Source organism: Tursiops truncatus, chromosome 12 (assembly GCF_011762595.2).
Source record: "Tursiops truncatus isolate mTurTru1 chromosome 12, mTurTru1.mat.Y, whole genome shotgun sequence".
Taxonomy (NCBI): domain Eukaryota; kingdom Metazoa; phylum Chordata; class Mammalia; order Artiodactyla; family Delphinidae; genus Tursiops; species Tursiops truncatus.
In genome coordinates, this window is record NC_047045.1 from 51,855,795 (window position 1) to 52,888,420 (window position 1,032,626).

The 1,032,626-nt window shown below is 36.9% G+C and overlaps 2 protein-coding genes and 1 pseudogene across 3 annotated transcripts; all 3 read left to right on the forward strand.

Annotated features, from left to right (window-relative positions):
* The first annotated feature begins 392,170 nt into the window (after positions 1–392,170).
* NKAIN2 (sodium/potassium transporting ATPase interacting 2) lies at positions 392,171–913,852 on the forward strand. 2 transcript variants are annotated; one of them, XM_019951453.3, is made up of 6 exons: positions 392,171–392,213; positions 460,344–460,424; positions 761,914–762,114; positions 887,954–888,014; positions 907,066–907,147; positions 911,326–913,852. In XM_019951453.3, the coding sequence occupies exons 3-6, from the start codon at positions 761,947–761,949 to the stop codon at positions 911,333–911,335; spliced, it is 321 nt and encodes a 106-aa protein (XP_019807012.2). In that variant the 5' UTR covers positions 392,171–392,213; positions 460,344–460,424; positions 761,914–761,946; the 3' UTR covers positions 911,336–913,852. The 2 variants fall into 2 exon arrangements, with proteins under 2 accessions (XP_019807012.2, XP_073645659.1); XM_073789558.1 differs by lacking the exon at positions 911,326–913,852 and having other exon boundaries at positions 907,066–907,151.
* Positions 913,853–934,199: 20,347 nt separating this feature from the next.
* On the forward strand, positions 934,200–934,801 carry LOC101330708 (protein lin-28 homolog A-like; annotated as a pseudogene).
* An 11,680-nt stretch (positions 934,802–946,481) lies between these two features.
* LOC101334872 (inositol-3-phosphate synthase 1) lies at positions 946,482–948,138 on the forward strand. The gene is given in 9 exon segments (XM_019951507.2): positions 946,482–946,515; positions 946,518–946,691; positions 946,694–946,783; positions 946,786–946,898; positions 946,900–947,019; positions 947,021–947,116; positions 947,119–947,847; positions 947,850–948,043; positions 948,045–948,138. Coding segments are annotated over 9 exon segments (1,644 nt in total).
* Positions 948,139–1,032,626: the final 84,488 nt, after the last annotated feature.

Below are 1,032,626 nucleotides of genomic sequence, written 5' to 3' on the forward strand. Positions count from 1 at the left end.
AAATGTCTCTGATAAGGTGACATTTGAGCAAATTCTGAATTGAAATGAAAGAGGGAACCACGTGGGTATCTGGTGAAAGGACATTCTGGGCAGAGGGAACAGTAAATGCAGAGGCCCTGAGGTGGGACTGTGGATAGATAAGTTACATATTTAAAAATATAACAATAATAAAGAGTAGATAAATTGAACACATTCACTGTTCAAATTTCTGTATTTGGCCCTGAAACTAAAAAAAAAAAAAAACAGTTCTAGCTGCATCTCAGTTAACTTCCTAAAAATTAATTGGTTTTATAGAACAATTGGTAAAAGCGTTATATCAATCTTTAATAATTGAACTTTTACACAGCAGTATGCTGGTTAATGATCTTTGCTTTTGTTGAGGCTTTATTGAATTTTTTATGGTCATCTGTGCTCTAAGAATTACTTTCACATTTTTCTCTGTTCCTTTTAATTAAGTTAAATGAACTGTCCAAGAAAAGACCAAATATTCTTAGGACTCTTTTAGTCAAAAAAAGAAAAATATTGTTAGGACCGTCTTAAAATTGTCAATAGGTTTAAAACAGTTTCCTTTCATGTGAGCAATGCATGACTATTGACAAATTAATATATGAAATGTCTATTGTATCATTTATGAAATCAGTCTCTTGGAAATTTTGATAATTTAATCCTGATGCTTGAATTTTTTTTCAGAGCAATAAATATTGCAAAAGTTTGCAGAAAGTCATTAAATGTTAATAAAAAGCTGTATCTGATACTATATCAGGGTAAAATGCCTTTAATTTTGGCTCATTCTGGAAGTGTCGATTTAAAGACAACTATATAATGGCATCTATTCCGGTAATAAACATTTTTACACTGTTTATTAAGCTGTATGGAAATCTCTACGTCTAGTTCTTTTAACCTTTTCTTATAACCATGCTTTAATTTTTAGGGTTGATTCAAAACAAAAGTTAGAGATATATACATTTCATTTTACTTATTTTTGTTATATATTTTATTCTGTATATAGAATAAAACATTTCCAAATCTTAACTTTAATGCAACAAATGTAGTTTGCTTTTAAAAATAATGATAATACCAGTACTCAGAAGAATAAACTTCAAAATTTCAAGTGGCTTAATATGTATCAGTTAGGTAGCCTCCCAGGGGTCATGTGGTTCCGCGATTCTATGTCAAGCCATTGCCATAGTGCCAAGGTCAACAGTGGTGGAGACAATCAAACAAAGAGAGGAATGGCTTTGTTGAATATTGAGAAAATGAAAATGCATGAACAAGTTATAGTGAGGGAAGATTTAAAGAGTGCAAATCATTTGAAAAACATAATTATGCAAGGCAAGATTTTTGAAACTTTTAATTGTACAATGTACCAAAGTGTTTTTTCTCCCACTTATGTGTTTTTTTTTGTTTGTTGTTGTTTTTTTGCGGTACGCGGGCCTCTCACTGTTGTGGCCTCTCCCGTTGGGGAGCACAGGCTCCGGACGCGCAGGCTCAGTGGCCATGGCTCACGGCCCCAGCCGCTCTGCGGCATATGGGATCTTCCCGGACTGGGACACGAACCCGCGTCCCCTGCATCAGCAGGCGGACTCTCAACCACTGTGCCACCAGGGAAGTCCCCACTTATGTTTTATTAGACAAATAATCTAGCTCTCTTTGCAAAATGGTAGAAAATGAATTGTTCCCAAGGGTACCTAAGAAGGATCCGGTAGGTAGTTTTGAAGTATTATCTCCGTAGAATAAGCCAACAGTATGATTTATTACTTCGGGAAAGCTGACATTCCCTATGGCAGATGTAGCTAGAGGTAAATGTCCCTCATGCATTTCACTCAAGGACTTTGCACATTCAGCTTCCCTTCTCTCCTGTACCCTCAATTTCTCCCTCATACTAACTCTTTCCTCTTGCCTTTCAACCTGCGTTCTCATTTATTAGTCTGTGTAATAAAAGTATAGTTTATACTCATTGTTCTACTTCTTCAAGTCCCTTTCCTTCTTCAACCTTCAACCTTCTGCCAAGAAGGAGACACTCCAGAGAAAGGTTCTAAGGAAACAAACCAGGGTCTTAATGAGCAAACATGGTACATGCACTTTTAGCACTTGGCTCTTGTCTGGGCAGCATTTGACTGTGGACTGCTCATGTTAAAAGTTGCTCTTCTCCCTTAGTTATTATAGCATTATTTTCTTTCTCTTGTTTGCTCCAGCCTCTCTGGATTGCTTTCTTTCAGCTTTCTTTTTAAAGTTAATTCCTCGTCAACTTCATAAATCTGTTATATTGTTGGGTTCCACTTCTACCATCCCACCTTCCCTATTTATAAAATTCTCATGCTTTTCCGTGGTGAGTTTTTCATAACTATACCTTCTGTAATACTGTAGACATAAATGACTCCCCCGTTCCTCTCTAGACCTTTCATCTAAACATCTACCTGTTTGTTGCCCAATCCAGAATCCAGGGAGACAGCTCAGCTGTCTCTCTCACCATCCCCATCTAATCAGCTCTGAAGTCTTCTTGATCCTCCCTCCTAAAGATCTCTTGACTTGAGGTATCTTTCATCTTTCATCTCCACTGTTACCCTTGGATCTATTTACTCTGGCTTGGAATATTACTGTAAGTTTTCTAACACATATATAATTCCCCATCTTAAAATCTTTTAATGGCTACCTATACTGTTAGGAACAAGTCCCTGCTCCTTAGCAGAGCATTATATCATATTCGGCTATGTCTAGATTCTTTTCTTTAGTCTCTTTTCTTGTATTAACCTTAAGAAAATTCAGTGTATTGGTTGATCAGTTAAGAGCAAAACTTGCGAAATCAGATCACTTGACTTGAAGTTTAAATTTTATGTGAATTGCACAAGTTATGTAGCTCTTCTAAGCCTTTGCTTCCTTAGGAAAAATATGCAAATAAAAGTATTTGCTTCAAAATATTGTTGTTAAATTAATGTTTAGTAGTGTGCCTGGTACAAAAATAGGTACTCAAAAAGCTGTAGCTATTGTTAATTATTTGTGTTTTTCAGGTTGTTTCATACTATTTCAAAATTTGTGCCTTTGCATAAACCATTCCACAGTCAAGAATGCACTTTCTCATCTTCACTTTATTATCCAAGATTTGGCTCAAATATTTTCTCTTCTCTGATGCTTTCCCCAAGCTCACTCCATCGCAGCTCCTTTTCCGTACCCCGCAATGTATTGTCGTTCAGATGAAAACTTTTGTGGTATTTGAGCATCCTTCTACTATTCATTGTTATATGGGGTTCTAATTGTGGGCTTATTCCAGCTTTCATTGATGTTGTGAGCTCCTTGGGGCAGGGTTATGTCACATGCATCTCTTACTTTCCAACACTATTGCCCAGAGTCTGCTGGTACTGAGTAGATTCTCAATAAAAATTCTAAGAAAAAATGACTGATGGAATAAATTAATGAAAGGTTGGGAAAGAGACGTGTAGATGTGTGTTATATATGTATATATATAAGTTTAGCAAGAACATCTTTTCCTTGGTTTTCCATTGCAAGTGCTGCTTTGGTACATATTAAATGATTTTTTTATTTTCAAACTGCTTATGATATTTTTCTGAACGCTGAAAATGAAAGTAAATCCATTCTTCCTGACTATAAATAAGATGTAATCCTAAGTTGCAACTTTCCAGTAAAACATGCGTAAGAAGGTTTGCTAGTAATATCACTGATTTGATTAATGTGCACAGACAAGTAAAATGGTTTAGAGATTAATCAGTTTCAAAATTATTTATAAATCTTTACCTTTAATTTGTATTACATGAATATAAGTAAATAGAGAAAACTTGATTATAAACCAAATTACCTCAATGGGTTCTTCATTTAAGACCTTTCACATTTTAGTAGAAATAGTTACTCCACCACTTGTCCCACTATACCTTGTACTTGGAACTCTGAGTAATATTAGGAATTAATAATAATGATAGGATAAATGGTAGAAAACATCTGGTCAGTTCTTGTTTGTGTTTTGAAGATGGTGAATAGTTTAAAAAAAGAAAAAAGGAAGAATATAAAGAAAAGAAAGAAAACTACCTACTAATCAAATATAACAGTTTATCAGGAGACATTTTCCTGTCTCAAATAAAGTGTGTTATTGTTTGGTCTTTAAATCCTAAATGTCCAAAGAACTAAAAGATGCTGAAGAGTTAGTTCATTTAATCCTAAATCTGAAGCATTTTAAAGACAAATCAAGAGCCAGGGATATGTGCTTTCAACCAAGGGGAAACAAAACACTGTGGAAAAAGAAATTTGCTTTCAGTGGCTTTGTCATTAAACTCAGTGACTATATCTATCGAATATGCCTAAACTTGCCCTTTCCTAGCCTTTTTTTTTTTTTTTTTTTTTGAGGTATGCGGGCCTCTCACTGCTGTGGCCACTCCCTCTCCGGGGCACAGGCTCCGGACGTGCAGGCCCAGCTGCCATGGTTCAGGGGCCATGGCTCAGGGGCCCAGCCGCTCCGCAGCATGTGGGATCCTCCCGGACTTGGGCACGAACCCGTGTCCCCTGCATCGGCAGGCGGACTCCCAACCACTGCGCCACCAGGGAAGCCCCCTTCCTAGCCTTTTAATTGACTTTTGTCATAACGCGCTCAGTATGTTCAAGTATGAAAAGGTAAATCTTCTACTGAGGTTATTGCATTGGCCATTAGCTATGTACAGCTTTAAAATCTGGAAAAGACTATAGATTTTTCATCTTTTAATCTAACCAACAACAGAATGAGTGGGTTCCCTTCTTCAATCCTTATATTCCCTTCCAGAATGCTAAATTCATGCAGTTGTGAATTGATTTGAAAGGTAAATTATTACCTTGTTACATTTGCATCAATCCTGGGTTACAGTTTGTACATAAAGAAATAGGAAGAACATAATGATTCTCCATCATTAAGTGGAAGCTAAATAAGCTGCATAGTTCAGCATCTATGGGGACAGGTTTTAAGTCAGTCTGTTCGATTCATGACTGTGCAATTTCAAGTGCTTTCTGCTGTAGGACTTTGGAGGAACATATGCTTTTCTAGTTTATCTGCAAAAAACTTCCTACACAAGGGCCTTGTTCTCTACCAATGACACTCACTTACCATAAGGCATTTAGTTATAATTGGTTATCAGGAAAAGTCAATACTTTGAGAGTTAATCCTGGGGAAGGCAAAAGTAAGTCCATTGCTGCAATCCACTCTGTTACATGGAAAGAAGAGGTGCTGTCTTTAAGAATTAGTAGTAGGGCTTGATTTTCCATAAAAGTGTTTTCATCTGTGTTGTCTTTTTGTGGTAAGTTGAAAGTGTTTTGACAAGACTTGATAATCTCTACAACATTTTACAATGAATAAACTAGAGTTGACAACGTAGTATGCTGGTGGTAAAGAGCTCTGATTCTACATTCATGAATTTTCAGTGAATTCAACATTATTTTTTGACTCTCTTATGTGCCAGATGCTCATCTGAATACTGAGGATATGACAGATAAGAAAAGAGACACCAATCCTTCTTCTTATGGAACTTACATTTAATTGATCAGACAGGCAATAAACAATATAAACAAATGAACTATGTGGTATTTCAGATGGAGAAGTGCAATGAAAAAATAAAGAACCCAGGGGTCAGGGAATGCTGGTGTGAGTGTCGGGGAGAGAATTGGTTTCCATTTTCAATAGGGTGGTCAGGGAAATCCTCTTAAGACACTGAGATTTGTACAAAGACCTGAAGAAGGTAGGACAGTGAGCCATGTCCATTTCTGGGGAACAAGCATTCCCATCAGAGAGAACAGAAATCTCATCACTGTAACTTTCTGGGTGTGAAACTTGGCGCAAAGATTGGCATTTTCTAAACCTTAGTTTCCTCCCCTTTAATGTGGGGGCAACTGTAGTATGTACCTACCTCAAGGGATACTGTGAGAATTAAATAAACTATGCATTACAGATATACAATAAACACTGTATATTGTTAGGTATTATTATGCTGTTACTTGGAAATCTAGAGTTTCTCTTTCAGATCACATTATTTAAAGTCTCTACCTTTTGATTAGTGCCCTGTAGGATTCCTTGAATTAATCAGCTATAGTAGAAAACAGTCTGCTCTTTACAGTGGATGTAAATAAATGTTAAATGCTCAAATATTAGATGAGAGAGAAATTGCCCAAAGTTCTCTTTTTCCCTTTTTTAAGGTTTCATTTTACCAGTTACATATATACATAAATGCCAGACTTTTTTTCTCACCCCTATAGTCCCAGTTTCTCAGTCCTTAGAAACAACTACTCTTAATTGGCTAAAATACCCTTAAATGGCTAAAATACTCTTTTAGCCATTTCTTTTGATATTTCCTTCCATATAGTTAAGGAACATGCTTATGTTGCCACTTCTTGATTTTTCAATTTCAGACATTATCTATTAATTTCCCACTGTGATTAATGAGAACTGGGCTCCTTTATGCCATCATATATGTACACTTTTGATCCCTCCCATCTTACCAGTATCGTTACATCATACTTTTGGTCAGATAAGTATTCAGTGGTTGTATTATTGTGACTGTAAGGTGCTATTAACAGCTGCATAATGAATATCTTTCCTTTTTTGGTGTCTTTTCCCTTTAATTCATAATTGTCTTTTTTTTTGTTATCAATTTGCTTCATTTGTATACCACTTCACCCCCAGATACTCCCTTAGAAACATAGATTTCCTTGTGGTATGTTTCAACAATTCCTGTGTCCTCTCAGTTTCTTCTTGGAGATACTTCACTGGAACATTCCAACTAGCCAGTGTTTGGCCTGGCTGCTCTCTAAGTCAGCTTCAAAGCCAACCCCTGTCACCATCACCCCTGCAGAGACCCTCTTTGCTTCCACTCTTCAGCTGGATCCTGTTTCTGGAATCTCATATATTCCTTCTCCTTGTTTTATCTTCTTGTTTTAGTGCAGTAGACATCCAAGAGCTTCCTGGGAAAAGGTGCATGAGACATAGGCTTTGACACTTTTCATGTCTGAATGTCTGTTCCACTCACAATTAATAGTTGCCTGAGTATAGAATTATAGTATGGAAATTTTTTTTTAGGATTTTGGAGATATTTCTTTTTCATCTTCTAGTTTCTAGTATTGTTGTTCAAACATCTGATGCCATTCTGATTTTTTAAGAATTAAACATTTCAGGGACTTCTCTGGCAGTCCAGTGGTTAAGACTCCACATTTCCTTTGCAGGTGGCATGGGTTCAATCCCTGGTGGGGGAACCAAGATCCCACATGCCACGCAGTGCAGCCAAAAAAAAAAAAAAAGGAATTAAACATTTCATTTAATTTGAAACATTTGTGGTATTTATCCATTCATTTGCCAGTAGTTTTATTAATGGGGCAAGATCTTTTCTTTGAATATGAATCCCTGATTGAATTTCCTTGTCAGTCTCATATGAAATAAACACTCCCATAACACATCATCTATAATTTATGTCTCCTTTTTTTTTTTTTTAAGTGGAGTGAATCCTAGATTTTTCATGTTTCCTACGATCTTCTACCATTGAAGTGTCCATTCCCAATTTTTAACGTCTTTTTAAGCTACTCATAGGACTCTATAATATTTTTAGCTCTTCAGGAAGTAAATTTTTCTTTCTTCTATCATATATGTTTTCAGAGATACCTTATTAATTCTTTCAAGCAATTTTTGAGGACTTACCTTGTGCTAGGCACTATTTTGGGGGCTGGGGTTAACACTCTGAGCGAGAAGGATAAGGCCTCTTAGGGTGCATACATTCTAGTAGTGAGGGACAATGAATAAATAATGAGTAAGATGAAAATATCAGGTGATAAGAACTGTTAGGAAAATAAAATGGAGTGAAGTGATAAGCGAGTACCAGAGGGCTAATTGGATGTTCAAGAAAGACCTCTCTGAAGAGGTAATATTTAAGCTAAGGCATGAATGACAAGAACAGACCAAGTGTGGGACATTCTGGGGAGCACTTACTCCGGGAAGAGGGAACTCAGGTACAGAGAGAGGGGTGAGCTTGGTGTGTTACAGGACCTGAGAGAAGGCAGTGTGTGTGGAGTGTTGGAATAAACAGAAGACTTGAGGTTCAGAGTTATGCAGGGCCAAATGGAAGCCATGGGATTGGATTTTGTGTTTTACCACCTTGTTTTAAGAGCCTTGGGAAGTCATTGATGGATTTTGTGCTTTACTACCTTGTTTGAAGAGTAGTGGAAAGTCACTGGAGAGTCTTAAGTGGCACAGTGACATGGTCTGCTTTATAGTTTTGCAGATTCCTTTAAAATTTTTATGGAAAATGGTGGCAAGAGTAGAGAGCAGGATAATGTGTGTAGGGGAGCACCTCTTTCTTCTAGACTGAGAGGTGATGTTGGAGTTGGAGAGAAACAGGCAGATTCTGAACATTTTTCTGGAGCAAGGTTGACAAGCATATTGATGGGAAGAAGATGAGGGGCTGAGGAAGGGGTGAAGCCAGTAACGACTCCTAGGTGTTTGGCAGGAGACACTGAGTGGATGGTGGGCCCAGTTTCTGACCTTTCCTTATGTCTGTGCTTATCAAGTACAAGTGGTTCTAAACAGCGTTGCTTTACTCTTCATCATGTGCAGAGTTTAACGCTAGATAAATGTACACTGTTTACCCAGATCCTCTTTGTATTTCATGACTGATGATTTTTGCCTTTTTCCTGGTTTTAAATATTGTTTGGTTAAAATAATTTTTTGACATACAAGAGGAGGAAGAAAAAAATTGCCGCTATTATGCCTCCTGCTCCTTTTTAAATCCTTTCAAGAAAATTCTCCAAGGGAGTACATTGCTTTATTGATGCCAATTTCATTGTCAGAGAGACTGTTACATCCCAGGTTTTAGCACTGACCTGTTACGTGGCAGTCAGTACCGACTTGCTGGATACTGCCTTTTCCACCATGGAGACTGTCTAGCTGTGTATCTTGCTCAGCCTTGAGGAAAGCGATGCTTTTCTTCCCTCTTCTGATGTGGCTAACGCTTGGGCTGAATTCCTAAATCCTAGCTTATGACATGATTTTACTGTATTGTATCTTTATCTTAGAAGACTCATAAACTATTTCTAACTTTAATGATTACACTACAAACATTCCAGATAATCTGATTTATCTAAGTAATCTCTTGTCTTTGAATGCCGCACCCTGATTTCCGAAGCATGTCCACCTGTTAACAGTCCTGTCTGGGAAAGGGCATGATTAGGGGTAAATGGAGATTGTACATCATCATTACTGAATGCATTTAGCAGCCGTGTGAATTAGCAGAGTTCCTAATACAGGGCCTGAAAACGCTTATTTTGGCATGAAATGAAATAATTTATTAGAAACAAAAATATTAATGCAATTTAAAAATGTATTGCTCTAGAGACGTATTTTTTCATAAGTATTGGTTCTCATTACAATGAGATACAGCAACATTACATTGAAAAAGGTTCATAAAACTTGAGTGGGTGTATAAAAACATTTTTATTATTTCTTTTGATTTAAAAAATATGTCTACTGTGGAAAATTTTAAAAATATACAGTTTGAAGAAGAAATTAAAAACAGCTTGTAATCTCACTGCCAAAAGACAACTATTACCATTCTTGGGTAATTCTTTGATCTTTTTTTCTATACATGTATATGTGTGTATACACATTTATATAACAAATATGAAAAAAATTATGACTACACAGAGTGTTTAAGAATTTGACATCATAGTGTTTACACTTTTATATCCCACTTTTCCATATAATTATAGGTACATTGGAAAATTTGATGACTGCATTATATTTAATATACCATAATAATTTTACCTATTCCCCTATTTAGGGACATTTAGGTTGTTTCCATTATTTTTAGAAACTTGACTTGTTCTGCTATAATAAATGATGGTGAAATGAATAGTTTTATAAATATATACTTAACAGCATTTCTGATTTTTCCTTATCATAAATTCTTAAAATGAAATTATTTGGTTAAAATGTATGAACATGTTAAAGGTTCTTTTATATATTGTCAAATAACTTTCTATATGCATAAAATATAATATATTTTGTTAATTTTTGCTAATTTGGTATGTTTTAAAAATACTTATTTCAATTTGCCTTCCTTTGGTTATTGGTGAGGTTGAATATTTTATCATATACATATAAACATATGTATTTCTTCTATGAATTGCATCCATGTTTTTATCTGTGTTTCTTATTAGTGTTTTTAATTGGGATATTAATATTTAATTAATTAATTTGTAAAGTAAGTACTTACCTTTCTCAAATTTGTTTAAAAAATATTTTTTTCTAATTGAACTCTGCTTTAAAGTTTTTTTTTTTGTGCTTTTTTTAAAAAAAATATTTATTTATTTTGGCTGTGTTGGGTCTTCGTTGCTGCCTGCGGACTTTTTCTAGTTGCAGCGAGCGGGAGCTACTCTTCGTTGCAGTGCGCAGACTTCTCATTGCAGTGGCTTCTCTTGTTGCAGAGCACAGGCTCTAAGCACACAGGCTTCAGTAGTTGTGGCTCGCGGGCTCTAGAGCACAGGCTCAGTAGTTGCGGCGCACGGGCCTAGTTGCTCCGTGGCATGTGGTTCCTCCCGGACCAGGGCTCGAACCCGTGTCCCCTGCATTGGCAGGCGGATTCTTAACCACTGTGCCACCAGGGAAGCCCCTGCTTTAAATTTTGTCCAAAACATTCTTGATATAAGACATTTTAAGCTATGTATAATTAAACTTCTTTGCCTTTTTCTTTATAATTTTAACCCATATTTGAATGCTTAGGAGATTTTAAGGTGTGAACAGTATTACTTGTCTGCTATAGCTTAATTTAAAATTTTAATTCAGTTAGAATATATTTGACATAATTTGGAGATTCTAAGATAGGATTTTATTTTTTTTAATTAGCAAACTTTTCCAGCATCATTCATTGAATAATCTGACCCTTTGTGAAATTGTTGTTGTTTTTATTATTACTATCATTATTATTACCATTATTACATACCAAGGTTATATATATCCCCAGGAAATTTCAGGGCAATCTCATTAGTTATTCTGCTATTCTTTTAATTCTTTTGTATGACCACATTGTTTTAATTGTCAGTGTATACACCTACACTCTCTAGTCAGTTTTCTGATATGTTTAGCTATTCTTTGTGAATTTAGTCTACTAGATAAATGCTAAGATCGCTAATTATTTTTCTCACTGGAATTTCATTAAATTCTACTGGAAATTATTGCTGTACTCCTAGAAGTCTGCTGGCTCATATATATCTTCCACCCCAAGATATGGGATAATTCTCCATTCTTGCAAAATTATTTTTAGATTCCTCTATAAAATCATATTTTACCCATATATGTATCCCATTATTTTTTGCTAGAAAATTTTAGGTCACTTATGATATATAGCTATTTGTATTAGGACTTATCTGATTTCTCCTTTAACTAATTTTGCGTATTTATAGGAAAAACACTAATTTTTATAATTTTAATTTGGTCTAGTTTCTTATTGATTTAAATATATATATAGTTTTCATTTCTTTTTCTTGTAGTTCCAGGCATAAAAATTATCTGAAAATATCAGTAATGTTATTTTCTCATTTCCAATACTTCCTATTTCTGTTTCATGTCTGATAGCATTGGTTAAAATTTCTAGAAAGTTATCAAATAACAATGTGAAAAATATTTTTGTTTTGTTTCTGATTTTATCAAAAGTACATATTTTTTATTCTCTTTAAGTATGTTATAGGCTTAGTATTTTTAAAATACCATAATTTTTTCTTCTGTGTCTATTTTCCTAAAAAGTGTGCTTAAAATCAAGAATGCATATTAAGATTTGTTAAATGACTTTTTAGGTCCCGTTGAATTTGTCACTTTATCTTTGATCTGTTACTGTGTTATATTTGATTAGCAGATTTCTAAATATTAAATCATTCTTGCATTACTGGGATATTTCTTACCAGGTCATGGTAGCTGTTGCTTTTAATGTATTGTTGAATTTAGATTACTTGTATTTTATAAGACACGTATTCATCTATGATCAGAATTTAAATGGGCATATAGAATATATGAGAAATAGATTCCAGACCAACTGCAATACATTTTTAGTGGCAACAAGCATTCTGTGTTGAGAAATAGTATGAGGTTGCAAGTTTGGTCTGAGAGGGATAGAATGGTGGTAGGCTGTAACAGAGAATACTCTGTAGACTGAAGACTGTATTTGGCTTCTTTTTCTCCTTCATGTCTTGCCCCTCTTCTTTCTCCTCCTTTCACTCATCCTCTTCCTCCTTGTGGACCCATAATGTCCCTCTTCTATCCTTCTCCCTCACGCCTTCCCTTCCTCCCTCCAGTACACGTACATTTCCTTGCCAACCTAACAAACCATTATTCCAGATTTTATTCCAAAACAGCTTCTCTGTGGAAGCTTTTCTTGGCCTCACTAGCAGAGATAACGCTTTCTATACATTCTCCTATTGTTCCGCAACCCCCACCCTTTTATTCCCTCGCGCGGCTGAAATGGTTTGATTGGCTTATTTATTTTTCTAGAAGGCGTTGTTCTTCTCACCTTTTAACTTCAAAAGCTTTGAAAAGTGGTAGTGTATGCTATTACATGTAATTTTATTGAGAATTTATATTGAATGTATCCCCCTTCTGGGCATTGGCTTGCTTCTTGGGAACTGAGTTGAACTGTTGGTACTAGAAAGTCATTAGAGTTATGCCATCAATTCAAGATCAATGGAACTCCATATGAATAATCCAAACATTTTTTCTGAATATGTTTCATGTCTGTTGCTCAGATAGGTGCGTTGTCTGTTTATGAAACATGGTTATCTTTTAACAAGTACATAAAATCAGAGGACATAGGTAATCCAAAGTGCAGAATTTCATACTGTATCTTTCATGCTTTGTCCTGCCCCCATCTCATATTAGGGTGCAGGCTAAGTTCCTATAACGAAGAAACCCTGAGATACAGTGCTTTAAGAACATAGAAATTCTTAGTGCTCATGTAGTATTCTCTAAGGGAGTGGCCCAGGTCATTGGCACAGCTCTACTCCTTGTGGTCATTCAGAAACTTAGGTTCCTTTTGCCTTATCTCTCCACCATCACCTGATGGCAGAGTTACAGTTGGAGCATGAACACCTCAGTATTCTGAGAGTATAGGAAAAGACTGAAAAGGGGGCACATCTAGGCCCAGAAATGGCACACATCACTTCTGCTTACATTCACTTGAGGAGACCTTAGTAACTAACAAGGGAGTGCCTGCCAGGGAGACTTGACAATATAGTTGGGCAGCTGTAGCGCCCCTACTGGTGAAGGACAGTATTTGATGGTGCTCTAACAACCCCCATAGCACATATCTACCCAAAGACTGCATATTTGACAAGGACAGTTTGAGCCTCAGTCTATTTAAAGAAACCTGTAAAGATAGAAGCATGGAAAGTTTATCATTGCCTTTATTTTAGAACTACCAATTAGTTGGAACTTGCAGGAATTAAAATTAATGCTAATATACTGTATCTTGATATGCTTTTGTTGAATCACTTGGGTACAGTCAAAGGTTGAATACTGGTTTTCAGCAAGTGTAACTTGGACTATAAAGATATTTACATTAAAGTTTTTCACCTCATTTTGCATCTTCAATCCCTCTTTTAATGTAGTAAAAAGTTATCTTGGACGAATGGGATTTCCCTAAAAGCATCTAATTTAAAGTGGTATTTTTAGTTAACTTTAGTGTGAATGAAAAGAATTACCAGATATGATTCTGCAGATTTCCATCAAAGTCACATTAAGAGATAGCAGGGCTGCGAGCAAGGAAAAGGCCCAACAGGGACCTCTAATAGGCTGGGGCTGGGGATTTCATTCTAAAGAATGAGTCATAAAAATAGAAGCAAGTTTGTGTACATGAAGAATGGTTTCATCTTTTCTGACCACTGAATGGGAACCCAAGGAGGGCAGGAGAAGCAATATAGTGAGTGCAATGAAATGAGGCTGTTTACAGTGAAACCTGATGTAGTGTATCTAGTTTCATAATTTGGATTGCTCAGGAGGGAACTAGCTTGGCTTTAACTCTGTGAAGAGATATTAGGCATAGAAAATGCATTATCTTTCTTTCTTAAGGAACTGTCCTGGAGTCTGTTTTGTGTTTTTTATGCCCATTTAAAAATGTTTCCTATTTGTACATTTCATTTATAATGCTTCATGTGGTAATAAAAAAATATTGCAGTTCAAAACATGAAATCATATTAGGATAGTTCTCTAGTGACTAATGTGACAGAAATATGACACGTTTTATTCTATAAATCAGTATCATGATATACAAAAACATAGACATATTAGATTGTACATAGACTTTCTGTCATACACAAGGGAGCTGGAGTGACCAGGATACTTTTAGATATATTCTGTAGATCTTTCATAAGGTTTTGTGCTTAAATGCAATATTACTATTACTGTTATTATGATTATTCATAATATTGTTATTAAGATTTAATGTACCATATTACTAAAATAGAAGTGACCATATTTAAATTTTAGATTAGCTTTTATTTCATGAATTATATTTGAATTCATGTACAGAATGGACTAAATATGAATGCAATTTTTTTAGAACTTAAAGAGATTGTTAAAACTTTTCATGTTGCTAACATACATAATTGGTGATTTCCACCATCTGTAAGAAGTAATCTCTTCATGTTATTTAATGTTAACTCTTGGTTTGTTTTTGCATAGTAAAATATATCATTCATATGTATTTTAAAAATAAGATCATTATATATAATTATTTGGGTAAACTATGGTACAAGGCCTTCTGGGGCTTAGGCCATTAATTACAGAAGAAATCACTGCTTTGTATACAGTGTTGAAATAGATAATGTGTGTGTCATTTCCATCCTGAAAAAAGTGTTCTCTCACACTACTTTAAAATAAGGGCAATAAATTCAGTTTGGTTTTCAGGGACAATTTGTGAGTCTTTATGTAAAATGAATAGAAGTAAGTAAGTTACAGGTGCTGTCAATGAATTTGAATGCAAAATATTTTGTATATTATGCAAACTGACTTTAATAATAACACAGTGAACCTTATCTTTTAGTCAATATTCAGACCAGGTGTATGTATATGTGTATATGTTTGGGGGAACTTTTTTTTTTTTAATCGAAGTATAGCTGATTTACAATGTTGTGTTAGTTTCTGGTGTACAGCAAAGTGATTCAGTTATACGTGTGTGTGTATATATATATATATCCTTTTTTTATATATTCTTTCTCAGTATGGTTTATCATAGGATATTGAATATAGTTCTCTGTGCTATACAGTAGGAGGACCTTGTTGTTTATCCATAGCATATATAATAGCTTACATCTACTCACCCCAACCTCCCACTCTACCCCTCCCCCAACCCCCTCCCCCTTGGCAACCACCAGTCTGTTCTCCTTGTCCATGATTCTGTTTCTGTTTCATAGATAGGTTCATTTGTGTCATATTTTAGATTCCACATATAAGTGATATTGTATGGTATTTGTCTTTCACTTTCTGACTTACTTCACTTAGTATGATAATCTCTAGTTGCATCCATGTTGTTGCTAGTGGCATTATTTCATTCTTTTTTATGGCTGAGTAGTATTCCATTGTGTATGTATATATGCACCACATTTCTTTAGCCATCATCTGTTGATGGACTTTTAGATTGCTTCCATGTCTTGGCTATTGTGAACAGTGCCGCTACGAACATGGGGTGCGTGTATCTTTTTGGATTAGAGTTTTGTCTACATGTATGGGGGGATATCTTTAGAAGCTGACTTTTATGTTAACAAAAATGCAAAACACATTCCCCCAATAAAAAAGTAAGTTTCCTGTCATGTCATTGGAGTAAGTGTGTAAATAAAGGTTTGATAGCTAAAATCTTATAGCACAAACTCGTTGCTCATTAATCAGGGTGATTTGTTTAATGGTATTTAAAAAGAGCAACCCGGGCTTCCCTGGTGGTACAGTGGTTGAGAGTCTGCCTGCCGATGCAGGGGACATGGGTTCATGCCCCAGTCCAGGAAGATCCCACATGCCGCGGAGCGGCTAGGGCCGTGAGCCATGGCCGCTGAGCCTGCGCGTCCGGAGCCTGTGCTCCGCAACGGGAGAGGCCACAACAGTGAGAGGCCCGTGTACCGCAAAAACAAACAAACAAATAAATAAATAAATAAAAAGAGCAACCCAAAGCCTTGTAAAGGTTAAAATGAAAGAGCCATTGTTTAAGGAAGAAGAAAATCAAAACAAAACAAAATACGTAGGTGTAGCTGCACTGTACATGAATGTGTCCCATCATGCTCAGTAAATTTAAAACATACCTAAATCAGTCAGAAACTAAGCTGATGAGACTTTGAGGCTTTTTGTTTTGTCTGGACTGTGTGTGTGTGCGTGTGTGTAGGTGTGTGTATAAACATGAGAATTAAGGAAACAAACATGAGAATTAAGAAGTGATTGGCAAAACTGAATGTAAATAGTGAAAAGATTTTCAAATCAGTGTGTGAGTGTGTGTGTGTTTGTGTGTGTGTGTGTGGTCTATATGCTACGGGCTAACCACTTTCCTAAAGGAATCCCTTACACTTTTGATTTTAGTTCAATTAATACCCCATTGCTTTGTCTTAAATACGAGAAATTTAGAAATGAACAGGTAATGACAAAATTGGTTGCTGTTCCTGCATTCTTGTTATGCTGATGATCTGTCCAGATACTTTCTAGAGTAACAATTAACAGACAGTAAAAGTAATTCATTACAAAAATTTCATACCCATTGATAATAATATAAGATAAAGCATTCATTTACTCAGTGTAGAGGCTGATGGCTAAGTTGGTGATAACATGGTACCCTGTTGTACCTTAGATTACTATTACAGCTGAGCAGCTGACAGTGTCTCAGTTATACCCTGATCATTTCAGTTGTTTTATCAGTGTTGATATTTCTGTATAATTGATTGTATTAAAAATACAGCTCATTTTGTTGATTATGTATCCCTCTTCTTTATGCCTATTAGATTTCTCATTATCTCAGATACAAGTAGGAACAGTTTTAACCTATCATACTCACAAAGTTTGGTCCAGTTTTAAGTGTCAGAAAGAAGTGATGATGTACTTACAGATCATATTTTTAAAATACCTTATTTGATTTTGTGCCTTTTTATGGATTTACTCACATAGCAATGTGTTAGCATCTTTTAATGCATATTTATCCCCAGGCCCTGTATTCTGGATGCCTTTCTTTCTGAACGATGTCAAGAGGTTCCAGTGTGATTTCACTTTTTAATCAGGCTGCAAGGACAGTTGGCCTCTGATAGGATTACAGGGTAGCTTTGTATCAGATATACTTCTGATTAGCAGCTACAAAACTTGGCTTCCTAGAGCTTTGGTGTTTATCTCTTATTACTTAGTCTAATAGTCCCTCTACGATAACTATATTTTAATCATTTCTGACATTGGTATTGAAAAGGGAAAAAAGATGTTTAGATTGAAATTTTTGTTGTTGATCAGATTTTGTATGTTTTAGTTTTCTCAGAAAGTGTTAGCTTGGAAATAGTTAATATTTAGCTTCAAAATATTCAAGTATAAATAATTCATGTGATAGAAAAATGACCGTGGCTATTGAGTTTTAAGAGCAGTTAACAATGAACCTCTAAATGCTACATGTAAGGCAAATATATTTTCTGTGATGCAAGAACAGCCACTGTTCTAAGGAAGTACAAGAAAGAGATGCTTGGATTGTTGAGCTATAGAATATCATCTTTGTATTAGTTTAGTAGACTAAGTTGGCCTGCCAGTTACAGGTCCTATTAGTTCATCATTGCCTTGTATCTTTAATGAATGTTGCATTTTGCACACAAAGGCAGGAAAAGCAACCAGAATGCTGGCACTTTCTTTTAGTTTGTCTAGCGTACTTTCCTTAACTTGTACTTTATGGTGCTGTAGCCACATCAGTCAATGAAGCGTGAAAAATTCAGCTGAGATGGAGTAACGATCAAAAGAAGGAAGTCATATCCTTTTATCCTTGCCAGAAACAAATGGCAAGGATATAGGCAGTTCAAAGAAGACACAGTACAAATGGTTAATAAACCGATGAAACATTTTAAAGTCACTCGTAATAAGACAGGCAGATTAAATCATTTTTATCTACAAAATTAACTAGGACAAAAACATACTCCTCAGTGGTGGTGAAGAATATATATATTAGCTGATGAAAGAAAATATCCACACAACCTTCAAGTGGACAGTTTGGCAGAAATTAATGTAATCTTTAAAATGTTCGTACTTTTTGATAAAGGTATTTTTTTTAGAAATCTTCTCTAAAGGAAAAATATAGTTGATGATTTGTTCATAAACCTATATTAATAGACTACTATGTTACTCCCACATGATAGCACGTTTTTCAGTCATTAAAATATTTTGGAATAATAAAGAATTGACGTATGCTCAGTATATAATGCTAAACAAGAAACAAAGACATCAAATATACATACCTTACTATCTAACTCCGGTGAAAAATATATGTACCTAGGAAAAAGTGTGGAGGAAAAGTAGAGAATGCTGCCAGGCTTCTATTTGTGTTTTGGATTATGAATTTCCTCCCGCAACTGTGTGTTAACTTTTTGGTATACTAATGAAAATTGCATGTAAAAAGAAAAGTGAAAACTAAACTGAAACAAATAAATAGCTGTTTTTCCACCAAGAATATGTTGAATAGAAAAAAGAAGGAAGTAAACTTAATTTTTGATGCAATTGTCCACAAAAATAGCTCATCAATTTAATAAAAAGGAAAATCAATCAGTTGGTCAGTTCTTTCAGAACGGTAAAACATTGTGTCAGTTGCCCCAGTGAAAGTATTCCTCAATTGACTATATTGACTAGCTGTTTTGCAGTTGTATAGACGTGTTTTTGGAGAAAAAAAATATTGCTGAAAAATACTTAGTTGGTGAAACTTAATAACAGGACACAGTGGGAGATCCTTAAAAATGAATCCTCTTGCCTCATGGAGATTGCATATTGTGATGCAGATCGTATTGATTTACTGTAAATATCTGTGTGAAATTGTTGTTCTCTTCAAGTGAGCATATGTATTACAATCTGTATATTATAAAAGTCAGAGTGCACGTTTGCAAAATAGCGTTTTAATGAACAACCAAGCTAGTTAGACTATCATGTAGTTATTGGATCATTTTTAGATTTCCTTCTAGCATTACACAGAAATTCATTAACTAATTACATTCTCTCTATTTTCTGTCCCAAGTGGGCATTTAAAAAATGTCTGGGCAGTTCAATATTTCTCCTCTAAGCTGCTTGTAATGACGGTTCTGTGTTTGTGACATTTAGTGGAAATATATTATCCAGGTCTACGCTCAGATATGACATGTGTAGTCCCCATGGTTAAGAAGAAGCGCAGTCTTGTCTGCTCTAGCTTAAAGTGTTTCGCTTATTCACGTAGTTTCTTTACAGTAACATTGACACTTATCTTTATGTGGAACAACCATTTTCAACATTAAAACAAGATGGAAAAATCAGGAATAATTAGTGGAAAGCTGTAACAAAGGGCGTCAATTCTAAAGCAGGTCGTGCTGTATCGTTGTCTGTGTACCTTCAGCTCTTGGTGCCTTCAGGCTTTACAGGCCCTGGTCGTTGGCACTGTGTTGCCATGCTCTTATCCATTGTAAATATGTTGAAGGTCAAGAGCTCCAAATAATAGAATTTTAGAGGAAAAAGAGATTTTAATAAAGACCTTTCATTTCCTTAATGAGGAATGAGAGGTACAAAGAATTTATGGAAATTGCCAAGGTCAGATGTACTTAGTGACAAAAGCAGAATTAGACCTTTGTTCTGTTGCCCTATTATCCATCATTTTCTTCTTCTTTGAGAGGCTGAAAATGAAGCCTCTCAATAGCATGGTGATTAAGACCATGGAATATGGAGCCGTACTTTCTTGATTTAAATTCTGGCCCTATTCCTTACTAGCTCTGTGACTTTGGGAAGATTACTTAACCTTGCTCAGTCCATCAGTTTCCTTATTTGTACGACAAGGGGGTAATTGTGAAGATTAAATGAGCGAATATACGTAAGGTGTTTAAAATAGTACCTGGGAGAACTTAAGTGCTCTGTAAGTATATCTTAGTGTAAGTACCAAGAGGAAAAGCAATCTAGACAAAGAGGACACATTATCCCTTATGTATATATGTCATTTTTAATAATATTATATACAGTGTTTGTTTTACTGGTGCCAATTTAATATAAAGGAAATATAGACAACATATCACGAGTTACAAAGATTAACGAAGTTCATGTATGGTAACTTAGTATCTTCAGCCTATATATTTTTTCACACATACTTTCTATTTTTTTTATTGCTTAGAAATACTTTTCAGTTGGGACTTTTTTGAATTAATAGTTTTTAATATGCAGTTTTTTATAACAAAGAGAAAATGTTAAGTCTTACCAGAAAATGTACAGAGAGACCATAAGGAAAAAAAAATATTGAGCTATGTATAAAACTTGATAGTGCTTGGTTTTTTTTCCTTTATAAATAAACTTGACAATATTGTACTTTTAGTCTTTTGTCTTTCCCTTCAATATCCCTGAGAGATATTAGGTTTGAAGACTATCTTTGTGCCTAATTAGAGGCCAAATGATCCCTCTATATTGACTCCTTTTTTAATGACCTCTATTTGCAGAGAATATTTTGGGGGGAAGTTTTAACTGTTTCTCTTAGGGACTGTCCACACTTGAGAAAGATAGCCTCCAGCTTAACATTTTCTGTGCATGTTTGAAACGGTGTCCGCACCATCACGCAGGCTTCACATTCTTGAGCTATTTTCAGCTCTGGCTGCTTTTAAAACAGAACGGAGAGTGAAACAGCAGCTACAGAAGGATGAGCTGGATCGTGCACTTTCAAGTGTAGACCTGGCCTTAAAGAACAATTTGCTGAATGGCATTGAAAGGATAAGACCCAGAAGAGATTATTTTCTCTATTTTAATGGTTTCTGAGTGCCTTGAAAGTGATACTTGACCTGTATATCATAAATCCAAACCAGAACATTTTAGAAGAGTCATTTATATCTCAGCTTCTCATGCTTCCATCGCATCCCCTAGTGCATATCATCGTATGATTAGTTGGACTAAGTGCTTCCTAGGGGGCATTGTGAGTTGACATATGTGGAGCTAGTTGATCTGAATGGCATATTCTAAATGAGGTGTCCTGCTTAATTGACTAAGAGTGGTTTCAGGGTGACCATTATATTTTGCCCTTTTCTACCCCAGAATGACTTGGAGACAACTGGGTTCATTCTGTGGAGAGTGAATTTCTTGCTCTGCCCAAATATAGGTTTCTTGGCATTTTTTCCAAGTACCAGAGAGAAGAAAGAAGAATCAACTGTACAACTCATTTGCTAATGGTGACATGAACAGGCTGTCTCCATGGAAATAGAAGATTGAGTGAATGCAAGGAAGAAAAGGAAAAAAGAATTTTGGGATGGTGGAGAAATTTTCTTTTCCTACATCTTAAATGAATGTCCAATACATATACCTCGAGTAGAACTCAAAGGAAAGGCTTATGTCAGGCTTCTTTTTGAAATAATAGTTTGCACAGAGGAGAACGTGTTTTCTGTTTGTTTGTTGTTTTGTTTTGTTTTTTGCGTTACGCGGGCCTCTCACTGTCGTGGCCTCTCCCGTTGCGGAGCACAGGCTCCGGACGCGCAGGCTCAGCGGCCATGGCTCACGGGCCCAGCCGCTCCGCGGCATGTGGGATCTTCCCAGACCAGGGCACGAACCCGTGTCCCCTGCATCGGCAGGCGGACTCTCAACCACTGCGCCACCAGGGAAGCCCAGGAGAACATGTTTTTAATAAAAGCACTGAGTCATTAAGTTGAAAATAATATTAAGTCAACTCATGAAAGTTGGGAATGTATTAGAGGTTAGGAGGCATATGATTTATGCTGCCTCACCTCCATGTTTTTCATATTTTAAAACAAATTCTGTTTTATTCTGGAATTTTTAAAAAAACTCAAGACATAAAATTAACGTTATAGGTATTTCCATTTCGTCTGAATTTGGGAGTTGGTACCTGCTATTTTTCTTCTCACTTGTAAACCACAAAGATAGCATAATTTTATGTGATATATGTGTGGCTGGCATTCATCTGTATCTGTTCATTGATAAAAATCTGCCACTCTTCTATGGTTCAACCTATTTTCTGGTCCATATTAAAGCAATCAGTTTGGATGATTTTGAGCTCAGATGCCAGAAACTCCATCTCATACTGGCTTAAAAAATAGAACAATTATTACCTCACATAAAAAGACATCTATAGGTAGAGTGGGTTCTCTGGTTTGAGTGATTTTGGTTTGAATATATCATCGAAGATTCAGATTTTTTCCGTCTCTTTTTCTCTGTCATCTTTGCAGTGTTGGTCTTGTCATCAGGATAGTTGCTCTAAGACAACTCCAGCAAAAGCTAAGACAGTGTGTTTTCTACTTATGGTGTCTGTTTAGGGTGAGGGGGATGGGATAGAAAGAGAGAGAGAACATGGAGTATCTTTCAAGCCCTTAAAGGCCTTTCATTTTGTCTGATTGAATCCATCCTGGACCAAAATCAGTAATGGGGAATACCACGAGCTAAGTGGCTGGTGAATCAGCATCAGCATCTAGAGCTGGGGATGCAGTTGATACCTGAGCAAAATGGAATTCTGTAGAAAAGAAGAAAGAAGAATTGGATGTTGGATAAGTAATAATCAGGGTCCACCTTAGTCAGAAGTCTTATGTATAAAATGATATAGACCACTTCATAGCCATTAGGATGACTATTATCAAAAATGGAATATAGAAAATATTGGCAAAGATTTAGAGAAATTGCAACCCTTGTACATTACTGATGGGAATGTAAAATGGGGCAGCTACTGAGGAACGGCTTGGTAGTTTCTCAAAAAAGTTAAACATAGAGTTAACGTGTGATCCAGCAATTTCACTCCTAGCTATATACCTAAAAGAATTGAAAGCAAGGACTTAAAACGATACTTGCATACCCATGTTCATAGTAGCATTGCTCATAATAGCTAAAAGGTGGAAATAATGTAAGTGTCCATCAACAGATGAATGGATAAACAAAATGTGGTATATAATGCAATGGGATATTATACATCTATAAAAGGGATTGAAGTTCTGATACATGCTATATAACATGGATGAACTTTGAAAACATTATGCTAAGTGAAATATGCCTGACACAAAAGGACAAATGTTGTATGATTTGTTGTATAAATTATCTAGAATGGGCTAATTCATAGAACAGAAAGTAGAATAGAGGGTACCAGGAGCTGGGGAAAGGGGCAAATGGAGAGTTGTTGAATGGGTATAGGGTTTTTGTTTGGGATGATGAAAAATTTTGGAAGTAGTGGTGAGAGTTACACAACATTGTGAATGTGCTTATTAATGCCACCAACTTGTGCATGTATAAATGGTTAAAATGGTAAATTTTATGTTATGTATATTTGACCATGCAAAAGAGAAACGCAGAATGAACTTGAGATCATGTATTGGTCACTTTCAGAGCTTGTGAATAAGCTTCAAGAATCAAGAAATTAGTTTCTTCACTATTCTCCTTATCCCTGTACACCAAGATAAAGAGGAACCGAATCTGGAGTATTCATCTAATATCAGCCGCCAATACTTAGTACTAATTCCCAAAGACCAACCCTCAAACATTGGTGTTTATTCCCCATAGAAAACTTGGTTTCTTTAGCCATAGAAGGTTGATAAGCTGTCTGACTTCAGCCATTCCTATAAAGCAAACGTTACCACAGTGATAAGCTTCAGCAACAAACACAGGGCAAAAATAAGCTACATCTTTCTGGGAGTTTCTAGTCTTAGTATTTATTCACAAATTTTTTAGTCAACATACTGATAAGTTAGAAGTCCAGGTGTTGAGGGAAGTGACAAATCTCTCTTTCTTGCTTTATTTTCTGAATGAAATAAAGAATGGGTACAGATATAAAATAGAGATGAAAGTAACAGCCTTACTGTTGGTCTTCGTAAATATTTGGTTCCGCCGTAAAGTGGTACTCTGGGAAACTGTATGATACAGTGAGGCTTCTACCTAAAACCCAGGTGGCCTCTTACGACTTTGGAACAGATCTGTGGGCAAGGCCAACTTTTCAGGGCTTAACCAATCTCTAAAAGCCTAGAAGAGAGAGACAATTTTGTTCTTTCTTTTTTCAGGATGGGGAGATCTTACCCAGGTGTGCCTAAAAGGTGAAGAAAAATAATGAACTGCCTGTTACTTCTGAACACAGGCAGGTCAAACTGCTTTATGTCCTTGACCCTAGCGACACGTGAGCAATGGCCTTTAACACATGAATCCCATCTACTAACTGAGTATGGTTTAATGACTGCCAAGGCTTGCCCCAGTCAGATTAGCTGCTACTCCTTCCTTGGGGAGGAAAATATTCCTTTTTACACTCATGGAAAGGGCATGGAAAAAGTTCTTGATAGTCATCTAACAGATACAACTTGCACATTCGTAAGGTTGTACAGACCACCATGTGTAGATCTTCCAAGTTTATTTGGCTAACAGGGCTCTCCATGCCACTCTTAATTTTCATACAGTGCTATTCTAAGAGTGAGGGTTCCAGATATCGTTGACTTCGGTTTTATCTCCTTGACATTGTTTGAGCTCAGTCTCCTAGTATTTTTTTCTGAAATGACGTTGGGGAACAAGCAGAAGGCAAAAGGAACTGACATTCTGTGGTGCTAATAGGAAATAACTAAGTGAATTTTTATCCTTTATATTGGATACAGGACATCTTTACCTGCCTCTGTTTTCAAACAATTTGTATGCAAAAATTTCTAGCTCTTATAATGCTTTCACTGAAGTTTATTCATATAGGACAATAACTTCTCCTAAAAGATTCTCTCAGCTCAAACTTTTTTTTTTTTTTATTGCTTTGAAAACCAAATAAATGTATATTATAGGCTCTTAAAGCACTAAGGGAGGACAGATATCTGGTTGATCCACTCATTTGAAAGGATTAGACAGTTGATGCCGGTAGCTTGAAAGTGACTGTAACACGGCTGGTTAGTGGTAGAACAAAGCTGGGGGTGTGGTTTATTTGTCCCTTTTAGTTGGATTTAGTCAAATATTCAAATAAAAGGCTATGATGAAACCATTACAGTGTAGAGCTATAATATGATAAGATCATACCCAACTATTGGTTTTCATGCCAGTATCATTCTATAAGATTTCTGGCAGGAATTATCCCAGAGGGTGGATGCCCATTTGGCCAGGCCTCAATTCACAGAAGGCCTGGAATCTAAAATTTAGATGCTTTGCCTTAATGTCCTCTGGGTAGCATAAGGATATTGCCTAATATTTTTAGGTTAAAAGTATTAATATGTTAATATATAAAATATTTTTTAAAACCTCTGGGCATTTTTTTCAGTTTTTGATATATAAGGTATGTTATAAATGGACATTGCTGGAGTCTCTCCAGAGTCCTGAGTGGTCTTGTCCATGGCCGTGGGCCACACAGCCTGGAACATGCTGCTCCGTCTCTGTCATTTGATAGCTCTCACTGTCAGAAATTCCAGCTGTCTGGATCCCAGCCTCTGAATCATAACAGGCTTTCAGAATCACTCAGGACTCCAGAATAACTGAACAAATCTAGAAATCATTACCTTGTTGGTAAAACAGAAGAAATAGAAATGGCAGAGAAGAGCACAGGTTGTGAGGATGAGAGAAGATTCTCTGGATGGTGTGCAGATTGGCTGTCGATATTTTTAAAGGACCTGTGAAACCCGAGAAGCATTCAAGGACCGGGATGAGGCACAAGCTACCGAGAAAAGAAAAGCAGAGGAGAAAAAGGAAGAGAGTGGGCGAGAAGTGGAGAAAGAGAACCACAGAGAGGGATAACAGAGTGGGCTTTCTGAGGAGAGAAAACCCAGAACCCCAGAAAATTCATCATTTATACCCCAGAGTTCTGTGAAGGAATATCCTGTCCTTACATTGGGATTTGTGGATGGGGGAGGCGAGCAGGTACTGGAGGAGGAGTTCATCTGAACTTAAATCTCCAAGGTCAATCAAAAGCCATGGCAGGGGTTTCCCTGGTGGCGCAGTGGTTGGGAGTCCGCCTGCAGATGCAGGGGACACGGGTTCGTGCCCTGGTCCGGGAAGATTCCACATGCCGTGGAGCGGCTGGGCCCGTGAGCTTGCGCGTCCGGAGCCTGTGCTCCGCAACGGGAGAGCCACAACAGTGAGAGGCCCGCGTACAGCAAAACAAAAAACAAAAAACAAAAAAACATGGCAGCCATCCCAATTCAGCACTTTATACAAGATAAACTTGACTGAAGTGTTGTAAGTTGTGTTTTGATACCATTGTAATCTATCAGGCAGGCTAAATTGATTGAACGAAAAAAGATCCTCTTAAGTTACCTCAGAGAAAAAAAAGCCACGTATGTTAGAGAAAAATGCAGAGTGGAAGTGAGTCTTCATAGCCCATGAGGCTCAAGGCATCTTTAAAGATGAATGTGTTTCTCCTGCTCTGGCTCCTTTACCTCTCCACTTCCCCTCCTTTTCCCTTCCTCCCTCTCTCTCATCAACTCTAATTTACTCTCTGTTCACCACCAGGTGACTTCATTTTTCTCTTCTCTGTATCATTTCTGGTCCCTCCAAACTTTGGATTACACGTGGCATTATGTCACCATTAACTCACTACTGACTGGCATCATTTCTTGTTGTTTCCCTTTATACATTTTGAAAACGAAGAATCCAAATGGCTTAGCTCACCCTTTCAGAGCTACATAGGCTGTGTCATACGCTAGACTGTGAGTCAGCTGGCCATTCACCTTGGGGCTGAGTTTTGGGCTACTCACCTGGGGGGCAGGGTGAGTATGAATAGGGTCACAGTGGTATGAAATGTAGATGCTTAGGCAAAGGAGACTGTGATTGCGATAAGGAATTATCCAGGAGAGATCCTTTGGCATCTCTGGTGTGGGTTTAAACTCCACAGTATCTTAAGATAGTGGGCACAAATGGAGTAGAACAGAGCTGAGTTGTAGTGCTGTGGGATATAGCGGGTACAGCATAGACTCCAGACTTCATTTATAAAAGGCAAGGCCAGGCACATAAGAAAGTCGCGTTAGCTGTAAAAGAACAAACAAACGTTTGAAAGGTTGATGAATCACTACAACATTCGTTCATCTCCCTTATACGACATCAAATCTTAGAAAGGCAGCTGTTCACATTTTTGGGTGCCTGGTAAATCATCTCAAGCTGCTGCGGATTCAGTATCACGCATACGACAAAATTAGGCAAGTCAACTGTGTGTTACATGAGTGGCTCATTACGCCTGATGTTCTATTGCATTTGCAGCTGCATCTGCATCTCAGACATGTAACATTCACTGATGTTCATAATGATAACACTGAGTCATTAAGGAAATCTTGTATTATGTCTGGTACAGTAGACTTGAGATGTAAAGAGGTGCAGTGGAGAAGGAACTAAGACTTCTGTGTACCTGCTGAATTGCAGGAGCAGAGCGAGGTGAGCTGCTTATGCTTCTGCCCTTAAGCAACAGAATTCCTGTGTATGCATTTTACAACTGAGAAAACATGTTTAGAGAGGTAAAGTAAATTGTCCAAAGTCGCATCAGGAATCCAAATTCATTTCATTCCAGAACTTGCGCTCTCCCTTCACGCTACAAATTTGTTCAATTTTTTTTTAATAAGAAATTTTCAAGTTGCTATTTAAATAAATTACTCTTAGCTAGTCAACATTAGCCAGTCGGTGACTCAGACTCAAAATATGCACAAAAGAAAGAAGAGATCTAACATTTGGGAGTGTGACCATGCATGCTGGTTTATTATCTTGAGTGCAGGGTATTATTATCTCCAAGTTATAAGTTGAGGAAATTGAAGTTCTTTGAGGCAAAGTGACTTGCCCAAGGCTATATATTTAGAAAGCTGTGGCTGTAGTCTCTTTTGCAGGCTTCTCTTGCTCAACCCACTACTTAAATGTTAGTTTTCTTAAGTTTAATTCTGACCTCAGCTCTTTCTCCTTTTTCTCCTGTATACTTTTGCAGTGTAGTTTCAGATGTAGTAAGTCGGAAATTTATAACTTTAGATCCCGTCTCTCTCAAATTCCCTACCTAACTTAGGTACTTCCTCCTTCATATCCTATGGGCTGCTCAGACTCAAAACATGTAATTTGTTATTTTCCATAGTCTCCTATAGGTGCCTCCCACCCTATGTTCTTGTCTCAGTGAATGACCCCAATTTACTAAGCAAGAAATCTTTGTGTCATCCTGCTTGAGTCAGTTACTGCTGACTGCTGACCTCCTGGTATCTCGATATTCATCTCCTTCATCCTTTTCTTTTTTTAATTTGAATTATAGTTAATTTACAATATTATTATTAGTTTCAGATGTGCAACAGTGATTCAGTATTTCCTCCTTCCGCTTCTTATGCCATTTCCTTAGTTTATGCCAGTTCTAAATGGTTGCAGTAGCCTTATTAGTCAGTCTTTCTCAGTGCCCTTAGAGCGGTATTTCATTTGAATAATTTCGATCATGTTGCTTTCTTGCTCAGTAGTTCTTCAGTGGCTCCCCATTGCCCAAAGGATAGCCTATATACTTCTTTGCATAGCACACATAAACCCTTCATGACCTGGCCTCTGTATGCCTTTCTAATCTTACCACTGGCCACTCGCTCCCACCTTCATGCTGATATAGTAAATTTGAAATACTTATGGTTCTCCAGACATGGCTGATATTGTTGCAGTTTTCTGACTTTTCCTTTGATGTTCCCTTGACCTGCTGGTTCACCTAACTATTCATCAAGCTCCCTCTCAAATGCTATTTGAATTTTAAGTTTTTCCTTTTTCTTTTCAGGACTGCAACTACTCTTCATTCACACTTCCAGTACAGCAGGTGTCTTCGTGTGCTATCATTACACATGGACCTTTGCGCCTTCCACTGATAATCTTGAACTGAGATGTGGGCATTCTGCTCTTTGCCATTGGCATCCTTTCTGATGGATCAGCCATCTGTTCTGACTGGTCAGTGCTCATGCCATACAGTTGTTAAATGTTTTTAATATCAACTTCAGCTTACTACCAAGCAGTGTGTGGCAGAGAGAAGGTGCTCAAAATTACCTGTTGATTCTCAAATTAGGAAAGACTGAACGCCTGAATTACAGCTGGCTTCACAGCTGCATCTCACCCTCTTATTCTCACTGTGTCTGGTCTCACTGCACTGAGCCAGATGGGTCCCTCCAACATTTCCAGCTGGGCTGGTTCTGTACTTTAGCAAAACAAAGAACAAATATATCTCAGAACAAACTCTCACATACTTGAAGAAAGCTTGCCTGTCTCACTGAGGCTTCATTCTTAACAAACCAATATCCACACAATATTTATTTCTCAAATAGCTTTAAGACCTCATACTGCCCAGAGGTTGTCCTCTAATCATCTAAATTTCCACTGACAGCACAGGAATGAGAACTAAGAATAGTAAATCACTGGAGGATGGAGTAAGATGGTTGGCTCCTGTGAATTTGGAAGGGCATTGGCTGACATTGATGCAGGCTTGATGTCACTGGCTCCCTTCACAACCATATCACATTGAGTTTGTGATCACTTACACTACTGAGTTAGATAATTCTACTCCACTAATTTTTGTGTGTGTGTGTGTGTGTTACACGGGCCTCTCACTGTGTGGCCTCTCCCATTGCGGAGCACAGGCTCCGGACGCACAGGCTTAGTGGCCATGGCTCATGGGCCCAGCCGCTCCACGGCATGTGGAATCTTCTCGGACCGGGGCACGAACCCGTGTCCCCTGCATCTGCAGGCAGACTCTCAACCACTGTGCCACCAGGGAAGCCCTACTCCACTGATTTTTAAAATGTAACTGAGGGGCTTTAGTTATGGCCCTGCCCATCATAAAAAAATTTATGTTCTCATGATCTCATCCTGCATACACCTTTGTTCTCCATCCTGGTTTGGGATTGTCTGCAGTTTGACAAGTGTGCCTTCTCTATCTTTCTTACAAATCACTGATGAAAATACATAAACAGCAGAGTAAGTCACAGAACCTATTTTATACCACTTTCCCTCCAACTTCAGATAGATTCATTAATCATTGTTTGCGTGCAAAATGTTTGGGTATAGATTCCTGACTCATGGGGTGTTTTTTACTTCCCCCATCTCATTCCTCTGCCTTGTCCACAAGATATAATTGGAGACTTAATTAAATGCCTTGCTAAAATTAATGAGTACCACGTCTGCAAGTTTACTTGATCTATAATTACCTGCTCTTATTAGATATTCATCATCATTGTCCTATTGTCATCATCTGTCTTTTGAAGTTAACTTACATATGTAAACCTCAATGTTAGTTGTTAGCTGGGCCCCCATCCTACATCTCAGTTATCTTTAACTTTGATTAACCTCTAATTCTGTGGCCTGGAACATCAGTTTCTCTCCAGGCTTTCTCCTGAGGCCCAGAAGGGCTCACTCGTATGACCTTTGCCTCTGTCTGTCTCAGCTGCCTTCATAAACTCAGATGCAGATTGAAGACCTGATTTCATATATAGTCCACTCAGACTGAACCTTCTGAAAGTGTTCAGGCCCCGTAAAGATCTTTGTGCACAGAGGTGGGTCACATTACTTATTGTGTTTCTTCTGGCACAGTGTTGGTGTTGGCACTTGCTTCCCACCTTCTTTCTCATAATTGCCCGGGGCTTCAATTTCTTCTGCTGCCACTCTGCCTGGCAATTCATCTCTCTCTGGTTACCACCCTTAATGTGGATTGCCAAATATTCTGAAGTCTTTAGTGAACAAAAACCTTGCTATTTACACTCTCTATGGAGAATGGGTGTTTGATGTGTGTGTATATATATATAAATAAAATCTTTGTTGCATATATATTAATTCATTTAATTTGTGAAGAAAATCTGTGAGATAGGTATTGGTCACATTTTGCATGACTAGATTCATGACTACATAAGTTGGCTTTTCTCTTGATCCATGAGGCTGAAATTTGAGTCTGGGCTTGCGACTCAGAGGCACTTATGTAAGCTGTTGAATTAGCCCATCTCTTATCTTGAGTGCAGATTTCTTTTCTTCGTTTATCCTTCCTCCCTTCTTTCCTTCCCTCTTTTCTTCATCTTTTACCCTTTCCTTTTTCACTCTGACTTTCTCCTCTCTCCCCTTTCTCTTCTTCCCTCTCCTCAGTTCCAGGTTGGATATCCAGGAAAGAGGCCCTGGCCTGGGTTTAACCATTACAGGTCAAACCCCCAAATTGGAAATCAGAACATATGTTCTCTCACTTTTATTTCATATACCTTCCAACAAATTTTGCATGATGGAAAAGTGTTCTTAGTCTCCCCAGATCAGTTTCTCCTTAAAAAAAAATTCAGCCAAGTATTAGTGTTGAGGAAAAGAATCTCCTCTATAGTCGGTTAATCCTCTGAATCTCTCACTCCTTCAGGTTTAGTTTTTGACATGAAAAAATGAGGAAATGAAGCAATTTGGAGAATACTTACTCTAGAAAGTTTGCTGCTTTTAAAGACTTTGGCTTCTTGCCTAATCATGTTTTCATGTCAGAAACTGACCATTCCGTAGTTTCTCTCTTTGCAATACATCTAAAACAAATCTTAGCCCCTAGGCAAATGGATGCCTTAGACTAGTAGGGAACAGCAAAAGGAAAAACATTAGTAATATTTAAAATGGTCCACTCAAGTAAAAGATTGAATATATTTATAATTTTTAGTTTTACATTTGATTTGAGAATTTCTTTGAGAAGATGGAGGAAAATAGCAGCTGAGGGGTCAAAGTTTTGATCTAACAAGTGTTAATATTATATTTTCATCTGGTCCATCACCTCCTTGATTGTGTTCTTTTTAAAATCATGTCTTTTATGTTAATATTATTATCCTTAGTAGTTTTCATAAGTCTCAGTTCATTTTGAGCTGTAATCTAAAATTCTTATAAAGTTTCTGATTTTATTTATGTTCCTTCTTTTGTGCTCCTACCTCTTTGTAGTCATATTTTCATAGTGAATTTATTAGAAAGCAGCCAGTGAAATAGGATTATTTTTTTTTTAGTTATTTCACTTTTTTTCTCATTAGGATTGTTTTCAATTAAACATCTGTATTTGCAGTTTTAGAAACACTTTATTTATTTTAGAACCTCACATGGTGGGATTCAATTTAATATTTCTTGATGTTTTTTGAAATATTTCATAAATTCAAAAATAAGTGGTTCAGTGTACCAGGCATTCCTTTGTTTTAGTTTGTTTTTTCCCAATTTCAATAGGAGATATTTTTCTGAGATTTCTTTCATTGCCACAAAAATATTTCCTTATGGGTCAGAAGTAAATTTATAGTAGACATTTCCCTTCCTGCTGCCTGTACATATCAGTCATTTTTCTGTAAAGTGAAAATTCATTGAATGTGAAACTTTGAAACATCACACAATTCTCTTTGTGTGTTGCGGGCATATTTCATGTCTTAGAATGGAGACTTTTGTTCATTCCCGTATTATAAACAATGAAGTATGATTATAACTGGTCTAAAGTAAGAGTTTCCAAGAGACAACTGATTAATAATTTTAGAGAATTGAGAAAAAGGGAGGTTAAATTGATCTTTACTGGGACACAATCCTTTCTTTACCCTGAGAAATGAAGACTTTAGGTAAGGAGGCTGATACTAGTTTTCTTGATATAGTCTTAGTTATGTTAAATGAAATTTTGTTTTAGTTGGCTGTTAGACAAATTTTAGGAAGATTAAAAACTGTATAGAATTATTGGTGCCTCTGTAGAAGAACGGCCTCACATTTATGGTCTGGAAATGTAAAAGGGTGGTGAGTAATTTAAATACTGACGGACGCAATTTATCAAATGGTAAGTCAGGTGCAAAATGGCCTTGTAAAAAGATGACTCTGATAAAGGAGGAAGTAAGCCATTTAGTGAAGCCACTATAGGTGCACTCGTGTGCAAGTAGATAATACTACACAAAACAGCCTTACTTGGGTTTAGATGGATTTGTTAGTGGACATGAGTGGACCCTTAGGAATGGAAGTTTTTGTGTTTATACTGCCTCTGTACATGAGAAGTTGGTACTACCCAATATAACCAAAGTAAAACAGGCCACACACACACAAAAATCTTTCATTTTATTTTGCTTTAAAAGAGGAATTCCTGCATCTAGAAGGAGATAGGCGGTTCAATTACTTCAATATATACATTGTTGATATTACTATGTTGCATTACTATTTTCATATAAATGTCATTCTGAAAAGTTTGACCTCCCTAATATTGATATTGAAATGGCACTATTTCCAGCCATGAAATTAATTCTAATTAAACATTAGTACAAAATCTGGAAGATGAGGAAGTTTTTAGTGCCACGTTGAATCTTATGATTGCAGAATTAACTCAACAGCCCTGTTTGGGGATAATACATTCCAAAATGAGATTTAAAGAAGTATCACTTTATTCAGAGGGGTTATATCTGCTTCATATGCATTCTTCAGCCGTATTCAGGAAACAGCTGTCAGATAAATTATAAAAATACATGATAAAAAAACCAACTCATCTTTTTAATTGATTTGAATCTAGCTTTATCTAGGCAGCATAATGCTCTTCACTGATAGTAGGGTGAGTAAACTCTGTGCAGTTACTTAGCAATTCACCACGACTTAAAAATATACAGAGCCTTCATCTATTACTAATAAAGTCTAATGTCCAAAGTGTCAAATTATTGGTAGGAGCTTTTGAAGATCAACTGATAATTAGTCATAATGCTTTGTTCAAATTTAATTTCAAGAAACAAAGGAGGAGACTTGATTACTGGTAGTAATAGCAGTGACTTATGGGAAATTGCAACTGAATAATTTATTGATTCATAGTGACAAAGTTATTATCCTCTGATGGCTGTTCGAACAGCTAATGTGAAACAATGCAACTGATGCCTCTTAGGAAACCCCTGCCATATTAGCTCTTTCTTAATTGTTGCTTTTATTCCTTGTAGCTGAAATTGGAACACAGATGGAAAAGTCATGACTCCAAACTCTCTTTTGCAGCTGGAGAAAGTGCTTTTCAGTTTTAAATGCCTTCCGAAATAAGAGGGTATAGATTAGTTACCTGAAGAAACAGTAAATAGTAAATGATGAAGAATATCAAGGTTCCTCAGTCTGATGATATGCTTTTGTAATATTCAGCGTCAAAGGTTAGCACAGCCTCTTCTCTATGGAATTACTTGAGAGTGGCCCATAGTATTTCTGTCTACCACAGAAAAAGAGAGAAAATTGACTCTGGCAGCAATCATTGTCATTTATTTATCTCTCTCTCAAACTTAGCCCTGTCTCTCACTTCATAGCAATTGGCTAGGATTCTCTTGAATTTTGTTCTGCATACCATGAACTGTCAGGAATACAGTAAGGTTTCAGGATAGGATTCATAAGGTACACCTAATTTTCTTGGTATATCAGATACTGGAAATATGCAGAGGATATAATCAAAGTGTCATAATGTCATTTACCTATTTAATTTTAAACATGGTTAATAAACACTAATTTAGTTGCATTCTGTCAGTGTGATAACTCATGCATTGAAAGTTGTCAACTGGTGATTTTCACATTAAACTGTACAAAGCTATTCCAATCCATTATATGGACTTTTCTCTAAAGACAACAAGAAACAATCAAATGTGTCTGATCTAGGAACTGAACATTGACAGCTTTTGTTTTCTCACAGATTTGGTCCATAATGGCAGTTTCTCAGAATGTCAGCAGGTTATCAGGGTGCAGTGGCAAGTTATCTTTGTATTCCTGTCATCTTCAAATTAATCAAGTGTTTATTATCTGCCCATTTTGTATACAGAACTTGACCATTGTCATAAGCATAGTGAAATAGACTTACTTAATAGGTCCAGTTGGTTGTTTCTCAGATTACCCTCCTCACACCCTTGCAGTGTTCAGCCTTGCTTTAATGATTTCTCACCATGCACAAGTACATCTTAAATGTGACACTGGATATTTTTCTCCAAAAGAGTTACATATGGGAGTGTATGGGGAAGAGTTTGTAATTAAGTAGTTAATAGGTTTTTCACTCAGTGAACATGTTCATAAATTTGATATGCATTTGTTTTGACATCTCAGAAATGACATGCTAAATGACTTCTCTTCGTTGTTAGTTAGCAAGACTCCATCTAAAATTTTCATTTCATTTTTTCTCCCCCTCACTTGGATGTAAGCTTAACTGACTGAACTGGAAACAAGAATGAGTGAACAGGTCGGTGGGGCAACCGGGTTTGACCCATTTTTGGGGTGTGTCCTGTAAATCTTAATCCATCTGGGCTCAAATAACAGATAGTTATATTGTTTCAGAAATCAATAGTCATGAAATTAATCATATTATTTATATATTTTTGAATAATAACTTAAGGGGCTAAATAATATTTTATAACCTCAAAAACCTAGAAATTGGGAAAATTGCCAGGAAAATGCATCCATTCCTTTTCTGAGAAATGTTTGGGTTCCTATCAGTAATGGGGAGAGTCCGAGATTTTATCCTACCTTCACGCCAACAAATTAGCCTGCAGGAGTTTCATGGCAGATGCTGGCAGGTGACACAGTACTCCTGGTTCAGAGACAAAGACTTTATTACTAGTAGCACAGCAAGCAGCATGAACTTCATTATCCCTCCAAATACTTTGTGGATAACATGGATGGACAAACCCAGGACACACAGTTGGTTTGTGTCACAGCTGAGGAATCTTGGGTTTAGGAAATCTGAATCTTTTATAATGAATACTAAGCAAATCTGCATGCACTTTGTTATGGAGAGTGCTATTATATTGATTATACTGGATGGTAGACAAACCTGCCTTCTCTTCCTGTGGGAGACACTAGCTCTACCTTCTCAAGCTGTTTACTATGGGGCAGCTAGTATCTCTGCTCTCAGTGTATACAGAAATGAGACCCATAGAGATCTAGCGCCTAATGTACCTCTCATGCGCTAGGGATTGTGCGTGTTTACGGTAAGAGGATGACCAGGACAGACAAGACTCTTGATGAGCTTGCATATCTGACTCAGATAAAATGAAGTGAGTAAAAAAAATAAATAAATAAAAAATAAAGTGAGTATATGGAAAACAACACCAGTGGAGATGAATGTGAGCCATTTTTACCAATAAAAATTTCTAAATAGTTTAACCAAGACAAGAATATCTTTAATCCCAGGTTGAATTAATAGGTGCTGTCATCCCATCAAGTTTGAGTGCCATTAATCTTTGACTACATGTTTGAATATATATTTTGATCTCATATTGTTAGTTTAGCATGTATATCATATATATACCAAAGTAAGATTGATTTTGGAATTGTTTTCTGCCTTTTCAAACAATATAATTTTTTTCTTGTCAACTTCCTGACATTCCTCGTTGTGATTTTCCTTTAACTGTCTATTTTAAAACTAAAAGTTTTGAAATTCACAACCCATTATGAGAAAGAATCAGTCTAAATTATTTCTTGAATTATATAGTAATAAATTTATCTGTGTAAAATTTCCCTTCATCTCATTTTTTCTAGATTACTTAAAAAATTTGTTTGGTCTTCCATACTTTTGCATAATTGTTCAATGACTTTGGTAAACTATATTCTAGTGAAATTATCCACCTTAATTATCACCACTTTCTAAACACAAGTTAGAAAGCTTAACTTTACCCAAAATATATTCATTACCACATTCTTTTAACCTCACTAGACTTGTCTCACTTCCCAGAGTGTCTATGTTAAATGAGGTTTTATATTCAAATTTGATATATGCCCTTTGGTGTATTACTACGGAAATTTTTATCTGATGGTAAGATTTTGCATCAAACTACTTTATAATAATTTCTCATTTACTCAGAATTATTGAATAGTAAAGTATTCAGGCTTAATAACTATTCTAGTGAAATGAAAATTATTGGCAGATAGCACAATACAACATTTACAATACATTCATAAATTCTCAAAGGACTCAAAGACAAGTATGTTTTAAACTAAAGTTATGATTTGATCTTTCTTTTTCATTGCATCTAGTCTCTTATTCTGAAGAATAGTGATTTCTAAATAGTTGTGAAGATGTAAAATATTTGAGCAAATCTTCACTAACTAGTATTTCATTTACTGTTTGCTTATTTCTACTATTAGTATGGTTACCATCATGTTTTACTTTTAAAAGCTTAAATACAATATTCTTAGGAAGAAATACTGGTTACTTCTATATTTATTAGCATTTCAAATGAATAAACATTTTAGTGGACCAGGTTTTCCTGTATATAAATATTTCAAATAGATCTAAAGTTAATAAAAATGTGTAATGTCATAGAACTAGAAGAGACCTTGGCAATGGTCTATCCCAACAACTTTATTTTACAGGTGAGAAAATGGGGGCCCACATAGGTTAACAAATGGACGAGTGGTTTCCCAGATTTTTAAAGTGCTGAGACTATAACCATCTGACAGTTCATTGCTCTTTCATAACCTTATTACACTGATTCTAATATGATGTTAATTGTAAGATGTATTATCATTTCACATATCACTAAGAAAAAAAAGAAAGCTTTCAATAAAACTATGGCAGTTTTATTAATGATAGTTCCACCCAACTCATGAATCCATCACATCTGTCCCTCGTTGCTTTGAAACATTTTTGTATCTATTCTGAAAGATTGGGCAAATTTGTCCTTCCTTCAGCTGCACAGAATGGCCTGTGAGGCAACCGTTTTGCACAACTGTCAGCAACAAACTATAACACGGCTTCATGTAACTGCAGATATCTTTCTTCCTTGTGTTACACAGAGCAAGGAAAATCAGTAATTGGGTCATCCTTCCAATGAAGAATATTTTGCTAAAACCAAATTTATTTCCTGTCCTTTGTTGCCATGCAACAGTGTAAACAATAAATTTTTGTTTCAGTGATGAATTGTACTGTAAACATTTTGAAGATATTTTAAACAGCAGTTAAACTCAACCCATATTTTACCAACAAGGCACATGGCTCAGTCAAGAAGACAGTTTGCTTAGCTATGATGAAGAGCAGGTGATTGCAACTATGTAATGTCCCTTGTGTTTGTCCTCCCCGCATTTAAAATATCATATCAATTTTAAGAGGCATCTTGATTTCAAAGACGTTAAATGTTAAAAAAAAATAGTAAAAATCTGAGTCTCAGAATTGATAAAATATGATACCTCTTTAAGATTTGCTAGAAGTATACTTTAGAAATTTTCCTCTTGAATAATATTTTTACAGAATTCTATGATTTTTATACTTTGTCAAATCTGATAGGTTGCTTAGTAAATGCTTCTTAACATAAAAAGTTTTAACTTTGTGTTTGGTAGGGTGCTCTGATCTTAGAAAATTTATTTGCATATGATGAATGTCATAAATGACTGAATTTTAAAAATTGAGTGTGGTTTATTCTTCATTATTTTTCAAAACTGAAATATATTTTAAAAGAACATGATTTCAGAATCATTAAACCACTCAAAGCGTTTCCCACTTTATATACTGTTTATCTGAATTATGTTATTGAATATTCAGTTATAAAGAGTTTGATTGGGTGCTTTTTTTGGGGGGGGGGAAATACCTTGGTTGGAATGTACTGAGTCTATATAGAGGACAGGAATTTAACTTCAAATAAGTTTTCAGAGTGTTTCTAGCTCACCAAGTCATAATTACTATTTTGACAGTTATGTCTCATAGACGTTTATTTTAATTGCAGATGTTGGCAATTCATTTTGGCATGACAGTCTCTGCCATTGTTATGTTGCCGAATTATGCTTACAGAAACTATGTCAGAAATTCAACATGTGGAGAACAGTAATTAACCTGAAACATCAATTAGCTTTTGTGAATACAGATGTCCTATGAATACACTCTAGTTGTTGTTTTTTTTTCTTTTTTAATTAAGTAAAATCTCACTAATCCTGACTCTATCTCCTCACCTCCTATTTCTACCCTGTCACTATGTCTTCTTGATTTCCTTCCTAAATATGTTTTGGACCTGTCCTGTTTAATTTCCACCATTACTACCCTCATATATCTTTCTACCCTACCTAGCTGTTCCTGGCCAGTTCCCTCAGCTAGCACAAGTGCCTTCAAACAATGCCTCAGTGACCACCCAGACCAGATTAGGTCTTCTTTATGTGTTGCAACAGAAACTTGAACTTGTTTTACATCATTCACTTCACTTCATATTTCAGAATGCAAACATATTTATCTTTATTTTAATAGGATGTCTGTGCTGGTCTACAGTGAACTTCACGAGGGTAGGGATTCTATTTACCACACTATTCTCAGGCAGTGGGACAGCAATTGGCAGAGAATAAGTGTGTGATAGTTACTTGTTAAAAAAATGAATAACTCTACTACAGTGAATGGGTGATTATTTAATCTGGACTAAAGTGAAGGTGACTTTTAAAAGAAAATTTCACCATGACCAATACAGTGGTTCTTTTAAATGGCCTTTGAGGAGTTTAACTACACATAGTTTGGAAATGCTTTTAATTAAAAATGTATCTTATCATTTGCGAGTCAGAAACCTTATATATTTGGTTGCGTACTGCCACTTCCTGGCTCTGTGAAGTTGAACAATTAATTAGCTTTCTGAGTCCGCTTCCTGCTCTCTCTGCTCTAAATATTTCTCTGCCTTGTTATAAAGAGAAAGCAGGTGGGGGTGGGATGTGAACAATAATGCATTGTTTATAAGGTTTAACTATTTAAGTATGCCAAGCAGATTCGCTGACAGCCATTGATTTGATTTTTACGATGTCCTTGTAACTTACAAAACGCCTTTAAAATGTTATGCACTTCCGATTTTCCACTAATTAAAACTGAACTCCTTAGGATATATATTTGTTTCATTAACCGTCATTTGTTTTGAGGACAATACATTCAATGTATGCTCTTAAATTTGTAAGTTTTAGCTCACCTGAAGAAGAGCTCATAATGAATATAAAATAACTTTTAAGTTGAGGCTATTTTCTGCTGTCATTTAAAATCCTTAATTAAACCTTTCTGCCCTTTCTTGCAGCTAAAGGGTAGTCAAGTAGATTACAGAGAACATTATTAAACTTAGTACAGTGACTATTTTAATAATATAGAAATGTATTCAGCCCAAATGTTGATTAGGCTTTTATCTAGATTGCTATGTTTGTATCTTATATACATAGGTACCACGTTATATGCATATTTTTATAAACATATGTTAAGTATAAGAGATAAGTATATAGTTTTCTCTTAGAACTTTAAACACTTTTGAAAACGTTTTGATTCTGTCCATGCCATGCTATGCCTTTATCTCATATGCAAATTTAGAGAAGAAGTGTGTGGAGTGCAATGGTTAAACCCCTACCTATTTGGTTAATTAATCTTTATCTTTATCATTCTATAATAATAGTTTACAGCAATAAGCACCGTCTTACATCCGTATTGCAGTGAAATAGTTACATATCTCCCTCCAAGAACATATTTTCCCAACAGAGCATCAAATGTTTGGCAGACATTTTTCAGTCAATTCATTCTGTGTTTTGGATTAAGTTTATAGTTTAAGTTAATTACATACTAAGTAAGCTTAACCATGCGTTTTACCTCCCGGAAGACCTAGAATCATTAGAGCTCAGTGACTCCCTTCCCCAAAAATATAGGGAATTATATTTTCTTGCTTAGTAAACCAACTCTCATATTTTACCTCTAATTATGATAACTAATTGAGGGCTTTTTGTTGCTGAAATGAATTATCTTTTTCCTGTGTCAGAGATATTCTTGAAAGAAATATAGGCCTAATGATTGGAATTCAGATATAACATGTACTTCGTAATACATATTAGTTTATATTTTTTGAGACTTGTATGTATGTAATAATATAATTTATGTCACATGTTAGTAAATCCTAGCATTTAATCCTGAATCCACTTCAGTTTGAGTTGAGTTACCAACCTGTTTCCAGCCAAAATTTTATGTTTGAACTGTATTTTCTTTACTCTGAACAGGATGCATTTTTGCTTTTTGTTAAGGTCTTGAGTTCAGCTTTGTCTCTTTTAACTTGTATTTGCTTTTGCACATCCTCTCTTGCAAATTTCTATTAAAGAATCCATTAACCACTGTGCTTTTAGATTAAGGCTACATATGAAAGAGGTTATGTGCTTATTTATTTGTATTATCCCTAAGTTGAAACCTGTAGGTTTATTAGACATTCCACTCAAGGCTTCGGAAACTACTGAATCCAATATTATAATACCTGCTAGTACAGGCCAGTATGCATAGTTTCATTCCCAATCATGATGGTTAACTTCATGAAAATCTTCATGAAAATATTGTTGCAGAAGCTAAGGTTTGGGGGAATCTCACATGTTCACCGGGATTAAATTGCTCTCCAGTTCATCCAACTTAACTTTCTAACATGCCAGGGGTAGCTGAAAATGGGGTGCATTATAGGAATTGCTTCAAACCAATAAAACATGATTAAACATGAAAACTGAAGTGCCTAAAATCAACCATTTAATTAAGAAATGGAGTGTTTTATTGACAATGCTGGAAATAATTCAGGGAACACTTTGTTATTTTCCAAGTGGTTAGAGTTACTGAAAGAGAAGAGAAAGTAGTGTTATTTCTCTCCTATGATTGAAATTTTTATGATTATAGATTGATCTTCATGAAATATAGTTAATGCCACAATTCTTCCCATGTCCAAAATGAAGATTTTGTAAGATATAGTATGAATCAACACAATAATTACTACATACCCGAGGCCATTCTAAATGAATTATTTCATTTCACCTTTATAATAACCCTCTATTAGTCTGCTCTGGCTGCCATAACAAACTACCACAGACAGGGTGGCTTAAACAACTAAGATTTATTTTCTCACAGTTCTGGAGGCTGCAAGTCTGAGATCAGACTACCAGCATGGTTGGTTCCTGATGGGCTCTCTTCCTGGCTTTCAGATGGCTGCCTCTTGCTGTGTCTTTCCATGGCCTCTTCTTTATGTGCACATGAAGAGAGGCAGTGAGCTCTGTGCTGTCTCTTCTTATAAGGACACTAATCTTCTTTGGCCAGAGCCCTGCACCTATGACCTCATTTACCCTTAATTTCTTCTTAGAGGCCCCTTCTTTAAATACAGCCACACTGAGGGTAGGGCTTCAACATACAGATTTTGAGGGGATATAAACATTCATTCTGTAACATCCTCCAAAGTAGGTTCTGTTATAATCATCCCCAGTTTACAGAAGAGGCAATTGAGACCAGAGAGTTCGGTGATCTACCAAGTACCACACAAGTGTTAGAGCTAGGATTCAAACCCAGGCTATCTCACTCAAGTGTCATGCCCTTAATCATAGCTGTATCCTCTGCATTAGCCTGAGATTACATAGAAAAGGTACAAAGAAAAGGTGAAAAAGTAGAGATATTCTGTGATATGAAGAAGACATGAAAAAGGGGGACTTAGAGGGTTCAGATGTCTTATTTAAAACAGACTGATAGGACTTGTAAAATTGCTCTAATGTAGAATGAAATTAATCCTGTTTCTAAGTATTCTATGTGGTCTGTCTTTGTTTCTTTTGCTTAGTTTTAAATCAGCCTTCCTCAGAGTAAAGCCTGTAACAGATTTTCAAGCTCACCTTATACTTATTGAATCAGAATCCCTGGGGGAGTGGAATCCTGAGACTACACTTTGAAAGATTTCTCCAAATGCTTCATATGGACTCTAAGGTTTGAGACTCACTGGTCTTCAGAGGGACAGACGATTCAGGTTAGAAGACATATGTTGGAAAGTGACCCATGTTTGAGTGAGGTACTGGCCATGTTTAAGTTCTTGCTCAACACAAAAAGGTTGACATGCACCAAGCTCTTTAAAGACAGCTCTCCAAGGAAAATGTATTTAACTTTTAGGTAATCTATTCATACTACCAGTATTTGCTCTTCATGTTTCTCACTGTTTGCCTTGGGTATTTTCCCAGCCCCATGATTTGGCTCCATTTCTTGGTTGCCACTTTGCTAAGTCTTTTATCTACCGCTCGCAAGAAAAGGTGTTAGATGCAGAATGTCATGTACTGCTTCACTCAGGACAGACTCCCTTTCCTCTTTTCTCTAACTTTGCTATTCCTTATGACCTAGAGGGTGGTAAGTCATCCACATGGCTTAATTTGAGGAATACTGACAGTCTCATCTGACTCAACATTATCTGAGAATTTAATTCCTACCATGGACTACTTACATTGCATGGAGCATTTATCCCAAGATAGACTCCAATCAAAGTTCCACAATCAGTTTTGATTGGGAAACGCTTCAGTTTGGTCTCCATCTTGGAAATAAACAGTGCACGTTTAGCATAGTAAACATTCTAAAAACAAAAGGACTAAGTCAATATAGTTAACCCACGAATATTCAAACTTATTTGATCCCACACCCATATTTTCTGCACAGATGTGCTGACGTTCCAAGGAACTAATGTTCTGTGGACACATTTCAGGACTACTACACTGCATTGGTATATGCTGATTCACTGGTTGAGGCTTCATTTCTCAAACATCTTTTTTATTTTATTATTTATTTATTTATTTATTTATTTATTTATTTTTTTTGCGGTACACAGGCCTCTCACTGTTGTGGCTTCTCCCATTGCGGAGCACAGGCTCCGGATGCGCAGGCTCAGCGGCCATGGCTCACGGGCCCAGCCGCTCCGCGGCATGTGGGATCTTCCCAGATCAGGGCACGAACCCAGGCCCCCTGCATCGGCAGGCGGACTCTCAACAACTGCGCCACCAGGGAAGCCCCTCAAACATCTTTTTTTAAATATGAAGAACTTACCTAGGGCAGGGGAAGGGAGTGCTCTATAAATACCTCTGCAAATTTTTACCGCAGAGAGTTTAAAGGATAAGCTAGCAGAGAGTACAGGACAAGGAGAACTTCACTTGTTCTCCTTGTCCAGGGCATATATATTTTGAGACAAGAAGGAAAGCATGAAAGAACTAGCACTGAAATTTTGGGTGTAACCAGAGTGATCGTGGATGTTCTGAGTTAACTCCAGTATACTTGGAAAGTAGGATTCAAAGGATGGAGAAGATGAAAGGAAAGATGGATGTGAAGATGGGGGATTTGAAGAAAGATTTGTGTCCTTCACATTTTTTTTTTGAGCTGCTAATCCTGTCAGGAGGGTAGAAAATTGAGATGCAGGTATAGGGATGTGTGTGTGTGTGTGTGTGTGTGTGTGTGTGTGTGCATGCTTACACACTCTTCTGCCTATTTATCTTTAAATTATTAAAGTTAATCATCTCAGAGCTCTAAACTTATGATACCAATGTCATAGTCAGTCCTTTCTAAAACTTTCTAAAATTGTGAAGTTGTTGGACAAGAGAAGACCTAATATCCTGATGTGTGTGAAGACAAGAGTATGGTCATAAATTAGAACCCGTGGAACTTTTATTTTTATTTTGTTAGAACCTCTTTTTCTGAAGAAAGTCTTTGAAACTTTCTGTAAATTTTTTAAGAAGCAAATTTTTTAATCAATTGAATAAAAGCAAGTGAGGTAGGATTTCATCTCTTTTTCATTTTCCCATTAGCACAAAGATACTGGCAAAATGCATGTTTGTCTTAGGTTGTGACCATATTGCTGGCATCCTCTATAGGCTAATATCATTTTGTGAAGTAGATATAAAAGTATATATTCTAAGAACACTTATTGAATTTTAGCTTGAAATCACAAACCATCCATAGAATATGTGCTTTTAGGCAAAAACTCTAAAAAGAAATTTGAATTCTTTCTAAAAGTTTACAGTAAAACTGAGCATTTGAAGCTTCTCAATATTTGCATTTATGTCCTGGCAATGTACAACCACATAGGAAAGGCCAATCCTAATCTACAGTTTTTCAACTTGGCACATTTTGCTTCTGTGGGAGCCTCCTTTTGGGGCTGTTTCCTTTTCTACTTGTATTCCTTTTCCATATCCCTCTCATGTCTCCACACTGTCACTCTGTTCATCAAAGCCTGCCCTCAGGAAAGGAGCTGATAGGCGACTTCATAATAAGTATTAATAACTGATAAGGCTGAATACATTACAGGAGGAGTTTATTATATTTTATTAATGTTAATCCTTGAGTCCAAGTGAATTAAGTTCTCTTTGTAAAATTTCATCCACCAGCAATGTTTAGGAAAAGTAAGCCTGCAGTGGTTTGCTGGAGCCAGCTGGTACTGATTCTCAAGAGCTGACTGTTAAATGTTTATGAATGGTTGTGAGCTGGTTGTTAAACATAGCCATTATTAAAAATTAAATTATATAAATGTATAATTAATTAAATCATATTAAAAACAAAGATTTTACTCCAAACTTATCATGTCCTAATTATGTTAATTATTGTTATTATTATTATTAATTATTTCAATACTACCTGTGCTTTTGAGGACATTTCTGTCTGTTGTAGCGGGGGTTGTATAACCGCACATCTTGTCCCAACTTCGCTCAAGTGACATTATATTGTTAGCTTGAAATTGGCCATGATTGATGTATTTACACCTCGGAAATCAGCAAATACTCCAAATCACAGTTTCGTTTATTGTTTTGCTGTTTGTCTGAACTTAAGAAAGTCCTGTAGAAAATGTTAACTTGCTGATTAAACTTAAAGGTGTGGTATAGCTATAGATTTTACATTGCTTAGTAGCACAAAACTTGAGGAAATATTCTCTTAGTATTTGTATACTGTTATTCAGCTCAGCGAAGAAGTCACTCATATCATTATGACACAAATTTTCTTCATTTCACTTTCTCAGTATTCATTAAAGTAAGAGAAAATATCAACAACATTCATAATGGGAATCTCCTTTCGTTGATTGCAACCATAGATTAGCTACTGTGACGGTTAATGACATGTGTCAAATAGGCTAGGCCATGGTACCCAGATGTTTGGTCAAACATTCTTCTAGATGTTTCTCTGAAGTTATTTTTAAAATTTATTTATTTTTTAATTTTTAAATTTTCATTTAAAAACTTTTTGGCTGCACCGTGTAGCATGCGGGATCTTAGTTTTGCGACCAGGGATCGAACCTGTGTCCCCTGCATTGGGAGTGTGGAGTCTTAACCACTGAACCGTCAGGGTGGTCCCTGAAATTATTTTTTAGATGAGATTTAAACCAACAGACTTTGAGTAAAGCAGCTTGCCCTCCCTATGTGGGTGGACCTCATCCAATCAAGTGAAGGTCTTAACAGAAATGGCTGATGTTTCTCAAAGAAGAGGGAATTCTGTCAGCAGACTGACTTCAAAATGCAGCTCTTCAACTCTTTCTGGGATCTCTACCCTACTGGCCTACCCTGCAGATTTTGCATTTGGCAGTCTGCACAATCTTAATGAGCCAATTTCTTGAAATAAATCTCTCTGTCTCTCATACACCCATATATGGGTATATGAGCCAATTTCTTGAAATAAATCTCTCTGTCTCTCATATACCCATATAAATCTCTCTCATCTCTCATATACATGTACATACATGTGTGTGTATATATATTATATATATATATATATATTTTATATATATATATATATATATAAAACGTACACACACACACACCCCATTCCATTTCTCTGGAGAACCCTGACTAATACAGCTACTGACTCAAGAGTTTGACAAAACAAAGAATGTGTGTGAAACAATTGGCTATTTGGAATTTGCAATAAATAGTATTGCATATTTAAAAATTATCTGTGATTTATGTGCCACGCATTCTGAATATGTCTGACATTTATTGAAAACTTATGTATGCGTGTATATGCAAACATTTCTTTTTCTCAGAGATTCACATGTTAAATATTTAGCAGCAAACCAGTGATGAAAGTGTGCATGAGTTCTCTCAATCAGATTGTCCCTGTGTATGTGAGATATGCTAAAAGTTTAGAGCTGCTTGATTTTCATGTTTCCTCAAATGTTTTTCAAAATATTTTTAATATGGGGAAATAAAAACCACCCTTATCCAATATTGTTAACGTTAATTGAAAGACAAATTTTTTGTTTCATGAGTATGGAACAGCTAATATTAACTGCATTGTGTCTTTTAATGCAAAATTCCAAACATAATTAACTATAGTTTAATTAATATAATATTTTCAGGAAAAATGCTGTTGGAATACTAATACTGCAAAGGCAAAGTTCATGTGTGAGTAACTGCAGGTGTTCAGTTTTGTTTTTTTTTCGGTACGCGGGCCTCTCAGTGTTGTGGCCTCTCTCGTTGCGGAGCACAGGCTCCGGACGCGCAGGCTCAGTGGCCATGGCTCACAGGCCCAGCAGCTCCGCGGCATGTGGGATCTTCCCGGACCGGGGCACGAACCCGCGTCCCCTGCATCGGCAGACGGACTCTCAACCACTGCGCCACCAGGGAAGCCCCAGGTGTTCAGTTTTCAAAGCCTCTGAAAACACTTGAACACTGAAACCTATATGGCATTTCATCTCCTGAAGAGAGATATAGTTTGAGTGGATTCTATAGTTGTTTGAAGTATGTAGTTTCATAATGCCCCAGCATTTCAAATTCAAGATTTAATAATCTCTCACCTGCTAAATCATCAAATGCCCTTTCATAACAGGATGCTGTAGTGCCTTTCATTTCAGTGGCAGCCATGGGACAATATGGTCTTAAGTCATTGATATTGATAAAGAACCTGCAGAGCACCAGGGAGGGGAAAAAAAGGAAAGAAAGATCCTGCCTGGACTTAATATATGTTTGCTCCTTCAAAAGGCAGGAGAATATTAACTTTAATTTATTCAGTAAGGCATTTTTTCAACCTGCAGCGTTACAGAATGTGGAAAAGAAAAAGAATAGATATGCAAAATAGTAGGAAGCCCTTTGTATGAATAGTGCTCTCTTAATGTTCAGTTATTGATTTTCTTTGTGTGACTTGACTTTGCAATGAATATGATGGAAAGACAAAATCAATATGAAATAAAATTTACCAAAGGGCTGTTTTCTGTGTAATACACGTTTTATAAATTTCTGAAGTATTTAGGTTTGTCTTTGCAAGCAGCTTAAAAAGTACACGAAGTCAGTGGCAATAACAGAGTGGCAAAATAAGTACTTAATTTCTAGGCTGGTGATAATAGAGTCCTACTCTATAATGGCTACTTTATAGCACTGACCGGTTTTAAATTGATCTGATTTTGGGTGCCTCCTTTTCTTTCTTTTTCTTTTTTTTTTTTTTTGCGGTACACGGGCCTCTCACTGTTGTGGTCTCTCCCGTTGCGGAGCACAGGCTCCGGACGCGCAGGCTCAGTGGCCATGGCTCACGGGCCCAGCCGCTCCGCGGCAGGTGGGATCTTCCCAGACTGGGGCACGAACCTGTGTCCCCTGCATCGGCAGGCGGACTCTCAACCACTGCGCCACCAGGGAAGCCCTGGGTGCCTCCTTTTAAACTAGTCATGGACCTTAAACCCATACCTAGAGTCAGTGCTACCTGATGCTTGTATATAGCACTGTGAACAGAATGTTTCCCTTGCTATTATTTTATTTTAGAGGCACAAAAACCTGGGATGCAGGAGAGGATAAATAGCTGCCACGGTTCCCTATTTTACACGTAAGAAAGCTGGCTTAGAGTGATGTGGTGCCAGATCTGAACCTAAGGTTTCTTAATTCTCAACCTGATTCCAACCACCCAGAGTCCACATCATCATTGCTTTCCCAACCAAGAATAAGGAAGAATAACGCCGATTGCTTAAATCTTCATATAATACCCACAGGCCCATTTTGGCTACTTCTGTTCAACTGCAGCAGTTTCAGATGGGACTGAATTATTTAGCTTCGTTACCCACCCCGCCACACTGTTTATCAAATGACTGTAGTAAACAAAAGCAGGAAATTAACCACATCTGTATCATTACTCAAATCATCATCTTTAAAAGTTGTAAAAAAAAATGTGCTAACATCACTGCAAAATAAACCAGCAAGGAAAAAATACCAGTACGTAGGGGTGGTGTTTGTAGTCAAAGAGCACTTGGATTCTTCTTGACTTCTCGCCAGGACTTGGAATTTGACTGTGGTGGAGTGGTAAGAACAGGCGGGTGTCAGCTGAAGATTTGTTCTGGTTTATCAGTGTGTGCTGCTCTGTGAGGATGGAAATAAGAATGGATTTTCAGGGCAGAGAGTAAACAGAAATTCTTAGCTTAAATGAAAAATGAGAGCACACAACAGAGACACTCCAAAAGGAAAGGAGATCACAGCATCAGAGGGACTCTTAAAAGTCACCAGTCTGAATGCCCATCTGCAGAGCACTCCCTTCTGTAACAGCCAAGGGAAATGCGCATAGCTTTGGGACACACTTTTCCTTGAGAGACAGCCCTTTCCATTGTTGGACAGCTAAAATTTACATATTTTTTCATACAGTAAAGAAAAATTCTGTCTTCCTATAATGTGTACCGAATTCTGTGATTCTAGAGTAATGTTCTGGCTCTGGAAACAATGGACAAATGGTTTGTGTATTGATTCATCTTCTCAGTAATAGAGTCAGTATTTACTGAGCAACTGTAATGTGTTAGGAATTATGCCAGGTGTGGAGTGTATCTAGCTCTTTTTCTGCAGGAAAATCCTTCAAATATTTGAAGTCCTGTAGCCCTGAAAACATTTATTTTATTTCTCAGATGACATAATTCCATGTCTTTCACTGTTCTGGTTTCTCTCTTCTGCTTGCATCTAGTTTGTGAGATGGACAGGGGAAGATGATTACTGGACGTATTGATGATTACTGGACATATCTAATAAGACAGGAAAATTTCTTATTTCATGGACTACAGCATACTTTCTTACTGCAAGAGGTCACATAGTGTGTATCACATATGAGAAACTCTAATTCTGGTATCATTTTTCAGTCATTATTCCATTTTATTTTTAAAATTGCCTACTCTTGATGAATTTTAGTAATTTATAAATTATTGAGTGCTTTTGTTTCAAGGTGTATGCCTCTTATGCAATGCCCGCTAATTTATCTTAGGGTTTCTGAATTTCAATCTTCGTTAAAGAGACACTGTCTAAATGTTTCCTTTTTTTTTTTTTTAAATCAGAATGAACGTACCCAGCAACTTAATTCTCTTTCATTTCTTAAGAGATTGCCTATTTGAAACATGTTAATATTTTCAGTTGATAAGCAACTTACGTAAGTAGCTCAATGAGTTTTCAAATTCCTCAGCTGTTGAATATTATTTTAAATGTATGCTACGTAGATTTTAAAAAGAAATACCTATGGAAATGAGAAACAGAGAGTTTATGGTCAGTCTATGAAAATAAATCCTTACCTGGATTAAGTCTCATCTGTATGTGTTGTAAATTGTTGGGGAATGAACTGATTTTACACATGACAAGTTTGTTGGGCTTTAATAACTCTGGCGCTTATGGATTTTTGTAGCCCTCTGTCCAAACTTGAAAGTCCCATGTATAATAAACTTTTAGGTTGATATTGTAAACTCCTTGTAGCTTTTTTAGGCTTCACCTTACTAGGTACCTAGTTCTAGCAGTTCTCTGTATACAGCTTTTGGTCAGTTTGGAGGCAGGGAAAGAGCAACACGGATTTTGGAATAATGTGCTACTGTCATAATAAATAGTGTCTATTTATAGACTTGGTAGAGCTCACTTTTCTCAATGTATATGAATTATAGTGCATAGGAGTTCAGTCTATGTTGTTTGCTAAGTAATATTTTTCAATTATCTCTTGTTCTGAGAGAATGTATTGGATAGAAATGATAGGAGGTAATTAGAAAACTAATACTTTACTGAATTGGCCTCTTTTTACTTTATTGAAATATAAAGCATAATTTACTTCTAATTATTTTGTTTTAATATTTATTTATTTATTTAGCTAAAGAGTTTTCACCAGCATTATTGAAGGTGGCAGTTTTCTTATAACACTTTTTTTAAAATGTTGTATTTCTTTTTAATTTATAATTTATTCTTTTTATTTTTATCCAGGTACAGTTGATTTATAATATTACATTAGTTTCAGGTGTATAACATAGTGAGACAAAATTTTTACAGATTAGACTCCATTTAAAATTATTATAAAATATTGGCTATGTTTTTTGTGTTCTACCATATATTGTATAGCTTATTTATTTCATACATAGTACTTTGTACCTCTTAATCCCCTACTCTTATCATGTCCCTCCCCTCCCCTTCTCCCTACTGATAACCACTAGTTTGTTCTCTATATCTGTGAGTCACAGATACTTTGTTTTTAATATTGAAGAAATTTAGACAATTACTCTTACACCTCCTTCAGGGCTACTTAGAACCACCATAACACAAAGACAACATCATGGCTGGATCCACGACTTGAGAAAAAGGCTAAACCTCCAGAAGGATGCAAAGAAAATGAGCTCCCATATGGCTGGGAAAAAACTGATGATCCCATATATGGCACTAATTATGTTGACCGGGACGAGTGACTTACAGGGTCTTGGTTCCTCGACTGGAAGACGGGCCTGAGGCTCTGGGGTGGGAGCACTGAGTCCAGGATGCTGGACCACTAGAGAATTCCCAGCCCCAGGGAAGATTAATCGTCGAGAACTCTCACAGGGGCCTCTATCTGAATCCAAGACCCTGCTCCACCCAACTGCCAGCAGCTCCCAGCACTGGATGCCTCACGCCAAGCAACAAACAAGACAGGAACACAAACCCACCCATCAGCACACTGACTACCTAAAGTCATATTAAGTTTACAGACACCCCAAACCACACCACCTGACATGGCCCTGCTCACTAGAGGGAAAAGACTCAGCTCCACCCACCAGTGGCACGCACCAGTCCCTCCCATCAGGAAGCCTACACAAGCCACTGGACCAACCTCACTACTGGGGGCAGAGAACAGAAGCAAGAGGAACTACGGCCCTGCAGCCTGGGGAAAGGAGACCTCAAATACTGTAAATTAGACAAAATGAGAAGACAGAGAAATATCTTGCAGGCAAAGGAGCAAGATAAAAGCCCACAAGACCAAATAAATGAAGAGTAAATAGGCAAACTACCTGAAAAAGAATTCAGAGTAATTACAGTAAAGATGATCCAAAATCTTGGAAATAGAATAGAGAAAATACAAGAAACTTTTAACAAGGACCTAGAAGAACTAAAGAGCAAAGAAATGGTAATGAACAACACAATAATTGAAATTAAAAATACTCTAGAAGGAATCAATAGCAGAATAACTGAGGCAGAAGAACGGATAGTGAGCTGGAAGATAGAATGGTGGAAATAACTGCTGCAGAGCAGAATAAGGAAAAAAGAATGAAAAGAATGGAGGGCAGTCTCAGAGGCCTCTGGGACAACATTAAGCACACCACCATTTGAATTATAGGTGTCCCAGAAGAAGAAAAAAAGAAAGGGACTGAGAAAATATTTGAAGAGATTATAGTGAAAACTTCCCCCAAATGGGAAAGGAAATAGTCAGTCAAGTCCAGGAAGCACAGAGAGTCCCATACAGGATAAACCCAAGGAGAGACATGCCAAGACACATATTAATCAAACCAACAAAAATTAAACACACACACAAAAAATTAAAAGCAGCAAGGGAAAAGCAACGAATAACATACAAAGGAATCCCCATAAGGTTAACAGCTGATCTTTCAGCAGAAACTCTACAGCCCAGAAAGGAGTGGCAAGATATATTTAAAGTGATGAAAGGGAAAAACCTACAACCAAGATTACTCTACCCAGCAAGGATCTCATTCAGATTCGATGGAGAAATCAAAATCCTTACAGACAAGCAAAAGTTAAGAGAATTCAGCACCACCAAACCAGCTTTACAACAAATGCTAAAGGAAGTTCCCTAGGCAGGAAACAAGAGAATGAAAAGAGCTACAAAAACAAACCCAAAACAATTAAGAAAATGGTAATAGGAACATACATATCAATAATTACCTTAAACGTGAATGGATTAAATGCTCCAACCAAAAGACACAGGCTCCCTGAATGGATACAAAAACAAGAGACCCACTTCAGACCTAGGGACACATATAGACTGAAAGTGAGAGTATGGAAAAAGATATTCCATGCAAATGGAAATCAAAAGAAAGCTGGAGTAACAATTCTCATATCAGACAAAATAGACTTCAAAATAAAGACTATTAAAAGAGACAGGAAGGGACACTACATAGTGATCAAGGGATCAATCCAAGAAGAAGATAGAACAGTTGTAAATATTTACCATAAGGCAAACCATAAGGCAAATGCTAACAGCCATAAAAGGGGAAATCGACAGTAACACAATAACAGTAGGCTACTTTAACACCCCACTTACACCAATAGATAGATCATCCAAAATGAAAATAAATAAGGAAACACAAGCTTTAAATGACCCATTAGACCAGATGGACTTAATTGATATTTATAGGACATTCCATCCAAAAACAACAGAATACACTTTCTTCTCAAGTGTACATGGAACATTCTGCAGGATAGATTCTTGGTTTACAAATCAAGCCTCAGTAAATTTAACAAAGTCATAATCATTTCAAGCATATTTTCTGACCTTTTCTGACCTATGAGACTAGATGTTAATTACAGGAAAAAAAAACTCTAAAAAATACAAACACATGGAAGCTAAACGATATGCTGCTAAACAAATGAGATCGCTGAAGAAATCAAAGAGGAAATAAAAAAAAAATTGAAGAAATTTACTGTGCCATGGTTAGAACTCAACTAACTTGTCGTTAATTCCGGATCAACTGTTTTGTAATTATTATTATTATTTTTTATTACACTGGGCTTATTCTTGGAACATGCTTAGCTTCCTTCAGTAGATAGTGTCTAACTAGAAAGGAAGTATTGCATTATGGCTAAATATGTGGGCACTGGAGTCAGACAACATCAGGATCTTTCCTGCTCTGTGATCCAGTCAAATTTAATCCCTTTGCATTTCATTTTCCTTGTCTGCTAATGGGTCTGTAACAATAACTACTTCATAGAGTTATTGAAAGGATTACTAAAATAATATATATACATAGTCATATTAATGTTAGCTACCATTATTTCTTTGAGGAAGCAACTTACTGAAATCACCCGTTTAATTTTGATTATGGGAAAAATAAAACAAAGTAGATAATTCTGACAATTAAATAAAGCCTGTGGATGTTTTGTTTTTTGTTAGAGTCGACATCTGTTACTTTTCAATATGAGTTTTTTTTTTTTTTTTTCTAAATGATTGTGAGGTTGCTGCTTGCTTGCTTTGTAGGAAATGAACTTTGGTTTTGTTTTGGTTTTGATAGTCATCATATTTCTGTCTCTAAAGAAAGCCTTTGAGATATTGAACACATAGATCAGATTTTTAATATCCATTCATGATGGGCAGACATATCCATATAAATCTGATCATAATATGAGAGAAATAATTTGGTAAAGCAGACAACACGTTGACTTTTAATATCAAGAATCTTTTAAAATGTGAACAGTGTTAACGTTTTAAATATACAAATGCTTAAGGTTAATTGTAACTTTGACATTTAAAAATTTTCTTGTCAAGCACCTTTTTATTTGTTTGTGATTAAGTTTGAAAAATGCATTTGATAATTATTTAGGCCATTGGATAGTCTCTTCAGCAGTATTGCCTAAATTCTTCCCCTTGTCTTTATTTTCAAGGTCATTGCTTTGCTCTAGACTACATAAATGCTTTCCTTATATAACTTAGTGGCTTCCCAAAAGCTCTCCTTACCACCAGTTCATCTCCAGTCAACCTTGGAACATGCAGTCAGATCAGTTATAAACCTTGTTGTTTAAAAATTTGTTTTGTCACCAAGTCTTTAAGGTCCTTCATAATCTGACTCAAATCCAATTTTTTTTTTTTTTTTTGGAATATAACTCTCCAGTTTACATGTATTCTTTTTTTTTAACCTTACAATTTTAAGTACAATTTTCCCAGGCAATTTTTTTAAAATTATGTATAATTGACTTACAATATCATGTTAGTTTCAGGTGTACAGTAAAGTGATTTGCTTTAACATATATACATATATATATATATTTTTTTTTTTTACATTCTCTTCCATTATACGTTATTACAAAATATCGAGTAGAGTTCCCTGTGCTATACAGTAGGTCCTTGGTTGGTTATCTATTTTATATATAGTAGTGTGTATGTGTCAATCCCAATCTCCTAATTTATCCCTCCCCCACCCCCACTTTGGTAACCATAAGTTTGTTTTTTATGTCTGTGATTCTCTTTCTGTTTTGTTATCATTTTTTGAGATTCTACATATAAGTGATATCATATGATATTTGTCTTTGTCTGGCTTATTTCACTTAGTATGATAATCACTAGGTCCATCCATGTTGCTGTAAATGGCATTATTTCATTCTTTTTTATGGCTGAGTAATATTCCATTGTATACATATATACCACATCTTTATCCATTCCTCTGTTGATAGACATTTAGGTTGCTCCCATGTCTTGGCTATTGTATATAGTGCTGCAGTGAACATAGGGGTGCATGTATCTTTTTGAATTATGGTTTTATCCGAATATATGCCCAGGAATGGGACTGCAGGATCATATGGTAGCTCTATTTTTAGTTTTTTTAAGGAACCTCCATACCATTCTCCATAGTGGCTGTAACAATTTACATTCCAGCCAACAGTGTAGGAGGGTTCCCTCTTCTCCACACCTTCTCCAGCATTTATTATTTGTAAAATTTTTGATGATGGCCATTCTGACTGGTGTGAGGTGATACCTCATTGTAGTTTTGATTTGCATTTCTCTAATAATTAGCAATGTTGAACATCTTTTCGTGTGCCTTTTGGCCATCTGTATGTCTTCTTTGGAGAAGTGTCTATTTAGATCTTCTGCCCATTTTGTTCCTCCCAATTATCCTAATGTGGAAGAAGCTGCTAGTGGTCTACCAAAACCTATACTATTCTTCCTGGGCACAAGACAAGACTCTTAGAATTCTTTAAGATGTGGCAATACGATTTAGTTCCTGGCAATGAAATGAGAATAAAAGTGACACGTGATATGTCTGGGTTTACACTCTAAAGCATTGGGTGCATTCTCTTTTTCCTCTTTCCCTTCCTATTGGCTAGAATCTGAGTCAGCCATTTTTGACCATGGAGAAGATAACAATGCAAGGGACCTAACTGCATTAATGATTTCTTAGGACTGAGTTGCCTCCACTAACCTTGACTCTTTGCCTTGGTATGATTCTATGGAAGTGAAATAAACTTTAAAAAAAAATGTATTTTTGGGGTATAATTGATTTACAATGTTGTGTTAGTTTCAGGTGTACAACAAAGTGAATCTGTATACAAATACATATATCCACTGTTTTTTAGATTATTTTCCCATATCGGCCATTACGGAGTATTGAGTAGAGTTCTCTGTGCTATACAGTAGGTCCTTATTAGTTATCTATTTTGTATATAGTATTGGTATGTGTCAATCCCAATCTTTCAATTTATCCCTCCCCCACCTTACCCCCACTAACGATAAGTTAAAATAAGCTATTTTTTAAGCTACTAAGTTTTTGCAGTTTAAGACCTCTAAAAATCATTTCTTAATTTTTCATATAAACATTCTGTTTAGTACCTGGAAATTCCGTATCTTTGCAGAATGGAGATAGTCAAAAAGCCTCATATTAGTCAGTGAAACTCTCATCAAGAATAGGAAATATGGGGCTTCCCTGGTGGCGCAGTGGTTGAGAGTTAGCCTGCTGATGCAGGGGACATGGGTTTGTGCCCCGGTCCGGGAAGATCCCACATGCCGCGGAGCAGCTGGGCCTGTGATCCTTGGCCACTGAGCCTGCGCGTCCGGAGCCTGTGCTCCGCAACGGGAGAGGCCACAACAGTGAGAGGCCCGCGTACCGCAAAAAAAAAAAAAAAAAAAAAAGAATAGGAAATATGTTTTTGTAAATATGCTTATCCTATATACCCACATAAGGTGTTGCCTCTGTTTTCATGGTGGGAGGCTTGGAATTATAATCTGGCCCCTAGATCACTGAACTATGTCAGACACCTCCATCTTTAGCGTCCATGTGTTAGGATATCATTTACATTGTTTTAAGTTGTTTTAATAGACCAAAACAGAATGTAGTTTAAGTGAGAAGGATGCTTATTTCTTGAGTAAAAGTCTAAAATAATATACAGGAGGATAGAGCAACTCTGCTTTACAAGGTGCTTCTTCAGTCTTGTGGTTCTGCTATTCTTGAGTGTATTTTTCTAATACAAAAATGTGTCTTTATCACTACATTCTCTTTTCAGTTAATGAGATGGGAGGAGGAAGTGGAAGGGCTCAACCATTCTTCCCATGACCTGCAATTTACAGAATAACTTCTGTCCAGATCCCATTGTCAGACCTTAATCACATGACCACACCTACCTGCAAGGAAGGCTGAGAAATGTAGTCTTAACTGCGAGGCCATGAGCCTAGTTAAAGTTTAGTTCATTTCCATAATTACAGGGTATTGTGGGAAAACCAGTGATAGCTGCCACACTGTGTGGCTGTATAAAATCTGTAAAATTACTCGCCAGATTTCTCCAAAAGGAAATCATTTATTTTCTTCTAAATATTCCTCTCCTTTAGTCTACTTGATCTTGGCAAGCAGCACCAACACCCAGCTAGTCAACACAATAAACAAACCGAAATACCTCCTTATTCCTCATACCCACATCTAATCCGTGGCACATTCTGTTGATTCTATCTCATTAACACCGTGTTCACTCTTTTCCTTTCCTCCCATCTGCAAAGATTGTAGTATAAGCCATCATCATCATCTTTCTCTTCAACTGTTACAATGACAATGGATATTTAAATGGTATTGGGTTTTAAATAGTGTGTCCCTCTAATCCATCTTCCAAAACAATAATGATCTTTCTGAAATTCAAGTATGTTCATTTTACTCCTCTGTTAAAAGCCCTTTGATGGTTCCTCATGTCTATGCAATAAAGTCCCCAATCCTTAGCTGAACACTTAAAGCTCTCCATGTTCTTACCCCTTCTTTTGGAGTATTTTCCTCCGTATTACTTGTAATCTATACTTCAGCCCTCCTGTTCCAGTTTTCTAACTGTGGCATGCTGATAAAATCTTGGGTGAGTCTGCTCACAAACTTTTCTCTTCCTGGAAAGTCCTTTCCTCCTTGAAGTAAAGCATCTTTAAGGTCAGTCTTAACATTGTCACTCTTAGGAAGAGTTTCCTGACTCCTGTGTGACTCCAGGTTTGACGCACTCATTAATGCCTACACTGTCTCCTATATAGTCATTTACAACCAGGATAGTGTTGATCACATTTATGTCATGGAGGCAGAAACAAGGTTAAGACTGTACAGGTATTTGTATTATAATATCTTTATATTGTATAGATATTAATGTAAATATTGGAATTTTTTTGTATGTTTGTTTATATGTCAGTCACCCCTATTTGACTGAGAAGTCCTCAAGAAAAGATTCTGTCCTTTAGTCATAACTGAAGGCTCAGAAATTAACACAGTTTCTGGAATATAGTAGGCATGCAATAAATGCTTCTTTAAAGATCTAAAGATATACTGGCCAATACTAATGGTGGGAAAGCAAATTGGTACAACCACTTTGTATAAGTCTGGCAATGTTTATTACTAAAAGAGAAAGTAGTCTACTGTATAACCCACTAATTTCATTTCTAGTAATATATACAACGTAAATGCTTGAACATGTTTGCCAAGAGACATGGACAAAAATGTCCATAGAAACATTTGTTTCTAATAGTTCGAGAATGGGGAATAAAGTCCAAGTGTCTATCACTATCATAATGCATAAAGAAATTGTGGGGTATTAATACAGTAGAATTGTATACAGGAAAAGAAATGAATAAACCATAGCTACTTGTAGTAACTTGGGTGACTTTCTGAAACAGAAACAAGCAGAAACAATAAAATCCCCACTGTATGATCCTATTTGTATAAAATTATAAAGCAGAAAATATAGTGACAGAATCAGGGTAGTAGTTTCTTTGGGAGGTGGAGGAGATGGTAGTGACCAGGAAGGAACAAAAAGTCGGGGCTCTGGTTTACTATGTTATGTATCCTGACCTGGTAGTTGGTTGCATGTCTACTTTGTGGTAATTCATTGAACTGTGTATTTTATACTTCAGCAAAAAAGTTTAAAAATGAATGACTGAATGACTGATAGGCTAGAGTAAACAGGATTTAGAGTGGGCCAATTTTTAATTTGTTGCCATGGCTTTCTGAATGGGTGTCCTGGGACGGACCCTGTGAACTTCACCGTCTCTCGAAGACGTTGAAGAAGATTGATCTACGGTCTGCAAAATTCATTCTAGCTCTGACATTCTGAGCAGAAATTAAAAAGAAGTGAAAGGACTCTATTTCATGTCTTTTTAGAGATGGCCTTATGCATTAGCTCAGGTGAAATTAAAAGGAAAAACCTCCAACTTTTTGCTATGTTCATGCTTAAAACAAGTCAAAGTTCTGAGACACTTTGACGATAGGTAGACTAAACCATAAATCCATTATGAAGTATTTATACTGCTATTACTTTGATTATCCTACAGATTAATAACTTTCCCAGTTGGTATAGTGGAAGATGTGCACCTCCCTCCCTACAGAATATAGAACACATACTGTGTATGTCTTTATTGCTTATAATCTACAAGTGATTGTCCACGGGACTTTGTAGTGAGGATCCACTATAAATAGGAATGAGCAACCTTTATAGTTTCAGTCTTTACAACATTTAAAACTAGGACCAACCACAAACTCCTCCAAATTTGAATAAAAGTGAAATAATTATCCTGTGAATCTGGGTGATGATGACAGTCAACACAGTTAAATCATTTCCAACTATCAGCTCATACTTTCAAATAAAATTCAAATTGAGATAATTTTACTAATTGGAAAGGAATTCTCAATTATTGGGTATTTTAGAAAAATCAATTTTTGGCCGGAATTATTTGTATAATTATTTTATTCATTACATTTTAATTGTTTAACATTTTAAGATTTAGCCAGTGTATATTTGGATTTGAATTATCTAGATTACATTGTTATTTTTTTCTTTTTGAATTTTATTTTATTTATTTTTTATACAGCAGGTTCTTATTAGTTATCTATTTTATACATATTAGTGTGTATATGTCAATCTCAATCTCCCAATTCACCCCCCCCCAACTTTCACCCCGTTGGTGTCCATACGTTTGTTCTCTATATCTGTGTCTCTATTTCTGCCCTGCAAACTGGTTCATCTGTACCATTTTTCTAGGTTCCACATATATGCGTTAATATACGATGTTTGTTTTTCTCTTTCTGACTTACTTCACTCTGTATGACAGTCTCTAGATCCATCCACGCTTCTACAAATGACCCAATTTCATTCCTTTTTATGACTGAGTGATGTTCCACTGTATATATGTACCACATCTTTATCCATTCATCTGTCGGTGGACATTTAGGTTGCTTCCATGACCTGGCTATTGTAAATAGTGCTGCAATGAACATTGGGGTGCATGTGTCTTTTTGAATTATGGTTTTCTCTGGGTATATGCCCAGTAGTGGGATTGCTGGGTCATATGGTAATTCTAGTTTTAGTTTTTTAAATAAACTCCATACTGTTCTCCATAGTGGCTGTATCAGTTTACATTCCCACCAACAGTGCAAGAGGGTTCCCATTTCTCCACACCCTCTCCAGCATTTATTGTTTGTAGATTTTCTGATGATGCCCATTCTAACTGGTGTGAGGTGATACCTCATTGTAGTTTTTATTTGCATTTCTCTAACAATTAGTGATGTTGAGCACCTTTTCATGTGCTTCTTGGCCATCTGTATGTTTTCTCTGGAGAAATGTCTATTTGGGTCTTCTTCCCATTTTTGGATTGGGTTTTTTTTTTTTTTTTTGATATTGAGCTGCATGAGCTGTTTATATATTTTGGAGATTAATCCTTTGTCTGTTGATTCATTTGCAAATATTTTCTCCCATTCTGAGGGTTGTCTTTTCATCTTATTTGTAGTTTCCTTTGCTTTGCAAAAGGTTTTAAGTTTAGTTAGGTCCCGTTTGTTTACTTTTGTTTTTATTTCCATTACCCTAGGAGGTGTATCAAAAAAAATCTTGCTGTGATTTATGTCAAAGAGTGTTCTTCTTATGTTTTCCTCTAAGAGTTTTATAGTGTCTGGTCTTACATTTAGGTCTCTAATCCATTTTGAGTTTATTTTTGTGTGTGGTGTTAGGGAGTGTTCTAATTTCATTCTTTTACATGTAGCTGTCAAATTTTCCCAGCATCACTTATTGAAGAGACTGTCTTTTCTCCATTGTATATCCTTGCCTCCTTTGTCATAGATTAGTTGACAATAGGTGTGTGGGTTTACCTCTGGGCTTTCTATCCTGTTCCATTGATCTGTATTTCTGTTTTTGTGCCAGTACCATATTGTCTTGATTACTGTAGCTTTGTAGTATAGTCTGAAGTCAGGTTGTTATTTAATCTAATTTTTTCAGCTGTCCTTCATCCTCATAGTAGAATTAGGGATAGAATATGTAACAATCCTGCTCTTTTTTATTATTATACTGTATACTCAGTAATTAGATGTCTCTGCTCCTGTAATCTGACTCTGCTCCTATAATCTACAATATATCTTAAAGGAAAATGTTCTTTAAAATTCTTGAAAGCTAGTGAGATGAAAAATTACTTTTAACTATGAAACCTCTAATTTGAATTCTACAAACATCGCTTCTGTGGTATACTGCTTTGTACAAATCACGTATTAATACATAATTTAGTATTATAAATCTCCTAGAGTAGAGCAGAGAGGAATCTTCCCATTTAATATGTTTGTAATACTTCACCTCTCCTCTTTCAGCCAATCAGGAAATATTAATTGAAAGACTACTCTGCAGACACTTGGAAGGACACAGATTAAGAATAAGGCATGTCTCCCTGTCGTCTCTCAGCAACCTCTAGTCAGACGTGGATAAGACTCAGAATTAAAAATACGTGGAGAGCAGAGCAGAAGAGTATAGAGTAATGTGCAGAACAAAGTATAAGGATAATAGAAATACAGGAAGGAGGGTGATTATTGTGTATGGTTACAACCTTAGGTGATTTCAAGAGGAAGATCAGCTCTTAAAAATAACTAGGTGTATTCTGCCTGAGAGGCAGAACGGTCAGAAGTCCTATCGATCTTTCTCTGTCGAGGCTCTCATATCTGTTCTTACCTTCCCTCTCAGCAGGTGAAGTTACCTCTTAACTCACTGAGACCATGAAAGCTTTCTGGCCTGTGTTCCCTCCTCTAAAACAGTTCAATATAGCATCTTCTTCTTATTTACATCGCCCTGTAGTTTCACATGTTCTTCTCTCTTTCCTGCTTCTCTTTGAGGAGGAAGTAGTAATATTTTAATTCTTGGTCCCTTTTCTTCCCATTCTAACACCATCCCAGAGTAACCTTTTTAGATTCTTTCATTTCTCACCACTGAAATATTTACATGCCACTTTGGGATTTTCAAAAATAATTTGGCTTATTTATATGCTCATTTCATTATGACCTTTACTAGACTCTGCTTGATATTTAGTTAACAGTGGAACTGTAAATATATTCCCAACTATAAGCTCCCTGAAGGCAGCACATATATTTTCATTCTTGTTTTCCCTCATGGTACCTTAGGATATGTATTGTTGGATCAGTAAGAGACTGCACATTTGCTCATGTATCATCGTTTCTTTTTTCTACTGTCTTTCTTTTTATTCATTCATCTTTCTGTCCCTTGATTATTCCAAGGATTGCAGGTGGTCTGTAAAAATAATAAAACATTAATATAATGGTAAAAACATAAATATATGGTGAAAATGATCACTCATATATCTTGAAAAAGATTTTCACTTGATTCTACTAACCTAGCTCACCTCGCCTCTCTTCTATTTAACTTTCTACTTTCCAAGCACACCTTCAAAGTGAGCGGTACGATTGCAACCTCCATTTTATCACTGCCCACTCAGTCTTTAAACTCTGTCCAATCTGACAGTTTCTGAAAAGCTACACTCCTGAAATTGCTTCCTCCAAGGTCACTTATGAATATGCACTTAAAAATTCAAAACACTTTTATCATATCACATTCTCTTTGCTCTAAGGCATCCAACACTATTCTGCACAATTCTTCTTAAATAAATCAGTTTCTAGCTTGGTGTCACTGAGAGTTGCTGTCCTATCTCTGCTCATTTCTTTAGTTGCTCCATCTCTGTCTCAAGTCCTGGCTGCTCTTCTTTCTCTTGCTTCCTAAGCAGTGGTATCATGTAAGGCTTAGGCATTTGTGACTTGCCTTCTCCCTCTACTATCTTTCTTTATGATTTTATTTAATTCCATAGAGAAACTTTACGTCCATGATGGTAGCCAGATTTCTCTTAAGTTCAAGAGCACTATCCAGCAGGACACCGAACAATATTCTTCAGTGTCTGTCTTCCATTCAAAAGTCAGCATGTATAAAGTGGAGACCTTTGACTTCCTCTTTAATTTGATAGCATCATTGTTAGACAGTCACCAAGGTTTCAACATTTGGAGACTTTTTTGTGTGTGTCTCCCTTTCCATTTCCTGCCATTTTGAGTCCCATGCTTTCTTTAGATTCCCTTTTCCTTTAATTTCTTCCTTTTCTTCTTTCTTCCCTTTGTACTCACATTAGTGAAGGTCTTTATTCCTTACCTTTCTGTTATAAACATTTCCAATGGGTCTTCCTACATTTTTCTTACTTACTTCAGTCAGGCTTCTATAGATGAAACTTCATGAAATACATCCTTCTTCAAAATTCTTTACTCTCTTACCTACACCAGCAGTTCTCAGTCCTGATTGTCACAATTATCTAGGCAGGGCCATCTACATAATTTGCAAGACCCTGTGCAAAGTGAAATGTGGAGCCCCTTGTTCAAAGGCAGAAAAAAAAGTTCCATTAAAGGAATTAGAATATAAAATTTTTTCTGCTCGCCCATGGTTTCTCAACTTGTCATGGTGTTTCTAAAATTTCTTTTTAATGTTGTGCTAAGTAAAGAAAAATTAAAATTTTAAATCATTAGCATGGGTTTTACTAGTCATCTTTATATGGTACAGTGACAGTTTTAAATGCAAATATAAGACCATTTAACTCATATGCAGAAACACTGACATTACACAATTTGTATTTTATCGTTTGTATGTGCCTATATAATTCTTTCTTACCAGAATAAGGGAAATGCTGCACAAAACTAACTCAGATGCATTTATTTAACTTTTTGATACATTCACATTTTACTAACACTCTCATTTGGCTTGAGATGAATAAGGAAGAACTGAAAGGAAAAGAAACTATAGGTTGCCTTATTATTCTCTTTTCTTCTGTATCATTATTTTCAGTGTAAATGGTTGGCTAATACAGAGAAGTAGTGTGAATAAGAAGGGTATGACAGGGTCCCTTTATGGTTTCTGTTGCTTAGAATGCCATTGCTTTCTTTCTGCCCTGATGAAAATTCTGGTTCAAGCAGAAAACATGGCCTCTTGGGGGCTATCAGCACTCCCACTTATTCAGGCATAGATGTAGTAAACTTACCTTATGTTTCAGCCTTGCTGAACTTCCATACATTTTGGGTTCACTGGAATTCTGTATTCATGGGCCCTAGTGAACACTGTATATGAAAGGAGTGACAAAAATTGGCTGCAGATGAAAGATTAATGATAAAATTATTAAGAATTTCATGGTGGCTACAGCAGAGTGTTAAACTAAGGCTGGGGCCCCTACAAGCGTGGAGCCCCGTGAGACTGCATAGGTCTCATGCCTGTAAAGCTGGTGCTGTACGTGTGGATCGTTTTAAAAATAGTCTCCAATCCCAGCCTGTGGGAATCAGAATCTCTAGAGTGGGTCCTAGACACGTGTATTTGAAATTAACAACAACAACAACTTCACAAGTGATTTTGTGAGCTGATGTAAAAGTCCATATTCCCTCAGGCGAGCACTGAAAGATCTTTATAATCAATTCCTTAATTTTATCACACTACTCCCTACCTTGAGCCCTTGTCTGTGACCCAGTAGGACTATTTGATGTCTCTGGTTTATAGTTCCTCTTTTGGCTTACGCTGGATTACTCTCACCATTATCCCCAATTTTAATGCTCATTTTCTCCTCACTACTCATGAGAATTGTACCATTTTTTTTTCTCAAACACTTATCAAAGCCTAAGTTCTCTATAAAAATCTTCCTCCACTACTCCAATCCATGGTGAACCCTCCCTTTCCTCCGTTTTTATAGGTCTTATGTTCTAGCCCATTTATTTTATGTGCAATATTCTACAGAGGGCCATTACTTACCCTTTTATGTTCATGTTCTTTCTTCCTCACTCGATTCAATGTGTCTTGAGCACCTGGTCTTCTTTTGAGGTTTAAATTGGCCATGCTAGGGTCTAAGAATTACTATTGTTCCTAGAAAATCTTAAAGAATAGATAACTCTAACAAATAAGGTAGCTTCTGTTTCTAAATTTGATTGGACCAAAGTACTTTTGAGATAGGAATTTTTACTCACAATTCATTTTTTTCAGTCTCCATAACAGCACTTTTAAAATCCATTATTTTCTGAAATTTAAATAAAATCATTGAAACTCATCTGAAATGTGATGCCTTAGGGGTGCTGTCACAAGTCTCTACAAGAGTTGTTAAATCTATTTTCTACAATGTTTTCCCCCCCCTACAGATGACATTTGAGTAGTTTTCCTAAGACAAAATTTTCAAACAAACTTAAGAAGCTCTTTTCAATGAATTAAAAAGATAACTTCATCAGGCTTGTTTCTGTAAACTTGATTTGAAGCAAGGAGAAACAGATATAATTGGAATAGTTTTCTTTTATCTTTCTTGGTTTTTAGATGAAAACAAGTGGCAGGAACCTTATGGAACAATATAGAGGAAACTTAGGCAGTAATGTTTTTCCTGGGGAAGAAGTGAGAAGTTATGAAGATGTGTCCAAGTGGTTCTCTTACAATTTCTGTAATTACTATCACAGCCATTAGGTTATAAAGTGAATTTTAAAAGTAAGGAATGTTTCTCCCAAGCAAACACACACATGTGCATGCATGTGGTAGTCTTATGATAAATTAATTAAAACCATCTCATCTTTTGATAAATTGTCAGCATATCTAGGTAATGTCTAAGGCTTCCTTCCAGTTTAAAAAGTTATTTTATGATTCTATGATTGTGTAAGTGCAGGAGTAGATTTTTTAAAGCTTAGTCCTAAGGGAAATCTTATTATATGTTATTTAGAAGAAAGGTGTGTTGTTTTTTTTTTTTTTTTGAGACAACTATATTGTAATACTGTATCAAATTTAGAAGAATAAGCTATATTTTTATATATCAGTTATCTAATGTCATTTAATCATGTAAATAAAATATCTCTTGAGTTCTAGTAGAGTTAATACAGGATTCTCTTCTAATTCAAATATTAAATTTAATTGTCCAGCCATGTAGGTTGTGCTACATTTATAATCACCAAAAGAATCCTGGAGGTTCTTTTGTGCTTTTTCTCTTAGGCCATTTAGGGAGGAAGGTGGACAGTCATCCTAGCTACGGCTCTGCTTTTGTTCATCCTTTCTTTAGGGAGAAAAATAGACAAGAAAAAGAGTAAAAAGAAATGCATCCTTGCCGTGGCATTTTATGACATTTCCACATTTGAACATCTGGAAAGCCTAGTATGACAGTTACAACCAAATTGACAAAGCTGCTGACTGCATCGACTATCCCACAAAAATATATAGGCACTAAAAGCACCACTTTAATTCCGAAAAGCTCAATAGAGTTTCTCCCCACTTTGGCCTTGAAGATAGAAAGGGAAGCCACGTTTATTTTGAAGATGCATTCTGAATATTGTACATCACACGCATTGGAAAACAACAGTTCCAAAGAAAAGAACATGCATTATAGGAAAAGAGAAGAGAGCAGCTGTAGAACTGGCTCTAATTGCAGATCCTGGATGGATTTGGTAATCAAATGACTACTCTGCATATTTACTCAGAGTAAAATAGCAAAACATTAATTACTCCTATTATTGCTTTTATCTATGAAGATGTAGAACAAAATAACTGCATAAAAGATTTTAAGAACAGAGATCTAAAGGAAAATAAAATTTGTGTATGGAAATATCTGCAGTGGTGATAAAAAGATGTCACAGGAAGAAATGAGCCCTGAAATAAAATGCTGACATAAATAAAATAAAAGTTATCTACCTACAATGTGCTATTATTTAAAGAAGTTACAAAATGAGATAATACAATAAAGATAATATTTTCAGTGTTTAAAAGAAGACAACGTTTACAGTGTGCCTTAGTCTGTTAGGGCTGCTGTAACAAAATGCCACAGCCTCGGTGGCTTATAAGCAACAGAAATTTATTTCTCACAGTTCTGAAAAGCTCAAAATAGGATGCCAGCTTGGCCACCTTCTGGTGAGGTTCCTCTTCCTGGTTCATAGTCAGCACCTTTTTTGTGTATCTGCACATCGTGGAAAGGACTAGTTGACTCTGTGAAATCTCTTTTATAAAAGCACTAATCCCGTTCATGAATGCTCCACCCTCATCACTCCTAATCACTCCTAAAGGCCTAATCACCCTAATCACTCCTAAAGGCCTAATCACCCTAATCACTCCTAAAGGCCTTACCTTCTAACACCATTACATTGGGGATTAGGATTCCAACATGTGAAATTAGAGGGGCGCAAACATTCAGACTGTAGCACAGTGAAATAACTTGATTAATTGGCAGGAATTAAAGAAGACTTCTGGTGTTAAGGTTAATTATGCTAAAGTATTGTTATTTGTGTGGCAATAAATTTTATGATTTACATCTAATTGTGTCTAAAATTTAATGAGCTATGTTCCAGGAGCAATGATGGGAACAAAATGAATTCATTTTATAGAACATGGTCTTTAATACTATTATTCTAGAAGAAATAACTCTTTAATTCACCAGTTTTCTGAAATGAAAATCTGTTCATTAAAAATGGACATTCTTTTATCGTTGCTAGAATCTGGAGATTGGATCCCAGTTAAGTTCTAGAGAATCACAATTAGCTCAGTGACCACAATATACTACCACCACCACCAAAAAGTAGCCAATTCTTGATGTCAAGGAGCAACAGACCACCACCACCACCACCATTATCATTACCACAAAAGGCTTTGCTATTCTGACACTAGGTTCTTGGAGATGTGTGTTATATTGATGTTTCAATAAGAATGTTTTAGTATAATGGCTATGGACCTTGAGAAGCCCTGTGTCTAGTCCCTGCCCCATTCCTCAGAATCACCTTCACCTCCTAAACTATTCTAGAAATGATGCTTTGAGCTAGAGTAAATTTATCATTAAATCCAACTTAACTCTCATTGGAACTATTTTGATTTCCAGAAAAGGTTTTGACTTGTCCAGGATTTCCCTGTTGATAAGAGGCACAATTGGATCTTGAATCTAGGTATTCCCAAGCCAAATATTCATTTATTCTTCTAACTGAATTTGAACACTTTCTTTTAAAATTTGAGATTTAGACAACTCTTGGAGAATTAATTGCTCCAGTTGATTTAATAAACCCATTAAGAATACACCATTGCATATGAAAATAAGGATGCTGTTTCCTAAAAATTGGTCAGTCACCACCCAAGGACTAAGAAATGTTTGGTAGTACCTTATAGTTCACCTTATGAAGACTCAACTATTGATAAATATAGACAAAAAATATCTACATTCCTTTGACCCATTGACTCATAGCTGGAGGTGGCATTAGGTGGTAAACTCTGTTAATGGCTAATGTGATACTCATTTCCACTGTCTTCATTCTTACTTGAACCCAATTTGTTTTGGTGGTAATGTGCCCAACACAAGCAGTGGATTGTTATCTGCTTCAGTTAATCCTGACATTTTTTTTCCTAATTTGTACAGCCTTATTTGCATCCACCGGTGTCCATGTGACCCAGTGTGGCTGCTGGAAGGCTTTCTCAAGGAGTGCTTGTTTTCTAGAAGAAAGGGGTCAGATGTGGCCAACACTGTCATTTCTGATTGCCTGTCTAGTGCCTTAAGCGTGGGTCTGAGGCACAGAGCTTCTTGAGAATCCCAGAAAACTCAGACCTGATATTTTTGAGTTGCTGAACTAGTAACAGCCACCATCTATGTCCACCTAGTCTTCTTTTGTGAGAAAAATAAACCCTTACTTGTTTTAGCTACTGTTAGCTGGGTTTTCTGTTGCTTATAGCCAAAAGCATTCCTAACTAAAATCACACGGCTTAGAATTGAATAAGCTCATTTCCAACACTAGGGGAAGAGAAAAAGAGAAAGGATAAAGGCCATGAGGACATACTCCAAAGATAGTTTTGATTTTTGAGAAGTTTATTTGAGCACTTTGTGCTTCACTGTGATTGCACTTACAATTCCTCAGTCAAGTATCCAGAGATGAGACAGTCTGCAGATGCCATGAAACCAGAACTCATTTACAAGGGCAGCTGTTAAAGGATATGTAACTTCTTTTCTAAGGCAGACTCAGAGGATGACCTGCATTTACTGACTATTACAGACCTACCTGATACCAAGTAGCTGGGAGAAGGATTCCATCTACAGAATCATGGAAAATCATGAAAGTTGTCTAACTCAGACAGGCTCTGCTGGATATATTAGGACTAACATAGTAGAAGTTAGTGAAGGAAGAGTGAGCATTAGCTATGCAGAATTGACCCACATGGAAGGTTAGTTCTTAGAGGAGCCGTTGTTACCAAATCAAACTGAAGTCTGTGTCTCACAGCAAAACCAATTTACCAATGCCTGGTTGTGGTGAAAGAAAGTACAGCGTTTATTGCAGGGCCCAGCAAGGAATACTGTTACCCGAAAATTGGGTTCGCTCCTTGGTTGGTGTCAAGCCAAAAGACCCAACCAATCAAAAATTCGGGAGAAGGAAGGATTTATTACTTCCAGCAAGTAAGGAGGACACCAGAGATCTTTCCCGAAGCAGTGTCTCCCCAAACAGCAAAATGGGGGATGTTTTAAGCTAAGGGTACATGCATATTCATGAGGGGGGCTTGAGCAGAGGGGAATTCAGCATAGAATTGGGGCAAAGATCGACAGAGTCCAAGCTTTAGTTGCTTGAAGTTAAGAGGGTCAACATCATCATTGCGTCCTCCATGTGGGTGGGGGCCTTTGTTCCTGCAGACCTCAAAGACTGTCAGAGTGTTATGTGTATCCCTTGAGGAGGAGCTAGGATTCTGTTTTATTGACGAACTGTTGTTTCTTGGCTACTTTTCCTTTGTTCCTATATTCTCACACTGCCCTTAAGATCATTAGTTATTGAGACCTGATCAAGGGCAAGTATTGTGGCCAGGCCTAGATCACACAATGACTTAGACCAAAAATGGCTTGTCTTATGTCAAGAAAGCCAGGCCTAGTTCTCTTTCTCTGGAGACCCTCTACCTTATCTGCTTACAGTACAGGCAGCTCATGATCAAAAGACCCAGACTCCTCAGTGGTTTCCGGGTGAGTGTTTTTTAAAGGCAACATTTGGGGGGTACGGGCTGCAGGAATCATGACTTTCTTCTGATTGGTTGGTGGTGAGGTGACAGGGTGGTGATTCAGGAATCTCAGTCATCAACCTTCTGGTTCCAACCAGTCTGGGGTCTAGTGCTTGTGTTACGAATATAGTCACCATCCTCCACCTGGGTGGAAGGGAGTTGGTCTTAGTTCCTGAAGAACAGCTCAAGGCTATCCATCAGATTGTTACGTATATGCCTTGAGGAGCAACTAGAACTCTGTTTTATAGTGTAACTATTGTCATTACTTTTCTTGTTTAACTGCTTTTCCTTTGTTTCTGCATACTCTCACTTCTCTAATTAGTAACTGCTTGTGCCTGCTCTTTGGAACTCAGGGAACATCTAGGAGACTAAAACCTTTTGCTACAAGCAAGAAATGGGGGCACAGAGGAGCTTTTGTACGGAGAGGGCCCCACAGGATCCTGTTGGTTTCACAGCTGTCAATCTGCCTAGAATATCCAAAGAATATAGTAAAGTCCAGCCATGTATCAGGAAATAAAATTTTGGTGGCTAGGATAAAGCAGAAGTAGGTTCCAAGAAGTAGGCAGTGGTTCTAGGATGTCAGGTGAGGCTTGTAGCTATAGTTCATTTTCAGAGCAGATCACCAGGCAGACGGGAAATTTAAACAAGTGTCTGGGTATTGGGTTGAAGAGTCTGTGAGGATCTAGGCAGACTGTTAAGATTTGGACCAAGAGAGTTTGGAGTCTAGATAAGTCTCCTGTCTTGATGAAGTCATGGAGTGTCAATCAGGAAACTGAACCAGAGCCCAAAGATATAGTTATTTGAGGAGAGTGGTAGTGGTGGTTCTGGTGGGTCTTAGCACACAAGTACCTATTGTTCAACAAGGCATAGAAGATATTAATACACAGAGGCAAATGAACTCCTGCACACTCCTCAGGCTGAGATTTGTAACACCAGAGGGGCCATTTCTGTATCCTCATCACCTGTTTTCTGTGGGGAATGCATTCCATGAAATGGAGATGCTAACCCAGCACTACTTGTGGTAGTTTGTGCGTAGGTTATTGGCTTTCATACATTTTAAAATGTGACCCATGGGTAGACATTATATGGAATAACAAGACATAACTTAGAAATGAAGCAGGAATTGTATGGCCAATAAGTTACTGTGAATGAAGCACTATGATATTTTCATCTTATTCAATTTTATTATATTATTATATTGGGAAAAAAAGATCTTGATCAACAAAATTGATTTCATGACCCACAAATAGGTCAGGACCTACAGTTTGTAAAGTCTGGCTTAGTTCCTATGAAGATTCATTCTAGATGTCCAGTATCACTGTTCTCTCTTGGGTTTTCTTCAGTTCCTCAAATTAGGATTCCTCTAACCGCTGTTTCTTCCAGCAACTGTCCACACAAGTGTTGTCCTAGCCTTGTAGGTTCCAGTATGTCCTTGGTGCCTTTCATAATGCCAGGAGGCTTTCACCAGTCCTGAACTTCCTGAAGATCTTTACCTAATAGGTCCTCAGCCATTTTCTGGAAGGAACCTCGAGCCATCATAACACAGGCATGTTGACAACCAGTGCTACTGATTTCTGCTAGCAGGTCTAGCCTCCATTTGTCTGTCATTATGGGCCCAAACCACTTACCAGAACAGGAAATAAGTGGCAAAAAAGACCAGAATAGCAAGAGAAATATACACTGCGGAAAACGTTCCCCCAGGATAAAGTTGCAGAGCCCTATTGGCTGAGAGTGTCAGTAGCCTGGTGCTCATGGGCTGAAAGTTAGTTTCATCTGCTAGGCTAGCCACCATTGGCTGAAATTATGCAAAAGCACTTAACACATACAAAAAGCATTCACATAAGCTGGGCACTACATGGATTACATTTATACATACATATGTAGTTTTTTAGGAAGGTATTTCAGAGTCTAATGTTAAAATTAGTCAACGCAGCAGTTTTAAGCAGAATGTTTATTTGATCTGCCCTGCTGTTTCATAACTTCTGGGATCAACATCTCCAGGCATTGTTTTACTCTGCTTCAGAGTTCAGAAAGGAGTGTGGATAAGGAATTGAGAAATTCGCTTGTGATTTTCGTTTTTGCTACCAAATTTTAGACAAGGACCCATGAAGTGTTGCGGGGTGCTTCTCTTCCCAAGCACTTCTTTGGGAGGAGTTCTTAGAAGAGCTGTCTCCCCAGTGGCTTCATAGTCTGAAATATGTTACTGATTAGCACATGAGAAATTATTTTTTAATTTTTAAAAAAATTTTTTAAAAAAGTTTTTAATTTTATTTTTCAATTCCTAAAATTGTTTAGGAATTGAAACAAAAACTGAGCACATTGGAACAGAATGTTCATTTACCTTCTAAATCAGTGCAGTAGGAATAACTAAAATAATGACTAATGTTAATGGAAAAGGATATAATATCAAAGAGATTTAATAACTAATTGAAAAACAAGTGATGATTGGTTTCCTGCGTATAATTTTAGAGAGTGAAGAATTTCTTTAAGAGCAAGATAAAATAAGGTTAAAAAAACTATTGTAAAAGTATGTGTCCCTGGAGTAAAGTTCTGAATTATACTAATCAGATACTGTTTAGGGATTTCATAGTCTAAGTTATATTCTTTGAGTTTTCACTGTGACAGAAGACTGAATTTTGCCCTGGAGCTCAGTATTATTTTCTGCCATGTGTTAATTTCTTGCATGAATGCCTTATTTACCTTCATTTAGACTATGCTGCAGGTGGATTACAAGCAGTACTTATTGCTGGTACTTTTGTTGGCCGAAGCTAAAGGACAGCTCAGGGATTTGCCTGGCTTGAGGGTTTTATGACTGTGAAGGCGATTTTGAGGTGTGATTTGTCATTGTAGAAGAAGACTGGCTTCTTAAATATTATCCTATGGGCAATGGTTTAAATTCATAAACTTTCTCAGTAGCTTCAGAACAGTTGATGTGTATTTTAAAGGCCCTACTTTTTATTTAAGACTTCACTGTAACCACAACTGCATTCATTCCTGCAGGTATGCTTATTTATATAATAACTGAGTCAAGTACTCTTACAAAGCCATTGTTAGGTTTTAGCTGCTATGTTGATACTTTTTTTCTTTCTCTCTTAAAGCAGCCAAGTCATTTCATGTTATTCAATCCCATGTGCCTTACAGAATTTATGGCCATAAAGTTTACAGTGTGGTTTGCTTTAATTCAAATGCATTTACTTTGGTAGTTTCAGTAATTAGATGTTTCCATCAGGGATAGTTGGAAAGGAATACAGTTGACAAACTATTATAAAAGGGTGACAGCCACTGGGCTTATAAAAGAGCCCAGAGTTACCTCTGAGCTATAATTAGTAAGTGTGCACGACACATCTAGATTTTTCTAGGGTGTTTATCACCTATTGAATGTGCCTATTATTCTTTCCTCAAATACTTGTGAATTGGGATAGATAACTACAGCTTGCTTTCACCTTAAATAGTAAAAGCGTGCTTTAAAAGATATTTCTTTTTTTTTTTTTTTTTTTTTTTTTTTTGCGGTATGCGGGCCTCTCACTGTTGTGGCCTCTCCCGTTGCGGAGCACAGGCTCCGGACGCGCAGGCTCAGCGGCCATGGCTCACGTGCCTAGCTACTCCGCGGCATGTGGGATCTTCCCGGACCGGGGCACGAACCCATGTCCCCTGCATCGGCAGGCGGACTCTCAACCACTGCGCCACCAGGGAAGCCCTAAAAGATATTTCTTATGACTTGCGTGATTGTTTGAGTCCTTCAAGAAAAATGTTGATGCAGAGATATGGTAAAACTATCTTTAAGAATCCTAGTATTCTTCTGGAGGTGATTCTTATTTCTGGAGGTGAATTTTTATGTCCCCTTGTAGAAAGGGGACATGCTTTGGAGTAAGTAGTTTGGGCTCAATTCTTTTTCCCCCAGTTTTACTGAGATATAATTGACATATAACATTATGTAAGGTTAAGGTGTTGATTTCATACATTTATATATGGAAAAATGATTACCACCATGGCACTAGGTCATACTTCCATCCTGTCACATAGTTACCATTTCTTTTTTTGTGGTGAAGACGTTTAAGATATACTCTCTTACAGTATTATTAGCTCTAGCTATAATCACTGTGCTGTACCTTAGAGTCCCAGCATTTGTTAATCTCATAACTGGAAGTTTGTACCCTTTGACCAGGATCTCCCTATTTCCCCACGCCACCCCTACACCACCCGCCCCTGTTAACCGCTATTCAGCTCTTTGTTTCTCTGAGTTTGGGTTTTTCAGATTCCACATATCAATGAGATCATACAGTATTTAAGTGTCTTTCTCTGTCTGGCTTATCTCACTTATCATAATGCCCTCAAGGCCCATCGTTGTCACAAACAGAAGGATTTTCGTCTTTCTCATGGTTGAGTAATGTTTCATTGTATGAAATTACAATGAAATACTACAGTGAAATACTATAATGAAACATATAATGAAATGTATATATATGTATATATATATATATAATATATATATATATATATACACTCTGCCTCTAAACTCAGCCTCAGTGTTCTAATTTGTAAAATGGAAATAATGCCCACCTCACTGGTTTGTTGGGAAGGTTTCAGTAGAAAATATATGGAGTGGGTATGACTCAAAGTGGGTATGCTATAACTATTAGTCTTTCCCCATGAAAAGAGTCAATGTGATTTTAATAATTATCTCTACCTCATTGAAAATTAGACTTTCATATAACTTAGCTTCATTGGTTATCCCACTGTTCTAGGTATGCACATAAACTGAATAGCTGGAAGAGTAATCTGGAGATGCTTCAGGGAGGTCATAATATTTCAGCTTGATAAGACCATTTTCATACATTTATCAAATGCTTAATGTTGTAATAGCATTAAAAAAAAAACCCAAACACAGACAAACACTCTTTTCACAGGGCTGTGTTATTGGACATCATTGAATTTAAGTATTAATATTTACCTGTCAAATATCTTTGAGTAACTTCTTAGATAAATATTTGTAGGCACTAATTGATTCCAAAGGGATTCTTTGGAGTTCGCTCTAAAGTCCTATGGGATAACTCAAGTTCTTTCAAAATTTCCTGGGCCTGAAGCAAAAAAAACAAAAAGCAAGTGTCAGTCCTTTCTTCTTTTCCCATACTCGTGTGTTCTCGCTTTTCACTTATGAAGTTCCTTTTTCCCAATTTCTGATGCAAGCAGCCTTATTATCATCCCACCTCTGTCCCAGTTCATTCTTATCATGGTAGGATTCTGAATTCAATCACTTCCAGAATGGTAGACTCTCTGGCTTAGACTGTGATTGAATTTCAAATTAAATCACTTCCAGCATGGCACTCTGGCTTAGACTGTGAGAATTATGAGATTCCCACTTTAACCCCTAATTAGACTTTAGACCTTGTCCTTCTCCCTCAAAAGATAACCCCCAGCCTTCTCCCTAAGTCCGAACTCTGTCCTTGTGGCACCTTGCCCCCTCCAATAGCCTTATGTTTTTGTCTCTTATTCCTCAGCGAGGTTGCCTACAATCATATCTTCATAGTCACAAAGCCTTACCAAGCCTCCTTGGAGCTACTGCTGTAGCCTTATCCCATGTCCTAATCTTATAGATGCCTAATAAAGAAGCATATGCCTACCCCAGATCCACTCAGTCTCAGTAGCAAATACTTTGATGAGGAAAAACATAAAACCTGAGAAATTAGTCTCTTGTTTAATAAGGTACATACTTTTGGATGAAGAGAAACTATGAAACAATCACTTTGATTTGCTGTTTATGCAGATACAGTGCAGTAAATAGCAACTTGTCTGGGTTATTTGCCATACCTTGTATCTTCAAAACTTTTTCACTGAACTCTTAAATTTAGGTCATAGTTCAAGATTTGGACAGAACTTTGCTTCACCTTGTTGGGGTTTTTTATGTGTATATTTCTGCCACCCTGAAATTTAAGGGATAAGAGCAGTGTCACATATATTTTAGAAACTGTCACATCACACATGCACACAAATGTATGTATAAATTTTGTATGTGGAAACCTCAAGATTTATGAACCATATTTTCAATATTTGCGCAAAGTTATAAAGAATGGGTGAAATAGTGGTGTTTCATTAATTGAAGATATTGTTAATGCTTAAGATGATAAAGTACTCACATTGAACTCTAGTTTCTTTCTTCCTCACTTATTTTATCCTGGGTCAGTATAACTGCTTCTATTTGAGAAAACAGTTACTTTGCTAAAACCCCCTGTTCTGATGGTCTACTATTAAACTTACTAATAATGGTATTGATGACCATATCCTAAAGCTAACACAGTGTAGAACTTTATCTTCAACATCTGCAGTTCTCCGTTTCTGGGTTGCCGGGGCATATTCGGGGTCAAGAGTGCTCTAGCTACTTGCACTGCTGAGACTTCTGGTGTATTGGAAAATAAAGAGAAGCCTACCATTCTTACGATAATTATGGTGTATTGAGTATTTTCATATGAACACCTCGGTTTATTCCATCGTTTCAGTGTATCTGTGACCATGTGGTAAAACTAAAATAGAGGTACCATGCAAGTCTAAATCTGAGGTCCTTTGAGAAGGTGAGGCCCAGGCTAAATGGCTCTCTCAGTCCCCTCAATGTTAGGCCTGGCACCCCAGCTTCTTGCACAGTGATTGTGTGACTGTGAATATGTAACCTTTGATTTCTGCTGTTTCCACAAATCTGCTTGTATCTCTGAGGTCAGCTTGGAAACTGCGTAACTGCCGCCCTATCTCGGCGCACGCTGTTTTAGTGTGTGCGACTCACTTCCCTTCCTTCTCTGCCTCCTTGTGTTCAGCAAGTAAACCTTCATGACTTGTGCTGCCATGAGCGATCCTTGCCAGTGAACTATTTCTACACAACAGTTGAATTTCGGAGATAATTAATCAATTGTGTCAAGCTGAAACTTTTAATCACATATAATTCAAGCAAGAGTAGACCGTTTGTAGAATGTTTAACTCTGATTCCTGTTGGGTAAGTCATAAAGAAATCCATTATGAATGACTGAGCCTTAAGCACAATTTCACCCTTAAATTATTAGACTGTAATTTATGATAACATCTGTTTTGGATACCATGTCATTTCTTTAAACTGCATATTTTCCTTATGTCAGTATCAAGTTCATTCACTTTTTATTGGCATTGGAGAATAATGTATAATTAGCAACAGTTATTTCAAAATCTGTAACCACCTGTATAGCCTTATTTGCATAATAAAAAGGTAGGGTTATCAGCTGCACAACAGTATTGCTGTGTTCTTGTAGGTTAATGAGGAATTTAGTTGGTGAGTAAAGAAAAATAAAGTATTTCTCTTGGAATTAAAAAGAACCTACACTTAAATAATGAGTTTAAGAATGAAGCCCTATAATTTCTGAGGCATGCATCACTAATTTCCCTGAAATTCTATTTGTTGTCTATGCTTTTCCCTTAAATGTTGACTGTATAAAGTACTGTTAAAATGTATTTCTTTGAAATACTTTAATGTGCACGATAAGGTAGATGTGCTTTAAATGAAATTAACACTTTAATTTTTAAATCTAATTTTACAGGGAGCTTCAAAACTCTCACTGTGTTAATAAAATTATCACTATGGAAATTTTACAATGTGTCTTCCTTAAGGAACTTGAAGTCTTTTCACCATTTTCAGATGATTTGCCCTAAAAAAATTAACTCTGATAAAGAACAAGCTAACTGTGATAGAGTAAAACCTGGAAATTCTGTAATAACCTGACAAATTGTTTAGATTACTAAGAAATCTCTATGTAGATTTATTTCCTTTTTTCCTCCCCTTTCTTGATGTTTGGGAGAAGTTCAAGCCAGCTGTGCTTGTGTTCTTGTATCAAAGAAAGAGTAGTGGCATCAATCAAAGCCATTGATTGGAGTCCCTCCCTACTGGGAAATGATCAGTCAAGGGCCAACCTTGGAGGTTATTATACCTAAGAAAGAAGACTTTTCATGCTGGAGTCTTTACTAAGTTCTTGTATATCTTGTCTCTCCAAGCTTGTTTTCTTACACTCAAGAACAGAATGGAATCTCAGACCTTGAGAGTAACCTTCACTTGGACCACAGTGCCTTTAGGGTTCAGTACCCTGATTGATGTGAAAAGGCGAAATGGCTGCATTATTCAGTTATTCCAACTCTCTGTCTTCAAGGTCAGAGCTCTAATCTAGGAAGCATGTTATAGCTAATATATATCAAGGTTTACACAGTACTTGGACTTTTTCTTGACCTGACTATGACCCCTTCCAGCTTAAACTGAACATATGTGTCCATGTTTATCCATGAAAAGCCAGGTTACATGAAAAGAAATTCACATGAGGAGAAAGATAATGGCATTTCAAATATTTTTGTGTAAAACTAACTTGTGTTGGTTCCTCTCAAATGCTCTTTCATGTTTCTTCTTCTTACTCTCTCTGTATACCACTAGAATACTATTTAGATCCTATGTTGCAGGAAGCTTTATTCCAAGACACTCTTAAGGACTTAAGAGCATATATCTGGCATCATCTACTTCTCTTAGTCATAGCGAGAAAACCACAGTCATGAGTTGGTAGGGCTTCAAGAGCTCTTTATTTGCCCCCATGCATACCCTTTCCATGTCCACCACAGCTCCCAGAGGCTAAGTCCAAATTCTCCCAGGTCTCTCTATGGCTTGTATTCTTTGTTGGGTATCACACTGCCTTGTCCTTTTCTGATCTTCCACCTCAGCATTTGAGCCCTTTGGTACCCAGGAGCTGAACTTTCTGACCAGGGAACAGGGAACAGGAGAATGCATTAAGAACTTTTCCAGTGAAGCAATCTGGAAGCAGAGAAGAAAATAGTGATTTAGGGGAAGTCTGATCAGAGATCTGTGATCTGTGATCTAGGAGCCATACTGGGTGGGGAAAGTGAGGAGGGAAGAGAGAGAGAAGGGGAAAGAAAAGAGAGAGTTGATGAAACATAGCAGTGTTAATTCAATCAACATATTAAACAAACATTCATTGTATGACACATTTGTGGTTTTAGAGTAGAATAGATATAGCTGAATCTTAAGGAGATATTAAAGAATTAAAAAAAAAGAAAAGTTAAAAACTTTGTATGGCTATGTAAATGTAGAACTGATCATATTAATTAATGAGAACTGTTTATCATTTGTAGCTAATTGTCATGCCGCCGACTAATGATTATGGATATCATGAATGCAGTTTATTTGATTGTTACATTAAACTCTGTTCATAACGTACTCAATCTGTTTCAACTTTCATGCTCGATTACTCAGAACTTAACTATGTAGAGCAGTTTGCCTGAGACGCCATTCATTCTTTCAAATTCTTCATTACTAAAATAACTAGGTAAAGAGTGCTGATGCAAGCTGCAGAACATCAACTGTGTAGTCATGTTATCCCTTTAAAATTACAGTTGAGTTAAATTTAAACTTTTGTATTTAAAAGTATTATTTCATTCATAAACTTGATTATAAGTAAATATAAATTGCGGATGTATTTCTTTAAATATATTTGGATGGTTCACTTGAAGGAGGCAAGGAAGGAAAGAAGGAAGGAAGAGGAAAACCAGTATTTGATTCTTGTTTCATGAGTAACAATAATTATTCTGGAAGATTGATGAGTTTGAACACAGGAATATCCCTTCCCTTGCCCACCAGCTCCTGCCCCAATGCCATCTCCAAGTTTTTACTCTGCTCCAGCAGGAAATAGAATACAAACAGAAAATCCAGTAATATATTACATTTCACAGATTTATTTGATGACAACTCTAAACTCCCTTCGTCCATCAATCAACATATCCTATTGGCTCTACGTTCAAAATATTTCCCAGAACCAACTGCTGCTTTCTGTATGCACAGCACTTGGTGCAAGCCACTCCCTTTGTTTTTCTCTCAGATTTCTGCAGAGAAAAGATTTCTGCCGCTGTTGCCAGACTTTCTTTCTACTGTCTGTCTTCCACAGTGTAGAAGAAGTGATCTTTTCGAAACACGATCAGATCATGCCATGCATTTGATGAGAACCCCCGGTGGCTTCTAATTATACATAACTCTTCTCTGTGGCCTACAAGATCCTACAAGACTTTGCCCCTGCATTCTGATCTCACCTCTTAACATTCCCTGTCATTCACTCCAGTCCAGCCAGGTGGTCTTGGCCCTTCTTGCCATGGGAACTTACCAATTGTTGTTCCTTTTGATTAGAATATTCTTACCCTAGACCTTTATTTTGACTCTATTCTCTATTCAAATATCTTCTCCTGAGAAGGCCTTTGGAAAGCACCCGATCTATCATAGCACGCTCTATTCCATCAGCCTGTATCACTTACCTTATTTTAGTTTTCTTTAAAGCACTTGCCACTGGCTGATATTATATATTTCCTCATCTATGCATTTGTCTTGAGTAAAAGCTTCTTGAAAGCAGGGGTGTAGGCTGAATTGTTTACCTTATCCTCAAAGCTGACAAGAATGCCTCTTGTGTAATCAGTGCATCAGTAAATATTTGTGGAGCAAGTGAATGAATGCTTATTCTTCATAACGCCGAAGAACAGAAACTGTTACAAATGAGAAAAGAAATTCCACATGGCCAGTAGCTTCCTTGGCGGTTGTTGGCCATTGTTCTTGAGTGTGTGGCTTATGTTAATGAGGCATTTTCTCTGAGACCTACCCCAGAAAAGCTTTCACTGCTAAACCACTGTACTCACTTTACAATGCTTATTTTCAGAAAGTGGTTGTTGGAAAGACAATTACTTATATGTCCTTGAACATGATACTCTTTTAGTTTCTATTGTGATTGCCAAATGGGTATATTTATACTCCTTTCCAAGTGAAGAAACAGATTCTCCAGTTCAAATTGGGTTTTGTGTTTCTTAAACCTGTTAGCATCATGCAGAGAGCAGAAATATATTAATAGAACTATGAAAATACTTGCTACCTCATTGTCTAACTCTGGTTTCAAGTGACTACAGTGGCCAGGGAGATGAGAATTATTTTTTCCAAAAGACATATTGTCTTAGCTCAGGTGGCTATAATAAGACACATGGAACTAGGTGGTATATAAACAACAGAATTTACTTCTTACAGTTCTGGAGGCTGGGACATTCAAGATTAAGGTGCTGGCTGATTTGGTGTCTTGTGAGGACTCACTTCCTGGCTCACAAATGGCCATCCTCTTGCTGTGGACACATGTCATATGGTGGAAGAGGCAAGGGAACTCCCTGTGGTCTCTTTTATAAGTGCACTAGCATCATTCATGAGGTCTCCACCTGCAGGACCCAATTACCTCCCAAAGGCTCCACCCCTAATACCATCACATTGCGGCGGGTGGTGGGGGGTAGGATTTCAACATATGAATTTTGGGGGCGGGCACACATTCAGTCTGTAGCATATATCTTTCTTGATCTATCTTTTGCCCCTTACTTTTTATATTATGGGGATGGATGAAACATAAAACACAGTTCATAGGAGTTGTGGAAATCCAGGAACTGAGAACATGTGCTTTTCTAAAGAGATAAACACTGCAGCTGTTTGTGCTAAATCTGTGATAAATCCCCCAGCTGATTATTGTCATGTGAGTTTGCTGTGTTGCAAGACTAAATTATTTAAAAAATAAACTGGAAATATTATGTAAAAATTCTTTATTTTAATGCAGGCATCTAATGCTACTTTTTAAGAAAACAATTGCAAGCCTATACCATGCAGCAGGTTAAGTTAAAGACACCTGTGAGCTACGATTGGCTTATGGCCGTCATTTCACAATCTCTGAATGAAATCTCCTGGATATGCATCCCCACCATCGCATATGTGCTTGATAAGCCCTTGCAGTTGTCACTTGCCTTGTGGCAGGACCACTCCTCTTCCAGATTTTCTCTATTCCTTTTCCCTGAAGCACACAGCAAGGTCTTCATTACTAGGTGGGCTTTTCTAAGAGGCTCTGACTTTCTATATTCAGAGTGCTTCGCTGGATCTGGTGGGCACAGATGGAGGTCCTGCCTCAAGTGTATACCTCCTTGAGCCATTCTTGAAATGGGGCTTTAGATGATGAAAACTCCAGGGTCCTCCTAAGGTGGCTATTTGAATAGCTCTTCTCCCACCCTGACGCCTTCATGTGCTCTCCCCTATTCCAGTGCTTGGGGCACAGGCAATTGCCATGTGTACTTGTTAGGTGGAAGCAGCATTCCAGCCTTGCTAGGTGAGAGTTTATATATCACTATACATGAGAGGCCCACACTAGGGGCTAGAACCTTTTACCGCATGGACATTCCTTAGATTTTCTTTCTAGATAAGTGAGCACCCTCACAGTGGACCTCTCTGATAAGTGATAGTGAGGATGGGTTATTCCAGCCCTCGTTTATTCTGTTTCAGGGATTGCCACCCTAGATAACAATGTCAAAATCTTTTGGAGTCACGCAGAGAGAAATATGTCTTGAACTCTAGTTTGTATTTCAAAAATGAAAAAAAAAAAGTTGTGACTAACATAACCTAGCTTGACTATCTTTTCCAAACACTGCACTGGTGTTATTAGAGGTACATGCTGTGGCCTATGCAAAGCCAGAAGTGTGTGTGTGTCTTTACCCTTGTACAGTTCTGTAGCCTGCAATTGTAGTCATTGCTCTTGGTGATTGGACATGCACGTTGGCAACTCTGGAAGTAACATTCTAATAAAGAAGACAAAGCAGAAGAAAAAAGACATAGTGCCATAAATGCACCGAGTTCCCTCCTGTGTCTCATTTTCTACAACAAGTCTTAAAACTGTACATAAAGCCTTCCTTGTCGTATACTACTATTATTCTTGATTCATTAAATACTTTTGTGGCTGTAAGCAAACTTGTTTAAAGCTCACATGCTCATAGACCAGAAAAGCACTTTAGAAGAAATGTGAGCGATCAAAGCACACTTGCCAGCATCTTATTGTCGGTATTTTTCAGCATAATGCAGTTTCTGTTCTAGTCTACTCCCCTTTCTGAACATTTTTATGTCTGTAGGCATATACAAATGAAATCACTAATAGAATTCTTATTATGTCAGCACTAGGGCTATATTTACTTGCTAGAATATTCATAATATTAGGTGCCCTGTGAAAACCATTTTAGTTTTATGACTGAGATTGTTTTGGAGAGATGATGGTTTGAATCAAGAATGACCACTGCTACTTACCATTTGTGGGATGATATAATCTCTTTTCTCTGTTTGACAGCAGTTAAGGATTCATTTAACTCATGTTTAGAGAGCTTTTCCCATTTTCTACACCTTCCTGTATTATTGTGTTAATATTGATAACTGTCGGTGTTGAGCTTCTGCAGTTAAAGACCGAAATGATACTTCACAAGCTTTACACCAATCCAGATATTAGGGAAAGTGAATGTGATTGCAAACCGTCCTCTTGCCCATCCTTACCACACAGTGTCCTATCCTGTCCTATCCTATCCCATTCCATTCTCTCTACACACATGCACGCACGCACACACGTATGAGAGAGTGAACCTTTGAAAGTACTGTTTGCACAATCTTGACACAAAATTTCTGCAAGAACAATTGTCCAAGAAGAAACTGGTTCTTGAACCTTTACACTAAGTTAGGAACCCCATTTGAGTACATATTTAAACTCTCCAACACCTGTTGGACCAGCAGGCTAACTTACGTTAAAGTTCTGCAGATCACAACTAGTCTATTAAATGGAAATAGAAATATAGATTCTTTAGAGAGATACAAAGGAAGAAAGGGTATAATGATAGTATGTGAGTTAATTTTAAATAGGTAGTCAATACAAAAAAATAATGGGAGTGCTCTTCCTGAAAGGATGATTAGATTTATAATCTTTGAAGTTACATAGAAGAAAATGGAAGGAACACATTAAAAGGCTCCTGGTCCTCATAATTGCATTCTGTCTCAGCAACAGGGTGTTTTAGACTATGCATTATTACACAGGAAACAAACAAACTGAAAAGAAAACTTTACCTTCAATTGGTTACCCCAGGAGCTATAAACTTTGTCTTTATTGAGTGATACATATATTGAAATCTTACTCTTGTATTAAAATGAGGGGTTTAGTTATCTTCCCAATAAATATAAGAACATGTTTATGCATATTTATTGTGTGTTTACATGTGTGTATATGAAATTGGCAATCAGATCCACTATAACTCTTTTTCTTGTTAATTAGAAATTAGACATGTTTCTCAGAAATTGGCTAACTAATATTATTTATGGTAATATTATTGCCCAGCATTCAATCGCTATATTATATATTATCTATACATATAATATATATTTAATAATTATGTATAATCACAAAGCCGTATTACACCTAACATGTATGTATGTACATATGATATGTATATGTGTATATATATTTGAACACAACTCAAATGTCATTAGAATGCTTCTACTTATTACAGGGAAGTTTTGAGAGAAAAAGCCATTGTGTGGAGAGGTAGCATAGAGTAGTAATTTGGATCCTGGCTTTGAATCCTGGCTTTATCCCTTATCAGCTGTTTGACTTTGGACAAGTTGCCTCACCTCTCAGTTATCATATGAGTTTAATAATTGCACTGATGTTACAGTGTCGTTATGAGGATTAAATAAATTAGTACTTATAAAATGCTTAGAATAGAACCAGCTACATAGTAAATTTGATAGCTAGATAAGTAGATAGACAGGAACAGAAGGTAAAAAAAGAAAGCAGATATTCAAGGAACCTTCCATTATGCCAATTTTCAAGTTCCAATAATAGCTTTCCAAAATATTCCATCTGAATTCTAAGAAGGCACTCAATATTGTTGATTAAATATTTAAATTATGTTCGTTATAGCTAGTTGTGTATTCATTTTTAGATAGGTCAAATTTATGAGGCAGCAAAGTTGTAATATTATGTGTGGTGTGTACAGTTTTATAGTGCATTTGGACCCCTTGTATAATCAACATGTACGGTTCATTTATGTCCATTGTATAGGACTAGGAATATACTGATGATATTTTAAATTATTATACAGGCCTAACATTGTTCTGTCCTCGCCTTTATAGCATATTGTTGATCATATCTCTGATTTATTTGAAAAACAAATCTTTGTTCAGGAACACAATATCCAATTACAGAATTACTCCTAGGGGAAAATACAAGCTGTTTCATGGTGTGATTTCCAAGAATGCATTGTGGTGTGAAGTAGAAATTACCTACATCAATTTTGCTTTCTTTTATTTATTAGAAAACCATCTCTGCCTTCAAGTTTTACCTTCTTTGTTCTAGTAGCCTAGAATTTAGTACATAAGTCAGCATTTCATCATCCTTATACAGCTGTCCATTTATCCCTTGATCGTTCTTTTGCTTTTCTTGAACCTCCTCTAGTTTCATCAGATTTAATTAGTATCAATTTCCAGTGTCAGCAACATTGGATTGCTTTATAAGGCTGTATGAATGGCCTCTGATGGCTTTAATGTAAATCCTAGTCATCCCAGCTCAGATGTAGAAAAACTTTACTTAAAAGTGGTCTCTGGGGCCTCCCTGGTGGCGCAGTGGTTGAGAGTCCGCCTGCCGATGCAGGGGACGCGGGTTCGTGCCCCGGTCTGGGAAGATCCCACATGCCGCGGAGCGGCTGGGCCCGTGAGCCATGGCCGCTGAGCCTGCGCGTCCGGAGCCTGTGCTCCGCAACGGGAGAAGACACAACAGTGAGAGGCCCGCGTATCAAAAAAAAAAAAAAAAAAAAAAAAAAAAAAGTGGTCTCTGCTATAAAGACATAAGTTCCCTCTCACCTCTATATCATATCTCAATTTCCTCATTTCATTACAGAAAGGACATGGAGGTGTAGAAAGGGCATATATAAAAAGTTCCCAAAATGATTAAGGGTCGAAAAATAACTCTGAAGCGAAAATGTCAAATGGATTTGGAGTGTTGCCCAGCCATTTCCCTGCCTCCGCCTTCAGCCAGTATCCATCAGTTCCCCTTACCCCGTCTGGAAGCTCAGCTTCACTCCTGTTCCTGGAACGAGGCCAGCCCACATTGAAAACTCAATGAGCCCTGCAGCCGTTTCTTACCTAACAGATCGACACTAAACATGTTTCCTGGTCCTGTTATCTGGGCTCTTGTTTTATTCCCTCCCTCATGTTCTCACCTTGTACCTAACACCGGTCTCCTATCTTTTTGTCTAATTTTAAGTCCTTGCTTAAATTTATTGCCCAGGTAACCGCTTTTTCCCCCTGGATTTTATTGTTTATTTTTATTGCGTCCCTGTTTTCTGCTGCCAGTCTAGCTTTTATGCAGAATATCTGTGTGTCTTTAGCTTCCACTTCACTCAGTGTTTGGAGTATCTTGATGGTTTGTGTGGTCTTTTTTTGAGAGATCCATCCACCCCTTGCCCCTGGAACACGCTGATGTGAGATCCTTCTCTGTTCCATCCTCATCACCTAGGTAGTTATTGAATCTAGAAATGTCCTAAGATAATCCAAGATGCCAAAAAATCAAAGCTGGACCTGTAACTTGGACTTGGTTGTCAAGAAGTAGAGACAGTAAGTTTGTCAGTAATAGGGGACTTTTAGTTTACAGTGATATGCAAGATATGGTATCTTACAGCATTTGGAGATTAATTTGTTTAAGAGATCAGAGCTCAAAATTTAGGCTTGGGAATCATCACTTACCCTATCCTGCTAAGCCCCTTACTCCGTGGTCGAAACCCTCTGTGGTCTCCCAGTTCTACCATCATTTTGCTCACAGTTCTTATCAGAATATTCAAGACTGTCTGTAATCAGTATTCATTCCTTTAAACCCCCGCATGCTTCATTCCCCTACTTATATCCTGTGATCTAGTAAAACTACAGTACTGCTTTATTTCCAGAATCTCTCACAATAGCTACTTTGGTGCCTTTGTTCAGTTTGTTGCATATACTTGGAATTATGCCCTCATTTCTATCAGAATACTATCTAGCTTTTGAGGCAGATTTCAAGCGCCGCTTTGTCTATGATTCATTTCCTCTCTTCTCCAGTAAGATGTGAGCTCTTCCTCCTATGAGTTCACATAATAATTTGTTTTGGCATCTTTTATTGAATCTATTCTTAAATTTTGTCTTGTATTATTGGTATACAATAAAACTCAGTCTGATTAATTAGAGGGACTCAAAACATTCTTAAGTGCTAAAATGCTTAAAATGTTAGCACACATTTTGGGGAGATTAATACTGTAAGTATAGGCAAGCCCAAGTAAACTAATTGGCTTGTAGTTCTCAAGGAAGAGCTGGCTGCTAAAAACACCCCTTCCTGATCTTGGCTATGGTTTTGGTCCCTAAAAGTTTAAATATCAATGGGAATGATTCTGGGTCCTGTGGTTGGCTGGGATTTCCAGGACAGTGATGGCAATTTCAGGAGGCTTCTCTTTGGTTAATTCCCCCTTTGTCAGCCTGACCCAGGGAACTCTGGCTGGGAGAACCCTGGGAATGCAGGGGAACCCTCTGCTTTCTTATTATCTGAAACTCAGTTGCTTATCGTCTTCTGAGTAGTTTTCTTCCTCTCCACGTTTACTCAGTCACCACCCACCCCCCAAGAAGAGAAGAGCTTTAATTCTAACCAAGTTTTCCCCTACTAGCTTGAGGAAGGAGCCTAGGCAATGTGTAGGAGGCAATTGCAGTTATTTAACATGGTAGCTTTCTTTACTGTGAAGGTACCTTTTCATAGGATTTTACTACATGTGTATGGTATGCTTCACAGGGCCAGGGCATTATCTCTGTAATCCATCAACAGGTAGCACAATGCCTGGATACACTTTGTGGTCAATAGTTTGTTACTTGGATTGAAGCTGCGACTGACTGAGCTCTCCAAGCGGGAGAGTTTATAGATGGTGGGTGTTCTTAGGAAGAAGTATAGGAACAGTTAGTGATGTCAAAGAAGCAAGATACCACAGTTCACTGTTTCTGTAGCAAAACTACCAAACATAGTTGAGCACGTCACTTAACTTTGAGCCTCAAGATCTTCATCTTTTCAATGTTGATAGTAATGCCTACCCCAGAAGGCTGTTTCTCACTCCACAGATATTTATTGATCACCTGTCATGTTCCAAGTGCTGGGTCTTAGGAGTATTTCAGTGAAAATCACAGACATGGTTCTAGATCTTATGAAATTTTTCAGTGTGAAATAGGATTATTATTTTATGCTTTAACTATTAAAATATAAAGGACATGTTTTATATAAATATTACAAAAATCCCTCTAGTCCAAAAGAATTTTTTAAAAAATCCTCTTTCAGGAATGCTCATTATAGGGTGATCTGTATTATATTCCCTTTCACCAAGCCCCACAAAGTTATTTGTCCAGCTAGAAGTAAACACAGGGCTGCTCTTATGTGTGATGGGAATAGGCAGCACTTTGGCTGTATGTTTTGAGAAGCACTGGGGTACCTTCCTTATAATTTCCCTCAAATAACTGCCTTATCTACCTACTCTGCTCCACTATCAGAAGTACATTGTGTGTGTGAGTGTATATACGTGTGTATTTTAAGCCATTGTGACTCAGAGTTTTTTTTTTTTGAAATAGCAAATACTCTTCAAGGGGTAAAACACATTAAATTATTATCAGTTATGACTATAATTTGTTTCTCTGATTCTTATCTTTGTGGCACCTAGCTGAGACCACGGGGCAGCCAGATAGTAATCCGCTAAGCATTGGGATGGGGGGACAAACACCACTTCTGTACTTAAAAACTTAAAAGTTACACTCTTGGGCTTCCCTGGTGGCGCAGTGGTTGAGAGTCCACCTGCCGATGCAGGGGACACGGGTTCGTGCCCTGGTCCGGGAAGATCCCACGTGCCATGGAGCGGCTGGGCCCGTGAGCCATGGCCTCTGGGCCTGCGCGTCCGGAGCATGTGCTCCGCAGCGGGACAGGCCACAGCAGTAAGAGGCCCGTGTACTGCAAAAAAAAAAAAAAAAAGTTACCCTCTTTTTACTCTACTACTCTCTGTTTTGTTTTGTGTTGCCTTGTCTTATCAGCAGTTTCAGCTTTAATGTCCTCATTCATGTTTGAAGTACACTTGGTCAGAAATGGGGCTGGGAGAATCTTAACTGTGGCTTTTCACTTCCACCGAAAGGTCTATGTGGAGCACAGAAGTTTAACGTGGCCAGTGTATCATCAGCCATGTTACACACGATGACAATAAGTGTCTGTCTATATATATGAATATATGTATACATATATACATCAATATATATGTGGGAATTATATATATATGTATACATATACATATACATATGTATAAAATTAGTTCCTAGTACATACTTCCTACTTATAAGCAAAATATCAAAATATAGGATCTGGGCGCTTTTCTCTTTTTTATTGAGCCAACTCTCTGAATATGAACAAACCACCTTGAGCTACTGAAAGTTCTGTACCGGTTGTGCTTAATCTCCGTGGCATCACAGCACTTAACTAATTGTGCCTATAAAGTGACTCTCTGAGGGCTCACTTAAGAAGAGGACAAGAAGATTCAGGTGCCTCTCAGGTTGTAAAATGATGAATTCTGGATGCACATTTTCAGCAGATGGACGCGGCATTATGAAGGCAGCCACCAACGGCAGCAGGTGGAAGAGGCAGCAGGAAAGCAACGCCACTTGCAGGGACACTTGACATTAATTACACCTGTTGGAATTCTCGACCAACCCTTTGTTTTCAGATGTGTTCTGAATATAATTGCTGTGAGGCGAGAGGGAAAAAAAGATGCTGAGCAAAAAAGCAAGTGGGTGAAGCTTCTCTGTCTTACGCCCTCCAATTAATCACACGTGCAAAAAGGAGGCAGGGGCACAATTATAGTGATCCCGATGATTCCATCTGGGGGCGAGCAGGGCATTTATTTATTTTTTATTTTTTAAAATTTATTTTATTGAAGTATACTTGATTTACAATGTTGTGTTAATTTCTGCTGTACAGCAAAGTGATTCAGTTATACATATGTATATATATATACATTCTTTTTCATATTCTTTTCCATTATGGTTTACCACAGGATATGGTATATAGTTCCCTGTACTATACAGTTGGACCCTGTTTGCTTATCCATTATGTATATAATAGTTTGCATCTGCTAATCCCAAACTTCGAATCCATCCCTCCCCCCTGCCCCTCCTTGGAAACTACAAGTATGAGCTGGATGATTTGAAAATTGAATGTCTGAAGCTGCAGAATGTATTTAGTACATTAAATTAAATGTGTTCCTTGGTATCTGAAGAGATTAAATATATACATTTTTCTTTTTGTATTATCTGAACACATTTAAAAATACTTTGGGGGACCATTTGATGATATTTTTAATGCTTAAGATTCTTCATTTATTTGTGCTTATAGAATTGGATCCTAGCTTCCCCACTAGGCTGTGCCCTTGTCAGTCAGCACATCCTGCATCTTTGCTGCATTGTGGCTCACACTGAGGCTTCCTTCAAGATAAAATGATGACCCTTTGCCTAAAACTGCCCGGGTGCTTCTTGTCTTTACTCTCGCCTTTCTTTCTCTCTGGAATGCCCTTGTTAGCTTCTCAACTTTCGGCTCATCGTGAAATGTCAAATCAAGGGTTAAATCTGCAGGGAAGCATTCAGTGATTGAGGAGCCTTCCTCCTCCCAAAGTCATAGGACCTGCAAGTTCATCTGTATCATGTCTGGCACCTTGCAAGGTCCTGGGTCTGCCTCTCCCCCTCGCTCCTGGACTGAGGACTCCACAAGGAGAGCCCCATTTCTACTCTTCTGTAAGTCTCCTCCTTCTCTGCTAGCTCTTGGTCTCTCACTTAATAATGTCTGAATAGATGTAGTTTGAATAAAGATTGGACTGCCTTCATCTGTAGGTGAAATACCACTGCAAAGTAATTTTAAGGGTATCTAAATATCTTCTGAAAAAATAAGATATGGCTTTCAAAATTATCAGTTGTCTTCAGGTTTTGCTCACTTTTCAATAAGGCTTACCATGATTACTACTCTATTAAAAATAGCAGCCATTCCCATTCCCCCTTACTTTAAAGATCTATGCGTGGTGAAAATTTTGCTAGTTAGGTACGAAATGATGTGAAGTAGAACATACATTTTCTTTCTTTTTTTTTTAACATCTTTATTGGGGTATAATTGCTTTACAATGGTGTGTTAGTTTCTGCTTTATAACAAAGTGAATCAGTTATACATAGACATATGTTCCCGTATCTCTTCCCTCTTGTGTCTCCCTCCCTCCCACCCTCCCTATCCCACTCCTCCAGGCTGTCACAAAGCACCGAGCTGATCTCCCTGTGCTATGCGGCTGCTTCCCACTAGCTATCTACCTTACGTTTGTTAGTGTGTATATGTCCATGACTCTCTCTCGCCCTGTCACAGCTCACCCTTCCCCCTCCCCATATCCTCAAGTCCGTTCTCCAGTAGGTCTGTGTCTTTATTCCTGTCTTACCCCTAGGTTCTTCATGACATTTTTTTTTCTTAAATTCCATATATATGTGTTAGAATACGGTATCTGTCTTTTTCTTTCTGACTTACTTCACTCTGTATGACAGACTCTAGGTCTATCCACCTCATTACAAATAGCTCAATTTCGTTTCTTTTTATGGCTGAGTAATATTCCATTTTATATATGTGCCACATCTTCTTTATCCATTCATCCGATGATGGGCACTTAGGTTGTTTCCATCTCCGGGCTATTGTAAATAGAGCTGCAATGAACATTTTGGTACATGACTCTTTTTGAATTATGGTTTTCTCAGGGTATATGCCCAGTAGTGGGATTGCTGGGTCATATGGTAGTTCTATTTGTAGTTTTTTAAGGAACCTCCATACTGTTCTCCATAGTGGCTGAACCAATTCACATTCCCACCAGCAGTGCAAGAGTGTTCCTTTTCTCCACACCCTCTCCAACATTTATTGTTTCTAGATTTTTTGATGATGGCCATTCTGACTGGTGTGAGATGATATCTCACTGTAGTTTTGATTTGCATTTCTCTAATGATTAATGATGTTGAGCATTCTTTCATGTGTTTGTTGGCAGTCTGTATATCTTCTTTGGAGAAATGTCTATTTAGGTCTTCTACCCATTTTTGGATTGGGTTGTTTGTTTTTTTGTTATTGAGCTGCATGAGCTGCTTGTAAATTTTGGAGATTAATCCTTTGTCAGTTGCTTCATTTGCAAATATTTCTCCCATTCTGAGGGTTGTCTTTTGGTCTTGTTTATGGTTTCCTTTGCTGTGCAAAAGCTTTGAAGTTTCATTAGGTCCCATTTGTTTATTTTTGTTTTTATTTCCATTACTCTAGGAGGTGGGTCAGAAAGGATCTTGCTGTGATTTATGTCATAGAGTGTAGAACATATATTTTCATAAGTAGGAGGGGGCAGAGTTAAAAAGAGAGGTATGTTGAAATGAAGGAAAAAGATAATAAAATGGAAATGAATATAATGGTGAAGAAATGGGTATGGGTTAACAATGTATTCAGCTGCAAGTATACAGAAACATAACTAATGATAGAGGTTGAATTTTTTCACAAACAAGACCACTGGCACACATTTCTGCATGCATAAATGATGGTGTGGCATGGTTGCATCAGCTCAAAAAATGTCAAAGCCAGCATCTGTGCAGTTTTTTTTTGTTTTGTTTTGTTTTTCCCTCATGATTTCAATATACCTGCCAAAGTTCCAGATAGTAGGCCCATATTCAAAAGGTAATGGAGGAAAGAGAGTTGCACAAGGACCTTTACCCTGTTTCTCAGGAAGCCAAAGCTTTACCAAAGTCCACCTGTACATATTTGCCAATGTCTAGAGGGGTAGATTAGTGTCACATGGATGCAAAGGAAGCTAGAGAAAGGGAAGATTTTGCTTTTTCAGACTCTGTAGTGGAGGGAAGAAAAAGAAAAAGAGATTTGGAGTGGGTTTGGGGCTACCCAACCAGCAGTGTCTGCCACAAAGATAACAGGTAGATAAAATGAATTGACCAAAGGAAAAAAAAAATTGAAAGAAGACATTAACTTATGGAGGGATATGTGAGAAAAATGAAAAATTCCATCATATGATGAAATAATATGTATCCATAAAATGTCTTATATATCCACCTATATCTATCAAATATGTAATATCGCAAACAAAATGTCTAGTGATAAGAAATCAGGTATGTACATTACACTACTCATATAATTTAAAACACAAAACAATACTGATTCTTTTAATGGATCTGCTTAGGTATAAAAGTATAAATAGCAGACTGAAAGCTACACACCAAATTCTGCGTAGTTTTTGCCTTCCTTGGGAAAGAAGAGGTTAATGGATCTGGGGAGAGTTGAATGGGACTTAACCTTTATTTGCGAAGTTTCTCATCTATTATTTTTAAAAAATGTATGGCAGTTGTGTATACAGAGGTTTGTTGTATATGCTACCTTTTAATGCGTTGTTAAGAAAAACAAAAGAAACAAGAGTTGAAATTTAGTTATTTTACTGAAAATAAATTTAAAGGAACATAACCTGAAAATACCATTTTCATTTTATGGGGGACTCTCATTGCCACAAAGCCTAGGACACAGAAACATAATTTATCACAGGAAACAATACCGAATGAGTAGGAAGACCCCAAATCAGCCCTTACTTTTTTAACTTACTCTCTTTGAAATTCAGTTCTCTCCTTTGCGAGATGAGGATTATGTGTTAGGTTTACTTTTCTCTCCATTCTTTAGCAATATTGATCTTTTAAAGGATGTTAGTCATTTTGTAATAAGACATGGTTTAAAAAATATTTACTGTTTAGTAATAAGCTGTGGTTGTCATAGGTTTTATAAAGTATTAAATGATTCAGTTATTTGATTCATATTTATTAAGTATCTACTATATGCCGGAAGCTGTTTTAGCATTGGAAATTGGTACAAACAAAGAAAAACTCCTTGTTCTGATGAAGATAATTTTCTAGTTGGGGAGATAGATAATAAGCTCATACAGGGTATTTAAGTGGTGTTAAATCCAAAAAGCAAAAATGTATCAGGATTGGAGACCACTCAGGACAGGATGACAATAAAGCTAATGCTAAGATAGATGAGGTTTCTCTGACAAGGCAACATTTAGCACAGGAAGAATATAAAAGAATATTTTCCCGAATAATATTTGTCAGGGGTGATTTTAATCATATATATGTGTCATATATTATATATGTTAATGATACTGATTTTAATCAGTATCCCTGTATTTTAATACGGGATTGTATGCGCTTCATTGGAGTTCGCTCTTTCATATTGCACAGACAGTCCTTCTCTTACAAGTATTCCTGTCCAGTTGGGATGGACACACACTCTACTTTCTAGTCAATCTCTTTGTGTCTGTTTGGATGGAAACCTGTGGTTTGATCCTTACATATTTAACATTCGAGGCTGATATTCCTGAAGCACTATGGTGAATATATCTCTTTTAGGAAAGCTTGTTGCCCTCATCACGTCTACCTTAAGCAGTCATTGGATATATAGTGTTGGCTGGTAGGGTTTGGAGGGTTTTCTTACCAGTTGTCTCCTGCCTCCTGGATGAGTGAAATGTAATGAGATCCAGACAGATTATATGTCCCTTTTTTACTTGAAATTTTAGTTCTTGTATATATATGTAGATGAATATTGTTGGGAGTTGATATATTCCTAGAAAGGCCTTTAAAAGGTTAAAAAAGGGCTTTAAAAGTTAATTATATTCTGGAATGGTCTGGAAAACGAATAAAAATTATTATCCAGATTTGATCAATGTGAATTTTTAGTATGTCTTTGATTTTAGGTCATCACAGAACTCAAGGCATTCTTGTGACAAATAGCATAGTGGAAGGTTAATTGCAAAATGAAAAGGTCTTAATTTACTGTGAAAATTGGCAATAGGAACTAATGTTTAACATCTGAGTAACCGAGAATACTGCCACTTGGCCCAGTGTCTGGAACATGGATATTATTGAATGATTGAAAGAAAACATACGTAATTGAGCCTTGGGACTCTTTGGATGTTGTAGAAGTCTCCATAAGACGCAAGAGCATGACGTGAGCTTGGAGTAAGTCCCCCTTGACCTATTAAGATTGGCATAACTTTTTTCCTACTTAGAAAATATCCATCAGTGTTAAAAGCCACAGACCTTTTTATAGCCTACATCATTTACTTTTTAACTTCTAGATAGAAGTCCTTCTAGATAGAAGTCCCTGCTGTGCAGACAACAGGGCTGTAGATTTTTGCCTGTCATAGATAGACACATGGTTGTTGTGAGGTCTGCATAGATGATCAAATATGCATTCAGTGCTTAGAATAGTGCCTGATATATGGTAAGCACACAGTATCTATAAAATTTATATTATTAATCAAATAAAGCAGGGACTTAATACAATCAACATCAGAGATCAATATATCTTATAACTTTTATATTTGCTGCCAGATTTTCTTTGCCCCTCAGATACCAAAACAAATATTGTCTGTTTGAAAAATCTAACATTTAGAAAATTGACCCAGCAGAGTTCTGGCTTCACCTATAAGCTCTTCTCTTTGCTGAAGTGTAATTTGAGCAGAAGGCTATTCTCTCCCCAATACATCATTGCTGCTGGAAACCATGAAGTCTAACTTCACCATCAGAACCTACTGTTTTCTGTCTCTGCATACATGTAATTAAACCATACATACCCCTAAAAGCTAGTGACTATTATTGGTGGTTAAAGACAGCAAGTTACGTAATATACTGTATTCCTGAAAGAATGAGAGACAGGCTAGGATTTGACATACTAAGTGAATTTTGGGAGGAGAAGACCCCGAGAGAGGGAGGAGGAAACACTAAAAGAGCAGAAGAAAAAGCACTGAACCTTGTCTAGCCTACATCTTTCTTGTGTCTGGAGCAAGGCCTGGGCTGTCTCCATAGAAGAGAAGGTTACCAGTTACCAATGGATGATTCAAGTTGTAGATTTCTAGACTTTACATTCAAGAGTAAACATTAAAATTTATCACCGTAGCAGAACTACAGTTTGCTTCCTGGGTTCCTAGGTATTCATAAGTCCAGATTCACAGTTTTTCGTCACAAATACTGTGAGTTGTTTCATGAAATTTATATGTCCAGCTATTTTGTTAGATTCTTAGCCAGAAATATTTGAAGAATTATTAAAGGATAGGACTTTCCTTATATAACTCAACATTGTGATAGCTTCAGAGCCCTAAAACAAAAAAAAAAAACTATGTAAAACAAAGAAATCCCCCAAACCTATTTTTTTTTTAAAGAAAGGAGGCTTATCCTAAAAATCTAGGTAAGAAGACAATTTCATGGAAAATTTTGATATTATGGCTAAAAGCCACGAAACTTTAACATTGTAAGAAAAAAGAAAGAAAAGTGAAAGTAGAAGTGCTTTCATATAAATGATGAAAATGAATCTGTAATACCTATCCGTTCATCTATAGAGAATGTTATTAGATTAGAATGAGAACATCCTCATAAAGACAGGAAATTGAATAGGTACGTTATGAAGCATTACAAGATGCACACAAAATGGTTTGGATCCTCTACAGCTGCCTGAGGTGAATGCCATCATAACTTCGAAAATTAGCGAAACTGTAATTCTTCCCCAAAGGATATTTTCTCTTGAAGATGAGAAAAAGTCAAGAAATAAGGTCTTCTTTGGATGAAACTTTGCAGTAGGCTTGATTGATTCTTGCTGTGTTTCTTTTTCCTTTAGATTAAAACTATGTCTCTTCAGGGGGAAATGACTATATCTGTTAAAACAAAAATTAACATGGTTTTTCCAGGTGTCTTCTTTTAGTGGTTTCGATAGAGGCTATGAAGTTTTCAATGGAGACTGTAGACTGTATATATAAGTATCAGATTCTGTGAATAACAGGGGACAAAAACCCAAGGTCAAAATGTAAGCCTACTATATTGGCGCATTGGTTTGGGAGTTTTCTGCTTCTGTAAGCAAAAAGGTTGGCCACTGAACTGAAGAATGTGCTTTTCAGAGTAATCAGTTCTTGCCAGGGCAAGGTCAGCTGACTTAGAGGTAAGAGAATGCAGTTGAGGTGGAGTGCATCAGCGAGGACCCTTGAAAGGGAAGTGATATTAGGGTGGACATTATCTTCTATTTTCTAACAGAGAATTCTAATAGGACTTACAGAAGACTAAGTTTATTGCCTGCACACCTCTTATTAACATTTTGTCTTGATCCTCAGAGAGTATGTCCTGCAGAAGCTAAGGGAAGATGAAGCACTTGTAATGCTTATAATAATGAAATGTTAGTGTGCCTGACCTCTGCAGCTACCCATCATTAAAGAATTAATTTTCTGGACCCAAATCCATTTTATTTCCTCATTTTAGCTTAGGCTTAGTTATTAAGAAGAAGAGAGAGGAAAACTTTAAACATGGAGGCAGAAATAAAGTTATTCACCAGTCTTACCAACAACCCGTTCTACATAATGCAGAAAACATTGAACTCCTCCTTAGATATTCCTTCTATAAGGTTAAATAATAGATAAAATAGAGCAATGCACTTCTAAGAAGTAACAAATGGTGAATAAACTGAGTTTCGAAGAAATATTATAATACATTTTTTAAAAGAATAGAAATACACAGGGAATCCACTACTCAATTTATGTTTTCCTTTTTCACCTGAATGTGAAAAAGGAGTACCGAATTGTCTTATTTCCATGTGGATACGAAAGTGCATAAATGAACCACAACACAGCTAATAAAATATATTCTTATGTACAAGGAGAGCATTCTGAAGCACTAAAACTTAATAATGAATTAAAAATAATTTTATAGAAAGAATTTTTAGAAAGGTTACTGGTCTATGCCCTGTTTATTAGTCAGATTTCTCCAGAGAAACAGAACCAATAAGACATGTATATACAAATATATACATGTATATATATTTGAAAGGGATTCATTATAAGAATTGGCTTACGTGATTATGGGGGTTGGTGAGTTCAAAATCTGCAGTGTGGGCTGGCAGGCTGGAGACCCAGGATAGCCAATGGTGCAGTTATAATCCACCAGCAGTTTGCTGGAGAATTCCCTCTTACTGTAGAAGCCATTCTGTTTGTTCTGTTCAGGCCTTCACCTGATTGGATGAGGCTCACCCGCATATGGAGAACATTCTGCACTACCCAAATTCACTGATTTAAATGTTAATCTCATCCAAAACCACCCTCCAGTTAATGCCTGAAATTAACCATCATTACCATGTATTTGCAAATGATGAAGAATTAGGATGTACCACCTTGTTACACAACTGCATTGGAAGCAAAATTTTCTACAAGAGGAATGAGTTAAAAATCAAGGCATATAAAGTATATAAAGATGTGAGTTTTCCTCCTTTCCATCATTCAGTGTCATTTAGCTTCTAAGGATTTAGAAGAATAGTTAAGGAGGTGTCAAGGACTGTGATGGTGCTCCCTCCTCTCTATCTACTGGACCATTTTGGTCTGACTTTTTCTAGTTTAGAACAATCAAAAAACAGATATGGACCTGGGATATTAATATTTCATTCATAAATGTGTTTTGCTATGAACATTAATGTTGACTTAAAATCAGGACAGTCAGCTTTCTGTTAGTGATTTAAAAATTGAAAAGGGATAAAACTATCTCAAGCCTGGGAGGACTATATATGTAAGGGATACATTTTAATCAAATGATTCTCTTTATCAAGAGGAAGGCTATAACTCAGTAGTGGAGTTGTGAGGTATATCTCATTGAGAAAAAATATGCTAACTAACATGTAAGATGAATTTTCCTGCTAATTACCTGTATCTTATCCAAAACTCTTTCTCCAGCAGTTAATTAAATGAAAACCAGAGAGTCTTTTTTCTGTTATCCTGGTTATGTTTGTATTTCAGACATCCTTGGGTAGTTGGAGGAAGAATAATAATGGGTTACGCAGATATTTTTCCTAAATTCAGAATGTATGTCCCTTGCATAGAAAAGAAAAATAGTATCATTCATATTTCTCTGTCAGACACTTGATTCATTTGTTTTCCTTTTATCTTAACTCCTGTTGGATAAAAACATGCGTTTATATTTGAATTTATTTGAACAGATTCTCAAGTTTCACAAATGGACAGTATTTTGTAGGGAACTTTTACAGAGTGTAGCTAGCTCATGTACTTTGAGGAAGAACATGCAATGCTAAATGGAATGACAAGCAAATACAAAAATGTGTGTATCAATTTAAAATATAAAATGCTACTTTTCACTAATATTTATCGGGTTTTTTGGTATCATCATTAAGAAAAAACACTTCCTTTTACTTAAATCTCCACTATACATTCATTTAAAAAGCACAAGTTGTAGAAATTCTTTTTTTTGTTGGCTTATGTTGAATGCATACCAAATAAGATCTTGAATTTACTTGTTCTGTTGCAATTGGGCTATGTTGATTTTCTCATTTTATATTCAGATGAATAAAGTGAAGAGTCCCAGAAGCCTGCTGGACTCCAAATAATTTGTTTTTCAGTGGTGGTTAAAGTAGAAATTAAACGAATTACTGTTATGTATACCAATTTCCCTATTAAATTATGGGTCTGTAAAGCATTAGAATTTACACCTATACAGCACTCTAGGGTTGTCAATTAAACTTCATACTTTGGGGCAAAATGCAAATAAAGTGGTGTAGCCTGTTAACAATTATTAATATTATATCTATTCAAATCCAAGCATCAAAACAGTGAATGTTAGTCCTAACCACCCGTGTTGATACGTAGTGTCAAATATGTAACTTGACTTAATAGTAGTCTCCCAGAAAATGAATGCATTATTGAACAACTTAATTAAAACCAAAATGAAAAATGACATGAGGATTTTTTTTCCTGTTTGGTTTTTAATTTCTAAATTTCAAATATGCATGTGCCTGTGTATGAGTAAGGAAACACACATATTACACATACTCATATACATTTTTAAGGCTTGTTCTCAACTGAATGACTTGCTTCTGTAGGGCAGAGTTTGTTGTCAATAAATTCAAGAGTTCAAGATTTATCAGGCCAATTACCTTCATGGTTAAATAACTATGGACTGATTGCTTTCTCTATCAAAGATGACACATTTTTATTTTTTTAAACTTCATCACAAAGCATATGTATGTAACTGATTAGGACTTTATAGGTACAGCAAAACACTGCATTTTAGCAAAGATTTAAATATGGACTGAACCCTGCCCTCTCCTTTGAAAATATACTCAGATGAAACAAATATAATTATTTATTACTTCCAAACGTAAATTCTGAGCAATCATGTTTTTAACTGTTACCCAATATTACTATATAAGAAGTTATTTCATATTCTCCATCTCTCTGCCTTTTATTTTTTTAAAGAAGGATCAAACATGAATTCTGATAGGCGGCAAGCAATGCCAAACTTTCAGAAAAGCTTATATATTTTAAAAATATTATTTTAAATACAAATTTAAAACCTTGTCATTAGAAAACTATAATTTTAAAGTATATTTTGTAAGTTCTAGCAAGGTGATGGCATTTATCATCAAGTGATGGAGCTCCAATCTTTCAGGCCAGTGTGTGTGGGCAGTATGGGTGTACACGTGTGCACAATGTATTTCTGACCTAAATTATCTCCTGCTCTACCAGACAGGCTTTAAGATTTCTTGGGCTTCAGTGGTATTCTGAAGCATTTGAAAGTCTTTAGTTCTGTTAGACACTAAATGATGTCAGAACCCAAATTCTCTGTAAATGCATTAGTTTATGTCATCCAACATTCCAGAGACTTATCTCTTTAGCTGTCTCATTGGTTTCCATTTAAGAAGGTCAGCTTACCTAACTAGGACCAAATACAAATATTGTTAAAAAAAAAAATCCCATTGTACCATGTTGTTTTGTTCTTCATCTGTGCCCTGGGTCAAGTTTTGGTCCTCAGCGCCCCATGCCTTTTGGAAAGATCAGTTAATTCAAAGAGTTGCTTTATGGAATGAGGTTTTAGTTCTTGGTATCTCCTTCAAACGCTTCTGAGCTCACCCTGGTTAGAATTGGGTAATTGGGAAAAGACAATAAAACCTGAGCAGAGGAATAAGCTCTTGTTTGTGTGTATGTTTTTTTTTTTTTTTCTCTCCCTCTGTAAATTAAGTGTCATCCAATTATCTCTTACAGCTATCTACAGAATTGTTCGTTAGTCAACATTATGATACAGGTATTAGACACTGATTGGTCTAATTAGTTTTGTGAATATTTGCATATTCGGAGAGCAGTGAATAAATTGGGAATATTTTTGAATCTGATGTTCTTATAGACTGTTTGTATCCTTGGAGATGCTTTGATATTCGCTCTTAAGGTTTTTGTATGTTTCACTATAGAAGTCAGAATGCTTCTTGCTAATAATAACATTTATAATAATAAATGCTTTATTATTCTAGTAACACCACTAAAAGTAAAGCAGGTTTTCTAGGCATCTCCCAAAATACATGTTTTTTTTGAAGATTGGAGGCTGTGAAGCTGTTAATGAGATAAGGAAGGGGCATTTTCTAAAAGTGACAAGTTATTTTAATCAAAAAGGTCATGCATGTCAGGTAGCATTATTGTTTCCTGAAGTGTCTTGACTCTGCCTAAGTCAGTGAAAATTAAGATTTCAATTATACTTCACTAATGGCTAGGACAGAGGGTGAGTGAAGTAGAAGTTTAAAACCTAAGCATTACTGAAATGTCTTCTTGATTTACTGGTATCACTGCTAAGTACTCCGTAAATGCCAGCATTTTACACTGTGTCACTAATGCACAAGAATAATGCCATGTTAGAATTACAAAACAGAAGGCATTCTGCAGTCTGAGCAGCAGAGTTAACTTCCAAATGAGATTTGAATACTAAAGTGAATGTCATCTTTGAGAAGGAAAGGCTTTTGAATGATCAAGTCAGTTCTGTTTAATTATTTAAGTGATGCTTCAGGGATACTTATGCTGTGTAGAACATCTGACCCTTCAGTGGACTTTCATAATGCTGAATTGAGAGCTAAGAAGAATGGAATAAAAGAGAGATGCTGGATTAGGTTCTATGCTTCTTAAAGTTATCTTTTTTGTCTGCTTATCCTTCCCTCCCTTCATATCTCCTTTCATACAAGTGGTGGATGCCAAGTGAACAGGGGAGAGACTTTAATGGGGAAGAACCCTTTATTATATGAGTCCGATAATACGTATGCAAATGTTTTAATTTAAGTATATAGTTTAACCAGTGCTAAAGAAATGGTGTCATCTATTAGTGGGGGTTACACCTAGACTAGAATAGTCCTGATCATTTAGAGAGCGTTTCTGACCAGAAAAACAAGATGTTTTCTGGGTGAGGGGGGCATGTATTCTGCATGCCCCATGATGCTGAGTTCAGGCTTAACATAGGTAAAGGCAGACCTTCCTGTTGGCCACTCTCTGGTCCCAGTCACTTTGGCTCCATCAAATATGGAAATTCAGTGTAATGTCCTCAGGAGAGGGAGGACAAGTATACTCCTATACAGCCCATGGAGTTTTAGCTTATAATTTGTATCTCTTGTAGGACTTCACTGGTGCTTCATCCAATGGCAGAAGGACACAGGAAGGTGAAATATTGTCCAAACCTGCTTGTTGAAATTAATTAAGGAAAAGACAGCACTGGGTGTTGAGAGACGACTGAATCAAATGGAGAGGGTTAAGTCCAAAACACCGTAATTTTCCTGAGGGGCGCGTGTGTGTGCGTGTGTGTGTGTGTGTGTGTGTGAGAGAGAGAGAGAGAGAGAGAGAGAGAGAGAGAGAGAGAGAGAAGAAGGAGGAGGAGGGGGAGGGGGAGGAGGGGGAGGAGGAGGAGAAGAAGAAAAAGGGAAGGAGGAAGAGGATGAGGTAGGAGAAAAAGAAGAAAGGAAGAGCGAGGGAGCGAGAGAACAAAAGTGAGAGCTAGACCAAGCAGACGGAGGGAGCAGATGGTAGGGAGGGGATGTTTGTTTTGGGACATCCAGATCAGTGTGTCTTACTTGGTTCATATTTATTGAAGTTGGTCAGGATCAGAGTGGTCTGGGGGTGCTGATTACAAATGTGGGGAGCCCTGGAGCAATGCAATATATAAAGGGTCAAGTTAAAACTATATAACCCTCTTGAGAAGCAGAAACATTTTCTTTAGGATAGGTCTATCAAAAATGTAAATGCCATGTGACCTAACTTTTTTTTTTTTTTCTGGAAAAAAATCCCCAGGTTTCTGTCCACCATGTAGGCTGATGTTTGCAGAGCTGTTGTTGGCTCTGACTTGAGTGCTAGAGATACAAAGATGCAGAAATGGCCAGAGCCTGGTCAACCTTCAGAGGAGCTGACACCCTAGGGATTCCTGGACTATAAAATTATGTGCTTGTATTATTGTTGTATTTATCCCTTTCAGACTAAAATGAATACTGTGATAGACTTAACCAAATTTTGTAGACACACAAAGAGGGTGGGATTTCTTAATTCTGAGGGTGTTGAAGGATTTATAGATGTAACTTTCAGGTTGACTATTACGGAGAGATTAACTGTATAGGGTTTAGATGAGAAGGAATCAGGTTATGCTGTTTCAGGTTGTGAACACTGCATGAGGAGTGGCAAGGTTGCTGATTCCATTTCACTTGTGCCTTTGTATGATCTTCATGTAGATGGGAGTGGGAGGGGGAGTAGATGGGTTTGGGGCTGCCGGAGATGGAAATATAAAAGCATACTAAGAATTGGATTTAAGGGCCCAAATTAAGCTAAGGAACTTGAACATGATTTATAAATAGTGGGATCCATTAAATACATTTTAAACCAGAGGTAACCGTTACTGTTCTGATGGAACCGTTTTTAGAGATAAGAGAATTATGGACAGGTAGCAGGAGACAAGTTAGTAGGCTATTGCAGTAATCCAATTAAAAAACAGAAGTGCCTGACCAAGGGTTATCAATGTGGAAATGCAGTAGAAACAATGCAGTTGGGCCTCAATATATTCCCAAATTGAAAGAAACACCCTCCTTCCCATTCTCCCTTTTTCTCTCCCTCCCTTATTGTTTCCCTTCTTCCTTCCCTCCATTCCTCCTTTTTTCTTTTTCATTTACATGCTATTACTCAGTGTCTGTTTGCCAGGCCACGGGAGTAGGGAAGGGCATGGGTCAGAGAGAATGCCACAGGCCCTGGCGTGGCGCAGTAGTAGGGCTGTTAACTGTGACAGGGAACAATATTAGAAAAGAAACAGTTTTGCAGCAGGGAATAAAATGACTTTGAATTTGGGCAGATTGATTTGGAAATGCCTGTGGGACTTTTTAACAGAGATATCCAGTAAAGAGCTGAATAGCTCCCTGACATTACCGTGGCCCGTGGAATGAATGGTCTGCCTGATGAGCCCGTGAACTCCTATCACTAGGAAAGGACATGACTTGGCCAGATGGCCTTGGGTCAGATGTGTTAGGTGGAACTCTGATGAGAGATTATTAGCGATCTTGAACCAAATGGGATACAATGTCCTTCCAACCCTACAAATCTATAAGACTGTGGAGAGGCACGTGCGCGTGCATGTGTGTGTGTGTGTATGTGTGAGATTGGGAGAGAGAGAGGGAGAAAGACACACACACACCCCTTAGCTTCTTTTTCTTGTCTCTGACCATATCTGGTATCACAAGCATTATTACATTTGTTGATGTTTGCCATGTCACTTTTCTTCTTAACTTCTGCAGTGAATGATGACTGGACTATGAAGGATATTCTAATATTCCCTATTTTCCCACTAGCCACTTACTTCTTGTCTTACTTTCTGCAGCCTAAATATCATTTGCTACTTATATTCTTAACCAAATTAGGGTAAATAGTTGAGGATATATTTTCCATTGACAATATTAAGTGTTAGGATAGTCTATTATAAATTAAAACTCTGGATATGTAGTTATTCTTGATTTCTTCTTTGTAAATTTGCTATTAGTAAGAAACAAGGGTAAACCAACATTTTGGCAGAGATTCTCCATTCTCTCAAGTGAAGTCTCAGGTTTATTGTTGTTATTGTTGCTGCTGCTGCTGTTGTGGTTATTGTTACTGCTATTAATTCTTTAGTTCCTGCTTTTTAAATAGTCATTTTGTTAAAATTTATATATATATTTGTATGGACTTCCAAGGCTTTGGAAAATGTGTGAAATAGTATGCTATTCATAACTTCAACATATGTATAAATACAATTGACATCTTACATGAGTCTAAAATATGGCACTCACACGGTAATATCAAAAAAAGAAAAATGATACTGGGTCTGCTATCTTATTTTTAGTTTGTACATAGACTTCTGAAACTATCTCCTACACATGAAAATTAATTTTAAATCCTGTGAGATTTTACTGGATTAGGCTTGGGTTAAGCGATGTAAAAGCTTAGGTAAGCTGTTACTACCATTCACTTATCTTTTATGAATTCGATAGATGAGCTGAGATTTAAAATTTTGACCTAGAGGCTTGTGTTGCATTATTCAGTTCTCACAGTTTTGTGAAATGAATCACCTTGGTCATTACTGAATGATTTGTAGCAGTTGATACATGTATTGATTAATATAAATATAAATGGCTTTTTATAATAACAAAATGACAGTGAGTTAACACTTAACAAAATAAGACAAAAAAGATAAAAATTTAAAAGAATTAACACTATTGATGGAAGTATAAATTGGAAAGAAAACTTATGGAGAAAAATCTGGCAAAATGTGTCAAAATTAAATTTAAATGAGAAAATTTTTTGACTCAATGATCCGACCTGAAGGAATCTAAGCAAATTAATGTACAGGTGACCTAATACGTATGTACAAGGATTTTTTTGTTGTTTTTTTTTTTTTTGCGGTACGCGGGCCTCTCACTGTTGTGGCCTCTCCCGTTGTGGAGCACAGGCTCCAGACGCGCAGGTTCAGCGGCCATGGCTCACGGGCCTAGCCGCTCCGCGGCATGTGGGATCTTCCCGAACCGGGGCACGAACCTGTGTCCCCTGAATCGGCAGGCGGACTCTCAACCACTGCACCACCAGGGAAGCCCTGTACAAGAATCTTGATTGCACCATAAGTTCCACTGGTAAAACACTGGATCAAGATAATTGGTAAATAGGAGAGAATATAAACAAACAAAAAGTTGAAATTCTATAAAGTTGAACAATGAGTTAGATCTACATGTACTGACCTGGAAAATTTCATAACATTCTTTTGCATGAAAATAAACACAATATAAATGGAGTGATCCCATTTATAAATATATTTATATGCATTCAAAGTCTGGAAAGACCGGCTCCATCTGGGAAGACGTTCGTGAAAAAAAAAAAACGATGTTTAACCGAAACCAGAAAGGGAAGGAAGAATTAACCAGGGAAAATTATTTAAGGCTGAGGAAATAACATCGAAGAAAGCCTACAGGCCAGAGTGATTTAATGTATTCAAGGAAAAAATACATTAAAAAAGTTAGGTATGAATAAACTGTAGACTGTAAGAGAGATTTACCTTTGGGTTTGGTGTTATACATGCAAATATGCTTTCTATTTTATACATTTCTATTTTTGTTAATGAAGATGTTCCCATTAAAACACAAATAATTTAAAAATTAGCTTAAATTATCACAAACAGAAAAAGTTAATGAAACACTTTAAGTAGGATACAAAAAAAGAAGAAGACGAAGTTGGGAGCAATTAAGCTGAAGCATAAAACAAAAAAGATAACATTATATATATTAAGCTGAGTGGAAGAAGAGGAATGGGTGATTTTAGAAAATGAAGGTACTTCTTTTAAATAGGCTCATATGGAAACATTAAATAAAGCAACAGTGTAAATCTTTTAAAATTATACTGCTATTGTAGAAAGGCCCACAGGACTATTTGTATCAACATAGCTGTGAAACATTTAGCAGACCTTCTTTACAGTGAGACCGTAAGGCCTCAGCTGCCCAGGTGGGTATCTTGGGGCAGAAGCATTCCCCGTGGTCTATGTTAGTGTTTCCCTTTCCCCATTGCTCTCAGTCCAGATAATATTCCCTGTAAATTCCTTCCAAAATATGAGCCAACTCTACAGGGGTCTAGACCTTGACTCCATCTTAGAATCTCTAGGAGAGATTTAAAAACATTTCAAGCTCAGGCCCCACTTGATAAATGATAATATTAAACCATTATGTCTGGTGCTGGGACCCAGATAGCAGATGTTTTAATGCTCCTGGGTGATTCTCATGTGCAGCTGGGGCTGGAATATCACCGCTTTAGGAAAGTTTAGCCTATTGACACCTTCAGTGTATAAACAAAGTGGCCTGCCAGTAAACTCAGAGGACAGCATGTTCAAATGGGTTGTTTCAAAGAACTGAGTCAAGAACTAAGAATGAGAGGTCTCAAAATTCATTAACTGGTTTGGTGGTGAGGTTGTCTGGGATGTGGCTGTTTCAAAGGTGATATATGAAAACTGAAGATACAGAGACACTTTAGGTATAAAATATAGGAGAGATATAAGATTAAGAAAACATGAGGAGCTTCCCTGGTGGCGCAGTGGTTGAGAGTCTGCTTGCCGATGCAGGCGACACGGGTTCGTGCCCCGGTCCGGGACGATCCCACATGCCACGGAGTAGCTGGGCCCGTGAGCCATGGCCGCTGAGCCTGCGCGTCCGGAGCCTGTGCCCCGCAACGGGAGAGGCCACAGCAGTGAGAGGCCCGCGTACCGAAAAAAAAAAAAAAAAAAAAAAGAAAGAAAACATGAAATATATTAAAGATAAACTTCTAGGACTCTATTTTCTCATCTTTGAAATGAGGATATAAATACTTCATGGAGTTGGGACAGTTAAATGAGAATGTTTATATAAGCAAAGTGCAAAGTGTAGTTCACTCATAGTTCAGAGGCTTAATAAACAGAACGAGAAATAACGAAGTAGAAAATCCGTCTCTTTCATATTGTACTTTTCAAATATAGCTTCAACTCTTGGTATCCATCAAGCACGTTTATTTTCCCTTTGGTGGACACTGAAGGGCTTTTGTTCACAGTACAGAGCCCAAAACAGTAGGTAGACAGTGTCCGGATTATCTTGGACAGGTAGAGCAGTAATGCCCTTTCAGACTTTTGGAAGGTACTCGAATTTCCCTAACGGTATGTCTGTGGGATGCATGTATATTAGTCTCCTGTTGCTGTATAACAAGTTCCCACAAACTTAGTGCCAGTTGGAGGAGGTGATCAAGAAGACGTGACCTGAGTTGACCACAAGCTGGACTCGGGCAACCGGAGGCACCTCATCCCTTCCCCTGTCCTTGGAATGTATGCTCCGGCCACCATTCCCACACTAGGAACTGTTCCAAGGATGTAGCCTTGAGAGAGTAAAGTTTGTTGAGACCACGTAGACTTCGTAGGTAGTTGAACCCCGTTAAAGCCTCTATATAAACTTTTACGATTCTGGCAGGTGGGTGTGGAGATTTACTTGTCTTGCGGCCGCCCGAGACAACCTCCCATGTAAGTTCCTTTGCTTAGTAAATCTGCCACCTGCCAATCTGGAGTGACCTGCCTCTTTCTTCAGTTTCTCCTTACCCTCGCTGTATGGGGGATGGTTTACAAGCCCACAGTGCCTTAAAACACCTGTTTATTAGCTCACAGTCCTGTAGATGAGAAGACTGGGCTGATGAGGCTGGTTTCACAAGGCTAAAATCTCTGCTTAGGGTCTCACAAGGCTAAAATCGAGGTGTCAGCTGGGCTGCATTACCATCTGAACTCGGGGTCCTCTTCCAAGCTCACATGATTGTGGCGGAGTTTAGTTCCTGGCACTCACAGGGCTGAGATTTTTCTTTCCTTTCTGGCTGCTCTCAGCTTTTAGAGGCAATCTGCATTCCCTATCAGGTGGTCCCCTCCATCTTTGAAGCCAGTGACAGAGAATTTCCCTCTCATGCTTCGAATCTCTGACTTGATGTCTCCATGCAGATTTAAAGGGCTGATGTGATTGGATAAGGCCCACTGAAGAGAGGCATGCTTGCTTAAAGTCAGCTGAACCAAATAACCTCATCACAGGAGTGAGGCCCATCACATCACAGGTGTCTCTCATACCAGAGATGGAGATAATTTGACAAGGGTGTGGGTCATGGAGAATCATCTTAGAAAGCTGCCTACCCCCATGTATAAAAGGTGTGCGTGGACGGCGTCATTTGTTAACGTCGTGGTTTGAGGCAAGGAGTGAGGAGCGCTGTCAAGATTTTGCTTTTTCGGTGAGTGATATTTTTCTTTTGGTATTACTGTAGAGGGGAGATCTGCCTCAATGTAGCTCCTACAGGAAAAATAGGGGGAAAACATAGAGATTAATTCATAAATTAAAAATATAAACCTTTTGCTTATGATTTTAGTATCTCGCAAAGGCCATGGGCTCTCTTATTTTTTATTTTCTTCCTTTTCATTCTTAATAAGTAAAATTTCTCGTACAACTTCATCTCATGACAAATATATGATAAAAATACAAACCGAAAATAAACATTCCTAAAGCAACTACATTCTACAAATGAAACTTGACACACATTTGGTTTTTTGGAGGTTGTGCCTTGGTACTTTCAGCTGCATTGTGTGTATTTGTTTGTGCGAGTTCCAGGGATTTACCACCGAACAAGGAAAGCCTCGGCTTGCAGTCTCCTAAAGCTGTAAAACCGCTCAACGCTGCTTTAAGTACTTGGCTGCTTCCTTAATAATTCCCTGTAACTCTTTAAAAAATGTGTTTGTAACCAGGAAACACTGTTTAGGTTTGAGTCAATTTTCTATTTCTCAGAACCCAACTAAGGAAATACATCTTCTAGTTGTTTTCCAAAAATTATAGCTGAATGCGTGAATGGGTATTACTGATAATGCATTGCCTTGTTTGATTGATACAATCTTGCTGAGGAATATAAAAACAAATCCTGGCATTCTTTGGAAGATTTCTGCATAACTTGTCTTAAAACTGAATTAATTGTGATAGATATTTGAACCATTAATGTGTGTGTGTTTATTTGCTGATAATGGAAGGAAGATCCTTGGGAGATTTTTCATTTATTTGGTTCAAATCTGTGTGCTCTAGTTTTACTCACTAGTATACTTTTAGGAGAAGTGAACATATATAAAAGTAATATAAATTGTCATCATGCTGTTGTATAGTGGACTTTAAACTGCACTCCCTGGGGTTATATGAGTATTTCTCACTGGTATATAGACTCAGAGCTTTGAGGATACCCACCTCCCCCAATTCCCCATCTGCCCCACCCCCCAAAATTGTGAGAGAAAATTTGGTTGTATTGACAGGTGGAATGGCGCTAATGACTGGGTAATAAATCCATTTGCAAGTCAGGTGGTTTACAGTTCTCTGTTTAAGCTAAATTGCAGAAGGGCCTAATTGAATTGTCAGCCAGTATATGATTAAAATAATTTTTGATGTAAGATCACTGACTTTTGGCATGTAACTGAGAAGGAGTTCAAGGATTTGAGTGACATTGCTATAATAAATGAGTTTCTTCCATTTCCATCTATTCATGTGAACAAAGAATCTCCACAGTTATAGTAATAAAGATAAAACAAACTAAAAATATGGGAGAAAATTGATGCTGTCTCCTTTTAACAGTAAGTAATAGTCGCCCATGGCATACATGAAATAAATGGAAAAAAGCCAAACTATTCATCTCATTAAGAGATTAATTTCTAGTAATTGTGATCTTTGTTTAGTCCTTATTCATCGCAACTTTAGATACGTTTGTTTTGGTAATTGTGCTCTTCAAATAATTTTCATTATAACTCAATCCAGAAGAAAATTGTTTTACACTTAGTCATAGGGTCATGAGGAAATTTTTTAAAAAGTCATTTTTACATATTTTTATTACAGAGAAATATCAATACAAAGACTTTCAAGCATAAAACTTATTACATTAGGATAAAATTCAGTGGGGATAGAAATATGAGTTCAAAAGGAAATAGGAGTGAAATAAAACTTCCAGCTGTAAATAATACCTTGTTCATGTCGTTCTCTCTAGTATTTAGATAACTTTGGATTTACTACAAGAATTTTGTAAATTTTATTCCAAAACATTCATCTTTTTAGTGTGCCACAGCTTATATCTCTTGCTATTTAAACTTGCCACGAAAAAATTAAATGTCAAAGTCTGTGAGGGGTACATGGTTTTATAAAATTACCTGAAAAGGGTACATTAAGTTTGAAGACCATGGCTGTTGTGGAGAGGACTATCCCTGAAACGATCAGCTTTCTCAATGCTGTAATAAGGGATTTAGTGAAGGGACTAAGGCCCCAGCTGGCTCTGACATTGACATCAGCTGTCCTTTCTCTGAACTCCTGTGGCTCTCACTACTCATCCCAAACATCTGATGCTTGTTATGTGTCTGCTGTTGACTCAGAAAATTTTGATCGTATGTTAGACTGGATATTAGTTACACTTTGGACAAGCCCTCAATACACCGTCAAAACAACCCAATCCAAAAATAGGTAGAATACCTAAATAGACATTTCTCCAAAGAAGGTATACAGATTGCCAATAAAACACATGAAAGGATGCTCAACATCACTAAGCATTAGAGAAATGGAAATCAAAGCTACAGTGAGGTATCACCTCACACCGGTCAGCATGGCCATCATCAAAAAATCTACAAACAATAAATGCTGGAGGGGGTGTGGAGAAAAGGGGAACCCTCTTGCACTGTTGGTGGGAATGTAAACTGATACAGCCACTATGGAGAACAGTATGAGGTTGCTTTCAAAAACTAAAAATAGAATTACTATATGACCCAGCAATCCCACTACTGAGCATATACCCTGAGAAAACCATAATTCAGAAAGAGTCATGTACCACAATGTTCATTGCAGCTCTATTTACAATAGCCAGGATATGGAAGCAACCTAAGTGTCCATTGACAGATGAATGGATAAAGATGTGTCACATATATACAAGGAAATACTATTCAGCCATAAGAAGAAACAAAATTGAGTTATTTGTGACGACGTGGTTGGATCTAGAGTCTGTCATACAGAGTGAAATAAGTCAAAAAGAGAGAAACAAATACCATATGCTAAAACATGTATATGGAATCTGAAAAAAAGAATGGTTCTGAAGAACCTAAGGGCAAGACAGGAATGAAGACGCTGATGTAGAGAATGGACTTGAGGACACGGGGAGGGGGAAGGCTAAGCTGGGACAAAGTGAGAGAGTGGCATTGACATGTATACACTACCAAATGTAAGGTAGATAGCTAGTGGGAAGCAGCCGCATAGCACAGGGAGATGAGCTCTGTGCTTTGTGACCACCTAGAGGGCTGGGATAGGGAGGGTGGGAGAGAGATGTAAGAGGGAGGGGATATGGCTATATATGTATACGTATAGCTGCTTCACCTTGTTATGCAGTAGAAATTAACACAGCAATCTAAGGCAATTATACTCCAATAAAGACATTAAAAAAAGTAATAATATTGGTTGTGGACTAGGAGAGGCTTGGAAAGATCTTGAAGGATAGAGATAAAAACCTGGAGCTTGTGTGGATTTCAAAGGAACAGGAAGATACAGTGCCGTGTAATGCTTAGCAATTAAAATGGGGAATGAATGTGTCCACTGGAACTTTTTTAACTTAAAATATTTCCAAGGTCATAAAAAGAAAAAGGGTAAAGGGAGGAAAAAGCTTCACTTTCTGCAGGTTGGATAGATAAAAAAAAAAGATGTTGGGGGTGGTCTTTTGTGGTTAGTTCTGTCATTTTATACAGTGGCTGATGCCCAGTTCTGTAGCTTCCCAGCTTTGAGGATCCAGACAAATTGCATAAACTCTCTAAGCATTTTGTCCTTATCTGGTGAAACGGTGATAATAATACATCTATCCTAAGGGTATTTTGTAAGTATAAATAGAATAAATTACATAAACTTAGCATACTCTATGGCACATAAAAACTCACTTAACAGTTGTGACATGTTGTTATTAACTTTCTTAATAGGGTTCTTAAGGCACAAGGGAATTCCCCTATTTCTATCCACATCATCGTCTGTCATTGCTATACTGTGCTAATTAATCTAATTCATTTCATTATAATCAGTGATAATACAACTGGGATATGAAAAGCTCATTTTGATAGTTATAAGGGAATCAATATGGTAACAGCTATTCATTTCAGCAGTTTGACCAACATTAGATGAAGATCAACTGTAGTCTATAAGTTAAAACTTTTATAAAACATGTTGATATATTTAAATGTTTTGTTCTTTAATAACTGCAAAGGACAGTTTGTTTTCAGGCCTCAAGATATGTATGGGTATAACCCATAAAGTAGCTTTCATTGGCATCCAATTTGCTTACTTGCTATCCTTAAAAAATATTAAACATTGACTCTTACTGTTGATAATACTAATACCACAGATTAAATGAGAGCCTACCAGGTAGTTATTTTGACAGTCATTGCTTGTTGAGTAAGCCACATCTAGTGTGCATTATTCCCAGAGTTACATCGCTTGTAAACTTTATTTATGACTCATATAAGGTTTTATGTTCCAGTGTTTTTCCAAAGGACATCCTTTATGTCCACGTGCCTGCCCTCAGTTATACTGGTAACTGTCCATTTTGTATTAAGGATCACACTGGAAGTAGTTTTTATAATATTTCTGAATTATGAAAGAATTTCATTCCTTTTCCAGTAGAACGGTGCTGCAGCTGAGATATACTATGGCTGTGCTGTAAGCTAATTGTAGTAAAAATCATAATTTGGGTGACCTTTCATAGTATTAAAGTAGCTAATAAAACTCACTTTGTCTTTGGCCGTGTGGAGATTACAGGTATACGACCAGATTGACCGCAGTCATCTCTGCTTCTTCCCCAGAGAGGGTTCAAATTGTTGGGAAGTTTTCTGTTGAGACTAGAATGAGTTTGTCCTTGGGCAATAGTGGCTCTAAATTTGGTGTTTCTGCCTACAGGGCTCCCTGATATAAATTTCAGTTTGGAGAAGGGAGGGGGACAAAGAAACCAATCTTTTTCCTTCAGATTCTGAGACAGCATCCACCAACCTGCTCAGTGTACCTCTGGGGACCCTGAATAGTGCATAGAAAAGCTGTTTTGTTTTTGTTTGTTTTGGAAATCAATATTCTTCTTAAATTCCTCAAATATTTACTGCAGTGGAAGGAAAGAAAATCTTTTTCCTCTCAATTTTGCCTTAGGGAGGAAACATTTCTGTGCTCTCTAGCCCAAAAGAAAGGGTAGGTATTAGTGTGTCTGATCTAGACATAATTTACCGCTTTATTGTAGGTCATGCTTAGCTGCTCTGTAAGCGCATATTTTCCCCAGTGACATCTTCCCCAGGGGTCAGTCAGCTCTCCACTTACACCAGGGAGCCAAGCATAATCTAGTTACAACAAAACTGTCCTCTTACCACCTCCCTCACCCAGCCTCCAATGGACTTCACCCAAAAAAGCTCCAGAAGTCTTCATCTTGTCTGTAGCCTTAATTAAAAACAGCATGTTTTTTTTTAAAACATTAATTTTTGATTTACTGTTAATTGTGATTTCCCTCTATATACACTAAATATCTACACCTTTACAGAGATGTGTGTCATATGTGTGTACCTGTGTTACTTTTTGTAGAAATAATTTAAAACCGATGAGCTACATTAGTCTGCCTTGTTATCTTAACATGGTCCTGAGAAACTTTACATTTTCCATCACTCTGTGTTATGGCATATTTGTGACGGCTAAATGTTATGCCCACTTTTTAGGTGAAAGCCCAACATAATGAAGGACCAGCCTGATAAAGAGTTCAAATTCTGATTTTTTTTAAGTGTAAATTTAGTTTTTAGTTCTCTAAATAAAAAGCACAAGATGGGGAAGGGATCTTGGTTAGTTCTCTTCACATTTGGTGAATGTTTACCATGTGCCAGGCGCTGTTGGCAAGGCTGGGAACCCAAAGGAAAGAAAGGCAAGAACCCCATCCTCAAGGACGTCACAGTCTACTGGGGGAGACGAGTTAAAGAGAATGGCCCGAGAGAGGTAGGCATCACAGACACCAAGGATGAGGGGGAGCAAGCCAAGTGACTAAAGGTGACAAAATAGTGAACTCACTATTTTAAAGATGATGCAATTTAAATGTGATCAGAAATGCATGAGTAGTCAGATGAATTGGCCCTTTTCTGAAGCAGTGAACTCCATCAGATGGAAGTCCAAAGTAGCTGTGTTGTTTTTTTTTTAACATCTTTATTGGGGTATAATTGCTTTACAATGGTGTGTTAGTTTCTGCTTTATAACAAAGTGAATCAGTTATACATAGACATATGTTCCCATATCTCTTCCATCTTGCATCTGCCTCCCTCCCACCCTCCCTATCCCACCCCTCCAGGCGGTCACAAAGCACTGAGCTGATCTCCCTGTGCTATGTGGCTGCTTCCCACTAGCTATCTACCTTACATTTGGTAGTGTATATATGTCCATGCCTCTCTTTCGCTTTGTCACAGCTCATCCTTCCCCCTCCCCATATCCTCAAGTCTGTTCTCCAGTAGGTCTGTGTCTTTATTCCTGTCTTACCCCTAGGTTCTTCATGACATTTTTTTTTCTTAAATTCCATATATATGTGTTAGCATACGGTATTTGTCTTTCTCTTTTTGACTTCACTCTGTATGACAGACTCTAGGTCTATCCACCTCATTACAAATAGCTCAATTTCGTTTCTTTTTATGGCTGAGTAATATTCCATTTTATATATGTGCCACATCTTCTTTATCCATTCATCCGATGATGGGCACTTAGGTTGTTTCCATCTCCGGGCTATTGTAAATAGAGCTGCAATGAACATTTTGGTACATGACTCTTTTTGAATTATGTTTATAATTCAATTATGTTTATAATTATATGCCCAGTAGTGGGATTGCTGGGTCATGGTAGTTCTATTTGTAGTTTTTTAAGGAACCTCCATACTGTTCTCCATAGTGGCTGTACCAATTCACATTCCCACCAGCAGTGCAGGAGTGTTCCCTTTTCTCCACACCCTCTCCAGCATTTGTTTCTAGATTTTTTGATGATGGCCATTCTGACTGGTGTGAGATATCTCATTGTAGTTTTGATTTGCATTTCCCTAATGATTAGTGATGTTGAGCATTCTTTCATGTGTTTGTTGGCAGTCTGTATATCTTCTTTGGAGAAATGTCTATTTAGGTCTTCTGCCCATTTTTGGATTGGGTTGTTTGTTTTCTTGTTATTAAGCTGCATGAGCTGCTTATAATCTTTGGAGATTAATCCTTTGTCAGTTGCTTCATTTGCAAATATTTTCTCCCATTCTGAGGGTTGTCTTTTGGTCTTGTTTATGGTTTCCTTTGCTGTGCAAAAGCTTTGAAGTTTCATTAGGTCCCATTTGTTTATTTTTGTTTTTATTTCCATTCCTCTAGGACGTGGGTCAAAAGGATCTTGCTGTGATTTATGTCAGAGTGTTCAGCCTATGTTTTCCTCTAAGAGTTTGATAGTTTCTGGCCTTACATTTAGGTCTTTAATCCATTTTGAGCTTATTTTTGTGTATGGTGTTAGGGAGTGATCTAATCTCATACTTTTACATGTACCTGTGTAGCCGTGTTTTTTAAATTATAAGCCTCTCTTGAGGATTTTCTTGGTAGATGCTTTAATAGTTATTAAATCTCTCAAAGGTTGGTTACAAAAAAAACTGGAAGTCTCCAGTACAGGCACTTGGCTGAGTATACATTGTCTCTGCTATTCATTATTATTGTTGTCATTGTTATTTTAACAAAGCATTAATAAAGTTTATGGTTGGAGTCAAGTACCAAACATACTCAAATGAATTTGTTTTGATTCTTCAAATTAGTGTGTAATCTTGATAAATGGGAAGATTTTACTTTTAACTACAATCTTCATGAATCAGTGAGATCTAGGTGTAAAATCTAAAAGCTTGTATCTTAACAATATTTGAAGCAAAAGAGGGTGTATGAGAAGGGAAAACAATCAACATATATAATATAGATGTCTTTCATTAAATGTTCAGTTATTTGTAATCCTTCCTTTCTTCCTTTTTCCTCGCTCCCTCCATCTTCCTCTCTGTCTGTCTGTCTGTCCCTTTGTCTGTCTCTATCTCTCTGTCTTACCTGCATTGACTTGTATTCTTTTCTACTGAAAGAGAGAATAAATCTCAGGTCAATTAATAAGGGTAAATAGTAAACAAAACTTTTTTTCCTAGTAAGGCCCTCAGGCCTTTGTCATTAATGTTGACTCTAGCCCACTGTTCTCAAATTTCAAGTCAACACTTTGCCATTGTACTCTTAAATAATAGGTTATTTTCCAATCTAGAAAATGGTTTCCTTGGTAGTTGGAAATTAAAGTTAGCTAACAAGCTTGTAATATATTAGTATTAATGTGCAAAGAAGAACACACGATAGCAAATTTTGTGTTCTACTTTTAAATGCTTAAAATTCAAAAGTTACATTTTCTTAAAGAATTTCAAGTTATCAACTAGTAAAGTCTTAAATATAATCTTTCCCACATTTTGGTGATTAATACCTTTTCCTTATTTATGTCTGGGATATCTGAAAATACTTTGCACTTATTGACATTATGGATTGTTTCTCTAAACTTGATGATTTGAGATTAGCACATGTGAGACATTCCTTAAAATGTGTGTATTGTCAAATCTTTGAAACTTTTTTGTTTCATAAAAGAAAGATGTTCTGATTAAGAGATTCTTTGAACTTCATTTCAGCATATGGCTACTTAGTTTGACAGATAATTTTACCTTACTAAAATGCTAAAGTACCTTTGAATCTTTTTTGAATGGAAATGGAGCATTTTCATTGTGAATATGTTTTGGTAATGTCAGTTGAATGAGTTGTTTAGAAATACAGACTTGTGTTTTGTTCCAAATTTTATTTTTTTCTTGAAAGGATATTGGATATTTGATGTAATTGAGCTGTGCATCCCTGATGCATAGCAACTTTCAGCATGTGGCAACCATTTTGTCAACTGTATCAATAAATCCAATATGTGTGATCAGAAGATAGAGGTCTAATAAGGCATTTGAATAAATTCTGTTTTAGGCTGATGTGCTTTTAATAACTCTAGCTTTCATAGATAAAGTGCATGAAATACAAGCTATTTTAAGCATTTTCTCATGCAGTATTCCTGTGACTGTTCTCTATAAACATGGCCAAATGGAACTAGCCTATAAAACGTGTTTTATCTAACGCATTACTACCCATTTATGGCTGCAGCATGTGGTAGGAATCCAGAAACATCAGGTCTGCTGTTCTGATAACATTCAAGTGGACTCCAGGTGATAGACATGGCCAACTGTCTTGGCCCAGTGCCAATTCACAATGGTCCTATCAACCAGCACCCCTTAGCAGATTACTCTGAAGCAGTGAATGATCTTATGTGGAACAAGAAAGGATTCTGCAAAGTAGGCATTTTTAAGTAGTTCTCTCTGTGAACTAGAATGTGTCAGTAGCTGCAGTTCTTTGTTGAAAGAATAATTTGCTTTTTAGCCTCTTTGGTTTTTTTCAAATGGGATGTTGAAAACAGTTGTATACAGATACCCTAGTTCTTCATCCCACTCCCTTTGTACTCTATGCCTCAGTTAAGTTTCTTTTTCTCTTTTTGTTGTTTTTTTTTGATCAAGTGCAATTTTGTGTTAATTAAAAATATGGGTTTCCCTTCTTAAATAACTCACATTGGCTTGATTTTGATACTCTGCGGTAACAAAGACATACAGGGGGCAAAAAGGCAACTTACCAAAGAAGAAAATGTGTTGGTATAAACAGATTATTTAATACTGGATCTTTCAGTTATACATTCTCCTTTTACTTAGAAGAAATCCCCCAAAGAAAAGAATAGGTATCTATATATTCTTACTGAGAATCTTTATGTACCATATTAAATGATAAAGATTAATAAGCATATATAGGCAGTGTCATGTAAAACAATGAAAAATATGTCCTCTTTTTGTGCTGAACTGTGGCTCTTGCCAGTTTGGTTCTCTAAAGCAACTGGAACGGGAGAAAGAAAGCTATGCTGTATTGTATGTCTTAAAAATGAAAAACTTAAAAACAGAAACCACAACAGCCTCAAAATTAGGGGCAAATCTAGACCCTGAAATCAAGATGTTTTTGGTAAGATCAGCATTCAACAAAATAAGAATTAGCTGCAATTAAAGCTGCAATTAAAGCTGCATTGAAGGAGCAACATAGGTACGATTGGTAAATCCAGGATTAATTCTTATGTGGAGCAGACAGTGACATCAATTGGAAGGTATTTCAAAGAGACGTGGTCAGATTGAACACTTCTTGTTTTTTTGAGGAATTATTGTCAGAATATATAAAACATGTAAAACTGTTCATACTACAAGACAATTATACTCAGGGCTATAAAAACAGTAACAGTTATTGTCACTAACTGAAGGCAGTTTAAGAAGTGTGTTCATCTCCTGGCCCAAACCCCAGATCAGGAACTACCGTTGTTCCTGATTGGTTTGAATTAATACTAGATTGCCTCCTAAACTACATGGTGGTACCAGAATCGGACTTGCTCCACAGTTATTTCTTTTCATCTTAAATTTGCTTTTAGTTTACATTTTTCAAACTTAAATACCACCGATTTTAGACATTCTCTTCAGTATTCAAGACTTTATAGCTTTAATTTTATTTTAATAAGCTTAAGCATTTGCTTGATTTTTAGGAGCTAGGCATAGGCTCCTAAAGTAAATAGTTCATTAATTTTTATGTCAGCCTTGGTGCTATTTACACGCATACAAATGAAATGAAACTACCCTAGGGAACTTGTGAAGGGTCGGTTTCAAATCCATGAATTAATGCAAATGGTAAGGTTTCATCATTTGGGTATAAGCTATAAGCTTTGGAGAATGGAGAATAAGCAGTCAAGGTAAAATAGCCCTAGTGCCTGCATTATTTATGAAAATGAGATCCTGGCATTTATATTCTAAGGTCCTGTTACAGGAAATAGAGCTACCTATCTGTGCAGGTGTGCTCTAAAGGTCAATGTGTCTAGGATCAGCAGTACATGTGAGAGTAACTATTCTGCATCTTTATTCGGAGTGAATCCACAGGGTTTTTGTTTGACCTACTGTATTTCTAATGTTTATTGCTACCGTATCCGATAGCCCTACAGGTTGAGAGGAATCATATTTCATCCATTCTAAGGTGTCATCCATTCAAAGATGCATTATTATGTTCAGTATGCCACTAAGAAAGGAAAAGCACTTCCAATTAAAGTATGACTTTTCGTAACTGAAGATTCATCCCAATTTCAACAATGTGAAAATATGAAAGATAAAAAGTCACCTTAGAGTTGTTGAATTACAGTACTACTTTTATTTTGTCAAAAGTGCTTGCTGGTTTGGAGGTAAGGCTTACACATTACTTTCAGAGGGCTGTCTGTTAGATGTAGACATTCCCTTTGGGGAATGAGAGGCCAGAGACTGTCTCTCTCCCATTAGCACATTAGAGAGAAATGTGGGGCTATTAGAGCTTTATGTGGCAAGGTGCTTGGGATTTCTGCCTCTGTATCTATGTCTTATATTTGCTGCCACTGAGCTTTAGTAAGATACAAATAGGTATAAGAGTACTTCGGCAGTGTTTCACATACTATTATTTATTAATATAGTTCTTTAATTCTAAATTTCCTTAAACTAAAAAAAAAAAAAAGCAGTGCAGGCATTCTTAGTAGAATGCCATAATAAGATATATTTCTAGGAACCTGGTTAATGAACAAAACCAGCAAAAACCCTGCTCTGCTTAACATCTCATTCTATTCCAAAAAGCTACTTCCTTAGCAACGTCAAAGTGACAACTGATGGCTTGGTAAGGATATGGCAACAAGGAATAACTTCTCCATGTTTAAGAGACTCAGAATTTCAATTTTTGCCGCACATGCAACTACTTCGTTAATTAAAGCAAGAAGTCCACAGAAAAATGGAGTGTCCCAAACATGAATTTTAATAAATGCAAATGAGCCCAAAGTGAGAATAATCAGCTGAAGTTCCGGGATAGAATATTTGTCTACTGTTTACCTTGGAATTCATCAGCTTTTACTCAGCTATACCGGAAGCCTCGGGAGAAGATGGAAAAACAAAATTATTCCAGGAATTTGGCAACTAACAAATATACTCCATAGATACTTTCGATTTTAGTGTGGGGAACAATATAAATTCCATGAAGCCAGACAAAGAAAGGAAACGGCCTTGTCATCTCTTTTCCATTTTATTTCAACTCCATGGATACTGGCTTATTATTCCCCCATGTGTCTAGGAATCTGAGTTTTAAAATTATCTACTAAAAAATTCTCTGTAGGATTTTTTAGCCATTAAATATCAAGATAGCATGTTATTCTCACCAGGTAATGGGTTGCACGTTTCACCCAAACATGCCTGAATTGCCAGTAGATTTATTTCACATTGGTAGGCTAAATCCTGTTATCTATTTTTGTTGTTTATAAGGAAAGGAGTACAAAATTATACCAGAAAGACAAAACAATTGTTGCTAGTTAGTGGCATTGCTGTGAGGTGTCCCTTGTCTCAATATAGTGTGAGTCCTTGGTTAATTGTTTTTCTGCTCTAATAAACTGTAAACTCTGTAAAGATAAACTACTTGTTCGTCATTGAAGTAAATCACCAGCCCTTAGCACAAAGCCTGGCACATAATGGATGATCAAAATATTGAAACATCACATGGTTTGGTTTCAATAGCATTGATATGCGATAAAACATCTTTTCCAAATGATCTAGACCTGGTCAAATTGGAGATGCCATCTAGTGATGCTGAGAAACTCCCATTATAATCTGTTTTGTTGCTTTTGAAGTAACTTTGTTTTGTAAATTTTATTTTTCCTTCATTTTCATTCATTAAAGGGAATGGCTTTTGAGTGTAATATTAGAGATTAGACTATTTAACTAATTTTGAAAACTGTGACTAAAGCTATGTCTACATAGAGAAAGTGAAAAAGGAAATGGGCAACTTTGGAGTAGACCTGAGCTAGTAAGATCAATTAAATGAGAAATGCAGTTATCCAGAACTATTAAGATAATTGATCTAACTCATTTTCATATGAATACTTTTGACAGTCACAAACAGGACAAAGTAACATGCTGTTTCTTAAATTGACATCTGCCTACATAGCAGAGTCTTATACACTGTTTTTCACTTATAGACATCATGTTTTTTAAAAAAATGTATTTTCTAAAAATACTCCATTAATGTTCCAACTAAATCAATGCATGTGCACACATGGATAGGGGTGTCAACTCTTTAGGAAATGAATGAGAATTTAGGGGCCAGAGTGACAGATTTTAAAGACTGTTGCTTAGAAAGATGAACAATGACTCACGCCCTTAAAAGTCAAGTGAATTCTAAAAGGAATCAGTAGAAATACTGATTTATACCACTCATACCCCTTTCTAAGTAGAATGTTTAAGATGTTCTTTTAGGTGCTGATTATACTATATATGCAAGTATGAATGCATATTGCAAATAAGGGTTAGTCACTCAAAGGAAAAAACATTATTTACCATGTAGTAATTATGATCAGGTTGGTATTTCTACATTGAAACATAATTATTGTTGGTTTGAATACAATTGTATGCAATTTATTTATTCAGTGAATATTTATTGGACCCCAGGATTGCATTAGAGTGCTACACAATAGTGATACAAAGACAAATTCATGTCCTGAAAGATTCTAGCTAAAGGACATGTCTTTGTATTTAACTTCTCCCCAAAGTTAATACACAACAATAATAACCAAGTTCCATCCATCATTACTTCTATGTTCTGCTTCCAACAGTAACACACTTCGGGGCACCCTCTGAGTTAGGTGCTCCACCTGTTTATGATACCTGAATATTATGGACATTCCAAGATTGTAATATGTGATTGGGGACAGAGGATAAACACTAAAAAAGGTAATAATATAAGGTAGCATAATTTGAGTCAAATGAATAGTCTATGAAGAAATAGAACTTTGTGCTCGTGCTGGATCACTGAAGAAGTAACAACCACGTCTACCTCTTTGTTTTTAATTTACTCTCCTGTCTCTTTTTTTTTCTTACCACCCACTTAATTCACACTTTTAGTTTTTCCTGAATTATTTTTTAAAATGTTATCCCAGCCCATAATCCATCTTGCATATTATCACAAAATGAGTCTTTTATAGATATGCTTTGGCCCTAGAGTTTAAGTTCTACCTGTGTAACTATGGCATTTAAGGTAGTTCAGAACCTGGCCTGGCTGCAGTGCTCATTCTCATTTACCTTTGCTTCATCCAGAAGTGCTAAATTTCTTTTCTGCTTATTGCAAAAAAGAATTAGAGTTATCACGAAAACAACTTAGCGAGAGAATTGACAACCTTTGCAGTGTTATACTGTGTTTGAACTTGCAAATCCACTGAGAATGAGACAGGCCTTCGGATGGATTATAAATAGGCTTTGGCAGGCTTTGAACTGCCCACACTGTGCTCTAAGATTTGAGCAGCGCTCTGCTGGCATGCTGAACCAACTTAAGCTCTGATGTGAGTTATAAAGAACACAAGGATGAGTGGCTCTGTTTGGAGCACTGTGTTAGCCAAATAGGTAAAATAATTCATGGTTAGACTTTCTCCTCACATTCCTTTCAGAATTATCCTGATATCCTCTCTTGACCCAAAGCAGGTAAATTCCACTCTTCTTGATGGAAATGATCTCTTACTATTTAAAAGAACAACATGAGGTTCCAAGATTTATTTCATTGTCAGTCATCTATGAAAAGGTGAGAATATCACAGATATAAATAGAGATCCAGAATCACGCTTTCATACTTATTAATTGATGGCATAAGTTTGGACACTTACACGTGTTATGGTTTCTAAAAAGCACTCACAATAATGTGGAATGATCTTACATTTTCAAAATTAATATTCTTGCCATGGCTATATATACATAAATGTGATGTTAATATGTACTCAACATTAAAGAATCCAAATACCATCTTTGATAGTACCACCATCTCCTACCACTTGATGATCTCATCTTTGGTAATACCAGACTTGAACTTCTATTGAACTTTCTGATAGAATGCAATTGTTTACTGAACACTTTTCTGTGAATCACCTAATATGTGTCTGATACTGTTTTACTAATTGGGTGTCTTATCTCTATGGACATTGATAAGACATGTGACCAAGACCAGGCAGGTTTGGCAAAGTAGGTGGAAATGACCCAAAATATACTCTGTAGGGCCAAGCAGATGAGGTGTTGGGGGAAGATAAATGCCCACAGCCTAGGCCTGTGGACTTTTCAGTGGTGCAGAGAAGTGACCAAAAACAGTGTACAAAAGGCACAGCATCCTCAGAGCAGTGGTACAGCTTCAGGGGCTCTAAATGAGGCAGCAGGGATCCCAGTGGGTCTATGTCCTTCAGCAGTGGGACATACAGAGATGTCTAGATGTCAATGGGACAGGCGATCACTATCAGGCTTTGGCCAGAGCTCTAGACTTCAAAGACGGCATGCAGAACTAGACTGGAAATGGAGATAGGAAATTCTAATACTGACTAGAGCTGAAAGTTCATGGAGAAAATGTGGATGGACTTTTGTCAGCAAGTCCATAATTTGTGTGGAGTAAAACACTGAGCTAATTCCAGAGCATGTAATAACATCTGCTAATTATTTTCTTAGTCACTAACTTTATTAGGTAAATGATTTTCCAAACTGGTGACATGAGCCACTTTTAATATCTTGGAAGGGAATGTTTCGACGCTCTGCCCATGTCAAGTCTCCTGTGGGGGCCTGTTTTAGCCAGTCGGGTGGTTTAGCTGCGGTTCTGTTCAGATGCGTGAAGAACCAATTAGAATATGTCCTTTTATTCTAAGACATCTGGTTATATGATCTTCAGTGAAGAGAACTGAAGCCCAAAAACATTCAGATAGGTGTTTGAGAAAGAAAAGCACCTACTTCAGTAACTACTTGACAGCAATAAAAATCAAAGAAGGAGGGAAGTTCAAAAAGAGGAAAGAAAAGGAAAAAGGAAAGCAAGCAGAAAAGGGAGAGGGAACGAAAGAACTGAAATTGATCAACGATTCTGCGTCAAAAGTCAACAAAGATTGAAAGAATGTTCAGGAAAACAGAATAACATATTCCCACCTGTCTAATTTAGACAAATGAATTCTTCTGTAAATAGTCTTGCTCATAATTTTTGCAAAAAAATGTATGGAATGACTACAAATATTTGCAGACATCTAAAATATACTACTATAAATGTGTTTTTCTTAGAAACCAGTTAATGTTTAAGCTTTATTTAAATATATGTGTATTATATAGTGTTTTATAGTGCTTTATGTATGTATCTTCTTATATATGCCATATGCTATATCATAGTCATCTAATGTAATATGTCCCCTAGTATTAAGTATTGAAATACTTAATATCTGTGTTCGTCTCAAATATCATTGCCTTTTTTTTTTTTTTTTTTTAGCGGTACGCGGGCCTCTCACTGCTGTGGCCTCTCCCGTTGCGGAGCACAGGCTCCGGACGCGCAGGCTCAGCGGCCATGGCTCACGGGCCCAGCCGCTCTGCGGCATGTGGGATCTTCCCGGACCGGGGCACGAACCCATGTCCCCTGCATCGGCAGGCGGACTGTCAGCCACTGGGCCACCAGGGAAGCCCTCATTGCCTTTTTATCTATTATTTTTGCACCAAGTCTGGCAAAATGCTTACTTTATTTGGAGATATAATAGTCATTAAAATAACAAAAATAGGACTATAATCTTGTATATTTCTATTGTTAACTCCAACCATTTGTTTCCTTGCAGGGAATTCCTAATTGAGTCTATTAACATATGATAAATAATTCTAGTTCTTACAGTCTGGTATGGTTTTAACAGTGTGACAACAGGACAAGGTTCAGGAGATATGGTTTTTGGTACTATATATTTATGAAGCCATTTCAACCACTTGGACATTCTGTCACCAATCCCATCAATCCCTCCTGACTCTTATAACTGTTCCCTTTTCATTCCTGCTGTCACTCCTTGAGACAAGCCTTTGTCCTCTCATGGCGAAGACTCCTGTGATAGACTCTCCTATCAGTTCCCCAATTTCTTTCCCCGCTCATCCATGCTAACACTCCAACAAGGTCAGTCTGTTCCAAATGCTGCTCTTCTGTGTTGTTTGTGTAGAATTTACTTTAGATCCTGCTTCTGTCTATATGCTGTAAAAGCCTAACAGTGTTTAAGGAGGAAACTCTGAGATGCTCCCTAGAGGAGGGTTGGTTGAGATTTTTAAAAAGGAGGTGCACTTTTGCAGGGACTTTCAGAACAAGTAGAATTTACACAGGAACATATTCCAGGGAAGAATAATGTCTTAGGTTTTATTTATGTTCAGGCCACGTCTGAGAATGCTAACCACTCTGAGAATATAGATTAAAGTTAAAATACACACATCACGAATTGTGATTGGTTCATCATGATATCAATTCACTGAGTCATAACCACATTTTTCAAAATGAAACTGCAGAAAATATTAAAATAGAACAGAATAAGATATTTTAGAATAAAAGATTTAACAAGTGTAATGACTGTTTTGTGAAACTTTGGTTTCATGTTTTAAAAATCTTATTTGTTCTTCATAAAGTGTATTTTCGGTGGCCTATTGTTAAAAATGTGTGAAAGCTGCTAATTTAAAGCATGTGGGCATTTCCCCCCCTACTTGGTTACTGGCATAGCTGTTGGTTGGAGTTTAGTAAATACTTAGATTTTATCACAGTTATTTTGCAGTATGTGCTTTTTAAAGCAAGATTTGAATGTATTTCTATTGTATCTCTATATATTTTTACACAGAGTGCATCTCTGACTTTATCATAGAACAAGTGGGAAATTGAATTTGTTTTACAGATTTACATTTATAGGCAGTTTGGAAAGTACTTATTCTCTCTCCCACTGTACCTGTTCCCCTCCCCCCTTTTCTTTCCTGACTAATAATTACTGAAATGCTAAGCACTTTACTTATATGGTATCTGATTTAATCCTCTCCCCCTGAGGTGTTTATTATTATTCCCATTTTACAGATGGGGCTATTAAGGCTTTAGAGACTTGACAGTAGCTTTTCTAAGGTTACCCCATTAGTATGTGAACCAGCTGGAAGTTGAACCAGGCAGTTTGACTCTAGAGCCTGTCATCTTCACTGACTTTTTTTTTTTTTTTTCAGATTCAAAAGACCAGGTTGGGTCAGTATACCAACGCTTTTTGAATCTATTTGCCCCGAACACAGGGAACACAGGGAAGGAGGGCACTGGAGGGTCTCCATTCCACTGACTTGCACTCTACCCAGCCAACTCCATGTCCTCGTGTATCTGGGACTTTGAGTTTGGAGATTATAGGTTAAAAAGGGAAAGAAATGAATAGAGAAAAAAGATTGAAAGGGAGTTGTGCACCTGATAATTCAATAAAGAGCAAATAGACAATGGCACATAGAACCATATCCTGTTTAAAACCCTCGTCCACCATGTCCTGCTGGCCACGCTGACCCAGCGATGACCCATGAGTCAATCCAGGGCAGAAGGTACAGCTAGGGTGAAGAATACTGGGTTTTGTTGTTTTTTGAAACTCGAGCTCTCCAACGGCTTTGCTTTGGTCAGATGCTTTGAATGGTGTCAACTGGGAAATGTGATCTTTCATCTCACGCCTGCTCATCTTTCCTCCACACTCTGCATGGCCACTGTCTGCCTTCCCAGGGTATGTTTACAAGCTTCACTTCCTTTTTTTTTTAACAACTAAAGACCAGAACTGGTGCACAAGCCAGACAAAATGTAAACACTTTTGTTCAAAGGGAGCCAGGTAATCCTAGGTCATGACTTCTTTCAAAAATAGAACTCTATATTATGTACGTCTCTTTGTAAAATATTTGAGAATCACAGTGAATGCAAAAGGCATTGTCATATCTTTTATTCCCTAAAGAACTTAGTCTGCCCCAGGGCCCTTTGGGTAGGAGAGGAAATGGCCTGTGCGAAGCAGTTGCAGAGAATCAGCACAAATCCCATTATGAGGCCTTAGAGATGACCAGCCTTAAGCCAGTTATTTAGAAGTCGCAGGGACTGTGGCAAAGTGTATTTGCTGGGATGCGTGTTTATAAAAACTCATGCTGATCCTCTTGCTTCTAAAGGAGATGTTCAATGACTAGAAAGTGGGTCATGCTTTAAATCTCGCATTTGTCATCCTGAAAAGTGACCCTGCTAAAAGGCAGTCTTGGCAACATTAAAATTGACACTTGACCAGCCAGATCAGGTGAACTCATTAATGCAGGCCCACTGAACAATAACGGGCGATCCTCAGATGGACGCTTTGAGGGCCTAGCCTGTGTATGTAACTGCCAACGAATGGGCACGTTGGCACGTGGCCAGTCACTGTGGCTTTTCTTGGAGAAAAGGTGATAAGCTTGTCATGAGACTCGGGCATGTGCTTTGAGATGGTTTTCCATATTTCTGCACACGAAAGAAAAGTTTATATTAAAATTTAAAAGAATTAAAATACATTCCTGGACTGTACCAGATATGCCAAACTTAATACTCACGATCACAAACTTACTCTGAACACTTGTAATCCTGAAATGCAAAGCTTTCTTTCCCGTCTCTGGTTTAATTTGAGGCGCCTATTTCTCATATTCTCTCGCCTCTTGTCTATCGCCTCTTGTCTGTGTCTCTCTAAAGATTGCCCAATCTACTTATTTATCTAGCTGTCTAGCAGCCTTACATTTTCAGCTGATATTGAGAACTTATGTTTTGCATGCATATGTGGTAAGCAGTCATCAGAGCTGATTATTGCATTCTAAGGAAGATCTAAGTCTTGAGTAGTCTGCTTTATTTTTTACCCTATCACAAAAGGGGTGCGTCGTTCACAAATCCACAGCAGCAATGCTAGGCAGCAGCTTAAGAGGACCTGTCACTCCACACCTTGCAACGCCCTTCCCTCACCCTCTGTATTGAGACCTGCGGATTGTTCTTTTGCCAAATGGGTACTCCTGACTTTCACTCTGTTTCCACACTTCTTTATACCTCTGATAACAAAAATTAGCTTATGGTTAGGTGCAGTTGCTTTATGTGCAGACTTTCCTAATTCTAGTTAATTGCTTTGTTTTTTTAATAAAACAAATAGGAATGCTGTGAATAAATCCAGGCCATGCATGGTACTGAGTAGGCTTTCAAACCACTTTCCCAGTGCTTTTTGGAAAGGGTCCATTTTGTTGTCTGCAGTCTCTGTATGTCTGTCTCTCTCTCTCTCCCTCTTTCTCTCCCTGTGTCTCTCCCCGTCTCTTCCTCTCTCACACCCGCTTCCGCACACAAACTGCGAGCATTTGCCCACAAATCTTTCACTCTGTTTCACTAACAGTTAATGTGTCCTAACAAGTAGCATGTGTAATTTAAAGAGGATGGTGTGCTTTTTATATCCCTTCTCAATATTCAGTAATTTGAGATCAGAGTCATAATATAAGGTATTAGCAGTACTATATAAATGTATACTCATTTACTTGTTGTCTCATGGCAGTTTTAAAAGTATGATTTGTGGGGGGCTTCCCTGGTGGCGCAGTGGTTGAGAGTCCACCTGCCTATGCAGGGGAAATGGGTTCGTGTCCCGGTCCGGGAAGATCCCACATGCTGCGGAGCGGCTAGGCCTGTGAGCCATGGCTGCTGAGCCTGCGCGTACGGAGCCTGTGCTCCGCAACGGGAGAGGCCACAACAGTGAGAGGCCCGCGTTCCGCAAAAAAAAAAAAAAAAAAAAAAAAGTATGATTTGTGGATCTTTCAGGGAATCGGGAAGGTCAAACTCTTCCTAATAATACTGAGACATAATTTACCATTTTCACTTTGTTGACACTTGTACTGATGGTGCAAAAAGTAGTGATAATATGGTCACCTTAGCGTGAATCAAGGCAGTGGCACCAAACTGTACCAGGCACTGTGTTCTTTACCACTATGCATTCACAGTACTTGTAGTTTTTTTTTAAAAAGGTGTTTCACTTAAATCTTTGAAGCAGTAAAAATTATAAATTTTGTTAATCCTTAACCCTTGAGTAAACATCTTTTTAATATTATGTGTGACGAAATAGGAAGCATGCATAAAGCACTTTGTGTACTGAAGTATGATCGTTGTCTTGAAAAACACTTGTGCAGTTGTTTGAGTTGCAAACTGAACGAGATTTTTTTTTCCATGTCATCACTTATACTTGAAAAACAATTGACAAACTGATTATTTAGACTTGGGTATTTTCAAACATTTTCTTGGAAATGGACAAAGTGAGTTTGTCACTTCAAGGAAGACGACTGACAGTATTCGTTGTCAATGATAAACTTGAGTTTTCAGTTTTGGAAAATGAGTCTCTGCCATCAGTTTAGCACCTTCCCAGTATATGAAGGCTCTTCTGATGCGATGGATGATGACATTAATAAGTATGACTTTTAAATATTGTTTAATGAAATGAGTCATCTTTTAGAAAATCTGCATAATTCAGCAAACCATTATTTTCCAATTACTAGTACAGGATATTACAAAATTGTTCATGGACAAAAAAGTCCATTCAAAGTGTGAGATATGACAACTGATTGTAATGTTACAAAAATGTTATTTAATATAGTTTCAGATCCACGTTGCAACTTAACCTTTAAAGAACTACAACTTTTAATTTTTGGTGTAGTATCAAAGAATATTCAAAGGCTATTCTAATATTCCTCTTTTTCCAGCTACATGTCTGTGAAGCTAGATTTTCTACACATTCTTCAAACAAAATGGCATAGGGAATGGAGAACGAAATATGAGAATCAAACTTTCTTTATTAAAACCTGCCACTTTAAGATAGGCAAAATATAAAAATATAATACTTCTTGCCTATTTTAATTTAGGAAGACAGTTATTTTTCATAAATATATTAATATATAATAGGTTTATTTTATTAAATACATGTTTAAAATTTTCTAATTTCTGATATGGTAAATATCAATATATATATAATCTACATAAACCACTTCTGGATCCTCAGTGGTTTTTTTTGTTTTTTTTTTTTTTTTTTTTTTTTTTTTTTTTTTTTTTTTTTTACAGTGTAAAGGGGTTCTGAGACCACATAATTTTGAACACCTGGTGTAACATTTTCATATTGAAGTAACTGATTTATTTTCAACATAAAATTATAAAGCATGATAATGGAGATTACTCAGTCAGCAAAGAAATTAAGTTGATTTAACAGAAATATAGAATTTAACAGAAATATACAAAGTCAGGTAATCTTCTATGGAGGGTAATACCTTGCCATAGTCTAACTATACAAAATCTCTTGAAAAAAATGTCCTCATCCAATGTAGAGCACAAGCTACTTAATACGTTTCCCCTTTTCGTTCCCAAGTCAGGGTGCATCAAAGAAATAAGACCGGCATCTAAAGTATACCATGGTTTTAATTTTTAAGTGAACATCCCAAGTTTTGATTCAGCCTCTTACAGAGCCCAAACTACACAATCTGTTCCTTTAAAATTTCAAGGAAGTACAGTTTCTTTGGCGAGAGACAAGACATTTCCATCTGAACATCTGGGTGGACCACTCCCATTTCTCATTGAGAGCTTGCTGTCTGAAGAATTGAAGGAATCAAAGACTTCGTAAAATGACCTTACTCTCCCTGAGCACAGATCAAAGTAGCACCTGGGAACTTCTTAACTGACAACCGTCTAACCTACTCTCCTTACTGGTGGTCAAAGTAAAGTGTGAAATAGTAACTGAATGATCATCACTTCAGTAGTTCATAGCTATGGCCTTGGTGAATTTTTATATTTTTCTTCATATTTTAATGTTGTAGGTGACATAGCTATTTTGTATGCTTTCATTGTAGATTTAAGAGGATCCCAGGGACAAATCATTGAGAAAGTAGGTTGTGTCATACTAGAGCTCTTTAGAGTCATAATTACACCTTAGTGTTTTAGCTAAGAGTGTTACCTGGACTCAAACATTAGCTATGACACTTACCGGGGGCAAGTTGCTTATCCTTTCTTAGCCTCAATTCCCTCACCTGTAAAGTAGGAATAATAATAGTTTGTACATATAGGGGCTTTTTGAAGATTAAAGTTTGTGTGTGCTTATAGTAGTTACTGGAGCATAAGGGATTAGTCAAATTTAGTTAGCAGAGTTATTGCTATAGTGATACCATTTATTATGATGATTCTTTCTGTTCTTAGAAATTGTGTTTAAAAAATGGAAACTGGCTGCAACTGTGTTTTTTCTTTTTCAGTTTTGTGTCATACAGTTTTAATCATCGGGATGATTATCATAATTTCTTTTATTTGCATATAATTTTTATTGACCTACCTACTGATACATTTTTAAGGAGTAATCCCTAATCACTATCCCACTTTTTTTTTTTTTCTTTCTTTTTTCCTTAACTCTAATACATTGGTTACATTCTTTTTGATCAGATTCTGCTTATAAGGCTGTATGGCTACTGCTCTCACCAAGTTCTTAATGACTACCTGTTTGCTGAATCCCAAAATGACTTTGATTTTGATTCAGAACCTTTTGGCTTCCCTCTGCCCATTATTGATCATCTCTTCCTCCTTTGGTCCTTATGTCGGATGAAATCTTTCTCCACTCATACTCACCCAACCCTTGATGATATTTTCTGGAACCTCAACTGAAGTCACCTTTCATTACTGTTTTATACACTGTATTTCAGTGATACCATCGTCTGTGCTTTTATTTTGAATGATCATAAAGTATTTATTCCCCAATCTACATTTTCTGCCCCAACTTCTCCTATTTTTAACAGAAGGCTTAGTCTCCATCTGAGTATCATCCGTTCACCTCATAGTCAACATGTGTAAAACCTAAATCATTATCTCCCCCTTCCTCATCCTTGTTTTATACCTCAGTCTTGTGGCATCATCAGGTACTGAACCTCCCAAAATTAGTTCATCTTTGATCTAACACTCTATAAATGCCCTCAGGTTTCATGGGTCATCAATTTTTAGAGACTGAATTCTTATACTTCATGGCTATATCTCAAATCAGTCTCCCTCTCTTTTTCCATTGGCCCTGCTTTAGCTTAGCCTTTGTCATATTTTAATTAAAGAAGTGTACAGCCTTTCTAACTAGTATGTTCCTCTTACCAGACTCTTGCCATTCAAGTTCAAAATCGACACTACTTGCTTCAGGGTATAATTCTTGGTGGCCTGATCAGATCACTCCTGCTTTTTTTTGTTGTTTTGCTTTGTTTTTAAATCAGTCTCAGTTGGCTCCCCATTACAAACAGGACAGAATTCAAACCTGTGACAAATTCTTTGACCAGCTGAGCCCAGGCTTACCTGTCAGCTTCATAACCTACTTTTCCTTCTATTCATATAGGCAACCTATCTTTTTTATTTGTTTTTAAACAATTTATTGAAGTATATGTAATTCACATGACATAAAATGTACATAATTAAAGTATACTATCTGATACGTTTTGACATATATATGCAAAATTGGAACGATGACCACAATGAACATAGGGAACCTACCCATCACTTCCAAAAGTTTCCTTGTGTTCCTTTGCTCTCCTACCATCTCATCTCTCCAATCCCCACCCCTGGATAACAACTGATATCCTTTCTGCAACTATACAGAGTTTCCACTTCTAGAATTTTATACAAATGGAATCATATGGTATTACTTCTACTTTTTGTCTGGGTTCTTTCAACATAATGATATTATTGAGATCCATTGGTATGTTGTTGTGCATATTAACAGTTCATTCCTTTTCAAAGCTGAATAATATTCTATTTTATGGATATACCACAATTTGTCTATCCATTTACCTGTTGATGGACATTTGGGTTGTTTCCAGTTTGGGGATTTCAAAAACTAAGCTTCTGTGAGTATCTGTATACAATTATTTTTATGGATATATGCTTTCCTTTCTCTTTCTCTTGAATAAAGGAGTGGTGGGCTGGGCCATATAATAGTTATGTTTTACTTTTTATGAAATTGTCATACTGCTTTTTAAAATGTTTGCAGCATTTACATTCCCAGCATTTACATTCTCAGCATTTACATTCCTAGCATTTACATTCTCAGCAGTGCATGAGAGTTCTAGGTACCCTGACTCCTCACCAGCACTTGAAATGTTCAGTCTTCTTTTTAGCCATTTAAACAAGTGTATAGTGGTATCTTATTGCGGTTTCATTTGCATTTCCCTAATGACTAATGATGTTGAATATCTTTTATGTGTTACTTGCTGTATACCTTATTTGGTGAATTGCCTGTTCAAATCTTTTGTCCATTTTTAATTGGAAATTTTATTCTGAAACTGAGTGTTCATATATTCTGCATACAAGTCTTCTATGAAACGTGCCTTTGCACGATACTGAATCTTTTCATTCTCTGAATAGTGTTTGAAGAACAAGTATTTAACTTTATGAAGTATAATTGATCAATTTTTTTCTTATATAGACTGTTCTTTTGTTGACTATTCAAGAAACCTTTGCCTAGCCCAGAATCACAAAGATTTTATCCTGTGCTTTTGTCTAGAAGTCTTTTGGTTCTAAGATTTACATAGATATGCACATCTGTTTCATATAATTAAGATAGGAGAAATCTAAGATGAGGTAAGGTGAAGAGTTAGTGAATGAGTTGTTTACTTTGTAAATTCAAGTTTCATTAGTAACAACCATATTTAAAGCAGGCACCCCTGATAATTTGTGTAGTGGGCAGACTAATAGTCCCCCACAGGCTGTCCAATTTCTAATCTCCAGAACCTGTATATATGTTACCATATATGCCAAGGGAGAATTTACAGATGTGTTGAAGATTCTAGAACTTGAGACGGGAAAATTATTCTGTGGGCCCAGTCTAATCACATGAGTCCTTAAGGACAGAGAACCTTTCTCAGCTAAGGTCAGAGAGCGATGAAATCACAGAAAAAGGATTAGAGAGATGTGACCTTGCTGCCTTTTAAGATAGAAGGGCCTCAAATCAATGAATGCAGATGGCTTTTAGAAGCTGGAAAAGGCAAGGAAAGGGATTCTCCCCTGGTTTCCAAAAAGAATGCAGTCTGCTGACACCTTTATTATAGTCTATGAGATCTTTGTTGGTCTTCTGACCTATAGAACTACAAGGTAATAAATTCGTATTTTTTAAGCCACTAAATTTGTGGTAATTTGCTACAGCAGCTCTAGACAACTAATGTAATTTGTATATCCTCCTTTCTAATCTGTTCTTTCCATTAAGCAAAAATCCACTTATTTTTCTTAGTAAATTTTTCCTTTTTTAAATGAGTAATAGAGAACTATAAAATAAATACTCATTGTATGAAAATTAGAGAACAAGGATAAAAATTTAAACAAAACAGACCCATGGCTATCCTACCACCTAGAGATAATGTCTACCTACAAATATATATATAACAAAAATGGCAATGTACAAAGTATATGGTATTGTAACCTGCTCTTTTCATTCAGTAACATGTTATGATCATCTTTCTATGTCAGTAACATTTCTACAGGTTTTCCCAGCAAGTCTTCTAATGTTGGACATTGACATTGTTTACAATTTTCTGCTATTATAAAAACTATATACATTTGTTGCTTTTAATATTAGAAGTTTGTTTCTCTTCCTTCCTTCCTATAGTTTGTTAACTGATTAAAAATATATATTTATTAAAATACTCCAGAAAGTTTTTTAAAGTACAGATAAGAAAATAAGTTACCTCTGGCTTTTGTAATCATTTGGACGTCAGACATCTTAGGTTTTTATTTTAGAGCATATATTTACATTAAAAAGTTTTAGTGTTATTTAACAAATATTTGTATGTCATTATCTTCAAAGACTACATATTATTTAACAATATAAACATCCCATTATTTGTTTAACATACCTCCTTCTAATGGACACATTTTTCCATTATTTTTGATATTATAAGTATTCCTGAAATCAAGTCTTATGTACACATTTTTACACTTTATCTGATTATTTTCTTAAGATAAAAATTTTAGAGGTAAATTTCCTTTTCTAATGGAATGTGCAATTACAAGGAATTGGATTTGTATTACCAGATTGTCCTCAAGGAAATTTTAGTTTGGATCATGAATAGCAGAGTATGGAAGGCATATGCTGTCTGCTTGCTCAAATACCATTTCTCCCATTTTCTTTGCCTATAGAATGTGTATTGGCAGCTCAGGGAAAGGGACGCTTATCCTTTCTTGAGGGTAAATTCCGATTGGTATAAGCCAACCATGGTTACATGTTTGTAACCATGCAGATGCATTTGTCAGTGACTTTTAGAGATGGGACTGTAACCCAATTTTGGCCAAAATCTTCTTTAAACAAAAGTGTTTATTTTTTTCTCTTAAAAAGAGATACAGTGAACTCCTTCCCTCCCCAAGTACATTATATTAATGAATATTTCTGATAGTTTTTGTAGGGTTTTAAGTTTTAATCCCTCATTCTTTAAAATTTTTAAATTGAATCCTGGCTTCTTAAATTCTATCACCATGAAGTAACACAGCATGCCTCATGCTTGAGAGGATCTTATTGGATCATTTCATAGTTCATTAAAAGAACTGCATTTTAAATGGTTCAGCTGAGAATAAAAACCACCATGAGGTGCTGCAAAGCTTTTCTGTAAGTTTAGCAGAACTACCCAGGCCTCTGGTTAGCCGTAAAATCATTAGCTGTGACTGGGTCGTTAGTAATGATAACATCTCCTCTGATACATACATCAGTCCAAAGATGTTCAGTTTGTTTTACCCTGTGCATCTCATAGAAGAGGCAGTATTTATGAGGTCTTCTCTTGAGAGAGTACCACTCCAGGTATGCTTTTAATCATCCGCCTAAGTACACTGGGGGACGGTCTACCATCTATAGTGACCAGAACTATTGTGGATTGATGTGATTACTGAATTTCGTTCCTGGAATAAACCTCGCAGACATTCTGTCTGTCTGTCTGTCTGTCTGTCTGTCTGTCTGTCTCTCTCTCTCTCTCTCTCATCGCTACCCCCCCACCCGCAATGGACCCCGCCCCCCTCAGTGTGCAGTAACTCTATACTACTAAAGTTCTAGTCAACATTTTGTATCTTTCTGATTATTTGTAAATCTAAGATTTTTTTCTTTCCAGATATTTTCAACTTTGATCTGTTGATTCAGTGATCAATTTATAGAGCAAATTTACAAATCTACATAAAAACTGTTTAGATCTTTTCCAATTTTTACATTTTAAGTTTTATTTAAAATTTTATATCTTAAAATTTTAAGGCAATAGTTTAGGGAATATTACTTACTATTTAATAAATGGAGTAAAAACTGCCAACATCAGACCTCTCTTGACAGAATTTACATGTGCAAAAGAAACCAAATATTCCCTTGTAATTGTTAACGAAAGGCCAAGGAATCATGCATGGGCAGGTTTTGTTGAAAAAATTGCAAAATTAAAAGACTTGAGGAAATTTGTTAAAGCTTCAAGGCATTGTACTGTCAAGAACTAGTTAATTATAAACATAATTGGCTTGCTGAAATTAAAAAAATAAAAATCTATTTATATGCAGTGTTTGAACCTTGATTAACTTGGCAGTTTAGTGCATGCTTTCCCCCCAGAAGCAGTGATCAGTGTTTGGTCAAAATACTGTATAGATTGCTGTATGAATTCATGCCACAGTACACAATGTTAATCAGTTTTAAGAAGCTGAAATTATATTTTTAAGTTGGCATTGGAATAAATTGCTTTGCTCAGCTTTCTTCCTTTAGATAATATTGCTTTCTGAGGCTACTTCCCTGGACCACAGACCTCTTCTCTCTGCATACTAGGCACCTCAGCAACAGCCACAACCATCATTCAACCATAGAGACGACTTTTTCTTCTTTTAATTTTTATTGGGGTGTAGTCGACTTACAATGTTGTGTTAGTTTCAGGTGTACAGCCAAGTGAATCAGTTATACATATACATAAACATATATCCACTCTTATTTAGATTCTTTTCCCATAGAGGCCATTACAGAGTATTGAGTAGTGTTCCCTGTGCTATACAGCAGGTCCTTATTAGTTTTCTATTTTATATATAGTAGTGTGTATATGTCAATCCCAACCTCCCAATTTGTCCCTCCCTCCTTACCCGCTGGTAACCGTAAGTTTTCTACATCTGTAACTGTTTCTGTTTTGTGGATAAGTTCATTTGTACCCTTTTTTCAGATTCCACATAGAAGCAATATCATATGATATTTGTCCTTCTCTGTCTGCCTTACTTCACTCAGTATGACAATCTCTAGGTCCATCCATGTTGCTGCAAATGGCATTATTTTGTTCTTTTTTATGGCTGAGTAGTATTCCATTGTATATATGTACTACATCTTCTTTATCCATTCCTCTGTTGATGGACATTTAGTTTGCTTCCATGTCCTGTCTATTGGAAATAGTGCTGCAGTGAACATTGGGGTGCATGTATCTTTTCGAATTATGGTTTTCTCTGGATATATACCCAGGAGTGGGATTGCAGGATCACATGGTAGCTCTATTTTTAGTTTTCTGAGGAACCTCCATACTGTTTTCCGTAGTGCCTGCACCAATTTACATTCCCACCAACAGTGTAGGAGGGTTCCCTTTTCTCCGCACCCTCTCCAGCATTTATTCTTTGTAGATTTTTTGATGATGGCCATTCTGACTGGTGTGAGGTGATATCTCATTTGTAGTTTTGATTTGCATTTCACTATAGAGATAACTTAATCGCATGTTTTGTTCCAGGTATAGTTTAAAATTCTTCACATACCTTTTCTGTTATAGTCCCTACAGCATCTGTGTGAGGTTGGTTCTTTTATTATTTCTATTTTACAAATTAAATGACCAAAAATCAGAGGTCTTAATTAATTTGCCTGCCTAAGGTACACATTGGAGCCAGTATTTGAATCCAGGTCTGTACTGCTGCAGATGCCCAGTGCTTTTATCAGTTAAATGACACTGCTAGACTTTCAACATGCCTGTCAAAACATCATACCTACCCTCTCTGGTACAGTTTCTCATCATAAAATGTAACCAATTAGTGGCATGAGCTTTTGTCTTAACATTCCCACTTCAATGGGAATATTACAAATACTACAATGTGATATTTTACACTTTTATACTTTTACATTTTTATGCTTTTACAATGTGATATTAAAGTGAAATTGCCTTGATGTTTTCAGAGCGTAATTCCTGTCTCCCTCACTATGGAGGTGAAAAGAAAGCATATTGAGGTAAATATTTTTTGGCATTTGAATCATGAAAATCTCTGAATTTTTTTTTCGTCTTCTTCGTTTTTGATCTTGAAGGTCAGTTTACATTGTCAGGTTTGAAAATGGAAGGTTTTTTTCTAAGTCCTTATGAGTCTGTTTTCCAGAGTAATAAACTCGTCTTGGTCACCTTTTACCTAATGCCATCATTTTTGTAGGGGGAACAAAGGGTATTTTAGTAAAATGGGTCATCTTACAGGTGATCATGGATCATCTTATAGAAAGGATAAAGACTTTAGATCCATTTCAATATCAGGGTGTCTATTTGGAGGGAACTGTAATCTCATATTAGAGATACTATATCTAGAAAGTCACTCTGATGAAAAACAATGTTCAATGGAAGCTAATAAAATATGATTTATTAGTGCCTTTTTTATTAGTGAACTTGAATGGTCTAGCTGCTGTAGGAGATAGATATCTTATTGCTTATTCAGTCATTCTCTTTAATACTGTTATTCACTTCAGCTTGAAATAATATCAGTACTTTGAGTGATCTCTCTGTTCCTCTTCATGATATTCAAACAGAGAAGGCAGCAGGAAGCAGAGAGGATATTTCTTTCCCCTGAGATCCTATGAAGTATACATCTGTACCTAGGCTGTCTATACTTACTCTTTGTGTTTGCAAAAGCCAGTGTGAAAATGGGTCACTCACTCTTGGTGAAGGAGAAATATTCTTCCTGCCAAAATTAATGGATCTAATATCATTGCTCAGTGTCCTTTGCATATCAATATTAGAATAGAGTTTTGAAACTTTTATTGGATCCATTCTCTTAGCATCATTTCTCCCTGTGTAAGTTATCCAGAATTGGAGATCAGGGACAACTCTCCCTGGCGTCCTAACTTTTGTGTGTTTGCATCTTCAGAATAGGCTAAAGTAGAAGTAACATAAAAACTGAGTTTCCTGCCCCAACTTCTATATGTTTCAGGATAGGATTTGGTATATATTATATTGTTATGTAAAGTCAGTATTAAATCTTTTGAAGGAAAATAAGAACCAACATAAAAACATTTATCTTGTATTGACTATTAAATGAGTTAACGAATTAAATGTATTCATTCAGCCAGTATTTGTTGAGCACCTACTATATTCTGGATACAGTTTAAGTCCCGAAGATAAGGCATTAAAAAAAAAAAACCAAAAAACAATGTTTCCTCTCATAAGCTTAAAGTCTAGTCCAAATTATATATTTTATGTCATTTCAATTTGTTTAACATAAATTTCCCATATTACATTTCTTAATAAATCAATATTATATGCTGTGAGTATTATCCTCTCAAATCATCAGCAATTTTCTCTTCTAAAAGTGACCCAAAAAGAAATGCAATTTGTGTACTCACTTAGTTTACATTTCCTATGGAATTTTTTTTTTTTTTTTGCGGTACGCGGGCCTCTCACCGTTGTGGCTTTTCCCGCTGCGGAGCACAGGCTCTGGACGCGCAGGCCCAGCGGCCGTGGCTCACGGGCCCAGCCATTCTGCGGCATGCGGGATCCTCCTGGACGGGGGCACGAACCTCTGTCCCCTGCAGCGGCAGGCGGACTCTCAACCACTGCGCCACCAGGGAAGCCCTCTATGGAATTTTGAATTACATAAAGGTTTATTTTTTTTTAACTGAAGTATAATTGATATACAGCATATTAGTTTCAGGTGCACAACATAATGATTTGGCATTTGAATATGTGTTGAAATGATATGAAGATTTGTTTTAAAAAGAAAAAAAATTTTACATTTTTTTGCCTTATAGGTTTGCTATAAAGGCATATTTTGTATGCCTTTGCTGAGACATTAATTCAGGAATTCCCTCCCTCCCCCCATTTTTTACTGCCTTTAATTACATCATCTAGATTTACATGAGATTCTAAGTTAATTGAACACATGTAAAATCTAGTCATTTCATGATCATACTCCTTAACTGTGTAGATATTAAAAAAAATGAGTTCCAAATTCTAGTGGTTTTTGACATTTTTGACCATTTATTTATTTTCGAAATGAAGTAAAATAAGGATAAATGACAACTTATTCTCCTTTTCCAATTAAAAGCACGGGTTAGAAAAGCCAAGTTCAGTCAGCTAAAGATGAGTTATCTACAAATGAGCCTACTTGGAAACAGATTAGCAATTTAAATGACTAAGTTAATAAGATCCAATTATAGCTAATTTGCCCATCCTTTCTTTCCCTTGCCCTCCCACAGTCTTCAGAGGGCGAGTGCCTTGCATGAATTCCTGGAAGCAGTGGGGAGGTTTGTAGGGCAGGAAAGTTTGTAAGGGAAACACACAGTCACATTTATTACACCTGCTGCAGGTGTATGGGCTCTGCTGCCCATACATACAAACGTGTATATTTGTAATTTTTTAGGTAAAATATATGTGTATGTATACACACGCATGTATATATATATGTATGTGTATCATGTAAAGCGTGTATGTATTACGTGTGTGTAATGTATGTGTATAATGTACAGTACATATACATGTGTATTATATGATGTGTGTATATCATGTAACCTGTGTGTGTGTATACATGCATACGCACATACATAACTATATGCCAAATGATAGTATGGTCTCTTGCTTTCCTATCTCTCCTCTATGGCTCACATTTTCCTAAAGACTCCTTCAGTTCACACTTTTCCCAGTTTGTTGGCATCCTGCATATTCTACTTTATTGATTCGGTAATCCCCTTCTTCCTTGCAGCTGCTAAATCCTCTTACTCGGCGCCTTAACTTTTTTTTGAAAATGTACTTTGTTCATTTTTATGGCAACATACATATCTCTGAAATGTTAACTTACTGATGTTAATAACACATCATCGTTATGTTATTTAAGGTTGGTGTTATCAGTAAAAATATACTGAAAAAAATTTGAGATTCTAGAGATTTTCTCATTGTTGCAGGATAGATTAACTTTACATTTTCTTCATTACCTCTGCTAAAATACCATTTTGCCAAGCACTGTGTGGCTCAAAAAAGATACTTGTATGTTTAAATCACAGTTTTGAAAGTGAGAAGTTCCAGGATGTAAAGCCAAATAGTTAAGAGATTTGGGCTAGGCATTATTGAGAAAAATGAACAAATGTGGTTTCTAGAGTTTAGGAGCAAGCTCTATTAATAGAGTACCGCATGAGATAAGGAGAGGAAAGAATCGATACAGAAAAGCGATCTGAAATTAATGTTTAGGGAGGGGTGTAGTAGAACACATAGATATCGTTAAGAATTGCTAGGAAACAATTAAAATATGTTTCAAATTAAAAAATAAAAATGAGATTATGTAGCATAGTCTGAAGTCAGGGAGCCTGATTCCTCCAGCTCCGTCTTTGTTTCTCAAGATGACTTTGGCTCTTTGGGGTCTTTTGTGTTTCCCTACAAATTGTGAAATTTTTTGTTCTAGTTCTGTGAAAAATGCCATTGGTAGTTTGGTGGGGATTGCATTGAATCTGTAGATTGCTTTGGGTGGTATAGTCATTTTCACAATATTGATACTTCCAATCCAAGAACATGGTATATCTCTCCATCTGTGTGCATCATTTTAAATTTCTTTCATCAGGGTATTATAATTTTCTGCATACAGGTCTTTTGTCTCCTTAGGTAGGTTTATTCCTAGGTATTTTATTATTTTTTGTTGCAGTGGTAAATGAGAGTGTTTCCATAATTTCTGTTTCAGATTTTTCATCATTATTATATAGGAATGCAAGAGATTTCTGTGTATTAATTTTGTATCCTGCTGCTTTACCAAATTCATTGATTAGCTCTAGTAGTTTTCTGGTAGCATCTTCAGGATTCTCTATATATAGTATCATGTCATCTGCAAACAGTGAGAGTTTTACTTCTTCTTTTCTAATTTGGATTCCTTTTATTTCTTTTTCTTCTCTGATGGCTGTGGCTGAAACTTCCAAAACTATGTTGAATAATAGTGGTGAGAGTGGGCAACCTTGTCTTCTTCCTGATCTTAGTGGAAATGGTTTTAATTTTTCACCATTGAGATCGATGTTGGCTGTGGGTTTGTCATATATGGCCTTTATTATGTTGAGGTAAGTTCCCTCTATACCTACTTTCTGGAGGGTTTTTATTATAAATTGGTATTGAATTTGGTCAGAAGCTTTTTCTGCATCTATTGAGATGATCATATGATTTTTATCCTTCAATTTGTTAATACGGTGTATCACAATGATTGATTTGCATATATTGAAGAATCCTTGCATTCCTGGGATAAACCCCACTTGTTCATGGTTTTAATGTGCTGTTGGATTCTGCTTGTTAGTACTTTGAGGATTTTTGCATCTATGTTCATCAGAATCAGGCTCCCCGACTTCAAAATATACTACAAACCTACAATAATCAAGACAGTATGGTACTGGCATAAAAACAGAAATATACATAAATGGAACAGGATAGAAAGCTCAGAGATAAACCCACGCACCTGTGGTTACCTTATCTCTGATAAAGGAGGCAAGAATATACAATGGAGAAAAGACAGCCTCTTCAGTAAGTGGTGCTGGGAAAATTGGACAGCTACATGTAAGAGAATGAAATTAGAACACTCCCTAACACCATACACAAAAATAAACTCAAAATAGATTAAAGACCTAAATGTAAGGCCAGACACTATCAAACTCTTAGAGGAAAACATAGGCAGAACAGTCTATGACATAAATCACAGCAAGATCCTTTTTGACCCACCTCCTAGAGAAAGGGAAATAAAAAAAATAAACAAATGGGACCTAATGAAACTTAAAAGCTTTTGCACAGCAAAGGAAACCATAAACAAGATGAAAAGACAACCCTCAGAATGGGAGAAAATATTTGCAAACAAAGCAACTGACAAAGGATTAATCTCTAAAATATGCAAGCAGCTCATGCAGCTCAAAGTCCAAAAAACAAACAACCCAATCCAAAAATGGGCAGAAGACTTAAATAGACATTTCTCCAAAGAAAATATACAGATTGCCAACAAACACATGAAAGGATGCTCAACATCACTAATCATTAGAGAAATGCGAATCAAAATTACAATGAGGTATCACCTCACACCAGTCAGAATGGCCATCATCAAAAAAATCTACAAACAATAAATGCTGGAGAGGGTGTGGAGAAAAGGGAACCCTCTTGCACTGTTGGTGGGAATGTGAATTGGTACAGCCACTATGGAGAACAGTATGGAGGTTCCTTAAAAAACTACAAATAGAACTACCATATGACCCAGCAATCCCACTACTGGGCATATATCTTGAGAAAACCGTAATTCAAATAGAGTCATGTACCACAATGTTCACTGCAGCACTATTTACAGTAGCTAGGACATGAACGCAACCTAAGTGTCCATCGACAGATGAATGGATAAAGAAGATATGGCACATATATACAACAGAATATTACTCAGCCATAAAAGGAAACAAAATTGAGTTATTTGTAGTGAGGCGGATAGATCTAGAGTCTGTCATATAGAGTGAAGTAAGTCAGAAGGAGAAAAACAAATAGCATATGCTAACACATATATATGTAATCTAAAAAAAAAAAAATGTTTCTGAAGAAAAAGACACAGATGTAGAGAATGGACTTGAGGACATGGGGAGGGAATGGGTAAGCTAGGAGGAAGTTAGAGAGTAGCATGGACATATATACACTACCAAATGTAAAATAGCTGACTAGTGAGAAGCAGTTGCATAGCACAGGGAGATCAGCTCAGTGCTTTGTGTCCACCTAGAGGGATGGGATAGGGAGGGTGGGAGGGAGGCTCAAGAGGGAGGGTATATGGGGATATATGTATACGTATAGCTGTTTCACTTTGTTATACAGCAGAAACTAACACACCATTGTAAAGCAATTATACTCCAATAAAGATGTAAAAAAAATGAGATTATGGGATACAATTAGTTTTTAAAAATGGGATAGTGATGATTTGTTGATGAGAGAAACTATGTCCTGCACTCAGACACTGTCCAGGTTACTTTTGGTGTAAGAGATGAGTTTCCAGTTTTGATTTTTTTTTTTTTTTTTTTAGCATGATGTATCAATTGTTTCAGTCAGTAGGTTATATTCCCCTGATTCAGGAAGTAATAAATACATCATTTAATATGTATATTAAATCCAGCTTATCAGGTTAGCCCTCAAAAAGTTTACTAGATATGATAGTTTATACATGTAGATCCCTTACATTTTAACACTATCGTGTGGCTTTTATAAAATGATATGTAATGAATTAGAATGCACAGAGTGAACTGTAGAAAACCCACCTGCTCAACGTGGGCGTCTCCCACTACTGTGTTGCACAGTTGAAACAAGTCCTCTTGTGCTGGAGAGTGCATCTTTTAAAAATAAGGAAGAGGAAAAATTAAACATTTAACAAATTAATGCAAGGAGATATATGAATAACATGTGGACTTGTTTAATATACATCCATTGACTTATTTTTATACTCAAATGATCAATTTTAGAAAAAACAGGCTTTAAGATGATCAATTGTTTATATGATGTTATACATGATTATTAGACAATCACTATGAACATTTAAAAAAATCACAACTCTGCCATTTCAACATAGTGCTTTTCCTAATTACTCAAGTATATTTTATGATTCATTACTTGTATGTGTCCATTTTCTAAATGGCCCGTGTTCAGGATGAGCTGTCTTGAATCTGTGTATAGAAGATCTAGAGTACAGGAAATGGGTTTTGCTTTAACTAATCCAAGGCCAATTTTTTGGTAGGGATTTTGCTTCCAACTTACTAACACCCATTTTTCTCTGTTTGTTTGTTTCTGTTTGTTTTCTTCTGTTTGTTTCTGAGGTTAAGGATTTGAGGTAGCCATTATTTTTTCCTGTGCTTGCCTCACAGATCCTAAGAAGTATTGATTGGCTAGGGCAGGCAATAGATGCAATCGGACATTCAAATCTGTGATACCTGAAGATCTGTTCTTGTCTCAACCCAAAGTATTCACAACTCTGGGGAAATGGTGATGTCACACAGCAAAGAGAACCCTCTCCCCAGGTTCTTAGCCACAAAGTCAGGATGCGAAGCAACATATAAATGAGTGTCATCTTTTTTTCATTTTACCTTTTTTTTTAAGGTCAGTCCCTCAAATGTATCGTTAATTGGGAAAATAATGCCTTCATGTTTGTTTTCTCTAACATTCTCATAACCAATTTAGTGGATCCTAGGGAAGCTTATTTCTTTAGTAACTCAGTTGACTGTTCCCAGTAACTCCTTACAAAGACTACCTTTTTCTTCCCTTTCCCTTTATAATTAGAAAGCTGTAACATTTACCAATATGTACAAAGTGCGTCTCATCTGTGAATAACCCTAGTCATTTGGAGTAAGCTTGTAAAGGAAGGGCAAATCCAGGGCATCTGTGCCACTACCCCCCTCTCCTGCTTGTAGCAGGCACTCATCATTAGTCACTGCTTTCTTTCCCCTCTGAACCATACAGGTGTCACAGTTGTTCTTGACCTTGTGTTCAGGCAGTCACTACTGATCAGTGTTGCACTATTTATCAGAAAAGGCTGTTTCATGTCCCTTTTCTGTAAACATGTTAAACATTCTCTTCCCGAAACAAAACTAAACACTGAGCACCCTTGTACTTCGGATACTGTCCATTAATCTCTCCCTTCCTTAGCTCAGCTGCTTGAAGGAGCATCTACACTAGCTCTCCCAGCCTCCTCACTTCATACTCACTGCTTGGGCCAGTGTGGCCCACCTTCTGTGTCCAGTGCCCTAGTGCAACTGTGCTGCGGTTTCAGGTCAACCTGAGGCCATCCTGCCATTCAGCTCTTACCTTTCTGCCACTGCATTTGTCCATGAAACTCTCTTCCTCAGCTCCTTCCTACTGTCCTTTCTGTTTCTCTTCCTGCTTCTCTTCTGACGACTTATGAGCTGCCCACTCCTTAAAGTTGCTTCTCTGGGAAGCCTTTGACCCACTGTGGATCTCACTTTCTAGATGTCTGTCAATCTCTGTTTTCATTATTACTCAGAGTTTGAAGATTCTTAAGTCTATATACCCCCTACCTTAGCCTCCTCTGTGACATTTATTTAGTCTTGTATGTCAAAGTTCCTGGTGGCCATATCTTCTCAGATAACCCCCAGGAAACTCCTGTGACATTTATCCCTCCTCTAGTCTGCCTTTCAGAGAATCCCATCCTCAACCAGTCAAATCCTCCTGGTTTGCAGGAGACAGGTATTGGCCATCACTCTCACACATCTTCAGCTCAGCTGAATCAGCTGTCAATTTTCAGATGAGCTCCAGAGCTTCACTCTGTTCCCCCTTTCCATTTCTTGTCCCCACTGCCCTGTCAAGGTTTATAACCTCCTAACTAGTCTCTCAACTTCTCATTCTATTGCCCTTACACTTCTCACTTCAGGTAAACAAAAATATATCTGAAATGAAAATACAACCATGACATTCACCTAATCAAAATCTTTAAATGCCTCCCCAGTACCTGTAAAATAAAGGTCAATCTCCTTAGCATAGAACAAAGAGCCCTCATGATCCAATTCTCACCTAACTGTATCTTATCTAGAACGCCCTGTCCTATTTGGCCAATCTGACTTAATACATCTTCTATGATTCTATATATGCCTCATCAGCTCTATGAAACCTCCTCTGAGGTCTCAGTCTAACCTAATAAAATCATCTTCTCTGAACCTCTGAATCTGGCTTTTTTTTTTTTTTTCTCACAGTAGGTTGCATCATACATGTAAGTTAAGGTGCCAATTTTAGAATCTAACCCCCGGTGAGGGGTGAAATGCGACCTGACCTGTCTTATCCAGTCAGTGTTCAAGAGCCTGAGAGAGTGATGGTTAGTACATGGAGTCACAGTAAGTGATACCAGTTTGGAAAGACAGGGAAGCACATGGCCAGTTCTTCATATTTTTCAAAGTTGTAGATCAAATAAAGATTTAGTTCACAGCCAGCAAACATTTGTTGGTACATACTGTGTGCCAGATGTTAACTTAGGTGCTTTTAGGTATATTGTCATATTTGAAACCTCAGAAAAACAAAATCAACCTTTGTTTAAAGAAATGAGATTTTTATATTAAAGTAGAATTGATCAAACGTGCAGGCAAATAGGGATTCTTTAAAATCTTCTGTCTCCCCATTCATTTAATAATTTAATATTAAGAGACTGCTGACAATCCAGTTGTTTTCACAAAACTTGTTTTCGTTGCTTCCTGGTCTTACTCAGTGGTTCTCAAAATGTTGAATGCAAAATCATTAGGACAGTGATGGTGTGCAAGATGTTGTATACTGGATTTCGTGGATGATTTAAGGAATTTACAAGGATAATTTTGTCTTTGTGTACCAAGTGTGCGTTCTTTAGAAACTGATCTCAAGATGGGATGCCAACTAAAATATAACTGTTAGCTGTGAGAATTAGCTTTAGGGCAGAGAACTTCACAGATATTATACAGGATGTCCCTGGAGTGCATGGACGTACTCTCCTGTTGTTCTGTATCTTTAGAGCCAACTTAGTAAGTGTTCAGTAAATCTTTGTTCAACTGAACTGAAGTGGAGGTCAATGCTACTAGGACCCAAAATGGAGAAGAGCCCCCTGTTCCCTTTCCTTGATTGTTAACCACACAATGATTCTTGCACTGTTTCTAGTTGGGGGACTCTCATTCCTCAGGAGGAACCAGCCAGGTTCTCTAGTGTGTGTGGTGATAGAGCTGACAGAGGGAGGGCCAGAGTGAAAAGAACCAGCACTTCTACAGTCTTCTTCTGGAAGAAATGAAAACAAAAGATGAAGCTGCACTATGTCTGAGGGTTGTGGTGAGAGTGGAGGTGGTACGGAGGTAGCTGTGGATGGATTTACAGATAGTAACAAAGACTCATGAAGCACAAATATAATGCCAAATATTTAGGATTCTAGGTGACCCGTATGACTATACTGGTAGATATGTTTCAGTACAACAAGAGAGAGCCAGGAAGTAATCATTCCACTATGATCTTCACTAATCTGCCTAAATAGCGTGTTGATCCCATCTTTTTAAGGGTCTTTAGGAAGAGATTGATGATTATCTGCCTCGAGTTCTAAAATTTCATCTACTGAAAGTAGTATCTTCTTATATACCTTTAGTTTGTTGTTGTCATTTTTACTATTTGATAAAGTAGGTAGGTAGGTAAATAAATCATTCATTTTGGAGCCTTTATTAAAAGCCTAGGGTGAAAGGCACTATTTTTTAAATTTAAGGGTGGGGACTGCACAGCAATATAAAAATGATCAGTGTTGCCATATTGGTGTAATAGTGAAATAATAACATTTTTAACATCATTTGATTTTCCCAATTAAAAAATAATAAAATCTTATAATAGAACACTCAGAGGCAAGATTGATTTTTCTGAAACATGTCTGTTTAGCTATTCCTTCATTGTATTGTCATGGCTACAAACCAATGAAGGTTATGCAGCAATAGTATAAAAATACTTCCTTTCAGGTAATGACTGTTTGCCTAGTGCCCTATTTTTGTATATAATACTTTGTGTTAGTTTTTTCTCTAGAAAAAAAAAATCAATAAAATGTCATTGATTAACAACACACAGCCTACATGTTTTAGTAAACTGAACCACTTTGCCTATTGCTGGCATGATAGACACTCTTTAATATAAAATCCTGCGTCAAAGGAAAGCATGTTTCTCATTCTTTTATCAACAATGTAGAGAATAAAGAGGGAAGTGATTCACGATATAAAAAGTTAAAAAACATTGGAAATCACCTGCAGCATTAGCCATTTACAAGTATACAGGAGATAGCATAGTGTCTGGTTTCAGGGACTTGAAAAAGGATGAAGTTGAGTGTTCTATTATGTAGAGTTAAATGTGTCGCATCAATGCCTTAAGATAACTTCAATGATTATGTAAAAACCAGTTAAGTTTTGAAAAACCTGTTAGAATATATCTCGGTAAAGATCATTTTGCTCTTCTCATGTTAGTTATAACACTTAAAAGATATTTAAAATAAATTAGTGATATACAAGTAGGTGGAAGAAGGCCAACCATTGTGTTTTAAGCAGCTGCTTATTCAGAGCCCTTGGACGTCAATTGTATCACGGTTATAAATGTACTTCCTAACTAGCATCCAGTGTAAAATAATCTGAGAACTGGTTAACAAAGGTTAAATCACATTTGGGACATTGAAAGGAAAACTGATGAACAGATTGTTAACGGCTGATTCCATTTTCACTAGGAGAACATCATCCCATCAGAAGAAAGAAAGCCCTTTTGCATTATTAAAAGCCTGTTCTGTAACACTGTTGGGAATTTGGTTGGGTCATGAATGCTGGCAGGTTGTCAGGGAAACAGGAATAATGCAACTGTGAATGCATAGTCTTCTTGTAAAATGGCTTTAGCATTGCTATTTTTTTTTTTTTTTTTTTGCATTGAAAGTAACTTAATGTTACTCATAGTTGCCCTAGAAACAAGAGGTGCAGCTCCAAGCGTAGGGTCACAGGAGGAACATCAGGTTTTGGTCAGGAAGCAGAAACAGGATAAAGCAATAGGTTTAGGCTAGAGCCTTTATTAGAGTTTACGCAGGAAAGGTAAGACAGGGCAGGGTAACTGACTAAGGATTGGCTTGTTTGAATAATTTCAGTAGGCTATATAAGGGTGGTCCCTAGTTGCTTAGTGCCTGGCCCTGGGATGATTAAGACAAAGGAATGTTGCCTCCTACGGTGCAGGGAACAGAGGAGGTATGGTTCTCTGTTGGTTAGTTTGCATATCAAAGACACGTTTCCTGAGTCAAGCATTGCTACTTTTGATTGTCTAATGGCTGTTGTGGAATTTCTAAAAGTAATATTAACGGGGAAGAACATATTTTTCTAGTTTAATTACATATGGCTCTCTGTTGATATAGTAGTAATAAAAATATTTCTCAAGATAAAGAGTATTATGCTTACAATCCAAAAGGAAAATTTTTTTTCACAACTGAAGTTTGAAATTTGTGTTTTGATAATTAACAGCATGTATTATGTATTCTTTTTTGATAATGGTATTACCCATTATCATATGATGATTTGAGTTTTCTAGGAGTTGTTTGAGGGTTTGTGTTAAAGTCCGCCACAGTCACATTCTCAGGGCCCCTTTTTCTAATCACTGCTGTTCAGAGAGAGGCCTGGGAGAGTCTATATCCAATGTATTTTCTCTGAGAAAAGCTGACTTTCTGATAGCATGATTGGACTCTCAATAGTAATGGCAAATACGTAAAGATGAACATCTTGTGGTGCATTACCACAAATCTTTGTGATTCAAATCTACAGAAATGCAAGAAAAAGAGACAGTAATAAAACCTGAAGTGAGAGAGTGCTGTGAAATGGTTCACACATGAGGATTTGATCTTTCCCAAACCAAACCTGTAATCTGAGCATAAACAGTTAAATGTTTACATTATGGGTCTAAGAGCATTGCACATGAGCTCAGAAAGCCCTGATATTACATTATAGCATGTTTTGTAGTTATAGCAAATTGGTCTTCAGGAATACCTGTTTCCTCAGCTCGCTTAAGCAGACCTTCAATATCTCTAATACTTGTAGAATAAAAGTATATATGATCTTCATCTTCTTTTGGCATTTGGGCCCCTGCATCAACTCCCCTCAAAATAATTCCTAGCTCTCCTCCATTTTCCCTGTATCTTATTTCTTCAGATACGTGTGCTCCTCTTGTCTAGACACCCCACTTACTATGTGATTCTGTGCAAGGGGCTTCATCCATATGTCCTTTCGCTTTATCTGTGACTTGGTCTAAATAATAGTGGCAGATGCACAAAAGTGCTTAATAACTACTAGCTAGTGTTCTTATCATCATTCTCAATTACGCAGTTGATTCATGCTGCTTCTGCCCCAAATGTCCTATATCCCTTTTGCCACCATTCAAACCCTGCTGTACTTTTAAGTAATTAGTAGAAGATTTTTATCTAACATTGTGCACAAGAAATTCAAGACCATATCTTTGATGGTATTTATCAAGACTGGAAACACTGTATTTTAGTATTTCTTGTGAAGTGGAAATAATGTGTGGGGTTCCCCTTCTGATAGCAGAGAGGGACGGGCCAAGAATCCAAAAGCAATTTGTCGACCAAGAGTATGTCATGGCAATATTGGAGGGAAAATAACAAGGGTGCTGGAAATGCATTTTGAAATGCATGTCCTTGTGATGATGTAAAAACAGCTTAGAATTACTTGGTACTGAAAGAATAAATAATGGTTATTGTCTCTTAAGACTGATATTATGTGGATACTGTGTAATTAGGACTTCTCTATTATACCTCAGACCACATGTTATATCCTTATGTCATTGATCCGATAACCACAAAACCCACATTGTATCTGGCAGGCAGGAGTTTTCTTAAGGCCAGATCTTCAGGTAGGAAATCTCTTAGAGTATAGATGTTGCAAACATGATCTTGACTTTACCTGTTATCCTCCTGTTTACAGACTTGCATGGCCTTTGAGTTATGTACTTTGGTTTGAAACACATATTTTCCCATTAGACTCAGCTAACGGTATTTTCACTTGTTTTCCTCCCCTTTCCCCCTTGCTTAGGTTTAAGGGAGATTGATTGTAGATTCTCCTAGTTACCAGTCCCACTACAACTTCTCTACAGTCTAGTCTAAATATTTTTATAGTGTTTGTTTAAGAGTGAAAATATATGCCTTTACATCCAGCCTAAGGGAGCAGTTTCTTTAGAAAGAAGAGCCTTTTTCACTCTGAATACAACGGATACTTATCTTTTATTGCAGGAACTAAATGAGCAATTCATCAACTAATTTCTTATATATATATATATATATATATCTATTTTGGTTCCTTTACCAACAAAATATTTTACAAGCTCAACAGCAGTAAAAGAAATTCCTGACCTTGCCTGTTTTTGAAAGACTGGGAAGTTAAGCTATACCCCAGAGCAATCAGGCATCAAAATCGTTTCTTTTCTACTTCAAAAGTGTGTATGTGTTTTTTTTTAAATTGCTAATAAAAGCATTACAAAGATTAGCTTTTGAAGTAGTGAGCCCCTTTCATTTATTTTCCTTCTGGTATTCCCTCTGCCTCCAGCTAAAATTTAGAACCTTAAAAATGTTGCTCTTCAGTGCTAAATTCAGTTGATGTTCTATCAAAGTGCATTTGGATTATCAAAGCTTCGTTTTTATCTTGCAACTCAGTATTCCTGAGAGAACACTAGTCAGGTTAGAATTGACAAGCCTGTGTCTGGTCCTTTCAAGTTAGAATATGCTCCCTTCCCTACGGTGGACCTGTCTACCTGGGCTGGTTAACTCTCCTGCAGCCATGCAGGGACAGGTGCGCCCACATAGTGATGATAAGGGAGGCTGTGCTCACTTCCAAAAGGCAAAAGAGCAGTTTAGCCCTTGATACAATGGAAGAGAGAAATAATCAGCAGGGAGAGACACAGAATGATATAAGTAGAGTCCCAAAACTCAGGAAATTTGGAAACTTTTTGCTGTATTATTACCTAAAGAAGGAGGCTTAATTTTTAATTTTTTTTTTTGGTTCTTTTAATGACTTCTGACATGGAAAAATTTGGAGGTTAATCTTTCCAGTGACAATATAAGTCAATTGTTTTTCTCTTCTCAAATGTCATAAGTTAGCACCAATGAATTTTGCTTTCATAATATTTCATGGATGCCATTTTTTCTGAGTCCCAGTAGTTACTGGCTCCTGAAAACTTGTGTAATTTGGTATTTCTTAGAAGTTGTCTCCTTCTGAAAAAAAATTCTAACACATTAAATTTAATCATGGAATGAAATCAGATTAAACCAGTATTACCTCCTGAGTGCACCCGAAGAGCATCTTGAGGCAGATTTGGAAACTGTATGATCTTACTTAAAGGCTTTGTTGATCCTTGGATGTCACACTATAGTAACATTTATCCAAAGACTAGAATAGTCAACTGGATTTTGGAATTCTATAATTTTCTGGGATTATGATAAGATGAGTAAATACCTGTAGAGTGATGGGAGCAAAAGTAAACCTTAAAGGTCTAAGAACAGTGGTAGTACAACAAAGGGAAGCAACTGGCATGAACCCTGTGTTCAAGGAGCGTGGCAGTATATGAAAGGTCCCCTACTGAGTAGAAGTTAGAAGGATCATATGGAGGTACTTTAAAGTATTTTGTAAAAGTCAGGGTCATATGATTTCCCTGAGTTGTCTGGTGAGGCCTGATTCTTTGAGTGTGTCGCCTGAAGGAACAAGAATCATGTGCTTGCTTGAATTGAGAACAGTGAAAATGGGATTTTAAGAGATCTCTTTTCTTTTTGATCTTAATCAACCAAGCTTACCACAAATTTCACATTAATTTAGGTGAGGCTGAAATATGGTGGGTACTTTAGTGAAATAGATCACAATTCAGCTGATGGAGAAGTTTCATTTTTACTTGATTTTTGGTCATTATAGACTAACTTCCACTTGGAACTGACCAGGATACTTAAACTACATACTCTCAAAAGGAAATATGAGACCCAAGAATGATGGATCTAAGTATTGGCAAATTTAATAACTTTATATTTTATACTGTAAGATTTGAGGTAAAATCACTGGTGGACCCCAAATCCAGAACATATTAATAATGAATTTTCTACTCTCCCTCCTCCCTCTCCTCCTTCCCCACACTCTCCTCCTCTACACACACACACACACACACACACACACACACACACACACACACACACACACCCCTATGAATTTCGTTTATAGTTAGTTTCTATGCCATAACTGGCTTAGATGAGGAGAGATTCAGAGGCAATTTCTCTTGATATATATATAACTTAAATGCACCCAGGAAATTTCATGTTAATGGGTAGTACATAAGATCTTGGCACCTTTATTTAGGACTGTGTACACATTGATACTTTCTAGCTTCATCAAAATCAAATGAATAGAAGAGTTCAATACTTTATAGTTGTTGCACTTAGAATCCAGGGTGTTTAACCAGCACTGTCTTCCCTGCCTCAGATCTCTGACAAGTTGAAATCAAAGTCTCCTCTCAGACAAGCTTTCATGGTTATGAATAAGAGTTGAGAGCCTTTTATTCTCATTTATATTGTTTCTCATACAAAAAGGGCATTCATAAGTTGTTTTAAACATCTGTTAAAGTTTTTAAGTATTGATGCATGCTTATTTTAAAAATACAAACAAGGTTGCTAAATATAACCAATAAAATAAAAATATAATACTTAGAAATACCAGCACCTAGAGATATCTCTGTAGATAGGCCAACATGTAGGTTCTATTGCAGCATAGGATCATACTGTTTTAATTATTGTGGCTTTATAATATTACCTAATATGTGATAGGGCAAGTAGCCCTCAACAATCTTCTATTTCAAATATCAAGTCTGTTTCAAGTGTTTCTTGGAATTACAGAAAAAAACACCAAAAACAATTTCTTTTTGATTACTGGCACTGCATTATATGCTCATATGTTTGCATGTATGTATATATATTTATATGAAATATATCTATAATATTGGTCATTTATTCAGTTGTTCATATAGACTAGATGGATTTCTTAAGTTAATCCTAGGTATGTTCTGTTTGGGGTTGCTATCATTGACATACTTTTTGGTTTTGCTTATATTTAATTATTCATTTACTTATTCAATTAATATCTGTTGAGTGCCTTCCAGAAATTGAGCATGCAATTGTAGAGAAAAATCTTTCTCTTTAGTTAAGGAAAGTGATTGCTTTTCACATGTTAATTATAAAACCTGTGCTTTGCTGAAATTATATCTTTTTAAAAATAGGTTTTCAATTTTTTTCTCTTAGCCTTCATATTTACCTAACTCACTATCTGCCAAAAAAAAAAAGTTTGTCATTATTTTTTATCTTTTATTTCTTTCTGTTGCCTAGTTGCAGTGACCAATATTTCCTAAACAACTGTGATATTAGTGGACATCCTTACTGTAATAGGAAGGCTTCCTATTATTCACAAGGCATGACTCTGGCTTTTGTTTTGAGTATATAAAACACATATATATACATCTCCAGCCTTACCTTCCCCTCCAACACATATACATATAGCACACATCTGTTTATGATCTGGATTAAGTATGCATTTTTTCCTACATTAAAAGAGGTTTGTTTTTTTCTCTTTATCAGGACCTAGCTGAGGGCTAACCTCTAAATACATGTCATTTATTAACAAATTTCCTAGTGGGGGATCGTCCCTAAAATTCTTGAATCAGCTTCACTTGATCATGTTTTATTCTTTTAATATATTGTGTTGAGTATATTTGCTATTTTATTTTTGAATTTCATTAATACTCATAAAGGTGATGTTTTTATAGTTCTCTAATATCTTACTCTCTGCCTTTATATTTATTATATAGTCCTTCTGTTTTCCTGAAGTTCATTTCGTAGTTCTTCTCAAAATTCCGAAGTTGAATACATTATACAGTTATTTTAATTCTTATTTGTTTAAAAATGTGTTTAAGGCTATGAATTTTCTTCTGTATACTGCTTTAGTTACAGCTCATAGGTTTTGAATGTAGAGTTTTCTCTATTTCCTCTTTGCCAGAATTAGCTCAGACATAATTTTTGTATCGTAGATATTTTGATCTTTGTTGATTTCTGATTTATCATTACTTATTACTATTCTGATTTATAAATGTATGCTAATATAATATTTACCAATCATCAAATTCTGTGCTAAGCTTTGCTTCGTGACATCATTGACTGCTCCCCAGACATCTGTGATGCAGCTGTTTTCAGATAGAGACTGTGGGACTCCCTATATGGCATTTGTGGTTAAGCACATGGATGTATCAGGGCTAAGCTTCCTGGGTTTAAATCTATAAATCCATGTTACCAGGAACAAATTGATTAACATCACTAATCTCAGTGTGGTCATCTCTAAAAAGGGTATGAAAGTGGTACTTATTTTAATGAGATGAAAATCACATGATATAATGCAAGTAAGTAATTGCCATAGAAACTATTATTAATATTAACATTATTATTACATTTGTCCAAGGTCATAGAGGCAATTACTGGCAGCAAGGACCGGAGTCTGATTCTAATGTTCAAGGCCTTACACTCTATGTTGTACCACTACTACTGGATTCCATTTCCAGTTCTCTATTTTGTATACTTTGATTCATTTAGATAGTTCACAAATTGGGAGGTGAATTTGTAATTGTGCATTAACAGGCCACATTTCAGGAAGTCATGTGAATATATTTTTGATTGAGCTACTGTTATAAGAGCATACTCTAGTTTATTGTTATTTCAGTATCTATTGTGCCTTCATTAGCCTTTGATTCATAAGTGTAAGCACCACTCCTGTCAGTATTAACAACTGTGAATGGCTTATGCTTTTAATGGTAATTATCTGCATATCATCTCATACTATTGTTAGAGCATCGCTGCCTTGTGGGCATAGGAACTGAAACAATAAAGGAGACTTCTGCCTTTTAAAACTGTGTTGGATAAGCAGAAATTGTGAAAACTTGAGGCCAAATTGAGTTTGCTCAACCTAAATGCAAATACTTACATTTTGTTAATTTTATTCTATTGACATTTTTTGGATTTGTTATAATTCAACATTTTAGCACTGCTTTCTTGCTTTGAAATGCAAACATTATTTCAAGTAGATTAGTCTCATACCAGCTTAAATGAAGTAAGATGTTATTACAGTTCAAAGGTTGAAAATCCCTGTATTTGTGACTTGAGTTTGTTCATTTGACTGTTTTGCAAAAAAAATGTTTCCATTGGACAACATAAAATAACATTTTTGTGGCTATTAATAAGAAATGTTGGCTCTCAGATCTATGTGGAGAATGAATATAAAGGGAAAGAGAACAACATGAATACGTTCATCACTTTCACAATCTTTCAAATTGGGATAAAGATCAAGTCATTGAAGTATAATATATGAAGTATAAGTGTGTGTGTGTGTATATGTATATACATTTATTTTGTAAAACTAAGTTACCTTTTTATCTATCAGTAAGTATTCATTGATACGATTCCCCAAAGACTAATTTGTGTTCTGAATATTGGCTCTTTTTTTAGTTGGTTAAATCATCTGCAATAATAAGGTGTCCATGCTTTTTCTCACTTGGACAAACAGGAAAAAATATATTCTTGCTATTTCTCAATTCTAAATAAATTAGAATCAATGAAATTTTGTTTTCACCATGTGAATGCTATTTGGAAATTCCATGGTGGTAATGGAAGAGACTGCTTTGATTATATTGGGCTTACAACTAGAAAGGAAAGCTTGGATCCACTTGTGGCTTAATGAGAGTGGGCCAGTGTGTGTGTTAATTGAAACAGAAGAGCACTTCCCTTGTCCCCTAGTATATGCTTGTACCCTTACTTATGAGCTCGGGAACACAGTGAGCCCCTGCTCACCAAGTTGTTGGCCCCAGTGTTGGAAGTCAGAATAGAGATGAGCATATTCAGAGAAACTTACAAGGATGGCACTTGGCAGAGATAGTGATACCTCTACTGACTGGACATATGGTCCCTAAAGCTCTAAAGCATATGACAACAGAACCGAATTGGTGGGTGGCCCAGTTGCTTGCTGCCCTGGGCTCCAAAACATCACTGCAGTAGTTAGAAAATATAAGCTCAGTTAATTTATAATTCCTCATGTTACTCTTTACATAACTTGGGAAATGTAAATTAGTTTCAATATTCACTTCAGTCATGGTAGGGAAAAAAATCCCCAAACCCATTTCTGAAGAGTATATTTACTGCTTGTCTATCCCTGCTCATTTAGTGGTGCATCTATACGCCTTGCACTAATTCTGAGACCTTAAAACTCACAAGCAACTGAAATTGGCAGTCTTAGCCCACAGAAACCTTATGCATGGTATAGAGCTAGTTAACAGGAATAAATTGTATACTCAATTTTCTAAAGTTTTAAGCTTTTCAAAAACTGTTCAGCCACAATGAACTTCTAAAATGAACTGAAATACCTAGAGTGTCCAAGTGAAAGCTAGAAAAACTGTATTTTGAAAAAGGTTTTGTAATCATATCCATGCAAATTAGACTTCTCCTTTTGAGAGGAATTTTTCATTCAGTTTGGATGAATGGGAGAAAAGCCTGTGAAATGAAGTTAATTCCAAATAGAATAACTTGCTTTGATGTATTTAGCACATATAATAGTTCTCTTATTTTGATGAAGAATTAAACATTTTTAATAGAAAAATGTTTTTTACCCACCTCTACTAAAATATTAGGCAGATCGCTAAAGGAGACTTATTTGAAGGCATGCTAATTTAGAAGCCTTTCCAGCTGTCCACCATCTAAATTCTAGCCTATATGACAGCAACTAGTCTAAAATTTGTATTTTCTACAGATTTCAAAGCCCACTTAAAAAGGTGAAAAAAATCCAACTTTGCTTATAAACTCACAATGTACAGGTGTTCTAGAGCCTTTTGGCAGTCAAGGTCCATTTTGAGAATATTTAAAATAATACCTCTTAGAACATGCTACAACACTTGTCAGACCAAACAAGCAGAGGGTAGCTGAGATCATATGTCTTCAGAATTATGTCTTTTAAATATTATGGAGTTTAAAGAAGATTTCTAGCAGATTGTCTTATATTCTTTGAATGCTCAGCTCTCAGACAAATCTATTTTGAGTATCTAGGATGTACAGGACACTGTATCAGGCACTGATGATATAAGAAGGAACGAGGTGTCCTTCGCTTGAAGACAGTGCCTTTGGGGTGTTGTGCAACAGTGGATCATACACATCATTGAACTCTGACTTCCCTGGTAAATGGAAAATAAGACAGCCTATAGTTTACTGCAAAAGTCAGAAAATGTAACTAGTTCTCTGCTCATCATATAGATAAATATTCTAGACATAAAACTCTGATTTGCCATGGGATTGTAGAAAGAGACTTGGATTGGCAATCAACACCCTGCTTTCTGTCCTTTATCTGTCACCTGTAATCTTTAGCAGATCACTTATTTTTTAGTCTTAGCATCTTGAATTACAAAGGAAGAAGTTAATATCTCTAGGGCTCCTTGTAAAACGTTTAGATTCTGATTTTTTTCCACTTTATAATTAACCAGCAGAGTTACAGCTCATTTTTTACATAGTAGGCTTTCACAAGATGTCCAGGTATTTTAAATAGACACCATTTATGATGAAATTTACTTTAGAAGCAAAGCAAAAGTAGTCATTTCAACCATAGCAAAGTTCCAAGGCACCTGCAAGAGAAGGCAGTAAAATTCCTCAAATATAAAAAAAGTGGGTTCCCACAGACAAAGGACTGGGATATCCTGAGCTACATTCTCATTGCTCTCGCATCTCAGAAAATGTCCAGTTTACTTCAGGACCTGCCATTTGAAGTAGTTCTACCCTCAATAACTGCTACTGCTTGGATACAGATGCTTCTTTGATTATGAGAACTAAGTGACCAGCCCTCGAGACCAGAAGTTCCCCTTGGAACCCATTCATCTCACTGCTGTGTCGGATGCACATTTGCTGTGATTTCCGCACACTCCTGGGGCTCCGGGCTCTTATAAGGCTCTCTCAGTGCTCTTTCCTCATTCCTTGCGCATTAAGCAAGGTCATTTGCCTAGACAGAATTTAAATGGTAGTTTTTGATCTCCTACTTTGCAGGTCAGTTGCTTTGGCAGAGTACTAATGTTTCTCCTGAGTTCTGATCAGTGCTGATCAATGATACAGTGTGATCTGTGTTTTCTGCAACATCCTCCAGTTATCACTGAAAGATGTTAAGGGTGGAATTTTCTTACCTGCAGTAGAGAATGAAATCAGAAGAATACTTCCTTTTAATCAGTAGAGCTGAAGTTGAGTATAAACATCACTGTAAGGGAAAGAAGTAAGTCTTTCGCTCTTCACCCCACCTTGACTCCTTCAAGCAGCCTAAACTGGGTTTTCCAATTCTTTGGAAGAGTTAGAAGCTTTGCCTTTGTGCCTAGAATTATCCAGCTGAGTTAATTTTGTGGGCTTATCAAAAAATTGTTCTCTCCATTAATGAAGCTCTCTTCATGGCAGAGTCACATTTATATATTGTTATTTCTTTAAGTCAAAAACATCCTGCTAGAATATATATTATATATATATTCTTGTATGTTCTAGTATATTCTAATATAATATATATTCTAATAAGTTTCTGATTCATTTTTTTAAAATTCTCTGTTCTGGTATCATCCTTGCATATCATTGGAGCTCAATAAATGCAGTTTGAATGAATGAGTGAATGAATGAAAGAATGGCATGCCCTCTTGCCATGGAAATGTGGAAGGGTTTTATGGAATTTATGTAGTAACATATAGAGATAAGAACTTCTTGGTTTTATAATTGTAGTTTATATTAAACACATTCATGGGAGAGGAAATCTTTATAGATGTGGTTATGAAAACACAGTTTTTACTCTCTTGTTTAGAAAACAGTCTGTGTCTGCCCTTTTATAAGAGATCAGTGAAATCCTCAAAATTAATTTCTTAATGCTTATCAAATAGAAAACAAAGACTGTAGCCTAGTAACCTTTGTCTGCATCAGAGGATTAGAAATGAGGCTAAGTGGTGATTCATGGAGACAGTGATTATGTGTTTTCAGCTTATTCCAATGTATAAATGATATTTAAAGTGTGTTCTGTAATTTGAAATTGATACATTATGGTTTGAAAAGGTTACGAGCAGTAATCCTTATCAATCTCTGACCCTTACAGTAAATATCCAATGTTTAACTTAATGGCTTAATGATCTTTTGATATAGTATTACAGACTTGTGTGAGTTTAAATGGAAATAATTATGAAATCCACAAACTTGGGAACTTCTCTAGGCAGGAAACATAAGAGAAGGAAAAGATTTACAATAACAAACCCAAACAATTAAGAAAATGGTAATAGGAACATACATATTGATAACTACCTTAAATGTAAATGGATTAAATGCTCCAACCAAAAGACTTAGACTGGCTGAATGGATACAAAAACAAGACCCATATATGTGCTGTCTACAAAAGACCCACTTCAGTCCTAGGGACACATACAGACTGAAAGTGAGGGGATGGAAAAAGGTATTACATGCAAATGGAAATCAAAAGAAAGCTGGAGTAGAAGTTCTGATACGAGGCAAAATAGACTTTAAAATAAAGACTGTTACAAGAGAAAAGAAGCACACTACCTAAAGATCAACAGATCAATCCGAGAAGAAGATATAACAATTGTAAATATTTATGCACCCAACATAGCACCTCAATACATAAGGCAAATACTATCAGCCATAAAAGGGGTTATCAACAGTAACACAATCATAGTAGGGGACTTTAACACCCCACTTTCACCAATGGGCATCATCCAAAATGAAAATAAATAAGGAAACACGAACTTTAAATGATACATTAAACAAGATGGACTTAATTGATATTTATAGGACATTCCATCCAAAAACAACAGAATACACTTTCTTCTAAAGTGCTCACGGAACATTCTCCAGGACACATCATATCTTGGAGTACAAAGAAACCGTTGGTAAATTTAAGAAAATTGAAATCGTATCAAGTATCTATTCTGACCACAATGCTATGAGACTAGATATCAATTACAGGAAAAAATCTGTAAAAAATACAAACACATGGAGGCTGAATAATACACTAGTAAATAACCAAGAGATCACTGAAGAAGTCAAAGAGGAAATCAAAAAATACTTAGAAACAAATGACAATGAAAACATGACGACCCAAAACCTATGGGATTCAGCAAAAGCAGTTCTAAGACGGAAGTTGATAGCAATACAATCCTACCTTAAGAAACAAGAAACATCTCAAATAAACAACCTAACCCTACACCTAAAGCAATTAGAGAAATAAGAACAAAAAAACCCCTCAAAGTTAGCAGAAGGAAAGAAATCATAAAGATCAGATCAGAAATAAATGAAAAAGAAATGAAAGAAATGATAGCAAAGATCAATAAAACTAAAAGCTGGTTCTTTCAGAAAATAAACAAAGCTGATAAACCACTAGCCAGACTCATCAAGAAAAAAAGGGGGAAAACTCACATCAATAGAATTAGAAATGAAAAAGGAGAAGTAACAACTGACAACCGCAGAAATACAAAGGATCATGAGAGATTACTACAAGCAACGCTATGCCAATAAAATGGACAATCTGGAAGAAATGGACAAATCCTTAGAAAAGCACAACCTTCCAAGACTGAACCAGGAAGAAATAGAAAACATAAACAGACCAATCACAAGCACTGAAATTGAGACTGTGATTACAAATCTTCCAACAAACAAAAGCCCAGGACCGGGTGGCTTCACAGGCAAATTCTATCAAACGTTTAGAGAAGAGCTAACACCTATCCTTCTCAAACTCTTCCAAAATATAGCAGAGGGAGGAACACTCCCAAACTCATTCTGTGAGGCCACCATCACCCTGATACCAAAACCAGACAAAGATGTCACAAAGAAACAAAACAACAGGCCAATATCACTGGTGAACATAGATGCAAAAATCCTCAATAAAATACTAGCAAACAGCATTCAACAGCACATAAAAAGGATCATACACCATGATCAAGTGGGATTTATCCCAGGAATGCAAGGATTCCTCGATGTATGCAAATCAATCAATGTGATACACCATATTAACAAATTGAAGGAGAAAAACCATATGATCATCTCAATAGATGCAGAAAAAGCTTTCAACAAAATTCATCACATATTTATGATAAAAACCTCCAGAAAGTTGGCACAGAGGGAACTTACCTCAACATAATAAAGGCCATATATGACAAACCCACAGCCAACATCGTTCTCAGTGGTGAAAAACTGAAACGATTTCCTCTAAGATCAGAAACAAGACAAGGATGTCCACTCTCACCACTATTATTCAACATAGTTTTGGAAGTTTTAGCCACAGCAGTCAGAGAAGAAAAATAAATTTAAAAAATCCAAATTGGAAAAGAAGTAAAACTGTCACTGTTTGCAGATGACATGATACTATACATAGAGAATCCTAAAGATGCTACCAGAAAACTACTAGAGCTAATCAATGAATTTGGTAGTATAGCAGGATACAAAATTAATGCACAGAAATCTTTTGCATTCCTATACACTAATGATGAAAAATCTGAAAGAGAAATTAAGGAAACACTCCCATTTACCATTGCAACCAAAAGAGTAAAATACCTAGGAATAAATCTACCTAAGGAGACAGAAGACCTGTTTGCAGAAAACTGTAAGACACTGATGGAAGAAATTAAAGATGGTACACACAGATGGAGAGATATACCATGTTCTTGGACTGGGAGAATCAACATTGTGAAAATGACTATACTACCCAAAGCAATCTACAGATTCAATGCAATCTCCATCAAACTACCAATGGCATTTTTCACAGAATTAGAACAACAAATCTCACAATTTGTATGGAAACAGAAAAGATCCCGAATAGCCAAAGCAATCTTGAGAAAGAAAAACGGAGCTGGAGGAATCAGGCTCCTAGACTTCAGACTATACTACAAAGCTACAGTAATCAAGACTGTATGGTACTGGCAAAAGACAGAAATATAGATCAATGGAACAGGATAGAAAGCCCAGAGATAAACCCAAGCACATGTGGTCACCTTATTTTTGATAAAGGAGGCAAGAATATACAATGGAGAAAAGACAGCGTCTTCAATAAGTGGTTCTGGAAAAACTGGACAGCTACATGTAAGAGAATGAAATTAGAACACTCCCTAACACCATTTACAAAAATAAACTCAAAATGTATTAAAGACCTAAATGTAAGGCCCGACACTGTAAAACTCTTGAAGGAAAACATAGGCAGAACACTCTGACATAAATCACAGGAAGATCCTTTTTGACCCACTTCCTAGAGAAATGGAAATAAAAACAAAAATAAATGGGACCTAATGAAACTTAAAGGCTTTTGTACAGCAAAGGAAACCATAAACAAGACCAAAAGACAACCCTCAGAATGGGAGAAAATATTTGCAAATGAAGCAACTAACAAAGGATTAATCTCCAAAGTTTATAAGCAGCTCATGCAGCTTAATATCAAAAACAAACAAAAAAAACAAAACAAAAAAACAACCCAATCCAGCAATGGGCAGAAGACCTAAATAGACATTTCTCAAAAGAATATATACAGATTGCCAACAAACACATGAAAGGATGCTCCATATCACTAATCATTAGAGAAATGCAAATTAAAACTACAGTGAGGTATCACCTCACACCAGTCAGAATGGTCATCATCAAAAAATCTATAAACAATAAATGCTGGAGAGGGTGTGGAGAAAAGGGAACCCTCCTGCACTGTTGGTGGGAATGTAAATTGATACAGCCACTATGGAGAACAGTATGGAGGTTCCTTAAAAAACTACAAATAGAACTACCATATGACCCAGCAATCCCACTACTGGGCATATACCCTGAGAAAATCATAATTCAAAAAGAGTCATGTACCACAATGTTCATTGCAGCTCTATTTTCATTAACCAGGACATGGAAGCAACCTAAGTGCCCATCAACAGAAGAATGGATAAAGACAATGTGGCACATACATACAATGGAATATTACTCAGCCGTAAAAAGAAATGAAATTGAGTTATTGTAGTGAGGTGGATGGACGTAGAATCTGTCATACAGAGTGAAGTAGGTCAGAAAGGGAAGAACAAATACCGTATGCTAACACATATATATGGAATCTAAAAAAATATATAAAAAAGGTTCTGAAGAACCTAGGGGCAGGACAGGGATAAGGATGCATACGTAGAGAATGGACTTGAGGACATGGGGAGAGGGAAGGGTATGCTGGGATGAAGTGAGAGAGTGGCATGGACATATATACACTACCGCATGTGAAACAGGAGGTAGGTAGTGGGAAGCAGCCGCGTAGCACAGGGAGATCAGGTCAGTACCTTGTGACCACCTAGAGGGGTCATATAGGGAGGATGGGTGGGAGATGCAAGAGGGAGGAGATATGGGGATATATGTATATGTATAGCTGATTCACTTTGTTATAAAGCAGAAACTAACACACCATTGTAAAGCAATTATACTCCAATAAAGATGTTAAAAAAAAGTAAAAAAAAAAAGAATTGGGTCTGTCTGGAAATTGACACTTGTAAATTTTTTGTGAGTCTGTATTTTAGCCATCAAGTACAGAATAAATTAACTAATTAGCAAGTATTCTGATAGTAACTACTCAGCTCCAAAGAGTGAAAAGAAAGGTATTTCACATTTTTTTTCTGCAGGTTTTTAGGAATTTGTATTCAATAATAGGTCTAGTAAAACCTAATTTCAATTGTGAGCTGAAATCTATTACAGTGAAGTTATTATCTTACAATCAATCTTTTTACACACATGTACAGTGCCCTAATATACAAATAATATTTCTTTTTGAAGTGATTTAAAAGAAAAATGATCCTACTTAAGTCAGTCATTTATCTGAGTCCTTGGAGAAAATGATACTGTTTTACAAATTGTATTCCTAGAATGCGAACAAGTATTCATAATGAAACAAGTTCTGTAAATGTTTAAAAACTTCTCAGAGAGTCACAGTACACATTAACTCATTTAGCTCTCTGAAAAGTTCTCCAACAAAGAAACTTTCAGCTTCCTTAACCCAGAGTTTTCCAAACTCTCTTGACCACTTGACCCTCTTTGATTCTGCATAAGCCCTTTGAACATTTCTTATGATAGTAGTTTTCAGAGGAGGAGAATTTGAATTAAATGATAAAAAGTTTATCTTACACATTTTATTTGTTTAGTTTTTTTCCCTAATTGTTTGGTAGAGAAAAAAGTGCTCTTCGAATATAAGGAGAGTGTTTCTGTTTTTCTTTAAAGACTATTTTTCAGAGCACTTTTAGGTTTATAGCAAAATTGAGAGGCAGGTGCAGAGATTTCCCATACACTCCTTGCCCTCTCCCCACATGCAACCGGCTCCGTCATCGACATCCCTCATCAGAGTGGTTACAGCTGACTGAGGTACCGTAAATATCCATAATTATCTGTAGTTTACCTTAGGATTCACTCTTGGTGATGTACATTCCATGAGTTTGGACAAATATATGAGGTGTTCATTATTAGGGTATTATAGCATATTTTCACTGCACTAAAAATAGAAGGGTATTATTTTATTCAACTTTGTGCCATGAACACAGCTTCCAAATAAAAACACTTTATGGAGAGAGAGAGAGGAAAGGAGGGAGGAAGAAATGGAGATAAAGGTAATTTGTGGGTCAGATAGTCACTGAACCATTAAATATATTTCAAACCCTGGCTGTAGCAGTGCTTCTCAAGATACGATCCCTGGACCAGCAGCCTGAAAATCACCGGGGGTCTTGTTAAAAATGCAGAATTCCAGACCTATGGAATCAAACTCTGGGGATGGTCCCCAGTGAGCTGAGTTTCCATCAGTTGTTCAGGTGGTTCTGATGGGTGTTCATATTGGAGCTGGGAGAAGAGATTCTGCTCCCTGAGCAGGGGAGTGCAGACTTTGAGTTCTCAGGCTTCTCCTTGTGATGAATGGGCTCTACAACCTGATCTTTGAAGTGCTTGTTTGCTACAAAGCTGTCAAGGAGTAGAGTAGGGTAGTTCCGGGGCGTCTGTCATGATGATAAAGGGTGTATCAAGCTATTCAAAATGCCATCCCTGCTTTATAAAAAGCTCTGATGTCAGACGAGAGAGCTCATATGACCAATCTTAGGTTTAGAGCAAAAGGCCAATATCTGTCCTTCCACTTCCTCATGAGATACTTTCTGGTTAACCCTTTACAGTCTGGTTTCTGTCATGGAAGGCCTTCAGGTAAGTACAGTTTGTGACTTGGGAGGTCTTTGCATTTGTCTTCTGACATATTTTCCTTCTAGTAGGACTGTGAGTGCACCACTCCATAGTCAGATCCCTGCCCTAAAAACAGGCTGTATTTGCAACAGCTGGTGTGTATGTGTACGTTTACATATATATCATCTCCAAATCCCATGTATTTGATCTTTTGTTGAAAGTTCATCTAAGCTAGCTTTTCATGTATTGACAATAATCTGGGGAGAGTAAAATGTAGATTAGAATAAAGTGGGGAAAATCTAGACTACAAATGTATAGGTAGAAAGCAAGGGGCACAGTCTTAATAAGGTAAGTGTGTTGTCATGGGCCCCACAGTACCACACCTAGGAAAGCAATATAGGAAATAGAGCTTCTTTCCCAGCAATCAGGTGGTGCTTTAAGAGGCTCTGCTGTAAGTCCAGGCAACCCATTTGTCAACCCCTCTTAAAGACTCAGTGAGTGATATTAGCTCTGGCACCCAAGATATTTTGGTTAGTGACCAATTCCTTCCTTAAGCAGAGAGCAGGAGCAGTGTGTAAAATACCTGTCTGATTCTTGGCACCGGATTTAACAGAGGTAAAGAGAGAGTGAAGACCTTTGATCAGCCTGTCTCTTGGCACCCAGAAATATTTACCTTATTGCTATATAAACAATCAAAGCAGTGGCTTGCCTAGGAAGGGGTGTTACTTCTCATTTTGGTAGACCCCCAAAACACTTCTCCCAGATCTCAGGATCCCAGGCCTGTGAATCAAATAGGAAGTAGGTCCAGCTGCATTTGACTTTGTGCTGGATGATTAAGCACTTTCAGATTAAGGTGGCTGTGAATATCAGCTGTCAGTTATATTGCTTTAGTCTTGGGCATCCTTGATATCTTTGTAAGATGCACATCAGACTTTCTGACACACTTGTCTCAGTAGCTTCCAGTGTCATCTACTGCCCCTTCTGCCCAATCAGAGCGCTTCTACACCATCCGTCTCTAGTCTGTGGATGCTTTTTCCTGAAGGGGGATATTTCCCTTCATTTAAAAATATTAAATACTGGGCTTCCCTGGTGGCGCAGTGGTTGAGAGTCCGCCTGCCAACGCAGGGGACACGGGTTCGTGCCCCGGTCTGGGAAGATGCCACATGCCGCGGAGCGGCTGGGCCCGTGAGCCATGGCCGCTGAGCCTGCGTGTCCAGAGCCTGCGCTTTGCAATGGGAGAAGCCACAACAGTGAGAGGCCCGTGTACCGCAAAAAAAAAAAAAAAAAAAAAAATTAAATATTAAGAATATTAAGCCACACTCTAACTGTGGGAATCAAACTATTTTTATGGCCTATATTGTTCTTACTTTTACCTCTTTTATTTTCATAAACAAACCTGATGCTTGAATTGCTTCTTTTGTAGAGCTAAAGAAAATTTCTTTTATAGATTGTACTTCCATTGGCCAGATATTACCGTTTTTTGGACTGTTTTCCTACCTTGTTTTCCGTGTACACACTAACACCATTTACATGTTTTAATATGAAACTCAGTTGGGTATTCTAGTTTTGCCTAATAACTCTTCATTGTATGTTTTCTCATATATTGAAAAATCTCGGTGATTGAAAAATCTTCACTGTCTCTATCATCTCTACCATATGGATGCAGTTCAGTGTTAATTGATGTTCCTAATGATGTCTCTGAAATGCTGTGTGATCCGAAAGAGCCTGGTAAATTATCAAAGAATAGATTACATTTAGTAATATCTGTGTTTATAATCTCTTTGTAAGTCATATTAAATGTACTAAATAGCATATTTGGTAAGTAAATGATACAATTATATACAATTAGAGACTTGGCAGTGTCCTCAGTTCCTATTAGTGTTCAAGACCTTTGTGGATTTGTGCAGGTTTGATGACTACTTGGATTATAAATGTTTCAAAGATAATTAACAAACAATGAATTGTTTTTTTAAAAAAATAACATTAAGCACATTTTTGAAATCTTGAAATTCCAGATAATGAATTGATTTTTGCTAAAGAAAATATCTAAGATTGATAAGTTTCCTTGAATTATCTCTAATATTTGCACTGATTGATATAGACAAGAAAAAGAGACTGTCTGGAACTGTGTGGTACTTAATTCACTGTTACTTTGCAGGAAAAAAAAAAGCAACTAAGTAGGCGTATACAATTAAATATAGATGTCTACTAATTCTTCAACAAAAGTTATGAATTTTCATTCATTATGAAGACAAGAATACATAGGACGATATATTTATGTGGTAGGAAACAAATACAGGTGTCTAAAACTTAGGAAAACATTGGAAGAAGGGTCAGAAAAGACATGAGAAATATTCAGATTAGACTAATGTATCCTTCTGTAGCTGAAAAATACAAATTCTTTATGTTTCTAATCAACTTATGCCAAAGTGAGATTTCTAAATTCAGGAAAATATATTGGAATGGTCATTCAGGATATTACAAAAAGAGAAAATGACTTACAGTTTGAGGACTGAGTTTTGGGTCAAAAAATGGATTGACCCTTTCATCACTCCTTACACATTTTTAAAATTGTAATGGGCCCAACTTCCATTACAACTTCATCTTCGAGCTCTTTTACTTCATGGCATGATAACATTCACTGGGGAGTGTTGAAAGGATGTGAAAAAAGATAGGTGGGAAGGGAAAAATAGTGTAGCTAGTATGTATCTTCTGAGATGAAGGAAAATGAAAGTGAAGGAGAAAAGGAGGAGGGTATGTGATGAATGAAAACACTTGTATTACCTGGTATCTTGACAAAGAAATATAAAGAAAAATTTACTGTTTGAGTTACCAATTCTATCTTGATGTGCTCATGAGGAGACCCTCCTTAGAAGAGGAAGTGAATGTGTGGGTGCTAGTTGGATGGGGTGGGAGAAGACATTCCAGGAAGGGACAGTGCATGAGAAAAGTGGAGACATAGTAGCCTGTGATTTATGGGAACCAAAGCAGTTGGAATACCTCAAGTTGAGAAGGTAAAGTAGGCACAGAGGCCATGCCACAAAAGCGCCTGGGCTCAGGTTATAGACATGGTATGGAGTTTGGACTTTCCAGTATTCAGTGGGGAGCCAGTGTAGGATTTTGAATAGGGGAAACATGTGGTCAGATTTTTGTTTGGAGAAAATGTATTCTGATAGAATTATATTGGGAAGGGAAAGAGACCTGGGCTAGAATTACAGCATTGAAAGCAATCTTGTAGATGGGAGAAGAAGCTCTTAGGGTGACTGGGATGGTTCCATTAATGTACTGAATTAGAAGAGAGACAAGACAGAGCCTGGAGATCACCTACTTTGTGTGTACACAAACAGGTTTCTGTATAATTGATATAAAGAGAATGAGGAAGATTTAAATATTTCAGGAAGAATTTTCTGCCCTGACTACTGTTAAGACTGTATCAGTAAACATTCCTTTCTGAGTGATCAGTCTTTCCTTCTAGTAGTGGGGAAAAAAAATGCCAGCATCTACACAAGACTGACATTTACTTTTGAGAATGTGCAAGAGAATAAAATGCCTTCTGGGCTCTAAATTCTTGGGGATATTTCTGAGTCTCTGTGATGTTTATCAGTTAATTGAAAGCTATTTTCATTTTTGATATGAAGAAGAATTGGGAAGTTCAGCTGTCAATAGTAAAATAAACAAAGGGAAAGCAATGTGTTTTGGAGACATATGGCAAACTAGTTAATACTGTTATAGTAATTTCCCTAAGTGTATCTCTCAATCACATTAGGTCTCTATTCTGGACTTTACTGATCATTAAAAGCTGAAACACTTAGTGAATTGAGCATGATTTATAGTATAAATTTATCAAATGTTCTTGAAGAGAGTAAGTAGGACCTGTTTTTTTTTTTTTTTTTTTTTTTTTTTTTTTTTGCGGTACGCAGGCCTCTCACTGTTGTGGCCTCTCCCGTTGCAGAGCACAGGCTCCGGAAGCACAGGCTCAGCGGCCATGGCTCACGGGCCCAGCTGCTCCGCAGCATGTGGGATCTTCCCGGACCGGGGCACGAACCCGTGTCCCCTGCATCGGCAGGCGGACTCTCAACCACTGCGCCACCAGGGAAGCCCAGTAGGACCTGTTTGAAAGCATATTTTTATTGTGCTTATTGTTTAGACTCTAGTTCCATTCATAAGATGACACAATTTTTAAAGCACACTTAATTATATTCAATATTGACTTCTGAGTTGTCATGGCCTTGGCAGTTTTTGAGTCAATTCTCTGTATTTTATTTTCATAATTGTAGAATCCCAATATTTAAAATTAAAAAGAAGGACTTTTACATCACTCATTTGTGTCATATTCTAATTCACACATGGCCTAGCATAGTTTCTTGCATATAGCAGGTGTTACAAAATGAACATTAAATCATTCTGAAAAGTAGGGCCTTCTGCATTCTCAACTGAAAACAGTGTATGGAAATATTCCCCAGTATATACCCCAAAATGCAAGGGGGCTCAGGAGGTTCCAGATCTCTCCCAGCTATTTCAGAGCTCCACTGGGATTCAGAAGAGTACTGGGGGCATAGTCAGTAAATGTAGCTGCTTCAACTATCTACCCATCAAAGCCTCCATCCACCCCACAGTCAGAATGTGTTAAATAATATGCCAAACGAATTAGCACTAATTCAGGACTAATTAATTTGGGACTGAAGAATGAAGTGTTATCCTTGATTTCACTGAATGTGTACATTTTTGGACCATTCATGCATAGAAGCAGTAATTATAATGATGATGAGTCTTGCCAACGAAGAAGTTGATGGTGGTAGTTTACTAATGGAACATAGAAAAAGGGGATTTCACTTAGTGTAACTGATCAGGGCACTGGATGAGGTAGGTGTCTACAGAAGAAGGAAAATACATGATCTTGCCTTCAGTGAAGTTAAAGAGAAGACCTTGGGTCACATCTTCCAGTTGCATAATGAGCAGTATCTGCATCACCCTTCCCACATTTTAGCATACTCACTACATTATGGAGAAAGGTGGGTCAGCAGATACCCTTCATCCTGGCTTGGGGCTCGGTGGGTTTCCTTGGAAAACTCTACCAGACAGAGAGATTGGCAAATGAAGTTCATTTTGTGTTCTCTAACCTGACTTTCCCCAGTCAATGTAGTTAATTTATGTTCACTTTGTGCCCTGGCCCTTAGCACAAAGGAGACAAACTAAATTTATTTTCACAATCATTTGTATTCCTCAGCTTAGGTAGGGCTATTCATTCACTTAAATCCAATACTTAAATATAATTCATTCAAAAACATTGCAGTTTTTCCTATCATTCTAAAAGTTGAGTGTTTCAAATGACACAAAGTCTAAAAGTTAGGACCAGGATTGTGTAAAATCAATTGTACCTATTGAATCAGCAAAAGGCTTTAGGAATTTTGCAGATGATTCAGGTCTTAAAATACTTCTATCCTTTTTGTAGGGAGAAAGAGAAATAGGTGTGTGTCAAAAATAACTTAAGGATATGGCTTTGAAGTAATCTGTTTTAACAGGTTAAATTTATAGCACATAATAGTTGTCAATAGAAATTCATTTTATTTTACAGGCTATTTAAATTAAGTGAATTCCTATGGCTAAAGGCTTGTGTTTTGTACATGCATTTGAACAGATAATATTTTAATGATAGTCATGGTGAACTTTATAGACATTTTTTGTCTTTTGAAACACCCCCTTGGAGCCTCTCTGTGTGCATTAGGATTAATAAGATAATGTCTCCCAGGTGCTTAGAGCTTTTTGGAGAAAGGGAATGAAGCTTTGTGTTAAAATGATTATTACTGACTTCAAAGACAGCTATATGAGAGTTCAGAAAGAACATTTTTTTATTAATAGCAACTCATAAATGTCAGTGAGAAATAGCATTGCATGATGTTACAAATGGTCGTTTATTCATTAACAAGCCAGCCATCTTCTTTTCTTTCTCCATTTGCTCTCTTGGGGAAGAAACTAGGAGTTCGTGCTACCAAGACACAGGATGGGATGCCATGAAGGGGACCAAAATGATTTGGTCAAAATGGTTAAGTTCATTTAGGGGAAGGAAATGACTTTAGCCTTGGCCTCCCTGGAAGCATTGTTTTAATGGTACTCAGTAAAAGGCCAAAAGTAGATAAAGATTACAGAATTTAGCTTCTTACAGGTATAAGGGAAGTAGAAGTGGTGACACTAATGGAGAAACCTCAAAACAGTCAAAAGTGGCCCATGACAATGAGTCACTCCCAACTCCTACTGACTCCTTGGTGGGGGGGATTATAGTCTACATCTCTCTAAGGCATATTTAAAATGTGGCAGTAATAACCATTTCAGTAATTTTCTTTGTATAGTGCTTTGACCTTTACAGAGCTTTCACACCTAATTTTAATACCCAGAACATCTCTATGAGAGGGTACTGTTTGGTCCATTTTAAAGATGAAGAATCTGAGGCTCAAATAATTTAATTCTTTTTCCAGATATATGCAGTTTGTAAGAGACACAGGTGGGGTTGGAACCCAGATTTTCTAATTCCAGTGGGGCGCTCGTCCCAGTAAACAATTATAGGAGAGTCGCTCACACTGAAACAAGTAGTAATGTGAGGCTGTGGAACTATGTCATTGATCTAGCAACAGAGTCATGTTTATTCTGTTTATTTTCACCAACTTCTTCCTGATAGCAGTTCCTAAACCTTGAGTTTACAAGAAAGTCTTACTTTCCAAGTGTAATTCAGCTACCTTTGAGACACACTGACTCAATGGTACTCCATTGTTTTATTCTGAAGTCATTCATAGAAAAATGTTTTAAATTATTGTTATTTTATCTTGAAGATACTGTTGTGGGAAGTGTTGAATTACATTTTTCATGTGTTCTAAATGACTTACATACCTTCCCTAGACAGAAGATGCAATCAGGTTCTCTTTGAGGTGACTATTAGGTTTACAGTACCTTTTCAATGAGAAAAAAAAGATTTTTTCCCCCGCATGTATTTTCAGATCATAAATTCTTTAAACACCAGCTGTATGTTAATAATGGGTAACATTAAGGGGTGTATTCTCATTTTCACAGCTTAACTTGTTTGAATATTTTGCCCTTTAGAGCATGAAGTACTATAAAAAAAAATGACCCTTACAAATAAAAGGGTAAAACTAAATAAAATTTCACAAAGAAAACAATATACACAAACCTATGCCATGTGTGATCCCTTCAGTATTGTCTGTAGCAGTGAAATGTCCACCCTCCATGACCATCCACTGGTGAATGGAGTGGTAAAGCGTGGTAAAATCATATAATTGCAAGAGTGAAAAGGGATTCATGACAACCATATTTTATCAACATGCTTCAATGTCATGTAAGTTTTAGTAAAAATAGAAAATTTCACAAGAATACGTAAACTGCTAAACTCTGTAGTTTCAAAGATGTATACAAAACATACATATACAAAAAACACATATACAAAACAATAATGTATGCATTTTTATAGGTAAATATAAGTATACAAAGAAGGTGGTTTGGGTGAATAGATATTAAATACATAAAGTATCCATGGACTTGAAAATGCAGACATAAAGGGAACACAAAAAGAGAATCCTTTTTTTTAACGTATGATGATATTGTGTCATTAATTGAGGTTTATAGTTGACTGAATATACAGTCCTGTGTACATAATTTGTGGGCAATACCCAAGTCTAAACATGGATATTTGATTCATAAACAGTAAGGCTGGGTCTGTGTAACCATACTAATAGCAGGTTGCGTAAGTATTTTCATTATCATCTTTTAAAACAACAGGTCTTAACCAGAAAGTGACAAGCCATGGGTATATTGATTTCAGAAAAAAGGATTAGAATTACACGTTAATACTTCACGCCTAACCCCCAAACTACTTTGTATTTTGCAGTCAGATGATCCAGGCCCTTTTGCAAGTACTTCACAAATGTGAAAAAGCATCCCTACTAGGAAAACAATGTGGAAGAGCGTAGATTTTACACACACACACACACACACACACACACACACACACACACACACACGTATTTGTTTTGCTTGAATGCTTTTTTAATGTTAGAAAGCAAATGTTCCTGGAGAGTAGAAACTAAATTTATATAGAATGTTTATTAAACGATTAACCAAAAGAAACACAATTTTTGATAAAGGATAGCCTAATACAAAAGTTACAGAAGTTAATATAACATAACAATTAGTAAAACACTTTTGCTGAAAAGTACAAAAATATAAGCTAGACAAGCTGTACAAAAATAATAAGCTCTTTATACAAGAAACTGTTATAGATGGCAGAATATGGTAAATGCCAAAATGTATAGAGGCATCCAAAAATGGTAAAGACCATCTTCAGTTAACATGAGGATGAAGAAAGTCAGGAAAGAAGGCTTGTAATAGAGGACGTGTGTGAGATGGCCTTCCCACCTGGGGCTTAACTCCTTTGATTACTCTCGGACTCCAGAGGTCTGAATGTAGGAAAGAGAAGAGGATAAGCAAGGGAAGACTCAGAAATTAGAAGTGAGACAAATGGTAAAGGGATGAGGGCAAAGCGATGGAGGGAAGGTGGGGAGGGAGTGAGGGAGGAGGAGAGGGGAGAGAAAGAAGCAGAAGTTGAATGAATAATGTGGGGGAAGGAGTAATAATGATTAGCTTCTTAAATTTAACATCTGGGGTGCTGGCCAGCCTGTGTATGATATCCAATCGCAGGTAAAAACGCCAAAAACCAGGGGAAAAAGCTGGCAGCTTAAGATGTGAGGTGGAATAATGGTTGAAATCCAGAGACTGAATATTTTTATCATTACCTCTTTTTTTTTTGTCTCTGACGTCAGCATTTCATTGGTCACTAAACGTGCCTGTCCTAGACCAGAACTCTTGACAATGGGCCGTTTGCTACACCTGGATAGGTGTAGGCAGAATTGTTAAAGTATTAAGTTCCTGAAGTTCTTGTCAATGCCAATTTATGATCCTGGCGGTTCCGGAAGGAGAGGCAGCATTGTTATTTTTTTTTAAACAATGCTCACTGCTTGATCCTTTGTGTGCTCTTAATACACAGTGAAGAGAAAAACATAATTCAAAAACAGTCATGTACCGTAGTGTTCATTGCAGCTCTATTTACAATAGCCAGGACATGGAAGCAACCTAAGTGTCCATTGACAGACGAATGGATAAAGAAGATGTGGCACATATACACAATGGAATATTACTCAGCCATAGAAAGAAATGAAATTGAGTTATTTGTAGTGAGGTGGATGGACCTAGAGTCTGTCATACAGAGTGAAGTAAGTCAGAAAGAGAAAAACAAATACCATATGCTAACATATATATATGGAATCTAAAAAAATATATATATGGTTCTGAAGAACCTAGGGGCAGGACAGGAATAAAGATGCAGATGTAGAGAATGGACTTGAGGACATGGGGAGGGGGAAGGGTAAGCTGGGACAAAGTGAGAGAGTGACATGGACATATATACACTACCAAATGTAAAACAGATAGCTAGTGGGAAGCAGCGGCATAGCACAGGGAGATCGGGAGATCAGCTCGGTGCTTTGTGACCACCTAGAGGGGTGGGATAGGGAGGGCGGGAGGGAGGGAGATGCAGAGGGAAGAGATATGGTGATATATGTATATGTATATGTATAGCTGATTCATTTTGTTATAAAGCAGAAACTAACACACACCACTGTAAAGCAATTATACTGCAATAAAGATGTTAAAAAAAAAAAAAGGAGCTTAGGGGCAGCAACCTGATTAGAAATGGCGGCTAGAGAACTTGTTCGAAGCTTGATATATAAAGCCAGGACATGGCTTTTTATGGAGATGGCCTGTATAGACTTGGAGCAATAAATAGAGCCTTTCACCATGCTTAAAATATATATATATATATATATATATATATATATATATACACACACACATACACAGTGAAGAACAGTTTTCTAAGGAGTGGCTTGTTTTTCATTCTAGAAGATGGTCTCCTCTCTGTGGTAAGGTTTGAAATAGGTTCAGGGATGAGCTTATGAGAGTGTATCTAAAGGGCTTGAGGAGGAAAATATGTCCAAGAATCATAAATGTTAATCTGGATTAGTCTAGCAGTTATGGGATTCTAGAACAGTGAGTTTAGTGTTAGAACTGTTATCCTTCCAGATTTCAAAGTCTGTAAGGATGGAGAAAACAACCGTGAGACTGATGCTTACAAATGTAAGGTTACTGGAGAATGATACAGTGTTTAAAAGGAAGGAAAGAGTTATAATAAACTGATGGCATGAATAGAAATAAATATTTATATTTGGTAAGGTATTTTAGATATATTATCTCTGTTGTCTTCACAAGAGCACTCCAAAGAGAAGTTAAGCTTTGACAGCCACTGGGATTTGGACAGAATCACATCAAATACAGGTGGGGAGATAGGTATCAAGGCACTTCTGAGTCAAAGCTTGTTTTTCCCATAACTTCACCTTGCCTCTTAAGATAAAAGTTACAGAAAGAATACAGGTGGGTGATCAAGTAAGGAATTTCTGCTATGTCAGTGGACTGGTCACCTGTAGAGGAGGCCTGGGGGTGTCAGATAGGACAGAGCTTGATGAAAATGAGGATTTGTGTCTAAAGTTATGACAACAGCAACCTTAGGGAAACAGCACTGAGCGTTTGACCAAGGGGGGCTTTGCAGTAGAGGAGAAACATGTCCAGGAACACAAGTTTCAGTTTATAAACTTCACTCAAACAGTACTTATTAAAAATTGGTGAATATGGTACAAGAATACTACTGGGTTCTTCTAATCATGCTCATAATGTTATTGGGATAAATGATCCAGCTACCATAGTTAACCTAGACATAGGAGAAATCTAAAATACCAATATGGACTGTCTTTAGTCCATGGGTAACAATCAGCAAACATTTCAGGTATTCTCTGCCCAGAACTTCTGGCAATAGCAGTCTCTGAGTTTTGGACAGCTTCCTCCTTTCCCCCTCACCTAGCCACAGGGTCAGAATGCCTGACTTCCTCTGTAAGCAAACCTGATTCCCTGTGATGCAGATCCCTGGTCACAGAGGTCAAGGAGGGAATGGGCTGTTTACCTACAGCGGGCACCTCCTAGAAACACACACTCACCCACACAACACACCAGGCTTTCCTCTCAAGCTCTGAGAAGCAGGATGGGAGATGTGGGAAAGGGATCCTTGTTGCATTCAGGTCCTTGGATCAAATGAATGGCTCCATCATAGCCCTTCCCATGGCTTGATTATAGGAACCAGCAGTTTTCCCCTCTGTGCCGTTGAGTTTATGTCACTTTTTTTTTTTTTTTTTTTTTCCTGTACGTGGGTCTCTCACTGTTGTGGCCTCTCCCGTCGCGGAGCACAGGCTCCAGACGCACGGGCTCAGCGGCCATGGCTCACAGGCCCAGCCGCTCCGCAGCATGTGGGATCTTCCCAGACCGGGTCACGAACCCGTGTCCCCTGCATCGGCAGGCGGACTCTCAACCACTGCGCCACCAGGGAAGCCCTGGGTTTATGTCACTTTTGATTAAAAGTGTCCTAAGATAATGACCAAAGAATTTTCTTAATGGAATATTTCAATATAATTCAAAGGTAAATAGTCTTTATTAGTTTGTCATTGGATATTAGTTTTTAGCTAGCATGAATAATTTACAAATTTAAATTCAGGTGAAATATGTTTCAAATATGATTTCACCTAGATTGTCTTATATATTTGCCCATTTAAAAAAAATCCTGCCACCTGAACAGTTTTCTTTCTTCATAGGGAGGTAAGAGAAATAACTTGTCTAAATTTCACAAAGGTTTCAGTATGCCTTTCCCCCTAAAATACTGCTGCATTTAGTTGCTATCTTATGAAATTACAAAAAACAGCATAAAAAGAATGCATAATTTAGAAGGGAAAGCACTGTGTTGTCACTATTAAATGAGTAATATTTTCTTTTCAGATACTAGCACCCTGGGAATCTTTTAAATAAAAACAATAATTGTATCATAGACTGAAAAACCTATTGGTTTTACAGGATTGAAGTTCAAAATGGGCAGCTGATTTGCGAATTAGGTGGAGGATATTTAGTTGTTGCTTGTTTTTTCTAATTATCCACTGCCGTTTTACACCCAGCAAGACAATTTACCTTTGAGCGAACTCCTCTCTCTAGTCTGCAGAGACTAGACATTTAGGAAAACTGGGAACAAGGGTCTCCTTAGTTTAGTCATGGCAGCTCTGGGTGGAATCCCTGATTATTGGATAATCATGCAACTCTAGAATAGCGCAGCACAGTCACAGTTAAAACTATGACCTTCAAGCCCAGGAAGAATCTGAAAATGTTTGCAGTGTATAAGGCATGTTCTCTCATTTAGACTGACTAAAAAACTCACGTTTACTGTTCTGTAATTTATTGAAATTAACCAAAATGTGAGTCCTTTTCATCTATTTTAGAATATAAATGCCAGGAAATGAGATATTTTAAAAGGAAAGGCAAAGGGAATAGCCACAAGTACCTTAAAATGTGATCTAATATGGCAAGATTTGACCAGTATGGTTGAAATTGTCTTCCGTTTTTCTCTTAACTCCTTTCCTGGTTAATACATTTTCTGCTGTCTGCATAAAGCAGGATAACTAAGTATAGCATTTGCTGTGCTCTGATTTCGCATGTCTGCTCTACTGATTTCAGGTGAGCTGATCCATTGCCCGCATTTCTGCAAGTACAGGACAGATCCTATGCCTAAACACAACCTTGCAGTAGATTTGACTGAGCAATGCAGGGTAATAAAAGTAATGAGGCCATTGAAATCCCTTTAGCTTTGTGCTGATGCCTGGAAACTGTCATTTATTTTGTAGTGCCTTTAACTGAGAAGTTTTTTTTTTTTTAATTCTACACAGTAATTGGTACCCCATTTTTTTCTCATATTAAAGAATAATAAAGCTGTGTATCTTGTTTCCTGATTGTTAACAAGCATTGATAGTTTGTGATTTCATGTAAAATTTTATTTTCATTCATTTCTTTTATATTATTGTCACAAAAACCTTAAAGATCCTCTTTGGTACAGCCAAAGAAAGGATAAAGGCTAGTTCTTGTGACATTTGTATGTGTGGAAGATTGAAAACTCACCTCCTTCAACTCAGTGATGTTTCTTTCCTCCTTTGCAGTACATAATACAGACTATCTAAATATAGGTGAATAATAAATATGCATCATTAATAATTAATAGGATTGTAACAAAACACAGTATCAGCATAATCCTCTAAGACATTGATAGGTACAGTTGCCTGTTTAAATAACGGCGTGAAAGGCGTGGTGCTCTCACATATGGATTTGCCCTAGTAAATGAGTTTTTGTTACTGTAGATATTTTGTTCTACATACCCAGTTATCAATGACCGCCTCCATGCGTCTCAAAGGGCAGAAGAAGGAGGAAAAGAATAATTGCCACTCTTCATGGAGCCAGCTTATTGATGAGGTGGACACAAGTAATATTTTTAGCCTGCTGGCTGTCCATCTGTAAGCAGTTTCCTGGAGCTGTCACTTCTCCTTTCTCTGGAAACTGTTATGGCTTTGTCTGCCCAAGGAAAATAATGAGATCCATCTATCAAGAAAAAAATAAACAATAAACCCTATACCTTCCAATTAATTTGTTTTCACCTATGTTTACCCATGTGCATTCAGTAAACTATCCATCATGTTATATGCACATGGAGAAGCGCATTTTTCAAAAGGTTGAATCCATTAACCCTTTTTCTAACTAAATATATAGGCATCTCTTCCAGCTAAATCAGAGACTTGTAAAAATCAATCCTTTCAGAGAGCTCATAAACACTCGCTCTGTCTTTTCCATGCCTACCCAGCGCTGATAAATCTGCAAGCTTAATATGAACCAAACAGGTTGTTCTCATTCATCGCTCCAAACTAAGTGTATGTTTCTCCTGAAATGCATCTTTGATTTTAATGCCACTCTGTTTCAGAAATTGACATGGAATGAGCAACTTAAATCAGCAGCTTCAACTTGACTTTTTTTTTTGTTAACAACAATTTAGTGGAAAATGATAGTGTATCTCAAGAGTCAGATGGCATCTTTTTTCTCCTCCCTTAAACAGTATATGTTTTTTTCCAAATAAAAGACACTAAAGCAAAATGACTTGGGCAGTAATTTGTTCGTAGGCTTTTGGTGACATTTATAAACTATTTGAGCTTTACTGCTGCCTTGTTGCTGGCAAGATGCTTCAATAGTGAAAGTGGTCGTGGAATTAAGTAACCTCCTCTTTTTTTGTCCATCTGTGCCGTCAAAGTGGACAGCCACCATTAAAGAAACACTTGTAAAATGCTTTAAAATCGTGAAGGATTGTGGCAGCACGTACTGAAAGCCCCCAGTTTAAAAACAACCTGTGTTCCAAGAATTCATTTGTTAAGAGAGTTGTTTGAAATATAGAACCTCAAATCCTCAATATGGTGGTAAAATTCCTAGCTTAATGCACTAGGACGATGGCATATCATAGATTTAAGAATATGGAGTAACTTACCTGGATCTTCTTTAACCTGACACCATTTCCTTAGAGATACAAGGAAAGTGAGAGAATTAGGGATTTGCTCACAAGACAGTTGCAAAGAAAAACACTGTTATATAACTGGTTGTTAAAAGAGAAATACAATGAAATTAGATAATAGGTACATTTCTACCTAGAAAGCTGGTGCTTAGGAGGAAAACGGGTTTCTTTTGAGGAACATGAAGGGAATAATTATGTTTAGAAATTTTAAAGAAAACTAGAAATATTGGGTGACTATCAAGGTTGAAAGGACTGTTCTTTGTGCAGTCTAATTTTTGGTTTGTTTTTTCCTGGTCCTAGGCATAAAGCTAGGTTATAATTATAATTTTGATAGAATATGGGAAAAGAAGGCATGAACAAAGAAAGCGAAAGGGAGGAGTAGGTAAAGGGAGGCTAAAATATGCACAAACTAAAAAGTTGATGGAGAAGGAAGAATGCATCAGGAGGGGAGAAGGAAAGTGCATTGCGATATTATTTAGCAATTTGGTTAAGGATGTGGGCTCTACAGCTGGGCTTTATGCCACTTCCTAGCTTGGAGACCTTGGGTGATGAGTTTCTTAGACTTGCCTTTGTTTATGACTCTGTTTCTGCATTGTAAAACACATACTATTATGTACCTCATAGGCTTGTTGTGAGGATTGCCTGGCACATAGTACGTCCTCAATAAATTTTAGTTATTATAGGGGTCACCATCTAATTTATAATCTAAACAGGAGATCAGCAAACAACCCCTGGACCAAATCAAGCTACCTGTTTTTGTATGGCTCATGAGCTAAGAATGTTTTTTGTGTTTTTAAATAATTGGAAAAATCAAAAGAATATTTTGTGATACTAAAACTGAACTTCATATATAATTTTAATGTATCCATAAATAAAGTTTTATTGGAACATAGCCACCTCCTTTAGTTTATATATTGTCTGTGGCTACTTTTGTGCTGTAGTGGCAGAGTTTCATTGCCATCTGGCCTACATAGCCTAAAATACTTGCACACAGGCCCTTTACAGGAAATGTTTGGCAACCCTGGTCTAAACCTGGATGTATTTGAGAGTGAATGAGGGTACTATTAATATTAATTTGGGGCAACAGGCATGAACTGAGCCAACCAGTAAGTAAGGTCACATTCAATACATTTATTACGTGCAATAAGAAATAAACATGTGAGAATTGTGGGTGGGGATAAAACTGATGAAAAGAGAGCATATTTTATGCAAGTGATTTCAACTAGGGTAATTTATTAAAGTGTAAATCTTACTGTTTCTCTCCTATTAAATCCATCAACTGTTCCAAGTAGAATAGTATCCAAACTCAGTCTGTACAAGGACTTATGTAATCTGGTCCCTACTTACCTCTTGGACATGTTAACTAAAATTTCAGAAATGGATACCTGATTGAAATAAAAGGGTGCTTACTTGGGATTTAAGACTACAGCCTGGGAGACATAGGTTCGAGAAGCACTTGAATTGTGTTCCGCCAGACTACAAAATGGGGGAGACTTACAAAGGCAAAACCTTCAAGGTTACAGTTAGTTACATGAGTTGTTTATCAGGAATTATAATTGGAGATGGCAAGAAATATGGGTGCGTGTTAAATAAGGATTGGTTGGCGTCCGAAATGGTTGCATAGTTACAAGGGGGAACAACCTTATGTCTTCAACCTTATGAAGACATAAGATTGCAGCTTTGTTTTAAAAATGTCTGGAGTTAGGTGTGGTTCACAGAAAGCTCACGTTCTCAGTGGTGCAGGGGCATGTTTGAGACCAGGTCCTCAATTGCCTGACTTTATTTTTGTATGCTTGAACTATGATTGCTCCATTATAATTTCAATTTGTCATCAGACACCTTTTCCAACAGCTTTCCCCTTTGTTCACTGTGTGCCGTCACACTCACATTTCTTTTCCAGTAAAATAACAAGCTAGTCACTATCTTAGGGCCTTTGCAATGCTCTCTGCCTGAAATACTCTGTCCCAGACCTCTGCAAGTCTGGCCCTTCACCCTAGGTAGCGCCATCTAACCTGGCATCATCCTCCATTCCATTATTTCATTTTGGCTTTTCAGACTGTCACTATCAGAAACCTGCATCAGAAGCTCCATGATAGCAGGGATTTGTCCTGTCTTCCTGGCCTTTGTGGCTTGCTCCTGTGCCTGCCACAGCTCCTGGCATAGACTGGGGGCTCAGTCTCTGTGAATGCATCCTCCTGGCTCTGTTTGCATTGTTGTCACTCCTTCTGTGCTGACCATATAAGTGGTTCCACCCACCGCTTTTTCTCATCCTTTGGCTCTAGATGAGTAGTTTGGCATTCACACAAGGTTTAGTCGAAGTCACTAGCCTATAGGGACTCTCTGGGCACAGAGTATCTCTTTGGTTCCTTTGTTTTGGCCATTTTCATATTTTGCTGCCTTCTCTATGCTAATCTATGTATAGATCTCAGCAGTCCTTTTCTGTCATGGTGCTTCCAGAGACTGGCCTTATTTTTTCATGATTTACATCCCTCACAGAATAGAGAGGAGCAGAGCACCTTGTAAAAGAAGCAGCTTCCTTTGAACTTATGCTGCACTGTTTTCAATGTTTCCAAGAATAGGGTGTAAACTACTTGTAGGCAGAGGCCATAACTTTTCAACTGTATTTCTTTGTATCCATCACAACATTGGAGCAGGCAGGGACATGTGCTCAAGGAATATACATGAATGAATGAAGTACGGTTAACTCCTCATTACTTTCTGGGCTAATGGAATAAACATCAGGGAAAACAGTCATAATAGATGATAATATGAAAATAATTTGGCTTTCAGAGACATTCTTTGATCCTGCCAACCCAGCCTGTATGCCCATCACAAGTTTCTCTTATTTGCATTTTTGTTGGGTTGGTGTTCAATTTGTACTGTCAGAGTCATGGAAGCCAGCCTTACATCATAGGAGCCTCTGTGCAGTTGTTAGCAGTCGACTGTGGAACTTGAGAAAAGAGGGGAAAAACTGTCCCCCGTTTCTTGGTTTGCAAACTAGCCCCTGTACACAGAGGGTAAGGAGAGACCTAAGAAAGAGGCAGACTACTCCGGGTTAGCAGGTGGCAGTTTTAATAAACAAGGGATTTTACTTACGAGGCTTGTCTTGGGCGGCTGCAAGAGGAGTAGGTTTCTGATCCCGCCCCCCAGAATCTTAAAACTTTCCATAGAGGCCTTAACTGGGTTCCGTTCATATACCATCCAGGTAGTCTCTACAACACCTTATTCTCTCAAGGGTGTGTCCTTGAACAGTTCCTACTGTGGGAATGGTGGGTGGAGCATTTGTTCCAAGGGCAGGGTTGGGGGCGAAGAGCCTCTGATTACCTGGTGCTGCTCCCAGGTCAGCCAGAGGCCCTCTTGATGATTTCTACCAACCCTGCTCTCCCCATGCCCACCCCCATTGAGGCTATGTAGAAAAGAGGAAAAGCAGAAAGAAATGCAGTCGGAATAGTGAAGTCTCCTCCAACTCTGGCAGAGGCAAGAAGAAAGCCTGTGGTTCATTTTCTGAACATTTAGAAATGCACCAAACTTCAGAGCTTCCCAGGGAGAACTGGGTACCACTCACCAGAGTGTAAGTTGCCCAAGAGGAAGTATGTCTCCCTTATTTAACATATAATTTGCTATAAATCCAGTGCCTAGAACAATAGGGAGTTAACAACTACTTATTGCATGAAAGAATGGCTTTCTGATTACTCATCCAGTTAAGTTTAGTAGACTGTGTAGGTAAAAATTAAAATTTTATCTTCAGTGTTTAATTATAAAATTCTTCAAAGCAGAATGTTAAAGTTCTGAGGTTAAACAATGGAAGAAATAGACAATATGCCACACAGGGTTCTCTCTGGGATGTTCAAATGCTTTGGCATGAAAATATCCATCTGCTAAAACCAAAATGTCATCCAGCAATGGAAAAATGCCGCAATACAAGAAAAAACTTGCAAAAAAGAGCATTGCTACAGTGATTAATGAAAATATGGCTTTTTTATTGTAAGTACATGCAGTTTAGGAGAAAGCTTTCAGCATATAAAATATTTTGAAAATAAAAGTTCCTGTGATTTGATTAAAGAGCTCCAAACTTTGAAAGATAGTAAATAATGCAGTACTTAGAAAATTGCTTTAAATATTTATTTCCCTGATTGGCTAAGGTTGTTCACGAATGGCTACACATTTTAGGTGTTGATAAAACAAGTCTTAATAGCACATGCATCTTGAAGACAAGTAGAAATCCAACACTTTTTTTTTTAATGGGGGGGAATAGTCTCAATAGGTAATGCCATTTATAATGTTTATGTCAATGTCAATGTTTATAATGACTGGTTCTTAAACAGTTTAAAATGTTATTATATTTTCATTAACCTTCATAGCTATTTTATGGGTATGGTAGAAGCAAGACAGCCTTTCAAAACTTACTCAAAAAGTCTTTAATCTTTCTCTCTCCCTTTCTGTCAAAAAATTAGATAATGCGTGTAATTCTGTACTGGGGGGACTCCATTAACTGAGATGTAATTTAAATGAAGAAAACCTTTTTACACTATTATTGTCTTCTATGAAAAGGCAAGCACGCTTGGTGTTCAAAGAAAGTAAATGGAGAATTTTTCAAATATGCCTTCCCTTCCTACTCTTGGAATCCTTTCATGTTTTAATAGCCTTTTTTTAAGGTGATTTAAATATTAGGAGATGTACTATACCCAGACACTGTGTACAGACTATTCATACTGCTCATGCCACTTAGCAACCTTAGACAATAAGAGCTATTGCCAAAGAGATCTATTAGAAAAATCTCAGAAGTGAGTTCATAAATACACAGTATCAAAGATTATTTTCAGATCTTTTACGAATAATATGCATTCAGTTAAGAAAATTTAGAAATGTTGTCTGTAGTTAATCCAAGCCTTTTAAAAAAGTGCTCTTCATTGGTTAATCAGGATTAAACTGAGTGAAGTGGGGCTAGAAACAAGAGGGTGGAAAAAATAAAGTATCGCTGTGGACGTTTCAACATAAACAGTACAGAGATTGGAACACCTTTGGCAGTAGAACACAGTTACACTTATTCTACCGACCAAATAAAACTACCATTATAATTTAACAATGGTTCTTTCCAACCTGTTACCCCAAATAGCTTTGTCTATTATAGTGATATGTAAATAAAAATATAAGCATAAACATACATGCGAAATTTGCTAACCTATTTTTTTTTCATTTAAGTTTGTGACCTAAAATGTTTCCATATTGTACATAGTCTTTAAGATCAAGACTGTAAGATCAAGGTCCTGTTAGTTTTAGCATATCCTTCTAATAGGGAAAATACCATATATTGTTAGGTAATCCTCCTACTGTAGGGCATTTCCTTTTCCCTGCATTTTATTGCTATTATAAATATTGGGACAATGGATAGTTTTGTGTCTGTGTATGTGTGTATTTCTCCAAAATATCGTATATTTTCCTTAGGGTAGAATGAGTTTCAGGAGTAGCTTATTTTTAATGATCCCCCCCATGGCTTTTGATACATAATTCCAATTTATATTCTAAAAGAACTTGTAGTATAGGATAGTTAACACTGGGTTCTTATGTGCCAGGGACTCTTGTGAAAAAACGTTTACATTAATTAGCATACTTAATTCTCTCAACAGTCCTTAAGATATATGGTATTATTGTTCTCATTATACAAAAAGAAATTGAAGAATTGAATTTGAAGAAATTGTACCCCTGAGATGTTAATTAACTTGTCCAAGGATGCACCGTTAGTAAGTGGTAATAAGAGTACCAGTTTCTAGGCCTTCCTTGATATAGGACAAAATATATTACAATTTATTTTTAAAAAGGTAATGGGCAAAATAATAGCTGTATGTTGTTTAACTATCATTTATTTCCTTAGTGACAAGACAGCTATTTTTTTTTCTTTCATGTTTTTGTTTTTTTGTTTCTTTTTCCCTACTGGATTAGTTACTTATCTCATGGGGTTGTTGTGGGGAATAAAATCAATATATGTAAAGGACTAGCCAGTGTCAAGCATGGTCATAGCTCTATTCAATGAACAGTGGCTTTTAATGTCATTTTTAGCTAGCTACTGAGGAAAGTAAGGCAAAAATTCAAAACCATGTATCTAGTTCCCTATTTTTTTGTTATACAACTGGTTATCTTATTAAAAGGAAAACAGTCTTTAGTAGATTCATTTTATATGTAATTGCTCCTGAAATTAAACTCATGTATAGCTAAATGTAATTACTGGCATAGAATAGAGAATTGTAAACTTTTTTGATCTTTCATCACTGGCAATAAAATATATTTTAGCACACACTACAAATATAGTTGTAGTTATTTATACTGTACTAACATATTATGTATTTATAAACATATACAAGGGACTTATAAAAATAAACAGGTTGAATATGAAATACATAGAATTTTATATGTGAATTCATATTTTAAATCAGTTTATCTTTTCAAATGTCACAAAATATTTGTGTTTTTGCTAAAAATTATAAATATATTTCATAAGAGCCGTATCAGATATGGTTAGCTATTATCATTTTTACTTTGTATCCTGACAAGCAAGGAACTCCTACCAGATCAGTTTTTAAGAATTATTTGCTTTCACTTGCTTTACTTATATTGCTTTCAATCTGTGTTTCTTTGCAGAAATATTTTAGGCCATTTTTGCAGGTGGGGTTAGTTAAACTAAAGTGAAATATCCAAATCCAGCTCTCCCAGCACCAATGAAGGGAAAGACATCAAAATATTCTAGACTTTAAGAACTTCACTCTTCCCTCAAGATACCTCTAGGAGGTGACATTTGACATCCGTACCAGGGAAAATGCTAATTTAGATGTAAATATTTTAAATATACATACATTTAAATAAATAGTGGAGACCATGGGGGAAATGTGTAGTGTTTAAACACTTGCAATTTAATAAAATATCTGTATACCTTATTTCATACGTTTAAAAACATGAGCTTCAGTAGGTATTATATATGGTTGAGGTGGCAGAATCGTTGAGGTGTGGGAGCCCAGGTTTGGGCCAAAGGCTTTAAATGAGGTTAAGAAGATGTCAGTAGTTCATGTCAAACTGTAGAGGATGGATGCTGACGCAGATTCTGGAAGGTTCGGCCTTCTGTTGCCACGTGGCCCTTGAGCACATCACAGACCAAGGTTTCAGTCTAATCTCTGGCATTTAGAAGATGTATATTACCTTGGCAGGTTTTAAGCCTTAGTTTTCATATGTGCACAAATGGAGGTGTCTTCCTCATGGGGCTACAAGAAAATACTAAACTATATGAGTAGATTGTTTAGAGCAGATCCCAGCGCGTAGTAAGTGCTCAGCCATCATCGTTGTTGCTGCATCCACCATGGTGTGGAGTCACACTGCCTGGGTTCAGACCCCTACACTCCACAAGGAACACACATGAACCTGGAGGCCAGCACTTAACCTTTCTATGCTTCATTTTCCTCACCTGTAAAGTGGCAATAATCATGATACCTACTTTATAGGGTTGTTATGACAGTAAAATTCAACAATCACTTAGTAAAGGCTAAATACATGTTTGCTGTTGTATTATCACTGTTTTCATAACTTCCAGTGTTAACCGTCTGGGAAGAAAAACATTGTCTTACCTGGTTTATCATAGTCTCTCTTCTCACTCTCTGGTTACACATGATGGTATTCACGATATTACACCTGGAACTTGGTTCTTTGTATTCAGTTATCTGTCTGCTTATGACTAATTAGCAATCTCTGGGTATTAATATGGAGGTTTGTCCATATCCTCAATGCTTAGTAGCTCCTGGTCCTGAGTCGGCCGTCTTTTTCAGTGAACAGAAAAGTGAGACCGTTTTGGAAAGTAAACCATGTAAATCCAGCAGACTGACTTTTATGTGTTCTTATTTTCTCCCTTCCCTCCGGCACTTTCACTCACAATCTTATACAGCACACGGTCTTTCATTATTTCTGCAAAAGTGAAGATCTTCACAGTATTTCCTTTAACCTTCTAATCTTTCACCCCCTGCTCTTTCTTCATCTCTCCTCGTCATTCCTCTCAGGCAAACCCACACACCTGCACACACATGAACCCTCAAACTGAAAAGCTCAAGTGACTGCAACTGGCTGCCCCCTTGCAGCCTGTGTGCACACTAGCGCCTCCTTGCTCTGGTCTCTGCCACTGCTTATACGTTGTTTCTGTCTTACTCACATGTCATGTTACACGGAGTTCCACATTCTTTTCTTACTTGAAATCCATACTCTTAAGTTCTTAAATACCAAGTGCATAATTTAAAAAGCTTTTGTATTTTCTCTTAATACAATGAAGTGAATGTGTGTATGTATATATGTATGTATACCTAATTTACCTAAGCACACATCTGCCTATATGTAACTTCTCGAGCATATGTGAAAATGAGAGTATGGGTGAATGTCTAGAGGGGAGGAGTATAGCATAGGAAGCTAGGAAGAATGAACTTCAGTTACATATGACTTAGCTTTGGACCGTTCACACCCCGAACCATCTCCGCTCTTTGACCGCCTTCTCCAGGTCTCAGTACCCAGGGGTATGAAATGTTTGCCCCATCAAGAAGTATGTATAAGGGCGTGACCCCTTACTCTGTTGCTATCACTTTCTTAGAACGTTGTTTTTCTGAGTTATAGGTATATTGGGGACCTGCAGATAATGATTTTTATTTTCCTGTGTCCTGAGCCATGTTATCACCATGGCACCCTTTGGCTGTCCTCTGCCGTGGCCGCATCTCTTTTCCTGTTTGGCTGTGGCTCCTGATTGCTCTGGCAGGAATATGCGCAGCTTTAGCTAATTAATTGCTTCGACAGAGCAGTAAAATGTACTTACCTAGAGTGCACTTCCAGCAGGCACTATGGATTTATTAGAAAAGAGTTATGGGTCTTGATTCATAGTTCATATATTCATATGCACGTTTGAATTGGAATGTTTTATAAATAGTATGCTAATAACCCCTCAGCAACAACAGGTCCTAAGACCATTATAGACTTGAGAACTAGAAACAGCAGGGCTTAATTGTAAAAATGAAAGGATAACATATGATTTAGCCATATGTGTTTATATGTAAAAAGCTTGTTACTTAGAATGGGTTTCCTTTTGCTTCTGTAACCACTTTAATAAGCAAGAAAGCATATCATCCTCCGAGTGCAAAGTGCATTGTAAGGATCCTGTCTCAACACACAGTGATGCAGCCTGAAAGTGTATTTCCACTGTGCTGCGTTTTTGTTTGTGTTAAAAGCAGCAAATACTCAGACTCCAGCTTGAGGATATCTTGAATACAATATGGCCTTTATTTGTCAATATAAGCCAGCTTTCTTGGGCCAGAAGAGAAGATCCTCTCTTTGGCTGATTTGTGAAATGTGACAGAGGCATCTTGTAATGGACATTTTCCATGAGCATAATGTGGCCGGTTTCTCCCTATATTTTTAATCTGCTTTCTTGTCAGCTATGCAGCTCCTTTCAGCCTCTTCCAAGTTCTTCTCTCTGGAGTCTGAGGTGAACTGACAGAGCAGGTTGGACTTCAGTGCGATAGCTGGGCATTCTTCCTAAAACAGACCCAGCATGGGTACTATTATTTTTGAATCATATCTCTCTCCTGCTCCACCCTCTGTAAGGGAAACAGTGGTGGTATGGGTAGCATGATACCTAGCCACTTTGTGAAGACCGTTTTCCTAAGTCTCTCTGTTTCTGTCCCTTTTGTTCCTGCCCTTCCTCTCTAATCCACAGTCTTTCCTTTTTTCAACCACAGTCCATTATGGGAAACCTTGATTCTCACTGTACTTCACTTGGACGTACTCATTATAGCAACAGAACAGATGCTAGAAATAGAAGTCTGCGGGTGAGATACCTAATTATCAAATTACAATGTCTCTCTAAAATGAAACAGAACGTAAAAACACTTTGTACTGAGCTGTAATCGTTGGACATTTACCCAAGCGAAGCTTTCATGCAGTTGTTTTTTGTATAGCAAGGCCTTGCATTATACTCAATTTCTCTGTGTGGTACAGTGGGAAAGCGTGAATTCTTGATTTCAAATCTCTGTTCTGCTGCTGACTAGCTGCATTTCTTCTTCTTTTCTTTGAAATGTAACTTTGTATTTAAAGTGTACAATATGATTTGATATACGTATATATTGTGAAATGATTGCCACAATAGATTTAGTTAACATCCATCACCTTACATAGTTACGGACTATGTTTTTCTTGTGATGAGAACTATAAGATCTATTTTCTCAGCACTTTTCACATATAAAATACCATTGTTAGCTATAGTCACCATGCTGTATAGTAATCCTCAGAACTTACATATCTTGTACCTGGAAGTTTGTATCTTTTGACCACCTTCATTCACTTGCCCCACCTCTTACCCCCTGCCTCTGGCACTACCAATCTGTTCAGTTTCTATGAGGTTTTTTTCTTTTTTTCCTTTTTGATTCCACATGTAAGTGAGTTCATACAGCATTTGTCTTTGTCTGACTTATTTTACTTAGCATAATTCCCTCAAGGTCCATCCACGTTGCTGCAAATGGCAGAATTTCCTTTCCTATGGCTGCGTAATATTCCTCTGTGTGTGTGTGTGTGTGTGTGTGTGTGTGTGTGTGTGTGTGTGTGTTGGACACTTAGGTTGCTTTCATGTCTTAGCTATTGTAAATATTCTTCAATGAACTTTTTTTTTGAGATAGGGATTTTGGGTTTTTTGTTTGTTTCAGCTATATACCCAGAAATAGAATTGCTGGATCATATGGTAGTTCAGTTTTTTAATTTTTTGAGCAACCTCTGTAATGTTTTACACATGCGTTTCTTCTTGAAGATATCAGTTCCTCAGTTATAATCTTAAAATACTGATAGTGATATCTACCTCACAGAGCTAGTGCGTGGATTAAATTAAATCCATCCACTTATCCAAATATTTATTGGAAACTGTTTTCTGGCAGGCATACAAGTGCCAGATGTAACAATTAGGAACGAAAAATCTAGTTGGGGAATGGACACACAAAGAACAATAGCAGTGTGTACCACACACTGTTCTAAATCCTTGTGTCCCAACTCATGCAATCCAGAATAATCCAGAATCCAGAACTGCATGACGTAGGCATTATTATTCTCAATTTATAGGTGGTGACACTGAGGTATGTGGAGTTTTAGTGACTTACTCAAGTTTATATAGTAGGTGGAAGATTGAGAATACGAACCTAAGCCGTCTGGCTCTACCACTCAACCTCTTAAGCATTCTGTTAATAATAAAAATAATTAGAACGAAATGCATGAGAAAGTAAGAGAAAGGCAGTTTCTTACAGCAGCACTTGAGTTTGAGAGGATGATGTAATTTACAAGATACACAGTAGGTATTCAGTACATTTTAGTCTCTTTACTTGATTTTTGGTAGCTTGAGTTTGAGATTTCATGCAACATTTTGTATGTCAATGCAACTTAGACTTAAAATAACTTAGCCAATCCTGTCTCAGCCAGTTATTATAAGAGACCACTCCGTGAGCTTAGCTTTCATTCTTTCATCACATCAGGGCTTGAATTGCACATTTCAGTAATGTACTCCAGGCCCATGCGTGCTTCATCTTTGCTCATTGTGGGGAGCTCTCGGAGAGCCCACAGGGCTGGCAGGGCGATTAGGTGGTGGATGTGGGCAGTGCTGAAGAATATTTTTCAGTCTGAGGAAAAACATTTTCTGGCCCCCTGAGCTTTTGGACTTTTTCTGAAGGATAAGTTGATTTAACTATAAATTTGAAAGCAGCAAGTCACCTGTTGTTTTCTGAGGGACAGCTCAGCTGGCAATCCAGAAAGGAAGAAAGGTGGAAGCCTTCCCTAAGAAGGGGCCTTCTAGAGATGAGAAGTGGGTGGTGGGTGCTCTAACCCATGTCATCTGGTCCCCAGGGTCTGGGGGTGAAGTGACACAACTTGGAACATCACAGAGTAGAAACAGTGGTCGCTTAGTCATGCTTTGCTGTTGCAGTGACTCCTCAAATTTATTTTAGCTCCTGTCAACAGAGAGCACAACTTTTGTTTTTTCTGTTTCCTTTTAAAATTTGATTACATATGGAGAGCACTACATTTGGAAAACAATCTTGGCTGTGTGTTTCTTACATCTCAGGAATTCTGAGGAGCCATTCTGCAAATGCAGTCGACCACCACATCATCTGTCTCTATTTTAGAGCATATGGAATTTCATCTTTATCACTCAGGTTCTGTTACATTTTATTACCTCTTTTTAACATTGTATCTTAGAAATTGTTCACAGCTCAATTCCACAGCTCAGTTTTGCTAGTGACCTAGCAGAATTTTCACATATGAACATATGTTCTTTAGAATTGTTGGCTAAAAATTCCTGAGCTCTAGAAATTTGGGGGTGAGGCTGTGATACTGGTCCCTCGGTAATGAAGGTCATCTGCTTGGGGCAACGGGCCAGTTAGTCTGGCTGTTGCAGTCACTCCAGTCGAGAGCGTGTAAAATCAACCCGGATTCAAGTCATTCAGGAAAGCACCTCCGTTCCATTTTTATAACCGGGTGTGAATTTTCAATTGTGTAGTCCAGAGGAGCGCAGAAGGAAGACTGGCTCTAGCATGGAAGCGGCTCCTGGTGTCTGATTAGACAGGTGGCCTGCAGCACGTCCAGTTGGGTCTGCGGCTTGCTCAGTCCCAACTTTCCCGTGGAGAGATGGCTCAAGGGTGGGGGAATGGATGAGAGCCACGTGTAGAGGTGATATGGCTATTTTTACTGAGTCCTGCTAGCAGATGCCACCTGCCTTAAACAAGGGCATCACGGATGGCTGTGGTACCTCAGCAGCCCTCTAGGAGGCATCCTTCCCCTTCTGGCACTCATATCAGATTCCAGATGGTCTCTTGTGAAGCTGACCTCAGATTCCATGCCAGGCTAAGCTGTGACCAGTCATGGTTGTGTCTGTCATTTATAACATTTTCTGCATACTAACTGGTGTCAGTTCCCTCGTAAAAATGACATTGAGTCGTTTTTATTTTAATAAATCAGTTGCTACTTATATTTTACCTTCAGCTACACCACTGCGAGAACATGTCTTTCCTTTGAAGCTAAAAGCCTCTGTCTCATTTCTATCTTCTCACCTGTAGCGGCCACAACGCTCACTGCTTTCCTTCAGCTGGGCCACTTGTGAGCTTTTGTTGTATTGATTTGTACCGTCACGGAGGGGAAATTTTCCCCCTACGCCTTTCAAGTTCTTCTGGCTGGACTAATAATCAATTTGACACAAGACACATTAACAGGAGAAAAAAACAATTGAATTTGTATGCACAGAGGTCTCATAAAGATGGGGCCCCTGAAGTGACCAAAGCAGGCTGTTTATATATTATTTTTGGACAAAGAAACAATTATTTGTGAAGATTATCAAAGGGGCTTGTGCCTGAGGTAATAGACGAATGAAGGAGTGACTAAGGTTGTTTATACAGCTTTCTTAGCCTTGAATTCCCTAACTCTGGTGGTAAGGATGCTTTCTGTCCTCCAGATATAGGAAGGATATTTTCACATGAGAGATTTATTTCCCACTTTCAGGGGAAAACAGGATGGGGGCGGGGGTCAGAATGTTTTTCTGTAATTTCCCCCACCAGCTATTTCTCAAGTAACTTTAGTTCAAAATAATCAATATGCCATTGTGGCATATCTGGGAGCAGCCTTCTCTGAGCCCTAGCATTATATATAGTTTCGATAACTAATGAACTTGTTTTTGTCCAGAGTGTAACATCCAGGCCCTCGTTCCTTCCTAATTCTCCTAAGGCTGTCATCTTTACTCTGGCTTTTCTGGGCCTCTGACCGTGAGCCAGAGGCTGTGTATAATCCTGTGTGTAATGCGTTGACTTCTAACCTGTCCTAAACTCCTTGACCTCGTTTTCACTCCAGCTTTGTATTGCTCAGACCTGGATATGTTTCTTCATTCTGGATCTGAGTGGACTTTTTATAGAGACATCACCAACCAGTATGCATTGGTCTCCCTCCCGTGTCCTACCCTAGCCTGCCGTTAGCAGTACTAAGAATCCTTGGCATTTATCTCCTGGTCTCTTATCCTGAGTGGTGGTCCTGGAGTGGGATAGTACTGGAGAAGGCTCCAGAGCCGTACCGCTCGAGTTTGGCTTCCTGCGTTGTCCGTTCCTCCAAGCCCAATCTGGGTATATCACACGTGGGTTCAAACACTGTGAATGACCGTTAGAGATCTCATTTTCCCCTGGCACTCACAAGCCTCCCCAATTTGGTCATTACCTTCTTTCCCAGCCAAGCATACTATTTCTTTCCTTCATCCGCCCCCCATAGCAGACCTCTAGGCCATTCCCTTTATTCCCACTGTTTCTCCTGCCTGAATGGCAAACATTCACTCTATAAAAAATGCCAATAATTTATAGATTTTCAAGGACTATTTCAAAATATACCTATGAAGTATCTCTCCATTCACCCAGCCGAGTTTAACTTCTTCCTCATTTGACTTACGTACTACTGTTGTCACACTCACTGTAGGCTACTTTGTTATTCATTCATGTTGTCATCTATCCCTGCTTTTGTGGAGCAGATGCTCTTGCCCTACTTGGATTCCCATTTAATACGTAGGTTCCTTAAGGACTGAGACAATGTCAACATCATTTTTAGTCCATTTTCCCCAGTAAATGTAGCCTGAAATGGAGACTTGCTTGAGGTGGGTTATTGACGAGTCCTCTTGAAAACAACACTTGTGGGGGAGTGAGGGAAGCAGGATTGTGCAGAAGGAGAAGCTGAAAGCTTCAGCCAATCCCACAGGGAGCTCTGAAGCTTGGACACTATTTTGTTGGCCCCAAACTGAGGCAATGAGGCTGCACTTTTCTACCCCCATGCTGGCAGGTCATTTGGATGCAACAGGCATCCAGGAAGGAGATGTAACTTTGAAGAAAGCATATCCCTTTCACCCAGGTAGTTCTTAGAGGGACTCTACTCTTAGCTGTCAGCAGCCAACACTCCCAGCAGCAACTGGGGGAATGAGTGCTTTAGTCCTGAATAAGGGGCCTTTGTAGCAAACCGCGGCAACCACAGAACCTTGTACATACAGGGCCAAGGGTCAGTAAATATTTGCTAAACTGCACTTAAAGTGATTCATAAATGTCTCACATCTTCTAATAAAGTATAGTTAAATGTATAAACTATTGGAGATTTTATTAATGCACCTAATCAGTGTTAGGAACAATTTGCTGAGCTATGACTATATTTATTGGAGCGACTCTAGGTCAGAGTTCTACAGAGAGCCTCAGGCTTCTCTCCCAAGTTAGGAGTCACAGCCAGTGATCGTTTAGGCTTTAACCTTCCCATGATAGGTATTTGAACACCTATATTTGGTCAATGAAAGTCATTAATTTTACCTACTTCACTCGTATTCACAAGTTTCAGCCCTTCTAAGTTATTCTCAAGCTGGCTGATATAATGTTGATCAAAAAGAACAAAATTTGCCCCTGAACTTCATAGCTACAGAAGCTCTCAGAATTTATGAAGCAAACTTCATGTACACAAGTTTGGCCCTGATCTACAGAGGCTATAAAAGACCTCATGTTGCTCTGCCCTTCCCTCTCTCAAACAGCAGTTTTCCTATGGGAAGTATTCATTTTTAATGTAATAGCAACAGTTCCTTGATTTCTATCTTGTGTCCCAAATCATGTAGATATATTTACAGAAGAAAGTGATATTTATCTTCCTGCCATATGTTTTGATCTTTGCAATGGCTCCTGTTGCCTGATCTGATGTCTCATTACACACCCCACTAGCACTACTATCCCCACGCACCCAGAGGAGGATCCAGATTTTGTGAGGCTAAAAGGCTACACAATTTGGGGTCCCTCTTTAAGAAAAGGAATAAAAATCCATTTTACCTTTGACCATTTTATAAAACATATTGGGGGTCTCCAAGAACTGCCGGGTTTGATGATACGCTAGAAGGACTCATAGGACTCAGCATTTACTTGTCCTCAGAGCTTCGTGGCTGTGGTTTATTATGGTGAAAGGATCCAAGGCAAAAGCCAAGAAAGGAAAAGGTTCATGGGGCAAAGTCCGGGGGAAACCAGGTGCAAACTTGCAAGAGTTCTCTCCCAGTGGAGTCACATAGGACATGCTTAATTCTTCAAGGGATGGATTGTGTGACAAGTGGGAAATGTTGTCCACCAGGAAAGCTCCTTAGGGACTCAGTGCCCAGGCTTTCTATTGGTAGCTGGTCAGGTAGACATCCTCTGCCTAGCATGTACCCAAATTCCTAACTTGCAGAAGGAAAGCAAGTGTTCAGCGTAAACCATTTTCTTTCTACAAGCAATTTAGGTGCAGTGAGCTACTCTTATTTATGGGATGGCGGGAACCCTCCTGAAATCTAAGTTCCCAGATGCCAGCCAAAAGCCAGCCTTGCAGGCAGGTGTTTCCAAGGGAGGAGTGTCAGGCCTGCTAGGTTAACTCTTTCCTGAACACATAAAACATTTGAACCCATTGCTAGGGCTCCTTCTAGGGCCTTGGAAAGGGCTGGTGCAAGTGAGGAGCCCTTCAACCTGAAGCTTCAGTATCTTCAATGGTAAGTGCTTCTCTGGTTCCAGCTGTATTGAGACACTTCAGTACCTAAACTCACTGAGTTCTTGCTCAGCCGTGGCCTTTGCATGTGCTAGTGTCTCACCCTGAATCACTCCTGCCCCTTTCTTCGCCAAACTCTTATCCCTCTTTGAGCTTTCAACTTAGATGTTACATCCTCCTGGAAGTCTGTGGGCCCCGTGTTTCTGATTTACTGTGCCTTTCACTGTGATCCCATAGGGAACTGTCCTCTCCTTAGCATAGCCCTTTGCATAGAGTATTGCAGTTACGCGGTCCCTTCCCTCGATGCCTCATGAGTTTTGAGCTTCTTGAGAGCAATGCCTGTTTATTCTCTCCTTTTGTACTCCCATGCCTAGCACTATACCTGGTATATAGCAGCTTTTTATATCAGTACTTGTTGAATGATGTAGTTACTCACTAATATTGACCATAACACTGCAATTAGTCCTCCACTGGTTATTAATTGAAATATTTGGGTTAAACTGAGACGTGTGTTAAACAGCAGGATTAATAGTGCTGTGGTAATTTCTGCTAACTTCTGTCCTCGAGGCTCTAAACCTTTTGGAAAACCTCTAGGCAGTCTTCCTTAGCAGCAAATAATCAACTAGAAGAAAAACCTAACAGAGTCACAGGGGAGTTATGACCCATATAGACTTGCTAATGAAAAGCTTGGGTAGATATTCTTGCAACTAAGTATGCCATGAAAAGGAGCTGCTCGATGTTTTTCTCTTTTTTGGTAACATTATTTTTCATGTCTGAGCATGTAAGCATATCTTAATTGACATTAATCAGAGTTAGATTAATTTTATTAGATTTTCAGAAAGCTCTGAATCCTGTTACTAAAATAGGCATTATTAACTTTGTTGTCTTCATTTTAAGACACATTTCAAGATCTGCTATAACTCAAGCAGTCCTACTGAGAATTCAGTGACTCAAATATGTCAGGCATTGCTTCTATAAAACTTAAGTATGATACTTTGAAGCTGCCACCGTTGGCATATGGAGTATATACACATACTTGTGTGTTTCTCTATTCATTCATATATGCAAAAGATAGAGGTGGGAAGAGAGACTATCTATTTATCAGATGTCCCACAGGCAGACTCTATGAGGGATTGACAAGAAAGCTGCCGTGCATGCGTTTGCAAGTGGTGGTGTCTCTAACTCCCAGAATTTTCTGCCAGCAAACATTAGGATTGAAAGCAGATTTCTCGAATCTAGTGTTCATAGTTTCAGTTAGAAATAGTTCATTCTGAAAGAATTTATAACTGGAGGAGATGATAGGAGGATGGGGATTCAGCAGCAGCAACAAGAAAGTTTCCCAGGAGGAGGGGTGTTAAAAAAAAAAATTGCGACGGATGTCAAGCATCTGAGCTGGAAGCCGTGCCTCAATAAAGGGGGTGCTGGGGTGATAGCTGCTTGCCTGGAGAGGAACGGAAAAGAGAGTTGAGGCGATTGACATTCCTGAGGGCCCTTTTCATTTGTGTTTGTTTCAAAGGCTTTTTTTCTGGTGGCATAATTACTGGATTGAAGGTCTCTGTCTTGCTAGGCTGTTTATGAACAGATTACTAAACCAAAGAGAAGGTCAAGGGGAGGTGAAGGAAGGTAAATAAGTAAATCTACTCTATGCTGCTATCTGTGTAGTATATGCTTTGGACAGAACATGTGAAGGTGAAAAATGGATCATTTAATATAGTTGATGTTTATAATATGGAAATAACAGATTTTTTTCCTTTACAAACATTTCTTAAGTACATTAAGACCTTGCTAATGTGGAGTTGTTCTTACATGGGAGATGGTAGTCCAAAAAAGCGAGTGTTCTGCGTTAGGCTTAATCTTTGAAATCTCTGTAAATGTAAGGGTAAATCTGGAGTACAGGGATCTGGATTCACCCTCCTACTCGGCTCTACTGTCTAGCAGCTTTGCGATGTCACACAGGCTTTGCACCCTCTCTCCTTTAGTTAGCTTCTTCATAAATGGGCGATCATAAACCCTATCTCTGATATGGCCATGCAAAGATTCAGTGAGGATGTGCTTATTGGGCACCTTGTAATTATTTACTAATTGAATGTCTATAAAGCACTTAACCACACAAGGCACTTAGTAAGTACTAAATTAACAGTTAATTTGTCATCTGCCTTGTTAAATGGAGTATACTTGAGACCTCTTAAACCTTTCTTGATAACTCAGAGCCATCATTTTGAGCATCAGTTCCTGTTTCGGGCTGTAACACAGTCAGGAGCCTCCTGTGTTGCTAGAATACATGAGGACAACCTGTGTGTGAGCACAAGCATACATGCACGCCCACGCAGATCCAGTGGTGTTTTTTTTTTTTTTTTTAACATCTTTATTGGGGTATAATTGCTTTACAATGGTGTGTTAGTTTTCCAGTGGTGTTTTGAATCTTTAAATCTTTTCTGTGATTTTTCTTTCACACATGCATTTTACTTTTGTCAAGGTCTTTGTATCCATCTTCTTATTCTGCTCCTATATTGCTGCTTATATGCTGCTGTTGGATCAGAAACCATATAAGAGGCTTGAGAGAAACGTGGATAAGCTCCGAATGAGCAGTTTCACAGGAAGGGGGTGAGAGGTTCAGTTGTGACTCAGGCTGGATGATCCACAAGACATCTACTGGATCTTCTCTGTGGCCTTTTAAAATGACTGATTCCTGGGTTTAAAACAACTCATCAATGCAGGAGCTAAATGAAGTAAAATTACAGAGTTTGATTTTCTCATTGCTAGTGCAATGAACATCACATGCCAAATTAAAAAATTCATAATTCAGTTATATTTTATTATGAAAAAGTGAATTTAATTATGGAAAATACCTTAGCATTGAGGCTAATATTTCTTTTATTTTGCATTTTACTGTATATGACCACTAATTCCATTTTTGCCCAATCCTCTTAATTCCATTTTCATTTAGGATATGTATCGTGGGAATAGAATATAGTTCGTTAACTTTTTAAAAGGGGCTGTCGGGTCGACCTTGAAGATGTGAAGCAACCACGTATTCCCATAGAAAGCTAACCATTTTAGTATGATTTTTCTGCACGAATGGACTATTCTTTGCATTATTAGATTTTTACACTTACTGCTTTTGATCATGACTTGGCCTAGATGAAAATGATCTCTTAAGAATTCACTCTGCAGTAGTGGAAGTTAAATCTATTTTTAAATCAACAAGTACTTATTAAAATGTCAACTACCTGCCAGGAACTATTGTTAACCCTTTACAAATATTGACTCATTGAATCTTACAACAACGCTTTGGGGTAGATGCTATTATTGAGCCCATTTTACAGATGAGGAAATTGCAGTACAGAGAGGTTAAGTAATTTGATCAAGGTCACACAGCTAATAAATGGCAAAACCAGGTTTGAACACAGACAATGTAACACTAGGCACTTAACCAAATCCTAGAATTATCTGCAAGGAACAGCAAATTGAAGAGCTTCGTGATCTAGTCTAAAGAAGTTCTCTTAGTGTTTTTTTTTTAAATTCCCATGATGTTAAGTGTTTTCACCAGTTTCGAAAATAGTGTATTTATTTTAACTATGACACATTAAGTGAACAAACCAAAGATGACTACGTGGTATATGCCTGTGTGTGTGTGCAATGAAACCAAGTAAAATGGAGATTATAGGTTTAAATCTTGTGTTCCTAATATAATTATTTAATCATGTATTTTTAAAAATCACTTCTTAAATTAGTGAAAATGTTGAAGTTATTTGCATTGTCATTTTTAACAACAGTGTATCCTGGATTATTTTCCTTCTTCCTCTTACTATGTGTTAATTCCTCATTACTTGTCTTTACCACGAATTAGCAGTGGGGGGTAATCAAAATGGTTGAACTTCAAATTAGTCAGTATTGACAAAACTTAGTGGAGCTGGTGAAAGACTTTTCAGTATGAAGTAAACATCACTAGGAAATTTTTTTTAATTTAGAATTCTATTCTGTCTTCTATGTGAAAATATAAGTTAGAGTTTATTTTGTTCATCTTCTGTGTGTGTGTGTGTGAGAGAGAGAGAGGGCAGGAGGCATACATTTTAATTTTCAAAGTATTTATAACCTTAGTTAATAAAGTGATCACTTGAAAAAATTGCGTTCTAATTTTTCATATAGCTGAAGCAAGATATGGCTTACTGACTTGTAACCATCCCCATTTTTTTTCTGCTTAGCAATTCCACTAAGTTGGCATATAAATAAATAACAGGCTCTGTCAGTTTAAAACTTCTTGTTCTGGGCATGCCATTTATTTTGCTAAGCCTATAGCAATGGGAAATATTAATAAAAGCATAATTTACCGTAAAGTGACAGCCTCCTGAGACACAGGAAACCTGCCTTTCTCCTGTCACTGAGAGAAGAAAATACTCAAGGCAAAATTAAAGGCAGTGGACAGAGAGGAAATAAGTAATATTCAGGTGGAAAGCACTTGTGCGCACACGCGCGCACACACACACACACACACACACACACACACACACACACACACACTATTTTGTCCTCAGAAATGGCCGAAGGGATGAGATTACAGACCTAGAGGGGAAAGGAAGCTTGGGCATCAAAGCATTAAAGAAGTGTGAAATAGAGATTAACGCCCACAGGGAACCTGCCTGAAAGAGAAGCTGGGCCAGGAGGTGGGCTCAACAGTCTTCTGAGGAGTCAGGGCTCTGGGCATCTTATCTGAGTCAACCTAGGCTGACGTATTTTCCCGTCTCTCCTTGGAATTCTACATCTGCACATTGCAGATACTATAAGATTTGCCGCAGGTATTTGCTAAATTCTTCAAGACCTTTCATGAAAGGCTGTCTTGTTCCTAGAAGTTTAGAAATGGGTAGTGTGTCTCTTGCAATTTCTTCTAGATCGGTCGGTCTAAATCCACTCAACGTTACACTATTCACTATTATTTTATTTAGACATTTCTCATGGTCAGTGATATTTTTTAAAAATTTGAGTCTCACTTCCACTATGTTTATACTTAAATGATTCTGATGGTCAGTGATGTTTTAAATGAAATTGAATATCACTTTTTACATTTTACTAAATTCTTCTTGCGTATCTTAAGTATTTGTTTTGTCAATTTCCAGTTTATGTACTATATGCAGATAGGCTGTAGATGATGATTGTTATAATCTTGCAACAGCTATAAAATTACTTTCCTTGAATTTATATTGTACCAAAAATGATTATAACAACTAAATTCCTCAATAAGAAAAGAGAGGAAGAGGAAGAAAATAAACTGAAGATAATTCGCACTTTTACTTAATGGCCCTTGATTAAATCTAGCTTTGCACAGGAGCACCCAGACAACTACTAGCAAAAACATTTTTCCTAGCTCATTATAGCACACCTTTTATCTACTTTCTCTTCTTACCTGTATTTGTATAAATGAGAATTTTCTTTTTGAAATAAACATTCCGGGAATATAAATTCTTAACATTTTTTCTAATACCATATTGTGAGATGTATTATATTGCCAGAAACTTCAGAAAAATCAGGAGGCCTTGTAGACTAAATTTTTTTAATCATAAATTAACTTGCCTACATCAGTGTAAATACCACCATAGTATTAAAACTGGATTGCAGGGCAGTGGTTTCAAGGATTTATTTATTCATTGGCATATCATAGTATAGGTAGAATAAAATTTTCTAGTCTCAAGTTATTTAGTCTGATATCAAAAGATTTGTATTGCATATTGATGTTCCTGTGTGTCAATTTTACTTGGTACCTCTATTTCAAAGATTTTTATCTGCCAAGGAGCTCTTGATGACTGAGGAACTTATTTTATTTACCAACATAACTCCCGAAAATATAAGATATGATGTTTCTGTATAGTAATGAAATCAATTTTATGTGTGATTGGTGGAATCAGACAAGACATTTTGATATACTAGTTTACTAAAATGTTCATATTTCATTTATTTAGGTTTTATATAAGATTTGATTTGCTTTTATATAACACATTCTGTTTCTGCTTTTTACTAGAATTGAATGCTGTTATCTTTAGCGTGTCTAAATATAGTCCTTATGTATAGAATTTGGTAATTATTCATAAATCTGTTTTCTTTTGCAGATACATTTGCAAAAGGAACTTAAGGGAAGGAGAAAAATACTTATTACTTTTAGTAAAATATGCGATATTTTAGTAAACTTGAGTTGAATTTTCTAGTATAGTCATAGAGTAAATATTTAAATATACTATGAGGGTTATTGAATGCTGAGAATCAAAATTTTGACTCCTCAAGGCCAATTTGCAATGTGAAACCATAGGATCATAATTTACTTTAGAAAATCCAATTAAAACGTGTGCTGTTGTAAGACGAAAAAAATAAGATCTGAAAAGATTGGATGATTTTTTGTTGGATGACAATGCTAGTTGGATCAAATACAATTATTTTTGTGTTAAATATTAAGTTATCATTAAATCAAAAATCTGACCTCTTTCTTGTTGATTAGCTGTATGAGGATTGCAGCTAGGCAAATAGATCACACAGGTAGATATGATCCAGCCCCTGACCTCACGGGAGAGAAATAGCACTATTGTCAAGTGTGATTAAGGGTATGGAAAAGGAGTTTTAGGAACTTGGAGAAAGAGGCAAATAATCCAGCCTTAGAAATCAGGCCTTGAGTGGTGAGAGAGAGAGAAAGGGAAACCTGGGCTGGATTTTGGACTTTGAATTAGTGGCAAGGACTGGATCTGAATGAAGCGTTAATTCTCAAACTCTGACATTAGTGGTCTCTCCACTCTATTCCTATGCTTAATGTCAATGAAAATCAAAACATTATCACATGAGATATTTACTAGATCCTTTTTTTCCCAGTTACTTAACATTACAAGCTATTGATGCAAGTGTACAATTTAATTTCAGAATCATAAAAATGTAGATACGTCCTATTTCATCTGATAAATTTACATAAAGGATATAATTGGTTCCTAATGTGTATTTGTGTACAATTTAAATTGATAACTCTGTGAGATTTTGCTTGTTTGTTTTATTTTTCCCTTATGGACTCCTTTTTACTATTCATTTGTTGAGAAACAAAAATTTGGATAAAAAGCTATTTTATTAGAGTTTAAAACATTTAGAAAAATAAAACAAGTTATATACCTGCTCCAAATATTTGCTTTTAGCAAATGGCCAATATTAAAAAAAATATATCATGAGAATTCTTCCAAGTTTAGGGAGCCAGTGTCATGAGCTTTTAGAATCCAAATCTTACATGAATTCTTCTTATAAGCCAGCCTATCTATTAGATTTTCTATATGTTATTTGTATCTGAATAGGATCGTAACAAGATAGAAATCAATCTAATTTTGTTGAATTGAAAAATTTACACACACGCACCCACATACCCCGTATCTACAACTTATACAGTCCATATTAACAAGTAGTTATTTATACAAGTAAAATTAAGATGATTATTTTTCATTTATTATTATAATAACTAACTCATGCCTTTTGTATGTATTAACTATTTCATATATATGAAAGAAAAGATTTCTGAATGTGAAAAAAATATATTTGGAAGAAAGTTAGACTGCTTTTTGATTCCTAATAAATTCATACTGAAACATATACCTTTTTGATGAGCCCCTGTATCCAAAAATTGCTATATGATATATATATATATATATATCATATATTATATATGATATTAACTAAATCCATGCAAAATACCTAGTAGAGTGCTTGGCACACAGTTATACTCAATAAGTATTAACTAATCTTTTATTGTTATCATTTTCATCATTACCTTCTAAACATAAAAGTATCAGTAATACTATACTTGTAAGTATATATGTATATATTTTGGTGGAAGATGATAATGGCTGTTTTATTTTTCTCTATATCCCATATTTTCCTAAATTTTCATGACATAAAATTTATATTTAGCAATGGTTCTTTCATTAGTACGTACCCTTTAATTGATATTAATATGGACAGATTTAAAATCAATCTATTAATGTTTATCAATGTCTTTTACTCTTTCCTTCTTGAATGCCACATTCAAGTTGGGACCAATTCTCAATTATCTGTAGCAATGGACCAGGTCTCTACAATGAGAATATTTACAAGAAAGGCACAAATCCTTTCTTAACTGTGGTAATAGTCCTTAAATTTAAGGGAGACTGTGACAACAATTAGGACTTTCCAGTTGACATGAGTTTAATGGCATTTTTAAAGGCCCCAGAGTTATTGGGAGCTTGTTTTCACAGAATTGCAGATTCCAGCATGGCTGTATCCTAGTGTGAAAAGCAGGGCACTAAGGAGGGGCCAGATACAAAATGACCTTAGAAAACAGAGATTTTGAACATGATCCTTAGAGCAGCAGGGACCAACTGAAGGTTTTAAGTGACAAGCAATTTAGTAATTAAGTGTCACTTAAGCAATTAAGTGACAAGATTAGATTTTCCATTTAGGAAAGTTATTTTGGCTATCATGGCAAGGATCCCAGTAGGTAGATTATTATAGTCATTTGCAGGAAAAATGAGGAGGGCAGGGATTAAAGTGGTGACTGTAAAGATAGAATAGAAACATGCTAGCTGCTTAGAATAGTTATATCTGGAGTGAAGTAGATGCAGTGGGTTTAGGTGATCTCAGGTTTCTAGCTTGAGTAGTGTAGTGGGTATGTCCTATATGAGAGAGGAAAAAGGATATGGAACATATTGGAGCATATGGAAGAATTAAATGCCCTCAGTTTTGGATATCATGTTTCTCATATCTCAGAACAAGATTGCATATTCTCTTGCACAACTTTTGTAGATAGTATTATATTTCTACAGAGCCTGGTAGTTTCCAGAGTGCTTTCACATGTGCTAGCTCATCTCCTTCATGAGATTCTATGAGAAAAGGAGGAGAGAATGCTCCCTATCCACTTACTTGTAGACATCAAGGCTCAGAGATCAAAACACATACACATTGGCATGTCTAGAACTAAAGTCAAAGTAATTGTACTGTAATCAACAAGAATATTTTTGGGTCAAAAGAAAGCTTACTTGAAGAGAATGTAGCAAGATTTACAAGGATCTTCTCCAGTCTTCATAGAAAAATAAAAGAAAAAATATGCTTAAAATTTTGCTAATCTTGCTGAGAAACCCAAAGAGCACTTTCCACCAAAAAGCAGCGCACAGCAGGTAAGTGCTATGATGATATTTGCTCAAAGAGTTTAAAAGTTGTTAAAAGGAGGCTCACACCAGGATCTTACATGTCAATTTTCTGCATGCATTTTTATAAGTGAATTAGAAATGCTGTAAATAGTATATTTTGCAGTGAAAAATCTGACACAGGGTCATTCTCAATGATGTGAAAGCAACCTCAGGAAAAGGCTTTTTAAAAAAATAAGATTAGGATTACAGTTCAGTAAATTATTTTATGTTCATCAGCTGGAAATCATATTTATGTATCAATGGGGATTTTTAATGCAACTACTGAATTTAAAATCCATACATTTCCCAGTGGTTTATTTCTGAGAGAACTTTGAGAACTATAATTTAAGCTAAGGTGGAATGAAATAATCCTGAATTTGGCATTTAACAAAAATGCAACCTAAGTGTCCATCGACAGATGAATGGATAAAGAAGATGTGGCACATATATACAGTGGAATATTACTCAGCCATAAAAGAAATGAAATTGAGTTATTTGTAGTGAGGTGGATGGACCTAGAGTCTGTCATACAGAGTGAAGTAAGTCAGAAAGAGAAAAACAAATACCATATGCTAACACATATATATGGAATCTAAAAAAAAAAATGGTCATGAAGAACCTAGGGGCAGGACAGGAATAAAGACGCAGACCTACTAGAGAATGGACTTGAGGACATGGGGAGGGGGAAGGGTAAGCTGGGACAAAGTGAGAGAGTGGCATGGACATATATACACTACCAAATGTAAAACCGATAGCTAGTGAGAAGCAGCTGCATAGCACAGGGAGATGAGCTCTGTGCTTTGTGACCACCTAGAGGGGTGGGATAGGGAGGGTGGGAGGGAGGGAGACGCAAGAGGGAAGAGATATGGGAACATATGTATATGTATAACTGATTCACTTGGTTATAAAGCAGAAACTAACACACCATCGTAAAGCAATTATACTCCAATAAAGATGATAAAAGCATCAAATGACAAGTTAAAAAATCACTGTATCAAATGATATATACACTATACATACTTTCAGAGTATATCTCTATTGCAGAACTGGCTGGAGGAGTAGGCAAGTTTGAAGAATAGGCAATGGGTGGCCTTTTGCATCTGTCAGACGCAGACTTAGACTCCTGTCTCACATCTTCCCACGTCTGGCTTTGTATCCTTAGCGTGTGGTTCACTTTGTTGTAAAGTAGGAATAGTGTTCTTTACTTGTAAAGTAGGAATAGTGATATATACTTTATATGGTTTTAAGAGGATTACACATTGAGGGGCAAATACTAAAGTCAGGCACTACTTAGGTGCATATGAGGCTTTAGTGAATAAACAAGGATACCTGCCCTCCTGGAGATCTTGTACCTCAAGAGCTCCATAAAGTGTGTCTAGCATGAATGCTTAATACATTTTATTTGTGAATAAGGGGTTATAAAGATTTAGCCAATCTGTGTTTACTTTTATGGAGGGAAACAGTTATTTTCCCTCTTCCAATTAATCTGTATCTTCCAATTAATTTTTTTCTGGATGCAAGTACAAAACTAAAGACATCATATTTTTCCTTCTGGGTAGTCTGCTTTCATACTAAACACTGACAGTGTCCTTGTTTTTTAAGGGTAAAATTTCAAATCCCTCAGTTTGCAAATAGGATAAGGATTTTCATTATTATAGGTCAATAGTATTACATTGATCTAATCACCACTTCAGATTTAAAGAAATATTTCATGCTCAAAAGACCCAATCGATTTTAAATTACTTATTATCATAGGTATTTTCACATCTGTTCCAAGTGTTGCCTTACCCCTTTCTAGAACCCAGCTCATATAAAACTTTCATGATGATAATGACTGGACTTCTGCATTTGAAATATGTGGAGTCAATTGGAAAAATAGACTATATTAATTTCAGGTGATATTTTTGGATCTATATTCATGGGCTGCTCCCTGATTTTCTGGAGAAATCAGTGGTATTAGACATGACAGTAAGGAGCTGAATAGAGCTAAATAACTTCAAAATATACTGTAAGCTATATGCCGTTTTGGTATAAATATTTGTTCTTTTTGTTTTGCTTCATATGGATATTATAGACATTTTCCTTGTTTGCCTTTTGTTGACAACTATTACTAAGTGTGTGTAGCACAGATTAAGCTTTTTAAAGTAAACCCAAAGTATATAGATAAAATACATTTGCTGGACATCAGTACAGATCTCATGGACATTAAAAGCATAATGAAGGAATACTGTGAACAACTCTATACCCACAAATTTGATAACATAGATGAAATGGACCAATTCCTTAAAGACACAATTTGCCAAAACTCACACAAAGAGAAAATAGAAAACCTGAATGGGCCTATGTCTATAAGAGAAATTGAGTCAATAATCAATAATTGTCCTTTCAAAACAGAAAGCATCAGGGCCAGATGGGTTCACTGATGAATTCTACCACACATTTAAGGAAGATAGTAAACCGATTTTCTACAGTCTCTTTCAGAAGACAGAAGCAGAGACAATACTTCCAAATTCGTAATATGAGGCCAGCATCACTCTCCTACCAAAACCAAAGACACTATAAGAAAACTATAGACCGATATCTTTCATGAACGTAGATGTGAAAATCCTCAACAAAATATTAGGAAATCAAATCCTACAATGTGTAAAGAATTACATACCACGACCAAGTAGGATTTATCCCAGATATGCAAAATGCTTCAACATTTGAAAATCAGTTAAAGTAATCCATCAAATTAACAGGCTAAAGAAGAAACACATGATCATATCAATAGATGCAGTAAAAGCATTTAACAAATCCAACACCCATTCATGATTAAAAACTCTCAGCAAAGCTGGAATAGAGGGGAACTTCCTCAGCTTGATAAAGAACATCTACAAAATCCTACAGCTAACATCGTACTTGATGTTATAAATTCGGAACAAGACCAAGATGCCCCCCTCTCATCTTTTCTCAGCATCTTACTGGAAATTCTATCTAACGAAATGAGATAAGGGAAACAAAAAGTGTACAGACTGGGAAGGAAGAAATAAAACTGTCTTTGTTTGCAGATGACAGGATTGTCTATATAGAAAATCTAAAAGAAATGACCAAAAAAAAAACCCTCCTAGAACTAATAAGCAACTATAACAAGGTTGCAGGATATAAGGTTAATATACAAGCCTATACACCAACGATGAACAAATAGAATTTGAAATTAAAAACACAATACCATTTACCTTTGTACCCCTCAAAGTGAAATATTTAGGTGTAAATCTAACAATATGTACATCTATGTGAGGAAAACTATAAAACTGAAATAAATCAAAGAACCAAATAAATGGAGAAATATTGAATGTTCATGGCTAGAAAGACTCAATATTGTCAAAAAATGATTTCTTCCAAATCTGATTTATAGATTCAATGTAATCTCTATAAAAACCCAGCAAGTAATTTTTTGAACATCAACAAACTGCTTTTAAAGTTTATATAGAAAGACAAAAGACCCAGGATAGTCAACATAAGATTGAAAGAGAACAAAGTCAGAGGACTGATAGTTACTTTAAGATTACATTAGAGCTATAGTAACCATGACAGCAAGATATTAGTGAAAGAATAGAGAAATAGATCAATAGAACATAAGAGACAGCCCCAAAATAGACCCACATAAATACAGTAACTGGTCTTTAATAAGGGAGCAAAGGCAGCTCAATTGGGAAAAGATGTTTTTTTTTTTTTGCCGTACGCGGGCCTCTCACTGTTGTGGCCTCTCCCGTTGCAGAGCACAGGCTCCGGATGCGCAGGCTCAGCGGCCATGGCTCACGGGCCCAGCTGCTCCGCGGCATGTGGGATCCTCCCGGACCGGGGCACGAACCCGTGTCCTCTGCATTGGCAGTCGGACTCTCAACCACTGTGCAACCAGGGAAGCCCGATTTTTTTTTTTTTTTTAACAAATGGAACAACAGGACATCACATTCAAAACAAGTGAATCTAGATACAGACCTTACACTCTCCACAAAAAGTAACCTAAAATAGATCACAGACTCAAATGTATAACATAAAACTATTAAACTCCTAGAAGATAACATAAGAGGAAATCTAGACCTTGGAACAGTTAACTTTTTAGAAACAATATCTAAAGTAAGATCCATGAAAAAATTATTGAGAAGCAGGACATGATTAAAGTTAAAATTTTTTTTTTAAACTTTTGCTTTGTGAAAGATATTATGGACAAAATAAGACAGGCTACAGACTGGGAGAAAATATTTGTAAAAAACCTGCCTGATGGGGCTTCCCTGGTGGCGCAGTGGTTGAGAGTCCGCCTGCCGATGCAGGGGACACGGGTTCGTGCCCCGGCCAGGGAGGATCCCACATGCCGCGGAGCGGCTGGGCCCGTGAGCCATGGCCGCTGAGCCTGTGCGTCCGGAGCCTGTGCTCCGCAATGGGAGAGGCCACAACAGTGAGAGGCCCGCGTAATGCAAAAAAAAAAAAAAACAAAACACCTGCCTGATGAAGTACTGTTATCCAGCATATAAGAAGAACTCTTAAAACTCAACAATGAAATGAAAACCTTGATTAAAAAAAAACGGCCAAAGGTCTTAACAGACATTTCACTAAAGAAGAGTATACTCTTGGTAAATAAGCACATGCAAGATGCTCCACATCGTATGTCATCAGGGAAATGCAAATTAAAACAACAGCGAAGTACAGCTACACTTCTATTAGAATGCCCAAAATGTGGACCTCTGACACCACCAAATGCTGTTTGGGATGTGGAACAACAGGAACTCTAATTCATTGCTTCCGTGAATGCAAAATGGCATAACAACTTTGGAAGACAATTTGTCAGTTTCTTACAAAGCTAAATATACTTGAATCAATAAGATCCAGCAGTTGTGCCCCTTGGTATTTACCCAAAGAAGTTGAAAATGTGTGTACACACAGAAAACTGCACATGGATGTTTATAGCAGGTTTATTCATAATTGTCAAAACTTGGAAGCAACCAAGATGTGTTTCAGTAGGTGAATTGATAAATAAACTGTGGTACCTCCAGATAATTTATTATTCAGTGTTAATAGAAATGAGCTATCAAGCCATGAAAAGACAGGAAGAAACCTTAAATGTATATTACTAAGTGAAAGAAGCCTATCAGAAATACTGTGAACTGTATGACATTTCTGAAAATGGCAAAACCATGGAGACAGTAAAAAGATCAGTAGTTACCAGGGGTTGGGGGAAGGGAGGGATGAACAGGCAGAGCACAGAGGATTTTCAGGGCGGTGAAACTATTCTGTGTGATACTATAGTGGTGGAGACATGACATTATACGTTTGTCCAAATGGATAGAATGTCCAACACCAAGAGTGAACCCTAATGTAAACCATAGACTTTGGGTGATAATGATGTATAATTTATCAGTGTGGGTTCAGTGATTGTAACAAGTGTACCACTGTGGCTGGGGATGTTGATAATGGGGGAGGTGTGGGTGTGTGGGAGCAGGGAAGATATGGGAACTCTGTATTTTCAGTTCAGTTTGGCTGTGAATCTAAAACTGCTCTAAAAAATAATGTATTAAAAAAAGAAAGAAACACAACTGCTTCTGTAATAGTAGTGAAAGAGCTCCACATAAAAATCAGTATGCTGTATTTACCTCGAGTATTTTAACCAAATTAGCACACCTTATTAGTAGCAGTAGACAGGAATAGTTGGCATATAACTTCCTTTGGGGGAAAATGTTTTAGCTATACTCTGAGATCATACACAGCTGAGAATGTTAGTTAATACTCTTTGAAGATTTTATTACAGTGGAACCCACTTCATTCTCATATCCCAGTGGAATCCAAAACTGTGCAGCTTAAGTATTTACTGCAATTATTAGAGTGCTTATTATTATGTGCAGTCTAAGTTTTTCTTTCCGATTTCTTTCAGAGTAAGCAGTATACATTAGAGTCACACATCCTTAAAAGCAGTTACGGCAAACAGGCGAGTAACATAAAGTTGCCGGAGGTCTGTATGGCACAAAAATGTGTCCTGCAGAGAAATAAATTCAGTTATTTGCAGAAGACAGTCTTTCAGATGTCTCTGCTACAGACAGCAATTCGAAACATTGACAAGTAGCTCAACTTAAGGAAATGGAAAATTGACAATGATCTTAGAATTATATTTATCAGTCTAGTCACTTGTTAACTCACCTGCTACCAGTTTGGTAACTAAAAAGCTTTTTACTGTTCCTAAAAAAATGATTTAACGCACCTGCTCAATACAGTCATCTTCAGTACCATTGTTTTCTGTAGCAAATAAAGGAAGCTGATCAAAACAGAAATTCAGGAAATACACACTCGATTTAATGATTTAAGCAGAATCCATACGGAGAAAACGATATTGATGTGTTGATTGGCTGATGCGATAGTGAGCTGACTTACATTATTTATTACCATTTATTTGTGTTTAGCAAAAGCATATAGTAAGATTCCAATGCTAAAACCTTCTGAACTCACATGCATAATATTCTTTAGTTGATAAAATTTACAAATACTTATCTAATTACATTATTTGTCTATTTTGCTCCTTAGCATTAGAAAACTTCATTTTCACATGACTTCATTTTAGCGTAATGGTGGGAAATGTTGCTACAGATATTACCTGTAGGACTTTTGCAAATACAGGACTTTAATCTCTTGAAAAATATTCTCTACTTCCTCAAGAAATGTAAAATGATGGTGAAAATGGTTGGAGTTATCTATGATATAATAATTTTCATTGAGTATAAAACAAAGTCAATCACCATTGACTTCATTGATACATATAATCTATTTCAGGACCAATTTCTTTTGGCACTCAGGTTAGTTACTCTCAAGTTAACTGGTAACGTGCGCTATGCTTGATTAAATTAAATGTGGTGCGTAGTTGTAGCCTGCTTCTTCGAAATGGGCTATCTATAATGATATGAATTACCTTGAAGTCACCACTGATTCCCAATGCTAATACAGAGGGACAGAATTAATTTCAGGTAATTTTTATCATAAAATTAATGGTGTACTTTTTATGCCGAATTTTAGCAGAAATATAGGTTGTTTAACTATTTGGTTCGATAAGTAGAAATGAAAGATGTGATTGATAAGCTTTCATAAGAAATGTGTAAACTCCCATTTGAAATGGAGAGTGTTTTTTAAAATGCCCATGACATACTCTGTGTTGAGCTAATGAAATTATTAACTTACGTACTTATTGTACAATTGTTAAGTTAGTGACAAAATCAAATAAAGGTAGGGTGTTATCACTCAGTTGTCACTTACGGAAAGTATTCAGGGGGAGCTACGTAACAAGTTAGATCATTTGACGGTTGTCTTATCTTCCTTTATTCATCACTTCTACTCAAAAGGCGTTTACTGAGCGCTTAATCTGAATAAGCCACCGTTCCACCTAGCAAATTAGTGCTGGTACTGGGAGTGGACCTGAGAGTTGTAGTCTGCCCCATCGAGTTGTTTAGCATCTCTTAACTCAGTCAACATTCGAGGGTCCCTGCTGGCAGACATTGATCTCTCTTGCTTTTAGTTTGTTCTGTGTCTTTATAATCTGTTCTTAGCTCTTTTCATTACAGTTACTGTTTTAACCCTGCCGTTTTAACCCAGACCCCATGTTCCACTATATTGAAGCACTACTAGTTCACCAGTAGGTCATACATTTCTCTTTCTCTATGTTCTTGTTTAGGTGGTTCCCTCTCTCTAGAATATATTCCTGCTTCCTTCTCCATACACCCAAATCAAGGCACAGGACGATCAAGAAGAACTCTACAAGAATTCCCTAATACCAGCTGCCTGCTTTTCTCCCCTAGAAAAAAGAGAGTGGCCATTTATCTGGATTCCCGTATGACTTTATTCACACACATTTAGCACATTCCATGATCATAAGTAAAACATATTAGCTATGTACTAACTGTCAGCCACTAGAGTTATTTTGCCTAATTCTCAGTATCACCTTACGAAGTTAACACTCTTATCTCCTTTTTATGCATGAGAAATCTAAATTACACAAAAGTTGGTCTAAGTTTTCCAGTTTTACTCAGCTCTTAAAGTGGCTGCGTCATTATTCAAACACGAGTTTGCTTTCAGAATCGGCCTCCTTAACCAGTATTCTACTGTGCATCTACAAACTGTATTATAGGTAGTTACATATGTATACTCCTTTACACCTTTCTTTCCCCACTTCAATATTGATTTTCTTAAGTTCAGAGACTGTATTTATATCCCTGGTATTCAAAATATACTAACCAGTATTTAATAGATGCTTTGTAAATACTTGCAGAATGGTTGTCAAATAGGCAAGCTACAAGTGTGCCGTGTCTTAGAAGGTTGCTTTAGTAATCTTGTTCTCAGAAATTTATAGAAGTTTTGCTTTTGCCTTCAGCTCTTCTAAACAGAAAACTTAGCTGTTAAAGTTTTGGTATGAGCACAGAGGAGTCAGAGGATCTTTAATCTGAAAGAAAATGGCTTCAGGATAGTAAATACTCACGGCAAAAAATTAGCATGTGTGTGGTGGGGCATAAACTTTCTGACTGCGATAATTTTCATACAATGGGATAACAGTTATAAGAAGCTATAACACCTCTTGTGTAACTTAATAATGTAGCTTTGGCCTTGTCCCAGGTGGTCTGAAAATTGTCCATCAAGAAGCAGGAATCAGATTAAGTGACCATTGCTCTGGTGGTTGAGACCAGAGCTTCCAAATCAGCATCTTTTTAAATCTAAGCTCTATTGTGTATTCAGAAAGCCACTTAACTTCCGTGAGCCAGGACCTGCCACTTACTAACTATGCAAATTACTTAATTTTCTTCACCTCAGTGAAACCAGGATAAAGGTACAGCCTACTTCAGTATTTTTTGTTAAGATTAAGTCACAGGACACTTATAAAGTACTCAGCATATTGCCTGCACCTCTTACTTACTGAACTATAATACTTATTCAGTGTATTTACCTGTTAAAATATAAACAATAATATATACCTCATAGAGTTATTTGAAGAATTAAGTGAGACAATGAACATAAGGCATGTAAGACTATGCCTGGCACATAAGCTATAAGCAAATTATATTATCAGGTAAACATTCCTAAGTTCTTCCAATTGCACACTGCTTTAAATCTGAGTCATAACAATTTGATAGCCTATTACATTTTACATACACTTTTGAATTGAAAATTAGTATAGCACATTATTATGATTGTTGATATGGTCTTATGTGACCAAAACTCAAAGTAAAAAGGCAAACAAATTGGATGTGAAATGAACACTAAATTCATTTTAAGTGGAACCTAAGCAAAGCATTGTGAAGTCTAAGGAAGCTGTATGCTACATTAAAGTATGGAGACTGCATTATAATCCACCGGACCAAATGAGTAACCCAAGGCTGTGAATTGGGTAGATTATTAAAGCAGGGACCTAAACACTTGAGGTCCTATCTGGAAAATGTGAGATATGATGGCACAAATATTCCTAATAGGATAAATCTGGTTTATCCATATGTTTGCATCCATATGGTTATCTTAAAGAATGTGAATGTTTAAGTAAAAGAGATGAGATTTGAAAATATATATATATATATATATATATTAGTAGAACTACCTATCTAAATAATGGGAAAACTGAGTTATATATACATACATATCTGTGTGCGTGTATATATATATATATATATACACATATATATGTGTGTGTGTGTATATATATAGTGTCTGAACATTGGTTTTCCATCAAAGACATGGGGAATCTGAAAATATTTTTTTTCGACAAATTGGCTGAATGTTTAGAATAGAATGTCATCAAATTCTGAATCACTTAGTGTAAGCCAGTCCCCTGTTCTCTCACAGAAGGAGTGCCTGGCTGAAGCATTGTTTCCCCCGCTAAGTATTTTCCCGTACTCGAGCCTCACTTCAGTAATCCATTTACTATTAGGTTACTGCCTCTCACAAATAATGTTTACATCATGTCACTTATTTTCTGTGGTTTCCTTTTTCATGTACATTGAAGCCCATCTTTTCTGTCTTTTACACTTTCTCTCCCTTACTCTTTCCCATCTCACAGCCAACTCTTCCATTCCTTCTCACCTTACACCTTCTGCTTCAGTCAACAATTTCACATGCTATCTCCTTCAGGGCATCTTATTCCCTTCCACCTAACACTGTTCATATGTTTGCATTTTAATTTTCCTAGTGCTGTGTGCTTTGTTAATCTTAAAATCATCATCTTTTGGGGCTTCCCTGGTGGCGCAGTGGTTGAGAGTCCGCCTGCCGATGCAGGGGACACGGGTTCGTGCCCTGGTCCGGGAAGATCCCACATGCTGCGGAGTGGCTGGGCCCGTGAGCCATGGCTGCTGAGCCTGCGTGTCCGGAGCCTGTGCTCCGCAACGGGAGAGGCCACAACAGTGAGAGGCCCACGTACCGCAAAAAAAAAAAAAAAAAAAAAAATCATCTTTTGCTTTTTAAATAGTTGAGTGTTCTTCAGGTCTCCCTGCCGTATGCCCTTTCATCCCAAGTACTTTTTAAAGGAATCCAGATAGCATTTACAAACTTTAAATTTTGATTGCCCACATTTTATCTTTTATGTCTTGCCTAAGGTGTGAGAAATTGAGAAGAACATCTCTGTGGTTGGTTTCATCTCCAGACATAATGAGAACATGCAGAGATCATCAGAGGTTAGAAAATAAATAAGGAACAATTTTCTGTAAAATATTTTAATGATCATTATAATTTACCATCTTTTATAATCTCTTTGCTGCTGATTTTCAAAAGGATTTAAGGGCAATATTAAAAAGATTTTTTTCTGTGGTCCTTCCCTTTATGGAATACTATGTTAGATTTTTAAAAGAATTACATTACTATAGATTCTGCTACTACGTAACTGTCTTATTCAAGCTTACATTAATCAACTTTAGAGTGACCTTGAGTAAGCTTAATTAACCTCTTTTGGTCTCACTTTTTTCCTGATCGGGTTGGATGATATTTAAACTCCTTTCTAGCTCTCACATTTTGAGCCTATTTAAATAAAATTCTTTCTGCATGTGGAGTTCATCTCAGTTCCACCAGTCTACATATTCTTGGTGTACCAGAGTGAGTTATCAAGAACTAGAACTGAAAAAAACTCACCTGAATAGGGCTAATCTCAGTAGTAAAACTATTAACTATTTCCGCGTCATCAACCTCTATTGTCTTTAGCACTTTGGCTTGATTAAAGATTCCCCCCCTCACTGATTTTTCTGTCTCTTTAATCCACTTACATTTGCATCATTTTGTTTTCTTTTATCTTTACTGCTTTCGGCTTCTTGCCAGTATGAATTTTAAAGTCTTACAGTCCCTAATTCTCATCTGCTTAAATGTTATAAATGTTATGCAGATCTTAGCTGCATGATTCCCTCTGGGCATTTTTTAAAATTTTACTTAAAACCATGGAACTCCACTCCCTTCAAAGCTACAAATTCAAGGGTGATTTGGTGTAAATGCTGTGGAAACATGGATGGATATAAGACTAGAAAAATACACGTACTGTCCTAGGTCGAGAGAAATCTGATCTGTGTGCTCAGCTTCAGAAAAGCAGCTTATTGTTGTAATGATGCTGCCAAAAAAGTTGGGGCAAATATAATACTGTCAGTGTAGAGCTCTAAAGGCACACTATCTAGGTTCATGTCCAGTATTCACTGCTCACGAGCTTTGTGACCTTGAGCAAGATGCTTAACCTCTATCTCATAGGATTGTTAGGAGGGTTAAATAAAGTGACATACGGTAAAGCAACTGAAGTTGCAACTTTTTACATGGTATATATCAGCCTCTAACAAATGTTAGCTTATTATTATTATTAACATACTCAAAGATACTTTTAGAGTAATCCTTTATGTAGACAGTGAGGGGAAGATAGCATCCTTATTTCCCTGAGAGCCAGAAATAGGTATTCTTTGGCATACCTGTCTAATACATGAGTTTAAATAAATGAAGTTTCATGTACATATTTCTATCAAAATTTATAAAATGGGAATATTGATTATATTATTTCCCTTAGTATATAAGTACCCTAAAGAACAGTGAGATGCAAAACCATGTAAAGGAAACTACTGTAGCTAATAAGATGAGAACGCCGGCAGCCTCACTCCTGCTGTGTTGCATAAGGCACCTCATGGAACATATCACAAGGAAAGAACATGAAGGAAAACGGTTGGTTTTAGCATCATCTGTTTTCTTGAGATTTTCCTTGTCTAAAAGAAAGAAATTGAAATACAGAAATCGGTGTTCGTGTGATTTTAAGGGCCTGACTTTAACTGAGAAGCAAGTCATTTGATACATAGAACTGGGCTTTTGTCTTTCTCATGCTTCACTCTGTCTGGACAGACCTGTAGGTGATCTCAGCACATCTCATTAAAACCATGGTGCAGGTTTGTCATGTGGCACAATTTAACGACACAGCCTTAAGAAATGTTTACCTTCTCCTCTTGTGAATATTTACAGTACTGTACTTTTTATTTCTACTGACGTTCTACCACTTAACACTTTATTAGAGAGCTAGATATTTATTTTCTAGTTTTTTCATTTACTTGAGGTTGTTGTCTTCATATATATTAAAAAATATTTGAGGATCAGAGCCTTATATGTCCTTTAAACCTCTCTTATTTCTTATCCAAATCCTGGAACATTTTAGCTAACGTTTGATGTAAAAAAAATTGGTGTAGTAATTGTCTTTAACGTTTCTTACTCCCTGTATATTCTGTCTTCACATTGACTCCCAGGACAATCACGGTATAAAAAAAACCCAAAAACCTTCAGAACTCTACACATCAGATGTTTTTCTTTCTTTCTTTTTAATGAAAGTTAAGAATGATGTCATGTCAGCCCAGTAGTTCCATGAAAAACTGAGTCATGGTAAACAAAACATGTTAGCTAGATGATTTTGAACTTTTTAACTTGCTTAGATAATGTTCAGACTGACACAATCAGTTCATTTAATCTAATTTTGTAAATATTGGGTGTTTCCTTGTTTTAAGCATATACTTGTTAATAAAACCTACGCAGGTCACAGTTGAGCAAGAGACCTACGGTCTTGTAATGCATTTTGAATCCACATAGAGTTCTCATTAAAAAATTTGTACATGACTTACATGTAATTATTTTGAATTAAATGCTAGTAAATTATGCTATTATAAAAATCTATGTATACCACCTTTCAAAAGTATACATGAATAGAATCATATAAGCAGAACGTGGATTTTGTTCTTCTTTGCAGCCTAATTTTAATATGACATGTACTCAAGTTATACTCAAATGTATATTTCATGTTCTACATAATTTTGATGGATATACTAGGCCTAGAGTTTTTCTGATACTGTATTCCACTTACCTTAGTAAGTGTACAACCTCCTACTAGGTAAACTCTATGAATATACATTAAATATCTCCCTGGACCTCCTTTTTCATTTTATTGCTTTGTAACATTATATGAAGTGATCATATTTTTCAACAAGCTGCTTTACATTAAACATCAAGCTTACTCATTCCCCTGGGTCCTGTTAAATATACTGTTGTAACAGCTGGGCTAATGGTTGAATATCAGAATCTAAAGTGGCTTTATCTTTGTATCCATACATGCATGTGATAGTGTATATGTGGTATATCCCTGGGCACAGGGATATCTTTGCTGTGACTGATTTGGGAGAATATCTTATTAACCTAAGAAGAACAGACAAATTATTCTTCTTCTGTGAGCAAGGAGCGGAGAGTGGAAAGCAAAACCGTAGGAAAAACTTGGAACAAGAAAACATTGATCTAATGAAGTGAATAATAGTTTTCACATGAGTAAGTAATTGCTGCATCTACTTGCTACCCTGTTTGATTGCAAGAACTGAGGTGAAATTTTACAACTAAGGATTTTCATTGCGTTTCCTGTAATGTGATATTATGCAAAATACTGTACAGGACAGCCAAACATTATCAAACCAATGGGATTGTCAAAGAGTAATCATTCCCTTCTTTTTCTTTAGCTTGTTGAAATCTGGCTATTCTATGGCCTAATTGGAAAAGTTCTCTCTCAAAGGGATACACGTGTGGAAACAATGCTGCTTTGATGTTTTAATGAAGGAGGCCATGAAAGGCTCTAGACACCTCCCCGTTCTGGGACCTTGACTTCTCACACTTAGGTACTCCTAATTCTAAATTGTTTTCAGTTACAGTTAAACACCACGCTGTTCTACAGCTTTGATCATATTATTTCATATAATCCTTCTTATGAAAAAATTCTTAGTCACCTTTTAAGGCTTATTCTGTATTCATCTTCCCCAGTAATACTTCAATGAACTCCAGACTGGGCTGTAGATACCTTTTTTTTTTTTTTTTTACATTTCACTCATGTTATTAAAATGATTTGTCATGTGTTTTTTCTTTATTAGGTTTTTTAGCCCAGTACTTAGTAGAGCAGTTTCTTAATCATATTTAGACTTTCAAAAAATGTTTTTTGAACTGAATATGATTTCGGAAAATAGATGAAGTCCCTGACAAGACAACTAAATAAGAAAGCATGTTTTTGTTGCTGATAATTAATTACACTTGAGATTGTAGAAGCCTTCAAGATCAAGGACAACACAGAAGTTTCAATGAAGTTATGTTTAGTTTTTCTTCTAGACTATAAGTGATAGTTAAACACAAGCTGAAATAAATGTAAATTGTATTTTTTAGATATTAAGCAATTTTAGATATTAAGAATTTTTCAAATTAGATCTAGTAGATTAAAAAATAACCTGTCTTTTTTTCTATTTGCTGGAGTTTAAGTTTATTCATAAGTACCCGGATTGCTCAGTTGTTAGCCGTGTACGGTTGGCAAGTGAGTCTCCTTAAACCAGAGCTGTGGGCAGTAATATTACGTGATGCCAGCCACCTGGCTGAATTTCAGAAAAAATAAGGAGTTGATAATCCTCCACCTGGAAATGCTGACCCGTAAATTGGCCATAGCCTTATGCTTTAGACACTAGTGTTTAAATCACTGACATATTTTATTTGTGCAAAGTTCATACAGGACAACTGTAGACTGAAGGAAGCCTTACTGCAGAAGGAACTAACCTACTCTGGTTGGCAAAATCAGGGAAGTTGCCTGCAGAGCTGACATTTAAGCTGAGGTCTGACATCTGGGGTATTAGTTGGCACATTCTCAATCTGGCTGAGGGATGGACTCTACTATCATTTTTTTCCTGGGTTTGTCACCTGGAAATGAGGAATGATCTGACTGGGGAGTCACTGTGAGTGAGACCAGGGGGACTCTGGAGCATTTTAACCTGCTGAAAGGAGAAGGGAATGTTTAGCAAAGTGAAGAGAACGTGTATCCTGAAAAAGATGAATTGGTTGTCTGTATGGTTTCTATGGTAGTTAATTATTTCCTGACTATTGATATTCATTATTTGAATTTCATTGTTGTAATGCAAATTAAGAGTTACAAAGCATACTTTCCCACATTACTTAACATGTAGTAAGTGTAAGCTCCTTGAGGGCAGGGACCGTGCTTTATTTGAATTTCGGATGCATGAGGAATGCTGCGACGGATTCAACTGTTTACAAAATTGAGTGTGTCCTCTGTGATTCCTGTTGGAGTATAATACTGAGGAATATATCACACAATATATTTCTAGTCAGTCTCAATAATATGCATTTCACTGGTTTCAGATAACTGCCTAGGAGGAAGGGGTTTCAGGGTGGTCTTGTTAGAATTGGCAGTCCAGTTAATTCTTTAGTGAATTTAGAGAAGTTGTGTCAACAGAAAAAGAAATCTTTTCCCCCTTAATTATTATGTGTGGAATGAATACAGCCAGATTCTTTTTTTGTCAATTTTTATTTTATATTGGATCATAGTGGATTAACAATGCTGTGTTAGTTTCAGGTGTACAGCAAAGTGATTCAGTTATACATATACATGTATCTATTTTTTTCAAATTCTTTTCCTATTTAGGTTATTACAGAATATTGAGCAGCATTCCCTGTGCTGTATGGTAGGTCCTTGTGGGTTATCTATTTTAAATATAGCAGTGTGTACATGTCAATCCAAAGTCCCAGTCTATTTCTCCCCCCTCACCCTTCCCCCAGGTAACCATAAGTTTGCTCTCTGTGAGTCCATTTGTTTTGTAAGTAAGTTCATTTGTATCTTTTTTTTTTAGATTCTGCATATAAGGGACATCATATAATATTTGTCTTTATCTGACTCACTTCACTTAGTATGATAATCTTCAGGTCCATCCATGTTGCTGCAAATGGCATTATTTCATTCATTCTTATGGCTGAATAATATTCCATTGAATACGTATACCACATCTTCTTTATCCATTCATCTGTCGCTGGACATTTAGGTTGCTTCCATGTCTTGGCTATTGTAAACTTTGAATATTTAACAGTGGGGTGCATGTATCCTTTCAAGCCATGTTTTTCTCCGGATATATGCCCAGGAGTGGGATTGCTGGATCATATGGTAGCTCTATTTTTAGTTTCTTAAGGAACCTCCATACTGTACTCACATAGTGGCTGTGCCAATCCACATTCCCACCAACAGTGCAGGAGGGTTCCCTTTTCTCCACAACCTCTCCAGCATACAGATTCTTACAGATGAAAGATGAAACAACTGTCAAAGTTGTGCTTACCCTATTTCCTTGTCCTATCATAAGAGCAAACAGAAATAAATGTAATTTTCTGTTTTTAGAGAACTAGAGGATATTCCAAATAATGTAGTACTAGTTTATTAAAAAGCTAGAAGAAAAAGTATGCTGTTTTGAAGAAAAACACTCATATAACAAGTGATGTTTTATTCTTTAATGGTCATAAACATGAGATAATGGATTATCTAATATGTGGCATGCCCTTTAGAGACATTATCTCATTTAATTCTTACAATATGTGACGTAGAGATATTATTGTTTTCTGCCTTTCTAATATTTGAAGACTAGAGATGTTAGGAATTTAAGTAACTTAGCCATGATCACACAGCTTCTAAATGTTAAAAATGAAATTTGATTTTAGGTTGCCTAACCCCAAAGCATAGACATTCTTTTAATCACCAAATTACACTCTCTTTAGATGGGAAGAAACCGAAAAAAAATCCATGGGTTGGATTTGGCACATTCCTTAGTTATAGATACCAAATTAAAGACATTGCAGCTTTTTATTTTTGTAAACATTAAAAATCAAATCCTTTCTTGCTCAGTAAACAGCTGTATGAAAGAGATGCCATTGAGAAGCTAATTAGAAGGGGATGAGATTAAAACAGTGGTTCTAGGGTTGAGAGAGAGTAGGGCAGACTTTTGCCTCCCAGGAGACACTTGACAGTGTTTATTGACTGTCACAGCAGCGGAGGAGAGAGGGAGGGAAGGAGGGGGAAGAAAGGGAGGGGAGGTGATACTGGCATCTAGTGGGTAAAGCATCCTGTGATGCACAGGATAGGCCATAACAACAAAGAATTACTCAACTCAACATGTCAATAGTGCTGATGTTGAAAAACAGAGTTAAAGCCTTCGTATGGAACCTACACATTATTAGATTCTTTTTTGTCTTGTTTGCTTTGATTTGAATTTCTGTTTGGTGAAAAGATCAGTTACTACCAGTATAGCTGCCTTCCAGGGTACTGATCATACTCTAGAAGAGACATCTTAATTTTTAAAGACCTTCATTCTTATGATTGGATTTTAAGTTAAGTGCAAGTTAAATAAATGTTCTTTTACATGTTAAAATTGCACATGGTTTATTCCTTACTGCAGAAATTTCTTCCTCATTCACTATCTGACAAAGCCACTTACTGTTTCTCATAAGATTTCCTGATCCTTGAGACATAAAGGGATGCTTGAGTGCTTCCTTTGAATTAGCAGATTTTTGAGTGTATGCAGGACAAGTAATGAAGTTAGAAAGTTATTTAAATCTAAAAAGAACACTATTAATGAAGTTTATGTAGGAGGAAAATGGTCTGGAAGTTACTGTTCTCTAGAAAAAATTAGTTTTATCATGTTTGAAAAGTAGTTACAGATATATAAAATTTATTTTTGCCTTCCAAATATATGTAATTCCTCTCATTGATATATATCGAACGTAACATTTATTTAGTGCCTAGTGTTTATAGGGAGCCAACAGACACATATTTAACAACATCTGCTAATGGCAAAAGAGCAGCAAATAGAATACTTTATGTGAATGTTGATATAATCTGTAAATAGAGGAAAAGCTCTTTAAGATGTGATTGTATCAATGTTGAGGTAAAAGAAGAGGTTTTCTGTCATGCATTTACTTCATGTGCTGTTCCTAGAAAGTGACAATAAAAATCTCTTGCTGCTAGGTGGATGTTGATATCACAACATGACAATTTTAATTAGTTCCAGGAACCAGGAAACTCGCGGCAGGCTTTTGATAGTTCTGGTGTCAGAACTTCTGACCGCTTCCTTGTCTTATAGAATCTTCCCTCCCTGAGCTCACTAACACCATTCCCCCCACCACACACACACACACACACACACACACACACACACACACACACACTTCTCTGGCATATTGATTGCAACTTCAGTTTTCTGCCCAGTATCACAAAACTTCCCTGAGGCAAAGGAGCACAAAGAAGCTGGCTGCCTACTTGGAATTTGGGGGGTGGGGACAAACTATGGGAAGGAGATGACAAGGTTATATCATTATATTTCAGGAATGAAACATCCTGCCATAGGTGATGTATTTACTGGTACAATAGAATTGTTCATGTTTTATATCAGTTTTGTTTTTATAATAAGGTCTAATATGCCATCGAATTATTGTGTGGTACCCCCAGAATGCATAGTAAAACCGTATGTATGTATTTCAAAAAGCAATGAGGAGACATTGCCAAGGTGTTAGAGAATTGATCTAACAGACCTTAAGGTTGGCACTTTAGACCCCCTAAGATGGCCACCTAGTCATTAACGTATACAGGACTAATGCAGCCATCTAGAAATCTGAGGGAGAAAAAAAATGATTATTACCCCAGAAAGCTGGTGAGCTCTGAAGTTCTGCCAAATGCCTAAGGAAAAGTGCTGGGAGAAGCTGGCCTGAAACTTAGACCCAGCCAGGACGTGTTGGTCACCATTCCATTTTAAGCCCCAAGCTGGCAGGCGGAAAGGCTATCATTCAGGGATAATGGCTGCAAGAGCAAATCCTCCAGGAAATCACAAACATCCAGTTAGCTAGGTCTTTGCTGACACAGTATGTCAGGAGTCATCATTTCTGTTAATTTCTTGGTATGCTTCTTGACAAAGCATCTATTTTCTATCTATTTCTATCTTTCTATTTTACTCCATTGGGACTAGGAACCAACCGGCCTTTTAGTTTGTTGTGATAGAGCTAAAATGTGTGTGAGTGTCCTGAGATGAGGGCACTTGGGATGGAATGTGAGCTAAGATGTGAGTCAGTGTCCTGGGGCAGTAGCCTAGTGGTGTGGTCATAGGTGTTTGTATCAGAAAGTAAGTGACCGACTTACGGTGAGTCAAGCCGACCCGGGTGTCAAGCCTGCTGAGCTCTTGAGCACAGGTGCCAAATGTAAGTGGGGTGGAAAACTACTCACCAAGGCAGGGCAAGGACTGAAGAAAGACAACGTGGCTGCAGAGCCTGCAGCCACCAGGCAGTCTTGGCACAGGTTCTGTGAGGTGCAACTTCCTGAGTCCCGATTTCAGAAGTTGTCAGTACCAAGACATTGGAGCAGGTAGGGAGAGTATTCAGAGGCTGATTCAGCACTTGGGATGCAGTCAGGTGGCAAGACTTGTACCAAGAGAATTGAGAATTTTAGTGCAGGACGTAGCTTCCTGGCATGTGGCAGGCAGACTCTCCCCTCATAGGCGTTAGTGGGTCGAATGGAGAAGGAGGTGAGCTCTCAGAACGCAAGGAATGGAGCTGTTCAGGTGCAGGATCAGAGACCCAACCTGGCATTGGGGAGTGCTGCCACTTCAGTGGTACAGGCCATCTCGGTCACCTGGAGCATCAGCTTCCATGGTCCAGCTGGCCAGGAAGAAGCCTGGCTCCAAGCTTGGTGCCCATCATCGTGGATGAGAACTTAATGCCTGATTTTGGAAATCTAACTTGATTCCAGGCTCCAGCTCCCATCAGAAAAGAAGGGCCAGAAGTTTGGATGTGGAAGCTTTCAGGAGGTGTTAGCCATTACTAGAAACTGGATATGATACAATCTGAGAGGCAAATTAATGTGAGGTGCTAAGGAAGACAGAGTCTGGAGGTTGGGAGACTCTGGAGTGAGTGGTGGCAGAATGTCCCTAGAGGGAAGATCGTGATTACAACACAGGGCACTTCCTTATGTCAGTTGGTGGGTTTAAGTTTGTCTTAGATTCCTTTGTATTGAGCCATGGTGATGCTCGAATGAAGCGACTTGGTGCACTGGACAGTTCTCTGAATGCATGTCCTCTTTTGTGAATGTATGTGCCTCTTCAAAGAGCCTTTTATGACTCTTCCACATGACATCGATTTCTTCCTTTTAAAAAATCCTGTAATGCAGCTGGAAAAAAATGTACTTGAGCATTTAAACCATCATTGCTTAATAGTAATTGTTTCAAATATGTAACTCGGATCATTGGAAAGGAAGGCTATCCTGTTGCTCTTGTTTTTCTTATGAGAGACCTAACACAGTGCTAGTCTAAACATGGGATCAAAACACCCTTGTTTTGTTGGGTTTTTTGGGGGGGGGTGGGTTTGTCAGCTGATTATCTGTAGAATTCTGCATATTGCCTGGAAACAATGATTAAACATGTGACACTGTGCTCAGAAAATAGTAGTTTGGAAATTTGTGGACTAATATTTCTAATCCTAAAATTGTAAATGTGTACTACTTGAACAGTGATGATGAATATGTTATTTATCTGTAAAATAAAAACTCAAAAGTGTATGTTGCCCAAGTTGCTCATGCATGGTACAGAACTAATTCAGATACCTAGACAGACTGAAATGAGGGAAAACCAGTCATTGCTTCTGATGCCACTTTGAGTAACACTGTAGAATGTAATCTACACTGCAGTTTGATTACATGAAAAATATATTATGAATCAAAAAAGGATTTGCCTAAATATTACCAACACGTGGGATTTGTTTCGAAGAGTTTATACATGTTCACGTTCACTTTTCAAGAAAGCCGATGAAAGAGTGGGCTCTGGAGCAGTCCTGGGCAGTATGAAAAGCTGTATCTGCATTGTCTTCTAGGGTCTATTAATTTAATACTTCATAGTATTTTACTAGCAGTATCTTTAGTAATATAAGCTCTTTAGAACTATCTGGGGAGTGTTATTATTGAGCTAAGGAATATCTGACCCTGTAATTCTTGGAATTATTTTTCTAATAATGACAAATTATTTACAGGGAAACATTCCCCGTAAAGAATGAAGTCTGACTTAGTCAGCAGGGGGCCGAGCTATGTGTAGCCGTAGGTACAGTGACCCAGACGAGTATAAGTATGTAAGCAAGATAAAAAAAAAAAAAATCCTACACTTTCTGGGTATGAGTCCATGCAGGTGCGCTAAATGCTACCACAGTGACAGAACGCGTTTGCCCTTCAGAAGGGCTCTTGTGGCACAGGCTTGGTAGACAGCAGCGTTTGCCTGCTGATTCTGCGTCTAGTCAGTAGAGATCTGCACCTTAGTGGGAATACAGGTTCAAACAGAGCCATTGGGGCCAGTGAAGGGGTCCTGATTTGGCTAGAAGAGGATAACGGTAGCATCAGTGTTTTTTACGTTAACAGTGATGGAAGCTGGGCAGGGACGCAGGCCTGCTGTGATCCATGGTTCTCTGGCATTGTGGCTGGCAGACGATGATCACCAAGACACTAGTCAAGACTGTAGTCTACCCAAAGTGGTTGGGCAGAGAGAGGAGCGTGGAAGAGACTTGTCTCTGCTCTCTGGAGAGGCACGGGGACTTCTGTGTTACAAGGTAGACTGATGCTTTATGAAGAGAGGGATTTCATGTGCTCACGGTCGAACCTCTCCAGTGTCAAACTTGGCAATCAAATATTTAACACAAGTATAAACCCAATCACAGCAAGAGTTATTTAACTTATACATCACAGCATTCCTCACTGCTTTCTTATTTTAGCATTTCTTAAAGCCAAGTTATCAGATTGCAATGGAGAATTCGTAAGGATAGATAACAATTGTGCTATCCCCTCTACAATTACATGTAAATGATAGTAATAGCGAACACTATTGAGCACTTTATTCGCTGTCTCACTGTATGATCTCCACAACCTATGAGGAAGGTATTATTTTATCTATATTTTATAAACGAGGGAACTAAGGCAGAGGAAAGTTAAGTAACTCGCTCAAGATCCCACAGTTAAGAAGTGATAGAAAAGGGATTTGAATCCAGTTAGCATGTGTTTAACCACCACATTAAGCTCGCTACTGGGAGAAATATGTGACACTACAACCCATGTTATATGAGTATCAAATGGCATATGCCTTTGAGCTTTAGTAACAAATATACTGTCCTCCTTGAGTATTTTAAAGTGATTTATTTAAACCAAGATTCCAGCTTAAGGTCCCTGCTATCTAATGCTGGTGCAGGGTTACCTTGACACAAGTTAACATGATTGAGTAGTTGGTGGCTTCTGTTAGCAGTTGATTGATCATATGACACCCTGGAATAAGTGGAAGGGTTGGAACCCTGTTTGGAAAAAATCTTTATTCTTTAAGAATTTGTTGTTTTGTTGTTGTAGTTGATAGGGAAATTTCTGTACCTCTTATTGCAATATGCTTTCATTAAAGACCAAATGAGGCCACCTACAGTTTGTATCTAAGAGATCCTGAGATAAATTCACTTGATGATATCAACACAGCAATTGATAAATGCTTTGGTTTTGTATGTTGTGCTACAGTAAAAATTGGATTTTGATAAAAACTTTAGCACTGATTTTGTTATAATAGGAAAGGCAGAATGATTTAAGCTTGGCAAATCCAAAACCAATGTTGATTATTCTAATTAGGTAAAGCTTGAGGAATTTCTCTGGTGATCAGCTCTGTGACTGTCCTTTGCTCCATCTACGCCTTCCTCAACATTTTCTTAAATAACAGAGTGAGGACATTGGAGAGAGAGTGATCATATTTATAGATCCATCCATTCATTCACTTATGCATTAATTCATATTTACTGAGTACCTTCTATATGTCAGGCACTATTTTAGGCTATGAAATATAGCAGTGAGTGAACAAAATGCAAAAATGTCACCGCCTCGCCTACATAAATTTTTACATTAAAATGTGGGATGGGAGCTACAGAAAAACAAAAAATGAACAAATTATATAGTATATTAGTGATAGGTACTATGAAGAAACAATGTAGGAAGTGGAATAGGAAATGGTGAGGGCTTAGGTGTTGTGTATCGAGGTCAAGTAAGGTCTCCTGGAGTAATTGACATGTGGTGAAGATTTCACAGTTAAGGGAATATATTCTGATATGTGAGGGAAGAGAAGAAAGAATAGCAAGTGCAAAGGCAAGCAACATCAAGTGTGGCTAGAACTGAGTAATGGGGGATAGTCAGATGTGCGATCAGAGGAGGATACGATAGGATGGGACCAGAGTTTGCAGAACCTCGTCAGTCATTAAGGGATGTTGGCTTTACTTCTGAGTGGTAACATCAAAGGAGAATTTGGAGCACGGCTGCTACATGACTTTGCTTGTTTTATAAAGGGTAACATTCTGGTTCATAGGTAGAAAACAGTGCAGGAAAAATATGTTGTCGACCCACAGAGACCTACTGCAGTAATTCAGGCAATAGGTAATGGTAGCAGTAATTATGCTCAGTTTCTGGATATTTGTGGGTTTATCATTGAGGTACAATTTACACACAGTGTAGTGCATACATCTTAATTGCATAGTTTGGTGAGTTTTGGCAAGTGGATAACTCATGCAAACAACAACCCAATAAAGTTATAGAAGATTACCATGATTGCCATGCCTGCAGAGTCCCCTCATTCCCTTTTCCTGTCAATCTCCATATTGCCAAAGGCAACCACTGTTATGGTTTCTTTCCCCTTAGATTAGTTTTGCCCATTCTTTGTGTGTGTGTGTGTGTGTGTGTGTGTGTGTGTGTGTGTGTGTGTGTGTGTAGAATAATACACTGTATACTCTTTTATATCTGGCTGCTTCTTTCAGCGTCATGTTTGTGACATGTATCTATATCTTTGTGGCTACCGGTAGTTCTTTTTATTGCTGAGTGGTATTCCATTGCGTGGCTATACCACAATTTGTTTATTCATTCTCCTGTTGGTGGACATTATAGTGTGTTCATAGTTCGTGTTTACTGTGAATAAAGCTGCTAGAATCCTTCTTGTATGATTATTTTTGTGGGCATGTTTTTCTTTCTCATAGATAAATAGTGAGAATATAATTGCTGGTACACAGGGTAGGTATATATTTAACATTTTAAGAATCTTTGAGGTTTTCAAAATGTGTTAACATTTATACTCTTCTCAGCAATGTATTTCCAGTTGCTCTGTATCCTTGTAATACATTATCAGTCTTGATTTTAGTAATTGTAATATACGTATAGGAGAATTTCATTGGAGTTTTTTTTTTTTTTTTTTTTTTTTTTTTTGGCGGTACGCGGGCCTCTCACTGTTGTGGCCTCTCCCGTTGCGGAGCACAGACTCCGGACGCGCAGGCTCAGCGGCCATGGCTCACGGGCCCAGCCGCTCTGCGGCATGTGAGATCTTCCCAGACCGGGGCACGAACCCGTGTCCCCTGCATCGGCAGGCGGACTCTCAACCACTGCGCCACCAGGGAAGCCCTCACTGGAGTTTTAATTAGCATTTCAGAATATATTTTTTATGGAAGAATTAATAGAATTTCTTTTTCTTTTTAAAGACAGTATATCTTTTATTTCATGTGATTATATACATCATACTAGAATTTCTTGATTTGGATGAGGTTATGAGAGAAAGAGGGGAGTAAAAGAGGACTGTAAGAATTTTTGGCCTGATTAACGAAGTTGTGTTGTCCAGTAACTGAGGTGGGAGAGACTGAGCTAAGAGAAGATGGGAAGAGGGGAAAAAATGTCGAAAATCAAGTATGAGAACGTGTTACCCTATTAGATAAAGTGGAGATGTCAGGTAGGAAGTTGGCTATGCGGTCTAAGTTCAGGGGCGATGTCTTCTGGGGAGGCATGAAGATGCTTAAAGCCATGAGACTGGTGACATCACTAAGGGAGTAAGTGGACGTGGAAAAGAGATGAATTCAAAGCACTCAGCTGGGGTCCCCCAAAATTAGATTCATTTAAAAAAAAACCCAGCAAGACTTTGAGATGAACTAGCGAGAGAGGAAAGAGGAAATGTACCAGAGTGTGGCGCTCCTAAACCCAAGAAAGGAGAGTTTTCAATGGAGAGGGAGTGAGAAACTGTGCCCAGTGTTGCCTTAAGGAGTGATTATTGCAGATAAGATATTAGTGGGGACAGGATTTGGTGGTCAGAGAGCGAGGTGCTTGAAACTGATAGTGCTGTATAGAATTTCAGTTCTTAGTAATGGGGAACGATCATTGAGACAGTGGCTCTGTTAGGATGAAGGAGAGGATCACAGGAAGAAAGGAATTTAGGGGACAGAAAGGCCAGTGTGCTTGGAAAAAATGATACAAGTTTTGGAAAAGTTGTATGTATCAAGCTACAATAATAGGCTAAATCTATCAGCCTGTCAATTAACAAGAAAAAAGAGGAAGTTTTGAATTTAGATCTAATATTCTAACTGTACCAGGAAAGTCATGATTTAACATTAGACCGTATATACAGAACTTAATGGATTTAGTTGACTGCGTACTTAGTAAGGGTTTGCCAATTAGATTATCAATGATGTTTTCCAGTAAATTTTCTCAGAAACAATTTGCCAAAAACATTATTAATGTTAATCTGCAGTAAATAATAGCAACCAAAATAAGGAAGACTTTCCACTTTCTGTAAGCAACATTTAAATACCATGTTCTTTCACATATTCTGTATAGAACATATCAAAGGAAGAGAGCTCAGGATTATGAGAAAATTTCAAACCATGTCACATGATGACCATGTTCACAAACAGATATTTTCATGTATTTCCCTTAAAAAAAAAAAAGAAGTTAAGGAAAAATAAATGAGTGGCGTTTAATATTTTTCCTTGAAAATTAGTGATGAGAAAATGTAGAGATACCACTTTTTTTTTTTTTAATTTATTTATTTATTTTTGGCTGTGTTGGGTCTTCATTTCCGTGCGAGGGCTTTCTCTAGTTGTGGCAAGCGGGGGCCACTCTTCATGGCGGTGCGCAGGCCTCTCACTATCTCGGCCTCTCTCGTTGCGGAGCACAGGCTCCAGACGCGCAGGCTCAGCAGTTGTGGCTCACGGGCCTAGTTGCTCCGCGGCATGTGGGATCTTCCCAGACCAGGGCTCGAGCCCGTGTCCCCTGAATTAGCAGGCAGATTCTCAACCACTGCGCCACCAGGGAAGCCCGAGATACCACTTTTTTACAACAGTAAAAATTTTATATTTCAATGATTCATAGCATTGCTTCATTAGCAATGTGATTTGTGAACATTTTTGTAAATGAACAAGGTGGAGTTAACCTTACAGAAAAGGCTTATGTTTTATGGTTCTAAGACACCATCAATTATGTTATACCATTATTTTCATGGCAAGCTGCCATTGAAACTATGACATGACTTAACTTTTAAGACCCATCTTGATTTCAAAAGTGTTAGAATATGAAAAATGTTTAATTTATATTAATGATATGTAGCAATTAAAAGCTGCCATCGGGGCTTCCCTGGTGGCGCAGTGGTTGAGAGTCTGCCTGCCGATGCAAGTGACACGGGTGCGTGCCCCGGTCCGGGAAGATCCCACATGCCGCGGAGCGGCTTGGCCCGTGAGCCATGGCCGCTGAGCCTGCGCGTCCGGAGCCTGTGCTCCGCAACGGGAGAGGCCACAACAGTGAGAGGCCCACGTACCTCAAAAAAAAAAAAAGCTACCATCACTCAACTTCTTATTTTTTTTAATAATGTTGGTATTTTAATAATGTTGGTGTTTTAGTGTTCTATGTGTCTTTCAAATATCCCAAATTGACATAGAAATGTATTATGGAAAGCACAGACTTTCCTATAGAATATCAAAAATTTTATGCAAAAATTGTATTTTTATTATAATTAGAAGTTCTGTTTTCCCTAAATAATTTTTCAAGACATGTTTAGCTCTTTGAGATCAGTGACAAAATTCTTACTGGAATGATTCTAATTATCCAGTCAAAATGCTGTTCTTTACTTGTTGCATTAAGGCCATTTCTTCTGATGATTAGTAAGAAAATGGAGATTCTATAAAAGGTATACCATGTATCCTTAATACTCTCATCTGCAGTATCTTCAAGTTTGCACTAAGAAGTCCCTCTGGCTGAGTCATAAAGTGGTTCACGTACTTCTTGTTCCTTCTGGTTTGTGGCTGGTTTTTGTCAGCATGTTCCATCCTTATTAGATCTTCCTTGAGGTCATATTAAACTGTCATAGGAACAGCACTCTTCTGAGATGTTTGTGTAATGATTAATGTGACATTGTCTGGTAACTTATGTGGTAATAGCACATTATCATTTAAAAATAGCTGAATGAAGTTTTAACTTTAATTCAGGCTCTCTTCTGAAGAAATCTAAAATCTTAGCTGTAAAGATACAGTTGGATGAACACTGTTTTTGTGTGAACAGCTAGGAAAAAAAGCTGGATTTGAGCCTGAAGTAACTTCAGTGGAGAAAAAGGAAGTAGCACTTTAAGAAGGAGCTGTGAAGTAGATATTCCTCACCCCAAAACGTGTGGTAACTTGTAAGCTTGATGCTTTTCTTACTACTGAATGCCATCTACGTGTAACCACGGCAATTATACGTCCATGTTTAAAGATCAGACTAAAGGAAAATGATAAAGATCTAGGTATTATTTAATCTTATGAGTTACCACTTCTTATGAATGAAGTGGAAAAATAATTTTTCAAAAAAAAAGAAATACCAGGACTTAAAAACAGACTTCCATATGGCAGTATTCAGAAGTGATCGCACAGGAGACTGTGGGTGTGACACGAAACTCTGTTTCATTTCTTAAAGTGATTAGGTATATAAAATGCTTTTTTGGTTTGAACTATATATTTACTTTTCTAATTTCTTCACCTTTCCATTATATTGTTAGTGGGAGGTGGGGCTGCATGAGTCAGTTGCTTTTCTCCAATATTGAATTACAAGTGAATTCAGTTTTGCTTCAGGTAGAAAAACCTTTCATAGAAATATTCTCCAGGTAGGTATAGTGGAAAAATCTAATATCAATGTGTTTGCATACCATAGTAAGATTTACAGAATGAAGTTCAGATATACTGATTACTTATATCTCAGCAAAGTTGAAGACGTTTCTCCCAGGTGGTCTCTCTGAGGCATTTGATAGCATCTTTCTCAATGCTTTGGATTGCCCAGGAAGCAAGCAGCAGGGCAGAATGGTCAGTGCCAGCCTCATATTTTATTTGGCAATAAGACGAAGAGTTGACGTGAACATCTGCCCATGTCCTATTCTGTTCGGGTTTTAGTAACATCAGTATAATTCCGTATTGGTATCATTCCCCCCTCTTCCACTTTCTGTGACATTGCCATATAAAGCTGCCATTACAGAATGGATTCTGCCCTAAATCTCATTGGATCTCTGTATAAAAATCCTTGAAACAATGAGGATGAGAGAGCTATACTTTAGGAGATGTTCTGACTAACCAAGCAGATGTGGTTCTCTTTCTCCTCAAGACAGAGCTGCAGAATTTTTCATCTGAGGTCTTTGTGAGGTCAGAGTATTTTCTTTTCTTCTTTTCTAAAAACTTAAACTGAACCCTGGGATAGAGCATGATGGCAATCATAGGTTCATTCCCGTGACAGGGGCAAAAGGTGCCAGTGTCTTGTCTTTTCAGGTCTGTTTCTACATAACTGGTACTCTCATTTATTTATGCCCAATATTAATTTTAAAAAGATAAGGTATGGCTAAAATAATGATACATCCCAATGACATAAAGTGAATGGAAATTAAGAAAAAAAGGACACAACACTAGAGAGCTAAGATGAAGCCAAGGGTAGATTTAGAAAGTTGAAAGGTGTACTCAGCAATGTAAGTTGGAAGACTGCAGTTTTAGCTAATAAATTTCTATCTTCTAAAGGAAAGAGAAAACAAATTATTTGCAAGATTTGAAGTGGTCATGCTATTAATGCTAACTAATTTCGCAAGAGGAAAAAAAGACCTTTTCTTTTATTCCAACTATAGATGCATTGTTCTCACAGCTAGTGCTGTGATGAGGCAAACATCCTCAACAAAACCCTTCCAGTGACTATAGTAAAAAACTGATTGTAGGCATTTTTCTTATTATCTACATTTAATGTGAGCCTGTGAGTGATTGTAACATGGAACCTAGAAAAATGCAATTATATGAGGGTCTGTAAAAAGTGATCTCTGTGGACAAAGGGTTATGATAGTCTGATTTTGTTTCCAGTATAAAAAATTAGAAATCTAGAGCAGAAGTTGGCAGATTGGTCCCTTCAGACCAGAGTAAATATTTTTGGTCTTGTGTGTCATATGGGCTCTGTCACAACCGTTCAGCTCTGCTGTGGTAGCATGAAAGTAGCCACAGATAATGTGTAAATGAATGGGTGTAACTGTGTATCAATAAAACATGATTTACAAAATCAGGCAGTGAGCCAGATTTAGTTCTTGAATCAGTTTGCCAACTCCTCATCTGAAGAAATAAGGATTTTATCCACTTTGAAGTTTTCTTTGTATCTGTAATTCCTCAGAACAAAATTTTAATAAGCATTAGCAAGGATTAGAAACTCAAATATATTTTTCAATTTGAGGACCTGAGACAAAAATTCTATTACCATGTAAGGGTAATATATGATAAAGTCCCTCAACCTGAAGTCTGGTTTGACTTCTTCATATGAAAAGTAAATCATTTAACCAGAGCTTCCTCACCTCTGAATAAGTGAGGTTGAGTGAGTTGGAAGTAATCAGCATCATCATTTTTCGCCCCAAATTCCACATCCTACTGGAAAACAAATGAATGCTCGTAAATAATGTGCACCCAGGAATGGCCAGGTGTGGATCTTGGCTCTTCCACCTGCCAGATCTGTGAACCTGAGCAAGTCACCTCACCTGTCTATAACTTGATCTTCTTATCAGAGAACTGGGAATAATTCCTTCACAGGATTGCTATGAGGCAAACTAGCCATTAGCTGAATGATTCATATGCATTAGTAGATGATCGTTTGGACTCCTGAAGTCTATGCCAGAAGCCTCAAGTTGTTGGCCAGGGGGACTGTATAAAACATAGAACTATTTAATTGACCATGCAAAACTTGGGCTATATAAGCATCTGAGATGCAAATATGAGAAAATATGACATTACAGGAAAATATGGATTTTAGGGGAAAGAAAAAGAGGAAATCAAAGATCTGACCATGTTAGGCCTGCAGTGTTGAATGGAAGTGACTGGCTGTCTACGTTAGCAGGACATGTGGCTCCCACCTGCCTAGCCTGTCTCGCTGATGCTCAGCCTGGTCTCTGGTGACATTCATAATCTGGTTTGTCCTGATGCTTTTCTTTTGCAGTGCCCAGAAGAAATAGGAGCCCCTCTAGGTACTATGTCTGCAATTTTTTCTTTTTTCTACTTGGTCCACTTCACTTGTTACATTAGTTGCATGGTTCTTGTCAGGACCCCAAAAAGTAGTGGCTTAGACAGCATGTAAATCAAGAACTTAATAGGTGAGCTTGCATACTGGGAAGGTTGGTGCAGGGTGCCCAGGAAAGGTGGTTCGCACTGTTTTGACTTCATTGGAGTCAAGCCTCAACTGTGACTGTGGCTCCTTCTGCTCCCACCAGCTCTCCTTCAGCTTCTCCAGGCTCAGGAGAAAGAGGATATATGTTATCGTGCTTAGTTGTTGAGAGAGAAAGAAAGCAACAATAATGGCAGACTGATGCTGCAGCCGTGTGGCTGACAGCATCTTGGTGCTCCGGCCGGGTATCAGGCCTGAGCCTCTGAGGTGGGAGAGCTGAGTTCAGGACATTGGACCACCAAAGACCTTCTGGCCCCACGTAATATCAATCGGTGAGAGCTGTCCCAGAGATCTCCGTCTCAACACTGAGACCCAGCTCCACTCAACGGCCAGCAAGCTCCAGTGCTGGACACCCATGCCAAACAACTAGCAAGACAGGAACACAACTCCACCTATTAGCACAGAGGCTGCCTGAAATCATACTAAGTTCACAGACACGCCAAAACACACCACAGGATGTGCTCCTGCCCACCAGAAAGACAAGATCTAGCCACATCCACCAGAACACAGGCACCAGTCCCCTCCACCAGGAAGCTACACAAACCACAGAAGCAACCTTACCCACTGGGGGCAGACACCAAAAACAATGGGAACTACAAACATGCAGTCTCTGAAAAGGAGGCCTCAAACACAGTAAGGTAAGCAAAATGAGAAGACAGAGAAACACACAGCAGGTGAAGGACCAAGGTAAAAACCCACCAGACCAAACAAATGAAGAGGAAATAGGCAGTCAACCTGAAAAAGAATGCAGAGTAATGATAGTAAAGATGATCCAAAATCTTGGAAATAGAATGGAGAAAATACAAAAATGTTTAACAAGGACGTACAAGAACTAAAGAGCAAACAAACAATGATGAACAACACAATAAATGAAATTAAAAATTGTCTAGAAGGAATCAATAGCAGAATATTGAGGCAGAATAACAGATAAGTGACCTGGAAGATAAAATAGTAGAAACAAATACTGCAGAGCAGAATAAAGAAAAAAGAATGAAAAGAATTGAGGTCAGTCTCGGAGACTTCTGGGACAACATTAAACGCACCAACATCGAATTATAGACATCCCAGAAGAAGAAGAGAAAAACAAAGGGACGGAGAAAATATTTGAAGAGATTATAGTTGAAAACTTCCCCAAAATGGGAAAGGAAGCGCAATCAAGTCCAGGAAGTGCAGAGAGTACCATACAGGATAAAGCCCAGAAGAAACACGTCAAGACCCATATTAATCAGACTATCAAAAATTAAATACAAAGAGAAAATATTAATTGCAGTAAGAAAAAAGCAACAAATAACATACAAGGGAATCCCCATAAGGTTAACAGCTGATCTTTCAGCAAAAACTCTAAGCCAGAAGGGAGTGGCAAGACGTATTTTAAAAAGATGAAAGGGAAAAATCTACAACCACGATTACTCTACCCAGCAAGGATCTCATTCAGATTCAATGGAGAAATGAAAACCTTTACAGACAAGCAAAACCTAAGAGAACTCAGCACCACCAAACCAGCTTTACAACAAATGCTAAAGGAACTTCTCTAGGCAGGAAACACAAGAGAAGGAAAAGACCTACAATAACAAACCAAAAACAATTAAGAAAATGGTAATAGCAACATACATATCAATAACTACCTTAAATGTAAATGGATTAAATGCTCCAACCAAAAGACATAGACTGGATGAATGGATACAAAAACAAAACCCGTATATATGCTGTGTACAAGAGACCCAGTTCAGACCTAGGGACACATACAGACTGAAAGTGAGGGGATGGAAAAAGATATTCCATGCAAATGGAAATCAAAAGAAAGCTGGAGTAGCAATTCTCATATCAGACAAAATAGACTTTAAAATAAAGACTATTAAAAGAGACAAAGAAGGACACTACATAATGATCAAGGGATCAATCCAAGAAGAAGATATGACAGGTGTAAACATTTATGCACCCAACATAGGAAGGCAAATGCTAACAGCCATAAAAGGGGAAATTGATGGTAACACAGTCATAGTAGGGGACTTTAACACCCCACTTTCACCAATGGACAGATCATCCAAAATGAAAGTAAATAAGGAAACACAAGCTTTAAATGATACATTAAACAAGATGGACTTAATTGATATTTATAGGACATTCCATCCAAAACAACAGAATACACTTTCTTCTCAAGTTCTCGTGGAACATTCTCCAGGACAGATCATACCTTGGGTCACAAATCAAGCCTTGGTAAGTTTAAGAAAATTGAAATCATATCAGGTACCTTTTCTGACCACAATGTTATGAGACTAGATATCAATTACAGGAAAAAAAAAACTTTAAAAAATACAAACACATGAAGGGTAAACAATATGCTACTAAATAACCAAGAGATCACTGAAGACATCAAAGAGGAAACAAAAAAATACCTAGAAACAAATAACAATGAAAACACAATTGCCCGAAACTATGGGATACAGCAAAAGCAGTTCTAAGAGGGAAGTTTACAGCAATACAATCCTACCTCAAGAAACATGAAAAATCTCAAACAACCTAATCTTATGCCTAAAACAATTAGAGAAAGAAAAACAAAAAAACTCCAAAGTTAGCAGAAGGTGAGAATTCATAAATATCAGATCAGAAATAAATGAAAAAGGAATGAAGGAAATGATAGCAAAGATCAATAAAACTAAAAGTCAGTTCTCTGAGAAGATAAACAAAATTGATAAACAATTAGCCAGACTCATCAAGAAAAAGAGGGAGAAGACTCAAATCCATATAATTAGAAATGAAAAAGGAGAAGTAACAATTGACACTGCAGAAGTACAAAGGATGATGAGAGATTACTACAAGCAACCCTACGCCAATAAAATGGACAATCTGGAAGAAATGGACAAATTCTTAGAAAAGCACAAAGTGACGAGACTGAACCAGGAAGATGTAGAAAATATAAGCAGACCAATCACAAGCACTGAAATTGAGACTGTGATTAAAAATCTTCCAGCAAACAAAAGCCCAGGACCAGATGGCTTCACAGGCGAATTCTATCAAACATTTAGAGAAGAGCTAACACCTATCCTTCTCAAACGCTTCCAAAATATGCAGAGGGAGGAATGCGCCCAAACTCATCCTACAAGGCCACCATCACCCTGATACCAAAACCAGAAAAACGTGTCACAAAAAAAGAAAACTACAGGCCAATATCACTGATGAACATAGATGCAAAAATCCTCAACTAAATACTAGCAATCAGAATCCAGCAGCAAATTAAATGGGTCATACACCAAGATGAAGTGGGGTTTATCCTAGGAATGCAAGGATTCTTCTGTATATGCAAATCAATCAGTGTGATACACCATATTAACATATTGAAGGATAAAAACCATATGATCGTGTCAATAGATGCAGAAAAGCTTTCAACAGAATTTAACACCAGTTTATGGTAAATACCCTCCAGAAAGTAAACATAGAAGGAACTTACCTCAACATAATAAGGGCCATATAGGACAAACCCACAGCCAACATCATTCTCAATGGTGAAAAACTGAAACCATTTCCACTAACATCAGGAACAAGACAAGGTTGCCCTCTCTCACCACTATTATTCGACATAGTTTTGGAAGTTTTAGCCACAGCAATCAGAGAAGAAAAAGAAATCAAAGGAATCCAAATCAGAAAAGAAGTAAAACTGTCACTGTTTGCAGATGACATGATATTATACATAGAGAATCCTAAAGATTCTACCAGAAAACTACTAGAGCTAATCAATGAATTTGGTAAAGTAGCAGGATACAAAATTGATGCACGGAAATCTTTTGCATTCCTATAAACTAGTGATGAAAAATCTGAAAGAGAATTTAAGGAGACACTCCCATTTACCATTGCAACAAAAAGAATAAAATACCTAGGAATAAACCTACCTAAAGAGACAAAAGACCTGTATGCAGAAAACTATGACACACTGATGAAAGAAATTAAAGATGATACAAACCGATGGAGAGTTATACCATGTTCTTGGATTGGAAGAATCAATATTGTGAAAATGACTGTACTACACAAAGGAATCTACAGATTCAATGCAATCCCCATCAAACTACCAATGGCATTTTTCACAGAACTAGAACAAAAAATTTCACAATTTGTACGGAAATGAAAAGACCCTGAATAGCCAAAGCAATCTTGAGAAAGAAAAATGGAGCTGGAGGAATCAGGCTCCCTGACTTCAGACTATACTATAAAGCTACAGTAATCAAGACAGTATGGTACTGGCACAAAAACAGAAATATAGATCAATGGAACAGGATAGAAGCCCAGATATAAACCCACCCACATATGGTCACCTTATCTTTGATAAAGGAGGCAAGAGTATACAATGGAGAAAAGACAGCCTCTTCAATAAGTGGTGCTAGGAAAACTGGACAGCTATATGTAAAAGTATGTAATTAGAGCACTCCCTAACACCATATACAAAAATAAAATGGATTAAAGACCTAAATGTAAGGCCAGACACTATAAAACAGTTAGAGGAAAACATAGGCAGAACACTCTATGACATAATCACAGCAAGATCCTTTTTGGCCCACCTCCTAGAGAAATGGAAATAAAACCAAACATAAACAAATGGGACCTAATGAAACTTAAAAGCTTTTGCACAGCAAAGGAAACCGTAAACAAGATGAAAAGACAACCCCAGAATGGGAGAAAATATTTTCAAACAAAGCAACTGACAAAGGATTAATCTACACAATATACAAGCAGCTCATGCAGCTCAGTATCCAAAAAACAAACAGCCCAATCCAAAAATGGGCGAAAGACCTAAATAGACATTTCTCCAAAGAAGATATACAGATTGCCAACAAACACATGAAAGGATGCTCAACATCACTAACCATTAGAGAAATGTAAATTAAAACTACAATGTAGTATCACCTCACACCAGTCAGAATGACCAATATCAAAAAATCTACAAACAATAAATGCTGGAGAGGGTGTAGAGAAAAGGGAACCCTCTTCCACTGTTGGTGGGAATGTAAATTGATACAGCCACTATGGAGAACAGTATGGAGGTTCCTTAAAAGACTAAAAATAGAACTACCATATGACCCAACAATCCCACTACTGGGCCTATACCCTGAGAAAACTATAATTCAAAAACAGTCATGTACCACAGTGTTCATTGCGGCTCTATTTACAATAGCCAGGACATGGAAGCAACCTAAGTGTCCATCGACAGATGAATGGATAAAGAAGGTGTGGCACATATATACAACGGAATATTACTCAGCCATGAAAAGAAACGAAATTGAGTTATTTGTGGATAGGTGGATGGACATAGAGTCTGTCATACAGAGTGAAGTAAGTCAGAAAGAGAAAGACAAATACCATATGCGAAGACATATATATGGAATCTAAAAAAAAATTGGTTCTGAAGAACCTAGAGTCAGGACAGGAATAAAGATGCAGATGCAGAGAATGGACTTGGGGATATGGGGAGGTGGAAAGGTAAGTGAAGTGAGGGAGTGGCATTGACATATACACTACCAAATGTAAAATAGATAGCTAGTGTGAAGCAGCTGCATAGCACAGGGAGATCAGCTCGGCGTTTTGTGACCATCTAGAGTGGTGGGATACGGAGGGTGGGAGGGAGACACAAGAGGAAGGGAATATGGGGATATATGTATACATATAGGTGATTCTCTTTGTTATACAGCAGCAACTAACACAACAATGTAAAGCAATTATACTCCAGTAAAGACGTTAAAATTAAAAAGTTAAAGGCATTCTGTGATAAAAGAATTTCTGGTTAAATAAGCTGAGGGATGCTGAGAGAAGCAACGAAACCAGGTGTCTTTCCTTTGGGCCTCTCATTATCTTTTAATATATTAATACTACCCGGCTCCGAGATAGGAGTGCAGGCTACAGCTTTCTTGAATTGATTTAGCAAAGAGAACAATTTAAGCAATGATCCTTTAATCCTTCATGCATTTGTGGCCACTCAGCCATTGACCAAGTCTCTCATTGAACGTGATGTGGGAAGCACTGCCTCTACCATTCCAAAAGTCCCCTTAAAATTTGTAATTTTAAGACAAACATTCTAGATGTATCCGTTGCAAATAGTATCTACTGACACTATTTCAGGGGTTATTATCCACTGATTACCTGATGATTGAGCCTACTTTATAACATTGCTGTATAATAATAGTATCGATGGTATAATAGTCATATAGCAGAGATTGAGTGAATAGTTATAGGCAGTGATTAAGTACTTTGCTGGATTATCTCATGTAATCCTCACAAAAATGTTGTGAAGTGGTTTATCTTATCCCTCTCCTACAGAGGATGAAAATGAGGCACAGAGAGGCTAAATAAACTGTTGAGGTCACACAGCTACTAAGTAAGGCAACCAAGATCTTTAGCCCTCACTCTTAGCTGTTGGACTCCACTGTATTGGCTAGATGCAATGACAATTGGAAATCATCTGCTGCAAGTTATATCTAAATTAGTGTGAGCTTAGACCATGTTTCTTCTGCTCAGTAATTATGTATGAAGATAAACTGCTTATTGAGAATAACACTAGCTTTTAAGCATAAAACTTCAATAAAAATAGAAAAGTGTATGTTACCTTTCATTTCTTTTTTTCCAGGACATATATCTGGATAATTCAGTAGGTTCATAGAATTGTGGTGAAACTTAAAAAGAAGAGGTCATGAAACATAGCTGCTTAACAGCTTTAAAATATTATATGATCTAATGAGGTGGTTTCTAAAGACCCATAGCCTCTTAGCACAGATTTCTTATATCAGTTCCTGTAGGTCCTGATTAGCCCCAAACTGCTCCCAATCTGAAGCAATAAAGGCCAAGAAAGATCAGTAAATCTATACATAATTTGATATTCCTCTGTGAGGTGATAGAAGTTTAACAGTGCTTAATAAAGAAATAGATATGCCTAAATTCCCTTGCCCTCATGTCATCACCGTCCACCTTTTCCTGGAGTCTTGTGTATGATTTTGCCCCAAGAGGTACAAACTTCCACTTTATTAAAGGCAAAAATATGACAGTGTATTGGGAAGATGTTCAGTGAGGTCCAACAATAGTAAGTTAGAAGAAAACATTTTTTTATTCAGTAGATTGGCGGAGAACAAATACACAAAATAATTAATAAAATATTTGTTCTAAGTGTATAGATATATACACAAACATAAAAATATACATATATACATACTGCATTTCATGAATATCAAGATGCTATTAATTGTAATATACAACATTGTCATCAAAGCTTTTAACAGAAAATATAAACATTGTATAAACACACAACAGTATTTTTTGTAAGATACATTCAGATTTCAGGCATCATAAGAATTCACGTGTACCTTGTGATGGAGTCTGGCTGATATGGAATTGATGGATTGTTGACTGATCAGATATGCGGTTTGGTAGAATGAGAAAAGGAGAAGTTGAGGTTGTTCTGGTTGGCTGGCTAAGGGCAGGGCTGGTGGATCTGGGAAACAAATTGAAATTGTAGCACACTGTAAAGTTTATTTAAGAAGTTCTTAATACGTGTCAAATTGAAATTCTTGTTGAATTAGTTGGGGTTACCTTTAAATGGGTCACCCTCTAATCATGCCTTATTTGTCCCTCTGGTATATTTACAAGTACTGAGGATGGGTGGGCATCATTAGTTATCTCTTATTATATTTTACCACAGATACCTTAACTGTGAGTTTTTCAGAGTAATGTGTCCATTCATGTCTACGGGGTGGTAACTATTCGAAGATTTCATGACCATGCCTCAGTGTTCATGTTTCACTGATATTATTCCATTAAATCAAAACATGATTTTCTTCCAGAAAAAAAGGTTTTTTTCTTAAATAACATGTATTTTTCTAGCTGTGAAAAAAAGTTCATAGTTGAAGACAATTTGGAAAATGTTGGTTAAAAAAAAAGTTGACTTCAAATCATCTATAATTGCACATCTACCTACCTATAAATACTTAATTTGAAATGTTTCTAGACTGTTTTTGTTTACAGAATTCTTTCATATAAAATTGAGATCAGTTATAGTTTTAATTCTTCCCCATTTAAAATGGACACTGTGAACATGTCATTATTTTAAAAACAGTTGTTTAGTCTGGGTAGATAAGAAAGCACATATTCAATAGTTTGAGTGAATGAAGTAATTGTTTATTTCATACAACTGAGGGCCATGTTTATCCATGTTATTCAACTGACTTCAGAGAGAGGAGTTTTATAACAGTTCTAACGAAAATCTACTGCTATGTAAAAACTCAGCAAGAGGAAAGGAAACCTAATTATTATATCTCTAACCGTTTGTATTTTGTAAGGTTACATAATACAATGAATTCAGGTGGCTCCAGATATTTATAAATTTGAACAAATTATACAAGTTGCAGTTGGCAATAACACTCCAAAATGCAGTATTTCTGAAAAACTAGTGACTCCTTATAATTTCAAATAATTTTCAGAAATCTCCTTAAACTTAACATTTGCTAGACAGTCTCTGGACCTTAAAGATCAATGAGAATATTCCAAATTCATAAAACTCTTCAAGTCGCAAGTCTGCCCTGATTAAAGAAGTTTCTATAGCATCATAATTCATTATTCTCTTCCCAAAGTGTCTGATATCCACAGTGATGTTAAAAAAATAGAACTTTTAGAAATGAATTTAATTAAAGTGATTTATAGTACTTATCATTGGGCCTGTGATTTTAAGCTCCATTTTGATAAATATCGGGTACTGTATTTCAAAATAAGCTTTGTTTGAGCTTGGCCATTTAGAGTTATACCTAATATAAATGTAAACTGTTGTCCACTGGCTTGCTAGGGTGCCTTGAAATCTACTGCCTTCAACCATCAGATAAATGTGTTAAAGGTCACTTTAAAATTTCTGGTGCTGGGCAAGGAATAGCTGCCCGGTGAACACATGACTGGCTACCTTCTGGAAGGCTGCTCTGAGCGGCTTCTAAAGGGGTGGGGTTACATAGAGCATTGGTAGGGTAGAAATAGGGGAGGCACTGAGGGCAACATGAGTATGTTGGTGAGAGAGAAAGCAGCTAAAAAAGAACGAGGCAGGCTCAGAAAGGAGCCAGAAAGAAATTCCAGCACGTACAAATTAGTTACTTCTTGTTTTGATATCTTTAAAATACTCTTTTCTTGTAATTTTCCATTTGCTGATATATACCCTACATAGATTGTGGAAATCAAGAGTTTTTGTTTGTTTGTTTGTATGGATGTGTATTTGTTGCACATTTATAACAAAATCTGACTGTTATTTCAGAGGTTCTGTATCAGTCATCAGGCAGTTGATGAGAAAAACTATCTAGGATCCATTCCTGAAATTGGATGGTGGCATATTAGAGGGAATAGCTTCTTACTTTAGTTCTGATAATGACTTTGTAGTACTAGTTATGCTGTGAGTTGAAACTCATGGATTATATACTACCTAATAACAGGGACTGGATTCTTCAGGCTGTTATCCTTTCCTGCGTGTAGTTAGTAAGTCAAAAACACTCAAAACTGCAAGGAGATGCCATTGCACTTTAAGACAAAATTGATTGCCTAATCAATGTTAAGAGACATTGAGAGAGACATCTAAGACTTCATGTTGGTTAATTGGATAGTCTAGTTGTTCTCACAGTGCAGAATACTGATTCATCAATATCACTGACCACTTAGGATGAAGTATCACAGCCCTCCATGTGCTTTACTTTATCACTGCCTTTCACATTTTGAGGATGCAGTTATGAGGCTATGATACTTGCTTGGCCTGAAAATGTTGATGATTTATTGATTTCAAAAAATAATGGAATCTATCGTTCTCATTTTGACTTATTTCTAATTGCAAGAAGGATGGATTTAATTGAAATATTACACCGGAAAAAGTGCTTTATTTTTGGTTATACCTGGCAAAGAAAAGATTTTACAGCATCTCCATTTGTCTAGCAGTGTGTGCAGCTTCCTTGTCTTTTCTTTATTCCAGTAGTCACCTCAATAAATCACTTATTTTTAATGATATTTATAAATGTCTTTGCATTTTATAAATGTTATTGCATTTCCTGTTACAAAGCAGCATTAATGGGAAATTGTTAATGGAAACTTGAATCATCTAAATGATCAAGAATTTCAAAATGACAAATCTATTATTTATTATGAATAATAGTCCTGCAGTTTAATGTAGCTACAATTTTTTTTTTTTTTACAAATGATAATCATTCAGCCCTGAACAAATCTATTGTATTATATCGTCTATTGTATTTGAGGGCCAGGTAATAATTAATTGCTGAGTAGTGTCCTTGAAGAGGCAAGGTTGGTACTAGTAGAAATCTGGAGAAAAGCCTTCCATAAATGCATGGGCAATCAAGAATATTAGATAGACATTAATCACAGATAGGTGTTTAAATATGGTGACCAAATCTTTTGGAAGTTTGTGATAGATTCAGCCTTCTCAGGGAGGCAAGAACCAAGTTGGCCAGGTAAGAGGGTGAATAAAGGAAGAGATGGTAGAGGTTTGAAAAACATCAAGAAAACCTAAGTTTTTTTAAGAAGTAGGAAACAGAATGGGCTAGGGAACTATGGCATCTTTGCTGCAAAGTGAGGACAAGAGGAAGGTGAGAGAAGTGAAAAGTTGGTAGGATCAGACTCCTGGTGTGACTGAAGCATTCTGAAGACGGAATTCCAGAGGAAACAAGATGGAAAGAGAATATTGTGACTGGAGACGAGGCCATTCAGGATTGAGACTCTGGAGTGGCTGCATGAGTTAGAATAAAGTTAGAATAAAGACAGATTCTTGGAAGACAGTGGGTCAGTTAGAATAAAGACAAGATTCTTGGAAGACAGTGGGGCAGTGAGGCCTACCTGTGAAGCTAAATAATTGGGCACATCATCTACCTGAATGTTGAAATCACCAATAGTTACAACAAGAGTAGCATTGCAGAGGCTGACATTGAGCCCAAAGCTAAACTCTGCATAGTCTATGGAGGGGTGTGACCTGGGGGTGAAGAAGAAGGCTCATGGGTGCTTTAATATGATAATGTCACCTACAGCTGTACGCCTTTGTGGAGGAGGAAGGGAGAAATGTCTGGAAGAGCCAATGGCAATGAACAATATGGATTATACCAATCCTTATCTGAGGCCCACCACACGTATGAGAGGGGTGAGAGTAAAGAGCCACCACATGCAAATTCTCCTGAGAATGCAATATTGTTAGAGGAGAGCAGGAAGATGAAAGAATGCTCCCAGAAGATGCCGAAGATACAGATTTTTACTAATGATTATCTTTTGTGTGTTTGGCAAAAACCATATCTAATACTTTAAAAGCCTATGAAGTACAACTCTGCCCTTTCTGTAAAAGGTTCTAGAATTTAAAGATTCTCTCAAACTGTTAATGCCTGCTGAAGAGTGCTATAGATAACATGTGACTTACAAAGCAGAAGGGTACATGTGTCTATTACAAAATGCTATTAAAAGAAATGTTAAATAAAGCTTTTTATTGATAATAACTGGCTATTTTAAAAGAATGGCTCTGAAGGGGAATCATTTGTTCCCTATTTAATTTTTATCAGCCTATGCTTCTGCCCACCATCCCGTTAGTCTTCTTAATGGTGTTTGCCTTCTTAAAATATGGAGGGGATAAAAATTGATAGCTCATAAACACATATTAAAGAGTAATTTGAGATTTATAGAAGAGAATAAAGAGGAACAGAGGAATGGCCACTGTAGGCAATGCTAACATGCAAGCAAAATGAAAGAATCCATACACACAGTGTGAGCTTGGAAGCATTGTGAGTACACATGTACATACACACACAGAAAACTGAATTGTGACTCAATCATAGGAAGCTGTTGTAAAACTCTCCTGTAATAATCAAATATATTTTGTACCTAATTTGTCTCTTTATGGAAAGACCTTTTTCTATATCCTACATAGCCACCAATGTTTAAAAACATTTAGAATTGACATACACGCGTTAATGGAAGCAAATCTGAAAAAGAGGGGATATATGTATATATAGCCGAGTCACTTCGCTGTACAGCAGAAACTAACACAACATTGTGAAGCAACTATACCCCAATTAAAAAAAAAAAGGTACAGAGATAAAAAAAAGAATTGACAATCTAGCAGGTAGAACATTGTTACAGCTAAAGTTTGAAATGACTTAGCTACAGGTGATGTTCACTAAGTATAGACTCCTAGTCTCAAAGATCAATATAAACGAAAAAGAATGTTTTAGTAACACAATGGGATCAGTATAAGGTGCATATTATGTGAAATTTGAATAAATGCAGAAATCGATTCCATGATATTAGCTCTATTATTGATGGAAGTACAGAGAGGAAAAGGTGATAGCAGCAGACTGTAGAGAATGATGAAAAAAAGCCCAGACACATTAACCTCCACCTCCACGATACATCCAAAGCAAATACCACCTGCATATCTTGACTCAGGGGAACAATATTTACTAAATCATGCTCTGATACCTAAGGGAAAAGAAGAGAAAAAAAACGGATAAAGAGATACTAAACTAAAAATTATTTAATTCTATTTTCTGTTATGGTTCACAAGGCGAGAAACGAGCCTATATGCAGAACTGAGTAGAAGGCATCTTTGAAAATCTACATTTTCAAATGTAGATTTGAAATCATTTGTTCAAAATGATTGAACAAATAACCCCTGAATCATTTGTTCAGGGGTTATTTTTAAAAATCAAGATCATTTACCTACTACGGGGAATGCTGCAAGATCTACGTTTTTAAGTTAGAGGAATATATGTTATCTATAGGAGATAATATATGTGAATTTTTTTTATTTAGACAGGTTTTTTAGCATTAGTGATGTGAGAGCTATTCACAAATGGCTTCAAAGACGTAAGATTTGATCTGGATATTGATGGGTGGAGGGATTCGGATGTATGGAGCTGCCGTCAAAGCAGCCATTCCAGGCAGGAGATGCAGCATAAGCAAGTGTACAGAGGTGTGAGTGAGCATGGTGTAATCAAGGGTCAGAAAGGAAGTGTGACTAACTGGAATAAGAGCTCAGAAGGAGAGATGATAGGAAAGAAAGCGTGAATCCCACTTAATGATGGCCTTGAATTTCAGGATGAATACCGGATGATAAACGAGCAGCCACATGGAAATATCTACTAATGAATGTTGTGTATTTTGTACTGAGATTGGGTAATAGGGTACATTTAGATTCACATCTCCTCTGGTTTTCTGCTTAATACCTTCCAGCTGAGTTCATATGTCCTATTTTGGGATTGAGAAAATAGACACTGGTGGTGGTTTGGTGAACAGTGAGGAGAAGCCCGGGCTTCTCAAAGTTCTACTCACTCATTACGTGAGATGGATGAGGGACAGACCCAGTCGGCAAAGCAGGCTTTCCTAGTGAACAGGCTCAGAGCTCGAGTTCAGTTTACATTTCAGCCTACCTGGGCTTTCAGGGTCCCAGGAGGAGACAGCGGGCCCCAGAAGAAGGGAGTAGGCCCTTCAAGTAAGGAGGCGGATGATTGTTGTTTCATGTGATGGCAGCATGGAGACCTGACAGTCATTTTTCACCTAACCAACCATGTCCCCACCTCACCTCCTCTGACTCTGTCATTAGCATATAAATGTCACAGCCTAGAGCATAGGTGTCGGGTACAACTTCCTCTGAGGATGAAAACGTTCTGTAATATATATGGGTACTGAGCGCTTGAAATGTGGCTCGTGCAGCTGAGGAGCAAAACATTTTATTTTAATTGATTTAAATTTAAATCTAAATCGTCACTTGTAGCTATTGGTTACCGAATATGTTAGAGCAACAGGAGAGCTGAACTCTAGCTAACAACTTTAATGGGCACGTATCACGTGCCTGACCTAATCTAAGAACTTTCCGTGTACTGACTCGTTTAAGCCCCATCAGATTCATAAGGAGTAAGCATTATTATTTTCTCCATTAGAGAAATGAGAGAACTGAGCCAGAGAGAGGTTTAGCATAGGGAGGAAATGGCAAAGTCGGGGTTTAAACCCTAGGCAGGGTATCCACAGAGTTTAAACAGCTGTGTCTTCTCCTCTTTCAACCCTAAATTCATCTTGCTCTTCTTCATAGGTTGCTCACATTTATTCGTTTATGTGTGTATGTTATTACCATGTCTGTTTATCCATAAAATGGTAGTCATTCCTCTTGAGGCTTTATGTTCTTTCCATTTACCACCAGCTCTCTTAATGTGTGAGTCCCTGACTAGCTCCCGGGCCAGCATGTCACTCCTCCAAAGCAGTGCTTTTGAAACTTAAAGGTACCCCAGAATCGCATGGAATACAGCTGGTAGTTTTTGATTCAGGAGGCCTGGGTGGGGCCTGAGACTTTAAACAAGGCTCCAGGTGATGCTGGTGCTCCTCGTGGTTTGGTGGCCCCAGTGGGAGACCCACTGGTCTAAAGTAAGTCCGACTCTGCTGTCAGGTTAATTGACTTTAAAATAGAATTGTTAATACTTTAAAAATTCTTTTAGCGAAACTCATGATCTTCCAGCATTATTTTTTTGCCTTGTGTGTTGCACAGGTAGTATGTGTGTTCTCTTCTTGCCAAGAGATGAAAATCCAACGAAAAATAAGGAAGGGAAGGAAGAAAGGGAGTAAGGAGGGACAGGAGAGGGACAAAGGAAGGGAAGGAAACAAGAAAAGTAAAGGGAAAGAAGAAAAGTGATTATATAACTGAAAGGCCAGATGGAGGTCACAGCAAACCCTCTAAGATTCACACGGAGATTGCCACCTGGTACCCATCAGGACAAATCTGGCCACAAAGCTATTGTGATTGAAATAATATCTTTAAAAATCAAATTAAAATATTCATGGTTGGAGTACGTCTTTGTTTTTCTTCAGATCCCACCAATCCATTTTATTTTACAGGTAGTGCTTTACACATTTATAGCATCTCCCTGTCAGTTAAAGACTTAAGTTTGCTACTCCAGAGTCAGAGCAACAGAAAAAAATAGCATCAGGCCTTGACCACTCCCCACCTTTTAGTTTTTCCTTCCTCAAAGTAAGTTTTATTTTCACATAGGCTAGCTTGACACGGTGATGATGGTGATGATCTTTGTCAGCTCCAGGCTTACCTGAATTTTGGTGTCAGTAATCTCAGTCAAAAGAGTATTTCTTTTTCCCAATAGACCTAGTCAAGGTCCACGATTAGTTCCGACTGGCTCAGCTTTAGTCACATGCTTATTTCTCTAACTAGGATGGCTGGGGCTAGGGGAAAGTAGTAGAGCCTAGAGCAAGAGCGTGAGAAATCTGGCTACTCAAAGTAGAATTCGGTTGCTGTTACCTGTGCAATGGCTACAGGACTCTGGACAAACACATGTGCCAGGTATATCCATTCCGTAGGATATGAACCAAAGCCATGTTTTGAAGTGTAACATTGGTAATGTTGTTTTTTCCGCCTGAAATACAGTGACCATATACTTCATCAGATCAACCTGTCCATCATCCATGGTATATCTCAAAAGCCTCATCCGTAAAACCTGTTATAACCCCTGCCTGAAATTGTTTTTCCCTCCTTTAGTTACTGTGATGTTCTCTTCAAATATCTCTCATTTGTACCAGATATAAAAATAACTATATATTTGTTCCTCTTTTTCTCCTACTATATTTCCAGGTATTTGTAAATAGAAACAGTTTTAATGCATTACTACATACTGTAGGCATGATAAGTGAGTTAAGTGTTTGTATTCATTTTTCATTCAGTTTTGGTAGAATGCTGATCTCTAGTATGTAAATCTAGGACCAAATATCACTTTTCTTGCCCGTTTTCACTTTCTTTGAATTATTATTTGAGGCCAACAATCACCTATCTTTTCGAATGGTTTTTAAAAAGAGATTATGATTGCATATATTGAAATGTATAAAATAATTATCTGGAGGACAGAAAACAGTATAGTGTATGTGATTCAGGTAATGGCAGGTAGAAACTGATATAGGTGATCTTATCTGGGATGTAAAGCCAGGACGATTCCCATACCACTAAACCAAGCTGCTTGTTCACTTACTGGCAAGGGATACTTGCGTACCAAGACTTACCAGTGTCCTCTCTTGATCTGATATCTGTCCAGGTCTTATTACAGTTTGCTTAAGACCATCAGTACCAATAAAGGCCCGCTTAGAACTGTGCCAGTTACTACTTTCCATTATTTTTAAGAATACCTTAAAATTCTGAACCAGAATTCCATTAATTTTACCCTCTTCAAGAAACTCTTATCTGAGTTATATTTGAAAATTAGGTCCTCCACCAAATTGTAAGTTGGTAAAAGTCAGAACCACGTGAGATAAGTATTTCTTACCTAAAAGCTAGTTTATGTTACTCAGTATCCCTTGTGTAAGGATTCACGTGATTTTAGAAATCAGTAAGGCTGGAAAAAATGGTCTGTCTTGAGTAAACTGGTATAGATCTTTAATTCAAAAAATAAAAGTTTCCATTACAGTTGATAAAAAGTTCAAAATTGTAATTAATACATAAATAAAATTACTATATTACTCTGAGATTTATGTGTAAAGATCTTCCCTTTTATAATTTTGTATCAACTATTGAGAGTCCGATTATAATTTTTCTGAAAATTCCCTTGAATTGTTTTCACCTCATTCTTGCTTAAACAGACTGAAGAAAGCAGAGAGCAGAGAAGCAGGTGTTTCTATTCGCCTCCCTCCCTCTTGGAAAATATAAGTTGAGGCCCCAAGTAAAGTTTATTAAAATAAAAATTTTGCAGCCAAAAATGTGGTTTAATTTTAAGATCTGTGTTTCATAAGATGACAGTTTCAAAAGTTAAGATCTCATTAGTTTCCATTTTATTCACTGGAAAACAGGATCTGGGAGAATTATCAGCTGTGAGCTGCAGCCAACACTTCCTAGTGATATCCCAAGTAAAATTCTTTGAAATAAGAAGTGGGAACTTCAGAAGGAAACTGACAATACTGAAATTCTTCAAACTGAAACTAGTTATAATAGAACATTAGAATGATGAAACACAGCAAAGCATCACATGTTATTATTAGACATCAATCTTTACCCTCGAGATCTTCCTTTTGCATAGTCTAAAACGTTGCTATGGTTTCAAGTATAATTTCTTTATTTTGGCACCAAGATTAATGCAAAATACACAGTATGTAGGTTGCAAAGTTAATGGCAGTTTTCCTAATGACTGAAAAGCATGAAATCACGATACGCATCATATTTATTCATCATTTGTAAAGTTGTTGACAGTTCTCTTGGTGTGAGGCAATTTGCTGTCCATTATCAGATGCTGGTAAAAATATTAAAAAGTCATGATTTATGCAGTGGGTTTTATGAGCTGTATTATTGAGGTATTGCCTTCCTTTTCAAGAATGATCCAAACAGTGTGCCTCCTTTTTCACTCCACCAGTTCCTACCTAGAGTGGGTTGATGGACAGAACATTTGGGGATGACTGTCATCCTTTTCATTGACTAGCAGTGTGACCTAGGGCCAGAACACTCTCTGGACTTTAATTAACTGACCTCTAAAATGAAGCATTTGAGACAGTTGACTATTAAATTCCTATCCAGCTCTGAAGAAGGGTATTTATTTCTGTATCCTATTTTTATTACCCAAATAGTGTACATTCATTGTAGAAATTTTTTTTAATTACAGAAAGCAAAATTAAAGCGAGGAGTATCCATAGTTCCATGCTGCAATATAAAATGTTTTGATTCTATTAGTATCCTTCTAGCTTGACCCCAACCATCAAGCATTCCTGTAATGAATTCATTCCTGCAAACGAGAGACTCATCTCTAGTCATTAATAATATTTTTAATTGTATGACAGTAAGACTCTGGTAGTTTAACCTGAGACCCTCAGCTTTTACAATCTTTCCTACAGAGAATAATAATTCTTCAGTTAGGACAAATTTTGTAGTGACTACTGCTGTATGAGATTGCTCCCAGTGTTGCACTGTGTTGACTGAGCAAGGGATCTTGAACTTTCAGCCACTAGGGAAGCTGTCTCCAGCATTTATCATTCAGGGTTATCAGGAGGCATTCACCCTAATTGAATCAGAAATGGGAAAGAAAAATCAATATGTATGACCTTAGTTTCCTGGAAACAGTGAAGGTTGCCTATGCCTATTTCAGGGCGATTTACAATAAAAGAAAATATGTTTTGGGACTTCCCTGGTGGTGCAGCAGTTAAGAATCCATCTGACAATGCAGGGGACACGGGTTCGAGCCCTGGTCCGGGAAGATCCCACATGCCACAGGGTAACGAAACCCATGCGCCACAACTACTGAGCCTGTGCTCTAGAGCCCATGAGCCACAACTGCTGAGCCCGTGTGTCTAGAGCCCGTGCTCTGCAACAAGAGAAGCCACTGCAATGAGATGCCTGCGCACCTCAAGGAAGAGTAGCCCCTGCTTGCCGCAGCTAGAGAAAGCCTGCGCGCAGCAACAAAGACCCAACGAAGCCAAAAATAAATAATTTTTTTGAAAAAAGCATATGTTTTGCTCTAAATTTCTTGGACTGTTAGCTTAAAATGTTTGGCCAGTCAAACCCAAGCAAAACAATCTTCATAAAAGTTTATTTGTAGAGTGTATTTGAATTTTACACAGTTATAAAGAATTCAAGTAGGAAAAATCATAGTAAAATATTAACTGTCAGGAAGCTCAATTTAGCATATGAGTCCACTTTTCTACTCTATGAAGGAAATCTTAATGTTGCCATTGATAGTAACTTAGCTGCTTCTGGTTTAAAAGTCAATCAGGTTTGGATTAACATGAGCAGCTCATGTGCTGCTTTCTTGCCCATTCCTTCCCCTGCCTCCCTTGGGAGCTTCTGGGGTTTAGGAGAGTTTTACTAAATACTATAGTGTAGGTGTGGGAACTGGGTTTGCAATTGATAAATGGTTATCTTCTTTCATTGCTGGCTTCTGTTGAGATGTGGCATCCTATCAGATCAAGAATTGTTCGCTCTTCCTGTTACATCTGCTGCTGAGGTGCACTTCCTACCATGACACTCAGTTCTCTGGTCTATATGTACCATGTCTTCTTGGACCCTACTGCTGTGTCTCTTCAGATAATTTTGGTCTCTCAACCAGTTCTCAACTCTCCTGACATCTCAGAATTCTCAGCTTTTCTTCTCCCTATCATACTGTGGCTTGTACAGGATTTAGTGAGGCTATGTTCAGGCCCTAGCTAGGCACTTTTCTCAGACAGTGGTTTTCCACCACGCACGTGCCCTGTTAGTTGTAAATTCTCTGTAAGACTTGGAGTATCTTACACAGCATCCTGGACAACTCTTCTCTGAGATTACATCCAAACTTATTGAGATATGTACTGGAGTTCCAGTACTCTTGCCGAACCATCATATTGGATTTCTACAGTGGAAGGGGTCCTGGGACCCACCACCAGAAATCTTCCAGATCCCGTAACATCACTATTTATTGTTTTTTCCTACCCACCGGTGAAATTCTTATCACCTTTTGATGAGAAAACATGTCTTAGATACATAAATTCCTTTCCACTCTATGTTTTAAATGTTACTATTTTAAGTCTTGACTAGAAAAGAAAGAAAAGCAAAACTTTTCTTTCTCTCAAGTTGTTTTCTTATAATTGAAAACTGTGACATTCAAAAACATTTGTTGCTTCTAAGTCCTTTCCCAAGTCGTTAAAACAGTGGAAAAGCCCAGAGTGTGCTGATTGTTCTTGATCAACTCTTTTCTGAATGTAGTGTATCTATTGAAAGAAGATGAGGGAAGGCGAATATCAATGGAAAAAAACACACAGTTGTATATCAAAATGTTATGCCACTATAGTTAAATTTACATATTCAGTGTGTGAAATATCTTTGTTTTAATTTTATTTGCTTTCATAAAGAATTTAGATTTTGTGATTTTTCAAGAATGGAAACTCAATTTATTATGTTGTGCCTAGAGGAATACAAATAATAATTGGGTCATAAATTAGAGGATGCCTATATTCTAACTACAGAAAAGCTTATCACTTCTAGGGTGTTCGTTCTTTTCTCAATTACTATTTTTGCATTCTGTAAGCATTATCACAACAATTGTATAAAATACTTTTTTATTTTCTCACTGAAAAAATTTGGGGGCTTCCCTGGTGGCGCAGTGGTTGAGAGTCCGCCTGCCGATGCAGGGGACATGGGTTCGTGTCCCGGGCTGGGAAGATCCCACATGCTGTGGAGCGGCTGGGCCCGTGAGCCATGGCCGCTGAGCCTGCGCGTCCGGAGCCTGTGCTCTGCAATGGGAGAGGCCACAACAGTGAGAGGCTCGCGTACCGGGAAAAAAAAAAATTTGGTTCAAAGAGATGGAGTTAGCTAAGGTGAATCAACAAATAAATAAGAAAACAAGGATCCAAATCTACGTCTCTTTACTCCAAAATCCATTCACTTAACATCTATGCTGTATTCCAGGAAGATAACTCAACCTCCTTAATCTGATCTCATTACAAACTTCCCATGAATCTTAGGAGCAAGGACAACACCTTACATCTTTAAAATCTCCATAGCACTTATCAAAGTTCTAAACAGAAAAGTAAATACAAGTATTTGAGTGGTTCCAGAATGCACTGTATTTAAGTTAAAAAAATATTAACAACCATTCATGATTAAAATACATTCTTCAGTTAAATGAATATACTCAAATCTACATAGATGAATCTCACAAAAAGAATATTAATCTAAAATACAAATAAAATTACATTTCGATTCACCTCAAAATTTTCAGAACTGGCAAAATGAAATATATATTATGTAGGGATACATACATAATTTAAAAGAAAACTATTGAGGAAAGCAAGAGAAGGATGATAAAATTCAGGAAAATGCTCTGGAGAAAAGAAAAATATGATTGGGGAGGATTCAAAGGTATTGTTAATATTTCATCTCTTCAATTGGATGATGATTACAATAGTATTAGATTTATTTTTAGCTTTTAATTGTCAAATACATACTACATCTGTTCCTTTTTACTAATGATCTGTTTCACAATAAAAAGTACCATTGCCACCCAATTATATGTCTACTAGAGATACCTTTCAAGACTTTGTAGGATGGTCATAGCACTTGTGATGCTCTGGCTGTACTTTAAATTGGGATTTCTCAACTTCAGTACTGTTGGTATTTTGCTGGATGTTTTGTTGTTGTTGTTGTTGTGGGAACCTATGCTATACATTGCAGTATGGTTATCAGCACCTTTACCTACTAGATGACCATAGTACCCCCACTCCTGAGTCTTGAAAACCAATATGTCTTCCAACATTGCCATATGTGCCTTGGCGGGGGGGTGGGCATGGTGGGCAGAATTTCCCTGGTTGAGAAGCACTGTTTCAAAGTCCTGGCTTCCTGGTAATACTTATTTTATTCACCGACTTCAGTACGTTTGTACTTTACTTTCTCACTCTCTTCATTATGTGATAGTTACTTATTAGCACAGGATGGAGCATGCTGGGAATTTTTAGAAAACAGTCTTTCTAACTTTTTCCAGCACGTTGTGTATTCAGGATACACTGAAAAGTGTGACATTTGGATCCAGCATTATGAGTGTTCAGGTCATCGTCACTAACCTGAGAACAGTAAACAACAACAGTGTTTGCACCTATGGGTGGCTGCAGTTTTGACCCATGGTGTTGAAGGGTCACTTCTAGAGAACAAGCTCTACCATGCAAGAGCAAGTTGCAAATATGGAAGTGGAAGCCAAAAAAAGAAAAAAAAAAAACTACACAGATTAATGATAAGATTCAATTTCTGTTTAGAACAAAAGAGATAAAAAGACTAAAATAAATGCTTAGAGGAAAGGTTTACTTTTCCCATAGATTTGCAAAAGAACCTTGAGAGTTGATTACACAACCCTATGTATTTTGAGATTTAATTAGGTAATGTCTAGAGAAAAAAAAGAAAAGCTGAGCTCCTCAAAGAAAGATGCTGTCAAAGTGACTTTTTTATTAACTCTGGTAATTTTGAAACATCTTCAGCGCATACGTGTTTGCTATTGAAGCTTGTTCATTTTGCCTCCACAAGCTAGTTCTTCTAATCCTTCAGTTTAATTGGCCATTACTTGCCCTAGTAAATCTATCAGTAGGAAGATATTTTGAAGTAATAGAACACTTAAATTTCAGTTGTGTTTCTTTTTCATATAAAGGACCATGAATATTTATATGTATAAAATCCTCCTCCCACCTCAGAATAAAAGCACATAACCTCATAAAACCTACCTTGGACATAGCTTTTCTCCTCTCTGTAGTTTCTACTGCAGTTCCCCACAAATATTAGTTATGGTTACAATATTTGATATAGATATTCTATAATCATTCATTTTCAACTTTTAATTTTTGCTCTCTGAATAAGTGTCCTGCCTGTATATATTTGAGCAAATGCCTTCATTTGTTCATTCATTTAAGTCCTTTAAACATTCAGGGAACCCATTATTAGGCACCTACTTTCTACATGGAATTACGAAAATCATATTTTTATGATTTGTAGAGATACAGACAAATTACACTTGTGCAGTATTTCAAAATTTATACATTTCCTGCATCTTCATTAACACTATATTGTGGATTGTTGATAATGATAGTAGGTAAAAATAAATTTTCATTGTTATCTGAATATAGGTTTAATGGCATACGAGCCTGAGAATTTTAAATATATTTGTGTCATTTGTAATTATTTTTTTGGGAAATCACTATTCTTGTCCTCAATCCATATTTTTTTTTTTTGGGTTAATGGCATTATTGCACTGAAACTGTTTTTGTATACTGTTGAAATTAACCCTTTGTCAAGTGTATCTTTTGCTTGGGAATAATGGTAATTATTAATTTATTCCTCACAACAACTCTATCAAGAAAATATTATCCCTATCCTGTTAAAAATGAGGAACCTGAGTATTAACCTACATATGCTGCTATAAACAAAGGAAATCTACTTAGAACCTACCTTTTGACAAGATACTGAATTCCATAGTAATATATATGTCAGCTTTTACTTTCTCAACCGTGTTATCACCTTTAATTCTGAATTTGGAAAACAATATCAGGTTGTGAAACATAAATTTATTTTTGCGAGTCAAACTAAAGATGATTTGTATCTCAGAATATTTTTCTGGAAACTTTTCATATTTCGTTTTCTCCTCATGGCCTTTTTATTATGGAATAATCAAAGAATAATCTGGCTGTAATTTAAATAAAGAAGTGTATAGTGAGGACCAATCTGTTAGAAAATGAGGAATAAAATCTATCACTTAATCAGCATAATTTCTCTAATGGAAACTTCATATCACCTCTAACAGAAGATTGATTATCCATATACATTTGGCCAGGGTTGTAGCAGAAGGAAGGAGGGAGGAAAACTTTATGATCTATTATAGCTAGCCAAAAGTTACAAAATTCAGATATATTCTTTCAGTATTTACACAAATCAATTTTACCTGATTTTTAATTTTTTTGAGGTATAATTTACATAGAGTATTGAAAACAAATCAGAAGTTTACAACTGATCAATTTTTACATATGTGTATTCCCATATAGCAACTTCCCACATCAAAATTCACTACTTTTTCAGATCCCTCCTTGACCTTCCCATGTGTACTGCTATTGTACATTTGGATTATTTCCAATATGGGGCTATAATTTTGGGGCATATGCACTAATTTATGATGGGTTTCTATGTAATAGTGTAATTGCTGAGTCATGGGGATAAATATAGTTTGCTTTAGTAAATAATGCCAAAGAATTTCCCAAAGTACACTCCCACTAGTTAATATGAGATTTCCATTTGCACTGCATTCTTTTGATACTTACATTTGATATTGTATACCCTTTTCATTTTAGCCAGTCTAGTGTCATATTGTCACACTATATTTTTAATTTTCATTTCCTAAATTACTTATGATGTAATCACTTCTTAATTTGCTAGTTAGCATTCTAGATATTTCATATAGTATTTGATTAAGATTTGCTAACTTTTAAAAATATGGTTGACTGTCTACATATTGATTTGTAGTAATATACATTTATATATGTGAGATATGAGTCCTTTCTATATTGTTTTCTATACTGTTTGCCTTTTTACATGATACCTCTTAGATATGTTTAATTTTAATGAAATCCAATTAATCTATTTATGAAATTATTGTTTACCCAAGACCATGAAGATAGTTTCCAATAGTTTCTTCTAGAAATTTTATTATTTTATCTTTCACATTTAGGTTTATGAACTGTCTCACATTATTTGTGTATGTGTGTGGTTCAAGGTAGAGTTTATTTTTTCCCAGATACCCAATTGATCCAACAACTTATCTTGAAAAGACCCTTTTGTCACTGAATTGCTGTGACACTTTTGGCATAATTATAGGTGACTGTAAATGTAAAGGTCAACTTCTAGTCTCTCTGTTCTGCTCCAGTGATCTAATTGTTAATCCTTGCACCAAGAACACACTACATAATTAATGTAGCTTCTTGGTAAGTCTTGAAGTCTGGTAGTATAAGTCCTGCAGCTTTATGTCGCTCTAATGATTTCAGTGGAACTCTAGATACTTTGAATTTCCACATCAATTTTAGAAATAGATCTTCAATTATCACATTAACAAGAATTGCAGCTACAATATAAATAAAACAACTGATATTTTAATTGGGACTGCATTGAATTTATAGATCAATTAAGAGATAATTAATGTCCTTGATTATCCCGGTTTATGAACATGTTATATTACTCTGTTTTTAAGTCTTCTGTAATTTCATGCAGTAATCATTTTGTAATCGTCATTTTTATACTCTTATAATATTCCAGCACACTTATTTCCCAAGTGTTTGACACTTGGGGTATCTTTTATTTTGGTATTTTCCCTTAATTTTCTAACAATTTGTTTCTGAAATATAAATATGTTCATTATTTTTGTACTTTGACCTTGTTTCCAGTGAACTTGTTAAATTCATTTAGTTTAATTGTTCATAGATTCTTTTGCAAATAAAATTAGTTTTGCTTTTTGTTTCAAATCCTTGTGTTTTATATTTCTTATTACACTGGCTAGTACCTTCAGCATAATGTTAAGTAGATGTGGCAATATTGCATATTCTTGTCATGTTTCCAACCTCAGAGGGAAAGCATTCAATATTTCACCATTAAATATGGTATTATTTATACATGTTTTTGTAGATGTCCTGTATCATATTGAAGAAGTTCCCTTATATTCCTAGTATTTTAAAAGTTTTTAGCATGATTTAGGTATTGAATGTTACCGGGTGATTTTTCGGCACCTGTTGAAATAATCATATGATTCTTCCTTTTTATTCTATTAATGTGGTAAATTATCTTGATAATTTGTAAATCATATCCTTAACTGAAAAAATTATAAGATTATAATATACAAATAATATCTGTGGGATAATAATTATACAAAAACTAGAAATTTACTGTTGTAAATTCACATAAAAGTAAATATCCCCAATGATTGTGACAATGTTTTAGTCATACAAGTATTAATTGGGAGAGATTCATGGATATGTGATTTTTAATCAGAACCGTAAAGAATTTATGTACAATACCTTGTCCATGGCAGGCAAAAAGCAAAAAGTGGAAACTGCATGATGAGTTATGAGTTCTGGCATTTCAAAACTGCTGATTTTTTCTAGATTAGAAGCCATTTGAATTTAAGCTGCAAGGATGTGACATATTTTTGAAAATATGGACTTCGATTTTTGTTTTTGCTTTATTTGTCTTGGCTATCCCAACATCTAGCAGGGTGTCCGGAAGATTGCTCAAGAAATGTTCAGTGAATGACAGAGTGAACAAATTGATGAAGGTGGCCCTTGGAATTTATAATTGGGGAAATCAGGAAATAGCAGTAACATGAGTCTTATGTATCAATGATGAAAGCATAGACGTAATATATGCTGTCCTTTTTGCTTTGTTGTATCAGAGAGGCAATTTTGATATGATTTAGCAATTGCATGTTGGAGATAAATGGAAAAAAACAGTTTGAAGGAAAGTAAGAAGCAGATTATGTTACAGCTTCTGAATTTGGGGAACTGATATATGAGGATAATAGAGAAGCAAGTAATTAGTGGGTAGTGAATGGAAGATTATTAAATCTGATATTTTAAAGTGTACAAGGAAATGGGCATAAATGAAAAGATAAAATGGCATAAACTCATTTCATATTACCACATGTGCCTTTAGGTTTAAATTGCACCTTAAGGTCCTTTGAACAAGGCCCTAGCAACAATGAGAAGCCCAGAAATGCAAATATTGGGAAGGCAGGGAAAGAAAGAAAAAAATGATACTAGGTCCCACTTTTCTTAAACGTTACGTCAAATCTGATGGCCAGATGGAGTGAAGGGAGGTTGAGTTGATTTTGGGTAGAGGTAGAAGGCTGTTTTTGACAACAAGTGCATTGTGAGCTAGGGGTTTCTATTTGGGAGAAATACTTAATTTTAGAAATTTAGAGGGACTAAGATAGGGACCAGAGAAGAGGAAGTAGATCACTGGATCCTGATGGATGACTAAGGTATAAGGGAGAGCATTAAAGGGAATGGACTTCATGTTTGTTTGTTTGTTTTCTAATTTATACAGTTTTTCTCAGAGCAGAGATGGCAGGATCTAGGGTTGGGACCCATGATTCCTGAGTGCCTCAATATTTACTGAATACCTTCTCTGTACCAGAAACTGCTCTAGGTACCAGGATTTCAGCAGTGAGGAAGATATACAAGGTCTCTCATTCTTGAGAGAGGAGAGAAAATATGCAATTCAAGATAAATACATGAGCAAGATAATTTGAGTGAAAAATGCTATAACAAAATTAACAGGGTGGTGCCGGTCCTGACAGTTAACGACTACTTTATCTTGGGTACTCAAGGGACACTTTTCTGAAAATGTGACCTTTACGATGAAGCGTGAGTAGTCCACCATATAGTGATTTGGGAGAAAAGTGTGCCAGGCAAAGGAAATAGCAAGTTCGAGAACACTAAGGCATTGGTTTAGCGACCAAAAGAAATCCAGTGTATCTGGCAAAGCATGGGGTCAGCAAATCAGCATGGAATGAATTTGCAAGGTACAGGCAGATCCCATAGGACATTGTAGACCATTGGAAAGAGTTGGAATCCTACCTTAATCAAAGAGAAAATTATTGGAAGGCTCTAATCCAGAAAGTGAAAGAGTTCCAGTTTACATTTTAGAAGATGTCTTGACTGCGTTGTGGAGAATGCAGAAGTGGAAGTAGGGAACTTAGGCAATCATAGCAGTATACATGAGAAATAATGATGAATTGACTAAAGCAGTAACAAAACATGCAGGTATTCCTGGGATGTATACTGAACAGCAACTGGGAATTGGATTGTCTATGGGGAAGGGTAGGAGGTGTTTCCAAAAAGTAAAATATATTTTTTTATGGAGATGTGTGTGTGTGTGTGTGTGTGTATACATATGTGGGTATATACACATATATAGTGTATATATATATATATATATATATATCCCTGATGCAGATAGTTTGATTATCTATTAAGGGTTTTTAAAAGCCATTCAAAAAAGTTAAACTAGTTTTACTTTGCTTTTTCTTTTCTTGCATGTGTGATACATTTTTGTCTGACATTGTTCATAAATGAAATAAGTAATTTCATAAGAAGTATAACTGTTGTTTTCTTTTTGAGAGATTGGTGAAGTTGTTTATACACTGACCTAGGGAGCCATTGTTGAAATTAAAAACCTCATTTTCTCATAACTGACATCTCGGTGAAGGGCCAAGTGTTCCTGACATAAAATTGGATGAGTTTATTGAGTATTTTCCCTTAAGGGTCTTATTTACTCCGTTCTTGATTGTGTCTGTGCTTTTCAGACTTTCCCCATTAGTGACTCTATCATTCAGCCTCTTGCGATTATTTATTTATTTTATTTTTTATGTTCATCTCATTAATGTACATGGAAATTAAACTAATGGGTGTATGGGACATTGTTTCTTTTTAAGCTGTGGTTTCCTTCTGGTAGTTACTTTTTTTATGTGAATGCGTATGACCTGCCTACCACTGTAAAGTGGGATATGTATTGAGAACACATTTAGTTAGAGATGAAAGTGGTCCATTTGTGTTCACATGTACTCAACCTGCCTGCATTTGTAGTTTTGCGCAAAAGCTTGCATATCAAAATTCCTGCACAGAATCCAGTATGAATATCGAGCTCTTTTTTCTACTTGTATTAGTTTCCTAGGGCTTCCATAACAGAATCTAAGGACTGAGTGGCTTAAACTGCAGAGACTTACTGTCTAGCAATTCTGGAGGCTATAACTTTAAGGTGCCAGCAGGCTTGGTTTCCTCTGAAACCTCTCTCCTTGGCTTGCAGATGGCTACTGTTTTGCTGCCTCTTCACCTGGTCTTTTTTCTCTGTGCACAGGTATCCCTGGTGTCTGTGTGTCCTAATCTCTTCTTTTTGTAAAGACACCAATTAGATTGGATTAGGCCCCTCTCTAACAGCCTCATTTAATTTAATTACCTCTTTAAAGGCACAATATTTAAATACAGTCATACTCTGAGATACGCGGGTTAGAGCTTTAACAGATGAATTGGGGAGGGACACAAGGTAGTCCCAACCCCACTGAAAAATGGAATGAAACAAGTTGAAATTGTAAAATCTCTAAAGTTCTGACATGAGTAGGGTGAAGTTAGGCACTCAACTTTAACTGATAACATTCACTATTTTATTCTCTCCCTATCCACACATGCAGAGCATCTCTGGATTTAACCTCAAGACTAACCCATTTGACATTTAATTCTCTTTGACATACAAGAGCATGAAATACCAGTCTGGTTGGGCAAAACAAAACTTAATTTCATTGAGCATTTTTAGTCCAGAACTCTCTCATACTTGGCAAATCCTCACATTACATAGAACTAGCTCATCAGATACAACTTCACTAGCTATTATAGTAAGTACCCAACCCTGTGTTTGAAAGAAGCATACACTTTGGGGGTCATAGAGACATGAGCGTATATCCCGCTTACTTGACCGTAAGCATCAATTTGCTTATCTTTGAAATAGGGTTATTGGTATGTACCTCATAGGGTTTTGATGGGGATTAATTGAGATGAAATAGATGTCAATCTTGACACACATGTGTATGCTCCGTAGATTTTAGGGTAATTAGGATGCAAGGATATTGTAGATCATTATCTTTTACTCAATCACTCCTAATTCAGTTTCCCCTGTAGATATTTCCATAATTTGTTTATCCATTAAGCTTAATAATGTGGAAGAGCTTCACCTTTGCTAGAAGATATAGCAAGGTTCAGAGTAACAGAGACTTTCAGAAGTTTGTTTAATTTGTCTTAATTCCATTGTATACAGACAATGGTGGATGGACATCCTTATGTATTAATCATCCAGTGTCCTATCTGAAGGAAGCGTTTTTTGATTGTTACAGGATGTGGTAAAACCACTCAGGGACACTCAAACCCAAATCAATTAATATTTATCATAGCAGCTTATATTGTGCATTGTTTTTGCCAGTTCTTAGAAATGCCTGCAGTAGAGAGTTGCGTGTATTTGGCAATGAAATGGATGGAAGAAACTGAGTCATGTCCAGTTTGAATAGTGAACTCACCTGTTGGTCTCAGAACAGTGCAATCATCAAAATTGAGGACCTAAGAAACAGGGTTTGAAGTGACCTCAGAAACCCAAGAGCAAGAGGCTATATTTACCTCAAATTGTAGTTAGATATTTTCAATAGCAAATTGTGCCTATGCAAGAAAAATATAAACAAACCTGGCCACACAATATAGCTGACCAGACTCTGAAGCTGCAAATACTACACCAAGGCCTTGACAATGGTGGGAGAGTATTCAGTGTTCCTCAGCCAGCCAGTGTCTGTCCTCCTCCTTTTCTCTCTTACTACTTCATTTTGAAGTCATCATGGGAGTTGGGACTTGGCAGGGAGGAGGGGGGCGTAAACACTAGATTGCACATACCATCAGAATACAATCAGGAGAAGACTCTTCCTTCAAGATAATATACCTAGTGGGAAATCTATTCAGTTGGGCATGGTGATCTCCAGCGAAAAAGGGACGGAGCTGTAGGGTAGGAAAAATAACCCTTTGCTTTATCTAAATAGCAGTCTCTCATCTTCCACGCTAAGCGCTAAGAGCAGCCATCTATTCTCAACGCCACTCTCACACTGAAGCCAAGACCCAATGACTCCCAAGTGCACTTGCTGTACTGCAAACTATCAATAGGGTACAAGAGTAATTCTACCAGTAAAATATACTCAGGTTTCCTTTTAAAACACCTATATTTGGAAATGATGTTTTTTCTCACATGAAATATATGTGTCAATATATGTTATATACTGTATATATGCATATACATTAAACTGAGCCTCTGAATACATTTCTAATTTATGTACAAATTAAATGATCACTTATTTATTTATTTATTTAACATCTTTATTGGAGTATAATTGCTTTACATTATTGTGTTAGTTGCTGCTGTATAACAAAGTGAATCAGCTATACATGTACATATATTCCCATATCCCCTCCCTCTTGCATCTCTCTCCCACCCTCCCTATCCCACCCCTCTAGGTGATCACAGAGCACCAAGCTGATCTCCCTGTGCTATGCGGCTGCTTCCCACTAGCTAGCTATTTTACATTTGGTAGTGTATATATGTCAATGCCACTCCCTCACTTGGTCTCAACTTACCCTTCCCCCTCTCCATGTCCTCAAGTCCATTCTCTACGTCTGAGTCTTTATTCCTGTCCTGCCCCTAGGTACTTGAGAACCATTTTTTTTTCTTAGATTCCATATATATGTGTTAGCATATGGTATTTGCTTTTCTCTTTCTGACTTACTTCACTCTGTATGACAGACTCTAGGTCCATCCACCTATCCACAAATAACTCAATTTCATTTCCTTTTCTGGCTGAGTAATATTCCATTGTATATATGTGTCACATCTTCTTTATCCATTCTTCTGTCGGTGGACACTTAGATTGCTTCAATATCCTGGCTATTGTAAATAGAGCTGCAATGAACGTTGTGGTATATGACTCTTTTGGAAGTATGGTTTTCTCAGGATGTATGCCCAGTAGTGGAATGACTGGGTCATATGGTAGTTCTATTTTTAGTTTTTTAAGGAACCTCCATAGTGTTCTCCACAGTGGCTGTATCAATTAACATTCCCACCAACAGTGCAAGAGGGTTCCCTTTTCTCCACATCCTGTCCAGCATTTATTGTTTGTAGATTTTTTGATGATGGCCATTCTGACTGGTGTGAGGTGATACCTCATTGTAGTTTTTTATTTGTTTTTTTGGGTTTTTTTGTGGTACGCGGGCCTCTCACTGCTGTGGCCTCTCCCGTTGTGGAGCACAGGCTCCGGACGCGCAGGCTCAGCATCCATGGCTCATGGGCCCAGACGCTCCGCGGCATGTGGGATCTTCCCAGACCGGGTCACGAACCCGTGTCCCTTGAATCAGCAGGCGGACTGTCAACCACTGCACCACCAGGGAAGCCCCCTCATTGTAGTTTTGATTTGCATTTCTCTAATGATGAGTAATGTTGAGCATCCTTTCATGTGTTTGTTGTAAATCTGTATATCTTCTTTGGAGAAATGTCTATTTAGGTCTTGTGTCTACTTTTGGATTGGGTTGTTTGTTTTTTTGATATTGAGCTGCATGAGCTGCTTGTATATTTTGGAGATTAATCCTTTGTCAGTTGCTTCGTTTGCAAATATTTTCTCCCATTCTGAGGGCTGTCTTTTCGTCTTGTTTATGGTTTCCTTTGCTGTGTTAAAGCTCTTAAGTTTCATTAGGTCCCATTTGTTTATTTTTGTTTTTATTTCCATTTCTCTAGGAAGTGGGTCAAAAAGGATCTTGCTGGGATTTATGTCACAGAGTGTTCTGCCTATGTTTTCTTCTAAGAGTTTTAAAGTGTCTGGCCTTACATTTAGGTCTTTAATCCATTTTGAGTTTATTTTTGTGTAGGGTGTTAGGGAGTGTTCTAAGTTCATTCTTTTACATGTAGCTGTCCAGTTTTCCTAGCACCACTTATTGAAGAGGCTGTGTTTTCTCCACTGTATATTCTTGCCTCCTTTATCAAAGATAAGGTGACCATATGTGTGTGGGTTTATCTCTGGGCTTTCTATCCTGTTCCATTGATCTATATTTCTGTTTTTATGCCAGTACCATACTGTCTTGATTACTGTAGCTTTATAGTATAGTCTGAAGTCAAGGATCCTGATTCCTCCAGCTCTGTTTTTCTTTCTCAAGATTGCTTTGGCTATTTGGGATCTTTTGTGTTTCCATACAAATTGTGAAATTTTTTGTTCTAGTTTTGTGAAAAATGCCATTGGTAGTTTGATGGCAATTGCATTGAATTTGTAGATTGCCTTGGGTGGTATAGTCATTTTCACAATGTTGATTTTTCTGGTCCAAGAACATGGTATATCTCTCCATCTGTTTGTATCATCTTTAATATCTTTCATCAGTGTCTTATAGTTTTCTGCAAACAGGTCTTTTGTCTCCTTAGGTAGGTTTATTCCTAGATATTTTATTCTTTTGGTTGCAGTGGTAAATGGGAGTGTTTCCTTAACTTCTCTTACAGATTTTTCATCATTAGTGTATAGGAATGCAAGAGAATTCTGTGCATTAATTTTGTATCCTGCTACTCTACCAAATTCATTGATTAGCTCTAGTAGTTTTCTAGTAGCATCGCTAGGATTCTCTATGTATAGTATCATGTCATCTGCAAACAGTGACAGCATTACTTTTCCTTTTCCAATTTGGATTCCTTTTATTTCTTTTCCTTCTCTGATTGCTGTGGCTACGACTTCCAAAACTATGTTGAATAATAGTGGTGAGAGAGGGCAACCTTGTCTTGTTCCTGATGTTAGTGGAAATGGTTTCAGGTTTTCACCATTGAGAACGATGTTGGCTGTGGGTTTGTCACATATGGCCTTTATTATGTTGAGGTAAGTTCCCTCTATGCCTACCTTCTGGAGGGTTTTTATCATAAACAGGTGTTGGATTTTTTTGAAAGTTTTTTCTGCATCTGTTGAGATGATCATATGGTTTTTCTCCTTCAGTTTGTTAATATGCTTTACCACATTGATTGATTTGCATATATTGAGGAACACTTGCATTCCTGGGATAAACCATGATATATGGTTTATCCCAGGAGTGCATGGTGTATGATCCTTTTAATGTGCTGTTGGATTCTGTTTGCTAGTATTTTTTTTGAGGATTTTTGCATCTGTGTTCATCAGTGGTATTGGCCTCTAGTTTTCTTTTTTTGTGACATCATTGTCTGGTTTTGGTATCAGGGTGTTGGTGGCCTTTTAGAATGAGTGTGGGAGTGTTCCTCCCTCTGCTCTGTTTTGGAAGAATTTGAGAAAGATAGGTGTTAGCTCTTTTCTAAATGTTGGATAGAATTCGCCTGTGAAGCCATCTGATCCTGGGCTTTTGTTTGCTGGAAGATTTTTAATCACAGTCTCAATTTCAGTGCTCGTGATTGGTCTGTTTATATTTTCTACTTCTTCCTGTTTCAGTCTTGGAAGGTTCTGCTTTTCTAAGAATTTGTCCATTTCTTCCAGCTTGTCCATTTTATTGGCATAGGGTTGCTTGTAGTAATCTCTCATGATCCTTTGTATTTCGGCAGTGTTAGTTGTTACTTCTCCTTTTTCATTTCTAATTCTGTTGTTTGAGTCTTCTTCCTTTTTTTCTTGATGAGTCTGGCTAATGGCTTATCAATTTTGTTTATCTTCTCAAAGAATCAGCTGTTAGTTTTATTGATCTTTGCTATTGTTTCCTTCATTTCTTTTTCATTTATTACTGATCTGATCTTTATGATTTCTTTCCTTCTGCTAACTTTGGGGTTTTTTTGTTTTTCTTTCTCTAATTGCTTTAGGTGTAAGGTTAGGTTGTTTATTTGAGATTTTTCATGTTTCTTGAGGTAGGCTTGTGTTGCTAGACACCTCCCTCTTAGAACTGCTCTGCTGCACCCCACAGGTTTTGGGTCATTGGATTTTCACTGTCATTTGTTTCTAAGTATTTTTTGATTTCCTCTTTGATTTCTTCAGTGATCTCATGGTTATTTAGTTAGCGTATTTTTTGTCCTCCATGTGTTTGTATTTTTTACAGTTTTTTTCCTGTAATTGATATCTAGTCTCATAGCGTTGTGGTTGGAAAAGATACTTGATACAATTTCAGTTTTCTTAAATTTACCAAGGCTTGATTTGTGACCCAGGATATGATCTGTCCTGAAGAATGTTCAACTCCATCTTGTTTAATGTATCATTTAAAGCTTGTGTTTCCTTATTTATTACCATTTTAGGTGATCTGTCCATTAGTGAAAGCAGGGTGCTAAAGTCCCCTACTATTATTGTGTTACTGTCAATTTCCCCTTTTATGGCTGTTAGCATTTGCTTTATTTATTGAGGTGCTCCTATGTTGGGTGCATAAATATTTACAATTGTTTTATCTTCTTTTTGGATTGATCCCTTGATCATTATGTAGTGTCCTTCTTTGTCTCTTGTAATAGTTTTTATTTTAAAGTATATTTTGTCCGATATGAGAATGCTACTCCAGCTTTCTTTTGATTTCCATTTACATGTAATATCTTTTCCTTCCCCTCACTTTCAGTCTGTATGATCCTTAGGTCTGAAGTGAGTCTCTTGTAGACAGCATATATATGGGTCTTGTTTTTGTATCCATTCAGCCAGTCTATGTCTTTTGGTTGGAGCATTTAATCCATTTACATTTAAGGTAGTAATTGATATGTATGTTCATATTACCATTTTCTTAATTGTTTTGGGTTTGTTATTTTAGGTCTTTTCCTTCTGTTATGTTTCCTGACTAGAGAAGTTCCTTTAGCATTTGTTATAAAGCTGGTTTGGTGGTGCTGAATTCTCTTACCTTTTGCTTGTCTGTAAATGTTTTAATTTCTCTATCGAATCTGAATGAGAGCCTTGCTGGGTACAGTAATCTTGGTTGTAGATTTTTCCCTTTCATCTTTTTAAATATGTCTTGCCACTCCCTTCTGGCTTAGAGAGTTTTTGCTGAAAGATCAGCTGTTAACCTTATGGGGATTCCCTTGTGTATTATTTGTTGCTTTTCCCTTGCTGCTTTTAATATGTTTTTCTTTGTATTTAATTTTTGATAGTTTGATTAATATGGGTCTTGACGTGTTTCTCCTTGGCTTTATCCTGTATGGGACTCTCTGCGCTTCCTGGACTTGATTGACTCTTTCCTTTCCCATTTGGGGAAGTTTTCAACTATAATCTCTTCAGATATTTTCTCCGTCCCTTTGTTTTTCTCTTCTTCTTCTGGGATGTCTATAATTCGATGTTGGTGCATTTAATGTTGTCCCAGAGGTCTCCGAGACTGACCTCAATTCTTTTCATTCTTTTTTCTTTATTCTGCTCTGCAGTATTTATTTCTACTATTTTATCTTCCAGGTCACTTTTCCGTTACTCTGCCTCAGTATTCTGCTATTGATTCCTTCTAGACAATTTTTAATTTCAGTTATTGTGTTGTTCATCATTGTTTGTTTGCTCTTTAGTTCTTGTACGTCCTTGTTAAACATTTTTGTATTTTCTCCATTCTATTTCCAAGATTTTGGATCATGTTTACTGTCATTACTCTGAATTCTTTTTCAGGTAGACTGCCTATTTCCTCTTCATTTATTTGGTCTGGTGGGTTTTTACCTTGCTCTTTCATCTGCTCTGTGTTTCTCTGTCTTCTCATTTTGCTTACCTTACTGTGTTTGAGGTCTCCTTTTCAGAGACTGCATGTTTGTAGTTCCCATTGTTTTTGGTGTCTGCCCCCAGTGGGTAAGGTTGGTTCATTGGGTGTATAGGCTTCCTGGTGGAGGGGACTGGTGCCTGTGTTCTGGTGGTTGAGGCTGGATCTTGTCTTTCTGGTGGGCAGGACTGAGTCTGGTGGTGTTTTTTTTTTTGCTTTCTGTGAATTTAGTGTTATTTTAGGCAGCCTCTCTGCTGATGGTTGGGCTTGTTTTCCTGTCTTGATAGTTGTTTGACATGGGGTTTCCAGCACTGGATCTTGCTGGTTTTTGAGTGGAGCTGGGCCTTAGTGTTGAGACAGAGATCTCTGGGAGAGCTCTCACTGATTGACAGTATGTGGGGCCAGGAGATCTCTGGTTGTCCAATGTCCTGAACTGAGCTCTCCCACCTCAGAGGCTCTTGCCTGACACCTGATGGAGCATCAAGACCCTGTCAGCCACACGGCTTAGAAGAAAGGGAGAAAAAAAGAAAGAAAAAAAAAGAAGAGCGCAACGAAACCAATAAACAAATACATGAATGATAACCAGCGCTAAAAACTAAAGTAAGATAAACATATAAATCAGAAACTGGTCAGTTGCATACAGCAAACCCCAAGTCTACAGTTGCTTCCAGAGTCCACCGCCTCAATTTTGGGATAATTCGTTGTGTATTCAGGTATTCCACAGATGAAGGGTACATTAAGTTGATTGTGGAGATTTAATCCGCTGCTCCTGAGGCTGCATGGAGAGCTTTCCCTTTCTCTTTTTTGTTCGCACAGCTCCTGGGGTTCAGCTTTGGATTTGGCCCCGCCTCTGAAAGTAGGTCGCCTGAGGGCGTCCGTTCTTCACCCAGACAGGAGCAGGTTAAAGGAGTAGCTGATTAGGGGGCTCTGGCTCACTCAGGCCGGGGGGGAAGGAGGGGTACAGAATGAGGTGCGAGCCTGTGATGGCAGAGGCCGGCGTGACGTTGCAACAGCCTGAGGCGCTCTGTGTTTTCTCCCAGGGAAGTTGTCCCTGGATCACAGGACCCTGGCAGTGGCTGGCTGCACAGGCTCCCGGGAGAGGAGGTGTGGATAGTGACCTGTGTTTGCACACAGGCTTCTTGGTGGCTGCAGCAGCAGCCTTAGCGTTTCATGCCCATCTCTGGTGTGCGCGCTGATAGCTGTGATTTGCGCCCATCTGTGGAGCACGTTTAGGCGATGCTCTGAATCCCCTGTCCTTGCACACCCCAAAACAATAAATGTTCATTTAAAACCAGTGTTTCTGTATATACACTGCTCAGTAGGATGACTACATTTGATTAATTAAAACAAAGGATAGCAATTTTATTATGTTGATTCTAAACTACCAAATCTAGAATTTTCAGATTCAGGAGAAGGGAAATTTATGTAAGAATGTCTATTATGTATTATGAATATCTTTATAGGTGTTTTGGGAATATCTGAAATTTCAAATTTATAATCAAACTGCAGTGAAATTTTAGTTTTATCTATGAAGTATCTGCTTTCCCCTGGGATTTCACATGAACAAATAGAAACTCCTTTCTTTGAATTTAAAGTCCAATTGTTCTCTGTAAAACTCTCAATAAGACTTTAAGTATAAAATTTGTATATATTGATTATTAATTGAACTCTATTAACAGTTTTAGCTTACACTAAATGGGGCTGTCTTTGAAAGGCCTGCTGAAGTTTTTCCTATATTATTAAATTACAGACCACCACATTAAAAGAAAATGAATCCAAAAGCAAGCTGACTTTGTCTTTTAAAATGTCTGCTATTTTAATGATATTTTAAATGTATTTTAATGATAATACTCACGCTGTTGGGAATAACAATGACATGAAGGTTTCCACTTCATAAATTGAAACCTAAAGTTTAAAGTAGTTGAAATATTGAAAAATCAGCATGCACAGGACATGTTGTATACGAACACCAACTTTTGGAATGCGTCTCTGTGATTTAGATTTTAAAATTCTTTGAAGTTTAGCGGGGACTCCAAGTTTTGGGGGATAGCCTTAGAAAATAAAAATTATATTTTAAATTTATTCTTGGTGGAGGTCAGAGAGATCTGATGTTAAATACAAGTTGTACCACTTACTTGATTTCAAGCAGGTCACATATTTCTTTAGGCATCAGTGTCCTTGGTGATAGACTGATATTGGGATAAGGTTATGTGGGGATTAGTTGGAATGACACTTATATAGCACCGACACACATAGCAAGCACACCGTAGGAATAAGGACTATTAGAATGGGATGGTGGAGGACTGCTCTCTTTAATCTGATTTGTCATCCACTTATAATTCAATTTCCTTTGGATCGTTCTATTTTTGTGGCATCAAGAAGTAGATATTCATTGAGTGAGATAGCATTAAACATGAATGAATGAAGGATTTTTGTTGTTTTTACAGAAACAGGAAAAAATGGTACAGATAAGGTAAAACATAGAGGGGTTGAACTATGCATGTGTATTACATAAAAAGGAGTAGAAATTATTCTGGATGCCAGTTGTAAATGACATCTCACTTTTCCACAACTTTTCAGGCATTCCAGTTCCAGAATGTTTATGACACTTGGAAGCCTAGACTTCGTTTCAAAGTAGAGTAGGTGATGAATGTTGATCACAAACTCAAAAGTGCTGTGGGCCAGGCAGGTCACATAAAGGAATACTGCTGGAAAAAGCCATAAGAAGTGAAGGCCAAACTGAAGGCCAGCCGTTGTCTGTGGCCTGCCAGTTTGCAGCCTTTGGAGTAGCATTTAGGGATATTAGTCATGTGGTACTTTTTCTTAATAATCCTTTATGTTTAAACAGTCAATATGGTAGTACTTCCCCAGACATGAAATCCTTTTAAGCAGAGTTATAATGCATATGAAATTATTATTTAAATAGGAATATTCTTAATCTAGTAGAAATAATTTTTTTTGGCTGTACAGGCTGTGTTGCGGTGGTATACTGTGTAGCTTGCCATAGCCTGGTTTTCTGATTCAACCCTTGTTACACAGTTGCTTCCTAAAACGTTGATCACATTTATACATCAAACAAAGTATGCTGTCTTTGATTTTTACACACTTAACATTGGAACATTAGTTGATGCTTGAAAATCACATATGCGTTGATACAAAATATTCATTAATCTGTGTGAATTAGTGTAATAAGAATTTTGACTCCGAAGTATATTAACGAGAAAAAAAGAAAGCAGGTGATTCCCCCCTTTCCGCCCCCCCCCCACCCCAGGAAAGAAATGTACTGTGATTAAAAGGCAAGCTAAAATAAAAGTTTCTGGTAAACATACTTGAAATATAAGGAACAATGTTGCTTGATATTTGTTTGTGACTCTAAAAGGTGTCCATAAGCAATGTATTAAATAGTTAAGGTCAGCTTTGCAAAAGGCCAACAAGTATGTCTCATTGCTATTTTTCTTGTTTACTACTCTATATTTTTCACAGATATTTTAAAATGCAAGAATTTTCATAACGATACTCCTAACTAGGATAGGCCAAACATTTTCCATACGACTGTTTCTAAACAGCAAAATATTCTGACATAAGAACTTTTCATATTTATAACCCATGTAAATGGTAAGATACTTCATTGGCTTACGGAAGTTTTTCATAATCATTTTTTTCAGTCAATCTCATAGAGCTGCATTCTATAATTTTACTATTATATCTAGCGAATTCTCTTTGAGGATCCATTATGTTGAAGAAATTTGGTGATATTAAGGGTAATCTTAAAAGGAGAAACACGTAATTAAAGGAATGAGAAGTAGAACCTGTGAGTGAAGATTAAAGGGAAATAGGGTCATTTAGTTTGGAGAGTGGTAAAAATGATCTTTGGTTACAGGACAGCTTTAATACTGAAGAGAAAGAAGAGTTAGTCTCCATTTATACAGATGATGAATTAAGAGAAAATGAACTGGAAATTGAAGGGAGATAAATGGAATAATCAGGCTGTAAACAAACTCGAAGTCACTTAGCATGACTGGACTGAATCCTTAGTCCTACTTCTTTGACTCGGGTACCACCCGGTAGTACTTGGATTTTTTTTTTTCATTCCTTAAACCTGTACAAAGTAATGTATGTAAAAAGTTTTGTAGAGTGTGAAGGGGTTTTGTGAAAACTCCTCAATAGAGACAGAATTGTAGAAAAGATTTTAACAGATATTTCAGTGCATTTATTTCAGTACTTCAAATGAACTTTTCAAGTAAACTTTTAATATATGTTAATATTATGCTGTGGAAATCAGAAACCCTAGGATAAAACAGCATGCCTGTTGAGGCACCCAAGGACACCACAGGGAGCTCACAGGAACACCCTAGATTTTTGGACAAAATTTTCAAGGAAAATAGTGATGCTCAACGCCTATGAGATACCACACAAACTACCACCTCCAGGTAGTTCAGGTTTAACATGAGAACAGAGTAATTCCTTTTGACGATGTCATGGTTTTGAGAAGCTGGATTTTCAGTTGTTCCTGTGATAAAAAGCAAGTACCATGGGAAAATCGGTGTGGAATGTACTATAAGGCTGGTGGTGTCTAATCTGATTCTAAGGTTTAAGAAGCTGCATGGCGCCCAACTGGCACACATATATTATTAGTGAGTAACTGTGGTTATTTAAGAACAAAGTAAAACATATTATTTTTTCCTTCATTCATGTGTATTATTTTTTTCAAATGGTTGCTAAGGGTTAACCCATAATTATTTGTAATGTTAAGTTGTTGGGTACTTATTAAACAGTACTTCAGTACTTATTAAACTAAATTGTTAGATTTTTTTAAATTTATGAGGTGCAGTGAAAAAAATTATAAATCACAAAGGTCACTGTGAAACCAGAAAATTGAAAATATCTATTATTTAAATTTGTTTTTGTTTTAAAGGTACAGTGTACATCTCATATTCTTCATAATTTGCCTACATTGATAAAAGAATGGGTTGAACTCAACTATCATAAATTTGTGACAGAATGTTAGATTTAAGGCGATGACTTAATTACTCCTTTAAATGAGTTCCATGAGCAGAAGGTGCTCTTTCCCAGTCAACTTGTGGGGTTTTGAAGATGTTTCTTAGTAATTATCATTAATGCCTTGCAAACTCTAGATTTCCTTTATTACTTCTTTAAGGCTAAGAATCTCACAAATGAAGAATAATACTTTAGTTATAGCCTGTGTCCTATGTCCATATGGTGTTGGCATATCTTATCTTTATAATGTTGGCAAAAAGCATTTATTGGGGCCTTATACAATTTTTAAACACTTTGAAATAAAAAAGTAGGCTTTTAGATATATCAAGCTTTCTTTAATAATAGTGTTTTCTTTTGTCAAATTACAAACGTAATGTCCCTAGAGGAAAAACTAGAATCACTAATTATAGGTTTAATAAAATGTTGCTGATAGGCAGGAATATTCAATTCTGAATGAAAACTTCCAATAGGGAGAAAATATGAAAGGATGTAATTCTACAGTTTATTCAATTTGCTCTTTTGTTACACATTCCCAATATGTTGGGGCGTTTGAAAATAAGTTAGTAAAATGTAGCCTCCAGGGCTTCCCTGGTGGCGCAGTGGTTGAGAGTCCGCCTGCTGATGCAGGGGACACGGGTTCGTGCCCCGGTCCGGGAGGATCCCACATGCCGTGGAGCGGCTGGGCCTGTGGGCCATGGCCGCTGAGCCTGCGCGTCCGGAGCCTGTGCTCCACAACGGGAGAGGCCACAACAGTGAGAGGCCCGCGTACAGCAAAAAAAAAAAAAAGAAAAAAAAAAGTCATCAAAATGTAGCCTCCAGCTCTCAAAGTCAGTTCGTGTTTTGACTTCAGTGATGCATTGCAATTTATTCGGCCTCCTGAAACATTGCAGGGCAATATTTATCAGAGTACATGTGACCATAGAGTGCCTTCCTAACCATTTCCTTCTCTTCTGAGAATCACAGTCCTGTATGGTGCTCACAGAAAAATCAAGCATTTATTCTGCCTCAGTGCCACATTACCTGTCATTACATTTGAATCAGAGGTGAAGAGTTTGAAGTGAAATATAATTAGTATACGCTCTGTCTTATAATATTTATGCAAGTTGAATATTTAAAAATTTTAATAATAACACATAAGATTATATTACATCATTGTCAGTCTGAGTTACTGTTGCCATGTATGCTGGCCATAATTCTCTGTAAAACCCAATAGGGTAACTGGGAGACTAATTACCTGGAATAGGTCACATGTAGCTGGCTAGTACAGGTGCTGTCAGAGTAATCATATTTTAAATTTCTAAAAATGTTTCGACATTGTGGGTGCTGTGACTGCAATAGAATTATTTTGATTTTCGTTTATCCTAGCTTAAATCAAGGTTCAGAATTATGTAACAGTGTAGTTAGGAATACTGTTGTGTGTATACTGAATTTTAAACAGAACTTTTTTGGTTATATATGGAATATTAAAAACAGTTAAAATTACAATTACCAATGGGTTACAGATAATTTCTTATGTAAAAAATATTAAATAATACATATAACAGGATTAAAGTCTGTTAAGTTTGTTTTTATTTTTAATTTATTATTGCACGTTAAGAATTGCATAGCTATTTATCATAAACCATTCTTTGAATAATATGAATTTCATAGATATTGCCTGTTTGCTGACCAATTAGATTTATACATATTTAAGTGTCATGAAATTAGCCCTGATACCATTTTATCTTGAAAGCAGATTATAAAAAGTAGTAACAGCCTCTTATAAATTTTATCAAGTGTATTCAAAATAATTTCCTTTGTAGCCTGTCATTTAAGGGTTGAAAGGTGGAACGATTTCCTGGAAGAATGGGAACTCAGCCAAATTAGTTTCTAAGTTCAACCTCTTACGTTTTCCTCGCTTCCTGTAAATCCTCACCTCGTTTGTTTCCTTATTTCACTCAGATTTCAGCTCAAACATGGCCTTCTCCTGCTTTATCATATCATAGTTTCCACTCCCTTCTTTGCACTCCATCACTTTACACTGCTTTATTGATCCCTCACAGAATTATTTGGCATTATTTAGATTTGTTCTTGTTTCTTTTTCTATTGTGCGGCTCTGATTTCATGGGAACAGGAACTTTGTCTTGTTCAGTACACCTGGAGCAGTATACTTTCTAGAAATATTTGTTGAATGAATGAAGAAAAAAAAAGGATGCTGTGTCATTTCCGTATACAGCTCTCTTTACTTAGCCTAACTTGCGTTTATCTCCACTAAGTAGAAAGCATGCAGGGAGAAATATCTCTGGTGTGTGGCAAAAGATGTCTGACCAGACAAAACCATTAAATTTAATATCTAGAGTTGGACAATGAAAGCGTGCAGTAACTCATTATAGAACATTTTTCTGTATCACGTCCTGCTTACACAGTGAACTGATTTTATCTTAAATGAGATCTGTGGCTTCTTGGTTTCTATGAAATCCTTTGATAATTTCTGTAAATAGAGTGAATTTGGCCATAAAGAAGTGACGACTTATGAGCAATATATGCATTTAGACCACAAAAGTATAATTGCAAGAGAACAATAAGTGTTTTAGTTCCACGGGTATTCTTAATACACCTTTGGTGGTACCTAGAGTGTTTTTACCTAGCTAAACTAATTTAGTCACATATTTTGTCTTTTTCAATAAACTGATCATTTGCTGGATCATTTGCTGATAGAACTAATCACAGTCAACTCGTAAGTACTTCATAAACTTTTCCTAATTCAAAGCTGACCTTTGACCACGATGAAGGAAATTTGGTGGAATTTCTTTGGAAGCTTTGTCACTATCTTAAAGAAAAATATTATAATGTCAGGCTTCTTTTTTTTAAGGAAATTTGATTTATGTCAGAAAGATAAAAATAATAAAATAAAGACTACCACTAGATTAGCATTTTGCCATTAAATATAGGTTTTTCACATTTTCTACAGCCTTATCTGTATCATTCAATATTAAGCCTTTTTAAAGACATGTTGTCTAGGAACTTTATTTTTTATCATGAGAGCTAATTCTGTTGTCAGAAACCCACTGAGATTTTCCCCTGGATTCTGCTCTTTAGCATATCATTCCAATTTTAAAAGTTTAGGACCTAGAGATTTTCATCTCTTCCTTTTAGTCATAGTAATTTGAAGTGAAATGGCAGGGTTTGGCATAAGAATAAAATAAATGGATTAGAGAGTTTATTTCTATAGTTTATTGAGGTCTTTTCTAGAATAACTTTTTCCTAAAATGATCGATTTTTTCAGGCAATTATAAAACTAAGGTATTTGCCATAGTGCTACTAATAAAACAATGTTAACTTTTCCTGATAGAACCAATATTATTAGAGAAATGAAACATTTTTTTGTATTACAGAACACTGATTTTAATATTTTTGCTTTTGAATTCTTTAAATAATATGTATTAGGTTTTTAAAAACTGTGCTATGGAATCTATTACTGGATTTTGAAATTAATGTATCTAAACCTGTATTTTCTTAGGTGAAATAGAATGGAATGGAATAGGATAGGATAGAATAACATAGAGCAGAACACTGGAATAGGGTAAATAGAATAACCTGGTTGCAATCTAAACTGTGTTTCTTCTTGTGGGTGAAAGTCAAAAAAGTTCAAAAGCCTATGAGAATCTGCACAAGCTTGTGGAATCACTGCTTGGTTTCCTTTTGGTACATTAGATTTGCCTTGAATTCAGCCCATGTTTTTGCTATGAGATTTGAAATGTATGTGTGTACAGCAATCTGTTTTTCACTTACTTGCTAGAGTTCAAAGCACTTACAAAACATTATCTTGATTTTAACATTCGGAAGTCAGTTTCTGTTGTTTAATACCTAATAAAGGAATAATTTGAATACAGCAGAATTTGGCTGAAACTTTGACTCCTTATGTTACATCATGTGAGCAAGATTGCTTCTTCTAAATACACTCTTGGAATTACATCCAAATACTCTCAAAACTTTTCAGTTAAATGGCTAAGTGAAAATTATATTAGCTCAAACCATTAATTGATTTTATAACTAAAGTAGAATATGATTGGAATTTATATAATATCTCCTCTAAAACTCTCTCAGTTTAAATTGATGTCAGTCTAGCCCCAAATAATAACATATTTCCTATTATCTAATTGCATGAAATTGTAAAGCACATTTACAATTGGGAATCTCTTGCTTTCATAAAAGCATGATTAGCCTCTAAAATATAAATTAAAAGTGATTGGGTTGATTCTTAACATTACTTACCAACAGCCTTGTTCTTCTCATTCATTTTAACATACATCATCATAACGTACATTACATTCATTTAAGGTACATTTAGCGTGCCAATGTATATATTAGCATACACACGGCAATAAGTCCCCTACATCTGAACCTTCAAGTTGCAAACTTTCAAAGGTGTGAACGTGCGTTCCATCAACGTCAGGCATGAGTGAAATTGCAGCTTGCCCTCCATCTCTGATCGTCTGTTGCTGACGATCCTTCAGCTGTACCATCTCCCACCTCCTCTCCCTCCTCCAGCCAGTAACTCTTCTGCCGGTTCACTTGATGCCAGCCCCTGTATGCCAGCTGTTGTACTGTATTACTATACTTTTCAAGGTACTGTACTATAAGATTAAAAATGTTTTCTTTATTTTTTGTTTGTTTTTTATGTATTATTTGTGTGAAAAGTATTATAAATCTATTACAGTACAATACTATGTAACCGATGTGTTAGCTGGGTACCTAGGCTAACTTTGTCGGACTTAACGAACAAATTGAACTTAACGAATGCATTTTCGGAATGGAACTTGTTCATATGTAGGGGACTTACTGCATACGTTACGTATATTACATTTAACACATGACTGGGAGTTTTACTGGAAATGCTGTTGTGTTTCACTCTCTAGCAGCTTTAAGCTAATATTCTAATTGCAGATATAAAGTGAGGTAAGCTATTCCTACCTCAAAGGAACAAAAAACGTTATGCATGCAAAATATCAAGTAGATTCTTAGCAAAATACTTATAGACCTTTTGGGAAAATTCAAATAGAAAGCTGCAAAGAGGCAAGAAAGGAAGGTATATCTTTCTAACACTGCTAAAGAATCATATTCTTTCTAGAATTATACTTAAAACTGAATGTAAGTAAATATTGATTTTATTATAGTCATAGTATTATTTCGTCTTGTTTTCTCTGAAAGTATGAGGAAAGTGAAATAAGTTGAATATTTATGATATTTTTTAAAGTTTTTCAAGGTTAATGCAATAAAATAGAGCAAGCAATATTAACATTATAACTAATGGATGGTTCCCATTTTTCAGTTCTTTAAACTTCACCTCAGAGTGACATCTTGATAATTATCAATACTATGGTGATAGCTATTCCTATGAATATAAGCGACTAATAGTTTTAGGTTTAGTGATGCAAAGGGGTCACACAAGATAGAAATTGTACTTTTAGGTTTAAGAATTTGATCTTGTTTATATTTATTTCTAACATGCAATAGAGATTTGTTATCTGGTCATTTTAAGGCAAAAAAGGATATTATATTAAAGTATTTATCCCTATTTCTACATTCTAGTGTCATTGCAGCCTATTCTGTAATAATCAGAGGGAAATTGAGCATGGGCTTTATAGAATTTAAAGAAATATTTGATATGTGCAAAATGACATCTTTGCTGAATAAATAAACAAAGTAGGCTTTAAAAAGCTTCCACAAAAGAGCTCCCACACAGAAAGGTGCTAATTAGAATCCTCAATTCATGGAGTGTTAAAGAATCTTAGCTTTGGAAGGAAATTCAGGGGTTGTCCATCCCAACTTCATACTACAAGGAGATTTTAGCTGAAAGGATTAGTCAACATTTTAAATCAAACTTCATCAAGTACCTGCTTAAATCCAACACACACTTCTACATTCAAGGAAAACAGAGTAAAGAAGACACACCCTGTATCTTGCAGGAATATACGGCCAAAACAGGCTAACTACTGTAAAAGACATCCCCATAATTTCAGTGACTTAACACAGTACATGTTTATTTCTTGTTATACCAGAGCAGGTGTAGTACTCTTCTCTGTAGAATTGTTCTGGGATCCAGCATCCATTTTGATCAGGCAGTAACCTTATCTAATTCCAGTAAGTCCTGTCCATTCAATTATGGGATGGGCAAAGAGAGTGAGGACAGGATTGTATTGGGAAATGTGTATGGGCCAAGTCTAGACGTAAGTACCACTTTTGCCCACATTTGATTGGCCAGAATATAGCTATACGTCCACACCAACTAGAAAGGAAATCAGAGAAATGCAGGCAAGTTTGGCCACCAGGTGGAAGAAAAAATGAGTTTCGTGACGAATTAATCTCTCCTATAAAGCCTTCGCAGATTACTAATATTGCTAAAAGATTATCCCTCTACCTCCTTTATAACCACTTACATGTCATCACTTAAATAAGAGTGAAGAGCCACATATGTGTGATTCGCAATTAAATCTGAGTTTTTTTTTTTTTTTTTTTTTTTTTTTGTGGTACGCGGGCCTCTCACTGCTGTGGCCTCTCCCATTGTGGAGCACAGGCTCCAGACGCACAGGCTCAGCGGCCATGGCTCACGGGCCCAGCCACTCCACAGCATGTGGGATCTTCCCGGACCGGGGCACAAACCCGTGTCCCCTGCCTCGGCAGGCAGTCTCTCAACCACTGCGCCACCAGGGAAGCCCTAAATCTGAGGATTTTAATTCCAATGAGTAGAATGATTCTTCTCTTACCTTGTGAATATCTGTATCTGACTGAATGAAATAAGGACACTTTCAGTTGAAGCAATAAATAGAAAGTGTTTTCAAAGTGTCATTGTAACTTGGGTTATTAAAATATGTGCACCGGATTGTATTAACACAATTGATTTTCTTGGCACTTTGAATTCTATTAAGCAGCAGTTATTGTGTGGTTCTCATCTAATAAACAACTGTGCAGTGCTTGTATAAACCTGTAGTTCACCCTGGGTGACAGATAATACACTCACACATACTGGACAGCACATCTATAAAGAGGCATTACCATTTGTAGAAAAAACAAATAAAAACATTATGCTTCAGGCAGGGATTGTTATAATTGCCAAAGTCAATATTAAGACAGTTGAAATGATATTCCAAAACAGATTTGCTTAGTTTGTCATAAACTTAAATAGTTGAACTCCCCAAATATATTCAGAAGTTAAAACAAGCACTTAAAATACATGACAGGACCTGCATATCCTGTCTATACCAGACTATCTGTACCTAAAGGGAAAATGACAGTTGCATACATTTGGGGTCTGGTTGGTTCACATATTTCAGTGACCACCCACTTAGTATGTACGTGTACTTTTTACATATCTTTGCCTTTATACAATGGGAAGTTAATAATAGACTTATCCACAAGCCCCCAATTTTTCACTGTTTCCCTTCTGTTTATGGAATGAACTCCAAATTCTTTAAATTGTCATTCCAGATTTTCTTCATTCTGGCCTGACAGAGTTTTCAGCATTGTTTTCCAATCTGCTAAATAAACTTGTTAGTCTACAAAACCTGTTCTCCCTAGTGTGTATGTATATTCTCATTCTCACTCTTGTTTTTCTCTCTCTCTTGCTTTTCACATGCGTAAATTTATGTTACCATAATCTGCTTTTAAAAATTTCTCTTAGGTGCTAGGGCTGCTGCTTCGTGCTCCTTTCTCACCAGAAATTCTGCAGGTCATAGTTTGGATTTCAGGACCAGCCAATCTTTAACAACTAGCTCAGCTAGTTTTTTTTTGGATTCTTTAGGATTTACTATATATATGTATATAGGATTATGTCTTCTAAAAAAAGAGATTGTTTTTCCTCTTCCAGTTTAGATACCTTTCATTTCTTTTCTTGCTTCATTGTTTTAGCTACAACTTCCAGTAGAATATTGAATAGCAGTGGTGAGAACAGACATCCTTTTCTTGTTTCTGGTCTTAGGGGGAAACATGTAATGCTTTTAAATAGTGCTGTCACCTGAAGTGTTTTCCCTTCCTCATTCTAGATTTAGTAAAAATAATTAATAGCTTTATAGGAGATAGGATAAGCATGAAAATTTGGGGCATGTTAATACATAATCTTATAACAAAATAATATGTCTATGTTCTATGGTATGATAGGGGAAAAATGACGTTGCATTATAATTCAGCTAGAATTTGATTATCAGTGAGGTTGAATACCTTTCATTTGTTTTCTGTATGATTTCTTTGGTCAATTTATCATTCACATATCTGCCTGTTTTTCATTTTTGTGTTTGTCTTTTTTCATTAGTATGCAATGTTTATTAAGACAAACTTTGCCTGTCTTATATCATGGAAAAGTGTTTCCTAGTGTGATTTATAGTTAAGTTGTTTTTTTAAAATGCTTTTCTACATAGTTTTTAAACTCTGTGGCATAAAATTTCTTCCTTGTTTTATTGTTTTGACTTCACATTTTGCTTTAAGTGCTCTATCTTGGTAAAATAAAAAGCGAGTAATGTTAGGTAGATCTCCCAAGATATTTTTTGGAAATTTTACAAACCTTTGCAATCCAAATCCAGGAGAATTTTAGACCAATTACAATTTACTGCATAAATTCACAGTAATATAAAAAAAATCAGAACAAATTTGGTGATCTTTGGAGATACGTAAATTCAAGAAGCATAGATAGAAGCAACATGAATTTTATCTCACATATGAAACTTAGACATTTCCTAATAAGGGAAAAACAAGGTCTGGAGCATGAATTACACAACTGTGAGTTTAGAGTTTGGCAGCTCCTGACACAGTGTGATTTCCTTAAGACTGATTTCCTTACACTTCTGGTGTAATTCTGCCACAGTTCTGGAAGTGAGTACCATTGGCATCAGATAATGCGGCTCAGATACGGATTTTCAGAACTTCTCATTAAAACAAATAAGTATGCCATGAATATATTATCACATACACCACTGATATATCATACATTATTATGGGTATCTGGATTAAATGGGAAAAGCTAATCCTTGTTTAGAGATCATTGCATATCAAACATAATTTTAAGTGTGTCACATACATTAACTTTTTAATTGTCACATCATCCTTAGGAAGAAGGTACTGTGAAACAGCCCCATGTAATGGATGAGGAAACTAAGACATAGTGTGGTTGAGGTCACAGAGCTTTCTCAAGGTCACAGAGCTAGTCCTTTAGAAAGCCAGTATTCTTACCTAGGCAGTCTGGCTGTAGACTTTATACTCTACCTGACTGGCTAGTTTGGATTGGAAGAGTAATTTCGGAAATAATTTGAGCACAATGTACTCAAAGAGAAAAGACCCAATTCTGACTAGAGTACAAAGAAGGAATTCAGATTTTCCAATATAATACAAAACTAAGACCTTAAATGATCTATATCAGGCATAGTACTATGTTTGGGGAGGGAATGTGCATTTGCTTTAGATGTTGGTCATGGACCCAAGTTGCTGTACCATACAGCCACTACAACATGATCAAAATTAGCAAAGATAATAGGAGTGTTAACTTGAAAATAAAAATAAAATGATAAATTCCTAGATCAGGAATTCAAAATCATGGTGAGGAATTAATGTACTAAGCTCTCAGGCCATATATAAGATTTGTGGCAAATCATGATCAGATCTAAGCACAACTCAGTAAGACCAATGGATCACAGACGTGAATATATCAGAAGGCAAATGGGGAAAAGATCATTAATACAGGCTATGCAGACCTTGCTTGTCTTGTTTAAAACTGAACATTTTATCCCATGTGTAAGCAGTGAGGAATTTGGAATCAGAAGTGAACTCAAGTACAATGACATTAAGTTAGCTAATATCTTAACGTGTTATGGCACCTGTCTTTGTTGTAGGAGCGGATAACATAAAGGCATGCAAAAGCAATCGACAGAAATGTAAAGCTCTATGCGGTTTTAATTACTTTGGTAATTAGAGTTTAAATCGAGAACCAGAGAAGTTACAAGAGGGAAAAGGGGTGGGGATCAAGAAAGTAGAAAGGCAGTGAAGACAACCGGAGGGAGCCCAGGGAGAGTGGTTTGGTACTCAAGGCATGTTTTCTCCATTTTACCGATTTACCTGAGGGTAGGCCCTGGATACTGGGTCTTTTATCCACAGTATTACTTTCTGAGGAGAATTGTTACTGAGACTGTTATAGTGGTTTCTTTGCTTGTGAAGCAATGTGCAAACATCAAAGAAGTTTTCTCTTGGAATCAAAGTGCCCCTCAACTGGAATCCTTCTTAAATGATGGATGGCACTTGAAGATGTTAGTTGTCATTTTTAATAATTAACTATGCCTAATTTTGGCAATAACTGAACTTTTATTTTCTGTAAGAGCTTTAGAGGAGCAAGAGATTTAAATATTGCACAGTGCCTAGAGCCACAGATTCTGAATAAATTTCCTGCTGCCCTGTCTGATATTTTTTCAGATGGATTTTTTTTTCTTCTCATAGATAAATGGATAGATACGTGTAGGTAGGTAATGGTAGGTAGGTTGATAGACTGATTAATTGATAGATCAATCTAAATAAGATATAAATATATAATTAAGCTTTATAATAATGAATCACTTTATAATTGCAAATATTTTTTTAAAATCACTATTTTCTTATGAATTACAGAAAATAACCCATAATTGTTACTGTACTGTACCATAAAAAGGGACTTCATCTTATGCAACTGTGTATTCTTTGAAGTTAGCAGTAAAATATTTTGAACATAGCAGGTCCTCAATAAATATTTGCTGAATTGGGTTAATTTTTTTTTTTACTATTATTATCCAAGTGATTTTTATGAAAATAAATTTAATTATATTTTGCATTTGGGAAATTTCAGTTCTAGGTGGTTTTGCTTGATCAGAAGCCAATAAATTGCCCCAAACCTTGCCTCCTCTAAGATCAGAGAGACATATCTATATCCATATTTTAATATTTTGAACTTGAAACTTATAGACCTGATTGAGAAAATAACTCAGTTGGCAGATGGTTATTATATTTTATATAACACACATTTATAATGGACATCTATGCCAGGCACTGTTCTAAACACTTAAAAAATTATTAGGGAAGTATAGATCATGCAAATGCATGTATGGAAATGTTTAGTTTATGAGAAGTCTGAAGATATGCTCTATTATCTTAGTGTTTACTAAGATGCTAAGTCTATTAGTAGATTCCATGTTATTTATTACAACTATGAAATGTAGACATTACTGGAATCAACATGTTAAACATGTAAAAGAGATAATTTTGCAAGATGAGGACTTAATCGTTATTCGTTTTAGTGCCAGTCCAATGACCTTTATCTGCCTTTGGAAAATATAGATTGAGAGTTTTAACTGGCTGTGTTTTGACCTCCCTATGGGAAGTGTCAAGGTGAGAGTCTCCTAGGTAGATTTTCACATTGGAGTTAAGCAATCAAAGATCCTGTTCTTGCAGATCTTGGCATAAAAGAAGATGATATAATAAAGGAAGGAGAAAACAGACATCAGATGATATAATGGATGGAGAAAATAGACATCAGAACTTGCAATCATAAGCAAAGTGAGAATTTAGGAGTAAAGTAATGATTACACTTCCATGGTCTTATTCAAATACACACACACAAATATAAATCTTTTCTTTATATTTTTTCCTAATTTAGTGCTTATATATTTTGTTTATTCTATCCTTCTATTACTAATAAAAGTATAGCAACAAGTTGACATAATTTATGTTAACGAGCTTCAGAAATATCAGTTTAAGAGTAAGCTATTAGATGGAATATAGTCTCTGTATTGAGCATGGTAACTACACTTGAAAGCTTAATCCTTGAATATGTGTTTCTTGCATGGCATAATTAACAGTTATGTTCTACAAAATAGTCTTCTCGAGATATAAATTTATATTTAGTAATTGATGGATAATCATTAATTTTCAGATTAGTGTTTACTAGAATTTCCCCCTAAAGTTCCTTTTCTTAAACACTGTCTCTTTTTCTTTCGAAGCTGTGAATTATTGATGTAGCATCTTTTGATGGTTTTTAAGAGTTCATTTTAGCAGATGGAAGCCTTTTTTTTTGTTTTTGTTTTTTTGCGGTACGCCGGCCTCTCACTGGTGTGGCCTCTCCCGTTGCGGAGCACAGGCTCCGGACGCGCAGACTCAGCGGCCATGGCTCACAGGCCCAGCCGCCTCGCGGCATGTGGGACCTTCCCCGACTGGGACACGAACCCGTGTCCCCTTCATCAGCAGGCGGACTCTCAACCACTGCGCCACCAGGGAAGCCCTAAGAGTTCATTTTATGTCCTTCCTAATTAACTGAGATGCTGGGTTTCAGCTAGGAAATTTCATGTCCTACAAGTTTTTCCACGTAACTGTATAACATCAGAATGTGGTAGATTATTTCATTTGCAGATTCATGTGTCTCATTAGAAAACCCTGTTACTTTTTCGAGATTGAAATTTTACACTGTCACCTTCAGTATAGAAAATGTTTTTTAAAAATGCATGTTTGATTGTCACTTAAAACTGCAGAAGTAGTGATGAATACAGACATCTGCCACCACACATACAGATTGATAATGACTTTGTTTGTACTTTGGCCTAATGCATATCCTGTCAGATCATCAAAACAAGAGAAGAAAGAGCTCATCAGATAGTAAGAAATGGCCAGATGCTCACAGAATGACGAAAAGTCATTGTCTCTTATCTTTTAATGATCAAATTATGCAAAGAAGACACTATTTTATTATAAATTTTGAAAGGAATCTAACTTATCAAATTTAACTGCTACTTCAGGGGTATGTCAAGCATCCTGGTCTCAAACGTTTGCTGCTCTTCAGCTTCCATGTCCATTGTTTCCTCTTTACTGTCAAGGCTTCAACGAACTGGATGATATCTCTATCTTGGAATCTTTAGGATCTCAAATGTTCCCAAACCTTTTTTTTGTAGCCATTTGCCTACACTTCATTTTCCACTAATGCTTACAAAACTCTTAAATAAATGCCTGATTTTCAAACTCTTCCTTATGTCTTAGTCTATCAAATTCCTCCTAGCAACATTTTGTTTTATTTTGTTTTTACGTCCTAAATATGGGCCTCTTAATCAGCCATAATTAGCTTTATTCTTACCACCATCTGAAGGCTTCCTTGATCCACTGATCGTCCACCACTGGTGTCTTGGTAGAGAACTCTGAGTATCCTGTGCTGGCCATACTTTCCTTCTTAGAGGGACTAGCTCTCCTAGAGTGCTGAGGGAAGTAATAAGACTACACTAATGGATTCACCATAAGATCGCTTATTTTCATAATGAATTGATTTAATTCTGGAGGCAGAAACAACTTATACAGGTTTATACTTTAACAGCCAAGCCTAAAGAGATGTCCTTTTAATTTTGGGAAAAATAAATCTAAGCTCTAACAAAACATCTTTTCTCAGTAATAAAATTAAAGGGATTGGGCAAACCTAAAGTAAATTTTTGTTCGATACAGGCGTATGTAATTATATTTCAATAACTGTTAACCATGGATTTAAGTGGATGGAGCAATAGACTGGGGACAAGGGGATTAATTAGTAGAAAATTGAATTAATTATTACACAATGTACATCTATTCCTATCATTGGTTGGAAGAAAAAATGAAAGCATTTTCTTCATATTAAAATTTATGACATGCTAATCCCCCTATCTTGAAATACATCATTTACTCAGTGTTTGTGTGCATTAGTTTCCAGCATAACAATTTGAGTGTAAAACATATCTATGTTTGGGCTATTCCAGGGCCCTTTGACTTTGAAATGAAATTCATGGCAAAATGCTACTATATTTTAATATCTTAAACTTGAATTGAACTCTTTCACGTTATGAAACTCTCAGATATATCATTATCCTACAATAGTTTTATGCAAGTAAATCATTTCATTAGTGCTGTATGTAAAACAAAACATTTTCAATTTTCACATAATGCAGTTTAAAATGATGAGCTCTGGTTCTTTGGGGAATTCTTTGAATTGTAGAAGTCATAGAAGTACTCTGTGTCAGCTACAAAGCCCCGGGGATCTTAACAGAAAAAAAAAAATCTCCCTTCGAAACATAAAAAAATAAATGCTGATACAAAGACTATCCTTTGTGCTCAAAGAAAGATGGACTTTATATAATGAACAGTAAAAGATTGTAGCTAGTGTCTGTTTTATTTTTTCTGCACTAATTGTGCTGTAATGAATCTGAAAAGTCTAATCTGTGTGATTATTTCAGTGAGCAGTTTGCTTAGAAAATTATTCTAGAAGATTCAGGAATGTAGCAGTCCTTTTCTTTTAATATATTTCAAAAATAGGTATTTCATGTGTGTAAATGTACTTATTATTTATATACAATATATGAAAGCTCTTAATGATTGTCCAGAGTTGTACATCTTCTTCTTTATATGGTTAAAAGTAGCTGTTTGCTTATTGAGGCTCCTGTTCTTTGGAATTAAGTTTCATGAGTTCCTTGCATGACAGTATTAGATATATTATAGAAACAATAACAACATCAAATAATTTAGGGAAGACATATGGAAAATAATGGCAAACATTTCCCCTTGGATTATAATTCTCTGTTGAAAGACAAATAACACTTATACTATATCTTGGATATTTACCCCTTTGATCAGGCATATCATTTGGAAGTATATTCTCCCATTTGATAGGTAGCCTTTTTATTTTGTTGATGGTTTCCTTCAATGTGCAAAAGATTTTAAGTTTCATTAGGTCCCATTTGTTTGTTTATGCCTTTGTTTCCCTGGCCTGAAGAGACAGGTACAAAAAAATATATTGTTAAGATCAGTGTCAAAGAGTGTAGTGCCCATGTTTTCTTCTAGGAGTTTTATGGTTTCAGGTCTTACATTTAGGTCTTTAATCCATTTTGAGTTTATTTTTCTATATGGTGTGGGAAAAATTTCTAATTTAGCTGTCCAGTTTTCCCAGTAGCACTTATTTAAGAGACTCTCTTTTCCCTATTATATATTCTTGTTTCCTTTGTCATAGGTTAATTGACCATATGCATATGGATATATTTCTGGGCTCTCGATTCTGTTCCATTGATCCATGTGTCTGTTTCTCTACCAGTACCATCCTGTTTTGATTACTATAGTTTTGTAGTATAGTCTGAAGTCAGGGAGTGTGATAACCTCAAGCTTTGTTCTTTTTTCTCAAGATTGCTTTGGGTATTTTATGGTTCCATACAAATTTTAAAATTATTTGTTCTAGTTCTGTGAACAATGTCATGGTATTTTGATAGGGATTGCATTAAATCCAAAATATATAAAGAACTCTTACAACTCAATATAAATTTAAAAGAAAATGATTAAAAAATGAGCAGAGGACCTGTATAGGCATTTACCCAAAGACATACAAATGGACAACAGACACATGAAAAAAATGCTCAACATCACTAATCATCAGGGAAATGCAAATCAAAACCACAATGAGATATCATCTCACACCTGTCAGAATGGTTATAATCAAAAGACAGGAAATAACTACTGTTGGCAGTGATGTGGAGAAAAGGTAACTCTAGTAAACTGTTGGTAGGAATATATACTGTTTGAGCTAGTATGGAAAACAGTATGGAGATTGCTCAAAACATTAAAAACAGAGCTACTATATGATCCAGCAATTCCACTTCTGGGCATTTATCTGAAGAAAATGAAAACACCAGTTTGAAAAGATACATGCACCCCAATGGTCATAGCAATATTATTTACAATAGCCAAGATATGGAAGCAACCTAAGTGTCCATCAACAGATGGACAGTTGTATATATATAACAACAGCAACAGTTGTATATATATAAAGAAGATGTTGCACAGACACATAGACACACACATGCACACACACAGTGAAATGTACTAAGCCATAACAAATGTAATTTTTCTATTTGTGACAACATGGATGGACCTGGACAGTATTATTCTTAGTGAAATAAGTCAGACAAAGAAAAATATTGTATGTCTTCACTTATATGGGGAATCTAAAAAACAAAATGAATGAATATAACAAAACAAACAGACCCACAGATGCAAAGACTAAAATAGTGGTTACCAGAGGGGAGGAGCTTGGGAGAAGAAAGAAGTGGAGAAGGAGATTAAGAAGTACAAACTTCCAGTGCAAAATAAATGAGTCCTGGGTATGAAATGTACAGTGTGGGGAATGTAGTCAATAACTATGTAATGTCTTTTTATGGTGACACAATGTAACTAAACTTATCCTAGTGATCATTTTGAAATGTTTAGAAATATCCAATCCCTATGTTGTGTAGCAGGAACTGACATAGTGTTGTAGCTCAATTATACTTCAGTAACAAACAGACTCATAGAAAAAGATCAGATTTGTGGTTACCAGAAGTGAGGGGAGGAGTAATGGGTGAAGGCAGTCAAAAGATTTAAATTCCCAGTTGTAAGATAAATAAGTACTAGGGATGTAATGTACAATATGATAAATATAATTAACACTGCTATATGTTATATATGAAAGCTGTTAAGAGTAAATCTTAAGAGTTCTTATAAGAGAAAAATATTTTTCTCTTTAATTTTCTATCTGTATGAGATGATGGATGTTCACTAAACTTATATATATATTATAAGTATCATATTGATATACTTATGACTTATCGTAAGTCAAATAATTATTCTGTACACCTTAGATTTATACAGTGCTCTTTTTAGTTATATCTTGGTGAAACTGTAAGAAAAAAAGATGACTCAGAAAAACCAACATGATCTACAATCATTCTCTTTTTATTCTGCATCCTTAAATATTGTACTTTTTAAAATTTATGGCTAGGTAAAACCATTATGTTACTTCATAAACGGTTATTTCATTCTTTAGTTCTTTTGTTTGTTGAAATTGCCACAGTCCAAATAGGTAGATAGGGCAGTTTATGATGAGACCAAAACATATGTTTGTAGGAAAGTGAAGGAATGTGAAAATATCACCAAGAGTAATAATAATCCTATGAAAAACTATTAAAAATTAAGTGCAATCTGCGTGCTTTTCTTTGTAATACAGAAATAAAAGCAGAAGGTTTGAAGCTATGATTCTTCAAGTATAATCACTGCACCACTTGCATTAGAATCATTAATGGCATTTGCCTAAAAGCTGAGGATTTCTGGGCCCTACTACGTGCATGCTGAATAAGAATCTCTGAAGGCAGGGCATAGAAAACTGCATTTTTAACATCCTTTTCAAGGAAAGTTTGAGGACCACTTTTCAAAAAGTGTATTATTGCATACCAAACGGCTTAATTGACTTTGTTTCTCTATCAACCATCCCACTGCTTGCCCCTCATCCTTTTTAGCCTCAATCTGCCACTCATAGTACATGCTTGTGAAATCACTTATTACATCCCACACAACAGTTATTTTCAAGTTCAGTTTTCCTCTGCCCAAACCATTTAACTCCTCTTGATCCTCCTTCTAAGAATTTTCGCTGAGCCATTTTGAATTCTTTCTCGGTCTACATGTCCTTAACTATTTCCATGATTGTTTTATTTATTTTCGTTCCTTAACCAAGATCTTTATTCAATAAGAATGATACCATTTGATCTGAAACATGCTCAAAATGAAACTGCATATTATTACCTGTCTCTTATGTCATAGAACCAATAGATAATCATGGCTTTCTTTGTCTCCCCACCATAGATTCAATAACATTATTCTTTTACCATAATTCAGACAACATACTAATAGTGTAATCATTGAAGAAAATAAAAATGTCCCATGACTCTAGGTCTGAGAGCTAAAAGTATGTTAAAACTCACTGTTTCTACACTTGGCCTGAATTTAGTCCCATAGCCTTGTATTAGGTTCAACCAGAAAAGCAAAACCAGCAGACAATATGTTAAGAGATTCATTATAAAGAATTGGCTCACGCAATTGTGTCTGCTGGCTTGGTAAGTCCAAAATATATAGGGCTTGCTGTCAAGAAAGGCAGACTAGTACTTTCAGGCAGTAGCTGAAGATTCTGTCCACAGGGGGAATTTCTTTTCTCAGAGAATCTTCAGCTTTGCCTTTCAACTGATTATATCAAGCTAGCCCAGATTATCTAAAATAATCTCCCAACTCAAAGTCAACTGATCATGGACTTTAATCACATCTACACAGTACTTCCATGCAACATCTCAATTAGTATTTGGTTCAGTAACTGAGGACTATAGCCTAGTCAAGTTAACACATCAAAAAAACCATCATAAGTACCATGTAAATTTTTACTTGACAGAGTGCTTTCTGTCTTGGTGTTTGCAGTAAATTGTTTACTAAATCAAGGGTTTTATGCATTTGAGATACCTGCTTAAGTTTATCTGTTTTCTGGAAACTATTCCTCCAGAGAATACTGTAAGCCAATATGCTGCCTATTGGTCAATAGTTTGATAGAATTTATAGCTGTGTTTCCAGTCTTTTAATGGCTCACTCAGAGTCATCAAAATCCATACTTAAACGCCATGTTCAATATAATTAAATATTTAACAGTTATAGAAAAATCTCTTGAGCTTTGTCCTGATTCTTCCTATAACAGCTTGATTAGAGGAAACACAGCTACTTACAAAGAGCTCTGGACAAAATTTAAAAAGCATTATTCCTGACGTATTTATTCAGAGAAATGTTTTAACTAAACATCAGGTTTCCTAGCATATCACTGATTCATGTGACAGCCATGTCATCATTTTTTTGTCAGTGGCAAGTATTCACACTTAGGAATTCTTTTTCATTAAGGTGCTTACATGAAGGAGACAAAACAAATATTTCATGCTATCAGAAATCACACAAGTAACAAAACATGAGATTTTGAGAAAAATATAATAAATCGCTAATATATATAACATGATTTTGGTGTGAAAAATAGGAATGGTTTTTAAGGGGTTTGTCTCTGAACCAGCTGTGTCCTTTGACAATTTAAATAAATAGAAACCCATAGAAATGGAACGCCATATGGGACCAGATTCCTTTTGCTTGTTAATATTGCAAAAACAATTGCTAACTGTGCAAATGTGGTTATCCATGTTAAAAAAAGATTAGAAAGCACTTGACACAAAAGTGTCCTAAGACAAATTAATAATGGCAAAGTGCCAGAAACAAGGATGTCTTTCCTCTCTTGTAGTAATTACTGCCCTTTTGAATCTTGCACACGGAGAGAGGAAAGCTTTTCATCATTGTTCTTCCAACTCAGACATAGTAAAACAGAATGTCGGGAACACAATGAGCCTTCACATTATGGACACTTGGTACTTTGATGTCTATATTATCTTTTGGAGACACTCCTTTTACTAAAACAATGAGGATCGGAGAGCAGTTTTCCTAGAAGTGGTAATTATTCTAAATGTACTGGCTCTTGTTTCCTTGTTTCCAAACTCCCTGCACATCCTCACAGACACATGAAAGTGTGTCTTTACTATTTTAAGAAAGAGTAAGCAGTTGAGATCTTGGCTTGTAGGCCCACTGTTGGCTGTTCCTCTTGTGCCTTTTTCTTCAAGGAGACCATCTCCAGTTTATAAATTTAATGTTGAGTTAGTAGAACTCCCCTATTCATTCTAAGCTTCAGTTTCTTAGGAAGGAGGCATAATTATTACCTATTGCAGGGTTATTCTGAGGCTCAGTGAATTGAGGTGTGTAAAGCACTTGGTGAATTATAAAGCACAATCCAAATGTTAGTAATTGTGTTAGATGATTTTAATCATTCAGATGAAAAGTCAGGCATTCCGTCTTGTATGCAGATGTTTGGCATTTTGTAGACATACCATTTGAATGGCTGATTGAATTTCTCACCTTGTCTTTGGAAACTTGACATCACTTAACAGTTTTGAACATACCGGAACATTTTGTCAAGTAGTCTAGCAGGTTGTTTTGTGAAGACATTTGTTGGAAGAATAAGTTCCTTTTACAGTGGTCCTATAATTGACATTTTAAAATTTCCTCTTTCATTAAATATTTTTAGTATGGCATGTTTTTTTGGAACTGCAAATTGTTAATAAGCATATACCCGGATTGTTGATAAGCATATACAGTGTTAAGTGATTCATTGTAAAATTTAACCATATTTTATCGTTATTTTAACAATCTTCTCAGATGACAGGGTGAGAGACAAGAAAAATTACAAGTAAGATTAAGACATTAATAGAGAGTACTTCTGACACTGCCTATCCTGCCAATTCTAATCCACTGTTTGTTGGATATGTGGTCAATTTTTAAAATTCTCTTTTCAGAGTTTATTTTTTAGAGCAGTTTTAGGTATACAACAAAATTGAGCAGAAAATAGAGATTTCATATACCCTCTTTCCTCTCTGTGTGAACAGCCTCCCTAACCATCAACATTGTTATAATTGATGAACCAACACTGACACATCATCGTAACCCAAACCCCATAGTTTACATTAGGGTTCACCCTTGGTGCTGTGCATTCTCTGTATACTAATATTTATCCACCATTATAGTGTAAGACAGAATAATTTACACTGCCCTAAAAATTCTCTGTGCTCTACCTATTCATTCCTCTCTCCCCGCTATGCTGCTTGGAACCACTGGTCTTTTTACTGTCTCTGTAAATTTGCCTTTACCAGATCATCGTATAGTTGGAATCACACTAGGGTTTTGGAATTCCATTCCTTTTGAGATTGACTTCTTTCACTTAGTGATATACAGTTAAGTTTCTTCCATGTCTTTTCATGGTTTGATAGCTTATTTCTTTTTAATGCTAAATAATGTTTCATTGTCTGGATGTACCTTGCCCACTCAAGGACACCTTGTTTGTTTCCAAGTTTTGGCAGTTATAAATAAAGCTGGTATAAACATGTGCAGACTTTTGTGTGGATGTAAGTTTTCAATATCTCTGATAAATACCAAGGATTACAATTGCCAGATTATCTTGCAAGAGTATGTTTAATTTTGTAAGAATCTGCCAAACTGTCTTACAAAATGGCCATTACCATTTTGCCTTCCCACCAGCAGTGAATGAGACTTCCAGTGCCTCATCAGCATTTGGGGTTGTCAGTGTTCTAGATTTTGGTATTTTTAATAGGTATGTATTGATATCTCCCTGTTTTAATTTGCAATTTCCTGATGCTATATGATATGGAGCAACTTTTCATATGCTTATTTTCCATCTGTATGTCTTGTTTGCTGAGGTGTCTATTAGGATCTTTGACCCATTTTTTAAAAATTGGATTGTTTTTATTGAGTGTTAAGAATTCTTATATTTTCAATAACAGTCCTTTATCAGATATGCCTTTTGCAAATATTTTCTGCCAGTATGCGGCCTTTTATTCTCTTGACATAGTTTTTCACAGAGCAGAATTTTTTAATGTTTTCGATTCTTTCTTTCATGAATCATGCCTTTGGTGTTATATTTCAAAAGTCATCACCAAATCCAAAGTCATCTAAATTTTCTCCTATGTTATATTCTAGGAGTTGTGTAGTTTTGCATTTATATTTATATAAACAACCCATTTTGAGTTAATTTTTGTGAAAGTGGTGAGGTCTCTGTCTAGATTCTGTTTTTGCCTGTGGATGTCTTGCTGTTCTAGCACCATATGTTATGAAGACTATTTTTTTCTCTATTGCATTACCTGTGCTACTTTGTCAAAGATCAGTTGACTATGGTCTATTTCTGGGCCCTCTATTCTGTTCCATTGATCTATTTCTAAAGTTATGAAGTGTCAGTCCTCCAACTTTGTTCTTCTCCTCCAATACTGTGTTGGCTACTCTGAATCTTTTGCCTCTTAATATACTATGATCTGGATGTTTGTGTCTCCTTCAAATCTTTGTGTTGAAAGCTAACCCTCAAGGTGATGGTATTAGGAGGTGGGACATTTGAGAGGTGATTAAGTCAAGAGGATAGAGCCTTCATGAATGATTAGTGCCCTTATAAAAGAGGCCCTAGAGCTCTCTTGCCCCTTCCACTATGTGAGGATGTGAGAAGTCTGTAATCCTGAAGAGTGCACTCATCCAACCGTGATAATACCCTGGTCTTTGTCTAACAGCCTCCAGAACTGTGAGGAATAAATTTATATTATTTGTAAGCCACCCACACCATACAAACTTTATAATCATTTTGTCAATATCCACAAAATAACTTTCTGGGATTTTGATGGAGACTGTATTGAATCTATAGACCAAGTTGGGGAGAACTAAATCTTGACAGTATTGAGTCTTCCTATCCATGAACATGGAATACCTCTCCATTTTTTCAGTTATTTTTTATTTCTTTCATCAGAGTGTTATTATTTTTTTATAGGTCTTGTAGTTGTGTCCATTTTTAAAGTGTGTAAAAAATTTCAAAATAAAGTTGTCCCACCACCACCTGTTTGTTCTCTACGTCTGTGTCTCTATTTCTGCCTTGCAAACTGGTTCATCTGTACCATTTTTCTAGATTCCACATATATGCATTAATATACGATATTTTTCTCCTTCTGATTTCACTCTGTATGACAGTCTCTAGGTCCATCTACGTCTCTGCAAATGACCCAATTTTGTTCCTTTTTATAGCTGAGTAATATTCCATTGTATATATGTTCCACATCTTCCTTATCCATTTGTCTGTCGATGGGCATTTAGGTTGCTTCCATGACCTGGCTATTGTAAATAGCACTGCAATGAACATTGGGGTGCAATGAATTGGGAGATTGGGATTGACATATACACACTCATATGTATAAAATAGATAACTGATAAGAACCTGCTGTATAAAAAAATAAATTAAATTAAATTTTAAAAACAACAAAAATAAATAAACTTTGTCTAAGTTAATGCAAAAAGACTTGAAAATTAATTTTCTATATAATTAGAGTTATATAAATCAATTATTTCACAAATTCTGGAACAATATGTAATATTATACCTTTCCTTGAACATTCTGGTAAATATATGTAAAGTGAGTTTTTAAATCTCTTTTAGTCTGTGTGTATGTGTATGATTATGTTACGCCATATTTATTTGTTAGTTGTTTCTCAACTAGGTGGTTTCACCTTGTTTAATATATCATTTTCTTTCTTTTATAGTTAGTGTTTTTGGGTATCATTTCTAAAAACCTTTGCCTATCTCAAGGAGTCAAACATTCTCTTTAGGTCTGTGATATATTTCATATTTAGGATTAGAGGTTGAAATTTCTTTTTTTCCCCCTCCTATTGAATTATCCTGATATTTTTATTGAAAATTAATCAACTGTATATGTATAGGTCTATTCCTGTTTATTCTTTTCCACCATCTTATGTTTATCCATGTGCCAACACTAGTGTTACAGTAAATGTCAAAATCAGGAAGGATAAGTCCTCTAATTTTTTCTTTTTAATAATTATTTTGTCTGTTTAAGGCCGTTTGGATTTTAATATGAATTTTAGAATCCACTTCTTGATTTATTAAAAAAAAAAAAAAAAACCTGTGGAGATTCTAATTGGAATTGTATAGAATACATAGGCTTCCAGTCCATGAGCACAGTATGAATCTTGCAATATTTTGTAGTTTTCTGAGTTCAGATTTTGCACATCTTTTGTTAAATTTATCATATTTTAATGTTGTTATAAATTGTATTTCTATTAAATTTAAAATTTTTCTGTCATTAGTTATAGAAAGTCATTTTTTTTTTTTTACGTATTAGCTTTGCATTCTGCAACCTAGTAAACTTACTTATTAATTCTAGTTGTTAGTACTTCTTAGTACTTAGGCTCCTTTACAGAGAAGATTATGTCACTGGAGAATAAAGTGTTCTGCCTTCCTTTTCAAAATTTATGCTTTTATTCCCCTTGTCTTACTGCTCTGAATAGAACCTCCAGTATAATATTGAATAGACATTGTGAGAGCAGACACCATTGTTTTCATTCCAGAAATACATTCAGTCTTTTACCATTAAATTTGAATTTAGCCCTTGTTTTTTTTTTTTCTTTTTTTTGAAGTATAGTTGATTTACAGTGTGTGGCAATCTCTGCTGTACAGCAAAGTGACTCAGTTATACACACATAGACATTCTTTTTTTTAATATTCTTTTCCATTGTGGTTTATCTCAGTATAATGAATGTAGTTCCCTGTGCTATACAGTAGGACCTTGTTGTTTATCCAATCTATATATAATAGTTTATATTTGCTAATCCCAAACTCCTAGTCATTCCCTCCCCCACCCCCAAGCCCTTGGTCTTGCAAATGGCTTTTATGAAATTGAGGAACTTCACATCTATTCATTCCTAGTTTGCTGACATTTTTTCATGCATAGTTTTTAATTTTGCCAAATGCTTCCATCTATCAAAATGATTATATTATTTTTGTACTTCATTCAGCTTTTTTGGTAAATTGCATTTGGGGAGGGTTGAGTCAACATTGCATTCATAGGATAAACCACACGGGCATGATGTATTATCATTTTTGAATATTGCTGGACTGTATTTGACAGTATTTTGTTGAGGATATTTCTGTCTATTTTCATGAGGAATATTGTTTTATAATTTTCTTTCCTTGTAATGTCTTAACCGATATGGTATCAGAGTCAATATAGTGTGACCCTCCTCTGTTTTTTGTAAGGGTTTGTGTAAGAATGATATTTTCTTCTTAAGTGTTCCATAGAATTCACAAGAGATATTATCTGCACCTTGAGTTTTCTTTGTGTGAAGGGTTTTGATTAAAAATTAAATTTTGGTAATACGGAGAGCTAAAGAAATTTTTTATTGCTTCTTAGTTTTGTTAATTTGCTTCCCACCCCCACCCCCAGGTAACCTTTCATTATATCTAAGTTATCATATTTATTGGCCTAAGCTGTTCATAATATCCTTTTATTACCCTTTAGATATCTGTAAGATCTAAAGTGGATTCCCTCCTTATTTTTGATATTGGTAATTTTTGCTTTCACTCTTTTCTTGCTAGGGGTAATCAAATTTATTAATATTTTCAAAAGACTAACTTTTGCTATATTTTCTCTATTGTTTGCCTGTTTTCTATTTCATTTATTTTTGCTCTCAATCATTTCTTTCTGTTCATTTACTTTGGACTATGTTCTTCTTTTACTTTCTTCTTATAGTATTAAAATAGGTTATTGCTTAATATTTTTTTTCTTTTTCTACTTTAGGCATTTAAAGCTATAAGCTTCCCTCTAAGCATTATTTTCATAACATTGTGTATTGTTAATATGTTGTATTTTTATTATCATTCCATTGGAAGGATTTTCTAATATTTCATTGTGATTATTTCCTTGATTCATGGATTATTTGACACTATGTTATTTATAAATTATATGATAGTTTTCTACATATTTTATTGTTTGCGCGTTCTAATTAAAATCTGTTTTGATCAAGGAAAATATTCTGGGAGATATCAGTCTTTTGAAATTGTGAATTATTTTATGGCCAGGCATATGATCGATTTTGGTGAACATTTTCTTTATACTTGAAAAGAATATGTATACTGCTGTTGTTGCATGTAGTGGTCTATGAAGGTTAATTAGGTTAAGATGATTGATATTATTGTTTAGATGTGATATATCCTTACTGATTTTTTGTCTGTGTATTCTGTCAGTGGCAGGGAAAGGCATTTTAATATCTCCATTTGTAATCATGATTTTTTCTATTTTTCTCATTATTTCTGTCAGTTTTTGCTTAATGCATTTTGAAGCTCTGTTCTTACTTAAATACACATTTAGTATTATGTCTTCATGATTAATTGCCACTCTCTTCATTATTTCTTATTCTCTCATATTTGTCTTGATTTTACTTAAGTACTTTATTAATATAACCTGACCATTTTTTATGCTTACTCTTTGCATTCTATAGTATTTTCCCCTTTTCTTTCAACATATCTGTTTCTTTATATTTAATGTTCTTTCTTGTTGACAACATGGAATTTTATTTTCCTTTTTTATCTAAACTGGCAGTATTTGCCTTTTAATTAGTGTGTTGCTACCTATACATTTAATTTAATGGTTGGATTTAAATCTACCATCTTACTATTTGACTTTCATATATCCCCTGTTGTTTTGATTTAATTTTTGTTTTTATTCTGTTGCTCCCTTCCTGCCTTCTTTTGGGTTAATCAATATTTATTCATATTTCATTTTATGTTCTCTATGTCCTAGGTCAAAAGTGGCTTAAGTATTGATTGAGGTTTTCATAACACACCGTGTTATCTTCTGTCTTTTTATTTCTGTATGCACTAGTACTAGGTTAATTTACAAGATATTTCTAATAGGGTTTCCATTTTACTACATATAATGGGAAGGAAAGAGAGTTAAGAATTACTTTCAATTTTTGATAACCTCTCATGCCATTTACTGGAATAGGGCATGCTGGAGGATGAGAAACAAGAATTGTTAGATATAACTTTATACATATATAGTTTGAGATGCCTCTAAAATATTGAAAAGAATATGTCAAGGGGTACCCTACGTATAAGACTGTGGGGATTAGAAGTGAAAGTTTTATTTTATTTACCTTAAAATGTTATTGAACTTTTTAATTTTGAACCTTTATATGTAAAAATACAAATAGATGGAATACATTTTTATTATCCAGGTCCTATTCTTAAATAATGTTAAATATTTATAAAATTAATGTATAATTAATGCTAAATAATAATAAATATTTTCTATATTTATTACATTCTTTTGAATAGCCCTTTTGTCTTCCTTTGAAAACATTTTAAAGGTAAATCAGCCTCTACAAATAAAATGCTCCTGTTCCATAGAGATCATAGAGCAAATCAGTTCCATTTTAATTTTGGCTAATTTTGTGGGATCTCATTAAACCTAGATCACTTTTCATAGAATGCATCGATTCTAAAGATTACTTTGTCAGATTTAAACGTGACAACTTGTATTATTTTTATAAAACTAGTTAACTCAGTGAAGTGTATACAAGTTTGAATCTGTTTACAATGTGAAAGAAATTCAATGTTTTTCCCCCTCCTATTCAGTATCTTGCCTGAAAGATATAGCAAATGATCATTCAAACACTTCTTGCTCAGCGTTTGATTTAAGAATTCCTCATGCAAATATGTATTTCTTGGAAGGTATCCTGAAGACTTCTCATTTGCATTTGAGTAAACTGAATCCCAAAGAGCTGAGTGATTTTTCCAGTGAAGTCACTGATAGGGTGGGACTTGGGTCAAGCAAGGTTTTCTCACTTTTCCCCTTCTATTTTATTTTCCTAACAATTTATCAATGGAGGTTAATTTTTGCATGATCTCAAAAATCTGTAGTGGATTTATGAGCTATTGAGTCATACAGTTAATTTGTTCCTTCGTTAAATAACTTTAAACTGCTATTTTGTGTGTGTTTTATATTCATCTCCCTTTTCCTTCACTCTCACACTCTTTTCTCACCGAATTTGCTACTTCCTATTTACTTGAGAAACATTTATATTAACCATATTTTCTCCAATATATAATATTCCTTTAAATTTGTATCATAATGTGTTCAGTCCTTAGTGAACACATATACATATCTGTCACTAAAAATTATTATGAATTTAAGAAAAGCTGTTTCTTTCTAACAAACTGCTGATTAAACCTCGTTCCCTGATTTGAGATTCCAGTCTTGTTATAGTCAAATGTATTTTTGAAATACTAGCTTCTTCTCATTTATCAGTTGAACAGATAAGCAGTTGTCAAACAAGTAAATGTTACTTAACTACAACACTTGACTGTCATTCTATATGTTAGCAAAAGTATTAATCATAAATAACACAACAATTAACGTACATTGAATGTTTTCCAGGTTATTTATATTACACACATTATTCATCATAACAACTCTATAAACAAGAAAAGTACTATTATATTCCCCATTTTATAGATGTGGAAACTGATACTTGAAGAGATTGTAAAAAATGCAAGTGTAACTCAGTAATCCTTTAAACAGAGTTGGTTTTACCACTGAGTTTGAGCCTTCAACTACCATGTTTCTCCTGCCTGTTAATCCTGAAACAGGTTTCAGCTTGTTTGTTCATATACCCAACCTTTGCGTCTTCGTCAGACATACTTTTGTTTTTTGCTTCACACTAACATTCTCACACAGTCAATTTTACATTAACCTTTACTGAAGGTTTTTACTGTCTAACTTCACAAAGCATTTGAAATCATACGTTTTGATGTTAATTATTTTTGCAAAGTTTATCGAACTCTCTATTAGACAGTCAAACAGGGCCTGATATAAAATATATTTTATTATGGTGTTATTGAGTTTATATTTAAAAGCTTTCTTTATTAATAAGTTTTGGTCATTATCATAAATAACTGGGCTAAAATTTGTGGACTTTCTTTACTACACAAAGATAAATTAGAAAAAAATAGAAAAAAAAAAAAAAGATAAATTAGACCTGAACTCATTGCCATGAGATATAGGCCTACATAAGAAAAATATTCAAGAATTATTGATTTAAGTAAGTAAAAGTATTAAGGGTGTTATCTGTAACATAAGATGAAAAATAAAAGATGTCTTGACTATAGAATAGTAAACTTATTTGTGTCCTTGTCAATATTCTTTAGAACTTTCTTTAGCAATGTGTTTGTTTAAAAGGTAGAAATATTATTTGAGAATTATTTATTTTTACAACTCACATTCTATACCCAGCTTTTATTTTTAAATACCACATTTATTTTTTAATAAATGTTTTTTGTCTAAAATTCAGAAATGTTAATATATTTCCTTCCCCTCTTTCTTTCTTCCTTACTTCTATTGTCTCTTTCTCTCTCTTACCTTTTTATATGGCTTCATGTATACTACATTCTTTGTACTCATTTTTAAATTCAAATTCACTAAGATTTTCATAAAGTAAAATATCACCCTTTAGGATGTACTATTATATGAATTTTGACAATGTATACAGTCATGGAAACACCACCACAGTCAAGGTAAACAAATATATTACCATCTTTCCCCAAAGTTCCTTCATGTCCCTTTGTAATCAGTACCCCTTCCCTTACCATCCCAGGCAACCACTGGTCAATTTTTTGTACAGAGTTTTGTGTTTTTAGAATGACACATGTGGTCTTTTACCTCTGACTTTTTTCAGTTAGTACAATGCTTTTAAGATACAACGTATTGCTACATTTATCAGTACTTCATTTTAATTAATGATGGCTATTGCGTGACTGCTGATTCTATTGTATGGCTGTAGAAACTCAGTAGCTACTGATGCATATAGCATTTACATACGGGAATGGGCAGGTTTCAACATCTACCAGGCCACTATTTTGGGGGATTCAGTCACTCTGGTCAGGAATTGCTTGGGTTTGGGTTTTGACATTGCTGTGTTTCCTGGTAGTACACTACAGGTTTGAAATTCCTCTAGAGATGGGGCCATCTTTGTCTTGTGCTTAAGGTGAAAGCTGGGATGATGGAGGGTTTTTCTCAGTATTAATTCTCCACCCTCAACTTTCTGTCATCCCTGCAGGTCTGTACCGCAGAGGCTGGGCTCCCTTAATGTTCTTGCCTTTCCCCACCAGTAGACGGCTCTTGCTTGGTACTCCATGATAGACCCATGGAGAAATGGGGGTTCTCTATTGTTCTGCCTCAGCCAGAGTTTGGGGGAAGATATGCACCCTGGGTTCTGGGTAGGGAAGTCTCAGCATGCCTGCCATTCCTCCGCTTGGCAATCAAACTCTCCCTGCCTTGTATGTATCTGGTTTTGACCTTGACCTTGAATGGGTGTTTCTGTTCTTAGTGATAGGAGATCCAAGCTTTGAGTGGTTGTAGGATCTTAGGTCCAAGAGAGTTTCTTGTCCTTCCCCTAAGCCCCTTGGGCTTTGTTTTTCTACTCTTTCTCCAGCCACAGTGCATCTTTGCTGCCTCTTCCCTATGTCTTAAGGCTTTTTGCTTTGCATGAGAGAAGAGTCCAGAAAACTGTAAGGCATTTGTGCCTGTACTCACAGCTGCCAATCTCCTCTAGACTGCCTGCCTCACCTAGGGTATCTCTTTTCAGGCTCCTGTCCTTCCCCCAATCTTTCTTCTTAGCATCAGGTGAACACTGCTGCAGAGAGCATGCAAATGAATTTGAAGTCCCCTCGTGTGTAGGGTCTGCAGCTATTCCAAATGGATACACTTAGCCCAAACTTCTTGAGCATCTTGTTAAATTTGTAGCTAATTGTTTTTGAGTCTCACTTATGGAGGCCCTTGCTTCATCTTTCCATGTTCTTCGATAGGCAAGATGGTTTGTGAGTCCTGTATTTCCTTGGAGGGACTTGTCGCTCCTTGGAATTCAGATTTCTTGGTTGCACTATGACTACAGCTTCTTGATGGATTCAAGAAAAATTCTGTAGAATATCTGGCCTATTTTCATTGTTTGGGTGGGGCGGGTCACTTTTGCAGCTCTCTATATCCTAAGTAGAAATCTACATCCTCTAGCTTGTATTATTTTATAAGCTTCTTTTTACTTACAAATGTATTCTGCACAACACGTGAGGTGTCCTACAATTTATTTCATTAACATGCTATTTTTAGATTTATTTTTCAAAGCCTCCTACTAAAATTTTAGTTAGATGACAGGATTTTACTTTGCACAAGTCGTAGCAGTGACAGTACTTCTTCTAAAAAGTAGCTGTATATAATCCTTGTTAACTGAAAAGAAAAAAAAAAAACCAGGAAAACAAAAGGAAGGAAAAGAAAAATCCATCCCATTAGTAATAAGTTTCCTTCCAAACGAGTTGGTACAGTGCATTTTTTAAAGAATCATGAAAGAGGAGTGTAAGCTCTGGCTGTGGTCCCATGTCCTAGCCCTCTGCAGCAGATTTCTTATCTGGAACACACATTAAGTTTTCTGCTTCAAGGATGACCAGTGCTCAGGGCTCACATTCATTCTCACTCCTAAATTTTGTGATGCTGCTTTTCCTTGTTTGACATCTTCAAAGTGAAGAGTGTCATTGCCAGGGAAGCATGAAGATATAGTCAGTCTCAAAGGCTGTCTTGGAAAACCTACAGGAAGGTCTGGTCTTATTGCAGCAAAAAATGAAGGAAAAAGTATTAATATGCACTTCTACACAAAGATTTTCTTTCCTTAATTGTTTAAAGATCACATTTTGTAAAATTGTATAATATGGGATGAGACTGTACAATTTAGCATTTTGAATGCAATAACTAGAAAATAAATGATCTGAAAATTAACTTGGTGCTTGGAATATAATCAAGAAATAGGAGTGCTTTTAGATTTAATTGCTGAGACACTATTTTAGCATAGAGTACCAAAACGTATTTCATAGTACCAGTGATGGTTCAACCAAAACAAATATGTGTTCAAGGAGAAATAGTCTTGAAATAAATATTCCTTGCGTCAAATCTTGTATAAATATTATCGTTTAACATTCTGAAATCCTCTTTTAAGTGGTTTTAAAAATTTAACTAAAGATAGAAAATACAAGAAAAGTTAGTTTAAAAAAATCAATAAACAAGAGACCTTGTTCACAAATAGCCAGGATTTGAATGTTGCGTGTTTTATACAGGCTCTATCAAGTTTTGATTATCCACATCCAGATGACAGTTAAATAAAGTAAATTATGAATTAACTTGTCAATGAACACTTACCACCTGTTTGTTTATTTTTACTTGCCTAAGGCAGCCAATAGCTCAGAAGAAAGCTTCTGAAACTATACCTATAGTCATTTCCTTAAGCTCAGAAGTATTTTTTGTAAGAGCGTAAATATTTAAATTTTTCATAGCCATTCATCAGTTTGAGGGGAAATCTTATCTATCTCGGGTATGGAGTAAGGGACAAAAAATGTACTGCTTGAGGCAAGGGATCCTAACTCTGTTTTGTTCAGTGTCCCTCATTCCCAATGAAGCCTCCCTGTTTGAAGTCCTGTGTGTTTGCTATTTTCAGATTTTTACATTTGACCAAAACCCTCAAAATGCATCTCTAAAACAAGTATATATGGTATTTCTCCACTTTTCCTTTAAACCATGCTATATTTATGTTGCCAACCAATACAAGAGTATCTTAGGTAAATTTCATATGTACCTTTCCTTTTCCAAGAATTAAGAATTAAATTATAAGAAGAGCACAGTAAATTGTGCCTCGTCTTTTCTCAGTGAGGCTTGTCCAATTATTTGAGTGCACTGTACTTTGAAGTTCATAATCATTACCTTCTTCTTATTCTAACTTTCAAAAGTGAGGACCTGATTACTGCCATATGACTTGTGCAAATATTCCACTTTGCAATATGTGCTGCATATAAATGTGTGGTTTGTATAGTAGGGGGTAAAATGGACAGCCTCCCTGCCATCTGTGTGCTAATTAACCAGTGTCGAGCACAGCCTTGTCATAGGAAAAAGTCATCTTCGTTTCTACAGGGTGCAAATTATGTTGCCAAGAAGATCACAAGGACAGGGTCAAAGTTGGCTGTCAGCAGTGGTTCTTGGTTTAGTTTTTGCTTTGAAAAGTTACAGGAATTTTCAAATAAAACAGACTAAACTACACTTCTTTATTTTATATACCTACGTAATGAAGTTGTAAGCATAAATTAAAAAACATCCTTTTTCTATACTAGTACATATTTTTAACTGGATCCGTTTCTTTATTTACTCTAAGGATTACATATGTGGGGGAGGGATTAAAGTATTACATTACTTATACATAGAAACATAAAATAATCTGTATTAATGGTTCTTTTGCTTTCCAGTGCTGGAAAAAGAAACGAGCCAAATGCTCGATCAAATAGAGTATACCTTTAAAAAATACACAAGGTATTTGTAATTTTAAATATAATGACCCATGAATTAACTCTTTGGTAAGATAAATAATAAAACTTAAACACTTTAAGGCATATATTAGTGTTAAAATTCAGGGCAGCTCCAGTGACTCTAATTAGTAGGAATCCTAGCAGGAGAAGTACGTAAGGGAAATTAGTTACCTATTGTTGTTAACTATAATTTAAAAATTTAATAATGTTTGGCAATGTTTTGTTAGCAAACATGGATGTATGCGTATCTGTAATTTGTGCCCTAGTCTGCCAATGGTATTAAATAATTGAAAATGAAACATCACAATATTTTGTACATTATGTCAACATAATTACTCTCATAATTAAAACCTCAGAAAAGTTGGAAGGACAGCACTTCACTCCTGTGGGTGTACATAGAGCAACAATATTATTCCTCACATCTTTTCAAGCATGTGCTACAAAGATGGGGAAAATAAAAGAAGAATCATCAAATGGTGCCTAAGTGGTCTGCCTGTGTTGTTAGGTGATTTCTTTTAACCGAAATGTTCTCAATTTGGAACTAAAAGTATTGACTTGTTTTCTATGAACGTGAGAAAAGAGTTACTTCAAACAGAATAACATATTATTTACTTTCTGCATGCCAGTTGTCCTTTGGTACTTTTGTTGGAACAAATTTCCATTAACATTTGAGCTTTTAAAAGCCTATTTTATCAACAGATGTGGTTAGCTATAAATTTCATGCTACCTGTAAAAAACTATTCAAGGCTAGTTTTGCTCGTGGGCAAAGTGGCAGTGAATGGTATGACTGGGGAAACACTGAAATACGCTTCTCCGTAAGAATGTGTATTCCTGAAAAATATGAACCTTTTAACATGGAGGGTCATTATTTTGACTTAAGGGGCTCTAGAATGTCTCTGCAAAAAAGAAGAATGTGATTTTTCCTAATATTACACATTAATCCCTTAAGGTAAGCATCCATCAATACATTACATCATTCTAAAAAGCTCACTTGAGATACCAGTTCTTCTGTTAAGCTTTCTTCTTCCCAAGACCACCTTAGTTTCTCCTCTGTGTTCCCACAGCAATTGGCTTACAGTCCTTAGAGGGCAGGGACCAGGTCCAATTCTCTTTTGCATGCACTGGACCTAACAAAGACCATTAAGTATACAAAAACTTATTTAATGAATGAATAAAGGAACATGCATCCATTAACCTGTTAAACTGTCATTCTTCTTTTTTTTCCAGTTATACGTATACATATATTCTTTCTTTCTTAGATTCCTTTCTCATATAGACTATCACAGAATATTGATCAGAGTTCTCTGTGCTATACAGTAGGTCCCCGTCAGTCATCTATCTTATATTTGGTAGTGTGCGTGTGTTCATCCCAAGCTCCTGATTTATCCCTTCCCCCCACATAGTGCAAATCCTTGAGAGAATTGGATTTAAGACAATTTGGGTAAAAGGTCTTATCCTGAGGGGAAGGTGTCCAGACTTTGTAATTGGACAGGCCTGCACTGGAATTCTGGTTCCATCATTTATTGGCTGTGAAAACTTAAATTATTGAAGACCTCTGCACCTCAGTTGTGTCATTCTAAAGAATAGTGCCAAATATGGTGCCTTGCAAACTTGTTGGAAGAGCTGAACACCTTATTTCTACAATGCCTGACAGTGCCTTCTTGCATGCAATAGGTGCTCAACAAATGATAATAGCTCCTCTTTAATGAAGGAAAAAGATTTCCAGACCTAGCAAGGATCACAAGAGCTTCAGGAGAAACTTGTGAGATGGTTACATATAGTATTCTTGTAGGCTTTTTGTATATTTTCTTAGCTGAAGACATGGAAGGAAGTAAATGCTGGGCATATACACTGAGAAAACCACAATTCAAAAAGAGACATGTACCGCAATGTTCATTGCAGCACTATTTACAATAGCCAGGACATGGAAGCAACATAAATGTCCATCAACAAATGAATGGATAAAGAAGACTTGGCACATATATACAATGGAATATTACTCAGCCATAAAAAGAAACGAAATTGAGTTATTTGTAGTGAGGTGCATGGACCTAGAGTCTGTCACAGAAAGTGAAGTAAGTCAGAAAGAGAAAAACAAATACCATGTGCTAACGCATATATATGGGGTCTAAAAAAAAAAAAATGGTACTGATGAACCTAGTGGCAGGGCAGGAATGAAGACGTAGACATAGAGAATGGACTTGAGGACCTGGGGTGGGGGAGGGTGAAGCTGGAGTGAAGTGAGAGTAGCATCGACGTATATTCACTACCGAATGTAAAATAGCTAGCTAGTGGGAAGTAGCAGCATAGCACAGGGAGATCTCGGTGCTTTGCGATGACCTAGAGGGGTGGGGTATAGAGGGTGGGAGGGAGGCTCTAGAGGGAGGGGATATGGGGACATGTGTATGCATATGGCTGATTCACTTTGTTGTACAACAGAAACAAACACAGTATTGTGAAACAATTATACTCCAATAGAGATCTATTAAAAAATAAATGTATAAATAAAAAAATAACTGATGGTAGTGATTTTGGCATCTACAAGAGATATGAAGGGATAATGTGTCTTTGTATTGTTTTGGCCAAAAATTTTGCTCAGGTTTTTCCATAAAATGATATGGAAAAACCGAACGAACTTAATATCTAAAACAGCGTTATGGGCGTGTGACATATTCGTCGGAGTTTTAAGTAAGCTCTGTTATGTAGTGTGTCATGTCTGTTCAAATGTTAAAAGCAGAATAAGAAAGTAGAATTTTAGGTTTGATTTAAAATTTCCCTTCCAACTCCAATTGTCTGGTATCTTGAGAGATATTAAAATGCATATCCTATAGAATATGAATACTTAGAATTGTATAGATTGCTAATTTGATTTGTTGAGGGATCACATGGTGCTGGACCATTATTCCTTATTCTGGCCCTTCTACCCATGAGCTTATCAGTGGCATCCAGTGTCTGATTTCAGCACAGAGAATAGCTGAAGAGGGAAAAACCATGCATTGCCATAAAAGGCTGTTGTCATTGAGAGTGCCATGTTAAAACTGTTTTTATGCAATTTCATGGGAGTATCAGAGAGGTCATCGAAAGTTTCAAAGTGTACCCCCCTGTAGCTGTGCTCTCTGGGGGCTCTCAGGTGACATTCAAAATATTAATTAGTAAAATATTCTAATTTTCCCATTTTTTCTTCACAGAATTTTAAGGCAAATTCTGCCCGTCTCAACCCTGATAGGTAAATCTAAATAAGTTTGCACAAATAGAAAGGACATTAGAATATAAGGGTGATGTGGATTGGTTCCAAGGTTACATCTGGAAATTTCCTATTACAGAGAATATCCAAGTTATTCCTGCTAACAGCAGTGGGGCAAGCATTTTCTGAAAAGGCCATAGTGAGAATTAGAGGATACAGTATGAAATCTGGGCAAATTATAACCACTCACAACATTATACACTCTTTTCTTTCTTTATTGAAGCGCCAGTCTAGTAGGTCTGAGTACCATGAAAAATGAGATACCCAAAAAGTAACACATTGAGCCCACTTAAAAAAATAGTAATAAGATCATTTAATAGATTTGTAAAAGCACTAAATGATGTTGCAGAAGGATGGGCTCACTTCTGAGTGAATCATAAACTCATAAGCAAGCATTCAACAGGAGATCAGTACCATTTTGTGTTATGTATACTATGACAGTCTCAGCTCCAATACAAAAGTAAATCCGGTGCAAAACATGTATTTAACTTTTTGGCCTGGCATCAGTATTCTGCTGCTCTTATTGCACCTAAACTACAGAATTCAACAATCCTGTGTCTGATTAAGGAGCAATCAGTTGCCGATTTACACATTGTCTATATTTGTCTCAAGACAAATGAGGGCAGAAGACTAAAACACAAGTTCTAAAGTAAGAGACACTCGGCATCTTGTAAAAGATTACTGTAATAAATCATTGAAACTTAGTGTAGGAAAAATCAGGAAAAAAGGCAGGTAAATAAAAATAGCTTTATATTAATTTATGTTATGGTGGAGAAATGATTTTGATAGCAAAGGGAATAGATCACACACGTAATTGAATACTATTGAAGTTCTATCTAGCCTCAGTTTTTCCATATTGATAATTTGCCCTCACCTGAAAACACATATATCATTTAAAACTAAAAGTTACCTTCTGTAGAATTTATAACATCAGTTATACCTTCTAAGGCTATCAGAGACCAAAGCATAGAATAGGTAGGAAAGGACATAAAAGGCAAACAGATACATTAGTACTATTTATTAAGTGAATCCTGTTTGCCAGGAATTGTAAATATCAGCTTATTTAATCTTCACAATGGCCCAATAATATGGATATTGTTAAGAAACATAAAGGAAAAACATAAAAATAGAAAACAAGGTAAGGTGAACAAACATCTGGTTATACATTACATTTTTTGTTAAAAGTCAAAGACTTACAGATTGGGTCAAAAATATATATACTATTTATGCTATTTACAAGACATTAAAATGACAAATGTTATGTATAAGTGATGATATATGTATAGCAGATAATAACAAACACAAAATGAAAATTGGATATATTAGTATCAGGTAACATAGGATTCAAGAATAGCATTAAATGTAACAAAGAGGAGAATTTTGTATTGACCAAGGAACCAACTACATTGGAGAACTGTTAAGAATTCTTATACATTTTATGATACAGTATTGTAATATATATATACTTAAAAATGGGGTAGAAATTCTCAGAAGCATAATGGTAGGGGGAGTTAAATGCTCCATACTCAGTCTTTGAAAGATCAAGTTGACCAGAAGACAAAATAAATTCTTAAATAATTTTAATTATATAGTTAATAAGGTCGATTATATAAATATATGTTAAACTTTGTACTTTAACAATTATTCTTTTTTTAAAAGAATTGTCAATGGAAAAAATGCAAAGACATATCTGTTAGTAGAATATAAGAAAACCTGGAAAGTTTCTGCAAAACAGAAACTATATAATCACATTCACTGGCAACCATAAATTAAAACTAAACATGTAAAAAGTAGATTTAAAATAAAGATATCTAATAATTTTAAAATTTTAAAAACTTTGTTAATATTTATCTTTGAGAATTGTTAAAATTTAACAAAAAATCTCTGATGTATGCCAAAAATGGTGGTCAAACTGTCACAATTTTTTTAAGCTTTAACCTAATACAGTCTAACTCAGTCCAAATTGGATATTTAAATTTTTCAATATTAAATATTTTAAAACACTGAATAGTCCAAATAACAATATAACATTATCACAAACTCACCACTCAGATATCTGTAGTGATATTTAAATTTAGTTGCTTCAGGTAGCTTTATTGTTAAGAAAAATGAGTTTATAGATACATACAAAATCCCCTCGTTGGGCTTTCCTGGTGGTGCAGTGGTTAAGAATCCTCCTGCCAATGCAGGGGACACGGGTGCGAGCCCTGGTCCAGGAAAATCCCACATGATGCGGAGCAACTAAGCCTGTGCACCACAGCTACTGAGCCTTCGCTCTAGAGCCGGTAAGCCACAACTACTGAGCCCACGTGCCACAACTACTGAAGCATGCGCACTTAGATCCTGTGCTCCGCAACAAGAGAAGCCACAGTAGTGAGAAGCCCGCACACTGCAAGGAAGAGTAGCCCCCGCTCACCGCAACTAGAGAAAACCCACGTGCAGCAACGAAAACCCAACACAGCCAAAAATAAATAATAAATTTATTAAAAAATTAAAAAAACAAACCAAAATCCCCTCCTTAATCTCTTTCTCGTCTCTTACTCCTCTGTAGCTGAAGCAGAGTGGTGTTGGCACACAGTGCAACAAATAGGCCAATGGCAGCATAACATCTAGAAATACACCATTTATATATGGGGACCAGGAATATGGCAGATCTCTTAGGTTTAAATCAGACGGACACTTTTAATGACTCACTTTAAAGGCACAACTGACTAGAGAAAGGTGAAAAAACAAAACACAGTATTTCCATTTGAGACCCATAGGTCCAAAGAGATTATTGATTCTTTAGATTAGCCCATTAAGTGTGCATAATATTAAAAGTGTATAATAGTGGTCAATGTTAGTTACACATAAATGTTGCTAAAAGCAGACCTGATTCTTATCTTTTATTTTCCCTTCATTTGGGCTAAGTGATAAAATAAGAAATGGGATAACTATACTAATATGGTATGTGATGAAACTGTCAGAGTACAGTTATTAATCAGGAAGTATATTCTAATATCAGACTGGATGTCTAATGTGATCTTGAAATTGTTCATGATTAGATTGACAGCATATTTCAGTTATATTGATAAAAGTGAAATATCTCTTGGACAAGGATGATCTGGAAATCATGAAATTTAGATCCAGGTTATATCCAGGGCTTACCAATTGCAGCTAATGTGGAATGTTCCTTAATCTTCAGAGAGTAGAATTCCTTAGCATAACACTATAATAATACAGGCTCTTGCTAAATCGCTATAGGAAGTATTATAAAAGGGATTTTTAATATCATTACCTTTACTTATGTTAAGCCTATCAAGTGCCTATCCTCTATACCTAAAAAAAAAAACAAAAAGGAAAAAATGACTATATGCCAAATTTTATTATTATTATGACATTGATTCATTATAGGCAGCAAAAACAAAAAGAAACATCCTAGTCAACCATTTTACAATTATACACTGCATTGTATTAGCTTATTTGAAAATTTTCCAAAGGATATACTGAGAATAGACTATAGACCGGAAAACCATATTAATTGAAGTTAGTTGTTAAGATAAATAGGATATGGACAATATCATGAAAAAGGTCACAGTTTATCCTGATATGGTGTTTTGCTTTTATAGGAATTTTCAAAACTGTAGTAGTCATTTTTTTAAACGTTGGACAACAATTATAGGATACCCTGGATATTCTGCACTGTCCTGGGTGCTAAGAAACAAGGTCCCTTAATTGGCCTCTCATTGGCAAAGTCTTAAATATTCTTATGTAATGCTTTGACAGTTCTGTCTCATCCTTACTCTGTTGTCTTACTCATGCATTTCAGAATACTTACTCTGTTGGTATACATCCACTCACTTCCTGTTTATCTCTCTAAAAGGCATCCTTTTTTTTTTTTCATTTAAAGCAGAACGCATATTTAATAATAGGAATGCAGGTAAAAACTAAATTCAACACTTACTGAATGCCTACTGTATACCAGGCCTTGTGCCAGTTTCTAGTGATACAGAAACAAATACTGTCAGTTTAAAGCCATTGACACAAATTACTTTTTAGAGTTTGCTCTTTCACCTAAGGTTATGGGTTGGGTTTGCTACTATCTTGTTGAGATGTGTAACTAAAAATACAGGAGATATATGGGATATATAGGATATAAACAGTCCTTCATCTGATAGGAAGTCAAGAAAGAAAGGGTGCTTGCTTTAATTAAGAAAGAAATAGAAAAATAATTTTAAGTGATAACAACCAGTGGTAAGAGTTTGGGAAGACCTAGCTATTCTAGACAGAAATTGGCAATTAATAATTTTTTTTGAATTTTATTTTATTTATTTTTTTATACAGCAGGTTCTTATTAGTGTTTGATATATTTTTTTTTTTTTGCTAATTCATCCTTATCCTTTAACTCAATCATCAAAATAGACAGTTCCTCTCAATCTTAGAGTCTGTGTATAAAACCTATAAATTGAGCTGATCTTATTCATATTGAGTGGCTACTGGGTTAACTTGTGTTTCTTTTAAAGGTATTTACATTTAAAGAGGTTTCTTTGTGACATATCTTAACTCAAGGGCATGGATCTCACAATAAGAAAGTAAAGAGGGAAAGCTATTAGGAAGATATATTAGGGCTGAAGTCTGTGACAGTTTCTTCTGAACATAGCCCTTCTTGATATATGAATATATCTAAATTTGCTCTACATATTTGTTTATGTAATTATACATAACTGCTATGATTAACAAAAAAGTGCTTTTAACGTCCCATACTTTTTTTTAAAGAACAGACTTAATGTTATCTATTAGATACTTGAGTATGCATGTAAAAGTGTTCTACGAAGAAAACAAATGTTTGCTCTGGAACAAAATATGCATTGCTCCCCGAACTCTGATTTTCCTGGGGTAAATGGTCCTAAACGGTGATAGTCTAGAAACCCTTCTGGAAACACACACACGCGCGCGCACCCAAGTGTGAACCTAAAATTTTTTCCCAACTACAAAAACTAACAGTTCGTTTGGAAGTGTGTCTGAGCACCTCTGGCACTCCTGTCTCTGAGTTTAAAATGTAGCAATTAAGTGTCTTTTTTTTAAGTGTCGTTTTCTGTTTACTGCTCACACATCCTTAAGCACAAGCCCATGCCCAAAGGGTTAACCATATGCTGTGCTGTTAGTTTCATTGTATATTTGTTTCATTTTTTAGTACAGTGAACTTTGATCTCAATGGTGTAAAGAACAAAATATATAAAATAAAGATCTAGAGTATGAAACAAACTTGAAAGTAGTTTTTTACTGAGGAAACACAGCTTTTTATAAACCAGAAAGTTTTCCAGTTTCGAATACACCAAGTTTCGAGAATGCCAAATTTAAGAGATTGTTGTTGAATATAATAAACTCTGCCCATGTGTAGTATCGTTGTATTGTAGGCTTCCAATAGACCTAAAAATTTTTAAATGCTATTATAGCTTTTATTTTTAGTTTCTTTATTGTCATTCTTTTCTTTCCTGAAACTGAATCATCACAATATCAGAAAAATTTTGTTTCTATGGATTCATATCCCCCACATTTTTCTCCTGAGAGTCATGTTGCTACTTTTTCTCACGATTCATATTTTTCTAACTTTTGTGCCTTTTTAGTTCTTTTTCTAACATACCCTCTTACAGACAGTCTTAAAGGAGCTATGTCTAAATGATGGTAAATAATCCATAAAAATAGCATTAGCTCAGTGACTACAGTCAAATGGCACGACTAGCTTCTGCCCTCAAAAATGGTAGGATTGGATCTCTACGATATAATGGTAATATTTCCTTTATTACCATTAATAAGGTAGTAATAAGATGGAATTAACATCTAACGTCTTTTCTCACAGTTAAGAAAAATTGTGAATTTGAGACTATTACTCATGGATTGGTCAAATATATGTGGTCAAGGAACACATTTCCAATTAAATGAAACATATTATACATATAACCTAGCTCACACCAGTGCTCCCAGAATGTTCTTTGATTAAATGAATAAGCAAATATTACTCTAAAATAATAAGGAACTTTGTTATAAATCTGTTAAAGGGAATCTGTTAAGGAATTCTTAATCTCGTATTAATTTTAAAGAGACTTAAACTTTGTTTAAGGATCCTACGCTGTGTTTGTTCCTTGGAAACTGCTAACTATTTGGGGGAATAAATAAAGTATATGTTTCTAAACTATTTCACTCAGTTACACTAGATGTGGTTAATTAGATCCTTCTCTGTATTGCCACATAACTTTTATATTTTTACTTTATTTATTTCCTTAAAAGTACTTCCTAGGCAGGGGCTCCATTTTATTTAAATTTTCTTTTTCCTACCTGTACAGTGCTTGATACATAACTATGTCCAACAGATATTTGAAGAATGAATGAGTAAATGAATTAAAAAACATCGATTTTTCCTAATTGCATAATTTACCATTTTTCTTTTTTTTTGGAAGACAGTGGTAAAGGACTACTTGTTTTACACTAAGTAAAAGAAACCCTCTTTTTGTTTTGACTTCAATAAAGTCAATAAATATTTATTTCTTACCAGAACAATAGGGTAAGCAACATAACACAGTACAAATAATTTGCATGTTAGTTGCCCAGTTTCAGTTATAAGTAATAAAATATTACAATTGTGTTACGTGCATTCGAATTCCATACATTGTTTTCTATAGGATGACTCATTGGCTAATGAGCATTAGACTTGCCTTGGATGCTTGTTTTGGGGTAATTTACTTAATATATGGTTAAAACACCAGAAAAATGTTCATAAAGATTTCGTCTTGATGGGTGTTCCTGTGTTAAATGTGGCAAGTACAACATGGAAAACAGAAGCTCAAGCTTTAGAGTGCAATAGACTTGATTCAAATTCTCGCTCTATTACTAGGCTGCTTGCTGTGTGATCTTGGGTAGCTTTTTGAGCATGTCAGACTCAATTTCTTGGTCTGTAAAATCTGAATATTAATAACACTTGATTCATAACATAGTTGTGTGGGTTCAAGATTTTTAGTCCAGCCCCTGAGTTGTATTAAGCACCTAATATAACTTAGCTAGTAGTACAGTATTTGTTTTTGTTGTTGATGCATTAAGCTGTATGAGCAAATAACCCACATTCTTCAGTAGAAATTTAGATTATCCATGTAATGCCCACTGATATGGTGAGATCTGAACAGTAGAATACAAATTCTTATTTAGGGTGCCAGAAAAGTGAATTATCCATAACATAGTCTTCTTTTCATATATTGATAGGTTTGTTGTGGTTATTTTGAGATTTAAACAAACTTTTCAATGACTTAGAGACATGTATGTGTGCATTATATATGGAAAAGTGTTTATATAATTCCAGTTAATAGATAATTAAATTGCAACAACTCTAGAAATATTATGTAATATTGTTATGTTTGTGTTATACTATACATATTTTATCCTACACAATATTTAATTCAAATGTCTTTATTTCTATTATCTTTTTTGTGATTTCTGAAGAAACTGTATTTGAATGGAAATTCCAATATATATTATTCCCCTGCATGCAGGGGGAAATTATGTAGAATATGGTTAGAAGCTGACACCATGGTAAATATGACTATAATGGTAGAAATATTAGAGGCTGATCAACATTTATTGAATTTTCCTTGATTCTTCCAAAAAATCCCCAAATTTTGCTAATGAAATGACCTGGTTTCTCACAGGATAGCCTCTGTCATGGGAAATAAACTTTTAAATCTTTGCACATAGTAAGTATTCAGAAAATGTTACAGAATTGAAGTGGATTTGATCTTAAAGTCATTCAAATATATTCTTTAAAAAATTGCTGCTTTCCTGACTCTTTGTAGTCTCTTCTGGGGTAGGAGAAATCATCGACATTTCAGAGTACTTAATATTTGCTAGACACTGTCACACACACTGAGTTTGGCAGTGGGTAAGATAAGGGTTTATTCTAAATTAATTCACTTAAATTTTTTGGTGGTGCAGTCCTCCTAGGTCTTGGAAATGTCTAGGAGTTCTCTGCCCTCTTCACACATTGACTGAGGGCCTCTTTGTGGTCTTGATAGGATAATAGCCTGTTGCCAACAGGATGATTTGCCAGCAAAGAATTTAAAATTTGAATTTAGATAGAAAATCTGGTACTTTCAATCAGTGAAAAGAGGAGATTGTTATTCATATCTGAAGCTATGATTGATCTTTGGATTTTTGTCTGCACAGTGACAAAATATTTTAATGGAAAATATAAAAAGTCAATAAAATGTGAGCTTTTGCTTAAATAACGTTATGTGTACAAATGTTTCACCATTTCTGAAAATCAATTTGATGTGTTCACTATTCTTTGGATGGTTGGTATTGTTCAAATGCAGTGTTAGTCGTGCTTAAAACATGCTTAAGACGTAACGGGCTTTCTTCTGTCATGGAATATTTTGTATTCGTTTAACCCGGTTTTGTAGGCTTTACAGTTTATTGACTGAGAATAGAACATGACCATTTGTTTTTAATAAGGTATGAAAAATACACATGGGAGCACATTGCTTTTAAAAAGTAAATGTTAAAGCAAATTACATTTTAGACCTGGTGCAGTTCTCTAGGGACATTTGCAGTAACTTTTCTAAACCATTCATTGTAATTGTTTTGTCCTTATTTGTGGTTTTATTTTAAACACAGTTTTTAAAAAAATTAATCCCCCTTTCTAGTTTTGTTTAAAAAGTAATGTATGATTCTCTTTTAAATTACTTTTAATGATTTCAACTGAAACAATCAAATAAAGAGGGAAAAGTGGATGCCTTTGAAATGCAGTAATGCTGAGGCTTTCATAAACGGTAGTCGTTATATACGGTACTTAGTTGGTCAGTCTTGAGTCATGACTCAGTAATGTTAGTTAATGGAGCATTAGAGTGTTTTGCTTTATGACGCTCTCACAGGGGTGGGGGTGGGTGGGCGTGGGGGAGGTGGCTCCCTGTCAGCTACTGGGAGGACAGCCTCGCGGCGAGGCCCTGTGAAGGTCTCTTCAGTATCGGTGAACAGGGATGGTATCTGCAACAAGCCATTTGTGTACTTTCCTAGTCATCATTTTAGCTCTCCACAATTCTAAATCAGAATATCTTGTCTTGATGATTATTAAAGCTCAGAATTCAAATACATTATTTTAAAAAAGATCTAGTATGAATATTGATTCAAGTTTTAACATTAGTTTCTCTGCAGAAATATCTTTTTCACATAATGAGAGGCATTGGACCATGAATTTAAATGGTCCTCACAATGTTTAAAGTTTGATTTTCTGATTATTTTACTGCATATTTGTTTGATTTCCTAATTATACTCAAGATCGTGAAATTTAAACTTTAGCTTTTCTTTAGTGTAGTAAAGACTTTAGGAATGGCGTTCATGCAAAAAAGGGAGAGAACAAAAATCAGCTTATTAATAGCTCTGCTCTAGGCACATTCATGAAGAAAACTAAATTACTCAACATTTACACCACTGGATAACTGCATATTTCTGTGCCTTTGTTCACACTCCTTGAAGCCGTAATGCCTTCTGCCTATGGGTCTTCTCTCTCCATATCCAAGTCCTGCCTATCTTTTCAAATTCAGATCTTACATCACATCAACCTTAATGAGATGTTTAATGATCTCCCCAGCTGTTAATAATCACTTTCTTCGAGTTCTCACAGTATCTGCATCTCTTATGGCATGTATCACTTTTTACCTCTCATTACAGTAATTTACATACCTCTATCCTTTCTCTGTTTTAGAACTCTTGAGGGCAGATTCTCTGTTTTAGAAATCTACTTTGGGTACTCAGTATCTGTCAAGTAATTGAGTAAGTGAATGAATGAGCTATATTAAAATTAACTTGTTTACAGGACTCAGGTAACTATAGCTGTATACAAACACTTTAAATTTTATTCTCCCTCACAAAACTCCATTAAAATTGAGTAAAGAAGTAGAACCCTAACATTAACACCACACCCACCAGAACAAAGAGAATAGATAAGATATGAGAGATTTTAAAGCTTTACACATGGTACATCATTTTGTAACTTCAGAGTCACTAGATCTTAAAAGTGTCCATAGGGAAAAAGCAAAGATTATAACCAAAAACAGTGTTTTTGACTGGATATTAGAATAGCATTTAGTTTTTCTACTGAATGTTAGAAGTCAACAAAACAAAAATTTTAAACTAAAGAGAAATTATTTTTAATACAGGATTTTATACTCAACCATCATTAAGAGAGTGTAATAAAGATCTTCTCACATATCTAAGGTCTGAAAATGTTTACCTATAAAGTGTTCTCTCTTAGGAAGCCACTGGAGGATGTCTTCACAAAATCAGGCAAAAAGACTTGAGATCAAAGAACTAGATGATCACTCCCACACCCCCATTAGGTTGGTGAAATGCAGTCCCCAGGCCACACCACTGGTACCCAGTCTAGATTGGAGCATGATTAGGAGTTAGAGATGTTTAGAGATGTGTGTGAAAGTTTGAAAGGAATTAAGGATTGAAAACCAGTTAACTCTAGGGGAAAGTAAAGTCCCTCAGGAGGACTTGTAAGTACAGTCTGTCTTCATTATTCACTACTTCTGTATTTGCAGATTCGCCTAACACTACAGTTTATTTGTAACCCCCAAATCAATACTCATGGCACATTTGCAGTCATTCACAGACATGCACAGAGCAGCAAGTTTGAGTTGCTTGACATGCACAATCCCATCTGAGGCCAAACAAGTCGACACTCTGCCTTCCTGTTTCTGCTCCCATAATTTGCTATTTAGTGCCATGTTTTTTTTTTTAATTTTTATACTTTTTTGTTTGTGATTTCACTGTTTCAGATGACCTCCAAATATGCAATAGTATTGAAGTGCTGTCTAGTTGTTCCTAAGTGCAGGAAGGTTGGGCTGTGCTTTGTGGAGAAAATGCAGATGTTAGATAAGCTTCACTCAGGAGTAAGCTGTAGGGCTGTTGGATGTGACTTAAGTGTTCATATTTCAACAGTATTATTAAATAAGGTGTCTTTAAACAGAAACACATAAATAAGGTTCTAGATCGATTGATTGATTACTGTGTTGTGACAAAAGGCTTGTAAGAACCTAACCCTGTATTTCACATGGGAGCAATGGGTCAGTGTTCACTAATTCAGTGTTTGCAGCTACTTTATAGAATGGAACTATGGTCAATAAAAAGATTTGACTGTATATTATTCCATTTTGCCTGACAATGAATGACTTTTGTTAATAAATATAAAATTTATAAATTTGATGTCAATATGACCAAAATGTGTTATGTAACCATAGTGGGAAAATGGTAGCAGGAAAGGCAAAAGAGGAAATAAACAGGAAATAAATAGGCAATAAATAAATAGGAAATAAGTACCCAAAACTAGTATCGGAAAATATCAGCATATATAAGCATATTCTTTATAATCATTTAGTTAAATATCAGGAGAAACAAAGACTTGAAAATGGTGGTTTATAGAAGCAGTCAAGGAGATGGGAAGAGTGAGATAGGAGAATGTGGTTTGTAAACTACATTTTGATATTACATGTAGCTTTAAATCATGGATAAATATTTGCTTGAGAGAAATAGATTAATATTTAAAGGATAAAATGAAAACAGTTTTGATTATATAATTGAAATTTAAATACAACTACACAATGAAAACACTTTAGATTTTAAAGCAATTGATTTGTTTTTTTAATCCATGGTAGGAAAGAAAATTTTGTTCAGGTTTGTTTTTTGTTTTTTGGTGACACTAAAAACCAACTGTAAGATCCTATATGACTCCATTTTTAAAATTGAAGATTATTGTTAAATAATATATATTTGTGGATTTCTTGCATTTGCTTTGTTTAGCCAAAAGTATTTTAGACATTTGCTACTGTGAAAGTGTGACTAGTTAGATCACTTTCTTATCCTAGAATTCCAATTTACAGTCTCAACTGCACGAATAAATGATTCTACTGGACTTAGTCTTCCATTGTGTCACATATTACAAGACAATGTTGCATCTTGGCAAAAATTCTGCTGGCAAATGTAAAGCTTAAATTTACACAAAGATATTCCTGCCAATAGTTTCTGAGATATACATAAAACTAAATCAATTGAGCTTCACATAATACCATTAACACCATTTCTATGGAATAAGAGTAGAAAATAGCTTGGTTGAAAGTTTTGAAAGCTCCATTTTCAGAGGAACAAAAGGAAAAAGAGGAACTCTTCTAGTAAAAGATAATTGACAAAGTGATACGTAAAAAAAATGGAAAAGGCATTATTGACTTGTAGAATGTTCTAAAAATACCTCATTCAATAAGTACATCTTGCTAGTTGACACACAATTATGTTAATGTAGTAAGAGTTGAAGAGTAATTTAAATATAATTAGGGCTTAAAACATAAATGGCATAGAACATGGAACTTGTTTTCCTATTCGTGCAGGTTTTTTTACGCAAATGAAAAATAAAAAGTAAACTAAATGAAAATTTTTGCTGTATTTCCAATTTAGTTTGAATTTATTCTTGCATGGTTGATAAAGATGATGAAACAAATGAGTTTCATCATGAATTTATTCTCTAATAAATGATACTTTTCAACATCTTGTTTTGCAAAAAAGAATGAAAATCATTTCTTTATTCTTAATAAAACACCTGTTTTCTATGCACATTCATTTTCATACAGTGTCCGGAGCTGCATCCATAAAACAACAAAATAACTTATTAGAAAGGAGAAATTTAGTCCACCACCAACAAATAAGTAACTAATGATATAAAAATCACCTTGTTTGATATTTTTTTTCAATGGGTTTACTGACTGTTTTAGGGAGTTGACTTGCTTTGACATAACCTGTGATCAATTTTAATATGACATAGATTGAATTAGTAAGATCTGTGAAAAATCATCTAGACAGACTTTCTTTTTTGCTTGACACTACAAGTAGATCAAGTGTAACTCCTGGGGCTAGGCATAAATTGGGTAGGCAAAGTGACCTTTTCTAGATCTCTATTTCAGATTTTAAAAATAATGTAAGGCCAGTTTATTTATTAGCTCATTCAGCAAACTTGTATTGAATTTGCACTGTAATTCAAGAATCTGCTAGATGTAGAGGATATAAGCAGAAGATAAATTTAAAAAAAACATGAGAAATACAGTGTTAATCTTGCTATGAGGGGGGACTTTGGGAACCTACAGGAAGGAGATAATGCCTGAGTCCTAAAGGTTAGCTTTCAAGTAGAGTATATTTCGAAGTTTTAGAAACAATATCAGTGAAATGATTCAGGAGCAGGATGTTCCTACTTATTCCTACACCCGATTTACAACCTAAATTGAAAGACGAGATACCTGAACAAATTAAAGAACATAGTAAATGAGAGGAAATGTAGAGTAAATTGTAGATATGAAAGATAAAGGAATGCAAAAAAATAGTATGTGCTATTCTTTGTTTCATGTAACATTGTCTCATTAGCATCTTTCCATGACAGTAAGTATGTAGAGCACCAAGTTTAATGGCTTCCTCCTCTACCATCTTATTTTGGATGTGCCCTCATCTATTTTCCCATCCCCTTTTTGCTGGCCATGTAAGTTATTTATAAAATTGTACTAATATAAGTATTTTGTGATGATTAACACATTTATATGTATGCGTATGTATGATACAGGCATACTTCAGAGATACTGCAGATTCTGTTCCAGACCACTGCAATAAAGCAAATATTGCAGTAATGAGAGTCACACACATTTTTTTGGTTTTCCAGTGCATATAAAAGTTATGTTTACACTATATTCTAGTATATTAAGTGTGCAATACCATTACGTCTAGGAAAACATGTACATAACTAAATTAAAAAATACTTTATTGCTAAAAATTGCTAACCATCATCTGACAACATAGGATTACCACAAACCTTCAATTGGTTAAAAAAAAAAAAAAAACTATTTGAGAAGCACAATAAAACAAGGTATGCCAGTATATATCTTGTGTACATTCTTGATTTTTTCCTAAAATCATAGAATTTTAATTATGTCATCAAAGAATATGACATATTTAAGCCTCTTCATTTACATCGATGGATTGCTTCTAATAAGTTTGTCCCAAATTATATATAAAGAATTGTACCTATATATGTGTGTGTTGATTTGTTGATTGTCTCTCTCCCACTAGAATGGAAGCCTCCTAAGGATAGGAAGCTTTGGTTTTATTCAAACAGACCTAGAATAATTCCCAGGATATAATAGGAGGTCCATAAATATTTATTTGATTAAATGAATGAATTTTCTTCTTCTTTTTTTTTTTTTTTTTTTTTTTTTTGCGGTACGCGGGCCTCTCACTGTTGTGGCCTCTCCCGTTGCGGAGCAGAGGCTCCGAACGCGCAGGCTCAGCGGCCATGGCTCAAGGGCCCAGCCGCTCCGCGGCATGTGGGATCTTCCCGGACCGGGGCACGAACCCGTGTCCCCTGCATCGGCAGGCGGACTCTCAACCACTGTGCCACCAGGGAAGCCCTCTTCTTTTTTTTTTTTAATTGAAGTATAGTTGATTTACAATGTCTTAGTTTCAGGTGTACAGCACAGTGATTCAGTTTTATATACATATAAAGAATATATATATAAACATATATACATATATTCTTTTTCAGATTCTTTTCCCTTATAGATTATTACAAAATATTGGGTATAGTTCCTTGTGCTATACAGTGGGTACTTTTTGGTCATCTGTTTTATATATAGTAGTATATATATATGTTATATAGTATATATATGTTAATCCCAAACTCTTAATTTATATATGTTAATCCCAAACCTTAATTTATCCCCCCACCCCCTTTCCACTTTGCTGACTGTAAGTTTGTTTTCTATGTCTGTGGGTCTATTTCTGTTTTGTAAATAAGTTAATTTGTATTTTTTACAAATATTGCACATATAAGCAATATCATATAATATTTGTCTCTGTCTGGATTACTTCATTTATTATAATAATCTCTAAGTCCATCCATGTTGCTGCAGGTGGCATTATTTCATTCTTTTTTATGGCTGAGTAATACTCCATTGTATATAAAATAAATGAATTTTCAAAGGAAATAATTTTAAGCCGAACGATTTAGATTCAAAATCTGGCTGATCTATGTAAAACAAGTAATCTTTCTTAGGGAGAAACCAAAATAATTAACACAGATTTTCTTCAGAGAAATGTTTATGGGTATGACTACAACCAAGTGCTAAGAACAGAAACTGGGGGGGAGAAATTAGGTTTTAAATTAAAAAATAGATAATTAAGAGAGAGTTGTCAATAAGAGGTTTTGTTACCCAGCAAAACTGATTTGTATAGAGCACTCTGTATTAACATCACAGAGCAGGCTGTTGGGTGTAAAGGGTGAGAAATGATACTAGAAAGTGGATTATAGAATTCCATGCACCTCAATTTCATACATGTAGAGGCTATTACCACCTGGAAATGTGATGCCATCTTTATCTTCTTTGCTCTCTCTTCTGTTAAGGGTACTCATAGGAAGGATTCATTTTGAATAAGATGCATATTACAGAAATGCTACTATACCTGATTAGAATTAAATAGATTTTTATCATTAGGAAGAATATGAGCTCCTTTTTGTACTAGTTGACGAGGTTACTTTATTTGCTCGATGTTATATTTATATTACAAAATTGCCTTCTGTGAAAAATATACTCTTGGACAGGAATCAATGAGATATTTTGTGTACCTTTTCACTGAGAAATTAATATATCCTAGAGGAACATTTGTTCTCTTGCACCCTGTCTGATAAACCTGGGTAGGAGACAAGACCTTGGTTCCTGTTTTAGCGTTATATATTTCCATCAGAACAACTAACTTCTACCTGTCCCATAAAGAATTATATGGGTAGGCAGCTCGTGAGGGATGTTTAAGTCCAGGAGGTTTAAATAAACCTGTTAGAACATCTGCGTTATGATGCAAGAGGAACAAGCAAAGGCAAGTGCTTGATACGGGGTGAATACCTTGCTGACAAGTCAATACAGGTGCAGTCATGATAGCAATTTGCCATCCTGCCAAAGTGCAATTATCAGTTATGTCTTTGAAATAAGTAAAGATATTCTACCCTTATGAAATATGAAAAACATGCTAAGTGCAGAAGAATAGTTCTCCCTGATTGTTAAGGAACTTCTTTTCAATAAGGAAAAGACAAATATACTCTTATGGAATAAGTCACGCATGTTTTGTTTTATTTCCTTCTTTTGTTAAATTCAATTTTGCTCCATGTCAAAGGGGACAAGGACAAGATTTCTGTAGGGCCCAGGATGGGGTGGGTTTGCATTCATGATTTACCTATGTTATTATCTCATTTCATTTGGTATTAGTTGTATCAGTCAACCGAAAGATATATCAAGTATCGTCCTCATGGATATTACACTTTAGTTTGGGGAAAACAGACAATAAAGTAGCTAAATACTGAGTAAGTTATATAACTAAATACATACAAACATATATACATATGTATGTATCAACATATACACACATAATAAGAGAAAGTGGGTAAGATGGTATTTAGTGCTATGGAGAAAAGGGAAAGAGTCGGATGTATTGATGGGAGTGAATGCAAATTTAAATTGAATAGTCAGAGAATGCCTGACTGAGAAGGGGGCATTTGAGTAAAGATCTGACGTAGGAGAGGAATGAGGTGAGTGAACACCCAGTAAAAATATAAATAGGAAGACCACAGGTCCAGGCAGGAAGGAGGTGAGATCACCCAGAACTGAGCTCTGGTCACTCTCACATTAAGAGGTCAAGTTGATGAGGTAGAACCAGCAAAGGAGGCTGATGAGGAGAGGCCAGTGAGGTGGGAAGAGACCCGGAGGAGTGAAGTGTAGGGAAATCCAGGTGAAGAAGACGTGTCAAGGCAGAGTCGCTATGTCACTTGCTGCTAGGTCATGTAAAATATGGACTAAGAATTGACTATTTTGGTGTGTGACGATCACTGATGATGGCAAGAGCACTTTTTGTTCCATGGTGGGAGTGAAAGCCTGACTGATACATGTTCAAAAGAGAGTAGGAAGAAAGAAATTTGAGACAGAGAGTACAGACAGTTACTTCTATAGAGAAAGAGAGTAATGATGTTATAATTGGAAGGGAAAATGGGGACAAGAATGAGCTTTGCTGCTGTTGTTCCTTTTGGGAGGAGAAATTAGGGTATGTTTGTATGCTAATTGGAAAGATCTAGTAAAAAGTAAAACGATTGATGATGCGGGAGAAAGGGGAAGAATCACTAAAGCAAGGTCCCAGAATAAGTGAAATGAGTAGAATCTAGGGTGCATATCTGTCTTCCAGTTGGGTATCCTTTTCCCACCCTTCCTGAACTCTTTTGTCCTATCATTTACACAAGATATTGCTCTGTAAAGCCATGTACAAGAATTTCATTAAGTATTTTTCTGTGATTTAATTCTACTCAGGACTTGACATTTACAGATAAATAGACTTAAAACAAGTTTCTATATGGATCATTCTGAAGGTTCTATATAAAATACAAAGTTAACTTTAGTTTCTTTTGTTTCTTTTGGCAACTTGCATGGACAAATTGAACTCAATGTTGTTTTAATTTTGTGGTCCCATGTAGACCCTACTGAAATTTAGTTAGAACATTTGCTTCCGGTGAATCATCTGCTGACTTGGGATAGTTACCACCTATTAGTAGACGAAAAAGACACTGAAAATATTGAGGTCTGTAGCGTGATACAGGATGAGAGTATTTTCTGCCTGTGTATATTCATGTCCAGAAGAAAATGCAGAGGAAAATGCTTAAAATGAGATGGTACGTGGCGAGGACATAGTTTTGTTAGTCTGATTTGAATATAAAACAACAATTTTAGGGCTTCCCTGGTGGCGCAGTGGTTGAGAGTCCGCCTGCCAATGCAGGGGACGCGGGTTCGTGCCCTGGTCCGGGAAGATCCCACATGCCGCATAGTGGCTAGGCCCGTGAGCCATGGCCACTGAGCCTGCACGTCCGGAGCCTGTGCTCCACAACAGGTGAGGCCACAACAGTGAGAGGCCCGTGAACCGCAAGAAAAAAAAAACAAAAAAAACACAAAACAATTTTAGTAGTATGGGAATTTAGAGTTTGTTATTATTGATACTCCATTCTGTCATAGTCAAGAGTAAGACACTGTTGGAGGGCTAACGCTTCTTGGTGTGTGTATATGTACACAGGCATACACACTACATTTATGCACACATACGTATATGTGTGTACATTCACATGTGCACGTTTGTATCTATATTTTGAGTAAGGTTAAATTACTCTTTAGTCTTAATATTATTCTTTTAGTTAAACTGTGATCCTTTGATAACTTTCATTTCCAAAAATAAGCTGGTAGTATACCAAACATCACAATTGTACTAAAACATAGTCATACCTCGAATTATTTAACCCAAAGTCACTATGGGAATGGTTCTGCTAGCATACACGAGATATAAGTCATTTAAACATATATTGATTAATGAAGTCTGCTTTTGTGTCTTTTTGAAACATCAGTTTAGTCAGCCTAAGACAATAGAATCCTCTGAGAATTACATGTTTTCTCATTCTTGTGTTGTTTCTAAGTGCTAGTGAGCCATCTGTGACTCTGAAGAAACAGCTTAGAGACATCTACTTGGAAATATTGTTCTGGAAAAAAAAAAAAGTCATTGCAATTCTGATTGATGACCAGCGTAGCAAGCAGTCTTTCAGATACCTTCTCTTGAGCCCTGAACAAATATACCTAGAGAATGATTTTTGAATTCTTTTCTGTCCAAAGGTTTTAAGGAATTTTGTCTTTTCAAATTATATGAAAACGTTTCCCTAAGGCATGGATCACTGGCATTAATAGAAGTGGTATCTTTCCCACTTTTCTGAAATCTCTATAAGGCTTGAATCCTTTCTGGATATTTAGTTTTGCACAATACCTTTTCAGTGTTTGTGAATATTAGGTATAGTATTGTAGGATGTGGACACTCCTTGAACAAGAATAAAGTCTGACTTGGGAATATAAGCCATTTTTCTCATTATACTCAAATACTACAGTCAAGTACTACATTGGGTCCTGAGCTAATTAAGAAAGTAAAAACTTCCCCCAGGGCTAATATGCATATCCAGTAGTTAGAGCTACCTAATCATTCATCCATTCTTTCATTCTCTACATGTTTTTTGGCCATTCAATATGGACGCTTTGTGCTGAGCTGTCTATTTATAAACAGAGATGAAATCATAAGATATTCAACTAAGATGTTTCCAACTCTTTGTTGTGATAAATTTTCTCTTAATTTATAACTTATAACTTTCAAAACTTTTTATTCATTTTTAGGAGGCTAGACTTCTCCAAGAAAGAATTGCTAAATTTACCTTAATGGTACTTTATATTTTTTAAGGATGGTACAAAATGGCAGCAACATTTTAATTCCGTATCTATATAAGTTTTCTTTTCCTAGTCATTTATTATACGATTTCTGTATAAAAGTTTCATTTTGTTTTCTTCTTGATCATCTGAAATCATAAGAATGTTTCTATTCTACTTGATTACTAACTGCCCCCATTTTCTAAAATAATACATTTTAAACATTATTTTACCCCCTGCCCTTCAAAGAAAGTCTTTTAGAATTATCATTAATTTTAACTTGAGTTAAGGATTAGAAAGTAAATTACTTCTTTTTATAACTTGTAATTTGGAACCTTAGTATTACCAAGCATGTGTTATTATTGCATCATATAATATTTTTGCAAAGAAATTGAATATGGAAAAATATATACATATAAAATTTAAGATAAAGTTATTTTATTGGTTATTTTCAAGTATGTATAATATCCCTATAAAATATAAGCCATCTACTAGTTTGTAGAGATTTTTTTTTCCATTTCACTTGAATAATTTTTTGTCCAGATGCCCAAATACCTCTGAGGCATAGGAAGAATTATGTCACACCATCCAGAAAACCCTTATCAAAGCAAAGCTCTTTTCTCTGGTGGTGTGAGTATATGGTATGATGAGTGGTTCTATTTTGCTGTTTGTACACTGGTCATTCTAGCAGAGGCTATTTACTAAGGAAACAGATGGAGAAACATGTTATATTTTGTGTCTTCTGTTAGCTATAAAATGTTAGGAGACTTGGAAAGCAGAACTAAACTAACTGAAGGTGTCAAAGAATAAGTCAGGTATGATGGGAGAGAATGGATACTCGATTCCAGCAGAGGCGGGATTTTTTTTTTTTTTTCCTATTGAAAGCTTTGGAATAACCTTCAATTTGTATTTTTCCTATGTAAGCTGTTAGGTCAATGGATATTTTGTGAGTTTTTTCAAATTACTTTTATATGAACTTGACAGTCTTCCAGGAGCCACCTGTCTATTTGTTGAATATATTGATAGGTTATAAGAGAACCCCAAAACTAAGATGTCTTTTAGAAGTAAGTCAGTGGAATTTGGTATCCTTTTCGGTCAGTCTTTTTTGTTGTTGTTCATAACAATTTGTATAATACAAAAATTTCCAAGAAGTACTGTTTCTTCAAAACAGGTTTATTTCCTGCAAAAGTGCTTCAGTTTTGCAGTTGAACATGTGTTCTCTCAGATCGTCAAGACCTGGCTCACCTTCTAAGAATTCAATTGTTGAATCATTAACAACAGATAATGTGTCACTATTATCAAAGGCACAGTTTTTCCCAATGATTAGATCTAATTCCTGCTCATATTATTTTAAACCTCTGATGTTTTCTCTTCTTCCACTCCCTTCTCTTCTTTGTATTCTATTTTTATTTTATTATTTTTGACTTGATGTTTACCTGCATCCCTTATTTGACAAATAGCTGTATTGTGGTCTAGACTTTGGTACAGCAAAGGGCCAATCTCTTTACTTTGTTGACCACAAGAATATGTGGTGTCTTCTTTTAACAAATAAGAATTGTTTTCAGTAATGCTAATAAATCTGCCAGGTAAGATGTTAGGAGGTATTTGGGGAGGAATTTCAATTTTATTTATTGTGTTATTACTTATGATGAATTTAGCACTTACACACAAGAGTCTTTTTGTAAGAAGCACTTTACAAATATCTTTGAGTTCTCCCAATGACCCTGTAAGAAATAGAAATAGAGGATTTATAACCTCCATTTCACAGGTGAAGCTGCTGAAACCACACATTTTTATTCTTGTGTGTTTAACTCTTTGAGAGAAATGTCTCTTCAAGTTTGAAAGATTCACTATTACTATTCTCCTGAAAGTCAAAAAACAGAGGCAAATAATACTCTACATATGATGGCCTGAAAGGCAAACCTCACTGAGTGTATTTATGCCCCTTAGAGGGACCAATCACATATTTCTGTCTGTATCCTTTTCACGTTGATTGTGGACTGATTTTCTCTGCATTTTAGAGCCTGTGTAGCTGATGGTTTTCCTATGAGATGGTTCATGTATTTGATTTAAAGGAAAGTAGAACTATAACTTTGCTGTTTTGCAAAACTATTCTAATACTGAAGCTGACATTTACATTTACACACATTCCTCCAAGGATTTCAGTGCTTCTGTGTTTCTGTAAGCTTCAGACTCTTTTTTTCTTTTAATCTATTTTTTACTGTGAAACACTTAGTATATTTGCAGATTCAAACACCCATAAAAAAGTGGTATTAATACCAGTGTTATGATTTTAGATTTATAGAGCATTCTTACCTCTAATAAATAGTTATAAACCACCCAGTTTTCCAAAGATGCCACAGATTTCATTTGTTTCTGCTTTTCACTAATGACTTGCTGTTTTGGGTAGACTCAGTTTCCCATGCACCAGTCTATCCCTGTGGTGACCAACCTAGGCTCAATTATGACTTCTTATATCCTAGAAGATAATGCCTCATAGCTGAGGGAAGGTGAGCCTCTGGGCCAACATGAATATACAAGTAATCCTGTGATGGAAGGAAGCAAAGAAAATGGATATGAGACTAACCATGGTAGTAGCTAGTAACTTGGCTCCCACTTGCTGCAATCTTGCTGTAGTTCTTAATAAGCCTGTTATATACTCCTGTTGTTATATACTCCTGTTGAGTGAGAGCTCCTGCATTCTAGAAAACAACTCTCCTACCATTTACCTATGTGTTTAATATAGGTCCATTGCCCTTACTCTTTCACTGAAATCAGTCTTTAATATGCAACAAAATCATTTTACCATTAAGTGATATTTTCAAACTATTCACCAGTGCAAAGTAATTTACAATAGAAAAAAAGTATATATATATATATATATATATATATATATATATATATACACACACACACACATAGTCTGTTGTCTAATATGCCATTTATTCTACCGTGGGCAGCTTTTTATCACAAAAATATAGGGAAAGCCATTCTAATAAGCAAACCTTTATATTACAAGTTGAGAGACCACATAATACTATTAGTCAAGTAATAAATAGAGCACAATTGAAGGTATATTTATTATATCATAGGGGGCACAGAGTTAGGGAAAGGTATGTAGTGATAGAGCGGTATCCAGAATATTTCAACCTGTTTTCTGCTCTAGTCTAGCTCAGAGGAGAGAATTAAAGATAAACATCTTCTGACGGGCAGACAAGATGGAAGAAAAGTAACAAAAGGTAAAACAAATGGAGGAATGCAAGCATGTCACAAGTTACTAACTCATGACTAAAGATGAATGGATATGACTGTGGCAGGCAGCTACTCACTATCAAGGAAGTCCAATAAGTTGAAGATTCACTTTACCTAGTCTTCACAGTATATGGGCTACCTACTGGACAATCTCTGGTCTGGGGCCTTAATTCTAAATAGGTAATGAGAAGTTGTCTCATAATGTATAAAACAATACAATTAGTTTTCTAATAGTATATCGTGTTCACATGATTTCCAAGTATTTTCAAAGATCGATCTGTCTATCAAAAGATATATATATATAGATATATATAGATATAGATATAGATATATCCACACAAACATATACCTGGAAAGGATATTCAAAAATACATAAAAGGCATTTATTCATTTCTTTATTAGGTCCTACCTTCTCTGCCTTCCCTCTTTTAACCTCCATAACCAGTTACAATATAATTTTTTTTTTTTCTTTTTTTTGCGGTACACAGGCCTCTCACTGTTGTGGCCTCTCCCGCTGCGGAGCACAGGCTCCGGACGCGCAGGCTCAGCGGCCATGGCTCACGGGCCCAGCCGCTCTGTGGCATGTGGGATCTTCCCGGACTGGGGCACGAACCTGTGTCCCCTGCATCGGCAGGCGGACTCTCAACCACTGTGCCACCAGGGAAGCCCCAATATAATATTTTAGATATCAAAATTCCTTAGCTTCATTTTTGTAGGCAAATATGATTTAGACAAAAGCTCTCAAACGTGTTTAAATCTGTCGGCATGCAAGAATTTTCTTCCCTTCCTGCCCAATTTCTCGGAGTGGTGTTTAGAAATGCCAGTCTTGGAGTCTTCTGATTTCCCAACTCTTTCTCTGGATGCGATTGTCTAGACTTCAGTGGGCAAGTGGCTCAAAGATATTTCATCCATGGGTTACTCAGTGGCCTATAAGATGACCCGATCTGAAAATATTTGTTGAATGAACTAGAAAATACCAAGTGAATGAAATGGTTATTAGTAGGAGCTAAGTTAAGTTAAAAGGAAATAAAGAGAGAAGAGCTGTAATAGAGCATACACCATGAAAAATGATGACAAGCCTAAGTGCTAAGGAAGACAGAACTACACATTAGCAGAACCTTTGAGATAAAATATGTATACAAATTTAGCAGAAGGAATGGGCCAATTTGAATTAAGAGGAATGAACAGTTCCTTAGAAGCTGAAGCACAATGCAAAAGACACTGTATGACGATTAAAGGAAGAGACACTGATCCTTAACCCAAGTCCGTGTTTACCCTAACAGTACTTCCCCTTTTCCTAATTAAATCTATGCATTTTCCTCTGAAATTTGCTTACATAAAGTATTCTCCAGTAGCACTGCTTACAAATGTCATAATTCATAACATTGCATGAATGTCATAATTGTTGAGGAAAAGTAATCATGTTTTGAGGAGACTGGAACTACTATTTTCCAGTTATGTTATGATGCTCACAGGGGTACCCTCAGTCTCCTTATTGTACAAACTTAAGAATCCTTATAGAATCCTCCACCTTGTAACTAGTTTATGACAGTTTATGTTATATGGTAAAAATAGGGAGATTACATTTTCTCCATGCTGATTCTTTAGAGAAGGAAAACACAAGAAATAGACTAGGTGTTAGCTTTAAATAGAAGAGGGCAGAAGTCTGAGGAACTGGGGTGCTTTGTGGGCCAGTCTGGGTCTGAGAAAGAACTATTCGGTCTTAATAGTTGGAAGACTTATGAACTCTTGCGTTTCCCTCCCACCCTCCCTATCCTACCCCTCTAGGTGGTCACAAAGCACTGAGCTGATCTCCCTGAGTTAATTTTGAGAATTCTGTACAATCTAACGTTATGTGATATCATAACATTTTCTGCTCTAGTATTGAAACACAATTGGTTGGATCCATTGCCTCCTTGACAAGATCCATTGCCTCCTGGATACACAGGTGGTGTCCTAGCTCTGCAGTTGTGTTCCCTACAGTGAGTCCTGATGGTGACTAGGATGCTGCCAAAGCAAGAGGAGTGAAATCTTGCCTGTGACCCATCTTCCCATTCCAAGGGTTTGGAAGGAGCTAGGAATATGCTCGTTTACTTTTATTTGTCTTCCTTTCCTCAGACTTCCCACTTACATAGAAGAAAATAGTGAAAATGGGTCCAAACAAGCCATCTTTATCTCTTCAAATCTTAAGATCAAATCTTAAGATATGACATACTTTGATTCCGTATAGGTTTTACTCTCCATGTCCCCAGGACTTTTGTAATTTATGACCTTGTTTTTTTTTGTTTGTTTGCTTGATTTCATTTTTGCGGTACGCGGGCCTTTCACTGTTGTGGCCTCTCCCGTTGCGGAGCACAGGCTCCGGACGCGCAGGCTCAGCGGCCATGGCTCATGGGCCCAGCCGCTCCGCGGCATGTGGGATCCTCCCAGACCAGGGCACGAACCCGTGTCCCCTGCATCGGCAGGCGGACTCTCAACCACTGTGCCACCAGGGAAGCCCTGACCTTGTTATTTTTATGTGATGTCAACTCTAAATACCCAGCAAAAGTATACAGCGCTCCAAAAATTCTGAAATAACCTAAATGAGATTTTCTAAAGGCTCCCTATTTATTTGCTAAATTATTCTTGCTTGTTATACTATATTAACACCCACAAATCTTTGATAGCATAGCCATTTGTTTTTAAAGTGTTTTGTTTATTAATCAACACAAGTTTTGCCTTGAATTGTCAGTTCTTAATGTCATTTATCTTTTTTCTTTTTTTTAGATGTCTTAGGCTTTGCAGATCATTCCCTTCTTCAAAGTTACCCTGGAATTTAGATCATGTCTATATGTACCCAGAACTTCATCAGGCCAACCTAACTCTCGCACCTTCTCTGGCTCTTCTTCTTGTCTGGTTCTTTCCTCTAAGGAGTTGTTGCGTACTTACTTTTCAGCATCAGATTTGTCCAACCATTTCTGCCTCTAAAGCATCGTTGAATCAATGATACTCCAATGCTATTGTTCCCCACATCTTAGTTCTTCCTTCCTTCACGCAAATCTTTCCTAAAATGCTATTTCTTTCACAGTCTTTCTTCAGGCAAATAAGAATTTAATTCAACCTGAACTTTATTAATCATGTCTTTGGATATTTAGCACAATGCTAGCTGTGCCTTTAAAGTCACTGATATGCCCTTAATAACCAGAAGGTACAGTTGGGAAAAAAGAATGATTCCAAATAAAACAATGAGAGAGCTCAATTAGAGGTATATTATCAAGTGCTCGTTTCTACTATGTTTACTATATATTCCTTAGAAAGGTGAGTGCTATATCCTCCTACATCTCTTCCTATTTAACCAATTGCCCATTGTGACCCTAACCTTGGAGCCACCACACAATATGGGTATAATGCATGTCTCTGTATGTACTGATAAAATGTTAACCACTCACATACTTCATGTTCAATTTTGTTAAACATTCTTCTTCATCCTCCATCAATGTGGTCTGCCTGAGATAATAAGCATATGGGGGGTCTGTCCATGTAAGCTTTACTAATTGCATTTAGCTTAGTACTCTCCATAAATTCTAAAACATATTCTATAGCTAACACAAAAGTTATAAACATTTAAAATTTTATTGTTTGAATGAAGAATGTTGGATTGCCAAGTTTTGATTAGAAGTACAGTCTGTATTATACTTATTGCAAGCTTTTAAGTATCATTATCTTCTAGTAGAGTAGCTCCTCAGTAGTGCCAATCTTTCCATCATACGACTAAATAAGGTAGAGTTATAATGCTGGCTACCATTCAGATGGTGACAGGTGGCAGAGAAAGCACACAATGGAATTTTCCATCTGTTCTCTACTCTCTATCCAAGGCTTAAAGGACAGCGTGTGTTTTGTTATACACTGTTCAAACCATTTTCTCCACCTAAAACATCATTTAAAATTTTTTTTATACTTTAGCTTACCAGGAGACATAAATCTTGAAGGTCAAAATCACATGTTCATCTTTCCTCACCTTTTTTGAGAAAGCACACGGGTTTATTCCTTATGAAGAGATGAATTCTGGCTTGGGCTTTTATACTTTATCTGTAGAAAATATCTCAGCTTCCAACAGCTTTACAAAAAGCAGAATATATGTGTCCATAAAGAGTAATACATATAAAGAAGATTGGTATGCTTCATATTCACTGAATTGTTAAAGGCATTAAAGGTAGCCTCACTTTGTTATTAGTAATAGTTTTGTAAGTTTAGATTTTGATGATACTCATTATGGAAGCAAGATTATAATACTAATAAAGAATGTAACTTATGATAGATAGAGGGCTGCCAGTTTGCAATTTTGCATACAAGGGGAAATACTCTCTAGTTTGGATAGAAATTGTGAGTTTTTGAATTAAAATTTTACTTTTTTTCTATTTAATTTTCCATGGGACATTTTTTATATGGCCTCTTCTGTGCCATTATAATACAGTAAAGTTTAAGAACCATAAAAGAGGCAGAAAATACGTTGTTATAAAATTTTTGTATGGAAAATGCCCTTCTTTCCCTGAGCACTTGGGATATATTCCTGGATGGCAAATCGTAAAGACTGTATTTTAATATGTTTAATTGTAATGACTTTATGTGAGTGAATGGGTTAAATTTAGTAATTCCATTTTTCTTCAAGAATTAATAAATTCTCTCTCTCTCTCTCTCTCTCTCTCTCTCTCTATATATATATATATATATATATATGGCACTGTGCTATGTGCCATATAATGTACAAAGTTAAATATGTCCCTGTCTTTGAGGAGCTTGCAGAGTTTCTGGAATGGAGGCATGAATAAGGAAATAATGCACATAAAGCAGGGAAGATAAATTGGGGTTAAACTGTGTCCCATTGGTTCCCAAACCTGGATACCCAGAATGATCACCTAAGGCAGTTACTAAACTTACAGGTATTTTGGTTTTGTCAAAGGCAAGTCTGATTCTAAAAGTCAGGGTTGGATGGGGTTAACTTAAGAGGTGACCCAGAGGATGCTGAACAGAGGTCCACACAAAGGTTTTCAGAGATACTGAATCCTAGGGTGAGAAGTGAAAAAATCTGTCCTTGATTTGGCAAGCAATAGGAAGACACGAAAAGTTTTTGAAAAGATATATATTAACAGAAGAGTGCTTTTAGAAGTTTATTCTGGTATGAGGAAAAATATGTTGTAGCACTGAAGATGCAATGGATAGGAGGGATTTATGAAATAAACATTGGACATGTTGAATGCTTAGGGCTTAGCAAGAAGCGGGGTGCATGGGACCAAGGAAAATGGAGTATTTGTGACAACAGTTTCTACTGGAAAAATAGAGGTGTTGGAATTGGCAGTGGAATAATAGACATAGGCTAGTAACCAATAGTCAGTTGGCTACTGGGTTTAGCCTAGAATGTAAAATTGGTTTTGCATGTGTTGAGTTTAAGACAGAGGTGTCTGTTAGGTACCTGTGATCACACCTATGACAGTCAAAAATGAGAAAGATTTTTGGATGATACACATAAGTATTCTAGTTTAAAACTTAGAAACATGATATCTGAGAGATACTATAGAAAAACTATTCAAACAAAGGATTTTGACAACTTCTACATTATGAGCCAGGAGAGAGTGAGTAATCTATGTAGAGAGATATATTTACCTAGTAGGACCAGCTGAGAAATGCCTGTGGTAGAGGTCAGTCATGGAATTTAGGAAACTGTGAATAACTGGCAATGTGAAATACTGCAGAACAATTAAGGAAGGTGAGATATGGAAAATTCAGTCTTGCTGTGCTGGAAGTCAGTAATTACTAGAGGAAGGACATTTTTCATTTGCAATCCTGGAACAAAACAAATTACAATTGGTTAAGGAATGAGTGACTAGTTAGCAAGTGGAGGCAGAAAGCATTTATTTTTTTGTTTTATTTTCTTGTGGAAGGGAACAGTAGGACAAAAAGTTCATCAAGTGCTAGTGAGACAAAACATAACTGAAAGAACTAAACCCAAGAAAGCTGGATGTGTGGTTGTGTGTCTGTATGTGTGTGTATATAGACAGCTTTTCGGTGGAATATAGCATCTGCAGAAAAATCAGTGAGTGAAGAAAGGAAATAAAAACACTAGGAATGTGTGGCTAAAATACATTAAACCTTATGGGACTTTACTGACAGTATAACAATGTCCTGAATGTATGGGGCAAGAAAAGGATTCTTACATAACCCTGATATTTTTGAGCTCGATAAGTGACTAAAAGACGATGCTATTATAAGGGTAAGAAGAAAGAAGAGGGATTGCATTGAGGAGAAAGATGATGTGATTGCATTAGGTGGTGGGGTTTTTAGGTGCGATGAGGGCACCTGTAGGATATGTCCAGCAGACAATTGAATGTATATAGCTCAAGGGAACCAACATGTTCGCAGAGACTCATTGAACAGTGATTTGCAAGGAGGTGAGACTTGAACCTGGGGAATATGATAAAAAAAAAAAATGACAAAGTAGAGAAAAAGAGACAGTGAAAGGAGTTCAGTAGCACCTTGTCATTTTCTGACATCCAATGGGGAGATAGATGGTTAGGCAAGGAAGAAACTGGGAAGGAACAGGAATAAGGAAAAGAGGAAATCCTGGAGCTATACAAGACAGTTGAGAGAGGAGAGATTTCAAAGAGATGACAGTTTTTTTATTATAATAATTGAAGCCAAGATATTAAGAATAAAGGAAAAATTTTAAACATATATATATATATAATCTCATGGATTTTAATGTCATTGGGTGCCTTCATAAGAGCTATTTTAATTAAGTAGGGAAAACAGGGAACAAGACTAAAATAGGTTGAAGGGTGAATGTCAGGACAATAGCGAATGTGGAAGCCACTGAATATAGACTATTTTTTGAAATTTTGATTGTAGAAAAATACTGGGTAACATATCAAAGGAATGTTTTGAGACATAAAGAATATATGTTGAAATAAAGCTTAGAATATACAGAAAAATCTTTAGTAATCCTACCACTGCAATGATATGCTCCATCACTACTAAGTGCTACATTTCCTTGTATCTGTCATGTGCATTTTCACTTTTATTACGGTAGTGTTTTTTAAAAGATAGCATTAAATAGATTTTACAAAGGAAAGTATCTTACTGTGGAGGAATTTATAGTTAATTTTAACACGGAAAGATTTTTCAAGTACAGGAGACTTGAGAAGGAAAACTGAGAAGGAGGAATAGAAGACAAAAGTGAGGAAAGGGACAGAGTTCCCAGAAGAGATTTGATGAAAGAGTTGTTTTTTTTTTTTTTTTTTTTGCGGTACGCGGGCCTCTCACTGTTGTGGCCTCTCCCGTTGCGGAGCACAGGCTCCGGACGCGCAGGCTCAGCGGCCATGGCTCACGGGACCAGCCGCTCCGTGGCACGTGGGATCCTCCCGGACCAGGGCACGAACCCGCGCCCCCTGCACCGGCAAGCGGACTCCCAACCACTGCGCCACCAGGGAAGCCCCTGATGAAAGAGTTTTAAGGGCAGAAATGGGTTTGCAAACAAGTGGGATTTGTTCTGAAACACAAGGTAAAGAGGAGAAAATGGAGAGGAAGATGTTGGAGTTGAGAAATATGAGGCATTTGGCAGCCAGAATACTGGGAATGTCACCCGCATAGATCTTAAAATCAACAAGATTATTGGCACCGTGGCCTTCCATAAATGTTGTGATTGTTTTATAATAATTGTTTGTGCGTGAAGAACTGCATGAATCCTCCAATCAAACTCTCAGCATTTATTGAATTGGCTTTTCCTGTAATTACTCTGCTACAGAAGAACAGAATCCTAGGTTATTGAATAAGGTGAAGCTTTCAGCAATTCTAGCTTGACTGTTATTGTTTTTCTTATCTATCGTAGACTTTGTGCACAGAGTAACCAAGTTATATACAGGGAGTTTTACAATCACATGCCAGATTTTGGTTCCAAAGTATTATTCATTTCTCAAAATATTATTTCAAGTCTTTGTGAGAATCAACAGTATCTCGTTATTCACAGTAGTGAGAATATGAAAATAGCTTTAGTAGACCATAAACATATCCAACATCTCCAAAAGTTTTCTCCCATCCTCTTTATTATTCTTTTTGTATGTGTGTATGATAAGATCACTTAACATAAGATCTACCCTCTTAGCAAATGTCTAAGTATTTAATACAGTATTGTTAACCATAGGCTTTATGCCGTACAGCAGATCTCTAGGACTTATCTTTTATAACTGAAACTTTACAACCTTTGACGAATACTCCCCCATTTTCCTCTCTCCCCCCTACCCCCCAGCTCCTAACGAGTGCTATTCTACTCTCTGCTTGGATGAGACTGACCATGTTAGATTCCTCATATAAGTGGTGTCATGTAGTATTTGTCCTGCTATGTGTGGCTTATTTTACTTAGCATCATGTCTTCCAGCCTCATCCATGTCAAGTGTCAGAATTTTCTTCCCTTTTAAGGTTGAATAATATTCCATTTAGGTTGCTTCCATATCTTGACTCTTGTAAATAATGCTGCAACATACTTGGTAGTGCAGATGTCTCTTTGAGATCCTGATTTCAATTCCTTTGGTTATATACCCAGAAGTATCACATATAGACCAATGGTAGAGAATACAGGCCCCAGAAATTAACCCATGCGTTAGTGGGCGACTAATCTTCTATAAGGGTGTCAAGAACACACAGTGAAGAAAGGATAGTCTCGCCAATAAATGGTATTGGGAAAACTGTATATCCACATGCAAAAGAATGAAATTGAAAAATTTATTTTACACCATACATAAAAATCAATTCAAAATGGATGAAAGGCTTAAATGTGAGACCTGAAACTACAACTCCTAGAAGAAAACATAGGGAAAAACTCCTTGACGTTAGTCTTAGCAACGATTTTTTGGATTTGATGCCAAGAGCACGGGTAACAAAAGCAAAAATAGAAAAGCGGGACTGTATCAAACTAAAAAGCTTCTGCACAGCAAAGGAAACCATCAACAAAATGAAAAGTCAGCTTGTGAAAGAGAGAAAATAATTGCAAACCAAGTATGTGGTAAAGGGTTAATATCCAAAATATATAAGAAACTCCTACAACTTAACAAAAATAATTTAAAAAACAGGCAAAAACTGAATACACGTTTCTCCAAAGAAGACGTGTAAATGACCAACAGGTATATGAAAATGTGCTCAACATCCCTAATTATCAAAGGAATGAAAATCAAAACCACAGTGAAATATCACCTCACACCTGTTTTGATGGCTTTTATAAAAAAAAAAAATCCAAAAGATTACAAGTGTTGGCAAACGTGGAGAAAAGGGAACCCTTGTACACTGTTGATGGGGACATAAATTGATACGGTCGATATGGAAAATAGTACGGAGGTTCCTCAAAAAATTAAAAATAGAACTGCTCAGTATGTTTTAAATCTACACCTCAGTCATCCTCTCTTCATTCCTGCTGCATGTTTGCTCCATGCTCAAAGTGTATTTTAATTAAAGGTCTACTTCTTTGGTTCATTAATGAGAGATAATCTAGCACATTTTCACTGTGGAAACATGTCTCATGCTATTTCTCAGATATTGGCTTTTGGCCAATCCTAGTTACATTTTCTTATGTTCTTTATTTCATGTAAGTGCGTTCCCCTTAGCTTTTAAACCTGATAGTATGTTGAGAGACATTTAATCCATGTAGTTTATTACTTTAGCTCTTACGCATCCCATCTTATCACTTCAGTGTATAGTAAAAGTTCTTTCATTCAAAAGATACTAAGCAGCTTAGTGAGTATTTAAAGAGTCTTACTCTGGGAGACATAAAACTTGGCAGTTTAGGCCAATTCCACAATTTTAGCGTTTTGACTTAATTTAGCACAGAATTTAGAATCCACAGGAGTGGTATATATGTATTTATGGTTTCATTAGCTTCCGATCTTGCAGTTTAGCTATTATGAGTTGCTAGGCTATTTTCATTTGTTAAAAATGAAGGAATCTGTATTATCCTCCAGCTTGAATTGCTGTTTTCCCCCAGTTGGCAAATTAACCAGAGTAAAAAATATTTTTGATGCGTCAGTAACAGACATTCAGAAAAATAAAATTAACTTCCTCTGAAACCGGGGCTTTACCAAAGTGTAATACAACATTGGGTCAGGAATCAGAAGACTATATCTACAGTTTTATGGTTGGGACTTTCAACTCAGATAGCTCCGAGTTTGAGTCCAGTCTTTGTTATTTCCTGGTTTCGTGATCACGAGCGTGCTTTGTATCCTATCTACTCAGTATCAAGATGTATGAAAGGGGCATATTAAGAGTTCCTCTCTCATAAATTTGTTGTGAGGCAAATACAAGGTGATAATTTACTTAATGCAGAGCCCAAAGCATAGTGCTTAATGGAAGGTTAATTACTGATAGAATCTAAGCTGCTTAAAAGAGTACCTGACTAATACTCACACGATGATAGTTGGTAGAAGTCTCATATTAGGAAATGCCATTTCTCCCCTGCACCCTGCATTCAGCATTCCTCTTCAAACCAATTTTTTGTTTTTTATTCTTTCTTTCTTCCTTTATTTTTTTGGATCTCAAAACTGCCGTTTCCTCTACTTTAGTGATAGTCTCAGTTTTCATTGCAGTTCATTGGAGCTAATAAAATAGTGTTGCAATTGTTTGGGGGTTTCTTATTTTTAGTCAGTTCCTACTGCATTTCTTGCTCCACAGTGCCAGTAGGTCAGTCATTTTAATGCACACGTTTAAGGAGGCACATTCTTGTTCAAAAGCCACTGATGCCTCTCCGTTGTCTGTTGAATATAGCATGTATGTTCATCACGGCATTCAGTGTCGTCCAACCTGACTTGCATCAACATCACCCGCTCCACCCCTGTCCCCATTTCTCAAGGACCAGTGACACTGGATCTCCTCCAGGTTTTCCTCCAAAACAGGATGATTTTCCACACCTCTGAGACTGTGCCTTGCCTGCCTCTACTACCCATAATTCACTTGTCCCATACCTGTGTTTCACAGCCTCGTTGTCTTTGTGACCTGGTGTTTTGGGAGTAGTTTAGATTAGTCTTCATGGCCTCAACACTTCTTCCATAAAGGGATGCATCTGAGGGGCAGTGCGGTGGACCTGGATTTAGGGGGCAGGTCTTTGCATCCTTAACACCACTACGGTTTAGCAGCGGGGCCTTTGGGAAATTCTCTCAAGGATCTGAGCACTAGTTCTCTCAATTGTAAAAGAGATACCAACTATTTTCTCCCTCCTCACAAGGTTGTTCTGGGGAATCAGGTGCTGAATTTATTTTTCTATTGCTGCTGTAACAAATTATCAAAAGCGTAGCGACTTAAAACAACACAGATTTGTTATAGTACTGTAGGTCAGAAGTTCAGCAGGGGTTTCAATGGTCTAAAATCGAGGTGTTGGCAGGGCCATCTTCCTTTCTGGAGGATCAGCGAAACAGTCCATTTCTTTGCCTTTTTCAGCTTCTAAAGGCCTCTCTGAGGTCTTTGCACCTAGCCTTACATTTCAGAATCAACAAGAGTGGGTCATCATGCAGCGGACTTTCTCTGCCATCTTCTCATGCTGTCACCTCTCTCTGACCTCAACTGGGAAATGTTTTCCACTTTTAAAGACTCATGTGATTACATTGAGCCCACCAGAATCCAGAATAATCTCCCCATCTTGAGGTCCTTAATGTTAATTGTATCTGCAAATTTACTTTTGTGACGTAAGGCAGTATATTCACAGATTCCAAGGATTGGGGCATGGACATTTTGGGGAGCCATTATTCTAGCTACCCTAGACACAAAAAGATGCATCAGCATGAGCGGTTATCAGTGACATAGTGAAGAGCCCAAATGTACTTGAGAGGAATATTTGTTCATCCCTTAAAATGTTTGGTGTTTCTTGCTACCTCCCATGATTTCTTTTTTTGAGGAATATGGAAGTTCAGAATTTTGTTTGTGTGTGTATGATTGTGCTTAGGTATTAAAAAATTGGTTTTTCTCTGAAAACAATCCGAAAGATATTAACTAATAACAAGAAATGATAATGAATTGAAAAAGTGATTTGAGTTATTTTATTTCCTACAACTTCTATTCAACCTCATAAACTAGAGAGTTTTGTCTAGTTCTATTACTTTCAAATAATTTGAGTGAGCAAATGCTCAGATATATATGGTATTGCTAGATCATGATGTGAAAACACTTGTGGTTGTACTCATGTAAAAGGAGGATTCTCCTAAAGACGTGCGGGAGGTGAGTGGATGATGGCTGCTCTTTCTGTGAAAGCAACAAGAGTGGGCTGTTTCTCCTACTTTTAACAAGACTGCCTAAGGGTAGAATCTGAAATGTGTGCTTGTGTGATGCACTTGCTATTCCTTTTCCCTTCGTGGGTTAAATTATATATTAATGGGAAACTCACATAGCTATGTTTTGTATGTATTTAGTAGACTGAATTTTATCCCATCAGTTTTCCTTTGTTATAATGCAAGCATCTTTAAATTAAGGATTTACTATACTATTAACTTTATTGAATTAAGTAGGAAGACTCTTCTAAGGTAAATTCAAGAAGCATAGTGTTATCATTGAAATAATTAATGTGCAGAACATTTTAAAAAGATTGATTCTTTTTATGATACTGCTCTTTAAAATTGTAGCCTTTGCTTCATTAGAGTGATGAAGAATTTTCTGTGAACATATGTAAGAAGGAAAAAAGAGAAGAAATGAGCTCCAGAATACATTTTAGTTCATTGACTGTTATGTTAACAAAATTCTAATAAGGAGATTTTTTTCTTACTATTTTGGTGCTCAAATGATAGATTAAGCTTCAGGTTCTGTTTTTCCATTAATCTTCTCTTGGCCTCAGTTTCTTCATCTTTAAAATGGGGTGATGAGAAAAATGCTTTTTGAATTGCCTTCCGCTTAGTGGGAATGTCTTGGTACCTGGGCAGAGCTCACTCAGAGCAGTTCTTGTACATGAATGCCTACTGATAAGTAGTTAATTAGTACATCTGTGTTTTTTAAAATGAATCATGCTTTTTCTCCTTTTATCTCATAAGCATTTTGCTTACATAGTTATAGTTCAAAAGTGAGTTAAATAATTATGTTTATTACTTATAAGCACTGAGGATTTTTTTTAAGTTTTGTTTTAAGGCATGGCTTTATGCCTCAAACACCATCACAAATTCCTTAGTCCCTGTTGTACATTTATCATTAATTAAATATAAACTTTATGTTTAGCTATAATTTTATACATGTAAATGTAATTTGCCCATAGTAGATTGAGGGGCGAAACTATATTTTAGATATCCTATTGTAATGCCACTGAACAGTTAATAGGCACACCCTAAATCCTAACTTATAATGTACTGTTTGGCTCTTCAGAGCATGTTTCTTGTCATATAGGCTTGTGATCTAAGATCAGTGTGCTAACATTGCACAAGGAAAGGGCAAAATTATGGGGAAACTTCTCCTATGTGAAATATTATATAACCTCAGAGCATAACTCTCCTTGCAAAGCATCATATGCTATGTGCAGCTTTTAGAAAATAAAGTGTGAATAACAAGCAAATAGACTAAATGCTCTGATGAGAAGATGAGGTACAAACTCAGGTTCTAAATTTCAGCAAGTAGTGAAAGGATGGTGTTCTACTTCTTGAGGCAGGATATTGTGAAGTTTGTAAGGTAAAGGCAGAGCCTATTGATATTCAATTACTACTGTATTTGAGCATCTACTGTGTCGCTGTGACACCTCTATAAATGGATTAGTCTAATCTGAGAAAAGTGTTTAAAACATGAAGGGATAGTACCAGGATATGAAGTTTGCTTGACATCAAAGTACCTGCTCTTTCCTCTTTCAAAGTAAATGGATTTTGTAATACAGGGGTCATTACAAAGAATCAAAGGATGTTCTTGATACTCAGGATAGTAGAGGCTGCTGGTGGCACAAGACTCTTTTCAGGGAGAGGTGTGGGGGGTTAGTTATAGGACTGCCATTGCAATGGATCATTAAAGCAAATGTTTTATGCATTTCTATCCATAGTCTAGGTTCCCTCACTAAGGAGACAGGATGAGGCTTCCATTTTCCACTAGCATGATCCATTAGATATCCTGAATGACTCTTCTTATTGAAACAATAAGATGCTGGATAAAAATAGTTCTAAAAACTTATTCAAATGCACTGCTGGCACAACACACACAAATACACAAAAGAATCAAAGAGTGTTGAAGTAAGATGGAACTTAGAACTCCGGAGTTGCATAAGCACCAAGATTGCTTTCATCATGAGGGTTTATACTGCATTCTCATGACCTGGAATATCTCCTTTAAAGGCTGCCTGAGGCACAGAAGATAGGAGTTAAGACCTAGAGCTAGACAGACATAGGGGATCTAATATATCTCAACAAAAAGCTGGAAACCCAAAAGACTGCCTTCTTATATAACGATGAAGGAGAACTAAGACCCATTACATAGTAGGAGATAGCAAAGAGACTTCCCTGTCTCAGCCGTGATGCAGGAAAAGGGAAACAGATGCATTTTGAGAATCAAACCCACAAACTTTGTACGCCTGAGAGTTATGATCACACAAAGCTTTATGTCACTTTTTTAATACAAATAATGTTACCTATTTGAAGAGGGGGGTGAATCTCAGGGGAGAATTTAATTTAAAATTATCTTTGGTCAACAAGACCCAGTCAACAAGAATAAAACATACAGCTCCTTTTGTAGAGATTTGGCTTTACCTAAGTTTCAGAGAATTTCCATAGGTCCCGTTAGAGTAATAAGCAGCTTACAGAAAACATAAAGTCAAAAAAACCAACATAACTGAGAATGTACAGAAGCAGGAGAAGCAGATCAATAGAGACCGGATATTGGAAATAACAAAATATGAAATATATATGTTTGTTTTTTAACAAGGGGCAGGAGGCTATAAAGTACAACCAAGCAGACGAAAAGATTATCAAATGGAGTAAAATTCAAATATGACAATTGAGGTTAAAAGTATAATAATGAATTACAGCAGGTTAGACAAAGATAAAGGTATAAAATGGTTTCCAGGAATATTGATTCAGAGTAATAATGCAGAATGAAGTCTAGACACACAGATGAAAAACAGGAAAGGAAGATTAAAGGATAGGCAGAATCAAGTGAAAGGTTCTCATCTATGACTATTCAGAGTTTCAAAGGCACTAATAGAAAGGGGAAAAATGAGTAAATTTCTAACAATTTTGGAAAGACTCCAATCCTAAAATCCACTAATCCCAAAGAATTCCAAGGATAATCAATAGATATTTTCAACTAGATGTATCATAGTAAAACTGTAGAATCTAAATACAAAGAGAAGATCTTACAAACCTCCAGAAAAAAATTATATGGTGTACAAACATCAGTAACTTAATTGATGTTAGACTTTTCAACAGCAATAATGTAAACAAGAAGACGGTGAAATAGTGCCTTCAGTCTATTGAGAGAGAATCATTATGAACCTAGAATTCCATATCCAGGAAAACTGTCTTGCTAGCATTAGGTCAAAATGAAGATCTTTTAAACAACCAAGTGAGAGAATTTATACTCACTAGAGGAAAGTCTGAAGGAGGTACTTGAGATAGAAGGATTATAATCACAGTTATATGGTCTGAGATTTAAGGAGGCAGTGTGAGTAAAGATATGGGTAAATATTGAGTAAATTAAGCAAACATTGCATGGATAAAAACTAGTACTGGGGAAAAAAAAAAAAAAAAAAAAAAAAGGGCTTCCCTGGTGGCGCAGTGGTTGAGAGTCCACCTGCCGATGCAGGGGACACGGGTTCGTGCCCTGGTCCAGGAAGATCCCACATGCCGCAGAGTGGCTAGGCCCATAAGCCATGGCCGCTGAGCCAGCATGTCCGGAGCCTGTGCTCCGCAACGAGAGAGGCCACGACAGTGAAAGGCCCACATAACGCAAAATAAAAAAAAAAAAAAAAAAAAAAAAACTAGTACTGGGGCTTCCCTGGTGGCGCAGTGGTTGAGAGTCCGCCTGCCGATGCGGGGGACACGGGTTCGTGCCCCGGTCCGGGAAGATCCCACGTGCCACGGAGCGGCTGGGCCCGTGAGCCATGGCCGCTAAGCCTGCGCATCCGGAGCCTGTGCTCCGCAACGGGAGAGGCCACACAGTGAGAGGCCCGCCTACCACAAAAAAAAAAAAAAAAAAAAAAAAAAAAAAAAAAAAACTAGTACTAATTTCTAACTCATGAAGGGGAAAAATGTAGGATCATGACAAAAATAGCACATTTGTTGGAAAGAGGTGATAGGTCTTGGTATCTAAGGACTTGGTGTCGTCTGAAGGAAGGTAAAGATATTAATTAACTTTAAATTATGGCAAAAAAGTATGCATTCTAAACAGCAAAGGTAATTTTTAAAAGAATAAACACAGGGATAAACTTTCTAAACAAATAGAATAAAAAATGGAATGACGGAAATTCTATTGTTTAAAAATAGGGCAATAAACAAAAAGGGTAGAAATAGAAAACCTAAAATGAGTTTGTAGAAATAGTAGCAATGACAAGTTTTTAGATATAATAATATGCATAAATTGACTAAAACCTCTAGTTAATACAAAAGGATTGTTGGATTGCATTTTTAACAATTCAGTTATAGTCTGTCTCAACCTAAAATATAAGGAGGCAGAGATTGAAAGTCAAAGGACAGAAGAACACATATCATATAAATTATAAACAAAGGTAATATAACATATAGCTCTATTAGTCAAATGACATAAAGGTAAAAAAGGCATGTCAAATCTAGAAGAAGTTATTTCAACAATGTAACGACTGCCACAACAAAAAGATTAATTTCCCAAATACATAAACAAGTCTATGAAAATAGTAACCCTCAGCTGAAGAAATGAGCTAAAGAAATGAACAGTGGTAAATGGGAGTGTTTCCTTAATTTCTGTTTCAGATTTTTCATTATTAGTGTACAGGAATGCAAGAGATTTCTGTGCATTAATTTTGTATCCTGCTATTTTACCAAATTCATTGATTAGCTCTAGTAGTTTGCTGGTAGCATCTTCAGGATTCTCTGTGTATAGTATCATGTCATCTGCAAACAGTGACAGCTTTACTTCTTCTTTTCCAATTTGGATTCCTTTTATTTCTTTTTCTTCTCTGATTGCTGTGGCTAAAACTTCCAAACCTCTGTTGAATAATAGTGGTGAGAATGGACAACCTTGTCTTGTTCCTGATCTTAGAGGAAATGGTTTCAGTTTTTCATCACTGAGAACAATTTTGGCTATGGATTTGTCATATATGGCCTTTATTATGTTGAGGTAAGTTTGCAACAAAATGAATAAAATATATAGGAATAAACCTACATATGGAGGCAAAAGACCTGTATGCAGAAAACTGTAAGACACTGATGAAAGAAATTAAAGATGATACAAACAGATGGAGAGATACACCGTGTTCTTGGATTGGAAGAATCAACATTGTGAAAATGACTATACTACCCAAAGCAATCTACAGATTCAGTGCAATCCCTATCAAACTACCACTGGCATTTTTCACAGAACTAGAACAAAAAATTTCACAATTTGTATGGAAACACAAAAGACCCCGAATAGCCAAAGCAATCTTGAGAAAGAAAAACGGAGCTGGAGGAATCAGCCTCCTGGACTTCAGACTATACTACAAAGCTACAGTAATCAAGACTGTATGGTACTGGCACAAAAACAGAAAGATAGATCAATGGAACAGGATAGAAAGCCCAGAGATAAAACCATGCACATATGGTCACCTTATGTTCGATAAAGGAGGCAAGAATATACAATGGAGAAAAGATATCCTCTTCAATAAGTGGTGCTGGGAAAACTGGACAGCCACATGTAAAAGAATGAAATTAGAACACTCCCTAACACCATACACAGAAATAAACTCAAAATGGATTAAAGACATACATATATGGCCAGACACTATAAAACTCCTAGAGGAAAACATAGGCACAATCCCTATGACATAAATCACAGCAAGATCCTTTTTGACCCATCCCCTAGAGAAATGGAAATAGAAATGGAAATAAAAACAAAAATAAACAAATGGGACCTAATGAGACTTAAAAGTTTTTGCATAGCAAAGGAAACCATAAACAAGACGAAAAGATAACCCTTAGAATGGGAGAAAATATTTGCAAATGAAGCAGCTGACAAAGGATTAATCTCCAAAATTTACAAGCAGCTCATGCAGCTCAATATCAAAAAAACAAACAACCCAATCCAAAAATGGACACATATACAGGTATATGTGTAGAAGATATACAGATTGCCAACAAACATGTGAAAGGATGCTCAACATCACTAATCATTAGAGAAATGCAAATCAAAACTACAATGAGGAGAAGCAGGAGAAGCAGATGGCCACCAGTCAGAATGGCCATCATCAAGAAATCTACAAGCAATAAATGCTGGAGAGTGTGTGGAGAAAAGGGAACCCTCTTGCACTGGTAGTGGGAATGTTAATTGACATAGCCACTATGGAGGTTCCTTAAAAAACTAAAAATAGAATTACCATTTGACCCAGCAATCCCACCACTGGGCATATACCCTGAGAAAACCATAATTCAATGAGTCATGTACCACAATGTTCATTGCAGCTCTGTTTACAAAAGCCAGGACATGGAAGCAACCTAAGTGTCCATCGACAGATGAATGGATAAAGATGTGGCACATATATACAATGGAATATTACTCATCCAGAAAAGGAAACGAAATTGAGTTATTTGTAGTGAGGTGGATGGAACTAGAGTCTGTCATACAGAGTGAAGTAAGTCAGAAAGAGAAAAATAAATACCATATGCTAACACATACATATGAAATCTAAAAAAAAAAAAAAAAAAAGTTCTGACGAACATGGGGGCAGGACAGGAATAAAGACACAGACATAGAAAATGGACTTGAGGACATGGGGAGGAGGAAGGGTAAGCTGAGATGAAGTGAGAGAGTGGCATGGACATATATACACTACCAAATGTAAAATAGATAGCTAGTGGGTAGCAGCCGCATAGCACAGGGAGATCAGCTCCGTACTTTGTTACCACCTAGAGGGGTTGGATAGGGATGTTGGGAGGGAGACACAAGAAGAAGGAGATATGGGGAGATATATATATATATATATATATATATATAGCTGATTCACTTTGTTATAAAGCAGAAACTAACACACCATTGTAAAGCAATTATACTCCAATAAAGATGTTAAAGAAAAAAAAAAGAAATGAACAGGCATTTTACAAAAGAGGAACTTAAAATTGTTAATAATCACTTGCATGGATATTAAAGCTATTTAGCAATAAGGAAAATGATAATTAAGCCTACCCTGGGAACCCATTATAAAACCACCAGATTTTGGAATTTTAATAAGTGAGTCAAAACTGTTGATATTCTTTGTATGTACTGTTGGTGCCCCTCAAACTCCTTTGGTGGGAATTCAAGCTGATAGGACTCTTTGGGAAAATGTTTGTCATCCCCTAAAAAAATATTAGTTTGTAAGTCCTACTGCCTAACAATTCTAATCCTAAATTTGAAGTCTATAGAAATTCTTATAGATGTGAAGAAGATATATAAAGAATATTTATGACAGTAACATTTGTAACAGTGTGTGTGCATGTGTGTCCTTATGCATGGTTACTCACACACAAATATACACCCAAAACTGGAAACCATGCATTAATCTATTCATAGGAGAAAGGATAAATAAACGTCATATTCATTAGTGAAATGGATGAAAAAGCTACAACTAAATGCATTATAAGACCAATATCAAGATCATAATTTGGAGCAAAGTAACAAATCATAGATCATCTCAACTATAAATCATTTTATAATGTATAATATAACATAAACTAAAATATCGTTTAGTGATACAAACATAAGTGGTAAAAACTATTTTAAAAAGGGCAATAAAATCATTAACACCAATTTCAGGATAGTTGTTACCTGAAGAAGGAAGATGAGATAATAAAATGGGGGTACCACATGCGGGACTTCTGAGTTACTGGCTATAAACTATTTCTTAGTCTTAATAGATATTTTTATTATTTAAAATACATATGTGCATATATACTTTATATTCATGCATAGCATGAACTTTTATGTCTAATTTACAATTAAGCATGTACTAAAGGAAGTTAGATATGTAGTACTTTACAAATTTATCCTAGAATAGGATGGAAGAAGATTCAATTGCTTTTCTTCACTCTTTCACTGTTAGTGGTTAAAAGCAAAATCTCAGAAACTCTGGGTTCAGTTTACTACCTTTGTGACTTTTGGCAAGTTATTTAGCTTCTCTGTGCTTCAGTATCCTTATTTCTAAATTAGAGATAATATAGTACCTAATTCATGAGGTTGTTATGAGAATTATATCAATTCATATTTGTAAGCACTCAGAAAAATGCCTGCCACAGAGCAGCAACTATATACAAATTAGTTAAATAAAAATTATGAAAGTAAATTCATTTGTCTTCCTTCTTGCAGTTATGTATTTACTTCTCAAAATCTGTAGGATAATAAAGATAGTGAAAATATCAACAGACATTTTGATTGGTTATGCATTGAACTTATAATCAATTTGGGGACAAATTGACATTTTTCAATACTAGGTTTTGTAGTTCATGAACATGGTCTATCCCTGTATTTGTTTAGATTAGACATTTCTCTCAGACATGGTTAGGAATTTCTAAATTCATTGCTTTGAGAATATATTATCAATATGTCATTTTTAAATGTTTTTGTTGCTAAATATAAATACAGCAAATTTACTAATCTCACATTCTTTTTCTATTAATTATCAGTATATTTATTTTTATCTTCTGCATAGGAAATCATGTCTTCTGCAAATAGTGATAATGCTATTTTCCCCAAATTAAGGAATATGAAAAAATAATTTGGGAAAGGAGTTGTGTCTTTAGAGTATTCCCTGACAGAATACAGATTCAATGTCAGCACACCTAGGGTAGTTTGTTAGTTTGGAGGCTGCTTTAGCTCCTCCCTAATTCAATAGTATTCTACTTCTTATGGTGAGGAGAGAGAGAGAGAGTTCAAATCATTAGTATTATTTACTCCGAAAATCAGAAGTGAACCTTCTCTCCTCCCTAATAACATTTATTATAAAACTTCAATGATGAACCGTGGATACTGTTTGAAAGATTGCAGTGGCACACCAGTTTTCTTCTAGTATATGTTGATAACTCACTATCTGACTCTGGAATTTTCATTTTTTCCATATCATCTTTTCTATAATATTTGTTGTTCATGTGCAGCTGTTACTTTATTAAACGTTCTACTTTCAACTGAAGTAATTTCCCCAATCTAGCAAATTCTCCTGTTTTGTTATATATACCTCATGTTGGAGGCCAGCCCCATGAGACAAACATCTGCCAAACATTGTACTGTTTTATAAAGATATTGCTTTTAGGAAACGGTGAATGTCTTTCTTCATTTTAGGGGACTAGAGAGTATAGCAATGCTGTATATATTGATTTGTACTTCTTCCTTTTCTCCTGTGGTGGGTGTTTATTTGTTTCATTATAGAAGCCAAAACAATGGGAGTTTTTTTAAAAAAAATAAGAGGCTATCACAAATATAGCTATGGTGCAACCCAAGATAATGGTTTTGAATATGGAGAAGTCCTGCAGGAAGGACTTGCAAGCCTTTTTATATTACTTCATTGTTAAATGGACAGTACAATCAGATGCAGTTTCCTGTTAAGCACTGCTTCTCTCCATCCTTAAACATTGATATTAGAGAGATGAAAAGTAGATAGTAAGACGCTTTAACAAAAAAAAAAAAAGCATTACAAAACAATAGTACAACCTAACATATGCCTCGTCTCTTCATGAACATCTAATTATTACTCTAAGTAGCCACCTCTATTTATAGTCAGCTTTTGATTGTCCTCAGTAGGCTTTCTCCGTAAGTCCCCTCACTGCCTTAGCCTCAAGCTGAATGGAGTTCTCTAAAGTTGAAGCCAGGTGATGAATTAAACCCCTTGGCTCTGATAATGAACTAGTGGAGTCCGGTTGTCTAAACAGCTATTCCTGTTCACTTGCGTCATCGTGTCTCCCTCCAGGGTGATAATTGCTCAGACCACATTGTGGCTCATTTCTTTATAATGCCTATAACGGTGCTTTTTCAAGGGAGGGAACTGCATATTTTAGTGCCGTGATAAAATGCAGGAAGGCATGCTGCCATAACGTGGTTGGCCCCATCTTGTGTACAGCTATGAACATTTGTATTTATGACAGCCATTTCACACTTGTATATTTGGAAAATGGTGAAATGTTTATGTGCTCATATACTAGAATTTGTGAATTTTCCTTATTCTGCTAAGGATAAAGAACACTTGTCTAATTTCAAACATTTGTTTGAACAGTGTCAACCTTGGGGGAGAGCGGGGGAAGGAAGAGTGGTTGCCTGCATCCTCATAATATGCATGTTAATTCATACTGATATTTTGAACAAGGCACAGCTGCTGGGTAACCATGTGATCCTTCTATCTCACAGAGGATGATGCATTTTCATGCAGCCCGTCATGGAGCAATAGAAGGAAAGCTCCCATTTTAGAAATTTGTTACGAATGGAAAGTAAGAGAAAGTCGGGCTCACCTGTGAATACTAAACAGGAGAAAGCCCATCACAGTCAGTGATCAGAATGTCCAGAGCTCTCTGTGTTGATCATTGATACCCAGACAAACTGCATGAAACACTATTTGCTCAGACCATCAAATTGAAACCATCACTCCAGCCATAGTCAGTCATAGGACGCTTGCATTAAAATATACTCTTACTCGTCCTTTGCTTTAGAAATTCGTCTCCGTTCTGTTTTCCCTTTATCTACCCACGTCATAAACAGCCCATGGTGCTGGTGTTTTCTGGGCATCATTTCCTTGCTCAGTCTGCTGCTCCTCAAAGCTTTTAATAATTCTAAAGGAGCAACATCACCTTTCTTTGGAAGCTCTTCTTCATTGAACAAATGGATATGGAAAAAAAGTTCATTTCAGATATCTAATTAAATCATCCTTTACCAGGGTAGTTACCCCTTGGAATGTTGACATGCTACTCTATTCTCAGCAAGTCAGTTGGCAAGAAGGAGACTTTCTTTAATCCTTGGGCTCTGAGATCATCATTTGGGCAAAATACTTTGAAGATTAGGGAGATGTTGCTGCGGCAATAATCCGAAAGGTCTTCACCCACAGGTACAGGTCACAGATTTATCTTAGGAAAACTGCACCGGTTTCTGATGAAGGGTGATTTCCTTTCACATATTTCTGTGAAAAATGAGGTACTGCAGAGAGCCCTTGCATGTCTATGTATAATTCATAGCCTTGTTAAAGAATGTGAGGCAGTCTGATCAATCTTAAATGTAACCAGCCACCTTTGCTATCTCAGAGTCCATTGAAAGGTAACCCAGGAACCAGATGGAAACTGACAGTCCTTAATACTTTTATGTAACTTCAGCACCACTACCAGAGAAAGAGAAAAGGGAGGGGAAAAAAAACCCATACAATCCTAAATCTAACAGCCATATACCAGAAAAATTCTTCTCCCAATAGTTGAGCACGGGTATTGAGTCTTGGACTTCAGAAAATCTTGGTTTCAAATCCCTCCTCTAATGTTTGGTCTTGTGCAATTTACTTGAAATGTCTGTGCCTCAGTTTCTTCATCTAGGCAACAGCTTAATAGCCTACATTTCAGGATTCTTGAGGAGTAAAGCGAAGATAAGTATTCTAAATTCCTGATGCATTTTAAACACTAATAAGCATTGGCAAATAGAATTTATGTGTGAATGCGTCAAGAGGATAGAATTCATCTTCACATTATTTTTTCCATAATGTCTTTCCTCCTGGGATAAACAGTGTCTTATTAGCATTCTTCTCTTGATAAAAAGTTGCATGAGAAACAATACACAGCGGCATATAAAAGCAACAAATTCTAGTAGTGAACAATAAAATCTTGTGCCTGAGATTGCCCATGCTTTTCTCTTAGGCTGTAACTGAATGGATTTCTTTTCTAAAGGATTGCTTTCCACATCCCTGATCAGGTTGGTCATCCAAAAAATCCAGTTCATTGTCAAGATGGATGAAAGATGACCAATAAATTTTGAGCTAATGTTTTTTTATCACTTCTGTTATGCTCTAGTCAGCTAACCAAAGGGTAAAACACACTGTGAATCTCCGTCCTCTAGCCTGAGTTGCTCTTGTATACCCTTTTTGAAAATGTCATATTGACACAGACCCTTAACGAATGGAGGCAGGTTCCAGGTCTGAGGTTTACGATTTGCTTCAGAGATCAGATTGCCCAAACTTCCTATGGCTCTTATGGTCTCAGAATATGGAATCTGCCCTGCACATCACCTAGAACTAATTTATTCACCCAGTATTTTCAGAACAGTGAATTTTTTCTTGGATTATACCAAGTTTAATTGGGGTCTTCATGATTATAAAATTAGAAATTATTCGGGTAAATGAAAATTCCTTAATTTTCCTGGACCATTTATGGAAGTCTCTTTGAAATAAAGCAGGAGAAAATGTAATTTATGTAAGACCTAGAAAGTTCTAGTTTTATTTCCTGGTTATGAGAGAAAGTGGTTTGAAACATTGTCTGTGTTAAAACCTAGCACTCACTTTAAAGCCCTCACCTCTGTGCACCTGACATAGGTTTACTCATTTAATTCTCAGACTGTCTTATGAAGTAGGTGCCACTGTGGTAATCTTTTTAAAGATGATAAAAATCTGAGTATAGATAGAGGAATGAAGGTGGTCAGTCACACAGCTGCTAAACAGCAAAGGTGGCAACATGTTCCCACAGTCAGCCCACACACAATCCTGTACCTTTGTATATTTGTATTACTTGGTTGTTTCATCACACCCTACCTCAAAAGGAAATGAAGGATCAGAACGTGCATCATGGATTGGATCTTTATTCATTCTTTCATTTTTTGGTGTAAGCATTAGGTCAGTACAAAAATATCCAATGATTAAAGTCATGATTTTGTAAAAGGCTTTATTTTTTTAGCTTCTTGTTTCAGTGCAACCAGGGAACCATGGAAAGCAAAATAATAACTCGAAACTAATATCTAATAATATAAAATTAATAAGACTGGAAGCTCTATGTTGCAGAGATTAAGAACGTAACTTTGAACCAGTTAGACCTTCAGGCAAGTAACTTAACCTCTCTGGGCACCGATTTTTCTCAACTGTAAACTAGAAAAAAATAAGTTTCCTCTACATTGGATTGTTTTGAAGTGGAAATAAAGTAGTGCACATGTAGCAGGTGTGAATCCCAGGTGGATGTGGGATCTAGTCTTTGCTTTCTACAAAAGACAAACCCAACAAAAAGCTGAATTTCTGTTTCGAATTTTTATCCCTCTTAACGGGCAGAAAATTTCACCTTAGTCCTTTGAATAGCTCTCCCCTCCATGCATTCTGGTCAGGGCTGCAGTAAGTTTTGTGTATAGAATGAACGGATAGTTTACACTTTGTCAATTTTCTCTAAAGTACTTTGCAAACCCAGATGAACGCTGAGCCTTCCATCCAGGTTAGGGATCCTGAGCCCAACTATATATGTGGTAGAGCCGCCACTGCACTGGTGTGGGTGAGGCAGAGAGGGAGGTGTGGTCACCTCCAGTCAGTGAGTCATCTGTTCACCCAGTGTACCACTGAGGCATCCATCATCCCTGTCCAGCTGCCTCTTCGGGTCTGCTTGCTCTCTCTGACACTTCCTCATTGGGTCTTGTCGTATTTCCATTGTCATTGTGTAGCTTTCTCCCAGAGATCTCTCACATCCTGTGGCTTCCCCCATTCTGGATGAAAACACTTTCTAGTCTTTGGTGGTGGTGGCGTGTGTGTTGGTACGGGGAGGACAGGGAATCCATTCCTCGTGGATTCTCTGCCTTATAAGGATTTAATCTTTTGTAACTCACCGCCCAGTCCTAAACTTATCTCTTTCATACACCTCCCTGAGGCAATGGTGAAAGTACCCATTACCAAGGGAATGGTGGAGGGGGATGTTAAAAGAGGAAAGTAAAATAGAGGAAAGAAATACAAATAAGTACCTTAAAACATGATATTAGTCAATATCACTCAGAGGTTTAGCCTAAATAGATCAGGGTTCGATAAATGATTGCTGTGGTTACTGCTACTCTTGCTGTCATTGTCATTATTGATAATAGGTAAAGAACATTACGAAAAACAAAAGCATAGCCACTAGACCAGAAGACGAAGAACATGTGCCCTTAAAATGAAATCTAAAGCAGAATGGGTCTGCCCTAACTCTCCAAGGGTAACTGATGCCTGGAAGACTGTAACAGTGATTCTTGACTATCCACACCCATGCCTGAGGTGGGGTCTTCCTCTAGACGCCTCTGTCTTCTTCGCTTTCATAATTCCTCAAGCTATACGCCAAAATAGTTTTGTGGGTCTATTCTGTGGATAAGGCATCTTAATGCTGAGGGATTTCTGCTTTCTGGCAAAGTATAAGAGAGAGGAGATTAATGATTAATAGTCTTTATTGATTCTCACTGGTAATGATTTCGTTAAAGATAGCAAACCAAGTGATTAGTAATGATTATACAGCTAGTTAGAGTTAAAACAGCATCTATAAATCACTATAGTAGCGAGCAAGTACTCTTCCTGATTTTTAACACTTGTTATTTCACAAAAAGTTTTATTATCATTACTGAGATTCATTCAGTCCTTCAGGAATATGTATTGAACACCTGCAGTGTGTCAGGCACTGTTCTAGGCACAGAGGGTATGTTAGTAAACCAAAGAGGAAAATCCCAGCCCTCATGGAGCTTACATTCTGGTGAGGAAGACAGGAAATAAGATAAAAAGGTAACATATATAATATGTTACAGTGTGGTAAGTGCAAGGGAGAAATAATAGAAGTGGGAGGTTTGGAACACATGGTAGGGGTGAGACTGTAAATGTAGACAAAGTGATCTGGAAGTTTTGAATGAGAAGATGAATTGTGAGTAAATGACGGAAGGAAATAAGGGCGTGAGCCACACAGGTATCCGGGGAAAGAGTTTCCTAGGCTGAGAAGACAGAACGTTTGAAAGCATTGAGGCAGGAGAATATCTCCTGTGTTCAAGAATCAGCAAGGAGCCCAGTGTGCCTGTAGTGGAGTGAGTTCAGGGAGAGTTACAGGAAGTGAAGTCAAAGAGGTGAGAAGTGGGTGGGAAGTCTGATAATGGAGGGACTCAGGCCATTACATTTATTCTGAGATGGAAAGCTGTTGGAGAATTTTGAGCAGAGGGGTGGCATGACCTGAGTATATTTTAAGAGGATCATACTGGCTTTTGTCTTGAAAACAGACTGCAAGGGAACAAGGACATGTAGAACTTCTCTAATTTATGTGCTATTATAGAGAACATTTTAATGTAGTGGAGACCCATTGAATTCTAATTCTATAAATCGTCCTTTTATTTTACTGCAATCTGAGAATTTTGGGAAGTGAAATTCTTTTATATTTGTAACTGCTTCCACTTAATACTCAATGATTGTGCTGTGGGTAGTAAGCGTGAGATGCTTTTCTTGGCACTGAGAGTGATACACTGATGAACCCAAGAGGACTGCCCTCAAGAAATTCGTATTTCGGAAGCAGTGATAGAACACGTAAAGAGGCAGGCTTGTAGAGCATTGGCAGAGAAGAAAAATTACAGGGATTGGCTGCAGTGCTGTGGTTGTTTAGGACTCTGACAAAAACTCTCAGGACCAAAATGTCATCTCCAAATATTGTAGATACGAGAAATATCCAAATAAATCTGTGGCCCGATGTTCTTTCTGCATTTCTCTTTGTTTTCTTCCCCCCGCCCCGCTCCCCCCCCAACCCCGTCTCTCCCTCTCTCTCTCTTCATTGTGAGGGGAAACTAAGCATATTGACATCTATTGTTGAGAGCATTAATTGAGGAGCTTGCCAAATCACTAAATTTGCAAATGACTAGCCATTTTCCATTTGGAATGATCAGGGCAGGAACACTTCAACAGGGCTAGTTATAGTACAATGGCTTTACATCTTTGGATCTCTTAGACCATGATGGAATTACCTTAGTAACAACCTATCATACTTATCACGAAATAGATGGACTGCAGCTGTTAGATGGAAAGCATTCTACTTTATTAGTAATTGAGGTTTAAATGGCAATTTGAGGGGAGATAGCCTTAATATGCATGCTCTCTTTTTTCTTCCTCAGCCTGGGCGAAGTGTCCCTCTTCTGTGTCCGTCTAATACCCTGTGAACAACTGTGTTAGTAGAAAGTGTCAAAATTAACTGGGAAGGGGCCCATGCCATTCCACCACCTCTTTGAGGGCAGGGTTATGTGTGTTTCAGACCTGTGCATACCCACTGCAGTGCCTGACAGACATTAATGTTCCATAAATGTTTATTGAATTAAACTGTTGAATTGGGTGCTAATATGGTACTTAAATGAGTTTCATATGGAAAGCAAATTGTATTGGAATAAATGCTTTTGAGGGCCAGATATTTGCCAGCTATCAGGCACTTATCACCCAAGGCTGCATCAGATTCCACTGTCATCCTGAAGGAGCTCACAGTCCAATGAGGGAGAGAGACCTGAAAACTCATAACTGGGACACGGTGGGATGTGACCATGACAAGTTTAGTCCGAGAGATAGACAGCCCAGAGGAGGGCTACTCAACTCTCTTGAGACTGCCACAGGATTCACAAGAAAAGTTTGATCAGTATCTTGAAGAGTGGCTATAGCTTGTCTGGGAAGGAGTAGGAAGTTTGTTCCAGGAAATGTGCATGGGATATAGAGAGCTGTAGACGTATGAGATAAAATGGATTGTCAATCCCCAAGATAATGTTTAGGCTGTGTTTGTGAGTTTAGTGGGCGAGTGGAATGAAAACTTCAGCCAGAAGCCAAAGGGTATCATGTGACATGAGAATGAATTTGACTATATAGATTTAGTGAGAACAGATTGCAATTTATAAAGAAATAATGGGTTATGACTGTATTCTAGAGGCCATTCTGGTGGTATACAGAGGATGGATTAGAAAAGGAAAAGACCAAACACTGAGAGTCCTGTTCAGTTAATGACAAGCTATGACGGGTTATCACACAGTATGATGTTGTGGTTGGAAATGTAGACACTGGATGCAGACTATCTGGATTTGACTTATGGTCTCCATGACTTTGTGCAAGTTACTTAACTAGTCAGTGCTACAGTTTTCTTATCTACAAGATGGGCATACAATGAAACCTACATATAGGGATGTTATAGGTATTAAATTAAGTAATGCATATAAAATGCACAAAATATAGTTACCACTTAATAAGTTTTATTATCATTAATATCTCATTCACATACCATAAAAACCTTGTGAGGAAGATGCAGTGTTTGTACCCATTTACAGATATGAATACTAAGGCTTCTGGAATTTAAGTTACTATGATGGTTAATCACTGCATTTCAAATATTTATTAAATATGTATACAACGGGTCATATGACAATGGGTGAAATAAGGGTTTACTACTTATTAATATCTATTAATGGATTTTGCATTTGCTAGGCATATTAAAATCATGCAGCCTTGAAACTCCCATTCTCTTTAGGTTTGTTATGAATTCAGGAGGTTAGAATGGAACTGAAGTGACCTCAGGGCATATTTACAAAATAACATTTGGCACTATAGAGCTGAAAAGTATAGACTGTAAGATAGCATTTGTTCCTTGGCCTTGCTCTGCAGAGACAACCCGCATCTTCCTGACTTGGTACCTATATTACACCTGTCCGTTGAAGAGGCACTTTTTAGACTCTTAGTTTCACAATATGGTCATGTTCATACATTTTACAAAATTACATTTCTTGTCAAAAAGAAAATAAAATTCATCATGTGGTTAATTCCTAGCCTTCTATCAAACTAACAGCCCAGATAAGATCAACCTAATAACTGGTTTATAAATCATATCATCTATCCTGCAGTGTGTGTGTGTGATTTCTATTGTTTATAATAACAGGTGACAATAACATCTGCCGGCTTAACAAATGTTGTATATCCCCCGTGGTTCTTTTAAGACACGTAACTCTTTATCATACTCCTCTTCAGATCGGCACAATATCACTCGGTCAATAATGAAATTCAAATTTGAGAAGCATCTATGCTTTATCAAGTGGTTCATGGTGGGTAAGGTTTATTGTTTCTGAGATGCACACAACAGCAAATGGCAATTTTGAAGCAGCTATCAGTAGCATTTTCAGAAATGTTTAGTAGCTGATAACAACCTGTCATCTTTGTACAAGATGAAGGAAACAGATCACCTCATGGGTAGCACCTAACTACCTCTTGTATTTCTCTTAGCCTTTGAAGTTATAAGTTCAGTGTATTGCATTTCCCCAGATCATATGGGTTCAAGGCATCTGAGCTTCACAGAGTAAAAAATTTCTTTCAGTTTTCAGAATACCAGTGTGTATGTATAGCAGGGGTCAGTGGAATGAGAAGCTTTTCAAAATTGGAGAATTATATTAAAAGTATACATTCAACTTTTATTTAAAAGCAACTTATTTAAACTCTCCTTTAAGATCATAAGTTTCACAGTTTCTAGTATGCAGATGCTGCATCTCAGCAACCTCTTTTATATTCACTCATACCACGGCCTCTGTCAGGGCCAAGTCTGAGAGATCTCTTACTCAAGTCAAGCTCTAAAACATTAACTGGATACTGTGTATAATGATGAGCCATGATTGGAAAACATGCATCAAACTTTTTATATTGATTAAAGATTATTAACTCTTACCTTATATATTTCCAAATCCTAGTTTGATTTTTGTGTGCACTCGTATGTTAGTTTTCTAATTAAAGTCTAATTTAGAAAAAAAGCTATAGTTATTCCAACCAGCCATTTACTTCTAATGAAATTGCTCTGTAAAATAGATATAAAACCTCCTATATCACTAAATCTCAATTACATTGTGGAATGTGAAAACTGACACAAGGCAGTAACCTTCAAATGAGATTAAACTCCAGTGAGAATGGAGGCTGAAGAGCGAATTGGGATGACTTAATATTTTTGTACTTTTTGAATGCTGATAAACTGTTTTTATTTTTTTCAGCTTTATTGAGGTACTATTGACAAATAAAAAATTGTATAAGTTATTTTGATATAAGTATACCTTGTGTAATGATTACCACAGTCAATCTAATTAAACATGTCCGTGGCATCATGTAGTTAATGTTTGACCTCACATAGCATTCATTTGTTGAATTCTTGAATAGTTCCAGCATCAGAGTATAGCTTTCAATTTTTGATTGCTATTTTAAAATGTATATATAATGTTGCCTAATATTTAAAATCAATAATGTTTGGACTTTTGTGTGCTAGCTCTATAATTGAGGAATAAAACACTGTTCCAGCCCTTAATATATTTAGAGTCTACGTACATATTATGTCACAATTTATACCTTATAATTTGCATGATGTTTGTTGACAGAAGTCACTGCATAAATACCATTATTTTATACAGTCAGGTCCACATCCAAAATATGTGGACATATAAATTGCATGTATATTACATACATAGATATAGACATAGATTATATATATATGTAGATCACAGAAATGGAAATGAATCTGGATATATAAATATAAATTTCCAGAATTCATTGAAATCTATGGTGTTTGATGCTTTTTAGTAACTTCATTCAAGTATGCTAAAATTAACAGAAAGATATCTTATAGTTAAACTTTATATCATGTCTGTGTTTAGGTTCATGTTTTTTAATTCTCAAGAAATAACTTCAACCATGAATATTTTCAAAGCCACAAGCAACCTATGGACATTTTAAAATTTAAAAATTATTATTGTCTTAGATGTATTTGAATACAAGCACATTATTTTCTTATAGATTATTTCCAATACTGTTATATACCAAATTAGTTCAATGAGTTCCAGGCAGGATTTCTAGCAAATATCATTACTGTAAATATACCCATTTTTAGAGTATAATTCAAACTTAGAACTTTCAGAATGGATACAATGAAACAGATATTCTAAAATTGTCAACATATTTTGAAATAAGATAGCAGAGGAGAGTTCAGGCAATTTTGCTGCTTTTTATCAAAAGACCCATGATTATTTTCTTATAGAAAAACCATCAGTGCAAGTAATTAGTAGATTGTACTTTACTGTCCAGGCTGCTTTCTAATTCCCACCATGATACTGCGTATTTACAGAACTATAATTACACATGAGGGTTCAGACTTTGCTAGGCCATCAACCCTCTTGGAACAACTGGAAATGGGAAAGTGGCAGGAGAGGGCAGGAGAGGGCAGCACCTTGGTGATGTCATACCAGTAAAAGCTGCTCTATAAATTAGCTGTTGAGATTGTAACTAATGGTAGACTTGGCAGAGCTCAGCTGGACCCCAGGGGCTGAGGTCTGGGACTGACATTGCTTCCTTCACAGTGAAATGTAATTGTCAGTGAAGCAAATCAAACTAGAGAGAATTAAAAACCAAAGCAAACAAACAACAGCAACAAACCCTGAGATGAAAAGGGCAAGGTAGCAGGAAACAGCATTATTTTAAGAATTAGTTATGATTTTCATTTTGTCAACTTGATTGTCCACATGTGAGGTAAAATACTTTTTGCATTATTTAAGGTAATATATTTTTGGAAACCAAATCATAACATTTGACCCATAATACCCATAATTATACTTTATATAAAGGAACAGTTTAAAGATTTTTGTTGGCAAATAATTTCTTATAATTTTCTCAAACATTTTTAGTATGATCTATCAGGTAAAACTCTATGTATATGGCTGGGACATGGCTTCTCTCCCTTCCTCTCTCCCTCTCCCTCCCTCCCTCTCTCTCGCTCACTCTCTCTCTCTCTCTCTCTCTCACTCTCTCTCTCTCTAGCTCACACTCTCTCTCTCTCTCTCTCTCTCTCTAGATATATATATATATATATATATATATATATATATACACACACATATATGCACACACACACACACACACACATATATATATAATTTTTTTTACTTACTCTGATACTTTCTCCTAACTGTTAAATACGATAGATAGCTTTAAACTGTTTTTCAACTGTTTACAATAAACGACAAATTTAATTGAACTTTTTGCCCTTTTGCCAATAACATTTTACTACTTTGGGCAAACGTCTCCCCAAGACATGTAACTAGTTAAAACAGAGATAGAAGAAATCTTCAAGGTATTTGAAGGTACACAGATCAAAGTTTCTTAAACACTCTTTAACATAGTGAGGTAATATAGGGGAGAGAGTATGCACTCAGTTATTGGATGTAGCTTCACATTCCATATCTACTGCTTACTTTTCTTAAGCAAGATATTTAACCTTCAGTTTAGTCAGTTACTCATCCATCAAATGGGGATTTTAATATTTATCTTTCATGTTTAGACAATTAAATGAGATATAAACTAATAGTGTCTGATAGGTGATATGTGTGTGTATGTGTGTAAAAATATTTGTGTATGTAATATGTGTTTGTGTATGTATACACACATACAATTTCCAATTATTGCCCTTAATTACCATATCTTTAATGTACAAGACAAAGGGCTACTTAATCATCCTTTTCAAGCCTTTCTTTCTCTTCTATGGTTACCATACTTGACGAATTAAGAAACTTCTGCATACCCCACTTACATCAATGGGTAGATCATCAAGTGAAAAAAAAAAAAAAGAAGAAAGCAATTGCATTTAAAATTGCACCAAAAAAAGATAAAATACCTAGGGATAAATTTAAACAAGGAGATGAAAGAGTCGTACTCTGAAAACCATAAGACATTGTTGAAAGAAACTGAAGAAGACACAAATAAATAGATATTCCATATTCATGGATTAGAAGAATTAATTTTGTTAAAATTTCCATACAACCCAAGGCAATCTACAAATGCAGTGAAATCCATATCAAAACTCCAATGGCATATTTCACAGAACTAGAACAAATAATTCAAACATTTATATGGTACCACCAAAAATCTTGAATAGCCAAAACAATATTGGGAAAGAAGACAAAACTAGAGGTATTATGCTTCCTGATTTCAAGCTAAAGTAATTTAAGTGGTATGATACTGGCACGAAAACAGGCACACATCAATGGAACAGAATTAAAAACCCAGAAATAAAACCACACATATGGTCAATTAATTTATGACAAAGAAGCAAAGAACATATACTGGAGAAAGGGCAGTCTCTTCAATAAATGATGTTGGGAAAACTGAATAACCACATGCAAAAGAATATTTACAGTGAAAGACCATTGTCTTTCACTGTGAACAAAAATTAGCTCAAAATTGATTAAACACTTCAATATAAGACCTAAAATCATAAAATTCGTAGAAGAAAACATAGGTGGTATCTTCATTAACATCGGTCTTAGCAATGTTCTTTTGGATCTGACTCTAAAGGCAAGGAAAACAAAAGCAAAAATAAACAACTGGAATGACATCAAACTAAAAAGCTGGTGCCTAGTGAAGGGGGCCATCATCAGAAAGGAAAGGCAATCTAATGAATGGGAGAAGTTATTTGTGAATCCTTTGTCTGATAAGGTGTTAACATCCAAAATATATAAAGAACTCATACAACTCAACAACAACAAAAGCAAACAACCCCATTAAAAATGGACAGAGGATCTGAATAGACACTTTTCCAAAGAAGACATACAGATGGCACATAAGATACTCAGTGTCACTAATTATTAGGGAAATGGAAATCAAAACCACAAGGTATCACCTCACATCTGTTAGGATGACTATTATTGAAAAGATATGAAATAGCGATTGTTGGAAAGGATGTGGGGAAAAGGCAACCCTTGTGCACTGTTGCTGGGACTGTAAATTGGTGCAGCCACTATGGAGAACAGTATGGAAGTTCCTCAAAAAGTTAAGAAGAGAACTACCATTGACCTAGCTATTCATTCCATTTCTGGCTGTTTATCCTAAGAACATGAAAAGAGTAATTCAGAAAGATAGAGGCACCTCTATGTTCATTGCAGCATTATTTACAGTAACCAAGAAATGGAAACAACCTAAGTGTATACGTGTGTGTATGTGTGTGTATATATGTATATACATGTATTGTATACATATACAATGGAATACCACTCGGCCACAAGAAAGAATAAAATCCTGGCATTTGCGACAACATGGATGGACCTTAAGGGTATTATGCTAAGTGAGATAAGTTAGACAGAGTCAGACAAAGATTACATGATTTAACTCATATGTGGAATCTAAAAAAAAACTGATGATTAAATAAAAACAAATTCATAGATACAGAGAACAGATTAGTGGTTGCCAGAAGGGAAGGAGGCTGGGGGGTGAGCGAAGTGAGTGAAGGGAGAAATGGGTCATATGGTTATGGATGGTAACAGACTTGTGGTAGTGATCACTTTGTAATGTATATAGATGTCAAATTATAATGCTGTACACCTGAAATACATTATAGTAAAAAAAAAAAGTTTAACCTAATTATAAGGGAGTTATGTGAAGATAGCATGGATATTTCAGCATTCTTTGAAATTTCCAGCTCTAGGAAAAGAAAATCCTAAATCTCAGGAAGCCTTGCCAACAAACAAATCGTTATGATACATTTTGAAACGGTGAGAATTATTGTCAGAACTGAAAAACAATACAGCTCTAGCACCTGATATTTACTCCTGCTGAGATTGTCAAGCACTGAGCAAATGGATATAGAGTCTTGATTAATTAATTATGCATGGATCTGAGAAAAAGAATTGATAGCTTTTAAAAAGTTAAAACCATTTTCATGAAGGAAGTCAAGAATCCTTATTGTTCACCCTTCTGGCTTCCCTTTGCTCCAAAGTATGAAATGTTGGACCAAAGTTATCTTTACTAAACAATATCAGGAATTAGGCTCTAGAGAATCATTTAAATGTTCTAGATTATGGTGTAGTGCAGTAGATATGTTATTTATTTTACACAAAGAATTACAAGAAATATGTTGGATACCAGAATAGTGATACAATATAACCATCTCTGTAGACATTGGGTCAATTAATCTAAAGCATTTTTAAGACAGTGAATTATAAAAGTGATACATATATAACCGACCCATTTTATTTTAGGACTCTTCTTTGTGTGTGGAATCAGTAGCTGACATTTTCTTTTCACATTAAAAAATCCATAATTTGTTGTTTATGGATTTTTATGTGTTGGTTTCTTTACAGTGGAATAAGAACTTAAAGACTTGTAAAATCATTTGGGAAAAGATTCCTTTTAGATTTTATCATTGTTTTTCCAACTTTCCTTTAAAAATTACTTTAATGCCTTTATGTAGACTTTATGTAGTCTTTCTAATATGTTAAATTTAGTTTTTATTTTTTTAAATCTGTATTTTGTACTCAGTAGTTTTGTATATGTAATATTCAAATTACATAGTGATGCCCGTCACAAGTACAACTGACATAACCAGGTTTGAGTTTGTGTTTAAAACAGGCACTGTATAAACATATAATTCAAGTGATGGGAGCAGACACATGTAGGCACAACTTACAGCATACAATTCAACTAACCAGAACAAAAGCATATGTCTGAGAATCCTATTATTTATGACCAAGTTTGACTGAATTTCTACTGCTTGACATTGAACTCAAGACATCAGTAGAATATTCATATTTATAGGTAGTTCTTTGCTTTGGAAAACTCATAAATATATTGGACCACTTAAAGAGATTTAGCATCCTAAATTTCTGTCCATGTAATAGCATCATTCAGAGGTATTGTCTAATTTATTCCCCATTGTCAGTGGAATGAAACTGCATATCAGTGGGAGAGAGAAAACATAGCATTGCAGGAATATGGTACCATGCTGAGGGCTACATTATGTGGGAAAAACCGCTATTCCTTGAAAACTTGTATCGAGTGGTGTTTTGTGTGGTTTCCTCAACTTATTAGTGAACTCACTGAAAAGAAATGTTATGAGTACATTAAACAAAAAAAATAATTTAGAAGCAAAGTATAGCAAAGTATGTGTATATATACATTTGTATCTATAACAACATATATGAAACATATAGATACATACATATATTCTATATATGCATGTATTATATATACACATATAGTTTTAGTATCACATGGGAGGTGATATGATTGTGGTCCAAAGCTTGGACTCTGGACAAATCATCTTCACTGATAGCCATGTAAATTTGAGCAAATTAATCTCTCTGCCTCAGTGTTTTCTTCTTTAAAATGAAGCCAATAATATTGTCTACCTCATTAAATAAGCTACTGTGTGTAAAATGCTTGGAAAAGTGCCATGAGTAGTAACTGCAGTACATGAAATATGTGTGCATATGGACAGAGAAACCATGTGTATGATTTAGGAGTGTCTGTAATGCTTTGAATTTTTAAGTTTAATGTATGAAATGCATTTCATAGCTTAACAGAACTTGTCATTTTAAGCCTGTACCAGTTATCTATTCTACATTAATGGAGTCTATGATAGAACTCCTAAAGAGATAGAGAATATCATCTCTTATTATATTCAACCATGGACAGCCACAGACACCTCCTGTCAATTGGAAATCAAATATTATGACTGACTCTTTTTCAGAACAGCATCTCCACATCTGTGTTGAATTCAATAAGACGGTTATTTTAAAGGGCACACGAAGACATGGTATTTACCATGCCAGAAATAGCATACCTCATGACAAATTCTACAGTGTGCCTGTAGTGGTCTGCAGTGGTGTTCTCTTGTATTCCTACTTGCAGTTTCTGATGTAACCCACTGCCACAGTGACTGCCAGTACACGGGAGTGATCTTGATAACATTTCTGCCTTGATTGGCCTTTAGCAGTGAGAGTAAGTGAGACTGTCATTCCATCTCCCATCCTTATGAAATTGAATTTTATGAAAGAGACGTAACCTAGAGTTTGAGAGGTTTGATTGACATCTTCCATATGGCTGTCTCGCTGTAGTCAAAGAAACAGTGCCCTGAAGCATCGGCTGGTGCCTTTCTTAAAGTAGGGGAAGAGCAGATGGGAGGGAAAGAGACAGGGAAGACATCAGAATTCTGGGCGCTCTGATGTCCACTTCTGTTCCCTGTGACAAGTGTGCTTACACCACCGATTCTGTTAAATATACAACATCTGTTTAACAGGGAACACTGATGACAGTAATTACATTATTAATTCACTGCCTTAAATGAGGGCAGGCCAGGAGGATTGGAGTGGCATTTTACCTTGTTTTGAATTCACAAAATAAAAATCTTTACAAAGATGCACAAATATTTATTGGGGGACCAAGCCTGAAGGCTGCCTAGACATTGCTTCTCTGATAATGATATGTGAGGCATGTTTTTGGACTCTATCTGCTTTTCAGAAAAAAAAAAAATGTGTATCTGCATTTTTACCTAGTTGACAAATTTCAAATTCTCCAGATGGCAGCTTTAATACGTTTAATGTGATTGTGCTGTTAAAAAATAGCAATAGAGTTTTCTCTAGAGAAAGTCATTTGCTATGAGAAAGCAATACCATATGAAGCATGAAAATAAGAACATTGCAAGCTATTTTTGTTATTTGGCTTTCACTGATCTCTTGATGAATAAAAAATCCATAGTGAACAAATAAATGATACTGATGATGAACTTAGCAACTTATTCTATTCAATTCTAAAAGTCCCTTATTAAAATATAGTCAACCTATCCCTCATCTACTCTTTTGTGTATTGGTAATATTAGCCACATTTTGATTTTTTTTGTTTGTATGTACTTACTACATGAGCAATAGGAGATTTGGAAATGGATCAGAACCAGATGTATAGTTCCCCAGCAGGGGTGTCATTTGAAGAGCTACACCTGAGACCTCTTGAGAGTTTTGAGAATTTCTCCTTAATAACCATTTCAGATATTAGCATATCCCATAGTATAAGACTAATTTTGCCGGACAACATGAAAATTGTCTGGTTCACTTGCTCACCTATTCCCAGTCTCACACCTCACTTGTGCCTCAGACAGTGCTTTACATTTCTCAGTACCTGCAATACACCATCAGTGCTTGTAGAATACATGATTTAAAAGTCTATGGCCAAGGTCTTCTGGACATTGGACATTTTCTTCCTATGTTATGTATATTTAAACTCTTTGTGCATTAGTTTCACCTTGAATCAGTTAAGACTTTGTTGTGGAGATACTGGAAATTCAAGGTCAAATGGGTATATTAAACTTCCTAACTCCTACCTGTCATGTACTTTAAGTGAGCCATGAAAACTACCTAGAACAGCTGTCATTTTGATGTGTTCTGATTCTTCTGGGAAGTAAGGTTTCCACTGAGTAAAATTATAGACTCTGGAAAAATCAAAACAGTGATCCATCTACCCAGAGGACCTGGACTGTGACGTTTTTAGCTCATTTCATATGAGCATAGGGAGACTTTAAACTTAAATGAGAGTTTGGCTACTACGCTATGAAACCATTTCACAGCACAACTCCAGATAAATGTCATTTTGTGGTGACTTTGCCAGATTATTAGGCTATTAACTGTATCAGTAGAATAAAATTTGAACTTATTTTCAAAAAGGTTCTTTCTTAGCTGTAAACTTATCTGTAGAGCATTACATAATTTGTAGTTATAGAGTAATAGTAATGATGATGATCATTTTGTGGGGTTATCATAATGATTATGTGAGTTTTTAAACCATAGAGCTCTATATAAAAATATTTATTAGTGTATCTTTTTGATCTTTTATACCAAAAGCAAAAATCTCTTATGTTTACATGTCTAATTAGGGAAGTATTTGGTAGTAAAGCAGAATTGAGGCCCCTAAAGATTTTGAAATCAACACCGTAAGGTTCTAGTATGTTTAGTTGTAAATTGTTTGTGGTTAAAAACATGGACATTGTTGTTAGAATGACTAGGATTTGATCCCAGTTCTATAATCATGATCTTGAACAAGGGCTCTATTTCCTCTTCTATACAATAAAGGTAATGGTAGATAATCCTTGTAGAATGCATGATTTAAAAGTAAGCATTGGGGCTTCCCTTGTGGCGCAGTGGTTGAGAGTCTGCCTGCCGATGCAGGGGACACGGGTTGTTGTCCCGGTCCGGGAAGATCCCACGTGCCGCGGAGCAGCTGGGCCGGTGAGTCATGGCCGCTGAGCCTGCGCGTCCGGAGCCTGTGCTCCGCAACGGGAGAGGCCGCAACAGTGAGAGGCCCGCGTACCGCAAAAAAAAAAAAAAAAAAAAGGAAGCATTAACTTGCTACATTGAAGTATTGAAGTGCTTATCAGACTACTCAATGAATTTTGAATAATTATTATAAAAATATTGTTTATTTTTTTTAAATCCCTACTGCTGAAAATCAAGTAACATTTAGTGGTTACACACATGCACACAAATGCTTTAGCATATGAATACACAGATCAAGTGATCATTTGACTTGGTAAGTTCAGTTCAACAACCAAACAATATTTTTATTTGTGCTCTAGTGTTAACTTGTGTGCGACATCTTCAGAAGACTATTTTCTGGGTTTTTTTTTAAATCTAGTATAATATGATAGTCATCAACTTGTCCTTTGATAGCATGAGTGTTCACTATGAAATGGTTATAAATTGCTAGGCAGAATGAACAGCTGTGAGAAATAATAAATGATTTTGTTATCACAACAACTAGAATGTTAGCTGGCATATTTAAAATTATATAGAAGCGGCATTATTACACAAAATAGTGGAAAAGGTCCTAAAATACACTATTTGATTCCTATGTGGGTCAATTAAATAACCCTATTAATTCAACCTCAGAAATATGTGACTGACTCTGCAATTCAATAAAGATCTGTTAAGAAACACCATGTATTGTTTTTCAGTAGTGCAGCTTATAAGAAAATGTACTTTTGTAAGAAACATAGACCCTTGTTTTTATTTAGTTCCTTTGAGCTTATGCCAAATCTTCACCAGAATTTTCTTGAAAATCTTTACTGTGCTTAACTATATGGAGATAGAGTTTTTAAAATACATGTTGATGTTTTTCATATTTGAAAGATGGGGAGAATGATGGAAAATAACAGGAAATGATGTTTCAAATCTGGTTTTTAGCATAGTATACTACAAAAAGTACTACAATCAATACATGGGGTATTGAATTACTCAGGGAAGCATTCATTAAGAAAGATCACTTTGAATACTTAAGGTAATTCATGTCTGCCATGTTATTATTTGCATTTGTAACCAACAGAATGAGAAACATGTGATCATCTCTAACTGAAATATTCTGTCAGGAGTATTAGTCTAGAATGACGTTTGTACTAAAATCCAATACCCAAACTTGCTATGCAGTTGAAATATTAATAATAGCAGCCATTTTAGGAAGCAACCTAGGCATTTTAATAAGTATTCTGTGTGCGTTACTACTTTAATCTTCATGAAATTCTTAGGAGCTACAATATCCCTATTTTATAGATGAAGAAACTGAGATTCGTAGCAATTAGGTTACCTCTTGTGGTAATACAGCAAGTTAAGTGTTCAAATATGTTTTTCTAATTCTAAAACTTGAGTTCTGACCACTATGACATGTTGATTTCTCTTATAACCAGTCATTAGGGCCAGATGTCTTTTGGTGACGTTTTTGTTGTTTGTTGTTGTGGCTTATTTTTTTGTCTTGCTTTTAAAGAAGAGAAATTATGTGGAAGGAGACAGAAAATCCTTGGTTCAACTGAATTAATATAAATTGTTGGTATTTGTGGCCCATTTTTACCAAACACCTTACAATTTCATTTTGTACCCTTTAGTGAACAAACATGTACACACCAGTACATATATATATATATATATATATATATATATATATATACACATACATGCACATGCAAACACACATATACATACACATACACTTGAATAATTCCAGTTACTTAAGAGTAACTAAAACTCTTCAAGTAAATCTCTGTGCTTGGTTTTGTCTGTATCTTACATGTGTAATCACTGCAGACCCTACTTGGAGTTTGTTCTCTTCATTGCTTATATGAATGTGGTCACTTGGTAAAAGGAAAGAAACTTGTCTCTAGTATATCACCTGCATATAATATTTAAAAGATGACATATATGTTCTCACTTATCTTGTCCATTTTGAACAACACAAGAGAACCTTAAACGGGGGAATAATGAATCGTAATTATATAGAGTTTGGCTTCGTGATATTGATATTTTTAGACAATATCACAATGACTTCAGCACCTCAGCAATGTTATAAAGACCCAATACCTCTAGTCTTTACAGCTTTCCTGGGAATTGGCTTAAAATAAGAGAAACCAACTTGTCTGATTCTGGAGCAGCTAAGTACAGAATATGCTCAAGATTACAGTTCACTGTAGGAGACTTCAGGGGAGGGTAAGTAACCACATTGTGGATGAGATCTAGCATGACAAGAACCAGCAAAGGGACAGAATAAACACAGACAGAATTAGCAGCTTTACCAAAATAAGCAGACAGCAAAGACACAGCAGATGCTGCCCCAGGGAGCCAGACACAGGAGAAACATAAATCCAAGGCAAGATCTCAGGGCAGGAACATCTTGCTGAAGGGAACAGAGTCCTATATGGATCAAGGAGACAGTATCAGAACAGTTTCCTCATTTCCTTCTGGGTTGTTTTATGTTCTCTGTGGGGCAGGAAACAGGGGATACAACTGGGAACAATAAATTGGCCATACTCTACTGGAATGCAGGGAAAAGAATTAGCAGCAATTTCTGTTGACAAAATTCTGACAAACAGCTCTGCTCTATGTCTGCTTGGAAGTTTAAACCTTCATGGTCCTTTTGGATGAAATAAGAACTTTGCACCCATCCTAGGAACTGTTAAAGCCTGTTTCAATTTTCACCTTGATTTTCCCTCCCGTTTCCTTCCCGTTGTACCTATGCTAAAACAAAGGTAATTTTACAAGTTATCTTCTCCTGCAAACAACTAAAACACAAATCATTTTTTTATTGATTCCTGAAATTCCACAATTTATATGTTACTAACTTTTGACCAACTTTGTCATTTCTTTTTGTCTTTAACGCTGCAAATGAACTTTGAATGGGAGCATTCTACCTACGTAACATCTGAATCTGAGTCTACCTTGTTTATTTTCTGAGAGACTTGAGATTTGATCCGATCTGAAACCTCAGGTTCCTTAAGGGGAGTGGAGACACTGAAAGGGGGGAGGGTACAGAGAGGAGAAAAGGGTACCCATAGATAAGTGCAATTTCAATTTACAGTTTAGCAGTAGCAATTTAATTCGGTTGTTTCTAGCCTTTAACAACACTTTTTGAAAATCAAGGAACTCATGATCTACCATGATACAAAAAAGCCTATTTTTTTTCTCTCAGAGGTCATATATAAGTTTTATTTTGTTTTATTTGTATAACTCACATGTTAAATTTTAAGTACATAAGAAAATTATGCTAATATGAGGGAGACATTCATTAAGAAGTCTTTGAGGTTATTAACAAAATACAATATCTTAAGGAAACCAATTCCACACCCCATCAATCAAAAACAACTAGCTGTAAATGTACAATTTGGGTGTTTAAAAAAATATATTTTAGTGTATCCACATAAATGCAATTTCCTTGCTAAAAAATTAAATGGCAGTAGCTACCAAAGAAATATGAAGATTTCTATTTGCCATGCAAACATTCGAAACAAATTTCAGACTGAATATTCTCCTATTAAGAGGTCAAGGTTAGTTTAAAAAACTGTTAACTTAATGGGGCCCAGTTTTCTCAGGTGTAAATTGATGGGTGTGGAATGAGTCTCTTCCAGTTTGAAAAGTCAATTAATTTATTTATCATGAAGTCATTGCACCAGTACTTTTATGAACATTTGTTGTCATTCAAAGTAAGATAAATTTTACTTAATTGTAAGCATCAGAAAGGTTTTTGAAAACTTTTCAGCTTAAGCATACTTGACTGAACTAACAATTCTATTAGAATTCACATTTAAAATAATGCAAACAGAAAAGTAATTTTTCATGTCTTATCAGTACTACATATATACCAAAAAATAATTAATAACAGTTGTTGTAATATTTGAAATTTTACGACTAGAATTTGACCCAGCATTTCCAGTTTTAGAGATATAGCCTGTGGATATATCAACACACATATACAAGGTTGTTTAATGCACCTGTGTGTGTTAAAAGTCTATATCTATTAAAATAGAGTAAAATATCTATTAAAATGGAATGTTTAAGGGTATAATGAGATAGATCTATGAAAGCAGGGTGTGCTAATGTAGACAAACCTCCACGACACATTACTAAGTAAGAAGTGTAAGGTGAAAAGTCATATTTACATTGCAATCCCATTTATGTAGATAAAATGATGTGAAAAGGATGTATACACACATACACACACACACACACACACAAACACACACCAGATATATGCCTATATGCTGGCACCTACATAACAATATAGGAAAATCTATGCACCTAAATGTGTTTCCCTAAGTTGACACAGGTTGCTTTTGGGGAAAGAATAGAACTGTTTGTTCTTCAAAGGTTGTTAAGGGTCTAAACAAACATTGAGCCTTACTTAGGTTTAAAGGCCAGTGCAACCTTTAGAACAGAGTCAGAGAATGAAGGAAAAAGAAAATTGAATTATACATCAGTTTATAGTTACAAAACTCTGAAATAAAATTGTATTTGACCCAAACTGGAAATGTGATAAAAATAATATTCCATTTCAAGAAAAGATTTCCACAGGAAAAAAAATGATAATTGAACCTGACAAAAATTGTCAGTATAATCAAACACATTAATAGTCTAAAAGAAAATAGTCTAAAAGAGTCTAAAAGAAAAGAATAAAGTGATGATCTCAGATGCATAAATAACAGTTAAAATGGTTGATAAAAAGTAGCCACTATTTATGTTTTTAAAAAACCTCATAAAAAATAGTAGTGAAAGGGTACAGAATTCTTTGTGGAAAGCAAGAAGTTATGCATTTATAATGGCTACTGTGCAGAAGCCAAACAACCAAGAACCAAAATTTAGTAAAATTAGACACAAGAAGCAAGAAGAACTACAATCCTGCAGGCTGTGGAACAAAAACCACATTCACAGAAAGATAGACAAGATGAAAAGGCAGAGGGCTATGTACCAGATGAAGGACCAAGATAAAACCCCAGCAAAAAAACTAAATGAAATGGAGATAGGCAATCTTCCAGAAAAAGAATTCAGAATAATGATAGTGAAGGTGATCCAGGACCTCAGAAAAAGAATGGAGGCAAAGATCAAGAAGATGCAAGAAATGTTGAACAAATACCTAGAAGAATTAAAGAACAAACAAGAGAGAGATGAACAATACACTAACTGAAATGAAAACTACACCAGAAAAAGTCAATAGCAGAATAACTGAGGCAGAAGAACGGATAAGTGACCTGGAAGACAGAATGGTGGACTTCACTGCTGCGGAACAAAATAAAGAAAAAAGAATGAAAAGAAATGAAGACAGCCTAAGGGACCTCCCGGACAACATTAAATGCAAAAACCTTCGCATTATAGGAGTCCCAGAAGGAGGAGAGAGAGAGAAAGGACCTGAGAAAATATTGGAAGAGATTATAGTTGAAAATTTCCCTAACATGGGAAAGGAAATAGCCACCCAACTCCAGGAAGCCCAGAGCGTCCCATACAGGATAAACCCAAGGAGAAACATGCCAAGACACATAGTAATCACATTGGCAAAAATTAAAGGCAAAGAAAAATTATTGAAAGCAGCAAGGGAAAAACAACGAATAACATACAAGGGAACTCCCATAAGGTTAACAGCTGATTTCTCAGCAGAAACTCTACAAGCCAGAAGGGAGTGACATGATGAAGTGATGAAAGGGAAGAAACTACAACCAAGATTACTCTACCTGGCAAGGTTTTCATTCAGATTTGATGGAGAAATCAAAAGCTTTAGAGACAAGCAAAACCTAAGAGAACTCAGCACCACCAAACTAGCTCTATAACAAATGCTAAAGGAACTTCTCTAAGTGGGAAACAAGAGAAGAAAAGGACCTACAAAAACAAACCCAAAACAATTAAGAAAATGGTCATAGGTACATACATATCGATAACTACCTTAAATGTGAATGGATTAAATGCTCCAACCAAAGACACAGGCTTGTTGAATGGATACAAAAACAAGACCCATCTATATGTTTTCTACAAGAGACCCACTTCAGACTTAGGGCCCATACAGACTGAAAGTGAGGGGATGGAAAAAGATATTCCATGCAAATGGAAACCAAAAGAAAGCTGGAGTAGCAATAATCATATCAGATAAAATAGACTTTAAAATAAAGAATGTTACAAGAGACAAGGAAGGACACTACATAATGATCAAGGGATCAATTCAAGATGAAGATATAACAGTTATAAATATATATGCACCCAACATAGGAGCACCTCAATACATAAGGCAACTGCTAACAGCTCTAAAAGAGAAAATCGAGAGTAACACAATAATAGTGGGAGACTTTAACACCTCACTTACACCACTGGACAGATCATCCAAACAGAAAATTAATAAGGAAACACAAGCTTTAAATGACACAATAGACCAGATAGATTTAATTGATATTTATAGGACATTCCATCCAAAAACCTCAGATTATACTTTCTTCTCAAGTGTGCATGGAACATTCTCCAGGATAGATCACATCTTGAGTCACAAATCAAGCCTCAGTAAATTTAAGAAAATTGAAATCATATCAAGCATCTTTTCTGACCACAACGCTATGAGATTAGAAATCAATTACAGGGAAAAAACATAAAACACACAAATACAAGGAGGCTAAACAATACGTTACTAAATAACCAAGAGATCACTGAAGAAATCAAAGAGGAAATCAAAAAATACCTAGAGACAAATGACAATGAAAACGACGATCCAAAACCTATGGGATGTAGCAAAAACAGTCTATGAGGGAAGTTTATCGCTATACAAGTCTACCTCAAGAAACAAGAGAAATCTCAAATAAACAATCTAACGTTACACCTGAAGGAAGTAGAGGAAGAAGAACAAACAAAACCCAAGTTAGCAGAAGGAAAGAAATCGTAAAATCAGAGCAGAAATAAATGAAATAGAAACAAAGAAAACAATAGCAAAGATCAATAAAGCTAAAAGAAGGTTCTTTGAGAAGATAAACAAAATTGATAAACCTTTAGCCACACTCATCAAGGAAAAGAGGGAGAGGACTCAAATCAATAAAGTTAGAAATGAAAAAGGAGAAGTTACAACAGACACCACAGAAATACTAAGATCCTAAGAGACTACTACAAGCAACTGTATGCCAATAAAATGGACAACCTGGAAGAAATGGACAAATTCTTAGAAAGGTATAATCTTCCAAGACTGAACCAGGAAGAAATAGAAAATATGAACAGACCAATCACAAGTAATGAAATTGAAACTGTGATTAAAAATCTTCCACCAAACAAAAGTCCAGGACCAGATGGCTTCACAGGTGAATTCTATCAAACATTTAGAGAAGAGCTAACACCTATCCTTCTCAAACTCTTCCAAAAAATTGCAGAAGAAGGAAAACTCCGAAATTCATTCTATGAGGCCACCATCACCCTGATACCAAAACCAGACAAAGATACTACAAAAAAAGAAAATTACAGAACAATATTACTGTTGAATATAGATGCAAAAATCCTCAACAAAATACTAGCAAACAGAATCCAACAGCACATTAAAAGGATCATACAGCATGATCAAGTGGGATTTATCCCAGAGATGTAAGGATTTTTCAATATATGCAAATCAATCATTGTGATACACCATATTAACAAATTGAAGAAGAAAAACCATATGATCATCTCAATAAATGCAGAAAAAGCTTTTGACAAAATTCAACACCCATTTATTACAAAAACTCTCCAGAAAGTGGGCATAGAGGGAACCTACTTCAACATAATAAAGGCAATATACAACAAACCCACAGCAAATATCATTCTAAATGGTGAAAAAGTGACGCCATTTCCTCTAAGATCAGGAACAAAACAAGGATGTCCACTCTCACCACTATTATTCAACATAGTTTTGGAAGTCCTAGCCACAGCAATCAGAGAAGAAAAAGGAATACAAATTGGAAAAGAAGTAAAACTATCACTGTTTGCAGATGACATGATACTATACATAGAGAATCCTAAAGATGCCACCAGAAAACTACTAGAGCTAATTAATGAATTTGGTAAAGTTGCAGGATACAAAATTAATGCACAGAAATCTCTTGCATTCCTATACACTAATGATGAAAAATATGCAAGAGAAATTAAGGAAACACTCCCAGTTACCACTGCAATGAAAAGAATAAAATACCTAGGAATAAACCTACCTAGGTAGACAAAAGACCTGTATGCAGAAAACTGTAAGACACTGATGAAAGTAATTAAAGATGATACCAACAGGTGGAGAGATATACCATGTTCTTGGATTGGAAGAATCAATATTGTGAAAATGACTATACTACCCAAAGCAATCTACAGATTCATTGCAATCCCTATCAAATTACCAATGGCATTTTTTACAGAGCTAGAACAAAAAATGTTAAAATTTGTATGGAGACACAAAAGACCCCGAATAGCCAAAGCAGTCTTGAGGGAAAAAAACAGAGCTGGAGGAATCAGACTCCCAGACTTCAGACTATACTACAAAGCTACAAAGCTACAAAGTAATCTAGACAATATGGTACTGGCACAAAAACAGAACTATCGATCAACAGAACAAGATAGAAAGCCCAGAGATAAACCCACACACCTCTGGTCAACTAATCTATGACAAAGGAGGCAAGGATATACAATGGAGAAAAGACAGTCTCTTCAATAAGTGGTGCTGGGAAAACTGGACAGCTACATGTAAAAGAATGAAATTAGAACACTCCCTAACACCATACACAAAAATAAACTCAAAATGGATTAGAGACCTAAATGTAAGACTGAGCACTATCAAACTCTTAGAGGAAAACTTAGGAAGAACACTCTTTGACATAAATCACAGCAAGATATTTTTTGATCCACCTCCAAGAGTAATGGAAATAAAAACAAAAATAAACAAATGGCACCTAATGTAACTTCAAAGCTTTTGCACAGCAAAGGAAACCATAAACAAGACCAAAAGACAACCCTCAGAATGGGAGAAAATATTTGCAAATGAATCATTGGACAAAGGATTAATCTCCATAATATATAAACAGCTCATGCAGCTCAATATTAAAAAAACAAACAGCCCAATCCAAAATTGGGCAGAAGACCTAAATAGACATCTCTCCAAAGAGGACATACAGATGGCCAAGTAGCACATGAAAAGCTGCTCAACATCACTAATTATTAGAGAAATGCAAATCAAAACTACAGTGAGGTATCACGTCACACCAGTTAGAATGGGCATCATCGGAAAATGTACAAGCAATAAATGCTGGAGAGGGTGTTGTTGGGAGTGTAAATTGATACAGCCACTATGGAGAACAGTATGGAAGTTCCTTAAGGAACTAAAAATAGAATTACCATATGACCCAGCAATCCCACTACTGGGCATGTACCCAGAGAAAACCATTATTCAAAAAGACACATTCACCCCAATGTTCATTGCAGCACTATTTACAATAGCCAGGTCATGGAAGCAACCTAAATGCCCATCGACAGACGAATGGATAAAGAAGATGTGGTACATATGTACAAGGGAATATTACTCAGCCATAAAAAGTAACGAAATTGGGTCATTTGTAGAGACGTGGATGCTTGTAGAGACTGTCATACAGAGTGAAGTAAGTCAGAAAGAGAAAAACAAATATTGCATATTAACGCATATATGTGGAACCTAGATAATGGTACAGATTAACCGGTTTGCAGAGCAGAAATTGAGACACAGAAGTAGAGGAAAAACGTGTGGACACCAAGGGGGGAAAGCAGGTGGGGGTGGTGGTGGTGGTGTGATGAATTAGGCAATTGAGATTGACATGTATACACTGATATGTATAAAATGAATGACTAATAAGAAAATAAATAAATAAAAAACATTTAAAAAATTTATGTAAAATTAGCAAAATAGACAAGCATGAAAGAGATTTATTCCCTAAGACCTTTTATGTGAAAATGCCACACACACAAACAACAGCAGTAATGTTTTTCAAGGCTATATGCATCTATTTGTATGTCAGGTGTTTCAAAGGGCATAAAATAAGTATATTAGAGTCCAGTGGATGATAGGGGAATAACATTGAGAGCATGGGTTGTTGGAGTCAAATAAGAAAATAAACAAAACGAAAAGGAACTCTGCCTTGACCAGTGATGATATAATGTTATGAGGTGACAAGTATGATCAAAGAGATTCTCTATACTATTCTACAATAAATAAGGTAAAAATGTAGCATATATCCTGTACCCGGCCTATGCCTCCAGCAAAATCTGTGAAAGCTTTCTTTTTTTGGACTAGATGTGGCAAGAGTTCTAAAGCAAGGACACAGCACAGGGCATGCACATACGCCTACATTCCTGTTGGACCACTTACCACTTCTGAGACTGCAAGAAAATCACATAGCCATACTACATCTTAGATTTCTTAGTCTGAAAAATAAGACAATAATATTTACTTCTCTGGGTTTTGTGCAGATTCGATGACCAAGGAATAGTATGAAAGTCTGGCATGTAGTAAGTGTTTTAACAAATAGTACTCAGCCATAAAAAAGAATGAAATACTGCCATTTGAAATGAATACCAATTGAATGAAATACTGTCCAGCAACATGGATGGACATAGAGATTATCATACTAAGTGAAGTAAGCCAGACAGAGAAAGACAAATATTATATGATATCACTTACATGTGGAATCTAAAAAAAAAAAGGATACAGATGAACTTATTTACAAAACAGAAAGAGACTCACAGACATAGAAAAAAACTTATGGTTATCAAAGGGGAGGGAATAAATTAGGAGGTTGGGATTAACATAGACACACTACTATATATAAAATAGAGAGTCAACAAGGACCTACGGTATAGCCAGGGAATTATTCTCATTATTTTGTAATAACCTATAAGGGAAAAGAATCTGAAAAAGAATATATATGTATGTGTGTGTGTGTGTGCGTGTGTGTGTGTGTGTGTATAACTGAATCACCGTGCTGTATACCTGAAACTATCACAACATTGTAAATCAACTATACTTTAATTTTTAAAAATTCAATTAACTTAAAAAAGAAAATATTCTCTTTCCTCTAACTCCACAACCTCCTAGTGATTTCATAGTTAATATACATCCTGTTGGAAGGAGTTCTTAGGAAAGACTGTACCTACTCTGTAAATTGTTAATTCCCTTTATACTTACTGAAATCTTCCATTCTTCAGCCCTAGCTCTAAACAGTAAAACCTGTGATAAAGCTACTTAGGATGACTAAGGAGCCCATCAAAAAGAGGAGGAAAAAGCAGAAATACTATAAGTGAAGAACTGCACATTAGCTTGTTCAGTCTGCATAACCTCATAAGTAATGTTTGATGAAACCATTAGTTCTGTCATAAAAGAAGACTGATAAATGTTGATGCAACTTCATTTTAGCCTTGCAGACTTAGTGAGTATATTATTCTCTATATATTTGTTATAATTAACGATGGTACTTGCTCTTTTCTTCCATAATTGGAGCATTTATTGAGGGATTTCCCACTGTTTGACTGATGCACTTATCCTCTATACCTTTTCCCTGCTGTGTCCCCACAGTTATGATGCTCAAAATTTATAGAGTTTAAATTCTTCTTGCTGCTGTTTTACATTTGTACTTACTGTTTATTCATAGGATAAAGATAACAGAGTTCTGTGTTAGAGGGAGCTTTTATATAGACAATTAGCAATGCTGAGAACAACCACTTATCTTTTGGTAATGTTGATGAATTCCAACAAGGCATACGTAATATTGCTTAACATCACAAATGGGCCTCCTTTATAAGGAGTGTTGACTGCATGATAACAATTGAAGGAATGTTTCATCAGGAGACAGTTCAAAGTTTATGAGGCTTGGGTTATGTGCATATTCCATGACAGTCTGTTTGTTAATCAATCAGAATATTGAATTCCCCTGTTGGGACTCTGGTGGGTATTTTGGATTTAGAATGTGTAGCATAGAACAGACCTGGACCTAGATCCTCTCTTTTTTTTTTTTTTTTATTCACTGCCAGGACTAAGTGAAACTTAAGATTTGTTTAGGCTGGACTCTTACCGTTACAACGTAACATGGTACCTGGTGTGTCTTAGGAAATAGAGGTGTCATGCAAACAGTTGTCATGAGTTTATGTTCTCCTTCAATGCCTGATGAGAAAATGTGCTGTCAGTTAAAGAACTGCAGTGGGAATAATGGTCATTCAAGAAGTCTTCAAACCTAGGCTACAGGTATTTAATTTAAAAGCAAACCGTCTGTTTGAAGAGTTAGTGTGTCCTTCTGAAAAGAAATATCATTAAAGCAGAGTGATAAAGCATAGTTAGTGACTTAGGGGTTTTAAAATCATTTTCCTTTAAAAGTTAATTGAAAAACAATTGTTGAATCTCCGTGCTTAACATCAGGTCCTTTTACAATGTTTTACTAGGAACAGACAGTTTGTTATCATTCCACCTGAGGGCAGGCAGGAAAAATAAAGCTGCGTTTAATTCACACCATTCCCTTTTGCTTTGTTAGATCTGATGAGAGGCTTGTCAGCTATTCAGGTTTCACTTGTCAATATAAAGTGGCACTTCTGGACTACTGACCAATCTCAGGGTGTTGTTTGGTTGGTCGGTGAGTTGGTTGTTTGATTGGTTTTGCTTTTCTTCCCCCACTGTTTACCTATGACTTAATTGTAAACTTGTAAACACAGATGAAAATGGAAGAATTTCAAATGCCTTAAGTTTCTTGTTTTTATAACAGTGATGCTTTATTTTTATTTTTTAAAATAAAAAATTGTTTTAAGTTTCTTTCAGGGCCCTTCTTTTTCCTGGTTACTATAGGTAGCTGGATATGATTTTTTTTAAAGTCACATTTGATTTATAATCTAGTACTATTAAAGTTAGAAGGACCCTAGACATTAGTCAAAGTCTTACATTTTACAAATGAGTAATCAAATCAGACTCCCAGAGGAAGGAAATGACTTACCTGGGGCACTACAGCTGCCTAGTGGCAGGTCGACATCCAGAATCTGGTCTCTTGACTTGCCGAAGAATTCTTTTTCCTCTCCATCAACCCCCTTTGCTCTATTCCCAACTTATACAGTGACATTTGAGCAGATCCTAACAACAAGCCCTTGGTGTGGACGTCATTTCCCGAACTTGCTGGTTGATGACTTCAAGTGTTTGACAATGCATATGACAATATAATTTATCCTGTGACTGCACAGATGACATCCTGCGAATACTACTTGATGCCTCCATAAAATCATCCCTGAAAGGATTGTACCTGTCTCTGGATCCACGGCTTCCATAGTCTTCCTTTGAAATATACCTAAAAATGTCTTTCTCACTGTTAAAGACAAATGCCAGATATGGTAACACAGTTACAATTGCTAATTATAATGTCGGTGTGATCCTTTATTTTCTCTCTTCACTGTGCTTATCTATATATCCTGTTTTGCTCTTCTAGGTTTGTGTGCTGGAGAGGCAAATATTTGACTTCCTTGGATATCAGTGGGCACCTATCCTGGCAAATTTTGTACATATTATTATCGTCATTCTTGGTTTATTTGGAACTATTCAATATAGACCTCGTTACATAACAGGAGTAAGTACCCTCCCTGCTCTTCATTATTGAAATAGAGAAAAATATGCAAACTACAAATGTCTTGAAAATTTTTATGTATATCCTTTGCTTAAAGCACCATGTGTTTGTTTATATAGTTTCAGATTATATCTACAGTAATTAAAAATGTCAAGCTTAAAACACTTGGCAGTGAATGGAATCAGATTGTATTTTCATAGATTGTACTTTCAGCCAATATTCTCTTATAATTACAAGCAGGACAGTGCCCCTATATGTATGAATTGTAAAGTCATGGTTTCTGATTTAACAGATTTTAATGGGACTTCTTCCCATTTTAGATAATTATATTTTATAAATTGAATAAAGGTAGTTTAAAATCAATACAAATGAACATATAGTATTGATGGGAAAATGTTAATACATATTAGGGTTAATATTTGACATACTTGAAAGCCAGAATAGTCTGGAACATGGTCTCTGTGTTCTCCATAATTCTCTTTTTGGCTCAGAGGAAGTATTTTGCATTCCCACTCAAGTTAAACGTACTTAACATAAAAGTGAAATGCAACTGTGTTGCAGTTGCTATGGGAACCATAACAAGATCTTTTACTCTTGTATGTGCCTCAGATCTCAGCTATAGCTCTTCATTAATGTAGATTTTTTTAGTGTCATCATTTTTTTCTATTTCTTCTGTTTTTGACAAAGCAAAAATCTATAGGCATTTATTTTAAATTATAAAGCAAAAGTTTGGTAAAGGCATTTATATAAGACAGTGTAGCTAAATATCTGCCTTATTCAACACAAACCAGCAGGCCTTCTCGGGTTTCACGAAAGCCTCCTTAACATAAAAGATGCCCTCCTATGACCTGTTCACTCTCTGTCATCTGGGACCCAGATAAAGCTCATTGGCACTGAAACAGGCAATGTGGTGGCAGCTGGGATCAAGATATCCACTGTCTGGCTAAGGCTGAGTCAGAAGCCCATAGTCTTCTCCTCTGGGAACATACCCAGAAATGAGTGTATGTCACCTCTAAGGGTGTGTTTCCCTGTAAATCTTGTAATACTTTTCACAAGGTTACAAGTAGGATGTGTTCTGTTGCAGAGTGAAGTTTCTCAATGATAAGATATGATAGTAGTGTTTACCTTCTTTTATAAATTGTAATTTGATCCAATATAAGGAAGGTGGTACAGTGCTTGGGAGTGGGTTTTCTGAAGTCATAATTCCAGGGTTGAAATCTTTCATCTACCAATTTCTGTGTGACTTTGGACAGCATAACCTGACCAATCCTTAGATTTTTTACATTAAAAATGAAAGCAATAGTTATAGTGACTCATATGCTTCAATTGATATATTATAAGCCATCATGTGAAAGATTCTCAATTTAACTTTCCTCTTTCATTAGACTTTGAGGCTTCTCCATGATTTTATTCTAATAAATAGTGTTGCTCTGAGTATCACCATATAAATATGTCATCTCTTTTTTGTGATAAAGTTCCTGGAATGAAAATCTAGACGTGGATCAAAATGTTTGAACAGTTTAAAAGGTTTTTTGTGTTTGTTTTTGGTTTTTTGTTTTTTTTTTTTTTTGAGGAGTAAGTGGGATATTCTATAAATGATCTCGGCACAATGCTTGGTATTTAAAAAGTGCTCAGTAAATGTTAGCTATAATAATTTTATGCTTATTATCATTTGAAAATAATACTGAACTGTATATACTAGAAATAGCCTGATAGGCAATTTAAAATAGAGCATGGTGTTGTAAGCTATTGGTTGAACTCTTTCCGCCACTTTTATTTTAAGCTGCTACAACTCTTAAATTTTTTTGTGTGATATTTCTGTGTACCAAATTATAATTCCATCCCGAAACCACTAGGTGGCATTCTATGCGGGGCAGGGGGGCGGCTCTGTGGAGCTCTGGTTCTTTATGCCTCAGTGCAGAAAGAATTCAGCGAGAGGCAAATTGATAGATAAGAAGTGATTTATTAGAATGGGAGACTTGTGAAGCTTACAAGCAAGCGGGCGAGAGGGTGCCATGCCATGAACTTACTGGGCTACAGTTTTATAATCAAAGGAAAAGTGGGTAGGGAGAGAAGACCACCTTCTTCCTCATTCTTGAGTAGATGGCAAGCTTCTATCATCAGCACCTCCTCCATGTTGTGTGGGGGAGTTTTCTTGTCCCTACCTGGTCAAGCCAGGACTGTCGATGGTGCAATGGAAATGAGCAAAAAAGGTGGCAACATATGCTAAAAATGGTAAATCATCTCACGTTTTAGTATAATGTGACCTTTTCTTTATATTTTTGTTTTTAGTGTGTGCAGAGGAGTGTGTCCTAGGAATCATTAATCTACTAAGCTCCTTGAGCAGGATGTGGGTCTCATGCCATCATTGTTTATTGTTTGGGGGCATGTCTCATGCTTCTGTTGCATGGTTTTGTTGCTAAACAAGCCTCCATGGTTTTGTGGTTAAGCAAACCTGCTTTCTTGAATGATCATTAACTTATGGGGGTCTCCCATACTTTTTTTCTCTACTTTTCTCTACTTACAATCCCCTAGTGGGATTAACTGTTTAATCACCTACTTTGTCCCTTTATTCTGTCCCTATCAATCCTCTTCAATAAAATACATACCCACTAGAGACAGTGTCCTGTGTTTTCAAGACAGGACACTCTCTCTAGTGTTACATAAGAGTTAGGATACTGTGGGACACACTTAAGATGTAGAACTTTTATATAATTGAGAGGATCTCTGAAATCTTTCTGAGGTCTTAACACTGTGTCTTAGCGCTACATCTTTGATTTGATCTTGTCTTGCAGACAGAATCCTTAATCTGTTCTTTTTCTTGAAACAGTGTCTTAACTTGGAAAATCTTTTGCCAGCTGGAGATGCTGTAAATGTGAAACTTTTATTTTCCAACCCAGAAAGTCTTGAGTTAGCAATATAGCTTCTAAATTCTACTTGAAAACTGAATTGTTCTTTCTTTAGCTCATCTCTCTTATAATACCATGTTATGTATGGCTAAAAGATTACAAATAACACTGTCAACTGTTTGCTTGGATATCCCTTTAGCCAGATCCACAAGTTTATAGGTATATTTTCTATCTTCAAAATTATTTCAGGCAATAGTTAAGCTTATTGTTCCAATAATAATTATTGTGAGTCCTCTTTTCTCCAGTCCTCAAAAACAATTTCTTTACTGTTTTTCCTGTTTTCACTGATTCTTCTCACTGCCCTTCTGGTCTCCAGCTGCCACCTTGTCTCAAAATTAATGCTGTGTGTTTTAGGTTTGTGTTACAGTACCACTCAATTTCTGTTCTAGTTATCTATTTCTCTGTAATTTCTGTATAACAAACCATTTCTGTATACCAAATTCATGGAATCTAGTGGCATGATGTCATGTTGAAGGTCAAAAGTTGATTCAGGAAAATAGAGCATTTGCCATAAAAATGGAGTCAAAAATTTTGTTTGCCTAAAGATGATAAAAGAAATTTTTATTTTTTGGCTGCATTGGGTCTTCGTTGCTGCACGCGAGCTTTCTCTACTTGCGGCGAGTGGGGGCTCCTCTTCGTTGCAGTGCACAGGCTTCTCACTGTGGTGGCTTCTCTTGTTGTGGTTGTGGAGCATGGGCTCTAGGCACCTGGGCTTCCGCAGTTGTGGCGTGTGGGCTCAGTAGTTGTGGCACGCAGTCTCTAGAGTGCAGGCTCAGTAGTTGCAGCGCATGGGTTTCGTTGCTCCGTGGCATGTGGGATCTTCCTGGACCAGGGCTCGAACCCATGTCCCCTGCATTGGCAGGAGGATTCTTAACCACTGCATCACCAGGGAAGTCTGATAAAAGGAATTTTAATTAAAAGAAACTTGAATGGAATCATAGATGACAGAAATTCTGGTCAATGAAGGATCTGAGTTTAGCAGGAATCTTCCTGGTAACTGGAAGATCTTATAACTTCCTACAGTTATCAGACAAGCTGCAACTAACAACACTGTACTGCTGCAGTTAAGAAATTTCCATAGGCTCTCTGGAGACTTAAATATTAACAATGAAATTTCTTTTCCTCTCCCCTAAAAATGTAAGCCTTTATGATTTCTATATTTGTCATTTTATATTGAAATAGAAAACAATTTAGTATAAAAATAGAGATAAGCACTTTCATAATTTCACAAGTGAAACTTATTATTGATATTTTTGCACATTTCCTTCACGTATGTGCAACTGAAATGTATCAGATTATGCTACATCTCGTGTATTTTTTTTATGTAATGTGACATCAATTTTGGAATTCATATGGCTATTTCATTGTTCATTTAACCTTTTACACTATTATTGTATATTATACTATGAAACATAATATATGCTGTATCTTATGGTATATTATATATTATTATACATTATACTATTTTCATGTTTTTATGATACATATTTCCCTATAATCATCTCCATAAAAAAATACCCTCATCTTCATTTCTGATTTCAGTCCTTAGGAGAAATACCTAGATATAACTAAATAATATGAACAATTTTAAGTTTTTTGTTATATAATTGATAATTACTGATCCAAAATCATTTTATTGAATTATCCTCCCACCAGTGTACAGCAGAGTGTATTTCTCTGCACTCTTGCTAACCCTGAATATTATCTGTTCTCATATTTTTTAATCTACTAGGAGAAAAAGTGTCATTTTTTATTGCATTTCTTATTTTACTGAGTTGGGCTTTTTCATATATTCATTAACCATTTCTATTTCCTTTTCGAGGGACTGTCATTTTGTGTTTGTTCATTTTTTTTCCATAGAGGTGTTTATCATAACAATTTTTATATTTGGATCACATAGTAAAGGTATTTACCCTTTAAATATCAATTTCATTTTGATTTTTATTACTTTTCTCTTATTAAAATTAACTCCCTTTCCCTTCGTGATATCCTCTATTGCTTTAAATTTCATTTTGAAAAGTGTGATGATGTCTTCATTATCCTTAGGGCTAATTTTGCTAAAAGAAAAAGGCAGATGCCCTGAAATAGAATCTAAGGAAAAAGTATCCCTTTCCACATTTGCTATTTGTAAAGAGTTTCAGTTTATTGATGGGACATTTTATTGTTTAATTGAAAACTACCCCCCCTCAAAAGAAAGCATGTGGACATCCTCTGAAACACTGAGCACAGTAGCAACCAATAAAATTTAAATAGCACTGGTAATGAGTTTTTTTTCCTCTACTAGTCTTCTATTTCATAAGAGCAAAGAAGAAAATATTTTAAATTTAAAACAGTTAATTAGGACAAGAACTCGTTAATACCCTTTGTGGGCCTCTGTCATTTCAAAGAATATAATATGTTGAAGTAAAATTAAATAGCTGCTTTCAATTCCAAGCAAAGGAAATCTGAAGCAAGAATCCATAGAAATCGTCTGTACTGTATAATTCTCTATAGCATGGAGAGTCCCAAAGAAAAGGCCAGATTAATTCTGGTGGAATAATTCATACATAAATACATACAAATGGCTCCCATGAAAGAATTAGCTTATGTCATAAATGGAATTGCCAAATGCATCTTCATTTGGGCTAAAGACACTGGCAAGCAGAACGTGATTTAAGATATCCAGTGGTTATTAGTTAATGACCAAAAATGTTAACGAGTTCCACTGCTTTAAACTGTCTAAAATAATCTGAGGAGTGTGTAGGTTCCTACCTGGTGAAGGCATAGCAATTTGTTTGGAGATATTGCCACAAGACATGTTGCCATAACTCTCAATTTTTTTTCACCTCCCTCCATTCCTTCCTCCCTCCCTTCCTTCTTTCCTTCCTTTCTTCCTTCCTTCTTTCCTTTTTTTCCTTCTCCTTCCTTCCTTCCCTCCCTCCCTTGCTTTGTTTCTCTCTATTTAACCAAGTTATTTTTGAAAGAAAAAAGAATAATTTATAGAGCTTGGAACCACTGGCTTGGTCGATGAAACTCATCCCAAAACTAGAAATAGATTCAAAATAGCTAAAAATCCATTACTCAGATTTCATAAAAACAGAGAAGAGGACGGCATACCAAAATCACAGTAATATTTATAAGAATCATGTTTCTTTTTTTCTTACCACTTCCATTACTATGCACAGATTCTACTAGATACCTTCCTCTACAAATCCTACAGAACTCACATTAACTTTATAAAATTTTTGTTCAAACTGGTATGACTAGGAAATAGCGGAGTCAGGATGTGGACCCATGCTGTTAACCAAACCCCTTCTCTTAACCATTGTACTGAACTGTCTTTTAGGTGCACAGCTCAGAGGGCCACAATTTATCTGACAAATGAAAACAGGTTTTGTTAAGTTGTTGGCAAATCCAAAATCCATCATGGCATTTGCAGTTTGAAGATCATTTAGATTTTAAATTGTGCTCTGCCATCCCTATATCAAGGATTATGTTTTTAGCTCTGTATTTAGTGAGGAAATGACCTTATTTCTCAAGAATTAAGAACACAAAACCTTTAGCGATGGATATTTTTGCAGAAGAACAATATCATAGGGAATCCTTAAGTTCCAGAAATAGTGAATTAGAATGGTATTTAAAACAAATTTTATTATGGCAATCAGCATTTTAATAATGGTAATTCATATGTATGCATATGTACATATGCATATATAACATAATTTACATCTAATATATATTAAATTATATATTATATATTATATATAATTATATACAATATATATAATTATGTATAATATATTATATATATATTAATTAAGAACAAAAGTATCTCTTTCCACATTTATTTGCAAAGAGCTTCCAATAACTGATGGGAGAGTTTGTTTCTATGTAACCGAAAAAACACCCATATTATATACCAAAAATATGTATGTATGTATGTATATTATTGTACCTATTGAAGAGTTTTTCCATGAAAAACTACAATAGCTAATCCAAAATTAAATGAGTGGGAAAAATTGGGATTGGTTTCCTGTTTTGTTACCGAAAAATCAAGAGATTAAAATAACGTGATTAAAGCTAATTTCAGGAAGGAGGGCTGTGATGGTTAGAAAGAAAAGCCAGTGTTCATGAATCTTCATTCATTGGGTTTTAAAAATAATGAACTATTAGACTGTCATTAGACCCCTACTCATTCTTCCAAAATAATGAAGAATTGAATACTACTTTTAGTTTGCATATTAAGGTTTTAGATGGATGATTTCAGATTGTTGCTGAGCACTAAACTTTTGTTCCTCAATTTGGGCCGCGCTTTTTTGGTTTCTTGTTTGTTTTTTTCTACAGTTATTTTTTTAAAGTATTAATATGTGCTTGTCAGTGAGTATTGCTTTGTGAATTGACACACATCCTTCTCTCCATGGAGGGAGGGCACGGCATACAGAGACAGTAATGAGACAGCTTCAGACAAATCAACACCTGCATTGACTTCCTTGATTTTGCTTTTCCTTGAGCCAGTATACTAAAAGGAAAGGATCCCCATGTCATCCTGGGCAAGTCTTGAGGGCCACAAGGTGCCTGGAGCACCAGAAAAGAAAGCTGAGATCTATTTTGTAAAAACATTCTGTTACGGCGATTCGGGAAATGTATAGACTCTTCAGAGGGTCTGTAAAAGCAAATAGTCACAAACTCAATTTGTGTGACAAAAAAAAAAGACTCTACATTTTTGGAATTTACTATGTACTGATAATCAGCCATGATTTGAATTTTAAGTGTTCAAGGAGCTCAGGTCCCCATGGAGACTATAACCAACAGCAATAAATGAGGAGTAGGTTCTGGGCCCTATTTCCAGGTCATATGCTTCTTTCACTCTAGTAACGTTACCTCCCTAAAAATTTGTGTACTCTTTTCAGTCATGTCTAGGAAATTATTAATCTATGTTTAAGCAGTTGTTTTGAGTCTTTTATTCACTTTTTGCAGGAAAAAAACTACCCAAAAGAAAATGTATTGCAGCTAAAGCATTAAAAATGCACACTTTCTGTTCAGGACAGAAAATCAATGTAGATTAGAGATGAAAAGACTTGAGATAGTAGTAAATTAACATTGCTTCTAATGACTTAGAGTAATCGTGAAACTAACTCTTTTCCCATAAGCCTGGAAGGGGAAAAAAAAAAAAACATCATTACAAGTTTTTATGGATTTAGCCTGTAGTCCTAAAATAAATGTAATAATGCAACATGGTGAATGCAATTTATTCTCAAAAGGATGTGTTCCCTTAGGGAATTGTGGGCCATTTTTTCTACAAGAAGATAACTTTGTGCTCACATTCTGATGTTAGACTGTGACTAAAGATTTATAGAATGTGACAAATATAAGTAATTACATTTTAACAATCTAAGTTCCTATTTGTAAGTCATCTAATAATTTTTGGAAAAAAATTTTGAGAGGAGACGTGAGATATATATATATATATATATATATATATATATATACACACACACACACACACACACACATATGTGTGTATTATTTCTTTCCTAAAATAAAAAAAAATCAATTTATGCAGAATTTTAAAAATCAAAATGTAAAATTAGACTTAAAATAAAAGTCTCACCCTTCTCCAGCTGTTCCTAGTCTCTTTATAGTTCTTCTGTGGTCTATATATAGACATCTCAGAGGGTCTGTAAAAGCAAAATCATTTCACTCGAGTTTATTTTTGGATCACACTTTGTTTTGACAGCCCCTACCCCCCAAATCGCCCTCCCCCTATCCACTAGAGTTTGCCTTTCTTTTATTCTTGAACGTAAGAAAAAGGCTTTTTTAAGAAGTGTATCCTAAGTATATTTCCAATTCTTATTCTATTTGTATTTTGGAAACCCACTGCTTTCCTCTTTGAATTTAGACCATTTTCTTTAGATTTGACCATGATTTTAAATGTGGGTTTTTGTTTTTAGGCTAGGCTCTTCTTCCCTGGAGACTTCCCTCTCAGTACCCTATCCTCTCCTGTCTAAATTGGTGACTCTCCAGGCCTATTACACATCCATCTTCCCTGCTGTGCACCCCCCTGAGTTAGATTCAAACTTTGTTAGATCCTACGTATTTTCTTTATGATACTCTTCACCCAAATTCCTGAAAAATCATGTTCACGAGGTAAGCTTTCTGAGTTTATTCTATCTTTACACTTGAGTAATAGGTTTACTAGAGGACGAATTCATGGGTGAGAATTAATTTTCCTTCAAGCACTGAAGTAATTGTTCAATTGTATTCTAGGAAGCAGTGTTATTCATGGGAAGTCTGATATTGATCTGTTCTTCATTCGTAGATAACTTTTTAAAAATTCTTGAAATATTCATTTCATGCGTGTTGTCTTACCATTTCCAAATGAGGTGTTTAAGTGTGGACCTAACTGAAAATTTTGTAGGCCCTTTTGATTTGAAAGCACAAATACCTTCAACTCTGGACTTTGTATGTATCTATCATTTTGATGATTTTCTATGCTTTTGAACATCTGACTTTGTTATCCCCAGATAATTTCATTTAATAGTTATTATGTATTATAACTGTTTATTTACTTATTAAAAAAATCTCATTTTCTCTCTAGGGGATTAAATGGTTTTCTGGTTCTAAAGGTGGTGGAGGAACTATCTCTGTTTTCCAGCCCACTTTTACACACCCCTTTGTTTACATGTTCCTTCCTCCAGTCTCAGATTATAAAGAATTCTGCCTAGTAGTTTAGCTTCCTTTGTGTCTACTGCCCCTCCATACACATCCTGGACTGCCAGTTGCTCCACTCTGCTTATTAGTCAGCACTTAAATGTCTGGTCTTCCTCTTCCAGCAGTTGGCAGAAATAGCTCTGCTGCTGATGCTTTATTGCTAATAATTTTAGCAATACTGTACAGGCTGCATGCTCAGTTTGCCGTTTTGAATCAAAAGTGGAATGATAACTATTAAAGTGCATTAAACATATGTTACTTTGGAATCATTTCCTATTTTCAGTGAGAGCTGAGCAGGCGGCTTTGTTATGCAAAGGTGTGGAAAGCCAATGACTGTTAGAATCTCTTCACCCTTTAAAAAGCCATTAATTGATTGTCCATTATATGGTAAGCACTGTGCTATGCAAAAGGCATACCATGTAAACAAAGGCTCCAAATGTTTACATTTTAATAGAGGGGGAAAGAAACTTGTAACCATGTAAACACAATGCTTTTCATAAATACTATGAGAGAAATATGTAAAGGATATCACAAGATCCCCAGAACAGGTTGGGTAAGTCAACCTGGGGGCTGGAAAGGTTCAGGAGATGCTTCATAGACGAAATGACACATGAACTAAGACTTAAAGTATGAGTAGTATATCATGGAAAAGACAGGAAGAGGGGAGAATTTCAGGCAAAGGTAACAAAAGTGAAAACATGGAGGTGTTTAAATATATAATTGTATTTTTATTGATTTATATCAGGTACACATGGCTGCTACGCAGAGGCTGTACTGATTAAAAGTAAGGCTAAATATGTAGATAGGGACCAGGTTGTGAAGAAAATACTTGACCGTGCTAAATTGTTTATATAAGACATTCTGTAGACAATTAAAGGGTTTTATATAGGTAGTGGTCCTAAATGGCTAGCAACATGGTGGGGAAGGAGAAATGAAATGACAGATATGTTTGTAGATGTTTTCAAGAAGAGACTGGGAAATGGTGGAGTCATTTGACAAGGCAATGATTAAAGCAAGATGAATAATTTGGGGGAAAATTTTAAGAATTCAGTTCTAAACTTTCATTGTCTTATCAGTTACATGGGTGTGACCAGATAGGGATATGTCTCAGACCCTTTGTAAACTGTTCCCTAATAACTTGATACCACTTTTAGATAAAAATAGTAAATATTATCTAATATGTAGATGACATGATTTTATCATCCTAAACTAAGAGTGCCTTTACTGAGTGCCTTTATTAGACACCTGGTATGTTTAGAATTAGTACCAAAAATGTAGTGACAGTTCTATTTTTCTAAAATTACAGTCAGCATTTAGGGGAGAAACCTCCAAATATTTCACAAGCCTATATATAGTTACCTTATGCATAGAGTAATGTCATATAATTACTTATGTGTACATTTTATAACCAGTTTATTTTGCAAGGTTTACCAGCCAGTGCCTTGGCATTCTCGGGTGTTTTTTTGTTTGTTTATTTTTTGGTTTTTCTTTTTAATGACTGAAGAAGCAGTTTGAGTACATATACCCAAAACAGTTGTCTAGTTTACAACAAAATGCAGCAAATTTTTACGGTGTAGATTTTGTAGGACGTAAATTGTCCTTTTGTCTGTTAAGTGTAAACCTGATATTTTCTGTAGCGGAGAACCATGATTCTGCTGTTGAAATTCATTAGCCTACCTGTGTGCCTAGGTGTGTGGTTTAGTCAAGTACAAGTCTTGTCTACTTCTCACCTTCCTGGTATCATTCTAACCACCAGCGGACTGTCCATTAAAGTCCATGGGCCTCCAGTTAGCCAGTATTATAGATTATCTGCATGCCTAGTGCTTTTCAGGAAAACCTCAAAATCACTGCCATTCACAGGATATTTTTTACTCCTGAATTGCATTTTAGCAATATGTCAATTAACCTACATTAAGTGATTTTATGAGAAACAGACTTATGACCTTGATTCATTGTAAAGATTTTGTTGAAAGCATTGCTTTCAACAGACTCACAAGAAAAATCTCTCTTGTCTCTGTAGAGAAGGAAAACTTTTCCCTTCTAGGTTCTTTGGATGGTTTAATAATTAAATTATGGATTAACAGGAGAAAGATAAATTTAATTTTCTACCTGTAGGAATCCATTAAAAATATGAGACTCAAAGAAGTGACCAAAGCAGGCAGTTCTTATGCCTTTTAGAGAAAGAAACAATGCATTTTTGAAGAATTGATAAGACAAAGAAGTTTTGCATTGGGGTAGTAAATTAGTGAGGAAGTAACAAGGTTTGTTTATACAGCCTTCTTGGCCGTAAATTCCCTATCTCTGGTGATAAGAATGTCTCTCTTTGTCCTGGTATAGGGGGTACCCTTTACATGGGAGATTTCTTTCAACTAATTCAAAATAATCAATATGCCAAAGCGGCGTATTTTGGGGCGTCATATTCTGCTCTCCTTCATCCCAATCCTGGGAATAGTAATGCTTTCCTTATGCATTAGGTTGTTTAATCTTGAGTTCCTGATGAACTTAAATATTGGATGCACATAATTTTAAGACTAAACATGTGAACTGACAAAGTTTTCCAAAACAAACACACAAGAAAGCTTTCTAGATTTATTTTCTGACAAAACTAATAAAAGTAATTCTTTGTTCTTTCACTATACAAATATTGACTAGCACTTACTCTGTGCCAGACACTCTTCTAGACACTGTGGATTCAACACTGAAAAGACCAAATCCAAGCTCTTGTGGGGAAGACAGGCAGTATATAGGCAGTAAGTAATAGGTCACAGAAAGATGTTACAATATGAAAGTTCTCTCTCTCTCTCTCTCTCTCTCTCTATTAAAGATACATATATCTTTAATAGAACAAGAAATTTATTACTCCCATTCAGTAGTTCCTGGGGGCTTTGATGTTAAATCATACACAACCAGGAATCAGGAATCATCTTAATTTCAGTGACCACCTCTACAGGGATCTCATTGCCAGGTGTTACAGGTATCACAGTCAAGAAATCACTAGCAATAAAGGTTCAAATAACCACAGATCTCTGGCATGAAGGCTGCTTCTGAAATGGTCCCAATCAAAATGTAACACTGTCAAATGCATATGTATTTATACTTTATATATTTAGTAATATTTAGTAAATTCTCTACCAAGCTGACAATTATTCTACCTTTACACTTGAATAATAGCAACTGATGGAATGTAATGCCAGTTACTAACCTTGAGAAGACTAAAGACAAGGGTATTTGGGTACAGAAAAACAATTAAGAATGTATAAAAATGAAACCAAAACATATTCAAAATGCTGATAACCAGAGATAATTGCACTGTTATCATTTTTTAAAATCTATTTTCCAATTTTTCAATGTCCACACATTTTTTTAAAATCTAGTATATTGTTATACATTTTTTTCTTTTACTTACCATCAACATCTTCTATTTAATTATATAAGGCTGCATCGTTCTTTGAATATGTTGAATCAGTTTACAATGTGTAGAATGTCCAAATCTTTGCACATTTTTTGAGATATTTATCTTGTCCTTTTTAGTTTGTATTTATAGACATTAAGTTGTTTTGATATTATAGAAATTAACCCGTCATTTTTCAATGTGTATTGAAAATTTCCTCAAATCTGTCATATGCTATGTGTTTTTATATTGGTCTCTTTGGCCAAAATAATTTTTAAAAATTCTTATCTAGTAAAATATTTATAGATTCTGAGTCTCCTGTCTTGGTAATAAAGATATACCCACTCTCAGCTACACATTTAATCTCCTATATTTTCTTCTAAGATATTTATTGTTAATTTTTATAGTAAACTCTTAATTCATCTAGAACATATTTTAATATCAAATGGGGCACCAACACTATTTTCTTCCAATGGGTAACAATTTGTGCCACCATTTATTTCCCCAAATAATTGAAATATCTTATTTGTTTACATTAAATTATCATATATGCTGGATTTTTTTTCTCAGCTCTCTATTCTAGTCCACTGTTTCATTTGTGTACTCTGTCACTACCCAATTAGTGACTACAATGGGTTTATAATGTGTTCTGACATGGTAAAGCAAGTCTGCCATCTGTTCATATTTTCTTTTGCTATCCTCCAATATCTATTCTTTAATGTTAATTTTAAAATTATTATATTCAATTCAAAAAATTAAACCTATTAGAACTATAATTGAAATTACTTTTTTTAAAAATTAATTTTATGAAAGAGATACTTTGAGTTTTAGGTTCCCCATCCAACAAGTTGGTATGCCATTTCATTTATCTTGTATTATTTTGATTTTCAGTAAGACTTTGTAGGCTTTTTTCATGTAGATTTTATACTTTTCTTGTTAAGTTTATTTCTATATACTCTTATAGGTTTTATAACAACTGTGAATGGAATATTTTCCCCTTTCTAAGTGCTTATTATTAAAATGGAGAAAATATGTTGCTTTGGCATATTTATCATTTTCAAATTATCTTATTAATAAAGGCTTTCTAGCATCTCTTGAGTTTTTTGGGTGATAGCTTTAAAAAAATAAACTTTTTTCATTTATGTCTAATGTTAATAGTATTTATTTTATATCCTTATTGTATTCGTAAGACTCTCTAAGACAGTTAAATATAAGTGGCAACTGCAGGAATCTCAGTCAAGTTGCTGAATTTAAATGTAAAGATTTTAGTATTTTGCTATTTATTGTGTAATTGCTGTTGGTATTTATTAAATAGTCTTTACCATATTTAGTTTCCTTCAATTATCAAGAATGGTAATGCATTTTATTAAATGTTTTTGAACCTATATTAATATGGTAATATTACTTCTTAAAATTTTGGATACATTCAACTGGGTTGACAAATGTTCTAATATTAACCCAACCTTCCTTTACTAGGCTATACCATATGTGTTTGTAATATATTATTCTTTGCTTCAATTATTAAATTCTAATTCTAATATTTTTATTTCCATTTGTTACATCTTTATTCAAAAATGAGATTGATTCATAGCTTTTCACTTATAATATTTTGCAAGTTATGCAAGCTTCAAAAAATAAATCGGGGAGATTCCCTTCTGTGATCTGTAATAGTTCAAGTAGGATTGGAGCTATTTATGTTTCCTAGAACTCATCTATGAAATCATCTAGTTCTAGTACTTTCATGGATGGTAGCTGTTTAATCATCTTTCCAATCTATTCTACAGTAATTGGTCTTTTCAAGTTTTCCACTTCTTGCATGATTTTGGTAATATAAATTTTGACAGAGCATCTATTTTCTAGAGCCTTTGTTTTACGTTATTGTCTTGGAGTTCCAGTAATATTGATTTATTTCTTTTTAAAATCTCTTCTTTATTCCTGGGTTGGTCTCTTTTCTTATTCCCTTTTCTTTCTCACTCCATGCATTATTACCTCTGAATCAAGAAAACAGCTAAGGTCAGTGGCATCTCACTCCTGCTTTTGCCCTCCTCCTTTATTCCACAGTAATAAGAGGAGGCACGGTCTTGACGTAACATGGGTACCACCTCCAGGGTATTTGCTAAATTTTATGGTAATAATTGTGGCAAATTGAAAAGGTAGCTTTATGACTTTCTTGCTTTGGGTTTTCTTATGTTAGTTGGTGTGTCAAGTAACAATTGCAAAAAGCCTTTAAAAAGGAAAAAAAATGGTGTGACTGGACAAAGGATTTCAACTTCAATTTATTTAATTCTGAAATTCATTAATAATTGTCCTTTTATCATGTCAACCAAATTGAAACTAACTGAAGAAATCGTCTCTAAGAGTAGTAATTATTACAAAACCGCTTTTGTGTAATATTCTCTATACCGTTTATTTCAAAATAAACCTTTATTTGCAACAGTATCACAAAATGGTCTGAAGTTGACCCTTCAGCTACCTTGTGAACAATTTTAGCTGCAGGATGCTTTTTGATCGCCCAGCTGTCTCCTTAATGGAATAGTTGCCATTTTCCTGGTCATCTCTGGTGCTGTATTTGTAGACATCTTGTCAGTGGTTTTTGGAAGCATTGACTCATCTGGGAACTCCATGCACAGGAGCATGTTATCTAAACTCCACCGTTAAACCTCTGTCTGCCTAGACCTATCATTTTCTGAAATGCACTGGAGTCAATTTGTTTTTTTTGTTTTTGCGGTACGCGAGCCTCTCACTGTTGTGGCCTCTCCCATTGCGGAGCACAGGCTCCGGACGCGCCGGCTCAGCGGCCATGGCTCACGGGCCCAGCCGCTTCGCGGCATGTGGGATCCTCCCGGACCGGGGCACGAACCCGTGTCCCCTGCATCGGCAGGCGGACTCTCAACCACTGCGCCACCAGGGAAGCCCCTGAGGAATAATTTTTAAAAAGCACATCTTTTAAGCTCTTTTGTAGAGGTATGTAGGAATATAAGGATGCTATCCATCAAATATATTCGAGAATTTGGGAAATAATTATATTGATACTAAATTGGATACAAATTCACATATTTACATCTGTATATTTATATTTCTGATATCTGGACAAAACCATAGTAAATAAAGAAGAAAGATATGGAGATTGTTCTCAGCGGAATCAGGATAGATGACTGAGCTCTTATACATGTTACATATAATACATTTTTCTCCTTTCATCAATGGCTATGAATCTTTTCTCAAAAACTGTCTGTCTTTATGGTCCAGCAGCTTTTAAAATTATTATTATTTTTAATTTATTTATTTTTGGCTGCGTTGGGTCCTTGTTGCTGCGCGTGGGCTTTCTCTAGTTGTGGCGAGCGGGTGCTGCTCTTTGTTGCAGTGCACAGGCTTCTCATTGCAGTGGCTTCTCTTGTTGCAGAGCACAGGCTCTAGGTGCACCAGCCTCAGTAGTTGTGGTGCATGGGCTTAGTAGTTGTGGCTCACAGGCTCTAGAGCACAGGCTCAGTAGTTGTGGCACATGGGCTTAGTTGCTCCATGGCATGTGAGATCTTCCTGGACCAGGAATGGAACCCGTGTGCCCTGCCTTGGCAGGCGGATTCTTAACCACTGGGCCACCAGGGAAGCCCAGCTTTTTTAAATAAGTGAAATCAGATTAGGATTGCTGGGTTCTGAATTATTTTGGAAGTAGAAAAATTATTTCATTTCACTCATGTTAGTTAATAATCTTTCAGTTTTTAAAAAGTTTTGAAGAAAACCATTTTTATTAGATTATTTTTCACAGTGCAAAGTTTTATTTATGTGATATTGGTAACGATTTAATTATTAAGCATATGAAAGCATTCAAGCCCCCTGCTGCTTTTATTTTGTCTTTTTAATAATCAACAGTCATGGAAACCCTGACCTTTCTGTTATTATCCTTAGATTTTCATCTAGCTAGCCTCTTTTTTATATATCGCTGTTGTGATGTATAGCGAATATGAACTTTTATTTTTATTCAATCTCATATACCAGGAAATGGAAGTCAAGTCAAAATACACACTTTTGGGAAGAGATAGTCTGCCAAGTTATCACCATAAAAACAATAAAGCTTTAGTTCTTCCTATTTCTTGCTCCCCATTTTTTCTCTAAAGATACTCTAAAGGCTTTTCATTAATCATCATCATTTAATGGGTCCATTATAACCACGATACCAAAGTAAGTTCAGAGCAGGTATTCCCTAGCCAACGATGTTCCTCTTGTTTCAGAGTTACTTGTATTGCTTACTCTTTTGGCCTTCGAAGATATATGTCTGTATCTTTCTTAATTTCTTGGTAAAGCAAGAAGATGTTAAGTTTTTTGTGTGGAAGTTGACTGCAAATAAGTGAAAGAACACAATTTTTTTAATTAAGAAAAATTTAAGCTCCTTTCTAAGTAAGGTGATTTAGTAGTAAACCTTTTTTTTCCTGTCTTTGTAAGTTCATTTTATTCAGAGATTTTTTTTTGTCCTTTTAATTCCTTCCAATTCCAGCATTGTTTTTGGTATTTATCTATGTATGTATTTATAAATTGATGTACTTATATCCTTACTCTGTTCCAAAATTAATTAAGAGGACTTTCACAGAATAAACCAATCTTTTCAATTAACTTGTCCTCTGAATTCTTCTAAGGCTGTGAGTATGTGTAGACCATGAAAGACTGAGATTTTTTTTTTTAAGTGGCGCGCTCTCAGGCATCCTGCTAACAAATGATGAATCGTATGTTAAGTGTTTTTCTAACAAAGATTTTCCTAACTTTTAAAGTTGCTGGACAGAATGATCATCCCTCAGATGAAGGACTTAAGACTCCTTAAAGCAATGATTCTCAAAGGACTTAAGACTCCTTAAAGCAGTGATTCTCAAAGCATCCCCTGGCAACTGTTAGCAGTGAAAATTATCTCTAAGCCCCCTCCTGCTGAATTAGTCATTGTGAATGGGGGGAAGGGGGACAGCCTTCAGCTTTGAAACAAGTCCTCCAGGTAAATCTGAAATGTAAAGATTTACGACATCTTCTTTTGGGGTGGGTGAGGGGCTTACAAGAGGTTTTTTGTTTGTTTGCTTTGTTTTTCTGCAATGTATTTCAGGAAAATAGATTTTTTGAAAAATCTGTAAATTGATCAGTCATTTGGTTATTTTTATTTGCATTTATACTCGTTTAGGCATATTAGCTAAAAGCAAGGCTCTTGTGGGCTTTTTAAATTTTTTGAAGTTTAGTTAATATATTATGTAAACTACAGGTGTACAATATAGTGATTCACAATCTTACAGGTTATACTCCATTTATAGTTATTATAAAATATTGGCTATATTCCCCATATTATACAATATATCCTTGTAGCTTATTTTAAAATATACCTAATAGTTTGTACCTCTTAATCCCCTACCCCTGTATTGCCCCTCCTCCCTTCACTGTCCCTGCTGGTAACCACTAGCTTATTCTCTGTGAGTCTGCTTCTTTTTTGTTATATTCACTAATTTGTTGTATTTTTTTTGGTTCCACGTATAAGTGATATCATACAGTTTTCTTGTGTTTTTTGTTTTTTGTTTTTAGTTCTGGTATTTTTCTCTGTTTTCCTAAGGAGGGAAAGGGGGAGACCGTCTCACTGCTGTCCTGTAGGAACATCCTTAAAGGTCATAACCTTAGGTTATACCTAAAAACAACTAACTGGGATTTTATTTGATTTTGTTATTTAAAAATTTAGTGTCATCAGAGAAAGATGTTCAGTCCTGGAAGTACTTCAAAAATGAAGACAGCTCTTGGTAATTTTAAAGGACCAAAGGGAAAAGCCTTCAGATGAAGCATTCGGTACCACCCTACTAGGGCTCAAAGTCTTTTCACTCTCAGCCCAATAAGCTTGGGGCTGCCAGGGCACTGTTGATAATCTCTGGCTCCAGCATTTAGGATTTCAGCTACAATGTAGCAGACTTCGGTTGATCATGGTTACCCTGACTTCCATAATTTGCTTTCTACCTTTTTTTTTTTCAAGAGCAACACACTGCCATCTGCGACAAATTCTTTCACTAACTCCACAGTGAGAAAACATATTTTCAGTTTTAGGGAGAAAGGATATGTGAAATTGAAGTATTGTGATTATTAATATTCCCATGGCAATAAGCTGCTGTTTGTTTCATTATTTAAATTGATTCCTGTTGATATTCTAACTTACTCTTTTGTCTCTAGGATTTGTAATTTAAATCATAAACTGAATGTTCTGAAAAACAGACAGCTTACTGTCATATTGAATGGCAAGTCTCCATGACTTTCCACTTTACATTTGGCATAGGGACAATAATTTGTGACTGGCATTCTAGATAATTACTTTACTGAGATATGAACAGATCAGAAAAAAATAATTCATGTCAAAGTTTACGTAAAAATATTCAACGCATTTGGATATGTCCCAAAACTTGATCCAGGTTGTAGGGATATAACTAAACAGGATGGTAAATATCTGTTAATTCTGTCTAGTGATCTCCTAAAATGTTGGTTGAAAAGAATCTGAGGCACACCTCTAGTGATAGTATTTTCCGCTTGGTTTACCAAAAAAATCACTGTTACTTATTAACTTGCCCTCAAAGCAAATTATGCTGAACCAAGTCTTGCTGATATAACAATGCAGCTTGTAGGGTTAAATCATAATCCTTTAAATATGGAATGCTCATGGGACCTCTGCCACCTGCCAAAGAACAGAATTTTCATGATTTTACATTTACTTACTTTAAGTTGGAACTTAGATGTCCCGAGATCTCATCAGCTTGCAATAAAATAAAATTACAGGTCGTTTAATATCCAAATTATAAAGACTCCAAGTTCACATCTTCCTAGATTAGTAAGGTGCAGTTCTCACCTCCATCACCCCCTTGCATGTTATATTCCAGCATGCCCAATGCTTATCCATGTCCAAGAAATTAGTCCTGATTATTTTACCTTACTGACAAAATCAGTACTCAAATATACTACCACGTGGCTGAAGGACCACATAATCTGTACCAAGAATACTGGATGCTTCATAAAATGTCACCACCTGCTGCAGTATAATGACTACACCTAGACAGTTCAGTTCATTTGCCCTTTTCCATCTGTGCTGCTGCCGTAGCTACTAGGGGACAGATTTTATTACCCCCAATACATGCTGTCAGAGAATTACTCCAAGCCACCACAGCCACTAGTGTAGGTCTCTGCTGACTGGTTCAGGCTTTGATTGCAACCCATCCTCAAAGAGCCCCTTCCAGCTCTGTCATGCCCAGTCTGTACTGGACAGGTCACTTGCCTGTCCCAAGTATTAAAACTGTTACCATTCACTCAGCTCCCTAAAGCTCCTCTAGAGTGCTTGAGTTGGGTAGGGTTGAAACGAGGTCAATTATATCTTATTCTTAGACCCAGCACTTCCTTCTGATTTCCTAAGCCCTAGTATTACACTTGGGTCACAGGCCCACATTTCCCTTATTTTGAGGACAGCTGTTTTCCTTCCTGTCATTTAGTATTACCTGGGGATACCCTTGTACATCAGATGGATTCAAACAATATTGATTCTCAAATGGAAAGGAAGTGGATGGGGACTTTGAATCTCCATCCTCTCAGGAATTATTTTAGTCTATGTCAGTACAGAGACTCTTGTAGATTCCTGGGGGAGGTATATTGAATACTTTACATGCTCGCCAACGACATGTAAGCACTTGCCTTTGTTCAACCAAACTAGGTCTTGTTACAGTTGCACTTTCTCCACGGACTTTAAGTGAACTTAAGTGTCTGCTTGCCTTATATAACTAAAAGACAGTGTTCACAGAACTAATGGAGGGTGTGCACCAATGATACAGAGTCCTCCCCTCCATCCATTTAGCTATTTTCATTCTTTGACAGTTTTGGTGCCTAGCCTCTCCTGCACAGTCTTTCACACAGTGAAGTGATCCAGCAGAGCATCTGAACACTAACCACGTACCTACTGAATAGAGTTTTATTGGTCAGTAATTTTTAAAGCCGTGACTTTCTCCCCAGATGGGATAATATTGGACATTAATCTGGAAATAGCTAGTTGCTCATAACTTAATATATTTTTTCTGTAAAAATCATAAAATTTGGTAAGAGTCAAGGTTTCTGGAATATGAGGATAAAGATCTGGCTCCATCATTTCTGAAATGCGGTTGCTTGTCCCAAGTCAGATAAATGCTTTAAGCCTTGGTTTCTTCTTCACATCAGTTATCAGTTGTTGCAAGTATGGAATGAAATATTAATATTAAATGTTGAGCATGTGCCTGGCACAAGTAGGCTCTCAAATGATTATTTATCATGTTAAAGAATTTCACTCCTTTGTGTATTTCAACATCATCCTTGGCCATGCTTTACTGAGATTTAGGAAGCAGCAAAGATACATCATCTAGGAGTCAAAAAGGTTTTGAACTAAGAGATAATCAAAATTAAGTCCTCTTCAGAATAGGTTTCAGTACTCTTCTACCGGCACTTTTAAAAAAAATGTTCTTTATGTATCTCCTTGTCACGAATCTATAACAAAACTTTGAGTAGCAGTAGACCAGCTTTCCCACTCCTCTTTATCTCTTTCCATTTTTAATGTTTCCATTATGATTTCCAACTTCCAGGACTCAGCAGAAAAAGGGCCACTACTTTTTCAAACCTTGCTTGTTGTCATGAGTAGCATTACCAGGAATGAAACCTTTTCAATCTGACACTGAAAAGCAAGATAAATAACATGTATGGTTATAAACTGTGGCACTAAAGATGTTCCAAAATGTCCATTGCTCACTATTTCCATAATTTATTTATCTGTCAACAGCTCTATTTATTTGAGGATTATTTTTACTCGTTTACTGGTTTATTGTCTATACTCAGGCATAGATGATAAGGCTACACACATTCATCTGAGATGAACAGAACTATAAATAATATATAATTGTAAATGTAAAATGATAAAGATCCCAGAAAAGCAGCTTTTCCTTTTCTATGAACTCATCAGATAACGCATGAAATGGTAATGCTTAGAAGTATCGAAGACTATGCATGCTACAGTGTACCTGCTATCAGTAGAGATGCAGTTGTTAAATTATTTTATTTTATTTCTTAATAGATCTTTATTGGAGTATAATTGCTTCACAATACTCTGTTAGTTTCTGTTGCACAAAAAAGCGAATCAGCCATATGCATACACATGTCCCCATATCCCCTCCCTCTTGAACCTCCCTCCCATCCACCCTATCTCACCCCTCTAGGTCATTGCAAAGCACCAAGCCAGTTTCCCTGTGCTATGCTGCTGCTTCCCACCAGCTAACTATTTTACATTCCGAAGTGTATATATGTCGATGTTACTCTCACTTTGCCCCAGCTTCGCCCTCTAACCCCATGTCCTCAACTCCATTTTCTATGTCAATGTCTTTATTCCTGCCCTGCAACTAGGTTCATCAGTACCATTTTTTTTTTAGACTCCATATATATGCGTTAGCATACGATATTTGTTTTTCTCTTTCTGACTTACTTCACTCTGTATGAAAGACTCTAGGTCCATCCACCTCACTACAAATAACTCAATTTCATTTCTTTTTATGGCTGAGTAATATTCCATTGTATATATGTGCCACATCTTCTTTATGTGTAAATAGTGGCTATTTACACATAAAGTAAATAGCCTTGTAAATAGTGCTGCAGTGAACATTGTGGTACATGTCTCTTTTTGAATAATGGTTTTCTCAGGGTATATGCCCAGTAGTGGGATTGCTGGGTCATATGGTAGTTCTATTTTTAGTTTTTTAAGGAACCTCCATACTGTTTTCCATAGTGCTTGTATCAATTTACATTCTCACCAACAGTGCAAGAGGGTTCCCTTTTCACCACACCCTTTCCAGCATTTATTGTTTCTAGATTTTTTGATAATGGCCATTCTGACTGGCATGAGGTGTTACCTCATTGTAGTTTTGATTTGCATTTCTCTCATAATTAGTGATGTTGAGCATCTTTTCATGTGCCTCTTGGCCATCTGCATGTCTTCCTTGGTGAAATGTCTATTTAGGTCTTCTGACCATTCTTTAACTGGATTGTTTGTTTTTTTGATATTGAGCTCCATGAACTGTTTGTATATTTTGGAAGTTAATCCTTTGTCTGTTGTTTCATTTGCAAATATTTTCTCCCATTCTGAGAGTTGTCTTTTTGTCTTGTTTATGGTTTGGTTTGCTATGCAAAAGCTTTTAAGTTTAATTAAGTCCCATTTGTTTATTTTTGGTTTTATTTCCATTACTCTAGGAGGTGGGTCAAAAAGATCTTGATGTGGTTTATGTCAAAGAGTGTTTTTCCTATGTTTTCCTCTATGAGTTTTATACTGTCTGGTCTAACATTTAGGCCTCTAATCCATTTTGAGTTTATTTTTGTGTATGGTGTTAGGGAGTGTTCTAATTTCATTCCTTTACATGTAGCTGTCCAGTTTTCCCAGCACCACTTATTGAAGAAGCTGTCTTTTCTCCATTGTATGTTCTTGCCTCCTTTGTCATAAATTAGGTGCCCATATGTGTGTGGGTTTATCTCTGGGCATTCTATCTTGTACCATTGATCTATATTTCTCTTTTTGTGCCAGTACCATACTGTCTTGATTACCATAGATTTGTGGTATAGTTTGAAGTTGGGGAGCCTGATTCCTCCAACTCCTTTTTTCTTTCTCAAGATTGCTTTAGCTATTCAGGATCTTTTTTGTTTCCATACGAATTGTAAAATTTTTTTGTTCTAATTCTATGAAGAATGCTCTTGGTAGTTTGATAGGGATTGCATTGAACCTGTAGATTGCTTTGGGTAGTATAGTCATTTTCACAATATTGATTCTTCCAATTCAAGAACATGGTATATTCCTCCACCTCTTTATGTCATCTCTGATTTCTTTCATCAGTGTTTTAGCGTTTTCTGAGAAGTCTTTTTCCTCCTTAGGTAGGTTTATTCCTAGGTATTTTATTCTTTTTGTTGAAATGGTAAATGGGAGTGTTTCCTTAATTTCTCTTTCTGATATTTCGTTGCTGGTGTATAGGATTACCAGAGATTTCTGTGCATTAATTTTGTATCCTGCAATCTTACCAAATTCTTTGATTAGTTCTAGTAGTTTTCTGGTGACATCTTTAGGATTTTCTATGTATAGTATCATGTCATAAGCAAACAGTGACAGTTTTAGTTCTTTTCCAATTTGTATTCCTTTTATTTCTTTTTCTTCTCTGATTGCTGTGGCTTTGACTTCCAAACAACGTTGAAAAAGAGTGGTGAGAGTGGACATCCTTGTCTTGTTCCTGATTTTAGTGGAAATGCTTTCAGTTTTTCACCATTGAGTATGATGCTTGCTGTGGGTTTGTCATATATGGCCTTTCTTATGTTGAGGTAGATTCCCTCTATGCCATTTTCTGGACAGTTTTTATCATAAATGGTGTTGAATTTTGGCAAAAGCTTTTTCTGCATCTATTGAAATGATCGTATTGTTTTTATTCCTTAATTTGTTAATGTGGTGTATCACATTGATTGATTTGCATATATTGAAGAATCCTTGCATGCCTGGGTTAAATCCCACTTGATCATGGTGTATGATCCTTTTAATATGCTGTTGGATTCTGTTTGGTACTATTTTGTTCAGGATTTTTGTATCTATGTTCATGAGTGATGTTGGTCTATAATTTTTTTTGTGGTATCTTTTTCTGATTTTGGTATCAGGGTGATGGTAGCTTCATAGAATGAATTTGGGAGTGTTTCTGCCTCTGCAATTTTTTGGAAGAGTTTGAGAAGGATAGGTGTTAGCTCTTCTCTAAATGCTTGATAGAATTCATCTGTGAAGCCATCTGGTCCTGGGCTTTTATTTGTTGGAAGATTTTTAATCACAGTTTCAATTTCATTACTTGTGATAGGTCTGTTTATATTTTCTAATTCTTCCTGGTTCAGTCTTGGAAAGTTGTACCTTTCCAAGAACTTGTCCATTTCTTCATGGTTGTCTATTTTATTGGCATACAGTTGTTTGTAGTAGTCTCTTATAATCCTTCATATTTCTGCAGTGTCGGTTGTGATTTCTCCTTTTTCATTTCTAATTTTATTGATTTGAGTCCTCTCCCTTTTTTTCTTGATGAGTCTGGCTAAGGGTTTATCAATTTTGTTTATCTTCTCAAAGAACCGCTTTTGTTTTATTGATATTTGCTATTGTTTTCTTCATTTCTATTTCATTTATTACTGCTCTGATCTTTATGATTTCTCTCCTTCTTCTGACTTTGGGTTTTCTTTGTTCTTCTTTCTCTAGTTGTTTTAAGTGTAGGGTTAGATTGGTTATTTGAGATTTTTCTTATTTCTTGAGGTGAGATTGTATTGCTATAAACTTCCCTCTTAGAACTGCTTTTGCTGTGTCCCATAGGTTTGGGGTCATCTTGTTTTCACTGTCATTTGTTTCTATGTATTTTTTAATTTCTTCTTTGATTTCTTCAGTGATCTCTTGGTTATTTAATAGCACACTGTTTTGCCTCCATGTATTTGTGTTTTTTACAGTTTTGTTCCTGTAGTTGATTTCCAATCTCATAGCGTTATGGTCAGAAAAGATGCTTGATATGATTTCAATTTTCTTAAACTTACTGAGGCTTGATTTGTAACCCAAGATGTGATCTATCCTGGAGAATGTTCCATGTGCACTTGAGAAGAAGGTATATTCTGCCACTTTTGAGTGGAATGTTCTATAAATATCAATTGGAACTATCTGTCTGTTGTGTCATTTAAAGCTTGTGTTTCCATATTTATTTTCTGTTTGGATGATCTGTCCATTGGTGTAAGTGGAGTGTTAAAGTTTCCTACGAGCATTGTGTTACTGTCAGTTTCTCCTTTCATGGTTGTTAGCTTTTGCCTTATGTATTGAGCTGCTCCTATGTTGGGTGCATAAACATTTATAATTGTTATATCTTCTTCTTGGATTGATCCTTTGATCATTATGTAGTGTCCCTCCTTGTTTCTTGTAACAGTCTTTATTTTAAAGTCTTTTTTATCTGATACGAGTATTGCTACTCCAACTTTATTTTGATTTCCATTATCATGGAATATATTTTTCCATCCCTTCACTTTCAATCTGTATGTGTCCCTAGGTCAGAAGTGGGTCTCTTGTAGACAGCATATATGTGGGTCTTGTTTTTGTATCCATTCAGCCAGTCTTTGTCTTTTATTTGGGGTAGTTAATCCATTTACATTCAAGATTATTATCGATACGTATGTTCCTATTACCATTTTCTTAATTGTTTAAGGTTTGTTTTTGTGGGTCTTTTTCTTCTCCTGTGTTTCCTGCTTAGAGAAGTTTCTTCAGCATTTGTTGTAAAGCTGCTTGGTGATGCTGAATTCTCTTAGCTTTTTGCTTGTCTGAAAAGCTTTTGAATTCTCCATCGAATCTGAATGAGATCCTTTCTGGGTAAAGTAATCTTGGTTGTAGGTTTTGCTCTTTCATCACTTTAAGTATATCCTGCCACTGCCTTCTGGCCTGCAGAGTTTCTGCTGAAAACTCAGCTGATAACATTATGGGGCTTCCTTTGTATGTATGTTTTGTTTTTCTCTTGCTGCTTTTAATATTTTTCTTTGAATTTAATTTTTATTTGTTTGACTAATATGTGTCTTGGTGTGTTTTTCCTAGGGTTTGTCCTGTATGGGACTCTCTGTGCTTCTTGGAATTGAATGACTATTTCTTTTCCCATGTTAGGGAAGTTTTCAACTATAATCTTTTCAAATATTTTCTCAGACCCTTTCTTTTTCTCTTCTTCTTCTGGGACCCCTATCATGCAAACACTGGTGCATTTAGTGTTGTCCCTGAGGTCTCTGAGATTGTCTTCAATTCTTTTCATTTTTTTTCTTTATTCTGTTCCTCGACAGTTATTTCTACCATTTTGTCTTCCAGTTCAGTTATTCGTTCTTCTGCCTCAGTTATTCTGTTATTGGTTCCTCCTAGTGTATTTTTCATTTCAGTTATTGTGTTGTTCATCTCTGCTTGTTTGTTCTTTAGTTCTTCTAGATCTTTGTTAAAAATTTCTTGTATTTCCTAAATCCATGCCTCCATTCTATTTCTGAGATTCTGGATCATCTTTACTATCATTACTCTGAATTCTTTTTCAGGTAGATTACCTGTTTCTTTTTCATTTATTTGGTCTTGTAGGTTTTTACCTTGCGGCTTCATCTGTGACATATTTTTTTGCCGTCTCATTTTTTTTTTTTTTTTTTTATGAATGGTGTTGTGTTCCTGTCTTACTGGTTGTTTGGCCTGAGGCTTCCACCACTGGGGTTTGTAGGCTATTGAGTAGAGCTGGGTCTTGGTGCTGAGATGAGGAACTCCGTGAGACCTCACTCCAATGAATATTCCCTGGAGTCTGAGGTTCTCTGTTAGTCCAGTGATTTGGACTCTGATCTCCCACTGCAGGAGCTTCAGCGGGACCCTGGGCTCATGAACCAAGATCCCGCAAGCCACCTGAGGTGGAAAAAAAAAAATAACAAAGTAAAAAATAATATTAGACTAGGAAACTAACAGATATATTAGGAAGAATATAAAAATAAAAATATAGATGAATCAACAACTGGAAGGTACATCAGTACCACAGTAGTACAAAAGAGGAGGAGGGAAAAGAAAAAAAAAATTAAAAAGGGGGGAAAAACTCCTTGGCTGTGGAGGGTGGGGCCTAAGCAGGGGCGAGGTTTGGGTGGTGGGTGGGGCCAATGCTCAGGACCCACAGGGCTGTGGGGGGTGGGCCTTAGGCTCAAGGAACAGAAGGGGCCCAGACGTGTCCTCCACCCCTGGTCTCAGAGAGCAGGAGACCTCACCTGGGAGCCCAGCAGGCTTCCTGACCTCAAGTGGGTGAGGCAGATGCCCTCCTCTCCTCTCCTGCTCCTCCGTTCTGGGAGGGCCCCTTCTGCCTGCCTCTCCTGATCTCCCTGGCCTCCCTCCTATACCCCCAAGGACCCATGCAGCTTGGAGGGGGCCTTGGAGGTCAGGGAACAGGCCTGGGAGCTCAGCAGTCTCCCCTGCCTAAGTGGGCAGGGCAGTCACCCTCTACTCCTCACCCATTCCCCCTGGAAGCCCTCTCCCACCTGCCTCTCCTGTTCTCCCCAGCCTCAGGGGCGCAGATCCTGTCTAGCCTCCACTTCTCCTCCCCCTTCAGTCCCCCTATGTCCTACTTGTTCACTTTGGGGTTCCTTCCACCTCCTTGGGCATCAGAGTCCCCCACCAGCGGCCAGCAGGTGCCCAAGTTGTAGGGAGTGCTAACTCCAAGTCTTCCCACACCGCCATCTTAACTCTGCCTCTCTAAACCATTTTAGAATAACACAGCAAACAGTTTCATGGAATGCTGTGGTAAGGACCACAGGAATTTAGTGAAGTCCTCCAAGAGTAATGTGGTTTTCAAATGCCCAGGGCTAATGACGTATCAAGGGTCTCTCCAGAGTAATTATATATGGTAGCTTATGGATGGGCCTTGTCATCAGTAACGGAATTATCTTCCCAGTTGCTAAATTCAGTGAATAAGCATCTTAGTCCACTTAAATCTTTTTTGATCTAATTGATTCTAAATCATGGGAGTCCCTTTCCTTCCCAGGCACAAAGAGGTGTTGGTACTCTGTTAAGCTTGGAAAATGCCTACAGATAGCCTGCTACCACCTGGAGAGTACAAATCGTCTTTGGGAAGGACTTTGATTTCATTAATAGTAACATAATAATAAGCACAGAGAGCTCTGAAGACCCTAGAAGACATAAATGAGGAAATTAGGGAAACAAAATTGTAATGAATACAAAATTTCTAAAATTCCATTTGTGAATCACATAGATTTCTACGAACTGCTCATCACCTGTAATTTGAGTATTGAAACTGTTTGAGTCTTTTAAACTGTTACTAGATTCTAGAGTATTCTTTTTCCATATCGGTATATTTTCCTACATTTTTTCCAAATCAGATCTGTGCTCTGAAAAGAAAAATGGCATTTTTAAAAGGCTGATATTACTAAATGAGGCATTTCCAGGGATCATTCAGAATGTACTTTGTGTTTTGATATCAATAAAGACAAACAAATTTGTTTGAAATAGTCAGGAAAACATTGTTTTTATGTCATAAAAAATGAGATCATCATAGATATCAGTGTGCATATATTCAAAATTCCATGACCTTTCTTCAGCTTTACCCACAAGTGTATATTACAACTGTTGATCTGAAATAGATTGTCAGATATTTCTCCAGTAAAGATGAGTTTATTGGGGATCAGCAGAGAATTACAATTTGTGGTCCGTAACCGTGGTGAGTCATTTGTAAGTTCCTGCACAGCAAGGGAAGGAGGATGCTTTTATAAAGAGGAAAAGGAAGTTGGGAGGGCTAGAGTAAAACAGAGTCCATGGCTTTTTTTTTAATTTTAAATATTTATTTATTTATTCATTTATTTTTGGCTGTGTTTGGTCTTCGTTTCTGTGCGAGGGCTCTCTCTAGTTGCGGCAAGCGGGGGCCACTCTTCATCGCGGTGCACGGGCCTCTCACTATCACGGCCTCTCCTGTCGCGGAGCACAGGCTCCAGACACGCAGGCTCAGCAGTTGTGGCTCACGGGCCTAGTTGCTCCGTGGCATGTGGGATCTTCTCAGACCAGGGCTCAAACCCGTGTTCCCTGCATTGGCAGGCAGATTCTCAACCACTGCGCCACCAGGCAAGCCCCAAGTCCATGGCTTTTCATTGGCCGAGTCCTTACCAGGAAAGAAGAGGAGTCTTTATTCTTCCTTTTGACTCTGCTATTGTCAAAGGATGTGGAGCTCCCCCTTCTGGTCTCCGGATTCTATTATATTTAGCTGAGGATTCTGTTTGTAAAATTTTTATACCACTTTTTTTCTAGTTCTTCCTCTCTTTTCTATTATCCCTTATTTTTCTATTCTGAATAAGGACTGAAGTTAATTCAATTAAATTTAATTATGTGGTGAAAACTTTCTTAAAGTTATTTACTAAAATCTATACAAAATGCATAATTTAAAAGTGTAACTCACCAATTAAGAGTGTTGTACTTTGTTAAATGATTTGTTTCATTTTTATTTCATAGTATGTGTGATTTTCACATTATTTCACGTGAGAGGAAGAATTCAAAACCTGTTCTGATGTCGCTCTATGCATGACTGTGACATTTCTCAGATCATCCTTTAAGGGGACTAGCGGAGAGACCTAGCATTGCCTGGATGCTCACCTGGCAGAAATGTAGGAGAAAGGATTCACTTACTGGCAGGATGGTTGGAAGAAATGATATTTAGTATTTCTTCCAACCATAGATCCTCTGGTTCCTAGATTTCTGGACTTCATGGTGTTTTTTTACAAGTATTGAAAGTTTTCTTCAGTGACACAGACAGTAGATTGTAAATATTTTAATGAAGACTTGTCTGTTAATCATTCCTCATTGATAATATTGTTTTTATAATTTTTGAATGTGCTCGTATGTCAATATGGGTGATGCTTCAAGAAGTCATCTTATCTGTGGAATAACCATGTCATTCAAACTAAGAAACTCTGTGTTGCATTTTTGCTATTATCATCAGGTGAAGCAACACAAACAAATTATTATCATATTCAAAGCACACAGTTTACAAAATGTACAATATCTAAAGAATCATTTTCAATTTTAAGGGGCTTACACAACAAATAAACAGTAATGCTATGTACCATAATAGAGAAACATAAGAAGAGGAAACATCCATATTTGTCTCAGGGAGTTAATGAAGACTCTGTACAGAAGGTAAAATTTTGGCTGAAACTAGGAAAATGCATGGTATTTTGGCCAGGGAGAAAAGAATCTAAGAAGAGAATCAGAATATGCAGGGGCAAAGAGACAAGAAAGAACTTACCACATTCTGAACGTAAAAAGGGCTCCTGCCCAGGGCTTCTGAATGAAAATAGCAGGAGTTCTATGAGCACTTTTTTCTCTCTTCCTCCTTCCTCTCTTCTTATCATCCCTTCAGTAATCTTGGACCTCCATTGTATATTTAGTCCCTCCCAATTGTCCTTGCTCTTCAGGATACTAATAGATGATTTCTACCATACCTACCCCTACCACCAACATCACCACTAACAACTCCAGATTAGTTTACTTGATTTTCACAATCAAAATCCACAAGCATTTATTTATTGAGCAGAAGCATTTTGAAATAGAGTATTATATGTTTTCAGGAAGGTGGTCTCTTTAATTTTCTAACATGGTAAATTACTTCTTCTAACTAAAGGCTTGATAGGCAAGAAATTTAAGGAGGGGGGCCTTTGAAAAGTAAATTTCTGCTTTATGGTGGACTCCAATTTTCAGTTGGCACAGGTCCAGGAAAGATTAGGTGACTAGGTAACATCTCAATAGCCTTTATAACTGTAAACTGCAAATAGCCTTTAAAATATACTCCTATGTGTAGATGTGTATCTGATATATATAAGAGAAGCATTGTGGAAATGAAAACAAAAATCTTTTACCTTCTAAAAAACCAAGTATGGACCTTAACTCCTCATGCATAAATAGATGTTTTAGGAATTTTAATGTGATCAAGTGTTATTTCAATCCAAGCAACTGATGATTAAAGAAAAACAAATCTTCCATGACTCAGCACTTTTATCGATCAATGTAGTACCTGCCTTTGAATTTATATGCTGAGGGTTTAAATGACAATTGAAATAGGTACCAGATCACTCTAATAGCTTAGCCATTGAGCCATGGCATATGTATTCTTTATTATTATTGTATTATTGCAACTTTCATTTATTCCATATCTAACAAGTGTCAGGAGTTTTACATAGACCATGCTTATCCTTATAATATACTACATGAGTTCTGTTATCACAGTGAGGAAACAGATACACCCTAATCTTAAGTAACTAGCTCAAAGTCACAGAATTAGTAAGTACTGATTACGATGATAAATACTGGAACAAGTCATTGTTTTCTCAAGATATTTGTGAAAATGAAAGGCCCATGGTTCTGACATTTTCAAATAAAGTTTTGTCTAGTTCCAGGGGGCTTGATGGCCACATGAATCCTCTGATACCAGGAATAAATTCAGATCTCAACCCAAGGTCAAGTCCATGCCCTGATATATATATGAACCTTTATGAGAAGTACTTTTTTTATTCTTGTTCATCTTTGGATATCAGTTTGTATTTTAAATATATTAGTGAATATATTACATATGTTAATGTATGAATATGTCCAAAAAACCCAAAATTCAACCAAGTAAATTTGAGGATCTAATTGGCTCTGTAAGATAATTCATGAATCGGGCAGCACCCCATCTAGCAACTAGAAGGGTGCTCAGAGGAGCAAAATGGAAGGCTTTTGTAGAAAGGAGGGTGAGGTGAGGAAGTTATCTGAGCAAAAGAAAAGGAAGGGCTATTTTGGACCAGAACATCTTTTTTGGGGAGGGGAAATAAGAAGTGTGTTTTGTTTTGTTTTGTTTTTAATCATGCAGATTGCCTTTTCTTCCTCTGGGAGATGGAGAGGGTTCAAGTGACAGATTACTTCATTGGTGCTGACCAGAAAATTCCTACCTGGTTCAGATTTCATTTCTAGAGAAGGTAGAAACTGCAATTAGGTATTAAGTCTAGGTTTGATGTCATGGGCTTTAACACAAGTGAGACCATTTTGGGTTTTTCCCTTTAACAAGTATATGTATACACATAGTTCTGTACATATACATATGGGTATATATGGGTCAAACTTTCGCTGCTAAATTTAATCTAATATTATTAAATAGAAAATAAAATTCAATAATTCATGTTTTGTTGTAAAAGGTGTAACATAGGTAGGGCCTCTAGATGATTTTTGTTCCTGAGAAATTTAGTACTTAGCTTAGTTAATATGGATGTTTATTCCTCTGATAGCAAATTATATACTGAGTAAGAGAAAAGGCAAATGAGTTGGGTCTGCCCATGCTTATTTTAAGGCATCCAGCAGATATTTTAACAAGTCACTAATAAAAGTAAGCTGTAAAATGTTCTGGCTAAATAAAGGTAAAGAAAAATATAATTTCTTGAACAGCCCAGTTGTGTCAGAATATGTAAAGTAATTAATATGCTTTTGTTTACATTATTGTTCATTAGTTTATTTCTTATTCCACAAGGAGCTATTTCAAGAAACCTCAGGGGAAGAGTGGTAGGTGGGTGAATGGGATTGGGTGTTGTTCGTGGTTGTTTAACAGTTTGCAGTTTTGATGAGCTCAGTTTGAAATATTTATATTTTCGGGAGAAGGTACCATTAATCCATCCTGTACAAATAGCTTACAATCAATAGCCATGTGTGTCCTGTGGTCATCACTGATGGAAGTGGAAAGCTTTTAATATACATAAGGGTTGACAATTACAATTGAATTTCCTGCTCTTTATAACCATAATCCATAGGAAAATAACCTTTTAAAGCAATGTAAATTTCTGTATTTTGAAATTATTTACTAAAATATGCTACGTTTTTGTACCTTTAAAAATGAATGCATCAGATAACGTTATTTAAAATGAGCATTTCTCGGAAATTTTGTATTAATCTTTAACAAATTTAACAAGTTTTTTGAAATTAAATATAGATATTCTTTCTAAATATAATAATAAAGTGCCAGAATTTATCATTTCAACATATAAAATGTGAAGCATGGTAGAAAATTTATTTTTAACTTTAAATGAAAACTATAAACAACTGGTTCACCATAACTTTAGTTATACACCATTGTGTTACTTGATAGCGGATTCATCAGATCCCATAACCACAATTTTTATATGTGTAAGTACAGTATTTATCTGCTAAAGATAAGCCAAGTTTACATGAGATCTAAATATAATCAAATTTAATATTTAGTAAACAGATATAAAAGTTCAAAGCTAAAATGTCTTTTGAATAATTACTGACCTGAGTCTTTGTTATTCCTTACAACAGTAAACATTGGGATGAAAAACAAAGGCTTGTTTTACTTTAGAAAGAGGTTCAGATCCAATTATTTAACCTTAGCACTCTCTCTTGCCTACTTTAGCAAAATATATCTACATTCTTTGCTTAAATATTTTCACCCATGTAATGGTCATGGCTGAACATTAGAGTTATCTGTTACCTATTTTGTTTGCACATTTAAACTCATTTATGGTAGGACAGTGGACAGACGAATCCAGAGCCAAAACCTTACAACAAAGAAAGGACCATACTTGAGTTTTTCATTCAAATCACAAAGGATTTAACATCTGGTATAGTTGAACCCGTGATATCAACACACCCTTTTATTTGAAGAGTTGAAATATTATACAGACTACTACAAAATAGTAATACCTTTTGACTTGGAAAATGGATGAGATGAGAGAAACTGAGAAAAGGTACCCTTCATGTTATAGTTTAGCTTTGAAGTTTGACTTTTATCTGGAAAGAAGAAATGTATTAAATCTAGAAGAATCAGAAGTTAACTTATATATTAATTAATTTATAGAAACTAAGAGTGGAGAAGGAATTTAAGAGCCCACAAATCCAAGCCATTAATTTTAGATGAATTACTAGAAGCTGAGAAAGGGTAAATCATTTTGATGAAACTGTACAGATCTTGTTAAAGACTCAAGCCTAGAGTTTGTTCTCTGGTAATTTTTCAATCATACCAGGCTGTTTGAAGTTGTAAGTCATACCAAGAGCATTTCCTAAATTAAAAATCTGTTTTGTCTAACTTATTAATTTGCAATAATAGCAAGTCTATCTCTGAGATCAAGTTGTCATTCTAATGAATAATGAAATTATAACTTTATGTTATAGATGTTCTGTTATTGGGGTTTTTAATTTTCTATAGCTGCTAATTTTTTATTTTATTAAGACTTTCAACTATCATCTGACAGCTTACTTTAGCATATTTATTTAAATAATTCATTATTACTTGCAACTCCTCTCTTTATATTTCTTGGTTTTCAATCAAGAACCCTGAGCTAGACACCAGATGATTGTATGACCTCAGGCAAAAGAACACTTTTCAGGGTCTTTGTTGTTTTAGTTGTGAATTGATTGAGTTGAACAGTGTGATTCTATACACTCATTCTGGTCACAATAATTGACACAATATTCTATTATTCTTTGGCATTTTTATTAGACCCTTTTAATGATATGCTCCAGCCTTCCTTGATCCATATACTTTACCCCAGAATGTTGGTCAAATGACATTTCTTATTTCTGACTCTCTCTCTTTCATCCCTTGTAGTTCTTTCCTCTCTTCTCAACATTTACCTTTGATCCCTCTTCTCATTTTTATTCTCACTCTTGGGATTAACAACCTCAAACAATAGTGAAAGAGGTCAAACTACTTGGGTAACTTCTTTTCGATACATTTGTCAGATTTAAAATACCTGCGCTTCATAGAAACTTTTAAGTTCTTCCAGATTAATAGTGCTTGGTGAAAAGACATATTCCCAACGTGTTCATTAAGAAGCATGCAACCAGTTAAACACTGAAATGAGAACAAACCACTAAGCCAAATGGAGAAAAATGCATTGAAAGGCACATATCTGTTTCATTAGGTTAGCATGGCAATAGAAGGTGATTTTTCACTTATATAGATAATTTTTCTTTTGACTTTATTATTTGTGCAGCTGCATTGGAAGTGTCTTGAATTCCCACCTCTACTTATAATGATTTTGCTGACATGTCACTCATGCTAAGACTTTTAAATTACATAAGACAACTAATTTATACTCTTTCTGAAATTGTGATTATAAAGTCAATATTTGAAATACACTTAATGTTTTACCAAACAAAAGGAGGGCTATAGATTCTTTTATGTTATACCTACAGTTCACAAAAACACCAAATGTATCTCCCTAAGTTAAGTTTGTTAGAACTGATGACAAAGTATTATTGTCTCTTGGAAGACATTTGAACAAGATCTTAGACTAACACTCACAGACAGATAAAACTATATCCAGTTTGAAAAATATACAGAGAAGAAAATGCCACAAACTCCCTTTAGAAATTCGTTTTAGTAGAATTAAAGACCTGGCAAGAAGATGCCCCACTCATACACCCATGCTTCTGTCACTTTGTGCTCACATACATCCAACGTGGATACTCTTCTGGGCTGCTCTGGAAACATTTATATATCCACCGCCACCATGGAAAATTATAGAGTTGTTTTCATGATTTAAAAATAGGGAATCACAGATTAGCCAGTTTCCAAAGACCACATCTACTACATTAATGTATGTGAAACCAAATGTAAGCAGGAAGTAAGAAGCGAATAGGAAAGAACATGAACCACTATGGAGATGTCAGGCATGTTTTGTTATTGGATTTTCATTTGTATACCCAATAGAGCCCATTCTTTTTTTTTTTTTTTTGAGCCCATTCTTAATTAGCATCTCTAGTGATTAGAAAGTCATGACATGTTTGCCAATGTCTGAAGAGACCTGCATGCAGAAGAGAGACTACTGCCTGCCTGATGAATCTATGCATTTGAGTTTATATATATATTTTTAAGATGTTGGGGGTAGGAGTTTATTAATTAATTAATTAATTTTTGCTGTGTTGGGTCTTCGTTTCTGTGCGAGGGCTTTCTCTAGTTGTGGCAAGCGGGGGCCACTCACTATCGCGGCCTCTCTTGTTGCGGAGCACAGGCTCCAGACGCGCAGGCTCAGTAGTTGTGGCTCACGGGCCTACTTGCTCCGCGGCATGTGGGATCCTCCCAGATCAGGGTTCGAACCCGTGTCCCCTGCATTAGCAGGCAGATTCTAAACCACTGCGCCACCAGGGAAGCCCCTATATATATATTTTTTACTTTCAAAAGTTAAATGCGTTGTGAAAAATGGAAACAACACAAGTAAAAATTCAGTCTCCCCTCACCTCTAAGTAATCCTAATAACCACGGTAAACCACTGTTAACCTCTAGTTTCAAACTTCTGAGCGAGAGAGATATAAATATAGAAAATGTATACAAACATATCATCATGCATTTTTATTTACATAAATAGGATAATTTCTTTGTGGGTTTTTTTATTTTTCACTTATGACCATGCTTCCTACCAATTAAGTATATGAACATTTGGAAATAAAGATGCATAGCTGAAAATTCTTTAGTAAACAGAAATAATTGTCCTGCAGTTAGTGTATCTTCAGTTAGTGTATCAGACAGGACAGTAAATGTTTTTAATTTAATCATTCCTCTCCAATAAAATATAATCACTTGATCTTACTCCTAGTGGGTGGAAGCATCATTAGTTTTCTCCAGTCATTGCGTTTGACTGTGTGTGATCTCCGTTTCCCATTCTGTAAAAACTTCTCAGGCCGATCTCATAGATTTCCAAGCTCTTTCAGATATTAATATTCCAGTTCAATACAGATTAAAACTTTAATCACTTTTCCACTTTACTGATTATCCTCCGCATCAGCTTCCCTCCCTGATTCATCAACTTGCACTGGAAAGAGGCCATGACCTGCTTTTCCATGCTTTCTTTGTCTCTGATCTCTCCCCTTGTCTTCTGGGATTCTTTCTTCTCCAGTATATTGCTGACCAGAGGGGAGAAAGAGGTAAATATCTCTTACTTAATTGTTGGTGTGAAAGTTCTCCCATGTTGATTATTGAAATTTCTCCAATTATACCCTCTATGTGGCTGGCACCCCCATGCTTGCTCTTTGATAGAGTATGTGTCAGTTCCTCGAAGGATCCTTCAGCAATATCACCATGGCAAAATAAATCTTCACTGCAGAAAAATCCACTCTGACTCAACCTCTTTTAATCTCTCTTTTCTCCCAACCCAAAGTTCATGGCACTGAGGGCCCATTTAGCAAGTCTCCTATCAAAATGTCCTATTGAAAGAGATGCCAGTCTCTCTTTTTTGTGTTTAGCTCCTATCTCTACAAGGGAGTCTCTTGGACATCCCAGGGGAGGTGGAAGTTTGGGAAAAGCTCTGGCGTCTCTAACTAGACCAAGGTTTGCTTTTCAGACCTTCAAGCTTCTGCTTAAATAGGCTGGAGCGGTGGGACTGAAGTGAGGGAGCAGAGGTGGATTGGCTGCCAGGGATGTAGAAGCCCATTGCTTTTACCTTTTTTAGAACGTGAAGTACTTTCTCCATGTCTGTTTCCTAGCAATGCCAAGCAATTTAGACCATTGGAAAAGTCTTCCTCGACATCCATTGCATGAGCAGAAGTTAAAGAAAATCACAGAGTGATTTGTTTTGCCTTTTAAATCAGAACAGATCATTCATGGAAAATGAGTCAAATATTCAGGACTTTTGGACACTTTGGTGCTCTCTTTGAACTCATTTCCAGTAAATATTACTCCTATGAAGGAAAAGGTTTTGAAGCTTTGAGGTGTAGGGGCCTTGCTGGGACATGCTGTGGGAGACCCACCTACTAGGAAGGGAGGGAGGCAGAATAAGGCAGAGGGAGAAGCTGCAGTGCTTTTGCAAAGGAAGCCTCAGCTCATTCTCTGAGGACTATGGAGCAGGCATAGCCCTTCAGAGTTGGGCCAAATCGAGGCAATGCAAGGGCTGGGGTCTTTCACTCCCTGCATCAGCCTGTCGGTAGTTGCATCCTGTTCCTTGGGAAGGATGCAGCCTTGGACTATGCGGTTCCCTGAGGCCTCGGGCAATGCTCAGTGAGAAGCTCAGCTGTGAGTCCCCAGCAACCAGTATTCCCAGGAGCTGGGCTTGAGGGCCTTTACCTAAAGAGAGAATATAGAAGGGCACCACTTCAGTGCCCATTATAGAAAGCAGATGAATTCATTCTAACATTCCATTAGAATAAGTTGCTTCTGTTTGTACATACATTCATCTAATATCCTATCTCATGAGTGCCTAGCACCTGGTATGAATACTTCAATTTATATATAGAAGCCTTGCCTCAGTTTCTCTAAATATAAAATGAAAATTCTAATGTGAGATATTTAATATACTAATAGTATTAGTTCTTTATATAGAATATGATGAATATAGCCCTGAAGTGGTAATGTGCATAATATATTATTTTCAGTATATTAATGAAAATTCCTACAGTTTAAATTTAGGGAAGGACTACATTTCTCCTTTAGATGATGAGGTAGATGCATCTGCATTTGGAAGATCTTCAGCGCATCCAGAATCAGCATGTCTGGCATCTTGTGCTTGTAACTAATCAACAAAGCCATCCAGGCTTCCCAGGCATATGGCTACAAAGTGACAGGAATTCAGAGATAAAGCTATGGATTTTTTTTCTAATAGAATATTACAGAAAGCAAATGAGCAGATATCATTTATAGAAAGAAGTAGTTACAGTGTCAGAGAAGGTAGTGAAAGCACTAAAGACTGACTTCTCTCAGGATAGCAGCACAAAAAGAAAACCTCATAAAACTGAAGAAACGTGTACAATTTTGGAAGCCATTGACAGGTGTAAAATTATTCATGGATCAAAAGTTGCTAAGAGCCTAAAATCTTTTCTAGTTTCTAGAGAATCAACATATTGAAGACATGACTTCAATTGTAAGGGCTTAGCATATGAATAGAATTGGCAGAGGATTAATGTTCCAAAGTATTGAATCTCCAAATATAAATTATACTGCACTGACCCTTTGTTCTCTGAATGTAGTAGAGAAAAGATACTATCCTGCTGGATGTCCTTGCTTTTGTCTCTCAAAATACACATTTAGTGCAAGGTCCAGTCCTTTTCGTATTCCAGTAAGAAATGGACAAATCTGCAGCTATATTACCATAAATTTTTTTTTTCTTTTTGGTGGTGCGCGGGCCTCTCACTGCTGTAACCTCTCCCGTTGCGGAGCACAGGCTCCGGACGCGCAGGCTCAGCGGCCATGGCACACGGGCCCAGCCGCTCCGCGGCATGTGGGATCTGCCTGGACCAGGGCACGAACCCATGTCCCCTGCATCGGCAAGCGGACTCTCAACCACTGCGCCACCAGGGAAGCCCTTACCATAAACTCTTATTTGCTTATATCTCTTCTTCTTCAAAACAAATCTTATTTTCCTGTTAAAATAAAAACAGCTATCAGAAACTCAGAATTGATGGGGTCAACTTAAAATATTTCTGTCACAAGACGGGTGAACGTTTTCCTTAAACTTTGCATCTAGGAGGCTTAGTATCAGAGAAAAAAATCAACAGAGGTGAATTGTAATCAGACAGTCATTAAATTTCTTATTCACTCTCATAACTATATGTGTATCAGTGTGACAACATGTATATCAGAAGTGAACATCAACATATAGAAAGAGATGATTGGTGGATGGATAAAGTCAGTGTAATCAGTGTAAATTAAGCACATTGTATGATATACACACATCTGGTTCATTAATACAATAATCTTCATAGTTAATTTTTATGTACTGAGTCTCTAAAAGTCATAAGGTTAGAGAAGTAATCTTTTTGATATTCATGAAAACTATAAAGGTAAATGAAAGTGGAAAAGAGGGATATTGATCGTTTTCTAAAAATCACAAGAGAAAGTTAAGAAAAAGAAAAATAGGAAAAGTTAGGAATTTCAGGTAAAACTTCCCAGTGCAATTATAACATTCTGGAAAAGTCTCTAAATGTTAGTAGCAGATATGCTATTAGAGAGATAAATTAAAGTGCAGTAAGGTGACTTATTATCAAAGTACCTTGCAGAATTTAAAGATTCAGGTGGGCTGGGAAAGCACCATTGTATTTGACATGTGCTAGGTGGCTCCGTGTTTTTTTCTATTGGTGGTCATGGAAGGTAAAGAAAAACTATGGCTCATTAGCAGTGGGGCTCTAAAGAAGTACATTTAAGGAGACTTCTGCAGGGCTCCTGTGCTGGTAGAATTCAGGAGCGATGCGTGCAGCTAGGGAGGGCTGAGCCCTGATTAGCAGTATTTCGAAGCTTGTTGGAATAAGGCACTGTGGTCCTTTCTCAAGTTTTGATTCGATGTTTCATAACAATGCATCCAGTACCTCTTGAGGCTTACCTACATGTAAGCCTTTGGACTGAAGTCTTTATCCTGAACAGAATCTTATACAGCATAGGGAAGAATTTTCTCTCTCTCTCTCTTTTTTTTTTTAATTTCAGAGAGACCAGTTTAGACACTAGGTACTGATTCAGTATTTCTAAAGGACTCTTCGCATGTCTGCTACTTAAATTGTATTAATAACAGGACAAGAGAAATGGCTAGTGCTGTATGAAGCAGGCTGTTCTTGCTTTGGTTACATACTGTGGTCTGTGAGTTCATAACCATTTGCACTTCCTGTGATTTTTCCTGGAGTGACTGAGTTAGATTACAATAAACATAATTCTTTATCATCTCATTAGGTACTATTTTTACACAAACTAAAAAGGAGAGAAGAAAAATATTTGATTTTCTTAAGTACCAGGTTTCTAAAATATATGCATTCATGATCAGAGAAATAATAGAGCAAAATATTCCTTTAAAGATTTTGGTCACCAGTTTTCTAGGTTATTCACAATTTGTGGAACTTTATCCAACATTTTGCTCACAATGAGTCAATATATTTATAAGAACTTTTCCAAATATGTCTGATATGTAGATCCATTTCTTATAACACTAGCAAATAGTGCCTTTTACTTTTCCTGTAACTTTCTTGGCTAATGAAATTTGCTGGTTGGATTTCTTTTGATCATCCTTAAATCCTTTCATGCTAACAGTTTTAATTAAAAGAAAAAATTCCAATCATTTCTGCTAATGCCAGAGAAATGCTAAGTACCAATCATTTCTATTCAGAATTTCAATACCATCTCCTCTGTTAAAGCCTCATGAAATAGTTTTGGCATTTATAGAGTTTTTCATAGATTGCATAGTAAACATGAGCAATGCTACTTTACTTCTTGTAAGAAAAAAAATATATATCCAAGACCTAAAGAGATTACAAATATTGTAGAAAGTCGTACTGATATTCTGCTCTCTTATTCTTATTATGGGTTTAGACCCTGCCAATTTTGAAATTTTGTCAGATTTTCCCTGATTTCCCTCAGCAATTCAAATAATTGTTGGTTGAGGTTTATATCTGTTTCTGACATTTACTCAAAATCATCTTTGGAGACAGTGAAACAAATTATGGATTTTCATTTTAACAACGTTTTCCTCATATGCCAATGAATTTTTGTTGATAATTCTTAAGGAGAGCCCCCTGATAGACTTTTGAGTGTTTTTCACATTTAGATAATATCTTAGCATTATTATTTATGCTTCTCTGTTACTGATTTTCTTTTTAAGTTTTCCCCTGTCCCCTTCATATTTATTTTCTTCATTTCAATTTATTTTTCCTTGACTTTCAACTTTTCAGCTTCACAGAGAATTTGACTACCTAATAAAAAGAAATACATTTTCTGGACCAAAAAGAAGTTGTGCTGAGACAAAATGACAGAATCATAATGCTCAATGTAGAAACAGCATGTAGCCCAATTAGGGGAACAAGTAGTTTAGCTCTGAATGATCAAAGCCTGACCCTAACATAAAAAGTCAAATTATTGTTCTTCATACTCAGACCCCAAGAGAAAGAGATTCTAAAGCTCACGGAGTGAAAGAGATTCTAAAGCTCACGGAGTAAACCACTCTGGGGCTTACACTGAACCGAGAGGCATTAGTGAACATTTCCTTTCTTAAAGTTTCTTTTTTCATTTCTATAATTATTTAATACAGAATTATGATTAGAGGTGCTTTGCTTTTTACTTTGAGCAATGGTGGGTTATTGAGACTATTTCTGGCCTACAGGTCCTACTTAGGCCTATGTGCCCTGTTGAGTTAGCATATAAAGGTAAAACTGCAGTGTGTCTGCCCAGTCCCCAGAAGGAAGTAGTAAGTCTCAGTGAACCCATTTTACAAATAGGAAAACTATGGCCCAGAGAATTTGTGACTCTCTGAAAATTATAAAAATAGGGCATGGAAGAACATACATTTAAATCAAAATCTAACTTCAAGCCAGTATTTCAGCATGTTTTACTTTGGTATTCAACTGTTGATTCCAAACCCACTTTGCCCCCCAAAAACATAGGGACATATTTTATTGGCTAACAAGTCAGAGAGGTCTAGTTACTTCTTCACTGAAAGCAATAGAAAATTCTGAAGATTTCAAAGACATGTAGAGAACCCTTATTGCATTTAATTACTGACGGGGTGACTTTTGTTAGATGATTTATTTAATGCTCCCTGAAGTACAGCAATATAATTAATTATGCCATTATCTTTGCCATACATGTTTTCATTGCTTAGAAAATTATTCTATTCTTTTTGAATCCCAGGTATCTTTTATTTGTTTTCTATGACCTCTAGTAACTGAGAGTGCTCAAATGTTATTATACATGCTGGACAAATAACTATGTCCATTCATTTTAAGTATCTTGCCCTTTAATTTCATTGAGTTTGTCCCCTCGATCTCTTATTATGCGTCGGGGTACAAGGGCAGAACAAACTCATTTTCATTCTGCCCTTTGTTATTTTGAAAAAGCAAAGTCACTCTTTATTTTCCATTTTTCTGCACTGATAAATCTATATTTTTCACATTTCATTTTAAGTTTTTAATTAGTGACATCTGGATCGTCAGGTGGAGAAATTTGCAGCTATAAATTAAGCCACAGTTTTAAAAACGGGCTTTAAAAAATATGACCAGAACTTTAAAAAAAGACAAGGTGAGCAGATCTAATATGCTACATTTTCACTGTGGTGTTTGTGGAAGATCCATTTGGCTCATGATCGTACTGCCCTTGAATTGAAATCTGGGTTAATTGAGGCAAAGCTGAACTTGCTCTTTTGCAAAACGTGTAGAGTGCTACTGCTCTTTTAATTGCTAAAACCATCAATACTGTCTTGACATTTGGATATATTCCCATTTTATTTAAAGTGTCAGCTGTTTGCTCTCATATTTAGTTGCCTCTTGCGCTATCAGGGTTTTGATTTAAACTTTTATCCAAAATGGCATTTATCTCTAATGTTATAAGAAACATATTCTTGTAATTGCTGCCCAGTTCCACAAAACCAAGAGCCCAATTCAAATGACGGAATTTTTAAAATGTTCTTCTTTGGAAGGTCTTTGAAGTAAAATGAGACAAAAAGCAGTTGAGAAATGATACTCTGCAACCCTCCAAGCATTCCTAAGGATAAGATTTATTCTAAACCGAGAGAGCCGTTCCCTTTATTCCTCATAACATGTTTCCACATATGAAAATCATTCATTCCCCTGCCTACCTCCCCCAGTAGACTGAGATCTTTGAAGGCAAACTGCTTACTATTTATTGCTATATCTGCAGCTACCAGCCCAATTTACGGGCTCAATAAATGTTTGTTATGAGAATAAATATTTAGTCAGAATGGTGAGAATGTAGCAAAAGTAGGTGACTATTTTGATTTAAAACATTTCATCCATGATATTCAATGAATACCCTGCGGTACAATGACTGCCTTATCCGTTTTTTAAAGTGGTGAACTTGATCGAGCTGTGATACCTTTTAGGGTGCTTATGGGTTCTCAAACAGCTAATAGTTTCAACTATAAACCAGAACTGCTTTGTACAGAGGATGATAAATGAGGACGTTAAAGGCAGCTTTAGCTAGGAAATGGAAATTTGTTGTCTCGCTGATTTTCGAGGCGACCCGAGTGAGTCTTCACACTAACAGCAAGGCAAAGGTAGGCCCCTAAGTATTCCCAGTGCCCGCTGGGCTAACTTCCATCACACTAATCTAAATAACACACTAATTACTAAATAATCTGTAACTATCCAGTGTTTCCATGGCTGGTGTGGACTGTGAGCCACATGGGAGCAGGCAGCGTATGCGATTTTAACCAACGTTAGCACCTACCAGAGTGCCCAAAGCCAGTGTTCAATAATTCAATATTTTTTGGGCACTTAATGAAGTACAGGTGGTTGGAATACAGATTTTCACTGAAATCATCCAAACCATGTCAGTCTTGCCTTCCTTTTATCACGTTTTCGTCTCTTCTTTCACTGATAATTTCAAATTTTCCATGACCCTTTGACTCTTTTCCTAAGAAACTCATAAAAGACAGAATGTGTGGCCAAGATGACAGAGTAGGAAGACCCTGAGCTCACCGAAACTACAACTATTTACAGAGAAACTCTCAATGATGAGAATGACCTGAAGATTAGCAGAAAAGATTTTCCACAACGAAAGCTATAAAGAAGGACTGCAATGAGATGGATATTTGCAGGTTAGAGAGGTGATATGATAAAGACCCATACCCCCAGGTGGGCAACCCACAAACAGGAGGGTAATTACAATTGCAGAGGTTCTCCCCAAGGAGTGAGGGGTCTGAGCCCCACGCTGAGCCTCCCCAGCCCAGGACTCATGCAACAGGAAGATGAGCCCCTAGAACATCTGGCTTTGAAGATCAGTGGGGCTTCTGTATGGGAGAGCTGGAGTACTGTCTGAAGCAGAAACTTCTCTCTTAAATGGTGTGCGCAAAATCTCACACACTCTGAGTCCCAGTGCAGAGGCAGTAATTTGAAAGGAGCCTGGGTCAGACCCACTTACTGACCTTGGAGAGCCTACCAGAGAGGCAGGAGGCAACTGGGGCTCCCTTTGGGAACATAGATGCTGGCAGCAGACATTTCTGGGAGCTTATTCTACTATAAGGACACTGGCCCTGGCAACTTGCCATTTTAGAGTCTTCTCTCTAGCCTATTAGTGCCAGGGGATTACCTGCCCACCAGTGTACCAATACCAGTCCCGGGACCCCTCAGGCCATGAGGTCAGCCATGTAGGGATCCAGCCCCGCCCAACAGCAGGCTGTCAGCCACCACCCAAGGCAGGGCCTGGCAGCCAACTGGACTGGGGGCCAGTCCTGTCTACCTATGTGCCCACAGTAGTCAGCCCATCAATAACAGACGGTCCCATGAAGCCCACATAGGGGGTGCCACTAGAGCATATAGCTCTGGTGACTAGAGGTGAGTGTGCTCCTTGGTCCCCTAGGATGTCTCCTACATAAGGCTGTTTCTCTAAGATCAGGAAATGTAACCGACCTACCTAATACATAGAAATCAACACAGGGAATTAGACAAAATGAGGAAATGGGAATCTGTTCCAAATGAAGGAACAAGACAAAACCTTAGAAAAAGAACTAAACAGCGAGGATAAGCAGTCTACAGGATAAAGAGTTCAATGTAATGATCACGATCATAAAGATGGTCAAAGAAATCAGGAGAAGAGTGGATGAACACAGTGGAATTTTAACAAAGAGAAAGTATAAAGAGTTAACCAAGCTGAAGAATACAATAACTGAAATAAAAAATACACTAGAAGGAATCAATAGTACATTACATGATACAGAGGAATGGATCAGTGAATTAGAAGACAGAGTAGTGGAAATCAGTGACTTTATCTGAACTAGATATTTTGTTCTGTGAAAGACCCTGCTGAAGGGATGAAAAGACAATCTGCACAGTGGGAGAAAATACTTTCAAACCACAAGTCTGACAAAGAACTTATATTTAGGATATATAAAAAAAATAAAAATCCAATAGTATAAAAACAAGCAATACAGGGACTTCCCTGGTGGTCCAGTGGTTAAGACTCCACACTTCCACTGCAGGGGATGCAGATTCAATCCCCGGTTGGGAACTAAGATCCTGCCTGCCACGTGGCATGGCCAAAAAAAGAAAAAAAGTACAATTAGAAAATGGGCGAAAGACATGAGAGACATTTCACCGAAGAGGATACACAGATGACAAAAAAAGCACATGAAAAACATTCCCAACATCATTAGACATTAGGAAAGTGCAAATTAAGTACCTGATGAGATATTATTACATACCTATTGCAGCAGCTAAAATTAAAAAAAAAAAAAATGGCACACCAAAGCTGGTGAGGATGTGGAAAAACTGGATCTATCACACATTTCTGGTAGGTTATAAAATTGTACAGCCACTCTGAAAGTAGTTTGGCAGAGTCTTTCAAAGAACAAAATATCTAATTTGGATGAAGTCCAATTTATTCATTTTTTTTAGTTTTATGGATCATGCTTTTGGTGTCATCTAAGAACTTTTTACCAGGTCCTTGTTCCCAAAGATTTTTCTCCTATACTGTCTTCTAAAAGTTCTATAGTTTTATGTTTTATGTTTAAGTCTATGATCCATTTTGAATATATTCATGTAATGTGTAGGGTTTAGGTCCAGGTTTATTTTTTGCCTATGGATATTCAGTTGCTCTCATAACATTTCTTGAAAAGACTCTCCTTTCCCGACTTAATTGCTTTTGTACCTTTGTCAAAAATCAGTTGGACATATTTGTATGGCATTTTTTCTGAGTTCATTATTATGGTCCATTAATCTATGTGTTTCTCTCTCTGCCAATACTACACTGTCTTGATTACTGTAACTATTAAATCAATACAGTCATTCCTCTCACTTTATTCTTTTTCAAGGTTGCTTTGGTTACTTTAATTTCTTTACCTTTCCATATAAATTTTATAATAATCTTGTCTATATCTATGAAAAAAATCTTGCTAGGATTTGGATAGTGATTATTTTAACTGTACTTTAAGCCTGTAATGAGGATAGTTCGGCATCTTCACTATATTGAGTCTTCCAATTCATGAATGTGGTATGTCTCTCCATTCATTTGGATGATCTTTGATTTCTTTCTCAACATTTTATAGTTTTCATCATACAAATCTTGTACATGTTTTTCTAGATATATACCTGGATATTTTGGGTTTTTTGAGTGATTTTAAATGGTATTGTATTTTAAATTTCTGTGTTATTGCTAGTATATAGAAATACAGTATATTGCTCTTGTAACCTTTTACCTACCCTAACTCACTTATTAGTTCTAGGAGGATTTTTGTAGAGTCCTTTTGAGTTCAGCATACACAATCATGTCATCTATAAATAGGGACAACTATCTTCATTCATTTCTGACCATTATGCTTCTTATTTAATTTTCTTGTATTATTGTTCTGGCTAGAGCTTCCAAACTTTTAAAAGGAATGGTGGGGACAAACATTCTTGCCATATTGTTAATCTTAGAAGGAAAACATTCAGTATTTCAACATAAAGTGTGATTTTAGTTGTAAGCATTTTTTAGATGATCTTTATCACATTGAGGAAATTCACCTCTATTCCTGGTTTTTAAATCATGAATTAGTGTTGAATTCTGTCAAATGCTTTTCTGCATCAATCAATATAATCATGTGTTTCTTTTTTCTTTTTTAATCTATTAATACAATGGATTACATTGATCAATTTTTAAATATTGAATAAGCTTGCATCCCTTAAATAAATACTATTTGAATAGTTGATCATAGTTGATTAATATACTTTTTTAGTTTTAATAATATGGTTTAACCCAATATATCCAACTAATACAATTTCAGGATGTAATAAATATATACTGTTAATGAGATATTTTATATTCTTTTTTTGTACTGAGTCTTCAAAACCGTTATGTACAGATTTTACATAAAGCATATCCCAATTTAGACTAGTCATGAAGATTAATATATTTCTATATTGCTGAATTTCAAGGACTAACATTTTGTTAAGGATTTTTACATCTGTATTCATGAGGGACATTTGTATGTAATTTTCTTTTTTCTTTTTATTTTTTTGCACTGTTGTCTGGGGTTTTGTTATCAGGGTAATACTGACTTCATAATATGAATTAGAAAGTGTTCTCACATCTGTTTTCTTGAAGAAATTTTGTGGAATCAATGTTAAATCTTTAAATTTTAGAAGAATTTTCTCATGTAGTCATCTAGGCCTGGAAATTTTCTTTTGGGAGTTTTAAAATTATGAATGAAATTTCTTTAATAGTGATAGGGCTATTCAAATTATTTCATATTGGTTAAGTTGATAATATGTGCCTGTCAAGGAATTGTTCCACTCCATTTAATTTGTCGAATGTATTTGTCTAGAGTTGTTTTTAGCAGTATCTTATTATCCTTTTGATGTCTGCAGGTGTCTGAATATTGGACATTCTGTTCATTTCTGATATTGTATTTTTTATTTTTTCTTTGTCAGTCTTGATATCAATTTTATTATTGATTTTTTTCAAGAATTAGATTTTTGTTTCATTGATAATATCTGACCAATAAGCACATAAAAGTACATTCAACTTTAGGGAAATGCAAATTAAAACTCTCTAAGATTCTTCTTCACAAACTAGAATAACTAAAATAGAAAAGATTGGCAATACCAATTGCCGGAGAGACTTTGGAGCAAGTAGAATTCTCATGCATTGCTGATGGGAATATAAAATGGTTCAAACATTGTAGAAAACAGTTTGGCAATTGTTTTTAAATGACATACTCTATGATCCAGCAATCCTACTCCTCTAAGTATTTATCCAAAAGAAATAGAAAATTTATGTCTACAAAATGTCTTGTATATGAATATTGATAACAGCTTTATTCTTAATAGCTGAGAAGCAGGAAAAAAGACAAATATCCATCAACAGATTAATGGGTAAACACATTGGATGTATTCATAAAGTGTAACGCAATAAAAGAGAATAAGCTGCTGACACAAGCAATAACATTGATTCATCTCAGAAACGCTCGGTGCAATCAAAGAAGGCAGACATTGTATACCTTGTGTTTCCATTTACATGAAGTTCTACAAAAGGGAAAACTAATCTATGTTAATAAAATCAAAACAGTAGAATCTTATGTTGGGGGTGATTATTTGGGTTCTATAAATGCATATCTTAATTGGGGTTCTGCTTACATGGCTTTATACAATTGTCAAAACTAAAACAACTGCACACTTAAAATTTATGCATTTTATCATATATAAATTATACCTCAGTTTTTAAAAAATGATACTTTTACTGGCATATGTCTCCTTTATGTTTTAAGTTGATTTTGGTTTTTAATATGTGGAATGAGTGCTCTTTTATTTCAAGAAAATTTTATTGAGTTAAGGGTTTAAATATTTTTCTGTTCTTTTCTTTGATTTCATTCTTTGGTGACTCCTGTTTTCTGTGTGTGTGTGTGTGTGTATAATTTTCTTAATCTTTTCACTTTCCTTTTTTTTCTTTCTATTTTATCCTTTGCACCTTCCTATACTTCATTTATTTACCTTACAGTGTATTTTTCTTTGACTATGTACCTTTTAATTCCATCATCCTTTCTGAAGATTTTTTTTCTTACTCTTGCTTGAGAACTGTCAGTTCTTTTTTTTTTTTTTAAACTTATTGTATAACTATTCAGTTTCTGAGCTTTTCTATTTCTTTTTGTTGTTGTTATTTCAGTCTTCTGTGTTCTTAATTTTTTTTAGCTCATTTTGGGATATTAGAATTTAGTTTTCATCTTTTGTGGCTACACTTTTTGGTGGTGATTTTATTTTATTTTTCCCTAGTTTGAATAAAATAGAATTTCTATGACTTTTATGAAGAGGTTGCTGTGGAGAATGCAGAGATGGATCAAAATAGCTTTCACTGCTTCACTACTCTAGGGGTACCTCTTCTCAAATTATGGGTTTTTTTGTGTATCCATGTCTCCATCTCTGACCTAAGTCTAATTCAGGGAGGTTATCTTTTCCAGAAAACCTTGTGTTTCAAGATGGTGTTCAATCTGTAGATGACATGTTTTGCAGTTACAAGATTTGGGGGGATCTCCTATCTCTTGACCCATTCATTCCCTCTAGTATTTATCTCTTCTTTATCTCCAGTGTTCTTGCTCTGCTCATTTTTCTTTGACCTCCAGTAGTATTAATTCAGGGTGAGGTTCTATACTTCTAGATATTTCTGAAACCCTGGAGGTAGAGTTGCCAGATAAAATATAGATGCCTGGTATAATTTGATTTTCCAGTACACAACATTTTCTTTTTTAGTGTAAATATGTTCCATACAGTATTTTATTTGCTGAATCAAGTAATTTTACCTGGAGGACATATATGACCACAACTGTTCCCCATCTCCCTTCCCCCCACTTAATGACCTTAGCCACTCAGTTTTTGCACCCACAAGTGAGTCCCCAATTTTGGCAAACCCTTCGAAGAATCTGAAGCCAGGATTCTGTTCAATGTGAGGGCCTTAACTTCTAGAGGTAACTTTTATTTATGATCTAGAGGTTCTGTGGCTCATGGGACTCATCAGACATTCCTTTTCATTTCCTGTAACTTCTATTACTCAGATCTTGTAATGGTTTGGCCACATCCACCCGTATTTTGGGGTTTATATATGGCGATTCTTTGTCAACAAGTGTTGTTGAAGATACTATGTATTTTCTTTCCCTGCCCTTGTTGATATGTTTGGTTTCTAAAGAAAACTTTGAAAGAATAAAAAAAAAATTACCTATTACATCTCAAGTGTCCAGAAGCCAGAAGTCCAGAACCAATAACTTTTAAAATGATATTTTCTTGCTATTTTCATTGTTTATAGGAACACAATAGATTTTTTTTTGTATTGATCATCCTTCATTGTTCAACTCTTAATTAGCTCTAATAATTTTTCTGCCAATTCTCTTGTGAATAATCATATCATCTATGAATAATGAAAGTTTAATTTTTTCCTTCCTAACTTTTTATTGATTTCTTACATTCTCCTGTGCTGCCTAAGTTATATAGTATAATATTGAATAGGAGAGGTGAGTAGTCTTGTGTCTATTCATTCAATTTTATTGTGGAAATAATAATACCTACTTGATAGGATTATCTGAGGATCGAAAGAGGCAATGATGTAAACTTATTTTAGCAGTATTTAGAACATATTGAACTGGTAATAAATGATACTGTTATTATCTGTAAATGTCAATACAATCATTCCATATTATACTCATAAATGTATAAAGTGCCGGAAAAAAATGAAAGGGCTTAGGAAATAATAATTAGAATATGTATGTGGATGCCTTCACAAATAACCATATTATTTTGGGCTACTCTGCACTGACAGAGAGAATATGTTTGGAATTAAAAATAGATATATAGTGATTTATTTAATGAATTATGGTTTTCCATATCATTGTCTTCAAAAATAAAATATTTTCACATTAAAATATTTAAAATAATAACAAATTTGTAAAGTACAGGATATTGTCACTTTCCTTACAATATGGGGTAAGCATATGATTTTATAGGTGTGCATGGGAGGTGAAAGGACAAGAAAGGGAAAAATATCTAAGTGGAAAGGAAGACTCAGCTGAAGAGGCCAGAAGCAAATGACTGGGTATATTATTTAGGAACAGTCTATGTGTATTACACACTGGGGACAGCTTTGTTGAAATTATGGTTGACCTTATTGATATATTATTGTACATTTGGATGGTAAACCCTTTAAAATAGTCACAACCTGTGTGATTTTCTAAAAAATCTGTAATATATTTATAAAATAATAGAGTGTTTCAGATATTGATCCTGGCTTATAAATTTTCACATGGAATTGAGCCCCATTCTTGCTTATATCTTACAGTGTTTTTAGTATATCATTTACGCTTATGGTATTATCATCAAAGTGATTTGTGAAATCTCATTTTTTGCTGAAGAAATTCAGGGGACGTTTTCTTTTCTATAACTTGTAGTAACTTCAACATATAGGTCAGCATCTCCGGGATACCAACTCAGAGATAGAGATTTATATTCAGCAAGTTTATTGGAGTATGCTCTTAAGAACAAAGACAGGATTGGGTAGATGAAAAATTGGAACTGCGTTGCAGTTGCAATCCTTTTATGTTATGGGTCACTCTAAAGCCATTATGATCTTTCATATATGTCCAAATTTGGGAGAATGATGGGCAGGCCTTTGTATTCCCCCATGGACCTGTCATTGGCTGTATGCTGCCTGTAGGAGTGGGACATGACCTTGAGTTATGCAGCTCCCTTTGACCAGGGGGCAATTCCTTGAGAGGGACTTAGCTGTGAGACATTAATCAGCCATGCTGGAAGAATAAGCACTTAATGCTAAAGGGTAGATCTAGATGGTGCACCATGGATTCTCTTCAATCCGTACCTTGCACTACACAGATCCACCTGCTTCAGGTAGTACTGTCATCCAATTTGGAAACACCCCCTCTACTAGTTGATTTCTTTTCCTAAGTGAACTTACAAGATCAGTGGGACAAACTTCAGCTCCACCTCTGCAGTTGCTCTTGGAGTATGCTGCACTATCCATTTTATCTATATTCTCTGGACCTTCATCTTCCTGTCTAGGCAGCTTACCTACTGGGTTAATCCAGACCCTCAACCATGAGGAATGTAAGTCACTGTTCACTATGCTTGTCAAGCCATGGTTACTTCTGTGATGCATTGCCATTAAAACTGTGTAGGGGGTTAGCAAGAGATGCTCCACTGTTTCATATATTGCCCCTATCAAGAGGGTGATACTTTTCATCACTGCTGGTCTCTTAGATCAAAGAATCAAAAGTGACTGAGTGGCAGCCATAGCTTACGTTTAGTGGAAATTTTGCTTTATCCTCTAGTGGAAGTATTTCCCTCTAGAACCCAGGACGTAGATCCACAAAGGCTAATTTGTGGGGACAGAAAGGACAAATTCTCCAAATACATCACAGTGAGTGACAGTGAGCAGAGCTACTCCTGCTTTCGCTCCTCCGCTTCTAGATCTGTGTATTCTACCTATTGAAGACCCAACACCATATCATAGTCATTCGTGTAGGGCATTTACTGCATCCTGTAGGAAGACACCTAGCCTTGTACAGTATCATCTCCAACTTAGCACCCCATTTGCAAATTCAAAAGTCAGATGAGTCTGTCAGACTGACAATTTCTGGGTGCTATGACACCAATAGATCCCATAGGCATTTGTTAACTTCCATCCTTTCCTAACTATAAAGTGTGTCCTTTGTATCAATGCAGTGCTTTGGAGGACCCTGTGTTGGTGAGTCAAACATCCTTTAAGACCTCAGTTAGTGGTTCTTCCAAAACTTAGAAGCAGGAAAGACAATCTATACTTAGAATTTCAACTTCTGCCCAGATGAATCACTCTCACTTTTAGGATAGAAAGGATTCAATGTAATCATCTATTATAGACTGGCTGTTGGTCTTCTCAAGGAGTTGTCCCATGCTGGGGACTCAGCCTTGCTCTGTTGCTGGCAGGTTAGTTATTCATCTATAGCTAAATAAGTCATCCCAGTTCACCACCAGTACAAAAGTTAATAGTTTTAGTGCTACTGTATGCCAAGAGCTGTCATTATACCATCTATTCCTATCATGAGGTCCTCGTTGCCAGGCATCAGGAAGTGATCTAGGTCCAAAATTCCCCTTTAATATCTGCTTTCCAGGACCACTCCTATTTTCAATCATTGTTAGTCAAGTTTTTCTGTAGTAGATTCGGAGGTGGAAATTCACATGCACGTCATTTATAGGGGAGTGTTCCCAGGGACAACACCTGTAATAAAGTGAGGGAAGCAAGACTGGTCAGATGAAGTTTAACTTCAGTACAGCCAACAGAAGCCTCAGCTGATCCAATGTAGAGCTCTGAAACTGTGCTGATCTTTAATAAATGTCCAGAATTAAGACAAGGGTCTGGGAGTTTTGAACTTTAGTGTTAACCAGGCATGAGATGAGGGTTGCTCCTGGAGGTGAGCATAAATCATAAGCAAGACAGCTCACTTTGACCAAGGGTAACTCCTGATAAGGAGCTTGGCTGTGAGCTGTCAACAGGCAACACTTCTGGCAGCTGGATAATGATTAGTGCTTCAGTCCTAAAGGGGCACCTAGGCAGTGCCCACCCACCAGACAGCATCCACTACTATCTGAGTTCCAAAATGCTTTATTTGAATAATACTTCTTTCAAATACATGTTTGTAATCTTGAAATTTTACACAGAAATAAGTCTGTACTGAAATAAATAAAAGATTTTCAATTTTTATGTATGATCTATTAGAAAAAATATCATTTCCACATGAATATGAAACTATTAAGGAATCAACAATAAATAGGGCACATGATTTTACAAACAGTTTGGATGAATTTTCACCATTCCTCACACTCACTTACCTTAAAACACCTTGTAACCTTTCATTTGCAAGGCATGTGTCTCTGCTGAGATTTATGTTCTGTATATTACTTACATGTGGAGTCTAAAATATGACACAAATGACCATCTACGAAACAGAAACAGACTCACAGATATAGAGAACAGACTTATGGTTGCCAAGGGGGAGGGGATTGGGGAAGGGATGGAGCGGGAGGTTGGAGTTAGCAGATATAAGCTATTATATATAGAATGGATAAACAACAAGGTCCTTCTACTGTATAGCACAGGGAACTATATTCAATACCCTACAATAAACCATAATGGAAAAGAATATTCAAAAATAGAATATATATATATAACTGAATTGCTTTTCTGTACAGCAAAAATTAACACATTGTAAACCAACTATAATTCAATTTAAAAAATAAAGAGCAGAAATTTTAAGAAAAGATTTCTGTTCTATAGACAATGAGCAGGAAAAACTCTAAGGAGTCTATGTAGGCATCCAATCTAAGACCATAGCCTATTCTTAACACCTGGGCGAAATAGTCATAAATTTGATGAAGATATGATAGCTGTTTTAGAGCCAAATATAAAACTTGATTTCTTAGGCTGATTTGGACTAAATTCAATTTTACCCTTGAGTAGGAGAAACTATTTTTAAGAGGAAGATAGTTTTTAAAGGTTTTATACTTGAATACCATGTTTAAGCTGAGAATGTCATTTTAGCCTTTGGGTGACTAAAAACGCAAACAAAAGATTGGGGGAAACTCATATGTATAATGAAACATAAGTATCCATTTTGGGGACTTGTAGATCATCATTATTTGACCTTATTTTCATCTTCCTAGAAAGTTAATATCTATTAAGCCCTCATTCAAAGGTCATTTTAGTACTAAATGCACATTAAGACATACACATCTGGGGACATTATTTTTACATACTCTCCAAGTCCCTATCTACCAGCAGCAACACATTTGACCACATAATGTCAGTCTTGCAAAGAATGTATCTACTTGATGGCTGTTAAGAAGGCTGATGGTTTTTTCTTAAGATACATTCCTTAAGAAATTGTGAATACATCCTTTATAGAAGAGTTCTTGTATAATGATACAAAAAGTGATTGTCATTGCTAATACTTTTGGTTGATATCACTCTGCAATCATTGTATCCAATAAAAATGATTGACTGTGTTAAGTGGCTGACATAAGGAATGAAACATTATGTTTATTGCTATCACCATTGTTGAGCTAGCCCATGGGCACTGCAGCTAACACTTGTAATGTGAGAAAGGGTCTACTTCTCCAAAAAAATAATAGTAAATCACCTTGCATTCATCTAGGAATGTTAGTTTCAAAATTAGATAGAAATACCAATATTGTCCAAATTATAGAGGTAGATTCATTATGGAGATAGGGCTTGAACCCAGGTCTCCTAACTTCTAGATATACCTTTCTATGAAGTAACTAATTTAATAAATAATGATAACAATTTTATTTCTAGAAAAAAACATAGGCAAATTGATGTAGTATATCAAAATGTCTTAAAATTCAAAAGGAAGTACCTATACTAAAAGTCAGTCTGAAAGAGTCTGTTAGATCCAGTCTACTTAATATACACTGTATTTATAGCACTTAGCCCTTGTGGGAAATTAGTTGACAGTTAAAAATATTTTTTAAAAAATGAAAACCTCAATATTAATGTATTAGTTTCCTATTGCTGCATAACAAATTACCACAAACTTAGAGGCTTAAAGTAACACCCATTCATTTATTCTATCACAGTTCTGTAGGTCAGAAGTCCAGGCGGGCTTGGCTGAATATTATGCTTTGGATCTAAGGAGACAGAAATCAAGATAGTGACTGTCCTGGCCTCAGATCTGGAGCCCCTGGGGTACAGTCTTCATCCATCTCATTCAGGTTTTTGGCAGAATTCAATTCCATTTGATTGTAGGAATGAGGTCCTCATATCCTTGCTGACTATTCGCTGGGGATTGTTTGCAGCTTCACATGCTTTATATCTCTCCGACTTCCCCTTCTGCCACCAGCCAGAAAAAGCTATCTGCTTTACAAGACTCATGTGATTAGATTAAGCTCACCTGGATAATCTCCTTTATTTTAGGTCAACGCTGCCTATGGCATAACACAGTCACAGGAGTAATAATTCATCACAGTCACAGGTTCTGGGGATTAGGGTCGGATATATTTGAGGGGCCATCTTTCTGCCTACCACAGTTAAGAAATTAAAAAATAAATGAATTTAAGAAAATTGCTAAATCGATTTTTCAAAAACACACTGTTGATTTGTATTCCATTTATGAATCAAAGTTTGCACATGAAACCTAAAGCTTAATTAATCAGGTAAACCTATAACTTTACCTTTGTGTTCTTAAAAGCTAGAAATGAAATCAAAAAGACATTTTTATTGGATACCATTACTATTGTTTTCAGAGTATCCTTTACACAGCGAAAAGATGTGTAACTTAAAACTGAATTATGCTCTGCATTGGACCAAGTTCTTGTAAGAGACTTCCCCTTTTAAACCAACTAATAAAAAACATAGTTCTAATATATCATGATGATTCATTTTAGCTCTTCTGAGGGTAAGCTTTCTATATTCAATGCTTCTGTCTTATGCAGTATGCATTTCAATACAGATATTTAATTAATTAAAAATGTAGTGATTTTAAGTTTTCCACTCTAACATTTAGATTTGAATATATGGTTATCTCTTTAAGAGGCTTTATTTATGTGGGCTTCTTAGCTTCTTGAGCCCAACATACCAGTGTAGCAAGCAGTATTCACCAAATATGGTATGACTAAGCTTTTACTATTGACAGTATCCAATCAAGAAGACAGGTATTGAGAAGACATATCACATGAAATATTGGTAAATGTCTATCCTGTCACTTATGTAGGCAGAAAGAATATTCGCTCAGTAAAAATCTTGTTGCAAATCGTTTTATCCGAAAGCAAGTTAAGAAGCTGTATTGAAGTAATTTTAAATGTTTGGGAGAACTTTATACTCACCCCATACTTACAGTGTAATGTCATACAAAGCACCCAAGAGACATGAAGTTTCCTTAATGTTTCAGCCTAAAATAAGACCAAATATATATATATGCATACATATATAGATATATATACACATACATATATATAGAGAGAGAGAGAGAGAGAGAGAGAGAGACCTGTATCTGTACTTAGATGTTTTTAAACCAAGCACAGCAAGTAGACATTTTTAAAGGTTATATTAATAGATTTACCATACCCCAATTAGGATAATTTACATATTTTAGAAGGTTGTTTACCTCACTATAGTCTTGCTTTGAAGTTGAGATGAAGGCTAAGGGGATAGAAAAGCGAAGAAGAGATGAAAACCTTTCTGGTTGACAGAGACAAGATATTTTCTAATTTCAAAAGGAAAAAAGTGGTAGATTATGCTTACTCAATCAAAATTCTCAACCACCACACATCTACCACATCTCAGTGAAGCATATTTCTATAAATTTTGAAAATGCCATTGTTAACTTTCTACTTTTAACTCTTTAGAGGGCCCTGTTTTCCTTATTTGAATATTCTTAATATTTTCCATAATACTTTTCTTCCTTCTCAAGACATAGTTGTTTTACATTTCCAATGAGACCACTAGCACTCTATATTTTTCCTCTTCGTATGTTCCTTAAGTTGTATCTTGCAGATTGTTTGCAAAACACTACATCTGATTTGTGTGCTTCCTCCATGGATGGTCTGGAATCTTTATACTTACTTTGGGTGTAATACTACATTACTTCTCTGTTTAGTTGAATATGTATAGTCTTACTGAAGCAAAGGGTTGAGTATTTCTCTAGAAAACAAGACACACATAAGAAGCGTTAAATAGCAGTTATTCACTTTTGCATATTACAGGAAACAAAAATTTAGGATGTGCATAGGTTATAGTGGCAGACAGCTCTGCCTGCCAACCCCCATTCTCTGCTAACAGAATCCCAATATTGTTCAGATATTTGGATGGTCAGCAGAGCTCTCAGTGGGATCTGATCCTCTCTCAGGTCCAGGGGATGAATTACAATCGGTATAAAACAACCATGATAATCCCAGTCCTCTTTGTTAGTGATTGGGTTCAGGAAAGCAGGCATGTGACACAGTTTCACTTAACGAGATGTAAATCTGCTGAGTGCATTTGGGAACTTTTTTCTTTCCTGAAAGAACAAAGTGTTGCAGAAAGAAGGGATCTTTCCTTCCCAGCACGTTTCTGCTTGCAGGGTGTGTTAACTATGTGAGGATTTGGAAGGAAACCCCAAAGGTATAAATCTAGAGCCATGGCAACATTGAGCCGACAGCACCTCACTTCCAGACTTCATGTATGAAAAAAGATTTTAAAAACCCTAGTATTTAAACCACCTGTAGTTCAATATTTATTACTTACAACCAAAAGCATTCCTAACTAAATCTCTTTTTCGTTTTGTTTTGTTTTCATTTTATCCATCTTACCAAAGTGATCCTGAAGCTAGTAATTTCAGTCTTGCTTTTGAGATAATAAATGAAAAGGTGTTTGGCAAATTGAAAAACAAAGTGCTTCTAAGATGAGAAAAATATGTAGTTTTTCATTACTAACATGTACATACGTATTAGCAGCTATATATTTGGAACTACATTCTCCACATGAATATTGCAATCTAAAAAGTAGCCAAGCACCTAGTTATTCTAAATATATATTCATGTTTACATGTGGCTATTGAGTTGAACATTGCCTCATTGATTTGTCTCTATTTGCTACAACTGCTACACAATTAATTGGATCATCTGTGTGATATTCAGAAGTATCCTCTAGATGACTGTAAAGAATATAAAGACGTGGGGAACTAGCTACCCTGTTGAGCAGGTTGAGCAGGCAGACTTTATTTTTGATGCATTAGCAAGACTATCTTTTTGAAAAGAAATTGTGTACTATGTACGACTTTTCTGAGCAGAACTTCCCAATAGTGTCCCAGCTAATAGTTTACAGATGTGCTGGCATGCTGAGCTCTTCAGGAACCTGGGGTGGCCAGAGCCCCTGAGTCAGTCACATTCAGTTGCAAGCCAACTCCTTTGTTTGTATTATTGAGCCTTACAAACAGTACCTTTGTCTCTGTGTGCCATGAGTTCTTTCATAAAGCACGGCTGAAAGGTTATAAATCAATATATGGATAATGCGTCTTCTTAAATGAAGTATTTGTTATACAGAGAGGGGACTCAACATTTTTAGGTATCCTAGGATATATTAATCAACTGGAACCATACATGTATTCAGAGTGGTCATAATAGTCATAGAATATATGAATATAGCTAAAGATAATGCTTTCCACTCAATCTATGGGGTCTGATATGGCAGCATTCACTCAGAGTTTAATGCTAAAAATTGCTAAACTGCTAAAAAGTGATACTGAAGAATATTTGGATTGACACATAATAAACAATTGGTAGTTTAAGACCTTTCTAAATTTTCAAGGTAACCGCAACGGCTGATAAATTTAGGACTGCTATTTATTATAATTTTTAATATTTTAATGATATCATATAATTCATTTTTCCAACTAAATATTAGTCCATTATATTGATAATAACTATCACCTGCTTTCCCTCTTCCTTGCTTCTGAATAAAGAGTTTCTTGAATTGTATCTTTTCCTAGGTATTTAACTCATTTTGACAATCTTTTTTACAAGTCTGGAAATATTCAGGACTCTAAATGTATTGATTTCTGCATCCTAGAACTTTATGCAATAACTTCTGAAAACAATAAAACAGCCTTATATTGTTAGAATGCTGGAAATACCCTAAGAACAGGAATTCATAAAACAGGAATATTTTTATTTTCCAGCAAAGACTTTCACAGCACTTACATAAGGCATATAAGTAAAACAGGGTATGTATGTTTGCATGCCATTCAGAGGTTAGCAATGGACTGATTATGAAGCAATGATATAATTGCCCCAAAAAAGTGGATCTTAATTTTGAAGATAATTACATTTCTCCACAAGTATTTAGGTATTATACTCTTTAGGGTTACATTTCAAAGACAGGTCAATGGAAAACAGAAGAGAAGATTTGGGTGGTTGTATTAGTGTCCTAAGGCTGCTGTAAGAAATTTTCACAAACTTGGTGACTTAAAACAACAGAAATTCATTCTCTCACAGTTCTGGAGTTCAGAAATCTGAAATCAGTATCACTGAGCCCAACTCAAGGCTCATACTACCTCCAGAGGCTCTGGGGGAAATCTGATTCTTGCCTCTTTCAGAGTCTGGTAGCTACAGGATTCCTTGGCTTGTGACCACATTAATATAACCGTTAAATCTGTCTGCTCTGTTCATATTGTCTATTTATGTGTGTAAAATATCCATCTGCCTCCCACTTACAAGAGTACACCCAGAGAATCCGGGATAATCTCCCTATCTCAAAATCTTTATCAATCACATCTGCAAAGACTTTTTTAAATTAATTAATTAATTTATTTAGCTATATAAAGTAACAAGTAATATTCTCAAATTTCAGGTCTATGGGAAGTTTGGGACATCAAAATAATGGAGTTAAAAAAAACAGTATTAGATATACAAAAATTTTGAATTCACATGGTAATAGTTTTTTTTTTTTTTAATGCATTCTAATATCATCTTGACCGTGATCTTCAAATTCCTACATAACCAGAACCAGAGGCAATTTCATTTTCTTTAGTGTTGCTGGGCTAGTCCAAGAAACTTCAACACAGGAAGAACCATTCTTTTTTGTTGGTTTTTTTTGTGTGTGTTTTTTTTTTTTTTTGCGTTACGCAGGCCTCTCACTGCCGTGGCCTCTCCCGCTGCGGAGCATGGGCTCCGGACGTGCAGGCTCCGAACACGCAGGCTCAGCGGCCATGGCTCACCAGCCTAGCCGCTCCGTGGCATGTGGGATCCTCCCGGACCCGGGCACGAACCCACGTCCCCTGCATCGGCAGGCGGACTCTCAACCACTGTGCCACCAGGGAAGCCCTAGAAGAACTATTCTTATTAGAATTTTAAAACATGATTTCAAAAACCAGGAATATCAATAAATATCACTTTAAAATTGTTTGCTAACTGGAAAAAATGAATACTCTTTTTTTGATGTCACTTCTAGACACAAGGTGTGATGAATGTGACAATAAACACAAGTTGCCTTTTTAATAGATTGAAGATTTTTTTCTCTCACATATCACTTTCAGATCTATGTATTACACATCTACATCTTAAAACACTGCTATACAAACAAATATACATGGATAAATTACTATCTGATTGGGGTTTTAAGATTTTTTTTTTTGATGTGGACCATTTTTAAAGTCCTTATTGAATTTGTTACAGTATTGATTCTGTTTTATGTTTTGGTTTTTTGGCCCTGAGACATTTAGGGTCTTAGCTCCCCACCCAGGGATCAAACCTGCACCCCCTGCATTGGAAGGGGAAGTCGTAACCACTGGACCGCCAGGGAAGTCCCTACTATCTGATTCTTAATCTGTGCAGATTTCAGCTTTTAAAAGTGCAGATTGGTATTTTCTCACTAGTTCTTATGTTTTATTAGCCTTTCAAATCTCTTATTTGCATATGTCAATTAGGATGTTCCTATATAACTTGATTTATTATTATTTAGTACCAAAAGTTCTTTCAATGGAATCTTTCTAGCCTTAGGGCTGTGGGGCCGTAAATATCTTCGTCTGAAATATGTTGCATGAGTTAAAAGGAAAGAAATTAGTTCTATACAGTTGTCTTCATGCTGAATGAGTATCTTTTTTTTTTTTTTCAATCTAAGGGAATTATTTTCCACTTTTTGCTTCAAGAAGAATAGAATGCCTTTGGGGATTCAGTTTTTATTTGGAGTTGCATAAAATTTAATAGCCATGTTTATATGTTCATTAAAATAATGTCTGTTGGATATTCCAACATTTATAGTCTGTCTTAGAAATAGTCCATTTAAGCAAAATATTTTCAGTTATGATTTAATATGTCAAACTAAACTAAAAACTTTTAAGCAAAATCGAAATTTATAGTAATTGATCAAAATAGAACAATAGGAAAAGCACAAAATTAAATAGTAGAGAATTAGTTGAGTAACTCACTGCATTTTTGCATTGTAACATATGTTACAGAATATTCAATGAGACATTTTAATCAAGTGCAAAAAAATCAGGTAACAGAATATAGAGTAAGATTCCTATTTAAACATATATGTCTGAAACATATTCATAGAAAAAAAGTGTATATGGGAACATATACAATAAAATAATACCAGTGATTATATCTAAGTATGGTATTTTCTCAATTTCCTTTCTATGATGTTCAAAATTTTAAAGATTTTCTACAATAAGAAATTTCTGTAATTGAGGGAAAATATAATCTTATTATAAAATGGTTGTCATTAAAATGTGTGCATAAACATAGAATCACAAGGAAACTTGAACATATAATAGCAGCATTGGTAAAATAGTAAGGTAGAAACCTGCCTTTCTAAATGATCTGCCGTGTGATCTATGATTAGAATTGGATTTTTATCAGATTCTGGCTAATTATCAAACTAATTATTTTAATAGTAGTGTATTTTATTTAGCTATTTCTTTTAAGTGAAAGTTTATATAGCATGAAGTAGACGTAACAGGATTTATGAATTAGGAGACAGGATTTACATCATAAAGCAGACTGTCACTGGTCATAAGATGATCAAGAATTAGAAAATAAGCTGCTTTATTTGGGCCACTTTTGTTCTTTTTTATTATAACAATGGATGAGAAAGTGATGAGAATGCCTAAGCAGATTAAATGATGCTGCTGTTGAAAATGAGAAAATAAAGCTAAAATATAATTAACTTGGAGCAAAAGGTGACTATAGTCCAATCATTTTGACCAGGGATATTTGTTTTATGGGTATACATGTATATCTATTAAAATATTCTCACTGTCAGTATTAAAACACTTGATTGTTAATAATTCTAAAATATTGCTTAAAGGAGTTGTTTTTAAGACAGATTTGTTAATACAATGCTTCTTAGGAATGCTTCTATCATAGTTCATTAGAACCGATTACATTATTACTTTCATACTAGCAGCAAAATATCAGTGATATTGGTAAACTGATATGAGTGTTGCTTTCTAGTAAAAAATAATGATACCTGAAAACGTTCCTTTGGATTACACCAATTGCATATCAATGGTAAATATAAATCATTTTAGGGGAGTAAGCAACTCAGTTATATCTTGTAATGTTTCTCTACAGCATCTGTTATACTCACTTGCATCCAGCTGGTGCTTAATAAATATGAACTGATTCACTGCCTCAACTCTTTTTCTAATTAAGCACTTATGAGATGTGGCAGGTACTTGAATTGTACTAGGCTCTTTCGTCTTCTAAACATCGGCCCCCAACCTTTTTGACACCAGGGACTGGTTTCGTGGAAGACAATTTTTCCATGGACCGGGGGTCGGAGGGGTGGGAGAGATGCTTCAGGTGGTAATGCGAGCAATGGGGAGCGGCAGATGAAGTTTCACTCACTTGCCCACCGCTCACCTCCTGCTGGGTGGCCCTGGTCTGTGGCCCAGGGGTTGGGGACCCCTGTTCTAATAATTATGATATTATTGAATAATAGTTCTCTAAATTGTGGTAGTTTTAAAGAGAAAGTCACTAATATAATTTAAACCATTTATATATATTTGCATATGTGTTTATTAAAGGTGGCACACCACTAAAGGTGATAATTCTCTTTTGTAAATCTTTAACGAAGTAGAGTGCATTGTAGACTAACTGGTTTGTAATTAAATATGCAATAAAATGAAAATAATGCAAATAAATGCAAAGATATAGAAGGAACGTTTATTATGTTCCCTCTGGACATATTCTTTTGGATTACTCTAGGAGAAATGGGATAAAAAAGAACAAAATCATTACTAAAAATAACATGAAAGAGCAACTCATAAGGCATGATATAGAAAATGCTTTATAATTATATAGTATGGTCAACCATAAATAATAAATTGTTTTAATGAAACCAAATGAAAAAAGGTTTGCTTTATAAAATGTCATCCATCTATCAATATTGGCATTCATGTATCAAAGAAGAAACTTGGGCTTCCCTGGTGGCGCAGTGGTTGAGAGTCCGCCTGCCGATGCAGGGGACACGGGTTCGTGACCCGGTCCGGGAAGATCCCACATGCCGCGGAGCGGCTGGGCCCGTGCGCCATGGCCGCTGAGCCTGCGCGTCTGGAGCCTGTGCTCCGCAACGGGAGAGGCCACAACAGTGAGAGGCCTGCATACCACAAAAAAGAAAAAGAAAAAAAAAAGAAACTTATTCTAGGGAAGAACATGTTTCATTAAGGGATAAAGTCTAGATTGCAAGTTCAACTAGGTGGAAAAATATTTTGCAAAAGTTAATGTAAAAAGTATATTTTTTTAGTATTCTAAGGAGATTAAAATGTGGGGATTACTGCCGTATTACTGAAACAAGGAGAGGGGATGATATAACATAATCATCGTAATAAAAGGTGATTTTACATTTGAGGAAACTAAAGAGTAGTGAGACTTGCATGTAGCCACAGAGCTCCTAAGTGATGCAAACTTTAGGTCCCAAGTTCTTAATCTCTATATGCAATTTATTTGCATGTGACCCATTATCTTACCTGTCTTTCCCTAAAATTATTAATTTTGGGGACTAAAGCATAATTTTTTCAGCTTCATGTTTTTAACCAAACTAAGTATAATTTACATTTACACATACACATAAATGCATACCTTAGTATGAGTGATATCTAAATTTATCTGGATGAAAATTCCAAATTCTTATTATATATTCAACATCTAATGAAATAGTGATTATGCCATGTGTACCCCATAGATGCAGATAATATTTTTATCATCTGAAAATGTAATTTCAGTTGCAAAATAGAAAAGCTATAGCTTTTCTATTAACATTCTTTAATGCCTCGTCAGGAAACCTAACTACCAATGACAAACTTTCAGGAATATATAATATATGTTATACAGTGTGTTTCATCCACTCTTACCAAATATTTTACTTATCCTGCTACTTTGTTTTTTAGTAAATAGTGGTTACTTAGCTCTCCATTATAAATAAGGTGGGGAAAGTGTGTCACCAGGAACAAAGAACATGATCAAACACTTCAGTCGATCATGCTTTCATTCTTCCTTACACTCATATAAACCAAGTCACAGGAACTTCAAGCATTTTTTTCTCACCTACTTATTCTTAAAGTGGGACCCAGCACTTCATTATATTTCTAAAACTAATATCCAAATCTGCAAAACAACCCAATGTCTAGATTTTAATATTTAAAAAAATTGTGAACAAGTTTCTACTTTATAATACAGACCAAATTTAGACATCTCATTAGATCTCTGCTCTAAAACTTAAGTTCCATGCCCCAGCCTGCTTAGCTTCCTGACCCTATTTCCAGTACACAGCCTTCACTTCTCAAACCCCTTCTTTTGTGTTAGATCATATAGTTTTGCTCTTATTTTGTTCTCACTGAGCAGTGCACATATTCAACAGTTAGATGAATGCATCCCCCGGAAAACAGCTGAGTCAGTGTTTATTATATAAACTTATCATTTAGGGCTCTCAGTCCTCACACTACATGAATGATCATAGAATTCTCATAAGAACCAGATCTGGGATGGGTGGAAGGAGTTCTGCTTCTGAAAATAGTTAAGATTTTTTTCTGTCTTGTTCCTCATTCATTGATTGACTTATAAAATATTTACTGAGAACCTGTTTTGTACAGAGTACTAAGTTAGCAACTTAGAGATATAAGCATTAATTGAAAGAGTCTTTTCTCTCAAGGAGCTTATCATTGTGCACTGGGGAAAATATGCAAATAATTAGATATAAGACATTTGGAATGAAATTCGAGCAAGCAAGATCTTATTGGAGCACAAGGCAGGGATACACCATTTCTAATTGGATATCACTCAAGAGATGATATTTATATTGACTTCTGAAGAAAAATAAAAAATTGATAGATGGTAAGAGGAGTACTTAGGGAAAGTAAAATTATTAAAATGAAAATTATTAAAAGATAAAATTATTTAAATGGCACAGAGGTGAGAAATAGCTTTCCATGTACATGGAGCAACAAGTAATCCAATGTGTCCATAATCCATAATGACTTGAAAGATGAACTGAAACGTGTGTCTGAAAAGATAACATGGTACAAGATCATGGAGGTCCTTGAACTATAAAATAAAGATTTTGGAACTCACCATATGAAGAATGGGAGCCATTGGTATTCATTTAGCAGAGAAATGACATTGTAGCCTCTTGTTCCATTTTTTTTAAGTTCACACCTGCTGCTTTCTTTGTTTACTTCAACCTTCCACCATGGCCTTTCCAATCCCCCACACTGCTGTTTGGTAAAATCCATAAATTAGTTCGGTTCACCTCTTATGGAAGGTGTTTCACCTATTCTGTTAGATGTTGCAGGACTACCTTTTCTCATCATAGTTTGCACACGTTTCCCATCTTCTTTCCTTGAGCTCAGACTATATACACCCTTTTATGATTTTTGTGTAAGAATCTTCTCTTTTCTAATCTACCTCTTTCACTTGACTTGAATTCAGGGAGAATTTATCATTGATCTTTGTATCCTCAGTGTCTTTCTAGCATGTTTCCTTCTAAGGACTTAATAAATTTTGGTTAACTGAATGCTCAGAACTGTGTCTTGGTAAGAAAATTTTGTCATTGATGAATAAAGCACATTGCATAGACAACAGAATAAAATTAGAGATAATAACTAGATGGTCACTAAAGTGGGAGGTCATGAGAGGATAAAATAAGAAGGTGAAAGGATAAATGGAAAGAAGATGCCAAAGAGAGAAGCTGATTAGATGGGACAGAGGTATGAAAACTGATTTGAAGATGACCCTCGATAACTTGGGGAAAGGCTACATGTTATCAAACATTGGGTTGATCTTGCAAAGGAAGATAAGAGCTCTCTTTTAAATGGGTTGTAGTTGATATATCTACTGGGGCATCATTTTTTTCAGATATCTGGAAACCACAACCATTCCCTCTTAAAACAGAAATGTGGACTACTATTTCTTTTGTCTAAAAACTGAAAAAATTATCCCTAAGCAAGTTTGAGCTGTAATACTATAAGAGTCTATTACAGTGAGGAAAAAAATCCAACTAGAGATAAATGTACATCTCATCCTGTTTCTTAGAAAGAAAAAATATCTAGTATTTTCCACTAATCTTAAGATTTGGTGTTCAAAAGTTCAAGTTCTGTTTAAATCTTACTCAGTTGATTCAAAATTAATTATGTTATTTCTCTCTTGCTTTTCTACAGTATGCTGTCTGGCTAGTCCTCTGGGTTACGTGGAATGTGTTTGTTATCTGCTTCTATTTGGAGGCTGGGGACCTCTCAAAGGTAATTTGCCATCTGATTTGCCTGAGTCATCAGTTGTGTGTTAACAAGCCTCTTCCTAAGTAAGGCAGAGTCTCACCCTGCTCTTGTCACTTAGATGCACCTCGAATGAAGGTAAATTGAAAGATGTCCTCATCTATCTCTCTGCATTTCTACCATCAAAGAAACATTTCAGTGTGTCAGAAAAATGTCATTTTATTATTTTAAGCAAAACTAAATGAAATATTGATTATTACGGTGACCATACTGTGTACTTTTAAAACATTGACTTGTAAGAGATTTCTGAAGCAGAGTAGGAAGTTTTTCAGAGATAAAATCTTGAAGATTTTTGAAATCACTTAGTTGGCTTATTACTCTGCTAAAGACTTTCCTGATTGGACCCAAATAGCAATATAATAATTCAAATAATTAATGGGTTTTAGTTGAATAAAACTGTTACCAGAGGGATATAATTTATTACATAAATGAATAAAATAGACATTTTATTCTAAAATAATCTAGGAAGGACTTAAAATACTTACATTTTCATTTAGGTTTCTTTATTTTGTGCCGTCCTGTATGAGTTTCTGTATGTATGTGTGTTTGCGTATGTCTTGCTATTATATTTCTAACATAAATGCCTTACTATTGAAATAATGCAGTTTGTAGATCTCTAAAACCAACATCCTTCTTCTTTTGGAATGCAATTAACAGCAACTAAGTCAAATGAGATAATCCATTCAAAGTAGTAGTAAATCTTGCTTGAGACACTTGAGAGAGTTGTAAACTTGTACTTCTTCATATTAACTTTAAAAGATAGAGATTGTAAAATGTTCTTTTACCTCTCTATCCCTTAGATCAGAAAGACCCTGCAAAGATGTTGACATTTTTAAAACCCAGAGATGATAACCTGCTTTCAAAGGCTAAAAGAGCTAAAAAGTCTCCAGGAACTACTTTTGCAGGGCTATATATCTTGGTGGGCGGGGGATGGGGTGATGGTAATACACATTTATAATCTAGCATACAGGAGTTTCCCAAAGCACTCTGAGCATTTTCAAGTATGTTTATTTATTATTTAACTATGATATTGAGTATAAATAATCTTTTTTTCATTTTAACCATTTAATTTAATTTATTTATTTATTTTTTCATTTTAACCATTTTTTTTTAACATCTTTATTGGAGTATAATTGCTTTACAATGGTGTGTTAGTTTCTGCTTCACAACAAAATGAATCACTTATATATATACATATGTTCCCATATCTCTTCCCTCTTGCATCTCCCTCCCTCCCACCCTCCTATCCCACCCCTCCAGGCGGTCACAAAGCACCGAGCTGATCTCCCTGTGCTATGCGGCTGCTTTCCACTAGCTATCTACCTTACGTTTGGTAGTGTATATATGTCCATGCCTCTCTCTTGCTTTGTCACAGCTTACCCTTCCCCCTCCCCATATCCTCAAGTCCATTCTCTAGTAGGTCTGTGTCTTTATTCCTGTCTTACCCCTAGGTTCTTCATGACTTTTCTTCTTAAATTCCATATATATGTGTTAGCATACGATATTTGTCTCTCTCTTTCTGACTTACTTCACTCTGTATGACAGACTCTAGGTCTATCCACCTCATTACAAATAGCTCAATTTCGTTTCTTTTTATGGCTGAGTAATATTCCATTGTATATATGTGCCACATCTTCTTTATCTATTCATCCGATGATGGACACTTAGGTTGTTTCCATCTCTGGGCTATTGTAAATAGAGCTGCAATGAACATTTTGGTACATGACTCTTTTTGAATTATGGTTTTCTCAGGGTATATGCCCAGTAGTGGGATTGCTGGGTCATATGGTAGTTCTATTTGTAGTTTTTTGAGGAACCTCCATACTGTTCTCCACAGTGGCTGTATCAATTTACATTCCCACCAACAATGCAAGAGGGTTCCCTTTTCTCCACACCCTCTCCAGCATTTATTGTTTCTAGATTTTTTGATGATGGCCGTTCTGACTGGTGTGAGATGATATCTCATTGTAGTTTTGATTTGCATTTCTCTAATGATTAGTGATGTTGAGCATTCTTTCATGTGTTTGTTGGCAATCTGTGTATCTTCTTTGGAGAAATGTCTATTTAGGTCTTCTGCCCATTTTTGGATTGGGTTATTTGTTTTTTTGTTATTAAGCTGCATGAGCTGCTTATAAATTTTGGAGATTAATCCTTTGTCAGTTGCTTCATTTGCAAATATTTTCTCCCATTCTGAGGGTTGTCTTTTGGTCTTGTTTATGGTTTCCTTTGCTGTGCAAAAGCTTTTAAGTTTCATTAGGTCCCATTTGTTTATTTTTGTTTTTATTTCCATTTCTCTAGGAGGTGGGTAAAAAGGATCTCACTGTGATTTATGTCATAGAGTGTCCTGCCTATGTTTTCCTCTAAGAGTTTGATAGTTTCTGGCCTTACATTTAGGTCTTTAATCCATTTTGAGCTTATTTTTGTGTATGGTGTTAGGGAGTGATCGAATCTCATAGTTTTACATGTACCTGTCCAGTTTTCCCAGCACCACTTATTGAAGAGGCTGTCCTTTCTCCACTGTACATTCCTGCCTCCTTTATCAAAGATAAGGTGACCATATGTGCATGGGTTTAATCTCTGGGCTTTCTCTCCTGTTCCATTGATCCATCTTTCTGTTTTTGTGCCAGTACCATACAGTCTTGATTACTGTAGCTTTGTAGTATAGTCTGAAGTCTGGGAGCCTGATTCCTCCAGCTCCGTTTTTCTTTCTCAAGATTGCTTTGGCTATTCGGGGTCTTTTGTGTTTCCATACATATTGTGAAATTTTTTGTTCTAGTTCTGTGAAAAATGCCAGTGGTAGTTTGATAGGGATTGCATTGAATCTGTAGATTGCTTTGGGTAGTAGAGTCATTTCACAATGTTGATTCTTCCAATCCAAGAATATGGTATATCTCTCCATCTATTTGTATCATCTTTAATTTCTTTCATCAGTGTCTTATAATTTTCTGCATACAGGTCTTTTGTCTCCTTAGGTAGGTTTATTCCTAGATATTTTATTCTTTTTGTTGTAATGGTAAATGTGAGTGTTTTCTTGATTTCACTTCCAGATTTTTCATCATTGGTGTATAGGAATGCCAGAGATTTCTGTGCATTAATTTTGTATCCTGCTACTTGACCAAATTCATTGATTAGCTCTAGTAGTTTTCTGGTAGCATCTTTAGGATTCTCTATGTATAGTATCATGTCATCTGCAAACAGTGACAGCTTTACTTCTTCTTTTCCAATTTGGATTCCTTTTATTTCCTTTTCTTCTCTGATTGCTGTGGCTAAAACTTCCAAAACTATGTTGAATAAGAGCGATGAGAGTGAGCAACCTTGTCTTATTCCTGATCTTAGTGGTAGTGCTTGCAGTTTTTCACCATTCAGGATGGTTTGCTGTGGGTTTGTCATATATGGCCTTTATTATGTTGAGAAAAGTTCCCTCTATGCCTACTTTCTGCAGGGTTTTTATCATAAATGGGTGTTGAATTTTGTCGAAAGCTTTCTCTGCATCTATTGAGATGATCGTATGGAGTATAAATAATGTTGACTTTTTTTTTCAATTTCAAATGATGAAAGATAAAGTAAGAGGGTGACGTTATCATATGAAATAGACCCAAGGCTTCTGGAACCTGTAGTTTTATGAGCAGATTTTGGACAAGTCCTCATTGTGGCCCTCGGCAGTGTCTGCCCTGGTGGATGGCATTTCTGTATTCTTGCCGGTCATCATACTCCACACTCTCAGCAGCAGGCAGTCCTTTCCTGAACATGCCGTGACCAATGAAAAGGAATTGTTCAGGTGGCTCTAGGAAAGACACATCATTTTCTGCTTAAAGCTCACATTCCCAGGACTTGAATTCCTTACCCAATTTATATATCTCTGCTGTATAATCCACTTTGTTCAAAGAGATTCCTCACTAAAATGACTTTTAATGATATTTTCAATTTTAAATAATCACCTTAATAATTGGAGGACAGGTATTCAGTCATATTGGCTGAGTAAGATGATCGAGCAGATCAGAGTTTGTTTAATATTAAAAAAAAGAGGGAGAAATCTGAGCCAAGCTGGCTGCACAAATGTGTAATTTTTCTCACTGCTCCATGTGATGACTGCAGACACAAAATAAAGCTTGTGATCCCATGACCTTGGACATGGGCATTGAAACCATAACGAGGACACATCCTAAAACATTAGAGTTCAAGAGAGTTGCAACCCAAATGACTAAGAATTCTTCTAATGCACACAGGCAGGTAATGACTATCCCATGGCAGTGAAGCAGTTAATAATATTTCCTTTTCTTTTCATCTTACAAACAAAGGCTAGACTCTGCAGAGCACATGAAAATTTAATAATTTCCTTTTAACAAATAATCTAAAGGAAAACCATAAAGGGCAAAGTTATATTGTTATCTGTACTGGGATTTTCCTCCCTTTCCTGCTCAAAGGGTTTGAGAAAGGTATATTTATGCCATTTAATTCTTTAGCTTCTGCAACTGCCTCACATTCCTCAAGTATCAGAGTGCCAGAAATAAGCAATGGTGATTGAAAAATGTACAGATATATGAAAGCTCAAAAATGGGACTCTTGAAACTGCTGATAATACTTAGGTTACAGAATATAAACCACTTTTTTCCCTCACCTCACCCAAAAAAATAAACTAATTTGACCATAAGAATGGGTCAGTTTGTTTGAGGCTGAGGGACAAATATGGGAAACAGAATCAGGGAGGAAATTCTGTGGTCTTTATATACGTGAGAGAAGTAGGTTTGTTTCCATAAAACATTTTGTAAAGAATTGATTTCTTCATAATGAATATTGGCAAGAAATGATAAAAAGCAGTAAAATATTAAGGCAAACTTGAGTTACCCGTTAGAGTTTAGAATTTTTTGTTGTCCTTTTCCAGTGTCTTTTCTGCTTTTTCTGCTAAACTACCTGCCTGTACTTATGAGAGAAATAGATATTAGCATCATTAATGAAGCCAGTGTGTACCTTTGGGAATGAAACAGCTTAATTACAATAATATGGTACACAGGGCTGACCTGGTTGATATTCAGTTTTCTTTGTACCCATAATTGTATAGATAATATATTTTTTCATCAAAAATCCTGTGTAAATCCAGCATTATTATTACAATATTTATTAATATATTTTAATGATTATCCCCATGAGATTTAAGGAAAAATAAAACTAATCAACCAGAGAAATTTCTTTAAAATTTTATCTCAATGATATTAATAAAATATCGGGAATGTCATATAAATTAGCACATAATATGGTAGGAACAAATAAACGTATACATTGCATAATAACTATTTCCACACTATTTATATTAATGCTTTAGATATTAGTGTTTTAACTAAATATCCTGAAACATCCTGCAGATTCTTACTTTCTGAGGTGATATTTTAATAGATGTTCTGTTAATGAAACAGAGATAACATTAGTTTGTAACCCAGAGTGTTTGCTGACTTTGTAGGCAGCTGCCTTTGAGCCTTAAATGTGACCTTGACTATTGGATTAATAGTTTTGAGAATTCCTGATGTAAATAGTCTTACTGTGTTGTTGGATTATTCTGGTCAATTGTGATTTTCTTGCTCACATATCAAATAGAAATGCAAACTAATCCCAGGTATTAACTGAATTGAGTTATTTTGAAAAGAGAAGAGATCTGTTTGTTCTGTAATTAACTTCAAAGTGCACTGTTAGAAGGAAAACACATATAATATGGTAATTCACCTATTAGATTCATCACCTGGGAAAATAAAATTTATGAAATAGTTTTTGAATAGTTACACACAGGAAAAAAATTAGCGCTCTTCTGCTCTCTGCAAATAACTGTATTCTGTTGGGTGTGTTATAATTGTAATCTACTCTTAGCTGAAATTATATCCTAACACTTTTCTTTATATGACTATTTTGAGATCTCAATTTCTACTTTCATAATTTATGGGCACCATTAGTGAATGATGCACCACCTATATTTAGAAATAAAATAATTAACTTACAGATCATAAAAGAGTAACCAAGGGATTATTTTACACTTAAAACAACCCAATTTGTTTATATACTAGGGATGCAGGTATATAACCCTTGGGCTTCATTATATTATCAGAAACTTATATTGTTAAACATACCCTAGAGCAATTAATTATACCTAATGAATGCTTTTAATAGTAATGTCTAGAAAGCTGTCACATTTTAATAATTTTGATAGTTGCTTCTGAGATCTAGATATACATTTTCATTTAAGAATGTGGTATGTAGAGCTTCCCCAGTGGCACAGTGGTTGAGAGTCCGCCTGCCGATGCAGGGGACACGGTTCATGCCCCAGTCTGGGAAGATCCCACATGCAGCGGAGTGGCTGGGCCTGTGGGCCATGGCCACTGAGCGTCCGGAGCCTGTGCTCCGCAACGGGAGAGGCCACAACAGAGAGAGGCCCACGTACCACAAAAAAAAAAAAAAAAAAAGAACGTGGTATGTAAAAAAGCTATGTAAGAATGTGGCTTATTTATGAAGATGAAATAGGCAGTCTACCTGAAAAAGAATTCAGAGTAATGATAGTAAAGATGATGCAAAACCTTGGAAACAGAATGGAGAAAATACAAGAAATGTTTAACAAGGACTTAGGAGAACTAAAGAACAAACAAACAATGATGAACAACATAATAAATGAAATTGAAAATTCTCTAGAAGGAATCAATAGCAGAATAACTGATAAGTGACCTGGAAGATAAAATAGTGGAAATAAATACTACAGAGCAGAATAAAGAAAAAAGAATGAAAAGAATTGAGGACAGTCTCAGAGACCTCTGGGACAACATTAAATCCACCAATGTTCAAATTATAAGGGTCCCAGAAGAAGAAGAGAAAAAGAAAGGGACTAAGAAAATATTTGAAGAGATTATAGTCGAAAACTTCCCTAATATGGAAAAGGAAATAGTCAGATTCAGGAAGCACAGAGTCCCATACAGGATAAATCCAAGGAGAAACACACCAAGACACATATTAATCAAACTACCAAAAATTAAATACAGAGAAAAAATATTAAAAGCAGCAAGGGAAAAGCAACAAATAACATACAATGGAATCCCCATAAGATTAACAGGTGATCTTTCAGCAGAAACTATGCAAGCCAGAAAGGAGTGGCAAGACATATTTAAAGTGATGAAAGGGAGAACCTACAACCAAGATTAGTCTACCCAGCAAGGATCTCATTCAGATTCAATGGAGAAATTAAGACCTTTACAGACAAGCGAAAGTGAAAAGAATTCAGCACCACCAAACCAGCTTTACAACAAATGCTAAAGGAACTTCTCTAGGCAGGAAATATAACAGAAGGAAAAGACCTACAATAACAAACCAAAAACAATTAAGAAAATGGTAATAGGAACATACATATCAATAATTACCTTAAATGTAAATGGGTTAAATGCTCCCACCAAAAGACATAGACTGGCTGAATGGATACAAAAACAAAACCCATATATATGCTGTCTACGACCCACTTCAGACCTAGGGACACATACAGACTGAAAGTGAGGGGATGGAAAAAGATATTCCATGCAAATGGAAATCAAAAGAAAGCTAGAGTAGCAATTCTCATATCAGGAAAGATAGACTTTAAAATAAAGACTATTACAAGAGACAAAGAAGGACACTACATAATGATCAAGGGCTCAATCCAAGAAGATATAACAATTGTAAATATTTATGCACCCAACATAGGAGCACATCAATACATAAGGCAAATGCTAACAGCCATAAAAGGGGAAATCAACAGTAACACAATCGTAGTAGGGGACTTTAACACCCCACTTTCACCAATGGACAGATCATCCAAAATGAAAATAAGTAAGGAAACACAAACTTTAAATGATACATTAAATAAGATGGACTTAATTGATATTTATATGACATTCCATCCAAAAATGACAGAATAGACTTTCTTCTCAAGTGTTCATGGAACATTCTCCAGGATACATCATATCTTGGTCACAAATCAAGCCTTGGTAAATTTAAGAAAATTGAAATCATATCAAGTATCTTTTCCCACCACAATGCTGTGAGACTACATATCAATTACAGGAAAAAAATCTGTAAAAAACACAAATACATGGAGGCTAAACAGTACACTACTAAATAACCAAGAGGTCACTGAGGAAATCAAAGAGGAAATCAAGAAATACCTAGAAACAAATGACATGGAAAACATGATGACCCAAAACCTATGGGATGCAGCAAAAGCAGTTCTAAGAGGGAAGTTTATAGCAATACAATCCTACCTCAGGAAACAAGAAACATCTCAAATAAACTATCTAAACTTACACTTAAAGCAATTAGAGAAAGTAGAACAAAAAAAACCCCGAAGTTAGCAGAAGGAAAGAAATCAGAAAGATCAGATAAGAAATAAATGAAAAAGAAATGAAGGAAACAATAGCAAAGATCAATAAAACTAAAATCTGGTTCTTTGGGAAGATAAACAAAATTGATAAACCATTAGCCAGACTCATCAAGAAAAAAAGGAAGAAGACTCAAATCAATAGAATTAGAAATGAAAAAGGAGAAGTAACAACTGACACCACAGAAATACAAAGGATCATGAGAGATTACTACAAGCAACTATATACCAATAAAATGGACAACCTGGAAGAAATGGACAACTTCTTAGTAAAACAATACCTTCCAAAACTGAACCAGGAAGAAATAGAGAATATAAGCAGACCAATCACAAGCACTGAAATTAAGACTGATTAAAAATCTTCCAAAAAACAAAAGCCCAGGACCAGATGGCTTCACAGATGAATTCTAGCAAACATTTAGAGAAGAGCTAACACCTATCCTTCTCAAACTCTTCCAGAATATAGCAGAGGGAGGAACATTTTTCACAGAGCTAGAACAAAGAATTTCACAATTTGTGTGGAAATACAAAAGACCCCGAATAGCCAAAGCACTCTTGAGAAAGAAAGGTGGAGCTGGAGGAATCAGGATCCCTGACTTCAGACTATGCTACAAAGCTACAGTAATGAAGACAGTATGGTACTGGTGCAAAAATAGAAATATAGATCAATGGAACAGGATAGAAACCCCAGAGATTTACACATGCATATATGGTCACCTTGTCTTTGATAAAAGAGGCAAGAATACACAGTGGAGAAAAGACAACCTCTTCAATAAGTGGTGCTGGGAAAACTGGATAGCTATATTTAAAAGAATGAAATTAGAACACTCCCTAACACCATACACAAAAATAAGCTCACAATGGATTAAAGACCTAAATGTAAGGCCAGATACTATACAACTCTTAGAGGAAAACATAGGCAGGACACTCTATGACATAAATCACAGCAAGATCCTTTTTGACCCACCTCCTAGAGAAATGGAAATAAAAACAAAAATAAATGGGACCTAATGAAACTTAAGAGCTTTAACACAGCAAAGGAAACCATAAACAAGACGAAAAGATGACCCTCAGAATGGGAGAAAATATTTGCAAACGAAGCAACTGACAGAGGATTAATCTCCAAAATATACAAGCAGCTCATGCAGCTCAATATCCAAAAAACAACCCAATCTAAAAATGGGCAGAAGACCTAAATAGACATTTCTCCAAAGAAGATATACAGATTGCCAACAAACAAATGAAAGGATGCTCAACATCACTAATCATTAGAGCAGTGCAAATCAAAACTACAATGAGGTATCACCTCACACCAGTAAGAATGGCCATCATCAAGAAATCTACAAACAATAAATGCTGGAGAGACTGTGGAGAAAAGGGAACCTTCTTGCACAAATGCTAGGAATGTAAATTGATACCGCCACTATGGAGGTTCCTTAAAAATCTAAAAATAGAACTACCGTATGACCCAATAATCCCACTACTGGACATATACCCTGAGAAAACCATAATTCAAAAAGAGTCATGTACCACAATTATCATTGCAGGTCTATTTACAATAGCCAGGACATGGAAGCAACCTAAGTGTCCATCAACAGATGAATGGATGAAGAAGATATGGCGCATATATACGATGGGATATAAAAAGAAATGAAATTGAGTTATTTGTAATGAGGTGGATGGACCTAGAGTCTGTCATATAGAGTGAAGTAAGTCAGAAAGAGAAAAACAAATACCATATGCTAACACATATATATGAAATCTTAAAAAAAAAAAAAAAGGTCCTGAAAAACCTAGGGACAGGAATAAAGATGCAGACATAGATAATGGCCTTGAGGACACGTGGAGGGGGAAGGGTAAACTGAGATGAAGTGAGACAGTGACATGGACATATATACACCACCAAATGTAAAATAGATAGCTAATGGGAAGTAGCCACATAGCACAGGGAGATCAGCTCAGTGCTTTATGACCACCTAGAGGGATGGGATAAGGAGGATGGGGGGGAGATGCAAGAGGGAGGAGATATGGGGATATATGTATATGTATAGGTGATTCACTTTGTTTTAAAGCAGAAACTAACACACCATTGTAAAGCAATTATACTCCAGTAAACATGTTTAAAAAAATTTGGCTTATTTAAGCTTTGAGAAATAAAATTGCTCTTGTAAACAAAAGAGACAGGAAGAGGATAAAACCTGTCATACAATGTAGGCAAATGGGCAGAAATCCTTGAAACCATTGTCAAGTGCTGTGTGAAAAAATGTACTATTACAACAATCCCAGTTTTATTCCTTTAATTTAAAAAATGAATTATTCATTTAACAAGGTATCTGATATTTGGATATTTTCAGCTCAGCGAAATTAATGTTTGTATCAAAATTTTCTTTTATGATTTTATATGAAAAAAGGTGGTATGGAGAGACATCTCTTATAATCATTTTTAACTTGAATTAATGGTGCTCTTCAAAAAGTAAAGAAATCTGTACAATTATTAATAAACAAAGAATACCTCTGATAATAGATTTAAGACTAAATTTAACAAATAATCAAGAGGACAATTGATTGGATTCATATTTTTTTGTTTCTTATTGTAAAATGCATATAGTCTAAGAAAACTTCAATTAACTGTCATTAAATGAATTAGGGAAAAAAATTATTTCTCAAACCTTCAAAGATTTTGCTTTTGGATGTAGGATAAATGTCCTACATGTTATTAAGAATTAAATATAATGTAATTTTCCTCCAAAATAGAAATGAACCAACCTTTTGTAATTTGGTCAAACTGTAATTGCCTCTGTTCTCTTTTTTCCTTTAATAGTGCAGTGAATTAAACTGCTTATTTTCTTCTTCAGTTCTCTTTTGTTTGCTTACTTGTTCCACTTCGTTTTAAGGCCCCTAAAGTGATGAGTCGGATCTTTGGACCTTTCTACTTCTCTGTTTACATTCTTTCACTTGAAAATGCAGTTCACTGTCATAATTTAAGCTATCATCTCTACACATGTCTGCCAGATCTATATCTATATCTTCAGTCCTGACCTTGTTGCTAAGCTAAAATCCCACATCTCCAACTTTCTGCTTGTGTCATGTCAATTCCATTGACACCTTAAATGCAACATGTCCAAAAGGATTTATCATCCACAAAGAATCCAACTTCCTTAATTCACTTCTTACTCAGAAAAGGAAAAAAAAGGCAAAGTTTATTGCAAAATTTGAATAAAAGAGGAAAAGAATTGTTCTGTGTTGGGGGAGGCTACAGAAATCTTTATAGATTGACCATGAGATGAAGCAAGAAATGCATATTTTTTATTATTTATAGTTTGTGTGTGTATTGTAAACCTTGCACTCTAACAAATGAAAAATAGTAGAGAGTGATACTTTGGAAATGTAAATGCCCCAAAGAGATGAGCTGACCTTTAGAAGATGCTGTACTCTGGGGGCAATTGCTAATTCTGGTTAGGGAAGGAGGCTATGAATCCAGGTTTTAAACCCATAGAAGGCTATTTCTGGGCTTTGTATAAATCAGCGTAGTTTTAAGGGAGAGGGCCTCAGGCAGATGGACAAATTTCTTCTTAGGGCATTTGATGAATTCTTTATAAGGCTAAAGGAATAAATGGACAGACAGAAAAGCAGAGTTAAGTTGTTTGGCAGTCTTACAAAATGGAGACTGAAGATAGGAGAGGGGCTCTGCAGAATAAACTCAAGTTATAGTTGAGAAACATGGAGAACAAGCCAGGGTCAAGAGAGACACACTAAACATTATGGGGACTAAAATCCAGGCTCAGTTCAGCACAGTCCTTGATTGAAATAAGCTGATCAGCTACCACTTTATCTGTCTAGTTTAGGGAAAGGGAAAATATTTTATTAGAAAGATAGCATTATCTTATACCGTTTATTTATATGCATATCAGGCAATTGAAAATTCCTCCACATGCTAAAAGAGAGGACCTCATTGCTGAAAGTGAAGGAAAAAATAGACAATTGAAACAGACCAACAGATAATTCAGATATTGTAATTACCTGATAAGAGGACTTAAAATGTTAAAGAAAATAATGGGAAAAACTGGAGATAATAGACTGAAAGATGAAGAATTTACCCTAAAAGGGTTAGGATCTATATAAAGAATCAAATGGAAATTCTAGAACTGAAAATTATAACATTTAAAAGTAAGAACACATTAGGTGTGTTTGATAGTAGATTTAAAAGAGTAGAAGACAAGATTGGTGAACTGGAGGATGATGGGTCAATAGCAAATACCCAAAGTGAAGCACCAAGAGAGTTTGACAAAAACAAAAAGAAAAGAATACAAATATTAAAAGGATGTCAGAAACATATGGGGCTCAGCTAAGATGCAATATATAAATAATTGAATTGCCAGGAAAAAGATAGAATTGGACAGAAGCAATATCTGAAGTGATAGAGTATTTTCAAAACTGGTTAAATACATCAACCCACAGATTCAAGAAGACTTTCAGATCTCAACTGGAAAAAATACCAAGAACACCACATCCAAATATAGAATAGTAGCACTGTTGAAAATTAAAATCCAAGGGAAAAAAAAAAAGCCACCAAAGATAAAAGACTCATTACCTTCAAAGGAACAGATAAAAGACTGACAATTGACCTTTCAACAGGAGGAGTGACTCTAGAAGGCAATTGAATGGCACCTTTAATGTGCTTTAAAAGTGACAACCTAGAATTCCATAACTTGCAAAAATATTCTTCAACAATAAAGGCGAAATAAAACATTTTCACTCAACAAGAACTAAAATAATTCATTAGTAGCAAACATACACTAACAAATTCCTAACTGATGACATTTTTGTCTGTTCATCATCCATACTTTGCTTTTATGGATTAGATTACCCAGAACCTTTAAACAGAGCACAAAGAAGGTTCCTGGTTTCTGGCTTCCTTTTAGCAGGGATCCCATTGTAGATTGTGATATGTGTGCATATGAAGATTTATTACTTAACACTGACTCTAACCAAGGTATCAAGTAAAGCAAAAAATTGGATTACCCAGAGCTCTGGGGAGAATTTATGCTTAAATTCATATTTTAATACTCAAATCATATATATTCTTCATTTGTGTGACAAAATTCTTTCCAGAAACCTTCCCATACCTTTGTCCGTGGTGGAGTTTACTAGACCATGAATGGCCATGCCTCTAATTTTACTTTATTTGCATACATTTTAAAAATTAAGATTGAATTTCCAGAAGCCGAGGATCCTTATTCCCAGGGTAGCAAAATTCTTATATGCTCCATGAAGCTGTCATTGAGAGCCACAAAGATATCTGAGAATTCTCACTTGGATTTATGCCTTCTTTACTCTTGTGGCTAAAACAATGTAAACCATTTCACAATTTTGCTCTTTTCTCTAATATTTGAGTTGCTTTCTCTTTCTCTGCAAGAACTAGATGGCTCTAGTAAATTAGCTGCTCTAATTTGTACTCTCTTACTTTGATGATTTTCCCTCTTGCTGATTTCCCCCTTCAGATGCCCCTGTGGGTGTCAAGAATCCCATGCTTTAGTTTATGGGGCTTAAAAGTGTCTTGGGTATTGAAACGAGGACCTTCCACATAGTGGAATCTCCATGAGCATAAACAAAGTCTTGGGGCATGAGCAAACATTATTTCTGCTGGATGATTCACAGGCATCATGCATGTAAAATATTGGTAGAATGTCTTCCCACAGATCAATGAAAATAGTCAACCTGAGCTCCCTAGAAGAGCAGAATGGTCTCCAGGTATTGACTCCCCTGGGTCTCCATTGCTGCTGGCAGAGTTCACTGTGACATCCTCAGAATGCCGACTCAGGTGCTCTCCACATTGGCGAAGATCTGCTACTCATTCAAAGACACACACTGTTTTATGACTGCAGCATCTCCGACTCTATTTTCTCTAGCTTTGGGCTTATACAGTCTTATATGCTCTCTTTCTAATTTCTTATTAAGAAATACACTATGTGCAGTTTTCCTTACCCCGTGTTTGTTCAGTTAACCTTTTATTTTCTCATTAATCAAAAGCTTTGGTTTCAAAGCTATTATTTCTGATATGGAAGTCAAAAAAAAATTAAGCACTAACTACTTTTTTCTTTTTGCATTCCTATTAAAACAATGGTAATTCTCTTTGAAGCAAGAAAGATGTCCCTGACTCACTAGGTAAAGTCTGCAAAAGTTAAGTGTGAAAAATAAAAGCACAGAGATTAATATTTCAAGAGAGTATCCTGCTGGAAATAAAAGAAAGAAGATACAAACGCGGTCTAAGCCAGTGCCATCCTGTTTTCAGAGCCTAGTCAGAAATCATTCTAGAACAGCAATTTTTATTCTATGCCAAATTAAAGCAGCTATACTTTTTATAGGTTTATTATTCACAGAGCCATGTAAAGAATGAAAGACTATGTTTCCATTAAGAGTTCCATGGCTTTAAATTTAGAAATATTGGAATTTTTGATAAAAACAATGAAAACCACTATATATTTTTTAAAAACCTTGAAATAATTTGTCTAGATTACAGTGATTTCATATTAAGTGGGCTCTTAGATCCTGAAATATTGGCAAAATTTACTTGAGAATTATGTCCAATTCAGCATGGTACACCCCAGCCCCTCATGTATTCTCAGTCTGTGAGAACCTTATCAAAATCCCCCTCTTCACTGTGAACCATCATCCTAACATGACCCCTGGAACTCATTTGACACCTAAATTGGGATTGGCAGTTGCCAAATTAGCTTTGGAGGGCAGAATGTCAATCTCTTTGTCTGAGAATTCACTCAGAGATAATTGAGGCTTTGATGAACTGTGGGAAATTATATAAAGATACAACTCAGAGGATATTATATGGTGAAATAAATCAATTTTTTCTGCTTCTAGCATCCAGGGTTATTTGGCCAGAGAGAGCAAATAAGTGACTATATTCCATGCTTTTCATATGGTAACAAACCTCCTCTATTCTGTCCTATAGTTAAAATTTACATGGAAAATGCAGTTGAAGTAGTAGTTCAGTTCACTATAGGTAACCAGGGAGCAATGTTTAGTAAATACTGTTATTAAATGTAAAGCAATACAAAGAAAACTAGACTATTTAAATCTCTTTCCTGATTGAGAACTGCATGAAGAAATTTTGAAGTTGCTTTTCATTCCAACATAGCACTCAAAGTGCTACTTCCCCTCCTCCTCTTTAAAGATTTGTTTTCAACATTTAAAAAAGCAAAATGTGTACACAGCCTGATGCATCCAGAAAAGCAGCTTAGAAGGGTAAAAAGAAGAGGATGACTCACTAATAAACAGCCATTTATAGACTTATAATTACTTTTTTCTTCCCTTCATTAGCACATGTAACCTGCTAGAGGAATGAGTCTAATGGTAATTGTAGGACTCTAGGGTTTTCACACTCATAGTACTGTAATATATAAAACTGAAGTAATTAGGAGGTATTTCAAAAAATGTCATTTTCTTCATAGGCATTTTATAAAAACTAGGCATTTTGTCGTGAAGTAGCTGCATTGATACCATAGGGACACTCTGTCCCTTTTCCACTCTGCCAGAAAAATCTCTAGTGACAGGTCCTCAAATCTTTTATTTGAATCACAAGTGAGAATGAGTTTGGTGCTCTCAATTAGTCCCAAGAGCGGAACCAATATCACACAATTTGGCATACACTGCAATTGCTCCTGAAGAGAGCTGTAGCTAGCCAGCCACTCCGAGGGGCTGAGGCCCTCCTCGGGGTGTGCCTGGTACACCAGATTCATCAGGCAGCCTGCAAAATGGATGGACTTGAGCTGTTGCACTCCGATTTTATGAGCACTAAAATTAATCCATTAAGCATTTTGTACATCCAGACCCCCTACTACTCACCTTTTAACACATTTATATAGTACGTTAACTGTGGCATCATAGTGTGAGGCATAATGAGTCCAATTCTTGTTCTTTGCTTCCTGTTTCCTTCTTCTCAATAAAAAAAAAAGAGCTGCGTTTAATATTGCCAAATAACCAAATAATTAGTACTGCTGGGTATTTTTTTCTCTTGTTATTCTTCATAAAATGTAAAGCCAGAAGCACAGTTTCGAAAACAAAGATAGCTTAATTTTATCTAATAGACACAACGAATGTGAACAAACAGTGTTAAAACCATAAAGTATTAATTGCTTATGAAATAATAAGAAAAGAGTATTTCACTGCAGTCTTCTAACCCTAGAAAGATGGGTCCTCAGTCTGTGACTAATTCCATTGTTTATTAAGAATTCAAGTTGTAACAGTTTTATGGGTTTCTTTTAGAAAAGTGAGAAAGGAAAAAAACACGTCATAAATGTGATTTATCAGGGTTATAACATTTTCCAGGTTTAGATCACTTTCCTGGTTATAAGCATTTTATTTTCTGAATTATTCCATCCTCTTGAGTATTGCACAAGATCAAATTTCTCTACAGGGGCACAAGTGACATGATCCATTTGGAAAATGTTATCAAGTAGTCAAGCTAAAATACAAATGGAACACAAACCCTAGTATTTTCCGTGATAACTATGGAATTACTAAATCTGAAGACATATTGAAAAAAGAGGGGAAGAAAATAATTGCATATTCAGAAAAAAGGAGAAACTGGAATTTATTTGTACTGACAAAGTAATGTAAATGATTATATAAAGTATTATTAATGAAAGAAATTTGGAATTTCATATTCTCACAGTACTTTGTAATCTAAATCATTGTTTGACCATATTTCAACCAACTTTCAAGTTACATTCTCCCAGAATGTGTTAGAAGCAAAAACAACATGAAAAGACAAGACTTGGAGCAGCATATGCAAGCAGTCTGTCTGTGACATCTCTCACCCCTCAGATCTCCAGGGTCTGTTGGATCTGCGATTATTTTTCCTGCAGCTGTCCACTTACTGGAGAGGTACCCTTCCCAGAGAGAGGAAAGCCAGTCTTTCAAACTTTCTAGAATGGCTGTCCTCAGGATTTTTAATGATTTTTTTTTCGCTTCTCTAAATTGCTAAACTGCCTTAAAAGAGAGGAACCTCAAGTTTACTTCAAGCTGAAATGAGGAAAACACACATACACATTTTGGAAAATGTTAAAAAAAAATATGCTAATATGAATAAAAACAAATCCCCATATGTAGTGACTTTACATTAATTTTTTTCTCTATCTTCAGAGTATAACCTCAATTTATGTGTCAAAATTTCACACATCTAAATCACTGGCAAATATTATTATTTATCATTATTCTAATTTTTTTTCAGTTTTTAATTTCTATATCTTAAAATAATAGCGAGTACATGGAAGTAATCTAAGTGTCCATCAACAGATGAATGGATAAAGAAGATGTGACACATATATACAATGGAATATTACTCAGCCATAAAAAGAAACGAAATTGAGCTGTTTGTAGTGAGATGCATGAGCCTAGAGTCTGTCATACAGAGTGAAGTAAGTCAGAAAGAGAAAAACAAATACCATATGCTAGCACATATGTATGGAATAAAAAAAAATGGTTCTGAAGAACCTACGGGCAAGATTGGTTCAAGATGGTGGAGTAGAAGGACATGCTCTCACTCCTTCTTTCGAGAACACCGGAATCACAACTAACTGCTGAACAGTCATCGACAGGAAGACACTGGAACGCAACAAAAAATATACCCCACATGCAAAGGCAATGGAGAAGCTGCAATGAGACAGTAGGAGGGGCACAATCACAATAAAACCAAAGACTGTAACTGCTGGGTTGATGACTCACAAACAGGAAAACACTTATACCACAGAAATCCACCCACTGGAGTGAAGGTTCTGAGCCCCACATCAGGCTTCCAAACCTGGGGGTCCGGCAACGGGAGGAGGAATTCCTAGATAATCAGGCTTTGAAGCCTAGCAGGATTTGATAGCAGGATTTCGACAGGACTGGGGGAAACAGAGACTCCACTCTTGGAGGGCACACACAAAGTAGTGTGCACCTTGGGACCCAGGGAAAGGAGCAGTGACCCCATAGGAAACTGAACCAGACATACCTGCTAGTGTTAGAGGGTCTCCTGCAGAGGTGGGAGGTGGCTGTGCCTCATCGTGAGGACAAGGACACTGGCAGCAGAAGTTATGGGAAGTACTCCTTGTCATGAGCCCTCCCAAAGTCCACCATTAGCCCCAACAAAGAGCCCAGGTAGGATCCGGTGTTGGGTCGCCTCAGGCCAAACAACCAACAGGGAGGGAACCCAGCCCCACCCATCAGCAAACAAGCGGATTAAAGTTTTACTGAGCTCTGCCCACCAGAGCAACAGCCAGCTCTACCCACCACAAGTCCCTCCCATCAGAAAACTTCCACAAGGCTCTTAGATAGCCTCATCCACCAGAAGGCAGAGAGGAGAAGCAAGAATAACTACAATCCTGCAGCCTGTGGAACAAAAACCACATTCACAGAAAGATAGACAAGATGAAAAGGCAGAGGGCTATGTACCAGATGAAGGAACAAGATAAAAGGCCAGAAAAATAATTAATGAAATGGAGATAGGCAATCTTCCAGAAAAAGAATTCAGGATAATGAAATGAAGACAATCCAGGACCTCGGAAAAAGAAAGGAGGCAAAGATCGAGAAGATGCAAGAAATGTTTAACAAAGATCTAGAAGAATTAAAGAACAAACAAATAGAGATGAACAATACACTAACTGAAATGAAAAATACACTAGAAGGAATCAATAGCAGAATAACTGAGGCAGAAGAACAGGAAGACAGAATGGTAGAATTCACTGCTGTGGGACAGAATAAAGAAAAAAGAATGAAAGGAAATGAAGACAGCCTAAGAGACCTCCAGGACAACATTAAATGCAACAACATTCACATTATAGGGGTCTCAGAAGGAGAAGAGAGAGAGAAAGGACCAGAGAAAATATTTGAAGAGATTATAGTTGAAAACTTCCCTAACATGGGAAAGGAAATAGCCGCCCAAGTCCAGGAAGAGCAGAGAGTCCCATACAGGATAAACCCAAGGAGAAACACACCAAGACATATAGTAATCAAATTGGCAAAAATTAAAGACAAAGAAAAATTATTGAAAGCAGCAAGGGAAAAATAACATACAAGGGAACTCCCATAAGGTTAACAGCTGATTTCTCAGCAGAAACTCTGCAAGCCAGAAGGGAGTGGCATAATATACTTAAAGTGATGAAAGAGAATAACCTACAATCAATATTACTCTACCCAGCAAGGATCACATTCAGCTTCGGTGGAGAAATCAAAAGCTTTACAGACAAGCAAAAGCTAAGAGAATTCAGCACCACCAAACCAGCTCTACAACAAATGTTAAAGGAACTTCTCTAAGTGGGAAACAGAAGAGAAGAAAAGGAGAAAAACAAACTCAAAACAATTAAGAAAATGGTCATAGGAACATACATATCGATAACTACCTTAAACGTGAAAGGATTAAATGCTCCAACCAAAAGACACAGGCTTGCTGAATGGATACAAAAACAAGAACCATATATATACTGTCTACAAGAGACCCACTTCAGACCTAGGGACACATACAGACTGAAAGTGAGGCGATGAAAAGATATTCCATGTAAACGGAAATCAAAAGAAATCTGGAGTAGCAATACTCATATCAGATAATATAGACTTTAAAATAAAAACTGTTATAAGAGACAAGGACGGACACTACATAATGATCAAGGGATCAATCCAAGAAGAAGTTATAACAATTGTAAATATTTATGCACCCAACATAGGAGCACCTCAATACATAAGGCAACTGCTAAACAGCTCTAAAAGAGGAAATCGAGAGTAACACAATAATAGTGGGGGACTTTAACACCTCACTTACACCAATGGACAGATCATCCAAACAGAGAATTAATAAGGAAACACAAGCTTTAAATGACACAATAGACCAGATAGATTTAATTGATAATTATAGGACATTCCATCCTAAAACCACAGATTACACTTTCTTCTCAAGTGCGCACGGAACATTCTCCAGGATAGATCGCATCTTGGGTCACAAATCAAGCCTCAGTAAATTTAAGAAAATTGAAATCATATCAAGCATCTCTTCTGACTACAATGCTATGAGATTAGAAATGAATTACAGGGGAAAAAACGTAAAACACAAAAACACATGGAGGCTAAACAATACGTTACTAAATAACTAAGAGATCACTGAAGAAATGAAAGAGGAAATCAAAAAATACCTAGAGACAAATGACAATGGCAACACGACGACCCAAAACCTATGGGATGCAGCAAAAGCAGTTCTAACAGGGAAGTTTATAGCTATACAGGCCTACCTCAAGAAACAAGACAAATCTCAAATAAACAATCTAATGTTACACCTAAAGGAACTAGAGAAAGAAGAACGAACAAAACCCAAAGTTAGCAGAAGGAAAGAAATCATAAAATCAGAGCAGAAATAAATGAAATAGAAATAAAGATAACAATAGCAAAGATCAATAAAAGTAAAAGCTGATTCTTTGAGAAGATAAACAAAATTCATAAACTATTAGCCAGACTCATCACAAAAAATAGGGAGAGGACTCAAATCAATAAAATTAGAAATGAAAAAGGAGAAATCACAACTGACACTGTAGAAACACAAAGGATTATAAGAGATTACTACAAACAACTGTATGCCAATAAAATGGACAACCTGGAAGAAATGGACAAATTCTTAGAAAGGTATAACCTTCCAAGACTGAATCAGGAAGAAATAGAAAATATGAACAGATCAATCACAAGTAATGAAATTGAAACTGTGATTTAAAATCTTCAAAAAAACAAAAGTCCAGGACCAGATGGCTTCACAGGTGAATTCTATCAAACATTTAGAGAAGAGCTAGCACCCATCCTTCTGAAACTCTTCCAAAAAATTGCAGAGGAAGGAACAGTCCCAAACTCATTCTATGAGGCCACCATCACCCAGATACCAAAACCAAAGATACTACAAAATAGAAAATTACAGACCAATATCACTGATGAATATAGATGCAAAAATCCTCAACAAAATACTAGCAAACAGAATCCAACAACACATTAAAAGGATAATACACCATGATCAAGTGGGATTCATCCCAGAGATGCAAGTATTCTTCAATATACACAAATCCATCAATGTGGTACACCATATTAACAAATTGAAGAAGAAAAACCATATGATCATCTCAATAGATGCAGAAAAATCTTTTGACAAAATTCAACAACATTTATGATAAAAACTCTCCAGAAAGTGGGCATAGAGGGAACCTACCTCAAAATAATAAGGGCCATATAAAACAAACCCACAGCAAACATCATTCTCAGTGGTGAAAAACTGAAAGCATTTCCTCTAAGGTTAGGAATGAGACAAGGATGTCCACTCTCACCACTGTTATTCAACATAGTTGTGGAAGTCCTAGCCACGGCAATCAGAGATGAAAAAGAAATAAAAGGAATACAAATTGGAAAAGAAGAAGTAAAGCTGTCAGTGTTTGCAGATGACATGATACTATACATAAAGAATCCTAAAGATGCCACCAGAAAACTACTAGAGCTAATTAATGAATTTGGTAAAGTTGCTGGATACCAAATTAATGCACTGAAATCTCTTGCATTCGTATACACTAATGATGGTAAATCTGAAAGAGAAATTAAGGAAACACTCCCATGTACCACTGCAATATTAAGATAAAAATACCTAGGGATAAACCTACCTAGGGAGACAAAAGACCTGTATGCAGAAAATTATAAGACACTGATGAAAGAAATTAAAGATGATATCAACAGGTGGAGAGATATACCATGTTCCTGGATTGGAAGAATCAATATTGTGAAAATGACTATACTACCCAAAGCAATGTACAGATTCAATGCAATCCCTATCAAATTACCAATGGCATTATTTACAGAACTAGAACAAAAAATCTTAAAATTTGTATGGAGACAAAAAAGACCCCGAATAGCCAAAACAGTCTTGAGGGAAAAAAATGGAGCTGGAGGAATCAGACTCCCTGACTTCAGACTATACTACAAAGCTACAGTAATCAAGACAGTATGGTACTGGCACAAAAACAGAACTATCGATCAATGGAACAAGATAGAAAGCCCAGAGAGAAACCCATGCACCTATGGTCAACTTATCTATGACAAAGGAGAAAAGGATATACAATGGAGAAAAGATCATCTCTTTAATAAGTGGTGCTGAGAAAAATTTGACAGCTACATGTAAAAGAATGAAATTAGAACACTCCCTAACACATACACAAAAATAAACTCAAAATTGGCTTAGATACCTAAATGTAAGTCCAGACACTATAAAACTCTTAGAGGAAATCATAGGAAGAACACTCTTTGACATAAATCACAGCAAGATGTTTTTTGATCCACCTCCTATAGTAATGGAAATAAAAACAAAAATAAACAAATGTGACCTAATGAAACTTAAAAGCTTTTGCACAACAAAGGAAACCATAAACAAGTCGAAAAGACGACCCTCAGAATGGGAGAAGATATTTGCAAATGAATCATTGGACAAAGGATTAATCTCTAAAATATATAAACAGCTCATGCAGCTCAATATTAAAGAAACAAACTACCCAATCCAAAAATGGGCAGAAGACCTAAATACACATTTCTCCAAAGGAGACATACAGATGGCCAAGAAGCACCTGAAAAGCTGCTCAACATCACTAATTATTAGAGAAATGCAAATCAAAACTACAATGAGGTATCACCTCACACCAGTTAGAATGGGCATCATCAGAAAATCTACAAACAAATGCTGGAGAAAGTGTAGAGAAAAAGGAACCCTCTTGCACTGTTGGTGGGAATGTAAATTGATACAGCCACTATGGAGAACAGTATGGAGGTTCCTTAAAAAACTAAAAATAGAATTACCATATGACCCAGCAATCCCACTACTGGACATATACCCAGAGAAAACCATCATTCAAAAAGACACATACACCCCAGTGTTCACTGCAGCACTATTTACAATAGCCAGGTCATGGAAGCAACGTAAATGTCCATCAATAGACGAATGGATAAAGAAGATGTGGTACACATATACAATGGAATATTACTCAGCCATAAAAAGGAATGAAATTTGTTCATTTGTAGAGACATTATGCATCCAGAGACTGTCATACAGAGTGAAGTTAAGTCAGAAAGAGAAAAACAAATATCGTATGTTAAGGCATGTATGTGGAACATAGAAAATGGTACAGATGAACTGGTTTGCAGAGCAGAAATTGAGACACAGAAGTAGAGAAAATATATATGGACACCAAGGGGGGAAAGCGGCAGGGGGTGGTGGTGGTGGTGTGATAAATTGAGAGATTGGGATTGACATGTATACACTGATGTGTATAAAATGATGACTAATAAGAACCTGCTGTGTAAAAAATAAATTAAAAAAAGAGATAACTAAATTTTCCGTTGAAAGCAAAAGGGCCAGTTTTTGCATTATATGTGTACTATCATTCCACTTGTGTAAACATATAGACTTTTATAGATGTTTACAGTACAAAATATGTTAATGTATGGTTTTACATAAATATAATTTTATAAATATATATTCTAAATGTATGGTGTGTATATATATATATATATATATATATACATGTAAACAAATACATGCATTTGCTTATGCATAGAAAGTTCTTAAGGGGACGTTTTACATCTTTTTCAAGTTATGACTCACATAGCAAAAAATTGTCCTGCACTCTGAGACAAACTAGAGAGGATTTAGAAGCATCTATGTGGAAGTTGGGAAAAAAAAAAATCATGATGTCTTCTTTATAGTACAGAATTATTATAAAATCTATACAGTGTTTGGAATTATATTAAATACTAAATTTAAGCTTCAAAAATTATTTCCAAATATTTAATGTATTTCTAAGTTTTTTCTTGCTAATACAGTTTTTAATACATGACTTCATACTTGAAATGTCTACATGCAATCCCTGATCAAGACCTTTAAAAATGATTGAAGCTAATCCTTGATGACCACCATTGATAAAAACTTATTTGCACTAATATACAATAAAATTTTTATTGCTTTACAACTATGCACAAATTTTAACAAAAATGAAAGTCTGTTTTCAATTAAAAAAGAAAAGAACCTAGGGGCAGGGCAGGAATAGGGACACAGACGTAGAGAATGGATTTGAGGACACTGGGAGGGGGAAGGGTAAGCTGGGACGCAGTGAGAGTGACATGACTTATATGTAATACCAAATGTAAAATAGCTAGTGAGAAGCAGCCGCATAGCACAGGGAGATCAGCTCGGAGCTTTGTGACCACCTAGAGGGGTGGGATAGGGAGGGTGGGATAGGGAGGGTGGGAGGGAGACACAAGAAGGCGGAGATATGGGGATATATGTATATGTATAGTGGATTCACTTTGTTATAAAGCAGAAACTAACACACCATTGTAAAGCAATTATACTCCAATAAAGATATTTTAAAAAAATGAAAAAAAAAACTGGAAAAAAACCCCTAAATAATAGATCTTTGTTAAAATATTTGAACATTATAGGTTGATTTTCCTATAATGAACTTAAAACAGTATAAAATAACTCCTCATTTTTCTCAGCTTTTTGAAAATGTATGGAGTTGGGACATTATTTTAAGCATAAGGAGAACTTGAACGGGGTAAGAATGATGTGATCTAATTTCTGTTTGTGAAATATCACCATGACTGTTGTAGGTGGACAAGAGTAGCAAAATGAAAATCGGTTTGGATACTTTTACATCTAAGTTATAGGTGCTTTGGGCTTGGATGAGGAGATTGAAGTGGAGATAGTGAAAATATATATGTGGATGCCATTTAAGATTATATCTAGTTCTGCTCTTGGTATGATATGAGTTTAGGCTAGTAGGATTTGCTAATAACTGCTCTGCAGCCTGTAGGAAGAGAATGATCAGAATTGACTTTCAGGCTTATAGTCTGAGCCATTTTGAGGATTAGGTGTTTCCATTTCCTGAGCTGGGGACAGACAGGGGCAGATAGGAAAGGAGGAAGAATACGTGTGCAGAACCTGTTGCTCTATTTTGTCCCCATTATATCTGAACTTCCCATTAGACCTCCCAAGTAAACAATAAAATATGTGAGTCTTACATTCAAAAGAGGTACTGAATCGTAGACATAAATTTGAGTCATCAGTATATAGGTGGAACTTAAAGGCACATGAAAGAATGAGACGTCTTAAGAAAGACACATAGAGAAAGGAAGAGAGCTAAGGACTGTGCTTTGGGGCTCTAAACTTTGCAACTCTGGCAGAGGAGGATCCAGAAAAGGAGACCAAGGGGGAGTGGACTGTGAAGTAGGAAGAAAGTCAGGAGACTTTAGTGTCCTAGAGGTTAGGTTAAAAGAAATAAGATGTGTGGAAGATAAATTGTGAGAAGAATGAGGCTTGAAAGCTGAATATTAAATGTGGCAAAGTGGAAGTTACTCTTTGCATTCAGTGGTTTTGGTGGATAGTAAAGAAAGCTTTATTAAAGGAGCTGAGGTGAGGAAATGAAGATAGTAAGTAAAGCAGCTTGTTCAAGGACTGTTGCTATAAGAAGCATAGAAACAGAGCTGAAGCAAAAGAAACAGGACAGTCTAGGGAGGTTTGTGTTTATATGTTTTGTTGAATGCAGACATAGGAGCGTGTTTGTACGCTGATAGAAACAATGTACTGAGAGGGAGAAACTGATTGGTGTAAGAGCTAAGTTCTTGAGTAGCTTAGAGAAGACAGGATCCAGTGCTGAAGTGGAGGGTTTGACCTTAGATAGGAACAGGGATAGTGCATCTATTTCAAGGAGAGAATACAGAGCTTATGGGTATAGATGCAGGCAACCTCATAGATTTGGCGGTGAGACAATAAATTCTCTTTTAATTGCTTCAGTAAAATAAAAGGCATGAGTCATCAATTTGAGTGGTAAAAGGGTAAGGAGTCAGGGTTTTGGAAAAAAGGGGGAAGTGTATCTGAATGGAGTGACCCAGAAGAATGGACTGAACATTGATTTTCTAATAATAGTGATACAGATGTGCTGAGCCATCAGCATGGTTGACAAGTGTTACTTATGACCTGTGAAACTCATAGATGCCTGCTAGTTACGTTGAGCAGCAGTGCCGTAAGCCAACACCCATCCACCTTTAACTGTTACTGCATTAGCACCATGCTCTTTTGAACCAATTAAGCAAATTAGATTCAGAGAACTGACTAGTGAATAAGCTTTTTTTTTTTTTTTTTTTTTTTTTTTTTTTTTTTGTGGTACGCGGGCCTCTCACTGTTGTGGCCTCTCCCGCCGCGGAGCACAGTGAATAAGCTTTTTTAGCATCAATTTTCTGTATTTGTTCTTTGCATGCAAGGTTTTAAGTCATGGTTGTTTTTAAACAAGTTATTAGTAATTAAAAGGCAACTTTAAAGTGTCCTGTCATAGATACAATTAGAAATTGGGACAAGGTGTTGTGTTATGTGCAAAGATTTAAAAGTGTTTTATACACACACACACACACACATATATATATGGGAAAAAATATCTGGTAACTACCCAAATGTCCAAACGATAGAGAATATTTTAATAAATTATGAATTACCCATATGTAGCTTATTTTACAGTCTTTTTAAAATCAGAAAAACAATTCTAAAGCTATAATAATAAAGATACTTTGTAGGAAAGCATTTAATACAATGGTGTGCAAGGCACCTTCTGAAAAGATTTCTGCTGGGCTCCCCGGCCCCTTCCTACCTCTGTGCACCGTGCAGCCTCGTCTCCAGCCTACTCCCTTCTCCTGTTCCTTGACCCTCCAGGCATATTCTTATCTCAGTTCCTTATTATATGTTATTTCCTCTGCCCAGAGCCTTGTTCCTCAGACCTTCTCATGCCCAGGACTCCGTCTCTTCATTTAGGCCTCCAGTTAAGGGTTGCCGCTTCAAGAAGATCTTAGACTATTCTGCCTAAAATGGTTCCTCCAGCTCTCAATCCTGTTTCCTATCTTTAGTTCTAATCATAGCACTTAGCACAGTCTGGCATTATTTCTTACATTTATTTGTTGACTTGTGTAATGTCCATCTCTCCTGTGACAATAGAGGCTTTGCTTTTTCACCCAAGTATTCTAAGCACTGAGAACAGTGCCAGTAGGCGCTCCCTGTGTATTTGTTACATAAACAGGTTAACAAATTGATTAATTATATGGATTAATTAAATGAGTAGTTCATTGGCATGAATTAATGAAGTAATAGCATTTTAATAAACTCTATAAAGATATTACTGTGCTTTGAGATCTGCTTTTGCTCATCTGGCAAGATTTCATTTCATTTAGGTATCAGTAACTACCTGAAAAGAACCAGCACAGACTCTACATAGCAGACGAAGAATCAAACCAGAAAAAATACTGAGGGAGAACAGATGAAAATTGGAAAAGTTGCTCCTTCTTCAGCCAGGGTTATGTTATTCTTTTTTACCTTGTATCAGTTCATGAGAAGATGTGGTTGATACCATCATCTTCTCTAGGAAGTGAAAGGGATACAGAGTTTAGAAAGAAAGAGGAGAAGGACATTTTCTAAATGAAGAAGGAGAGAAATTTCCAGTCAGAGTAAACATCTCTTTTCACACAGTATGACTCCCAGACCTCCATCAAGAGCCTAATGGCTCAAAAACTCTAACCTAGGACTGCCTTGCATTTCTTCTAGAGCTTAAAATCTCTAGGTTAAGCTTTTGCTTTTGCTTCAAATATAGACCCCTGAAAGATATAACGTCTGAGGCTGCCTGTGCATAGCTTATACTGGAATATGAATATAGAATGTTCATAGAATGTAAGAGAAGATTTGATTGTAGGTAGCAGGAAAGGCCATAGGAACAATGAATAGTTTTGAGATTTGAAGTGTCTGTGTGGGGAGGAAGCAGCAGAGGAACTGAGATTTCAGAGCCCCCTATTTGGAGATGTAATGCTGCTTAAAAGAAAAAAGTTGCAAATTCACAGCTCTGACTAAAACTGGCGCTGTTAAATCACAAATTACATATCACGTCCACTTCCTTTTAGCCACATGCACACATGCAAAGACATACAAAATGATTTCTTTTTATCCAAGTGTGATTAAATAAGATTTGGAAAATGACTTCTTGGTGAGATTATTGTAATATACTTGAGTCAACAGCTTTTACAGTAAAGAACATAAGTTGTTTTTGAACTGTTGTTTATTTTCTGGTTTGAATAATGCAAAATGTTTTTATTTAAAAAATGGGCAAATGCTAAGCAGACAGAACCCCGTAGTGTGAAATACAGTAGTACATTTAAAGATTGCATTAAATATCTCCTTACAAGGAGAATTAGCCCCGAATGTATGCACTGTATATTTCCTCAAAGCAAATTTAATTTGATCCATATGTTCAAATTTATAAGTTTTCTCTCTTTATTAAATCAGAGAACATATGACAGGTATAAATGTTCCTATGTCAGTGCCTTTGTTTAAACCTATGGCACATGTAAAACCCCTCCTCACAACCAGCTCCGATCTTCCCAACACAAGACAAATAATGAGATGCTTCTTAGAACCATGTCTTTTTTTTTAATTATTTTTCTAATATTGTTAAGTATAATTTATCTTACTTTGATTTTTAGTCTTTCATGGGAAAATGACATAGAAATCTATGCTATTAAAGCTGTCTGTTTTTATCTAGAGGTGTCCTAATTTATAAAAGAAGACATGTTGCCCTTAAAATAGATCTATTGGTTAAATTTGACCATGCTTCCCTACAAATTAACTTCTTGATCGGCAAACTGTTCTCAGTGAAGGAACTTTGGTATTGTCAGCACTGTTGATGGATGCAAGGTAAACAGCATTATATTATGTCATTCACTTAATATGGGCTCTGGATTACAAATAAAGTTTACTTACTTTGTAGCCAGCAAAATATTGCTTTAGCAAGAAGCTTAGTGTCATGCCTTATAGATGGAAGAAATATAGTATCACTAAAAACAGGTGTCATTCAATGTCAGTGCAGTCTCTGACACTGGATACTTTGCAACCATATTTCAAAAATCTGAAGATCCTGTCTTTTACCAATATTCTATCATTGCAATCCTTCCATTCTTTCTTCTTTCTCTCCTTTCCTTTTTTTCAACAACTATTCGTAAGCATCAATTATATGCCTTGGGTCCAAGGTTCAGGGCAGTGAGCAAGCCAGACTCAGGTCTTCTGCTCATATTTTCAAAAGTCTAGCAGAGAAGACGGGTAATTAAAATGTAATTGCAATGATGTGTGATGAGTATAATTCATTATTAGTACAAGACGGAAATGACTTTAGGACCTCAGTGAAGTTCAGAGAAAGACTCTACAATCTCCTCCCATGAGACTCAAATCTCTTTTCTTTTACATATCTGTGGTCTCAGTGCTTTCTGGAATCACAAGAGAGAAGAGCCAGGCTTATCTGAACATGCCAAACATGTCAACTATGCCGGCAGGGATCTGAATTCCAGAAGCCAAGTGAAATTTCTAATCCTTTTGGACACTGTCAGTCACTATAAGTTATACTTTCTAAAGTCACCCAGCCACACTGGCCAGGCCCTTCAGAATAATTTTTTAGTTCATAACTGATCTTCTCACACCAGCACTGACATCTTCCTGGAAGTTGAAGATGGAAATGGTGAGGGAGATGAAATTTAGTTTGTGGTGCTGCAGAGCTGTGGGCTTTGACGTCCTGTTCAATTAAAGAATGAGACAGCCATGAGCCTGTCCAACCAGGGGTGGGTGGGGAAGTAAGGCCCACGTCATGAGGTGAGAGGGCTTAGGCAAGTCCTTCCCTGGGAAGTGTGAAACCCTTCATGAACCTACCTGTAGCTGAGTCACTCTGATTTTGCACAGGCTACAGGGAAGGAACGTGTTACCCAATCTAGCAGGGCTACCCCCTCAAGGTCAATTCTGGAGTGTAGTGGGAAGCCTGAAGCCTCTGGTCTAGCTGCCAGCATGGGCGCTGGAGTAGACACGCTGATTCTACAGGGAAAGCAGTAGCTCAGCTGTGCCTGGTGGAAATTTCTGATGCTCTAAATAGGCCCAAGACCCAAACAATATAACATCTATCAAACCTCTTTTTTGCTAGTGGAGGCTGAACTCAGGAGGTCTAGATCCCACCACCTTTGATACTTAGATCCACTTCTTCCCTTTTCCTTTTTTGTTTTTTTTCTTTTTCACTCTGTGTCCTCTCTTTCCAGCCTCATAGAGTTTTATGTCAACGGCCCTGTGCCCTTCACTGATCACTGAGCATTGGCTGAGCTCATGCTGGTCTATCCTGCCAGGTCTCCTGTCATTGTATCTCTGGGAGCTAGGAATAAGACCCTGGGATATTAGTGCTCTGCTGTAAATCTCAAGAGAGCTGACCCTTTCAGGCTCCATGGCATCTGTCTTCTAAGTTTAGCCAGTGGAACTCTTAACGTTGCTGGAATATTGGCAAAAAGAAATGAGAATCCAGGTATTTCTTTTTCTTTTCCTTTTCCTGAGTGCCAGAGACCCCAACCATGACCACCATGGTCTCCTCCATGTCCTGCTGGTTGTACTTGCTGTGGATCCAGATTCTAACAACGGCCTCCAGTCAGGGCTCCAACAGCACTGCCTCCGTTCTCTGTCTCTAGCCTAGGATTAGAAATAGCTTTCCGCCGCTGCTAGTTTTTGCTTTTCCTCAATATTCTCAGTTCAACTTCTCCATTCACTCATCGTGTATGTGATCGATTCCCTGCTTTACAAATTTAGTTTCCAAAAGTCTTAAAGTACTTTCTCTTTTTAGGATTGGACCCTAGCTGATGCAGGTTTTAAATACAGTAAAGATTGTAACACGGCTGTTCAGTGTAGGAAAAAGGCAGGATATTACTTGTACCTTTTAAGAAGCCTAGAAGTATAGAAGGTTAACTCTCTGATTGCAGAATCAGTACTGTACTTGATTATTATTTCTATGAGAAAAGACTTCTAACAAAAGAAAGTGTCTCAGGTATCCTTTTGCAAAAACCATCAAGAAATCCAGTGTTTGAACTACAATGTCACTTGTACATCAGGCAAGACATTATGAAAGGAACCTGGCTTACCCTTGTGAAATATTATTGTAGCTCCATTATCTTGTAAAATCCCAATGTCCCCTATCACAGTAATTTCTCTGTTAGCCTGACTTTTTAAGTTTTAAGGAAAAAACCAAAAATTCTAGGGGAAAAATGCCAGAATTTTCACTGAGCTTACCCAGGGGAAGAGTAGAGGATGAGTTACTAGAGGAGAGGGAAAATTTTACTTTTCATTTTATATATCCTTTGAAACGGTTTTTATACGTTTTTACTACATGCAATTATTACTTTTCTAACAAAATTGCAAGAAAAAAAACCCTGAGAAATCTGCTGCGTTTTTGGGTGATTAATGTAAGGATGAACAGAAACCAGGTGCAGCCACTGTGGCTACTTGTGCCCCAGTGGTTCAGTGATGCAGCAGATTTATGGCTGCATCTCATTTGTGCGGACCTACCTTCTCTTTGTTCACCCCCATTTAGAACTTCCTTAAGAAGTTACTCTGAACTTATCAAGCAGCTGAGGTTGAAAGAATTCCTCCTGTTGCCCAACATATATACAGCTATGATATGAGAGCATTTTAGCAACAAGATGACAAGGTATTTCCCAGGGGCTACATTTCCTGCCTCCCTCCCTTGCATCTACACGTGACTGTATAACTAGTTTACACTAATGGAATACACGCAGAAATAATGTGTGGCATTTCAGGGAAATGATTTTGTTTTAAGAATCAAGTGTGCTATCTAGCCTCTTTCTTCTTCTACTGGCTGGGCAGATGAAGTCTTAAGGAGAATAGGGAAGCCGCAAGCTAGGAGCCAAGGTCTCTGAATCATAGTATGGGGCGGTGGTGCATTAAATATCATTTGGGAACACCTAGGGGTTTCAGAGACCCTTTCAGGAAGTCTGTGAACTAAAAAGTATTTTTACCATAACACTGAAGAAAACATCAGTGATACTAGTAAATGTGACTTTTAATATTGTATAGTGATATAAGTTAACATTTGGGAGATCTGCATAACTCAGCAAACCAGTAATTTCCAAATGACCCATACATGATGTTATTCAACATGCAAGACATGCCAATGCATTTTAATATAAAAAAGGATGAATGTTCACTGATATGGTCCAGATTCCACATTGCAACTAACCTTTAAAAAACTGCCACTTGTCAAGTTTGGATATAGTATCAAAGAAGAATGTCCACTTTTATTTGAAATGTTCACAAGCATCTGAAAGGGCTGTGAAATTGCTCTCCCTTTGTTTAGTATATTTCATTGTGAGACTGTATTCTTTTAATATATTACAACCAAAACAACATATCACAAACGATTAAATGAAAAAGTACATATGAAGTCCAGCTGTCTTCTATTAAGCCAGACATTAAAGAGAGTCACAAAAATGTAAAACAATGTCACTCTTCTCACCAAATTTTTGTTTGGGAAAAGAGTCTAAACAAGTCTTGAGATAAAAAATTTTGAGAACCACCATTGAGGAAGAAACCCACCTGCAGATCAGGAACTGTTAAAGATAAAGGAAATAAACTCTTAAGTTTGAGGCATTATGTATTTTGGTATCTACGTGTTACATCACTTAACCGTATTCTAACTAATGCACACCCTTGGGATCCTTGCCTCATATCCAAGAGTGAGATATCATACACTGAACTTTTCTGTAGCAGCAGGTGGATGAAGGCTTGAATATCTTCATGTCTACCATTAAGGAGAATAGGTTGATGGTTACTGAATAATAAAAATCAGCCAAACAGAAAAGGTCTTGATAATTTTAAAAAAGGCTAAATGCTTTTGTTCTTTAGGCACAAAAAAATAATTTAATTTCCACGTAACACTGGTCAGGAATCTTCGTCCCTAAATGTTACTTTTAAGCCAGACATGAGTATTTGCATACATTATCATTTATATTATTCCATTCTAAACTTCTCAGTGCTTTAGTATGAACACACATATTTTGTTATCCCCTAACTGTAAGGTAATGAAAGTATGTCTTCACTTTGTTTTCAGACACATTAAATTAATCGATCAATTTATTTACAGTGGAACCAAAATGGTGTATTTGCATTTAGAGGTGTCTTAGACTGTAGATAGTTTTTAGGAACAACATTTCTTTTTTTCGCTCTGTCAGATTTATGATTGAGGTAATGCAGTTACCTAATTCTTTTTGCATTCATATAAAAGGTATAAGACAGATGCTTTACAGTAATCCTATATCCAATCAATATATTATTATTTTCTTTTAATTTATTTTTGGCTGCATTGGGTCTTTGTTGCTGTGCACGGGCTTTCTCTAGTTGCGGCGAGCGGGGGCTAGTCTTCATTGTGGTGGGCGGGCTGTCACTGCAACGGCTTCTCTCGTTGTGGAACACGGACTCTAGGTGCACGGGCTTCAGTAGTTGTTGCACGCAGGCTCAGTAGATGTGGCTCGCGGGCTCTAGAGCTCAGGCTCAGTAGTTGTGGCGCACGGGCTTAGTTGCTCCGCGGCATGTGGGATCTTCCTGGACCAGGGTCCCATGTTCCATGTCCCCTGCGTTGGCAGGCAGATTCTTAACCACTGCGTCACCAGAGAAGTCCAATCAATATATTATTTAAAAGACTACTGACTGTGGGGAGAAGAAAGTGCAGTTTATATTGTTTATATCCTTGATCGGTGCTTCCTCTCTAAGAGGAAAAAGGGGTAAAATTAATTCATGGGCAATCTATATTTTATTCATTTTCTAACTTTTCTCTTTCTATCAGTTGTAACTGAAATCATCAGCAGACAGGCACCTAGCCAAATTGAAATAAATATGGGCTAAAACTCTGCTCTGTCTGAAGGGCCCAGCCCCATTCTGGTACACTTCTGGATAAAGTGCTCATAGCTTGGAAGATTTATCTTGAGGATATGCCCTGATAGGTCTTTGCAAATCCGCGGAAGCTATACAATATTGAGGTAGTCCATGTCATAAGATTCTGTGTCAGAAGCTCATAGCTAATGGCAGAGAATATAAAGCAGGCAAGTTTCCTGGAGCTATGGGATTTCTCTATCCTCAACTATACCCCACATACAGAGTAAATAAGTAATGCTCTAATGTTACCAAAAGTGGCGGTCCGGCAGCTCGCTGCTCTAAAGCCAATAAAGAAGCAAGATCAGTGGAAAAGTTGTTGCTTTATTTCAGAGGCTGGCCAGCTGGGGGTGGGGGGCAGACTCCTGTCTGAAGGCCGACTCCCCTGTAACTGACACTGACAATCAGGGGGCAAGAGCTTTTATAGGTGAAGGGAGGGGGCTACATTGCAGAAAGAGCAGAGTCAGCTCTGACCATCATCTTGAAATTAGTCACGTGGTGGTCTGACCAGTGTCATCTTGATTGTTTTAAGTACAGTTAATCTTCAGTTCCAGGGTCAGTTTGTTCCCATTTCTTTGAGACCAGTTCTTGCAACTGTGACAGCTTATGTCATGGCTACAGACTGGCCATCATGTAGTTAACTTCTTCCTCCTGGTAGGGGTTTCAGTATCTATAAGACAGCTCCCGGGATATGGCTCAGAATATTATCTATAGCCCTTGAAGAGGAACTAAAGGTCCTTGACTTTGCTTAATGACTAAACTATTATTATTTAGTCTTATTGGACTGTTTTCCTTTGTTTCTGCATTTTCTTACTTCTCTGATTAAACTTATTCTTTGGCTAAAGTTTTTCCACGACAAAAGGCAGGCTGAGGACATGGGGGGGCCAGGACCACAGGGTCCTGCTCCGTTTCACTAATAGCCATTAAAGGGACTAAGACTTGCCATATAATGGGAGCAGCATTTATTTCCTGTTATAAATTTCACATTTCTTTGCTTAAATTTGTATTGCCAACTTCAGTTTATTTGGGGCAATAACTTTAACCTTTGTGAAAGAAAGAGAGCATGCAACAGAATTATGTAAAGTCTGTTGCTCATGGCACTGATGTAATTTATGGCTTTTTGGCATGTGCCCAGAATTATCCTAAATGGCTCAGATATTTTCCAGTTCATTAGTCTTCCCCATAATCAATGAGGTAAATATGATTTTTTCTCCTCATTTTGCAGATGAGGAAACTGAAGCCTAGCAGTTAGCAATTTGCCTCATCTGCTTCACCCGATTTTGTTGTTCCCCCAATAGTATCACCATTCAACCGACCCTCAAACCAGAAACTGGGGACTCCACCATGACTTCTCCCCCAAGCTCCCTTTCCCTTCGCAGTCACCGAGTCATATGACTTTTGCCTCCCTCACCTCATTACTAGAGATGACATCCATCCTCACAGTTGCTGGCTGACATAAATCATCAACTCTTGACTGCCCCACAGATAAACTGTCCCAAACCATTTTTTCTGGCTGCCTGCCTGACTCTCTCCAATCCACTTTGGACACTGGCAACAGGGTGATCTTTCTAAAAGGGCAAATCGTATAAGGTCATTTACCTGCTTGAAACACTTCAGTGGCTCCCTGTTAGCTACAGAATAAAATCAAACTCTCTAGCGTGGCACACAAGGCCCTCCGCAGTTTGACCTCTGCCTGTCTCTACTTTTATCCCTTGCCATCCTCCCCCACCTCCTGCAGCCTCCTGTACTTACGCTCCTGTCTCACTGGAGGGATGGGCGTGCTTTTGCCGCCACACACATGTTGTTCCCTCTGCCTGAAGGGCCCCTTCATCCTTACTTCTCTTGGCTAAACTCTATTTAACCACTCACTTGGCTCTGATGTCAGTTTCCAGGAAAGCTTTTCTGATTCTTACCTCTTATGTGTCCACCCCTCTCCACTTCTGTACTTATCATATATTTATCTCTCAGTTATTTCGTTGTCATCACTCTGTCTTCCATACATGGACTTGCATGAGAAGCTTGGACAAGCAGCTGACTTGGCTATAAATCTTGGCCCTTCCCCTTAATATCTGAATGACCTTAAGTTACTCTATTTCTCTGACTCTTAGTCCCCCAGTAGTAAAATAGGAATATTAATTATACTAACTTCAGAAAGTTTATGTAAATGTGAAATGATTTCATGGGAGTAACATTCTTAGCTATGGGCTCATACAATGAGAGTATTCAATAAACATGAAATATCAGTATTAGCTACTCTCTGAGAACGTAATAGTAATACTTTTATCCCAAAGAGTTTTCTTTGTAGTACTCATTCTCTGAAATTGTCTATATGTGTTAAATATCTGTCTCCCCAGACCTAGAAACTAAAATTCATAGAGCAGTGAACTTGGTATGTTTGTTCACTATTGTAATCTTATCACCTAGTATGTCATGGGCAATCAATATATGTCATCTGAATAAATGAAAAAAATAAGTATATCATGGCAGCAACCTAAAAAAGCTGACATGAGCAGGGAATTGAGAAGTATTCAAATTGGATTAAAGACATACAAATATTGCACAGAGTGATTCTGGATCATCTTCACCAAGAATAAATGGTGCTGTGTAAGACTTTATAAGATTATATTGATAATTTGATCTCACTTCATGATTAAATTAGGTGCCTCTCTATCAGGTACCATCAGTAGTCCATTTTAATCACAAAAATTACTGAGATGAACAAGGGCTAATGTGTGAGGGCAGTATTTGCTTGTGATACACAATTGTTTACAGTGGTTTGACTCTTTTACTCTCTTTTTTATTGTTAATTTTTATTGGAGTATAGTGGCTTTACAGTGGTGTGTTAGTTTCTGCTGTACAGCAAAGTGAATCAGCCATATGTATACATATATCCACTCTGTTTTAGATTCCCTTCCCATCTAGGTCACCATAGAGCATTGAGTAGAGTTCCCTGTGCTATACAGTAGGTTCTCATTAGTTATCTGTTTTATACATAGTAGTGTATATATGTCAATCCCAACCTCTCAATTCATCCCACTCCCCCGCTTCCCCCCTTGGTAACCATAAGTTTGTTTTCTACATCTGTGATTCTATTTCTGCTTTGCAAATAAGTTCATCTGTATACTTTTTCTAGATTCCACATATAAGTGATATTATATGATTTTTGTCTTTCTCTTTCTGACTTACTTCACTCTGAATGACAATCTCTAGGTCCATCCATGTCTCTGCAAATGGCATTATTTTGTTCCTTGTTATGGCTGAGTAATATTCCACTGTATATATGTACCACATGACTCTTTTACTCACTTTTTAAGTTCCTTTGAACTTGATTTCTAACTATAAGCCATTGATGTTACTGAATGACCAAGGTATTAATTTGACTTCTGCTGTTTAAAAAATAACATCCCTGAAATTGTAAAGACATCCAATGGAGACAATTGCTGCAGAAAATAAGATCATGGTGCCAAATATCTGGCCAAGTGAGACTTGTGTCAGAAGTGGAAAGGGCTCCACACCTGAATATATACTCTTGTAGCCAGCTACGAGGTGTAAAATGTTCCACTGGACATTTTTTAAAGTCTGGCTGTAGGGCAAAAGTCACCAGCAGGACTGGGCATGTCAGGGAGATGGACCAAGTGCTTTGAGAAGCTGTGAAAGGTGAAACAGGAGTCCCTTAACCACTGACAGCCCTCCCACAGTTCCTTGAGGCAGTTTAATGACCTGTTGGGAGGCTTCCTCCCTCTAATGTCACTCTGTATCCATGCAGCCAGGCTCTGTCTCCACGATGCACGATTATAACCACTCTTAGATCTTTTTGAATATGAAGGTTCCCAGAGTCCTGGCTGGACTCATTGAATCAGTATCTCCCGAAATTACAAAATTGAATTTCTAATTCTCTGTAGCTAAAATGATCATAAATCTTTGTTTGCCCAGGTCAGTCTTCATCTTCCTTTGTTATTCTACTATACTTCACTCCAAAAATGACCTGGTTTGGACAAGAAATTCTATGCTCACATCATCTACAGATCAAGACTTCCTCTCAACTACTGTTTTACATATTTATGCTCTATATTTATGGAGCTCTTGCTAAAAACTTCCTTTGAGATATATATAGATATATATATATATATATAGATATATATATATAGATATATATATATATAATACGTGTGTGTGCACATACCTGCATACACACATACATATAGACACAATTTTCAGACTCCAGTTTCACAGTAGAGGTACAATAATAAGCGAGCAGTGATGTCGTTTTGTGTCCTCACTATTCTATTCTATAAAATGAAGTTTTGGCCTAGTTAAGGTTTTCTTCAATCACTGTGATTCTTGCATGACTTCGGAATGTTTAGCACCGACCCCTAGTCAGTTAAACAAAGCATCAGACCCAAAGGCCAAGGAATAGTATGCCAGTGTCTGGCTGATTACCTCTTGTCCTATTTACCCATTGCTTTGTGTTCAGTGATGTCAAGCATTCAATGAAGCTTGAAATGACAAAGCAGACCCCACAAAAACCAAAGTGTATCAGTAACATAGTTCCAGTCTAGCGTTTGTGGACAGCTCTGTGGTTTCAAAATTGGATTTTTCTCATATCCAGAGTGCCAAAAACTAAATCTATAGGTTGATGGCTTAATCTATATAAAACTAGAATAAGAACACTTATTTCCCACCCTTTAAAGATGGGTTAATTCGTTTCTAAAATTTAAGACTTTAGAAAAAAGTCAAAATAAACTGTGCTTTGTTTATCTCTGCATCTGTACCCTAAGCCCAGTTTAAGGCCGAATTGGTGGTTAATAAATACTACCTGAATTAAATTGAATAAATTAATAAACAAATTAAAAAGAACTTCTCTAAGTCAGTAGTTCTCAACCAGGGGAAATTTTGCCTCCCAGGGGACACTTGGTAACATCGGGAGACATTTTGGGTTGTCATATGAAGGGGAGGTATTACTAACATCTAGTGGGTGGAGTCCTAGGGTGCTACTAAATACCCCACTATGCACAGAAATGTCCCTAACAACACAAAAATCTCCAACTCAAGATGTCAGTAGTGCCAATGTTGATAGGTCCTGCTTTAGGTCATTACTCTAGATTACTTCCAATTTTTTGTAACCTTAACTATCAATTTTACAAACTTATTTTGCTTCTGTAGAGCAAAACCAAAGACTGCTCACCCTCTTATTACTATTGGATAAAGCCCAGCTTTGTTGACTTGGCCATCAGAACACTGACAAATTTTATTATACCTCACCTACCTGCCCTTATTTCCTATTATGTGCTGATGCTTCTTGTCCAGGTACCACACTTTGAAAACTTTGATCTACAGCAAGATGATCCACTTCTTTACAGATTCCCAAAATAACTGTGTTCTTCTTCATCTCTCCAGTTATTTTTAATGAAGACTGTCTGCTTCCCTTTATAAATACAATCTTCATTATTAGTGGGTTCCAAATTTGCCCACCCACTAAAATTTCTTTATAAGCCCCAAATCAGTACTCATGGTGCTTTCATGTTTATTCATGGATGTGTGCAGAGCAGTGAAAATTTTGAGCCACCCAATGTACATGTTCTTAGCTGAGGCTGAACAAGACAATGCTCTGTCTTTTGCTTCTCATACAGTAAACAAGTGCCCTTTTCAGTCTATTTAGTGCCATGTTTTTCTGTATTTGGGTGCTTTTGTTGGTGATTTTGCTGGTTAAGATACCCCCCAAACATAGTGCTGAAGTGCTGACGAGTGTTCCTAGGTACATGAAAACTGTTCTGTGCCTTATGGAGAAAATGCGTGTGTTAGATAAGCTTCCTTCAGGCATGAATTATAGTGCTGTTGGCCATGAGTTCAATGTTAATGAATAAAAATAAATTATTAAATGAGGTGATTTTAAACAGAAACAAGATTATTGTATTGATGGTTAGTGAAAATGTTGTGAGTGGAGGCTCACAGGAACCTAACCCTGTTTTTCCCATAGGAGCAATGATTCAGTATTTATAACTTGGTGTTTGCAGTGACTTTATAGAACATAACCACTGCAAGTAACAAAAGTCAACCATAAATAAATCTCTCTCACCCACCTTCCCCACTACTTTTTCCAACTGTGCTGTATATCAATACAAAGAGCTTCCTTTCTTTACATTTAAAAAGTTCTCCCTATTTGTGGGACTTTTAAGCAAAAGAACTTCCCTGCAGCAATGCTGTTGTTATTTTGTGTTTTATATTCATTTGGTTTCTTCTTTGTTAAGCATAGTGCTAAGTGCTTAATGGGTGCTTACTAAATATTACTGAATACATTAATTCAAATGCAAATATGTTGTTTCTGTAGAGGGACATTACAGTATTAGCATGGATTAATTTGCTTATTCCCTGGAATCTAATAAAGCCCTGAGGAAAGAGGCCACCTCACAAGTCAGTGTTAAGAAAGGCTAAGTTATAGAATTTTCCCCCTTTGGCAAAAGGTCAAATCCATTAAATCCTATTTCTTTCTTCCATCTTTCTCTCTCCCTCTTCCCTCTATCCCTCTCTACCTCCCTCCCTTCCTTTCTCTCTCTCCCTTTCTCTTTATGGGTTTGAAACAATTATGATTCAAATGAATTAAGTGTTTTTGTACCAGTGAACCTTATTGGCATGTCGGAGAAAGGGGGTAAAAATCGACCTGACATTAATTGCCAAACAATGTATTCATTTTCCTTCCCTGTGCGTTTCTGGGTCTAGATTCTGTTGGAGCTGAACTTTTGGCCTCAGAGTAGAAAACTCCCATAGGTGGATTTTGCTTACAGAAGAGCTCATGGTACTGATTATTCCTGGACTGTGTGCGAGCTACATGTGGGTCCCCATCTTTTGCCCCCTGAAGATATTTGGAGGCTTAGGTTTTGTTGACAGTGTCAGCCTGACAGGATGGATGTAAGACCAACTTCAGTCTACCTGGTAGATATCCCAAGTGTCTAAAAATGTGAAATGCTTGTCTTTACCATCATTGCAAAGTTTTTTGCTCTCGTGATTTCCCTCAAGAGCTCTCATAACAAAACCTCAGAGGGGAATGGGTGGGGGATTATCTTTCATTAGCTTATTCTCACCTAAGACGGAAGCAGAGGATTTTAATGAATTTTTCTAACTTGAGATAAACAGAGTTCATATTCAAAAACGTAAATATGGATACTGCCTGAGCACAAACCAGTCAGAACTGATGCCAACCATAGCCCTATGTTGTGCTAAGAGTGAGACTGTAGTTGCTGGATCTTCAGGAGGATGGGGAGAGGACATCTTAGAGGGGAGCCAGGGCAGTGGCACAGCACTCAGGGAGCGTGGGACAGTGCCATTTACCATCAGATTTGGAAGTATTTCAATATTCTAACAATTAGACAGGCTGAACCAAACAGGCTGAAAATCAGCTATGAAGAAAGTCAGAACATTATTCTGTCTGGGAAGTGCTAACCAGAAGAAAATTGACTTTTATTTTCTAAGATGCTGTCTGAACACTAGATTTGGCTTCTGTCTTTTCCAATGGGAGAAATACCACCTGCCGATGAAAATTTTCTAATACAGACAGAAACCTGCTTCATATTTTCTAGCCCAATCCCGAGGTTAAATGAACAGAACTCTAAGAACAGAACTTTCAGAAATATTCACTACAGAATGGATTAGGAAAGGCCCAGTACTGTAGTTCGCAGGGAAGGTGAATATACGTATTAGAGTCACCAAAGGAGCTTTTCATTTTACCTTCCCCAGAAAATGGTGATGTGCTTCTCTATCTCAGAGCCCATCTGTGAACTGTTGGGAAAGGCCATATCCATGGGAATGAGGGAGTAGAAGAAAGCATGAGAGCTGCAAATCCAGAATTAAAGTCTATGGATTAAGGAAGGGGCTAGTCCAATCCTGGGTCTAATATTGTAGACTGTAGGAAAACAGGGTATGTGGTACAAGGCCACTGCAAGAGCTATAGGGAACTAGTAAAAAGAGAAACATAGATGCACCTGAAAAATATGTTAAAAAGTCAAACTTCTGGTACTGTTGGGTATTGTGATGGAAAATTCTTCATAGTTGGTATATTCGAAGGAAATTTTCACTTTCTGGCCCTGGTTTCCATGAGATGAATAGCTATATTGCGGTAACACAGCGTTGTGCTGTGCACAGGTGTAGATGTCAGTAAATACAGTGAGCGATTACAGCCTTGCTATCCAGGATAAAACAATGCAAACATGAATGGTTACTGAGTAGTATCAGTGAAAGCTCCAACTTAGATGCAGACTGCAATGAGGGTTGATGTTCTGAAGATTATTCTTGTCACAAACATACCTGTTGGCTGATGATGTGATGTTTATATGTGTGAGCAAAAGGGGTTAGCAGGTCTCTGTAAATCATTCTGTCCTTTTGGCCATTTGTTTTCTTAATCTGTCAATGGCAATTTGGCATGATATGACCTTTTAAAGTCCAGGACTCTGCCTGTCTTGTTCACCAGGGCCTGACACAGAGTACCTACTCAAGAAATATTTGTTCAGTGAATGAGGAGCCCTTTAACAATTGGGAGCATATACCTCTGCAGAGCAATAGACTCTGAACCCATTCTGAAATCACTTCTGCTTTCTTGCCTCTTCAAATCCAAGAGTCAGAACACAGAGAGGGAACTCTCCATCAGGTAATACGTCCCCCAGTGACTATGGAGTCTAAGGTTAAATATAATTTTTTCAAGTTGTCTTCTAGGATTCAGAGTTCTTAGTTTAGACTCAGTGGTCCCAGAGGAAGCTCGAAGAGCAGGAAAAAATGTGAAAGGACTGAGTCCATTTATAAATTACTTTTGGTGCTGCACAGAATATAGTCAAAACTTGAACTTGTGGTCTTTCAAGTCTCCCAACCGCCATGTTCTCGACCCTGCTCTCCTTCCACCTCCCTAAGTCAGTGAGAAGATTTAACAGATTCTGTAGATTACTAATCTCTGTTTAGCAATCCAGCACTTGTGGTTGTTTCTATGAAACTAGAATCTCCAGGTAAAAAGTGATCTATCTGGTTCCTTGATGCCAGACCACCAATTCAACTGATCCATCAAGTTCATTGACCTTCTATGAACCTTATAGTGTACTTCTATGTAGGCAGAACTCAGGGCAGTGTGTGTTATATGAATGGAATTTATGTCTCCTTTTCTAATATCACTATTATTTCTTTATTTGTTTTTCCTGTATTGAAACACTTTAAAAACTGGAAGGTACATTTTGATATATTTGAAATTTCTTATTACTCTTAAAATAATTCGACTTCATTAAGGGCAACTGAATTCTTAGAATAATAGTTCACACAGACTGTAATCTTTGTGAGGCCCCTATACTTTGCTTTACTACAGTATCTAGTACCTATTCTAACGCTGTGTACATAGTAGGCACTTGATAAATATTTGCTAAATTAAGAAATGAATGCCCTTTGTGATGCTTTTTGTTTCCTCCATTGCTTCTTAGCTATAGACACAGAAGAATAAATTGACCAGAAATGACTCTTAAGGCTTTGAAATCATAAGCAAAGCAGAGGTTGAATTTTCAGTCCTAGAAAGATCAGGTGAGAAGTTTTCCAGCAGAAGGCATAGTGAGAAAGACTTCTCTTGTCCTGAGCAGAAGAGTTTAGGACTGTGTTTTATTGTAGCAGTAACCATTAGAAGAGCCGTCAAAGCATGCTCACTATAGTTGGTTATTTCATGGCTTTGCCCCAATCACACAGAAAAAGTATATTTATTACAGAAGAGAACACAATTCTTCCTTCTGTTGAATTTTGAAGGGCAGAACAATTTAAAAGACGTTACATTTGACAGAAATGTCAGAAACCTAGCAGAGTTTTAAAATAATTAAATGAAAGCCTAGAGGTCTTACTTATCATATGAAGAATAGGTTCTCTGATCTATGGTTAGTCACTTAGCTAGGACACTAAGCTCCTAGTCTTTTGTTATGTCCTCCTTCTATAAAAAGTTTGATTTGTGTCCTTTTTCTTTTGAATTTTGCTCCCTGTCAGATTTTCAATAAGTAAATAAACCCCTGAATTTGGAAACAGCTGTGACTAAATAGAGCAATTGTTGGGGCTAAAAGTAATGAAATCCATGTTTAGTTTGACTCACTTGAGCAATAGGAAAAACTTAAGGCATGTAACATTAACATACCTATAAATTATCTTATAAAGCACTACACAGGTACTCATTAGCATTATTTTTACAAAAATGATCCAATACAGGGAATGTAACTGTCAATTGTTGGGAATAATTTTTTATGTCACTCACAGACTATGTTTTATTTCTTTATGGAAATATCTCATAAAATCTCCCTTAAATGGGCTTCCCTGGTGGCGCAGTGGTTGAGAGTCCGCCTGCCGATGCAGGGGACGTGGGTTCGTGCCCCGGTCTGGGAAGATCCCACATGCCGCGGAGCAGCTGGGCCTGTGAGCCATGGCCGCTGAGCCTGCGTGTCTGGAGCCTGTGCTCCCCAATGGGAGAGGCCACAACAGTGAGAGGCCCGTGTACCAAAAAAAAAAAAAAAAAAAAAATCTCCCTTAAATGATATTTATATATGAACAAGACTGTGGGTAATGGGAAGCATTAAAAACAGAAGATCTGGTTTCTAATCTTGTCTATAACACTCGCTAGGTCTATGATATGGACAAGTCATTTTCCTCTCTAAAGCTACAGTTCTCTTACAAAATTAAGACAAAAATAATACCAAGAGCACGGCTGAAATCTCAAATATGAAACTGAGTGATAGTTGAAAAGAATTCCATTACTACAAATAATTAAAGTAATGAATCATAATGAAATGTCAGGCACTGGTAGAGACTGGTGAGAAGTTAAGTCTCCAAACCTCACCCCACTGCGAACACTCCACCCCCAGCAAACAGCACCTGTACGTTCTACCTGGAGCCCAGTATTCTTCACACATACATAATGGCTCTAAAATATAGTTGTATAACAGCAGTAGGGACCATGTTTTATGTGACCTTTATATGCACACAGTGAGAATTTTGTGTAGTGTCTCATTTAATCCTCACTACACACCTAAAAAGTATATGTTATTTCCCCACTTCATAAATAAGGGAAGGAAGGCCAGAAGAGGTAAAGTAAGTTGCCTAAGGTTAGGCAATTTCTATGCATCAGAGAAACAGCTGAAGTCTACGCTTGTTAAGTCTAAAGTCTGAGATGTTTCCTAGTATACTCAGAGCCTAAGAACCTAACCATGCCTACAAAGACCTAGATATTATGTTCTGGGCGTAACACTTATATTGCCTAATATTTCAAGAGCCATATCTTTTGTTGTTGTTGTTGTTGTTGTTGTTGTTGTTGTACGCAGGCCTCTCACTGCTGTGGCCTCTCCCGTCGCGGAGCACAGGCTCCGGACGCGCAGGCTCAGCGGCCATGGCTCACGGGCCCAGCCGCTCCGCGGCATGTGGGATCTTCCCGAACCGGGGCACGAACCCGTGTCCCCTACATCAGCAGGCGGACTCTCAACCACTGCGCCACCAGGGAAGCCCAAGAGCCATATCTTTAATGTGTAGATTTCCTCTTTATTTTTGCTTTATTATAATGATTCATTACTCTGCACAGAAACTTTGGAAAATTATATGAAGAAATTGGGCTGAATGAGGTCATCTGTAAAATGACTTGGTTATGTCCTCTCCAGGTTTTATAGTTCTATAATTCTGCTAAGGGAATTTTATAAACATACTTTCTCAATCAATTTCTTCACTTTTTCTTGGCTTCCTTTAACAATATTATAGTGTCCAAAAATAAAACATGACCTCTTAATATAAATGCTCCTGTATTAGTCAGGGTTCTCCAGAGAAACAGAACCAATAGAAAACATATATATTTATGTAGTGTGTGTGTGTGTGTGTGTGTGTGTGTATAGCTATTTGTCAATATATCTAAAAGGATAGTTATTATAACTAATTGGCTTATGCAATTATGGAGACTGAAGTCCCAATATCTGCAGTTGGCAAGCTGGAGACCCAGGAGAGCTGATATGTAGTTTCATTTTGAGACCAGAGGTCTGAGAACCACGGGGGCTTATGGTGTATGTTCCAATCCAAATGCCAGCAGGCTTGAGACCCAGGAATAGCCAATGTTTCAATCCATGTCCAAATCTGAAAAGATCAATGTCCCAGCTCAACAGTCAGGCAGGAGGAGTTTCCTCTAATTCAGCCTTTTTCTTCAGTTCAGATCAATTGATTGGATGATGCCCAGTCACATTAAGGAGGGCAATCTGCTTTACTTGCTCTACTGGTCCAGATGTTACTTTCATCCAGAAACATTCTCACAGAAACACTCAGAATGATGTTTGACCAAATGTCTGGGTACCTCGTGGCTTAGTCAACTTGACACATGAAATTAACCATCACAGCCCCAAAACATGGTGCTAAATTGATCAGAGAATCTCTCTCTGTCCATGGCTTTGACAGCATCAGGACAAAGAGTGAAAATACGGGCTTGGACTTTCTGAACATCAGTTTGGATTTCTCCATCCTCTCTCCAGAGGGCCAGAATAAGAATGACCATTAAACACAATTTATAACACTTCTTTGGTATATAATTAAAAATTTTAAAATACTAAAACATAAAATAGATACAAAGAAATGGAAAGAAGTCTGATCGTCTCATTAAAATTATTTCAATGCTTAAAATTTGAGGGTACCCCCATTTTGCTGATACTCTCAGTATGATTAGTTTGTTCTTTTGTAGTCAACACTGTCCTCTGTTCCCACAGAACGACCACTCAGATCCAATTCGAGTCATAGGCAACTGAAGACAGAAATCTTGTGTCATTTGTTGGGTTTTGCATTTTTATATTTTTTGGAACAATCTTCTCTATTTTTATTTAACAAATAGTGTATGCTTTATTTATGGTTAACAACTGCTATATCTACAATTTGTTTATTTCTAATAAGTTACTAACAACATTAAAACCCACACATTCACCTGATGCAGTAGCAAACACATAATGTTGCATTCTAAGGTTCAAAAAAAAAAGGTTGATAGAAGTATGATGCTTGTTGATGTCTCTAATACTACCTGACTTTGAAAGATAAATATCTTGGTCACAACTCATACTTGGCATATGACTCACAGTAATGTAGAATTAAATCCCTCTCTCAAACTTTAAAATTTTCCTCATTCCATGTCTAGGCAAAGAGATATCAGTGATTTTTTTTTCATTTGATTATTCCCTTGATAACTGCTAATTTCGTATCTCTCCAAAATTCACATGTTGAAATTGAACCCCTAATGTATTTGGAGGTGGGGACTTTGGGAAATAGGTCATGAAGGCAGAACCCTTATGAATGGAATTAGTGCCCTTATAAAAGAGACCCCAGAGAACTCTTTGGCCCCTTGCACCATTTGAAGACACAGCAAAAAATCAGCTGTCTATGAACCAGAAAGCAGAACTTTAGTAGATACTGAACCTCCCAGAGCCTTCAATCTTGGACTTCCCACCCTCCAGAACTGTGAGAAATAAATTTCTGTTGGGTATAAGCTACTCAGTCTCTATGGTATTCTGTTAGAGCAGCCGAAGCAGACTAAGATAATTACTTTCATATTGAGAATGATATATGGCATGTATAAGTATTTGAATAAATAGTTGCTGACCTTGCATCATAGGCAAATAGGTATAGTTACATTTCATGCTGAGAATATTATTATATGTTCTATACAGTCTTTGCAGAGTAGGTATTGATCCATCTTGTGGGGATATACTTGATACTTGTTGATTCATTCACTCAGTGTACTCAACAAATATTTGAGTGACTACCATAGGCTAAGCTTCTAGGTTCTGGAACTATAGCAGTGAACAAAACTGACAAAACCCCAGCCTTCAGGAGCTTATATTCTAGTTTGATTTCATGGTATTCTGTATTTGCATATGCCTTCACATGCTCCCCATCCAGGCAGAAGGTACTACTGTGTTGCTCTCTACAACTTTACCTTTTTAGCATAGGAGGCTAGAGGTACTTTACAGTTCTAAAACAAATAATGCGTATCTCACATTTTTTTGTAATGTATGGCGTATACACCATGTAGGGGTAAGTGGAGTATTTAAAATAACTTGCAGGGCTTCCCTGGTGGTGCAGTGGTTGAGAGTCCACCTGCTGATGCAGGGGACACGGGTTCGCGACCCGGTCTGGGAAGATCCCACATGCCACGGAGCGGCTGGGCCCGTGCACCATGGCCGCTGAGCCTGCACGTCCGGAGCCTGTGCTCCCCAACGGGAGAGGCCACAACAGTGAGAGGCCCGCGTACCGCAAAAAAATAATAATTAAAAAAAATCAAAATAAAATAAATTGCAAATACTAGACGGGAACATTAGAAAGGGAAAGATAGTACCAAGATATGAAGAATATTTTTTTGGAGCAAAGAGAGTGGCTGAGGAAAGAGAAAGGAACTGGAGAAAAATGATGCGATGAAATGCACTGAGGTTTCAATAAGGTTTGTTACCCAAATTTGATAGAAGGCTATCAGCTGACTAGTGGAGAGATTTAAGGGGGGTAATTTTAATGAAATACAATAGTGAATCAGAAAAATGTGATTTTAGTCATGTCCTTTTGGCTTAATTAGAGGGGAGAAGGTTTAGAAGTAGAGCTGCTGATAGGGAGTATGTTTCAGCGATTCAGGCCAGAGATCATTAAGAATTTGTAGAGATGGAAAGGAAGAAGTAACTATTAAAGATGTTGTTAAATTAAAATTATATGTGGGAGAAGTATGAAGAATCAAAGGTAACTTAGAAAGTTGCTTGCCTTGGGGACAAAATAGATGGTGGCATCTCCCACAGTAATGGAAATGCTACATAGAAAAAAAAGGAATTTAATTTTTTTAAATTTATTTTTAACTCTACAACAGGCATCATTTAGATTTCTTTATGGAGAAGTGTTAGTTGTCATTAGAATATTAGAATTTTATGTTTTTTATAAGTTGTGAGAATACTGAAATACATTATAGAATAATTTCATTCCCTATCTAGAATAGGAGCAGTTGACATATTCTTAATAGGTCGATATTTCAATAGGTCTAGTAAAGTAAGTATGGCCCTTTGCTTTTTATCAATGTCTCTGGAATAATTATGTAACATACCCCCCAATATAATTCTAAATAATCGCAATAAAAGGAACTATGCTGATGATGTTAACTTTTACAGCATCATGTCCCTCCTTTGAAATTTTGTTCAAGGGAATTAACTTAGAAAAAGTTTGAATAAATTGCATTATAATTTAAATAATATAGATAAATATAATTTTAGCAACTAATGATAACTACTTTTTTCTAAAGCATTTTATGGTAGAAATCAATTCAAACATTACTCAGTGCTTACCAATAATAATGATCTCTAAGAGCAGCAGTGATAAGAATAGCTGTTAATAATAGCTTAACAACTGCTGAGAACTTATTGTGTACCTGCCACAGGGCTAAGTACACTGTCTCATTTAATAATAGATATTGTTATTGTCCTTGTTTTTTGGATTGAGACCCTGAGACATAGACAGGTTTTATTTTTGGTGACTAGGTTTCCGTTGGAGCCAGGTTTTGAACCCAGGGATTTGAACCAGTGGTGCCAAAAGGGGAGTGGGGTGGTGGGATGGAACAGAAAAACTTGAGTTGTATACATTTCAATTTTTTTTCTCATGGAAATTTTTTATTGATCCACATAACAAGCATGTCAGGTAGACAGGGGTTATTATCTCCCTTCAAACCTGAAAACTTGTCTCAGGAAGATTCATGAATTGTAAAGTCAACAGTTTTTAAGTGGTAGAGTCAGAATTTAAATGCACTTTGTTTTTGTTTTTTCATTTTAAAATTATATTAACCTTGTTGGAAGAAGAAAGGCCTGAACTTCTCGAAGTCAGCTTCTCAGAGTTTATTGTGCTTAAAAATTACCTGGGGAATTTCTTTAAAATAAAGATACCTGAGCCCAGCATCTCAAATCCCAGGTGATTCTGATGAAGGTGGGTCTCCATTTACCTTTCAACAAAATACCACCTTAGAGGTAGAACTCAAGTAGGCTGAGATGAGGGGAGGATTTGACCAAAGGCACCATTGGAAAACCTAAGGTAGAAATCAGACAAGTTGATGGACAGAGGGTGTGTAGAGGTGCGAATGAAAAGTAGGGTAGAAAATAAGCTGAGATGAGTTTATGCAGATCAAGATTGCAACCTTATATTCATATCTCAAGTACCTATACTTCACTCTTATGCTTGGGAAGGACTTAAAGAGTTTTGAGCATATAAATGTGTTATGATGATTAAAATTGGCAGTGGTGGGAAGAATGGCTTATGGGGCAATTTTAAATTGTACAGATTTAAGGGAGATGTTATGAACCTGAATTAGGGTATTACAAATTGTAATGGCTGGAGTGGAAAAGACATAACCAGTCTACTAGTTGACTAATCAGAAAAGAAGAACAGAAAAAGTAGAAATTCAAATATAATGGGCTTTTAAATCTGTGTCACTGAATGTATGCTCCGGAAGGGAAGAAGTTTAAAAATTATTCTGGCAGACTTTTCTTCAAATTTCAGAAAGTATCAACAGCTATTTTTTAAGTTATTAAAATGTTGTTTTAAGTTGCACATATCTTCACATTTATGATGTTTATGAGGGCTGGCGGATCTCCAACTTAGGATGGGTGGGCGTCCACCCAGTGTTTTTGGAATCTCTTTTAAGAGTTGAAGGTCAATTACTTGGGATTCTTGGATCTTCTGTAGTGAATTGTCTTCCTCTAGGGCAAAGTAACAGTATCCAACTCTACAGAATGCATTAGGGTCATAGAGTTTGCAGAGAATGCCATAGAAACCCATAGAACCTTTCTGTGTAATTAAACTTGGGTGAAACCATTTAGCTTTCAAATGGGTGAAAGCTCTCATGAAGCTTGCAGACAGGTATTCTGCAGGGTTTAGGTTGTGGGGAAGAATGGTCAGGGAAGCACAGCACTCCAAAAATACACAGCAAGTCTTGGCAAACTTTGCCTCTCATGGTATCTAAGTGCATCCAACAGATGGGGATTCCTTAGTGAAGCAGAGGGCGGAATTAAAGGAAAAACAGCTTTGGCCAAGTACTAGGTACAATTAATGGTTTCCTCTTTATAAAAACTGTTCCTGACAAATGCAGGTGAACGAGACCATTGAAAAGACTCAAAGAGCATGCTGGGACCATAGTAATAAGAAACTGCTAGCATGGATCAGTGAATTCTATTTTTATTTTATTACTATTTTTGTGGATGAATGCTAAATATTCAGAAGGAGAGAATTTATTTGTAAGCTTTAGAAAAATGCCTTCTCATATTTAATAAAAATAAACTAGCAGCTATGTGAGAAATATCCATCTTTACCAAAACCATTATTTTCTTCTTCCTGATTGACTGTACTGAGGCCAGTTGAACATTTCTGACTTAATTATGCATACTTCTGAGGGGGCCATCAGACAAGTCAGTGGTTCTCAAACCTGCTACACATTAGAATCTTTCTGGGGAACTTTAAAAACACTTGGGGCACACCCCAAGAGAGCCTGATTTAATTAGTCTGAGCTAGGTTTAGGCCATGGATTTTCTTTTTCTTAAGTTGCCAGCTGATTTTAATATGCAGCCAGGGCTGAGGACCAATGAGATGGATAAATGTCAGAATTTCAGTGCTAACTGGTACAAAACCACATTTTTCATGGGACCAGTGACTCCAAGTATTGAGCAAAATGCATAGTAAGGATGGAAAAATTGGGAAAATGAGCTACATTACAAATTCTTTATTTGTAAGATTCTGCTACTTGGCTTGATATAGTCACAAGGGAGGAGAAATACTTGACATGCTGTGAGTTTCACCCAGGCTGCTGCACTCAATATCCTTGTAGGGGAAGAAACTTCCTTATTTGAGTGTCTGCTGTCATGCAAGTTTGCCTTACATGGATATTCATATCGCTTTCTCTTTTTCCAAAAAAGACAAATCATAAAATTCCAGTAATTTATTTTTTAAAACTATTTTTGTTGTAAAATATAGCACTCAAACAACAATATGTGTTATGTGCATGAAACAAAGCAAATTCTGTGTAACATCATCCAGGTCAAGAAATAGAAAAAAATAGCATCTCAGAACACTTCCATGTGCCTTCTTCCAAACTTCTACCAATATCCTGACATTTATGGTACTATTTATTTCCTTTTGTTAATGCTTTTATATGGATTAAGCACTGCTAAACTCCATACTGTTACTAAACACATTTATATATATATCTTTTAAGTATAAAAGACAGGTTTTGGTAACACCTTATGAAAAATTAAAGAGTACAGTATGTACTTTTTTCTGTCTGGCTTCTTTCAAATATTATGCTTGTTTGACTTAACTCATTGGTTCATTCTTTTGTGTTGCCATAAAATATTTCATTTTTAATATATTGCAGTATATGTATCCCTTTTGTTTTCAATAGATGTGTGAGATATTTCTATTCCTTTTTATCACCAAAAATACTGCCAGTAACTTCTTGTACCTGTCTCTCAGTACATATTTGCTTACATTTCTGAGGAGTATATAACCTAAGAGTAAAATTGCTAAGAAGGTGTGGGTAATTTAGAAAGATATCTAATTTAGAAGATAATGACAAACAGTTTTCCAAATTTTTTGTACCAGTTTACACTCCCACAAGCAACATATGGACCACAAGAGCAGAGTTGAGTACTTTTTTTGGAAATATAGTTGATTTACAATGTTGTGTTAAGTTCAGGTGCACAGCAAACTGATTCAGTTATACATACATACATATATATGCATATATATGTATTCTTTTTCAGAATCTTTTCCATTATAGGTTTTAAAAGATATTGAATATAGTTCCCTGTGCTATACAGTAAGTCCTTGTTGTTTATCTGTTTTATACATAGTAATGTGTATCTGTTAATCTCAAACTCCTAATTTATCCCTCTTCCCTGTTTCCCCTTTGGTAACCATAAATTTATTTTCTATGTCTGTGAGTCTATTTCTGTTTTGTATCTTTTTTTTTTAAGATTCCACATATAAGTGATATCATATGATATTTGTCTTTTCTCCGTCTGACTTACTTTACTTAGCATGATACCATACAAGTCCATCCATGTTTTTGCAAATGGCATTATTTCATTCTTTTTTATGGCTGAGTAATATTCCATTGTCTATATGCACCACATCTTCTTATCCATTCATCTGTTGATGCACATTTAGGTTGCTTCCATGTCTTGGCTATTGTAAATAGTGCTGCTGTGAACATTGGTGTACATGTATGTTTTTGAATTAGAGTTTTTATCTTTTCTGGATATATGCCCAGGAGTGGGATTGCAGAATCATATGGTAACTCTATTTTTAATTTTTTAAGGACCCTCCATACTGTTCTCCATAGTGGCTGCACCAATTTACATTCCCACAAACAATGTAGGAGAGTTCCCTTTTCTTCACACCCTCTCCAGCATTTGTCATTTGTAGACTTTTTTTTTTTTTTTTTTTATTTGTAGACTTTTTGATGGTGGCCATTCTGACTGTTGTGAGGTGATATCTCAGTGAGTACTTTTGACAGAGACCATATAGCCTGCAATACCTAAAATACTTATTATCCATCCGTTGACAATTAAAGTGTGCTGACCCCCACTATACATCTTCAGTCACTCTTGGTGTTGTCAGGCTTTTCATGGTGCCATTTCTGATGGAGATGTAGAATTTTCTTTTGATTTACTTGCATTTTCCTCATTACTAGTGATTCTGAACACTTTTCCATATCTTTCTTGGTCATTTGGATACCTTCATTTTGTGAAGTCTCTTGATCATTTTTCTGTTATTTTTGTCATTTTCTCATTGAGTTCTTTATAAAATCTGGTTATGAGCCCCTTGCCAGTTAGACAGCTATTACTTTCTCCCTCTCTGTGGTTTGCCTAGTCATTCTCCTGATGATGTTTTCGATGAACAGAATTTCTTATATTTTAAAGAAGTCAAACTGAAAAGTTTTTACTTTCGGTTAGAGCATTTTGTGTCCTATTTAAGAAGTTGTTCTGTATCCCAAATAATAAGTATTCTTTGACATTATCTCCTAGAGTAGTAGTTCTTAACTGAAGGCAGTTTTGCACCAGGGGACGTTTGTCAACGTCTGGAGATATTTTTGGTTGTCACAACTGACGGTGTGCTACTGGCATTCAGTACATAGAGGCCAAGGATGCTTCTAGACATACCATAATGCACAGGACAGCTTCCCAAACAAAGAATTATCTGGCCCAAATGGCAATAGTGCTGCTGTTGAGAAACCCAATCCTAAATGATGCATTCATTTAACCTTTTATATTATCTATAATCTAATAAGGAATTTATTTCATGAAATATTGTGAAATAGGATTCAAGTTTCACTTTTTTCCATATGCGTTTCTGATCGTCCCAGAACCATTTACTAAAATGACTGTCCTTTCCTGTCACATCTGCTCTGTGATAAGTCAAGTGTTCGTGTATACAAAGTTCCCTGGGTTTCATATAACTATCCTATTGGTCTATCCTTGTCTATCCTCGTCTCAAAACACTCTCTCTTAAATATTACAGCTTTATCTAAAGTCCCAGTATAAGTAAGACATTTACTCCCAATACATTCTTCCTATTCAAGAATTTGTTTAATTTATTTCCATTTTAATGCTTTCCTGTTGGGTAGCCTATGCATTATATTTTCATATTTTTTGTAGGAGTTTCACATTTTGATGCTATTATAAGTGTTATATCTTTTAAAATTCCATTTCCTAATTATAGCATAGATATATGAATTTAGATTTTTGTGTGCATTGACCTTAAATCCAGCAACATTTCTAAATTTACTTACTAATTCTAATAACTTATATACAGACCGTGTTGGATATCATACATTCACAGTGATATTATGTTTGAATAACAACACCGGTCTCTCCTCACTTCCTCCCTGCCCAAAGCGAATACCTTTCATTTCCTCTTTCCCCCTTCCATCACTACCTAGGAATTATTCTACAAAATTTTTTCAGTATAGTCAACTGTATTTAATTAGCACACTCTCTGTCGAAAGTATTGCCTTGACAGTAATTATAGAAGTGAATTTTTCTAACCAAATATTTCTTTTATCAACAATTATTTAATGAATAACTACTATTGGGCTAAGAATTCCACTAGGCACCAGTGAAATCACAGTGAGCAAGACCTGATCCTGGGACTGAGGGAGTTTACATTATGGTAGGAGGAAGTAGACTAGGAACAAATAAATGGGAAAAAATAAGTTGCTTCATTCTGTATATATTCTTCTGCCTTAGCTTTTAGTTTACTAATTTTCATTTCTATTGTGTGTAATTTGCTGTTAAACATATCCTTTGAGTTCTTAATTTAGGTAACTGTAATTTTCAGTTCTAGAATTTGTTTGGTTCTTTTCCAATCTACTTTGTCCTTTCTTTTATAGTCCCTATTTCTTTGCCAAACTGCTTAATCTTGTATCTTATTTATTGAATTATTTTAAAGTATATATAACTTTAATATCTAGAGTACCTATGGGTGTGTTCTTTTCTACTGTTTGGGTGATTATGGTTCACTCTTGATGTTGTACATACTGTGGTTTGGGATACATGTATATTGACATGTATCCATCGTTATGACATCATATAAGGTTGTTTTTCAATATGTACCAGATATTGTATCTGAAAATATTTGTAGAAGCATGTGTAGGATGATTTTATCATCCTTTATAGAGGATTTATATTTGTTTCTATTAGTTGTCTGGGTACTAGCAATCCTGGATCACCTTTACCCATTTTCAGAAGTGGAGATGATTGGAAGGTAAGTTGCCATTCCTGGGAAGATTTCTCTACTTCTTGTTCTCTTTTATCCTTACAGGGGGTGGGGAGAGGAGGTTGTGAGATTCTTTGAGGTCTCAGTCTGAAGGATGGAGGGTTCACCAGGGAACCTTGGTGACCCCTGAACATCATCACTGTGCCCTAGCTAGGAGAGGCTGCCAACATTTCCTCTCAGCAACCCTCTCAGGAATCAGCAAATACCTGCAAATGAGTAGTGCCACCAAGTCCCTGACTCTTTCTTCTTTTCTAAATCCTGACTCAGCAATCCTTCCCTATCTATCTTACCAGATCTCAGATTTCTTCAGATGCTTTTATAATTTGTTCTATTTTTCTAGAAGTACTCAGTAGGAGAGTTGGTCAGAATTACCAAGTCCACTGTTACTGGAAGGGAAGTTTCCAAGAATTGTTTATGTAAAAGACTAAAGAGTGCTAGAATTAGATTTTCTCAAAAGCTTATTTTTTAAATATTTTCTGTATAATTTCAAGAGTGGTAAATTAACTATGCACATATGCATATTTTAACCTTATAAAATTTGCATTGATTAAATTAGAATTTAAGGCATGTTTATTTTTATACTATATAATCAAAATATAAATCCTGTATCTTTTATTTATCAAGAGAATCTTTTAATTTCATTCTCCAATGAAATATACTTAGTACAAAAATGTTTAGTCTCTATCCTCCCATTGCAATGTTAACACCATGAAGTCCAGGATCATGTCTTTCTTGTTGACCCTTATATCCCAGTACCTAGTGAAATGCCTAGTCTATGTTGGAAACTCAAATGAATATTTGTTGAATAAATGAATGCTCATGTTCAAACTATTTGTTTCTATAATCACGCCTAACTGTAACACTTTAGACAGGTTGCATGCTCAATAAAAATGGTTGATGATCATACTGGAAGAATTTTCTAATATAAATTATAGGCATAGTTGAGTGTGAGACCATTTTTCATGATTACTGGGTTCTAAATGTATGCAAATATATCTTTTTTTTAGCTTAAGTTTTACATAGTATGGTAAAAACCACAGATAATCTCAATGATACTTGGATTCTTGATAGAAAATAATAAAAATCTTGCTAGAAAATTTATGAATGCTTATCATGAGTCTAAGGAACCCATGGGAATAGTACACAGTTTTTGTGGGACAATCTTCAGACCTTAGAACTGATTATCTTCTTTATCCAGATTTATTTGGATAAAGAAAGAATATTTATTTTTAAAGCCTCAGTATAGAGGTTGTTTCACCAAGGTAAATATAGAAACTTTTTTATAATCCTAAAATATTAGGAAACCCATGTTAATTAACCCATTAGTGAAAAAGTATGGAATCTCCCTGAAAATATTATTTAACTCCAAACAACATAAAGGTTCATACATTTTGCAGTGCCAGGCCTGAGACTTCTAAGACAGAGAAATACAAAACAACAGGAAAGAATCAGGTAACATTACTTTATTATTAGGGCTTTTGAAAGAACTTCTAGCTATCTAAAATTAGAATTTTTCTTAAATTAAGTTTAAGATAGGCCAACCTCAACCTAGCTGGATTCATTGTAAGCCTGTTCCCTTCACCCCATTCATTCATTACTGTCAGGGCGTGTGTAATTCTCTATTTTAATTTTTTTAAAACCTTGAGGCATAATTAGCATGCAATAAATGGCCATATTTAAAATGTACAATTTGATAAGTTTTGACATATGTATAGACCTGAGAAGCCATCACCACAGTCAAGACACTAGATATATCCATCACCACTGAAAAGTTTCTCCATACTCCTTTGTAATCTTCACTCCTGTACCTCCCCACACCACCTGAGTTATCCAAAAGCAATCGTTAATCATATTTTGTTACTATAGTCTGCATTTTTCCATTCTAAGGATCGTGCCAAATCCATAGATAAAGTTTGTGAGAATTGACATTCTAATAATACTGAGTGTTATGAACTACAAAGGCAATATATCTCTCCATTTACTTAGGTCATTTTCAATTTCTCTCAGCAGTGTTTTGTACATTTAAGTGTGTAGGTCTTTCACATCATTTATCAAATTATACCCAAGTATTTTGTATTTTCATCATATTGTAAATGGTATTCTTATTTCAATATCTGATTGTTCATTGCTAATATATAGAAATTCTGTTGATTTTTAATATTTACTTTGTATTCTACAACCATACTAAACTCATATGTTAGCTCTAATATTTCTTTTTTGCAAATCCCAGGGGATTTTACTTCTTCCTCTCCAGTCTGCATGTGTTGTTGTTATTATTTGTGTGTTTTATTTCACTGCACTGGGTAGAACCTCAGTACAATGTTGAATGAAAGTGCTGAGAGTCGATATTCTTATCTTATTCCTGATCCTAGGGGAAATTATTCAGTCATTCACCATTAAATTTGATATTAGTTATAGGCTCTTGTTAAATGTTTTTTATCCAGTTGAGGAAGTTTTCATTTCTTCTATGCCAAGAGTTTTTATCAAAATGGATAGACTTTATCAAAGCTTTTTTTCGTTTCTTTAAATGATCAAATGACTTTTCACTTTTAGTCTGATAATGTCATAAATTACATTATTTTTATTTTAAATTTTCAACAAATGCTGCGTTCCTGGGAAATTATCCATTGTATCTAGTGTTGGATTCTATGTTCATGAGGGATAATGGTATGTAGCTTTCTTTTCTTGTATCGCCTTTTGTCCAGTTTTGATATATGAGCAATGCTGGCCTCATAGAATGAACTAATTCCTTCCTCTTAAATTTTCTGGAAGAGTTCTTATGAGATTTTTATTTTTTTTTTTACTAAATATTTGGTAGAAATCACCAGTAAACCATATAGTCTTGGAGATTTTGTGTATGTGTGTTGGAGGAAATTTTAAACTATAATTTCAATTTCTTTATAGATATAGGATTATTTGATCTTCTTTCTATTTCTTCTTGAGTAAGTTTTGGTATCTTTAAAGGAATCAATAAGTTTTATCTAAGTGTTTGAATATATTGGTGTAAAGCTCTTCGGAATATTCCCTTATTATCATTTTAATAGCTTTGGGTTCTATAGTGACAACACTTCTCTCATTTCTGATATTGGTAATTTGTGTCTTTTTTTATTATTTATGATTAGTCTGACTAAATGTTTACCAGTAGTATTGATTTTATCAAAGAACTAGTGCTAGGCTTCATTGATTTTTTCTATTGTTTTTCTCTTTTCTATTTCATTGATTTCCACTCTCATCTTTATTATTTCCTTTCTCTGTTCACTTACAGTTTAATTGGCTCTCATTTTACTAGTTTCTGATGGTAGAAAATAAAGTCTTATCTTCTCCTCTGGGACTCCAGTGACACAAATATTAGATCTTTGCTTATAGTCCCACACATCATTTTTTCAGTCTATTTGCACAGGACTTCTACTTCTGAAAAAGATAGAGTAGACACACTTTGTCCTATCCCTCCCACTAAGGACAGCTGAAAACTGGGTATAATATAAGCAAACATAAGAAAATTCTAAAAGATGGAGAGAAGAGGCAGACCACTTCAGATTTAAAAGAACAAAATGGCCAGGATAGCAGTGAGTATCCTGCGTTTTCTTTTTGACCAGTAAATCCCAAACTGGATAACAGTAACAGTTTACTGGACCATAGAAAGAGATAGGAATCTCTTCATCTGAATTGTATGTGCCTTTCCACCCAATGGAGCAGTGTCAGGGGAGGCCTGCTGAAACAGAAGACGAATAAGATCCAGAATTTTACAACATAATACAAATAGTACAGGTTTTGATTAAAAAAAAAATCACTTCTCATAAAAATAATTAGGAACATGTCAAACTGAATGAGAAAAGACCATTAACAGATGCCAATATGGAGATGACCACAGGTGTTAGAGTTATCTGACAAAGATTTTAAAGCAGCCACTGTAGAGAATGCTTCAGCAAGCACTTATGAGCACATGTGAAACAAAGGAAAAAATAGGAAGTCTCAGCAAAATTTGAAGGTCTCAGCAAAGATATAGATGATATCAAGAAAATTCAAATGGAAATTTTAGAACTAAAACATACATTAAAAATCTCAGTGGATGGACTTAAAAGCAGAATAGAGAAAGCAGATGGAAGAATCAATCAACTTAAAGAAAAAACAATAGAAATTACTATATCTGAACAAGAGAGAAGCAGTCTATCTGATACATTTTTACCAATGTACATATATGTCTCTTTTCTCCCAACCTAGTTTATACATTTATTTCTTAACATTAAAGCATATGATATTTTAATTTTGGCTATAGGTGCTCATTTCTCCTTAAAACATCTTAAGTGCTATACACCAGATGTCCTGATAGCATGATGAAGACTTTGTAACTATTTGAAAAATCTATGTTAGTATCACAGGTCTTCTATGCTGTGTTTTGTGACTTGGCCCTAAGGACACTCTAAGTAGAACTCATAAACATGCCCCATATTTGAAGGTAATGCAAGTGGACAAAGCTAGTTCCTCGGTCTCAGGATTACTTAGACCCAGAATCGTCAAGAGACGATTTCACATTCTTTATTTTACTCCCTCTTCAAATGCTGCTACGTCGTCTAATAGGTAGCAGGGAATTAAAAGACACTCAGATAGACAAGTACCAGATTCCCCTTCCTTTATGTCAGGTGCTTTTGGAGGAAGTCCAGAGTGGTAGTGAGGGGAATGAGATTCTGAATCAGACAGCCAGGGTTTAAATTCCACCACTCTTACTTCCTAAATGTGTGACATTGGACAAGGTACCTAACTACTTGCTTATGACCCAGTCTCCCATGTATAAAATTCTAGCACAGTGACTAGACTATTAAATTAGTCATTTAGTAAATGTCAACTTCATTTTCTGTTTTATGAAAAAATGAAAAAGAAAAATGTTACAAACTTGAAGAGCCAGAGGAACCTATAAAGCAAAACCAGTTTGAAACCAGGTTAAGACAAAATGCTATAAGGCAACTATTTGCCTAATTTGTCTTTCTTCAAACATGAAATAATACTTTATCATAAAAAATAGGTAGGGTCTTGGGCTTCCCTGGTGGCGCAGTGGTTGAGAGTCCGCCTGCCGATGCAGGGGACACGGGTTCGTGCCTCGGTCCGGGAGGATCCCACATGCCGCGGAGCGGCTGGGCCCAGGAGCCATGGCCGCTGAGCCTGCGCGTCCGGAGCCTGTGCTCCGCAACGGGAGAGGCCACAACAGTGAGAGGCCCGCGTACCGCAAAACAAAACAAAAAAATAGATAGGGTCTTCCAAGACTGTTTTTCCACACCAACACCATGGGACTTTCTTAGTATAACAGTGCATTTGGTTAGAGTAACTGAACCCATTAGGAGAGTTTTACCATTTCGTTAGAGTAACTTTCAAAGGGGAAATATACACATTACTATATTGTTAACGAGCATATGATATACAACAAACTAGAAATATTATGTAGTGCCTGCCAATATTAATGTGTACATTCTCCTCATTCAGAAACTGAAAAAAGCTTCTTATCCATGGAGTCCAAAATAACGAGGTATTTTGTTTCTGTGGGCTTCCAGAACGTGTGTTATCCCAGTACTGATCACTGCTGTGCCCTTAGCACTCTTATTCCATTTTGTCCTGGATGAGAATGGTGTATTATTTGATTTGGTTTTTCATCAGTGCTTAATCTTTTACATATGTGAATGATTTATGTTATACACAGTCTATATCAAACAGTTTCTGAAGGGGCTTTACATTTTTCCCATATGCATAGGAAAATTCTTCCTCTGTAATTTTGTTTAAGCAAGGAGTGATTCTCTCTGGATGAGAGTCCATTATTTCTGTGTCTGCTTTCCATTCTCCGATTAGCATTCGCTGTGCCCATTTAGCTGTTTTTTGGGACAAAATAAATTTCATGTTAGCTTTAAAAGCAGCCATGTCTCATGAAGGAATATAGCCAATCATCACTCAGTTTATCTCCTCCTTCTCAGCTTTACTCTGTGCTTCTACTTTATTCTTCGTCGTTTTGCATACCTCAACTTCAGAGCTCTGTGTTATATGTAAAGTTCCTCCATTAATCTATTAAAGTTACCTCTACTACAAGCACTATCTGTACATAAACAATGACTCTGAAGTCACATCTGGTCACCTGCCAGTAGTGTTTTATACCTCTAATACCAGATCAGTGTTGGGGAGGGAAAATTTTTTTCTACCCTCTTAGATTCTATTCCAGGGACCATGAAAATTAAACTAACAAAAGACAGATCAACAAGAGAAAGGGTACACAGTCTTTGTTAATACCTATGTGCATGGCATTTTAAAAGAAATGCAACTCAAAGAAGTGGTTAGATTCAGGGATTATATACCTTTTTAAAAAAGGAAAGAGAGGTTGAGTTTCAAAGGAGGATAAATTGTCAGGAAATGACTAGAAAGTATGGGGGGAGGTGTCTAATGGAAGATAGGGCTATTTTACTATGTTCTGTTTATGCAAACTCATCTTGGTGTTGATTCCCTGTCTCCCAAGATAAGAGTCACTCTTCTCTCCCTGGTACAAGGCAGGGTACCTTCTTCAAAAGGAAATTTGTGCCCTGCTTTTAGGCAGATAAGGGGAAGAGCAGAGACCTATTCCTACATCTTTTGATTTTAAATTGCCTTCAGCTCAAAATAATTTTTACGCCAAAGTGGCATATTTTGGGGTGGCATATTTCTGATCTCTTCATCAGTCATGAAAAATTCCCCAAAATTCCAGTGTGAAACGAAACTCAATAGCTAAGGAACATTGTTTCCTGTAGTTTGGTGGGACTGTTAATAACCAAGGCACTCCATCGCCGCTGAGGAATGGGAACTTTTTTTGATTCAGTTAAACATGCCTTAAACGCTGCAGACACAGTTACCTGAGACTGAAGCCTACTGAATTACAAATTTTATGCCAGGAATATGCACATGCACTTTGGTTAAGGAGATTCCTATCTCTTTCTATGATACAGGTTAACTGTTGTTATTCAGAAAGCAACAAGTTTGTAGTCCTGAAGTGACCTGAAGTTCATTCAGAAAGAGTAGAAGACACGAGATAATATTTCATTGCAAATAATACTCTACATTCACTGTTTGTTCCTGCCTGAATTACTTTCCAGGTCTAGCAGTGCTTTAACCTTTCTGTTGTACAAATTAGTTCTAAAAAGTCCCTCATCTTACTCTGGAGAGGAGTAAAAAATGACCTTAATTGTGATCTCCCTGTATTTATAATACCTTTAATTTCAAATACAAGATCCTGAAGTCTGCTGATAATGTGAAAAGGTTGCATACTGTCTTGTAAGCAAGATTTCTCCCTTTATGTCCTGATTATACTGGAATATGATCATTTGAACAGAGTGTTCTCATAAAGGGAAGATGAACTGATGAGGAAGAATTTAAAAAACACTACTATTAAATTAGCCAGGGTACATTAAAGATAATTAAACTGTAATATACTTTAAAAAAAGACAAATCAAACAATAACTTTAGAAAAATAGTTACTTGAAAAGACAGGTTTTTGATAACAGCTTATGAAAAATTAAATCAAATACTCCACCAGGACTGTGGGCATTAATGCATTATGAAGGAATCCCTTTTGTTCTGACAGTTGAAATAGGAACTATTTCTTTTGTCTTGCCCTCTGCACCGTTGCCTAGAAACCCAGTTTCCTAGAGGCATTTGCCCATCAAAGTGCAGTCAAGGTAATGTATTTTGTTTTCAGACGGAGATGGCTAGAAAGAAGTGGAGTGAGGGTAGGTTAAACAAAATGACTTTTTTGTTTGTGTGTAGGTAGAGCCTAAAATCCTCACAATACCTGAGTACAAATACAGAAAAATTGAGTGGAATTACAAAGAGAAGGATAAAGCTATAAGGTAATTTATTTTTCAAGGGAACAAAATTATAGGCTTTTCAATAGTTAAAATTATTAAAGAACTGTATGTAGAAGCTTATTATCTGCACAGGAAAACAATTAGCAATTGACTGTGTGCCAAATACTTTCCCTTTGAATGTTCCAAGATTGCCCCAGATTGGTTCAGATTGGCCAACTATATTGCTAATCCAATTGCTTTGTGGAGTCACAGCAAAGACACCCAAAGAGTCTGGACAAATGATGAGGTTGTGCTTCTATGTGGATTATCTTATATTGTTTTCTGCTGCATTTGGCTTTTATGTAGTTTTATCTTCTTTCCAATAATATAGAATTACTAATGAAGCACCGTGAAAATAAAATTATAACTATTATAACTATATAACTATAACTATATAATTATATAGTTTATAGTTAGTTTATATAGTTTATATAATTATATAAACTATATAACTATATTATATAGTTTATATAAACTATATAACTATAACTGTATAATTATATATAATTATACAATTATATAGTTAGTTTATAGTTAGTTTATATAGTTTATATAATTATATAAACTATATAATTATAACTATATAATTATATAAATAAAATTATAACTACGCTGCCTAGGATTTCCAAATAGATAAAAAAGTAAATGCCTACAATAATATTTTACCACATACATGCATAATATTATATTCACTTCCTGTATTCATCCCCCATCAGAGTTTTAGGCCATAAATAGCATTTCAAAAAAAATTTCGAGGATCAGACAATGGCTGCCACTGTCAAAACCCGGAAAGGTATATACTCTCTCATTGGGTCCCATTATGCTTGAAAAAAATATCGTGAGTGGTTAATCCATCTTGGTTTTCTCTTCAGAAAGCAGAAGTTGCCTACTTCTTCCAACTACTGCTTTACTCTTGAGGGCTCTTGCTATTACTGGCAACCAAAACCATAATGACCAAAAGAATATGGCATCTTGTAACTGCCCTCAAATTTTGGAGAAGGAGATGGTTTTTACTTCTAACAAATGGTATGTATTAAGATCCAAGTGGCCATTAGCAGTGACTGAACATCCAGATGACTTCTGAGAGTTACCTAAAGTCTCTCCCTGTGAAAGTGTTTCTATGGGACATTTCTCTGTATGCCACCCATGCACAGCAGAACTTCTAACTTCTCTTAAAATATTCCTTGTGTTGAATCCAACTGTATTTATCACAGTAACTCTGACATGACTTCACTGTAACATTTTTAATGAGTGCTGCAGTAAATGGGTTGCTACTGACTTGTGTTCATTGTTATGGACTAGTAGGGATAATCACTTGGGATTCGGTGCTGTGATTCATACCAGGGTTAAAGAACAATCGTGAACAGGCAAGATGAGTTCACTTTACGTGGACAATCATCTGTCATCCTTCACATAGAACTCTTTTATTTTGTAATATTAAGGCCGAGCTATTGTCCATTATTAGATATATTCATCAGTACCTACTGTATAAACACAGGCAACTCAGAAGACATTTCTCAGGTACAGAGATGGAATCGGTAGATCAAACGATAATATGCTAATAGTCAAACAGGATTTTTTTACTGCATAATGGGAACTGTTCATTATGATTAACACAGTGCCAGGCACTTAATTGTTAATTATTTTAAATAAATGAATGAACTGAATTTATGGGGAGAGTTTGAAGCAAGATACAAATGAAATAGCCTGTTGAGTGATAGTAAAATCAAAAGTATGATTTAATGTGGTAGGATTAAATAGTGTCTATCAAATATTAAATAATATTATTGTGATTTATTATCAGTTTCCTTCGGTTCCGCCATTTGGCCCAAAGCACACACTCAAATTGAACTTGCTCTATAATGGCAGCCGAATAGGACACAGATGATTGGCTTCTTTGGGAGCCGTCTTAATCTTATTTTACGAAGTTGAAAAGACAATAGTGAGTAATCACATTCTTGTAAGGGCCAAAATAGACGGACTATGAAAAATCGGGATGCATTTCTACTGATAGATGGAACATGTAAAGAAAGATGTCTATCTTTGCCCGCATGACCTAACCAGGGTTAGCTTGTTTAGCTATTAATTCCCTTGTTCAAGTTATTACTATGTGCTATCTCAGAAAGACAAATTTATTTATTTTTTTGGTCTTTGTTGTGAATGTATAAGTGAGATTATCACACTCAAGTTAAGTTTAATAGGTTATTCGTGCCTAACTAATGAATAAACTGAATTTTGTCTTTGGCCTTTGCCTGCAAAGAAAAACAAAACCCAAAACAAAACAACAACAAAAATAGCTCACTTGCACCCTGGATCAAATATCCTCTTTATTTTATTATTCTCAGCAGGTTGGGATTGCAGTGAGCCAAGACACAGCAGTGCTGTGTTGAAGTTGTTTGTCTTTTAAGGTTCAGTGAAAACCCTGTGAGGTTCTGACCTTTCCTACAGATAGGATGTGTGTGGGGCTGTTTCAGTATCTGCTTTGTGTTCCTCAGGATCCTATTATAAATGGTTGAGTAAATCCCCAAACCCTCAACTTCATGATATAAAAAGAAAATTATTTTCAAAATAATAATTCCCAAGGTAAATATGAGAACACACACACACACATTTTAGCAAACTAGTCAAGAAAAGTAGTTGGATTTAAATGCTTTTTTTTTTTTTAGCAGATCTAGAGTTTAAACATTTCTGTTGCCAATGCTAATGGTCAAGTACAATGTACACCTGTGTTCTTTTCTGTGTGCACTCAGTGAGGAAGCAGTACTAAGAACTGCATTTTCTACTTTTTTTTTCATTTTTTTAGTGACTAAACTTATTAAGTGTTTGGATGGACTATTACTATGAATATTAATTGATAAATAATAAAGAGAAAGAGAATTTTCAATCATTGATCATACAGCTGGTCAAGCATAGCAGGGAAAGTGGGGACTCCGGAGTCAGAAAGACCTAGACTTTGCAATGAGATCAGTTAGTAGATGTGTGAGTTTGGCCCATATATGTAACCTTTGTGAGATTCAGCCTCCTCGAATGTAAAATGTACATAATAATATCTCATAAAGTCTTCAAATAAGCACATATTTAAGTGCCTAGCACAAGATAAGAACTCAAAAAATGGTATTTATTTCAATATTAAAACAGACAAAATTAAACTCTATGATATATATAATTGTGTTGTAAACACTTTGACACTATTTACAATATTCTTCTCATGGCTTTATATTTTTCTGTTTTTGTGTAATTTATTTTTATTTACACACTTCTGTAACTATCCGGAGGTTATTGCTCAGACCAAATATACCAATGAATACCTAATGGCCAAATACAACTGTCAGTTTTCAATGCTCATCTAACCTAGGCTCTCTGTAGTAATTAGCACTTGTGACTTTTTCTCTTTTTCTTCTTAAACTTGTCTCCTCTCCTGGAGTATGTGGCAGGATGTATTTTCCAAAGATTGTTGCAACAATAGCTCCCATTCCTATGCCTTTTTTACACTATGACTTTATGTTTGTTCCATGGAGAGGTGGTATCTATATCCCTACCCTTGAAATGAGGAGGGCCGTTGTGATTCTTTTGACCAATAGAGTACAGCAACAGTATGCTATGTGATTTCTAAGGTGATATAGCTTCCACCTTGCTCTATGGAATAAGTAACCTTAAAGCTATCAGGCAAGAATTATGCCATCACTTATCCTGAACTGCCATGCCATGCAAAAGCTCAAACTAGCTCTTTGCAGAAGCTCTGCTGAAAGGACCTGAGAATAGTTGAAAAGAGAGACTCAACTAGTCCCAGTTACTTCAATTCCCAGCTGTGCTCGCTCCAGCTGCTCATGAGAGACTGCAACCTCATGAGAGATGCCAAACCAGAACTACACTGCTCATCCTTTCCTGAATTTCTGAATCACAAAAACTGTAAGAGATAGTAAAATAATTTTGTTGCTTTAAGCCACTGAGTTTGGGTTGGATGCAGAAATGTATAACCAGAACAGACTGTTTGCTATAAGAGCTCTTGGTCTTCCCCTGTGTCTCTGGCATTCCTTCTGCACCATCATCACAAGTTCCTGTTTCCTCCTGCTGCCCTTTAAATACTGACGCCCATTCTGGTTTTATTCACAGCCTTTATCTCTCTGCTTTCTACGTGTTCTTCTACAGATATTTCATTTGTTGTCATGACTGCAAGTATCACCTAAATTTTACTGAGTAACATACAAGGAGGAAAAAGAATAGATAGAAAAATTATTTGAATAAATCATAGCAGAAAAATTTTCAACTTTGATGAAATCTGTAAGGCTACAGATCCATGAATCTCAATAACATGAAACATGAAACAAAGAAACACAAATAAAAGTCTACCAAAGAACAACATAGTAAAATTTGGTAAAATCAGTGTTAAAAAGAAAATCTTCAAAGTAGCCACAGACAAAAAGACACCTTAGATACAGAGGAATAAAAGTAAGTGTGACAGCATATTTCTCATTGGAAACAATGCAACTGAGAGGCTAGCCCCAACTTGAAAGGATGGAAAGAAAATAACCTGTCAGCTTAGATTCTCCACCCAGTGAAAATGTCTTCCAAAATTGATGGCAAATTAAGGTTTTGTTTAAGAAATGTGAAAGCTAAAAGAGTTAATCACTTAGTATACCTGGACTGCAAAAAATGTTAAAGGAAGTCCTTCAGCCCAAATTAAAATTAGTACAGATTGAATCTGGATCTACACAAAGGTCTGAAAAAACACCAGAAGTGGTAACTATATGGCTACTTATGCTTTTCTTATTTTTCAAATCTCTTTAAAAGATTATTGACTATTTAAAGCATAAACGATAACAATATATTGTGGACTTTATAGCATATTTGAAGTAAAATGTATGACAACTATCATACAAAGCCTGGAAGTTTCCCCAGTAAAATGTACAGTTCTTATAGCATGTATGAATTATTGCAATATTACTTGAAGATAGAATGTGATAAGTTAAAGATGCATATGATAAACCCTAAAGCAAGCTGTAGTGTCTATTAATATCTGCCAAAGTATATTTTAGAGCAAAAAATAGTATTACCAGGGATAAAGAGGAATATTTTATATTAATCAGGGGAGGTCAATTCATTAAGAGAATCTAAAAATCATGAATGTTTATAGATCAATAGCAAAACTTAAAAATGTGTAAAGCAAAAACCAGTTGAACTGAAAGGAGAAAAATACAGATCCACAAATATAGTAAGAGATTTCATCACCTATCTCTCAATAAAATGAAAATCAGTAATGTTATAGAAGACTTGAAAAACCCTACCAAACTTTTCACCTAATTGATATTTTTGTAATATGCCAATCAGCAATAGGACGATACAAATTATTTCTAGGTACACATAGAGTGTTTATCAAGACAGACCACCTTAATAAATTTGAAAGCATTTAAATCATATAAAATGTATTCTCAGGATCCTATCATAAGGTTCCTGAATATAATGGAATTAAATTAGATAAAATATCAGAAAGGTATTTGGAAAAACTTCAAATATTTGAAACCAAGATTACATACTTCAGGAATAGATAAAGGTTATCTGTTAAAAAAACAAAAATACTACAGCTAACAGTACATTTATTGTGAAAGACTAATTGCTTGTCACTAAGATCAAGCACAAGGCACAGATAGCTGGTCTTACCACATCTAATCAATATGGTACTAGAAGTTCTGAACAATGCAGTCTGTATCTACATAAAGGATTGAAGAGCACCAGAAATGATAACTATTGTAGGCAAGATTTTTTAAAATCCAATTGGAGAGAAAGCAGTAAAACTATGTGTACTTGCACATAACATATCTTCTGTGTAGAAAATCTGTGGAATATACGAAAAGCTGATAGAACTAATAAGTGTGGTTAGCTAGGTTATAGAATATAAGAGTGATATATGTAATCAAGTCAAATGTATTTTGCATACTAGGAACAAACAACCAGGAAATGAAATTTTAAAAACAATATCATTTTAAAAACTGAAAATATGAAAAAGTATCACAAACATGTTAAATATTTGTACCCTGAAGAAACAAACTACTGCTGAGAGAAATTAAAGAGAACTAAGTAGATGGAGAGATATATAATGTTCATGATTCAAAAGACACAATATTTTTAAAATGTCAGTTCTCCCAGTTTTATCTATACATACAAGTCAACCCTGATCAAAAGCGCAGCAGGCTTTTTTTTTTTTTTTTAAGCTGAGAAACTGCTCCTAAAATGTATATGGAAATGCAAAGGACCTATAATAAACACAGCAATTTTGAGAATAATAAAGTTGGAAGACTTACACTACTAGAATTCAAGCCTCATTATGAAGCTACAGGAATCAAAAGGAGTGTGGTAGGCATCAAAATAGACAAACAGATCATTGAACAGAATAGAGGATCCAGAATAGACCCAAACATATATGGTCAAAATTTATTTAAACATGTATAGGCAATTCAGTGGAGAAGAGATTGCCTTTTCAGTAAATAGTTCTGGAGTAACTGATATTTATATACAAAAAATAAACCCACTTCAATCTATACCTCATGCTATACATAAGAAATTATTTTAAAATGGATCATAGACCTAATTATAAAATCTAAAACTATGAAACTTCTAGAGCAAAAAATGAGGCAAACGTCTTTGTGATGTTAAATTTGGAAAAATTTTTGATGATATTGAAAGCATAATTCACACACAAAAATTGATAAATCTGACCATATTGATATTAAAACTTAAGAAGATACTGTTAAGAGAATGGAAATATGGCTCACAGAATGGGAGAAAATATTTGCCAATCATATTTCTTATAAATGACTTGTATCCAGAGTAAATGAAGAACTCTCAAAATTCAAGAATTAAAAATAAAATTAAAAAAAAACATGGATAAGAGATTTGAACATACTGACTGCCAAAGAAGGTATACAGACGAAAAATAAGCACCCCAATTAGTCATTAGGAAAATGCAGCTTAAAACCACAATGAGATACCAATACACATGGCTGAAATGGAAAAAAAAAAAAAATGACCACACCAAGTGTTAACAAGGATGTAGAGGAACTGAGACTATCATACACTTCTGGTAAGACTATAGAATGTTACAATCATTTCAGAAAACAATTCATTAGCTTCTTTAAAAGTTAAGTATTCATCTGTTATAACACAGCTGTTCCACTCCTAGATATTTACCCAAATGATGTGAAGTCTATGTCAATGCAAATAATTGTACATGAATGTTCATAGAACTTTATTTGTAATAGCCAAATATGGAAAATGAACAAAAAGTCCATCAACAGATGAATGGATAAACAAATTGTGGTATATCCATACAATAGAATACTATTTAACAATAAAAAGAATAAATGATTGATATATACAACAATATGGATAAATCCTAAAATAATTATCCTGAGTGAAGTAAGCCAGGCAAAAATTGAGTGCACATTGCATGACTTCATTTGTACAATATTCTGGAAAGTTCAAACCAATCTATAACGACAGAAAGCAAACTAGTGGTTGCCTGGAGGCATGGATATTGAAGGATTCCAGAGGGGTTACAAAGGATTACAAGTAACCTTTTGGGGGTGATAGATATATTCATTATCTTGATGAGAGCGATGATTTCACACATGTACACGTATGCCAAAATTTATCAAATTTTCACTTTAAATATGAGCAGTATTGTATGTCAGTTGTGCCTAGGTAAATCTGTTTTAAAAACTAAAACCAAAACTTATAGGAGAATCACATTCTGTTACACTTTAACTAGGTGATTTTTCAGCAATTTATTTAATCTTTGCCCCTCTGTTTCCCTACCTGTAAATTTGGATAATTATAGTGTCAACTATGTAGCTTGTTGTTGTTGTATGCTTTAATGTTTGTTAAATGAGCTGGTCTCTGTAAACCTCTTAGGGTGGCTGGAGCACAATACGAGAATTAGTTATTAACTATGCTTATTTTGTAGGAAGACGCAGCAGGTTCCTTACAGCTCATGGACAACATCTTACCCTGATTTAATGGAAGTCTATTCCTTCCTCCATTCCCATGGAACAAAGCCTAGCTACATGCTTGCAGTTTAAGAATGTATTCAGAATCGCATTTTATTTAGGTTTTACTTCAAGAGAATTGAATGCTAAAGGCATATTTTTCTAACCCTTCCAAGGACATTTTCCATATTTTCTCATTTACTTTCTTCTAGATTCTATGCCAGTATAGTATGCTTTAGCTCAACAGAATTCCTCTGTTTCCCTATAAATAATGGATCCAGCAGTTTTCCCATTGCTTAGTTATTATTCAGCAATTTTATTATTTTTAAGAATCCTTCATTCTGGAATTCCTTCCACTCGTATCATTTCCTAAGTACCATAAACTAAGTTTGTAAACATAAATTTCCATGGTCAGTACATCTTACAAAACAGGAAATACCATCAAAGAGCTGAAGACATGTTTCAACCCAACCCCAGATTGCTGACAATAACAAGGATTCTTCCATACTATCTACAAGTTTTTATTAACAGTGTCACTGGACTGAGATGCCATATCTGAGAGACCGAACTAAGTATGCTTGGTTTTTTTATTTAGTTGAGCTGAAAGCAGCTGCATTTCTGTTTGAATTGCTCCCTGAGCTCTCCTGCAAATATATAAAACGATGTTATAAATAAGTTAGGAGCTGATGATTCTTATTTGTCAGCGAGGGCAGCCTCAGTGAAAGCAGCAGCAGGGAAGAAGAGAGGCAAAATATTAGGAAATCCTTCATAATTGTAGAGTGAGTTAATCATTCTGAGGACATTCTCAGGAAACCTGAGGAAATACTTAAGGCTAAGAGTAATATATTTTCTTTGGGAGAGATAGAAAGAAAGAGATACATCTTTTCCAAGATTAGGTACAGGATGTTATAACCTGAATCTCTGGTATTACTAAATCAATGTTAACACTAAACGACACTTCACATCTGTGAGTGTGCATGTGTGTGCCCATGTGCCGATGTGGGGTTGTACATTATACACCAGCAGTGGAGACTTTGCATAGCATGCAAGGCTTTTACTATCCAGCCCTTACCCACCTGTTCTCCCAGAATATGGCTCCAGCTTACCATGCTCCATACCCCTCAGAAGCCCTTCAGTACCAGCTACTTTTGTGTTTCCTAAACATGGACTTTTGACATCCATCTTGTTCTCCTGCATGTGAACTCATACTCTTTCTTTTTGAATTTCCATTCTTTCTTTAATCATCAGTTCCAGTGTTGCATTATCTGTGGTATCTTCTCCAGTCTCTCTAGGCTGACATGGGAACTCCCTCCTCTGTGCCCCCATAGCGCTTTGTGCATACTTCTGTTGTGGAAAGCTGCTCACCAGAATCAGTGGGGTTGGCTCTTTCCAGAAGGAAACTTTTGAAGACCTGGGTCACATCTTATTTTTCTTTTTATCACTGGGGCTAAGTCAGTATTTGGCACTGTTGTTGGTGTTCTTTATAGGCTTGTGGGATGAATAACTAAATAAATAAATGAACAACCCTGGGACCTCAAGAGGCAGAAAACAAGGGCAGTAGTACTCCAGGGGACTTTAATGAACTGGTGCCGACACTGGGGACACAGACGTCGGTTTACTATGTTGGTCTCTGGCAGCTACTACTGCCCTTGCTGCCAGGGCTCCTCATGTCCCTCAGCCAGTCCTGTATTACTGGGGAGTCTTTGCAATCATTTGAATAGGTTTTTCAAAAAGTACTTGATGTTAGAAAGAATCAGCGGCAGGAATTAAACTAAAATAAGATGATTTGCATGGTCAAAGAGACATTAAAATCAAGTAGATGAAAGCAGGAAATGAAAAATTCAAGGGTGTAATAACCTATAATGGAAAAGAATCTGAAAAAGAATGTACGTACGTATATATACATGTATATGTGTAACTGAATCACTTTGCTATACACCTGAAACTAACACAACATTGTAAATCAACTGTATTTCCATAAAAAACAAGTTATATAAATTCAAGGGGAAAATGTAAAAAAAAAGAAAAGACTGCAATGAAGACAAATATTTTAATATTTTGAAAATCTTTAGATAAAATATATAATGTAAGTTACCAAGTTCAATTATTTTTAAGGCAAATGAACTATTGGAATAATACTTTGATGAAATTTACAATATAGAGAATTGATCCATTCAGGTGGAAAAAAAAAACCAAACTTCTTTTATGCTATAATATTCCAGAAAATAGTCCAGGATATTTTGAAAAAAAAAAAAAAAGTTTCTCTGGAAATATATGAGTCATAGACTCATTCTCACTTGGTGTGTGTGATCACATGTTCACTGTATAACAAACTATCCCTAAATTCCATAATTTAGTGACTAAAAACAATCATTTTATCATTATCTCTTATGGAGGTTGACTGGGCTCAGGTAGGCTTTTCTCACTTGGATCTTTCATGTGGTTGCAGTCAGAGCGTGGTTCAGGTTGTAGTCTTGTAAGATACATTCAAACCCGGCACTTCAGAGCGGAAAAAACCTGGTCCTTCTGTATCTCTTTGTAATATCTCCATGTACATTATCCAACATGGCAGCCTCAGGTGATATTCTTACTTGGTGGCTCAGAGCTCCAAAGCTGTGTCCCAAAGAAAGGTGGAGGCCCATTTCCTTCATGACTTCAGAAGTGATGCAGTGTCACTTTCAACACATCTGTTGATCAAGACCATCACAAAAACTCTCTCAGGTTCAAGGGGAAGTGACAGACTCTTCCCCTTGATGGGCGGACATTTTAAACCATCATACACATTTTCAAGTACAGATCAAAACAGCCCCCACACACAATTCCTTTCAAGCTTTCAACTACTGGGTGTCATGAATTTTCAGTATGATTCAGACATGCTTTTGGAACTGCTCATGTCTCGCTAATATGCATGACCTCCATAGGTGTTTAAATGGAACTTTATCAAGTGAAAATGGCAATAAGTTAGAATGAGATAATAACTTCTTTATTGCCTATTTTTAGAAATACTAATTTGTAGAGAGATTTTATAAAGTGCAGATGATTACAGTAGGATTGAAATACTCACTCTGACACTCTATCACAGGCAAAGTTTGCTTGGGAAACAGAAACTGTCAATTGTTTTTCATCCAGGGGCTTGTCTGACAGGATAACTGATTTTTTCCGGTCCCTGCTCTCTATTTACTCACTGCAATATCTCTGACCAGATTCCCACATGTAGATTTTATATTTATGCCTTATTTTCAGCTCTCTTCAGAAACATGACTGGAGCTTCTATCACTCCACTGCAAATCAAAATAAAACCATGAAAGCCAAATCAGTCACCAGGATTACTTTATTTTAAAACATTAAAAAACCAATTACTTACTATTCATTGAGACCACTACAGATGCCCTATGGCAGTGTTGTCAATCTTTTTTCCCCCATGTTTTTCCCCTAAGGATTCCCTCTTCTACGAAGTTTAATACCACAAATATGTCTGTTTATATCATATTTATATCTATGCTTTATACATAAAAATCGTAAGAATTTTTTCATCCCCCAAGAACTAATTTTTCATCTTTGGGGGTGGGATCATCTCTAGTGAAATGCATGCCCTATAGGTATATATTTAATGTAATGATTTAATTAATTAAAACAACAAATTAGAGACACCATTGCAGTCTGGGAGGTGCACATTTACATATGGGCATTTCAAAGTATTTAAATCCAACACATCTATATAATTGAGTTCATGTATCTAAATATCTATGTGTAACAGCTAGAGAGAGTTTTACTGCCAACCAAAGAAAACTAGAGAAAAGAGTCAATTTAGATAGTTTAGACACTGATGTTTATCAGAGAAGGTCAGAATCAATGTTCAGAAAGTGGACTTTGAGAGATGTGAGAAAGAAAAGCCATTGTTTGGCCGTAGAAGACACAGACTCCTGTAAACTCCCTTCTTAATCTGAATAGTCATCTTTGAGAAGAGCAAATTTCAAAAGGAGATCTAATAGGCTTAACAACGTCGCACATGCTTTGAATGTTAAAATGGTGTATTTGTTGCCATGATTCAGATACAACCATGCTAGAGTCATGGGGAGCTATGTTCCAGGTTAGACGATCAGATAGTTTTCAAGTCAGAATGTTCATGACGTACCACTAGCAGTGAAGGAGAGTTTAATCTAAGCTTTCCCTCTCATGCAAGGAAGGTGAGTTCTGGCCTGTGATTGTCAAACCACTTGTGTAGTGTTTTCTGTCCCGTTACTAGGGCGTTCAGATGTGTGGTGTTACAGATCCTCACTGTATAAACACAAGCCTGTTCAGTCATAGGTTGTGTTGAGCATCTTTGGAGGGCTCTATTTAAAATTATAGAGTTTGAGTGAACCATTGACTAGAGAAAGGCTTGTGTTTAGATTAAAATGAAGGTGAAATAAACTGACTAGACTTCCAGCTTCTGTGGCCACCACTAGGAGAGTCACTGGTCCTTTTGGTGGAAACACGGCATTCTCTCTCCCGATTGGACTTACAATCGCTCCCTCTGTGAGGTCTCTCCTGACCCCTCCCTCCTTCATCCCAACAATTGACCACTCCCTCCTGTATCTCAAATATACCAGTGTGCCCTTTGCATGCGGCTACTGTAGGTACCAGCTTCCTTGTAGATTCGCCTTCCTGGCTCCCCAGTGAAACGGAACCCCCAAATAGTCAGGCATCTCAGTTGTTTTGTATCCCTCTTTGGCAGCAGAGTGATGCACTTGTAAAATCTTTTTGAAGAAAGGAAGGCACACTGGCAGGTTGTTCTAAATGAGTTTAACGGATTTTCTTCGCAGCAAACCTGGTAAGGCCTGTGTCAGCTCCTGACACTGAGCTTCTCACTCTGAAGACTCCGGCACTGGAATTAAGTGGTAGCAGCATTAAACTGGACTGGACCACTTTTCCCTGCTTGTTAGAACAAAGGCATAATTATGTTCCATAACTCTCCTCGTCTTTGTCACGCAGAAAACTCTGGAGGAGAAAAAGCTGATGGGGTGTCTGTCAAAAGAGAGAGAGTTTGTATTTAATTGAGTCGCGATTGTATTTTTATGGTTGAATTAATGCCTTTGGAGGGACAGTCCTCTTCAGCTACGGGATACAAGTTGTCTCATTTTCTCTTACCAGCCCCTATGACTTCATATAGAATTCCAGAATTCTGGTAGACTGTCATGTGGAAAAATGATAAAGTGATTTATGCTCAATTTTGCTGGAAGGGAAAAATGCAAGGGCTGTCAGTCTGGGTCTTGAGAACAAATGAGTTACAGTTCATGAGGCAGCTCATAAGGCTATCATTTCCCATCAGCTCCCATCACTGACAGCCAGGATTTAGTAGCTGGAGAATGGGAAGGGGGCTGAGATCTGGTGCCAGGTGAATCGGCACTATTCTATCAACCCGGCTCATACAGACATGAGGCTACCATGAATATTCGATGGTAGCGTCTTCCCAGAAATGCCTCTGAAACACAGCATTACTTTTCTTCCATATGCTAGGAGCCTCCCCACTCTATCCACATGCATCTTCTTGAAAAATGACCCCTTGTAAACTACAAAGGCACTTGGGATTGTTTGTTTTTGCTGCTCCAGCTGGTGGCGTTTTCCTCTTGGCAGTCTGTGCAGGCAGTACACTAATTTATTGTCTTCCGGCTTCCTAGGATGAAGTGAAAAATCCCTCATCTACCGAGATGCTATATACATTACGTCTGTCATTATCCATCTGACACAGTGGCAGTGAGCGGACAGCCTTCAAGTCCCCTATGTGCTCAGAGAAAACAGACTTTGATCTATGACATTTGCTGTGTTCTCCAGGAAAACAAAAGGTGGAGAGGTGGAGATGGGTTTAGATTAGGCCTAAAAATAGTTTCTGTTGATTTTCTTTGAAGTTGAAATACATAACTGTAAATTGTAAACTGTTAGAGGCCTCTTTTCCTGAGACATTTGGTTTCAGTGGGAGGCAGCCCTACCTCAGCATCTCATATGGGTCCAGTTATTTTTAAAAGAAAGCACATTAAACTTTGCTCTCTGGAGCTAGGAAAATGTATTTCTAAAATCTCTAGGGGGAAGTTTAGTGTTTATTTTGCTTTCAGAATCATCTCTAGATGATTTCAAATAAGCCTTATCTATTTCATCATTTCCCCAATTGTAATCTTTAGTATACTAGTTCAAAAAGATAATGATAGGTGTTTTGTGAACATATGGGAAATTTGGGCATACAGTAAGGGGGAAATTTTTGAGCTGCTAGATAGTTCGTTTGCTTTCTCCTGACACCACCTAGGCAGATTGCGTCATTGCATCATGAAACTTTAACTTCTTTTAAGAAATTAAACATTCAGTCTACTGAAATATCGAACAAAATACGTTCCTCTCTGTGAATATGATGCCAGCTGCTGACCACCAGTCATTTCTGCACTGTGAGTGCATTAGTCTATTAGCAGGATAGGTTTGAGGCTGCCAGAGCCAGGCACTTCCATGGGGCAATGTTGTGAGTCAGTGAGATGGCATATAGAGCAGAGGAAGGGCAGAAAGCTTGAAGCTAAGGAAATAAGAATTTTGAGTTTTAATTTGTGTGTTCATTCATTTGACAAATATTTATTCAGCAGCTATTATATATTACAGGGACTGTTCTTGCTACTCTGAATAGAGTTCTGAGTTTTATAGCTTGTAAGTTAATCAGGAGAGACAGAAATAAAACCAAATTATCAGGAAAAGTTTTAGAAACTCACAAATACTTTGAGACAACTAATCAGAGTGACTAGTTATTGATTTCAGTTTGGGAGTCAAGGACGTTTCTCTGAGGCAATGACTTTTATTTTTTGTTTTTGTTTTTGTTTTGTTTTTGCGGTACGCGGGCCTCTCACTGTTGTGGCCTCTCCCGTTGCGGAGCACAGGCTCCGGACGCGCAGGCTCAGCGGCCATGGCCCACAGGCCCAGCCGCTCCGCGGCATGTGGGATCTTCCCGGACCGGGGCACGAACCCGTGTCCCCTGCATCAGCAGGCAAACTCTCAACCACTGTGCCACCAGGGAAGCCCAAGGCAATGACTTTTAAACTGAAATCTGAAGGGCTAGAAGGAATATAGCATCCAGAAGTCTCCAGAAGGAGCATTCCCAGAGGAGGAAATAGCTAGTACAGTAGCCCTAGTATAGGAACTGATTAATATGTTTGAGAAATCAAAAGAAAGCCCGAGGTCAGACCATAGAGGTCTTGGTAAGCCATTAAGTTGGTCTTAATGAGCAGAAGACCTCAAGTTCTCTTTCTGACCCGAGAGCCAGATACATTTAATAAGGAAAAGGAATGTTTTGTTGATGAGTACTTTAAACAACAATGAAAGCTTATGTTAAATGAGGGTTTATTATGTATCAAATGTGGTTCTAAGTGCTTTATATATACATTAAATATTTTAATCCTCATAACAGCTCTATGATTGTCAGTATTTTTATTAACCCTCTTACGTAGGAGGAAACAGGATCATGGAGAGTTTAAATGTACTTTCCACAGGTTCACAGTAAGTAAACAGCTGAGTTGAGATTTGAACCCCAGTGGTTTGGCTCCAGAGCCTATGTCCTTATTGGAAGACTTGTCACAGACTTAAAGGAAGCCTTTCCTGGATGCTTTTTTCTGAACTCCATGTGATGTACAACTTTTGCCACTGAGATCAAACAGTAACAAAGGGTTATGTTTTTCTCAAATGCTTCTTTCCTAGGTTTAATGAATCTTTTATATTAAAAAGTTTCAAAGCCTAACATTCTTTAATCCAGAGAGGCCCAGTTGGAAATCTGATCTTCAGAAATACAAACTATAAAATAAAAACACTAGATTACATATGAGTAGTTTCTTTATAACTCTTGAATTTAAAATCCCCAATGTAAAGTTCTCAAGGAAGAAATGTTGGATTTTATCACTTTTTAAACTTAAGCGAACCATAATATCGAGTCAAATAATAGGTACTAAACTAGCAAATTTTAATTTTTAATCCGTGTAGTTTTATCTTTCTGCTTTATCAACAACTAAAATATGTTTTGCTTTAAGTGCTTCATTTGATACATTGATGAAGACGATATGCTGAGTCTTGTTGCATTTATAGTTTATATACTTTCATTTGATGACAGAGTTTCATTTCTTAAAAAAGACCCTCAATTGTTCCTTCCCATAAGATTATGTGAGACGCTTTTCTTAGCCCCTTCTTAGAAGAAGCTCAAATAAGAAACACCAGAAATGATGACTTTCCCAATTAAAGTCAGTCTTCCAAATACATAAGGTGCTTATTTTTCTACCATTACAATATCTTAAAACATAGTATGTTTTTTTTAATTCATTAAATTCAGTACGATCTAATTCATAATATTCGTTTGTGTCCATTCTTATAAGCAAATGACTGCTTTTGAGAAGCAGAAACACATTTGAATAAAACTTTCATCCTCAGTATTGGAATTTAGTAAGAGTGAGATTTCTCTTGGTGCCCCTTTCTCACACATCTTAACGCTAATCTACCTTCAGGGTATGTCCAGAATCCCACCACTTCCCTCACCTCCACTGCTGCCACCCTGGTCCAGGCCACCATTATCTCCTTCCTATCCTCTCACGGGTTCCCTGCTTCTATTCACAGAGCAGCAGCCACAGCGATCCTTCTAAAGTATAGACCCAATCGTGTCACTCCTGTGCTAAGCCCCCTCAAATGGCTTCCATCTCCCTAATGTAAAAGTCTGCAGTGGCTGTAAGGCTCTCCTGGATCTGCTGCATCTCCCCATCGGGGGGATCACCTTATCTCCTTATTGGCTCCCCTCTGCATCCACTTGAGTTACACTGGCCTCCAACCCTCCAGGCACACCCTGTCTCAGGACTTTTCCACTTACTGTTTTGTCTCCTTGGGATATGCTCCCTCTAGGAAATATGCATGACTGTCTTTCTAAATCAGATATCTTTCCAGGGAATCTCACCTGACCGCCCACTTTAAAATTTGCCTGCCCTGGGCTTCCCTGGTGGCGCAGTGGTTGAGAGTCCGCCTGCCGATGCAGGGAACACGGGTTCGTGCCCCGGTCCGGGAAGAAACCACGTGCCACGGAGCGGCTGGGCCCGTGAGCCATGGACGCTGAGCCTGCGCATCCGGAGCCTGCCCTGCCCAAAAAAAAATTTGCCTGCCCTCTCTGCTGCTTGCACTCTGGTCCACGTAGCTCTGTTCTACTTTTTTTTTTTTTCATAGCATTTAACACATACTGTCATACTATATGATAATATACTACACAGCATACTGTATACTATATAATAAATTAAGATCACTTGCCCTAGAATGTGAAATCCAAAAGGGCAGGGAATCTTTCTTTCTGTTAATGAGATAGCCTCCAGTGGTCTAGGCCTGATACCAAACAGGTGCTCAATGAATATCTGTTAAATGAATAAATCTTTGTCTTTTCTTTCAGAACATTTGTCAGTTTTATGAAATATATAATTACAAGGTTTTTTTGTTTTGTTTTGTTTTGCGGTATGCGGGCCTCTCACTGTTGTGGCCTCTCCCGTTGCGGAGCACAGGCTCCGGACGCGCAGACTCAGCGGCCATGGCTCACGGGCCCAGCCACTCCGCGGCATGTGGGATCTTCCCAGACCGGGACACGAACCCATGTCCCCTGCATTGGCAGGCGGACTCTCAACCACTGCGCCACCAGGGAAGCGCTATAATTACAAGTTTTAACCTTATACTGTTCGCCAGGTATTTGATCACAAATCATTCTATCCTCTGATAATGCTTAACAGGTTTTTCTTTCTATTCTTTCTCCCTCCCTTCCCTTCCTCCTCTTTCTCCTTTCTGTCCCCTCCCTTTCTTTCCTTTCTTTCTTTTCTTCTGCTCCCTTCCTTCCTTGCTTTCTTTTTTCCTTCCTTTTCTCCTTTTTCCCTCTCCTGTTCCTCTTTCTTCTCTGTCTTCTCCTTCTCCTTTTCTATCTCATTCAGTAACATGGAGCTGTTAAAGTGCTGTGACTGCAAAGAAGAATCAGAAGCTGTGCTTCCCCTCATAGAGCTCACAGTCTAATCTTAAAACTTAAAATAAAATTTTGCAGCACGTTGGGTTAAGTGCCCTGGAAGAGGTATGTGCCTTGTGCAGAGGCAGGGGTGGGGTTAGGGAAGAGATCTAGTGTGATGAGGTTGGAGCTGGGTTTTGGAGAATGCATAAGAATTTCCCATATAAATAGAATGTAGTGGCTGTATTATAAGGATTACTTGCTGATCCGTAGGTTTTCTTTCTTAACCATAGTTAACAGTCCAACGGAAAGTTGTTATGATTTTCTCATTAGCTCATCACCTCTGGAAATACAGGGGCATGTGGATGTGGCAAGATGATCGATTGGCATCACATTTAATGGGCACATTTAGGCCTGGCTTCATATATGATTCTCCAGTGAGTGAAAATGTTACATGAGTAGCTTTCCATACGGATAACTTGTCGTTATTTATATTAGTGTCGTAAAACTTGTTACAATCTGACGTCTTGGATAGGAAGAAAACAAAAATAGAACTTGGCTAATCCGCATCAAGCTACAATAATTGTCTGAAAATCTCCACAATCTTATTTTTAATTTCTTTCTGATTCTATAGTTGTTTTTTCCAAATAGTTCACTTTATAAGTACTACACCCACTCAGTTTTAGGAAAGAAAAACAAACTATTTGTACCAAGAACCATTTTCTACCATGTAGAAGATAAAAAGTCATTCTGGCTAATTCAGGATTCTTATATTATCAATTAATCTTTATTCTTCCTTTTTATATTCAATCTCTAGCTCTAAATTCAGTTCTCCCTATTGACTCTTAAATGTGCTTAATTCTCTTGAAAGAGAGACAGACAGACACAGAGAATATGTTATGGACTAAATGTTTGTGTCTCCCCACAGTTTATATGTTGAAGCCCCAGCCCCCAATATTAACGGTATTCAGAGGTGGGACCTTTGGGATGTAAATAGATTTAGGTGGTGTCATGAGGGTGGGGCCGCCATGATGAATTCTATGTCCTTGTGAGAAGAGCTCTCTTTCCCTTTGCTAGATGAGAACACAGCAATAGGGCAGTCATCTGCAAGCCAGGAAGAGGGTTCTCACCAGAAACGAATTGATTGGTACCTTGATTCTGGACTTCCCAGCCTCCAGAACTGTAAGAAATAAATTCCTGTTGTTTAAACCACTCATTCTGTGGTATTTTGTTACAGCAGCCTGAGCCGACTAAGACAGAATAGAAAGAAAGAAAGAAATGACAAAACAAAAAAAAATGCCAGATTCACTACCTCTCACTTATCATCTTCTCTCCTGCCTTTCGCAGATGAGCTTGTGGCCATTTCCTCACTCTTTAAACTGCTCTCGTGCAGCATCCAACCATCCCGAGAAACAACTCTTGAGGATGTCACCAATGGCTTCCCCATCACTGACTAAATAACATTTTTTTCAGTCCCTATCTTACTTGCTGTATCAACAATGTTCAACACCAATTTCCACTCTCTCCTTCTAGAATCATTTTCTTTGCTTGTCTTCTGGGGCACAACAGCCATCTGTTTTTCGTCTGTGAATGCTTCTTCAGCGTCTCCTTTTATAAATGTATTTCTGTTACACAGTTGCTAAATCCTGGAGTTAGTAGAGGCTTGGTCCTAGGCCGCCACCTTCTTTTTTTTTTTTCTCACACTCTCCTGTGTGATCTCATCCATATTTAGAGCTTCAATCACCACTTATTGATCTACTCAGATGATTTCCAAAACTGTATCACCAGCACATACTTCTTCTCTGAACCTTAGAATTACGTATAGAACATTTTACTTGACATTTCTTCTCAAATGCCTTCAGAGTTAAAGTGTTAAACAACTCCTGATTTTCATATACATTTCCCCTCTCAAGAAACCTGACATGATTTCCATCCAGTGTTCCTTATTTTATGAATGGTACCACCAGTCACCTGGTTGCTAATCTAACAGCAAGATTCGCTGCCTAACTCCTCATGTTTATCCTAAATCTTACTATATAGTTTTCACTTGCTAAATCTCTCGCAAAGTCATCTATCTATCCACTTGTATTTATCTCTAACAACACCACTCTCTTTTCTTTTTTTTTTGCATGGACTACTACATGAGGCCTGCTCATGAGTTTATCAGCCCTTATTTCCTCATGTGGTAGATCAAATTACTTTTTTCAGAAACACACCTTATAATGCTTATCTCCTTAAATAGCTTTGCGTTGCTCTTAGGATCTCTACTAAGCCCTTTAAAAGTTCTTCAGACTCCAGCAAGTCTAGATTCTAAACTCCTCTTCCTTTGCTTTATTTTGTTTTTAATCAAATCTACTATGTTTTGGATGTAAGACACATTATTCATTAATGTACTGTGTAGGGAAGGGAAGACTTCCTTTTACACTCTAAGTCCTTTGGCTGGACCTGAGAAACTGACCTAAAGCAGATTAACAGGAGAAAAGCATACACATTTTATTGAATATTTTCACATGCACATGGGATTCTTCGAAAGGAAAATGAAGATGAAGGAAGCAGTTAGGACCCAGAGCTTTTATAGTTTTTCAAAAAATGATAAATTTGTGGAGAAGTGACAAAGCAAAGGGGTTTGGGCTGGAGGCAGTAACTTGTGGGACAGTGACTGGGAAATATATGGGGAGAACTAATGGAAGATAAGGATTATTTTAATAGGTTGGTTTGTATAGGTCCATTTTGGCATGGCCTGTCAGTCTCAGTGATAAGAATGTTCTTCTCTTCCTGGTACAGGGAGGGCACCTTTCTCACAGGAAATTTTATGACCTGCTTCTAGATAGAATGGGGGAGGTCAGAGAGCCTTTCTTATGTCTGCTGGTTCTCAAGTGCCTTCAGCTGAAAATAATAATATGCCAAAGCAGCATATTTTGGGTGGTATGTTCTGAAGCTTTTCAATTACTACTACAATAAATATATAACACAATACTTGTTTATCATAGGGATTGTTAACTGCATTCCAACTTAAGTGATATGCAAAAAGATGTCCACCTTACAAATGATGAAATAATACGGTATTTCTTCAGATTCCCTGTGCTCTGTCTCTGGCTCTATCTTCTTGCTCTCTCTGCTAATCTCAGGTAGGGTCCCCCAGGAAGCATGCCAGGAAGAAGATTTGCATTGAGAAAGTTTACTGGAGTGTGCTCTCAGGATCAACATCTGGAGGGTATCAGAAAAAGCAAGTTTTGGCAGAGGGTAAAACCTAACTGTGTCACAACAAATGTCTCAGACAAACCTACATAGACCTTGGGGGCTGATCCAGGCAGTTATATAAGCAGTCCTGCCCCTAGGACCATAGACCTAATAGACCTTGTGATATCTGGAGATATCTATGGTGAGCAAGCCCAGTTGTAGCTTGGGGCAAACTCAAAAAAAAAAAAAAAAGAATCATAACATACATGCTTAGGGTCCTGGAGCAAAACTATGCCATTTGCAAGACCATGTCAAAATACAAGACCATGCCTCTGGCATGCTTCTGGGACCTGGTAGAGATGAAGTGCCTGAACGTGGGACATAAAGTGAGTATGCTGTCAAAAGTGCCTATCATGATCTGGGTTCTATCAGAGCTACTAAGTCATAAATTAGGTGGGCCCAGTAACAATCCATTGTAAGACAAAAGTAGTATTTCAGGGGCATGAGTAAGACTAGAGGTTAAAAGTAAGGTCCATGAGCAGGTATCCTGCACCCCAATGCCATCCACCATTATTGCACTAATGGATTGGCTCAGTATGTGAGTGCAATAATGGATTGGCTCAGTATGTGAGTACACCAGTATGTGAAGATTTCTAGTGTTTGACTCATTGACACAGAATCTTGCATAAAATCATATTGAATGAACAAATCCACTTTACAGAAAGGGAGGGCGAGTTATATGTCATGGACATATGGTAAATGGGTTTGAATAGTATTTCCAAGTATGAGATATGTGACTTTTAGAGGATGATGAGGGCCACAGGGTGTTGTTCTCGCTTCTGGGTAGTGACAGTTACAAGAGGCAATAACCTGCCCCTTACTTTCAGGGAATGTCCCATTAAGCCACAGACCAGTGGAACCCTACAAACTTCACTCGTGTGTTGGCCCCTCAGTCTTTGTAGGGCTTATTTCCTATCATACCACATGTGCCTTTCTAAGCTTCCACTGTATTTGCTACTTTTGCTCATCTGTTTTGGTTGGCATGACGTTATTGATAGGGTTCCATTAATACAGTGGATCAGTGTGATATTCTGAGGGATCTCCAGGCAATCCAATTCCCTTCAGACTATATTTTGACAAAAGGAGGAAGAATTCACATAGCTCTGGAGCAAGATTAGAAATACATACTATTTCTGATTCTCATTTCTGACTGGGTTAAAAAAGAGCATATATGACATTCCAGAGGCAGTGTTAATCTGCTCTAGCAAAGATACCATGTCTGGTATGGTGGCTGCAGCTGGGGCTACCACTTGTTTCAGTTTTGAATAATCTACTGTCATCCTTCAGCATCCATATGGCTTTCCTAGAGTCCAAACTCATGGATTATATGGAGGTATGATAGGCCCATCAGAAGGGTGGCTCTAATCTTTACTATTCTGTATGGGGGGAATTGTTCATTTACTCTCTTGATAGAGGCTTCCATTTGGACTTCCTCACTACAGTATTTCTTGCCCCACACACCAACGAGCATGTTGGGAATTTCCTAACTACAAAGTATGTCCATTCCAATTATATATTCAGGAACTCAGTTGATGACCATGGCTGTGAGCCCTCCCCTCACAAGGTCTTTGCAGATGTTGTTTCTTCTCCAGGGATGCTGTCCATTTCCCTCTTTGATTTTTTAACTCTTATTTGTACTTTAAATCTCAGTTCATAGAAACCTTCCTGAATAGGTAATTTCTCACATCATATACTCTTCTATGACCTGTAACTCTCCTTTTCAGTATATAGCAGAGTTTGGATTTTGTCATTATTTGCATGATTATTTAAGTAATATTTATTTTCCTGACTAAATTGTAGCTTCCCTGAAGTGCAGGGAAAATAATTGTATTTACAACTACCATAGTATCTGGCATGCAATCGGTATTTAACATCAGCATTTATATAGTTCATATAGAAGAAATACATGAACGCATTAATGTATACATGAACACAAAATGCACTAGAATTTTGATTAGAAACTTCAAATTCTATCTCACAAAAATTGATTCCTTGGATGCTCAAAATGAAAAAAGAAGTTAATTAGTGCCCAGGACATAGTAACAAATTGTGTAAATATTTTTGACCATTAATGAATGGTGTCCAGATTTGAAATATTCCACATATTTTTGCCAAACTTATGTTTAACTAGCTTGAATAGCTCAAAACCACTTTAAATACCTAACTGGATGGTTGTCCTGTAATGGTTAATGCGTTCAAACTATCTTTAACCATGAGACACACATATAGGATGATTTGAAGGAAATAGGAGTAACCATGTTATTTATGCTGTTAAATCATTTGATCAGTGTATTCAGTTTTGTTTTTTAGAGTGTTATCTAAAAATACTTTATATTTTATTTTATCAGGTCATTCAATATTTGATTTTCTGTGGAAGAGCAACTTTCTAAAAGAATCAATAAGACTCCACCATTGTTTCAATGTTATATATGCAAACAAATTTTTTTCACTTCTCATACCACTGTTGGATCAGATTTCAGAATTTCATGTGACAACACTGTATTTGTGATTAACACCTGTAATCTTTTTACCAGGGCAACAGTGATATAATAAATGCTGAAGGGAGCACTGATGAAAACCAAGTATTATTGCCAAGTGTTGGGACATTAAGAAAAAAACTAAAAAACAGAAACAAAAAGGCAGGAGCTACTACCCATATTTGGCATGCCATCGAAGGGTGCTATGGGGCCTCTTCACTGTCTTTGTAAAAGATATATTTAAGATTGCCAGTGGGTCATTCATTTGGCAAATTCTTGCTATTCACATTAGAACATCTTTTGCTTTGTAAGAGTTCATCAAAATCAAAGCAAAGAGGCATTATTTCCATTCGATTTTATATGCTTTCAAAATAAGGGGGGAAAGTCCTTATATCAGTACAATATATTTTGCTTACTTAAATGTGTAATAAGTGCACAGCTTTCGTCTTGTTGGGTGTCTTGCTCTGCCCAGGATGCTGCTCAGTAAGAAGGGGCAGGGTCCACATCTTGTTTATTATTTTACTACCATTGTCTTGAAAGTTATGTTATTTTGTTTCTGTGTTTGCTTCTATAAGAGGGTTGCATACATGAGGAGCATTCAGTAATTACAGACATTTCTAGTGATTAATGTTAGCTTAGGAATTTAGATCCCCTTTGAAAAGGGCAAAGTTCAAGCCTCCCTCTCCAGAACTGCATATATTCAAAATATACGTGTTTTGTAAAATTTTATAAAACGTCAAGTGGCATGTGAACTTGTACTGGAAAGGCAACAGCATCTCAATGACATCTTGTCACCTCATTTGCAATGTATGGGATCACAAATATACTCCTTTTCATGGCACATACGATGACTTTTGGTGATCTAGCTTCTACCAGTTGTCCAACTGTTTTCAACTAAGAAAGATTCTGTTCACCAGAGGACATATGGAAAGGTCTGAAGACATTTTATTCTCACGACTATGGTGGTGTGGGCGGGGAGGGGAATGTGTGCTACTGGCATCTAGTGGGTGGACCCCAGGATGTCTGCTAAAAGTGCACAGGACCATCTCAAAAACAAAATTATCAGGTCTAAAATGTCAATAGTGCCAAGGTTAAGCTATCCTGGACTACTTTTAACTCCTGCTACCTACTTCCCACATCTCATCAGTCCCCTATCCACACAAAACCACTTGCCATTCCCATGAAAATTCCCTCTGTCTACAATGTCCTTCCCCCTTGACCCATAGTCACTTATGTTTAAAGTATTTCGTTTTGGGTGACTCTTCATCAGTGTTTGCATAGAACCCTTCTGCAAATGCCTCAATTTAATATTGTAATATTTCCTGGCATATATTTTTTGCCTACCAGACCTTGAGCTCCTTCAGCGATATTGAAACGCTAGTGCCTGGTAGATGATAGCCACTCAATAACTATTTGTTGAACACTAATGGAATAAGGACAAAGTTTTTAAAATGCTTTAACCTTTGTTTTAAAACAAAAGTTAAAATATGTTTGAATTTTGTTTCATGTTTTCATGAAAGAAGGATGAAAATGGCTTCAACTAGTTATTCTTGTAATGGATCCGGGAGGTTGACTCATGAAACTGGGTAGCAGTGGGGGAGATGACCTATTATAAGAAATAAAATTCTAGTCACAACACAGAAGTACTCTATTTGCAAGTTAAGTCGGAACCTATGAAGTTGCAGGTGTTTTCATTATGCTGAAGGTGTAAAATACAGTGATGAAATGGCGCTTTGGTAGCCCAGAGCTGACACAAGAATAGGTCATAGAATCTTAATTGCCTTAAACTCTTTAAGCATTCTCCCATCCTGTAGTCATTACATCCTGACTTCTGCTTAATTGCCTCCCATCTCTGCAGGGCACAGTAACTCTGGCAGCTTCCCTAGGACTGAAAGTTTTTAAATTCCAGTGAGTTTATGGAGGTGTAACTGAAACTCATTCTCTCCATTCCTCACCCCCATGACACGCATTAACACTGCGGCCCTCTGTTTCCACATTGTTCTGTGAAGTGCCATCACCCCTTCAAGCCATTAGGTTGCCCTTTGCACTAGAGTAAATTCACTCATGTGGTGTGCGAAGTGATGCCATGCATCAGACTCTCCAGCTTCTCTAGTGCTGGGATCTATTTTCAGTTTCCACTGCAGTGCTGTGTACACCCCAGTTGTCAGAGTTCAGGGCTCTGCCGTTTGTCCACTGAATGATTCTTCGCATATTACTTGCTACCTTGGGCTTCAGATTCTTTATCCTTAAAATGAGACATTGGAATAAATGTTCTCTAACGTTACTCATAGGTCTAACCTCCTTTAATTCTATGATTAGTATAGATAAAGGAAATCTCAGCTCAAATTTTGTATGTACACATGAGGGTTTGATCATGGCTTGATTCTAAGCCTAGCTGATCTTCAAACAATTCATCATCAGAACTTTCTGAGAACCAGGCTAATTTAATGCCCACTTAAATGAATTTGCACTCAATTAGTGCCTCATACTAATAAAGACAGTCCCCTATAATAACCAATCAAAAATGCCTTTCCTCTATTTAGAAGGAATTTACTCCTTCTTACCCTGTATCTAGTCTTTTCAATCCACATTCAGGAAGAGTGGCTAACCAAAAGAGGGACACTGCCCTCTCTTACCTGGCTAGTTAATAAAGTCAACTTCCAGATAAGCCTGTTTTGGACTTTGGTTATACTTCCACAGCACAGGGCCAGGAAATATTAAGCTCAATGTATAGGAAGCTACACATTTCCTTTACTGGGATGTTTTTAATGGATCATTAACCATTTAGTCTCCTGACTTAAAAAAGTTAAAAAGGAGACTTACTAGCTCTCCTGACTTAAAAAAAAAGCAATGAACTCTGGGAGCAGAATTGGAGCTTCTAGGCATAGATCCTAATCTGAGATTAAATTTTTAAAAAAGCAGATGCCTGCTAATTGTCCCTGGGTACAATGAATAGAATTCATAATCAGAATTTAAAACATCAATACCTGTCCCCACGTGCTCTACTGACTTGTACAAAAAGGCTTTGGCCTCTTTAAATTTAAAGATTAATTGATGGTTTATGTCTCAACCCATGCCTGGTCGAGCTTTCCATATATATGGGAGAATTATATGTGTGTGTATATATATATATATATAAAATACTTTTGATGAAGAAGGGATTATTAATTAAATAACATCTTAAATAAGTGAAAATAGACACATAAGGCTACCTTACTGAATATGCTCCCTGATACTCAAAAGGCAGCCACATAAATATTTAGGGAACTGTCTTAAGGAATATTTTTACACTTAGGTTAGGCCTTTTAACTCACAAGAATTCAGATAAGAGACCTAGCTTTATTAGAAGAAGTATTGAAGTGTTTTTTCAGTGGTAATTTGTTTTCAATCCAGTATAGTCAAAGACTGAAGTGATTAAAATTGAATAAATTTGACTTTAAGTAGGTACAATCAGTAAATTACAATCTCCAGAATGAATCTTTAGCTTACAGTGCTAATTTTGGATTTTCTTATTGTAATCGAAGGGAAGAGTTGCATTTTCAAATGGGAAGAAACAAAAGATATTTTCCAGTATCAACTGTGTAGTCAGTTGTATTTGTTTCCTCCCTTTCATGTTTATCCACATTATCACCTTTCTCAAAATATAGCATTTAGTTTTTATGATCCACTACCAACCAGTTGGAAGACTACCAAATATTAATAGAATAAATTTTTACCTATTTTATTTTCTATATCATCTTATTTCACATGGAAAACTTTATAATGTGTGTACCTATATATAATTTTATATGTTTTCTAAATGTTAAGAGTAGACCATTTGCAATTCCTAAAACTTTGCTTATTTTAACATGAAAACTTCCTTCTTGTGTGTGTGCATGTGTGATAAATTTTTGATAACCAAGTTTTATATGATTAAAGGTATTAATCTAAACATTAATAATCCATATAACACTGCCATATAATAAGACATTCTTATTAATAATATAAGCCTACAGTTATCATTTTAACTCTCAATTCTGTAAGGATGAGGATTTTTTTTTCATAATGAAAATAAGTTCTTCACAATGGAGAGCAAAAGAAGAGACATTTTCATTTAATAGATTTTGCTTATCTTCACAGAAATATTAATTGATTCTGAGACTGGTCAAGCATTGAAATACAGTGGAATACCAAGCTGTCAATTTACTCCTCACATTTGAACCTGAGGTTAAGACAATTGAGTGATTTTTTACAAAACATAATTTTAAGTTAATTTTGACCAAAATAGCTTAACATTTCTACTCAAGGAATGATTTTTTCATTTGAATTCCATCAGTTGCTTACCTCCATGTGATTTAAAATTCTAAACATATATGATTCAAATTGCTTAAGGTTTGTAAATTTGCTACCTAGGAAGAGAACATAAAAGTCAGTAATGGTGCATGAGAAGTACTTAACCGAGCTATGCAGTAATACAAAAAAATGTGGCTGAAACATACATCAATGAAACCAGAAATGGAAAGAATCCGTTAAAATAATGGAACATTTTAGCCTAGGCACACTTACTATAAAGTAATTTTATCATGATTATTCTAGGTCCCTCCACATGAAATAGCGTATCTATATTTACTGAAAGAAAAGTCAACCGCATTATCTGAAGGGCCCTAGTGGATTCATGTTTATTTTTCCATTTTATTTTAGGTCCATTGATTTTTCTCCTTACAATTTTTTTTTAAATAACATACCACAGCAGATGTTTAATATGCAACATTATGATGTAATAAATTTGCTGTTTGCCTTTGAAACTCTTGAAGACAAATAATTATATTTCCAAAAAAGAACTATTCATTTAATTTAGCTATATGAAATAGGTTATTGATCAATGGAGGGTATATTCCTTCTCTAATTATGGAATGGTCAGACCTTATCTAGAGTGACGTTTGCATTTCTTGGTTTCCCATTTCCAGATAGATGTTCAGAAGCTACTGATGCTCAAAGAAAAATGGGGGAAAAAAAAAAAAGAAAAATGGGAAAGAAAGAGAGCAATGTGGCTTAGGAAACATACCTCATTAAGTTTAGGTGAAGCAAGTGGATATATTAAACTTGGAGACAGTATCAATAAGAGGAACCAAACTTACATAGGTTTCTTCAAATATGTGAAAGGCTACCATGAAAAAAGAATGACTAGGTTTGTTTATTCATAGATGACCAAACCTATGATTGCTAAATGGACAGTGTAAGTCCTAAATGGACACTAAATTCAAAAGTATAATAATGAACATTCTAACAGTGGTGTCCAACAAGAAGAGCACTACTGGGGAAGGGATGGACTTATTTTTGTTTGTTTGTTTATGTCTTTTCCCCCAGCTTTATTGAGATATAATTGATAAATAATAATTATTTATATTTATGGTGTACAATGTGATGTTTTGATATATGTATACATTGGGAAAAGATTAAACCATAAGTTAATTAACATATCCATCACCTCACATAGTTATCATTTGTGTGTATTTGTAGTGAGAACAGTTATGATCTCTTAGCAAATTTCAAGTATAAAATATAGTATTTCTTATACTGAATTTCCACCTGTCATGGATGTGGTAAAAGAGATTTACTGGTTGGATGAACCCTTAAAATCCCTTCCAACTCTTAATTTTATACATCTGAACTGTACTGAGATAGAAGAATCAGTGTGTGCTAAATTTCTCCTTTTGCAAACCTCAGTCTGTTGACCAGAGCATTGGTCTATAAAGAGAAGTCAGCCCACCCCATGGGGTGTGTAAGACAACCCACTGGGATGGAGCAAGAAAGCATTAGAATTCCTCTTGGGGTTTATTTTATCTACTTTTCTACTTCTGTATATTTTAATGATAATATTAGTCCAGAGATACATGATTAGGATTTATAAATGTCAAAACAAATATAAAATGTTTTTACTAATAGGGGTATGATATCAAAAATAAATCACTTGAGGATCACTGAAATAAAGATAAGAAGTAGAGGAAAGTTAGTGTAGAATAATTGTAATGGAATTTCATATATCTGTGACAGAAATAGAGTACAACCTTTAGATTTTTGTGGTTTTCAAGTTCATGCCAATGAAGCTATGCTAGGATTAAAAGCTGAGAGTATACTGGAAGGACAGGCCTTGTTAGCCATATTAATGTTAATAAGTTCATACACTGTCACAAAATTAATTGTATATATAAATTGGGATGCAGGAATAATGGCATCATAGGTGAAGCACTACCCTCTTTCATCTAGGGTCATCCTACTCCTAACACAAGGTTTTAAACACAATTAGTTTAGCGGTTTGGGGTTATTACCTGCTAGGCAGTAGTTCTCCATCAGAATGAATATAAAGCACATAATTTATCACAATTAGGCTTAATTGGCTATCTTAGTCTCTGGTCAGTAGATGCCAAGAACGGAGACAGCCTGGACAACATTCTCATCTCAGTATCCAGAAAGGACAGTTTTAGGTCATTTCCTGCCAAATTCACTGATGGATGTGGTCAAATTTCACTCTCAAGTACTCAAACAGAGGGCATCCATGTCTTACAATACCATATTTTATTTTGTCTTCCTGAGAGTTATTTATTTTTTTACCCCAGCTTCCCCTCTCCCTCATCCTCTCCACTTGTATTCTCTCCCTCTCTTCCCCTTTTCTCCCTTAACCCCCCTTCTCTCTCTCTCTCTCTCTCTCTCTCTCTCTCTCTCACTCTCTCTCACACACACACAGTTTCTGATGCCAATCAGGAGGCTCCAATCAAGCAATGAATATACAAGAAGGAATATGGCTGTAACAGTGTGATATACAATTTACACAAATAAATGTCACTCGCTTTTATATTGAATACTGAAAGAATTTCTACATGATGAGGACAAAAAAGTGAACATTTTTAGCTAAATGCTTCAAAAACATTATTTCCAATATTCAGCATTCTTCATCCAGAGACTATTAAAAGACAGAAAGAACAATCACTTTTTGTTTTTAATATTGAGAGCTCTTGGCAAAGTTGTTAGAAGCACTGTTATCTACAGGGCAAATGACACTGAAATTTTATATCATCTTTATGATCACCAAGTGTTTCTCAAGTACTTAAAGTCAAGAGAAATCAATGAAACAAATTATTCGATGAGGGCAGTGGATTTTCCTCATCCACAGGGAAACAGAGTTTTTAAAGTAGCACATTGATTCAGAGATCTAGCACCATCATAGTTGAAGAAAGTGTTGATTTCTCCTTCAGCTATATATAAGACAAAATGCTAACATTAGGTATATAAAAGTAAATTTATTGGGAATAAGCTAAAAAATAAAGGACAAAATAACTTCAAAGCCAGAAAATTAGGATCAACATTATCCAGTAAATACATTATCCAGTGGCTATGCCAAAGATTGTTCCTGAATAAACCAGAAAAGCCTAATTATGTCAATATACTTAACTCAGTGTTTCTTTCAGAATTACTGGTTTACGTGCTGACTTTCATGGGCACATGTAGACTAGACTGTTACTTAGATCTCGACTACATTGAGACCTGTGTATAGTGTTCATGGTGATTATATTAAAAAGATATTTGTGTCTAGTTTTCATCATAAAAATTTTTATTCACTTGTCTTAATTTAGACTTAAATTCTCTGAATATAAATATGACAGTAATATAAATAAAATTATGAGCATAAAGTGAATTGGGAAATGCAATGCTTTATACAGAGAATATTATTGCCAGTACTAAGTTGTCCTATGGTAGTACTATAAAATATAAACATGTAAGAGTCTTGACTTAATATGTGATATAAGCGATAATTTTTGTATTGCTTGAGGTGAATGACATTATGTAGGTAAACAACCCTGATTTCTGTTTGTAGCTTAAAAGCTGAAAATCTATTGATATAGGCTAAAATGAATGGTCTAATTTTTAAATCTGAAAAATCTTATGAATGACAATGCATTTTTCTGTTAGGTAAAAATTAGTGTAGTGAGGATCTTATTTTCTGAAAACATGCTCAGAGAATTATTGAATGACTTTTATTGTTGTTTTTCTAGTAGGACTCATGACATGAGTGGAAAGGTGGTGTCTTGTCATGTATTGGAATGTATATGAGCAACTCATAATTCTATTACCATTCAATGTCTTTCTGGACAATTTAATAGCACTCAAAATAAATGGTGTTCTCTTTAATTATTGGATGCTGCATTTAAGTATCTCCATAGATATAACCTCCCCACCTTGACAGCACACAAGTTACCAGAAGTAGAGAATGAAACACAGGCAATCCAATTTTATCTATTTATCAACCTATCTCTGTTCACCTGTATCTATTTAGATTGTTTTTATTATTAAAATTGAACACACACGGTCAACTTAGCACTATTGTGTATGTTGAAATGAGGTTTATGAAGTTTTGAACTTTACCTCTGCTGGTCACTTGGTCATGTTCTGATACACGTGCATATAATATTCATGACGGACCTCATTGAGAAACAATGAATATTTAATTGTTAATAAGTATGAATGTCCTTATTGTCTGGAAATAGTCCCTATGAAGATGCTGGGTGCCTGCGAATAGGCTGACCTTCAACATGGGTTGCCCAGCTCTCACAGATGTGTACAGACCCTTGTCAGTTAAGAAGGAATTTGAGATGAAACACTTGAAAACAAAGGTACTACCAGCTGAAGTGTAAACACATTTAGGAAATACAAATAAAGTTCTAGTTTTTTAAATAGTTTTGAGCACTTAGGGAAAATGAGTAAGTGGAAAATGAGTAGTTTATAATTCAGAGAAACACTGACACTTGTAAACAGTGTTCATCAGGATAACACATGGACAGAAAACCATTATGGTGACAGTAGAGAAAAGCCTGAGAGTTCCCTTTTGCATTTTTGGCTTTATGTCTTTTAGAAATTAGTAATATTTATTTTAATTATAATAGCAGTAAGTTTACTACAAAAAAAAAGGGAAAAGATACCCCATTTAGCCCAATCCTCAGAATTAATGTTAAGTTGGAATGCATCCTTGTAGACATTTGTATATATCTATATAAGTATATACACAAACATGTAATGTAACAGATATCCCTTCAGCCTGATTGGCCCCATGGCTAAAAGCTTTCTGAGATTGCTTAATAATCTAAAAATAAAATTAAAGCCCTATCTCCTTCAGTGCAGTCTGGACAGACCCTTCACTAGATTTTCTTTTCTTTTTGTTTGTTTGTTGGTTGGTTTTTTTTTACATCGTTATTGGAGTATAATTGCTTTACAATGGTGTGTTAGTTTCTGCTTTATAACAAAGTGAATCAGTTATACATATACATATGTTCCCATATCTCTTCTCTCTTGCGTCTCCCTCCCTCCCACCCTCCCTATCCCACCCCTCCAGGCGGTCACAATGCACCGAGCTAATCTCCCTGTGCTATGCAGCTGCTTCCCACTAGCTATCTACCTTACGTTTGGTAGTATATATATGTCCATGCCTCTGTCTCGCTTTGTCACAGCTTATCCTTCCCCCTCCCCATATCCTCAAGTCCATTCCCTAGTAGGTCTGTGTCTTTATTCCTGTCTTACCCCTAGGTTCTTCATGACATTTTTTTCCCTTAAATTCCATATATATGTGTTAGCATACGGTATTTGTCTTTCTCTTTCTGACTTACTTCACTCTGTATGACAGACTCTGGGTCTATCCACCTCATTACAAATAGCTCAATTTCGTTTCTTTTTATGGCTGAGTAATATACCATTGTATATATGTGCCACATCTTCTTTATCCATTCATCCGATCTTTTTGTTTTTTTAAGTGAGTTGCAGCATGGCAGAGTGGTAGAGGATGGTGAAGGGGTGGAGACACTGTAACAGAAGCAGCATCAGGCATTATATTTTAAGTGACAACGTTTTTCTGCTTTCAGGTATACCCACACATGTACATGCAAGTGTCATGAAGCGTACACACATGCACCTTTAAAATAATATTGTGTATCTATTTCTGCTTGTTGCTTCTCGCCCTCAATACATTTTGGGCAGTTTTAATGTCAATACATATAAAGCTCTTTCTCTCTGTGTCACCATAGTATTCCATTTGCCTTAATGTACCAAAATTTATTTTCATTTTCCCTTTTTGGTGATTGTTCCATTATTCTTGGTTTTTTGTTAATACAGCTCTGCAACAAAAAAACTCTTACCTATTTACATATGAATTTAGTTGACCCTTGAACAACTTGGAGGTTAGGGGTACCAATCCCCCACATAGTTAAAATCCATGTATAACTTTTTTGTTTGTTTTTTGTTTGTTTGTTTTTGTTTTTGCGGTACGGGGGCCTCTCACCGTTGCGGCCTCTCCCGCTGCGGAGCACAGGCTCCGGACGCGCAGGCTCAGCGGCCATGGCTCATGGGCCCAGCCGCTCCGCGGCACGTGGGATCCTCCCGGACCGGGGCACGAACCCACCTCCCCTGCATTGGCAGGCGGACTCCCAACCACTGCGCCACCAGGGCAGCCCCATGTATAACTTTTGACTCCCTCATACTTAACTACTGGTAGCCTACTCTTGACCAGAAACCTTACCAATAACATAAACAGTCAGTTAACATATATTTTGTATGTTGTACGTATTGTATACTGTATTATAACAATGAAGTAAGCCAGAAAAAATAGAATGTTATTAAGAAAATGTTAAGGAAAATAAATTTACAGTACTGTATTGTATTTTTACATATTATAAGTTTACATTGTTTACCAGATGAATCATCTGTCAGTACTGACATCAATATTGTCTTATATGATACAAAACACTGTAGATGTTATACATACTAACATACTATGTATAACATACTATGTAATACATATTAACAGTAGACAGCAAAAATGAAAAGATAATGTGAAAAATTCATATTTATTTACAGGTAAAACAATGTATGCATTGATAACAAAGAAGCAACAATGTGATTGCTTTATAGTAGCCTAGTGTAATCAATACTATTGCTTCACAGTAGCCTAGCCAATATATTAATGAATGAATCATTACAAAATTTTTATGGCATACAGTATTACAGTCATGTTCATAATACAGTATTGGAAACATTGTTACATTTTTAAAAAATGACAATTTGCCTGTGATGATCGGCTGATACACAGTTCCTCCAGTTAGAGAGAGAGAGAAGCGCACTGTATGGTAATGTAATTCTTTGAAAGCACACTTATAAAACAGTAAGAAAACTAATACATTATTAATTTTATATTAAATATCACTCACCTTATGCCTGTGTAAGGATAGGTTATCCACCTCAATAAAAGTCTTGTACATAGTGTTCCACACAATGAATACTTAGACGTTAATGATGATGTTAACACGAAAACATCTCATAGATTTCTTGCCATACAGTTACTAGAATTTCACACCAAGACACACACATATACAATAGATAAGTTTATTAACTGTACAGCATTTGCTTTAGTTTCAGTGCCCATATCATAGAAGGGTGCATGTCATAAAAGAAGTCAAAAGCAGTCTTGAATAATTGGAACCTTTCTGCCAGAGTGTCTAATGTCAGTCTGTTTTCTAGCATTGCTGTTTCTACATCTTCTTCCTCATTGTCTGGCACTGGTTTGGAAGCACCCATCTCCGTCAAGTTGTCTTCTGTTACATCCTCTGGTGTGATATTTTTTAGCTCTTGAATTTCTCCAAGATCCATATCTTAAAGCCCTTCACCCCCTACCTTTTTTGCCATATCTACAATTTCTTTCATGATACCCTTGATCAGCTCTGTGGTAAATCTTGTGAAGTCATGCATAACATCTGGACAGTTTTCTCCAGCAGGAATTGATCATTTTGAGCTGGATGGCCTCCACAGTTTTTTTCTGTAACAACAATGGCAACTTCAAGTGGTGTAATCCTTCCAGGCTGTCATGATGTTCTCTCTAAAGGGGTTCTCTTCCATAGCATTGACAGTCCTTTCCACACAGTATTGGTTGTAATGCTCCTTAAAGGTCCTTATGACCCCCAGATTCGAGTCTGAATTAGAGATATTGTGTTTGGAGGGAGGTAGACCACTTTGATGCCTTCAGTATTGAACTCAGGGGGTTTGGGGTAGCCAGGGGCATCGTCCAATACCAAAGAACTTAAAAAGGCAGTCTCATATTGTCAGGGTACTTCCTGACTTCATGGACAAAGCATGGATGGAACCAATCCAGAAAAAGAGTTCTCCTTGTCCAGGCCTTCTTGTACAACTGGAAGACTGGTAGCTGGTGTTTATTTTTCCCTTCAAGGCTCACGGATAGATAAGGGCAGCCCTGATCATAGGCCTGACTATATTTACACAAAGCTAGTAGAGTTAGCCTATCCCTTCTGGCCTTAAATCCTGGTGCTAGCTTCTCTTCCATACTAATAAATGTCCTTTGTAGCAGTGTTTTTCCAGAAAATACACTTTGATTTGCATTAAAAACCTGTTCAGGCAGATATCCTTTCTCCTAGGTGATTTTCTTAATGTCATGTGGGAACTCATCTGCTGCCTCTTGGTCTGCAGAAGCTGCTTCTCCTATTATCTTGACATTTTTAAGCCAAACCTCTTTCTAAAATTATCAAACCATCCTTTGTTGGCATTAAATTCTCCAGCTTTATCTCCTTCACCTTCCTTTTGCTTTAAGTTGTCATATAATGACTTTGCTTTTGCTAGAATCATATTAGTCTATAGGTAGGCCTTTCTTATAGCAATCCTGCACCCACATAAAAGCTGGATTTTTAATACAAGGTAAAAAAGGCATTTTGCAAAAAGTGCAAGGTTTTCTCATTTGCTGGTGTAGCTACAGTGATGGCTCTACAAATTTCCGTTTCTTTTTTTTACAATGGTTCTTACGCTGGATTCATTTACCTTGAAATGGCAAATGATAGGCAACCACAGCTACAGACCTCAATCTATGGTACTCATCAAGCAATTCAACTTTTATTTGTAATGTCATAACTTTTCTCTGCTTCGTGAGAGCACTTCCACATCACTAGTGGCACTTTCTATGGGCCCCACAGTGTTATTCAAGGTTTTCGGTGTTGCACTAAACACAATGAAAACTACATGAGAATCATGAGAGATCGCTTTTTACTTTGATACAAAAGTTACTGGAGAGATGAACTGTTCATAAGGAAATGACAAGCATCACAGGGTGCTTTAAGCAGACACTGGCAACATTGAAGCTCATCAAAACAGCAGCAAGAGGTGGCTATAAAATTGCTACACTAATACAGTCTTACTACAGTTAATTTTATGCAATTATTTTATACTGTATGTTTGCGTCTTTATGTTATTTATCTGGACTGCGATGGTGCCATGTATTGTAAAATCTGTAAGTCTTTTTGTGCCTAGGTTTTGATTACTTTTACCTTTTTTATTATAGATTTGCATGTATTTTATGGTAGTAAATGAAAAAAGAGACAAGAATTTACATATATTTTAAGCATTTGTGACATACCTAAATTTTAAGTTTTTTCAGTATTTCTAGACATTGTGGTTTGTCTGTGAGGTTTTTCAAATTGTTGCACATCTTGGAAAAATTTTCCAAGATGTTTATTGAAAAAAATCTGCTTATGAGCAAACCCATGCAGTGCAAACCCATGCTGCTTAAGGGTCAACTGTATAATGTTAGCTCTCGACCAGCTTACCCCCAGATCTCAGCAGAGTACATTCCTAACGTGCGGTTTGGCTGCCGTGGAGTATGCACAGTTTAAAATTAGTTAGGTATGAAGGGTGCCATTTGCACTTGCCCACAGTGGATTTTATCAATTTGGTTGATCCAATACATGGATATATTAGTTTCACTTTAGAATTTGCAGTGAATATCATTGCATATGATTATTGACCATTAGCCTGCTTATATGTGTTTTGCTCATTTGTCCTGTAAGTTGTCTGTTTTGTTGATTTGTAAAACTATTTTACACATTATGAACATTAGACCTTTATTTGAGTCTTAATTTTGTTGCTGTTTGATTTTAACCTCTGTTTTTACGATAGCTTTTGTGATATAATTTATAGTTAGAAATATCCTCTCCACTTAAATATTGTAGAAAGATTTCTCCTGTTTTTCTGGTACTTAACTGGTTTGTTGGTTAATTCTTGGGTCTCTAATCTCTCTTATTTATTGTAGAATGTGGTATAAAATAGAGATTTACTTGAGTCGATATATTTAAAACATTTAGATAGGTACCTGGGACTTTGGAAACTCTCAGTGAATTTATTTTAATTTATACTATTTATCTTTTGGATTAGGTTAACTTGCAACTCCTCATAGGACTACTCGGCATATACTGCCTCCATAGGAAGTAGGACTATATATTAGAATTAACACTGACTGAAACTAAGTGTCTAGACTCTATATCTTCCTCAGCCAGTGTCTAGTTAGTAACCATGCTAAAATAACTTGATATTCTAGGCCTCAGTTTCCTTCCCGAGAAGCCAAGAATCAATCTTCTTGTCATTTCTCAAATTGTCTTCTCCCAAGCCCTGATTGTGCAAGGTGTTAAAAAGTGAAAGTGAAGTAAGTTACAGAAGTGCTAGATTAGAGAAAGATAAACAAGTATGTGTGAGAGTCTTTTTAACTTTTAACCATAGGCCTCTCAAAGCCGTTACGATTATATGTGTGTGAATCTGCATGCATTGTACAATATTTTCTACACTTATCTAACTACACATCCTTTTTTTTTCCTCAGAGAATCTTACAAAAGAATAGTAATTTGTGACAGGCTGGGTTAGATGATCTCTGAATTCTCTTTCTTCTCTAATGTCCTAGAAATGTCATATTCTGAGGCTAAGCCATGCTATGATAAGGAGATCTTGATTTCTCAAGTTATTCCACAGGAGATATGTAATACTATTAACATCCACTTTCAACAATTACAGTATTACTTGCTGTGGCTCCAGATACACATGCATTCATAGTGTTAATAACTTTCATTGCCAGCTACCAAGCAAGGCGCTTCGCATACAGACACCTAAGACCTGGTGCCTTCCTTTAGAGTCCCTAGTATACCTCTGCAGTGTGTGGGGAGCACACTTCATTCTTCATTTTATAGCCAAATCCACTCTGTTGAATCAGTTACTCAGTAACCTCTGTGCCTGAAAGGTGCATAATTTTTTAATATTGCAAGATGCTAAAGAGATGAAATTTGTTTGTTTTTAGAAAATTACATTTTTTGCAGTATGAGAAGTATTTATGCTTCGTCTTTTGATAGGCTTTAAATTGGAACATAAGTTGCTTCCGTGTCACATTTGCTTAAAAGAATTCTATTTTCAGAGTTCTGTACTTAGTATAGCTTATGTCAATTTATTGCCTGCATTTCTATGGAACTTTATTGCAAAAATAAAGCATGCAATTTATTGAAATATTACAGTCATTTAAGAAGTAAATAAGCCATATGAGCAAGGAACCATTCTGTAGGGCTATTTTGTGACTTAATTATTTTAAAGTAGAATGTAAAATAACCAAAGCAAATCTAAATAAATTGGTACCAGGTTTAACATTCTTTTTTCATTGAAACTCTGGCAGGATATTTGACAGTAGTCAGAATTGAAAAGTGTGCCATTGTTTTGTGCATTCTCAAAGGAAATTGAAGAAGGGTATTGGATGAAGGGAACAGATGTAGGACTGCAGCTTTTAATATGCTGTGCGGTCCGTACATCATTCCTTGCAAACTAAATGACCCATTGAGAGAATACTGTACTTATCTGTTCATGTCTGTACCATACCCATTATCATTAATGGGGCACAATATGCTTACATTTAAAATAACCTACTCTGCAAGAAGAAAAATGAAAAAAGGTATAGAAAAAAAATACCATCTAGAATTCTGATATTGTCAGGTGGCATCAGAAAAACTGTAGGACTCTAATGTTTTGGGGATTCTCCTTTTACTTTTAACTTTTCTCAAGTATTTTTTTCCTGTTAATAACATTATTATAGTGAATATTGTTTTGAATTTGTATTTTGGAATATGTCTCTATTCACAGGGAAAATTTCTAGCTAGAGAGTTCCTGCATCAAACTACATGCTTATTAAAATGAATTAACAAATATACAATGGAAAAATCTCTGTCCCACCCCTTTCCCTAGCCATGCAGTTCTCTTCTCAGGTATCCAGTGTTATCCTTTCAGAGGTACTTAAGTAAACACGATCCTAATATGTATATTCATGGTCTTTACCCTCTTCTAGTTTTTTTTTTTTTAATGGAAATGATTACATATTTTACACATTGTTTTGTATCCTAAATTTTCTGTTTAAATTGTTACTTTAATAAATTGAATTATCACCTTTTAAAACTGTACCTAAGCAATATAGTATAGCCTATAAAACTGGAAATTTGCATGGGACCCAGTCATCCTACCCTCAAAGCTGAGGACCAGAAAGAAATGTGTAATCCTGACCCTCACAGCTGCCTGCTGCAAACATGTTTGGAAGTCTGAGCATAGTCTCAAGTGATCAAATGCAGAAAAGGGGCCAATGAGAGCTTTGATCCCTACCATAGAGTTCTAACCATTGCTGAGACTGAATGACTTCCTTCCATAAGTCCTCATGACTTCTGACTCAGACCTCTGGGTCAGGCTACCAGACTAATGGCCTATGCAATTTAATGATCTGTAGTGAATGTTGACTGCCTTTCTAGTTTTTGATCACCAAAGGCAAGTATAAAGTGGATACATTTGGGACTTCCCTGGTGGCACAGTGGTTAAGAATCCACCTGCCAATGCAGGGGACACGGGTTCGAGCCCTGCTCCAGGAAGATCCCACATGCCGCCGGAGAGCAACTAAGCCCGTGTGCCACAGCTACCGAAGCCCGTGTGCCTAGAGCCCATGCTCCACAACCACAACGAAAGAAGCCACCACAATGAGAAGCCCATGCACCGCAACGAAGAGTAGCCCCCCTCGCCGCAACTAGAGAAATCCTGCGGGCAGCAATGAAGACCCAATGCAGCCAAAAATAAGTAAATAAATACATATATTTTAAAAAAAGTGGATACATTAATATTCCTCTGATAATATATTTTAGAAAATTTATTCTAAACATTACTGCTTTCTCAGCCACTGAGATGAAGGGAGAAAGAGTCCCCAGAGACTAATAAAAGAAAAAATTAACCTAGATCTTGCGGGATCAGTCCTATGTTTGTGACTTCAGTGGCCTGAACAAAGTTCACAAAAAAGCCAGTGCCTGGCTCTGTGGCTCACTTGTGTCTTTGAACAAAGCAACTTGCTGGTGCATTGAAACATGAATCACATTAGCACATTTACATTAAAATATGACACGATATCAAAAGATAATAGGATTGCAAATCTTTGGCATACAATCTGGAAAAAAACTGTGGATAAGTGTCATGTTAAAAATCTTGTTCTGTCTTGATTATAAGTAGAGTAGTAATGGCAAATGACAGCTTAAAGAGAATAGAAAAAACCATCTTGACACCAAAGTGATGATATTATCTATATTCTGAATAATTTTACTTATAACAGATACTGTTCTGTAAGTTTGTCTTATGATTCATGTTTTCATTATGAAGAGAGAGCATTCTCTCTTCAATTTTATTTACCCTGCTGTTAATATTGTTTCATCAGCTTTCATTGAATCGGTATAATACAACTTATTTTCATCCCTTTCATGTAAAATTTCCTAGGTCATTTTGCTAAAGTGTGGCTTCTACAAATAATGTATAGCTGGATTTTATTTTATTGTTATTTTAAACAACTCCATCTTTCAAGAGGCGTTTAATGTTTATATTTATTAGAATTAATGATATAAATGATAATTTTATGTGAATCTACATGTAGATGTGTGTGTTTATACACTATGTTCTTTTTTATTTGCTTTTATCCCTTGTCCTACTTCATATTGGACTTGTGAAGTTTCTTAATTTCCCCTTTCCTCTTCCAATGATTTGGAAGCTGTGTATTCTATTTCTAGTTTTTCCAGGTTTACTCTTCACATGTTTACTTAGTTAACAGACCTATGGTTTTTCAGTATCACTTTGTTCTTTCCAAATAGTATGAGGAATGAAAATTCTCTAACCTTAACGTTCACACACCCCACCCTATATTATCATTACTTAGTTTTCTAGTTTCACTTTTTAAAAACTCTCCCGTATTAGCCATTTGCTTTTAACAAGGTATGTTTATTTACATTAATCAATAAGTTGAATGATTTAATTGCTCACAATTGCTTCTTCCATTCTATCCCTTCATTCTGAGTTCAGTTTTCTTCTTACTAAAGTACATCCTTTAAGGGCTTCCTTGGTGGCAGATAAGAATCTGCCTGCCAATGCAGGGGACACGGGTTCGATCACTGGTCCGGGAAGATCCCACATGCCGCGGAGCAACTAAGCCCGTGCACCACAACTACTAAGCCTGCTCTCCAGAGCCTGCGAGCCACAACTACTGAGCCCGCGTGCCACAACTACTGAATCCCATGTGCCTAGAGCCAGTGCTCTGCAATAAGAGAAGCCACTGCAGTGAGAAGCCCATGCACTGCAACGAAGAGTAGCCCCTCCTCGGCACAACTAGAGAAAGCCTGCATGCAGCAGTGAAGACCCAACACACCAAAAATAAATAAACAAAAGTAATAAATAAATAAAGTACATCCTTTAAAAGTTCCTTAAGTGAGGGTCTGTAAATGGTAATATATTTTTGTCTTTGAAAACGTCTTTAGTTAGCTCTCATTCTTTTCAGGGCTAGTTGTGCAGGGTATGGAATTCAAAGCTGATAGGTTAAAAATTCTTTTCACTCCGAACTATTAAGATATTTCATTATATTTATCCCTTATTTTTGCTGATGAGATACCTGCTGTCAGTCTGTTCATCATTACTATATAGATGACATGCTTTTTCTTTGCTTTTAAGGATTTTTTGTTTATGTTCTAAAATTTCACCATGATTCTCTAAAAGTGACATATTTTGTTATAATTCAAACTTGGCATGTTACTTCAACTTGAAGAAACATGTCTTTCTTTTTTTTTTTTTTTTTTTGTGGTACGCGGGCCTCTCACTCCTGCGGCCTCTCCCGTTGCAGAGCACAGGCTCCGGACGTGCAGGCTCAGCGGCCATGGCTCACGGGCCCAGCCGCTCCGCGGCATGTGGGATCTTCCCGGACCAGGGCACGAACCCGTGTCCCCTGCATCGGCAGGCGGACTCTCAACCACTGTGCCACCAGGGAAGCCCAACACATGTCTTTCTTCACCTCTAGAAAATGATTGACCATTTCTGAATGATTATTGCCTCCCTTTTATTCCATCTATTCTCACCATCTAGAGTTCCTATTAGATGTATGTTGGACCTATTTTTATAACTTCTATTTCACTTAACCACACTTTCTTATTTTCCCGCTATTTAATTTCTCTTGCAACATTCTGGTGGTTCCTTTGGGTTTCTAATACCTAAAACTTTCCCTTTATTTCTCAGCAGTGTGTTTTTAAATTTTTTAAAGTCAAATTTTATTCAACATTTCTAGGTACTGGTACTAGGAGGGAGGCCATATATATTACTTCAGTCTGTCATGATGCTGGATTTAGTTGGATTCTTTATACTACATATTTACACAAGATGTGATCTTGTGCTATGCAGAGACAATGTCTAATGCTTCTGAGAAATCACAGAACACTTCCAGTTTCTTGATCCACCAAAATCAACCTGACTTAGAAAAGTACTGAAAGTGTAAGGTGACCCTACAAAACTTCTGGGCACATACAGAATTTTGTCTTTAGTGTAGTGTAATTATAGTATAAGTCTTTGAAAAGTGTGTGTGTGTGTGTGTGTGTGTGTGTGTGTGTGTGTGTGTGTAGATACATGCATATATATGGAAAGATTCATTTCCTTCCAAATTCCTAATCAATTGAGGGGATGCAGATTATGCTTCTCAAGTTTGGAACATAATAAGAAATTGAGAGAAGGGTGGAAGGGAAGAGAAAGAAGTAAAGAGGGAGTGAGAGAACATGTGTGATGACAGACAGTATACTGTTTGAAGAGATTAAAAACATCATAATCCAACAGAAGTCTCAGTCTTTTAATCAGCTAAGCTTAACTTTAGAGAGTATCTTATTATGTTGTTAATTTGTTTGAGTTTTTTTTTAACCAGTAGATTCACTAATTTAAATATTAGTACTTAGCAAAAAATATTTAATAGGCTGTACACATTTACTTCAGGGTATGTACCTTTCATCCTTTTCCCCAAATACTAACCTCTCCCATAGGACAAAAAGCATCACATCCCCCATGTAAGATCCCTAATCTGTGTTTCATGTTCATAGCTTTATATTGGAGCTTCCAAAACTGAAAGTAGTTACAAATATTCGATAGGAAATACCACTTTTACATAACTCAGGTTGACTGACTCCACTAATCTAGGACAAGCATCCTGACAGTTCAGTATTATAATCTTCTTTCACATCAAAGTTTTGAAGTATTTCTTTTTGTAAACAAAATTCTTTTAATCAACAAACCTCCTAATACATCTTTATAGTACTTTTTGCCTACACTTTTTCTAGCCATTTTTAAAAATTGAAGTTTAATTTACAATGTTTTGTTAGTTTCAGGTGTACAGCAAAGTGATTCAGTTATATATATTCTTTTTCAGATTCTTTTCTGTTATAGGCTATTACAAGATATTGAATACAGCTCCCTGTACTATACAGTAGGTTCTTGTTGTTTATCTATTTTATATATAGTAGTGTGTATCTGTCAGTCCCAAACTCCTAATTTATCCCTCCCCCCACCTTTTCCTTTTGGTAACCATAAGTTTGTTTTCTATATTTGTGAGTCTATTTCTTCTTTGTATTGGGTTGGCTAAATAGTTCATTTGGGGTTTCCCATAAGATTACAGACAAACCTGAACGAACTTTTTGGCCAGCCCAATAAATAAACTCATTTATATCATTTTTTAGATTCCAAATATAAGTGATATCATATGATATTTGTCTTTCTCTGTATGACTTACTTCACTTAATATGATAATATCTAGGTCCATCCATGTTATTGCAAATGGCATTATTTCATTCTTTTTTATGGCTGAGTAATATTCTATTGTGTATATACACCACATCTTCTTTATCCATTCATCTGTCGGTAGACACTTAGGTTGCTTCCATGTCTTGGCTATTGTAGATAGTGCTGCTATGAACATTGGAGTGCGTGTATCTTTTTGATATGGAGATTTCTCTGGATATATGCCCAGGAGTGGGATTGCAGGATCATATGGTGACTCTATTTTTAGTTTTCTTAGGGAACCGCCATACTGTTCTCCACAGTAGCTGCACCAATTTACATTCCCGCCAACACTTTTTCTCCACACCCTCTCTAGCATTTGTTACTCATAGACTTTTTTTTTTTTTTTTTTTTTTTTTTATGGTACACGGGCCTCTCACTGTTGTGGCCTCTCCTGCTGCGGAGCACAGGCTCTGGACACACAGGCCCAGCGGCCATGGCTCATGGGCCCAGCCGCTCCGCGGCACGTGCGATCCTCCCGGACCAGGGCGCAAACCCACGTCCCCTGCATCAACAGGCGGACTCTCAACCACTGCGCCACCAGGGAAGCCCACTTGTAGACTTTTTAATGATGGCCATCCTGACTGGTATGAAGTGATACCTCATTGTAGTTTTGATTGCATTTCTCTAATAATTAGTGATATTGAGTATCTTTTCATGTGTCTGTTGGCCATCTGTATGTCTTCTTTGGAAAAATGTCTATTTAGGTCTTATGCCCATTTTTTGGTTGGATTGTTCATTTTTTGAAGTATTTCTTTTACTTTATCTTACTGTATGCTTATTTGGGACTCTAGGGAAGAGGACTTCATTGACAAATCATTTTTTTAAGAAATATTTGCCATATTTTAATATGTACATCTATGTACTTATTAAAGAACTGAGAACTACATTGGAGAAAATATAGAATATGAATATTATGACTTGCAGATATCAGAAAATATACTGACTTATGATTGAAATCTGCCCAATGGAAGTAAAGTGAATCTTAAGAAGAAAATCTTGAGCATATATTCCACAACTCTGCAAAACAGTTTTATGCTGAAACTCTGAGCCAGAAATGTGAGAAAGTAAAGTGATTGAAGCCTGTCAGCAAAGAAACTCAGCCAGCAGAGTGATGATTCCTATTACAAGAGAAAGACTTCTATGAAAACAGACTCACAGATATCAATATTTCCTGTACATTCTCTTTATTTATAAATCATAAATCATACTGCTTTAATAGGCTTGCTATCTTTATTGTTGGGATAAGTGTAATGTTTTACACATTTGGGGGACAGTAATTGGCAACTGCATTAAGAATCCCAACTCGTGCACAAATCCCTGGATGGTACCCAGGAACCTTGATCCTTGATCTAAGGCAAATAAATTCTCCAAGTTTTATAAAGTGAGGGTCACTTATAGCTAACTGTGATATTGAAACTCTCATGATATGGTGCTCAGTGAGAGAACAAGCTAGTCTAAGTGGCAAAGAGTTGAAAATTGAAGAGTTTTATATAAAATATAAGCTACTTTTAGTATGCAGTCACAACAAGCTTGAAAAATAAAGAAGCAACAGTAATTCAGCTTTAAAATTATAGTGCTCAGTTGTTAAAAGGTCACCTGCGCTTGGCCTCATTTCTGCTTAATTGGGACAGGTTAATCTTCTTTTCTGTTGTTCTTTCAATTTGGAAAGAAACTGGGATCTCTGCTAGTACTCCTCATCCATCAAATCCTGTGACCTTGAAAGCAAATTCCGGCTCTGCTTCTCAGGAGAGAGTCTGAAAATGAGAATTAAAATAGGTCTTCTCAGTGGAGACCCACAGCAACATGTAATAAGACATGTAAAAAAAGATCCTATCACTGCAGGCATACTGTAATCTTTCTCAAAGTAACATATGGAGTCAAAATGAGAATTCATTTAAGCTCAGAATTAAAAAAATCAGTGAGATGTTAAATCTTCTAAAAATCGACTAAAATTGTCTATGAAAAATTTTAATGGAAGTCAACGATTTTGTAATTTGTTTCCTTTCAACTCTTATGAAAAGCTCTGCATCTCAAAATATGAAATATTTTAAACTCTGATTCTCTAGAAAGAATCCCCCAAAAGAAGAATAGAAATGTTAACAAAAGGTATGAGTAATGATAGCATATTCATTATTACAATTTTTTAATTTAAAAAGGTACAAGGACATCTCTAAGTAACCACAGGCTGGTCTGCTTTGATGATAAGAAATGCAGAATTAGGATGAATATATAATGAGCACTGTCATAGCAGCAGTATTCAATATCTGAGAGTCAACTTTATTTTACTGTTTTAAGTGTATTAAGGAAAACTTCCATGATTCCAGAACACAATGGAAAGTTTATGAACATATCAGGTGTAATTCTTCCTTTTGATTTCACAGTAAGCAACCTGTATAAGAGTCTATAATATCACCAGGTAAATTCCTTTTCCTCTTCTAGAATTATCCAACAACAAAAAAACATCAGGACTAAGAATAAGTTTCATTAATTTAAGAAGGGTTTTTCATACAGTTGAGAACTACAGAGATTTTAGTCTGACTAAATTAAAAAAAAAATTTATTGTAATCTTATTTAATACCAACTTCATGCAAGACCATTATCTGTAAATAAAAGAAAAAAATCCTACCACAGGTATGTGTTTTCCAAGCTTCTTGTAACTAAAGCCATACATGCGCATCCCCACATCTCCAAATTCAGGGCTGTTTTCTATTTACAAGTTGCTCCATTTACAAGGAAAAGCCAGACAGTGCTCTCTAAAAATGACTCAGGGTCCAGGGAAATTTAATCATAATCCAACGCGAAATTATCTCTACATTAATATTTAGGATAACCAATCTCACATACACTGATTTATTATTAACTACAAAATTATATGGGAATAACAAGTATATTCTTAACATCTGGTACAAAAGGGTATAAAGCATCAAAAGGGTAGTATAACATTTCATGTTTTATTTATTTTAAAAGACAGTGTTTACTGTGATAATATTATTAGAAATTTAATTGAGCAAAGCTCAGGCTGAGTCAACTCAGAAAGAATCCATATTCCTTTTTCATTACTTACTGGATGGTGGCCTTAGGGAAATTATTTAATCTCTTTCCTCTTGTATAAAATTGGGAGATAATAGAACCTACTCATTATTGTGTTGTTGTAAGATTAAATGTGAAATACTCCTTGGTTAAAGTAACGAATATAGTGCTAGGTACATAGTAAGTGCTCAATAAATGTAATTCAAATTTTTTCTAATTTTATTTTGACACCTGCATTGAACAACATGAATATGTCTTATGAATCCAATATTCAGATTTTATATCTTCCAATATTGATAAAGGAAGCAACCTATTTTATACTACTTAAGCTTCAATAGACTTTTCAAGATAAGTTTGAGCAGGGTGATGTAGTAAATGCAATGTAATATGACTGCCGTTGTAGTGATAATTAGCACCTCTGTCCCATTACATAACCATCCCTTCTTTTTAGGTCAGAATAATTAAGTTTTAGTCTCTTAACAAGTTTGACGATTATAATACAATATGGTTGTCTATATTCACTATACTGTGAATTAGGTTTCTAGGTTTTATTTTAAATTTGGACCCTTAAACAATATCTGTTCTAGCCCCCCAACTCCTGCCCCAGCCCAGCCTCTGGTAACCTCCATTTTATTCTCTGTTCTTACAAATTTGGCTTTATTAGATTCCACATGTAAGTAATATCATACAGGTCTTGTCTTTCTCGGTATGATTTATCTCATTTAACATAATGTGCTCAAGGTCCATCCATGTTGCTGCAAATGGCAGGATGTCTTTCTTCCTTATGGATGAAAAATATTCCTTTGTACAAAAGTTTTTGTGCAGCAAAAGAAGCAGTTTGCAAAATTGAAAGGCAACATATAGAATGAGAAAAACATTTGGTAAAACATATATCAAATAAGGGGTTAATATCCAGAATATATAAAGAACTCATACAACTGAATAGCAACAACGAAACAATCCAATTAAAAAATGGGCAGAGGAGCTAAGTAGACGTTTGTCCAAAGAAGATATCTAAATGGCTAATAGGTACATGAAAAGATGCTCAACATCACTGATGACTGGGAAATGCAAATCAAAACCACAATGATCTATAACCTCACACCTGTTAGAATAGCTGTCACCAAGAGGACAAGAGATAACAAGGGTTGGCAAGGATGTAGAGAAAAGAGTCCTTGAATATTGTTGATGGAAATGTAAATTGGTTCAACCATTATGGAAAACAATATGGAGGTACCTCAAACAAAAATATAACTAGTGGGAAGCAGCCGCATAGCACAGGGAGATCAGCTCAGTGCTTTGTGACCACCTAGAGGGGTGGGAGGGAGACACAAGTGGGAGGGGATATGGAGATGTATGCATACGTATAGCTGATTCACTTTGTTATACAGCAGCAACTAACACAACAATTATACCTCCATAAAGATGTTAAATAAATAAATAAATAAATCTACCATATGATCCAGCAATTTCACTTATGGAAATATACACTCAAAACAATGAAAACAGGGTATCAAAGAGATATGTTGCACTCCCATGTTTATTACAGCATTATTTACAATAGCCAAGATATGAAAAGAATTCAAGGAGAATTCTTATGCTGATTAATTCAACAAATGTTTATCGAGAGCCTAATTGCCAGAAATCCAGTTAGATGTTAAAGTGAGTGGCACTAACTATCCAGCCCTCAATACTGAGGTGCATAACATTATGTCTATCTTAGCTAAAGTTTACAATTCAGACTCGTCTGATGGTTTGTTCACTTCTCTAAATTCATGGTGAAATATGATGGGAAAATGGAAATGTCTTTACTTAAATTGTTTTAGCTCAAATTGCGTAAAATTTCTATTACAGACAGTTATTATTCAACCCTCGTTATCTGTGTGTGTTTACAGGATACATGTATAGTTAAACTTCTGCTCCACTGACTTCATAATTTCAAAGAAAAATAAAAACATGATAGCTCTATTAATTATTTACGTTCTGCATTTAGTTCTAACAGATGCTGGAAAAGAGTATACAGGAAACACTGATCAGTGGAATTTGTGTGGGCAAAGTTGCCATTGGAGAGTGGTGCTTGCATTTTGAGGAAACGAGTACACTGGCATTTTGAACCAAACTAAATATGAGACTGGAAAGTTCATTTTAGTAAAGCTGAAAGATGGCTTTTTTTGATAATTTAATTTTTACCTTTTAATTATGTGCAAGCTCAAGATAAAGTTCTGTCTTACTTCACAACAATGATCTAACCTCTTTATAACAATTCTGCCCTTCAGGGCCAACACATAACTCCAGAGACCATATTCCCAGATTACAGTATTCCCCCCTTATCCGCAGGGGATACGGTCCAAGACCCCGAGTCTGAAACCACGGAGAGTGTTGAAATCCTATACAGTTGATCCTTGAACAACACTGGGGTTAGGGGCACCAACTCCTCACACAGTCAAAAATCGACTTATAACTTTTGATTCCCCCAAAACTTAACTACTAATAGCTTACTATTGACCAGGAGCCTTACCAATAACATAAACAGTCGATTAACACATATTTTGTATGTTGTATATATTATATACCGTATTCTTGCAATAAGGTAAGCTAGAGAAAAGAAAATGCTATTAAGGAAAATCATAAGAAAGAAAATACGTTTACAGTACTGTAGTTATCAATTCCGTAAGTTTACATCATCTGTTTACAAGGTGAATCACCTGTCAGTATTACATCAATATTATATGATACAAAACACTGTAGATATTATACATATTACCAACACTAGACATCAAAGATGAAAATATAATGTGAAAAAAAATTTATATTTATTTACAGGTATAACAATTTGTGCATCAAGAACGAAGAAGCAGCAATATGACTGCCTTATGGTAGCCTAGTATAACTGATACAGTTGCTCCATGGTAGCCTGGTCTACACACAAATGAATAAATCATTATAAAAATTTTATGGCATGTATTATTACAGTCATATTCATAATACGGTTTTGAAACATTGTTACATTTAACAAAACACACCTATGACGATAGCCTTCTCCAATTACAAGAGAGAGAGGCATACTGTATGCTAATGTAATTCTTTGAAAGCATAGTTATAAAACAGTAAGAAAACTAACACATTGTTAATTATTTATTAAATGTCACTCACTTTATGCCTACATAAGTGTAGACTAGTATCTATATATATTTTATACATGACGTACCTAACTTTTCCTTAAAAGTTTTTCCATATTTCTAGGTAATGGAGTTTGCCTGTGAACTTTTTCAAATTGTTGCAAATCTGCCAGAATTTTCCAATATATTTATTGGAAAACATCTGCATATATATAAGTGGACCCATGTAGTTCAAGCCCATGTTCTTCAAGGGTCAACTGTATATATCAATACTGTGTTTTTTCCTATACATACATACCTATCATAAAGTTCAGTTGATAAATTAGTCACAGTAAGAGAATATCCAAATTGCCAGCATCACTACTCTTGCACTTTGGGGCATTTTTAAGTAAAATAAGGGTTACTTGAACACAGGTACTCTGATACCGCAACAATCGGTCTGATAACTAGGAAAGGGATGATTCACGTCCAGGGCCTGGGCTGGAAGGAGTGGGAAGGCACAAATTTTCATCACGCTACTTAGAATGGTGAGCAGTTTAAAACTTATGAACTGTTTATTTCTGGAAATTTCCATGTAATCTTCTCAGACTGTAGTTGACTGCAGGTAACTGAAACTGCAGAAAGCTGAACTGTGGATGAGGGGAGACTACTGGATACCATGTCAGTGGTGTCTCTGGAATTCCTCAGTGCAACAGCCGTGCTTGTGTCCAGGTGCTCTGAATATTTGATTCCATTTTTTTCCATGATCTCAGTTGTTTCTCAGAGTAACTGTTGCTTACAAGTATTCCCTCAGGTGATCTTTCTTTCTTTTTCTCTTTCTTTTTTATGGAGCATTGTACAAAGTTATGGTGTTAAAAAGTTATAATATTTTGGCAATAAATTTTAGAACAAAAAGATAAAACAGCATGAAACTCAACTAGTCTATGAAAAATAATGCTGCTCAACAAGGTTTTTCTTTTTTAAGATTTCCAGGATTTTTTGATGGAATGGGTATATAGACCATGGTCAATATAATTATACGACCTTTTAAAGAAATCAAATCTGTTCCAAATAGTTCATTTTAATTGACCAATACATTTTTTCTCCTTGCGTGTTTGGACTCTTTGCTGCAAGACCAGATGGAGAACTTTGCAATTGTCGCCAAAATATATAACAGTATAAGATGTATGTATAGATGTATGTATGTGTGTGTATGTGTGTATGGGTGAATATATTCAATCTATACATATTCAGAAAATGAAAAATAATCTCTGTGGTTCTAAATCATGCCAGCTTTATTCAGTGTTACCATGATAATCATTGCACATAACAAAGACCTCTTCTGGTCCTTTTTTATATTTTTTGCTAATGTAAACCATAATATAATGCTATATGCCTGCTTAAAAATGTGTTTTAAATTGAGTAGTGTTTTATTTAATAATAGAAAAATCACACTCCATTACAGAGCCTTCCTTATAGATCTTATTTTGTCAGTTTTATAGGGACAGTTTTTTATAGTAAAGATCCCAGAGACCCCACAACAGAATATAAAATGTAGGTTTAAGATGAGAGAGGAATGATGCCTCTATCTCATTCCCTTATTGTGGAACCTGAATTGGCCTGGAATTACATGTGATTAGATGTTCTGCTCCCGATCACCTCTTCTTATCTCCCTAAAGACAGTAACCCCATACTGCCAAGGCCCTGACAGTGAGTGCATCCTAGTCCAGGCCCTAATGGTACAAAGAGACTCCAAATAGGAGAGGCTTGAGCTGGTCATTCAGGTCAGGTTAGGATTCACCAGGGAAGTGAAGCTTAGGATCAGCTCTGAAAGATGAGTAGAAATTAACTAGATAAGGGGATGGGGGGAGACTGTTCCAGGTAAAATAGCACATGCAAAGGTCCTTTGATGGCAAGACCTTTGCATATGACGAGTACCAGGAACTAAGAGCAAGCTACTGTGACCAAAGTCCAGAGCATGACAAGGTACAAATGAGAGGCAGGAAAGGACTGTAGGAACCTAGTCAGGCAGGGCTCTGGAAGCCTGATGAAGGATGTTACTTTTTATATTAATTAAAGGGAAAGAATTTAGGCAGAGTAGCTCTGCCTTTTGAAAGTAGTACTGTACTGAAGCTGGAGTGTCCAGGAAGCATGGGTGTTGGGTTCCAATCAGGGGTCTTTGCAGGAGTCTAGACAAAAGATGATGGAGTTGAAAACAGTAAGAGTTCTTTAGGAAGTAACTCAAGAGGAAGACTGGACTGCAGAAGAAGGGTGAAGGAGGTGGGAAGAATAACTTCCAGGTTTTACTGCCATTATAATTAGGAGACAAAATTAGGTCAATATACTGAACACACATACACACACACACACAGAGAATTAGAAAATCTTTTCTTTTGTTAGAGAATGGCCATCCTTCCATCATTATATTTGTCAGGAGAATAGAAACTCAACGAATCCCAAACTTTAAAGAAAGTGGAGGTGTTCTCCACACTGTATAGCAAATATTCTCATGATTTTAAATTATCAGGATAATATTAGTCTAAAGGATAAATAGGTGAATTCTATCATTGTAAATTCACAGTCCCTCAAGTCAATTTAAGCTCACTTAGCTTTACTAAAATATCAATAATATTATTTTGCCCTTTCTTCATTCTTTTTTATTTAAAACACAAATTGATGAAATACAGCCTAAGGGTTAAATCTGGCCCTCAGTCTCTTTGTGTAAACAAAGTTTTATTGGAACCCAGCCATATCCATTCATTGACCTCTTGTCCATGGCTTCTCATAGGCTACAGGGGCACAGTGGAATCGTTGCAACAGAAACTAGATGGCCCACGAAGTTTAAAACATTTGGCCTTCTGAATGGGGCCTCAAGACACTAAATTCTAAATATATAATAGCAAAGTGTATTTTTGAAAAACTATATCTTCTGCCTTAATATGAATTTCTTATTTCTTTAGAACAAACATAATTTTTTATGTAATTTTGGGGTCCTGGAATAAATATCCTTCTAGTCCATTCTTAAACTATGCTTTCTGTTGTTTTTCTCTTTTTCTAATATATATCTTATTAGTCAATCTCTGGCATATTCAAAGGCAGGCAGAGTCCCAAGACACTTACATGTATAACTCTCAATTTTTATTGCACATATTCCATATTAAAGCATCAGCTGCTTTGTTAAAATGTTTGGAAAGTATTTATACACTAAAATGTGTGCTGAGTCTAAATGCTTCACTGAGGAATAAATAAAAGTTGTCATCTCAAATGTAGTAATAAAGCATTGATACTGTTGAGAGCCTACTCTCTTACACAAAGTATTCTGACAGTCCGTGGATCCAGGGAACTCAATGAGAACTTCTGTTTAATAATTCAAGTAAAGATATTTAGACAGAGGTGGGAGCTGACCAGGAGGTGAGAAAGATGAGGTGGCCACAGATAAAACAGACAGAAGTAAGGGTCTTAGTAAGATTGGCTATGAAATAAATTGCTCCTTTGCTTTAGAATTTGAAAAGCATTGCACTATTTAATAAGATATGCGAATTGCAGTTCCTAAATTCAAGACCATTTATGGCTTTGAGATTTCATTCATTGTAGTAACCAGTGAATGTAGTAACCATTCATTGTTTTTTTTGTTTTTGTTGTTTTTGTTTTTTTGAGATCTATGTGGGCAAATTCTTAATTAATTTATTTATTTTATTTTTGGCTGCCTTGGGTCTTTGTTGCTACGCACGGGCTTTTCTCCAGTTGCGGCGAGCGGGGGCCACTCTCCGTTGCGGTGCGTGGGCCTCCCATTGGCCGGCCTCTCCCATTGCAGAGCACAGGCTTTAGGCGCACGGGCTTCCATAGTTGTGGCACATGGTCTCAGGAGTTGTGGCTTGCGGGCTCTAGAGCACAGGCTCAGTAGTTTTAGCGCACGGGCTTAGTTGCTCCGCGGCACGTGGGATCTTTCCCGACCAGGGCTCGAACCCACGTCCCCTGCATTGGTACGTGGGCAAATTCTTAAAGAGTAAATTCTCGTATTTGTTAATACTTTTTCTTATATTAATGCCTCACAAGTACACTAGACTAAATAAAACTTGCAAAATGCTGTTGGAAACGTCCTATGACAATTTCATGTTCTTCTGTATGCCTCACTGCTAAGGAATTAGGTGGCTTTTCTGAAAAGAGATTCTGTGTACCTTATGTCAAAGGCTGTGGGACTTGTGAGATGCCAGTCCACCATCATCCCTACATCCAACCTTTCATCTGGAACTCACTGAATGCACCATATCAGTTCTGCCAAATGATGTGTCAAAACCTAGGGAAAAAAAATTAACCAAAAAGTTCTTAAGACACAGTGTGCAAATAGTCATTAAAAGCAGTAATTATAGCCACAAATAAAAGGACAATCTTTAGATACTAACCAATAATAGCTCTTTTCAACTATAGGTACCTGTATGAGTAAACATCAAAGTCAGTGTTATCATCTACTAATACAAATCACTGCTGCCTATCAGTGAGAGCCAAAGTATATCAGTAAAAATGTATGCTTTAGATTTTCTTAGAGTTGTATTTAAGGGGGCAAATTTCCACTTGTTCAAGGTTGTACCTGCCAAGTTTCATTATTTTAGTGGTACCCTTTCCCCTTTGTAAGCCATTTTAAGTTCTTTATTACAAAGAAGGGAAAGTAAATAAACAAATTGGGCAAAATCAGCACAGACGATATTAAAACAAACACCCCCTGAGCTTGCTTCTGCTGGGTTTTGGCTCTATTTTCCATGAACATGCTATGTAAGCTGATTAATGCATCTCTTATCCCACTTGGGAGAACAAAGTGATTCTTCAAACAGAGATACCCACAGCATTCAAAACTGCCCGTGATATTTGCACTCAGGATGTTCCTTCTAGTGGTATATATGTGTTCGTGTGTGTGCATGTGTGTGCAAACCCTCTTTATATACGCATATTCTTTTTCGATTAAAAATATAAAACATAAATATTTTAAAGAAGGCAAAAAAGAACACCATGACTAATACATACCAGGTGTTAAATGTTTGAGAAATGTTGTAGGTGTCAAAGTAACTTTCTTTGACATAACTTGTGTCAATAATTATGCTTACAAATTATAAGCAAGTAGAACTATTTGGGGGCTTCTGTCATATTTATTTCCTATGCCTCTCAAGAGGAAGATTTTATTATCTTATACATATAGATACTTTGTTCAAGAGTAGATCCATGGTTCTTTTGATCCAATTGGACATCAAGAAATACATTCATCTAGACTAGAACATTCTAGAGCTATTCCAAAATAAGTTCTTTGAAAGTTTGTGGAAAAACTTCTCAAGCCATAAGAAGTGGGTATTAGACATGTAATTCAATTGATTTTGACGTAAGTGGAAATCACCAAAATTAAAAGCTGGATTTCAGTTAACATGTGCATCTCTGTTTTGTGGGCCTGAGCAGGGGGCCTCACTTTATATATCTCTTTCTAATTATGAGTTATTTTCCAAACCAGGCTTTTAGAGCACATATCTCTAGTTTCTGCTAAGAATCAGTCTAACAGTTGATACTTTGGTACTTATGCTACAGCATATTATCACTTTCCAAAACAACATAACAGTTTTTTTTTTAAGTCAAGCAAAATGGTTAAGCTTGCAAATTTAACAGAACCTAAAGATAGAAGATGTAAAAGACCTGTAGATTTTCTTCCATGGGTAGATGTAAATGCTAATGAAGTGTTCCTTGAAACAAATTTAAATTAAACCATGAGCTACCTTCAACAAATATATGAAAGTTCAAGAAGAATTGAAAATGTAACTGCCGTTAGGATCAGACAGTACCGACGTGCTGATGGGCCACATTCTCAGGTGGAAGGTAGTTTTCTTTCTCCTGCACATTAATAATGACAGGTGGTGCTGGAGATAATTTTAACCAGATTATGGTGAACTGTAGTTCTGATTCAAAGGTTTTTTTCACTGCTTTGTTTGAATAAAGTATGACTGAACACAGTTTAAAATTCATTTATTTCCCAAAAACATTTGAAGATTTTTGTGAGAGAACTGATGAGGTACTTGCTTTTTTTTTTTTCCAAAATAAATAAATAAATCTTTGAAAAACTTAAAGCACTGATTTTTAAAGGGCTTCACAGACTTTTATGTAAAGATAGCTTTCTCTAATTCCTGAATGTGAAGATGCCTGTTCACAGAGCTTCCAGACCTGAAGTGTGTATGCTTACGTGTGTGTGTGTTTATAAAGAATGCATAGAAAAATAATTTCTTATCCTTGGACTTTTAAAACAAAGCTTCTCCTGATTGGCAAGATATGGAAATCATTTCAGCCAAGAAGTGAAAACTTATATCTCTTTGGTGTTTACATCTTACAAGAAAAAGTGTTCTTTCTAAGTAAGCTAAGCTTTGACTAGCATCTGCCTCTTGGTCAAATTTGAGGCATCTGAATCTCATTCAAAAGCCTTGAAGGAAGCTTTAAATCAATCAAACCCATTTCTTTTATGAACTCGAGCACCTGCATGCGTGTATGTGTGTGTATGCATGTGTTTGAGAACGTAAGAATAAATGTATACTCTGCTGATTTTTGACAGGCATGTTTAAGGCATAGTCTCATTTGCTAAAGCAATCAAAAGCAGAAATATAATCAAAAGTCTCAGATACCAAGTTTTTAAACCAATTAAATATTAGTCAGTGTTAGGACTTTAAATTATTCAGACAAGGATTTCCTTTTTTAAAGCAATGCTATGTGCATTGTGCTAACAAAAGAAGTATATGTGAAGATAGCACCAAATCATTATAGCTCCAGTCATTTATCTTTATTTAACGATCACTTATATCTTGCTTACTATATTCCAACCTGTTTGCAAATATGAACTCACTCCTCTTAATATAATGAAGTGGGGACTTTTTGTACCCCTATTTTATTTCTTACATGTACATGACATTGAAACACAGACAAGCCGAGGTCCAAAAGCTCATGAAAATGGTGCACCCCCGATATGAATTTAGGCAGCCTTCTGTTCATGGCATCTATTTTGACAACATCAAAATCTGTGTTCTTAACCACATACCCAACCTCCTTAATCAGTGTCGCCCTTTGAACTGAAAGCACTTTATAAATTCTGAGTCTGGGACTTCCAACCAAAATTAAATAATCCTGAAAAAGGAAGGAGAAAGCTATCCCACTCTGCACTAATTCTTTCTGTCAAATATCCCAAGTACTTAAAAAGCATCCCTTATAAATCTCTTTCAAGGGGTAACAGATTTTCTCTAATCCTTAACCAAAGTAAGGAGAATATAAGAGCTACTGTGGGTATAAGTATTAGTCCACAAAGGCAAATAAGCTAGAAATATGCCTTAGTGCTTCAAAGCCCAACTTAGCTTTCTGACTCTGAGCCTCCTGTAAGGGTCCACACCAGGTGTCTGCTCTTTCCCTAGCATCTTCCATGGTGTCAGGATATTGAGGGGGAGGAGGAAGTTGGGTTATCTGCTCTTATAAGTGGTCCACGCAGGTTAGGAATGAGATACCTATTTTTCCAATTCTGGAGACCTGTTAGTTTTCTGCTACTTTGTACTACGTGTAAGAGCCAGGAATCTTGCCACGTTGCATGTGACCCTGCCTGCTTGGAACTACCTGTCGGGCACTTCCCCCGTAGTGCCACCCCTGCCTAATCCTCTAAAATAATTTCTCTCTCTCTTGTCTCTATCTCTCTCTTTCTCTTTGGATGTTTGGGAGAGAATTCCAGGGTTTTCTTCCATGATCTGGTCAAAACTCCCTGAAAATGCCAATAATTATCCTTTTGCAAAGACCTTCAGTACTTTGCACACAAACCCAGGGAGACTGGCAGGTTATTTTGGGTTTCTGCTCTGACACAGTTTCTCACTTGAGGTAATGAGAACAAAGCCAACTACCTGCTAACATGCGGAAAGGTGAGGAAGACAATTCTAACCCGAGCATCAAGTTTCCTCTTATAAATATTATTCTCATCTCAGAATGATTCCCCTTCTCTTAAAGAAAAAACAAAGAACTTTTTTCCTAAAGCCAAGCTTTGAGAGGTTGAGTATATTCTATATTAACAGGTATAAGGAAAGGGCTTTTAAAAGAAGAATATTTATCTTAATATTAGTTGCACTATTAGATCAGAAAACAATGTTGTTTGACAAACACTGCTGTATTTATCAAATAAAAACTAGATGGTACATTCAGCATACAGATCTTTTTTTAATGCCACTCTCAAATAAAAGGAGCCAAGCATTCTTTGAAGAAATGACTGATTCTAGGGCTACAGCAGAGAACATGGAGATGAGCCTGGAATATCTGGTAACACCAGAAAGGAAATGATAACACACATACACACACACACACACCCAATGAGGACATGTCAAAGGGGTATAGGAGCCAACAGAAAGAGCTCCAAATGGCCAAAGCTGGAACAAACTAGCAAAAAAATAAATAACAGTGTTGGATTATAACTCAAATATCTCTGAGTCTATACCAATATAAATAAATGATTAACTAGAGAATAGACAAGTCTCCTGTGCAGAAAATTTCAAATAACATTTGTAGATAGTATGCCCTCCAGAAGGTAGAGCATAACTAGCCATTTCTTAAGTGTAGGCTGCCCATAATGACTTCCTTCCAGAGAGTACAATATGGAAATGGGGGAAAAAAGTAACTTTACAGTGAAAAACCTGACAAATACCATCTCAGTCAGATGATCAAGGTTAATATCAATAGTAGTCATACATCATGTTGATAGCATGTAGTTTTTTTTTTTAATTGGGGTATAGTTGCTTCACAATGTTGTGCTAGTTTCTTCTGTACAGCCAACTCAATTAGCCATATATATACACATACCCCGTCCCTTTTGGATTTCCGTCCCATCTAGGTCACCACACAGCATCGAGTAGACTTCCCCAAACTATACAGCAGACTCTTACTAGTTATCTATTCCATCATAGCAGTGCATACATGTCAATCCCAATCTCCAGGTTCATCCCACCACCCCCCTTTCCCCCCTTGGTGTTCATGTGTTTGTTCTCTATGTCTGCGTCTCTATTTCTGCTTTGCAACTAGGTTCATCTGTACCGTTTTTCTAGATTCCACATATATGCATTAATATATGATGTTTGCTTTTCTCTTTCTGACTTAGTTCACTCTTTTTGACAGACTCTAGGTCCATCCACATCTCTACAAATCATTTCTTTTTATGGCTAAGTAATATTCCATTTTATATATATATATATATATACACTACATCTTCTTTATCCATTTGTCTGTCGATGGGCATTTAGGTTGCTTCCATGACCTGGCTGTTGTAAATAGTGTTGCAGTGAACATTGGGGTGCCTGTGTCTTTTTGAATTATGGTTTTCTCAGGGTATGTGCCCAGTAGTGGGATTGCTGGGTCATATGGTAATTCTATTTTTAGTTTTTTAAGGAACCTCCATACCGTTCTCCCATAGTGGCTGTATCAGTTTACATTCCTACCAACAGTGCAAGAGGGTTCCCTTTTCTCCACACCCTCTCCAGCATTTATTGTTTGTAGATTTTTTGATGATGGCCATTCTGACTGGTGTGAGGTGATAACTCATTGTAGTTTTGATTTGCATGTCTCTAATAATTAGTGATATTGAGCATCTCTTCATGTGCCTCTTGGCCGTCTGTATGTCTTCCTTGGAGAAGTGTCTATTTAGGTCTTCTGTCCATTTTTCGATTAGGTTGTAGTCTTGATAGGATGTGATGAGAATGGTGCTATCCCTTTGTGGTCCTTCTCCCAAAAAACACATTACCTCAGTCTAATCATAAGGATAAGAGACAAACAAAAATTGAGGGAAATGCTGCAAATTGTCTGACCAATATTCCTCAAAAATGTCAAGGTCATCAAAAGCAAGGAATGTATAAGAAACTGTCATAGTCTAGAGGAGTATAGGGCAATATGATGACTCCACATTAAATGTAATGTAGTCCCTTGGATAGGATCCTGTAACAGGAAAAGGCTATTACGTAAACACTAAGGATATCTGAATAAAGTATGGATATTGGTTAATAATAATGTATTGATATGTATTTAGTAGTTGTGACAAATGTACCATACTAATGTAAGATGTTAATAATAAGAGAACTGGTTGTGAAGCATACAGGAACTGTCTTTCTTCTATCTTCACAAACCTTTTGTAAATTTAAAACTGTTGTAAAATAAAAGGTTTATTTTAAGAATTCAAATGGTAACCTAACAATCTATGAGATGGACTGAGTCAGCTCATTGAGCTTGCCCGGCCATATTGTCTCAGCCAACGTACACCCCCAATGCCGCCCTTTACACAGTGATGTGGCAGAAAGAATTCTGTCAGTGACAAAAATTATGGCATGGGAGAGGGTTAAAAATTAAAAGCTTTACATTTTTAAGTTTATTATTGAATCACTTATTTGCTCAAAAATATATGGAAAGAAATTTAAGAAGAAAATCTCAAAGCAGCAAGTTTTCTTAAATGGTACTTTGCGTTCTTTTGGTTTGTTTGTTTGAGAGTCTGCAGTAGAATACAATTTGAGAGCTTTATGGAGAAATTATAACTACTGTTAATTTTTTTTTCCAATTCAGGCATGTAAAGGGATACTAATATGCAGTTTTGTGTGTTTTAAAGAAGGAAAAACAAACAAAAAGAAAAACCAGTAGCAGATTGAATTCAGATAAAGGTACTAAACCCAATTAGAAAGAACATTAAAAAATAAAATAACAAACAATGGGAAAAACATAAGAGCAAGCATTCCTCTCCTTAGATGGAATCACAGCTGTAAAATGCTGAGACACCAAATGCATTTTGCCTCAACCAGATTACAGAGGAAAAGACGCTCTTATTTTGGATGGGGTTCAGAATTTGACACCGTCTCTCACCTTTTGAGGTCACTTGCTTTTTTGTTCATTACAATGCATAAACTTTGCTCATACCTTGTTAAATGCCAGATCAGTGTAAGTGTAGTAATGAAGTTTGTTGTTTGTTTGTTTATTTGTTTGCTTTTTGAAAAGTCTGCACAGCATATTGAGAGGCTTTTCATTTCAGGGCTTAAAATATTTAATGAGCAGGTGGCTTACTGCCAGCTACAACTTACTACTCACCCGCTATAAAGAGAAAAAACTATAAAGTTCAACATCAGCTACTCTTACAGCCCGTTCAGGCCTAGGTTTGTAGGTTTGCAAGTACATTAGAAAAAGCTTACAGTGTGTGAAAAGAAAAGAGTATGTGAGACATAAAGGAGCAGATATTGTTAAGATATATGCCAGTGTCTGACTTGTCAGCTTATACATTTACTTTTCTTTATGATTATTAGAATTTGTAGTATTTTGTAACTAAAAATGCAACTTGCTTTACTTCCAAGATGTTGAGCTATCATCATCATCAACATTGTCATAGTTACCATCAGCTTTACTAGAAATAGGACCTTAAGCTCCTCCACTTGAATTTGCTTTGCAAAATTGTCTCTAGAGATATTTTTATTCTTAAAATTTCTTTGACATTACTCCACTTATTATTATTGACGTGTTAACAGAAAACTATAATTTCTGAAATGGCTTTATAGTGTGTGAAGTGGTTCTCAATAACAAATTTCTGAAATGTAGTAACTTTAGGGAATCTAACAAGAAGAAGGAAGCTTTAAATTCCCTTATAAATGATCAAGTAATATAAGACTTATACACGTCAAAGAAGAGACTGTGCAACCCAAAGAAGGTTCACAGATGCTTGTAAACTCTCATTGGATTTGACACTGGACACTTAGAAGAAACCTGTTTATTAGTGATTTATTTCCTGGAAAGTTAGAGATACCAAATTTTTGTGCAATGAGTCACTCCAAAGGAAAGACATTATCGTAAGAATTATGACAAGTACTCTGGCTTGTGAAGAAGAAAATCTTATTCCCAGCCTTGAGCTGGTGTAATATGACTCTGATAATACCCTTGGGTCTCAGACTCTACATCGTTGTAAAAGAATCAGGGAAGAATGGACTACGAGATCTTTTCCAGCTCTAAAATTGTTTCATTGTATAAACACAGATACTTTTATCCTCTACAAAATAACTAGTACTATATGTCATTTTGTAAAAGTCTGTTTAGGAGTAGTTCAATCACATCTGCCATTATCAAGTAAACATTGCAATTCACTTTAACCTGTGATAGTATTATCTTAATCAGCTGCTAATAAATCAGTTGTTCTAAATTCTATTTTCCAAATCTTTGATACAGACTTTTATCATTATTGAAATTTAGGGACAGAAGTGTTTCCTGTTTCAAAGATTTAATGAAGCATTCTTTTTAAAGGTTATTACCAGGTTATTTTATATCAAAGCAGATCATAACTGAACTTCATTCTTATATAATTTACTCTGACTTTGCGAAATTCCTTTACATATTCATTAATAGAGAAATCTTGAAATCTGTGGATCCCAAGAGACCTGTAATGTTTCTGTAGATCATGCATGTTCTCAGTGGTGGTGCAGTTTTCTCTCAAGAGAACGAAAATTGGTTTATTGAGGGAAGATTAAAAAATAAGTTAGCTATTTTGAGTGTTTGAGGCCTTCCAAAGGGCCTTAGTATGTATACAGATATAAGGATATCAGTGAGATTAAAATTTTATGGGGAATGTTTAGGAAAAAAATGTCTAAAAAGGTTTATTAGGAACCATGAAGAAAAGGTCGCATCACTGAAAAGCCAAAGCAATTTAAATATATATTTTTAAACCCTCAAAACTGTATCTGGGTGAGAAAGCAGAGTGCCAAGTTACTTCGCAAAGCAAATTAAACGGACTGAGTTATAAACCTTTCAAAAATTAGACTTATAATGAGCGTGCAGACAGATCTTTAACTGTAGCAATTCCTTCAAGGACTAAGCCACTCTAACATCCTTTGGGAGCCTAACTGAAACTGATTATGGTTGACATCTCATAATAGACTATAGTTTAAATGATTTCTTTTTGGATCTAAAAACAGTTTTGGTTCCATGTATTTCTAAAGTGTGCAATATACTTCCTTTATTTTTTAATAATGATATGATGTCTAAAATGTTAAAATTTTAAAAGTATGTCGAACTGCCTTTGAAAACACAAACATGAACTAAACCAAAGTGTAGGCCACACGAATCACATTCTTTGTCTTCACTTGGTGTTTGTGTGGACTACTGAACTCCTGGGAGCTTTACGTTTTGACAGGTGGAATCTTTAAGAGGATCGTTTTCTTTAACACTGTATTTAAGCAGAGCCTAGGGGAAAGTAACAGTTGCCGTCACAGAACTGATTTCATTTTGTAAGTGTGTTTAAGAAAATTAATCAGCTTCTGTGATTCATAGTTACCAAGGAAGATGCACAATTTTGATATAATATTTGATTCTGTTGAAAATATGTGTGGGAGGTATATGATCAAATAGTTTTGTATGGAAGCAATTTCCCTTTATATTATTTATGTTGAAAGATTTTTGCTAATAACAATAGTAATCAGCTACACTTTATAAGAAATGCAGTATACAAACTGTAATACCAATGACACTAACAAAGCATCAATTATAACTGCATTATTGTAAAATGCTTCTATTGCAGTGAATCTGTCAACTTCTGATCATGTGAATTTTATTTTTGCCAACATCACTTCATATGCCATAGCCATGAAAGAATAAAAGGAAAGAGAATATGTTTTGCATCTATGTGTCATACATTTCACTAAGAGATAATCACATCCAAGAAATGTGGGAGTTGAGTCACAAAACAGTAAGTACGTGTAATAGAGCAAATCAAGTCAGAAAATAGGGTGAGAATAGCACTACTGCTCACCTTTCCAACTCTGAGCATTAAGACTTATATCTCTTAGCACTCATATTTCCAATTTAAATGAAGGTAAATATATTTTCAACTTTTGACTTCCTAATTCAGACCTAGAAAAAAAAGGAACCTGTTTAGTCTACTCAGGACTAGAAAAAATGTCATGCAATAGAAAAAGGAGAATAAGTAAATATGAATAATAAGATAAACTATGAATAAGAATATACATTTTATAGTCCATCATAGTTCATAAAATTGGATTTTAAATCTATATAAGGACAGAAGTGGAAACCACATGAGAATCTTGATATCTTAGAATCTCCAAGGAAATGAAAATTGTGTACAGTAGCAAAACTATAACAAGCAGTATTATAAATGATTTTATTAAATATTTTAATATAAATCAACTAAAATTAGATAAGATGGCTTTTTAATATTTTATAATCAATAACCATATTTTAAAAAACCAAAATAGTGGAAACTTCATATAATTTCCCAGGATTTTGCTCTGAAATCTTAAACAGCCCAAGAGCTTAGCACAGGCTACAGCAATTTTAGATTGGAGGTCAACATAAGGTATGTCAAGAGCACTAGTCTAGAAACACTGGGCATAAGTGCACTTGCTAACTGAGTGACATCTCTGGGTACATTTCCTTTTCTTTTTTAAAAGAGGTAGTTGGACTGATGCATGTTTCTGAAATCATTAGATCATGGCCAACTCTGAGAAAATGATAGCAGCTGTGCAATAGCTATTCATAAAAATCCACATATTCAAAAATATTTTCATTTCAACAAGATTCTCTGTGTCCTTGAAGCCACTTTGTGGGACCCTTGGGACCCATTGGTTTCATGAACTCACAGTTCAGGAACGTTGAACTGAGATTATTTTAAGGACTTCTTTCACCTACGATATTTTTGTCTGTGTTTCTAAACCAAGTTTATTCTAAGTACCATGGATTGTATAAATTTATATTTTGAAGCAGAAATCAAATGGACTCTTTTTACTTAATTACATTTATGGAATACAGATAGGTCCAAGCTTACTCAAGGAGAAAAGTCAACCAGCCAAATTCAAGAGGGAACTTATATATGTAACTGGCTAAACCCTAAAACTCTTGAGTGATCCATGATCACAAGTCTGTTCCTAAATCATTCTCTACTATAATCAGAAGGCCAGTAACTAGTGTTTTTTATTATTGTTGTTTTTATCCTTCAATCAGAGTTGGGCTTCCAACTCCCTAGGAAACTCCCTAGGAAAGACAAATTATAAATATCTGGTAGCAACACCTTAGATGCTAGTAAGAAAAAAGATTTTGTGGCAGTCAAAGACTTGGGTCAGAATTCCATCGCTTTCTTTTACTGGCTGGACAACTATGACAATTTAATTTCTGACTCCAAACTTTCATTTCCTGTATTTGTAAAATAGAGTATAAAACCTCCAAAGCAGGTTTTTGTGAGATAACAGATTACAGGCATACCTTGTATTGTGCTTCACTTTATTGTGCTTCACAGATACCGCAGTTTTTACAAATTGAAAGTTTGTGACAACTCTGCACTGTCAGATGATGGTTAGCATTTTTTAGCAGTAGAGTATTTTCTAATTAAGTTATGTACCCCCTTTAAACTTAATGCTATTTTACACTTAATAGAATACAGTACATGTAAACATAGCTTTTTTTTTTTGACATATAGTTGATCTACAGTATTCTGTTGGTTTCAAGTGTACAGCACAGTGATGCAATATTTTTATAGAATATACTTCATTTAAAGTTATTATAAAATAATGTCTATGTTTCCCTGTGCTGTACAATATATCCTTGTAGCTTATTTATTTTTTATATACTAGTTTGTACCTCTTTTCTCCTATCCCTATCTTGCCCCTCTCCCTTCCCTGTGCCCACTGGTAACCACTAGTTTGTTCTCTATATCTGTGAGTCTGTTTCTGTTTTGTTATATTTGGGTTTTTTTAATTAGTTTTTTAATTACTTATATTTTAAATCAAAATATAAGTAATAACATACAGTATTGTCTTTCTCTGTCTGACTTATAATACCCTCTATGTTCATTCATGTTTTTGCAAATGTCAGAATTTCATTGTTTTTTATGGCTCAGTAGTATTCCATTGATATATACCACATCTTCTTTATCCATTCATCAGTTGATGGACACTTAGGTTGCTTCCATATCTTGGGTATTGTAAATAATGCTGCTATGAACATTGAGTGCATGTACTTTTTTGAATTAGTGTTTTTATTTTCTTTGTCTATATACCCAGGAGTGGGATTGCTGGATCATATATTTGTTCTGTTTTTAGTTTTCTGAGGAACATCCATACTGCTTTCCATAGTGGCTGCACCAATTTACATTCCCACCAACAGTATACTAGGGTTCCCTTTTCTTACATCCTCACCAACATTTGTTATTTGTGGTCTTTTGGACGATAGCCATTCTGACAGATATGAGGTGACATCTCATTGTGGTTTTGATTTGCATTTCTCTGGTGATTAGCAATGTTGAGCATCTTTTCATATACCTGTTGGCCATCTGTATGTCTTCTTTGGAAGAATATCAATTCAGGTCTTCCTATGTTTTTGTTTTTGGATATTAAGTTGTATGACCTGTTTATATATTATGGATATAAACGCCTTATTGGTCATATCATTTGCAAATATTTTCTTCCATTCAGTTGGTTGTCTTTTCATTTTGTCAATGGTTAAACATAACTTTTATATGCACTGGAAAATCAAAAAATGTGTGTGACTTACTTTATTGTGATATTCACTTTATTGCAATAGTCAGGAATTGAATTCTCAGTATCTTTGAGGTATGCCTATACATACATGCACACACACATATACGTATGTATAAAAATCCTCCAAGGCAGGGTTTTACAGAGATAAGAGTACACATACATAAATACATATGTGCATGCATACATATATGAATAAATATACATAGATGTGTCTATGAATACACAAGTATACATGAATATATACATACATGTGAACATGTGCTGTGTGTGTGTTCTAGCAAGGTGCCCAGCATATAAAAATTCCCTAAACAAGATAGCTTATATTGTCTTCAACAAGCTCCTGGCAGCATAGAAAGCACCTTGTGCACATTAAAAAAAAAAGGAGCTCCTTCTGAACAAGAACATTATCAAAAGATGCCTATTCCTCCTGGCTAATACAAGCCAGTCCCATGGCTCAGGACTAGATTTCACCTATTACTCATGCCTTGAGCTGGGCATCAAAAATGGCTCTGCTAGACATTAAGCTGTTCTCACTCTGGTTCTTGCTATGCCCTATACCAATAACTCTCAAAGGATGATCCCCAGACCAGCAGCAGCATCACTTGGAAACTCGTTAGAAATACACATTCTCAGGCTCCACTTCTGATCTAGTGAATCAGAAATCTATGTTTAATCAGCCCTCCAAGTGGTTCAGATGCTTTCTAAAGTTTGAGAACCACTGCCTCATACCAGGTTCCATTCTCCATTACACCAACAAGTCGTAAGTAGTGTGAGCAGACTCTGTCCTCCTCCTCCTGTTTCTCTTCCTCCTCTGTATACTTCTCAACCAAAGAGAATTTACCATACCATGCTGAAGGGATTTGAGGACACTTATGTATTATAAAGAATAAAAGCTTCTTTGGCTTGGTGTTATACATTTTATTTCTTCTAAGTGTTACATCTCCTACTGAGTACCTCAGAGTAATGACAGCTGGTTATGCTTTCTTGGGGTTCCCTCAGGTGACCTCCCCATCCTGTGATCTCTATTTGCTTCTGCCTGAGCCCTCCTCTAATAAAGCCCCGCCTGTGAGCAGGTCAGCAACTCAAATCACCATCTATAGAGTGAGGCATTTGGGCAAAACTATACGTTCAAGTCAATGTCAAAGCTCCTTCTTTATGATCCAGTATACTATGAGTTGTACAGGCAACTAGGTTGATGCTATGAAGATCCATAAGAGGTATAGTCACCTGGATGATAACTCTGACTCTAAGTATGAGACGTGTGGATTTCTTTCATAAAGCTGAGTGGAAGAGTTTTGTCTTAGTTATTGTGTCTGACCCACCTTCATCTTTAACAAGTTGACTCCAAAGATTGCTGAGTTTCCATTTTCACTCTTGATGTTAGCTCTTAACCCAGGGCTTTTCTCACTCATCCTTTACATGTTATAAGGAATAGAGAGTAATAAGACAGTAGGGACTTCAAACAAAATGAAATAGATTGAAACACAGGGAGTGCGCTGAATATTTCCCAAAACTCTTTTGCTAGTCAGCTGAAAGAAATATGAAGTTTGTCTCCTCAACATCGGAATGTCATAACAGCAGGATTTCATAGGGACTCATTTGTGAAATATTTGGTATAATATAAAGGATAGTTTATAAAGTAAAAATAGAAATGGGAAGTGGATAAATGCCTCAAATAGGGAAATACTGAAAAAAAAAACCTCTTACTCTTTTATTTTGAATGTGTGCAATGTATCTCATTTTGTTTGTTTTTAATTAGAACTTTTTCACATTTATTTGCTCTTCTCCTGTATATTTGGATATTGATCTTGACTTTACCAATTCTCTCTACTGCTTTATATTAAAATAACATTTTTAAAAGCTAGGCAATGGAATGATATGAGCCTCAAATCTATAGGTTGAGTGTGGTCCATTCTTAATATTGTCTAACATTCTAGGAATTTCTGATGCTTTTTATTACTATAATCAGTAAACATTTTTTGCAGGGATTTGAGGACCTGTCCTTTATAGAATTCGAAAAAAGAAAGTTTACTTCTAGTTTCATCACCTTTCCTATTTCCCCATGTACCCATCCTGTTCACACTATTTCTTAGTTCTTCAGAGAGCCAAGTGGGAGATCTCATTGGATGGATATGACCTTCAAGTCCGACTCTTGCTTTGCCCACCATCTGAATCTACAATTTTTTTATCCTATGTGTGTTTCTTCACAAATCTTAGTTCTGACTACTATGATAATCTATCAATAATTTAAGCTAAGATAGTGGTTTAAATGTATGTTTTCCCAAGGTTATAGATAAGTCTTTGGTAGGTTATGCATAAAGTCTGCTCAAGACTCGAATCAAAGGAACCACAAGGAGGTTTCCTGGGCCCCTCCAAGTAACTTTCAAGCAGTGTGTCTTATAACTTGTGAATTTAAGGAGTTTATGCTAAAGTATTTGGTGAAACAAATCATCATAGAAAATAAATATCCATTCCTATTCATAAACAGTATTATTTGCCCATGTGCCCAGAGGTGTCTAAATTTCTCACTTACATTCTTAATATATTTAGATGTTCTGCTTCCAATGATTCTGTTCATTCAAGGTCTCGTCTCTAGAAGCTGATAGTCTTCTTATTTACCAAGGTCCCTTCAATGTACAAAAAACAAAATACCACAGAAGAAGATGAGGTTCCAACCTTATTAGAGTAGCCTTTATCTGATTATGGAGACAGACATTTGGCACAAGAAAATCCTCCTTTTAGTTAATTTCTAAACTATGCAAATATGCCCACTCTTAAAATTCCACCAGTTTAATTTACTAAGAATTTTAATATATTAATCTTCCCAAATGATGTGACCTTTTAACAAGGGATTTCAACATAGTGACTAATATGAGAATTGCAGACCATGTGGCAAGTCCACAAGGAATATCTATTTGAACAGTTGGATTTGCTCACTTTCCAACACTCACAGCAGTAATTGTTAGAGATTTAACATACCTTCTTATAAAAAAGAAAAAACAGTATCCTTGCATATTGGAGATAAGGCTCTTCTTACCTTTATGTTTCTATTTCATGTTTAGAAGCAAACAGAAGGTTGCTTTTATAAGGTTTTTATAATGACTTCCTGGTGTTTTGGAGTGTTAAGACTAAGAGAGAGCTCAGAGAATATCTGCTCCGAAAGAATTTAGCCCCAGAAAGTGGACTTGCCCAAGGTTACAGAGGAAATTAAGAATGTGCCAACATAAGATCTCTTACTAAGTCCAGTTCTCTCTCCTTTGCACTGTAACACCTTTCACGTGATTTTGTTTTCCTATCTTCCTAGAGTTATTCAGAGTAATGTTTGTTTATGTTCTTGATGTTAATGACAATGGCAGCTAATACACTGGAAATTTCCTTAAGTAACTTGACAACCCTATATGTGACATTGTACATCACTTAAATTGAAAGAAAAGTATGACTGATGCAGCACGCCTCAAAATTAAGTCTGTCATAAACTGCTCTGTATGAGTCATAGAAGCCACAATACTGTATTTAGAATAATAATAAGACAAGGAATAATGGCATCTTAAAATTTAATGAGGTAGTTTAGTTTAAATGTACATTGTTAGTTTGTGTCAACCTACTGCCCATTGCAAGCAGCACATTTTTTAACAACCTTGTGCAATGGGGCTGTAAATTACTATAATTAAATTAAGCCATAACCTTATCCAGGCAATATGAGATATTTATACTTTGTTTCTGTAATCATATTATCTGCTCAGAACAGAAGCTACAGTAGAATAAAAAAAATCAAACAGCACCATCAACCATGTCACTTATAAATTTTCAAAGGGAAAATAAAGCTACTTGGGATTAGCTATCCACTTTCCAGGTATGTCCATCACAAATCTCTGATGTAAGCAATTACCATTTAATGCATCTTTGTTAACTGGTTGTTAAATTTGAAAGCAGAGCACAATGTGGGATAAAAGGTTTGCCTCAAATAAGCATACCTGCATGCCTTTTCGTTTCTTTCCAATCTCATTTTAAGATTATAGGCAGATGGAGAGAGATTACTAGTTTGATTTCATGGGATGGTACAGATTCTGAGAGACAACTCTGAACCCTGGAAGCAATATAATAAAATTAGCTCTTTTTTGATGATTCCTCCATTATGGTTTTCATAAAATTTGTATTGTGCTGGGACAATTTTTCATGGATTATTTTTAGGTATGTACTGTTTTCCTCTGGGCATGGTAATTGGAGTTGGAAGGAGATGCTTGTTAATAAAAAGATGGAGAGGGATTAATTATTTTCTCCTCTCTTTTATTTCAATTGTTTGTAACATCTGATAGCACTTGTCATATATTGTAATCAATATATAGATAATAAGTTCTTTGAAGTCGGTGCTTTAATTTATTCCAAGACTGTAAGTGCCTAGCATAGTACACAGTACAAAGTAGGGTCTCAATAAATATTTATTGAAAGAATAAAAAATTGAGGAAAGGAATGAGATTTGTTTTCTTCAGATATTATGATTTACAAACGCTAAACCTTATTTTTCACTTTTAAGTTCCTGGAAAACTTCCTTGTATGGGTTAAACATCTCAGTAGTGGGAATTGAACAGTCATATCATGTCATATCATTTATACCTTCCACAACCACTTTTAGTTTTAAGAAAATTAGGACCTCAAGTTATCATGTTCAAGTTCTAGTTTTTGACTTCACTACTGATGCCTTGTCTAAGTCACTCAAAGTACTGAAAAAAATATGGATGGAGAAGTCACCAAATATATTCACATTTTTTAATCATGATAAAGAATAATCATCACTGTGATAATTACCGTACTATGTTCCTCATCCTCTTTGTCTGTGAGAGATACCAAGTGGAGGACAGGTCAGATCTTGCATGACCTCATCGTCTTTGCATTTCACTTTTTAAAACTATATGTAGTGTTATAATCATACAAGAGCTGGATTTGACAGCATAACTCTTAAGGCCAAGGTTAGATTGTTACTTGGCCCTAGCTATACGTTGACCTTGTTCAGTAGAACTTCAAACACATAAGATTAGTTGTTAAAAAAAAAAAAATTCAGCTAGAGTGTTTGTGTGTCAGTCAAGTTTCTTGGAGCACCCTGGAAAATAGCAAAAGCAAAACAAAACAAGAAAGAAAACAAGTCAGTTCCCAGTAGACTATGAGTTGATATGTCAACATCATCAATGAAAAGAGTGAGGCCAAATGAGTAGTTTCTAAACGGAGTTACGTACATGTGGCAAGGGATTGTGGAATTTCTCTCAAAGGAAGAAGAATATATAGAGTCATAGATTTGTTATTTTAATAATCCTTGCCCTTGGGGCTTCCCTGGTGGCGCAGTGGTTGAGAGTCCGCCTGCCAATGCAGGGGACATGGGTTCGTGCCCCGGTCCGGGAAGATCCCACATGCCATGGAGCGGCTGGGCCCGTGAGCCATGGCTGCTGAGCCTGTGTGTCCGGAGCCTGTGCTCCGCAACGGGAGAGGCCACAACAGTGAGAGGCCCGTGTACCGCAAAAAAAATAATAATAATAATAATCCTTGCCCATGGTTCACTGTTTCCTTGTTATGACATTAATAGCTAGTAGTTTAAAATGTGAAAAAAAAATGTATTTAAATACAAATAACCAAATGTTCAGTAGTGGAACTATGTTGCTCTGTATGTTTTTCTCCTACGTGTTAAAATAGCAAACAGTAATATCATTAATTTCAGTCATGTGAGTTTAAATAAATTGTGATTTACTATTTTTTTTTTCTTGTCAGTGAATATGTCAGACAGGAGGCTAATTAGTTTGAAATCTCACTTAGAATATCTTCTACTTTATAATCTCTATGCATGGAAATTGACAGTATTTAGTAAAAGAGAATGCAGTTCAGTACCATTAGGAAAAAAATTGTTCTTATATTTATCTTCCTGTAAATGAGAACAAAGCGATAGAGACCATTTTGTCTAATTGCTGTATTATTCAAAATTGATGATATTTTCTAAGTCCTGAAGATCATATCTAATTTTTAACTGAAGCTCTAGGAGGGAAGATACTTTCTAGAAAGAGCTCATTTATTTTAGAATCAACTTACTTATTTTTCTCTTATTATCATGAGGTATATGCCAAGTTGCAATACATAATTTTCTATATTTAGAAATTTCTGACTGCAACATTTAGGTTAAAATTCCTTGAAATTAATATCTTCAGAGAAAGTAAATATCAGTTTTCAGAAAATGATGAGCCCTCATTAGTGAGGCAAGCACTAGCTAGATAAATGCTACACACGTGTTATCCATTCATTTCCAAAAATAACTTATAGTTACTGTTATGTCCATTTTACAGGTGAGGAGATCAGAGTCACACGCCAGTAAATGGTAGAGAAGGGATTAGAACTCATTAGCATGACTCAAGAACTTGAGCTGTGCTGTATTGTGCTGTACTTTAACCCTGAATTCTATGTTTTGTTTTCAAATCTTCTACTAATTTATTCATTGAACAATAGTTTAATCTTTATGAATTTCAGTTCTCTAATTAATAAGACAGACATCTTAGCACTTCAGAAAATAAATGCTATGAAATGTTGTTAAGAATGCAATGCGAAAGGTACTATCATGTACTACATTTGGAGTGCAGATGGGCACAATCTTTTTTTTTTATTCATTTATTTATTTTTTTATTGGAGTAAGTTGATTTACAATGTTGTGTGAGTTTCAGGATAAATTAGGAGACTGAGATTAACATATACACACTACTCTATATAAAATAGATAACTAATAATGACCTACTGTATAGCACAGGGCAGTTTTTTTTAAAGCAATTTGGAAATATAAATCAAGGGCCTTAAAAGTTTTTGTACCATTTTTAACCTTGTACTTCCATAGCTAGTTATGTATCCTGAAGGAATAATCACAGGTGTGGTGAATGATTTATGTCTAGCCTGTGACCATCTTTGAAGAGAATGTTCAACAATACTAATAAATTTAAAATTTGTAAATTACTAGATAAGTTGACATGACAGAGTATGTTCTCAATTCCAAAGCATGCAAGTAATAAAGTTTGTAACTGAGATGAGTGACAACATATGAAAATCAAAACGATTTGACTATTTCGATTGGTGGTAACCAGTAAACTTAAAATATTACCTTAAAGAACAGAAACAAAAGAGTAGCATCTGCATAAGGACATGCTCACATTTGTCTGAGAAAGGCCTCTAGAATTTAGATGAAATTTACAATAGAGAAGTACGGGCAACAGTCATGGTGTCTGGGGACCATGGAAGCCAATAACAATAAATGATTAAAAAAGAAAAAGATTCACATCAGTAAAAATATAAGAAAATAAAGTAAAAGGAAACCCTTTCGATTTGATTGTAATAGCTAACCTGTTACTGACATTTATAGGTTACAGAATACTTTAATATTTTTTTATGATTTTCACACAACTGTGCAGTAGGTATTACCTCTAAAAGAATAGGTTCATTAGAGTCATTAGATTTCTGAGGACTAGGTTGATAATTTTAATTGGTAAGTAATATGTTCATATGTCTTGGTACTATGTTTTTGTCTGTACCCTAGATTTTTAACTAATTTACTGTATATAATTCCTTTGATCTTTACAATAGGGTGTCCTTACATCCTATGTGGTATTTTAATGTAAAATAGCCTTATTTCATAGATGCCAGATTCAAATAATTTAAGAAATATTTTTTATTTTACACACATATGTCAAATATAACATGAAACTTCCAGCCAGATCAACTTGGATAAAAATGAACATACTGAAAATTTTTGCCTTTGGTTAATTTCTGAAATTTAGTCCTTCTGGTTTCTTGTCAACAGTACACCATGGTGGTCAACAGACAGACTTGCACACCAAGTAGATGAGTTCAGACAAGTCACTGACCTCTGTAAGCCCATTTCTTCATCAGTAAAATGGTGTTAATTATGGTACCTATTTATAGGGTTATTATAGTGATTAAATTAGAAAATAACTGTAATGGATTTAGTACTATGCCTACCATACAGTAAGCACATGCATAACATATTAGCTATTATTATTGAGAATATTTGAGGGAAAATTGAATCAATCACACATTTTATTACTGTGGGGCTTTGTTAAAGTATAATGAGCTAAATCAGAAACACACAGAAGCATATTTAGTAATAATGCTTGGCACGTATTAAGGCTTCAGATGAATTAAATAGGTCAGTGAATATGACAACTTTAACCTATAGAAATGTCATAGAGTTATTTCTGCGTTATAGAAATGATAAGAAGAAGAAATATACTTCAAGCATTATCTCATTTGAGAAATACTCCTGTGGATTCAGAGTAATATAAATTGAAATAGGTTTTGTCTTAAACATCGAAACTGTATAGACATGCTGTCCTATAATTGACTGATAATGATCAGGAAGTATGTCCTCTGGGTTTAGCCTGCTAACATTACATGAACTAACTTCTATAGTTAATAGCTAATTGTCAGTTGGAACAATCTTTTCCCTGTGCTTTTGGAAAATCCCTTGATCATTACATATAGGGACCATTATTTCGTATTTCTGCATCTTCACCTTATACTATCTCCTATGCTGATGTGTCTTCTTTTTTCCCCCCGATAAACTCCAACATTTCCAGTCCTGCCAATCCTCCTGGAGAGAACCTTGCCAGCACCTCCCACCTTCCCTAGTAGCCCACAACAAATGACTGGTTGACAGAACCCCTTGCTTCAGTGGGAACCAATGTGAGAGCCTCCTTTGAGACCAGGCTGCAACTTTTCTTCATATGAGACAACATTCATACTTAGCTATCCCCCTCCTATTCTCCTTTCTCCATTCCCCTTTCTCTGAGAACGTTCTCTCTAAAAATCACTTTCTCAAGAATATCTGTCACAGGCTTTGCTTCTAGAAAATGTAAACAAGACAACTTTTCTGATTTCTCTAGACCAATCCTTAGCAAACTCCATCATGGATATGCCTATTCCAATACCTCTGTCATAATGCAGAATGCATAGTATTGCATTGATTTAGCTGTCTTTCTTCCCTACAAAACTGAACTCCTTGAGAGAAGGAACACTCATACTGTCTTTGAATTCTTAAAGCTTTGCATAGTGCCTGGCACATGTCACTCGCTAAATAAATATGCTCCCTTTGTATTAGCACTAAGATTGGATCTTTTTTAGATACACTCATTCAAACACACAAGAATATTCACACACACACACACACACACACAAGAATATTCACAAACACCTTTAAATATAAGCAGCAATATTTCAAGTACAATAAGATTCTAATTTTTTTAAAAAACTCTTACACTGCATTTTAAAATCAAAATATTTGGCTTTTATGAAACCTGTGATCTTTTAATAAGGATTTCCTGAACTTAATATATTTAATGAGAGAATACCATACATGTAATTTGAAAAACTATAATGTGTAAGTATAATTTTATATTATATTTTATTATATATTGATATTATATATATATATATATATATATACCTAAAATAATGACAATATTGAAGTGAATAGTGAACTTCACTTAGGTTGAAATATAATTGAGGCCAAAATATATTTAATTTTGAACTGAACTCCAAACAGCACAGTGTGAGTACATAAAAGTCATTTGATTGTCATCAAAAAGTCTTTTGTATATTTTAAGTCGGTACATGTTTATGTTTATGAGTGTTGCTTTGATTGAGGAAAAACCTGATTTTGCAATCCGTTTTAAGCTTTCTTCAGAAAAAATAAAAACAGGTATTGGCATTGGTAAAATAGGAAAGTAGGGAACTCATTATATGGATACTTTTCTAAAGCCATGTTGTTCTTACTAATATGAAAAGTACTGTACTTAGGATTTTAAATATTTCTATATAATTATAATGGAATTAATATTCTGTATTCATTGGTTAATTCTCTGCTTTATGATGATGTATAATAAATGCCTACTAACTATAAATGACTATTAAGGACCAGGCAAGCAGCATGCATAATGACTAATTTGGGGTGTTCTGAGCAAGTACTTACATATTTTCAGTAATGCCGTATTCAGATGACAACATTTTGGAAAGGAAATGAAGTCCATTTATTATCACAAGCAATATCTTAGGTTAGGTGTTTATTTTCCCCTTCATTTCCATCTTAATAATACAGCTTTATTTTCTTTAGTTTTGAAGAGTATTATGTTAAAAATATCTTCATTATTTAAATTGAATGGGAAATTTTGCTTCTATGATTTAAAAATTTTTTATAATCACAATGAGGTACAAAAACTTTTGTTTTGTTTTTTCTTGGCCATCCCCTGCCTTAGAGCAGTGCCTCTCAAAGTCTAATTTGAGTATGAATCACCTAGGATCTTCCTAAAATGCAGACTCTTACTGAGTAAATGTGGATGGTGGCCTGGGTATCTGCATTGCTAAGTAGCCCCAGGATGATGCCAAGGTTGCTGGTCTGCAGACCACACTTGGAGGAGCAAGGCCTGAGTTGCTTATCCTTTGCAGTCCCAGACTTAGTCATTAATTCTTTCAATGACATTTTGAATGATCCCAAGAGTTGTTGCCTCTGCAGAGTTACTGTGACCTCTCCCTGATTTGGACCTCCAGCAGAGGCTCAGCAGCACTATTTCAGGATCCATCTCTGATTCCTTTGACTTTCCCCCAGGGATGGTGCCAAACCATGGACAAAGTCAGCCTAACATGTTGGCTCTCACACACTAACATGTTGGCTTGCAGGAGTGGCTTTATCAAACTTTGGTGAAATTTTGTAGCTACCAAGAAAGTGGAATTGGCACACAATCTATAGAAACTTTGCTATGACAAGAAGACAAGATAGTGGCAGTTTGAGAAGTCTTTCTGCATGAAAACAAATTAAGATGCCTTGACAGCTCTGAAAAAGCTGTTCTCCTTGGCATTTTACTTCTTCCAATGTTCTCCAGTCATGTTATCTCAATTTCTCGTAAAGCTATACTTATAGCCCAGGAATTTCTTCCGTAGCCAAGTCACACCTCAGAGTTCTGTCAGTTGTGAATAACCCTCAAGAATTTTTATTCCCTTGTCAAATGTGCCTGTATAGTATTCCAGCCATCATCCCTTTCATGTCAATAAAACTTTTACTTTCCCAAGGTTTTCACAACTCTGATCTTATATCTTCTTATCTTCCTACTGAATAAAATAGTAGAGATAACTTTTTAAAATATTCATTGACACTATAAACATTCATTAAATTCCTGCTACAGCCTAGGCTATTGATAGGTACCAAGGAGGATATAAAGATGAGTAAGTTTTGGTACTGCCCTCAAAGAACCTATAATGTAGCAGAGAGGTAAAAACATGTGCATGAATTGAAAGATAGAAAAGGATTGGTGCTTCAGTGAATTACATATCGCATACTGGGAGAATTTCGCAAAGCCTGTGATGATTTCCAGCCCAGTGCAGTATGTGGAGGATATAGAAGGCACCACAGCACAGTCGCTTCATAGCTGGACTTTGAAAAATGAGTAGAATTTAGAGGCGGGGTGGGGGCAGGAGTTATGGCAACATATTATGGAGCTGGAAACTAGGGATGCTGCTTGGGGAATAGGTAGTGTACCACCTTTTTGTTGTGGTTGTGGCCGTTGTATTTGAAATGTGGAGAAAATAGATTGACACTAGAATATGGGTGGGTTATACTGGAAAGATGAGGGTTTTGACTTGTACTCACATTCCTTAAAGTCTTCTTTTACAGCTGAATGCAGTGAGGTACAAGGAGATGAGAGGACTTGTATGAGGTCAGATAGCTTGCAAATGGCAGTATTGTATTTTCAACCCAGTACCTGAGCTCCCAGTTCTGCCCTCAAGGACAGTGACATGGTCCATCCAAATCCACCCCTTCCCAGGAGCCAGCAGGCCCCAGCCACTCCTGGGGGAGTCAGAGGGAGGGAGAGACAGTCACTTCACACCCTGGGGACAAGAGGGTAAAAGGCAACAGGTTCTTATCTGAAAAAAGATAAAGGGTATCATTGAACACTCATTTGGTTTTGCTTTAGGAGTTTTTTGTTCTGAAATTTCTAGATTTTGTGCAACGCTTTTTTTTTTTTTTAATTAATTTATTTATTTATATTTGGCTGCACTGTGTCTTCGTTGCTGCGTGTGTCTCTTAGTTGCGGCCAGCAGGGGCTACTCTTCGGCACGGTGCACAGCCTTTTCATTGCGGTGGCTTCTCTTGTTGTGGAGCACGGGCTCTAGGCACAAGGGCTTCAGAAGTTGTGGCGCACGGGCTTAGTTGCTCCGCGGCATGTGGGATCTTCCGGGACCAGGGCTTGAACCCGTGTCCCCTGCATTGATAGGCGGATTCTTAACCACTGTCCCACCAGGGAAGCCCTGTGCAACGCTTTTTAATATATTTTTGTTTCTGTAAAATTACAAACTTTTTTTTCTCTACTCATGCTTCAGGTGTATCCCTCTTTACAAGATATATGACTTGCCATCAAAAAAACACAAACGTGTAAATTGCATTTGGCTAGCCATCATATTTAATTTTTTTCTTAAACTGTGTTATTACCTCCTAGGCACTTTATGCAGCACATTTGTTCAAAATAGGTAATACATCATCATGGCTTTTCATAGTGAAGAAGGGGATTTTAATGAAAATGCCACTTTTAATAAGAAACCTCAATAATATGTGGTCTTGGTTGTTCCAGCTGAGATATTAATGTCTGGCACTTTTTTTCCAGAATTCAGTAAAAAAGAAAAAGTGAGGAGTATGATTTGAAACACAACACAAAAGATGTTGGGAAAATAATTGTCTTGAGATAGGACATGCAGTGTATGCAGAGTAAACTTTTCAGTATTTACTGCATGGTACATACTATTTCTTCTAGGTGTTTACTTTCTCTTATTGCTACCAAGCCTCAAAGTTAAAAATAAAATAAACAGATCAAACTAATAATTATGTCAGGCAAATTTTAATGAATAAATTTTTATGAAATTTTAATGGAAAAATTCAAATTTTATAGTTTTAGATTTGTTTCTAGAAAAAGAAGAAAAATAGACAAAAATTTAAAAATCCTCACTGTTCTACTTTAAAGAGGTGTCTCCCCACACTAAAGGAAACTGAGCATCTCAATTTTTACATATAAGAAGTCCTCAAAATGTGTATTTCCACGTATTATTTTCTCTCCAACCCAACCAAGTGGCCATATAAGCTGTTCAGGGAGACTATATATAGCTAAGAAGAACAGGATGGGTAATATACCTTCCTGTTTTCAAAAAGCCTAAATGAGGAATAAAGGCAAGAGAGTTTGAAGTAGGAGAAAGTTACCAAAAAATGTCATTTATTCACTCATGCAGTATTGAGTGTGCCAGGTGACAGAACTCTGTATCAGGTCATGTGCAGCAGAGGGACAATGTAGAAAGATTGGCAGGGGCCGTGCATGAAGGGCCTGAAAGCCAAGCAAACAGATTGAATTGTATTCTCAGCCTAGAGCCTTCAGAGTACAGAAATGCCCTTGACTATTTGTGAAGGAAAGGACCTGACAGGAAAGGATGGGCAGACGTAAGCAAGAACACGCTGTAAAAGCTAGCAAAACTGAGGTACAGGGTTTAGTGAGAGCTTAGCATGCTAACTGTGGGCCTGCACAGAGATTGTGAGTTTCACAAGGTAGGGTCTATGTCTGTTCTATTTACTGTTGCCTTATTCCCAGTTAAGCATATAGAGATCTGCATACAGTAGGTACTTCTTATATATTGACTGCCCTAACTCTCAACTTGATAGGCGAATAGTCATCCTGAAGCTTTTAAAAAACTTTTTACAAAAACATTTTGAATTCCTTGTTAAACATACTTTGTATTCTGTTTGATAGTAGTTATTACCAATTTTAAATGAGTTATACTAAATTACTACTGAATTATACCAATTAAAACAAAAAGCAGGCAAAAGAAGAAAGCAAGTAGGAAGTCTAAGGCTACTTCTGTTAAAGTCGCACATCACAAATTCTCAAAAACATGTTTCTCCTAGGAGAGCAGGAGTAGGATTGTTTTGAATGACAGAACTTATACGGCATCTCAACATATTGACCAAGAATAGGGAATAATTATATTGGCTGAAATATGATAGAAACCGGATATATACATTGTAAAACACATAGACCACAGTTATGTTAGTGCTGTGATAGTGAAAACATATTTTTCATCAAGATAAAAATCAAAGAAAATCTGAATGTCTTCTTGGGGAAAGATTTTTCTATCATGTCTGAGATTATCTTATCTATTCTTACTCTTTTTCACTGTATGTCAGTGATTCTCATTGTCAGAGAGCTTGGTATTTTACATGCTGTGAGTAGTACGTAGGACATTTTTGGTAATTAATATAGGTTTCGAAATAATTTCTGCATCAAAGTACTGCCAAAACAGACTGTTATTAGAAGGGTATTGGATAAGCAACAAGGGTAACAATATTTATACCTATCTTGTCTACTAACTCACCATGTCATTAAGTGAAATATTCACATAAAAAGAAAAAGGATTAGATGATTATTTCAAGTCCTTTTAAATGTAATATTTTTGTAATCCTAGTCATCAATAGACACTGTATTTCTGAACTCTTTTGGAACTCTTGGCTTTCTATTTTTACCGGTTTATATATGCCTCTAATACTTATAAACAGGTCTTATTGGAAATTGTGGATCTTGTAGTCCATGCAAAGAGAAAAGACAAAAAAAAAAAAAAAACCAAAACACAAGTTTAGAGAGCTCCATATCCTAAATAGTCTTTCTGGGTTTAAGAAAATTCAAAAGTTGACAAATTAGCGAATTACCAAGATATTAAAATTATCTTTTCCTCATTATTATCTCAGCTATCTGATTCCTCTTGTATTTCCGGCTGAAATGAAGACCATATTAACTTTTAGAGAATTCATCGCAGACCAACCTATTAGCACTGATAGTTTTGTCTGGAGGTGAAAAGGGGGCAACTCAGCTAAAGCCAGAAGAAAACCTTTGTGCCCCTTCACAAGGCTTTGAGATCCCAGAGGATAAAGAAGGTTAAAAAAATGGAAGGACCCTTGGTCTCAGCTAGATTTAAGAGTCTTTGTGATCATATCCAAAGCTCTGTGAAAGATTTATATAGCATTATATATATGGACGAAAGAAAGACTCTCTAAGCCAAGAATTCCCAATACTGCAATCCATTTAAAAATATACTCTGCTTTCAAGTTTGGGGGCATTAATGATTCTCCACATTCTACTTTCATTTTTGTTTTTTTTGTTTTTACTATAGTCATCATGTTGTACACTACGTCCCTAGTACTTATTTATCTTATGAACAGGAGTTTATAGCTTTGACCACCTTCCTCCAACTCTCCCTCCCGCCCCCAAATGTGAAAAAGAGATCACATTCTACTTTCTTGGACAGAAAAAGAGTATGCAAATAGAAATCATTACCTGAGTGACTTTATGAATATATCTGGATGAGCTTTTTCCAACTGTCTTTCTAAAAGTAGTAGTATTCCAAGAGACACAAACAGTACTGAATGAGATGATGAATGGCAATGGCTTAACATATTACCAGAAACATAGTCCATGCACAGTAAGTGTTACTAATCTTTATTGCTGTTGTTATATTGCGCTTTTAAAAAGGTGAGGGGGCTTTGTGGTGAAATCAAATACAATTTAGTCTACCTCCTACTTCATTATTAGCATATGAAAGTTTCTGAAAAATTTGTTTAAATATTTTAACTAATTTTTTTTAACAGACTTGTTTTCATGGAATGAGTTGAAAGCCAAATTTGGGAAACATCAATCTAGCAATAGCTGTTGAATGAAAACATTTCAGTTAACTGTGTATGTACTGACTTCCTGCTCCATGTCTGGACTGCAACAAATACAAAGAAATGAGACAGAGATGCTCATATTTTAAGAAAATCTAAAATGGGAAGATAGGACTAATGCTCGTAACATAAATCAAGATAACATACAATCATATGCTGGAGTGTTTAATACTGAATGCAGTAATTGGTGGGAGATGGGAGAAAGGATTTTAGACTAAAAGTCTAATTTTCATGATTTCATGAAAATGGGAGCCTTGTAGGAGATGCTGAATGTGAGTGTGCCTAAAAGACTAGGAGTCCCATTTTATGCAAAGATACAGACATAAGAAAGATGCTAAATAACTAAAGAAAACTTCAGTGACAAGCAGTATTGCTTTCTGCAATACAAAGCAGAAAAGGGAGGTGATGTAAGCAACGCTTGAGGCAGATACCTTTGGAAAGAGGCTGGTTGGCTGAGTTGAAACCGGAAGTCTGGGAGACAGGGAAGATATTCCAGTTGTCATCACAGAAGTCCTAGCCCATGGAGAACCACTACAGCCGAGTGGCGGAGTGCAGTGTTTCTGGACCCACATGCTGGTTCACACTCCACTTCTGCCACCTGTGTTAACCTGGGCATATTCGGGAACCTTCAGTGACAGTTTTCCATCCACTGAAAAGGGGATAGGAATGTTACCTATGCCATAAGGTTATTGCAAGGTGTAAGTGAAGTGCATGAAACAGTGTTAGAACCATGCCTGCCACATAATTAATGTACAGTAAATAAGTTAGCTCTGATTAATTGTGATGGAAGGGAAAGAAAGGAAAAACATTTCAAGATGTTAATTAAATAGAGCGTGTAACCTCTTGTAGTACGGGAGATAGTCCAGTCCACCATCCAGCAGCCCCTTACTGCCTCTGATGCTGCTACCTCCCCTACCTGCCCCGTACAATCAGTGTTCTACACTGCAGCCCGAGTTACCTTTCTAAAATGCAAATTGGATGACTGTACTTCCCATTTCAGTGGCTCTCTACAGCCCCCAGGATCAAGTCCAACCCCCTTGACATAGACTTCAGAGCCCTGTATGTCCTGACCCACCTCTCTCGTTCTTTCTCCCACTGCTCCCTTCCTCACAATCTGCATGCTGGAAAATGCCATGAACTCCTACGTAGAGGACAGCTTACATGGAGGGATATTCTCCTTCGCTTCTTTGTCTGGTCGTACAGATTAGCACAGGGCATATAATATAAATTTAGAGATGTGGAAACCTTTGTAGTTGTGTAAAATGACACCAAGAGGTGACTTGAAAGGTTGAAAGAGGGTGGTGCATAGCAGCATGCCAAGAAGAAAGCTTTTCTTTGAGACCTGGGTTGTCTTGGTTACACTGCAGATTAAAGGTGCGATCACTCCATGATATTTCAGAATTATATGTGCATTGTCCCTTATGCTACATTCTTCTTAAATAATAAGTGATATGTGTTCAGAGAATAAATGGATGTATGGTGAAAAGTCTCCCCGCCACCCATTGAGTGTCCTACAGCCGCTCACTATCAGTTTATTGTGAATTCCTGCAGATAAACTTTGTGCCTTTTGAGAGAACTATATGCATATGCAAATCCTCCACTTGAACAGAAATGTGTAACTTGTTATGCTATCAAATTTGTCAGTGTTTTTTGAGTTACGTTTCATAGTTGGACTTTAAGATTGCAGAAAAATATTCTTATTTCAGCTAGTGCATTTATGGGTTATTTTTATATTTAAAGTTTTCATACTTGGTGTATATGAGATGTTGATCTAACCTTACTTTTTCAGAAGTTTCTTCTATTTCTTTAATAAATCCATTATTTTGCTACTGATTTGAAATATTCCCTGAATCTCAAACTGTGGTCTTACATGGGCTTTATTTGTTGTTACATTGATCCGTTTATTTATTCACGTCCATCATCATTCTTGCTATGACTTATGCATTATAAAATGTTTTAATATCTGCTAAGGATAGTCATTTCTTATTGCAAGCCTTTTTTCAGAATTTTCCTGGCAATTCTTGCTTCTTATTTTGCTAAATGAATTTTAATATCATCTTGCCTGGATTAGAAAAATGTCATATGCAGTTATTACAATGGCATTAAATATATGGATTAATTTTTAGGTAGTTAACACCTTTATAATGTTAAGTCTTCTTATCCAAGAAAATAGTATATCTTCCTGTTTTTTCATTGTTCATATTGTTCACTTAAAGATTTCTACATGTGAATGTTGTACATTCCTAGTTTGTTTTGTTACTGATTTTAATGAAGCATTTAATCAATTATAACTTTTAACTGGTGTTTGTACATTAAATTGAGCTCTCCAGCCCTGCCCAAAATTCAACCAGTTAAGCCAAGTCTAAAAGGAAAATCATAGGGATTTATTCAAAGACTGCCACTCTCAGAAAGCACCGTGGAAAAAGATCCTCCAGATAACATTCATAGAGACCCTCAGGCTATGTTTCTGTTTGGTACACTCATATTTTCATATTGTAAATAAGAGTGATAAGGCTACTTGTGCTGATGTGAAAATAGCCCAAAATATTTTCTACTTACACTGTATTGGGTCAGGCAAGAATTTTCACAAAATAAGAACTAGATGAGTGAGTGAAGCAGTCTGTATAGATTAAAAAATAGTATTAGGTACGGAAAGGTTACACTAATACTCAAGTGTTCTCTTGTAGAGTTTTATGCCAATTAGAGGCCCCCTTCATTTCTGTAAGAATTAGTAGTTCTTCACTAAAAAAAAGTATCAAATGCCTACTCTGTGCCAGGCACTGTCCAAAGTGCTGAAGCTACAAAAATAAATCTGGTTCAGTTATTACCAATGAACATTTCATATTTTTAAGAACAGTAGTCTAAGTCTTAGAAATTAGGTTAAAATATTTCTGCATGCCCTTTCACTATCATAGCAGAACATTCTGAGGAAAATGTGACCTTCTAAATAGGAAGGTAATTTTTTTTGATATGCTATTTACTGTTGATCAGGGCACAGACTTTAATAAATTACACACGAATATGAGAAGATTGATAAATAGTAAGTGATTTTTTGTGCAGTAGAGATGTAAATTATTTCTAATAGAGAATCACAGGTGTTGTTTTATTGTTACTCTGTAGAACATTAACCTATTATATATATAGGTTATATATATTTTATATTTAGCTTAAACTTATTTCATCATTCTTTACTTTACACTGGCTCCTATCCTCCTTTGAGCCAGCTTTACCATTCTGCTGGTTCACTCATTAATACACTAAATAACCTTTGATGTATGCTCACTATATTTTTGCATGGGAATGATGTTTTTAACTTTATTAAAATTATACTTTAACATCGGTAAAGCTTCATTTATTTTTGTTTTTCATACTTGGGCTGATTTCCAATGCCCTTTTGAGAGAAACATGGCACATTATTTAAGAAAACTTGATGTTAACTTTTGCTTTTAATGATTATAAAATTCTTTCAGTGCTTTTTGAATACAAATAGATGGTAGAAGAATAACTCATCAACAGCGTACTCATTGTTTCTCAACACTGAATTCTACATTTTAAAATGAGAACATTTTAAATTATTTTGAGCACAAGCTAGTCATTTTTATATGATCAACTGTTTCTCATCACATTAGAATAAAAAACACAGAATTGAAGTGAATTGATTTAAAAGTATCAGCAGGCATTGTACACAGCAAGAATAAGGCTATATATCTACAGTATGTATTAGATCTTTTATACTGGGGTTACAATCAAAAAAGTTTGAGAGCCAGTGCTTTAAACATCCTTGGCTCCAGGCTATTACACGATAAGTGATTTTAGGCATATGGGTTTACTTTGGAAAGTCTAAACTAAATGATCATGCCCAGTTTAACATCAGAGGACTCGAAGGAACCAGGTAGTTGAAATAGCAGCTGAGGCAAGTGTGCTTTTGCCTACATACTTGCATGTCCTTCATGTGGACACATTTCCCTTTAGGCTGAGCATATTACTAAGGACTTTCTCATCACCTCTGCCTTCCACCTCTGGTAATTATGATGCATTGATCATGGAAATGGAAGGAAAGGCTTTATAAAGCCATCCCTAAACTGTATCATTACATCTCAGCATACAACTCATAAAGGTGACAATTAGATCTAAATTGAAAATGAAGCCTATGCCAAAGGGTTCTAAAATATGCATTAGAGAAATAAAAACTAAAATCCCGTTTCATGTTCAAGGTGGAAAAAAATGCTTGTGCTTATCTATATTTTATGTTATTTAAAAAATTTTATATTGAAATATAAGTGATTTACAATTTGTGTTAGTTTCAGGTGTATAGCAAAGTGATTCAGTTATACATATATATATATATAATTTTTTTAACATTCTCTTCCATTATAGGTTATTACAACATATTAAGTATAGTTCCCTGTGCTATACAGTAGGTCCTTTTTGGTTATCTATTTTATATATAGTGGTGTATATCTGTTAATCCCAAACTCCTGATTTATCCTTCCCCCTCCCCTTTCCCCTTTGGTAACAATAAGTTTGTTTTCTATGTCTGTGAATCTATTTCTGTTTTATAAATAAGTTCATTTGTATTCTATTTTTAAATTCTACATAATAAGTGATATCATATGATATTTGTCTTTCTCTGTCTGGCTTACTTCACTTAGTATGATAAACTCTAGGTCCATATGTGTTGCTGCAAATGGCAATATTTCATTATGTTTTATGGCTGAGTAATATTCCATTGTATGTATATATATCACATCTTCTTTATCCATTCATCTGTGGATGGATATTTAGGTTGCTTCCATGTCTTGGCTATTGTAAATAGTGCTGCTGTAAACATTGGGGTACATGTATCATTTTGATTTGATTTATTTTTTTTCCCGATAAATACCCAGCAGTGGGATTGCAGGATCATATCTATATTTTATATTCAGTGGAATACTCTACCTTCTTTCACTTTCCTAATGTATTCTTGAAGTTCAAGCGGCCTTTGACCCTCTTCAATAGAGAGAGCTCTTTATAGCTGGTCTAACAAATTCAATGTATTTAAACGAAAAGGTTATAAAGCACGCTAGGAAAAAGACGTCAAATGTATTTTAACATCAGAACTTCTTCCATCAAATTACCACTCATAATTGTGTCATAGACTTTTAGTTTTGTGTAAAAAGAAGGAGCTTTTGCTGAAATAATTCCATACGGAGACAGCTCTTTAATTGGGAACTTCTACTAGTCTAGAGATTGTGTTCAAAGGCCAGCACAAGATTCAGGATGGTAAATGAGCTGCCTTTTTGTAAGTGAATAAGTCCTATCACCATATTAAATCTTACAAACAGTTTTAAATCCAAAAAAAGAGAGGCAGAAGTTCAGATGCTCTTTTAACACAATATACTATTTTCATTCTGTCCTCACTCTTTGGGATAGTGACTCAGGACCCACAGGGAAACATTGTGGGTGCAGGTGGGTGGAGCACATGTCCAAATCACCGGAGATATTTTTCAAATTATTTTGGCCTTCCGCCCAAATTTCTGCAGGCTCTTCCTTTATTTAGCCAACTGCCTGCCCTGACACTCAACAACTCTAATGACAGCCTTAGTGAGCCTCTGTGAGGGCTGTTACCCCCTGGTGTTTAGGTATAAAACAGAACCTTTCATTTCTCTAGTACAGAAGGTGTTGTATTCAAAAGTGATTCTTGCTTTCTTCTGTTGCCTTATATCTGAACTACATCCTTGTCAAGTTCAAATTTGGAGATGGTCAAAGGAAGTGTTCTATGAAGCTTTGCTGTTCAGAGTGCAGAGCAGTCAGGGCTGATCAAGTGCACCTTAATGTGCAGTCTCTCCCCAGGAGTGAGAGTGGATTTGCCTCATCCCAAAAGGGTCAGTGCATTGAAGAGCTGTTAAACTTTCCAGAAAGGCCCCAACTGAGCTTTTCATACCTTTCTCCTCTCTCAGCCATTAGAATTTAACTCAATGGTGGAAGTCAGGTTTAAGGATGTTTTTAGGGCAGTCGCAAGTGGAAACTTTCCCAGGGCAAAGAAGTAATGAGCTCTAAAGCCCAGGAAATATTGTTTTAGTGGAACTATTTTCTCAGTAAACTACTGATATCAGTGTTTCATGTAGGAGGAAGAAAGAGGGAAAAGGTTGAGAAATAAATGTACTTCACTAGCTATTTAGACTTCATATGTATGGGTCTGAAGGTGTAACTGGGGCCTTTGCAGGGTATTTTTGGTCATGATCTAAAATGCACAGCTACTCAAGACGTGATCCCTCAGACCAGATGCATAGGCAGTCACCTGGGAGCTAGACAGAAAGGTGGAATCTTGGGCCCCTCCCCAGGGCTCCTGAATCAAAATCTGCAATATTACCAAGATCTCCAGGTGACTCATGTGCACATTGAAGCCTCCGAATCTATGAATGAAGTGACATTGCTATTAGAATACCTGCTAAAGTTAATAGCTCCACAGATATAATAACTGAAGAAGAAAGGATGAGTTCTTTGAACACATTACCAGATTGCATGTGATAGTGCAAAACCTGAGGGCCTTACCGCTATTTATTTGCACCAGCAGAGTATGAAAGGGTCTGTTTCAATTTCATTCTTATCAGTGTTGGGCATTATTATTTTTATTGTGAAATTTACATATTTAATCCATAGGATGTAGAATGAGGGTAAGGATCTAGCTTTCATAATTCTTCAGTAGTTAACTAGTTTTCCCAGCATCAGTAAACAAATAAATCTCCCTTCCTGTATTGAAATGAAATGCTACCTTTACCTTATATTTCTATTACAGAGCTTTTAAACTTTGTATTTTTTCCATGGGTATATCTTTCTATTTTGACATCAGTACCACATTTTAATTATGGTGGCTTTATGCTAGGTTTAAATATATGCTTTTGGTGGTTATCTTGTCCATCTTCAACTGTGTCCAAGCATTTCTCTATATCATATCCTCAGCTATAAGTCCCTACAGCATTCTATGTATATTTTCATAATGAATATAGATATAAAAGGTGTTCAGATTTCCATATCACTTATTTTATAGACATATAGTAAGGAAAGATGACCTTAACACTCAAAATATTAACATTTTTCTATTATTCTACCTTATCCTGATTTCTCTTTACCACATTTGTAATAAGATGTTCAGTAAGACAACAAGATCTACCTAATCCCTGCATTCAACATGATACCAAGGCGAGTGGCATGGTAAAAAGGGATTTGAAGTGAGGAAAACTTAAGGAAATTGAATCCATGGGATCTGCTCTTAGGGAATCCATGGGATCTGCTCTTAGGGAAGTTGCAGTATAAGTGAGAATTTAAGTTGGGTTTAAGACACAGACTCAGATACATGTTAAAAGTAGCCAATTAGAGAAAATTAAAGTTGTATTAGTTTTCTAAGGCTTCTGTAACAAAGGATTAGAAACTTAAACAACAAGAGATTAGGTTTATACAGTTCTAGAAACTAGAAGTCTGAAATCAAGGTGTCGGGAGAGCTGTGTTCCCTCTCCTTGGCTTCTGGGTATCACAGGCAACTCTTGGTGTTCCTTGGCTTGCAGCTGCACAATTCCAATCTCTGCCTTCGTCATCACATGACTGTCCTCTCCCTGTGCATCATCTGCCCATGGCATTCTCCTCTCTGCATCTCTTCTCTTTTTATAAGGACACCAGTCTTACTAGATGAAGGGCCCACCCTGCTCAAGTATGACCTTACCTTAATTAATTACATCTGCAATGACTGTTCTAAGTAAGGTCACATTCTCAGGTACTAGGGGTTAGTACTTCAACATATAATTTTAGGGGACACAATTCAACCCCAAACAGAGCTCTTTAATGCAAAAGTATGACTCAGATGAGATTGAAGTTGTTGGTCACTTCGAATTCCTTAACAGGGGAATCACACACTGGTAAATAACACCATGGAAACCAATGAAGAAGGATTTCCACATCCTTCCTCACCCCAGCAGATGACTACACATTCAATTTAATGATAGAGGGAGTATCTCTCACTGGGCAGTCAGCATGGAGACAGTTGCATTGGTGATTAAGATTCAGGAGAATATGCTATTATCAACAGGAGTTAGAAAGGGTGGAGGAAGGAAAGCGATCATGAATTGACCGCAAAGTTTATGACCCTGGAGAACTGAAAGAAGACAATGCCAACTCTGTGGATGAGTGGTAAAATTTACCCATGACTTTGCTGAATATACGTTTTATTTGTTCTTCTAACTGTAATTACAGACTGCCTTTTTATAGGTCATTGTGAGGCATTGTTAATTATTTTTCCTTTGGCTTATCTTGCTAGTTAAAACTCTATTTTGTTGCATTATAACACTTGCATTTCTGAACAGAAGTTTTTTCTAAGCCCATGACTTGTCTAACTCTCTGCCACTCACTCAGTAAATTACTGCATTTACAGGTATACCCACCCAGTAATTTGTGAGCAAGAAGCCAAGGTGCTTGATTAAAGTAATTAATTCTCTCACATCATCCTTAAAATGAGCAAGAAGCAGAGCCAGGTGGTTTGGCTGATGTCTTCTAAGTCTACCCTCAATGATTTTGTTGTTTTCATCATGTGATTGAATACAATTCTAGAAAGCAGCATATTAAAAGACTACCTCATAAAAATCTTGGACTTAAAGAGGCTATAGCCAAATAAATATAGACATTAATTTTATGCTCATTTCAAAATGAAGATCCAAGTAAGTGGAGATTTGGGATTTGATGTTCTTTAGAACAAATGTCGGAAGGAACATTACCTAACCACTGAGACATACACAAAGGGATGTTATTCTAAATCTATTCAAACCAAAGCTTCTTTAACACATGAACAATTCATGTAATCTCTGTCATTTTCCCATTATTCCCTAACTAGGACAATGTCCTCAGAGGAATAATTGCTGTGATTTTTGAAATTTGGTAAAATCCTTAGTGCTTTGGTGAAAGAAATGATAATATTTATCATTATATAGAATGCTGGATCCCATAGAACTTTAGAAATGACCAAGTCCAACACATTTTAAAATTATGGAACCAAGTTTCTTCAGTTTATCTTAAAAATAGAATTTTATTTGTTGTCTAAGGGCATTTGAATAAGACCTTATTTCCCATACTATTTTAAATTACTTTGAGAAGTCATTTGCATCTTTTCTTTAACCAGGACCTTTAACTTCATGGTAGAATCTGATGTATGCCTTTTCAACATGCATATAATTAATCAAGAGGGATCCAGTGTAGCGCTTAAATGCATGTGTCTTCATAAATGTTAGTGACTTAATTTTCCCAAAATGTTAGAGTCCACATGCCATCTTTATAAAGTTTAAAAGATTCATGCTGTCCATTATGCATTTGATATTTACCATTGAAAGGCCTGTATCATAAGCAATCTGGTTCACAGTTGGGCCTTTAACTTGACATTTTATAAAGCATGGACATTTGAGTCCTCAGTCCTTTCAGCTTGTTTCGAGATAATTGTGAATTAAATGGTGGGTGTAGAGGCTATGCATGATATTTTAATTAATAGCTCTTCTTGTCATAATTGTTTTTATCTGACTACTCAAAAACTGCATTTTATTGAAAAACATTTCGATATATACCCATAACCTGAAAATATTTCAGGTAATTCCTTTCCACAAAATATTGAGGGAGAATTCTATCTGCATTTTTTCAGCATTACCTATTAGTAAACATATATAAAACATGTTTTAAAAATATACATTTTAGTTTGATGACAAAACAATTACTTCATCTCATCATACATATAATGAGCTGTTGGAAAACCTGGAAGCAAGTTGATGCGTATATTCTGATAACTCTGTGCTGCCGAGGACAGAATTGACAGCACTAGTTTCAAATGAGTCGCACCAGCAGTGACAAGATTGCAGAAAACAGAGATCAATGATTTATCCTAAGTCCTCAGCAAGAAAAATATAGTTGACTTATAGGTTATTTCCCAACCAGAGATTGGTTTTTAAAATCTGCAAATTGATATCTATTACATATCTTGAGTATCTTAATTTAGAAATAAATATACCTCTATAAATGCTGCTTTAGATCAAACAGAGAGAAAAACAGGCTAAAGACGTTTTAACCTTAAGTCTGGTAAAAACATGATGAGTTCTACCCTTGGCAGTTCTGAGAGCTGGCTGTGCCCCGAGTTCAGGATGTTTTTCTTCAAATAGGACAGAAAATCACAGGTCACTTTGTACCTTCTTTGAGAGACTGCACACACATGAGAGCCCAAGACAATTAAAAATAGAAAAAAATGATTTCTTTCATCCGGTTTTTGTGAGGTTTACTCAGTTTCTCCTCTCTGCACATTTCAAAGCCTATCGCAGTGAAATCTTTCTTCATATTTTCTTTAGCTACCATTTTTCTAAAAAATGTTCTTAGAAAGTACCCGACAAAAATAATTCAATAATAATAATATTAATACCAACAACTAAGTAACTGAAAATAATTTGAACTAATATGTAAATGAGTCATCACTTTCCTATGTGTCCATCCTCTGGGCCTTGAGAGATTTCGGACATGAGCATGCCAACTGAGGAAATATTTGGGGTGATTAAGGGTTCATCTTTATACTCTCCAAATACCACTAAGTCAATTTACTTGTCAAAAATTTAAAAACAGCAAGCAAGGAATTGGTCACCAAATCTCACCTTGCTGAACCCCCTTCCCAGCTGCTGTCCCTTATAACCCGGCAGCCAAGTACAATTAAAGGAGAAGTAAAAAATCAATTCCTCAATTTGACAAATGCAGCATGTTAACACATGCACTCTTGCTGACCCTCAAAAGGGCTCACCACTTTTGAAATAATTCTTCAAATGTATTTATAAAATCATTCATGTATATGAAAGTGCAGGAGAGTTCAAAAATAATTTCCTTTTGCTCCCCCTACTGATTTTATTCTTGAATTAGCCCTAGAGATGATTTATGCCAAGTTCTCCTTTAATTTAAATGTGGCTTAAGTGATCTCTTGGCTAACACGGCTACCTAAAAGCACTTTGTATACAGATCCATTACTGTAGTCATCCTTTGGAGAATAATGGAAAGGATGTATACTTGACAACATCCACAAGTCATGTCACATATTGCAGCTACACAGGAAGCAGAATTACCCCCAAATACACCATGGGGTGATGGTCTTCCTATTTCATCCCTCCAAGAGGCCCTGCTTCCTTCCACAGATTTTTCAAATCCATCTCTCATTGGCAGATCAGAGAAGAATTTAACCAAGAGTCCATGTCCTTTATGTTCCACTAAGACTAAAAATAAATGTAAATGGATGAGAGGCAAGACCCGAATAAACTTATGTTGAATGTTCTCAGTTGCTAAAATTATCTGAATGTTACCTAGTAGCCAGAGAGAACAGGAAGCCAACAGTGAGTCACAGAGAAGTAGCCATGAAGAAAATTAAAATAGATCTAAGAACATAAACACTAGAAGAGCATCCTCCCACTAAGTAACAGGCACAGGGCTCAACAGAGAAGCCAGCCTGTTGCCATATGGCCTCTGTTTAGAGCCACAGCCTGTCTGACAGCCCTGCAACATAGTGCATAACCACCTGTACCCCCAACCTCTACAAGTAAATGTGGTCTGTGTCTCGTTTTGGTGGGGGATTGGTGGAACTCGGTGGGAGGACTGTCAACAATGGATGAAGTAGGTGGGTCACTCCAAGAATGTTGCTGCAGTTAGTGTGTTGTTGTGTTTTTACTGGTGGAAGGGACATTTAGTTAGAAATGCAGATAGATGGGAGATCCAGGCGTATAAATCTACAAGATATTTAAAAAATCAAGATATTATAAAGGATCCAAAATGGAAAGAAAGAAAATATTTATGGTCTCGTGAGTCTCTTAAGAAAATCAGCACAATGACAGGTATTTTTCCAGTTTTGGTTCATCACCTGAAAATGCAGCAATGTCCTCCAGGAGATAGAAGTACTGTGCCTCAGTGGAAAGCAATGTGGACTCTTTATTCTGGTATTGTGGCACATAAACTTCTTGGTTTATGAAAAATATTAAACTGTGATGATGTGAAAAGTTTCTAATATAAGACTAAGGTCTGTTGGTTCACACTTCTAGAGATATTTGGAATGTTCATCTCATATTAATATTACTTGCATTTCCTAGTATTGGAAAAATGAGAATTTTTACTGAGTAAAAATCCTCTTGTGAGTTTTCACGTTCCAACACCCCTATGTAAGAAGGTGCCTAATTTGGCAAATGCAAAATATACATAGCAAGTGACAAAGCCTCCCCTTGCGCAAACTGCCGTTTAGTGGTGAGCTATTGTCTTGGTGTCACTGGAAACTTCTTTTAACTCCTCTGTTTAGCCTTGATGGAGATTCCCTTTTTTTTCTGTTTGAATTAATGGTCTTGGTCAAGACCATTCCAGTGTTAAGCAGAAATGTCATCCCACACGGGTCATAGGACCTGGAACCATACTTACCAATGAATATATTGAGAAAAACCACTTTGTACCCCCCAGTAGTTTTATGTGGGTTAAATAAAGTCCTAAAAGCAATAAAGGAAATATTTAATAGGAACATAATCACGAAGGGTCAATCTGAGAGGCCTGTGGGAAGCTGAGAACTATTTTTGCCTTGGTGAGCTATTGAGCTGATTATAGAAAGAGTTATTGTTTTAACCAGTACTAGTTTTATATCCTTTTATCTCACCAGCTTCCGTATGGAATCATAATTAAAAATGTGGGAACCGTGGACATTGCCATGAAAAAGTCTGTAGACCTATAACGTGTGCTTAATGTTCTGCTAAGTGCGATTTTGAAGATGAACATGGCAGACCCTGCTCCAAGCAGTGCAAGGTCTAGCAAGGGTGACAGATACTAACTAGGCTGTATTCCTGAAGCGCCTGAAGAGAGACGTTCAGGAACCAAATGTTATTGTAACACAGAGAGGACCCGCGATCAGAAACATATCACAGAAAGTTGGAAACACATCACACATGTGCATGGAACTGATGTGGGTGGTGGCTCTATCAATTACATATCAGGGATTGCGTACTGTTCCAGCTTATGGTTCTTTCAAATCATCCATTTTAGAACTGGGCCACCCTTGAAGGCTTTGAGTCACCTAGGATTTTGAGAAATCAGCTGTTGAGGTTCACTGTATATTTGTCATAAGAAGGTTGGAACGGGGATGTGATCATTCCCCCGTCACTGGATTTCCCCCAGGGCTATCCCAGAAGACTGATGATCTCTATCCCAAAATGCCCCTTTTCTAGAGCAACAGCTTTCAAACTTTAGTTTGCAGATGGATCACCTGAAAGATCATTACAAAGAAAATTTTCAGGCCCCACCCCAGACCTACTGAATCAGAATCTCTAGATGTGAGGCACAGGAATCCACACTTTAATAAGCTCTCCAGGTGATTCTAGGGTATGCTAAAGTTATAGATACACTGCCAGTGTTCGTTTCTGTAGCCTCAGTTTGGGGTAGATGGTTGATTTGCCTCCAGATTAACGATTAGCCCCCAGGTTCAAAAACTTCTCCAGCAAACTGAGTTTCAAGGATTGACAAATCTTCATGCAGTAAGTGAGTGCATAGGGAATTTTCAGTATAGTCAGCTCCCGTATCTGTGGGTTTCGCATCCATGAATTCAACCAGTGAATACAGAGAGTCGACTGCACCAGGCCATTTTATAGCAGGGTCCTGGGACCAATCCCTCTCAGATACTATAGTTGTCAAACTTAGCTATATATTGGAATCACCCAGAATGCTGGAAAAAAACAACCAGGCCTGGATCCCATCCCCGGAGTTCTCATTTAACAGTTCTTGCACTTTTAGAAGCTCCCCAGATCATCCCATCTGCTATCAAGTTTGATACCACTGCATCAGAAAGTGGTTCACTGACCTCTTCCCACTAAAAGCCCATGGGAGGTAGCAAAGGAAACGATTTTTGACAGCAAAAGAAAACAAAGGGAAATATAGTTTTAAAATATATCGAACTTTATTCTTGGGTTATATAGCATTTTGAGACTTCTATCTAGAAACACATTCCTAAAGAATCTTACTCTATAATGACTGAGCAGCATAGGTATTTCAGAGAGATTAAGGGTCAATCTAGGATCATTATTGACATCTGGTCAAATATATCAAAACCTTGAGGCATCTGATTAAACTGTTTTCTCTTTTCTTCAAGGCACTCCTACTTTTCATTTCTTCACTTTTCCCCTTATTCTTTTGTTCTCATTTTCCAACCCCTTCAGCACCTGACAATCTTTTTCTACCATCACAAAATGATTTCATTTAGAGCCCTCAGTATTCTATTATTGCATTCTTAAATATTTACTGAGCAACTCTTTTGAGGGTCATGGTGATTTTCATAGTTATGTGATAATTTCTTCAAATTTCTTCAGGCACTAGGCACTGCTCTAGGTACTTGGGACACATCAGGGAAAAAAAAAAATCCCCAAATCTTCCCTTTAAGGGAGCTCACCTCTAATGGGCCAAGTGACAAACAATAAGCAACGTACAAAACAGTAAATAACATGATGGAAAGTACAGACTCTAAGTGCTATACAAAAGAAAATAGAATAAATTAAAGGAAACTGATAGTGCAGAGGTGGGGAATGAGAATTTTACACAGGGTAGTTAGGGAAGGTGTCATAGAGAAGGGAAAATTTGAGTCAAGACTTGAAAGAAGTACAACTATTTGAAGGGAGAACATGTCAGGCAATACGTTTCATGAAAGCTTGAACAACAAATATTTTTAATGTTTTGTTTATTACAGTAAAGAAAAAGAGCAATGCTTCCCTGATCACTCTGGACTGCCCTGCTTCCATTTTTCAACTTGTTGCATGTTAATAGATTTTTCAAAGCTAATGATTACTTCCTGCCTTAGGATATTCAGTTTGGTTCATTTTCCGTGGAGCATTAGGAAATCACAAAGTTCGCGTGGTTACCATCGCATTGTCATTGGCAGTCTCGGCAGGCATTTACATTGCCTTTCACCAAACACATTTACATTTTGCAGCATCCCAAGGTTGTGTGTATGTGAGTCTGTGTGTGTACGTGTATATGTGTTAGTCACACATACTGCTGTATCCTAATGAGACCTGTACCACAACCAATTAGACACCTGCAGGAGAATCATACCGTGTCCCCAAATGCTCTTTTCCTCTGCTCCTTAGAGATCAAATCAAATAACCCTGCATCAAGTCAATGCAGTTTCTGACTAGAATCTCAGAGTTGCACAGGGCTTTACTCTTTGGCTCAAACCAATTTTTGTAAACATTGGTTCTTCAGATGTAAAATTTAATTAATTAATCTCACAGATTTATATTAAATCTATTCTGTGAGGGGCACTTTGACCAGATTTTGCCAGCACAGAGGATACAATCTGAGTTAGAGTTACTTTCCATGTGCTCTAAAGAACAACTCCTACCCTCAGTTTTAGATGTGCCTTGGGAGGTTTATTGTGATTAGATTTTCACATTAGATTTTTCTGGTAATTATATCTTAAAGCCCTTAAGTTCATGTGAAATTCACAGAAGTCACAGTTGATGCAACTAAATTATTGGTTGTGAGTGTATATGTAACATTCAAAATAAATCTTGTTATAGCTTCAGTAATTAGAATCGGTCCTTTAGGGAGTCGCTCAGAAACTAAAGAGGGAGTAATAATATAAAACCATCTTTAGGGCAGAAGAATAGTTTAATTTATAGTTCTTTTTTTTTTGTTTGATACAGTAACTGTGAGCTTTAAATCTCATGCACAAAAATAATCTGATCTATATTCCCAGAATTTACTTATTTTTTGTTTCCCAGATTTATCCCCAAAGTACTCCAAACAGCAACTTCCATAGCAATGCCCTTCATCAAAAGTGCTAATCAGTTGTTATTCAGGATTTGGTGGAGACTGCCTGGTGGCAGAGCAGACAGGAAGAGCATGGCCTGGGCTCTGCTCCTTCCGCCTCAGCCATCCTATCTTTTGCCTCCTAGACAGACCTGACTTATGTTGCCATGTTTACCCAAAGAAGTTATGTAACTGCAAATTTCTATAAAACAACTATTCATATGAAAAATAATCATATTATATTTCATTCTGGATTTCAAATACAAATAAGTGTCAACTTAATTCTGCCTTATTATTTTATTGTATTTGTAAGAGAGAGATATTTTAATATTTCTAATATTTACCATTTTCCATTTAAATCTTTTTTTTTTTACATAAAGCTTTCTAGGAGATGCAAATAATGCTTGATTTGAAATGATTTACATGTTCATGTTAAATTGACCACATTTTTATGTTGTTTATTTTAAGGGAGGAATGTACAGAAAATATACTCAGACAAAAATTATTTTAGATTTTCAATGAATATGATCTAAAATGCACAGTTTAGATTTTTATTTCTTTACAAAAATTTTACGTATCATGAAGGGTAAGTTTTTTGTTAGTTTTAAGGAGTAGTTAATTTTATTATGATATTAGATTTATTACACTCTGTGTGAAAGCAGGCAAAAATTCTCTCTGAACATTTTGTTCAGCTGACCATATTTGTATAATTGACAATATAAGAATTCATAGAGCCTAGATCATTACTATAGTAATCAGTGTAGACTCTAGTTTAAAAAAAAAAAAAAGAGGCCTGGTACTTCAGATTCTAATACAAAGGAAACCGAGGTTATTCCCAATAGTGTTATGCATATTTGCTTCTTTCTGCCACTGATCTTCTTGACAGTGTTGATTCGCTTGAAGGATGACAAAAAGACTGAGGGGACATTGAGAGATTATCACTTGACTTAATTGACATAATGACATGTACATCTTTGTGATCTTAGGTACCTTAGAATATGTTCTGTATAGAACACCACTCATTCAACAAACATTTAGGAATTCCTAAAAGAAAGTGAATTCTTCTTGGATGCTGAAGAAGTATAAGCACCAGCATGGAATTAGCTGAGGTGGGGAGAGGTCATCAAGACAGATGTGGACAGATAGATGGCTGGAAATCAAACTGGGAAATATAAAGCAGAAAGTGAGTGAAGAAAGGGTTCAGTTTGTGAGATCAGTGAAACAAAATCAGGAAAATAATTCAATTTCTTGACCAAAATGAGCCAGAGATAGAGCCAAAAGAAACAAAAAACAAACAAAGGACAGGTATGACAAAGAATCAAAATAGGCACAGGAATTACACGATTTTTGGTGGATGGACAATGAAAATAACCTGGCTAGAATATCTCTTAGCAGGATGTGATCCCCAGCTGGCAATCAAGGGGAACTAACCATGAATTGATGTGTGGGTTTAACAGTTGGAGTGAGCATTCCAGGATACTGAAAACAGCACACAAGCATTACACTGTTATAGAGAATTTGTATGATTTGTAGGTGTAAAAACTATGAGTCAGAATCGCATATTTGAGGTATAGAAATCATAATCTTACTTTCTTCAGCACACTTAGAACAAAGTTACTGTAGCTAAGCAACTCAAAATTTCCACATAAACATAATCATCTCTGCAGATTTTGAAAAGTTAATGCAAGTTTCCAGAATCTGAATTAAATTAAGAATGGTTCCCACGTTAAAGAACTAATCAGTACCTAGACAGAAGATGAATTCCATACCTACAAATAGTGTTTAAGAAGTTTAAAGGAACTTAAGTAGTAAATCTGAAAGTCAGCAATTCTAGTTTAAAGAAGATATATAAGAAGAGATCTACATTTATATCTTACTACTTACATATCTTACTACTTCTATGTAGACCATCAAAAAGGGAGAAATAATATATAAAATATTGTGAGCTTTTATTAGGTACCCAGTACCATATCTGGCTCTTTATGGGCATGATCTCATTAAATCTATACAACTCAATTGAGGTGAATACTGCTACACATTTTAGAGATAAGAAAACTGAGGCTAGAGGGTTTAAGCAAGGTCACAAGCTAGTAAGTGTCAGGGCACAGATGCAAGCCTGGCTGGCTGGCTCTAGGGTTTAGGCTTTTAGCTGTTATTTTAAACTGCCTAGCCAAACAGAAAAACAGAAAGGCCAACAAGAAAAGGAGACTTCCCTATGTATTCTCAAAATATGCAATTTATTTTCCAGGAAGAGATGGAAAAAGAGGCTGAAATGCAGAGTGAGCCCTTTGTCATTTTTGTTTTTTTGTTTTTCCTCCATGATGCTTATGATCTGGTTAATATCATACTGATTAAGATATTTCTTCTAATGCTGTTTGTGCTGTGAGGTCCCCAAAAGCTACTGCATAGAGTTTTCTTATTAAGAATTATGAGTAGACTACTAATAATTTCTAGTAATTATAAAATTGTTTAGTGTTTATAACATTGAGAATTTTATTTTAAAACTGCAGTACTTTTGTCAACACTAATATCCACTTTCACAATTATTTTTAAAAGATGACAGAAGAGAAGACTTAAAATGTAGTGCCACTTGACTTGTGCAACAGCATATTTGCCAACATTAACAAGTACCATAAGAAGGGGAAACATCTCAAATAAGACAGAGACTCAAAAAAGATAAAATTGTAGTCTAGGCTCTGGCACTAGTTTTGTGGGTTTACTAAGTCACTTTACTTCTCTGAATTCTTATTCATTATTTACATAAATGTAAATCACTTCCAGTTTCTGTGACTTGGTTATCATGTTGCCAAGGAGGAAAGTGGAAATTAAACAGTTTGAGCAATGAAGATACACCTTTTGTTGAGCTGACCTGAACAAAATCATTTCAGTTTCTCAGGAGAAGATAAAAGAATTCTTTAAACCCCGACTCTTAAATAATTCAGTTTCCAATTGTTCATTGTTACCATATAAAAAACAATTGATTTTTTATATTGAACTTGTATTCTAGGTTTTCACTAAACTAAATGATTATTTCTAGCAGCCTGTTTTTTGTAAATTCTTAGGGATTTTTCTGTACAGATAAATTGTGGAGTCTGCAAATAGAGTTTAATTTCTCCCTTTCCAATCTCTATGACTTTTATTTATTTTTCTTGCCTTGTTGCATGGGCTTGGACCACTAGTACAATGTGATACAGTAATGTTGAAAGTAGGCATCCTTGCCTTGCTCCTGATCCCATCCCTGCCCTGTTCCTCATCTTAAGCCATTAAGTATGTGGTTGGCTGTGGGGTTTTTTTCTAGATATTCTTTATTATGTTAAAGAAGTTTCCATTTATTCCTAGTTTGCAGTGAATTGTTTTTATGAAGGGATGTGAATTTTTCCAAATGCTTTTTTTCTGCATTTATTAAAATGATCATATGGTTTTTATTCTTTAGTCATTACATTGTATTTTAACTATTCATTTGCATTCATCTCCCTGAATGCTCCTTTATCATATACCCTGGTATTTAGCATAGTACCTAGACTATAGTAGGCAATTAATAGATAGCTATTCAGTTACTAATACATGAATGCTGATCACTGTGCTAGGTGCTCAGAATTCTCTACGTTACATGCTTCGTTTTGCATCTCTATAAGTACAGTTCTTGTTTCTGCAGTACAATTTAGGTTTCAAATATATAAAAATTAATTAAAATTAATTGTGTTCATGAGTAATCAATAGTATGATTTCTCCTTATAACTTTGAAATCGAGTCTAGGTAAAGTATTTTGTATACAGGCCCAATTATTTCCTTAAAATGCTCAGGTTGTATATGTGTGCATACTAAAAACTACACAAGTGTAGAGGTATAATGCTCTTTTTTTAGCAAATTAATTATTTAGAGGCATGTGTATATGTGTGTGTCAATGTGTATATATACATTTCCTATCCTTAAAATCATTTTTAGCCTCTTCAATGATCCACCATCAGTTTACTTTCCTAATCACTAATAGAAAATGAAAACACGTCTTGCTTAGTGAAGCTTTCTCAGTAACAACCCACCAGATATTTTAACTGCTTCTTGGCCTTCCACTCTCTATATATTTACCTCTCCCATACAATTCACTTGCTGTGGTGGCTTTTATTAGGAATAATGTATTATATTGTCGAATTTCTATAAACCATTAAATGATATTTTTCTAACCCAGAGTTCAGTGCCTAAAGTCACTACCATATATAATGGAATATTTATAAAGTTATGTTATATTCTCCGGTAAGAATGGTGCTAAGGTAATATAAAACTGCTTTCGTATAATATAGAATATAAAATGTTACTACTCAATCACGTATATGCTCTTCATTATATACAGCATGGCATCTGGTGTAGTTGTAAGGGCTTCTCATAGGAGAATGTGATGAAATATATGTCCTGAAACGGTGAGCATTCTTTCAGGGGTAGATGTATTAATAATACGGTTTGGGACAAGGCTGCGCATGGGAATAAATATAAATGCTTCAGTGAATGGAGTATTGCCATTGAGTTTATTCTCCAGCTGGGTACTATGATTTTCTTGTCAGCTTATAGTGTCACCTGCTTACATGACAGAAAACCTGTGGTTGCCTCTTATTTTCTATTACAAATAGAATCCTACAAAGACACAAACTATCCACAGGTTTTAGCTTGTATATAAATTTGTAGTTCTATAGGAACTCTGTGGTTGATCCATGTGCAGGATTTCTCTTTTAGTCCATTAGTTTAAAACAGATGCTTCTGTTTAAATCAAGATGGAAAATCTATTTCAATAAAATTCATTTCCTGTTACTATTTCAGGGGGGAAAGTGCATATCAGTTTTATGAGGGTTTTTGTAGGATAACAAAAATGACTTTTAAGCATTGTTTTTTTACTACCTCACTATTCATTTCCATAATACTCTGTTTTATTAAGAATATCCAGCCTCTATATTGCAAAACAAGCTCAGGATCATGTTCCTATGTTTTACCTGCCTCGTAGAAATGAATGGAATGGGGCCTTTCATATTGTCTCATACATGAAAATGATTCTCATTATACTACTTTGCTCTCATTTCTTAAACCATGAGTTTTTGGCAATGTCATTGTCTTTAGGAGCCAACGAGTGTGGCTATCCTTATTAAGATTTTTCTGTGAAAGATACCTTTTTTTTTTTTTTTTTTTTGCGGTACGCGGGCCTCTCACTGCTGTGGCCTCTCCCGTTGCAGAGCACAGGCTCCGGACGTGCAGGCTCAGTGGCCATGGCTCACGGGCCCAGCCGCTCCGCGGCATGTGGGATCCTCCCGGACCGGGGCACGAACCCGTGTCCCCTGCATCGGCAGGCGGACTCTCAACCACTGCGCCACCAGGGAAACCCTGAAAGATACCATTTTCACACTTTTCCCCAAGGATTCAGTGAGATTGAGAAACAAATGAGAGTCATATGGAAAGTTAGGGTAGAAATGAAATAAATATGGTGGCCAAAATGACGCTATCTAATCACCTTATCAATTAAGTTACTTATAGTGACTTGAAAGTTGGTAGAATTAAAAACACTTTAATAAAACTTTGTCATTTTGATGTATAAAAGAGCGATTACCCACATGTGGAGAGGAGAAACTATGCTTCTGTCCTGTCTACACAAACCCTGGCCAACTAACAAAAAACCCTGACCAGAAAAGGACAGGAAAAGAAGGGGGGAAGAACAGTGTTCTTAAGTTTCTAAGCATGGATTATGAAAGTCTTATCCTGATAAGAAGGTCTTCAAAGAAGACACAAATCTTCATTTACTACATGTGTTTTAAAAACCCCTAATGTAATGTACCTGTAACATTGTAAGCCATAGCAGGCAATAGTCTGGTTATAGTGGATTAATTTCTCAGGTCTATAATAAACTAATTCTGAAAGAGTGGAACAAACAGAACTGTATGTATAGAAAGTCTTGGAATGGCAGGTTTTATTTGGAATGTTACATCAATGACTACTTAGTTAAAAGAGATTAATAGTATTTTCACTCAGCAGTTATTATTTTTTCAGATGTTGTGTATAGAAAAACTGAGTCTGTCTTGACAATGTGGTATTGATCTGGATGAAACAAGATCAATAGGTATTATAGTTACTCATTGACTAGGTTATTAGAAAAATAAATTTGGAATTATCTTGCTGGCAAATAAGGACAAATTTTACAAGGAATGCTCAAATCTGTTTACATGTTACAGTGTATTTATTACTCATTTCCAAATACAAATAAGCCTTTCCTAATGTTGTAAACTTTATTTATCTAATGCTACAATTATGCATTTGCTTGGAGAAATGTTATTGGTCTACATAGACAGCCTTATAAAATTTACTATGTAAGTTAACTTGACACTGCTTAACATATCAAAGTTCACTCTGTCATTTTACCAAAAATAATGAAAATAGTAACGTATGAATACTACCTTTTTAATTAAATCTCACTATATATACACATCTCTATCCACAAATATATGTTTTTCCAATATTTTCATAAGCATTGTCGATTTGTGCCCTAGAAAAACCTCAAGAAATACACAGGGCATGTGTTGTTAGCCCCTTGTTTGATGAATGCATTTGAGTGATAAAAATTCAAGAGAATTTCTTAAACTAACAGAAGGAGACTCCTGATTCCATTTCTTAAATTCGCATGTGCTTGTCAGACTCACTAGCTTTTAACATCTGCCTTTTCCCCATGTTGGCTCTCTGTGCTTAACTGAATAGGTATATTTTTTCACATAGCAGTGATTACCATAGGCAATTTTGACATTATTACAGGTGGTCTGTAGAGTAAGATGCATAGGAACTAGCGTCTGAGGCTCCACCGCTGAGGAACTTTCAAAGGTACTATTCTTATCCACACATTATCTGTATATGGACACCAGATAAAAACCCCACAGAAGCAAGGCTGCCCTGGTGAACCCCAACATGGCTGGCAAACATTCCTCAGGGTGGAATTTGCAAGCTTTCTAGACTTGGAAGATGAGAATTGCGGTTAAGTGACACAATTGGTTTCTGAAGAGAAAGGCTGAGCTTCTTTTCATGCTCTGTGGGTATCTTTTGTAGTCCAGTGAACTACTGACAGAAAATGAGACAACAACTTAGAGAGAGACAAAAGGAGAATGTGAGGGAATATCTGAAAGGTCACCAACAGGACCTATGTGCTGTACATGTGTGTCTCTCTGGGCTCAGAACTGATTTCTCTATTAATTAGAACTATTTATCTCACATAGGCAGTGGGAGTTTAACCTTTTTTTCTTATACTATGTAAAAACATCCCAAATGAGGTATTTTCAGATGAAATTCATATCTATTATTAATGGCAGAAATGGTTTATGAGTTGCTTTTTTCATGTAACATAGTAAATAAAACAAGATTAGAATCCAGCCAGAAAGTGAAATTAGCTCTTTGTACAACTTTTAAATTCGTGATTCTAGCAATGGAAAGAGACATACACGGCCCATGACATTTTCCGTTCTTAAACATGGTTTAGGATGTGGTCCTCTGTCATAATTATGTAGTTATGTGGAGGTTAGTTTCAATTTCTCTACCATAAATGTAGAGGTGGAGAAAGAATATAATTCGGAGTTTGTATTGTTGTTGTTTTGTTTTAACATATTAAGTTACATTTGCAGAAAATACAGGATTGAGTGAGGACTTTAGAAAACACTCCATTATTAAAGGTGCTCTGAGTGTAAAAGATGCTAAGAACCTGGAATCTGTGGCTCTCAACCTGAGAGCACATTGGGAATATAAAATAAGCAAATAAGAAACATCTTAAGAAAACTTAGCAAGTTCTATATCAGCAAGTGCAAGACAACATAGCACAAAATAAGTTCCAGGGTGCTCAGAGCGCGCAGAGGTACAGCAGTATATAAGAAAAGAGAGACAGATTGATGATGCAATAGATCAGGCTTACAGGAGAGGTGAATTTCGATTTAAAGTGTGAGGTAGTGATGCGTATGAAGTAGAATGTGGAGTGTGTGCATCCTAGATAGAAGGAATGATAATACGTATAAAGGTGCAAGAGCAGAATATGGTAAGCAAAGTGGATGAGATCATCAAGAGAAGCTGGGATGGCAGAGTGGTTCTGAAAAAGAGGTTAAAATCCCATAAGGCAAGTGCATTTAGCAAGGCAGGAGATGGGGAGACTGAACAGCAGACAACATAGGAGGTTATGGAAAGAGTTTAGAGTAAATATGGTCGGCAAAAGGGAACCCTGGAAAAGCCTTGGACGTGACAATTACATGAGTTCAATGGATCTCACAGGTTAAAAGAACAAGGCACTAGATAAACCAAGTACCACATGAGGTTATTTCTTTCTGCCAGATAGAAGTGGTGAATGCCTCTAGGCCTTTTACATGATAATTGCTGCTGGGGTATAAGAGGACTTAAAAGAAATAGAAAGAGATATAGCTCAGACATTCCCTGGAAAAAGATAATAGATGAGTTATAACCCAAATAATGAGCTATCTCGGATGGAGTCAGAGAAAAGAGAACAGTTAAAAAAAATGAATCTGTGATTTTTGAGCCCAGGGAAATAAGAGGAAGCTGCAGCTTAGGAAAATGACCAGAAATTATGACTGTCAACTAATCAGGTTTTTTTGAGGCACAGTTTAAGCATTATACGTGAGTCAAAGAAAGGTAGGGCCTAGTACCATTTTCTTGCAGGACTATTGGAGAGGTGGGGGGAGGTATGTGATGAGTTTATATGTTAATGCATAACACTAAACTCTCAACACGGTAGTCACAAAGATATATCCCCGGTACCAGTCTTCCAGTCTGATTTTTTTCCCTTAGTACTGTCAGCTGTTGCAGGAATAGGTTTTGTGGACTTTGTGTCTTGAATCAAGCACTGCAGCACTTTACCCTGTCGCCTAGAAACCTGGAAATTAATACAATAGCACTCCTTCCTTTAGAAAACTGGAAGTAAGTACTCTACCCAGAGCTATCTATTCTATAACCTATACTTTAATGTAATTAGAACAAACAGGCAAATCAATACAAGGTCCTGTATTTACAAAATAACTGGATGCATAGTCAGTATGGTTCCATGTGGAATAAGGGCAACCACAATGAAGTTTTAGTTGGATTTTTTTTTTTTGGTATAACTTGAATTATTGTTCTTTTGTGCTTATTCTGGCCAAAACATCACATAACATTTAACAGTGTCAGAAAAAATATGATTTTCTCCTTGCCATTGTGTTCTTATTCTCAGCCCTGTTCAAAACCACTGCTCTGAAATAACGAAAGTGTCTAAAGTGTCACTGGCTTTACTTTCAGCAACACAGTATACTTTTCCTGAACTTCTCTAAATGGCCAACATGTCTGAAGGTATATCACTAATAGTAGAATTTGTTCCTGACATTTGTTTCACATTATATATATGTATTTTTAATGTAGGATCAAATGATGGATTCTGCATTCATCTGTTCTATGAAAAACTGGCTTAGATAAAACTATTCATTTACTCATATATTTAGCTAATGGTTGTTGAGCAATACAGTAACACATAATATAGTCATGTGGTCATGTGGGAAACATGATAGTGCATGATAAATGTTATGATTTGGATCAGTAGAGAGCTATTAAGACATTAAAGAGACACAAATCACCCAGTCTGAGTATAGCAGGGTTTGTAGGAATACACTGGGAAAGGCCTAACACACCCCTAAACTGGGTCATCTAATAGAGGTTGCACAGGGCAAGGGGGTTAGAAAGGCTTTCCAGAGAAACAGCGAAGTTAGTTCAGTAGCCACCAGATTATTAACTACCTTGCATCCCATGCCAAGGAGTTTAAACTCCACACAAAGCGTACTTGGTAAAGAGGAGTGTGATGTGATTAGCTTCACGCTAGGGAAGATCAGTAGCAACGTGAGATTTGCTTGGAGGGAATAAAAGCTGGAGTAGCGGGATCCATTAAGAGGCTGTTAAGGCAACCCATTGAGGGAGGCTGATAGTCTGAACAAAGATAGTACCAAAGGGACAGAGACACAAAGATGTATTCAACAGCTGTGAAGAAATGAGAATCAAAAGGAATCTAGGGCTTCCCTGGTGGCGCAGTGGTTGAGAGTGCGCCTGCCGATGCAGGGGACACGGGTTTGTGCCCCGGTGCGGGAAGATCCCACATGCCGCGGAGCGGCTGGGCCCGTGAGCCATGGCCGCTGAGCCTGCGCGTCCGGAGCCTGTGCTCCGCAGCGGGAGAGGCCACAACAGTGAAAGGCCCGCGTACCGCAAAAAAAAAAAAAGGAATCTAGATGTTTCTGCCATGGAAAGCATTAAGTTCTTCATTTTACCTCGGCACCTTGCTTTGCCCTCTATTTACCTAAGATTCTTTTATATATGCTGATGGAGGTATTTTCTGTTTTTATTAAACAATGGGTCAAATATTGTAGTACAATATTTTGCCTTTTTAAGTAAACATTCGCAAGAGGTTTGCCACCTTGCAAACATGTGTTAAGTATTTGCTAACCCAACACAGTTCCTTAAATATAATTGACTTAAATTTAAATGAAACTGGATCATTTTAGCCCATTACTCTAAAAATCCTGCTACTCTGTAATAGTTTCAACAATGGAGATTATCACACATAGAGAAATATTACCAAGTCCTTGGTGTCGTAATTTTCTCTGAAACCAGTTCCTGGGGTAATGTGAAACTATCTAACTTTTGGAGGATTAATAACTTTCTGTATCCTTTAAAGAAACCAAGTATGTAGAAATCCTCAAAGGGAAAGAATAAATTAGAAAAAAAAATCCTTTCAACTGCACCTACTATTTAATCAGGTAAAAAGATAAGCTATTCTTCACTATGCAGAACCTGGCAATAAAAATCAACAGCCAACAAAGATTATTTTACAAACAACTAAGAGATGCCATGCAGGATAAACTAAGATTACAGATTCATCAAACATTAGAGTTAGAAGGAATCTCGGAACTCACGTTTTCAGATAGAAATATTTAGTTAGGAGTGAAGCTAGAGTTTTGTTTTGAAAAATAAGTTTGTGTTTAAACGGTCTAGATAACTCAGAAAACATACGCCCTCTGTGATCAAGAATGTGGTTTGGGGCATATTTCATTGTAAATTTATATTCATGTTTGACTCAATATAAATGATTGATTATCAGGGCAATAATCAATTATATGTTCCTTTTGGGTAGAGAAATTATCTGTTATACCTTGGTACTAACCTCAGTGCCTAACACCAGTTTCTGCCTTAACATATATGCTATTAAGGTATATGTAACAGAAATTCCGCTCAAACTAGGATAAGTGATAGGGCAAAATTATGGGTAGGGAGATAGAGGGGATGCTCATGTTACCAAAAGGTCCATGGCCAACTGGATCTCGGAGCTGGAACAGTGTCCAGAGGCTCCACCTGTCTTCTCTTTATCTCTCTTCATTGCCTTCCTTCGCAGGCAGGTTTTCCCTTCAGTCAATCAGCAAAATAACTCAGCAAATTAAAACCAGCTTCTCTCCCCCAGTAGTAACAGATCAGTCAGAATCTGGTCGACTTGAACTACTTGGGGCCACTAGAGTCAGGTTTATTTTCCCTTTAGGCCTCTAATCAAGCCACCCTGAGTAGTGGTGCTGTGTCTGAGGGAAAGAAAGTTCTGCCTGGCCAGGCCTGGGTCACGTGCATACTCCTGGTCAGTAGACTAGAACCCCCAGACTGAGACTGACCAGAAGGTGGCTCCCCAGAAAAGCCCTGGTGCCTTGGCAGAAAAAGGAGAGATGGATAATGGTCTAGTAAAAACATCAGATGTTCTCTACACTGCAATTTTGTGATTCCCTTTCTTCCTTGTCTTTACCACTCTCTTGCCTCTGTGCCAACACTCATCAAACTAAACATCAAAATAGGCGTTTCTGGTTAGGCCTTTTTTTCTAGCCAAAACTTGTTCCTGATGAGGAAATGCCCCTCTTAGCCTGATCCAAATAGGTACTTCTATTTTATTCTACATGCAATCCCCAAATCCTCGGGTAGCCAGAGTTGGAAATTATTAGGGATGGCATGAAATAGTGTAGAGGCGTCAAGAGGTAATGGCCAGTGCACTGATTCAAATTCCAGAGACCAGATTGCTAATTCTAGCATTCACCACCGGGTTTCCTCTTGCCCACAAAGAGGAGGCTAGGATTACCATGATCTCTTCCAGCACTGATGCTTCCTGCTTCCTGCAGAGAAGATAGGTGTGTGTCTACAAGGTAAGAGTTAGAATTATGCCAGGTTTCTTCTTGGTGTGAGTATCCCTCACCCATGGCCCCTTTTCCTAATACATGACCCCGCCTTCTACAGTCTCTTCTTGCTTAATGTTCAGCCTGGGTCTCCCTCAAATGCAGAAAATGAACAAAGACATATGCAGGTAGTTATTTGGGAAGTGATCTCAAGGAGCAAGAATAAGGGAACCGGAAAATGAAATAAAAAAGGAGAAAAGCTAACAAGAGAGTGAATTGTTGAGTTCACAGGGCAACCGGGGCTAGATTTTACCAGGACCTTCTGAGGAATCTATAGAATGCCTGAGAGTGACAGGGAGAAGCATGTCCCTGTGGGTCTGTCTCTCCGTCATCGTAGAGGATATTCCTTGGGGGCACAGACATTGCTACTCAGCCAGAAGACTCCACGCCAGAGGGCAAAAGACAGTAATGCATGTTTGAGACAAGGTGATGTCAGCATACAGTGAAGCTTTATTGGAACTGTCTGCTGCAGCCAGGGCTAGAGTCAGAAATGAGGCCAAGAGGATGTGAGATGGAGATGAGAGTTTTCAGTGGACCTACCTTGCTCCCTGGATTTTTTGAAGCTCTCCCTCACCTGCATGAAGATCTAATGCAGATTGTCTGCTATGCTTGAACATGTCCCCGACCCTGGACACTTAGCTCTTTCGCGACTGGCCTGCCCCTGGCTCTTTTGCCTTGTCTCGCTTATCTTTTCATAGTTTCTCCTTCCTTAGCCAGCCCCTTGCACTTAAAATGTGATGCTGCTCTTGAAAAATGTGACTTGTCCCAAGTGAACAAACCCCCTCTACTTTGATTAGTGTGGGTTGCCTGTAGTCTACCAGCAATAATACCTATTCTAAGAAAATGTCATATGAATACTCAGTGCTCATATTCTCTTCTGCTTCTACAGCTCTTTCCACTTAAACGCCGGTCTCCATCAGTTCTCCAAATCATCTACATGCTTCAAAGTTTAAGTCATCTGAGTTTTTTCTCACTTACTGGCACCCACATTGTTTCTCTCTAAGTTCCTTCAAAATTTCTTGCCTGCCTCCATTACGAATATATATTTATCACTAGCTTTCTTGTATGTTCATTTTAATTCAGGTAAATTATAAACGGCTTGAGGCATAGCAAAGTACAATATATTTTGTATTCACTAGAGCTCCTAGGTCAGTGTTGAGCAGATTATGGCAAATTTAAAGTTTCTGCTGCTTAGTTGATATTGCTTTTGTAAATAGGGAGAGACTAGGTTAGTGGCTAGGATTTATATCTTCTTCTTCTGATTTATATCTTCTTCTGATGACATTTATTGGTATTCAGGTTCTTTATCTGTAAGTGGGTCTAATAAGAGTACCTGAATCAGAAAGTAAAAAATAATGTATGTGAAATACTTAGCCTGGTGTTCATAGAGATGCTAGGTCCTGCATTTATGGACTATTATAATTGCCCTCGAATAGTGGCTATCAGTGCTTCTGTGGTGCATGTGTTATGTTTTGTTTTGTTTTCCTAACTAATTAAGTTGAAATTAGCCAAATTAGCCCAGTGCTTCATGGAGATTAATAGCTGGTTATGACATGCATGTGATACCAAAAGTTGATAGTTGTTTTTGAGAATGACATATAGGTTGGTTTAGATTTCTGGATACCTTAGTGTTTTGTTCAAGGAAGCAAACTTTGCAATATGGAAGAAAGATGCTTAGAGTTTATTCTCAGGATTACATCTGCCCAGCGCCCCCTACCTTCTCTCCTTCACTTGTCCCATTTCACCAATTCTTTAGTGGCCACCTCCTTCGTGGAGTTTTCTCTTTATCCCAACTCTCTTTGTCATCCCTCAACTCATTGCATTTGACAATCTTACCATAACACTCATCTCTTATCTTTTCCTCTAAGGCTTTACCTGTACTAATTGTATTTCTCCAGCTAGATTTTAAGCTGCCTCAGGGCAAGGATCACATCCAATCCATTCTTTATCTAGGGCAGGAGTTACACACTGCAGAGTTCACAAGAGACTCTGCAAAAAGACTGGTTGATTGGTTTACTAATTAAATCACATTGAATTTCTAAATTTGTAGTTCAACGGACTAGTTTATTTGTAGTGGGTACTCCAGTCAGTAGCTATATTGCTTCTCAATGCCATATCACTGGCCTTTAAAGCATGACAGTTGTGTTACAGAATGTTAGTTGTGCTGTGGAATCTCTGAATCGTTTATTGGAATGAAAAAGTAAACAAAGCCAAGGACTTCCTCTAATGAGAAAGCCTTAGAAATTACCGTGCATGAATCACCAGGTTGCCCTTAAGAAATACAGGATTTTTGCTGTTTAAATGCTCTAAAACAAATTATTCATTAGCCTTACTGTCACTTCCATGTGTCTGTTTACACTGAAGGATACAATGATAACACCAGTGACCTGAAATAATTGCCGTGTAAGTTTGCCTCTGATGAAAGTTCAGTTTTTGCTGCAAGATGCCTGGAGCTCCAACTGCTGCACTGACAGCAGCCTGCAAATCTCTCTTTTTCCGGCCTAGTGAGGGAGGAACGGGGTGAGGAGTGCCGCTCAGGAAGACAGGCCTGGGGATGCCCGCCCTCCCTTCATCCTCACGCTTCCCTCCGGCGTGAAGCAACAGTTCTGGCTGAAGGAAGAAATGAATCATTATTCTACTTGGTGAGAAGGCATAGGGTGCTGACGCACAACCTACTGCTGGGCAGCTGGGCAGGGCAGGTCAGAGGGCAGGCCTGGGGAGACTGCCCTTCCACGGCACGGAGGGACACAGCAGAGGGCAAAGCGGGACTCTACAAGTGGAGGACAACCATTGAACTAGAAATCACTCAATAAAAAAATTCGAACTCCCAAGTAATGACTATCGAGCGCCAGAAACACATATGAAAACAAGGGGAATGAGAAAGAATTGTAAAACTGTAGACATGAAATGGTTTCTCTTTAGCAAGGCTCCCTAAATATTTTCTGCCCTGGGGCTCTTTGCAGCTCAGTCTTTATTGTGTATGATTTATTTATTTGTTTACACCTTAAGCAGGTCAGCCCTGGGCAAAGCTCCTGAAATAGAAATCATCACTACAGTGTCCTCCCCAGGTCCTCTAACTGGGGTCATTGGAAGCCTCCTCAGTGACTTCACGCTGCCCACTGAACGCTCAGGTCGTATGTGGGGATGCTTCCGGGGTGTGCCAGGTGATTCGTGTCCTGAACCCTTCCTGCCTCCTGACCCCTTCCATGCATGTCGGCCCCATTCCTTTTTAGCCTTGCCTGAATCGGTTAGGACTCTCCCAATTGCTACTAACAGAAAAATGCATGAGCTTGCTAGCCCAAAAGGAGAATTTATCATAAGGAGGCAGGGGTGTTTCATGCACTTCAAGAGCTGGGAGGCTGCCAGGCTTCAAACGCTGGAATTGTAGATTATCAGGCTCTCTCTCAGGCTCCTTTGCTTCATCTCATAGGATTTTGGCTTCTTTTTTTTTTTTTGCGGTACGCGGGCCTCTCACTGCTGTGGCCTCTCCCGTTGCGGAGCACAGGCTCCGGACGCGCAGGCCCAGCGGCCATGGCTCACGGGCCCAGCCGCTCCGCAACATGTGGGATCTCCCCGCACCGGGGCACAAACCCGTGTCCCCTGCATCGGCAGGCGGACTCTCAACCACTGCGCCACCAGGGAAGCCCTCGGCTTCATTTTTCTCTGTGTCTCCGTGAAATATCTTCCACATGGGAGCCATGTGGCAAACAGACAAATAAAAAAGGTAAAACAAATGTGAAACAAAAACAAATAAGCATGGCTCACAGCAAAGCATACATTACATAGTTAGCAAACAGAGGCAGGATTCACTTATTTGAAACTTCAGCTTTGTGAGAAAAGGCCGCTGGTGGATGAGCTGTAATCATAATGGCTGCCCCTGCCCCAACTTATATAAACTTGGCTGCCACGTCTGTGACCACGTGGAAGGGAAAAAGCAATTTCTATAAAACGGGGGCAGAAGCGATAAGTGTCCACTTTTATGCCTTTGTCTACAAAGCCACTGTGCTCTTCTGTCCCCATGTGTGGACTCCATAAGCTCACTGCCTTCTCATCCCTGTTAACTAACTGTGTTTCAGAAGGAACGTGGGAAAGAAGTCTTAAATTGAGGTTTAGAGCTGGTACAAGAGGAAATTAAAGTTCCTCAAATCATAGCCAGTAGCTGGAGTGTTAATCTGTTGACCCTGCTTTAGCTTGTTCTACAGGAGATAAAATTGATTTAAATAATAAACATCCACAAACTCCTTATTGCCCTCTCCTTGGTCAAATCTGGTGTAGTGCCCGCAGTTACAGCCCCATGGGTTTTCTTTTTTCCATGAACTCAGTTGCCTGCTATAGTATATGTTTTATTTCTACTTCTAAAAATACGCATTTTCACTTTGCTGGGTACAATAATTTTATACACACAGGTGTATATATGTATATCTACATGAGTGTGTCAAAACAGGTTTTTTCTCAAATCTATATTTTTACTATCCGCGTGTGCTTAATTTTTCAGATTCTGACTCTGTAACTGTGGAATTGTCAACTGCTTTATCAAATTCTGCTGGATTCTTTTCCCTATCTATTTCTCTCCCTCTCTCGCGCGTGCACATTCTCTCTCTCTCTCTCTCTCCCCCCTCCCACCTCATCTATCTGTATTCAGCCACGTGTTAGACACAAGTTCATGATTATTGTATCTGCCTTGTAAATATTCCCTTTTATTCACATGTAGTGTGTCTTTTTATCCCTACTGATGCTTTTTGTTTAAATTCTGTATTGACTGAGAATAATACGGCTGCATCTTGGTGGTAACTGTTCTTGTTACTAGTATTACCTGGTCAATCTTTTTAATTACCTTATTTTTAATATTTTTATGTAATTTTGTCTTTTTAGATATGTATCTTCTAAGCAGTGAGTGGAATAATAAGCAATATCCTGTTTATTTATTCAGTTTTATAGTCTCTGCTTTTAAACATGAGTCAAATCTACTTATACTTCCTGTCATGATGGTTGTATATTTTCACTTATTTCAAGTATTTAATGCTATCTTTTCCCCACCCTTTTGCAGACCATAGCTGATTAAATTTAACAAGTTATGTAAGTTTAATTTTGTATGTGCTCTCCACTTTCTTACAGACCATCTTCTCTTCTGTGTCTACTTTTCTTCTTGATAAGTTCATCTTTCAATAATTTTTTTGACAGAGGAATGGTCTGTAGGGATGACTACCTTAGTTATTTTCTGAGATGTCTTTATGTTACCCTCATTCCAATGATAGTTTAGCTGAGCAAAAATGTCTAAGATTTCTTAGCAGTATGAAGATATTACTCTGTTTTCTTCTAGCATATGAAAAAAAAAATCTGTTCTTGGTCTGATTGTTGTCTCTTTGCAAATAACCTTTCCATCTTAAAACTTCCTTTTTTTCTTTTTATTTTACTGGAGGTCGTTTTGTTATATTTAGATGTAGCATCCACATAATGTGTGAAAAACACTTTTCAATTTGAAAACATATCCATTTGGAAAATTCTCAGGTTTTTTTCTTCAAGTAATTTTTCTCTGCCATTGCCTCCATTCTCTCCATTGAAAACCCATTTTTGCCTTTGAAAATATGCTCGTACTGTTAATTGTGTCTCTTAACCACTTTTTTAGTATAATTTTAATGATTGTGTGTTTTGTGCTGCATTCTGAATTAATTCTGCTGTGTTATATTCTAATACATTTAACTTATCATTAGCTCAGTTAAACTAGATTTATCCAATTTTAGTTCCTATTTATTCAATGAGTATATTTTTATTTTCAAAATAGTTAATTGCATATTTTATAGTCAGTTGTTCTTGTTTTCCTTCTGCTTGTGTTTTATAAGATTGCTCTCTTTTAACAGAAGTTACTTCTTCAGTTGTCACATCGAGGTTCTTATACATACATTCTTTTACCTAATTTCTGTCAGACTTATTCATGAAATTAATTTCATTTGGAATGAATAGTAAGGAAAGGGTCATATCTATATATTTCTATATTCCAAATGCATAGCACAAGTTAGATACTTAGTAGTGATTCAGAAAGATATTCAATGAATAAATTTATCAATGTTCTGTTTTGCTATAATCAGAGATATTTATAATGTTCATCTAAAGTTTAGAGTGTACATGGTTTACTACTACTCTTGTTCAGTGATGAGAGAACTGTGATTCAGGATAATTTTATCACTTTTCTCAGTTAAACAAATACTCTGTGTCAGAGCCATGAGTGAAGCAAATGTCTGTCCCACTGCCTTCTGTTCAGCCTCAAAATACTCTTTTTTCATTCAGTCATTTATTTATTCATGCATGCATGTATGCTTTCATTCATTTTTAGGACCTTCCTTTTGCATGTATGCAAATTAATCAAGTTAATTATCTGGAATAAATTCTCCACATAGGATCATATTTTATAACATGAATTAAATCTAGATAATGTATTTGTTACTTTAAAATAAATATATATCTTGTCAAACTTCAGCAAGAACGATTTTAATTATGTTTTAATTAATTCAGTTGTTTTAATAAATATGTTTAATAGTGATTAAAGAAAGAAAGTGGCAAAATTTATTATGGATTTTCAAGCCATATTCTAGTCAACCTTCAATTCGTTATTTATAAACCGAAGTTAACATATTTACGCATTAAATACACTCAGTATCTTCTGCAGCAGAAAGGATGTGGATTTTACATTTGATTTCTAAGCAAATTAATGATGTAGCCAGAAAGCATAGCAGAATATAGTGGGATATAAAGAAACCAATTTAAGTAATTTGTGCAAATACTTAAAAGTTTATGAATTAAACTTCAGACAAATATCCTATGACAAGGCAACTTCCTCACAGAGCACAGCTCCAGCCATTCTGAAGTACTGATAGGCAGTTAAAAAACTGAGATTAAGAAATTAATGTCCATAGGTCTAAATCAGCTAATTTTGTAATTTACATTTCTCTTTGAAAACAGTTTCTTTCAATTAAATATGCCAGCCCTTACTTAAAAAGCTGTCCTTTTCTTCCCTGTTATTACTGATAATTTTTGCACATCTGTAATAATCCACATTTCTTTTCTTCTAAGGAAATATAGTTCACTAGAGTGGTTGAGAACAAAAGTATTGCAGTCAAGCAGACCTATGTTTCAATCCTAGCTTAGCTATGTACTGGCTATGAAATAGCATGTAAGTTATACTACTTCTTTAAGCCTCAGTTACACATCTGTGAAATTGGGTTAAGAATATATACTCCACAGTGTTTTTATGCAGGGAAAACGAGATAATGTGTTATAAACTATTTAGAACTCAATCTTACCTTACTCTTCCTAGAGTTATTTCCACTTTTACACACACACATACACGCACACACACACACACACACACACCCCTAAACACCTTTGTATTCACATGTATTTCTAAAACATGTATACTATAACTAATGATTATTTTAAAAACATTGTTTTACTGACTTTTAAAAATCCTCTTCAGAGGAGAACTATGCAACATTTTAGCATGGCAGGCAGTGTATTTTATTTTATTTATTTATTTTTTAAATTTAATTTATTTATTTTTGGCTGCATTGGGTCTTCGTTGCTGCGTGTGGGCTTTCTCTAGTTGCGGTGAGCAGGGGCTACTCTTTTTTTTTTTTTTAACATCTTTATTGGAGTATAGTTGCTTTACAATGGTGTGTTAGTTTCTGCTTCACAACAAAATGAATCACTTATATATATACATATGTTCCCATATCTCTTCCCGCTTGCGTCTCCCTCCCTCCCACCCTCCCTACCCCACCCCTCCAGGCGGTCACAAACCACTGAGCTGATCTCCCTGTGCTATGCGGCTGCTTCCCACTAGCTATCTGCCTTATGTTTGGTAGTGTATATATGTCCATGCCTCTCTCTCGCTTTGTCACAGTTTACCCTTCCCCCTCCCCATATCCTCAAGTCCATTCTCTAGTAAATGTATGTCTTTATTCCTGTTTTACCCCTAGGTTCTTCATGACATTTTTTTTTCTTAAATGCCATATATATGTGTTAGCATACAGTATTTGTCTCTCTCTTTCTGACTTACTTCACTCTGTATGACAGACTCTAGGTCTATCCACCTCATTACAAATAGCTCAATTTCGTTTCTTTTTATGGCTGAGTAATATTCCATTGTATATGTGTGCCACATCTTCTTTAGCCATTCATCCGATGATGGACACGTAGGTTGTTTCCATCTCCGGGCTATTGTAAATAGAGCTGTAATGAACATTTTGGTACATGATTCTTTTTGAGTTATGGTTTTCTCAGGGTATATGCCCAGTAGTGGGATTGCTGGGTCATATGGTAATTCTATTTGTAGTTTTTTAAGGAACCTCCATACTGTTCTCCACGGTGGCTGTATCAATTTACATTCCCACCAACAGTGTAAGAGGGTTCCCTTTGCTCCACACCCTCTCCAGCATTTATTGTTTCTAGATTTTTTGCTGATGGCCATTCTGACTGGTGTGAGATGATATCTCATTGTAGTTTTGATTTGCATTTCTCTAATGATTAGTGATGTTGAGCATTCTTTCATGTGTTTGTTGGCAGTCTGTATATCTTCTTTGGAGAAATGTCTATTTAGGTCTTCCAGGCAGTGTATTTTAGAGGTTAACATACTGAGTATTTCAGTCAGACACCTAGAGGTGAGATAGAGGGCAGCATGAACAACTAACTTAACTTCCTGAAGCCCCACTTTACTCATTTTTACAATGAAAAAGATAATGGAACTATATGTAAGTTGCTGAGTGGATGAATTAATATAAAAGGCTAGCCCAGTATGGAACATAGTAAGTATTCAGTTAACATAAGCTTCTATAGCTATGACCAATACTATAAAATATACTTTGGAAAATGTATATAGAAAGATGCATTTGAGAGAAAGAATGTGCTTTGCTTGGTGTTAGAGCTAATACATTGGCAAATGTCTTGAATACTACTGTGACATTCAACTGTGAAAACCAATTATTACACAATTAGAAGCCTCCTTAATTAGGGAAAGATTAGGTCATGTTTTTTAAACACCCAGCAGTATTTTCTGCCAATCCCATCTGTGACACACATTAGGGAGACCCCAGTTAGCAGTTGTTTAAGTCATTTTCCTAACACTGTTATCCGTCTCCTTGGAGGCATCTATCAGAGACTTGTGTTAACATCTTTCAGGCTGCATCTGGATAGGACCATTATGTGATCAGCCTATTGCTACATTTCCTTGACGGACAGTATAAGATTTGCTTTTCATTCTGTCTTTAAACTTGTTTGTAGTAAATAATGTTTCATGAGATATATGATTTATTTTTTAAATGATGTAACCATAATGACTGATCATGTTGATTATCTAGAAAGGAGACAATTACATACTTACCAATTTATCATCTGGGAATAAGAAATTTATTTAAAAATTAAATTTCAGATAAATAAAAGTGACCGTGAATTTCAAAAAATAAGAAAAACAGATAAACACCATGATGTAAATTTAAGGTAAAAGGAAAATGGGATGCTTTCAAAAAATGTATTTATCTTTAAGGGACAGCCTTATTTTCATAATTTAAATATATGGCATGTTATAGCAACACCAGTTATCTTCAGGTAAAGAAAACTGGGATTTAACAGTCAAAATACTCTGGAATCTCCTGTTATCTTTTAGGTTTAAGGAAGATAAAGTGTGGTAGTAGGCGAGTGGGGAAAAATTAAAATACTTAGAACTGTAGTATACAATTTTGTAGCTTTCATGTAAATTATTTCAGGTTTCTGAAAGTTTGGCATTTTTAACCTCACTTAAACAAAGAAACAGAGGCTTGGATAGGTGTTTTGACCAACTGGTAACAGGTAGAGCAGACACACAAACTCAGATCTTCTGATTCCTAGTTCTATTTTAAGTTCATGGTCATCAATATAATGCAATAGTTACTCAAATTTTTATTTGACTAATCAATAAACTAAAGAAAAAGCTGGCTGTAAAAACATAATACCCGTAATAATCAAACTTTTAAAAGAAGAATAAAATAAGAAGTAATAAAAAAAGAGAAATATGTGTTCACCAAACATTTTGATGAATAGATAGCTTGAATTTCAAAATACAATAATCCCAGATTGGTCCCCTTTATCTAAGTACATAACAGCACTTGATAAACATTAAATTAGAGCTTTGCTCAGCATGGCGGCTTGGTGAATATTAAATAATAATAAAAATAATCAAAATACCACTGTGAAGTCAAAGGAATATTTCTTTTTACTAGATATGTTGCTCCATGTTTACAACTTTAATAGAATTTAAATGGTATACACTATGCATACCAATCGTTCTAAAACTTAAGAAATGTGGTAGATGTTTTGTCATCTTAATCAAATTTTGTATTTCATTTTCCTTGGGAAACTCTACATGCAGTTATACAACTAATCCTTTCACTACTTAACCAAGTAATTAATACCTTTACAAGCACATCATAAAATATATAGTAATAACTCATTATGCACTTAATTTCAATACTAATTGCCTACAGGCTTAAAGAGCTCTTCATTGTGATAAGAAAACTGATGGTTATTTTTATTAGATATAACTTCAGAACAAAACACACTTTACCAATCTATGACCCAATTTGATGTTTAATAAAAATTCTCCAGGTGAAAATCTTGCCATTGACTAGTGTTAGATGACTTAAATAAATATTGTATAATAGAACATTAAATTAGAAGTTTTGACTGCTGAGCCAAAACACAAAAGATGTTGAATTCTAAAATGGTACAAATCTATATGTAGAATTTATAAAAGTAGTACAAACCACTGAGTCCATATTACGTGGATAGGGAGATGTGATTATGGGATTTGAGAGGAGGCAATGCAGGAGATGTTAGTGGAGAGCTGCAGGTAGGAGGAAAGCCCCTCCTACCTCCCCCACTGAAAAGGGTGTGGTACTCCTGAAGACCGGAAGGGCCTTCAGCTGGCCTTCGGCTGGCTGGGAGAACTTGAGCTATGAGCTCTATTAGTGGGCACATTGGACTAGTATCCAACCCCTGCCTAGAAATCTCTAAGGTAAAGATAAGCCAGCTAGCCCCAACCAAAGAGTGAGAAGAGTTGCTACTGCATTTGTTTCAGCCTGTTCCCAATGTTTGTTGAGGTAAAATACAACCTTGTTTTCCAAGAAGCAGATGCAGGCATTTTCCTCAGAGGGAGAGCCAGCTGAAAGTCATGTTAAATTCTACCACAGGAGGTCTCGTAGAGGTCATCAGTTCTTGGTGGAGAAGTACTGCAGGTAGGCGCTAAGAATCCTGGGATGGAATTAGAATATATTTGCGCTGGTCAAGTAAACTGCATTTTGAGAGACCCACCATGGATTAGGGTCCTTGAAGAACCGTCAGAGAGACTCAGCTCCAGAGAGCTGCCAGACACAGAGAGCTGCCAGACGCAGAGAGCGGGAAGCCAGCCAGTGACACTACAGCCAAGTAAGAACTTTTCAGCCTCACTAGTTTTCTTCCCATCCCCCAACTAAATCTCTAACCTCAGAAGGGTTAGAAATCTCTTGTTTGATGGAGGGTAAGGAGCTGTGGAATAATGACCGGCCACCACCCTCCACCTTACCAGTCCAGGGTCTCTCCTTTAGCAGGTACAGCTGTGGAACATGTAAGCAACAGCAATTTTGGATAAATATGAAGCTTTTGAAAATTACATGGAACTAGGCATTCAATTATGGAATTTAATTTGTGTTTTACCACTCAGAGTGCGCTTTTTAGTAACTAATGGAGAACAGAAATGTCTCAGAACAGCCTGTGTTTTAATCCAGGGGGAGGGAATGTTTTCCTCACCTCAATAAATTTGAAGTGACAATAGGAAGAAATACCATTTAATGGTATTTGATTAAATGGTATTTAAATTAAATGGTATCTGATTAAATTCAATGACACCTGCCTGTTCAACATACCAGTCACAATTGTTATATTTAAATAAAAATAGTTTACTGAAAATTTCAAAACTTCCTGAAACTTATCTTTCCTAGCTTTTAAATTAAGGACTATGAGGTGATAGCATCAACATTTTTAAGTGCATTTTAAATCCTAGTACTCTCCAGAAGTCCTTTTGTGTGTCTCTAGGTAAAGATGAATATAATTTGATGATAAAGAGTTTCATAGGTAGATTCCTTTGAAGTTGTAAACAACACATCAAGCAAATCATGAAGGAATCAGTTTTTTTCCTTCTCTGGGCAGTGACTTAACTCTTCTATTAGGATACGGCAAGGCCTTCTCACTTCCTGTTTAAAAAGGACAGGGCTTCCCTGGTGGCGCAGTGGTTGAGAGTCCGCCTGCCAATGCAGGGGACACGGGTTTGTACCCCGGTCCAGGAAGATCCCACAGGCCGCGGAGCGGCTGGGCCCGTGAGCCATGGCCGCTGAGCCTGCGCGTCCGGAGCCTGTGCTCCGCAACGGGAGAGGCCACAACAGTAAGAAGCCCGCGTATGGCAAAAAAAAAAAAAAAAAAAAAAAAAAGGCAGAGTGGAAATACTGAAATTTTACATCAACTGAACTTCCTCCAGAGGTTTGGGGCTGAATTCGACTCACTATGTCACATACTGTGTACGCAGAATTGCTCCAATGCCTGCCCTGAAAATAGCTTAACTTTGATTCACTTGCTCTTTAAATGGAAGCTGGAAGCTGTTTGACTTGAAAATAATCTCAAACACTTAGAAAGGAGAGCAAATCTATGCAAGAGATAAGATCACTGGTGGGATAGCATCAGATACATTTCGGCAACACAGCTAGTTTCTGTCAGCCAAATCTTATAGTGAGATTCTTCAGATGACTGAGACATTTCCAACACAGGTTATTTTTCTAAGTATTTATTATTTGACAAACATAAACTTATTTAACTATCATTTTCTCCAAGTTTACAATAAATAACCTGCTGGAGGATATATGTGTAAATACTATATACTATTATATGTATATAATTTATTATTATAGCTGATTCCCTACCTTTGTGTGCACCCGTCAGTGCTAACTACTTTACTTGAGGACACTGATATAGTTGTTTATGTGCAGTGTGCTAAATGATGGTAATATAATTGGTAAAATTGGCTTTCACTTACCCACAAAACAACTACAAAATGAAATGACACAAACATTAGTCTCAGGAATTCTGCCATGAAATTTGATTATTTGATTCTGTGTTAGTGACAGATACTGTATATTCTGACACATTAGAAGTAAATAGCAACATTTAAATACTGCTCTCTCTTCTTCAATTGTTTTTAATGTTCTATTTTGAACAAGGTTTCTCAGAAAAAAATAACAGTGCAGAGAAACACCAGTTTTTTGCTGTTTGATTTCTTGTTAATCTTTATTTCTGCTCAAAGATCTGGTGTTATACATAAAATGAAAGAATAATATGGATAAAGAATAGTATGTGGATCAAGGTGCAAGTCATACTGTTAATCTTGCACACATCCAATTTCAGATTTATTGAGCCAAGAATACAGAAGTTAGTAGAAGCAAAGTTAATAGATAGAACAGGAATAGAAGAGAATACTGGTGTGTTTTTTGCCCCCTTAGTTTGTTCCCTTAGTGTCCCACCACGGTTCTTTAGTTCCCAAACATGGCAAGCAGTTACTGGTAATACTCTCCATGCAGTGTAAATACTGTATATTATATACTGTCCACCTAGAGTTACGAAAACTGCTGAGCACTTGTTGAGAAACTGCTTTTTATTTATCACCAGCAAGGCCATGTCCTCAAACAAAGTCAGTCCTCAGGTGTCCCTGAGCAAGATCTTGAATTGTCTAGGTGTGTGTGTGTGTGTGTGTGTGTGTGTGTGTGTGTGTGTGTGTGTGTGTGTGTGTGTGTGTGTGTGTGTATCCATCCTATATCACCTAATGTAATTTAAGTGTGTCTTTTTTTATTGAACCTGTTGGGAGGTGCAACAGAAGTAAATATGATTCTATCCTGTGTTAGGCAGTTCAGGCTGCTATAACAAATAGAGCCTAGTTGGGTGGTTTAAACAACATACATTTATATTTCATAGTTATGAAATCCAAAGATCAAAGTGCTGGCAGATGTGGTGTCTGCTGAGAACCTGGTTCCTGGTGTGCAGTGTTAGTCTTCTCCTTGTGTTCTCACATGGCAGACAGCAGAGAGTGGAAGGTCTCTGGTGTTTCTTCTTATCAAAGGCCCTCATTTAGGAGGGCTCCACCCTCATGACCCACTCACCTCCCAAAAGCCCCACCTCCAAAAACCATCACATTTCGGTATTAGGCTCGAGTTTGATAGGGGCACAAACATTCAGACCATAGCACATCCTCAAGACATTTGCAGCCTAATTCTGATTACGAGTAGAATAGAGGAACTCATTGTGGCTTGAGAATTCAAGTAAGTCATCAATGAGCAGGAAGTATTTAAACTGGGCTTTAAAGAAGTGCTTTGGGTTGAGAAAGTGGACATGGAGACAGGGGAGGCAATAGTGAGTAGGAGAAGAACATTCCAGATGGAGAAGTGAGCAAAGAGAAAGTGGATAACTCATTTCAAAAGCACCCAAAGGCACATGCTCAGCATCACAGAGCGGGCATGTGGAGCACTGAAGTTTTTGAACGTGAAGTGCACAAAAGCCTTTCCTTTTCTGCTGGACAAGTCAGATGAACTCAGCACACAGAAGATCTGAATATAAATGAATCACTGGCAAGTCATAAAACTATTGTATATGAACAACAAGATTTTGTTTCACATTTTCGTTTGGACACAGATAATGTGGTTCTTTCTAGAATTATTTGAAGAAAAGGGTTTTTTTCATTTTAAAGAGAAACAAAGTAAGAAATGGTTATTCATTGCAAATGGTGTTAAGAGAAATGCCTAAAATGCATTTGGACAAGGTACCATAAGTTGTTAGAATATGACCAGTTTTTTTGTTTTTTGTCTTTGCTAAAATCCTTGATTTATTAGTAGTTCAAGTAAAGTGGGAAGAGGGCATTCTATTGCTTTTTGATGGAAATGTCTAATATACACAAACTAATTTAATATTATGAAGTATTCTAAGTTATATTTTACCGTAACATTTTAGATATGTAATAATATTTACAAGACCATTCAACTATAAATACATATGGAAATTATCTTAACATCAGAACAATTATCATTGTTATTAGCAGAACAATTATCCTTTGCATTTGTTCAGCCAGTAGCTTAGGAACAAACCTATTTGGAACAGCTGGAGCCTAAAACTGACATTTGTAATACACAGAGGCAGCTGTTTAAAAATTGTACTTAAACCCCAGTAGTATACTATTTGTTTACCAACTTTCCTGTTATATGTTTTTGTCTCCTGAAAATGTATTTAAAAAATTTTCTTTAAGAATCAAGTGAGGGGCAGAAATCAGTTTGGGTACTTGATCTCAGATGGTAAGAGTAAAGTCCAGGGTATCTATAGGCCCTGTCCCTCTCTTTTCCTTTATCGTGCTACCAGCCTAACACTGTTGCCTGAGCTAAAGCATAGGGGCTTAGTTAATTGCTTCCCATTCTCTTTCCACACCCCCTCTCCCCACGCTTTCTCAACACACATCAGTACAAGCAAACTGATAGCCATTTAGGTCAGTGAAAAACCACAGATTTCTTTTTGATAATGTTACAAGTCTCCTAATATTTCTTGGATTCAGCATTACATGAACGCTTAAAGGCCCAGGATGCTAACCATGTGATATTTCCTCTTTCTTATGGAAGCAGAGGATATTAACATATTGCCATGTTTCCTAAGCAAAATATGCCAAGGAATTGATCCAGTCCAGTCTATATTATACCTGTGAATCATCATTTGGGGAATAAAATAGAAATAATCTCATCCCTGAAACAGAAATTCATTTGTATATGAATCATACTAAGTTGTGCTTGTATTATGTGTGGCCTCCTGGGTATAATATATTAGGGAGGAAAATTTTCTTTGAATTACAAATACAGTGACAGGAAGCAATAATGGGATTGGACTGGGCAGAGAATGTAATTAAGTTCTGCCAATAGCATATGATATTCACCCTAGAAAATACTGCATGGATCAGATCTTGCCTTCCCTTTTACTGAAAAGGGAACTTGTTGAATATTCCGGAGATACAGCCACAAAACTCAGGTGCCCACTCTGTCCTCATCCAGCCCTCACTGCTGAAAAAGAAAACCAGGATCCTTCAGGCAGTCAAAGATTGTCACCTTCAGATAGGGAGAGGAAAGGTCAGGGTTGTAACCATGTTTATAGCTCTTCTAACCATGAAAGTGGATAAATCATGAGGGAGGGAGTACAGAGAAAAGATGACAGCCAAGGAATAAATTTTGGAGTTTGAGGAAGAGAATGAATCAGAGGAGATGGAGGAGAACAGAGTAAATGACATAGGAAACCAGGGGTGTGTGATGACATAGAAGCCAAGAGATGATAATGCTATCAACCTTGTAAACTACTGCAGCTGAGAGATGGAGGTAGATTAGGGTAAAGAAGGCCCCATCAGTTTTGCCCACATGGAACTGAATGATGACAGTTTTTGGCAATGGGTCCATCCAAAGTCTGGCTGAAGGTGAGAAGATAGAGTCAGGAGCCACAGGCCACTCTTTCAAGAAGCTTTGCTGTGTGGTAACTGGAAGGAGATATTAGGTCAAGGGTGGCTTTTTAATTTTCTCTTTTTTATGTTGAGATAATTTTAGACTTACAGAAGAATTACAAAAGTAGTACAGAGTTCCAATATGCCCTTCGCCCATCTTCCTCTTATGTTAATATCTGATATAACGAGACAGCATTTATCAAAACCAAAAAAATTACCCTTGGTGCAATACTATTAACTAAAGTACAGAATATATTGAGTGTTTTGATGAATGTCTTTCTTTTCCAGGATCAGATCCAAGATCCCACTTTGCATTTAGTTGTCATGCTTCCTTAGTCTCCTCCAATCTGTGACAGGCCTTCAGTCTTCCCTTGCCTTTCATGACCTTCACATTTTTTAAGAGTACAAGTTGTATTTTGTGGAACGTCCCTCACTTTGGGTTTGTCTGATGTTTTCTCATGATTAGATTGAGGGTATGTATTATTGAAAAGGATACCACAGAAGCAGTACGCCCTTCTCAGTGCTTCAAACCAGGGTATACATTATGTCAAACTGTATCTCTGGTTATTTTGAGCGTGATTACTTGGGTAAGGTGGTGTCTTCCATGGTTTACCTCTGTAAAGTTACTATTTTTCCCTTTGTAATTACTAAATGGGGGGAGATACTTTGAGCCCGTGCAAGGATCCTGTTTCTCCTTAAACTCTTGCTTATAAATTTTGGCTCCATTGGTGGATCCTGCCTGTGGCAGGTATTACTGAGGCATTCTAATGGTACTTTTTATTTTCCTCATTCATCCTATATTTATTACTTGGAATTCTGTAGGAAAGCGATGTCACTTCTTCCCCTTTATTTAGGTAGCTCATTAGTTATTCTGTTATTTATTTATGTCAGTATGAACTTTTGGATGTTTATTGTATTTTTTAATCCAATGCTATCATTTATTCTGTTGCCCAGGTTGTTTTAACTTTAGCCATTGAAGGCTTTTTCAGGTTGCCTCCTATGACCTTAATATTTGTCCCAATTCTTCTCATTTTTCTTTCACTTAACATTTCTTTTCTGCGTGTGTGTACTTGTATGTGTGTACATTTCCTTATTTTCTGGCACCACAAGATGTTCATCATGTATTTTTGCTAATTCAGCCTTGAAATCAACCAGCTTTCCAAGGAGTCCTGGTTCTTTTTATTGAAGAACGGTATTTAGAAACTCCCATCTGGCCCTAGGTGTGCTCATTGTTACCAGAGTTTCATTGCTTCTAGCCTCTTAAAAGGATGACTTTTAAGATGAAAGATAAAAAAGTTTTTATATGTATCTTTTTGATCCAAAAGCAAGCAAGAAATTGACTATGCAGGAGTGATAAAACTTAGGAATAAAGTCCTTGAGAAGGAAATGGTGATGAGCTTCGAAGCACAGGTGGACGGTTTGGCCTTTGATAGAAACTGGGCCACTATTCATTATAAAAGAATGAAAGAGAAAACATCGGTTCAGATTCAAACAGATTTTGATTTTGGTAGAAAGTAAGAACGTTCCTGTTTCTTGGTGGTGTTAATGACATATTAGGCAAGATCATTAGCTAAAAGTGACAGAGGAAAGTGAGGGAGGATTGAGGAGAGAGCATGAAGCCTGATACATTAAAGAATTAAAGTAGAATCTCAGAGTATCATGGATTGCCATTTTGGGATTTGTGGTCATCAATATAAAATGTCACAGCATGGTTGTCTGATGCAGGCATGGAGTAGGCAGATAAGTTTGCTTAACCTAGAACTGAGGTTTTTCCAGGTGACTATAATTGAGAAGGAAGTGGGCAAGGGAGGTGAAGGTATTTGTAAGTCAGTGTTTCAGGGTTGTAATGGTGAGCCATGGAATTAAACCAGATAAGGGAATAAAAAGGATAAGATGGTGTTAGTCTTATCAGCCCGTTGTCATAGGGGAAAAAATTGGTTTTGTTTATGGCTATGAACTGCATTTACATAATTTACTTGAGGACTGTGTAACTGAAGTTTGTATCAGGATCTTTCCTTTCTTTTTAGAGTCCACATCGGCAGTGCTACCACCTTCTCTAAGCTTTTATCCCTTGACCTTGTCTGTTGACCCCCTATTGTCTTAGTCTCTGACACTCTATCTTTTATTCCTCGTCATCCTTTTCTACCAAATTTCAGTATTTCAAGACCATTTCTCAGGTGAGAACACAATTACTTTCTAAACAGTCGAAGCAAGCAAAAAAAAAAGTATTTTCAAAGTCACAGACATCACACCCAAGTTTCTGTCAGGTGAATGTGATATTTGGCTTGGGGGATCATGGTGAGCTTCCACAAAGTCACCAGAATAACACGTTTGAGAATCACTGACAGCGTCATTGCCAATATTCTATCTGAAAACCTCTCCTCTATCCCAGTCAAGGTCATATAAATGAAGCCAGAAAAGTAAAAATAAAACCTATTCTGTAGCAGACTCCATTAACTGATCTGCAAACAAACTGATGAGAAGATGTGGTTTAATTTTTCACTGGTCAGAGTCATTACTTTGTGAGACATGTTGGGTCACCTTTGATGTGTCAGCTAAATGGATGTTTCTAAAATTACCATGACCATTATTCATGGGAGTGTTAGTAATTACTCAGTGGTTAATGAAGTTGGTTTCCAGTTGATGATGGTCAGAAACTGAGCGCGACCCGTTGCTCAACAGCATACTGAGCAGAAGTCTCAGATATACCTACCCTCTGCTCACTGAACTCGGTTCTGACCTGAAAACAATATTAATAGCTCTGGAAGGAGGGAATTTGCTCAAAGAAACACATCCTGACCCACAGAAACTCCAATTTCAGTTATTTGCTAGTGATACTACTGGCATTATTCTCTCCCTCCCTCCCTCCCTCCCTCCCTCCCTCCCTCCCTCCCTCCCTCTCTCTCTCCCTCTCTCTCTCTCTCTCTCTCTCTCTCTCTCTCTCTCTCTCTCTCTCTCTCTCTCTCCCTCTCCCTCTCTCTCCCTCTCTCCCTCTCTCCCTCTCTCCCTCTCCCCTACTCTAACTGAATCCTATATGTACTGTAGGTTACACTAGTTTTATATCTGCCTCTCTCAACTAAACTTCAAAGCCGCGAGGGTGGAAACTGTTTGCCTTGGATTCCTCGAGTCCGGCAAACGCTGGCCGCCTAGCAAGCCCTTAAATCAGAATGAGTCAGGCAAGCGCTTCTCTGACATCCAAAGTTAGAGAAGTTGGAGCAATCTTTAACTCATGTCCTTTTTAATCTAAGTCAGTTGCCAACTCAGACCACTTCTTTCTACACATAGAGAGGTCTACATAGATTTACAGTATTTTAGATGTGGGAGAAACATGGAAGCCCATCTAATCTGGCATATTCCTTTATATAAAGGAATAAAAATTACCCCAAAGGGTTAAACGTGTTTCCCAATATCACACAGCTAGTGTGGCCAAGCCAGTGAAGCCATTGAGTTGAATATTCAGGGGGAAAAACTACTGATGCTCACTTGGCCAACAAAAGGAAAGAGGTTCTCAGAAGCAGATTTTGAAAAAAAAGACTACTTATTTCCCAAACTACAGATCAGAGCCTAAACATCCCAGTGGTTTAAATTTAGGCGTAACACTTTGTCCCGACATGTATTTATGAAACCAGGAATTCATAACAATTTAAAAGAAATGCTTTGGTGCCATTATTTGAATAAGTTTATGTTTCATCGTCATTTACTTCAAACTTCTCAATTAAAGACTGTACTTTAGAAGGCAAACAGGAAGATTAAAAAAATCCAGTTCCTTTCCTCTCCTTGATTGAAAGACAAAAACAAAAGCTTTCTTCTGGAGTTTTTTAAGGAAACAGGAATGTCTATATAGTTCCTGGTCCTTTCTTTGTGCTCAAAAATGTTTAATAACAAGTGGAGGGGAAACTTTAAAATCAGAATTCCTTTGGCAAAATATTTTGAAATTCAGCAGTGAGTCGTTATTGGGCAGAACCTCAAATGATTTCAGATTTGTTGTCAGAATTTTGGCCAGGATTATGTTATGATCCCTAAATTATAATGAGAGGGACAGGACTAACATTTATTGAATTTCTACTATGTGCCAAACACTCAGGGGTTTTATATACTTATCTCACTTGATCTTCACAGAAATCCAGTGAAGTACATATTTGGGAACATTAGCCCCTTTTTTTCGGCTGCAGTTGCATCAGAGAAGTAGCTTGACCGATGTCATACAGCAGGATGAATTTTATCACTAGTCTGTCCAACTCCAAAGGTTTTACCTAGTAGAAAGTATTTAGATTCAGCAAGCATTATTTTTCTGCAGGAGGCTGGGGAGGGGGCCATAACTTGACAGGTACTTCTTAAAACATTATTCCAGTAAATGATCAGAAGCCCATCTTCTCTTTATCACATACTTGATAAATAAACTGGTATTTTTTATGAGACTGGAGTATGCCCTTTTACAACAGGAAAATGGAAAGATGAGTGTTTTCCTTTAGGCCAATGACAAAATTTTACTATCATGAACCCAGGAGGATACCCCAGAGGCAGTTCATCTTGGTATATAGCTACAGACAGAAAGAATAGCTCAACTTTAATTATGTCAAAAACTAAAATTATCGTCTGTGCTAAACTTTCTGCAAAATTCAGTTGGTCAGTTCCAAATCCCTCTATCAAGCAAGTGAACTCATTCTCTTTCCTGGGCATACATTTCATAGCTAACTCCTCCTGGCAGGCACACTGAGAGTCAGTGCTGCTCTGGGCCAGACATTTCATAGACGCCCTGCTGAAGCTTTTCAGCTACCAGTGTGGGGATCGTTGTCCCAGTGTGAAGGTGCTTTAAGCCACAAGCATTTCTGCTGCGTTCTCTAGTGTGAGCATGGCATTTTCAGTCAAATGTTCATCTAAGAGCCCAAATCAATGTAAACTTTCTCCTGGAGAAGGACCCAAGGCTGCCTCCAAGTAGCCTGGCTGTGTGTTTGTGCACAGAGGAGCACCAGAATTGAGATCACGTTGAGTTCTCGGAGTTATCCAGCCAACACAGATGTTGTAAGAAAATGTACGCTTATTATTTTCCGTAGCTGATACTAATTTTTCCTCATGAGCCTCTCACCACAGTGGAAAGCAAAGACACTTAATTTAAACTTGCCAGTTAATGGTATCTCTTTTGTGCTTAAAAATAGTTTAAATTTGGTACAATTTTGGTCGATTCAAGGTTCAACTCAGAACCAGCACTGTTTCCCTTTTCTTTTTCCCTCTTTCCAAGATGATTTCTGCACTTTAGTGAGAAACAGTGCAAAGTTCTCAGGTATACAGGCGGGCAAGAGTGGCGTCTCTAGTTTTGTGCTGGTCCATGTGCTGGTCTCATCTGTGAGGCCAAAGTGTGGTCTTTCCATGCATCCTGCCGGCCTCTACTGTTGAAACCATCAAGCTGATGTAACTTAGCTTAGCCTCTGCCTTCAGGGACTTTGGCCATCACCTCTTGTTACCTGCACCCCTTGGGTCTGATTCTTATTAGGCTCCTTGGACATCTGGCAGTAAAACCTTCGTACCCAGGATGACTTCTCTTGTGAAGCCCCTAGCATTTCCCCACCTGGAATCCCAGCTTCTTTCTAGGGTTTGGGCATTACAGAGGAACCTCTAGATCACTTCTGCACTGTGCACAAGCTGTTGGTGCAGGGTTAGGTACCTCAGGTGTAATGGTAGTTGGTCCTTGGATGCCCAAGAGAACATGGCAAGAGTCCCCCCTGCTTTTAGCTTTCCATTAAGCTTGTTAAACACTTATTGCCTCTGGAACTTTGGACACTACCAATAGCCTGTCTGTCCTATGTCTTACAACCCCCGAGCTGAATAAGTGGACCTTATCCTTCTATACTATGTGACAAGGACTTACCAAAGTTCTCTCTACCGTTGACAGGCAGTAAAGTTCTATGATATACACTCTGCCTTTGCCTTGTAAAATTCTAATAGGTTATGCAAACAAAAATAGAAAATCATATTTCTCTTTCCCTAAATCATGGATCCAAAACTATGGATGACTGTGACTCAAGAATTCTCTTTTTTATATCTTTTGTATATCAAACTCTTACTTCTGACTCTTTGTTTCCTTTTGCGTTTCTGTTTCACTTATCCTAATTTTCCCAAAGGCAAATGAATGATCCTGGTTGAATAGAAGGCAAATAAGTTAAAAGATAAAAAATATATTAAGGTGTTCAAAAAATTAATATTACACTTGATAATTCACACAACCCTGTCTAACCTGCTTTCTAAATTATAAATCTATATGACCCAATCTGTTCTCACTAAAGGAAGGAAAGGAACAAAAGAACAAAAATTATCTTCTATTTAGCTCCTGTCAAAACCAGACCAAGAAAGGAACTCTTTATCAAAGTTAAGTGAAGGTTGTGTCACCATACCTCTAGTCTTTTATCTATGTGTTAAGTTAAATCACCAACTAGTTGAATCACATTCAGTTTGACCTTTGGTGAGTTGTTTAAATGGTGCCCTTGGCTTTTATCAATAGCAAAATCATATAAAAATTTCTCCCAATTCTGCTTCAATTATTTTGTCCATTATATTACTGAGTTTGGTATGTGAAAATGTAGAATCTAATGATAGGAAAACATCTGTATCTGAAATTAGCCAACTTTTACCCTACTTCCTCCTCTTTCTATTAGTCTGTGTATTTCTTCCCATCTCTACTTTTATCCTGACTTGCAGGAAATTCAGAGACTAATGAGATGCTTAATCATTTCCATATTTTTTCTTAGGAAGACATATTAATACATTCCATGTATGTCCTTCTTAGCCACTGCAAACTCTCGAGGTATAGACAGGGTACAGTTAATGTAAAATTAACCTATACAAAACTCCATGAGTTAGAGGTTATATGTTTTACAGAGGAAGAAACTTTAATTTGTAAAGTTTCATAGTGTGTTAAGGTCTTGTCCCTGGTAATTGGTAAGGCTGGGGTTATGAATCCAGCTTTCAGGTTCTAAATCAAGTGTTCTTTCCACTCTACCAAGAATGTTTCCATTTTAAAACAAAGAAACATCCCCATTTAATCAACCAAATCTTGGCTGTTCAATTTGTAATTTAAAGAAGTATATGATCAAGAAATGATTTTGAAAATATGTTTATATATGTTTGAAAAATCTTATTCTTTTTTCCTTACCCTTATTTCAGAGTATCTTGCATGATATAAAACTGTCTTTTTTTAAATTTATTTATTTTATTTATTTATTTTTGGCTGCGCTGAGTCTTCGTTGCTGCATGTGGGCTTTCTCTAGTTGCAGCTCTTCATTGCGGTGCACAGGCTTCTCATCACAGTGCACAGGCTTCTCATTGCAGTGGCTTCTCTCGTTGCAGAGCATGGCTCTAGGCACGTGGGCTTCGGTAGTTGTGGCTCGCGGGCTCTAGAGCGCAGGCTTAGTAGTTGTCGCGCATGGGCTTTGTGGCTCCCCAGCATGTGGGAACTTCCCAGACCAGGGTTTGGACCCGTGTCCCCTGCACTGGCAGGCAGATTCTTAACCACTGGGCCACGAGAGAAGCCCAAAACTGTCTTAATGAATTAATAATTAGCTTTTATAAACACCAGAACAAAGATCTGGCTACTATTGTTTCAGACACTGATACCACACATGTATTATTACACAATAAGATGCATAAGATTCTTACATACAATGAACATAAGCAAATATTGATGACTTTTCTTGTGCTGTTATAGATTGGCTGCAATAAATCATGGTGAGAACAGTCCCATTACGGAGAAATGTCTCTATTCCTTCATTCATCAAACAGTACATAGTGAAAATGTGGACTTAACATCTAAGAATTTAATATCCAGGATACAAAGGAGTAGAAATTTTTCTAAAGATGGCTTGCCTTTCCCTGGAAAAATCTCTTTGGGTTACATTTTGCTTTAGAATTCCACACTAAAAAGGCACAATTTTCCTTTTTCAAGGTAATCCTACTTTTCCGATTGTGTTTGTGGACAAAGGCTTCCTTTTGATTCAAGTAACTGCGTAACTGTGCTGATTAAGGAAAACGAGACAGAACAAAACAAAAGCCCCCAAACTACTACACTGAGTTTTTTAAACAAATTAGTACTGTCCCTAAAGACAGTATGAATCCTGAGAGGAACAGAGAAGAATTTAGGAGTGCTATCGGTGATTATTTCCCACCTTGGGACTTTCTGCAGGATTCTGTGTAACCTGAGCTTTTTAATGTTTACTTTGCTCTCCTCAGAGATAATCCTGCTCTATTTGAGGTCAGACATGAAGCATAATTTATGATGCCTGACTGCTTTAAGAAAACTAAAAGCTTCCTACATTGTTCTTTTATGTACAATTGGTTTAAAGAAAAGGCTTTCTTACTAGAAAGGCCTTTCCCTCTGTTATTAACAGTGCATCACTTTGACTTAATACTATTAGAATTCTAAAGTGACTCATTCTGATGAAACATGAAGGTGCTGTGATTTTAAATTAACATAGAAATGTGAGTTTAAATATTAGTAATTACCCCAGATTTGCACATGACCCAGTAACCTGTGTATTACATGACATAGAATGCATTGCTCTTTAGATCAAACAAAAAAGACATTGTGTTATGCTTGTGCTTCAAAATGTATTAACTCTTCTCTCCCAGGTGAACATAGTCTAAATCTGAACCTTTCTCTATGCAGTTTATGATGGTGACAGCTGTTGGATGGGGGAAGCAACAGGTGATGATGCTATTTAAAGATGGCCAAACATATTACTTATATGTCTTTGCATCAAGTTCGTACAGTTCATGATGTATGAGCATGAATACCATGAAGGTATTCAGATCACTGTGGGCATGAAAAGCATAATCAAGATGTAACAGAAGATCTCAGTTGAATAGTTAAATATAAGCTGAGGCTTATGGTTACATTTAAATTTCAAATTAGTCATCTCACCTCCAGACTCTTCTTTCTACTCCAGTTTTTTTTTTTTTCCTTTCATTGGTCTTCCCTTCCCTTTAAAAAGGCTAGTCTTCTACCTTTCTAATCTCTATCCCGATCAAACCAGGAAAATAATTACTTTGACTGTAATTCATGTTGATGGGGCAACTCATTCAGATATTTGCATTTTTATTCCTTTAAGCTCTTTGTTTGGAATGAGAAACGTGGTCTCCTATTTAAGATGCCCTAAGCGGTGGTGGGCAGGAAGGAGAGAACCTTCTGTTTGCCTCAAAAATTGTGCTAGGGTATAGACTTGCTAACTGAGAGGATAGTTCTGTTTAATAATGTGAGATACTTAAGTGAAACTGGCTCAAAAAGCCAGTGGATGCCAGGTACAGATTGTTTTCCTTGTTTACTCTTCCTAGCTTAATACATATTTTCTGGTTTAATATATATTGAGCTGATTTGAATCAGGGAGTATCAGGGTGGGGTGGAAGATGGTTGAATACAGCAATGACCAATACAGACTTATTCTCTGCCTCTAGGGAGCTTATATAAAATCTTATGCAGAAGAGAATAAATAATTGCAAATATGATGAGTGATGTGAAAGAAGCAGCAGGTGTTATGAGTGTATAGCAGGACTTCTAACCTCGTGTTGAGTAGTCATAAACATTGTCACAAAGAAGTGACAAGGAAAACTAAGACTCTCAGGTGTCCTGGTTCAATGTTCCCAGCCCTTGGTGAGACACCATCTCATGCTGTCTCAACTAACCCTGCCTCAACATGGTAACGATGCTGTGAGAGTCCTTAGGACTCTTTGTATATAGCCCAACTTTCTCTCCTTCAGGGCACATGAGAGGACTGTACTTCCTCTCAGAGTTAGTTAGGTAATGTGATTCTCTTAGGCCAATAAAATATGAGGGAAAATGACATAGATCAGCTCCAGGCAGAAGCTTTAATGGTTGGCAAATGTTTTGTCACATCCTTTCTCCCTGCAACCAGGCTACAGTGGAGTGGGTACCAAGTCCTAGGGCATCCTGGCTTTTGGTGTGAGGACAGTGGCCATGTGGAGCAGAGGCCCGAGCTAGCCTGTCATGGACAGGAAACAAGAGTGGCAAATAAATCTCTGCTGCCTTAAACCATTAAGATAAGAGGCTGTGTGTTACCCCAACATAACCTAGCCTGCTCTGACTGATACGTCTGCCCACACTTCAGTTTGTGCTATCTCGAGGCCTCTAGCACAGCATTAGCATCCATTCAAAGGACCGTTAGGTCAGAAGATGAGATTAGTCACTACATATGGTATTACAGATGTGGCATTGCTTTTGAGTATTATATTATTTATTGGCAAGGCAATATAGCATCATAATTAAAAGCATGAACTCTTTGCCAGTCTGACTTTGAATCCTGAATCTCGTACTTACTAGCTGTGTGGCCTTGGTAAGTTTATTTAGCTTCTCGGTGTGTGTTTCATCATGTTTAAAATGAATACAACAGTGAGGCTACCCCATGTGTATGTTATAAGGATTAAATGAGAACAGGGCCTGACACATAATAATCATGATATAAGGCCTGGCTATTACTGTCATAACCCTAAATTCTGTATGTAGAACTCCCACCTTCAAACTAGGAGGTGTGAACTGTAGTGAGTTTTGTTGCTTATCACATTATATCTCAGAGGAAAAATTGAGAATATTCTACCCTGAATGTTGTTCTTTGTTAACATCAAGACCTGAAAAATGACATAGAATGAGTATATCATTTAATACCAAGGTCATTTGAAGACTTCCACATCCTAAATGTGACTCTGCCTCTTGGAAGACGCTTTAGAAGGAGGCAGATGATTAAGGCATCAGGCAGGCCCAGCAATCTTCTAGACCCAGACGTGATAGGAAAGCGAGAATTTCTGGGCAGGTCACCTAGAAGCAGAGGCTAAGTTCTCTGTAGTGCCCTCATCAGCCTTGATGTGAGTTACTGTCTTGCTCTGGGGCACAGAGCAACACTGATGCAAGCAGAGTGATTACTGGAGAAAAGTCTGGAGCAAGAGAAACCATGCTACCCTAGGAGACCTTAGGACCTCAGATGCCTGCAACACAAAAAGCCATTGAAATAATCGGTTTTAACAGATTTCCTTCAAGCAGTTTAGCCAACATATCTATATAGTGTCTATAAATATCCCGCAGCCATTCATCATCTCTTTCCAGTGACATTTGCAATCTCGTGTTATGTTAAACCTGGCCAGTTTTGCATTTAGGTGGCATTGTGAAGTGTCATAGCATTTGACAGAATGGCAAGGTTGTAAATTGCAATCTGTTCTGTGGCAAAAAAAATATTGTAAAAACATTAAATGTGTTTTTGTTGTTTAGCTGAGTCTCTCTCTCTCAATACCATGCTCTATATAACAAGACTCAATGGGAGGAGGATCAGAATGGTTAGGATGTACTGTTTTGTATTTTTCTTAAACTCTGACTGGAAAAAGAAAAGTAACAGATTTACCCTACAAGATAGAGCAGGTGGGAGACAGTTTTGGGGTAATTCCATTGCATTATTTTAATGGTAAATATATCCTAAAAGGAGACAAGTCTTATACTCTTTTCTGCTGAAATAGCCCATGTCTTTTTAAAAATGTACTGGGTACCTCCTTTGCACTTTGGACTATTACCAACAAGGAGATCCATCCGCAGCTGTCAGCTCTCTGTATAGCAGTCAACGAATTCATGGCCATGAATTCTTCCCATAATAAGTCAAAGCAATGCACACAGTGCCCTACATTCAAGTGAACAGACTTCAATCTGGGCAGATCTCATATTTTATTGCTACACTGTTTTCATGTCTGTCACTGTAGAGAAATTTACCATTAAGATTTAAGTCTCGGGCTTCCCTGGTGGCGCAGTGGTTGAGAGTCCGCCTGCCGATGCAGGGGACACGGGTTCGTGCCCCGGTCCGCGAAGATCCCACATGCCGCGGAGCGGCTGGGCCCGTGAGCCATGTCCGCTGAGCCTGCGCGTCCGGAGCCTGTGCTCCGCACTGGGAGAGGCCACAACAGTGAGAGGCCCGCGTACCGCAAAAAAAAAAAAAAAAAAAAAAAAAAAAAGATTTAAGTCTCTAGGATCTGGTGCCTTTGGGAGTTTCCTGAAAACTCAGTTCATAGTCATGTAAATGTGTAGTGACTTTTCATATTGCTTCTGAGAGTCTAACAATCAACATAAATTCCTTTAAATTTCAGCACTTAGAAATTCACATAATACTGTGGAATAGAGATGGTAGATATGCTAAGTCATCGAAAACTGAAATTTACCATTGTAGACAGAGTAAAAAGGTTTTTCCTCCATTCTAGTGCCACCGGGAGACCATCTTAATGGAATGAAAAATGAAGTGCAAGTACCTTCAGACTGTCTCAGATCAACAGTCTCAGCTTAAAATATAAGAGGCACACACGTGAAACGGATTTTCCCCCATGGTTTAGTTTATTTCAGAGAGATGAAAATAAATGGGTAGTGTCAAATATGAAAAACTTTGGACGGGATATCCTCAAACTTTTTTGGTCTCAAGACTTCTTTACGTTCTTAAAATTGTTTGAGGACCACAAAGAGATGTGCTTTATGTAGATGCTGATTACCACTAATAATGTTTAAAGTTTTTATCTATCCATTTTATTTTTTATCATTCATACATTTTATCTTTATTTCTTAATTTAATTTTTATTTTATGTTGAGGTATAGTTAATTTACAATGTTGTGTTACTTTCAGGTATACAGCAAAGTGGTTCAGTTATACATATACATATACCCATTCTTTTTCAGGTTCTTTTCCCATATAGCTTATTACAGAGTATTAAGCAGAGTTTCCTGTGCTATACAGTAGGTCCTTGTTGGTTATCTATTTTATATATAGTAGTGTATATGTATTAATCCCAAACACCTAATTTATCCCTCCCCCCCGCCACTTTTCCCCTTTGGTTACCGTAAGTTTATTTTCTATGTCTGTGAGGCTATTTCTCTTTGTAAACAAGTTCGTTCGTATAATTTTTTTTTAAGATTCCACATACAAATGATATCATATATTTATCTTTGGGTTACTTCACTTAATATGATAATCTCTAGGTCCATCCATGTTGCTGCAGATGACATTATTTCATTCTTTTTCGTGGCTGAGTAATATTCCATTGTATATATGTACCACATCTTCTTTATCCATTCCTCTGTTGATGGACATTTAGGTTGCTTCCATGTCCTGGCTATTGTAAATAGTGCTGCTATGAACACTGTGGTGCATGTATCTTTTCAAATTATGTTTTTCTCTGGATATATACCCAGGAATGGCATTGCAGGATCATATTGTAGCTCTATTTTTAGTTTGTTAAGGAACCTCCATACTGTTCTCCATAGTGGTTGTATCAATTTACATTTCCACCAACAGTGTAGGAGGGTTCCTTTTTCTCCACACCCTCTCCAGCATTTATTATTTATAGACTTTTTGGTGATGGTCATTCTGGCCAGTGAGATACCTCATTGTAGTTTTGATTTGCATTTCCCTAAGAATTAGTGATGTTGAGCATCTTTTCATGTGGCTTTTGGCCATCTGTATGTCTTCTTTGGAGAAATGTCTATTTAGTTCTTCTGCCCATTTTTTGATTGGGTTGTTTTTTTGATATTGAGCTATATGAGCTGTTTGTATATTTTTGAGATTAATCGTCAGTCACACCGTTTGTAAATACTTTCTCCCCTTCTGTAGATTGTCTTTTTGTTTTGTTCATGGTTTCCTTTGCTGTGGAAAAGTTTTTAAGTGTAATTAGGTCCAATTTGTTTATTTTTGTTTATATTTCCATTACTCTAGGAGGTGGATCCAAAAAGATACTGCTGCAACTTATGTCAAAGAGTGTTGTGCCTATGTTTTCCTCTAATACTTTTATAGAATCTGGTCTTATATTTAGGTGTAAGAGAATGTTCATGGTTCTTACATCATGTCAGAGAATGTTCTAATTTCATTCTTTTACATGTAGATATACGGTTTTCCCAGTACCACTTATTGAAGAGACTATTTTTTCTCCATTGTATATTTTTGCCTCCTTTGTCACAGATTAATTGACGATAGGTTTGTGGGTTTATTTGTGGGCTTTCTATCCTGTTCAAATGATTTAAATTTCTGTTTTTGTGCCAGAACCATATCGTTTTGGAGTAGAGTCTGAGATCAGGGAGGCTGATTCCTCCAGCTCCGTTTTTCTTTCTCAAGATTGCTTTAGATATTCAGGGTCTTTTGTGTTTCCAAACAAATTAAAACATTTTTTTCTTCTGGTTCTGTGAAAAATGCCATTGGTAATTTTATAGCAATTGCATTGAATCTGTAGGTTGTCTTGGGTAGTATAGTCATTTTGACAGTATTGATTCTCCCAATCCAAGAACATGATATATCTTTCCATCTGTGTCATCTTCTATTTTTTTATCAGCATCTTATAGTTTTCTGTGTACAGCTCTTTTGCCTCCTTAGGTAGGTTGATTCCTAGGTATTTTATTCTTTTTGATGCAATAGTAAATGTTACCTTAATTTCTCTTTCCGAGCTTTCATTGTTAGTGCATAGAAATGCAACATATTTCTGTGTATTAATTCTGTATCCTTCAACTTTACTTAATTCATTGATGAGCTCTAGCAGTTTTCTGGTAGCATCTTTAGGATTGTCTATGTATAGTATGATTTCATCTGCAAACAGTGAAAGTGTTGCGTGCTCTTTTCCAATTTAGATTCCATTTATTTCTTTTCTTCTCTAACTGCCACAGCTAGGACTTCCAAAACTATGTTGAATGAAAGTGGCAAGAGTGGACATCCTCATCCTGTTCCTGATCTTAGAGGAAATGCTTTCAGCTTTTCACTGTTGAATATGATGTTAGCTGTGGGGTTGTCATATATGGACTTTATTATGTTGAGGTAGGTTCCCTCTATACCAACTTTCCGGAGAGTTTTTTTTTTTAATCATAAATGAAGGTTGAATTTTATCAAAAGCTTTTTCTGCATATGATTTTAACTCTTCAATTTGTCAATGTGGTATATCACTCTGATTGATTTGCAGATATTGAAAAATCCTTGCATCCCTGGGATAAATGCCACTTGATCACTGTAAATGATCCTTTTAATGTATTATTGGATTTGGTTTGCTAGAATTTTTTAAGGATTTTTACATCTATGTTCATCAATGATATTGGCCCGTAATTTTCTTTTTTTGTTGTATCTTTGATTTTGGTATCAGGGAAATGGTGGTCTCATAGAATGAGTTTCGAACTGTTCCTTCCTTTGCAATTTTTTTGAAATAATTTCTGAAGGATAGGTGTTAACTCTTCTCTAAACGTTTGATAGAATTCACCTGTGAAGTCATCTGTTTGTTGAGGGGTTTTTAATCACAGATTCAATTTCAGTACTTGTGATCCATCTCTTCATATTATATATTTCTTTCTGATTCAGTCTTGGGAGATTGTAACTTTCTAAGAATTTGTCCCTTTATCCTAGCTTGTTCATTTTATTGGCATATGTTTGCTAGTAGTAGTCTCTTATAGTCCTTTGTATTTCTGTGGTGTTGGTTGTAACTTTTTTCATTTCTAATTTTATTGATTTGAGCCCTTTCCCTTTTTTTCTTGATGAATCTGCCTAAAGATTTATCAATTTTATCTTTTCAAAGAACCAGCTTTTAGTTTCCTTGATCTTTTATATTGTTTTCTTTGTTTCTATTTCATTTATTTCTGCTCTGGTCTTTATGATTTTTCCTTCTACTAACTTTAGGTTTGGTTGTTCTTCTTTCTCTAATTGCTTTAGGTATAAGGTTAGGTTGTTTATTTGAGATTTTTCTTGTTTCCTGAGGTAAGATTGTATTGCTGTAAACTTTCCTCTTAGAACTGCTTTTGCTATGTCCCCAAACTTTTGGATCATTGTGTTGCATTTTCATTTGTCTCAAGGTATTTTTTAGTTTCCTCTTTCTTTGATTTCCTCAGTGATCCATTGATTGTTTAGTAACATATTGCTTAACCTCCATGTGTTTGGTTTTGTTTTGTTTTTAGTTTTTTTTTCTTAGAGTTGGTTTCTAATCTCATAGCATTGTGGTAAGAAAAGATGCTTGATATTTCAGTTACCTTAAATTTACTGAGCTTTGCTTTGTGGCTCAGCATGTGATCTATCCCACAGAAAGCTCCATGTGCACTTGAACAGAATGTGTGTTCTGTGGCTTTTGGATGGAACACTCTATAAATATCAATTAAGTTCATCTGATCTAATGTGTCATTTCAGGCCTGTGTTTCCTTACTGATTTTCTTTCTGAATGATCTGTCCATTGATGTAAGTGGGGTGTTAAAGTTCCCCACAATTATGGTGTTACTATCAATTTCTCCTTTTATGGCTGTTAGCATTGGCCATATATATTGAGGTGCTCCTATATTGGGTGCATATATGTTTAAAATTGTTATATCTTCTTCTTAGATTTATCCCTTGATCTTTATGTAATGCCCTTTGTCTCTTGTAACAGTCTTTATTTTGTCTGATATGAGTATCACTACTTCAGCTTTCTTTTGATTTCTGATTTTCATGGAATAACTTTTTCCCTCCCCTCATTTTCAGTCTGTATGTGTCCCTAGATCTGAAGTGGGTCTCTTGTAGACAGCATATATATGGGTCTTGTTTCTGTATCCATTCAGCCACTCTGTGTCTTTCGATTGGAGTATTTAATCCTTTTTCATTTAAGGTAATTATAGATATGTATGTTCCTCTTTTTTTACTGCAGGTTCTTATTAGTCATCAATTTTATACACATCAGTGTATACATGTCAATCCCAGTCGCCCAATTCAGCACACCACCATCCCCACTCCACCACGGTTTTCCCCCCCTTGGCGTCCATACGTTTGTTCTCTACATCTGTGTCTCAACTTTGGCCCTGCAAACCGGTTCATCTATACCATTTTTCTAGGTTCCATATACATGCGTTAATATACGATATTTGTTTTTCTCTTTCTGACTTACTTCATTCTGCACGAGAGTCTCTAGGTCCATCCACATCTCAACAAATGACTCAATTTCGTTCCTTTTTATGGCTAAGTAATATTCTATTGTATATGTGTACCAAATCTCCTTTATCCATTTGTCTGTTGATGGGCATTTAGGTTGCTTCCATGACCTGGCTATTGTAAATAGTGCTGCAATAAACATTGGGGTGCATGTGTCTTTTAAAAAAAAATTTTATTTTCTGCGGTATGCGGGCCTCTCATTGTTGCGGCCTCTCCCATTGCAGAGCACAGGCTCCGGATGGGCAGGCTCAGCGGCCATGGCTCACGGGCCCAGCCGATCCGCAGCATGTGGGATCCTCCCGGAGCGGGGCACAAACCCGTCCCCTGCATCAGCAGGCAGACTCTCAACCACTGCGCCACCAGGGAAGCCCTGCATGTGTCTTTTTGAATTATGGCTTTCTCTGGGTATATGCCCAGTAGTGGAATTTCTGGATCATATGGTAATTCTATTTTTAGTTCTTTAAGGAACCTCCATACTGTTCTCCCTAGTGGCTGTATCAATTTACATTCCCACCAACAGTACAAGAGGGTTCCCTTTTCTCCACACCCTCTCCAGCATTTGTTGTTTGTAAATTTTCTGATGATGCCCATTCTAACTGGTATGAGGTGATACCTCATTGTAGTTTTGATATGCAATTCTCTAGTAATTAGCGATGTTCAGTAGCTTTTCATGTGCTTCTTGGCCATCTGTATGTCTTCTATAGAGAAATATCTATTTAGGTCTTCTGCCCATTTTTTGATTGGATTGTTTGATTTTGAGCTGCATGAGCTGTTTATATATTTTGGAGATTAATCCTTTGTCCGTTGATTCATTTGCAAATATTTTCTCCCATTCTGAGGGTTGTCTTTTCATCTTGTTTAGGGTTTCCTTTGCTGTGCAAAAGCTTTGAAGTTTCATTAGGTCCCATGTGTTTATTTTTGTTTTTATTTCCATTACTCTAGGAGATGGATCAAAAAAGATCTTGCTGTGATTTATGTCAAAGAGTGTCCTTCCCATGTTTTCCTCTAAGAGTTTGATAGTTTCTGGCCTTACATTTAGGTCTTTAATCCATTTTGAGCTTATTTTTGTGTATGGTGTTACGGAGTGATCTAATCTCATACTTTTACATGTACCTGTCCAGCTTTCCCATCACCACTTATTGAAGAGGCTGTCCTTTCTCCACTGTACATTCCTGCCTCCTTTATCAAAGATAAGGTGACCATATGTGCATGGGTTTATCTCTGGGCTTTCTATCCTGTTCCATTGATCTATGTTTCTGTTTTTGTGCCAGTAGCATGTTATCTTGATCACTGTAGCTTTGTAGTATAGTCTGAAGTCAGGGAGTCTGATTCCTCCAGCTCCGTTTTTTTCCCTCAAGACTGCTTTCACTATTCGGGGTCTTTTGTATCTCTATACAAATTTTAAGATGATTTGTTCTAGTTCTGTAAAAAATGCCATTGGTAATTTGATAGGGATTGCATTGAATCTGTAGATTGCTTTGGGTAGTATAGTCATTTTCACAGTATTCATTCTTCCAATCCAAGAACATGGTATATCTCTCCATCTATTTGTATCATCTTTAATTTCTTTCATCAGTGTCTTATAATTTTCTGCATACAGGTCTATTGTCTCCCTAGATAGGTTTATTCCTATTTTATTCTTTTTGTTGCAATGGTAAATGGGAGTGTTTCCTTAATTTCTCTTTCAGATTTTTCATCATTAGTGTATAGGAATGCAAGAGATTTCTGTGCATTAATCGTGTTTCCTGCAACTTTACCAAATTCATTGATTATCTCTAGTAGTTTTCTGGTGGCATCTTTAGGATTCTCTATGTATAGTATCATGTCATCTGCAAACAGTGACAGTTTTACTTCTTCTTTTCCAATTTGTATTCCTTTTATTTCTTTTTCTTCTCTGATTGCCGTAGCTAGGACTTCCAAAACTATGTTGAATAATAGTGGTGAGAGTGGACATCCCTGTCTTGTTCCTGATCTTAGAGGAAACGATTTCAGTTTTTCATCATTGAGAATGATGTTTGCTGTGGGTTTGTCATATATGGCCTTTCTTATGTTGAGGTAGTTTCCTGCTATGCCCATTTTCCAGAGAGTTTTTATCATAAATCGATGTTGAATCTTGTCAAAAGCTTTTTCTGCATCTATTGAGATGATCATATGGTTTTTCTTCTTCAATTTGTTGATATGGTGTATCACATTGATTGATTTGCATATATTGAAGAATGCTTGCATCCCTGGGATTAATCCACTTGATCATGGTGTATGATCCTTTTAGTGTGTTGTTAGATTCTGTTTGCTAGTATTTTGTTGTGGATGTTTGCATCTATATTCATCATGATATTGGTCTGTAATTTTCTTTTCTTGTAGTATCTTTGGTTTTGGTATCAGTGTGATGGTGACCTCTGAGTTGGGGAGTGTTCCTCCCTCTGCAATTTTTTGGAAGAGTTTGAGAAGGATTGGTGTTAGCTATTCTCTAAATGTTTGATAGAATTCACCTCTGAAGCCATCTGGTCCTGGACTTTGGTTTGTTGGAAGATTTTTAATCACAGTTTCAATTTCATTACTTGTGATAGGTCTGTTCATATTTTCCATTTCTTCCTGGTTCAGTCTTGGAAGGTTATACCTTTCTAAGAATTAGTCCATTTCTTCCAGGTTGTCCATTTTATTAGCATAGAGTTGCTTTTAGTAGTCTCTTAGGATTCTTTGTATTTCTGTGGTGCCTGTTGTCACTTGTCCTTTTTCATTTCTAATTTTATTGATTTGAGTCCTCTCCCTATTTTTCATGATGAGTCTAACGGTTTATCAATTTTATCTTCTCCAAGAACTAGCTTTTACTTTTATTGATCTTTGCTATTGTTTTCTTAGTTTCTATTTCATTTATTTCTGCTCTAATCTTTATGATTTCTTTACTTCTGCTAACGTTGGGTTTTGTTTGTTCTTCTTTCTCTAGTTCCTTTAGGTGTAAGGTTTGATTGTTTACTTGCGATTTTTCTTGTTTCTTGATGTAGGCTTGTAGAGCTATAAACTTCCCTCTTAGAACTGCCTTTGCTGCATCCCATAGGTTTTGGATCATGGTGTTTTCATTGTCATCTGTCTCGAGGTATTTTTTGATTTCCTCTTTGATTTCTTCAGTGATCTCTTGGTTATTTAGTAACATATTGTTTAGCCTACATGTGTCTGTGTTTTTTACATTTTTTTCCCCTGTAGTTGATTTATAATGTCATAGCGTTGTGGTCAGAAGAGATGCTTGATATGATTTCAATTTTCTTAAATTTACTGAGGCTTGATTTGTGACCCAAGATGTGATCTATCCTGGAGAATTGTCCATGCGCACTTGAGAAGAAAGTGTAATCTTCTGTTTTTGGATGGAATGTCCTATAACTATCAATGAAATCTATCTGGTCTATTGTGTCATTTAAAGCTTCTGTTTCCTTATTTATTTTCATTTTGGATGATCTGTCCATTGCTGTGAGGTGTTAAAGTCCCCCACTATTATTGTGTTACTGTCGACTTCCTCTTTTAGAGATGTTAGCAGTTGACTTATGTATTGAGGTGTTCCTACGTTGGGTGGATATATATTTATAATTGTTATATATTCTTCTTGGATTGATCCCTTGATCATTATGTAGTATCCTTCCTTGTCTCTTGTAACATTCTTTAAAGTCTATTTTATCTGATATGAGTATAGCTACTACAGATTTCTTCTGATTTCCATTTGCATGGAATATCTTTTTCCATCCCCTCACTTTCAGTCTGTGTGTCCCTACGTCTTCTTGTAGACAGCATATAGATGGGTCTTGTTTTTGTATCCATTCAGCAAGCCTGTGTCTTTTGGTTGGAGCATTTAATCCATTCATGTCTAAGGTAATTATTGATGTGTATGTTCCTATGACCATTTTCTTAATTGTTTGGGGTTTGTTTTTGTAGGTCCTTTTCTTCTCTTCTGTTTCCCACTTAGAGAAGTTCCTTTAGCATTTGTTGTAGAGCTGGTTTGGTGGTGCTGAATTCTCTTAGCTTTTGCTTGTCTGTAAAGCTTTTGATTTCTCCATCGAATCTGAATGAGATCCTTGCCAGGTAGAGTAATCTTGGTTGTAGGTTCTACCCTTTCATCACTTTAAGTATATCATGCCACTCCCTTCTGGCTTGTAGAGTTTCTGCTGAGAAACCAGCTTTTAACCTTATGGGAGTTCCCTTGTATGTTGTCATTTTTCCCTTGCTGCTTTGAATAATTTTTTTTTGCCTTTGTGTCAATTTGATTGCTATGTGTCTTGGTGTGTTTCTTCTTGGGTTTATCCTGTATGGGACTCGCTGTGCTTCCTGGACTTGGGTGGCTATTTCCTTTCCCATGTTAGGGAAGTTTTCAATTATCTCTTCAAATATTGTCTTGGGTCCTCTCTCTCTCTTCTCCTTCTGGGACCCATATAATGCGAATGTTGTTGCATTTAATGTTGTCCAAGAGGTCTCTTAGGCTGTCGTCATGTCCAAGAGGTCTCTTAGGCTGTCGTCATTTCTTTTCATTCTTTTTTCTTTAGTCTGTCCTGCAGCAGTGAATTCTGCCATTCTGTCTTCCAGGTCACTTATCCATTCTTCTGCCTCTGTTATTCTGCGATTGATTCCTTCTAATGTAGTTTTCGTTTCAGTTATTGTATTGTTCATCTGTTTTTTTGTTCGTTAATTCTTCTAGGTGTTTGTTAAACGTTTCTTGCATCTTCTGGATCTTTGCCTCCATTCTTTATCTGAGGTCCTGGATCATCTTCACTATCATTATTCTGAATTCTTTTTCTGGAAGGTTGCCTGTCTCCACTTCATTTACTTGTTTTTCTGGAGTCTTATCTTGTTCCTTCATCTGGTATATAGCCCTCTGCCTTTTTATCTTGTCTTTCTGTGAATGTGGTTTTTGTTCCATAGGCTGCAGGATTGTAGTTCTTCTTGCTTCTGCTGTCTGCCCTCTGGTGGATGAGGCTATCTAGTGATATGTATGTTCTTATCACCTTTTGGTTAATTGTAGGTCCTTTTCCCTTTTTTGTTCTCTTTTCTTGTGACTTGATAACTAGCTTTAGTGTTGGGTTTGGATTGCTTTTTCTTTTTTGTGAGTGTATCTATTGTAGATTTTTAGGTTACCATAAGGTTTTGATCTAGCATTCTATATATACACAAGATTGTTTTAAGTTACTAGTCTCTTAATTTCAAATGCATTTCCAATATCTTGCATTGGTACTCTCCTCTTCTGACAACTGCTGCTTTAGATATCCAATTTGAGTGTGGATGATTTCCCTTATGTTTGCGTTTCTAGTGAGCTTTCCCATTAATAATTCTCTTATTTCTAGTCGTGGCCTTTCTTTTCCACCTAGAAAAGTTCCTTTAGCATTTGTTGTAGAGCTGGTTTGGTGGTGCTGAATTCTTTTAGCTTTTGCTTGGCTGTAAAGCTTTCAATTTCTCCCTCAAATCTGAATGACTGACAGCCTTGCTGGGTAGAGTATTCTTGGTTGGGGGATTTTCCCTTTCATCACTTTATTTCATCACTTTAAGTATATTGTGCCACTCACTTCTGGCCTGAAGAGTTTCTGTTGAAAAATCAGCTGAGAACCTTATGGGGATTCCCTTGTATGTTATTTGTTGCTATCCCTCATGGCTTTTAATGTTTTCTCTTTATCTTTAATTATTGTCAGTTTGAATACTATGTGTCTCTGTGTGTTCCAACTTGGGTTGATCCTGTATAATACTCTGTGCTTCCTGGACTTGTGTCACTGCTTCCTTTCCCATGTTAGGGAAGTTTTCAGTTATTGTCTCCTCAAATATCTTCTCAGGCCTTTTCTCTCTCTTCTCCTTCTGGCACCCCTATAATGTGGATGTTGTTGCATTTGATGTTATCACAGAGGTCTTTTAAACTTCATTTTTTTTAAATTCTTTTTTCTTTATGCTGTTCTGTGGCAGTGATTTCCACCAGTCTCTCTTCCAGCTCACTTATTCATTCTTCTGCCTCACTTATTTGGTTGTTGATTCCTTCTAGTGTATTTTTCATTTCAGTTATTGTATTGTATATCTCTGTTTTTAGATCTTCTAGTTGTTTGTTAAACATTTCTTGTAATTTCTTGATCTATGCCTACATTCTTGGATCATCTTTACTATCATTAATCTGAATTCTTTTTCAGGCAGATTGCCTCTCTATCTCCATGTCGCTTAGTTGCTCTTCTAGAGTTTTATCTTGGTCCTTCATCGAGGACATATTTCTCTGCTGTCTCATCTTTTCTAACTTTCTGTGTTTGTCGTCTCTGTTTCTCAGGCTGCAGGTTTGTATTTCCTTGTGCTTCTGGTATCTGACCCCTGATGGGTGAGGTTGGTCCAGAGACTCGTTCAAGCTTCCTGGTGGGAGGAACTGTTGCCTGCCCACTGGTGGGTGGAGCTGGGTCTTCTCCCTCTGGTGGGCAGGGCTGTGTCAAGCAGTGTGCTTAGCTGTGGCTGTGCAGTCAGGACGAATTCAGGCAGCCTGTCTGCTGATGGGTTGGGCTGTGTTCCCACTCTATTGGTTGTTTGGCCTGAGGCAACCCAGCACTGGAGCCTGCTCCCTGTTGGATGGGGCCAGGTCTTGGTTCCAAAATGGCAACCCTCGGGAGAGGTAACGCTGACAAGTATTACCTGGGGCTTCCACCGCCAGGTCCTTGCCCTCACAGTGAGCCACAGCCAACCTCTGCCTCCTCAAGACTCTCTGAGATCCACAGGTAGGTCTGCCCAGGCTCCTATGGAGTCACTGCTTTGCCCTGGGTCCCAGTGCATGTGAAACCTTGTGTGAACCCTCCAAGAGTGGAGTCTCTGTTTCCATCAGTCCTGTGCAGCTCCTGCACTCAAGTCCCACTGACCTTCAATGCCAGATGCTTTGGGGGCTCCTCCTCCCAATGCCAGACCCCCAGGCTGGGGAGCCTGACATGGGGCTCAGTTCACTCCTGTGGGAGAACCTCTGTGACATAATTATTTTCCAGTTTGTAGGTCACCCACCTGGCAGGTATGGGATTTTATTATATTGCAGAAGCGCCCCTCCTGGCAGGTATGGGATTTTATTATATTGCAGAAGCGCCCCTCCTACCATTTCATGTGACTTCTTCTTTGTCTTTGGATGTACAATATCTTTTTTGGTAGGTTCCAGTCTTTTTTACTGATGATTGTTCAGCAATTAGTTGTGATTTTGGTGTTTTTGTGAGAAGTGAGCTCAAGTCCTTCTACTCCACCATCTCGTCTCCTCCCCCATCCTGTTTATTTTAAAAGAATAAAAATAAGCCCATTAGGGTTTACTACAAGCAACATATTTCCATGAAAAATAACTATTTTCCAAAACAAACAAAAGAAATTACAAAAAGAGTGGTGGTGTTTCAACTTTTGCAAATCTCCTTACTATCCAGTTTAGCAGAAAATTGTTCATTTTAATACCTGCTTCTGCATTCACTGTGTTGCGATAGTATACATGAGGTAGTTTCTAGAAGATTCCACTATCATCTTCTCAGGAGTGAAAAAAAAAGGGAAAGAAAGTCTTAGTATTTTAATGAAAATACTTTTGCAGAAAGAGTCCCTGATCACACTTTGAGACCTCTGCACTAGGCTCTATAGAGATTTCCAAAAAGATTTGAATCCCTGGATAATTTGTGAACATTAGTATTATTTTTATTAGTTGTAAACTGAGACCTAAAGCAACAGGAGAACTAATCACATCCCTTGAAATACTTATTTTAAGATAATCTTTCTATTTTTTAAAAAAAATTTGCATGCACTTTTCCACTGCTTCTTTCTGTGTACACCAGCTCTCTGGACCTCCTCTCAGATTGCATCCACTCTGGTTCATACCCTCCTCTCACCCTTTGCAGGATGAAAGTGCAGTTGGTGTGTTTATAATAGCAAAATAGTTGTAAAAAGGCAAGACATGAATCTTTTTAGAAACTGATTTTCCATTTTAAGTATATGTAAACTACATAGGACACAAATATTTCATCCCAGTTACTACAATTTTTGCAGATTGACTTTTATTGCTAACAGACTGTACAAACTTCTCATATTTCACCACCCAAATCTCAGCAATCTCTATAAAAGCGCCCACATTTTCCATTTCTCTGTTACCATAAGAGCAGGAGATTTTTCTGGGTTTGGGGGCCAGGGGTATCACAGAACTCAGGGTGAGTCTCACAGGGCAATGGAGGCACAATAGCCAAGGTTCTGACCCTCTGCTTTGCGTGTGTAGAAACTTGATTCTTTGAGTGCAGGTAGAATTGACCAGACTCAATGGAATGTTTGATATTAACCTCACCAAAGAGAGTGAGCATATACCAGAATGGCAATGCATTCCATTTTATTGAGTAATATGACTTCCAAAGGGACCTCAATAATTGCATTAGCTGGTTAGTACATTCACTCACCTTAATACGATCTATATGCGAAACCAACATATAATCAAAGCAAAGGAAATCAATGGGATTGTCTAAATGGGTTTTTTTATCAGGCTACTGTAATCTGATGTGTCTATTGCCATTCTAAAAAAATATTGTATCTCCATATGTGATTAAGGCCCAGTTTTCCCTGGATAATGCTAATCTTCCTCTTTAGATTCACTTACCCCTTCATTCTGTGTGAAATCAATTAGTGTTCCTTGAATTTATAAAGCTGTTTCATGCCTCTGCATCTTTACAGAGTTCTTTAGGCACTGACCCTACATGATTTGGACTTGCATAGGTTTCTTTTTGGTTGATCTGGGTAGCAGATAAAGAGGCCTGAGATGAATGAGATGGAAAATCTTTCTAACAAGGGCTGCATACAGGATTTCTATGGGAGGGTATTGGAAGCTTGAGTCCAGAGAGTAAACACTTCAGATCCCACTCACAGAAGGATGGGGAGTGTCTCTAACATGTTTTAGCCAATCTTGAATACATTTGATTTTACCAATAAGAGCTTCTTTCTCATATTCCTCATGATAATAAAAAAACAGTAAATTCAGCAATAAAAATATATTTGCTATGCTAAGCCTACAATCTTGATCAAGATCTGGATAATGGAAGACTTTTTGTACTGCCTCTGGAGTTGGCCTTTCTACTAAACTCTACCACTGGAGTATTCTCACCAAACCTGATTGGCCCCAAAATTGAAACTTAAACTAACTAGCGATTAGTATTACCCTGTGTTCAAGAATTTTAAAGTAAATTACAGATATGGCAGGCCAATTCAAGTTTTACCTCCTCTTATAAAGCATCTTCTTAACTTTCATTCAACCCCTCTTAACCCCAACCACCAAGTCCAGTAGAGATGCAGGTCCTCTTCCTGAAGAGAACTCAGTATAGGCCTTCATAAGTACTCACCATTCTGTGTGGCAGTTCTTCATCTAGTTAGTTGTGTCTCTGTCTAATTAGATCGTGGGTAAAGGCAGTGTTGTATTTGTTGTGTTCTATGGCGGCAGGCAGCAAGCACTCAGAAACTGTTAAGTGCGTGAATCAGTGACTTAATTGTTCTAGGGCTCCTTTTTTTGATTCCATGAATTCCTTTTTCCTCCTGTTGATACACTATTTCTCAGATACATTAATACAATTGATTAGCTGACACCATTGTTTACTAAAATGTTTTCCTCAGCAGGATATGATTGGGCATTAAGCAATAGAAGATTTTGGTAGTCAAAAAAGTCTGTGAAATGCTGAGTTAAAGTTTTACAAGATTTTTTCCTGAGGCCTTCTTAGGATTTAATATACTAATATGTATTTTAAATCTCCGCTAATAAAACCAGGGAAAACTCTTAGGGAGGCATAGGTGAATATAAAGAAAGCCATAAATTCATATTTCACATAAACAAAACAATTCTTCCAATAAATATTGTCCTGTAATGTTCAGAAAGAAAGGGAAAGTGAGAAAAGAAAGAAAGAAGGGAGGAGAAGAAGGGAGGAAAAGAAAGGGGAATGTTTATGACTAAGTTTGTGAAATGAGTGTTCAACAGTCATCAATGCAAAATGTGTTCTGACTATAAACTCTTGTTTTTTGGCTTCATTGTGAACTGCACTTATTCAACCTGGTGTTTAAATTCTTCAGTACCTTTAAGCTACTGACCTCTTAACAAGGTCTCAATTCATCAGTTTTCTTCTTGGGGTTTGGATTCCATTCTCATGTTAATAATTCTTGGCAATACACTAAGTTCCTGTAGATTTCTGGCTCTGTTATCACACCCTAGTTGTAAAACCCAATCCTGGATGAAACCAGTAATGTGTTTTAGACCATTTACCCACCCCCTAAAACAGATAAACAATGGGCTGCAGGACAGATGTGTATTATTCTAAATTCATGATCACCTATTAGTTGGACCTTCAGCAGTAACCACCAATCCTACTATGCATTGCTAATCATTTCTCTATTTTCTCAGGGACTATTTTAAACACCCACTTTCCATTTTCAAACCTCCAATCTCATATATCTCTGTTCATAACATTTATCAAAATGGGTATTTGTGTATTTCTTCCTATCATTATTTAATAATGCTCTGTCTCATTAACCAATAATGCTCTGTCTCATTAACCAATAAGCAAGCTCCATGAAGTGAGGGACCATGCATGTTTTCATTTCTATCACTTAGCTTTCGTCACAATAATGCTGCAAAATAATTACAAGCACCTACTTCTTTCATGACTGGAAGTTGGCAGGGGCAGCTCTGCTGATCTCAGAGGGGATCACTCATGGTCTGCTGGTTGGCTGGATGGTAGTAATCTAGATCAAGAGTCAGCAAACTTTTTCTTTTTAGATGTCAGATAGTAAACATGTTAGACTGCAATCCATATACGGTTTCTGTCACAGACTTCCTTTTTACTTAAGAACTCTTTAAAAATGCAAAAACCATTCTTTGCTGTGAGTCATACAAAAACAAACAAACTATGACTCCTGGGCCATAGTTTGCCACCCCCTGATGTAGACTGTTTGGGTACCTCTGCTTTATGCTGTGTGTATAGATAAGCTTGCCTGTTTGCTGCAGGTTGGGGTCTGATTTGCTTGATAGGTGTGAGTTCTGAGGTTCTGGGGATGCTCTTCTTATGGAAAGGTTAAAAGCAGAAGGGAGCAAGTGAAGACATACAATACCTCTTAAGATCTAGGAACTGGCTCACTGAGATTTTAGCCCACATTCTGTTAACCAAATCAAGTCACACGGCTGAGCCCAAGTCACAATGTGGGGAGGTACACTTCGCCTTTAGTAGAAGGACAGAAAAACACATAGTGGATTAAGAAGACAAGATGGTGGAACAGAAGACCTTGAGCTTACCTTCTCTCACAAGAACACCAAAATCACAACTAACTGCTGACAAAACATTGATACAAAAGACTGGGACCTAGCGAAAAACTTATTCTACATCCAAAGATAAAGAATAAATTAAAAAGAGATGCTAGGAGGGGTGCACTGGCAATGTAATCAACTCCCATACCCCCCAGTGGGGCGACCCACAAACTGGAGAATAATTATACCACAGAAGTTCTCCTTTGTGAGTGAGAGTGCTGAGCCCCACGTCAGCCTCCCCAGCCTTGTGGTCTGGCATCAGGAGAAGGAGCCCCCAGAGCATATGACTTTGAAGGCCAACAGCTCTTGATCACAGGAGTGCCAAAGGACTGGGGAAAACAAGTTCCACTCTTGGAGGATGCACACAAGGTCTTGTGCTCACTGGGACCCAGGCCAAAAGCAGTGACTTCATAGGAGCCTGGGCCAGACTTACCTGCTGGTGAAGAACATATCCAGGAGTACTCATCTGAAGGCAGACATCTTTCTGGGGACATCAGACCCAAGACCTGCCCCAGCCAACAGACTGCAGGCTCCAGTGCTGGGATGCCTCAGGCCAAACAACCAACAGGGTGGGAACACAGTTCCACCCACTGACAGGCTGCCTAAAGACAAGACATCCCCTACAGAGGGCCACTTTTCCAAGGTCAAGAATCATAACTTTCCACAAACATAACAATACAAACAGAAGTTTAGACAAAATGAGACAGCAGAGGAATATGTCCCAGATGAAGGAATAAAACACCAGAACAACAACTAAGTGACATGAAGATAGGCAATCTACCCAAGAAAGAGTGCAGAGTAATGATTGTAAAGATGATCCAAGAACTCAGGAAAAGAATGGATGCACAGAGCAAGAAGTTACAAGAAGTTTTTAAACCAAGAATCAGAAAAAAACGAACAACAAAAAAGAGTTGAATAATACAATAAATGAAATGAAACATACACTAGAAGGAAGCAATAGTAGAATAAGTGAGGCAGAAGAACGATTAAGTGATCTGGAAGACAGAGTTGTGGAAATCACTGCCACAGAACAGGATAAAGAAAAAAGAAGAAAAAGAAATGAGAACAGTTTAAGAGACTTCTGGAAAAAATTAAACACAACACCATTCACATTATAGGGGTCCCAGAGGGAGCAGAGAGAGAGAGGAAGGGCCTGAGAAGATATTTGAAGAGATAATACCTGACAACATCCTTAACATGGGAAAGGAAGCAGTCACACAAGTCCAGGAAGCACAGAGAGTACCATAGAGGCTCAACCCAAGTTGGAACACACAGAGACACATAGCAATCAAATTGACAATAATTAAAGATAAAGAGAAAACATTAAAAACAATGAGGGGAAAGCAACAAATAACATACAAGGGAATCCCCATAAGGTTCTCAGCTGATTTTTCAACAGAAACTCTGCAGGCCAGAAGGGAGTGGCACCATATAGTTAAAGTGATGAAAGGGAAAAACTTGCAACCTAGAATACTCTACCTAGCAAGACTGTCATTCAGATTCGATGGAGAAATTGAAAGCTTTACAGACAAGCAAAAGCTAAAAGAATTCAGCACCACCAAACCAGCTCTACAACAAATGCTAAAGGGACGTCTCTACGTGGAAAAGAGAAGGCCACAACTAGAAACAAAAACAATTATGAAATGGGAAAGCTCACCAGAAAGGCACACATAAAAGTAGGAAATCATGGGCTTCCCTGGTGGCACAGTAGTTGAGAGTCTGCCTACCGATGCAGGGGACATGGGTTTGTGCCCCGGTCTGGGAGGATCCCATATGCTGCAGAGCAGCTGGACCTATAAGCTATGGCCGCTGAGCCTGCGAGTCCAGGGGGAAAAAAAGTAGGAAATCATCCACACACTAATATGATATCTAAAGCAATAATCATGAGAGGAGGAGAGTGCAAATGCAGGATATTTGAAGTGCATTTGAAATTAAGAGATCATCAACTTAAAACAATCACGTATATATATAGACTGGTAAAGGTCATGGTAACTACAAACCAAAAATCTATAATAGATATACACACAAATAAGAAAGGAATCCAAACACGACACTAAAGAAATCAAATCACAAGAGAACAAAAGAGGAAAGGAAAAAAGGACCTACAAAAACAAATTCTAAACAGTTAACAAAATGGCAATAAGAACATACATATTGATAATCACCTTAAATGTAAACAGGTTAAATGTTCCAACCAAAGACACAGGCTGGTTAAATGGAAACAAAAACAAGACCCGTATATGCTGTCTACAAGAGACTCACTTCAGATCTAGGGACACATACAGACTGAAAGTGAGGGGATGGAAATGTGTATTCCATTCAAATGAAAATCAAAAGAAAGCTGGAGTAGTAATACTCATATCAAAAAAACAGACTTTAAAACAAAGACTGTTACAAAAGACAAAGAAGGACACTACATAATGATCAAGGGATCAATCCAAGAAAAAGATATAACAATTATAAACACATATGCACCCAACATAGGAGCACCTCAATATATAAGGTAAATGTTAACAGACATAAAAGGAGAGTTTCACAGTAACACCCCATTTATATCAGTGGACAGATCCTCCAGACAGAAAATCAATAAGGAAACACAGTCCTTAAATGATACATTAGACCAGATGGACTTTTGGATGTCTATAGAGCATTCCATCTGAAAGCAGCAGAATACACATTCTTTTCAAGTGCACAGGGAACATTGTCCAGGACAGATCACATGCTGGGCCACAAAGCAAGCCTCAGTAAACTTAAGAAAAGTGAAATTGTATCAAGCATCTTTTCAACTACAATACTGTAAGACTGGAAATCAACTACAAGAAAAAAACCTAAGAAAACACAAACATGTGGGGGATAAACAAAATACTACTAAACAACCAATGGATCACTGAAGAAGGCAAAGAGGAAGTCAAAAATAGCTCAAGACAAACTAAATTGAAAATGCAATGATCCAAAACCTATGGGATGCAGTAAAAGCAGCTCTATGAGAGAAGTTTATAGCAATAAAAGCGTACTTCAGGACACAGGAAAAATTTTGAACAACGTGACATTACATCTAAAGCAACTAGAGAAAGAACAACAACAAAACCGAAAGTTAGTAGAAGGAAAGAAATCATAACGATCAGAGCAGAAATAAATTAGAGACTAAAAAAAAAAATTAGTAGAAAAGATCAATGAAACTAAAAGCTGGTTCTTTGAAAAGATAAACAAAACTGATAAACCTTTAGCCAGACTCATCAAGAAAAAAAAGGAGAGGGCCAAATCAATAAAATGGACAACCTAGAAGAAAGGGACAAATTCTTAGAAAGTTACAATCTCCGAAGACCAAACCAGGAAAAAAAACCACGAACAGACCAATTACATGTACTGAAATTGAATCTGTGATTTAGAAAAAACTACAAACAAACAAAAGTCCAGGATGAGATGACTTCAAAGGCAAATTCTATCAAACATTTAGAGAAGAGTTAACACCTATACTTTTGAAGCTATTCCAAAGAACTGCAGAAGAAGGAACACTCCCAAACTCATTCTATGAGGCCACCATCACCCTGATACCAAAACCAGACATAAAAGAAAAACACAAAATTAGAGACCAATATCACTGATGAATGTAGATGCAAAAATCCTCAACAAAATACTAGCAAACCAAATCAAACACATTAAAAGGATCATACGACAGGATCAAGTGGGATTTATCCCAGTGATGCAAGAATTTTTCAATATCTGCAAATCAATCAGTGTGATATACTACATTAACTGAAGAATTAAAATCATATGATCATCTCAATAGATGCAGAAAAAGCTTTTGACAAAATTCAACATTATGATAAAAACTCTCCAGAAAGTAGGCATAGAGGGAACCTACCTCAACATAATAAAGGCCATATATGACAAACCCACAGTTAACATCATACTCAATGGTGAAAAGCTGAAAGGATCTTCTCTAAGATCAGGAAAAGGACAAGGATGTCCACTCTCCCCACTTTTATACAACATAGTTTTGGAAGTCCTAGCCACGGCAATCAGAGAAGAAAAAGAAACATATGGAATCCATATTGGAAAAGAAGAAGCAAAACTGTCACTGTTTGCAGATGACATCATACTATATACAGAAAATCCTAAAGATGCTACCAGAAAACTATTACAGCTCATCAACGAATCTGGTAAAGTTGTAGGATACAGAATTAATAGACAGAAGTCCATTTCATTTCTATACACTAACAACGAAAGCTTGGAAAGAGAAATTAAGGAAACAATATCATTTACCACTGCATCAAAAAGAATAAAATAGATACCAGAGAAGTCCACCCACTGGAGTGAAGGGTCTGAGCCACACATCAGGCTTCCCAACCTGGGGCCCTGGCAAAGGGAGGAGGAATTCCTAGAGAAACAGACTTTGAAGGCTAGTGGGATTTGATTGCAGAACTTCGGCAGGATGGGGGGAAACAAGAGACTCCACTCTTGCAGGGCACACACAAAGTAGTGTGCACATGGGGACCCAGGGGAAGGAGCAGTGACCCCATAGGAGACTGAACCAGACCGACCTGCTACTGTTGGAGGGTCTCCTGCAGAGGTGGGGAGCAGCTGTGGCTCACCAAGGGACAAGGACACTGGCAGCAGAAGTTCTGGGAAGTACTCCTTGGCGTGAGCCCCCCCCAGAGTCTGCTATTAGCCCCACCAAAGAGCCTGGGTAAGCTCCAGTGTTGGGTCACCTCAGGCCAAACAACCAACAGGGAGGGAACCCAGCCCCACCCATCAGCAGACAAGCAGATTAAAGTTTTACTGAGCTCTGCCCACCAGAGCAACAGCCAGCTCTACCAACCACCAGTCCCTCCCATCAGGAAACTTCCACAAGCCTCTTAGATAGCCTCATCCACCAGAGGGCAGAGAGCAGAAGCAAGAGGAACTACAATCCTGCAGCCTGTGGAACAAAAACCACATTCAGAAAAAGACAGACAAGATGAAAAGGCAGAGGGCTATGTACCAGATGAAGGAACAAGATAGAACCCAGGAAAAACAACTAAATGAAGTGGAGATAGGCAACCTTCCAGAAAAAGAATTCAGAATAATGATAGTGAAGGTGATCCAGGACCTAGGGAAAAGAATGGAGGCAAAGATCAAGAAAATGCAAGAAATGTTTAATGTAACAAAGACCTGGAAGAATTAAAGAACAAACAAACAGAGAAGAACAATACAATAAGTGAAATGAAAAATACATTAGAAGGAATCAATAGCAGAATAACAGAGACAGAAGAACGGATAGGGACCTGGAAGACAGAATGGCGAAATTCACTGCTGCAGAAAAGAATAAAGAAAAAAGAATGAAAAGAAATGAAGACAGCCTAAGAGACCTCTGGGACAAGGTGAAACACAACAACATTCACATTATACGGGTCCCAGAAGAAGAAGAGAGAGAGAAAAGACCTGAGAAATATTTGAAGAGAGTATAGTCGAAAACTTCCCTAACAGGGGAAAGTAAATAGCCACCTAGGTGCAGGAAGGGCAGCGAGTCCCGTAGAGGATAAACCCAAGGAGAAGCATGCCGAGACACATAGTAATCAAATTGGCAAAAATTAAAGACAAAGAAAAACTATTGAAAGCAGCAAGGGAAAAACGACAAATAACATACAAGGGAACTCCCATAAGGTTAACAGCTGATTTCTCAGCAGAAACTCTACAAGCCAGAAAGGAGTGGCATGACATATTTAAAGTGATGAAAGGGAAGACGCTAGAACCAAGATTACTCTACCCAGCAAGGATCTCATTCAGATTCGATGGAGAAGTCAAAAGCTTTACAGACAAGCAAAAGCTAAGAGAATTCAGCACCACCAAACCGGCTCTACAACAAATGCTAAAGGAACTTCTCTAAGTGGGAAACACAAGAGAAGAAAAGGACCTACAAAAACAAACCAACCCCCTAAAATTAAGAAAATGGTAAAAGGAACATACATATCAATAATTACCTTAAACATGAATGGATTAAATGCTCCAACCAAAAGATAGAGGCTTGCTGAATGGATACAAAAACAAGACCCATCTATATGCTATCTACAAGAGACCCACTTCAGACCTAGGGACACATACAGACTGAAAGTGAGGGGGTGGAAAAAGATATTCCATGCAGTTGGAAACCAAAAGAAAGCTAGAGTAGCAATACTCATATCAGATAAAATAGACTTTAAAATAAAGAATGTTACAAGAGACAAGGAAGGACACTATGTAATGATCAAGGGATCAATTGAAGAAGAAGATATAACAGTTATAAATATATATGCACCCAACATAGGAGCACCTCAATACATAAGTCAACTGCTAACATCTCTAAAAGAGGAAATCGACAGTAACACAATAATAGTGGGGGACTTAACACCACACTTATACCAATGGACAATCATCCAAGCAGAAAATTAATAAGGAAACACAAGCTTTAAATGACACAATAGACCAGATAGATTTAATTGAGTTATAGGACATTCCATCCAAAAACAGAAGATTACACTTTCTTCTCAAGTGCACATGGAACATTCTCCAGCATAGATCACACCTTGGATCACAAAAGAAGCCTCAGTAAATTTAAGAAAATTGAAATCATATCAAGCATCTTTTCTGACCATAACACTATGAGATTAGAAATCAATTACAGGGAAAAAAATGTAAAAAACACAAACACGTTGAGGCTAAACAGTACGTTACTAAGTAACCAAGAGATCACTGAAGAAATCAAAGAGGAAATCAAAAAATACCTAGAGACAAATGACAATGGAAACATGATAATCCAAAACCTACGGGATGCAGCAAAAGCAGTTTTAAGAGGGAAGTTTATAGCTATACAAGCCTACCTCAAGAAACAAGAAAAATCTCAAATAAACAATCTAACCTTCCACCTAAAGCAATTAGAGAAAGAACAAAAAAACTCAAAGTTAGCAGAAGGAAAGAAATCATAAAGACTAGAACAGAAATAAATGAAAAAGAAACAAAGAAAACAATAGCAAAGATCAATAAAACTAAAAGCTGGTTCTTGGAGAAGATAAACAAAATTGATAAACCATTAGCCAGATTCATCAAGAAAAAGAGGAAGAGGACTCAGATCAATAAAATGAGAAATCAAAAAGGAGAAGTTACAACACACACCACAGAAACACAAAGCATCCTAAAAGACTACTACAAGCAACTCTATACCAATAAAATGGACAACCTGGAAGAAATGGACAAATTCTTAGAAAGGTATAACCTTCCAAGACTGAACCAGGAAGAAACAGAAAATATGAACAGACCAATCACAAGTAATGAAATTGAAACTCTGGTTAAAAATCTTCCAACAAACAAAAGTCCAGGACCAGATGGCTTCACAGGTGAATTCTATCAAACATTTAGAGAAGAGCTAACACCCATCCTCCTCAAACTCTTCCAAAAACTGCAGAGGAAGGAAAACTCCGAAACTCATTCTGTGAGGCCACCATCACCCTTATACCAAAACCAGACAAAGATACTACAAGAAAAGAAAATTACAGACCAATATCACTGATGAATATACATGCAAAAATCCTCAACAAAATACTAGCAAACAGAATCCAACAACACACTAAAAGGATCATACACCATGATCAAGTGGGTTTATCCCAGAGATGCAAGGAATCTTCAATATATGCAAATCAATGTGATACACCATATTAACAAATAGAAGAATAAAAACCATATCATCATCTCAATAGATGCAGAAAAAGCTTTTGACAAAATTGAGCACCCATTTATGATAAAAACTCTCCAGAAAGTGGGCATAGAGGGAACCTACCTCACCATAACAAAGGCCATATACGAACAAACCCACAGCAAACATCATTCTCAATGGTGAAAAACTGAAAGCATTTCCTGTAAGATCAGGAACAAGACAAGGATGTCCACTTTCACCACTATTATTCAACATAGTTTTGGAAGTCCTAGCCATGGCAATCAGAGAAGGAAAAGAAATAAAAGGAATACAAATTGGAAAAGAAGTAAAACTGTCACCATTTGCAGATGACATGATACTATACATAGAGAATCCTAAAGATGCCACCAGAAAACTACTAGAGATAATCAGTGAATTTGGTAGTTGCAGGATAAAAAAATTAATGCACAGAAATCTCTTGCATTCCTATACACTAATGATGAAAAATCTGAAAGAGAAATTAAGAGAACACTCCCAGTTACCAGTGCAACAAAAAGAATAAAATAACTAGGAATAAACCTACCTAGGGAGACAAAAGACCTGTATGCAGAAAACTATAAGACACTGATGAAAGAAATTAAAGATGATACAAACAGATGGAGAGATATACCTTGTTCTTGGAGTGGAAGAATCAATATTGTGAAAATGACTATACTACCCTAAGTAATCTACAGATTCAATGCAATCCCTATCAAATTGCCAATGGTGGGCTTTCCTGGTGGCACAGTGGTCGAGAGTCCGCTGCCGAGGCAGGGGACACGGGTTCGTGCCACGGTCCGGGAAGATCCCACATGCCGCGGAGCAGCTGGGCCCATGAGCCATGGCCGCTGAGCCTGTGCGCCTGGAGCCTGTGCTCCATAACGGGAGAGGCCACAACAATGGGAGGCCTGCGTACCGCAAAAAAAAAAAAAAAAAAAAAAAAATTACCAATTTCATTATTTACAGAACTAAAACAAAAAATCTTAAAATTTGTATGGAGACACAAAAGACCCCGAATAGACAAAGCAGTCTTGAGGGAAAAAAATCAGAGCTGGAGGAATCAGACTCTCTGACTTCAGACTATACTACAAAGCTACAGTAATCAAGATAATATGGTACTGGCACAAAAACAGAAATATAGACCAATGGAACAGGATAGGAAGCCCAGAGATAATCCCATGAACCTATGGTAAACTAATCTATGACAAAGGAAGCAAGGATATACAATTGAGAAGACAGTCTCTTCAATAAGTGGTGCTGGGAAAACTGGACAGCTACACATAAAAGAATGAAATTAGAACACTCCCTAACACCATACACAAAAATAAACTCTAAATAGATTCGAGACATAAATGTAAGAATGGGCACTATAAATCTCGTAGAGGAAATGATAGGAAGAACACTGTTTGACATAAATCACAGCAAGATTTATTTTTTCTTTTACGCGGGCCTCTCACTGTTGTGGCCTCTCCCGTTGCGGAGCACAGGCTCCAGACGCACAGGCTCAGCGGCCATGGCTCACGGGCCCAGCCACTCCGCGGCATGTGGGATCTTCCCAGACTGAGGCATGAACCCATGTCCCCTGCATCAGCAGGCAGACTCTCAACCACTGTGCCACCAGGGAAGCCCCACAGCAATATATTTTTTGATCCACCTCCTAGAGTAATGGAAATAAAAACAAAAATAAACAAATGGGACCTAATGAAACTTCAAAGCTTTTGGACAGCAAAGGAAACCCTAAACAAGATGAAAAGACAACCCTCAAAATGGGAGAAAATATTTGCAAATTAATCATTGGACAAAGGAATAATCTCCAAAATATATAAACAGCTCATGCAGCTCAATATTAAAAAAACAAACAACCCAATCCAAAAATGGGCAGAATATCTAAATAGACATTTCTCTATAGAAGACATACAGATGGCCAAGAAGCATATGAAAAGCTGCTCTACATCACTAATTATTAGAGAAATGCAAATCAAAACTACAATGAGGTGTCACCTCACACCAGTTAGAATGGGCATCATCAGAAAATCTACAAACAACAAATGCTGGAGAGGGTGTGGAGAATAGGGAACCCTCCTGCACTATTGGTGGGAATGTAAATTGATACAGCCACTATGGAGAACAGTATGGAGGTTCCTTAAAGAACTAAAAATAGAATTACCATATGTTCCAGCAATCCCATTACTGGGCATATACCCAGAGAAAACCATAATTCAAAAAGACACATGCACCCCAATGTTCATTGCAGCACTATTTACAATAGCCAGGTCATGGAAGCAACCTAAATGCCCATTGACAGATGAATGGATAAAGAAGTTGTGGTACATATATACAATGGAATATTACTCAGCCATAAAAAGGAACGAAATTGGGTCATTTGTAGAGACGTGGATGCATCTAGAGACTGTCATACAGAGTGAAGTAAGTCAGAAAGAGAAAAAAAATCATATATTAATGCATGTATGTGGAACCTAGAAAATGGTACAGATGAACCAGTTTGCAGAGCAGAAATTGAGACACAGAAGTAGAGAACAAAAGTATGGACACCAAGGGAGGAAAGTGGAGGGGGGTGGGGGTTGTGGTGTGATGAATTGGGAGATTGGGATTGACATGTGTACACTGATGTGTATAAAATGGTTGACTAATAAGAAAATAAGTAAGTAAATAAACATTAAAAAAAGAAGAATAAAATACCTAGGAATTAACCTACCTAAGGAGGCAAAAGAGCTGTACACAGAAAACTATAAGTTACTGTTGAAAAAAATAGAAGATGACACAAACAGATGGAAAGATATACCATGTTCTTATATTGGAAGTATCAATACTGTCAAAATGACTGTTCTACCCAAGGCAACCTACAGATTCAATGCAATTCGTATAAAATTACCAATGGCATTTTTCACAGAAGCAGAAGAAAAAAAATTTTTTTAATTTGTTTGGAAACACAAAAAACCCTGAATATCTAAAGCAATCTTGAGAAAGAAAAATGGAGCTGGAGGAATCAGCCTCCCTGACCTCAGACTGTACTACAAAACGATAGTAATCAAAACAGTATGGTACTGGCACAGAAACAGAAATTTAGATCAATCGAACAGGATAGAAAGCCCAGAAATAAACCCATGCACTTATGTTCACCTAATTCTATGACAAAGGAGGCCAGAATATACAATGGAGTGATAACAGCCTCTTCAATAAGTGGTGCTTGCAAAACTGGCTACATGTAAAAGAATGAAATTAGAACACTCCTGAACACCATACACAATAATAAACTCAAAATGGATTAAAGACCTAAATGTAAGGGCAGACACTAAAACTCATAGAGGAAAACATAGGCAGAACACTCTTTGACATAGATTGCAGCAGGATCTTTTTGACCCACCTCCTCGAGTAATGAGAATAAAAACAAAAATAAACAAATGGGACCTAATTAAACTTAAAAGTTTTTGCACAGCAAAGGAAACCATAAACAAGATGAAAACACAGTCCTCAGAATGGGAGAAAATATTTTCAAATGAAGCAACTGACAAAGGGTTAATCTCCAAAATATACAAACAGCTCATACAGCTCGATATCAAAAAAACAAACAGCCCAATCAAAAAATGGGCAGAAGACCTAAATAGACATTTCTCCAAAGAAAACCTACAGATGGCCAAAAAGCACATGCAACGGTGTTGAACATCACTAATTATCAGAGAAATGCAAATCAAAACTACCATGAGGTATCACCTCACGTAGGTCAGAACGGCCGTCATCAAAAAGTCTACAAACAATAAATGCTGGAGAGGGTGTGGAGAAAAGGAAACTCACCTACACTGTTGGTGGGAATGTCAATTGCTGCAGCCACTATGGAGAACTGTATGGTGGTTCCTCAAAAAACTAAAAATAGAGTAGCCCTATGATCCAGCAATCCCACTCCTGGGCATATATCCGGACAAAACTATCATGTTCATAGCAGCTCTATTCACGATAGCCAAGACATGGAAACAACCTAAATGTCCATCGCCTGAGGAATGGATAAAGAAGATGTGGTACATACATACAATGGAATACCACTCAGCCATGAAAAAGAGTGAAATATTGGCATTTGCAGCAACATGGATGGACCTAGAGATTATCATTATTCACTTACTTAAGTGAAGTAAGTCAGAGAAAGACATATCATATGATATCACTCATGTGTGGAATCTAATTTTAAAAAGTGATACAAATGAACTTATGTACAAAACAGAAACAGACTTAGATATGAAGAGCAAAGTTATAGTTACCAGAGGGGAAACGTGGTGGGGGAGGGATAAATCAGGACCTTGGGATTAACATACATACACTACTATATATACGATAGATAAAACAACAAGGACCTACTGTATAGCACACGGAACTCTACTCAATATTCTGTGATAACCTATATGAGAAAAGAATCTGAAAAAGAATGAGTGTATGTATAACTGAATCACTTTGCTGTACACCTGAAACACAACATTATAAATCAACTACACTCCAATAAAATTTTAAAAAATAACGTGGCTGTGTAAAAGGAATGGATTCTAATATGTAACTGTGTTTCCCTGTCCCATCCCACAGTCTCAAAAGGCAGTCAGTCCTCCCAAGTATGTGCCATGGAGAGACATCTCCAGCTGAGGTGTTTACCCAGGGAAGTTCTCCTCCTTATTTACCCTCATGGCCTGAGTTTTCTGGCTCTCAGGATGTGCATTTAGGCCTCCTTATTTTGGCAGCTCGCCATCCGTCTTGCCAGCATGAGGTCTGTTGGAACCAGATAGTAATCAGATAGTGGAGGAAACTCGATCTCACAAAAGCTAAATGCTTGCTTTAACTTTGGAAACAAAAGCAGTCAAAGAAATCTAGAAAGTGAACATCTAATTTTTCAAATGGGATTTCTGATCCCAAAATAGAGACCAGAATAAGGGAAGTGGAATAGGGAAGGCAAAATAGTTAAACTCTTCATCTTCCATAAGTGGAATGCTTAAGTTACTGTTTTGTTTTCAAATTTGGAATTAAATATTGATTTAATAAGATTTATTAACAATAAATGAACAGCTAGTAATTTTTAAAATGACTATATACTTTCCAAATCATTGCAGAACAAATAGAAAGTAAAACTCTTTTATAAAAAAGACAAAATAGGTAAAATAGAACAAAACATTATTTAAAGCGCGAAACAAAGAAGACCAAGTCAGATCATATTTTTTACAGTAAACACAAGCGATTTACACTTCCTTACTAAAGGGTAAGAAATCTTGGATTTTTAACATTTTGGTTTTCATCTAATCTGTTCTTTACAAGAGATATAATTTATAAAAATGCATGAAAATTCTGTGAACAACCTCGGAAATTGTATTTTAACAAAACATGAATAAGGAGGGCTAGAAAAAGTCCTAGCAAACAAAGAAGAATTTAAGACCTAACGATTTTATGTTTTAAGACCGCAATGTCACAGCACAGACACAAAGACGTGAAACAATATTTTGCATGAAGTATGTAATGTTGTTTGGGATGTTCTGGCCCCAGCATATGCCCTTCCTCAGTACTGCCTGTTGGAATTGGAACCAAGAGCTAAAAGACCAGGACATCTTCCTCCATTATTTCTTCCATATTCCATGCAGTGAGACCTATTGATTTCCTCTCTCCTGACCCTCTCTGCCTTCCCTCTTCTGGGAAAGACCCTCAGTTCACTCCCTCTTCTGCCTTCTTGTTGAACTGTTGAAACTGACTCCTCATATCTTACCTCTTTCTGGAGTTTTGGAAAGGTGTTCTTACCTCTAGCCTTATCGCCATCTAATTATTATTTTCAATTCTTGACAAAATAATACCTCGAAAATGCAACGCTGCTCATATTTTTCTTCCTGTTTTTAATCTTTTTCTTGCGTTATGCCAAGAAAATTTTAAGATTCATTTTAAGACAGAACAACACAGAAGGATCGCCCTGTCAGAGCTGAAGTTGAGGCCCAGCGTAATATATAGAGCACCCACCATAATATAACAAGTACTAAATCTGTAGACACTGTACAGTACAGTATGTGATATGCAGAAGATGTTGCAATAATGTGACATTCTCTTCCTAGATAAATTGCTCCACTTAAATCCTTCTGACAGTGCAACTAATTTTTATTCAGAGCCAGGCTGGGTGGAAAAGCCACTTGTGCCTTCCTGTTTGGATAACAAAGGGATAGAGGCCTGTTTGCTCTGCTCACAGAGGCTTTTCCACTCATGTGCAGTTAAAGCTACAAGAGGTAGGTATAACCAGAAACAGTTTCCAGCTTGGATATAAATTGGAAAAGCTCCATGCATTGGCATGAACAATCTTAGGCATTGAGGGCAATTTGAAAAAAAAAAAGAGAGGCAAAAAAAACACCAAGTAGCAGATGTTGAACTAGGGACAACACGTAGTGCAGGCAGCTGCGGGGCAGCTGTTCTCTATCTGGAGAGCCCTTTGGAAGTGCTTTTGAGGTTCTTCAAATATTTGATTAGAATTTCATGGATGTTGGTGCTATATAAGGAGCTTTAACATTTTTGTGTTCTTCTTAAAGTTTTTTAAATTCTGCTAAAACAAACCGAAACCGTGTTGAAAAATACTGGTGAAAATGGAAAATCTATGGGCTTTAGAGTCTGACAGACCTGGGTTTAATTCCAGGCTCCAATTGCAGGTGCCATCTTGGGCTCCTTACCCTCTCAAAGCCAGAGTTTCCTCATCTATAAAATCCAACACTTATCTCACGGGGTTATTGGAGTTACTGATTTCTGTTCTTTTTTTTTTTTTTTTGTGGTACGCGAGCCTCTCACTGTTGTGGCCTCTCCTGTTGCGGAGCACAGGCTCCGGACGCGCAGGCTCGGCGGCCATGGCTCACGGGCCCAGCCGCTCCGCGGCATGTGGGATCTTCCCGGACCAGGGCACAAACCCGTGTCCCCTGCATCGGCAGGCGGACTCTCAACCACTGCGCCACCAGGGAAGCCCATGATTTCTTTTTTAAAGTACACAAAATGCCTAGCACATAGTGAAGGGTGGATTAATGCTAGTTTTCCCTGTGTACCTGTCACCATTGTAAGACACACTGAGTTACAGATTTATTCCCAGTGTCTCTCAAGGGCAGAAGGATTAGTTTCTTCTGTGATATCAGAGCACCTCCATATCAGTGTATAAAAATCTGCCGTAGGTCTGTACTTGAGATACAAGATGTAAATGCCAAAATGTTTCTGTGCATCCAGAGTTAAAACGCAAAGTTCCTTTTCTGAGAAAAATGAAAGCAAACAACTTCCTTTTGGAAGCTTGTTGTTTAAAACTGGACTTCTAGACCTTGGGCAAGTAAGCAGCACTTAATCTCTCCTGGCCTCCATGACCTAGAGACCTCCACAGTACCGGGACGCTGTAAACCCCAATCTTTCTAGTATATATTTTCTTAGATCTGTGAAAATCCCATCTTTCTACTGTATGTGTTATTTCAGGTGTGTACAATCATCATACCTTGGATAAAATTGTAAATGCCTTCATCTAAACTGTCCTCTCAAAGTGGCATTTGCAAAGTTGCGGTCTTATTGCAATGATCAGAAACCAGCAACTGTGGGAGCCCTCATCCTTGGGCTACTCCTGAGGTGTCTGTCTTGCCTTCTGAAACCTCCTGACTTTCCATTTTCCCTCTGAGCCCTGACTCTCTGGCACCTGCTTCTGCAGTGAGTGTGTGCTCTCTGTCTATGGACACAGCTCTGTATTGCTTGTGAGCAGGCATTTTCTGTCTTGTGCCACCAGGCCTGCTTCCCATGCCTCCTGCTAGGGAACTGCGTACACCTGTGAAACTTGCCTTCTAAGGAAGGTTCTTTTTCCATCTGTATTTGTTTTGGTAGGGTCCTGATATGAGGCTTCAGTTGATGTTTCTAAAGCCGGTACTGCTTCTCTCTTATTCTCCTCGCCTTTTCAATATCCTAGGCCAGTGGTTCTCAAAGTATGGTCCGTGAACCCCTGGGAGTCCCTGAGACCCTTTTAGGGGGCCCATCAGGTAAAAATTATTTTCTGTTTAGTGCTAATATGTTGTTTACTTTTTTCAGTGTTGATATGTGCATTGAAGATGCAAAAGCAATGATAAATTAAATTGCTGGCAAAATTTTAAATTTACCAAAAGCAATGGTAAATTAAACCTAGCACAAATAGATAGTGGTACTAACTACTAGTAGCTATTGTCTTCTTTACCATCATGCATTCACAGAAAAGAAAAAAACAATTTCACTTAGTAATATCTTTGATCAAGCAGTAAAAATTATTAATTTTATTAAATTTCAACTGCTAATGACACATGTTTTTAATATTCTGTGTGACAAAATGGGAATTATGCATAAACACTTCTGTTGCTCACTGAAGTGTGATGGTTGCCTGGAAGGAAAAGTATTTGTGTGACTGAGTTGGAAACTGAACTAGCAACTCTTTTCATGGAACGTGATATTTACTTTAGAGAACAACTGACTGATAAAATATGGTTATACAAACTCAGATATTTGCCAGACATTTTTGTGAAAATGAACAAAAACACCTGCTACTTCAAGGAAAAAAACCCTTAAATTTGATGCCAATGATAACATTTGAATTTTCAAGCAAGAATTAGAATTTTTTTTGGAAACTTACATCAACCACAGTGAGCTTGACAGCTTGCAAATATATAAAGATATTTTGATGAGATTCTTGGTAATATTAAAATATATGATTTGTTGTTATTTTGTAATGAAGTCTGTCAAGATTTTAGAAAGTCTAAATGGTTCAGTAAACCAGTATTTTCCAGATGAGCAATATGTGATTTTACAAGATCATGCATGGGTAAAAGAACCATGTAAAGTGCAAGACAGACCAATAAGTTTCATTGTAACAAACAATCAGAAGTTCATTGTTAGGGTTGCAAATATTTGTGCTTTGAAAATAACCTTTAAGAAACTAAAACTTATTGAATACAGTACTGAGTCAAAGAAGAGCCATTCCTCAAACCATATCCAAAAGTTAAGTCAAAATCGATTTTAGACCTAACTATAAAACCTAAAACTATAAAACCGCTAGAAGACATAGCTGAAAAGCTTCATGACTTTTGGTTAGGCAAGAATTTCTTAGAGAAGACACCAAAAGTATAATCCATAAAAGAAAACTAGGATAAATTGAACTTTGTCAAAATTTAAACCTCCAAGCATGGGTAAGCAAATTAAAAGAGAAATCTTTTCAAATGATATATTTGGTAAAGGACTTATAGCCAAACAATATCAAGAATTCTTAAAACTAAAAAGTAAAAATATAAATACCCGATTAAAAAAATGAGCAACATATTTGATCAGCCACTTGATCAAAGACATACATGTGGCAAATTATCATGTGAAAGATGTCCAAAATTATTAATCAATAGAGAAATGCAAATTAAAAGTACAGTGAGCTATCACTCCATACTTATTAAAATGGCTAAACTGTTTAAAATAAAGAAGAAAACCAACAATAACAAGTGCTGGCAAATATGCAAAGTGAGTGGAACTCTTACATTGCTGGTCAGACTGCAGATTGACACAGTCACTTTGGAACAGTTTGTCAGTGTCTAATAAAGTCCGATATATAGTTACCATATGAACTAGCAATCCTACTCCTAAATATTGAGCTAAGTGAACTTATGATTACACAAAAATCCATATGTAGATACTGATAGCAGCTTTATTCATAATCATCAAAAACTGGAAAAAGCCAAATTTCTTTTAACTGGTTAATGGATAAGCTGCGATACTCCCGTGCAATGGAATATTACTCAACAATAAAATGGGACAAACTACCACATGGATAACTCTCAAATGTACTATGCCAAGTGAAAGAAGCCACACTAGCAAGGGTCCAATCCCCTTGATGTGACTCCATTTATATAACATTCCAGAAAAGGCACAACTGCAGAGGCAGAGAACAGATCCATGGTTTCCAGGGGCTAGCGTGGGAGGAGGAGTTGACTACCTAGGAGCACAGGGGAATTTGGGTGGGGGTGGTGGTGATGGAACTCTTCTATCTACTGACTTGTCAAAACCCACAGATTACACTAAAAAAGGGCAAAGGGCATTGTGGTATATGTAAATTATGCAAAAATAATACTAACAGAACAAAAAGGTTTTTTTTTAAGGAGGGGGAAAAGGATAAGGTAGAGGGAAGATCTCAATCCCAATCCCTGTTTGATTACTGCTAAGGTTGATAGCAGAGAATGTAGTGTTCATCTGTGGGCACGTTACTGAGGTCACAGGCTGTGACCAACAAGACCTGGCCTCATGGCCAGGGCCAGGCCATTGAGCCTAAGCTTACAGAATGGCTGACAACAGTCAGAACACTTGTTCCCTGCAGGTAGACCCCAAACAGAAGGGTGGGCAGAAGTTGAGCTGCAGGTGCCCTTGTCCTTTCCCAAACCTCTAATCAGGCAACTAGCTCTACCTCCATTGGAGGACTCGGTGGTAGGGAAGGAGCCTGGACTGCTTTAAGAAAAATCTCTCCTTGTAGAAAATAATAATGGGAAAGAAAACTTCTCTGCTCATATTGCCAAACAATTCTTTATGAAAAATTGAATTATATTGGAACCTAACAAAGCATAACTAGCAGGCCCTTAAAAAGAGGATTTTTTGCAGCAAGTGCCCAATCTTCCTAATAGTACTATCTCTAGAAACCTCCTTTTCCTGCAAGAAATCGCTAAATGAGCATGCTCCCTTGCTTATATGTGGCCCAAGGAAATTACATAGGTTCCATTGCAATATCCCCTTGACTTGTCATTTAAGTCTCAGTGATTTCTCACAGGTACAAATTTTATAGCAGCCATGGATCATGTCTGCTTCATTATCAATGAATAGTGCCTAACACAGCATCATGGAGAGAGATAATTAAAAATTACTTCTATTAAAGTGATGGTGTGTATTATAGCTGTATGAATTTTCTATAATTCAGTTTTCTTCACCCATCACATCCCTCTACTCCCAAGAATTTGCTAAGATTCTTTACTAAGATTCTCATAATTTAAGAAAATCTTTTATTTAAAAATATTCGTAGGCAATTAGAATTTAGAAAAATTGACTGTAAGAATTTAAAAATCTGAGGCCTGTATTAGCAATTGTTATAGTAATCCTCATACACGTATTCACTGAACATATTAATGTTTTCTTTGGATTCACTATTTTTGAATTTTTGCCACCATTTTAAATGATATCAGGTTCTGAAGTGAACCTGTAGGACGGGTCAGCTCAATAAATGAAATTCACTTTCAATTATGTATACTAATAATTGGGTGAGCTATGGTAAGTTATTTGGGACTTTGGGCCCATACATCCTTCTCAAGACAGGGAGCCCAGAGATACTCAGAGGTGCTACCAATTTGGGATTGTAATGGAGCTCTTGATTCTATTACATGCATCACAGGCTTTCTGGTCTACCCCCAGCTGAAAGCTCCTTTAAAATAAGCCTCGGGGACCATAGAGAGATTGATCATTTATCTGAAAGAATGTTATTTCTGTGGTTTAGTCTGTTTGTGCAACCTCTGGAAAATATTTCCTGCCTTGACTTATATAATAAAAAGTATGTTCACCATCGGGAGACTCTACTTCAGTGACCTATTTTGGGTGTTTTCTCATTATGGTAAATAACATATTACACTTCTTTAATGTCTCCTCATAATGATGCTATTATGTTCCTTATTCATCTGTATGTGGAATAGATACGTCTTTCTAGTATATAATCATTTAAAAGCAAAAAGCAAAAATATACTAGTGAATCAGAGAAATATATATTTATGTAGTTAGCGTGCTAATCTTATAAATCAAAATGAAAGGAACAGAAATTGTCTGTGAAAAACTGCTTTAACAGAATATAGGTCGTTTTGCAGCGTGTTTTCTTTTCACTTGTTAAAGGAGAACACCAGGTTCTGAAGCACTAGGTTTTATTTAGCATAAGGCATTTTCAGCTGCTGCTGGAGAATTCAATAAGTGAATTTCCAGATAACTGAACTATAATTTTAATAATATTCAAAACTATTTAGTTAACCCCCTTTTTCCCTGTGGGATATATTCTAATATTTACTAAATATTATAAGATCTTCCTAAGTAAAAAAAAAAAAAAACTGTAAAAACTTTGAACACAATTTAAACTTTCCTTAATAATTTGGGGTCACTATTAATATCACATTTTCTCAATTGTAAGACTTGTTCATATGAGGAAGTACCATTGCTACAAAAACAAATCTTTCTAGAAAAATAAACTGGTATTAAATATACTCATCGACAAGGTATATACATGTCAAATTCAAAACATTAAAACATGGGGGAAATTACATCTTCAATTGCAGAAACTGTATGAATTCTTAAAATGTTCCCCAAATGCAGCAAAATGCTCTTGCTTTTGGTCCTCCCCTCACTACTGGCCAGATTCTCAGTTGTCACTTCTTACCTGCATTGCCTCCACCATAAACTCCTGTCTATTCCCTTCTATTTTGCTGCTACCCTGAGCCGTTGACTGTGAGTTGAGAAACCCAGATCACAAACTAATCAAGAATTATGTGCTAAATTGTAGAAGTTTCTTCTCTGAGATTTTTACGGCCATACTTCAGGGCTGAAGTTTTGTGACAGCTGCTTCTGTGCTCAGAGGTTTTGTGTCATATCCAGTGTCAGGACTATGTTCCAATGAACTAGAATTGCCAGGAACTTGCACTTTGGATGGATGGCATATTAACTGCCTTAGGAATTTTGAAATGTGTTTTATATAGACTACCTAACTCTGTACAATCCTGTCCTCTCATCACTTGAAAGAAAGATATGAAGTGCTAACACTATATACCTTCATTTCTGAACTGACTCTATCAGGAGACACACTGGGCTCTCAGGGCAAGGATATGCGGAGAGGGAGGGATGCCACATTCACCTTGCTGTCAGGGTCAGTGGCCTTGAGGCCCTCAGCATGGTGCCCCATATCTGTGGCAAACATTGTAGTCGTGTTTTCCAGGGGCTGTGAGAGAGTGAGAAATTAAGTCAAAGGGGAAATCCAAATCTTGGGTGACGCTTAAAGTCATGAAGAAAGCATTGGCATGAGTTCATTATAGCAGGACTTGAGCCAGTAGCTTCATAGGTGGTTTGAGAAAGGAGGGAACAACTTCCATTACCCCAAGGAAAGGGGATAATAAAGCTGGCCAAGGTCTTTAAGCTCCAGAGAAGCAGGCCGGTGTTCCACTTGGGTGGCTAGGTGCCAGCTGGTAATTGGAGTGCCTGAAGGGCAACTCTGCAAAGTCCCAGTTTTTCTAACTGGATGAACAAGATAAGAGTAGAGAATATAGGGCTTCCCTGGTGGCACAGTGGTTGAGATTCCGCCTGCTGATGCAGGGGACACGGGTTCGTGCCCCGGTCCGGGAGGATCCCACATGCCGCAGAGCAGCTGGACCTGTGCATCCGGAACCTGTGCTCCAGAATGGGAGAGTCCACGACAGTGAGAGGCCCATGTAACGCAAAAAAAAAAAAAAAAAGAGTAGAGAATATAATCACTCAAAGGTTCCATGATGTTTGGATTTCTCTCTTCTGTGAGAGAGACACCAAGTATATCAGCAACAAAGAACAATCCCAGCCACCACCAATGAGGATGGGGGGGGAGGAGTTTGTAGGACCCCGATTTGCTTTTTGTTAGGGATCTGGTAAGTCTGAACCTGAAGGTCATGGTCACTTGTACCCACACTTCCCTTGGGAGAACTAGGGAAATTCTAGAGATGTCAATAAGTGACAAGCACATGATTGTTTTCAAAGTTCACGATGTCACAAATTCGAATGTACCATCATTGTGAAGAAAAACATGGATGTAGCCAAAGGTTTACTTATTAAGTCAGTTGTTTATAATTCTAGACTCTCCTGGTCTGGGGCAAGAAACTCTTGAGGGAAGGAAGACAGAAATGCCCATATAACATTTGGAAAAGAACTTATCTGACTTAGGTATGAAGGGTAGAGAAGAAAACTCTACAGAGCCTGAAATTGAGTATGGAGAAGTCAAGAAGATGAAGGAATGAAGACCTGTGAGAGTCAAGCCCGCAAACCAGTATTTGCTTTTGAGGCTGTTTCACAGCCTTGAGCCATTTTCACCCACACTCTGCCTTTTCTTCCATTGAGATTGGTTTCTCTGCTCCCTTTCCCTATTTATACTTGCCGCTGTCCATTGCTCATACAATTTTCTGCATCTCTTCTGTTACCAAAGAAATTTGAAAGGGTTTTGTTGTTCCTGTTTTTCATACTGTTGTGTTAAGGATATCAATAAAAAGAGCAGAGAACCAGAGAGGTAATAAGTATTTTCTTCTATCTCTTCCCCACTGTTATTGTATATTCCACAGTTATTTCACATATTCTGTGAATAAGGAACCCTGCCAAGCTCTGAGGCTAAAAAAAAAAAAAAAAAATTGGAAAAGTGATTGCAGTGTCCTCTTAGAGCATATAGTCTGGAAGAGAGACATGTACAGAATGGCAACGAAATGCCTAGTTGTTACAATATCAAGTATATTTTAAGTACATCAGCAATCTAGATGAAAGAGCACTGGTCAAGGTAAGGTTATCAGCAAACTTTTCACAGAAAAGAGAATTCTTAGCTGAAAACCAAATCAAAACAAACCAACAAAAATGCCCCCATAACCATCACCAACACCGACAAAGAAACAAGAGTGGGTGTACCAAATGTCTTAGGTCAAGTTCCCTAGAAGTAGAGTTTGGGACAAGGATTTTATTTGTGGGATTTATTAAGGGAGTAGCTTCAAGGAAAACCTGTCACAGAGGGTATAAAGTAGGAGAGGGAAGGGTAAAGAGCTGAGCAATCATGTGGTCTTGGGGAAAGTCCTAACCACTTAAGGAATTACAGCTTAGAAATTTAGTGACCTGCCTAAGATCACATAATTAATAAAGAGTAAAGCTAAGATTAGGGATTGATGAATTAAAAATATATATATACACTTTCCACTATACCAATCTTTCTTCTGCAGAGAACAGACCCAAAAGAGCCAAGACTTTATGCCTGTTCAAGTTCAGTGAGGATGAAGAGAAGCCATGCTAATGAAAATGTCCTTGACATTGGACTTGAGCTAAATTTGGAGTCTGACAAAGGTTGACTCATTAGCCTTGAGGGCAAAACAACAAAAAAAAAGTGAACAACAAAAATACTTTAGGAATTAGCCATATTTCAGAATTTTAGATAATTGTTTTTAGATGATCATATTCTAATATACATATTTTCTTCACTGGTATCTGTTACATCAGGCAAATGTTTCAGTGAGGGTTTACATTAATACATGGATAGTGTCATTGGTGAAATGCAGGAATCGAGGAACCTCTGAACCCTGGAAATATACAAGTCACTATCTAAACCATAATAAGGTCATTTTGCATAATATTTTGCATAATTATTTTGATTCCTAACACTTAACTATGGAAAGGGCATAAACTGATTATGAGGAAAGCTAAAGTTTGTCTGAGCTTTAAAACTTGAGAAATCTCTGCTTTAGAGCATTTAAAGAGATCTAATTCTCCGTCTCTCTTCACCCAGAGCTAAGTTGCAGAGGCAATGAAAATATTTATTCACCGGTATTTGGCCCCAAGCCATGCTAGCAATATGCTCAGCTAACAATTCACTTCTCTTATCATGTAGTGTTTAGGCTTGCTCCTAGAGTTGCCACCTTGTAACTATGGACATTTAGGCACATTCCTCTGCTTTAGCTTTTTCTCACCTTTAAAGTCAAAGCAGAATAGTCCATGTCCAGTGCTTGGACAAATTCTGGGCAGGTAGGAAGAACTCAACAATGCTAGGTATCATAATTACTTTGAACTGCAGGCTAGCTATTCCTCCACCAAAGTCCGAATAAAAGTCCCTCCAAAGAGCTCTACTTTCTCATATTCTATCAGCAAACCACGGTACTCTTCCCTTTGCTAACATCTTCCCATCGTTGCCCATTCTCCACATCCTATTCTCTGTGCCTTCTGGAACTTCACTTTCATTGTAAACAAACTCTTCTAAACCTTTACTCTCTTCCCAAAAGATTTCTTCTACCTCAATTTCTTAATTGAAATTCAGCTTTACTCTGATAGCAATACTCTCTGTTCAGCCATCCAAAGGAGACGATGGGGTTTTTTGGTGCCTCACCTAGCAAAAGGCCAAAAAAGTGAAGAAAGAACTAAGGGATTTTCAGCATTCTTCTTATTCATTACCTTGCTCTTTCACTCTCTTCCGTAAAAACTTTGTTTACCCCAAGATTTATGTCACCTGGCTGTACTACTCTGCATGGATACTAATTGTTAACGTCCACTGATCTTTTCCTCAGTCTTACCAATTAGTTTGAGAAGGGGAAAGGAAGGAGTGAACAGTGCAGGCAAAAGGCAGAAACTTTCTATCACCTTCCAAAGGGCTGGAGTTCATAGTGTATGGACCTCTAGGGAAGCAGAAAAAGAGGCACTTCCTTCCAAAGTGAAAAAATTAGCAGAAAAATAAGATCAGTTCTTGTAGAATCTTCTAAGCTGAGAAATATGAACTTTATTCTAAAAGGTATAGGGAGCTACTCAAGAGTTTTGAACACTGGGGAGAAATAATCAGATTTGAATTTTAGATCACTGTGACTACATTGTGGAAGGTGTCCAGAAACTACTGCTACACTTGACTTACAGCTGTACTCAATTAGACTGGAGATAAAGGGACAATTGGAAAGATATTACGGAATTAGATTAACTAGGACATGAGGAATGTTTAGGGTATTGGTGGGGGACGTAGCCTGAAGTAACCTCCAGGTTTCTGTTTTGAGCAAATAGGTAAATATTAATGCTATTATATTTTGTCATAATTAGATCTCCTATTGTACAGGGTTATTATAAGGATTAAATGAGTTAGTACAGTTAAAATGCCTTCAACCATTTCTGGCATGAATTCTTATTTTGCAGAGATACTGACTATACAGAGGAGGTTAATGTCATTGTGAGGGAGAAGAGGAGAGGTGAGCACACATGATCCGATTGAGTTTTGGACTTGCTGAGTTAGAAGTGGGCCTCTTGTAGGGCAGCCAGTCAGATATACAGAACTCAACACTCAACACATTAGTGTGGAGCTATGAATTGAAGAGTCTTAAGTACAGTGGAAGTCATTAATTTAATCATTAAATCTACTTAAATGTAAATAGAGTGAAATGATGATTGAACCAAGAACAAGGCCCTGAGCGAATCAATGTTTAGGGAGGAGGCAGAGAGGGAGGAGCCTAAGAAAGATGAAATGTGGTAGACTGAAGTTCAAAGGATAACCACTGGCATTAAAAGAGTTCAAAGAAGGAAGCAATGTCAGCACTGTAAATTGTTGCGGAAATTTAGTTAGAATAAGAACTGAAGTGTGTATATTGAAGTAGGTCCAAAAGAGGATGTTGATCAGTATACCTAGGGATATTTCCATGGAGTAGCAAGATTTGATACCTGATTCAGGCATGTGGAGGTATGTGGAAAAGAGGAAGTAAGAGAATGAAACTTCTTTTTCCAAATTTTGGTTACGGAGGGAATCAAAGAGAGATGTTGTGGCTAGAGGGAAATGCGAGTTCTTTTTCTTTCTTTCTTTCTTTTTTTTTTTTTTTTAACTAGAGAACCTTTAACTCTCCTACTTTTATTTTAATTTTTCGTGGAAGAGCAAGAGAGAGGAGAGTGGGGGAGGCTGAGGATAGAGGAAAGGATGGAGAGTCAGCGAAAAGGAAGAGAAATTACCTTAGACAGGAAGAAGAGCACCTCCTCCCCTGGCCCAGGAGGGAAGGTGAAAAGATAAGCACAGGCAGTGATATAAACATTGTTGCTAAAGGATAAAATAGAGATACTTTTCTCCTGAAGGGCTCGGTGAAGTGAGGACCAGAGTCCTCTACTGTGAGACAGGTGAAAAGTGTTGGAAGTTTGAAGAGAAATCTAAAAGTTTGAAATAAAAACAATAAAAGAAAAGCTTTCTAGGTTTATGTAAGAAGATTTTGAGGCCACCCTAAGGACCCAACTGAGAATAGAAATAATCAATTTCTGGTGGCTTCTTTTCACAAGGTCTGTTGTTTTCAATATGAAGCTTTCTTTTTACTGCAGATGCCCCATGATTATTGCTCAGACTCCTTGCCTAGGTCCTGATCTCCATGCTTTTCCACTTTACCTGAACATATCTTTGATCCTAGTCTTGTAAGTCAACCCTTCTTCAACACTGCTTCAGATTGGGACTTCTGATCTCTTGTCTGGGCATGTCCACAGCCCCTGCCTGCTCCCTTCCAGCTGTGCTAACATTATAGGACTTGACTTCTGATCCACCTGACATTCTGACAACTGCAAGGTAGCTCTTTCTTTAAGTTAGGCTCCCAGCCAAACCCCCTTGAGGATCTGAGAGAACGACTATTTCATGAGCAGGTGATCACCAACCCTGGTTTTGTGAAACCCCAGGGTATTTCTAGATATCTCAGTGAACTTCTTGAAATTATTTTTCCAGCACAACGTTATTTCCCTAAATATATACATTTAGGGAAAAGGGAAGGAAAAATAAAAACAAAACAACATTAATAAGGAATTCAATTTCTAATAAAATTTAGCCTATTTTGTTAATAGGATGTTGTGTGTTACTTACTGACATCTTTCCCACCCAGGTAAGTAGTGAGTAGTGCAGAGACTACAGCAGAGCTTTGAGAAAGACAATGTTACTGACTTCTCCAGAGCCAGTTTCACAGAAAGCTTATTTCTTAATGTACAAATGCCAGGGTTCCCAGCAGCTAGAGAGACCAAACTTATTTGGTAGCCTTGACCATCAGAGATTTAAAGCAAGGATGGGGGTGGGAAGTGGGGTGAGAGGGTGGGGGGGTAGGGAGGGGAGTGTGAAGAGTTCTCCACATGGAAGGTTGCAGTATCCATGAAAAGTGCCTCTCCTCTCACATGACTTCCCAGAGGCTGGACTAGTTGTTCACCTGGGGAAAGTGAATGGGAACCCTAACAGAATTATTGAGCATGTTTATTTGCCTGCAAGAGAGAAAGATTGATGCCTTGGTCTTCCAGTTGATGTCTGCTTAGCCTGGGCTTTGATGACTTGCCCCATTTACTATCTCAATATGGGAGGAACATTGGTAAGGTAGGTAGAGGGCATCAAATATTTTCCCCTAGAGTTCCCAGTGCCCGAAGTGTATATGAGGTGAATATTGCCATGCTTTCCCAGACTTGGGTCCTAGATTGTGGATGAGATTAGGAATTGTAGATTTACAGGGTGAAGAGAAAGACATACACCTTTCTGTGTGAGAGGAATGCTGTGTGAGAACTCCCAAGTTGTGGTCGGATGCTTGTTGTGGCTGAAGGTCGGAAGAGACAACCTATGCTTAGGAAAGTCGCCTGAGACTGAGCCCCCTAGCAGCAGAGGGTATTGAGGTCTCTGCCCATCCACAACAAGTCCATATACAATAAACAAGATCAGCAGAGCAGAGCAGACCAACAGAAGGCATGGCAAATTTGCTATCTTCAATGATATGAAGAGTGGGTATTTTTTTCCTTCCTCCTATTTGTATTAGTCAGGGTTCTCCAGAGAAACAGAACCAATAAAATGTGTGTATGTAAAGAGATTTATTATAAAGAATTGGCCCACACAAATATGGAGACTGAGGAGTCCAGACCCTGAGTCCAAAGTCATGCACTGTATAATGATAAAAGGATCAATACATGAAGCGGATATGACTCTCGTCAACATACATGAACCTAATATAGGAGCACTAAAATACATAAAACAAATACTAACATACACAAAGGGAGAAATTGATGGGAATACCGTAATAGTAGATTTTAACACCCCACTTACATCAACAGACAGATCTTCTGGACAGAAAATCAATACGGCAACAGAGATCCTAAATGATACCATAGAACAGTTAGACTTAACTGATATTTTCAGGACATTACATCCAAAAAACCCACAATACGCATTCTTTACAAGTTCACATAGAATATTCTCTAGGATTGACCACATATTAGGGCATAAAATGAGCCTCAACAGATTTAAGAATATAGAAATTATTTCAAGCATCTTTTCTGATCACAGCGACATGAAACTAGAAATCAACCAGAGAAAAAGAAATGAGAAAAAAACAAACAATACATGGAGACTAAAAAGCATGCTACTAAAAAACCAATGGGTCAATGATAAAATCAAGAGGAAATTTAAAAATACCTTCAGACAAATGACAATGAAAACACCACCATACAAAATCTATCGTATGCAGCAAAAGCAGTTCTTAGAGGGAAGTTCCCAGCACTACAGGCCTTCCTCAGAAAAACAAGAAAAATCTCAAACAACCTAACCTACCACCTAAAAGAATCAGAAAAAAAGAACAAACAAAATCTAAAGTCAGCAGAAGGAAGGAAAAAATAAAGGTCAGAAAGGAAATAAATAAAATAGAGATTAAAAAAACAATAGAAAAAAATCAATAAAACCAAGAGCTTGTTCTTTGAAAGGATAAACAAAATTGAAAACCTCTGGCCAGGTTCACCAGGAAGAAAATAGAGAGAACCCAAATAAACAAAATAAGAAATGAAAAAGGAGAAATAACAACCGATACCACAGAAATACAAAAAACCGTAAGAGAATACTATGAACAATTACATGCCAACAAATTTGCCAACCTAGAAGAAATGGACAAGTTTCTAGAAATATACAGCTCACCAAAACTGAATCAAGAAGAAACAGATAATTTGAACACAGACCAATCACTAGAAGTGAAACAGAATCTGTAACAAAAAAAAACTCCCTATGAACAAAAGTCCAGGACCATATGGCTTCACAGGTGAATTCTACCAAACATATAAAGAAGAACTTATACTGATCCTTCTCAAATTCTTCCAAAAGACTGAAGAGGAGGGAACACTCCCAAAGACATTCTATGAAGCCACCATCACCCTGAGACCAAAACCAGACAAAAGATACTACCAAAAAAAAAAAAGAAATTACAGGCCCATATCTTTGAAGAATATAGATGTAAAAATTCTCAACAAAATATTAGCAAACCAAATCCAACAACACATAAAAAGAGATCACACACCATGACCAAGTGGGATTCATCCCAAGTTCACAAGGATGGTTCAACATATACAAAATCAATATGATACACCGTACCAACAAAAGACAAAAACCATGTGATCATCTCAATAGATGCAGAAAAAGCCTTTGATAAAATTCAACATCCATCCATTATAAAACTCTTACCAATGTGGGTATAGAGGGAAGATTTTGCAACATAATAAAAGCTATTTCTTACAAACTCACAGCCACTATAATACTCAACAGTGAAAAGCTGAAAGCATACTAAAATCTGGAACAAGACAAGGATGCCCACTCTCACCACTTCTATTCAACATATTATTGGAAAGTCCTAGCCACAGTAATCAGAGAAGAAAAAGAAATGAAAGGTATCCAAATTGGAAGGGAAGAGGTAAATTGTCATTACATGCAGATGACATGATACTATATATATAATAGAAAACACTAAAGACCCCACACAAAAACTACTAGAACTGATAAAGAAATTCAGCAAGGTAGCCAGATACAAGATTAACATACAGAAATCAGTTGCATTTCTTTACACTAACAATGAAATATCAGGAAGGGAATGTAAAAAAAAAAAAAAAATACCTTTTAAAATCACACCAAAAAAAAAAAGAAAATACTTGAGAATAAACCTGACCAAGGAAGTGAAAGACTTATATGCTGAGAACTATAAAACATTAATAAAGGAAACTCAAGATGATTCAAAAAATGGAAAGATATTCCATGCTCTTGTATTAGGATAATTAATATCATTCAAATGGCCATACTGCCCAAAGCAATCTACAGATCTAATGTGATCCCTATCAAATTATCTGTGACATTTTTCACTGAACTAGGACAAATAATGCTAAAATTTATATGGAACCATAAAAGACCCAGAATTGCCAAAGCAATCCTGAGGAAAAAGAACAAAGCAGGAGGCATAACCCTCCCAGACTTCAGACAATACTACAAAGCTACAGTAATCAAATGGTGTGGTATTGGCACAAAAGCAGACATATGGACCAATGGGACAGAATAGAGAGCCCAGAAATAAACACACACACCTACAGTTAATTAATCGTCAACAAAGGAGGCAAGAATATACAATGGAAAAAAGACTATCTCATCAGCAAGGGGTGTTGGGAAAGGTGGACAGCCACATGTAAATCAATGAAGTTAGAACACACCCTCACAACTACACAAAAACTCAAACTGCTTTAAAGACTTAAACATGTGATATGACACCATAAAACTCCTAGAAGAGAACATAGGCAAAACATTCTCTGACATAAATCATACCAAATTTTCTTGGGTCAGTCTTCCAAGGTAGTAGAAATAAAGGCAAAAATAAACAAATGGGACCTAATTAAACCTAAAAGCTTTTGCACAGCAAAGGAAACCATAAACAAAGTGAAAAGACAACCCATGGAATGTGAGAAAATATATGGAAATGATGCAACCGACAAGCGCTTAATTTGCAAAATATACAAACAGCTCATGAAACTCAACAAAAAACCAAACAGCCCAACTGAAAAATGGACAGAAGAACTAAATAGACATTTCTCCAAAGACAACATACAGATGGCCAACAGGTGCATGACAAGATGCTCAACAATGCTAATTATCAGAGAGATGCAAATCAGACCTACAATGGGATACTACCTCACACCAGTCAGAATGGCCATCATTAAGAAGTCTACAAATAATGTGCTGGAGAGTCTGTGGAGAAAAGGGAACCCTCCTACACTCCTGGTGGGAAATGTAAGTTGGTGCATCCACTATGGAAAACAGTATGGAGGTTCCTCAAAAAACTAACAACACAGCTGCCCTGTGACCCTGCAATCCTACTCCTGGGCATACATCCATACAAAACTATAATTCAAAAAATACATGCACCCCAATATTCATAGCAGCACTATCCACAATAGCCAAGACATGGAATCAGCATAAACATCCTTCAACAGAAGAATGGATAAAGAAGATGTGGTACATATATACGATGGAATACTACTCAGCCATTAAAAAGAAGGAAATAATGCCATTGCAGCAACATGGATGGAACTAGAGATTATCATACTAAGTGAAGTAAGTCAGAAAGAGAAAGACAAATACCATATGATATCACTTATATGTGGAATCTAAAAGATGACACAATTGAACTTTTATGAAAGAGAAACAGACTAATAGACATAGAGAACAGACTTGTGGTTGCCAAGGTGGAGGGGGTGTGGTAGTCCAAAGGCAGGAGTAGACCAATAACCCATGTTGAAGACAGTTCAACAGAGAGAGGAAATTCTCCATTACTGGGTTTTTTTGTTCTATTCAGGCTTTCAACAGATTGAATGAGACCCACCCTCCATTGAGGAGGGCAACCTGCTTGACCCCATTGTGACTCAAATGTTAATTTCATCCAGAATCACTCTTACAGACATACCCAGAAATAATTTTAACCAAATAACAGGACACACTGTGGCCCAGTTAAGTTGACACATAAAATTAACCATCACACCATCCCAATTCCAGAAGTTTAAAAATGAAAAGAGTTTGTCTTCATAATTAGTAAAATTCTTTTAATGGCTGACAGTGACTGAAAACCTATTTAATCAGACCAAAATGTTAAAGGATCTGTGCAATATTTGGAACATACCCAATTATTTATGGTTTACCTGAAACTGAAATTTAAAAGGGCATCCTCTACTGTATCTGGCAACCCTACTACCATCATGTATATCAGATGAATGATAATTTGAGTTAGGAAATTAGATATCTTTTGATAGCCTATATATATATATATATATGGGATATATATGTATCCTGTGTTGTGGTGGAAATGCATTGGGAATAGCAACAATTAATGCTTGTTGTTAATGAGTTAACATTTGAAAAGGAAGTTGTAAGATTATCGAATTCTCCACTTTAGACCAACCCCCAGAATTCTAAGGACTTTTGATATCCAGACTTCCAGTTCAGAGTGAAATAACAGAAGTGAAATTCTGGCTTCCTCTAACCCTGAACAAATGGTTTGAACTCATAAAATCATAACGTTTTAAAGCTATAAGTGATAGTAGGAACCATTATTTGATTAAAACTACTCTTGTGCTTTTAAATGAAAAATTGTTGGTTTTAAAGAAGAGAAGTTATTCAGATGATACTTCACTTCTGCTGCCTGACATTCGATAAAGCGAAATGTCTAAGTCTTCCTATCAAACAGCTATAACCATGCTGTCAAGTACGACTTTTAAAACCTGTCAAACAGACATTAGTTCCCCTTCTTAAAACATCTAACTTTGAAGCTAACTTGTCCTGAGAAAATTAAAAGCATAAGTTCATTTTATGAAAAATTACCTAGATAGAGGGACTTCTTCCTTAAAAAGTACTTCTGAGAAACTAGAGTTAAAACCATTTTAATTATTACATTCCTAGGAAAAACTAGTGAGTCTTGCTGATTGGAACGACTCTATGTTTACTAGTTATATCTTACTAAATAACTGAACGTTTAATATAATTATCATCTTTTTTTGTAAGGAATCAAGAGCATAACACTTCTTTGGTTTTATCATGATCCATAAAATTGTCAGCTCTCCATCACTTCATGAATTAATAAATGTCTTAGGATGGTGGATACTTCTTGAGTTAGGGCTAAAAATAAGAAAAGGCAGAGTAGTTGAAATGTCATTTTTATAAAAGCTGCTCTTTGCTCTTCTTCGAATGTCATTAAATGGCTAAGAAATAGTCCACAATGCCTCAAGTAGCTTTCTTTTGCAGCCAAAATGGAGCCCAGCTGTGAATGGCAGAGCACATCTACCTCTCCTGTTCTTTCAGCTCTGCATGACCAACGGTGATGATAAGTGACATCCTTGGGGTATGAAGAAATAGAACACAAGGCTCTGGAATACATGAGGCATGCTCTGTTTGTATCAGAGGTTCCATTTAAATCAAAGTGGAGTAGAGCATCAAATAGCCTGTTACGGGGTCTGGCAGCATGGCTTCTCAAATCTATGCTGGTTAAGCTTTCCAGAGCTCCCAAATGGATTTCATTATCTTGGGGAATATATGTGAAAGCAGAAGGATTGAGCCACTGTTTGAGTGAGTACCATGTTACAATGAGTAAAAGAGATTGTTAATATTCACTTCAGCAAACCAAGCAGCTGTGATGTGACTGCACAGCATCACTGCAGTAATGGGTGTTGTTTATAGGAGGACGTAATAAGCGACTGCTTATGGACATCCACAGATTAGTAAACAGTTAGAGGTTAGCAACCAGCTAAGTTCTAAATGCCATCCATGTATGTAGCTTTTTCAAGTAGAAACAACTCTTTTTCAAGGCAACCCATAAGAGCATCTGAAGTCAGTGGCATACTTACATCCTATTATAATATAAAAGTAGTCAACCTTATTGAACCTAAATTTTATTTTTACAAAGGAAATTTATTTTTGAATCATGATTTATCTTGTATTAAAACATTTTATGTGACAGCGAGCTGCCCCAGAACCCTACTAAAAATATTTATTTTCAGGAATCCATGTTTACAATTCATGTTTTATTTTCTCATTTTTATGTTTAGTTCTTTAAAAGAAGACAATTTACTTTGAAATTATTTCAGTATTTGAGGAATCCATGGGTAGCAGCAAATAGAATTCAAAGAATTAAATTTGTCTAGCATATATTTGAATTTTTACAATTGCAGAATATTTTGATTAACTTCTCACAGAAAATATTCCATGTAACCCCCCTGAAGATAATAATTCAGTTACACTTTTCTGCAAAACAATCATTTTCATGGGTAAAAGAGTAAGAGAGATTCTCTCAATTTTGACTAGAAATATTTCTGTCAATCAATAACAGTTGCCCTACACTTCATAGGCCTTCTCTATATTTTTCTTAAATAAATCAGTGAAGAAGAACCATCAGACAAAATGATTATCTAAATAACATCTCTCAAGTGGCATTACTACTGGTATATGAATCATACACTGAAATAATTAACCTCCTGCTACAGATGGTATTTTTTGAGTCCCCACTGAGTTCTGTTTTGAAAGTCCAAATCATTATCATATGGGTGGGGAGGATAATACGGTACTCAGTTTACAAAAGAGGAAAGAGAAGAACTTTAAGTCACTTTGGTCAATTCGAGCTCTATGCATCATGCTCTGTCAATACACACTCCATATGGCAGCCCCAGTTGAATGCGAATCCTTCCATTTTAAAAAGGTTACATGGCATGTTAGCTTCATGACTTCCATTAAAGCCAAAGGGAGTTATACCATTACCATACTTTGGAAAGAATGCTCTGTAATGCTATTGATTTTGATCTTTTGAACTCAAGCTCTGATGCCCGCGTCCATTGACAACTACCCTGCCTAGTTCTTACAGGATTCTGTGTTACTGAAGTGCTGGATTAGCAAGTATGTCCCTTTTTTCAAATTAATCAGCTTGCCTATCTGAGACAAATGTTTTTATCTTAATACTCTTAGAAATGCCACATTTCAAGCTTATTTTCCATAGTTAGAGTATACAGTTCAGAACTGCCAACCATGGGTTTTGCGGAAGTGAATGGAAGGCTCAGTTCAGGAAGAGGGAAGCCATTGTGACATGGTCAGATTTGTATTGTAGGAAGTGCAGTATGTCTGAACAGTAGCTATTTGATTAGGAAATGTGGGTGGCAGGGCAAGACAGAAAGCAGAGGTACCAGTTGGAAGGCTGCTGAAGATATCCAGGCTGCAGATAATGGCAGTGGACTAGGGTATAGGTAATAGAGATGTAGGGAAAATGAAGGAATTCCAGTGATGCTTACATTGTAGAATTGACATGGTTCAGGCTTGTAAAGCGACTGAGCTAAAAGGGGAGTGTCATTAACCATAAGATAATGAGGATTGGTGGGCTATATAGCAAACTGGAAGACCCAACCAGTGGAGACAGCAACAACTCAGGTTCAGCCATTTACACCCAAGCAGGAGTTTAGAACCAGTGCTGTCATTCCTTCCAATTGAAAAAAAAAAAAAGCAGCTGGATATTTAAATATTGATGTGAATCTTACAATTTTTAGACATTAGGACCATTGTGTAGGCATCATGGAAATTTTCTGGAAGCTAAATCTGCCCATGTGCTGCCATTTGGCAGCCATCCTCTACCTTTGTCCCTAGCACATGATTGGGACTCAGTAAATCAGAATGTACATTGGATGGATGAATGAATAAATGAATGAATGGAATACAGTGGCTCTAAGGTTTTATGCGGTCTCAGGTGTTTGTAATTTTTTTTTAAGATTTTTTTTTTTTTGATGTGGACCATTTTTAAAGTCTTTATTGAATCTGTTACAATATTGTTTCTGTTTTATGTTTTGGTTTTTTGGCCACAAGGCATGTGGGATCTCAGCTCCCCAACCAGGGATTGAACCCACACCCCCTGCACTGGAAGGTGAAGTCCCAACCACTGGACCGCCAGGGAAGTCCCAACTGGTGTTTGTAATTTTAAAACTGAGCCTATATTAGTACATGTTTCATGCTAACTGCATTTGAGGAAAAATCCCTGTTTGATAGGATGAAGGTTAAATAGTCTTAAAGGTTTCTTCACGTAAAAATTATGTTTGTATTTTATATTTACCATCTTTTTATTCTGGTTTGCTGATGCAATTTTCTGTTTGTAACAGGTATAAATGACGAATACTGAACAGCTGCTACCAGGGTTCTCTTAGAAGTAACTTTTTAGATAATACATAAACCACTTTTAGGAAAATTTTCAGGATTGAAATAAAAGGAGAAAGAAACGAAAAGGCTAAGGAAGAGGCCAGAAACAAAGATAGTGAGGGAATTTTTAAAATTTTACTTTCTTCAGAATTAAACTCAGGCATTGTTGATACACATTTCTTTTTCTAATATATATCTCTGAGGATAAAAATGTTCCAAATACTTCTTTACCTGCATCACCCATATTCTAGTGTCTAGAACTTTCATTGTCCACAATCTCCATGAAACCAAGCCTCTTTGCATCCCCTCTACCTCTGCAACGTCCTCATCATGACATATGTGTTTACTGTTAATGATATTTGATCTATAATCAGTACACTCTACTCAATATTATGTAACAACCTAAATGGGAGAAGAATTTGAAAAAGAATAGATACATGTATATGTATAACTGAATCACTTTGCCGTACACCTGAAACTAACACGACATTGTTAAACACCTATACTCCAATATAAAATAGTTAAAAAAATAAAATAAAATCAGTACACCTAAAAAGAATCTTCAACTATTGACATACATCATTATAGGGTCTCATCTAGTGACAAAAATACTGAATGGACAAGAAGAGCATGAAGATTAGACAGGCTTATGCTTTGCAACCAGAATTTATAGAGCATGTTATATGTACTACTTTATTTCACCTTTATAATTTAATCATCACAACAAACCTGTTAGGGGATTTGAGCCCCATTTTACAGAAGAAGGAAAGGACAGTCACAAAGATTAAATGACCCCAAACCCACAAAAGCCACATAGCTTTTATTCCACAAGGTCTAATAACTCCATGTATCCTGATACTTTCCCTTCCCTGCTACAAGAATGATTCTGAATGGTAATGTCAAGTCTTCTTCAAAGCAAAATTGTGCTCTTATTGAAATATATATAGTGTGTGTGTGTGTGTGTGTGTGTGTGTGTGTGTATACACTCTTATTACTACCATCATTTGAAATGATTTTGTTGATAGTCAATTTTGATATTAATTTTCCTTAAGTTTCTTCATCTACATTTTCATTACATACATTTTGGTTAAAAATATTTAATTCTCTTCAGAGAAATAAATCAAGAAGTACTTGTTCTAACTGACTCATGTATATAAATTAAGAAATTACTTCATCAATTTAACTCATTTTGTGTCTGTATGTCAGCTCAAAATGGTTAAGTTTATAAAATTATAGAATATTTGATTAACAGTTGCATCAAAATTTGCTATTCCTCATTGAGTTATTCTACAAATTAGGGTTCTCATAGTTTCAGTTCCCTCTTCCTTTCTATTTATTATATTTATATAGGGTGACCATATAACTTATTGTCCAGACTGGTACACTTTGAGAGTGGAAGGGACAAGAGGGCTAAATAGACTGTCCTAAGAACACTAAGATGTGTGATGACCCTAGAATGAAGTCACATTAGACCAAATGAATATAATTGTTTCCCTTTACCTAAACTCAACAGGATCAATCCAAGATGGTTCTCAGCATTGCTGGTCTCAGGAAATAAAGTGTCACAAAACTTTAATTTCACCAAGGCTTAGTCACCTTCTCAAAACAGTCTCAGCTATTTGGGTATTTTTGTCATTGGAGGACAGCAATGTCACAGAATAGGTCTGAGATATAGAGTGTATAAAACACAGTTTTCTTTGAGGATCAAGATGATAGCTTTCTCTCAAGGGCTAGACCAGAGCAAAGTCGTAAGCAGTATTTCTTGTACTTCTTCTCATAGCTGAGGACCAGTAGATGATTTCTAGATGCCACCCCAGACCCACTGAATTAGAAACTCTAGGAAATGCCCTTAGAACCGGAAATCTTAACCAAATCCATACGTGATTCACAGTCACACTACATGTTGAGAATCACTGATTTATATTAAATACAAATATTAAAATTATGTGATGTAATCCCTAACTGCTATCTTCTTAGCCCTTTCCTTGGCTTATCTGAAATCTTAACAAATATGAATACTCTCCACCAATTTGCATTTTATTCATAAATTTGGGTTGAAATAAAGGATGTCCAGGCTTTCTAAAATTTTTTCTTTCCCAGTGGCTCTGCCTCTCCCACTCCAACTTTTCAGTCCTCCTCCTATTTCTTTTCTGGTCTTCTTTCTCTTTTAATAAGAGATAAATGGATCATCACTAGATTTTTCTCTCCATGCCTGATAATTTTTCCTCATTATCTCCACCAGAAAAAGATAAGTGTTTTTAATAAATATTACTAAAAATATAAAATGGAAAAGTTACAATACATACTCCTTTCCCAAACTAAAATGTACTCTCCTAAGCATTTTTATCTATTTGAATTGAAAAATGAAATCCGCTCTCCTGGTTACTTTATTCATTTGCATGTAATGCTGTGGAAAGCTGTCGGGTACAGATTTCAGGGCTCCAGTCTCAGTGGCCTTTCCACCTAGCTTTGACAGTATTCCTTACAACAAAGCATCATAAGACTTGAGGGCAAGATCTCTGCTGATTCATCGTTGTATCCTGAATAGCTCCTAGCAGAATGTCTTGTACAGGGAAGACACCCATTAATATTTGTCAAATGAATGAACAGAGGAAAAGCAAAACCTGGACTTTTTCTTAACTTGTCACACTGGGCTCAGGAGTGAATCCGACACATAAAGAAACCTTTTCATGGTGTAAGTGAGAAGAATAACCCCTGCCCTGTGTGGCTTTGTAACAATATTTTTAACGACGAAGTTCAATCTTATAAGTGTTATGACTTGGCTAATAAAAGAGAATGTTTTGTAGAAAGAAATAATTTGAAATATTGCCAGGAAACTTATGGACTGGTTGCTGTTGTTTTTATTCCCTGAGTCTCTGAGACGTTTGGTGGTATATACTTAGGGAGCTTTGAGAGGTATGATTAACAAGTGTTTATTGAGTCCTTACTGTTTGCAAGATACTATCTGAAAACGGCATTAGCTAATTTAAAAGAGATAAAGTACATGACATTTCCTTCCTCTGTAGAATGCAGCCTTGATGGAAGGCAAGATTCAAAGCACAGTTAGAGAACTATATAAGACTGTGTACCACAAAATGCTAAATTGAATGTAATTAAGCACATTTTCCCTTCATGATTCCAACTACAAGGAGTTAGAGGGGGAAAGATTGATGTTGGCTGCAAATATAACAAAGCATGCCAAAATTAATTGAAGATAGAATACACAGAATTTTGGGACTTCCCTGGTGGCGCAGTGGTTAAGAATCTGCCTGCCAATGCAGGGGACATGGGTTTGAGCCCAGGTCCGGGAAGATCCCACATGCCGCGGAGCAACTAAGCCCGTGCACCACAACTGCTGAGCCTGTGCTCTAGAGCCCATGCTCCGCAACAAGAGAAGCCCGCGCACCGCAACGAAGCGTAGCCGCTGCTCACTTCAACTAGAGAAAGCCTACGCACAGCAATGAAGACCCAATGCAGCCATAAATAAATAAAGTTTAAAAAATAAAAAAAAGAATACATAGAATTTCACATTGTAAATTCTGTGTAAATTTCACCCAGAATATCACAGGGGTATTTCCCCGAAAGATTTTTTTAGCTCAAATGTTCCTATAGAAAATCATGAGCAAATGGGATTCTAAATCATAATCTTTCCTTGTATGTTACTTTGAAAAACAGTCTATTTTATGAATTTAGGACAGGCTACCACAGCTACCTAAAAACAAACAAAACAACTTTGTGTTACACAATATGATTTCCTTTAAAAATGTGTTTGCTGACAATATTTGTACTGAATCCCTTTAGTTTAAAGATAGAACAGGACAGTCTTTTTAGTGGAGTTGAGATGGCAGGACGTGCCAGGCAAACTGTGCCTTGAACGGTTTTGTTTCTGTGAAGTCCTCCTAGTGTCCACATCTTTTCCTGAGATGAACTCTTGGGGATACACAAGCTCTTGAAAGATAGGGGTTTGGACTTTAGGAAAGAAATTTTAAAAGTAAAAATCTCAGGTTAGGTTGGTACTCTTTTTTTTTTTTTTATCATTTAGGTTTTATACAGATTTGAAATTTCCATTTGGCCTCTTATTTTAAATCCTCCCAAAGTGGTAGTACCTCTCCTCACCTCCTACAACTCTATACTCATAAATATTGTATTTCTTGGAAACACCTTGATCTCAGAGCAAAGAAAAGCAGATAGCATCCCAGGGCTGACTTTTCCCAGAAGACTCCTGCTTTTTTTTTTTTTTTTTCATTTCATGCCAACCTCGTTTTCTGTCCAAAGGAGAGTTACTTTTTAGAGGGGAAAGAGCAGAAGCAAAAGATTGAATAAGTTCAAAATCACATCTCTACCTACTTTTTTGCATTTAGTTAGTAATATCTCAGTGCTATAGTCTTCAACAATGTAGATATTTTAAAATATAACTACTAAAAGACTTTTGCATTGAAGTATTAAACCGCTTCATTCATCAACAGCCACTTTAATTGTGCACGTATTAGAGATATCTAAAAAGAAGAGAACTTTGCGTTGAGGAAAAAAATTAAAATTTACAATTTCTAGCATTTAATGTAAGCAATAAATGAATCATAATAATAATGGAAATAATGTAATCTTTAAAAAAATACTTTAGTCGTAATAGATGGAATGAAGAAAAGTGGAGAAGTAAAGGAAAGAAAACTTACGATAGTTTTATCTTCATGAAGTCAGTCAGTAATGGGAATAGTAAGTCAGTAATAGTAACAGTAAATAGTAATAGTAATAGTGAATCAGTGAACTTGTCATGTGTCATTCTGGTCACATCACCAGCCCCATTCTTTCTCCCTCCAAAGAAAGGATTTAGAATCCATACTTTTTGAACTGCATTTCATGAAAGGACCCCAGTTAAATTGGTTAACAATCGAATAGGACAACAGGTGGCTCACATAAATGGGGAATTAACTATCATCTCCTATGCTACTAAGCAGATGGCACTGTCAGGTCATCCATCCATGTGAGTAAGGATGAACTGTCAGCAACGGGAAAAAGTGAAATCATGGAGGGGAAAGTTTGGAGTTTGTTGGGCTTAGAGTTGTTTCTGAAAAAAAAAACAAATGAAATGGGCTAGAGAGAGAGAGAGAAACAAACTTGGAATACTATAAAAACCTACTGTCACTTATAATTTATATTAATTTTACAATAATACACTGTCTCTATAAAGATACTAGGCTCTAATGCTCATACTTTATCTAATGCTGATAAAGTATTTTGCTATATATCTATGATCTTCAACTTAATTACTGCCCCACTGGATTGCAAAACTTAAACTTTGTTATGCACACATGTATCCACGTGTGTGTATATGAATATATATATATATATATATAAAGATAGATAGATGTATAGACATAGATGTCTTTCTCACAACCATAATCTAAAGAGGGAACTGACTATGACAACATTTATGTGTTCATTACCAAATGAATCAGACTTTTTGTCTTGACCATGGTCTCTTGTCAGTGTTGTCTGTTTTTCTTCTACCATTAGTTTAAAGCTCTCTGAGGGTAAAGACTGCATTTTACTCAGGTTGATCTCCTCCTACGCTTAGTGCTTAACCTGTTATTGGCACAAACCAGGCACTCAGTAAATGTTTCATGAATTAAACTAAATTGCCTTCTTTATCTTCCCCTTCAACAAGATGGAGGTAACAAATGGTAATATACTGAGGGGAGGGAGGTATAACCATCTGAAGTAGCAGAAGCAACAGAAGACAGTCATTCAAATATCTTCTAGAGCTAAGCAGGCAACCTGCTCGTGAAGGGGGACAGTGATTAGAGTGGAGAGTGTGTCCTCTCTCAAGGGGACCGTGGCCAGTTCCAATTGATTTCCTACAGAACCCAACAGTGCCAAATCTTCTAAGTTTTCCAAAGAAGCTAACCATTCCAATGTTTACGTATAAACTTCTGATTTTTTTTTTTTTTTTTTTTTGCGGTACGCGGGCCTCTCACTGTTGTGGCCTCTCCCGTTGTGGAGCACAGGCTCCGGATGCGCAGGCTCAGCGGCCATGGCTCACGGGCCCAGCCGCTCCGCGGCATGTGGGATCTTCCCGGACCGGGGCACGAAGCCGTGTCCCCTGCGTCGGCAGGCGGACTCTCAACCACTGCGCCACCAGGGAAGCCCCAAACTTCTGATTTTTAAGTGCTGGCAAACGATTTGAAGTATTTTTAAAAACACTGCACCTGGCAAACAAAAGAGTTCTGTGGTTTACCTGCCACCCTGGGGCTGACAGTTTCTGACCTCACTTAGGGAAACGAGAAAAGCTGACCGAGAGGGTCAAGATGGTCACTAGGCAGCACTGCCGGCCACAGGCAGGTGCTCATAGACTATAATTCTTCACCTTGCTGTCACTTGGCTACAATCCTGAGATGGTGTTTACGACATTTGAGCAAGGAAATACATATGTCCATGAAGATCTGTCAGTCTGTGTGCATTCTCTTAATGGCCGAAAATCAGCTGTCTCTTATTTGTAGTTGTGGTTTGGTTGCAGAAACTCTGGGTTGGGGAGTATTTGTGGTTTAAGAGCTTGGAAACCTCAGTGTAAGTGAACACAGGAATTGCTCAGGAAGGAGACTTATGGGTGAGGCAGGAAACCAGAATGCCACCTCTCATTGCACTTGTCTGGAATGCAAACAATGCTCCTCGTTACCTGACCAACATTTCCTCTCAATTTCAATGATTTGACGAAGAAAAATAAATACTGTTTCCCTCGGCTCCAAGAGAAGGCAAAAATCCTCTTATGGTCATATTTAGAGGGGAAAAATTTTTTAAAAAAGAAAAGAAAGACAGCCAAAATCATCATTAAAGAGCTTGAGGCTAAAGTCAGTTTTACTTTATTCTTTCATCATTCACCCTAGAATGGTTTTATAGGATGTTTTGAAAGAATCTGAGATGAAGAGAAATCATATAGAATCTCCAACTGTTAGAAATTGTTTAATAGAATATTTCTAAGACATTCGGTTGCTGGCCCTTAGAGGTCATGATATAAGGATACTTTAAAAAGACATCTGGGGGCTTCCCTGGTAGCGTAGTGGTTGAGAGTCCGCCTGCCGATGCAGGGGACATGGGTTCGTGCCCCGGTCTGGGAAGATCCCACATGCCACGGAGCGGCTGGGCCCGTGAGCCATGGCCTCTGAGCCTGAGCGTCTGGAGCCTGTGCTCCACAACGGGAGAGGCCACAACAGTGAGAGGCCCGCGTACTGCCAAAAAAAAAAAAAAAAAAAAAAAAAAAAAGACATCTGGGGGACTTGCCTGGTGGTCCAGTGGTTAAGACTCTGCACTCTCAATGCAGGTGGCAGGGGTTTGATCCCTGGTTGGGGAACTAAGATCCCACATGCCACATGGCATGGCCAAATAAAAAGAAAATAAAATAAATCTGGGAAACTGGGCATAGGGGGATAGGAGGAAATGAAGACGATGATATTGAGTCTCCAGTCTGCTCCCTGCCAGCCTGCTGCTTCCCTCTCTCACCAATGTGTACCTAACCTCCAGCCGCCCCACATGTCTTACTTTTCCAGAAACATAACACACCCCTTTTGGACTCACAGACTTTGCATGCGTGTGTCTAAGACTTTTCTCTACCTGGAAACTCCTTTCTTCATCTTTCAAAACCTGTATCCTAAAAGCATTGACAAGAGACAGAATGGGGTAGTGGTTGAGAGTTCAGACTCTGGAGCTATACTGCCTGGGTTTTTTTTTCTCCATCTGCATCCCTTACTAGCTGTGTGACCTTGTCCCTCAGTTTCCTGTCCTTACAATAGAGGTGATGATAGTAGAACCCAACTTACAGGATAAGTTTGAAGTTTAAATTAATTGCTGACATAAAGTACTTGGAAGAGTTTTAGCCATGTAGTAAACACAGAGTTGTGCTAACTGTTGTTCTTCTCTCTCCCATCCCCTTCTCTGTGAAGCTGGCCGCCAGCCCTAGGCCAAAGGAGGTTCATAGCACTGTCAGGCATCTGCTCTCCAAAACAAACCTTTCACCTTATTCTTTGACCTTTCACTCACAAATACTTAACACGATGTTTTATAATATCTACTTACACATCCTCCTAAGCTGTGGGCTACTCAGGGCACAAACGAGATTATATTCCTTTGTTGTAAATATTATCCAGAACTTATTCCAGTGCCTAACACATAACACACACTCAAAATAGATCAGTTTGATGAACGAATGAGTAAGTGTGTGCATAGGAGTTTGATTCTCACATTCTTTCATGCCTTGCATTTAGATTAAATATGCACTGGAATGAGTTCTGGATAATATATTTTTGGTTTTGACTTGATATTTATCATAGCATGGGGTGCTCATATCTTTTCCAGAGTGATATCTCTACTGGGTAAAATATTAGTTTATGTTAACATTTCACACACTTCCATTAGTAAACTAACTCACAATTTTACATGCAATATTACACTTTGCTATAAGCTTATAATATTGATGCGACTGACACTAGTTTTCTAGAGTAAAAGAGTATCATTAGGACTGTATCTCCCAAACACAACCTTGCTCTGTCTCAGTTCAGACCGATGGAGGAAGCAGATAGCAACTTGACTTACTTTACTTCCATGTGATCAGTAAATTTGACCACAATGTAGGTGAAATAAAAAATGAATAAAATCCTAGCAACTTCACTTACTTTACTTCTATGAGATCAGTAAATCTGACTACAATGTAGGTGAAATAAAAAATGAATAAAATCCTCACAGCAAAGGAAACCATAAACAAATGAAAATACAACCCATAGAATGGGAGAAAGTATTTGCAAACTAAGTGACCAACAAGGGATTAATCTCGAAAATATACAAACAGCTCATGCAGCTCAATATCAAAAAAACAAGCAACCCAATTAAAAAATGGGCAGAGGATCTAAATAGACATTTCTCCAAAGAAGACCTACAGATGGTCAAAAAGCACATGAAAAGATGCGCAACATCACTAATTATTAGAGAAATGCAAATGAAAACTACAATGAGGTATCACCTCACACCGGTCAGAATGGCCATCATCAAAAAATCTACAAACGATAAATGCTGGAGAGGGTGTTGAGAAAAGGGAACCCTCCTACACTGTTGGTGGGAATGTAAATTGGTGCAGCCACTATGGAAAACAGTGTAGACACTCCTTAAAAAACTAAAAGCAGAGCTACCATATGACTCAGCAACCCCACTCCTGGGCATATATCTAGAGAAAACCATAATTCGAAGAGATACATGCACCCCAATGTTCACTGCAGCACTATTTACAATAACCAGGACATGGAAGCATCACGTCCATCATGACCATAAATTTCTATCAATGGAGGAGTGGATAAAGATGATGTGGTACATATATACAATGGAATATTAGCCATAAAAAAGAATGAAATAATGCCATTTGCAGCAACATGGATGGACCTATAGAGATTGTCATATTGAGTGATGTAAGTCAGACAAAGACATATCATATGATATCATTTATATGTGGGATCTAAAAAATGGTACAAATGAACTTATTTACAAAACAGAGTCACAGATGTAGAAAACAAACTTATGGTTACCAAGGAGGAAAGGGAGATTGGGGTTAAAATATATACACTACTATATATAAAATAGATAACTAATAAGAACCTTCTGTATAGCACAGGAAACTCTACTCAATACTCTGTAATGACCTATGTGGGAAAAGAACCTAAAAAAGAGTAGATATATGTATATGTATAACTGATTCACTTTACTGTACAGCAGAAACTAACACAACACTGTAACTCAGCTATACTCCAATAAAAATTAATTTTAAAAGAAGTCCATGGGGGGTGGCAGAATAAATAAAATCCTAAGTGGCACTTCTCCTGATGCATATTTTATGACTTTTCTTCCAAGGAAGGTGCTTGGCCATCAATAGAAAATTTTAATTCTGAAAAGATGACTCTGAACAGACTATACTGTATTCCTATACATCATTGGCCTATTTTAATAAGTATACACATAAAGGATAGACTTTTCTTACCATTATTGAATTCCTGACTTAAATCTAAAAAACTCTTATTTGCATTCAATCAAAAGGCACTTAGAAAAATTTAGAAAACACTGTTTTATGCCAGAAGTTTGACCGAGCATCTTTAACTCTATTTTTAATTAGAAATAGCTCATTTAATATTATCCAAATTCTACTTCTTTTAAAATAATTCCTCATTACTTTGTTGTTATTCACTTGGTCATCTTCTTTAGTGACATAAGGGTATCAGGGTTAAGGAAATAGAAATTTAGTCTAAGCGATTAAAAGATTGTGAATCACTTACCTTGGAGAAGAGATAAACAAATAGTATTAAAAACAAGAGATGAACACTGTTTTAAATTATATACAGAATAGATAGAACAGAGTAAAATAATCATGAGTGTAGATGTATTATTCAATATAACCAAAGTTATACAGTTGACCCTCTCTATCCACAGGTTTCACACCCACAGATTCAACCAAACATGGATTGAAATTTCACAGTTTTGCATTTGGTTGGTTGAATCCATGGATGTGAGGCCCATGGATAGGGAGAACCACTCTATTCATTGTGCCACACCATTTTATACAAGGGGCTTGAGCATTCGCAGATTTTAGCATCCATGGAGTTCCTGGAAGCAATCGCCCATGGATACTAATGGACAACCAACTGTATATAGGTATATATACTAATAGAAGTTTTGGTCTCCTTTCCCCTGGATGTTTATAATATAATGAGCTTTGCTAAGACAGCTTAAGTGTGGCTCTCTCTTGAGGCATACATCTGGACCAAACTGGACCTGCCATTCTTTACTGAGATCCCCATAATGTGACTAGGACACAAGATGGGGGGAATTTTGAGTGCTTTACCATAAGTACAGTTTAGAAAATAAATTATTTCTTTATCAACTTAAATTTCTACAATGTATGTTGGCTTCATTGAATTTCAGTATCACTTGCAGCTGAAGAAACAAGCAGTGGGTATTTCCACTAGTATTTTTTATTTCTTCTTATTTCTTGGAACTACCATTCATTCTCAAAGTTTATATGAAGATTATTGTTTATATTTTAAAATAACAATTCACCTCCTTCCCATAATTTATAGGCATTTTTGTTTGGTTATATAATTTGTGCTGAGTTTTCATTTGAATCAATCCATGTTATTGGAATAGATGAAGGTCTTCTTTACAGGAACATGGTTTTTACGTGAAAACTGCTAGGAAGAAACAAATCCAGAATCAAGTACTAAAGGTTTCTTTGCATTAACTAAAATAGAAAAATTTCCCTTCTTTATTATTAGTAAAATAATAAAATGCAGCAGCAATTTATTTTAGATAAGTTAAATCCACATAACTAACAGCAGTATTGCCTAACTTGAAATTTAGGTGTTCATCCTGTGGTAAAAATATTAAAAAACAAAATTATTCAAAAGATGGAGTTACCAGCCTAAAGATTACAAAGTAAATCTCTATGGAAATCTAATGCTTGAAGCCTAATGCCCATAAGGTAGCAGAGGATAGGAGAGGCTAAAAGCCAGTGGATCCCGACTTTCCACTATGTATAACTTACATATTGTATGGCTTAAAATTCTCTGAGCAGAACTTTTCTCACCTATAAAGAGGAGCTATTGAGGCAGATGATCACTATGTCACTTTTAAGCTTTATGAATATATGGATTAAAAGAAAAAATTAAAAGTCTGGGAAAGATATAATCAAAATACCCAAAAGTAAGTAGAAATCTTAAAGAGTATTTGGCTTCAAACCATTTCCAACTATGTATGTCTGATGATGAGGACTGATGTTGTTATTATCTATTATTTGCATGAGAGGGTCTGGAGGAAAATCTCACTTTTGTGAGAACCCACTCCAAAAATAAGACAAATAGGATAATCTTTGGGGAATTACACTGTCAAATCGACATGTTCAAGAGCTGAGAAATACAAAAGTCACCTAACAGAGAGCAGGTGGCTCTCATGTCAGCAGGACTGGCATGTAACTTTTTCAAAGTTTCAATATATCCAAAGCATGAACGTGCAGTCGTGGAATTGATCAGCCTTGGAAGAATAGAAAAAGGAGAGTTAATGCACAAAAGGTGGCAGGGCCCCTGCAAGCATAATCCAGTGGGAAGTGAGAATGAGCTCTTTAAGTATTTCCATGTCAGTAACAAGACCATTATGAGATGAATACATCCGGTTTTCTTACCCTGATGCTATTAGACCTTCTATTCATCTGACTCCCCTTGTTCTGACTTCTGGCTCACCAAGCTACCTTCTGATTATAGCCTAGCATTTCATACATGTCTGCCTACTGGGAGAAAGTGCACTGAGGAGTCACACTTTGAATATTTCCTGTGTCTACCACAGTGATTTCTTGTGGAAAACTAAAATGGGTTTCTGATTATTATTTGACTTCCCACATGCTTGATCATAGGAAGATTATGCCAGTGTGACTATTCTAGTCTATAAAAGTGTATTTCTTATATAAATTAATAAATAAGTATTCCAATCTCATATGACATTAGTTACCATAAATTGACACTTGGGGCGTGAAAGGCCATAGATGTCAAGAAATGTCTGGTCACTCAAAGCAGAGGGCCAGATTTTAGGATGATGCAGTTAATCAAGGCACTACCCAGTGAATTCTTACCCAGACCCAGCTGGCTTTTCTTTAGATGATACTCCATCACCCTTTTTTTTTTTTTTTTTTAATACAGAGAGAAAATCCACCAAGAGAATCTAAATAATCTTGTTTTATTTAGGACAGTACCCAGTAAATTTTGGAGTAAGGGGATGCCCAAATGTGACAGCACATTGAGTATCTTTCAGGCTATATTTCGTTATCTTATTCTGAAGAGCGTTGACTATTCATTTGTTTATTAGTTTTAATAGGCAATTGACTTGGTTGGGTTCAAACTGCAAATCAAATTCTGTCCCTTGAGAAGTGGCTCAAATCTCCATTTGGTTCTTTTTTTTTTAATTACTTTTTATTGGAGTACAGTTAATTTACAAGGTTGTGTTAGTTTCTGCTATACAGCAAAGTGAATCAGTTATACATATACATATATCCGCTGTCTTTTAGATTCTATTCCCATATTTTTATAATTCTTTACAGTTTGGAGTCTGCCCTGTGCATGTGTGTTTCAGGGCACAGCCAGATATTTTGGCAGATTTATACACAGAATTTGGGGATTTTCCTCTCCAGTTATCTCCATTTTCATATTCTCCCCTTATTTCCTAGCATCTGTGGTTGCCCTGCATTTTGTCATCTCGTTCTTTTGGCCGGAAACTCTGAGTTTCATTAGAACTTTATATACTGCTTGCAATATGCCATTCCCTTCTTCGAAGTGTCAGCTCGTCTCCATTTTTGACTACATTTTTTCCAGTGCCTTCAGGCTTTTTGTATTTTGCCTAAAGTTTATAGTTGTTATGTGCAAAAGTGTTGGTCTGGCAGAAGCTTATTGGCTATTTCAGAAACCAAAATGTATCTCTGTTCTTTTAATAGAAAGTATTCAATGCATAAGTTCTATTTTTTGTGAATTCTTATTACTTCTATAACCTATTCTCTGCTGCATCTTTCTGGGTAAAACTCTTCTTGCCTTATGCCTATATTTATGAACCTTGGTTTCCATCCTATGTACCACTGGCAGATTACCCTCCTTGGTGCATAGCTGTGGCCATGTTATTTCCTAAAGATTGTGTAAGAGAATGACTCTGCTCATGATATGCCCATCTTCAGAAGTGTTCAACATATCTCCATTTCCTAAAGAATAAAGTCCAAGAGTGTGATGTGATGGATAGGACACAGCCTTTTGAGCCAAGTAAGTCTGCCTTTGAGTTCAAGATCTCTCACTGACCAGCTTTTTTGACCAACCTTAGGCAAAATATTTATCTGAATATTAGTTTTATCATTTATTAAACAGGGAGAATAATATCTCAGAGAATCATTAAGAGAATTGATTGATATGTTACAAATAAAATATCTCTCTTAGTGCCTGGTACATAGTGCTTAGTGACTGGTAGCTACTTTAAAATAAGAGATATAAAAACAAAAATTCTTCCTCCTAGAATTAAGATTTTTTTTTCATCTCATTCCAAAGTAATTTCCTATCTATTCTCACAGTTAAAAATAAATTCATCTACATATTTCAAACCACACTGTTTTCTATAACCCAAACATGTCTCACACTTGCCCGACACAATAGCACTGTTCAAACCAGTTTTTTCCTTTTCTCAGTTCTACTTGATGAATTCCTAAATATCCTTCAAGGGCTAGCTTAAATATTATATCTACACCGAATTCTTCTATGATCTTCCTTCCTTGTAAATCTCTTCAGCATTATTTTATATTCCTTATTTACCTCTCAGGCTCTAGCTCATATTATAGTACTTCATAGGCATATGTTAGCTGCCTTATTTGCTGAATTATTAGCTCCTTCAGTGCAATGATTCACTCATGCCCACTGTTTGTTAGACGAATGAACAAACAGGATATATGCTACTTATAAAAATCGTGACTGGGATTATAAATTCTAAAACCTTAGTGTGGTTATACAAATAGTAATTATTATTTCTCTCTTGGTTTGAGTACCAGGTATTAGAAGAATTGTATTAAGGAGACATATTAATATATATGGGCTTAACAAAAGATTAAAATTTCTTCATATTTATAACTATCTATGGATGATTCAAATCACCAGCTGAACCTAAACATTCAAATGGGGAAGTCTAAGGGATACTTGGGCTTCAGGAACAGTCTAATTAAGACAGCTTTGCCCAATCCAAAAATGGGCAGAAGACCTAAATAGACATTTCTCCAAAGAAGATATACAGACTGCCAACAAACACATGAAAGAATGCTCAACTTCATTAATCATTAGAGAAATGCAAATCAAAACTACAATGAGATATCAGCTCACACCAGTCAGAATGGCCATCATCAAAAAATCTAGAAACAATAAATGCTGGAGAGGGTGTGGGGAAAAGGGAGCCCTCTTGCACTGTTGGTGGGAATGTAAATTGATACAGCCACTATGGAGAACAGTATGGAGGTTCCTTAAAACACTAAAAATAGAACTACCATACGACCCAGCAATCCCACTACTGGGCATATACCCTGAGAAAACCATAATTCAAAAAGAGTCATGTACCAAAATGTTCATTGCAGCTCTATTTACAATAGCCAGGGGATGGAAGCAACCTAAGTGTCCATCATCGGATGAATGGATAAAGAAGATGTGGCACATATATACAATGGAATATTACTCAGCCATAAAAAGAAATGAAATTGAGCTATTTGTAATGAGGTGGACAGACCTAGAGTCTGTCATACAGAGTGAAGTAAGTCAGAAAGAGAAAGACAAATACTGTATGCTAACACATATATATGGAATTTAAGAAAAAAAATGTCATGAAGAACCTAGGGGTAAGACAGGAATAAAGACACAGAGAATGGACTTGAGGATATGGGGAGGGGGAAGGGTAAGCTGTGACAAAGCAAGAGAGAGGCATGGACATATATACACTACCAAACATAAGGTAGATAGCTAGTGGGAAGCAGCCGCATAGCACAGGGAGATCAGCTCAGTGCTTTGTGACTGCCTGGAGGGGTGGGATAGGGAGGGTGGGAGGGAGGCAGACACAAGAGGGAAGAGATATGGGAACATATGTATATGTATAACTGATTCACTTTGTTATAAAGCAGAAACTAACACACCATTGTAAAGCAATTATACTCCAATAAAGATGTAAAATAAATAAATTAATTAATTTTTTAAAAAAGACAGCTTTGTAGTGGGGACGGCAGAGAATGATTTGTTTCTCGCAGTTTGATGAATGAATCCAAAAGCAAATATTCTGTTCACAGTAATGAATGTAGTCAATAATAGGGCACGATTTCTGCACAAGTTTATATCAGCAATAGCACCTGTTCACAAGTCACTAATTCTTCAGTAATTCTCATTGCATGACTCTGGTAGTAAGATAGTAATATCTTATTTCAGATTGTTTGAATAAAGAACAAATTCTTCTTTTTTTTCTTTTTGCATTTCCCTACAAATTACGTTTTTATGCCCGTGGTTAGATAGTTAGATGTTCCTGCCAGTATAATTTGCTTTATAAGGTTGTTCTCCAAATAAGACAAGAGCCAATAAATCTAAAGTCCTCTTAAATGAATCTAAATTTTGAAAGGAACAAAGAGACTATAATTCCAAAAGACAAAGATAGTTAGAAGCAGGGGAAACACGGTGGCTATGAGGAGCAATTCACAGGTTATTTTAATGCCTTGATGAGTGGGGGAAAAAAAGCAGCTCATGAAAAGATGGTTTTGAGACTGTGGCAGGTCAAGATCGTAGGCCCACTAAATGTGGAGTCAGAGATAAAAGTGGTTTATACATATATACATAAAGTATTTCTTGTGAATAGTTCATTGTGATGTTAATATACTGTGGTTTATACATATATATATAAAGTATTTCTTCTGAATAGTTCGTTGTGATGTTAATATACTAATCATCTTCTGGGCCAGGGTCTCTGTGTAAATAAGCAGGCACCCCTATGTTCATAGCAGCACTACTGACAATAGCTAAGACATGGAAACAACCTGTCTGTCAACAGATGAATGGATAAAGAAGATGTGGTACATATATACAATGGAATATTACTCAGTCATGAAAAAAGAATGAATAATGCCATTTACAGCAACATGGATGGACCTAGAGATTATCATACTAAGTGCATTAAGTCAGAAAGAGAAAGACAAATACCATATGATATCACTTATATGTAGAATCTAAAATACGATGCAAATGAACATATCTACAAAACAGAAACAGACTCACAGATACAGAGAACAGACTTGTGGTTGCCAAAGGGGAGGGGTCTGGAGGAGGGAAGGATTGGGAGTTTGGGATAAGCAGATGCAAACTATTGCTATATATATAGAATGGATAAACAAAGTCTTACTGTGTAGCACAGGGAACTATACTCAATAGCCTGTGATAAACCATAATGGAAAAGCATATGAAAAAGAATTTATATATGTATAAGTGAATCACTTTGCTGTATGGCAGAAATTAACACAACATTGTAAATCAACTATACTTCAATAAAATTTAAAAATAAAAAAATAAAATGCTGGTTTCCTCTTGATGAATTTAAAATTATAAGGCACTGTATCTAAAATTTCTTTAAATAAATTTCTTTAATTTCTTTAAATTTTTTTAAATACAAAAAACTTTATCTCCTCCCAAAAGTTCCTGGAAAGGTTTCCACATTAATCATCACATTTAAAGAAGAGAATTACATTGCATATTTAGAACATGAAGATAAATTTATTTCAATTTTGATTTATTACCTGAGGATCAAAGAGATATAACAAGTACCTAAGCTGCGGCTGGGAGGTGCATTTCCTCAGGTCTGCAAAGATTCTCAACCTGTGCCCTGTTAGCAATTATAATTCTATTCCTGTTAAAATGGAAGAAGAGGTTTTCTACCAAATAAATTGTTTTTCTATACTCCTTGGAAGCCAGTAGGACTTTTTGAAGACTGTGTGTAAAGAAATGGTTTTAACTAATTATGAGATACATTCCATTTCTGCAAATTCCGAAGCCTCAAATATCTTTGTTGTGAAACAGAATATTTCATTTTCACAGTATGGTCTTTAAAACAAATTTAATAGATACGAAAAGCATTCAGTTCTTTGACCTGGTAATTCCACTTCACTTGAGGGAAAGAATCCAAAATTCCTAAAAGAGGTATTTGTGCTTAGAGGGTAGAATGCATAGATTTTGCAAAGTCCTGTCCTGTTACAGAGGCCGATCTCCCTGAAAAGCACTACTACTTTGGTGATGAGAGCATCAGTGAGATGCTAAGATGACAAACTAAAATCTGACAAATGGTTTCAGTAGGGGAACAAGGAATCTGCACCAGCACATCCCCTGTATTGAATAGTATCTTCAAAGCTTGCAGTATGAAAAATAATTGCTGGGGGAAAAAAATGTAAGATAATTGTCAGTGTTCCCGATCCCTTTTTAGATGAAAAACTGTCTTTGTGCTAGAACTGGGAATCAGGGTGACATCATTGCAAACAAAGGGCTACAGAGTTAAGACCTGATTTTAAATCCTGATTCTGCTATTTAATTGTAGTGTAGCCTTACATTTTTTAACATCCCTTGGGTTCCTAGACTACTTGTGAGGATTTATCGAAGTCAGTGCCTAGTACATATTAGGCACTCAAATAAATAATGTTAATAAATGATGTTTTAAAACTGTCTGGCTCATTCTAGATGCCTACAAATATCAGAGGCCTCTCCCTTTGATGTGAATGACAATGAACAGAAACAAATGACACAATACCATAGGCCCAGATGATTTCTGCAGGTTTCCACTCCTTCTCTGACCCACGAGACACAACTTTTTGGATAAGCATTGCCTTAGTATTTATTGAACCATCTTTATTCTTCTAACCATACAGGCACAACTCACATGTATGGTAACTCTACTTTTCAAAAATGCCTAACTTATATTTTATCCTTATTTTCGGTTTACAAACCTCATCCATGCAAATAACTAGTTTATTTACCCTGTAAGAAATATTATTCACCTCATTTAAAAAATGAGAAAAGCGGAAGCTCAACATAGCAAACACAGCTATTCGGTGCTTGCTCTTGTGCCACACGGTAGCTTCAAATTCCCACTCTTCCAGAAGTGTCTAGGGTTATCATAAGGATCTTCAGTTTTATACGCTCCATAGGGGCTGGGACCTAAAAAGTTCATAATTTGCGTACAATTTAACATCAGCTATCAATGTAGCACTATCTTTCATAAGCTAAGCTGAAGGGTTAAAGATAACACAGACTGTTGGCCTGCCTCAAATGGAAGACTAAGCTTTTTAGCAATGTGTATGGTCAAGTTAAATTCATCAGTCCCTAATAAAATAACGAGCTCAAAAGCTTGGAGGGGTTTTCACAGAATAAGAATAAATGAGCATGGCCTAGTGAGGCTAAAAAGATATTCTCTTGACTCCTGTTAAAGAAAACTAGCAACAATTTGCCAGAGGGAACAAAAACAATCTTAGAAGCCGTCTCCACAGAGGTAGTGAACTTCAAAATCTTGACACAATAAATAGGCAATATTTAGGGTTGCTATTTAAAGTAAAAGCCTTCTTTTAATTTTTTTTCTTGACCTACAAATCCTGTTTGTGAATTAGCTATAAAACAGTGGTTCTCAGCTTTGGCTACATATTTCAATCACCAGGGGAGCGTTAAGAACATAGTGAGGGGGCTTCCCTGGTGGCACAGTGGTTGAGAGTCCGCCTGCCAATGCGGGGGACACAGGTTCGTGCCCTGGTCCGGGAAGATCCCACCTGCCACGGGGCGGCTGGGCCCGTGAGCCATGGCCGCTGAACCTGCGCTCCGCAACGGGAGAGGCCGCAACAGTGAGAGGCCCGCATACCGCAAAAAACAAACAAACAAAAAACATAGTTGAGGCCTGAATCCTACTCTCAGAGACTCTGGTTTAATCTGTGAGGAATGCTATTGTGCATGGAGATGTTCTAAAAGCTGTTCAGGTGATTCTAATGTGTAGCCACGGTTGAAAAATCACCCCTCTAAGGCACTTTCTGTGGAAATACATTGGTGGAATTCCAGGCCGATAGAGCACTAATATTTATCATGTATATATTACATTTTAGGAATCATATTACGTGACTTTACATAGTATAGTAACACTCTGTGGGTTAAGCGTCTTAGACAAAATGTGACTTATTGGCTCTTGTAACTAAAAAGTCTAGGGGGTACAGCAGAGCTGAATTCGAAATCTTGTAATCAATGTCTCACTTCTCTCCCAATCTTGGTTTCAATTTTTCTGGTTGGCTCCATTCTAAGATGAGGTGTCCTTTCAAAGCCAGAAGATAAATCAGCAACTTTGGACCCTACGTTCTCCTCGCACTCTCATCTGTAAGAGAGTAAGGGTTTCTTTCTCACACGCTGAGCACAAGTCTCATTTGCTCTGAATGGATCAGAGACTATTCAGGATCCCAGAGCTGAGGCAGAACCCATAATTCACACCCAGACCTGTCTGATTATAGGGTTGATGCACTTTTTACTATACATCACTGCCTCAAGAAAAGATGATCAGTCTGATTGGGAGAAAATATTTCTCTCCAAATGAAGAATTTGAGAACTAAAGTGCTTTGAGAAGAATTTGAGAACTAAAGTGCTTATATTTGAAAACCTCTCCCAACTCTGTGGCTGGAGACACTTCCGTCTCCTCACTGCTCTGCAAATCCTTGTCCCTCCCCTTGCTCCAGAGCCAATTCTGTCCAAAAACCGGCCAGGACTGTGTCCTAGGCTGAGAACCTCAGTGACAAAAATAATAACCTGTACATTCATTGGTTCTAAAGTCATAATTTTCACATTTCTGTTTTATAATGCCTGTATTCATTTCCTGTGGCTGCCATTAAAAAATACAACAAACAACAGAAAGTTATTCTCTTACAGTTCTGGAGGTCAGAAGTCTGAAATCAAGGTATGGGCAGGGCCATGCTCCCTCTGGGGACTCTAGGGAAGAATTCTTTCCTGCCTCTTTCCTCTCTGGTAGCTCCAGGTTTCCTTGGCTTGTAGAGGCATAACTCTAATCTCAGCCTTCATCTTCACATGGTCTTCTCTTCTGGCTCTTATAAGGACAACTGTCATTGGATTTAGAGTGTACTCAAATAATCTAGGATGATCTCAGCTTGAGATACCTAATTACATCTACAAAGACCCTTTTTCCAAATAAGGTCACATTCACAGGTTCTGGAGGTTCAGACATCGATATACTTTGAGGGTCCACCATTCAGCCCACTGCAATGCTCACTGCCCTGCAGCCTCTGAAAATTTTATCCTGGGAAGCAAAATATGTTTCAGGTTTTCACTTGAGAACTGTTCTTTGGCTCATCACATGCATGAGTGTGCTGCAAGGGAAGGAGCAGAATGGCCCTCTCATCTGTAGAGAAAGGGAACAAACACTCAATTATGAGGAGAGGAAGATCCCTAAATGTGTATGGCTTATCAGTAGAAGACTAAAACAAATTCCTCAGGGCTCAACGTGTATCAGCGAACTTAAAAATGTGAGTAGAAAAGGAAATACAAAAGAAGAGGCATAATTCCTTAGATCTTAGTGTTGTAGAGGATGGTGACTATGTGTAATAATGATTACTTAAAGAAAATTCGAGGATGCAAATAAATAAGAATGAAACTGTATTACAACTCTTTAAATCCAAGTGACAGGAACTCAACCAAAGCTGGTTTAAGAGAAAAAGAGGGAAGGTAGGGAAGGTACTGGCACATAAACTAGAAAATCTAAGGAGGTGGTGCTATCTTCAGGATGAGCAGAATCCAATGATACAAGTCATGTGAATTTATCAGAAGTTTGTCTCGTCTTTTCTTTATTGTTACTCTCATTGGTTTTCTTCTGTGTTATTGCCTCACTCTTAGATATGCTCCCTGATATGGTAGGAGAGATGGCACTAGGCCTCTACAAGTTCTCAATCTTAGGTGTATTCAGTCTCAGAAAGAGAGACATCGTCTCTTCTGAGGTCCAGCTCAGTCCCCCAACTGAGGGGGACTCTTGATTGTTTCTCCTTGAAATAGGGCCTTTCCCTTTTACAAATCACTGTGTTTAGGAGGATGAAGTACTGTGACTGGTCAAGTTAATGTCACGTGGAAAGGCAGTTCCCAAAACAAAAGTGGTAATCTTGTTATCAGAAGAAGGAAAAAGAGGTGTCAAACAGGTAAATATAAACAAATACTCAGTTACATGCTCTTAAGAAGAGAAAACGTCCCTGGACTCTCATGTTAAGTAAAGACATAAGTCTATGGGATTAATAGAAGTAATTAGTGAGCTTACTTACTTAAAAATAGCGAATTCCAGATGTTTAAGAAAAGAAAAGGGCATTTTGCTTATGTGATGATCCCTGTAAGGTCAATAGGGTAAGAGTGAATAATTTGTCCAATCTAGAAGAATAAAAGTGTAAGAAGGAACATTGGAATAAGATTCAGGAGATTTGAGATTTCCATCTGGTTCTGTTACTTACCAGCAGGTAATATAATTTCTTTGTGGCTTTAAGACTCTAAGGGTTACACAAATCAGAGAAGATGGAAATAAAGTATGCTCGTTCTAATGCTTAAATACCAATTTTCTTATCTTATCATGAGATGGTGGTATGGTTTGAAGTGAAAGGAATAAGTTTAGCAAAATACCTTCTCATAGGTACACTTTCACTTTCTTAAAATCCCAATTATGGGGAAGCCTTACAAATTATGGCAAAAAATATTTTTTCTGCACTTTCCCAGAAGCAGGGAACAGAATTACACTTCTTAAGGTAGGACTTTTATTTCTTGCAATAGGTTGTCCTCAAGAAGTTGGATCCTATTTGTGGTATGTGTTTGTCTTGAATCTGATTATCTACTTGTTAAAATTAGAGGTTTGAATTCTGAAAAGATCACCTGATCAAATGGTTATAATTTATTTAAATAAAAATTAAATCCATCACTGTATTTTCTCATTAGTTCTTTTAAATAAAGTGGCTCATTTGTATTGCTTAGTTTCTTACAATTTTCCATTTTAACTTCTTGATTTCTAAAAGCCAGTTTTTTTAATATTTATTTTGTCCTTAACTAAGAGAATTAAATCACTAAGATGCATCATTCACACATTTAAAATACTAAGTAGGAAGAAAAGTCATTTCCTTGAGCATCCTCTGTAATATTGATCTGCGTTTTCCTCCTCCATCTTCCTGACACTAAAGTTTCCTTCATTCCACTTAGGCACGAAATATAATCGATGTACAATTGTATCAACAAAGTGTCTAAACATAAATCGTGAAGTCATAGTTGAGCATAATTTCTTTCTTTCCTTGGGACACATCCTCTCTTAAAAATCTAATTTTTAAACCACTCAGGCTGCAGTTCAATGGGAGATTTGACACCATGTCAGTTTCTTAAGTCAAGTTTCCCTCACTGCCACAGCAGAGGGGCTGGGTGCCTGGAGCAGATTCTGCTCTTCACTAAGGCTGTGACCCTAGTGACCAGGGAAGGAAAATGCTAGATCTTATAATTCAGGAATATGAAATCATAGTCCTTTGTTTTATTTTTTATCTGGAGAAAGGTAGTTGCTTAAAATGATAGCAAGCAGGAAATATCTGGTTCATTTCATAGTACCAAATAGTTGGATAGGAAACAGTGATACATCAAACGTTTTACAGAATTCTTCAATAGCTTATCTGACTTTCCTTTTTAGTATACAATCTGAAGTTATTACAAAAGAAGAAAAATTATTTTCATTGAGCACCTACTTTGTGCTGCAGTTGCTTTATATATTTTGGTCTCTTAGAAAAACTTAAAAGTATTATCCACATTTGAAAGAGGAAGACAGAAAGGTTAATCAATTTGGCTAAGGTTACACAGTTAGAAACCATCAAATGTCAGATTCAAAGTGTGTCTCATTCTAAAGCCCCTACTCTTTTTATTGTAACACGTTGTCTTCTTTAAAATGTATATATAACCAGATTTACTTTGTGTTACCACTTGAAAATAGAAAAAGGAATACTTTTTGCTTCTTGCATGAATATCTAAAGAGGAATTAATTGTCAGGATCTGAACTAAGTAGGAATATAGAAAATGGACTAAAAACAGAGGTGATGGGCCAGACTTCAAAAGTCCCATTCAAAAAGCTTTCAGAGTTTGTGGGAGCCTTGCAATCAGCTCTGAATTGATGAAATTCTGAAACTTCTGACAAAATACGCAGTAAATGAATCACTGAGTCATGATATAACCATATCAAGAGGCAGGTCCTAGGACACCTGAGCTGTTATCATCAGCTGTACAATGGAGATCCATTGACCAAAGAGACAGCATTTACATATCCAGGTGTGTAAATCCATATATTTAGAACACCTTTAAAGATGACTTAAGGGACTTCCCTGGTGGCACAGTGGTTGAGAATCTGCCTGCCAATGCAGGGGACATGGGTTCGATCCCTGGTCCGGGAAGATCCCACATGGCGTGGAGCAACTAAGCCCATGCGCCACAACTACTGAAACCTGCACTCCTAGAGCCCATGCTCCGCAACAAGAGAAGCCACCGCAATGAGAAGCCCGTGCACTGCAACAAAGAGTAGCTCCCTGCTCACCGTAGCTAGAGAAAGCCCGTGTGCGGCAACAAAGACCCAACGCAGCCAAAAATAATTAAATAAATTAATTTCTTAAAAAAAGATGAGTTAAACATCTAGGAAAACATTCTGTGAAATGATTCATACCTCATTAAATGCTTCCCATACTTAAATAGAGGTCTAAAAGAGGAATTCCCCAGATATCAAGATAACTGGCAGGCCCCTTCTTATTTTGTGAAAGGCAGTATTTCCAAAAGTGCTAGATTATATGCAGGGTTTCCAAAAGTGCCTGGGTACATGGCCAGGCAGGTATTTGGGTTTTTTTTTTTTTTTTCAATTTAAGGGTTTGTTCAGAGCCACTACATACAGCTGTGCAGGTTGTGCCCTGCCCGAAGACACCTGCCTGAAGGGGTAAGTGGAGGCTGAAATACAGTCTTGATTTTGCTCACCAAGTCCTGTGTCTCTAATCAGAGTTAAGCCAGGCCAGAATCCCTGGGGCTGGGGGTGTAAGGTTTTTACAAAGAAACCTTATGTGCCAGTTAGAGGATACCATGTTATACAAGAACTTTCGTTTATATTAGGAAAGTATAACCAGCACATCAAATAGTGATATGAATTTCCTTTTCAAAATAAATTAAATTATGTACAAGTTAATTATAAGAAAATATTAAGAAACTAGTACAAGTAGTAATAAGGCAAACCAAGGAAGATATTGTACAAATAGCTAAAATTTGAAAATCACTTGTATTGGGTGGAAACCATGAGCTTTGGAGTAAGACAAATGTGAGTTCAATCCAGGTCCTAGTTGTACTTTAGCAAGTCACTTAATCACTTAGTTTCCGTTTTCCCTCATTCTATGTAAGAATGTTCTCTCCAAAGGACTGTAGTGATAATGAGATGAGATGACATCTATAAAGTTGTCAACAGATGTCAGTTTCCATCCCTCACTTTTCTTTACACAATGCAAGTCTAAATACTCCATCATGCAAGCTGGCTTTCTAGATTGTGTAAACTCAAAATCCCAGGTACTTATGGGTATCATATTCAAAAGGATGCTCCATTAGTCCTCTTATTTCTGCTTTAGTGTCCTATGATTCTCATCTTTCCTATAGCACATCCCACTCACAGCCTCATTACTCCTACAGTGACTGTCCCAGGGGGCATGTGTATATATACACACACACACACACACACACATTCATGCGCACACATACATTCACACACACATTCATGCTCGCATGTGCACACCCACACGTATTTACACACTTGTGCCCACAATCACATACATACACATACAGAAGCAAACCACTGTAGCCCCATAGACCAACTCACCATTTCTTATTTCCTTTCTAAATTATTTTGTTCACTTTTTACCTTTGCCCATCATTCCCTTCTTAAAATATTCTCTGTTCTTCAAGACCTAGTTAAAATATCAACTCCTTTATTAAGCCTTTCATGATAGGTCAACCGGATATGACCTTCCTTAACTTCAAAAGTGTTTTTGCTAATCTTTCCTAAGATTACAGCCATGTTCTACCTTATGATGTAATTTCTTGTGTTTGACTGACTGCTTAGCAGGTTGTTCAGTCTTTGAAGGCTATAATCATGTCTTCTTTATATTTTATCCTTCACAGTGATGGCCCTTCATTATCCTGAAGAACTGTAATCTTAGTTAATTTTCATGAAACAGGCCCTTTCAGGTTCCCAGGAACTTGGGGATGGATATTTTAATGATATACAGCTCATTTTATCTGAATGTACTATATTCTACCTGGGCAAGAGACAGGAGCTAACTAGTTCTGTTGATCCTTGTCTAATATAAGATTCACATTTGTAATCCAACTAACCATAGGTTATGGATTTGGGGTCCTAAACTCAGCATTCCTCAAAAGTGGGCTATGGGCACTATAATACTAAAAGCCCACTCAAAAGTGGGCTTTTGAGTAGTACAGACTCCTTTCCAGTACTTTCATGGGGCTCCTGTATTCATGCCCCGTTCTCCAGTGTAGGATCATTCAGCTTTCAGGCATAAATTCAGTTGACTTGCATGTTTTTATAAAGGATAACAATATAAAAATGTTAATATTTTTATGAAATATCCATATGAATATTACTACGAAGAAGATATAGCATGGCCTCTGATTTCATCCTGTGGAGTTATAAAAATTGTGTACATTCTGCAGATGGGCTGGCTCCAAATAAGAGGAGAGGTACGACCAAACTGAGCATGCTCAGTGCCTTTTCCAAACTTACCCATCAGATAAGTCACTCTTCATGGAGGTGGTGGGGCTCAGTGAGAGGAAAGAGAGACATGTGAGGTACATTTCTCCCATCTTTCTACTGGGGAGGAATGAAATGGAATTTTTTTTTTTCATCTCTGAAAACCTGAAGAGTGGGAGATGAGTACTTTTTCTTTTCTCCTAATTCATTGAGTCTAACAAGTAAGCCCCAGGGATATAAGAATTCTGAGAGGGCAGGGGATCAGAAGTCTATCAGAACAGTCCTCCCACTTTCAGGGGACTTTTGCCCCAAAAACTAACTTTTGAAAATTTAGGTATTTTCCTCAGACACTGATAGACAGTTTATCTTTTGTGTCTAGAAGGCTCTGAAATGATTTCTCGGACTCCACTAGCCCCCAGATTCATACTCTATCCTGTTTCCCACCTCAAATTATGCCCCAGAAAACTAGTGTATCAAGATTTTTTTTCTTATTTATTTTGGTCCATGGGAAGGAATAATTTACCCATGTGCACAGGAGAAATACTGTTTTCTGTTTACATTGAAGAAGAAAATAAGTACCTTGGAGCTTAAGAGAAGCTACACCTACTTAGGATCATTAATCTAGTTGAACACAAGTTTCTTATTCATTTCCTTTATTGGCTTTGTTTATGGTTTAAATCTGATAAACATCAAAACCTTTTTCAACATTAAGATATTGCCAAAAAATTATATACTATCCAGAAATCCATTTTAGCCAAAAGGAAAGGTTAAGCCAAGTTATAAAGAGACAGAGCTCACACCACCACATTCATTATAAGTACACGAAACATATTGACTCAATAAATGTCAATTCAGAAGCTATATTTCTTGGATACTTGCCATATCCAAGAGACATTTATGCCAATTAGTTACTGAATATATTAAGACTCTAGGTTCTATGCTGATGTGCATTGCACATTGGGTCTTAGAAAGCAGTTGGTTACAGAAGGACTGACTGGCAGGCCCAGGATCTGAATTCAAACCATGCTGACGGGAAGATACAGGCAGGAATACAGCTAGCATAGGAAGAGGTGTCATGCAGGGATTCTATATGCAGAGTCTGGGGTGTTAGGTTAGAGTGCAGAGAAGAAGGGTTAGAGCAGGGTGGGTAAGCCAATATTGTGTTCAGAAATATATACAGGCAAATGTAGGCTCCTTACACTTAGGCAGAGGTCAGGATTGGGTGTAGGGGGAGTCCTATGGACAAAGTGACAAAGTGGAACAGCCAGGGAACAGGTTCTGGGCACTAATACTGTAAGAGCACGTCAAGACTGTCCTTTGCCATAGAGGGAAGTATCTCAAAGTGATGGGAAAAGTTTCTCAGCTGTGTGCTAATCTCCAGTTACAGGTAGGATTCTTCAGATGAAAATGGTTAATTATTACAAATTGTCAGAAATCTCATTATTTCAATATCCTACAGAGTTTTACCACTAAGACCAAATTCATCCTCATTCAAGGTAACAATTCCAACTATATTTCTCTGGTACTCAATTATCTGGAAAGGGATCTTCATTATCTCCTCTGTATTATACAATGAGAAAGCAATATAGAGAATGATGCCCATGGCCATGACCTCAATTTTCTTATTCACCGTCTTTTACTTTTCCCACCAGCCCTAACATCTTAGTTTCCACTGGTAAACAGAGCAGAGAAATTACATAATTACCTGGATAATTTAGACCAGGAGAAAAAAAAGTGATTGCTATGAGTTACATGAGCTCTTTCAAAATTTTCCTGAACGTGAAATAGTTTTACTCTTGACTTTTTTCTTATTCTCAGTGATGTCAGACAGACACATACATCTCTCTTTATGGAGAATGATTAACATGGACTCAACTGTATAGTTTGATTTCTCCCTAGTTAATAAAAACTAAAGCTTCAATCCATGCTAAGTGACAGTGATGTAGCACCAGGAAAAATTAATTACAGCATTTTAGAGTGAAAGCAGTCAGATACGTCAGGTTTGGATTTAGCCTAAGGATCTACAATAAATTTCAGTTCTTTTGTGACTGAATTTTTTAAAGTGCAAAGTTACTCAAAACCATGTAGGCTTCCAGACTGGGAAACCAGAATGCTTCTGCATGCCATTATGCAGGTCCCCAAACTCCACAAGGACAGAAGCTCCTTCCTTTGGGATCTCGCCCTGTGTATCTTTTCATTTGGCTGTTGGAAAACTTCTGGCAGGCAAGGAGTTTCCTCCATTCTGACCTATTGTAACTGACCAAAAATCTATTTCATGCAAGCAATTTGCTTTCTTAGAGTTCAATTCATGATTTCTGGGAGAACTATGGGAAAGAAAAAGAGAGAACCTTGGAATCTAGATACCTTCATCCATCCATTTTCTACTGACCCTGAAAACTACAGAGAGACCAGAGTCGCTCATCACCACTGCTGCTGCTGGTCCCAGTGCTTATGAGGACTCCCAAGACTACTGGAGCACAAGCTGCCCTGGAACTTCACTGTCAGGCAGAACCCTGAAGCCTAGGTCCTCCAGTCTGCTTCAGACTTTCTCGGAGGCATGACAAGAAACCTAAAGGAAAAAAAAAATGTAGGGCCCAGAAGGACAAAATGGTGGAGTAGAAGGACATTGAGCTCACCTGTTCCTACAAAAACACCAAAATCACAACTAGCTAAACAGCCTTCAATAAAAAAGACTGGAACCTACCAAAAAAAGATATTCTATGTCCAAAGACACAAAGAAGAAACCACAAGAGAGTAGGAGGGGGCACACTTGCTATTTAATCAAATCCCATACCACCCAGGTGGGAGACCCATAAACTGGAGATTATATGGCAGAAGTTCTCCCACAGGAGTGAGAGTTCTGAGCCCCATGTCAGGCTCCCCAGCCTAGGGTTCTGGCATCAGGAGGAGGAGGCCCAGAGCATTTGGCTTGAAAGGCCCGCAGGGCTGGAGTACAGGAGCTCCACAGGACTAGGGGAAGAAGAGACTCCACTCTTGGTAGGCATACACAAGGTCTCATGGGCACCAGGACCCAGGGCAGAAGCAGTGACTTCATAGGAGCCTGGGCCACACCTATCTGCTGGTCTTGGAGGGTCTCCTGGGGAGGTTGGGGGCAGCTATAGCTCACCCTGGGCACATGGACACCAGTGGCCATGGCAGAGATATTGGAGAGTGCCATCTATATGAACTCTTATTGAAGGCGGACATCTTGCCTGGGTCATAAGCACCAACACCTGGCCCCACCCAACAGCCTGTAGGTTCTAGTGCTGGTAAGCCTCAGGCCAAAAAAACCAACAGGTCAGGAACACAGGGCCCCCCTGTTTGCTGCCTAATCAGCAAACAGGCTGCCTAAAGACTTCCTGAGCCCACAGCCACCTCTAGACAAGCCCCTTGACATAGGTCTGCCCACCAGAGGGCCAAGACCCAGCCCCACCCACCAAAGGGCAGGCATCGGCTCCTCCCACCAGGAAGTCTGCACAAGCCTCTTAGACCAACCTCACCCTCCAGGGGGCAAACACTAGAAGCAAGAAAACTACAATCCTGCAGCTGCAGAACTGAGTTTGTAAACTCAGGTCAGAGGCTACCCTTGGAACAGCTCTTCCCTGGCCCTTGAGTGACAGGAGGGGGCTGTACTGCTGGGACACATAGAACATCCCTTACAGAGGGCCACTTCTCTATGGTTGAGAAATGTAACCTACCACAGACATAAAAATACAAATAGAAATTTAAAGAAAATGAGACAGCAAAGGAATATGTTCCAGACAAAGGAACAAGATAAAATCCTGGAAGAACATCTAAGTAAGGTGGAGATAGGCAATCTACCCAAGAAAGAGTTCAGAGTAATGATCATAAAGATAATCCAAGAACTCAGGAAAAGAATGGATGCACATAGTGAGAAGTTGTAAGAAGTATTTAAAGAGTTAGAAAATATAAAGAAAATATAGAGAACACCAGAGTTAGAAAATATAAAGAACACCAGAGTTGAAGAATACAATAACTAAAATGAAAAATACACTAGAAGGAGTTAATAGCAGAGCAAATGAGGCAGAAGAATGAATGTGCTGGAAGACAGATTGGTGGAAATCACTACCACAGAACAGAAGAAAAAAGAAATGAGGACAGTTTAAGAGACCTCTGGAACAATGTCAAACACACCAACATTCACATTATAGGGGTCCCAGAAGGAGAAGAGAGAGGGAAAGGGCCTGAGAAAATATGTGAAGAGGTAAGAGCTGAAAACCTCCCTAATATGGGAAAGTCACCCAAGCCGAGCTGAAAACTTCCCTAATATGGGAAACAGTCACCCAAGCCCAGGAAGCACAGAGAGTCCCATACAGGTTAACCCAAGGAGGAACACACCAAGACACATAGTAATCGAACTGACAAAAATTAAACAGAAAATGTTAAAAGCAACAAGGGAAAAGCAACAGATAACATACAAGAGAACTCCAATAAGGCTAGCAGCAGATTTTTCAGCAGAAACTCTGCAGGGCAGAAGGGAGTGGCACAATATATTTAAAGTGATGAAAGGAAAAAACTTACAACCGAGAATACTCTACCCAGCAAGACCCTCGTTAGGATTTGATGGAGAATCAAAAGCTTTACAGACAAGCAAAAGCTAAAAGAATTCAGCACCACCAAACCAGCTCTACAACAAATGCTAACGGAACTTCTCTAGGCAGAAAAGGTCACAACCAGCAACAAGAAAATTACGAAATGGGAAAGCTCATGGGTAAAGGCAAACCTACAGTAAAGATAGGAAATCATCCACACACAAACTGGTAGGGAAGTTAAAAGACAAAAGTAATAAAATCATTGCATCCACAATAAGCAGTTAAGGGACACACAAAACAATTAGATGTAAAATATCAATATAATATCAAAACAAATAATCGTGAAAGGAGAAGAGTACAAATGAAGGATATTTAGAATGCATCTGAAATTAGGAGATCAGCAACTTAAAACAATCACATATATATAGACTGCTATACCAAAACCTCATGGTAACCACAAACCAAAAACCTATAATTGATAAACACACAAAAAAGAAAAAGGAATCCAAACACAACACTAAAGATAGTCATCAAATTACAAAAGAGCACAAAAGAGGAAAGGGGAAAAAAAAAAAGTCCTCCAATATACCCTGCTAAGCACTTGTGCTTTGAGCACACATGCTGCCTTCTGCTCAGATCCTGAACTACACTAGCTACCCAACCTTCCAACCAATCTGGTCAGAATTCAAAGAACCTGGAGTAGCCCTCAGGTCCATAGGCTCACATAAGAATATGATTCCCCCTACAATAAACGTAATAGTAACTACCATTGAACTAAGCATCTACTATGAGTCCCCTATTAGATCCTGGACATTTGCCTAGGAAGACCATCCAAGGTTAAACTACTCAAGGTCACACAAACCCAGCTTGTGATTCTACTGATAGAACCCATGTTCTTTCTGTGGCACTGCTTATGAATAAGGGCGTGTCCACCTGGGTCTCCAGCTTAACATGGCCATTTCTTCCTTTTGGGGTGTAGCCCTATCCTGAAGGTAGGCAGTCTCGACTGAGGCTCTGACACTCTGTATGTGTCTTATTAGCCCCCTCCCTGCAATGGTTGGACCTGACTTTTGGACTCAGTCACTGCCTGAAGCATTGCTCCTTTAGGGATGGGTTGCTGGCAACAAGGCCATTCACCGGTCACTGTCCAGGCCAGTACTGCCGGTCCCATCCACCACAGAAGCTCTGGGGTGGAGTTAGTTCACCCAGCCTGATCTACCGATAACATCTTCTCCATAATAAATGCTGATGAGAGATGTTTGGATGGCCACCTACTGTGGGCCAGCATTACATTAAGCACCTAAAATTTATTGTTGAACTTGAGTGGTATTCATCCACCCTGGACCCTCAGGCTGCCTATCATCTAAGCCCACATCAGATCATGGCCAAAAGCATGAAGAAATATTCCCTTGGTATGTTGACACAGTAGAAAAGGCTTTGTGCAAGAGAAATCCCAAGAAACAACAAATGTGAGACGTACACAGAGAGACTCTGGGTTCCTGCAGAATCATGGGTTGTTGGTCATAGTTCACACTGTCAGTGGGAAACTCACCCAACACAGGTTTGTAAAATTACATCAGTGGTGATAAAGAAGTTGGAAAAGTGATTGGTAAGGTTGAGAGTTCCATTTAGTCTCAGGTGGCAGCAGTTCCTCCTATAGCCTCTATACCATACATCAGTTCTTTACAATGTGCATGAAAATCACCTGGGGCTCCTGTTACACACAGATTCTAACTCAGTACATCTGAGGTGGAGCCTGAGGCTCACCACTTCTAACAAGCACCCCGAAATGCTGAAAGCCACCGATCCTCAGACTACACTTTGCATAACAAGCCCAGAGACCTCCCTGACACAGGTTTAAAAAGGAAAAAATATAGTTGACTTACTTGGGTCTAAGTCATGCGTGTAGGTGACATTAGAACCTTCCGGCCAACTTGCATGATCTTACCAGAAACGTAATCATTCATAGAGGAAAAAGACCAAGCCAGCACTGAGTCTCAGAGCATGAGGCAGATGGAGCTTGGGGTTGAGGGATCTGGAAACACATACAGAAATCAAGAGAGCAAAAGAATAGGCAGCAGTCACAGGAATAGCAACAATGTTGTTCAACTGAATAAATAATCCACATTTGAAAAGCAGAGATGAAGGTAGCCTGAGGTATTTGAAGTCGGGTCAGGGAATGCCAGACCTAGGACGCTAGACTCACTGGCACAGAAAAGTCAAACTTCAAAGTCTTAACAACAAGCCACAGAAAGAAAGTGCGGGTAAAACAAAAATGCCAGAGGGAGCATAAGGTCACAAATGTCCAGAAGGCAACCTGGTAGATTCCCAGATGTGGGTAGTGAACTTAACTGCTCACCTTCAGCTTCCAGAAGGAACAGAGCAAGGAAAATCCAAGTGTCCTAGTCTCAGAAGAAATAGTGTGTCCACCAAGGAATCCAGGAAGGCTTGAAGGATGGGAGCTGGAAAACTCAGCAAACGCTCAGCTCTGCTACCCACGTCAAACCCGTGGTAAAGTTACGTTGTACTGAACCAATGAAAGGCCTGTATTCCTTCCTACATGCGTGGGGCAGAATCAAGACGTTAAGTGCCTCTAGCTGTGAAAATTGGCAAACAGTATGAGGCACGCTGGTAGAGCCCTGAGTCTCAAAGTGAGGTCCTAAATCAGCAGTATTAGCATCATCTGGGAACCTGTTAGGAAATGTAAATTCTCAGCCACGCTCCAAACCTACCAATCAGAAACTGTGGGCGTAGCGCCCTGCAGCCTGTTTCTACAAGCCCTCCAGGTGATTCTGATGCACACTCACTGAAGTAGAGTCTACTGAAACCACGGCAGAGAGACAAGGCCAGGTGTGGCAAAGGACAATCATTATAAGTGGGCTTGATGATGGTGCTTTTAAAGAGCTAGTGAAGACTAAATCCTGTTTACATGGAGAAGAAAACCCAGTAGAATAATGTAAAATAAAAATTCATTAAACATGCTCAGTAATCAACAAAGTTGGTCAATGATATTCCATGGTAGAGTTTTATCAATGTTGAGGAATCATCCAGCCATGGGTAGGACAATCATGTTCTCATGCTGATAATGAGAGACATCATGAGTACCCAGAGGGTCAACTCACAATATGTGCTTGAAAGTTCTCTCTGATGTATTTTTAAGAGACTCACCCAAAAGAAATGCCATTGGTGCCCTTGCTTGTGAAGAGATCTTCTCATAGGGGAAAAACAAACTTGAGAAAAACAAACATGGTGGTCTTAGTGGGATCTGTTTGACAAAAACATTGAGAAAAAATTTTGTTTTCAATATGAACACAAGTGTAAGACACAAAACCCCAAAACATGTAGGGCTTTAACTACAGGCACGCCTTGTTGTATTGTGCTTTGCTTTACAGTGCTTCACAAATACTGCGTTATTTACAAATTGAATGTTTGTGGCAACCCTGCATCGAGCAAGTCTATTGGCACTATTTTTGCTAAGTTTGTGTCTCTGTGTCACATTTCGGTAATTCTCACAATATTTCAAGCTTTTTCATTGTGATGAGATTTATTGTGGCGATCCGTGGTCTTTGATGTTACTATTGCAAATGATTGCAACTCGCTGAAGGCTCAGGTGTTGGTGAGCATTTTTCAGCAATAAAGGAATATTTAATTTAAAAAACCCCAAAAAGCAAAAAAAAAAAAACCCATGTAGTTATAGTCTATAATGGAAGTAACCTTTATGATATTCTAACTAGATTAAATTCTTAAATTGCTGGAGTTCTGTAGGAACCTTTTCAGATTCACTGTATAAATTCAAGTCATTCTCTTGGTTCTAACCGTGAACAATCACTGATTAGTGAAAAACTATTAAAATTGCTCCTTTTCACAAGAGTATTTAAGTGATTTTGATACTTCTAAAGAGATTCTCTAAGTGCCGGGTGCTGAGAATTTATATATAATCATTGTCAACTACAGCATAGTGCAGTATATTGAAGAGCTAACATGAGTAGCTGTCAATAGAGGCAGATTATTAACAGCTGGGCATAAACTAGTCATTGGTAGATTTAAAATTACAGCTTATTTTTCTAAGTCATTTCATATGAACTAGATAGAGTGATATACTCAGAAGTTTACATTCCCCTATTTCAGTGGTACTGAATAAACCTAGGCAATGGATAATCATGTCACATATGATCTTTAGTTTCTCTCTATTCATATAATCACAGAATCATTTTGAGGGAAGAGATTGTGTTTTGAGTGTAGCCTTCACTCTTGAAGGACCATCCAGCCTTTGCTTGGACACCACTAGCTACGGGAATTCATTACTCAGAACACCACCCATTCTTTCTGGGAACATTTCTAATCTTTTGAGGTTTGTCTGCCTTACCTCCCAGATAAATTCATCAGCTTGAATCTTTGGCTTCTCCCTGAAGTTAAATATAAATGAGTCTGATCCCTCTGATTATTTTATATTTCTTTAAATATTTGAAGGCAATTATAAGAATCTCTTTTAGTCTTTTCCGGACAATTCAACCTAAATTCTCTCAAAATTCCTCATAGGACATCAGTTTTAGACCCTGCAAGTACCTTGGACAAAGGATGCAGTTTTGTCAGTGTCTGTCTTCAGATGCAAACTCTAAAACAGTCTGACCAGGAGACTGTAAAAGATCCCTCAGGTGAATGAGAAGATTAGATGTCACACAATTCTTATGTCCACTGCAGGAAAATAGCCAGTTACTTTATTACTCCTTTATTGAAGTAGCTTAACAAAATCCACCTATAACTTAAGATTATACGACAATGGACATGCTAAGGTGTAAGATGTAAATTCAAATGGCCCCTTGGCTTATGGCTATGAACTTCTGGATGGGGGATTATTAAACTATTCGTTTTCACAAGACTTCATTTTTGGTACTCTTAAGAAGAGAATCGTCAATAAATAGAAGAGAATCGTCAATAAATAGAAAAGAATATTTTGATAGAGAATGATGCCTTTCTGTAGGCAAGTGAAGGGGAAAAAAGAGTTGGAAGGAAGCACATCTTTTAAATAAGAAGGACTGGGCTTCCCTGGTGGTGCAGTGGTTGAGAGTCCGCCTGCCGATGCAGGGGACACGAGTTTGTGCCCCGGTCCGGGAGGATCCCACATGCCGCGGAGCGGCTGGGCCCGTGAGCCGCGGCCGCTGGGCCTGCGCGTCCAGGGCCTGTGCTCCGTGGCGGGAGGGGCCACAGCAGTGAGAGGCCCGCGTACCGCAAAAAAATAAATAAATAAATAAATAAGAAGGACTGAGTTGTGACTGATGCTGTTGCAACATCAGCACCATTTCTAGAATGAGCTACTCTCCTGCTCACCACCTCACTTCATCCTCACCTTTTCACCACTGTAACAAAATTATTGAATTGTTTCTTCCCCACATTTGTGTTCCCAACTTCTACTTCTGTGTCCTCTTACACTTCGGGGAAGAATATCCCCTCTTTGTAAAGGAGACAGAGGAACTAAGTGTTCTTTCTATGTAAAAGTAATGAGGAGTCTTTTTCTATTTCTCAGTGTTTTCTTCTAGACAGTGACTTTTCCACCAGTAGCCCCTAGGACTTGTGCATTACAAAAGCTGCAAAGAGCTCTTTGGAAGCAATCCAAAGGAAATAGGTACATACTTAAAGGTGTTTTATTTAGACTTAGAGGTTTATTTATATTTGTCTCCACAAATTCTAAACAGTATTGATCTATGTACTTGCCAGGATAAAACAAGACAAGAGACATATCTTACCACTTAAAAAAAAATCTCTCATGAGAATAAAGTACAACTAAAATATCTTTAAAAGCTCCTTCATCTAAATGCATGGCTAATATACCTCTACTGTAAATTCAGGGTACAATGAATTTTGGATTAGCGTTAGCAAACCACCAAAGAGGACACGTCCAGGTCTTTTATAGTGCTGTGTAGGTTTCTGAACAGCATTTAGAAATTTTTAAAATAAATTGTATGAATTATGAGTCCACTGGGTTTTCTTCTAGAACATCCTCCTAAAGAATACCAAATATGGTGTTTTGGCAATGATTGATTAGGTGGCCAAGAGAATTTCCTTAAGAGGCAACAAGGTTTAGTTGGAAGGCGTGCATTCAGACAAAAAATAGGTTTGAAACCTAGTTTCATCCTTAATAAAAATAACTTGATGCAGTTATATATGCACTCTCAGCCTCATTTTTTCTTCTGTTAAATAAGGATAATAATCTCTCCTTCTAAGTGTTCTTGAGGCATAGTCTAGGTAATAAATACAAAAGTTTTATTTCCTTTCTTTTTGCAGTATATGTATTTTCTCAAACTTAACAGTAAGTTGAAGAATTTATAATGGACTAGGAAATACACTTATCTTCAAAATGAAAAGGTTTAAGAGGTCTTATAGAGAAATTTTCTGTTAATTAGTATTTCATTGCATCTCTAGTTATGGTCCTTCTCAATAACTGAAAGATGGCTCTCTAAAGTCCAGCATCAATGACATTAATGCTTCGCTTATCTCCATCTTGCTACCATTTTGGGTCATATTCCCATGCATTATTCTCTCCCAGAGAATGAATGAAGAAAGGAAAGGACATAAAACTTTATTAGCATTTCTGGTAATAAATTTAACTAAGAGACATTTTGAACTATGGATCAAAATGTGATTGGGTTCCCAATTCAATTCTGTTGACAAGTTAAAATCTTTGGAGGCAAGTGAAGATACTATCCAAGTCAGCATTTCCAATTTTGGGAAAATGATAGCGTCAGGACGGGGGTGGGGGGGGGGTGGGGGGGGTGGGCTGCACACATAGGTGGGATAATGACTGGCAGTAATGGTGGGGAACCATTGAGGAGAACATTTCAGTGTTCCTGAAATGTCACCAAGCCTTCAGTATCATCAGCACCTCTGCCTCCATGCCAATTAAAAATCCACATAAATGTGGGGGCTTCCCTGGTGGCGCAGTGGTTGAGAGTCCGCCTGCTGATGCAGGGGACATGGGTTCGTGCTCCGGTCCGGGAAGATCCCACATGCTGCAGAGCGGCTGGGCCCGTGAGCCATAGCCGCTGAGCCTGCAGGTCCGGAGCCTGTGCTCCGCAACGGGAGAGGCCACAACAGTGAGAGGCCCGCGTACCGCAAAAAAAAAAAAAAAAAAATCCACATAAATGTACTTTAGAAACAAAGGAAATGGTGGCCTTCAGATGAGTGCCCAAATGGCAGTAACATCTTCTCTTGAAATAGCTAACCTGTTCTTTGTGTCCCTAAGCCCCTAGAGGGAATGCAGATCTCTTTTCAAAGCTCTTAGACGGGAAAGGAACACTCACAAAATGGGAAAAGATACCTGCAGGGTGGGAACAAATGAGAAAGTGAGAAAACAGCAGGAAAAGCTGCCTGAAGAGGTTTCAGTACATCGAAAACTATAAAGTCAGTGAGAAGTTGATCTTGCATTATTGTAACCAGCTGAGAAAATTCTGCCTCTAGCATATGCTAGAAAGGGTGTGAAAGAGAGGAGAGAAGACTCATTTTGCCAAACTTAGATCCCACTCATGGTTGATGAGTCCTAACTTTGGAAGTAAAAAAATAATCAAGACTTTTGAGCCTGGAGGTTCAATTAACTTTAACAGCACGGCAGCTTCCTTTCTGAATTCTTTCTTTCTTTTCCTTTCCTTTCCCTCCCTCCCTCCCTCCTCTTCCTTCCTTCCACACAGCTCTTTCAGAACATTACAAGGATCACCTTGAAACAAAATTCTTTGTATTTCCAACGCAGACTTTCTTCTCTAGCTTAGAGTTAATATGTATTTCCTAAGCAGGAACAGTGACTATATTGGGGCTTAACATATCCCTTTCCCACAAGAAGAAAACAATGGACCAAGATAATTTCGATATATATATATATATATACATATATACACACACACATACACACCAGTTTTAACATTATGATCTCAAAAAAGGAATGGAATTAATCAGGAAAAGCTTAGAAGGGGTAGCCCAAAATATTAATTTAAATACAGAGATAAATGCAGGACGTTAATAAGAAGTATTGAGGAGGATTTCATTAAAATGTAATTTTTGCAACAATGCTCAGGATGCAGACCAGTTGTAGAATAACGTAAAACATTTATCTGGACTAAGGAGGCAATTAGGATAAGATTTAGAAAAGTGAAATAATGGCCTTTGTCGCAACACAGACATGAGAAACCTGTTTTCAGGCAAGAAACAATGAAAACATGTAATAGCAATGAACTTGAAACATTTTGTACTACCTCTTTAGTGAATCTTTCCACATAGTGGGAGGAAACACGTTTTGTTTTTAAAACTAGATTTTATAAATCCAAATATCAGATTTTCCTCATTGATTTTAGAGGAATGGTTGTAATGTTTTTCATGCTCACAGAAATATTTTCTTGATTTTTCCTTGAATAACTAAAGACAGGAGCCAGGAACTGGAGTTAACACTACCTCTGGTGTCATGTTGAATTATGAACCATAATCAGCCATTTACCAAAGTTACCCATAGTTAAGGATTCTAGAAGAAAGTAGGGGCACAAATATATTTCTGATGTTCCATCTACTTTTCTTAAGTTTATCATATAGTAGGATGAATTACAACTTTGGATTTTGGAGTTGGTAGATATGAACTTCCTTATGTTCTACGCTGCATTCCTATATATGCAACATTCATTCTACTTGTCAAATAAAGTGCATTTGTAATTTTGCTTATCTTTTCAAAACCATATTTTCTTAGCTCCTTCTTCCTGGCATCTTGAACGATATGATCTGCTTTCACTAATTCTTGTGTTACCAGGATAAATTTGGCATTAGGGTTTTTATATGTATGAGCAGGTTTGCATAGATTTAAGCATGTATTAACAGAAGAAAACAGCTATGTTTAACGTTAGAATATTAAGTTCACCAGCTGGAAATAAGCTGTGAAAATTCTAAAGAATTTTTCAGAATTTCCTATGAATTAGTATCCACATATAGATATTGGCAATGAGATATAACACAATGCTTTCTGATGATCTTATAAACTTTAACTCAGTGTATATTTGGTTGTAAAAAAAAAAAAAAAAAAGAGTTCATTGAGAATAAGTGATTCTTGGTGTCAAATATAGCCTTCCTCACTATCCCAACTCCTGCATCCTCAGCTAATTAAGGATGCCATTCAATCACAGGGTTCTCTAACTACTTCTTAGTCCCAATGTCTAAATACACATGCTTTTATTAATATAACTATTTTGACCTTCCAGCGTATTTTTATTGTTGTTAAAGTTTGCTTCTTACCATTCAATGTGCTTGCCTGGCCTTCCTCTAATATCAGCACCAGAAGTATATTTTAATGTAATGTTGACTTGTTCCCATTGTTACTCTGAGAGTATTAAAATAATATAAAGTATTACTCTGAGGTGATCCTGGTCTCACCTCCCTGGACACTTAGGGAACTCAGCAGAATAGTCTAGGGTGATTAAGATGGAGCATTTGGATTTTATAGCATCTGTGTGATCACCTCTATCGTGACTATTTTTAACACAGCACCTGTACAGGTCTCACAACATGTTTCCTGCACTGTCCACCCCAATCCTACAGGAGCCTTGATTATGTTTTCTGTAATATATCTCTGTTCATGTTTGATAGCGCCAATGTCCTGTCCCTGATCAAAAATCTTTCAATAAGCCAGGATGTTTGGTTTGGCATTTAAGTCACTCCCCAGTCTGTCCTCAACTTATTTTTCTGAAGTGATTTTACACACTACTCCTTCTTAAAAACTCTCATCTCATAAAAATAAGGCTACTTACTTGTCCTTAAATACACAAGTATTCTTAGCTCTACAATTTTGATTATTTGGTCCACGCCAGTTAAAATGGTCTTTTCCCCCCAGGCTGTGGATCTATCTAACCTGGCTTTTACTTTAAACCCCAGCTAGAGTTCCCATCTCTGAGATGCTGCCCCACCAGAGTCCACAGGCATCACACCCTCCGAGTTCCCAGACACACATTGTCCACACCTCTCATTAGGTGCTTATCAAATGCTTCCTTTTATTGTTACATTTTATCTCTATACCTTGCCCTCCAAAAGAGACAATAAGTCCTGTAATGTTAGAGATTGCATCTTACATCTCTTCTCATCATCACGGCCTGGTAGAGTGTTTTGCATATGGTATATGAATAATTAATATTTGTTAGTAACTATCCTGATAACTATAACCTAATTGCCATTTACTAAGAAGCATAGTTTCTATACTTTCAGATACTAACTAATCAATCTATAAAAGCGAGAGTATCAATTTTTAATATTATTATTTCAAAAGAAGAACTTATAGAAAACTCCAGAAATTTAAGAAAATATTTCAGATTTTTTAAACTGCAACTGAAAGCTTCTCACTCTTACCTCCACCTTCTAATCTTTGCAATATTGAATCGATTGTTTACTATTAGAATAGATTATGCAATAAATGCCATAAATTGTGAAAGTAAATTGTAGCTTTTTGTTGAAATTCTCAGACATGACTAGTATCACTTTCTCATTTACTTTTCAATGCTCTTTTTTTAATTATCAAATGCTTATTATTTGTTGAGCAGTTAGGCTTCTTGTGTTGCCCTGAATACATACAACCCCATCAGAAACAACTTTTTAATGCTAATAACAGCTTTCATGTAATATATCAGACCCTGCTATTTTGAAAAATGACATGACCAATAATGGGGTCCTTTAATCTGAACTTTTTGAATAGTTACTAAGAGAGATGAATAAATATATTGATACAAATTACACTATACTACTCTGGACATATAATTATTAAAGTCTTTTTAGATGTAAAAGTTTTTTAATCTTACAATTCTGAGCCTATCTTGTATCCTTTTCAGTGTGAATTCATTGATAATATACAAGATTTGGTCTGTGGTTTTATGCCTTATTTTGTGCTATCAAGACTTATTCTTTGTCTCAAAAGTCCTTATAATTTTGAACTCAAAATCACAAAATATATGGGAATTAAATAACCTATTGATTATGCATCGAGCAGGTCATGCTCAGGAATTTCTGTTGCACTTAAGGGGACTTAAGGAGACCTTTCGATTGTCTATTTTACAAGCAGGAATTTATATTTTGTGCTTAAAATAAGGCACACATGCTTATGTGTGCATTATTTTATGCTTACACAGAGACCTTTTGTTTAAATGTCCACAAGAAACTAAATAAGAATGTAAGATAATGCCAGAAACTTTCCAGTTAATGATCACTGGTTGAATATATGTACTTACTTACATTTCATCCTGAAACTCCACCACGTGGTATTAAAGAATAAAAAAATGATAACACACAGTAAAAAGAGAATGGACAAGAAGTGTCAACAGTTTTTGGATGATAGAAAGTAGAGGATTAGCACATGACTTAGCAAAATGGAAAAACCTAAAACTTATGATCATGCAGTGGGTTCCAATGTACAGATTTGACCCATAAAACCCTTGGAAAAGTCAGGATTTAGAAGTGGAAGGTGTATGTGAGGTACAGGATTAAAAATGCGAATGAACTGAATAATCTGTGCAAAGGGCAGTTAGACTGCCCTGAGGCACCTCCTTTAGTCTATGCAACGAGGCTTCTCCTCTGGACTGGTAAGACTCTTGAAGCACAGGCAGGCATGAGTTAAGTTTCTGAATACGTGAGCATTAAATTAAATACTGTGCTGAAAAAAAAAAAGCCTGCATATTATGTAGCAAGAGCATCAGCTCCTCCCCAGTTCAGCCCAAGGAGGCTGTGGTCTGATGTATACCCCATAAGTAAAGTGGAAGACCCAGAACAAAGTCCTACCAATCCCTACAGACCTAGCATTTGGAAGGCCCTGCTCAGTCATCATATGTGAAGGATACCAGCTGATCAGCCCACTAATGCATGACAAACTGCCAACCAAGTTTTAGTTTCTCTTTGGTATGAAAGGACAACTTTTGTGAAAGACTTCTAAGGAACAGCTCCAACAAGAAAGTCAGAGGCAAAAATAAACATAATAGAAAATATTCAGGCGTTCCCACTGGCTATTCTCTCTGCTTGGAATGCTTTTCCCCATATCTGCTCTCTTTACTCCTATACTTCATTCAGAACTCGTGCAAATACAAAATAATGAGACATCTTTTCTTACTATTATATTTAATATTGTGTTACACTCCCCATCATCCAATTCTTGGTTATTCTATTTCTTTACTTGAGCTTATATTTCTGCATATATTAATCACTACACAGACATTTTGATACGTTCATGTATTTGTTGTCCATCTACCTCACCCCCAAATGGACACTCACAAAGTTAGGAACATTGCCTATCGCACATAGTAGATCCTTGATAATTACTGTTAATATTATCTACTTATCTGTTTACTTATTTAGTAAAAATAAGTAACTTGGATAAAGCAAAAACAAAGTAGGAAACACAATTTTAAAAGAATAAGTATTCAGAGAATAAGAAAATTTATAGCCAAGAAACAACTGAAATATATTAACTATACAAAAGCAACAATTAGAGAAGAATTAGCTCTTAAAAGTTCCAAATATTAAAAATTAAAGCCATAGTTCAATATAAGTTTGGGAAGACTTGGTAAAGAAAATCTACAAGAGAGTAAAGAGAAATATAAGATATGAACAATACGAAAGAAAAAATAAGAATGTAACAGATCAATCCTGAAAGACAAATGTCTGACTAATAGGAGCTTCTTGCAGTAACACAAAAGAGTAGAGGGGAGGGAACAATTAAGGATATAATGTAGGTTGTTTTCTAGAATGGAAGGAAAGCGCTCTTGGATGGAAAGTCCCTCCAGATGCTCTACAACTAAGTGAAAAAGAAACTCATCAAGATACTGTTTTACTGAATTTCAGAACTTGAAGCTAAAAAGATTTTCTACATCAATAAACCTCAAAAATATAACATGGAACCAAAGTAAGTTACAGAGTATATATATATTTTAAAACCTAAAAAACCAGCATTTTGTATTATTAATAACTATGTAAATATTCAGTAAAACTACAAAAAGCTTTCATGAGAATAATGACACCAAAATCATGATAGTAACTATCTGTGGAGAGAGAAGGGGGAAATCATATTTAGGAAGACTACAGAGGAAGCATCATTTACATGTATAAAATTTTATTTAAAAAATGACTTTAAGCAAATATAACATAAGATTCAATGAAACTGAGTGGTGGGTATAATGGTATTATTATAATATCCTCTATACTTTTTGATGTTTTTGAAATATTTCACTGGTTAAAACAAAAAGATGCAAGAAACCAAAAGAAAGAAAACAGGTTACATAAAAAATTACAGGGAACAAAATGATATCAGATTTCTTAACTGTAATAATGGAAATTAGAAGATAATGGAGAAACAGCCACCCAGTTCTGAGAGAAGATTTTCAACCAAGAAGCACATATCCATCCAAAATATCAGTCAATTAATATAAAAGTAGGGTAAAAACACTTCAGACTTAAAATCATTCACCTATTCTTAAGAAAGTCGTGAATTATGTACTCTGTGAAATAAGAGAGCAAACGAGGTAAGAGAAAGACATGAGAGCTGTTAAGAAAAATATTGCACTGGAAACTTGTTGTAAGTGGCAAGATAAATTTTATTTTAGCTGCTGTAGTAGAGAAGACAGACTTCAGTATGGAGCTGAACTCCATGCCCACAAATTTGATTACCTAGGTGAAATAGACACATTTCTTTAAAGTCACAATCTGCCAAAACTCACACAAGAAGAAATTTGAATAGGCCTATATCTATTAAATAAATTGAATGAATTGATATATATATATCTCAATTAATAACTTTTCAAAACAAAAAGCACCAAGCCCAGATGGGCTCACTGGTGAATTCCACCAAGCATTTAAGAAAGAAATTATTCCAATTTTCTGCAATCTCTTCCAGAAGACAGAAGCAGATGGAAAACTTCCTGATTCTATGAGGTAGCATTAACCTAATGCCAAAACCAAAGAAAATACAGGAAAAGAACACTACCTTTTACATATATAGATGCAAGTATCCTAACAAAATGTTTTCAAACAAAATGAATTCAACAATGTACAAAAATAATTACACACCACAACCAAGTGGGATTTATACTAGACTGGTTCACTATTCAAAAATCAACTAACGCAATAAAAAAGACATTTTTGGCCGCTTAGCACGTAGCTCCAGCCACAGGCTTTTATTTTGAGATTTATTCTGACTGAGTCAGAAACCAGTTTGCTGTATCTCCCAGGTTCCAAGGGATACTTTGAAGCCTTTCTCAATAGGCTTGAAGAGAAGAGACCTTACCCCCTCCCTTACCACCACTTTATGGAGATGATGAGACTCATAACATAGCACTCTCCGAAGGAATACTCTTTCCAGTCTCCAAATTCCCTGATCACTTATGCTCAGCCCTTTCATATGTTCAGTTTAAGTGAATATGTCCTAATATTTCCTATGCAGGATCAGTCTGGTCAATCTGGTACCTCATTTTGGCATGAGAGTAGTTGGCATCTATTATCTTGAGGTTCTATCACTGAGACTGAAATAATTCCTTTTCCACCATTGATCCTCTCTGTTAGACTTGCTGAATACTAGGATGTGTTTGATGCATTCTCTTCCTGGAAAACAACATTCGTCCCTGTGCTATTGACAGCTCCACATCTGTGTATGTGATTTCAAGGTCACTAGTGCGGAAACTACCATCATTCCATTTGTAGCTGCACATCACCTAACATGCTGAACCTCATCTAAAGAGTTGTTGACTTAACTATTTTCACCGTGCAATAATTTGCTGATGATACTTTCTAAGAAGTATTGTGACCAATTTTATATTAGGAGTTGGCAAGATTGAAAAGATCCTGATTTTCTAAAATAATAATAAGTGGTGGGGGGACAAGAAATAATGTGTTTTATTAAGTAAAGTTCTCACATATTTTAACCACTAACCACATTATTGTGTTAAATTTTGCCAAACTGATGTACAGTTTTAACATTTAAAATGTGCAAAAGGTAAATATTCTGAGGGAGAGGAAAATAGCAGGCTGAAGATGAACTGCACTTGATAAAAATAGCTTAAAACACTCCCTTTGTAATATTTACAAGTCCTAAAAGCTAAGACTTTTCAGTGTAACAATGTCAGTCTGACAATTCTACTAATAAGTATTTTTACTTGTATCACTGCAGTCAGGCAAACCTTCACAAATGAAATCGATAGACATAATTTTCAGGTGGAACTGATAGTTTGACTTTAGATGCTACCTTTCTGCCTATAAAATACAGCAAGGGGAGGGGAAGAAACCTACATTTCAAAATGGGAAACTCAAAAGCAATTCAGTCCGAATAAGCTAACTAACATTTACAAAGTAATTCTCATCCTTATAAATTGCCTTCTTGCAGGAAACAGACCTTATCCTGACTTTTAATATTTCAATGCACCGATCTTGGTGGATGGAGAATGGACCAGGATGTACGGTGACATCAGTGACACCTGCCCCAGACTGGGCCCCAGAAGACCATCGCTACATCACGGTCTCGGGGTGTTTTCTGGAGTACCAGTACATAGAAGTGGCTCATAGTTCCCTCCAGATTGTCCTCGCAGTAAGTGTCGACAGCCAACCACTCCTTCTAGTGCTTCCGGAACTGTTTTATTTCTGTGCAAACTCAGTGCACACAGTTGGAACCCGTGGGTAAAATGTGGCTCTGTGCTTTTTCCTAATCAGTGCCACTTTTAACAGGGATGTGTCAGGTTAAACCAGGCTGTGCTGTGGGCCAAGTGCTTCTTTCTGGCTGTGCTGCTAATTCTGGGAACTCCCCTCTCCCTTTGCCCTAGCTTCTTCTTAGATTTCCCCTAGGTACCATCCATCTCTTTTTATCACCCCCCCCACCTTTTTTCAAAACAATTCAGCTTTTCTATAAATTCCACTTCTAGACTATCATGCCCCTATTTTTCATAGTATTATGTCAATGAAGAACCCTCCCTCTACAAGAAGGCAGTTGGAGTTATAAATAACTCCTTTGTTTTTGAAGAACTTTCACTAAAACTAAATGCACACTTTTGTGGGATTCGTAAAGTTATTTGTGGGATTCATAAAGTTATTCATTCAACTTGATTATACATGTCTCCATTTATTTATTACAGATTGTGTATGTGCAGATCTACGTATATTTTCTTAGACTCCATGTAGATCTGCAACTGAGGTGCACCGTCCTAACAATTATAAACAACTAACAATACCAGTAGAATCTGCTTGTGGCCTCTTTCTTTACTTTCAGAATGATATTAACTCACAATTCTTAGATAACAAGACATAAAATATTCTGGGTAGAATGGCACCAATTGGTTCACGTAAAATTCTTCTGCAATTTAAAAAGAAACTATGTGAGTGTGTGTATTAGGTTATGTAACTAATATATAGTTATTAGATATTTTAAAATGAGGAATAGGGCTTCCCTGGTGGCGCAGTGGTTGAGAGTCCACCTCCGATGCAGGGGACACGGGTTCGTGCCCCGGTCCGAGAGGATCCCACATGCCGCGGAGCGGCTGGGCCCGTGAGGCGTGGCCACTGAGCCTGCGCGTCCGGAGCCTGTGCTCCGCAGCGGGAGAGGCCACGGTGGTAAGCGGTCCACGTACCGCAAAAAAAAAAAAAAAAAAAAAAGAGGAATACATGTATATAAACATATACATACACACACATATATAATCACAATGCGCTTTGCATGTTGTGCTAGTAAACACTTCCCAAGTCTCTGTGACTAAAAACCACAAAGGTTTATTCTCATGGGTCAGCAGGAAGTTTTACCAATCACTGTCACTAAGGAAACAAGGCTAGGGACACAGCCACCATCTCAATCATCACGGGTTGCCGTGCCAGAGAGCAAGGATAGATCTGGAGTGTCTACAATGGCACTAAAATGCTCCTCCTCGAGAGGAGAAGCTCATCATTGTTCATAGTTCATCGTCCAGAACTAGACACACAGTCCTACACAATCACAAATTGGTCAGGAAGGCGCAAGACCTGTAAATATTTGAAGAGTAGCATAAATTATTTCCACAATATTTGAATTATGTTCTTGGCTAAAGCACTGAGTGACCTGCCTTGAATATGTCCAAGCTGAAGCACTTCTTAATTAAAAAAACAAAAATAAAAAACCTTCTCTAATAGTTTGAAACTCTAAAACTGTTCATTTTGATTATTTTTAAGTAAAGATAGATTTGATGGGATGGAAGTAGTCATTTCACTGTTTAAAATTCATCTAGGTGAAGTATTCATTCTCACAGGGGAAAAGTAAAATATTTCTGGTATTTGGCGACAGATTAAATGCCTTCATATATGTGTTAGAGAGGAGTTTTAGAGGTAATATTCCTTCCTTGGAACTCCCTCTTTCTACTGTACCCAGAATTTTTGGAAAACTTCTACTTATGCAACAGGGATGATGTAAACATATAGTCTGTGTGCATGGATAGTTAAATGTGACTATTTTAAGAGAGTTATTTGAATTAAAGTGTGTATATATAAACTATATTCACAGATTTATTAAACCCCACATAAAATTTTGGCTTGCAGATAATTTGCTAAAGAAATACATTTGGACACGGAAGCATGTGTTGAGTCTGTCATACTGCCCAAAGAAAAAATATTTTTACATAAGTAAAAACCATCTGTAAAGGCAAAGTGGCTAGAGTGCAAAGAAGATGGATGAAGTGTCCCTAAGAGCAGATGTGACCAATATATCAAGCTACTGGCTCTCACTTCTCCTGTCTGCATTGCCCCCGGTTGAGTGGGGCAATCGTTTGGGCAGGCCATCACAGGATGTGGCATCCGTACCTCTCCCCTTTCCACCTGTTCTTCTCTCCGGGGTAGTTCTTTTGCTATGCTGACTGGATCACCTGAGAGAGTAAGTCAGCAACAGATACCCAAGCCAGTTTTTTGGAAAAGTTTCAACACACTTTCCGTCTTTGGACATGTTATCATCTAGTTGGCCTTGGGGTGAAAGCATTTGCTATGCAGAAAACTTAGCACATCTTAACTAGAATTTTAGAATGCAAACCAAAATGGGGCTTATCTTGAACAATGTGCTCCGCCTAGTTATTGGAAGCCTTCCAACTAAACGTTCCTGTAGTCATCCTCATCACTTCTGCTGGCATGTTTAAGGGGTGAAATTGTGGCTCGATTCTCTGCTTCTCCCCTTTTCGTGTTACCCAAATCAACTTCCTGACGATCCAATGTTTAGTTCCGTCTAGTCCGGTGAACACTTCCTGAGTGCATGTCCCCTGTTGGCATCTAGAGAAACAAATGAGAGCGTCTCTGACCTTGAGGCTGTCATAATCAGAAATGGGCGTGGTTCCTCAGGGTACAAACCTGGGGCAGACAGGCACACTTCGGGAATGTGGTACACAGAGAATACGTTTGTGCCATTTATGGCATCATCTTGGCGTCTTAGTTCCATCCTGCTTTTTGTGAAGTCAGCTAAACTCCCACACCTCTCTTTGTTTTCACCAGCCTTTGAAGCTGCCCTCTCTTCCAGGATATCTGGCTTAGATCTGCTTTCATAAACGGCTGCTGTCCCAGCTACTGCTCTTGATTAACTCCAAATCTCTCTAGCTCTTTTCCTCCACCCTCACTCAGCCTCTCTTTCACAGATTCCTGACCCCCAGCACACCTGTCACCCCATTGTTCGGTTTTCTGCCAATCAACTCCTAGCTGATTTTGAAATTAGCATCACGAAGCCCCCATGTGCGTCACACATTTATAAGATATCTCCCATCTCCAGCCAAAGGAAGACGAGTATTATATCCATATGATTGGGAAGAGGGGTTATTAATCACACAGCCTCCAGCCGAGAAGAAAGGACTGCCAGAGCGCCATAATGATGAGCCAGGTGTGAGATTCAGAGCTTTCTCCTCCAGCAGCATTTTCTTCTGGTTAGGATCAGATATCACATTCAAAGGGAATACAGGTGTGGATAGTTTTAATAAAACCAAAAATTAAAAAAAACTGCACTTACAAAATAGATAAAATAAATATGTATGGAAAGAGCCCAGGAAGAGATTAACTGAAGAGATGGTGCTGTTTACATTACAAAACAATTAATCTTATTTCTTCAAACAATGTGTGATTGCAACTGTACAGTTTACAAAATGCGTTTATGGGAATTTAATCTTTCCACTTGTGTAACAGTCCTGTGAGGGCAGCAGAACAGATTAAAAGCCTTTCCCAAGATTTCTTAGCTAGTAAGTGGGGAGGGTGGACATGCTGACCTAAGTTTTTCTCTGGTACCAAGGAAAGGAAATAGGCTTAAATCTGCATGCCGGCATCAGCTGATAGATAACAGATTCATGAAACCCTAAAATTCAGACTTCTCTTCAGTAGCAAAGAATGCCGTGATTAATTAGCTATGTCTCCCATGGGTAAGGGGAAGGGAGGTATATATACCTCATGTTTGTTATGCACACACATTATACCTTACTTCCTATAACCAACACAATGAAGAGGGAGTATGTTTTACAAAGAAATGTAAATAAATGAATCATTAAGGGAAACTTTTATTGTACTAACTGAAGTAACTTTTTATTTTGAAACATATGTTAAAATTCCAAATAATTCATTGGAAAACAAAAGCAAATACTTAATCCCTTTCTTCTCCAGCTACCTCCAGAGGACCAGTATCTCTAAATTTTATATGAACTTCTCCAACCAAAATTGCCAGGCTTTGTTTTTCTTTATTTCCTTTACTTCTGACACACTTATAAGTTCATAGCAGGTTGACTATTAATTTAAGAGACCAGTAGAAGATGTTGGTAAAAATATAAATAAGTTTACTCTTTCCTACAGCCATTAAAAGTGGCTTAGAAACTGTGTACAAATTAGCAGGGAAGAAAACTTTAGAAAAGTTTCTGGTGCCCTGTTCATAGCCAAAAATTAGGTTCACTGTCCAGTTTAAGCTTCAGTTATATCTATTCCCTATTCATAAAACTCTGTACTCTGTAGAGTGCTGGAAATGATAGAAATCATTGTTCAACACATCATGGTACCAAAAACTTTTGAAAGTAAAATATATGCCTTTCAGATGGATAGAGTCACAGATGTTTCCAATTATTTCCAGTTAATGATCTATAATATGTTGGCCATTTGGCTTGCTAAGACTTGCCTAGGAATACCATTGGTGAAGAAATTTGCAAAAATTTTGACTGCCTTTATCCAAGTTGACTTGGGGTTGTGATGGGAATGGCACATGGTGTTTCTCTAGACGTTGCTGAAGTGTGTGGTGCGTGCATATGAGAGTAAAGGGCCTTACTGCTCACGCTGACTTTTTCTCCTATAATCTGGAAACACTTATCCACAGAGGTCTGATTTTCAAAGATTTGGGTTACGATTTTCACGTAGCCTAGGACGTTGCTGTTAATGTGGTAAATATTAAATCTAAGTTGTGAACTTGTACCATTTTAAAGGGATGAGTGGGAGAAATGGTGTGAGCTGATACCCAGCTACTGCTGCATTCAGAAGTGCAAAGGTTGCAATGTGGATATTCTCTATGACATTTATTTGAGTTGAAAAATTAACAGTTTTTTTAAGACAAAAAGCAAGTTTGATTTGGTTGATTTGTTTTACAGTGAAAAATGATTTAGCCATTTATGTTATTGGAGTCACCATTTTGCATAAACTAAATTAGCCAGACCTGCAGCTCCACAGTTTGATAAAAATACACTCAAAGCACATGTTTTTAATTGATAAAAATATATTGAAATTAAGTAATATTTCCCACATATTTTATATACACCAGATTAATCTAGGTGCCTTTATGAGAAAGAGTTACAAGCATAATGGCTGTTTATTATATCTTGGTGGTGTTTTTTGTATACTTTCCAGAAATTTTGTATACTTTCCAGAAATCCAGAAATGCTTAAACCTAAAACAAAAGCAACTAGAATAGAATTCATGCTAAACTCTGCCTCATTCTAGTATTAATCAGAAATGCATTTCAAATGAAATTTTATTTTTTATGTAATGATTTTGATCAACATTTGTAATAGACTATGGTGTTTTGATCTATTGTATAAAATAATAATTGCGGTAATGGCTCCAATAAGAATACATTTTTATGTTCTCACCGCCCCCCAAAAGAGAGAAATATGTGAGGTGATGAATATGATAATTAACTGGATAGTGTGAATCCTTTCATAATGTATATGTATATCAATTCACCATAATGTACACTTTCGGTATCTTACAATTTTATTTGTCAGTTATACCTCAGTAAAGCGGAAAAAAAATTTAAATGTCAAAAAAAGCCCATTTTTAACACTTAATGCCTTATGGACATGGGAAAGAAAGGTCGATTTTAAATTTATACATATTCAATTTAACACATACAAATTTATATATGTGTGTGTGTATATATATATATATATATATATATATATATAGTTATACAGAGAAATATGATAGAATGATCAATATAAAACTTTCAAGTAAATAAACATACCACATTAGGAAAATATTCTGTGGAAACTGGAACTACATAAAATTTATGATTGTTATAGAAGAGTATGTATGTGTGTTTTTACATGAAAGTGAACTTCACATCATACTGGTATTCAAATCGCATTGGATATATTTATAAGAATAAATAATGTATCTTTAAAATATATTAATATTTATAATATGCCAAAATAAATTATTTTGCCATTAGCCATTTAGACTAATGATGAAAATATCAGATATGAATTTCAAATGTACCTAGTTTCAAGTGGATTTTTAAAAATTTCTTTCAGGGTATGTGGGAGGAGAAATGTTTGGAAGCCATTATTCTAAAGCAGTGGTTATTTCTTTCTTTATTCCTTTATTCTTCCTTTCTTTTTCTTCCTTCCTCCCTCCCACAGTCCATAGAGAGCCACAGAGTGGGGAGCAGGCATTTAATTCTCGGGGAGGGCTGACAGGGATGTCCCCTGTCCCCTTGGGGCCCCTACCCATTCCCCTAAGGCAGTGGTTGCTAACACTAGCTGAGACGAGGAATTACTTACCCAGTTGTTTAAAAGATTACCATAAACATAATATACTTCTGGAAATTTTTTTGTCCTTAGGCCTGAGGTAGGGCCGAGGTGGATATATTTTTCAAAATTTTCACCAGAAATATTAGTCCCTTCCCTTTTCTTTTACTACTGTTTCCTCAAATGTCCTGAATTGCTCAGAAACACAAGGTGTTTGGGCAAGAAGATGATTCTATATGCCAAGATGGTACCATAGCTCTGGTTGTTCCACCAACTCCTTTCTGGGCCTCAAGAGTCATTTCCCTTCCAGTACTGCAGGGTAAAGCACATAGTTATGTGACGAGTTAGTTAGTCACATAATTAACCTGTGGTCAAATACTGAATCTGTACTTATACCGTGCCTACCATATCTCCACACTGAGGAGTGAGTTGGTATAGAGCTAGGACTGCAAACTGAGTCTGCTGATTCTAGTCCAATGTGCAAAACTGTACAATAGTTTTCTTCTTAGCACAAAACTCCCTGTTGTCTGTGATGGAAATGGACAGAATGACAAGCACTCGGCTTCTTTCCTAGCTCCCAGGATGGTTCAACAGCTTTGCTGCTTGGCTTCAAATATTATACACAGTGCTCCAACTCTAGTTCTCTTGGGTACACAGATACACAATCTTGCTTGTCAATAAAGGAAATAAATGTGATTTGTCTTTCTGCAACATCAGAATAGTTTATACAAATAGTCACAAATATATGGTAAGAAAAACCAAATCACAATTGTAAACAGGGGATTTTTCCAATGGACAAAGTTGCTTAATTAAGAGAATGAAGGTGGTAAATAGAATCGGGAAAGGACAGTTCTTGGTACAACTGAGTGCTCCAAAGCACATAAACAACGTTCCACAAGCTAAGTTTAGAACCCCAACTGGATTTATCCCTGAATAGTAACAAATACCAAGACCAACTGATACTTCTGAAATGGGCACATGTTTAAATTTCTAATCTATTCTCAATTCCTCTAGACGATAACAAATTCATTTGAACACTATCCCTTCAGAGCATAACACCTTAATGTCTTATCCACAGATGTCAATCAAGTTTTGGTAAAAATAAACCCTGAACAATCAGTTGTCATGCGCTTTATTTTATTTTGCTTTATTCCTGAAAGGTGCCCTTGTAAATTGGTGAGCAGTTCTGCGAGTCTGGGAACAAGCAGAATGCAAGAACTTGAACAGCCTCTAAAGTCAAATTAAACCTAAGCATTTTTTGCCTTTAATATTCACTGGTATTCTCTACATGCAAATTCAGAAACATCAGGTAAAATATTCACAGTCTGGGAGTAACAATCCTTAAATCTTACACCCAGCTGCATAATAAACTATTCTGTAATTATGAACTAAATGAGATAATGTCTAAGAAATTGCCTTGAAAACAATAAAAGTGGTATTATTTATTTTCTCCTTAGCTCAGTTTTGTCCACTGCTCCGAAGAACACTAGTATTTAGTCAGGCTAACTCATAGCGATGTGCAAAAATGAACTAAAGTTTACTTACTCCCCGGATAGAACTGTGATTCTTAAATTCAGTGTGATACTATTTAGTGTATCGACACACCAGCCTACATGGGGGCAAGTTTTATCCCATATCAACCATTATCATCAGATTGCAATATCTGCTTCTATATGTAATGTTTGAAGCACTTGCTTACCCCCAAAACATAATATCACTTGATCTACGAGAATGCTTGGAAACATCATGGAATAAAAATACCAATATATTTAAGATGGTAGTAAGGATTATAGCCTGCAACAAATCACTAATAATTGGGTTTTCTTGAATAATATTAGATTTAAGTTTTGCCAGTCCTACAAATTAGATTTAAATTACTTCCATAGAGTACTGTACAATGAATGATGTGCAATCCCATTTCTTATATTTAATTTTAGTCATAACTTATTTCAGAAAGAAAGTATCAATATATATAGTAAAATGAAGTATTTTTTTGAAAAACATGACAAGCTGTTGAACTTGAACAAAGGTTACCATCTTCCTTTGTCATATACAGATAGTATCATTGCCTGTAAGATGCCTTTCCACTCATGATCAGTTATTATGATAAAAAATTTTTAAGAAATAAGTCTTTGATGGCAACTTCCTCTTCACAGGAACTTCTACACACAGTGGTAGAATAATAACAGTAGAATGCGTTAGTGTTTTCAAATAACAGCAAGGCATTCTCAAAAGAAGGATGTAAAGATGATTTATAATGATAGCTATAATACAAGGGATAATTTATTGTTTAGTGTGTTATACTTGAGTGAAAAGGAATAAAACTATGGGCAAACACACTTAAGCTAAATATTGTTTACGCAGTAGAAAAAGAGCCATCTGTAATATTCCTTCTGTACATTTGCTTTTACCAGTCCTACAGATAGGATTTTAAACTCTACTGTTCTCAACCCACACAACTGGGTGTGTGATTCCCAGTCTTCATTATTCTCTTGCTTATTCCAGTCCTTGTGGCTCCATGGCTACATTTGTCCCGACTCCCACTCATTGTTAAATTCCTCTCAAGCAGTAACCCTTTGAGTCAAGACCACAACTTTTCATACACATATGTTTCTCACTTCTATTCTTCTCCTAACAATTCATAATATTATATTGTATTGTACTTAATGAGGGAGTTCCTTCTCACATGACCCTTTTGGTTAATGTTAACTGCAAATGTGGCTCCATTCACGTTAATAATCCAGTGCATTTCTATATCACTGAATTTTAGAGAAATATTTGATTGCTGTAAGTCAATCTTTCTCAAGCTTTTTCTAGAAAATCCCTTCCAGTGTTACATTTTACTTATTCATCTATTAGATTGTAAAATCTATTCATCACAATCCCACTGATGTTAAGATTTTTACAGTAAACAATGCCTTGCCAAAGTTTGATGGGCATGACTCATTATCACCAGTGTTCCCTCTATACAAATTAGTTCATATAAACCTTGAAATTTGGGGGGGTGTTTTTTAAAGATCATTCAATGGGGAACATCTAGAATAGTACCAATGAAAATATCATTTTGTGTATCATTATTTTAACTATAGTGGGTAAAACATTTTCACATATAAGTTATTGTGTTGTGTTCAACAACCATAAACAGGATGAACTCTGAGTGCCCTGCCAGCGTGGCTGTGACAGTTATTTGATCATTTAAGTTATGAATGAAAAATCATTGAAAGCTTTGTTTAAATGAATCTACATGAACATTTACCTGCGATTAATCTTCAATTTTACTTTCCTTTTGTGATCCATTACAGTTTTTTCCCCCCTTTAGACCCCATATGCTTACAGATGTTAATCTCCAGGGAAGCACAATGATTCTCCCAACAAAGGCGGTTTGTTTCTTGGCTTTGCTTTGCTGAAACCTGGTCAGAGGCTCTGATGACAGATAGTCTGCTTGTCAGCTTCGCTTCATGAATCCAAAGAAAATGGAACTTATCAGGAGCTGAGCCTCAAGCGCTACCTGCGCCTCTTATTTGGGCCCTTTCATGCTAGGTTGGCAGAGGTCTTAGTCTTTCATCATTTGGTTCACTAACAGAAGGAGCAGGGAGCTGTTGCCTGTTTAGGTACCACTCTGCAGACTGCTATATTGCGAAATAAACAAACTATATTTTTAGGGCACCACCTGCAGCAAGCAGCTGTACCAAACAGAGCAGAACCACAAGGGATGTGATTTGTTCCATTTCACATAAAGCCTTGAGGTTTGAGAAGAGAGGGAGGAGAAGGTTCTATGTATACAACCCACACGTCCACAGTTTAAACTGCAGCTGATATTCTTTTTTAGATTGGAATTGAGGTATCGTTATACCTTTCCTCCTTTCCCACCACGCAACCTCTGGTTGAAAACAGTTCTATTATTGGGGTTATAACTGTTCACAGAAAATCATTCTCCTCTGCCAGTAAACTTCCTCTTCCATTCAAGGGCAGGTTACTCTCAGGGCAACCTATACTGAAATGCCAACATCTGCTGTATCTAAGCTGTATATAAGTGGCGTCTGGCATTTACATGATGCCAATGACTTGATTAGAGAAACTCATACACTTGGCTTACATTAAATTTTCTTATCTGCTGCTTTCATCTATCTCAGTCTTTCTTCAGGATCTGTGTGCTTCTCTAAATGTGCCACACAAGTCCAAAATACTCTGAAAGCTGAACTTTAGCTCTTAATTTTGATTGATGATCAGTTCTTGTATTCACTCCTATCTCTCCAGGCATTAAAGCTATGTTCTGCATCATGATAAAGTTCTACCATGTGCGCCTTGTCTGAGTACCTAGAATTTTGAGGCTGACGCAAGGGATATTTTAAGTACTTGCTTTTCCCCTAGATTTAAAAATCTCCGCATTCTCTTAATGGCTATTGATTCTGACCTCACAAACCAAAGTCACCATGTCATTTTGAGTTCTTCCAGGTGAGCTGGGATAAATAAAATTAAATTATAGATGATTCTGGAGGCAATCCAGGTAGTTACAAATTGAGATCATTTTAAGTACAGAGAGGGAGAGTTACCTTTAGTATTAGAATGGACACCAAGAGTTATACAATAATTTTGCTTTTGTCTTGACAATGAGCACATTTTAAAGAGAGAAACACTCCTCTAAGTATTTAGGAGGTGGACTAGAATACCGTTCTTAACTCTTCTACCACTGACTAGTTTCTTACTCTGGGAGAAAAGTTCATCAACCATCTTTTTGTGCCTCATGAACACCCTTTGGTAGGACTAGTAGCTACTGCTCCAGGATTCAGAGAAGTGAGATGAAGGAATTACAAATCTGCAGTGATGCATGCTTTTAGCTAATAGAGGAAATCAGATCTTGTGAGTCAGGAAACTTAGGTTTCCTTTGTTATCGTCACCTTCATCATTAAGATAATGACCTTTAAGACTATTGGGCACAAAATAAATTCCTACCGAAGTGTCTTCAAGAATGTTTACTGTAGGGACTGCTTCCATCTCTTTCACCTTTCTAACATATTAAAGGGAATTTTCTGGAAAAAGCTCCCAGACTGGGTTTTGTTAAATTATGTTGGCTTCTGAATCCTTTTCAGTCAACTTTCTACTTTATGATTATGGGACAGTGCTTTTAACTGTATATCCTTGAAACTTTGGAAGAAGGAAGGGAAATATCTCTAGTTCCAAAGAACAAAAGAGGACCTTTAGTTGGAGCATATTTATGTTCTACAGAACTAAGAGTCAGTTAGATTGATCTTTAATGAGTTGTTACAGTCTACTGAATATTCTTCAGGGCTCTCTGGGGAATATTAAAAGAAGAGAGCGTAAGCCTTCATGACTACAGAGTCTTGTCTCTGTAGAGTCAGCAATTTTAAAATGACAGCCTTATCCAATAATAAATACAACTCTGCAAGTGTGTCCAACTAACTGGTTTTTAATCTGCCAATCTTGGAAAGGCCTCTCTTCTCTGAGCCAGACAGTACTTTATTTAATTGAAAATATATGGACATTTCAAAACACCAAGAACAGAGACTGGCTGAAGTGTTCAACACAGTCAATGATCATTTTTACCCCCGTAACATCTCAGGCCAAAGTTAGGAACCTCCAGTTGGCTGGGGGATTTGCTCCCATATTCCAGAGATGGCACTGTTCACTCTGGCTGGAAAAAGAAAGAAGATCATACCCTCAAACCCCTGTCTCAGCAGGTTTGCCCAGGCTCCAATCCAGCAAAAGGGAAACCTACAATGACCCTTTATATCCTCTGTCTGGGGTAAGACTGCAGGCCCATGATGCAATTTGATTTCAAATTCCACCCATGATGTAATCACATTTCACTTTTATTTTGCTGTATTTTGTAGTCAAAGAGCAAGTCTTTAAATAGATAAGAAACAAGAGTCAAAGGAGAATAAAAAAAGTGACCTCCAACTAGATGAAGCTCTCTGTATTAGTCATTTATTTTCAGTATATAGGGATCTTGGGAAGAGTTTAGCAAGATTTGATTATCCTTATTAAAAACATTGGTCATTCTTCAGGTCCCTTCAGAAGGAAAAAAATCTTTACACATCTGGTGCCAGCTTTATATCAGGCCCAATTTGGAGATTTTCCTAAAAATAGGCCTGCACTGGCATTTTCCTTTCCCAAGCTCCTGGCTCATCCCCTGCGTCATCACTACCATCTTCTTTTTTCATCTGTCCTTTCTTGTTACCTCCCACCGTGTAGTGTGCAGCTGACTGATGCCTCTAAATGCCTATAGGTCAATTAGGAAACGATCAAAACCAAGACAAATCCTAACGTAGCTCTCCTCCTCTCAAGGACCTTAAAAGCTAAGAGAAGTTAGACTTTCAAATTTCTCAGTAATCTAGGGGTGGCATTGTCACCTTGTTTAAATCTGTATTTCCTTAGTTACTCAGAAACATGAGGATCTTTCCATGTGCTTTGCAGAAATTCAGGTTTTACTTTCTGTGAACTCTTTAGTCATACCTTTTGTCTATTTTTCAAGTTTTGAAAAATATTTGTTAGTTTAAAATAATATTCTGAAAAGCCATCTTTTTGAGATTATTACTATTCCAGTCTTTCCCTTAGCTTTGTTGTGTCTTCCATCTTGATGTGGTCAAATTTATCAAATATATTCCTTTAAGACATGTGCTTTTTAAACCTTACTTAAGGAAGATTTTACCCACCTAGATATCTCAAAAATACACTCCTATATTTATTCTAAAACAAATATTTTAAACATTTGCTTTTCACATTTACCTCTTTATTTTAGATTTACTTTTCTTTATTAGTGTGATGTTTGAACAATACTTAATTGATTTTTCCCATAAGAATAGAAAGTTGTCCTAAAATCATTTAGTGAACAATCCTTTATTTCCCCACTGGTTGCTAATTCTGTTATTTTCATTTACCTATATGCTTTGTTTCCAGGCTCTCTATGCTATTCTACTGATCTTTTGACTATCCTTGTATTTATGCCTGACTTCTTTAATTATTATAGCTTTATATTATGTTTTGATATCTGATAGGGGAAGTGCTCACTTCTTGTTTCTTCTTCAGAATCAAGTGGTTCTTCATAGGCTTTCATTCCTCCATATGAATTTTAAATTAGTGCATCAAGTTCTATGAAAAACACTATTGGAAGTTGCACTAACTTTAAAAATTGATTAAGGAATAAATAATATCTTACAGTGTTGAGCAGAGAGACATTATTTGTGTCATTGATTATTCCAACTATAAATGTCACAGCTGTATAATTTTCAAGTCTTCTTTTATATAACACAATGAATTTAATAATTATCTCCATTAAAGACTAGCACAGCTCTTATTGTACCCAGGGAACCTCTCTAGGTACCTGAGATATTATTACAACTATGAACTTGATTTTTTTTTAATTCTATTACTTTTTCCAACTGTAAATATTGAGATTTAGGAATAATTTTGATTTTGTGTCCAGCAGCCTTGATGAATCCTGTTGCTCTGAAGGCATGCCTGTAGATTTTCTTGGATTTTCAGTGTAGGTGGACATATCATTTGCAAATAATAATAATGTTTCCTTCCTCTCTTTTCCTTTGACCTTACATCTTTGTGTGGTCTTCTTCTATTTGCCAGCATGATAATGAACTATAGATCTATTATCAGGAATCTGGCATGTTTGTCTTGTTCTGGCCTTTACTGTAAATGCTCTAAAATTTAGTATTAAGGATGATACTTCCTGGGTTTGTTTTGCTTTTTTTTTTTTTTTGTATTATACTCTTTATCAAGTCAAGTTTCCTTCTCTTCTTTCTTTGTTAAGAGTGTGGTTAATTATGATAAATTTTCTAAATTGAACTCTCCTTGCATTTGAGTTTTGTCTGCCTCATTTGACCAAAATTATCTTTTTCTGCTTCTCCAGCTTCTATATGTTATTTTTAGTCTTCCGTGGATAGGAAAACTGAGATCATCAGAATTATTTAAAAAAACAATAATTCACTTTTGGGTCACAATAAGGGCCCCCCCCATGAACAAAGTGCATAGGATTGGTGAACTGTTCTAGGTCCTGAAGGTGTTTTTGCACATTTCTTGACACGTGACTGTATTCTAGTTAATGACCTTGATTAAGAAGCAATTTAACAGTGAGTAAGGTGTCTGTGTATAGAAATAAGAACCCAATAATACAAATTTCCTTGTTGCATATCTATCAAAAACCTTCATTTTGCCGGCCCATCAATTAGTGGTTGAGACTAAGCTAGAACCCAGTCATATTCTACAGCCCTATATTCTTCCAAATCCTTATATTGTTTCAGTTATTCACCTACTGTTTTGTTAGCACTATAAGAAATCTGACCTAGAGCTCTATTTACGTATTATTTATTTTCAAGGCCAACTATAAAGCAGTAGCAATTTGTTTTAACATCCTTTATCCATCCTTCCTGCTTCCCACCTAAGAATATCATCTTGTTTAATAGAGATCACACCAGTGGACTGTCTTCTACTTCCTTTTTGGGAAAATGTTATGTAGAAAGAAGAACATCTCTGAATGAATGTAGACTACATGTTTTTCAAATCTTCTAAGTTCACAGAATAAGGGTTTGATGCATCATGTTGGTATATTGTTAATCTAGTAATTTAATTGGTATTTTCAGATAAATGTCTTTGCAGCCTTTCACTGATGCTTGCTATAGAATGATGTCATTTTCAGAGGGGGTAATTATGTTGTTGATGTTGCTGCTTTCTGGTTACTTTGCTTATGGCCACGGTATATGCACAGTGTATGTGCTCTGCTGCATATGCATTCCCATAGATGGGAATGAAGAGAGGAGATTGAGACATATGGGGATAGAGAAAATGAATGCTTGGAAAATCTATAATTGGATATAATTTAGAATCCCTCTGGTTTCCTTTCCATGTGAGAAAAGATTCCATGTTTCTTGTAATTCTAGCCTTCTAAGCACCTCACTTATAAACAGGTGAGAAAGCTGAAATGGAAATAAAGGCTTGAGAGATCATTGAAATTCAGTCTTGATATCTTGAGCACCAGTGAAGCAGACAAACTTGCAGGAAAGAGAAACATAGTGAAAGAAAGGAACAGAGGGAGGAGAACAATGACAGGAAAGGCAAGGGAAATGTCAGAGAAATGTAGAGAGGAGAGCAAACACTGGCAAAGGATACCACATGCATATCCTTCAAGAAAGCTAAGATTTACTTCAATCCCCAAAGCATTTATATACATGTATTAATCCAAGTTTTCTTTTAGGAATAAAAATTATTGGTGACACACTTAAATAAAATGGTGAACAGATTCAGAGGACAAATTATCAAGAAATGGCTAATCATGAAATAGCCAGAATAGGGAGGGTGGGAGGGAGGGAGACGCAAGAGGGAAGAGATATGGGGATATATGTATATGTATAACTGATTCACTTTGTTATAAAGCAGAAACTAACACACCATTGTAAAGCAATTATACTCCAATAAAGATGTTAAGAAAAAAAGAAAAGAAATAGCCAGAGAGCTATGATCAGCGAGATACCAAATTTTAATAATTAGTGTCCAGTGTAGAATGGGGAATGTTATAGTCATAAGTTAGAAAATTTCAAAAAGTCTATTTTAAAGAGATGCTGACACCATACACTTGAAAGTGGTCACAGTAGTAATTTGTTTATGACTTATAAAAGAGTCACAACGTTTGACTGGGGGCATAACATTAAAAATCTTTTATTAGCTGAAATATTAACTTTAAGCTTATGTGACATAACGTTCTTACAGTAGACACCAATATCTTTGTAGGAACTCACAACCATAGGACAATATTGTGTCAGCTCAGAATTAAGTCTTATAAAGAATTGTGTAAGCAAAGTAGTATTTAAAGTCACTTCAGTCCAGAGGGAAAAAGACTCCCAACACCTGTGATAAAATATAAACACGATGTGCTGACTTGAATGAAATTTCTCCTCTTGATCTATGTTTTAGGGTCAATATAAATCAATGTTCTCTAATATAAAGATTGATATATTCCAACTTGAAATTATGACCAGTTCTCATCAGAGAACGATAAACTGGATTAAATAAGCATTTTAAAAAATTTTATGAGGTCGAATTAATAAAGCCTCCCCCGTCACTCACACAAAGAAGGCCCAGCTGAATGTATTACCTCCACTTCACTCAGGTCCTGCCCTTGACGTATCAAACCGCATCTGCCGTGGAAGCGGCCCCCCGCAGAGCTATCCTGTCGTGCTTCGGAAGCTGTGGGCGGTGATAAGCTTTGACTGTGCAGCCAGCATATGTCGTGATAAATGTTCAGCTCTAAGTAGAGAATACACTCTGTTCTCTGATCAAGATCAGCCTGGATTTCCCACCCACCCTCTTCCTCAACACATTTTGGAACAAACATAAGTAAACACTTGACAGGTGAAATATCACCTGTGCCATTTACTGAATCAGAATGAACCATAAGAAGAAAGTGTTAATTCACTACTGGAGTCACATCCCATTAGCAGAAAAAGGATTATATGTTCCTGTCCCATTTAATGTGATCATGGAAAACAGAAACTTCTATTCCTGTGGGTGACAAGATAAGTCTCGGTATTTCGATGTGGACTTTTTAATGAGACTTCTTTACATTGCCTATATTTGTCTGAATTATCTCTTTATACAGATCTGAATCTCTGTCACTCCTGTGCTGCCACATGTCAATAGTTCCCCCATTCAGAGAAGCTATTTTCCTTTTTCTTTTGCATAGAGTTCACTGGAAGAAGGGAGTTTGGTAATGGGTCTACCAAGCCGATTCCACATGAAAGGCAGGAACCCCATCTAGAGGATAGTGTGTGAGAGCCCAGCAGCAGCCCAGCACATTTTTTTTTAACATCTTTATTGGAGTATAATTGGTTTACAATGTTGTGTTAGTTTCTGCTGTATAACAAAGTGAATCAGCTATATGCATACATATATCCCCATATCCCCTCCCTCTTGCGTCTCCCTCCCAACCTCCCTATCCCACCCCTCTAGGTGGACACAAAGCACCGAGCTGATCTCCCTGTGCTATGTGGCTGCTTCCCACTAGCTATCTATTTTACATTTGGTAGTGTATATATGTCCATGCCACTCTCTCACTTCGTCCCAGCTTACCCTTCCCCCTCCCCGTGTCCTCAAGTCCGTTTTCTATGTCTGCGTCTTTATTTCTGTCCTGCCCCTAGGTTCTTCAGAACCCTTTTTTTTTTTTTAGATTCCATATGTATGTGTTAGCATACGGTATTTGTTTTTCTCTTTCTGACTTACTTCACTGTATGACAGACTCTAGGTCCATCTACCTCACTACAAATAATTCAATTTCATTTCTTTTTAAGGTTGAGTAATATCTTCCTTATCCATTCATCTGTTGATGGACACTTAGGTTGCTTCCATGTCCTGGCTATTGTAAATCATCAAAATCATCAAAAAATCTACAAACAATAAATGCTGGAGAGGGTGTGGAGAAAAGGGAACCCTCTTGCACTGCTGGTAGAAATGTAAATTGATAGAGCCACTATGGAGAACAGTATGGAGGTTCCTTAAAAAACTAAAAAAAAACTACCATATGACCCAGCAATCCCACTACTGGGCACATACCCTGAGGAAACCATAATTCAAAAAGAGTCATGTGTCACAATGTCCATCACACATTTTAATTAGCCTTGTGGGTGGGTACTTGACCAGAGGGTATGTACCAGATTTGATCTTCCTCCTGCTTTAGCACATGAAGAGCCAACACCAGCCCCTGTTCAATCACGCAAGCATATGTACTGCCTTCAAAAGCAAAGACAAAAGGGGCAGCTGTTCTTATTCACAGCAAGTTGCGAAAAACAGTCTCTATGCAGAGAGATCTGGGACTTGGCAGTAAATGACAAAGCCCACAAGGTTCTGGCTCCCTCTGAGAGTTTTGTAGAAAGTTGGGGCTCCCTGTGATCCGGTAAAAATCACTTCATTTCTAAAGAAGAATGGGCTCTTTATAAGTGAGTCCCCACAGTAAGAAGCCATTAAGTTTCAAAATGATAAAAGCATTCAAACAAGCAAATTAGGGGTGAGCATTTATACCATAAAATATTTTTTTCTCTCTTGAGAATTCAACCAAAAGTTTGTTTCCTTAGTGATGTAAAATGGAATTCAACATATGAATAGTTTCAGAAATGTACCAATTCCATAAGACTGGTTACACTTGCAATCTGATATCTTCAAAGGCAATAAGATAATAACTATATGTCTGCTTGAAATTTTATATTTGCATGAAGCTACTGAAAATATTTTACATTTAAAAAAATACAGAACTGCAGTTAACAGCCTAATGACTTGCAGTGGATATTCCTGAGCACTGGGTTTCTCAAAATGTGGTCTTTGGACCAGGAACATCAGCAGCACGTGGAAACTTGTTAAAAATGCAGATTCTCAGACCCTCTCCCCAGACCACTAAATCAGAAACGGTGTGACAGGGCCCAGCAATCTTCTTTTTTTTTTTTTTTAACATCTTTATTGGAGTATAATTGCTTTACAATGGTGTGTTAGTTTCTGCTTTATAATAAAGTGAATCAGTTATACATATACATATGTTCCCATATCTCTTCCCTCTTGCGTCTCCCTCCCTCCCACCCTCCCTATCCCACCCCTCCAGGCGGTCACAAAGCACCGAGCTGATCTCCCTGTGCTATGCGGCTGCTTCCCACTAGCTATCTACCTTACGTTTGGTAGTGTCCATGCCTCTCTCTCGCTTTGTCACAGCTTACCCTTCCCCCTCCCCATATCCTCAAGTCCATTCTCTAGTAGGTCTGTGTCTTCATTCCCGTCTTACCCCTAGGTTCTTCATGACATTTTTTTTTTCTTAAATTCCATATATATGTGTTAGCATATGGCATTTGTCTCTCTCTTTCTGACTTCTTTAACAACTCCTCTAGGTGATTCTGCTGCACAGTAAAGTTTGACAACCACTGCCTTAGCAAAAGCAAAATGCTGAAAAACAGTTCCCATCGTATATTATTTTGAAGCATTTGGCGGGGGGCAGTGAATAGACAGAAATTTCATAAAAATATAAAAAGCCCATCAAAGAGAAACAAGAATGAAAGTTTGATGAATTTAATCCTTGCAATGGGTTGCTTCTAGCCAAGAGGGTGAAAATACAAGTTCCTTAGTCTGACACACAGCGGTTTTCACAGTATGCTCCCCATCTCTGTCTCCAGCCTTTTTCATTAGCCAGCCAGTCACTTAACCATATTTCTTAGTTCCTGATATGTCTGGACATCTGTTTAGAGGTTTAAAATCCACTAGGTTGGGGGCTTCTGAAGATGAGAGACTGGCAAATTAAGTAAATAACTAAGTACTTGGAATATTTCTCATGTCACAAGTGACTTGAAGTAAACATATGGAAGGCTGCTACAGAGAGCTGAGCAACATAAAGGTTCTGCCTATTTCAGTTCTTGTGGAGAGGTGAAGGATTCAACTTTAAGCTAAAAGGCAAAGAATAATTATAATTAGTAGTAAAAGATACATTAAATATGAAATGTGATTGTTTAATGCAGTGATTTCTCAAAGTATGATCAATTTGTCGTTGTTCAAAACTGAACACTAAAGACTTGTAAACCATATTATATGTGGAGTTGTTTGCAAGAAGTTATGCAAAGCAAATCAACTGAGTCATACAACATAGGACATAGAAACTGAACGAGATTTTAGAGAATTTTCTGATCAACCCACTGTGGAAGTGAAGTGATTTCAAGAAAGATGCTTTTGCATAAAAAAAGCCAAAATAGGGAGAATAAACCCTAAACTGAGGTGATATGAAGAGTTACTAGAGGGAGTTCCCTGGCTGTCCAGGGGTTAGGGCTCTGTACTCTCACTGTCAAGGGCCTGGGTTCAATCCCTGGTTGGGCAACTGAGATCCTACAAGCTGTGTGGTGTGGACCAAAAAAAAAAAAAGGTAGTAGAGCCTTGACCTAACAAACTAGAAACAGGTATAAGAGATATGACATACATGATTTTAGTGTCCTCTAGGAATTTCAATATTTCACACTGATTATATGTAAAACTCATAGATCCTATTCCAAGCTTTGCTTGGCCCTGGCTTCCTGAGGAATCCATAAAGGCAAAGCTTATTTCTAGCCTGAACTATTCTCCAATCATTACATCTTCCCACAGAGGCTGTCAGTTAATAGCATGAACTTTGTAATCAGACAGATCTGTATGCAAATCATAGCTCTGACACACAATAGCTCTGTGTACTTGGTAAATATGAATAGCCTCTAACATTAGCATTCTCATCTTTTAGAATGGGGGTAATAAAAAAGAATTTGGGGAAGTCAAAGTGAAAACGTATGGAAAGTGGTTATCATTGTGCCTAGCAAAAAGATACAAACGCACAATTTTTAAAAATTCCTATATGGAGGGCTTCCCTGGTGGCGCAGTGGTTGAGAGTCCGCCTGCCGATGCAGGGGACACAGGTTTGTGCCCCGGTCCGGGAAGATCCCACATGCCGCGGAGCGGCTGGGCCCGTGAGCCATGGCCGCTGAGCCTGCGCGTCTGGAGCCTGTGCTCCACAACGGGAGAGGCCACAGCAGTGAGAGGCCTGTGTACCGCAAAAAAAAAAAAAAAAAAAAGAAGAGACATGAGGGCTTGCTCTAGCTCTCTGTGCTCTCAACCATGTGAGGATACAAGCAGTTGGCTGTCTGCAGCCCAGAAGAGGGCCCTCACCAGAACCCAACCATGCTGGCACCTTGATCTGGGACTTCCAACCTCCAGAACGGTGAGAAATAAACTTATGTTGGTTATAAGCCTCCCAGTACTTTGTTATAGAAGCCCGAACTGATTAAGACACTGCCTTATATAGGCAGCCTACAACATGGCAGCTTGCTTCTTAAAGCCAGCAAGCAAGAGGGAGACTCCTGCAAGACAGGCCCTACAATCTTATGTAGCTAATCATGAATATGTAATCACATACATCCCATCACCTTCACTGTATTTTACTGGCTAGAAGCAGGTTGAGGCCACACTCAAAAGCTATGCAAAGCCATAAATGTGAGGAGGGAAGAATCATGGGGACCCTCCTGGAGTCTGTCTGCAGTATCTTATAGAACTTCCTTTTATTCAAATCCTGCCCCTTTATCACTGATTAATTCTTCTTTTCTTGTTTCTAGCAGTCAACTGACCATTACTCTTTTGGAAGACAATTTAATAACTAACTTTCTTCATCACAGGTTAATTTTCCTCTACCCTGAGTGTGAGTATCCTCTGGATACAAAACATTTCTAATGTCCCCAATTTAATGATATCACTGATTTTCTGTTAATTTTTTTCCTGCTGTTTTCCAAATGCTAACAGAAATAACAATATAGCCAAGTGTCATTCTTTTATCACATTCAGTGCTTTACCTCAACAGATTTTACATTTATATCTTTTCACTCTGTTTTTGAGTTTGAATGTATCTTTTTTTGAGCCACACTTGTTTTTGTTCCTCAGGCCCTTTCAACCTTAAGAGAATTTTTTTCCCTGTCCCTTTTTGCTCCAGTTGGGCTCCTCCTACCTCTTCTTCATCTACGATGCAACTCAGGTTGAGCCTTCCTCCCTGTTGCCACCCTTGCTGTCTCTTCCCGTCTCACCTGCGTGGTTTTAACTGCTTTCTTTTCAAAGATACTGACTCCACTCCCTCCTCTTCTGTTCTGTTATTCTATACATTGTAGTTGCACTTTTCCTCCTAAGAACTGTATTCATATTGTCACATAACTTCCTTTTGCCTGTCATTTCAGAATCAAATATTTAAGACCCCCCATCTATTTACCTTATCCTACTCTCCCAACTTCTTGCAAAAGAAAAGGATGCAAAAAAATGGCTGCAGATAAACTTGTGACTTTTTATATTTCCCTTTCAACACCCCCCCTTTCCAAATTGCACTGTAGGAAACACTACTTTTATTCCAAGCATGGAATTAAGCTTGTCTTTACCTCCATATTTTTTATGCTTCATTCAGATTGTCCAAAAATCCCGGATCACTGCTACCAAAAGGTAGAAAGAGCCCCTCCATCCCCATTGACCAGATGGCGATCTTCACTCTCATCACTGCACTCCTGAACTACTTCAACTTAATTTCTATTTAACCTCGCTGCTCTCAATCTATCTCCTTTCCAATCAGCACAAAATACTGCTGCCAAAACCAGCTTTCTTGCCTTCCAGTCCCCAAATTTTGTGTTTGCTCCCTGTCACTCCTGTATAAAATTTAAATTTTTCACATTTTTTTTGCCTTTCAGACTAGCGCCTCCCCTAGGAGTTCAGACAAACTCAGGGCCATGGCCTCTTATGTTGTTTCCATCTTTGTTCCCTATTTTCAGGCTGTGTAGGCTCTGGTTCCTACATCAATTCACTAACTTTACATTTCTCTTTTTCCTTCTGCATTATGCAAGCTTCCTTTTCATGTCTACCCCTTCAGGAAGTCCACCCTGCCACAAAAGGATGGGGAAAAATTACACACCCAGCATTATCCATTGAAAAATTTGACCTATTTGATTTTTCAGCTCCGAGATATTCACCTCCTCTTGTAACACAGAAGAAGCACAGTCAGGAAACACACAGTGGGAAAAAGCACATGATAAAAATTCAAGTGTGCTTTATAGTTTCTCTTTTGAATATAAATCTTAAAGGACTTGGATCACAGCTTTCTAACCTCTTTCCTATGTCTGGTGTACTACAATTGCCCTAGAGTCATCAGATGATCAAAATGCAGTTTGTTATATTTTGGAACTTAAAGGTACAGGATAAAAATCTGTCAAGTGTTATTTGGACAAAACTGAGTATTTAACTATCTGTTATTAAAGGGATCTAAAACCACCTCTATTATAAAATGTACTACATTTACTAATACATTTGCCTTTCTTTGAAATACTGGCTTAACTCCTAGTATAACTAGTAAATTATAATTTACTAATACATCAGTAAAGTAATATTCCATTCTAGTTTTACTTTTTAATATTTTTATAAGGTGTAAAAGTAGGGTGGAAGGAGTACGCAAAAATAGCTTTTCTATTCTTCTCAGATTTTTATGCAAACGACTTCAAATTTTTAGATGACATAATAGTCATTGAGTTAAAGTATTCATATTCTCATAAAGGTGCTATTTGACCCTCCCTCATATCATAATCTAAAGTAAACATAAAATTAAGTGAGTCAAGTGGGAATGAAATAAAGTAATTAAAAAAACTTAAGATGGTTATTTTTCTCATAGAGACTAAGATTTTTAATGATTATGATGAAGGCCTTGAGGACCCTATATATTATAATCACTTACTATGAAAAAATCATTCATGTGGAGCAGACTCCAATGTTAACCCAAGATAAACTATGCATTTGATATGGGAACCATAATCGTTTAAATACCCAACCTATTAATTGGAGCAATTAGTGTAATTTAAACTCATTACAATGAGGGGGTCCACGTCACAATGCAGGTGGTTAGGGAATCACGATCCACGATCTAGCCTGTACTTTACACTGTACATCTCTCTCAAGTCACATTCATAGAAAAGCATCATTTTGTATACAAATATACAATATACTGCCCTAAGGAGTATATTCCAGGTTGAAAGCAAATATTACAAAGTGATGTGATAAGTAGTAGTATAGAAAAAGCCCAGAAAATAGGGGAACTCAGATAAGGAACAGTTAACCCACTTGAGATTAGGAAATCAGCAGTGAAGGTTCCCCTGACTTAGTCTTGAAGGTGAGAAGAGTTACCCAGGAGCAGCAGGTAAAGGGGAAGGAGAAAGGCCAGCGTTTGTGTGACTGGAGCATAGGAAGTGCTCTGAGGGGGACATGCCAGGAGGAGCCAGAGGGGTCCAGAGACACTGGACATGGACACATGGGCACATCATTCCTTATAACCCCATTATTTGTATACTTCCTGTCTAAGGGCCGGTGGACAAGAACCCTAAGAATCCAGGGGGACTTGGTGGGAGAAATAAAGTCCCCTGAGTTGCATCTGTTTCAGTCCTACCTACTTCCTGGTAAACTGTATGAATAAAGGTACATTTTTAAAACCAATTTAAAAACACATTAAAGAAACAAAAGGGGGGAAACAGATACTATTGCCAGAAAGTCAGTAATCCAAAATAATTACCATAAATCTGCATCTCATACATACCATTCTATCAAGCGTTTTAGGCATTTGCTTAAAAGCACTTCTACTTGCATATATGAACACTTCATGTATGATGCGTAGTTAAAGTATGTGTGTGTGTGATTATATACATATCTTTACTGAGGATTATCTAGCAAAAAATTATGAAATGTTCTGCACCCTGGCATCCACGATTCTGCTGTCCTGGCACACACGGTGAGTAGAAATAGTAGTTGAAGCTCACTCATGCAGTCGATTTAATGAAACCATCACAATCAGGCACTCCACAAAGCAGTATTCTATTCTTCTGTCCACTAAATACATCCCCCATCCCTTTCAACTCTGCATAAGTTTCATAGGCAGTGTTATTTACCGATTGGAACTGGCAGTATTAAATTAGCACTGGCTGATTACTAGACTTTTGCCCAGTGAACTTTATGTCCCCCCGTTGAATCCCTTTATTGTTGCTGTTCCTGCTTTGGAACACGACTTCCCTAGAAAGCATTTCTTCATTCCAGCCTCTGTGCTGGAAACAGACAACAGCTTGAAGCCAGCAGCTGCTCTTGAACAAAGCAGGTAAGAGGCAAGAAAGGCTGCTGAATCCATAACAATAAGTACATCATGACATAATTACAGTAAATCTCCAGAGTGACCTGCACACATTCAACACCATATGGTTATTTTTGGTGCTGGAAACGTGTAGCCGGGAGCCATAGTTTAATCTAACCGCATTCCACAGTATTCTGCTAGCATGAAATTGATTTTTTACCCAGAAAATTAACATGAATATTTATTGACAGGAGTAAAGACTATATTTGCAGAGCCAGCTAAAAGTGCCAGTAGATTTAATAAAAACATTTGAATTTTGTTTTACCTGAAATATATGAATAGGTGAATAGAAGTTTCATCTTTTTTTTGAGTTGGGTTTGTTTTGTTTTACTCTAGTAGAACTTTGTAATATGCAACATATGCCTTTGAACATCTCTGCCCCACCCCCCTTTTTTGGACAGTGTTTTTTCAGTGGTGCATGGAAGGACTGTGCTCTGTTTCTCTTAATGTCTTCATTTGACTTTGACCAGGTTAGTACGATTTACCGCTACTACAGCCTGCCCAGAAAAAAGATTGTCAATATGGACAATACCTTGTGATCTGTCAAGAATGAATAAACTGCCCTCCCTACTCCTGCTTCTCAAAATAATTTATTCTGCAGAAGATTGAGATACATGCATATGTCAGAGAGGTGGACCAGCCCAGAATCCCAGCTTCCTAAACTCACAGAGGAGTTTTTTGGGGCAAGTCTACTCTTACCCGCACAATGGAATGAATCTCAGATAAAATATAAACATTACATTACTCCCTTATAAATATTTTTAATGCAGTCCCACCTATTGATTCGTGAGAGCTTCAGGAGGGTTAAATACTGTTCTGTGCGTTTACAAAGTACAGTGTTCCCATCTTAATAACCAAATCCTAGACCATGTCCATACTAAACCAAAAGTCCTGGAGGGTTCTGGGCAACCTGCCTTGTGACTTGAGAGAGAATTTACTATCAGAATACTATGATGCATAAAAAATACCCCATTGTAGAATCTCATTAAAAAGATGAAAATGGAGGGCAAATTTTGCTAAAGGAGGAGGACTCAAAGAACACATAGGCTTATATAGGAAAGGAAGCCAAAGACAAACTGGTTTTCTTCAGAGTTTTCTCCCTACCTTGTGTCCTAGATGGGCTACCTCCAGTGTCCTGAGGCCTATGGGATTGAAAATGTGCCCCCAGATTCGCTGTCTTCCAGAACAGATAATGGGGGTTCCCTCTCTCCTGCCTGACATCAGGCCTTTCTTAGGCCATTATCATGGGAAACAAAATAAATCCCTTGCAACAGAAACACTTAACTGTCACCCCAACAAGTTAAATTGCTGAAACTACAACCTCTTTTAGGTCTGTTCTTAAGACCCAAAGAAACTGATGTTATCTCATGGGCTTGATTGTACATATATACAAAAAAGTAAAAGGGGGTGTAGAATTTTGTGCAGGGAAAAAAAACTAGCAGTAGGTGTATAGGTCAAGAAGATTGAAATTAAACAATTTAGGTAACTTGCTCAATAGCTGGCAGAACCAGGACTTATTTGGGCCATTGTTCTTTCTTTGTCACTTTTATGAATGTGCGTTCCAAACAGGCTCACTTGGGACTTAGTGTCTCAGTAAGCAAACAAGGCTTTAAAGAAAAAAAAAAAAAAGGAATCTTTTCTATTGACTCATTGCATGACCTTCAGTGAGTTACTTTCACATCACCTCTGTCACCTCCATTATAAACTAGAACTCATAATATTAATCAGTTTTCTCCCGGGGCTTTCTTAAGTCTTGAAAAGCTTTTTAAAATTAAACTGCAGTAAAATCACTAAAAGTCTAATAGTCAGAACACATAACCTGAGCTTCGGCAGAATTCCTAGACCTTATGCTGACCAAAGCCAATCAACTAGATTTCAGAATGCACTCAGAGGTGACTGTTCAAAGGCAATAAATATAATAGTGGCAGAATGTGTGGGAATCAGAAGAAAAATAAGGAAAAAAATGTTCTGTGTTGATAAATATAATTAAATTAGTTAGATAATGTCTCTGGCTTACTCCTTGGTTACTGAATAGATTTCTAATCTAATGGCTCATTAACCATGTAATACCTAACATAGATCCTGAGTTCTTAGCTCATAATTTTTCCATCATATGAAATACTTATTGTTTTTTATATTGCAGTTATAAGTACACTTACATGTCTCTGTTACACAAGAGCTCTCCTAAATGGTAAACATTATGACACTTTAATACTTACTTGCATAAACAACGCTTTTATGAACTCCAGCAGAAACTAATGCAGGATTTCAGGCCCACAAAATAAATGTAGGTTAACAGGCATTTGCTATTTAGAGCACTTAAGCTAACTTTTACCTGTATTATTTCTACCCCAAATTGCTAAATTTTATTGTTCCTCTAAAGTATACAGATAGTACTATTTCTATTGTGTACTAACAGAAATCAGAACAAGATTACTTCAGAAAATACTTCCTCTGGGAAGAACCCAGGCCCTCAGTTTGTCCTGCCCTTTAAATTCCTGTATCTCACACCCTGGCAGTACATGGACTTGTAACCCATCTCTGCAGCTGGTCAATCTACATGGGCCGGAAGTGACATCTGTGTCCTGCACTCAGAAGTCTTAGATTGGTGGGGTTGTGCCATCTCTAACTTGATTAAAAGTACACCTGTGACCAAACAGGTGACAAAACATGAGGCGAATACACAGAGACAGACGGATTAAGATTGTCGTAACTGTAAGTTTTACTCGATTATAATTTTCACAGGCTCCAGGTGATTTCTATTTTTTTATGGCTTCACTCATCTCAGGAAGTCCCAGTGGACCTTGAAACAGAAGAGAGATGCTTCCTGGTCTCTGTCTAGGCCAGTGTGCAGTGTGGGCACTTGAGAGAATTGTGCTATGAAAAAGCAATTCGATTCTTTAGTCTAGGGTGCCATTTAGAATACCTAAGCTACTGTGCTTCATCATAAAATTGACCTTTTTAATTTTTTATGTCAGAAATTTCCACTAAAAGTGTTAGCATAAAAAAAGTACAGCTTCAGGGAAAATATGAAAGGCATGAGAAGGAGTCGTGAATGGCTGTGCTACCCTGAAGAAAAGTAGAAATCGTCTCCACTTGGATATAATAAATAACATGTCATGAGTACCCTGTGCTTAATTTTTTAAATAATTGGTATCATTAAGTAACATAACAATGACACAGAAACACCAGATCTGTGTAAGAAGCAGGCAGGCAGTGTATCTTAGATTTACAGCCAACTTGCAATCGTGCAGGATAATTGCTTTACTCTCTAGAAAAGAGGTCTTTTCTCATTACTTTTGACTGTCATTTCTATGCTGTAATCATCTTAATGTGATAGTAATTTATGTACTGTATTTTTCAAAGCTGTATCAGATTTGCCATTTTAATTTCCCTGTCCAACTCCAATGTTTCAGCAGAAAAGAAAAAAAAATCAAGTCATTGTCAATAGAAAAAAGGAAGGGATGTTATTTAGGAGCAGAAGAATTGCCACAGAAGGCCGTCAGAGTCATCCATGCAGTTCACAGCTCTGTCACTGCTGGTAACAACACGGAATATTTTCTAGAATGGTGTAGGGAGAGTATAGGGTAAAGGCTGAGAGTTGTTACCTATGTTCCAGTCCTAGAAACTCCACTTTTTAGTAGGACATTGGGTAAATCTTTTTTTTTTTTTTTTTTTTTTTTGCGGTACGTGGGCCTCTCACTGTTGTGGCCTCTCCCGTTGCGGAGCACAGGCTCCGGATGCGCAGGCTCAGCGGCCATGGCTCACGGGCCTAGCTGCTCCGCGGCATGTGGGATCTTCCTGGACCGGGGCACGAACCCGCGTCCCCTGCATTGGCAGGCGGACTCTCAACCACTGCGCCTCCAGGGAAGCCCTGGGTAAATCTTTTAACCTTCAGCTTCAGCTTCCCTGTCTGTAAAATGGGAGTGCGATCTAGTTGGTTGTTTTAATATATGGACCCCTAAGGTTAGTGGTTTCAAGCAACAATTTACTATCTCTCAGGGTTCTGTGTGTTGCTCGAGCCTCAGCCATGTGGTTCTGGCTTTAGGAGCTCCGTCAGATGATGGCTGGAGCTGCAGCTGGAGTCATTTGAACTGGGCATCCAAGATGGCTCATTCACATGGGTGGCAGCTACCACTGGGGGCTCAGCCTGGGGTGAGTCAGAGTGCCTATGCACCTACTCGTGACCTCTCCACGTACCTTGGACTTCTTCTAGCATGGAAGCTTACCTTGGAGGGCAAGAGTATTCCAGGAGGGTCCCTTCTCAGAGACCCAAGAGGAAGCTGCAAGGCTTTTATGACCTAGGCTTGGAAGTCCCAGATTCATGAGGTGAAGAATTAGACTCCCCATCCTGATGGAGGGAGTGGCAAATTACCTTGTAGAAGAGCATGTGGCCTGAGAGAGGTCACTGTAATCATATTTGGACAATAAGATCTGCCACAGCCTAACAATTATAGTATCTACCTCATAAGGTTTGAGGGAGGATTATGAGTTAACAAAACTAGGCAAATATTTAGAACAGTGCCTGCCATATCTTGAGCCCTCAATAAATGTTGTATATTAATATTATCCTCCAGAACCTGGAATGTTTGGCATTGTGTCCTGATCTCTTTATCTTCCCTGCTATTTGTAACTATGATCTTTTTTTATTCAATATTTCAAAATTAACATTTTCAACCTGTACCTACTCTTGCAGACAGAAGAAAAGAAACATTTACTGATGTTTCAGGCCTGGGTGAATATGTAATTATTCACTCTGAATTCTTCATAGTTTATGGGTTGTGGAATATTTCCTCCTAAGGAGCAGCTTTCTATACTGATACATGACATGAGTCATGAGTCAATACATGTCTTCTGTGCCCTTTTGCCCATACTCCGTTGCCTCTAGCTGTGAGGACTGCTCACGGCATGTGGAATCTCTGTTCTGTAATGGATCAATTCCAGTGGTGTATAAAGTCTCACACAGTGATGAAAAGATGATTATATTTTTAAAAATTAAAACAGCTCTCAGGACAAAGCATAGTATTTTTATCTTGAACTTCATATTGCTATTATAAGAACTCAATTTAATATGCAAAATCTTAGTCTTATAGTCAAAAATACAGTAAAAAATATAAACAATGTCGATAAAGTACAGCTTTATTGGTATTAGATCTAAAAACAAATAGAGGGAAAATTAAGTTTTCACTTCTTTTTCTTGCACCATGCTAATTAAGTAAGGTTTAGAATCTAGCAGAATTCTTTGCTCATAGCAAATACTAAAAGGACTATGTGTTTATAAAGATGACTCATTGATATATTTTCAATTTCACATTTTGATGACTTCCTACACACCTCATTACTAATATTCAGAATAAGCTATTTTCACCCTTTAAGTGAGTGACTCTATAATCATTGTTCTACAGATGAACATTATGGGAATTAGATGAAAAATCAGGCAAACTCATGGAAGTCACAAGGGAAAATAACCCATGCATTAAGTATTTTAATAGGATCTCACCAATATGTGGGAAAGAACATTTAAAAATATCCTGCCCTCTGAATTGATTAGTATTACTTTTGTTCACTCAGAATCTCATTAATAAAAACCCAAGGTTTCTGAGTTACATCAGTAACTCTCTTCCAAAAGCAAGAGGTTCATCACAACTGAGAAATTAAATTATAGTCACAAGGTGGAGGACTTTATGTCCAAAACACAGTTCAGCCCCTATAAATGTCAGATAACTGACTAGGGCCTCATTTTGCAAATGGTTAGCATGATATTCTTTTTTTTTTTTTTACCAGACTTCTTCAAAGAGGAACTAATAATTTAGGTAAATGACAGACGTCATCTCTGACCAAAGATGTGAAACTGTGCCCTCCAAAACCATTACAAGTCAGCTCAGTGACATTTACCTAGAAGCTGGCTTATAGGAATTTAGAGTAAGTGAAACATTAGATACGTGACAGAAACTAAACTAAGAGAAAAAAAAATGCACCTAAAAATATCTGGGTGCCCTAACACAGAAGCTCACTTCCCAACCTCAGACAACATATTAGGGTGCTTTCCTTGGAGTCCAAGGAAAAGAAATATATGAGATCAGGCTCTTCCTATAGAAATCACCTCTTTTCTGATATGTATCAATAAATACTGAAATTAGAATGCTCTTTTAATAATGTTTTAGAATTTTGAAACTGTGAAGACCAAGTCTTGTAAAGCGTTCTAAACTAAGCTTATTGTAAATTATTTTATTTATTCATAGAGTACTGTAATTTAGAATTTTTAGCATAGAAAATAAAACCCTGGTTGATTAAACTAAGGATATATACATATACAAACTAGACCACATACTTATAAAAAAATCTGGGCTACAAGTTTGGAATTTTATTTGTTTTATAGTGTTTTATCTTTGTTTTCTTTGTTCATTTCTGTTGTGATACTACAACCATAAGAAAGGAAATTAAATTTTGTGATCTTATAAATTCTTTCTTAAGGACAGTTCACTGACTATGACTTCCTTTGTTTGAGCTGCTTAACCGCAAACATCTGTCCATATGGGTTTTATAGATATTGTTGAAGAATACTCAGTTTAGTTATGTATGGATTTATCTATGATTTGTTCTCTGTCTACTAAAAATCTGAGAAAGCTTTATAAAAATCAAATAACACAACATAATACCATCAAAAAATAAATGGAAAAGCAACTAATTAAAGGAAACAGAGAAGTAAGTGGATGTAATTTGTTAACTGGAATCTATTACCTATAACATTAATTTAATAATAGTTTCTCAGGGGAAAAAGAAACATGACAATAAATGTAAACAAAATTTTCTTTTTCTAATCAATATTAACCTAGATTTACATATGGTGATTTTCTTTGTGTCATTACCAAAGTTTGAATCTTTGTATTTTTCACATTAAGAATCTAGAAGCTTTTGGAATTGCTTTTGGCCATCACCAGTTTTGCCGTGAGGACCATTTAGTTTTATATATTTATCAGGATTATTGCATTACCTAATAAAACATATCTAAATAAAGATGTCACACCATTTTAGGATGCTTTGGGAATGAGATTAGCTCTGTCCCTCCGTCCCAAATTGGGCTAGGGATTTGTACTCATACTGACCTCTGGAGCTAAAGTGAGCCCACACAGGACAGCTCTGGAGATTCAAAGACCTTGGACATGGCTACACAGTTCGATCTGTTTGTATGTTTAAAACATTCCAGCTCAGAGAATAGTTTAAAATTGGGTTACATTTAACTGACAGATACAAATACATGCAAGTACTGCTATATATATAGGTATATATACCTATATACCAAATATACATGATGAAAATGCCATGAAATATCAAATTCAGACACACAAAGCATTCTGAACTGCTTTAGAATCCTTTCTGAATATTTAATATTTATTTTCTGTATGGATAAACAAAAAATGTATTTTGAATTTTATGAAAATATTCACCTTGTAAATCATAGATATGAAAGTTCAAATTTTTGGAGTGTGACATATTTGCACTTAAATATATAAGGATGGACAACAAAAGGACCATTTCTGTTGACTTGAATGATTAGTAAGCATTGTGAATTGTCTTCATGAATCTCATATGTGGCTAACATGAAGAGCCAGCAAATTCCTGCCAACATTGTTTTCATTTTCTTTCACAGTGGGACTTCTTTAGACACATTACAGAATTTAAGTGTCAGAAAAAGGCAGTTTGTAGCCAAGAAAATGGCTACAAGGAGTATAGAAGGAGTAAGAAATAGAAGGAGTAGAAGGAGTAAGAAATAGACTCATGATCCTTTCTGACTTCCATATTCATCAAACTCCCAGTTCACCTGCCTTGATGCTAGTACTGTCCTTTTCCTGTTAAATCAGCAATGCTTATTAGCTTTCTGGGAGCAGCAAAATGTAAAATTTCAACAGCTAAACTGACACACAAATGCTCTGACATTGGTCAACATATCTCTGTACCCCAAAGACAATCAGAATCTCTTTAGTCATTAAAAATGCAAACACGGCATTGAAAATATAGTGAGATTATTTCAATGCCATGTGGGTAATTTTCCAAATCGAATATATTCCTTAAATGTACGGTTTCATAAAGTTAAATTTGGCATACTGGTTTACTCACATGATAACATTTTTATTTAAAAATGAATTAAAAATAAGCTCTGTGGGTTAGAAGTTATCTTGAGCTCATGTGCTGAATAGGGTAAACATTGCATGCAAGAAAAGGGCATTACTCCTTGTTTCCATCATTCTACTGGGTGTACTTAAATTCAGATTCAGCCAGTGCTATGTCTGTCAGGAAAGTCATAAGCCTTTCACAAATGTATTGTCATGAAAAGACAAAAACTGCTTTCTGGAACAAACCAATGATCCTTCAAGACTGTGGGAACCTTCAAAGGTAGGTATAACTCTCCAAAGTGAACAACTGAAAAAAGGAAAAAGAAAGGAAAATTTCTGTATGGGAAAATTTCTTCCAGACTTCAAAGAATCAGCATAATTTTTGAACCATGAGCACTGATTACTCCTTATCCTCCTTTCCTTTCTTGGGCAACTTTGGAAGTTGTTTGCCTATTATGGCTCTGGATAGCAGAAAATTCTATTTTGTTAAGTTATTTAACCCACACATTTCTTTGATTTTCATGTGGTGTTTCAATAACTACATTAATTCATGCATTTGACTGTACCTTAACCTGTGGTGCTATAAGCAAGAGAAAAATAAAAAACACTAGAAGATTATACATTTCTAAAACCCTATACTAGCTCTGACATGTCTGTTAGGAGATAAGCTATCTTGCCAGAATACAAATGTGAGACATAATTGAGAACCTGCCAAGAAGTATAAAACTTACTAACAAACATTTACTTCTGATAGTTTGTGGGTAAGTCTGGAGTATGCCAAAACAGATCTGGATATATGTTTAGTAAATTCAGTGTCATATAGGAAAGAAAAAGACTTTGGAGCCCATAAGTGCAATTTTTATCTCTACCATTTGAAAGTAGAATCTCTGGACAAAAAAAAAAAAAGGGAGAGAAACAAAGAACTGACATATATATATATATATGTGTGTGTGTGTGTGTGTGTGTGTGTGTGTGTGTGTGTGTGTGTGTGTGTATATATACACACACACACACATATATATATATATATATATATATATATATATATGGTGCTGGTGAACAGTATACTTGTTTTTCTGGACCATGATTGCAGGTAGCAAAATGGGAGTTCCTGGAAAATATTTGTGTAGATTGTAAGGATGTCCCAAAGGAATATTGTGAGATGATGCTCACTAAAGCATTGAAGGGAATTTGAGAGAGAAGAATTCACCACCTCCCTAAAGTAAAACCAATAAGAAATATGTCAGAGATTGAAGCATAAAAATTAATATATTCATTCAAACATTTATTGAACTAATTCTATATAATGGACACTGTGTTAGCAACTTCCTAGAAAAACATTAGAAAAAAATGAGAGAAGAAAGAAGAAATAAAGAGCATTGGTCACAAATGTTGTGACTACCATATCTATATTCCAATTCACAGATTTTAAATAAACAATGTAAGTTGAAATTTAAACACAGGATTACAAGTATAATCCCATGGGTACCCACAACTGACCAGAATGGTTTATGGCTAGTGAATAGCAATGGAAAGCTAATTTGGTCCCCCAAAAAAGCAGAGTGAAGAAGAAGAGTGTATATTACCAATATGTAATGATAAGGGGAGACCATAATCATCTTACTGTGGGAGAATAATGGACGCCATTCAATTGGGAACACAAGACGAGAGTGAGAACAAAAGAAAGACTGAGAAATAAGTGACCCTACAATCCTGGTTAGATGGTTAGAGTCTCCTAATACCAGTTATGAGACAAAATATCTTAATTCTGACAGACTTCCATTATTAGGAGAGCTACTATGGCTTATATCCTGATAGAATCAGAGCATCTAAGAAATTCTTTATTATCTTCCTGATGATTTTGCCTCTCCACAGAAAGAGTAAGCAATTGGGGGAGTGTTATCTGCACTTAATTCTGACCACCCAAGAAGAACCAATTAACAGCAAAATGGAAGCACGGCAAATCTCTGCAAATGTGATGATATTATCTTAATGTTTATAACAGCCATGAAAAGAAATGCTTGATTTAGTCACAAATATGTCCTCTACTCTTAAAAAGTGTTTCTGCTAAAAGACAGAGCAGAGACAATGGCCAAAATCTCTCAAACAAATATTGCTCAGAAGGAAACTGGATGCACCCCAGAACAAAACCCTGACCATACAAAACCAAATTTGATAATAGTAGGAAGAGTTAACTTAGAAGATGAATGAATCTGGATGCAGAGCATTCTCTATGAGCTCTCACTGAAAGCAGTACATATACAAGATTGGAAGTACTTTAGTTATTATTAAGTACAGCAAGTGAAGACTTTTAAAAATGAATAGTAAAAATGATTTTTAGTATGTTTAGAATAAGATACAAATAAGAGAGGAATAATCTGCTGTTAAGATCGTTGACCAAATGGTAGCAGATGACATAGAAAATGCAGAAATTCCCAGCTGCATTCTTGTTCGTATCTTATTTGTCACGGACTGATATGAGGAGAGAGGATGTTAGTAAGAGAGAATTAAACCCTAAGTGGAGAACAGAATACCTAGAAACTCTACATGGATTCGAGTCTCTTGCTTAGTAAAAAATTGCATCCTGGGGTATTGGAAAAGTTTGTGAATAAGATTGCTGAGATCCTGTCAGTAACTTTGGGGGAACTACAAAGATGTAGACACTGGACAACTAGAAACAGGTAAATTATGTACTGATTTTCAAAAGCTATATAAAGATTTCTCAAGGGAAATAAAAAAGGACAAATAAGCTTTAGAGTCACAGTAAAGTCATAAGATGTACTATTAAACCTAAAATTTTGAATACCTAATGGAGAACGCAATGACTAAGGCTCAAAATAGGAGGGCTGGAAAATAGTTGATGGAAATAACTTAACTAAGCAGGTATTATGTGTAAGAAAAAAGTCAAAAATAGCATTAAAAACTGTGAGGCAAAGGAAGAAAGCTCAGAAAGAATGCGGACTCACTAAATTAAGGTACCTGCAGATTCCTTCCACGTGTACGGTTGACGGCCATTTGGTCTTTAGAGGGATTAAGGATGATGACCAATGATGACCACTACAGCAATGATGATGATGATCATGATGGTGATAGGGCCACTGATCCATGAGCTCCTGAAGGCAGGGGCCATTTTTGTTTTGTTCATTGCTGTGGTCCAGCACCTAGTACTTAGTGGGACATCAATACGTTTTAATTTAATTGAACAATAGCTAATAATAACTCAAGAATTGTCTAAACAGTGAAATAATGCTTTATTTCACTTCATCATCACAACAAGCCCTTAAGATCTCGGAAATACTATTACCGCTATTTGACAGATAAGAAAAAGAGGCTTAGGTGTGTCCTTAACCAAGGTCACCCCTAATAAGTGGAGAAGTTCTAATTCAAATTCAAGGCTGTCTGATTAAAAGGCTTAAGCTCTTAACCACTGTTGTTATATCTTATACACTATTGAGCAATATTCCATCCTGACTGAAGCCTTATTCTAAGGCAGCTGAGATAGTTTTTTTTTTTTTTTTTTTTTTGCTCTATGAAAGTCCTGAGGTAAAGGGTAAATGGCAGGAAATCCAGGCAGAGGTATTGGAAGATATGGAAATTCTAGAGAACAAAATGAATAAACTGACAAGGTCAAAAAACTTCAGACTCAAGGAGCTGGATGCAGGAATAAGGACTAGTGGAAGCAGGTAGAAAACCGTCAATATAAATGAGTGGCCAAAGAGCATCGAGGCACTCCATGTGGCTACCACAACTGCATGGCACCAGATCTTCATTTGACCCTAGCATTTTACCTAGGACATAATGAGTTCCCAACGGAAAAAAAATAAAGTTAAATTAAATTCAACCAAATTAAATTAATAAGGTGACTGAACTTATTACAAGGAGGTTTTTTTACACCTTGTTTTATTTTAAGAAGCTCTACTTGTTAAACAGAATAGCATTACATCTAACTTGAGAGATCAGGTTTCATTATGGTAGGTAGTAAAAAAGAGGCTTAGATCTTAAGTTATAGTGTTTCTTGTCTTAGTTATATTTTTAAAATATTTTTCTCTGCTTTATATAAAGAAATAGTAGAGACAGGAGAAAAAAACAATATGATACATGACAGAGTGAACATTTAAAATAATAACAATAGTGCACATTTTATGCAGTGATTCCTATGTATCAAGCACTCCAAAGAAACACCTTATAAAGCTCATTTAATCCTCACAGCAATCCTCTGATATAGGTGTTATTGTGATCCCTATTATATAGATAAGGAAATTGAGCCTCAGCAAGATTTAATTCCTTATATCTGGTCATGGCTATTAAGTAGAGGAGCAAACTTTCAAATCCAGAAAACTCTTTCTCTTAATCACCATAATAAACTGGCATTAAGCTTTGTCCCCTCCTAAGAAAGCCTGTAAGGATAGCCTCAAATAGAGTACGGGATAGGATGTATATGGTTTAGCAGAAATCACTAGAAAATGCTTCACAGATTTTTAGTTGGCAACCAGCCCAATAGGAGTTAACAATGTGCTGAAGGTTCCAAATAAAGACAAAACAGACTTAAGTTGCATTAATTTCAGAATTTCAAACAATGGAGGTGGTTAGAACTCATACTTCCACATTTGGAGTATTGTGGTCATTTCTTTTTTTTTTCTTTTTCGTGCCAGGTATATGGATGGATGGATATTAAATATTCTTCATTGCTAGGCTTTACAACAACCCAAAGAGGTAGACAGTATATATTTTACAGATGAGAAAACAGAGGTTTCAAAAGATTAAAGACTGTTTATCTGAATATCATGTGCTAGGTGAAAGTTTAGGAAATGGAAATGCATCTAAAAGATGGAGACACAGAAGAGATTTTAGAGCCATCATACATGAAAAATCACATTCTTGAACCGAATAAACTCAAGAGGTTAGGATGGCTGTCTTCAAATATTAGAAAGGCTGTCACCTGGAAGAGGTGTTAGGTTCACTCTGTGTAGTTCCAGGGCTAGGAGTCAAAATTTTACTCTGAATAAGAAGTAATTCTGATAATCAAAACCATTCCAAAATATAATGCAAGTGAACCCTCCATCAATGTAGAAATTCAAGGAAAAGTTGTCTGGTCATCTGTCAGAGATACTATAAGGAGAATGAGTAAGTGACCTTGAGTAGTTTACATTTCCAAGAAGCCTTTTTGCTCAGTTAGCAACTTTAAAATTGGCTTGGACAAGGTCTAGCTGTTCCTGAGGCCCAGCTGCACTGTCCTCAAGACAGTCCCTTGAATAAGTCCTTTTTGTCAGTGTAATTTCTTCCCCTGAAGAATGTATACCTGACCCTGACATGTTGTTTCCAGCCCTTTCAAATGTCTGCTTTGTGAATCCCTCTTATTGCTGTGGTGGTTCTAACTTCAAGAGATTGAGGTGTAATTTATATAACTACTGAAACTGAGGGATCTAAATTAAGCGAAAGCCTTTTGGCTTCCTTTAAAAAACAGACCAGAGTTATGAATAGAGCCATAAGACAGTCATGAGTTATTCAACCAGAGGTAGCTATTTGATTGATAAATCAATTTGTAGGAATATATTAAATGATTAATGAATCTGTCATATCAACTAGGACACTTGCTAATTGTTTTCAAGGTTCCAATAAACGTAATGGCAATTAATTGCACCTGCTATAATCCACTTCATGCTTGGAGCTGACGTGCAAGTTTAATGTTCATTTTTCACTGGTGAAAAGACTTTTGTCTATTCTGCAGCTTTCTCCACACCTGCCTGATATAGGAAAACAATATTTGTGTTAGGCAGACTCCTGCTTATTAATGGCTATAAATTTAAAGGCCTTGCAATTCTCCCTACAAACAAAGGTGAGAAGAAGTTTTGCAAGCCACCCAAGAAAGAAAGTGGTGTACTTACAAATCTAATTTTCATCTGATTATAGAATATTGTGGTTCCCTGAGGCAGGCCTTGATATCACAAAAGCCATTTCTGGCAGATTGGAAGGATTATGCCCTTCTGGGTTTCCAGCATCTGACAGGAGAGCAGAGTGAAGGTCCTCCTCTCAGGGGGCTGGCAGCTTCATGAAGCAGATGGGACCTGACAGGTTATTTCCAAGAAATGGAGGCTCCGAAGTAGGAAGCAGGTATGCCTGACTGAGTAATGGGAGGCTCCTCATTTAAGCAGGGAGAGCCAGAACCCAGTAGTGGCAGGAGACATTTATTCATGTCAGAGGAGCGTTGCCAGCCATCCATCCCAGGAGCCTTGGCAAAACAGAACGGTTCAGAGTGCTGAGCGTCCAGGCTGCAGAATTCATTAGGCAGTTTAACCCTGTTAATGCCATCCACTTCCTGCAAATGCCGTGAAAAAGTGGATTTCATTCCGGTATGCCCTGTGCTCTTCACCACTGGAGCACATTTTCCATTTTCTTTTCTCCTTACCAGGTCACACTTGCTACTTTCCCTAATTTTAAGCTTTTAAGACTGAGAATCAGCTGTAGAGCCTCTCCACGCGCCAGAACAAGGTGCCACAGGCTTGGGGCGGGGTAGAGGGCTGGGGGGAGTCACCTGGCTGGCCGTCCCAAACATAGATGCCTGCCCACCTCTTTGAGGAAGGGGGTGGGGCAGGAGATAAAAGGTCAAAGGGTGGCTCCACCACCTCGTTGCCCACTCTCCCTCCGTCCTGCTGTCTTCACATCCCCTCCCCCTTCCCTCCCCTGTGCTGCCAGAGCTGGAGGGTCCCTCTTCAGCCATGATCAGCTTCTACTGCCATGACCCCCGCTTCCCCCACAACAATTACTCTGTAGGCAAATCTAGGAAGTATCCAAAAAGAGGCCTTAAATGTGCCCCTTCCTAAATCAGGCCATTTTGACACCATGGTGGCTATGGTCCCACCCAAGGCAGCCGGCGGTATGACCAGGTAAGAGCCATTGAGCAGCACCTGTTGAGAGAATCGAGTCACAACGCATATTCCTAGTGGCCTATACGGGCTACAGCCCGTCCCCATCAATCCCTGCCCCTTGTCACTGCTTCCAGCAAACTTCACAAAGCTGCCACCTGGCTTCCTTCCCTTTCTCTCTTCTGCATTCCACACCACTCCCCCACCAACATACATGAACCAAAGGCAAAATATAACATCTAGATTCTGGCTAAATCTGTTGTTCTAGCGCTACATATTTGGCTAGGTTAAGGAAATACAGTTGTTAAAGGAGATGTGCCCTAAAACAATTCCACTATAGACTTTTTCCCCCAAAATAAGAGCAATGTCTACAAGTAGGTCCCTTGTTTGAACTATTCCTTGGTATTTTCCTATCAGCTTGATAAAGTTTCTCTTTGTTCCCTCTTTTCATGGCAATAGGCTCTGAAACCAGGGATCTGAGGTCTATTGGCAAAAAAAGGTTATGTTTTTAAAACACAAATATAGAGGTAACATTAAAATGCTGAAAGAATGTAGAGACCTGTATAATTAACATTTCATCTTGCTTTGCAACCAGAGTTCAAGGTCCAGGACATAGTATAAGTAACAGACATTATTTTGACTTCTGCTCATATCTGCTGTACCCACCATATACAGGAATGATAGAGTAGTTTCCACCTTTGGGTTCCTATACAACCATTTTTATACTATGCCCTACAGTAGGGAAGCTGGGGGGAGCTTTCCGAATGGGCAAAGCAAGAGACACCTGGGTCCAAGCTGTGGCATGAGGAGCAATAAAAATGCCGAGTCTGAGAATATCTGTTGTGAACTTAGACTAATGAGATGGATCCTTAGGAAACATGCCCTGCCCCACTTCAGTCTAAACACAACAGCATGGTGCTCCTTCTAAAACATGAGTTTTATCACATCGCTCCTTTTCTTGAAAGTCTGCAGTGCCTCCCCAATGTCATTTAGCTACAGCCAGAGCCAAATTCAGTATAGTGTCTACATTGCCTTCATCATCTGGTCTTGTTACCTCCTTGACCACTTCTCCATGAATACACCGAGAACACTCCGGTCTTCAGACTTAGCCTGGGCTCTTCCCAGAACTTCCTAGAGTTCTGCCTAGAATTTTCTCCCCCTGATTATCACCCATGGCTTTCTCCCTCACCTCTCGCTTTCTTTTTCTCCATAGCACTTGTACCATCTAACATACTATATATTTTGCTCGTTTATCTGACGGTCATCTTCTCTGCTATGTGATAAACTCCATGACAGCAGGGAGTTTTGGTTGTTTTTATTCTCTGCTATATTCCCAGCACCTGAAAGAGTGCCTGCCACATAGTAGGCCTTCAACAAATATATTTTGAGTGAGTGAATGAATGGGTGGATGCCATCATATATGTGTGAGCGTACCTAAACAAGTGTTGTTTTATAAAATTGCAGTGCAAGACAACATCCTAATTAAAAAGAAAGGTCTAGAACTATTGTATACACATCTAGTTTTGAGCCCTGCTCTATCACTTTCTCATTGTTCAATTTCCTCACATTCAATTAAAATAGGATAAAAAAAATTTGCAGCTTTTCTTAGAATTTTTGAGATAGATTATGAAAATCATTTTATAAATTGTAGTGCTAGTAAATGTTCATTAGCCTTCATTGATGTCACCTTATATAACAATACATTTTCCCAGTGTTTAAGGAAATTATTGAGATCCAATAAATACATGTAATATATCAAATGAATTGCACAGCAATTACTCAAAATAATGTGAAATTCTTCTTTTGGAGAAGCCAGATAGATATTGACTTTTGAACCCCAGTGGGATTACTCAATGCCCCATGTTATTACTGGTCATATTCATTTGCTTTGAATTCTAATAACTTTTGTCATATCTCAAAAATAAAATTCAGCCCCAAAGAATTAGTTATTGCCACTATTCAAGAGAAAGTATCAAAACCTTCTAAAACAACTCCAGAGTGACAATAACAATCATTGTAATAAAAATAAGCATTTAAGTCAATAAACATATTTAGAGCATAGAGATCCACCCTTGGTAACTACTTTGAAAGGAATAATACTAATTCAGCCACATCATTTTAAAAAGTATATCTCTCTCACCAAGATGACTGGAATTCTACCGTTAAAAGCCTATATTGGGGACTTCCCTGGTGGCACAGTGGTTAAGAATCCGCCTGCCAACGCAGGGGACACGGGTTCAATCCCTGGCCCAGGAAGATCCCACATACCGCAGAGCAACTAAGCCCATGTGCCACAACTACTGAGCCTGCACTCTAGAGCCCGCGAGCCACAACTACTGAGCCCATGTGCCACAACACTGAAGCCCACGCACATAGAGCCCATGCTCCGCAACAAGAGAAGCCACGACAATAAGAAATCCGCGCACCGCAATGAAGAGCAGCCCCCGCAGGCCCCAACTAGAGAAAGCCCGCGCACAGCAACAAAGACACAACACAGCCAAAAAAATTTTTTTAATAAATAAATAAATTTTAAAAAGCCTATATTTATGCATTAATTGTGTGTTCTCGGATCATAAGCATCCATTAGCACACTTCTATTCTGGCCGTTAGTGGAGCACACTCTCTGCCTGCTCTCCTGGAGGAGGGTCAACCTGGGATTTTTTCTGTAAAATGAAAGAGTAAAGGGGAATGAGGAGGGATGCTGATTGTTCAGAATTCTAGGAGAGGTGTGATTTCCAGGCATATTCACAAATGATCTCGGAGTTACATAATTTTATCTCTAAGGACATATCCACCTAATATTGTAAAATGAAGAAAAAGCATGGGATCATTGTGACATTCAATAACCAAATTATTTTTAACAACTTATCAAGACATAATTCATATACCAGGAAATTCATCCATTTCAAGCGTACAGTTCAGCGACTTTTGGTATAATCACAGTTGTGCAACCGTAACAATAATCTAAGTTTAGAACATTGCTATCATTCCAAATAGAGGCCTGTGCCCAGTAGCAGTGCCCTTCCCAGTCTCCCACAGTCCCTGGAAACCATAAATCTGCATCCTATCTCTATAGATTTGCCTATTCTGGATATTTGACCTAAGTGTAATCATACAATATGTGGTCTTTTGTGACTTATTCTTCTTAGCATAAAGTTTTCAAGGTTCATCCATGTTGTAGCATGCATCTTTACTTCATTTTTATTGTCAAATATGTTCCATTGTAGAATGTGCCACGTTTCATTTATTCATTCATCAGTTGATGGACATTTGGGAGGTCCTACTTTTTGATTACTATGAATACTGCAGCTATGAACTTTTGTGTATACTTTTTGCTCACTGTCTTTTAATATATCAAGTACTTCGAGAAAATTCATAAACTTTGCAACTATACCATCTATCACTCAAACTCCAATTTGCTGTATGATTCTGCACGTGTGTTTAATTTCTCTGAGCCTCTGTTTCCTCATCTGCAACTTATCCTAGCAGAAAATAAGTGCTCAAAAGTGAAGTTTATGCAAGAAACTCAAAAAAGTTCCAAACATTTTATCCTGCCAGTCTTCACAACTACCTTTACAAGGCGGCTCGTTGGGCAGTGCTCTCTCTCTGAGTCAATTTAAATAATCTAAATTTTGCAGGTAAAATTTAAAGAATAAAAAATAATAAGCTGCAATCGATAATATTTGTTAATAGAGTAAAAATTCAATTGAACATGCCATTTTTGATGAGCAAAAATGACTGACTTGTAAAGAAGATTTAAATAATACTTATGAGTTTAAATGTAATTTTATTGTTTTGTGTGTGTGCTAATTTATCAGTATAGAAGGAAAAAGGAGAAATAGTAGTATGCTTTATCATCCTTCATTAGTCAAATAGACTTTTTTCAATAGCATTCTTAGGATAAATTGCTAATATCCATTTTGTGTCAAAATCAATTTTTATGTAATAGCCTTGGTTTCAACCTATTCCATAAAACTGGAATTTACTATATTCAAGTGCTGACAATGGTTCAAACTTTAATAGGAGACTATATGGAAAGTATTTCTCTTTTTTTTTCTGACTGTGGTACATTAAGTCTCCAGAGGGGGCAAATGTTCAGCAACACATTACTTATCACTATGTGACTGTATTAGAATCTAACTCGGAAATGTCTTTTGCAATCAGCAATGACTTCTTCCTGAATTGCTCCTACCAGGCAGTCATTAGCAAATTCTGTACCTTTCAAGACAATCTATAGCCAAATAGTTTTCTTTATTTATGATCTGCTTTACTAAGATAAAATCAGCCCAAGAGGACTTTTATTACTTTTCCAAGGACATCATCACGTTTTTTCTCTTTTGTATCCTAAAGAGCTTTCTCTTCTTAGAAAGTAAACACCACAGTTGACCTATAAACCAGATATTTCTGTTCATTAAACCTATCTAGCTAATCAAGAGAAACAGGGAAGTTTTTGTGCACTGGCATACTATTAATGTTAGGACTTATTCCTTCTCATTCACATTGTAATGGAATTTTTCCCCTATGGTTCATTCATCACTTTAAAAAATTAAGCCAATTTAGAAATATAATTTGAATGTATAATTGAATTTGTCAGTCGATCTTAGCCTTTACGAGTTAATCAAATAACAGGGACTTAAGGAAGTTTCCCACACACACTCTCTCATTTATGGGCAGCCAATCGTCTCCTAAATAGAATGTCATGTTCTTTCAGGACTTTTTGCTGATTAGATCCTCATTTTTATTTTAGAGGACTGAATCATTTTTTTCCTGGCAATCAAAATTCTTGCTATCAGTCAAACTGAAAGGAAGAAAATGGCATAATTTTAGCTAAAATATTAGAAATGACAAATAAGTGAAATAAGTTAACTGGAGTGGAAAAGAAATGTGTAATTAAGCAGCACAAGGACCATATGTCAGAGTCTTCTATAGTAACAGATGGGTGGAGAGTTTAGACTTTTTGCAAAGACCAATGTAGCTGTCAGGAAATTTTAGTCCTCTTGATGATTCATAGGACTTGTTGGGGATTTCTCACCTCAACCAACAACTGACAAGTTAGTTGTTGCTGTTGTTTTCCATTAAATATAGGAGGGTAGATCAGTTAACTGTAAGCTATGGCAAATTAAGTGGAACAAATTATAATGGGAAAAAGATACATGCATGGTTTAAATAATTTAAATATGTGCAAAAAGAGGCTTATTTGGAATCTTAAAATTTCTAAATTGCTACCTTTCAAATACTACTCAGCCCTGTGTCAAGCATATTTTGAAGTTTTTAGTGGAAATATGTGCTGCTCTGAAAATAGCATCTATTTCCCAGTGTTCCATTGGTGCTCTAGGCATAGAATACTCTTTAGATTTTCTCTAAACACCTGGGAGGTAGGCCATTCAGACTAAAAATGGATGTTTTAGTCCTGCTTTGTGTTGGCAGAGAAGCACCTCAGCATGAGGTGACCTCACCTCCCTAGAGCCCAGAGCAGCCCAGAGCTAGGCTGTTCCATTTGGAGAAAGGAATGCCAGGATCTGTAAGCTTCAGTACTAGACTATTTCTAAGCTCTGGAAGAGACAGAATTAAATCTAGGTCCCAATATTGGAATTTGTATTCTCTATCCTCAACAGTGCAATAGGATTGCCAAGATTAGAATGTTAAGAAGTATTAGTCGCCATTTTGTTCAAAGAATCAATATAATCAACTCATTTTATGAATAGGAGTGTGCAGTGCAAGATCAATGAAGTGAACTTCCTTCTCCATTTGGCATTTCTGAAACTGATGATAAAATATTCAGCATTTCGATGCTAGCACGGTTCCAGTCGGATAAGTAGGATTTTATGATACCTACCCACTTTCCTTATGTCTTGGAATTATGGAAAGTTAGAGTCCCTCAGACATTTTACCTTATTCACTCTCTGATGCAAAGTATACATGGAAAGATTAAGAGTATTGCAAACCTACTAGGTGCCAAGTTTTATTTGTGAATTACAAATGTATTTTACGTATGTTAAATTATATTTAATTCCCTTGCATTATCAACATTTCTCCCTTCATTGAGTCCTTTCCTTCAGTTTAGTCTTTTTCAAGACACTTCCATTTAGAAACGGAATCTTTTTATCTTTGTTCTCCTTCAAACTGCTGTCCATCTCCACTTTCCCTTCACAGCCAACACAAAAGAAAATGTACCACCTTAACCGCTTTTATGTGTATACTTTAGTAGTGCCAAGTACATTCACATCATTGTGCAACCAATCTCCAGAACTCTTTTAAACAACAACTCCCCATTCCTCTGCCAACCAGATCCTGGCAACCACCACTCTACTTTCTGTCTCTATGAATTTGACTACTTTAGGTTGCTCAAATCAGTGGGATCATATAGTATTTTTCCATTTGTGTGGCTTGTTTTACTTAGCATAATGTCCTCAAGGCTCATCTAAGTTGTAGCATGTGTCAGAATTCCCTTTCTTTTTAAGACTGAATAATATTTCATTGTACGTATACACCACGGTTTGTGTATCCATTCATCCATTTCATGGTCAATAGATACTGGAGCTGCTTCCACCTTTTGGCTACTGTGAATAATGCTACTATGAACCCAGGTGTACAGATATCTCTTTAAGACTCTACTTTCAATTCTTTTGAATATATACCCAAAAGAGGAATTGCCGGATCATATGGTTAATTCTATTTTTAATTTTTTAGGTAACCGCCATACTGTTTCCCAAACCATTTTACATTCCCATCAACAGTGCACTAGGGTTCCAATTTCTCCACATCTTCATCAACACTTGTTATTTTCTTTCTTTCATTTTTTTATAGTAGCCATCCTAATAGGTGTGAAGCAGCATTTTTAAACCTGAAATTTTAGACAGTCTTTCAAAATGTGGTTTGCAAATGACATACATTAGAATCACTTCGTCAACGTATTGGAAACATTCAGATTCCTGAATCAAATATCTGGAAACTGGGCTTGAGCAATAGTTTAGCAATAGTTTAACATCCTCAGATGATTCTTTTGAGGACTTTTGACATACAACCCACTATATTGGATGGATGTGATGTGAAAGCACCTCAAAGTAAGAAAGAAAACACCTAGCCAATCCTATAGATACTGTGTAGAATAGAATACTTGCTATAAAAACTCTCACTTTTAATCTGGATAAGTTAAGACTACATAGAAACAACTAATAATTTTGCAAATACAACTAAGTCCTTGAGTCACATGGTGCTGAATGTTACTGTTATCATCACTGAATTGATGGAAAACTACAAGCACTTTCATTGTGTTCATTTGATGTGTGTGTGGTGTGGTGTGTGTGTATATGTGTGTGACATATATAATGATCTCTGACTTGCTGCACTGGCAAAGATTTTTATTTTTATCCATTTCCCTTCTTTTGAGCAGTAAAAGTCAGGGTTGAAATTTCAGTTCTTTTACAATTATTTGAGTTGTTCACACTGACTACTGTGCTAGGCACTGTTTATTTTCTACAAACAGAGTAGACAGTGCCTTAGACCTTAGCTATCTGGGAAGGTACTTGTTTATTATGAGAGAAGACTTTAGGGACTACAATGAAATTGTGTCCAAAATGACAGCAGGTAGGAACGTGGGCTGAGCAGGAATAAAATCAGTTTTCACTGTAAGTGAAAAATAAGTTAAAAGCTGCTTAATGTCAAGATTTGAATTAAGAAGCTTTAGTTTATGCCAAAGAATTTTTAAAACTTAAACTACTTGTACTGATTTTGCATCAGCAAAATTACACTTGTAAAATCATATATAAGCAGACCCTTCACTTCCAAAACACTGGGCACCTTTCCAGACCTTGTCTTCAGATTTATTTTGTTTCTATAGTTCTATGCTGGTACTTTTGTGCTTCTGAAACCCTGTCTGCTTTCAGCAATTAATAAAAATGTTATGGGTTTTGATTTGCATCACTGCAGCATATGAACTAAATTACTTTTCATCTGCAGGTTTAAAGCAGAATAAAACTCTTCGTGATAAAGTTTCATGCTGTTCAGATAAGACTCACTGAACCATGGAATCCAATGAGCCAACACCAAGGCAGCCAGGAAGAGTGGCTGCCTTTTGTTCCAGTTTATACCATTCCAGCTAAACAGTCTGCTGTTCTAGGAGGTTTTAAATGCTAAGCCCCTGTGTGGCTTTTAGAAATTGATGAATAATTTTCTGATCAAAGCAACCACTGAGCTAAACCAGAGCACAGCACAGGAAGGCACCACAACTTGTGCGTCATGGCTTAACAATGCAGTTGCCAATTCAGTGCAGTAAACTGTGCTCTCAGAAGTATTTAAAGAACAGATATTAGAAATGATGATATCTTTACTAAAATATAATTCACATTCTCCATTCAGTGCCTTCACCCAAGGGTAAAATCAAAGTTATTTTTCCTTCTACAGGGTGTCCTTGCTTTTCTTCAATGCTTCTTCCCTTTGCTCTAGTTCAGTTTTATTTAGATAACAATTGCAACATCATTACAAAGATAGGAAGTAGTTCATTAATAAGGTAAGAAATAAGGATAGGGATTATGTTTTACTTATATGCATACCTCTCAGTGTTTAACACAGTTTGTTGCACATAATAAAGAATAAAACTCTAAATGCATGAATTAATTAAGCCGAGTTCAGTGGGTTAGTTTTGCCTAGGTTTAAATAGTCCCCTTTGGTCCATAAATCCCTCCAAACACCTTAGCCTTAGCTTTCTTGTTCTTCTGGATAATCTACCCTAAATTCCTCCCATCCCCAGGTTGAGTTTCTCCCTTTTAATAACTATTTTATTCTCTTAGGGTAAGGGATCTCTTATAAAACTGAAATGACTTTTGGTGTAACTCTCTCACAAACTCTGCTACAATCTGCCTGAAGTCTACTAGGAATTCTGTCTTCTCCCTTTCTTCTCTCTATAGCTTTTGACTTAGACCCACTTTCTGGTACATGCATTCTTCCAAATGAGCCAGTAGCTACCTTGAATTACCCAGAGCGCCCTCCCATCACCACTACCACAAAGAGCTGACTCTTTTTTTTTTTTTTTTTTTTTTGCGGTATGCGGGCCTCTCTCTGTTGTGGCCTCTCCCGTTGCGGAGCACAGGCTCCAGACGCGCAGGCTCAGCGGCCATAGCTCACGGGCCCAGCCGCTCCGCGGCATGTGGGATCTTCCCAGACCGGGGCACGAACTCGTGTCCCCTGCATCGACAGGCGGACTCTCAACCACTGCGCCACCAGGGAAGCCCAAAGAGCTGACTCTTAGGTCACATATCCAGTATCAGTTTGGATACTGGCAAACTGACTTGGGCCTTTGGCATTAAGCTATGTTTGAGGGCTTTCCCTTACTTGGGCTTCACCATCCTAGAATATTTCTGTTCCCTGTTCTAATTCTAGTTTCCTTTTAAGGAAAGGACTTCTCGTTTTTCCCATATTTCCCTGGATATCATATGCCAAGTTGATTTTCCTTTATCATCCAAACCTGCCTATGACAGTTCCTTTAAGGCAAGAGTATTCCAAGGGGTACGAGGGGGTTGTGTTTTGAAGGTTTAAGCAGTTGTTTACACCCCAGAACACTATTTCAAATAAAAACTAAGATGGAAGCTTCCTGAGGGCAGGGACTTCTTTTACTCACTTTATTACAACTATTGCTAATCATCTGCCTGCCTTTCTTCTAAGAAGCTGTCTTGAATCACTGTTTACTCTGTATCTATACAACAATATCAATATAACACTAGATAATGTCTATATAACTATGAGCAGTATATACATAACAGTGTCTATAAAGTCCATATACAATGAACACACAGGAAGTGCTGAATTAACATTTGTTGTTACAATGAATATAATAAATGGATCTCGAGCAGCACTTTAAAAGCCTACTCTACTTAGCCCACATATATTATCATTCTAATAGTACAGTATCATATGTTCTAACCTCCATTGACCAACGTATTTCTCATGAAACATCTATAGAACTTCAAAATAAGGATGAAAGATACACATCTTCCTCTGCTACGATTTTAGCACAATGAGGGTTCACCTTCTCCAGCTCCCTTTACTTTTTGAGTGTGAATAGCCTCCCTCAATTCTAGTTCATCTGGGGGTCCCAGACAGGAAGGGACCATTGGAACATATCAGGTACCACAAAAAAGAGTAAGGAGTGGAGATTTAGGCTTCTGCAGGGAGGTAAGGAATAGGACAGAGCTTGGTGAAATAAAAAATAGGAGGGAGTTAAGCACAGGGCTGGGAGGAGAATAAGAACAGAGGGTTGGATCATGATGATGATGGATGGAAGAGGGGATATTTTAATGGTCACTATGTGCCAAAACTGTGGTAAGCATGCTACATGATTAGCTCATTTAATCCCTACAAGAGCCTAGCAAAGTTTATATTATCACTCCCCATTTTATAGAGGAGGAGACTGAGACTCAAAAATTTCATTTTTCTTTAGTTCTCCATTAAAAAAAAATAATGGCACAAATGAGTACAAGTAGAACTGGTGAAGTCTGAATAGGATCAGTATATTGTATCAATGTCAATATCATGGTTGTGATATTTTACTATAGTTTTGCAAGATGTTACCTTTGGGGTAAACCATGTAAACAGTACACCCTCCCTATTTACAACAGCCAGGACATGGAAGCATCCTAAGTGTCCATTGACAGATGAATGGATAAAGAAGATGTGGCACATATATACAATGGAATATTACTCAGCCACAAAAAGAAATGAAATTGAGTTATTTGTAGCGAGGTGGATGGACCTAGAGACTGTCATACAGAGTGAAGTAAGTCAGAAAGAGAAAAACAAATACCGTATGCTAACACATATATATGGAATCTAAAAAGAAAAATGCTTCTGAAGAACCTAGGGGCAGGACAGGAATAAAGATGCAGACATAGAGAATGGACTTGAGGACACGGGGAGGGAGAAGGGTAAACTGGGACGAAGTGAGAGAGTGGCATGGACATATATACATTACCAAATATACAACAGGTAGCTAGTGGGAAGCAGCTGCATAGCGCAGGGAGATCAGCTCAGTGCTTTATGACCACCTAGAGGGGTGGGATAGGGAGGGTGGGAGGGAGACACAAGAGGGAGGAGATATGGGGATATATGTATATGTATAGCTGATTCACTTTGTTATAAAGCAGAAACTAAAACACCATTGTAAAGCAATTATACTCCAATAAAGATGTTAAAAAAAAAGTACACCCTCTATTTTTAGGAATTCTTTATGCTATAAATATTACCCCTTTCTCTGTCATGTGTGTTGTGAACGTTTTCACCCAGTTTTTCATATGCCTTTTCTCTCCATTTATGGTGTTCTTGGTGATGGAAAAAATTTCATTTTGTGTAGTCAAAGTTATTAATAGTTTTTTATTATTACTTTTGGAATTTTGAGTCATAGAAACCCTTTCCTTACACCCATGTTAAAGAGCAATTTACCCATGTTTTCTTTCAGTACCTATGTGGTTTCATTTCTTACATTTAGACACCTACATCCATTCTCAGGACATAGTGCAAGTTCGGTCTGTTAGGAAAACTGCTGAGCAGTTTCAAGATGACATTTTTTACTCATTAGTCATGAAAGGTTTTCTTAGCGCATTGACCTATGCACATTTTTTCCCTGCCTGATAAGTACTAGGTAACTAATGGCATTTGATTATTGCTCCTACAGTCCTTCCACAGAAAGAATGCAATCAGGAACAAAGTTTCAAGGACCAGTAAAAGTATCATTAGTTCCCTAGGCTCATGGGATTGTTGTCAGGACTGTCTGTGTTAGAATGTGGTTTTAAATTCATGTGAATTTCTAATGCAGACAAAGAGTTTATCAACTGGCTGCTGTTAAAAAATGCTGAGGAGTTTCTAAACTGGAAGAATGGATTATACTATTTGTGGCTGTTTTCAGTGTTTGGCTTGGGAATATGGGGAAGACAACAGGCATGGCAAAGTAGACCATAATGTCAAGAGCCTTGTGGGCACCCAGTAAGCATTTGGCTCACCTTGCATGACAAGTTAGCATTTTGCTAGCTGCTTCTCACTCTAATTAATGCTTTCTGCTCTATGTATATTGCCACTTTATGTATAGCATTTATTCAAAAAATACATTTCATATTATTTGCCACCACTTCTGGATGTTGTAGAACAACACTTAGTAGTTAGGCCAAGAGGTGCAGGCAACCCACACATCATCAGCAAATTGCCATTATTTAAATCATACCTTTCTCATAAAGAACAGCAATATAATGAAGTAGGGATAAGGGACTGAGCTGAAGCAGAAATAATACACCATTAATAACAGCATAAGATAAGTTAAAATCAATTTTCAATTTCTAATGGATCATCTGGGGCTCTCCAACTTTAATATCTAATTTTCTTTTCCAAATGAGTAGAGCTAAATACAGGGAAATATTATTTTCCTATTCTTTTGAAGTTTACATTGTATAACAATGAAAATTGTTACATCAGGAACCATTTTATTTTCACAAAAATTAACAAGTCCATAGATATAAAATATTCAAAAGAATCTTAAATTTCTACTATCCTATATTTTAAGACTATAGAAATAATTATAATGAATTATTGAGGTCAAAACATCATCAACTTGGATTAAAGCAGTATATTGTAGAATTATTTGTATCATAAACAGAGGTAGCTCTTACAAGTCACCAGTATGTTTGTACAATAAGAATTTAAGTTCTTCAGCATCTAGTTCAGTTTTAACTTCTCATTAGTGTATTTCCATAAGAAATCCAATGTAGTCAACTCTTACCTCTTGCATACTGTAATATCTTTGGAGCTATCTAATCCAAGGTAGTTCCTAGAACCATCACTCCACCTCCTACTGTTAGCTGATGTGTGGAAAGAACGTAAAAAAAAAAACTATGGTAATTTTCCCTAAACTTGAAGCTACACGATATCAAATCAGAAAGTTAAAGATAAATGTAGAAAATTAATTACTCATGCAAACTGATTAGTATAGATTAAGAAACTCATAATAAAAATTGAACCTCTTCCCACTAGCTGTTTTGGCAATATAAAGCTATGATGACTCTTAAACATAACATAATTATGATGGTAAATTTGCCATTACAAAATAGATCATAAAATGCATTCAAAAGGCTAACACAATTCATATTTAGATGACCCGCCTTTGGATTATTTATATTACTCATCCCTCCAACATAAGTGTATTTAATTAATCTTTGTAAAGTTCTGTAAAATTAAATGTATCAATGATGACTTTCAACTCAGAAAATAACCCAACATCTGATTAACGGGAATGCAAGGATTTGCCAGCCTGTAAAATGTGTATTGTTTCTATTTATTATAACTATTACTTTAAAAGTTAAAATAACTGCTAAATACTGATGGGAATGGCTCATTTTTTTTTAATGGGCAATACCAAATTGTGACATGGATCTGAAGAAATGGGAAATATTATTGGCTTGTGGGAATGCAAACTGGTACAGCCACTTTGAAAGACAGTTGGCAGTTTCTCACAAAGCTAAACAATCTTGCCATGTCATCCAATAATCATTGTACTAAGTATTTACCTACATGATTTGAAAACTTATATCCACACAAAATCTGCACACTAATGTTTATAGATGCCTTATTCAAAACTGCCCAAAATTGGAAACAACCAATATGTCATTCAATAGAGAATGTATAAATAAACTGTGGTACATCCAAACAATTGAATATTGTTCAGCATTAAAAGAAAATGAACCACAAAAGACATGGATGGATCTTAAGTGCATATACTAAATGAAAGAGTCATTTAGAAAGGCTATGTACTGTATGATTCCAATTACATGGCATTCTGGAAAAGGCACAACTATAATACAGTGAAAAATATCAGTAATTGCCAGGAGGGAGGGGCATAGGTGGTAAGATTGAATAGATAAATTATAGGGGATGCTTTAGGGTGGTGAAACTATTGTTTTTGATATATTAATGATGGATACATGAAATTATGCATTTGTTAAAACCCATACCACATCAGAACATAAAGAGTAAACCTTAATGTATGAAAAAATATTTTGGAGGTTCCGTGACCCCAGAAAGGAATGCAACCTGTGAGAAGAGACTTGAACTCCATTACAAATGTATGAAACAACTTCACTGAAGGGGATGTGAGGGAAGGTGCTGACCTAAGTAACTTTGGAAATGAGTAACTTTGAAAATGAGTCTGTAAGACTGAAAGAAAAAGAAACTGCACATAAACATTGTACTCTAGTTGATAAAGTTACTTTCCATGGGAGCACAGGTTCATAATTCTGATACTGCTACACATGTATACTGGGATTGAACAATTAAGTGAAAGGCTGTAGATGGTGGAAGCCAGATTTCTCACTGCTGTAGTGGGAGACTGCAGATAAACGAGGAAAGAAGGCTGAATGATCTAATAGATTAGAGTTGTAGACATCAGTATGAACTCATGTTTAGCTTAATGTAGATACATATAGTTACATATATAAATATATATACAGTTACACATATATACACACATGGATACATATACACAGTTACTATATATACATATTTCCTTGCTGTCAGCTAAGACGACCTGAAGCAATGACACCCCCATAGAAATGAGTACATCTAATGCCCAGATACTGGTTTCTAATCCGTTGTCCAATAAGAAGAACAAGGGGTCCTTAAAACAATAGTTCATGAGTCTGGAATATCTTGTAATACCAGAAAGTAGAGAAATATATACATATATTTAAAACCAACAATGTTGGGGGTATGTCAAAAAACATGAGAGCCAATCATTAATGGCCAAAGTTGGAAGAATTTGTGCAGTAAAATAAAGGAGTTGTATTAGTCTGTTCTGGCTGCCATAATAAAATCATAGAATGGGTGGCTTAAACAACAAATGCTTATTTTCTCACAGTGCTGGAGGCTGGAGATCTGAGATCACGGTGGCAGCATGGTTTGGTTCTGGTGACAGCTCTTTTCCTGGCTTGCAGATAACTGCTTTCTAGCTGTGTGCTCCCATGGTCTTTACTCAGTGCACGCACAAAATAGAGAGAGCAAGCTCTCTGGTGTCTCTTCTTACAAGGGCAATAATCCCAGCAAACCTGGCTCCCACCCTCACGAATTCATCGAACTGTAATTAGCTCCCCAAAGCACTGGGGGTTAGAACTTCAACATATAAATTGAGGGGGCAGGGGACACAAACATTCAGTCCCTAACAGTAGTGTTGGATTATAACCCTCATTTCCCATATCCAATAAGTATGTTGGTTCCACTCTAAATATATATATCTCTCTTGGATCTTGACCTTATTTGCTATTATCTCTTCTGGGTTTTATTATCTCCCCCTGAACTACTATCACAGCCTCAGAAATGGGCCCTCTGCCTTCAGCCTTGTCTACAGTTCATTGTATTTTACAAAGTGACCCAGAGTCACCTCTTTAAGTATAGCTGTTACTATGCTTCTCCTTTGCTTAAAATCCTTAAATGGCTCCTCACTACCCAGATTCCTCAGTGTGGCCCTTTATAAACTGACCCCAGATTACTTTCCACCATCTCTCCCTGACAGAACCCAGACATCCTATAAACCAGGACAAACACAGCTTACATCCAAAGAGAAATTACAGAAGAGACCTTCTAACAGACCTTGACTGACACTCCAAGGGCAGGAAAGAAATGAGGAAAGTTGATGGAATGTCAAGAAAATTAGTAGCAAGCAAATGACAGACACCACCTAGTTCAAGGCACAGATTTAAATGGGTAATGTTTCATAAATATTTATTGAAAAGAACTGAAATCAATTCAAAAATGGCAGATAATGGATATAAGAGCATTTCTGCTTATGTCACATTCATGGAAAAAGATAATAATAAGTGTACTACTTTACATGTAGTATGCACTTTAAACACTTTGCATGGAAATTCTCTTTTGGACTTTTGAAAACTCTTCACATGATGTATTTAATATCTGTGAAGTTTCCTCCATCCTCATTCCTCTTGCCGTCTCCACTGTTCTTGAAAAGCTGGTTGGCACAAGCAATATAGTACAGAATTTAATCTGATGGCATATACTCATAATTTTTTGGCCACCATGATGTTTAAGTAATAAAAATTTGAGCAACATTTTAAAAAATGGAGAATTCACATTTAAATCTGGATTTCTGGCTTCCCTTGAAAAATGTTAATTTCTGTGATTCAGAGCTTTTATTGCTGCACAGCAACATTCTGTGAGAACAGAGTGGCACTTGTAGCTGGCCAAGTCCACTCAGTAATTACCTCTCTCACTTCTGTAGGCATTTGAGTTTGAGTCAAACAGACGTTCATGAGTCTTGATTCTGTCAATAACCAACAGGGAGGACCTACGCATATTATACAAGCTCTCTGTAGCCCACTATCTTCAGCTATAAATTTGGGATAATAATAATCTGTCAACAGTAGTGTTACTGTGGTGAATGAGTGAAATAATTTATGTAAAGCATTTTAGCACATAGTAATCACTCCAGAAATTTTAGTTATTTAAAAACTATTTGAAAACAATGTCATTGTTTTTTGTTTTGTTACTACTAACAAAGGCATAGAGTTGAAAATAAAAGTAATAGAATGTTGGGAGAAACAAATAGTAGATTAGTTTTTCTAGGAAGCATAGTTCTGCTGTTAATATTTGATGTAAATGTGCAATAAAGGAGAGAAAGGCTAAATCATCCTCTTAAAATTCTTTATGATTTTCTTCATGATAATTCACTATCCTGGTCCTAATGCCTGTCTAGCCATTTTGCTACCTCATTTGACAGTACCATTTCCTCCATATGTGCCCTAAATATGAATATACCACAGCAGTGGTATGCTGAAAACAACTCATACCAGCTCATAAGGAGTCAATTGTTAAATTTTTGTGAATTTTGCAACCCAGTAACATCAGCCATGATGGGAGTATTTGCACAGTGGAATGAGCAGATGCTGGATATTAGGACTATTTTCTCCTCGGAGAGTCTCTGCACACCACCAACCCAAGCCTATGAGGTTCTCTGTCAGCTTTCTCCCTTAAGAAACTCATTCATCCTCATGGTTTCAACTCTCATTTAAACTCAGACTTCACCCACATCTCAAACTAAGAACATTCTGCAAAGCAAAGGAAACAATCAACAAAAGGAAAAGGCAACCTACAGAATGGAAGAAATATTTGCAAACCACATATCTGATAAGAATTAATTTTCAAAATATATAAGGAACTCATACAACTCAATAGCAAATGATGATGATGATCCAATTTTAAAAAATGCTCAAAGGACCTGAATTAACATTTCTCCAGAGAAGACATACAAATGGCCAACAAGTCTATCAAAAGGTGCTCAATGACACCAGTCATCAGAAAAATGCAAATCAAAACCACAATGAGGTATCACCTCACACCTGATAGCATGGCTATTATTTTAGAAAGAAAAAAAGATAAACTTTGCCAAAGGTGTGGAGAAAAGGGAACCTTTGTACACTGTTGGTGTGGAAATGTAAACTGGTACAGCCATTATGGACAACATTATAGAGGTTTCTTAAAAAATTAAAAATAGAACTACCATATGATCCAGTAATCCCACTTCTGCATATATATGAAGGAACTGAAATCAGGATCTCAAAGAGAAACCTGCATCATTTTTATCCATTGCAGAGTTATTAACAATAGCTACATTATGAAACAACCTAAATGTCCATTGAAAGATGAATGGATAAAGAAAATGTGATACACACACATACACAATGGAATATTATTCAGCCTTTAAAAAGCAGGAAATTCTTCTCTTTGTGATAACATGGATGGAATGGAGGGCGTTATGCTAAGTGAAGTAAGCCACACACAGAAGACAAATACTCCATGACCTCATCTGTATGTGGAATCTAAAATAGTCAAATTCAGGGAAGCAGAAAGTAGAATGATGATTAGCAGAGGCTGGAATAAGGGGGAAACTGGGAAGTGATGGTCACAGTGTACAAAGCTTCAGTTATGCAAGATAAATAAGTTCTGGAGATTTACTATATAGTATAGTACCAATAGCTTACAATGCTATATTGTATACTTAAAATTTTCTAAGACGGTGAATCTTATGTTGTGTTCTTACCACATACACATACTAATACTAATTAATAATAGTAATAATGGGGTGGGAGGAAATTTTGAGAGGTGGTAAATATAACTATGACCTCGTTGGTGATGACGGTTTCACAGGTGTATATTTATCTCCAAACTCGTTGAGTTGTATATATTAAATATGTACAGCTTTTTAAATGTCAATTATACCTCAATGAAGTGGCTTAAAAAAATCTAGCTTTAAACCCCCTTCTTAACTTCATCATTGTCTTTCATAACCTGGTAAGTACTTCCAAACAGCATCCTGCTCAGGCCCAGCATTACTGCTGATATTTCTTAGGGCTGCCAGAACAAAGTGTCACAAACTGGATGGCTTAAAACAAACAAACAAAAAATGTATTCTCCCATAGTTCTAGAGGCTAAAATCTGAAATGAAGGTGTCAGCAGGGCCACGCTCCCTCTGAAACCTAACGGGAGAATCCTTCCTTGCTTCTTTCTTCCTGCCTTCTGGCCGTAGCCCTCAATTCTTTGTATTCCTTGGCTTGCAGCTGCTTCACTCCAATCTCTGCTTCTTTGTTACATGGGCTTCTCATCTCTGTGTCCAAATTTCCTTCTTCTTATTTATTTATTTATTTATTTATTTATGCAGTGCGCGGGCCTCTCACTGTTGTGGCCTCTCCCATTGCGGAGCACAGGCTCCGGACGCGCAGGCTCAGCAGCCATGGCTCACGGGCCCAGCCGCTCCGCGGCATGTGGGATCTTCCCAGACCAGGGCACGAACCCGTGTCCCCTGCATCGGCAGGCGGACTCTCAACCACTGCGCCACCAGGAAAGCCCTCCTTCTTCTTTCAAGGACACCAATCTTATTGGATTAGGACTCACCCTACTGATCTCGCCTTAACTTGATTATATATGAGAAACCTTATTTCCTAATAAGGGCACATTCACAGGTATTGGGGGTTAGGATTTTAACATATCTTTTGAGAGGATAAAATTCAGCCTATAACAATTATTAAAACGAAACATTCAATCAAATAATCGCCTCTTCTAGATTTACTCAGTTCTTTCCATTTATACACCTTGGTGACGTTTCTGAAATCTTCATGTTCCTCGGTCTCCACTGTCAATACCCATTCATCAGATTCTGGGTAGTGTGTATTTTATGCCACTGCTTTAACTATTGCAATAATTCCCTACAGGTCTTTGCATCTACTGTCATCTAGCTTTCCTTCCAAGGCAAACTGCATTATATTTTTACCACCCACCCTGTCCAAAAATTTTTAGTGTCCTCCCATTGCCCATATAAAATGTAAATGCCACAGCCTGTTTTGAAAAGCTCTCTACACTAGAGTCTTGGTTTAGGTTTACTTAGTCATGTTGTTTCAGATTCACTCAAGGCATCCCACTCCTCAGTAGAAAGTGTTGGATTTCTTCCACAAATCTTCACCAACACCTGCAAACCTCTTACTCTGAATATGCGTGGTACTTGTTTTCTTGGCTCATGTAACATAGAACAATTTGATTATTCTTTACTGTTTATTCCCCCTTTCCTCACACAAAACTGTAGGAACTTTAGGGCAAGGACTTTGTTCCTCTACCCTGGCATATTTCCTTGTTCTTGGTAGACATTCATAGATGCTATTTGATTCTGATATTAAGATTGTTGTCAAGGAGGATATTAATGGGAGATTAAATGGGTAATATTAGGGTCAAAATGTTAAATGACCTTACAGGATATCACAACTGCCTCAAAATGACAAGTTTGAGAATTGCTATAATGCCATAATGTAGTAATTTTTTAAAGATTAAATTAAGTAGCTAATCATTCATTATTCACTCACTGAACATTTATTTTTCCTGCTATGGGTCTGGTACTATATTAAACAACAGGAATATGGCATGCATTCTTCCCTCAGTTATCTCTCTATTCATAGAAAAGCTCAGAATGTACATATGCATACACAAAATATGTATAACTATGTGTATATATACATGTGTGTTTCTACATGTGTGTACATATGTGTGTGTATACATACACACACAGAGGGAGTTAGAGAGATTTTGTTATTAACTTTTCAAGGAAGGAGAAACAGATACACTTTTCTCCCTTATATAATCGATGCCGTAGCTATATAGCACTCTTTGAAATATATGCAAATAAAATTTTACAAAGAGTCAAATCAGATAGAAGCTGCACTGTTCAGTAGTATTGCAATTTATAAGAGAACAGACTCTGGAGATTCATATTCTATTTGTTCTCCCCTCTAGGAAAAATACACAAACATTTTATTGTTCTTCAGAGAAAAATATCCCATTCAAGATGAAGATAGCTTAAATTCACAAGCAAATGAAAGTAAAGCATGAGATTTCTTTGTAATAGGCCCAGAAAAACTCCTAAAGCACAATAGGAGCACAGTGTAGAGCGCATAATTCAGGACAGAACTGCAGAGAGGTTATTAAAAGTGAACAAAAAGATTGCAAATGTGCAAATGTACTGTACAGAAAGTATTCACAGAGCATAAAATACGCACTGCTATATATGGTGTAAATGTGGAGGTTACGTAGGGCATTATATTAAAGGAAGATCATAGGACAACAAAGTCGAAACAGAAAAGACATCTACAATATACAACCTTTCAACAACCGTGGGCTCTGTACATAAATTCAGGGAGAGAGCTGACCAGCATGAGGAACATGAGATCAGGAGCCTAGTGCATATTCTCTTATCACTAGCTAAACTTTAGGGAGGTTGGCCTTAAGCTGACAGCTTTCTGTACACCCTGTAGTGAAATTCTTATTTTTAACAATACCCACATTTTGAAAGAGACTAGATTCCTATTTTCTTCTCTTCCTCAGAGAAAAAACCCAAAACTTTACATATATAAAGAACCTGACAGATCTAATTTAATTTTCTCATGATATAGAGGAGGAAACGAAAGGCTAGGAAAGTTAAGTGACTTGCCTGAAATCATAGAGCTCTTAGCTAGAGTGATCTGATGACTGAATCCACTCTGTGAAATAAGAGAGAGAGAACCAGTTCCCTTTACTTTACATGTATATATAGATATATACATATACTGAACAAATAGGTATATGAGAAAATAAATGTAAATAAGAAAGTAGAGCTAATATATAATTATACAATTATATAATGTGGCTTACATGCTTTACTCATTAGAAAAATATGATGATCTGTACTGGTTTGTCTAAATCCTCACCTTTTTTTTACTATTGTAGTTCTTTCTCACTTATTCTTTTGTGTGCTATCATTGTACATACATATCACCTGCATTAAAATAATTACTTTCTTGAAACTTGGATTTTATTTTAATTGCCTGGCATTTTCTGTCCTGCCTTCTGCAATGACTCAGAGTTGGAGGCATGAAGCACAGGTTCTTCCCCAACTATGTTTCAGTATTTCTGGTTGTCCTTCCCACTAACTACTGTCAAGATGCTTGTGCAGATGCTTGACCGTGCAGAGTATACCCTGCAAAATGCCTGGCACCTGCTATAGTCTATACTGCCTTCCGGAGCTGATCTGTGTCTGCTCTCTTTGTTCTCTCATCCCTGTTCAGTCTCACTCTGACCTACAAGGGAGACCAGCTACCTAATTTGTGAGGCCTCATGCAAAATGGAAGAGCAAAGCTCCTTGTTTAAAAGTTATTAAGAATTTCAAGACGGGGACAGCAGGACATTAAACCAAGTACTGGGCCCTTCTAAGCATGAGGCCCTGTGTGACTGCACGGATCTCATGCCCGTGAAGCCAGCCCGACCTGCAAGGGTGAATGGAAGGATTGGAGTACTGTTATAGCTTTTGGCAGGAAGAGACTTGCTTCCAAGCTAAATTTAGCCTACTGTGCAGAAGCCATTGACCGAATGATACTTCCCATCTCACTCTATTGCACATCCCCGCTTGCTGCCCTGCCATCTGGGGTATTGTTTCCTGTGCATTTTCACATGGGGATCTCCAGGACTAGAACTGAGGTTGCCTGAATAATTCCATGTGCTTTTCAACTCTGTTACCATTCTTCTGATTTTTCTTGATCTTTAGATAGTATCTGTGAAAGTCTCTACCACAGTCCTTGGCATAGAAGAGATACTCAGTATGACATTTTTATTAAAATACTCACAGATTCATAGACAGAACTGAAAGGGACTTAATCAAACCTCCTCATTTTCCAGAGGAACAGATTCTCTGGAATCTGTATCTGAATCGCCGAATCTCAGATAAAGATGCTTAAGATCACAAAGCGTTCCTGACACACCCACCTCCATTTCTCTTTCCTTTTGCCCAATGCTCACCTTCAGGGAATTCTGTCCCTGCCTGATGCTACGCTGGAAGTTTTCTTATCCAAATTATAAACCTATTCTGTTTGGAAGTATGAGATGCTTATTTTCTTTTCCATTATTACCTATCTTAAACATAAGAAGAAGCAGGGGTTTCCCTGGTGGCGCAGTGGTTGAGAGTCCGTCTGCCGATGCAGGGCACACGGGTTCGTGCCCCGGTCCGGGAAGATCCCACATGCCGCGGAGCGGCTGGGCCCGTGAGCCATGGCTGCTGAGCCTGCGCGTCCGGAGCCTGTGCTCCGCAACAGGAGAGGCCACGACAGTGAGAGGCCCACGTACCGCAAAAAAAAAAAAAGAAGCAGCAAACACTGTAATTTCATTTACTCAACAAGTGGTAACTGAGCAATTACTAAGCATTATGCTAAGGGCTGGTGTAAGTACATGAAAAATATAAAAAGGGTTCATGATCTTCAGAAGCATAATCCAGCCATGAAGCAGCTAAGTAACCCTGGAAGGCAGGAGAAAATTGCATGCCAAATGCTTGTTAGAGAAAATTACAGGGGTCCACTGACGTGGGAGATCAGATGAGGTGAGATTGGCTGGGGAGGACCTTATGGGCTCCCAAAGAACAGGAAGTATACATCAAGATGGTGGATGAGGGGCCGTTAACATGGACAGGGGCCCAGAGACCAGAGCTAGCATGATTTTTCCATTGACAGTGGAGCTGCTTAGTATTTTTCTCCCATTATGCTTAAATGTACTTTGCAAACAAGTATAGTGAGGCACTGAAATAAATCAAAATCAAAATCTTCTGAAGAAAGCAGAATTACAAAACAGTCAATAATAAAAGATGGCAGAGCAGGAGGCCCTCACTGGTGAATGTAAAGAGACAGAAAAGAAGACTGAGGCTCTGAAAGAGAAGGCAGATTCCTTGGCCAAGGAGACCCAGTATCTGAAAGATCTGATAGAAGTGGTCCTCAAGGCAAGGGGGAAGAAGAGGATCCCCTAGTCAGGGTAGTCAGGAGTGTGTGTGCTTGTACATAGGAGGCTAGTGCTGAAGCTGTGTGTTTTAATAAATTATTTTGTAGTGAAAGTAAAAAAATAATAATAACTTATTATATGTTATATTATCATATATTATATTAATATATATTATGTTAATATATATTATATTAACGTATATAGTATATGTTAATAATAATAACATATACTTCTAATTTCTGAGTCCTAAGAAATTGCTACCTGACAATCTTGGTGGAAGTTAACCAAACACATCATTAACCTTGGTAAGAAGCAGCCAAAACTATATACCAACACATTCACAGCTATCTTTGCTCAAAAATTCAAAAACTGTTAGAACTGTGTGAAAATGTATAAGGAAGAGCACATAAGAGGAGCCCTCCTGAGAAAAGAATTCTTATTTTCACCTATAACCCACATTTATAACAGCAGCAAACCAATTGTTGGAGCTTAACAGCATGATGCATTCTCAGTTACAGTTATCCACACACATCAGCCAGTGATAGTTCCTCTGTCGTATAGTATCTTCCCATCTGGGTTAGCTAGGAAGTGATTATAATATGTCATCTTATCATGGTTAAAAATAAACCCTTGGAATTTAGAACTTCATACAGTTTGTCAGATATATTTAATTGAGTTAAAGAAGCCATTCCACAGATCAAATCCCACCGGCATTATGATAACATAAGTAACAGTATGCACAAACATAGAGAAGTGCAGGGTAATGGAAATATATGAGGGCATAAATACTTCAAGGGAAAGAGTAACAGTAAAATAAAATTTGATTTAAGGTTCGAATGCTCTATGAGGTCTAATGAATGTTAAACAAATGTGGTCTAACCCTGAGCTTAGATCCTCTAGAATAATAACCCTGGTTCCATGTTTATCTCCATCCATATCCTATTTGATATTGGCATTAGATCAGTTAGCATCAAACCCTGAATATTATAAAAGTAGTAATAACATTGGCTATGATAAACAGCAAGCTCAACCATTTCTTTTTAATGTTTTTCTATGCTTGGCAAAATGCCTGCCAAAAGTTGTTACCTAAGCAATCTAATTAAATAAGATAGTATGAATGTAGTTCTTACCCTTGGATGATAAAATATAACCAAGAAAAAAAGGAAAATAAATTTTAAAATAGAATAACTTTAAATGTCCAAGGAGTGGTTCAATAATGTATAGTTTTTTTAAAATGCATTCCCTATCTTTATTCCACCGGGCAAAATTATAATATTACCTTGTAAAGGCAATATTTTGGGGTCTAAAAATGGGAAAACAATGGAAATTATTGCTATGCCATTTAGCAATTTTGTTGCTGTTCTTTATCATCAATCATGAATTTTTTATTATGCATGCAACGTTTCTTCACCTAGACTGTGCATCTATGAAGAGCAGTTACCAGAAGACCTTGATTCGCATTCTGATTCTAAGAGTCATTTTGGGAAAATCACTTAATCTCTTTCAATCTCGTTTTCTTCATAATAAAATAGAGCTCAACATCTCTCTTATAGCATTTGTATAAGAGCTAAGAGATAAAGTGTATGAGAAAATGATTTGCAACTTGCAATGTATTACACACATTACTTCTTTATTTTAATGGAGTTTTTTCTTAAGCAGTTTAGAGATTCTGTTTTCTTCCCTGTGTGTCTGTGTGTTATCATCCTTCACAAATAACTGTGAAGTGACTTACAGTGGTGGCTTACAGAGCACTGTGGACAAAGGCCCTTCTATACTGTTATCATTGAGAGACATTACTGGTAATGTTTGGGGACAGCTCAGGGATACACAGTCCATCGTCATCATAGCATATCTCTGGGGATACCAGCGGGAAGTGGAAGTCATGAAGGCTTGACCAACTATGTTGAGAAATGAACAGGCACCGTACGCATCTTGAAGATGGATTGGGCTTATGATCTTTTCAACCAGGTGGCAAATGGGATCAGAGTTAGCATTACAAGCAAGCTGATGCCTAGGCCAGCAGAAAAACAAAACACTTCATGATTCAGAAAGAGCCTGTGTGTTCATGCTGCCTGTATATGATACGGTTAGTTCTCCTAAAGAGGCCTCATGATGTCTGAGTAGCTCCCTCACAATTAGTGTGTTATGGCAGAAGACAGGTTGACAGGAGATAGACTGCTCCAGGCGGCAAGCAAAGCATGGGGAAGGTAAAAGTGCTCTGTGCTCTTGGGGGAGCTTCTTCTCCAGCTTTGTTCTGTCTGAGACAAAGGGGCCTAGAGAGGAACCTACTTAATGGCTGGTGCTTCCATTTGTGCCCGGAAGTCAACTGCATTTCCTCTAGTCTTCTCTCAAAGATTCTCATCCAAAATAACCAGAGGTTGGTTATCTCTCTTTTTCCCTTTCCATCTCATCATTATGACATTTATATGTGCATTTTAAGCATTACGATAACCAGGGAAGGAAGAGTAATGGAAGGGAGCCAGTAGGGAAGGGGTGGTTAATTCATAGCCCACATAATCTACACCCAGAGAATCTATGTATGCAAGTATTTATTTCAACAAGTATTTGCTGAATACCTATTAAGTACAATCACTGAGGCCCAAAGAATACTTTACAGAACAAGACAGACAAAGACCCTACCCTCTAGAGCTCACATTCCAATGGAGGAGACAGAAAATAAACATATACGTCATATAATGTCAGGCAGTGACAGGGGCTATGAAGAAAAATAGAGCAAGGTACAAAAACGGAGGATAAATGGTAGGAGGGATTAGTTCTGGAAGGGCAGAGAAGGCGTCTCTGATGACATTTGAGTAAGGACCTGAATGAAGTGGACATGAACCATGTTAATATCTACGGAAGGAAAATTCCAAGGTAAGAGGATAGCAAGCGTAAAGTCCAAAGATGGCAATGAGTTTGCTATTCTCAAGAAAGTGCAAGATAGCCAGTGTCTTTGTGAAGAGTTAGTGAGAAGGAAGACCGTAGAAGAGAAATTTGGAGAAGCCAGATCAAGTGAGATGGTGAAGGCTGTGATTAAGACTTTGGATTTGATCTCATTATATTTTTAAAGACCTAATTATATTTTTAAAGATTTTTTTAAAGATTTTGAACCACAGTGCAAAGAATTCATGATGGGAAGAGTGAAATTCCATAGAGACCAGTTTGGTTGCAGCCAAAGTACGTCAGGTGAGAAAAGATGGTGTCTTAGACCAGAGTGGTAGAGCAGAGGAGGTGGCAAAAAATGTTCAGATTCTGGCTATACTTGGGGATCTGCCCAAAATGTGCACATGAGAAGAAGAAAAATCACGGATAACTCCTAAATGGACAACATTTGAATAGTGATGTTATTCATTCAGATGGGGAAGATGTGAAGGAGTAGAATCAGAGTAAGAAAATCATGATTCTGGACTGAACATATCAAGTTAGATATCTACTGTACAAGCAAGCCGAGGTGCCGACCAGGCAGGTGGATATAGCAACCTGAGCTCAGTGGAGAGGTCAGTGCTGGAAATAGAAAATTGGGATTCATCAGTATTTAGATATGATTTAGATCCAAAAGATCAAATATTAAAAGATAATAACTCATTTTTTCCATTAAAATGAAAGTAGAAATCTAATAGAAATTATTCCCTGATTTCACAGGAACTACAACCCAGGATTTTTAAGTATTGGAGATGAATGCTGAAAATAACACCAGTGTGAATCACAAATACTACACTACACAGGCTCTGACTAATCCGCTATGGAAATATAAGGCCCCTCAGACAGAAACGCAGTGTGTGCTTATCTCTGACTAGAAACACTAAATCAGGTGAGAATAGAAAATGAGGAACTGAACTTGCACTGAACCTTGGGGCAAAGGCAGCTGAAGGCAGTTCTCATCATTTATTGTGATTATGATTCTGTATTGTACCCTCATCTTGCAATTTGTGAAGGCAAACTGCTTTATAATTGATTTTACTAATCCCTCACAGCCTACTTGATTTATGTGCCTTTTGGTCTCTTTTATTGTCCTAATTCACATGCATTTTAACATGTAAGCCACTTTGATCCTCCTTAGAATATAAATCATAAAAACAAATGTTTTATAACAAACAAGTTGAGTCAGTCAGTAGGTAAACGATACAAGTTTAACTTTATCAGTGAAGAGTAGAGGCCTAGGGAAATTCACTGACTTTTGTCATTAGCAAGCCAACAACAAGAGTGGAGCACTTATATTCCAACAGGGTCAATGTCAAGGCTGGGATGCTGCCCTCATCAACTCCTCACGTTTCATATCCCGGAGCATAGCTATGCTGTAAGATGCGGCAAACAATACCTCCTCTGGATCCCATGCGCCTCTCACTCTGATTTTACCATTTAGGCACATTGCCTTTACCTGACTTCTTCTGTCACAAACAAATTGTGTCCTCCCCTCCCCAGCAACTTCCACGGCAGACGCCCAGGGAGTGCCTTTTCACCCTCTCCATCACACCCTCACCCAGAACAGCACTCCAGCCCTGGGCTTGTGTGTGCCTGGGGTTCTGCTTCCCTGAAGTTGGTCAGATTTTAAAAGCATGGGTCTGTTACTTTGAAAAAAAGACAATGCAGATAACATGATCAAAACATTAAAATTATAATTCATTCAAAAATTAATTCCTTCAAAATTCAGAAGTGTTAGCCTAAGCCTTTAAGAGTAGAGACCTTGTGAGTCCTGCCCACTGCTTCCTCCTCAGCTTCTGGCATTATGCCCGGCACACTGTAGGCCATCAATAAACAGACACTGTGGCATCATAGAGACAGGGCATTGTAGAGGTTGAAAGTACAGACTCTGGTGTCAGATCCACTGGGACAAACCATAGTTCTGCTCCATACTAGCCATGTGACCTTGGCAAATTACCTAATCTCTCTATACCTCAACATCCTGGTCTGTGAAAGCAAATAGCACCTGCCCCAGAAGCTTTTTGTGAGATTCAATAAACCACTACACATATAAAACTCAGAATGTCGTAAGCCCTCAATGTGTTTTAGATGAAGATTAGATTGAAGATGAATTATTTAAGAATTGAGAATGTTATGTGTACGATGAGTTAAAATCCCCGTTTCCCCATTTATTCCATCATTTAAAATGGTGCATATGCGCAAACATTTACACAGCTGCTTCTGCTCTCTTTCCTGTTTCTCCTACGAATTCCATGATCATTAGAGACAGCATTGAAATTAGAGATGTTAGAGGTATTGTTGCTAAGCTCACTGCTCCACAACCCAAAGAAGGGGATATTATCTGTTCCTGTCATAGTCTACTATTTAGCTCAGGATTCAAGGTTCCCAGACATTCAAGTTTGCCAGAGGAAATCAGGGTCAGGAGACTCACTAAATTCACTGACATAAACCACAGCCAGAAGAATTTGCTGTAGAGCCAATGGTAATTTATTAATTTATAAAAATGTTGATAAATGACCAAGTTATTAATTTCTAATGAAAAAACTGCCCAGCAGACAAGATAATTGTGATCAGTTGGTTTTATTAGAAAAATTATTAGAAAAATCTACATTAAGAAGCAAGTTATGGTAAGAAAAATTTGTTTCTGTGCTTCTTTTTTACTGTTCTATCTTTTTTATTTTTATTTTTTTGAGAATGGGCTTGGAACCAGAGCACAGTGATTATTTTGATTAATGGCTGATGGAATTGAAACAGGGTAGCCTGATACATCCCTTGCTACTATAGGGATAAACCAGAAAAATATTTTTGGTTCCACTGCATACACATTTTACTGGCTTATGTACTTAAGTGCCGGGGGAACACAGACAAATCCTTCCTCTCTGGCCTTTTATTTTTATTAACTTGGTCGGGAGAGGAGTGGATCTGGATTACAAGAAGACCATTTGAGTCACTTAGGACAGTGATTATGTGTCACTTCTCTGGTTACTCCATCATAGTTTATTCAAATGACTTTGATTGACCTTGTGAATTCCCAAATTTCCTCTGCTACTAGGTTTTAAAAAATTAGTAGGTCCTCATCTATTTACTTTTTCTGTTTTCTCTCAGATTTGGGGAGTAGGGAGAGGCCTTATTTTACGCCCATGTAGTGACCATCAGACACTTCCAGAAAGCTTATAATTTAAAAATTAATTCTCAACTATTTAGAAACCAAGTAACATAACATCTACTTCATTTTATGCATTTGGGGTCATGTAGGGGTCCCATCAATTGATTAAATGATGATGCATATCCTTTCTACTAAATTAACAATGGTCATGATTGGGGAATACACAGATTTTAGCAGAGCTGTTTTCCAACATATCTTTCTATCAGCACTTTCCTATCACCACTAAAGAGACAGATGCTGCTCATTTAGAAGCATAAAACTAAAATGTTTTCCAAGAAGTGTCCTTAAGATGGTAAAGTTCAAAGAGGGGAGATGTCATCCTTGGCTACATGTTAACTCCATTTTCCAGTAAAGAGCAAATGTCTCTCACAATTAACAAAGATTCTATCAACCCATAAAATGCCTGGCTTGAATGCCAGCCACTTTCAAATTGCTGAGAGATCTTTGGGTTCTCATCTGTTTTTTTTCGCAATTCGTTTTCTTCAGACACCTATTACTATAGTGGAGAAGATAAATTAGTCTAATGCAGGATACTGTAAAATGTTCAATTACTGCAAAAGATGTGGCCAGTTCCCAAAGGAAGGAATTTAATCGAAACTATATCGAAATGGGAAAGTGAATGACAGAATATGTAAATATTCTCACATACTTAAAGCTAAAGAAGATTTTACAAAAAGGTTTAAAATACGAATATATCAAAGTAGAAGTACAAACACTTAGAGGCATTCAATTTGTCCATCACCTGATGGGATTTTAACATTTAATGTGACAAAATTTCTGAGACTTAAATTTAAAGGTGAATCTAATATTTAGGATATTTCCCATTAGTGGAAATTTTATGGGTATCAGAATTTTCCTAAAATCTCCTTTTTTCTGAACTATGAATCTGCAGTACTTTTCAACTTGTCTTTATTTTCCAAATCAAAAATTATTATGGAATAAAACATATGATAACATTACAAATTTTCAAGTTATTTTACATGTTCTTTCTTTTAAATATTATTTTAAAAACTGTTTACTGAGATCTGTGACTAAATATCAAATTTAGAACAATCATAGCTACTGAAATAAGAGAAACGTTCTTGTCTCCAGAAAGGATACGAATGTTTCTGCTGTTTCTCAATTGTATTTCTGTATAGTCTTTACCTAGACATTGCTGTATTCCAAAGATCAGACAAATCACTAGTCCACAAATCCATATAAATGTTCTCTTTCCATAAGGTTGCCTAGTTATCAAAATAATAATAATAATAAATAGGTTATGAAGTTGTTCATTAATCTTGAGACATCCTATGGCATAAATGGAGAAGAAAAGTTAAGAGTCATTAGCTGAACAACAATCTTAAGGTTGAACAGTATGGGGATGTTTTCAGTTCCAGGTATCAAAGAGAATCAAAATGAAAAGTAAATGACATAGGATATTGATTTGTTAGTTACTTCTTGTCAGAATACTTTACCAGTTGTAAATCTCTGATTAACTGTATAGCAATTTGGGTATAAGCCCTACTCTTTAGGTCTCAGGTATACAGAAAAGCAGGTGCATTAGGAAAGAGGTTTTTGTATGACATGTTTGCTTTTTTATTATTATTGGAGTATAGTTGATTTACAATGTTGTGTTAGTTTCTGCTGTACAGCAAAGTGAATCAGTGGTCTGTCTCTTACAGCTGTGTGATCTTGGCAAGTTACTTAACCCATAATATATCCCATGCTAAGAGCTGAAATTCAAAATGATAACCCTGATCATAATAAAAATTAAAATGTTCTAGTACTCTATTTATGAAGGTAGGAGAAAAGAGAATTAGTGTCCTAAATAGTTAAAGAACATTTATAAATCACTGATGAATGACGATACGATAAAAATGTGAAAAAATGGACAAAGGAAAGAAACAAGACTAGTTTAAAAAGAAGTACAAGATGCTAACAGTCTTCCCATTCACCAACGACCAAAGATAGTTTTACTAGTTGGACCATGCTGACAACGAATATCATTCAGTTATTAAACACATAGCCTAGAGAATGTTTTAATGACAGTGAAAAAAAGTTTTTGACATATTAATGTTGAATAAAAGAGGATACCAAACTATGCAATTAAATCCCAATTTCAGAGGAAAAAATTTATATCTATATACAGTAAGAAAGTATTAAGAACACATATCTCTGAATTGTAGAATTACACAGGATTTTAATTTGTTTTTATACCTTCTGTATATCCCAAGTTTTCTACAATGAGTATTTATTACTTTTATAATTATACAAAGAAAATTTTCAGGCCAAGAAATAGGAAAATTTCTAGACTTGCTCTACCATTAATAAGCTAAGTGACCTAAGGGAAGTCACTTAATCTCACTGAGTCTCAACTTTCTTATCCATAAAATGAGAAAACTGAACTAGATCATCTTCTAAGGACACTTTCACGTCTATAATTCTGTGAATCTATAATGTATTACTAACTGTGTGATATCCAAAGAAAACAAAGACTAATTGAAGTATTAGTAGCAACAAGTTATCTCACATGGATTAAGCCTAAGAGGCATTTTTAGCAAACCAGAATTCAATGACTATTTCTCTCTATGAATAGTACCTTTTACCTTTTTATAATAATAGTAAATTTCCAAAGCAATTTCAAAGACAACATTCAGTATTTTTAAATAATTGTTCGTAAGATTTGTAGAACAAAGGCACCCAAGGTGGAGAGATGTTGCATAAGATCAGAATTGGGGGAACACCTGATGGTGACCTCCATCAGGACTCTCTCACTTCTTAGAATCCCATCAGGTTGTGTGTTGTGCTTTCATTGTGCCAGTTTCATAACCAGTGAATCAGAAAACACTGTTTTTCTATGATTTGAGGGATTCTTCCAGTAATGACTTTGCAGCCATAATTAAGAAATATGTTAAGCCTTCTGTCAATTAACTTAACTGGTGTGAAAACCTGACTGGTCCAGAGAGCAATGGATTTCCCAAGCTGCACCTTATCAGAGAACAGCTTAGTGTGAAGGAGAGAAGTTATGCTGAAGCCAGAGCTGTGAAAATGCCAGGAAAATTAGCACAAGCTCCTAGTACAGAGGGTGAAGAGGAAAACGTGCTCAGCTACTGTCTGGTTGTTACTTAAACAGGATCTATTTCAAAAATCTTTAACTGATGGGATGAATAGTTGCATAAATTTTTGCTATGTGAAAGTTTCTTCAAAGAACTGGGCTAACAGGAGAGATGGTGGAGGGGGACCTACATGCAAACAGAGGAGGGACATTGACTTCTGCAAAGATATTCCGTATATTTTCCATAATGCAGCTTCTTGAAAATATAAAAAACTCAGGCCAAAAAAACAGCTGAGACAGGACACCCTCGACTTCCCCTCCTTCCCTCTATTTCCACCGGGTCTAGTCTTGCTACCTCTTTTAAATGCTAGACCACTGCTTCTCAAACTCGCTGTTTTTTTTATTTTCCCAATCCATCACAATGGATTTTTATAAAGTACAGAAAAAATAAGTTACTACAAAAAGTAAATTAAAAAAAACATTAAAACAAGCTCGTTTTTATTATTAGATTCAACAGCCATAAAATCACATTCTCGATTTGCTATAAAGTTTCTGAACGTTTAACTCTGCACATTATCATCACCAACTGATAAGGCACATTGGAATAGTGCTGTCATCAACAATTATCCTGTAAAAAACTTATCTCAGCTTTTTCCACACTGCAGCTGTTTACAGATTGACATACCCCCGTTAGACTGGGAGGTGCTAGGCAAGTATTTATTGAATGAATGGAAGAATGAATGGTGCACAAAGGAACATAAGCATTTCTGCTAACACCTATGACACAATTCTAACACCTAGAGTAGCTCCCATGCTCTCCTCACTTCCTTTAGAAGATTCCAGAATAAAGCACACACTTGGCCTCTTAGTTCCTGCTGTTCCAAGATCATAAAAATGCTGGAGTCCTGTACTTTTATTTTTGGGTTTCTCTATTTTCCCCATTTGATTTATTGCACCTCTGTGAAAATATTTATTAAAGCTTTTCTTGGCACCATTTGACGCTTCCCTCAGCTCTGACATTAAGTTTGCAAGTGTATTAGTTTTCTATTACTGCTGTCACAAATTACCATAAACTTAATGGTTTAAAACAACAAAAATTTATTAGCTCACAGCATCTGTAGGTCAGAAGCCCAACATGGTCTCACTGAGTTGAAATCATAGTGTCAGCAGGGCTGCACTCTTTTCTAGAGGCTCTAGGGAAGAATTTGTGTCTTTTCTTATTCAGGGGTTGTTGGAAGAATTCAGTTCTTGGAGTTTACAATGAGCGAAGTCCCCATTTCCTTGCTGCCAGCTGAGGGCTATTCCCAGCTTCTAAAGGCAGCCAATTCCCTCAGCTTGCAGCCTCCTCCCACCATCCTCAAATCCAGCAATGGCAGGTGGAGTCCTTCCGTGCTGCATCTTTCTGACCCTCACTTTAAAAGGTTCTCTGCTTTTAAGGGATTGTGTAATTAAACGGGGCTCACCTGGATAATACAAGATACTTTCCCCATCTCCAGATCTATAACCTAATCATATCTACAGAGATCCTTTAGTCACATAACACGTTCACAGGTTCCAGGGAATAGGAGGTGGCATATTTAGGATCCTTACTGTTACTGCCACAACAAGAAATCCATGAATTCATGCTAGATTAAAATAAAAGAAAATTTAAAATATACATCAGTAACTTTACATCCTTGGATAAGGTCCTAATTATACAAAGATTCCCAATAAGTTTCAAAGAGCCTTTATGGTGGGTGGGGTCTATGCTGTGTTCATCTTTGTACATCAGGTCTTTTGAACTGTTCTCCAAATACTCTCCCAGTTCCAATGCAACCTCTAGATAGCTACCATAGTTGACTCACACCCTAGTCCTCTGTCTAAAATTCTTTATTTTAGATCCAAATTCCACACTGTAAAATTCAATTTAATTTATCTGGCAAATCTGATTCTTCATAATTTGGGCCCACCCCACTCTTCAGACCCATTTCTCACAGTTTCCTACTCGTGGCCTATGACACACTGAAATACTTGCAAAATTCTGCACCATACTTCTCTTTGCCCATGTCCTTCTTTCTGCCTGGATGGAACTTTCTCTGTCCGTCTTTTTGGGGACATGTGGTGTAATTGAAATAGAATAAACTTGGAAACCACTTTGCTTTGAACGTGCACTACTCACTCTGCTACTTACTAGGCCTGAAGCTGCCACATGCCTCCTTGGCTTGGGAATGTGATTAAAATGTGATTAAAACCTACTTTGCAGGGACATTTTGAGGCTTTGAAATAATATACACAAAAATCATATAACACAAGGTCATACAATAGCCCTTAACTAAATGTTAGTTATTCATTTGCCCTAGAGAACCTCATTTTGCCTTCAGACCTTCAGCTCACCACGTCTTCTGTCAAGTTGTCCCTGACCCCTCAGGTCAACCTTCATCCTTGGATGTTCCATAACCATGTGCATTTAGTACTGTGACATTTTAGGGGTAATGTCTACACCTATCTGTACCCTCTAGTACATTATGAGCTTCTTGAACGCAAAAATGTCTTATTTATCATTTTATCTATAGCACTTAACAAAAGGTACAAATTAGTCATTCATAAGAGGTTTGGATGGATGGAAGGATGGATGGACAGATGGAAGGATGGATGGATGGAGGAATTAATGTAGAACCTAGCAGGGTAGATAAAATATAGTGCATACTTAATATATGCTGAATTTAAATTAAATATATCTGTCTTATAAGTAAACTCTTTATCTTTTTAGCTGTCTTGCTTACTAAATGGCAGTGCCTGTGTGTTTATATTTTTATCCCTGTAATGATAGTAAATTCCTAAAAGGCTGTGTCTTTCTCTTCTTTGCTACCTTCATTCAAGCAACCTCTGTATTCTATATATAGTGAGTGTTCAGAGTGGTTAGAAAAGATACTATGATTTTTTTTAAAAAAAACTAATATTTAGGCTTTCTAGGTGGACAGGAGCTGATTCTTAGAAAGCCAATGGTATACTTACAAGGGCTGACCGAAATATGATGAGAAATATTTGGAGATCTGGTAATATAAAGCCACCTGTGTTTGTTAATTGGCATTAGCCAGAGGAAAAGTAAACTTTGTAGTATCTTCAGACAGGAGATAGTTTTACAACCTGGGGGAAGGTGCCCTGTGAAGTTAAGCTCCTATCCTCCCACAGAAACTAGGTGATAGGGATGCTATCTTCCTTGATGATTACTTTTCAAAGGGTGGCTCTCATGACCTTGAGAAAGACACTCCTGGGTTATAAATTTGTCAAGAAGCTTTTAAAAAGATTTACATCCCAAAGGGACAGAGAAAGAATTTACAAATACAAGTTTTCTAAAGGAAGTGCTCTAAGAAAAAGAAGGCGTGGGGTGGCGGTGGGCCTTGGGGATAGAGTCTGGAAGAAGTCTGTCTCAAGTTTAGTCAAGCCCAGGGAAATGTTAAGTCCCTCTTGGTCAGTGGGAATCTAACTGTGTATTTCAGGCGGGATGAGTTAGAAATATCCCTTGATAAAACAGGCTAGGCATGGGTGAGTGAATTCCTTAATGGGATCTATCCATCATGGTTCACGTCAGCAGGTCTATTGTGGGTTTTTTTTTTTTTTACATCTTTATTGGAGTATAATTGAGCAGGTCTATTGACATGCAAATTGAACCTAGCAAGCCCTTGGCTAAGGTAGAGTAGGTAGGTGCCCAAATCTTTAGGTGGAAAGGAATACTTGGGTTAAAAAATAGATTTTAAAATCTGGCTTCATATGAACATATATGCAAAAGTGTCTATATTTCAGAAAATATTATATAGCTTTATTTTTCAACTCCCATTTTTCAGTTAAAAGACAGTGGAGGTCACAACCCCACTTCATGGTCCATATCCTCACTTCATTCCTATTTTCTAATAGCAGAAGGAGATGAGATAGAAGGGGAAGCTCAGATATTGCTCTTGGGGGAGAATTGTGATCAACCTCAGGCATCTTGCAGAAGAGTTTCTAAATCCTAATATTTTAGGCATTTTCCCCTTTACTCTTCACATTTACTCAAAGCTCTTGATAATGCAAGTCCCTAAAACATACTCTAGGCATTAAATAAAAAGTGGGAAGTAATGGGGAAAAAAGTTATTTGCTTCTCTTCTTCCCAGTTTACCTTCTTTTAATTTCTTCAGGTTTTCTTTTATTTTTCTCTTCTTTCTTACTCCCATCCACTTATTATTTCCTCCATTCTGAACATGATCAAACTTTGTGGTTATCAAAATGGTATATTGATTAATATATATTGTGTGTGCATGCCTGTATGTTTGGAGAATGTTATGGTTTACACCAACCAACCAATTTTACAGGGAAGCAATTCCACAGTTATCTACTACTTCATGACTGCTTGGCAGAGCTTGGCCAGAGTTCCAGTTAGGTCAGCAGAACTCATAGACGCATCACTATGCACAGTATACAGTGACAGGTTAAACAAAGACTATATATATATATAAGCACATATTCTATAAAGGTAGAAATGAATTCTGTTGATGAAATGAAGGAATTCTGTTTACAAAAAAAATCTATTTATGAAATTATACTTATGAGATGAATTCTGACACACATGCTAAAAATATTTCAAGTATCTCATGGACTACACATTAACAGAATGAACAAGAAAATATCCAAATTACTCTGCCCTCTTTCTCTTGTCCTCTTGGCTCTTAATGCCCATGTATAGGCATAATTTTAAACACTGTTTTTTAGCCAGTTTTCACTAAAGTGGTCAGGTGAGGTTAGGGTCTTTATAGTAAGTCACACTCTATCAGTGTGAAATTGTCATACCCGTATTTCTCAGTTAATTAAGCTGGATGTCTCCTTAGAGATCTTTCTTATATGAAATTGGAAACTGGCTTCATGTTAGTAATTATACCAAAATGGACTTTAAAATGTAAAAGTCTCTAATCCTCTTTTAGAAGGGCAAGTGTTTTCATGTCACCTTGTCTGTAGAACAAAATCTCTTTCTGAATGAAGGATGCAGCTTTGCTAACCACACACTCTGATTATAAATCAACCAGCACAATAACAGTACTGTAGACACAACCTCCTAAGATAATCTCTTTAGCACAAAATTGTATTCAGCAAGATGAAAATCCTAACAAGAATGTGATTTCTGTCAGTTTAGCTTTTCATACATGCCCTTTACACTGAGATTTTTTTTCACATTCTTATTACCAGTTCCACCTGGAGAAAGATGGCTTATTATATGATCAGGGTTCATATGCACGGACCACAATGGGTATACAGCATATAAGGATTTATAGGAAGAGTCAAAATTCCTTCAGATTAGAAGGCGTTCAAAACAAAGGAAATAAAAGTGATTAGAAGGCCTCGATTGGCCCTTGAATACAAAGTAAAGGAACGGAGGTGCACAGCCAGACTCTATCATGCCGGGAAAGAATGGGGAATCTCTGAAAAGCGCAACTTCAGAAAAGAAGCTGAAATTGTTTATTGTTGCCCCAGGGAGGTGTAATTGGGGTTAATGGGATGAAATTAAGCAAAGGAAAATTCAGGATGTGTATCAGAAAATATTTCTTAATATGAGGTCTTTTATAATATTGTCCCAATGGAAATATTAGAAGCCCTTTTATCTGAGTCATTCAAACTTCAAGTAGAAAAATATATGGGAAAATTGGCTGTAAAAGACAATCGCACACCAGTCCTCAAGGGATGAATTACCTAGCACAATCAGATCTTTCTCAGCTCTAATTTCCATGACTCTTTTAGTAAGTTCCTCAAAGGCTTAATTTTCAAAACGCTTGTTCAATTGCTTCTACTATGCACCTGCATCAGTAGCAGGTTCCAATTAACTGAGCTTGCAAATTGTTCACTGCAGCTATTGAGAGGTTTGGCAGAGAACCTTGGAAACCTGAAGTCATTTGGGATGACCCCAGTCAGTATTTACGGTTGTAAATGTAGTTAACATAAAGCTCAGCATAATAAACAAAGTTCTGAAGAATGCCACCAGCAACTGAACTAATTGCCACACTGAATTCCTTGTCTCATTTGATTTCTCACCACATCCTCTAATTCATTAAACTGCAATTTATTCAGAATCTCCTATCTGCTGGGCACTGAGTAAATACTGGGGATAAAAACTGAAAATATTAAATAAGGTTTTCTTTATTTGACTTTCCATCCTCTTTGAAATGCTTTCTGGCTACAGACTGTGTCTTTTCTGCCATTTCATGCCCTGATACCTAAGCTAATGTCTGGCACATGTATATTTACTGAATTAATTAAATAAATAATTAATATCCACACTTGAGACTAACACATTTGGGAGATTACCTTAGTTTGCATAACTAAACTCCTTTTGTGTCGCTTTTTCAATGTACTCATTACAAAAGATATACATTTGGCCCTGCAACAACATGGGTTTGAACTTTGAGGGTCCACTTACAGGTGGATATTTTTCAATGGTAAATCTGTGATACTACACGATCCACGGTTGGTTGAATCCAGATGCTGAACGTGGATACAGAGGAACCACAAATACAGAGGGCCGATTATAAATTATATGCAGATTTTCAGCTGCGAGGGGGGGGGTAGGAGGGTGGGGTCGGCATCTCTAACTTCCAGCCATTGTTCAAGGGTCAACTCTATTTTTAAACTAAATAAATAAGCAAGCAAGCAAAAGAAGTGATGGTTTAGGTGTGTTACCCAAGATCTTCCACCTTATTTTATTCCAACATTTCTGGATAGAAGGCCCAAAATAACTAAAAGCCAGGGCTGGTTGCCTGAGGCCCCTTCCTCATTGTTCTGTGTGACAGTGAGATAGTAGTGTCAGGAAAAGTTCCTACCTCTGCTTTCAACACTGGGCATTTTAAAGTCACTGTGGTAAACCCACTTGTGCTTTTTGGTTTTTTTTTTTCATTTTTGGAAAAGCCAGGAAAGACTACAATTTAGGACTTAACCTACTCTGCCACTATGACCAGCTCTGCAAATTCCCGAACTCAAGCTAGCCCTCTATGCTAGCGGATACTATGTTAATGGTTACTAAAAGGATATTTAAATGAGGGAAAAGCAACTTACAGTAAAGAAAATCCAGAAGCAGAATGACAGAATTTATAATAGATTAAAGAGGTGGCATTGATTCAACCATCAGTGCTCTGGTGATCTTCAGACTATTGAAAGCCTTTCCTTTTTTTTCTTTATTTTTGGTTCCTTTCATGTCATTGGTCTTCCTTCATAGTATATATTATAGAAGTGTCTTATTTATTTTTGTTTCATTGATCTGTGGTTGCAAAATATGGTTAAATGTTTTAAAACATTTGCTTTGTTTTCAAATTTTAATATGGTTCTCCTATAGCTTTCAATCTTTTTCTACAGATGTTCAAAACTAATTTTCTTCATTTTTGTTTTTCCTACTTTGCATCTATATTTTTCATGAAATCAGTATGAAGAAAAATTTAGTGACATTGTTAGAACCCTACATATTCGTCTGTAATTTTTAAAAATTTCTTCTGCTATTCTTTTTACTGGCAAAGAGCAACTCTGCTGCTAATAAATTGGAATTTTATGTTAGAGGTCTTTTTCACTCCTTACTAGCTTTAAAATATGTATTTGAAACATCATTTATTTATCTGGCCTCTGATGAAATCTTCCTCTCATTTTCCACATTTGTTTTTCCTGTATTTCCTTTTGTTCAAAAAAGTATAGATTTGTGGGGGCATTTGGAGACCTCATTTGCTTTGCCATTATATTACTCTGCACACCTCAACATTCCTATCACTATCGTATATTGATTCGTGTTGTTATCTACTGGGATATGTCTTTATTTTTTCCCAAATTACCAAGATGCATGTACCTTGTGAAGGATTCACAAGATACCATTTATACTTTATTCAACTAAACATGATGAGAAATCAAATGAGATATATCCACGTATAAAATTGAAGTTCATCTATGACTAGAGTAAGTAATTGTTAGGATGTTTCATGTAAGTTTAGACTAACCTATATATCGATGCATGGCTGTAGAATTATAACAGGCTTCTCTAGGACATATGTTACGTTTTTGAAAGCAATAAGGCATGACAGGGTGTAGTCATTAAAAGGTAATCAATCCCATAGAAGGAGAGCATGCTGGGGAACACAAGTGTGTGCAGGATGATCCTGAAATGAGCTAATCTAATGAGGAGTGACTTGTCATCTTGGAACTATAAAATATGCCAGCATACTACATTAAATAGACCCAAATAGTTATAAACAGCATGGGTTCAAATTTAAATGTTATATGAAAGTCAATGTTTTTGAGATTAAGCATTAAATAACCCACAGTCCAGTAGGAGCATCAATATCTTATTTACTGAGATTTTAACAAATAAGGTATTGTGGCTTTTTAAGATTCTCTTTATTAAGAGAAGACAGAAAAATATGAAAGAGAACAAAGTGTGAATACCTACAGTCTCTGAATTCTTTATTGTTGTAGGCATTCCAGATCAGTAAGTTAAACTGGTCAAGGAAAGTTAGGGTAATATCCCAAAATTTCATTTGTTGTATTAGCAGTGTATTATATAAGGCTTGATTATTTTTTTTAATGTTTGAAAGAAGACAGCTTCAAACTCCAGTTCTAACAGCTAAGCATGCAAATGGCTATCCAGCTTCACCCAACACATGCCCCCTTCCCACCACTGCACACTGGCCTCCCCTCTGGCTTTCTTGTGACTGACAAAGGCATTCCAAAAGCTACCCCTCAGACCCCAGTACCTGCCTCATCCCCATGGCAGAGGCTCACTGATTCATCTCTCTGTTCCTTGAGCCAGCCACCCTGCCAGAGAATTATGCTTAAGTTACACCTCAGATTGGATTATTTTTCTCTCCTTTCAAAAATGTTCAACGGCTCCCCTTTTCTGTTGGATTAACTACAAATGCCTCAGACCAGAATCCAAAACCTTATACAATATGGCTCCAATCTATCTCCTTGGCTTATCACTATCTACTCTCTGACTCAAGCTCTATGTTCCAGGAAAATTGAACATCTTGTATTTCCTCCCATTTTCTAGTATTTTCTGTCCTCCGGGGCATCGTTACTATTTTTCTCTGTCAGGAGCCTATGCTTCAATGTAATTTTAAATGTCATCTCCTGTAAAAACAACTTTTCTAATTTTTTAAAATTACATATTATATCCCACTTAACATATCGCTCAATTTTTCCTTTTGTATGGTACCTTTGATCACGATTGTTGTTTATTTGCCAGTTCCCTGGTGTTAGCCCTTCTGCTCTGGGAAAGCATCAAACTCCTAGGGCACATCTCCCACAGCAACCGGAACAGTACCAGGCAAATGATGGCTGATCATCTATTTATTCATGTATCCAACAGAGACTTACCAAGTAGTCAATATGGGCCAAGCACAATTCCACTGACATTACAATAGAATTCCACAAGTAAGATCAAAAAAATTCTTCAATCTCATATTATAACATGCTTTGGACAAAACTTCTTACACCACCAATTCCTAGCAGCGGTTCAGAAAATTGTTTTAATTTAATAAATATTAACTGAAGAATTTAGTCCATAAATAATCATATAAAATATTAATGGAACATTTAGTATTTCAAATGATCTATGCCTGGAATGCTTATCCTTCTCCCAGAAATTCCTTTGGTTCTCTCTTCACCTCCTTCAGGTCTTTGCCCAAATGGCACTTTCTCAATGAGGTCTGCCCTGGGCACTTCATCTAATATAGCAACACACACACGCACACTCACACGTCCTATATCCCTTCCCTGCTTTATTTTTCTCCTTAGAACTTATCACTAACAAATAAATATTTTACATATGTTTTATTGTCTATTTCCCACACTAGAATATAAATTCCATGAGAGCAGTTCATTCAAAGAGTACATGACTATTTACACAAATAGTGCACATTTACTATTGAATTTAATAATAAATTAAAATAGTGCTTACTGAAGAAGAGATTTAGAAGCTAAGAAGTGACAGAACACACTTGATCCCATACACCCTCCTTAGCCCACAGAGAGGCAAGCTTAGATGACCCTAGACTGGACACAGAGAGTAAAAATGGTCCTTGGGCCATTTTATGTAATTCTAGGAATGACAGAGGGAACAGGGAACACCCACTTGACTCCATTAACAGTATGAGCTTCCTGCGCAGAGAATGACCTTGTTAGAAATAGGCAGCTTCTATTGAGCCAGATTCCTACTATTCTACTAAAAGGAAGAGGCTTCAGGACCATCCAAATCAGACCTTTCTCAGACCACACTCAGGCGTGTGGGAGCTCAGTGTATGTAAGTCTATTAATGACTTGTGACTGACACTAAATTGTTCATTGTTTAAATTTGGGTGTTAGTAAGTGTCCCCTGCAGCAAAGTCGAGTAAAAAATGATATATCCAATATTACAATGAGTTCCTATTAAGAGTCACTGCTTGGGACAATCTTAGAAAGGTGTCTGAGGCTTCATGTCCATGTCTACAATAGAAATGAGTTGTTCAAATCACCTCTGCCACCTTAAAATCTTCATTCACTTCCCAAGCTTGTATGAGTTTATGTCCAATCAAATAAGGGCTATCAACATTTCTTGAGAATGAGTGGAGAATTTTTCTCTGCTTTCTTCACTGCTGTATCCAAATACTTAGAATGGTTCCTGGCACATAGCAGTCACTCAGTAAATTTTTGTTGCATGAATGAATGAATGAAACATTGCCAGTCAGTGAAGTTTCTTTTTTTCTAGAAGAAACCAGAAGTTTCTAGGAGGTTGAAATGAGTTTTGTTTTTTTTTTTTTCTTTTTAAATTTATTTATTTATTTATTTTTGACTGCATTGGGTCTTTGTTACTGTGCGTGGGCTTTTCATTGAGGTGGCTTCTCTTGTTGCAGAGCACAACTCTAGGGCGCGAAGGCTTCAGTAGTTGTGGCTCGCGGGCTCTAGAGCGCAGGCTCAGTAGTTGTGGTGCACGGGCTTAGTTGCTCCACGGCATGTGGGACTTTCCCAGACCAGGGCTCGAACCCGTGTCCCCTACGTTGGCAGGCGGATTCTTAACTGCTGTGGCACCAGGGAAGCCCCAATGAAGTTTCTTGTCCTCAGTTGTTTCTCTCATGTCTTTATCATCAGTAAAGGTACAAGAATTGTGTAGTTCAATACAAGAGCTTATTGCCAACTTAAACATTTACATTTCCTCCAGTGAGAATGAGCAGATAATAATAGCAAAGTTTCTTATAATAACCAACTTTCAAAATCCTTTTTTATTCATTACAATATGAAATATATTATCCTGCTAAACAGGTGGACTAGCTAGATGCTTGTCTTTTTCTTCAATACCACTCGGCCCTACCTGATCTTATATAACCCATTTATACTCAGATGATGTCATTACTCCATACTGAGGTTTTTCTTAATTTCTTGTTACCTCTAAGGCACTCTGCCAGTATAAGAAAGATGCCACTCATCTGTTTTCTAATAACCTCTTTCTAACCCTCATCAACAGGCTTTCACTCATCAGCTCTCTTGGCCATTTTTTCCTCTTGCTGCATAATATTATGTATTTCTACACCACATAGCTTGTATCTTTCCTCCTTTCTTATGCCAATAGTCCCTTAATTCTTCTATATATTACCTTCTGAGAATATTTTTTCAAATATTTTAATACTTCCTTACTTCATTTTCCTTAATTGACATTCTCTGACATAACCTCCTCTTTTCATCGTAGCATTTCCATTTACAAATGCAATATAGATTATCAAACTATCATGTTGCAACAACCATTTTTGTTTTGATAATCATGTCTATTAGCAATCTGAGTGGGAAAAAATAATCAGCATCTTAAATTAATAATTAATTCTGCATTTTTCATTATCAATTTCACCAAGGTATAATGAATTCTGGAGAAACAGAAATGAGAAAGAGGAAATGTCTCCAAAATGAACAGAGACACACCTTCTTATCTCCACTTCATGGTCCTTCATATCCCTCTCTCTCTCTCTCTCCTCTATTTTTAAATTTACAAAGAATCCGTAGATATTGAGTGTACAAGCATTCATAACTTGTATTAGTTTACTAGGGCTGCTATAACAAAATACTACAGACTGGGTAGCTTAAACAACAGATTTTTATTTTCTCTCACTTCTGGAGTCTACAAGTCCAAGATCAAGGAGTCACGAAGTTTGGTTTCTCCTGGGGCCTCTCTCCTTGGCTTACAGATCATGGCAGCCTCACATGACCTTTCCTCTGTGCACACACATTCCTGGTGTCTCTTTTTGTGCTCAAGTTTCCTTTTCTTATGACACCAGTGGATTGCATTAGGGCTCACCCTAAGAGCCTCATGTTAACTTAACCACCTCTTTAAAGGCCCTGTCTCCAAATACAATTATCAATACATTCTGAGGTACTGGGGAGTTAGGGCTTCAACACAGAAATTTTGGGAGGACACAATTCAGATTATAACAAAGCTCACAGTACAGAAAAATACAACCATAAATGTATATAATTAAAAGTAAGTTATTGTAAATATGGTGAATTCTAATGATAAATATAACAAATAATATAATAAATATGATGCTTTTTTGGCTTGGTTGTTAAATGTTTGATTATTGGTTTGTATTTGAAAAAAAGTAAGATATGAGCCAAACTACAAGAGGACACAATTTGGCTTCAAAGGATAGGACTTGTGCAGTAGAATTGGAGAATAGGTGAAACGAATAAATTGCATACATCCTCACTGGCAGGAAAATATAGGCTAAAGAATAGAGGATTGATCTGTCTGGAACACTGAGCATTGGAGAGTGGTGATTTGCAAGAGCAGGAGTAGGGGTGTCCCTTAGGCAGGAAGAAAGTAGATGGATACAAGCCTGGAAAAGCTAGATAGGATTTTACCACCATGCTGAGGAATTTGGATTTCACTCTGTCAGTCATAGGAAAGTATTAAGGTCAAAGCACTCTTGATGGTTCTATTATTTACATATGTCATTCAGTTTTTAAAATTCTATATTAACAAAACTCTAAATTATAAAGCACTTAGTTTCCCTCAAATGTCTGAACACTTCTTATTTTATAATAAGTGTTATATTACTTCTTATTTTATAATAAGTGTTATATTACTTCTTATAATAGTAGCCCAAACTCAGCTGAAATTTTCATATACTAATCCTTAAGAGTCCAAACCAATAATTTACTTTGGTCACATGATCACCCTTCATAAATTCTAACATTGGATTCCTTATATCAGTGTGTCTCAAACTATGGTCTTTGGCTCCCTAGGCCTTCATAGATTTATTTTCAGGATTTGAAGAAAATTATTTTTCTTTAATTTATAATTTCTTAACACAGGGTTCTTGAAGACTGAGGATAAAATTATGACATTTTATTTTCACTAACTTCTTACTGAAATGTAACATTTCTTTCTACAATAAATATTAGTGACAAAAAGGTATTCCTATAGGGCATTACAATTACTGTGAAAGTTGAATATTTTTTATGCTCATCACTAATTCAAAACTACAGAAGTTATCGATCCTGATGCTAGATCTTATTTATTATGTTAGTAAAGATGCACCTATATTAACTATTAACAATTTTTTAATATTTTGATTATTGTAATTCTGTATAATTGGTTTTCTCTGTAAGTCTTTGAATTTAAGTTTTATGCACTTAAGAACATTAGTCTGAGAAGAGGTCCATAAGCTACACCAGATTGCCAAAGGAGTCTATGGAATAAAAATGGTTAATGCATACTTTAGAAGGAGTCTGTGGAAACATGGAAAAACCCAAACGAAATTTTTGGCCAACCCAATATTTCTCAAGCATGAGGGGTGGGGCAGAGAGAACTGCCTTGAATTATTGCTTCTCCTTGCTGTAAGAAACCTGTATTTAGGCTTTTGCTTTGACTACTAAACCATCTATTTCTGTATTTATCAGACTTCTTTGAGTCAATACCTCTGAGCTTTCCTAGACAGCTTCTTATCACTTGAAAGCTGACTGTAAATGGATTCTTTTATTTAGTTTACCCTGGAGTCAGAACAGGCAGGAAGAAATCAGGCTGAGAGGAGTAAAGCATACTAAGGAAAATTCTATCAATTAAATGTTAATGCAAAAAAAACCCTGTATTTATCCTCTTGATTTTTATTACTTTCAGATGAAATTCAGCATATTGAATAAACTTATCACAAAGTTGCCTAAATGCTCGCAACTTTTTGGCACATCCTTTAACCGAGTTTCACTAGGGGTAAAATGCAAATATATAGTTTCCACTTAACCAACCTCCAGATAATATTTTTAAAGGTAATGAAATAATGTCTGAGCACCTCAGATGGAAGCTGCTATATAAGTGCAAACTACAATCATTATCATTTTCATAAATATTTGGATATTCGGACTCACTGAAACATTTAACATTCTTTTCAAATGACCTGAGCATAGGAAAATGCAATCAAAGCATGTTGCAGTGGAAATACCCACTCCCCTTCCTTTGAGAAGTAATAGAGTCTCAGTGAATAGCCTGCCGAAATCCCAATGGCTTTATCCAATGAGAGCCCGACCAGTTTGTTCAACAACATTTAAAGCCTCCCTTAGTGATTTCAGTGCATTTACAGAGAGGCCTCAACAATCAAGAAGGAAATGTGTGTTTTGCTGCTTCTTGGCTCACTTTAGTGCCTGGTTTTATCAAGCTGCTGCACAGCACTTCTGTCCTGAAAGACGTCTGTGTGACTTGGATACCATTTCATAGAGTCACACTGGATCCTCTTATGTCTCACCAATTAAATTATCTTCTCCAGCCTTTATTCCTGCCAAAGAGGTTCAGGCTGAGATTAGGTCACACTTCTCTTAAGTTGTTCTTTGAAATAGTATGGAAGGCCTCCTAGAGAAGTAGCATGCACAAGCATTAATACCTGGTCTTCCCAGCCTCTGTGGTCAGTAACTGAATTTCTTTGCAGAATTTCCTCCTGTTGTGTACCACCACCTGGATCTCTAAAAACTGAAGAGTTCTCTTTAATGTTATTAAATTAAATTATAGCTCTACCAAAACATGTGGTAAATGTGGGATTTGACAATCACTGTGCCAACTAAATTACAGATCAGGCATTATAGGAGCTGAATGGGAGTTCTTAAGTTGGTCCTCTTAAGATAGAATCAATTATTCGTCCCCGAAGTCCCTTACGTTTTTATAAAACTGTATCCTGCTACACATCTAAAACAAAATTAAATTTTTGTGAGCTATCCAGATATTTGCTCTTTTGTGTTCTGCATCCTGCCCTTTGCCTCAACTTTTTCTTTCCCCATCAGAATGTTTCATAAGACACAACTAAGATAACGGGCATTTATTTTAAAGAAAACATGAGGGTACAACAATTGAGCTTTTAGTTGATTTCATATTATTACCAAGGTATTAGCTTTCCATAAAGAGCCAGCTGCAGTCTTAAGCTCTAGACATGCAGGAAACTGAAGCTTCTCTGAAACACTTGTTTTCAAGTGCCTCCCAAGACAATGGAGGTTGTCAAGATGAATTTTACTTTTGTTGCTCAAAATGAGAGGAAGAGGACCCAAGGTTGCCTTGTAAGAGTGGACACAAGGACAAGATGTCCTGGGGGTGTGGTGCTCAGTTCTACTCACAAACATATCAACTTCCGAAACCTAATCATTCTCAGGCACTTGTCCCTCCTGCATGTCCCCTCCTCTGCCTACTAACCAAATCACAGTCGTGTATTATTAGAAGTGTCTATGTTACTTTCCGTTTCTGCTGAAACATTCTATCGGATCCTCAGGGCTCCCTACCCCTACCTCTGCCGGTGACTTCACACGCAGAGAACACACTGCCCATACAGCAGAGAGTGTAAGTGCATAGGTAAGCCCTTGCTTAAAAGTTTGCTTACACAGTTTCTGGCAAGGTATTGATAGAACATTATCACAAGGAAAAGACAGGCTCTAGATTATATGTTTTTCCAGAATTGTCTCTATTAAGTGCTCTCAAACCAAAGAATTATTTTAACAGATTTAATACAATAAAGGGTTTTAAATTTTTAGGTAAAGGAACTAAAAACAGATGATTGGGAAGCCTTCCTCATCTTTGAATATTTTCCTCTGAAGTGTCTTTTTTTTTTTTTTTTGAAACATGGGACACACTTTATGCTTCACATGTCTCAAATTGTGCTTCGTGCCAATTTCCTGTGTTACTTTGGGTGTTAATGAGGGAGAAGGAGAAGGAAAAGGAGAAAACTGTTCACTTTCCTGTTTTTTGGCATTGCTGTTCCAAAATAGTTCTCAATGTAAAATAGATTTTTGCTTTGCGATTCCATAAGGTCATATCCACCAAAGAGATACTCCGGGCGAGAAGGCAACAGGATGTGCTTTTGCTTTCATTGTTAAGGACACTGTCATATTCAAATTCCACATGAATGTTTTGTTTGTTTTACTTTTAAATATCGGAGAAGGGGTAAATGAGATGTCAAATGCTCAAAGATGCTTCCTTTTCCCTTTGCCAGTCCCTCCCACCCCCCCCACACCACTTGTAAAAGATTCTGCAATGCTTTTCTTGCCACCCAGTTCTTCTCAAGTCCCGTCTTTCTGCCATGTGCTCCCCTTCCTTGCTTCCTCCATCTTTTCTCTATATTCTGCTATTCTAGCCAACGAGGCAACTTTACAAAACGCCTCCTTATGTAAGTTCCAAGAGTTTATTTGCTAGTTTTAGTTATACTAGGTAAAAATAAATTAAGTGAAACCTTAGCTATGTTCAGATATATGTAAGAAATAGATTGCCAATGACTAATAGAACTAAGTACTGGTGTCATTCTACAGATTTAAAATTCATATTTTTATAGAACCCTTACATGTTTTTATTTGTTTCAAATCCCTAACTGGTCCCTGCCTCCCCTATAACCTCAGCTCCCACCACACACAGGCTCAAGAAGTTCTAACCCCACTGATTCTCTGATGACCAAATAAATGATGCCAGGCTTTTTCCTGCCTTGGGGCCTTTGCACATGCGGAGTCCTATACCTAGAAAGCACTGTCACCAGATTTTCACACGGCCGGTTCCTCGTTGCCAGTTAGGTCTCGGTTTAGATGCTACCTTCTCAGGAATGTCTTTAACAACACCTAACCTTCTCACTCTTATAGTCAACGTATATCAGACTGCCCCTTGAATTTTCTCATAATATTTATCACTATCTGAAATATCATGTCTACTTATATTTTTTAATTGAGGTATAATTTATATAAAATAAAATGGACGTATTTTGTACACTCTTTTCAGTCAGGTTTCGTTAGCCCATCACCAGAGGCAACTGCTGCTCTTATCTGCTTCAGTACACCTTAGTCTGCCAATGATACCACCTTAATATAAATGCAATCATGGAGTATGTGTTCTTTCATATTTGCCTTCTTTCACTAGTATAATGTTCTGTTAGTATTGGTAAACTGTTTTTCAAGGACTTTTGTCCTTTTATCTAAGTTGTCAAATTTATCAGCATAGTAATCTTTTATTAGTCTTTCAATAAATGCAGGAACTATACTGATGCTTCCTCTATCATTTGTAATAAAGACAAGATTTTTCTTTTATTTTCCTTTCTTGGTTCATTTTTCCAGGGGTTTATCTATTTCATAAATAATTTTATTAACCTTTCCAGCCAATATTTGACTTTGATTTTCTCTATTTTTTGATGTTTTCTATTTCATTGATTATCATTCTTATCTATATTATTTCCTTTCTTCTGTTTTCCTTGGGCTTATTGTTCTTTTTGAAGAAAAACTTGTAGTGAAAACCTAATCTATTGATTGTAAGCCTCTCCTTTGAAAGCTATAAAATTTCCTTTAATTATAGCTTCAGCTGCATCTCATAAATTTTAGCATTCTGTGATTTCATCAACATTAAGTTTAAAATATTTTCTAGTTTACCTTGTGATTTCTTCTCTGACTTATGGGCTATTTGGAAGTGTGGTGCTTAATTTATAAAGATTTATTAATCCTCTGGATATCTTATTTTGAATCCATAATTTAATTATATTGTGGGCAGAGAACATACTCCAGATGATTTCAATTCTTGAGAATTTGACACTTTTATATCTTCGTTTTCCATTCTGTATCTTATATTATCTTTTTAGCTATACCATTTTGTATTATTCAAAGATTACCGTAAAGATTACAATATGTATTTTTAACTTACCACATTCTAACATGACTTAATATAACATTTCACATATAATTTCACATATAAAAATCTATAATCTCATTTAAATCATCCCACTCTTTATATGTTGTTGACATATACTAATCTTCAACATGTTATTAATTCCACAATATATTTTATTATATAGTGAATTTGACAATCATCTTTTTATTGAAATATATTCAGATAACATTGTGTACATTTAAGGTATACAACATGTTAATTTGATACATTTATATTTTGTAATATGACTGCCATTGTAGGGATAATTAGCATCTCTATCACGTTACATAATTATCTTTTCTTTCCAGTAGTTGGAATAATTAAGTTCTGGTTTCTAAGCAGGTTTGATGATTATAATACAATAGTGTTGTCTATATTCACTGTACTGTCCATTATATCTCTAGGGTTTACTTACTACTACTAAGTTTATACCCTGACACAACATCTGTCCTGTCTCCTCAACCCCCATCCCCTGGTAACCACCATTTTATTCTTTGTTTTTACAAGTTTGGCTTTTATAAATTCCACATGTAAGTGATATCATACAGTGTTTGTCTTTCTCTGTTAGATTTATCTCACTTAGTATAGTGTGCTCAAAGTCTATACATGTTGTCACAAATGGCAGGATGTCCTCCTTTCTCGTGACTGAATAACATTTCATTGTATATATGTACCACATTGTCTTTATCCATTCATTTACAGATGGACACATGTTGTTTTCATATGTTGGCTATTGTAAATAATGCTGTAATGAACATGGCGTTTCATATATCTTTTCAAGTTAGTGTTTTCATTTTCTTTGGATAAATATCCATCAGTGGAATTGCTGGATCTTATGGTAGCTTTATTTTTAATATTTTAAGAAACCTCCATATTGTTTTCCACAGTGGCTGTACTGATTTATATTCCCACCAACCAGTGCACAAGGGTTCCCTTTTCTCTACATCTTCACCAGCACTTGTTAACTCTTGTCTTCTTGACACTAGCCATTCTAACAGGTTTGAGGTGATATCTCTTTGTAGTTTTAATTTGCATTTTCCTAATGATTGTGATGTTCAGCATCTTTTCTTGTACCTGTTGGCCATTGGATGTCTTTGAGAAAATGTCCATTTAGTTTTCCTGCCCATTTTTAAATTGGATTGTTTGCTTTTTATTATTGTCTTGTATGAGTTCTTTATATATTTTGGATATTAACCCCTTATATTATATATGCTTTGCAAATATTTTCCCATTATGTAGGTTGCCTTTTCATTTTTTTTTAGTTGTTTCTGTTGCTGTGCAAAAGTCTTTTAAGTTTGCTATAGTCCCATTTCTTAATTTTTACTTTTGTTGTTTGTGCTTTTGGTGTCATATCCAAAAATTACTGCCAAAACCAATGTCAAGGAGCTTCCTCCCTACACTTTTTTTCTAGGAGTTTTATAGTATCAGGTCTTATGTTTTAAGTCTTTGATCCATTTCTAGTTAATTTTTGTGGGTGGTGTAAGATAGGTGTTCAATTTAATTGCTCTGAATGTGTCAATTAATTGTCCTTTAAAGAATGAAAGAAAAAAAGAAAAATAACATTTTATATTTATCTACATTTTTAACATTTCCAGTGCTCTTTCTTTAACGTGTGTATATCTTACTATAATTTATCTTCAACTAGAAGAACTCCCATTAATATTTTTAATAGTGAAGGTCCGTTGCAACAATTTTACTCAGAATTTATTGCCTTCTTTATTGGAAAAAAATTTTTTCCCTGGATATAGAATTCTTGGTTGACAAATTGTGGGTTTTCTTTTTTTATTCTTTCAGTACTTTAAAAATGACATTCTATTGTCTTCTAGCCTCCATTGTTTCTGATGAAAAGCCATGAATTTTTCTTATCATTTTCCGCCTGACTGCTTTTAAGATTTCCTCTTTATCTTTAGTTTTCAGCAGTTTGACTACGATGTGTCTAGATTTCATTTTCATTGCATTTTTAGTATTTGATATTCATTGAAATTATTTGATTTGTGCAATTTTTAAAAATCAAATTTATAAATACTTTAGTCAATGTTTCTTTAAATTTTCTGTTTCATTCCTCACATCTTCTCTTTCTCAGACTCCAATAATATCCAATAATGATAGCTTTATACTCTCCCAAGGCATTGTTGAATCTCTCTTTGTTTTCCATTTTATTCTCTCTGGGCTTCAACTTGGATGGCATATATAATGTACTATCTATTACAAGTTTAATGATCCTTTCTTCTGTTGTTATCCAGAGTGTGTTTGATCCCATCCAATAAATATTTGATTTCAGATACTGTATTTTGTGGTTCTAAGGTTTCTATTTGGTTCTTTTTAGAAATCTCTCCTGAAGTTCTCCCATCTCTTCATCTATTATAATAGTGTTTCTCTATAGATCTTTAACATATTACTAATAGTTTTAAGTTTTTTAATTTTTTTACTAATAGTTTTATTTTTTCATTTTTATTCCAAAATCTGGGTCATATGCTATTCTGCTTCTATTTTCTTCTTTCTCACATTTTCTTGTTTCTTCACGTGCCTAATAATTCCTGATATATGCTAGACGTTGTAAATAATATGTTGTAGATTCTTAGGATTTTGTTAATTTCCCCTGAAGACTGTTGAGTTCTTTTCTACCAGAGAGTTAAATGACTGGCAGATTATTTTAAATTTGTAGAGGTTTGATTTTATGAGTGGGACTTTGTTGATTTGTCTCTCTTTTTTTTTTTTTAACATCTTTATTGGGGTATAATTGCTTTACAATGGTGTGTTAGTTTCTGCTTTATAACAAAGTGAATCAGTTATACATATACATATGTTCCCATATCTCTTCCCTCTTGCGTCTCCCTCCCTCCCACCCTCCCTATCCCGCCCCTCCAGGCTGTCACAGAGCACCGAGCCAATATCCCTGTGCCATGCGGCTGCTTCCCACTAGCTATCTACCTTACTACGTTTGTTAGTGTGTATATGTCCATGACTCTCTCTCGCCCCGTCACACCTCACCCTTCCCCCTCCCCATAACCTCAAGTCCGTTCTCTAGGAGGTCTGCATCTTTATTCCTGCCTTACCCCTAGGTTCTTCATGACATTTTTTTTTTTCTTAAATTCCATATATATGTGTTAGCATACGGTATTTGTCTTTTTCTTTCTCACTTACTTCACTGTGTATGACAGACTCTAGGTCTATCCACCTCATTACAAATAGCTCAATTTCATTTCTTTTTATGGCTGAGTAATATTCCATTGTATATATGTGCCACATCTTCTTTATCCATTCATCCGATGATGGGCACTTAGGTTGTTTCCATCTCCGGGCTATTGTAAATAGAGCTGCAATGAACATTTTGGTACATGACTCTTTTTGAATTTCGGTTTTCTCAGGGTATATGCCCAGTAGTGGGATTGCTGGGTCATATGGTAGTTCTATTTGTAGTTTTTTAAGATTTGTCTCTTAATCCAAGGAAATCACTTAGTCCTAGGCATGATCTTTATTTTATAATCTTTACTTTATGTGGAAAGTATTTACCGAGCTCTTTTAGCTTGGCTGGACTTGAACTCCAAATTTTCTTACTTTTGCATTTGAAATTTCATCTCAGTTAATTTAGCCTTCCAACTATAGTTTTCTCCCTGGGCAGCTTGGAACATCATATGCAGCACATATGAAGAAAAAGGGTGAGTCATGGATTTGAAAGAATTTTATAGGTAGATTTCCACATCTTTCACTGTTGTCCTCTCCTTTCCAACACTCTGGAGATCCTGAACCCATCTTCTGATCCCTGAGGCAAATAAGGCTGTGGTTTTCTGCTTCAGTTTTAGCTGATACACATCGTTCTTCCCCATAAACTTATTGGACCATTTATATTTTACTTGTATTTTTGTCCAGCTTCTCCCACTAAAGTCTGATCTCTGGAAGAACATATTCCCTATCTGGCACCATTGTATTTCAGCACATGATGCTATTCATATCACCTAGTAGATGTCAAGAAATAATTACCTAACTATTAATATGTTACATTATACCATATGACAAAGGCTTTGTATTAGTTAAAATCATAATCGCATTAATCTTTGCAATACCATTAAAAGTAAAATAAACAGAACGTTTGTGTCCCCATTCCACAGATAACAAAAAGTCCAAAACATTTAAAATAAAATGCTAATCATTTAGGTTCAAGAGGATGCCCTAAAAAACTAAGTATGTAAATTTATATTATTTTTAGATGGTGTATCACTATAATGTGTGAAAGTATTGAATATAAGAGACCAGGACAGAATTAATTAACTCTTTATTAAGGTTCTGTATCCAATCTTATTGCAAAGGAAAGCATGTACAAACTCTACATTTTTGTCAGGGTGGAGAAATAATAAAATTTCCCTCCGAGAACGCTGAACAGCCATCTCAGCTAAGTTCTTTCCTCTCCATCAAGACATCAATCTAACCTGTCATCTTAGCAGCACTCACTGGCCATTCTGTGAAACATCCTTCCATCTTAGCCATTTGGGAGCCCAGACTCCTAACCTTCACTATCAGAAAAATAACAAATCAGCCTATCCTGATCATACAGGGCTTCTTAAGTTAAAAAAGCAATATCAAAACCTTCATATACAACAGCTTTGAGGTAACTACAAACAGATTTCAATCACATGCATCTTCTCAGTCCTTTCCCAGATCTAGGAATTGTCTAATTACTCACACTTCAAATTTTTCCTGCCTAGGGTTAAAAAAACCTTTCTGTTTGAGTTTCTCTGCCTTATTTGCAGTATTTTAATAATTGGTGTGGTATATGAATTACAAGTGTATACCTTGTCCTTTACTGGTTTGTGCTTCTTTCAGAGATAGAAATATTGATGCAAATGCCATTTAAATACCCATTTTATAGCGTCACATTTACAAAGATGTTTTGGGTCACCAAAATCATTGGAATTCACTCACCCCTCAGGAAATATTTCATTCTGCTCATATCATCACATTTTTCTTCTCGTGCAAAACGAACAATCCATAGTCGTATGTTGTTTCTTTAAGCCACAGTTTCTAAATTGAGTGTGTAGCATTTATAATCAACTGCTTCATTTAATTCAGGTCGATTTTAAATGCTAGGCATTCATTTGGTGGGCTGTGAGCAGCCTGTGGTTTTGTTAGATCTACAGCATAAAGAAACAATTTTTCTTATCCTGATCCTATGGCTGTCTGGGAAAGGTGACACATGGTGAAACATAATGATAAGAAAGGCTACAGCTACCCTAGGCAGTCAGATACGAAAGCCAGATGATTAAACCATTCTGTAGCATCCCCCAAAGACAAAGCAAAAAAAAAAAAAAAGAAAAGAAAGAAAAAGAAATCTTTAGAATGCTTAGTGCTAAAAAAACTCTGCAGAACAGAACTCACACATGCTGTACGTGTTTCTGCCCCTCCAACCGTCACCCTCTGCCTCTACAGTTCCTGTTACATTAATAAAGAATTCAGAAAGGGAGGGATGAATATTTTTTAAACGTCTGTTTCCTGGGAATTCTTTTCTTCATCTGTTCTGTAGAAATATCAACTAGATTAACTCTGAAATATTACAAAAGGGCTTAGAATTTTCCACGTCTCCCCATGAGGAAGATTGTTTTCCCTCTTTCAAGCCACATGCCTAAAAGACACACTCATTCATTTTATTGATTCTTCTTATTTATTTTTCTAATTCAGGTACATTAAATAGGAAAGGAACTGAAATTATATTCAAGACTGTTGAGATTGCTAGATTAATTACAAGTGATTGATGAGCTTACCTGGCAACTTCAGCACCCATTTGCTTATTTAAAAAGCAAACCCTTAATCCTAAACCTAATATGAAGATTCATTACTTGGGGAGACCATTTTAGGTCCCTGGAGCACACTATAAATGACACTCATGTTTTACATTGAGGAGTGGGGAAGAGGGAGGAATGGTGTATATATGCACCTTCTTCTGGAAATTCAGGAGTTAACTCCTTTCCTTTATTATCTTCAACCTGGTTGAAGGCAGGTTGCAGTCCTCTCTAGAGGTGGATTCTGTCAGCACTTCAATAGCTCTCTCAAATGAGAGCAGTCACATTCAACAGAGGTTAGAGAAAACAAAGTACACATTTGCTTTAACAGGAGAAGAGGAATACATTAACAAACTAAACATGCTCCTTTAAACATATGAAAGCACCAAGTTTTAAAGTCTAAAATGCCTACCTCCATCCTGCAATATGATGTTAGTATTGCCTGTGCCTAGGGCAACCTCAGCCCTCCTCCCCCTGGGCTCTCTCAGCTTCTCTCTTGCCAGACATTCTTCCCCCAGGGAATTTCCTGCTTCCTGTTTGTTGGTCTCCATTCACACTCTCAAACTCATTTTAGTTTTTCTGAGAAAAGAGGTGATAAAACTTCACTAATCTCTTAGCAAAATTCTAGCTGTATATCTATGAACGGTGTCCTGATAAACACCTTAAAATCCCATCCCATTTCCCTACAGAATTGGACCTCCTGGAATGAGGTATTAGGGGGTTGGCTTCCATTTTTCAAGATGACAATATCTTTTATTTTAACTGCCTCTGCATGTCATCCATTTCAAGATTTCACTGTGTAATTTACACATTTTAATTTCCTTTCTTCTCTTCCTTTTATTTTATTTCCCCTTTTCTTTTTACTGCCTAAAATCTGCCTTCACTTGTTAGCCGCTCTCTGATTCACTATTTCATCTCTTCTCACCTTGATCTCAGGTGGCCTCACCCTGCAGCGGCTTGAAGCAGGGTTTCCGTTCAAGGCCAGTGATTGAGGTCGGGTCGCGGCGGTGAGGGCACCGAATCCTAGCCACTAGACCAGGGGTCAGTGACAAGGCCCTGGCCCTATCGCTTTGCAGAAAAAGAATTCCCACAAAGACGGAAAGTAGTGAAACAAGTAAAGTATTTATTAGGAGAAAAGAATACAGTACATGTGGATAGACACAGGGGCAGGCTGAGAGAGAGAGTCACACCCTCGTGGCAGTTTGAATCAACTTATACGGGGCATTTCTTCCGGGTTTCCTTTGGCCAGTCATTTTGGTTTGCCTGGTTCAAAGTCCGTATTTTGTGTATCTCAGAATTTTCCCATGTGTGTGCACATCTCTTAGCCAAGATGGATTCTACTGAAGAGGCCTGTGGGTAGTGAGCATCAGTTGGCATCGGTTAGCATCACTCCCCTTTTGACCTCCAAGGAGCCTTTCTGTGCATGTGTAGTCGGGGAGGTCTCCTGACTTCAAGAATGAGAAATATGTGGTCTCTTATCTTCTATATGGGCAGGGCCCGGCCTCCTCTCTCAACTGTCCTGTTATTCCCCGTCTTGGAGTATCAGTCCACAGGGAAAAACTCTGTTTGCCCTGGAGGCCCATCTATCTCCTGCCTCAACCTGACTGTTTTAAATCCACCAGAGGCTACTTAAAAGACTATTAAACCTCCAGAGGACTGATACTGATTGGTACTCTCTCATTAGCCCAACGATTCTCACTTGTTTTCTATCTGATGCCCTCAGTGGGTCTTTCTTTCCACCACTCATACACTGTGTCATCCCTATGACTAAAATAATGCAAAAAAAAAAAAACTTATCCACAGTTCTCCTTCCTTTTGCCACATCAGGAGAATCACTAAGTTTTGAAGAAAACAGAACAAAAGGAAATCTAGGAATGGCTCTCCTCATCATGAGTTAGTTAGCAGCTGCTGGTTATTCCATGTTTCAGGTTTTATAACTTCTTGGAAACCGTCCATGGCTTCCCTGAAGATCCTGGCTCTATGAGCATGTCCAACAGCACTCGCTTCTAATTTCATCCCGAAATAACAGAAAAATAGCGTTGTGCAAGGCAGCTTCCTCACTATAAGGCATTTTAAAGAACCTGTACCTTTAAAGTAGCTCAAAAAGTGGTATGATATGCTTTATCTAGTTTAGGCTATGTTTAAAATACAATTCGAAGCTACAAGGGGCTCTGAACCAAGATGGCGGAGTAGAAGGACGTGCTCTCACTCCCTCTTGCAAGAACACCAGAATCACAACTGGCTGCTGGACAATCACCAACAGGAAGACACTGGAACTCACCAATAAAGATACCCCACATCCAAAGACAAAGGAGAAGCCACAATGAGATGGTAGGAGGGGCACAATCACCGTAAAATCAAATCCCATAACTGCTGGGTGGGTGACTCACAGACTGGAGAACACTTATACCACAGAAGTCCACCCACTGGAGTGAAGGTTCTGAGCCCCACGTCAGGCTTCCCAACCTGGGGGTCCGGCAACTGGAGGAGGAATTCATAGAGAATCAGACTTTGATGACTAGTGAGATTTGATTGCAGGACTTCGACAGGACTGGGGGAAACAGAGACTCCACTCTTGGAGGGCACACACAAAGTAGTGTGTGCATTGGGACCCAGGGGAAAGAGCAGTGACCCCAGGGGAGACTGAACCAGACCTACCTGCTAGTGTTGGAGGGTCTCCTGCAGAGGCACACAGTGGCTGTGGCTCACTGTAGGGACAAGGAAAGTGGCAGCAGAAGTTCTGGGAAGTACTCCTTGGCGTGAGCCCTCCCAGAGTCCACCATTAGCCCCACCAAAGAGCCCAGGTAGGCTCCAGTGTTGGGTTGCCTCAGGCCAAACAACCAACAGGGAGGGAACCCAGTCCCACCCGTCAGCAGTCAAGCAGATTACACTTTTACTGAGCTCTGCCCACTAGAGCAACAGTCAGCTCTACCTACCACCAGTCCCTCACATCAGGAAACTTGCACAAGCCTCCTAGATAGCCAGATCCACCAGAGGGCAGACAGCAGAAGCAAGAAGAACTACAATCCTGCAGCCTGTGGAACAAAAACCACATTCACAGAAAGAAAGACAAGATGAAAAGGCAGAGGGCTATGTACCAGATGAAGGAACAAGATAGAACCCAGGAAAAACAACTAAATGAAGTGGAGATAGGCAACCTTCCAGAAAAAGAATTCAGAATAATGATAGTGAAGATGATCCAGGACCTCGGAAAAAGAATGGAGGCAAAAATCAAGAAAATGCAAGAAATGTTTAACAAAGATCTAGAAGAATTAAAGAACAAACAAACAATAACTGAAATGAAAACAACACTAGAAGGATTCAATAGCAGAATAACTGAGGCAGAATGGATAAGTGACCTGGAAGACAGAATGGTGGACTTCACTGCTGAGGAACAGAATAAAGAAAAAAGAATGAAAAGAAACAAAGACAGCCTAAGAGACGTCTGGGACAACATTAAACGCAACAACATTCACATTACACAGGTCCCAGACGGAGAAGAGAGAGAGAAAGAACCTGGGAAAATATTTGAAGAGATTATAGTCGAAAACTTCCTTAACATGGGAAAGGAAATAGCCACCCAAGTCCAGGAAGCGCAGAGAGTCCCATACAGGATAAACCCAAGGAGAAACACGCCAGGCCACAAATTGGCAAAAATTAAAGACAAAGAAAAATTATTGAAAGCAACAAGGGAAAAATGACAAATAACATACAAGGGAACTCCCATAAAGTTAACAGCTGATTTTTCAGCAAAAACTCTACAAGCCAGAAGGGAGTGGCATGATATACTTAAAGTGACTGGAAGGGAAGAACCTACAACCAAGATTACTCTACCTGGCAAGGATCTCATTCAGATTCGATGGAGAAATCAAAAGCTTTACAGACAAGCAAAAGCTAAGAGAATTCAGCACCACGAAACCAGCTCTACAACAAATGCTAAAGGAACTTCTCTAAGTGGGAAACACAAGAGAAGAAAAGGACCTACCAAAACAAACCCAAAACAATTAAGAAAATGGTCATAGTAACATACATATCAATAATTACCTTAAACATGAATGGATTAAATGCTCCAACCAAAAGATACAGGCTTGCTGAATGGATACAAAAACAAGACCCATCTATATGCTGTCAACAGGAGACCCACTTCAGACCTAGGGACACATACAGACTGAAAGTGAAGGGATGGAAAAACATATTCCATGCGAATGGAAATCAAAAGGAAGTTGGAGTAGCAATACTCATATCAGATAAAATAGACTTTAAAATAAATAATGTTACAAGAGAAAAGGAAGGACACTACGTAATGATCAAGGGATCAATCCAAGAAGAAGATATAACAATTACAAATATATATGCACCCAACACAGGAGCACCTCAGTACATAAGGCAACTGCTAATAGCTATAAAAGAGGAAATCGACAGCAACACAATAATACTGGGGGACTTTAACACCTCACTTACACCAATGGACAGATCACCCAAAATGAAAATAAATAAAGAAACGGAAGCTTTAAATGACAAAATACACCAGATAGATTTAATTGATAGTTATAGGACATTCCATCCAAACACAGCAGATTACACTTTCTTCTCAAGTGCACATGGAACATTCTCCAGGATAGATCACATCTTGTGTCACAAATCAAGCCTCAGTAAATTTAAGAAAATTGAAATCATAAGAAGCATCTTTTCTGACCACAACGCTATGAGGTTAGACATGAATTACAGGGAAAGAAAAGTAAAAAAACACAAACACGTTGAGGCTAAACAATACATTACTAAGTAACCAAGAGATCACTGAAGAAATCAAAGAGGAAATCAAAAAATACCTAGAGACAACATGACGATCAAAAACCTATCAGAGGCAGCAAAAGCGGTTCTAAGAGGGAAGTTTATAGCTATACAGGCCTACCTCAAGAAACAAGAAAAACCTCAAATAAACAATCTAACTTTACACCTGAAGGAACTAGAGAAAGAAGAAACAAAACCCAAAGTTAGCAGAAGGAAAGAAATCATAAAGATCAGAGCAGAAATAAATGAAATAGAAACAAAGAAAACAATAGCAAAGATCAATAAAACTAAAAGCTGGTTCTTTGAGAAGATAAACAAAACTGATAAACCATTAGCCAGATTCATCAAGAAAAAGAGGGAGAGGACTCAAATCAATAAAATGAGAAATGAAAAAGAAGTTACAACAGACACCGCAGAAATACAAAGCATCCTAAGAGACTACTACAAGCAACTCTATGCCAATAAAATGGACAACCTGGAAGAAATGGACAAATTCTTAGAAAGGTATAACCTTCCAAGACAGAACCAGGAAGAAACAGAAAATATGAACAGACCAATCACAAGTAATGAAATTGAAACTGTGATTAAAAATCTTCAGACAAAAGTCCAGGACCACATGGCTTCACAGGTGAATTCTATCAAACATTTAGAGAAGAGCTAACACCCATCCTTCTCAAACTCTTCCAAAAAATTTCAGAGGAATGAACAGTCCCAAACTCATTCTATGAGGCCACCATCACCCTGATACCAAAACCAGACAAAGATACTACAAAAAAAGAAAATTAAAGACCAATATCACTGATGAATATAGATTCAAAAATCCTCAACAAAATACTAGCAAACAGGGGGCTTCCCTGGTGGCGCAGTGGTTGAGAGTCCGCCTGCCGATGCAGGGGACACGGGTTCGTGCCCCGGTCGGGAAAGATCCCACATGCTGCGGAGAAGCTAGGCCTGTGAGCCATGGCCGCTGAGCCTGCACGTCCGGAGCCTGTGCTCCGCAGCGGGAGAGGCCACAACAGTGAGTGGTCCGCGTACTGCAAAAAAAAAAAAAAAAAAAAATACTAGCAAACAGAATCCAACAACACATTAAAAGGATCATACACCATGAGCAAGTGGGATTTCTCCCAGGGATGCAAGGATTCTTCAATATATGCAAATCAATCAATGTGATACACCGTATTAACAAATTGAAGGAGAAAAACCATATGATCATCTCAATAGATGCAGAAAAAGCTTTTGACAAAATTCAACACCCATATATGATAAAAACTCTCCAGAAAGTGGGCAAAGAGGGAACCTACGTCAACATAATAAAGGCCATATACAACAAACCCACAGCAAACATCATTCTCAATGGTGAGAAACTGAAAGCATTTCCTCTAATATCAGGAACAAGACAAGGATGTCCACTCTCACCACTATCATTCAACATAGTTTTGGAAGTCCTAGCCTCAGCAATCAGAGAAGAAAAAAATAAAAGGAATACAAATTGGAAAAGAAGAAGTAAAACTTTCACTGTTTGCAGATGACATGATACTATAAATACAGAATCCTAAAGATGCCATCAGAAAACTACTAGACTTAATCAATGAATTTGGTAAAGTTTCAGGAAACACAAATAATGCACAGAAATCTCCTGCATTCCTATACAGTAATGATGAAAAATCTGAAAGAGAAATTAAGGAAACACTCCCATTTACCACTGCAACAAAAAGAATAAAATACCTAGGAATAAACCTACCTAGGGAGACAAAAAACCTGTATGCAGAAAACTATAAGACACTGATGAAAGAAATTAAAGATGATACCAACAGATGGAGATATACCATGTTCTTAGATTGGAAGAATCAATATTGTGAAAATAACTATACTACCCAAAGCAATCTACAGATTCAATGCAATCCCTATCAAACTACCAATGGCATTTTTTATGGAACTAGAACAAAAAGTCTTAAAATTTGTTTGGAGGCACAAAAGACCCCGAATAGCCAAAGCAGTCTTGAGGGAAAAAAAAGGAGCTGGAGGAATCAGACTCCCTGACTTCAGACTATACTACAAAGCTACAGTAATCAAGACAGTATGGTACTGGCACAGAAACAGAAACATGGAACAAGATAGAAAGCCCAGAGTTAAACCCACACACCTATGGTCAACTAATCTATGACAAAGGAGGCAAGGATATACAATGGAGAAAAGACAGTCCCTTCAATAAGTGGTGCTGGGACAACTGGACAGCTACATGTAAAAGAATGAAATTAGAACACTCCCTAACACCATACACAAAAATAAACTCAAAATGGATTCAAGACCTAAATATAAGACCAGACACTATAAAACTCTTAGAGGAAAACATAGGAAGAACACTCTTTGACATAAATCACAGCAAGATCTTTTTTGATCCACCTCCTAGAGTAATGGAAATAAAAACAAAAATAGGGCTTCCCTGGTGGTGTAGTGGTTGAAAGTCCGCCTGCCAATGCAGGGGACATGGGTTTGTGTCCCGGTCCGGGAAGATCCCACATGCCACGGAGCAGCAGGGCCCGTGAGCCATGGCTGCTGAGCCTGCAAGTCCGGAGCCTGTGCTCCACAACGGGAGAGGCCACAACAGTGAGAGGCCCATATACTGCAAAAAACAAACTAACTAACTAAATAAATAAATAAACAAATGGAAGAAAATATTTGCAAATGAATCAATGGACAAAGAATTAATCTCCAAAATATATAAACAGCTCATGCAGCTCAATATTAAAAAAACAAACCGCCCAATCCAAAAATGGGCAGAAGACCTAAATAGACATTTCTCCAAAGAAGACATACAGATGGCCAAGAAGCATATAAAAAGCTACTCAACCTCACTAATTATTAGAGAAATGCAACTCAAAACTACAATGAGGTATCACCTCACATCAGTTAGAATGGGAGTCATCAGAAAATCTACAAACAACAAATGCTGGAGAGGGGGTGGAGAAAAGGGAACACTCTTGCACTGTTGGTGGGAATGTAACTTGATACAGCCACTATGGAGAACAGTATGGAGGTTCCTTAAAAAACTAAAAATAAAATTACCATGTGATCCAGCAATCCCAATACTGGGCATATTCCCAGAGAAAACTGTCATTCAAAAAGACACATGCACCCCAATGTTCATTGCAGCACTATTTACAACAATCAGGTAATGGAAGCAACCTAAATGCCCATTGACAGACAAATGGATAAAGAAGTTTGGTATATATATACAATGGAATATTATTCAGCCATAAAAAGGAACGACATTGGGTCATTTGTTGAGACATGGATGGATCTAGAGACTGTCATACAGAGTGAAGTAAGTCAGAAAAACAAATAGCATATATTAATGCATATATGTGGAACCTAGAAAAATGGTACAGATGAACCAGTTTCCAGGGCAGAAACTGAGACACAGGTGTAGAGAACAAACATATGGACACCAAGGGGGGAAAGTGGCGGGTGTGTGTGTGTGTGTGATGAATTGGGTGAGTGGGATTGACATGTATACACTGATGTGTATAAAATGGATGACTAATAAGAACCTGCTGTATAAAAACATAAATAAAACAAAATTTAAAAGTTAAAAAAAAGATTTAAAAAATAAAATAAGCTACAAGGATATGTTGCACAACACAGGGAATATAGGCTATATTTTATAAGAACTATAAATGGAGCATAACCTTTAAAAATTGTGAATCATTATATTGCACACCAGTAACATATGATATTGCACACCAAAAATAAATTAATTAATTAATTAAATAAAATACAGTTTGAAATTGTTTATAGAAGGATTAAGTGAAGATTTGCAAAAGATGTGAAATTTATCAAAGAATCCATGCCAGCAGTTCCATTCTGAATATGTCCTAAAGAAATAATTCGATAACTTAATCAACCATGTTTTAATAGATGTCTCTAATAGAAAAAAATGAAAACTACCTGAAAATGTTAGGGGATTGAGTGAATTATACTGATCTACGTAATGGAATAAATATAACCATTATCAAAAAATGGTCCAGAGTTCTATTTATTGTCATTGAAAGACTTTCATGACATTTTTGTTAGAGGCAAGAGTGGGCCTCAAGCAGCATGTATAATATGATGGTATTTAACATTTTTCAAAACTGTGGGTTTATATGTATATTATAGATACATTTTATTAGGTGGATAGATAGATAGAAGGTGGGTAGATAGATAAGATAGGATAGACAAGTGTTGAAATTACAATTAATTTCTATTTTTCTTTCTCTAGTTTTATTTAGTGAGCATAGCTTAATTTTGAACTTACTGAAATTTAAATCCAAATTTTGAAAAGAAGGGATCGTCTCATAAAGTAAGGACCCCCAAACAAAGACTGAGGGGATGACTTCTAAGCTGACTTTTGAAGAAACACCAATAGGAAGAATTCTCAATTTGAATACAACAGTTCCCTGTCAGGTAGAAGGAAAAGCAGGGCCAGGGGCTGTTACATGTTGGGGGAGCTGTGAGAGAGAGTGGTGTTTATGAACAACTGCAAGGAGTTTGGTGTGGCTACAACATACAGCGCAAAGGAAATCAAGCTGGTGTTGACAGGCAGAAGGCAAATCTTGAAATACCATATACGCCAGGTGAAAGAGTTTGAATTTTGTCCTGAAGGAATGTGAAAGGCTTTTTAAAGGAAGACTAACACATTAGGATTGCATTTGTAGAAAGATCACTCTGGCAGCAGCGTGGAAAATGAATTGGCAACCTATTACAGTAAACTCTGCAAGAAATGGCAAGGACCCAGACTAAAGCAGTGGCAATGTGCTCGGAAAAAAGAGAACCAAGTTTACAGATCCTTAGCAAGCTGAAACTCCGGACTTAGTAGAGCGCCGGTAAGGGTGCAGGTGTCAGTGATAAAGTCTGAAATTCAGGCTAATGCAACAGAATAGATAACAGTGCTATTTGCTGAGACAGGGAGCAAGAGAGGAGGGCCAGAGTAAAAGGCAAAGAGGACTCAGTGCTAAATGAGATGCATCTGAGTTGCTCCTAGCTCATCCCAGTGCAGCATGGGTTGCTGCACATTAGAGTCTGAAGTACTGGAGGTGAGCAGCAGATGTGAATTTGGAATCTTCTTCCTATATGCAGCCACTTATCTGAAGGATTTATTCTATACTTGTTTCTTCACATGACTTTCATTCCACAACCCAGAGCAATCAGCCTTTCAACTTCTCTATGTATAATACTGTTCTCATTAAAATTATATCCAAAGTCCACAGACAGTACACGTTGTGAGAGTGATTACAGAAGTGTGTGAAGTGAGAAGCAAAGAAGGCCCAGAAGGCAACTTTGGAATCATATTTACCTAATGTTCTGTTGAAAGAAAAAGAACCCAGAAAGGAGACAGAAGTTTATCAATAGACGGGAGAAAAACGGGAAGAGACTACTGTCACTAAGGTGAAAGGATGTGAGATTTTCAAGACACTGGCGTTTTTCAGTGGTATTGGAACTGAAGCCAAGTTGAGTAATCATAATTTGTCCATGACAAATATTAAATATTGTCCATGGACTTAGGATCCTGAAAAGTCATTGGATATCATCTTAGTGAGAAGAGTTTTACTGTAGAGGAGAAGATGCAAGCCTGATTTCTCTGGGTTGTGGGATGAAAGACATGAAGAGCAAGTATAGAATAATCCTTCAAAACCTGGTTGCATATGGGAAGGAGAGATAGACAGAAAGACATAGGTCAATGGAAGGCTTTTTATAATTTCAGTGGCTTTTTCCTGAGAGGAAAAAAAACAGTAGAGTGGGAACATTTAAAGGTAGAGGTGGAGGTAAAGTAGGTGATGAAGGAAGGAAGCAGGAGGATGCAGCATCTAAACCATAGTGAAGGGATCAACTATGGCCCAGAGGATGAAGATTCCACCCTTAGAAATGGGATCATAGGCTTTCAGGATGGATAGGGATGGAGGTAAACCTGAATATGGAAGAAATTTTGCGGAATTTTCTCAAAGTAGGATACCAGGACCAAATTACAACTTACATTCAGTTTCACCAAGAGGAACCAGACCCAGCAACTTCTACCTAGATCATTAGTGACAAAATAACCCAGGTCAACCACACAAATAACTTTAGAAATGGAATAAAAAGGACTTGTCCATGTATCAGATGAAATTACTCTGGAAAAAACGGAGCAGGGTTAGAGGTATTGAGAGTGCCAAGGAAGGTGCAATTTAAAATAGACAGTCAAGATCAAAAGGTAACATTGAGAAGGTGATATCTGAACAAAACTTGCAAGAGGTACAGAGAGAATCTCCAATGCCTAAAGGCTACAATTGGCCTATTTACTCAAGTAATAGCAAGAAAGTTCATGGTGGCAAGAGAACAGTGAGCAAGGGGAGGAAGAGGAAAGGATCAGATCAGAGAGGTAACGCGGAAAGGATTATGCCACATTTGGGCCCTACTGTAATGACTTTGGCCTTTACTCTGAGCAAACTGGCGAGCCAGGGAGGGTTTTGGTCAAAGAAGGGACATGATCTGACTTACATTCTTAAGTGGTCACACTGGCTGCTATGTTGCAAGTAAATTATGAGTGGAAGTGGGGAGATGAATTAGGAGACTATTACAGCAATCCAGGTGAGAGAAATGGCAACTTGGAGCTGGGAGACAACAGAGGTTAAAAGTGATCAGATTCTAGATATTCTTTAGAGGCAAATCCTACAGTATTTCCTAACAGATTTGTTCTATTGTGTGACAGAAGAGTCCAGGAGGTCTCCACTGGCTTTGGGATTTAACGTGTAAAAGGATGGCATTGTCATCTCCTGAAACAGAAAGACTGTGGGTAAACTCAGGTATTAGAGAGAAGAGCAGGAATTTAGTTTGGGGCATGGAAAGTTTGCAGGGTCTACTAGGACACCGAAGGAGAGATGCCTGGGGTGCAGTTGGAAAGAAAAGTACAGAGCTCCAGAAATTCTGTCAAGGAATTTGATGATTATTTTAAAAAGTAAATTTCCCAACTCTTGACGGAACAGTAAATTTTCATTTCCTGATCTCTCATTCTTAATACTCCCACTACACTTGGGCAGAGCATGTGGAAAGGACTCAGTCTATATTTTATAAGCAAGTGATTTGAGCACTTTTCACTTCCATGAAGAGAAAATGCTTCACCTCTTTTAACTGCAGGATTTGGGAATATTAAGTATTCAATGGATTGAGCCGTAAAGGCGAGATCAAGTATTTGACAGTTCTTGAGACAGGCAAAAATGGAACTCAGAAGTGAGTTCTGCATCTGCCAATTTTCCAGGAGACTAATTGGGCCAAGTCACCCTGAACCTTCTTTTGCAGCTTTCTTGGTATGAAGCCAGCCTTTCATCTCCTCAAAGGAACTTCTATTTTTCACCCATTGGATTAATGGCTTAAATAAGAAATTGATACAGATTTTTTTTAAAAGAACCTACATTATAAATTGAGCTCATCTCCAAACAATATATTCAAGTTCTAAAGTATTTAAGAAACTTTGACCACCCAGGAAACAATACATTAATTTTGTTTGTTTAATCCCATTTTGTTCCCCGCCCCCCAAAAAACTCTTTGAATAGGATACAGTTGTTTACAGGTAGAACTTTGCAATTTATCATGAAAAATGTATTATCATTCCATGTGAATATAAACAGATATTCTCTCTGAAGTGGGAAAGTGCTCATAGCTTCAATCATTCATTCATCTTGAGCATCTTACCATCTTAGCTAAGATAACACTGTGAGAAACCAAGCTGTATCAGTCAAGGTTATTGCAATGGGCAGCTTCAGAACACTCTTGACACTGGTTTAACTGAAATAAAGATTTTTTTTCCTTTTACTATCCTGAACATTTCTGTTCTCTTAGAAAGGTCAAGCTGCTGAAATACTGAGAGTATCCAAAGAGTCAAGGCCAAGAGGACCAAAAAAGAAATCTGAAGTGGTCCAGCCTGGGAAGATTCAGTAACCAACATGAAAGTGCCCCACTTGCTGTGCCAGCTTCAATACTCTGCTCCTTTTGACTAACGCTGGCATCTCTGGCAGGAAAGAAAATCAAATCTCATCCTCCTGAGTCCATTTGCAGTTTGGTTTGGGGGAATTTTTGTTCTGAGACAACGCACAGAGATCTCTGTTCACAATCAGACCACCCTGTGAGAAATGATTAAACCTAACTTTTCCTTCATTGTTCATTAAGCCTCCACAGATACATTTGCAAAACTATGGACTTTATATTTCTACCCAATAGTATAGCATTGGATTTTTTCTGAATGCCAGTGTCCTGGGGTTTACTGCACACTATAACTCGATTTTTACCGGACACACCATACTTGAGACATTATTGAGTTTGAAACAGAGCTGCAATTCTAGGCTAGAAGAACTGAGAACAGGAAGTAGACTGTTTTACCTCTCTTCTTCATCCACCCTCCAATCACTCAATACACCCCCTTAGAGTAGGAAAAGAAATCATAGCCACAGAAAGGCAGTGGAAAAGTACACCATCCCTCCAGTCCTTTTTTCTACCTTTCAAGTAGTGTGTGATGTGTGTGTGTGTCTGTATGTGTGTGTCTGTTTCCCTTGCCTTCCAAATAGTATAAGCTCCTGTGGGTGTGGCTGTGCATTTTATTCCTACGATAGCCTCGTATTTCTTTGCACTTCTGCTTTAATAAAGCCTGAACTGTGTTATTATACAATGTAATTTTTTTAAACATCTTTCTATTATACCATATTTTCTAATAGATAAAACTGTGTTTTTAAAAAGAATTTCTCCAATAACAGAGTCCCAAACTTCAAACCATAGGAACTCTATATTTACAATTATTCATGTATGTTTGTGCCCAGTATTTTTTTCTCAGTTACTTTACCTTTTAGGAAATTTAAGTTTCCTTTTTTCTACTGCTGGGTGTCTATATTTCATCTTCATCATAGTTTATTTCATCTTACATGTAGATATGAAACTTAGATTAGAGGCTTAGGTGTTCAGCCTATTAATTGTGACTAAGAAACAGAAATAGTTGATTTGAGCCTGAAATTTTTACCTCTGCAAAATAAGATGTAATCAAGGAAATATATTACCGTGTGATCAGATTTTTTTAATTGCCTAAGGATTTAAATAAGAAAATGTATTCCCTTTAATTCAAGTTTTAATAAATAAATAATGTTAAAGGCCAGAAAGAAAGTTATGCTTTTTGATACTTACTTGTGCTTACTTTCCTAACCAGCTGCATTTCAAGGGACAAATTTTAGTTCATGAAATGGTTATTCTAAAAAGGCAAAGTGCCAAGGAGAATGCAGTCTTTAGTGTCCTAGGTTGGAATGGCAGCATAGAATAGTGGTTAAAAGCATGTATTCTGGAGCTAGCCAGCTTGGATTAGAATCCCAGCCCTATGGCTTGACAGCAGGTGACTTCAAAAAGTCATTTAACTTCTCTATAACCCAAATTGTTCACCTACAAAGGGAGTGTAATAATTATACCTACCTCATAAGAAGATTGTGAGGAGTAAAAGAGTTTGTGTATGAACATAATAAAATGCTAATTTTAGCATTTACTAATACCCTCAGATTGAATATGTTCATCAGAGACGAGGAACAGCAAAGTCTACCTGCTTTTCAGGAAGGCGTAAAGACTGAGTATGGTATACCACTGGGATAGTGAAGGTGCAAATAGTTGAAATCAGCTATCTGAACAAAGGTATTTAGAAGGAATTACACTTAGTCACAAACAAATTCTAGATGGGGACATAAGAATTGGAGGGGGGAAATTAGGTGTAGAAAAACATCTCTAACTGTCTGAATTTTAGAAAATTGATCTGCAGAAGCAGATGGAGACTAATTTTAGAACTCAGTCAACCTTCATAAAAGACCATGAAAATCAACAGAATGCCATGGCTTACCATTTCTTGCTCTCCTCAGACCCTCCTCAGAATGTCTCCTCAGACATTCATATACACACGCGCACAGGCACTCATACACGTGTGCACAGCAGTAACATTCAGTAATGAGGTTTCAACAATTTTGAAGCCTTTAAGGTAAAATGAGAAGGTAGTCATCAAGCCTCACTTTTCTGGGAGAACACTGATAATGATAGCACCTTTAAAGATAGGAAGAAAGCAGACTGCTCTTTCTCTCTCTGAGCTGACGCTGTGGCTATGAAGAGCATGCTCCTTTGTGTATGTTCAAATATAATAAATAATATAATGGAATGAAAAATATATTTTCCCAGATTAGGGGCAAAAAACTACAAGTCAGTTTAAATACGAATATGCTGAATTAAAGAAAAAAAAACATGGTTCTTACAACATCTGGATCATAATTTCTAAATAATGAATTTTTTAAAAATCCCAGCATGGGGGCCATTCTCAGCAGTTTTTTTTTTTCCTCGTATCTTTACAAACTTATCAAATCCTCTTTTTTCTCCTCTTTTGTTTTCTCTTCCCTATTGTTTCTTTAATGGAGTTATCAATGTTGTACTCTCTCTGATAATTTTTGACAAGTGTATAATGAGAAAGCTTTAATGATATAATAGAGGGAGAAAATAAGAACTCGTAATCCAAATAGAATTAGTTTAATATAAATATAGGAAGATTTAGAGCTCAGAAATATGAATGATATTTACTAATAAAGAATAAGTAAATACCTTTTAAAGGACTTTTAAAATTTGGGGAGATAAGAGAAACAATTCTAATCCGTATGTCTAAACTTCAATTTTAAAAGGTGTTTCCATAAAAGTCTCTAAATTAGATGACAGTTCTCAACTTCCTTACAGTTAGAAAAGGTGGGGAGCAGAAACAGAAACCACTTGAGACAATCAATACGTCTGGGAACAAAAAAGAAATAAAAAGACCTCCTTCCTTCTCGAGGAGGATGGTTGAATAGAATCTGAGTCTGATGAACAATTAGAGATGATGTGAATGATTAAATCATAGGGTATTTCTCCTAAGAGCTCAAAGTACATTCATAATTGTGACTTCATTTATCTTCACATTGACCTGTAAACTATATGAAACATAACTTCCTGTCACTATTTAATCAGGAAATCCTAAAGTATAATTATTCAAATTAGTCCAAGATACAAGATTGGAACTAGATGGAAATAGAAACTAGTTAATCTTTGAGAGCTTACTAAGTGCTAGGCATTATGCTTATTCATTTGCCAGTGAAAGCCTTCCATCTACTGTGATCTGCTTGTTCTCTGGGATTAAAAAATAGTCCAAATTCCCATCCCATACACAATGTATTCTGCAGTATCACTGGGAGAATCTTAGGGCCCTTCTTGATACCCCTAACTCCACTCTTTTAACTGGATTCTCAATTGTCTCCTTACATCTCATCTTTGTACATTGTTATCTTGATTCCTTTAGTTCCCCAAAGGACTGCTAATGTAAGAACGCATAGCGAAACTTTACTGAAGTTTAGGGTATAATGAGATACTGGGAAGATGATCACATTGTACAAACATGCCAAAAAATAAAGATAAAAGTTGGATACTAGCGATCTATATTCTTGAAGAAACCACTGTTTATTCTCCCTGCTAATTGTTTCCAGAGGCCCAGACCACTTCCATTCAGCCAGGTGCCTACCCTGCAATGACCCAGCAATTCCACTAGTAGGTATTTCTTTAAGATAAAAGAAAATGTATGTTCACAAAAAGATCTGTAGAAAATGTTTAGGGCAGCTTTAATCATAGTGCCCCAAACATGGAGGCAACCCTAATTTCCTTCAACAGGTTAATTGATAAGTAAATTGTGGTATCATGGGAGATTTTTGCTGTAATGGTAACCCATTCATTTTGACACTGGGATGATAGCAAAAATAATACAGGGACTTGAAAAGTTCAGCCTATTATTACTGCTCTGGGAATCTGCCACATCAGTTTGAACAAGCCAGATTTCCCTGACAGATGACTAAATATGTGAGACTACAAACATGTGGTACATTTGTCCTTATCACCTCAACTAACAATCAGCCAACCCCAAGGAAAAGAGCCGCCTCGATGATTAACAAGCAACCAAGTCTAGCAAAAGAACTGCCCATCTGAACTCAACCCAAATTGCCAAACCACAGGACAATGAGCAAAAAATGAATGTTTTTTTCAAACCCTAAATTTTGGGGTGGTTTGCTATGTAGCAAAAGTTAACCGATATATGAATATTCATACAACGGAATGCTGGTTGAAAATAAAACAGATTAAATTACTGATACATGCAATACCTTGGATTAATCCCAAAAATAGTATGCTCAGTGGAAGAAGCCACACACAAATCATTATGATTCTATTATATGAAGTCAAGACCCAGCAAAATTATTATATGGTTACTGACTTCCAAACACTGGTTGCCTGGTGGGTGGGGTGGGAATGGGAGGAATGGTGACAAGACAGGGGCAAGAGGGATCTTTCTGGGATCACAGAAATATTCATGGGGAGTCTTGAGAATCCTCATAGCTGAGTTTAAGAGTTAATAGGCCAAAAAAGAATTCCGATAATATTAATTAAGTTGTATAATATAGGTATTTTAACAGGGTGCTATATGAGTACAGAGCAGAGAGTACCTATCTGTGCCTTTTGACATTTGGGAAACACTTCCCTGAAAAGTAGTCTTGAAGTAGCCCATGCTGCATGTAGGCACTCACTATATGGTATTCAATTTTATTTGTTGGATAGGAGAATGCCATACTCAAAAGCATGAAGGTATCCAACAGTATGTCATATATATGGGGGTAACTACCTGGAGATTTAATATGGAAGACTAAAGGGGAGCCACAAGAGTTGGGGCTGGAAGGATAACCTTGGGCCAAATCACACATGTTCCTGAATGCTTTGGTATCAATTCTTTATCATATGAGCAAGGAGAGCCATTGATTAGATTTTCAGGCTCTTGGTACCACACCGCCCCTATGACCATCCTCCTAATGTGAGGCTTGCCTTGCTCACCAACAGTAAACTGATGGTAATTAGGTGCTCACCAATATATTCTAATATAAGAAGCCCACTCTGGTGTGTAGAGGCATATATAAACAATTCAGAGGAGGACTATAAAATCATGATGAGTTGGAATCACTGAAAGAGAACTGAAATGGTAATTAAATGGGTGAGAGGAACATTCCAGTTCTTCTACACACCCCAGGCTCCCTACAAGTGGCATTAAACTCCTCCATGGTTTGTCTGATAGCTGAGCCAGTTTTTTTCTTGCTGATTTCCAACCTCTGCTAATCCAAAGCTCAATACTATCCTCTATATTCCAATTTCAACTTGGAAAAGTTGGTGAACTTAATTTTAGGATTTTTCTTTCTGAATATGAATTCACTCAGAGTTTTACAATCTTATGTTCCCTCATGCGACAGTAGTCAGTTTTGCCAGTTGGATAAGTTAACACTACCATGTAAAAGTGAAAAACATAGTATTTCAGGTTTGTAGAACCGGATTCAAGTTCTTACTATCTCTTAATCTTGGAGCATCACTTAATTCCCTCAAGCCTCAGCTTTCTCATTTGTAAATCATGGGTAATATGGAAAATCTCTCCTTGGTTCTGGAAAGAATAGATAGAACAATAGCCATAAAGATGTGAACATATGCCCAGAATATAGTGAACACTTCAACAATGCTAGCTATTACCTTGAACAGTAATCACTAGTCTTTCCTTTTCTACCTCCCAGGACGTGAGGGGTTCGTTAGATGATTGGTTGTTTGAAGTTTAAACATTGAAAAATGAAAAAGTAAAACACACAAATACAGTTGCAGTTTTTCCTAGTTTATATATTCCCAAGTGGTAACAATTGTGTTACCATTAATTAATGAAATCCTTTTATTCTGAAGTCCTTGACCTGTATCTTTCACCCTCATATTGGCTGTGTGTTATGTAGAAAGAAGATAATGTAGGATTTAGGTTGAAAAGAAGGTAACTCAGGTAGAAAGGAAGAGAGGAACAGTGAAGAATACCAATCATAGCCAAGTTCTGACTCCAAAGTTATTCAGTCCAACTAGATTACCCTGCTGCACATGGATAGAGCTGACGGGTCTTTTAAATGACACTTTAATTCAGTTTTGTGCTTTTTAAAATTGCTTTGGGAAGAAACTGGTCTTCAAATTTGTGTCTTCCACAATCTACATCTTATTCCCCTTGGGAGTTCTTTTCTTGTTAGTACCTTCATTCCCATTCATCTTCCTCTGCCACATGTTACAGAAAGTACTTTGCTTCAGAAGCAAGCTTCACTGAATGCTACACAAAATACCTTTTCATAGAGCGTAAAGCTTATTCCCACAGATGTCATGGTAAAGGGACTGATTACTCTAAGCTTCCTATTTAACTATATTTTCAAAACCTTAATAGTAAGGTTTACTGTAACATTTTGAAGCAACTCTTCTCTCTAGCTGGTATGCCGATGTTTCCTTTTTAGTTTTTGGGTTTTTTTATCTTTTTTACTACAGTGAGAGCACTATTCTTGTTGACATCATTTTTTTTTTTTTTTTTTTTTTTTGCTGTACGCGGGCCTCCCACAACGGGAGTTGTGGCCTCTCCCGTTGCAGAGCACAGGCTCCGCATGCGCAAGCTCAGCGGCCATGGCTCACGGACCCAGCCGCTCCGCGGCATGTGGGATCTTCCCGGACCGGGGCACGAACCCGTGTCCCCTGAATCGGCAGACGGACTCTCAACCACTGCGCCACCAGAGAAGCCCAATAATTTTTTTATAATGATGAGCTTGTCATTTAACACTTTTTCTGATCCTCATTATTTGCCAAAAGAAGAAACACCTCATGAAGGTTCATCAAAGTTGAATAACATTAACTCTCTTACACCTCCCACCACGTAACCAGTCAGCCTGGACTAAAATTCCGGGCTGTGAGAGGACAGCATATGCCTCCAAGCCATGGGGACATTCCAGCTGGCATCGACAGAGCCAGCAAGGAGTTTGATATCCGACTTGTAGTTTGCCCAGTGAGACTTACGAGTCCCAGCTGTATTTCTTGAGTCAGCTCCTGTTTCTGTAAAGAAACACTTAAATGCAAATCAACTTCTAGTCTGGAAGATGATAACTGGTCAATTCCAGAAAGGTCTCTAGTGGAGTCTAATCTACTTAGTATCCTATTGAAAGGAATGACTTCTGCCTAAACAGAGGCCTTGTGCCCACACATGTGCAGCAGTATTACTCTAAGGATCCTAGATTCCCCTAGAAATGTGGACCAGACAGAATCTAGAGACCAAAGACAATGTCTTTTTCACCATCACCCAAATATTAAATGGCCTGCTATATTTCACCAGTTACTTTAACATGGAAAAACAGAATATTTACTAAACTAACATGGGTAGATGTGTTCACTTTGCTCCTTGCTAAATGTTAACTATACAGAAATTATACAGAAATATTATTTATACAGAAAACATATGAATGGACTTACTATTTCCAACTTTTATTTCTAAACAATGATAATTTACTCATTACTTATTTTTTAAATCTCTGAAGGGAAGTGATCACAGAGGTCATGGGGTTTTCAGTGATGTTCCCAGGAAGTAGTCAACCATCAATCTGCATGGGAAATTCTCTATCATCATCATCACCATCCTCACCATGTTTGTAAAGAACTTTCTATGAGCTGGGAAGTTCACTCATCCTATCTCATTTCTCCATCTCCCTTCACAGTGTGGTTACAATTCTGCTGAGTATCTCTCTTCAACTGTGGTACCAGCATTGAACACTGTCAGTATTTTGACTGATGAGACCAGAAGGAAGTGGGGCTATTCACCTCCCTTGTGCTACCCACAGTAGTTCTCTTCAGCTAGCCAAGGACCACACTGCTAGTTTAGGCATCCTCCGTATAGTTACAGAATTTGATCATCAGACCATTGTTGTTCTTTCTCAAGAATTTTAAAATGACATGCAGAACAGGACTTAGGGTGAGATACCTGAAGCATGCTTATTGAAACTGCCCTCCAGTTCTAAACTGATCTCTTCACTGCGGCTCTTTTCAGAGTCTAAGTCTTTAACCAGATACAGATCCAGTGCATAGTCTCCACGCACATACTATACATTTACATATACATATTCTTACAATGTCATCTTATTCATGATTTCTTGAAATATCATGGTGTGATATGTGCTGAAGCACCAAGTATGTTATATATTCCAAATTTTCCTTATCTTCTGATCTAGCACCTCTGAAAAAGGGAGAAATGTTAATATAGTTTTAGCACCTTTTTTAAAAACACAGGTCATTTTTGCAACTAGTATTGCAGTACAATTCTCCTAGTCTCTTCAGAAGAATCTAGCCTTGTACTCTCACTGTCATCTCTAGAACAGCACACTTCCTCCAATGAAACACACTGAACTCTTTTAACCCTGTCTGTTGATGTCGACTTACCTAAGATGGGCTAATTTATTTTTGCATGTCTTACTTGTACAACTACTTTTGCTTTAGGATCCCTATTATCTCTGAGCAAAAATTACGCTATTTGTACCATTTGCTCACAAAAGAATCATGTACTTACTTTGTTCAAAGTTGCTACTGGACAGTATTGATTGTTTACATTTTACAGAACATTGTAGCACTTCTCTTTCTCAAGTGCTTCACTATAAATAAATCAGCGTCCCTATTACCTGTGACATGTATACAATCTTAGTTTTATTATCAAACTTAGTTTTATTACCAAAATAGTAGCGTGTTGTTGACAGGTTGCTTTTTGCATTTCCCAATCATCTTCTTTTTTTAATTGCGATATAATTGACATATAACATTGTATTCGCTTTATGTGTATAACATAATGCCAGTTATTTTCGATGAACAATTTTGGTTACAAACTCCCATTATGGGTCCTGTCTCAAAAACTAAAGGTATCTTGTGGCAGTTCTATTGCACTAGATCAGCCATTTATTTGATCACCTCCTAAATGGCAGATGTATAGAATGGTTGAACCACTGCTCTCAGTACAGTTTTTAAAACTAATGGGATATTTAAACTCTGAATGAGGCATTAACCATGATGACATTTGAATTTTATTAGTCGTCTTTTATGCTGCCTGAGTATCTCCTGCTCTTCCAGCTTTACTAATACATTAGACTCATTTGAACCCGGGTAACTCTTTGGTAAGGTTGGCCTGAAGAAATCTACCAGTCTCCAGAGGCCAATTTAGAACGGGAATTATTGGTTAAGCCAGCATTGGCATGCAGTTCAGTCCATTTCCCAGCCTTAAGAAGATAAGGCAAGTTTGCATGTACGTCTACCTTTATTTAATCTTTTAAAAAGTGTTTAATACGGTCATGCTTGGTGATGCGACACAATACCTAAAGGCTGGTATTAAGATATGTTTCTGATCCTCTGAAAAGCTTTTCTGACTCAGTAGGCTGTGAAAGTTCACAACAGCCCTAAAGGCAATCCTCCATGAGTTATTGTAGATTGATAACTGCACCTGGATTATTCATAGCAAAGAAAATTTGCAACATGCTCCTTAATAGCCCAGCCATTGGAATAGTTTAGGATAAGAATCACCTGGTGGACAACTGAAATGATATACCAGTCTACATAAAAAAATTTCATATAAAAGACCTTCATTAATAACACTGATATAATCATATTAGAATATTTTGCTAAAGCAATCTTCAAATACGTAAATGGAATAAGATGCAAAAGAGCAAGTAAAATCATTTGCAACTTAAAAGTATATTTTGTGAGCATATAATATCCTTCTGTTCAAATTCATATTATAAAAAGCATGGGCTTATAACATCTGAATTATGAATTCAGAACAAAAATAGATGATTTAAATGAAACACAGAACAAATCTATTTGAGAATGAGACATTTGCAGATAAAAAAAAAATAGTGTTTGCTACCCCCATCTCCACCCTAGTCAAAAAAGGAGCATTGAATAATAATTCTATATTGTATCAGCATAAAAAACTATTGTGAACTTCTCTGTTGATCTAAGGGCTCAGAATTAAAATGTGTCTTTGTACTTAAGAAAACAAGTACATCCACCTTGTTTAAATATATTTGCAAATTTAGAAATTATAATAACAATACAAAAAGGTCTTTTAACATAAATGACAGTTGCCTAAATGTAGTATTTTTAAATTCATCTTTTTATTGTGAAATAATTATAGAAATACATAGAAAATAATTGTGAAATACATAATGCAATTGTATGAAATAATACAGAGAGATCTTGTGTACCCTTTATCCCGTTTTGCCCAATGGTAACATCTTGCAGAACTATAGTACAATATCACCATTAGGATGCTGACAGTGGTGCAGTCAAGAATCCTTTGTGTTGCCACATCCACTTCCCTGTGACACCCCACCTTCCCTAGTCCTGGCAACCAGTAATCTGTTCTCCATTTCTCTAGTTTTGTCATGTCAAGAATGTTATTTAAATGGAATCATACAGTATACAACCTTCGGGAATTGGCTTTTTTCACTCAGCATAATTCTATGGAAATTTATACAAGTCGTTGCGTGTATCACTAGTCCCTTTCTTGTACTGCTGAGTAGTATTCCATAATACGGATATGCCAGTTGGTTGAGCAGCTCACTCAATGAAGGACATCTGGATTGCATCCCGTTTGGGGCTATTATGGATAAAGCTGCTATATGCTTTAGTGTACGGGTTTTTGCGCGAACACATCTTCCTTTCTCTGGCGTAAATGGCCAGGAGTGTGTTGCTGGGTTATATTGCAGTTGTGTGTTTAGTTTTTCTAAGAAAACTTCAAACTCTTCCAGAGTGGCTATACATAAATATTTCTGTCTTTTTTCTTCCAAGATTTTTGTAGTTGGTCTTCTAAATTTTGACCATCGTGAATCTTGGTATGAATTTCTTTGGGTTTTTCCTGTTTGGGCTTCAATCAGCCTCTTGAATACATAAGTCAAATTTGGAAAATTTGCAGTCACTATTTCTTCGAGTACTTTTTCAGTACTGCTCTTTTTTTCCTTTCCTTTCAGGACTCCAATGACACAAATGTTAGATGTCTTATTATAGTCCTATGGCTGTATGAGGCTCTGTTCATTTTCTTTTTTAGTCTACTGTTTTTCCTCGTGTATATTGGGTAATTTCTATTGTTCTATCTTCAAGTTCACTGATTCAGTCCTGTCTCCTCCATTCTGCAATTGAGTTTTTTTAATTTTGGTTACTGAATTTTTTTTTTCAGTTCTAAATTTTCAGTCTGGTTCTTCTTTATATCTTCTACTTCTTTGATGACACTTTTTTTTCATTCATTTCAAGTGTGTTCATAACTTCTTGCTGAAGCATTTCTTTTTACTCTAAAATGTTTGCCAGATAATTCTAACATCTGTCATCCAGCTCTGTGTTAGCTTCCATTGGTTGTCTGTTTTCATTCATGTTGAAAACTTTATCCTTATTGATACAGCGAGGAATTTTAAATTGAAACATGGACACTTTGGGTATTATATTATGAGACTCTATATCTTCCTTAAATCTTCTGTTTAGCTGGCTTTCTCTGGCGCTCCTTTGGCAGGGGAAGGAGAGACACTGACTCATTACTTCCGAGCAGGGGTTAGAAGTCCAGATTCCCCACTCAGACTCCATTGATACTCAAGAGAGGAAGGGCTTCTCATTAAGGCTTGGAGACAGTGGAAGTTCCTGCTCTCTACTCAGCCTTCACTGGTACCTCCAGGGTACCAAGGTACCAGGGTACCAGGGAAGGCTAGGAGGGGTAGCAGTGCCTTGTTACTGCTCCCAGCTGGCTTCATCTAACACCACAGGGGCAGGGCATTGACCTCATTACTGCTGGTCATTGGTGAAAGTCCTGATTCTCCACTAAGCCTCCTCTGACACCACCCAGTTGGGAAGGGAGGGGTGCCTTCTTACTACAGAGTGAGGCCAGAAGTCTAGATTCCCTTTGGGGGTCTCTACAGACACTACGGAGGGGGACTTCCTCCTTCCTGGCAGGAATGAAAGTCCAGGCTCCCTGCCTCACTTCTCAGACACCACAGCCTGACCAGGAGGGAAGACCTGGCTCCCTCTTCTTTGTTGCTGTGGCTGGGGAGTGGGGTTACAGTTTTTTCTGTGGCATTGGCTAAAGAGGGCTATTATTGTCTTAAATTGTTTTTCTGTCTTGTTAGGCTGTCCCTTTCCTGGTCCTTTGGTTAGCGAGAGCAAGCTTTTGTTGGGGCTCTTTTATCTGTGCCTATTGGCATTTCTGTGTCATGGGCTTCTTCAGCCCCAAGTATGGTATATATGAGACAAAAGAAAAATAGGAAACTCACTCCCATGTCCTTCTTTGGGTCCCAAGATTCCTAGCCAGTCTACCTTCTTTCCATCTTTCAGAGTCTTCCTATGTGTGTTTTATATATATAATGTCTAGGGTTTTCAGAAGTATTTAGTGGGAGGGTTAGGGAAAAGTATGTCTACTCCAACTTCCTGAAAAAAAGTCCAGAAGATAGTATTTTAAACACTAAGGCTATTACATTTTCAATTATTACAATTAAATCTTTTTAAATACTTACCAAAAGGCTTCAGTTTCCTCTTATCTATTAGCTTCTAAGTGAATTTCTGGGATATACAGTCATAATTTGGTTTGTAGATACAAAAAAGAATTTTAATCTGATTTAGTTATAGAGAGAAAATATCATTTCCTTTCAGCCAGTAATGATATCAAGATGATATATAATTCCCTATCAGGTGAATTAGAAGTGAATAAATCATATTAGATGTATCAAGGTGAAAAGATGAATAAAAATTAAAAGATTTAGGCTTAGCTCTGCTTTGAATGCCAAAGACTGAGACAACTGTAATATTTTGGTTTGTTACAAGTGGATAATTATATGTTTGCCTAGTATAATACCACTGGTATCTTTCATTGTTACTCTGAGCCATCTTTAAATAAGGAACAGAATAAAATAATTTTATTTTCATTCCAGGTATTCATATCCACTATGACCATGTAGGTCACTGTTTCCTACTTTGGGAACCATTACACCCCTTCACATTGCCCAAACTCCTCTGAAACAGGGCCTCTTGCTCCTCTCTGAACATAATCCACATCTTCCCATAGGTTGCCTGAGCTCTGCTTGGAAGATGTTCTCACCTTTCCCATTACCCTCTCAAAGCCTTACACCCCCATCTCTCGAGGTCTATCTCCAAAATGCCAACCTACAACCTACCCTGGGAATGGATTGCCAGTTCTTTGGGAAGGCAACACTTTAACTCAGTCTTAAAGGATGAGTTAGAACTACTCAAAGGTGGAGAGCTGAGCAAGGAAGGAAGGGAGGAGGAGATGTAGGGCATTCGCATACTTTGTTGGCAGAAGGGGTTAAAGAGTTAAAGAACAGAGGGCAACCACCTGATATATGTCTGCAAACTACCAACAGCTTAATACTGGCATAAATTCTGAGACAAGGAGTGGTGGGAAATGAGGCTAGACAGGGACTATATATCACATTAGGAAGGATATGTATTTTGTGAAAAATTTTATACTTCTTCAGTAGAAGATGGGGTGCTCCTTAAGTGTACTGCATAGAAAATTACATAGTTTGAATTGCAATTTGATACATACTCAAAGCCCTCTGGTTAAAGCCCTAATCTGTCTTCACAGCTTTTATTTCCGTTGCTCTAATATGAGGTCACAAACTCTCATCAGATGGAAGGACTGGCTCTTCCTTGAACACAGTCTATAACTTCCCCACTTGATGAACTCGCTCAGAAAAAGCAAGGCCCATTTTACCTCTCCTCTGCAAAAATACATATAAAGGTAGCTGTGAGGATTAATGAGCTAACGCGTGAAATCACCCAGTTTACCGTTTGTCAGTTAGGAGACAATCAATTTTCTTCCTTCCTCCTGGCACTTATCTTAATCTACTTTGAAGTACAATCATATGTGTACCCCTGCTACAAGACTGCAAAAATCCTTTAGACTGTGTCTAAAACAGTGGCTCTAAACGAGGGGCAGTTTTGCCTTTGAAGGGATGTATGGCAATGTCTGGAGACATTTTGGATTATCTCAATTATCAACTGTCTCGATCATAGGATGTTAGTAGTTATACATCCTATAATGCATAACAGAGCCCACAAAAAAGAGTTACTCAACCCAAAATGTCAGTGGTGCCGAGGTTGGGAAACCCTGGCTTGGTTCATCTTTGTGGCCCGGGCAGCAGTTAGCAGAGTTGCATGTTATAGGAAGTATTCAGAGCTGTAAGAAATTCGTTGAAACTGCTTTTCTGTAGGTAAATTTATAAGTTGCTGTGAGGGAGTAAAAATTAAATTAGAAATGTATTTGGTGTAGGAAAATTGAAAGGTAACAGAGGTTTATGAATCTTTATTAATTTGGGAGAAACCAATTTCCATTTGTATTTAGAGGTGACCAATTTAAAAGGTGAAGTTCTCTTAATCAGCAAGTTTTTGTAATGAAATGCAGCAGGATTTACTTTTATATCAAAGTCACTCCCCTGATAGTTAAAGAATGCAACCGAATACAATTAAAAGATCACTGGTAAGCAAAATACAGTGCCTTGGCTGCATTCTGGGAGTACAGTTAGTAATCTAGATTCTAGTGACACTTTAATGAGAAGTTTAAACTCACTGGCCCTGAATCTCAGAATTTATCAATGCTCTTTACCTAGATTTTCATTTAAAAGTAATTAAGTGATGAGTGAAAATCAAGAGAAAAGTTTGTGATTAGGAAAAAAGTTGCTTTGTAGATAATTCAAGTAGTAAGTATTTTAAACTGAAAAGAAGAGATAAACTACTGATAAATCTATGGCATTTAGCCACAATGGTAAGGCCTTCCTGTGGAGGAAGAAGGGGAGATACAGGCAGTACCCAGGGGATTTAACCAAACCCATAGCCTCTTTACCCCGCCACAGTCGGATCCAGCACCCATGACAGAGTACGCATGGGACTAGGTCACTCAGTGATACAGGCATTTTCATGGGCCCTGGTGGATAAAAGATTAAGAAGTGTTAATCTGCTTCTCCATTATCTGTGAAAATGCTCAAATCACTGTGTGATTTTGTTTGGTCAAATCAATATCTTTGCTAAAGCCAAATAGGATACACTGGTTTTTAATAGTACCCTGTATTCTAAAAATAAGTCCCATAAAAACAGTAACCTGATGATTCCATTATATAAGGAGACTGTTCTTACTATCACAATTTTATTGCCAATAGCAACATATACTTCAAAGAGAAAAATCCTTATTTGATGACTTTTCTAACATACTTTTAAAAACCTAAGTGCTAATGTAGCATCAGTGGTATGTTATCTAGCTCTCTGCTACTATGTGTAGTGGTTCAGATACTACACTTGGGGGTGGGAGGGCAGCGGGTCCACTGTCCCTCTCATCCAGGATCTGAAAACAAAAGCTTGTGGAGAATATTTTGCATAAGTCTGCTTTCTCATTCATTGCTCTCTCTTAAGCAGGGTCACTGTTTCTGTGCCAGGAAAACCACTGTTTTATCTCACGCCAGATCTCTTTGGAAAAGAACAGAATCTGCCAGAACGTGCTTTCTTTCTCAAACTAAAATTAAAGATTTTCTAAAGTTCCTTTTAACCGGACCTCTGTCTCCAAATAGTTCTTCTCATTAAATACCTATCAGTGTACCCTCTGACTTAAAATGTTCCACTCACATCTTCCAGAAATACTGCAATCTGTCAGCTAATGGAAAACAAATTCATTAGGTTTATCACAGCAGCAACTTTTTGCCCTGTACCTTAGCTTCCTGATTGAAGACTGTAGCCTTTTTCCCAAGGTTCCCTTCCCCGATGCCAAATACTCAGTAGGATCAGTGCCTGTCTGAAATGTCACCGTGAAGAATTTTCATCACTGTCCTGAGGACATGCCTTTAAGGATTCCTCCAAACTGGATTGTTTTGGAAAAAAAATTTTCCACATATCAGGAAATTAGTTTGCTTCCTTATACCAGTGCTCATTATTTGACTAAATAATTATACTTATATGAAGGAATACAAAACTACACCATCTGAGGGGACATATATCAAAGGGCTTTACTGTGCTCCTTCACAGATACTATTTCAGTGAGCAAAGACTTCCCTGACCACAGGGACCTCTGTTGTATGCTTCAGAAAGGATGCTCTGATGTGTGCAATCCCAGTCAAATGCATTGTGATATTCCTTACAGTTACCCACCCCGTTGCTCCTCTGTATCATGTCATCTTAACTATACTCGGTATGTCCTGGTTCCTGTTACTGGTCTAAATAAGAGTTTTTCTTACTTACAAAGTGTTGAGGCAACATTTCAAGGAATCTCCTTAATATTTTTCTCTCAGAACATTTTTCTGATAGTCAGCAGGAGTCCAATTTTAGTATCTTAGGCTCTGGGCTAATGAAAAGTGAATTAGAAGTTGACTGGCACAAATGCAAATGCTAATCCATTGATGAATGGCCATAATCCTGTATTTTTCCTCTGGATCTAAAATAACTTGTTGTAGATTGCCTGGCAATTAACAAATCTTAAACATAAATGCAGAACAAAGGAAAACAGAGTAATATATTCACTTATAAGGCACATTATATGAATCAAGAATCCACACTGGAGTCCAAATCCAGTCTGATGAACTCTTTTGGAACACTGAATCTAGTCAAAACCACATGCCTTTGAAAAGTCGCTCCCCCAGTGAGATCCAGTACTGTTGCCTTTGCCACATGTCTAAAGCATCTTTGTTTTGTTTCAGCTGGCAGGGTTCATCTACGCCTGTTATGTTGTGAAATGTATAACTGAAGAAGAGGACAGCTGTAAGTATTAAAGCTCTGTTCTGTTTCTTTCAAGTTCAGAGCATCTTCTTTACTGCCTCTTACCTGCTTTCCTACTTCTCAGACAATATTCCTTAACACATCATTAGAATAGGGACTAAGCCCTTTGTACCCATTAGGCTAAAATGGTTTTCATAAAAGTATCCAGCATATAGATAACTAACCAGTTTCACCCAGGACTACAAATCCCAACAATCAACAATTTGCAATAGTTCCAAAGAGTCTCACAAGAACTGACTCCAGATTGATTCAAGAAATTTGCCTTCATGAAACCAAACGTTCATGTTTCCTATTCTTTCCTACAATTTGATACAAATAGCTAGAACTTTATGTCAGAGTCTCAGCATTCCGCACTACTACTTGATCCAGAGTTTAAATGGAGGTACCCTCTCACAAGCCTCTAAGTGGCTCCATTGTCCTCTGCTCTTCTAAAAATTGGCAGGTAGAAGGTTTCACTCCTTCCTTGCCCCCTAAGGATCTGAAATAGGAGGATTGGAAAAAGTACTTCAATGCTCTCTGGGTACTTGCCCATACAGCTATATTTATTCTGAGGAAAAATCAGAGCTGGGAATCATTTTTCTTGGTTTCCAAAGATATTCATAATGATTGGGGTGTTGAGACAGTGGAGGAAAAGATGAGGATCCACTGCTCTGTTAATAGGATGATTCGAGGAAAATACTCAAAGAGAAATATGTGTTTCTTCTTCACTTTCCAGTCATACTAGAAAGAAGGAGGCTGTATCATGTGATTCATTTAGTGGAGGTACATTCTCAATCATACTCACACACGATGTAAAACTAGAAATATACAGTGTATAGTTTTTATTGTTGTTTGCAAAAGGAAATGATAGTCCTTTACAAATAAGTGTTTGTAAAACACTCCTCAATGTATCAAGTGCTATGTCAGTTTTGGGATATTTTAAGATGAGTAGGGACTTCCCTGGTGGCGCAGTGGTTAAGAATCCGCCTGCCAAGGCAGGGGACACGGGTTCAATCCCTGGTCCGGGAAGATCCCACATGCCGCGGAGCAACTAAGCCCGTGTGCCACAACTACTGAGCCTGCGCTCTAGAGTCCGCAAGCCACAACTACTGAGCCCGCGTGCCAAGAGCCCGTGCTCTGCAACAAGTCACTGCAATGAGAAGCCCGCGCACCACAACGAAGAGTAGCCGCCGCTCGCCACAACTAGGGAAAGCCTGCGCACAGCAACGAAGACCCAACGCAGCAAAAATAAATAAATAACTTTATTGGAAAAAAAAAAAAGATGAGTAATATGCAGTCTTTTACTTCTAGGAATTAAGCATTTTGTAGGGGAAAGAAACATGTGAACAAATAAGTATAATAAAGCTCTGTAGAGTGTATAGTGTGGGGAGTTAGGAAAGGAATCAGGAAAGGTTTCATAGAGAAGGACACTCTTGAGCTTGGTCTTGGAAAATAAATAGATATTTGGATAGCTGATACGAGAGTAAGGTGATCCCAGGCAAAAGGTGAAAAAGAACCAAGACATATCACAGCCTGCCATGTTGGGGGCAGAGCAGTCAGGTTAATATGACTGAATTATATTCTGTGCTAGAGATGGGTACCCAGAGATGACTGGAAAAGATGAGATAGTAGAAAAACGGTTATGACAGAGTAAGGAGTCTGGACTTTATTTTGTAAAGCATGATGGCCAATCAATTGGCAGTTAATAGAAAGAGAGTAACAATCAGAAATGCACTTCGGAAAAAACATAATGGTATCAGTATGAAGGAGAGACTTGAACGGGAGGGTCGAGATGAAGGAAAGACAGATGGATTAGGACACCGTGAAAATGACTGAGATATGAGATGATGAGGGTCTGGACTAAGCCCAGTGTTGGAGAGGGAGAGGATAGATATGTTATTAAACATAAAAATAATACTGATTAATGGGCTATGGATGGGTACTATGTAAGCGGTAAGGAAGAGACTGATAGATTTCTGAATTTCTGATATGAGTGAATGGATAGATGAAAATGTCACTTGAGGAAAGTAGAATGGGGATGCAGCAACTGGTTCAGTTTGGAAAGGTTAAGTTTGAGCTGCTTAACAAAGATGCATGAGAAGATATAGCACTTGTCCTATGCCCGAAAGATTTATTCTGTTGGAAGGGTAAATATTAGGAAAGGTAAAAGATATATGGATTTTAAAATGTATGGACTCCACAAACTATGTAAGTTCATTCAGCTATTAACCATTCAGTGTCTTTGTGCCAAATCCTTGATGAGTCTATAGGTTAAATTTCATATGGGAATTGAGCTTTCTCTAAACTATAATGTTTGATTTTATTTCACAATGATGTCTGCATTTTTATCTTCAGAAAAATACTGACACACCAAGTCTCCTAGACAGATAATCGGTATCTCTCCAGAATAGTACCTCCCAAGCGGGATCCCAGAAATGCTAGTCCATAAGCTATACTGCTCAAAAAAGATTCCAAAGCCAAGTAAGTTTGACACTGAAAATTTAGAATGCACATTTATGTATTAACATCTCTGAGAGTACTGCAATAAAGAAGTATGTCCAATTTGTCCTAATCCAGTTTTGTTTTAACCATATTGTGTTGGATGAGATACAGTGAGGCCAGAAGCCGATCAAAGAGAGAAACCAAAAAGGGTTTTACTACATTCACGGTTCCCTAGGGAGAACACAGCATGCCATGCAGGGCCACTCAGGGAAAGCATCATCGTGGGTCATGAGGCAGAGAGAGAGAGAGAGAGAGACAGAAGAGAGAGAAAGACAGAGAGAGAGAGGGAGGGAGGAGAAAGAGAGAGAGACACACACACGCAGAACTGTAAGCAAGTGCTTTTATTGTGGTTTCCAGGGAAAGGACCAGGCAAGGCAGGGTAAAAGGGTTTAGGATTGGCTAAGTTTGAAAGAGGTCCCCATGAAATTCATGTTCACTGTGAGTGTCAGAGAATAAGGTTTGGGGCTATCTAAGGTCTCCAGATGTTTTGGGTGGGCCAGGCTTAACTTGGGAACAGCCTGTGGTCATTCTGTAGATGTTAGGGCATTTTACAGAAACTAAAAGTATAGTTAATATCCCAAACATTTGAACACGGAACCTTTTTTCATAAGAAAGCTTAATATGCCAGGGAATTATAATTCCAGGGAACTCATTTTAGGGAATTCTGCCCTAGGTCAAGTTTTGGTCAAAGCCATGTAAATCCAAGGGGATGTGAAGTCACAAATATCTTTTGGAAGATAAGGCTTATCTTTCAAGCATCTAATAAACTGTTTTCCATAATGCTTATGTCTTTTTATGTATTTTGACCACAACTCCTTAAGTGCCTTTATTAATCTAAAAGAAAAGCAGACTTATCATAGATAATTTTTCTAATTTTAGTCTTTTTGCTCAGTGAGTAAGATATGAACTACTTTCCTTTTTTTTATATCCTAGTAGACTCATGCTTATCATGAACATTCATGGGACTACTAAACAACCTGGAGGAGATGCTCATTTGGGCCAGTTCTCTGTCCAGTTAGGTCTGTTTACTTGTGGTCACTCACACACAGACAATTACGAATATTTGTTGAGTAAAATGCTTTAGATTGATATTTCCCATGCATTATCATTATCTTGATCACCTGTCTATATGTTTACCTCCAGGCACTGCCTAGAACACATGACTTCCAATGCTCAAGTGTAAAAAAGGTTGCAATTTCTATCTAGTTTTCAGTAATTATAAAGAAAATTATTTTGATCCTTTAAAAATGTTTTGGCTTGATGAATGTACAATAACACACACACACACACACACATGCACACACACACAAATGCTCTCAGAAAGTAAGTCCTGAAAGATGGGAAAAGTTTAATGTATATATAAACAGGGAAAGGATCTCTGTGTAACTCTTCTTACCTGCTGTGGATTTGCAATGAAGCAACCTGATGGGAGTGTAGTACAGGAGGAGATGCCAGCTCCCTACTTGCCAAATTAGTTAAGTTTCCATTCCTAAGAGCCTCACAAGGAACACAGGACAGTTTGGGTTCTGTAGCTGTGCTGAGAATGGACTGTGGAGATAAGGGCCTAATTACGGCACCTGGAAGACTGAAATATTCTTGACATCAATAGGAAGCGGACCGGCTCTGTACCCATTTTTGATATCTGAGGCTCAGCAGCAAGTGTAGCCAGAGAGCCTCAGAGGCACCACACTCTAGGGAGCTAAGGCGAGGGTTCAGGCTCCATGAGCGAAGAGTCAAACTTAGACTCCACAAATAGCAATAAATCATCATTGAACTAGAGGGAGTTCCTGCAGGCACATCAAATGCCTAGGATTTTTTTCTTTATTTCTCCTTTTAAACAGTATCTCATTTACTTTTCTAGAGGCCAGTTTTATAAATACTTATATAGACACTTTAATGCAAAGTTGTTGTTAATTTCCCCAATGAAAACTCTGGGCCTTGAAGTTTACATCTCTGACCCTCTGTTTATCTAAGCCAGAGCCCCAGCCTGACAGGCCAACTGGCTGTGCAAACTCACAGGACAACACTGCCATCTGCTGTGCCTATCAGGAGATGACAACCACCCTTGGAGCAAAGATTTCAAATAGGAAGATGTGGGCAATTCCGCCCCCATGTATCAGTCACCTAGGGGTGCAATAACAAAATATAACAGACTGGGTGGCTTAAACAATGCATATTTATTTTCTCACAGTCCTGGGGGCTAGAAGTCCAAGATCAAGGTGTTGGCAGGTTTGGTTTCTCCTAAAGCCTCTCTCCTTGGCTTATAGAAGGCTGAATTCTCACTTTGCCCCCTTTTCTCTGTCTGTGCATGCCCCCATGTCTCTTCCTCTTCTTATAGGGACACCAGTTTTATTGAATTAGGGCCACGTACTTATGGCCTCTTTAGCCTTAATTACCTCTTTAAAGGCCCCATCTCCAAATACAATCACATAGCAGGTTAGGCCTTTAACAGATAAATTTGGAAGGGGATACCATTCAGACCATAACATCCCATATCTAAAGATACACACGCACACGCACACACACACACACGTGCATGCACACACCATGTGGCTGTTGGCTATTTGAAAATACCTATGGGGAACAGAGTGGGGCTAGCTTCTGCTCACTGGCACATCAAATGCCTGTGGGTAAGAGGCTCCAGGCGGTAACGGTAACCTCCCTGCTCCTGGCTCACTGCCAGTAGGCAGGAGTTGCGGTCCGCATCTCCTGCTGTGAGGTGGGGTGATCTGCCTTCAGATGAGAAGCTCCTCACCAGAAAAAAGCTGGGACCTGCTCCAGAGAGTGTGCCTTGACACTTGAACCTTATTTGAGTGGGGCAACCATCACAACATACTTTTATATATTTGTAAAAGGCAGCGATATGTCTTAGGAGAAAAGACTTTCTCCAAGAGAGCGGGCATCCCTCACTGAGCTGTCTTTGTGGCCGGGCTCTTCACTGTATCATCTGTTGCCAACCATGCTGAGTTTTCCTTATGACCTCCAGTGTTTTTTATTCCCCTCTACTTGTTCTCTTTGACAGTATTCTGTGAAAGAAATAAAATGTTCTGAGATTTCTGGTCTGGTGCCTTTTATTATACTTGTAGCTCTTCTCTCCCTTAATCCTCAGCTCTTCTGCACCAGAGTCTAATGTCCACTTACAGTGATAGAACTAAGAACTTATCAGCTTCATGAGAGTTGTTAGATGTGACAATTAAAAGGAAAACATGCAGCTGTGGAAAAATAATAACATATCCATAACAGAAAAAATAGGCAACATGATTTCTCAATTTTTATTATGTTTTCTTATAAACCTTTGACTTAATAGTTAAACTAAAAATAAAAATAAACATCAGTCCTCTGGAAAGTGGATCCATTTTTCTAAGTAGTCACTATCTTTTCTAAAAGAGATTCAGTGTGTTTGCAAATGTTCTTAAATATTCAAATCATCCGGGAAAATATGCAGAATGTCATTTTAAAAATATCCTAAGAGGGCTTATTTTGGAAAAATATTGGAAAATTAATTCTAGATGTTTAAACACACATGTTCAGATACACACATGCACAAACCTACCAACCAAGCACAGATTCATAAAAGCCTGTCCTGAATTCCCCAAAATAAACTGGCCTTGGGATAAAAGTCATAATCGATTTATAGACTCTTTCATTTGAAAAGCAAACCACAGGAAATGATTCACTTCTCTGAAACTAATAATTTTCTGTTATTTTTGTTTGATTTTTCTTCTAAAGCCTGCCGGCCTACACTTCTGTGTATTGAACTCTGTTCTGTATATTTTGATCGCTTTTCCAGTTTGACAGGATCATTGAGTTTGGATGCAATTCTTTGAGCACAAGGACACACTCTCCCGCCTGTGGGGGAGGGTAGAGGTGGCAAGGGAGGAGTACTCGTCCATTAAAAAATATTTGGTACTTTCTGTTTATAAAGGAATGTAAGTTTACTGCAGAATGTAGAGAAAATACAGATAAACAAACAAAAAAGAAAATTAGAATGATTTCACAATTTTGAATTCTGGTTCTCAGGTAACATTTGGGTATATGTCTGCTTTCTTCCTTTCTTCTTTTTCTTTCTCTCTATCTGGTTGTTAGGGCCATATTATACAGTCTGTTTGGTAACCTGAGCTTTCTTTCTTATTATTTATAAACCACTCTCCAAACATAACCTAAGGGGTAGGCAATTAGCAGTTCAAAAAAGGTGCCAAGCTCCTGGGTGCCAGGTTGACAGGTAGAGTTATGAGAATGGTGTGTCTATTTTTACTGTTCAAATATCATACTCAAGCAATCAGATGAAAGCGTAGTATATTATTGTTTTCTTTATAACATTTGTTTTGTAATTCTGAAGGTGACTGAGTGAAATAACCTTGTCCATATCTGCCAGGCTCCCACAAAAGCAAAATGTGCTGCTCCTTTCCCCATCTCTGAACTGAACCACATGTGATTAGAGTCTGGCGCCCCAGACTTCAGAGGCTACTAACCTCGAGCTAGTGCCCTGCAGAATCATAGTGGGGCCAAGGAAGAACGTGTCACCCTGCTCCTCTTCCAACTTCCCAGAGCACAGGAGCTCTGCATTTATTTAATTTTACAACTCTTGATTCCACTTAAGATTTCTTGTGAACTAAGAACACCACAGAGTTTGAAATGATAGGAAACTACTGCCTACTGCTCTATTTCAACACTTTAATTTTATAGGCCCATATAGATTAAATGACTTGCCCCAGGTCACTGAGCTTATCGGTGAACTTCTGACATAATATAGCACATATTGACTCCCTCAGGGTAAGAGTATTAGGGGATGCTAGTGGGGACCCCAGCTATCTTGACCACCACTACATCCTCAGCACCCAGCCTACCCCCAACCTGAAGCAGGACTCAGTAAGTATGTGGGGAAAAAACGAATCAATCCGCTCTCCACTAACATTTCTTGGACTGTATGGAAACTCCTAAGGAAATGTGACATTTTTTTAGACCCTAATTGATTCTAAGTAAATGAATAATGAATTAGAATAAAGCAGCTTTCACTGTTTTCTAGACAAATGGAAGAAAGCGGGGGAAAAAAAGATAAGCTGCCATATGTAAAAATAAAAGACAGACTAGATGATCAGCGCCTGAAACGAATGCTTACATATACATGTGCCTCCTGTCAATCACATGCAAGCTCCTATCAGTGACAACAGCCTTCCCTAACAGTGACACAATTGTTACACTGTCTCCCAAAATTAGTGCTGGTCTTTTTTTCAGCCCGCTGTTAAATTGCTCCCTCTTGTGGTCAGGGGAGAGAAAACATATGCATTTTATTTTTAAATTTGGATATTCAGGTCCAAATTGAGTCTTCTTTAACAATCACTTCTCATATTCTCCCTTTTCTCTTAACGTCTCCTCCATTATACTCTACTGCTTATTATACACACACATACATGCACACTATGATCATCTTTAAATAAATCTAATGTTCCCCAATCAAAAATAGCGGGGAAAGAAATTGATTCATTCCCTATCCTTTGTTGACTCGAAACAATCAGGACCTTGTTTCTACACAGTCAATGTTGAGGTAACTATATTCATACTAGCAAAGGAGGACCTTTAACTGGGGTGTAATAAAGGAGGTATGTGGTGCAGAAAACTGATGTGATCCAGTAGATGAATAATATCCAAGTTGTTTTAATCCGCCTCAATGGAAAAGAAAGCAACAGCATATGAAAGGAAGGAGAAGTGGTGACATTTACGGAAATGATTAAAAGAAACATCTCCCATTTTGATTATTCTGCCTCTTCCAATTCTCTAATACCTAGTCCACCTGTACTGGGTGTCCTGTACTCGTTTCCTCACCATCGCTCTCTATACCCACATGGATAATGACATGAGAAGGAAAGAAGCTAAGTGGCAGAAAAATAGGATGCTTTTAGCACCAATATACAGGCTCACAAAATAAAATTGCTGGGATTCCTTAGTCCTACCTTGAAAGGACAAATGAGAACAAGACAAAGAGCTGGCCCAGGAAACAGAAGTCTTAAAAGCTCTCTAAAGCTGAGACGTGCTAAGAAAGAAGACTGTACATTCAAAGTTAGTCTTTTGATAAATGATGCTGGCTGTTGCCAATTTCATTACGACCAGTTTTACTTTAGTGGTGGAAATGGCATCTAATAGGAACAGAAGGCCAAGATTCGCTATCTCCTTCTTAACAGCAGGAGGACTAAAAACACTGCATCTCTAAGGATGGCCACCAGGTATGCAGAATGAAAACATCTGAGTGGAGCAGCCTTACACAGAGCGCTGCAAGAGTGCCTTGTAAATCAGCAGCACAGGGCGAACCCTCAATCCTGTGACATTTAAAGGAGGCTGCTCCAGCAGCAGAGTCAGGAAGGCCTCCACGAGGATGGGCTGGCATTGTGTGGCAGGGAGTGAAGGAGAAACAAACTTAAAGCTCACAGGAGGCGAGGTTTATTTAAATAATAGAAAGTAATTAGGCTGAAGACAAAAATCAGTGATGGCGTTTTAAAATTACAATTAATTTAAAGGTTAATTTCCTTTGGTGTTAAAATCTTATTTAAAACATTTACCAGGAAAGGAAATGAGGATGTTACTATCAAGAGGTGTAGAGTGCTTCTGGGAATCCATGCCTATTATCACTGGAAAATTAGGTTAGGCCCAAAGTGAGAATTTCAATTCATTTCTGTGTATAATAGATGGCAGTCTGGTCTCAGTGTCAGCAGGGTTGGCTGGGGCAGTGCAGGATTTGCATTTTTTGTTTGTTTGTTTATGGGATTAATTGCAAATGTTTCCAACAAAGAAGGCTAGTTTATACATGAACAATCCTGACACACAAAAAAAATTGGATACGGACTGCTGCCTTTGTAACTAATGACGCTGATGTTAAAGGAATTCCCAAGAGCACAGAGGCAAAGGGACGCACATGGTCACTCATCCATATACCTTCATCCCGGAAGTAAATTAAAAGGGGGCCACAGTATTTCTGTGGGCTCCAAACCTGTCAATCCGATGCTTCTCTCCCAGGTCCCACCATTTTCATCACTCTGTTCTCCAACTGGGAATTGTCATGTCTCATGTCTCAGGTTCCAATATACCCTATTCAGCAGTTCATCTCCCTGGAAACTTGCTTAGTAAAATCAATGCATAATAGTAGTAACAGCCAGAGGGGAAACAACTCCTTTGCACTAAATTTTCCCATTCATGACGCCTTTGCAGATTTGTTCATTTTAAATGTTTTATTGCTATTATCAGTATGTAAACCAATCCCACAAATATGGAATTGTGCAGATCATAGCTCTGTGAACAATATTAGCAATCACCTGCTTTAATCCCCTAATTTTATAGCTGAGGAAAGGAACACTGAAATTGTTTTGCCCTGAGTCAATCATTTAGAGTCAGTGCTGGGAGCAGAAGTTGTCTCCCGATTCTAGGTATACTTTACACATCACTTCACTGTGAGACTCGACGTAGATTCTTCCAACACATGTTTGCTGAGTAGCCACTGCACATGGTAGGCTGTGTATTAGTCACTAGGCACGAGGCAGACACTGTCTTTGCCCTCCTGATACTTACAGCCCAGCACACAGTTCACAGGAGGAACTACGCCAAAGCGTGATGAGCGTTCAGACAAGGAGAGTGGGGGTAGGGGGACATAGCCCAGGGGTGCCTCATCCAGTTAAGAAAACTAGGAAATTCTTCCCTGAGGAAATGACATTTCCACCGAAACCTAAAGGACAAATCAGGGGGATATGCAGAATTTAACAAAAATAGGTGTCTTTTTTAAAAAGGGTAACTTTTTCCACCCGTATTGACCAAATGGACACCATAATTCACACAGGAATCATCTTAAGTGTTTTTAATGAACCCCATACAGCAAATCTAGTTTCACCTTTCTCACATGGCTGGAAAAATATTAGAGTAACCACGGGACATCCTCATACCTGAAACTGCTATTGTTGTTCTATAAAGATGAGTAATTTAGGTTTAGTCCTCCTTTCTGGAGGCTGCAAAATAATGCGAAGATTGTGTTAGTAAAAATTACAAGGGGATTTTAGCATGCACGCTTTATTTTTCATTTTCCTAAATATGTATGCATTGATGTGCCCACATCCTAATTAAAACCACTGCATTTAAGTGGGCTGTGCCTTCTAATATATATATATATATATCTCCTGGATGTCAGCTGAGAAGACATACCCAATCATGTCTAACTAGCTTGCCTACAGCCTGTAATAACTGCTCTTTCCAATTTCGACGGCAAGGCATGTCACATAATGGAAAGCCATTCTAATAGGGGAGAACAAAACAGAGACTGGTAAATCTAATCCACCCAAATGGCGTGGCACAAAGTGAGGCCAGGCACCTTTAAGATAAAGTTTACTTAGCCATTTCATCATATTCTGCACATGATTCCACAGTTATTGAAAGTAACAAAGATATCTGAATACATAATTTTCTAACTGTAGCTTTACAATTTCTTGATCTTCTCAGCTCTTACCATCTTTGTCACCACTCACTTCAGCTACCTCCTTAGTTCCCTTCACCAAGGAAGCTAATTTTTATCACCTTCATTATGGAGGAAGAAGGCTTCTCTAAAAATCACCAGTTCTAAAATTCTCTGCCTGACTATAAACTCCTATCTTTACTCCCTCCTTGTTCTCCTGCTTCCCTCCTGGAGGGATTTCTCTTCACCTTTATTTAGGAGCTTCCCTCCACTGGAATCTCTGTTTCTCTTTCTGCTCACCATCTGTCTCCTGAATCCACAGGAGCGGTGATGCTCTTACAGGCACACCTAGTTTCCTTCCTTGCTTTCTCTTCCACGGTCCTTGGATTTTCCACGTCCCTGCCTGACGAGGCTCAGGTGCAGCTTCTCCACTCCTAACCCTGGGCTGCTATACGTGGCTGGAGAGAGTCCCTAAACCCAGCTGGATGTTCTCTCCTGCTCAACAGGGCTCTCACTCCTCTCCCATGGCCAGTGTGCCACAGTCACCACAGGATGTGCTCCAAACCTTTCCAAGTTCCTGAAGTCTAGTACCCAAACCTGAGAAAATCAAAGCTACCAAACTTCTTCCATTTTTCCCTCAGAACCTCAAAAATTCTATACTAGCAATTATCTTTCTGTCTTTCAGAAACCCTCTCCCAATCTGAGAGGAACCATTAAGCTTTTCCTCTCCAAAGCAATCCTTCCACCAAGCCTTGGCTTCATCCCCTCTGCCTGGTTCAGGAGATGAGCTCTTGGTGTCTTCATTCTCGCCCACTCCACTGTAAAGTTCCTCTTCCCTACATATGGGTCGAAGTCTCATAGACTACAAACCAGGCTGGGCCTAGCCTCTCCCCATCCTTTTGGATAATATATAAGGTGATTTCCAAAACTATTTGAAATATGGAAACTCAGTTCTATGTAGTTTTTTTAAATATATCTTCCCCTTTTTTCCCACAATATGTCACATATGTCACATTCCTACTGCTTGCCAGACCACAATTAACGAACCACGTGGGCATTAAGGGTTTCCATAAACCTACCTCAGCTTCTGCTGATGATTTCCACACTCATGTCATTCCATACAAAATTCCAGTAAATTCTAACACAAAGTCCTCTTCTTTGACCCTTACCTCCACCTACTTCCCAGGCCTGAAAAATTCTCATCCTTTCAGTAAAGAACCTAAATATATATTTTAAAGCATAATTTGAACCATTCTTTTGGTATAAATCCCTTGCTAAAAGAGATGAGATCCCAAATCTACCTGTAGTGCATCCATAAAATACATGCATCTAAGTATTAAACACATATAACCCTGTGAAGTTGGAACTGTTTTATTATCTCCACTTCACAAAGGAAGAAAGTCAGAGCAACTGTGACCTGCTTGTGGATATGATGCTGGTCAGAAGGGAAGGCACACCTGAGCCCAGGTCTTCCAACTACCAAGCCCTCAATCATTACACTACTTCATACTTTCCCTGTGATATAGCCAGTGATGGCATTAGATTATTAGAATAAGATTCAATAGCAAGATCCTGGTCTCAGCAGAAGACCAGCATGTGTTTCTTCAAATCTCACCTAAGGTACTGGCCACACTGAGAATTAGCAAAAATAGGCAAGAGTGAAAAGACAAACCAGTTTATCAAGTGGAAATTTATATTTCATTTTTATTTTTAGAACCAACAGTTTAAAGTGGTTACTCAAATGATCTCTAACTAAAGAAATATTTCATTTTTATACCATTGTGGTGATCACATTCCACTTTCAGTTTTTAGTATATGTAAATGTGTTACCACGTTTAAAATACTGAAGATCTGGTTCTGATACAACTAAGAGAGAAACATGGAAAATAGAATCCTAAGACCCTGAGAAAATGTTATTTTCTGAACAAGGTTAGGAACTGAAGCATCTGCCATGATTTAACTAATAAGTCTCATGTCATTCAATGCATGTTTCGCCTGCCAGAAGCTCTCTGTAGCATCACACTTCAGTGACCTTTCAGGCAATAACAGACTAAAGTACCCCTACAAAGGGATGTGTTTTCCTAATCAGAAAAAAAAATAGCTCTGAGTCCACTCAGAGATACAAGTCCAGACTGAGCACATCAAGCTCACACAGGAAGCTGAACTGCTGCCACCAAGTAAGTCTGTGTGGGAGGAAGGCGGGGCTTTTGAATTTGGGCTACAGTAGGTTATGCTCTGAATTCCTTTTGTGCAACTGGAGATAAGTACCCTTGAAATAGAGACCTGCAGAGACAATGGATTTACACTCTGTTTTCATAGGCCCACACAAATTTTTTAATGTCCTTCAATGAGTTCTTCCAAATATTTAGGCTTAGCTTTCTGTGAACTGCCTGTTAAAATTTCCCCCCATAGCCTTTTCCAGCTCTGTCTCCAAAAGAGAGTGTGTTGCCTAGTGGCTTTGTCATTAATAACCAAGGTACAATATTATATTACAATACCTCCCTGCCAACATGTATTTAGAAAAGCAGTTCTAAGTTTGCTGAACTCAGTGTTCATGATTAAAAGGTTTAAATAAAAGGGAAGCTCACAACAGGGAACATATTTGAGTGAGGAATATTTATTCAAAAAGCACTTTCCTCTTACTTGGTAATTTTGAAATCCCACTATTATTAACTTTATTAAATCATAGTTATTAAACTGACATGGCACTTTACTAATTTAAAATCATTGGGCATCTCTGTGCCTCTGTTGGTAAGTAGACAAAAACACACCCATATTGCAGATAGGAAAACTAAGCCAAAGAGAAAACGCTGTAACATCTGAAAAGAAAATAACATTCCTGAGTTGTTTTCAGATGACCAAAAGCAAATCACTACAATGAGGCAAGGATTAAACAAGTACAAATTTTATTTTATTTTGCCACCTACCCAGTCATGTACCTCTGTTTAGGATGCTATGAACTGGCCAGAAAGAAAGCAATGTTTTCCCTAGCAGTTATCAACATTTGCAACATAGCATTCATCAGTGGATTGCCCTCTCAGCCCAGTCATTCTGATGCTAAAGCATGTCCTAGCCTCTTTCCTTCTACTCCCCTAGATCAAAGAGACTAGGGCGGTGCCTTCTTCCCATTGGTGTCCAAAAGATTTCTTTTATCTCACAGGACCCAAGCAATCACTGACATTCTAGATCTTCTATAAAAGGTCCTCTCTTTATTACCATTCAAGACCTTACGAAGGAAAGGGTAAATGCACTCAGTAAAATTTCACTTAGAAATTTTACCAGCATCTTCCATGCTTAAATCAATTGTCTTTAAAAAAACAACAACAACAACAACAACAGCCTAAAGAGTTTATTCAGTAAATATGGCTTCCATGAGCCAGACACTGCTCTGGGTCCTGGGGCTACTGTAGTAAATAGTAAATCTCATGCAGCTTAAATTATAGTGATAGGATCAACAACAGAAAGCAGAGTCACAATATGTCAGGTGGAGATAGTTTTCAATAAAGCACAATAAAGCTGAATGAGTAAAAAGAAATTAACCTCTAAAATCCCAGCAAGTCCCTAAGCTGCCTTGCACCAATTACAGTTACATTTCCCTTTTCCCAAGTGTTTCCTGGTCCTTGGTGCTTGTACGTGCCACATATAACTTACATACTACATTTCCTAATGAAGCCAAACACCAACTCCCTCCTCTCATTCTTTTTGTTCCATTAAAGGCTGCAACATCCTCCTAGACAACAAATTTGAGCTAGGAGCCAAACATCTAGATGCCATCACAATTACTTGGAGAAGTACCTGCTAGCTGTTTCATGACTCCTATTGCTTAGGAAAGTTTTACAATATTCAGTAGCCTCTTTAGAGCCTAAATGAATGTAATTATATAAAAGAAACAGAAAACAGACCAAAGTGGTATTGAGGGTATTCTAAAAATGTAAGCTAACCCCAGTAATTCAATTTTAAGAGAGAAAAACATAATTTTGTCTACTATGCTCTCCACCCACATGGCACCCCAAAGAGTTCCAAATTATGGGTGAAACACCATTCTGTAAAAGATACAGAGAACCATGTCTACCTACACTGACCACCACACTCTTAACTCTAGTGGTCAGTTGGATCCAGCTTATTAATATTCCTCTCCTTCAGGTCTTTAGGAAGACATCCAAACAATTACTGAGAATGAGTACATGTGGAAACTGACCTTACATAAATTCTTTGGCTGTGAACACAGACAGGTATATAAAATACACTACAGAAAATATATCCTTTGATTCTGATTTAAATTTGAATGCCCCCTCACAAGTGAGATGGTAAAAATGCATCCTGGTTACATTCAGATCCTCTTCTTTTCTCATCTTGGTTCTGAGTCATCTGCTGTTGCATCCTTTTCCATGACCCCAGATGACCTGAATGATCAGAACAATCGCAATCCTTCTGTCAAAGCTTTAGCACTATCCTCTCCAGTTGGGTAGTTGTAAATTGGCTCTACCATCCCACACATCAGATAGATGGCTAATAAGAGCAAGACCCAGACAACTCAACCTCCATTCGCAACAGTACTCAGACACACCTCATTTCCCTTCTGGCCTTTTCTCATGTCTCCAGAAGGTCTACACTGCTCCTGACTCAAGCTTTGTTTCCCAGTTTTGGTCCCAATTCTATCCTTTGGACTTGAAGATTCATCTTGGTTTCTTCCAGTTATCCCTTGGCTCACTGCACAGTCTCTGACTTATAAATTACCATCTGTTTTTTTCTGCCATCCATCTCACACCTCTGGACTCAAGCTAAGGAAATATTTCAAAACATCAATAAAAACACTAATAAGCCTGAGATTGACTTGGATTTCGGTTTCAGTGGAGGAGACCTTACTGTTTACATCTGCCCACTCTCTTCTCCAGCACCAGGGTGGGGCCATCTTACTAACAGGGAACCTCAGAACAAGGAAACTTTAATGCTTGAATGCCTCTCAGAAAACTAGTCCTTAAGTCTTAATGTTGATAAGAGTGAACCCAGGGCTTCCCTGGTGGCGCAGTGGTTGAGAGACCGCCTGCCGATGCAGGGGACACAGGTTCGTGCCCCAGTCCGGAAGGATCCCACGTGCCGCGGAGTGGCTGGGCCTGTGGGCCATGGCCGCTGAGCCTGCGCGTCCGGAGCCTATGCTCTGCAACGGGAGAGGCCACAGCAGTGAGAGGCCCACGTACCAAAAAAAAAGAGTGAACCCAAATGAACAGGAATTTAGGCACTATCTGCAATGAATCCCCAATCGTAGAAAATAATTTCTCAAAATACAAACTTTAAATATAGTTGCCATTCAATTATTGTACAGCTCTTCTGGTACCATTTATATTAGCTAATGTGCAAACGTGGGCAATTCAGAAAACAAAAGAGGTTTGCTCTCTTTTAATTCATCTTCTATAAAATATTTGATATAGTTCTACAGTTGTTCCAAATTAAAACACTTTCTTTCTCCTAAACTGCATGGTTTAGAAGAATTATAAAGAAAATCCTGAATTTTTAAGGGCTTTTAATTTTCTTCTTCCACACCGCATGTCTCACCCAGGGCTCTACATTCCTTATTTTATCCTCACACTAATAGTATTAAGTATTATAATTCTCATGTAAGAGAAGTTAAGTGATTTGTCTAAGGTCACACAGCTGGCAAGTGGTCAAAGCAGTATTTGAACCCTGATCCTTCTAACATCAGGATCTCTGTCCTTTTCATTACACTGTAGTCCTCCTTATCTGTAGTTTCACTTTCCATGGTTTCAATTACCTGCCGTCAACTGCAGTCTGAAAAGACTAAACGGAATAAACAATTCATAAGTTTTAAATCGTGAGCCATTCTGAGTAGTGGTGATGAAATCTCACACCATCCTGCTCTGTCCCTCCAGTAACATAAATCATCCCTTTGTCCAGCATATTCATGCTGTGTATGCTACCCATCCGTTAGTATAGGAAAAAAAATAGTATTGTGTATATATAGGGTTCAGTACTATTCATGGTTCAAGCATCCACTAAGGGTCTTGGACTGTATCCCCGCAGATAAGGGGGACTGCTGTACTATTCCACTTCTGACCAGAAGAGAAATTCTGCCTCAATAAAAGGGTTTTCATGATAAAAAGAGATATTAAATCATAAGAAGACACGGAGGCACCTTGAAAGCATATTAATAAGTGAAAGAAGCCAATCAGAAAAGGCTAGATACTATAGGAGTCCAACTCTATGACATTCTGGAAAAGGCAAAACTATGGAGACAGTAAAAAGATCAGTGGTTGCTAGAGATTAGGGGAGAGGGAAGGATAAAAAGGCAGAACACAGGACTTTTAGGGCAGTGAAACTATTCTATATGATACTAACATCGTGGATACATGTCATTACATCACTTCACCAGAAGTGAACCATAATACAAACTCTGGACTTTAGGTGGTAACAATATGTCAGTATGGGTTTATCAGCCATAACAAATGCACCACTCTGGTTGGGATGTTGACAGTAGGGGAGGTTGTGCTCGTGCTGGGCGGGGTGGGGGCAGGAGGGAGTATATAGCAACTCTTGGTATTTTCTTCTCAATTTTGCTGTGAACCTAAAACTGCTCTAAAAAATAAAATCTATTTTAAAAAAATGAAAAGATTTCCCCACTAAACAGACATCATGGACTTTATGTTACTTGCTCCAATTTCTACCTGTAACACTTAGGATATTAAAAAGAACAAAAACTAGTCAAAGCTAAGCCAATAGAAAAAGATATTAGAAAAAGTAAAGATATCCTCTAGCACCCTAATTCAGTTTCTAGTTTCCTCTCTTTCTTCTTCCAGTCATCTATCTTGTCAGCTTTTTGTTGTTTTGCCTCTTTTTGCCCCACCACATGACCTCCACATCCAGGAATGGGAAAGAAAAAACAAAACCAAAACATTTTCACAGCACTCTTAGTATTTACTGTCCCAGTTACTACCCCTTCCAAAATGTAGTGGTATAAAACAACCATTATTATGCTCATGGATCTGTGGGTTAAAAATCCAGACAGGGCACAGTGAGGATAGCTTGTTTCTGACCCCGGATGTCAGGGCCCTCAGCTGGGAGACTCCAAGATTGGGTTGACTCAACAGCTTGGGGCTGGAATCATTTGGAGGCAATTTTTCTCACATGTCTGGGTGTTGATGGTGACTATCAGCTGGGACCTTAGCTAGCCTGTCAGCCAAAATCATATCCGAGGGTCCTCCATTGATCTCTCCAGGTGCGCTAGTTTGGGATTCCTAGTTTGGGCATGATGGCTGTGTTCCAAAAGAGAGCATCCCTAAAGAGCAAAGTGCATGACATTTTTTTGATCTAGCCTTGGAAGTCACAAAATGTCACTTCTACCATACTCTATTGGTCAAAGTGGCCACAAAGTTCTACCCAGGTTCAAGAGGAAGGGACAAAGACCCAAACCTCAGGATGGGGTGAGTGTCAAGGTCACACTGCAGGCAGATATGGAATAGGAGATATTGTTGCAGCTATTTTGGATAATATAATCTACCACAGTAACTCTTGTTACATCTCATTGTACCTTAAATACCTAGGTATGTATTGCATTTGAATGTTTGGTTAGAGTTTGCTGCACATCTTTATTTCTGATTGTCTATTTGAGATTATGAACCACATAATGGCAGAGACAGCCATTTTGAGCTAATTTACATGACCTCCACCATTGCACCTTGTACTTGACAATCATAGGATATAACACTATTACTAGTGCCGCAATTGCTGATAGGTACATGCACTTGAGCGATCATTATTTTTTACATTTGTAATGTGTTGCAGAAAATCTCCATGCTAACCAAAAAGACGTATAGCATCTTAATTGTGCAAGTGAATTTTATTGCTCCAATTAGGTCTTGGTTGCTTCAAAGGAGTATATAAATTTCTTCTTCCAAGTGAATAGATTCTTGTAAAGCAATAATTGAATCTCACAGTTGAGGGTGGAAAAAAATCACTGCCTTGAAGGAACTATCTTTTTTCCTCCACTATTAGCTAGTTCTGGTTTAATAGATTATTAAAAGGTTTATATTAGTAATCTGTGTGAGACCTTGATCATGAACGTTTATCTCTTCTGAAAAGTTAACTAATTAAGGCGATTGTCCCTTTCAGTTGATTTCATAGGTGGCTTTGACTCTTATGGCTATCAGGGGCCTCAGAAGACATCTCATTTACAGCTACAGCCTATGTACATGTAAGTACTTTAATTTGGAGGTATTCTTCTGGGATACTAAAAGATGATTAAGAAAATGTTATTGTGGCACAAAATAGATGGCATGCAGCTTTCCTTCAGTCATTTACTTTCAGTATTTTCTCTTCTATTAATATTGTTCTGACTGAGATAATTCTAATAAATTTTTTAAATTATGAATAAAATTTAACTTATCAGGAAAGCTATCTCTAAAGTTACTTTTAAAAGTAGTCTTACGTAAGTATCAACTACATGGCTAAAAATCCAATATAATATACAACTTCTTTGAATTACCCAAAATTTGTGTATTTTGAAAATGATATAACATTGTAGGTAGTTATATGTAACTATATATAAGCCATATATCCTGGTTTTCCCAGTATAGTCTTAGTTTACATGGGTTGTCCTGATATAATTATTACCAGCACACCCTATTAGTCTTAAAAGTGTTCTCATTTGGATGATAAATGATAGGTTATCACCTTAATTATGTGTAGTGTTAGAAAATAATAATACTCTTTCATTTTTCTGGTGTGAAAAGTGAAAATGAAACCAGAATATTAACACTGAAACTTATCAGACCCTTAACTCTAGCACTCAAGAGAGCAGACATACAATCAGAGCCTGATTTTTATATCTGTGTTTAGGCAAATTCCCTTGGATAACAACTGATAACAAATTCTATATATCAGCATCAAGTGATATGCTGAATTGCAAGCGAAGATCAAAATAGAAAGTAAGATTCCAATTCATTTCGAAATGTGAGCTTCTCTCTTTGAAGATATGTGTTTGTCGTCGTTGTCCTCCACCATTGAATCATTTTACCTTTTAATATTGTTAGTGTGTAGGATAATAAATACATTTTTTGGATTATTTCTCCTCCAGAGAGATTAAAGTAATCCTTATACATCCCCTTTTAAGCTTTTCTTTACAAAGGGAATGATCTATGCATCATGCCTGCATTTTGTGTGTGTGTCTCTTGTAGTTTCCCAAAAGCATTTGGTAACACCACTCATAAAAAAACTATCGAATTCAGAAATCAGCCAATACTGTATGTCATTCAAAGCATCCCTCTGTAAACAGGACATCACACATCCCCTCTTTTACATTCCCAAAACCACTGCCCTAATTCAGGCAATCATTAACTGAAGTTTTCCAGTCTCTTTCTTATTTTAGAACTCCTATCCCACCTTCCATGTGACTGCCAAATTAATCTTCTTAAAGTACCACTCTGATTATGTTAGGCCCCTGCCTAAAACCTATCAATGACTCCTTATTGCCTACTGAACAAAGTTGAAACTCCTTATCAGACTTTGCAAATCTACGCTGATCTGGCCCCAGTGTTCTATTGAAATATTATCTCTCCTCTTCAACCTTTAATAGTCTCAACCATATGCAGACAATGCTGGGAGACCCCAGGAAAATGTAATGATAAATAAGAGCTGGCCTCTGCTTCCTGAAGCTTATCATCTATTGAGGGCACACATAGTCTGATATCTCCCCTTATCCTTTTTCTTTCTTTTTTTTTTTTTTTTACAGTCAAACTAAAACTCTTACCATCTGCAAATATGACATGTATTTTTCCAATTGTCCATGCTGTTCTCTTGACACCAAATGTTGTTTGTTTTCCCCCAAATTCCACTCTTTCAAATCCCACTCTCCTTCAAATTGTATCTTAAAATATACTTCCTCTATGAAACATTTCTTAATCTTTTTCCTTTGATATCTTTTTGTTTTGCCCCATACTATAGTTGTCTCTCTATTTATACCATAACATTCCTATCCTCCCAGAAAGATTTGATAGCTTAAGCAAAAAATAAAATGATAAATCCTTTACATTCTTTACCATTCTTCTCAATATTGTAACATAGCCTTGTGTAAAGTGTCCTATTAAAAAATAAAGTCAAAGCAGTAAGGAGCAGTGGTAAGGAGTAGTGGTTAAGACGAGCTACTGAAGCCAGACTGCATGAGATAAAATTCTTTATGACCTTGGACCTATAACTTTATTTGAATAACTTTATTCTCACCAAGCCTAAGTTTCCTCACCTGCAAAATAGAGACAATAGCATATGCACTTCATATAGTTGTTCTGAATTTCCATAAAACAATGTTTGTAGAGCATGTACAACATAGGACATGTCACATACTACATGTTTAATAAACATAATTTATTAGATGTAGTAATAATGCTTATGTTAACCAATATTACTCATGAAAAGATTTTATCAACTCAGAAATCACCATACACTGTATTTCATTCCCAAAAGGTTTCCTCTGTAAACAATATATCACATATGTCAGCCCAAGTAACATGTAACAATATGTTTGTGCTCAAGAGTAGACCAGAACATCTACAAGTCCTGCAATTTCTTGCTTCTGACAATATCACACAACATTCTTATCATATAATATTACATTGTGTTGGTCAATATGAATGATCAATAAATATGATCAAAATATAATAAATTAGATGTAACCACTCTGTAAGGATCAGCTCTGATAATAACACGAGAATGCCGATTATATATAATCAAGACTATAGTTTCAAACCAGGCATTCATAATTCCAATGTTGTCTTTAAATAGAGGACTCTTCAAATTTAATGTCTGGAACAAAATTCCTTGAAGACAAAACTTCTCGTGATTTTATTAAGTACTTTAAATGCTGAACCAAAAGTAATAAAAATATTATTTTCCTCCTCACTGCCTAAGAATAGTAAAATTATATAAGATCTTTCAAGTCTCACTGCTCATGAAATAAGTTAAATGTTTAATAAATCACCAGTCAAAATACTACTACCATACCTTCTACAAAGAATCCTCTAGCAGACCTCAAGTACTAGAACACTAAGATTTTATTTTACAGGTGAGGAAACTAGATGAAAGAAAAGAAACACAAAGGTCACACAACTTGTTCCTTACACAGCCCCAATTATCAACTGGTTTTCCTGACTGCTTAGTTTTTTCCAAATTCTTATGTGGACTGTTGAGTTTGCTCTGACATTTCATTCCCTGATTTTAAATTTACTTATCTTTACTTCCTCACACTAACTTAGCTGCCATAGTTCCATACATGCCTGCACCCTCCCCTTTTCCTGCGTTTCCTTTATTCCCTTTTGATTTCACATTATATGTGGTGTTGAATGAAGCACTTTTTCAACTGTGTAGCCCTCAAATACAATCACTGGAGAGTCACTGCCTATTAAAATCCCATGAAAAACCAAAAATGATTCAAGCATAAACTTCATCCCCTGCTGGGAGGCAGAGACCTGAGCATCTCCTGTATCTTTGTCCTGTGGGGTAGACCTTCTCCTGTCAACCTGCCATAAATAAGTCTCATAAAATAAGAGTAATTTAACATCATGGGCCAGTTCAAGCACCCCAATGATATTATATAGCAACTGGAAATAAAAGCCATTCCTTAGAAGGAAAACAGATGCTTAAAAGCAATGCGCAGTTTTAGCTGTGGGGTTTCCATTATACCCAGCAAATCTTCTGTGGCTCAGAGCCTGGACAAGGCTTTGAAAACACTGTCCTAACTGACCTCCATTCACAGTTTGTTTCAGTTCCTGTAGTCAATGAATAGACAGTCCTCTTTTTTTAAAGTTAACTTGGGTGAATGTTCTTGGCCTGTAATTATTCAGATTATCTATAATCCATCTAAAAGGGAAAAGTTTTCATTAATTTTTCTCTTACAGTTTGGAGAATTCTTTGAAACAAATAATGGCTATGAAGTTGCTGCGCAAAAACATTCCCACTCCCACAGGTTGATTTTCTAACAAAGTAACTGCTTTGACTACCACTGACCTAAGTGCCGAAGCAGGTTGAGATCTGTTTGGGCTCCCTGCAGTATAAATGCGAAAATACTCCATGCTATATCAGACCACATTTGAAAACATTGCATTCTTTTTGGCGGCCTAATTGTACAGCAATACATATTCATTTGCCCCCAGAAAATGGATTTTAAATTACCATAAATGGCCTCTCTATCCAAAAGGTTGCACTGCGGAAAAAGTTGAGGAGAGGAAAATTGTCTATTTAAAGCACAATTTGGGCTTTGGATCTCTTTTATTTTTTTTTTTTTTTTTTTTTTTTTTTGGTTTACTCTTGTGCTTGGAGAGGTGAGAAAAGGTGCTGGGCTCTCACCCTTGATTAAAAACATCTTTTTTCTCTCTCTCTCAGGTCGAAATAATACAAATGGCTTCAGTATATCAGCTCCTGGACCGTTCAAAGAACTTGTTTCGCAGTGGCCTCCTGCATTTTTTGAAGAGCAAGAAGCAACTAAGTTTAAATATATATACATACTAACAAAACATAAAGCCTCCATGTACACTGGGACCACACACACACACACACACGGGCACACATGGGCACACAACCAATTCTACTTGGCCTCCTCTTTCTAACTGAAACAGACAGATATGCAGGATACGCCCATCGTGGATTTCCTGAAAGCAGGCTGCTTTCTCCCAGGCCTTTGGAAAGTTCATAAGGAGACGTGCTGGTGCCCTCTGCTGGCCGTCACTAACTGCTCTGCAGCCCAGCCAGTCAGCCTCTGCCAGCTGCGAAGTCATCCAGGGCACATTAGCTAGAGAGCCCTGTCTTCTGCACTCCGTATGTCTTGATAGCACCACAGCTATGTAGGCAATGTAATTGCAAAAAACAAACAAACGAAACACGGCATGATGACCCTGTAACTGAAGTCTGAAATGGCAGGTTGTTTGCCCTAAAGGCTGTACCGTACATACTTGCCTTAACCCACCTAAGTTGTGCGCCTGAGAATCTCAGTGCAGACACCCCCAAGTCACTTCCTTTAGGCTAACACACTGCTATTAATTCCGAATGAGTTCAAGTCTGTGTGTGTCATGTCAAGAAACAAGACTGCATAGCTCAGCAACTGCAGTGTGTCTGTGTACAAAAACTGCCAGCTGTCAGCAAAGTGCTTTTACCATTGAGCCTCCATGGTGGCCAGAAAAAGACAAGTAATAATAACAAAGTAATAATCGTCATCTTTATAATTCCTCAATAAGGTCTTCTGAGGGGGTTGGGTGGGACAAAGAGAAACGTATCGATCTACTAAACTCATTAATCTACTGGAAGCAGAGAACAGAAATGGCTTAACTCACTGATTTTATTTATTGCACTCTAGGTGCTTTTATAAGTATCTACCAATGTCTTTTACTAACACAGAAACAGCTGTGGATTTCTATCAACAGAGGCCAACTGAATATGTATTAGCTATGTTTACTCTTTTATATCTAATTCAAATGGAAGCCCCTACGTAGGTGAACTTTTTTTCCTAACTTCAGCATACGAGATTATTTTTTGGGTGGGTGGGGGGAGCAATAGTTACCTTGGTGAAATATTTGAGATCTCTTTGTGGTATTTGGGGGATCTGTTGTGTGTTAGGGTGTATTTTAATCCTCCTGTATTATTGTGGCAGAAAAACTGTGCTGTTGACGTAGTTGGCAACAAGATGCCTTTGGAAACTTAATAGTAGGTCAATGTGTTTAAGGAATATTCTGAATTCCTAGGAAATTTTGTTCTATATATTCAAACATTATTTGGTTTTCATTAGTGAAAAACATAATTAGCTCAGGCTTGTCAGGAACTCAGATGAGTCATTTTTTTTGGATCCACCTGAGACACTAAAATCAACTTTTTTCTTTTTAGAACTAATACACCACCCTTAAATGCAGTGAAATTCAGACTTGAAAAATTATAAATTGGCATGGAGCAACTTTTTCTCCTTGTTTCTAAGAAGTTTCAGTTATTGGGTTAACCTACTTTGAACGCTAGCCCATCCAAATCTACATAAACCAGTCCCATTACTGTGTCTGCATGGATGTCTGTGATCTACACATATACGCATTTGAAAACAAAGGAACAACGGTTACAATTAGAATATAAACTACAGAAAAAAGTTCAAGCACTTGTGCTTGAATTTTCTCAGTGGTTTGTATATGTTTGTCCATATATACATGCATAAAATTATACAATCACAAACATGTCAGTGAAACCTCATACGATGATTTTATAGTGACATGCATGTTTAATGTATGAGAAAAACACTTACCAATGTATCATCCTTTGATTCTTAAAATATAAATACTATACATGCCAGAAATTATTCTAATGTGAGTATTAACGTGACTATTAAAAATGAGGTTTCACTGTACATTCATGCTGTGATGAGATTCCACCCTATAAGACATGTATATGGATAGAAATTTAAATGCACAGAGACTAAACCCTCATATTCCTGCTTTAAGTTGCAGCCAAGTTACCATCTAATCACTACTATCATCACCACCAAAATTTTTAAAAACAGTTGTTGACTACTAAAAAGGAATCAGTGGACAGGGAGCACAGTAGTGTGATTCTATCTGGAAAAACATCTAAGTTGTACAGCTGTATCCTCCTCAAAATCCGGTGAAGAATGCTATTTTTCTAGGCTGAGCTTTTGTTATAAACCTAATATTCAGAAGGCAAGAGTTACAATCCTGTGTCTTTTTTTTTTTTTGGCATTTGTTAATTCTGAATGTATTTTTAACAGAGTGATTTTTTTGACTTACTAGTGTAATTTGCATTTTAAAAATAAATGGAAAAACAATCAAGTTTCTGAGCCATCCCTGAAAGCCCTTGTTCCTTCTCAAAGTGTATTCAATTATGTCATTGACAGGGACACCCTATTCCATTGACGTGGAGGCAATGCTGATATTCTATACCATACAGGGATGTGTCAGCAGTAAAAAGGAATTGCCAGGCCTTGGCACCATTTTAGCTCAGTCATAGGTAACACATACTTTCATTATCTCTAAGGGTTCTTTTACAAGACTGCCTGGAATAGACCTGCTGTCATTTGGAGAACTTTTTTCCCTCCTCTATCTGGAATTTAGAGTTAGCATCCGGCTAATAGCTGGATTATATGGCATTATATTTAAAAACTTTGATTAACATAAGTAGGGTTTTTCATTTTTTGTATGTCAAATTAACATAAAATAATTTAAAATACTCATTTATTGCCCCTTTGATGATATAGACTTTTTTTTTTTTGCAGTACGCAGGCCTCTCACTGTTGTGGCCTCTCCCGTTGCGGAGCACAGGCTCCGGACGCACAGGCTCAGCGGCCATGGCTCACGGGCCCAGCCGCTTCCGCAGCATGTGGGATCTTCCTGGACCGGGGCACGAACCCATGTCCCCTGCATCAGTAGGCGGACTCTCAACCGCTGCGCCACCAGAGAAGCCCAACATAGACTTTTGATGACAATTATAGTGAGCATTTTGAAACAGGATAGGCAAGTTGAAAAGACTAACCCCCGGCACTTGTGGTAGTATAGCCACAATATCAGCTGAGGTTTACCATATGTACTCAAGGGATAGAGGGCTTGGTCTGCTCCAGGCTGCTGGGGTTATGTCCTTCCTCTCACAGCACACAGATGCACACCAGCCCCCAGAAGCCGAAATGCCAAAATTGACTGAAAATAAGGGAGGCTTTGAGGAAGCATTACAAGACGCTGAACATCAACTTGTAGTATTTCACTTCTAGGCCACATGGTGAGAGCCTTGTAAATGATCAAGCTTGTTTTCACTTATGTTCCCTGTGTGAAAAGTATGCTGATGCGGGTTCACTGAAGGAGCGAAGAATGACTGTCAGGATGTTGCTTCCCACTGTGAGGGCAAGTGCACACAAGACCTCAGTTGCATAAAAAGAGACAAAAGTTAATAGGTCAAACCTAAGAAAAGATCATATATTTACACGTGATGTAAAGAAAAGATTCCTTAGCCTGCAGTTCTCCACTAAATAAGATGTGCATTTGGTAAATAACAGGTGGTACCAAGATCTTCATCTGGTAGCTACTAAAAAACATAATCTCTGAAACAGTAAAGCAAATATCCAACATTCCACTGTACTATATAACAAGTGGACAATTTGAACTCAGAAATAAACATTTTAAATAGATCACATTGTAGAACAAACTTGAGATATAAACTCATTCATTATAGAAACAGTAAACTAAGGCCAACAGAGGTTAAGAGATTACACAAGATTGCCATTTATCCTGAAAATGCAAATACCTCACCATTCTACAACAAATTCTACTATGTGTACTCTGGTTAGAATAGAATACACTACACCCCAGACAACTGGGATTTGTCAAGTGGCTCTGCACTGTGTAAATCACAATGAACGCTGATAAGGAAGACTCTAAGACAGTGTAAGACCAGAAAATGCTTCTGAATTATTGTGTATTAAGTTTATTAAGTTCTGTATAGTTTCAATGTTAAATATGCATTTTTATGTTTGTCTACTGGGGAAAATGCACAACCTAAAAGTTGAGAATTATGTTTTATCTGGCAGACAAAACTGAGGACTTGAGCCCGGAAGACAGCCTCTCAGATAGCTCTGAGGGACTGCTCCAAAGAGGTAATGGAGGAGCTGGGATATACAAAACATCAAAAGATTACTATTAATTAAAGAAAACCAGACCTCTCAAGTTAATGAATTTAGCACTTTTCTGTGTATGGGAAGATGCAAGAGTCTGGGCTTTCTGAAATCCTTCCTTCATCATGAGGTGATGTGCACCTCAGCTCTCTGGGGCCAGTGTCCTGCTTCTCTCCATCCTGAATCCCCTCAGTGTGCACAGTCAGGGGCGGCTGCAGTGCCTGCTGGCTTGATGGCTGCAACATCCTTTGTTTACTGAAGTGGCAGGCAACACTTTGCACCCACATGTTAGAGTTCTCTTAAATATCAATAACATGTACCCATATGTTAACATGTATATATGATATGTTCTTATATATTAGTCAACCAAGTATATTCAGCTTCAGGGTTAGAAGTCCTTCTACTTCTTTCATAATACATTTATGAATAGCTAATGTTAGAGAGATTAAGATTACTCAAGCTGTTCCATCTTGAATACTTCCTATGATTTTCAAGAAAAATCATCCTTCAGAGATTTTATCAGTCTTAGGTAAAATTATGGCAATCAACGCTTATACTCAGGAAGCTTTGATATCAAAATCCTTACATTATAAAAAATCAAGCCCAAATTATTCTCCTCACATGTGAATCTTTGCTTAGGATCCATGTTCAATCCTCTTTTCATTGTATTGCATCTACCTTCCACCCACTCCCAAGAAAGGAAAGAACAAAATCTGTGAATGGTATATTATGTCCAATTTAAAACATGCTAGTGTCTTAAAACAATCATTTTTAATAGGTATGAGAGCAAAATCTCCACGACATGTATATACTCTATTCCTTTTAACTCAACAAAAGCTCGAACTAGAGAATACACTCAAGGGTCTCATTAACCACTGAAATCTGCACAAGGATCACAAGCTATGGCTGCCAGTGACCACAAAGAAAATGAAGGTGAGTTCCTCCTAAAAGGGATAATGATAGATACTTTTATATTCCCCAGAATTATAAAGAAGATCATTTTTCAAAAATTCTTAAACATTATAGAGTTTAGAAGCAAATAAGCTTAAAATTTTGATGGGTATTAAAAGCTGATTTCTGTAAGATAAATTCAAAGAGGAAAAATCCTTGTATAAGCCACATGTTGATGTTCCGACATTTTAAACCATTATTAAAATCAACGTAAGCTGTTTCTATAATGAGAGCACAGAACTGTGGTACCCTAATAATAAAACAGGTGTATTTTTTAACCTCTCACTCTACCCTCATATGAATTTAAGTGGTAACAGCAATGGAATAAAACAACTCCCAGAAAAGATTGCAAATTGATGCTGTCATCCCAAAGATGATGGATTGATTCAATTAATCAGTAAGTCCTTTCTAAGAGTCCTTCAGGGAGTTATTTACCAGAGGCATACCCTGTTTGTTCCCCTTCCATGCGCCTGTCATTTTTCTTCATTATTCTTCTAGTTTTACTCATTATATCCTTTGGGGATATGTTGATCTCCACGTGCAGAGAGGTTTTTGCACACAGCTGTCTAGACATAAATCTTTCCAGCCTCACAGTGGAAGCCACCAGAACACCTGAACTTCTTGTCACTGTTATGTCAGGCTGACCAAGACTCTTAGGATGAAGTCAAACAAATGGGCACTGAGTTATGACTGGTAAGTCAATGGGGAAGTATCAAATTGAGCAAAAACTATGAAAAATCCTCCATCAGTAAGGATATAACAACCCTGTGCTCCACGCACCATGGAACTAGCCTTCCCATCTCCAAAAGCAGGTAGGTAGGCAAAAACCAAAGGGCTGAGAGGCTGAGGCCGAGGCTTATAATTCATGGAAAAACAGAGCATATTCAGTGAATGTGTTGTTTTGAGTGCTAAAAGGCAAATATTCTTAAACATGAAACATTGCTATTTCTAATGGGCAAAAGCATCTGTCAGTTCAAGTTGTAAAGAATAAGAACTCAAGGAGAAGATGTCTGGAGGGGAGCATCAGTGCTAAATCTTGCTATCAGGGTGGACTACACAGTTTGTGGGGCCCAGAGCAAAATGAAAATGCAGGGCCCCTTTTTCAAGGAGTAAGAAGAAAGTGCTGCTAAAAAAGATTTTCCCTTAAAATATTTTATTACTTACAAAACATAATCAGGGTAATAGTAACATAAATAACCATATAAAATATAAATTATAAAACATAATATTTTGGTGTTCTAATTATAAATACAGTAGCCTATTAAGTGGGATATTTTGATTGATCGTAAGATTTGACTCACTTTTCTACAATTAAGTCATCAAAATCTATGCTTTGGGGCTTCCCTGATAGCGCAGTGGTTGAGAGTCCGCCTGCCCATGCAGGGGAAGCGGGTTCGTGCCCCGGTCGGGGAAGATCCCACATGCCGCGGAGCGGCTGGGCCCGTGAGCCGTGGTCGCTGAGCCTGCGCGTCCAGAGCCTGTGCTCCGCAACGGGAGAGGCCACAACAGTGAGAGGCCCGCGTACCGCAAAAAAAAAAAAAAAATTATATGCTTTTAGCCAATTCATTTGCAATCAATATAAATATGACATCAATCATCTCGGCAAATGCATCAATGGTTTTTTATAATTTTTAATTTTGAGAAGAATCTTTCTGCTGATACACCTATTACTGGAGCTGTGAAGAATATTTTATAAAAAAGTGACAATATTGGGTGTATTTCTGATAAATTTTTTTTTTTTTTTTTTTTTTTTTTTGCGGTACGCGGGCCTCTCACTGTTGTGGCCTCTCCCGTTGCGGAGCACAGGCTTCGGACGCGCAGGCTCAGCGGCCATAGCTCACGGGCCCAGCCGCTCCGCGGCATGTGGGATCTTCCCGGACCGGGGCTCGAACCCGTGTCCCCTGCATCGGCAGGCAGACTCTCAACCACTGCGCCACCAGGGAAGCCCTGATAAATTATTTTGAAATATAAATTTTAGTCATTTGAACTAATGGTTCACAGAACAATTTTTCTAAAAAGATTTAGCTCTTCATAAAAATCAGTTTCGTGTAATCTGAATTTTAAAAATTATAGTGGCATTTTAGTATTTCCTCTGATATTTCCTATAACTTGAAGTTGTTTAAGAAGCTGAAAATGGCTTCATTTCTACATCATTGAAAACACCTACTTATGTGTTCTGCTGCTGTTATCTTCAATAACAAGAAAAATAATTTTAAAATTGTCTTCCTAGTTAGTAATTTGTTCATTTGAAGTTCACAGGAAAAGAGCTCTTTTCTGTCTGCTGCTAGCTACAGACTATTTTCTATGTGTAAGTGGATATTTGTTTACAATGTTGCAGCAGTTTTCACAACCAGAGACTCTAAACTCTTTGAATAATTCTAACAACTCTGATATGCTTTGTTGCAATATCCATGTGTATGCTTTTATCTTCTAATAATTTATTGACAAAGTTTACTGCCTGAGCACTAGCAGTTCCTGCTCCAGCACTAAATCATAGTTAATATTTGTGCAGGAGCTGCAGGGACCGGTTCTCTTCGTGAATTAACGGGCAAGCCGGCCTCCCACAGTTCCCAGGGCTGCCTGGGCCCTCTGCTTTCCCCAGGGGTACAGCAGTCACTTCCTCTGCTGCTTTCACTGTCACCGCTGCCAATCTGGTCCCAGGTCCTTTCCCGGTCACCCAGTCAGCCCAGTGGCTCCTTGGATTGCCCTGGGGCTGGCCAGAACAATTGCTCTGCATGTTGTGCCCAGGGGACTGAGTCAGAGCCATCAGGCACTGCTGCTAGATCACAAACACTGGCAGGGCTGTCCCCCCAGGGTATCTCCTCTGCTCACCACATGCTCAAAAATAATATATTAAGAATTTCCTGAAGAGGACAGTAGAGCATTAAACCAAGCATCAGACTCCTCTGAGCATGGGGGTCATATGTGATACACACCCCATGCCCAAAAAGCTAGCCCTGCTTGCTAGATAAGCCAAGAGTAAAAATTCCTCTGCCTCTACCCACACTTCAAAGTTATCCCCATTTTGTTACTGGAATAGACATAATTAGGATATATTTCATTTATTATTAAAAATATTCCTGGGATTATTTTTTGAGTAAAAAATAATTATGGTTCAAACAAGAATTTAAAAAATAGATTGGATACGTTGGCTACCAAGGCTGGTGAGTATTTTCAGAACTTCCAATGAATTGGATCAAATACTGGTTATATGTACGATTAGTCAGGTTTTTATTACACTTTTATTAAAGAAAGATTTTGTATGGATAACTGAAATCTATTGCAGTGCATGGGCACTAACATTTCACGGCTGTAATTCAATCTAGTAACAATTTTAAGAATAAATTTCAAGAATAACAACAAGGGTTGTTTCTCAATACCTCCCACTAAAATTCTAAAATAAGAATTATTGAGGTTAGTGAGAGTATATATCCAATCCTTTTTTTTTTTTTTTCCTGGCATCAAAGCAGACAAGAAAGCCTAGGTTTACAAGAATAGGAAGGAGCAAGGCTACAACTGAGTTCACGTGGTTCCCAGCATCAAGGAACAGAAGCCAGCTGACTGGGTGGACCTGGGACTACATCTTTTCTCCACCAGTTACGAGTTATGTTGCTTTGAAAAAGACCCAACCGACAACACATTTCCTAAGATGGGGATGATGTGTCCTGTAGGAGAGAATAGGACAAGTATGTATGCATGTCACCATGCAACACTGGAACTGGGATCAGGGTCATTTCCTCTTGGTGACATGAATGCTGACAAGAGAATTGTTGCGACTGATAAGGGGTGTTGAATCCCTGCCAGGTTAAGGAAAAAGGTGACTGGGTTCAATTAAGTTTGTTTCACCACATGCTGAGTCTTAGAAGAGTGACATTTAAACTTGCACGAAAACCCAAGTTCTGCAGCTCATAACTTGCTGACGGCCTGGTATCCACATAGCACTTCGATGACAGGAGGCAGCATGTCCTGTGCTTCGTAAGTTATGGAAACATGGTCCTAAGGGGCTTCTACTTGTCAGCTATGCCAATAATAACCTCTTGCTACTTCTCGGCTCTCTCGTTCCACGAATATTCAGTCTGATCTAATTATTAAAGGGATCTAATAGAGAACAGACTTGTGGATGCCAAGGGAGGTGGGGAAGGGATGGTTTGGGAGTTTGGGACCATCAGGTGCAAACTATTAAATAGAAAATAGATAAACAACAAGGTCCCACTGTATAGCACAGGGAACCGCACTCAGTATCCTGTGATAAACCATAATGGAAGAGAATATGAAGAATATATATCCTACAGGACTAGGAGCTGTAACGGAACATTCTGCTTTAATTAAATGCTTTTGAGTTGTTCTAAACCACTTAGATTTACAAACTACCTTAGACATCTCTCAACTCTGCCTGTTTAAGGACAGGAAGCCTTTCCTGTTACAATTCAAACTGTTTTAATGTTTGGTAGAAAAGGCTAGTAGTTTTGTGAGATTTGTTGAATGTGTATTTCTGTGTATTAGTTGTGAACAAACTCACCAATTGTGTCCAGAACATTTTTTAAAGAAGTTTGATTATCTCCTATTTGAGGCATTAAGTGTCAGGTGTTTAGTGTTAGGGTTCGGTCTACATGAAAGATGATAGGAGTTTCCAAAGGTGAAGATCCTACAAACAGAATGTAAATGGTTAGAGTTAGGAATTTGGAATTTTAACTATGCAATGGTTGTAGGTTTCTTTATTTCATTTGTCCTCGGGACTGGGAAATCCAGTGAGTTCAATGAATTAAATGGTTTTTGTTTCATTGCCAGCTTTGATGTTAAAGCAAAGCACCTTGAAACTATTTCACTTGCATAGTTTTACTTTAATTAATGTGTTGATGATTTTAGCAAACACATTTTAAACTTTATGTGTATATATAAAGACACTTATTATATTGTCTGTAGTTTAAATAAAAATATTTCAGTATAAATAGTGTAAGGTGTTTGAATACCTTTAGTCTATATCCTAGGGGCCTTTAGTTAACTTTGAAGTAACTTAAATGAGATTCTATATCTAGAGAAGACTACCAAGCACCTTAAATACCTTCCTCTACTTCTAAGGAACATCAGAAATAATTTCTCTTTGGCACAATGAGCAATGGCCAAGCCATGTGGCTGCCTTGAAAACTGCACAGATGCCACCACCCTTGGGCGGACAGGGTCTAGGGACCGAGCAGCCCATTAACCCAGCACCTTCCCCTGTACCCTATACTGTGAGCAACTTGTGGGGCTGGGTTCTCCCTCCTCAGACGCCCTGCCTTCACAGATATACCTGTGAAGAGATGAAAGGTTTGACCAGTTCTGTCTGGTGGGTATCAGTGCATTTGCCCCAGAGTGAAAATTTTCACCCTATTTTAGGAATGCTTGGGGACAAAGTGTAGGGAACTCTCTGAACTTAGAGTATGTGACTGCTTGGTGCTTGATTGCTAATGAACGTTTGTATGTTCATCAGAATGGGCTCTAAGCCTCATCTTGGTTGTGATACACTCTGGTTATAGGGTTGTGGAGAGGGGATACACCTCCCACCTGCCTCTACTGCCCAATAAACTGATTATCAACCACAAAAACAACAAATAGCTGACAGCTGTGGAATTGTCAAATTGCACTAAGTCATTTGGCAATAGCATTTTTAAAGTCCTACCCACTCTTCGCCCCCCATACACACACACTTGGGTGACTTGGCTTTACCCATTTGCAAAGGAGACATTTTCTGCAAATGCTTCTTTATGCCCTGTTCTTGGGGTGACTTAATGCCTGTGTCCACAGCATGAACAAACAGGGTCAGATTAGGGTATCTCCGTTCTGTAAACACATATTCCACGCATGTGTTGAGCACCTCTTACGTCCTGGGAAAAAATATCATGATTGTGAACACTGGTAAGTACAATAAACACAGGTCTCTGTGTTCGTGGAACTTGAGTTTTAGTGGGAGGAGGTAGATAGTAAGCCATGATGTAGTTCTTACTTGTCAGGTGGAGACAATGCTGCAGAAATCAACATGCCAAGTAGATTGGTGGGAGGGGGGAGGGGAGTGCAATTTAAAATCAGGTGAAAAGGTAGAATTAAGCAAAGGCTGAAGGAGGTAAAGGACTGAGTCCTGTACCTGTTTAGGGGAGACTTGTTTAATTGGGAGATCTATTTGTGCAAAGGCCCTCAGGTTGGACTGTGCCTGGTTTGTTCCAGAAACAACCCTGCAGCCAGGGTTGTTTAAATGGTTAGAGTTAGGAATTTGGAATTTTAACTATGCAATGGTTGTAGGTTTCTTTATTTCATTCGTCCTCGGGACTGGGAAATCCAGTGAGTTCAATGAATTAAATGGTTTTTGTTTCATTGCCAGCTTTGATGTTAAAGCAAAACACCCTGAAACTATTTCACTCGCATAGTTTTACTTTAATTAATGTGTTGATGGTTGTAGGTTTATTTCATTTTTCCTCAGGACTGGGAAATCCAGTGAGTTCAATGAATTAAATGGTTTTTGTTTCATTGCCAGCTTTGATGTTAAAGCAAAGCACCTTGAAACTATTTCACTTGCATAGTTTTACTTTAATTAATGTGTTGATGGTTGTAGGTTTATTTCATTTGTCCTCAGGACTGGGAAATCCAGTGAGTTCAATGAATTAAATGGTTTTTGTTTCATTGCCAGCTTTGATGTTAAAGCAAAGCACACTGAAACTATTTCACTTGCAGAGTTTCTCAACAATGGTGAAGGGATTCGGGAATGAGGCAAGGGAGGTAACTGCCAGGGCACCTGGCCCCCTGAAAGCTTTGTCAGGACTTTGGCTTTTCCTGTACGGAAAAGCCCTAAATGGTTTGGAAGAACAAACTGACTTATATTCTTAAAGTATGTACATACTGTAAGAGTGGTTTTCAACACGTGTGCAGACCCTGGATCAGCAGAATCAGCTGAACCTGGGAGTTTATTAGGAGCGCACATTCACAGCCCCCACCCCAGACCTAGTGAATCAGTAATAGCAGCAAACTGTGTTTCCTTTGTTTCTTTTTTTTAAATAGTTGATTTACAATGTTGTGTCAGTTTCAGGTGTACAGCAAGGTGATTCAGCTACATATATATATATATATATATATTCTTTTTCAGATTCTTCTTCCATACAGGTCACCAAAGAACACTGAGTAGAGTTCCCTGTGCTATACAGTAAGTCCCTGCCAACCATCCACTCCACACATAGTAGTGTGCATTGCTAATCCCAAACTCTCAATTCATCCGTCCCCCTCAACTTTCCCCTTCGGCAAACACAAGTTTGTTTTCTGAGTCTGTTTCTGTTTTGTAAATAAGTTCATTTGTATCATTTTTTTAGAGTCCACATATAAGTGATATCATATGATATTTGTCTGTCTTTGATTTACTTCACTTAGTATGATAATCTCTAGGTCCATCCATGTTGCTGCAAATGACATTATTTCATTCATTCTTATGGCTGAATAATATTCCATTGTATTTATGTACCACATCTTTATCCACTCATCTGTCGATGGACATTTAGGTTGCTTCCATGTCTTGGCTATTGTAAATAGTGTTGCGATGAACCTTGGGGTGCATGTATCTTTTCAAATTATGGTTTTCCCTGGATATATGCCTAGGAATGGAAATGCTGGATCATATGGTAACTCTATTTTTAGTTTTTTAAGGAATCTCCATACTGTTTTCCATAGTGGCTGTACCAATTTATTCCCACTGACAGTATAGGAGGGTTCCCTTTTATCCACACCCTCTCCAGCATCTATGGTTAATAGACATTTTTGGTGATGGCCATTCTAACCTGTATGAGGTGAGACCTCATTGTAGTTTTGATTTGCATTTCTCTAATACTTAGAGATGCTGAGCATCTTTTCACATGCTTTTTGGCCATCTGTATATCTTCTTTGAAGAAATGTCTACTTAGGTCTTCCAAACGTTTTTTGATTGGGTTGTTTTTTGATATTGAGCTGCATGAGCTGTTTGTATATTTTGGAAATTAATCCCTTGTCGGTCGCATCATTTGCTAATATTTTCTCCCATCCTGTGGGCTGTCTTTTTGAGTTGTTTATGGTTTCCTTTGCCATGCAAACGCTTTTACGTTTAATTAGGTCCCATTTGTTTCTTTTTGTTTTTATTTTCATTACTCTAGGAGACAAGTCACAAAAGATATTGCTGCTATTTATATCAAAGAGTGTTCTTCCTATGTTTTCCTCTAAGAGTTTTTTATACTATCTGGTCTTGCACTTAGGTCTTTAATCCATTTTGAGCTTATTTTTGTGTATGGTGTTAGAGAATGTTCTAATTTCACCCTTTTATATACAGCTGTCCAGTTTTCCCAACACCACTTATTGAAGGGACTGTCTTTTCTCCATTGTATATTCTTGCCTCCTTTGTTGTAGATTAATTGGCCATAGGTGCATGGGTTTATTTCTGGGCTTTCTACCCTGTTCCATTAATCATATTTCTGTTTTTGTGCCAGTATCATACTGTTTTGATTACGGTAGCTTTATAGTATAGTCTGAGGTCAGGAAACCTGATTCCTGCAGCTCCATTTTTCTTTCTCAAGATTGCTTTGGCTATTCAAGGTCTTTTGTGTTTCCATACTTAAGGTTTTTTGTTCTAGATCTGCAAACATTGCCATTGGTAATCCAATAGGGATTGCACTGAATCCCAAGAATGCCTTGGGTATTATAGACACTTTGACATTATTGATTCTTTCAATCTAAGAACATGGTGTATCTTTCCATTTGTTTGTGTCACCTCTGATTTCTTTCATCAGTGTCTTACAGTTTTCAGAGTACAGGTCTTTTACCTCCTTAGGCAGGTTTGTTCTTTTTGATGTGATGGTAAATGGGATTGTTTCCTTAATTTCTCTTTCTGATCTTTTGTTGTTAGTGTAGAGAAATGCAACAGATTTCTGTGTATTAACTGTGTATCCCGCAACTTTACCGAATTCATTGATGAACTCTAGTAGTTTTCTGGTAGTATCTTTAGAATTTTCTATGTATAGTATCATGTCATCTGCAAACAGTAACAGTTTTACTTCTTTTCCAATTTGGATTCCTTTTCTTTTTCTCTTCTGATTGCTGTGGCTAGGACTTCCAAAACTATGTTGAATAAAAGTGGTGAGAGTGGACATCCTTGTCTTGTTCCTGATCTTAAAGGCTTTCAGCTTTTCACCATTGAGAACAATGTTGGCTGTGGGTTTGTCATATACAGCCTTTATTATGTTGAGGTATGTTCCCTCTATGCCCACTTTCTGGAGAGTTTTTATCATAAATGGGAGTTGAGTTTTGTCAAAAGTTCTTTCTGCATCTATTGAGATGATCATACGGTTTTTATTCTTCAAAATGTTAATGTGGTGTATCACACTGATTGATTTGCGGATACTGAAAAACTTGCATCCCTTGTAAATATCCCACTTGATCATGGTACATGATCCTTTTAATGTATTGTTGGATTTGGCTTGCCATTATTTTGTTGCAGATTTTTGTGTCTATGTTCATCGGTGATACTGGCCTGTAATTTTCTTTTATTGTGATATCTTTGGCTGGTTTTGGTATCAGGGTGTTGGTGGCCTCATAGAATGAGTTTGGGAGTGTTCCTCCCTCTGCTATATTTTGGAAGAGTTTGACAAGGATAGGTGTTAGTTCTCTAAATGTTGGGTAGAATTTGCCTGTGAAGTCATGTGGTCCTGGACTTTTGTTTGTTGGGGTTTTTTTAAATCACAGTCTCAATTTCAGTAATTGTGACTGGTCTATTCATATTTTCTCTTTCTTCCTGGTCCAGTCTTGGGAGATTGTACCTTTCTAAGAATTTGTCCATTTCTTGCAGGTTGTCCATTTTATTGGCACACAGTTGCTTGTAGTAGTCTCTTATGATCCTTTGTATTTCTGTGATGTCTGTTGTAACCTCTCCTTTTCATTTCTAATTTTATTGATTTGAGCCCTCTCCCTTTTTTTCTTTGATGAGTCTGGCTACAGGTTTATCAATTTTGTTTATCTTTTCAAAGAACCAGCTTTAAGTTTAATTGATCTTTGCTATTGTTTTCTTCATCTCTATTTCATTTATTTCTGCTCTGATCTTTATGACTTCTTTCCTTCTACTAACTTTGGGTTTTGTTTGTTCTTCTTTCTCTAGTTGCTTTAGGTGTAAGGTTAAGTTGTTTATTTGAGATTTTTCATGTTTCCTAAGGTAAGATTGTATTGCTATAAACTTCCCTCTTAGAACTGCTTTTGCTGCGTCCCATGGGTTTTGGATCATAGTGTTTTCGTTTTCAGTTGTCTCTAGGTATTTTTTGATCTCCTCTTTGATTTCTTCAGTGATCCATTGGTTGTTTAGTAGCATATTGTTTAGCCTCCATGTGCTTATGTTTTTTACAGTTTTTTTCTTGTAGTTGATTTCTAATCTCATAATGTTATTATTGGAAAAGATGCTTGATATGATTTCAATTTTCTTAAATTTACCAAGGCTTGCTTTGTGGCCCAGCATGTGATCTATCCTGGAGAATGTTCCACATGCACTTGAAAAGAATGTATATTCTGCTGCTTTTGGATGGAATACTCTATAAATACCAATTAAGTTCATCCAACCTAATGTGTCATTTAAGGCCTCTGTTTCCTTATTGATTTTTTTTCTGGATGATCTGTCCGTTGATGTAAGTGGGGTGTTAAAGTTACTGGGTTACTGTCGATTTCTCTTTTTATGGCTGTTAGCATTTGCCTTATATACTGAGGTGCTCCTATGTTGGGTGCATATGTATTTACAATTGTTATATCTTCTTCTTGGATTGATCCCTTGATCATTATGTAGTGTCCGTCTTTGTCTCCTGTAAGAGTCTTTATTTTAAAGTCCATTTTGTCTGATATGAGTATTGCTACTCCAACTTTCTTTTGATTTCATTTGCATGGAATACCTTTTTTCACTTTCAGTCTGTATGTGTCCCTAGATCTGAACTGGGTCTGTTGTAGACAGCATATATATGGGTCTTGTTTTTGTATCCATTCAGACAGTATGTGTCTTTTGGTTGAAGTGTTTAATCTGTTTACATTTAAGGTAATTATAGATATGTATGTTCTTATTGCCATTTTGTGAACTGTTTTGGATTTGTGTTTGTAGGTCTTTTTCCTTCCCTTCTTCTTTTGCTCTCTTCTCTTGTGATTTGAGAACTATCTTTAGTGTTGTGTTTGTATTCCTTTTTCTTTTTTGTGTGTGTATCTACTGTAGATTTTTAGTTTGCAGTTACCATGAGGTTTTTATATAGCAATCTACATATATATATATATATATATATATATATATATATATATACACATATATACACACAAGATTGTTTTAAGTTTCTGGTCTCTTAATTTCAAATGCATTTCCAATCTCCTGCATTTGTACTCTCTTAGTCTCATAATTGCTTATTTTGATATCACATTTGTTTGTGGATGATTTCCTGCCTTTACTGTATGTAGCTTTCCCATTCATAATTTTCTTGTTTCTAGTTGTGGCCTTTCCTTTTCACCTAGAGGAGTTTCTTTAGCATTTGTTGTAAATGCTGAATTTGGTGTGCTGAATTCTCTTAGCTTTTGCTTGTCTGTAAAGCTTTTGATTTTTCCATCAAATCTGAATGAGAGTCTTGCTGGGTAGAGTATTCCTGGTTGTAGGTTTTCCCTTTCATCACTTTAAATATATCATGCCACTCCCTTCTGGCCTGCAGAATCTCTGCTGAAAAATCAGCTGATAAGCTTATGGGGATTCCCTTCTATGTTATTTGTTGCTTTTCCCTTATCACTTTTAATATTTTCTCTTTGTCTTTAATTTTTGTCAATTTGATTAATATGTGTCTAGCATGTTCCTCCTTGGGTTTATCCTGTATGGGACTCTGCACTTCCTGGTCTTGGGTGACTGTTTCCTTTCCCATGTTAGGGAAGACTTCAGATATTATCTCTTCAAATATTTTCTTCAAATATCCAATAAATTTAAAATAAGATGGATTTCTTGCTAAAATGATTTTAGAAATGGAAAATATTCCTAATTATAATGAATCATGAATCAAGACACAGTGTCAAATGAGTAAATTGAGATAATATATTTTATGTAATTGATCGAGAGATATTATATTTTCTTCCTTCTATGTGTTTCTTCTCTATGTGGGCATATATCTGAAGCATTAGAATAGCAAAGTTACCTCTCTTACTCTTTTTTCTATTATAAACAGTCTGCAATGTAAGATAATATTAAGGATATGATAAGTGCCACACAATATTCTGTACTGCCACAGCATCTAAGTGACAAATCCAAATTTCAAACATAGAGTCTGTCCACAGAGCCCACAGTTCTAACTTCTAATAAAGTCTCCAGAGAGCAGATGTAAGTAGCTTGCTATGTTTTTCTGTAACATCAAAGAAGATCTGTCTCTCTGATTATAGCTGATTCTTATTCATTCACTCACAGAATTTGTAGTTCTGACCCTATTCAGGGAATTCACTTCTTTCCACCCACCCCTCCTCCCCAGACACATTTCACTGAGACAAGAAAAAAAATGGGATTTCTTAATAATGACAGCCATCAGGCAGAGGGTGGACTTCAGCAGAAAACCCTGGAATTAGCCTTCCCTAAGGGTCTCCATGGCTTAAAAGTGGACTTATCATGACCACAGGACCTCTCTCATCAACATTCTTTCACTGTCTGTATAGGGAGGAAAAACAAAGCACAGTGAGAAAAAAAAAAAAGCACAGTGAATCTTGGTAAATGTGGTCAATTCTGAAGGAAAACAAGACACTTGTAATATATTTTGTTTATAAATTCCCTTCTCCATAAGTCCCACTTGGATTGTGCTTGACATTTAAAATTGAAACTAACAGAGAAGTGCTGAGCTAGAGAAAATGGGATGTAGATGGACAGTGAACCAGGACTTGTTAAGTATTTGTTGCCAGTGTTAATCATTCTTACAGGCAGGATTTACTACGACTACAAAAAGTCACATCTTCCTAAAGGATTATTTACATAGGAAGGCTAGGAAAAAACTGAAACAGTTCCCTACAGTTTTCTACCATCCATGCCAAGCATAATGGTATTCCCTCATTCTTATTCTCATCAAATAGCTATTGGCAATTTATCCTTCTGAAACAGTGTTAACAATTAAAAGCCAAGCAAGTTCCTTAAAAAACTTACCTATTTATTTATCTTTTCTTATATTTTGTTTATAAAAGTCAACAGCATTTTATGTGTATTATCGATTGTTAGTGAATGATCACAAATTTTCTTCTGTCTTACTTTGGTTGACAATTTCTGTTAGTATTAAAGGAGATGGAAACACATACAACAACTGATATGACCCTCAAATTTTAATTCTAGATATAAATCACTGTATTAGTTTCCTATTGCTGCTATAACAAATTACCACAACTTAGTGATTTAAAACAACATAAACTTATTAAGCTATTAAGATATGATTCTGGGGCTTCCCTGGTGGCGCAGTGGTTGAGAGTCCGCCTGCCGATGCAGGGGACACGGGTTCACGCCCCGGTCCAGGAAGATCCCACATGCCGCGGAGGGGCTAGGCCCGTGAGCCATGGCCGCTGAGCCTGTGCATCCGGAGCCTGTGCTCCGCAACAGGAGAGGCCACAGCAGTGAGAGGCCCATGTACCGCAAAAAAAAAAAAAAAGATATGATTCTGGAGATCAGAAGTCCAAAATGGGTTTCACTGGGCTCAAATCAAGGTGTCAGCAGGATTTTGTTCCTTCTGGGGGTCCAAGAGAAGAATCTGTTTCTTTGCCTTTTCCAGCTTCTGGAGACTTCCTGCTGTCCTTGGTTATAGGTCCTTTCTTCTGTCTTCAAAGTCAGAAGTATAGCATCCTCAAATCTCTCTGACTCTGTGACCTCTGATGTCATCTTCACCTCTTCCCCACTGACACTGACCCTCCTGCCTCCCTCTTACAAAGATCCCTGTGATTATGATATTCCAGAATAATTTTCCCATCTCAAAGTCCTTAATCATATCTGCAAAAGGGACTACAAAAATCCCTTTGTTATGTAAGGTAACACGTACATAGGTTTCAGGGGTTAAAGCATGGCCATCTTTGGAGGGTCATTATTATACCAACCATAATCGCCAAGTCTACCTAGGTACTACCCCCCACACACTGGTATAAGAGCCAGCATTCCTAACTGCTGATATATAATATCACGTAGGATATTAAAAATCTTTGAATCACAGAATTACTTAAATCAGCATTGAATCCTCTGCTTTCTAGCAATAAGAATTAGAATCCTGGAATTCTAAGGGGGACAGAATCTTAAACTAGTCATCTCTTTCTCTGAACACAGAAGATTGCTGTGTCTTAGGTTGAAAGGGCCCAAGTGGAAGTCTCAGTGAGACTCTCAGGCTACTATTTCCACTGCATCATACTGTTGCTAATAATTTGGAAAATCCAATCATTTTTTTAATCCAATCATTTTTAATAAATCACTCCTAAAGACTGTGACTAAAAAGAGAAAAGAAAAAGAAAGTGTCTAGAATAGATTGGCTGCTATCTATCTCCTTGTGAAATTTTTACAGGAGTTTTCTATATTATATAATTCATCCACTTGGATTCACATCAATTTAGGAAAATATGGAATATGACACTAAAACTTTTTCACAGAAGCATAACAAAAATTAACTATTAGGTGTTCATTAAATAAAAATAACACACACACATATTAAAAATACTCAGAAATTTATGACAAATAAAATCATCCTCCCCATACATTCACCCTCTATTCTCTCCCCATGGCTAATCTCTATTCATCATTCCATGTGTGTCCTTCCAGAAAAGAACACCCGCACATAGAATAGTGTATGTATATAATGCTCTTTGAGTGACCTTTAAAAATGTACAGAAATGAAACTTTGCACATACTGCACTTTGCTTTTGTTCACTTACTACGTTCTCTATGCCTATCTACCTCATTCTTTTTAACAGATGCAGAGTTTATTCCATTAGATGGAGTACCATCTAACCACTTCCCTATTGGTCAACATCAGATGAATTCAGGGTGTTTTTCGTTGTTGTTGTTTAGTAACAAAGAGCTTTTAGAATTTTATTATTTTTATTTATTTCAGAATAGGCAATATATTCACTAGATTCAAAATCAAAAAGCTCTCTCTCACACCCGATTTCTAACGTCATACTGCCGTTTTGAAGGCAGCCATAGTTATACACGCTGTGTGGGCACCTTGCTTTTACACACTTAACAAAATTCCTTGAAGATCTTTCCATAGCAGCACTCATAGTCTTCAGTGGAATCTATTCCATATGCCTTCAACTATTATTAGCTCTGGGAAGAACTGATGCCTTAAAGAAGGACATTTTGGTGGGAAGTTTTGGTTTTGTTTATTTCCAAAATATGAGAAATGTACATTTGTCTATAATTCAGATCTTATTAAGACACCCAAGATTTATTAATAAAAATCTATTCTGAAGTGACCTGCCTCCTATGTCACCCATTCAAGGGCCTAACAACACTCGCTACAGAGAAACTCTTCCTTGTGTCTATTCTTAGTGCACTTTCCAGCAATTTAAGCATATTGACAATTACTTTGTCCTTAATGAAGACAGAATAGCTTCTTATTGCTCCCAAAATGGTGATAAATGTCTTTAAAAAATCTCTGCCAGATGGATTTTCATTTGCTTCTTAATATTTCAAAATAGCCCCAATCTTTGATATAACAAACCAGAAAGAGAAACATTTGTACCCAGAAATGAAGCAAAGAAAATCGTATGTGGGTACTTTCCAGGATGGGGCACACAGAAGACGAAGACCGTTCCTGACAGACGTGGCATATGTATAAGGTGTGGTCAGCAAGGGAGGCAAAAGCTGCCCTGTCTTCATCACAAAGAAGGGATTTATAACCGAGGGCCCCCTGAGAGTATCTATGTATGCAAACGGCAATAAAGATTCCCGAAAGGATTTAGAGTGTCTTTTTCTCTAACTTTGGAAAATGCTTATAAGTGCAAATCTTATAAAGACAAGCTTTGAAATATATCACCATTCTTTTGTAAATTTCTCATTGCATAAACAATTGCCCACTTTTCCTAAATGATTTTTGTTAGAATATTCTCATAGTATCCACCAGACATTTCACTTATCAACGTTCATCCATGTGCAGTTGTACAGACCTCGAATTTCCCAACTGGAATCACCAACGAATTTGAACCTATCCTCTTTCACAGCTGTATAAATCAACTCATATGTACTGAGGATTTACGATGTACCATAAATCTAATGGAATACAAAGGAATATTAAGACTGAGATATCTGCCTTAGTGAACATAAAGAATTAATAATGCATGGTAAACATGCAGCGAGTGCTACAGATATGCGTGCTGATCAGAACCATTTATGGCTAAAAATAGTCTAAATTTCAGTGGTTTATGTCTTTCGCATGTTTCTGAGATTTCACTACGCAAATAAGAGTGAATGGTCTTAGTGAGGAAAAACAAAATACCCCTGATGATGATAGGCACTTATATTATGAAAAAACTTACAAACTGTTCATAATCTGGTATCATTAAGCAGTAGAAAGAACAATGCTGTCAAATGCAGAAAATGTAAAATTCATTTTGCTCTCATTTTTTTCTTCTATCCCCTCTTGTATCTTTCCTCTAAGCCTACGGGGGGGTGTGGTGGGGGAGGAAGGGGAAGGAAGGGGGCACAGTCCAAAATAACTTGCAGCTAATTATGCAAATGACTTTATCTTTTCGTATTGTATTGTCTTTTCAAAATAGTTGAAGAATCAGAAACCCCTATCCTGGTGTTAGTTGGATCATGCCAGAGGGCTTGACCCAAGCATGTATTAACTAGTCCTAGAGGATTTAGACCAAAGGGGGCTCAAAAGTAAAATGTTCTCTATTTCAAGTATTAGGAAAAATACATTCATTTTCATGTTAGACACACTTGAAAGGTGAGACTCTGAGAAGCTAAACTGTGTGTTCTTCTTCAGGTAATAAAAGCAGTAACTTCGGGGCTTCCCTGGTGGCGCAGTGGTTGAGAGTCCGCCTGCCGATGCAGGGGACACGGGTTCATGCCTCAGTCCGGGAAGATCCCACATGCCACGGGGCGGCTGGGCCCATGAGCCATGGCTGCTGAGCCTGCGCGTCCGCTCGCAACAGTGAGAGGCCCGCATACCGCAAAAAAAAAAAAAAAAAGCAGTAACTTCAATTTTGGTGCTACTGTGATTAGACCTGGGTGAGAACTACTGGATTTACAATTATGACTGGATCTTGAATAAAGTGCATTCTTCACAGTTAAGTGCAATTTTATTCTCAGTTCAATTATTTCAGACACATCACCTCTGACAGTTACTGAGATTCTTCCTAAGTACCTCAGGTCCAAGTCCACTCTCCCAGAGCCATCAGAGTCCAGATGCTAACTATCTGATGCTTATTTACCCAATCTCAAATCCCATTCCTCCGTACTCTCCTAACCTCCCCAGCGTGAGCTTTGGAAGCCGCAGGTCTATCGTAAGTAATCTCTCCTACATGCTTATACACTATTTAAACCTGCTCCTCACGCACTCTCTTGCTCTATCTAAATCACAATTCTCAAATGCTCGTGTCATAAGCATCACCTGGAGTACTACAGAAGCTGCAGCAGCCTCTTCTCCCACCACCTTTTGCCTCTGGATTTCTCAGGGGGCAGCAACCTCTTGATCAGGAGCTCAACCGACTACCATGGTCTCCACGTCAGGCCAGCAGTTCGCAGGTGGCAGCACCAAGGCACCAGAGGTGGCGTCAGAGGACATGGCCCAGATAGCAGAGCCGCAGCTGCAGCACCATGCCAGCACCTGTAAGTGGGTCCCAGCGGGAGCACAGGTCGTGCTTGCCGTTTGTGACTGCCAGCCCCAAGGTCGTGCTGCACTTTGTGCCCCAGAGTAAACTGCACACGGAGGGCTTCCGGAGCCTGAAGGATGGTGAGGCAATGGAGTTCACCTCTGAGAAGTCCTCTTAGGGACTGGAATCTCTGTGTCACCAGCCCTGGTGGGTGCTCGGTATTGGGAGTGTGAGGTGGCCAAAAGAGAAATACATGCAGAAGGAAGATGAAAGTGAGACAGATGAGACAACTGTGGAGGTCTAGACCATCAGGGCAAGGAATGCAAGGAGCCACCCCAGGCCCAGACATGCCACATCTGCCACGTGGCAGCCTCCGGTACACTGAAAGTCCCCAACTCACAAGGAAGGCCAGCATACTTTGGGGAGGAAGAGGAGATCCAGGGCCCTGCCCTGCTTTAGAGGCTAAGGACTGAGCCTCAGTGTGGGGGCCATCCTTTTGCCATCAGGAAGTTTCCAGGAGCAGGCATCAATCTGCAGAGTGGCAAAGTGGGGACAGGGTGGGTAGGGGCAGCTGGCACTACCATGTATCTCTGACTGGGTCCACACCATCGCCCCCTCTTCCCACTTGGGTCAGGGTAGTGGTGAGACAAAGGAACTCCAACCATACTCTGTTCAAATGCACAGGAGGGCTTTGGAGGAAATCCCTCTAGAGCCTGTATGCTTTATCCAAGTCTCCACCCCCCGAATTCCAGCTTTTGAAAGTGGCCTGAGTAGAGAAGTTGTTTTCCTTTTAAAGAAGGGTATGTAACAATAATATTTATCATGCCAGAGTGAAAAGATTAGGCGTGAGACCACCTCATGCCTAACCTTGATGGGTTCAACCCACAAGCCACTATATTCCATAGGAGGGGATCTCTCAGGGGTAAGGCTGGATTTTTCCACATCTTGTCTCCTCATAACCACTCTTGAGATAGGGTGCCAGGAACTGTCCCAAGAAATGGGTTGTGATGACAGGCAAAAGGGGTGCTTGGGGAGACAGCTGCAGACTTGCTGCTCAGCTGCCCACTCCCTCCCATATGGTATTCTAAGCCAAGACGCTTATGTTTATTTGCTCCCTTCAATAACTGCACCTTGGGTCCCGCTGTCTCAGGATGCCAACTGAACTAGTTGTGTGCAAATGGTATATCTTGAGTTAACTTTTTTCTTAATATAAATATTCTGGTTTTGTGTTTTCATCTAAGGCCCTTATTCCTGCACAGTGGTCTCAGGGTCTGCACAGCAGAGACACCTTTTGTTCTCTCACCTTTTGTTCTCTCACCACGGAGAATGACGATTTGGAGTGCACAACCTATTGAACTACCTCATTTTTGCCAATTAGAGCTGGCTTTTCTGCTATAGTATCCTCTGGCAACCGCTCTACCTTCAATGTTTCATGGGAGACTAGGTTTTAACTGGGTTGCCCCATGACTTGATCTCCTTCTCCTGGAAGACTGGAAATTGGTATGAACAGGAAAAGGCGAGGCAGAGCGGCTAGGAGAGGCTGAGCCAGGTTAGGTGGGCCAGGTGAAAGGCACCAAGCAAAAGCCAAGAATGGATGTGGGTCGCCTATGGGATAAAGGTCTCCCGTTCCAGAGCTCTAATCTCTGGACATGGCACTCACTCTGCATACCAGATCCATCCTTCACTGGATTGGGCCAGGCCTACTATGTACAACAGGGAGTGTGTGTGTGTGTGTGTGTGTGTGTGTGTGTCTGTGTGTGTGTGTGTGTGTGTGTCTGTGTGTCTGTGTGTGTGTCTGTGTGTGTGTGTTAATGTGAGCTGAGAAGGACAGGTTTTAAGAACGATACCTTTGTATACATCCTGTGCTGCCCAGGAATGGATACATGAAGCAAGGACTAAAATCCTTAATCTTTAAAAATTCTGAGCTTTTCCTCCTTGGCTTCCAGAAAGACCACAGCAATGACTTCTTCGTGGTGCAAGGAGCCCATGTCCTGCCGTGTTGCAGCAGTGATTAATAGTGTTGTGGAAGCTCGAGGAGAAAAGGGGATTTCCTCTACATGCTGTAAGATCACCACAGACGTACCTCACTGTGTTGAGATCAGCGAACGCAATGGAGAGCACTGGGTGCTGTGTGTCTGATCCTGGATTCTTGTCTCCCCCAAATGCACCCCTCCCCCACCAGTTACTGTATTTGTCTGGGCCTTGTAGGACTTTACAAGTTACTGATTTGGTGACTGCTAATTGGCCTACTCTGTGGAAATACAATGTGTTGGTCTTTCTCCATGTTCTTTTGGGGAATTTTGTTTACAAACTTCTATGGAGTAGCTCCTACTACCCAATGGGGTGTACGTGCTCCAAGAGAACACTAACCTCTCAAACACTCTGAAAAAGTGATAGCTCCAAAACTCAAATTTTAGTAGTTCTCTTATTCCCAAGTCATTTTTTAAAAGAAAAGATTTGCATTCTCCTATCCAGTCATCTGGCTACCTAACTACCAATAAGATATATATCAGAGGTCAGCACAACTTTCTTATTAAAGGACCAGGGGACTTTGAGCTTCAAGATGGCAGAGAAGTAAGATGTGGAGATCACCTTCCTCCCCACAAATACATCAAAAATACATCTACATGAGGAACAACTCCTACAGAACACCTACTGAATGCTGGCAGAAGACCTCAGACTTCCCAAAAGGCAAGAAACTCCCCACGTACCTGGCTAGGGCAAAAGAAAAAAGAAAAAACAGAGACAAAAGAATAGGGACAGTACCTACACCTCTGGGAGGGAGCTGTAAAGGAGGAAAGGTTTTCACACACTAGGAAGCACCTTCACGGGCAGACTGCGGGTGGCGGAGGGGGGGAGCTTCGGGGCCACAGAGGAGAGCGCAGCAACAGGGGTGCAGAGGGCAAAGCAGAGAGATTCCCGCATAGAGGATCGGTGCCGACCTGCACTCACCAGCCCGAGAGGCTTGTCTGCTCACCTGCTGGGGCGGGTGGGGGCTGGGAGCTGAGGCTCAGGCTTCAGAGGTCGGATCCCAGGGAGAGGACTGGTGTTGGCGGCGTGAACACAGCCTGAAGGGGGCTAGTGCACCACCCCTAGCCGGGAGAAAGTCCAGGAGAAAGTCTGGACCTGCCTAAGAGGCAAGAGACCATTGTTTCAGGGTGCACGAGGAGAGGGGATTCGGAGCACTGCGTAAACGAGCTCCAGAGATAGGCACGAGCTGCAGCTATCAGCACCAACACCAGAGACTGACATGAAATGCTAAGGCTGCTGCTGCAGCCACCAAGAAGCCTATGTGCGAGCACAGGTCACTATCCACCCTCCCGGGAGCCCATGCAGCCCTCCAATGCCAGAGTCCTGTGATCCAGGGACAACTTCCCCGGGAGAACGCATGGCGCGCCTCAGGCTGGTGCAACGTCACGCCGGCTTCTGCCGCCACAGGCTCACCCCGAATCCATACCCCTCCCTCCCCCCGGCCTGAGTGAGCCAGAGCCCCCGAATCAGCTGCTCCTTTAACCCCATCCTGTCTGAGTGAAGATCAGACGGCCTCAGGCGACCTACATGCAGAGGCGGGTCCAAATCCAAAGCTGAACCCCAGGAGCTGTGAGAACAAAGAAGAGAAAGGGAAATCTCTCCCAGCAGCCTCAGGAGCAGCAGATTAAATCTCTACAATCAAGTTGATGTACCCTGCAGCTGTGGCATACCTGAAGAGACACGAATCATCCCAAAATTGAGGCAGTGGACTTTGGGAGCAACTGTAGACTTGGGGTTTGCTTTCTGCATCTAATTTGCTTCTGGTTTTATCTTTATCTTAGCTTAGTATTTAGAGTTTATTATCATTGGTAGATTTGTTTATTGATTTGCTTGCTCTCTTCCTTTTTTTTATATATATATTCTTTTCTTTTTGTGAGTGTGTATATGTATACTTCTTTGTGTAATTTTGTCTGTACAGCTTTCCTTTTACCATTTGCCCTAGGTTCTGTCTGTCCGGTTTGTTTGGTTTTTTTACTATAGTTTTTAGCACTTGTTATCATTGGTGGATTTGTTTTCTGGTTTGGTTTCTCTTCTTCCTTTCTTTTTTTTATTACTTTTTAATTTTTTTATTTTTAATAATATATTTTTTATTTTAATAACTTTTATTTTATTTTGTTTTGTTTTATTTTATTTTTCTTTCCTTCTTTCTTTTTCTCCCTTTTCTTCTGAGCCGTGTGGCTGACAGGGTCTTGGTGCTCTGGCTGGGTGTCAGGCCTGAGCCTCTGAGGTGGGATACCTGAGTTCAGGACATTGGTCCACCAGAGACCTCCCAGCCCCATGTAATATCAAACATCAAAAGCTCTCTCAGAGATCTCCATCTCAACGCAAAGACCCAGCTCCACTCAATGAACAGCAAGCTCCAGTGCTGGACACCCCATGCCAAACAACTAGCAAGACAGGAACACAACCCCACCCATCAGCAGAGAGGCTGCCTAAAATAATGCGTTTACAGACACCCCAAAATACACCACCAGACGTGGCCCTGCCCACCAGAAACATAACATCCAGCCTCATCCACCAGAACACAGGCACCAGTCCCCTCCACCAGAAAGCCTACACAACCCACTGAACCAACCACTGGGGGCAGACACCAAAAACAAAGGGAACTACGAACCTGCAGCCTGCGAAAAGGAGACCCCAAACACAGTAAGTTAAGCAAAATGAGAGACAGAGAAATACACAGATGAAGGAAGCAAGGTAAAAACCCACCAGAAGAAGCAAATGAATAGGAAATAGGCAGTCTACCTGAAAAAGAATTCAGAGTAATTATAGTAAAGATTATCTAAAATCTTGGAAATAGAATGGAGAAAATACAATAAACATTTAACAAGGACCTAGAAGAACTAAAGAGCAAACAAACAATGATGAACAACACAATAAATGAAATTTAAAATTCTCTAGAAGGAATCAATAGCAGAAAAACTGAGGCAGAAAAACGGATGAGTGACCTGGAAGATAAAATAGTGGAAATAACCACCACAGAGCAGAATAAAGAAAAAAGAATGAAAAGAATTGAGGACAGTCTCAGAAACCTCTGGGACAACATTAAATGCATCAACATTCAAATTATAGAAGAAGAAGAAGAAAAAATGAAAGGGACTGAGAAAATATTTGAAGAGATTATAGTTGAAAACTTCCTAACATGGGAAAGGAAATAGTCAAGTTCAGGAAGCACAGAGAGTCCCATACAGGTTAAATCCAAGGAGAAACATGTCAAGACACATATTAATCAAATGATCAAAAATTAAATATAAAGAAAAAATATTAAAAGCAGCAAGGGAAAAGCAACAAATAACATACAAGGGAATCCCCATAAGATTAACAGATGATCTATCAGCAGAAACTCTGCAAACCAGAAGGGAGTGGCAGGACATATTTAAAGTGATGAAAGAGAAAAACCTACAACGAAGATTACTCTACCCAGCAAGGATCTCATTCAGATTCGACGGAGAAATTAAAACCTTTAATGAGAAGCAAAAGCCAAGAGAATTCAGCATCACCAAACCAGCTTTACAACAAATGCTAAAGGAACTTCTCTAGGCAGGAAACAAAGGGAAGGAAAACACCTGAAATAACAAACCTGAAACAATTAAGAAAATGATAATAGGAACACACATATCAATAACTACCTTAAATGTAAATGGATTAAATGTTCCAACTAAAAGACACAGACTGGCTAAATGGATACAAAAAAAAGACCCATATATATACTGTCTACAAGAGACCTACTTCAGACCTAGGGACACATACAGACTGAAAGTGAGGGGATGGAAAAAGATATTCCATGCAAATGGAAATCAAAAGAAAGCTGCAGTAGCATGTCTCATATCTCACAAAACAGACTTTAAAATAAAGACTATTACAAGAGACAAAGAAGGACACTACATAATGATCAAGGGACCGACCCAAGAAGAAGATATAACAATATATAACAAGATATAACAATATTTATGTACCCAACACAGCAGCACCTCAATACATAAGGTAAATGCTAACAGCCATAAAGGGGAAATCGACAGTAACACAATCTTAGTAGGGGACTTTAACACCCCACTTTCAACAATGGACAGATCATCCAAAATATAAATGAATAAGGAAACACAAGCTTTAAATTATACATTAAACAAGATGGACTTAGTTGATATTTATAGGACATTCCATCCAAACACAACAGAATACACTTTCTTCTCAAGTGCTCATGGAACATTCTCCAGGATAGATCATATCTTGGGTCACAAATCAAGCCTTGGTAAATTTAAGAAAATTGAAATCATACCAAGTATCTTTTCTGACCACAACGCTCTAAGACTAGATATCAATTACAGGAAAAAAAAAATCTGTGAAAAATACAAACATATGGAGGCTAAACAATACACTACTAAATAACCAAAAGATCACTGAAGAAATCAAAGAAGAAATCAAAAACTACCTAGAAACAAATGACAATGAAAACACGATGATCTAAAACCTATGGGATGCGGCAAAAGCAGTTCTAAGAGGGAAGTTTATAGCAATACAATCCTACCACAAGAAACAAGAAACATCTAAAATAAACAACCTAACTTTACATCTAAAGCAGTTAGAGAAAGAAAAACAAAAAACCCCCAAAGTTAGCAGAAGGAAAGAAATCATAAAGATCAGATCAGAAATAAATGAAATACAGATGAAGAAAACAATAGCAAAGATGAATAAAACTAAAAGTTGGTTCTTTGAGAAGATAAAGAAAATTGATAAACCTGTAGCCAGACTCATCAAGAAAAAAAGGGAGAAGACTCAAATCAATAGAATTAGAAATGAAAAAGAAGTAACAACTGAGACTGCAGAAATACAAAGGATCATGAGAGATCACTACAAGCAACTATATGCCAATAAAATGGACAACCTGGAAGAAATGGACAAATTCTTAGAAAAGCACAACCTCCCGAAACTGAACCAGGAAGAAACAGAAAATATAAACAGACAAATCACTAGCACTGAAATTGAAACTGTGATTAAAAATCTTCCAACAAACAAAATCCCAGGACCAGATGGATTCAGAGACAAATTCTATCAAACATTTAGAGAAGAGCTAACACCTATACTTCTCAAACTCTTTCAAAATATAGCAGAGGGAGGAACACTCCCAAATTCATTCTACAAGGCCACCATAACCCTGATACCAAAATCAGACAAAGATGTCACAAAAAAGAAAACTACAGGCCAATATCACTGATGAACATAGATGCAAAAATCCTCAACTAAAGACTAGCAAACAGAATCCAACAGCACATTAAAAGGATCATATACCATGATCAAGTGGGGTTTATCCCAGGAATTCAAGGATTCTTCAATATATGCAAATCAATCAACGTGATAAACCATATTAACAAACTGAAGGAGAAAAAACATATGATCATCTCAGTAGATGCAGAAAAAGCTTTTGACAAAATTCAATACCAATTTTTGATAAAAACTCTCCAGAAAGTAGGCATAGAGGGAACTTACCTCAACATAATAAAGGCCATATATGACAAACCCACAGCCAACATTGTTCTCAATGGTGAAAAACTGAAACCATTTCCACTAAGATCAGGAACAAGACAAGGTTGCCCACACTCACCACATATTATTCAACATAGTTTTGGAAGTTTTAGTCACAGCCATCAGAGAAAAAAAAGAAATAAAAGGAATCCAAATCAGAAAAGAAGAAGTAAAACTGTCACTGTTTGCAGATGACATGATAGAGAACCCCAAAGATGCTACCAGAAAACTACTAGAGCTAAGCAATGAATTTGCTAAAGCAGCAGGATATAAAATTAATGCACAGAAATCTCTTGCAGTCCTACACACTAATGATGAAAAATCTGAAAGAGAAATTAAGGAAACACTCCCATTTACCACTGCAACAAAAAGAATAAAATACCTAGGAATAAACCTACCTAAGGAGACAAAAGACCTGTGTGCAGAAAACTGTAAGACACTGATGAAAGAAATTAAAGATGATACAAACAGATGGAGAGATATACCATGTTCTTGGATTGGAAGAATCAACATTGTGAAAATGAGTATAGTACCTAAAGCAATCTACAGATTCAATGCAATCCCTATCCAATTACCAATGGCACTTTTCATAGAACTAGAACAAAAAATTTCACAATCTGTATGGAAACACAAAACACCCCGAATAGCCAAAGCAATCTTGAGAAAGAAAAACGGAGCTGGAGGAATCAGGCTCCCAGACTTCGGACTATGCTACAAAGCTACAGTAATCAAGACAGTATGGTACTGGCACAAAAACAGAAATATAGATCAATGGAACAGGATAGAAAGCCCAGAAATAAACCCACACACATATGGTCACCTTATCTTTGATAAGGGGGGCAAGAATACACAATGGAGAAAAGACAGCCTCTTCAAGAAGTGGTGCTGAGAAAACTGGACAACTACATGTGAAAGAATGAAATTAGAACACTCCCTAACACCCTACACAAAAATGAACTCAAAATGGATTAAAGACCCAAATGTAAGGCCAGGCACTATAAAATTCTTAGAGGAAAACTTAGGCAGAACACTCTATGACATATATCATGGCAAGATCCGTTTTGACCCACCTCCTAGAGAAATGGAAATAAAACCAAAAATAAACAAATAGGAACTAATGAAACTTCAAAGCTTTTGCACAGCAAAGGAAACCATTAACAAGACCAAAAGACAACCCTCAGAATGGGGGAAAATATTTGCAAACGAATCAACCAACAAAGGATTAATCTCCAAAATATATAAACAGCTCATGCAGCTCAATATCAAAAAACAAACAACCCAATCCAAAAATGGATTTAGAAGACCTAAATAGACATTTCTCCAATGAAGATATACAGATTTCCAACAAACACATGAAAGGATGCTCAACATCACTGATCATTAGAGAAATGCCAATCAAAACTACAATGAGGTATCACCTCACACCAGTCAGAATGGCCATCATCAAAAAATCTACAAACAATAAATGCTGGAGAGGGTGTGGAGAAAAGGGAACCCTCTTGCACTGTTGGTGGGAATGTAAATTGATACAGCCACTACGGAGAACATTATGGAGGTTCCTTAAAAAACTAAAAATAGAACTACCATACAACCCAGCAATCCCACTACTGGGCATATACCCTGAGAAAACCATAATTCAAAAAGAGTCATGTACCACAATGTTCATTGCAGTTCTATTTACAATAGCCAGCACATGGAAGCAACCTAAGTGTCCATCAACAGATGAATGGATAAAGAAGATGTGGCACATATATACAAAGGAATATTACTCAGCCATAAAAAGAAACAAAATTGAGTTATTTGTAGTGAGGTGGATGGACTCAGAGTCTTCATACAGAGTGAAGTAAGTCAGAAGTAGGAAAACAAATACCATATGCTAACATATATATACGGAATGTAAAAAAAAAAAAAAAAGAAAAATGGTTCTGAAGAACCTAGGGGCAGGACAAGAATAAAAACGTAGCCATAGAGAATGGAACTGAGGACAAGGGGAAGAGGAAGGCTAAGCTGGGTCAAAGTGATAGAGTGGCATGGACATATATACACTGCCAAATGTAAAACAGATAGCTAGTGGGAAGCAGCCACATAGCACAGGGGAGATCAGCTCGGTGCTTTGTGTCCACCTAGAAGAGTGGGATAGGGAGGGTGGGAGGGAGATGCAAGAGGGAGGAAATATGGGGATATATGTTTATGTATAGCTGATTCACTTTGTTATACAGCAGAAACTAACATACCATTGTAAAGCAACTATAACTCCAATAAAGATGTTAAAAATAAATAAAGCACCAGACGGTAAAGATTTTAGGCTTTGCTCACTATAACAGTCTCTGTCGAAACTACTCAACTTTGCTTTTGTGGCTTGAAAACAACCACAGACATGATAAAAATGAATAAGCTGTGTTTCAATAAAACTTTACTTACAAAAACAGGCAGCTGGCTGGATTTAGCCAATGGCTATAGTTTGATGCCTTCTGATGTAGACTAAATATATGCTGGAAGAGGAATCTATGGTATTGTAATGTTGCCTATATCGAGATAGGACCACGATTTCTTGTAAATGTAGAATACACTCCTTTATTTTCTCCAAGAGTCTGGTTGGTGCATATTGTATTTTAAATATAAGCATATACCTAAGACCAAAATATTCAGAGTTCAAATAAACAGGCAGAGAAGAACATATGCTGTGACCCTCAGATCAAACAATTTTCATGCCCTCATTAATTTATTTTACACATATTTGTGGGTTGCCTATAATATATAAATTACTGTGCTAGGTACTACATGGGATGCAAATATGGGTAAGATTGAGACTCTTTCATCAGGAAGTTAAGACCCCAATAGGGGAAAATAACACATTCATAAATATATATAATACAAGATATACAAAGAAATGGGTCACAAAAGAAATAAAAATACATTTTTCTAGATGAGGGAGAAATTACTCTTGACTGACTTGAAGTGCAGAGTTTTGGGAAAGAGATCAGAGCCCTTTTCATAAAGGAAATATGATATATGTACCAGGTCTTGTAGACCTAGGCAGGTAGAAATTAGAAAGGCAATACTGAGAGAAAGGGCATAAAAAAACAAAGAAAACAACATAAACAAAAGTCCAATAGTGAAAAAAAAAGCATAGACTGTATGGAATAAAAATGAATAATTTGTGCAATTTGAAGCTTATACAGTTTTTTGAGCCCAATTTAAGAAAAAGAATACAAAATTACATACAAAAATGAATATGTATTTGTAATGAGAAAAGAAGTCACAACAAATGAGAAACTTTTAAAAGCAGCAAATACCACAAATATCACAAGATCCAGACACTATGGAACACTTGAATTATGTTACTATCTAACACACCTCTCTCCAGGGACTGGCTATACTCTTCTATCCTGTCTCCTTAGGACAAGGAAGATAACTCAGGCTTTCCTCTAGCACAGCTGATCATAATGTGTTTACTAGCAATAGTATATAAAAGTTTCTTTCAACTTCACAAAATATCTATTAATAATGGGTAAAATTTTAGGACTACTGTCAATTGAGGAAACCCTTTAAATTGTGTGACATTGCGGGTGATTTCAAAGCATTCTGTGCACTAATTGTAAATATTCCTTGAAATAACGACAAATCAATCCTGAATCACTGATGTCCTCATGTAGTGGCGTATCATTAGTTTTATGTTATCTTTGTTGGAGGAAGTATCACGGGTCAAGAATTTAAATCTTTTATCAATGTGTTCATACGTCACACCTCATCATTAATCAGATTATCAAACAGTTCATGAACCTATTCATTATGTCCATTTGCAAAGTATTTCTTCCTCTTAGTGAATTTAGAGGAGAGGAACCTTATATGATGAGAAAGCCTGCATAAGGCAATATCTGTGAGCCACCAAAATAACACTTTGAATAATTTTAATTACAAATTCTGTATTTCTACAGTTTGGTGATTTTATTACCTATTTCAATAATCAATTACACTAGCAGCACTTAAGGTGTTTTAAATGTTTAAAAAATATAAACAAAGAATGCACCAACTAACGAGGTCATAAAATTAATATAACCTCTTGATGAATAACAAAATTTATCATGATATATTTTTAGCGCCATCTAGTGTTTAAAAGACTTCATAGAGTAAATAAATATGCAAACAATTTAGTTTTAAAATTTTTTTCAACATATATTCTTTGATTCTACATCCCAGTCATACCATCTAAGGTTTTCCATTAAATACTGACAATAAAATAATTGATTGTAAGGTTATGTGGGCTTCTAGAAATTAAATTATTATGAAATAAAAGGAATTAAGTCATCCCTTCACTATTTTACAGGAGATGTCAGTCAGGACCTCAGCTACCATAAGACAAAGGGACTAGTTCTCATTGAAATGCCCAATCAGATAAATATTTTCATAGAGTCTTCGGTCTATGAGGATATGTTTGATTCAAACCAAGCTGAATTTAAACTGTTATGTGATATCTTTTTATATAAAAATTTATTTTATGACTCACTTTATAGCTCTATTAAAAGCTTTCTAAAGTTTTACTTAGCTGTCCGCCGCTGTCCCAGCTGACTCCGTGCCGCTCGTCGCGATGGAGGTCGCCACCGAGTTTGTGGTCCAGAGTCCAACATGGTCTACAGTCCAAGGCCAGCGAGGTGCAGTAAGTACCGGATGACGTGCATCAGCTGCGAAGCCGCCATCCTCAAGATGCACCCCAGGTCCACGGGCTTCACCTTCCGGACCGCCCGGCAGGTGCCCGGGCTCGCGGTCGTGCTTGTGGGCTGGGGCGCGAACAAAGGCTCCAGACTGCTGCAGTGCGGGCCCACCGACTGCGCCTGTCCTGGCCCACGCGCACCTGCCAGAAGGAGGCCAACTACAGAGTCTCGCTGATGCAGGCGGCCCCGTTAACCTGGGCCTGGTCAAAGAAAGCCAGGAGGTATTCGTGCCCTTCAGCTCGCTGCTGCCCATGGTGGCGCCCGACGACCTCACATTCGACGTCTGGGCCATAATCGTCTCTGAACCTGGCGGAAGCGATGCAGTGCACACAGGAGCCACAGGAAAAACCGTGGCCGCACCTGGAGGCTCTGCTTCTGCGGCCCTCCGTCTACCTCCCAGAGTTCCTCGCGGCTAAATAACCAGAGCGCGCGGGCCGACTACGTCATCCTGGGCACGCGCGCCCAGCAGCTGGAGCTGATCTGTACCGATTTCTGCAGCTTCCAGTCCGGCGCGCCGGGCTGGCTGAAGTCATCGTGCGGAAGACAGCGAATACGGAGCACTTTTCCGAAGTGATCCCGGGCCTCAATGACACCGCTGAAAACCTGCTGAGCACCATCCAGCTGGGCCTGGAAGTGTCGCCCTCCATGCTGTTTGTGGTGGCCAGCATCTTGGAGGGCTGCTCCTTACTTGGTGGGTCCCTACTGACCATGCTGGTGCCTGGTGCCCTCGAGTTCAAGTGGCAGTGCAGCCTCTTTGTGGGTGGAGACGACTTAAGGTCGGGCCGGACCAAGGTCAAGTCCGTGCTCGTGGGTTTGCTTATCTGCTCTGGCCACGAGACCACGTCCATCGTGAGGTACAACCACTTGGGCAACAATGACCGGCAGAACCTGTCGACGCCGCCACAGTTCTGCTCCAAGGAGGTGTCCAAGAGCAGCGTGGTGGACGACACAGTGCACAGCAACCCAGCGCTCTACTAGCCGGTTGTGGAGCCCGGTCACTGTGTCATCATCAAGTATGTGCCATACGTGGGCGACAGCAAGCGTGCCCTGGATGAGCAATCAGAGCTGATGCTGGGCGGTACCAACACGCTGGTGCTGCTCAACACGTGCGAGGACTCGCTCCTGGCTGGGCCCATCATGCTGGACCTGGCGCTGCTGACAGAACTGTGCCAGCGTGTGAGCTTCTGCACCGACGTCGACCCACAGCCGCAGAGCTTCCACCCCGTGCTGTCGCTGCTCAACTTGGCATCCTCTTCCAGGTGCCGCTTGCGCTGCCAGGCAGCCAGGTGGTCAACGTGTCTTTCTGCCCCCGCAGCTTCACGGAGAATATCCTCACGGCCTGCGTGGGACTCTGGCCGCAGAACCACCAGCTTCTGGAGCGCAAGATGGAGTGCCCTGGTCTCAAGGGAGTTGGGCTTGTGGCTGCCACCTGTGCCTTGCAAGAAAGGACCAGTGCCCACCGCCCCCAGTGGCTATACTGGTGACGCCAATGGGCACTTGTAGGCCGAGTCACCCCAGATGCCCACCACCTAAAGGCCATGGCCATACAGCTCCACCATAACTCCTGTCCCCATTGCTCCTCAGAACCCAACCTTTCCAGGCCCCCAAAGATAATAAAGCTAGTGCCACTATCAAAAAAAAAAAGTTTTATACAGCAAATCAGTAGATTTACAATCACCATCACCAAAACCAAGCTAAGTTCTTTAATCAAAACAACACAGCTTTCTTGGTTTTACTATTTTTATCCTATAACAAACAATACTGGGTTAACAAAACAGAAGTTTATTTAAACTATGTTATTGTTATGTGTGAAACATAAAACTAAAAAAAACAAAATTTTGCGGTCACCATGAGAAACAAGGGATAGGCAACAGATTCGTTCTTTCTCCTCTTTTACTATTAATTCACTGACCATCTAAAACAGCTGAATTTACATGCTATTAAATTCATATTGCTCTTAGAACCAAAGGATTAGACTGAGAAAGTCAAAACAAGTTACAAATTATTAAAAGTGATACATACTACAAATGCCACACGATCCAGAAAATATCATCATAATTTTACCCTAGGCTAATTTTTTTAAAAATTCAGAGTAGCAAGCTGCACTCCCTTAGGCTCATAAAGGCATTTGTAAGGAGGCAGCAATGCCACCCAGCGACAACTCACTGGACAGCAGTTGGTGCTTTTTAGCGGAAGTGAATACTTCCTCTTTAGTCATAGGAGACTCAGACACAGAGTCACCCACGTCTCGGTTTGCCTGTGTCTGCAGAGGCAGCCACCCCCAGAATGCACAGTCTAGTCCAAGCCTGCACAGGCCAGGAACCACTATACCAGGTATTATAGGACTAAATCTTTACGGTCCCCCAGGAAGTTATGGAAATAGAAGTTATTTCAAGAAGTTATCAATCAACAGTGTGACATACTGAAGACCAGTCAATCAGAAGGGAGGAGAGAGAACAGGAGGTGAAAGGCAAGTGAGTAGTGCCTGGCTGGAAATTCCCTTGGTTAAAGTTGAATTTCGGAGAGCAGCAGTAGCAGTAGTTGCATATGGGTGTATGTGAGAATCTGTGTGTATTAAGTGACAAGCAACACAGATAAGCCTCTTTGGCTAGTAGCCCAATAGAGTACATTTTGCTGTGAATTCATCTCTGATCCAAAAGCATATATCTTTTGTCTCATGTGGGAGGCTCTCAACTAACTTGCTATACCTTCTGTGTACTCAAAAGATATAATCTGAATGATTTCTCCCTTTAAAAATTCCTAGTGCAAATGAGAACATTTTTTTGTAGGTATAGAGGAAGAAATTTTTACCTCACTAGTTTCTGCCTAATCCAGGTGCTATTAAATTCCATCTGCTGATTAGAGTTGCAATGTGAAAAGAGCTCCACCAAAATATTTCTTGAATTATTCATCCTTAACCCTAATATGTATTCTGCTTTAAGTGAATGGTTGAATCTGGTCTGGCACTTCTAACAATCAATTAGAGCACTAGTCGTCAAACTGACTGTAGAGACAAAAACAAGAAAAAGAGATCATAAATTTGACTTGCTGTTGTGTTTTGCCCATAATTTATCATTTTTTTCCTTTAAATATCCCATTTAAAATTGCTTCAAATGAGATGCAATGCATTATATAACCAAAAATTTTATCGTTAAAACATTTTAAAACTACACGTTATTTTTAAAATTTTTTCCAAAAATAAATTTATTGGAAAGTCACATATTAAGTGTATATTTTATAAAAATTATTTTTATTTAACTCATCTATTCTATCTTCTTTTCCACGTAGAATTGCAAGTAGTCTCACGCAGAAGAAAACAAGTTATTTTAAAGAATCATCTAAGAAGTCCCAGCCACAACTACCTTCATTAATTCTTCCCAATATTTCACAATTGTCTTTGTACAGAAATTCTTCCTAATAAGTACATATTCTATTCTTGGATATATATGATATATACTCAAGGTCATACAGGTGCTAATTATCACTACCATGGCAATCACATTATAATATTTAAATGTGTCAAATTAACATGTTATACGCTTTAAATTTACACAGTGTTATATGTCAAATATATTTCAGTTTGAAAAAAATACCCAAGATCATTTTCTGAGGTCCTATATTTAAAGAAATTCAATATTTGTTCATCATTCCCTTTCATACACATGAAAATAAGCTTTAAGATGCCTCATGAAGCTTTCCTCTGTAAGGTAAATAATTGTTTCTTTTTTCTAGGTCTTCATTTTAAGCTGAGACAAAGTATTTTATTTACTTAAATATTCATTCATTTATTCATTTAATATTGGAATCCTTTCTTGATTCCAAAAAAGCTTGAGGCATTTTACAGATTTAAAAGACAATTTTCAGGATAAAGAACAAAGGAAGGCAAAGGCAAGTAAATATTTAAGTATTAAATAAATGAGTGTCATTATAAAAGGAAGAACAAATGCCTTCGGATATAAGACAGTGAATCTTATTGTACAATTCACCATAAGCTGGTTTCATTTTTTAAAGTTCTAACATTCCTACAATGGTGAAAATCATTAACTGATGTACCAGAGCTTAAAGATAACCGTACCACACAGATTCTCAATGTTCTGTTGCCCACACTACCTCAGGGACTCTTGGGGAATGGGCTGTCATTGGGTAGTGCCTCAACACAACATATCCAGTACTGCCTGGATAGCAGAGGGATGGGGTCAACAGCGTCCTTTTGCTTAAGAGATCAAGAAGCATCATGGGGGAAAAAAAAATCACTTGAGAAACAGAGAGACAAGGCACACATGCTGGGACCAAGCACAGTGAGTCACGTCAGAGAGGCAGGAAGCATGTTCTCTCCCCTTTGGTGAGGCAACACATGATATGATAGGAGAGGGCATTTTATGGACCAGGTGAGCTATAGGAGCACAGTAGCCTGGGAAGTGAATCAAACCAGCTCATTCCAGGTGGTGAATGTGGCAGGGTGGATGGAAACCGCAATGCTATAAGATGACCTGGAAGAGAAGAGGTTTCTTGTAGGCTTCACCTTCAATCTCTATCCCAAATCTGTTTGTTCTCAGTATCTCTGCCTCCATCAGCCTGACCTAAGCACTGTTTTCTTTTTCTGGATCTCTGCAATAACCTCCTTCCTAGCTTCCTTGCTCCCACTCTTAACCCCTCCTGCTTGTTTTCACACAGCAGCCTTCCTTACCATGTCAACCTTCCTTACCATGACTAAGTGGCCCTCCATGAGCTGCTCCCTGGATACATCAGCAACCTCATCTACCACTTTCTCTCCAGTCAAACTGGCTACCTTGCTCTTTCTCAGATGTATCAGGAGCACACCTAACTTGGGCTTTTACAACTGCCTCTCCCTTTGCTTCAAACATTCTTCCCACTGGTACTTGCATGCTGGCACTCCATTTCAATCAAGTCATCAGACATTTGGAGTATGTGCTTGGCTGAGGAACCAATAGGATGAAGCTCTTGTCTACGGAGTCATGACTGAACACTTCCAAGTCAGAATCCTGCTCAGGTGGATCAATATAGCAGCTCAGTTGGTCAAAGATAGCCTTTCCCCCACCATCCCCACCAGCAGGCCGCTATTAAAGATCATTTTATTAAAGGTGTCTTCCCTTTAAAGTCTAAAATGACTGCCACCTGTCACTCTCTAGTACCATATATGCCTTGCCTTTTCTCCTCATAGCACTTACAGTTATTTATACAGCCAGCTTTCCTTATCTATAGGCTCTGCATCCAAGGATTCAACCAATGTGGATCAAAAATATTCCGAAAAGGGCTTCCCTGGAGGCGCAATCGTTGAGAGTCTGCCTGCCGATGCAGGGGACATGGGTTCGTGTCCCGGTCTGGGAAGATCCCATATGCCACGGAGCGGCTGGGCCCGTGAGCCATGGCCGCTGAGCCTGTGCGTCCGGAGCCTGTGCTCTGCAACGGGAGAAAAAAAAAATATTCTGAAAAGATTATAGAACATTCCAAAAAGCAAAACTTGAATTTGTAGCATGGTGACAACTGTTTACATAGCATTTACATTGTATTGGGTATTATAAATAATCTAGAGATGATTTAAAGTATATGGAAGGATGTGCATAAGTTATATACAAATACTATACCATCTTATGTAAGGGATGAGCACCTGAGGATATTAGTATCTCAGGGGGGTCCTGGAACAAATTCCCTGCAGATACCAAGCGATGACTATAGTTATCTCTCTGTGAGTTGACTGCCTATGGGCTGAACTTATTTCACTGGAATATAAATTCCATGTGGACAGGAACTCTGATTTCTTCCCAACAGTATCACTTGTACTTCAAACAGTAATTGGTACTTATGGTGCTCAATATTTACTTATTGGTTAAAGGAAGGACTAAATGAGAAACTTTTGATATGCCAGAGTAATTTAAGGAAGGTTGGAGTTTTCAGCTTATAAGTGGAGACTGAACCATGGGAAAATCTATTTGATATAGTCTGATGAAATACTTTGAGTTCCTAGCCCTGCAAACTGACATTTGAATTTGAGTGTTTAAAATCATCTCAAAGCAAAACTCTACACTTGATCTTCCATCAGAACTGGTGTTTCCTGTCTCATTAAATAGTACCACTCCTCTCTCCAGCTGTGCAAGTCCTCTGTGGTCCTCTTTCCTTCTGTTAGAACGCTCTTCCTCTTCGTCCTATCTCACACCCACTCCTTAGCTCAGTTAATTTCTACTCATTCTTCAGATCTGTGATACGTTAGCCTTCACCAAAAATGGTCTTAACAATACTTCCTGTCCCCTATGAGCTTTTCCAGAATCTTGCCTTTCTCCATAAAGAGGAAGAGTCTATTTCCCCTTCCCTTGAACCTGGGCTGGCTTTTGTGGCTGCCTTGAGAACAGAATGTAGTAGAAGCAACACCATCATATAACTTCTGTCTAGCTCTCTCTTTCTCAGCAAGCTTGGAACTAGAACCCGCCATTATGTGTGGGGAAGTCCAGACTTTATGGAGAGGCCACGTGTGGGTGCTCTGGTCAAAAGTCCCAAAAGAAGTCCCAAGCTACAGCCAGCTGGGTGACTAAGCACTTAGAAGGCTCTGATTCCCAGCCTTAGAATCCACCTCCCACCCTCCCCCACCCCCGACCCCCCCACCAACACACACACTGGGCCTTTGGATCTTCCATTTAAGCTGCCAGACACCATGGAGCAGAAACAAAAAAATATATCTGCTATGTCCTGACCAAATTCATCATCCCCAGAACTTATGAGCAAGATAAATGGTTGTTTCATGCCACCAAATTGGGCCAATTTTTTACCTAACAGTGGATAACTGAAAGAGATCTCACTCAAAGTTCCTTTGAGCTACCTCAAAGGAAGCCTCCTCTAGCTGGGGCAGAACCTTCTTGTGAACTCTATATACCTCTCTCTCAAAGGAAAATTTTATGTTTATTTTTGTGATTATTTAAGATTCTTAAGTATGGTGAGTCTATCTTTTGCCCACTAGTTTCCATCTTTTGATTTGATTCCTTAAATCAAATATAATCACAAAGCAAGATGTTGAGTTTTTTTATTATTTAAATGTGAGTGACAATCCCAGGTGACCTATTGCCCAAGATCTATGACTTTCTTTGGGTGAAAGTCTACCAAACATTTACCATTTCTCTATCTTAGTTATCATATTTGCAATATACTTTTATCTCACTGAGTGACTCTATGTAAAATTTTAATGCTACTAAACATATTAGTATACAGTTTTATTAGCTAATATCTGGTTATTAATATTTTAATACCTTCAACTACCTGATAAAGATTAAACTGTTTAATGATCTCTTATTTCTTATGCATATCCAAAATTTTGTTTTTATAATTGCTCTGATTATGTTAGAAAATACAAGGTCTGATTATAACTGTTCCAGGCATTATGAAAATTCATTTTAGGGTTTCCTAATAACCTCTTTTAAGATATGATAGTAAGAACATGGACCTTGGAGACAGAAATTCCTAGATTTAAATCCTGTTTGAGCCATTCAACATCTGTGTGATCTTGGGAAAGAAACTTACTTTTTCTAAGGCATATTATCTTCATAAGGTATAAATCTAGAAGTTAATAATGTCCACCCAGTTCATAAGGTAGTTATGAAAAAATACCCAGTAAAAAGTAGTTGCTTAACAAGTGATAAGTAACACCTTATCTTGAGTCACATATACAGATATGCTTTTAAATTTCATTGTGTCACCAAAAAATTTATAAAAGAATTGTACAGATTTACCATCTGCAACTACAAATGATAATAATTAGTATTAAGACAACGAAAGTCAAATTGTTTTTGTGCAAAAATCCTTCCCAAAACATAGATTATTTAGCCATACATTTTGAAAGATACATGCTTAAACTTAAATATGCTAATGGGAGCTATCCTTCAAGTTCATCTTCTGATGGATCCTAATGTTAATGTCATTTCTGCAAACACTTTTCTGCTCATTTGCTTTCTGGAAGAATTCAAGGACTTGGAAGTAGGTCATTAACTGGGGAGTTGTTCCAAGGAAGTAGGAAAAAAAAAAAGAAAAGAAAAAAATGGCTATAGAGACTTTGTTATCACTGATACTCTGAGAGGGGTAGAAAATGCCTCCCTGGAATTACTACTCAGAGAACTGGAATCTGGAGCATTCATCTACTGGTTCCCATCATCACCTTTTGGATGAGAGCTGTCCCTGGGGGCACTCTAACTCCCCCTGCCCTTCTGAGCTACCCTTACCCAAGGGCCAAGTAGGATGCCATGGCATTAGAGAAGACCCTGAAAGTGCAAACGTATACAGTATACTCTTAAGATGGAACAGCTGCCAGCACAAGTTGAACATGAGCTCATACAAAACTACCCACCTGGGCAATGGCTGAGATTGGAGGTAGACCAAGGAGACAAGGCGGGGGCCAATAAAGGCATCTGCTGTAATACTCCTTGCACCTCTCAGATCTGCTCATACCTCACACTGAGCCCCACTCTGTCACAGATTTCTTGAGAGGTAGCTGAGAAATACTAACTGGTAATCAGGCTGTAATTAGTATTCATCATCTCCTTATTCTCTAGTCTGTTCTAGATTTCCCTCACTTCTGCCTCATCTTCAGCTGGCCTAGGGTGCTTATCTGGTGGGATGACCCAGACCTTCACCACTGAGGAGTCTATGCCCTTGGTTCTTTGTTCTTTGCCAGGCATTGGTTTTTGCAATTGTCCATCAAGTTATTACCATGCCTGGCAGTACCAAGAAACCCTCCAGTGAATCCGAGTTCTAGACATAATTTTCCCTGTTTCCATATGTAACAACAATTCCATTGCCTCTTGAAAGAGGACAGATCAATTTTCCCTGCCAATTGTAGTACTCCTTTCTATGCCTCCTGGTCCCTTAGCATGAGAACCCCTAAGTGACCAGGCGGCAGTTTACAGTTTCAGGATCAATGGGTCACTTACTGTATCTTTTGTAGGAAACCCTCCTCACACTCCATCCCCCAGGAACCAGGATCTCCAGCCTATCAGAGCCCACAGGAATGAGAAACATGAAGTCTGCAAATGATTCACTGGAAGTGATGGGAGAACATCACTTGGCAAGTCAAGAATCCTGAAAAACAAAAAACAAAAAACATTTCTTAGCTTATCTTGACCTGCAAGAGTCCTAGAATTCTTATTTTGAATTAAAAAGGACTGTTCAGTAACAAAAAGATAAATCATCATATAATTCCACTTATATGTGGTACCTCAAATTCTTAGAGACAAAAAGTAGAATGGTGGTTGCCAGGAGTTGGGGGAAGGGGGACAATGGGGAGTTACTATTTAATGGGTGCAGCATTTCAGTTTTGGAAGATGAAAAGGGTTCTAGAGATGGATGATGATAATGGTTGCACAAGAATATCAATGTACTTAATACCACTGAACTGTACAATTGAAAATGGTTAAGAGGCAAATTTTATGTTATGTATATATATATGTGTATATATATATATATATATATATTTTTTTTTTTTTTTTTTTTTTTTTTGTGGTACGCGTGCCTCTCACTGTTGTGGCCTCTCCCATTGCGAAGCACAGGCTCCGGACGTGCAGGCTCAGCGGCCATGGCTCACGGGCCTAGCCGCTCCGCGGCATGTGGGATCTTCCAGGACCGGGGCATGAACCCGTGTCCCCTGCATTGGCAGGCGGACTCTCAACCACTGCGCCACCAGGGAAGCCCTATGTTATGTATATTTTACAACAATTTTTTTAAATGGGGGAGGAAAAAGAACTGTATACTAGTCTTCTCCAATTACCTTTGTGGAGAAGGTAGGGATTAGAAAGCATTAATGTGAATCTCATCTTCACCACTTCTTAATAAATGACCTTTGGAGTGCTGTAACTATTTGAGACTTTGCTTCTTTTAATATGTAATGTGGAAATAATAATGATATCTACCTCACAGTGCTCCTGTGAGAAGGTTTTGTAAGAGAGAATTTTTAAAATAAATTCTAAAACTCCCCACAATCACGAAGTATTTTTAATATCATAATTAATGATGATGATAAAAAGTTCAGTTCCAGGAAATTCTTGACTTTATTCTAAGCTGTACATTCTCACATTATACATTGATATCTTCTGATCACCTTCCATATGTCAAGTGTAAACTTTCATTACCCCAAAGTGATCACTTTCAGCCTGGGAGTCTACTTTCCTCTATGACCAGCTTAGACTTTATGGTGCAAAATTATGCTTGCTATTTTGCAAATATCCTCTATTTCCAAGATGTTCATCTGGAAAAAACTCTACTCATTTAAACCTGAGATGCTGAATATGCTGAAGAGAGCACCCAACCAAGACAGACTGGTTTCTAGGGAGGCCCTAACGTAGAGACCTCCACTAAGGTCGTACAGGATGTGGTTTAACTTTCCAGATCCATTTCACTTCCCACTTAAACACATCACAACCTTCTATCATCAACTGTTTTTATCTAAGGGATGCATTTGGCTTGGGAGGATGTCATCTATTATATGATGCTATAGTGGAGCTGGGCACTTCACATGTTGAATATCAACCCATTAAGAGGAGGAAATCTTGATGGTAAGACAGACATTGGGCACTAATGACTCTGACCTTGATGAGGATGTTCATAGATTTCTATCCTTCTTACAAACTCATGATTGCTACTTTCTCAATCACCTCCACTATGTTTTACAAAAATAAACAAGTACTACATTAGAAATAAGCCTATTCCTAAGACACTTTCACCTTTTTCTTTCTTTGTTTTAATTCATGAAATTTGCTTTAACCTAAGAACAGGGTACGGGGGTGGGGAGGGTTATGTAAAGAAACAGTGAAATGTTTCTTCCCCCATGCCCTAAATAATCTTGGTCATACTTCCGGCCACTACAGCATATCTATCACTTTGAACCTGCTGGAGGAAGAGGAGATGAGGATGAACAAGACAAGGGGAGAGAGAGAGCAGCATTCTTTTTCTCTTACTCCTTCTGATTGCAAGTACAGTATGTAATAACAACAAATTGCCAATAATGGAGGAAGAGAGCAATGTTAATTGGAAGATGGGGGCAGTGCGGAAAGAGGAAGAAAAGGAAAGACATGCATTGCTCATTCCTTTGTGCCTGTATTAGTTTTCTATTGATGCCATAACAAATTACCATAAATCTAGCTGCTTAAAACAACACAGATTGATTATCTCAGAGTTCTGGGAGTCAGATAGCTTCTCTGGGTCCCACAGTGCTGAAATCAAGGCATTAGCAGGGCTGTATTCCTTTCTGGAAGCTCTGGAAAGAAGTCTGTTTCCAAGCTCACTTGGTTGTTATTGGAATTCAGCTCCACACAGTTGTAGGACTGGAGTAACTGTCTCCATGGTAGCTGTTGTCCAGGGGCAGCTTCTGGAGGCTGCCACATTCCTTGGCTCATAAATGTTGGACTGAATTTTTCTTACATTTCAGGTATCTCTGACTTCTTCTGTCACATCCCTGTAACTGATGTAACTGATATTTCTACCTTTCTCTTCTGCTTCTCAGGGTCCATCCAGGTAACCCAAGACAATTTATTTTAGGGTCAGCTGATTAGTAACCTTAATTACATTTGTAGAGTCTCTCCTAGATTGCTCTATAGAGCAATGTCTAGATTAGTCTTTGGTTGAATAACCAGGGAATGGGAGTCTTAAGGGGCAGCTTTAGGAATCTGCCTCCTTGTTAAAAGCCGTGCTGAATGCTTGACATATATTATAGTATTTAATTATACTAAAATAATATAACCAGGGAGTAGGTATTGTTATCACTAACAACAATTGCAACAACAAAAATCCTCATTTTCTTTGTTTCCAGATTAACCAACAATAACTATCAGGCTTCTTTAATGTATCTATAACAGGATTTTTTTTTTTTATGAAAAATAAACTCTTTAAAGGAAGTATCTGTTGCATAAGAAAGGTATGAGTATAACTGATGTTATTTTGGATCCTTTTAAAGAAAATCTCAACTTGTCTTCTCTCTATGCTTATTTCCACAGTGTGGCCAAAAATCCTCATGCTCAATCAGTGCTCATGTCATCTCCATGGCAACACACCAGGTTACCTCCAGTATAAGGCCGTCTTCACTTAACAGCAGCATAAACAACTCACCTGATTATGGGCTATTAAGAGGCTAGACACAAGGATATGTGAGTAGAAAAAGAAAGGGAGGCTTCTTTTAACGTACTTTGTAATACATTTTGGCAATCCCTAATAAGCCAAGATGAGGAAGAAGATGCTGATAAAATGGTAAATAATTCTTCCAGGTGGACTTTGCAAAAATTCGAGAGCTTCTCAGCTTGCTGACTTTGTAGAAGTGCTTTTGCAAAATCCAGGATGGTTTTTCTCGGTACAAAGTGTAGATTTTGAAACATTTCTCTCTCCTTCTCCCTCATTATGCACCAAAAATTCCTTTTCTCCCCACATAAAACACAAAAGTGTTTCTCACACAAATGTGAGAACGTTTATGATAACACTTGTATTATGTATATGTTATTTTAAGCAGAGAGAGAGAAAAATATAGTATATAATTGGGAATTTTATGTCAAGAACAGAGCCCAGAAAGGGAGCAGCTTTCTAAAATCGTCATTCATAATATTTCTTTAAGTCCTGAGAGACGCCCCACCAACTGCCAGGTAAAATAGCATTCACCTCTGCATTGAGACTTTGCAGGCAGACCCCTCATGGAAGGGTGTCTAGGCTGTCAACCTATGTTGAAATTTCTGTCTATATTCTCATTTTTTAAATATCTGGGAGAAAGAAGAGAAAACAAAATACTCCTGGGAGAAGAAATGTGTTATGTCACATTAAAGTTAATGAGTTGTATCAAGCATAATATTTTACTATCTGGCTGCTCAGTTCCCCCACCCTCAACTACCTTTAAGCAAAAGGGGGTAAAACCACTTCCCTTTAGGTACACACCTCCGATACAGCCCCGAAGCTGACTTTTTGTACGTTTTTCCCCCAAGGGCATTCTTGCTGTGCATTTCATATTTTGGCTTCAACTTACTCCCTACCCTCCACCCCTCACCCTATATTCATACAGCATGCTTCACCCGTGGACAGCTTTCCTGAGGATAAATTTCAAGGATCTGGTTTACTTGACATTTGACCCCAGCATTGATAGTTTTAATTCAAATGATTCTCTCTTCTCTAATAATGACACAATTTTACCAGGAACTCATTAGCAAAATTATTACTCAACAAGGTTAACACTTTGATCTGATAGAGCACTAGAGAAAGGGCAGAATATTAAATAAAGATAATACAGTCTTTCAATACCACAAGAAGCTTCTGATATGACCTAGCTAAGCACTATATGGGGATGGCTTTACAAAGCAACTGGAGGAAGCAGTTTAAAAAGGCTGTTAGCATTCATGAGTGGTCCTATCAACAAGATCTGTTTTTCTTTTTGAAAATGAAATTATATTTTATGTAGAAAGTTTAATGGCAAGTTTAAAGGACTTATCCTATAAAGCCTACAAGATAAGCAGTAAATCATATGCCTCAATAGGCAAGAGAGAGTCAAAAAGGCTATGAAGAAATTCTGAAGATGTTGTGACAGACACAACCTTGGCACAGTAAGAAGAGTATGGGTTTTAGGGTCAGGCAGAGTTTTCTCCCAGTCCTTACGTGGCAACTTACAAACTGATCACCTTGGCCAAGTTGCTTAACTTCTCTGGGTCTTGGTTTCTACAAGTACAGAACAGAGATAATTAGAAGGACATATAGTACGTTGTCCAAATTGGGATATTTTTAAGAGTGAAAGGAGGCGCTAGTAATAGTTATCTCAGGACAACAAGAGTAAACCAGGACTATCCAGCAAGCCAGGATGTGTGGTTATCTTATCAGGATAATTAAAAATCAATGCCTCACACCACGGGGTCGTTGAGACAATTAATAAAAACAAAATACATAAAGCACTTACAGGTAGTCAGCACTAGGTAAAAATTAGCCTCTTTCTATCCTGTCTCTTTCCTTCCCCTTCCTCTGGGGGATAAGAAAAACACAATTTGTGTGTGTGTGTTAAAATGAAGAATTAGAAGAATGCAATTTGTTCTGACTTGCTCTTACTTGTTACTTTGTGTTATTACTATGTAATGAAGAGATTATCTGACATCTGACACTATTTATAGCTCAATCTAACTGCCCACTAAAATATTGTAAATTAGAATATGTTTAAATTATTTTAACAATATATACTCCACAATCCACAAATTGAATCGTGCTCATTAAATGCGTAATTGAATAAATAAATCACTAACTCTTCTCTGCCGTAGGTCACTCTTTTTCTGCTTCTCTACCTTTTATTATGTATTAGTGAAGAGAGGACAGGATTTGGAGTCAACAAAGCATCATATGCCGGGCTCTACCAGTTATGTGATACTGAGAAAGTCACTTAAGCTCTTTGAACCTCAATTTCCTTTTTTGTCAAATCAGCAACCACTGATCTCTTTGAGATGATGGCTGGGAAATACCTAGTACTTCATTTGACATATAGCAACTACTGAATTACCTCCATTTTCTTCCTTCTTTCTTCTTCCCTTATGGTGTTTCCATTTGACCCCTGAGATTCAAAGCATCTTGACTCCCAAAAGGAAACTTCTTAGAGGTTCCTGGTGCATACAGATGGGTTCCTGATCATCACACACTGTACTTCAGGTAAACTGGTCAGTCGTCAACTATCAAATGTGGTGATTTACAGTCACGTTTCAGAAATTTAATTATAAAAATACAGAAATAGAAATGTTGACACAAATCTTGGAATCCACTGAGAAAATTCAGAATCTTTTATACTTATCAGTAACCAGGAGAGGGCGGACTAAGATTGGAATATAAACTCCGGCCTTCACAAAGCTAAAACTATCAAATTTTCAATATAAGCAAACGCTGAACCCAAAATACCTAATTATATAATAAATCCAGAAAAAGTTAAAAAAAAATCTGGATCTCAATCCAAATATTTAAATATGGAATAATTTATTTTTTTCAAATGCAATGCAAACTCTAATTTTATTAACATGAAATTCTTTCTTTCTATGCATGTTTATAAAACAGCATGTCCACTCATATACTTGAATATACAAGTATTTAAAAGGTTTACCAATGTATTATTATATGTCATTTTTTGATGTTTAACTATGTTTGAGAATTGTGGAGGGTGGAGTCATTTTCCCCTCTGTTACATCCTCCTGCTAGTTTAACTTCTCCTGGCTGCTGAGGTTTAAGCGCACATTCCTAAGACTTTACAAATGCCCAAGTTTCTAGATTCTCATCAGAATTAGTCTTTTACCCATTTGTGGTCAAGCCAGACTGGCCCTTGTTTTTCCTAGTAGCTATATCTGTCTATCTATCTATCTATCATCTACCTATCTATCCATCTATCTATCTATCCATCTAACTATAATCTTATCAGTCAGACCTTGTAACCTATATATTGGTGGTTTATCAGAGATCAACCAGAAACTATGAAAACAATCATTGTTTCATGACTTATTTCCAGCATAGTTACATACACAACAGCAGGAATAAGATTACATCATGACCGGCTTCAAGCAGTTAACTTAGTGGAAGCAACAAAATGAGGAAAAGTTAATCTCCATTCAATCAATATTATAGCTTAATCATATTTTCTACAAGAAAGTAAAAATAGGGACTTGAGGGGATTTGAATATGATTCTGCCACTAAGTATCTGTGTGGCTCTTGAAACAGGATTTCTCTTATCTCAATTCTGAAATGAAAAGAATATTACTGTCCTATGGGACTCTTGTGCACATAAAGTGAAATAATATATGTGAAATATGAAATAATATATGAGATAAAATACGTGAAATTTCTTTACACAGTCCTGTAACGCAGCAGCTCAATATAAATGGCTTTCTTATTTTCTAATTTTATAAGAACCTCATCATTAAAGTTTGCATTTTCGTAACAACCACATACAGAAAACTCTATTAATCAGATTTCCATATCAAAGCTGTCTCATAAGTAGAATTGATAGTTGCCTATATCATGATAGCACTGAAGCAATGACAAATTCTATTAAAACCTAACACTATTTTGAGCAGTTTATCAGGAATTGTGCATCTCAAGCTGGAGTTAATTCAATCAGCAGAATTTTTTGAGATAAAGTCCTCCTACTGCCACCCATGAAGGCATGAAAAGGCTACTTTAATTGACTCAAAACCACACAACTAGTGATCAACAGAGCAGATGTGTTTGACCACAAAAGCCGGAATTCTTTAACCATTGCCCTTTACTGCTCAAGTATATTATGAAACAGAAAGTTTGCTTAAACATTATTGGCAGTAGAGTTCCAGCTCTCAGTACATTTTAACAAATTGGTAAACGAATTGATTTTATATACATGCCACCTCTGTTAATTTCACTAAGCTAAGCATCACGATTTCCAACCCTATTATTTCAGACAGAGGTTTCTATATTATCATTACAATGTTGTCCTAGAAAATAGAAGATCTAGTAAATAAGTAAACTAATAGTAAATTTATAAACTTATTGACACTGACACAACATATTCATGTATAAATAAGTGAGGGCATCCCCTTCATTCATTACTGGTTAAAATTCAGTAGAATTATTTGCAAAAATAGCCCATTTTGTTTGAATAATACTGAAAAGGAAAATATGTTGAGCAGTGAATGCTTCCCTGCCATCAACCATTATTAACTCTAGTGATGTGCTCTGCTCTATCAAGAATAAGTTAGTAGCTACCCAAAAGCAACTAACTTATTTCACTTATTCTCTAAAAATAATTTCTCTTTAATGAGCTACTTGTCAGGATAAAATACTCACTTGTTGCAGTGTGATCAAGAGCTTTTACGAGACCGAACCATCATGCCACACCTTATCATATGATCCTATAGGAGTTTGGGCAAAAACAAATGCTTTGAATTCTTAATATTGGTCTTCATCTATTCCACACTAAGCTCAAATTAGCTGGCAATCAATCCTTCTGACATGTAGATCAAAATTTCTGCTTTTCCACTTTTGGAAAATGTCTACCACATTTATGGGCTTTAGTGTTCTCCTCTGTAAAACAAGGTCCTTCCAGCATGTTGCTTGCTCCTGAGGCCCTGGCTCTTACCCGTAACTGAAAGCTGGGCATCCGACTTAAATATTCTGCAGGTAGTTCCAATTTCCACTGTCTTCCAAGATAGAGATCTCAGACGCGTCTTCAATACTAACCCCCTCTCTCACTTCCCACGTACCTTTTATAATCGAATCCTGCAGAGTCTGTTTTTTGAGCCTACTTTCTTTATGTTCCTTAATTTCAGCCTTCATCATCTCGGAACTGTTCTTTTCTATTTTCCTCAGATCTCTCTTCTGGTTCATTAAATTCCTCTTCAGTTATGTCTAACCTTCTATTTAGCTTATTCACAGAGTTATTTTACTAAATATACTTTTATGTCTGTACTGGCCATTTGGTTTTATTTTTCAATCCTCCTGAATTTTTTCCAGAATATCATTCGGTCTGTTTTCTTTTTAAGTCTTTATTGAATTTGTTACAATATTGCTTCTGTTTTTTTATGTTTTGGTTTTTTGGCCGCGAGGCGTGTGGGATCTTAACTCCCCAATCAGGGATCAAACCTGCACCCCCTACATTGGAAGGTAAAGTCTTAACCACTGGACCACCAGGGAAGCCCCCTTGTCATTCTGTTCTTTTTTTTTTCTTATATATTTATTTATTTTGTTTATTTATTTTTGGTGCTTTGGGTCTTCATTGCTGCACACTGGCTTTTCTCTAGTTGCAGCGAGCAGGGGCTACTCTTGGTAGCGGTGCATGGGCTTCTCATTGCAGTGGCTTCTCTTTTTGCAGAGCACGGGCTCTAGGTACACGGGCTTCAGTAGTTGCAGCACACGGGCTCAGTAGTTGTGGCTCACAGGCCCTAGAGTGCAGGCTTAGTAGTTGTGGCACAAGGGCTTAGTTGCTCTGTGGCATGCAGAATCTTCCCTGACCGGGGCTCGAACCCATGTCCCCTGCATTGGCAGGCGGATTCTTAACCCCTGCACCACCAGGGAAGCCCTATCATTCTGTTCTTGATTCATAGTTTTTTCTTCCCTTCCAAGATTTCCTAGAAAATTTTGAACAAGCTAATTTTAAACTTTTTTTTCCAGGTTGTTCTGTCTCAAATTGTTAGATGTGAATCTTACATTTATTACATCTGCTGACCTTTTCATAGTAGTTCATTTTCTCATGTGATTGGAGTTTTCTGACTGTAAGCTCCTCTTCAACAGTGCTGTTTTCATGAACCAAGAGTCTCAACGGGCCTACTTTGTGGAAACATTTCTATGGAATCACAACTCTCTTTTCTCTGCCAAGGCCCTTGTGGCTTCACCATTTCAGGACTGGTTTTTGGAGATCGTTATACATATACATTCACATGCAGTTGTAAGAAATAATACCGAGAGATCTCATGCACCGTTTACTCAGTTTCTCTTAAAGGTAACAACTTGCAGAATGATAATAGAGTATCACAACCAAAATATTGACATTGATACAATTCACCAAGTTTATTGAGATTTCCCCTAGTTGCTGTACTCAGCTATGTGCTTGGTATATTATTTACATATACATGCATATATAAAATATGTACTTAGTTTTACGGTTTCATCATTTATATTTATATTGGTTTTGAGTTACATTTTATATGTTTGAGGTGTAGGTAGAGGTTCATTTCTGTGCTTATTGATGTTCAAATGCTCCAGCACCATTTTTTGAAAAGGCTATCCTTTCTCCCGTGAATTGTTTTTCACCTTTGTCAAAAATCAGTTGAGCATATTTGAGTGAGTCGGTTTCTGGTTTCTCTATTTTGTCATATAGATCTGTGTCTGTCCCTCTGCCAACCATACTGTCTTGATTACTATGGTGAGCCTTATCATTAGGTTGAGTCATTCCTCTCATGTCATTCTTCTTTGTAATCACTGCTTTAGCTATTCTAAGTCCTATATCTTCCCACATAATTTTAAACATAAACTGGTCTATGTCTAATGAATAATACTATTAGGATTTTGATTGAAATTCTATTGAATCAATACATCAATCTGAGGAGAATTTATATCTTTACCATGTTGAGCTTTTCAATCCAACTAGGATATGTCCACTTATTTAGGTCTTCTTTGATTTCTTTCATCAGCATTTAAAGATTTTCAACATACAGAGACTGTACCTGTTTTAAGTATATATTTAAGTATTTAATTTTCTTTTGAATGTTTATAAATGTTATTATGTCTTTAATTTATGCTTCTACATCTTCATTGTTAGGATATAGAAATACCATTAATTTTTCTGTGTTATTCCTATATTGTACAACCTTACTGAACTTGCTTATTAGTTACAGGAGGGGTTTTGGTGTGTGGGGTTTCCTTGGCATTTTCTACATAGACAATAATTTTATCTTCAAATAGGGACAGTTTTATTTCTTCATTTCTAACCCGTATGTATTTTATTTCTTTTTCTTGCATTATTGCTCTCAGTACTATATTGTACTTTCAGTACTATCTTGAATTCAGAGTGGTGAGAGCAGACATCCCTGCCTTATTTCCTATCTTGCTCAGTTTTTCAAACCACGTATAAAATTAGGTGTGGATTGTTTTTTTATTTGTTCTTTAACAAGTTAGGTAATTTCCATCTATTCCTAATGAGTTAAGTTTTTGTTTGTTTGTTTGCTTTTACTTATCATGAATGGGTGTTAGACTTTGTCAAATGCTTTTTCTGTGTCAAGTGATGTGATCATATGGTTTTCTTCTCTAACATGTTAATATGGTAGGTTACATGCATTGATTTTCAAATGTTAAACTAGCCTTGCACACCTGGAACAAATCCCACTCGGTCACAGTTTATTATTTTTTATACATTGTTAGATTTCATTTGCTACTATTTTACTGAAGTTTTTGCATCTAGGTTCAAAAGAGAAATTGTAGCTTTTTTTTTTTGTACTATATTTGACTGGTTTTGGTATCAGAGTAATATTAGCCTCATAAAATGAATTATAAAGTTTTCCCCTCTTCTATTTTCTGAGAGAGATTATGTAAAATTGGCGTTAATTCTTCTTTAGACATTTGGTAGAATTCACCAGTGAAACCATCTGGGCCTAGAGATCTTTTTTAAAGAGCTTTTTAATTATGAATTTCACTTCTTTACTGGTTATATGACTGTTCAGATTAACTATCTCTTTATGGCTGAGTTGTACTACTTTGAGTTTTTCAAAGGATGAGTCAGTTTCTTCCAAACTGTCAAATTTATGAGCATAATATTGTCTGTAATATTCTCTTATTATCCTTTTAAAGGGCTGCTGCATAAGGAGTGATGTCATCTAACTCATTCTTGATATTGTTGATCACTATTTTTCACTTTCTATTTTTATCAGTCTTACTAGAGTTTTATCAGTTTTATTGGTTTTTTTTTGAACAACAAGCTTTTTGGTTCATTAATTTTCTCTATTGTTTTCCTGTTTTCAATTTTATTGATTTCTGATCCGTATTATTTCTTATGCTGCTTTGGATTTATTTTGCTCTTTTTCTAGTTTCTTGATGTAGAAACTTAAATTACTAATTTTAAAACTCTCTTCATTTCTCACATAAGCATTTAATGCTATAAATTTCTTTTCGGAACAGCTTTAACAACATCTCATATAGCATTTTGATATGCTGCATTTTCATTTTCATTCTGTTCTTTTTGTTTTTGTTTCTGTCTAAACTTGCTCTTTGGCCCATGAATTTTTAGAAGTGTGTTCTTTAATTCACATGTGTTTGAAGATATTCCTATTGTCTTTCTATTGTTGTTCTCTAGTTTGATTTTATTATGATCAGAAAATATACTCTATATGATTTCAATTTGTTCTCTTATATGGTCTATCTTGGCTACTCTTCCATGGAAGCTTTCAAAATCTAAATATTCTGCAACATCCCTGGTGGCGCAGTGGTTAAGAATCCACCTGCCAATGCAGGGGACATGGGTTTTGAGCCCTGGTCCAGGAAGATCCCACATGCCATGGAGTAACTAAGCCCATGCGCCGCAACTACTGAGCCCACATGCCACAACTACTGAAGCCCACGCACCTAGAGCCCGTGCTCCGCAACAAGAGAAGCCACTGCAATGAGAAGCCTGCACACCACAACAAAGAATAGCCCCTGCTCACCACAACTAGAGAAAGCCCGTGAACAGCAACAAAGGCCCAACACAGCCAAAAATAAATAAATAAATAAATATTTTAAAAATAATAAATAAATATATATTCTGCTGTTGTTGAGTTAAATGCTCTATATATGTCATTTAGGGCTTCTGGTTGATTGTATTGTTCAGATCATCTATATCCTAGATAACTATAATTTTGGATTCGTCTACTTTCCTTTTCAGCTCTATTTATTTTTGCTTCATGATTTTTTTCTTCATGTATGTTGTTTGGTATGTATACAGTTAGGTTTGTTATGTCTTCCTGGTGAATTAGTCCTTTTATCATTATGTAATGTCACTCCTATTCTCTAGCAATTTTTATTGTTCTGAAGTCTACTTTATCAGATATGAAAAGAGACACTCCTTTTTAAACAATGAATATTGGCATGGTATATCTTTTTCTATCTTTTTATTTTCAGCCTACCCGTGGAGTTGAATTTGAAGTGTGTTTCCTATATGGCACATAGTTGGGTTGTTCATGAACACTTTTTATGTTCATTTCATCAGTGTAAAATCTCCATAACTTGTAGGCAATATTCATTAGGACCCCACATTGCTTTGCATACCTATTTGTTTTGCACATGACACTTTTTCCATCTATGGAACTGAATACGTAGAATAAAAATGTCCTTCTCACATCTCCCAGGCCAAGAGATAGATTTTCTGGCCCCATTTTCATAGCTTGATCGGCTCTTCAATGTTTCTAGCTTTACACAGATAGCTTAATTTCAGCTCTCTGTGTGCTTATGCCCAGAAACTTGCCCTTTCCGCCTCTTGCTGGTCCCAGTCCCCAACAATAGGACTAGATCTGGTTTACATACTACTATGTGTTTTTGTGCATTTGCCCCCAATCACTGATAGTTCAAGCTCACCTATGTTTCAAGAAATATTGTCATTTTATTCAGATTTCTCTGTGTTTTGAACCAGACAAATTTCTTTCTGCATTATGCAGTCCACTAAAATGATTGTCTAAGTCTGAGACCTGATCCTCATTTGCCTCCCATCTGGGTTTTGCCTCCATGCTATCCACTTTCTATTTTATATGGTTATTTAACCAACACTTATTTATAACACTTATTATGTGCCAGGCACTATTCTAATCAGAGGTTAACTCACTTAAACTTCACAATAACTTTGTGAAGTATGTATTTTTAGTATCCCCATTTTACAGCTGGGAAAACTGAGGCACAGAGTTGAATTACTTGCCCTAAAGTCATAGGGCAAGCTCTAGGCTCCATCCTTTTAACCACTATTCTCTCATACACATTACCTCTTGAGTTAATTTTCCAAAACATAGATCTAATTACAGAAAATTAAATTTAATTCCTTGGCTTACCATACAAATTCCTTCACATTTGTCTTCAACAAACTTTACCCGCTTCTTCATCCACCTCTCTCCCACCTCCACTTTGGCTGAATCGTCACTGAAGGTTCTGGTCACTATGAACTTCTATTTCATGAATAACCACTGCCTAAAATGACCCTCTTAATTTTCTTTGACTGGTACATTTATACCCGTTCTTCAAGTCTGAAATCAAAATTCCATTCTCTAGGAAGTCTTCATGGAGTATCCTTGGATGAAGTTAATCACCATGTTCTTAAGCACTTCATTCATTTATTGTTATCACCCAGTTGCATTATGATCTGTTTATTTACGTGCTGGGACTGTTGCTACTTGAGAGTAAAGTCAATGTATTATTCCTTTATAGTGTCTCTGTCATAATCCCATACAATACTAATAATCGGCAACTTTGAGCAGAGTACTTACAACGTGAAGAAATTTTCAGGGTTTTTATATGGGCTCTTTTGAATATTACTGACTCTTCAGAAGGTAAATATTATCCCTATTTTCTACATGAGAAAGCTGAGGGTCAGAAAAAGACACACAACAATTAAGCTGGAGAGACAAAATAAATATACAGATGGGGAAAAAGTTATTAATGTCCATGCAAAAGAGTTCAGTGATAAGGAACTTTTGGGAATTCTCTAAGCATCCGTACTTAGCAAAAAGTAATGAAAAATCTATTTATAATCTGGAAATATTATTGAAACTGTCTTTTACAATATGCTTTTGAAATTTAATAATTCAGTTCAACAATAATACTAATAGAACACCAAGTAGGTATAAGGAATTAGAGCAGAAGGAAACTCCAAATAAAAATTATGATGCAAACCACAAAGTTCCTGTTTTCTGAATCTTGGGATGAGCATACAAGAATATTTACTGGGGAATAATGGTATATCTCTGACATTACAAGGACTGAGGACCTGAAGCTAGCTGTTTTACCAGAATCAGTAGCTGTTATGAAAGTGGCTTGAGGGCAGAGGCCTTATCTTAACGTTACCCTCTGCACATGCAGTATACATTGACATTAATAAAGGTGAGGAAGAAAGAAATCGCTGGAAGAGTTTGCCCAGTGTTCTTTTTTCTTCCCAGAATAACATCAAAAGCTCCTCTTGAAAGTCTGCAATTTATTCATTCATTCATGCTTTCCTTTGATAAATATTATATAGTCCCTACTTCATGCCAGGCACTGTTCTATATGCCAGAGACACAGGGAAAATGAGGCAAACAGCATCCTTGCTTATGCGACAGGCCCATGTCCTCTTCTTTAGAGGTAAAACCTCCTGTAGTGGAAGTTCATCACAATCGCATTAGAACTTTAATTTCTCCTACTTGTGCCTTTGCTTAATGAAAATCCTTAATGATCAAAGAATTCAACTAAGTTCCGAAAAAATCAAATAACATTTAAGTTGAGAATCAAGATAGTCAATAGAGCAAGGACTTTTTTTAAAAACTGTGGCTTTTAAAACTGTGAACTCTGATATAATGTTAAGTTGTCATGCTCACACTTTCTGAAGTGACAAAAACAGCAAATTTGGGGAAACAGCTATAGAAAGAGAAAATCTGATTAGGAGAGTGAGAAGTCTGCATTCTTTACAAAGAAAGGGAATTTGAGAATGAGTGCCATTTGAATACCCAATAAGGATCATAGACAAATACATATAATATAAAAGGTGTGGTTTTGTCTCTGAATTACAATAATAATGTTTCCTTCCAAATAAAATGTACTTAGAGCAATTGATTTACCTAGCTAATTCTTCATTCCCAGGTGGTAACAAATGGTCTCCATCCCTCCCAGGATAGAATATGTTATACGTAGAACACAAATGGTTGAAAGTTACTGGAGAATAGATGTGCCGCCAGAGTACCATTTATAGAACTGACTCACCATGTGTCCTTAGACATGCTGGGGAGTTTCCCTATTTATAACATGGGGTTCATAGAACTTGCCAGTAAGAATGTGTGAACCCTCAAGTGAAATCTAGTGCATGGCGCCCAGTGCTCAGAGTTACCATATTATTACCCAAATTGAAATTGGCTTTGTGACAGATTTCAAATACCAGAATCCTGCACAACAACTGCAACAAGTCTGTACATTCCTAGCAAACCTGACAGCACATTCAAAATCTTGGTGCATCTGGTTTTCCCTCAGGCAGCAGCTGCAGCTGCTCAAGTCGCTGTGGAATCTGAAGTGACAGCCCCCTCCTGGCTGGCAGTGTTGCTGTCATTCAGGAGAGAGATCACAGAGCCTGGATCCTTTCTGCCTTTGATGCACAGTTCACAGACGTCAGCAGGAGACCTGATGGCATGTCAGGCAAGAGATTAGAAACCTGCAAAGCTGGAATGCCTTCTCCTGCACATGGACATTCAACCATCCCTGTTGAGACTGGGCAGACCTAGAAATGATGGGAAAATGTATCTGAAACCTCCGCCTTCTTAGTTTTTCAACAAGAGGCAAGCAAACCCAAAAATATGAACTTTGGTGCTGACATCTATGGTTAAAAAAAAAAGTGAGACCGTATTTTAAATGGCTCCAGGGGTGGAGCAGGAGAAGTTTAAGAAAACATGAGCAGACTACATTTTTTTTTTCCTCCTTTTTCTGCAACGTTTTTTCTACAACAGGATTTCCTGGTCACATTATGAGGAACTATGTAAATATGCCTCCTTTGACTTAGTGGTAAGAATCATTTCCTGTCAGGTTCTTTCAAGGAAGAAAAAAGACCAGACCCCCTAAACAGCCAAAAATAGAAAGGTACAAATCATCATACAAAATTGAATCAGGAAAATTTGTTGAGAGAGACAAGCATTATTCTATAATTTGTTCTTAACTTGGTTGCTTTTGCTTTGTTGCATTTTGTTTTGTATTGTTCTTTTGGTCAAACACACTACTTACATTATAATACACTGGTATTTCCATCTTATAAGCATTGCTCAAAATAAATTTCACTTCTTAAAAGGTTTAGGCTTTATATCAGGCCCAGGGTGATTTATTGTTAAAAACACTTTCTCTCTCTCCATTCTTATTCCCACCTTTTGTTTGGTTCATTGTGAAAGTAGGAAATCTTCAGCTGACACAGATGTGGGCATTTAGTTTAAGACAGAAAAATATTCCAAAATGTTTTTCCACACAAAAACAGAAAAAAAAAAAATAAACGCATGGAACCAGATGGATCATTTTTCTTCTTATCTAGATGATTCTCTCTCTCCTTCTCTCTCTATCTTGAACTTACAACATTTAATACTTCCATGTTAGCGCCATTCAAATCCTTTAAGCAGTAGCCTGAAGGTCTCAGCCATTTCTGCCACTTGAGGTGTTCTTGGTATTTCCCTCGCTCAAATTCCTTACAATTTTTCAGTTGTTCACTGCTTTGTTAGGCAAATGTCTTCTCTCTCTCTCTCTCTCTCTCTCTCTCTCCATCTCTCTCAATATATCTAGGGAGTCCTACTGTTAAATGAAACACTCTTTGGGAAAACTAGTGGTTACCAGTGGGGAGAGCAGTGAAGGGAGGGGTAAGATCAGGACAGGAGATTAAGAGGCACAAACTACAATGTAGAAAATAAATAAGGTACAAGGATATATTGTACAACATAGGGAATACAACCAATATTTTATAATAACTTTAAATGGAGTATATTCATAAAAATATTGAATCACTATGTTGTATACCTGAAATTAATATAATGTTGTAAATCGACTATACCTTAATAAAAAAGAAATATGCTTTTCTCAACAGTTTTTATGTGGAAGCTACTAGTAAGGTGTAGCTTCAACCACATGTAAGCTTCCCTTATTACTCCAAAGTCTGCTGCTATCAATAGGAGTCCATACTCTCCCTCTCCTTCTGTGACAAAACAGCTTCTTTAAGATGAGAGAGACACAAAATCTACACTAGGAATAAGGCATAAGGTTTGACCCAGAATATAATTTTCTGACTTGGGAACAGTCAGAAAACCACCTTTGAAAACTTTTCCTTTTATTCTTTTCTGGCCAAGGGTGAACTTTTAAAGCATTACATAGTCCTAGGGCGATTAGATTCAATTCAGCAAAAGTTGAATGTGCGTTGAAAAAGAAAACCAGACAGGTGAAACCTGGTTATAATTGGAAGGGAAATAGGTTGCAAAGCCTTGCATGCAGCCTTAGGAATGTGGAAAGAACTAGTAGTAGGGCCACAGTAGATGGAACTGATAATCCCAGACAAATAATCATCTTCTTACCTCAGTTACTTCATTATCAATGCATGAAATGAAAGTAAGAGCAGAGTCGCCTTTACATGACACACATCAGAGCTTAAATGAGGTAGTGTGCTCAAGAAGTGTGCTCTGGAAACAAGACCATGTTCTACAAATTTTAGTTGTTCTTACTAACTGTAAACATATGCCTCTGCCTTTTAAACACTGGCTTACAGAATCATATCCCCTTTGCTGTCACCCATTAATCAGTGTGCGCATCCTTTCTGCAATGAGAAGTCCTGATTCCAGAATTTTCTATGTGGTCCTCCATGCCCTAGGGTCAAGGCATTTCCTTGCCCTCATATTCAAGCACTATAAGAAAGGCTTTCAGTGATGTAGTTATAGGTGTAAGTCAATTCATTTTCTATTCTAATCTCAAAGTTTTTTCTACCTGTAGTTCTCTCTGTTATTCCTTTACCTTAAGATGTTCCTACTGGCTTTTAGAACTGTTCCTCTTCTGGACCGTTCACCCTTTTTGACTATTTCTTATGCATTCCTTTGGGCATAGCTTTTCCTTCCTTTCACTGAGCTGAGTGCCCTCCAAACAAGGACTGCTGGTTATTTTCTTCCTTCCTTGAGAAAGCCCATCTGTTTCAGGTCTGTAGCCATCGCTTTTTTGTGTGAACGATTTACCCGCTGACCCATGACCCCATCAAGTCCCACATTTCTTCCTGTTTTCTGATGGTAACACCCTCTGCCTACCCTCTCAATTGAAAAGAATAAACACTCAAGTCTCCATTTCCTCCCAAGTTTTATCCAGTCTCACAAACAGGACCCTTCTCAATTGCACTAACTCTGTAGAATCATCTCTTCATTCTCTTCTGTCTCCTAGAAGCTTTTTTTTCCCCCCTATCACACTTAACCAGTTGCCAGATTCTGCTGTTATTTCCTCTGTATTATCTTGGAAATCTGCTGCTTCCTCTAAATGCAGCAGATACCTGAATCAGATTTTCTTGTCCTTGACTACATTGGCTCTCATTTTCCTACGTGCCACAAGTTCTCATTTTCAAAGTCTTGAATTGTTTTTGATTATCAGTTAGTATCACCTTTTCACCCATTTATTTGTTCACATTTTCCTCCAGGCTTTCTTTTCATTCTGTACTCAGTTCTATTTCATTTGTACTTGGTTTGGAGACCTTCCTCCAAAACATTCTGCAAATGTTATCTGTCTTCTTCACACTCCTTTCCTTTACAACCCAGTTGAAAGACTTTTCAGTACTTCATAACTCACTTGATTTGTAGTCTGCAGATAGCATCAGTGTCCACACTTGCAGGGCTACGATTAGCCCAGATCAGCATCGTCCAAAAAAACTTTCTATGATGATGGATATGTTCTATACCTGCATTCTTCAATATGGTAGCCATTAAACACATGTAAGACTACTGGACACCCGAAATATGGCTAGTGCATCTGAGGACCTGAATTTTAAATTTTACTTGTTTTTAATTTAAATAGCATGTGTGGCTAGTGGCTACTCTACTGGACAACACAGCCTAATTCTAGGCCCTCAGTTATCAAATGATACTATGAGAGTTCAATCCATTAAACACAATAAGCTTCCTCAAGGACCTGGGAAAATACATGAGACTTGAAAATATTATTACAAAATAAAAATAAACCTCAAATTCAAAATTAATAAATTTTGAAAAATATTAAATATAAAAATATTAAATATTGCAAAACATATTGTGTCGGTTTTAAAAAATCATTTAAGGACTCAAGAAAATTGCATTGTGTTTCCACAATAATTTTTTTATTTTTTCCTCTTCACAAGAATTCCAAGTATACATAATAATCACCAAGAAATCAAACCATAGCCAGTTGCAAATTAAATGAGTTTCTCATGGCCAAATTCTATGAAAAACAAAACTATAAAAACCTAAAATTTTTACGGCAACAATTAATATTTAATATGTACTTTTAAAATATGTTTGATATGATATGAGATAGGGCCTCTACAAGTGTGTCTAGTCCACGTTGAAAAGTAACCTACTGACCTGCCTAAGTACAAGTAGTTTCCGAACCATTCACCCAGTCTCTCTACCCCTTTATCCAGGCCCATCCTCAACATTTATAGGACAAAGCAGAGCATAAATGGATTCTCTTGCCACATGCCTACCTTCCTCCCCATTCCATTTCATCCTGCACCAAGAAAGACCTCATGCTCTTATGGACAGCTCAGTCCAGCCTCCTTGTTTCCAGAAATTGTCCTAGGAATGTCCACACCTGTGGCTCATTCTTCCCCTTAGAATACAAACACCATTAGGAGGCGCTCAGAATGAGGAATTTGGAGATTGTGATTTAGGGTGACCATGAACCTTGGTCCTGTGGATTCTTTGTTTGGTGGGCAGAGGTATGGCAAAAGGGCCTTTATTTTCAAGTGGAGACCTTTAAAGCATGGGGCCTGGATAGGACTGCTCTTACTTTTCCATACTCCCATCATAGACTTTAATACTATCTGAAATATTATTTTATTTGTTTTTTTTAATATACTTTAAAAAAATATTGCTACCACGGGACTGACAGCAGATTTTGCCTGTTATAATACCTAGAATAATAGGAATCCCGATAATAAAATAGCTTCTGGCTTATAGTAGATACTAAATAAATATTTGTTGAAAAATAAATAATGTTTTTCACAACAATTTCCTGTAAAAGGACAGCATTTATATTGGAAAAAACACGGTTTTGAAATTGTATAAACTTAAATTGAATTCCCTCTCATCCAATTATTAGCCATGACCTTGGTTGGTGGGGATAAAACTAAAATCTAGTTCAATGATACTTCTTTCATTTCCTTCAAATTTCTTTCTTTTTAAATTTTCCTGCCTTAGAATGTTCTCTGTGTCAAACTGTGGTTTGCCACCTGTTAGTGGGTTGCCAAACCACTTTAACATTGTAGTTCCCAAAGCGTGATCTGTGGAACTCTGACAGAAGAGAGGTCCCAAGATATTTTCAGGGATTCACAAGGCCAAAACTACTTTACTGATGAAATGGATGGTGATATTAACAAATGCAATTCTTTGATATTATATAATGAAATGTCTAAACCATCTGGAAAATCTTCGTAACTCGGTGAACCAATATTTTCCAAATGACCAATGCATGACATTCCAAAATCATGCACTGGTAAAAGATCTATTTAAATTACAAGACAAGCCAATGGATTTAAATGAAAATGTACTAAAAGTTCATTGACACAGTTTCAGATTTCAAGATGCAAATAACGTTTTAGAAACTACCACTCGTTGAATTTTGTGTAACAAAGCATATCCATGATTACCTTCAAAAGGCCATTAAAATGCTCCTCCCTCTTCTATGCATCTGTATAACGCCAGATTTTCTTCATATATAGTCAACCTTGAACAACAAAAGTTTGAACTTTGAGGATCCACTTATACACAGATATTTTTCGATAATAAAGACTACAATACTACACGGTCCATGGATGGTTGAATCTATGGACGCAGAGGAACTGCGCATAAGGAGTGTAAGTTAAATTCAGATTAACCTCTGCGTTGTTCGAGGGTCACCTGTACTTCGATTTAAACAATACATCTCAACCAGCTGAACACAGAAGCAGATATGAAAATCTAGCTGTCTTATACATTAAAGAGATTTTCAAAAATGTAACACAATGTGTCTTTTCACTAATTTTTGCGTGTTTCCTTAAGAATATTTTTCATTAAAAATGTTATGTTAACCTATAATAGGTTTATTATTGTCATTTTTACATCAATTAAATATTTTTTAGTTATCTATTTTAATTTACAATGTGGCAAATCAAAAGATATAGCCATATAAACGAAAGCTTTTTAGGGTCTTGTTAATGTTTAAGAGTGCAAAATGTTCCTGAGACCAAATGTTTGAGAACCACTGATTTAATGGATTGTGACCAGCATTTTTTTTAATGAAATAGAATATAAAAGAACACTATATTTTTATATTACTAAAATTATATTTTAAATTAAAGTTTTACATCACATGGATAAATATAGTTTCTTGAAACCTCCATTTCAGTTATGCAGATATATGTACATGCATACTGGGTCACAGGATAAAATTTATTTTTTTTACTGTTGTTATCAAAATGTTTCGGGGAAAAAATGTACTAGGTTATCTGCTTCTTAAGAGCAGGGACTGTGCTTTTTTATCTTTCTAGGCCAAGATACTTAGCACAATGTTTGACACATATACTGACTCAATAAATATAAAAGGGATCCTCTCTTTCTCTCAATTTCCACATCTTATGTATCAGCAAATCCTGTTGGCTCTGCCTTGAAACCCTACCTAGTATCTGACCACTTACCAGTAAATCCATGCCACTCTCATTTCTACCCTGTATTATTGTAATGGCCTCCTGTTCATCTTTTTTTTTTCACACACACACACACACACACACACACACTGTATTTTATTTTTACAAAAGATAAATAAACTGACACCAAGCATTGTAAATGGATGGCCACAACAAAAGTAACAATGATTGCAATTACCAAACACAAAACACACTCATACTATGTCGTAATATTGACATTCAGTCCAGTAATCCTCCACTGTAACAGCTCCTTTACTTTGCAGTGAAAATTGATTTGTATATTTTTTGCCTCTGAGTCCTTGTGGGATTTTTTTTTTTTATTCAAACAGAAAGTCACAAAAATTATAATCAACCTCATCAGTTCACTCAGTCCCATGTAATTAATTTTTTTTTCATCTTGATCTTTTGTTAGCACTTTTATGAATTCATAAGTTTTCCATTAGAGTTCTGAAAATGCTTATTCATTCAGTTCAGCAGTATAGTCAGTTACCAGAAACCCGTACTTGTCAGAGTCTTTTCCATGAATTCCTTGAAGATGAAATCCTTTTATAGGAACATTTTTGCAAAAGCATCAGAGTACACCCAGAACTCTCTGTAAATGACAAAAGACTTAAAAATGACCACGGTTAAAGATTTGATGAAAGTTCATAATAATGCAATTGACAAGGAAATTTAGTTATTTCTGAGATATACATTTTTTATCTTTTTTTTTTTTTTTTGCGGTACACGGGCCTCTCACTGTTGTGGCCTCTCCCGTTGCGGAGCACAGGCTCCGGACGCACAGGCTCAGTGGCCATAGCTCACGGGTCCAGCCGCTCCGCGGCATGTGGGATCTTCCTGGATCGGGGCACGATCCTGCGTCCCCTGCATCGGCAGGCGGACTCTCAATCACTGCGCCACAAGGGAAGCCCTGAGATATACATTTTAAAGTAATAACTAGAATTATGACTTATAACATTATACTAGAACATGTAAGATTTTTAGAAATTTCACGTAATGTCTGAAACATTTATATTAACATATTTCCATACAAATAACCCAAAGAAAGTTTAGTATTAGTTGTTTTCTTTTGTTTGTTTGTTTATACTGCAGGTTCTTATTAGTCATCAATTTTATACACATCAGTGTATACATGTCAATCCCAATCGCCCAATTCAGCACACCACCATCCCCACCCCACCGCGGTTTTCCCCCCTTGGTGTCCATACATTTATTCTCTACATCTGTGTCTCAACTTCTGCCCTGCAAACCGGTTCATCTGTACCATTTTTCTAGGTTCCACCTCTTGTTCATCTTGATTCAACTTTGTTGCCAATAGTCTATTTTTCATACAGACGTTACAGTGATCCTGTTACCTATCTCCAACATCAACTCCTATTATTCTCTCCCTTTGCTCTTTCCCCTCCAGCTACCCTGGCCTCCTCCTTATTCTTAGAACATGCCGGCCTCTCACTAGGACCTAGATTCCATCAACATAAATTCTCCATTTGCATCAAAGACAATCAGTTAGCACCCCCTCCTTTTGCCACTCGCTTCCCTACATTACATTTTCCATATCTTTGGATGAGTTCTTCCACTATTCCCTTGAATTGCCTACATTGCCAATTGCACTCATCTTCTTAGTGCTGTGTAAATGATAATACACATGTATGTCACTGAATTACCTTAACTAAATGCTAATGAGAGCTTGGCAGAAAGCTGTTGAGAAATTAGCAGCCCTTGCATCTGGCTATCGCCCATAAATCAGATGTCAACATAAACCAAAGGGAAGCTTAACTGAGGTAATGTGAAACTCAATAATAATTCAAATAACATTTTCTGGAATAAAAAACAAAATTCTTCAGATGGACCAGTTCTAAACTAGACAATAGGAAAGTTAGAAAACAGAAATATAAATAGACATGTTAAGGAAATAATTTCAGTAAATTAATCCATGTCTTAATTAAGAGAGAGCTATGAGTTTATCAATGAAGTGACAAGACATGTGACAAGGGTCACAGAGGTGCCGACTCTACACCGTTTCCTTAACCTCAACCAAATTCTTAAGGTTCTTATTTTTAAAATGACGTAAGAGTTTAGATGTTAAATTGTTTGACCAACTAGGCTTTTAGAAATTTTTAATTTCATTATGCTTCTATGTTTTCTGAACATACACAGGGCTGTCTGTCAAATGTAGGTAGTAATTATTTTTTCTAGAAGTAATATATGACCATACACTTCATTTCTGTAGTAATTGTAATCCCTTTCTTGGAAAAGTCACAGAGAACAGTAGACTTAGCAGCTATTTCCCAGATAGCAGCAAATAAAATTTTTTTCTATACATGACTAACTCTTGGTCCTACTCCAGCTCCAAAATGATTGTAAACCACATCCGATTTCTGCAACATTTCTTTCACAAAGTAATTGTACTCTGTGAATATTCTTACAGGCTTTGAGGGACAGAAAGCAAAGCTGGAAGAAACTTTTATCTTATTTATGATAAAGGAAAAGACCCAAAACAGAAAGTGAGGGGCAAAAGGAAAAAATCAATATTCCGACAAATATAAATTAATGTAAAAAAGTGTATTAATTAAGATGGCTACAGATAAAAAGAAAGCAAGTTCACAATAGAAAGAAAACCAGTTGGCAGCTTTTTCAGATCAGTCCACACAGGAGTCTGATACTCACTGATGTCACCTTAAGCCTGAGACCTAGTCCTACATACTTTGCAAGTTCATTGTTTCAACTCACTCTGGGATGTCCCTAAGCTGCTTTTTTCCCCAACTCCAGTGCCTGGGATGACCCATGTTCTTAATCAACACAGGATACAGGATTGTGGTCAGGATAAAATCTACTCTGGTAGAACAGACATATTGAGCCCACGGTTAAAGACTGTCCAGCATTGTGGCATTATTGCCTTAACTAATTTTTTAATGAAAGAACTTAAAATGATAGTACATAAAAGATGAATGGGAAATACACACTAGAAAACATAATCAAGGCTATACCAATATTAATGAGCAATGAACAGGTAGTTCATTATTTCTCTATTCATTCCATTACTTATCCAACAACCATCTATCATACGCCTACAACTACTTGTTAAGAGAAGCATAGATGGGACAATGTTTTTTCCCTTAAAGACTTTACAGTCTACTACCTGGTTGTACCTGCAAACCTCAAGTTACCATAGCTAATAAATTTAATAAGTTTCTAATAAGCATAAATCATTTTGAATAAGTTTACTGTTTAATGCTTCTTAAGTCTTTCAAATAAAGTAATGAATATCTAAGAATAATATGTCTTAGCACAATTTCCCAGACATTTAAGGCAGCAAATTGGTGAACAGAATTCATATATAAGGGGAAAACCCCCAAGGTTATAGCACAATAATTTTACAGTTTGGGGTTTGTGATATCATAGCCATTCTATGAATCTGGGTTGCTCATTTTTAGACTAAAAGAATCAGAAACAACAAGAATAGACCATTCCACAGAGCCATCTGAAAGTACCCGATCATCTAAACGCACCATCTCATTTAATCTCACAGGAGCTCTACGATGGATGCCATGCAATTATGCTCAATTTGCAGCAGAGGGAAGTGAGCAGTTAGTTGAGTGCCCTTGAGTATTGTGACAGGGGATCAAAGGCCTTAACAGCCTCTAACATGCAAAATGTACTGCCTGGAGGCTTCTTTGAGCCCTTCCCTAATCCTGTTTTCCTAATGGCTGTTTTGTTTACTGAATTTGTCAGTACTTTGTTTTCCTGGCTAATATGATTTGCACCACAAGAAGTACACAGCCTGGAAACCTGTTTTCTGTTAGAACAGTAATGCCAGTGGACCCACAGCGTCAGAGAGCATCTATGTTATCTCCCCAAGTCACGAAATTCCCCCAGGTGTCAGCATCCTTGTCTGTAAAACTCAGGAGTTAGATTAGATTATTTTTGAGCTCAAGGGTTCTGTTGTTGATTTTCCATTCTGGGAAAAATTATAGACGTCACAGATGTTTCCAGAGTATAATTGATTAAATCTCACTAGATCATTTTTGTTCAAGAATAAGGTCCAGAAAGATGCTAGTAAACAAAAAAATAAGAAAAAATTTCTCTTTATTTCTCATCATCTAAAAATACTGTCTACTTTTAAACAGCTAGAAAAAGAAAGAATATAAGGCTGAACAGCAAAAATTTAAATTTTGTGGTAAAATACACATAACATTTAAATTCTGACCGTTTTTAAGTATACAGGTCTGTGGCATTCAGTATATTCACACAGTCGTGCAATCACCATCACCACCTATCTTCTTCCCCAGCTGAAGCTCTTTAAACATTAACTCATCATTCCTCTTTTCCCCAGCCCCTGGCAACCATCATTCTTCTTTCTGTTTCTATGAATGACTACTCTAGGAAGCTTATATGAGTGAAATGATACATTATGTCTTTTAGTTATTGACTATATCACTTATAACATTTTCAAGGTTCATCCATGTTGTAGGATGAGTCAGAATCTCCTTCCATTTTAAGACTGAATAATATTCTACTGTATGCATATACCACATTTTTTTTATCCATTCATTTATCGATGAACACTTGGGTTGCTTCTAATTTTGGGCTACTGTGAATAATACTGCTATGAGTATGAGTGGATTCATAATTACCAAAACTTGGAAGCAATCAAGATGTCTTTTGGTAGGTGAGTGGATAGATAAACTGTGGTATATCCAGACAATGGGATATTATTCAGCCCTAAAAAGAAATAAATCTGAAGAAGCTAATCGGAAAAGCCTACATAGTTGGAGTCATATGACACTATACGACACTCTGGAAGAGGCAAACCTATGGAGTGAAAAGAACAGTGGTTGCTAGGGACTGGGGGGAAGGAAGAATGAAAAGGTAAAACACAGAGAATTTTCAGGAGAGTGAAAATACTCTACATGATATTATAAAGATGGATACATGTTATTATACTTTTGTCCAAACCCATACAATATACAATAACAAGGGTGAACCCTAATGTAAACTACGGACTTTGGGTAATTATGATGTACCAATGTAGGTTCATCAGTTATAAAAAATGTACCTCTCTGGTGAGAAATGTTAATAATGGGGGAGGCTATGCATATGTGGGAGTATATGTAGGTATATGGGAAATCTCTGTACTTTCTACACAATTTTGCTGTGAACCTAAAACTACTCTACAAAATAAAGTCTATTATTTTTTTAAAAAAAATAAAGGCCTGCTTTAAGTTTCTGTTTAAGATGACAAAAAAGTTCTGGAAATAGACAGTGATGATGGTTATATGACATTATGAGTGTACTTAATACCACTGTATTATACACTTAAAAATGGTTAAAATGCCAAAATTGATGTTATGTATATTTAGCATTGTTTTTTAAGTCCTGATATTGTCTCGGATATAATAATATTTTGCTAAATGGAAACTTTCTACACATGTTGTACAGAATAAAAAATTATTGCATGTAATTGAGGACCTGTGGGAAATATAAAAGATATGATAGTGGACTTAGTAGACTTGGTAACTGCTGCTTATATGACTGACTTTATGCTCCTGGGCAGGTAAACTGATGCTTCTTTGTTTCATTCAAAGAAACAAAAAGGCTGCCAGGAAATTCTGGTAAGTTTACTAGAAGATTTTAATTTAAATGATATGTTTAAAAGCAATTAAAGAGGAAGATGATTATCTAATTCCTCAGGGTAAATCCCAGCGGATAAATACCCAGACTAGATAGATGAAACAATTTTTGACATGAAAATAAAGATATAGAAATTTGTGCTTAGTTAAGATTTTTTTTTCTCCAAGAATCCAGAGGAGTAGAAGAGAGAACTCAATCCTGAGGACCAACCAGAAAGGACCCCAAAGGCTTTCTCTTAACTGTCAGTGGATCCTCCCTCCCTTGAGGCTTCTCTCAAAGATGAGTCATGGGTCCGGGCTTCAGCTCCCCCTTCCTTAGTAGTCCTCGAACAAACATTCTACATCTGCAATTTCACGAGGAGCTAGAGGATTATTTTGGGGTTTTAAAATGATAACAGCCTGCCTGAGAGAAATGAGGCTGTGAGCTTCTCATTCTACCCATAGTGGGCCTTCAGTATTTGCTAGTTCAGGGGCCAGGCAGTGGAGGAGGGGAAATATTACAAAGCGTCAAAAAAGGAGACGTGGAGCATGATGGTTATATTCACTAATCTGATTAAGTGATGATTTCAAGGATATATACATATGTCAGTTGTCATCAAATTGTTCTACTTAAGCATGTGAGGTTTAACGTATGCCAATAATTCTTCAATAAACCTCTAAAAATAAACTTAAATAAAATAAATACATTTAAACAAAATATTTTTTTAAAGAAGTTGCTCCTTCATATTACTTTCCACTGAAGTAAAGGTTAGCTCTGGGCTTGACTAGATTAGGAGCATGCTAACCAGGTATCGGTTAAGACCCACTTAATGTGCTGAAGAGAAGAAAATGGATAGAACAGTGTCTTCGAGGAGCTTTCAGCATAAAAAGAACTTGATGTACTCAATCATTGCAAAGCATCTCAATATGTATTAAACTTGTGGTGTTTTCATTCACTCGGTGATCACGGATTAAGCACATTCTGTGAACCATGACTTGTTCTAGGATTTGGAAAGGTATAAATAAGTAACATGGTTTGTGCCACTGTGGAACCCTGGAAGTGAAGTACAACCAGACGAGAGAAAGTGAGCACATCTGTGTAAAACATTCAGCATTACTGAGCCCTTTCCATATTTCAGTCTCTCCCCCAGTCATTTGGCTTCTGTTAACTCATTGAATCCTTATCAAACTTCTTTGAAATAGGAATTAACATCCTCATTTTAAAGTGGAGGACTCTTAAGGCAAAAGGTTAAGTAATCCACCCATCTAATTACATAATTTTCAGTAGAAGTATTTCTGTCTAATAAATTAAATCATTTTTTTGTTGTTGCTTAAAATAAATAGCATCCACATGATGGAAAAACGGTATAATGTATAGGAAAAGGTCCCTGTGGACATACTGCAAATATGATTTCCTCTGGGCAGTCAGTGTAAAAGAGAAAAAGAAATTATCCATTTTTATCCTGTATTTGTTAGATATAGTTTGAATATTTTTATTACAACTGCCATGCATTGTTTTGTATCACAAATGTTTTGCTTAGGGCTTCCCTGGTGGTGCAGTGGTTCAGAGTCCGCCTGCCGATGAAGGGGACATGGGTTCGTGCCCTGGTCCGGGAGGATCCCACATGCCGCGGAGCGGCTGGGCCCGTGCGCCATGGCCGCTGAGCCTGCGCGTCCGGAGCCTGTGCTCCGCAACGGGAGAGGCCACAACAGTGAGAGGCCCACGTACCGCAAAAAAAAAAAAAAAAAAAAAAAAAGTTTTGCTTAAAAAACAAAAAACAAGTAATTCTCCAAGGTCACGCAGCAAGAATAATTCAAACTCTGAGTTCTCTTACTGCAAATGTTATACCTTTAGGCATCATATTGCTTTGTGTCCCAGCTCCAGTATAAAATATGTAGATGACAAGTCTTTGCTCCCTCTACCCCCTTTTAAGTAATTCATCAGAAAAAGTTCTTGAGCCCCTGTTTGACCATAATGAAATCCTGTTCACTGAAAGAAATGTAAAAGTGCCCAGTGATATTAAAACACGCTCAAATGCTCGTCCCGAGCTTTCTGAGACTGGCGCTAGCAGTCCCTCAGGAGCCCTGGGTTGCATAGGAAGATCTTGCCTCGTGACAAGACACAGTGGGGAAATTATGCTCTGAGAGTACACAAGCAGAAGGTCTGCATCTCTTTGGTTGTTTGTTTGCTTTTGGATTTATTTTCTTGATAGGTGGAAGCAGTTTATCTATATAATTCTCTGAGATTTATTTACCACCATTTCAGTAATAAAAGAGACCTAGAAGAAAAGGAAACAGATGTGGCAAGTCTTTACATTTGCAGAATTATTTTTCTCTGCACAAAAACAGAAGGCTATTTCTGCAGCCTCCTCCATCTAAGCTGGGTTAGGATTATCTTCCCTTATAAAACAAAATACCGGAAAAAATTAAACAATTGGCATATAATTAAAGAGAACAATAACTACATAAATATTAAATTTGGGAAGTCCTGTCATTGGTTCCAACCATAAAGTCATTCTCTTTCTATTTATTTTCATTGCACACACATAAGAAAGGCTTTTTAACAGAAAAAGTCAAACTAGAGGTTTCAGGAAATTAAGATATGACTTTGAAATAGCAACAAAAATAGTTTTTAAATGGTAAACTTGGTAATGCATTAATAAGCTTAGAATTAGAATGGTGTAGTCTAACTTCCCTTGAGTGTCCTTGCTCCGCTTAAGTAAAAGCCAGCATCACTGGATCCATTTTCTTTTTCCCTTGAGTTTGCCTTCCCTAATTAAGGGAGATAGTAATGGCACTTAGATTTCATCTAATCTGACTTTAGGTAATTATGGTTCATTGTAGCAATTACAAGTTACATTTATAAGGAACAATAAAGGGGAAAAAACCTTTCAAATTCAGTTTATTAGGCTTTGGAAACCTGCAACAGAACGAGCAGTCAAGATATATTTACTGGACGATCAAATACTCAGTGAGAATGTTGAATTAAGTCTAAGTAATTCATGCCAAAGGCTCTCTTTATACTGTAACTCTAAACCCATTTTCTCCACAATCCTCCCCTAATTTAGCCCAGAATAATACTGCCATTCTAATGCTTCCTCAACATTGTATATAGTCCATAATGTTAATTTGAATTGTCCATAAAATACGACTCTTAAATATTTCATGGGATTTTGTTTTTCCTGTGTAGATAGTCCTTCATTTATATGTAAATTCTAGGAAGGCAGAAATCATCTTCTCTAACTCTCTTGTTTCTTTTTTGCAGTTCCTATGCAAAGTCTTCTCTTGTCCGAGTATCTCACTTAAATTCCTTCACTAGGAAGGCCCCTCAATCGTCTCAAGATCCAACTGGAATCCTAATTCATTTCAGAAGTTTTTCCTGACTGTTCTAAAACTAGACCCTTCCTCCTACTGAACCCCTGAAACATCTCTCACATCTTCCACTTTTTTGACTCCTAAAGCATATTGTGCCATATTATCAAGAATCGTTAGTTCCTTAAAAAGAAAAAAAAAAATTGGCCCATCTGCCTATCATGTATTATCAAATTTTGCCCATGCATTCAAAGAGTATTTATTAGCTTCGCTTAAAAAAAATGACCACACGGGCTTCCCTGGTGGCGCAGTGGTTGAGGGTCCGCCTGCCGATGCAGGGGACGTGGGTTCGTGACCCGGTCTGGGAGGATCCCACATGCCGCGGAGCGGCTGGGCCCGTGAGCCATGGCCGCTGAGCCTGCGTGTCCGGAGCCTGTGCTCCGCAGCGGGAGAGGCCACAACAGTGAGAGGCCCGCATACTGCAAAAAAAAAAAAAAGACCACACAGAACAATAGCTCTTGTAAGTTCATTTGTCTAAACATTGTCACTTTTGAAACAATTAATTTATGCACATCTTCAAATCCTCTATGTATAGATGGAAGATTGATTGCATATGGATGATTTTTTGCTAAGTTGTCTCTAAGTCCTGATATTTTAAATAAAATTTTGAGTTCATGCTTGTAAACTCTAAGTGAAGCATACATTAATAGAAATTCCTTTGAACGTTTCTCCTATTATTTTTCAAATGCTATTTATAACTGATACGGTAAACTTAAAAATTTGTTTCACTAAATATATTCTTCAGTATGTTTAAGTCATTGTGCTATCATGAGAAAGTATAATTTAGTAAGTTCTGCCTCTGTTATATGTTCTTTTGCCAAGATATTCTGTTTGTCTGTTTTTAAAGTTATGTAACCTTTAAGGAACAGTGTATTAGGCCCCATCTGTTTGGGAAAAAAATATGGTTATGATCTTGGAACTTGAAAATAAGATAAATTATTATCTTCTGTACCCTCATATGCCAAGAACTCACCAAAATCTTCTCTTGGTATAAAGTCTTTCACCACTTTTCAAAGATGTTAAATTAATACTTAAAATATAGTCTCATTATGGCGAGCTGGTTATAGAGCTAAACTATACATTCCCAAATAACAAAACAAAATAGTAGACTTGTAATTATGCTGATCTTTAAATCTTTGCAACATGTCTCCCGTTTGGGAGAAATCACTTAAAAACCAAATTAATCTCTTTGATAAATCTACATAGTACTTTCCTGGATAAGGCTCAATATTGATTGGAATGAAACCAAAGTCTATTCTGTAGGAAGGAGTGTCATCACAAGGTCCTGATCGCCTTTAGAAATACAATGCTGAGCTCCAGACAGTCCCCATGTTGGCCAAGTTCATAGCCCTATTAAGGGAATCTACCTGGCTAGCAGCCCTTACTGTTAAAGCAGCCCCTGGCCAATCATGTTTTTGCTATGTTTGGCCACCCTCCAGACACACCTTCCAATGTTCTATGTTTACTCTCAATCACATATGTTTTTTTACATGTTTAGGGACCTGCAGACACAATCCCAGAGACTCAACAAATGAAACATAGCCTTCATATATATTGGATTTTCAACTCACCTAGGCTCTAAAACAAGTTGAGTGCAAAGGATTTTACAAATGGATCAGGTAGAACTGTTTTCGTTCCAGTTCTAAGTACAGTCTTCTATTCTCTTCCTGTCTGAGAGGGAAAATAGCAATAAACAAAGTTAGCTTGTTCTTTTCACTTAGGTCTTTTTTATTCTATGAAACTAGTGCTTTGAACACTAAGTATTTGGGTTTGAAAATAACTTGATCATTCTGGTTCAAGATGGCAATTTGGAAAGAACCTGAACTTGCCTCCTTCCACAGAAACCCTGAATCAACAGCTATCTATGGAACAATTTCCTCTAGAAAAAAACCTTAAAACTGGCAGAGCGACCCCTTCGCATTGGGCAAACAAAAGGGAAATCACAACAAAGCAGCTGCTGCCGGGACCACCTCTACTTTGCCTGGCTCTGGTGGCCAGCGGGGCTTATGCTCATGGGTCCTACAGGGCTGTATCCAGTGAAGAAAGTGTTCTTAAACAGCTACCTCCCCTAGTGCACTAGAGGCAACCAATCCAGGAGCTCAGTCTTTCTGTGGAAGAAGCCTATTAGCTTATTATCATAACTGCAGCCTGAGGGGCAGGATTCTAATTAAACACATATCTAAGGACTGACTGTAAACCTTCTCTGAGACCTGGGAGGATGGGCACTATCTTTACACTCTCCCTCTGTCATATCCAGAGCACTAGCATCTCTCTTTCACCTCCCTTCATCTCATCATGTAGGCGTTTTATCATCTCACATCATCACAAGAAGAAAGGTGAGTACGTACAATAAGATATTTTGAGAGAGAGAAAGAGAAAACCACATCCACATAACTTTTATTACAATATACTGTTATAATTGTTCTATTTTATTTTTGCTCATTATCATTAATTCTTACTGTGCCTAATTTATAAATTAAACTTTATCATTGGGATGTATTAAGGGAAAAACACAGTATATACAAGGTTCAGTACTCTCTGCAGTTCCAGGCATCCACCGGGGGTCTTAGAATGTATCCCCTGTGCATAAGGGAGGACTCTTGTACTCTACCAAGCAAAGGTATCATTCAGAACTGAAGGAGAGATTAAAAGTTTTCCAGACAAGTGAAAGCTAAAGGAGTTGAGCACCACTAAGCCAACCTCGCAAGAAATGTTAAAGGGATTTTTTTTTAAGCTGAAAAGAAAGGATGTTAATTAGTAACAAGAAAGCATATGAAAGTCTAAGTCTCACTGGTAAAGGTAAATATATAGTAAATTTAGTAGATTAATCACTTAAAGCTAGTGTGAAGGTTAAAAGACAAAAGTAGTAAAAATAGCTGAAACTACAATAATTAGCTAAGAGATACACAAGATAAAAAGATGTAAAATAGGACAGCATTTTAAAGCATGGTAGAGAGAGTAAAAATGCAGAGTTTTAGAATGTGTTCAAACTTAAGTTGTTATCAACTTAAAATAAACTGTTACAAATATAAGTTGTTATATGTAACCCTCATAGTAACCACAAAGCAAAAACCTAGATACACAAAAGATAATGAAAAATAAATCTAAGCATACCACTGAAGAAAATCATCAAACCACAAAGGAAGAGAGCAAGAGAAGAAGAAAGGAACAGAGAAACTACAGAACAGTCAGAAATCAATTAACAAAATGGCAATGTGTACACACCTTGCTATTTCTTTAAATGTAAATTACTTCAAATGTAAATGGACTAAATTCTCCAGTCAAAATCCATAGAGTGGCTGAATGGAAAAACAAGCAAGACCTATCTATATGCTGCTTACAAGAGACTTTAGATGTAAGGACACAGGCAGACTGGAAGTGAAGGGGTGGAAAAAAATATTCCATGCAAATGAAAACCCAAAGAAAGCTGGAGTAGCTATACTTACGTCAGACAGAATAGACTTTAAAACAAAGACTGTAATAACAGACAAATAAGGGCATTACATAATGATAAAGGGGTCAGTCCAACAAGAGGATATATCTTGTAAATATTTATGCACCCAACATAGGAACACCTATAAAGCAAATATTAGTAGACTTAAAGGAAGAAATAGGCAGCCATACAATAATAGTAGGGGACTTTAATACCTGACTTATGTCAATGGGTAGATCATCCAGACAGAAAATCAATAAGAAGATATCAGCCTTAAATGACATGTTAGACCAGATGGAAAAATAGCTTGATTTGTAATATTAAAGGGGCAGAAGCCAAATTAAGTGTGAGGGGTTACCAAACAGAGCTCCTAAAGAGCAACGTGGACATCTTATCCCATTAAATTCCATCAATACAGTGATTGTGGTGATGGTTGGGAACTGCAGTTGTGATATGACTCCAATAGGACTCAACTGATAAGCAAATTATGTTAAAGGACGCAAAGGAATGACTTTAGTAAATGGTGCATTCTTTTAAACCTTTTCATTGTTTGTGAAATCTGTCCAGAAGCAGCGAAATTATAACCAAAAATACATGGCAATTTTGTTCACCCTTCTGTTAATTATCTTTCAACCTAAAATCCTTCAGCTTCAGGATTATAAGCAATTATTTCAAGAGAACTGAAGCTATTTCTCCAATCATTATCATTTTACTTAGAGCAGAGCTAGTAGTGTTGAGATTCATTCCTTATGGGCCCGACTCTAGTCCTACATGGAGGGTCATTAAATTGAAGGGTGTGGTTAGTCACCCATCCCTTTTCTCATCCTCATTGCTCCCCATGAATCAAGGCCCCCGGGAGGAGTCATTAGTCATCCTATCCTCTCACATGCATCTTGCTGGACATTGGTGCACACTCCACTCTGGAAGACACTCCAGCTTCTGTAAAACCCCATCTTATCTAATTTAGGACACATCTATATAATGCACCTACATATGCATTTAAATCCACTGGCTTATATAATTCCATTTAAAAGCAACAGAACAATAGCCTGGAGATGGAAACAACCTAAGTGTCCATCATCAGATGAATGGATAAAGAAGATGTGGCACATATATACAATGGAATATTACTCAGCCATAAAAAGAAATGAAATTGAGCTATCTGTAATGAGGTGGATAGACCCAGAGTCTGTCATACAGAGTGAAGTAAGTCAGAAAGAGAAAGACCAATACCGTATGCTAACACATATATATGGAATTTAAGAAAAAAAAATATGTCATGAAGAACCTAGGGGTAAGACGGGAATGAAGACACAGACCTACTAGAGCATGGACTTGAGGATATGGGGAGGGGGAAGGGTGAGCTGTGACAAAGCGAGAGAGAGGCAGGGACATATATACACTACCAAATGTAAGGTGGATAGCTGGTGGGAAGCAGCCGCATAGCACAGGGAGATCAGCTAGGTGCTTTGTGACCGCCTGGAGGGGTGGGATAGGGAAGGTGGGAGGGAGGGAGACGTAAGAGGGAAGAGATATGGGAACATATGTGTATGTATAACTGATTCACTTTGTTATAAAGCAGAAACTAACATGCCATTGTAAAGCAATTATACTCCAATAAAGGTGTAAAAAAAAAGCAACAGAATTGAGACCTTTTAAACAAAGTGTGCCTGCAGTAAATGCTGTAGCAGTAAAATAAATGGGTCACACACATGACCGCCAGCATTCTACAGTGCAGAGCGGTGAAGGAGGCATTCCTGGCAGTGCTGAGGTATAGCACAGCTCACAACGGGGTTCCTTTTGAAAATGTGTGGGCTGCTTCTTGCTCTGCACTCTAAATACCCTGCAGAAGGTCAGGATTTAAGTTGCCAGCCTTCCATTTCAGGGTAATTTGAAACATGCTTCTTATAGCTCTCCCCTCCCCCAATATGATGAAATTTAGCCCACAGAGCATATTTCCACGAGAAAGAGACATCTGCAGTTCTGCCATTACACAGGCGTCACCTCAGCATTCCTTTCTACCTACCAAAAACTTTTTGAAAAAGGGATTCATTTAACTCCTTTTTAATGTGACCCAATATGTTTTCACAAACGGGAGGTTTTCTCAAATGTGGCGTATTCATAACAGTCTGCGTGGGTTTGTGTGGCATGGGTAAGTCGAACAGGGAACCTCACCATTTTGACAGTCTGATTTAACTGGACCGTTTTAAAGCACTGCGAGCAGTAAAAGCAAATACAGACAAGCCAACCAAGGAATTTTTAAGCGGGTCCAGCTGAACCGCATGTTTATTCACACAGACACCCTCCATCACCTGAAAAACTCTGAATTTAATTATATGCCATGCTTTTAGGGACTTCATTAGAGATTTTAAAGACAAAAATTACTCTGTGCCTTACGAAAAGAAATATTTGTGGTTAGCATAGATGTGCCTGCATAGTTTAGCTCTATCACTCCCACTCTTAATCACTACATCATCTATCCAAAAATCCCTGAGAGCATGTCTGGGCCACAACAAGATACAGTTGTTTGATTAATTCCATAGGAAGCCCGGTTCACCGAAGTTAATTTGAGCCAGTCTACACTATTGATTTTCTATTTAAGCATCAAAAGGCAAGTGAGCCAATTGTGTTTCATGTAGAATAATTAGTTTATAATCTGTGCATTTACACAGAAGGCTGACTTGGTGGGACTAGCTTTGATCAGACTTATTCAACCAAAATGGATTCAACTTCCATCCTAGTCTTATAATTTGGTGACTTTGGTAGCTGATACTGCAGTCCTGTGTTGCCAGGACTTAGTCTTCTGAAGATGTATCCCAGAATACGTGAGGATCCCGAAGGGATAATCGAGAAAACGTGCTCACTCCAGAAACCAGTTAGCAATTCCCAGCTACTCCAGAGATAAGAGAAATTCTCTAACACTTTGCAGCCAGCTCTTAAGCCTTCATGGTTCATGTAAAGGGAGGAATTGGTTACTAAGTAATCAAAGGGTCTCTTTACTGTCAATAGAACTGGATAGAAGTTCTAGCAGGTAGAAGGACATTTATAACCAAGATGCGTTATGATGAGGAAACACAGACCTATTGTTCTCCCAACTCCACAAAAACACCAAAAAAAAGAAACTTTGTTCAGAAAAATTAAGTACAGGTAAAAAGAGGGAAGAATCTATTTGATAAAAAGAAAAAAAAGAAAAATCCACTCCAGGAATCTTTAATATATGAAGAGAGTCTCTTTCTCATATTTTAGATACTAGCCTCAATGAGGCAGGAACCCCGGGCATGAGGAGATCTTAAAACATTGTCCACTTCTAAGAATCTATAATTCTATATTCAGACATGGTAGTATAATTGACTTGATAGTAGCAGGAACTATTTTTTGCATCAAGTTAGCAAATATTTTTAAGAGCTTACTATGTTTTCAGCTTTGCTTATCATAGACCTTGTAATATTTTTTTCCCCTGGTCTGTGCAAAATTTCTTTGTGATTCTACTCCCTGAGAGCCACGCTACCTACATTCTGCTTTAATTCTATCACTTTGTATATACAAGAATGATTATGTCACTTATCTGCCTTGAAACTCCATTTCTCATATTGTTTTCAGCTCAGGATCTAAAGCCAAAAAGACCAAAGTTTGAATCCCGTACCAAATATTTAATACTTATGTGACTTAAGGCAAATTATTTAATGTCTACAAGCTTTGACTTCCCCACCTGGAAATGATGATGATAACAGTATTTTTCTAGTGTGGTTATTTTGAAGATAAAATGAGACAATGAATGTAAAGCACTTATAATGCAGGGATTTCAGTAAATGCAAAAGAAATCTTACTCTTCTTTCGTAAGTGGAAACATATATATTCTCATAAGTGTTCGTTTCTGCCTTTATGAAGGTTATATTCTCATGGGAGAGACAGGCAATAGATAACTTAATTCCAGATAGTGATAAGTGCTGGGTAGAAAATAAAATAGGATAAAGATATCAAAGTTGTGTGGGAGGATGTTTTAGATAGTAGGAAAGTCTGCTCTGCAAGGGTGACATCTGTCGAGAGATCTAAATGGCATGCAAGAGTCAGCCATGCTGTTATCTAGGGGCACAGCAAGAAAGGCAGCAGGAAGCAAAGAAAATAGGCCCCGAGGAGGAAATGACTTTGGGAAAAAGAGACAAGGTGTCCGCAGTGGAGGAGGGGGAGAGAAAGGTCATCTTAGAGGAGGCAGGTTGACCTCGTTGGCCATGGCGAGGACTTTTTGTTTATTTGGCTTCAAAAAGCCAATGAACGAACATTCTTGAGCAAAAGCAAGACTTGATTTGATTTATTTTTTAAAATCACTCTCGTGGCTTCCTTAAACTAGTCAATTACAAAGGATAACTGAATGTTTTTCTGTTTTCTTTAGATCTTTCCCGTGCCTTTATGAGCCTTTTCCTGAGTACCTATTTTCTTTCTCAAAAGACTCCTGTTTCTATCTCAAAATAACTTCAAGAGAAAATAAACTCATATTTCATATGGGGAAATAGTCTTGGCTTCGGTATGTCTTGGGAAGAAGTGGCATTTTTTTGCCATCGAATATGCTACATTAACATTTTTAAATGAAACCGATCATTTTAGTTATCCTAATAAAGTTTTTTTATGTGTTTTCTCTACATTATTACTAATATTTACAAGTTTGCTCAAATACTCATATGAATATATTAATTAGGATGTTATTGGAAGCTAATTACTATAATCCTACATGTAAAAAACATGTTCTCTAATCAAAATGCTGCAAATTTATAACTCTTATAACTGTTTTTTAACATTATTGGTTAAAGAATTTGTTTTTTAATATATACTTGTAAGGCCAACTGGCCCGAGGCAGGGGAACACAATCAGATTCGCAGGTTGCATCAGACCAAAATTCTCCGGACCACCCAGTTCCAGAAACTGCCCTGGGAATTCCGGACCACCCAGTTCCAGGAACTGACCTGGGGACTTTGAACCCAGCCCAGCCTTCCCACCTTTCGAGGGGCGGGACTAACGGTCCCCCAGGATACCCGAAAAGACCACCAAATAAGGAATACCCTGCGCCCTCCCAGATTCACCACACCCAACCCTCGCCCGGGTGCGACTTCTCTGGCCCCTTTCACTCGGACCAGTGAACCTCGCCCGGGAGCGCTCCCTAATAAAGCTCACTTGAAACTTTCCTCTGTTTTGCGGTGCCGTTTGTTAAGATCCGACATTACAATACTGTTTTATTATCTGCTCTAGTTAGCATTAGATCAGGGACCAAGAAATCAATTCAACCATTCAACCATACGAGCTGTGTGACAGCAAGTGAATCTCTTACCCACTTACTACCTGGGTTTTCTCATCTTCAAAATGAGGATGCTAGATAGAAGATGATAGGTTTTTTTCTATGAATGTTATATCTAGGCAAGTTGTAAACATTCAACTTAGCATGTACAGCATGTCGTTTATTATTTAATCTTCTCATTTAGTCTGATTTTCCAATGTATCCCTTAACTTAAAGGGTTTTTTTAACTTTTTATATAGGGGCTTCTTTCTTAGGTAACATCTGACTAGCTCCATGTAGAGTGAAAATGAATTTTTAAAATTAAAATTATTTGTTTATTGATCTTTATTACATTCCACACAAATTAATATTTCTTGATTTTTCTATATGATAATATGTTGCTTTTAAATTCTCAGTGGAAAATTATATCTTGAACAAGCTCCTGGGAAATGATGTAATGGTATCTTATTACCATTAAATCAACAAATTTCGCCTGAACCTAAAATTTTCTGTATATTCCAACCTAATGTTCCTTATACCAAACTGCAAAGTAGCTTGTATTTTTAAAAGTTAAAACTTATTTTAACTCCTCATATTATAAGCACATATTGAACACCTAAATAGTGTCTTGAAATCTTGTGCTTGGAAAATTCTTACTGCTGAATTTCTTCTTCTGGAAATCTGGCCTTAATTTGCATTGAATTTCAATGACCTCCTTAAGCAAACACCTGGAGGTCCTCCAGTCTAATGGAATTGTGGGTCCACAGACACAATTCTGCAAAAACAGTGAGCTCGTTGGCAGTTTTAGAAAGGTTGTAGGTTGACTATCATCCAGACCTCAAGCTGTTCACAGTTTTTTTTTCCAGTCAGTGCAAGCAAGATACACTATGGCCCTTGCTTGAGTGAAAGGATTAGAGCCCAGACACTGCTGGTATTTGTATAGTGGAACAGTTTCATTGTCAAGATGGGTCATGCTCATGACTCAGGATGCTCCTAAACACTGTGGTTTTGGATGTCCGCCAAGTCTCTCAGCCCCAAAATGGTACTCCCTCCAGAGCCACTCGAATGGTCTAGATTTTAGACTCTGTCAAGAATGGGAGAGAAAACCTTAGCCCAAACACTGCTATGTTTCTCTGCCTCTATTCTAGGAGCCTAGATTTCAAGGATTTCTTGATTTCCCTTCTACATCTATTATAAACCAGCTACAAGAGTTGGAGTTAGTCCAAAGAAAAGTAATCATTGGTAGTGGATTTAGAAAAAAGAATTAAAAAGGCTACTGCTCAACGGCAACAAAAAAGAGGAAATGAAGCAAAGTTCACTACATGCCTGGAAAATATTAAATGATGCAGAACAATAGGAAATTTAGATGGCGTATAAAAGCATAAATCAGGAGAAAAGGAAATGGACTCATAGCAGACAAGATTTTAGAAGCGTATTTCTCAACCATACACGCTGTGTTCCATGGAGTTACTGGAACTTCACAGTGCTTTATAGAGTGCTGTGAAATTTTTTATAGTGTGGAAAATCACTTCTGTTAGAAATGAAACTACATATATTACCGTGTGAACATTTAGATGAGTAAGTTTGACAAAATGATATAAAGCTGGCTCTAAGGAAGAAAGCATATTATAATATCCAACTGGTTTTAAGGAAAAATCATATATTTACAAGGATATCCATGAAATTTGCTTTGTGAGTATATGACAGAGCTTAGAGCAGTAAAGAATTTTTCTCAAAGGCATATTTCAGTCAGCTCTCAAAGACGTAATGTAGTTCTATAGATGCTTTTCTAAACTCTGTGGGATCTTGTTACACGCAGGTTGCTTTATTGTAAATTTTGCAGATTTGTTTCGAGAATTTTAATTGTTCCAAATTTTGAACATTTTGTATTCAAAAGGGTGTCTCAAATACAAAAAAGTTTCTGAAGCAATGACCAAGAAGAGTTATTTTAATTTGAGGTGAAGGAGATAAGCATCACTCTAGGCCCTGTTTCTGATACATTCCCCAGCAGAACTGACCACCAAGACCCTCCCAGAATTGTTTACATGTGCTGGAGAAAAAAAAATTTTTTTTGAGAAAATATTATCTAAAAATTATTTCTAACATTGAGATTAATATAACTGTAATTATCTGGCCAGTTTTAAAGATATCACTGGATTATTTTAAATGAAATATAAAAGGTACATTGACAATATGTCCTGGGGATTAAACTCTTCATAAGAAATAGGAGTGAGTCCATAAATTACAATTTTTTCCTTATTATTCAAATATAATTTTATTTTTGGATTTGTATTACATGAGGAATTAATTTCAAATTTATTGAAGCTTAGCTACTACCTTATTTGAAGATTTGTACCATAATTAACAGAAAAGCTTTGGAGAATAAAGTGAAATTCTTTAGGAAACAAATAGATTATATGAAGTCAGGTAACAAAGGAAATTTTATTTCATCTACTCATGTAAGTATAAAGGCTTTTTTTTCCCCTAAATATCAAAAATTCTTTATTTTGAAAAACAATGAAATCAATTTGACATAATTTATATACTGAAACTGTGGTACGCACACACAATAAAATTAATTAAAAAAATTTTTTGAACTTAAAAAATATTTTCAAGTGTAGTTGATTTACAATGTGGGTTTTTTTTTTAACATCTTTATTGGAGTATAATTGCTTTACAATGGTGTGTTAGCTTCTGCTTTATAACAAAGTGAATCAGTTATACATACACATATGTTCCCATATCTCTTCCCTCTTGCGTCTCCCTCCCTCCCACACTCCCTATCCCACCCCTCCAGACGGTCACAAAGCACCGAGCTCATCTCCCTGTGCAATGCGGCTGCTTCCCACTAGCTGTCTACCTTACGTTTGGTACTGTATATATGTCCATGCCACTCTCTCGCTTTGTCACAGCTTACCCTTCCCCCTCCCCATATCCTCATGTCCATTTTCTAGTAGGTCTGTGTCTTTATTCCTGTCTTACCCCTAGGTTCTTCATGACATTTTTTTTTCTTAAATTCCATACGTATGTGTTAGCATACGGTATTTGTCTTTCTCTTTCTGACTTACTTCACTCTGTATGACAGACTCTAGGTCTATCCACCTCATTACAAATAGCTCAATTTCGTTTCTTTTTATGGCTGAGTAATATTCCATTGTATATATGTGCCACATCTTCTTTATTCATTCATCTGATGATGGACACTTAGGTTGTTTCCATCTCTGGGCTATTGTAAATAGAGCTGCAATGAACATTCTGGTACATGACTCTTTTTAAATTATGGTTTTCTCAGGGTATATGCCCAGTAGTAGGATTGCTGGGTCATATCGTAGTTCTATTTGTAGTTTTTTAAGGAACCTCCATACTGTTCTCCACAATGGCTGTATCAGTTTACATTCCCACCAACAGTGCAAGAGGGTTCCCTTTACTCCACACCCTCTCCAGCATTTATTGTTTCTAGATTTTTTGATGATGGCCATTCTGACTGGTGTGAGATGATATCTCATTGTAGTTTTCATTTGCATTTCTCTGATGATTAATGATGTTGAGCATTCTTTCATGTGTTTGTTGGCAGTCTGTATATCTTCTTTAGAGAAATGTCTATTTAGGTCTTCTGCCCATTTTTGGATTGGGTTGTTTGTTTTTTTGTTATTGAGCTGCATGAGCTGCTTATAAATTTTGGAGATTAATCCTTTGTCAGTTGCTTCATTTGCAAATATTTTCTCCCACTCTGAGGGTTGTCTTTTCGTCTTGTTTATGGTTTCCTTTGCTGTGCAAAACCTTTGAAGTTTCATTAGGTCCCATTTGTTTATTTTTGTTTTTATTTCCATTTCTCTAGGAGGTGGGTCAAAAAGGATCTTGCTGTGATATATGTCATAGAGTGTTCTGCCTATGTTTTTCTCTAAGAGTTAGATAGTTTCTGGCCTTACATTTAGGTCCTTAATCCATTTTGACCTATTTTTGTGTAGGGTGTTAGGGAGTGATCTAATATCATACTTTCACATGTACCTGTCCAGTTTGCCCAGCACCACTTATTGAAGAGGCTGTCCTTTCTCCACTGTACATTCCTGCCTCCTTTATCAAAGATAAGGTGACCATATGTGCCTGGGTTTATCTCTGGGCTTTCTATCCTGTTCCATTGATCTTTCTGTTTTTGTGCCAGTACCATACTGTCTTGATTATAGTAGCCTTTGTAGTATAGTCTGAAGTCAGGGAGCCTGATTCCTCAAGCTCTGTTTTTCATTCTCAAGATTGCTTTGGCTATTTGGGGTCTTTTGTGTTTCCATACAAATTGTGAAATTTTTTGTTCTAGTTCTGTGAAAAATGCCAGTGGTAGTTTGATAGGGATTGCATTGAATCTATAGATTGCTTTGGGTAGTAGTAGAGTCATTTTCACAATATTGATTCTTCCAGTCCAAGAACATGGTATATCTCTCCATCTATTTGTATCATATTTATTTTCTTTCATCAGTGTCTTATAATTTTCTGCATACAGGTCTTTTGTCTCCTTAGGTAGGTTTATTCCTAGCTATTTTATTCTTCTTCTTGCAGTGGTAAATGGGAGTGTTTTCACTTTCAGATTTTTCACCATTAGTGTATAGGAATGCCAGAGATTTCTGTGCATTAATTTTGTATCCTGCTACTTTACCAAATTCATTGATTAGCTCTAGTAGTTTTCTGGTAGCATCTTTAGGATTCTCTATGTATAGTATCATGTCATCTGCAAACAGTGACAGCTTTACTTCTTCTTTTCCGATTTGGATTCCTTTTATTTCCTTTTCTTCTCTGATTGCTGTGGCTAAACTTCCAAAACTATGTTGAATAAGAGTTGTGAGAGTGGGCAACCTTGTCTTTTTCCTGATCTTAGTGGAAATGCTTTCAGCTTTTCACCATTGAGGACGACGTTGGCTGTGGGTTTGTCATACGCGGCCTTTATTATGTTGAGGAAAGTTCCCTCTATGCCTACTTTCTGGAGGGTTTTTATCATAAATGGGTGTTGAATTTTGTCATAAGCTTTCTCTGCATCTATTGAGATGATCATATGGTTTTTCTCCTTCAATTTGTTAATATGGTGTATCACATTGATTGATTTGCCTATATTGAAAAATGCTTGCATTCCTGGAATAAACCCCACTTAATCATGGTGTATGATCCATTTAATGTGCTGTTGGATTGTTTTCTAGTATTTTGTTGAGGATTTTTGCATCTATGTTCATCAGTGATATAGGCCTGTAGTTTTCTTTCTTTGGGACATTGTTGTGTGGTTTTGGAATCAGGGTGATGGTGGCCTCATAGAATGAGTTTGGGAGCGTTCTTCCCTCTGCTATATTTTGGAAGAGTTTGAGAAGGATAGGTGTTAGCTCTTCTCTAAATGTTTGATAGAATTCGCCTGTGAAGCCATCTGGTCCTGGGCTTTTGTTTGTTGGAAGATTTTCAATCACAGTTTCAATTTCAGTGCTCGTGATTGGTCTGTTCATATTTTCTATTTCTTCCTGATTCAGTCTTGGCAGGTTGTGCATTTCTAAGAATTTGTCCATTTCTTCCAGGTTGTCCATTTTATTGGCATAGAGTTGCTTGTAGTAATCTCTCATGATCTTTTGTATTTCTGCAGTGTCAGTTGTTACTTCTCCTTTTTCATTTCTAATTCTATTGATTTGAGTCTTCTCCCTTTTCTTCTTGATGAGTCTGGCTAATGGTTTATCAATTTTGTTTATCTTCTCAAAGAACAAGCTTTTAGTTTTATTCATCTTTGCTATCATTTCCTTCATTTCTTTTTCATTTATTTCTGATCTGATTTTTATGATTTCTTTCCTTCTGCTAACTTTGGGGTTTTTTTTGTTCTTCTTTCTCTAATTGCTTTAGGTGCAAGGTTAGGTTGTTTATTCAAGATGTTTCCTGTTTCTTAAGGTAGGATTGTATTGCTATAAACGTCCCTCTTAGAACTGCTTTTGCTGCATCCCATAGGTTTTGCGTCGTCCTGTCTCCATTGTCATTTGTTTCTAGGTATTTTTTAATTTCCTCCTTGATTTCTTCAGTGATCACTTCGTTATTAAGTAGTGTATTGTTTAGCCTCCATGTGTTTGTATTTTTTACAGATCTTTTCCTGTAATTGATATCTAGTCTCACAGCGTTATGGTCGGAAAACGTACTTGATACAATTTCAATTTTCTTAAATTTACCAAGGCTTGATTTGTGACCCAAGATATGATCTATCCTGGAGAATGTTCCATGAGCACTTGAAAAAAATGTGTATTCTGTTGTTTTTGGATGGAATGTCCTATAAATATCTATTAAGTCCATCTTGTTTAATGTATCATTTAAAGCTTGTGTTTCCTTATTTATTTTCAGTTTGGATGCTCTGTCCATTGGTGAAAGTGGGGTGTTAAAGTCCCCTACTATGAATGTGTTACTGTCGATTTCCCCTTTTATGGCTGTTAGTATTTGCCTTATGTATTGAGGTGCTCCTATGTTGGGTGCATAAATATTTACAATTGTTATATCTTCTTCTTGGATCGATATCTTGATCATTATGTAGTGTCCTTCTTTGTCTCCTCTAATAGTCTTTATTTTTAAGTCTTTTTTGTCTGATATGAGAATTGCTACTCCAGCTTTCTTTTGGTTTCCATTTGCATGGAATATCTTTTTCCATCTCCTTACTTTCAGTCTGTATGTGTCTCTAGGTCTGAAGTGGGTCTCTTGTAGACAGCAAATATATGGGTCTTCTTTTTGTATCCATTCAGCCAACCTGTGTCTTTTGGTGGGAGCATTTAGTCCATTTACATCTAAGGTATTTATCGATATGTATATTCCTATTCCCATTTTCTTAATTGTTTTGGGTTCATTATTGTAGGTCTTTTCCTTCTCTTGTGTTTCTTGCCTAGAGACGTTCCTTTAGCAGTTGCTGTAAAGCTGGTTTGGTGGTGCTGAACTCTCTCAGCTTTTGCTTGTCTGTAAAGGTTTTAATTTCTCCATCAAATCTGAATGAGATCCTTGCTGGGTAGAGTAATCTTGGTTGCAGGTTTTTCTCCTTCATCACTTTATGTCCTGCCAGTCCCTTCTGGCTTGCAGAGTTTCTGCTGAGAGATCAGCTGTTAACCTTATGGGGATTCCCTTGTGTGTTATTTGTTGTCTTTCCCTTGCTGCTTTTAATATGTTTTCTTTGTATTTAATTTTTGACAATTTGATTAATATGTGTCTTGGTGTATTTCTCCCTGGATTTATGCTGTAAGGGACTTTCTGTGCTTCCTGGACTTGATTAACTATTTTCTTTCCCATATTAGGGAAGTTTTCAACTATAATCTCTTCAAATATTTTCTCAGTCCCTTTCTTTTTCTCTTCTTCTTCTAGAACCCCTATAATTAGAATGTTGGTGCATTTAATGTTGTGTCAGAGGTCTCTGAGACTGTCCTCAGTTCTTTTCATTCTTTTTTCTTTATTCTGTTCTGCAGTAGTTATTTCCACTATTTTATCTTCCAGGTCACTTATCCATTCTTCTGCCTCAGTTATTCTGCTATTGATCCCATCTAGAGTATTTTTAATTTCATTTATTGTGTTGTTCATTGTTGTTTTTTTCATCTTTAGTTCTTCTAGGTCCTTGTTAAATGTTGCTTGCATTTTGTCTATTCTATTTCCAAGATTTTGGATCATCTTTACTATCATTATTCTGAATTCTTTATCAGGTAGACTGCCTATTTCCTCTTCATCTGTTAGGTCTGGTGGGTTTTTATCTTGCTCCTTCATCTGCTGTGTGTCTTTGTGTCTTCTCATTTTTCTTATCTTACTGTGTTTGGGGTCTCCTTTTCGCAGGCTGCAGGTTTGTAGTTCCCATTGTTTTTGGTGTCTGCCCCCAGTGGCTAAGGTTGGTTCAGTGGGTTGTGTAGGCTTCCTGGTGGAGGGGACTAGTGCCTGTGTTCTGGTGGATGAGGCTGGATTTTGTCTTTCTGGTGGGCAGGTCCACGTCTGGTGGTGTGTTTTGGGGTGTCTGTGGACTTATTATGATTTTAGGCAGCCTCTCCGCTAATGGGTGGGGTTGTGTTCCTGTCTTGCTAGTTGTTTGGCATAGGGTGTCCAGCACTGTAGCTTGCTGGTCGTTGAGTGAAGCTGGGTGCTGGTGTTGAGATGGAGATCTGTGGGAGATTTTCGCCATTTGATATTATGTGGAGATGGGAGGTCTCTTGTGGACCCGTGTCCTGAAGTTGGCTCTCCCACCTCAGAGGCACAGCACTGACTCCTGGCTTCAGCACCAAGAGCCTTTCGTCCACACGGCTCAGAATAAAAGGGAGAAAAAGTAGAAAGAAAGAATTAGTAGAAGTAGAAAGAAAGAAAGGAAGAAAGGAGGGAGGGAGGGAGGAAGGAAGGAAGGAGGGAAGGAAGGAAATAAAGAAAGAAAGAAGATAAAGTGAAATAAAATAAAGTAAGATAAAATATAATAAAGTTATTAAAAAATAATAATTATTAAGAGAAAAAAAGATTTTTAAAAACAGAAAAAAAAAAGGACGGATAGAACCCTAGGAGAAATGGTGGAAGCAAAGCTATACAGACAAAATCTCACACAGAAGCATACACATACACACTCACAAAAAGAGGAAAAGGGGAAAAAGTCATAAATCTTTCTCTCAAAGTCCACCTGCTTAACTTGGGATGATTCGTTGCCTATTCATGTATTCCATAGATGCAGGGTACAGCAAGTTGATTGTGGAGATTTAATCCACTGCTTCTGAGGCTGCTGGAGAGATTTCCCTTTCTCTTCTTTGTTCTCACAGCTCCCAGAGGCTCAGCTTTGGATTTGGCCCCGCCTCTGCGTGTATGTCGCCGGAGGGAGTCTGTTCTTCACTCAGACGGGGTTAAAGGAGCAGCTGATTCGAGGGCTCTGGCTCACTCAGGCCGCGGGGAGGGAGGGGCGGGGAGGGAGGGGCACGGAGGGCGGGGCGGGCCTGCGGCGCCAGAGGCCGGCATGACGTTGCACCAGCCTGAGGCGCGCTGTGCGTTCTCCCAGGGGAGTTGTCCCTGGATCCCGGGACCCTGGCAGTAGCAGGCTGCACAGGCTCCCCGGAAGGGGGGTGTGGAGAGTGACCTGTGCTCGCAAACAGGCTTCTTGGTGGCGGCAGCAGCAGCCTTAGTGTCTCATGCCTGTCTCTGGGGTCCGCGCTTTTAGCTGCGGCTCACGCCCGTCTCTGGAGCTCCTTTAAGCAGCGCTCTTAATCCCCTCTCCTCGCGCACCAGGAAACAAAGAGGCAAGAAAAAGTCTCTTGCCTCTTTGGCAGGTCCAGACTCTTCCCCGGACTCCCTCCCGGCTAGCCGTGGCGCACTAACCCCCTGCAGGCTGTGTTCACGCCGCCAACCCCAGTCCTCTCCCGGCGCTCTGACCGAGGCCCAAGCCTCAACTCCCAGCCCCGCCCGCCCCGGCGGGTGAGCAGACAAGCCTCTCAAACTGGTGAGTGCCGGTCGGCCCTGATTCTCTGTGCGGGAATCTCTCCGCTTTGCCCTCCGCACCCCTGTTGCTGCGCTCTCCTCTGTGGCCCTGAAGCTTCCCCGCTCCGCCACCCCCAGTCTCCGCCCGCGAAGGGGCTTCCTAGTGTGTGGAAACATTTCATCCTTCACAGCTGCCTCCCACTGGGGCAGGTCCCGTCCCTATCCTTTTGTCTCTGTTTATTCTTTTTTCTTTTGCCCTACCCAGGTACGTGGGGGGTTTCTTGCCTTTTGGGAGGTCTGAGGTCTTCTGCCAGCGTTCAGTAGGTGTTCTGTAGGAGTTGTTCCACGTGTAGATGTATTTCTGGAGTATCTGTGGGGAGGAAGGTGATCTCCGCGTCTTACTCTTCCGCCATCTTCCCGGAAGCCTTAAAGGCTTTAAAAAAAAAAAATCTAATTCTCAAATTTTTGCCTGGAAGAAAAGAGAAATGCAATTACATGGAAAATCTGAGCCATTTCATGTATCCATATAGATCGATCATATTTAATTGCTTAATTTGATTACTTCTAGAATATTTTAAAATTATTAACATTGTGAAACTCATATTCTTAATGGACCTTGTAATATCACCAGTCTATTTTCTTACCAATGTTCAATGCTTAATAAGGTTTCAAGTAAGAAAAAAAGAAAAGAGGGAAATGATAAGCTGTTCTGTTGAGAATTATACATAATCTAATTGGGTAATACAGTGACTTAGTCTTAATTTATTCCAACATTCACTGGTATATTAGAATGAACAGCTGGTTAATTTAATGATTTCTGCTATAATTCATTTGTTTCTTGGTTATAGTTTTCATCTGCCTCTTGTTTGTCATGTAATACTATGAAAATATTTCTTAATTTCATTATAGCATAAAAAATATATTGCCCAGTGTTTATGAAACAAAAAATTCCTCTTAGTATGCCTCCTCTTCTTATGTGATTGCAACTCTCAATAAATTAGATTATCATTTTAGATTTCTCCAAAAGCTTTTACAAAGAACATAAAACTAAGCAAAGTCTATTCATTCTGATTTTACAATTCTAGTTCTAAAACTATGCTCTCATTTTATTGGACTATTTTAGAGTTGACAGAAAGTCAAGACAACGCATCTGTAGAAATGTTTTCCATTTCTTTGCCCTCATTGCCTGCGATGGTTCCTCTCTTTCATTTACTTTTCTCAGGTTCCTGTTGAAATTCTGGCACTCTTAGTATTTCTAAATTCTTGAAGAATAAAGTTCTGCATGCTGGAAAGCTTTCACAGAGTAAGTATAACACATTAAACATGATTATTTGGGAAGATGCTATGAGGTATATGGAGACAGAAGAGGCCAGCTTAACTGGATTTGCAGTGAAAATACTGTGCTATAATCCTACTGGTTCAAGTTAGTAATTGAAGGCTTTGAAAACTGTAACTTGCTACACAATGTGTATGAGACCTTTAGAGATATTTCCTATGAATACTGACCTATAGGCTGATATCTGATTTGTTGCACCAATAAAATCATGGGTGCCTATAAGAAATAATTTTTGAATAAAATAAAATGTGATTAGCTATCATTACATTGCTGATCTACAATGCAAATTAGTATATTTATAGTAGAAAACAGTTTAATATCTTTAAAATACATGTCAATAAATAGAAAAATAACCAAAGATTATGATAGGAGAACTACAGATAGTGAATAAAGATATGCTAAGACTTTCAATGTTACTAGTAATCAAAGAATTACAAGCTATTTAGGAAAGGGAGGAGGGGTTTCGTAAATTAAAAAGGGAGGCAGGTCTTTCTCTCACAGTTTGTTTGTGGGCTTAGACAGAAGAAACAAGTGTCTCTCTATACTATGTCACATCAGTTGTGGAATCTTTTTTCCTCTTATCCTTATAGGAACCAAAATCAGTTCTTGTCTCAATTCTCCCTTTTCTTTTGACTATGAAGTTTTGGTCTTAAACAATAAATAAACTTACAAATAAACTTGGGAAATTTTATTAGGCATTTATCTTATCCTTTTGTTTTTGAGGATTCTTTTTAGTGTGCTATATGTTTTATTTATCTGGGAGAAAAGAGAAGAAATATGAAATTTCTCAATGAAAATAATTGAGTAATTAAGAAATTATTAAGTGATCTAGAAATGTGGAAACCAAAAAAAGAAAGATTATTCAGTGAGCTCTATATCTACGTAGGAAAGCTAGCAGGCTGATCTTTCCACTTACTTATTTTATTATTTATTTTGGCATATTCCAGCTTTCTTCCCCAAGGAATCATCAAATGTTAGATCTCAGTGAGACCTTAGAGGTCACATTGTCCAACCCCTCTTCACTCAAACGTGAGAACTGAAGAAGTGAAAGCTTAATGACTGGTCTAATTCATCTAACCAGTTCATGACAGACTTGGCACTAGAACCCCAACTTGATTGGACTGATAAATTAATTGCTTCAAAGAGAGGTACAAAGTTTTTTCACACTCATTCCAAGGGTCTAATATTCCCGGAAAGCTTTGCTCTCCTCCTAGTCACTTTCTCAAGGGCATCCCAACATATGTTGGGTAGCTCTTCAGTAGACACATCCCACTCCCCTTCTTAAGGTGACGGTGGAGCTATGTTATCTACTATATCTTACCTCCTTTTCTATCTACATTAAGTATCAATCCCACTTGTCATTTTATTTTTTTTTATTGACGTATACTTGATTTACAATGTTGTGTTAATTTCAGGTTAGTTTCAGGTGCACAGCAAAGTTATTTTATATATATATATTATTTTTCATATTCTTTTCCCTTAAAGCTTATTAAAAAATACTGAGTATAGTTCCCTGTGCTATACAGTAGGCCCTTGTTGGTTATGTATTTATAACAGATCTACTAGGATCATATGGTAGCTCTATTTTTAGTTTTTTAAGGAAACTCCATACTGTTCTCCATAGTGGCTGCACCAATTTACATTCCCACCAACAGTGTAGTAGGGTTTCTTCTCCTCCATATTCTCTCCAGCATTTCTTATTTGCAGATTTTTTGATGATGGCCATTCTGATTCACATTTCTCTAATATAATTCACATTTCCTTAATAATTAGTCATGTTGAGCATCTTTTCATGTGCCTATTGGCCATCTGTATGTCTTCTTTGGAGAAATGTCTATTTAGATCTTCTACCCATTTTTTGATTGGTTTATTTTTTTTTAATATTGAGCTATATGAGCTGTTTGTATGTTTTGTAGATTAATTCTTTGTCTGTTGCATCATTTGCAAATATTTTCTCCCATTCTGTAGGTTGTCCTCACTTGGCACTTCAGGAGTGGTCTAGAGGCAAAAGGAAAGGCAGTAAAAAGTATGAGGCTATCAAGAAAGGAAATGAATAAAGCACAGATAAATGGAGAACGTCCAGATACAATTACAGTTGGAACCAATAAATCTAAGGAAATAGAAATACATTTGTGTGGATGTTCCTTCTGGAAAACCAGGTCAGACAACTTAGTCCATTAAATCACAATAATTTATTCAATATTTTGCTTGCTAAGGAAGTAAAGAAGGAATTTTTAATGCCAAAAATATGGCTAAACACTCTCCCTGTTCCAGACTCTTTGTAATCATGACTTGATCCCACAGCTTTAGTGAAACTATTTCTTCTGGCCAATTCACTATTAATTACTCTGTAAAATCCTAGCCTCCTTTATATCCTACTTCCCCCTTCCCAACAGCTCTCTTATACCAAGTGAGTTTGCTCCTATTCTGCTTCTTACCTCTCTTACTTTACCTCCACAGAGTTCCTGACTAGGCCTCTTTGCTCTTTTCTCTCCGCACCCAACTGTCCATGAGAGTTTTTCCCCATAGCTTCATCCCTATGTGATCATCCCAATCTGAATGCCCTGTTCCTCAGAGCAGAGTAGCTCCATATTTCCAGCTGTCTAGAGGGCATCTCCCCTTGCATGGACCACCATCAAACAGTCAACACACATTCACTACTGAGAGGGCAATACAGGCGTATGTCAGAGATATTACCGACTCAGTTCCAGACTACCACAATAAAGCAAATATAGCAATTAAGAGAATCTACTAATTTTTTGGCTTCTTAGTACATATAAAAGTTATGTTTACACTATACTGTAGTCTAGAGTGTGCAATGGCTTTATGTCTAAAAAAATTAATGTATGTGCCTAAATTTAAAAAATACTTTGTTGCTAAAAATGCTAACCATCATCTGAGTCTTCAGCAAGTTGTAATCTTTTTGCTGTGAAAGCGAATATTAATACAACCCAAGAATAACTTCAAATCAAGCTAGAGAGGACAGGAAAAATAAGGGGACTCTTTGCTTAGCCAAAAACACAATTATTCCAACTCATGAAAATTTTCTTTCCTTAAAACTAACAATAGGATGCTATTGATAAATACTAAAATGCAATGTAATACAGTTAAACAATTTCCAGGAAATATGTATTTGGAGAAAAAAAGTATCTAAAGTCAGTAGCAGCACCATGGTGAATGTTGGTTTGATTCCACTGAAAATGCTCCTGTGACTGCTCAGGCATTGGAGATGTGCTGTGGGCCTATGCCATCTGTTTAGTAGATCATTCATTGTCTTCTGATTCAAGGCTAATAGTAAGATAGTTTAGTAATAGCTGGAAAATTCCTTTTTCCTGGCAAGTGGTCAAAGGAGCTGCACAGATGCAAATATTAAAACATTTATATTTAAAAAATACAGAATATCTTTCATGTCTAAATTCCTGTAGCTAGCCAAATACAGCAAGAAGACATTTGTTACTGGACAATGCCTATCAGGGGCTCTGTGCTTTCTCTTCTTATGGGAGCCTGTCTGGACACACTTCTCCCAGAGCCCATCTTCTCAAGTTTTCTTAAATTTCTGGATTAAGTCTAAATTTCTATACAAAGCAATTAGGCCTAGTGTCTTAGTCCATTCAGGCTACCATAACAGAATATCATAGATTATAAACAATGGGAATTTATTTCTCACATTTCCAGAGACTGAGAAGTCCAAGATCAAGGCACCTGCAGATTCTGTGTCTGGTGAGAGCCTGTTTCCTGGTTTATACATGGTTGTCTTCTCACTATAACCTCAGGTGGTAGAAAGGGCAAGACAGCTCTCTAGGGTCTCTTTCATAATCCCATTCATGAGCGCTCCCAAAGGCCCCACCTCCAAATACTATCACACTGGGAGAATAGATTTCAGCATGTGAATTTTGAAGAGACACAAACATGCAGTCTATAGCATCTTGTTTGCACTTTCCTCTCCCTTTTATAAAACATTCATTCTGTTTTTACCTGTAAATTACTGAGGAGTTTGTTAATAATTTTAGAACAAAACCATTAGAATTAACTTTAAGATTCTGTAGATTAATATGGAATTTAATTTTCCCTCAAGTAGATGCCTGGTATATAAAGAGACTTTCCGAAGTGCCTCTAAGTAAACTCAAGAATTTTAAATAAGATGAACTCTTGGTCATTCCCACAGTATAATTCCTGGTTATGATTTTTTTTCTAACATTTTATTATGAAACTTTTCTAATTTGAAAGAATATAACAGTACCCACCACCTAGATTCTACCGTTGACATTTTATTATGCTTGTTTTATCACATACCTGTTTATCTAGCCACCTTTCTATCCATTTGTTAATTGTTCTTATGTTCCTGATGCAATTCAAAGTAAATTACTGACATTTATACGTTTCCCTCTAATACTTAAGCTTGCATATTTAGAGTTCAAAATTTATTTACAGTCACTTTTTTATTTCTGAGCTTTGACAAATGTATATATTGGTATAATCCAACCCTTTACCAAGACATTACCACCCCCTTAGAAAATTTCCTCATGCTTCTTCCCAAGCAATCTCTTCCTCTATCCCAAAAGGCAACTAGTGTTCGGATTTGTTTTCTACTATGTATTAGATTTGCCTGTTGTAGAACTTCATGTAAATGAAATAATACAGTAGGTACTTATTTGTGTAAAGTGTGTCTCACTTAGCATATTAAAAAATTATCTATGTTAATGTGTGTATCAATAGTTCATTCTTTATGTTTTTTTTAATTTATATAAATATGCCATAGATTTTAAAATACAATCTTTTTTATTTCAAGTTTTTGACTATTATGAATGGAGCTCTTATGATCACTCTTGTGCTAGTCCTTATCTAGACATTTGTTTCTGTTTCTCTTGGGTAAATATCTAAGATTGGAAGTACTGGGTCATAAAATAGGAAAATGTTTATCTTTATAGTAAATTGACATAACTTTTTATGAAGTAGTTACACCTTTGTACATTACCAGCAAGTATGTATGAGAATTGCAGTCATGCAACTTCCTCACCAACATTTACTATTATTAGTCTTTATAATTCTAGCCACTCTCATGGTTATGTAGAGGTATCTCCGTGAAGTTTTAATCTGCATTTCCCTGACAACTAATGATGCACACACTTTTTCCTGTGCTTATTGGTCATTCATATATCTCTTTTGTGAAATTTTCTCTTCAAATTCTTTGCCCACTTTTTATTGGATTGTTTGACTTTCTTATTATCAAGTCATAGGAGTTATTTTTACAACTTGGATACCAGTCTATTATTATCAGATACATGTTTTTAAAATATTTTCTCCCAGACTTCAATTTGATGGCTCATGTGTGTCTTTCAATGAGAAGTCTTAAGTTTGATAAATTGATAGTTAGCAATTCATTTTTTATAGTTATTGTTTTTTCATAATCTAAGAAATCTTTGCCTATGTTCAAGTCACAAAAATATTCTCCTATGATTTCCTTAAAAGCCCAATGATTAAGGCTTTTGCACTCAGGTCTAAGAGCCATTTCCAATTAATTGTCGTGTATGATGTGAGATTAGGGGTCAAATTTCATTTTTTCCAAATGTATATCTAGTTATTCCAGCACAATTTATTGAAAATACCGTCTTTTCTTCAGTATATTGCTTTGGGGATTTTGTAAAAAATCAAGTGACTGTATAAATCATGGGCTTATTTCTGAGGTGTTCGTTCTGTTCATTTACTCTGTTGGTTTATCCTTATGCCGATACCACACCATCTTGATTTATGAAGGGTCATGAAGTTATGTGAGTCATGAAGTCAGGCAATATGTGTCCTCCAATTTTGTTTTTCTTTTCCAAGATTGCTTTAGATATTCATATCCTTTGCATTTACATATAAATTTTTAAATCAATTTGTTAATTTTTAGTCAAAACAAAGACTTTGGGTTTATGATTGGAATTGTATTGTCTATAGATCTATTGAGGAGAATTAACTTCTTAATAATACTGAGTCTTCCAATTCATGAACATGTTTTATCTCTCCATTTATTCAGCTTTTCTTTAATTTCCCTCAGTAATATTCTGTAATTTTCAATGTAGAGGTCTTTGACGTTTTTTGTTAAATTCACTGCCAAGTATTTTATGTTGACACTATTTAAAATGATTTTTAATTTCATTTTCTAATTGTTTGCTGCTAATACATAAAAATACAACAACATTTTATATAGTAACCTTGTATCTTATGACATTGCTACATATGCTCATTACCTCTAAAAACTTTTTTTTAGATTCTGTAGAATTTTCTTCGTAAAAATTTTGTCATCTGTGAATAAAGGCAAACTAATTTCTTCTTTCCCCCTAATATCCCTTGTTTTCTTATTGAACTAACTGGGATTTCCTATCTAATGATGAATAGAAATAGTAAAGGTGGACACTTTTACCTTATAATATAGGACACTTTAAAACCAAAAATGAAAAAGGGCTCAAAACAAAAGATATTTCTCAGAAAGCAATGTTATATTTTTGCTTTAAATATTCATATGTAGTTTAACGAAGTTAAAAAGAAAGACTATTTTGTACTTAATTTACATAATACTTCACATTTTTGCTGCTCTTAATTTCTTCACTAGTATAGAGATTTTGTTCTAGTAGCATTTCCCTTCAGCCTGAGGAACTTTCAGTCTGAGGAACTTGCTTTAGCACTACTCATAGTACAGGAAGTAACTAGTAACTATTTGCTAGTAACTATTTCTCTTTTTTCTTTTCTCTGAAATGTCTTTATTTCACCTTTTTTTTTTTTTTTTTTTTGCGGTACACGGGCCTGTCACTGTTGTGGCCTCTCCCGTTGCGGAGCACAGGCTCCGGACGTGCAGGCTCAGCGGCCATGGCTCACGGGCCCAGCCGCTCCGCGGCATGTGGGATCTTCCCAGACCGGGGCACGAACCCATGTCTCCTGCATCGGCAGGCGGACTCTCAACACTGCGCCACCAGGGAAACCCTCACCTTTATTCTTGAAGGATCTTTTCACTGGTTATACAATCCTAGGTTGACAGTTTTGTTTTATTGTTGTTATTGTTGTTTTAACACTTCAAAGGTTAAAGGTACTGTTGTTCCAGTACCTTTTGGCCTCCTTAGTTTCAGATAAGTCAGTGATCAATGGAAGCCATGTTTTTCTGTATATAACATGTCATTTTTCTCTGGTTGCTTGAAATTTTTTCTCTTATATTTGGCTTTCAGCAATTTGACTATAATGAGCCAAGGTTCTTATTTACCCTGCTTGAGGACTGCTGAAATAGTTGATTACTAAATTGGGGAAATTTTTGGATATTATTTCCTTAAGTAATTTTCTCTTAAGAGAGAGGTTTCACCAAACCTCTCTTCTCCTTCTGAGACTTAAGTTACTTGCAGATTAGGTATTTTGGTATTGTCTCATAGGTACCTGAGGCTCTTGCTATTTAAAAACTTTTTTTCCTCTTTTTCAGATTAAAAAATTTTATCTATCTTCAAGTTTTACTGACTGTTTCCTCTATCATCTCCATTCTGTTATTCTGCCAATACAGTGAATTTTTAAATTTCAGATATTGTATTTTTCAGGTAGAATTTTCATTTGGTTCTTTTTTTTTTTTAATTTTATTTTATTGATTTTTTTACATAGCAGGTTCTTATTAGTCACCCACTTTATACACCTTAATGTATACATGTCAATCCAATTCTCCCAATTTATCCCACCCCCACCCCCACCCCCTGCCGCTTTCCCCCCTTGGTGTCCATACGTTTGTTCTCTACATCTGTGTCTCAATTTCTGCCCTGCAGACCGGTTCACCTCTACCATTTTTCTAGGTTCCACATATATGCATTAACATACGATATTTGTTGTTCTTTTTCTGACTTACTTCACTCTGACAGTCTCTAGATCCATCCACGTCTCTACAAATGACCCAATTTCATTCCTTTTTATGGCTGAGTAATACTCCATTGTATATATGTACCACATCTTCTTTATCCATTCATCTGTTGATGGACATTTAGGTTGCTTCCATGACCTGTATTGTAAATAGAGGGGCAATGAACATTGGGGTGCATGTGTCTTTTTGAATTATGGTTTTCTCTGTGTATATGCCCAGTAGTGAGATTGCTGGGTCACATGGAAATTCTATTTTTAGTGTTTTAAGGAACCTCCATACTGTTCTCCATAGTGGCTGTATCAACTTATGTTCCCACCAACAGTGCAAGAGGGTTCCATTTTCTCCACACCCTCTCCAGCATTTGTTGTTTGTAGATTTTTTGTTGATGGCCATGCTGACTGGTGTGAGGTGATACCTCACTGTAGTTTTGATTTGCATTTCTCTAATAATTAGTGATGCTGAGCAGCTTTTCACGTGCTTCTTGGTCATCTGTATGTCTTCTTGGGAGAAATGTCTATTTAGGTCTTCTGCCCATTTTTGGATTGGGTTATTTGTTTTTTTAATATTGAGCTGCATAAGCTGTTTATATATTTTGGAGATTAATCCTTTGTCCATTGATTCATTTGCAAATATTTTCTCCCATTCTGAGGGTAGTCTTGTCGTCTTGTTTGTAGTTTCCTTTGCTTTGCAAAAGCTTTAAAGTTTCATTAAGTCCCATTTGTTTATTTTTGTTTTTATTTCCATTACTCTAGGAGGTGGTTCAAAAAAGATCTTGCTGTGATTTATGTCAGAGTGTTCTTCTATGTTTTCCTCGAAAAGTTTTATAGTGTCCGCTCTTACATTTAGGTCTCAAATCCATTTTGAGTTTATTTTTGTGTGTGGTGTTACAGAGTGTTCTAATTTCGTTCTTTTACATGTAGCTGTCCAGTTTACCCAGCACCACTTATTGAAGGGACTGTCTTTTCTCCATTGTATATCCTTGCCTCCTTTGTCCTAGATTAGTTGACCATAGGTGCGTGGGTTTGTCTCTAGGCTTTCTACCTTGTTCCATTGATCTATGTTTCTGGTTTTGTGCCAGTACCATACTGTTTTGATTACTGTAGCTTTGTAGTATAGTCTGAAGTCAGGGAGTCTGATTCCTCCAGCTCCGTTTTTTTCCCTCAAGACTGCTTTGGCTATTCGGGGTATTTTGTGTCTCCACACAAATTTTAAGATTTTTTGTTCTAGTTCCATAAAAAATGCCATTGGTAATTTGATAGGGATTGCATTGAATCTGTAGATTGCTTTGGGTAGTATAGTCATTTTCACAATATTGATTCTTCCAATCCAGGAACATGGTATATCTCTCCATCTGTTTGTATCATCTTTAATTTCTTTCATCAGTGTCTTATAGTTTTCTGCACACAGGTCTTTTGTCTCCCTAGGTAGGTTTATTCCTAGCTATTTTATTCTTTTTCTTGCAGTGATAAATGGGAGTGGTTCCTTAATTTCACTTTCAGATATTTCATCATTAGTGTGTAGGAATACAAGAGATTTCTGTGCATTAATTTTGTATCTGGAACTTTATGAAATTCATTGATTAGCTCTAGTAGTTTTCTGCTGGCATCTTTAGGATTCTCTGTGTATACTATCATGTCACCTGCAAACAGTAAAGGTTATACTTCTTCTTTTCCAATTTGTATTCCTTTTACTTCTTTTCCTTCTCTGATTGCCGTGGCTAGGACTTCCAAAACTATGTTGAATAATAGTGGTGAGAGTGGACATCCTTGTCTTGTTCCTGATCTTAGAGGAAATGCTTTCAGTTTTTCACCATTGAGAATGAGGTTTGCTGTGAGTTTGTCGTATATAGCCTTTATTATGTTGAGGTAGGTTCCCTCTATGCCCAATTTCTGAAGCGTTTTTTACATAAATGGGTGTTGAATTTTGTCAAAAGGTTTTTCTGCATCTATTGAGATGATCATATGGTTTTTATTCTTCAATGTTGTTAATATGGTTTATCACATTGATTGATTTACATATACTGAAGAATCCTTGCATCCCTGGGATAAATCCCACTTGATCATGGTGTATGATCCTTTTAATGTGTTGTTGGATTCTGTTTGCTAGTATTTTGTTGAGGATTTTTGCATCTATATTTATCAGTGATATTGGTCTGTAATTTTCTATTTTCGTAGTATCTTTGTCTGGTTTTGGTATCAGGGTGATGGTGGCCTCATAGAATGAGTTTGGGAGTATTCCTTCCTCTGCAATTTTTTGGAAGACTTTGAGAAGGATAGGTGTTAGCTCTTCTCTAAATGTTTGATAGAATTCACCTGTGAAGCCATCTGGTCCTGGACTTCTGTTTGTTGGAAGATTTTTAATCACAGTTTCAATTACATTACTTGTGATTGATCTGTTCATATTTTCTATTTCTTCCTGGTTCAGTCTTGGAACTTGGTTCTTGGAACTTGGAACTTGGTTATACCTTTCTAAGAATTTGTCCATTTCTTCCAGGCTGTCCATTTTATTGGCATAGAGTTGCTTGTAGTAGTCTTTTAGGATGCTTTGTATTTCTGTGGTGTCTATTGTAACTTCTCCTTTTTCATTTCTAATTTTATTGATTTGAGTCCTCTCCCTCTTTTTCTTGATGAATCTGGCTAATGGTTTATCAATTTTGTTTATCTTCTCAAAGAACCAGCTTTTAGTTTTATTGGTCTTTGCTATTGTTTCTTTGTTTCTATTTCATTTATTTCTGCTCTGATCTTTATGATTTCTTTCCTTCTGCTAACTTTGAGTCTTGTTTGTTCTTCTTTCTCTAGTTCCTTTAGGTGTAAGGTTAGATTATTTATTTGAGATTTCTCTTGTTTCCTGAGGTAGGCTTCTATAGCTATAAACTTCTCTCTTAGAACTGCATTTGCTGCATCCCATAGGTTTTGGATCATCGTGTTTTCACTGTCATTTGTCTCTAGGTATTTTTTGATTTCCTCTTTGGTTTCTTCAGTGATCTCTTGGTCATTTACTAACGTATTGTTAACCCTCATGTGTTTGTGTTTTTTACGTTTTTCTCCCTGTAATTCATTTCTAATCTCATAGCATTTTGGTCAAAAAAGATGCTTGATATGATTTCAATTTTCTTAAATTTACTGTGGCTTGATTTGTGACCCAAGATGTGATCTATCCTGGAGAATGTTCCATGCACACTTGAGAATAAAGTGTAATCTGCTGTTTTTGGATGCAATGTCCTATAAATATCAATTAAACCTATCTGGTCTATTGTGTCATTTAAAGCTTCTGTTTCCTCATTTATTTTCATTTTGGATGATCTGTCCATTGATGTAAGTGTGGTGTAAAAATCCCCCACTATTATTGTGTTACTGTCGATTTCCTCTTTTTTACCTGTTAGCAGTTGCCTTATGTATTGAGGTGCTCCTATGTTGGGTGCATAAATATTTACAATTGTTATATCTTCTTCTTGGATTGATCCCTTGATCATTATGCAGTGTCCTTCCTTGTCTCTTGGAACAGTCTTTATTTTAAAGTCTATTTTATCTGATATGAGTATTGCTACTCCAGATTTCTTTTGATTTCCGTTTGCATGGAATATCTTTTTTCCTCCCCTCACTTTCAGTCTGTATGTTTCCCTAGGTCTGAAGTGGGTCTCTTGTAGACAGCATATATATGGTTCTTGTTTTTGTATCCATTCAGCAAGCCTGTGTCTTTTGGTTGGAGCACTTAATCCATTCATGTTTAGGTTAATTATTGATATGTATGTTCCTATGACCATTTTCTTAATTGCTTTGAGTTTGTTTTTGTAGGTCCTTTTCTTCCCTTCTCTTTCCCACTTAGAGAATTTCCTTTAGCATTTGTTGTAGAGCTGGTTTGGTGGTGCTGAATTCTCTTAGCTTTTTCTTGTCGGTAAAGCTTTTGATTTCTCTCTCGAATCTGAATGAGATCCTTGCCGGGTAGAGTAATCTTGGTTGTCGGTTCTTCCCTTCCGTCACTTTAAGTATTTCATACCACTCCCTTTTTGCTTGTAGAGTTTTTGCTGAAAAATCAGCTGTTAACCTTATGGGAGTTCCCTTGTTGTTATTTGTCATTTTTCCCTTGCTGCTTTCAATAATTTTTCTTTGGCTTTAATTTTGCCAATTTGATTACTATGTGTCTTGGTGTGTTTCTCCTTGGGTTTATCCTGTATGGGACTCTCTGTGCTTCCTGGACTTAGGTTACTATTTCCTTTCCCATGTTAGGGAACTTTTCGACTATAATCTCTTCAAATATTTTCTTGGATCCTTTCTCTCTCTCTTCTCCTTCTGGGACCCCTATAATGCAAATGTTGTTGTGTTTAATGTTGTCCCAGAAGCCTCTTAGGCTGTCTTTATTTCTTTTCATTCTTTTTTCTTTATTCTGTTCCTCAGCAGTGAAGTCCACCGTTCTGTCTTCCCAGTCAGTTATCCATTCTTCTGCCTCAGTTATTCTGCTATTGATTCCTTCTAGTGTAGTTTACACTTCAGTTATTGTATTGTTCATCTCTGTTTGTTTGTTCTTTAATTCTTCTAGATCTTTGTTAAACATTTTTTGCATCTTCTCGATCTTTGCCTCCATTCTTTTCCCGAGGTCCTGAATCATCTTCACTATCATTATTCTGAATTCTTTTTCTGGAAGGTTGCCTATCTCCACTTCATTTAGTTGTTTCTCTGGGGTTTTATCTTCTTCCTTCATCTGGTACATAGCCCTCTGCCTTTTCATCTTGTCTCTCTTTCTGTGAATGTGGTTTTTGTTCCACAGGCTGCAGGATTGTAGTTCTTCTTGGTTCTCTGTCTGCCCTCTGGTGGATGAGGCTGTCTAAGAGGCTTGTGCAAATTTCCTGATGGGAGGGACTAGTGTTGTGTAGAGTTGGCTGTTGATTTGGTGGGCAGAGCTCAGTAAACCTGTAATCCACTTGTCTGCTGATGGGTGGGACTGGGTTCCCTCCCTGTTGGTTGTTTGGCCTGAGGCGACCCAACACTGAAGCTTAACTGGGCTCTTTGATGGGACTGGCGGCAGAGTCTGGGAGGGCTCATACCAAGGAGTACTTCTCAGAACTTCTGCTGCCAGTGACCATGTCCTTACAGTGATACACAGCCACCCCCTGCCTCTGCAGGAGACCCTCCAACACTAGCAAGTAGGTCTGGTTCAGTTTTCTATGGGGTAACTTCTCTGTCCCCTGGGTCCTGATGCGCACACCACTTTGTGCTTTCCCTCCAAGAGCGGAGTCTCTGTTTTCCCCATTCCTGTCGAAGTCCTGCAGTCAAATCCCACTAGGCTTTAAAGTCCGATTCTCTAGGAATTTCTCCTCCCATTGCTGGACCCCCAGATTGGGAAGCCTGACATGGGGCTCAGAACCTTCACTCCTGTGGTTGAACTTCTGTGGTATAAGTGTTCTCTAGTTTGTGAGTCACCCAACTGGCAGTTATGGAATTTGATTTAATTGTGATTGCGCCCCCTCCTACCGTCTCATTGTGGCTTCTCCTTTGACTTTGGATGTTGGGTATCATTTTTGGTGATTTCCAGTGTCTTCTTGTCAATGATTGTTCAGCAGTTAGTTATGATTCTGGTGTTCTTGCAAGAGGGAGTGAGAGCACTCCTTCTACTCCGCCATCTTGAACAAATCTCCATTTGGTTCTATTTTGTAGTTTCTGTACATTTGCTGAGAGTTTAAAATTCATTATGAGAAGATTTTCCTTTACCTCATTGAGCATAATTATAATATCTGCTTTAAATGTCCTTGTCTGCTAATTCCAACATCTGGGTTATTTTGTGTTTGCTCTCTGTTGATGTTTTGTCTTATGCAAATGGGTCATATTTTCCTTGTTGTTCATGTCAAATAATTTTGGATTGTATGCTGGACATTGGGAATGATGTGTTGTAGGATTATCAGTTCTCTATATTTCTCCAAATTGTTGATATTTAATGATATTTGGATTTAGCTATTTATTAACTGCTTATTCATTTTGTTTGAACACGCAATTAACTTGGCTGGATTTAAACTACAAATGTTGTCTCTTTGTAGCAGCTTTCATCTCATTGTAACTATTTTATCCTTAGCTGGACTGCTTACAGTGTGCCCCATTCATGTGTGTTTCAGAGTCAGCCAGAGATTCTGGCAGAACTAATACATAGAGTCTGTGGCTTAGCCTATTGCCTCTCTCTTTATGAGATTCCCCCCTTACTTTCTGGCAGCTGATGTTGTCCAAACTCTCCTCCAGTCATTCAAACCTCTGAGTTTCATTCAAACTTCTGAGTTTTCTAACATGTTTCCTACCACCCTGTGCAGCGCAGACCATGGTCTGTCCTATGGATAATGCTATAGAAACAGGAGTCTCATCCTGAGCCAATTCCTTCTTTCAAGGTTGACTCTCCTCCAGAATCTGCCTGCTTTTGCTCACTGTCCAGAGCTTTCAGTAATTGTTTTTGTTTTTTGGTCTGTGTGTTGTTGTTTGTTTTATTTTTGGTTTTGATTCAGAGTTTATATCTGCTATATGAGGGAGAGTCAGTCCCCTAAGCACTTACATGACTATAGAAGCAGAACTTGATTGTCAGTTTTTGAAATTTTAAAATCATATAGAACTATTAAGTCTCTAGGAGAAAAAGTCCAATAATAGTGTCTAAAATGTCAAAGAAAGTAGGTATTTCAAAAAGTTTTATTTCCTATTGAACTCAATCTCAGTTTATTTTCAGAGCCTTCAGGAGATACAATTGATATACAATTGATACAATGATACAATTCCCTTGCAACATTTTATTGTTTTAACTAATGGTATATTTTGGACTTGGAAGGATGTAATTCTCTACAGTTTAGCCAGTGGAGGCATTTCAGACTTGCAGGCCTTAGAGATGGAACAGATTCAAGTATCCAGATAAACCCTCTAATTTTGCAGATTAGAAATTGAAGACCAAATGATTACGTGATTTAAACATTAACACAAATGGGCATTAGACAAAGTTTCCTGATGTTGCATGTCCAATAAGAGCTATTTGTATCATACCCTAGGGATTATACTTCTGTGGTATGTCACTACATATTCTTAACTCTATCTACTCTATCCCTCTGTTGGATGTCCTTAGGGCTGTGTTATTTCCTGAGCTGCTAAGAATCAGAGAGGATTCCTGAGTAGTTGTTATACATAGGATAATAGTGGATAAATTAAGAATTAAGTTAGATGGTGTTAAAAAAAGAAAAACACATCATAAGTTCTTGGTACAAAATAAGTGTCAGTAAGTACTCATTCTTCATCTTTCTACTTCTCATCTTTCTTATTAATTGCCCATGCCCTCATGATACATTTGAATTCAGGGAGAGCAAGGGAAAGTAGCGCTCTTATTATTTTTTGGAATTTTTATTTTATTCCTGTTCTAAAATAATGCAACTCTCCCATATGCCCATCCTTTCTTCTCTCCTTGTCTTGTTTATCCCTACTATTTCATTGTCTTCACCGTACTACAGATTCAAAGAGACAGATAAGTAAGGAGGATGAGGTCAGCAGGGTCTCAGGCTGTGGTTAGTGAGAAGGGAGTACTTGTTCTCACTCCTTTCTAAGCAAAATAAATTGAGAGAGAGAGAGAGAAAGAAAGGGAGTTTATTGAAAATACTGTGTTTAATGCAGATGGTATATTGAATCATTCTGCAGTTTTCTTTCTTTGCTTAGCAATGTTTTTGAGATCTAGCATGTTGCTAGATGCAGTTCATCCTTTGTAATTGTTATGTAGGTTGCCATGATGTGACTCTGCCACATTTTATTTACCCATTTCTCATGTGATAGACTTTTCTGTTTTTGTTGTTATAGGATACTTCGCAGGAGCGTCATGTGTGTGTGTGTGTGTGTGTGTGTGTGTGTGTGCGTGTGTGTGAAAATTTACTGAGGGTTGATTCCTACAAGTTGAATTGCAGAATCGTAGGTTATTTATATTTTTGTTTTCAACAGATACTTCCAAATTTCCTTCCTGTACTATTTACTCAATATTTTTCTTGAGGTTGTCTTAGGTCTAATATAGTTATCTACTTCAGTTTCATCCTGAGTAGCGATTACTGTGAAACCGTGGGTTTGATGTGCTAAGTATGCATTTTCTAATACATGTTAAAAGGGATAGCTATCAAAACAAAATAAATTTGCCTGTGTTCAACCAAAAATAAATAAATAAATAAAATTTAAAAAGAAAAGGAGAGACAGAGCACACTAGTTTCTTGGCATTGTTAAAAATAGATTTAAAATCAAAGGCTTCTAGCTTTTAACCTATATGCAGCTTTGTCTCTGTTTAGTCATCTCTTAATGAATGTTATAATGCTGATCCAGAGATAGGGAAACTTTACCTGTAAAGTGACTGTAAATATTGTAGACTTTGTGGCAACATTCTGCTTCATGGCCCCTTTTATTTTTTTCTATAGCTCCTTAAAAATATTAAAACCATTCTTAGCTTGAAAGCTGTACAAGTGGCGGACGGTAGTTTGCTGGTTTATGTGTATTAGACATTCCTATTGTACAATGTTGAAGAATCGGATGAGATAATGCATGTGAAAATATGTTGTGAATCATGCTATAGATAAGTGATATTATTATTAATGATAATAATTACCCCTTGTCATTTTGAGGGCAACACAAAGGTCTGAGGGAACTGGACATAGGTAAGGTTAAGTTTTGATGAAGGGAATGATAAAGGAATGTTTTGAGTCTTGCCAGATGAATTTGGCAGGCAACATTATTTTCCAGGTACTACCAGCATAAGACCCTACCACTTACACCATGAGCAAGGCAAGGTACACCAACACACACATTGTTCACTTCACAATATTTTTCCAAATCTAACCTTAGCAAGAATAATCTGGCTGCTTTGGAATTAGAGAAAAATGGCATAAAATCAACAGTCATAATCCTCCGTAGCCAGGATGGTGATATACTTTGACTTCTTCATAATCTGATTTTAACATAACTGTTCAGTAAACAATTGAAGTAAACTTGAATTTCCAAGTTCCTAGTTTTAACTTTTATTTGTCTTTCAAATGAATATTATACATTAAAAAGTGAATGATTATATACTCTGAGTCTTCACTGCTGCATTTTAGTGAACATAAAAAGTAGGAATTATATCTAGACTTTAAAATACTTTATTAATCATAATATTTTCTAGTGGGAAAAAAAGAAGGTCTTTTCCCTGACTTAAGTCTTATTTTTTTTTAATGTTGAGCCTTCTTTTAATTTATTTATTTTTTTATTTTTGGCTGTGTTGGGTCTTCGTTTCTGTGCAAGGGCTTTCTCTAGTTGTGGCAAGCGGGGGCCACTCATCATCACGGTGCGCGGGCCTCTCACTGTCACAGCCTCTCTTGTTGTGGAGCGCAGACTCCAGATGCTCAGGCTCAGTAGTTGTGGCTCACGGGCCCAGTTGCTCTGCGGCATGTGGGATCTTCCCAGACCATGGCTCAAACCCGTGTCCCCTGCATTAGTAAGCAGACTCTCAACCACTGCGCCACCAGGGAAGCCCTTAAGTCTTGTTTGATTCAAGTTCATTGACAGTTATTTATCACTAGTAAATTTAAAATTACCCAAATTTTATTACTTCATAGTCCCTATGAATTTAAAAGGATTCTTAAAATAATAGCATAAATAGTCTCTAGAGCCCAGCGTCTGAGAGGTTTTGCAGATTCGTGACTCACTGAGACAATTAGAGGTCGACAGATCGCGTCTCCATCTGCCTGCAGAATTTCATCCACTGACGCCATTTTGAGAAGTGCTGGCTTGACGCCATTTTGCGAGGTGCTGGCTCAATGCTGGATAGTCTCTTAGGTGTGGGAACACCTGTCCCATAAAGCATTGTTGAGTTGTAATTTCACAATATCTCTTAGTCATGCCTAAATCTGGAAGCAAGTAATTAAGTAACAAATGTCATGCATCACAGAGCAAGCTGGATAATCATGTTAAACATATTGACGAATTCTTTAACTTGACTATTTGATGTAAAGAAGGGAGCATTGAGTCAGCTGGTGAGGCATAGGCATAGTAAGACTGTTACATGAAGTTAAAGGAAAGGGGAAAAAAAGCACTAGAACTTTCCGCCACAACCCACAGACAGAATCGTATCAATAGAATCTGATAATAGAATAACAGCGTACAAATCGGAAGCACAATCTTAAAAATGTATTTATGAGTCACAACTTACTCACATTTCTCGTAAGAATTACTGATTTCAATGACTAACGTTAGAACTTTTAAAATGACATTGAAAATAAAAGAAACTTTTTTTTTAATGTAAAATGAAAAAATAACTAAACTGGGTTACCACACACTCCCGTCTTTGAAAGGCATTAAAATTAACTTGTGTGAAATCAGGTCTACCTAAGAGGAAAAAACACCCTTTGGAGCCATATTCAGTTCCTTTCGGTCATCCTTTTCACCACGTTACATCTATACCATATCCCACAGATTCTGCCTCTAATGGTGACTGCCATTTAATGAGTGTTGTTGTGCCAGGTACAGTTCTATCCACTAGGGCAGAATAGGAGACAAACGGAAAATATCCCTTTTCTCACGGAGCTTAAATTCTAAGGAGGGAGAGATAATTAACAAATAAAGAAATAAATACTACCTCACGTGGTGATCACAGTAAGGAAAAATAAATAAAGGGTTGGAGACGACTGGGGTTGAGGTATATGAAGGTGACTGTATTTTACCAAAGTCCGTTATTGAAGGTCTCTATTGGGAGAGGAACATTTTGAGCAGAGACCAGAAGGAAGTGAGAGGGGGTCATGCCTGTGCCAGGGAGCAAAAGCACTCCTGGCAGAGGGAATATGGATCAAGGCTCTGGGCTAAGAGTATGACTGGGACATTTGAGGAAAAGCAAAGGGCCAGTGAGAGTCTGTGTGATGAATGAGGGGGAGATGAGGGTCATGGGTAGGAAGAGGTGAAACCATATGAAAGGCCTTAAGGAAGACTTCGGATTTTACTCTGGGATGCAGGAAGCCTTTGGTGCCCCTTCCCTCTTCAGACCCCATCGGAACCCAACATGGCAACATACCAATAAGCTACTACCTCATGTCTTGTCCCCTGGCTCTCCTTCCTCTATTGCATATTTACTTTGCTACAGTATCTATCTTTTTTTAAACCCAGAACTTAAACTATTAAATATATCCCACTGTCTAAAGCAAAACAAAATTCTTTGTCCAATCATTGTCAGGGAACTCGAATCTATACAATCAGAATCCCTGAAGAAAACAGACTGTACAAACAAACTGGGTAACATAGTAGAGCTTAGTCCTGGGACCAATTACAAAGATGTGGATAGGGTTTAGGACTTGCATAAGAGATAGCACAGTACCTCGGTATTAGCAGCTGCGGGGAGCCTTATCTCCTGTTATAAGTTGAATTGTGTCCCTCAAACAGATATGTGAAGTACTAACCCCCTGGACTTCAGAATGTCATCTTCTTATAACAGAGGCAAAGATTTCAGTGATGCTTCTACAAGCCAAGGAATGCCAAAGATTGCTAGCAAACGCAAAGAGCTAGAAGAGGCGAAGAAGGATTCTCCCTTACAGATTTCAGAGGGAGCGTGGCCCTGCTGACAGCTTTAGTTCAGACTTCTAGTCTCCAGAACTATGAGACAATAAATTATTGTTATTTTAAGACTTCCTGTTTGCAGTATTTTGTTATAGCAGCCCTGGGAAACTAACACACCTCCTCTTGATCTGAAGGAAGAAATTCTCAGAACCCAGAGATGATGGCACCTATGGCCTTTGATAGAGGGGCACAGACAGCATGCAGCATGCAGGGAACTGGCAGATGGAGAGCTAGAAAAATAAACACACCAACTCTCTGGTCACCTGCCAGTGCCTTCCCCTGGCTGAGCAGCTTTGGAAGGCAGAGGGTGGTTGAGGACATTGATGTGTGCCCCTATGCCTCAGCCTCCAGAGGCAGAGAGGGTAGACAACAGCAGAGAGTGGATCTAAAGGACAAATAGAACTATCCAGTACAAATCCCTAAATAATTTTGTGTCAGCTTATCTTTCTTGCCTCCCCTCCTGTCCTTTCTCCATGCATCACATATGATCAGACACCCAGGACCACAAGCTGCCACCCAAGGCACCATATGTGATCTGCCATCATGTTTGCTCATCTAGTCCTCCTACTGAAATGTTTACTATCCTCACTAACTTCTCCATCTGTAAGAATCTAATTTATCTTCCAGGCTCTTCATAAAACTTTCTATGATCCACCAAGGCAGAAATCCCCCCTGCATTGCAACTCCCATAATCCTGAATTTACGGTTCTATACCATCCAGGCATGGATTGAGTTACATTCACCATTTATACACCTTATATATTTCACAACTGTGTACACAAAATAGGGATTAATGTCTATTGGTTAAATTGAAAATGATAATTTTAGTATTGAAATGAAACTTAGAGTCATCCAGTTCAATCTGCCCATTTTACAGAAGTAAAAACTGAGGCCCGGAAATAGACAATGGCAAAATACGACTACGATACAGATATTAAATTACCCAGTCTTGTGCTTTTTCTATTATATAATTATGGAATAAAGCATTATTCTCATAAGGCTTATAATAACAACTCCAAAGTCTTATAAATATAAGAAAAAATAAAATATAAATGAGTTAGGAATTTGTGAATAAAAAGCTTTTTAAGATGCATGCTGAGAAATTTTTTAAAAGTATTTGAGAAAATATTTTGTGCTTTATTGATTCCACAGTGTTTGAGAAACAGCTTGTGGTATTTAACATCCTCCAAAGGCAGCTGGGTTCTCCCATTCCAACTTGGTAGCAAGTGTGTTAAGGGATAAATAGATAAAATTATTTGCCATAATTTAAAAATAAATGTAACTGAATGGCTTAAACTGTCAGCTTAGAACATTTCAGAATCATTTAATATATTCCTAGATTTTGTCAAGTGAAATGTCAAAATGAAGTTCAAGCACCTCATAAATTAAAAGGGTCACTTAATTATCTATATTTTCTGAGACAATCAACTTTCTTGTGTGCCAAGAACAAGGTCATGAATTTTCTCTTATTCTGTTTTTATATTAAACTTGTCTTATTCTTGCCTTAGTGGATACCGTACCTTCTCAATGACATCTTTCTGCTTGGGGAAATGGAAACTCACAAAAGTTAGTCGATTTCCATTTTTGCAGTGGTGTATTTCAGGAAGTTCCCATGACCACCCTCAGATTGAATAATTCTCTAGAAGGACTTTCAGAACTCAGCAAAAATGTCTACTCACAGCTATGGTTTATTACAATGAAAGGACACGGATTCAAATCAGTAACAGGCAAAGGTACGGGCAGGGTCCAGGAGAGGCTGGTCATGGGGCCACCAGTTGTCTCCTTCCGGTGGAGTTGTGTGGACAGTGCTTATTTCTCCCAGCAATGATGTGTGACAACATGCACGGAATTTTGCCAACCACAGAAGCTCATCAAACCTTGCTATCCAGGCTTTTTATGGGAAGTCAGTGATGTAGACATGGCAGACCACGCAAGTGGCTCAGCTTAGTTCCCAGCCCCTCCAGAGGTCAAGCTGATACCACATGACCCAAGGACACCCTCCGCCACCCCATACATGACATTGTTAGCAAAGACTCTGTGGCATGGTTTATGTGAGGTCTAAGGTCCTCACATAAACAGAGAGACTCATTCCTGTAGTCAGGGCCTATACTTACCTTCCAGGAGCTGGCAGCAAAGACCAAAACTTTTCTTAGGCGAGGTTAATCCTTTATGACATAGGTGTCTCATACATTTAAAATATAAATCTCTAAGAGGTTAGCATCTTGATCCTGTTGTTTCTGCTCTATACCAGTGGTTTCCACCCTGAGGTTCCAAACTTTCTCAGATTGTGGCACTCTCGTGTCTCAGTTATTTTTCATGGTGCCCTTTAATTTAGGCAAAAAGAAATTCCTAATAGTAATTAGGTTCAGACAACTCAATAGCAGTAGTTTACATGGTGTCCAACAGGTAATGCCATGATTCCCTGAAGAATTCTAAATATCCTAAGAGTTTTAATAAATTAGAAACTAGGAGTTTACTGCTGTGCCTCAAGGCCCTTTGGCACACAATTTGAGAACCATAGTTCTATATAACAATTAAGTCACTACAGAAGATCATTTTTTCATGGTTTCTTTCCTTTAAAAATGTTTTGTTGAGAACTAAATATGTGTAGAATGCTAGGAACTGGGCTTCCACATATAGCCAAGATATGCTCTGGCTCTGGACAGCTTAAAGTGTTTCATAGATGTTATGAAGTTAAAACTGAAGGAAATTTTGGGGAACAAATTAGTAAATTGAATTTTCCAAAGTTTGACACAGGATCTAATAGACTTTCAGGAAATGGTTGTTGGACTGAATTGTAACACAAATGGGAGGAATTGCTTACCTTAACTATCACGAGTGTACATACAAATAACATCTATTAACACCAAATCTATTTCCCTGTTCATTAGGATGAAACTGTTTCACTCTTTAAAAAAAAAAATCTTGTTTTTCTCTTTTGTCCATTATAAAAGCAACATAATATTTTAGAAATTTTAGGAAATGAAAAAAAATCATAACCACATCACCCTTATACAATAACTCCTATTACTTTTGTCCTTATTTTATCATACACATCCCAACACAGCTGTAATCATATATATTAGATTTTTCTTGTCTTTTTTCATTTAACATAGTTTTGTAAGCACTTTGCCATTGTTCTAAATAAATTTTCTCTAAATTGCCTCTTACTTCTTCCCTAATTTGGAAGAGATTTGCTTTTCCTTTTGCTAAGAAAATCTCTACTCTTTTCAGAATTAAAGTGTCATTTTGTAAAAGTGCATCTTCAGTTCTGTTACATTGATGTTTGATTACCCTTTAGTTTGGACAAAATGATTTCCTTTACTGTGAATTACTCAGCAAGGAGGTACTGGGTACTGAGAGTTGTATAAGAAGAGATTTATCTTGCTCTTGCTTACCGAACCAACGAGGCATTCCAGTCTCAGGGCCAGGGAGGAGCCAGGCTGTAAATTTTTCTGACTCCTGCTATAAACAAAGCCTGTCAGGAGGAGGCTGTGACTTGACACCCCTTTCAGAAAGGGAAGCGGGGAAACAGAGAGAAAAGAATGCATCTCTCTCTTTGTGTCACTCTGTACCTTGGGAAGAGGAGACCAGGGATTTCTAGATGCAGAGCCAGGGTTGACATCTTTCTGGTAAACCAAAGCCACCATAGTAGAAACTCTAAGTTGCCTTTAAACTCCAAGGTGACTTTTTCTGTGGGGAGGGAACGGGCTTTTCTCAGGTCAAGAAGAGTCGATCTTGCACTATTAGTGGATCTCTTCTTGTCTTAATTCAAAGAGCTTCCACAGTGAGGGCTGAAAGATGGGGTTTCCTTGGCACCGTATTCATTTGGGAATGAGTCTGGGGCACTCAAATAAGTGCACCTGTATTTAGGTGCACCTGTATTTAGGAAATGAGGAATTGGTATCATAGACTTAGAAGTATTACCTATGACTGAGGTTACCTTCGAGTATTTTTAGAGCATTACTGTCACTAGAAGAGGTAATGAGGAAATTTTTTAAAAAGATGAGGAAGGAAAGCTGTTAGAACCATAACCTCAGGAATAGAGAACCATAACATGCGATGCTAAATTATATATATCCAAAGGGAATTGACAGTTAATATTTGATTTTCCCCTTTTTATCTAAAAGAATGTGCTCATTAATTTAAAAAGTAACATGTTATTTACAGCATTTTTAATTTTTAAAAATCTCCTTAGAAGGATTAGGGATGTAGACTCTCTCATACCCTCACTGTTAATGGGGTTATAAACTGGTGCTAAGTTTCTCTGATATGTGTGCCAAAACCTCAAAATTACATCTACTCTTTTGAGCAGCTATTTAATTTTTAGGACTTTATGCTATGGTATATTAGGAATGTACACAAAGGTTATAATACATATTCATATATATTAAATGTATGTTTTCTTAAAATCATAAATAATCTACTTTTTTAAAATAAAATGGAATTAGTTAAATAAATTGTGATGCATCTATATAGTAAAGTTCTATATTGTCACAAATCATGATGATATACAGATATCTTAATAGTGTGAAAAATGGTCAGGATATATTACTAATTTTAAAAATGTAGGAAAAGGAGCATATATCATTTGATATTTTTTTATACACACAGATGTAAACAGTAGAATGAAGTTTATCAATATGTTAAAGTAGTTTAAGTGGTTATTTTGGGTAGTGGATAATAAAGTTCTTCCCTTCCTTTCTTCCTTCCCTCCTTCCCTCTCTCCTTCTCTCCTTCCTTTTTTTTTTTCCCTTCCTCCCTTCCATTTGTCTTCATTTTCCTTCCTCATCTTCCTTTTTATTCTTGGTTTCCTCTGTTTTCAAAGCATTTGGGCTTTAATTTTATAATTTGAAGGAATATACTGTTTCATTTTATTTTTAACCTTATCTCATTTGGATTTTCCTTAGGAAATTTGGGTGGAAAAATAAGCGAAACAATTGTGTTGTACTAATGCCCCTTTTCCTTAATGATTCCAGGTTCTCTCCCTCCATGGGTGAAGAGGAGAGAAAATAGGAGAGTGAGGACCAACATTTCACTGTGTCTTTCAGAAGCAGACCTAGAAATTCATTCCACTGTTTTCATTCCTCTTCAGGAAATGAATTAAAAAAAAAAAATATATATATATATATATATACACACACATATATATTTGATAGTTGAAGGACTGATAGGAAAACAAGTCAGGTATTTGCTGTATAATTATTTCATGGTATTTAAACATTATGTATTTTTTCTCCACAACAGTTATGAAGAAATCCGCTTTACCTTTAGTATGTAAAATTAAAATTATTCACAGCTTTTCTGAGTTTTCATTAACACTTTTAAATAAATTAATAAATCTAGGCTCTTTAATTATCGAATTAAAGTCTGAATAAAAATTTTCCAGGGAAGCAAAAACAAGTCATGCTTAAACGCCAGGACGCCAGGATAGGAAAGTTGGTAATAGAAAAAATAACGTTCAGTAATGACCAAAAGTAATTGACTATGACAATTCTCAAACTTGACATTGTCTTCAGTATTCGCGTCTTGGTTTTAGGGAATGTGCACAGCCCATTGCAAATTACAAAACATTGAAAGTTGAAACTGGTAGTGACAGAATATTGGTGATAGCGTTTATACTGTACTAACAACTGTATACAGCCTGACATGGAGCAGATGGTCTGAGTTTTGAGAATATTAAGCTTGTGTCGGATAAGTGAAATTTTTTGCTACAGTAACTATATTTTCAACCAATTTTTTTTTAATGAATCCTATCAGTACAACTATCATAGGTGCTTCATGTGTTTCATTTTAGGGGAAATTGATAGTAGGATCACCATATTAACTTTGCATTTTAATTCCATGTTACTGGTGTCCCATGGGTCCCAGATTGAACACCAGGGGTGCTGGGCCCAGGATTGAGGCAAGTCTGAGTCTGTCTGGAGGCTGGAGATATGGCATGCCATGGTTCTATTTTCACAAACACCAGATGAATCCCATGGGGAGGAAGTCATGGTAAGGAGAAGGGCTGCAGAGCTATAGGGCAGCCTTCAAAAAAAAGCTATAGGGCAGCTGCAGAGCTATAGGGCAGCCTTCAAAAATCCCACCAGTGACTTGATTCAGTGTCGAGGAAAGCCACTTTCAGTGAACCAAATCTGAGGGATAAGGAACAAAATGGTGGGCACTGCAAGAACAAGTTCTTGGAACACCTATGGCAAATATGTGTGGAGGAGGGAGTCCCCAAACTATGGGAAGACGTTGAGGGGTTTGATTCCTACAGACACTGTGGAGATATACTTTTTTGTATCCATTATGGTTACTCTAGTCTTACTCTCACTGTTGTCACCCAGAAAACACGGATTATTTTTATATCCCTTTAGAAAGAATAGAAAAGTAGTTAACAGATGGCATACAAAAAAAGACACAGGGCTTCCCTGGTGGCGCAGTGGTTGAGAGTCCACCTGCCGATGCAGGGGACACGGGTTCGTGCCCCGGTCTGGGAAGATCCCACGTGCCATGGAGCGGCTGGGCCCGTGAGCCATGGCCGCTGAGCCTGTGCGTCCAGAGCCTGTGCTCCGCAACGGGAGAGGCCACAACGGTGAGAGGCCCGTGTACAGCAAAAAAAAAAAAAAAAAAAAGACACAAACATGTAGGCTTCTTGTCCCTGCCTTTAAAACAATAAACACTAGGATCATTTGGAAAAAAAATAAGTTACTAGGAAATCAATTAGCCAAGGTGAAAAAAGAAAATCCCTAAATAGCATTTAATCTTCCAAGTAAGAATTCTTCATTCTTGGGTCAGACTGATCAATGAGGTGGGCATTTAGACTAATTGATTAGATTCATCCATTTGTGGTGCCGCTGAACATCAGACATACATGATGGACATGTTCTTTGGTGTTACCCTCCTTTCTTCGTACTGCATAGTCATCTTTCTAGCATTTGTTATCTGATTCGGAAAATATTTTAGAACAACCCAATATCAACTTCAAGATAAAAATTTCTACACACTTCACAGCTCCTTCCTATTACATGAATGTGTAAATTGAATTCCCTCTCGATGAAAAAAACAAAGGTTGGCTTCCCAAAAATGTTTTCATTGGCTTTAGGGA

Excerpts from the sequence above, each read along its gene's own strand:
- NKAIN2 (XM_019951453.3), top strand. The coding sequence starts at position 761,947 with ATGCACCGATCTTGGTGGATGGAGAATGGACCAGGATGTACGGTGACA. Across the intron at positions 762,115-887,953 it reads CCCTCCAGATTGTCCTCGCA|CTGGCAGGGTTCATCTACGC; the intron begins GTAAGTGTCGAC and ends GTTTTGTTTCAG. Across the intron at positions 888,015-907,065 it reads AACTGAAGAAGAGGACAGCT|TTGATTTCATAGGTGGCTTT; the intron begins GTAAGTATTAAA and ends TGTCCCTTTCAG.